Genomic DNA, 878489 nt, shown 5'->3' with positions numbered 1-878489 from the left:
GTTGAATTTGGCGGCTTCCAAGAAAATCTGAATTTTGCTAAGATTCTTTTACCTTCCTGTCCTCCACCCCACCCCCAGATGCAGTCTTTTTTACCTGTAAAGTTTATGTTCTCAGTAGCACTTTTCCAAGTGCCTAAGAAACATGTTATCAGCAGCTTATGACCCAACAGCACATTTTTTATTAATGTATGCCTACTGAAGTTGGCATTTTTCTTTAGGGCAAACTTTCCTTCTGGTGCAGATTCAGAATTATTCCTCCCTCCGGAAACCATGTGCATCTCTAATGTCATTTCTTACAATGGGATTGTTAAGGCTTTTCACGTGTGTTTAGAGTAAAGGCACATGTAGTGTTCCTGTTACTGCCAAGTTCTACAGTCTGACCATCCCAGCAACTGAGCTCCCTTGCACACGTCATTTTCTCTTTTTGCCCATCTCTTCTGTCTTCCAGCTCACAAAGTGACAAACCTGTGATCAGATGAAATTTGGATTGGGTGGGGCTGGGCCCATCTGGGCCCAAAAATGAGGGTGAGGGCAGGGCTCTGGTGGACCTGATAATGAACCAGGGACAGGGTTGGCAAGATGACTGGGGCCAAGGCCAGAGGAGGGTCTAAAGAGCAGGAGTTAGATTCTAGATCTTGAATTAGAATTTTGACAGCTGTGCAGGTCATTCAGCTGAGAGAAGGGAGAATATCTGGCAGACACCCACCACACCAAATGACAAGGAAGTGCAATGCAAAAACTTCAGCCAAAGACTAGTGCCAAAACAGCCTCACCTAGAGATGAGTGTTAGGCACCCCAACTATGCAGCATCTGGAGAGCGCCAAGAGCTTTGAAGAAGAAGCAACTGTGTCCTCTGGAGAAAAAACTATGTGGCGTTACTAACTCCAGAGTGTGGAGAGGCACAGAGGTCTCAAGCAAAAGAGTTCAAAAATGGAAAGTGCCAGAAATGTGCAAATGTGCAGGTAAAAGATGTAGGAAGTATGAGTCCTGGATTTCACTAATGTGTGGTTTTCTTTTTTTTTTTGTAGAGGCAGAGTCTCACTTTGTGGCCCTCGGTAGAGTGCCGTGGCCTCACTCAGCTCACAGCAACCTCCAACTCCTGGGCTTAAGCGATTCTCTTGCCTCAGACTCCCCAGTAGCTGGGACTACAGGCGCCTGCCACAACGCCCGGCTATTTTTTGGTTGCAGTTTGGCCGGGGCCGGGTTTGAACCCACCCCCCTCGGTATATGGGGCCGGCGCCTTACCGACTGAGCCACAGGCGCCGCCCAAAGGGCAGGGAAGAATATTCTTTTTTTTTTTTTCATTTTTAGAGACAGAGTCTCACTTTATGGCCCTTGGTAGAGTGCAATGGCATCATACAGCTCACAGCAACCTCCAACTCCTGGGCTTAGGCGTAATGTGTGGTTTTCCACTACCTCCTATCAGTTTCAGTATTCCTATCAGGGGTGTCCAACCTTTTTTTTTTTTTTCCTGCCACACATTGGAAGAAAAAGAGTTGGCTTGGGCCACACCTTAAATACACAAGCACTAACAAAAGGTAATGAACCAAAAAAAATTCTGTGCATAATTTTCACAATATCCAATACCACATATAACCAAACAGGCTTCAATTCTTGTGTGGCCTGCCGGCCACAGGTTGGACTCCCCTGGATAAAACTTTGGTAGGCCAAATAGAACAAATAGGGTTTTGGGGGTATTTTTTTTTTGGACAAATTAAAGCCAAGATTACATTAAAAATGATGCAAGATTTGGATTTTTAAGACTTAAAAATTATTTTTCTGGGAGGCACCTGTGGCTCAGTTAGTAAGGCGCCGGTCCCATATACCGAGGGTGGCGGGTTCAAACCCTGCCCCAGCCAAACTGCAACCCAAAAATAGCCGGGCGTTGTGGCGGGCGCCTGTAGTCCCAGCTACTCGGGAGGCTGAGGCAAGAGAATCGCTTAAGCCCAGGATTTGGAGGTTGCTGTGAGCTGTGTGAGGCCATGGCACTCTACCGAGGGCCATAAAGTGAGACTCTGTCTCTACAAAAAAAAAATTATTTTTCTACCTTGGATAATGATTAATATTTTATAAGGAATCAATCTATTTTGCTCAAGTAACTACTTCATGTAAGACCGCAGCTTTGGCACCGCCCATAGGTCAGTGCATAGAGCGCTGGCCACATACACTGAGGCTGGCAGTTAAAACCCGGCCTGGGGCAGCTAAAACAACAATGAAAACAACAACAACAACACTGCACCTTTGCTTATATGATGTTTTCCTTATACTGACTATTTTAATGATTTTTTTTTTTTTTTTTATTATTAGAGACAGAGTCTCACTTTGTCACCCTCGGTAGAATGCCATGGCATCACAGCTTACAGCAACCTCCAGCTCTTGGACTTAGGCGATTCTCCTGCCTCAGCCTCCGGAGCAGCTGGGACACGGGCGCCCGCCACAACGCCCGCGTATTTTTGTTGTTGTTGTTGTTTTTGTTGCAGTTTGGCCAGGGCCAGGCCTGAACCCACCACCTTCAGCATATGGAGCCGGCGCCTATTTTAATCTGCACATTCTAGGCATTTCTGGCCTTTATATGAGATATATGATCATGATCTTTTAGATCTGGAAGACACTCTGGCCATTAGACCCACTGATTTTATAGATGTGGTAAACTGAAGCCAGAAGCATGAAGCAAGCTCTCCATGGTGCACAATTTTTCTGTCTTCTCACAGTGCATTCAGTGAGGCACTGATAATAGAACAAAAATGATACAGTAACCACAGGCAAACTTTAAAAAATTGCTTTACAATGAAAAATGTTTGTTTCAAGGGTGTCTCTTTAGTTAAAGTCAACTTTTAGGCTATAAAAATATATAAAACACTGTGCTTGCAAAAAAAAAATCTAATTGGGAAATAAAAATATTTCAAAGGAGAGGGACAGTAAGAGAACTGAAAAGTCAGGAGGATATTAGAGTGGCTGTGGACTAGAAGCATTCCTGAGTTGAAGAGCCTTTTCTTGAAAAACATCTCCGTCTCCATGGAACAGTTCCTCCCAATATGTAGCTCCAAAGTATGGATGTATAATGGCCCTACACCATGGTACCTAGCATGATTTGGGATCCAGTAGCAGTCTCCCAAAATCCAGCATGGTCCTAGGAATGGGGCGGCTGCCAGGGAAGTGTGCTCTATTGGTCTAATGCTGCCCTCAGAAGCCACTGAAAGATCCTGCTTCATGTATCTTTCCAGATACATTTCTAATCAAAACTGCTCCCTGTACCCTGTTTGGGTATCTGTTAGCCCTGTAAGAAAATCTATATGAACACTAGATTCCCTCTTGACCATGACTATACCAGCAGTTCTCAACCTGTGGGTCCCGATCCCTTTTTAACAATAAAAATACATAGCGGCATTAGGAAGGTTGAGAACCACTGTTCTATACCACCTTCAACTCTTGCTTTCTCTGACTTTGCAGATTGTTTTTTAGGTGCTTCTCAAGTTTACTAGATATAAACAGGCCCCAAAGTGGCTTGAGGCATTCCTTTTACTGCCATCATGTGTAAAACAAGCAGATCATGAACCTAAGTCTTCTTCAGCTCATGCAAGTCATTTACAACAATGTCTGATGCTACCCCTTCTTTACTAAGGCTGCCACTCGTACCAACCTGTGCCTGATAGAATGTTTTCTTTAGGCCCCACCTTCTTCCAAGGAGGATGATGTCTATCCCAGATTTTCTTGTTTAATATTTGTACAACCAGCTCGGCACCTGTAGCTCAGTGGCTAGGGCATCAGCCACATACACTGGAGGTGGCGGGTTCAAATCCATCGTGGGCCTGCCAAATAACAATGACAACTACAACCAAAAAATTAAAATAGCCAGGCATTGTGGAAGGCACCTTTAGTCCTAGCTACTTGGGAGGCTGAGCTAAGAGAATCACTTAAGCCCAAGAGTTTGAGATTGCTGTGAGCTGTGATGCCATTGCACTCTACCCTGGGGTGAAATAGTGAGACTCTGTCTCAAAAAAAAAAGATACGATTTTATTCTAGCCCAGAAACAAATCAGCTTTATCTACTCTTTGGTCATTAATTCTCATTTTGTCCCCTGGTCTCATTTTGCCTAGGATTAAGAGTTAGCCTTTGGGCTCAGCGCCTGTGGCTCAAGTGGCTAAGGCACCAGCCACATATACCTGAGCTGATGGGTTCAAATCCAGCCCAAGCCTGCAAAACAACAATGACAGCTGCAACCAAAAAAAAATAGCCAGGTGTGTGGCGGGTGCCTATAGTCCCAGCTACTTGGGAGGCAGAGGCAGGAAAATCACTTGAGCCCAGGAGTTGGAGGTTGCTGTGAGCTGTGATGCCAGGGCACTCTACCCAGGGTGACAGCTTGAGGCTCTGTCTCAGAAAAAAAAAAAAGAGCCTTTGAATGGGTAACAGTGGGTTTTCTTTGTCAGTCACCACCAGTGACTTGATCCTCATAGGCATTACCCCTTAGCTTTTCACCTAGCCACTTCTGCCCTACTGACTGTATACACAGGTATGGCATTTATTTCCAGTTCCCTTCAGCACTTTTCCAGAACTAAACTAGTAAAATACCAGCCAATGACTGCAGTTCCAATTGAACATCCTAGGTCCATTTCTCTCTTGCCATGTGCCACCCTACCACCCAAATGATAGCTCCAAACCCAATATGATGGGAGCCACTGCTTCCCAGGACAGCCTAGACTGAGGTTTAAAATGAGGTTCATGAGAGCAGCCAAGAAGTCACTACTTCATTTATTCCTTTAGTAGATCTTGATAGAAGGTCTATGCAGGTCTCCTGTTACATAACTTCAGAAGGCTCTATTTATATAGGCAATTGCATAAACAGTAACCCCAGGATTTGTGCAATTCTGTAGTCCTGATCCCCTGTGCAAGATACAAGGAATAAGCATACAATCTGAATAAGACAAGAACAGTCTCTCCTCACATGATGGGCTACCAGGGGCTTTCCAAGGTCCTTCTGAACCCATTCTAGGAGCCTGCCAGGGGTGACTCAGTTGGACTGCACATACTGTCCTTTGGGGTACTCTGTTGCCTGCGATTTCCCTCTTTTCCAGCTTTGGCTCACTCAACCCAAATCCTCTTGCTGTTGGTTATAATGGAGCTATTGAGGCACCAATGCTTGAAAAAGACTGCACAGCTTTTTTGCCCAAAGGTGTGTTTGTAGGCATCATAGATGCTCAGCCAGCAATACAGTGTGGAGGATTTCTATCCCTTCAAAGATTGCTAGCATCTTTTTGGTCCTAACTTTTTTTTTTTGGCTGGGGCTAGGTTTGAACCCGCCACCTCTGACATATGGGGCCGGCGCCCTACTCCTTTGAGCCACAGGCGCCACCCAGGTCCTAACTTTCTGAAGTTTCACCAGATCGCACTATTGCAGTTCCTCTAGGACTCAGACAAGTATCAGTGGAGACTGGGCTAGAGGATAAAGTTGGGAACACTGCTTCAGGGTCTTGCTTCCTTTGGTAGAATCCTGTAGCGGTAACCTTCACTATCAGAATAACCTTCCTCCTTGTCAATGACCTTCATAATTGATCTCTGCAGAAGCCTCCCTGCCTTACATTCTGCAGTTCCCCACATGTACCGACAGTTCAAGGTGGACCAAATTATTTTAGTCTTCAAAATGCACTTGTTTGCGCATGGGCCACCTTGCCTTTCTTTGACGTGTTCTATAGCCTGCCTGGAATATTCTTTTTCCCTTTTCCTCTTTTGCTCCACCAAACACACTTCAGCAACTTAGCCTGTCACTACTTCCAGGAAGCCTACCCTGTATCCTGCCTCCTCTTCTCTGCTAAGCTGGGTGCTTGTCATCTGTATTCCAGCAAGTTCCCTGTGCATTAAATTTTGACTGTTGACTTACTAGTCTTTCTTCTCTCCACCAATGGTTTTAAAACCTTTCTGATCAAGAATTCCATCAATAAGAAAATGTGAACCTTGATCTCATGAATATTTATATTTTTATTTATAAATTGTATAGAGGCACTACTTTTCAAATATGTATAGTATGTATATTTTAAAACAAATCAGGCATTTTTATTTTTTTATTTTTTGTGGGTTTTTTTTGGCCGGGGCTGGGTTTGAACCCACCACCTCTGGCATATGGGACCAGCGCCCTACTCCTTGAGCCACAGGCGCCGCCCCAAATCAGGCATTTTTAAAAGGTGAATTTTTAAGTCAAAGAAATAAAAGCTCTAATACCTTTATCCAATATCCCATATTGCTGGCCCATATCCTGGGGTGAATGCATTCCTCCTTAGAGAACACTGCACTTGATTGCAGGCTCCTTGAGGACAGACTACAGTTCATTTTGTCCATACGTAGTGCCCAATAAAAGTTATATATGGGTGTAGCTCAGCACTGTAATAAGGCAGTTGCTAAAATTTCGGTTTCCAATGTTAATGCAACTTCTAACAATTTGCTACTGTTCTTATGTAGTTTTAGTGAAAGACAGTTCATGGTCCCATGATCATGGCCCAGCCTTTGATGAGACTCTTTTAAGGTCTCATACAGTATCACTGTGCTGTGCCCATAACAGGCACTAGTTTTGTAGTATCTGCTGATGCAGACAAAGCTGTTCAACTGGACAGAGATAAGCAGAAAGGCATTCAGCCATGACATGAGATCTGACATGAGCTCTTCTTTTATAGACTGACTAGGATACCTTTCCCTGTCACAGATGTTGAAGTTCATTATGATAATTATTTTAAATAAAAATCATCACCATTCATTGACTGCCCACTATTGTGTCAGACATTGGACTAGATGCCTTAACATAGAGCAGGGGTTTTTTTTGTTTTGTTTTGTTTTTGTTTGTTTGTTTGTTTTTAGAGAAAGAGGCTTGTCTCCCTCGGTAGAATGCCGTGGCGTCACAGCTTACAGCAACCTCTAGCTCTTGGGCTTAGGTGATCATCTTGCCTCAGCCTCCCGAGTAGCTGGGACTACAGGTGCCTACCACAGCGCCCAGCTATTTTTTTTGTTGTTGTTGCAGTTTGGCCAGGGCTGGGTTCAAACCCACCACCCTCAGTATATATGGGGCCAGTGCCCTACTCACTGAGCCACAGGTGCCACCCATAGAGCAGTTTTTAAATCCCCTGAGGATTTAAAATCCCATGAAGTAGACAAATGCTATGGTGCCCAAACTGTGGATGAGAAAAAACAAGACCTAGGGAAATAAGGTAACTTGCTTATTGCTAATAAATCCTTAATGCTAATAAATGCTTGAACTAGGATTTGAACTCAGAACTGTCTGACTCTAGCATCCTGACTCTTAACATAATACTGTGTATCCATATGTAATTTTGTGGATTATAGAACGTTTTCCTTTTCTCCCCTTGAATCTGGAAGAGAAGTTGGGATCTTTGCACAGGCAAGGGCCTTGCTCATGTCTATCACAGACACTATGATAGTCCAGGATACAAAAGCATCCTGCTTTGCCAAATGCACTTAGGTGAGGGTACTGACGATTGGGATGGGTGTTGATGATGGAGAAGTCATCGGGCTTGTAGCAAGTGTTGAAGCTCTTTATCTTTTCCCCTTTCTTTCTTCTATGGGAGGTGCTTTCTATTGCTGTGCCAAGCTTATTTCCTGTGCTTTTAAAACTAAAATTTTTTTTTTTTTTTTTTTTTTTAGAGACAGAGTCTCACCTTATCGCCCTCGGTAGAGTGCCGTAGCGTCACACGGCTCACAGCAACCTCCAAATCCTTGGGCTTAGGTGATTCTCTTGACTCAGCCTCCCAAGTAGCTGGGACTACAGGCGCCTGCCACACGCCCGGCTATTTTTTTTTGTTGTTGTTGCAGTTTGGCCGGGGCTGGGCCCGAACCTGCCACCCTTGGCATATGGGGCCGGCACCCTACCCGCTGAGCCACAGGCACCGCCCTGAAACTAAAATTTATTTAAAAAGTAAGAGTTTTTGAAGATACTCTTGTTTTAGGCTGGGTGCAGTGGCTTATGCCTGTAATCCTAGCACTCTGGCAGGCTGAGGCAGGTAGATTGCTTGAACTCAGGAATTCCAGACCAGCCTGAGAACCCTATCTCTACTAAAAATAGAAAAATTAGTTGGATCTTATGGTGGGGCCTATAGTCCCAGCTACTTGGGAGGCTGAGGCAAGAGGATCATTTTGAGCCCAAGGGTTTGAGGTTGCTATGAGCTATTACACCATGGCATTCTACCCAAGGCAACAGAGTAAGACTCTGTGTCAAAAAAAAAAAAGAAAAAGGGAAGATACCCTTGTTTTTGCTCTTCAGCCAGTCCTTGACTTAATCTTCACTTTGTGCCTTCCTACTGTTGATTTCGGGGTGGAGTGGGAGACACAGGCATCGCCTATCATAAGGAAAGGTGATCCTTTTTGTTTTGGTCATGTGATTTGTCTTTGTCTCCAGTCCCGTAATGACTGTAATCATGTTGCCTTTCAGCCAATTGTTTGATGTAATCATATTTTCTGTTGCAATTTTAGTTCTCAGAATCAGAGAACAAACAGTGCTGCTGAACACCCATCTCACAGACCTCTGCAACTCAATCCCTTCTATTCTTGAGCTAGACTCATGCGGAGGCTACTTTTGCCTTTCAGAATATAGACCCAGATTCTAGTAATTTCTTCAGGAAGGACTTTGCTTCTTGGTTTTATAACTTAATTTACCTTTCTATAGTTTTCAGCCCATTATGTGTTTGCCAACATGAATGGTTCTTTCATTTCTTTATTATCTTATACATTTAATGATTTTTAAAAATGATTTCGCCTTTATCCTAGAGACCTCAAACTCAGAAGCCTTAAAGCCAGGCAGGAGAAGCAATGAGGGAAGAGATGTGTGAGAGCGTGTGTATGTATTGGTGGGGACCAGACATGAGCTGAGGGGAACCATTCTCTTAGAACGCTAGGTAAACGAGTCCCACCTGCAGCCCACATCTGGCCCATGAGCCCACTACTTTGCAACACCTGTTTTTCCTTCCACATCACAGTACAAAAATTAGATTACTTTTGTTGTCACAGAAGTCTAAGAATATCTAGATTGACTATTTCTCAATTTCTCATTGCCGTGAGATGCAATCTAATTATTGCTACAAACAATTCAAAAAGGGCCCTTTGCACCTTAAACAGATCTCTAAGATAATATCAGAGCTACCCAGGTAATGGTCATATTAGAGGGAAGAAATAGTCAATTGGACTGTCTTCTAGACTGTAACATTTCTTTTTATTTTTTTCTTTTCTTTTATTTATTTATTTTTGAGACACAGTCTCACTTTGTCACCCTGGGTGGAGTTCCATGGCATCACAGCTCACAGAAACCTCAAACTTCTGGGCTTAAGTGATTCTCTTGCCTCAGCCTCCCAAGTAGCTGGGACTACAGACGCAGGCCATAATGCCTGGCTATTTTTACAGACAGGGTCTTGCTTTTGCTCAGACTGGTCTCCAACTCGTAAGCTCAAGCAATCCGCCTGCCTTGACCTCTCAGAGTGTTAGGATTACAGGCATGAGTGAGCCACTGAGCCCTGCCAACATTTCTTGATTCTTTTTTTTTTTTTTTTTGGCCAGGGCTGGGTTTGAACCCACCACCTCTGGCATATGGGGCCAGTGCCCTACTCCTTTGACCACAGGCACTGCCCCATTTCTTTATTCTTAATATCTATTTATATTTCTCAATGCAGATCAGAGTCATAAGAAAGTTAATTCCAACAATGTGAATGTATGAAGACTCCAAATTCATCTAAAATGAGAGTCATGAAAGATAATGTTTTATAGCGCCTGACCAGTTTTCAGTCATACTTTAAACTAATTAACAAAACCCCTCAGTTGAAAAAAGCCAACAATCCCATATATCAATGGGCAAGTGACATGAATAGAGTCTTCTCTAAAGATGACAGATGAATGGCTAACAAACACATGAAAAAATGTTCATCATCTCTCTATATTAGAGAAATGCAAATCAAAACAACCCTGAGATATCATCTAACCCCAGTGAGAATGGCCCACATACCAAAATCTCAAAACTGCAGATGCTGGCGTGGATGTGGAGAGAAGGGAACACTTTTACACTGCTAGTGGGACTGCAAACTAGTACAACCTTTCTGGAAGGAAGTATGGAGAAACCTCAAAGCACTCAAGCTAGACCTCCCATTTGATCCTGCAATCCCATTACTGGGCATCTACCCAGAAGGAAAAAAATCCTTTTAGCATAAGGACACTTGTACTAGACTGTTTATTGCAGCTCAATTTACAATCGCCAAAATGTGAAAACAGCCTAAATGCCCACCAACCCAGGAATGGATTAACAAGCTGTGGTATATGTATACCATGGAATACTATTCAGCTGTTAAAAAAATGGAGACTTTACATCCTTCGTATTAACCTGGATGGAAGTGGAAGACATTATTCTTAGTAAAGCATCACAAGAATGGAGAAGCATGAATCCTATGTACTCAATTTTGATATGAGGACAATTAATGACAATTAATGTTATGGAGGGGGAGGAAAAGCAGAAAGAGGGACGGAGGGAGTGGGGTGGGGCCTTGGTGTGTGTCATACTTTATGGGGGCAAGACATGATTGCAAGAGGGACTTTACCTAACAATTGCAATCAGTATAACCTGGCTTACTGTACCCTCAATGAATCCCCAACAATAAAAATATATATATATATATATATATATTCTGCAAAAAAAAAAAAAAACCCTCAGTTGTCAGATTTGGGCTTCCCAATCTTTGAGTGTCGCCACTCTTCTTTCTGCAGTTAAAAGTCACGTTCTCTTTAAAAATTCATGTAGTAAGCTAACATTTTCTATTAGAGTTGGTCTTCAGTGTCAAAGCCAACTCCTGGTTCCCTCTCCCCTTCCCCTACCAACTCTCCCTTCCCCAATCCTGTGCTTCACCGTTCTCTTTCTTGCCCTCCACTCTCACCCTCCCAGAATACCTTTTAAAGATTGATTCTTGAATGGGGCCTAAGCATGGAAAGTGTTTGGCATTGTGTTTGAGAAGGTTACACCAGAAAAGAGAATTTGAGAAAGAAAAAAAAAAAAAAGAGGAAAAAAAGAAATTGGAAAGAAAACATAAAAGGGCAAAAGCAAAGTTTGAAGGGATCATTTCTTTCATTTCTCTTCTGTGCACCAACGTCCTGCAGCAGAGGAATCCTCTCTTCACACAAGCCCTCCTCAGTCTCTCATTCCTTTGAACCACAATTAGATCTCCATCTTCTCTTTTCAAAAGGCTAATTAGAAGAAAGGTCCCCACAGAAACCAGCATTAAAAAGACTTAGATCCGGGTGGAGCCTGTGGCTCAAGGAGTAGGGCACCGGCCCCATATACAGGGAGTGGCGGGTTCGAGCCTGGCCCCGGCCAAAAAAAAGAAAAAAAACACATAGATCCTAACATCAGTTATGTCACTACAGATCATTTGACCTTGGATAAGTCACTCAATCTTTGGGAGGTTTCCTTATCTACAAACTGGATATAACACAGTGCAGTTCCCACCCAGCTTCTGGGGATGAAACGAGATTTGCATGTGAAAATATATAGAAACTATAAAATGCTATTCAAGATGAGCTATATTTATTATTATCTCTGAATCCAGTGCTACCAATGCTGTGGTATGTGTTTATCTCTTCCTACCAAATTTTCTTAGAGTTCTTGGATAAGCGGGTGGGTGTTACAGTCTGGTACAGCAGTGAGGCACACTCACCCACCACTGCTATTTTTATTTCTAAGACATTGTGAGGTTGGGAAATCACTTTAGAGTAGACCAACTTTGTTCTGAGATGAGCCACCTGAGTGGATTCCTTTTAGCAATGTAGACATAGTAAGGCACTATAGTAAGGCATTATTATTCTGGGGAAAGTGCAACAGTTGTTTTTTTTGTTTTGTTTTGCTTGACTAGGGCTTGGGGCTTCGCACTGCAGGCAGATGGAGTCTTGCTGCCAAAATGATTAGTTCAGGAGGTGGGCATGTGGCCAGAAGGTCCTGTCAGAGTTAAGCTCAGAGCTCAGTGGTTATCTGGGTAGAAACTTGATCTCTTGTCCTCACTTGAATAAGGAAACATATAGCCCAGTGGAAGCTGCCAGACTTCTTAAGACGATGGGTGACTTCTGCCTGAGGACAAAGGCAACTTGGCAGAATGCAGAGTGGAGAGATCTCAAACTGGAGCTCTGGCAGATCTGTACCTGAAACCCACATTGGTCTCTGCCATGACATGAGCCAGTAAATCGCCTTTACTGTACAAGCCAGGTTGTGTTGGGCTTTATGGTACTAGACACAGATGGTGAAGTCATCCTAAGTGGTACAGAGTTTGAAGGTTTCTGGAGAAGGGGTGGGAAATTTTATATAGCGTTCAAGGAGCTTACTGAGGCCGGGCATGGTGGCTCATGCCTGTAATCCTAGCACTCTGGGAGACTGAGGCAGGCAGATTACCTGAGCTTATTAGTTTGAGACCAGCCTGAGCAAGAGCGAGTCTCTAAAAAATAGCCGAGCATTGTGGTGGGCACCTGTAGTCCCAAGCTACTCAGGAGGCTGAAATGAGAGAATTGCTTGAGCCCAAGAGTTTGAGGTTGCTGTGAGCTGTGACGCCATGGCATTCTACTGAGAATGACATAGTGAGACTGCAATAAATAGTGCTGCAATAAAAAAAGGAAAAAAAAAAGTACTTAGAGGAAGCTGACCAAGTGTCTAATCTTTCCTGCTGAGGTTCACGACTGTGCATCTGTCTCTGCTGAGCTGAGGTGGGCCTACCTAGGAGAGGATGCTGCAGGAGGCAGGTGTCACACAAGGCCTGACTTGTCACAGGGGAAGGAAGGCTGAATCGGGTCCTGGTGTGGAGGTGTGGATCAAGCTGCGTATGGTCCTGAGTATGGTCCAGAAACATGCCCATGTTGAGATGCTATCAAACCATTTTCCAGAGTGGGTTACTAACTTACATACTCACCATTCATGTTTCAGAGTCCCTACAGTCTTTTACTTTCATTATACTTTGTCTACAGGCTAATAAAAAAGGGGTTCTGGTTTTACCTGAGTGCAGCAATTTATAAACAGCAAATGTGGAGGTTACTGCTAGAATAAGACACACCAAAAACTGTCTCAAACACACACACACAAGCCTAGAATTCAAGTAGCTTAGCGATTTGAGGTGATGATTTAAAAGCAAATATATTTCAATTATCTTAATGCAGTTATTTTAAAAATGGAAGTATAACCCAAGTGCTTGAGTACCTGCTGTCCTCCATGAAACAGGAATACCTCCACACCCTATCAAAATGTCCCTCCCTTATATAGCAGTAATGTGGGAGAGGGAGGAGGAGAAAGAGTGTGGCGTGCCTGTGTGGCAGATGGTGAAAGGGTGGGAAATGGTAAGAAAGGTTTTCTACACAAGTAACAGCCTGTCAAAAATGTTTCATTACACTTAGGTTGATTCCATATCTTGGCTACTGTGAATAGTGCTGCAATAAACATAGAAATAAATGGGCATAGCTCAGGTCAGGTGCAGTGGCTTACGCTTGGAATCCCAGCTTGCTGGGAGGCCCAGGCAGGTGGATTCATTAGCTCAGGAGTTCAAGACCAGCCACAGCTACAGCGAGATCTCTCCTGGTCTCTGAAAATAAGTGGGCGCCTACAGTCTCAGCTACTCAGGAGACTGAGGCCAGAGGATCGCCTGAGCCCAGGAGTTTGATGTTGCTGTGAGCTATGATGACACTATGGCACTCTACCACAGAGAGCGTCTCAAAAAAAAAGAAAAGAAAAGAAATGCATGTATCTCTTTAATATACTAATTTCATTTCCTTTGGATATATATCCAGTAGTGGAATTGCTGGATCATACAGTAGTTCTATTTTTAATTCTTTAAGGAACCTCTATATTGTCCTTTATAATGGCTGGATTACTTTGCATTTCCACTGATAGTGTATAAGAGTTCTCTGTCATGTCCTTGCCAGCACTTGGTACTTCTTATCTTTTTGATAATAGCCATACTAACTGGAGCAAGGTGGCATCTCTATGGTTTTAATTTTCATTTCCCTGTCAATTAGTGATTTTGAGCATTTTTTTATATAAATATCTGTCAATGGATGAATGGTTAAAGAAAATGTGGTATATATACATAATTGAATACTATTCAGCCATAAAAAGAATGAAACTCTATCATTTGCAACAACATGGATGAACCTGGAGGACATTATTATTAACAGAAGTAAGCCAGGCACAGAAAGAAATACCACACGTTCTTGCTTGTATGTGGAATCTAAAGAAGTCGATCTTGTAGATATAGAAAATAGACTGAGGATTGCCAGAGGCTGGGGAGGATAGGGAGAGATTGATCAGTGGGTATGAAGTTATAGGTAAATATAAGGAATAAGTTCTGGTGTTCTGTTATATAGTAGGGTGACTCGGGTTGACTACACTGTATATCTCAAAATAGCTGGAAGAAAGGATTTTGAATGTTCTCAGCACAAGGAAATGATAAATGTATGAGGTGAATGTGATAGATGCTAAACAGCTTGATTTGATTTGTATATAATTTATACACAGATTGAAGCATCACACTATACCCCATAATAATGACAATCTGTCAATGAAAAATAAAACAAAAACCTCCCATTATGTTAAATTATTCAATATATGTTGATAAAATAAGCAGTAAGATTTAGTATGATTTCCATTACTGCTAGTTAATTTTTTTTGTTAATTATTGCTTAAAAGAATGTTTCTGTCATCTAAATAATTCATTACATGGAACTTAGTTAACCAGTAGAATGATTCCTATCATTCCTAGTTGATATAAATTTAGTTGATATAATATTCTCATTTAATATGTATTTACTAGAAAGCAGAGCATGCAAAATAACAAAAGTATGTTCACTCAACTAGTACTTAATATATTCCTGTGTTGCCTTTCAGGGGTTCCATCTTTGGAGTCGGGTATAGCAACCTCATGAATTGATCCCAGTGTCTTTCACCTCCCATTGTGTAGGTTTGTCATACATGACAGACCAGTGGTACTATCTGGCAGTGTTATCTGCCAGCTTTTGGGAGCTACAGAACAGATCTTACTCTATGACTTTTTTCCTGCCATGTTACATTTGGCCACTTTCAGCAACTCACATTTTTGTCCATTCAAAGACTGATGGCAGAGACTTCTAGGTGCTTATCAAATATTATGTCATTGTGCACCTTACTAACAGATTTTGTCAGAGGAAGGAATATGTACAAATTAAACCTAATATTTCCTAGCCTTCCTTGCAGATAAAAAAAAGTAACAATATGACTAAGTTCTGGTCATTGGAAAGTAAGTGAGGCTCAGTGCCCATAGCTGAGTGGTTAGGGTGCCGGCCACATACACTGGGCTGGTGGGTTTGAATTCAGCCTGGGCCTGCTAAACAACAAAGACAACTGCAACCAAAAAATAGCCAGGCGTTGTGGCAGGCGCCTGTAGCCCCAGCTACTTGGGAGGCTGAGGCAAGAGAATCGCTTAAGCCCAAGAGTTTGAGGTTGCTGTGAGCTGTGACAGCACAGCACTCTGCAGAGTGAGACTCTGTCTCAAATAAAATAAAATAAAATAAAATAAGAAAAGTAAGTGAGTTATTGAACAGGGCTCCTAGGAAAGCTTCTTATAGAACCTACTGACTCAACTGCTGGGCATTGTTTACACTTGGCCTATCTTCCTTTCTATTTCGGAGAGCACTATGTGATAGCTGGAGCTATGGTAGCTACCTTACAAAGATGAGGATGAGGACCACAGGACAATGAACTGGAACTGCCCTATCAGCCCGGACCACCTACTTCTGGAATTCTCATTCTGTGGGAGAAAAATAAATTCCTATTCATTCAAACCAGTGTTTCTCAGGTTTCTATTACTCATAGCCGAATGCAATTCTGGTATTCTAAACATTCATTCAATGTAATCCTCCATTTGATTTGTTCAACATTTTACAATTGACTTTGAACAGAACCCTATACAGTAGAAATGTGTACAGCTTATTCAGGCTTCCTGACCTGGATCATAAAAGTCTAAGCTTTAAAGGCTCTGCCAAACTGAATTATCTGCTGTGGAACCAGATGCTGGGTGGCAGGGTAGCAGGGCAAGTCCTTCTACTCCCAGGTAGTATCTGGAAGTCCACGGTGTGGAATCAAAGGTTGAGATCTGAGGATTATCATAACAGAGCTCTCAGCCTGTTGTCACAGCAAAAAGGAGAGATCCATGGCATTATGATGGAACAAATATTAGACTTCCTCCTGCCTTTGACCTTAGAGTCTTGCTGGCCTACCTGGTGAATTAATTAAGCTCCTGAAACTAAACATCAAGGTCTTCTGACAGGTGTAAAAGACTCTGTAATCAGTCCATAGACACTCTCTCACTGCATCTGCCTTTTTCCACCTGGCCTTGAACTAGGGAAGGTTTTCGAGTCTCCTCCCTCCACCCCAACACCAGTTGAAAGATCACTGCAGTTGTGGAAGGAACAACAACAGTGTTCACTGTGGCAGACATCACTCCCATACCATCTCTATGCCCAACTCTGTTTCTCCCCTTTTTACTTTGTTCCTCCAGATCATCATGTGATTAATGAAGTGTTTACAGTAGAAAATGTTTATAGAAATCAAAACAGGTCAAATGCATACTGAAATATTTTTGTAAAGTATAACCTGTCAAAAGTAATTTATAGACACACAAAAAATAGAGGAAACTCAAGACTAAAGCAGGAGGAAAAGAAGAAAAATGAGGAAATGTGTTCAAACTTAAACAGGTCTGATCTACCTGCTTGGGCAAATGAATCAGCTTATTTCCAAAACAAGGACTTTTTCTGTGCTCTCTCAGTTATTAAATTAATTATCTGAGATGTATCCCCTAATAGTATAGTCATTTTATAATCATGTAGCTTATAAACTTTTCACTCTTCTGTGGTTTCTTAAGCTAAGTTGCAACCAGCTTTTCAAACTACCTTTAACTCCAAGAGCTGCTTTAGTGTATCATAGGCGTCAAGGAGAGGTATGGCAGGTATTTCCCTGGACCACCATGCTAGGTGTATGCTGAAGTGCTAATGAGAAATGAAACCTGTATTCTGTTTCAGTCAGTTCAGTTTCTGAGCTGACTCCCACAATCTCTTCTTCTGATCGAAACAAGACGGAATTGCTGAGAGCCCCGAAATGGCTTCCACTCCTGCCAGTGTCAATGTCTGTTCCTGGCAACCCCAACTGGAGAATTCAGGACCTCTTGTGCTCTCAGGGTGCTTCTCTGCTCCGAGTCCTACCCTAAAGCCACACCAAGCCCAGCCAGGCCTCCTCTACCCTGGGAACATAGGCAAGGCGTCTCAGCAACACAGGCCCCCTCACACTGCCCAGGCGCTGTCATCTCCAGACAGGCTCAGATGATCTCTTTTCTCTAGTTCCCACTAGCCACCAGGAGCTGTCATTGGAACAGGTTGCCTTATGACATTTGTCTAAAATCCTCTCATGGAGGTATCTGAGCCCCACACACGAGGTCACAAAAGCACAGAACTGTTACTTAATATTTAAATTACTTAATCCTTTTAAACCTCAGTTTATTTACCTGGAAGATGGGAATAAATAATGGTACTTCTGTATTGTAGTCATAATCATCACCACAACCACAACTATCATTTTTCCCCACTTATTACAAGAAATGTATTAGTAGTTACATACACTCACCTTGCGATGCCAAATAGCTTGGGGTCTATTCCTGCTTATGCTGCTGAATTCCTGGATAACCAAGGCAAGCTGCTTGAGGGCTCTGTACCAGTTTCTCCATGTGTAAAATGGGGACACTAACAAGCCTACCATGCAGGGCCATCATGGAGATTAAGGGAACTAACAATGTCACAGCTCTTAGAGAAGCCCACAGAAAGCATGGTAGTGAGCAGCAGGATCTGTGTCCTAAGGGAGCCCGGGGCCAGAGTGCTTGCTCAGCTCAGGACGGCTTTGTTAGCCCACACCACCAAGGCAGATACCATTATTTACTCCCATCTTACAGATAAGTAAACTGAGGTTTAGAAGGATTAGTGATTCAAATGTTAAGCAACTGTGTTTTAGCGGGCTCTTGAGAACCTGGTTGGTTCTCTCCCCCCTTTGCCTAGAGAAGCCCTCGATCCCCTGGGTGAGGGGCCTTCATCCATACTTCCCAAGCTGTTTCTCCATACCTCAAACTAAACTGAAAATGTATTTTTCTTCATCTTTTCTCAGCTAATGACTACCATTCCTCCACCCTCCTGGGGCAATAACAGTCTGGGTCCCTCAGGGACCACACCCTCCCCAGTGCGCTCCTCCCCAGAGGCAATTGCTATTACTCATTCTTGTTTTGCCTTCCAGAAATATAAAGTGGTGGGTGGAGGTGCCTGCTGCAGTGAGGGGCACAGTCCCTGCTGAGAACCAGGCCTCCGGGCCTGCAGTTGGCTGCCTTGGGTGATAACTATTTCCTTTCTTCTGCAGTTCATACTTTGTAATTAGCTGTAGCCTCATCCCCTTCTTAGGTTTCCTGTTCTAAGTTCCTAGCTCACAAAACTAAAATCCCCTTCTGACATTTCTTAGCTTACTTCTGGGAAAGAAGTGCTATCTCTTCTTCTAAACAGTCTAATTCTGGATATAGAGTTAGTATCTATTTTTTTCACAATGACCTTGGGGCTTTTTTCTCCATTTTAATCTGACCTTCAAGTCTGGCTACTTTGGGGCTCACATTAGCAGTTCTCACACCCAGCAGCTAATCGTTCATTTCAGGGAATGTTATTATCTGCTTTCCCCTGACGTTCAGAACAACACACCTGCCAAATGCGAACAGGGCTTAGACTGGTTTGTTTATGTCTCCCCCAAAGAATTTGGTGTGGAACTGATTTTTCCATTGAGTGACAAGTCCAAAAATGTATTACATACAGTTTTGAGAAGTACACTGTGAAAAAGTAAGTCCTCTTCTAACACTGCCACTGCCTCCCCAGTGTGCTTCTCCTTACAGAAAATCACTAATTTTTGTTTTGCCTTCCAGAAATATAAAGGCTGTGTGTAGATCCTTTGTAATCAAAGATTACTGTGAAATTCACATTGACCTAGACCTTGATTTTTTTTCATTTAATAATGTATCATGGAGATCCTTCCATATGAAAGCTTATAGATACTCTTAATTCTTTTAAATGGTTGCAGAATATTTAATTACATATGAATGTACCTATGGAAATGTCTGTATTTGTTTCCTATTTCTGCTGTAAGAAATTATCACAAAGTTAGTGGCTTAAAGCAACACAAATTTATTATCTTACAGTTCTGAAGGTCAGAAGCCCAAGATTGGTCTCACTGGGCTGAAATCACAGTACCCTCGGGCTATGTTCCTTCTAGAGATTCTAGAGCAGAATCCATTTCCTTGCCTTTTCTAGCTTCTAGAGCAGTGATTTTCAATCTTTTTTTTCTTTTTTTATCTCATAGCACACTTGACCCTGTAGTTAACTTCCCGGGGCACACTTACATTGATAAAAAAAAAAAAAAAAGAGGAAAATATACTTTGAACTTCTTTTTTTTTTTTTTTTTTTTACAGACTATTTTTCAATCTGGTGTTTTTTTTTTTCTTTTTTTTTTATTAAATCATAACTGTATACAATGATATGATTATGGGGCATCATACACTCACTTCATAAACCATTTGACACATTTTTATCACAGTGGTTAACATAGCCTTTCCGGCGTTATCTCAGTTACTCTGCCAAAACATTTACATTCTACATTTACCAAGTTTCGCAAATACCCCTGTAAGATGCACCACAGGTGTGATCCCACCGATTCCCCTCCCTCTACCCACCCCCCCCCTTTCCCACTATTGTTAAGTTGTAGCTGGGTTATAGCTTTCATGTGAGAGTCCCAAATTAGTTTCATAGTAGGGCTGTGTACATTGGGTACTTTTTCTTCCATTCTTGGGATACTTTACTAAGAAGAATATGTTCCAGCTCCATCCATGTAAACATGAAAGAGGTAAAGTCTCCATCTTTCTTTAAGGCTGCATAGTATTCCATGGTATACATATACCACAATTTATTAATCCATTCGTGGATCGATGGGCACTTGGGCTTTTTCCATGACTTAGCTATTATGAATTGGGCTGCAATAAACATTCTGGTACAAATATCTTTATTATGTTGTGATTTTTGGTCTTCTGGGTATATGCCCAGCAGAGGAATTACAGGATTGAATGGCAGATCTATTTTTAGATCTCTGAGTGTTCTCCATATATCTTTCCAAAAGGAATGTATTAATTTGCATTCCCACCAGCAGTGCAGAAGTGTTCCCTTTTCTCCGCATCCACGCCAACATCTCTGGTCTTGAGATTTTGTGATATAGGCTAGTCTCATTGGAGTTAGATGATATCTCAAAGTAGTTTTGATTTGCATTTCTCTGATGATTAAAGATGATGAGCATTTTTTCATATGTCTGAAGGCCGTGCGCCTGTCTTCTTCAGAGAAGTTTCTCTTCAAATCCCTTGCCCAGCCTGCGATGGGATCCCTTGTTTTTTTCTTGCTGATGCGTTTGAGTTCTCTGTGGATTCTGGTTATTAAACCTTTGTCAGAGATATACCCTGCAAATATCTTCTCCCATTCTGAGGGCTGTCTGCTTGCTCTGCTTACTGTGTTCTTAGCTGTGCAGAAGCTTTTTAGTTTGATCAAGTCCCAGTAGTGTATTTTTGAAGCTGCTTCAATTGCCCGGGGGATTCTCCTCATGAAATACTCACCCAGACCAATTTCTTCAAGGGTTTTCCCTGCATTCTCCTCTAGTATTTTTATAGTTTCATGTCTTAAGTTTAAATCTTTAATCCAATGAGAGTCTATCTTAGTTAATGGTGAAAGGTGTGGGTCCAATTTCAGTCTTCTGCAGGTTGCCAGCCAGTTCACCCAGCACCATTTGTTAAATAGGGAATCTTTTCCCCCCTGAATGTTTTTAATTGGCTTGTCAAAAATCAAAAAGCGGTAAGTAGCTGGATTCATCTCTTGGTTCTCTATTCTGTTCCAGATATCTACTTCTCTGTTTTTGTGCCAATACCATGCTGTTTTGATCACTATCGATTTGTAGCATAGTCTGAGGTCTGGTAGTGTGATTCCTCCTGTTTTGTTTTTCTTTCTGAGTAATGTCTTGGCTATTCGAGGTTTTTTCTAATTCCATATAAAACGAAGTAATGTTTTTTCAAGATCTTTAAAATATGACAGTGGAGCTTTAATAGGGAGTGCGTTGAAATTATATATTGCTTTGGGTAGTATGGACATTTTGATAATGTTGATTCTTCCTAGCCATGAGCATGGTATGTTTTTCCATTTGTTAACATTTTCAGCTATTTCTTTTCTTAGAGTTTCATAGTTCTCTTTATAGAGATCTTTCACGTCTTTTGTTAGGTAAATTCCCAAATATTTCATCTTCTTTGGCACTACTGTGAATGGGATAGAGTCCTTAACTGCTTTTTCAATTTGACTGTTGTTGGTGTATATAAAGGCTACCGATTTATGAATGTTGATTTTGTAACCTGAGACGCTGATGTATTCCTTGATCACTTCTAGGAGTTTTGTAGTAGAGTCCCTAGTGTTTTCCAGATACACAATCATATCATCTGCGAAGAGCGAGAGTTTGATCTCTTCTGACCCTATATGGATACCCTTGATCGCCTTTTCTTCCCTAATTGCGGTGGCTAAAACTTCCATTACAATGTTGAAAAGCAATGGAGACAATGGGCAGCCTTGTCTGGTTCCTGATCTGAGTGGAAATGATTCCAATTTAACTCCATTCAATATGATATTGGCTGTGGGTTTGCTGTAGATAGCCTCTATCAGTTTAAGAAAAGTCCCTTCTAGACCAATTTTCTTGAGTGTTCTGATCATGAAGGGATGCTGGATATTATCAAAAGCTTTTTCTGCATCAATTGAGAGAATCATATGGTCTTTGTTTTTTAATTTGTTTATGTGCTGAATTACATTTATAGATTTACGTATATTGAACCATCCTTGAGACCCTGGGATAAAACCAACTTGGTCATGATGTATAATTTGTTTGATGTGTTGCTGGATTCTGTTTGTTAGGATCTTGTTGAATATTTTTGCATCTATATTCATTAGTGATATTGGTCTACAATTTTCTTTTCTTGTTGGGTCTTTTCCTGGTTTGGGGATCAGGGTGATGTTTGCTTCATAGAACGTGTTGGGTAGTCTTCCTTCTTTTTCTACATTTTGGAACAGGTTGAGTAATATAGGTACTAATTCCTCTTTAAAGGTTTGGTAGAATTCTGATGTGAAACCATCTGGTCCTGGGCTTTTCTTTTTAGGGAGGTTTTGTATAGTTGATGCTATTTCTGAACTTGATGTGGGTCTGTTCAACATTTCCACTTGATTCTGGTTAAGTCTTGGAAGGTGGCGTGCTTCCAAGTATCGGTCTATTTCCTTCAGATTTTCATATTTCTGAGAATAAAGTTTCTTGTAATATTCATTAAGGATTTTTTGGATTTCTGATGAGTCTGTGGTTATTTCGTCTTTGTTGTTTCTGATTGATGATATTAGAGATTTTACTCTTTTTTTCCTGATTAGGTTGGCCAGAGGTTTATCTATTTTATTGACCTTTTCAAAAAAACAGCTTTTTGATTTATTGATCTGTTGTATTATTCTTTTGTTTTCAATTTCATTTAATTCTGCTCTAATTTTGGTTATTTCTTTTCTTCTACTGTGTTTGGGGTTGGAATGTTCTTCCTTTTCCAGTTGCGTGAGATGTCCCATTAAGTTGTTAACTTCCTCTCTTTCCGTTCTCTTGAGGAAGGCTTGCAGTGCTATAAATTTCCCTCTTAGAACTGCCTTTGCAGTGTCCCAGAGGTTCTGATAGTTTGTGTCTTCATTGTCGTTTTGTTCCAAAAAATTGGTGATTTCTTTCTTAATCTCATCTCTGACCTAGCTATCATTCAGCATAAGGTTATTTAACTTCCATGTTTTTGTATAGGTATGCAGATTCCTGTTGTTACTCAATTCAAGTTTTATTCCATGATGGTCCGAGAGGATGCATGGAATAATTTCTATTCCTTTAAATTTACTGAGGTTAGACTTGTGACCTAAAATGTGGTGAATTTTGGAGTAAGTTCCGTGGGCTGATGAGAAGTATGTGTATTCAGTTTTGTTGGGATGAAATGTTCTGTAGATGTCTGCTAAATCTAAATATTGGATGGTTAGGTTTAAATCTAAGATTTCTTTGCTCAGCTTCTTTCTGGAGGATCGATCCAACACTGCCAAGGGAGTGTTGAAATCTCCGACGATTATGGAGCTGGAGGAAATCAAGTTACTCATGTCTGTTAGAGTTTCTCTTATAAATTGAGGTGCATTCTGGTTGGGTGCATAGATATTAATAATTGAGATCTCGTCATATTGAGTATTACCCTTAACAAATATGAAGTGACCATTCTTGTCCTTCCTTACTTTTGATGGTTTAAAGCCTACTGTATCTGCAAATAAAATTGCAACACCTGCTTTTTTCTGATTACCATTTGCCTGAAATATGGATGACCATCCTTTCACCCTGAGTCTGTATTTGTCTTTTAAGTTGAGATGTGACTCTTGTATGCAACAAATATCTGGCTTGAGTTTTTGTATCCAGTCAGCTAACCTATGCCTCTTTAGAGGACAGTTTAAGCCATTCACATTGATGGAGAGTATTGATAAGTCTGGTGGAATTTTGGGTATCGAGTTTTTCAAAGGTCCAGTGGACATTTTTAATCCTTTCGCCAGTGTGGAAGTTGGAGTTTGATCCGAAGTTTCTGAGTGAGTTTACTTTTGTGGTATAGGATTGGGTTGGTCATTGTGGAGGATAGGTCTGAGAATATCCTGAAGAGCTGGTTTACTTATGGCAAATTTTTTCAACATATGAATGTCATTGAAGTATTTAATTTCTCCATCATAGATGAAACTCAGTTTAGCTGGATACAAGATCCTGGGTTGAAAGTTTTTTTGCTTTAGGAGATTAAAAGTTGATGACCAGCCTCTTCTTGCTTGAAAAGTTTCAGCAGAGAGATCTGCAGTTATTCTAATATTCTTACCTTTGTACGTTATAGTTTTCTTTCGCCGGGCTGCTTTGAGAATCTTCTCTTTCATGTTAACTTTAGTGAAGCTAATTATGATATGTCTGGGAGATGGCTTATTGGGGTTGAATCGTGCTGGGGTTCTGAAGCTGTCTGCTATCTGAATTTCAGATTCTCTAGGCATGTCTGGAAAATTTTCTTTCATAATTTCATGTAGAAGGGCCTCTGTGCCCTTGGCAGCCACTTCATCGTTCTCCGAAATTCCTATAACCCTTATGTTGTTTTTTTTCGAATTATCTGAGAGTTCTCTGAGTGAGTGATCCGTTTTTGCTCTCCATTTCTCTTCCTCTTTGAGAGATTGGGAGCGTTCGAAGACTTTATCTTCAATGTCAGAAATCCTTTCTTCTGCTTGCTCCATTCTGTTACTGAGGGATTCTACTGTATTTTTCATATCTTTGAGGGCTGTAAGTTCTTGTTTCAGTGTGTCTAAGTCTTTGGTGGTTTTGTCTTTAAATTCGTTAAATTCTTGAGACAATTTTTGAATTTCTCCTCGAATTCCTAATTCCATTTTATTAATCTTGTCTGCAAACCAAATTCTGAATTCGACTTCTGACATCTCAGCCAGTTGTTTATGAATGGGATCTTCAATCACATCTGCCGTATCTTTTCTTGAGGGGGTTGATCTATTCTGGTTATTCATGTTACCAGAGTTTTTCCGCTGATTCCGCCCCATGGTTTACTCCCTTTGGTTTTTCCCCTGGGGTTTTATCGAGGGCCCGTACAGTGTTGTGGCCTGAGAAACTGGGGCCCTGTCTGGTGTGGTGGAGCAAAGTGGTTCTGTCTTGTTTTCAGCTGGTTTCTGTTCGATCCTATTGCAACTTCTATTCTGGCTTGAAGTCTCAGCTGTGTGGAAAAATCAGCAATTAAGTCACCCCGCCTGCCCACCTCTGGCCCCAGTTGGAAAAGGAGAATCAAACCTTCCTACAATCGCACACCCAGGGCACTGCCTGAAAAGTCCTCAGTCTATTAGCCCAGTTCAAAAGGTCTGAATCAACTGTCTCAATCGGCACTTGTCTCGGGTGGAAGGGTTCAAGAGGTCTCTGGGAACTGGATCACAGGGGCCTGGTGACTCCTCTGACACAGCTCACCCCAGTGCAGCGTGGAGTCAGGAGGAGCCACCCAGCAAACAGAGCAGTCTGGGAAGGTTGACGTCTCCTTCCCCACTTTGCCCCTCCGTCGGACCCAGTCACTGGTATCTCTGCAGATGGCTAACCCAGTTGCCTGCAGTGAACAGACACTCCAGGGGTTTGCACCTGCCTGAATCACAAGGAAGTCTGCCAGGCCCCCGCAGACTGCCGCTATCTAGCAGGAGGAGATGGGGCCTGACATCTTTGAGTGTTTGATGCAGGTGATGGGAAGGAGGTGTTCACTCAGGCTTAGCCCCATCCCTGATGGATGCTGCTAACAGAACAGAACAGAACAGACAACGTTGTGAGGTTCTGTCTCTGTTCCTGTCGTCGCCTACAGAAGACGGGCTGTTTTGAGTTCAAACGTCTTTGCTGCTGGAGAATTGCGTCTGAACACCTCTCTGGGTTGGCCCGCCCTGGAAGCTTCCCGGGTTTGTGAGCCGTGTCACCGGTGGCCTCCTCTGGTTGCCCAGAGAGACAGGGGGTGTGGCCTCAGAATATCCAGAAGTGAGCATTCTGCCGTTAAAGAAAAAACGGCTGTTGATCTACCTCCAGGGAACTGCTGCTCTGGTGTGGGCACTCAGGCAACCCTTTTCTCCTCTGTCCCGCACCCCAGAGATAGCACTGAGCGGCCGCAGTTTGTGCTGGGTCCACACCCCTTAAGAGATCCCCCAAGATGGGCGGCGCCTGTGGCTCAGTCGGTAAGGCGCTGGCCCCATATGCCTAGGGTGGCGGGTTCAAACCCAGCCCCGGCCAAACTGCAACAAAAAATAAAAATAGCCGGGCGTTGTGGCGGGCGCCTGTAGTCCCAGCTACTCGGGAGGCTGAGGCAAGAGAATCGCTTAAGCCCAGGAGTTGGAGGTTGCTGTGAGCTGTGTGAGGCCACGGCACTCTACCGAGGGCCATAAAGTGAGACTCTGTCTCTACAAAAAAAAAAAAAAGAGAGATCCCCCAAGAATCAGAACTCTTGGGGGATGGGCCCCCAGACCCTGATTGGGAGTGGGGGGGGGAGCTAGAGTTTCATTCAGTTTTACGCAATACTACGGACTGGGGAGGGCTCCTGCACTGCACCGCAGGGAAGTGCCGCCAAGGCTTGATTTCCCCTCAGCAGAGTGCCCTCTCCTCGCTCACGTATCCCAGAGTCAGCGCTGACCTGACGCAGCTCAGGCACTGTGCACTCCCCTCGAGAAATCACCCAAGGAGCCGAACTCCTGGGGGATAGGCCCTCAGACCCCGAGTGAGAGTAGGGGTTCTCAGCTCTCAGCGGGGAGGCCAGAGTCTTATTCAGTCTTGGACCCCGTATGCCCGGGGAGGGTTGCTGCACTGCACCGCAGGGAAGTGCCGCGAGGTGTGACTCCCCCTCAGCCCGGTGCCCTCTCCTCACTTGCGCACCTCAGAGTCAATGCTGACCAGTCGCAACTCGGGGACTGTCCACTCCCCTTGAGAAATCACCCAAGGATCCGAAGTCCTGGGGGACAGGCCTCCAGACCTCAGTGGGCGGGAGGGGAGCGCCGGGGATTCAGGGTTGCCGGCAAAGGATTCCCAAAGTTTTATTCAGCCCTATGTCTGGCAGGAGAAAGCCACGGCACCCCAGTAGGGGAGGTAGGTCCAGTTTTCAGAAGGTCTCTCCCGTGGAGTGTAGTGGGAGGGCCTTTAATTTCTGCCCGCTTGTTCAATTGTGGGGCTCTTGAGCCAGTCTCATGGGGGAGGGGACTCCCGTCCGCTTGGTGGTGGATTTTGTACCTTTTGTTTGCGTCCTTGTGATCACAACTTGCCTCAGCGGTGTTGATGTGCGTTCTTCAGCCTTCTCTCTTGGTGAGGCTCAAGTCCACCAGGATACTTACTAAATTCCTGTCCCTTAACTCTCCTTCTGGACGGGAGCCTTTGTTGAAAGCTGGCTTCAGTCCGCCATCTTGTCTCCCCTCCTGAACTTCTTTTTAAAATAATTTAATTAATGATCTTTAAAATTTTTCACAGCACAAGACCAGGCACTATGGCTCACACCTGTAATCCCAGCACTCTAGGTGGCCAAGGTGGCCCGTCTCTACAAAATAGCTAGGCCTTGTGGTGGGCACCTGTAGTCCCAACTACTAGGGAGGCTGAGGCAAGAGAATTGCTTGAGCCCAAGAGTTTGAGGTTGCTGTGAGCTATGATGTCACAGCACTCTACCAAAGGTGACAAAGTGAGACTCTGTCTCAAAAAAAAAAAAAAGTGTATTTCACTGCTTTTATCGCAATATGTGTTACCTGATGCATTTGTATCTACAAAACCTTCTTTTTTTTTTGAGGCAGAGCCTCAAGCTGTCACCCTGGGTCGAGTGCTATGCCATCACAGCTAACAGCAACCTCCAACTCCTGGGCTCGAGCGATTCTCCTGCCTTCACCTCCCAAGTAGCTGGGACTACAGGCACCTGCCACAACACCCGGCTATTTTTTGGTTGCAGCCATCATTGTTGTTTGGCAGGCCCAGGCTGGATTTGAACCTGCCAGCTCAGGTGTATGTGGCTGGCACCTTAGCCGCTTGAGCCACAGGTGCTGAGCCTACAAAGCCTACTTCTTAAGTACTAAATTCATCATGCGACGTTTGGAAATATATGTTATAAAAGCCATTTGTTGGACTGACTAACCACCTAGTACCTGCTTTTAAGTGTCTCCAGAGCTATTGTTTATCTCCCTACAACTGCTTCCTACATACGGACTTTTAGATGGTCTTAAGCCAAACTGCAGAACTTTAGATTGTTTTCATAAAAGAAGTTCAAAAAAAGAAAAAGGATAAGAAAATAAAATATACCATGCTGCTTATATTTCCCTAATGCAAATTAGCCAAAGTGTTCTGCAGAAGAGCATGAAAAATGAGGCAATTTACAGATGGTCCCACTGTACTTGGTACAACTTCTGCTCTGAGAAGATTGTGGCAGATTTACCCTAAAGTTAATGACCTATCAGTGTCATTAACAGTCCCTACTCAGGCCCTGTGTCCAATGCTTTATTGTTTTTGTCAAGGTGCTCCTGACATATAAGCCTCAAGCTCCACCAGACCTAATATCCTCCATTGGTGCGGTAGTTTTTTTTGGAGGGAGGGAGAGCACGGACTTTTTTCTTTTTTTTTTTTTGAGACAGAGTCTCACTATGTCACCCACGGTACAGTGCCGTGGCATCACAGCTCACAGCAACCTCAAACTCTTGGGCTTCAGCAATTCTCTTGCCTCCCAAGTAGCCAGGACTACAGGCACCCGCCACAATGCCAGGCTTTTTTTTGTTGCTGTTGTCATTGTTTTTTAGCTGGCCCAGGCTGGGTTTGAACCCGCCAGCCTGGGTGTATGTGGCTGGTGTCATAACCAGTGTGCTATGGGTGCTGAGTCATGTTGGTGCCATAGTAATGATCATACATGGCTATGGGACCCCAAAGCAGCTGGAGGTTGGGAGGGAGGGGACTGCAGGGGACTAGGGGGCTGGGATTGTGTCAAGTGCCCAAGTCCGTCATGCTGAGGATTGTGCACTACTTGGCCCAGTGTTCACGCAGTGGCTGACCTAGGACCTAGAACATTGTTTTTACCTCCATCAGGCAGCCAATGCAGGCTGAGGACTCCTTCCCTGAATTTCACTTCACACTTCTTTAAAATCCTGCAGATCTGAGGAGAGTGGTTCAGGAGCCAGTGAGAGGATATTTTGGAAGCTATTCCTTTAATCCAGAGTTTCTCAACCTCAGCACTGTTGATATTTGGGGCTAGATTATTTTGGTTGTTTGTTTGTTTATTTTGTTTGTCGCCCTGGGTAGAGTGCCATGGTGTCATAGCTCACAGCAACCCCAAACTCTTGGGCTCAGGCAATCCTCTTGCCTCAGCCTCCTAGGTAGCTAGGACTACAGGTGTGCACCACTACGCCTGGCTAGTTTGTCTATTTTTGGTAGAGACAGAATCTCCCTCTTGCTCAGGCTCGTCTGGAACTCCTAAGCTTAAGCAATCCACCACCCTCAGCCTCCCAAAATGCCAGAGAATTATTTTTTGAGGGAACATACAGTATATTGTAGAGTATTTAACGGCATCCCTGGCTTCTGTGTCCTCAATGCAGACTACGCAAGAAACAGTGCCGGCATTTGCTTCTGGGGACAGATTCAAGAACCTTGTAAAAATGACAGAATGCATAGGGGACCAGACAGAGAGGGGACAAGAGAGAGAGGAGGGGGTGCCCAGGCTGTTTTGAACAGCCAGCTCTCACAGGAATTAAACACCTCCCACTTGGTCCCAGCTCTGACAATGGAGATCAAATTAACAGATATTTAAACCATATCAGGCACCAAGACCATTCAGTGACGGAAATAATAGTCTTTTTGATAATATGGTGCTGGGACCATTTGATATCCACATGCAAGAGAGGATTTAACTTAAAATGTGCTAAAGACTTAAATGTAAGAATTAAAATTATAAAACCATTAAAAATAGAAATAAAGCTTTATAATCTTATATTAGGTAATAGTTTCTTAGAATTGACCAAAAAAGCATAAGGAACAAAACCAAAGAAACGTAAATTGGACGTCATTAAAATGAAAAATTTTGTACTTCAAAGAACACCATCAAAAAAAATGAAAAGACAATTATAGAAAGGGAGAAAAAATGTTTCTAAATCATGTATCTCATAAAGGACTTGTGTCCAGAATGTATAAATAAGTCTTACAACTCAATAATAAAAAGACGATCTAATTTTTTTTTTTTTTTGAGAGAGAGTATCACTATGTCACCTTGGGTAGGGTGCTGTGGTGTTACAGTTCACAGCAACCTCAAACTATTGGGCTTAAGCTATTCTCTTGCCTAAGCCTCCCAAGTAGCTGGGACTACAGGAGCCTGCCACAACACCCAGCTATTTTTTTGTTCTAGTTGTTGTTGTTTAGCAGGCCAAGGCTGGGTTCAAACCCACCAGTCCCCAGGTATGTGGCCAGTGCCCTAACCACTGAGCTACAGCACCAAGCCTCTAATTTTATTTTATTTTTTTAGGATAAAAAAGTTTATTATTTATTCATTTATTTATTTTTGAGACAGAGTCTCACTTTGGTTCTCTGACTAGAGTGCCATGGCATTATAGCCCACAGCAGCCTCAAGTTCTTAGGCTTAAGAGATCCTCTTGCCTCGGTTTTTCTGTTTTTAGTAGAGACAGGGTCTCACTCTTGCTCAGGATGGTCTTGAACTCCTGATCTCAAGCAATCCTCCTGCCTCGGCCTCCCAGAGAGCTGGGATTATAGACATGAACCACAGCAGCACCTGGCCTAAAAGTGTATTTTATATTAGAGAAAGGAAAGAGTGAGAGGAAGAGATGAAAAAGAGAGAACAAAGAGAACAGAGAGTAGGGAGTGAGAGAGGGCAAGATGGGGGCAGGGGAGAAAAGGAGTGAGAGAATGGCCTGGCATCCCACAGAAAGGAAGGAAGGAAGAATGTCAACCAGCAATCTAATTTTAAAAAGGGAAAAGGATTTGAATAGACATTTCTCCAAAGAAGATACACAAATGGCACTGCGTACATGAAAAGGTGTTCAACGTTATTAGTTATTAGGAAAATGCAAATCAAGACCACAATGAGATACCACTTCTCACCCATTAGGATGGCTATAATTAGAAAAAGAAAACCCCCAAATTGACAAAGATGTGGAAAAATTGGAATCCTCATATATTGCTGGTGGGAATGTAAGATCATGTGGCCACTTGGAACAATTTGGCACTTCCTTCAAATGTTAAACACAGAGTTAAAATGACCCAACAGTTCTATTCCTAGGCATAGAATTGAAATCTGATAATTAAATATGAGAAATATGAGGTCATAATAAAAGATAGTTGCCCACACAAAGATTTGTACACAAATGTTCATAGCAGTATTACTCATAACAAACCAAAAAAGTGGGAACAACCCAAATGTCCATCAGTTGATAACACCACGTTGTATTTCCATACAAAGGAACATTATTGAAGAATAAAGAAGGAATGCATTGCTGATATATGCTACATCGTGTATGAATGTTGAAAATATGCTAAGTGAAAGAAGTCATATACAAATAAATCATATATTGTATGGTTTCATTAAATGAAATGTTCAGAATTGACAAATCTATAGCAATAGAAAGATTAATAGTAGTCAGATGAAGGGGGCAGGAATGAGAAATGACGGCTAATGGATGTGGGGTTTGTTTTTGGAACGATGAAAATGTCATGGAAATAGTGGTGATTGTTGTACAACTCTGTAAATATACTAAACCCCACCAAATTGTACACTTTAAAAATGAGCATTAAATGCTTGCCCTATGAGATAGCTACTGTTATAATTCTCATTACTGGAGAGGAAAGCTAAGCCTCAGGGAGGCCTCATTACATGCCTAAACTCATACTGTGAGGGGAGGGCCAAGATGTAAACCAAAGTAATTTACTCCAGGAGCTGAGCCCTTATCTACCATGCCCACTGTAGAATCTCTGAAATGTTTGAAGGAAATATAGACCCATCTTTCAGAGACCACATAAATTACTACTGTTAAGTTGTTTGGAACTAAACTAATAATAGAATCATTAGACGTTTCTTTCGGCCTGCAGGTACTGTGATATATTATCGAGACGTTAGAGACACCATGAACTGAGAAAATTGGGAACTTCTACACGGGGCTAGTGTTCATTTATGTGGCTGGTACCCACTCTAGCTCACAAGGTGCTGGGGGCAGCCTGACCCATAGTAGGCACGCCAAAAGTTTTCATTGAGCGAATGAATGAATAAGTGAATGAACAGAAGAAAAGTAAGGGGAGATTTGTAAGTGAATTGAAGCCAATGTGTAAGTACTAAGGATAACAGAGAGGAATGGAAGAAGAAGGCGTGTCACGTCTCATTCCTGACACCACTTGTCAGGGCCCAGGACTGGCTAGGTCTCCGGCCGGCTTAACTAGGTTCTGGATGTGGACCGCTAAGTTACCTCGCTCAGGTCTTTTAGGTGCCTAAGGGTTATCTACTTTAGCTGGAAAGAAAGAGTGTCTTAAAGAGAGTAAAGCAGGCTTCTTAGAATAGATAGATCTTAGTCTTTAGTATAGCTTGGTAATCTTCAGCAGAGATGCGGTGCTGGCATTCTGCAGGCAGGAGAGGAGACAGAGTCAGAGTAAGGCAGTCCGTTATAGAATGCGCGTGCTCCTAATTGCCTGCTCCTCCAGCCTAATATAAGGCTGATCTCATTGTAGAGACTGCCGATTCACCAATGCTCTCATCTCATGAGCTCTCATGCTTGTTAGGAGAGTTAAATCCCTCTCCATGCCCTTTCCACCAAGGTGTTCTCACTCCTCCTAGCCATAGGCGGGCTGCTACAAAGGTACAATATTTGGAAAATAAAAATTATTTAAGGGACATAATACAGCAGAAGGCAGTATTGGGAAGTTGTTCAACTTGTGTTCTCTGAAGCTGGACTATCAGGTGTTGGATCCCAGTTCTACTACATACAAACTCTGTGATCTTGGGCAAGTCACATAAGTTCCTTCAGTTTCGCTTTTCTCTCATTCATGAAATGGTGTTAAAATAACATTACTGTGGGTGGCGCCTGTGGCTCAGTGATTAGGGCGCCAGCCCCCATATGCCGAGGGTGGCGGGTTCAAACCGAGCCCCGGCCAAACTGCAACCAAAAAATAGCCGGGTGTTGTAGCGGGCGCCTGTAGTCCCAGCTGCTCGGGAGGCTGAGGCAAGAGAATCGCGTAAGCCCAAGAGTTAGAGGTTGCTGTGAGCCGTGTGACACCACGGCACTCTATCCAAGGGCGGTACAGTGAGACTCTGTCTCTACAAAAAAAAAAAAAATAACATTACTGTAACAGGTGAAATGAGTCCCCATGAAAAGACTTGTTTAGAACAGTGCCTACCCCATAATATTTGTTGCATATGGATTGCTTGATAGTCTTCTTTTTATTCTCTGGGTTCTATTCAACCATGTCTGATTTTTCATGAATTTGAAATTATTTGGATTCTAAGAGGACAGGAGAACAGCTATGCTGGTTGAAGTGAGGGTGGGAGCTGAGACTTTCAGTACTAACACTGAGGAACATTTTGGGCAAACTGAGATGAGCCGGTTTACTCATGAACTTAGTGACTGTCATCGCTAATCCCTGCAGGAATTTGATTGTAGGCTAATGACTACTGCAGGAGAGGTCACTTCCTTGGCAGGCCCAGAGGAGGCAAAAGTAAGGATGTCAGGTTGTGATGTAGCTGTGCACCAGGAGACAGCTTGTGTGGGATTTAAGGCAGGGAGGGATATATAGTTTAGGTAGGAACAGAGGAGAGGCTCCATCACTATGCACTCCTTCAAGGCCCCAAGTTGCTTAAACAGTGTATGTCTCTAAAAGTTTTCAGAAAAGGGGAAACAATTGCTTCGATTAAATTTTATAGATAATTCAGATGACTTACATATTATCAGACTATGTGAATATAGATACATATCAAAATCTTCTTCCATGACTGTCCTTTGGCTAGTCAGCTTTCAAAACATCCTCTTAAGTTTCTGTAGCCACATACAAGAAAATAGGAATGTATATTCTTATTTCATCTCAATTCTGGCATCAGATACCTTACAGGTGGATGCAGGCATTCTGATCACTGAGAGCCTATGCTTTAATAAATGGGCAACCGTGAGCCACTCTCTAGAAGACTATTTGCTTCAGAGTCCACTGGGAATGGAGATCTGCAGAACTGAGGACATGCCACTGAGAGACAGTGACCACACCAAGGCCCAGCCACCTCTAGAGGTCCAGCTAGATGGCCGTCAGCCTTCATAGCTACCTTACTTCTTCATTGCCTTACCTCCATATAAGGACTGCAGTTTTTTACTTATTCATTGTCAAGATTCACAACCACTTTTACATAGAAATGCTGCTGGTCATTTCATTTTTATTCCCTTTGTCATATTTTCCCTTCAGGATATTAGGCCTTTTTTTGCTCTATATCTGCCAATTAACTCAGTTTCTAATTATGTTGGCTTTGGTTCTGATATGACTAATTCTACATTTAATCACCTGTCAATCCTACTCTGAAAGTTGTATGGGATGGAGAGAAGATGCTGCAGGTGGTGGCCTATTGTACCCAAAAGTCTAACCTTCTGCTTCACTGCCATGTACAGCAACCTTCACAGCAACCTCCAACTCTTGGGCTCAAGTGATCCTCTTGCCTCAGTTTTTTCTATTTTCAGTAGAGACGGGGTCTCAATTTTTGCTCAGGCTGGTCTTGAACTTGTGAGCTCAAGCAATCCACCTGCCTCAGCCTCCCAGAGTGTTAGGATTATAGGTGTGCCAAAAAAAAAACAACAAGGATTACAGGTGTGAACCACCACGCTTGGCCTCTTTTCTTTTTTTTGAAACAAAGTCTCACTCTGTTGCCCTAGACAACATAGCTCACAGCAACCTCAAACTGCTGGGCTCAAATGATGCTCCTTCCTCTGTCTCTCCAGTAACTGGGATCACAGGCACCTGCCACAAGGCCCGGCTACATTTTTTTTATTTTTAGTAAAAACAAAGTCTTTTTTCTTGCTCAGGCTGGTCCTGAGTTCAAGCAATCCACCCTCCTTGGCCTCCCATAGTGCTAGGATTACAGGCATGAGCCACCCTACCCAAGCTATGGGTCAATTTCTACTTTCTATTGTTTCTGCTGTTTTTACTGATGATGCCTAATTTCCTAGGATGCTTTTTTATTTTCAATTATGTGTTCCTCATTACCTTTGAGAAATTATGTGTAGGAGTTCTTTTAAGCCAAAGATAAAGGTACCTCCTCTAGAAAGGATTTGTTTTTGTTGGTCACATAAAAATTGTACTATTAGTCTGGGATCACTTTAAATTCGTGGCTTGAGGTTCTTTTGGACACACACATGATTTAAATTTGAGGTAAAAATCTATGTTAGGTCTACTTTGTGGTTAAAAGAAGAAACCTCAGGATAGGGTTTTCCCCCTGCTTAGCTCAGCACGAAGGCAACTTCCTTTGCATTCCCCTGGGTTAGGATTGGGGTTAGTTTCATTTCTGATACTGTTTTATCACAGGTCTCTTCTTATCATGGGCTTTTTAAAAATTATATTCCCCACCTAACATGGGCTTTAATTTCTTTCCTTTTACCCCAACAAATATAAGTTCAAAGTTGGTGGGACTGACAAATGATCTCAGGGTATTAGTGAATGCTGCCCTTCACTTATCTCTCTGAATTCCTGCTTTTGTTCAGTATCTTTTTAATTTGTCAGACCTTCTTTGTCCTAAGGAATACTTTTTTTTTTTATGTTTTAAGCCAGCATTTTAAATTACTTTCCGTGAGAGGATTGGTATAAACAACCTAGTTTGCCATTACTAAAAATAGCAGTATAATTTTCTTCAACAGCTGCATATTTTCCTATCATGGGCATACACCAACATTACGTAACCACTCTCTTATGTTTGACGTTTAAGTTGTTTTTAATCTTTTGATTTTATAAATAATACTGCAATGAATGAACTCTATACCCACTGGGTATAAATCATATATATGTATAAAATGTAGACATACATACATTTTTTCTGTGTGTCAAGTGCTCAAAAGTGGATTTCAGGATCAAAATGTATTGAACAGTTTTTTACTTTTGAGAGCTATTGCCAAGTTAAACCTCACTGCACTAGCATTATAGGAGCATTTCACCATAGCCTTCCAATTGAGTGTCATAACACTTTGAACTTGGGGGAAAGCAGTTCTTTAAGTGTTGTTCTCAAATGCCATCTTGGTTTGTCTAGAAACTGTGGCTATGAGATTGTGATCAATGTGGGGACATACGTGAGTTGGACAATAGCGGCTTTTAAAATCTATTGTAAGTACTGAGAGTTTAGTCATATTTTCAAGCCCAATGGTAACTTTAACTTTTTTTTTTTTTAAAGATGGGATCTATCCCTGTTAATCAAGCTGGAGTGCAGTGGTCTGACCTTAGCTCGCTGTAGACTCAAACTCCTAGGCTCAAATAATCCTCCCAAGTCAGTCTCCCCAGTAGCTGGGACTACAGGCATGAGCCATAGCACCCAGCACCCCTAATATCTTGAACCCATGGAAGACAAAATTGGAGTTTAACAACAATGCCAATTTCTCAAAGATATGGTACAAATAGACTTGAACAGCCTCTGAATAAGAGGGCTAAGAAATTGCTTTTCCAGCACTGACAGTGTCCACATAGCTTTGAAAGGTTTTAGAAATTCTTATCACAGAGTCTCACTATGGAATATCTTTGTCTCTTTTAAAAATGCATGGATGTTATTACTGATAAAGGCTCTAATCTAGGTAACAAGATCAATTATCTAGCAATACCTAGTGTAATGGGCTGAATTGTATCCTCCACCCCCAATTTATATGTTAAAGATTTAACCCTCCATACTTCAAAATGTGACTACGGTTGGGGATAGTCTTCAAAGAGGTAATTACGAGTAAATGAGGTTATTAATCCAATGTGAGAGGAGATTGAACATATGTATAAACAGAGGAAGACCATGTGAAGACACAGGAAGGAAAAGACATTTATCTGCAAACCACAGGGAAAGGGACCCGAATGCTCAAATTGTCCCAGATTTCCCAATGGCTAGGCCATCTAACTGGTTCCTACCTATGTCCTTTTGACATGCCCCCATAATTTTTTGGCTACTGTGTTATTTCCTTGCATTAAGTTACTCTTCAGACTGAAAAAAAAAGAAAAAGCTTTTGCCAGCCCTAAAATCAGTTATTTTTTCTAAGACCTCGTCTGTTAGTAGAAAATGGTGCTTAGAAATCTGTACAATAGGTATGCTTATTGCTATTAATCTATTGTCGCTTCTAAGATCTCCCAGTGGACAGAACTATGACAGAATATAGACGCATCTGTATTTGTTTTTATATTTCTATGTAATGAAATATATTTATACAAGTTTATAACCTATCACCACTTCAGTTGAAACACAGTCCCTTTTTCTTTTCTTTTTTTTTTTTTTTTTGTAGAGGCAGAGTCTCACTTTACTGCCCTCGATAGAGTGCCGTGGCGTCACACGGCTCACAGCAACCTCCAGCTCTCGGGCTTACGTGATTCTCTTGCCTTAGCCTCCCGAGCAGCTGGGACTATAGGCGCCCACCACAATGCCCGGCTATTTGTTGTTGTTGTTGTTGTTGCAGTTTGGCCGGGGCTGGGTTTGAACCCACCACCCTCAGTATATGGGGCCAGCGCCCTACTCGCTGAGCCACAGGCGCCGCCCCCCTTTTTCTTTTGATATTTAAAATTCTCTTCCCTGATAAGAAACCCAGGTGCATAATTCTCAATATACAGTTGTCCCTTGGTATCTGTGGGGAATCGGTTCCAGAACTTAGATGAATCTACAAATGCATAACCCATGGATATGGAGGGCCAATTGTATTTATTTGCTCAATGCCCATATATACAACAAACCCTCTAACTTGTTGGGCTACCATTCACTCAACTATCTTCTGACTGTCCTTGCTGGGGCATCCCTAGTGGGGCATCACAGCTCACAGCAATCTCAAACTCTTAGGTTTAAGTGATTCTCTTGCCTCCCTGTAGCTGGAACTATAGGCACCCACTACAATGCCTGTAGTTCCAGCTACAGGGAGGCAAGAGAATCATAATTTTGGGGGGGCTTGAGACAGAGTCTCACTATGTCACCCCAGTAGAGTTCTGTAGAATCACAGCTCACAGCAACCTCCAACTCTTGGTCTTAAGCAATTCTCTTGCTTCAGCCTCCCAAGTAGTTGGGACTATAGGCACATGCCACAATGCCCAGCTAATGTCTGGCTATTTTTTTTAGAGATGGGGTACTGGTCTTTCTTAGGCTGGTCACAGATCAAGCAAATCATCCACCTCGGCCTCCCAGAGTGCTAGGATTACAGGTGTGAAGCACCACCCCGGCCCATTATTTATTTATTTTTGAGACACAGTCTAATTCTGTCACCCTGGGTAGAGTGCCCTGGCATCCATCACAGCTCACAGCAACTTCACACTCTTGGGCTCAAGAGATCCTCTTGCCTCAGCCTTCCAAGTACCTGGGACTACAGGTGCCCTCCACCATGCCTGGCTAGTCTTTCTTTTTGTGGAGGTGGTCTCTCTCTTTCTGAGGCTGGTCTTGCACTCCTGAGTGCCGGGATTACAGGCGTGAGTCACCATCCCCGGGCTCCTAGTGACTTTTTAAATGAATTATTAAGTTGGAACTGATGGAAAAAAGGAGGGAGAAAGGAAGGAAGGAAAGAAGGATGGAAGGAGAAGAAAAAGGAGGAGGGAGAGAAGAAAAAAGAAAAGACATTAATTGTAATAACTGATCAGGGAGCATGTGAGTAGAAAATCTGTGGACCAGGGAAGGCAAATATGAAATTAAGGATCTACCTGATTGAGAAGATGAATAGATGACCCTAAACTCTCAGGGGTTTAAAACAGCACATGTTTTGAGTGCTCTGCAAGGTAAGTGCACTTTGTGTGCTGGCTCAGCACTCCTGCCTGCTTTGATCTCGTCTTCCCTCTATTTTATCATGTCACCATCTCAACACAAGTCTTCAGGGTCACTGAGGCTGGGGAAAAGAAAGTAAGATGATCAGCTCTTAATTCCTCACAGAAGAGACACTCATAAATTCTGCTCACTCTTTATAAGTTAAAGAAAGTCACATGACCACTCAGAATTTCAAAGGGGCAGGGAAGAATAGAAGAGAACAGAAAATACAGCTGAACACTGGGAGAGTTATCCCCAAAATGTTTTTCTCCTGTTCGAAAAACCTAGCAATATTCAGACAATTCAGATTCACCTCTTACATCTTTGTAAAAAAAAAAAATTTATCTCCCGGTCACCATTAATATTTTTGAAATCTGAGACGACTAAGAAAATCATCTAAAAATTATGTACTTTGGGTGTGCATGGTAGTTACATCTGAATTTAGAGACGGCATATAGTTTCCACTCTGAAACTTACTTTTAGCAAAGAGTAAGTGAGCGATTCTTAAACCTGGCGGTACTTTAGAATCATCAGGAGACATTTATAAAAATCACTGCCAGGATGCACCTCCCTTGGGGAGATTTGGATGGAATTGGCCTGCTGGGAACCAAATAGCAGTAGTTTTAAAAACTCTCCACATGTGTCTAAGGCATTGGTTCTCAACCTTCACTTTCATTGTTAAAAAGGAGTCACGACCACAGGTTAAGAACCGCTGGTCTAAGGTAGCTTGGGTTAAGAGCCCTGCCTGCTTCCAGTCCTGACACCTTGCTCTGCAGTTGGCCTTTCATCCTGACTGAAGACTGAAGGCTGAAAGGCCAATGGCAGAACAAGGTGTCAGGACTGGAAGCAGGGCTCTTAATTGAATTTGTATGTATAAACTCAATTGAAGAACAAACCCCCTGAGGAAAGCTTCCTGACTGACCGGTACTTACAGGTGATGTGCTCCTGCGCCCCTCTCTGCTTTCTTTGTCTTATCCTTTACCACGCTCTGCTCTATCTGCCTGGGTGCTTTACTGTACTTAGCTGTAAGGGACATAGCTTCTTCATTTATTGAATATACATATATATTTTTGACACAGTCTCACTTTGTTACCCTTGGTAGAGTGCCGTGGTGCCATAGCTCACAGCACCCTCAAACTCCTGGGTTCAAGTGATTCTCTTCCCTCAGCCTCCCAAGTAGCTGGGGCTACAGGCTCCTGCTACAATGCCTGGCTATTTTTAGAGACAAGGCGTCGTTCTGTCTTAGGCTGGTTTCACACTGGTGAGCTTAGGCAATCCACCCACCTTGGCCTCCCAGAGTGCTAGAATTACAGGTGAAAAGCCACTGCGCCTGGCCTCTGATGATTTCTTTAGTGATGATTAAGCAGAAATGAGTTAGTAGGTTAAAGATTAAAAATGTTTCGAGGCTTTTTTGGGGCCATGTTTCTTGTGAGAATCATTATGTCACGTTACACTCCTACCAGCAAAGCATAAGACTTTTTTCAGGGTCCTCTTGTAAATATTGCATGATTTGGGGGGGGGGGCGGTGCAGAATGTCGCTTTGTCACAGCAACCTCAAATTCTTGGGCTCAAGTGATCATCTTGCCTCAGCCTCCTGAGTAGCTGAAACTGTAGGCATCCGCCACAATGTCCAGCTAGTTTTTCTGTTTTTAGTAGAGACAGGTAGGGTCTTGCTCTAGCTCAGGCTGGTCTCAAGCTCCTGAGCTCCAACAATCCACCTGTATGGGCCTCCCAGAGTGGAAGGATTACGGGCAGTTGGCCTCATTTATTGAATGATTAATACATAATATTGGACTTAGAATTTTGTATTGCTTCCTGTTCCAGTGTAAAGCTGATAAGTACAGGATGAGGAGGTTAGTTTGTTTGTATCCTTTGTGAATATGTGATACCAACCTCTTTGAAAAGGATCCCGGCCTAACTGCATGATGAACATTTGTCAGGCTGGGTGGAAAACAGCAAGTAAAACGTCTAGTGTTTATTGTGATTCTTTGAACTCATTTGAGGGTTAGACATATCAGGGACTTTTCTTAAGAGAATCAGAAGTGGTTAATCTATTTGCCTAAGCATATCGAACCTGTGCACCTTTAGCCAAGATGGTACTTAACAGTCACACTGCCTGCAGGTGACGTCTGAACTTTTCTGTCATTCAAGAACTTTCACAGCCTCTCTCCAAGCCTGTCTTTTCTGACATCTCCCAGTTGGGTGAAGGTGGACAAAGGGTAGGTTTTAAATTCAGAAGCCTCAGAGTCAAATCACCATTCCACAATATTCAGTCTGAGAATTTTAGGTCTGTTTCTTGATTTCTCTGGGCCCTAATTTCTCCGTGTACAAAATGAAGAAAGACAAGGTACTTCTCATAGTTGTTTGAAGGGCTAAGTAAGCTACAGACAGTCCTCAAGTTACAAACATCTGACTTACATACAACTCACACTTATGGACAGAGGCTGTCACATTAAGTTCCCAAGTTACAAACATCTGACTGATATATGACTCATACTTATGAACAGGGGCTATTACAGGTAATAGGTAAATGTACCTGTTCCAACTTATGTATAAATTCAACTTAAGAACAAACCCACAGTACCTATCTCTTTCCTAACCCAGGGACTGCCTATATTGCATGTGACGGTGCTTTGTGAACTTGAAAGACTCATTGTTATTAGTTGCCAAACAGCTACTGAAAGGCCTCATTCTTTAGGTGAGTACTTAAAGTTTCTCATCCTGGTGACTTCCTCAGCCTAGAGTATTTTTCCTTCAAATTATATCTATCCAATTATTATGGCCAGTAATTGTTAGTCTCTTTTCCTCTCCTTTTAGATAGTTATTTCTGAAAAAGCCTGGGCAGGCCCGACACAATAGCTGTTGCTTATAATCCTAGCACTCTGGGAGGCCGAGGCAGGTGGATCACTTGAACTCAGAAGTTCAAGACCAGCCTGAGCAAGAGCCAGACCCCGTCTCTACTAAAAATAGAAAAATTTAGCTGAGCGTTGTGGTGGGTCACTGTAGTCCCAGCTACTTGGGAAGCTGAGGCAAGAGGATTGCTTGAGCCCAGGAGTTTGAAGTTATGAGCAATGACACCATGGCTCTCTACCCAAGACAATGGAGTAATACTCTGTCTCCAAAAAAAAAAAAAAGTCTGGGCAATGGAGCCCAAACAGTGATACAGTGACAGCAGAAAGACACGGAGTAGCTCACTGTCTTTTCTTAATTCTGCAAAGTGGAGAAGACCGGGTAGGAAGCAAAGAGTGAGGCCTCTAAGCAGCTGCTTGCTACTCTTCAATATGCCACTTACTTTTAATTAATTATAATACTTGAAAGCATATTTTGTAAAATTAATAAAGTCTGAATAATTTGAAGCCTTTCCATTTAGCTTGCCAATACATCTTTGCTGAGAAATGCAGTAAGTGGAATTCTGAGAGAATGATGTGATATATGGGCCAGGGACAGAAGGATTACTGAAGATTTTTATATGTTCTTAGAATGCCTTTCTATTTCAGGAGAAAAATAATACAAATGCCACTTGGCAGAAGCAAGCAGAGTTATACCAGAGAACGACTTACTGTTTAGTAAAGAAGAGAATTTTTGCTCTAAATCACACTTGTTATGTTTATACATACATCGTAAATATAGAACGAAAGAATTTAGAAAGCAAAATTGATGTCAGTGATTGAAACTTTGATGCAGATGTGTAAATGAAAATAGTACAATTGTGTGAGGGCCTATGTTAATTTTTGAATGATAACATTTGTTTCCAGGGGTTCCTGTTGAGATTAGAGACTTCTACCAGCATTTACCAGCATACATGTCATGGAAGACTGATTCTGCACAATGTTCTATGACGAAAGGCTTCGAGATTAAACTGGTTTGGTAAACCATGCATACTCTTACCCTGCTCTTAGAGATTCACAATGCGAGTCTGTCTACTAGAGCTCTGAGCACTTCAACAGTAAGGATCCCGTTTAAAATTAACTTTGCCAGTCCCACATTTCCTTGACTGTGAAACCTTTTGAAATAATTATTACACCTATTTTTTTTGTTGTTTGTTTTAGGTTAATGTGAGGGTACGACAACTAGGTTACAATGTTTGCATTTGTTAGGTAGAGTCCCTCTTGTAATTGTGTCCTGCAGCCAAGAGGTGTGCCATATACCCTTACATTGTGTCCATTAACTGGGAGCACACCCGTCTCCCCTCCTCCCTATCACATCCTATTAAAAATCTACTGTCCTCTGGAGGACCCATAGGGAAATTCTGATCGAAACTATGTCAGTGAAATATATTCACTTGCCCAGCTTATCTGCAGAGTGTTCTTTCTGGAATGGAGTTGCAATAAGAGTTACATAAATTTTTACACAGAGAATAACGTGATTTAAAACCAGTCATAAAAGATACCGTTTTTGGCAAGTGTTTTTTTTTTTTTATTTTGCTTTTTTTTTTTTTTTTTTGAGATAGAGTCTCACTTTGTCAGCTTCGATAGAGTGGCATTATAGCACACAGCAAACTCAAACTCTTGGGCTCAAGCGATTCTCTTGCAGCAGACTCCCAAGTAGCTGAGACTCTAGGTGTCTGCCATAATGCCTGGCTATTTTTAGAGATGGGGGTCTTGCTCCTGCTCAGGCTGGTCTCAAACTCCTGAACTCAAGCACTCCACTGAATGCTAGGATTACGGGCATGAGCCACCATACCTGGTTTGGCAAGAGTCTTCTTGAGATATAATTCACATGCCATAAAATTCACTCATCCAAAGTATATAATTCAATGGTTTTTGGTATCTTCACAGGAACAATAGTTAATCTTAGAACATTTTTATCAATCCAATAAAAAAAACCTGGCCAGGCGCAGTGGCTCAGGCCTGTAATCCTGGCACTCTAGGAGGCTGAGGCGGGTGGATTGCTTGAGCTCAGGAGTTTGACACCAGCCTGAGCCAGAGAGATCCCATCTCTACTAAAATTAGAAAAAAACTAGCTGGGTGTTGTGGCAGGCACATGTGGTTCCAGCTACTTGGGAGGCTGATGCAAGAAGATCGCTTGAGCTCAGGAGTTTGAAATTGCTGTGAGCTATGATGCCAGGGCACTCTACCCAGGGTGATAGAGTGACACTGTCTCAAAAAAAAAAAAAAAAAAAAGGAAAGGAAAACCCATTCCCCTTAGCTAAGACCTTCTATTCCTCCATCTCCCCACCCCACTCATAAGCAACCACTATTCTGTTTTCTGTCTCTATAGATTTGCCTATTCTAGATACATTTATTTCTCAAATGGAATCATACACTATGTGGCCTTTTGTGTCTGGTGTCTTTGACTCAGCAGGATGTTTTCGAGGTTCATCCTTGTTGCAACATGTATCAGCCCTTCATTCCTTCAGCAAGATTAACAGAAGACCAGAAAGGTAAGAAAGCAAAGAAGGGCAGGATACCTCAGTGGGTTTTCACTGAGGGATCCACAAGCTTTCTGCTGTGGGTGCCCTGGCGATCCTCCCTCTCAGGATAAAGGGGGCATGGCTAGGATGGGAAATGCCCTGCCTGGGGAGGGAATGCCATATTCTTCCTTTTTTGCCATATCTTCTTATGGTTTGGGCTCCAAATCTTTTTATGTACACTGAATTTACCTCCTTTGCAAAATTCACTTCCTGAAAATTGGTGAATCAATGCTGATGCTTTTCTTGGTTGTGTGGGACACAAGGCTTGCACCTGTTTCTCAAAATGAATATCTTAAGTTCAAGATGTTCATTCTTATTTCCTGCTTATTTCACAGATTTTAGGCAGGAATTTGCAGGGAAATGGTGTGGCACTTCAGTCAAACATTTTAAAATATAAAAATAGTCAGGATGAGGAATGCTGCTTCTCCCTGGAGGCATCTACTAGAATCACTACAGGGATATTATATTTTGTACAATGTCTCATAGCAAATTTTCAGTAATTAGCTCATGAGAGCTCTAGAGGTGGGAAGAATTCTTTTTCTTAATAGAGCAGGTGAGGCAGGATCTGGGTATAGAGTCTATACTCTCCCCCAAAGAGAAAGGATAGAAAAAAAATTAAGAAACTTGAAACTTTCTGAGCACCTGTAATTAAGGTGATGTTATGTGGATTGCTCCTATTTTGCCATATGGTGACTTTCACTGCCATCCCACTGCCCGCTGTTTCTTAATAATGATAGTTGCACAGAATGTCCCTTCTTTTAGGTTGCCGAGTTCAAGGACCCTGAAGCAGCTGTTGGGTGATGTTTTGGAGGTTGGTCTGACACTGGCCTCAGGAAATCCTCATGTAGGTCTGATGGGTCACTTAACTGATAACAATGGTCTACGTTGTGTTATGTTCAGAGGAGTATTGACTCTGAGGCATTGGGGCCATGGGGACATTTATGATGTTGTCATTCATTCATTCAGACAATGTTCCCTGAGTGCTTACTGTTTCTAGACAATAAAGGTACGGCAGTAAGGTAAGAGTCACTGTCCTCACAAATTTATAATCTGGCTCAGATTCTTCTAAATCAGAATTACCTTATGTGATTCCTGTAGATTCCACAAAATAATCAAGATGTCTCAAATTAATTACTGTCTGACCTGAGCTCCCTAGAGAGATCCCAGATGATAGGAAGAAGCATTTATGTACTATGTTCTAGTCACTCCTCTGGATGTGTCACAAGCCTCATCTCCTTTCATCTTTCTAACAAGCCTGCAGGTGGGGTTTTGTTATAACCTCTTGATAAAAGAAGTTGCGACTCAGTAAGCTTTATTAAGAGACAGAGCCAGGACTGACTCTAAGACTGTCCAACTCCAGATTCTGTTCTCTTTCTTTCTGTTTTTTTTGAGACAAGAGTCTCGCTACGTCACACTCAGTAGAGTACTGTGGCGTCACAGCTCACAGCAACCTCAAACTCTTGGGTTTAAGTGATTCTCTTGCCTTGCCTCCCAAGTAGCTGGGACTACAATCGCCTGCCACGATACCCTGCTATTTTTTGTTGCAGTTGTCATTGTTGTTTAGCAGGCCCAGGCCAGGTTTGAACCCACCAGCCTTGGTGTATGTGGCCGGCACTATTACCACTGTGCTATGGGCACGGAGCCCCCATTCTCTTTCAATGAAGCAGTGCTACTCCAAGAGAATGATAAACTTTGATATTGGCCCCAAGTTCAAGGGATGCCTGAAGGAATGCTAATAAGTAACAAAAAAGAGTGTGTTGAATTCAACAATAACAACAAAAGGCATTTTTGTGTCTTGAATCCTGTTGTATGGTAGAAAGAGTATATGCTATCATAAATTAGTGAGGATTAGATTAGTCTTCAAACAATTAATTCCAGAAATAGTGGTTTAAGAATTAAAAGTATTTTCTTGTAAAAGGTGGTATGAGATTCCTTGGTCTTCAGGGTCAGAGGCTCTTCCACCTTTCTGTTGCTTTTTCCTCGTTGTCCAATATGGCTGCAAGAGCTCCAGATATCCCATCCTAGTTCCAAGCAGCAGGATAGAGGAAATGCTAAAAAGAAGTGTGGGTCCTTTGGGAAAACTTCTCAGGTGTTCTACATAATACTTCTACTTCCATCTCACTGGTCAGAAATATTCACATGGCCAACCTAGCTATAAGGAAAAGTGGGAAATGTGGTCTTTCAACTTGAGGGCACTATGCCTAAATGTAAATTGAGGTTCTATTACTAAAAAGAGAAGTCTAGCTATTCAGAGGTTACTAGCAGCCTTTGTTCTAATATAGTCTATGCTTCTATATTATGTGGTAGAATATCAGCTATAATCTATTAATTGACTTGATTGCATTTTTACATTCATTCAAAAAACACTGGATTTTTACATTCATTCAACAAACACTGTATGTCAGGCATTGTGTTAAGTGCTAGGGATGCAAAGACCACAAAGACACAATGTGAACTAGACATCATCAAAATAAATACAAATTGAGGGATGTGGGTTTTTTTTCACAATTTTAAAATTAATTCTGTGGATGTATACACAACTCAGTCGTTGTAATTGTGATTTGGATAGTATGTGTATTACATCTCAATAAAGCTGTTTAACTAAGGACACACTTTGTGTTGGTACTGAGAACAGAGCACAACAGTGGCTCAAAGTGTGGCCCTGGACTAGTAGCATCAGCTTCATTTGGGAACTTGTTAGAAATGCAGACCCTAGCTGGGTGGGCACAGTGGCTCACACCTGTAATCCTAGCACTCTGGGAGGCTGAGGTGGGTGGAGTCCTTGAGCTCAAGAGTTCAAAACCAGCCTGAGCAAGAGTGAGACCCTGTCTCTACTAAAAATGGAAAAACTAACTGGGCATCAGTGGGTGTGCACCTGTAGTTCCAGCTATTGGGGAGCTGAGGCAAGATGATCACCTGAGCCCAAGAGTTGGAGGTTGCTGTGCAGTATGATAATGCCATGGTACTCTAGCCAGGGCGACAGAGTGAGAATCTGCCTCAAACAAATAAACAAACACAAAAAGAAATGTAGATCCTCAGGCTTCATTCCACATTTGTTAAACAAAAACACTGTGTTTGAGCAAACCTACCAGAGGATTCTAATGCATGCTCAAATCAGATAGCCTCTAGATTAGAGCCGTGAAAGGTCTGAGGGAAAGCATACAGGGTGTTTCTTCAATAATCCAGTCAGAAATGTTGGTGAGCGTTGAAGTAAGGATAAAGAGATAGGTGGGGAGTGATTAGGTATGTTTGAAAACACTTGTGAAAGGGTCATAATATGCTTGTCTATTCTAGTGATGAATGAGGAGGTAATGGCTAAAGATGATGAAAAACAACTCAAAGTATATTTAAGCATAGAGTGGAAATAACCTATAAAAGAACTAAAGTGACAGTCATCAACATTTTGGAGGAGGGGTGAAAGGTATAATGAAAATAAATTAAGTCTTCATCCTTTTGGCAAACTCTTAAATAATCTTGAATCTTTTGGATGATAATCTTGTAAAATGACAATTTTTTTTTAAAAATGTAAACTTATCATGTAAAGAAGAACTGCACCTAGAATTGGTTAGAAGAGATTTCCTTTGATAGGAGTTAATCTGTACTTAAACAGTGAAACAAATAAAATTTTTTATTAAAAAAGAAACCCAACTACATTATAGTAAAGCAGATTGTACTATTAGTCTCATTAATCTGATCCCTTTAAGGCAGTGGTTTTCAAGCTTCCTAACGCTTCGGCCCTTTAATACAGTTCCTGTGGGTTGTGATCCATAGGTTGAAAACTGCTGTTTTTTTTTTTTTCAGTTTTTGGCCAGGGCCAGGCTTGAACCAACCATCTCTGGTATATGGAGCCAGCGCCCTACTCCTTTGAACCACAGGCCACATGGACCTTCCTATTAGCATGAAAGGCTGATGGGGTTGAAGATCAGTGACTATGAGCATTGTATAATCCAGGTTTCAAGTCCTTCTACCTACCTTGCTTATATCATTTCCTAAGTACATTACCCTACCCCACCTCATTGCCCCTATTTATTTGCTGTATGTTTTAAATTGATTTAATAAATTGTGTGATTTGAATATCCTAATTTGGTCTCTGATCCTTTTTGATACAGCATCTCTAGGACAGCTTTACTGTTAGTGTACTGGCAGTATAGAAGCTACCATGACATCAAGGTAATTTTCCTCATGATATTGGGATAGACCAAAGACTTTCAGATACAGTAGAACTTCCATAGTTGACCACCCCTCTACTTTGACCACCTCTTGAAGTTGACCTAATTTTTGCAGACCAGACATGCACCACATGTATGTATCAGTGCAGTAGGCCCAGTTCCTTATGTTGAGCACCTCCGTATATTGACCAGTTTGTTACAGTCCCTCAGGTGGTCAACTTAAAGAGGTTCTACTGTACTCTTTGCAGTGACAGGAGAGAGGCTGCCTGAGGTGCTCTCTGCCCCACCAGTCTGTACCATCATCACTGTCTACTGCTGATGTTCTACCATGGTAGTGTGGGAGAGGGCAATAAGACTTGCCACTTCTGTGAGCCCCAGCTAAGGAGTACAACACAGTCCTTGATAGCTTTCAGATCTTCCAACTTACAAGGGGGTTCTACCTAGTCTAATGTGGCCAGGGGCAGGAGTGACTCCTTTTTTGGAATACTCACCAGTGTCTAAATAGCTTTCCTCCTTCTCCTGCCTCAGTATGAAGAGTCTATATCTTCTTTGGGAAGCATTTTTCCCCAAATCTGTGGATAATAATATAAGCTTCATATCTCTAGTCCTTCAGAAGCTTGGTTTTGATTCTGATAATCCAGACTTTGGAAACTCAAAATCCCTTTATCTCAAACTATTGTGTCCACTTATTTTTATTTTTATTGTATTATTATCATTATTATTATTTGCAGTTTTTGGCCGGGGCTGGGTTTGAACCTGCCATCTCTGGTATATGGGGCCAGTGCCCTACTCCTTTGAGCCACAGGTACCGCCCTATTGTGTACACTTTCAAAAGTCTATTTTGAAACTCTACTATGGTCTGAATGTCTCCACAAATTTATGTGAAACTCAATTCCTATTGCGGTGCTATTAAGACATGGGGTCTTTCTGGAAGCAATTAAGGATTAATGCCTTATAAAAGAGCAGGAGGAAACTAGCTTAGGTCCCTTTTTTGCCTATTCCTTCTGGCATGTGAGGACACAGCAAGAAGGCCTTCATCAGACACTGAGTGATTCTGTCTTGATTTTGGACTTCCCAGATTCCAGAACAGTGGGAAATAAATTTCTATTGTTTGTAAATTACCCAGTCTGTGGTATTTTGTTATAGCATCACACATAGACTGAGACAAACTCATTGTCTCTTCTGTTTTTGTTTTCTGTCATAGCAACCCTACTCTGAAGATGCACACATACGCCTGCATGCACACACATACCCTCTAAGCTACCTAAATTGGGAGAGGAATATAGGGAGCTTGGAATACCGAGGAAAGCATAAGTATAAATTAACATTAATATTTCAAATTCCCATTCCTCTTTGTTTGCACACAGCTATAACTGGAACTTTAGCAAAAGAGTCCAAAGAATCTGACTACAGGTTCCGGTGATTCTGTGGCTGCTCCTTCCTTGTGTTTTAGTTAGTCTTCTGTCTTTATTTGACAGCACATGGATGCTAGCAGTTCTATGACAACATTGCTACTGGAATTCAGCAAAGTTCAAAGGGTGCTACTCTGTCCCTCTGGTTCTGAAAATGCCTTTCTTACCTTCTAAGTTTACTTTTAAAATTTCATAACTTTGGATCTTCAATGGAATGGATATAACATTTATTGATTACCTTCCCCATAGCAGGAATTGCTTTCCAAGAGTCCCTTTTTAAAAGGTAAATTCCCTCTGGCAGGGAAAAACCTTAACCCTCATTATCTAGCCCCCTAGAATTAACTTATTAGAACCATTTCCATCTGCCATAGTCAGCTGCGATCAAAGCCCTGTAGACTGGAGTTGGGTTGGCCATCCTGAGAAAGATGCTAGGAGGAGAGAGGGGTGGGGTGGAAGAACTTCCAAATCAAAGTTTACTTGCTCCACGAAATTTGTCCTGTGTCAGCTTTGAAAAAATTGATGTGCTAATTAAAATCCCCATAAATCAACAAAGCAATCCTGAGAAAATCTCTGCTTTGGTGTTTTAACTTCATTTTATTGCTTAGACAGGGAAAATACCAATGAGCAGATGAGAGAATGTGTAGACCCCGTAGGTAAGCTGGCTTATGATTTACAATTTACATTGTACAGACTGGCCACAAAGGATCAATCAGCATGAGAAAATTAAAATAGCCCAGTCATACGATGGAATACTACTCAGTGATAAAAAGGAAGTAATTACTGATAATATGTGACATGGATGAATCCCAAAAACTTGTTGAGTGAAAGAAACCAGACACAAAAGAATATCTATGATATGATTCTATTTATATGACGTTTTTGAACAGGCAAAACTTCATCTAAGATGAAAACGATCTGAACAGTGGTTGCCTTGGTGGAGGTGAGAGCGTAGAATTGAAGCGTGAGGGAACTTTCAGGGGAGATGAAAATGTTCACTGTGTGTTTTGATTTGGGGTTGTTACATGGTCCTACTCATGTATCAAAACTGCTAGAATTGTACACTTCAGATATCATTTTACCATATGTAAATTATATGACAGTGAAAAAAATATTCAAAAACATTTCCTGGTATTCTGGTGAGCTGTCTTTCCTGGGAACTGGTGACTGCATGTTGGCCTGCTGCCTGAGGTAACTGACAGCAGAAGTGTGTGCAGCGGAAAGTCATAAGGGCAAATTGCACAACGTGCAAATTGCTGTAAGTTGAAGAGCTAAACATGGAGGGTTGCCTGTGTGTCATGTTATTAATCACTTTATTACATTTTATTATGTAACACTTGCTCTAAAATATAGACAGCACACACAAATTCCATCCACAATCTATTGAATTTTTTATTTATCCAGAATGTTTTCTAATAGGAAAAGTGTGGACCATATTAATTTCTGCTTCATTTAAGCCAATTATTCTTCAAATGGCTTATTCTTTTCTCAACTACTCCCCATGAATTCCATTTGTTTTAGAAAAAAAGCAAATTAACAAAATGAAATAGTTTAGTTCTGCCCCTGTAGTTTACTAGACCCTGTAAGGTACATACACCTATAAATTTCCTTGTAATATACTATTGAAGGGTATCTCTGTACAGTTGGAATATAGACAGTTAGAATGCTATGGAGATTTGATATGGCTTCCCTTTACCCCACTTATATATACAATGTATAGGATTAGCTACATTTTAGAGTAACTGAGGACTCCTAGAAAACTGAACTGAAATCATTTTTTTGAAGGCTAAAATAATACAGAAAGGTTTGTAGCATACATTACCATCCTAATATTCCTCCCATTCTTATTGAGAATGAGGATCATGATTATTTTCATTTTTCATCTGCTCTTGTTGTTTATCCCTTTCCTGAAGTCTTAATCCTCTCCTTGAGACATCCCAGTTAGTTGCTATGGAAATGATTATTTTGCCACAAACATAGAATAAGCAGCAGGGGCAATCGAACTCTTGGAAAATAACGTAGTCCTGCTAAAGCCAAAATAAGACTGACACTGAGCAAAGTTGTCCAAAGTTTTTTATGCTGCAATAAGTTATGACATTTTCTCAAACAATTTTTATATCCATTGATGAAGAACTTCGGGTTTGAACACATTTATACTTTTATAAATTACAGTTTATCCAAAATTTTGAACCTAAAGGTTCAAAGCAACTAATGATATTAACAATAGTCCTTACCTTTTTATTGCCTGTCATACCCACAAAGTACACTTCAAACTCAGCTATTTATGTCCTGAGCATTCCTTTCTGATATTATTAATGCATTTAGGGGTGTGTATGTATGTGTGGGCATATATTTTTTAACTCAACAGAACTTATTAATATTAAATAATAATTAAATAATATCTATTTAAAAATTCAACAAAACTTATTAAATAGTATATAACAATATATTATAAATAGATATGATTCTATTATATATAAATATTTAAAATGAACATAAATATGAATATATTTTATGAATATATTTTTTATAATACATATTTGTTTTCATATTTCAATGTCATCTTAATGTTTATAATTTTCAAATTAGATTCAAGAAGCTACTTATCCTGTTTCCAAAGGGTTGAATATTTGTGTTGTATCAAATTTTTGACATTATTAATGACATGGATATAAATATCTTGACAGCAAGTCTTGAAAAATATTCTCTGGGGCCGCGCCTGTGGCTCAGTCAGTAAGGCGCCGGCCCCATATACCGAGGGTGGCGGGTTCAAACCTGGCCCCGGCCAAACTGCAACCAAAAAATGGCCGGGCGTTGTGGTGGGTGCCTGTAGTCCCAGCTACTCAGGAGGCTGAGGCAAGAGAATCGCTTAAGGAGTTGGAGGTTGCTGTGAGCTGTGTGAGGCCACGGCACTCTACCGAGGGCCATAAAGTGAGACTGTCTCTACAAAAAAAAAAAAAAAAGAAAAATATTCTCTGGAATGAACTCAGGGAAATAGGGTTCTGGGGGTAAAGTGGGTGACGATTCAATGTAGTACACTGCCCTCTTCATAATTAGATTCTCTTTAAATGTCTGTTAAATGAGTGGACCTCATTATATTTACTTACTTTATGGTAGGTAATATTTACAGCTCTTTCAAATCAGGGAAACCAGGGCAAGAGAAAGTTCCAAGAAATTTTAAGGGGACAGGGTGGCACCTGTGGCTCAATGGGTAGGGCGTTGGCCCCATATACCGAGGGTGGTGGGTTCAAACTGCCAAACTGCAACAAAAAAAATAGCTGGGCGTTGTGGTGGGTGCCTGTCATCCCAGCTATTTGGGAGGCTGAGGCAAGAGAATTGCCTAAGCCCGAGAGTTGGAGGTTGCTGTGAGCTGTGTGACGCCACGGCACTCTACCCAGGGCAATAGAGTGAGACACTGTCTCTAAAAAAAAATAAAAGAAGGAAAGAAAGAAATTTTAAGGGAACAAAAATCCTTCACAGATGAGATCCAGAATAGTTAAGTAAGTTGACTCAGGCTCTGCTTGTGAAAGATCCTGATCTTTTTCTTTCCATGGCACTGAGCTGTGCTTTTCAGGGAACTCACGGAGCTTGGGAAGGCCCCAAGGGAGGGCAGCGTGTTCCCAATTCCGCTTAGTTCATTAATTTTTGTGTTCTTTTTCTTCCAACAGTGATTTCAGGCAGATTATATGCAGACGTAAAATATGGTAGAATAACACTAAAATAAAAAAAAAAAATCACAATCAGAGAGAAAGTATCAGCAACCAACTAAAGTTATACCCAAAATGTATATTAAAGGTCATATAGAGTTGGAAAAGATGTGACACAATTTGACTCTGAGCTTCAAGGCCAAAGGAAAGAGGGAAATAAAACCCAGCACCTGATCTATAGTGTTTGTAAAACAAAACCGAACCAGTTGCCCAGGGGAAGAACAGCACTTTCTGTCACTGAATCCATGTCTTAATGACCCCTGAACTCTAAGGTATTACTAAGTCATACTGTCATTTTACCTTCAGAGCGGTTGAGCTTCCTTGTTGTGACAAGTGCTGCCAAATCGGCTGATCCCCAAAGGGCCACAGTAGATGACTGCCACCAGGTGGGTGGTCATACAGGTTTGATGAGAGAGTTTAGGTAGAAACACCTGAGAGGCTAAAAGTGTATCTCATGTGAGCTTGATTTGAAAAAAATGCATGAACCCAGCTACTTACAGTTATTTGATCTTTGACAAGCCAATTAAAAACATTCAGTGGGGAAAAGATTCCCTTTTTAACAAATGGTGCTGGGTGAACTGGCTGGCAACCTGTAGAAGACTGAAGCTGGACCCACACTTCTCACCATTAACTAAGATAGACTCTCACTGGATTAAAGATTTAAACTTAAGACATGAAACTATAAAAATACTAGAAGAGAGTGCAGGGAAAACTCTTTAAGAAATCGGTCTGGGCAAATATTTTATGAGGAGGACCTCCCCCGCTCCCTGGGCAATTGAAGCAACATCAAAAATACACTACTGGGACCTGATCAAATTAAAAAGCTTCTGCACAGCCAAGAACACAGTAAGTAAAGCAAGCAGACAGCCCTCAGAATGGGAGAAGATATTTGCAGGTTATGTCTCCAACAAAGGTTTAATAACCAGAATCCACAGAGAACTCAAACGTATTAGCAAGAAAAGAACAAGTGATCCCATCGCAGGCTGGGCAAGGGAGTTGAAGAGAAACTTCTCTGAAGAAGACAGGCGCATGGCCCACAGACATATGAAAAAATGCTCATCATCTTTAATCATCAGAGAAATGTAAATCAAAACTACTTTGAGATATCATCTAACTCCAGTGAGATTAGCTCATATCACAAAATCCCAAGACCAGAGATGTTGGCGTGGAAGTGGAGAATAGGGAACACTTCTACACTGCTGGTGGGAATGCAAACTAATACATTCCTTTTGGAAAGATGTTTGGAGAACACTTAGAGTTCTAAAAAGAGACCTGCCATTCAATCCTATAATTCCTCTACTAGGCATATACCCAGAAGACCAAAAATCACATTATAACAAAGATATTTGTACCAGAATGTTTATTGCACCCCAATTCATAATTGCTAAGTCATGGAAAAAGCCCAAGTACCCATCGATCCACGAATGGATTAATAAATTGTGGTATATGTACACCATGGAATATTATGAAGCCTTAAAGAAAGATGGAGACTTTACCTCTTTCATGTTTACATGGATGGAGCTGGAACATATTCTTCTTAGTAAAGTATCTCAAGAATGGAAGAAAAAGTATCCAATGTACTCAGACCTACTGTGAAACTAATTTATGGCTTTCATATGAAAGCTATAACCCAGTTACAACCTAAGAATATGGGGAAGGGGGAGAGGAAGGGGAGGATGGGCAGAGGGAGGATGATTGGTAAAATTACAACTACGGTGCATCTTACAAGGGTACATGTGAAATTTAGTAAATGTAGAATATAAATGTCTTAACACAATAACTAAGAAAATGCCAGGAAGGCTATGTTATCCAGTGTGATGAAAATATGTCAAGTGATATATAAAACCAGTGTATGGTACCCCATGATTACATTAATGTACACAGCTATGATTTAATAATAATAATGATAAAAAATGCAAAAATTTAATCCATTTTAAGTATTTATCTTTTGATTATAAAGGTAAAGTATAATATAGTCTTCTTGTAGAAAATAAAAATTTTACAGAAGAAATGTCACTAAATTTACTGTATACAGAATATTTTAAGCCTTTGGGTATATTTCATTTCATAATCAGGGTTTTATACACATATTTTTTGTATGTATACATCTATCTACACCCATAGCATATCCATAAATACATATATATATCCATAAATACATACACATATATATATATATATATATAGAGAGAGAGAGAGAGAGAGAGAGAGAAAGACTCTAGACAAAGCCAATGAGAAAGAGGTAAAGAGGCCTTCAAGTGTAACCTTAGGGGGTTTGATAAGGTCTCTTTGACCTTATCCATGGGTGGGAAAAGAATTAGGTTAAGGACTCTAAGTCCCTTCATTTTTCTAAGACTCATATCCTCATGCAATTTTGTAATTTTCTACATATGGGCCCTACATATTTCTTGTTTGGGTTAGTATTATACTATTAGATGTATTTTTATAAATACGGCAAACAAAAATAATTGTTCTATTAAAATTTCCCCTGGCCATTCTAATATCTGTGGATTTTTGTATTTTTTTTTTTTTTTTTGAGACAGTCTTACTATGTTGCCCTCAGTAGAGTGCTGTGGCGGACAGCTGACAGCAACCTCAAACTCTTGGGCTTAAGTGATTCTTTTGCCTCATCCTCCCAAGTAGTTGGGACTATAGGCACCTGCCACGACACCCAGCCATTTTTTGGTTGTAGTTGTCATTGTTGTTTGGCAGGCCCAGGCTGGATTTGAACCCGCCAGCTCTGGTGTATGTGGCTGGTGTCCTAGTTGCTAAGCTGCAGGCGCTGAGCCTAGAGTTTTGTACTTTTATTCTAGATTTTTTTTTTTTGAGACAGAGTCTCACTGTGTCACCCTTGGTAGAGTGCCATGGCATCACAGCTCACAGCAACCTCAAACTCTTGGGCTCAATAGATGCTCTTGCCTCAGCCTCCCGAGTAGCTGGAACTATAAGCAGCTTGCCACTATGCCAGGCTAATTTTTCTATTATTAGCAGAGACTAGTTCTCAGTCTTGCTCAGGCTGGTCTTGAACTCCTGAGTTCAAACAACCTATCCATCTTGGCCTCCCAGAGTGCTAGGCGTGAGCCACTATACTGGACCTAAATTCTTTTTCTAATGATAAGATTTTTTTTTTCCTCTATGAAGACTTTCATGGAATGAAACATATCCTAAAAGTAATGATAATGACGTTACCTCCTTGTTAACTGTCAAGTTTTTCAAGCTCAGTTATACAGGGTAACCATAAAGGTCATGTGCAATTTAAAATAGTGTTTAATTTATTGCATGCAAACCTTATGGCCACCTTGTATCTACTTTTTCTCTAAATACGAATAGTGTGCCAAAATTCTTTTTCTGTTTATTAAACTTCATGAATAAATTTTTTCATCCATAGCCATTATTTTTGATAGCTTTTAATGGATACTTATATGTGACCCTTGGTGGGATTAAAGAAAAAATAAACCAACAAGAAAAATAAGGCTTTTTCTTCTTTAATTCTTGCATTCCTTGTCCTATCCGTCTCTCCTCTCCTTCCTGCAGATAAATCTTATGTCTGCAGTGTAGGCTTATAGGACTAGCAGGTGTGGAGAACAAATGTGTAACCTGGGGACAGTTGAAACTTCCTAAACTTCCTAACTTCCTAAAATGTTTTCCAATTTACAAGAGACACTATTATGATAATATAAAACTCATGCACAATTTTTATTTATTTATTCATTTATTTATTGAGACAGAATCTCATTCTTTCCCCCTGGGTAGAGTGCTGTGGTGTCATAACTCACAGCAACCTCAGTCTCTTGGGCTAAGGTGATCATCTTGCCTCAGTCTCCCAAGCAGTTGGGACTACAGACACCTGCCACCACACCTGGCTCTTTTTAGAGATGGGGATCTCCCTCTTGCTCAGGTTGGTCTCAAACTCATGAGCTTGGGCAATCCACCTGCCCCGGTCTCCCAGAGTCACCCACAATTTTAAATAATACATATCTTCCTTTAAATTACATAAGTGACATGTCTAATATGAGAAATTGAGAACATTAAAAAGCCAAATTAAAAAAAAAAAATAATAAGGGCGGCGCCTGTGGCTCAGTGAGTAGGGCGCCGGCCCCATATGCCGAGGGTGGCGGGTTCAAACCCAGCCCCGGCCAAACTGCAACAAAAAAATAGCCGGGCGTTGCGGCGGGCGCCTGTAGTCCCAGCTACTCGGGAGGCTGAGGCAAGAGAATCGCGTAAGCCCAAGAGTTAGAGGTTGCTGTGAGCCGTGTGACGCCACGGCACTCTACCCGAGGGCGGTACAGTGAGACTCTGTCTCTACAAAAAAAAAAAAAAAAAAAAAAAAATAATAAATTTCTGGGCGGCACCTGTGGCTCAGTGAGTAGGGCGCCGGCCCCATATGCCGAGGGTGGCGGGTTCAGGCCCAGCCCCGGTCAAACTGCAACCAAAAAATAGCCGGGCATTGTGGCGGGTGCCTGTAGTCCCAGCTGCTTGGGAGGCTGAGGCAAGAGAATCGCGTAAGCCCAAGAGTTAGAGGTTGCTGTGAGCCATGTGACGCCACGGCACTCTACCCGAGGGTGGTACAGTGAGACTCAGTCTCTACAAAAAAAAAATAATAAAAAATAAATTTCTGCTTGATTTTCGGTTTAAAAAATAAATAGATAAATACTGGCTCAGTCTGGGGCCCCAGAAAGTGCCAAAAGTTCTCCACACTCCTGCTCAAGCTCTCCCCAAGGCAGTTCAACTGAGTGCCAAGTCCAAGAACACAGAAACAGTTCACAGGCAGAGAACTTAAAGAGCAAGAGGAAATGAAAGGAAAATTAGGGCAAAAACAGATAAAAGAAATCACTCATGAGGAAGAATCAGCAGAAAACTCCAGGCAACATGAAGAACCAGTCCAGAACAACCCCGCCAAGGGACCATGAGGTAGCTACTGCAGAGGATTCCACCTATAAAGAAATGTTAGGAATGACAGAAAGGGAATTTAGAATACATGTGATGAAAACAATGAAAGAAATGATGGAAACAATGAAGGAAACTGCTAATAAAGTGGAAACTAACCAAAAGGAAATCCAAAAACAGAATCAAATAAGAGATGAAAAATATGAAGAATATAGAAAGGATATAGCAGAGCTGAAGTAACTGAAACAGTCAATTAGGGAACTTAAAGATGTAATGGAAAGTATCAGCAACAGGTTAGACCATGCAGAAGAAAGAATTTCAGAGGTAGCAGACAAAGTTCTTGAGATAATTCAGATAGTAAAAGAGGCAGAAAAGAAGAGAGAGAAAGCAGAACGTTCACTGTCAGAATTATGGGACTTTATGAAGCGTTCCAACATACGAGTTATAGGAATCCCAGAAGGGGAAGAAGAATGCCCCAGAGGAATGGAAGCCATACTAGAGAATATTATAAAAGAAAATTTCCCAAATATCACCAAAGATTCTGACACACTGCTTTCAGAGGGATATCGGAACCAAGGTTGCCTCAACTCTAACCGAGCTTCTCCAAGACACATTGTGATGAACCTGTCCAAAGTCAAGACAAAAGAAAAGATTCTACAAGCTGCCAGGAGTAAGCGCCAGTTGATCTACAGGGGCAAATCCATCAGAGTGACCGCAGACTTCTCTAATGAAACTTTCCAAGCAAAAAGACAACGGTCGTCTAACTTTAATCTACTTAAACAGAACAATTTCCAGCCCAGAATTCTATGCCCTGCTAAACTAAGCTTCAAAATTGATGGAGAAATCAAATCATTTACTGATATACATACATTGAGGAAATTCGCCACAATAAGACCAGCTCTACAGGAAATAATTCAACCTGTTCTGCATACTGACCACCACAATGGATCAGTAGCAAAGTAAGAACTCAGAAATTAAAGGACAGAACCTAACCTCCACACTGATGCAAAAGATAAAACTAAGCAATGGACTCTCACAAAATAAGACGAATAGAATACTACCACACTTATCAATTATCTCAATAAATGTTAATGGCTTGAATACCCCACTGAAGAGACACAGATTGGCTGACTGGGTTAAAAAACACAAGCCATCCATTTGCTGTCTGCAAGAAACACACCTGGCTTCAAAAGACAAATTAAAGTTCCGAGTCAAGGGTTGGAAGACAATTTTTCAGGCAAATGGAATTCAGAAGAAAAGAGGAATTGCAATCTTATTTTCAGATTCATGTGGATTTAAATCAACTAAAGTCAAAAAAGACAAAGATGGTCACTTTATATGGGTCAAGGGAAAAATACAAGAAGAAGATGTTTCAATTCTAAATATTTATGCACCCAATTTAAATGCTTCCAGATTCTTGAAACAGACCTGACTCAGTCTCAGCAATATGATATCTGATAATACCATAATAAGAGGGGACTTTAACACTCCTCTTACAGAGCTGGACAGATCCTCTAAACACAAAATTAAACAAAGATATAAGAGATTTAAATGAGACCCTAGAACAACTGTGCTTGATAGATGCATATAGAACACTCCATCCCAAAGATAAAGAATACACATTCTTCTCATCACCCCATGGAACATTCTCCAAAATTGATCATATCCTGGGACACAAAACAAATATCAACAGAATCAAAAGAATTCAAATTTTACCTTGTATCTTCTCAGACCATAAGGCACTAAAGGTGGAACTCAACTCTAACAAAAACGTTCGACCCCACATGAAGGCATGGAAATTAAACAATCTTCTGTTGAATAAAAGATGGGTGCAGGAAGAAATAAAACAGGAAATCATTAACTTCCTTGAGCATAACAACAATGAAGACACAAGCTACCAAAACCTGTGGGATACTGCAAGCGCAGTTTTGAGAGGAAAATTCATCGCTTTAGATGCCTACATTCGAAAAACAGAAAGAGAGCCCATCAACCATCTCACAAGCCATCTTATGGAAAAAAGAAGAACAATCTAAGCCTAAACTCAGTAGAAGAAAAGAAATATCCAAAATCAAATCAGAGATCAATGAATTTGAAAACAAAAGAATCATTCAGAAAATTAATGAAACAAGGAGTTGGTTTTTTGAAAAAATAAATGAAATAGATAAACCATTGGCCAGACTAATGAGAAATAGAAAAGTAAAATCTCTAATAACCTCAATCAGAAATGATAAAGGGGAAATAACAACTGATCCCACAGAGATACAAGAGATCATCTCTGAATACTACCAGAAACTCTATGCCCAGAAATTTGACAATGTGAAGGAAATGGATCAATATTTGGAATCTCACCCTCTCCCTAGACTTAGCCAGGAAGAAATAGAGCTCCTGAACAGACCAATTTCAAGCACTGAGATCAAAGAAACAATATAAAATCTTCCAACCAAAAAATGCCCTGGTCCAGATGGCTTCACACCAGAATTCTATCAAACCTTCAAGGAAGAGCTTATTCCTGTACTGCAGAAATTATTCCAAAAAAATCAAAGAGGAAGGAATCTTCCCCAACACATTCTATGAAGCAAACATCACCCTGATACCAAAACCAGGAAAAGACCCAAACAAAAAGGAGAATTTCAGACCAATCTCACTCATGAATATAGATGCAAAAATTCTCAACAAAATCCTAGCAAATAGATTACAATTTATCTTCAAAAAAGTCATTCATCATGATCAAGTAGGCTTCATCCCAGGGATACAAGGCTGGTTTAACATACGCAAGTCCATAAATGTTATCCACCATAATTAACAGAGGCAAAAATAAAGATCACATGATCCTCTCAATAGATGCAGAAAAAGCATTTGATAAAATCCAGCATCCTTTTCTAATGAGAACACTGAAGAGTATAGGCATAGGTGGCACATTTCTAAAAATGATTGAAGCTATCTATGACAAACCCACAGCTAATATTTTACTGAATGGAGTAAAATTGAAAGCTTTTCCTCTTAGAACTGGAACCAGACAAGGTTATCCTCTGTCACCTTTACTATTCAACATAGTGCTGGAAGTTCTAGCCAATACAATTAGTCAAGACAAGGAAATAAAGGGAATCCAAATGGGAGCAGAGGAGTAACCCGGCCCACGGGGAATTCAACGGAGACCTGGGAAACAAAGGGGTCAGTTGAATGAGGGGATAAGAGACATGAAAGAATGAGAGCAATAGATAAACCATTGGCCAGACTAACGAGAAATAGAAAAGTAAAATCTCTAATAACCTCAATCAGAAATGATAAAGGGGAAATAACAACTGATCCCACAGAGATACAAGAGATCATCTCTGAATACTACCAGAAACTCTATGCCCAGAAATTTGACAATGTGAAGGAAATGGATAAATATGATCATGTGATCTTTATTTTTGCCTCTGTTAATTATGGTGGATAACGTTTATGGACTTGCGTATGTTAAACCAGCCTTGCATCCCTGGGAGGAAGCCTACTTGATCATGATGAATGACTTTTTTGAAGATAAATTGTAATCTATTTGCTACGATTTTGTTGAGAATTTTTGCATCTATATTCATGAGTGAGATTGGTCTGAAATTCTCCTTTTTGTTTGGGTCAAGAATCTGATCAAGCTCCGAAGAGTTTATTTTTTCAGCTGGGCTTATAAGCATTCAAACGATGAAGTAACTAAGGGCTATTCCTAACAGGGCGGGGAGGGGGTAGTTTCTGGAAAATTACTAGGAGAAGGTCCCTAAGGTGGGGGGGTGCATTTTTGAGGAGACATGCCAGGGGAAAGTACCGTTGCTGTTTACGGTTGAATTCCTGAGAATAGTTTGCTCGTAAAATCAAGATAGCAAGGGGCATTTTTGTGAGATGTTTTGGCTCTCGGCAGAGGAGGTCAAACTCTCCCTCTTTGCTGACGACATGATCTTTTACTTAGAGAACCCCAAAGACTCAACCACAAGATTCCTAGAAGTCATCAAAAAATACAGTAATGTTTCAGGATATAAAATCAATGTCCACAAGTCAGTAGCCTTTGTATACACCAATAGCAGTGAAGATGAGAAGCTAATTAAGGACACAACTCCCTTCACCACAGTTTCAAAGAAAATGAAATACCTAGGAATATACTTAAGAAGGAGGTGAAGGACCTCTATAAAGAAAACTATGAAATCCTCAGAAAGGAAATAGCACAGGATATTAACAAATGGAAGAACATACCATGCTCATGGACGGGAAGAATCAACATTGTTAAAATGTCTATACTTCCCAAAGCAATCTACCTACTCAATGCCATTCCTATCAAAATACCAACATCGTACTTTCAAGATTTGGAGAAAATGATTCTGTGTTTTATATGGAACGGGAAAAAACCCCGTATAGCTAAGGCAGTTCTTAGTAATAAAAGTAAAGCTGGGGGCATCAGCATTCCAGATTTTAGTCTGTACTACAAAGCCATAGTGGTCAAGACAGCATGGTACTGGCACAAAAACCGAGACATAGACATTTGGAATAGAATTGAAAACCAAGAAATGAAACTAACATCTTACAACCACCTAACTTCGATAAACCAAACAAGAACATATCTTGGGGGAAAGACTCCCTATTCAATGAATGGTGTTGGGAGAACTGGATGTCTACATGTAAAGGACTGAAACTGGACCCACACCTTTTGCCACTCACAAGAATTGATTCAAGATGGATAAAGGACTTAAATTTAAGGCATGAAACAATAAAAATCCTCAAAGAAAGCATAGGAAAAACACTGAAAGATATTGGCCTGGGAAAGACTTCATGAAGAAGACTGCCATGGCAATTGCAACAACAACAAAAATAAACAAATGGGACCTCATTAAACTGAAAAGCTTCTGTACATCTAAGGAGACAATAACCAAAGCAAAGAGACAACCTACACAATGGGAAAGGATATTTGCATATTTTCAATCAGACAAAAGCTTGATAACTAGGATCTATAGAGAACTCAAATTAATCCACATGAAAAAAGCCAACAATCCCATATATCAATGGGCAAGAGACATGAATAGAACCTTCTCTAAAGATGACAGACGAATGGCTAACAAACACATGAAAAAATGTTCATCATTTCTTTATATTAGAGAAATGCAAATCAAAACAACCCTGAGATACCATCTAACCCCAGTGAGAATGGCCCACATACCAAAATCTCAAAACTGCAGATGCTGGCATGGATATGGAGAGAAGGGAACACTTTTACACTGCTGGTGGGACAGCAAACTAGTACAACCATTCTGGAAGGAAGTATGGAGAAACCTCAAAGCACTCAAGCTGGACCTCCCATTTGATCCTACAATCCCATTACTGGGCATCTACCCAGAAGGAAAAAAATACTTTTATCATAAGGACACTTGTACTAGACTGTTTATTGCAGTTCAATTTACAATCGCCAAAATGTGGAAACAGCCGAAATGCCCACCAACCCAGGAATAGATTAACAAGCTGTGGTATATGTACACCATGGAATACTATTCAGCTATTAAAAAAAATGGAGACTTCACATCCTTCGTATTAACCTGGATGGAAGTGGAAGACATTATTCTTAGTAAAGCATCACAAGAGTGGAGAAGCATGAATCCTATGTACTCGAATTTGATATGAGGACAATTAATGACAATTAAGTTTATGGGGGGGAGGAAAAGCAGAAAGAGGGACAGAGGGAGAGGGGTGGGGCCTTGGTGTGTGTCACATTTTATGGGGGCAAGACATGATTGCAAGAGGGACTTTACCTAACAATTGCAATCAGTGTAACCTGGCTTATTGTACCCTCAATGAATCTCCAACAATAAAAAAAATAAAAAAAAGTAAAAAAATAAAATGTTGTTGAATCTAAATAAATAAATAAATCACCTGGAATTGTTACAGTCCCAAATAACTTCTGTCTTACTCCAGTTTCCCCAGAAAGAGCCTAATGCAAGGGCTGATGAACAGGTTGTTCCTTTTGAGAAGTGATTTCAGGAAGGGAGAACTAGAGAAAGGAGAGCAGGGAAGGAGGAAAAGGGTTCCAGGGTATATTAACAAATTGTACACCACCCTGGGCAACCACGGCTCAGTCCCACCGGGTACCTGTCAGGAGATACGGGAATGTGCTTCAGGCTGTCCACTCAAGAGATGGGAGAGTCAAATATGATTCAGTGGGGTGTTCGAGCGTGTTCAGCCCAGACTGGCACAGCCTATTTGCACATCTCATGCCTACTTTGTGCTCAGTGATATGAGGTTGGTAGTTTGAAATTGACCACAGGGGGAATATTTACACCATGGAAACTGGTGAAAGCTACAGATTAGGACTATTTTTGTCAGAGAGCTGGTTGTTGAACATTTATCAGCATACACTTGAAGTATCTACCTAGTGCCTCCCGTCTTCTGTTAGTCAAGGATCACCCCATGAGGCAGGAACTCCCTTTGTCTAAATCTGCACATCAGAAGGTTTCTGCAGCCCACAGGGTTGAGAGAAACCATGCTCACCTGAGAAAAGGTGCCCAGCTGGTTTCCACAGCAATGACTGAAATATTAAGGCTGGTTGAGGGGACATGAGTCCCAAGAGGTTTCTAATCCAAGCACTGTGAATGTTTTGATAGTTCTTTTTTCATATGTATAGGCATGAAACACAAAAACACACAGCTTTGAACTTACCAAAATGGTATCCTACCTACCACACTCTGTGTCCTTCTCATATTTTTTATTTACTTAACAATAAATGGTGTGAACATTTTCTATGTCAACAAATATGACTTCTGTGGGTTCAAATTAGTATTAATAGATATACCATAAAGTATTTTACTAATCTTCCACTGTTGCACACCTAGGCGGTTTTCAATTTCATGCTACTATAAATAGGACCAGAAGTTTATATTTACACATGTATCTTTATACCTCTGATAAATTCCTTGAAGTGTCATTAGTGTGTCAGAAGGTGTGCATATTTTCAAGACTTTTTAACATGTTGCTTAACCTAGAATGTGTACATCAACAAAGCCCATAACTTAAGATCTTTTGAAGACCTTTGTAATCTTTTATTTTCTTATTATTAAATTATAGCTGTATACATTAATGTGATCATGGGGCACCATACACTGGTTTTATAGACCATTTGACACATTTTTATCACACTGGTTAACATAGCCTTCCTGGCATTTTCTTAGTTACAGCGTTAAGACATTTACATTCTACATTTACTAAGTTTCACATATACCCTTGTAACATGCACTGTAGGTGTAATCCCACCAATCACCCTCCCTTTGCCCACCTTCCCCCTCCCTTCCCCTCCTTTTCCCCCTTCCCCCTATACTTAGGATATAACTGGGTTATAGCTTTCATGTGAAAGCCATAAATAAGTTTCATAGTAGGGCTGAGTACATTGGATACTTTTTCTTCCATTCTTGAGATACTTTACTAAGAAGAATATGTTCTAGCTCCATCCATGTAAACATGAAAGAGGTAAAGTCTCCATCTTTCTTTAAGGCTGCATAATATTCCATGGTGTACATATACAACAATTAATCCATTTGTGAATCGATGGGAACTTGGGCTTTTTCCATGACTTCGCAATTATGAATTGGGCTGCAATAAACATTCTGGTACAAATATCTTTGTTATGATGTGATTTTTGGTCTTCTAGGTATATGCCTAGTAGAGGAATTATAGGATTGAATGGCAGGTCTATTTTTAGATCTCTAAGTGTTCTCCAAACATCTTTCTAAAAGGAATGTATTAATTTGCATTCCCACCAGCAGTGTAGAAGTGTTCCCTTTTCTCCACATCCATGCCAACATCTCTGGTCTTGGGATTTGTGATATGGGCTAATCTTACTGGAGTTAGGTGATATCTCAAAGTAGTGTTGATTTGCATTTCTCTGATGATTAAAGATGATGAGCATTTTTTCATGTGTCTGTAGGCCGTGCACCTGTCTTCTTCAGAGAAGTTTCTCTTCAACTCCCTTGCCCAGCCTGCGATGGGATCACTTGTTCTTTTCTTGCTAATACGTTTGAGTTCTCTGTGGATTCTGGTTATTAAACCTTTGTCAGAGGTATAAAATGCAAATATGTTCTCCCATTCTGAGGGCTGTCTGCTTGCTTTACTTACTATGTTCTTGGCTGTGCAGAAGCTTTTTAGTTTGATCAAGTCCCAGTAATGTATTTTTGATACTGCTTCAATTGCCTGGGGAGTCCTCCTCATAAAATATTCACCCAGGCCGATTTCTTCAAGAGTTTTCCCTGCACTTTCTTCAAGTATTTTTATAGTTTCATGTCTTAAGTTTAAATCTTTAATCCAGTGAGAGTCTATCTTAGTTAATGGTGAGAAGTGTGGGTGCAGTTTTAGTCTTCTACAGGTTGCCAGCCAGTTCACTCAACACCATTTGTTAAATAGGGAATCTTTTCCCCACTGAAGGTTTTTATTTGGCTTGTCAAAGATCAAATAAGGGTAAGTAGCTAGACTCATCTCTTGGTTCTCTATTCTGTTCCAGACATCTACTTCTCTGTTTTTGTGCCAGAACCATGCTGTTTTGATCACTATCCATTTATAGTATAGTCTGAGGTCTGGTAGCGTGATTCCTCCTGCTTTGTTTTTATTTCTGAGTAATGTCTTTGCTATTCAAGGTTTTTTCTGATTCCATATAAAATGAAGTATTATTTTTTCAAGATCTTTAAAGTATGACAGTGGAGTTTTAATAGGGATTGCATTAAAATTGTATATTGCTTTGGGTAGTATGGACATTTTAACAATGTTGATTCTTCCCAGCCATGAGCAAGGTATGTTTTTCCATTTCTTAACATTTTCAACTATTTCTTTTCTTAGAGTTTTATAGTTCTCTCTTTTTTTAAATTTTTTTTTTTATTGTTGGGGATTCATTGAGGGTACAATAAGCCTATTACACTGATTGCATTTGTTATGTAAAGTCCCTATTGCAATCATGTCCTGCCCCCAGAAGGTGTGGCACACACCAAGGCCCCACCCCTCTCTCTCCTTCCCTCTCTCTGCTTTTCCTTCCCCCCCATGACCTTAATTGTCATTAATTGTCCTCACATCAAAAAGGAGTACATGGGATTCATGCTTCTCCATTCTTGTGATGCTTTACTAAGAATAATGTCTTCCACTTCCATCCAAGTTAATATGAAGGATGTAAAGTCTCCATTTTTTTTTTAATAGCTGAATAGTATTCCATGGTATACATATACCACAGCTTGTTAATCCATTCCTGGGTTGGTGGGCATTTCGGCTGTTTCCACATTTTGGCGATTGTAAATTGAACTGCAATAAACAGTCTAGTACAAGTGTCCTTATGATAAAAGTATTTTTTTCCTTCTGGGTAGATGCCCAGTAATGGGATTGTAGGATCAAATGGGTGGTCTAGCTTGAGTGCTTTGAGGTTTCTCCATGCTTCCTTCCAGAAAGCTTGTACTAGTTTACAGTCCCACCAGCAGTGCAAAAGTGTTCCCTTCTCTCTACATCCAGGTTCTAGGGTCTCATTTAAATGTCTTATATCTTTGTTTAATTTCTGTTTAGAGGATCTGTCCAGCTCTGTAAGAGGAGTGTTAAAGTCCCCTCTTATTATGGTATTATCAGATATCATATTGCTGAGACTGAGTAAGGTCTGTTTCAAGAATCTGGGAGCATTTAAATTGGGTGCATAAATATTTAGAATTGAAACGTCTTCTTGTTGTATTTTTCCCTTGACCAATATAAAGTGACCATCTTTGTCTTTTTTGACTTTAGTTGCTTTAAATCCACATGAATCTGAAAATAAGATTGCAATTCCTCTTTTCTTCTGAATTCCATTTGCCTGAAAAATTGTCTTCCAACCCTTGACTCGGAGCTTTAACTTGTCTTTTGAAGCCAGGTGTGTTTCTTGCAGACAGCAAATGGATGGCTTGTGTTTTTTAATCCAGTCAGCCAATCTATGTCTCTTCAGCGGGGAATTCAAGCCATTAACATTTATTGAGATAATTGATAAGTGTGGTAGTATTCTATTCGTCTTATTTTGTGAGAGTCCATTGCTTAGTTTTATCTTTTGCATCAGTGTGGAGGTTAGGTTCTGTCCTTTAATTTCTGAGTTTTTACTTTGCTGCTGATCCATTGTGGTGGTCAGTGTGTAGAACAGGTTGAAGTATTTCCTATAGAGCTGGTCTTGTTGTGGCGAATTTCCTCAATGTTTGTATATCCGTAAATGATTTGATTTCTCCGTCAATTTTAAAGCTTAGCTTAGCAGGGTACAAAATTCTGGGCTGGAAATGGTTCTGTTTAAGTAGATTTAAGGTAAATGACCATTGTCTTTTTGCTTGGAAAGTTTCATTGGAGAAGTCTGCAGTCACTGTGATGGATTTGCCCCTGTAGGTCAACTGGCGCTTACTTCTGGCAGCTTGCGGAATCTTTTCTTTTGTCTTGACTTTGGACAGGTTCATGACAATGTGTCTTGGAGAAGCTTGGTTAGAGATGAGGCGACATGTGGTCTGATATCCCTCTGAAAGCAGTGTGTTAGAATCTTTGTTGATATTTGGGAAATTTTCTTTTATAATATCCTCTATATGGCTTCCATTCCTCTGGGGCATTCTTCTTCCCCTTCTGGGATTCCTATAACTCGTATGCTGGAACGTTTCATAAGGTCCCATAATTCTGACAGTGAACCTTCACCTTTTTCTCTCTTCTTTTCTGCGTCTTTTACTATCTGAGTTATCTCAAGAACTTTGTCTGCTACCTCTGAAATTCTTTCTTCTGCATGGTCTAACTTGTTGCTGATACTTTCCATTGCATCTTTAAGTTCCCTAATTGACTGCTTCAGTTCCTTCAGCTCTGCTATATCCTTTCTATATTCTTCATATCATTCATCTCTTATTTGATTCTGTTTTTGGATTTCCTTTTTGTTATTTTCCACTTTATTAGCAGTTTCCTTCATTGTTTCATCATTTCTTTCATTGTTTTCATCATGTGTATTCTAAATTTTCTTTCTGTTATTCCTAACATTTCTTTATTGGTGGAATCCTCTGTGGTACCTACCTCATGGTGCCTTGGCGGGGTTGTTCTGGACTGGTTGTTCATGTTGCCTGGAGTTTTCTGCTGATTCTTCCTCATGAGTGATTTCTTTTATCTGTTTTCTTGCCCTAATTTTCCTTTCACTTCCTCTTATTCTTTAGGTTCCTGTGCCTGTGGACTAAGGTTTCAATGAGTCCTTTTGGTATAGGACCAGAAGAATTAGAAGGTTGAAAAGCAAGAAGGAATGAAAGAAAGATGGAAAGAATGAAAAGAAAATAGAGAAAGGAGGGGGGATGGATAAAAGGAATATTGAGAAAAAGAAGAGAGGCACAGAAAGAGGGAGACACAGCAATATAGGTGTACAATAGGGTACTTTGACACAACCTCTGGAGGTGCCCTGTTGGGTGGGTCCATTGAGGTCAGCAGTTCTTTGCTAACCTGATCAGATACAGTACCCCACCTCCACCTGATCAGAGAAGTAAGACAAAAATGCTATAAATCAAACCAATACAAGCCAACAGGAAACTTTATGGGATAAAAGTGGGTGAAAAACCAAATAATAGGGGTAGAAACACTAGCAAAAATGAAGTTCTAGTTATTGAAAAAGGCAGCGATGGGAAATTGTATTTAAACTAGAAGACTGGAGAAAGAAAAGAAAAAATCTGTACGGAAAAGGTTGAAATTAAAAAACAAAACAACAACAACATCAAAATAAAAAAGAAACAAATGAAGCAAAACGAACAAAAAACAAACAAAAACAAAGCAGTATATATATCTTATTGAATATTGTCTGGGCAACAGGTGGTCTTCTGGGGTATGAGATGTTAATTGCAATGCTGATATGACTGGAGGCCTCCGCTGATTTCTCAAACCCCACAGGATAGACACCCTAAATCTCTCTTCAGCCCTCTTAAAAGGCACATTAAGCTTCTAAACTTGCTAAACAGAAGCTTTCCCAGGAAAGTGCTTATCACTGGAATCGCTGCTGAAGTGGCTATCCACTTACCCCCTGTGCCAAATCCGGTCTCACTCTGCCCCTGGGGGTTAGGGCTGTAAGTTGGCTCAGTCCCCACCTTTAGGCTGCTCTGTCGCTAGGTTACTTGCTCCCGCCCAGTCCTTGCTCTGCAACCCTGAGGGCTGACCTTGTTGGGGCAGTTCTCTCACAATGGCTCCCTCCAGCCCTCAGGCAAACACTATTAGCTCCGTCTGTCAGACTCAGTGGCTCAGTCTGGGGCCCCAGACAATGTCCGAAGTTCTCCACACTCCCGCTCAAGCTCTCCCCAAGGAAGTTCAACTGAGCGCCAAGTCCAAAAACACCAAAACAGTTCACAGATAAGGCCTTTCTGGTTTGCAGTCTCGCTGCTACTGCACTTACAGCTGTCAGCGGGATTAGACCCATCGAACACACACGATTACTTGCCAGTTTTCCACTGTTTTTGTCCTCCTCTTGGGGTCCAGAAGTGTCTTGCTGACTCCCTGTATCCTCAAAGGGATGATGATAGGCAGATCCAACCAGCCAGAGATGCCTGGACTCTTATTTCCCCAGACTCATGGTGCCCAGATGCAGCTATTACTCAGCTGCCATCTTGCTCTCTCATAGTTCTTTTTATAGAGATCTTTCATGTCCTTTGTTAGATAAACTCCCAAATATTTCATCTTCTTTGGCACTACTGTGAATGGCCTAGAGTCCTTAACTGTTTTTTTCAGCTTTGCTATTGTTGGTATATATAAAGGCTACCGATTTATGAATGTTGATTTTGTAACCTGAGTTGCTGCTGTATTCCTTGATCACTTCTAAGACTTTTGTAGTAGAATACCTGGTGTTTTCTAGATATACAATCATATCATCTGTGAATAGCGAAAGTTTGATCTCTTCTGACCCTATATGGATACCCTTGATCACCTTTTCTTCCCTAATTGCAGTGCCTAAAACTTCCATTACAATGTTAAAGAGCAGTGGAGACAATGGGCAGCCTTGTCTGGTTCCTGATATGAGTGGAAATGATTTAAATTTAACTCCATTCAGTACAATATTGACTGTGGGTTTGCTGTAGATGGTCTCTATCAGTTTAAGAAACGTCCCTTCTATGCCAATTTTCTTAAGTGTTCTGAACATGAAGGGATGCTGGATATTATCAAAAGCTTTTTCTGCATCAATTAAGGGAATCATATAGTCTTTGTTTTTTAATTTATGTGCTGAATTATACTTATAGATTTATGGATATTGAACCAGCCTTGAGACACTAGGATAAAACTGACTTGGTCGTGATATATAATTTGTTTGATGTGTTGCTGGATTCTGTTTGTTAGGATCTTGTTGAATATTTTTGCATCTGTATTCATTAGTGGTATTGGTTTATAATTTTCTTTTCTCGTTGGGTCTTTTCCTGGTTTGGGAATCAGGGTGATGTTTGCTTCATAGAACGTGTTGGGTAGTCTTCCTTCTTTTTCTATATTTTGGCACAGGTTGAGTAATATAGGTAGTAATTCCTCTTTAAAGGTTTGGTAGAATTCTGACGTGAAGCCATCTGGTCCTGGGCTTTTCTTTTTAGGGAGGTTTTGTATGGTTGATGCTATTTCAGAACTTGATACGGGGCTGTTCAACATTTCCACTTGATTCAGGCTAAGTCTTGGAAGGTGACGTGCTTCCAATTTCCTTTAGATTTTCATATTTCTGAGAATACAGTTTCTTGTGATATTCATTTAGGATTTTTTGAATTTCTGAGGAGTCTGTTGTTATTTCATCTTTGTCATTTCTGATTGATGAAATTAGAGATTTTACTCTTTTTTCCTGGTTAGGTTAGCAAAAAGATTATTTTATTGACCTTTTCAAGAAACCAACCTTTTCACTTAATGATCTGTTGTATAATTCTTTTGTTTTCAATTTCATTTAATTCTGCTCTAATTTTGGTTATTTGTTTCCTTCTACTGGGTTTGGGATTGGAATGTTCTTCCTTTTCCAGTTGCTTGAGATGTCCCATTAAGTTGTTAACTTCCTCTCTTTCTGTTCTCTTGAGGAAAGCTTGCAGTGCTATAAATTTCCCTCTTAGGACTGCCTTTGCGGTATCCCAGAGGTTCTAATAATTCATGTCTTCATTGTTGTTTTGTTCCAAAAATTTGGCAATGTCCTTCTTAATCTCATCTCTGACTCAGCTATCATTCTGCATTTTTTTTTATGAGTATGCAGATTCCTATTGCTACTGAGTTCAACTTTTATTCCATGGTGGTCCGAGAAGATGCAAGTAATAAGTTTTATTCCTTTAAATTTACTGAGGTTAGACTTGTGACCTAAGATGTGATCGATTTTGGAGTATGTTCCGTGGGCTGATGAGAAGTATGTATATTCTGTTTTGTTTGGATGAAATGTTCTGTGGATGTCTGCTAAATCCAAATGTTGGATGGTTAGGTTTAAATTTCTTTGCTCAGCTTCTTCTTGGAGGATCAATCTAACCCTGCCAAAGGAGTGTTGAAATCTTCAACTATTATGGAGGTGAAGGAAATCAAGTTGCTCATGTCTGTTAGAGTTTCTCTTATAAATTGTGGTGCATTCTGGTTGAGTGCATAGATATTAATAATTGAAATCTCATCATATTGAGAATTACTCTTAACAAATATGAAGTGACCATTCTTATCCTTCCTTACTTTTGTTGGTTTAAATCCTATTGTATCTGCAGATAGAATTGCAACACCTGATTTTTTCTGATTACAATTTGCCTGAAATATGGATGACCATCCTTTCATCCTGAGTCTAAATTTGTCTTTTAAGTTAAGATGTGAGTCTGTATGCAGCAAATATCTGGCCTGAGTTTTTGTATCCAGTCAGCTAACCTGTGCCTCTTTAGAGGACAGTTTAAGCCATTCACATTAATGGAAAATATAGATCAGTCTGGTAAAATTTTGGGTATAGAGTTTTTTGAAAGTCCAGGGGACATTTTTAATCCTTTTGCCAGTGTGGAAGTTGGATTTTGATCAGATGTTTCTGAGTGAGTTTACTTTTGTTGTAGAGGATTGGACTGTTCATTATGGAGAATAGGTCTGAGAATATCCTGAAGATCTGATTTGGTTATGTAAAATTTCTTCAACATATGAATGTCATTAAAGTATTTAATTTCTCTATCATAAATGATAGATCCTGTTTAGCTGGATACAGGATCTAGTGTTGAAAGTTATTGTTCATTAGGAGATTAAAAGTCAATAATCACCCTCTTCTGGCTTGAAAAGATTCAGGAGAGAGATCTACAGTCATTCTAATATTCTTTCCTTTGTAGGTAATGGATTTTTATGTCTGGCTGCTTTCAGAATTTTCTCCTTCATTTTAACTTTAGTGAAGTTAATTATGATATGCCTGGGAGATGTCTTATTTGGATTGAGTCATGCTGGGGTTCTGAAACTGTCTGCTATGTGAATTTCAGGATCTCTTGTCATGTCTGGAAAATTCTCTTTCATAATTTCATGGAGAAGGGTCTCTGTGCCTTGTGATGCCACTTCTTCACTTTCAGGGATTCCAATGAGGCAGATATTAGCCTTCTTTGAATTATCCCAGAGCTCTCTGAGAGAATGATCCATTTTTGCTCTCCATTTATCTTCCTCTTTGAGAGTTTTGGCGCGTTCAAAGGCTTTGTGTTCAATGTCAGAAATCCTTTCTTCTGCTTGCTCCACCCTGTTACTGAGGGATTCTAATGTATTTTTCAGATCTTTGAGGTCCGCAAATTCTTGCTTCAGTGCGTCAAAATCTTTGGTGGTTTTGTCTTTAAATTCGTTAAATTCTTGAGACAACTTTTGAATTTCTCCTCGAATTTCGAATTCTGACATTTGAATTGCTGCTCAAATTTCTAATTCCAAATTTTCCTCCATTTTATTAATCTTGTTTGTAATCCAAATTCTGAATTCAATTTCTGACCTCTCGGCCAGCTGTTACATCTGCCATACATCTTTCCTTGGGGGTGGGGGGGTTGATCTATTCTGGTTATTCATGTTACCAAAGTTTTTCTGCTGATTCCGCCCCATGATTGTTTTACACCATTTGATTTTTCCCCTGGAGCTTTGTTGAGGACCTGTACAGTGCTGTGGCCTGTGAAACTGGGGACCTGTTTGGTGTGGTGGGGCTATGTGGTTCTGTCTTGTTTTCAGCTGGTCTCAGTTCGATCCTAGTGAAATAGTTACTCTGGGTTGAAGTCTCAGCTGTGGAGAAATACCAGCAATTAAGTCACCCCGCCCCCCCCCCCCCAGGCAACAATTGGAAAAGGAAAATTAAACCTTCCTACAACCACACGTCCAGGGCACCACCTCAATAGTCCTCGCATGATTGGCTCAGTTCAAAAGGTCCAAATCAATTATCTCAGTCAGCACTTGTCTCAGGGGGAGAGTTTAAAAGGTCTCTGGCAACTGGATCGTAGGGGTCTGGTGACTACTCAGATATGGCTTGCTCCAGTGCTCTGTGGAGTCAGGAGGACCCACCCAGCAAATATATCAATCTGGGAAGGTTGATGCCTCCTTTCCCACCTTGCACCTCTGTCACAGCCAGTCCCTGATATCCCCACAGGGCTTTGACCCAGTTGCCTGTAGTGAACAGTTACTCCAGGGGGTTGCACCTGCCTGAATCACAAGGAAATGTATTTCTGCTCAGCCAGGCCGCTGCACTCTGCCTCTATCTAGCAGGGGGATGTGAGGCCTGACAACCTCAGGCACTTGATGGAGGCTGGGGGGTGTTCACTCAGTTCCAGCCCCACCCCTGATTGATGTTACTGACAGAACAGAACAGAACAACTTTGCAGGAATTTATTTCTGTCCCTGCTAAATTCCCCTGCAGAAGAGAATCTGTTTTGAGTTCCCAGAGCCTGCGCCTCAGGCCCTGTCTTTGCTCCTGCAGGTTTGTATTTGTTTACCTGTCATTTCTAGCCTCATGTCTTCCTTTGTCTATAGGCTGATGATCCCCGGGTGTGTTTTAGGCTCAGTAAAGCGGTCCTCTGGGTCAGCCCCACCCTGGGAACTTCCTGGGTCTGCACATTGCATTTCTAGTCCCCGCACTCCACCCAGGCTGGTACCACCTCAGGCAAACCCTTTATTCACGGGGCCTGCGTTTCTGTCCCAGATCTGTTCCGTGGTGGTTGCCACCTGAGTAGATGCCCGGCCTCCTCTGGTTGCCCAGGGAGACAAGGGGTGAAGTTTCAGAATATCTGGAGTGAGCCGTATTATTGCCAAAAGATGGCTACTGCTCTGTGCCTCGGAGCACCGCCGCTCTGGTGTGCTTCCCTCTCAGCCGACCATCCTCTCCTCACTCCTGTGCCCCAGAATCAGCACTGACCAGCTGCAGTTTAGGCCCTGTCCACACCCCTCGAGAAATCACCCAAGAATCTGGACTCCTGGGGGACAGGCCTCCAGACCTCAGAGTGAGAGTGGAAGGGAGTGCTGGGAGCTCAGAGTTGCAGGTAGAGAATATATACAGTTTTGTACGGTTTTATGCCTGGCAGGAGAATGCCATGGCACCCTAGTAGGGGACGTAGGTCCAGTTTTCAGAGGGTCTCTCCCATTGAGTGTAGTGGGAGGACCTTTGAACTCTGCTCATTTTGGGGGGGCACTCTGAGCCATTCTCATGGGGGAGGAGACTCCTGTCCACTTGGTGATGGATTTTGTACCTTTTGTTTGTATCCTTGGGGTCACTGCTCACCTCAGCGGGGTTGATGTGCGTTCTTCAACCTTCTCTCTTGGTGCAGCTCTAATCCACCAGGTTACTTGCCAAATTTCTGTCCTTTAACTCTCTTTCTGGATGGGAACCTCTGTGGAAAGCTGGCTTCAGTAAGCCATCTTGTCTCCGCCCCCAGACCTTTGTAATCTTAATCTATAATTCTCTCATTCTAATATAGAAGTATCAATGACTCTTGTAAGATTAACATGAAGATAACAGCTAATAATCTTTAGACACAAGACATGTGTGTATAAATCCATCAAATATAGCTGTTTTATTTGGAAGAGAACATAATGCAGATGACAAATGACTCATTGTTTCTGGTGCAAAGTAATATTATTCCAGAGCACAGGGGAAAAAGAAAAACAATAACAAACATTCTTGTGATTTTTTTTTTTTTTGAGACAGAGTCTCACTGTGTCACTCTTGGTTGAGTGCTGTGGCATCATAGCTCACAGCCAACTCAAGCTCCTGGGGTGAAGCGATCCTCTTGCCTCAGCCTCCTGAGTAGTTGGGACTACAGGTGACCACCACATTACCTGGCTACTTTTAGAGATGGGGGTCTTGCTCTTGCTTAGGCTGGCCTTTAACTCCTGAGCTCAGGCAATCTACCTGCCTCAGTCTCTCAGAGTGCTATGATTATAGGCATGAACCACTATGCCTGGATGTTGTTATTATTTATTTATTTGTGTTTTGATACAGAGTGTCACCTGGTCACCCTTGGTAGAGTGCTCTGGTGTTTTAGCTCACAGCAACCTCAGACTCTTTGGCTCAAGTGATGTTCTTGTGTCAGCCTCCCAAGTAGTTTGGAGTATAGGTGCTCCCCACAATTTCTGGCTATTTTTAGAGATGGGGTCTCACTCAGGCTTTGAACTTCTGAGCTCAGGCAATCCACTTGCCTTGGCCTCCTAGGATACAAGGATTATAGGCATGAGCCACTGCACCTGGCTGTTGTGGTATTTTTGAATTTAAATGTGGGATTCTTCTACACATTTCTAATCTATCCTACTTTCCATTTGATTCTATATTTTTCTAGTCACGTTAATGCCAAAGGAGGTTTGAAATTTTCCATAGGTGCTCAGATATTAGGAACTTAAGACAGTGTTACTGCATTTAATTGTATTGCTTTGTAAGAAATTAGAAAATAAAAAAAACTTCTATAACAAAGCCAACATAAGGTTTCTAAAAGGCCTCAATTGAACATTCATCACAAATGTTTACTGAATACCTTCTCTGTTCTCCTTGTGGGGCCAGGCACCAGAGATAGTGCAAGAAATCAAACAAACACCATTCCTAACCTCATAGAGTTTGCGATTAAAAACTATACTCTGTGGCCAGGCACAGTGACTTACGCCTGTAATCCTAGCCCTTTGGCAGGCTGAATTGGAAGGATTCCTTGAGTTCAGGGGTTTGAGACCACCCTGAGGACAAGTGAAACACTACCTTTACTAAAAATAGAAAAATTAACTGGGTGTGGTGGCTCAGGCCTATAGTCCCAGCTAATCAGGAGGCCGAGGCAGGAGGATCATTTGAACCCAGGAGTTTGAGGTTACTGTGAGCAATGATACCACAGCACTCTGTGCAGGCAAGTGAGTGAGACTCTGTCTTTAAAACAAAAATAAAAAACAAAAAACAACCCCCCACTATATTCCAGTGGAAATAAGGAAAGAAAGAAGCAAAAGCCCAAACTTCTCCCAGTCTCATTTTGCCTTCTCAGATGATACACAACCTCTTTGTGTCATTTCCTTTCTGAACAATGAAATGCCTAATTTTTAAGGAAAAGCTCATAAAATTGATTTTCCAGATTGAATCATAACTCAAATGCATCTGAGTTTTATAGCAGAAAACCTATGAAGAAGTAGTATGAATAGTGACCACACCCATTTTAATTGGTGACTCTATTCCTAGTCTCTTTCAAGTGGTAAAATCCCCCTACAATTTTATACATAAAGATTCTCTGAAACTGGCATTTCAGCTATTGGCATAACAGGACTGTTGTCAGTGAATATGGATGCTAAGAGGTCAGTGTAGGCTTCCAGAGCAAGCCAGTCCTGGGTAAAAATGTGGGGGTAATAGCTGCCAATCATTGGCACCCTCTGCCAGAGTGGCAGGATGTCTCCTTCCCACTCTCTGCGTTAGTGTGTCATACTTTTGCCACCCTTTCTTTATTAAAAGGTTTTCTGGAACTGATTGAGTATAGTAATAAAATGTGAATTTTAGCAAAAACCAAAAGAGTGAATTTAGCAGAAATAAAGCTGTAAGTCAAAGGGATTGCTCTAAATAGGTAACCTAAGATATTGGTGAGCATATAGAATCTATTTGGGCAGGAGAAAAGCTCAAATGTAAAATAATTCAAGAACAAAAGAGGAGAAAACTGGTAAGAAACATTGCTGGGAGCAGTGACATGTATCTGGATATAGCAGGACAAGCCCAAGTTTGAATGTGAAAGCACACCTGGGTTCAAATTCTTTCTGAGCCTGTTTCTTCAAATACAAAATGGGGACTGTTTGGGGTCAGGGGCCCTAGTTCCTTGAACCCGGTAAATGGAGGCATGTTGATAATTAAAGGTAAAAATGAATATAAACTGGAAATAAACCTAAAGCAGCATAGGCTGAGTGAATAGACAGCCAAGTAACTTGCACAAGTTTCAGTGTAATAAAGAGAAATTTTATTTCCTAAGAACAAAGAGAAAGTTTAGAGCTCTTCCAAAGAAGAGTTGGAAGTGGGTCCCTGTTATGATGGAGAGAAGGTGAGAGAGATGGAGACCCACAGGCCCTGCAGAAGTATAAATACCCTCTCTGTTTGAAATTGGTCACAGGCCGGGTGTGGTGGCTCATGCCTGTAATCCCAGCACTCTGGGAAGCCGAGGTGGGTGGATTGCTTGAGCTCTGGGGTTGGAGACCAGCCTAAGCAAGAGGGAGACATCCATCTCTACTAAAAATAGAAAAACTAGTGGGGCTTGTGGCACACGACTGTAGTCCTAGCTACCAAGAAGTTAAGGCAAGAGGATAGTTTGAGCCCAAGAGAGAGTTTGAGTTGCTGTGCACTCTACCCAGGGTGACAAAGCAAGACTCTGTCTCAAAAAAAAAAAAAAAAAAAGACCTCATCTTTTATAGAGAGGTCAGGCTGGTCTTTACTGCTGTCCTCGAATGATTTTCCCATCTTGGCCTTCCAAAGTGCTAGGATTATAGGCCTGAGCCACCTCACCCATCCAGGAAACTTGTTTCTATTTTTGTTATTTTATTTTTTTTTTGTTGTTTTTTTATTTTTTATTAAGTCTTTTGTACATAGATCATGAATACATTTATGACCATTTCAGTGTGTTGATTATTTGTACAAATTGGAGTGCTTACATCATACTAATCAGCATAGCTTTCATCTCATTTACCCAATTATAGCATTAGGACATTTGTGTTCTACACATGATAGTTGGTTCTACCATGTGGAAACTTGTTTTCAAATGCAAATTCTAGGGCCCATTTCTATCAAATTCTGATTCAGAAGAACGTGGACAGGTCCCAGGGAATCTGGATTTAAAATAAATTCCTTAGATCATTCTGGGGCGAGGTGGGTGTGGGCAAACTTTAAGGAACATGACTGAACAGAACATGCCTTGATTTCTACCTTGAGAACATACTGCTTAGGAAAGTTTCTCTAATGGCCTACTTGGTAACGTAAAGGAAAAGTAAAACTCCTTTCAGAAGTGGAAGATTTAAGACAATGAACAGCTATTAAATTGGTTGGCAAAGTAAAATAAAGGCTGTTTTCATTGTGAAGTAAAATCTTGGCAGGGTGGTTCTTTTAGGAAATGGTTCTTTGTTCTTAATGTAGATTTAGACTACTATGAACCTGGACATGATTTTGTTTCCCAAAGAGTTACCCAATTGTTACATGTACTTGGAGAGCTGGAGCAGAGGTGGGCAGGAGCAAAGGACGTGGGAGTCCTTTCTCTTTGCTGATGTAAAGACAGCACAAGGGTGTGCCTAAGAGTGCAAAAGACCAACACCTTCCCTCTGTGCATGTGGAAAAGGGGCCAGCCATGGTGATTCACACCCATAATCCTAGCACTTTGAGAGGCTAAGGCAGGTAGATTGCCTGAGCAGGAGTTTAAGACCAGCCTGAGCAAGAGTGAGACCCTGTCTCTAGTAAAAATAGAAAAACTAGCCAGGTGTTGTGGTGGGTGCCTATAGTCCCAGCTACTGGGGAGGCTAAGGCAAGAGAATCACTTAAGCCCAAGATTTTTTTATTTTTTTTTTTGAGACAGAGTCACACCATGTTGTTCAAGTTAGAGTGCCATGGTGTCACTTGGGCTTAAGGGATTTTCTTGCTTCAGCCTCCCAGGTAGCTGGGACTACAGGTGCCTGCCACAATGCCTGGATATTTTTTTGTTGTAGTTGTCATTGTTGTTTAGCAGGCCCAGGCTGGGTTCAAACCCGCCAGCCCCAGTGTATATGGCTGGAGCCCTAACCACTGAGCTACGGGCAATGAGCCAGAGCCCAGAGGTTTGCGGTTGCTGTGAGCTATGATGCCATAGCACTCTACTCAGGGTGACAGAATGAGACTCTGTCTCAAAGAAGTGTGGGGAGAAGTCCTTTTGTCAGATTGGATTCTGATGGCTTGTCCTGTTGGTGATAGGAGGTAAGGTCTTCCTGAAGGTCAGGGCTTCTTGGACTGTCATCCATGCTGGAAGGCAGAGGACCACAAAATGCAAAGTCTTCATCCATGTGCTGGGGGCGGGAGGGGCTGTGTGTCCCAGCTCTGGTCTAGGGTGCTTTTGTTGGGGAAGGCACTGATCACTCAAAATGGCAGTCACAGGCCAGGGACTAAGGAGACAGAGCTAGCAGGCCACCCCATTCTGGAGAGGCTCCTTTTACAACTCTTCAGGCAGTCACATCCAGCTTGGAGGCCTTTGGCTTTTACTTGTTTCTTTTTGTTATTTCCAATCTTTTCGTTCAGATAGGCACTTGAGGCTCTGTGCCCATAGCTCAGCGGTTAGGTTGCGGCCATATACACCAAGGCAGGCAGGTTGGAACCTGGCCCGGGCCTGCTAAACAATGACAACTGTAAAAAAAAAAATAGCCGGGCGTTGTGGTGGGTGCCTGTAACCCCAGCTACTTGGGAGACTGAGGCAAGAGAATCGCTTAAGCCCAGGAGTTTGAGTTTGCTGTGAACTGTGATGCCACAGCACTTTACCAAGGGTGACATAGTGAGACTCTGTCTCAGAGAAAAAAAAAAAAAGATAGGCACTTGAGCAGGTTTTTCAAGTCCACACATGTTGAGTAACTCCCATGTTCTAGGATACAGTAGTGAGTGTGGCAGACAAGTGTGTTATCTTCATGCAGTTTCTTTTTTTTTTTTTTTTGAGACAGAGCCTCAAGCTGTTACCCTGGGTAGAGTGCTGTGACATCACAGCTCACAGCAACCTCCAACTCCTGGGCGCAAGCGATTCTCCTGCCTCTGCCTCCCAAGTAGCTGGGACTACAGGCACCTGCCACAACACCTGGCTATTTTTTGGTTGCAGCCAACATTGTTGTTTGGTGGGCCCAGGCTAGATTTGAACCCACCAAGGTATATGTGGCTGGCACCTTAGCCGCTTGAGCCACAGGTGTCAAGCCCTTCATGGAGTTTCTTTTCTAACTTTAGATCGTGGGGTGTGAAGGGAGTTCAGCAATGAACTGGTGTCTAAAATTGGGTTGGGTTGTATAAGGTGAGTTATACAAAATGTGTGCACTCCTTCCAAACACCTGACAGGATTTGCCAGGGTTGTAGAAAGTTCTGAGTACTTAATCCATTTTGAGGCTACAACAGATGGCCTGTTACCCTTCCCCCATGCAGAAAATCCTTTTTAAATTTGATTAAATTAAATATTTGTGGATTTTAACTCATACTTTTGAAGGACTCACAGATACCATTTGAACTCTAAAATATTATAAAAGAAATTTGTCTCTTTGCAGCTGAAAACATTGGCTTCTACTAAAAGTGTAAGTAGAAACTCTGTGATAGGTTTTGATGAACATGAAAATTGGCTATAATTAGCAATTCTCTTGGCATCCAAATAGAAGTCTGTTTGGTCTCTTTAAGCAAGTTCAATTCACTCATCATGTTATTTTAATTAAAAGAACTTTTTTTCCATTACAGATATAATATATATTCCTATTGCAAATTTAGAAAATAAGAATAAAGAGAAGGAAAAAAATAATTGATAGTCTCACAGATAAATTGTGATATATGTTCTTTTTTTTGATATACAGAAGGTCCCCAACTTATGAAGTTTTTACTTAAAATTTTTTAATCTTCTGATGGTATGAAAATGATACACATGCAGTAGAAGCCCATACAACCATTCTGTTTTTCATTTTTGGTATAGTATTCAATACATTATATAAGATATTTAACACTTTATTATAAAATAGGGTTTGTGTTAGATGATATTGTCCAACTGTAGGCTAATATAAGTGTTCTGAGCACATTTAAAATGGGCTAGATGTAGTAAATAGATTTTCAACTTATGATAGGTTAGTTGTAGTAAATACATTTTCTTTTCTTTTCTTTTTTTTTTGTAGAGACAGAGTCTCACTTTATGTCCCTCGGTAGAGTGCCATGGTCTCACACAGCTCACAGCAACCTCCAACTCCTGGGCTTAAGCGATTCTCTTGCCTCAGCCTCCTGAGTAGCTGGGACTACAGGCGCCCATCACAACACCCGGCTATTTTTTGGTTGCAGTTTGGCTGGGGCTGGGTTTGAACCCGCCACCCTCGGTATATGGGGCCGGTGCCTTACTGACTGAGCCACAGGCGCTGCCCACATTTTCTTTTTTTTAAATTTTATTTTATTATTAAATCATAGCTGTGTACATTAATGCGATCATGGGGCACCATACACGGGTTTTATAGACCATTTGACGTATTTTCATCACACTGGTTAACATAGCCTTCCTGGCATTTTCTTAGTTATTGTGTTAAGACATTTACATTCTACATTTACTAAGTTTCACATATACCCTTGTAAGATGCACCGCAGGTGTAATCCCACCAATCACCCTCCCTCCACCCATCCTCCCCCCTCCCTCCTCTCCCTCTCCCCCTTCCTCATATTCTTAGGTTATAACTGGGTTATAGCTTTCATATGAAAGCCATAAATTAGTTTCATAGTAGGGCTGAGTACATTGGATACTTTTTCTTCCCTTCTTGAGATACTTTACTAAGAAGAATATGTTCCAGCTAGTAAATACATTTTCAACTTATGACTTTTTTTATTGTTGGGGATTCATTGAGGGTACAAAGAATCAGGTTACATTGATTGCATTTGTTAAGTAAAGTCTGTCTTACGATATTTTTAACTTATAATGGGCTCTTGATATAAGCATGTAACCTCATCGTAAGTCAAGGAGCATCTGTATTCATTTTTACATAGTTGTGACTACACAGTGTACAAAAGAACATATGCTGCTTCCTTAAAAATCTGTTTTTAAAATACCTGGTAACTATATGAATCAGGAAGAAGTCCAATGTCCAGAGAAACTATCACTTTTTTTAATATTTGGGCACATTTCCTCATAATTTTTTTTAAAGAAAAAAACATAATTACAGTCATGCCGGCTTAAAGTTTTGTTAACATGTGTAGATCCTCTCAGAAAAAGGATGATGAGGCTCAGTGACAGATCATGTCTTTTGCTTGATGGTTTTGTCCTCTTGCCCAATTAAACTTCAATGACTCAAGACTCTCGGTATGACTTTTAAAGGTGCAGAAAACCATCATTCATATTCCATGGCAGGGGGAAAAGAGTCATTATGCTGCACTGGCATTCTGCGTTTGTGCAGAACATCTTTTAAAAGTAATCCTCCTGGTTCAGTTTTTAACAGAGCGACTAGTGTAGCCATCGTTAGCAAGTGCTGGGGGAGAACGCTATCCATTACTCTTTTACGTGGCCATCAAAAATGCAAAAAATTTCTGCTGAACTGAGTCAGAGTATAGGCTGCAACAAGCCCGTTTTCCGGACCTGGCAGAGAGAGAGGAGCCACGGTGGGTGGAACAAGTGGGCGCAGCTACACAGCTGGCCGTGCTTTGCCCCCTGCATATGAACCATTAGCTGGAGCTCTGGATTTTGGGTCCTAACCTGAGTAGAGGAAGACTCCTATGGCTTGTTAGCTACATCTTCCTAGTTCCAGAGTGGTTAATTTTTATCTATATCTTAGTCATCTGCAAATATTTTCTAGAAATTTATTCAAGCAAGATACAAGGATGATTTACTTTCTGAATTGTCATATGCTTGAGAATGATTTACTGTTACTATCACATGTGGCTGTGCGTGTGTGTGTGTGAATTCTGCTTTCATGACCCCTTCTTTAAAGTCTTCATAGTCTTCTGAAATGTGCTTTTGTAATGGCCAAGTCTGAGGGAAGCCTGGTTTGAATCCTTTTGTAGAACCTTGTGTTCTTTCTGTTTGTATGGATTTTTATTTTTAATTAAATAATTGTTCTAGAATATATAAAGTGTTACTACTACTTTTGTAAACCCACAAATATATTTTCTCTCTGTGTAATTCAGTTTTTTTTTTTTTTTGTCTTTCTCCTGCAGCCCTTCCACCATGAAGGCTGGGTCATGAAGTCTGTTGCCCAGGGATGGGGAAGTCTGTATTAAAGAAGATTCTAGAGTACACAGGGAGGAAGACATGTTGTGGGAATGCTGTTGGCAGAAACAACTGGACCCCGGAACTGAAGGACAAAACAAGAGTCATTCCAGGAGCAGGGCCACCATGTCGAGGCTGATGTGCCTGGGTCTGGCTGGGACAGCTCTTCCCTACACATCTGCATGGCTGTCTTCCTTCGGGACTCTGCTTGCATGTCACCGCCTCCAGGAAGCCTTCGTTGGCCACTCTGCCCCACTCCCAGCCCCCAACCTTATAATTCTTAACCCCTTCACTTTAATTTGTTTTTCTCCATAGCCCATGTATCCCTGATGTAGAGCAGGTCTACTTCTCTGCTGTCAGCAAGCTTTTATGTAGTTATGCCTTGGTGGACTGCAAAGACACCTCCTGCCTGTTCTTTGACACTCAGAATGGATGAAGCGTATGAAAAAGTTAGGATTTCCCTGTTCCCACTGTAGCACTTTCTTGTGGAGGCCACACCTCCCAATGTGCAATGTCCTGTTCTCATCTCATTCTGGCCTCCTGCCAAGTTGTTTTTTAGAGTGTCATTCTCTTAAAGGATGTAAACTGATATACATCCTACTTGAAAGTGAGCCTCACAAGAGTAGTCTTTGTTGTTGTTGTTCATTTCTGTCTCCCTAGTGTCTAGGACAGTGCCTGGTGTGGCACAAAGTAAGCATGCAATAAATAATTGTCCAATCGATTTATGAATATATATACATATAACGGTTGAGTTTGGGAGACGAGAGTTAGTTTAGAGATGGGAGAATCTCAAAAAGCAGCAGTCATCAAATAGGACAAACTTTCTATTTTTCTGCTTGACCTAGGGCTTGTCTTTGTATTTGGACTTGAATTTATGGGGCAAGACGATGGTGAAAGGAGGAATGCGTTTCTACCTAGCTAGGCAGGTTCTCTTTCTGGAGTTAAGAATTGGGAAGACCTACCCTATCTGTCAATGAGTTGACTGTCCCTATTTACAGCATTGTGAATTTTTGCCTCTTGTGTTTTCATGTGAATTTTAATAGGAAGCTGGGCAATGCTATTTTGAGGTTTCTGTCTAGATTTGTTATTTCAAATTGTTCATCTATACATAACTTTAATTTACTTAACAAACACTTCACAGAGAATAAAAAGTTGAACTCCAGGTAGCTCAATTTGTCCTCCAAAGGGCAGGCAATGGATTGAAAGTCTAAGTTATGTCTATACTAAGAATATTTTGAAAGAGTGTTTTGTTATTGCTTCCAAGTACATACAAATACTTTTTACATATTTGTATTGGCCACATTCACTGTTCTTATTTGGTATATAATGGTGAATTTTTACTTTTATTTATTTATTGTTTTTTGGTTTTTGGCCGGGGCTAGGTTTGAACCCGCCACCTCCGGCATATGGGACCAGCGCCCTACTCCTTGAGCCACAGGCGCCGCCCAATTTTTACTGTTTTAAAGAAGCATAAACCTACATGGTTAACTAAAATATATGAACATGAATTGCACCTAGGTATGACTTATCTATAAAGTGAAAACAACTGAAGATTAGAAAAAATATAATACTAAACCCATAGAAATAAGTAAAATATATGCAAATGATTCTTTGCCAATGTTTTTATGCTGAGAGTTTTTCATCCCTTGAAAATATGTGACCGTTGGCCAGGCGTGGTGGCTCACACGTATAATCCTAGCCCTCTGGGAGGCCAAGGTGGGTAGATTGCTTGAGCTCACAAGTTCAAGACCAGCCGAACAAAAGAAAGACCTCATCTCTACTAAAAATAGAAAAAGTGAGGCAAGAGGTTCATTTGAGCCCAAGAATTGGAAGCTGCTGTGAGCTGTGATGCCATACCACTCTACCCAGGGCAAAAGCTTGAGACTCTGTCTCAAAAAAAAATAACAACAAAAAAGAAAATATTTGATCGTTCCAAGTTTAGTATATGTGCTGCCAAAGTTAGCACCCTTGAAAATATTTGAAATTTTCCTTTTAACTTCCCTCAGAATGTCCAAAAAATTAGTGACTACATAATTAATATCTAAATGTCTTAGGCTGGGTGTGGTGGCTCATACCCATAATCCTAGCATTCTGGGAGACTGAGGTGGGTGGATTGCCTGAGTTCACCGGTTGGAGACCAGCCTGACCAAGTGTGAGACCTTGTTTATAAAAATAGCCCGTGTTGTGGCAGGTGCCTGTAGCCCCAGATACTCAGGAGGCTGAGAGAAGAGAATTGCTTGAACCTAAGAATTTGAGGTTGCTGTGAGCTATGATGTCATAGCACTCTATCGAGGGCCACAAAGTGAGACTCCGTCTCAAAAGATAAAAAGTAAAGAAACAAATGTTTTGTGATATTTAAAAAATAATTGGGATGCGGTTTCACTATGTTGTACAGGCCTGGGCTTGAATGCCTGGGCTCAAGCAATCCTCCTCCCTCAGCCTCTTGAGTAGCTGGGATCACAGGCTCAAGCCACTACACCCAGCTATTTTGTGGTATTTTGATAATGGGCTTTCTCCTCTTCCATTCTTATTTTATATTTTAGACCACACATTTATAGTTTGTTGATAATGCTTTTAGTTGTAGTCTGAGATATTTCCAGGTCTAAAGCCAGGTTCACATTTTTGCTTTGAAGAGACAGAAATTCCAAACAAATACAGATGTCAAGCCATAAATTTAATTAAAATTTCTGCTTTGCTGGATATTGCATTAAATATAGCCACAATGCCAAGAGAAATACATGAAAAATCCATTGCATCCAGCACATCCTGCTGCTTCCACATAGTATAAAATAACAGAATGCTAAGAAGTGTATGTTTGGGTATATGTGTGTCAAAGCACCTGGGTGTTAAGCCAGTTCTCTCTTTTGGCTTGGCAGACATACTGGTCATGTTTTGACCGATAAAAGGTGGGTTTTAATTAAAATATGGGATTGGCCAGCTGTCTGTTAACATTTCCTATCTAATGCTAGAGCACTAATTTAAATAAGTTTTGAAGTCCTGTGTGATTTTCTCTCTCCTTTTTGTACAAATTTGGGACTTTTTTCCTTTCACTATTGGTACACAATATTTGTTTATTTAGAACTCTTTGGAGAAAATAACTCAACTCCAGGAAGGTTAAAAAACTTACTCACAGAAAGGCGAAACATGGCTTTTTCATAGAATTTGACGATGAGGAAGGGCCCTATCCTTGTTATTTGCATATGAAGACTCTGTGCCCTGAGATAGCAAGAGAGAATGAACAGATGGTGAGCTGAATGTAGGCTCAGCCCAGTGCAGACTGGGCAATAAGAGCTGAAAGGACAGCTAGGGTCATGTTTGATGGGTCCGGTTGACCGTTCTGCAGGGCACCATCCATAGTTTCCACCAGGTGCCTTAGTCTCACTCCCCAGAAACAGGAGCTTGAGACCAAGGCTCATGTGTGAAGTCTTTATTGGTGAGTATGATCCCAAAGAAGGTTGGAGATATAAATCAGAGGGTAAGTTGGCCACTGAGATCAACTGGTTGCTCCGTTCCCAGGACCTTTTGAAGAGTGTGATGAAATGCAGCTTCAGAGCCTCTGTTATGAGAAGAACTGTGTCTCTCCAAGGTTTGAAGAGAGCCCGACCCCACCAATGTCTCAAAATGTGACTGTATTCAGAGGTAGGGCCTATAAAGAGATGAGTAAGTTAAAATGAGCCTGATGGGGTGGGCCTAATCTAATATAACTAGTGACCTTATGAAAAGAGGAAATTTGGACACTCAGAGATACCAGGGATGGGTGTGCACAGAGGAAAGGCTGTGAGAGGACGCAAGAAGGTCGTCATCTACAAGCCCAGGAGAGAGGCCTCAAAAGAAACCATACCTGCCCACACTCTGATCTTGGACTTCCATCTACCAGAACTGTGAGAAGAAAACTTTCTATCACTCAAGCCACCCAGTCTGTGGCGCTTTGTTATGGCAGCCCTCTCAAACAAATATCCTTTTTTTTTTTTTTTTGTCGACAGAGTCTCACTTTATCGCCCACCATAGAGTGCTATGGCATCACAGCTCACAGCAACCTCCAGCTCTTAGGCTCAGGGGATTCCCTTGCTTCAGCCTCCCGAGTAGCTGGGACTACAGGTGTCCGCCACAAAGCCCGGCTATTTTTTTTGTTGCAGTTTGGCTGGAATATGGGGCCGGCACCCTGCCCACTGAGCCCCAGGCTCCGCCCCAAATATACTTTTTGATAGGAAAGAAGGAAGACTCCAAGTAGTTTTGACTCTTGGAGGTTTACTGCCTAGTTTTTCTGGGTTGCATATGCTTGGTGCCATGCACTTTCCCCTGGATTCTCATGCATTGGGTCAATAGATGCCCAGGGCAGGTGACAGGAGCACAGCTGGGTTTAAGGTGAGGCCCTGGAAGGTGGCAAATTAGAGCCTGTGCAGAAGTGGGTTGCAAGGATGGGGAGGGGAGGGTGGCTGGAATAAGAGATACGTTAAGGCTAGAGGAGCTAAAGCAGAACTGAAGTGGTAATAATGTTATTGATGATATGAGTGATTCTGTGTGCCAGACATTGGGCTATTCACTTTACATATGCGTCTCTGAATTTCTATAATACTTCTGTTGCTAAGTAATATAAGAGACAGATTTTCTTTTTAAGTACTAGTCAAATGTCAGCTGTTAAACATCACATTGCTGGAATCATAAATGAAGTCATTATTTGGCAAATAATTTCTTGGCGAGAGTTTTTCTCACCAAGGAAAACGAAAAAAAAAATAAATAAAATCCCCATTGTGATTTGTTAAGCATTTCAGACACATGGTTCAGCAATTTTTCCAACTATAAAGTTAGTCTTCTTTCATCTTTATAACTCAGAGGGCTGAGCTGTGTGGAGGAGGTGGACTTTTGTGTAAATCTATTTTTTTTCTGTAGCTGTCATTTCTCTGCAGGTAGAAAAAGGAAAGCTCCATTATCCAAACATAGGCATGATCTCTGTCTTAAAAGGCTGATTGCTTTAATTTAATGTGGGGAACCTGGCTGGCTGGTTGCAATTTTTGTTCTTATCTTATTTCCTTCCTTTTAAGGGTCGATAGAGCAAGTTTCCTCATCTATGAAATGAGGAGGTTGGACCAAATATCTTCCAAGGTCCTTTTTGGCTCTGACATTCTGTGACTTCATATTCTCTTCTTCTTGGGTAACATTTTTGTTTCTTTTTTTTTTTGGCCGGGGCTGGGTTTGAACCCACCACCTCTGGCATATGGGACCGGCGCCCTACTCACTGAGCCACAGGCGCCGCCCGTAACATTTTTGTTTCTTAGCACAATGAATAGATCCAAACATCCTACATGCTCATATTTGGGCTGCTATGAAGACAAAAGGAAAGGTCTTAGATTTCAGTAAGCCTTTGCAAAGTGACTTTACACCTTTTATTAAATCTTCACAGAAACTCCTGAGAAATCTTGCAGATGAGGGCAATAAGACGCAGGGTGGTTAAGTGATTTTTCTAAGGTCACACCTTGCAAGAAGCAGGGCAAGTTTAAAACAAGTCCTTTTATCTGTCATAGCAATGTTATTTGCAGAATGCCACAGTGCCTTACAATCCAAAAGATGGACATGACGATATTACAAGGACTCTTTCAGTTCCTTCTGTAAATAGTCCATCATTGACTCTGTTGGTTCTGATTGAGTCATGTGTACAGCCCTGAACCAATCATTATTGGCTAGAGGGGTGTAAGACTTCTGATTGGCCAGGCCTAGTCACAGCCTCCTCCGGAAACTTGGAGAGGTTCTCTGAATCATATAGCTGAAAATGGGAGATGAAAACTTACCAGCAGTCTTCAGATAAAGAGAGAATAAGTGACACACAGAAAAACAAGGAAATTCCAATTAAATACAGAGTAAGCATTTCCCCCAAAATACACTTCAAAGATAAGTTGTTTTTAAATGTTTTATTTTCTATTTTGTTTTCACTGAATTTTCTTTTTGCAAAAGCAGTTTTTCCTTGATGCAAATCAAGTATTAACTCAAGGGTAGCTGGGGAAATGTAACAATAGAAGCTCAATCACTTCTAGTATTGGGATTTTTGAAATCTATATCCTTTCAGTGCTTTTGGGTTTTGATTGAAATGAGACAAGTTCATTCTGCTTTGGGACTTAAAATAAGGATTTGGATCTCTCCCCCAGTTAGATCAAATCACCAAACATTTCTTGGGCACCTACGCGCAAGGTGCTTCTGACAAAGAGAAGTCATTGGGCCACTCCGTTTCTTGCTTTGTTAATCTGACTCTATCTAGTTTCCTTCCTACCTGCCTTCCTTCCTTTTCCTTTTTGTTCTTTCTTTCTTTTTTTGACAGAGTGCCCTGGCATTACAGCTGGCAGCAACCTCAAACTCTTGAGCTCAAGTCTCTTGCTTTAGTCTCCCAGGTAACTGGGACTACAGGTGCCCACCACAACGCCTGGCTAGGTTTTTTAGAGATGGGGTCTTGCTCTTGGTCAGGCTGGTCTCAAACTCTTGAGCTCAGGTGGTCCACTGGTCTCAGCCTTCCAGAGTGCTAGGATTACAGGCGTAAGCCACCATGGGCCTTGTTACCTAGTTTTCTATTTCTTGTCCTATGGTCCCCAGATTTTATACCTGTGAGGCATTTTACTTTTTGGGTGTGCATCACTCAAATTCCCTTTGGCTTAGAGAAACTGCCCAAAAGGTTTCCTTTTTTTTTTTCAAACTTTTTAAAACATGTTTTTGGATTGTATTAGGTTGAACAAAACTTTCTCCTTGGTTGTCATGGCAATTTTCACATTGCAAGAATTAGATGTCAGCCTAGAAGTTTGACAGATGACTTCCAGACAGGTGCTGATTTATGACATTTGCACAGGGACACAGGGCTTTTACTGAACTCAAACTAGCAATTTGCAAATTGTTTTGGTTCAAGTAAGCTAATCTCTGAACTGACCATGGAGTGTTTGGTTATATCCAAATCCCTGTAAAGAACTACTCAACTCATTCATTTATATTCTGTAAGTTTCACCTACTAGCTGACTGGATAGCCTGTAGATGTGGGGAAAGGAAAGTTGTCTGCATCTTGCGCTTGTTAATATCAGGGCCGAGGGAAAACTGTCTTCTGAAGGTTTACTTAAAACCATTGACAAGAGGCAGATTGATAGGAGAAAGGTCAGATAAATGTTATTAACATATACATAAGAGACTTCAGAATGAAGACTCAAAGATATAGGGAAAATTGTCCATTTTTCATGCTTAGATTCAACAAAATATGGACAGATATATAGAAATATGATTGGATATGATCTAATGCTGGTAGCCTGAGGGGGGAAACCCAGCAAGGCCCGTCTGTCTGGATTCTTCTTGCCCTCTCTGAGCAGCATTCCTTCCTGCTAGCGTGGGGCAAGACACTCTCTGGAATGGGGGTCTTATGACCTACAATCAAACAAGGTAGGTCAGATGATTTCTTTATGGCCAGTTTTGAAACTGAAAGGCAGAGGGAAAGTTAGTATAATATTTTTAGGTTTTAAGGCTGGCTTTGGAGGAATGGGGTGCTGGTTTCTATGATCCAAATTCTGGAAGAGGGATTCTAATTTCTATTGCTAGCCTCAGGGGAGAATGGGACTGGGAGGGCAGGAGAAGGTCAGAGAAAAACTTTTGCTTTTGAGGGCTTCATTCGGGTTTATGTTTTCTAAGTCCCAATATTAGCAAGCTGGTGCTATGGTGCTTTTGCTTAACATATCTCTTAAGCCATCCTCAAGTTGTGCTGGTTTCCAAAACCATGAATCCTTCCCACGACTAACTCTCTGCCCTGAAGCTTGACTCTTTTGTAGTACATGGTTCTGGGACCACTGTTCAGGAGAATGTGATTGGCAGGTCATACTTTGCTCAGTGAAAGGAAAGTGTTCCTGTTAAATCTGTAGCGGAAGTTTTTTATTTCTCCAAAAGACCCTTTTCTGTGTTCAGGTTTGCCTTTTAATTATCTTACCTTTTCAGAGGGATAATCAAAGTCTGTTTATTTTTTGTCTTTATTTGTCTATATTTATATTATTGTCATCATTTGTATTTTTACTAGGAGAAAGAGTTATCTGTAGTCCCAGTTGTTGAAACTAAAGCCCCTTTTTTCTTTAATCATGCAAAAGAAGAATTTAAAAAAATTTATTGAGATGTAATGCACATATCATGGAATTTGCCCATATTAAGTATATAATTCAATGATTTTTAGGAAATTTACAGAATTGTATAGCTGTTATCACAATCCAATCCAGTTTCAGGACATTTCTAACTTCTCAAAAAGATACTCAGTGTTCATTTTTAGTCACTTTTCATTCCCTTTTCCAGCCTTATGCAAGCAATAAAGAAGAATGTTTTAAATTGATCCCATGGAGACAGAGAGTAGAGTGACCATTACTAGAGGTCAGCAAGGGCAGAGGGGAGGGGAGGATGAAGTGAGGATTGTTAATGTACGCAAAAATATAGTTAGATAGTTAGATAGAATGAACAATATTTGATAGCACAACAAAGTGACTATAATTAACAATAAGTTAGGGTATACTTTGAAATAATTAAAAGAATGAAATGTTAGATGCCTGAGGCGATGAATACCCAATTACTGGGATTTGATTAATTCACATTGTATGCCTGTTCAAAACATCACATGTACTCTATAATGATATATAGCTATTATGTATTCATAATACTTAAAAGTAAAAATGTTTTTAAAAAGAAGGATGTTTTATCCTTAATCTACTTGGCTTCACTGGTATTAATAAGTCCTGGAAGTGCCTTTTGGGATTCTTGAATGGCCATTATGCCCAGAACAAAATAAAAGAAACAAAGTCTTCATTATTCTCTTCCTTGGCTACAAAAGCAAGACATGCTCATTGTGATACAAATTCAAAATTTAAAGAAAAGTATTTTTAAAATATGTGATTTGTAACAGGAAAAAACACTATTAATATTTTGGTATAAAATATGTAGGGTTTTAAAAATCATCTTATAAATAATTAATATTTATCATAGAAAATTGGGAAAATCAGTTACTTGGAAGCTGAGACAAGAGGGTCGCTGGAGCCCAGGAGTTTGAGGTTGCTTTGAGCTATGATGCCACAGCACTCCACCAAGGGCAGCAAAGTGAGACTCTGTCTCAAAAACAAATAAAAATAAAATAAAAAACAAAAAAGAATGAAAAAAAAGAAAATTGGGAAAATAATTAAAAGCACAAATAGGGGGAAAAATCACTCAATCTCATTACCAGAGATAACATCAGTTAACTTTTCCGCATAAAAAAAGGCCTCAAAAGTCTCAATGGCACACAACACTGAGTGATTACATCTTGCTCACAGTTCTATGGGTGGGCTCAGGCAGCTCTGTTTCAGGCTACAGGTCAATTTTAGGTTTGTTTCACAGGTGTCCATTTGTGTCTTGGGCTCCATGGCTACAGAGACCATGTCTGCTCAGAGGATGAATGGAAACACGTGATATCTCTTAAGGTCAAAGGTCAGACCTGCCATACTTCCTGGCCAAAACATGGCACATGGAGAAGTCCAACTTCAATGGGAAGAGAAGTGTGCTCCTCTCTTGGTAATCCAGAGGAAGGGAGTCCATGTGTGTTTTCTTTTATAAATTAGGTTTTTTCAGTGACTTAGAAGAGAGTTGATTTCTGCTGAGCTATGTTTTAGCACCCTGTTAATATTTTGATGTTTACATTTTTGTTTTCCCCCAATGTAATAGTTTTTTTAATTTATTTTTTATTTTTGTAATATTTTGATTTTTTATAAAATCTTAAACACATAGATCATGTATACATTAATGCATTTATGGGGTACAATGTGCTGATTTCATATAGAATTAGGAACACTTACATCACACTGGTTAATATATACCTCATCTCATTTACTTAGTTATTGTGTTAAGACATTAATACTCTATACTAATAGATCTGACATGTACCCTTGCATTATGCACCATAGGTGTGATCCCACATTCACCCTCCTTTGATCTGACCTCCCCCTCCCATCACCCCTGGGCCATAGTTGTGATCTATTCTTCATGTGAAAGTGTGAGTGATTCTAAATTGGTTTCATAATAGTACTGAGTACATTGGATATGTTTTCTTCCATTCTTGAGATACTTTACTAAGTAGGATATGTTCCAGCTCCATCCATGTAAACATAAAAGAGGTAAAGTCTCCATCTTTTTTTAAAGCTGCATTATATTCCATGGTATACATATACCACAATTTATTAATCCATTAATGGGTTGATGGGCACTTGGGCTTCTTCCATTATGTGGCTATCATGAATTGAGCTGCAGTGAACAATCTGGTGCAAATATCTTTGTTATAATGTGATTTTTGGTCTTTTGTATATACACCTAGAGAGGAATTGCGGGATCAAATGGCAGGTCTGCTTTTAGATCCCTGAGTATTCTCCATTCTTCTTTCCCAAAGGGACATATTAGCTTGCACTCCCACCAGCAGTGCAGAAGTGTTCCTTTTTCTCCACATCCACACCAACATCTCTGGTTTTAGGATTTTGTGATGTGGGCTACTCTTACTGGGGTTAGATGATACCTCAAAGTAGTTTTGATTTGCATTTCTCTGATGATTAAGGATGATGAGCATTTTTTCATGTGTCTGTAGGCCGTGTGTCTGTCTTCTTCAGAGAGGTTTCCCTTCAAGTTCCTTGCCCACCCTGAGATGGAATCACTTGTTCTTTTCTTTCTAATATGTTTGAGTTTTCTGTGGATTCTGGTTATTAAACCTTTGTCGGAGACATAACCTGCAAATATCTTCTCCCATTCTGAGGGCTGTCTGCTTGCTTTACTTACTATGTTTTTGGCTGTGCAGAAGCTTTTTAGTTTGATCAGATCCCAGTAATGTATTTTTGGTGTTGCTTCAATTGCCCAGGGGGATCCTCCCCATAAAGTATTCTCCCAGATCAATTTCTTTAGGTGTTTCTCCTGCACTCTCTCTAAGAATCTTTATAGTTTCATGTCTTAAGTTTAAATCTTTATCCAGTGAGAGTCAATTTTTGTTAATGGTGAAAGGTGTGGGTCCAGTTTCAGTCTTCTACAGGTCGCCAGTCAATTCTCCCAGCACCATTTTTTAAATAGGGAATCTTCCCTACAGTTTATATTTTTGATAGGCTTATCAAAGATCAAACGATAATAAGTGTCTGGGTTCATCTCTTGTTCTCAATTCTGTACCATATATCTACCTCTCTATTTTTGTGCCAATGGCAGGCTGTTTTGATCACTATAGATTTATAGTATAGTTTGAAGTCTGGTAGCATGATTCCTCCTGGTTTGTTTTTATTTCTGAGTAATGTCTTGGCTATTCAAGGTTTTTCCTGGTTCCATATAAAACGAAGTACTATTTTTTCCAGATCTTTAAAGTATGGTGGTGGTGCTTTGGTAGGGATTGCATTAAATTTGTAAATTGCTTTGGGTAATGTGGACATTTTAACAATGTTGACTCTTCCTAGCCATGAGCATGGTATGGTTTTCCATTTGTTAACATCTTCAGCTAGTTCTTTTCTCAGAGTTTCATAATTATCTTTATAGAGATCTTTCACGTCTTTTGTTAGGTAAATTCCTAAATATTTCATCTTCTTTGGTAAAGGGAATAGAGTCCTTGATTGTTTTTTCGGCTTGACTATTATTAGTATATGTAAAAGCTACTGATTTGTGAGTACTGATTTTGTATCCTGAGATGCTATTGTATTCCTTGATCACTTCTGAGAGTTTTGTGGTTGAGTCCCTGGGGTTTTCCAGGTATAAAATCATATCATCTGCAAAGAGTGAAAGTTTGATCTCCTCTGACCCTATTTGTATACCCTCGATTCCCTTCTCTTGCCTGATTGCGATGGCTAAGACTTCCATAACAATGTTAAAAAGCAGTGGAGACAATGGGCAGCCTTGCCTGGTTCCTGATCTGAGTGGGAATGTTTTCAATTTTACTCCATTCAATATGATATTGGCTATGGATTTGCTGTAGATGGCCTCTATTAGTTTAAGAAAAGTCCCTTCTATACCTATTTTCTTATGTGTTCTGATCATGAAAGGATGTTGGATATTGTCAAAAGCTTTTTCTGCATGTATTGAGAGAATCATATGGTCTTTGCTTTTATTTTGTTTATGTGATATTATATTTATAGATTTATATTTATTGAATCAACCTTGAGACGCTGGGATAAAACCCACTTGGTCATGGTGTATAATTTGTTTGATGTATTGCTAGATTCTGTTTGCTAGGATCCTGCTGAATATTTTTGCATCTATGTTCATTAAAGATATTGGTCTACAGTTTTCTTTGCTTTTTGGGTCATTTCCTGGTTTGGGGATCAGGGTGATATTTGCTTCATAGAATGTGTTGGGAAGTATTCCTTCGTTTTCGATGTTTTGGAAAAGGTTAAGTAATATGGGTAGTAGTTCCTCTTTAAAGGTTTGGTAGAATTCTGATGTGAAGCCATCTGGTCCCGGATTCTTCTTTTTTGGGATATTTCATATAGTTGATTCAATTTCAGTACTTGATATATGTCTATTCAGCATTTCCAATTCTTTCTGATTAAGTGTAGGAAGTTGGCATGCTTCCAAGTATTGGTCAATTTCTTTCAGATTTTCATATTTCTGAGAATAAAGTTTAGTATTTATTAAGGATTTTTTTAATTTATGAGGTGTCTATTGTTATTTCACCTTTGTCATTTCTGATTGATGATATTAGAGACTTTAATTTTCTATTTTTGGTTAGGTTGGCCAAAGGCTTATCAATTTTGTTTAATTTTTTCAAAAACCAACTTTTTGATTCATTGATCTTTTGAATAATTCTTCTGTTTTCGATTTCATTTAATTCTGCTCTAATTTTAGTTATTTCTTTTCTTCTGCTGGGTTTAGGGTTGGAATGTTCTTCCTTTTCCAGTTGCTTAAGATGTCCCATTAAGTTATTGACTTCCTCTCTTTCTGTTTTCTTGAGGAAGTCTTGCAACACTATAAATTTCCTTATTAGAACTGCCTTTGCAGTATCCCACAGGTTCTGATAATTCATGTCTTCATTATTGTTTTTTCCCAAAAATTTGGCAATTTCATTCTTAATCTCATCTATGACCCCGCTATCATTCAGCATAAGGTTATTAGTTTCCATGTCTTTGTATGAGTATGTAGATACCTGTTATTGGTGAGTTCAAATTTTATTACATGATGATCTGAGAGAATACAAGGAATAATTTCTATACTTTTAAATTTGCTGAGGCTAGACTTGTGACCTATGATGTGATCAATTTTGGAGGATGTACCATGGGCTGATGAGAAGAATGTGTATTCAGTTTTGTTCGGATGAAATGTTCTGTAGATGTCTATTAAATTGAATTGTTGTATGGTGAAGTTTAAGTCCAAAATTTCTTTGCTTGGTTTCTTATTGGAGGATCTATCCAATACTGCTAAAGAGGTATTAAATCTCCAATTATTATGGTGCCGGAAGATATTAAATTACTCATATCTGTTAGGGTCTCCTTTATAAATTGAGGAGCATTCTGGTTGGGTGTATAAATGTTAATAATTGACATATCATCATGTTGAGTATTTCCCTTAACAAATATGAAGTGACCATCCTTGTCTTTCCTTACTTTTGTTGGTTTAAAGCCTAGTGTATCTGCAAATAAAATTGCCACCCCTGCTTTTTTCTGATTTTCATTTGCCTGGATTACAGATGCCCATCCCTTTACCCTGAGTTTATATTTATCCTTTAAGGTAAGGTAAGATTCTTGTATGCAGCAGATAATCTGACTTGAGTTTTTGTATCCAGTCAGCCAACCTGTGCCTCTTCAGAGGACAGTTTAAGCCATTCACATTAATTGAAAATATTGATAAGCCTGGTAGTATTTTGGGTGTCAAGTTTTTTGAAAGTCCTGTGGACATTTTGAATCTTTTCACCACTGTGGAAATTGGGTTTTGGTCAAGAATTTAAGAGTGAGTTTACTTTGGGGTAGAGCATTGTGCTGGTCTACTACCTCCCTATTATGGAGGATGGGTCCTGAAGAGCTGGTTTGGTTATAGCAAATTTCTTCAACATGTGTATGTCATTAAAGTATTTAACTTCTCCATCATAATTGAAGCTCAATTTAGGTGGATACAGGATCCTGGGATGAAAGTTGTTTTGTTTTAGGAGACTGAAGGTTGATGACCATCCTCTCTGGCTTGAAAAGTTTCAGCAGAGAGATCTGCAGTCATTCTAATATTCTTCCCCTTGTAGATTATGATTTTCCTACGTCTGGCTGCTTGCAGGATTTTCTCCTTCATATTAACTTATGTCTAGACACATAGACCATGTGTCTAGAAGATGCTTTATTTGGCTTGAGTCGTGCTGAAGTTCTGAAACTGCTATCTGAATTTCAGTATCTCTTGCCATGCTTGGGAATTTCTCCTCAATTATCTCTTGGAGTAGAGTATCTGTGCCTTTTGGACCATCCTCTTCTTCTTCAGGGATTCCTATGAGGCAAATGTTTGTTCTTTTGAAGTGGTCCCACAATTCTCTCAGGGAATGATCCGTTTTTGCTCTCCACTTCTCTTCCTCTTTGAGTGTTTGGGAGCATTCAAAAGCTTTGTCTTCAATGTCAGAGATCCTTTCTTCTGCCTGCTTCATTCTGTTACTGAGGGATTTTATTTTGTTTCTCAGATCTTTGAGGGCTGCAAGTTCTTGCATCAATGTGTCAAAATCTTTGGTGATTTTGTCTTTGAATTCATTGAATTCTTGAGACAACTTTTTTTTTTTTTTTGGTAGAGACAGAGTCTCCCTTCATGGCCCTCGGTAGAGTGCCGTGGCATCACACAGCTCACAGCAACCTCCAACTCCTGGGCTTAAGCGATTCTCTTGTCTCAGCCTCCCGAGTAGCTGGGACTACATGCGCCTGCCACAACGCCCGGCTATTTTTTGGTTGCAGTTTGGTCGGGGCCGGGTTTGAACCCGCCACGTTCGGTATATGGGGCCGGCACCTTACCGACTGAGCCACAGGCGCCGCCCTCTTGAGACAACTTTTGAACTGTTTCTTGAGTTTCTAATTCCATTTTTACCTCCATTCTGTTAATCTTATTTGCAATCCAAATTCTGAATTCGATTCTGACATCTCAGCCATTTGTTTATGAATGAGATCTTCTGTTGTGTCTCCTTTGTCATTCCTTGGGGGAGTTGATGTACTCTGATTATTCATATTGCCAGAGTTTTTCTGCTGATTCTGGCCCATGATTATTTTTACTGTTTGGCTAGAGAAGCTGGCAAGGTGAAATTGAATTGAGGGCTCTTGGAGTTGTAATTAACCAGCCCTTTACCAAAGAACTTGGACTGGTGATTGCAGCTTTTCCCTTAGAGCTTTAGAAAGGTCTCATTCAGAACTATAGCCTGGAACTCTGGGGGCCTACTTGGTGTGGTGGGGCTAGATGATGCTGACCAGTATTCAGCTAGTCTCTGCCCAATCCTAGTGAATCAGTGGCTTTGGGCTGAAATCTCAGCTGTGGAGATATATAAGCAACTAAGACACCCTGCCATCCCCCACAGGCAACAACTGGAAGGGGAGAATCCCACACTCCCATAACAACACAACCAGGGTATAACCTTGGTGGGTCCATAGGTGATCGGCTCAGGGGTAAGGGTTCCAAACCAATTGTCCCAGTCAACACAAACACTGATCAGGTGGTAGAGTTCAAAAGGTCTTCAGCATCTAGGCAGCGGGGGTCCACTGGCAGCTCAATTTGACCCCAGTGGGAGGGACCAGGGAGCCGCCACCACTGTTAGGGGCACTGCCACTCTAGGAGGTGGTGCTGCTTGTCTAGGATACTGCTGTGTGCAGGTTGCAGGAGCCAGCAGGGAGCTGGAGGGCAGATGCCACCAGCTGCAAGGGTCACAGGAGCTGGGAGGGAAACTGGAGGGTGGAGCCACTGATGGCCTGGGCCTTAGGAGTCAAGAGGGAAGCTGGAGGGTGGAGTCATCAGCCTCAGGGGCCTCTGGGTCACAGGAGCTGAGCAAGAGTTGCCAGCTGCAGTCCACTGAGACCCATGCAGGGAGAAAGGTGGAGTTGCCAGAGCCGGGCAGGTGTCACCATCAGCTGGCCACAGGTTGCAGGAGCCAGGCGGGATCTGGAGGGTGGAGTCTCCGGCCTTAGGCCACACGGGTTGTAGGAGCCAGGTGGGAATCACAGGCCCCGGGTGGTGGATCGTGGGTTGCAAGGGCTGGGCAGGAGTCGCAGGCCACAGTTTGCAGGAGCTGGCTGTGAGTTGCCACCAAAGCTGCCAGTCACAGGAGCCTGGTGGGCTGCCAAGCTGGGGAGCAGGTGGGCCATAGTCCTGGTGGTTGGTAGTGCGGGTCCTGAGCTATGCTTTTTCCAACACTGGGCAAGTCTCTCTCCCTTTGTGACACCCCACCTCTCTTAAAGTTATAGTTTCTGCCCAACTTCCCCATAGCTCATGAGGTGCCCTGCTCTAGCAAAAATCTGCCAAACACTCTGGATTTTGTAGGGGTTAGTTTTTCAGACCACTAGGAGAGAGGGTGGGGTGGACTGGGAGTTCAGGAAGGTAGGGAGAATATTTGATCAATTTTTGGCCCAGGTAAGATACTGCCTGAGTTTACAGGGGTATCTCTCTGTGGAGGGAGTCCAGGCCCTCAGTCTTTCTCTCCCGTTTGGTGAAACAAAAGGTCCTCTGTTTTCTACTTGCCTCAAGTTGCTGTCCTGGGGGGAGGGGAAGGATTTCTGTCCTCTTTGGGATGGGTTTTGTACTTGAAATTTGTTTTTTTGGAGTCCCAGCTTGTTGCAGCAGGAGTGATGCAAACCTGTCAGTTCTCTCTCTTAGCTCAACTCCAGATCTTCTACTTATGGCCATTATTTCACTCTCTGGATGGGAGCCTCTACTGAAAGCTGACTTCAGTTGGCCATCTTGCCTGCCCCTCTGTAATATATTTTTATGTCCGTTTTTGTTACAGAAATGGTTTCTTTCTAATATGCATATGTAAAGATGCTCAACATCAGTATTTATTAGGAAAATGCAAATCAAAGCCACAATGAGACACCACTTCATACCCATTAAGATGGATATTATCCATAAAACAGAAAATAATAAGTGTTGACAAGAATGTGGACAGATTGAAACTCCTGTGTACTATTGGTGGGAATGGAAAATGGTTGAGCTACTATGGAAAACAGTATGGTGGCTCCTCAAAAAGTTAAAAATAGAATTATCATATGATCCAGCAATTCCACTTCTGGTTATATGCCCTAAAGAATTAAATCAAATAAATATTTATCCACCCAATTCATAGAAGCATTATTCACAATAGCCAAAAGGTGGAAACAACCCAAGTGTTCATCAACTGGTGAGCAGATAAACAAAATGTGGTATACCTATACAATGAAACACTATTCATCCTTAAAAAGGAATGATATTCTGACACATGCTACAACTTGGATGAAGCTTAAAGGCATTGTGCTGAGTGAAATAAGCCAGCCACAGAAAAACAACTACTGTATAGTTCCACTTACATAAGGTGCCTAGAACAGTCACATTCGTAGAAACAGAAAGTAGAATGGTGGTTTCTAGGGGTTGAGGACAAGCAGGGATGGTGAGTTATTGTTTAGTGGGTATAGAGTTTCTGTTTTTCTTTTATTTCTTTTTTTTTAGACAGAGTCTCACTATGTTACCCTCAGTATGGTGCTGTGGCATCACAGCTCACAGCAACCTCCAACTCTTGGGTTCAAGCGATTCTCTTGCCTCAGTCTCCCGAGTAGCTGGGACTACAGGCACCCACCAAAATGCCTGGCTATTTTTTCGTTGCAGTTGTCATTGTTGTTCAGCAAGCCCAGGTTGGGTTCAAACCCACCAGCCAATGTATGTGGCCAGTGCCCTACTCACTGAGCTAGAGATGCCAAGCCAGAGTTTCTGTTTTTCAAGATGGAATAAGTTTTGGAGATGGATAGTGGTGAGGTATGTACAATAGTGTGAATGTATTTAATGCAACTGAAGTGTGTATTTGAAAATGATTACAATGGTAAATTTTATGTTACATAAACTTTTATCATTATAAAAATGTTTTTCAAAAAAATGTTTTTCTGTACATATGATTTTAATTGCCTTATTAAAATTTCCAAGTCAATAAACATTATTTTATAACATTATTTTAAATAATTGCTTATGTAGTTTCTCATTATGTAGATATAATTTACTTAATTTATCATTAAGGACATTTACTTTCTCAGTTTTTTGCTATTGTAAAAATGTACTTTTCCATCCCTGATCACTTTCTTTTTCTTTTGTTTTCTTTCTTTTGAGACAGAGTCTCACTTTGTTGCCCCAGGCTAGAGTGCCTTAGGGTCCCAGCTCATAGCAACCTCAAATTCCTAGGCTCAAGCAATTCTCTTGCCTTAGCCTCCCAAGTAACTGGGACTACAGGTGCCTGTGACTATGCCTGGTTAGTTTTTTTATTTTTAGTAGATATGGGGTCTCTCTCTTGCTCAGGCTGTTTTCCAACTCCTGAGCTCAGGCAATCCATTGGCCTTGGCCTCCCAGAGGGTTAGGATTACAGTCATGAGCCACCATGCTGGGCCTGATTACTTTCTTTAGATAAGCTTCCAGAAATGGAATTATGAGGTCAGTAGATATGAATATTTACAAATATAAACAATCTACCCACTCACTTCTTCATTCACTTGCCTCCATAGCATATTATTATTACAAAAATTGTATTTTTTTTTGTCAGGTGAAAAATGTTACTCTATAATTTTTAAAATTTGCATTTCAAAGAGGAGTAAAGAAGTTGAACATATTTTATGATGTGGCTTTTTTGTCTTCTCTTCCCACTACTTTCCTCCCCTGTCCCTCCCTTCCTTTCTGTGTGACAATTGCCTGCTCATGACATTTACTCAATGTTCTATAGGGACAGTGGCATCCTAAAGGCAGGACAATGGGAGCTGTATACCCTGGATGCAGATAACATGGGGTTATATCGTCTGTAGTAATTTAAAACCAATAGTAAAGCTTACCAAAAGGCAGCCTGAGCCTGCTCTGTTGAGTGTCTGCAGTCCCCACTATTAGGGAGGCTAAAGTAGGAGGCTCACTTGAGCCTGGAGTTGGAGACTGTAGTGCATCACAACCGGGCCTATGAATAGCCACTGGAGGCCAGCCTGGCCATTGTGGCAAGACTTTTGTTTCTTAAAAAAACAAAAAACACATTCTGGGTGGCACCTGTGGCTCAAAGGGGTACAGCACCGGCCCCATATGCCGGAGGTGGTGGGTTCAAACCCAGCGCTGGCCAAAACAAAAAACAAAAAAAAACAAAAACTCATTCTGTATTAGCATTCCAAGCAGTTATCAATGATATAATACTTCTCACCTACCCCAAACAAGGCTGACTAATCCCACCCTTCCTCTGTTTTTCTTATTGGTCTAAATTCTTTATATATTAGTTATTAAATCTTTATCTGCATTTATGTTGGTATTTGCTTTCCTTTTTCTTTTCTTTTTTTGAGACTGTGTCTCTCTTTCTTGCCATGGCTAGAATGTAGTGGCATCATCATAGCTCACTGTATCCTCAAATTCCTGGGCTACAAGTGATCCCACTGCCTCAGCCTCCTGAGTATCTGGGACTACAGGCACTGGCCACCACATCTGGCTATTTTTTTTTTTCTTAATTATTTTGGTTATTTCTTTTCTTCTGTTGGGTTTGGGGTTGGAATAGTCTTCCTTCTCCAGTTGCTTGAGATGTCCCATTAAGTTGTTAACTTCCTCTCTTTCTGTTTTCTTGAGGAAGGCTTGCAGTGCTATAAATTTCCCTCTTAGGCCTGCCTTTGCAGTATGCCAGGGGTTCTGATAATTTGTGTCTTCATTGTCATTTTTTCCCCAAAATTTGGTAATTTCCTTCTTAATTTTGTCTATGACTCATGTATCCTTCAGCATAAGGTTATTTAGATTCCATGTTTTTGTATGAATATGCAGATTCCTGTTGTTATTGAGTTCAACTTTTATTCCATCATAGCCTGAGAAGATGCAAGGAATAATTTTTATTTTTTAAAATTTGCTGAGCTTAGACTTGTGACCTAGGATGTGATCAATTTTGGAGTATGTTCCGTGGGCTGATGAGAAGAATGTGTATTCAGTTTTCTTGGGATGAAATGTTCTGTAGATGCTGAATGGTTGAGTTTAAATCTAAAATTTCTTTGCTTAGCTTCTTTTTGGAGGATCTATCCAGCACTGCTAAAGGGATGTTAAAATCTCCGACTACTATGGAACTGGAGGAAATCAAGTTGCTCATGTCTGTTAGAGTTTCTCTTATAAATTGAGGCGCATTCTGGTTGGGTGCATAAATATTAATAATTGAAATCTCATCATATTGAGTATTACCTTTAACAGATATGGAGTGTCCATCCTTATCCTTCCTTATATTGGTTGTTTTAAAGCCTGTTGTATCTGCGAATAGGATTGCAACATCTGCTTTTTTCTGCTTTCCATTTGCCTGGAATATAGATGACCATCCCTTCACATTGAGTCTACATTTGTCTTTTAAGGTAAGATGAGATTCTTGTATGCAGCAGATATCTGGCCTGAGTTTTTGTATTCAGTCAGCCAACCTGTGCCTCTTTATAGGACAATTTAAACCATTCACATTAATTGAGAATATTGATAAGCCTTTCAAGAGTATGGTGGACATTTTTAATCCTTTTGTGACTGTGGAAGTTGGAATGTGATCAAAAGTTTCTGGGTGAGTTAACTTTTATTGTAGAGGATTGTACTGGTCATTATGGAGGATAGGTCTGAGAATATCCTAGAGTGCTGGTTTAGTTATGGCAAATTTCTTCAACATGTGAATGTCTTTAAAGTATTTAATTTCTCCATTATAAATGAAACTCAGTTTAGCTGAATACAGGATCCTGGGTTGAAAGTTATTTTGTTTTAGGAGACTAAAAGTCAATGACCATCCTCTGCTTAGCTAGGTTTCAGCAGAGAGATCTGCAGTCATTCTAATATTCTTCCCCTTGTAGGTTATGGTTTTCTTATGTCTGGCTGATTTCAGAATTTTTTCTTTCATATTAACTTTAGTGAAATTGATTATGATGTCTCTGGGGGATATCTTATTCAGGTTGAGTCATGCTGGAGTTCTGAAACTGTCAGCAACCTGAATTTCAGAATCTCTTGGCATGTCTGGAAAGTTCTCTTTCATAATCTCATGAAGAAGAGACTCTGTGCCTTGTGAAGCCACTTCATTGCTTTCGGGGATCCCTATAAAGTGAATATTGGTTTTCTTCGAATTATCCCAGAGCTCTCTGAGAGAGTGATCAGTTTTTGCCCTCCATTTCTCTTCTTCTTTGAAAGTTTGGGAGCCTTCAAAAGCTTTGTCTTGAATGTCAGAAATCCTTTCTTCTGCCTGCTCCATTCTGTTACTGAGGGATTCTACTGTGTTTCTCAGATCTTTGAGGGCTGCAACTTCTTGTCTCAATGTGTCAAAATCTTTGGTAATTTTGTCTTTGAATTCGTTGAATTCTTGAGATATATTTTTGATTGCTGCTTGAAGTTCTAATTCGATGTTATTTGCTATCCAGATTCTGAATTCGATTTCTGACATCTCAGCCATTTGTTTATGCATGGGATCTTGTGCTATGTCTGCTTTGTTGTTACTTGTGGGAGTTGGTCTACTCTGATTATTCATATTGCCGGAATTTTTTCATTATTGTTTTTCACCGTTACCTCTGGCCATCCTCAGAGTTAGGGAGTTGTCTCTCCAAGATTCAATCCCAGCGGGATCACTCTATTGTTGCTGGATCTTTGTAGGGAGTGACCCTGTGTAGCTCCTCTGGGACTGTCTCAGCCAGGGAGTTCTGGCTGTGGGTACAGCTCCAGAGTGTGGCACACTCGGATCCAGCAACAGGGCGGGGGATGGTGCACACGGTTCTGGGAGTACCTGGCACCTGCTGACTTTGGCACAGAGAGCCTGGTGCTCCAGCAGTCTCTGGCCAGGAGGAGGGCTCTGCACAGAGGCAGGGAGGACTCCGGAGGGATCACGTGGCTTCCATAGTCCCTGGCCAGACAGGCGTGGCTGGTGCAGAGGCAGGGAGAGTACGGGAGGGAGGATGTGTGTTGTGCGGCTCCTGGAGTTTCTGGCCAGGGGAGGCAGAGGCCTGGTGGTTGCGGGGCACAAGGCCAAGAGGTTACCGGCGGAGTCCCTGGCCAGGGCCAGTGTGCAGAGGCCCGGTGGGGCTGTGTGGTTGCCAGCATAGTCCTTGGCAGGGGGTAGGGGAGGCTTGGCGTGGCCTCCGGAGTCTCTTGCGGTGGGGTGCTTGGTTTGGCAGATGGGTGGGGGCACTGCTCAAGGTCCTCCTACCTCATTCTCAACAGGGGTTAGGCTTCTGGTTCATTAGGTAAGGGGGGAAGGGTGTACTGGGAGTTCAGAATGGCAGGGAAGACTTTAGTTCAGTTTTTCTGCCTAGCAAGAGAATGTTCAGAGTCACAGCAGGGTCCCTCTGAGGAAGTAGTCCCCACTTCCCACAGCACTCACCTGTAGGGTGAGACAAGAGGCCCACAGTTCACTGCTTGTCTGTAGAAAACCCACAGGAGAAAACGAAGAGAAAAAAAAGAAAGGAGACAGAAAAAAAAAATAATAACACAGCTTTCTTGGGGGAGGGGATGGACACCTTTCCTTTCAGATGAATTTTGTACCTAAATGTTGGTTTCTTGGAGTTGCAGCTTGTCTCAGCAGATGTGACCTGCAGTTATCATTTCTCTCTTGGCTGGGCTCCCAGTCTTCAGCATAATTGGGCTGTTTCTGGATGTTATCTTTCCTTTTGGATAGGAGCCTCTTTCAGAAGCTGTTTCCAGTCAGCCATCTTGCCCCTCCCCCTCTTTATATATTCTTAATAAAAGTCCTTTATGAGATAATGGAGCACAATTTTTTGTCCCAGCCCAGCCCATGGCTTACATTTTCATTTTCTTAGTCATGTTATTTGAAGAATAGATGTTTCTAGTTTGATGAAATCTAATTTTTTTGTTTGTTTTTAAGGATCGTGCTTGGGGTAATCCCAAGTCAGAAAGATTTTCTTCTAGACATTTTGTAGTTTTAGCTTTTACTTTAGATCTATGAGTCATTGCAACTGAATTTTTTTGTATAACAAGAGGTCAAGCAACTTTTTAATTCAATGTCAGCATTCTAAAATGCTCTATTGAAAGTTACACATTATATAGCTCAGCTACTTGACTTAAAATTCTTTTTTAAAAATTTATTTTTAAAAAATTTAAATGATATAGTTATATATATACTTATGGGGTATGTGATGTTTTGATGTATGTATGCATTGTAGAAAGATTAACTCAAACTAATTAACATATACCTAACCTTAATTAACTATCATTTTTTTTGGTGGTAAGAACATTTAAAATCTAGTCTTTTTAGCAACTTGGGTATATATACTGCATTATTATTTACTGTGGTCATGATGCTGTACAATAGAACCCTAAAACTTATTCCTCTTGTTTAAGGGGAACTTTGTATCCTTTGTCTAACATCTCTCCTTTCTGTATTTCTGCCACCCCACTCTCCCCAACCTCTGGTAACCACCATTATGCTCTCTGCTTCTCTAAGTTTGACCTTTTAAGATTCTACATGTGAAACTGAGAAGTATCTGTTTTCTTAAATGGGAAAATGTGGGTATTTTTTCCTACTCATTCTTTGAACTTTCATTTTTTAGCCAGGATATACATTCAATCAATCTATCTATTAGCCATTTTCCTTCTATGAGCATGAGAACTATCAGATAGAATATTTCCAAGTGCAGGGAAAAAATCTTGGTTCTAAATACAAAAACATTTGATGTTATTGAGCTGAAAATAGAGATCTCAAAGATCTATGATAAGATAGAGTAGCTTTGTTTTTTAAAATTTCAGTGGAAATACTGTTTTAGTGATTTACTTTTTCTTAAAATTCCTATTTACTCAATGAATTCATTTAAAAAGTAAATCCTCAAGTGACACATTTTGTATTGAGATTCATTTTGGGGGCTCTGAAAGAAGCTTCTCCCTTTGGTGTTATACGCCTGTTGTTTGCCTGTGGAAGGCCAGTTCACATAGCAGGTGCCCCTTAATTTTTCCCTCATCTTTTGAGAATAGAATTTATGGGCTGTGTGCCTGTGTATGTATGTCTCCAGAGACATCATGGGAAGTGAAAAGCCTCTTCTGCTTTATGATCATGGGGAGCAGTGGGAGAGGCTGCTATCCAAGGGGCTCCTGCTGTTTGCAATGCTGCTTTTTGGTCTCATTCTTGGCCTGAAGTCTTTGTGCAGAAGCAGTAACTCCATTCTGCACTACTAATGCTGTCCCATTGGTCAGCCTTTATGGAAAAAATTTCTTCAAAGTACAGTGTAACTTACAGTTGGAAATGATAACTCTTGCAGGTGGCAAGCAGCACTCAATACACTTTTTTGCAAAATGTCACAAACAAACTTTGCAGTGGAAAAGTGTCATTTTATATGCTCTAGATATTGGATTTAATAATGAGTTAGTGTCAAAATCATGCACAGAAAAGGGGATGGGATGTTATTGAATGCTCAGTGTGGTATCTACAAAAACTGTCTGTGGATTGAAGGAAATTATCTGTCTTTTCAGGCTTGATAAAAGCCAAAATGAGCCAGAATGTGATGTAAAGGAGAATCCAATATAATTGCATTTTCGCTTTGGGCCTGTCTTTAAATCATGTCTTCTTTGTAAAGTCATAGAAGGCAAAGAACATACATGGAGTCAGTGACATCTCTTACTTTGCCTGGGTGGGCTTGCCACAACTTTTGGTGGTTGAGAAGTTATAAAAATGATGAAAAGGAAAGACTTATTTTGAAATTCCATACTGTTATCAGTGCAAAAATGGCTAGAATCTTAATATCCTTGAAAAACTAAATAGAAGAAGGATCTTCATATCCAGTTTTTTGAATTAGTCAAATTTAGTTAAGACATCAAAATTAAATTTGACCATTAAAAAAAACTAGATGTGATGAAGTAAACAGTTCTCCTTTTAAAATTTGACTGGTTGGTTTGTTTCTGGATATATTTAGGTGAGTTCCTTTATTTCCTAATTTCCAGATTTCTGTATGTAATAAATTAGATTATTCCTAGTCCTGCAGGCACAAGCTTGTCTCCATTGTAGCAGCATGAACTTGGGTCACAACTTGAGATAATTCTGGGAACTGGCACATGGGTGTCATTGGGTGCCTTTAAATGGCAAGGTTACAATGATTAAGGGCTTATATCTGTTTTTTTGAGTACTTACTGTACTTAAAATTACAGGTATTAATAACTGGCATTTTTCAGAAATTATTGCAATAAGTAATTTTATTAATTATTTTATTAACTGAATTGTAGAAATATGTATGTATATATAATATAATAAAATATTTTACATAAGTTCACATGTGGGTACCAACTCTTCAGAACTGAGAATTCTAAAGAAAAGAGTTGAACAGGTGCCAATTGTTTCCTATTGCAGTAAAAGTCCTGCAGATAAAAATTTAAATTACTAAATGTCCACAACTCTTTTAGAAAGCAGCAAGGTTTAGGCTTGGTACCTATAGCACAGTGGTTATGGTGCCAGGCATATACATCAAGGCTGGCGGGTTCAAACCCAGCCTGGGCCAGCTAAACAGCAATGACAACTGCAACCGAAAAAATAATAATAATAAAAATAGCTGGGTGTCATGGCGAGCACCTGTAGTCCTAGCTACTTGGGAGGCTGAGGCAAGAGAATCGCTTCAGCCCAAGAATTGGAGGTTGCTGTGAGCTGTGACACTATGGCACTCTACTTAGCGTAACATAGTGAGACTGTCTCAAAAAAAAAAGAAAGAAAAAAAATAAAGCAGCAAAGTAGTATATAGAAAATGTATGTTCATGTTCTTTTACTCAGTAATTCAACTTCTTGGAATTTTTTTAATAGGCATAATCAAAAAGAAGGAAAAGAAGTGTGTACTTAGATTTTCATTACAAGGTTATTTATAATAGGAAAAAAGAAAATAAATTTGCCATAGAAGGTGAATGCTTATATCAACTGTTAAAAACACAATGGGCTATTATATAGTTGTTAAAATGATGTTTATTATTTCTACTTATAGGTATTTAAGATGCATGTGACTTGATATTAACTGAAAAAGCAAAAATGTGTGTCCAATATGATTGAAACTACATAAGGATATACAGTAGAACCTCCATACTTGACCACTTCCCTATCTTGATTATCTCCTTCACTTGACCCAGTTTTCATAGACCAGATGTGCACCACATGTACTCAATAGAAGTTCCTTACGTTGACCACCACCTTATGTTGACCAGTTTGTTACAGTCCCTTGGGTGGTCAGCTTACAGAGCTTCTACTGTATATGTGTAGGAAAGAAGAATGAAATGTTATTAAAAATACAAATGTAGCAGTGATTACTTTGTAAAAGATTATAAAAAATATTAAATTATTTTATCAATGTTTTTATTTTAACAATAAAAGATATTAGAGCATCTATAAATTACTAAGCCACAAAAATTATGTCAAATTTATGTAATCAAAAACTAAACTGCTGTTCTTCACATATTTCCAAAAAAGCAAAAGAATATGTATATCAAACAATAAATTACATCACTGAGTATACTGGGCTTTCTTTCTGAAGGAGCAATTCCCTCCCTCCCTCCCTCCCTTCCTTCCTTCCTTCCTTCCTGACAGGGCCTCACTATATTACCCAGGCTGGAGTGCAGTGGTGTCATCATGGCTCACTGTAGCCTCAAACTCCTAGACTCAAGCAATTCTTATGTTTCAGCCTCCTGCGTACTTGGAACTATGGGCACACAGGAACATGACCACCTAATTTTTTATTTTTTTTTGTAGAGACAAGGTCCTTGCTATGTTGGTCAGGCTGGTCTCAAGAAGTGGTACTTTGACTTGTATGCTAGCACAGATTCTTCCTCTTGTTGCAGATGACTGGTAATGGACAATAACCTGCACAGCCCTGCTTGGGCACACTCACCTTTCTGTTTCTTGAACATGCCAACCTGGTTTCTGTCTTGGGGCTTTTCACTTACTGTTTCTTCTGCCTGAAATGCTCACTGTCTGTTTGTTCCCATTCCTGAGTCCTTCTCAACATGTAGGTCTCAGTCCAAACATTATCATTTAAAAGAGTCTTCATTAACCTACCTTAGCCAAGGTTGCACCATGAAATTTCTTTGTCCTTTTCTTCTAACTCTTCTGCAAGATTTCCAATATGTGTGTTGAGAGGTAGATTTATGGGTAATTTTTTGGATATGACAATGATATGCTTAGAGTCTATTCTAGAGCAAGTCATTGACAGCTACCAACGTTTGGGAAGAGACCTGCTGCTTTCACTTGTGATAGGAAAACTCCAGAGATCTCGCAAAGGATGTGGGAAAGCCCCACACATAGGTAGCAGGGTGGAGGATCTGATAAAGGAAACAGAACGGGACAAGAGACTTCAGAGGCCTTTTCACTTTCTAATGATGAATGACGTGCATTTTCATCTCTCTTGTTCCCAAGTGGCCAGCTATACCTTTATGATATTATCTCAAGAAGTCCTAGATGAAATGATGGTGGTGATGAGGATTTTACAGAGGCAATACTCCTGTCACATAAAAAGCAAAGACACTATTTTAAGAAAGCTTATTCTTGGTATGTCTTTCCTTTCAGCACTGAACAAACTCTCAATGCATTCTTTTTGATATGGAGAGACAGTTGCCCTGGGATTGCCTGGGAACCATCCTGTCTCATGCCCAACTACTATCCCAGTCTTTCCTCTCCTCCTCAATCACCAGACAACTGATCTTTTGTGCAAAGTAGCAGTGATGAAAACTTTCTAGGTTTCAGGTGGTAGAGGATATCCATTTTTGACCCTTGAACTAAGCAGAACCTCTGAAATTCCATGGTGTAGGCAGGGGCCAGTAGCAGAGTTTTTGAAACTTTTTGAATTCACAGCCCTCTCACTTTATACTTTTTGGTTAACTACATATATATTAATAAAGCAAAAATTAATATTGGTATAGAGGCAGTAAGCCAGATACCCAGAAGGGTTTGAAAAAAATTAATAATTAAGCATTGAGAATAGAAGCTGTGGGGCTAATAGTAAAATCTTTCTCTCTACGTATTATGCATCTTGTCTAGGTCACATATGACAAATGGAGTGGAGATTTCATCTATCCAGTATGATTTACTTTCTGAAATGGTTCTTAGCTATATTTGGAGGGAAAAAAAGTTACTGCTATGGGGTAAAGCTAATAGTATAATTTGGAAATAGAAGAAAGAAATTGCTTCAGAAACACTATCACAGAATGTTAACATCAGTAGATCTGCAGAATCACCTCAGCTTAACATTTCTTCCAAAGATCCCAAAGAACTAATATAAGTTTCTGAAGACTTTTTCAGTGCCATGAAAATATACAGTAGAACCTCTAAAGATGACCGCCCAAGGTACTGCACATACAGAGGTGGCCAACATAAGAAACTAGACCTACTGTACCAATATGGACATGTGGTACATGTCTGGTCTATGAAAATTAGGTCAACTTCAGGAGGTAGTCAATGGAGACAAATGGTCAGCTATGGAGTTTCTACTGTATATGGACGGACCCTGATTCTCGCCTCTAGTATATTTATAGGTTTGACAGGTAAGATTAAAATTCTTCAACAGTGAAATTTGATGGGTGATTTCCTTTTTAACTTTTATTTATTTATTTATTTATTGGCCTAGATAGCTGCCTTACATAGATTTCTTTTAAAAAGTTTTTGGCCCCAAGATAGTCTAGGTTAGGAATAAGGACTCTGGATAGGTATGGTCTGGTTTCAAATCTCAACTGTCACGAAGTACTCACTCTATGACCTGGGCAAATTAATCTCTCTCAGCCTCAGTGTCTTCATTTGTAAAACAAGGGTGAAAATAGCATACATCTCACAGGCTGTTATGAAGACTAAATAAGTTAATCAATGTGAAATGCTTAGACTAGACTCTAGTGTGTAATAAATCTTTAAAAAGTGCTTACTATTGTTCTTCGAAGCCTAGAATGTCAAAGCATTAGGTTAGGTATTAATGGTAAAGCATTTAGCTGAATTGGATTGATATTCTAGGTTACTTAATATTAATTTCACTGTAAGCAGGTCCAAGATTTAAACATGCAAATGTTTTCTGGAGTAAGTTGTGCTGATTCTTTTTCCTAGTAGTTCACAAATCAAACTCTAAAGGTAATTCTCAAACTTGCATGTGCATCAGAATCACCTGATAGGCTTGGTTAGTCATGGTTGCCAGGCCTTGTTCTGGAGTTTGCAATTTGGTAGCTCTGGAGTGGACTTAGCATTTCCTTTCTTACAGGCTATTTGGTGCTACCTGTGCTGTTCCACAGATTGCCCTGTGAGAACAAAGGCTTTGCAGGTTTAGGGAGTTCACAGTAGTTACACACGGAGGAAAAATGCTCCCTTCTGCCTTTCTTTTTCTGTGAGAAACACAGCCTTCCTGTGGTTTCCTGGGAGCTGTAGTGTTCTTTATAAACAACCTGATGCCTTTAATTAAATAAGTCTCCTTTTACTACTTTTCAACATCTCAGCAAGTACTTCCCAGACAGCTCATCTCTGGTCTGGAGCACTGGTGTTTTGTTTGGTTTGCGTTTGTGTCGCTTTTTAATTATTTAGGAACATTCACTTTGCGTAACTAATCACTCATTGCTTCCTGGTAGCCTACCAATACCACAGCGATCTCGGGCAAGTTTCCTAACATATCTTTGGTTCCTTCATCTGCAAAGAGGGTATCATCTCCCACTACACAAGGGTGTTGTGTGGGTGGAATGAAAAAATGTAAGGGAAGTCTTTAGTGTATATATACCTGGTCCTGAGTGATGGCCCAATAAGTGTGAGCTATTAGTGTTTAATAAACAAGACACAAGCTGAGAACCACATTTAAAGAGCAAAGTAATTGAAAAACAATAGAAAAAAATATATATTTTATTTATTTATTTATTTATTTGAGACAGAGTCTCACTATGTTGCCCTGAGTAGAGTTGGCGTTACAGCTCACAGCAACCTCAAAATCTTGGGCTTAAGTGATTCTCTAGCCTCAGCCTCCCAAGTAGCTGGGACTACAGGCACCCGCCAAAATGCCTGGCTATTTTTTGTTGCAGTTGTCATTGTCGTTTAGCTGGCCTGGGCTGGGTTTGAACCTGCCAGCCTCAGTGTATGTGGCTGGCACTGTAACCACTATGCTACGGGCACCACGCCAAAAAATATATTTTTTAAAGGGGGGAATGGGAGTGAGGAGTTTTTAAATTTTAATCAATTCAAAGAAGCCAAGTCACTAGTTACTTCACTTCAGCACCTAATCATATCATGCATGAGTTAAGGCCAACTTACTGGAGTATTTTGACTTGTTTCAACTTGAGGGACTAGTCATTAGACAAATTTGGCTGAGGTTTACCAACATGTTGTTGGAGTTTTGCAGCCTTTGTCTTCTCTCCATTTACTTTCATAGGTAGAGGAAACTCTAATTCATCTTTTATCCTTTTATTTTATGAATGCAATGCCTTCTCTTTCATTAGATTTATTTTCTTGGAGCGTACATTTTCCATACCACATTTCAGAAAAATCACAACTTAACATAATTTGGCAGGAGTTGTCACAACTGAACAACTCATTTTTGCAGAAACTTAGGATTCCTTGGAAGAAATTGTCAGCTTCATTTTTGCCTAATCTTGTTGATTCTTTTCATACATATGCATTTATTTGGCAGCAGCAGACATTGTAAGGTTATGTCTACAAAAGTGGATCTTTGCAGTAGATATGTTAAAATTCTAAACAAGTCTCAAAAACTTCCTTTTATTATAAGACAAAAGAGGCCATATTGCTGACATAGTATTCTTGCAAAGCACTTTTAAAATTTATTTTGGATAGGAGGCACCATATAAGGAAAATAACTTAGAGAAATATAAACTTTTATGGAGAGAATTTTATATAAGAACTTGTCTTTTACAGTGAGTCAATCCAAAGCATGTATTTCAATAAAGTGAATGAAACAATAACTTTTGGCTTAGCAGGAAAATATGAGCTCAAAGCATTTCCTCTTTGTTTTTAGCTTAAATATTCATAATGTCTATAGTTACTAATTTGCAAACACCTGACTTACAAATAAGTTACCAAACAGCTAAGCTTGTTCTGAGTTCTCACACTTGTAATACCAAAGCCCTGCTTATTGGAGTTATTTTGGAAGAACTATCTAAAAAAGAAACCAAAAAAATTCAATTGGAGACTTTAGAGCAGTGGTCCTCACGAGATAGCTGCATCAGAATCCTGCAGAGGGCTTATTTATTGATAAACCCACCTCAGAGTTGCTGACTCAATGGGTCTGGAATGAGGCACACAAATTTGCATTCCCAGATGATGTTAATATTGCTGGCCTAGGGATCCCATGGTCAGAACCATTGATTTAGAGAGTCGGTGAAGTCAAATGTTTGGGAAAAAGGAATTAATGAACTTTTACAGATTAATTCTACTGCTTACCCGTGGAAGATTGGCGATGATAATAGGAGCAACCAGTAGAAAGGAGGTAAGGACCAAATGAGAAATTATATGTAAAGTACTTAGAAGGTATCTAATGAATGATAGTTACTACTGATACTATTACCTAATGGCTCCTTTGCTTTCAATATCTAACACATTATTACTGAGAGGTAGCTAGGCAATAGGGCTATGCTATTCTTTATGGAATCTTATACTAATAAAATAATGTTGTTAAAAGAAAATCTTTTGACAAATTAGATTTGATCAAGTTTATTTGTGCAAGGTGTGAGTCACAAATAGGGCACCCATCAGAAGAGGTTCAGAGAATGCTGCAATGTAGGCGAGCAGCACGTAGAAAATGGAAGGGAGGTTAAAAAACAAACAAAAAACAACACCTAGCTTTTGCCTAATTTGGACATAGTCTGATCAGCTGGTGACCTGTGATTGACTAAAGCTCAGCTGCTGTGATTGGCTGACACACAGCTATTTGTTATAAAATGCACTCTTAATTTAGGCTTTTAGTTTATTTACCTTCTAAGCTGAGTTGCAGTTTGTTATGTAAGGACTCAAGGTACAGAGGCAGCCTCAGGCCAAATTTAGTTTAATTTAACACAGTCAAATCAAATAAAATGACAGTCATGGAAAGTACTAGGAAAACAAGGTACAGAGTGCTATGAGCACGTGTGAAATGGAAACCTGACCATTATTTTTGGATTCTAGCAGCATTTTTCACCGACTACTTTACTGTATGAAATCTCAGCAACTAGAAATTCATTTGATTTGGCCATCATCTGTCCTTAAGGTACAAACATCTTCTGCAAGGTATTTCATATGGCCAGAGACACTGAAAAAAACCCACAATATACAATGTTTTTTCCATGCTCATTTTTTCTTTTTAAATTGTAGTAAAATGCACATAACATAAAATTTACCATTTTAATCATCTTTCAGTATACAGTTCATTTATATTGCACAACCAAACTCCAGAACTCTTTTTCATCTTGCAGAACTGAAACTCTTTTTCCCATTAAAGAACTGCCCACATCCCATTCTCCTCAGTCCCTGGAAACCACCACTCTACTGTGTGTGTGTTTTTTAAATGAATTTGACTACTCTAGGTACCTCGCATGAGTGGAATCATACTGTGTTTATAATTTTGTGACTGCTTATTTCACTTGGTGTGATGTCCTCAAGGTTCATTTGTTGTAGCATGCCAAAATTTCTTTCCTTTTTGCTTTTTAAATTTTATTTTATTATTAACATTACATTAGACAGAGTCTCACTCTGTTGCCCAGGCTGGAGTGCAGTGGGTCAATCATAACTCACTGAAACCTTGAATTCCTGGGTTCAAGCAATCTTCTAATCTTTTTTTTTTCAAAGATCACTAATATTCAATTATGTGTATAGTTTATACCACATTTTGTTTATCCATTTATCCACTGATGGACACTTGGGTTGCTATCACCTTTTGGCTGTTGTGAATATTGTGCTTCTATAAACATGATATAGAAATATGTCTTTGAGATCCTGCTTTCAATTCTCTTGGTTACATACCTAGAAGTTGAATTGATGGATCATAGAGTAATTATATTTTTTATTCTATTCTAATATTTTCAATGTTTTTAGAAATTGCAGCACTGTTTACCATATGACTGCATCATTTTGCATTTCCGTCAATAGCACACAAATATTCCAGTTTCTCCACATCCTTGCCAACATCTTTTATTTTCTTATTTTTTGATAGTAGCCATCCTAATTGTTGTGAGGTAATGTCTCATTATGGTTTTGATTTGTATGATTAGTAATGTTGAGCATCTTTTCATGTGTTTATTGGCCATTTATAGATCTTCTTTGTAGAAATGTCTATAATTTCTTTGCCCATTTAAAATATCAGATTGCTTGATTTGTTGTTGAATTGTAGGTCTTTCTATATTTTGGGTATTATTAACCCTTTATCAGATATATGATTTGCAAATATTTTCTCCCGGTCTTTTTATTCTGTTGATTGTGTCCTTTGATGCACAGTTTTTAACTTTTTTTCTTTTTAAAAAAATTTTTCAGATTAATATGGGAGTTGCATAATTTGCTTTTATAAAGTTAAAGTCCATGTTGTAGTTGAGGTCTTCACCCAGGAAGTGTGCAGTATACCTGTGCAATGTACCACAGGGAATTTACCCAACCCCTTCCTCTCTCCACCTTATTTGAATTTAATTGAGTTTTTCTCTCTCGTGAACATGTAGTAGTTAATTTGCTGGTCTTAATTAAATACGGACTATGTGTGGTGCTTGTTTTTCCATTCTTGTGATTCTTCACTTAGGAGAATGTTCTCCAAATCATTCAAGTTGTTATAAAAGATATGAAAAATTGGCTTGGTGCCTGTAGCTCAGCAGCTAGGGAGCCAGTCACATATACTGGAGCTGGCAGGTTCGAATCCAGCCTGGGCCTGCCAAACAACAGTGACAACTACAACAGAAAAATAGCCAGGCATTATGGCAGGTACCTGTAGTCCCAGCTACTTGGGAGGCTGAGGCAAGAGAATCGCTTAAGCCCAAGAGTTTGAGGTTGATGTGAGCTGTAATGCCATGGTACCCTATCCAGGGTGACGGCTTGAGACTCTGTCTCAAAAAAAAAAAAAAAAATACGAAAACTCCATCTTTTTATGGCTCAATAGTATTCTATGTACAAGCCCTAGAAAGTGTGGGAAAAACTCTTAATCTTATTGGCCTAGGCAAAGAATTTATGAAGAAGACCCCACTGACAATCTCAGTAACACCAAAAATAAATGGGACCTAATCAAGTTAAAAAAACTTCTGCGTAGCTAACAACATAATCAACAAAGCAAAGAGACAGCCTACAGAATGGGAGAAGATATATGAATGCTATGAATCTTGACAAAGGGCTAATTACCAGAATCTATAAAGAACTCAAGCTAATCAATAAGAATAGATCACTCAACCCCATTAAAAAAGACATGAACAGAAACTTTTCTCATGAGGACAGACAAATCACCAATAAACATATGAAAAAATGCTTATCATTCCTAATCATCAGAGAAATGCAAATCAAAACCACTTTGAGATATCACCTAACCCCCGTAAGAATGGCCCACATCTTATGTCCAACCTTCCTGTGAATCTATTGTCTCTTTAAATTAATCAGAATTGCTTTTGTTGCTTACAACCCAAATCTACCTCATGTATAGGGCAATATGTCCTAGCTCTATATATGTATACATATATATGTATATATATATGAAATAAAATAAATATATGTATATATATATGAACTAAAATAAAATAGAAAAAAAGATTTTTTTTTCTTTTTTGGACATAAGAGAAAGTTCCTCCTAGTGCTATAGAGTGTTATACAATGTATGTAACTGAGTCTAGTTTCTTTTGAAAGTAGGTCCTGAGATGAGGGCTTATGAACAGGGGGGATATTGGGGAAGTGATCTTAGGGAAACAGGAAAACTAGAAAGCCAATACCAGAATAACCTACTGAATTAGCCACCACTATGGATAATTTCTGAAGAATCTATAAAATGCCCTCAAAGATGTTTTCACAAGAGACACAGAAGCCCGTCATCCTCCATCCTTCTTTTGTCAAGAGTAGCCCCATGGTGTTGACTTTGCTTTTGCTTTGTAGTGATGGCGGTATCCTACATCAGAGGACTCCTGGGTCAGGAAGCAAGCCATACACTCGACAGCCCTCAAGGAAGATGACATCAGGCTGTCCGTGGTGAGGAAGGCAGAAGCCACAAAGTTGTTGCTATGGCAGTAACCAGAGAAAGAATAGAGGACACAAAATCCCTCACTAGAAGTGGCAGATACTGTGTACAGCCTGCTTAGCATGTTATTGCACTAATACTACAATTAAGGACACACAGCAAACACTGAGTAAATAATGGTCAAGCAACAAGACCGGCTCAGGGTAGACAGAAGGAAGATAAAAAGACTCCCCAGGTAATTGTACTGTAGTCAGAAAGAAGAGGGAGACATTTTCAGTGATCCTGAAAAGCCCACTAACTGACCCTGGTCTTTCCAGATGAACTGTGATTAATCATGACTAAATGTCCTCTCTTTCTAACAGCACTTAAATTTACACGAATATTAATTACTAAAAATTCAGTCCCATAATGATGTAATCAAATGAGCAGTTCTCAGCCCTGAGTGAATAAAATGAATTGCCCTTCTTTAAAAAAAAAAAATGGCCCACATCACAAGGCCCCAAAGCAATAGCTGCTGGTGTGGGTGCAGAGAGAAGGGAATATTCATGACTATTGGTGGGACTGCACACTATTACAGCCTCTTACGGAAAGCAGTGTGGAGGGTCCTCAAAGAACTAAAAGTAGACCTACTATTTGATCCTGTAATTCCATTACTAGGTATCTACCAAAAAGAAAAAAAACTCATTTTATGATAAGGACATTTAAGTTCAAATGTTTATAGCCTCCCAATTCACAATTAAAGATGTAGAAACAACACAGGTACTCTTGAACACGTGAATGGTTCAATAAACTGTGATGGGTGTATACCATGGAAATTTTAAATTTGATATAGTCCAATTTTCTTTTTTTTCTTGTGTGCCCTGTGATTTTGCTATCATATCCAATAAATCATTCCTAAATCCAATGTGATGGAGCTTTGCCCCTATGTTTTTTCCTAAGAATTTTTTATTTTTATTTTATTTTTGAGACAGACTCTCCCTCTGTTGTTGGGCTAGAGTTCTGTGGCATCAGCCTTGCTCACAGCAACCTCAAACTCCTGTGCTCAAGCAATCCTCCTGCCTCAGCCCTCTGAGTAGCTGGGACTACAGGTTTCCACCACAATACCAGGCTAGTTTTTTCCTATTTTTAGTAGTGATGTGGTCTAGTTCTTGCTCAGGCTGGCATCAAACTCCTGTGCTTAAGGGATCCTCCTACGTTGGTTTCCAGAGTGTTAAGATTGTAGGTGTGGGACAGAGCCATCTAAGAATTTTTTAGTTTTAGCTCTTATGATTAGGCCTTTGATTCATTTTGAGTTAAGTTTTGTATGTGCTGTAAGGCAGATCACTAATATTCTCTTCAGTGATGTCTAATTCCTGTTTAACTCATCCACAGAGTTTTAAAATTTCAAAAATTATATTTTTATTTATTAAAAATTTAATTTTTTTTTTTATGAATCTGCCTAGTCATTTGGATAGTAGTTTTGGCTTACTTTTAAATAAAAACTCTATTTTTAAATTTAAGAGATGTTTCTATATAGTTATATTTTGTTTCCAATAACTTCAATACCTGAGGTCTTTTGGAGAATGGGTTCTTAAATATTTATTTTTTTAAGGTTTCTGTGAACTCTCACTCATTGTGGCTTTTGTGTGTGTGTTTCAATCTTTTATTATTAATTTGTATTTTACTTACTCCATTATTGTTTCATTTGGCAACTAAATATTGAGTGCATACTATTTCCAGGCCTTGTTTAGATGTTTGTTATACAGAAGTAAACACAAAAGATAAAATCCTTTTTGTGGAGTTTTATGAAGTTTATGAAAGCAAGAGAGAGAGAGAGAGAATATAAACAAAGCAAGTTAAATATATTTTAGTGACAAATTCTAAATATAAAGCAAAGAAGTGGGATATAAGGTATAAAGTGTTAGGTTAGGTTTTTTGCTTGTTTGTTTGTTTGAAATTTTGACTAGGGTGACTAGAGAAGGTTTCATTTAGAAGGTGAATTTTAAGTAAATATCTTAAGTGAAGGACACAGTGAGGCAGATAATGGGAAGAACATTATAGGGAGAGAAAAGAGTTAAGTGAAACCCCCCCCCCCCCAGGCGAACTTTTGACATCCAGGTGAGAGGAAACTTGAGGAGGCCAATATGGCTACAATGGGGAGTGATGGGAACACATTAAGAAATAAATCAGGAAGATGTTGGGAACCAGATTCCATAGGGCTTTGTAGTAAGGACTTTGGCTGTTGTTCCGAAAGAGTTGGGAAGACACTGGAGGATTTTTTTTAGAGGAATTATACTCTTTCTTTCTTTTTTTTTTTTTATATTTAGCTATTTATTTTTTCTTATCTTTTATTTATTTACTTATTTTTTATTGTTAAATCATAGCTGTGTACATTTGTGCAATCAAAATCATAGCTGTGTACATTTGTGCAATCAAAATCATTTGTGCAATGTGCTGGTTTCGTATACAATCTGAAATATTCTCATCAAACTGTTCAGAGTAGCCTTCATGGCATTTTCTTAGTTATTGTATGTAGACATTTCTATTCTGCATTTAGTAGGTTTCACCTGTACCCATTCTAAGATGCACTGTAGGTGTGGCCCCACCCATTACCCTCCCTCCACCCTGACTTCCCCCCTCCCTTGGCCCTTTCCCCATATTCTTGTGCTATAGTTGGGTTATAGCCTTCATATGAAAACTATAAATTAGCTTCATAGTAGGGCTGAGTATATTGGATACTTTTTCTTCCATTCTTGAGATACTTTGCTAAGAAGAATATGTTCCAGCTCCATCCATGTAAGCATGAAAGAGGTAAAGTCTCCATCTTTCTTTAAGGCTGCATAGTATTCCATGGTATACATGTACCACGATTTGCTAGTCCATTCGTGGGTCGATGGGCACTTGGGCTTCTTCCATGACTTAGCAATTATGAATTGGACTACAATAAACATTCTGGTACGGATGTCTTTGTTGTATTGTGACTTTTGGTCTTTTGGGTATAAACCTAGTAAAGGAATTATAGGATCGAATGGCAGGTCTATTTTTAGGTCTCTAAGTATTTTCCAAACATCCTTCCAGAAGGAACGTATTAGTGTGCATTCCCATCAGCAGTGTACAAGTGTGCCCTTTTCTCCACATCCATGCCAATTGGTTTTGGGATTTTGTTATGTGGGCTACTCTTACTAAGGTTAGGTGATATCTCAAAGCAGTTTTGATTTGCATTTCTCTGATGATTAAGGATGATGAGCTTTTTTTCATGTGTCTGTAGATCGTGCGTCTGTCTTCTTTAGAGAAGTTTCTCTTCAAGTCCCTTGCCCACTGTGAGATGGGATCACTTGTGCTTTTCTTGCTAATACGTTTGAGTTCTCTGTGGATTCTGGTTATTAAACCTTTATCGGAGACATAACCCACAAATATTTTCTCCCATTCTGAGGGCTGTCTGCTTGCTTTACTTACTATGCTCTTGGCTGTGCAGAAGCTTTTTAGTTTGATCAAGTCCCAGTAATGTATTTTTGATTCTGCTTCAATTGCCGGGGGAGTCCTCCTCATAAAATATTCACCCAGGCCAATTCCTTCAAGAGTTTTCCCTGCACTTTCTTCAAGTATTTTTATAGTTTCATGTCTTAAGTTTAAATCTTTAATCCAGTGAGAGTCTATCTTAGTTAATGGTGAAAGGTGTGGGTCTAGTTTCAGTCTTTTACAGATCGCCAGCCAGTTCACCCAGCACAATTTGTTAAATAGGGATTCTTTTCCCCACTGAATTTTTTAATTGGCTTGTCAAAGATCAAATAACAGTAAGTAGCTGGATTCATCTCTTGGTTCTCTATTCTGTTCCAGACATCTACTTCTCTGCTTTTGTGCCAGTACCATGCTGTTTTGATCACTATCGATTTATAGTACAGTCTCAGGTCTGTTAGCGTGATTCCTCCTGCTTTGTTTTTATTTCTGAGTAATGTTTTGGCTATTCGAGGTTTTTTTCTGATTCCATATAAAATGAAGTATTATTTCTTCAAGATTTTTAAAGTATGACAATGGGGCTTTGATAGGAATTGCATTAAAATTATATATTGCTTTGGGTAGTATAGACATTTTAACAATGTTGAGTCTTCCCAGCCATGAGCATGGTATGTTTTTCCATTTGTTAACATCTTCAGCTATTTCTTTTCTTAAAGTTTCATAGTTCTCTTTATAGAGATGTTTCACGTCCTTTGTTAGATAAAATCCCAAATATTTCATCTTCTTTGGCACTACTGTAAAAGGAATAGCGTCCTTGACTGTTTTTTTTGGCTTGGCTATTGTTGATATATATAAAGGCTACAGATTTATGGGTGTTGATTTTGTAGCCTGAGACATTGCTGTATTCCTTGATCACTTCTAAAAGTTTTGTAGTAGAATCCCTAGTGTTTTCCAGATATACAATCTTGTCAACTGTGAAGAGTGAAAGTTTGATCTCTTCTGACCCTATGTGGATACCCTTGATCACCTTTTCTTCCCTAATTGCAATGGCTAAAACATCCATGACAACGTTAAAGAGCAATGGAGACAATGGGCAACCTTGCCTGGTTCCTGATCTAAGTGGAAATGATTTCAATTTAACTCCATTCAATACGATATTGGCTGTGGGTTTGCTGTAGATGGCCTCTATTAGTTTAAGAAATGTCCCTTCTATACCAATTTTCTTAAGTGTTCTGAACATGAAGGGATGCTGGATATTATCAAAAGCTTTTTCTGCATCAATTGTGAGAATCCTATGGTCTTTATCTTTTAGTTTGTTTATGTGCTGAATAACATTTATAGATTTACGTATATTGAACCAGCCTTGAGAGCCTGGGATAAATCCCATTTGGTCATGGTGTATAATTTGTTTGATGTGTTGTTGGATTCTGTTTGTTAGGATCTTATTGAGTATTTTTGCATCAGAATTCATTAGTGATATTGGTCTATAATTTTCTTTTCTTGTTGGGTGTGTCCCTGGTTTAGGGATCAAGGTGATGTTTGCTTTGTAGAATGTGTTGGGTAGTATTCCTTCTTTTTCTATATTTTGGAAGAGGTTTAGTAATATAGGTACTAGTTCCCCTTTAAAGGTCTGGTAGAATTCTGACGTAAAGCCATCTGGTCCTGGGATTTTCTTTTTAGGGAGATTTTGTATAGCTGATGCTATTTCAGAACTTGATATAGGCCTGTTCAACATTGCCACTTTGTTCTGGCTAAGTCTTGGTAGGTGGTGTACTTTGAAGTATTGGTCAATTTCTTTCAGATTTTCATATTTCTGAGAATAAAATTTCTTGTAATATTCGTTAAGGATTTTTTGAATTTCTGAGGGGTCTGTTGTTATTTCATCTTTATCATTTCTGATTGATGAAATTAGAGATTTTACTCTTTTTTTCCTGGTTAGGTTTATATATTTTATTGACCTTTTCAAATAACCAACTTTTGGATTTATTGAGCTGTTGTATAATTCTTTTGTTTTCAATTTCATTTAATTCTGCTCTGATTTTGGTTATTTCTTTTCTTCTGCTGGGTTTGGGGTTGGAATGTTCTTCCTTCTCCAGTTGCTTGACATGTCCCATTAAGTTATTAACTTCCTCTCTTTTCGTTTTCTTGAGGAAGGCTTGCAGTGCTGTAAATTTCCCTCTTAGGACTGCCTTTGCAGTATCCCAGAGGTTCTGATAATTCTTGTCTTCATTGTTGTTTTGTTCCAAAAATTTGGTGATTTCTTTCTTAATCTTGTCTATGACCCATCTATCCTTCAGCATATGGTTATTTAGCTTCCATGTTCTTGTATGGGTATGCAGATTCCTATTGTTATTGAGTTCAACTTTTATTCCATGATGGTCTGAGAAGATGCAAGGAATAATTTCTATTTTTTAAAATTTGCTGAGGTTAGATTTGTGGCCCAGGATGTGGTTGATTTTGGAGTATGTTCCGTGGGTTAATGAGAAGAATGTGTATTCAGTTTTGTTGGGATGAAATGTTCTGTAGATGTCTATTAAGTCCAGATTTTGAATGGTTAAGTTGAAATCTAAGATTTCTTTGCTTAGCTTCTTTTTGGAGGATCTATCCAGCACCGCTAAAGGGGTGTTAAAATCTCTAACTACTATGGAACTGGAGGAAATCAAGTTGTTCATGTCTGTTAGAGTTTCTCTTACAAAATGAGGTGTGTTCTGGTTGGGTGAATAAATATTAATAATTTAAATCTCATCCTATTGAGTATTACCTTTAACAAATATGAAGTGTACATCCTTATCCTTCCTTAGTTTTGGTTGGTTTAAAGCCTATTGCATCTGCAAATACAATTGCAGTGCCTGCTTTTTTCTGCTTTCCATTCGACTGGAGTATAGATGACCATCCCTTCACCTTGAGTGTATATATGTCTTTTAAGGTAAGATGAGATTCTTGTATGCAGCAGATATCTGGCTTGAGTTTTTGTATCCAGTCAGCCAACCTGTGCCTCTTTAGAGGACAATTTAAACCATTCACATTAATTGAGAATATTGATAAGCCTTTCGAGTGTCCGGTGGACATTTTTAATCCTTTTGCGACTGTGGAAGTTGGAATTTGATCAACATTTTCTGGTTGGGTTTACTTTTGTGGTGGAGGATTATGCTGGTCTTTATGGAAGATAGGTCTGAGAATATCCTGGAGCGCCGGTTTAGTTATGGCAAATTTCTTCAACATGTGAATGTCATTGAAGTATTTAATTTCTCCATCATAAATGAAACTCAGTTTAGCTGGATACAGGATCCTGGGTTGAAAGTTATTTTGTTTTTGGAGATTAAAATCAATGACCATCCTCTTCTAGCATGAAAGGTTTCAGCAGAGAGATCTGCAGTCATTCTAATATTCTTCCCCTTGTAGATAATGATTTTCTTTCGTCTGGCTGCTTTCAGAATTTTCTCCTTCATATTAACTATAGTGAAATTGATTATGATGTGTCTGGGGGTTGTTTTATTAGGGTTGAGTCATGCTGGAGTTCTGAAACTGTCTGCTATCTGAATTTCAGAATCTCTTGGCATGTCTGGAAAGTTCTCTTTCATAATCTCATGGAGAAGAGACTCTGTGCCTTGTGAAGCCACTTCATCACTTGAGGGGATCCCTATAAGATGAATATTGGTTTGCTTCGAATTATCCCAGAGCTCTCTGAGAGAGTGATCAGTTTTTGCCCTCCATTTCTCTTCCTCTCTGAGAGTTTAGGAGTGTTTGAAAGCTTTGTCTTCAATATCAGAAATCCTTTCTTCTGCTTGTTCCATTCTGTTACTGAGGGATTCTACTGTGTTTCTCAGATCTTTGAGGGCTGCAACTTCTTGTCTCAATGTGTCAAAATCTTTGGTCATTTTGTCTTTGACTTCGTTGAATTCTTGAGACATCTTTTGGGTTACTGCTTGAAATTCTAATTCAATGTTATTTGCTATCCAGATTCTGAATTCGATTTCTGACATCTCAGCTATTTGTTTATGCATGGGATCTTGTGCTGTGTCTGCCCCATTGTTCCTTGGGGCATTTGATCTACTCTGATTATTCATATTGCCATAGTTTTTCCTTTGATTCCATCTCATGATTGTTTTTCACCATTGCCTCTGGCCAACGTCAGAGTTGGGGTGATGTCTCTCTGAGATTAGACCTGGGGGGAATCACTCTATTGTTGCTGGATCTTTGTAGAGAGTGACCCTGTGTAGCTCTTCTGGGGCTGCCCCAGCCACAGAGTTCTGGTTGTGGGAGCAGCTCCAGAGTGTGACACTCCCGGATCCAGCAACAGGGCGGGGGTGTTGCACACGGTTCTTGGAGTGCCTGGCGCCCAGTGACTTTGGCACAGAGAGCCCAAGGTTCCAGCAGTCTCTGGCCAGAAGAAGGGCTCCACGCAGAGGCAGGGAGGGCTCCTGATGGCACTTGGCTACCAGAGTCCCTGGCCAGATGAGCTGGGGGTGTGGAGGCAGGGAGGGTACAGGAGGGAGGACGTAGGTTGTGTGGCTCCAGGAGTGGGGAGACCCGGCTGGTGGGGTAGCGGGTCCCTGCTCAGCTCTTACAGGGGTCCAGGAGGGCAGAGCTCTTACGGAGGTCTGGGAGGGTGCTGATCGTGGGTCCCATTGCAGCTCTTCCAGAGGTCTGGGAGGGTGCCTATCGCAGGTCCGGCGCAGCTTTACGGAGGTCAGGGAGGAGGCCGATCATGGGTCCCACTGCAGCTCTTCTGGAGGTGGGAGGGTGCCAATCACGGTCCCGGTGGCAGCTCTTCCAGAGGTCTGGGTGCAGCTCTTCCCATATTTAGCTATTTAATTCAGCCTGAGCAGAAATCTTCCAAGCAGTGCCTCCGGCTGTGTGCACAGGGGGCAGCGACTTAGCTTCACCGCGTGCCCCAGGCTGCCAAGCGCTGATCTGCAGCTCTTTCTTTCTCTCTTTCTCTCTCTCTGTTTTTCTTTTTTTTGAGACAAGAGTCTCTCTCTGTCCACCCTGGTAGAGTGCTTTGGCATCATAGCTCACAGCAACCTCAAACTCTTGGGCTCAAATAATTCTCTTGCCTAAGCCTCCCAAGTAGCTGGGACTATAGGGGTCCACCACAATGCCCGGCTATTTTTAGGGAAGAGGTCTTTCTCAGGCTGGTCCTGAACTCCCAAGCTCAGACAATCTACCTGCCTCAGCCTTCCAGAGTGCTACAATTTAACTCATTTTTAATAAGACTCATTCAAGTTTCATCTAGAGTGCTAGGATTACAGGTGTGAGGTACCTCTCCTCTACCATCTAAGAATTTTTTTTATTTTAGCTCTTATGGGTAGGCCTTGATTCATTTTGAGTTAAGTTTTGTATATGGTGTAAGTAATGTAGATTACTAGCACATATGGAATCTCAGAGGCAATTTAGAAGCCGTTTCAGTAATCCAGGCAAGACATGAGTTGACTTGGACCATGGCAGTGGCGTTGGGGATGATGATAAGTGATCACATTTACTTATGTCTATTAAGGTAGAACCAGCAGCATGTTTAGGATTAGATGGAGAGTATGAGAGAAATGGAGGAGTTAAGAATAACTCTGGATTGTTCTGAGCAATTGGAAGGATGGAATTATAGTAACTGAGATGAGAAGGGTTTTGGGCAGAAAGTTTTGTGAAAAGAGAAAATCAAGAGCTCAGTTAAGAGACATGTTAAATTTTTTTTTTTTGTAGAGACAGAGTCTCATTTTATGGGCCTCGGTAGAGTGCCGTGGCATCACACAGCTCACAGCAACCTCCAACTCCTGGGCTTAAGCGATTCTCTTACCTCAGCCTCCCGAGTAGCTGGGACTACAGGCGCCCGCCACAACGCCAGGCTATTTTTTTTGGTTGCAGTTTGGCCGGGGCCGGGCTTGAAACCGCCACCCTGGGTATATGGGGCCGGCGCCTTACCGACTGAACCACAGGCGCTGCCCGACATGTTAAATTTTTGATGTGATGTAATTGGGGATGTCCAGTAAGTGACTGAACATATGGGTCTGAAGTTCTGGCAGAGATCTGGGGTAGAGATATAAAATTGGTAGTGTCAGCATAGAAATGGTACTTTAAGCCCTAAGACTTGATGAGATTAAAAACAAAACAGATGTTTAAAGATTAAGCCCAGGGGTCTCTAAAGCAGCAGTTCTCAACCTGTGGGTTGTAACCCTTTGGAGGTTGAATGACCCTTTCACAGGGGTTGCCTAAGACCATCCCGCATATCAGATATTTACATTACAATTCATAACAGTAGCAAAATTACAGTTATGAAATAGCAATGAAAATAATTTTATGGTTGGGGGTCACCACAAGATGAGGAACTGTATTAAAGGGTCGCAGCATTAGGAAGGTTGAGAATCACTGCTCTAAAGCTTAGAAATCAAGAGAATCAGAAGGAATCAGGAAAAAAAAACAAAACACCAAGAAAGAATAACCAGGAAAGTAGGAGAAAAGCTAGACAACCATGGTGTCCTACAATCCAGGTGAGGTAAGTGATTCAAGGAGAGTCCCATGCCTTGGGTGGGCATGGTGGCTCACAAGTGTAATCAGGATCAGGTGGGAGGATCCCTTGAGCTCAGGAGTTCGCGACCAGCCTGAGCAAGAATGAGACCACATCTCTACTAAAAACAGAAAAACTTAGCCTGGTATTGTGGTGGGCATCTGAGGTCCCAGCTACTTAGGAGGTTGAGGCAGGAGGATCAATTGAACCCAGGAGTTTGAGGTTGCTGTGAGCTAGGCTGATATCATAGCACTGTAGCCTGGGGCAACAGAGTGAGACTTGGTCTCAAAAATAAAAAAAGTCAAACGCCGATGACAGATCAAGTAGTACCAATTTAAAAACATCCATTGGATTTAGTAACATAAGGATGTTTGTGGGGGCTCCATGAGAATAGTCTTGAAAATGGGGGGTGGGAATGAAGACCTGATCAGAGTGGGTTCAAGAGAATATGGGGTATACCCATGTTTATAGCAGCATTATTCACAATAGCCAAAAGATGGAAACAACCCCAGTGTCTGTCAATGGATGAATGGATAAGCGAAACATAGCATATATGTGCAATGGAGCATTATTCAGTCTTCAAAAGGAAAGCAATTCTGACATGTATTACAACATAGGTGAAAGCTGAAGGCATTATGCTAAATAATCCAGTCACAAAATCACAAATATGATATAATTCTACTCAGATGAGGTACCAGAATAGTGAAATTCAAACAGAAAGTATAATGTTAGTTGCCAGGGACTGGGGAAGGAGGAAACGGGAAGTTGTCGTTTAATGGATGTAAGAGCTTCAGTTTTGCAAGATGAAAAATTCCTTGAGATTTGCTGTGTAATAATGTGAATATATTTGACACCACTGAGCTGTACACTTAAACATGATGATGATTATGATTATTTTTTGAGACAGAGTCTCACTATGTCACCCTGGGTAGAGTGCTGTGGCATCATAGCTCACAGCAGTCTCCAAGTCTTGGGCTCAAAGGATCCTCTTTTCTCAGCCTCCCAAGTAGCTGGGACTACAGGCGCCCGCCACAACACCTGGCTATTTTTAGAGATGAGATCTTGCTCTTGCTCAGGCTGGTCTCGAACTCATGAGCTCAATTGATCCACCTGCCTCAGCCTCCCAGAGTGCTAGATTATAGGAGTGAGCCACTGCGCCCACCCACTTAAAGATGATTAAGATGGCACATTTAATGTTATGAGTGTTTGTCATGATTACAAATTTTTAAAAAGTTTCTAAAAATGGGGGAGAGAAATTGGACATTCCAAGTTTTCCTGGGAGGGAAAGGAGAAAAATGGAGCAGAAGGGAAGTCAAGAGTGTTCTTGTAGATCTTACATTGTCTGTTCATATTTATGAAGAAAAATTGTGTTTATTAATATAAACAAGCTTGGTAAATTCCCTCTGTTTCCGTGGGAAGATTGTAAGTGAGCAGGGTTTGCATACTAGTAGGTCTGAGTCAGGAATACCCAGGTGAAATAGGCATTTGAGTTTTTGCATTCATAAAAATGAAACAACAATATTTTCTATACCTAAATGGCAATTATTAAAAAATACATTAAAAATATTTTCTTTGGCTCAGTGCCTAGTAGCTCAGGTGGTTAAGGCGCCAGCCACATACACCTGAGCTGGCAGGTTCGAATCCAGCCTGGGCCCGCCAAACAACAATGATGGCTGCAACCAAAAAATAGCCAGGTGTTGTGGCAGGCGCCTGTAGTCCCAGCTACTTGGGAGGCAGAGGCAGGAGAATCGCTTGAGCCCAGGAGTTGGAGGTTGCTGTGAGCTCTAATGCCCTGGCATTCTACCTAGGGTGACAGCTTGGGCTCTGTCTCAAAAAAAAAAGAAAAAAAAATTTCTTTGGTACTTAGTGCTGAATAAATGTTAGGTATAGTTAATATTAGTTACTGCTTATTATTTGCTACTTGGAAAAAGCAAAAATTAAAATTTATATTACTTTTAAATATATGTTAGAAAAATAATATTAGGTTACTTTATTAGAATGATGTATATGGTTAAACAGATTAATTGTGATTCCTTTGCCTTGCATCCTACATATTTTCCATTTGAATCTTACATCTTTTATGAGGAAATTATAATAAATAGAATTTTCTCCCCTCAAATTTGATTTGGTTGTATTTTATATCAAAAAATGAAATAGGTTAGTTTTATAAAGGTATGGTTTCTTCTGAGCTAGAAAAAGAAATCTCCCTGTTTAAGAAGGAAAATGTGTAAATTTTCCACAACCTTTATCTTGGATTATGAGAAAACCAAAAACCAAAAACAAAAGTTAAAGCACAATCTGCTTTGGTCTTTTTGAAAGACCCTAGTTATCTAGGCTCTAAGAAAAAGGAAAACTGAGTTTTGTGAATTGCCATCTTATGTGAACAAAATGGCGTCTTTATAATATTCTTAATTTGATTTCTGAGAGGGATTTAGATAATTGGGCAATTTACAAAAGAGTATGTTTTATCTGGGGCCAAACCTGCTTTTTCTTTGCGTTGCAGATTCTCTGCCCCCTTGTGGCCTTCCCTTTTCCTTGGGATGTGTGTGTGTATGTGTGTAGCAGTGGTTTAAATACTACTGTGTTTTACATTTCAAGGCTGGTTTGGTATTCAACCCTGAATACCAGACTGGATTGCTAATCACATTTGCCCAGATGGGGAGGGGATCCCTCAGCCTACAGGACTTAATTTCAGAAATTTACTTTCAGAGTGAAGTGAGAGGGAGGATTGCTTTCCATATTGAAGGGAATGATGTTACAGGCATTTGATTGTCTGAGCAGGCAGAATCACAGAACAGGAAGGAAATCTCAGAAGTTATTTAATCCAATCCAGAAGACATTCAGGACAGATGGGCAATATCCTAATCTCTGTGTTTTATCATCCTGTCTTTTCTCAAAAGTAGTGAAATGATTCTTTTAAAAACATTACTTATCAGAATATATGTTTATTGTAAAACATTTGAACAATGCTGAAAAGCATAATGAAAGAAAATGAAAATTGTTTTTAACCCCACTAATCAGAGGTAATTGTTATTCACATTTTGTTTTAACTTCTAGTATTCTTTGATAGAAGTTAAACATACACTTTTGTATTGTATATGTAATAAAGTAGAGGGTTTTTAATAATAATAATATAGAGCAGAGTTTGGCAAAATATGGCCCAGGTGGGCCTATATTACTCTTGAGCTAAAGATGGTTGTATATTTTTAAATGGTTGGAAAAAATTAAAACAATGACATTTTGTGACATGTAAACATGATATAAAATTAAAATTTCAGGGCAGCGCCCATAGCTCACTGGGTAGGGTGCCGGCCACGTATACCGAGGCTGGCAGGTTCGAACCCAGCCTAGGCCATCTAAAACAACAATGACAACTGCAACAACAAAAAATACCCGAATGTTATGGCCATAGTACCAGCTATGTGGGAGGCTGAGGCAAGAGAATCGCTGAAGCCCAAGAGTTTGAGGTTGCTGTGAGCTGTGATGGCACAGCACTATACCTAGGGTGACAGCTTGAGAGTCTGTCTCAAAAAAAAAAAAATCAAAATACAGTGTCCATAAATAAAGTTTTATTGGAACACAGACATTTATATTCCTTTATTCATTTATGTATTCATTATGTCTGTGGCTGTTTTTATATCACAGTTGTAGAATTCAGTAGTTATGGCGGCGATGGTAGCAGTACAAAGCCTCAAATATTTATTATCTGGAGCTTTACAGAAAGTCTGTCAACCCTTGGTATAAGGTAAACATTTTCCAATACACTTCAAATGCTTTTCAAAAAGGTGATAGAAAAATTATTGTTCATACAGGTTTCTAGGATGGATTTTACTTTTTTCATCTCTCTCATTCTCCAGCTCTTAAACATACTTTTAAATAACGTTTCAAACAACATTTATTTATTTATTTATTTTTTTGTAGAGACAGAGTCTCACTACTTTATGGCCCTCAGTAGAGTGCCCTGGCATCAAACAGCTCACAGCAACCTCCAACTCCTGGGCTTAAGCGATCCTCCTGCCTCAGCCTCCCGAGTAGCCAGGACTACAGGCGCCCGCCACAACGCCCGGCTATCAAACAACATTTATTATACAAAATTAAAACATACACACCAGGAGAGAGTACAATAGTACCATATATCCATCGCCCAGATTTAATAATTACAAGATTTTGCCACACTTAATTTTTCCCTTTTTATTTCTTGCTGAAACATTTTAAATAAAATTATAGAGATCATGTAATTTTATCGCACTTAAGTATTTTTTTAATTAGAAAAGTAGTAAATGTTCATGATGAATATGGAAATAAATAAAAGCAATACAGATATATGAGTATGTAAATACATGAAAAAAAAAGTAGAAATCCCTATTTAACCTTTCTCCATTCCATCCCCTGCCAGTTTAGTGGATATCCTTTCAGTTATTTTCCTATGTGCATAGAAATAAATTTCTTATAACTTATATTAACCACTTAAAATAATTTTGGAATAAAGGAACAGAAGCAGAAACCCCAATGCAAGCATGTACGACAGCTGACTACACTGATACCTTGACTAACCAGGAGCGAGGACTGTGATCCTCTCAAGTTATTGGTGTCATCTGTTACCAAGGAACTCACATCAGAAACCAAGACCCATGGGGGGGACACTCCTTTTACTGCCTCTGGTTACTCCCCTGCGTTAGGGAGTTCTAAGGTAACAGGTGAATGTACATAGTAAATTCACCTATTATAGGGAACTTGCTTTAGACTCCCCAAAATGAGAGTCACTGTATTTAGTCTACCTTATGACTTTTTAACTTTTTATTTAAAAAACAAAACTCAAATTTAGAGAAAGCTTGCAAGAATAGTACATGTGTAGTCAACTGCTATAAATTCTTAACCCAGATTCACCAATTATTATTTTCACATTTTTCTCTCTCTTTATTGTTACACTTATTGCTATTATTGCTGAGGAATTTGAGAATAAGCTGTAGATAACATGTATCATAACTAGTAGATCTTTCAGTATGGGAGTGCAGTTTTTGGGGAAACTTCATTTTTAGAGTGTGTACCGAAGCCTCAGGCAAGAACCTTCAGGGTCTGTAAAATGCAACATCATTTTCACATAGAGTTCATTAGAGTTCACTGGAGTGGGTTGTTTGTGGAGTTACCTGTAACTATAAGTTGACAAATTACACATCCTCTTCAGTTTCTTCATTTGTTGAAAAAAAAAAATTTAAGTGATAGGATTCTGGGTCAATTTTTTCCATTCTGTTCATTTTCTGAAATAGACATATAGTTTAAAAAAAAGCTTTATTTAAATATTACTCACATAACACAAAATTTATTCCTTTAAATTATATGATTCAGTGGTTTTTAGTACTTTTTGCCAATTGTTTCCACAGAACCTGTATTTGCCTAACTACTCAATATTTTCATCACCTCAAAATGGTTGTACCACTTTATTAGCAGTGATTTCTCATTGCTCCCTCTTTCTAGAGTACCTCTGTCAGTCACTAATTCTGCTTTCTGTCTCTCTAGATTTGCCTATTCAGGACATTTCATAGAAACAGAATGTTGTCACATGGGCTTTTCCTGTCTGACTTCTTGCACGTTCTGTTCACAAGGCCCATCCACATTGCAGCATGTATCAGTCAATACTGCACTCATCGCTGTGGGCAGATAATGTAGAATGGATAGCCAGCATTTTGTTTATCCATTGGGGATAAACAGTTATCCCCAGTTAACTGTTGGGGGCATATAGGTTGTTTTCATGTCTTGGCTCATTATGAATACTGCTGCTATGAACATTTGTGGACAAATTTTTTTGTGAAAATATATTTTCAGTTCTCTTGGGCATATATCTAGGACTGGTATATAGTCTTTTGGTAATTAAGTTTAAACCTTTTGAATAATTTTTTTTTCCTTTGGAACTTCCGGCCTATTTTCCCAAGGGCCTGTGTTAAGTAAATAGTTAGAACAGCTCTGCTGGGAAGGAGGACAAAGGCGTGGGGGTGGGGGACTGGTTCAGGCTCCATCTCAGGTACCACCCACCTTAATTCTGACCCAAGAGATTGCTCATACCTGGGGAGGAGGGACCACCCTACCAATCAACCAGTCAGAACTTAGTGTGTCAACTGTGAAAGGATGTAGAAGACTCTTTAGCCTAGCAACAGGTACAATAGAGTCTTCAAGGTGATATAGAACAGCCTTAAAACTAATTACCATTCAGTCCATAGTGCCCATGGGCTCTCAGAGGGGCTCATGGGAGGCCCACATGCGTAGTAAGACTCTGGTTCCAAGGCGATCTCTGAACCACCTGGTAGGCCTGACCCAGGCCTTTTTTTGTCTCAAAAATGGAGGGTTTTTGCCTGCCTATGGCTGGTGGATTTCGCTCTGTAAGCCTTGCTCTTACTCTGTAAACCTTTCTCTTTTTCAATAAGCTTTGTTTCATCCTTGCCTTACTTTGGGATGTCTGGTAATTTTTTCACCAAGAGCACTCCAAGAACAGAGGACTCAGGCAGCTGCCTGAAATCTTGACATTTTTAGGAGACAGGCAGCTGCCTCAAAACCCAACATTTTCATGACCTCACTTTTAAACCCCCTAGGGGTTACTAGGCCTTCATACTTTATATGGTTGTGTTAGACAGTTAGCTAGATACGAGCAGGGTGGGTGACGGATATGTTTAGGCTATTTTGGATAGGTCTGGGTCAGGTCGACCTGGGCCAGTATGGGAATGAGGCATAAACCTTTCTTTTTTTTTTCTTGCAGTTTTTGGCTGGGGCCGGGTTTGAACCTGCCACCTCTAGTATATAGGGCTGGCACCCTACTCCTTTGAGCCACAGGCACTGCCCCCATAAACCATTCTTTTCTTGCTAAAACTTTACTTGCTCTTTTCATTTATTTCAGTGACTACCTCGAGCCACCACCACACCATTCTAACAGCTGCACTATTTTACAATCCCTCTAGCACTATATGAACATTTTAGTTGTTTTTACATCTTTATCAACACTTGATATCATCCATCTTTTTGATGATAGCCATCCTAACATATGTGAAGTTTCAGTGTGGCAGTGATTTGCATTTTTCTAATGACTAAGGATGTTGAGCATCTTTCTTTCTTTTTTTGAGACAGAGTCTCACTCTTTTTGCCCAGGCTAGAGTGTTATGGCATCAGCTTAGCTCACAGCAACCTCAAACTCTTGGGCTCAAATGATCCTCCTGCATCAGCCTCCCAGTAGTTGGGACTAGCCACAACACCTGGCTCATTTTTCTATTAGCAGTCTCTTGCTCAGACTGGTCTTCTGAACTGCAGGGATCCATCTGCCTAAGCCTCCCAGAGTGCTATGATTACAGTATCTGGTCTCTTTTATGTGTTTGTAGGGAATTTGTACATCTTCTTCAGGGAACCATCTATTCAAATTCTTTGCCCATTTTCTTAGTTGGGCTATTTGTTTTTTTATTGTTGAGTTTTAAAAGTTCTTTGTATATCTTGGGGAAAGTCCCTTTTCAGGGCTCAGAGCCTATAGCTCAGCAGCTAGGGCACCAGCCACATATACTGGAGCTGGCAGGTTCAAATCCAGCCTGGTCCTGCCAAATGACAATGACAACTACAACCAAAAAATAGCCGGGCGTTATGGTGGGCACCCGTAGTCCCAGCTACTCGGGAGGCCAAGGCAAGAGAATTGCTTAAGCCCAAGAGTTTGAGGTTGCTGTGAACTGTTACAGAACTCTACTGAGGGTGACATAGTGAGACTCTTTCTAAAAAAAAAAAAAAAGTCTCTTTTCAGATATGTGATTTGAAATATTTTCTCCCATTCTGTGAGTTTCCTTTTCATTGTCTTCATAGTATCTTTTGAAGCACAAAATATTTTAATTTTAATGAAGTCCAATTAATTTATTTTTTCTTTCATAACTTGTGCTTTTGGGGTCATATCTAAGAAACTATTGTTAACACAAGGTTGTGAAGATTTATGCCCACATTTTCTTCTAGGAAGGTTTTATAGTTTTAATTCTTACGTTTGGGTCTATGTTCCATATTGTGTTAATTTTTGTATATAAGGTGATGTAGGGCTGTATGGTATTTAAAAAAATAAAATATCTAAAAATAAATTTTTAAGACTAAAAGGACAATATTTAAAAATAAAAAATTTTTCAGAATAAAATTTAAAAAATCAATTTGTAATCCTAATTTTTGTTTTTTCCAAGTGCTTATTTCTGTAGGCTAGAAATGTAAATTGATCACCATTAGGCTGAATGAGAAGAAGAAATACAAAACTAAAAGGAGCTTTTCCCTTTATAAAAAGCTCTGGTAATGGAATTGTCAGATGGCTGCTGCCTGTGACATTCTGAATGACAAAACATTTTCATATTCCGATTGTTCATTAATTGTATGTGTATATGCACATATATTTTATTGTCCCTATTGCATTTTTATAAGAAAGTTAAAAACAGTCATAAAGATTTAGGTGATAAATTGTAAACAAGAAACTAAAAAATAACAAAATTTTGAAATAGCCAATTAAAAACATTTTAAAAGATGGCGATTCTATGAAGATGAATGGATTTTTAAGTTTCTGGTTCCCATTTTCGGAGGTCAGAAGAAGTTTGAGGGTTTCTCCTAGATGTGTTCTCTTAGCTACTTATTTTAATATTAAACGGTAAGTTCTTGAATATTGACACCTTGTCTTAATCACTTTAGTTTTTATTTTTCCTGTTCCCAGGGCAGCTGTGTGTGCTTATACGGATTATGAGTACACAGCTCTAAAGGGGGGCCCAGAGGAGAGCAGGGCACATCTGTCTAACTGTACACAGCAACTAACCAACACAATAAACTGCAGGCAGCAAGTTTCGGTATTTATTTGTTGACTTGAAATTCTCAATACATTCTCTCCACAATCACTGACAGATTTTTGGTGAGCAGGATTCATAAGAGCAAGGCAGTGAACACTGGCCCAGTTGAATGTTTGCAACAAATGCCTCTGTAGTATTGTTTTGCATTCATTAAAATGGACCCTCGTCTTTGTTCTACTAAAACCAGGACTGAGTTAACTGAGGAGGAGATTGTGCAGGCTGACAGTGCCTATGTTGGCGGGTGCCAGGAGACTGACTTCCTCTATGTTGTAATGTTTCCCAAGGAACATTTTATATCAGGAGGCTGTGGTGTCTGACATATTCACCCCTAGTTACCTATTTCGTATGTTCTTGCATTCTTTCTTTTTCATCATGCAGATTTAAACTTGGCTTTGAACTAAACAAAACTATTTTTTGAGTGACCAGCAGCTTTTATACTTTGGTGAAAGAGTTGTTTCTCCACCCAATTCTCATTTTCCATTTCTCTCCCCGTCTCTTTCTCCTCTAGCCTCATCTCTTCCAGCTGACTCTACCCAATTACCACTGCAGAAACCATTCCTGTCTGTCTCCTTTCCCAAGAGATGCTGCCTTTATTCAACTGCTTAAATACGTGAAACAAGTTTCCTTTTCCTTTGAACCACCTGCTCAAAATACAAGTGGGAGACCAATTATAACCCAGGAGACAAATCCCCTTTGAACAGCTGATCCAGGGAATGGATTTGGAGGCTTATCTTAGGTCTGAATCGCAGGGTCATGCCAGGGTCACCCCTAAAGCAAATCATCCCCTTGGCTTCCACTGAGCTTACCCTGAAATGTGCAAACTGGGTCTCTTTTCCCATGGATTGTGGAGTTATTTGGTGAAGGTTGCTCATTTGATGTACTAATCAGCATCTTGACATAACACAAGGGAAGAGTTGAAAAGTTTGCCTTTATACTGCAAGGCTTGTAGGGGACTTTCTAATTATGTCCTCATAATCACAGAGAGGCCTGTGACTGTAAACCTGAAAAAATGACTTCCAAAGAATAGGGCAATTCTTCTCAGACTTTCATGTATATATGCAAATTCCCCAGGGATGTCGTTTAAATGAAGATTTTTATTCAGCAGGTCTGGGGCAGGGCCTGAGAGCTTGCATTTCTTTTCTTTTCTTTTTTTTTTTTTTTGCAGTTTTTGGCCGGGGCTGGGTTTGAATCCACCACCTCTGGTATCTGGGGCTAGCGCCCGACTCCTTTGAGCCACAGGTGCTACCGAGAGCTTGCATTTCTAACAAGCTCTCAGGTGATGCTGTGTGGTCCACAGGCCACATTTTGAGTACCCTGCTTTAGGCACCGCCTGCCAGGAAACTTTCTGTTTGAAGCAGAATTCATGAAACTTGGTATTATTCCCTAACTACTACCCAAGAACCTCTGCTGTACAACTGTTCAGACTCCGCTGAGTGTTTCCTGCTGTTTGACACTTTCTTCATTGTTCATCTTTAGTATTGCAGTCACACATATTGAATGATACTTATCTGTTTACATGTCTGCCTCCTAGACTCTGAACCTGTGAGGGTAAGAGAACCATCTCTCATTCATCTTCGGATCATGGGCATTGAGAACAGGATCTGGAAGAAACAGGAGGCACTCCATAAATATTCACTGAATAAAAGAAAAATCAATGGAATAAATTCATCAAATTAAAAACATCTATCTGTCCCAAACATCATAAATATGATACAAAGGCAAATGAAAAACTGAGAAAAGAAGATATTTGCACCAGAATGTTTATTGCAGCCTAATTCACAATTGCTAAGTCATGGAAAAAGCCCAAGTGCCCATGGATCCACGAATGGATTAATAAATTGTGGTATATATACACCATGGAATATTATACAGCCTTAAAGAAAGATGGAGATTTTATCTCTTTCATGTTTACATGGATGGAGCTGGAACATATTCTTCTTAGTAAAGTATCTCAAGAATGGAAGAAAAAGTATCCAACGTACTCAGCCCTACTATGAAACTAATTTTTGGCTTTCATATGAAAGCTATAGCCCAGTTATAACCTTAGAATATGGGGAATGGGGAGAGGGAGGGGAGGGAGGGCGATAGGTGGGATTACACCTGTGGTGCATCTTACACGGGTACATGTGAAACTTAGTAAATGTAGAATATAATTGTCTTAACACAATAACTAAGAAAATGCCCGGAAGGCTATGTTAACCAGTGTGATGAAAATGTGTTAAACTGTTTATAAAACCAGTGTATGGTGCCCCATGATCACATTAATGTACACAGCTATGATTTAATATTAATAATAAAAAAAGAAAAACTGAGAAAAGATATTTGCAGGGTGTTAAGATCTCTTAGGAAGGAGTTGTTATGGTTAGAATTGTGTCCACAAAAGATATGCCCAAGTCCTAATCCCCAGTACTTCAGAATGAGAACTTATTTGGAAATAGTCATTGTAGATATATTATTAATAGTTAATATGAGGTCACACTGAGTAGAGCCGGGCCTTAATCCAACTTGACTGGTGTTCTTACAGGAGGAGGAGGAGACAGAGACACAGAAAGAACCCAGGTATGGATGGAGGCAGAGTTGGAATAGATGCATCCACCTGAGGCTGCTAAACAATGGAAGAGGCAAAGGAGGATCCTCCTTTGGAGGTTTCAGAAAGGAGCAAGGTCCTGTCAACACTTGGATTTTGGACTTGTAGTTTTCAGACCACAAAAGAATACATTTCTGTTGTTTTAAGCCACATAGTTTGTGGTGGTTCTTTTTTTTTTTTACATCAAACCTGGGAAATTGATAAACAGCAACAAGAAAAAGGATTTAGCCACAAAGGGGTCGGAGAACCCAACTGGCAGTGCACAAAAGAAATGCAAATTTCTCACTAACATGAAGTGTGCAAGGGCTGGTAATCAAGTAATACAAATGGAAGCAAAACGGAATTGCTATTGTTATTTTCTTATATTTATTATTTTAATAAGAAAAAATACAATGTTGTGAAGAGTTAGGGAAGTGGGCCCTGTTCTTTGCTGGAGCCACAGTCAGCTACTGATCTGATCCCCAATTAAACCTTAAATTCTTCCACTTCTCTGTCTTCTGCCACTGCTTCCTTCTGAGATACCATCATTGACCTTCTGGACAACTGACTTAACCATTCTAAATGGACTTGCTTGGAGCACCTGGAGGGAATCTTTCATGTGACTCCTCTGCTCGAAACCCTCCAGTGACAGCTTTCATTGCAATTATCACAGTCCCTGCCAAGCTCCCTCCCTCTCTGTCCCTGAGCTTCAGTTCCTTTGAGGGAGTCTTCTTGTGGGATCTGCTAGTCCCTGTCTAAGAATGCTTGTCCCTCCACTCTGCATGCTCAGGTCTCAGGTTCAGTGGCACAATGTAACTTCCTTGGCATCCCTCCTCCAGCCCTGCCTAAGCCAGGCCCCTGTGTTATATTTTCTCATTGTGCTCTGTTGTTTTCTCTGGTGATTTATGCTAGGTGGCTATTTGCTTATTCTTTCTCTCTCTCTCTCTCAGTCTAGATTGTAATCTCTATGAAGGCAAGTACTATATCTATTTTACTCACCCCTGTAACCCAGACTTGGGTATAGAACCAAATACATAGTAGGCAATGTATATTTATTGTTGAATGAATGGAGGTTAATTTGGCAAAATAGTGAAACACTTTAGAAATGTGCATATACCTTCAGTCTATAAGCCCATTCCCAGAACTATAGTATCAGAAAATAATTAGGGATGTATGTCCAGTCACATTACAACTTAAATAACAGCAAATTAAATATTAGTGACATAATTTGGAACAAAAGTAAATGTCTAAAAATAGCTAGTATAATAAATTATGGTTCTACATTCAGAGTAATATCAGGTAGGGCTCAAACTGTTATAGAAATGTATTCATTGATGTATAGTTTCAGTGAGTATATATTTTTGTAAAAATAAAATGCATATATATATTTCTATATTGCTCTCTAATACATAGAAGAATTTTTGGAGAACTATATACCAAAAATGTTAATTGTGGTTCCTTTTCAAAATTATTTCAAAATTTTCTTACATGTATATTTAAAAAATTCTGTACAAAGGATATTTCTTATATTATTAGAAGAATAAAAGGGATCAAAGTTTTTATTGAGTAAATGAGTTAGAGTTACCTAGAATGTTTGGTTTGAATTTCACATTTTTGTTCTTACAAAAAAATGAGATTACTGGTATAGTCAGAATGATGGATAGTATTATAGGACACTGTCTGGAATTCAGTGTTGTTCACTGCCACACATGCTTATGTTGTGGAAAAAGCCGTCCCTTGTGAAGTTACATCCAGGCCATCTACCAGTTTTCCTAGTTGAAAAGTTATTCTGTAAATTTTGTTGGATAAACTCTTGAAATAGTGGAGATTTTTTTTTAATTTGTTTTTTATTTTAGGTAAGAATTTGATGTAGATCATGATCTATGTGTATATGACTTAATAAAAAAAATAATTGAATGCAGAAAGCTTCATTTTTCTCCTATCAAAGGAATTCCAATACTTTGGCAGGGATTCAAATAACACATTCTATTACATAGGCCAACTAATTGTGTCCTAAAAATGGGCTCTGGATCAAATTTATGAGTTTTATCATTTGAAAACTTTCAGAGATAAAATTGTATCTAATCTGAGATCTTTATTTCCTGAACTATCTTTCCATCAGGAACTCAGTGACTTTCTCAGGTTCTCTGGACACTTTTGTTCTAACTGGGCAGAGGTGAGTTGTGTTACTTCCTTATTTTCTGCTTTGCTGTGGCTCTTTAGTTAGATTCAAATGGACTCTTTTGCATAGTCATATATAGGATAGTATTGTTTTGCTTCCAATTACCAGATCTGCTCTTGTAACACTATTCTTTACCAGAAAGAACAAGTTAAAGGAACATATTAGTTTGTATAATTATTTATACACACACGTACACACATATTTACATATAGTGTCAATGACAATATAACAGTGGAGCAATTTGTTTTGAAATTTCAGATCAATATGAGGGTACAGATAAGTAGGTTACATTGTTTATGCTTGTTAGGTAAAGTCCAAGTTGTAGTTGTGCCAGTGGGGCAATTTTTTTTTTTAAATGTCTTAACTACCTTTATTGATATCATTTCTGTTCTATATAAACTCAGGAAAATCCACGTTCTGAATTTCTTGCATCTCTCCCTAGTAAGTTCCAGAATAACAAAAGTATCTTCACATACAGATTTGATTCTTACATAATATCTATGAATTTGAAATTTGTTTTGCACAGGTCTATGGCTTTACTATTTTTCAAGACAAAAGTCACATATTAAAATATAGACTATTCAAAACATAAAAGTACACAGTTGTCAAGAATGTGGTTTACAATAATATAGGTCTTGCAGACAATACAAACAATGGTATGATTTGTCTGTCTGAAAACAAAAAGCAGTGTATTATATTTTACTGAATTCTGGTATCAGGTGCACAGGACAACTTATTTACAATCTTCCTTTATTTTTATAAGATAAATACCATTTCTCACATATATTACAACCATGTTTTTTAAACCAAATTTTGGGTTAAAAATTGCAAACTGAAAACATATAAATACAAAATGCTAGGAAAAGCTTAACATATAAGGGGGAAAAACATGTCTAATGCACTGCAATGATTTTTGCAATCCAGCATAAAGGCAAATATGATTTATTAAAAAACACAGCCCATACACACTTATAGAACCAATTTAGTCAGGCCACCTAATACAACAAATTTCACAGATATCATTATCATGTCCAAAAATTTCCCTATAATGTAGAAGTCTCTACAATTCAATAAGAATGTCAACAAGGATCTACAAACTACAAAGTATTAGCAAATAAATGTATACCATGCATTTCTCTTGGAAAAAATCAAGCTTGACTTTGCTTTAAAAGATAACAACTATGAATGTTCCTTAAAATAACTTAAATTCACCAATCTAGGGCAATATACACATTTTCCCAGCTATGCATGGAGACTATATTGTATGGTAAAAATGATTCAGTTACTAAAATAAAGTAGAAAAGATTAGAAATAATCAGAACTCAGTTAAGCTGGTGAAACCACAGAGACATCAAAGCACAGCAACTTCCAAGACCATAAGGGTTAAAGTTAATAATAACATTTGGATACTTAACCTTACATAAACTTACTCTGAATTTAGATTTAATGTTAACAATTTATATTATTCTTGGCTTTGGATTTAAAAAACTTTTTAAAAGAATCAATGTTTGGAATAAGCAATGTAACTTCAAATCATTTTGCTATCCGACTACAAGAAAGACTGCTTTTCTTCTAGCCCCATAACTTGATAAAATAGAAAGCTCTCCACACACTAAGTCCTGGAGAAGACTGATTTCGCCAGTTATGCAGTGCTAATGTAACAGAGCTACTAAATTATATTTGTTCTTAAGAAAAATTACAAAACTAACAAATCTTTTTTTCTCCAGAATTATAAAAGATAAAATCTATGAATCAGTACTCTAATATGATCACAGAAAAATAGCAAACTGAAGTTAAAAAACACAAGCTGTCTATAATATAGGCCCCAATCTATTTCCTGCCATCTTAGTATTTTCTACCTGCTCTAAGGATTGAGTATGTCAACACCTAGAAATGTCTTTAATGTTGGGTAAATAATCATTCCTATGGTCAGGGTTAAAGTAATTTAGCTTATTACTTACACACACAAGAAAACTTGTTTCATTTTTCAGGATACTCTTTTAAGGATTCCTTGACAATGGTTCTTTTAAAGGTAAAAAAAGGGCCAGGGGAAAAAACAACTCCTTGAAATTCTTTTAGAATTCCAAAAAAGACATCTGACAGTATGATCTTTTATTCTTCCTCCCTCATCACAATTTTTCCTTTTAAAATTTACAATTAACAAATGGGATTTAAATAATTTACTTAAAATAAGCGAAGGCTTCTCGCTAATGTTTTTCCCTCTAGAAAACTAAAAAGTTCAGTGAAACTCAGCGCCAGTAATTAAAAGGTTATTATCAGAAAATTCAAACTTGGGCATAGGTGTGTCATACCCAAAAGAGATTTTATACATTTATAAACTGTTGTTTGTTTCACACTTTGTAAGTAACACAGGTCAGTTTCACCTTCAGTTTTCATTTTTAACGTATAAAATGTGCGTCCTGTGAATGAAGAGTCATCCGTCTCTACCATGCACACCTCAGTGTTTCACTGGAGTTGAGAAAGAAACACCCTTCTCTAGGAAGATTCTCTCTACTTTGGGGAAACATTCTTCTATGCAGTGTAGGTCTTGTAGAATTATGTAAAAAAATCACACCACTGAATCAAAATTGTAGAGGACATTTAAGAACCAGAAAAAGAAGACTCTGATGTGGCTAGGGCCCATGCTGCCTGTCCCAGGCGACCCTCCACAGCAGGCCTGGCAATCTGGTCTTCCTCCTTTGCCTTCTCAAACAGGAGACCTATTTTTCTCTGTAATAAAGCAAATAGTATTTTAGGGGATCTGGAAGAGGGAGGCTCAAGACTTTCTGGCGAGGAAGTTCACGGGGGGATCCGGCTTTGTTTCCGGAGGCGTCTTCTCTTCTTCTGCAGCTCGTCTTCCAGGTCTTCACAGCTATTGTCATCAGAGGGGTTGGAAATCCGACTGGCAAAGACCTCTTTGTCCAAAAAAACAATCGTTTCCATTCCACGCCGGGCGAACTCTCCTTCGTTTAAACCTGGGGGTGTTCTTTAGTCCATTTCCGTTTTTGCTCACTGTTTCCTGATGAATGACCTTTTTAATGGTGCCCCGATGGCAATGCGAGCCAAGTCCTGGAGGCTGCGAACTGCCACTGGTGGTAACTGGACAAGTCTTGATTTTCCTGACTCTGAATGGCAGGGCTGGATCAGAGGAGCAAAAGAAACAGCCAGAATCTTTTTGGTTTCCCAAGCTGAAGGGCCTGTGAGCGTTATCTTAGTCAACTTCTCTTCCAGTGGCATGACAAGGATGCCTCCCACTTTGAGCAGACTCTTCATGTACTCCTCATGCTCTTTCTGCACACCAGCCCAGTGGGGCAATTTTTAATTAATATCTTACAGATAACGAAGCTATAAAAAACACTTTAAGAAAAGAGTATTTAGGCCAGGCACGGTGGTTCCTGCCTATAAACCTAGTACTCTGGGAGGAGGCTGAGACAGGAGGATCACTGGAGCTCAGAGTTCAAGACTGGCCCAAGCAAGAGCAAGACCTATCTCTACTGAAAAATAGAAAAATTAAACAGGCATGGCTGTGGGTACTTGTAGTCCCAAGCTACTCAGGAGGCTGAGGCAGGAGGATCACTTGAGCCCAGAAGTTTGAGGTTACTATGAGCTTGCCATGGCACTCTAGCTTGGGCAATAGGTGTGAGACTCTGTTTAAAAAAAGAAGACGGAGGGAGGGGGGTGGGGCCTTGGTGTGTGTCACACTTATGGGGGCAAGACATGATTGCAGGAGGGACTTTACCTAACAATTGCAATCAGTGTAACCTGGCTTATTGTACCCTCAATGAATCCCCAACAATGAAAAAAAAGTACACAAACTGATGGAAGATTCACTATAGCACAAGAAAATTACCAAAGAAAATAATGTATATGATTTTCAAGAGGACTAACAAGATTAATGACATGCATGCTATGGCAATGAATATTTCATGTATTCAATATTCACAACTAATTTAAAAAACCTTACTTAATGTGCACAATACAATGGTACATTTCAAAACTATTAACAGTAGAGTATAAATGTATTACCACAACAAATAAGTAAGTGAAAAAAAAAATAAAAAAAAAACAAATAAGTAAGTGAGGTGATGGTTATTTTAACCAGTTTGATTAAGCATTCCACATTGTATATCAAATCAGCACATTGTATCCCATACCTGTATGAATGTACATAGTTATGACTTATTAAAAAAAACTTCTGTACAGCTAAGGAGACAATGACCAAAGCAAAGAGACAACCTACACGATGGGAAAGGATATTTGCATATTTTCAATCAGACAAAAGCTTGATAACTAGGATCTATAGAGAACTCAAATTAATCCACATGAAAAAAGCCAACAATCCCATATATCAATGGGCAAGAGACATGAATAGAACTTTCTCTAAAGACGACAGATGAATGGCTAACAAACACATGAAAAAATGTTCATCATCTCTATATATTAGAGAAATGCAAATCAAAACAACCCTGAGATATCATCTAACCCCAGTGAGAATGGCCCACATCACAAAATCTCAAAACTGCAGATGCTGGCATGGATGTGGAGAGAAGGGAACACTTTTACACTGCTAGTGGGACTGCAAACTAGTACAACCTTTCTGGAAGGAAGTATGGAGAAACCTCAAAGCGCTCAAGCTAGACCTCCCATTTGATCCTGCAATCCCATTACTTGGCATCTACCCAGAAGGAAAAAAAATCCTTTTATCATAAGGACACTTGTACTAGACTGTTTATTGCAGCTCAATTTACAATCGCCAAAATGTGGAAACAGCCTAAATGCCCACCAACCCAGGAATGGATTAACAAGCTGTGGTATATGTATACCATGGAATACTATTCAGCCATTAAAAAAAAATGGAGACTTTACATCCTTCGTATTAACCTGGATGGACGTGGAAGACATTATTCTTAGTAAAGCATCACAAGAATGGAGAAGCATGAATCCTATGTACTCAATTTTGATATGAGGACAATTAATGACAATTATAGGGGGGAAGCAGAAAGAGGGAAGGAGGGAGGGGGGTGGGGCCTTGGTGTGTGTCACACTTTATGGGGGCAAGACATGATTGCAAGAGGGACTTTACCTAACAATTGCAAAAAAAAAAAAAAAAGAAATCATGCAGGCTTAAAAAAAACAAAAACAAACTTACATTGTAAAGTATAACGTGCAAAAATAAAAAATTCAGAAATATAAAAAAAAAGAAAAATTGTTTAGACGCACACTGTTCTAGGGTACACAATCTTTCTCCTTTCTCAGAGTCTGAAATGCTATTATTTTGGGGGTGAGGGAAGGTTAAGAAGGGGAGTGGTTTGGGAGCAATGAGGAAAGTTATAGGAGTGAGTGGGTAAGAAGAAATTTTATACAGATACCCCCAATTCCAAATTAATCAACCCAATTAATAAAGTAATTACTACCCTTCCTTCCTGGAAGGGTCCTCCTCTGCACTCTCATAGCGCTTACTCCTTGTTGCTGTGATAAACTCCATCTCTCACACTAAACTCCTGTGTGGCTTTTAGGCCTCAACGTCCTCAATAAAGTTTTGATAGGAGTTAAATGAGGGAAAGACAACATGCTTGGCCTGCTGGCTAATAGATAACAGTAGCGGTTGCTAGTTTGTGCTTCTTTATCTGTCTTTATCAGAGGTTGTGTCTAATTCTCTGAATCCTCCTGGGGATCTAGCAAGTGATCAGAACATTACAGATATTCAATGAGGATTTGTCCATTTTTAAAGAAGCTCAGTAAGCTTTTCTTCTACTAACATGTGTTCTAATTCAGGCTAACCCAGCAGGAAATTCCAGTCCCTTCTTATTTCTTATTTCTTAGCTTTTTTTGGGATGTGGTTGAATGTAAAAAAAATAAAATAAAATAAGAACGTCCTTTATCTTTTTTGATTTGATTCCTATTTAGGTAAAGGAAAACATTTAAATGTGATGTGTTTTGACTTCAATCCTTCTTATTCATGTATCTTCTTCTTTTTTTTTTTTTTTTGGTTTTTGGCCGGGGCTGGGTTTGAACCCACCACCTCTGGCATATGGGACCGGTGCCCTACTCCTTGAGCCACAGGCGCTGCCCATTATTCATGTATCTTCTTAACTGTTAGCCTCAGATTCCACTAATTATGATAATACCAATTATGTCTCAGATTTTCTGGTTTAAATATTTAGTTTCTATCTTTTTTTTTTTTTTAAGACACAGTCTCACTCTGTCATGTTGGGTTGAATGCTGTGGTGTTATCATAGCTCACAGCAACTTCAAACTCTTAGGCTTATGTTATCCTTTTGCTTCAGCTTCATGAGTAGCTGGGACTATAAGTGCCCGCTACAATGCCTGGCTAAGTTTTCTATTTTTAGTAGAGATGGGGTCTTGCTCAAACTGCTCAGACTGGACTCAAAGTCCTGAGCTCAAGTGAACCATCTGCCTAGGCCTCTATCTATTTTGACCTCCTCCTCCTCCTTTTGAAATAATGATACAGCTAGCCCTAGACATCCCTAAGAAGGTTCACAAGAGCCAGGTGACTGGAATTATACTCAGGGAAGGATCCAGACTGAGGGTAGAGAACAGGATGGGAGGGAGACATGCTTTTCTCTATATACCTCTTTTCATTTATTTTAGAGTAGCTTTCACCTGTAATCAACTATAAAATTCCTTCTGTTCATATGGAATAGGGCACCATCTCAGTCCTTCAAAAATACTTACAAAACATGCCAAATAACTTTGGAAATAAAACTATTGCTCACTCCATTGACCACCTAGTAAATGTCTGGTTTTAAAAAGTCTTATTTCAAAATTATTCCTGAATTTTGGCAATATGGATAAGCTGCTCTTTGAAGGCCATTCTATTCCTTCCTCTTTAGTCTTTACCAGCACTCTTAGTGTGAACCTGGAGAGGTTGTCTGGTTCCTGTGGTCTGGACTATTATGTCCTCTTGCATATCTGGGAGGGGGAAGCTATTACCAAATGAGTTAATTAGAATTCAGATTTTTTGAGAAACGTGCAATCTTTGTAAGCCTACATTATTCTAAGATACAGTAGAAATTCAAGCACAATCCAAAGGGTGCCAGTGACAGATATAATGCAGAAACATTCAACATTTAAAAAAAGTCCTAAATAATTAAGGAGGATAATCTAAAATTAAGTAAAGTTCTTAAGGAATAGTTTTGCTAATCAGCATTTCCCATGCAAGACTTGCTATATAAATTATGGGCACAGTGTAAAATGCAAACAAAGGGTCCCTTGCTCAAATTATTAAGACTTGTTAAGATGATGACACCATTGCATTAATCTAAGGGTGATCTGTGTGACTACCTGGGCGTTATGCCCATGCAGTGGGTCCATGGTGTGGGTCCTGCCCACATGGTCTTTGTATGGCAAGGAAATTGTCTTTGCATAGCATGGTGGTTAATAAGAGTATAGATTATAGAGCCAGGAGATCTAGATTTAAATCTCTGCTTTGCTACTCACTACCTAAAAGTCAATAGACAAATTTTTCATTTTCTTAGGGCTTTAGTTTCCTCATCTGTGGAATGGGAAAATGATATCACCAAATTTATGGACTAGGGTGAGCATTACAAGAGCTAATACATTTAAAGTGCTGTGTGTGTGTGTGTGTGTGTGTGTATTGCCCTACAGTGCCCTATTGCCTGTAGGAGTAGCATTCACATCTTTATAGGTTTGAAGCTGCATCTTTTTTCCTTTTCTCCTTTTATTTATTGAAACAGCTTCTGTGTGTGTATTACAGTTCTCTTAGGAGTTTATCAATCCCAAGAATTTCAAATAATGTATAAAATCTTTATAATTTGCAACCACAAATGAAAGTCCAATGCTCTAATTTGACTGCATCTTGCAGCTAGCACACTCAGTGGTTGGGGCAGCATGGGCTAAAAGCACTAGAACAGCTTGGCCTGTTTACTCTTCCTTGCTCCATTACCTGGTCTGCACAGCCTCACACAAAGTACTTCTTTGTGTTTTCTTTCTGTTGCACAATTCATGCTATGAGTGGAGGGCAAAGCCAAAAATAAACATTTCTACACCTTTTCTAGCTTGATATGGTATTTATTTAGTTATAGGTGCCATAGAAACAAACAGATCAAAGTGGTAAGTAACCATGCCTCCAAACACCGGGCCAGTGGTAAAGAGAGGTCCAGCCAACTTCCAAACTGAACCCATTTTGAAAAAGGGCTTTCCTGATGGGAGCAATGCCCCATGGCTCACTGGAAGCGAGTACAGACTTGTCAGAAATATGGCTCAGAAGCATCAGTCAGGGGTTCTGAAAGAATAGAAGTCGGGACAAAGCCTTAGCTAAGGTGCAACCTGCACCACTTAGTAGTAGCTGATCAATCCAGTCCCTTCCATGGGCCTTTTCTCCTACCTAAGATTTTAGGATACTGTTTCCTGCCTCAGAGGGCTGGTGTGAGGACTGAGAAGTCACATGGGAGCATGTTTTGTAAACATAATCAGAGCTCCTGTTCTCTGCCTGGGTGCAGGAGAGCAGCTGAGGGGGATGTGTCTGGCTGGTGAATAGGAATCAGTACTTGTTATATTTCTTCCTTCAGGAGGCCCAGAGTCTAGTAATTTGCATATAAAGAAAACTAGCAGAATATTTATACAAAGAAACAAAAGCTGGTGCTCTGTAGTCAGACCAACTTGAATTCCAGTCCCTATCTGGCCACTTATCAATTGGGTGACTTTGTGTAATTTGCAGAAACCCTACCAGCCTCAGCTTTCTTCTTGGTAAAATGGTGCTGTAATAGTAACAGTGCCTCACATGGTCAGAGGGTTGTGATTTTACGATTAAATGAGATAAGGCAAGGCCAAGCACTTGGTGCCGGGGCATGGCAGTGTACAGACCGTATTTTGAGTAGGAGAGACTAAATGACATACAGCAACAGGGCAAATTACAGCCTGTCACAACCAGCCCAGCAAGCATTTTTCTAGGAATGATTTGGAACAGTGTCCCATCACCTTGTGGAACACTCACTTTGGCTCAGAGAGTCAGAGGGGATTATTAAATTTTATTCGTTCACAGAATAAATTAATAATCAGTAGCCACTGATGATTTCCAAGGGGGCCTTTAAACACTTTCTGCAAAAGAGCTTGGCATGGTTTTCTGCAGCTTTGTGCAGGTTTTATCTGCACTTTAACTTATAAAAACCAGCTTATGAATCTGTGAAAACCACATTCAAATTAGATACTTTTCAAAAATGATTGGGGTCAGGCCGTAGCTCTTCTAAGTTTCTTGGACCATCACAGCACTGGATTATGAAAGAAAAATCATGATTGTGAAATTGAAGTCTTCTGGCAGTTTCTTCTAAAGACAGACAAGCCCAATCTTTGTGACCGTGGCCTTGCAGCAGTTGAAGCTCTTCTCTTCTGACAGTGGACACTGAAGCTCTTTGCCTAGGCTCCCTGCAGGACCAGGGTGCATACTCCTTCAGCTGCCAGCTGAAGTTTCTCCTGGGAAGCTGCCCTTGGTGGGGAAAGTCATGCTCACCCAAAGCTAGCAGGGGGTTTTGGGGGAACGCTCTGAAGGACTCCAGAGCTCCCCAAAGAATATGTTGAGACCTTTCTTGCAACTGCATCTCTGCCCAATCTCCTCCTTACTTCCTGTAGGCACCATTTGTGACATTCCCCATAAGCCTTCTACCAAGAGAATCTGATCTAAGACACTTCTCTAGGACTGTTGTCTGAGAGCCTCAATAGCCTGAGATAGTCTCAGCTGGGGGTGATTTTGCCCCTCAGAGGCCATTAGGTAATGGCTGGAGACATTTTCAGTCATAAGTAGGGTGGTGGCAGGGGAGTATGTTATTGGCATAAACTGCGTCAAGGCCAATGGTACTGCTTTTAAACATCGTTAAATGCACAAGACTAACTCCCTTAACAAAGAATTATCTGGCCCACAACAAACATGAATAAATGCTCGTCGCCCCTAATAATCAGAGAAATGTAAATCAAAACCACCCTGGGATATCACCAAACCTAGTGAGAATAGCCCACATCACAAAGTCTCAAAGATACAGATGCTGGTGTGGTTGTGGAGAGAAGGGAACACTTTTACATTGCTGGTGGGACTGCAAACTAGCACAACCTCTTTGGAAAGAAGTTTGGAGAATCCTCAAATTAGAGGATTAGAAGTTTGGAAAGAAGTTTGAAGAATCCTCAAATTAGACCTCCCATTTGAACCTGCAATCTCATTATTAGGCATCTACCCAAAAGGAAAAAAATCATTTTATCATAAGGACATTTGCACTAGATTCTTTTTTTTTGAGACAGAGCCTCAAGCTGTCGCCCTGAGTAGAGTGCTATGGCATCACAGCTCACAGCAACCTCCTGGGCTTAAGTGATTCTCTTGCCTCAGCTTCCCAAGTAGCTGGGACTATAGGTGCCCACCACAATGCCCAGCTATTTTTTTGGTTGTAGTTGTCATTGTTTGGCAGGCCTGGGCTGGATTTGAACCCGCCAGCTCTGGTATACGTGGCTGGCGCCTTATAGCCTCTTGAGCTATAGGCGCTGAGACTGCACTAGATTCTTTATTGCAGCTCAATTTACAATCGCCAAGATGTGGGAACAACCCAACAACCCATAGTTGATGTGCCCACCAACCCATGAGGATTAACAAACCATGGTACAATGTATACCATGGAATACTATTCACCCATAAAAGAGTTGTAGACTTTACATCTTTTCTATTAACCTGGATGGAGTTGAAACACATTTTCTTAGTAAAATATTACCAAGAAAGGAAAAGCAAGTATCCAGTGTAGTCAATACTAAAATGAAGCCAGTAGATGAATTAAGCCAATTACTCTTTGTGACCATGGCCTTAATTAGTTTATGCCCACACAAGAGAAAAAGTCAATTCAAGCTAGGGAGAGGGAGTAAGAGAGAGGGTAAGAGGGTAAGAGGGAGGGGATTTATGTGCTCCCATCTAATGGGCACAATGTAAGGGTACATTAGCACAACTTCTGGGTATGGGAGACAACACAACAGGGACCTTGCCTAACAAATGCAAATATTGTAACCTAATTGTTTGTATCCTCATATTGATATAAAATTAAAAAAGAATTATCTGGCCCAAAATGTGGTAATGTAGAGGTTGAGAAAACCTGGATTAGAAATTTGTGTTTTATTTTTATTTTTGAATTACAAATGTTTTGAACATAGTTATTTTTTTCTAAAAATAGTTATGGAAAATAAGTGTTGTTACATGTGTATTCAGATCCTCGAATGGTGCTTGGAGTAAAAAGAAAACCACTACCATGAGCCCCGGCTTCCCTCGCCCAGCCTCATTTCTTTTTCATTCTAAGAGGTTGTTGACTTGACACCAGTTTGCTGGGAGAATTCCCTCTGGAGGATGGTCTGGGCACTTCCCCTGCCGTCAGTTACAGTGGACAACACTGCACACTCAGAGCAGTACTTCTCACTGGTAGTGTTTCTTAATTGAGGTATTTTTCCTCTGCCAGCCAGCCTCTGCTTCTTCACTCCTGCCTACCACGTCAGTAGTAACTTTATTCACCTATTATTTGGGGGGAAGAAATTTTTTCGTTAACTAAGAGATAGCTTATTTGTTCCTTTGCTTAGGACCATGAAGTCTCCTGCTCTCATGAACTGGAGCTATTTCTTAACCCAAGTCAGGCCAGACTGAATTTGTGTTACAAATGTGCCACATTCAGCAAATAGTTGACATTGCAGAATGCACCCTGCCTTTGAAAGGCCACTGCCGACTCCCAGAGGAATCAAAGCCTTCATCCCACTGGAGGGCCCTGGCAGCTGTGACTTCTTCTCCTCCTCCCATTTGTTCAGGAATGAGACACGTTTGGAGGCTTAGACCAGGGTTCTCTGAGGTGTTCTCCTTCAGGGGGTAGAGTGGGGGGTAAAATTCTGTGATGGGAGAAAATAAAAAGTGAGTTCTTAAGTTTAAATCTTTGATCCAGTGAGAGTCTATCTTAGTTAATGGTGAAAGGTGTGGGTCCAGTTTCAGTCTTCTACAGGTTGCCAGCCAGTTCACCCAGCACCATTTGTTAAATAGGGAATCATTTCCCCACTGAAAGTTTTTTTATTTTTATTTTTATTTATTTATTTTTTATTGTTGGGATTCATTGAAGGTACAATAAGCCAGGTTACACTGATTGCAATTGTTAGGTAAAGTCCCTCTTGCAATCATGTCTTGCCCCCATAAAATGTGACACACACCAAGGCCCCACCCCCCTCCCTCTGTCCCTCTTTCTGCTCCACCCCCCCATAACCTTAATTGTCATTAATTATCCTCATATCAAAATTGAGTACATAGGATTCATGCTTCTCCATTCTTGTGATGCTTTACTAAGAATAATGTCTTCCACTTCCATCCAGGTTAATACGAAGGATGTAAAGTCTCCATTTTTTTTAATGGCTGAATAGTATTCCATGGTATACATATACCACAGCTTGTTAATCCATTTCTGGGTTGGTGGGCATTTAGGCTGTTTCCACATTTTGGCGATTGTAAATTGAGCTGCAATAAACAGTCTAGTACAAGTGTCCTTATGATAAAAGGATTTTTTTTCCTTCTGGGTAGATGCTCAGTAATGGGATTGCAGGATCAAATGGGAAGTCTAGCTTGAGTGCTTTGAGGTTTCTCCATACTTCCTTCCGGAAAGGTTGTACTAGTTTGCAGTCCCACTAGCAGTGTAAAAGTGTTCCCTTCTCTCCACATCCACGCCAGCATCTGCAGTTTTGAGATTTTGTGATATGGGCCATTCTCACTGGGGTTAGATGATATCTCAGGGTTGTTTTGATTTGCATTTCTCTAATATATAGAGATGATAAACATTTTTTCATGCGTTTGTTAGCCATTCGTCTGTCATCTTTAGAGAAAGTTCTATTCATGTCTCTTGCCCATTGATATAAGGGATTGTTGGCTTTTTTCATGTGGATTAATTTGAGTTCTCTATAGAGCCTAGTTATCAAGCTTTTGTCTGATTGAAAATATGCAAATATCCTTTCCCATTGTGTAGGTTGTCTCTTTGCTTTGGTTATTGTCTACTTAGATGTACAGAAGCTTTTCAGTTTAATGAAGTCCCATTTGTTTATTTTTGTTGTTGTTGCAATTGCCATGGCAGTCTTCTTCATGAAGTCTTTCCCCAGGCCAATATCTTCCAGTGTTTTTCCTATGCTTTCTTGGAGGATTTTTATTGTTTCATGCCTTAAATTTAAGTCCTTTATCCATCTTGAATCAATTTTTGTGAGTGGGGAAAGATGTGGGTCCAGTTTCAGTCTTTTACATGTAGACATCCAGTTCTCCCAACACCATTTATTGAATAGGGAGTCTTTCCCCCAAGGTATGTTCTTGTTTGGTTTATCAAAGATTAGGTGGTTGTAAGATGTTAGTTTCATTTCTTGGTTTTCAATTCGATTCCAAGTGTCTATGTCTCTGTTTTTGTGCCAGTACCAAGCTGTCTTGACCACTATGGCTTTGTAGTGCAGACTAAAATCTGGTATGCTGATGCCCCCAACTTTATTTTTGTTACAAAGAACTGCCTTAGCTATACGGGGTTTTTTCTGGTTCCATACAAAACGCAGAATCATTTTTTCCATATCTTGAAAGTACAATGTTGGTATTTTGATAGGAATGGCATTGAATAGGTAGATTGCTTTGGGAAGTATAGACATTTTAACAATGTTGATTCTTCCCGTCCATGAGCATGGTATGTTCTTCCATTTGTTAATATCCTCTGCTATTTCCTTTCTGAGGATTTCATAGTTTTCTTTATAGAGGTCCTTCACCTCCTTCGTTAAGTATATTCCTAGGTATTTCATTTTCTTTGAAACTGTGGTGAAGGGAGTTGTGTCCTTAATTAGCTTCTCATCTTGACTGTTATTGGTGTATACAAAGGCTACTGACTTGTGGACATGGATTTTATATCCTGAAACATTACTGTATTTTTTGATGAATTCTAGAAGTCTTGTGGTTGAGTCTTTGGGGTTCTCTAAGTATAAGATCATGTCGTCAGCAAAGAGGGAGAGTTTGACCTCCTCTGCTCCCATTTGGATTCCCTTGATTTCCTTGTCTTGCCTAATTATATTGGCTAGAACTTCCAGCACTACTTTGAATAGTAAAGGTGACAGAGGACAACCTTGTCTGGTTCCAGTTCTAAGAGGAAAAGCTTTCCAGTTTTACTCCACTCAGTAAAATATTGGCTGTGGGTTTGTCATAGATAGCTTCAATCAGTTTTAGAAATGTGCCACCTATACATATACTCTTCAGTGTTCTAATTAGAAAAGGATGCTGGATTTTATCAAATGCTTTTTCTGCATCTATTGAGAGGATCATATGATCTTTTTTTTTGCCTCTGTTAATATGGTGGATAACGTTTATGGACTTATGTATGTTAAACCAGCCTTGCATCCCTGGGATGAAGCCTACTTGATCATGATGAATGACTTTTTTGATGATAAGCTGTAATCTATTGGCTAGGATTTTGTTGAGAATTTTTGCATCTATATTCATGAGTGAGATTGGTCTGAAATTCTCCTTTTTGTTTGGGTCTTTTCCTGGTTTTGGTATCAGGGTGATGTTTGCTTCATAGAATGTGTTGGGGAAGATTCCTTCTTCCTCAATTTTTTGGAATAATTTCTGCAGTACAGGAATAAGCTCTTCCTTGAAGGTTTGATAGAATTCTGGAGTGAAGCCATCTGGCCCAGGGCATTTTTTGGTTGGAAGATTTTTTATTGTTTCTTTGATCTGAGTGCTTGAAATTGGTCTGTTCAGGAGCTCTATTTCTTCTTGGCTGAGTCTAGAGAGAGGGTGTGATTCCAAATGTTGATCCATTTCCTTCCCATTGTCAAATTTCTGGGCATAGAGTTTCTGGTAGTATTCAGAAATGATCTCTTGTATCTCTGTGTGATCAGTTGTCATTTCCCCTTTATCATTTCTGATTGAGGTTACTAGAGATTTTACTTTTCTATTCCTCGTTAGTCTGGCAAATGGTTTATCTATTTTATTTATTTTTTCAAAAAGCCAACTCCTTGTTTCATTAACTTTCTGAATGATTCTTTTGTTTTCAATTTCATTGATCTCTGATTTGATTTTGGATATTTCTTTTCTTCTACTGAGTTTAGGCTTAGATTGTTCTTCTTTTTCCAATTCCATAAGATCTCTTGTGAGATTGTTGATGCGCTCTTTCTGTCTTTCGAATGTAGGCGTCTAAAGCGATAAATTTTCCTCTTAAAACTGCTTTTGCAGTATCCCACAGGTTTTGGTAGCTTGTGTCTTCATTGTTGTTATGCTCAAGGAAGTTAATGATTTCCTGTTTTATTTCTTCCTTCACCCATCTATTATTCAACAGGAGATTGTTTAATTTCCATGCCTTTGGGTGGGGTTGAGCATTTTTGTTAGAGTTGAGTTCCACCTTTAGTGCCTTATGATCTGAGAAGATACAAGGTAAAATTTCAATTCTTTTGATTCTGTTGATACTTGTTTTATGTCCCAGGATATGATCAATTTTGGAGAATGTTCCATGGGGTGATGAGAAGAATGTATATTGTTTATCTTTGGAATGGAGTGTTCTATATGCGTCTATCAAGCACAGTTGTTCTAGGGTCTCATTTCAATCTCTTGTATCTTCATTTAATTTCTGTTTAGAGGATCTGTCCAGCTCTGTAAGAGGAGTGTTAAAGTCCCCTGTTATGATGGTATTATCAGATATCATATTGCTCAGACTGAGTAGTGTCTGTTTCAAGAATCTGGGAGCATTTAAATTGGGTGCATAAATATTTAGAATTGAAATGTCTTCTTGTATTTTTTCTTGACCCATATAAAGTGACCATCTTTGTCTTTTTTGACTTTAGTTGCTTTAAATCCACATGTATCTGAAAATAAGATTGCAACTCCTCTTTTCTTCTGAATTCCATTTGCCTGAAAAATTGTCTTCCAACCCTTGACTCGGAGCTTTAATTTGTCTTTTGAAGCCAGGTGTGTTTCTTGCAGACAGCAAATGGATGGCTTGTGTTTTTTAATCCAGTCAATCAATCTATGTCTCTTCAGTGGGGAATTCAAGCCATTAACATTTATTGAGATAATTGATAAGTGTGGTAGTATTCTATTCGTCTTATTTTGTGAGAGTCCATTGCTTAGTTTTATCTTTTGCATCAGTGTGGAAGTTAGGTTCTGTCCTTTAATTTCTGAGTTTTTACTTTGCTGCTGATCCATTGTGGTGGTCAGTGTGCAGAACAGGTTGAAGTATTTCCTGTAGAGCTGGTCTCGTTGTGGCAAATTTCCTCAATGTTTGTATATCCGTAAATGATTTGATTTGTCTGTCAATTTTTAAGCTTAGCATAGCAGGATACAGAATTCTGGGCTGGAAATTGTTCTGTTTAAGTAGATTAAGGTAGATGACCCTTGTCTTCTTGCTTGGAAAGTTTCATTAGAGAAGTCTGCAGTCACTCTGATGGATTTGCCCCTGTAGGTCAACTGGCGCTTACTCCTGGCAGCTTGCGGAATCTTTTCTTTTGTCTTGACTTTGGACAGGTTCATCACAATGTGTCTTGGAGAAGCTCGGTTAGAGTTGAGGCAACCTTGGTTCCGATATCCGTCTGAAAGCAGTGTGTCAGAATCTTTGGTGATATTTGGGAAATTTTCTTTTATAATATTCTCTAGTATGGCTTCCATTCCTCTGGGGCATTCTTCTTCCCCTTCTGGGATTCCTATAACTCGTATGTTGGAACGCTTCATAAAGTCCCATAATTCTGACAGTGAACATTCTGCTTTCTCTCTCTTCTTTTCTGCCTCTTTTACTATCTGAGTTATCTCAAAAACTTTGTCTTCTACCTCTGAAATTCTTTCTTCTGCATGGTCTAACCTGTTGCTGATACTTTCCATTGCATCTTTAAGTTCCCTAATTGACTGTTTCAGTTCCTTCAGCTCTGCTATATCCTTTTTATATTCTTCATATCGTTCATCTCTTATTTGATTCTGTTTTTGAATTTCCTTTTGGTTATTTTCCACTATATTAGCAATTTCCTTCAGTATTTCCATCATTTCTTTCATTGTTTTCATCATGTGTATTCTAAATTCCCTTTCTGTCATTCCTAACATTTCTTTTTTTTTTTTTTATTAAATCATAACTGTATACATTGATATGATCATGGGGCATCATACACTCGCTTCATAGACCATTTGACACATTTTTATCACAATGGTTAACATAGCCTTTCCGGCGTTATCTCAGTTACTCTGCCAAAATATTTACATTCTACATTTACCAAGTTTCGCAAATACCCCTGTAAGATGCACCACGGGTGTGATCCCACCGATCCCCCTCCCTCTAACCACCACCCCCCCTCCCTTTCCCACTTCCCCCTATTGTTAGGTTGTAACTGGGTTATAGCTTTCATGTGAGAGCCCCAAATTAGTTTCATAGTAGGGCTGAGTACATTGGGTACTTTTTCTTCCATTCTTGAGATACTTTACTAAGAAGTATATGTTCCAGCTCCATCCATGTAAACATGAAAGAGGTAAAGTCTCCATCTTTCTTTAAGGCTGCATAGTATTCCATGGTGTACATATATCACAATTTATTAATCCATTCGTGGATCAATGGGCACTTGGGCTTTTTCCATGACTTAGCAATTATGAATTGGGCTGCAATAAACATTCTGGTACAAATATCTTTGTTATGTTGTGATTTTTGGTCTTCTGGGTATATGCCCAGCAGAGGAATTACAGGATTGAATGGCAGATCTATTTTTAGATCTCTGAGTGTTCTCCATATATCTTTCCAAAAGGAATGTATTAATTTGCATTCCCACCAGCAGTGCAGAAGTGTTCCCTTTTCTCCGCATCCACGCCAACATCTCTGGTCTTGAGATTTTGTGATATAGGCTAGTCTCATTGGAGTTAGATGATATCTCAAAGTAGTTTTGATTTGCATTTCTCTGATGATTAAAGATGATGAGCATTTTTTCATATGTCTGAAGGCCGTGCGCCTGTCTTCTTCAGAGAAGTTTCTCTTCAAATCCCTTGCCCAGCCTGCGATGGGATCCCTTGTTTTTTTCTTGCTGATGCGTTTGAGTTCTCTGTGGATTCTGGTTATTAAACCTTTGTCAGAGATATACCCTGCAAATATCTTCTCCCATTCTGAGGGCTGTTTGTTTGCTTTACTTACAGTGTTCTTAGCTGTGCAGAAGCTTTTTAGTTTGATCAAGTCCCAGTAGTGTATTTTTGAAGCTGCTTCAATTGCCCGGGGGGTTCTCCTCATGAAATACTCACCCAGACCAATTTCTTCAAGGGTTTTCCCTGCATTCTCCTCTAGTATTTTTATAGTTTCATGTCTTAAGTTTAAATCTTTAATCCAATGAGAGTCTATCTTAGTTAATGGTGAAAGGTGTGGGTCCAATTTCAGTCTTCTGCAGGTTGCCAGCCAGTTCACCCAGCACCATTTGTTAAATAGGGAATCTTTTCCCCACTGAATGTTTTTAATTGGCTTGTCAAAAATCAAATAGCGGTAAGTAGCTGGATTCATTTCTTGGTTCTCTATTCTGTTCCAGATATCTACTTCTCTGTTTTTGTGCCAATACCATGCTGTTTTGATCACTATCGATTTGTAGTAAAGTCTGAGGTCTGGTAGTGTGATTCCTCCTGTTTTGTTTTTATTTCTGAGTAATGTCTTGGCTATTCGAGGTTTTTTCTGATTCCATATAAAAAGAAGTATTGTTTTTTCAAGATCTTTAAAATATGACAGTGGAACTTTAATAGGGAGTGCGTTGAAATTATATATTGCTTTGGGTAGTATGGACATTTTGATAATGTTGATTCTTCCTAGCCATGAGCATGGTATGTTTTTCCATTTGTTAACATTTTCAGCTATTTCTTTTCTTAGAGTTTCATAGTTCTCTTCATAGAGATCTTTCACGTCTTTTGTTAGGTAAATTCCCAAATATTTCATCTTCTTTGGCACTACTGTGAATGGGATAGAGTCCTTAACTGCTTTTTAAACTTGACTGTTGTTGGCGTATATAAAGGCTACTGATTTATGGATGTTGATTTTGTAACCTGAGACGCTGCTGTATTCCTTGATCACTTCTAGGAGTTTTGTAGTAGAGTCCCTAGTGTTATCCAGATTTTTAATCATATCATCTGCGAAGAGCGAAAGTTTGATCTCTTCTGACCCTATATGGATACCCTTGATCGCCTTTTCTTCCCTAATTGCGGTGGCTAAAACTTCCATTACGATGTTGAAAAGCAATGGAGACAATGGGCAGCCTTCTCTGGTTCCTGATCTGAGTGGAAATGATTCCAATTTAACTCCATTCAATATGATATTGGCTGTGGGTTTGCTATAGATAGCCTCTATCAGTTTAAGAAAAGTCCCTTCTAGACCAATTTTCTTGAGTGTTCTGATCATGAAGGAATGCTGGATATTATCAAAAGCTTTTTCTGCATCGATTGAGAGAATCATATGGTCTTTGTTTTTTAATTTGTTTATGTGCTGAATTACATTTATAGATTTACATATATTGAACCAGCCTTGACACCCTGGGATAAAACCAACTTGGTCATGATATATAATTTGTTTGATGTGTTGCTGGATTCTGTTTGTTAGGATCTTGTTGAATATTTTTGTATCTATATTCATTAGTGATATTGGTCTATAATTTTCTTTTCTTGTTGGGTCTTTTCCTGGTTTGGGGATCAGGGTGATGTTTGCTTCATAGAACGTGTTGGGTAGTCTTCCTTCTTTTTCTACATTTTGGAACAGGTTGAGTAATATAGGTACTAATTCCTCTTTAAAGGTTTGGTAGAATTCTGACGTGAAACCATCTGGTCCCGGGCTTTTCTTTTTAGGGAGGTTTTGTATAGTTGATGCTATTTCTGAACTTGATATGGGTCTGTTCAACATTTCCACTTGATTCTGGTTAAGTCTTGGAAGGTGGTGTGCTTCCAAGTATTGGTCTATTTCCTTCAGATTTTCATATTTCTGAGAATAAAGTTTCTTGTAATATTCATTAAGGATTTTTTGGATTTCTGATGAGTCTGTTGTTATTTTGTCTTTGTTGTTTCTGATTGATGATATTAGAGATTTTAGTCTTTTTTTTCTGATTAGGTTGGCCAGAGGTTTGTCTATTTTATTTACCTTTTCAAAAAACCAGCTTTTTGATTTATTGATCTGTTGTATTATTCTTTTGTTTTCAATTTCATTTGATTCTGCTCTAATTTTGTTTATTGCTTTTCTTCTACTGGGTTTGGGGTTGGAATGTTCTTCCTTTTCCAGTTGTTTGAGATGTCCCATTAAGTTGTTAACTTCCTCTCTTTCCGTTCTCTTGAGGAAGGCTTGCAATGCTATAAATTTCCCTCTTAGAACTGCCTTTGCGGTGTCCCAGAGGTTCTGATAGTTTGTGTCTTCATTGTCGTTTTGTTCCAAGAAATTGGTGATTTCTTTCTTAATCTCATCTCTTACCCAGCTATCATTCAGCATAAGGTTATTTAACTTCCATGTTTTTGTATGGGTATGCAGATTCCTGTTGTTACTCAATTCAAGTTTTATTCCATGATGGTCCGAGAAGATGCATGGAATAATTTCTATTCCTTTAAATTTACTGAGGTTAGACTTGTGACCTAAAATGTGGTGAATTTTGGAGTAAGTTCCGTGGGCTGATGAGAAGTATTTGTATTCAGTTTTGTTGGGATGAAATGTTCTGTAGATGTCTGCTAAATCTAAATATTGGATTGTTAGGTTTAAATCTAAGATTTCTTTGCTCAGCTTCTTGCTGGAGGATCGATCCAACACTGCCAAAGGAGTGTTGAAATCTCCGACGATTATGGAGCTGGAGGAAATCAAGTTACTCATGTCTGTTAGAGTTTCTCTTATAAATTGAGGTGCATTCTGGTTGGGTGCATAGATATTAATAATTGAGATCTCATCATAGTGAGTATTACCCTTAACAAATATGAAGTGACCATTCTTGTCCTTCCTTACTTTTGATGGTTTAAAGCCTACTGTATCTGCAAATAAAATTGCAACACCTGCTTTTTTCTGTTTACCATTTGCCTGAAATATGGATGACCATCCTTTCACCGTGAGTCTGTATTTGTCTTTTAAGTTAAGATGTGACTCTTGTATGCAAGAAATATCTCGCTTGAGTTTTTCTATCCAGTCAGCTAACCTATGCCTCTTTAGAGGACAGTTTAAGCCATTCACATTGATGGAGAGTATTGATAAGTCTGGTGGAATTTTGAGTATCAAGTTTTTCAAAGGTCCAGTGGACATTTTTAATCCTTTCGCCAGTGTGGAAGTTGGAGTTTGATCCGAAGTTTCTGAGTGAGTTTACTTTTGTGGTATAGGATTGGGTTGGTCATTGTGGAGGATAGGTCTGAGAATATCCTGAAGAGCTGGTTTACTTATGGCAAATTTTTTCAACATATGAATGTCATTGAAGTATTTAATTTCTCCATCATAGATGAAATTCAGTTTAGCTGGATACAAGATCCTGGGTTGAAAGTTATGTTGCTTTAGGAGATTAAAAGTTGATGACCACTCTCTTCTGGCTTGAAAAGTTTCAGCAGAGAGATCTGCAGTTATTCTAATATTCTTACCTTTGTATGTAATGGTTTTCTTTGCTGGGCTGCTTTGAGAATCTTCTGTTTCATGTTAACTTTAGTGAAGCTAATTATGATATGTCTGGGGGATGACTTATTGGGGTTGAATCATGCTGGGGTTCTGAAGCTGTCTGGTATCTGAATTTCAGATTCTCTAGGCATGTCTGGAAAAATTTCTTTCATAATTTCATGCAGAAGGGCCTCTGTGCCCTTCGAGGCCACTTCATCATTCTCACAAGTCCCAATAATTCGTATATTGCTTTTTTTCGAATTATCTGAGAGCTCTCTGAGTGAGTGATCCGTTTTTGCTGTCCATTTCTCTTCCTCTTTGAGAGTTTGGGAGCGTTTGAAGACTTTATCTTCAATGTCAGAAATCCTTTCTTCTGCTTGCTCCATTCTGTTGCTGAGGGATTCTACTGTATTTTTCATATCTTTGAGGGCTGTAAGTTCTTGTTTCAGTGTGTCTAAGTCTTTGGTGGTTTTGTCTTTAAATTCGTTAAATTCTTGAGACAACTTTTGAATTTCTCCTCGAATTCCTAATTCCATTTTATTAATCTTGTCTGCAATCCAAATTCTGAATTCGATTTCTGACATCTCAGCCAGTTGTTTATGAATGGGATCTTCAATCACATCTGCCGTATCTTTTCTTGGGGGGGTTGATCTATTCTGGTTATTCATGTTACCAGAGTTTTTCCGCTGATTCCGCCCCATGGTTATTTTACTCCCTTTGATTTTTCCCCTGGGGCTTTATCAAGGGCCCGTACAGTGTTGTGTTCTGAGAAACTGGGGCCCTGTGTTGTGTGGTGGAGCTAAGTGGTTCTGTCTTGTTTTCAGCTGGTTTCTGTTCGATCCTATTGCAACTTCTACTCTGGCTTGAAGTTTCAGCTGTGTGGAAAAATGAGCAATTAAGTCACCCTGCCTGCCCCCCTCTGGCCCCAGTTGGAAAAGGAGAATCAAACCTTCCTACAACCGCACACCCAGGGCACCGCCTGAAAAGTTCTCAGTCTATTAGCCCAGTTCCAAAGGTCCAAATCAACTGTCTCAATCGGCACCTGTCTTGGGTGGGAGAGTTTAAGAGGTCTCTGGGAACTGGATCACAGGGGTCTGGTGACTCCTCTGACACGGCTCATCCCAGTGCAGCGTGGAGTCAGGAGGAGCCACCCAGCAAACAGAGCAGTCTGGGAAGGTTGACGTCTCCTTCCCCACTTTGCCTCTCTGTCAGACCCAGTCACTGGTATCTCTGCAGATGGCTAACCCAGTTGCCTGCAGTGAACAGACACTCCAGGGGTTTGCACCTGCCTGAAACACAAGGAAGTCTGCCAGGCCCCCGCAGACTGCTGCTATTTAGCAGGAGGAGATGGGGCCTGACATCTTTATGTGCTTGATGCAGGTGATGGGAAGGAGGTGTTCACTCAGGCTTAGCCCCGTCCCTGATGGATGCTGTTAACAGAACAGAACAGAACAGACAACTTTGCGGGGTTCTGTCTCTGTTCCTGCCTAAATCGCCTGCAGAAAATGGGCTGTTCTGAGTTCAAACGTCTTTGCTGCTGGAGGTTTTTGTCCTCTTTGCTGCTGAAGGTTTGCGTCCGATCACCTCTCTGGGTCGGCCCCACCCTGGAAGCTTCCCGGGTTTGTGAGCAGTGTCAGGAAATCCCCCGCTCACCAGTTGCCTCCTCTGGTTGCCCAGGGAGACTGGGGGTGGGGCCTCAGACTATCCAGAAGTGAGCCGTTCTGCCGTTAAAGAAAAAACGGCTGTTGCTCTGCCTCCAGGGAACTGCCGCTCTGGTGTGGGCACTCAGCCGATCCTTTTCTCCTCTGTCTCGCACCCCAGAGTCAGCACTGAGCAGCTGCAGTTTATGCTGGGTCCACACCCCTTGAGAGATCCCCCAAGAATCCGAACTCTTGGGGGACAGTCCCCCAGACCCCGAGTGGGAGTCAGGGGGAAGCTAGAGTTTCATTCAGTTTTTTGCCCGGCCGTACTGTTGCCCGCCCAGGGAGGGCTGCTGCACCGCACCGCAGGGAAGTGCCACCAAGGCTTTATTTCCCCTCAGCAGAGTGCCCTCTCCTCGCTCACGTGTCTCAGAGTCAGCGCTGACCTGACGCAGCTTGGGCACTGTGCACTCCCCTCGAGAAATCACCCAAGGATCCAAACTCCTGGAGGATAGGCCTCCAGACCCCGAGTGAGAGTAGGGGCGCTCAGCGGGGAAGCTAGAGTTTTATTCAGTTTTGTGCCCAGCCATAATGTTGCCCGGGGAGGGCTGCTGCACCGCACCACAGGGAAGTGCCACTGAGGCGTGACTCCCCCTCAGCCCGGTGCCCTCTCCTCGCTTGCGTGTCTCAGAGTCAGCGCTGACCAGTCGCGGCTCGGGCACTGTGCGCTCCCCTCGAGAAATCACCCAAGGATCCGAACTCCTGGGGGACAGGCCCCAGACCCCGAGTGAGAGTGGGGGGGAAGCTAGAGTTTCATTCAGTTTTATGCCTGGCCGTATTGATGCACGGGGAGGGCTGCTGCACCGCACCACAGGGAAGTGCTGCCGAGGCGTGACTCCCCCTCAGCCCGGTGCCCTCTCCTCACTCGCATGCCTCAGAGTCAATGCTGACCTGCCGCAACTCGGGGACTGTCCACTCCCCTTGAGAAATCACTCAAGAATCCGAACTCCTGGGGGACAGGCCTCCAGACCTCAGTGGGCGGGAGGGGAGTGTTGGGGATTCAGGGTTGCCGGCAAAGGATTTTTAAAGTTTTATTCAGTTTTATGCCCGGCAGGAGAATGCCATGGCACCCCAGTAGGGGAGGTAGGTCCAGTTTTTAGAAGGTCTCTCCCGTGGAGTGTAGTGGGAGGGCCTTTAATTTCTGCCTGTTTGTTTAATTGTGGGGCTCTTGAGCTGGTCTCATGGGAGAGGAGGACTCCCGTCCGCTTGGTGGTGGATTTTGTACCTTTTGTTTGTGTCCTTGTGATCACAGCTTGCCTCAGCAGTGTTGATGTGCATTCTTCAACCTTCTCTCTTGGTGTGGCTCAAGTCCACCAGGATACTTACTAAATTCCTGTCCCTTAACTCTCCTTCTGGACGGGAGCCTCTGTTGAAAGCTGGCTACAGTCCGCCATCTTGTCTCCCTCCTTCCCTAACATTTCTTTATAGGTAGAATCCTCTGCAGTAGCTACCTCATGGTCCCTTGGCAGGGTTGTTCTGGACTGGTTCTTCATGTTGCCTGGAGTTTTCTGCTGATTCTTCCTCATGAGTGATTTCTTTTATCTGTTTCCTTGCCCTAATTTTCCTTTCACTTCCTCTTGCTCTTTAAGTTCTCATGCCTGTGGACTAAGGGTTACAGGAACAGAAGGGTGAGAAGGTTGAAGAGCAAAAAAGGGATGAAAGAAAGGAGGACCGAGTAATAAGAAAAACAAAGAAAAATAGTGAAAGAAGAGGGGTTGGGTAAAAGGATTATTGACAAAAAGAAGAGAGGCACAGAAAGAGGGTGACAGAGCAGGTGTACAATATGGTACTTTGACACAACCTTAAAAAAACCCCACCTTCTGGGGGTGCCCTGTTGGGTGGTTCCCTTGAGGTCAGCAGCTCATTGCTAACCTGATCAGACACAGTACCCCACCTCCACCAAGTAGAGAGGAAAGACAAAAATGGTATAAATCAAACCAAAACAAGCAAACAGAAAACTTTACAGGATAAAATTGGGTGGAAAACCAAATAATAGTGGTAGAAACACTAGCAAAAATGAAGTTCTAATTATTGAAAAAGGCAGCAATGGGAAATTATAATTAAACTAGAAAAATTGAGAAAGCAAAAGGATCTGTATGGAAAAGGTTGAACTTAAAAAACAAAAACAACATCAACAACATGAAAATAAACAAAAAAAAACAACCAAACCAAAAAAACAAACAAACAAACAAAAAAAAAAACACAACCAAAAACAGAGCAGTGTGTATATGTTTTTGAATATTGTCTGGGCAACACGTGGTCTTCTGGGGTATGAGATGTTAATCAGAGTTCTGATATGACTGGAGGCTGCTGATTTCTCAACCCCCAGCAGGTAGACACCCTAAATGTCTCTTCAGCCCACTTAAAAGGCACTTTGAACTTGTTCACTTGCTGAGCAGAAGCTTTCCCAGGAAAGTGCTTGTCGCTGGAATCACTGCTGAAGTGGCTATCCACTTACCCAGTGTGCCAAAACCGGTCTCACTCTGCCCCTGAGGGTTAGGGCTGCAAGGCGGCTCAGACCCCGCCCTTAGGCTACTTGGTCACTGGGTTACCAGCTCCCACCCAATTGTAGCTCTGTGACCCTAAAGGCAGAGCTTGCCAGGGCAGATCGCTCACAATGGCTCCCTGTGACCCACAGCAAACACTATTAGCTCCATCTGGCTCAGCAGCTCAGACTGGGGCCCTGGACAACGGCCAAAGTTCTCCGCACTCCCGCTCAGGCTCTCCCCAAGGCAGTTCAACTGAGTGCCAAGTCCAAAGACACCAAAACAGTTCACAGGTAAGGCCTTTCTGGTTTGCAGTCTCACTGCTACTGAATTTACAGTTGCGGGCGGGTTTAGACGGATTGAACACACGCAACCACTTGCCGGTTTTCCACTGTTTTAGTCCTCCTCTAGGGGTCCAGAAGTCTCTCCCTGACTCCCTGTATCCTCGCAGGGGTGATGATAGGCAGATCCCACCAGCCAGAGATGTCTGGAGTCCTATCTCCCCTGACTCACGGTGCCCAGATGCAAGGAAGCTGTTACTCGGCCGCCATGTTTCTCCGCTTCTCCCCCACTGAATGTTTTTAATTGGCTTGTCAAAGATTAAATAACGGTAAGTAGCTGGATTTATCTCTAATTCTGTTCCAGACATCTACTTCTCTGTTTTTGTGCCAATACCATGCTGTTTTGATCACTATCGTTTTGTAGTATAGTCTGAGGTCTGGTACCGTAATTCCTCCTGCTTTGTTTTTATTTCTGAGTAATGTCTTGGCTATTCAAGGTTTTTTATGATTCCATATAAAATGAAGTATTGTTTTTTCAAGATCTTTAAAGTATGACAGTGGAGCTTTAATAGGGATTGCATTGAAATTATATATTGCTTTGGGTAGTATGGACATTTTAACAATGTTGATTCTTCCCAGCCATGAGCAAGGTATGTTTTTCCATTTGTTAATATTTTCAGCTATTTCTTTCCTTAGAGTTTCATAGTTCTCTTTATAGAGATCTTTCATGTCCTTTGTTTTACTTAAGACATGAAACTATAAAAATGCTAGAGGAGAGTGCAGGGAAAACCCTTGAAGAAATCGCTCTGGGTGAGTATTTTATGAGGAGGACCCCCTGGGCAATTGAAGCAGCTTCAAAAATACACTACTTGGACTTGATCAAACTAAAAAGCTTCTGCACAGCCAAGAACACAGTAATTAAAGCAAGCAAACAGCCCTCAGAATGGGAGAAGATATTTGCAGGTTATATCTCTGACAAAGGTTTAATAGCCAGAATCCACAGAGAACTCAAACGCATTAGCAAGAATAGAACAAGGGATCCCATTGCAGGCTGGGCAAGGATTTGAAGAGAAACTTCTCTGACGAAGACAGATGCACGGCCTTCAGACATATGAAAAAATGCTCATCATCTTTAATCATCAGAGAAATGCAAATCAAAACTACTTTGAGATACCATCTATCTCCAGTGAGACTAGCCTCTATCACAAAATCTCAAGACCAGAGATGTTGGCGCAGATGTGGAGAAAAGGGAACACTTTTGCACTGTTGGTAGGAATGCGAATTAATACATTCCTTTTGGAAAGAGATATGGAGAACACTTAGAGATCTAAAAATAGATCTGCCATTCAATCCTGTAATCCCTCTACTGGGCATATACCCAGAAGACCAAAAATCACATCATAACAAAGATATTTGTACCAGAATGTTTATTGCAGCCCAATTCATAATTGCCAAGTCATGGAAAAAGCCCAAGTGCCCATCGATCCACGAACGGATTAATAAATTGTGGTATATGTATACCATGGAATATTATGCAGCCTTAAATAAAGATGGAGACTTTACCTCTTTCATGTTTACATGGATGGAGCTGGAACATAGTCTCCTTAGTAAAGTATCTCAAGAATGGAAGAAAAAGTACCCAATGTACTCAGCCCTACTATGAGACTAATTTAGGGTTTTCACATGAAAGCTATAACCCAATTACAACCTAAGAATAGGGGGAAGGGAGAAAGGGAGGGGAAGGAGGGGGAGGTGGGTAGAGGGAAGGGGATTGGTCGGATTACACCAGCAGTGCATCTTACAAGGGTATGTGTGAAATTTGGTAAATGGTCTGTGAAGCTAGTGACTGATGCCCCATGAATATATCAATGTATACAGCTATGATTTATAAAAAAAAAAAGAAAAAAAAAAGTGAGTTCTTTCTTGGACATGTTAAGTATAAGATACCTACTAACCATTAAGTGGAGAGAGCAGGTGAGAAGAAAGGAGAGGTCAGGGAAAGAGAGAAAATCTGATGGAGAATGAACTGCTCATGAGATGGAAGGAAAACTGGTAGATCATTGGGGCGGGAAGTAAAGAAGGGAAAATGTCTAATGCTGAAGAGAAGTCTTAGTAAAGTTCGAGCAGGGATGGAGATTAGATTCCTGAACTCTGAAAATCTAAATGAGAAAGAACCGGAAACTAGGATGCCTAGCTTGGCCATGGTAAGACTTTGCACCTTGACTGCAGTACATGGATTAATAGTAATCTGTTTAAATGGTCCCTAAGATCATTTTTCCACTGTCTCCTTCCTCCTCTTTTCTCCCCATCTCACCCCAAATTGCAAAGCCCTGAGCTTTCTGCCATCCAAGGAGAATCTGCTACCCTCACCTGACTAATTATGAGGATACGCCCAAGTGAAACTGAAGTTCCCAGGACCATGGCCTTCCTCTCTCTATGCTCCTGGTCCCTGAAGTTGCCTCTTTCCTGCACCACACCCTCACCGCATGGGGACAGAGTGTCGGTGTGACGCCATATTATATCTGTGCCTCAATGGATGTTGAGTGAGAGTTTTAGCATGGAGGATCTTAAAGGACTCTTCAGATTAAAATATTGTGTAGATTTGAAGTGGTTTCATTTCATTTATCAGTCCCTTTAGTCAAAGTAACACATTTCCCCTTCTTGAATTTGCCTTCAACAGAGGGGGAAGTGGAAGCTCAGTCTGAGATGCTTAGTATTGCAGGGATCTTGCTAATGATCCCTGAAACTGACCGGCTTTAATCGTGTGAGCGTAGCAAAGCCCAGACACTGAGATTTGTAGTAACAACTCTGTGAGATCAATACAGAGAAACCTTGGGCTATATGAGACTGTTACTACTCAGTGAATCATAGTATGCACTAGTTCCTCAGAGATAATAGGGTTCAAAACTAAACGTAAATCTTCAGTGACATGTTGGCTACTTGTCATGTTTTTTGGTGGTAGAATTATAGCAGTTTCAATAAAATTCATTTGGTGGTTGGGCCATAGATTAATATCTGATACAATCATAGTCTTAGGACCACAAGAAGTAAAGTTCAGGGGAAGAGAAGTAAATTTGCAATTATTCTAGGGTTTTAGTAATCCTCATGCCAAATTTTGGCATAGAAATTGCTCAGAAATTACAAAAAAGTAATATGATATGGGAATTGAACAGTAAGCACTGTTATGAGATACTGTATTCTTAAAATAGTAAACATGGCTTCCATATGTGGCTAAGTGTGTCCAAAGCTGCCAATTGAAATGCAAAGCAAATTGATTTGCATTTGCCTTGTTCACACCATTTTTAACTCCTGGATTCTCATTTGAATCCTCAACACAAAATAATTACCTCTACATTTTTCTCAACTTAGCGGAAATATTTTCCCCATGACAAGGAAAATGAAATTGATTTTCTGCTTAAATAACTTCCCTTAGTCATTCTGAGTTAATATTGCTTCTCTGTGACAGATGAGTCAGCAATATTTATTGAGCCCTTCCTAGGCAAGAAGTATTTACAAGGTGTTACATAAATCTCTATAGAACAATAACTTTGTGGCCTTCCTAACCCATCCATGTTTGGAATGAAGCAGCAATTTCTGTCTAGATGCCAGGTTGACTCCGAATTCTCTCCGTGTTGTGGAGAAAGGGAAAGTTGTCTTGACAACAGCGTGGAAAAAGTCAACTAGAAAAATTTATTTAATCAAAAAGTGCAGTCTTAGCAATTGAATATGGATGCAAGTTCTCTTTGTAATTTAGGTTGGTATCTGGGTAGATATCCTTTAAAAAACATGAATAAAAAAATGTAATACAGTCATTTGTTGTAAACCCAGAAAAGTACAAAAGATACACAGCAAAAGTCCCAAGTCCCTTGACAGTCCCTCAGTTGCCACATTCAGTCCCCACAGGTATCCACCACCCCTTCTGTATGTCCTTCCAGAGATATTAAGTGCATACAAAAGCAAAGCATATATATTATTTATTATTCTCTGTTCTTTTAATATGAATAGTGGAACACTATATACATTGTTCTGAATGTATTTTCTGCATAATAGACAAGAATCTCCAAGATATACTATCAGCACCAAGGGAAATGCCCCCATTATTTTTAATGACCCTCTAGTGTTCCACTGCATGGATGTACTGAAATTTAATTAATTAATTAAAGTTCTCTAGTGATAGATTTGTTTCCTGCTTTTTTTTCTTCTTAAACAAACAATCTGCAGTGGACAACTTTGCATGAATGTCACCTTTCTTATGTAGTCATATATTGATAGGGATAAATAATTGAGATTGGGACCATCAAGTCACTTTTGATTTTGAGAAGTATTGACACATTGCCTTCCACAGGGGCTGTATACTTTTCCACCAACAATGTGAGAGAATGCCTATTTCTCCCTGTCTACCCTAACATAGTATGTTATTATGTTAGCTGTTTCGAGTTTTGTCAATCTGAGAGGCCAAATTTTGATTTTGGAGGAGGGGGCATGGAGGGCAAATGGACCAAGAGCTGAAACTAGATAGAATCCAGGTCTCCTGTGCACCAGTCCAGAGCTCATTTCTCCAGCCCTTTCCTCCCCACAGGATACACTTGACGTGTAGTAGGCATGCAACATATGTTTACTGGATAAATGAAGAGATGGATGCATGGATTAACAGAGGACAACTTGATGTGGATGAATAGTGTCATTTCAATTTACATCTCTTATAAGTTTATTTGAACATTGTTTCATGATTCGTGTTTTTACCTTTTTTTTTTTTTTTTTGAGATAGAGTCTCACTTTGTGGCTGTGGGTAGAGTGCTGAGGCATCATCATAGCTTACAGCAACCTCAAACTCCGGGGCTCAAGCTATCCTTCTTGTCTCAACCTCTCAAGGAGCTGAGACTATAAGTGCCCACCACAATGCCTGGTTAGTTTTTCCTTTTTTTTTTTTTTAGTAGAGACTAGGTCTCATTCTTACTCAGTCTGGTCTTAAACTCCTGAGCTCAAGCAATCCACCTGCCTCAGTCTCCCAGAGTGCTAGGATTACAGGTGTGATCCACTGCACCCAACCACATATTTTTTTGTTCCTCAGAAAAATTAAAGATAGAATTATCGTATGTTTCAGCAATTCCATTTTTGGGTATATACCCCTAAAGATGGAAAGCAGGAACTTGAATAGATATTTGTATGCCCATGTTCATAGCAGCGTTATTGTAATAGCCAAAAGGTGGAAGCTACCCAGTTATCTACAACAGATGAGTGGATAAAAAAATATGGTATATACATATGGTAGAATATCATTCAGTCTTAAAAAGGAAGAGAGTTCTGACATATGCTATAACATAGATAAACCTTGAAGACATTGTACCAAGTGAAGTAAGCCAGTCACAAGAAGAAAAATATTATATGATTCCACTTGTATCAAGTTCCCAGTGTAGTTAAATTCATAGAAAGTAGAATAGTGGTTGCCAGGGGCTGGAAATGGGAGGGAGTTGGGAGTCATTTTTTAATGGGTATTGAGTTTTAGTTAGAGAAGATGAAAAAGTTCTCAGGAAGATGTATGGTGATGCTGGTTGCATAACAATGTGAATGTACGTTGAATGTTCACTGGATATTGAGTTTTGTTAAATGTCTTTTTGGCATCTATAAAAAGGATCGTGTGAATTTTCCCTTTTGCTCTAAAAATATGATGAATTAAATCAATAGATCACCTGGTACTGAGTCATTCTTGCATTTCTCAAATTAACCCTTAACAAGTTATTGTTTGATTCTTTCAAACTGTTGTTGGATTCTGTTTGTTAATATTATATTAAGGATTTAGTCGAAGCCCATAAATGAAATTGTTCTCTTTCTCCCATTTCTCTTGCCCTCCTCCTCCTCCCCCCTTCCCCTTCCTCCCTTTCCCTTCTTTTTCCCCTTCCTTGATACTTCCTTTTGTGTGAGGTCTTTTATATTTTTCTCATAATTTTCTTTAATAGCTGCACTATTTTTCTCTGACTCAGCTACACCAAAATCACTAGAATATTCCTGCTATATTTCTACTTAGTCACAAAATTCTGAATGTTTTATCCTGTTGATAAATTACCATTAATCCATTCTGAACAAACAGTATAGCCTAAGGAGAGATACTGAGCTTTTCAAACGATGCTGCTTTTGAGAATCCACATGACAGGGTTATATCACATTAACACATTTCACAATCATTTGTTGAATACCAAGCATGGGCCAGCAACTATATTAGACATGAGGAATAAAAATATGGCTGAGATATGTCTCTTGTTTAACCTAGTTGTAAGATACAGACTCACTTGTGGGCCTCAGGGTAGTCTTCACAGCCAAATCCTCCTGCTCCATTCTTGTTTCTTGTAATATGTGCTTCTCCACCTAAGCTCAGAATTGGCATGTGGCCTTCCATCTGGCAAAACTCCTTCTTATCCTAGTGTCATCCCAGCATCCAAAGAACTTTGTTCGTACTTTCCTTGTAGTCATGAACTCCTTAGATAATCTGAGGAAAGGTCTAGATCTGTTGGCCACACAGAGCAGGAGTGGTAGAGTTGATGAAGGATTGAGTCATGGTGTCCAGAAACAAATTTGCCAAGTTCCCACTGAGTCCTGCGAACAGGCTCTGGGAAGACAAATGGAGAAATTAGAGCAGAGCCCTTCTGAGGAGGACTTAGAACTCCTTAGGAGGTGAAAACCTTCTGCATTGCTTATCTAGTGCAAATTTGGGTACTTGTATCCCTCCAGTTTTTGTCTTTATGTCTGAACTGTCAACAAAAGTGCCAACTCATGCCAACAGGGTCAATATTACATTTGTGTTATTTTCTATGTTTAGACTTGCACTTGCTCTGTGTTTGTTCCAGGGAAGATTTGTGACTCCTGTCACTTTTAATTGTCCCCTGAAGTCATGTCTTATAAGCTATTGAACTCCAGCAAGATTCTCTGCCAAACCTAGTACAGACTTGGGCCCTCTTGAGCTGTGGAAACCAGAGGTGCCCATCTGCTTCCCTTACAATGACAGTGAATGACTTATGAATGGAGCTGATTATTTTAGTTTCTATAACTTTTTGTTCTTTAGAACAAAGAAGTTTTCTACTTGGAATTTACATCTATAATGAACTTACCTGTATTTCATACTGAGTTTCTTTTCCTATAAGTGGAAATTCTAAACTGAAAAATAAATCAGCTAATTCCACACACAATTCTGTAACAGTCTGCTACATATTCTAGGCAAAATGCAATGCTAGAATGCCATTCAAATTCTTCACTGGAGGATTAGCTACAATAGTCAGAGACTAATGTGGTTTTCAGAATACTTAAGTTTAGTGTAATTATAACTGTACATAAACTGATGATTCATGAGCTCTCAAATTATACATCTGCATTTAATTTTATGTTGAAATGTTTTTAAATCCTCAGAAAATGATGTTACCCAATGTTTCTGGCTTACTAAATGTTCTATTTTTAAAAATTCTTAATCAAAGGCAAAGACCCATCCAACACCTTCATGTAAAATTTGATGAGTGAGAGATAAATGTCTTATAATGTGAATACATTAGGCTGAAGGAATTCAGAACGAATATTCTCTTCAACGTAATTAATAGCCCACCAAGATAATCATTGCTGTTTTGTATTTCTTCTAAGAAAGAATATAAGACAAAAAATGGATTGACCTAAAATGAACAGTATAACAAAGTCGTGGTATGAGTGGACAGGCTAGGTTACCAATCCTGTCACCAATCCCATCATCACTCCCCAACTCTGTTACATAACTTACTGCTTAGCATCCTGACCAAAAAGGATCCTATTGGAGTCAGAAATTCAACCAAGCATATTGCCACTGGGTGGCACAATTGGAAGTCTGTAGAGAGGTCTGAGCTTGAAAAGGGCCTTTTTCCCTCTGTCCAAAAGACTGGGATTTATAAACACTAAAGCTGCTGCTCATTGTGATTGCTTTTTCTTCAGGACTGTTTATAAAAGTGAGGAAGTCTGTGGCCTTTCAAAGAGTGTGGATTTCACATTGGAAGTCTTTGTGTTGTTATTCCACATGAAGTTAACTGGAGTATTTTTTAGGTTTGTCTTCTTTTTGATCTCATGAATCCAAGCAGTGTGGCAAGAGGCAGATTTTGCATATAGTTTTATGAGGTTGGGGACAGAAAGTGCCTACAGCCTTTGTGTTCTGGTTTTATTCCCTATTCCTGGAGCTCCAGTATGGTAGGCACCAGCCACGTGTTGCTATTTAAATTTAAATTAATTAGACTGAATACATTAAAAATTCAAACCCTCAGTCACAGTAGCCACATTTGAATTGCTTAATAGCCCAATGTGGCCAGTAGATACTATAATGCACAATGCAGATATAGACCATCTCCATCATCACAGAAAGTTCTATCAGGCAGGGCTGCTAATATCCTTTACTTATTGTCCTCAAAAGAATAGATAAATACTGGATGTTTTCTGCTCAGGTTAACTTAAAGATTTTGGGAGGTGTTATTGATTTGCATTGTTTACGCATTTTGAACTAATAAACATTTGCTTAACATTTACCCTATGTTACACAGAGATATTTTGCAATATTTTGCAGATATTTTGCAATAATGTGTTACCAAAGTTCAGGACTTACGGTAAATTAATATAGACATTGTATAACACATTTCATTGACATCAAAATTACCTTAAAAGTGAATTTGCCTATTGCATATTAAGAATCAGTGCAGAATCTAGATGCTTTCAAAAGATATCAAGGAAATGTAATGAGCAGACCTTAGTGATCTGATGGAGGAGAGGGAAGAGGAATGAGGATAGAGCCTGGGTTTTGTTGGGGGGGGGAGGGTAGTGAATGGGGACATAGGTTCATTGGAAGGAAGAGGGAGGTGGTGGAATTCAACTGTGATGCCTCCTTGGCAGATGTCCATCAGGATTTGGGGCTGAGCTGAAGGGTGGACTTGGGGAGTTGTTGAGAGATGAGACCTCTTCAGAAGGGAGTATAGTGTGGGAAGGGAAGAGGCCTCAGGATGAATTCTTGAGAAACTAAGAAGATGGGCAGTGAAAAAAGTAATCTGTGGCCAGAGACATAGAAAGATAATCAAGAATTTATGTTCTCAAGGAAGCCAAGGGAGGGGTAAGTTGCAGGAAGGAAGTGGAGGAACAGGAAGTGGGTGCAACATTTGTAAACTACAGAGCTCCCCTTCCTAATACCTGATTGTCCTTCCTCCATCTTCTGGCCCCCAAACCTCTCTGTGTTAACTTCATATATATCCTCAGCCTCCCTAAGCAATGTGAAGGAAAACTTAAAAAAAAAAAGCTAGAAAAAAAATTCAGTTCAGAATCTATATTACTCAGATTTTGATAAATAAATGCAATTATTCAGTCATTCCTAATCTCTCCAAGTTATTTTTATGTAACGTGTAGCCTTTTTATTTCACTAGCCATTTCATTCTTTATTCTGATTTTAAAGTTTTTTTTTTTTTTCAACTTAGGCGTTTCATTTCAGGCCTGCTCACCTTCACAACCTTTGACTCTCCATCATCCCCTGGGGAGCGCTTGAGTGAGGCTTCCCACTTTCCCCGGTGTGATGCTGCCTCAGAAGTTGTGACTCTCATGGAAAAGACCACATTTACATGCTTGCTGAATATACTTAAGGAGATAATTTGCTTGTTTAATGTTTGTGGCAATGTTCAGAAGTTTTGATTTCATGTTGTCAAAGCAACTTGGTGAAACCAACTGAAATTTTCAGGCAATTGTGTCTTTTTTTCCCACAGAGTGTATGTATGTCCATCTTTAGGTGGCTGGTGTTGGGTATGCAATAGACAGATCAATCCCACAGTGAGTGCACTTGTCCTACATGCTGACCCCTGTGCTTAGCACCTAGGGTGCAGAGGTGTATCCAAGACATCACCCCTGCTTTTGAGTGATTTGCTTACTGTGGTAAAAGAATGCACATTTAAACAAAACCCCACTGAACATTTCATTTTGCCAAGAAGATTTGAAACTGTGTGTTGTCTGTGCTGAAATTTGTTGAGTGTCAGTGTGTGATTTAATGTGATGAAACAGATTTCACAAGATGTATGGGCACTAGTCTGATTATTTTATAGACTCATCTTTCTCTAGGACAGTGGTTATCACACTTGCCTGGACATTAAACTCTCTTGAAGAACTTTTAAAAAATACCAACACTCAGGGCTGAAGCCTTAAACAGTGGTTCTCAAAGTGTGGTCCACAGATAAACATAATTAGCATAACCTTGGAGCTTGTTAGATGCAGATTCTTGGGCCAACCCTGAGGCCCACTGACTCAGAGACTGTGTCAGGGGTCCAGCAATCTGTTTTGTTTTTTTTGAGATAGAGTCCCACTAGTCGCGCTTGGTAGAGTGCCATGGCATCACAGCTCACAGCAACCTCAAACTCTTGGGCTTAAGTGATTTCTCTTGCCTCAGCCTCCCGAGTAGCTGGGATACAGGTGCCTGCCACAATGCCTGGCTATTTTTTGTTGCAGTTGTTGTCATTGTTGTTTTAGCTGGCCTAGGCTGGATTTGAACCTGCCAACTTTGGTGTTTATGTGGCTGCTGCCATAACCACTGTGCTATGGGCACCAAGCCCAGCAATCTGTGTTTTAACAAGTTCTTCAGTGATTCAGACATACACATGAAATTTGAGAGCCACTGCTCTGGAGATGCTGATTTAATTGGTCAAACAGTACAGCCTAAGTTTTGGTCTTTTTAAAGGCTCTCCAGGTGATTCTAACATGTAGACAGATTTGGGAATCACTGCTGGAGGAGAAAAGTTGCTAAAACTTTTCTTTTGCCTGGGAACTGTTCAGGTTGGCATGGCATTAGAGAACTTAGTTGCTTCAGCCATCCTTGATGGTGGTCGCTTTATCTGAAAGGCATTTTCACACTTTTCAAGTACATGAGGGGAAGATTCCCCTCACTCTAAACTGGTGTGTGTGGGAGCAAAATTTAGAACTGACCAGAACTCAATGGGAAATAATCCCTAAACTGAGGTAGACCAGTGCTGCTCAAATGCTAATGTTCATACAGATCACCTGGGGATCTAGTTAAATGCAGATTCTGTGATTGACCTGAGATTTTCTAGTTTTAACAAGCTCTCAGGTGATGCTGATGCCCTTGGCTCTGGGACTTTGGGTAGTGAGTTAGAAATTAAGACTCAGGTCTAACCCCAGACAGACTGAATCAGGATCTACATTTTAATAAGATCCCAGGCCTTTAGCGGTACTCTGTAGTCTAGAAAAAGAGAGCATTCTGATCTCTAGAACAGTGATTTTTAACCTGCGTGCCCTGAAAGTTTTTAAAGATTGTTAAATTAATTTCAAAAGACGTTCAAAACACAGTAAGTATATTCTTTTTTTTAACTTTTTTTTTTTTGATCGACGTAATTTAAATGTGCTACAGAAGTTTATAGGTTCAATTTTTACTGTGAGATAAAAATGGTTGAAAAACACTAAGGTAGAGCTTTGATATTTTGATTAGGAGTTTTTAATTGAAGCTGAAAAACTATTTTCAGAAAATAGTAAGTGTTTGGGTTGGAAATTTGTTTAAATAGAGAGACAACTTTTTTTTTTTTTGAGACAGAGCCTCAAGCTGTTGACCTAGATGGAGTGCTGTAGTGTCACAGCTCACAGCAACTTCTAACTCCTGGGCTTAAGTAATTCTCTTGCCTCAGCCTTCCAAGTAGGTTGGACACAGGCGCCTGCCACAATGCCTGGCCATTTTCTGGTTGTAGTTATTGTTGTTTGGTAGGCCTGGGCTGGATTCGAACCCGTCAGCTCTGGTGTATGTGGCTGGTGCCTTAGTCTCTTGAGCTACTATAGATGCCTAGCCACTTTTTTTTTTGGAGACATAGTCTCACTCAGTCACGCTCAGTAGGGTGCCATGTCATCATCACTCACAGCCACCTTGAACTCTTGTTCTCAAGTGATCCTTTTGCCTTAGTTTTTCTTTTCTTTCTTTTTTTTTTTTTTTTTAGTAGAGACGGGGGTCTTACTCTTTCCCAGGCTGGTCTTGAACTTCCGAACTCAAGCAATCTACCCACCTTGGTCTCCCAGAGTGCTAGGATTACAGGTGTGAGCCACTCTGCCTGGTTAGAGAGACAATTTGCATGACATGCATCTTTAGAAAATTTAATTTCTTTAATAATAAATGTAGTGTATTATTTAAGCTAAAAGTCACGAAGTATGAAATTTCAGTCTCCATACATACCACATTATATAATATTAATCCTCTAGTTTTAAAGCAGCTAATAAAAAGCAGCTTATTTCAGAAAGAAAGAAACATTTATGTAATTCTCTTTAGTGAATATCACATGTTATAAATGAAGAGTTCGTACATATTCAGGCTAAAATGCACAGTGAACTATAATGTGTTTTTGTTGTGTTTACTGTTTAAAAATCAAACTATATAGAATATAATTATCTAAATTGTGGGATTTTAATATGATGAATTCATAGGATTTAAAGCTGGAAGAGATCTTAGATTTTGAATCCAATCTCTTCATTTTATAGATGAGGGAAGTGAAAGCCAGAAAGTTTTTGTACATCTTCCAAAATCTGAGAGAGCAGGATTTGGAGCATGATGGGCTGGGGCCAGGAAGGGCAGGGAGAGCCTTGGAAGTCCTGCTCAGGAGTTTGGCCCCAGGAGTGCCGCCTCTCACTTTCCATGGGGAGCCAGCCCTCTCTCCAGCATGGAACACAGGCTGTAAAGCCTCACCTTTAAAGACCAGTGTGGAAAATCGCTTTAGGAGAACTGAAAACCACATCTATTTGGCTTTGGACCCACAAGAATTACAGAAATCCCTTCTTTGCCCCCCAGTTATGGTGCTTAAATTACTGCAAAAATTAAACTTGAAAGAAAGGGAATGATGCTATTTCACAAGATGATGGTAGAATACAGAGCTATTCTCCCACCTTCCCCCACCAGTTGCTTTTTAAATATTCAGAGCATAGTTCTAAATTGCTAGTCCTCGTCCTAGAATTAATTGCGGCTTGTGTAATTCCAAATGTTTGTACAATATATGTTTAGTAAGCAGGTCTATTATTTATTTGAGTAAGTGCTATTGAATCTTGAAAATGTAATAGTTGACTGGCTCAATTCATCCAAATCATTTTTGAGGCTAGTCAAAAATGTGGGCCCTCACTTACATGTTGGCACAGTTAACTAAAACCCAGTGGAAAAACAAAGTAACATACAATTACAGTTTCATTTTACTACAAGAAAAAAAGCAGTAAAACATTTTTTAAAATTCTATAACAATAAATCAAGAGGGAGGAATTAGCCAGGCTTTATCTAGTTATCACTCAAGCATTTTAATGTAGAGAGAATTCTTCTTTGATTTTCATACTTTGCCATATGTAAAAATACACAAACACCTAATAAAGTGTATGTGCCTTCTGATTAGGTTGTTCGATACAAATATTTGCATGGTTGTTGAAGATGAATAGGAATTGTATATTGTGTCGGAACTTCAATGAGCCATAAAAGAATAGAATTAATGTAAATACCTAGTTTTGCTTCCTTGAGGCCAATTTCTCGCTTTCTAAAACCTTTGGATATGATCCAAAATATACACACATACATACATATTTAACTTAATGTTATTGCAAATAAGAATTTGAGTAATGTGGACCTGGATAATGTCAACTGGACTTATATTTTTTGCACAAGTGTTCACAAATAAAATTTAAATATATGCAAAGAAAAACACATTTAATTTACATTGCCCATAAAAGTGAAATAAAATAAATCTAGTTTTAGAATAAAAATCAGGCAATCTTGTTAATAAGAGAATAAATAGCTCAAAAGAACAGCTGCTTTTTAATGATTCCAATATTGGCCTTCAAAATGGTATAATGTAGCTCAAATGTATAAGTTAAATGTATAAGTTAAATAGTGTTATTACAGGACTTAATGATAGCAAGAATAAACATAGTGCTTCATCCTGTTTTCTTTATCTAAAAGTCTTCTCTTAAAGATGTGAGCCTGGTCTTCGGGGGGAAAAAAACATAAATGAAGGGCCTAAAATTTTTTGTGTGTGAACAGGATGTAGAAACAGATCCTGGTTTAAACAAGCATCAAATTGTTAGTTAGAGAAAGACTTATAAGAAAATAAAATGAGTGAATATATTTAACTCCATCCCAATAAGAGACTCAGAGTGCAAAAAATCCAAAAAATCCATCTAACAAGTGTGTAGAAAATGCTCAACTTCACAAGTAAGCAAAGAAATTAACATTTACATAAGATTTAAAAAATCTTGTTTTTCAAAAATGGTATCATTCTTTTCTACAACTTGCTTTTTTTTTTGAGACAGAGTCTCATTATATCGCCCTCCATACAGTGCTGTAGTGTCACAGCTCACAGCAACCTCAAACTCTTGGGCTTAAGCAATTCTCTTATCTCAGCCTCCCAAATAGCTGGGGTCTACGGGCACCTGCCACAATGCCTGGCTATTTTCTGTTGCAGTTGTCATTGTTGTTTAGCTGGCCCAGACTGAGTTTGAACCCCCCAGCCTGGGTGTATGTGGCTGGTGCCATAACCACTGTGTTAATGGGCGCCGGGCCTACAACTTGCTTTTATTTTGTCATTCTGCTATTGATAGCAATCTAGGTTAATTCCAGTTTTTCATTATTACAACAGATGCCACAGTGAATATGCTTGTTTGAGTATCTTTGTGCTACCTCTTTGAGAAAGCCAGACTCTTGCAGGCTCTAGCTGAGGTCAGGCAAATGGTCATTAATTGTATCATTTGCTGCTCATGCCTATAGTAGGCAGAAGCCCACCAACTCTGCCTGAACACTAGCTGTGACAGTAATCATCTACTGAGAGCTCTTACCTGCCTGCTATGTTACTTGTTTACACGTCCCCATTTTACAGAGGAGGAAACTGAGATTTGAAAGTTAGTAACAGGTGGGTGGGCCATCACAAGGCTCAGAAATATCTGACTGCAGACTCTTTGCCAATTTTCTACTGCACCATTCCAGCTACTTTTTAAGGCTTCAGCCCTGTCCTAAGTGTGTTGGTCTCCTCCAGGGCAGATTCCCAAATCAAAAGTCTTTATTGCTCATAATGGCACAAGATTCTACGCAATAGATGAAAAAAACGTTTGTTTCAGACCATGCAGATAGAATTTTATAGACATGAAAAGATATTCATTCACAAAGACACATGAAATGTGAGAATGGGGAGATATCCAATAGACTTTTTGGCTGACTCGCTTTTGTAGTAGAGATAGCTGAGCTTGCCTGTGCACATAAGTTACCCTCGTGCTTTCTCTTTAAACTTTAGTCTTTGCTGTTAAACTCAAAACAGTGTTACATGAAAAGTGAACCTTCAGCAGATACTGAAAAGGATGTCAGACGCCTTTGCTCCTTTTCCAGTGCTGCTTGGCCTCAGCAGGTGTTGTTCACAATGTGACACTTTCACCACTCAGCCAGTGCTGTGGTTTCATTGTGTCCCCTCCATCATTCCTGTTGAAACTTCATCCTTTTTTAGACGGTTGCACTGTTACCCATAGTACACTATAACCTCCACCTCATGGGCTCAAGCGATGTAGTGGTGTGAGCATAGTACACTGTAACCTCCACCTCCTGGGCTCAAGTGATCCTCCTGCCTCTGCCTCCTGAGTAGTGAGGACCACAGGAGTGGACCACTATGCCCAGCCCCATTGTGGTAGTATTAAGAGGTGGGGTCTTAAGTTGTGATTAGACCATAAGAGCTCCTTAGGAATGGATCAAGGCTTGCATGGCTGAGTTTACCCCTTCCATCCCTCCCACCATGTGAGGACACAGAACACATCCCCTCTGGAGGATGCAGCAATAAGGTCCCCCTCACCAGACACTGCACCTGTCAATGCCTTGATCTTGGACTTCCCAGCTTCCAGAACTGTAAGAAACACACTTCTGTTCTTTACAAATTATCCAGTGTAAGATATTTTATTTTATTTTTTTGTGTGTGGGAGTACCTATTATGTGTTAGAGAGGAAACCTAAATACATAAATTTTCTTGCAAACCTATCAGAACTTGAAAATTATACTCTTTAAGTCTCCATGACAAATGAACTGGAATGTATAATAGTAACTAAAAATAAATTCTATATATCACAAATGAAAGCAGGAAGGCAGAGAGAAGCACTTTCAGAATAAGCTGGCACAAAAGTCATGGCTTCCTATCAGGTATTTTATTATAGCAGCACAAACAGGCTAAGGCAGCCATTTTGTGACATAGCTTCAGATTTCCTTCTCAAGCTGGCATTTCAGGTGGCCATTACAAATCAATTGGCTTGGCTAAGAACTGGAATCTGTCATCTCTAGATGTATTAAATTCTCTCGACACATATTTAAGGGCCATGGACCTTGCATTGTGCTGGGTCCCCCAGGTTCAGCTGTGAATATTGTAAATTTGGTCCCTGATCTTCAGGAGCTGACTGAGTGAGGAGCAAGACGGACAGGGACTGAATGTCTTACTGTTGCCAAGCGCACAAAAAAGAGCAGAGGCCACAAGAGACGTCATGGGGAGACTTTGTCTTATACTGAACGATGTAGGAGTTGAATGATGTGCAGCATGGGCACAGGTGACAGCCTCACTTTACAGAGGGGAGAAAACTGTGGTGCAGAGAGGTGAAGTAACTTATTCAAGTTAGTAAGCGGGGGCTGTGGGGGAGAGGCTAGACTCAGACCCAGGTGGTCTGGTTCTGGTGTCTATGCCCAAATGACGATGGCTCTCTTTCCCCTCCAGTAGCATACACACTTGTGCTTCTCTCACCAGGTGCCCAGCACAATCCCTCTAGGCCCACTCCCAACAGCTCCTGGGCAAATTCTCTCCTGCTCATTGCAGGAATCATACCAGGACCTAGGTCTTCATCCAGGTATGAGGCCTTCTAGTCTTCCAGTATCTGTAGTTAGTTGAGACCTTTTATGTTTGCCCCTTATGGTTAATTTTATGTGTCACCTTGGCTGGGCCATGGGTGCCCAAATATTTGATCAAACATTATTCTGGGTGTTTTTGAATGAGATTAACATTTAAGTGGTGGATTATGAGTAAAATTAGTTTTGTCTCCCATAATGGAGGTGGGCCTTAGCCAATCCAATCAGTTAAAGGTCTGAATAGTACAAAAAACCAAAAGCAAAAGCAAAAACAACTTCCCCCAGTCAAGACCGAAATCTACAGTAGACTGTCTGAGAGCATCAGCTATCTTGGGTCTTTAACCTGTTGGTTTACCCTGCAGACTTTGAACTTGTCATCCCCCATAATTATATGAGCCATATATTTATTTCTAATAATAAATCTTATTTTCTCTATGCACACATACTATTATTAGTTCTATTCCTCTGGAAAGCCCTGGCCTATATACCCCTGTATCCTTAGAATTTGGCTGCAGGCGTCCTCAAACTTTTTAAACAGGGGGCCAGTTCACTGTCCCTCAGACCATTGGAGGGCCGGACTATAGTTAAAAAAAAAACAAAACTATGAACAAATTCCTATGCGCACTGCACATATCTTATTTTGAAGTAAAAAAACAAAACAGGAACAAATACAATCACACTGCCTTATATGGCCTGCGGGCTGCAGTTTGAGGACCCCCGGCTTAGAGTATGGGCTTAATAAAGGAGTGGAATTAACAGGACTGGGACACCTGTCCACAGAGTATAGCCTTGGGCCTTCCTCTTTTCTCTTGGTCCCATCACTCATGCCCAGCTGGTTTGGCTGCCTTTCTAGCCCATGCTTCTAATTTATGCCCACTTCCTCTGTTAGGATAGAGGCTTGACTGGGACTCAGGCCTCTTGCTGAAATCCTGCTTAATCCACACTGGTTTCCCAGTTTGAGAGCCTGGCTGTTGTTGCCCTTATCACTGAGCTGCCTGACTTGATTTTGCCAACGCAGCAGAGGCCACCTACCAGCTCTCACCTCCCAGGCTGGCTCCTTTTGGGTTCCTATGTTCCCTGCTAAGAAAAGCTCAGGTTTCCTTTATAAGGAAAAGATGTTTGGATTATGTTCCAAAGGTCTACTCCCTCCCTTCCATTTCCAGGCCTAGCCATATTCCTGGGTGATACCTTCTGGTTCTGCGGGGCCTCTTTGGTCCTGGCTTTCTCCTTTCCTCCTCTGATTCCTGCCACTGCATCTCATCAGGCCTGACGTGAAACCACGGAAAGGGTAGGATGGACATGTGCCTGACCATTAAGAGGGCAGGAGATAAGGGCTATAATGAGGCTCAAAACTAGGGCTGGGGTGTCCAGAGAAAGGAGAGAATGCATTCTATTGGAGGAGGGAGAAGGGCTGGGCTTTGGAGTTGAGCAAGATTTCAGCAGGAGAAGCGAGACATTAGAGGATGAACACAGATGCCCAAAGTGTGGTATGAGGTCCAGAGCAGCCAAGAATGCAAGGAAGCTGGAGATGGGGATCCTTGGGGGTAGAGAAAAAACTGGGAGCATGGCGGGGAGTAGACTGGAGAGAATGGGGGCGAATCATTTAGGGCAAATATTTACTCAGAATGAACAAAGGAGGTGTTCCTTTGGCACTTGACCAGAGTCACTTCTGTAAAATAATCATAGTGAGGTACCTTGTCTGAGAGTTTATAATACCAAGCAACATTTTTATAGGTATTTGATGCCTGCTTAGTGTAGGAGCTCCTGCCTGAGAGCCTGGAGAAGCAGATTCTAGTCCTGGCTAGACTGTTAAATAGCTGAAAGAGCTTTGGAGGTCTCAGATCCCTCATCTGGGAGAAAGGGCTGGGTGGAGTGGACTAGACAAGGGCTAACATTATTTTTGGCTATGAAATTTTGAGAGTTTGACATCAATCTTGCTCCCAAGAGCAATTACAAAAGCAGAGTAATGTATTTGTCTCTATTAATGTCTGTGTAAGGATTTTTAAATTATAAAATTTCAAACATGTTCATAAGTATGTTTATCCACTTTTTAAGATCTTGATTCACTTGCTCAATCAACTCCTTTCCCTTCCATTTTTTTGGTTAGATTATTTTAAACACTGACAGTGGGTGGTGTCTTTGGCTCAGTGGGCAGGGTGCCGGCCCCATATACCGAGGGTGGTGGGTTCAAACCCAGCCCCAGGTAAAATGCAACAAAAAATAGCTGGGCATTGTGGCGGGCACCTGTAGTCCCAGCTACTCGGGAGACTGAGGCAAGAGAATTGCCTAAGCCCAGGAGTTGGAGGTTGCTGTGAGCTGTATGACATCACAGCACTCTACCGTTGGGGATAAAGTGAAACTCTGTCTCTACAAAAAAACAGAAAACAAAAAACAAAAACAAACACTGACAGCATGTCATTTTTCCTCTACATGCTTCAGTATTCCAGAATAGGCAGACATAAAAAAAATTATAAGTCATCGTTACTCTTGACTAGAACTTTGTACCCAATATGCAGATCATCATCAGATTTTCTCATTTGTCTCGAGAATGTCTGCTTATAGTTATAAATTGTAACTGGGTCATTTGGTCATTATATCTCTTTAATCTCTTTTAAATATTGTATATTTTAAATGCAAAAGTGTTTTTGTGAAACCAGGGAGGGTGAACCTTAGCCACATTTGAGCCACATTGTGACTCAGTGCCCTTGGGTTGGCTCCCAGCTAAGGGAGGCAGGTACTGCTTTTGTCCCTCAATTCCTTTCTCATGGACTCTTGAGCACTTCAGACCTTTTTTTCAAAGAAAGTTGCTGAACTTTGGCCATGGCCAGAACTACAACCAATGGGAAATGGGCAGTTAAAATCCTGTGCAGTGCTTTGAAAATATATCCCCCAATGTCCCCTCATCACTTTTCCTGTGGAACATTGATCAGGAACAGACCTATGAAGCTGTCCTCTTTTCATCAATTTAAAAAGTTTTGTGTCCTATAGAATGTACTTCATATTCTATCCCAGGAAATTACTGTAGCCGCTGATGTACTTGGTCTCTTTAATATTCTCAAGTTTCCTGCTGACTCTGATTTAATTCCATGCTAAAGCACCTTCCTTAGTCAGGAGCCCTGGGAGCTGGTTCTGGCTCCATCAATGCCTGGCTGGTGTAGTCCTGAGGTGAGGTATGGTGCCTCTCTGGTCTTCTGCTGCTTATAATTGAATACCCTGACCAGCTCATGGGTAACTGATCAGCAAGAGCATTCCATGGTAGGCTCTGTCTCTGCTGTGGGCATCTTTTCCCTCTCAGAGACAATATCCCTGCTCCTGTGGCCCTTCCCTATGGGGCTTTGGTACTTCCATCTTAGCTGTTAGGACCATCGCTTCTACCTCCTTCTACGCCAGTTCTTCTCGGAAGAGCCCTGTGCATTGTACCCCATTGTTCCTCTACCTTACCTAGAGACTGTCTTTTGAGTTGAAAAAGACCTAACTAGTGAATTCACCCTCTAAGGCAGCAGTTCTCAACCTGTGGATTGCAACCCCTTTGGGGGTTGAATGACCCTTTCACAGGGGTCGCCTAAGATCATCCTGCATATGAGATATTTACATTACGATTCATAACAGTAGCAAAATTACAGTTATGAAGTAGCAATGAAAATAATTTTATGGTTGGGGGTCACCACAACATGAGGAACTGTATTGAAGGGTCACAGCATTGGGAAGGTTGAGAACCACTGCTCTAAGGCATAATGAGCTGTTACCAACTTAATGTATTTCTCTTTTGGGGTCATTATCATTTTAGTAGAAGGAATAATTTAGCTAATTGATAGAAAAGTGGAATTTTAGCTGTTAGAATCTAGTTGGCTTACAAGGGCCTTCTTGGTGGCCCTCATATCATAAACCAAAGGGAGCCTCTTATTCTGCTCGTGGATGGTGGGGTTTGAGGGCAGCCAATGAAAGCATCTTTGTGAGAGAATGAAATAGCCAGCACATCCATTAGAATCTCACAGAGGGGGAGCACACGGGGTTGGAGCTGCAAGAAAAGTGGCATGAGCTGCTGGGCTCACAGACAAGAGCCATGCAGCCAGAGGGTAGCAGCATGGTGGCACGGGGGCCACATGCACCCAGACAGTCTGGCATGAAAAAGAGGAAGGAAGTGGGCAGAGGGAAGGAATATGGCAGTGAAGTCTGTACAGACTTATATTCAAGGGAACTTAGGCAAGTCATTCAACCACATTAAGCCTTTTTCATCTATAAAAATGGAAATGGTAAAAACACCTCGCTCATGAGATTATTATGTAGCCTAAATGAGATGATTAACATGAAAATGCTTGGTAAAAAGTAAGTCTCGACTTCATCTCCAGAAATTCTGGGTGGGTCCCAAGTATTGGTATTTTGTTTTCTTCAAAGCTCCTCAAGTGGTGGTGCCTGTAGCTCAGTAGGTAGGGTGCTGGCCACATGCACCCAGGCTGGAGGGTTCAAACCTGGCTGGACCACCTAAACAATGACAACTGCAAAAAAAAAAAAAAAAAAAAGCTGGCAGGTGCCTGTAGCCCTGCTACTCAGGAGGCTGAGACAAGAGAATCACTTAAGCCCAAGAGTTTGAGGTGGCTGTAAGCTGGGACTCCAGGGCACTCTACCCAGGGTGATAGAGTGAGACTCTGTCTCAAAAAAAAAAAAAAAAGAAAAGAAAAGAGTAAAAAGCTCCTCAAGCCATTTTAACATTGGGGTTTGTAATGGTTGTGATAATGTATTTTAATTCGCTTTACATAATTCGTGGTGCTGCTTGGTGGTCAGGCCTGCATGTTGGTAGAGCACAGATTTCTCATTTCCAAAAAGAAAATGATACAGTCTTAGACTCACAAAATTACAGAGTTGAATGGCTATCCAGTCTAATCACTCATCTGTTGGCTGAATCCGCTTTGCAGTATTTTTGTTGAGCGGTAGTTTAGGCCAGTTTCTCAAGTTTAGGGGGCATCAGCATTTCCTGCAGAGCTTGTTAAAATCCAGAGTGCTAAGCCTCAGCCCCAGAGTTTCTGAATTAGCAGGTTTGGACTGGGTCGTGAGCATTTTTATTTCTAACATGTGCCCAGTTCCTACCAATGCTGCTCATCTGAGGACCACAGTGTGAGAGCCACTGAGCTGGATAGTACTTGAATATCTCCAGAATAGAGGTTCCTAGATCAGGAGCCTTCCCATCCCATCTTCTGATAGCCTGAGCACTGCCACACTTAATGTGCTAGAAAGTTCTTTCCCATATTAATCTGAAATTTGTCTCCCTATCCTTTTTACCCCTGGGTTCCTCGTCTTGCTTCTTTGATAGTAATTGAGTTAAAACTTACTCATCACAGCTTTAACAGAAAGCCTTTTTGTTAGTTTTGATCTGTGATTCACTATCCCAAGAGTAAAGGAGACTGGATTATATGGTACTATGAAAATATGGCAAAACCTTCAAGCTATTCTGGGGAGAAAAATAAAATCAGATCTATTCCTGGGATAATGATTTCAATTGAACAAATATATTATGAATGCCCAATGTGTTGGGGTTGGAAGATACACAGGAGAACAACCACTTCAGGATTTCTGCAGAAGGCTGGAATAACCACTGCCAGCTCAATGGATACGGGTCCTATTGACAGACAACTCAGTGTCCCTCCATGGTTTTGTGGACTTGTGATCATTTCAGCAAGGAAACGCGTATTTTGGCACACACTCCACTTGTTGAAGAAATAAAAATTTAATAGACATATATCTGAAATTTCCTAGCACTTCAGGGAGATTTTGAGATTTATTCTAGCATACCATATGATGAATTTTATTGGGAACTGCAAAAATATATAATTTTAATAGAAATAGGTAAGCATGAAATGTTGACACCATGGAAAAAATATTGGCCATGCCAAAGCAGCCCTCATAAAAATTTGCAGAATGTTTCAGAAAAGACACAGAAAATTATTGAAGACTGATTTTCTAGTGGTGCTTTGGCCAGGGTCTCATTTTTTTTTATTGTTGGGGATTCATTGAGGGTACAATAAGCCAGGTTACAATGATTGCATTTGTTAGGTAAAGTCCCTCTTGCAATCATGTCTTGCCCCCAGAAAGTGTGGCCCACACCAAGACCCCACCCCTCTCCTTTTAAGGAAACATCTATGTATCCAAGGAAAAAGCAGGTATTTGCTGCCTTTGTAGAAAGGCTTTCTTATTGCTTTTTATAGCTAAGTGAGGAAAGATCATGGATGTTGCTTTGTGCATATTTGGTGGACAAGGCTGATTAATAGAGGCACAACAGTCATCTTAAATCAGACCTGTATTAGGGAAACACTTCAAGGTAAGATGACAGTGCTCTTCCGCATTCAAAGGCTGGAAATGGAAGCGTTAGGCAAGGTGGTGTTTTCTTCCTTGCAGATGATACTGTCTTCACCATCCATCTTCACCACTCAATTCAGGCTGAAGAGGCTGATTTCTTGCTGTTGATCATAGGGCACAGATCTTACTCCTACAGAGCTTTAAAGCACTGCTCCTTTATGATGACTTTGTACTTTGTCTTCTTTTTTATATATATAAAAAAGAAAGCATTTATTAACATTTTTTATTTTAATTTTTAATTGCAAATTACCAATGTTTAGGTTACATTGTTTTCAGTTCTAAGGTAAAGTTCAAGTTGTAGTTTAGCCCTTTACCCAGGGTGTACTTTGTTTTTATTGGTCAAAACAGGGAGACAGGGCGGCACCTGTGGCTCAGTGAGTAGGGTGCCGGCCCCATATGCCGAGGGTGGCGGGTTCAAACCCAGCCCCGGCCAAACTGCAACAACAACAACAAAAAAAAATAGCCGGGTGTTCTGGTGGGCGCCTGTAGTCCCAGCTGCTCGGGAGGCTGAGGCAAGAGAATCGCATAAGCCCAAGAGTTAGAAGTTGCTGTGAGCCGTGTGACGCCCCAGCACTCTACCTGAGAGCGGTACAGTGAGACTCTGTCTCTACAAAAAAAAAAAAAAAAAGAGTAAAGGCCACTTGCACACCTAAAATAAATAAAACAAACAAACAAAAAAACAAACAAACAGGGAGACAAATAGCTGCCTCCCCCCCCATGACTGTGAGATACATTGTAAAGATGTACGCAACACACTCGGCACAGTGTCTGGTGACCAACACATGTCTCTGAGATAGTCCATGTGCTTTGGGGTAAGGCTCAGTGAGCAGTGACACATGTACCCCAAGGAAAGGAAAACCAGGTGGGCATTTCCTGAAGGTGAATTGCGCCCGGGGCCCTACCATTTGGTTACTGAGAGCCTATAGCAGTCTTCCCAATCAGTGGTAAATTTAAGAAGTGTGTTGTGAAAAGGGGTCTATAGTTAATAACTTTGACAAAAACTACTAACAGGCATGTTAACATGTTAAAGGCTACAGAGAGCCCAGTAATAAAGAAACCTGCTCAACTTTGTTTAATGTATCATTTTCTATAAAAACTCTATTCCAGTGACAGGGACTTATTTTCCTGGCAAGACAATTAACACCCCATGGGACACTGGTATGCCTCAGAGTATAGTTCCAGAGCTCCTTTAGAACAGTAGGGGATACTTATCTTTGGTGATTTATGTGGCCCCAGTCTACAGTAGTTATGGAGCAGATGGTGGTTGAATCATTGGACTCAATGCATATGTCAACTTTCTGATGATTATTGCTAAGACAATGACTTCCAGTAGACACAATTTGTTTGAACTATCACCACAAACAGGGTCTACAGCACAAATCTTTTCTCCACAAACCTCTGTGTCTACTCTGTTGCTAGTTTAATGAGTTTCACTAAAGAATTTTGACCAGCCAAAGTCTTGGTTTGACCATTCTTTCTGGAAAAGTCACAGTGACGAACGACAACTAGCAGTTGTCCAAAGCTGGGGCAGCTGCCTTCTGTTGAACACTCCATTGGTCTGGCCTGAGCAATGGGCAAGTGCCAGAGAATCCCAGGGAAGCAGATGCTTCCAGCTGGGCTCTGCAGAGAACTTGTTCTGCAAAAGCAGGCAGGAGACCCTGAATAAAGGACATTGTTCTTCAAAACAGATTTCATCATTGCGAGGTTCACATGGGTGTGTTTTCATTTTGCTTTTCCCCACAGCTTCAATCTTCTTTCCTCCCTGAAAGGGTTCTTTTGTGTTTGACCTCATCCCAATGCTTCGGTAAACTTCCTGCCACACCAGCTCTTGATTCACCTTCCTGTGCAGACTAGTCTTGATGATGAAGCCCACACTCACTGATGAGCCTGCCCTTTCCTGGGTTCTGCTCATCACCCGGCTACACATCTTCAAACATGTTCCCGTCTGTGGGGAAATGAGCTGTTGCAGAGCCAGGCTCCGGGACACAGAGGACTGGCTCATTGGCTGGCTGCCCCACTGATAATCTGGAAGCGATCAGTGCAAGAAAAAGATAACACAGCTGTGATTTTCAAGGAGACAGGTCGTGGTTTTTCTACCTGCCAACCATGTTTCCTCTGAGGAGTTTTTGGGCAAGTGCTGTAAAAAGAGACCTTTTAATCTTGTTTCAAAAACGTGGAGACCCAAGTTGTTCCAGATCTTGGGTAGAAAGCAGGCCATGGAAATGTGTGTTGCCGGGGAGGCAGGCGGATGCCATTGCGATTCTGTGTCTTAGCTTTGCATGTTCTTGAGAGGACTTGGTGAATTTGGCCTCCAAATGCTTTCACCTACAAGTATGATAGGTTTGGGCTGGGGGCGGAGAGTGCTGCGGAGGCTGAAGAGCATAAATCTGTCAGTGGGTGATTTTTCAGACATCTGACCGAAGCACCTGCAGACAAACACTGGAGCCGCTGGAGCCAGGGGGATGCCTGACAATGTCTGTGAAAACCTGAGCCAAAAAGACTGCCTGGGATGCTGTCGGGCCTGGAAAAAAGGATGTATGGGTAATGAATAGTTTATAATTTAAATTTGAAGTGAAAAGGAGAGGAAAAGAAAAAAAAAGAAAAGAGACAATCAAGATTGGGAACTTGGGAACTAAATCTTGTTTTTGTTGGGGATAAATAAATGTGTGCTGCAGAAATGCCCCACAGATCCTTTCAGTGTCTGCCTTTGCCACCAGCCTGGCTTCAGCTGAGTGACAAGGCTTGGGAAGCCCCCAGGATGTGGTTTCTGACAGCCATTCAATGAGGGTGTTTCCTCTTTCTTAGTGCCTAACTGGCAGAATCACCTCCTATTTTATAGCAGGCATTTCTGCTCTTGAGTATAGCACAGTCTGGTCCACAGCTGCAACTGTGGTTACATTTAAAAATACTTTCAAACTTCACTTGATGACTCAGAGTATAGGATGCGGATGGCAGAAGCAGCCGGGTGCCCAGGTTCTCCCAGCCTCCACATCTTAATCTTTAAAATGGGAATGGTCGGCTTGGCACCTGTGGCTCAAGTGGCTAAGGCACCAGCCACATACACCTGAGCTGGTGGGTTGGAATCCAGCCTGGGCCCACCAAAAACAATGATGGCTGCAACCAAAAAAATAGCCAGGTGTTGTGATGAGCACCTGTAGTCCCAGCTACTTGGGAGGCGGAGGCAGGAGAATCACTTGAGCCCAGGAGTTGGAGGTTGCTGTGAGCTGTGATGCCACAGCACTCTACCCAGGGTGACAGCTTGCAGCTCTGTCTCAAAAAAAAGAGAATGGTCATACTTGTCTTGCAAGGTTTTTGAAAAGGCAAACACATAGTTGGAACATGATTTTTGCATCTCCTAAGATGCCAGCTTTTCATTCTGGAGCTAAGAGTAGTCTTCTAATTTAAGAGTTGTCTTCTCTGACTGGCATGCTTACGGAAGTGACCTCCACAGAGGTATTTGGCAGGAATACAAAAGGAGACACATCTCATTTCCTCCCCAATCATATTTATGTGATTATTTGCTTTCGACTGCCCGTGTCTCTGTTTCTGTTTCTCCCTGTTACATGATGTAAATCGGCATCTAACGCAGAAAGGGTTGTGAGACACTGTCCACAGCATTCAGATTGCTCTATGAAAGCACAGTGCAGAGAAACCCCCATCAGGGAGAAACCGAGTGGGCACAGGCAGCAACAGCCTTTGAATGAGAGGTGGACATTGGGTGTTGTTTCTCCTGTGTCAAAGAACAATCAGCGATTTCTCCCTTATTCCACCTGAAGCATTTTGTAACTTCAAATTTCAAAATACACTTTGAGTGAGCAAGGGGAAGAGCATGTCCTAAGATCTGTAACTTCCTGCATCTCTCAATTCCTAAATTGAAATAGCCGATACTATGCTATAGGTATCAGGAGGCAAATGAAAATAGGAGCTAAAAGGAACGGCTTTGTATTTGTTCAGACATGGTTTGAAGAGGAGCTTCACAATCCACTACTCTGTGCTTTGGGGCCTATTCATTTACTTTTCTGATTCCTGGTTTCTCCCTCTTTTTCATTAATTGTGTTGTTTTGAGAATTAACTTAGGTAACATGTGCATTTAGCATGGTGCATTGTACATTAGTAAAAATCAGTAAATGTTTATAGTAATAATATAGAGTGTGTTTTGTATTATTGCTTTCTATGCATTAAGCTAATCACTTCAGTTCTAAGTACCGTAAGGACAGAGACTGTGTCTCTGGTTCTTGAGTTCTACATAAGATCACTATAGCTCTAGTTGTACACACACTGTAGATGGTCACATAATATTTGAAACATTGGTCTCTCGTGGCAAGGCAAAGTCAACCATTTGCAGAGGAAGCTGGGTCTAGACTCTATTTAAAGCTCCCTAAGTCATTTCTTTTTAAGTTCCAGATATATTTTTAAAATTTACCTATAATACCACAACAGTATTCCAAAATTTCCAATGCATTCTTATATTTCTAGCCAGTTATTTTTCCAAATGCATGAATTTATCTGATTTTAAAACCTACCAGACATTTCTGGTATTTATTCCTAGGATTTTTTTATTTAAGTTTGGAATGATTCTGATATTACAATCAACCATAGCCTATGTTTCTTTTACATAAATTCTCTGATATCAGGCTCATTCCCTCAGTTCAGATTGCCACAGAGGGATGTTCAATTTAATATGTGAATGCTGTGTTATTGCTACAGCCAATCTGCAGTGAATTGGTTTTGATACCAGGCAGCAATAATAATGCCTCAGCAAACAAGATGCAGATGTTTCAGAAGTATTCTTGCCAAACAAAAGTGTCTTGCAAAAATGAATAGGTATTATTGGTAAGAGTATATGAAATTCTTTCCTAAGTTTCAAAATATGTTTGCTGTATGCCTTGAGGCATCAGTGGGAGGAACTGAAAATGTAGGTATTATGTATTTTTCAAAAAGTAAGTTTAACAATACTCATATTTTCAGCCTCACTGATTGTATATAAGGCCTTATTTCTCTGTTACAATGTCTTACTCTCAGAGCTGCTGGAGAGAGGGCTGGACAGCATGGCCTGACCCACGGGGCTTTTTCAGGCTGGAAGAGGTCAAGATGCAGAGTCAGATCCTGGTCTAGGGATTGCGCCACAAAAGTCCTGCATCTGGGTGTACAGAATTAAGCAATGGACCCTAGAGGAAGCGCTCAACATCATCCTACATTCTAAGCTGCTATACTGAAGAGAGGGAGAAATTTCAAGGTTCACCAAAATAGGCTTTTGCTGATAATACCTTGAAATGATTATGTGAAGAAGAAAAGTGAAAAGTATCAAGCAAGTTCTCCCAAGCATCATCAACTCAACAAATTCTGATTTTGGACTAACATTTGCATTTGCAAATGATTTGTTTCAATCAATCTGACTAAAGGAAGCCAGCTTATCTACATGTGAAATGTGCTACTTCTGGAGTTGGAATGATGGCTTAGGTAATTCTAACCCTTTTTTTTTTTTTTTTTAAGTTTCTTTGAAGTCACAGATTCTAGAACAGACTTCAAGACCTGGTCCCTAGCTTGAAAAAGACAAGGAGCCATAGGGAAAAAACTTCAGGGAAGGCAAAGGAAGAAAATGCCATCTCCTGTTAGGTTTTTGCCATATTACATGGCCTGTGTACAAGGCCTGTAGGTCAGAGGGAAACTGGACAAGCACTAGCAAGGGCAGAAAGGGCTTGTTTGTCTTGCACATTAATCCAGGTACCTTATTTATCTTGCGCTTGCATTGCTCATTTACATTGGAACAATTTTACCTACAAGTTTGAGTATTTTTTTCTTTTTTTTTTTTATGTAGGAGCACTGACTCAAACATTTTATTCCCCTTTTTAGGATGAGGAAAACAACTGATATAAAATAAGTCATCTCAAACCATTTTCGATGTTTTACAAAATGCTCACACAGCAAATACAAAAAGCTTCAACACACTCTTTCATTAACTTCTGCTGCAATAAACGCAACATTAACAAACATACAAATTTCTTCTGTATCTAACTTAGGAGTTGAATTATTGAATTACTAATTATTATGATGTTACTCATACATATTTTTATTCATACATTTTTAATGAGATTATTGCCAATATATACATTATTTTATTTTTACATTAAGCCAATGTCTGTCATGCAGCCATCAAAAACCTTACAGTAAGTTACACTGGTTTGTAGTCTAATTTAGACTCTAGCTTCTTAGAATCAGCCACTTTCCTGACTGCTTTCATGAAGTCTTCCTGTACTACAAAATCATGATCAGCACGAATTGCAAACATACCTGCTTCAGCGCAAACATTTCTCAGGTCTGCCCCATTAAAGCCATCTGAAAGTTTTACAATTGCTTCATAATCTATTTCTCCATGCTTTGTAATGGGACCTGCATGGATTTTCAATATGTCTAATCTTGCTTGTTCATTTGGCAAATCAATATGTATTTTTCTGTCTAATCTTCCTGGACGTAGTAAAGCAGGATCCAGCGTATCTGGCCTGTTTGTAGCCATGATCATTTTAACTCTATGCAGAGTATCAAATCCATCCATTTGATTCAGTAACTCCATTAAAGTTCTCTGGATTTCTCTGTCAGCTGAAGTGCCCTCAGAAAACCGACGACCACCAATAGCATCTATTTCATCCATAAAAATGATGCATGGCTGATGGTCCCTGGCATAATTAAACATTTCTCTGATCAAACGAGCACTTTCACCAATGTACTTGTCTACAATAGAACTAGATACAACCTTTAAGAAATTACAGTCCAACTGGCTAGCAACAGCGCATGCCAAGAGTGTCTTCCCTGTGCCTGGTGGTCCATATAACAAACAGCCTTTTGGAGGTATTATTCCTACACGCTGAAATAATTCTGGGTTTGTAAGAGGTAATTCTATCACCTCTCTTAATTCCCGGATCTGTTCTGATAATCCTCCAATCTCAGAATAAGAAACATTCCCTGGGTCTTCATGAGACATGTTGTAAACTAGTGGATCCACCTCTCTCGGCAAATATCTCATGATAGTGAGCGTAGTCATATCCAAAGCAACTCTTGTTCCTGGCTTCAGCTTACTTTTGTCAAGCTGTCTACGACAACCCACAACATATCTTGGTCCATTTGTAGCTTTAACAATGAATTTTTCTTCTGTTAATTGTTTAAGCACTTCACCCACAATCTGCCCAACACTTTGTAGGGCCTTCAGATCATTTTCAGACTTTTCATACTGTTTGGTAAGTTCTTTTAATTGTTCTCTTAACTCCTTAAAGCGGCCGTCGATCTCCTTGTGCTCCAGCAGCTTCTTGCGGTAGTCCTGAAGCGCCTTATCTCTAGGGTCCGCCATGATGAGAAGCCGCGGCTCATAGGGGATGCCGGGAAAGTGAGTATTTTTTTCATTATTTCTTTTATTATAATTGTGTACATTGATGCATTTATGGGGTTCAGTGTACTGATTTGATACATAATGAGAAATGCTTACATTGAACTGATTAACATTTCCATCACCTCACTTACTTATTTGTTGTGGTAAGACAATTATATTCTTTTCTTAATAGTTTTGAAATGTACCATTGTGTTATGCACATTGGGTGAATTTTTACCCCTCACTGTTGCTAGGTTGCAGGGAAGCTTAGGCTAAGAGGAAGCAAAGGGGTGTTACTCTGTGATTCCCAATATTCCTAATGGAAATAATTCTTTTGTTATTTTTCAAAGAGGAGGATGAACTTTTAAGGATTCATGAAAATGCCATTTGCAGCCCTCAATCCACATGGGGCTCCTTGGTTGTCCATTTGGAGGGAATAAAAGTAGGTGTGGTTGAACCCTTCATGTCACTTGCCCCTCACAGCCCAACCCACTATCCTCAGGGATGTCTCCCAATTTCCCCCAACAAGTCCAAAGTCAGCACCATGAAGGTAGGAACAGTCATCCCCAGTGTTTGCATTTTCATTATTTCCATAGTCTGCAGCAAGCATTCCCCAACGTGTTTGGAGATAGTGTTAATTTAGGAAAGCCTTTGGATGGCAGGGACCTGGGAAGGTAGTTAGACTTTTTAACATTTTTTCTCCAGAAAAAAAATTCTGTTTTATAAATCTTTGGACTGCAAATTGCTTCCCCCCTTTTATGTAATTTTAATAATACCAACCTTGTGCATTTGACATAGATTGTAAAGCGTGTCATGATGAAATGCCTGATGAAAAAATGATAACATTCTCAACGAGGAGAAAATTCCATAACAGGGAATCTAGGGGCTTTTTAACACCAGATGAGCCCATCCAGGGAAGCTGGAGGCTGCAGGGATAAAATCCAGCAGTTCAGAAAGAAACCTCTACAAGAACACTGGCCAAGAAAGGAGACGACTGCACAGTCTTCGTGGTCAGGCTTTCTTTATCCTCTGCTGAATTGCAGAATCTCACTGCCCTGTCTTGCATAAAGATCTAGTTCCTGAATATAGGAACTGTGGTAGAGACTGTTGTACAATAAGGTTTCAGGTCAAGTTTAGGCCCATATCCTTAGTAAGATAATTATTGGTAGGCAAATAAAGTATGCTTGCCTATACTTGTCTTTTTGGGCAAACATAACATTTTAAATACCAGAACTCTGACCTCACTTTACAGGCTCAGCATTATCCAGTACTTCCATTAGTTCTGCGTTACTAAAGCAGGACAAGATCCTTAAATTTGAAAAAAGGAAGTTTTATGAATGGAAAGACAAACATAAGCAAAGTGAGTTCATATTCTGAAAATTCTACATAAACACAAAGATGTAGGTCAGGTGTGTTTGAGCCCAGGAGTTTCAGGCTGTAATGAGCTATGATGACACCACTGCACTCTATCCCCGTAGCAAGACCCTGTCTCAAGAACAAACAAACACAAACAAAAACTAAACCAAGGGGCTGAGACAAGATGGCTGACTGAAGCCAGCTTTCCACAGAGGCTTCGGTCCAGAAGGAGAGTTAAAGGACAGAAATTTAGCAAGTAACCTGGGGGATTAGAACTGCACCAAGAGAGAAGGTTGAAGAATGCACATCAACCCAGGTGAGGAGAGCTGTGACCCCAAGTATACAAACAAAAGGTACAAAATCCATCACCAAGTGGACGAGAGTCTCCTCCCCCATGAGAATGGCTCAGAGTGCCCCACAAAAAAATGAGTAGAATTCAAAGGTCCTCCCACTACATTCCACGGGACAGACCCTCTAAAAACTGGACCTACCTCCCCTACTAGGGTGCCACGGTGTTCTCCTACCAGGCATAAAACTGTATAGAACTGTATATTTTCTCTACCTGAAATTCTGAGCTCCCAGCACTCCCCTCCACTCTCACTCTGAGGTCTGGAGGCCTGTCCCCAAGGAGTCCACATACTTGGGTGATTTCTCAAGGGGTGTGGACAGGGCCTAGACTGCAGCTGGTCAGTGCTGATTCTACAGCACGAGAGTGAGGAGAGGACAGTCAGCTGAGAGGGAACCACACTGGAGCAGTGGTGCCCTGAGGCACAGAGCAGCAGCCATTTTTGGCAACAATAGGGCTCACTCCAGAATATTCTGAAGCCACATCCCCTGTCTCCCTGGGCAACCAGAGGAGGCCGGGCATCTTCTCAGATGGCAACCACCTCGGAACAAATCTGGGATGGAAACGCAGGCCCCATGAGTAAAGGGTTTGCCTGAGGCGGTATTGGCCTAGGTGGAGCACGGGGACTAGAAACGCAGGTGCAGAGCTGGGAAGTTCCCAGGATGGGGCTGACCCAGAAGCCCGCTTTACTGAGCCTAAGACGCACCTGGCCCTCAGGGGATCGTCAGCCTATACACAAAGGAAGGCAGGAGACTAGAACTGACAGTTAACAGAATACAAACCTGCAAGAGCAAAGACAGAGCCTGAGGCACAGGTTCTGGGAACTCAAAACAGCTTCTTTTCTGCAGGGGAATTTAGCAGGGACAGAAACAAATTCCCACAAAGTTGTTCTGTTCTGTTCTGTCAGTAACATCAATCAAGGGTGGGGCTGGAACTGAGTGAACACCCCCCAGCCTCCATTAAGCACCCGAGGTTGTCAGGTCTCACCTCCCCCTGCTGGATAGAGGCAGAGCGCAGTGTCCTGGCTGAGCAGAAATAGATTTCCTTGTGATTCAGGCAGGTACAAACCACCAGAGTATCTGTTCCCTAGAGGCAACTGGGTCACAGCCCTGTGGGGCTATCAGTAACAGGGTGTGACAGAGGTGCAAGGTGGGGAAGGAGGCATAAACCTTCTTGCTGGGTGGGTCCTCCTGACTCCACGGAGCACCCTAGCAAGCCATATGTGAGTTGTCACCAGACCCCTGCGATCCAGTTGCCAGAGACCTTTAAAACTCTCCCACCTGAGACAGCTGCTGACTGAGACAATTGATTTGGACCTTTTGAACTGAGCCAATCACCTGAGGACTATTCACGTGGTGCCCTGGGTGTGTGGTTGTAGGAAGGTTTGATTTTCCTTTTTCAATTGTTGCCTGTGGAGGGTGGGGTGACATAATTGCTGGTATTTCTCCACAGCTGAGACTTCAACCCAGAGTGACTGTTTCACTAAGGTCAAACAGAGACCAGCTGAGAACAAGACAGAACCACTTAGCCCCACCACACCAAACAGGTCCCCAGTTTCTCAGGCCATAGCACTGTACGGGTCCTCAACAAAGCTCCAGGGGAAAAATAAAATGGTGTAAAACAATCATGGGGGGCAGCAACTGTGGCTCAAAGGAGTAGGGCGCTGGCCCCATATGCTGGAGGTGGCGAGTTCAAACCCAGCCCCGGCCAAAAACTGCAAAAAAAAAAAAAAAAAAAATCATGGGGTGGAATCAATGGAAAAACTCTGGTAACATGAATAACCAGAATAGATCAACCCCCCCAAGGAAAGATATGGCAGGTGTAACTGAAGATCCCATTCATAAACAGCTGGCCGAGATGTCAGAAATCAAATTCAGAATTTGGATTGAAAACAAGATTAATAGAATGGAGGAAAACTTGAATTAGAAATTCGAGGAGCAATTCAAAAGTTGGAATTAGAAATTTGAGGAGAAATTCACAAGTTGTCTCAAGAATTTCATGAATTTAAAGACAAAACCACCAAAGATTTTGATGCACTGAAGCAAGAATTTGCAGCCCTCAAAGATCTGAAAAATACAGTAGAATCCCTCAGTAACAGAGTGGAGCAAACAGAAGAAAGGATTTCTGACATTGAAGACAAAGCCTTTGAGCACTCCCAAACTCTCAAAGAGGAAGAGAAACGGAGAGCAAAAATGGATCATTCTCTCAGAGAGCTCTGGGATAATTTGAAGAAGGCTAATATATGCCTCTTTGGAATCCCTGAAAGTAATGAAGTGGCCTCGCAAGGCAGAGAGGCCCTTCTCCATGAATTATGAAAGAGAATTTTCCAGACATGCCAAGAGATTCTGAAATTCAGATAGCAGACAGTTTCAGAACCGCAGCACAACTCAATCTGAATAAGATATCCCCCAGGCATATCATAATTAACTTCACTAAAGTTAAGATGAAGGAGAAAATTCTCAAAGCAACCAGATGTAAGAAATCCATTACGTACAAAGGGAAGAATATTAGAATGACTGCAGATCTCTCTGCTGAAACTTTTCAAGCCAGAAGAGGGTGGTCATCGAATTTTAATCCCTAAGGCAAAATAACTTTCAACCCCATATCCTGTATCCAGCTAAACTGAGTTTCAATTATAATGGAGAAATTAAATACTTTAATGACATTCATATGTTGAAGAAATTTGCCATAACCAAACCAGCTCTTCAGGATATTCTCAGACCTATCCTCCATAATGACCAGCCCAATCCTCTACAACAAAAGTAAACTCACTCAGAAACTTTTGATCAAACTCCAACTTCCACAATGGCGAAAGGATTAAAAATGTCCACTGGACTTTCAAAAAACTCAATACCCAAAATTTTACCAGACATATCTGTATTCTCCATTAATATGAATGGCTTAAACTGTCCTCTAAAGAAGCACAGGTTGGCTGACTGGATGCAAAAACTCAGGCCAGATACTTACTGCATACAAGAGTCACATCTTACCTTAAAAGATAAATATAGACTCGGGGTGAAAGGAGGTCATCCATATTTCAGGCAAATAGTAATCAGAAAAAAGCAGGTGTTGCAATTCTATTTGCAGATACAATAGGCTTTAAACCAACAAAAGTAAGGAAGGATAAGAATGGTCACTTCATATTTGTTAAGGGTAATACTCAATATGATGAAATTTCAATTATTAATATTTATGTACCCAACCAGAATGCACCTCAATTTATAAGAGAAACTCTAGCAGACAAATGAGCAACTTGATTTCCTCCAGCTCAATAATAGTCGGAGATTTCAACACTCCTTTGGCAGTGTTGAATAGATCCTCCAATATGAAGCTGAGCAAAGAAATTTTAGTTTTAAAACTAACCATCCAACATTTGGATTTAGCAGACATCCATAGAACATTTCATCCCAACAAAACTGAATACACATACTTCTCATTAGTCCGTGGAACATACTCCAGAATTGATCACATCTTAGGTCACAAGAATAAACTCAGTAAATTTAAAGGAATAGAAATTATTCCATGCATCTTCTCAGACCACCATGGAATAAAAGTTGAACTCAGTAACAACAGGAATCTGCATACTCATACAAAAACATTGAAGTTAAATAACCTTATGCTGAATGATAGCTGGGTCAGAGATGAGATTAAGAAGGAAATTGCCAAATTTTTGGAACAAAATGACAATGACGACACGAATTATCAGAACCTCTGGGATACCGCAAAGGCAGTCCTAAGAGGGAAATTTATAGCTCTGCAAGCCTTCCTCAAGAGAATGGAAAGAGAGGAAGTTAACAACTTAAGGAGACATCGCGAGCAACTGGAAAAGGAAGAACATTCCAATTCCAAACCCAGTAAAAGAAAAGAAATAAACAAAATTAGAATAGAATTAAATGAAATTGAAAACAAAAGAATTATACAACAGATCAATAAATGAAAAAGTTGGTTTTTTGAAAAGGTCAATAAAATAGATAAACATTTGGCTGACCTAACCAGGAAAAAAAGAGTAAAATCTCTAATCTCATCAATCAGAAACAACAAAGACGAAATAACAACAGACTCCTCAGAAATTTAAAAAATCCTTAATGAATATTACAAGAAACTTTATTCTCAGAAATACGAAAATCTGAAGGAAATTGACCAATACTTGGAAGCACGTCACCTTCCAAGACTTAGCCAGAATCAAGTGGAAATGTTAAACAGACGATTATCAAGTTCTGAAATAGCATCAATCATACAAAATCTTTCTAAAAAGAAAAGCCCAGGACCAGATGGCTTCATGTCAGAATTCTACCAAACCTTTAAAGAGGAACTAGTACCTATATTACTCAAACTGTTCCAAAATGTAGAAAAAGAAGAAAGACTACCCAACACGTTCTATGAAGCAAACATCACCCTGATCCCCAAACCAGGAAAAGACCCAACAAGAAAAGAAAATTATAGACCAATATCACTAATGAATATAGATACAAAAATATTCAACAAGATCCTAACAAACAGAATCCAGAAACACATCAAACAAATTATATATCATGACCAAGTCGCTTTTATCCCAGGGTCTCAAGGCTGGTTCGATATACGTAAATCTATAATTATAATTCAGCACATAAACAAATTAAAAAACAAAGCCCGTATGATTCTCTCAACTGATGCAGAAAAAGCTTTTGATAATATCCAGCATTCCTTCATGATCAGAACACTCAAGAAAATTGGTCTAGAAGAGACTTTTCTTAAACTGATAGAGACCATCTACAGCAAACCCACAGCCAATATCATATTGAATGGAGTTAAATTGGAATAATTTCCACTCACATCAGGAACCAGACAAGGCTGCCCATTGTCTCCACTGTTCTTTAACATTGTAATGGAAGTTTTAGTCATTGCAATTAGGGAAGTAAAGGTGATCAAGGGTATCCATGTAGGGTCAGAAGAGATCAAACTTTCACTCTTCGCAGATGATATGATTGTATACCTGGAAAACACCAGGGATTCTACTACAAAACTCTTAGAAGTGATCAAGGAATACAGTAGCATCTCAGGTTACAAAATCAACATTCATAAATTGGTAGCCTTTATATATACCAACAATAGTTAAGCTGAAAAAACAGTTAAGGACTCTCTTCCATTCACAGTAGTGCCAAAGGACACGAAAGATCTCTATAAAAAGAACTATGAAAGCTTTTCTAAGAAAAGAAATAGCTGAAAATGTTAACAAATGGAAAAACATATCATGCTCATGGCTGGGAAGAATCAACATTATTAAAATGTCCATACTACCCCAAGCAATATACAATTTTAAAGCAATCCCTATTAAAGCTCCACTGTCATACTTTAAAGATCTTGAAAAAACAATACTTCGTTTTATATGGAATCAGAAAAAAACCTCAAATAGCCAAGACATTACTCAGAAATAAAAACAAAGCAGGAGGAATCACGCTACCAGACCTCAGATGATACTATAAATCGATAGTGATGAAAACATCGTGGTACTGGCACAAAAACAGAGAAGTAGATGTCTGAAACAGAATAGAGAACCAAGAGATGAATCCAGCTACTTACCGTTATTTGCCAATTAAAAACATTCAATGGGAAAAAGATTCCCTATTTAACAAATGGTGCTGGGTGAACTGGCTGGCAACCTGTAGAAAACAAACTGGACCCACACCTTTCACCATTAATTAAGACAGACTCTCACTGGATTAAAGATTTAAACTTAAGACATGAAACTATAAAAATACTAGAAGAGAGTGCAGGGAAAACCCTTGAAGAAATTGGTCTGGGCAAATATTTTATGAGGCAGATCCCCCCGGCAAAGGAAGCAGCTTCAAAAATACACTACTCGGACCTGATCAAACTAAAAGCTTCTGCACAGCCAAGAACACTGTAATTAAAGCAAACAAACAGCCCTCAGAAAGGGAGAAGATATTTGCAGGTTATGTCTCCAACAAAGGTTTAATAACCTGAATTCACAGAGAACTCAAACGTATTAGCAAGAAAAGAACAATTGATCCCATCGCAGGCTGGGCAAGGGAGTTGAAGAGAAACTTCTCTGAAGAAGACAGGCGCATGGCCTACAGACATATGAAAAAATGCTCATCATCTTTAATCATCAGAGAAATGCAAATCCAAACTACTTTGAGATATCATCTAACTCCAGTAAGATTAGCCCATATCACAAAATCCCAAGACCAGAGATGTTGGTGTGGATGTGGAGAAAAGGGAATACTTCTACACTGCTGGTGGGAATGCAAATTAATACATTACTTTTGGAAAGATGTTTGGAGAACACTTAGAGATCTAAAAAGAGATCTGTCATTCAATCCTATAATTCCTCTACTAGGTATATACCCAGAAGACCAAAAATCACATCATAACAAAGTTATTTGTACCAGAATGTTTATTGCAGCCCAATTCATAATTGCTAAGTCATGGAAAAAGTCCAGGTGCCCATCAATTCATGAATGGATTAATAAATTGTGGTATATGTACACCATGGAATATTATACAGCCTTAAAGAGCGATGGAGACTTTACCTCTTTCATGTTTACATGGATGGAGCTGGAACATATTCTTCTTAGTAACATATCTCAAGAATGGAACAAAAAGTATCTAATGTACTCAACCCTACTATGAAACTAATTTATAGCTTTCACATGAAAGCTATAACCCAGTTATAACCTAAGAATAGGGGAAAGGGGGAGAGGGAGGTGAGGGAGGGGGAGGATGGGCGGAGGGAGGGTGATTGGTGGGATTACACTTGTAGTGCATCTTACAAGGGTACATGTGAAACTTAGTAAATGTAGAATATAAATGTCTTAACACAGTAACTAAGAAAATGCCCGGAAGGCTATGTTAACCAGTGTGATGAAAATGTGTCAAACGGTCTATAAAACCAGTGTATGGTGCCCCATAATCGCATTAATGTACACAGCTATGATTTAATAATAATAAAAAAAAACTAAACCAAAAAACTTTAAAGACGCAGGTTCAAGTCTCTTATTGTATATTTTATATGTTATTAACATGAGGGGCGAGTGACACGAAGGGTTCAACCACACCTACTTTTATCCCCTCCAAATGGACACCCAAGGAGCCCCACGTGCATTGAGGGCTGCAAAAGGCATTTTAATGAATCCCTAAAAGTTTATCCTCCTCTTTGTAAAATAACAAAAGAAATGTTTCCATTAGGAAGCTTGGGAATCACAGAGTAACACCCCTTTGCTTCCTCTTAGCCTATTGTATATATTATAAAATATACAATAAGGAGAGGCAGAATGGACAGCAGTAGAGAATATGGGCTCTGGAGCAAGACACATTGGGTATGAGTCGCAGCTCTGCCATAGATCACCTGGGAGACCCTGGTCAAATGTCCCTAACCTCTCTAGGCCTTGCTCTCTCCTTGTCTGCACAAGGAACAATAATAGTAGTACTTCTGTCTGGGGACTGTTGAGAGAACTAAATGTGCAGAAGCATGTAAAGCATTGGATACACTGCCTGGCATTTACCAAATGCTGTAAAAGTATTCACTGTTTAATAAAGCATTCTCTTTGCCTTCCTTATCCTCCTCCTTTTCTTTGTCCTCTTTTTCCTCCCCTTTTTCATCCCTCCCTCTTCCTCCTTCTTCTCATCAGTGTTATCATACATGCTAAATGGCCAGGGCTGGCTACATAATTTGTAAGGCACAGGACAAAATAAAATTGCAGGTCTTGGCCAAATATCAGGAAAAATCCTTTTTCTTTTCTTTTTTTTTTTTTTGAGACAGAGTCTCATTAGGTCATTCTCTGTAGAATGATGTGACATTACAGTTCACAATAATCTCAGACTCTTGGGCTTAAGAGATGCTCTTCCCTCAGCTTCCCAAGTAGCTGGGACTACAGGTGCCCACCACAATGCCTGGCTATTTTTTTTTTTTTTTTTTTGGCCAAGGCTGGGTTTGAACCTGCCACCTCTGGAATATGGGGCTGGCGCCCTACTCCTTTGAGCCACAGGCGCTGCCCACCTGGCATTTTTTTTTTGTTGTTATTGTTGGGTTCAAACCCAGCCAGCGCATGGGTTTGAACCCACCAGCCCTGGTGCATGTGGCCGGCACCCTAACCTCTGAGCAAGGCGCCGAGTCCCTTTTTCTTTTCTCTGTCTTTCCTTCTGTTACCCAGCCTCAGTGGGTTCTTTAACATCACAACTCCTCTCAAATACAATGGTGTTCCCAGGGCAAGTGCAGATTCTTTTAAGTGCCTGGGCCCCCTCCCTGCAACTTGGTGGACTGTGCATGTGCACCCAGCTTCACCCCTTGCTGTGATTGTGTCCAGCTCCTACTCGCAGGGTGACAGAAAGTCGTGGGCTGCCAGAGAACCCAACCCAGGGAGGCAGGGAGATGGTAGAGGAGGGACTGCATATGAGTAGAGGCCTTAAGCCCCAGTGCATGCTTCATAGTTCTACTGGACTTTGTTTACAAAATATTTATTTACTCATCTGCCAAATATCTACTGAGTATCTAGTCTGTGCCAGTCACAATACTGAATGCTATAGATACACCAATGAACGAAGCAGCCAGAACATTTGCCCTGACAGTTGTCACCCTAGAACCATGTGTCTCCGCTCTGGGCAATTTGTCTTTATTCAACTTTACAGTTTGTTGGACATAAATAGGTATAGGTTAGGTATAATTCTTATTATAGGTTTAGGACTCAGTTGTTCTTAATACCTTCTTGCCATCTCAGTACAGTCCAAGTTAAAGAATGTCCTAGGTAGAAATAGGTGCAGAAACACATGGACACTGTATTTAGGAAATTTTATCTGACTTTGACTCTGGAAAGCAGAGTAGCAACAACCAAGTAAGGAATGCTTATTTCTCTCTGGTATGCTGTGTGTTAGCCATGCTTTATAGTTGTAAATGCTTCCAAACCCATGAATCTGCATTTTGTCCACTTTGTTATGTATATCTACACATTGCAGTAAAATACAATGGGCTGCTATAAAGGAAATGAGATTTAAATATGCAGACTTAATATTCATTTGCAAGTCAGCAATGTTCCTTGCACACAGTAGGTGTTTGATAAAAATTGGCTAATTAAATTAAAAATGCGTTGTATCATTTATTGTTTTGCCATAGTACGCATTGACTAAGATATTTATTAATGGCATTTCTTCTTCTCTTCCTCTTCCTCCTCCTCATCCTCCTTCCTCTTTTTGTTCTTCTCGTTTTTTCTTTCTTTCTTTTTTTTTTCTGGGACAAACTCTTGCTCTGTTGCCCAGGCTAGAGCGCAGTGGTGTCACCATAATTCACTGGAACCTTCAACTCCTGGGCTCCACTGATCCTTCTGCCTTGGCCTCCCAGGGGCTAGGATTATAGGCATGAGCCACTGCCTTTGGCCTACAGCATTTCTTGTTTGTCTCACAATTTAGCATTTCTGTTGTGTTTGCAATTTGATCCCTTGAGAGCATTTCATTCTTCTTTTCATTTTTCTATTTACTGTGGTCACACGTCCTGCTGAACAATCTTGGTATAAACATTCTTTCTCCTTTCAACATCTATAAATTTAGGTTCTCAGAATTTCACTGAAATAATCTTTGCACCTTCCCCCAAAAGAGAAAATGCTGACAAAAGATATTAGAAATTGTTTATGAGGCCTGATTTGTGGCAGATAAGATGACTTCTTTGAGACTCCATTTGTGGATAAATGAGTTACTTTATATTTCATTTCCTAAAAAAAAAAAAAGCAAAAAAACAAAACCAAGTTTGGTTTTGTTCAGACCCCTTATTACATTTAACTTTTACTCTCATAATCCATCAAAATTACTAGCTGAAAGATCAAAAAATAAAAACAAATGTTCCTGTTTTTAAGCATGCCATTTAAATAACAGCAACACCCCTTAAACACGCGGGCCCATCTCCCATTTGCTTCTGGGATGTCCTGCAAACCTTGGAGAATGAATGAGCAATGGAAGCCTACAGTCTCCATTCGCTTTTAGCCTCCCTTTTTTGTTAAATCTAATTTAAAAACTTTATCATCATTAGGTATCATAGCTGTGGTTGGCCACAAGAAAGAACTGAGAAACCCAGAACAGTTGAGACAGACTCACACACAAAAGGGTTAGGACTGCATCTCAACTGTCATTTTTGGTGAGGTGCAGACCTTGCTTTCAAATTGTTTCAAATATCCTTGGCAAGAGAAAAGTCTGCACACAAGATGTGTAAGCGAATAAGCGCTGTGTATTTTTAAGGTGTGGCCAGGTTTCCATGCAGCTTTTCTTTTTTCCATTAGGATACCCCTGTCAAAGGCTTTTCAAATAATAATAATGTTAAAAATAATATTTTCTGAGTACTTTTGCATAGACTCTTCCAAATTTGGGGGAAGTCCACGTAAATGTCTAGTCATGTACAGACTATAAGTGCTCTACTTTTGGCAAGTGGTTCTCAAACTTTATCAAAATTTAATTACCAAGGGGGAGTGTTTAAAATGCAGATGATTACCAGAGATCTGATTTGTTTCATGTAGGATGGGGCTTAAGAATTTGAAATTTTCTCAAGCTGCTGGTATATTATTAGCTGTTTGGGCCATACTTCGAAAAAACATGATTTAGAACATTAAGTGGGCTCTCAGCTGTTACCGTATATATTTTTTATGTCATAGATAATACTCCTAGAAAGCCATATGCAAATACTGTTTTGGTGAAACTCATTGAATTTTGCCCATGACTTAAATTCTTCTTTCTGAGAGGTATATCCTACTTGTTCTGTTGTGGCAAGTAACAGGTGTCTGTTGACAGCACTTGAATGTAACCCATGAAGCTCTCCATTCAAAAGGATACATTTTTTTTTTTTGAGACGTTTTCCAGGCTGGAGTGCTATGACTTCAGCCTAGCTCACATCAACCTCAAACTCCTGGGTTCAAGTGATCGTCCTGTCTCAGCCTCCCGAGTAGCTGGGACTATGGGTGCCCACCACTGTGCCTGGCTAATTTTTCTATATTTAGTAGAGATGGGGGAGAGGAATCTCACTTTGCTCAGGCTGGTCTTGAACTCCTGAGCTCAAGGGGTCTGCCTGCCTCCCAAAGCACTAGGATTACAGGTGTGACCCACCGCACCTGGCCTCAAAGGGATATCTTTTTTTTTTTTAAACTTTATTCAAATTATGATGAAGGTACAATATTTAGGTTATATTGTTCTCACTTCCAGGGTAAAGTTCCATTTGTAGCAGAGCCCCTCACATCAAAGAGATATCTTAATGGTTCATTTGTAAAGTTAAGAACCCATTTCTTGAGTGAAAACTATCTTCTGATATATCAATATGGATTAGTATATGAGGCAATTTCTCAAAGAGAGTCACAGTTTTTTATCTCATGGAATGATGACAACTGTCAAATCTACTAACTGTAATCATTAATGTTCCCCTTTCCAGCATCATTTGCTCTTCTTCACTATAAATGTACTTATGGTTGTGCTGCTAGTGATTTTCAACTGGTGTGCAGTGAGGGGATCTTACAAATTTTAAGATGCTGTGCTGTGAAAAATTTTAAAGGTCACTAAATTATTTTCAAAAGAAGGTCAAAGTACAGTAAGTATATTCTTTTTTTAATTTTATTTTTTGTTTTTGATCAACATAATTTAAGCATGCTGTGGAAGTTTAACTATAGGTTCAAGTGTGCCGTAAGATAAAAAAAAGGTTGAAAAACACTGTGCCACAGGGCCACAAGCTTGATTAGAGGCGGGTTTTGTGCTTGTGTTTCCAGAGTTTTCCCTCAAATCAAGCTTCCAGCTACAGAATGGGGCAACACTGGGGAGAAAAAGAGTTTGAAGTGGGGCTGTTGCTTCTTGGACTGGCTCTGTGCCCATGTGTCCTGCATTTAGAAGACAAAGGTAGATTCAAATTTAAAACATTCATAATGATTAGAATGGTGTTATTCTTGACCCATCACCAACTTTAACCTATTTAACTTCTTTCTTTTTTAAAAAAAATCTGATTGCCAGAGTATAGTGTATGAGATTTTGGACGCAACATTTTTTCCCTGCTGTTGGAAAAAAGCTCCCCAGAGTGAGAAATCCTGTCTGCGGTTTTAGCCATGAAAGGGTGCAGTTCTTTGTCAATGATAGAACTGCGATTCTCCCTTACCCAATGTGACGATTTATGCCCTTGGCACCCTACAGTGTTAATAGGGCTGAGGGGCATAAATTCTCCTGGTGCTAATACGGAAATAGAGCTCACAGCTGTGGCTGTACCATCCCATGTGGCTCTGGTCAGAACAAAAACCAAACCAAATACATTCAATAAGAGCAGATGCTTAAGTACTTTTTAAACTAATGCCTTTCTGAAGCTGTTTTCTCTTAAGGTTGGAATAATTTGAAACACCTTTCCCGCTGTTCCCACTCTGGCAGTGGCTAAGCAGCTCCCTGGAGCCTCCCTGTTCTTGGTGCCTGAAGGGTTTGGGCCGCTGAAGGGCAAGTGCGGCCCAGGATGCCCTTGCCTGGCCACAGGTTTCACAGGACATCTGCAAATCATTGTGCGAAACCAAAAAAGTACAAATTAACCACAGCTCAGCTCTCTTGCGTTGAGCCTGATATTTCCTGTTTTGAAGGTTTCCTTGGTATTATACATTGGCTGCAAAACACCAGCTGCTCTAAGTGACTCAAATTTATAGACCCTTTGATCAATTATCTCTCCATGTTACCCAATTTCTAGATAATTGAGAGGAGAGTTAAACTGTCCCCTTATATAATATGAGGCTTAATTTTTTTTAAAAAAAATCCAGTTTTTTAGCATGTGCTACAAAGACTTACCCCTTTTTGCATGTTTAGTTTGCATTATCAGTGACGGTCTTTTTAATAATATAAAGTCCCAATAGTGCTTTGCAGTTGGATCAAACTGGAAATACTGTTAATGGCAAATTGAAAGCAATAGAGTGATTTATATAAGTTTCTCACTCTTTGGTAATCTATTTAATTTTTAGTATCCTTAGGCTCTTTGCAAAGTAGAATAGTGAAAGTGAAGTAGCAAAAAGATACAACCACAGATTACGAGGGAAGTCTCCCAGCTGAAGGGCAGGTTGAAAGCAATAGCGCTGATTTTCATTAGGCTCTTGTACTTGGTTCTTAGTAGAAATTCTAAAGGGAAAGATAAAGCTTAGGTCACAGAGTGACATTTAAATGGCAATAATTGAACTTGGTTTGCCTAAAAGCCAAACAGCTGAACAGATATCCAAAGGGGTTCATAGTATTACAACATTTCTGAGTCATATACTGATGAAGCTTAACAAATATTTCTATGCTAGTCCTGACGTTTATCTCATGAAAATCCTCATGAAGCAAATTTCCAAGGACAGGGTATTTACTTCTAAGCACAAGGTGTTTACTATGTTGTGGGGCTGACCCAGTTCACTATTAGTAGTTGTACTGCTTAGAATGCTTCTCTTCATTAGTGAGGCCCAGTTGGTCACCTTGAAGTTTCATTCATTTTTTCCAATTATTTAATTAATCATTTCTGACTACTTTGTGTACTGGTTGATGACTATGACATGGTTCTTGGTTTCGTGGGTGTTCTGCCCTAATTTCCTTTTTTATTATTGCTCCATTAATGAGTCTTTTGAGTCCCCCCCATCACTCCTCTGTCCCATGAAAATGTAATACCAGAGATCTACTATATATCTGTTTGTATGCTATATAAACACCTGTGCTTTTTACATAAAAATGTATCATGAACCCATTTCTATTCATTAGGGAATAAAATACATGTTTGGTTAAAATCCTAATATGGGTAGTCAGAGTATCCTTTCCTCTGTCCTTATGTTTTTACTCCCATACTTTGCACATACATCTAGAAAGACTATCTCATATTTGTTTGTCATTGTTTGCTTAACCATTTGTAGAGAATTAGATAATATCCCTCCAAAAGATATGTCCACCCAGAAACTGTGAACATAACCTTATTTGAGAAACAGGTCTTTGCGGATATAGTTAAGGTTCTTGTAATGATATCATCCTGGATTACTTATTTATTTTATTTATTTATTTATTTTTTTATTGTTAAATCATAGCTGTGTACATTAGTGCAATCGCCTGTACCCATTCTAAGATGCACCATAGATGTGGCCCCACCCATAACCCTCCCTCCACCAAAACCTCCCCCTCGCTTCCCCTTCCTTGGCCCTTTCCCCATAGTCTTGTGCTATAGTTGGGTTATAGTCTTCATGTGAAAGCTATAATTTAGCTTCATAGTAGGGCTGAGTACATTGGATACTTTTTCTTCCATTCCTGAGATACTTTGCTAAGAAGAATATGTTCCAGCTCCATCCATGTAGACATGAAAGAGGTAAAGTCTCCATCTTTCTTTAAGGCTGCATAGTATTCCATGGTATACATGTACCACAATTTGCTAGTCCATTCGTGGGTCGATGGGCACTTGGGCTTCTTCCATGACTTAGTGATTATGAATTGGGCTGCAATAAACATTTTGGTACAGATGTCTTTGTTATATTGTGACTTTTGGTCTTCTGGGTATAAACCTAGTAAAGGAATTATAGGATTGAATGGCAGGTCTATTTTTAGGTCTCTAAGTATTCTCCAAAGATCCTTCCAGAAGGAACGTATTAGTGTGCATTCCCACCAGCAGTGTACAAGTGTGCCCTTTCCTCCACATCCACGCCAACATTTCTGGTTTTGGGATTTTGTTATGTGGGCTACTCTTACTGGGGTTAGGTGATATCTCAGAGTAGTTTTGATTTGCATTTCTCTGATGATTAAGGATGGTGAGCTTTTTTTCATGTGTTTGTAGATCTTGTGTCAGTCTTCTTTAGAGAAGTTTCTCTTCAAGTCCCTTGCCCACCCTGAGATGGGGTCACGTGTTCTTTTCTTGTTAATACGTTTGAGTTCTCTGTGGATTCTGGTTATTAGACCTTTATCGGAGGTATAACCTGCAAATATTTTCTCCCATTCTGAGGGCTGTCTGCTTCCTTTACTCACTATGTTCTTGGCTGTGCAGAAGCTTTTTAGTTTGATCAGGTCCCAGTAGTGTATTTCTGATACTGCTTCAATTGCCTGGGGAGTCCTCCTCATAAAATATTCACCCAGGCCAATTCCTTCAAGAGTTTTCCCTGCACTTTCTTCAAGTATTTTTATGATTTCATGTCTTAAGTTTAATTCTTTTGTTCAGTGAGAGTCTATCTTAGTTAATGGTGAAAGGTGTGGGTCCAGTTCAATCTTCTACAGGTTGCCAGCCAGTTTAAATAGGCACCATTTGTTAAATAGGGAATCTTTTCCCCACTGAATGTTTTTAATTGGCTTGTCAAAGATCAAATAACGGTAAGTAGCTGGATCCATCTTTTGGTTCTCTATTCTGTTCCAGACATCTACTTCTCTGCTTTTGTGCCAGTACCATGCTGTTTTGATCACTATGGATTTATAGTACAGTCTGAGGTCTGGTAGCATGATTCCTCCTGCTTTGTTTTTATTGCTCAGTAATGTTTTGGCTATTTGAGGTTTTTTTTGATTCCATATAAAACGAAGTATTGTTTTTTCAAGATCTTTAAAGTATGACAATGGAGATTTAATAGGAATTGCATTAAAATTATATATTGCTTTGGGCAGTATGGACATTTTAACAATGTTGATTCTTCCCAGCCATGAGCATGGTATGTTTTTCCATCTGTTAACATCTTCAGCTATTTCTTTTCTTAGAGTTTCATAGTTCTCTTTGTAGAGATCTTTCACGTCCTTTGTTAGGTATACTCCCAAATATTTCATCTTCTTTGGCACTACTGTGTAAGGAATAGAGTCCTTGACTGTTTGTTCGGCTTGGTTATTGTTGGTATATATAAAGGCTACAGATCTATGGGTGTTGATTTTGTAGCCTGAGACATTGCTATATTCCTTGATCACTTCTAAAAGTTCTGTAGTAGAATCCCTAGTGTTTTCCAGATATACGATCCTATCATCTGCGAAGAGTGAAAGTTTGATCTCTTCTGACCCTATGTGGATACCCTTGATCACCTTTTCTTCCCTAATTGCAATGACTAAAACTTCCATTACAATGTTAAAGAGCAATGGAGACAATGGGCAACCTGGCCTGGTTCCTGATCTAAGTGGAAATGATTTCAATTTAACTCCATTCAATACGATATTGGCTGTGGGTTTGCTGTAGATGGCCTCTATTAGTTTAAGAAATGTCCCTTCTATGCCAATTTTCTTAAGTGCTCTGATCATGAAGGGATGCTGGATATTATCAAAAGCTTTTTCTGCATCAATTGAAAGAATCATATGGTCTTTATTTTTAAGTTTGTTTATGTGTTGAATTACATTTATAGATTTATGTATATTGAACCAGCCTCGAGACCCTGGGATAAATCCCACTTGGTCATGGTGTATAATTTTTTTGATGTGTTTTTGGATTCTGTTTGTTAGGATCTTATTGAGTATTTTAGCATCTATATTCATTAGTGATATTGGTCTATAATTTTCTTTTCTTGTTGGGTCTTTCCCTGGTTTGGGGATCAAGGTGATATTTGCTTTGTAGAATGTGCTGGGTAATATTCCTTCTTTTTCTATATTTTGGAAGAGGTTTAGTAGTATAGGTACTAGTTCTTCTTTAATTGTTTGGTAGAATTCTGATGTAAAGCCATCTGGTCCTGGGCTTTTCTTTTTAGGGAGATTTTGTATAGCTGATGCTATTTCAGAACTTGATATAGGCCTGTTCAACATTTCCGCTTCGTTCTGGCTAAGTCTTGGTAGGTTGCGTGCTTCCAGGTATTGGTCGATTTCTTTCAGATTTTCATATTTGTGAGAGTAGAGTTTCTTGTAGTATTCATTAAGGATTTTTTGAATTACTGAGGGTGTTTCATCATTACCATTTCTGATTGATGAAATTAGAGATTTTACTCTTTTTTTCCTGGTTAGGTTGGCCAAAGGTTTATCTATTTTATTGATGTTTTCAAAAAACCAACTTTTGGATTTATTGATCTGTTATATAGTTCTTTTGTTTTCAATTTCATTTAATTCTGCTCTGATTTTGGTTATTTCTTTTCTTCTGCTGCGTTTGGGGTTGAAGTGTTCTTCTTTCTCCAGTTGCTTGAGATGTTCCATTAAGTTATTGACTTCCTCTCTTTCCGTTTTCTTGAGGAAGGCTTGCAGTGCTATAAATTTCCCTCTTAGGACTGCCTTTGTAGTATCCCAGAGGTTCTGGTAATTCGTGTCTTGATTGTTGTTTTGTTTAAAAAATATGGTGATTTCCTTCTTAATCTCGTCTATAACCCATGTATCCTTCAGCATAAGGTTGTTTAGCTTCCATGTTCTTGTATGGGTATGCGGGTTCCTGTTGTTATTTAATTCAACTTTTATTACATGATGGTCTGAGAAGATGCAAGTAATAATTTCTATTTTTTTAAATTTGCTGAGGTTAGATTTGTGGCCTAGGATGTGGTCGATTTTGGAGTATGTTCCGTGGGCTGATGAGAAGAATGTGTATTCAGTTTTGTTTGGATGAAATGTTCTGTATGTGTCTGTTAAGTCCAGATGTTGAATGGTTAAGTTTAGATCTAAGATTTCTTTGCTTAGCTTCTTTCTGGAGGATCTATCCAGCACTGCTAAAGGGGTGTTAAAATCTCCAACTGCTATGGAACTGGAGGAAATCGAGTTGCTCACGTCTGTTAGATTTTCTCTTATAAATTGAGGAGCATTGTGGTTGGGTGCATAAATATTAATAATTGATATCTCGTCATATTGATTATTACCTTTAACAAATATAATGTGTCCATCCTTATCCTTAATTACTTTGGTTGGTTTAAAGCCTATTGCGTCTGTGAACAGGATTGCAATGCCTGCTTTTTTCTGCTTTCCGTTTGCCTGGAACATAGATGACCATCCCTTCGCCTTGAGTCTATATCTGTCTTTTAATGTAAGATGCGATTCTTGGATGCAGCTGATATCTGGCTTGAGTTTTTGTATCCATTCCACCAACCTATGCCTCTTTAGAGGACAATTTAAACCATTCACATTAATTGAGAGTATTGATAAGCCTTTCTAGAGACCGGTGGACATTTTTAATCCTTTTGCGACTGTGGAAGTTGGAATTTGATCAAAAATTTTTTGGGTGGGTTTACTTTTGTGGTGGAGAATTATGCTGGTCTTTATGGAGGATAGGTCTAAGAATGTCCTGGAGAGCTGGTTTAGTTGTGGCAAATTTCTTCAACATGTGAATGTCGTTGAAGTATTTAATTTCTCCATCGTAAATGAAGCTTAGTTTAGCTGGGTACAGGATCCTGGGTTGAAAGTTATTTTGTTTTAGGAGATTAAAAGTCGATGACCATCCTCTTCTAGCTTGAAAGGTTTCAGCAGAGAGATCTGCAGTTATTCTGATATTCTTCCCCTTGTAGGTAATGGTTTTCTTTCGTCTGGCAGCTTTCAGAATTTTCTCCTTCATATTAACTTTAGTGAAATTGATTATGATGTGTCTGGGGGATGTCTTAATTGGGTTGAGTTGTGCTGGAGTTCTGAAACTGTCTGCTATCTGAATTTCAGAATCTCTTGGCATGTCTGGAAAGTTCTTCATAATCTCATGGAGAAGAGACTCTGTGCCTTGTGAGGCCACTTCATCACTTTCGGGGATCCCTATAAGACGAATATTGGTTTTCTTCAAATTATCCGAGAGCTCTCTGAGAGAGTGGTCTGTTTTTGCTCTCCATTTCTCTTCTTCTTTGAGGGTTTGGGAGCATTCGAAAGCTTTGTCTTCAATGTCAGAAATCCTTTCTTCTGCTTTCTCCATTCTGTTACTGAGGGATTCTACTGTGTTTCTCAGATCTTTGAGGGATGCAACTTCTTGTCTCAATGTGTCGAAATCTTTGGTCATTTGGTCTTTGAATCCGTTGAATTCTTGAGACAACTTTTGGAATTCTAATTCGATCTTATTTGCTATCCAGATCCTGAATTCAATTTTTGACATTTCAGCTATTTGTTTGTGCATGGGGTTTTGTGCTGTTTCTGCCCCATTGATCCTTGGGGGAGTTGATCTACTCTGATTATTCATATTGCCAGAGTTTTTCTGTTGATTTCACCTCATGATTGTTTTTCACCATTGCCTCTGGCTGTCCTCAGAGTTGGGGAGGTGTCTCTCCAAGATTAGACCCCAGCAGGATCACTCTATTGTTGCTGGATCTTTGTAGGGAGTGACCCTGTGTAGTTCCTCTGGGGCTGCTCTAGCTAGGGAGTTCTGGTTGTGGAAGCAGCTCCAGTTTGTTACACACCTGGATCCAGCAATAGGGCTGGGGGTGGTGCGCACAGTTCTGGGAGTGCCAGGCGCCCAGTGACTTTGGCACCGAGAGCCCAAGGCTCCAGCAGTCTCTGGCCAGGAGAAGAGCTCTGCGCAGAGGCAGTGAGGGCTCCAAAGGGCACGCAGCTACCAGAGTCCCTGTCCAGATGAATGGGCTAGTGTGGTAGCTGGGAGGACACAGGAGGAAGGAAGCAGGGTTGCATGGCTCCCGCAGTTCCTGGTCAGGGAATGTGGAGGCCCTGTGGGTGCGGGTCACTAGTCGGGGGTCACTGCACAGCTCTTATGGAGGTCTGGGCTGTGCCAAGCCCAGGAGTTTGAGGTTGCTATGAGTTGTGACGTCACGGCACTCTACCCAGGGCAATAGCCCAAGGCTCCAGTGTGCCAAAACCTTCTCACTCTGCCCCTAAGGATTAAGGCTGTAAGGCAGCTCAGTCCCGCCTTTAGGCTGCTCATCAGTAGGTTACTTTGACCTGCCCAATCCTCGCTCTGAGACCCTGAGAGCGGAGCTTGCCGGGGCAGTTCTTTCACAATGGCTTCCTGCGCCCAGCTCAGTGGCTCAGTCTGGGGCCCTAGACAATGCCCAAGGTTCTCCACACTCCTGCTCAAGCTCTCCCCAAGGCAGTTCAACTGAGTGCCAAGTCCAAGAACACTGAAACAGTTCACAGGTAAGGCCTTTCTAGTTTGCAGTCTCACTGCTGCTTGTACTTACGGTTGCCGGCGTGGTTAGGTTGATTGAACACACGCAACCACTTGCCAGTTTTCCACTGTTTTTGTCCTCCTCTTGGGGTCCAGAAGTCCCTTGCTGGCTCCCTGTATCCTCAAAGGGATGATTATAGGCAGATCCCTCTGGCCAGAGATCCCTGGTGTCTTGTCTCCCCAGACTGGCTGTTCTCAGTTGCCCCTGGATTATTTAGATAGACCCAAAATACAATGACAAGTGTTCATATCAGAGAAAAGCAGAGGGAGTATTCAGACAGACGCAGAGGAGGAAGCCCTGTAAAGATGGAGGCAGGGATTGGAGTGATGTGGTTATAATCTAAAGAATACCATTAGCCATCAGAGACTTGGAAGAAATTCTCCCCTAGAGTCTCTGTGAGGAGTGTGGCCTTGTCTAACCTTAGGCTGTGGATTTTGAATCCCAAGAACTGAGAGAGAATGAATTTCTGTCATTTTAAGCCACTACATTGTTAGTAATCTGTTGTGGCAGCTTTAAGAAATGAACATACCATCTCTCTCCTCCACCTCACACTGGACTCCCAAAGAAACAAGATCTTATTTATCAACATATTCCTGGTGCATAACCTGATGGCTGGCATACAGTAGGTGCTCAGTTTATGTCTGCATGGTAGGAGCAGTGAGTAGGAAGTAACTCTATGCTGAGATTCTAGGGGTACTCAAACTGCAGCCTGTAGGCCACATGAGGCCGTGTGATTGTATTTGTTACCGTTTTGTTTCTTTACTTCAAAATAAGATCTGTGCAGTGCGCATAGGAATTTGTTCATAGTTTTTTGTTTTTTTTTTTTAACTATAGTCCAGCCCTCCAATGGTTTGAGGGACAGTGAACTGGCTCCCTATTTAAAAAGTTTGAGGACCTCTGGGTCACTGGGAAGTATTTGAGGACAGTAACCACATGTACCTTCCTTTCTCCCCACACTCCCTAACACTCTTCTTCTAGGCCAGCTAGACAGTCCCTGTATCTTATATTTTAAATTTGGAAATAAGCATTTACAAAATGTTAAAATATATAAATACACATAACTTTGTACAATTTGGATAATATATAGGTTCTTCTGTAGCTTGCCTTTTTTTTTTTTTTTTTTGGCTTCCTCATTAAATAACTTGTTAAGGGCATCCTCTCTCCATTGTTAATAAATATAGTTATATGTCAGCATTTTAATAGCTACCTGACTTCCATCCTGTAGATTACCAGAATTTATTTAACTAATCTCCTATTGATGAATGCTAATGTCCTGCTTAAACTGGAATTGTCATCTTGATACAAGACACCGTAAGTCTAGGCTGGGTGCAGTGCCTCACACCTGTAAACCTAGCACTCTAGGAAGTCGAGGCGGTGGATGTTTTAGCTCAGGAGTTCAAGACCATCTGAGCAACAGTGATAAAACTAGCTGGGTGTAGTTGTAGGGGCCTGTAGTCTCAGCTACTTAGGAGGCTAAGGTAAGAGGATTGCTCAAGCCCAAGAGTTTGAGGTTGCTGTGAGCTATGATGACACCATGGCACTCTACCCAGGGTGACAGAGTGAGACTTTGGCACAAACAAACAACAAAAGATATTGTAAGTCTGGACTCTGGCCTCACCAACATAGCAAGACTATTATTCCTTTTGACTTGAACAGTATACTTGTTTTAATGTGGCTGATGATTTCATTAGCCTTGCCAGGTAGTTGCTAAGATTGCTTTTGACTGATGCTATAACTAAAAACACTACATCTTACATCTTTTTTTTTTTTTTGAGACAGAGTCTTGGTCTGTCTCACAGGCTAGAGTGCAGTAGTATTATCATAGTTCACTGCAATCTCAAACTTCTGGACTCAAGCAATCCTCCTGCCTCAGCCTCCCAAGTAGCTGGGACTACAGACACATGCCATCACACCACGCTAGTTTTTCTGTTTAGTTTTCCTATTCTTTTTAGAAATGTGGTCTTGCTTTTGCTCAGGTTGGGCTCAAACTCCTTCCTCAAGCCCTCTTCCCATCTCTGCCTCCCAAAGTGCTAGGATTACAGACATGCCCAGCCCCCTGTATTTTTTAACCTGTATACCTATGAAGGTCGGGGGGTTCTTCTAACTAATGTTTGAAAGTCAATTACATACATATTTAAAGAATTTATGTGGGATTTTTACATAAGTATAATTAGAGCTTAGATGTGGTCTTGTTTCTGTTTTTTTTTTTTTTTTGCAGTTTTTGGCTGGGGATGGGTTTGAACCCACCACCTCCAGCATATAGGGCTGGTGTCCTACTTCTTTGTGCCATAGGTGACACCCTTGTTTCTGCTTTTAAATCTAAAAACGCTATATATCATAAGCATTTTTCTCCCAATGCTGTTGTTTTTTTAGTTTAAACTTTTCAGATTTTCATATTTTACATTTGTCTTTGTTTATTATAGGAGAAGACTTTTTTCCTCATCATTTGAGCTCACTGAGATAATTCTGGAACTAAACTTTGTACTAGATCACATCTGTCATTTGTACTCAATAAACAAGTGTTTTATGTTTTTTTCTATGTTAGTGTTGCAGTATTGACTAGAACAAGGTCAGAGATGGGACTTTGGCTCTTACCTCAAGAATCCTACCTCCTGACTGATACTAAAACCCTAACAGACATCTTGTCTGCATCACCCATATAATACCTCTGTCTGGCACTGTATTGGCATTCGTCTTGGCCCACTAGGAAAGGGCTTGTAGCTATATTTAATCTTGCATCCTCCATAATACTATACTTAGTACAGTGCCACAGATACCACATTACCATACGGGGCACAGCAGCAATGGCTAAGTGTCACAGGTTGGATTCTCTGGGAAGTAGATTCTGAAATGCAAATCAAGCATGCTTGAGAATGGTCTTGGGATCAATATCCATTAAAGGAAAGATGGGAAGTAAGATTGAGCAGAGGGAAAATTTTGCTAAGATGCCATCTGTCTTTGTCCATTTGGGCCACTATAGCAAAATACCATAAATTGGGTGGCTTATAAATAGCAGAAATTTATTTCCCATAGTTCTGGAGGCTAAAGTCCAAGATCAAGGCATTGGCAGATTCAGTGTCTAATGAGGGCTTGCTATCCTGATCATAGATGATGTCTTTTAACTGTGTCCTCGCAAGGGAGAAGGGGTGAGCTAGCTCTCTGGGGCCTCCTTTGTAAGGGCACTAATGCCATTCATGAGGGTGGAACCAAAGCCCTCATCTCTAACGTCATTACCTTGGGGGTTAGGATTTTAACATATGAATTTTGGGGGAACACAAACATTCTGGCGATGGCATTATCCCAACAAAGACCTTAGCTAATTTCATGGGGAAACTTGAGAGAACTCTCAGAAATTGTCCTGAGCTGGGGGTTAGGTTTTTGTACCCTTAAATTGATTAGTCTTTTGATGCCAACTGCTGCTGGAAGCAGGCAGGACTTTGGGCTAGACCTTTTCCTTCAACAGAAGCCATTTTCAAAGGTGGCTGACAGGTGAGGGCCATCTTCTGGCTGAGCTCCCAGCAGCTGGGGAAATAAGTTCCTCTTTCCTGAGAAGGAATCTGGGGAGTGCATCACAGCACCCATCACAATAGATCTGCCACATGCTACATCTTGGGGAATGTGAGTGCCCATGGCCATGAAGGATAAGACTAGGACATTAGCACTTTGATATACATACAAGGGAAGAAGCCCTGTTATGTTAATCCCTACTAGATTGGCCTATATGGGGGGGAGGCAAGGATGAGGGAGGGAGTAGAAAAGAATGGGAGAAACTGGCCAAGACCATCTGTATACATCCCCTCTTGGAACCCAATTGCTCTGTGGATATCTGTGGCATATTTCTGCCTGTTCATTCTAGCAAATCACGTACATCAGGGCCCTGGGGCTTATAATGCCATAAAAATGTTCAGTCTACTCATCATGTGCAAACATGCAATTTTAATTTAAAAAAGTATTTCTCAAGGCACGGATGCAATTTTGTCCCTTAGACTTATTATTATTATTTTTTTTTATTGTGAGATTGCCCAGCCATTTGCATTACAAGACCAGAGCAGGAAATTTTTTTGTCAATTTATTTTCAGAGAGACCTGTCCCTTCTCTACAAAGCTCAAAGTGGCCTCTGATTTAATACTACATACAGGGGAGCAAGGAGAAAAGATTGTTTAGATTGAGTCCAAAAATAGAAAATTTTTATACCAAAAAAACTTTCCCCTTAAAAAAATGAAGTGAATAAGCAGTGGGGAACTCATACTAGTGTTTGTTTCGATGTCAGCATTTAATGTGTCACAACATTTGGCTCGTCTTGGCAAATTATGAGATTTTTCTAATTCTTAGAGTATCACTAAACAGCTGTTGTTTCTTTTCTAAATAATACTCTGTCCCCCTCCCCCGCTAGATGGGGCAAGCTTCAATAGCTTGAAATTTTGATGCAATAGCTTCGATTTCACTTTGGAATCCTTTCACAGATTATGTACATCCACTTTGCATGTGGTCCGTGACTCCACTTGAGTTTGTTTGTGAAAAGATTCAGCTGGAGTGGCATATGGACAACACACTTTAAAAATGGGGTTATTTCATAATTGCATCGACTCTATCCAAGAAAAGGGAACACATTCAAAATCCCTCTAATTCAAACCATTTGGTAACAGATCCCTCCATCCTGAGCTGCAGAGGACCGGGTATCCTTGAGGGATTGTTGTGCTCTAGACCATCCACCTGATTTGAAGACACATTCTGAACTGGGTTCCCAGGCCAGGGAAGCTGTAGGAAGAGACAGTTTCCAGGTGAGGGTCCAGCAGGAGCTGTGTTCCTGAGGTGAAATTCCGTGCGCTATTCATCCAAACACTCCCGCGGGTCAGTCCAGAGTTTGGGTGTGCACAAGATTACCTGGTGATCCATGTGGCTCTCATTCTTCAAGGGCAGAAGGTCACAGCAATAGACAGTGTGACTCAGGGAGAAAAACATGGGCTCTGGAGCCGAAGAAAACTGGGTCTGCATCTTGTCGTTGGCACATCACTGGCCTTAAGTCATGTCACTTCTCCCAACAGCAGCTTCTTCATTTATAAAATGATGATAAACACCCACCTGTGTGCGACTGTTCACACACACCCACCTTGCACGGTGGTGGTGAGCATTAGAGACAATGTGTCTAAGATGCCCAGCCTCCTCCCTGGCTCATTGCAGTGCACTCAATACTCAGAAGCTATTATTAATGTTAACTGTTACTAAAGAAGGTTTATGAAAAGAATCTTTCTGCATAATCTGAATTCTCTTTATGTTCATCTTATGCCCAATCTGGCAGCAAAAATGGCCTGCCGACAACATCCATCTTTCCATTCACAAGTCATGCAAAATATATGGCCTTTTTCCTAAAGGGTTCCCAGAGGTCTGCTAGGTTTCCTGGCAATGAGACAGCAATTCAAACTGATCCGGGTACAGAACAAAGTGGTGCCAACAGCCACATTCCTTGCATAGAACAGTCCCCAACCGGGCCATCCACATAGCGTTGGGGATGCCAGCCTCTCAGGCAGCTGCATTGCTTCAAATGTGAGGTTATTTGTGGCATAACCAACCGTGATTTTGGCCAAGCTCTTGTTCTCATTTCTTAAATGATAGTATTAGAGGCGGGGGAAACATGCAGTGTAAGAATCTGAATTCCACAGACAAACGTTGCCAGGTGCAGGCTTACCAATGCGATGGATTGCACTGGGCTGGGTTGGTTTATTGTTGGAAGTTAACCTATGGAGCGTACCATCATTCCAGGTTCTAGGGTGGCAATCGCTACCCTATGTGAAGATAGTCCACTGTGTGTCAGCAGTGGCTGAGTGGAGAAGAATGGTTTGATTTTTCTGTAATTTTGAAGTTTTGAGAGTTCTCAGCAGGGTTTTTAGACAGTAGTTATAACCTTGGGAGTAAGGTTAAAGGAAAAGATAAAAGAGTACCTATGACTATTTCCAATTTTTCCCTCTTAATTCACTCTGTCTGAAGAAGCTTGGACAATCTTTCATTCTTAGTGTTCCCTAAATTTTAAGTTCAATTAGCAATATATTGGAATGACAGTTAGAATATAAAAGATTTTACTGATTTTCTGATCCAGATTCTTCCCATCCCCATTCAATCTAGTGTCCTTGTGTGGTAGGAAAAGGGGAAGGGATTGTAAGCTGTGGCATTAATTTCAGGACAAAGAGCCCGTTGGAGAAATGTGAACCTTCAATTTTATAATTTTGCTTTTACTTTAAGTCCTATGTTCTACGAACCAACTAAGGAAGTAGGCTCTCAGCCCACTGAACTTAACTAGAGTATATATATTTTTTAAGCCATGTCAGTGTGAATGGTTATCTGCTTAATCAGGGACCTTAGTTCCAGTGTTGGAAGGATACCAGAAGATTATCTACAACTGTGACATGCGACTATGTACAAAAAGGTGATTGTTCCTTTTCTATTTTGATACCTGTATTGGTATTTTCTTCAGTTACTCAATCAGATGAATATTTGCTATAATATTTATTCTGCTGTGTGACACACTGAGCTAGTCACTTGAGAAATAGCAGGAGTTTTTTTTCCTGTGTGGTAGTTCTGGGGAAAAAGTACTGGGATGCCCATTAAAAAAAAATTACCAATTCTAATTTTATCTGCAGATGAGTTATTTAAATGATTGCTGTCAATTTTAGCCAAGGCCTTAGTCTTACAGGGTGTTAAAAAGAGGCAATAAGAGAAGACAGTTATCACCTTGAATTTACCCTGGGGATACCAGCATTAAAACATCATTGGTAGGATGCAGAATAGAGTGCTTACTTTAGACTTTCAGAGTCAAAATGAGGAAGTTAACCTACAGAGTATACCAGGAAAGCTGTCTATATCCATGTCCATGTCCATGTCTGCCTCTGTATCTATATTAAACACAGTTCATCATTTACTTCTCTGACAACTTTCCAAGTGCCATTTCCATGCCATGAGATCTCTGAGAGAGGAGGGCCTCTGTTGATGGTTGGCTACCCAAGCAGAGGTGGTATTACTCCTTGCTGTTCAACATGCGGAATCTACTAGATTTTATAGCGTGAATGAGTAAGGCTGGAGACCAGACATTTCATTTTGTGATCAGAGGGAGAGCTCTGAGCTTTGGGGGTGGAGGCAGAGAGAAGAGAGCAGTGCGAGGAGAGTGAGGATGAAGCCAAATGGCGGAGGAAGCATGGAGAAATAGAGGGAAAACACATTGGTAACAACTGTGCTGCTAGATCAAGTCTTTTTTATTTTTTATTTTTTGAGACAGAGTCTCAGTATGTTACCCTTGGTAGAGTGCTGTGGCATCACAGCTCACAGCAACCTCAAACTCCTGGGCTTAAGAGATGCTCTTGCCTCAGCCTCCCAAGTAGCTGGGATGACAGCACCCACCACAATGCCTGGCTAATTTTTTTGTTGCAGTTGTCATTGTTGTTTAGTAGGCCTGGGCTGGGTTTGAACCTACCAGCCTTAGTGCATGTGCTGGTGCTGTAACCACTGTGCTACAGGCACCAAACCAAGTTTAATCTGAGGTTGGCTTTATCTTTGGACCTTTCAATCATGTAATTGGCTTTTCTCCTTTTATGATGGCACCTCCATGAGTTGAACTTAGGGCCAGTTATATACTATTCCTGGGCACTGTTTAAACAATGAGTCATATAAATTATTTTTTTATTTATTTTTATTTTTATTTATTTATTTTTTTTATTGTTGGGGATTCATTGAGGGTACAATAAGCCAGGTTACACTGATTGCATTTGTTAGGTAAAGTCCCTCTTGCAATCATGTATTGCCCCCAGAAGGTGTGGCACACACCAAGGCCCCACTCCTCTCCCTCCTTCCCTCTCTCTGCTTTTCCTCCCCCACCATGACCTTAATTGTCATTAATTGTCATCATATCAAAATTGAGTACATAGGATTCATGCTTCTCCATACTTGTGATGCTTTACTAAGAATAATGGCTTCCACTTCCATCCACGTTAATACGAAGGATGTAAAGTCTCCATTATTTTTTTTGAATTTATTGAAAGATTTAATAGATACATTTCTTTTTTTTTTATTGTTGGGGATTCATTGAGGGTACAATAAGCCAGTTACACTGATTGCAATTGTTAGGTAAAGTCCCTCTTGCAATCATGTCTTGCCCCCATAAAGTGTGACACACACTAAGGCCCCACCCTCCTCCCTCCATCCCTCTTTCTGCTTCCCCCCCATAACCTTAATTGTCATTAATTGTCCTCATATCAAGATTGAGTACATAGGATTCATGCTTCTCCATTTTTGTGATGCTTTACTAAGAATAATGTCTTCCACTTCCATCCAGGTTAATACGAAGGATGTAAAGTCTCCATTTTTTTTAACGGCTGAATAGTATTCCATGGTATACATATACCATAGCATGTTAATCCATTTCTGGGTTGGTGGGCATTTAGGCTGTTTCCACATTTTGGCGATTGTAAATTGAGCTGCAATAAACAGTCTAGTACAAGTGCCCTTATGATAAAAGGATTTTTTTCCTTCTGGGTAGATACCCAGTAATGGGATTGCAGGATCAAATGGGAAGTCTAGCTTGAGTGCTTTGAGGTTTCTCCATACTTCCTTCCAGAAAGGTTGTACTACTTTGGAGTCCCACCAGCAGTGTAAAACTGTTCCCTTGTTTCCACATCCATGCCAGCATCTGCAGTTTTGAGATTTTGTGATGTGGGCCATTCTCACTGGGGTTAGATGATATCTCAGGGTTGTTTTGATTTGCATTTCCCTAATATATAGAGATGATGAACATTTTTTCATGTGTTTGTTAGCCATTCGTCTGTCATCTTTAGAGAAAGTTCTATTCATGTCTCTTGTCCATTGATATAAGGGATTGTTGGCTTTTTTCATGTGGATTAATTTGAGTTCTCTATAGAGCCTAGTTATCAAGCTTTTTTCTGATTGAAAATATGCAAATATCCTTTCCCATTGTGTAGGTTGTCTCTTTGCTTTGGTTATTGTCTCCTTAGCTGTACAGAAGCTTTTCAGTTTAATGAAGTCCCATTTGTTTATTTTTGTTCTTGCTGCAATTGCCATAGCAGTCTTCTTCATGAAGTCTTTCCCCACGCCAATATTTTCCAGTGTTTGTCCTATGCTTTCTTGGAGGATTTTTATTGTTTCATGCCTTAAGTTTAAGTCCTTTGTCCATCTTGAATCAATTTTTGTGAGTGGGGAAAGGTGTGGGTCCAGTTTCAGTCTTTTACATGTAGACATCCAGTTCTCCCAACACCATTTATTGAACAGGGAGTCTTTCCCCCAAGGTAAGTTCTTGTTTGGTTTATCAAAGATTAGGTGGTTGTAAAATGTTAGTTTCATTTCTTGGTTTTCATTTCGATTCCAAGTGTCTATGTCTTTTATTTTTGTGCCAGTACCATGCTGTCTTGAGCACTATGGCTTTGTAGTACAGGCTAAAATCTGGAATGCTGATGCCCCCAGCTTTATTTTTGTTACAGAGAACTGCCTTAGCTATACGGGGTTTTTTCCGGTTCCATACAAAACGCAGAATCATTTTTTCCAAATCTTGAAAGTACGATGTTCGTATTTTGATAGGAATGGCATTGAATAGGTAGATTGCTTTGGGAAGTATAGACATTTTAACAATGTTGATTCTTCCCATCCATGAGCATGGTATGTTCTTCCATTTGTTAATATCCTCTGCTATTTCCTTTCTGAGGATTTCATAGTTTTCTTTATAGAGGTCCTTCACCTCCTTCGTAAGGTATACTCCTAGGTATTTCATTTTCTTTGAAACTATGGTGAAGGGAGTTGTGTCCTTAATTAGCTTCTCATCTTGACTGTTACTGGTGTACACAAAGGCTACTGACTTGTGGACATTGATTTTATATCCTGAAACATTACTGTATTTTTTGATGACTTCTAGGAATCTTGTGGTTGAGTCTTTGGGGTTCTCTAAGTATAAGATCATGTCGTCAGCAAAGAGGGAGAGTTTGACCTCCTCTGCTCCCATTTGGATTCCCTTTATTTCCTTGTCTTGCCTAATTGTATTGGCTAGAACTTCCAGCACTACGTTGAATAGTAAAAGTGACAGAGCACAACCTTGTCTGGTTCCAGTTCTAAGAGTGAAAGCTTTCAGTTTTACTCCATTCCGTAAAATATTGGCTGTGGGTTTGTCAAAGATAGCTTCAATCAGTTTTAGAAATGCGCCACGTATGCCTATACTCTTCAGTGTTCTAATTAGAAAAGGATGCTGGATTTTATCAAATGCTTTTTCTGCATCTATTGAGAGGATCATGTGATCTTTATTTTTTCCTCTGTTAATATGGTGGATAATGTTTATAGACTTGCGTATGTTAAACCAGCCTTCAATCCCTGGGATGAAGCCTACTTGATCATGATGAATGACTTTTTTGATGATAAGCTGTAATCTATCGGCTAGGATTTTGTTGAGAATTTTTGCGTCTATGTTCATGAGTGAGATTGGTCTGAAATTCTCCTTTTTGTTTGGGTCTTTTCCTGGTTTTGGTATCAGGGTGATGTTTGCTTCATAGAATGTGTTGGGGAAGATTCCTTCTTCCTCAATTTTTTGGAATAATTTCTGCAGTACAGGAATAAGCTCTTCCTTGAAGGTTTGATAGCATTCTGGAGTGAAGCCATCTGGACCAGGGCATTTTTTGGTTGGAAGATTTTTTATTGTTTCTTTGATCTCAGTGCTTGAAATTGGTCTGTTCAGGAGCTCTAATTCTTCCTGGCTGAGTCTAGGGAGAGGGTGTGATTCCAAATATTGATCCATTTCTTTCACATTGTCAAATTTCTGGGCATAGAGTTTCTGGTAGTATTCAGAGATGATCTCTTGTATCTCTGTGGGATCAGTTGTTATTTCCCCTTTATCATTTCTGATTGAGGTTACTAGAGATTTTACTTTTCTATTCCTCGTTAGTCTGGCCAATGGTTTATCTATTTTATTTATTTTTTCAAAAAACCAACTCCTTGTTTCATTGATTTTCTGAATGATTCTTTTGTTTTCAATTTCATTGATTTCTGATTTGATTTTGGATATTTCTTTTCTTCTACTGAGTTTAGGCTTAGATTGTTCTTCTTTTTCCAATTCCATAAGATCTGTTGTGAGATTGTTGATGTGCTCTCTTTCTGTTTTTCGAATGTAGGCATCTAAAGCGATAAATTTTCCTCTCAAAACTGCTTTTGCAGTATCCCACAGGTTTTGGTAGCTTGTGTCTTCATTGTTGTTATGCTCAAGGAAGTTAATGATTTCCTGTTTTATTTCTTCCTGCACCCATCTGTTATTCAACAGGAGATTGTTTAATTTCCATGCCTTTGGGTGGGGTCGAGCATTTTTGTTAGAGTTAAGTTCCACCTTTAGTGCCTTATGGTTTGAGAAGATACAAGGTAAAATTTGAATTCTTTTGATTCTGTTGATATTTGTTTTGTGTCCCAGGATATGATCAATTTTGGAGACTGTTCCATGGGGTGATGAGAGAATGTATATTCTTTATCTTTGGGATGGAGTGTTCTATATGCGTCTATCAAGCACAGTTGTTCTGGGGTCTCATTTAAATCTCTTATATCCTTAATTTCTGTTTAGAGGATCTGTCCAGCTCTGTAAAAGGAGTGTTAAGGTCCCCTATTATTATGGTATTATCAGATATCATATTGCTCAGACTGAGTAAGGTCTGTTTCAAGAATCTGGGAGCATTTAAATTGGGTGCATAAATATTTAGAATTGAAATGTCTTCTTTTTGTATTTTTCCCTTGACCAATATAAAGTGACCATCTTTGCCTTTTTTGACTTTAATTGCTTTAAATCCACATGTATCTGAAAATAAGACAGCAATTCCTCTTTTCTTCTGAATTCCATTTGCCTGAAAACTTGTCTTCCAACCCTTGACTCGGAGCTTTAATTTGTCTTTTGAAGCCAGGTGTGTTTCTTGCCGACAGCAAATGGATGGCTTGTGTTTTTTAATCCAGTCAATCAATCTATGTCTCTTCAGTGGGGAATTCCAGCCATTGACAATTAGGGAGATAATTGATAAGTGTGGTAGTATTCTATTCATCTTATTTTGTGAGAGTCCATTGCTTAGTTTTATCCTTTGCATCAGTGTGGAGGTTAGGTTCTGTCCTTTAATTTCTGAGTTCTTACTTTGCTGCTGATCCATTGTGATGGTCAGTGTGTAGAACAGGTTGAAATATTTCCTGTAGAGCTGATCTTGTTGTGGCGAATTTCCTCAATGTCTGTATATCCGTAAATGATTTGATTTCTCTGTCAATTTTTTTTTTTTTTTGTAGAGACAGAGTCTCACTTTATGGCCCTCGGTAGAGCGCCGTGGCCTCACACAGCTCACAGCAACCTCTAACTCTTGGGCTTAAGCGATTCTCTTGCCTCAGCCTCCCGAGTAGCTGGGACTACAGGCGCCCGCCACAATGACCTGCTTTTTTTGGTTGCGGTTTTGCCGGGACCGGGTTTGAACCCGCCTCCCTCAGTATATGGGGCCAGCGCCTTACCAACTGAACCACAGGTGCCTCTTTTACTATCTCTGTCAATTTTTAAGCTTAGCTTAGCAGGGTACAGAATTGTGGGCTCAAAATTGTTCTGTTTAAGTAGATTAAAGGTAGATGACCATTGTCTTCTTGCTTTGAAAGTTTCATTAGAGAAGCCTGCGGTCACTCTGATGGATTTACCCCTGTAGGTTAACTGGTGCTTACTCCTGGCAGCTTGCAGAATCTTTTCTTTTGTCTTGACTTTGGACAGGTTCATCACAATGTGTCTTGGAGAAGCTCGGTTAGAGTTGAGGCGACCTGGGGTCCGATAGCCCTCTGAAAGCAGTGTGTCAGAATCTTTGGTGATGTTTGGGAAATTTTCTTTTATAATATTCTCTAGTATGGCTTCCATTCCTCTGGGGCATTCTTCTTCTCCTTCTGGAATTCCTATAACTCGTATGTTGGAACGCTTCATAAAGTCCCATAATTCTGACAGTGAACGTTCTGCTTTCTCTGTCTTCTTTTCTGCCTCTTTTACTGTCTGAGTTATCTCAAGAACTTTGTCTTCTACCTCTGAAATTCTTTCTTCTGCCTGGTCTAACCTGTTGCTGATACTTTCCATTGCATTTTTAAGTTCCCTAATTGACTGTTTCAGTTCCTTCAGCTCTGCTATGTCCTTTTTATATTCTTCATATCGTTCATCTCTTATTTGATTCTGTTTTTGAATTTCCTTTTGGTTAATTTCCACTTTATTAGCAGTTTCCTTCATTGTTTCCATCATTTCTTTCATTGTTTTCAACATGTGTATTCTAAATTCCCTTTCTGTCATTCCTAACATTTCTTTATAGGTGGAATCCTCTGCAGTAGCTGCCTCATGGTCCCTTGGCAGGGTTGTTCTGGACTGGTTCTTCATGTTGCCTGGAGTTTTCTGCTGATTCTTCCTCATGAGTGATTTCTTTTATCTGTTCCTTGCCCTAATTTTCCTTTCACTTCTTCTTGCTCTTTAAGTTCTCGTGCCTGTGGACTAAGGGTTACAGGACCAGAAGGGTGAGAAGGATGAAGAGCAAAAAACGGATGAAAGAAAGGAGGACCGAGTGATAAGAAAAAAAAAGAAAAATAGAGAAAGGGGAGGGGGTGGGTAAAAGGAATATTGACAAAAAGAAGAGAGGCACAGAAAGAGGGAGGCAGAGCAATATAGATGTACAGTAGGGTACTTTGACACAACCTTAAAAGAAACCCACCCTCTGGGGTTGCCCAGTTGGGTGGTTCCCTTGAGGTCAGCAGCTCTTTGCTAACCTGATCCGACACAGTACCCCACCTCCACCCAATAGATAGGAAAGACAAGAATGCTATAAAACAAACCAAAACAAGCTAACAGAAAACTTTACAGGATAAAATTTAATGAAAAACCAAATAATAGAGGTAGAAATGCTAGCAAAAATGAAGTTCTAGTTATTGAAAAAGACAGCAATAGGAAATTATAATTAAACTAAAAAATTGAGAAAGAAAAATGATCTGTATGGAGAAGGTTGAAATTAAAAAACAAAACAACATCAACAACATCAAAATAAAGAAAAAAAACAACCAAACCAAAAAAACCCCAAACAAACAAACAAACAAATAAAACACAACCAAAAACAAAGCAGTATGTATATGTTATTCAATATTGTCTGGGCAACACGTGGTCTTTTGGAGTATGAGATGCTAATCATAGTTCTGATACAACTGGAGGCTGCTTATTTCTCGAACCCCAGCAGGTAGACACCCTAAATCTCTCTTCAGCCCACTTAAAACTTACTTTGAACTTGTAAACTTGTTGAGCAGAAGCTTTCCCAGGAAAGTGCTTATTGCTGGAATCACTGCTGAAGTGGCTATCAACTTACCCAGTGTGCCAAAACCGGTCTCACTCTGCCCCTGAGGGTTAGGGCTGCAAGGCAGCTCAGACCCCACCCTTACGCTGCTTGGTCGCTGGGTTACCAGTTCCCACCGGATTCTAGCCCTGCGACCCTTAGGGCGGAGCTTGCCAGGGCAGATCGCTCACAATGGCTCTCTGTGACCCACAGCCAAACACTATTAGCTCCGTCTGGCTCAGCGGCTCAGACTGGGGTCCTAGATAACGGACAAAGTTCTCCGCACTCTCGCTCAGGCTGTCCCCAGGACGGTTCAACTGAGTGCCAAGTCCAAAGACACCAAAACAGTTTCACAGGTAAGGCCTTTCTGGTTTGCAGTCTCGCTGCTACTGAACTTACAGTTGCAGACGGGTTTAGACAGATTGAACCCACGCAACCACTTGCCATTTTTCCACTGTTTTAGTCCTCCTCTTGGGGTCCAGAAGTCTCTCGCTGACTCCCTGTATCCTTGCAGGGTTGATGATAGGCAGATCCCACCAGCCAGAGATGCCTGGAGTACTATCTCCCCAGACTCACGGCGCCCAGATGCAAGGAAGCTGTTACTCGGCTGCCATCTTTCTCCGCCTCTCTCAAGTCTCCATTTTTTTTAATAGCTGAATAGTATTCTATGGTATACATATACCACAGCTTGTTAATCCATTCCTGGATTGGTGGGCAATTAGGCTGTTTCCACATTTTGGCGATTGTCAATTGAGCTGCAATAAACAGTCTAGTACAAGTGTCCTCATGATAAAAGCATTTTTGCATTTTTTTCCTTCTGGGTAGATGGGATTGCAGGATCAAATGGGAAGTCTAGCTTGAGTGCTTTGAGGTTTCTCCATACTTCCTTCCAGAAAGGTTGTACTAGTTTGCAGTCCCACCAGCAGCGAAAAGGTGTTCCCTTTTCTCCACCTCCATGCCAGCATCTGCAGTTTTGAGATTTTGTGATGTGGGCCATTCTCACTGGGGTTAGATGGTATCTAAGGGTGGTTTTGATTTGCATTTCTCTAATATATAGGGATGATGAACATTTTTTCATATGTTTGTTAGCCATTCGTATGTCTTCTTTTTGTGTGTGTGTGTGTGTGTGTGTGTGTTTTTTTTTGGTCGGGGCTAGGTTTGAACCCTCCACCTCCAGCATATGGGATGGAGCCCTACTCCTTGAGCCACAGGCGCCGCCCTCGTCTGTCTTCTTTACAGAAGGTTCTATTCATGTCTCTTGGCCATTGATATATGGCATTGTTGGCTTTTTTCATGTGGATTAATTTGAGTTCTCTATAGATCCTAGTTATCAAGCTTTTGTCTGATTGAAAATATGCAAATATCTTTTCCCATTGTGTAGGTTGTCTCTTTGCTTTGGTTGTTGTCTCCTTGGCTGTACAGAAGCTTTTCAGTTTAATGAAGTCCCATTTGTTTATTTTTGTTGTTGTTGCAATTGCCATGGCAGTCTTCTTCATAAAGTCTTTCCCCAGACCAATATCTTCCAGTGTTTTTCCTATGCTTTCTTTGAGGATTTTCATTGTTCATGCCTTAAATTTAAGTCCTTTATCCATCTTGAATCAACATTTGTGAGTGGGGAAAGGTGTGGGTCCAGTTTCAGTCTTTTACATGTGGATATCCAGTTCTCCCAAGACCATTTATTGAATAGGGAGTCTTTCCCCCAAGGTATGTTCTTGTTTGGTTTATCGAAGATTAGGTGATTGTAAGATGTTAGTTTCATTTCTTGGTTTTCAATTCGATTCCAAGTGTCTATGTCTGTTTTTGTGCCAGTACCATGCTGTCTTGAGCACTATGGCTTTGTAGTACAGACTAAAATCTGGTATGCTGATGCCCCCAGCTTTATTTTTATTACTAAGAACTGCCTTAGCTATACAGTTTTTTTTCAGTTCCATACAAAACACAGAATCATTTTTTCCAAATCTTGAAAGTGAGATTTTGGTATTTTGATAGGAATGGCATTAAATATGTAGATTGCTTTGGGAAGTACAGACATTTTAACAATCTTGATTCTGCCCATCCATGAGCATAGTGTGTTCTTCCATTTGTTAAAATCCTGTGCTATTTCCTTTCTGAGGATTTCATAATTTTCTTTTTTTTTTTTTAATTTTTTTATTAAATCATAACTGTATACAATGATATGATTATGGGGCATCATACACTCACTTCATAAACCATTTGACACATTTTTATCACAGTGGTTAACATAGCCTTTCCAGCGTTATCTCAGTTACTGTGCCAAAACATTTACATTCTACGTTTACCAAGTTTCGCAAATACCCCTGTAATATGCACCACAGGTGTGATCCCACCCATTCCCCTCCCTCTACCCACCCCCCCTTTCCCACTTCCCCCTATTGTTAAGTTGTAGCTGGGTTATAGCTTTCATGTGAGAGTCCCAAATTAGTTTCATAGTAGGGCTGTGTACATTGGGTATTTTTTCTTCCATTCTTGGGATACTTTACCAAGAAGAATATGTTCCAGCTCCATCCATGTAAACATGAAAGAGGTAAAGTCTCCATCTTTCTTTAAGGCTGCATAGTATTCCATGGTATACATATACCACAATTTATTAATCCATTCGTGGATCGATGGGCACTTGGGCTTTTTCCATGACTTAGCTATTATGAATTGGGCTGCAATAAACATTCTGGTACAAATATCTTTGTTATGTTGTGATTTTTGGTCTTCTGGGTATATGCCCAGCAGAGGAATTACAGGATTGAATGGCAGATCTATTTTTAGATCTCTGAGTGTTCTCCATATATCTTTCCAAAAGGAATGTATTAATTTGCATTCCCACCAGCAGTGCAGAAGTGTTCCCTTTTCTCCGCATCCACGCCAACATCTCTGGTCTTGAGATTTTGTGATATAGGCTAGTCTCATTGGAGTTAGATGATATCTCAAAGTAGTTTTGATTTGCATTTCTCTGATGATTAAAGATGATGAGCATTTTTTCATATGTCTGAAGGCCGTGCGCCTGTCTTCTTCAGAGAAGTTTCTCTTCAAATCCCTTGCCCAGCCTGCGATGGGATCCCTTGTTTTTTTCTTGCTGATGCGTTTGAGTTCTCTGTGGATTCTGGTTATTAAACCTTTGTCAGAGTTATACCCTGCAAATATCTTCTCCCATTCTGAGGGCTGTCTGCTTGCTCTGCTTACTGTGTTCTTAGCTGTGCAGAAGCTTTTTAGTTTGATCAAGTCCCAGTAGTGTATTTTTGAAGCTGCTTCAATTGCCCGGGGGGTTCTCCTCATGAAATACTCACCCAGACCAATTTCTTCAAGGGTTTTCCCTGCATTCTCCTCTAGTATTTTTATAGTTTCATGTCTTAAGTTTAAATCTTTAATCCAATGAGAGTCTATCTTAGTTAATGGTGAAAGGTGTGGGTCCAATTTCAGTCTTCTGCAGGTTGCCAGCCAGTTCACCCAGCACCATTTGTTAAATAGGGAATCTTTTCCCCACTGAATGTTTTTAATTGGCTTGTCAAAAATCAAATAGCGGTAAGTAGCTGGATTCATCTCTTGGTTCTCTATTCTATTCCAGATATCTACTTCTCTGTTTTTGTGCCAATACCATGCTGTTTTGATCACTATCGATTTGTAGTAAAGTCTGAGGTCTGGTAGTGTGATTCCTCCTGTTTTGTTTTTATTTCTGAGTAATGTCTTGGCTATTCGAGGTTTTTTCTGATTCCATATAAAACGAAGTAATGTTTTTTCAAGATCTTTAAAATATGACAGTGGAGCTTTAATAGGGAGTGCGTTGAAATTATATATTGCTTTGGGTAGTATGGACATTTTGATAATGTTGATTCTTCCTAGCCATGAGCATGGTATGTTTTCCCATTTGTTAATATTTTCAGCTATTTCTTTTCTTAGAGTTTCATAGTTCTCTTTATAGAGATCTTTCACGTCTTTTGTTAGGTAAATTCCCAAATATTTCATCTTCTTTGGCACTACTGTGAATGGGATAGAGTCCTTAACTGCTTTTTCAATTTGACTGTTGTTGGTGTATATAAAGGCTACCGATTTATGAATGTTGATTTTGTAACCTGAGACGCTGATGTATTCCTTGATCACTTCTAGGAGTTTTGTAGTAGAGTCCCTAGTGTTTTCCAGATACACAATCATATCATCTGTGAAGAGCGAGAGTTTGATCTCTTCTGACCCTATATGGATACCCTTGATCGCCTGTTCTTCCCTAATTGCGGTGGCTAAAACTTCCATTACAATGTTGAAAAGCAATGGAGACAATGGGCAGCCTTGTCTGGTTCCTGATCTGAGTGGAAATGATTCCAATTTAACTCCATTCAATATGATATTGGCTGTGGGTTTGCTGTAGATAGCCTCTATCAGTTTAAGAAAAGTCCCTTCTAGACCAATTTTCTTGAGTGTTCTGATCATGAAGGGATGCTGGATATTATCAAAAGCTTTTTCTGCATCAATTGGGAGAATCATATGGTCTTTGTTTTTTAATTTGTTTATGTGCTGAATTACATTTATAGATTTACGTATATTGAACCAGCCTTGAGACCCTGGGATAAAACCAACTTGGTCATGATGTATAATTTGTTTGATGTGTTGTTGGATTCTGTTTGTTAGGATCTTGTTGAATATTTTTGCATCTATATTCATTAGTGATATTGGTCTATAATTTTCTTTTCTTGTTGGGTCTTTTCCTGGTTTGGGGATCAGGGTGATATTTGCTTCATAGAACGTGTTGGGTAGTCTTCCTTCTTTTTCTACATTTTGGAACAGGTTGAGTAATATAGGTACTAATTCCTCTTTAAAGGTTTGGTAGAATTCTGACGTGAAACCATCTGGTCCCGGGCTTTTCTTTTTAGGGAAGTTTTGTATAGTTGATGCTATTTCTGAACTTGATATGGGTCTGTTCAACATTTCCACTTGATTCTGGTTAAGTCTTGGAAGGTGGCGTGCTTCCAAGTATCGGTCTATTTCCTTCAGATTTTCATATTTCTGAGAATAAAGTTTCTTGTAATATTCATTAAGGATTTTTTGGATTTCTGATGAGTCTGTGGTTATTTCGTCTTTGTTGTTTCTGATTGATGATATTAGAGATTTTACTCTTTTTTTCCTGATTAGGTTGGCCAGAGGTTTATCTATTTTATTGACCTTTTCAAAAAACCAGCTTTTTGATTTATTGATCTGTTGTATTATTCTTTTGTTTTCAATTTCATTTAATTCTGCTCTAATTTTGGTTATTTCTTTTCTTCTACTGTGTTTGGGGTTGGAATGTTCTTCCTTTTCCAGTTGCGTGAGATGTCCCATTAAGTTGTTAACTTCCTCTCTTTCCGTTCTCTTGAGGAAGGCTTGCAGTGCTATAAATTTCCCTCTTAGAACTGCCTTTGCAGTGTCCCAGAGGTTCTGATAGCTTGTGTCTTCATTGTCATTTTGTTCCAAAAAATTGGTGATTTCTTTCTTAATCTCATCTCTGACCCAGCTATCATTCAGCATAAGGTTATTTAACTTCCATGTTTTTGTATGGGTATGCAGATTCCTGTTGTTACTCAATTCAAGTTTTATTCCATGATGGTCCGAGAAGATGCATGGAATAATTTCTATTCCTTTAAATTTACTGAGGTTAGACTTGTGACCTAAAATGTGATCAATTTTGGAGTAAGTTCCGTGGGCTGATGAGAAGTATGTGTATTCAGTTTTGTTGGGATGAAATGTTCTGTAGATGTCTGCTAAATCTAAATATTGGATGGTTAGGTTTAAATCTAAGATTTCTTTGCTCAGCTTCTTTCTGGAGGATCGATCCAACACTGCCAAGGGAGTGTTGAAATCTCCGACGATTATGGAGCTGGAGGAAATCAAGTTACTCATGTCTGTTAGAGTTTCTCTTATAAATTGAGGTGCATTCTGGTTGGGTGCATAGATATTAATAATTGAGATCTCGTCATATTGAGTATTACCCTTAACAAATATGAAGTGACCATTCTTGTCCTTCCTTACTTTTGATGGTTTAAAGCCTACTGTATCTGCAAATAAAATTGCAACACCTGCTTTTTTCTGATTACCATTTGCCTGAAATATGGATGACCATCCTTTCACCCTGAGTCTGTATTTGTCTTTTAAGTTGAGATGTGACTCTTGTATGCAACAAATATCTGGCTTGAGTTTTTGTATCCAGTCAGCTAACCTATGCCTCTTTAGAGGACAGTTTAAGCCATTCACATTGATGGAGAGTATTGATAAGTCTGGTGGAATTTTGGGTATCGAGTTTTTCAAAGGTCCAGTGGACATTTTTAATCCTTTCGCCAGTGTGGAAGTTGGAGTTTGATCCGAAGTTTCTGAGTGAGTTTACTTTTGTGGTATAGGATTGGGTTGGTCATTGTGGAGGATAGGTCTGAGAACATCCTGAAGAGCTGATTTACTTATGGCAAATTTTTTCAACATATGAATGTCATTGAAGTATTTAATTTCTCCATCATAGATGAAACTCAGTTTAGCTGGATACAAGATCCTGGGTTGAAAGTTTTTTTGCTTTAGGAGATTAAAAGTTGATGACCAGCCTCTTCTTGCTTGAAAAGTTTCAGCAGAGAGATCTGCAGTTATTCTAATATTCTTACCTTTGTACGTTATAGTTTTCTTTCGCCGGGCTGCTTTGAGAATCTTCTCCTTCATGTTAACTTTAGTGAAGCTAATTATGATATGTCTGGGAGATGGCTTATTGGGGTTGAATCGTGCTGGGGTTCTGAAGCTGTCTGCTATCTGAATTTCAGATTCTCTAGGCATGTCTGGAAAATTTTCTTTCATAATTTCATGTAGAAGGGCCTCTGTGTCCTTGGCAGCTACTTCATCATTCTCCGAAATTCCTATAACCCTTATGTTGTTTTTTTTCGAATTATCTGAGAGCTCTCTGAGTGAGTGATCCGTTTTTGCTCTCCATTTCTCTTCCTCTTTGAGAGATTGGGAGCGTTCGAAGACTTTATCTTCAATGTCAGAAATCCTTTCTTCTGCTTGCTCCATTCTGTTACTGAGGGATTCTACTGTATTTTTCATATCTTTGAGGGCTGTAAGTTCTTGTTTCAGTGTGTCTAAGTCTTTGGTGGTTTTGTCTTTAAATTCGTTAAATTCTTGAGACAATTTTTGAATTTCTCCTCGAATTCCTAATTCCATTTTATTAATCTTGTCTGCAAACCAAATTCTGAATTCGACTTCTGACATCTCAGCCGGTTGTTTATGAATGGGATCTTCAATCACATCTGCCGTATCTTTTCTTGGGGGAGTTGATCTATTCTGGTTATTCATGTTACCAGAGTTTTTCCGCTGATTCCGCCCCATGGTTTACTCCCTTTGGTTTTTCCCCTGGGGTTTTATCGAGGGCCCGTACAGTGTTGTGGCCTGAGAAACTGGGGCCCTGTCTGGTGTGGTGGAGCAAAGTGGTTCTGTCTTGTTTTCAGCTGGTTTCTGTTCGATCCTATTGCAACTTCTACTCTGGCTTGAAGTCTCAGCTGTGTGGAAAAATCAGCAATTAAGTCACCCCGCCTGCCCACCTCTGGCCCCAGTTGGAAAAGGAGAATCAAACCTTCCTACAATCGCACACCCAGGGCACCGCCTGAAGAGTCCTCAGTCTATTAGCCCAGTTCAAAAGGTCCGAATCAGCTGTCTCAATCGGCACTTGTCTCAGGTGGAAGGGTTCAAGAGGTCTCTGGGAACTGGATCACAGGGGCCTGGTGACTCCTCTGACACAGCTCACCCCAGTGCAGCGTGGAGTCAGGAGGAGCCACCCAGCAAACAGAGCAGTCTGGGAAGGTTGACGTCTCCTTCCCCACTTTGCCCCTACGTTGGACCCAGTCACTGGTATCTCTGCAGATGGCTAACCCAGTTGCCTGCAGTGAACAGACTCTCCAGGGGTTTGCACCTGCCTGAATCGCAAGGAAGTCTGCCAGGCCCCCGCAGACTGCCGCTATCTAGCAGGAGGAGATGGGGCCTGACATCTTTGAGTGTTTGATGCAGGTGATGGGAAGGAGGTGTTCACTCAGGCTTAGCCCCGTCCCTGATGCATGCTGCTAACAGAACAGAACAGAACAGACAACTTTGTGAGGTTTTGTCTCTGTTCCTGTCGTCGCCTACAGGAGACGGGCTGTTTTGAGTTCAAACGTCTTTGCTGCTGGGGAAGTGCGTCTGAACACCTCTCTGGGTCGGCCCCGCCCTGGAGGCTTCCGGGTTTGTGAGCCGTGTCACCGGTGGCCTCCTCTGGTTGCCCAGGGAGACAGGGGGTGTGGCCTCAGAATATCCAGAAGTGAGCGTTCTGCCATTAAAGAAAAAACGGCTGTTGATCTACCTCCAGGGAACTGCTGCTCTGGTGTGGGCACTCAGGCGACCCTTTTCTCCTCTGTCCCGCGCCCCAGAGTCAGCACTGAGCGGCTGCAGTTTGTGCTGGGTCCACACCCCTTAAGAGATCCCCCAAGAATCAGAACTCTTGGGGGATGGGCCCCCAGACCCCGATTGGGAGTGGGGCAGGGGGAAGCTAGAGTTTCATTCAGTTTCACGCAATACTACGGTCCGGGGAGGGCTCCTGCACTGCACCGCAGGGAAGTGCCGCCAAGGCTTGATTTCCCCTCAGCAGAGTGCCCTCTCCTCGCTCACGTGTCCCAGAGTCAGCGCTGACCTGACGCGGCTCAGGCACTGTGCACTCCCCTCGAGAAATCACCCAAGGAGCCGAACTCCTGGGGGATAGGCCCTCAGACCCCGAGTGAGAGTAGGGGTTCTCAGCTCTCAGCGGGGAGGCCAGAGTCTGATTCAGTCTTGGGCCCCGTATGCCTGGGGAGGGTTGCTGCACTGCACCGCAGGGAAGTGCCACAAGGCGTGACTCCCCCTCAGCCCGGTGCCCTCTCCTCACTCGGCGCGCCTCAGAGTCAATGCTGACCAGTCGCACTCAAGGGGACTGTCCACTCCCCTTGAGAAATCACCCAAGGATCCGAAGTCCTGGGGGACAGGCCTCCAGACCTCAGTGGGCGGGAGGGAAGTGCCGGGGATTCAGGGTTGCCGGCAAAGGATTCCCAAAGTTTTATTCAGCCCTATGTCCCGCAGGAGAACGCCACGGCACCCCATTAGGGGAGGTAGGTCCAGTTTTTAGAAGGTCTCTCCCGTGGAGTGTAGTGGGAGGTCCTTTAATTTCTGCCCGCTTGTTCAATTATGGGGCTCTAGAGCCGGTCTCATGGGGGAGGGGGACTCCCGTCCGCTTGGTGGTGGATTTTGTACCTTTTGTTTGCGTCCTTGTGATCACAACTTGCCTCAGCGGTGTTGATGTGCGTTCTTCAGCCTTCTCTCTTGGTGAGGCTCAAGTCCACTAGGATACTTACTAAATTCCTGTCCCTTAACTCTCCTTCTGGACGGGAGCCTTTGTTGAAAGCTGGCTTCAGTCCGCCATCTTGTCTCCCCTCCTCATAATTTTCTTTATAGAGGTCCTTCACCTCCTTAGTTAAATATATTCCTAGGTATTTCATTTTCTTTGAAACTATGGTGAAGGGAGTTGTGTCCTTTATTAGCTTCTCATGTTGACTGTTATTGGTGTACACAAAGGCTACTGACTTGTGGACATTGATTTTATATCCTGAAACATTACTGTATTTTTTGATGACTTCTAGGAGTGTTGTAGTTGAGTCTTTGGGATTCTCTAAGTATAAGATCATGTCATCAGCAAAGAGGGAGAGTTTGACCTCCTCTGCTCCCATTTGGATTCCCTTTCTTTCCTTGTCTTGCCTAATTGTATTGGCTAGAACTTCCAGCACTATGTTGAATAGTAAAGTTGACAGAGGACAACCTTATCTGGTTCCAGTTCTAAAAGGAAAAGCTTTCAGTTTTACTCCATTCAGTAAAATATTAGCTGTGGGTTTGTCATGGAAAGCTTCAATCAGTTTTAGAAATGTGCCACCTATGCCTGTACTCTTCAGTGTTCTAATTAGAAAAGGATGCTGGATTTTATCAAATGCTTTTTCTGCATCTGTTGAGAGGATCATATGATCTTTATTTTTGCCTCTGTTAATATGGTGGATAACGTTTATGGACTTGCGTATGTTAAACCAGCCTTGCATCCCTGGGATGAGACCTACTTGATGATGATGTATGACTTTTTTGATGATAAGCTGTAATCTATTGGGTAGGATTTTGTTGAGAATTTTTGCGTCTATATTCATGAGATTGGTCTGAAATTTTCCTTTTTTTGGGGGGTCTTTTCCTGGTTTTGGTATCAGGGTGATGTTTGCTTCATAGAATGTGTTGGGGAAGATTCCTTCTTCCTCAGTTTTTTGGAATATTTTCTGCAGTACAGGAATAAACTCTTCCTTAAGGTTTGATAGAATTCTGGTGTGAAGCCATCTGGACCATGGCATTTTTTGGTTGGAAGATGTTTTATTGTTTCTTTGATCTCAGTGCTTGAAATTGGTCTGCTCAGGAGCTCTATTTCTTTCTGGCTAAGTCTAGGGAGAGGGTTTGATTCGAAATATTAATCCATTTCCTTCTCATTGTCAAATTTCTGGGCATAGAGTTTCTTGTAGTATTCAGAGATGATCTCTTGTATCTCTGTGGGATCAGCTGTTATTTTCCCTTTATCATTTCTGATTGAGGTTACTAGAGATTTTACTTTTCTATTTCTCATTAGTCTGTCCAATGGTATATCTAGTTTATTTATTTTTTCAAAAAACCAACTCCTTGTTTGATTAATTTTCTGAATGATTCTTTTGTTTTCAATTTCATTAATCTCTGATTTGATTTTGGATATTTCTTTTCTTCTACTGAGTTTAGGCTTAGATTTTTCTTCTTTTTCCAAGTCCATAAGGTGGCTTGTGAGTTTGTTGATGTGCTTTCTTTCTGTCTTTCGAATGTAGGCATCTAAAGCGATAAATTTTCCTCTCAAAACTGCTTTTGCAGTATCCCAGAGGTTTTGGTAGCTTGTGTCTTCATTGTTGTTATGCTCAAGGAAGTTAACAATTTCCTGTTCAATTTCTTCCTGCACCCATCTGTTATTCAACAGAGATTGTTTAATTTCCAGGTCTTTGTATGGGGTCGATCTTTTTTGTTTAGAGTTGAGTTTCACCCTTAGTGTCTTATGGTCTGAGAAGATACAAGGTAAAATTTTAATTCTTTTGATTCTGTTGATATTTGTTTTGATGATCAATTTTAGAGAATGTTCCATGGGGTGATGAGAAGAATGTGTATTCTTTATCTTTGGGATGGAGTGTTCTATATGCGTCTTCAAGCACAGTTGTTTTAGGGTCTCATTATATCTCTTATATCTTTTTTTAATTTCTGTTTAGAGGATCTGTGCAGCTCTGTAAGAGGGGTGTTAAAGTCCCCTGTTATGATGGTATTATCGGATATCATATTGCTCAGACTGAGTAAGGTCTGCTTGAAGAATCTGGGAGCATTTAAATTGGGTGCATAAATATTTAGAATTGAAATGTCTTCTTCTTGTATTTTGTTGTATTTTTCCCTTGACCAATATAAAGTGACCATCTTTGTCTTTTTTGACTTTAGTTGCTTTAAATCCACATGTATCTGAAAATAAGACGGCAACTCTTCTTTTCTTCTGAATTCCATTTGCCTGAAAACTTGTCTTCCAACCCTTGACTTGGAGCTTTAATTTGTCTTTTGAAGCCAGGTGTGTTTCTTGCAGACAGCAAATGGATGGCTTGTGTTTTTTAATCCAGTCAACCAATCTATGTCTCTTCAGTGGGGAATTGAAGCCATTAACATGTATTGAGATAATTGATAAGTGTGGTAGTGTTCTATTCGTCTTATTTTGTGAGAGTCCATTGCTTAGTTTTATCTTTTTCATCAGTGTGGAGGTTAGGTTTTGTCCTTAATTTCTGAGTTTTTACTTTGCTGCTGATCCATTGTGATGGTCAGTGTGTAGAACAGGTTGAAGTATTTCCTGTAGAGCTGATGTTGTTGTGGCGAATTTCCTCAATGTTTGTATATCCATAAATGATTTGATTTCTCCGTCAATTTTAAAACTTAGCTTAGCAGGGTACAAAATTCTGGGCTGGAAATTGTTCTGTTTAAGTAGATTAAAGGTAGATGACCATTGTCTTCTTGCTTGGAAAGTTTCATTAGAGAAGTCTGCGGTCACTCTGATGGATTTGCCCCTGTAGGTTAACTGGCGCTTACTTCTGACAGCTTGCAGAATCTTTTCTTTTGTCTTGACTTTGGACAGGTTCATCACAATGTGTTTTGGAGAAGCTCGGTTAGAGTTGAGGTGACCTGGGGTCAGATATCCCTCTGAAAGCTGTGTGTCAGAGTCTTTGGTGATATTTGGGAAATTTTCTTTTATAATATTCTCTAGTATGGCTTCCATTCCTCTGGGGTATTCTTCTTCCCCTTCTGGGATTCCTATAACTCGTATGTTGGAACGCTTTATAAGGTCCCATATTTCTGACAGTGAACGTTCTGCTTTCTCTTTCTTCCTTTCTGCCTCTTTTACTATCTGAGTTCTTTTACTATCTCAAGAAGTTTGTCTTCTACCTCTGAAATTCTTTCTTCTGCATTGTCTAACCTGTTGTTGATACTTTCCATTGCATCTTTAAGTTCTCTAGTTGACTGCTTCAGTTCCTTCAGCTCTGCTATATCCTTTTTATATTCTTCATATCGTTCATCTCTTATTTGATTCTATTTTTCATTTTCCTTTTGGTTGTTGTCCACTTTATTAGCATTTTCCTACATTGTTTCCATCATTTACTTCATTGTTTTCATCATATGTATTCTAAATTCCCTTTCTGTCATTCCTAACATTTCTTTATTGGTGGAATCATCTGCAGTAGCTAACTCATGGTCCCTTGGAGGGGTTCTTCCTGACTGGTTCTTCATGTTGCTTGGAGTTTTCCGCTGATTCTTCCTCATGAGTGATTTCTTTTATCTGTTTCCTTGCCTTAATTTTCCTTTCATTTCCTCTTGCTCTTTAAGTTCCTTTGCTTGATGTGCACAATGTGAGGGTGTTCAGCATATCCTTTCAGTGAAGGGCTCTACTACAACTTGCGCTTTACTGAGTGTGTAGGGGGCAAAATCAGGCGATCTAAAAGATGTTGAGTTGATTGTAAAGAATGAAAATGACAGTTCTGGAGGCTGGGAAGTCCAAGATCTAGGCACCAGCAGATTCAGTGTCTGGTAAAGGCTTCCTCTCTGCTGCTGAGATGATGCCTTCCTGCAGTCTCTTGAAAAAGATGTTTTTGGCAGTTCTTTGTCTTCCAAAACGTCTCAAAACTCTGAGTCATATACATTTTAACCAGACACATGTTTATGTAATGACAAAAGTAAGATGCATTCGAAAGGTGCATTATATACATTTATGCTCAAAATAATTCAGAGGTACTCATGATGGGTGGCTATGATGTCAAGGAGAAGCAGGAACAGAAGCAGTGCATGAGTAAAGGAGGCCATTTGTTTTTATAATTTAAGACTTTCTGGAACAGCTTCCACTCTCCTGAATATCCTCATGAAAAACAAGTCTGTAAAAACAATCCTAAGACAGTACAGTTATAAACACTAGGTTTTTCTTTCCTTTCTTTCTTTCTTTTTTTTTTTTTTTTTTGAGACAGAGTCTTAAGCTGTTGCCCTGGTAGAGTGCTGTGGTATCACAGCTCACAGCACTTGTGCTTGGCTTAAGCAATTCTCTTGCCTCAGCCTCCCAAGTAGCTGGGAGTACAGGTGCCTGCCACATGCCCGGCTATTTTTTTGTTGCAGTTGTCATTGTTGTTTTAGTTGGCCTGGGCTTGGTTCAAACCCACCAGTTTCAGTGTACATGGCTGCACCCTACCCACTGAGCTACGGGTGCCACCCAACACTAGGTTTTTCAAAGTGCTCTATGTCCTTTCCCATCTATAGGAGGTAGTTCCTACTCAGGACGCACAGCCAGTGGTTGCAGGTCCACACTGCTGGGCTGCAGAAGAAAGATGTTTGTGAAGGAGCCAGGAGGAGGGCAGGTTGCTTGTGCCAAGAGCACAGGGTCTTTAATGTTCTTTGATAACTTTCAGATTTCCCTTTCCTATTCCTTTCTGCCCATCTATTAATGAGCATGAACTACATCCTGGCCTTTAATCATTGATATCATTTTAGATATACTTTTTCATTATCCTCGTTTCTCTTTTGCTTGTATGAACATCTGTTTCCCAGACCTGCTCTTGAGAATGGATTGTATACATGGCAGCTTTCCCCATCTCTGAGCCACGAAGCCAAATTTCCTATGCACTTTCAAGCATTAAATTGAAAACTAAGCTAAATGTACCATATTTTGTTATAATTACAATTGAGAAAAAAATCTTTGTTAATTAGGTATTCAAGAAAGTTATGTGGCCCATATGCTATGGAGGAATTTATAGTTCATAGTAATAAAATTTGGTAATAAAGGGATAGTGATGAGTGAGAGGGACAAATGTAAATTAACATCCCCCAAATAAATCAAGCAATTTAGGAAACTGGGCCATTCATGGCCAACACATGCAACTAGTTTTAATTGCCTGTTTTAAAATGTCTAATTTTAGGACCCAACAAACAACCTTTGAGGATTAATATTCTGGTATCATTTGACAGGCATAGGACAGCTGAGTTAGCTGTTATAAAAAAATTCTTCTTAAAAAAAAAAAAATTCTTCTTCTTCATAGAGCCTTTGGCATTGGGCTGGATAATGATGGAAATTAGTGAGTTTCACTCAGACAAGGTCCCGTCTTCTGAGGAATTTATTCTCCACAATTGTCTACACTGGCTTGAGCCACATCAGGAACAAGTCTCTCTTCATTGGCCTGGAAGGGTCCCCTGGTTTATGATGATTGAAATCATGGGCCAGCTCCTGAATGGGGCATTTCAAACATAGGCCTCAGAGGGGTTGTATTACCTGAGTTTTTTTTCAGCTGTAGATATGGAAAATAATGATTTACGTGATAAAGAAATGAACTGTCTCTTATAAGTAAGAGGTATAAAGGTTGGGCAGCTCCAAGTTTATCATTTGACTCTGTCAAGGACTTGGGTTCTTTGTGCTTTTGTTCAGCCATTCTCAGTATGTGACTTTGTCTTTGGGTTGGCTCCCTTCAAGGTCACAAGGTGACTACCACAATCTGAGTGGTCACATTCTTCATGTCAAAACTCAGGAGAAGCAGAGGAAGCCAACTTTCCCCCATTTTGTCTTCTTTACACTAGGAAGATTTTTGCAGAAGACTGTCATAGTAAGTAGGGAATAGATATTGAGTATGACCACCAGCCATAGATGCTACTACCATTATTCCCATTTTACAGATAAAAAAACTGAGGGTCTCTCAGCTAATAAATGGTGAAGCTAGGGTTTGAATTAGGGAAGTCTGACTTTACAGTAACTGTTTATATCCATTGCACAAAACCACTTGGCTGTGGTAAACACATTTCTACCCCTGAATTGGACACCAGAGTCAGTTCGAGTGAAAGAAAATAGGTAAAATATTGTGTTTGATTTTTCTCATTGTTTTTCTTTCCCATAGATGTGCTTTTTTTGTTTTTGTTTTGTTTTTTTTCTTTTGTTTGTTTGCAGTTTTTAGCTGGGGCTGGGTTTGAACTTGCCACCTCTGGCATATGGGGCCAGCACCCTACTCTATTGAGCCAGATGTCCAGATGTGTTTTTTTTTTTTTTTTTCTTTCCAAAGTCCTGTCCTGGATCCTACACTCTGAAAGGCAAGTACAGGATTCTATGAGGATCTATGGGAGGGGCAATGAACTTTGCCCTAGAGTGAGGATGGTTTCCCAGGACAGAGTTACACTATCTCCAACAAGATCTGAAGAACAAGCAAAGTTAGCCAGGTGGAAAAGTATGTATGTACACTTGTGTAGGACAAAGTGTTTCAGGGAGAAGGAACAGCTTCCAACAATGGGATAATGGGGTGCAGCTGGAAAACTTAAAGTAATTTAGAATAATCCACATGTCTGGCACAAAGGGTGGTGGAGTGGAGAGATAAAACTCTAGAGTAGTGATTTTGAACCACTGTGTGGCGGGACACTGGTGGGCTATGAGAGGATCTTAGGTATGTCGTCAAAATTTTTAAAGATCATTAAATTATTTTCAAAAGAAGTCCAAAGCAGTAAGTATATATATATATATATTTTTTTTTTTTTACTTTTTTTTTTTGATCAACATCACTTAAGTGTGCTGTGGAAGTTTAACTATAGGTTCAAGTGTGCTATGAGATAAAAAAGGTTGAAGAACATTGCTCTAACAGAATAAGAAATATACCATTAAAGATGTTATCGAGCACATTAGGAGTTTGGAGTATATCTTGAGATCAGTGAGGAGTTACTAAGAATTTTTAGCAGAAAAGGGACTTGGTTGGAATAAAATTTAGGCAGGATCCCTCTGACTACAAAATACAGGATAGAGAATGGATTTCTGGGTTATTAAGGTTGTACTACGTGTCCAAATTAAGCACAGGAGGAAGGCCACTAGCTGGCATATTCCAGCTTCCCCCTCACTCATTTCTGAGCCCTCCTGTGCTGACTTTGTTGGTTGGCCCATCCCTCTTCTTTTCTCCTTTGTCCACGTCCCAATCACAAGACTTAAAAATCCAGATACCCGCTTTCCCAGCCATTCTGCCAGGGGTAGGCATGTAACCCACTATGGCTGCAGGCTTCTAGGAAAGAGTTTAACTTGATGATAGGAGAGACTCCCTACAAGGCCATGCCAAGCCTGATGCCCCGAGCCATCTGCACCATGATGGGGCCTTGCCACCTCCCCTTTAAGCAAGCAGTAAATATGTCTGTGGTTTAAGCCACTGTTGGGGCTGTCATCTGTTACAGCAGAAAGCATCCCTGGAAAAGTGGTGTGCATTAATAATCCAAAGGACTTTCAGTTTTATGTATCATTTTGACTGTGTATACACTGCTTGGATTCTTCAAGCAAGAAAAGGGAGTTTCTACAGTACATTTATCACACCAGCAGGTCAAAAGCAAAGCTCTGTGCAGCTTCTGTCGTTTTGGGGATAAGACTGCGCTTGTGCAGTTGCTGCCCTGACCAACACAGAGAAGGTGGGTGGATTCCTCTAGTTGTTGCTCAATTTCTTGCCGCCAACCCTTGACTCGGCATTGGAACCACTGGCCAAGTCCATTTGGCCTACGACTGTATTTGCGGCACCCAAAGCCATAGTGGAGAGGATCATAACAATTTTTTTATTTTTAAAAAAGTACCTTGACGTTATAATAAGGCTTTATGTTTGGACAAAAATATTACAACATGCTTTTCCTTCCAGCAATTTATGTTAATAGGAAAATGTCCTAAAGAAAAATTAAACACAGCAGTGGAGCCTGTTATATTTTTCTCAGACAGACATGGCCCTTTTATTGAAACTCTAATAAAATATATAGCCATAAAAATGCTGCCCCCATGCCCAACCCCCTCCACCCCACCACTTAAACGTGGCTGATGGTGTTCACGTGTGCGGCATGCCCAAGCCAACAGCCCCTGATTAATATGTCGTCTGAGGTCTGCCATCACCTGCCAGGATAAAGCTAATCCAAATCGACTACCTGCCGCATTTTTATGACATAGAGTTATTGAAAAGCACAGGAATAATTAACTGGAAATGTAATAGAGGAGGCTATCTCTGCATTCGGGGCTGTCACAGAGTCTAACACCTGATATGGCTTCCCTGAGCACAGGGGCCCACTGCAATAACACTTTTGAAGCTACTTTCTGAAGAAACGGGTGACTCAAGTCGTCCATCAGTGCAATTCGTTCCGAAGAGAACATGACAGCTGTGGCAGGTATAAAACAGAGGTGCCTTGTTCCACTGAGTGACACTAATTATGGGTAAGGACTTTGTAAACAGGCCTCTCTGCTCCAGAGAAGTGAACAACATACAGTAAGGCGCAGCATAACCAAAATGACGTCTATAAATAAATAGAAAATAACGGCACTTTTCTAATTGAATGCAGATAGGTAAATAAATAAGAGGGCACGTAAGCCCATTTAAGATACAATGAGCCATTTTCTACTCCTTGACAAAGTGAATGGAAATTGGCCCTTGGAGTTTACCCAGACATGACATGCTGGAAAGACGGCTTTCCACCTCCACAGCTGCTATCTCAATGAAAAGTGGTATTACAACATGCACTGGGGGTTCATATGTGGGTTTGTATGCAACATTCTTAGCTTAACAAGAGGTTTGGCACATGGAGGGCATTTAAGCAGAGAAGTAGTCCTCTCTGTGTTGATTATTTACCCATGCCGGCCTATGAGTGAGAGCTGAACAAGAGCGCAGATAAACTCTTGGGGCAGTGTGCTCAGTGGGCTTCTGGGGCTTGAGAGCTCACACTCACCTGTTGTGTTAGTTAGGATCGCATTCAGCTGAGAGAGAAAACTCACACACAGCTGGGACAAGTTCCTTTATGTCACATTTACATACACTGGCAGGTGGCCGAGGGCTGCTGTGGTGTTCTGGGAGCAGCAAACCAGGCTGTCCTTGCTGTGTGGCTTCACCATGAACAGCCTGCACCAGCTCCAGGAGCCCCACAGTGAGTGCTGTGTTTCAGCAGTAGGATGGAGCAGAATGGACAAAAGGCGTGCCTGCAATGTCTTCATTAAGTTCCTGGAAGCTGCTCCACGATGCTTGTCATTGGCCAGACCTAAGTCACATGGCCATATCTGTTTGCAAGGGAGCTGACCACGTGCCTCCTTTCCAGGGAGGAAAGGATACTCCCATAAGGTTACTACCATAGATAGGGAAGGGCAACACAGATACTGGAAGGATGGCCAGCAACTTGCCATGCATGTTCACAGAGGAACAAAACTGTTTTATAACATGTAATAAGACAAAAACACCAGGGGCCCTGGACACACCCACTTGCTTCTTCTTTCCCTGAATCCCTTACTAAAGACACAGAAAGGACTTGGTGTAGATCAAAAAACCAACCTTGAATTGAAGATTATTTCTTACTCTCCGAAGACAGGTAGTGGAAAGGCTGCCTTGCTGGCTACTTCTTTTTAAACCTCACCTTGATGAGGTCCAAATTCCACAGCACATCTTTCTTCACCAAAGTCCAGGTTTTTCTTTGAAAGAAACTTCCTCTAGAAATAACTTCTAATGTCTATCAACTTTTTCCACTTTAATTTGAAGGGATTTCTAAATTTCCTATTCTTTCTTGAAAGCAGATGTCTGTACTGGGGCAAAATGAGGTTGAATCTGCCATATAACTTGTTGGAGATGGAGGGAGGGATAGTAAAGAATTCCATCAACTTTTTTTTTAAGTGGGAGGCAGAGGTTTCCATGGAGCCTTTTTTAATTTAAGTAATTAAAAAAATAAAGAGAAGCTCACACCTGTAATCCTAGCACTCTAGAAGACCAAGGCAGGTGGATTGCCTAAGCTGATGGGTTTGAGACCAGCCTCAGCCAGAGAGAGACCCCATCTCTAAAAAAGAGTTGGTCTTAGTGTCAGGCACCTGTAGTCCCAGCTACTTGGGAGGCTGAGGCAAGAGAATCACTTGAGCCCAAGAGTTTGAGGTTGCTGTGAGCTGTGACACAATGGCACTCTACTGAGGGCAACATAGTGAGACTCTGTCTCAAAAAAAAGGAAGAAAGAAAGAAAAATATTATTGCAATTCTTCTTTTCTTTTCCTGCTAAGCTTTGATCTCTCTAGTGTATAGAGATTTTTGATGTTATGTGTACTAGTTAGCATATGTTCTTGCAGAGCATGGAGGGTATACATTGGAATTATTCTATGTACAGGGACTAAGAAAATATAGCAGTGTGCCACGAGTTCCTTGTGTGGAAGCAGGTGTTTGGAATAGCATTTAGTATCACTCCATACAAGTCAGAAACTGCATGAAGAATTTTTTGTAGGGTGGATGAGGCAGAATTTAAACTCACATCATTGCATTTTGTGCATGCTTGTTGATAACAGAGGAGGAAGCCAGTGTGGAGAAAGGGGCCTGAGGTGTTTGGATTCTGTAGTGAAGGAGCCAGTAGCACTTACTGAGCACCTGCTGTATGTCATGCTTTTGACCTAGGTGTCTTGTATACATACTTCATCCTCACAACAACCCTGAGGAAACAAATATGGTTATCCCCATTTTACAGATAAAGAAAATGAGTTGAAAAGTATTAAGGCCGTGGCCAAGGTCATTTCCTCTTCAAGCTAGAGCTGGGGCTTGAATGTGCTCTGCTGACTTCATAGGCTCTGCCTGCATCTCCATATGGGGTTCTGATATAAGGCGGCAGGAAAGGAAAAGCACTGGTGAGCAGGTTTAACCTGGGGCTTCTCCTCACACAACCCTCACACCCCTCAGTCCCCCACACTCACCTCCCTCAGAGTCATATACTCACCACGGCCATGACAGCTGCTGTCTCTGGGACTTGCTGTGGTCTCTAGCATCTGGATAGGCCAGCAGTGATGGTTCGCAGCCAGAATCAGGATCATTAGTGGCTTTTGGATATCACTGTTGGTCGCAGATGGGACAAGCTTGGGAGCTCTGGTGGTTAACCAAGGCGTGTTATTTTCTTTTTAGGCATTGACTTGGTTCCCAATTAGCCAGGAGTTTTGTTTTGCTTTTAAGTCACGAACATCCCAGCTGTCAAAGTCTTTCTTTCCTGAGCATCTGCAGCCATTCTGCCTTGGGCCATGAGCTCATCTGATCTCTTACTCCAGGCTGCCTCACATTTGACCCGGTCTTGGCCATGAGCCTTTCAATGAAAGGCCAAGTGGTAAAGTGGTATTTGTGAGTCAGTCCTCCCTCTGAGTCAGAAATCAAACAATAACTCAGCATGTTGGGAGGAGTATAGAGCCATTCAGGGATGAAACCCAAGAGACTCTTCCCCGCTGGGTTCTTTCAGGGTACAGAGTGATTTGTTATATATTTGGGGGGATAATTGTTGATGAGAGTGAGGAAGAACACTTAGGGCAGCCAAATGCATTCATTTTTCCTTTTTCCCTCCCCCTCTCCATGCTTTTTTCCTTTCCTTCCTTCTCTTTGTGACATTTTTACTTCTTTCAAAATAGTCCTGAATTTATATTCTTCCTTAACACTTTGATGAAGGAATTTATTTCCAACTTTAATACCATCATTTAATAAAAATGTGGCAGGGTGGTACTGGTTAATTGTATTAGGAAGGAAAACAAACAAACAAAACCCCAAACTAAAAACCAAACGACAAAGCACACACACCAAACAAACAACCAAAAAAATTTTTTTGACTGCTCGCTTCATAGATTGGGAGATCTTAGGCAAGTCACAAACCCTATGAAGCTCCATTTCCTCAAAAGAAATTTGAAGATAACCAAACTTGCCTTACCTCCCCCCCAAACGTGCTGTCAGACACTAATGAAATAATCTGTGTGAAAGTGCTTTGTCAACCCATGCATTTATGGTCAATTGATTTTGGCAAAGATGCCAAGAGCACACAATGGGTAAAAGACAGTCTATTCAATAAAGGGTGTTGGGAAAACTGGATATTCATAAGCAGAAGAATGAAATTGGACCCTATCGCATAACGGATACTAAAATAAAATACTAAAATAAAATCAGAATGGTTTAAAGAACTGCAGTTATAAAACTACCAGACATAAGCACAGGAGTAACTACATCACATCGGTCTGGGCAATGACCTTTTTGGATTTGACCCCAAAAAGCACAGGCAACAAAAGCAAGAATCAAACTGAACAGGTTCTCATGTCAAAGAAAACAAAAATGGAAAGAGACAACATACATATTAGGAGAAAATATTTGCAAACCATATATCTAATAAGGGGTTAATATCCAAAATATACACAGAACTGTGGCTCAGTTGGTAAGGCGCCGGCCCCGTATACTGAGGGTGGTGGGTTCAAACCCGGCCCTGGCCAAACTGCAACCAAAAAAATAGCCGGGCGTTGTGGCAGGCGCCTGTAGTCCCAGCTACTTGGGAGGCTGAGGCAAGAGAATCGCTTAAGCCCAGGAGTTGGAGGTTGCTGTGAACTGTGTGAGGCCACGGCACTCTACCGAGGGCCATAAAGTGAGACTCTGTCTCTGCAAAAAAAAAAAAAAAAGAACTCAATAGCAAGAAAACAAATGACCCGATTAAAAAATAGGCAAAAGATCTGAAAAAAACATTCTCTAAAGAAGACACACAAATGGCCAACAGGTTCATGAAAAAATGCTCAGCATTGCTGATCATGCAAATTAAAACCACAGTGAGATATCACTTCACAGATGTCAGGATGGCTGTTATTACCAAGAAGAAAGATAGCAAGTGTTGGTAAGGATGTAGAGAAAAGGGACCCTAGTGTACTGTTGGTGGCAATGTAAATTTGTACTGTGATGGAAAGCTGTAAAAGTTCCTGAAAAAGTTCCCAGCAATCCCACTTCTGGGTATATATCCAAAGGATGCAAAATCTGTATAGCAAAGGGATACCTGCACCCTGTGTTTATTGCAGCACCATTCACAATAGCCAAGTTGTAGAAGCAACCTAAGCGTCCGTCAATGGATAAATGGATAAAGAAAGTGTGCTGCATATATACACAGAGGAATACTAGTCAGCTTTTAAAAAAGAGAGAATTCCATTATTTGCAATATACCTGGAGGACCTTATGCTAAACGAAATACTCCAGACACAGAAAGACAAGTACTATGTGTTCTCACTTATGTGGAATCTACAACAACCAAACTTCTAGAAGCAGAGAGTAGAATGGTGATTATAAGAGGGTGGGAGTGGGGGAAATGGAGAGATATTGGTCAAAGAGTATAGTATTTCAGTTAGACCAAAGGAATAAATATTTGAGGTGATAGATATGTTAATAGGTTTGACTCAATCATTCCACATTATGTACAGATATCATAACATCACTTTGGCCCCATAAACGTATACTATTATAATTATTCAATATGAAATTCTGGTTAAAAAATAAAGTGCTTCTTCAACTGTAAACTGTTTCACAAACGTGGTTAGCATTTGGGTTCTGGGTTCAAATGGGGCTGGGAACAGCCCTTACTAGCAGTATGAAATGGGAAAATTACTTTATTTGGGTGGTTCTCTACTTGGAGCAATTTTGTTACACCCTCGGGATATTGTGCAATGTCTGGAGACATTTCAGGTTGTTACAACCCAGGCACAGTGTGCTACCAGCATTCTGTGGGTAGAGGCTAGGTATGTGGCTAAACATTCTACAGCATACAGGACAGCCCCCACCACAAAAAATTTTCTGTATACAAATGTCAATAGTGTCAAGGCTTAAAATCTTCTGGTTTGGCTGGGTGCAGCATCCACACCTGTAATCCTAGCACTCTGGGAGGCAGAGGTGGGTGGATTGCTTGAGCTCAGGAGTTTGAGACCAGCCTCAGCAAGAGCAAGACCCTTTTTCTGCTAAAAATAGAAAAAATGGGCATTGTAGTGCATGCCTGTAGTCCCAGCTACTCAGGAGGTTGAGGCAGGAGGATCATTTCAGTGTGAGAGTTTGAGGTTTCTGTGACCTGTGACACCATGGCACTCTACCCAGGGTGACTGAGTAAGACTCTATTAAGAAAGAAAGAAATCTGGTTTATCTTGATGAACCTCATGGTTATTTTTGTTTGTTTTATTATAGGACAGAAATAACTTTAACAGTAGCAGTACTTATTGAGTACAGTAGTGCAAGGTTGAATAAAGTAATGCAACTAAATCTTAGCCCTGTGTGTGGCCTCTGTTGTGTTCATAAGCCTATTCCATGCTCTGTGTTCCTATAATGGCTCTTCCCAGAATCTGTCCTGCTTGTTTGCAATCCTTGATCACGAACCCTTCCTAAATTTACATTAGGAAACATTCATATTGTATTGGCTGCCTGTTAGCCATTTCCCCTCTTCAGCATCATACCAGATTCTTTTTTGAGAATGTTTTTTTCCTCAATCCAGTGAGATCTTGGTGGCAACATAAATCTAGATGTCTCTCTAGGGAAGCAAAAGGGGCCACATCATGTCTTCTTCTCCCTGCCCCAGCCCAACTAGGGAGTGGGCATTGGCCTAACAGTCTCTTCCTAGACGTGGACTCTTGAGTGTGAGAAGTGATTAAAATGCGCGGAACTGGGCAGTGCCTGTGGCTCAGTGAGCAGGGCGCCAGCCCCATATACCGAGGGTGGTGGGTTCAAATCCAGCCCCGGCCAAACTGCAACAAAAAAATAGCCGGGCGTTGTGGCAGGCGCCTGTAGTCCCAGCTACTCGGGAGTCTGAGGCAGGAGAATCGCCTAAGCCCAGGAGTTGGAGGTTGCTGTGAGCTGTGTGACGCCAGGGCACTCTACCGAGGGCAATAAAGTGAAACTCTGTCTCTACAAAAAAAAAAATAAATAAATAAAATGCGCGGAACTTGTAGGCACTTAGTGTTCCTGATTGAGGGGGTTGTTTCCCCACCCCACAGAGGCCCTTGATTCCTGTCTTGTCTTGCACCTGTTTTCAGCTTCCATAGACTCAGTTGTGCTCCCACAGCCTTCCAGTACATTCCCAGAGTTGATTCTGTTGCTTGCAGCCAAAACGTTTGACTGATGACTTGTTCACCAATGACCCAATGAAAAGAACCACAGCACTCTAGGTACCCTGTCTTTTGGTGGAGGGCTGGAGGTAAAGGTGTGCATTTGTAGCCTAGGTGGTAGCAAAACAGGGAAGAGCTTCCTATCATATTTTTCCCACTAGAGCTGCAGTAATATTAAGTTCCAAGTTCTAAAGTCACATTCTTTATTGAAATAAAAGCTGAATCTTCCTCCTCTAGCCAAGTCTTTATCAATAAACATAAATTAGCAAAGTGATTTAGCTCTATCCTCTGGTGAACCCTTTACATTTGGCGAATAGGATTGGGCAACACTGTGACTTAAGATATTGATTTAAGCTAATTCTCAGAAGTACATAGTGTATATATTGTAAAATACACATTTGAAGCTATCTCCCCCCATCCCCTCGTTTTATCTTTAGTGTTTGCCAGAACTTGTATAGAATGGAAACTTACATTTTATGTCCATTTGGGAACAGACCAGTCCCACTGGCTAGTGATAAGATCAAAAAAGAGCTATTAAAAATTAATTAATTATTGTTTTTAACTTAGATTGTTTCCCTGGATCAGAAGTGTGACTGAAAAAAAAATCCATGACCTTCACTTCCTGTTTTGAAATAATAGCTTAAGAACAAATCACATTTTCTTAGTGGTTTAAAACATGCCAATTATTTTAAGTTTACAAAGACTATTGTGCATATACTGCTTGTCATTATGAATATAAACCTATGAAATTTAAGAATATGAGAGATTTAAGCAGCTTTTCCCCCTAAGAATACAAAAGACAATCTTTGGAACAGGAACAGAGAGTTGCAATTCTTGATTTTGTCATTTATTCTCGATGGACAGGACTAGTGATTATTCCAAGTATAGAGAATAGTATGAGCTGTAATTAATATGTATTTATAAAGTTAAACTATGTATTTACACATACTGATATTCATTACCATCCTCATGATCCTCGAATAGAGGCATGAAAAAGAAAACTGGATAAACAAGTTGTGTAGATATTTCTTAAGTAAAATCATCAGGTCTCTGATGAAGCTGGTTAAACATTCAACACCTCCAAGGCTTTACAGTTTTCTTACCTGTAAAGTGGGGATTATAACAGTAATGATTTCACCTGGTTGTTTTGATGACTAAATGAGATCATATATGTATAGAGTTTTAGGTTTATTTGAAGAGTTCTGTTATAGCAAAGATTTTATAATTTCTAATTCTAAGGGGAGAAAACATTTTCTTAGTTAAGATTCTTTGCTAAGGTTACACTCAGCTAACCACTAGAAACAGCTATTGTGTATCACCCTGGGTCAATTAAAAAAGGGAAAATGTGGGCTTGGGGCCCTTAGCGCAATGGTTATGGCACCAGCCACATATACCAAGGCTGGTGGGTTTGAACCTGGCCTGGGTTAGCTAAACAACAATGGCAAGTGAAACAACATAGCCGGGCGTTGTGGTGGGCACCTGTAGTTCCAGCTACTTGGGAGGCTGAGCCAAGAGAATTGCTTAAGCCCAAGAGTTTGAGGTTGCTGTGAGCTGTGATACCACAGCACTCTACCCAGGGCAACATAGTGAAACTCCATATCAAAAAAAAAAAAAAGAAAAAGAAAAAAGGGAAAGTATGGATGACATCTCTGGAGCAGCTACATATTTCAGGGGATTATGGCTGGATTATTAGTGACATCATTGGGACACCTGATTTTCTCCATTTCTTCCATCTCCTTTCTCTTCTTTCCCAGTAGGCAACACAAAACCAATGTTCTTGGTCCTGGGACATGAAGAAGGTAAACATATAATTTTCCTTTGATCAGATGTGGTCAAAAGAAATTGGTTAGAGTGACCTAAATTGGGCTAATGACCCAAAAGGGGTGTGACTCTGCTGCTTGGGGTCCACAGCCTGTGGATGTGTCTTCCTCCTATCCACCTGCCAACTTCCTGTTCATCCGTCAAAGCCCATCCCAGTAGCCTCTCTTCCTGTAGTCTTTTCCTGTCCTCCAACTAGCTTTGATCTCATGCACATGCAATTGGATTTGAACTTCTCTTCCAGAACTTATTGTGGGTCTGAATCCCTACTAGGTAATAAACACCTTGAGGGTTAGAATCACATTGTACACATTTTTATAGCCTCTTTCTTCTCAATCAGTGCCCCACATAGGGTATTGTGGTAGCAAAGAACAGACTTTGGAGGCCAGCAGAGCTGGGCTTAAACCCTGGCTTCCCATTACTTAGCTGCAGAACACTACTTAATCTCTCTGAAACCCTTTTCCTCATCTGTGAAATGGAGGGAATAATGCTGATCTCTAATCAATTTGAGGGGAGAATCATCCCCGGTCTCAAATATTAGTTTCTTCTTTTATATTCCCTTGATATACATTATTTTTTAGTTAATTGTGCAACATCTGCAAAAAGGTTGTGATTCTATATTTAGAAGAACAGTGTTTGTAATCCCTCCTAGTTAAAATCTGTGAACCAAATTAGGCTCAAAACTAAAATTTGAGTTAGTTGAAATGGCTATGTAAAAACCTATCTAATTGCTTATTCCTCTAAAATTTGCTCTCAAGTCTAGTCTGTGAATGGCTTAATGTTTGGTATTTTCAGTTTATCTCATAAGGAATGCATATTTACTCAATTGGATGTTAAAACTTTCTGTTGGAAATTTGCAGAAGTGTGGGCAGAAAGATCCCTGGAATAAAAGAGAAAAATGCTAGCTTTAAGTCCATTTGATTGTGGTACCACTGCTGCCTGGTGGTGACATATCCAAATTGCAGGAACGTTAAGAAAAAAAACAAACAAAAAAAACTTAACTCTTTGAGGATGAGTTCTGAAGAGATAGTTCTTTTTTATTTATTTTTTATTATTAAATCATAGCTGTGTACATTAATGTGATCATGGTGGACCATACGCTGGTTTTATAGAGCATGTGACATATTTTCATCAAACTGGTTAACATAGCCTTCCTGGCATTCTCTTAGTTATTGTGTTAAGACATTTATATTCTACATTTACTAAGTTTCACATCTACCCTTGTAAGATGCACCATAGATGCAATCCCACCAATTACCCTCCCTCCACCCATACTCACCTCTCCCACCCCCTCTCTCCCATATGCTCAGGTTATAACTGGGTTATAGCTTTCATATGAAAGCCATAAATTAGTTTCATAGTAGAGCTGAGTATATTGGATACTTTTTCTTCCATTCTTGAGATACTTTACTAAAAAGAATATGTTCCAGCTCCATCCATGTAAACATGAAAGAGGTAAAATCTCCATTGCTCTTTAAGGCAGCGTAATATTCCATGGTGTACATATACCACAATTTATTAATCCATTCGTGGATCGATAAGTACTTGAGCTTTTTCCATGACTTAGCAATTATGAATTGGGCTGCAATAAACATTCTGGTACAAATATCTTTGTTATAATGTGATTTTTGGTCTTCCTTCCTAGTAGAGGAATTATAGGATTGAATGGCAGATCTATTTTTAGCTCTCTTAAGTGTTTTCCAAACATCTTTCCAAACGGAATGTATTAATTTGCATTCCCACCAGCAGTGTAGAAGTGTTCCCTTTTCTACACATCCATGCCAACATCTCTGGTCTTGGGATTTTATGATATGAGCTAATCTTACTGGAGTTAGATGATATCTCAAAGTAGTTTTGATTTGCATTTCTCTGATGATTAAGGATGATGAGCATTTTTTCATATGTCTGTAGGCCGTGTGCCTGTCTTCTTCAGAGAAGTTTCTCTTTAACTCCCTTGCCCAGCCTGCGATGGGATCAGTTGTTCTTTTCTTGCTAATACATTTAAGTTCTCTGTGGATTCTGGTTATTAAACCTTTGTTGGAGACATAACCTGCAAATATCTTCTCCCTTTCTGAGGTCTGTCTGCTTGCTTTACTTACTGTGTTCTTGGCTGTGCAGAAGATTTTTAGTTTGATCAGGTCCCAGTAGTATATTTTTGAAGCTGCTTCAATTTCCTGGGGGGTCCTCCTCATAAAATACTCACCCGGACCGATTTCTTCAAGAGTTTTCCCTTCACTCTCTTCTAGTATTTTTATGGTTTCATGTCTTAAGTTTAAATCTTTAATCGAGTGAGAGTCTATCTTAGTTAATGGTGAAAGGTGTGGGTCCAGTTTCAGTCTTCTACAGATCGCCAGCCAGTTTACCCAGCACCATTTGTTAAATAGGGAATCATTTCCCCACTGAATGTTTTAATTGGCTTGTCAAAGATCAAATAATGGTAAGTAGCTGGGTTCATCTCTTGGTTCTCCATTCTGTTCCATACATCTAGCTCTCTGTTTTTGTGCCAGTACCATACTGTTTTGATCACTATCGATTTATAGAATAGTCTGAGATCTGGTAGCGTGATTCCTCCTGCTTTGTTTTTATTTCTGAGTAATGTCTTCGCTATTTGAGGTTTTTTCTGATTCCATATAAAATGAAGTATTGTTTTTTCAAGATCTTTAAAGTATGACAGTGGACCTTTAATAGGGATTGCATTATAATTGTATATTGCTTTGGGTAATATGGACATTTTAACAATGTTGATTCTTCCCAGCCATGAGCATGGGATGTTTTTCCATTTGTTAACATTTTCAGCTGTTTCTTTTCTTAGAGTTTGATAGTTCTCTTTATAGAGATCTTTCATGTCCTTTGTTAGAGAAACTCCCAAATATTTCATCTTCTTTGGCACTACTGTGAATGGAAGAGAGTCCTTAACTGTTTTTTCAGCTTAACTATTGTTGGTATATATAAAGGCTACCGATTTATGAATGTTGATTTTGTAACCTGAGATGCTGCTATATTCCTTGATCACTTCTAAGAGTTTTGTTGTAGAATCCCTGGTGTTTTCCAGATATATGATCATATCGTCTGCGAAGAGCAAAAGTTTGATCTCTTCTGACCCTATATGGATACCCTTGATCACCTTTTCTTCCCTAATAATCATGGCTAAAACTTCTATTACAATGTCAAAGACCAGTGGAGACAATAGGCAGCCTTGCCTGGTTCTTGATCTAAGTGGAAATGATTTCAATTTAACTCCATTCAATACAATATTGCCTGTGGGTTTGCTATAGATGGACTCTATCAGTTTAAGAAATGTCCCTTCTATACCAATTTTCTTAAGTGTTCTGAACATGAAGGGATGCTGGATATTATCAAAGGCTTTTTCTGCATCAATTGAGAGAATCATATGGTCTTTGTTTTTCAATTTGTTTATATGCTGAATTATATTTATAGATTTACATATATTGAACCAGCCTTGAGACCCTGGGATAAAACCAACTTGGTCGTGATGTATAATTTGCTTGATGTGTTGCTGGATTCTGTTTGTTAGGATCTTAGTGAATATTTTTGCATCTATATTCATTAGTGATATTGGTCTATAATTTTCTTTTCTTGTTGGGTCTTTTCCTGGTTTGGGGATCAGGGTGATGTTTGCTTCATAGAATGTGTTTGGTAGTCTTTCTTCTTTTTCTAAATTTTGGAACAGGTTGAGTAATATAGGTACTAATTCTTCTTTAAAGGTTTGGTAGAATTCTGACGTGAAGCCATCTGGTCCCAGGCTTTTCTTTTTGGGGAGATTTTGTATGGTTGATACTATTTCAGAACTTGATATAGGCCTGTTCAACATTTCCACTTGATTCAGGCTAAGTTGTGGAAGGTGACGTGCTTCCAAATATTGGTCAATTTCCTTCAGATTTTCATATTTCTGAGAATAAAGTTTCTTGTAATAGTCATTAAGGATATTTTGAATTTCTGATGAGTCTGTTGTTATTTCATCTTTGTTATTTCTGATTGATGAGATTAGAGATTTTACTCTTTTTTTCCTGGTTAGGTTAGCCAAATGTTTATCTATTTTATTGATCTTTTCAAAAAACCAACTTTTTGATTTATTGATCTGTTGTATAATCCTTTTGATTTCAATTTCATTTAATTCTGCTCTAATTTTGGTTATTTCTTTTCTTCTACTGGGTTTGGGGTTGGAATGTTCTTTCTTTTCCAGTTGCTTGAGATGTCCCATTAAGTTGTTAACTTCCTCTCTTTCCGTTCTCTTGCAGTGCTATAAATTTCCCTCTTAGGACTGCCTTTGTGGTATCCCAGAGGTTCTGATAATTCCTGTCTTCATTGTCATTTTGTTCCAAAAATTTGGCAATTTCCTTCTTAATCTCATCTCTGACCCAGCTATCATTCAGCATAAGGTTATTTAACTTCTATGTTTTTGTATGAGTATGCAGATTCCTGTTGTTACTGAGTTCAACTTTTATTCCATGGTGGTCCAAGAAGATGCATGGAATAATTTCTATTCCTTTAAATTTACTGAGGTTATTCTTGTGACCTAAGATGTGATCGATTTTGGAGTATGTTTCATGGGCTGATGAGAAGTATGTGTATTCAGTTTTGTTGGGATGAAATGTTCTGTAGATGTCTGCTAAATCCAAATGTTGGATGGTTAGGTTTAAATCTAAAATTTCTTTGCTCAGCTTCTTCTTGGAGGATCTATCCAACACTGCCAAAGGAGTGTTAAAATCTCTGACTATTATGGAGCTGGAGGAAATGAAGTTGCTCATGTCTGTTAGAGTTTCTCTTATAAATTGAGGCCCATTCTGGTTGGATGCATAGATATTAATAATTGAAATCTCATCATATTGAGTATTACCCTTAACAAATATGAAGTGACTATTTTTATCTTTCCTTACTTTTGTGGGTTTAAAGCCTATTTGTCTGCAAATAGAATTTTTTCTGATTACCATTTGCCTGAAATATGGACGTCCATCATTTCACCCTGAGTCTATATTTATCTTTTAAGGTAAGATGTGATTGTTGTACGCAGCAAATATCTGGCCTGAGTTTTTGTATCCAGTCAGCCAACCTGTTCCTCTTTAGAGGACAGTTTAAGCCATTCACATTAATGGAGAATATTGATAAGTTCGGTAACATTTCAGGTATTGAGTTTTTCAAAAGTCCATTTTTAATTCTTTCGCCACTGTGGAAGTTGGAGTTTGATCAAAAGTTTCTGAGGAAGCTTACTTCTGTGATAGAGGATTGGGCTGGTCATTATGGAGGATAGGTCTGAGAATATCCTGAAGAGTTGGTTTGCTTGTGGCAAATTTCTTCAACATGTGAATATCATTAAAGTATTTAATTTCTCCATCATAAATGAAACTCAGTTTAGCTGGATATGGGATCCGGGGCTGAAAGTTATTTTGTTTTAGGAGATTAAAAGTCGATGACCACCCTCTTCTGGCTTGAAAAGTTTCAGCAGAGAGATCTGCAGTCATTCTAATATTCTTCTCTTTGTAGGTAATGGATTTCTCATGTCTAGCTATTTTCAGAATTTTCTCCTTCATATTAACTTTAGTGATATGTGCCTGTGGGATGTCTTATTTGGGTTGAGACATGCTGGGGTATGAAACTGCTTACTATCTGAATTTCAGAATCTCTTGGCATGTCTGGAAAATTCTCTTTCATAATTTCATGGAGAAGGGCCTCTGTGCCTTGCAAGCTACTTCCTCACTTTCAGAGATTCCAACGAGGCAGATATTAGCCTTCTTCGAATTATCCCAGAGGTCTCTGAGAGAATGATCCATTTTCACTCTCTGTTTCTCTTCCTCTTTGAGAGTTTGGGAGTATTCAAAAGCTTTGTCTTCAATGTCAGAAATCCTTTTTTCTGCTTGCTCCACTCTGTTACTGAGGGATTCTACTGTATTTTTCAGATCTTTAAGGGCTCCAAATTCTTGCTTCAATGTGTCAAAATCTTTGGTGGTTTTGTCTTTAAATTCGTTGAATTCTTGAGACAACTTTTGAATTTGTCCTTGAATTTCTAATTCCAACTTTTGAATTGCTCCTCAAATTTCTAATGGCAAATTTTCCTCCATTCTATTAATCATTTTTTCTTTTTTTTTTTTTTGATACTGAGTGTTTCTATGTCACCCATCACAGCTCACAGCAACCTCAAACTCTTGGGCTTAAGCGATTCTCTTGTCTCAGCCTCCTGAGTAGCTGGGACTGCAGGTGACCACCACAATGCCTGGCTATTTTTTTTTTTTTTTTTGGTTTTTAGCCAGGGCTGGGTTTGAACCCGCCACCTCTGGCATATGGGACTGGCGCCATACTCCTTGAGCCACAGGCACTGCCCTATTAATCATTTTTTCAATCCAAATTCTGAATTCAATTTCTGACATCTCAGCTATCTGTTATGAATGGGATCTTCAGTTACACCTGCCATATCTTTCCTTGGTGGGGGGAGGTTGAGCTCCTCTGGTTATTCATGTTACCAGAGTTTTTCTGCTGATTTCGCCCCATGATTATTTTACACCATTTGACTTTTCCCCTGGAGCTTTGCCAAGGACACATACAGTGCTATGGCCTGAGAAACTGGGGATCTGTTTGGTGTTGTGGGGCTAAGTGGCTCTGTCTTATTTTCAGCTGGTCTCTATCCGACCCTAGTGAAACAGTTACTCTGGGTTGAAGTCTCAGCTGTGGAGAAATACCAGCAATTAAGTCACCCCGCCCTCCACATGCAACAATTGGAAAAGGAAGATCAAACCGTCCTATAACCACACACCCAGGGCACCACTTGGATAGTCCTCAGGTGATTGGCTCAGTTCAAAAGGTCCAAATCAATTGTCTCAGTCAGCACCTGTCTCAGGTGGAAGAGTTTAAAAGGTCTCTGGCAACTGGATCTGCTGTCAGGGGTCTGCTGAACTCAAATATGACTTGTTCTGGTGCTCTCTGAGGTCAGGAGGACCCACCCAGCAAATAGATTAATCTTGGAAGGTTGATGCACCTCTGTCACACCCAGTCAACAGGGCTGTGACCCAGTTGCCTCCAATGAGCAGATACTCCAGGGGTTTGCATCTGCCTGAATCACAAGGAAATCTATGTCTCCTCAGCAGGGCCGCTGCTCTCGCCTCTATCCAGCAGGGGGAGGTGAGGCCTGACAACCTCAGGGGCTTGATTGAGACTGGGGGGTGTTCACTCAGTTCCAGGCCCACCCTGATTGATGTTACTGACCGAACAGAACAACTTTGAGGAATTTGTTTCTGTCCCGGCTAAATTCCCCATGCAGAAGAGAAGCTGTTTTGAGTTCACAGAACCTGCTCCTCAGGCCCTATCTTTGCTGCTGCAAAGGTTTGTATTCGCAGCTTGGTTAGCTGTCAGTTCTAGCCTCCTGCCCTCCTTTGTCTAGGCTGATGATCCCCTGAGGGCCAGGTGCGTCTTAGGCTCAGTAAAGTAGTCCTCTGGGTCAGTCCCACCCTTGGAGTCTGCGGCACTGTGCATGCATTTTCTAGTCCCTGCACTCCACCTAGGCCAGTACCACCTCAGGCAAACCCTTTAGTCATGGGGCCTGCATTTTGTCCCAGATCTTCCACCGGTGGTTGCCAACTGAGAAGATGCCCAGCCTCCTCTAGTTGCCCAGAGAGACAGGGGGTGTGACTCCAGAATATCCAGGGGTGCACCCTGTTTTTGCCAAAAACAGCTGCTGCTCTGTGCCTTGGGGTACCGCTGCTCCGGTGTGGTTCCCTCTCAGCCAACCGTCCTCTCCTCAGTCCTGTGTCACAGAATCAGCACTGACCAGCTGCAGTCCAGGCCCTGTCCATGCCCCTCGAGAATTTACCCAAGAATCCAGACTCCTGGGGGAAGGCCTCCAGACCTCAGAGTGAGAGTGAAGGGGAGTGCTGGGAGCTGAGAATCGCAGGTAGAGAATATATACAGTTTTACACAGTTTTATGCCTGGCAGGAGAGTTCCATGGCACCCTAGTAGGGGAAGTAGGTCCAGTTTTTAGAGGGTCTCTCCTGTGGAGTATAATGGGAGGACTTTTGAACTCTGTTTGTTTGTTTATGGGGTACTCTGAGCCATTCTCATGGGGAAGGGGACTCCCATCTGCTTGGCGATGGATTTTGTACCTTTTGTTTGTATCCTTGGGGTCACAGCTTGCCTCAGCAGGGTTGATGTGTGTTCTTCAACCTTCTCTCTTGGCGCAGCTCTAATCCAGCAGGTTACTTGCTAAATTTATGTCCTTTAACTCTCCTTCTGGACGGGAGCCTCTGTGGAAAGCTGGCTTCAGTCAGCCATTTTGTCTCCTCCCCCGTGAAGAGATAGTTCTTAAGTATAGTTTGTTTTTGTCCTAGTCCCCCACATCTATTGTTTTTCTAGTGTCGAGAACACTTGCTCACATATCTTCTAGCTAAATCTTTTGGATATTAGAATACACTGATGGTATAACTTCCTTGGAGAGGCCAGCAGGTCAGATTCCATAATTCCTGACATCATCACCAGAAGCACATGATGCCTGAGCCATCCTTCATCCTCCAGACTCTAACCCATATCCTTCCCTCATGCATGCTCATGCCCTCAATTGTCACCAGTAACCTCTCCTCCTATCCCCAGATCCCTGAGTGCTCTGACCCTCTTGGTCCATCTGCACCTACCTTCCCAGCATTTGTCTGAAGTGGGGCTACCTTTTCTGTCATGCTTTATATTCCTCAGAGCATGGAATATAATAGACATCCTTCTGGCTACCTATCATATGTAGAAAATATTTGCCTTCCTTCATCTTTCAGAAATCTCAACTTCCTTAAAGCTTATGACATGCTACTATTCCACCCAACACTCTTATAGCCCTCTTCTACTAGCCTCCCAACCATGCTCCTTTATTTATAAGATTGATACCTGGTTTGCTGTCTCCTTCATTTGACTCCTGTTATTATTCTTGGTGACTTCAATATCTGTGTGAGTGATCCATCCGGTATCCTGTGTTCTCAGCACCTTCATCACCTCCAGCTGCCTATTCCACCACTCTACCTCCTCACCATCACTTCCCTTAATCAAACCAATAATTGCATCTCCTCTGAAATATGAGACTCAAGCATTCTCTCTGGCACTTTCTATTCTTCTATTGCCTTTATGCTATTATTGCCACTATGATATTTTTTTGACCATATCAAGACTGTCAGTTATTTGACTCCATTTGAATCTTTTTCAGTACCCATCACTCTCTTCATTTAAAACCATGATATTAAGGAACTGGCCTGTATACCCACATCACATACCTTCTTTCTTACTACTTTGGAAGATATTTCCATGCTTTACCTTTGCCCTGTATCCCACCCCTGTCCTTTGCTCCTGGAAGTACCCCCTTTCCCTTATGCAATTTTTCCTTCTCTGTGGATTCTTCCCATCAGGAAACAAATGTGTTGCAGCATCTCCTTCTTTCCCTCCCTTCTCTTGCTTCCAACTCTATTCTAGTTACTCTCCCCTTTCTCTGCTTCCCTTCATGGCAAAATTTGTTCCTCATTGTTTTCCCTGCAGTTTCTACTCTCTCCTCCCATCCTCTCTTCAGCAGGCTCCAGCTGGGCTTCTGGCCCCTTCACTCTCCTGACACTGCTCTGCTCAAGGCTGCCAATGACTTGCCTGTTATCAATGCTGCTGAATTCCTATTCTACCTATCCACACTCCACATAGCCAACAACTCCATCCTTGAAACCTGTTTTTCCCCTTCATGTAACTGTGTTGTTTTCAAACATTTTGACTCAGATAAGCCCTAAAGAATTTTGTAAAATTTTGTAGATCCTTACATACTTTTAGAATTGACATCCGTATTTTTCATCACAAGTTTAAATTCTTGCTAAGGTTAGAATTTCCAGTATGTTATAAATATTGACATCTTAAAACTGAAAAGAGTTATATTACTCTTTTTAAATGTGCCCAGTGGATTCTAAATGCCATAGAAATTTGATTCTCACCATAATCCATTTAGACAACACTCAGGCTTCTTTAAAAGCTATAGATTTCATGTCATTCCCTTTCCTCTTATATCTGTATTTTCATTCAATTTTTCCTACAAAAAAATTTCCCAATAGATTTTATCACTCTTCCAGCCTCTTATATATATAATATTTGAAATTAAAACTTTTAAAATTTTCTGTAAGTTTCTACTAATTAAAATGTTTTAGATTTAGTTATTAGAGTTATTTAATTGTTTATACACTTGATCAAAATAACATAAATATTGTAGATTATGAATTTTGTTGAAAAAGTATGAACCTAAAAAATTCTATTATAAACATAAATCCTTTTTTTTTTTTTAAAGACTGTGGATATGTAAGTACACCCAGTGACTCTGCAGTACATTTGTAATAAAATGACTGCCAGAATGAAAATACTTAACCCAGTGAATTTCTTTGCAATTTAGATGCAGAAGTTACACCAGAACAATAGGTTACTTGTGAGAATACATACAGTTGTACTTTGTCCTATAAGTTGGATGCAAAGACAATACAGACATTACTGATGGATATATCACAGTAATCCTTAAAGGATGGCACTCATCAGACCCACAACTTTTGATTCTTCAAATATGCTACATTATTATGGAGAATGTAATGTAAACATAAACTCTTAAGAGTTGGTAAGAACTGGATGGTGCCTATGGCTCAAGGAGGTGGCCTGTGGCTCAAGAAGGTGGCTTGAGAGAGAACCAGAGGTAGCTGGTTCAAACCCGGCCCTGGCCAAAAACTGCAAAAAAAAAAAAAAAAAAAAAGAGTTGGTGAGAGCTTTCTCCTCTATCCCATTAATTCATATATCCATGGATTACTACTTATCATTATAATGAGACAGAGTTTAGCATCAATTCTCTCTCTATTTTGTCTTTTTAGAAGATGTAAACTCTGAGAAAACCTATCTTTAAAAAATAGATTAAAGCTTTATTATAAAAGTGCTATTCATTTCTCTGTACTCCTGAGTTATATGCCCAAAGTCATAGAATAATTTATTGTAAAAGAGGTTTTATAATACGCTAGCTCTCAACTACCAGCTCTCAACTCAAATAGGTTCTCAATTAGTTTTGTGGAAGCAAAAATTTAGACTTGCACAAGGATTTGTTACCTGATGTTACAGTTACTAATTTCAGGAGTATTTATTATTGCTTCCTTTTTGTGCCTAACAGGTTTTTACACTGCTGGGAACTGCACTGCAAGACTTTGGGTGGATGAAAGTGGGAGACGAGTGATACTAAGAGGAAGTCAAGAAGGAGAACCTCTTTTACTAGGCATGTTCTCATGCAGGTAAGTTTTGGAGAGAGTACATGTGAAGTTGGAGATCTGGAAATCACTTTCCTTCCTTGGAAAATCTTTGCATACTCTTAAGACCTCTAGGTTTCCTTCTAAGTCAATAGCCATTCCATCTGAATTTCTTTGCTGGGCAGTTCTTCCCTGTTTATACCTAGATGTTGAGGGCTCTGAGCATCATTCCTAGGCTTCCTTTATTCTCTTTTTGGCCATCTCTTTCCTAGGTGACCTTCACCAGTCCCAATGCTTCATATACTGTTCACATGCACATGCTCCCAAACTTATGCTCCCACCCTCTCCCCAGTACAAGCCCAGATTCATACATCTAACTTCTGACTTGGTTTTCCTGTGTGGACACCTAACGGGCATCCCAACCTGACCATGTTTAAAAAGCAACTCATGATTCTTTAGCACCACTTCCCACCCACCTGCTACTTCACAATCTCCCATGAGAAAATGGAACCATTATTTTCCCAGTGGCTACATCAAAGAAACTAAAAGTTATTGTTTTGTTTTGTTTTGAGACAGAGTTTCACTTTGTAACCTTCAGTAGAGTGCTGTACTGTCATAGCTCACAGCAATCTCAAACTCAAACTCTCAATCTCAAGTGATCCTTTTGCCTCAGCTTCCCACGTAGTTGAGACCACAGGAACCCGCCACAATGCCCGGCTATCTTTATAGACAGGGTCTCACTCTCAGGCTGGTCTTGAACTCCTGAGCTCATGCAATCCACTTGCCTCGGCCTCCCAGAGTGCTAGGATTACAGGCGTGAGCCATTGCACACTCCTAGTAGAAGTTATTCTTGATTTCTGTTTGCTATCACCTCCTACAGTAAGCTCCATCAGTGCTACCTTTAACATGTATCCTGAATTGTCGTTTTTACTGTTCTAGACTGAGATGCCACCACCATGGCTTACCTGGAAGACTTGCTGGTCTTCCTCATTTCATTGTGCATACCCTACCCAAGCGATCTATGCTCCACAAAGCAGCCAAAGTGCCTTTAAAAAATGTCAATCAGATCATGTTACTCCATTGCCTAAAATACTGTATGAAAAATAATTCCAATTCTATATTTGGGGTTGCAAGGGCTGTGTGGTCTGGACGCTGCCCACCTTTCTGATCCTAGGTTCATGTCGATGGCTTGTTCCCTTGGTCACTGAACTCCAGCCACACAGACCTTCTTGTTTCTAAACATGCCAAGCTTGTTTTCTCCTCAGGTCTTATCCTTGCTGTGTCCTTACCCTAGAATTCTCTACATCCAGAAGGTCCCATTGCTATTTCATTTTCCTTACTTAGATCTCAGATCACAAAACATCTCTTTTTGAGCCCTTTCCTAACTATTTTCTTCTCTACCCCATTATCTTATGTTTTTATTTATTTATTTATTATTATTATTATTATTATTATTATTATTTTTATTGTTGGGGATTCATTGAGGGTACAATAAGCCAGGTTACACTGATTGCAATTGTTAGGTAAAGTCCCTCTTGCAATCATGTCTTGCCCACATAAAGTGTGACACACACCAAGGCCCCACCCACCTCCCTCCTTCCCTCTTTCTGTTTCCCCCCCCATAACCATAATTGTCATTAATTGTCCTCATATCAAAATTGAGTACATAGGATTCATGCTTCTCCATTCTTGTGATGCTTTACTAAGAATAATGTCTTCCACTTCCATCCAGGTTAATACAAAGGATGTGAAGTCTCCATTTTTTTTAATAGCTGAATAGTATTCCGTGGTGTACTTATACCACAGCTTGTTAATCCATTCATGGGTTGGTGGGCATTTAGGCTGTTTGCACATTTTGGAGATTGTAAATTGAGCTGCAATAAACAGTCTAGTATAAGTGTCCTTATGATAAAAGCATTTTTTTCCTTCTGGGTAGATGCCAAGTAATGGGATTGCAGGATCAAATGGGAAGTCTAGCTTGAGTGCTTTGAGGTTTCTCCATACTTCCTTCCAGAAAGGTTGTACTAGTTTGCAGTCCCACCAGCAGTGTAAAAGTGTACCCTTCTCTCCAGATCCATGCCAGCATCTGCAGTTTTGAGATTTTGTGATATGGGCCATTCTCACTGGGGTTAGATGATATCTCAGGGTTGTTTTGATTTGCATTTCTCTAATATATAGACATGATGAACATTTTTTCATGTGTTTGTTAGCCATTCATCTGTCTTCTTTAGAGAAGGTTCTATTCATGTCTCTTGCCCATTGATATATGGGATTGTTGGCTTTTTTCATGTGGATTAATTTGAATTCTCTATAGATCCTAGTTATCAAGCTTTTGTCTGATTGAAAATATGCAAATATCCTTTCCCATTGTGTAGGTTGTCTCTTTGCTTTGGTTATTGTCTCCTTAGCTGTACAGAAGCTTTTCAGTTTAAGGATGTCCCATTTGTTTATTTTTGTTGCTGCAATTGCCATGGCAGTCTTCTTCATGAAGTCTTTCCCCAGGCCAATATCTTCCAGTGTTTTTCCTATGCTTTCTTTGAGGATTTTTATCGTTTCATGCCTTAAATTTGGGTCCTTTATCCATTTTGAATCAATTTTTGTGAGTGGAGAAAGGTGTGGGTCCAGTTTCAGTCTTTTACATGTAGACATCCAGTTCTCCCAACACCATTTATTGAATAGGGAGTCTTTCCCCCAAGGTATGTTCTTGTTTGGTTTATCAAAGATTAGGTGGTTGTAAAATGTTAGTTTCATTTCTTGGTTTTCAATTCGATTCCAAGTGTCTATGTCTCTGTTTTTGTGCCAGTACCACGCTGTCTTGACCACTATGGCTTTGTAGTACAGACTAAAATCTGGTATACTGATGCCCCCAGCTTTATTTTTATTACTAAGAACTGCCTTAGCTATACGGGTTTTTTTCTGGTTCCATACAAAATGCAGAATCATTTTCTCCAAATCTTGAAAGTACGATGTTGGTATTTTGATAGGAATGGCATTAAATAGGTAGATTGCTTTGGGAAGTATAGACATTTCAACAATGTTGATTCTTCCAATCCATGAGCATGGTATATTCTTCCATTTGTTAATATCCTCTGCTATTTCCTTTCTGAGGATTTCATAATTTTCTTTATAGAGGTCCTTTACCTCCTTTGTTAGATATATTCCTAGGTATTTCATTTTCTTTGAGACTATGGTGAAGGGAGTTGTGTCCTTAATTAGCTTCTCATCTTGACTGTTATTGGTGTATACAAAGGCTACTGACTTGTGGACATTGATTTTATATCCTGAACCATTACTGTATTTTTTGATGACTTCTAGGAGTCTTGTGGTTGAGTCTTTGGGGTTCTCTAAGTATAAGATCATGTCATCATCAAAGAGGGAGAGTTTGACCTCCTCTGCTCCCATTTGGATTGCCTTTATTTCCTTGTCTTGCCTAATTGTATTGGCTAGAACTTCCAGCACTATGTTGAATAGTAAAGGTGACAGAGGACAACCTTGTCTGGTTCCAGTTCTAAGAGGAAAAGCTTTCAGTTTTACTCCATTCAGTAAAATATTGGCTGTGGGTTTGTCATACATAGCTTCAATCAGTTTTAGAAATGTGCCACCTATGCCTATACTCTTCAGTGTTCTAATTAGAAAAGGATGCTGGATTTTATCAAATGCTTTTTCTGCATCTATTGAGAGGATCATGTGATCCTTATTTTTGCCTCTGTTAACATGGTGGATAACGTTTATGGACTTGTGTATGTTAAACCAGCCTTGCATCCCTGGGATGAAGCCTACTTGATCATGATGAATGACTTTTTTGATGATAAGCTGTAATCTATTGGCTAGGATTTTGTTGAGAATTTTTGCATCTATATTCATGAGTGAGATTGGTCTGAAATTTTCCTTTTTGTTTGGGTCTTTTCCTGGTTTTGGTATCAGGGTGATGTTTGCTTCATAGAATGTGTTGGGGAAGATTCCTTCTTCCTCAATTTTTTGGAATAATTTCTGCAGTACAGGAATAAGCTCTTCCTTGAAGGTTTGATAGAATTCTGGTGTGAAGCTATCTGGACCAGGGCATTTTTTGGTTGGAAGATTTTTTTATTGTTTCTTTGATCTCAGTGCTTGAAATTGGTCTGTTCAGGAGGTCTATTTCTTCCTGGCTAAGTCTAGGGAGAGGGTGTGATTCCAAATATTGATCCATTTCCTTCCCATTGTCAAATTTCTGGGCATAGAGTTTCTGGTAGTATTCAGAGATGATCTTTTGTATCTCTTTGGGATCAGTTGTTATTTCCCCTTTATCATTTCTGATTGAGGTTACTAGAGATTTTACTTTTCTATTCCTCGTTAGTCTGGCCAATGGTTTATCTATTTTATTTATTTTTTCAGAAAACCAACTCCTTGTTTCATTAATTTTCTGAATGATTCTTTTGTTTTCAATTTCATTGATCTCTGATTTGATTTTGGATATTTCTTTTCTTCTACTGAGTTTAGGCTTAGATTGTTCTTCATTCTCCAATTCTATAGGATGGCTTGTGAGATTGTTGATGCGCTCTCTTTCTGTTTTTCAAATGTAGGATCTAAAGCGATGAATTTTCCTCTCAAAACTGCTTTTGCAGTATCCCAGAGGTTTTGGTAGCTTGTGTCTTCATTGTTGTTATGCTCAAGGAAGTTAATGATTTCCTGTTTTATTTCTTCCTGCACCCATCTGTTATTCAACAGAAGATTGTTTAATTTCCATGCCTTTGTGTGGGGTTGAGCATTTTTGTTAGAGTTGAGTTCCACCTTTAGTGCCTTATGGTCTGAGAAGATACAAGGTAAAATTTGAATTCTTTTGATTCTGTTGATATTAGTTTTGTGTCCCAGGATATGATCAATTTTGGAGAATGTTTCATGGGGCGATGAGAAGAATGTATATTCTTTATCTTTGGGATGGAGTGTTCTATATGCGTCTATCAAGCACAGTTGTTCTAGGGTCTCATTTAAATCTCTTATATCTTTGTTTAATTTCTGTTTAGAGGATCTGTCCAGCTCTGTAAGAGGAGTGTTAAAGTCCCCTGTTATGATGGTATTATCAGATATCATATTGCTCAGACTGAGTAAGGTCTGTTTCAAGAATCTGGGAGCATTTAAATTGGGTGCATAAATATTTAGAATTGAAACATCTTCTTCTTGTATTTTTCCCTTGACCCATATAAAGTGATCATCTTTGTCTTTCTTGACTTTAGTTGCTTTAAATCCACATGAATCTGAAAATAAGATTGCAACTCCTCTTTTCTTCTGAATTCCATTTGCCTGAAAAATTGTCTTCCAACCCTTGACTCGGAGCTTTAATTTGTCTTTTGAAGCCAGGTGTGTTTCTTGCCGACAGCAAATAGATGGCTTGTGTTTTTTAATCCAGTCAGCCAATCTATGTCTCTTCAGTGGGGAATTGAAGCCATTACATTTATTGAGATAATAGATAAGTGTGGTAGTATTCTATTCATCTTATTTTGTGAGAGTCCATTGCTTAGTTTTATCTTTTGCATCAGTGTGGAGGTTAGGTTCTGTCCTTTAATTTCTGAGTTTTTACTTTGCTGCTGATCCATTGTGATGGTCAGCGTGTAGAACAGGTTGAAATATTTCCTGTAGTGCTGGTCTTGTTGTGGCGAATTTCCTCAATGTTTGTATATCCGTAAATGATTTGATTTCTCCATCAATTTTAAAGCTTAGCTTAGCAGGGTACAAAATTCTGGGCTGGAAATTGTTCTGTTTAAGTGGATTAAAGGTTGTCTTCTTGCTTGGATGACCATTGTCTTCTTGCTTGGAAAGTTTCATTAGAGAAGTCTGTGGTCACTCTGATGGATTTGCCCCTGTAGGTCATTTGGCACTTACTCCTGGCAGCTTGCAGAATCTTTTCTTTTGTCTTGACTTTGGACAGGTTCATCACAATGTGTCTTAGAGAAGCTCGGTTAGAGTTGAGGTGATCTGGGGTCCGATATCCTTCTGAAAGCAGTGTGTCAGAATCTTTGGTGATATTTGGGAAATTTTCTTTTATAATATTCTCTAGTATGGCTTCCATTCCTCTGGGGCATTCTTCTTCCCCTTCTGGGATTCCTATAACTCGTATGTTGGAACGCTTCATAAAGTGCCATAATTATGACAGTGAACGTTCTGCTTTCTCTTTCTTCTTTTCTGCCTCTTTTACTATCTGAGTTATCTCAAGAACTTTGTCTTCTACCTCTGAAATTCTTTCTTCTGCATGGTCTAACCTGTTGCTGATACTTTCCATTGCATCTTTAAGTTCCCTAATTGACTGTTTCAGTTCCTTCAGCTCTGCTATATCCTTTTTATATTCTTCATATTGTTCATCTCTTATTTGATTCTGTTTTTGGATTTCCTTTTGGTTATTTTCCACTTTATTAGCAGTTTCCTTCATTGTTTCCATCATTTCTTTCATTGTTTTCATCATGTGTATTCTAAATTCCCTTTCTGTCATTCCTAACATTTCTTTATAGGTGGAATCCTCTGCAGTAGCTACCTCATGGTCCCTTGGCGGGGTTTTTCTGGACTGGTCTTCATGTTGCCTGGAGTTTTCTGCTGATTCTTCCTCATGAGTGATTTCTTTTATCTGTTTCCTTGCCCTAATTTTCCTTTCACTTCCTCTTGTTCTTTAAGTTCTCATGCCGGTTTTCCACTGTTTTAGTCCTCCTCTTGGGGTCCAGAAGTCTCTCGTCGACTCTCTGTATCCTCACAGGGGTGATGATAGGCAGATCCCACCAGCCAGCGATGCCTGGAGTCCTATCTCCCCAGACTCACGGTGCCCAGATTCAAGAAAGCTGTTACTCGGCCGCCATCTTGCTCTCTATCTTATGTTTTTAAATAGCAAATATTCCGTAAGAAATGGATGCCACCTATTGTGTGTAAGCCCCATGAATGCAGAGATCTTTCTGTGTTATTTATCTCTGTTCCCTTAATGCCAGAAGTGAATCAAACATATGGGAGGTACTCAATGTATATATGTTGAATGGAGGTAGAAATTTTTACTGTTTGCTACAGTTTTATTTAAGTATAGGAGCATGTCCCAGTGGTCTTTTCAGGGAAGAATAAGTTAGTATTCAGCTTTAGATAATGACTCCCACCTTGCCCACTATGGACCTGGAGCTGGTATCACAGAACAAGGGAAGGTCATGAGCTTTGGATTCAAATATGGATTTTTAAGTATTTAACCCCAGAAGGGCCGGTGCTAAGCTGTATATCCATGGGTATAGAGCCTATAACTTTTACTAGGTAGTGTGCAATGGCTCACGCCTGTAATATTACCCTTCATATCTTAGTTTCCTTATACATAAAATGGAGATAATGTGGAATTATTGCAAGAAAAGGAAATAATATAGGTAAACAATCAGCATATAGTAGGCACTCAATTACTGGTAGTTGTGGTAAATGTGATTATTGCCCCATCCATTTCTCCTGGGATTCCTTTAACTGGTCTGTCCCATGGCCAGTGACAGATTGGGATGGGGTTGCAAAATTCTGTTTTCTTGCCTCAAGACAGGGTAGATGTTGGGGAGTCCTGAAACAGGAATAGGAGTTCTGTATCTGCACATCTCCCTGCATGTTCAGGTGAAAGCTAATCCTAGCCACCTCCTTTACCTTCTCTATTCTGATTGTTCTGCCACTCATTGGTCTCCCTTGGAGTGATGTCTCCATAAATCCTGGGTATGTGAATCCCTGTTTCAGGCTCTGCTTTCAAGGAATCCAAGTAGGCCAGTGGATATCTTTTGTTCTACTAGAAAACATTTATGGGGTTTATAACTTTGGCAGCTATTTTTTTCTAGTAATGTTGAGTCCATTAGTTATATATATTTGCTCATAGTAAAAACCATTAGGTAGAAGTGAGAATTATTATAATATTTTTGATTACTTTAATGATGATCAGAGGAGCCACCTATTATTAGAAGAAAGAGTAAAAAGAGAAGTGGAGTAGTTACCTTTTCATTGGCAGGATGTGGGACAAGCTCTAGAACTCAAATGTGAAGCCCTTTCCTTCTTCTGATGACAGGTAAGACAGCAGCAGGAGGTGCCTCAGCATTAGCCATTCTGTGACCAGGCAGCCACCGCCACTTGCTGCTGAGGTCTGGGAAGAAATACTCAACATCTCTCTGCCTCGTCATTTGTAAAGTGAGAAAAATAATACAGAGTTGTTGAGTGAAATAAATGAAATCTTGTACGGGAAAGTGCTTGGGTGATTATAAAACACCTCATAAAGGTGAAGTGTTTGGGAGGATAAAAGTGACATTCTGGTTAGTTCAGGAATTGGAAGTAAGGGCATTAATATAGAGAGCAAAAGTGCAAGCCTCTTTATATATGCACAAAAGTAGGGAGCTTTGTGTTAGAGTTCTGTGCTTTGTTATTTTTGTGGAAAACATTTTTAATACTTAAATAACAGTAAAATAAGGTAGAAATACTTTGTAAATGATAAATATATATGCATATATATATATACACTGAAAAAAATGTGGGTGTACACACAACACACACACACACATACACACACACACTGTAGTTCCAATGACTTCTGAGAACTGTTTGGGTGAGTTGAACGAACAGTATTTCATAGGATTTATTAGCAGCAGAAAGTTCCTTAGAACTGCCTACATAAGGCTTTAATTATTCAAACATTGTACTTTGGCACTTCTAACATTGCCAAACCAAGAAATAAGAAAAATGAACACATTTCTGGCTGGTGGCAAAGAGAAATATTTTGTGCAGGAAGATGCAGTGAAAATGGGAACTCAAGACTTTGAGGAAGCCACCTCTTCAAGATAACTTAGAAGCCCAGAAATAGAGAGAAGGACAGAAGTACTTCAAAGGGATTGGGACAAAGCCAAGAAGCAAAAAAGTGACAAAGTGACAAAGACAACATGAGCAAGAAAAGCAGGAGAGGAAAGGGTCAGAAAGTGGCCCACAGCAATAGCAGGGGAAGCAGAAGAGGCACAGGGAGGGATTCAGTGGCTTCAGACATTCAAGTGCAATGGTGGTGGGGGGAGGCTGCGTCATCGGTCCCCAGAGGCCTTACAGGCAGATCTGATAGACTACAGCATCCTTTGGTAGCCAGCCTCCCCAGGTGGCCCACCTGCAACGTTCAGGACAAAGGCTGCTCTTTTGAAGTGTTTTGGTCCTCCAGACAGAGTTCTAAGTCCCTTTCCTTTGCTCCACCTCTGCAACTCTCTCACAGCACGTTTTCTGGGATGCTGCACACCCACCTGCACCTCCACAATGCTCACGACAGTCTTCATGGCCGTGGTGTTTACACCTCCATCTGGCATTTACCATGCCCTGAGTGATGGTTACATAAAACCCATTTAGGAATTTGGGAGGCTCTTCATCCCAAATTGCACCATTTCTTTGCCTTTTTTCCTTTTTTTTTTTTTATGAGACAGTCTCACTCTGCTGCCCCAAGCTAGTGTGTGGTGGCATCCTAGCTCATAGAAACCTCAAACTCTTGGGCTCAAGCAATCCTTTTGCCTCAGCCTCCTGAGTAGCTGGGACTACAGGTTCCCATCACACCTGGCTAATTTTTTTATTTTTAGTGGAGACAGGTGTTGCTCTGGATCAGGCTGGTCTTAAGCTCCTGAGCTCAAGCAATTCCCCCTCCTCAGCCTCTCAAAGAGTGCTAAGATTACAAGGCATGAGCCACTATACTTGGTCTCAAAAATGTGCCATTTCAATCCTCTGCCCTCAAGAAAGGCAGGGCGGTGATTTAATGAGGGAGGCAGATGTTATGAAGTAACTGTGAGTGAGTTATTTTGTTGCCCTGTGTTTGGGGGAGGGTTTACCCTAGAAGGAGGTGCCAGGTAATCATGGAGGTGTCTCTGTAATTTTAAAGTTATTTATTTCTTAAGGAGACAAACAGTCCAAAATACACCAGGAAAAGTTCTTCCTTGTGTGTTAGCCTTGCAAAAAAAAAAAAAAAATAATAATAATAAATAATAATAATAAATCAAAATAAAGCTCAGCAATATATTATATCCCACTGAAAAGCAAAGGCTCTATATTACAATCGTATTATTTGGGAAGGATATATGAATTGCTTAAAGGTGTAAGTATTATTTATGATGCTTATATTTAACTAGAACAATAGTATGATTACTCTTATTTCTCCAGCTTATTATAGAATGGTATTAAGGCATGGCTATAAAGCTCTTTGGATAAATCATTTTAATTGCCTAGTAATGAGACTGTTCATGTTAATTAAGTAGATATTTTACACATGGCAATGAGAAATCTTTTAAGCTTTTTCTTTGGAAAGACAGCCTCATAAAGTGCCCTTTTTTGTAATAACTGCCTTTCCTATTATCAAACTGAGTGCCATATAACTATTTTAAGAATTATATTAAAACATTTAATTTTGATCTTAAAATATAGAGCTACCTAGCAGAAAGTGGGCTGCAAATTAGCTAGAAACGTGTAAGGTTTAGTCATCCTGTGTTAAGCAGCATGGTGTGGTGGAGAGGGGATCACTTAGGGGTAAGAACACACCAGCTCGAGCTTCCTCATGGCTCTGCCTTGCTGAATGGTCCTAAGAAACTCACTGTGGTTCTCTGGGCCTCATTTTCTTCTCTTGTTAAACGTGGCATTTGGCTTCTAGTTCCTATAGTCTTTTATCTGCTACTAAGTCATAGCCTATGATGTGGCTTCTGTCCCTGTCATTTAAATCCAGACTCATGGTGTCCTTTCTGATGGACATTAGAATAGCAAGAGCATGTCCTTCCTGTGACAGTCAGGGTATAAGAAAAGGCATGACTTCAGAGATTTCAACAAGAAAGTTGCTCTTTGTTATCCTGGGACTTAGACATATATTAGAAATTGTTGTTTATTTGCTTTGTACAGAAGTGACAAAAGGTTAGAAAGTGGTGGTAAGAGAAGGGTTCATTAAAAATTTCTTCTTAAATGTTATATTGTTTTCAAGTTTTCTGTAATGAATATAACACACACACATGCGTGTGTATATATATATATATACATTATATATATGTGAAAAATAAAAGGACTTTTAAAAAAGAAGTGTTGTTCGTGCTCATAAGGTGCCAATGAGGCTATATCAAGCCCTTGAAATGTGGCTGGTCCTCAATGAAATATGCTAAATATGTCTGAAAATACAAGATATCAAAAATTTAATGTAAAACTAACTTTATACTGATTAAATGTTTAAATAATGTTTTTGATATATTGGGTTAAATGTAATTGTTACAATTATTATAGTTTTACTTATTTCTTTTGACTTTAAAACTACAGTCAGCCCTCAGATTGTGGACTGGTACCAGACCTGGGGTGCACAGCAGGAGGTGAGCGGCAGGTGAGGGAACAAAGCTTCATCTATATTTACAGCTGTTCCCCATGGCTCGCTGATCCTGCATTATGGTGAGTTGTATAATTATTTCATCATATATGATACGTAATAATAACAGAAATGAAGTGCACAACAAATGTAATGTGTTTGAATCATCTCCAAACTATCAACCCCCTACTGGTCCGTGGAAAAACTATCTTCCATGAAATTGGTCCCTGGTGCCAAAAAGGTTGGGGACTGCTGCTTTAAAATGTGGGGACTAGAAAATTTTAAATTGCATGCGTGATTAGTATTGTATTTCTCCTGGATAGTACTACTGTAGAGTAGAGGTCTGCATCCTCTTTCAAATGGCAGTCTTCAGATTTTTGGAGGACTGCTATCATGTTTTCCATAAAAAAAATTTTTTTTTGGTAAACCTCTTAGCTTCCTTTAATTTACATCACCATTAAATGTGTTCTAGTTTTTCAGTCTTTACATGAAGTTGATACTAATAACTGAAAACTATCATTAAGATATATCAAGCCCTTTAGGGTTGCTCACTCTGTTTTAATACTATACTTCTGTTAAAATAGCTGGTTTGCTATAATTTGCATGGCCAATTTTACCACTTAAGAGTCTTTAACTTGGAGTCTGTGACCCTTGGGTGGTCATCGATGGACTCCAAGGCGTCCAAGATTCGCTTGAAATTATAAACAAAACTTTATAACTATGGCTATATCTATGAGATAGTCTTTAGTTTTCATAGCTTTTCAAAGTTTAAAAAATTAAGACCCATTAGATTCTATTGAGGCTACCGTCACTTAAAATTTCTGGGATTTTTTTTTCTCTCACAAAAGTATTTTTAATCTCAATCTTCTATACTCTTATACTTTTGCATTTGACTTTTTTAAAAAAATGGATGATTTTAGGCTTATCCCTATTAAGTTTATTCTTATTCATGTCAGCTTCTTATTTTAGTTTATTGATACCGTTTGCCTTTCTTGGTTGATCTGACGTTGAATAAACTAGGCTTCTGTCACGGCTTTGTCACACCTGCAATTTTGATAAGCATGTCCTTCGTGTCTTCATCCATCATGAATTAAAATTTTGAACGGGATAAACCATAGATAGCACCTGGGAGTCTGCCATAGTGACTGACCTTTGGGTAGGGTGGTTTGCATGATTCATCAAGCAGTCAACATTCTTTGGGGAGAGTTTTCAACCAGCTACAAATCTACTCAACTATACTGACATTCACATCTTCAACTTGTCCGGAGGTTGTGAAGTTCTTGGCTGAAATCAAGATATACTTTTTTTGATGGTTTTTCCCTAAACTTCCTGACCTGTAAGCCTGTCAAAAAGAGAAATGTGATGGATTTGGTGAAAGACTGATTTGGGGAACATATACTGGTTCTAGGCAATCACTTCTCAGTGTTTTTAAAGTAGTTCATTCCAGAATATTATCAGAGATTTGACATCAAACTCACTAGGTTGTAGTTTCTGGAATCTACTTCCCCTATACTCTAAAAGTTGCTGAAAATTAGAACAATGGCCTTGGTAAAGGTGTGGTTGAAAAAATTAAATTTACATTGGAATGAAAATGAGAAATAATGGGCTTTTAAATTAGCTGAGTCACAGTAATAAGATGGTATGATGAATAATGATGCATAAAGTCAAAGGATAAAGTTATCAGGGACCTGGAGCCTAGATACAGGCACTATCTACTGCTCTAATATTTTCTATCCACAAATTTAAACCAGTTGCTCCCGAAGTAATTAAATTTATCGCAATTTATCCTATTGGCTCTGTGTTTTAAGGTTCTGAGAACTATTATCTTTGAGATATCCTTAGTTTGTTTTAAAATTTAGACTAGCTAAATATTTTCCCACTAAAAGTCTTAAACATTTTCTCTTCTATCAGCAAAAGTAGGTGTTAGGCTGCCTCCTCTGCTCAACTCTCAGGAGTTACACAGAAAGCCAAGGCTCCACTCCCAAAGGCCCAGCGCCAGTGGGTTCCAGCTTTGAATGCACCTTACCAATCACTTGGAAGCTGTAACACCCTGGTGCCTAAGTCATACACACCCCAGAGGTTCAAATTTAATTGATTTGGGTTGTAGTTAGGCATCAGGATGTTTAAAGGCTCTCCAGGGGATTCTAATGTACAGCCACATTGAGAATACTGATCTAGATCAATGTTTGAGACCAGCAGCTTAAGCACCACCTGGAGCTTGGGAGAAATACAAATTCTTGAGTCCCCACTTCAGATATATTCAGATCTATTCAATCAGAAATGGAGGAGGAGCTCAGAAATAAGTATTTTAACAAGCATGCCAGGGTGATTCTGATGCACACAAGACTTGAAAGCTACTGCTGTAGGCCTTATTTCACCTTGGAAAAGGCTGCCCTACCAAATGGTATTGACTCTAAATATGTCTGTTCTGAGGCACATTAAAGCTGAGGCCGTAGGTAAGCTAAGCAGGAAGCTCTGGGTACTCAATTTCCCTCCCAGCCGGTGAGCTGGCCCTGCAGATGTCCTATGAACATCCCCATCTAGTGTTTGCCCGCTACCATACCATCCTCAGTTGAGATACTGATCAGCCTTTGCTGGTGACTCCACTGTGCTTGCTCTTTCTACCATTTATATCATTTTCTGGTGAGTGCTTTTGACCCATAACGGCTGATACAAGGGCTGCTGTGATGGTGCTGGATTGCTGCAAAGAAGCACAGGAAGAACAGCGCTGTGGGTTTTAAAACACAAGTTTTATAGCCATTTAAGGCACTTGGAGGAAACAGAAAGTAAACATCAGCAGGCAATTCGAAATTAGTGAAAGATCTTTGGCATTGCGCCCAAGGGACAGGTTATCTGAAGGTGGTTGGAAGAAACTTTGGCCAGGATCTGTGCTTTCAATGGCTGCTGAGCCACATATCTTAGCTAAAGAAGGCAGCCACGGTAGCCAAGCTGGCTTTGGAAGAACATGTAGCTGTTTTTTGGCTCTTCTTTCTAGCAGCGTGACCCTGAGATGTTCACATAACTCCTTTCAACTGGAGTTACTTCATGTAAAAACATGGAAAACAATATTATACCTATTTCATGGGGTGGTTGTGAGAACTGAGATACTGTGTGTGAAAATACCCTACACAGTGATAGTAAGTAGTGGTTATTCAGTAAGTTTCCCATGCACCTGCCCTCCACATCCCTTCCTCCCCCCCCAATTGTAGTATTATCTTGAGCGGGTTTTTTAGAGCTAGGACTCAGTAAAATTTTGGAGATAGTTGTTCCAGATGATCCTCATTAGATCATGGTTCCAAAAACTTCTTTTTCCATATGGTGTCATTCTTCTTCCTCAAGCTAGGACCGTGGGTGGCTTCTCTTTTCCCTCCTGCCAAGGTGTTCATTGAGGGTGAACATGACTTTGAACTACTTCATGTGTTAGCATGTCTTCAGAATTAGATGCAACCTAACAGTATTTAAACATCTTTTAACCAGAAGGAGGGAAGGGAACTCACAGGTATTTAGTGCTTGTCTTTTAACGGAGTTTGCTTTCATATTCATGTTCATTTAATCCTCAGAAGAGGTGCTACTCTATTCCCATTTTAAAGGGTAGGAAGCCAATGCTATCAGAATTTAAGAAACACAACCAGACTATTGGGAAATGGAGTATTCTTCTCAGAGATCTGCAAAATAGTATGTAGATTATAGAAAGAAGTTTGTTTTCAGGTACATGTTATATCTCTGCCTAATTGTAAGGCACACATAAACTATTGGAAACAGCCTATTAAACACATTCTTCTGCCCTCATAAAACCAAGAATACTACCCTAGCAGAATGAGCTGTACAGGTTTGTTGATTGGTCAATTCCTAATAAAATTTGACTTTTCCTTAACTCATCAGAAAAAATAATCACTCCTAAGAACAAAATAGAACCAGAGTAAGGTAGATAATTTCTCCCCAATAGGAAATTGGTAGTGCTTGAGTTTCACTTATCTCTTATTACATTATGTTTTAGTCAAAGTTCTCCAGAGAGACAGAACTAATAGGATATACACATATCGAGAGACATAGTATATGGGAAAGGACTATTAGGGGAATCGGTTTACTTAATCATGGGGACCGAGAAGTCCCACCATAGACCAGGTGTGAGCTGGAGACGCAGGGAAGCTGGTAGCATGGCTCAGCCCAAGTCTGAAGGCCTGAGAACCAAGAAAGCCAATGGTGTAACTCTCCATCCAAGGCAGAAGGCCTGAGAGCCCAGGACTCCCTGGTGCAAGTCCCAGTGTCCAAAGATGGGAGAACCCAGAGTTCTGACATCCATGGGCAGGAGGAGAAGGATGACCCAGCTCCAGGAGAGAGAATCCACCTTACTAAGTTTTTTGTTTTCATCTAGGCTCCTGGCAGGTTGGATGGTGCCTGCCCATAGTGAGTATGAGTCTTCCTCACTCAGCTCATCAACACACAAACCGGTCACCTCCAGAAACACCTTCACGAACATACCTGGGGCAACTCAATCATTCTAATCAAAGGCAAAACCACCTGAGTTTCCTTTTTAGCAGAAGCAGGGTAGACTCAGTGCCTGGTGAAGCACTGAGAATAATTAATTCCATGACTGTGAATAAACAATGCTTGGCCCACTACTGAGTATCCTTAATCCAGTGAGTAGACACCCCACAGCAACCATCTCAGTCATCCGCATGAGTGTTAATAGAGTCTACTGTTCATTGCAGAATATTCCAGAAAAGTCACTTCTCAAAATGACAACTCATTTTTCAATCATCTTCTGCCCTCACCTGAAGAATGGACCCCTCAACCCCTGCACTGCCCTTGCAGTACTCATTAATACACTAGCACCTGAGTGCTCAGTAGCATCTTTGCCTCTCGCTCCCCTGTTAAACCACAAAGGTAGTACTTGTCTAAGAGAGGGTCTAGTGTGTATTCAAATTTGTCCTTTTCTCCTGAGTTATGAAGAGAAAAAACTAAGTTTAATTTAGAAGATTGCCTGGCTGTCTGAAAGAGGGAAGAACCTTTAAGGGGGAGTGGGGAACAAAGCTGTATTATGCCATGAAAACCAAGCAGAAAGATTGATGCTTAAGGGTGAAGCAGCCGGGGGCCCTTGAAGAGTGTTGAGTGAGTGGTGTGGAGATGAAGGCGGGAAGACACAGATAGGAAGGAATGAACCGAGTGCAAGAATGTGGAGGCAGAGACCAACAAGCATGCTAGTGGGTACAGACATGGGACCATCAGAGCTAAGTTAGGTGTAATGCAATCATCTTAATGTTGGCAAAAAGGAGGCTCAGAGAAAACAAGGACTCTGTGAGAACCTCTTCTAAGGGTTAAATGAGAGGGAGAGAAAAAAAATATGACTCCAAAGCTTCTAGATGAGAAAATTAGCAGAAGAATGGAAAAGTTAGTTGGAATAGGGTGGCCAATAGTATGTAAGCTGGGGAAGGAAGTTAGGATAAATCTCACTAGTTTGCTTTCTATTTCTTTCACGTGTCAAGTGCATATACAGATTGCTTAAGATTTAAATTTTGCCTTTTCCTAAAAGCATAACAAAAGGGTGAAATAGCCTCATTGCTCTTTACATTTTAAGGAGTTCTTATTTTATGTGCTATCAATGTAGGCTTTCTCTTTAGAAAATGAATACTCTTCTGGGTCCCATGGGAGCTGTTTCTTGTGGCATTTGCAAAGACAAGAATCCGAGCTGAGTGCTTATTAGATCAGATGAAATATCCTTTAAGGTTAGCAGCCAGACATCACAGGCCACCCACTGGACATGCTGGGAATGAAAAAGAGGCCAAAGGCAGAGGGTCTTTAACTAGAAAAGTACAATTGCAAGATTAACAATGGCAACCCCGGTGTGCAATACCGCTGATAGAGAATGAGTACATGAAAAAAACGAGTAAGGAAAGGTGCACCTTTGCTGTCAAAGCTCACAGTATGACAGCTTTACAATCTTCTTTTGAATGGTATCCTCTTGCTGCTTTTGTAACAGATGACTACAAATTTAATGGCTTAAACTCATTTTTCCTACACTATGATTGCATCATTATGCTTCCAGTGAAATTTCTCATTCTTACCTTTCAGATAACCTGACACAAGCAAGCATTAGGATCATTGAATTTGAGACCACTTCATTTTAAAAAGAACCTTAACTGTTAACCTAAAAAACAAAAGACAGATCATTTGGGTAATGTCTTAGGAGCATATTAATTAATCCAATGTTCTGTTTATTGCTGCAGTCTGACAAGGAGCCATGTTTAAGATGGCATAGTGCTAACCAGAGCCCCGACAGCACACTGTGTTTGGTGCAGACAGAAAAGCAAAGCATTAGCAAGGCTGCTGCAGAAGTATTTTCCAGTTTTAATTTTTCCCACTAAAATAAATCAGAGGGATGTAAATCTGAGTTTCTATGAAATCTTATGCCATTTAATGCTGTAATCAATTTAAACTTAAATTTGTAAATATTTCCTTGGTAAAGCTGAAATAATTTTATGAGAAAATCAGAACATACTTCTCTTTGTCTTAGTCCAGAGATCTTTAATGTTTCAAATTCACTAAAAAATACCAAATCAGTGTTTATGCAATTAAGAGTTCTCACCTAATGTGCATAATGCAATGGCGCATTTCAAAACTATTAAGAATAGAGTATAAATGTCTTATCACAACAAATAGGTGATGTGATGGTTATGTTAATTGGTTTGATGTAAGCATTTCATATTTTATATCAAATTGGTACTTTGTACCCCATAAATGCATTAATGTTCACAGTTAGGATTTAATAAAGAAAGAATAAAATGTAAATACAAATATTTCGGGGCGGCGCCTGTGGCTCAGTTGAGTAGGGCACCGGCCCCATATGCCGAGGGTGGCGGGTTCAAACCCAGCCCTGGCCAAACTGCAACAAAAAAAAAAATAGCCGGGCGTTGTGGCGGGCGCCTGTAGTCCCAGCTGCTTGGGAGGCTGAGGCAAAAGAATCGCGTAAGCCCAAGAGTTAGAGGTTGCTGTGAGCCATGTGACGCAACAGCACTCTACCCGAGGGCCATAAAGTGAGACTCTGTCTCTACAAATAAATAAATAAATACAAATATTTCTCTTTTAAAAAAACAAAGTATTGGGCGGTGCCTGTCATTCACAGGAGTGGGGTGCCGGCCTCATATGCCAGAGGTGGTGGGTTCAAACCCAGCCCCAGCCAAAAACTGCAAAAAAAAAAACAAAACAAAACCAAAAAACCCCCCAAAGTAATAACATTACTTATATCTTTGAGAAGAGTCTTTCATTTATTATATGCATCTATATTTTAAAAAATAAGTATAAATCACTCTCATAGTTTAAAAGAACTGATAAAATGGCACTATAGCACATACAAACACTTAGTTCCCTGTTAAACTGTGCAACTTTGTATTAAATAGTGATTGATGAAAAAACTATGAAACATAAATAATCTGAAAGCAATTCTTACCTGCCACAAGATTGTGTTTCTAAGTCAGATTTTTTTTTTTTAATTCAAGAATTGTGCTCATGGATATCACCTTTGCTAGTTGACGCAGTGGCCACAGATTCCTGTGTAGTTTCCTTGACTAAACCCTTCTAGTTCAAAGTCAAAGGAAGAACACATGTGTATGAGAGTAAAAAAGGAGGTAGAACAGTATGTGGCTTTTTACAATCAGTTTTTAGAATAAAAATATAAATATTGCTAAAACAAAATAACAGACATAGAATATTAACATTTCAGGGTTTCTCAGATATAACACCATCCAGTAAGTCTCCCAGTTGTTCTTCGGAGCCCTTTATCCTCATAGCTCATGGAGACAAACCCAGCTGGTGGGAATCACAGTCTCTGCCTCCACTTCTATCAGGATAGCTTCATTTTATCTGCTTTATACATTTATACAAATACATTCATATACTTATACATCGGCCTACTCTGATCACTTTCCTCATGTCTTACACAATATTGTTGTTCACTATTTTGGGGCCGCTCTTTCCACTTTCCTAATTTAGATATTTGTATTATTATTTACACTGTCAATATTTGCTTACATCCACCCTTAATTGCACTTTCTTTGTCTTTCTTGTGGCATCTCAGACCTTCCTTCTCAAATCATTATTTTTTTTGAAGTACCTACTTGAAATTTCCTTCATTGAGAGTCTTCTGTGGTAAACTACCTCAGTTTTAGTTTGTGTGAAGTGTTGTTATTTCACCCTCACACTTTGGTTGTATGTAAAATTCTAGGTCACTCATTTCTTTAAACATTTTGTAGACTTTCTTCTACCCTCATCTGGCTTTTGAGCTGTTTTTGAGGAATATGCTGCTGGTTGAACTATCCTTTTATATGGATAGTCTCCTTTTTCCCTCAAAACACTTTCAATATTGTCTTTAGGTCTCTGGTGTTTTGCATCTTCACTGTGATGGGTCAGGGTATGAGATGTACTTCCTGCATCTGAAAATTCATCTATCTTGAAAAATTATACACCATTATCACTGGCATTTTCTTTAATATTATCATCTTAAATCCTAGTTGGACATTTATCAACTTATCATTCTCTTCTCAATTTCTCTTAACTATTCTTTCACGGTTACCGTTTCTTTGGCTACTTTTCCTCTGTTTTAGTTAATTTTTTCAGTTGTCTTCTAGTTTTACCAAATTCTTTCTTCAGCTTTGACTAATCTATTCTGTTCTCTTTGTGCTTTTAATTTTCAGGTTTAGCTTTTTAAATATCTGTCTGGTGTTTTGAGAGCACCTTATTACTTTCTCAGGTTTTTTCTTTCATATTTATTTTACTAACATTTTATAGTAAAATAAATGGTTACTATATTCTGAATTATCCATTCCAATATTTAAAATTATTGATGGTCTAAATTATTGATGGTTACTTTATTCTGAATTATCCATTCCAATATTTAAAATTATTGATGGTCTAACTCTGCATGTGTTGTTTTTGCTGACTCTCACTCATGAAACCCATTTCTTCAAACACTTTGTACCTTTGGCTTTTATTTTCCCATTCGGCTTTATCTACAGCAATCTCACAAGAACCTGGGTTGAGGGTGAGTCCCAAAAAGAGAGTCTTCATCTACTTTTGGCAGGCCCTGTAGGTCACTACCCATCTGGGTCCACACTGGGTTAATTTGTTGGCCTGAGGTTTTCTGGATTGTACAAGTAGTATCAATCTAGACCTTTGAAGGACAGGTCTGTGGTCATGAATTTTTAGGGAAGATGTAATATTTTGATCCAGATCCCAGCTGAGACAGAAGATTTCCTTGTTATTTCTTGGAGCTTTATGTGGAAAGAGGTTTATGAAAGATGTACCCTTTCATTATTCTAGGTTTATGTGAAGTCTCGGTTCCAATTTCCTATCTTGCTTTGGCCCCAGTATGGTCATTAAAACCCAAGCCTGGGTGGCACCCGTACCTATTAGATAGGGTGCCAGCCACATACATCCAGGCTGGCAGGTTCAAACCCGGTCCAGGCCAGCTGAACAACAATGACAACTGCAACAAAAAAATAGCTGGGCATTGTGGCGGGCACCTGTAGTCCCAGCTACTTGGGAGGCTGACAAGAGAATCGCTTAAGCCCAAGAGTTTGAGGTTGCTATGAGCTGTAATGCCATGGCACTCTACCCAGGGAGGGTGACATAGTGAGACTCTGATGCAAAAAAAAAAAGATAAATAAATAAATAAAATAATTAAAATAAAACCCAAGCCTCTTGGTTATCAACATTGGCAAATGCCTACAGGACAGCCATAGATTTAGCTAACATCTGCTTTCCCGTTCTTCTGAGCCTAATTAATTGTTTATCTTTCCTTTCCTATGAGTACAACTATTAAAAAGATGTTTATTATATTTCATCCAGCATTTTAGGTACCTAGTTCCAGGTATTTCTCTAAAAAGAAATTTTTCATTATATTTCTAATAATGTTAGAAAACATTAACTTTAAAAAGACAGAGGAAGGTGGAAACTACAAAGACCTCAAGCCTTCAAAGCCCTTTGCTCTTTTCTTGATCACACAAAATAATGTCTCAGGTCATAGGGCCACTCCTAGTAACTCGTGAGGTATCTCTGAAATCAGAAGTAAATTTCTCCCAAATTGTGATAACTTGCTAAAATAAGGTGAGATTAAATCATTGTCACAAGGTTATTTGATGTTTTACACTGGGAGATAAGAAGGCTGCATCTCTGACTTTCAAGGCTGTGGTGACCTAGGTAGAATATTTAGTCGTAACTATTTCTTCAAGCACTTTCTGGAAATCAGTGACACAAGTAGGACTATCTGTGTTATTAAACAGCCATCTCTTTAGGAATCGTACAGGCATACCTTCCTTATCAATAGTACCAGGACATTCTCATGTGCAAAAGACTCAGGTTAAGCATATTTATTGTGAACTAGGAAAATCATTTGAAAAGTATGCACAGTAGTTATTCATGCATTCACCAAAAAATATACATTATTTGTTTCTTATAAGGATCTGAGTAACATTGCTACTAGCAACTAATATATTTTTGAAATTTTTTTTTTTTTTGTAGAGACAGAGTCTCACTGTACCGCCCTTGGGTAGAGTGCCGTGGTGTCACACAGCTCACAGCAACCTCTAACTCTTGGGCTTAAGCGATTCTCTTGCCTCAGACTCCCAAGTAGCTGGGACTACAGGTGCCCGCCACAACGCCCGGCTATTTTTTTGTTGCAGTTTGGCTGGGGCTGGGTTTGAACCCGCCACCCTCGGCATATGGGGCCGGCACCCTACTCACTGAGCCACAGGCGCCGCTATTTTTGAAATTTTAATATAAAAAATTTTAACATAAAGAAACATTTAACATAACTTAATGTTCCTCGCTCAAATGATCCACTGTTGTTAAACAAACCAACAAAAATACCGAGGGTGTCAAAAAAAGTGTATACATTTTAAGAAAGAAAAAAGATTACTATTAAAATTGTAAAAATCAAATCACATTTGACTTCTGCAATTACAAGAGACACAAGAGACAAGACAACAAACATTATTGTTATATCTAGAGTATTGCAATTTTAATACAGGTTTTTCCTTTCTTAAAATATGTATACATTTTTTTGGCACCCTCTGTAAACACATACACAAATATACAAAAATCCTGGACTACCCGCTGTGGTTTTTGTGTTTTTTTTGCTTCCTTCCAGATCTCCAAATTTCCATATGAAATAGAGACCTCATCAGCATTCCAGATTTTTCTTCAGTTTAATCTTGTTCTCAGATGGTGTTCACCTTACCTAGCCCTTTTTCAAATTTAAGGAAGAAAAATGGAGTTGTAGGTCTGAAATTTCCTGTAGAGGGCGCTATTGATATTGTCAACTATACTTAAACGTTAAAAAACGGGTTCATAAACCATAATTTCTACTTAAAAGTAATTAAGCTGATATTTGAGAGATAAATTTAAACCAAAACTCTAATCAGACTAATAACTATTAGGCTGTCTTGTGCTTTTGAAAGCAGCGCCCCTCTGCTGAGGCCCAGCGTTCCCTCACCTACCCCCGTCTTATTTAATGAACAATTCCTCCTCTGGTTTGTATTAATAGTGCTTGGAACTCGGCTTCGATAACACACTGTATGCCCTGTTGTGCTACATGTTGAATGATTTGTGTGTCTTTGAGAAAGTCCAGCTTTTCTTCTTAATCTGGTATCCTGGAGGCTCTGTAATTTACTCCCACAGTTCCCTGCCATAACGTATTTCATGTCAAGTAGGAATTTTTTTTTTTTTGAACTCTTAATAGAGATATTTTCAAACAAAGACAGAGGGCAAAGAGGATCTTCTTGAGATACTAAATAAGAACATAACCATAGCTTATTTTTCTTTTGTATTATTATGAGGCAATTGATGATTGCCTGGGGCTTTGCTGATGAATCAGACTTTTAATAAGTTTCAGTGAAAACAGTGTTCATGGAGATAAGTTAATTAATTGCTGTGCTGTGTGAAAGCTCATGGAGACAGTGTTTTACTCTACTGTGCTCCCTGTTTATAAAAAGGCATACAATTCTTCACCATGCTAACGCTTACCAGCAAACTTTCACAGAAAACATTATTTTGCTCTTAAAAAAAAAAAACAACAAAAACCTAGTAATAACCTTATTAAACCAGAAATGAAATGTGTCACTGATCACTTTTCAAAAGTGGACCTGAAAAGAAGTCTTTCCTTCTGGAGGCTCTAATAATGTCCTGCATCTGATTGTTTACAAAGCTTTTCTAGATAGTGACAGACACTTCTCTCCTTGTTATAATACTTGTAATTATGGAGTTTTGGCAAAGTAATGCTTTTTCCTCCGCATCACTTGGTCAATTTCAAACCAAAAGCGTTCTTTCTCTATCCTACCTTTACCCTGTCTGTGTGGCAGCAGTATAAGGGACTGCAGGAAAAAGACTTGGAAAGCATCAGTTGGTAGTACAGTGGGGGTTTTCTCCTGATGGCTACAATTTACATGCCAGGAGCTCTCTAAGCCCTCTAGCATTTTCTCGATGGATGAAGGAAAAAAAAAATCAAACAGTTTTCTCAGAGTCTGGAATGCTTTTCCTGGCAATTGACAACAGAGTTCAAGTCAAGTTTATGATTTGGACTCAGACTTTCCTTATGTGCTTTTAACTCTTTGAAAGATGGGTTGAATATAATATAATATGTAGTATTTTCTGCCTGTTCTGTTTTATTGTGGATTTAATCTGTGAAAGTCTTTGTTGATAACTTCACTTTGTAGATTTCTTTTTAAAGAGAAAACAATCCAGTCTCATCACCTTAACACATTTGCTATTAGTTTCTTTCAGTTAAAAATTATTCACAGTAAAATAATAATGTTTGTATCATCACTTATTTTCGATTCTGTTTCAGGTTTAGTATTATATCATAATTTTATAAAAAATATTTCTTTTGGTGGGGCATAGTGGCTCATGCCTGTAATCCCAGCATTCTGGAGGCCGAGATAGGTAGATTGCTTGAGCTGGGGAGTTTGAGACCAGCCTGAGCAAGAGGGAGACCCTGTCTCTACTAAAAATAGAAAAATAAGCCAGATATGGTGGCAGGCACTTGTAGTCCCAGCTCCTTAGGAGGCTGAGGCATGAGGAGCACCTGAGCCCAAGAGTTTGAGGTTGCTGTGAGCTATGATGGCACTCTACCCAGGGTAATAGAGTGAGACTCTGTCTCAAAAACAAACAACCATCAAAGAAACAAACAAAGGTTTTTTCACATGTATTGGCATGATCTTCAGACTTAGATTTTAGTAAGTGCATTTACACACAGTCTGGGGAATTAGGCCTTGCCCTGGTTTGTAAGAAGACAATAATAACACCTCTCTTAAAGAATGAAGTGTGGACCAAATGAGCCCGTGTGACTAGCTTGGCACATAAGCACTCAGTAGGTGTTTTTCCTTTTCCTCCATCTTCTCTCCTTGGTCATTTAATTAGATTTTGTTTGTAACTACTACCCTGTTTCCCCGAAAATAAGACATCCTCCGAAAATAAGACCTACTTACAAGAAAGATAAGACATCCCCTGAAAATAAGACCTAGCGCATCTTTGGGAGCACACCTTAAAATAAGACACTGTCTTATTTTCGGGGAAACAGGGTAATAGGTCAGTACATGCTATAGAATTAATCTTTTGGAAAATAATCATGTGAGTAAATAATACTTGTATTTGAGATAGTTTCATGCTTTCCACTATAACTATAGCATGAAATAAATGAAATCAGATCACCTGGTTATTGAAGAGTTGCTCAGCAAAGAATCTGTGCCACCACGAATTTTGCACTGATGATCACCTCAGTGCCTCCTTTGGTGCCAGCACCAGACTTGCTTGCAACCCAACCTTAGTATTCCCATGACCTCTGGGAATGACCTTTCACCAAGTATCAGAACAACAAATGGATTCTTCCATCTCTGTTTCATTTTTTTCATTTATTTTTCTCTACTCCAGTATTCTTTGCTCTTTACCTTCATGTACTAAGGAGCAATTTTATTTTTTCAGTTCTGCTTCCCAGAAACTTTTACATTGCTAGTCTATCAGGAAGGCATCCCTCCTTTCCTAATTTTTTTTTAAAGGAATATCAAAGAATGCTTTCCCTTTCCCCTTCTTAATCAGAGGGGCTGCAGTAAGCTTCAGAATATCCTGGCCTCTGGCCCTCCAGGTCATGTTTGCCTCCTTGATTCTCCTCAGGTAGCTGGTTCATTCTACATGTCATGGCTTTGTCTCTGACAGCACGGGTTTATATGGGATTACATTTCATGGGGTTATGCAATATTGTTCTTATAAGGTTTCACTCTTGGGTCTTTCTAATTCACTTTTGCCCTTGACTGATGATAGATCAATATTTCTTCTGCATACTAGCCTTCATAGAAGCTTAGAATTTCAGTATAGAGTGATTTTGTAGTTCATCTATTCATATTCTCATTTTTACAGGTTGAAAAAAGGAGGCCAGGAGAGCTGAAGAGATTTGCTAAGTACAGGTGACAACTTCAGTCCCATAACTTAGACTTTGGCTGTCCAGTTTTAGTGAGGTCAGGTTCAATGCCATTTAAGGTTTTCTTTGTTAACTTATTTATTCTTTTTACTTAAAGCAATCTCTCTCAACCCCAAAGTAGCAATGGGTACTAGTAGCAATTATACAAGTAGCAATTTTTCTTTTATTATTATTATTTTTATTTATTTTTTTACATATACATGTGTTTATTAGGTTTCCATTTTTTGCCTTCACAAAATTAAAAAGGCTTAAAATTTAATAACAATAACAATGTTTAAGATAAGGACTAGAAACAAAAACCTTTTGCTCACTTTTAAATTGAGTTTTTGGTTTTTTTTCATGGTTTTTATTTTTTATTTATTTAAAAAAATTTTTTTTAATTTTACATATACATGTGTTTATTAGGTTGCCATTTTTTGCCTTCACAAAGTTAAAGAGGCTTAAAATTTAATAACAATAACAATGTTTAAGATAAGGACTAGAAACAAAAACCTCGTAAAGAATGAATGAATAGAAATACATCCAAAAAAGAAATCAGAAAATTGCTACAATGAAATATTAAGCAATTATAATAATAACAATGCAAAGAAAGTAACATTCACATTGACAAGTAAGAGTATGTCTATTATAGAATGCTTTGACTCTGAAATTCAGTATGGAGTCATCAGTTAACTTCTTATTCTTTTTTAAGTCTCAAAAAATAGATAACTAATATTTATTAATAAAAGTAAAAGATAATTTCAAAAAACAGATCGATTGCTAACAAGTAGCAATTTTTTTAGCCAGGAAATTTCAAGTATTTCTATAGAATCTGACTCTCCTCTCAGAATCCTTGTTTCCTCAGGATCTACATTTCACAAAGTAACAAGATACAGGTTTAGATTAGCAAATATTCTTTGTATTTCCTCTTTCTGCTACATATCCACCTACTTCCCCACTCATTTTAACTTTTGTTGGTTACTTTGATATTCTGGTCTTGTTGCTATCTACGCTGGATTGTTATTACCTCTTCTCTGTCCTCTATAGAGAGTTACTGTTGTATAAATTCAGGTCAACTTTTGGCTTCCAGTCCAACATGCAAAGAGTTTGAAAGTTATCACCCTCATCCTCACCACTGAAACTCAACAACTATCCAACAAGTAACAATTTGTTTACAATAGCAAGAGAAGCCGTGTATTGGGTGAGGGGTGATGATAGCCTAGGAATCAGTGAAAGAAATCACAAGCATAGAGATGAGGGCAGGGACTGAGAATTCTCTATGGTTGGATACGTGGGCTACCAGTGAAATGGTATGGTGTTTTAAAGTGTACATACTTGGATTCGTTGTAAATGTATACTGCAAACTCTAGGCAACCACTGGATTTTTTTTTTAAATAAGAAGTTTAATTAACATGTTAAGAGAGAAATTGGAATAACATAAAATATTCCATTAAAAGAAGAAAAAGAGGGGAAGATCCCCCCACCCCCAAGAACTGAAGAACAAGGGCAATGAATAGAAAACAGTTACAAATAGGGAAGGTATTAATCTACCTACATTAGTAATTACTTTAAATGTGAGTGGTCTAAATAAATCAGTTAACCAATAGGAACTGACAGAGTAGATAAAAAAATAAGACCAAACTATCTGTTGTCCACATATTTTTTTATTTCATTTTTTATTTTTTTTTTTGTTGCAGTTGGCCAGGATTGAGTTTGAACCCACCACCCTTGGTATATGGGGCTGGCACCCTACTCACTGAGCCAGGGGCGCTAACCAACATTAAAATTAAAAGTAAAGGAATGGGGAAAGATTTCCCAGGCTAATACAAATCAAAAGTAAGCTGGAGTAGCTATATTAATTTTAAATTAATTAGTCCTTAAGTTTAACATAGTGCTGTGGAGGTCCAGGTGTTCTTAAGAAGCCTTTGCTTTCTCCTCAGATAATTCACATTAACAGAATCCCCTATCTTCTGAAAGTCAGCACAAATTTCAACCACATTTGACAGCATGTCCATTATAATTTAGTGATATGCCTGCTGAGTATGTTGAGTGTTTAGATCTGATTTGGCTTTACCAGAGATAGAGCAATGTTGCTCAGAAGTTTGGAAATTCATCTTCTAATGCTTGCATTTTATTTATTTGTTATTACAGAGGAAGAATGAAAGAATTGTCATATTTTTCTGTTTTACTTTATCACATTTGTTGCTTTTATATTTTCTTTGAATTAGAATTTTTTCTTTGTATTTGGACATGTTCATCAAAGTTATCCTTTCTACTTTGAAAAAATATAGCTTACATGTCTTCTTTGAAGGGGGAAGAAGACTTCAGTAATTTCCCTGGTGGGGGAATCTTAGAAGAAAAATATTTGGAGGTTTTAGATGAAATTCACTATGTCCCTGAGAACGTTGTCTAAATTTTCTATGCAGAAGGGTTTATATTAGGATCTTCATTTAAATGGAAACCATTTTATGATGTCTGTTGATCTCATTATAATCTCAGATTCCAAGATGCAATTACCCTGGGGTACACACCTACTTTCAAGGGGGATGAGCCCATTCCAATGCACAATTTAGACATTTCCATTAGTAGTCAAGAACAATTTCTTTCCACACTGATTTTACAGTATGAACTTCCTTTCTATACAGTCCTTGTTCCAGTGACATGATTTAGAGTGGGTGAGGATGAACATTTGTTAGGAACAAAGTAAAGGAAGGCAGAGAGGCCCTGTCTTCTCACTGATCTTCCTGATGTTTCTGCTTTCAATTTTCCTTTATGCTACAGCCTTAGTGCATGTCAGGACAAGGTTGGTGTTAACCCAGATCCTCCCCCCGCCATCCCTTTCTTTTTCCAACTGGCTCCATTGGGTAACAAATACCCATGTAGCTGACTTGTACTGTTCTCCACGTTGTGACAGGTTGGTTTACATTGTGTAGGACATGCAGTGGGACATGCTCCAGCTACTCAGAACATCCTAAATAGGTCTTCACTTCAATAAAGGCATAAAACCTTTTGTCTTAGCGGGGCCAGATCCCAACCCAAAGGAGGTATTTTATGAAATGGTATGCAAAGTAGGGCAAAGAGTTTCTTTTCCAATCTTTTTTCCTGTAGCAACTCTAGGCAAATTCCTCAGAAATCAGATTGGCAAGGGAAAAGAAGGGGTGGGCTGGAACCCTGGAATTTGGGCTTACTGAATGCATGCCATTCCCTTGCCACATAGTACAAATCGACGCCAACTGCAAGAAATAAAGATCTAAGTCTGAAGTGCAATGCAGACACAAGGCAATCATCAGCTCAATTAAACTAGTTACTCTACAAATAACCTAGAAACAGCAGGATTGCCAAACAATCTCCAACCCCTAAAACATTTGCAAATGAGCATGAAGACTGAGATTTTTCTTTCTTTGTAGCCATACACTGTCACATTTTAATGATGAATTATAGACATGAGCTTTTGGCAGCAGACTGTAGTAAACATGATTCTGCACTTATTTTCTTTTAATAAGAAGATACAAAGGCTTATGGATATGGCGCTGTGCCCGAGAAGGAGTTAGATAAAGCTCTGGAAAGAAAAATGTGGGATGAGAATATATATATTTCCCTTCTTTTTGGATGCAAGGCAGATATGCTTTTATTGTTGTCAGATACATTATCTTTTGTTTTCTTTGAGATCATATTTTTGCACCTGTTAGGGATGTTTATAATAAAATATAAAACTAGTTGGTATGGCATATGTATCTAATTCTAGAATATATACTAATATATATCAGTGTCATTTAAAAATTGCAAATTAAACATATTTTTTCAAAAACTAGTAATATAATCTCTTGATGTCATAAATATGAAAGTAACATGTTATTTATACAGTCATGATGTCAGGAAGATATTATTTAAGTACTTAATGGGATCAGAGGCTTAGTGCACAGGAAATATATTTTTTTCTATATATTTCCTGTGTCTGTTTTACTTAGTTTAATCATTTTAATTGCAATTTCCTTTTATTTTTAAAACAAGACTGTAATTCTTGGCTGCTGTTATTTCTTTTTCATTTTGGCAAGTCAAGGAGTCTCAGGTAGCACTGTAAGGATGAAGGCATAGCTTCCTGTGTTCTTTGCCCCCTTCTTGGTCTGTATCTCTTTTTCCTTTGTTTCCCTTTTCCTTCTCCTTCTCCTTATGCTCTGAATTATTTAGTCTTTATTAATTTCACTAGGCTTTGAGTATAAAAAGAGGGCAAAAAAAAATACTGGGTCCCTTTTTATAAATACAGATTGTTTTATACTACATTCTAAATGCCCTGATGATATATACATATTTTCCTGAGGAGTTCTTTTTTGTTGTTGTTGTTGATGACAATGCCTTGGATTGGAGATAAATTATTTGTAGAAAACTGATTTCTCAAGAAAAAATTATTTTAAGACAGCAGTGTAAGAAGTTGAAAATAGAAAAGAAATCCAACATGTGGACTGGAAAGAAAAAGAAAAAGTCCAAAGCTCTGGTTTCGGTCCCATATGTGTGCATGTGTGACATCCATCAGTGGGATTAGCAGTGCCTGGTGGCTGATTTACAGAGTGGGATTCCTCTCCAAGAAGGCAGGCTTTCTTCCTTTGACAAGAGAATGAGTGATGGCAGCTGTATTTCAAAAGGATCTGTCTGGGGAAACCAAACTTGGGATAGGGTGGGGTTGACATGAAAAGGTAAGGAGACATGAGGACTCCATCTGTCTGGCTGGAGCCCACCTCTGGAGTAGACAGTAGCTCCATCTCTTCCAGATTGTAGGGCATTGAGGATTTGCACACAGGCCACACAGCTACCTCTTGGTCAGTTTACTTGGACTGGTGAATCACTGGCATCTTTTAAGAGTGAAGTCTTATATGAGATATCAAATAGATAAAAGCCTGTCTTATAAACAAAACTGAAATTCGTGGTTTCTACAGAGAATCTTACAAATGGAGGACTAGACCACAGATGTAGGAGATTTTAACAGTATTCACTCTTGTAAACCATAACAATGGCAGCTAACATGATTACTGTGAACTACTGAAGGTCTATCTCACACATCTTATTTAATCATGACAACCTTGTGAAGCCAGTATCATCACCTCTTCCATTCTAGAGATGAGTAAACTGAGGTACACATATAGAGAGAGGTATTGACTTTTGCCTCTATAGCTAGTAAGAAGAGAACCTTGGATTCTTTATTCCTCATCATCTTTTTGTTATATATAAAATTTACCATTTTAACCATTTTAAGTATACAATCCAATGACACCAAGTACATTCATAATGTTATTATGCCCATCAGCACTCTCAATTTCCGGAATATTTTCTTCATCTCAAACAGAAACCCTGTTCTCTGGTTTGGGCGTGGTGGCCCATACCTGTAATCCCAGCACTCTGGAAGGCCAAGGCTGGTGGATTGCTTAAGCTCAGGAGTTGGAGACCAGCCTTAACAAGATTGAGGCCTCATCTGTACTAAAAGTAGAACCCCCCCCCAAAAGAAAAAAAAGCTAGCTGGGTGTAGTGCCACACACCTGTAGTCCAAGCTATTTGGGAGGCTGAGGCAAGAGGATTACTCAAGGCCCAAGAGTGTGAGGTTTCTGTGAGTGATGATGCCACAGCACTCTACCCAGGGAAACAGAGTGAGACTCTCTCTCAAAAAACCAAACCAAACCAAAACCAAAAAAACCCAACCCTGCATCCATTAGACAATAACTCCCTCTTTGCCCCACTCCTTGGAATTGGGATTTGAAATGATGAAACTCAGGGTTAAACCCCTAAGTTTAAGCATCAGGCTCTACTACTTCCAATGGTCCCACCATTTTCTCTTTTATTGTGCGTTTGAATTAGTCCCAGGTTTTAGTGTGTGCTTTTAGTGTCAGGCTTTGTGAGCAGAGCCCTGGTTGGTGAAGAAATAGTAGCCATAGATTATTTCCAGAATAAAGGAGGCTTTGTGGCAAAGCTGAAAGTCTGGGTGCGAGTCAGCCTTAGCATTGCTAACTTGGTGATGCTTCTTGCCTGTGGTAGTTCTAACGGTGTGAGGCTGACTATTCGATTTTTTAAAAAAAAGAGCCATTTCTACCCCATATCAATGGAATCATCATGGACTTCTGGGTTAAAAATCAATCAGTTTTGTGTACTGATATTTTCATTAGCTAAGAGAGAGGATATATAAAATAGTAAATGGCACTCTGGATTTGTCAGGGTTTTTCTAAACTTTACTGTATGCCTAAATATTGACAAGTTTTCTCTTGAAATTAAAATGAGATCGTGCAACTGTATTATTTGGTAATATCAGACAACTAATATTTTTTCTTCCTATTGTTCTATTTACATACCTAACACCACATTATCATTGTGTGGTTGCTAAACTCAGAGCATGGGAAGAACTGAAGGGACCAGACAAGATAGAACAGAGCTCAGATATAAGGGTAAGGAAGGCCTGCGAATCATGACCCCAAGTCTTGACATGAGAAAAAGCTGACTCTGTCAAAATTGAAAGGTCCTATTTGGCAAAAGATATCATAGCATAGACAAAAGTTAAGAGTCAAAAGACAAATGGAAAAAAATCTACAAAATAAATGATAGGAAAATGGCTTAATATGTTAAATTAGAAAGAGCTCTTACAAATTAAGCAAAAGCGAAGCATCTGGAGAGGAGATGCAGATGGATGATAAACACGAAAAGATGCTCAAGGTAATTAGTATTCAATGAAGTGCAAATAAAAGCAAAAACTATTAACTTTTTCCTTATTTTTGTTACATATTAAAAATCTGGTAATTACCCTATTGACAAAGTTGCGGGTTCAGGGGGCACTTCCACTGGAGGTGGGACATCAACTGGTACTGCCATTCTGGAAGGCTGTGAAGGAATATGCAACAAAATTTAAAAGATGCATAGTCTGTGACTCCAGTCCTATCATTTCTATGAAAAGTAGTCACATGTGTATGTGCAACTGCATAAACAATTGTCCATTGTAGCACTGATTATAACAGCAAAAAATTGGAAACTACATGAATATTCATTAATAGTGAATCAATTAACTAAACCCAAACAATGGAATCTTATATAACCACAAAAAAGGATGATATCACAGTATAGTAGTCCCACGGACAGATGTCTGTGATACATTGTAAAATAGAAAAAGACAGGTCGATAGCAGAATATGCAGTTTGACCACATTCTTGCAATTTATATGTGTGATGTCATTTCTGGAAGGATATTCATCCAACTGTTAATAGTGTTTATATGTGGATAGCATTATGGGGACAAGTTTACTTTCTATTTTACACACTTCTCTGTTACTTGAGGTTTCTATAAGCACCAATTGTTTTTATAATCTGCAGAAACAATAAAAACATTTTCATTAGAAAAATGAAAGAGAGGCTATAAAGGGGCCTCTTTGTCTATAGAGAGGAAGTGCAAGCTTTTGTATTTCTCAAATCTTAATTTAAATTTTTTCACATTTGCATAGCACCCCCCAGATGTGGGTTCATAAAAGGAAAAGAGTGAGTGATTATTGCCTTAAAAATGCCAGGGTTGCAGCCGTCTGATGATGCTTCAATCGCCTTCTCATTTGTACTCCTATGGCAAATTCAGTGTCTGGAGTATCCTTCCAGTCCTCGTGTCCACAATCTCTGCCTTCTCTGCCTTTGCTTATCTGTCTTCTCCATGGGGCCAAGGCAGTCAAAGCCAAGACCAGCAGCTCACTCCTGTAATAAGTGCTCAGGCTGGGCTGCTGGCTCTCTAGACCACAGTTCCTCCAGCACACATGGAGCTATGATATGCCTGGGGCACCTATAACGACCAGGATCTTGCTCTTAGAGCCCTCTGATATTCATCAAACAGGGCTACTATTCCCCTTCAGAATACAGGTATCAAGCCTGGGAAGGAATATAACTTACCAAACTCATGATCACAGAGAGGCATAGCATTTTTCAACCTTTGTATGTACTTTGTGAGTGGGTTGCTTAATAAAATAAATAACGTGGTGCAGGAGGATGAAAGGAGAGATGAAGTGGCTTGAAATAAAGACCACAGTAGAACGTGATGAACAATGGGGATTCTTCAGTCAGAACTAGGTTTCAAAACCCAGCTGCCTTACTTATTGGCTGTGTGAACTTGGTCAAATTGCTTAGCCTCTCTGAGCTTTGCTTCTCCCATCAATAGAACAGGAATAATAATACCTTTCACCCACAGTTTTTAGGATTAAACATGATAAAATATATAATAGGCTTCATCCAGAGTTGGTGCTCACAAATAATGGTATTCTTTCCTTTCCCCTAGACTTCGACATAGCATTAAATAGCCACAGCAGTCCTGAAAATAGATGGTTTTGCTAAGCAGCACAGCATCTCAGTGTACTGTTTGTACTGCAGTCTCTTTACATGTCAAGTAAGGGCACTGTTATAAAAGCTACAGACAGAATATTTTAAAACCAAGCTTGGGAAAGACAGTGGGGGTGGAAAAGCTTTATATTTTCTGACTCCCTCAGTGGGCAATATTCACAATTCAAATGAGATTCAGAGTGAGTAAATTCCCAGGTTTTAAATATTCCATTATCATGTAAGAATGAGGAGGAATTGCAGATCAATTAGGTTTAAAAGCTACTGAAATTCTCGAGAATTATTTCAATATGTTACTCCTAAATGCCCCTAAAGAGAGGCGAATAACCTCCCATGTCAGCAGTACATGAGTTAAACATGTGGTTAACGATGATATAAAAGGAGGTGGTATGTGGAATATCAGTTCATGTGAGATGGCGTTCAATATTAATTTATGGGATATCAATAATGCTTTAGTTTAAATGAACCTTCCCCACATATAAAACACTCCTAATTATTGTTAAACCGTTACTTTCCACTTACCATTGATCTTAAGGAAATGACTAAAATATTTGGAGAGTGCTGACACAGCACTATTATTCTGGGTCATTATTCAGAGCAGGTGTCAATCTCTTCCACTTAATCCCAAAGCATGACAAAAAAATAAAAGCTTAAGTAGTTTTTCCTTTAATCAAGTCTCTTTTTCAAAAAGGAAAAAAAAAAAAGAAAGAAACATATTGAGATAAGTGTAACTTTAATAGGCATGCTAACATTGTTATAGTCTTTGGGATAGGTGAAGCTTTTGATTTTCAACCAGGTTCAAGAGAAAACGTTAAATTTTATAGGTTGGTGAATATAATAATTCTCAACAGGAATAGGCCAAGCCATCAGCAACCAATGGGGTTCCAGATGAACCCCCCCAAGTTTGAATCAGGTGACTTGGCTGTCCCTCATTAAACAACATTTTGACTTTGACATTCATTTCCCCTGCTAATGCAAAGGGATGGAATTTTTGAGTTATACCTGTTAGGATTTCAAAGCATGATTCCAGAAACCCTAAACCATACCAGAGTTAATAATTATACCACCACTGGTTTAAAAATACATTTGTATGTCAAGACTAGAACTGTAAATTGGGATGGCTTCAATTAAAACATAAGTCTGTATAAAATTGCTCTGTTGCCTACAAACTCAGTGCATATTTATTAATCTAAAGGTACTATTGACTTCAAATACAAGTAGCTTATACTAAGACCTTCAGTCTGCGAACTGGATATATTCCTCTGGTCTAAACCATAGAACTTTAATATTACATCTTACATGTAACTAATTGTTACATAAAATTATGTACTGATCACATTCTAAACAACAGGCACAGTGCTAAGTATCAAATTATTCTATTAAATTCTCTCCTAAACCTTATAAAGCATAATAGTATGTAACATGTTTTTCAGTAAATACTATATTCCAAGCATTGTTTTAAGCAGTTTACATGTATTAACTTGCTGAGTCCTTGCAATATCCTGAGAGGTAAGTGCTGATATTATCTCCATTTCAGAGATGAAATATCTAAAGTTCAGAAAGGTGAAAAAACTGGCCACTGTCACATATCTAGGAAGAAACCAACTGAGGATGTCAAATCTATTGCTTTGCTGTCAGCCTGGTGAGCTTGGAACTGGGAGCACTGTGGACTGCGACAGTCATATGTCTGTGTGCAGGGCCCTGACACGTGACTGTCCAACCCAGTGCTAACCAAAAATATAGAGCCTCTTGTTATAAAGGCCAGGAAAAAGTACCACTAAGATATTAAATACTCACGTAGAAAGTTTTTTCTTCTCTTCTAGAGTCAATCTCTTGACTTGTGATGGTGTGTTTTACGTGCTATTTAACGTCATTTTAGGTAACAAAAATTTAAAATATTACCATATTTGTATTAATTTAACTGTTCACCTTTATATGTTAGTTTTCAATGTAAATACACATGGAAGACCAGTTAACTTGTGTGTGAATTGCTCAAATCACACAATCTGTACTTTACAGCTGGTGTGTATTTTGTTCTTAAGTGTGGATTTGCTGCACAATACAAGTGCAGCTGACTTTACTTCTTGATATGCATACATTTTCTAACTCTGTTCTCTGCAGAAAGGAAAGACAGAAAGGGAAAAGAACTCTAGGCTGCCCTATCTTTCTCTTTCTATGTCATCATTTTCAGTGTATGTGCTTGCCTAAGATAGGGCCTAACCACAGTATTCATCTCACGGCACACTTGAACCTGTAGTTAGACTTCTGTGGCACATTTAAATTATGTTGATTAAAAAAAGAGTAAAAAATATATACTTACTGTGCTTTGAATTTCTTTCAAAAATAATTTATTTTATGATCTTTAAAAATTTTCACAGCACATCTAAGCTCCTCCCACAGCACACTGGTTAAAAATCACTGCCTTAATGTGACCGAGTCTTTGATTGTTTGCGTTTCTTAGAATGCCATTGCCTTTTTCCTGTGTTCAGGAATGTTTTGGGTAGAAAGGAAAGCATAGATTCTCAGGGCTGTGAGCCCATCCCCACACCCTCAGCCCACTCAGTCAAAGATGTGACTAGATCTGAGTCTTGCTGAATTTTCATGCATCCCAGTTCCACCAGCATTCTGTGCCCACAAAGCATCATCACAAGTGCTAAGTGGAAACATGAAGGCGATATATTTGTAAACAAACAAACAAACAAAATGTGAGGGCAAGGAATGGCAGACACGCATCCCACATGAGTTCCCTCTACCATGCACAGGCTCCACGTCCTCTCAGGCTTCATTTACAAAGCACAAGTTCAAAGATAAAATTATTAAGAAATTTGAGATGGCAACAGCAGAGCCTTAAAACAAGTAGAAGACCTTTGTGAGCATGAGGCCTGTGTGACCAGACTGTCACAGGCCATGAAACAGACCCTGTCTGGAGGAGCTCTTTGTTAAGCAGACACAGAGTGTCAATGAAGGCTGGTGGCTTTCCCCACTCACTGCCTGTCCCTGGCTTATTTTCAGCTTTCCTAGTTCTTGCATCCTCTAATACACCTAGGCACTAGAATTGGAACCAATGACATGGAATCTTCTCTTGGCTCAGCCATGCTCGAGCCGTGCAATCGTAGGCAAGTTACTTGCCTTCTCTAAGATTTGATTTCCTCGTGCAAAATGAAAATGGTTCCAGCTGTCTCAGAGAGTTGTGAGGATTAATTGAGAAAATACACAGAAAGCCCTTAGCTCACAGCTTGGCACAGAGTAAATGCTTGGTAAATGTTAGCTAACCATGGTGCAGTTTTGACTGTCTTTGGGTACATTTTGCAGTTCCACTTATTTGGAAATTTTTATCCTTACAAACAGATAATGAAGAAACCTGGTGCAGATCCAACTTAGAAAGGACAGAAACTTCCCAGTGGGGCCAGAGCTAGAGGTTTAATCACAGAGTGGGCTTCAGTGGCACCCCATGCCTATGAGCTCAGTTAAGAAAAGACACAAATGAAAAAATAAATGGGAAAGGGACACTCTGAGTGACATGTTCAGGAGGCAGCAGCAGCAGCCTTCTCTAGGGGCACGTGCGTCTTTATGGGAAACTGCTAGAGTGTTGGTCTTAAGCCTATGAACCTTGGGTCATATTTTTAAGTGTTGCAGGCTGACCCATTTCCAGTTCTTTCACCAGCTTCCTCCTGGGTGATTGCCCACTTCTGAATTCCCTAAGCTGGAGTCACTCGAACTGTGCATGGAGAGTGTTCCAGATGCTTGCACCAAAATCACAGACACAGAATGCTGGACCCAAACCCAAACATTAGAGCTGAAATCCCTGGGTAAGACTGACCCAAGAAACTGCCTTTAACAAGTTGCCCAGGTGCTTTTTGCTTACTCTCCTACATTCGAGAAACTTCTATGGGAGCCTAAGAGCTAGGAAGAAGGGCACTTCTTTCATGTGTTTAATCCTTAGCACCAGGCAGCTCAGCTAATGTTTGTTGAATGTCAGGGGAGTGACTGAATCCAAAGCACAAGACCAAGGTTTCCTTTCCATCTGAGGCCCCTTGGGGTGGTTTTATTCAGGCCTGATATTCAGTGGATATGCACTAATAAGGCCATCCATTTGTTAAAATAATTAAAATTTCCATAGGTGTTAGGGAATACCCAGTGCTTCCCCACTGGCCCAGCTCCCCAGGCTGCTCCCTTGCACTGCCTCATGATCCAGCAACTAAAAGGTTAACCTGTGGTTTAGCGGGGGGTGGGGGGGTGGGTCTCATCTATTCTCATTGGTTAGTGATACCAGTCATCCCCATGCCCCCCAATAGGTCCAACCTCCCTAGTACTACTAATGATATGTCAAGGGCTGGCTTGTTACCTGCCTGTGCCCCCTACATTGTGGAGAGGGGTGGGGTGAGACTGGGGAAGACTTTGGGTGGGTGGGTAAACCCCAGCCAGTTTAGCTTGGTTCTGTTATAAGGGCCCCTGACTCCACATGGCTGGCAGGCCATATGGCTGGAGACCTGGTAGGTGAGATGACATTCCTGGTGGTCCTGGCTCCCCAGCAGGCAAAAGCCCCAGGCCATGGCTACCACTAGCTGAGGTTCTCCGAGAGATGCCCTTGCATGGAAGCTCCTGGAAACTGAAGCCTACAGGAAACATTGGCTCTGAAAAATCCCAGAAGAGACTGGGTGAGCACAGGGTAGGCAGGAATATGAGTTCACAAACATGAGGCCTTTGCTGGCACATAGCAGAGGTAGTGTAGGAGTGTGGGACTAGGGGAATTATGGAGTAAAATGTTCCTTTTTCATTTGTTTGGTTAAGCTTACTAAAATCACTGAATGCTCACCTATCACAGCATTAGCCATAATATTTTACTAAAAAAAAAGAGGGTGAGTGCTTATGTAGTACTTGCCTTGTGCCAAACAGTTTTTAACTTGAGTAATATAATTCTTAACCTGAATTACTATAATAATCACTACCATCCCCATTATATAGATGAGGAAACTGAGACTCAGAGGTTAACACTCAAGTAGCAGAGCCAAAATTTGAATTCAGGCAGACTGTACCTGGAGTCCACACCTTACAAATACATGTACTACCTCTCTTATTCAATTTACATTTAGAAAAGTCTTTTGTGAGCATGAGATTTAGTTAGTAACAGATCTGGGGATATAAAAATCTCTGTCTATAATAAAATAGCTAGAAGCAACTTGAATGAAATTGCTATGGGTGTAGCAGAAACTGAGATTAGCACCATGAATGATATGCTAATGTTAAAATAAATTGTCTACTTACGGAGAATTCAAGTAACCCAATGATTACCAAGTTATTGGGAAGTCATTGGAAAAGTCTGATGTGTGTTCCTATGTCAAGTCATGGTTCAGACGGGGGTATTGTTGGTTACAGTATGTCAAACAGAAGATCAGCAATAATTTTGAGAGACTGAAAAATGATTTGGCAGTATTAGAAACTGATGAACTAGTTGTATTAAAACTCACATATATGTTTCTATTTAGAGAATACTGGAACTTAAATGTTTACTTATCACTTCCATTTGATTTCTTTAGTCCACATCTATCTGCTGGGGGAAAAGATAAGCTCTTACACTGAGGTCTGATGTACTGAGTTATATCCCCCCTTTTTTTGCCTTTAGTTTTTCTCCTTAACTCGTTCACCATTCTTTGAGGGAGAAGGAAGTAAATACCTGCTGTAGGTAGAAAAGGCTACACAGATAATCAAGTTGGAATGTGGGCAAGGAAAATGCTTCCTGTGTAGACTACTGCTTTCCTTCCAGTCAGGTAACTGGGCTGTCATATTTATTTTTTTATTTTTTTTAATTTATTTTTATTGTTAAATCAAAGCTGTGTACATTAGTGCAATCAAGGGGTACAATGTGCGGGTTTCATATACAATCTGAAATATTCTCATCAAACTGTTCAAGGTAAACTTCATGGCATTTTCTTAGTTACTGTATGTAGGTGTTTGTATTCTGCATTTAGTAAGTTTTGCCCGTACCCATTCTAAGATGCACCGTAGGTGTGACCCCACCCATTGCCCTCCCTCCACCAAAACCTCCCCCCTCCCTTCCCCTTCCTTGGCCCTTTCCCCATAGTCTTGTGCTATAGTTGGGTTAGTGCTATAGTTAGCCTTCATGAGAAAGCTGTAATTTAGCTTCATAGTAGAGCTGAGTACATTGGATACTTTTTCTTCCACTCCTGAGATACTTTGCTAAGAAGAATATGTTCCAGCTCCATCCATGTAAACATGAAAGAGGTAACTGTCATATTTAAAGTTTTGCTGATTAACATTCAGGTTAGGACTAGAGCCCTTCCTTTGCAGTTCCTTCCAAAGATATGTGGAAAAGAACAAGTAGAAAAAACCTCAGTGATGAGTTCCGAATAAGGATGTGAGGTTTCAAGGAACACTAAAGGGGAGGGAACATTTAAACATTTCATAACAGAAAGAAAATACAAAGTCTTTCCATTGAGTATGTCAAAACCAGCTCCAAAGTATGTGACAATCCAGGCAAAGCATTACAATTTCTAGCCAGTCCAGTCATGATTCACTGGCAAACTGCACTGTCACGGTTGTGATGAGTGGAGATGAGAATTAATATATAAATGTCAGATGTTACATAATTGTCAGGAATGATTATTATTTGTTAATGGGAGCCAAACGGTTCCTAAGCAAAGCCCCAACTCCCAGCCAATATGTTCTTAGTAGAGGTTCTAACTACCAATAATCTACAAGAAGGGAATGCAGTAATTCTATCATGGAGCCCAGCTGGGATTTGGGGTTGAAAACAGAGGCTGGGTTTTCTCAGCGTCACCACTTCTTCCTCAGGTGATCTCGGCCCTGCCCTCTAACCTTCTGGAGTCTGCCTTAGCACACTTGTTAAATGGGCTAATTAAAACACTGGTCTTACTTCTCCTTATTGTACCTGGCTTCTTGTCGTGGTTGTTGCTGCAAAGGTAACAGTGGCTTCTAGAATGGGGTAGAATTGAGCCTTCGCCTTCTCTTTGAATGCTACTTACTGGGAGAACTTCTGAAAGGAAACTCAGTTGGGGGCTGGTATTAGCGATGGTGACCAGCTGATGCTGAAGACGCCAGGCCCCTTCCCGCGTCAGATCAGGCGCCCGGATCTGGCATGCTGGCCTTGGCTCTGCTGCTTCCCAGCCGGTAAGCTGGGGCAGTGACCGGAGGAGGCTCTGAAATGATAGCCAAGGGCCCTTTCGGCTCTGACGCTGAGTCTAAATCAGGCTCGTCACTTGGTTGGAGCTGTGACTCACCTTTCTCCCTCCAGCTTCTCAGGCCCTTGCACCGGGTGAGGGCTGTGTATTTCACGTGAGCGTGCACCATAAGGAAGTTCTTTCCCTGGAGGTGAGGAGAGGTGGGGGCGGTGAAGAAGGGGTGACAAGTGAGTGCTCAGAGAAACCAGGATGCAGGGAACACTGTAATGAGGTCACGGCGTCGCACGCAAAAAAGGAGCTGGACACCTTCTGCTGGGGGGAGGGAAGAGCGTCTCGCTTTTCCGTTTGCAGAAAGTCTCTTCCTACACCCCTCAGTATCTCCTTCCCCGCCTCTCCCACCCCCCCCAACCCCACACCTTCCTCCACGGTCCTGTCGGAAACCCTCAGGATTGTTTCCAAGCTGACTCACACCGCTAATGTCAGGGAACGGTGTCACACGGCGCTGGGCTCTGCAAGCTGTTGCTTGCGCGGTCGCCACCGCCGCGGCCCGGCGGGTGCACCGGGGTCCGCTCTTGGGGCGGGGCGGGGGCGGGGCGGGAGCGGGGCCCGCCTCCTTGTCACGCCAGCACCGCCCCTCCCTGCATCCCTCCCCCGCGGACCGCAATGATTTAGAAGTTCAGGAATCCCACGTGACGTCACCGGGGGGGTGATGTAATGCACTCTAAATAGAATGTATTGTAATCTTTGCTCAGTCCAACGTGGTCCCTTCACCCGGTCTCGGCTCTTGCCTTCTCCACACTTGTTTGGTAAGTTCCTAAAAATACGGCTTGGCCACTTCTGGGGCTTTTGCATTTAGCCACTTTGTTGCACTTGCCGCGGGAACCATCTCGGGAGCGTACTTGTTTGCAGGGGTTGGTTCTCGGCCGCAGCCAGGAGGTTTCTTGGTCCAGCGGGCAGGTCACAGGGCAAGGAGTAGGGAAGATGCGCTGCATTAGTTTTGGAGGGTGATCTGTGTTCGTAAACATTTTGGCGGACCAGAGAGAAGTTCGGCCCCAACTGCTGGCTGAAGGCGGAATTCTGCTGCGTCCCGAGGCCACCCCAGAGAGCCCATGCCGTGTCAGTCCCGGAGCGTGTCGGCGGCCGCCGCGCCGAGCGACTGGGGGACGCGACGGTGGGGCGAGCGCCGTGTCCGCGGGCGTGCGTGGGAGCGCGCGTGAGCTTCCCCGGCGCGGGGAACCGTTATGAATGGGGGTGTGTGTTTGCCTCCAGAGACTGGCAAAGTGCGGAGCCCTCCAGAAGTGCGGTGGAGCGGCAGCGGCCACGGAGACGGAGAGACGGGAACTCTCCCTTTCCCCGCGTCCCCAGCTTCCAGCGATGCGGCGGAACCCGCGGAGAAAGTTTGCAAACTCGCAGGGAGCGCAGCGTGGACGCGGGGTCACCTGAGGGCTCGCCCTGTCCGCGTCGCCGAGCCTGCTGGGGCCACCTCTCCCGCCGGGCTGCCCGCTGCGGCTGGTGGGCACGCGCGCCCGGGGACCGAAGTCGCCTCGGAGGGCACTTGGCTTTCGCTCCGGGCGCTTCAGGCTCGAGAGTCGCGAGCTCCGTCCGCTCGCGTTCGCTCCTGCCGCGGTTCCTTTCTCCCTGGCATCACGACCTCTTCCCCGCCGCTGCCCCGAATGACAGCTGCTGCTTGAGCTGTAGCGGCACCCAGTCAGTCCCCGGGACCCGGCGGCGGAGTCTTCCTCCGCAGCATATTCTTCACAGAACCAATTAAACTTTTCACCAAGTTCTTAGAGGGGCAGGACGCAAAGGAGCCAGGGAGATGTTTCTCCCAGCGGCGGCATCTCGCTTTTTCTTTGCCATCGATTTATTGACAAGGGGTGTCTTGTAGATAAAGCATTCCTCGTCCACATCCCTCCCCCAACTTTCCCTGAATGCCTGGTAACCCCACCTGATGCTTGTTCAAGGGCAGGAACTGGAGCGGGCTGCTTGTGTATTTCCTTGTCAGAGTTTGCAGAGTGTGTCTGATTTTTATTTTTCCCTCCTTCTCTGACGTGTATCAAGGAATAAAGGCTGGATACAGGTCCATTACGTCATTCTGCAGGCCAGTAAGGGTTTGATTAACGGCTTCAGACACTCGAGGGTTCAGTAGCTTAGAACGCTGACAAGGCAACTCTGCGTCCCTCCACCCCACACGCGCGCAGTCGCTGGTGCCCTGGCCGGTGTAGCCCTCTACTCGCCCGCCCGCACCGTTATCACTCTGTCCCCGCCTCCGCTTTTTACAGCCCTCCCTGGGGCGAACGCTGTCTCTGGGGTGTGAGTAAGAGCTTCTGGGGTCTGGGGGGGACCTCGGTACCTGATCAGTACACAATCTGCCCTTTTCTATTATTTAAGAAAGGCATCAGCAAGCTCTCTTGTCTGGGACGAAAATGCTAAGCCCTGATGGAAAAGGCATCTCAGGAAATGTTTAGCAGCCTTACTTCAAAACTGTTTCCCCTCGGTGGTGACTTAGGAAAGCAATATCCCCACTGCAAACAAGTCCTTAACTTTACATAGTGCCTGCCTGGCATCCTGTTTGAAGCTGACAAGGGAAACCTAAGAAGTGGGGTTGCTGAATAAATCAAGTTTAGCCAAAAGCATCAAGGTCAAACGTTTATTTCCAAAGTGAGGGAATGTGGAGAACCATACAGTAAATGGGTGCGTGTGTGTTTTTTTCTATAGCTCTTCACCTAAGTTTCTGTGTTTAAAAAGGGAGTTAAATACACAAATCATTGAATTAACTCAGAATCTTAGTATCTGGCAGTTGAAGTAAAAACCCTGTGTATGACTTATTCAAGGGATCAAATTAAAAACTTTATTTTTTGGAGGGTGCAGTAGAAATTAAACAAAAATTTTATTAACTGAGTTTTGAATGCAGGGGTACAGGGGATTTGAGTGCTCTTTGATTTGGAGTTGGGGAAAAATAAAGGTAAATTTATATTCAAAGTATGTGGGAATTTCTTGAAGAACACGTGTTTTGTTATAATCAGATATTTCTTCAAAGCAAGAGCCATGCTGTAGGGTAGGCATTTGTGAAACTTCGTCTGAGGTCTAATTGACATCCTCGTCTCACATTTGTGGCAGTATTTATTATTTATTCAAATCTAGAGATGCAATGGTATAACCTCCACATGATCCATGTGCATCAACAATGTTGAACTTCTTGTTGCTTGTGATGCATAGACCCTAAGGAAAAAATGGCCTAGTCACGGGCACTGGAGACTGTGATTAATGATCAGTGATTTAGTGATCAGTGATTAGTGGTTTTATTCAAACTGTTACCTCTGACCAGAAGCACACATCAGAGGATTAACAGGCTCTTTAGATAAATGCTCATTAGTGGAAGGGGAAAAGCAAAGATAATAGGCATGCACCCAGGGACAACTTTCGAAGAAAATCATTCCCGTCTTCAGAATAATAAGCTCTATTAACAGAAAGCCCTTTTAATTTAAAACTTGCTTTTATCTTGTAAATCAAAGTTAGATGTAAAAGTTTGTAGTGCCATTATAACCTAAATTTTCCCATATCCACTAGATGTGGATTATCTCAGTAGCGATATTTTTTTTTTATTTAAATAAACAATTGGACCTTTGGAGCAGCTGAGCCCCTGACAAGTTCTTAAGTCCCAGGGTATGAAAGTGTGCCCCCTTCCAGGATGGAGATTGCAGCTTGCTAACTAGATGGCGCACTGTTCTTCGGTGTTCTGTGCTGCATGGAGCAGGCGTTCAAACTGAGGATGTAGCTGCTTACGAGATGTTCTTCAACACAACGAAGTTGATTCTGTGCAGGGTTGGAGGCTAGACAGTTCTACAAATTTTTAGTCACATTTTCCATGTCAGTTAAATCTGGGGAGTTTGAGGCTACTGGAAAAATTAGTTTCATTACCAAAAGAGACTGAGAGAACGAAGGAGGGAAGGAGAAAGAAGAGAATCCAGGAGGTACCTCTGGGTTGTAGAAGGAATTGTGAAATTCCAGACCTGTTCTTTTTTACTAAGAGCTAGTTTCACCATCTTCTGATCTGAAATACTGAGGCAAATACGCAAAGGTTTATTTTCTTCCTAATCTTGCTGGTGAAAAAGAAGTTACTGGAAAGAAAGGAAGAAAAAACTTGATTTGGTGACTGCAGGAAGCAACACGTTGCTGCTTCTATTCTACAGATAATGGTAAGATGATGTTTATTATGTCCATTAAGCAGGGAGAGAATTTTTAAGCTCAGTTAAATGACACCACTTTTGTATTTTCATAGATAGAATTCAGAAATGGAATTCTGGTTTGCACAGAAGTTTAATGTTGCCTAGGACTTGTTGAGTTTTATGTGGAAGGGTGCGTGTGTGTCTGTGTGAGTAAGACCATTATTTCTGGGGTGAAATATGCACATGGGCATATGAAATGCAGTGGGGAAGCTATGGAACAGGTTAAGTAACGAGTCAGGTAAGCATTCCTCTTTCCATGAGCTTTCATGAATCACTTCAATAAGTATCAAAGTTTCAATAAGAAAGGAGTTTTTTAAAAAAGAACCTAAAAATTAAAAACAAAACATAGCAACTATTTTCCCACATTCAAACCTAGTTGTGTATTCCCCTGAAGAAGTATGTTGTTGGTTGAAAATCAGCTAATACTTATACTTTTAAAATTTAAAAAGAAAACAGTGAAAGAACTCGCTTGTGTGTCCATGTAAATTTTTCTCATTTTCCTTTGCTAGAAGCATTTTATATAGATGTGTTATTTTAAAATCCTTACTGATTCATATCAATTTTTATATTTCAACTTTACTCAGTGTAAATATGTTTGCTCAATTGATATTATATCCAAGTCAACTGTTTTGAATGTACATTGTGGATATCCATAAATTGTATGTCAATTGGAAGTCAGTGGTGACTTTACATAGATTATACTTGAGTGGTAGTTAGAACATTTCCACAAAAAAGTGGAAACCGTGCCTTTATTTATATATTTATGTTAGGGTGCAGCTTTTATTTGACTAGGTGGTTAAACAAATGGTAGTTTGTCAGACTTTTCCTGTGTGGCTTTTCAATTATAGTAAGTTCAACTATTTGTCTGTTTCCCACACCTGCACATTCAAAACCAATCAATCAGGGAGTTTCCATGGCTATTTGTATGCATGTCAGGTTCTCACTCTCCTTATTTCTCACTATCATTTACTTCTTAGTATCCTGTAGTGTTTCCTTAGTACTGGAGTTCACTTCTGATTAAGCTGAAAATTATTTTGTAGGGGTATGATGTTCATGGAACCCTAAGATGTAAACTTCATATTTATAATTCTTTTTCTTCTGTCTGTGTTGTTAGATTAAACATGAGATTGGAATGGACACATTATTTTTGTCATCTTTTCTTTTTTTCTTCTTCAAAGCAATGCCGTTAGTAACAAAATTAATGTGATCATGGCTGGTGTTTTCCCATCAATATGCATCTTTTGCCTCTTACAAATTGGATTTCTATAGTAATTTAAGGTCTTTTTTAGAGGCAGCTTTCTTGGATGAAGATGGAAAAATGATCTCAGTCAATTCATTATCTTGTCCAGTTTGACTACCAGCTGTATTATGGGAATCAACCAATACTTTTATAAATTAGTGTTTAAAAATTTAGCTCGATGACTATTTCTCTGAATTCTATTTAAGAAAATAATGCAATTGAGATAAGGTAATAAATGGGGGGACAGTAGCCTCCAATATTTAAGTTAAGAAAGAGGCACTTTCAGAAATGCTAAACAGACTTAAAGACACAGGAGAATCTGTTTGTGAACTAAATAAGTTATCTGGTATATTTTGTGGCAATGGTTTAAATAGGAAGCCTGGCACTTTAAAAATGACATCATGTTTAATGTTTTCACTGAAAAGTTTTGTTTTCACATTTTGTAATTAGGAAAAAAAATGGGCAATTAGTGTTTTTTGAGCATCCATTAGTATTCCATTGTTGGGAATCACAAATCATGGATTTAACATGAGAAAATCAGAGAGAGAAAAAGAGAGAGAAGCTTTTAGAAATTTCCAGGTAGTGATAACACTCTTCTTTCAGAGACAAGAGAACAAGTTTTGAAGCTCTTATTGAGGACTCTAGAACTTTGAAAGTTAAACATGAAGTTTTGGGTAAATTTCTGAATATGTAAGATGTTACATTGCTATGTCAATATTTTTAATAAGTTGACTCTATTGCCCTCCCCTTTTTCTTGAGAAATAAATCAAAATCAATCTATCATTTAAAAAATACATATTTCAGTTGCTTTCTTCTATTTCCTTGAGGTTCACTTTTCTCATCTCTACCCTAATGAGGGTAGTAGAGATTAATGAGGATTGAAAACTACCATGTTGGCATTTGTTGTGAACTGATCTTAGAGGGAGTCCTTTTTGGCCTAGAGATTCTGATGGTGAGACAGCTTTATGCAGATGTTGGAGCTAGGGAGAGAAAATTATACAACTTCTGTTCTTGATAGACTGACCAACTTCTTCATTTTATAGAGGAGAGCCCAAGGTCTGGTGGTGTCCCCTGCCTCACCCAAGTCCCAGAGATAAAGAATGCCAAACCAGGCTGAGCCAGGCTGCCATCAATGCCCTTGTCATGAATGGAGTAAACCCTTGGCTTTCGATACTTTACTTTCTTTTTGACTCTTGACTGCTGGCCTTTCAAAGACAATTTTTCATCAGCTCTTCTTCTTCCTTTTTTTTTTTTTCCCAGACAGAGTCTCACTATGTCACCCTCAGTAGAGTGCTGTGGTGTCACAGCTCATAGCAACCTCAAACTCCTGGGCCTAAGCAATTCTTTTGTCTCAGCCTCCCAAGTAGCTGGGACTACAGGCACCTGCCACAAGGCCCAGTTATTTTTTGGTTGCAGTTGTCATTATTGTTTTGCAGGCCTAGGCTGGGTTTAAACCTGCCAGCCTGAATGTACGTGGCCAGCACCCTACTCACTGAGCTATGGGCACTGAGCCTTTCATCAGCTCTTTTTGAATGAATGTTGTGACCAAATAAACTGTAGTTTCTCTTCTATTTATTCTTATTTAATGTCTGCAATGTTAATTTTTCTAATACAGGCCTCCTTAATTGATTTTAACTTAAATAATTCTTCTTCATCATCATCATTATGGTTAGGCATGCCTTGTAACACTACACCATCCAGATTCCATGTGAGAGTAAAAACCAGGCAAACTGAAAATGTTCTAAAATGTTCTCAGAACAAGGTAGTGACACTTGTTACTTCCTGTATTTCCTTTGTTATGTTTGAGGAAGGGATCCAAAAAATTATTTCAAGTTGAAATAAATAATCTTTCTTTTTTTTTTTTTTTTGTGTTTTTTTTTTTGGCCGGGGCTGGGTTTGAACCCGCCACCTCCGGCATATGGGACTGGCACCCTACTCCTTTAGCCACAGGCGCCACCCTAAATAATCTTTCTTTTTGCTGAATAGAGCGACAAGTGCTGTGCTCATTCTAGCAGATATACTTTTGCCCGTGATGGGTCTGTAATATATTATCTTTCCAGGTTGTTGTATATGATGGTGTTTGGAGTTGGTAAGGAATGAGTTGAGTCTGAAAGTATGGTCTTTGAGATTTGACTGGCAAAACTTGACTAATAGCTAATAAAAACCATGCATGCAACACAGAAGGCTCCAGAGCACCAGACATTTGATTTAAGACTATATTTAGGCTATGCCATATTTAGGATGAGGAACAAGAATATCTCATAGAAATCTCTCACGCATCTACTGTATGTGTTGTTTGGCCTGACCCATGTTTCCTTTCCAGCTCTTTGCATAAAGGTTTTGTATCATTTACTCTCTCATTATCCTGAGGCACTCCTGTGTTGCAGGCTTGATTTCTTAAATGCTAACACCTTTCAGCCAGTTTTATGCAATTCTCTCTCAGTTGGCTTCCCAAGGGGGAAAAACACATGCCACCACCACAACAAAAATCTTTGTTTTGTTTGAAGTGGCTGATTATTAGATGAAATACATTTAATTTCCACTTGTAGATCTGGGTAGGACCATTTCACTTTATCAAAACGAGATTTTCTTCTTCAAGTAAATTTGGCTTTTGAATGGCCAGGTATTAATCCATCCATTAGAGGGAAGAAGACATTATGAATAAAGTCCATTTCCACCTGGGCACCTCATTATGACGCAGTGCACCATCATGAAGAGCCTGATTGGCCTCCCTGCAATGACAATGTTGTCTGGAAAAACATTGACTCCTGGGAAGAAAAACAGTATTATAAGCTCAAGTTTCTAAAATCTGAGCAGGGAATGATGCTGTGTTGAAGATGCTGTCAGAATGCTGAAGGCCTCCAGAGTCATTTTCTAAACTACAACATGGCAAATGTTCTCTTCATTCATTCTCTATACTTCCCTTAATGTTAGCGTTCCCTCAGTTTATTTTTTAATATCCATCCCAGCTACTCTGATTTCATGAATGACCCTACAATAACAAATCACAACAGAGAGGGGATATTTTCCATTAGGAAAATAGATTTTTTTAATATCAAATCTTGGAAAAAACAATCAGTGAGACTATGAGAGAGAGAAGGTTTGAAATCCAACTGAGGGCATAACAGGCTCTGCTACTGGTTCTGCAGAGCAGAATCTCTGCAAAGTGTGGTTTACGGCAACAGGAAACACGTAAGACTGGATGCGTAAGAGGGAATTCATCCCCAAAGAGCTGCCATTATGCTTTTCTGCCTTAATTTCTTTATTTGTAATAAAAGAGTGTCCAATAGTGGGAGCCATATATATAATTTTCAATGTTCTAGTAGTCATATTAAAAAGGTGAAAAGAAACAGATGGAGTTAATTTTAATAATACAGTTTATTTAACCCGATGTATCCAAAATGTTATCTTTTCAACATATAATCAACCTAAAATGTTAATGAGATATTTTACATTCTTTTTTCCTCTCTCCTCCCTTCTCCCCTCCCCTCTTTCTTCTCCCCTCTCTCTCCTCCCCTGCCCTCCCCTTCTCTTCTTGTACTGAATCTTTAAAATCCAGTGTCTGTTTTACAACTACAACACATCTGAATTTGGACTAGTGACAGGTCAAGTGATCAAAACCCATGTGTGGCCAGTAACTATGGTATCAGACAATGCAAGTTTGTATCAGTGGTTCTTAATCCCAGCAGTCCAACAGAACCACCTGTGGAGCTTGGAAAACATACTGATATTCCTCTACCCCGAGATTCTAATTTAACTGGTTTGGATGAAGGCCTGGGCCTGTGTATGTTTTAAAAGTTTTGCAAGTATTTGTACTGTGTAGCAAAGGTTGAAGTGTAGTTCTAATTGATCTCTAAGGAATCTTCTCCTCTGATATTCTATGATGCTATTTAAGGAAAGGGATTGCAGTAAGTGTTCATTCAGAGTTCAAGGCCAGCCAGCGTTGTTTATAGGCATGCTGTATCCTACGAAACAGATTTAAGAAAATGTAACTAACAGAAATTAAAAATTCAGAGAATGGATAATTTAGAAAATATTTTTTGCACCACACATGAACTCTATTTTGTCTAGATTTCAAATATGGTTGTTTTAAATGTTCTTCTTCCCTAGAAATCTTAATTTAGGATTTGATTTATATGCAGCCTCGTAGAAATCCTCTGTTTTGGAAAATCCTCCACATTTTAGGTATAGTATTTTGTCAGCTTACATTTTTGCCTTAGATATTACTTGCCTTTTGTTGTTTGGGGAGGGAAATCTTATTCCATGTGAGACACCTGGGTCCCCTTGAATTTCTTCCCACTAAGCTTGAAACATGCTTTGCGTCATTGCCTGAACCAAACTTGCTCATGTCAAGATATTAGTTATAATCCTCTACACTGAAGGTGTTTGTTCTATTTTGTCACCTTGTGAAATAATGGAAGGATCTATATTTCTCAGTGCACACCAGAATGTTTTAATTTTTTTTACAACATATCAGTCTGTTCATTCACTAAAGGTTGCAAAGAACTGTAAAATAAAAACAATAATAATTTCAGAACTCGTCACACATCTATTTGCATTGTCAACAAACTGCATTGCCTTTGGCGAGGAGGAAAGACCTTGGTATGGGTGCCTTGTGACTTTATGCTGCAGAGAGCCTCCACATTCCCGAATTCATGAGTCATTTCACCCTGACCCTCTCTCTTTATCCCCCTGCAGAGCCATCTATTACCAAACACATGTCTGTATGGCCACGTGCTTTTAAAACATGACTTTAAAACAGTTTTAGATACAAAATTAATGACATGTTTTTCTACATTTTGTGGTGATAATATTTGTGTTTTCTGTAATGTGATTCATTGGGAGAATTTTGGCCTCTGTTTACTAACACATAGCTATCATTTGCATATCACAGATGGGGAAAACAAGGGATTGACAAGGCTAGGCATCTTGCTCATCGATTAGATGGGTGGTCAGTACGAGAAAAGAACTCATTTATTAGTGCCATATAATCTAAATATAAGCAATACTCTGGGTGGCTTCCAGGTGGGGCTTTTCCAATTATTTGTACTATTGCATTTGTCTTTGGATTTATAAATGACCTTCTTTCCAATGCTTTGTTTGCACTAAATGGTTTCCTTGCTAACAGCTCTTGCTCCCCCTGCTTCAGGCTACGTATATCTGGATTGATCAACAAATACATAAAGGCATAATAACTTCTTAACATGGGATGTACTTTGGAAGTTGGAAGGAGACATCTGTTGCAAACCTGTATTTTTGGTAGTTTCAGGCTACTTTCAGGCTACTTTGTGATTGCCTGTGAAGAGGACTGTGTGGAGAGATAAGGGGATGAAGGATGTAAATTGCTGGTCTGTGTGGGAGATTGGAGGTAAAAGTTTTTAGGTATTCATTGGCTGAGAAAGGTCCAGTCTAGCCCTAGTTCTTGTACTGTCTTTAATAAAACACGTTAGCATTTGCTGTGCCAAATGCACTGCCTTCACACTTGGTCTGGAGACATCTGCTTTCGAGTGGCTTTGTTTTCTTCCAATAATGATGATAGGTTGGACCTGGGCTTTTGCAGTTTCTATCTGCAATTATTTTGGATTATTTTCTAAGTATTACATATGCTGTAATTACACTTATATTTATTATATAAATAAATATATCTATAAACAAAAACCTGGGCCAATGAGGACCAGAATGTTACTACAAACATTACTTGCAAACACGCCCGTGGATAAATTGTTACTTCTTTGGGGCAGGTATCTATTGTAACATTGATTCAGAGATATATACTGTTGATTAAAAGATATTGTTAGATTTAAGAACATCTGAAGCCATATTTAAGACACTTTTTCTAATGAGGCCTGTCTAAGCACACATTGTTTACAATTTAGTCTTCCAGTTTCACAAAGCCAGATGACTAACAACCGCCATTCTTAGGGCTGTGCTGTGTTAACGTCATCAGCGATGAGGGTGTACAGTGTTTTGGCACTAAGAAGCAGCATGTAATTTGAAATTGTGCTTTTTGCTAAATACCCATGCTAATCTCCAAACCATTCAAAACATTAAAAAAGCAAAACAAAGCAGTGATGTCTGCCTATTGGATGAAGGAAGGTTTGGCAAAGTACAATTTTTTTTTTCATGTGCTTCAGAGCACTTACAAAAGTCAGGGAGAATGATGCGTAATTACTTGACATACTCTTTGGAAGGGACATTCTTAAGCCAGATAGGTTAACTCTAACACAAGATTTGTTTATGTTTTGTCCAAACATTTTTTTTCTTGTAAAGCACAAACACTTTTGTATCTGTGAAAGGAAAGCTGTAAGAGTAAATTTTGCAGATTCTTTATCTTTATTTGACATTTATCCAATATTTTAGGAGATCTACCTAGGCAATATTATATTCTTTTGCATAGTTTTAGTTATTTAATACTTGCTTTAGAAATAGAGGATTCCGGAAAACGGTGCACAACAGTGTGAATATACTTAACACCTCTGAACTGTACACTTAGAAATGGTTAAGGTGGTAAATTTTTTGATATGTGTATTTTATCACAATTATAAAAAAGGGGAATAAGGTTTGCTTGTACCCGTTCCTCAGATGGGGAAATAGAATGCACAGACTTTTGTTCCAAGTTAGTTGCAGTGGTTTTAGTGTCAAAATGGGAAGATTGAAAATCTAAAGAGGACTTTTGCACTTTGGCTAGTGAAGAGGGGTGACAGTGTGTGTGTGTATGTGATGTGATTCTACACAGAGAGAACCCAGAGTAGCCAAGACTAGGCACGTAGCACTAAATGCCTCTTTTTCTGGGGATTGACTTGGATCTAGGTAAGCCTTTTATGTATAAAGTTGTACCTTTTAATTTGAAAACACAACTGTTGGGCCTTATTTGAGCTTTTCTTTTTGGATTTAGTTGATTGCCTTTCTCAGCACGGGGATATACTCAAGTGAGACCAATGAAAAAAGTCAGTAAAGTGAAGTGAAGTGAAGTAACCTTTACTAGCAGTCTCATAAAGCAGCCTCTCCTAGTTTAAGCAGGAGAATATAAACCCATGCTTCACAGTGACACTGACCAATGAGAAGTTATCTAGTGCAGAACAGCCTGGGAGTTGAAAGATCTGGCAGCAGATCATAGGTGGAGGAAATTAGAGATATTTGACTTGGACAGGAAGAGGTTCAGGCTTGTGCATATTATCAAGGAGGATTCTCTAGACAAGAAGTGTAGTATTTCCTCGTGTCTTCTCTATGCTTCAGGGAAAAGTAGTGAAAAATGGAGGAAGAGGGTTTGCTGTGTAAAGGGATCGAGTTTGCTATACTTGCTATTTTGGCTTTAAAAGGGAAGAATTTTGAAACAAGTGACCTATACATCAGTGAGATAGACCACCTTAGAAATTAGTGACCTCCTTGGGCAGGATGTGTCAGAACTATTATAAGAAGAGTTTCTAGAAGCAGTGAGAAGGGCTGGACCAGTTGCTCCTGGTTATTTTTCTTTTTTAGGTTATGAACCTTTTAAACAATTGAATGAAAACTGGAAGCGAATTTTCAGAAAAATGACATGCAGGGAAATATTCATGAGAAGGCCATGGACTCCAGAATGAAAATTCTTGGCTTGGCGCCTATAGTGCAGTGGTTATGGCACTGGCCACATACAACCGAAGCTAGCACATTTGAATCCAGCCCAGGACTGCTAAACAACAATGACAACTATAACAGAAAATAGCCGGGCGTTATGGTGGGCACCTGTAACTCCCAGCTACTTGGGAGGCTGAGGCAAGAGAATCGCTTAAGCCCAAGAGTGTGAGGTAGCTGTGACACTACGGCACTCTACTGAGGGCGACAACTTGAGACTCTGTCTCAAAAAAAAGAAAATTCTTGGGGCTCAGTCATTCTTGAGATCCTTACTAATGCTGTAGTTATACAAACACGTAACCTGAAATTGCCATGGTTAAATATGAATTCAACCTATGTGTGTGAATATGTTATATGTATTAAGCTAAAAAAGAAAACTGAGTTAATGAACTTATGCTGGTCTGTGTACTCAGGAATGGCCTTTAACATTATTTGGATCCTCATGTGTGTTTCTCTGTGAAGGTTATTGCCTGTTTGCTCAATAGTCTATACTCAGACAACCACTGATTAATAACACTTCACATTTTTAGGATTTTCAAAGTAATTTCATATAAACTATCTTATTAAGGCAATATAACAACACAGTGAAATAAATATGTAGGGCAGATATTATTCTTCCCATTTGATGAATGAAGAAACCAAAAATCACAGGGCTCAGGTGGTATGTGGAGTGCCAGCTAAAGTAAGTGTGGCACGTGCACTAGAATTCAGGTGTCCTTTCCTGCTTCCTTCCATTTCTCCCGCTCCTTTTTATCCTTCATCTCTGCCTCTGTGCTAGCCATACATACTTAAGGAATCAAGTGTGTTTTGGTTACTAAGAAATAGCAATGACCATAAATAGACCAAGAAGCTCTCTTTCATTCAAAACATTAGAGCCTCACTTGAACCAGAGTTCCCTTTCTCCCTCCTCCCTCACTTCCTTTGTTAACTATTTACTGAACATCAACTATGTGCCAGGTAGTAGAGAGACATGATCAAAATCAGTGTCCATCTTCTCACGGAGAAACTTATTTGTGAGCAGGGACAAGGCATAAGTCACGGACATTCAGTATTTCAGGGGAGGATGAGAAGGTGAAAGTCCAGAGGCAAAATACCCAGCTGGGAGCTATTGTGGTTGTTCAGGCAAGAGGTGATGGGGCCTTGGGCTGCAATGGTACCAGATGCAGAAGCCATGGAAGAGGTAAGATCAGTACCACTGGCAGACTGATTAACTAGAAGATGAGGGAAAGGGAGAGGAAGTTACTTATTCTAGGGAAGAGGTAGTCAGGACAAGCTAGACCCCATGACAAAGTCTGGGTTATTCTTTGTGGTGATGGAGGAGAAGAGGGATTCTGGTCCAGTGCCCCATGGACTTGTGTCTGCATCCGCAGAAGAGAACTGTGAACAAAAACTCACACTCAAAGAGTGGCTACAAGTGACAGCTGCAATGCGTTCACAGGGTCACATGGCAGAACAGTTTTGGTCACTTCTGTGAGAACAGCCCCCGCAGGGAGAAATCCTCCTCTCCTTGCTTCCAAGGCAACTGCAGCTCTGGCCTTCAAAGGGGTACAAGCAATGGCCAGGTGTATTAATTTCCTGAGGCTGCTATAACTAAGTAGCATGAACTGGGTGACTTATACAACAGAAATTTATTCTTACAGTTCTGGAGGCTAAAAGTCAGAAATCAAGGCATTGGCAGGATTGGTTGCTTCTGACGGCTGTGAGGGCGACCCATCTCAGGCTGCTGTGCTTGGCTTGCAGATGGCCATGTCTTCACACAGTCTCTCTCTGCGTGTCTGTCTCCAAGTCCTTCTTTTTATAAGGATGCCAGTCATGTTAGATTAGAGCCCACCCTAATTACTTCATTTTCACTGAAGACCTCTATCAATACCTTATCTTCAAATAAAGCCATATTCTGAGGTGCTGGAGGTTAGGACACCAGCATATCTCTTTTGTGGATGTCACAGTTCAACCTGTAACAGCATGTGTGCCCAGCAGGAAGGCAGCGCCCAGAACATGTAGTAGTGGGACCCTATGAGAGCTGGCAGATTGGATGTGATGTGGATTATAGCCGGACATTTAAAAGCACATACTAAAAATAAATTTCTGATGGACCCCCCAAGAAGAGCTTGGAACAAGTCTTCAGAGATGGGGCTCTATCTATTACCAGTGATAAACAAAGCTAGCAAAACACAGCAAAATAAGGCCACCCTTAAAAATAAGTATAGATATGTTACATTAACTGATTTGCTAATGTGGACATTATCCTTGATTTGGCCTTGAATTTGTCTCCAGGGTTTGGAAAAGAGCAATGCCGAAAGGGAAACACCAACTTTTAACCTTGAGAAGAAAGAATTACAACCATGGTCTGTCATCCTGGAAGGATTAACAATTATTGTTTTGGTGTGACAGACAAGGACAAAAACTACCAGTTCCCGTAAACACACACACGTACAAGATTGAGTACAGATATTTCAATGCAGGAAGAAAAAATATCCTGATTTCCTGCTGGTTGATAGACAATTTTTGCCTATGTGCTACTTCTGTTTTGCACAATGAAAATAGGGAAGATAATAATGAAAAGACGAACAATAACCCAATTAAAAAATGGGCAAAAGATCTGACTAGACGGTTTTCCAAAGAAGAAATACAGATGGTCAATAAGCATATGAAAAGATGTTTAACATCACAGAGAAATACCCCTTGATACCTGTAAGGTAATAAAAATGTTTAATAAAAAAGACCACAAAAAATAATGGTGAGGATGTGGAAAAACTGGAACCTCCTACATTGCTGGGGGTGTCATAACCACATTGGAAAACATAATAGCCCAAAACACCCAAAGTCCATCAACTGATGAGTGGATAAGCAAAGTATGGTATATCCATATATTAGAATATTATTTGGTTATTAAAAGACATTAAGTACTGATACCTACTACAACCTGGATGAACCTTGAAAGCATTATGCTAAGAAAAAGAATCTGGACACAAAGGACCACATATAATTTCATTTATATGAAATATCCAGAATAGGCAAATCCATGGATACAGTAAGTAGATTAGAAGTTGCCGAGGGCTGCGGTGGGGCTAGGAATTCAGAGATGATGACTAAAGGATATGTAATTTATTTTGGGGTGATGAAAATGTCCTAAAATTGATTGTGATGATGGTTGCACAAATCTGGGAATATTCTAAGGCCACTGGATTGTATACCTTAAATGGGTGAATTGTATGGTATCTCAATAAAGTTGTTAAAAAGAAGATAACATACCATGGAGGGCCTAAATATAGGGGCCTAAATTCATTTAGACTGCATGTCAAATGGGGTATTTTGATCTAACAACTTCTCTGCATATTTGGGATGAGTATGTCAAGATGGGCAGTGGAGAGATGTTAGTAAGACATGTGAGACCTCAGTCACAGAAACAGTCAACTGGTCCAAGTCTTATAGCATGTACTGTATGTGTGTCTAACCTATACCTCTCTCCTGGGCGAGGGCCTTACCTTCCAACTGTATACTGGACAGTTCTTTCTAGATGGACTCCTACTGTTCCTTGATTTTCAATTCATTCAAACAGGAACTATACCTCATTCCAGTTCTCCTCCTGATATGCCCATTCCAGTGGGGGCCACCATTATCCTCTGGGCTCCTTGCCTGAAGCTTCCTAACTCTGACTTCCCTTTCTTTTCCCTTGGCAGTCATGAATGTGTGTTTCTCTGAACATCTCATTTTTCTGCTCAAGAGCCTGCACGGGCATCTTGTTTCAAGGTCCCTAGGCCAACCCCTGCTCTCTGCCTATAAGTATGCCCTGTACTCAAGCCAGACCCACAGTAAACTCTGGTTTGTGTTGAGTGAATCTCTGCTGGGTTCAGACTTTATTCCTTGGAACATCTCATAACCTCCTTCAGCACACTAGCCCCATGCCCCATGCACAAATGTACACCACCCCTACACACACACACCATTCACTTTCCTCCTGATTTACCAAGAAAGTGTTGTTAGCTCACAGAAGAGCTCTAGGCCCCTGTCTTTGGTGATGTGAGGGCTATATGAATAACAATTAAATTAGGGAATGCTGTTTTTTATTGTCTTTAAAAAAACTAGAGTGAGGGCGGTGCTGTGGCTCAGAGGAGTAGGGCGCCAGCCCCATATACCACAGGTGGTGGGTTCAAACCCAGTCCCGGCCAAAGACTGAAAAAAAAAAAAAATCATTCCAAGAATACATAACTGTGTGTTATACACATATGTAGAGAGATTGATTGTTATCAATTGATGTATGAGGTTGGACAATTAAGTTCCACGGTCACCTTGTAAGTAAGTATCCCCCTTGGCCATCTGGTGACTGTAGTGATATTCAGCAATGAGGTATGTAGCACTTTTTTCTAGGATGAGTTCCAGAACTTAATTGACCTCATATAAATAAATGTCAGTTGGGGAATTCATGAAAAAGTCCCATGTTTATTGATAACAAAGTTGTGAGAAACTGCCGCTCAGTAAATATGCCCTGAGCATTTCTAATGCTAGACATGAAATGAGGCTTTGGGGAAGCCACAGGGAAGAAGAGAGGTCCTTGCCTTCATGGAACATCTTCAGTCTACTGGGTCTCAGGCCCTCCCTCTGTAAGCTTCAGATCATAATATAATTATATCTATTTGATAGCCTTTTCAAGAGGAGAAAACGGCCATGAATGTGAAAGCACCAGTGGGATTTTAAAATGCTACGTAAGATGCACATTGGCTCACACCCATAATCCCAGTATTTAGGGAGGCAGAGGTAGAAGGCTTGCTTAAACCCAAGAGTTTGGGACCAGTTTGAGCAACCTAGTGGGATCATGTCTTTACAAAAAATTAAAAGAAATTAGTTGGATGTGGTGATGTGTGCTTTTAGTACCAGCTACTTGGGAGACTGAAGTGGGAGAATTGCTTGAGCCCAAGAGTTTGAGGTTATAGTGAGCTATGATCAGGCCACTGTGCTCCAGCCTGGGCAACAGAATGAGACCAGAGTGAAAAAAATACTACTATAAATTATGAGTGGCTATTAGGATTGATGTAGCAAAGATAATTATCATTCTCTTTGGAATAAATCTTGTTCAATTATTTCTGTGTCTGAATATCCTCCTTCCTCATACAACCTAAGATTTTACCCTTCCACTTTAAGGGTATCAGTTTACTTTTGATATAATCCTAACAACAACAATAAAAATAGAAAAATGTCAAATACATAGTTGGGTTTGTAAACAACTGGATTAGTTAACTATTGCTGTGTGACAATTTACCCCCACCTCCCAAATAACATATATTTATTATTGTAAGAGTTTCTGTGGGTCAGGAATCTAGGGGTGGCTTAGTTGGGGCCTCTGCTCAGGGTCTTTTGTGAGGTGATGATTGGGGTGTCTGATGGGCCTAAAGGATTTTCAACGGTGGAAGATCTCCCTCCAAACTCACACAACTGTCACCAGTCTTAGGTGATCCATGCCCAACCTTACTTTGTCTGGCTGCTGGCTGGCTTCAGGCTCTTGCTAGCTTTGGATCTGAGATGTTAGTCCCTTCCTGAAGGGGGCTTCTCTACAGGAGCTCACAACATGGCAGCTGGCTTCCCTCAAGCAAGCAAAGGGTCCAAGAAAGAGAAGGTGAGAGAGGAAGTCTCAGTCTTTTTTTGTGGTCAAATCTCAGAAGTGACATCTGGGCACATTTACCATATTCTAGTCATTAAAAGCAAGTCACTAGGTCCAGCCTATAGACAAGGGAAGGCGATGACACAAATACCTACCAGAGGATGACCTAGCAATGCTTGGAAACAATAGTAGGAATTAATGCTTTCTCTACAGCATTAATAATGTTATGCTGTTTGGAGTGAAAGAAATAAGGGAAAGCACCATTTTCCCCCTAAGACAAAATAGTTAGGACAAACAAGGAAAGTTGGTGCACAGAGTCCTCTAGATTTTGAGTTGCAATCAGTAAAAAATCCTGATTCATTATTTTGCTTCTGGGATTGGCTCATGCTTGGACATTTACATGTAGCTAAATTTCCTCAATTTAGCAGGAAAGTATTTGGAAGGTACATTTCAAATACTATAGGTAAACCAAGGTCAGTCTTTTTTGAGCAACAGTAGCAAAATTAATAATGTGCTAATTTTAATTTGCCAGTTCACAGATAGATATATCGTTCATTTACTTACTTGTGACCCACACCTAAAAACAGACCTGTTCAGTCGTTGAAGCTTAACAGGAAGAACATTCCAGGTATGGTGGAGCCCCAGTGGTATGAGAATAAGATTGCCATGGTTTAGGGAAAGAACAAAGGCCAGTGTAGCCAAGGCAAGGGCGAGGTCTCCACGATGATGGGGGCTGGACAAACACCCAGGTACAAGAGGTGTGGTGAGCCAGGCTGGTTAAGATTAAAGTCTAAATGGAGTAGAGAGCCAATTGCGGGCTGTGTGTGGCTACAAACAACTATGGCTTTTTTTTTTTGGTGTGTGTGTGTGGCAATTCTGATTGTATTAGCTACATTGCTCTGAGCTGTTTTTGAAAGAGATTCTGATATCTATTAGCCAAAAGCCATGTTTGGGCAAAGATATAAAAAGCACTGCAACTTTATAATAGGATGTTATAATCACGCAATGCATCTTACACAGAGCTAAAGACTTGTGAATTTCAGCCGGCCAATGGCAAAGGCAATGTGGTAGATACATCTGGAATGAGGTCCTTGTGTCATAGGGATCCCTAATATTACATTAGTTTCATGTGACAGAACTTACAAGAAATTCATTCAGAAAACTACCCAGTGTGGGAGTCTTTTGGCATATTCCGTGCATATTTTGTCAAACAATCAGCAATCATTTTTTGGTTGTGTCATTTATGACCATTGCTTGTATGCAGTCCTGTGGCTCTTTTGCAAGCTAGTAGTAGGCACACAGTGATCATCTGGGGGTTTAAAATCAGAGTGTACCATTTAATATCAGTTGTCTTTGGTAATTTCTCTTTCTTCCAGATTTTTTCTGAAGTTGACCTTGTTAAGAAAAATACCCTGAAGAGAAAAAACAAGGCAAAAATGGCATCTGTTTTTCCCGAAAGAGTAACAGGATAAAGGAAAGTTCTAACGTCTTAACACTGGAGATAAATGAACCCTGATCCCTAAAATCTACTTTCTTGTGGGTCCGAGTCAAGAAAGGAATTTTAGCTGGCTTGAACAAAATAGTGAAAAAAAAAATGACAACTATATCTCAAGTTCAGGGATACCTTCATTTTCTGATTTTCAAATTTTAAAGATAAATCTAGTGTTTTTTGACTTAAAAAATTCTTTGTAGAAAATACAGAAAAATGTAAACACAAAAATTCTAACCAAAGGTAATCACTGTTGGTAATTTGTATATATATCCTTCATATCATCTATGTCTTTATCCAGATCATCTAATTTTACTTCATAGAGTACTTGCAGTTTTGTATTCGTTTGGATTTTTTTGTTTTGAGACAGAGCCTCAAGCTGTCACCCTGGGTAGAGTGCTGTGGCATCACAGCAACCTCCAACTTCTGGGCTTAAGTAATTCTCTTGCCTCAGTCTCCCAAGTAGCTGGGACCACAGGCGGCCGCCATAATGCCCAGCTATTTTTTGGTTGCAGCTGTCATTGTTTGGCGGGCCTGGGCTGGTGAACCCATCAGCTCAGGTGTATGTGGCTGGCGCCTTAGCCGTTTGAGCCACAGGTGCCGAGCCATCTTTTGGATTTTTTTATACCTAACATTCTTTTGTGAACATCTCTCCAGGGTCCTAATTTATTTTTTGAAAACATGATTTTGATAGCCTCATAATCTATTCGTTATAATTTACCTAAACCATTTGGCTTATTATTAGATGTATAGTTTATTTTGATTTTTTCCTTTGGTAACAAATAATACTGTGATGAACCTTCTTGCATATAACTCTTTGTCTGCATCTCTTATTTTTCCAAAGGAATATTCCAACAAGTGGATTTTGATACATTTTAATAAATTGCTTTTAAGATAGCTTGTACTGATTGTACAGTGGACAGCCAAACTTTGGGCATTGTCATTTAAAAAGCATGTTCCTGGCTCGGCACCCGTAGCACAGTGGTTACAGCACCAGCCACATGCACTGAGGCTGGCAGGTTTGAACCTGGCCTGGGCCAGCTGAACAATAATGATAACTGCAACAAAAAATAGCCGGGCGTTGTGGTAGGCGCCTGTAGTCCCAGCTACTTGGCAGGCTGAGGCAAGAGAATTGCTTAAGCCTAAGAGTTTGAGGTTGCTGTCAGCTGTGATGCTATAGCACTCTACCCAGGGCAACAACAACAACAAAAAAAATCCCAATTTATTAGTTCAAAAATTGTTTTAATTTGATTGAAAGGGGAGTTGGACATTATTTCCATTTTCTGTCAATTTGCGAATTGTCTGTTCATATGTGTCTATGCTTTTTGTTTTTTCCCCCTTTAATATTAATATTTTGCTTTTTTCTTAATATGGAAGAATATGTAGCCTTTATCTTCAAAATTTAGAAGCACAAATATAGCCCTATACTTTAGTATAACAAGATTTAAACAATTTTCTTGTGTTTCTTAATTCCTGGTATAGCGGCTGATGTAGGAGTCTGTGAATATGGAAACACAGTTTGTTTTCGAAATAATGCCACTTCTGCTTACTCTGGCTTCACTTACATTCACTTCCTTTTATTTTTCTGTTTCTCCTCCTCTTGTACTAATTTTTTTTTAAAGATCCAGACTTCTACTTATCTCACTTTACTCAACTCCACTTTCAGGTGGCAGACTGCCAACGAAATCACAGTCTGAAAAAAAAAAAGAAATCACAGTCTGAAAAGAATCTCATATGAAAACTGAAAAGGGTCACTAGCACCAGTTGAGAGGAATGGTTGATGAGAGAAAAAAGACCGTTTCTTCTTTATGCCGTTTAACAAATGACCTTCTGATGCCAGCTCGGAGTGAGCAGGCTTAGTTGGCAAGGCTGTGGGCTCAGGGATTCCAGGTATCTGACACTCACTCTCTCCTGCCTGTAGCCAGAGGCCGCTCCGGTCGACTCGGCAGCCTCATTTTATAATGGAGATAATAATACCTCAAAGGTATGCTCTAATTAATTATTCTTAGAAACTCTGAAAGTATAATTACTAATTATAATAATTAGATCATTAATTTCTTCACTTTTAAATAGAATTTTAATTGAATGCCAAAATTCAACACCCAGATCCAGTTATTTGTAGAGACTTTTTTTTTGCCTATCGTCTTGTTTGTGTTTATTTTACCCCGTGCTAAGTGAGTTCTTTCAAATATAGACATGCAAGTATTCAAAGTACTGTATTTAAATGCTGGGGTCCCAAGAAGAGGGAATGCTAAAAAAGTTGTAAAATTTTATATCTCCCCAGATGATTGTAACTCAATAATAAAGTAGCTAAATATTTGAGGCTGTTGATTTTTTGAAAATGTTGATTTTTTTTCCTTCAATGTGAATCATATAATCTGGGGTGGTTAGTTTACTGGTAAATAATTATACCTAAGACTCTTACAGTTTACCTAGATATTCAGCAGAAAAGACTCATGGTTGTAAATAATTTAACAAATGACATGTTCTGAAGGGTGGTCTGGCTGTTGTTGTGCAGGTTTAAATTTGGAACCGGGTGTTAATGTATTAAGAATCAAGTTGTCAGTTCCGTAAATTCATAGAATTAATGTGACCTAGTCGACAACAGTTACAAGAGTGTATATCTAGCATTGGTCATTTTTCTTGAATGGTATTGTTTAATTTAGTGTGTAAATGTCTTATTTTTCTAATTAGATCATACCCATCTTAAGAGTAGGGACCGTGTGTTTTGTTTACTTCTTCTAAAAGCAGAGGGATTGAATGAATGCTGGAATTATTACTTAGGCCACCTAGCTTTTTTTTTTTTTTTTTTTTGTAGAGACAGAGTCTCACTTTATGGCCCTCGGTAGAGTGCCGTGGCCTCACACAGCTCACAGCAACCTCCAACTCCTGGGCTTAAGCGATTCTCTTGCCTCAGCCTCCCAAGTAGCTGGGACTACAGGCGCCCGCCACAACGCCCGGCTATTTTTTGGTTGCAGTTTGGCCGGGGCCGGGTTTGAACCCGCCACCCTCGGTATATGGGGCCGGCGCCTTACCGACTGAGCCACAGGCGCCGCCCCCACCTAGCTTTTTTACCCCCACTCAACCTACAACTAGCCCTGCTTTTTTACCCCCACTCAACCTACAACTAGCCCTGGGGTTGGGACATTTATAGAACTGTATGCCGCCTCAGTTTCCCAATCTATGAAAGGAAAAGTGATACCTTCTCTGATTTACAAGGTTGTTGTGAAGCTCAAATGAAGGGAACTCCCTAGGTGGGGGTGGATAGTTAAAAGCTTTGTGTGGGCTAGTAAAAATTCAGTGTCATTTTGCAAGGTTGTTTTGATTTCCAGATGTGTGATTGTCTGTTGAGATGTGCATTTTGACCCCCGCCCCCGCCCCCCACCATTTTTGCCTGGGAGATTTTGCATGCTGATAAGACCTGAAAGTTGATTCAGCAGACTTATTATCAGATGTTTCCACCTCAGGTGGCCTCTAGCTTCTATGAATGAGGGCCCTATAACCAGCCTCTTAAATTTCAGTGTCAGCTGCATCATCTTCATCAGGAGAAACATTTCAAACATTTGTTTTCTTTTGAAAAGGCAAGTTTTAGTGGTGGAGTCAATTTATTTCTGAAATGATCTCATTTACCTGAATGAGAAGCACATATTTATTTGCAGGGTAAGCGGTGGGGTTGTATAATTCTCCTGTGACAGATGAACCAAACACACAGCTGTAAATTACATGGGCTGGAAGAAGACTGCTCTCGTTCAAAACCACGTTTCTGCCATTGCTTGCTCGCTTTTCTTGGCTGAGAGCTGGAACATTGGTGACCCTTGAACTTACCTAGAAAATCAAAATTATTCTTTATAGGAACCTGAAAGGGGGTGAATAATACCACATATACATATTTATATAGGAGGATTTGAATATGTTACCTGGGTCTAACATCTCTGTCAGGGAGATTAAAAGTATCACAGAACATGTCATTCAGAGTGGCTTGTGGCATTAAGGAATACTTTCAAAGTCATTTTGATAACACCATCAAGCCTTTTCTCTTTGTTTAAAAGTGGCCCTTCAAGAGCTTCATTAATGTGTTGCAAAGTAGGGGTTTTCTTGGTTTGTTTCTGTGAGCCTTTAGTCTCATAAACATTAAATGTGTGCATTCCTGTAACCTGATATGCCCTCTCCAGTAAAGATCAATGCTTCATGCCCTTGCTGCGCAAGCTGCAGAGGTCTTTGTAGCCTGTGTTGTTATGTGCCTTTGTGCATATGGCCTTTTGTCACTCATGTCTTCTGATGTTTCTTAAACATAATTTGAGTCTTCAGCCTCAAACAATCTGTTGGCTGCACTGTGTGTTTCTAGAAAACAGCGAGGGTGGTTTACCCCCCATGTTTGCCCTGTGGAGTGGGCACAAAATGGGGCCAGTTTATTATCATCTATTATTTCTTTGGTTGAATGGCATCTGAAGAAGACAGATATTTGGAGGGGTAGTGAAGTTTAAAATCATTTAGTTCCTTTTTGACCTGAATTATGCTATCTTAAATATGAACTTAGGTAAGTACAAAGATTCTGACAAATATGATAGCAAATTATTTTCCTGTGATTAGATGCAGTGGCCATTTTTCTCAACCAAGTGGAACTTCAAGGGCATTCCCTCCCGACCCCCAGGAAACAATCAAATGTTGAATTTTAGGTTTAGGTTCCAAAGTAAAGACTCTGAGATTCTTCAAAATTCTACTTACATTAATCATTGCCTCTGATAAATGGGACCAGCCCAGCTTTTCACAGTATTTGATTGCCAGACTTAAGGATGTATTACCAAGATAATGGGTTTCAGGGGAACAGGTTGTACTCTGCTGTATAAAATTCCCAAAATGGAATTGTGTACTATTCTCTCAAGGTAACTCAAAGACGCATTAGAGGCAGATGATGACCTGTCCCTAACTGTCCTTTCCCCGGGTTTAGAAGGAGAGTAAACATCAGGAGTTCTTTGATTTGGTGCAATATAGTCATGATTTTGCCTCCACTTTCGCCTGCTGCTGCATCCCTCAGAGAACTTGGCTCTTCCTCCTAAGGTCCCACTTAGCTGAGAAGCAGAAAGGACTCTTTTAGCCTTCAGGGACACAGATAAGCACCTGTTAAGGAGTGTGGTCAGGACTTCACATTACTGTTGCACATGTTGAGAAAAGAGGTAAGCCAGTTAGACCAATGCCTACTGCATGCAGGTACTGTGTAAAATACGTTGTTTTATTTAGTAGGTGTTATGATCTCTATTCTGATGAGGAAACTGAGTTTAGAGAAGCTGAAGATTTTACCCAAGGTCATGTAGCTATTAAGTGGAAGATCCAGGATTCACTCTTTGTCATGGGCACCACTTTTCCTTGCACCTCTGATCACTCTACCTCATACGTATTCCATTTTCTTCAGATAAAGGTTATCTGTATGTCAAAAATATCACTGAAATCTTAGTTCTATATAGACCCTCCTCTCATCACCATCTACCTATATGTTTGTTAGTTCACTCTGTTACCAAATGTTTTACTGAATGCCTACAAAAACCTAATTTTGGTGGCTATTGATTTTAAGAAGTATAATAAAGGTATAGCTCCTTTCACCTAACAACAGTAAACTTAAGGTGTATTTGGTTTATATTCTAACTTTGGCATTGTAACAGCTGTTATTACTAACAACTGTGTTTAAAGATACAATTCTGTTAACTATAATTGATGTCACATTGTCCTATTACCCTACTTCTTCTTTTTTTTTTTTTTCTTTGAGACAGAGTCTCACTCTGTCACCCTAGGTAGAGTACTGTGGTATCATAGCTCACAGCAACTTCAAACTACTAGGCTCAAGTGATTCCCTTGCCTCACCCTCCTAAGTAGCTGGGACTACAGATGCCCGCCACAATGAGTGGGCTATTTTTAGAAACAGGGGTCTCATTCTTGCTCAGGCTGGTCTTGAACTCCTGAGCTCAAGCAATCCACCCACTTTGGCCTCCCAGAGCAAGGCCAAAGGTGCGACCCACCTAGGATTACAGGTACGACCCACGGTACCCGGCCTCATACTATTTCTTACACGCAGTCACTCAAAGGATTAGCATTTTCACTATTGTTTGTATGAATTTGGGGGGAATTGTAGTCTAAATGTGGTCTGGAACATAAAAAAGAATAGAGACACTTGCAAGATTAAAATCTGATAACTTCTAAGCTCAGGGTGAATTTACAAAACACCAGTTATTCATCCTCACATGATATTTTCCAGTTATCCACAAGGCCTTTATTCAGGAATGTGTTGTGAAACATCATTTATATTATGTCTTAAGTATTTACTGGGTAGAGCATGTGAGAGACAAAGCACAAGAAGTCTGCCTAAAGACCTTACTATCTAGAGACCTTACATCTACAGTTATGTAACAAAATTCCATCCAAGAGTAGATATTGCTTAACTTATTGATTTCTTAAGAGCTAAAGTTCAGGGTCTCCTTTAACATGTACACAGCCTCAAACGTACTGATTTATATTTTCATTTGCAATAGACATTTGCATCGAAGAGTGTGTTGTTCACTGTAAAAATGGGCAGGGTGTGAGATGGAAATAAGGGTGTTAATCACTGATAGTCTGCTCCCTCCTCTGTACTCTTATCAAAGGGGGATATCAGGGACTCTGAGGATGAACAAGCGATTACTGATCCCCAACTTTACACCATAAAAAGCCTCTATGTTTTTCTTCATTTTTATATTCAAAGATTTTCTCCTATTTGATAAGTATTAATTAGTTAATTTTATTTGTAAATTAAAGTCATTCATAACTGTCAATCGGAAATTGTGATAAGCATGAGATGACTGAAGTTACCATCTGAACAAAAACAGCCAATGGTGAAGAAAGTTAGCATTTTACTTGGCATGTGAAGCTTTTTCTGTGTATGTGACTAAGTGTTTAAATATACACTAACCTTTTGGAAATACTGAAAACAGAATTGATCTCTGTTCTGACTTTCACAGAATTCCTATAAATCTAGAGACCCTCAAGTGGGGAGCAACTGGATTTTGTGACACCAATAAATTTTCTCTTAATATTTTGATATGGGAATACCATTGAGACTAATAAAAATGACCAGCTACAAATGGACTCCCAACGGCAGGTTTGGAAATACAGGTCCAGCATTTTGTGGAGTGGGGGAAGGGGCAAATAGAGATACTCCTAAAACTTGGAGGGCAGGGTGAGGATTTGGAATGGCTGTACTTTCCTATGGCCCACGGTTTTCCTTGGTAAGAAACCTGAAGTAGCAATGTCTGCTCTGTTATCCTTGTCAACAGACAGATTTACTTGAGCACATTGTACTCCATGATTATATTAATGTATCATCTATGATTTAATAAAAATAAATAATAAATAAAAAGAAGAAAATTAGCCAGGCATAGTGGTATATGTGCCTGTAGTTGGCCTCTCAGCAGGCTGAGATAGGAGGATCACTTGAGCCCAGGAAGTTCAAGGCAACAGAAAGTTATGATCTGGCCACTGTACTCTAGCCTGGGTAAGAGAGCAAGACCCTGTCTCAAATAAATAAATAAATAAATAAATAAGAAAACACAAAAACTGAAACTAAAACAAAAAAAAACCCAGAAACCAAAAAAGAAAACCAGACCCTTCATGTGATGCTGTGTCTTCACATCCTAGGCAGACCCAATGCCGTCCTCTCTATCCCAGGCGCCACACTGCAGGCAGAATGAACTAAGGAAGCAAAGCTAACTATTTCAACCCTCTGCTGGGTCTCCCCTGCCCATGGGATGAAATCTGACCTCCTAGGCTTTATGTAAAGTTTTCATAATATGACCTTCCTCTACCCCTGATTCCTCCAGCATGTGCTTTATGACCTTATTGTACTGAATTTTTTATCTTACAGTGAACTATGAAACCAGTCATAAACCTCTGCATTTGCACATGCTATTCTGCTAACTGGAATATTCTGTCTGTTCAATCTTTGTTGGATAAGTTATTATAATATCTAGTTAAGATAATAGCATTTATTATGTACCAGGCATTCATTTAATCCAGCGGCTCTCAACCTGTAGGTTGTGACCCCTTTGGAGGTTAAATAACCCTTTCATAGGGGTCGCCTAAGGCCATTGGAAAACACAAATTTCCGATGGTCTTAGGAACCAAGAAACCAATCCTCTAGATGTCTCCAGGCAGGTTGGCCCACATGCAGATATGCCTACATATGAGTACTGGGCGTGATGACATCATTGTGCCAACCCCATCACATATACCCAGTACAAATTCAGCAACGAAAATAATGTTATGGTTGGGGGTCACCACAACATGAGGAACTGTATTAAAGGGTTTTGGCATGAGGAAGGTTGAGAATCACTGATTTAATCTTTACAATGAGGTGGTTGCCATCATCAGTCTGTCCCCCGATGCCCCCAACCCCCACTGCCCTGTTTGCAGAGGAGGAGCTTGGCTCAGGTCAAATAGATTTCCCAAGATCATATAGCCAGTAAATAATGGAGCCAGGATTTGAACCTGTGCCCCCTATCACTCAGGACCTATATTCTTAACCTCTAAACCATGCTGCCTGCCCCTTCAGATGGCACCTCCAAAGGTGAAGGGCTTCCTAAATGCCTCAAACAGAGTAAGTGCTTCAGTTCTTACAATTCTCAGGGCTTTCTTAAGCATCTTTGTAACAGAATTTATTAAGTTGCATTGTTATTTCTCTCTCTGTGCCTGTGTGATTTCTGAGTAATTTTGGGTATCATGCAACTCTGTATGCCCAACACAGTGCCTGCTGCCTGGTAAACACTAGTAGATGTTTTTTTTAATAAGTGAGTGAGCAAACAAACACAGAAGCCCTTGTCTCTGCTTAGCTGGGTTGGGATCATCTTTCTATGACATGCTTCTGGGGTACCAGTTGAAAAACACTTCCTTCCAGCAGACTTTACCTGACTCAGGAGTGCAGAACATTCCAACAGGAAAATGTACAGCTCTGGGTTGTCATCTCCACATGACAATAAATCATCGCCAAATCTTGCAAAGATGCCCATGAATTCTGCTGAGTATCCATGTAGCACTCCAGCCCGACAATGCTGATTCATTTAAGTACAGGTTTGGTGCTCCGTGAGAGCTCACCATCTGCTAAAGTTGTGTTTACTTTAAGTAACAGTCAGCATTTTCCTGACGAGTTATAGAAAAGTGGTAGTTCAACTTAATTTTTAAGCAAGGCCTGTTTAAGAATAATTTGTTAATTACTAGTTGGTTGATTCTGTTTCCTTAAATTAAAGGCTTCAGTTAATATCACATGCTCATTTTCAGCTTGCTGGAAGTCATGGCAGTGGTGCCACAGTCACATGATGTATTGCTGCCTTCTCCCCTGCCAGCTCCTGCCCTGGCTTTCCAATTCATCTTTAGCTAATTTTACAAGCTTGCAAGGGAACCTGGTGGTTTACTAGCTTTAGGACTGCAAGTTGGAAGCTTAATTTAAGAGCCACTTTTAAAACTGTTTAGACAGAAATTGGTTATTTGGCCTTGAGTGTGATGGGGGACACAGGAGCACTTGATCAAGGGTGATTGTTCCTAATACAGGACAGCCTATGTTCGCACCACATAGGCTGAAGGTGTTTTATCAGTTGCACATAAGACAGGAACTGAACCTTACCATGGGGTTGCCTGGAATCCTTTTTTTTTTTTTTGGTAAGAAAGGAAATGTTTGGCAGCCTGTTATTGAGGAGATCTAAGGAGACTGGCCACGGCCATCAGAACAGGGCACACTGAGGTTGCGTATGTTGGGATATGTAATGGCTTTTGTAAATGTTTTGGTTTCAATAAAATCCCAAGTGTATTTTATCAATGTGTTTTTCCCCTTAATTTTTTGACCCTTATGTATTTCAAGGGAAATTTAGTTCACATGGTTTTGATTCATTTATACTTAACTCATCAAAATGTTGTTTTCTAAGAGTTATTTGATGTCCAAGAGGACTTTGGTGTTTGATTTAAATACCTTCCAATGTGCTTTCCCTGTCCTTTTAAAAAATAGAAGCCATCTAGTCTTGGCAAAACCTAAATGCACACACACTAAAAAGTTTGCATTTGGTTGAAAGCTGCAACTCCATAAGGCTGTCAACCTGGGCCAAATGCTTTCTCCAGCTCCTAGTGATGTGTACGCCCTGTTACTCAAAAGCACACAGAGATCTTTACCTTTGATAATCTCTGGTGGCTGTCCACATGGAAAGAAACTCTAAAAAATAAAATGTCTGCTGTTTGCTAGATCTTTGATCTTGGGAAAGCCATTTAACCTCCTTTAGCTTCAGTTTTCCATCTGTAAAGTTGGGCTAATAATATTTATTTTGCCTACCTCCCAGAATTATTTGAGAGGATTAGAAGCGCTAGTATAAAAGTACTTTGGAAAATACTAAAAGTGTCACATCTCTTTTCTTGGTATTCTTTGAACTAAGTAATACTCAATGTTTAGTGACTATTTGGTATCTGCCAGACATTATGTTAGATTTCTATAATTTACTATCTTGTTTAATCCCTCTTCTGGCAGGTGATGGATAGATACTTTTAATTTCCACATTTTAGGAAATAAAACTCCTCTGTGTAATTTGCCCAAGGTCTCATAGTTTGTGGATGGAAGAGCTGGAATATGTCAAACTCTTCATTAAAAAAATACTAATTTTTAGTTAGTTTTTAATTTTTATTTTAAAAATAAAATAATTTTTTATTTAAAAAATAAAATAAATAATATATTTAAAAATTTTTCCCTTTTTATTTTTATTGACACATAGTAATTGTGCATATTTACAGGATACAGTGTGATTTTATTTTATTTTTTTAATTTTTATTGTTGGGGATTCATTGAGGGTACAATAAGCCAGGTTACACTGATTGCATTTGTTAGGTAAAGTCCCTCTTGCAATCATGTTTTGCCTCCAGAAGGTGTGGCACACACCAAGGCCCAACCCCTCTCCCTCCTTCCCTCTCTCTGATTTTCCTCCCCCCCACGACCTTAATTGTCATTAATTGTCCTCATATCAAAATTGAGTACATAGGATTCATGCTTCTCCATTCTTGTGATGCTTTACTAAGAATAATGTCTTCCACTTCCATCCAGGTTAATACGAAGGATGTAAAGTCTCCATTTTTTTTAATGGCTGAATAGTATTCCATGGTATACATATGCCACAGCATGTTAATCCATTCCTGGGTTGGTGGGCACTTAGGCTGTTTCCACATTTTGGCGATTGTAAATTGAGCTGCAATAAACAGTCTAGTACAAGTGTCCTTATGCTAAAAGGATTTTTTTCCTTCTGGGTAGATGCCCAGTAATGGGATTGCAGAATCAAATGGGAGGTCTAGCTTGAGTGCTTTGAGGTTTCTCCATACTTCCTTCCAGACAGGTTGTATCAGTTTGCAGTCCCACCAGCAGTGTAAAAGTGTTCCCTTCTCTCCACATCCACGCCAGCATCTGCAGTTTTGAGATTTTGTGATGTGGGCCATTCTCATTGGGGTTAGATGGTATCTCAGGGTGGTTTTGATTTGCATTTCTCTAATATATAAGGATGATGAACATTTTTTCATATGTTTGTTAGCCATTCGTCTGTCTTCTTTAGAGAAGGTTCTATTCATGTCTCTTGCCCACTGATATATGGGATTGTTGGCTTTTTTCATGTAGATTAATTTGAGTTCTCTATAGATCCTAGTTATCAAGCTTTTGTCTGATTGAAAATATGCAAATATCCTTTCCCATTGTGTAGGTTGTCTCTTTGCTTTGGTTGTTGTCTCCTTGGCTGTACAGAAGCTTTTCAGTTTAATGAAGTCCCATTTGTTTATTTTTGTTGTTGTTGCAATTGCCATGGCAGTCTTCTTCATGAAGTCTTTCCCCAGGCCAATATCTTCCAGTGTTTTTCCTATGCTTTCTTTGAGGATTTTTATTGTTTCATGCCTTAAATTTAAGTCCTTTATCCATCTTGAATCAATTTTTGTGAGTGGGGAAAGATGTGGGTCCAGTTTCAGTCTTTTACATGTAGACCTCCAGTTCTCCCAACACCATTTACTGAATAGGGAGTCTTTCCCCCAAGGTATGTTCTTGTTTGGTTTATGGAAGATTAGGTGGTTGTAAGATGTTAGTTTCATTTCTTGGTTTTCAATTCGATTCCAAGTGTCTATGTCTCTGTTTTTGTGCCAGTACCATGCTGTCTTGAGCACTATGGCTTTGTAGTACAGACTAAAATCTGGTATGCTGATGCCCCCAGCTTTATTTTTATTACTAAGAACTCCCTTAGCTATACGGGTTTTTTTTCTGGTTTCATACAAAATGCAGAATCATTTTTTCTACAACTTGAAAGTACGATGTTGGTATTTTGATAGGAATGGCATTGAATATGTAGATTGCTTTGGGAAGTATAGACATTTTAACAATGTTGATTCTGCCCATACATGAGCATGGTGTGTTCTTCTATTTTTTAAAATCCTCTGCTATTTCCTTTCTGAGGATTTCATAATTTTCTTTTTTTTTTTTTTTTTGTAGAGACAGAGTCTCACTTTATGGCCCTTGGTAGAGTGCCATGGCATCACACAGCTCACAGCAACCTCCAGCTCCTGGGCTTAAGCGATTCTCTTGCCTCAGCCTCCCCGAGTAGCTGGGACTACAGGTGCCTGCCACAGCACCCGGCTATTTTTTTGTTGCAGTTTGGCCGGGGCTGGGTTTGAACCCGCCACCCTCAGCATATGGGGCCGGCACCCTACTCACTGAGATAATTTTCTTTATAGAGGTCCTTCACCTCCTTCATTAGGTATATTCCTAGGTATTTCATTTTCTTTGAAACTATGGTGAAGGGAGTTGTGTCCTTAATTAGCTTCTCATCTTCACTGTTATTGGTGTATACAAAGGCTACTGACTTGTGGACATTGATGTTATATCCTGAAACATTACTGTATTTTTTGATGACGTCTAGGAGTATTGTGGTTGAGTCTTTGGGATTCTCTAAGTATAAGATCATGTCATCAGCAAAGAGGGAGAGTTTGACCTCCTCTGCTCCCATTTGGATTCCCTTTATTTCCTTGTCTTGCCTAATTGTATTGGCTAGAACTTCCAGCACTATGTTGAATAGTAAAGGTGACAGAGGACAACCTTATCTGGTTCCAGTTTTAAGAGGAAAAGCTTTGAGTTTTACTCCATTCAGTAAAATATTGGCTGTGGGTTTGTCATAGATAGCTTCAATCAGTTTTAGAAATGTGCCACCTATGCCTATACTCTTCAGTGTTCTAATTAGAAAAGGATGCTGAATTTTATCAAATGCTTTTTCTGCATCTATTGAGAGGATCATGTGATCCTTATTTTTGCCTCTGTTAACATGGTGGATAACGTTTATGGACTTGCATATGTTAAACCAGCCTTGCATCCCTGGGATGAGACCTACTTGATCATGATGTATGACTGTATTGATGATAAGCTGTAATGTATTGGCTAGGATTTTGTTGAGAATTCTTGCATCTATATTCATGAATGAGATTGGTCTGAAATTCTCCTTTTTGGTTAGGTCTTTTCCTGGTTTTGGTATCAGGGTGATGTTTGCTTCATAGAATGTGTTGGGGAAGATTCCTTCTTCCTCAGTTTTTTGGAATAATTTCTGCAGTACAGGAATAAGCTCTTCCTTGAAGGTTTGATAGAATTCTGGTGTGAAGCCATCTGGACCAGGGCATTTTTTGGTTGGAAGATTTTTTATTGTTTCTTTAATCTCAGTGCTTAAAATTGGTCTGTTCAGGAGGTCTATTTCTTCCTGGCTAAGTCTAGGGAGAGGGTCTGATTCCAAATATTGATCTATTTCCTTCCCATTGTCAAATTTCTGGGCATAGAGTTTCTGGTAGTATTCAGAGATGATCTCTTGTATCTCTGTGGGATCAGTTGTTATTTCCCCTTTATCATTTCTGATTGAGGTTACTAGAGATTTTACTTTTCTATTCCTCGTTAGTCTGGCCAATGGTTTATCTATTTTATTTATTTTTTCAAAAAACCAACTCCTTGTTTCATTGATTTTCTGAATGATTCTTTTGTTTTCAATTTCATTGATCTCTGATTTGATTTTGGAGATTTCTTTTCTTCTGCTGACATTAGGTTAGATTTTTATTCTTTTTTTTAACTCCATAAGATCTCTTGTGAGTTTGTTGATGTGCTCTCTTTCTGTTTTTTGAATGTAGGCATCTAAAGCGATAAATTTTCCTCTTAATACTGCTTTTGCAGTATCCCACAGGTTTTGGTAGCTTATGTCTTCATTGTTGTTATGCTCAATGTAGTTAATAATTTCCTGTTTTATTTCTTCCTACACCCATCTGTTATTCAACAGAAGATTATTTAATTTCCATGTCTTTGTGTGGGGTCGAACGTTTTTGTTAGAGTTTGTTCCACCCTTACTGCCTTATGGTCTGAGAAGATACAAGGTAAGATTTCAATTCTTTTGATTCTGTTGATATTTGATTTGTGTCCCAGGATACGATCAATTTTGGAGAATGTTCCATGGGATGATGAGAAGAATGTGTATTCTTTACCTTTGGGATGGAGTGTTCTATATGCATCTATCAAGCACAGTTGTTCTAGGGTCTCATTTAAATCTCTTGTATCTTTGTTTAATTTCCGTTTAGAGGGTCTGTCCAGCTCTATAAGAGGAGTGTTAAAGTCCCCTGTTATGATGGTATTATCGGATATCATACTGCTCAGACTGAGTAAGGTCTGTTTCAAGAATCTGGGAGCATTTAAATTGGGTGCATAAATATTTAGAATTGAAACGTCTTCTTGTTGTATTTTTCCCTTGACCAATATAAAATGACCATCTTTGTCTTTTTTGACTTTAGTTGCTTTAAATCCACATGTATCTGAAAATAAGACAGCAATTCCTCTTTTCTTCTGAATGCCATTTGCCTGAAAAATTGTCTTCCAACCCTTGACTCGGAGCTTTAATTTGTCTTTTGAAGCCAGGCGTGTTTCTTGCAGACAGCAAATGGATGGCTTGTGTTTTTTAATCCAGTCAGCCAATCTATATCTCTTCAGTGGGGAATTGAAGCCATTAACATTTATTGAGATAATAGATAAGTGTGGTAGTGTTCTATTCATCTTATTTTGTGAGAGTCCATTGCTTAGTTTTTTTTATCTTTTGCATCAGTGTGGAGGTTAGGTTCTGTCCTTTAATTTCTGAGTTCTTACTTTGCTGCTGATCCATTGTGGTGGTCAGTGTGCAGAACAGGTTGAAGTATTTCCTGTAGAGGTGGTCTTGTTGTGGCGAATTTCCTCAATGTTTGTATATCCGTAAATGATTTGATTTCTCCATCAATTTTAAAGCTTAGCTTAGCAGGGTACAAAATTCTGGGCTGGAAATTGTTCTGTTTAAGTAGATTAAAGGTAGATGACCATTGTCTTCTTGCTTGGAAAGTTTCATTAGAGAAGTCTGCAGTCACTTTTGATGGATTTGCCCCTGTAGGTCAACTGGCGCTTAGTCCTGGCAGCTTGCAGAATCTTTTCTTTTGTCTTGACTTTGGACAGGTTCATCACAATGTGTCTTAGAGAAGCTCGGATAGAGTTGAGGCGACCTGGGGTCCGATATCCCTCTGAAAGCAGTGTGTCAGAATCTTTGGTGATATTTGGGAAATTTTCTTTTATAATATTCTCTAGTATGGCTTCCATTCCTCTGGGGGCATTCTTCTTCCTCTTGTGGGATTCCTATAACTCGTATGTTGGAACGCTTCATAAAGTCCCATAATTCTGACAGTGAACATTCTGCTTTCTCTTTCTTCCTTTCTGCCTCTTTTACTATCTGAGTTATCTCAAGAACTTTGTCTTCTACCTCTGAAATTCTTTCTTCTGCATGGTCTAACCTGTTGCTGATAGTTTCCATTTCATCTTTAAATTCCCTAATTGACTGCTTCAGTTCCTTCAGCTCTGCTATATCCTTTTTATATTCTTCATATCGTTCATCTCTTATTTGATTCTGTTTTTGGATTTCCTTTTGGTTATTTCCCACTTTATTAGCAGTTTCCTTCATTGTTTTCATCATGTGTATTCTAAATTACCTTTGGTGGAATCCTCTGCAGTAGCTACCTCATGGTCCCTTGGTGGGGTTGTTCTGGACTGGTTCTTCATGTTGCCTGTAGTTTTCTACTGAGTCTTCCTCATGAGTGATTTCTTTTATCTGTTTCCTTGCCCTAATTTTCCTTTCAGTTCCTCTTGCTCTTTAAGTTCCTGTGCCTGTGGACTGAGGTTTCAATGAGTCCTTTTGGTATAGAACCAGAAGGATGAGAAGGTTGAAAAGCAAGAAGGGATGAAATAAAGAAGGAAAGAATGAAAAGAAAATAGAGAAAGGAGAGGGGGTGGGTGAAAGGAATATTGACAAAAAGAAGAGAGGCACAGAAAGAAGGAGACAGAGCAATATAGGTGTACAGTAGGGTACTTTGACACAATCTTAAAAAAACCCAACCTCTGGGGGTGCCCCTTTGGATGGTTCCCTTGAGGTCAGCAACTCTTTGCTAACCTGATCAGACACAGTACCCCACCTCCACCAAGTAGAGAGGAAAGACAAACATGCTATAAATCAAACCAAAACAAGCGAACAGAAAACTTTACAGGATAAAATTTGGGGAAAAACCAAATAATAGGGGTAGAAACACTAGCAAAAATGAATTTCTAGTTATTGAAAAAGGCAGCAATGGGAAATTGTATTTATACTAGAAAACTGGAGAAAGAAAAGAAAAAATCTGTATGGAAAAGGTTGAAATTAAAAAACAAAACAACAACAACAACATCAAAATAAACAAAAAACAAACAAACGAAACAAAACAAACAAAAAACAACCAAAAACAAAGCAGTATATATATATCTTGTTGAATATTGTCTGGGCAACAGGTGGTCTTCTGGGGTATGGGATGTTAATCACAATGCTGATATGACTGGAGGCCTCTGCTAATTTCTGAAACCCCACAGGGTAGACACCCTAAGTCTCTCTTCAGCCATCTTAAAAGGCACTTTAAGCTTCTAAACTTGCTAAGCAGAAGCTTTCCCAGGAAAGTGCTTCTTGCTGGAATCACTGGTGAAGGGGCTATCCACTTACCCAGTGTGCCAAAACCGGTCTCACTCTGCCCCTGAGGGTTAGGGCTGTAAGGTGGCTCAGACCCTGCCTTTAGGCTGTCAGTCACTAGGTTACTAGTTCCCGCCCGATCCTTGCTCTGCAACCCCTAGGGTGGACCTTGTTGGGGCAGTTCTCTCACAATGGCTCCCTGTGGCCCACAGCCAAACACTATTAGCTCCATCTGTGGGGCTCAGCGGCTCAGTCTGGGGTCCCAGACAACGCCCAAAGATCTCCACACTCCCACTCAAGCTCTCCCCAAGGCAGTTCAACTGAGTGCCAAGTCCAAAAACACCAAAATAGTTCATAGGTGAGGCCTTTCTCATTTGCAGTCTCGCTACTACTGCACTTACGGCTGTCGGCGGGATGAGAGCAATCGAACACACGTGATTACTTGCCAGTTTTCCGCTGTTTTTGTCCTCTTCATGGGGTCCAGAAGTCTCTCGCTGACTCCCTGTATCCTCAAAGGGATCATTATAGGCAGATCCCACCAGGCCAGAGATGCCTGGAGTCTTATTTCCCCAGACTCACGGTACCCAGATGCAAGAACCTGTTACTCGGCCACCATTTTGCTCTCTCGTCCTACAGTGTGATATTTTGATACATATGTACAAAATATAATGATCAGATCAGGGCAATTAGCGTATTCATCACCTCTAACACTTATCATTTCCCTGTGTTGGGAACATTCAAAATTTTCTCTTCTAGCTTTTTTTTTTTTTTTTGTAGAGACAGAGTCTCACCTTATTGCCTTCGGTAGAGTGCCGTGGCGTCACACAGCTCACAGCAACCTCCAAATCCTTGGGCTTAGGCGATTCTCTTGCCTCGGCCTCCTGAGTAGCTGGGACTACAGGTGCTCGCCACAATGCCCGGCTATTTTTTTGTTGCAGTTTGGCCGGGGCTGGGTTTGAACCCTCCACCCTTGGCATATGGGGTCGGCGCCCTACCCACTGAGCCACAGGTACTGCCCTCTCTTCTAGCTTTTTGAAAATAGATAATAAATTATAGCTAACTATATTTACTTCATAGTGCTGCCAAACATCAGCGCTCATGCCCCATCTAGCCGTGACTTTGTATCTGTTAACCTGCCTCCCCTCCACCCTCCACCCTCAGTCCCTCACCCTTCCCAACTACTAATACCAATAGTTCTACTCTCTATATCCATGAGCTCAATTTTTTTTTTTTTTTTTAGCTCTCACATGTGGGTGGGAACATGTGGTATTTATCTTTCTGTGGTTGACTAATTTTACTTAACATGATGTCCTCTGGGCTCATCTAAGGTGCTGCAAATGACAGGATTTCATTTTTTGTGGCTGAATAGTATTCCATTGCATGTGTATACCATTATTTTTTCTTTATGCATTTATCTGTTTGTGGCCACTTAGGTTGATTCCACATTTTGGTTATTGTGAATAGTGCTGTAATAAATATGGGGAATACCAGTATTCCTTTATTACACTGATTTCCTTTCCGTTGGCTAAATGCCCAGTAGTGGGATTGCTGGATCATAGTAGCAGTTCTACTTTTAGTTTTTCAAGAAACTTCCATACTGTTCTCCGTAATGGCTGTACCAATTTACATCCCCACCAACAGTGTGTAAGTGTTCCTTTTTCTCCATGTCTTAGCCAACATTTGTTATTTTCTGTCTTTTTGATAATAGCCATTCTAACGGGGGTGAGATGGTATCTTTCTGTGGTTTTGATTTGCATTTCTCTTTATGGGTTTTAAACACTAAGTTGTACAGAGTATGGTTAGAGTTATATTAATCACTGTAATGTTCTGACTCAATATTAGAGTTTATCTTGAGTTGATATCATTCATAATTGAGTCTCTCCATATCATTAAGAACCTTTAGTCATATTTTCTATTACATTCTCCTATTGAGTAATTAGAGTGAATGCATGTATAAAAATATGCTGTTAAATATATATATTTTAAAAAATCATTCATTACATAGGACAATAATAGAAGCTAATTTTAATTGAATTCCTCCTGTGGACTAGATGGTACAGAGCTTTCTGTATGGTTTATGTCATTTAATCTTCATATATAGTTTATGCCATTTAATCTTCATAAGAACTCTATAAGGTAAAGAGTGTTATTGTGAAGAAGTGTGAAAAATTGAGATTTTACCCTATTTGCAAGCTACTTAGCCTGCTAGTTTTCATAGATGCTGGCAGAAGACATGAGACTCCTGGTCAGAGACAGAGTTCTTTATTATTCATAGTAGCAAGCAGCATCAGCTTCATTCATGTTCACATTACTTCCCCTTGTCCTCAGGTCCTGTGAGGGTGATACAGAGTGGCCCAGGTGGATGCTGAGCATGCAGTGGGTTTGCATTATGGCTGAGAAACTTCGAGCTTAAAAAGTCCACTCTCTTTTAATGTGGTAAGCAACCTTGCCTGACCTTTGCTCCAGAGGGAGACATTGTCTTTATTTTACTGTACAGCAAACAAACCTGCCCTCTGCTTCAGCAAAACACATTAAGTCTGTCTTCTAAGACTGTTTGCTATACAAACATATTTGAAATGATCCCAGAACAAAGACTATCAGTGGCTCTGCTTCTAAGACATTTGTAAAAGTGAGAGATTCCAGAAGGACTGTCTCCAAACAGTTATTATCTCCATTTTACAGACAAGGAAACTGGGCTCAGAGAAGTAAAGTCCCTCATTTGTTCCAGAAATATAGAGGGTGACAAAAACATGTATACATATTTAAAGAAAGGAAAAAAATGTATTAAAATTATAATACTTAAGTCACATTTGACTTCTGCAATTACAAGAGGTGCTCAAATGTGACTTGTATTCATCTTTTGTTATTGGTATATATTGAGTATTACAATTTTAATACAGTTTTTTCCTTGCTTAAAATGTGTATATAGTTTTTAGGCACCATCTACGTTTATTGAACACTGTATATGTTAAGGTCACATAGCTAAAAAGTGGAAGCATAGGGAATCAAGAAGGGGGCTAAGCCAGTAACTTGTCCCTTTATCCGCTCACCCATCACTTCCTCGGCAGGTATTTCATCTTGCCTCCCCACTTAATGGTTAACTATATAAAATAGTAATTCACTTATGATGTTAATGACCCTTTGGAACAAGTATTTCCCCTGCCATTAAGTTCCCTCTCTGCAGTCTGACCCAGCCCAGATGCCCAGATGTCACAAGGCACTTGCTGGAGGTATAGAAGAGGTCCTGGCAGACCCTGATAGAAGTCAGAGTGGTGTTTTGAGGTCATATTTGACAGCATACAATGGAGCAACATGATTTGAAAGTTCAATTAAACATGAATTTAGTTTTGTAACATGGTATAACCATGATTCTTTTTTCTCTGTTGCCCCTTCATGAATTAATCAGTACTATTTCGTGTTTGTATAATGGCACTGACCATCAAGTGACTTTATGAAGGTTTCAGTAGTGCCTATGCAAGCTTGTACGAGTCCCCTGAATCAATCTGTCCTAAAATATTAAATGATTGTGAAGTTAGAATCTGGGGAGAAGACAGAGGTCTTGGCAATAATATGACTAGAAGCATCTGTTCCAAACAAAGAAGTCTCTTTAACCCCCCAGAATGGGTCACACACTCTCTCCTTCTCTCAACACAGAGAGAGTTAGTTTGCCAGTTTTCCTGGGAAAGTAATAAAGGCGGACAAGAAATAATGAAGAGGGTTGGTGGCTAGAATATCTAGCTTTAGACTATGGCAAGGAAATAGTGAAATTTAGCAGGGCAACCATGGCTCTTTTCAAACAAGTTACTGCAAAGGAAAGACTCTTCCTCTGGCACCTCTTCATCAGAGAAGCTGTTAAAAAAAAAAAAAGCAAGAAGCGTGGCTTGATGCTTAGTTAGCCCTGCCCCCTTGTTCATGAATTAGCATGGCACAGTGAGAACTTCTCTCCTCCCAGCCCACCTTCTCAGCACCTGAAGCTATTCGCCCTGTTTTCTGAGCTCATTTCAACTCTGCCTAAAGCCAAAGAAAACCTAATTTTTTAAGAATTTGAAGGAAAGAATTTTAGATAGAACTCTGTCACCCCAAAACCACAGCAGAGTGGGGATGTGATTTCTCCTTATGGGGCTATGATGTCAAGGGTGTCTGCTAATCTTAAATATTAAGCAAGAAATAAAATGTCTAAATACATTCTCTTTGATAGAGCCAGCCTCTTCCAAAGCAGAGGATTCTCAATCATCTGAAAGCCATTGATCCTTACAAAAGGATTTTCTGTTCCATAGGCCTTGCTTATCTGGGTCTAGACCAGGCTGCAGAAAGAGGAAATTGCTCTGTGGATCTTAACACCGAAGTTAGGTAGAGGAAGATAATAAGAATCCTAGGGGCAGGATTTTATTTAAGAGTGAAAGTGGGCCCCAGAAGCCAATAGTCTTGCAATATACATGAAAAGATGAAGGGGTGATTGTTGCTTTCCTCAGGATACCCATGGCCTGTTCATAGCAGTGACAAAACAACCTCAATGAATGAAACTGAACAAAAACCCAATGATGGTGAAGTGTTACTTCGTAATTACTTGGTCTATCCCTTTTCCCTGGAGGAGGCCCCTGGAGCATCCAGGGCACTTTTCCTCCAGTCAGCTATCCAAGTGACCCGCAATATATGTGTCTCCAGAGGAATCTTTGGGACAGACTGTCTTTTCCTCCCATTCTGTTCCTTTGATGGGTCTGCTCACAGTTTCCTTGTTGTTGTTTTTGGTTGGTCTGTTTGTTTTAGCTCTTCCCCTTCCACTCCCCACACCTCCAGCTCCAAGAGCCTGTACCACACTGGAGCATTTGAAGCTAACTTGGCAGGGCAATGCAGCTGCTGGCAGCTCCCAAAATATGACACCAGCGAAAATATGAATCAAATGTTCCTCATATGGTAGGATATGAAGTCTTCATCACCCTGCTCTCTGAGATGAGAAAGAATGAGAGAACTAGACAGTTTTGGGTTTCTGTCCTGGCTCTGTCTTTTAATAGTGAGGTGACAACTCTGAGCTTGATCCTTTGTCTGTAAAATAACAGTCATCTTACCCACTTCACAAAGGTGATGTTGGGGTTCACAAAGTCACTTATCAGGTGCCTACTATGTGCGTGTGTGTGGAAGTAGCTCCTCTATGGAGCCAGGAGCACCTCAAGGCAAGACTGTTTCTTATTTGCATAAGGGCCAGGTACTAAATTCTCGTTCTTGCTCTGTCACTTCAGGTAAGTTACTAACCTAACCTCTCACTTGTCAAAGATTAAATAACAGTAAGTAGCTGGATTCATCTCTTGGTTCTCTATTCTGTTCCAGACGTCTACTTCTCTATTTTTGTGCCAGTACCATGCTGTTTTGATCACTATCGATTTGTAGTATTGTCTGAGGTCTGATAGCGTGATTCCTCCTACTTTGTTTTTATTTTTGAGTAATGCCTTGGCTATTCGAGGTTTTCTCTGATTCCATATAAAACGAAGTATTGTTCTTTCAAGATCTTTAAAGTATGACAGTGGAGCTTTAATGGGTATTGCATTGAAATTATATATTGCTTTGGGTAGTATGGACTTTTTAACAATGTTGATTCTTCCCAACCATGAGCATGGTATGTTTTTCCATTTGTTAACATTCTCAGCTATCTCTTTTCTTAGAGTTTCATAGTTCTCTTTATATAGAACTTTCATGTCCTTTGTTAGATAAACCCCCAAATATTTCGTCTTCTTTGGCACTACTGTGAATGGGATAGAGTCCTTAATTGTTTTTTCAACTTGATTATTGTTGGTATATATAAAGGCTACTGATTTATAGATGTTGATTTTGTAACCTGAGATGCTGCTGTATTCCTTGATCACTTCTAAGAGTTTTGTAGTAGAGTCCCTAGTGTTTTCCAAATATACAATCATATCGTCTGCGAAGAACTAAAGTTTGATATTTCAGATTCTATGTGGATACCTTTGATCACCTTTTCTTCCCTAACTACGGTGGCTAAAACTTCCATTACAATGTTAAAGAGCAATGGAGACAATGGGCAGCCTTGTCTGGTTCCTGATCTGAGTGGAAATGATTCCAATTTAACTCCATTCAATATGATACTGGCTGTGGGTTTGCTGTAGATGGTCTCTATCAGTTTAAGAAATGTCCCTTCTATACCAATTTTCTTAAGTGTTCTGATCATGAAGGGATGTTGGATGTTATCAAAAGCTTTTTCTGCATCGATTGAGAGAATCATATGGTCTTTGTTTTTTAATTTGTTAATGTGCTGAATTACATTTATAGATTTATGTATATTGAACCAGCCTTGAGATCCTGGGATAAAACCGACTTGGTCATGATGTATGATTTGTTTGATATGTTGCTGGATTCTGTTTGTTAGAATCTTGTTGAATATTTTTGCATCTATATTCATTAGTGATATTGGTCTATAATTTTCTTTTCTTGTTGGGTCTTTTCCTGGTTTGGGGATCAGGGTGATGTTTGCTTCATAGAACGTGTTGGGTAGTCTTCCTTCTTTTTCTACCTTTTGGAACAGGTTGAGTAATGTAGGTACTAATTCCTCTTTAAAGGTTTGGTACAATTCTACACAATTGAATTAATTGTAATATCTAATTACAATTAGCTATTACAATTTTTATCTATTGTAAAACCATCTGGTCCGGGCTTTTCTTTTTGGGGAGATTTTGTATGGTTGATGTTATTTCCAAACTTGATATGGGCCTGTTCAACATTTCCACTTGATTTTGGTTAAGTCTTGGAAGGTGACGTGCTTCCAAGTAATGGTCAATTTCCTTCAGATTTTCATATTTCTGAGAGTAAAGTTTCTTGTAATATTCATTAAGGATTTTTTGGATTTCTGAGGAGTCTGTTGTTATTTCGTCTTTGTTATTTCTGATTGATGAGATTAGAGAGTTTACTCTTTTTTTCCTGATTAGGTTGGCCAAAGGTTTATCTATTTTGTTGACCTTTTCAAAAAACCAGCTTTTTGATTTATTGATCTGTTGTATTATTCTTTTGTTTTTAATTTCATTTAGTTCTGCTCTGATTTTGGTTATTTCTTTTCTTCTACTGGATTTGGGGTTGGAGTATTCTTCCATTTCCAGTCTCTTGAGATGTCCCATTAAGTTGCTTACTTCCTCTCTTTCCATTCTCCTGAGGAAGGCTTGCAGTGCTATAAATTTCCCTCTTAGAACTGCCTTTGCGGTGTCCCAGAGGTTCTGATAGTTCATGTCTTTATTGTTGTTTTGTTCCAGAAATTTGGCGATTTCCTTCTTAATCTCATCTCTGACCCAGCTATCATTCAACATAAGGTTATTTAACTTCCATGTTTTTGTATGTGTATGCAGATTCCTGTTGTTACTCATCTCAAGTTTTATTCCATGATGGTCCGAGAAGACGCATGGAATAATTTCTATTCCTTTAAATTTACTGAGGTTAGACTTGTGACCTAAGATGTGATCGATTCTGGAGTAAGTTCCGTGGGCTGATGAGAAGTATGTGTATTCAGTTTTGTTGGGATGAAATGTTCTGTAGATGTCTGCTAAATCTAAATGCTGGATGTTTAGATTTAAATCTAGAATTTCTTTACTCAGCTTTTTGTTGGAGGATCGATCCATCACTGCCAAAGGAGTGTTAAAATCTCTGACTATTATAGAGTTGGAGGAAATCAAGTTGCTCATGTCTGTTAGAGTTTCTCTTATAAATTGAGGTGCATTCTGGTTGGGTGCATAGATATTAATAATTGAAATCTCATCATATTGAGTCTTACCCTTAACAAATGTGAAGTGACCATTTTTGTCCTTCCTTATTTTTGTTGGTTTAAAGCCTATTGTATCCACAAATAAAATTGCAACTCCTGCTTTTTTCTGGCTACCATTTGCCTGAAATATGGATGACCATCCTTTCACCCTGAGTCTGTATTTGTCTTTTAAGTTAAGATGTGACTCTTGTATGCAACAAATGTCTGGCCTGAGTTTTTGTATCCAGTCAGCTAACCTATGTTTCTTTAGAGGGAAGTTTAAGCCATTCACATTAATGGAGAATATTGATAAGTTTGGTGAAATTTGGGGTATTGGGTTTTTCGAAAGTCCAGTGGGCATTTTTAATCCTTTTGCCATTGTCGAAGTTGGAGTTTGATCAGAAGTTTCTGAGTGAGTTTACTTTTGTAGTAGAGGATTGGGTTGGTTATTATGGAGGATAGGTCTGAGAATATCCTGAAGAGCTGGTTTGGTTATGGCAAATTTCTTTAGCATATGTATGTCATTAAAGTATTTAATTTCTCCGTCATAAATGAAACTCAGTTTAGCCGGGTACAAGATCCGGGGTTGAAAGTTATTTTGCTTGAGGAGATTAAACGTTGATGACCACCCTCTTCTGGCTTGAAAAGTTTCAGCAGAGAGATCTGCAGTCATTCTAATGTTCTTCCCTTTCAAGGTAATAGATTTCTTTCGCCTGGCCGCTTTGAGAATTTTCTCCTTCACATTAACTTTAGTGAAGTTAATTATGATATGCCTGGGGGATGACTTATTGGGGTTGAGTCGTGCTGAGGTTCTGAAGCTATCTGCTATCTGAATTTCAGATTCTCTAGGCATGTCTGGAAAATTCTCTTTCATAATTTCATGCAGAGGGCCTCTGTGCCCAGTGAGGCCACTTCATCTGTTTCAGAAATTCCTATGAGATGGATATTTGCCTTCTTCGAGTTATCCCAGAGCTCTCTGAGTGAGTGATCCATTTTTGCTCTCCATTTCTCTTCCTCTTTGAGAGTTTGGGAGCGTTCAAAGGCTTTATCTTCAATGTTGAAGATCCTTTCTTCTGCTTGGTCCATTCTGTTGCTGAGGGATTCTACTGTATTTTTCATATCTTTGAGGGCTGCAAATTCTTGTTTCAGTGTGTCTAAGTCTTTGGTGGTTTTGTCTTTAAATTCGTTAAATTCTTGAGACAGCTTTTGAATTTCTCCACGAATTCCTAATTCCATTTTGTTAATCTTGTTTGCCATCCAAATTCTGAATTCGATTTCTGACATCTCAGCCATTTGTTTGTGAATGGGATCTTCAATTACATCTGCCGTATCTTCCTTGGGGGGGTTGATCTATTCTGGTTATTCATGTTACCAGAGTTTTTCCGCTGATTCTGCCCCATGATTGTTTTACTCCCTTTGATTTTCCTCTGGTGTTTTGTCGAGGACCCGTACAGTGCTGTGGCCTGAGAAACTGGGGCCCTGTTTGGTGTAGAGGGGCTAAGTGGTTCTGTCTTGTTTTCAGCTTGTTTCTATGTGACCCTAGTGAAACAGTTACTCTGGGTTGAAGTCTCAGCTGTGGAGAAATACCAGCAATTAAGTCATCCGCCCCACCACAGGCAACAAATGGAAAAGGAAAATCAAACCTTCCTACAACCACACACCCAGGGCACCACCTGGATAGTCCCCAGGTGAGTGACTCAGTTCAAAAGGTTCAAGTCAGTTTTCTCAGTCAGCAGCTGCCTCAGGTGGGAGAGCAAGAGGTCCCTGGGAACTAGATCACAGGGGTCTGGTGACTGCTCTAAAATGGCTTGCTCCAGTGCTGCGTGGAGTCAGGAAGAGCCACCAGTAAATAGATCAGTCTGGGAAGATTGATGCCTCCTCCTTCCCCACCTTGCAGCTCTGTCACACCCAGTCACTGCTAGCCCCTCAGGGCTGTGACACAGTCAGTTGTCTGCAGTAAGCAGATACTCCAGGGGTTTGCACCTGCCTAAGTCACAGGGTAGTCTGTGTCTGCTCGACTAGGCCGCTATTCTCTGTCTTTATCCAGCAGGGGGTGGTGTGGCCTGTCAACCTCGGGCACTTGATGGAGGCTGGAGGTGTTCACTCAGTTCCAGCCCCACCCTTAGTTTATGTTACTGGGTGAAGGGAACAACCCTGTGGGAGTTTGTTTCTGACCTTGCCAGATTCCTCTGCAGAGGAGAGGCTGATTTGAGTTCCCAGACCCTGTGCCTCAGGCCCTGTATTTAGTCCTGCGGATTTGTATTCGCAGCACAATCAGTTGTTGGCTGTAGCCTCTTGGCCTCCTTTGTCTATAGTCTGGTGATCCCCTAAGGGCCAGGTGCGTCTTAGGCTCAGTAGAGTGGTCCTCTGGATTAGCCCCACCCTGGGAATTTCCCAGCTCTGCGGGTGTGTTTTCTAGTCCCCGTGTTCCACCCAGGTCAGTACCGTCTCAGGAAAAATCCTTTACTCACGGGGCCTGTGTTTCAGTCCCAGGTCTGTTCCATGGTGGTTGCCATCTGAGAAGATGCTCAGCCTCATCTGGTTGCCCAGGAAGACAGGAGGAGAGGCTATGGGTTATCTGGGGGTGGGCCTTGTTATTGCTGAAGACGGCTGTTGCTCTGCACCTTGGGGCACCACCGCTCCAGTGTAATTCCCTCTCAGCCGACCGTCGTCTTCTTGCTCCTTTGCTACAGAGTCAGCACTGGCCAGCTGCAGTCCAGGTCCTGTCTACACCTCTCGAGAGTTCACCCAAGAATCTGGACTCTTGGGGGGGCAGGTCTCCAGATCACGGAGTGAGAGTGGAGGGGAATGTTAGGAGCTCAGAGTTGCAGGTCGTAACACCAAGATCATTGAGACCAAATGAACAAATAAACAGATACAAAGGTTACCAGGCACATGGGCCCATAGATACAGAGACAGACGGAGACACATAGACATACAGGCAACAGCCACGACAACAGCAGTATCAGAACAAATGCAATAAAAATAGTGATAATCGTAAAATAATTGAAAGAAAGGGGGAAAAAAAGAGAAAAAAGTGGTGTTAGAAGGAATGTTAAATGAGAAGAAAGAAGAAATTAAAATTAGAAGACAGAAATAAAAGATATATCTATATAAAAAGTAATAATAAAAAGTTATTGAAATCTCCTCTAAGAAAATGGTGAGGAAAAAACAGACAAAACCTAAAACAAAACAAAAAAAACCCATGAAAACCAAAAACAAAACAAAAAAAAGGCACCAACTACAAAAATATTCTTGTGTATAGAAATATACCTATAAATATCTATATGTCTGCTATAGGGATCAACTTTCATAGGAATATATTCATACTGTGATATACTTTCTGGACACCAGGTGGTGCTGTGAGTGGTTCTGAGACTTATACCTGATTTACAGTTTATACCGTTACCATGGTAACCACCTTCCATGGCTGATTGCCATTTTGGAGTTTCCGTACAAGATTGTCGCCTAAGAATTGTGCAACCTCGGCTGTTCTTTTCCAGACAGTACTTGCGACCGACTTTCCCACTCAGTGCAGGTGTCCACGCTTCCTAAGTCCCTCCACTCTGTTCCCAGGTTCCCCTGCAATCTGGCAACTGCAATTGGCCATAAGGGGAGCGGTGCTGAGTTAGCGCTTTCATTGGCGGGCTCCCGGCTCTATCTCCTGTAGCTGGTTCCCGCAGTTTCAGCAGCCAAAGCCGGTCCATGGTTTCAGTAGCTTCACGGCTCCAGAAGCCAAAGCCAGGTCCTAGGCTTCAAGCCGGTTTCTGTGGTTGGAGCGCTCGGGGGACTTATTCTGAGTTTTATGGATCAGAGTTTCCCTTTTGGATGGGCGCCCACCAGTTCGCTGCGCAGCCTGAACCACCAGCCCCCTCCAACGCCTGGGGGAAAGGTGCCCGCCCTTTTGGGTAGTTCAAAATGTCTATTTCCCAGGCAGGATCCCTTCCCTTCAATTGTCCAACAATTTGCCCAGCTCTCCGTGGTTTTGAGTGGCTCTCCTTTTGGGAGCCTCCCTCAATTCAGGATTAATTATTTGTCAATTGGATTTTGTCAGCATTTACAAACTGCTGACCTCCGTAGGGGAGGGGCCTGCTGGTCGGCACGGCCGAGCAGGGAAGAATCTCTACAACAGAGTCTGTGATTTTAAATTACCCCTCATATATAGCAAACCACCAGTTCACTGGGCATCTCCAGCTGTCTGTCCACTCCAATAATCCACACACAGGGAAGGTCCAGACGGCCTTTCCTCTCACCTGGTGGCTTGGGAGAGGTGGGCTACACGTCCATCCTGTCCACCATCATGCTCCACCTCTGTATTTGTCTTTTAAGTTAAGATGTGACTCTTGTATGCAACAGATATCTGGCCTGAGTTTTTGTATCCAGTCAGCTAACCTATGTCTCTTTAGAGGACAGTTTAAGCCATTCACATTAATGGAGAATATTGATAAGTTTGGTGAAATTTTGGGTATCGAGTTTTTCATAAGTCCAGTGGACATTTTTAATCCTTTTGCCATTGTGGAAGTTGGAATTTGATCAAAAATTTCTGAGTGAGTTTACTTTTGTGGTGTAGGATGGGGTTGGTCATTATGGAGGATAGGTCTGAGAATATCCTGAAGAGCTGGTTTGGTTATGGCAAATTTCTTCAACATCTGAATTTCATTAAAGTATTTAATTTCTCCATCATAAATGAAACTCATTTTAGCTGGATACAAGATCTGGGGTTGAAAGTTATTTTGCTTGAGGAGGTTAAAAGTCGATGACCACCCTCTTCTGGCTTGAAAAGTTTCAGCAGAGAGATCTGCAGTCATTCTAATGTTCTTCCCTTTCAAGGTAATAGATTTCTTTCGCCTAGCCGCTTTGAGAATTTTCTCCTTCATATTAACTTTAGTGAAGTTGATTATGATATGCCTGGGGGATGTCTTATTGGGGTTGAGTCGTGCTGAGGTTCTGAAGCTCTCTGCTATCTGAATTTCAGATTCTCTAGGCATGTCTGGAAAATTCTCTTTCATAATTTCATGCAGAAGGGCCTTTGTGCCCATTGAGGCCACTTCATTGGTTTCAGGAATTCCTATGAGTTGGATATTTGCCTTCTTTGAGTTATCCCAGAGCTCTCTGAGAGAATGATCCATTTTTGTTCTCCATTTCTCTTCCTCTTTGAGGAGGAAGCATTCAGTCTTTATCTTCAATGTCAGAAATCCTTTCTTCTGCTTGCTCCATTCTGTTGCTGAGGGATTCTACTGTATTTTTCATATCTTTGAGGGCTGCAAATTCTTGGTTCAGTGTGTCTAAGTCTTTGGTGGTTTTGTCTTTAAATTCGTTAAATTCTTGAGACAACTTTTGAATTTCTCCTCAGATTCCTAATTCCATTTTATTAATCTTGTCTGCAATCCAAATTCTGAATTCAATTTCTGACATGTCAGCCAGTTGTTTATGAATGGAATCTTGAATTACATCCAGCATATCTTTCCTTGGGGGGGTTGATCTATTCTGGTTATTCACGTTACCAGAGTTTTTCCGCTGATTCCACCCCATGGTTGTTTTACTCCCTTTGATTTTTCCCCTAGGGCTTTGTTGAGGGCTGGTACAGCGTTGTGGCCTGAGAGACTGGGACCCTGTCTCGTGTGGTGGGGCTAAGTGGTTCTGTCTTATTTTCAGCTGGTTTCTGTTTGACGCCAGTGAAGCATTTACTCTGGGTTGAAGTCTCAGCTCTTTGAGTCAGCCTTCCCTGGAAGCTTCCCGGGTCTGTGAGTCACTTCAGGCAAATCCTTTACTCACGGGTGGCCTCCTCTGGTTGCCCAGGATGTGGCTTTAGCTGCCTCAGGGAACTGCCTCTCTGGTGTGGGTCTCTCCCAGCCTCACTCCCGTGCCCCAGAGTCAGCATTGAGCAGCCGCAGTTCGGGCACTGTCTACGCCCCAGTAAGTCCCCCAAGAATCTGGACTACCAGGGGACAGGCCTCCAGATCTCAGAGTGAGGCAGGGGTGGATCGCTGGGAGCCCAGAGCCGCTGGTAGTGAGCACACTCAGTTCCACTCATTTTTATGTCTGGTGCACCGTTGCTGCTCAGGTCTCCAGATCTCAGAGTGTGGGGGGGGGTAGCGCTGGGAGCCCAGAGCCACCGGCAGTGAGCTCACACAGTTCCACTCAGTTTTATGCCTGGTTATATTCCTGCCTAAGGAGGACTGGGAGTTCAGAGGTGTGGGCAAAGGCTATTTACAGATTTATACAGTTTTATGCCTTGCAGGAGAACGCCTTGGCACCCTAGTAGGGGAGATAGGTCCAGATTTCAGTAGGTCTCTCCTGTGGAGTGTAGTGGGAGGGCCTTTGATTTCTGCCCGTTTGTTTGTGGGGCTCTTAAGCCGATTGGATGAGGGAGGGGGGACTCCTGTCCGTCCGCTTGGTGATGGGTTTTGTACCTTTTGTTTGCGTCCTTGTGGTTGCAGCTCTCCTCAGCGGGATTGATGTGCATTCTTTATCTTTCTCTCTTGGTGCTGCTCAAATCCATCAGGTTACTTGGCTAAGTTTTCATCCCTTAACTCTCCTTCAGGATGGGAGCCTCTGTGGAAAACTGGCTTCAGTCTGCCATCTTGTCCCGCTTCCCCCTCCTACCTTTTTTAAAGTAGTGTTTTCCCCGCTCTTCATTTAGGCCAAGTTTCTTCTCCTCCCTTTCTCTTTCTTGTAATATGTGCATTTGGAGGCAAAGTAAATCATTTACAGAAGAACTCAAGTTAAAAATCACCATTTCCTGCAGAAAGAGGGACGGAGCGAGGGGGGTGGGGCCTTGGTGTGTGTCACACTTTATGGGGGCAAGACATGATTGCAAGAGGGACTTTACCTAACAATTGCAATCAGTGTAACCTGGCTTATTGTACCCTCAATGAATCCCCAACAATAAAAAAAAAAAAGGAAGAAAAAAAAAAAAGAATGGAGAAGCAAGAATCCAATGTACTCAATTCTTAAAAAAAAAAAAAAAAAAAAAAAAAAAAAAATCATCATTTCCTGTAGCCATTAACCAGAGGTGATCTTTTCTAAATTGTTCTGTTTTTATTTTTTTCCTGGAAGTTACTGCTAAACTCTACATAATATGGTTACGTCTGTGTTTCTTTATTGCCTTTTTTTTTTAACATTTCTTAAGTATCTGTTTTGAAAAATGGGGATTCAGCTCAGTGTCTCAACGGTCCATGATTACTTTTATGCCTTGATATACATAAGGCTTCCTTTTGTGTCCCATTAATTTTCAGTCCTATGGCTTCAGATGGGGCTCTGAGCTTTCTCTGGACCGTTTCCTGACCCTAGTCCCTTTCACATTCTTTGTTTTATCAGCTCCATACCTACCTTCATGCTGTTTAGGCTACTTTCCTTTACAGTTGTTTCGCAACCACAACTATGCCCTTGTGCTTTTGCTCAATACAAACAGTTGAAAACCAATAAATTCCATGGTATATATACACCACAATTTATTAATCCATTCATGGGTCGATGGACACTTTTATGTTTACAGAGAAGGATCTGAGAACATATTCTCCTGAGTAAAATGTCCCAAGAATGGAGGAAAAAGTATCCAATGTACTCAGTACTTCTATGAAACCTACTTATATTTACTCACACTTTCATGGGTCATGGGTCGAGGGACACTTTTATGTTTACAGGGAAGGATCTGAGAACATATTCTCCTGAGTAAAATGTCTCAAGAATGGAGGAAAAAGTATCCAATGTACTCAGGACTTCTATGAAACCTACTTATATTTACTCACACTTTCTTATGAAAGATAGAACACAACTATAGCCCAGGATGAAGGAGAGAAATGGAGTGGGAAGGGAAGGGTGGGGGGAAGTTTGACAGAGGCAAGGTAAAAGGCAGGACCACACCTATGGAGCTTACGACAAGGGTACAAGTCAAATCTGTCAAGTGTAGAACATAGACGTTTTGGCACAATAATCAAGTAAATGAGGTGAAAGCTATGTTGATTGGTTTGATCTAACCATATCAGATTCTATATAAAAAAAACAACAACAGCACATTGTACCCCACATATGCATGAATGTATGCATGATCTATGTGTATTTCACTTAATAAAAAAAAAGTATTGGTAAAAAAAAAAAAAGAAAACCGATAAATTGCATCTATATATTATGACTATGCAATTTGTGTTTGTGGCTTGGCCAAATCCTTCTCTGTTAAAGTCCTTTTCTGGAAGACCTAATGTTACAACTTGAGGGCCTTTCAAAGAATACTCTTAACATCAAAGGCAGATTTACTACCTTTTAACAAAACTTCATTGGTTGCTTAAAATCATTTAACCAACGTTAATGCCTCTGTCAGTTTCTCCTACAAAGGTCCCTGTCAAACTTATCTCTTACTCCTATCTCCTTCCCACCTATCACTTCACAGTGAAATAGAGTCAAACACTGAATGTTCTTAGCCTCAGGAACTGTCAGAATTTAAAGATCCAGTCTGTGAGGTGAACTCAGTCAATGAAGGGATTGAATCTTTAGACTTCCTTCAGACCACTGGAATGAAATCATAGGTTCCCTACAATCATAAGAGAAGCTGTTATTTTGACGACTCAATTGATATTGCTGATGAATTTTAATTTTCTTTGTTTTTATTTCTTCTTGGTCTTTTCTTCACAAAAATGAATGTCAGTGTAATAGATGCTGTTTGTTTGATGGGTCCTGTTGCGATTGATAATGATGATTCTGATGCTTTCTGTTGGCCCAAGATAATAAAAAGGCTAAGGGTATTTATAATATGCCTAGCTGGGTTTTAAATCAATTAGTGGGCAACTAAAGGCTTTACATAATATATCCCTAGAAACAGCTAGTGAAGGAAGAGGCTGGAAAATGTCAAAAATTATCCTAGTTAGAAAATGTGTAACCTGCTGTTCTAAACTGCCATTCTGATACTCGACTTGTATATTATGTGAAATAATGAAATAGATAATTTACCAAGATTGCAATTTCTCATGCTGAGGAAATGATGCAATTAGGAAATGCCCAATGTGGATTTAGAAATGAGTGGTTGCAGCAACTCCAATGGTTGATGTTAAACCATAATTTCCTGGGGGGTGGAGGCAAGATGGCTGACTGAAGCCAGCTTTCCACAGAGGCTCCTGTCCAGAAGGAGAGTTAAAGGACAGAAATTTAATGGTGGATTAGAGCTCGCCAAGAGAGAAGGTTGAAGAACACACATCAACCCTGCTGAGGCGAGCCACGACCCCAAGGATGCAAACAAAAGGTACAAAATCCATTGCCAAGTGGATGGGAGTCCCCTCCCCCAAGAGAACGGCTCGGAGTACTCCATACAAAAAAACTAGCAGAGTTCAAAAGTCCTCCCATGATTGGTGGGATTACACCAGCGGTGCATCTTACAAGGGTATATGTGAAACTTGGTAAATGTGGAATGTAAGTGTCTTGGCACAGTAACTGAGAGAATGCCAGGAAGGCTATGTTAACCAGTGTGATGAAAGTGTGTCAAACAGTCTGTGAAGCTAGTGTATGATGCCCCATGATCATATCAATGTACACAGCTATGATTTAATAAAAAAAAAAAAAGTCCTCCCATTATATCCCACAGGAGAGACCCTCTAAAAACTGGACCTACTTCCCCTACTAGGGTGCTATGGTGCTCTCCTACCAGGCATAGAACTGTGTAAAACTGTATATATTCTCTACCTGCAATTCTGAGCTCCCAGCACTCCCCTCCACTCTCACTGTGAGGTCTGGAGTCCTGTCCCCCAGGAGTCCAGATTCTTGGGTGATTTCTCGAGGGGTGTGGACAGGGCCTGGACTGCAGCTGGTCAGTGCTGATTCTGCAGCATGGGAGTGAGGCGAGGACGGTTGGCTGAGAGGGAACCATACAGAAGCAGCAGTGCCTTGAGGCACAGAGCAGCAGCCACAGTGGCAGCAATAGGGCTCACTCCTGGATATTCTGGAGTCACACCCCCTGTCTCTCTGGGCAACCAGAGCAGGCCGGGCATCTTCTCTGGTGGCAGCCACTGGTGGAACAGATCTGGGATGGAAACCTAGGTCCAGTGAGTAAAGGGTTTGCCTGAGGTGGTACCAGCCTGGGTGGAATATGGGGACTAGAATACTCAAGTGCAGAGCTGGCAGATTCCCAGGGCGGGGCTGACCCAGAGGACTGCTTTACTGAGCCTGGGACGCACCCGGCCCTCAGGGGATCATTAGCCAAGACAAGGAGGACAGGCAGAGGCTGGTACTGACAGCTAACCATGAAACAAATACAAACTGCAGCCGAGACTGGGCAGTGGCACAGACAGCGCCTGAGGTGCAGGTTCTGTGAACTCAAAACAGCTTCTCTTCTGCAGGGGAATTTATCCAGGACAGGAAGAAATTCTACGAAGTTGTTCAGTCAATAACATCAATCAGGGGCGGGGCTGGAACTGAGTGAACAGTTCCAGCCTCCATTAAGTACCCAAGGTTGTCAGGCCTCCCCGTGCCGGATAGTGGCAGAGAGCAATGGCCTGGCTGAGGAGAGATAGATCTCTCTGTGATTCAGGCAGGTGGAAACCCCTGGAGTATCTGCTCATTGGAGGCAATGAGGTCACAGCCCTGTGGGATTATTAGTGACTGGGTGTGACAGAGGTGCAAGGTGGGGAAGGAGACATCAACCTTCACAGACTAATCTATTGGCTGGGTGGGTCCTCCTGACCTCATGGAACACCAGAGCGAGTCATATTTGAGTTGTCAGCAGACCCCTGCGATCTAGTTGCCAGAGACCTTTTGAACTCTCCCACCTGAGGCAGGTACTGACTGAGACAATTGATTTGGACCTCTTGAACTGGGCCAATCACTCAAGGACTATCCAAGTGGTACCCTGGGTGTGTGGTTGTAGGGAGGTTTGATTTTCTTTTTCCAATTGTTGCCTGTGGGGGGCGGGGTGACTTAATTGCTGATATTTCTCCACAGCTAAGAATTCAACCCAGAGTAACTGATTCACTAGGGGAGGACAGAGACCAGCTGAAATCAAGACAGAGCCACTTAGCCCCACCACACCAAGCAGGTCCCCAGTTTCTCAGGCCATAGCACTGTATGGGTCCTTGGCAAAGCTTCAGGGGAAAAGGTACAGACACCAGTTCCAGCTTTTGGGCAAAGGGCTGGTTAATCAATACTCCAGGAGCCCCCAACCCAACTTTTCTTTATCTGTTCATCTAGTCAAACAGTGTAAAACAATCATGGGGCAGAATCAGCAGAAAAACTCCAGTAACATGAATAACCAGAGTAGATCAACCCCCCGCCCAAAGGAAAGATATGGCAGATGCAACAGAAGATTCCATTTATAAACAGATGGCTGAGATGTCAGAAATCGAATTCAGAATTTGTATTGCAAACAAGATTAATAGAATGGAGGAAAAGTTGAAATTAGAAATTTGAGGAGCAATTCAAAAGTTGTCTCAAGAATTTAACGAATTTAAAGAAAATCACCAACAATTTTGACACATTGAATCAAGAATTTGCAGCCCTTGAAGATCTGAAAAATATAGTAGAATCCTTCAGTAACAGAGTGGAGCAAGCAGAGGAAAGGATTTCTGACATTAAAGTCAAAGCCTTTGAATGTTCCCAAACTCTCAAAGAGGAAGAGAAATGGAGAGCAAAAATGGATCATTCTCTCAGAGAGCTCTGGGATAATTCGAAGAAAGCTAATATTTGCCTCATAGGAATCCCTGAAAGCAATGAAGTGGCTTTGGAAGGCACAGAGGCTCTTCTCCATGAAATTATGAAAGAGAATTTTCCAGATATGCCAAGAGATTCTGTAATTCAGATAGCAGACAGCTTCAGAACCCTAGCATGACTCAACCCAACTAAGACATCCCCTAGGCACATCATAATTAACTTCACTAAAGTTAATATGAAGGATAAAATTCTGAAGCAGCCAGATGTAAGAAAACCATAACCTACAAAGGGAAGAATATTAGAATGACTGCAAATCTCTCTGCTGAAACCTTTCAAGCCAGAAGAGGGTGGTCATCGACTTTTAATCTCCTAAAACAAAATAACTTTCAACCCCGGATCCTGTATCCAGCTAAACTGAGTTTCATTTATGATGAGAAATTAAATAATTCAATGACATTCACATGTTGAAGAAATTTGCCATAACCAAACCAGCTCTTCAGGATATTCTCAGACCGATCCTCCATAATGACCAGCACAATCCTCTACCAAAAAAGTAAACTCACTCAGAAACTTTTGATCAAACTCCAACTTCCACAGTGGCAAAAGGATTAAAAATGTCCACTGGACTTTCGAAAAACTTGATACCCAAAATTTTACCAGGCTTATCAATATTCTCCATTAATGTTAATGGCTTACACTGTCCTCTAACAAGGCAAAGGTTGGCATACTGCATACAAAAACTCAGGTGAGATATCTGCTGCATACAAGAATTTCATCTTACTGTAAAAAATAAATATAGACTCAGAGTGAAGGGATGGTCATCTATATTTCAGGTAAATGGAAATCAGAAAAAAGCAAGTGTTGCAATTCTATTTGCAGATATAATAGGCTTTAAAACAACAAAAGTAAGGAAGGATAAGAATGAACACTTCATATTTGTAATACTCAATATGATGAGATTTTAATTATTAATATTTATGCACCCAACCAGAATGCAGCTCAATTTATAAGAGAAACTCTAACAGACATGAGCTACTTCATTTCCTCCAGCTCCATAATAGTCGGAGATTTTAACACTACTTTGGGAGTGTTGGATAGATCCTCCAGATTTAAACCTAACCATCCAATATTTGAATTTAACAGACATTCACAAAACATTTCATGCCAACAAAACTGAATACACATTCTTCTCATCAGCCCATGGAACATACTCCAAAATTGATCACATCTTAGGTCACAGGTCAAAACTCAGTAAATTTAAAGGAATAGAAATTATTCCTTGCATCGTCTCAGACCACCATGGTATTAAAGTTGAACTCAGTAACAACAGGAATCTGCATACTCATACAAAAGCATGGAAGTTAAATAACCTCATGCTGAATGATAGCTGGGTCATAGACAAGATTAAGAAGGAAATTGCCAAATTTTTGGAACAAAACAACAATGACGACACGAATTATCAGAACCTCTGGGATACTGCAAGGGCAGTCCTAAGAGGGAAATTTATAGCACTGTAAGCCTTCCTCAGGAGAACAGAAAGAGAGGGAATTAATAACTTAATGGGATATCTCAAGCAACTGGAGAAGGAAGAACATTCCAACCCCAAACCCAGCAGAAGAAAATAAATAACTAAAATTAGAGCAGAATTAAATTAAATTAAAAACAAAAGGATTATACAACAGATCAATAAATCAAAAAGTTGGTTTTTTGAAAAGGTCAATAAAATAGATAAATGTTTGGCTAACCTAACCAGAAAAAAAAGAGTAAAATCTCGAATTTCATCAATCAGAAATGACAAAAATGAAATAACAACAGACTCCTCAGAAATTCAAAAAATTCTTAATTTTATAAGAAACTTTATTCTCCGAAATATGAAAATCTGAAGGAAAGTGACCAATACTTGGAAGCACACCACCTTCCTAGACTTAGCCAGAATCAAGTGGAAATGTTGAACAGGCCTATATCAAGTTCTGAAATAGCATCAACCATACAAAATCTCCCTAAAAAGAAAAGCTGAGACCAGATAGCTTCACATCAGAATTCTACCAAACCTTTAAAGAAGAACTAGTACCTATATTACTCAACCTGTTCCAAAGTATAGAAAAAGACAGAATATTACCCAACATGTTCTATGAAGCAAGCATCATCTTGATCCCCAAACTAGGAAAAGACCCAACAAGAAAAGAAAATGATAGACCGATATCACTAATGAATATAGATGCAAAAATATTTAACAAGATCCTAACAAACAGAATCCATCAACACATCAAACAAATCATAACATCATGACCAAATCGCTTTTATCCCAGGGTCTCAAGGCTGGTTCAATATACGTAAATCTATAAATGTAATTCAGCACATAAACAAATTAAAAAAGAAAGACCATATGATTCTCTCAATTGATGCAGAAAAAGCTTTTGATAATATCCTGCATCCCTTCATGATCAGAAAACTTAAGAAAATTGGTATAGAAGGGACATTTCTTAAACCGGTAGAGGCCATCTACAACAAACCCACAGCCAATATCGTATTGAATGGAATTAAATTGAAATCATTTCCACTCATATCAGGAACCAGGCAAGGTTGCACATTGTCTCCATTGCTCTTTAACATTGTAATGGAAGTTTTAGCCATCACAATTAGGGAAGAAAAGGCGATCAAAGTTCAGAAGAGATCAAACGTTCGCTTTTCACAGATGATATGATTGTATATCTGGAAAATACCAGGGATTCTACTATCAAGGAATACAGCAGCGTCTCAGGTTACAAAATCAACATTCATAAATTGGTAGTCTTTATATATACCAACAATAGTCAAGCTGAAAAATCATTTAAGGACTCTATTCCATTCACAGTAGTGCCAAAGAAGATGAAATATTTGGGAGTTTATCTAACAAAGGACATGAACAATCTCTATAAAGAGAACTATGAAACTCTAAGAAAATAAATAGCTGAAAATGTTAACAAATGGAAAAACATACCAAGCTCATAGCTGGGAAGAATCAACATTGTTAAAATGTCCATACTACCCAAAACAATATACAATTTTAATGCAATCCCTACTAAAGCTCCACTGTCACACTTTAAAGATCTTGAAAAAACAATACTTCGTTTTATATGGAATCAGAAAAAAACCTCGAATAGCCAACACATTACTCAGAAATAAAAACAAAGCAAGAGGAATCATGCTACCAGACCTCAGACTTTACTATAAATCGATAGGGATCAAAACAGCATGGTACTGGCACCAAAACAGAGACGTAGATGTCTGGAACAGAATAGAGAACCAAGAGATGAGTCTAGCTACTTACTGTTATTTGATCTTTGACAAGCCAATTAAAAACATTCAGTGGGGAAAAGATTCCCTATTTAGCAAATGGTGCTGGGTGAACTGGTTGGCAATCTGTAGAAGACTGAAACTGAACCCACACCTTTCACCATTAACTAAGATAGACTCTCACTGGATCAAAGATTTAAACTTAAGACATGAAACTATAAAAATACTAGAAGAAACTGCAGGGAAAACTCTTGAAGAAATCGGCCTGGGCGAATATTTTATGAGGAGGACCCACCAGCAATTGAAGCAGCATCAAAAAATACACTACTGGTACCTGATCAAACTAAAAATCTTCTGCACAGCCAAGAACATTACTGTAAAGCAAGCAGACAGCCCTCAGAATGGGAGAAGATATTTGCAGGTTATGTCTCTGACAAGGGTTTAATAACCAGAATCCACAGAGAACTCAAATGTATTAGCAAGAAAAGAACAAATGACCCCATCTCCGGGTGGGCAAGGGACTTGAAGAGAAAACTCTCTGAAGAAGACAGGCACACGGTCTACAGACATATGAAAAAGTGCTCATCATCCTTAATCATTAGAGAAATGCAAATCAAATCTACTTTGAGATATCATCTAACTTCCGTAAGTTTAGCCCATATCACAAAATCCCAAAATCAGAGATGTTGGCGTGGATGTGGAGAAAAGGGAACACTTCTACACTGCTGGTGGGAATGCTAATTAATACGTTCCTTTTGGAAAGATGTTTGGAGAACACTTAGAGATCTAAAAATAGTCCTGCCATTCGATCCTACAATTCCTCTACTAGGTATATACCCAGAAGACCAAAAATCACATTATAACAAAGATATTTGTACCAAAATGTTTATTGTAGCCCAATTCATAATTGCTAAGTCATGGAAAAAGCCCAACTGCCCATCGATCCACGAACGGATTAATAAATTGTGGTATATGTACACCCTGGAATATTATGCAGCCTTAAAGAAAGATGGAGACTTTATCTCTTTCATGTTTACATGGATGGAGCTGGAAGTTATTGTTCTTAATAAAGTATCTCAAGAATGGAAGAATAAGTATCCAGTGTACTCAGCTGTACTATGAAACCAATTTATAGCTTTCATATGAAAGCTATAACCCAATTATAACCTAAGAATATGGGGAAGGGGTAGAGGGACGGGAGGGGAGGGGAGGGGGGAGGGTGATTGGTGGGGCCACACCTGCGGTGCATCTTAGAAGGGTACATGTGAAACTTACTAAATGTAGAATGTAAATGTTTCAACATTATAACTAAGAAAATGCCAGGAAGGCTATGTTAATCAGTGTGATGAAAATATGTCAAATGGTATGTAAAACCAGTGTATGGTGCCCCATGATTGCATTAATGTACACAGCTATGATTTAATAATAAATAAAAAACAAAAAAAACATAATTTCCCCCAGATAATGGAGCCACAGGTGCTGAATCTATTTGGCTGGATGTTCTACCTTGTCACATTTGCAGCCCTTCCCTCTGTCTGTTTGTGGGTCTTGGATGGGGGAAGAGAAACAGGTTGGTGGGTTAGAAATGGTGGCTGTCTGGATGTGTCTCAAGTCTTGGCAAGCTGTCCAAAATGAGTTATAACTTACACTCTCTTCAATTAATGTCTTTTTGAAATTGTAATTTTCTTTCTGGTGTGATGGGGTGTTTGGAGTCATTGATGATGAAGTAGGTGTGTATCTTTATGGCCTTATAATCCTGGGGGAAGGCTGGGTGCCATGGCTCATACCTGTAATCCTAGCACTTTAGAAGGTGGAGGATCACTTGAAACCACGAGTCCTCGAGCAGCCTGAACAAGAGCAAGACTCCTGTCTCTACATAAAATAGAAAAATTAGCCAGGTGTGGTGGTGTGATGCTATACTCCCAGCTACTTGGGAGGCAGAGGCAGGAAGATCACTTGAGCCCAAGAGTTTGAGGTTTCAGTGACCTATGATGATGCCACTAGCCTATGATGCTCCCTGCTCCTAGCCAGGGAGACAGAACATGACCCTATTTCATACCAACAACAACAAACCCCCAAAAACCTGGGTGCAGAGGAACCCCAGCTGTGTTACAAGTACCCACCATTTGCAGGTCTAGAAGGAATCTCAAGTTTGTAAGGGAAACCCCAGCTCTTTCTGTCTCTGGTCACAGTGATTTGGGCAAACAATGTTACTGCTTTCTCTGGTGTGCTTCCCATGTGCCCTAGAGTGGTTGTGGTCTGGAAAACTTTACAGGGGTCTGAGGCCTATGTGCATGGAGTGGGGGTAGGTGTGCAGAGGGAAGCAAGAGTATAGTTATGATTGTGAGCGAGGGTCCCTGCTTGGTAGCCCCTCTGCTGGAGGGCTCCCCCTAGTCTGTGCAATAACTTCATTGGGAAGTAGGCAGTCTGTATTGTGGCTGGCATCCCAGATTCCTGAGAACTAAAGTTACACCAGCTGTGTTAGGCTTTCTTCAAGCCTCTTTGTGGTTTGGGCATAAACAAGTTAAGGCTCAGGCTGTTCTGATGACTTGCAATGAGTCTGGATTCTACCCACTTTTCTGGGATGGCCTTTTGTCCTTTTTGCCAAATTTGTGTGCATGTAAGCATATGTCTGCACAAATATGTGTGCTTTTTTCTGGAAGTTTAGTCTTGGATGAAGCTGGTTTGTGGGGCTGGGGCTTAAAGACAGTGAGTTCTGTATCTGTCTAGAAGTTGCATATTTTGTATGTGAGTGTGTGTGTGTGTGCGTGCGTGCACATGCAAGCACATTTGCTATTGATATACAGTGCAGGTGGGACCAGGGAGCTCAAGGCCATTTGTGCACTGAAGTGTGGCTGTTCTACAGGAGCACCTGTATGGGGGTATCACTCTGTGGAGAACATTGCAAACCTGGCCTTTCTATCCTGGGAACTTGAATGTAAATATGAGTTGGTTTTACATGCAGTTCATCTACTTTCAAAGTAGATGAAGGGTTCTTGAGGATCCCTTAGCTCACATTCTTGAATAAGCCCCATAGGGTTTCCCAAACAGATAATGTATTTTAAGGTATGTACACGTGTAATATATGCACATTTACAGCAATGCAAGAAGGTATCCTTGCCTGTTAGCTGCCAGGTCTTCTCTGCTTTTCCTACATCATTTGTTGGTCCACTTTCAACCCCTGCAGCCCATCTCAGGCTGGTGATTTCATTCTATCATCGATGTCAGTATCACCGCACAATCTCAGCTCTTTGCACACGGTTACTCAAAGCTGGGTTTCTCCATCCCATGTCTTCATTATCTCTAGCCCTATCAGATTTAAAAGATCCCTTTAATGTCAAACATTTTATAATAAGCTGTTTTACAATTTTGTAATTTTCTTTTGAGACAAAGTCTCACTCTTTCGCCCACATTGAAGTGCAGTGGCATCATCACAGATCACTGCAACCTCAAACCTGTGGGCTCAAGTGATCTTCATGCAGCAACCTCCCCAAGTGCTGCAATGAATTTTATAGATTAAAAATACTACCTTAGACACATGATTACAAAAAATGCCGTAAAGGTAATAAGGTAAAGAAATGAAAGAAATGTAATTTTAATAAAATAATGTGTATTTATCTCAGTCAGAGTCCTGACAGGAAGCAGATGGCATAGTAACCGAAAGGACTTGAAGACAGAGGTTAGGGAACCAACAATGGTGAGGGACTTAGTGACTAGGGACAGCTGAGAGCTGTTACCACCTTCAGACCTGCAGGAACAGGGGAACAGAATGGTGTTCCCAGAGCCCCATGAGAGCTGGGCCTGGAAGAGGGAAGGGAAGCAAGAAAGAAGGGAGCAAGGAATGAATATCTCAGCCGCTCTCTCCCTTCTTCCTCTGATCTTCTGCTGCTGCTTCTCCTTGGTTTAATGGAGCCAGAGAGCAGTAAGCCTAGGGCCTCAGTCCTAGACACAGAGGGCAGGACAAAGAAACGCAGAGAGTGGATCAGGTGGAGTATGGCAAATGGTGAAACCAGCACAGTGTTTCAATATGCCAAGGCAAGGCCCTGCTATGCTGGAAGACTTAAGGAAGGGCCACATTCTCGCCCCTTAACTGAGGATCTTCCCAGGGATATGGGAATTTAGCAACTATAAATATGAAACCTGACCTGGGTACCTTGTGTTGGCAACTCTGACTTTTCCAAATGGTGAATAACTCTCAGGAAAGTTCCAAATTAAACCAAATATAACCTTCTCTAAATGTCTAAGTTGTAGTTCTGAAAATTTCAGCATATATTAAAATTATGCAAAAATGAATTTAGTTTATGCATATAAAACTGAGTTAGTGTCTCATATAATTTTAAGTATTATCTTCCTCTACATGAATGGTGCTTGTGAGGTGGGTGCGTGGATGCAGGGTGAGTTTCTGTTGGGCAGTTTCTTATCCATGACAAGACAATGGGCATCCCTGATCCCACCCACTAACTGCTCATAGTGCCCTTCCAATCTTGGTAAAAACTAACATGAAGCACTCCAACGTTTAGGCAGGGCAGGGCTGACGTGAGCTACTACTCCAGATATTTCTGGGGCTTGTTAACATCACCCATGAAATTGCCAGAGTGGCAAGTTGCCTCCAGAGCAGTTGGGGCAAAACAAAAGAAAATATCTGTAAATGAAAATACTGCCTTCTTTGTCTTGTGGAGGTAGGAGAGGTTTTATAAACCTTATTTTTGCCAGAAGAGGGTTTGGTCTAGGCTAACTGTATCAGAAAGAAACTCTCCTCCAATTCTCATTCCTGTGAAAGCTTCCTCTTTCCCAAGGCAGACATCCAACATACTCTCCCTGCCAAAGCTGTGATAGTTGGGGTTAAAAATATCTGTACTGTTCTTACTGGGGCATCAGACTGGCCTGGATGTGGGCTCCAGAGGTACCTGTGAGGATGGTGGGGCCAGCATCTGACCTCCAGCTGCTCTGCCATCTTTCTGGCCTCCCTCAGTCTATTCTCCCAGAACTTTTGCCCTGGTTTATTTCCAAATTGCCTCCTGGTGTCACCTCACAGCATCTGTGGATACTCTACCTTCTCCTGATCTTGGTGGCCAGCTTATGTTAGGTCTACCTATGGACACACCCCCACCTTATTTCCACAGTGCTTGTCGGTGAATACTGATGTTAGAGCTAAGGCCTGGTCTTGTTCCAGGACCCCAGGTGCAACTGGAGTGAGTGTTCTTCCTAAGGATGCTGTTAAGCACATGAAATTCTTTTCTAAAAGATGGAGATAACAGTATGCAAATGTTATTTTGAAATAAAAATGAGTGGATATGCCTCTTTGATTGGTATCTTCATCAGTTGGAAGATCTGGCCTATTATAATGGCATGTGTTTTGACCCAGGGCTGGTGGGCGATGGAGGGCAAGGTATACTTCCACAAGGATACTGAAGTGGTGATCTTAGAGTGACCTTAGCACACCACCTCACTTGTCCTTGAATGGTGCTTTCCCAGCAATTGTGCAGAGTGGCAAGCAAGCACCTGCCTCATGGGCATTAAGACAGCAACTCCATCAACTTTAGTTATTCTAATCCAATAATGAACAGAAGTATCTAACACAGCCTTTAACAAAAGAAGTCATATGGGGGAAAGCCATACACGAAACTGGCTTCAAGTTATCAGTTCCAAGTTAATGCTTGAGGCATTAAAATCATTCACTCAATCAGTGGCATATGTCAATCGCCAGACAATATTTGGAGATGCTGACTGTTTGGAACCTTTCAGACTGAAACTCCAGAGCTGTGGAGATGGACAGGCTGAGAAAGCTCACTTACTACCTGCTGGCAGAGTCAGGCAAACAGCGTAGTTCATTAAGATTTGGGAGTGGAACCAGGGTAGGGTTGGGGATGGGTCAGAAATTGCATCATGGTGGCATTTGAAGTGAGCTTTTAAGTCAAATAAGATTTTAATAAGCATGGAAGGGAGAAAGAGAGCTACTGACTAGCAAAAGAAAACTGCTATTTGTAAATAAAACGCTACAAGTATGTGGTGGGTAGGCAGGCTTAAATAGTGGCAAGAAATTCAGGAGGGCAGATACGTAGGACTATGCGTCTCTGAGTCTAGCAGCGGATGAAAGTAGAAGCTGGAAAACAGAGTGCCTGACTGTTCTACTAATGAGAGAAGACTATGGTTTGGGGCTTTGATGCTTTTAGATAGGGGTGGGAGTGAAACACAGGAAAACCAGTATTCTAGGACGATTGCTCTGGGGCCAGTGTAAAGGAGGGATTAGAGAGGTCAGGGAGCAGGAAGACATTGCTAGCAGGGGATTGTCACAGCTCTGGCCCAGAAGATTTGGGCGAAAGCCCTGCGTGTGTCTGTGTCACACATGCTGGATACTGATGGCAAACCACATGCATTTTACTCCCTGGTAAGGATGTCATGATGGAGGGTGGCCTGATACCTTCATTTTTTTCTTATATGTAAGAAGTGTTACTGACTTGGTCAACTTCTAGTCTCCTCAGTCCAACCGAGGCCAGGCACAGAGGAGACCATAACATTTTCTCTGTGCTCTCATTGTCATTGAGCAAGAGAATGTGATATAATTTGTTAGAGTGAAATCATAAATGGACTTTAGATCATTCTTAGGCAGGCTGCTGGCTTAATTTTCCTAGGCAATAGGTATAGTTTGCATCCTCATCTCAAGAAAAAAAAATGTTCCCTCTGAAGCATGTACTAAAGAGAAATGCTGAGAGGATTGATTTCTTTCCCCCTGAAAGAATACATAAATATTTACATAAGTGCAAGTTACAAATCTGTGGCTTTGAGATTATCGAATTTCACTGCTTTTACACTGGCAGCATATAAATTTCCAGCAGGCATTTGCTGGTTGTGAATGTTCAGCCTTTGGAGAATTGTCTTCTAGTTTTTTTCCTTCGCTCTTGGAAAATGAATGTCTCTTGTAGTGTTTTGGATGCTCTGGCTCATAGTAATGGGTTGGTCACTGCCAGCCATATGACGATGATCCTGGGCCGAGGGGGCTTCATGGTGACAAATTTCCTGCTAACAGGAGCACTATCCCCATGGCCCAGAGGCTGATTTGCCAACACAATAATTCTCTCTCCAGAGGGGTCCTAGATGGTATTGTCATTCCAAAATCTTTGTGGAATTCTAATGAAAATGTCTCTTTAAAGATCATGTCTCTTTAGCACAAGGGCAGGTAAGCAGTCCTTCCTTAAATAAGGGTGTTATGTGTGCCATTTTGCACATAAACAGACCTCACCTGTTTTATTCTTGGCCTCTCTGTTATAGAGCTGTGCCTGGGTACTCCCCCTTCTTGTTTGGCTATGGTCAGAACAGGAGTATATACCGATTTTTACTTTTGTAACACTAAGTAAAGCTTTGCCTTGTGTCTTAATCCTTTCTGCTATGGCAGTCCCTAATTTACAAACATCTGACTTACATATAACTCACACTTGTAAATGGAGGCTATTATAGGTAATAGGTAAACATACCTATTCCAGCTTACATACAAATTCAACTTAAGAATAAACCTACAAAATCTGTCTTGGGACCTGGGACCACCTGTGATAAAGAAAGAAAAAGGATTGATTTGGCTAATGTTTCTGAGGCTGGGAAATCCAAGAGCATGGTACCAGTATCTGGTGAAGGCCTTCTTGCTGTGCCATAACATAGCAGAAGGCATCACGTGGCAAGGAAGGGTGAGAGAGGGTCAGAGGATGTGAAACAGAGAGAAAAAGGGGGCTGAACTTGGCCTTCTATGGACAACCCACTCCTGGGATAACTGACCCACTCTTGCCATAGATAACAGTGGATGAAGCCTCATGACCCTATCACCTCTTAAAAGTTCCACCTCTTAATGTTGACACAATGGCAATTAAAAATTCAAACCATAGCCCCTAAGATTATGAATTTTGCCTTTGCTAGATTTTGAACTGGCCATTTAATCTTAGGGACCCAAATCTGTACCCACTGATAAGCAAATTGCTTAAATATGCAGAGGGACAAGGTCCTCTGTGTCCTAGAGTTGATACACAACTGTGGATTTGGGAGTAGTTGATCTGGAAGCAGCTCTTATCTGTCTACTGCCAAAACAGCTTTTTATGTTTTGATTTTTTTTTCCTGACCCATAGAAACTGATTATCTGCCGAAGTAATTTTAACATTTGTTTTTAAATTTGAGAAAGAGCTACATGGAAAGTAAACAAAATGAATTGAACATTTCTGACAGTGGACAATGCCAGGGATTGAATTTTACATGGATGTGCTTGGGTATATTAGATATGTGCAGAAATGCTTACATTTATAGAAGACTGGATTTCTGGATTTTGGATAGAGGAACAAAGGGGCTGTAGTAGGGATCAGCTGGCTGTGACCTGGTCACTTGCATAGGTGGGACTGGTGGTGGGAAGGCTTAGAAGTGGGATTATCTCCTGCCTCAGAACAGAATTTCAGGCCAGTCCTACTGAGAGAAGGTTTAGCCTGGCACCTGTAACAATAACTGGTCACAGCCCTGTTGAGAGATTTGTAACATCAGGGGGTGGTGCTTCCCGATAGGTAGGTGACTAAGACACAGGGTTGGACAGGACACCAAACTTGCAAAGGGAACTAGGGGTCTTGGCAGAGCACGACCAGGCTCTTGCCTCACTAAGAGGAAGCCATGTTACCAGTCAGATGACCAGAATAGAGATGCAGAAATGGGAGCCAAGATATAACCCTATAGCAGAAACCAAAAGTCAGAGACAAGCTTAGTTTGGGGTGTGGGGGGGAAGCATGAGACCATGTCTTATTTATATCTTCCAGTGTCTAACAAGGTACTTGACAATGGAGTAGTCACTAAGTAAACATTGGCTGAATAAGTGAATTGAGGTTGGGTTGATGGGAAAACATAAGCAGACTGAAGTCTGATAACTTCACTGTGATTCCAAACGTGACTGGGTACTTTTGCTGAGAGAGATGGGCTGTGTTGGGGCCTAGCTTCATAGACTACCATGTGCAAGACACGCGTGGCACTCTGAACATGCCAAAGAGCATTTAAAACTCAAGTCAAGTTGGATTAATGTTACAGGCATATTTTTCAAAAGGCCTTTCACTACTATTAAAATTATATAATCCCAAATATAGGCAGGCAGGAAAGGGCTATGTCAAGACAGGGACTCTGAAGTTAGTCTGGTGGAAAAAAAACCAAAATAATTGGGGCTGTGGTTCAGACAGCCCTGAGTTCACTTTGTCAAATACTGGCTGTGTGATCATGGTCAGTGACTTCACCTCTCTGAGCCCCATTTAGTCACCAGTATAATATGGATGCGATCGCATGCTTGAAGGGGTGCTGTGGGAAAAAGTAGATTAACAAAACATAATTCCTAGGTGGTGCCTGAGATGTAGTGGGTCATGGGAATGGCACATCCCACAGAGTCCCGAAAGAACCATCAAGCAAAGAGGCTAAAGCTCTGCATGCTATGTGTGGGGGATTTGGGGGCCTGGCCTTCACTGCTCCCTGAATGATGCCATTCTTGTTGATGTAATGGGCTGGGTCTATGTCGTGCAGTTCTGATGACAGGATTCCCACACCCTGTGGCTCTCCTTGCCAAGATGGGCCATAGCTCTCGGAGCTTCTCCTCTGTTCCTTCCAACCCTCCACATTGGAACTGGGCTTCATTCGTGTCCTCTGGAGAAGAGCAACACATGATCATGTTGTTAGGGGGGCAGTCCATCTTCAGAGCAGGTGTTCAGCCAGCTCTGCTTACCCCACCCCTCTCAGCCTTTGTTGGGTGACCGGCTTTGCTATTCCCTCAGTCAGAACTCAGGTTGCATAGTGACTGTCTTTTCTTCTGGATTGTAGGAGTGGGAGAGTGCTGAGAATAAAAACTGGCAAAGGGGCCTTTTTTGTTTTTTATTTTGCAAAGACCCCCTAGACAAGTGAGGCTGGTTATTGGATCACAGTCATGGACACTGGTGTTTCTTCATTAAGTCCTGAAAAGACAGGGGCTAAGGGGTGATTTTAGGTTCTGGAATCTTGTCATTATGGGTTGCGGCTCCTCCTCTGTGCTCCTGCTTCTCCCCTCCTTCCATCCTTTTTCCCTCAGCCCAAGGCAGCCATGGATAACACACTTACACATGTGCAATGTGTCTGCAGGTGGGAAGGCTGGCCAGCATGGTGGGAAGCACCGACTTGGGTCCGACTTGGGTTTGTGCTGGCCTTGCCTTTGGCTGGCTTAGTGATGTTGCCCTCAGGGGGTCCTGTTGCCATTAATTAATATTTACTGAGTGTGTTCTTACTTACTGAACTATGTTCTTGCTGCTGAACACATGCATCAGGTGTATTATCTCCTGGAATCCTCACTGCAGTCTTACAAAGTTTGTGTTGTTATCCCCATTTTATAGGTGAGGGACACGAGGTTCAGAGAGGGAATGAGTGACATAAAAGGACTTGGAAGCTAATGATTTTCCCATAGCCACAGGTCTCATCCTCTTTGCTTGCCATTGCACACACTGACTCATCACCTGCTGAGTGCAGCTGGCCCACTGCGGTCATGTGCCGTGGAAAGACACTTGATTTCTCTATAAAATAATTTGTCCCCTCTACTTCACAAAGTTGCTTTGAGGAAGAAGAATTTTGCAAAGGATGACATATTTTACAAATGTAAGGAAATGACATTGATATCATTAAGTTTATAAAAAGGAAATGAAAATTTGTAGGAAGAGCAGGGAAAAATGAAAAAGAAGAAAAGCGAAAAGGTAAACAGGAAAATATTTACCTATGGACATACATGTGCATGCCGCATCTAATTGCTTGGCATGAGTTATTTTATTTGCACTCCCTAATAGGCCAATGAGTACATGCTAATGCTATTATTTCTGCTAACTTACAGATGGGGAAACTGAGGCACAGAGCAGTGAAGCATGTGTGGGTCACCACATACCTGATAAGTGGCAGAACTAGAATACCTAGACTGGAAGCCCAGTGGTCTGACTCTGGAGCCTGCAGTCTTAGTTCTGGGGATAACAATGTTTTGCTTCCCAAGGGCTTTCGAGGGGTAAAATCCCAAGGCCATGGCAAGAAGTGAGTGGGTCTCCTAACTTGTTTTTAAAGGAAATATCCATCATGAAGATGGTGACAGCTAAGATGTTTCTGAAGGACATTGGGATTGGCAATAAATGATGCAGGAGGGTTAAGGAAAACATTATTAGGCAGAACCTTGTTAAAGAGGCCACTCTTGGCCCTGAAAGGCTGTGAAGGATCGCAAGCAGGGCAGTGACATGGCCAGCTGGAGTGTTAGAAATATCTCTCTGGCAGTCATAAGTCCACATGGCAGGGCTGAGGGTAGAATGGTGTGATGGGTGAGAATGGAGCCCCTAGAGTTGGACAGACTCAACTGTCAGGACCAGGGCACAGAGGACTAAGCCTCTCTGAGTCTTGATTTTCTCGTTTTAAGAGGAAAGAATAATGAAAACTCCTGGGGCAGCGCCTGTGGCTCAGTTGGTAGGGCACCGGCCCCATATACCGAGGGTGGCAGGTTCAAACCCAGCCCCGGCTTAACTGCAACTAAAAAATAGCCGGGCGTTGTGGCGGGCCCCTGTAGTTCCAGCTACTTGGGAGGCTGAGGCAAGAGAATCACTTAAGCCCAGGAATTAGAGGTTGCTGTGAGCTATGTGAGGCCACGGCACTCTACCGAGGGCCATAAAGTGAGACTCTGTCTCTACAAAAATAAATAAATAAATAAAAAATAAAAAAAAATAAAAGAATAATGAAAACTCCTACCTAGTATGGTTACTGTGAGATTAAATGAAAGCTTTTTTTGCATAGTAAATGCTTCATGAAGGTTGGCTGTTTATCCTGTGAGCTGTTCTAGGAACATGATTAAGGATGATGGTGTTTTAATCTGAAATGCTGGTAGTGGGAATGGAAAAAAGGAGGTAGATTTAAGAGAAGTAAAATTGATAGAATTTAACTATTAGTCAGAGGGTAAAAGAAAGGAGAAAGAAGGAGGAAAGAGGGGGAATAGTCGTAGAAAGCATGAAAGGAGTGGAAGAAAGGGTTCTAAAGAGATGAAAATTTTATAAAAATAGTGTTAGCAAAGATGTGATCACAGGAAAAGGAGGACAAAGGGAAGACAGACAAGAAGGAAGACCTAGGGTTTTATGGGAGAAAAATCCATGTATTCATTCAATAAATGTTTATGGAGTACTGATTATGTTAAACATCCATCAAAAAGACAAGATATTCTGTTCCCTGCATTTTTTGATGGGTATTTATTAGCATTTGTGCTTGTTAAATGTTCATATTCTGATTTCAGAGTAGAAAATAGGTGATGTTCATTTTCCTGCATAAAACCCATTAGTAGTCATAATTTCCCATGAACTCATCATGGCTAGAGTCTAGAAATTAGGGTGTGGTTTTTGACTAATGAAGTATATGTATTTGATGTGAGCTGATGGCTGGCTTACATGAGTCCACACCTATAGGGTTCCTGTGATGGCTCCAATGTCATGTCATTGTAACGCTTCTCCAACAGATGATTTGTAAAACAACTTGCCAAATGTGATTAAATGTGTAGACTTTTTCATGTAAATAAATTAAAAAACAGAAAAATCTCATGTCACATGTGACCTAATATTGTTTCAGAAGATATGTAAATCCATTGTCATTTTTCAAACAGAAAAACTGGGGTAAATTATAGCAAACCCACTTGTAGTATGTTATGTATATCTATTGCATATATGTATATATATATATACACATACACATGCTATACACACATATATTTTTATTGAGACATAATTTATGTACCATAAAATCCCCCTTTAAAAGTGGACAGTTCAGTGTATTTTAGTACCGTATATCCACAGAATCGTGTGATTATCACCACTAACTAATTTTATAACATTTTCATCAACCCCCAAAGAAAACTTGTATCCATTAGCTGTCACCTCCTGTTATTTCTTCCCCTTGGCTCCTGACAGCCAATAATCTACTTTCTATATGTATTAGCTTTTCTATTCTTGGCATTCCATATAAATAGGGTCATACAAAATGTGGCCCTTTATGGTCTTTAACTTAGTATCATTTTCTCCCAAGGTTCATCCATGTTCATCCATGTTCATCCATGAAGCCTTTATTGTTGCTTCATTATAACTAAGATTTTAAAAATGTATAGGTGTATAACTTAGCATCATTTTCTCCCAAGGTTCATCCATGTTCATCCATGTTCATCCATGAAGCCTTTATTGTTGCTTCATTATAACTAAGATTTTAAAAATGTATAGATGTGTCATATTTTGTTTGTTCATGCATTAGTTGATAGGATTTGAGTTGTTTTCACTTTTTTGGCTATTACAAATAATGATGCCACAAACATTCATGTACAAGTTTACAGATTTTTGTATGAACATATGTTTTATTTCTCTTGAGTATATGTACCTAAGAGTGGAGTTGCTGGGCTGTTGGGTTGGGTCATATGGTAATTCTTTGCTTAACATTTTGAAGAATTACAAACCTGTTTTACAAAGGGGTTGCTCCATTTTATAATCCCACCAGCAACATACCAGGGCTTTAATTTCTCTACATTGTCACCAACACTTGTTAATGTGCCTTTTTGCTTTTGATCACTTTAGTGGGTATGACTGGTATCACACTGTGTTTTGGATTTGCATTTTTCTAATGACAGTGATGTTGAATGTCTTTTCATGTACTTATCAATCATTTGTATATATCTTATTTAGAGAAATACCTATTTAAATCATTTTTTCCTTTTTAAATTAGGTTGTCTTTTTATTGCTGAGCTGTGAGAGTTCATACTAGACCCTATCAGATATGATTTGCAAATACTTCATCTCATTCTCTGGGAAGTCTTCATTTTCTTGATAGTGTCCAGTGAAGCACAAAAAATTAATTTTGGTGAAGTCAAATATATCTACTTTTTATATTGTTGCTGATGCTTTTCTGCATATCTAAGGAATTTTTTTTTGACTGATCCAAGGTGACAAAGATTTATTCCAATGATTTCTTCCACGAGTTTTATAGTTTTATGTTTTGTATTTAGTTCTGTGATTGATGTTTGAGTAAATTTTTGTGTATGGTATGAAGTAGGTGTCCAACTTTATTCTTTTACTTGTGGATATCCAGTTGACTGAGCACTACTTGTTGAAAGATTATTTTTCTCCTTTATTGACTGGTCTTGGCATCTTTCTTGAAAATCAATTAATGGTAAGAGTCAGGGTTTAGTTCTGGACTCTCAATTCTATATCATTAATATCTATGTTTATCTTTATGCCAGTACTATATGGTCTTAATTGTTGCTGCTTTGTAGTAATTTTTTAAATCAGAGGGTGTGAGTATTCCAACTTTTTTATTCTTTTTTTTTTTTTTTGAGATGATTTTAGTGTTCTGGCTAGTATGGGTCTCTTGAATATCTATATTAATTTTAAGATTAGCTTGCCAATTTCTGCAAAAATGAAGTCTGAGATTTTGATTGGGATTTTTTTGCATCTGTAGATTAACTTTTGGAGTAGCTGTGTAACAAGTAGCAACTATAACAAATATTAATCCTTCTGATTCATGAATATCTTTCCATATATTTAGGTATTCTTTAATTTTTTAATGATATTTTGTTTTTGGTGTACAAGTCATATGCTTTTTAGAAATTTATTCCTAAGTATTTTTTTTTGTTTTGATGTTTACTGTAAATAAAAATTTCTTAATTTCTTTTTCTGATTCTTCATTGCTAGTATACAGAAACACACTGAGTTTTGCATATTAACTTGTATCCTATAAAGTTCCTGAACAACTTTATTAGTCTTAATAATTTCTTTTATAATTGGTCAATTCTTTAGTATCTTATAATTAAGATCATGTCATATGTGAATAAAGATCCTTAATTCTTTCCAATCTTGATACCTTTTCTTTTTCTTACCTTATTTCCAGGGATAGAACCTTCAGTGAAATAGCAGTAGTGAAATCTGGTATTTTTCTCTTGTTCCTGATAGTATTAATTATTCCAATTCATGAATATCTTTCCCATGTTAGGTATTCTTTAATGTTTTAATGATATTTTGTTTTCATGTACAAGTCATGTGTTTTTTTGGTAAATTTATTCACAAGTATTTTATTGTTTTGATGTTTACTGTAAATAAAATTGTTTTCTTAATTTCTTTTTCTGATTGTTCATTTAGTCTTTTACCATTACAAATGATGCTAGCTGTGGGTTTTTTGTTCTTTTTTTGATTGTTGTTATTTGTCTTTGTTTTTTTTTGCAGATAGCTTTCATTAGGTAGGAGAAATTCCCTTCTAGTCCTAACATTTTTTATTGTTTTGTCATGAAAAGCTGCTGGATTTTGTGAGTGCTTTTTCTGTATCTGTGAAGATGACAATGTGGTTTTTATGCTTTATTCTATTAATATTGTATATTATATCAATTGTTTTTCAGATGCTAAACCAACATTGTATTACTGGGATAAATTCCACATGGTCATAGTATATAATACTTTATATATGCTGCTAGATTCAGCTTGCTAGTGTATTATTGAAGTTTTTACCCCTATATTCATCAGAAATATTGATTTGCATTTTCTTTCTTGTGACAGCCTTTTCTGTTGTTGGCATTATGGCAGAATGGCTTCAGGATAAGTTGGGAATTGTTTTCTCTACTTTTTGTAGGAGTTAACTGTTGGTGTTAATTCTTTAAATGTTTGGTAGAATTCAGTAATGAAGCCATCTGGCCTTGAGCTTTCCTTTGTGAGCAGTTGTGTGTGTGTTTTACTAACTCAGCCTCATTTGTTACGGGTTTATTTGGATTTTTCTATTTATTCTTGAGTTATTTTTTGGTGGTTTATATCTTTCTAGGAATTCATCCTTTTTGTCTAGATTATCTAACTTGTTCACATATAGTTGTTCATACTATGTTTAATTTTTTTATTTCAAATTATGATTAAAAAAGGACTGTTAAACTTTTGGAAAATACTAATATGAGGACTCCTTCGAGACACGGCTATGCAGTTGTTGGGGGCAGTTCTTGTGATAATAATAACTATTATAGAGTTCATACTATGTGCCAGATATTTTGCTAATACTTGCATATGTTGTTGTGTGTATCATGACGACTCTTTGAGGTGCCTTCTATGTTCTGGAAAGGGAGGCACATATGATTATACAGCTGGTTCATGTTGGGGCTGGTAATTGCACCCAGGTAACCTGGACACGTAGAGTAGAATTCATTGGTAGGGATATTTAATCCCATCCTCACCAAGCCTTTCTTGCCTTATGAGAAAACAAAATTTGAAGCTTCCCCTTTATATAAAACATTAGGAGGTCTGAGGATATGATGGGCAAGGGAAGGATGGGAGGATTCGTACAGTTTTAGGTAGGTAAGCTCTAGGAACCACCATTCCATAGTAGCTATTCCATGGGTAGAGAGTAAGGACAATATTTTGAATTTTCCCAATTTGTTTCCTAGAGACTACTTTAAGCTGAGATCTTAGGGGTGTGCTAGGACTCGGGCAGTGTAGAGGAGTTTGGAGCTGGGTCCAGGGCAGCAGGTGCTGGAAAGGTGCTTCGTGCAGTTTCTCTAGCCTCTAAGGTGACAGGACAGGTTGCCCCCATCTTTGGAAGTAGCCCCTAGGACTTAGAGTCTTCTAGAGCAATATTCCTGTATTTGTATATTCTCAGGACCCACAGGCACTTAGAACCATCCCACACTACAAAATTTGTGGTTCTGTTCTGTTCAATGAATAGCACAGTACCTGGGGGCAGAGGGCCTGAATTCAAGGGCTAGCTCTGCTTTTTACTGATGGTGTGACCTTAGTCACATTACTTTCCTTCTCTAAATCTCAGATTCATCATCTGCAAAATGAGGGGGAAAAAAATACAACCATGCCATAAATCATTCCAAGAATGAAATTAAATTAATGTATGGAAAATGGCTTTGTAAACTGTGAACTCCACAAAAGTTCACTAATGGCTATTTTTTTTCCCTTATGGAAAAGGCCACTAAATGAATAATCTTTTGCATGAGTGCCCATTTATGTCAGCCTGCTGAGGTCATATGGTGCGGCTTTGAAGTGTAGAAGGTGTGACTGTCAGGTTTTAAAAAGGAAGCAGAGAGACTATATTTCTCTGGACTTTTTGCAACGTAGCGAGGGCAGCTGTAAAGGTGGTGATTTCACAGAACCTGCAGCATCTCGCTGGGGTAGAAATAGTCAAAATAAGGACACAGAGAAGCCAGACCCAGCTAAACTGGAGAAATGAAATAAAAACAGATCTGAAGGGCATAATAGCACCTTCATTTAGAAAAAGTGTTATTAACATAAGTAAGTACTTATGTTTCTCTTGTGGTCTTTCTAGCAAATCCCATCTAGTTATTACCTGATCACTTTTATCTAAGTGTATGACTAGGGGGAACATGTGCTCGGGTTTTTAGGTTGATTTGTACTTCGTGAAAATTAGGGATGGTGATGTTCCTCAAGATAATATCATTTTTATCATCAGCTATGAGGAAATTTTCATTGATTGTTTTGGGAAAGTTTCAATCAGTCTGGAAAGAAAAAAAGTGTTTAGGGTGGTGGAAACCCTGCAGGCATTGGAGTTGGCAGATGTGTTTGGTTCCTGGCTCCTGCTTGTTAGCTGGGGCCTTGGGAAAATTGTTTACCTCAAATGTTCTCATCTATAAACTGGGGATAATACAGACTTTTTCTTTTTTTTTTTTTTTTTGTAGAGACAGAGTCTCACTGTACCGCCCTCGGGTAGAGTGCCGTGGCGTCACACGGCTCACAGCAACCTCTAACTCTTGGGCTTACGCGATTCTCTTGCCTCAGCCTCCTGAGCAGCTGGGACTACAGGCGCCCGCCACAACGCCCAGCTATTTTTCTGTTGCAGTTTGGCCAGGGCTGGGTCCGAACCCGTCACCCTCAGCATATGGGGCCGGCGCCCTACACACTGAGCCACAGGCGCCGCCCAATACAGACTTTTTCATTAAGGTTGTGGTGAGGGCTATGTAAACAGCAATAAATCTTACTTGCCTTCCCTTCCTTCTTTCTGATTTAGTTTTTGATATCTCAAGATCAATATTTCCTTCCAACCAGGAAACATTTCCAAACAAGTCCTTCCACATCATAGCAAATATGCCATGAATGGTCTGACTCTTCTCTGTTCAGGAGCATCTGGATTCTGAGAGCTACTGCAGTGATGGTCAGACAATATCTATCTGTTCTTTTTTTTTTTTTTTTTGGTTTTTGGCTGGGGCTGGGTTTGAACCCACCACCTCCGGCATATGGGACTGGCGCCCTACTTCTTGAGCCATGTTCTATTGACTCTTCTGTGGAATCCAAATCCCTCAGAAAGAGGTGGGATTAATGAAAGACCATCCCAAGAAAAACAGAAGGAACCTGGAGATGTTTGGTTTGTCCCAGAGAAGACTGAACTATGTGCAGCCGTTTTGGGCCGCCTTCAGGTATTTGAAACTCTGCCATGTTAAAGAAAGATTATACTTCTTCAGGAGGTGCCCAGGAGGGGAACAGGCTCAAAAACAGCAGGTTACAGGGAGATGAGCCTCAGTTCCCTGTGAGGAGGAATAAACAACAAGAACAAATGACAACAGGCAAGTGGCCTTAGAAGGTCAGTTTGCAGTTCTCTGAGGAGCAGTTTAATGCAATGACCAGTACTTAAGAAGCTTTGGGCTAGAGCAGACCCAGGACACAGAGCACAGGGACAGAGTGAAGCAGTGCCCCATCTCCTAAACAGAAGTCCTGAGTTGCTTTGAAGGAGACCTTCCCAGGAGAATAAAAAATGAGGCCTGCAAACTGCTGTGGCAGGTACGCCATGGACAGGAGGTGCTGGGCTTATTTCTGGGATGGAGTTTGCTTGCTTCAGGCTGCTTCCAAAAGGCAGGACCAGAGCCTGCCTGCCTGCCCATCCCTTGCAGGAGCAAGTTCACAATCACTGTAGGTCTTCCGGCTGCACTTCGATGCTAAGTTCTTTGGTGTGTTGTCAAATAGAATAAAGCATCCGATATGTGATTGAATAAGACAAGCTTGACTGTTTCAGTGTATTAGAGTGAGGGAAAGCTTTGACTGGGTTTGGGACCAGACATGGAGCATGGGGTCTTATTTGCCTGAGACAAAAGCAAAGCTTCTTAACCAAGGATCATAGACAATAGTGGGGCAGGCACTGGAGTGGGGAAACAGGAGGTACGAAGAATAACAGCCTAATTTTGCCTCCTTAAATTCTCACTCCTTCAGGTAAATAAAATCACTTCCCCTTCTGTGTTCTCATAGTCTCTCTTGAGACTCAGTCTCACTTTCACATAGATGTGTGCCTATCAGCTTGTGTCTGCTTCCCTTAAAGGTCACTTAACAGTAGCTAATATTTATTGAAGACTTACCATGTGCTAAATTCTATACAGGTAGTTTCTCATTCCATCTTCACAATAAACTGATATAATAGTTGTTACTATTATTCTTCCTACTTTGTAGACTAAGAAACTGAAGTTTGGAGAAATTAAGTAGCATATCCAAGGTCACGTAGGTCTTTCTTTTTTTTAAAGAAGCAATAGAATGATAGTTTATTAGAAGATAGGAAAGCTTCTAACACAATGGAAGGGGTCCCAAGGGAGTTGCCTTAAGGCAGTGGTTCTCAACCTTCCTAATGCCCCATGTATTCCTAATGCCTAATGCCCCATGTATTCCTAATGCCTAATGCCCCATGTATTCTCAACCTTCCTAACGCCCCATGTATTCTCATTGTTACAAAGGGGCCTAAAGGTCCTATAGGTCTTAATGGTAAACAGCAAAGACACGGGATGGAAATCAAACTCAAAAATCCCATGCTTTCAACTTCTTTGTTATCTATTAGAGACTATGTTATTTTTTTTCATTTATATCTTTCCAAAACCTAGCATAGTTCTAGGCAAGATGTGCCTCTCATACAAGTTGTGTTTGATAAGTAAGTGGACCACTTGGGCCTTTGGTGTGTACCTGCCTTGCTGTGTGATTGCATACTTTGAAAATGTGTGTGCAGACTTGCTAAATCCTGTTGTATACTGGGGAACAATGCAGAAGACAGAATGATGGCAAAGAAAATGTTCATTGGATAAATCAGCTCAGGCAATTAAGAGTTTGATGGGTAGTCCTGAAATCATAGCTTATGTTTAAATATATAGAAACAAATTTTTAAAATAGGATCTTGAATTTTTTTGCCACATGAACATGAATTCATACATGAATAAAAGTTAATGTCTCTGCCAACAAATGATACTAAAATGCTATACTATGCTTGCTTGTTATTTTTGTTACCAGAAAATAAACCATATTTACATGATTATGGAACCATATGCTTTTCAGAAGTTTTAGATTCAGATTTCATAATAGTAGTAAGATCTGGCAATTACATTGTACTTACCATGTGCCAGGCACTGTTTTAAATTGTTTACAGATTTAACTCCTTTAATCCTCACATATAACTAACCCTAACCCTATTACAAGAAGATGTAAGGAAATGGAGGCACAGAGAGGTTAAGTGACTTATATAAAGTCACACAGCCAAATTACTGAAAGATATCTTAAAGACTATATCTTAGTACTACAGAGCTATGATTTATTGAGGATTCATTAGGTATACCACACACCTCTTTAAATCTTTACCACAAGTCTGTATAAAAAGAACTATTATAAAAGAAAAAAAATTCAAAGAAATTTAGAGATTTGTCCAAGATAAAACAGATGGTCAGCTGCAAAGGGCAATTGGGGACCCTGCAGACTCTCATCGTATCCTTGCCATCATCACATGCTTCCATTTATCTTACATTGAGTTTTTGTATACAATCAATGTTTATGATAGAAGAAATAGAAAATATAGATACACATGAAAAATGCAAAATTGCCCTGCTGTTACCACCACTAATTTGTTAATATTTTGGAATGTGTCCTTTAAGATTTCTTAAATATAAAATCACAATGATATAAAATATTATTATTGTTTTCTTGACAAACATTCAGCGGATAAACTAAGTCTTTACATTAAAATAATTACTTCATTCTGTAAAAAGCAAACCAAAACCAAAACAAATCTAACCTATTGAGAGATAAAAGATACATTTTATACACTTTTCACCCCAACAAAAATGTTCTTTTAATCATTTTTAAAATTTCAGAATATTACGTATAAATATTTTGTTTACATACTTTGTTTTGTACAGATTGAGTCAAAGTTATACATGTGCCCTTCACTCCAAATATGGTGCGCTGTACCCAATGGGTGTGAATGTGCCCCTTGCTCCTCCCAGCTTGATTGTCATTGAGATTCACTGCCATATGTGCAGCTAAGTGTTGATCGATTAGTCCTCATTTGGTACTGAGTAAGTGTGTGTTTCTTCATTTTTGTAATATTTCACTTAGAAGAATGATTTAAATAGGGCATTTAATAGTGAAAGCAAACAAAACAAATAGTAGTCCAGATCATCTTAAATTTGGTTATATGGGATATAATAGGCTTGAAACTCTTGTTAGAAAGGTAAATCAGTGCCTCCTCTGATAGGAGAAAGGTAGTTATCATTATAATTATAGTTAATATGTATTATATTTTTACCACATACCAGAAATTATTCTATGGACTGTATGTGTATGTGTGTATACACTCATTCAACCCTCAAAACAAGCCTGTGAAGTCAGTATTATCTTCATTGATAGATGAGGAAATATGCACAGAGAAGTTAAGTTACCTCCCCAAGGCCACACAGCTGTGGTTTAAAACCAGGTAGTGTGAGCTCAAGCTATAGCTCCAGAGGTGACTGTAAGAACTCACCCCATGCCTGGTTTTTAGACGGTCATATTGCTGGCCTGTGTCAGATATGTTACAGGGACAACATTCTTACATTTGGAGGAAGTCTAAATATCTATTTATGCATGAGATAGGCTGTGTGAGAGAGGCTCTCTTAATTTATGAGAAAGTGAGCATAGCTCTGAGTCAGCCTCTGTCCTCATCCTGTTAACCCTCACAACAGCCCCAAAGTGAGTTCTGATCCAAACAATTCACCTGGGGGCACAGGAGCAGAGAATCAACTGCTCCAGATTTCTCTCTCCAGCCTGGAATTCTTCAGAGCTTCTCTGTGCTCTCAAAGTCAACCCTATTCCTGGCTGATTTGAGGCCTACCTGCTCCTGCCTTCTACCTGGGGCCCCTCTCTTCTTGTCCGCTCCTTCCATCCTCCTTGACTTTCCTTCAGTACCTCAGACACACCGAGCTCTTTGCTTTTGCCACCCCCTTGCCCCGGACCACCCTCTCCTGCTTCCTCTTCATGAGGCCCATTCGTGTTCTTTAGGCCTTAACCCAAGTGTCTGCTCAGAGAGGCAAGCCCAGCTCTCCCTTCCCAAGTATCCTTGGCCACCTTTCTCTCTGTCCTAGCAGCTCTTAATCTCTTTCAGTGGACTTTCTAAAACATGTGGTTGTTTTTCTCATCATTCTTTTGATTTGTGTGCTTATATGTTTGGCTTATTTTGCATTTTGTCTCTTTCTGATGTAAAGTAGGCTCTGTAGGGACAGGGGCCTCCGAAGGTTAGAGGACTTTGGCTGGAAGACTGATAAGTTTTCCGGGGGAAGAGAGAGCCTCTTCCAGGTGCCTTAAAAATGCTGACCCTGAACTGCACTTGTGTGAGTGAGTTTTGTGCTCTGATGTCTGCAGTGAAGCAGCTGAATCCAGGGCAGGGATCCGAGGTCAAGACAGCAAGTGAAGACAAAGGCTGCCGTCCCACATCTGGAAAGGTCTAGAGCACGGCTTATTTGGTCAGATGTTCTTGGGAGTGTTTCATTGTCACCTTTGGGGCCGTGACCCTGGCCCGTGGCAGGGAGCCTCCCTTGCACTTTGAAGATTTCCAATGTGTGCTCTGGGGGGCGCCTGTGTGGCTTTTGTGCACCATGGGGTTTGGCTCCTGACAGCCTTGTTTTGTAAGGGACTATCTGAAGGCTGCTTTTGTTGTTGGCTTTCTTTTCCTTACCTTGGCTCACCAAGGAGCCTGTTTCCGAGGATGTCCGGTGGGGACACTGAGCAACCTCTCTTGCTTGGAGAAGCCTGCGCGGTGTTGGGTGGCTGGGGATGAGACGCTGTGGAGGGGGGACGCTCTTGAGGGGGGACGCTCTCATACTCTTTGTGGAGCTTTCTCTGAGTATTATCAGTAGGAGAGGGATTGCAGGAATTGCTTGGGATGTCAGTACTCATCTGTGTAGAAAAGCTCAAGAATAAGAGCTTGAACTTCAGGGTGTATGCTGGTGAATCCTGACCTCGCTTTCCATGGGTGTTGACTGGTAACTATTGGTTTCGAATGGCAGATGGGCGTCTTAATCACCCATGTGTAGGATGTGCCCCATGGGGCTGTGTTTTGCAGGCAGTGAAGTTAAGGCTTGCCCAGAAAAATAACATGTTTTCCTTGCCTGGTGCTTGAGCTGTTTTGCCTGGTGACTGGCTGATTGGCGGTTTGGGAAGAAAGGAGACATTGGTTAACTTGGGTGTCCGGAGGAATTTTTTTGTGTATGTTTGTGTAAGTGGTTGTTTCTGTTTCTTCGGAAACAGTAGAGGACAGATGAGGAAATAATGATGATCCTGTTACTTAACAATTTGTGTTCAGGGTCTTTGAAGCGTTCTACCAACATGAACTTGATGTCACTATTTAAATAACCATATCACTTTGGGAATACCAGATACCCTTTGATGTCAGTATGGAAAAGGAGGCTGGGAAAACTGAGGGTTTTGGAAAAATCTGGGAATTTTGCCATTCTGACCCATATTCTAACTGCTTTACCCTGTTGTGTTCTTTACAGAGGCACTTAGTGGAGAAGATAAATGAAAGCTGTATCAATCAAGGCCTTCTTTCAGCCTTGATGGAAAATGCTTTTCTGAGATTAAAAATCCCTGACACATAGGATGTGATGGTGTGTGGAAGGCATGTTTTCATTAAGTAAAAATTTGACTACGCCCAAGCATTAAAGAACTCAAAATCTGTTAGGCTTTCCACATGTATAGACCTTTTAGCATTGGAAGGTGACCTGCTTTTAGGGACAGAGGTCTCTAGACTAATCATCTTTAACTCTCTAGTCCTCTAGATTAGGAAATGTTGCTATTATTAAGATGTCATTGCTCCATTTCCTCAAGAGGTTGAAATGACCACATCATTGATTATGCTATGACTTCCTTTTTTATTCCCCCCCCCACAGATAACTAATTCTTCATGCCTATTTAGAAGTATTTTTTAAATTAAATATTATATAGGATATTTGGGGAATAAAAAGGAGAGAAAGAAAAGAAAAATAAATAAGGAAAATAAGTGTTAAGATGATAAAGAAAATATGATTTGCTAAAGAAAGTGTGATAACGAAAGGAAGATCTGGTTTCTTTTTTGATAGGACAAGAGGAGGGTAAATGTAGCGAGAGTGTGATCATCTATATTAGTCTTATTTGTAATGCTTCCAGGTCAGCCTACATCTCTAGCTGAGTAGAAGACTGAGTTTCTCATCTTATCCCAGTGTCTTGCTCAGCCAGCACTAGATAAATTTTATCCCAGGCTCAAGTGACCTATTAAACTTAGAGGTTGGTGGTTATTTAACTTTTATAACAACTGTGAAAAATAGGTATTATCGTCTTTGTTTTAAAAGAGCCCAACACTGGAATGAAAAACAAATAAGTCTACCTAAATTATAGATTGGCTGGTATGTCGCAGAGCCAGGGTTTGAACATAGACCTGACTCCAAAGTCTTTCTCACATCTCAATTAGAAGTCCCCCCCACCCAATAAAAATCCACTTGGCAGCTTTCAAGTGAAAAGCTAGTAGATGAAGATTTGCTTGATAATTGCTGGATTATCGAAGAATCGTACAAGTCAGGATCTCTCTTTTTTTTTTTTTTATTAAATCATAGCTGTGTACATTGATATGATCATGGGGCATCATTCACTAGCTTCACAGACCGTTTACCAAGTTTCACATATACCCTTGTAAGATGCACCGCTGGTGTCAAGTCAGGATCTCTTTAAAGATCACCATCTCTGACATCATTTGGAATCTTCAGTCCCTTGACACATGCCACCAAGTGTGTATGGGACGCTGTGCCATTGAGCACCCCGCACCTCATATCTATATATCTGACTGTATAATAAAAACAGTAGTCAACATTCTATGGCACTTTACAGTTTATAAAGTGCTTTCCCAAAATATTGTCCCATTCAATTCTTCTAATATCTCTGTGAGTCAGATAATGTCAATATTATATATAGTCATTTTTTTATAGGAGAAAAATAATTTTCACAGAAGTTAAGTAACTTGATTTAGATCATATAACTAGTGAGGAAGGGAGCTGAGAATTAATTGTTTATTTTCTAACATCAAATCTGTTCTTCCAGCCACAATGTTAGTTTTCCCACAAATAAATGCAGTCATACTTACCAGCATTAAAAGCAAAATAAATCCTAAATTTAAAACAAATTTTAAAAATTCCTTCTAATACAATTACAAATTGCTCCGAGGGTTGTATGCGTGTGTCTGTGCGTGCATCTTAAATTGGCATCTTATTATGAGAAATATTTAGCTGTGAAAGGATGGCATTTGATGTAGTTAAGGAAACAGTCTTGCTTTCTCATGGCCCCTGAGCCTCAAAGTGCTTTGTTAAAACTACCTTATAGTCCTTAAAATCCTACCTTACACGACAGAAATCAAGGCATATCCCACTTCCCCACTGGACAGTCAGTGCTCAGAGGACAGAGAATATTTTTGCTGAGACTTCATTCTCCTGGCGTGGGGCCTCATGCATGGAAGGTGCTCAGTGACTATGCAAGGAAAAAATGAATGAATGAGGCCAGTGTCCACAGTGTCTGATCCTGAAGTTGAACCGCCTTTGAACAAGTTCACCGTGACGGGTAATCAATCACTGTCCACAGGCCACTTTCCCTGAAGCAGCCTGTGAACAGGGCCCCATGAAGAGTCCTCGAATTCCCTCTCTGAACAGCAAGAATTTACCTATGTGGATATGGGGGCTTTCCTTTTCCCATCCCATTTTGTTAGCCTTTCAACAGAGATTGTCTCACAAGCCTCCTGCCTGCCAATGTCCCTCAGGGGCTACGCGCACCCCTTTCTCCTTTAGAAGGATCTATGTTCAGGTTGTTTCCCTGAGTTTGTCCTACCCCCTCTGAGCAAAGATGGTGCATTCAGCCTTAGGAAGGGTTTCTAGGTTTTGGAGAGCAGAGGCATTAAAAAAAAAAAACCCTTCCCTTTTGCATGTGTTGACTCAAAATGGTGCTGTTGTGTGGGGGCTGAAGCCCTGAGGGATAATAGGAGCTGGCCCTGCGTTTGTTTATTGATGGCTAGGACCTTTTGATGAATTGGAGTCCGGGTCAGTGTTAACCTCCCATGGGTGGTGGGTTCAAGGAAAAGGCCTTTTCTTTCCATGTGCTTTTTCCAGGATGTTTTAGTGGATCTGCAGGCTTTGGTGAGTGACTCTTTTGTTTAATAGGAAGTTGAGAAAGACATGGAGGACTTTTCTAATCCATGGAAGCGACTGAGAGATCCTCAGAAACACAGCTTATTTCTGTACTTTCAAAATAACAAGTTTAATGATCCCTAACAATGACGAAGCTTGTGCAGAAAAGGGTCCTAGATTTTTTTTATGTTGTTTTTTTATGAGATCAGTATCCTCTTCATGTTACATTAGGAGGCAGGCATGAGTTTTGAGTCTTGGGTTAGATTATCGGGGTGAAATAATCTCTATAAAGTGTGTGAATATATATATATGTACATGTTTATATGTTATATATATATATATATAATCTTCTTAATACAAATTAGGTCATAAGAAAAAATATTAAATATGCATGCATATGTATGTGTGTAATTTTTGTTCTTCTTGGCTTATTAAGTTTTCTTATTGAGATGCTGGTTAGGAAGGCAAATGCTCTCCAACCATGTAGTCCATGAACTGATGGCTAATGGTCCTGGCAACATTAGGGCAAAATTTAAAAGTTTGTGATGTTTTCTACTTACATTAAAAAAAAGAGAGAGAAAGGAAAACATGCTCTATACATTGAGGCTGTCCTTTTAGTAATAATATAAATAAGACAATCATCATAAATGAGAAGGCATCTGAGCAGAAGACATATTTTTAATTTGCCAGTGATTTCTTTTGCTACTATTGAGTCAACAGTGGTGTGGCACAGTGGGGGCTGGATGTGACCAAACTAGATAATTTACCTAGAAAAATATCCACTCTAGTTTATGTGAACTTAATCATCTGTCTCCTCTATGAATTGAACCTGAAAAGGTATGCTTATGCTTAGCTAAAATGTTGGCAACAGACCCCAGCCCTCCCTCTCATTGAGAGGGAATGATAATTTCACATATTTTTTTGAATATTCATAAAGTTTAAATTGGCATTGAATCTGGTCTCGTCCTAAGCTTAACTTTGGCGTAGTTTTTCAGAGCTCTTTGAAAAGTATAAAGAGGTGGGTGTGCCTTCAGTTCCTCACTTTCATTTCCCAGCCTATATGTGGTGTTGCTTTTATTGTCTTTCTCTTCCTGGTGTCTTATTCTCATCTGCCTTTTACCTTAAACCAAGAAGATGGTGTGGGCCAGGAGGCCGTGGGCTCTGGTACTATGGCTGTTGCATCAGGGGATGCAGGTGTTGCTTAGGACCATTTATTCTGCACACAGCAGGGTACTTCTTATCCCAGGCCCCCACCCACTAAATGCCAGTGAGGGTCACCCTCCACTCCTCACTGGGGCATGAAAGGAAATGGTGGCTTCTCTAGGAAGGCAGATGAAAATGTGCCTTTTACGAATATTTAGAAAGAGAACCTTCTTAGAATGATGACAGAATCTGTGGATGACATAAGATTTTTGCCTTAAGATGGCCTTTAAATGACCTGCTAGTACAGGACAGATATTCAGATATTCATATGCTGTATATTTGAAGCAGGCGGTGTTAGGAATCTGAACTCAAGTGTTCAGCTGACACCGTGAGTTATTGCAGGCCCTAAGACAATTTTTGGCTACTTTAGAATACAACCTACAACTTTGTACTAAAGTCAAAAGAAAAAAGGATCCAATTAGGTACCGTCATTCTCAAATGCAATAATAGTAATTGTAAGTTTTTTTTAATTTATTTATTTTTATTGTTAAATCATAGCTGTGTACATTAAGATGCACCGTAGATGTGGCCCCACCCATTACCCTTCCTCCACCAAAACCTCCCCCCTCCCTTCCCCTTCCTTGGCCCTTTCCTCATAGTCTTGTGCTATAGTTGGGTCATAGCCTTCATGTGAAAGCTATAATTTAGCTTCATAGTAGAGCTGAGTACATTGGATACTTTTTCTTCCATTCCTGAGATACTTTGCTGAGAAGAGTATGTTCCAGCTCCATCCATGTAAACATGAAAGAGGTAAAGTCTCCATCTTTCTTTAAGGCTGCATAATATTCCATGGTATACATGTACCACAATTTGCTAGTCCATTCGTGGATCGATGGGCACTTGGGCTTCTTCCATAACTTAGCAATTATGAATTGGGCTGCAATAAACATTCTGGTACAGATGTCTTTGTTATATTGTGACTTTTGGTCTTCTGGGTATAAACCTAGTAAAGGAATTATAGGATCGAATGGCAGGTCTATTTTTAGGTCTCTAAGTATTCTCCAAAGATCCTTCCAGAAGGAATGTATTAGTGTGCATTCCCACCAGCAGTGTAGAAGTGTGCCCTTTCCTCCACATCCATGCCAACATTTCTGGTTTTGAGATTTTGTTATGTGGGCTACTCTTACTGGGGTTAGGTGATATCTCAAAGTAGTTTTGATTTGCATTTCTCTGATGATTAAGGATGATGAGCTTTTTTTCATGTGTTTGTAGATTTTGCGTCTGTCTTCTTTAGACAAGTTTCTCTTCAAGTCCCTAGCCCACCCTGAGATGGGGTCATGTGTTCTTTTCTTGCTAATACATTTGAGTTCTCTGTGGATTCTGGTTATTAGACCTTTATCGGAGGTATAACCTGTAAGTTTTTATAGTGAGATGAAATAATCTCTTCCCAGTCCTTCTGAAAGCAGGATTGTTCGGCTTAGGCACCACTGGGTTTTATGTACAGTCTCACATTTTGTAGCACAGATTTGTATACAAAAAGAAACATTCTCAGATGCTTTGAGTATTACTTCAGCCATATATTGGATGGACTAAACATATATTGTTGTTGGAGATGCAAAGATATCTTGAATCTAAATTATCTTGTATCTAGAATAAAGACACAAAGAAAACAACTTTACCCAATAGAAATCACTTGCCTGGGTGAAAAGAAAACCAAGATTAAAAAGTTGTGAATTTTCAGAATATATGAAAATATTCATTTTACATAAAATATTTTAAAAATCAAGGGCGGCGCCTGTGGCTCAAAGGAGTAGGGCACTGGCCCCATATGCCAGAGGTGGTGGGTTCAAACCCAGCCCTGGCAAAAAAAAAAACGCAAAATAAAAATCAAATACACTAAAACTTATCTGGAGACAGAGAAGTCTCATTTGGAAATGTGTTATAATTCAAAAGAAGCAAAAAAGAAAAGAAAAAATTGTTCTGCTGACTTTTTTTCTTGGATTTTCTAAAAGCCAAGCTGCATGAGATCAGTATGAAGAAAATACCCAATTTTGCATTTAATTTCTTTGGTGTTATAATTTTTCCTCTCAGGAGTTCAATGGGCAATTATTTTAAATTATAATTCTGAAGGATTTTTGGAAAGGTAATGATGACACTGTCAGCCCAAACCTCTGGCCACCTCCGATTCTCATTTTCTTTTCTTTTCTTTCCTTTTTGTCTATGAAGTGAGCAGGTAGAAAGGAATGGAGTCTTCCACCTTTTAGCGTGTTTCCTGAGGTTGTGTTCAGTCTCATTAGAAACAAGGCAAGTGATTTGGTTTCATTCATTATTTCCCTTAAAACCTGAGAATCTCTACACTAGTGTTTTGTAACCACAACACACGTCAAGTAAGTTTTTCCTAGGGATGTGATGTGCTCTGCAAAAAATGTATGGTACCAGATGGGAGCAAGAAAAAGGACAGGCCCCGTGTGTAGCTTACACACATCCAGTGACTTACTTACATGCTGCATCGCTGATGCTGTGCGTTGGTGCTTACCAAGTGTGTTCTGAACTATTGAACCCATAGATAGGAAAGTTATAAGGCAGGGTTATGTGAAACAAAAGTCGGAATTAGCCAGTGACTTTGAAAAAAGTCCTCATATCTAAAGAAACATATGGAAAACTGAAAAAAAAAAAGAGGAATCTAACATATGAAAACCCAATCCCACTGGAATGTTTTTCTATACACGGCATAAACGCCACATAAATAAAACCACAGAGCTCTGCACAAGTACGCCAGAGGATGTGAGCCCCCAGCACTCTGTCCTGTTAGAGCCTCCTTTGGGAAGTAAGACCTGGGTTAGTTGCCAGAGACAAAAGCCGTTTGGAAATCCTTCCTCCTGGGAACAGTGGGCCTCCTTCGAAGGGAACTTTTGATGGTCCCTAAGCATGATCCAATGTGTAACGCAATCCCAAAGAGGTCTGTGTTTCAGGTCTTAGGATTCTGAGCTTCGGGGATACCCAGGGATAGGGAACATCTTTTAAGGAACGGAAAAGTAATACTTAACTAGTATTATGTGTCAAGTTCAGGCCTTCCAGGAGAGACTTCTGGCTATAAACTTCCCAAGAACACAAGCCATTCACACTGAGTTCTGGTGAAATTTTCACTTGTCAGAGACTGTCCTGCTCTTGGTCTTGTTCCCTATGTAAATCTCTGGTTTGAAAACCTTACAGCATTCAGGCATTTCAAGCTTGAGGGCTGAAATGTCACTTTTAAAGCAGGGTTAAAAAGGTCACACAGCTGCAAATAATAATAGCCCAATGAAATTCAGATTCTGACTACAACCCACTTCAAGAATAATACTGAAACAGGAAACGAGCCTACTAGATCTTTTTACCAGTAAAGCTCGTAAGAACACTACTGATAAAATGGGTGTGTGTGAAAGAGAGACACCAAGAGGGTCCGAGAAAGGGACATCCGGAGAAATAGATACATAAAGAGACAGAGTTTTAGAGAGAGAAGATACACACAGAAAGACAAGAGGAAGTCAGACACACAGAGAAACCAGAAAGATAAGGATCAAACTCACAAAAGAATTGGTTTCCTTGGATTTAAATTCAAGGGTGTTTGTTTTTCTATTTGAAGCTACAATATTCAGGTTTCAAATAAAAACATTCAGGTTTGAAATATATTTGTAACCCAAAGGATTAACTGTTCTCTTCTTTTGCACTTAGAGTCCATTAGTTAAGTTTTCAAATCATGCCTCTTTGAATGGTCCTGTTTTACGGATGAGCACATGCCAGGGTTAATGAAAGGTACACTGTCTCTCTGGAAGAAAGTCAGCCCCAACTTGAGAATATAATTCCCTTCCACCAGCTATCGATATGTGGGAAGAAACTTTCTGTATCCTCATTTTGAAAGAACATCTTTTCAAATCAGAGAGTTACATAGGGAGCAAGACCAAGAGTGGGACAGTCCCTGACAAGTGAAAATTTCCCCAGAACTTTGTGTGTTTTGGGCAAGTTTATAGCCAGAAGTCTCCCCGGGAAGGTCTGAACTTGCCACATAGCACTGCAGTTAAATATTATTATTCCATTCCTTAAAAGATGTTCCCTATACCCAGGGATCCCTGAAACTCAGAATCCTAAGAGCTGAGACAGAGACCTCTTAGAATAAAATATATTTGGAGTGTGTTTTGGTGAATGTGTTGCATTGTTATTGTGCGTGGCTCCTTGCTCTTCTGATAAATACATTGAAAAGTATTGCTTTTTTTCAGAATTACAAGGTGCAAATTGGCTGTGCCCATAACTAATTTAATTAATAAACAAACTTTGTTCCCTAAAAGAAAGCAGCATTGCTCTGGACGGTCATCCCAGTGGGACTGACTCAAGATGCTCCTGTTTGTCAGCTGTCTGTGACCCTTCAGGAAGGATCAGGCTTCTCTTTAAGAACACTTTAGTGAACTCCACAAGGGAGCAAGGTCTGCTTTATGTGAGTCTTGCCAAAAAGGCTCTTTCCACACTCATAGGAGGGCAGTAAATGCTGACAGATGTTAACGTCACTATTCAAATTGAAGCTTGGCTTTCAGGCTAGGACGCCTTCACATCTAGGTTAGCAATGTCAGAGATGACAGGGATATATCAATATTATTGTTAGTGTTCACTGATACTTAAAATTTCAGTTTTCAGGTTTAGTATGCCCATAATTTTCAGTATTTATAAGAGCACATGCCAGGGTTTCAGATCAGAATAGCACTTTTAGCTCTTTGTTATTCCAAATCCCGTATCACTGTATAAATCTGTTGGCTGTGCTTGGAGGAAACATGTGCCATCCCAGGAGGATCAGAGTTTGATGTTGACTGGGGAAGGATCAGTAAGGGATTCCTGTGATTCAGACAGGGAAGCATCACTCTTACCTGAGTATTGCAAACCAGCTGAGATCGATATTTTCCCCCTCTGGGCTCAGTTTAAATCTTAAATTTAAAATAGACATTTAAACTATATGGTGCAGACTATCCGAGTTTTTTAGCAGCATTTGCTTTTTGTAGTGTTTGTCTTTTGTGAAATAGTAATTCAAGTGGATCCCTAAATGGCTGGCAAAGAGTTTGAATGGATTGCATCAGCCTTTGTGGACGATTTCCCATTTTAGACCAGGAATTTGTGGGGTCAAACACTGAACAATGAAAGAGATTCTTGCTCTTTGCTAGGCCAGAGGAATCCAGTGACAATTGAGTGTTTGAATTGTAAATCAAGCCTGTCATCTCCTTGTCAACTATGGAAAACCTCAACTCACTTTGCATACTGGGAGTGTTTGTTATTAGGGTATTTTTTTTTTTTTCTAAAAATTTTAAGGGAGATTAGACTCATGAGGCATTTGTTTTAATTTAGCATTGAATCTGAATTTGGGAAAGAGGAACAAAAATGAGTACTATTTAGAAACTATTAAATGTGATGAGATGGCATCTGTCACAATTATGGTTGTGTCTAACCAAAGTAATGGGATCACTCAGTGTTTTTTAAAGTGTGCTCCATGGGGCTCATATGCAGCCCACACATGGTTCATAGATTGGACTTTAATGGTGTCAATGTCTATGGCAATATTAACAGACAATTTAATGAATTCATACATTTACCTGTGAAATTTAATGAAAACTAGTTTCACCTAATTGCACCAAAAGCAACTTTGGCTTTTATACGTCCAATCTGGGGAGGTTTCTTTTCTGGCCATACTGGGAACAGGTGGAGTGAGTAGCCCACACAACCTCTTTTTTCACAGAAAACTTGATTCTGGGCAAAAAGGGTTGAAAACCACTGCCTCAGGAGTAGAGAACAGGCAAGCTGTTTGGAGAAGTTTATTGAGATGATTCAGGATCATTATCCATTCCACAAATATTTATCGAACGCCTACTATGTAAAGCTCTCCGCAGTGGAGACTGGGGTATGGCGGTTGCCAAGCAAAACTTGGTTCTGAAAAAAAAATGCCAGCCTATAAAACAACTGAATGGGAAAGAGAGAGAACGGGCCTGAGTTCGGAGGACAAAATATAGAACAACTGGCTAAAATCTTTCTGAGCAATTTGCCCCCACTTGATGGATGATAAAAGAATCTGTGCAGGGCTTTAGCGGGGATCTATTTGAGAGAATAATTATAAATATTATGTGCTAGAAAAGAACCATAATAATAGACCATTAAAATAAACCATAGCTCTTGACTAATACATTATTAGACCAGATCATACTAGCTGATAAAAGTAATGAACCCTATGTGTCAGAGCGGTACCACTTAAGGAAACTATTGCAAACATCTACAAAGAAAGGGATTAGCAAGGGGGTGCTGTTTGCAGAGGCCTAAATGTGGGAACTGCAGAGCCTCAAACTACAGCAGTCGGTTCATACACATGTATACACACCCACTCACCTGGACCTTGTTAATCACTCAGAACTTATTTTATTTTAGCAACTGCCATTTCACCTTAAGACTTTCATTCTGCATTGCCAAAACATATTTGGTCCATGGATCCATAGCATAAATAAATAGAATAAATTGATACAGACTCATTTGTGTTTAGAAAGAAAATAATAAAATGACAATAGTAACTCAGTAAAACCTGTTGATGACTAAACATTTTGAAGACAGATTCTATATGTCTCAAATTGTATTACCAGAGGCATGATTTCTTTTACTGACACATGTCAGTGGATATTGAAGCAGATTGATCATGTTTCTCTAAACACTACATCCACCTCAACGAAGGCTCCATAAAATAGAGTAAAACTTACATGGCTGGACCTTGTTCTGTCTCCAAGGCCCAGCATTATAGTATAAACCAAGGTATTTGCTCCAGCTCATATGCAAATCGTAACCAATAATGAAGATAAAGCTGCCAATGTTGATATCAAACAGAATTGCTAAAGCCTTAGCATTATGGGTCTGAATTTCTGGGGAAAGTCAGTATTTTGGTTGACCAGGGTTTGGGGTACAGTTGTGATTATGGTAGAAAAATACTTTCTCTTCTTATTTAAGTGTCTGTGCTTGGCCAATCTCTTTCTTCACTTTGGCTTGCTAATGAATCCCTTTAAACCTTTACCAGCAGCACTTCCATTGCTTGGATATTCATCTAATTATTATTATCAATTATTACTTTCAGATGTAGGCCGTAAATGTGTATGTATGGAACTTTCCCATTTTGCTGTCATGCAGTCTTAATGTTGCTTAGTATGAATGGTATTCTTTCCTTATATTAGTAATAAAAGCTCTTTTTTTTTTTTTTTTGAGACAGAGTCTCTCACTCTGATGCTCCAGGCTAGAGTGCTATGGCATCAGCCCAGGTCGCAGCAACCTCAAACTCCTGGTTTCAAGTGATCCTCCTCCCTCAGCCTCCAAGTAGCTGGGGCTACAGGCACCCTCCACAATGCCTGGCTAATTTTTTCTATTTTTAGTAGAGATGTGGTCTTGTTCTTGCTCAAGGTGATCTCAAACTCCTGAGCTCGAGAGATCCTCACACCTCAGCCTCGTGGGGTGCTAGGATTATAGGCATGAGCCACTGCACCTGGCCAAAAACCTCGCAAATGGTATCCAAGAAAGACTCACTTTAGGCAATTAAGGCAATCATTTATATTTTATAATTTTATAAATAGAGACTATTTAATATTAGCATGAGGTTCCAGTAATGCTTGTTCACAAAACCTCACTCCACCTCCAAACACACACACTTAGATACACAGACTTTTCTTCATAATTTGAAAATATCTTATGGGGCCCACAGTGGACTAGTGTGACACAGGAGTGGAGGAGCCGAAGGTTGGTATTCAGACACCTCTTGTCAAGAAGGAACATTGAGACATGAAGCAACTAAATGATCTGGCAACGATCGAGCCGACAAAGGCTACAGAGGCAGAGAAGTTCCAGGAAAGCGTTTAAAAAAATTTATTAGAAAAAGAAGGTGTATTTAATTAAGGTAGCTCAGTTTATTCGGCTGTTCGTTTTATCTTAGATTGAAATAATTTTCTTGGCTTGAAAGTCGCCCTTTATTTTGAGACTCAGAAGTTGCCAGTTTTCCTAGTGGGGAGAAGGGATGCTCTGTGCTTAGTGATGGCAGAACCAAGCAAACAAAGAGAGAGAAGGAGTTGTGTTCATTGCTCCTGGCTTTCCTCAGGGCGCAGGCAAGCAGAAAGATCCCAAAGATGTTTGTATCTTTCTTCCCTCTAAATATAATACAGCAAAAGAGTTTCAACAATATGTGTAATACACAAAAGATGTAAAATAATGTTTATCGCTGTATTGGTGAATGGCCAGTGGGAAGTCACTTCAAATAGCGAGTGAAAAGAGAATTGCTCTGGGAAAGTGCAGGGTGAGGAGGAATAGTGGTTTGAAGAGGATTTGCAATACATTTTCTGATTTGTTTTTTTATTAGCTGACTCACGGTGTTATCTAAGGCACATCTTTTAAACACTTTGTGCTTCAGAAAAGTAAAAGTGTATATGTGTGTATTTTCCTAAAGAATATATGTCAGAAACAGTGTTGATGAGGAAGGGGAAGTGTAGTGATATACAAAGTACTGTAGAATTGGTTTCAGTAGCAAGATAAAGCTTCCTCCAGGGAAAGGGTGACTCTTCCATGACTCTAAGGAGAGCATTCTCTTCAGGGGCACGTGTGACTCTGGAGTCATTTTGGTATCACCTACAAGTAGTGTAGCATTTTATTAATTTTATTTTGTTTTATATTTTATTATTCTGGATTAACATAAGGGTATATACAATTAGGCTACGTTGTTTGTGTTTGTAAGGTAAAGTCCCAGTTATAGTTGAGTCCATCAGGTAGGAGATGTGCCCTATACCCCTACATTGGAACCTGACAGATGGGAGCTTACAAGCAGCATTTTAAAGAAGCAAATTGCTTCCTGTGATTGGAGTAAAAGCAGTATGTTTTAATTAGGTAATAGAGCCATGTAACATTAGCGGCACATGTAACTTACATAAAAGCAACTCTAAAATTTTCATAAAAGAGTATGATTTAGAAAACTATTTAAATTGTGTAATTTTAATTTATAGAGTACCTCTGATGATTATTTAAGAAATTATGTTAGTGTGTGTTCTGTTGGCTTTGAGGAAGATTAGTAAATGTATTTTGATTACACTCAATTTTTGCCTAATGAATGCATCTTAAAACTGAACTGCTACCTACAAAAAGACTACGGTATAATCTAACATAAGTTTGATTTTAATATAAAGCTGTTTTCCTTAAAGGTACCTTCTTATTCTGGATAATTTATCTAGATCAGAGGGGCAGCAGCCATAATCTAATATTAATTTCAAATCATCGTATAAAACCAAATTAATGAAACATCCAAGGTAATTTTTCTTTTTTGCATTTTTTGATTTCTATTTATTCCCACATAACTTGGATAATTTTTTGAGGCATGTTTGTATGCCTGAGATGAAAGAGAATTTAAGCCATAATTCAGAATTGTCTGATAAACTGGTCCTGGGGCTACTTTTGCATCCCTTGGTGATGCTGAAAAGTGCTGGGCTGATGGTGGGTGTATCATTTGATGTGTTGTTGAAGGTTGACCTACACACTGATGATTACCCGGTACCTGTCCCTGCTGTCACTGCCCTAACCTTTCAGCAGGACTGAAGGAGGATTCAATCTTCCTGTGCAGGTGCAAGAACCTGGTCATAGCACTTGCTAGGCAGGATTTCTGCTGTGAAAACTCTATGGCAGTTTTCTTCAAAGTAAAGTCAATATACACCCAAGAAAGCACAATAGAAGCGCAGCCCCAGGGGAGCCTAACAAACTTCCGCCAAGCAGGGCCTGTGTGCATTCCTTTCAGTGTTTTGCTTGTCTCATTTGGGAGTTGGCGGCATAGAAAGGGGGCTCCCAGCCATTGCCTTTCTCATGTTTCTCAGGTAGAAGCAGGAGATATTCATGGATTTCTGTTTTCCTTCCTCCCTTTCTCTCTGATCCTTCAGATCTATGAGGACTCCATGATGAATCTGGAGCAGGAGAGGCCATTTGTCTGCAGTGCCCCAGGCTGCTCCCAGGTGAGTGTGTGGATCCTCTGTGCTCTGGCATGCAAATGTACCTACCTTCTGCCTGGGAGGCAGCTCTCACCTGGAAGCCGTGTTTGCCCTGAGCTTGTCTTCTTTTCTAAGATCCTATGAAAATCCCTTCAGCATCATTAGCATGATCATTGCCATTTTCATCTTTATTATATCCCCTTAAACAATTTGAACTATTTTGCTCATACCCCTGGAAATATAACAGTGTTGGACATTTCCACCCATAACTTCTCAACCCCTGAAGCAAAACAGATATGTCCTATTCACCAGATATGCAAGGCTGTCATTTCAGAAAGGGAGAAAAGGGTGCTTACTTTTACAATAGCCACTGGAATAATGACTGGATCTTTGGATTATTATTAAAATAGCTTGCTATTTTAAATAGATAAATTTTTTTTCCTCTTTGAGTATAACCCCCAACCCCAACCCAAAACAACTCCCTATAGCTCTTCTAGCACCTGGAGTTTCCTGATGTATCTAAACTTTAAGAGTTAGGGGGAATTTGTGCTGTGCTGGATTAAATCTTTTAGACTTCAATGGCTCCCATCAAACAGAATTAGAGTGGGAGTTAGATAGATACTACGGGGAGAGTATTTAGCATCGGGTTTGCACATAGTAAGTGCTCACTTAATGTCTACTGTTGTTACTACAGCTGCTGCAGCTACTACTCCTATTATACTGGATCTTAGCTCTTTGGAAGAAATTAGAAACATTCATCACCTAACATTAGAGCTTTGCATTTTGCCTTGGAACTTGACTGTGATTTTTTTTACTCCTGACCCTTTTGGGTATCTCCATGTTCTAGTCATTGGAAAATGACCACCTGTGGTTGCTCTCATGCCAATCCAGATCACAGGCATCTCTCCAGTGTGGGTAGTTCTACTTTTTCCTCAAGCTGCCCAGTAGTATCTAGGGAATGGAGCACCCCCACCTGTGCACGTGATGGGGCTGACGGTATAATGTGGAGCAATGCCTGGGAGTCAGGTGGAAGCTGATGCCCATGGAGATGCTTCTTATTCTACCTCCCCAGAGAGTTTATGGAGGATTCCTGAAGCCTCCTAGAGGGAGGAAGTCATAGAAACATAAGACATTGTTGCTGGGGTTACCAGTCACCAACTGAGTAACTACAGTCCTTTGCTAATGTTCTTGAAGTTTTACCAGGGGCTTTGGTATCAATGTTTACTTTCAACTTATAAATAAGAAAAGCAGTAGAGAAAATTATTTGGAAGGAAACTGGTTTGGAGGTCATTCTAAAGTAGGAAATGCTAGGAAAACACAAATAGGTTGATAAGTACCGGGAAGAATCCTGCTAGACCAGGACTCTCCATTTTGAATGCAGAATATTACCTTACTAAAGTAACTAAATTAAAACTTACTTCCTAAGGTAAGACTGATTCTCAGTCAGTTTCTTTAAAGAGAAGTTTAGATAGATAAAGGGAATCAGATAATTTGAGTGGTTTGCTTTGGTTTGGCTGTGAAAATGTGACATAAACTTTTCTTCAGTTCTTGTCATTCAACACATTTGGGAGCCTATTTTGTGCCAGGCACTCTGGGTGACCTAGAGAAGTAACAGTGCACAAGACGTATGTGTCCCTGTCCTCACAGAGCCTCACAGAGCCTAGGCATCAAATTTGTAATCAGTTCATCAACTAATCAACTGATTAGTCAATTGCAATTTTCCATGAAAGAAGACCATGGACCACTTTGAAGAGTATAATCTGAGGCATTACTTTATTTGGAGAGGTATCTGGGAGGCTCCTCCAAGGAAGGGACATTTAATGGAACGGGGTCCTCAGAATACCTAGCAAAGGCAAGAGAGGATTCAGGGAGAGGAAGGATTCTCAGCAATGTCCAGCATTGTAGGTGACAAAGAGGAAAGAAGTTCAAGGAAGGAGTTGTTAGCCATATCTGATATTTAGGTAAATCAGAAGAGAGCTGTACATAAGTCATTGGACCAAACGGCAGGATTTCCCCAGCTTGGCACCATTATCATTTTGGGCTGAATGATTCTTTGTCAAGGAAGGCTGCCCTGTGCATTGTAGGATGTTTCGTGGCATCGCTGGGCTCTACCCACGAGATCCCAATTGCACTCCCCAGTTTCGACAACCCAAAATATTTCCAGACATTGGGAAGCTAACATGGTCCCTGATTGAGGATGACTGATTTGTATTTTGGCTTTAGCCTTACTTTTTTCTGGATCCCGTCTGTTTTGGGGTCACTTACTTCCAATTGATGCCCTCCCAAGCTTTTTTATGTATTGCTGTAAGCCATATTTTCTCCTTTTTGGCATCAGACAGGGGATAAATAAATGCCACAGACGTGTGGTCACTGGTGTCAGGCCTGTAGAGCTGGGATAGTCAGAGGACTGAGCAGAGGCTGTTGGGTTTGGCAGGTAGGTGCTTGCCAGTGACCTATTAGAAGGGAGCAGGGTGGAGGCCAGATTGCAAGGGATTAATGAGTGAGTGGGTGGTAAGGAAGTGGGGGTGGCAAGCACAGAGGACTCTTTCAGGAGCACCAGGCAGTGACGGGAAGCAGAGTGATATAATGGTAACCTGAGATGGAAGCAGGTTTTTTAAAATTAAAGGATAGCCAAGCTGGATTTAGTCAAAGGCAAGAAACCAGTGAGAGGAAAAGAGTGAGCATATTGGCTTGCAGGGTCAGTCCCCAGAAAGTTCCGGGTGTGGAGAATCCTGCAGAGGAGTAGGGTTGCTAATTCTTCTGTGAAAGGAATGATGGAAAGAGGGGCAACAAAATCACAAATTCTGAGGGTGGAGGTGGTAGTAAATGTTGAAGGGGGTCCATTTGTAATGACCTTGAACTTTTGGGCAAAGGAGCAGGCCATTTCCTTGAGAAGGCTGAGTGGACTGAGGGAAAAGAAGGACAGATGTGGAAATTAGAATTTTCACTTTCTTGATTTTAAAGTACAGTTCCATGCTTCCCTCACTGCAAATTTAAATGTGAAGATGCATCTAACACTTAATGTCTGCATTTAATGTGTTTCTTTTTTTTTTTTTTTCTTGACAAGCTATTGTAAAAATATGTCCCTCATTCACTTGAAGAGGTGTTAGAATTGAGAAAATGTTGCAGTCATCTCAGGGTCTCCTGGTAGGGTGTTGACTCTCAGTCAAGTCAGTGATTGAGATCATGACATTTACTTTAGGGATGTCCATAGACTGGGAACTTGCACAGACAAGAAAGGATGGCTGGGAATTGGAAGGGGGAGTGAGTGGAAATTATCAGCTCTTGTATTGCATTAGGATAATGGAAAAAAATTTTTTTTCCTTGTCTTTCATTGGAAAGAAACTTTGCTCTATCAAGAATGGCCTATAATACCTGGGAGGGTTTAAAATTTTTTTCTGTTATAGTTTCTAAGACATTATTTTTATCTCAGAAGTAATGAGAAAAATAAACTTCTCTTGCTCTTTCTAATCTCACAGAGCTCAGTGTTACTTTCTTTTCCCCCCTTTCAGTGTTACTTTCAATCTTCCTTTGCCCTCTACGTTAGCCATGTTCTGAGTTTCAGTGGTCTCTCAACTCTGTATCTGTTGCAGACCGTACATTTTGATCATTTACTTACATTTTGTTATTTTCTTACCTAATGTTTTAAAAAATCACAGATGTCACAGTGATTTTGTATATTGTTTTATTTGGAGGATAATTATAATTAATGTGAGGTATTATGGAAATTATTATTATTTAAGAAGTATTCCGATTAATATCCTACTTTAGGCTATTATTTTATGGAGTCAAAAATAGCTTTTAGATAAGAAATGAAGGACATGCCCATGTTATGTACATATCCACGCCCCCCAAATTATAATAAAGCTTTTGGCAGAAAGACTAGGAAATTTAACTTTAATTTAATTTAACTTTAGTTTAATTTAACTGTCTTTAACTTATATATGGTAATGTCACATATTTGGTACAGTCATTAAACAATGTTCTAGAAGACCAAGGAAAGAGATGAACCAGCAGCAAAAAACATGTCATATACAACAAACTTCTGTATATTCAGAAATATGTTATAATTACCGTGCTTTTCAAATTCTATGCTCTTTATAGGCAAAAGCAATATTCATACAACCAACTACCTTTGGAATATTTCATACATTTCAGACTGTTTTCATTAATGCAAATCTATACTATTTGCAGAGAAGATTTCTACCATAGTATACAAAGTAATTGAAATTTATATTGAATTTCCTAAGGAACTAGGAGGGTCTGAAAGATTTTCTAAATTGTCAAAGATTTGGAAATGTTCAGCAGAATTTATTGTTCTTTGTTTTATTTTCATTTGATTTTGATAAAGCAGATGCTCTGTTAAATTCAGTTATTATAAACATATCAGGTTAACCTAACCTAAGTCAGGTTAGGTTAGGAATTGCTGTAATAACAAATTACCCCAAAGCTTCAGTGCTTAAAACAACAAAGCTTATTTCTATTTCCCAATGATACCTTTGTATTGTAGATTGGCAGGAAGTTCTTCATAATCCTTTAGAATTCAGAAATTCTCTTCATCTCTGAATCTACTTCAGAGATTTAGGATGATTGAGTGGCCACTATTTCCAATATTATGTGTTGGCATGCTTAATGGATGGGGAAGGGGGAATGCTAGAGGTCTTCTACCAGGAGTTAGATGCTCGCCTCTGAGTGACATGCCACTTTCACTCATTCATTACTCAATAGGCAGAACTAGTCACATGGCTTTACCCAATCACAAGAGGCCCCCCAAATTCAATATTACCATGTGACCAGAAAAGCCAGACAGAAGAAAATATTTGACAACCATAATATCATTCTCTGAAAATTAAAAATAAAGTATTAGTTTACTACACTGTACAGAGTATGGAGCATTAAAAATTACTTGTCGTATTACTGTAAAATCATATGTATAATTACAAAAATTCAGATAGTGGGTGGGCAAGGTCTTCATAAACAGAAACATGCTATACGTATTTGATGGTGGACATTTATAGATATGTATGTCAAATAATTCAGCACGGCATATGATACTTTGCCAAAGTCTGACATGAATCGATGTTTTTTTCCTCTGCCATGCATTTCTTTTCCTCTGCCATGCCTTAGGTTAATTCATAGAGTACGCCTAGCATACTTTTCGTGTTGTAGACTTAATTTTACATTGTTATGTAAAGCATAACCACTAGAGGAAAATTCCAATGATTTTGCAAAATTCCAGTGCTACTCATGTCTAAATTCACTTCCCTGCATTTGACGTGTTTTTCTCATGCTTTTCTCATGTTGCCACTACATTCTTTGTGACCACAAATACACATTCATTTAAATACTTTTTTTAAAAAAATATAGAAGCTCCCTACATAGGTGTTAGGACACAGAGTATTTTTTGTGCACGTTACTTTAATACCTTCAGTGTTGTTCATTTACGTCATCCTGTTTCATCTTTTGACTAAACACAGAGTATAACATCTACCCTCCAATGCAAACCTCTAGTTCCTGAAGAAATATGCTTACTGATAATCAGCCCAATTGGCTATATCTAGGGACTACCTAAGTAGACACCTTTTAAAAAAGGGACAGTGTAGGGAGTCAGAGAATGAGAGATGGCAAAGATCTCCTGGTTATTATTAGTAGTACTCAGCCAGATTTTTCTGCACTGTAGTTAACTCCTTTGGTAAACTGTAATGGAAATTATGATACATATATGGGTGTCATTCAAAGGAACATTCCAGCACATTTGCTCACACAAAAAAAGCTCGTAACTCTACTTACTCCTGCTTTCATACTCTTTTGGAACTGATTTTTTGTTTTGCCTGTTGTATTTGCAATGCCGAATAAATTGTTTTCTCTATGTTGCTAAATATGTTTTACAAAACTGAATGGCTCTTCTTCTCCCCTCCCTTTTTTTCTATCTGTCTGACAGCGCTTCCCAACAGAGGATCATCTGATGATTCACAGGCACAAACACGAAATGACTTTAAAGTTTCCCTCAATAAAAACAGACAATATGTTATCAGGTAAGAAGCCATCAGGCAAAGAAATAAGATAACTTAATTCTTTTTTTGGTGGGCTCATTCCCACTGGCAAATTCTGTGCCTTGAAGATACACATTTCTGAGGTGTAGCAGGTATACTGTAATCAGCTAATGTTCACCCAAATAGTTGAAGAGTTGCAATTTCTCATTTTCTGGAATGTGAAATATTTATTACTATGAAACTTGGCTCCATGTAAGTTGTTTTGAAAATCACATACCTGTAATCACTGAAGTAGCAGATGTTAACTGAGCTCTATAATACACAGTACACTGTTCTGAGTGCCATGGGAAATGTAAAGATTGGTACTTTTCCTGTTCTAGGAGACATCACGACATAGCATGCATGTGAAACCTAGCTAAAGTGAAGGATCATCCATGATGCTTATCAAATGGGTATCGTGAGGAGAAAAATGCTATACAACTTTAGTAGAGGGAACTCTCTTTATAGATTGAGATGGTCAGTGAAGGTATCCTTAAGAAATAGGACCTGCCTCATGAATGTGAGATCAAATAAGATAAAGCAGGGAAACATAGCAAATGCTCAGAACATGTGAGCAGAAATTAATAATAATAATGAACCCATCAAGTAATTGCCATTCCCTCCCATTTTGAGAGGTAGTGCAGTAAATTAGAAAGAGTGTAGAGAAAGGCATGAGGAACCTGAACTCTAGCTTGGGTTCTACCTTAATTGGTCATGACCCTGAGAAGGTTACTAAACTTTCCAGAGCCTCAGTTTCTTTTACCATAAATGGGAGTGGTTATATTTGCCCAACCAATTTTATAGGCTTATTGTGAAGATTCAATGAAAAAAATACGAGAGAAAGTGTGTCATAAACCCTAGTAGGATAATCAAATAATTTCTTGTTATATTTCTTAGGCCAGAAATATTTCACCTAAGCCCATGTCCTTCTGGAATCATGAAAGAGATAATGCATCTCTGAACATTTTTTAAAATGATACCAGAAGAGAAACCCACTGCCCTGGCAGGACAGTCATATAATTTAGCATTTCTATGGCATTTTAGTTTTTCAAATATTTTATTTTTCACTATTATTAGCATATCCTCTCAGAGTTTTGTCAAATGGGCAGTTACTGCCCTTATGTCACTAATAGAGAAAGAAAGGCAAGGTGATGCAGTGTTTTTCCCAGGCTTGCAAGACAGGGCAAAAAGGAGGAGGACCCCTGACTCTGTGCTCGTCCCCCACTGACTTGTACATGGCTACTCTGCATTGCCAGCCTGTAGGCTCCATCCAATACACTCCCAGTGCCAGAGCTATCCACATGTCTTTAACTCCACCAGTGACTTGATAGTGTAGATAAGCTGTGGTTTAGAGGACTCAGAATTCAAAGGCAGCCTCTGCCCTTCTCTCTACCTACCACTGGCCACCTCTCTCAGCTGGTTGTTTTTGTTGTTGTTGTTTTTAGATGAGCTCGCTCTTTAGTAACAGTTTTCATTCCTGAAGTTGACAGAGATGCAGAAACTCAAATCTGTAAGAATTCTAAAAACTAGAAGGATTAGGAAGGATGGCTTGTTCTTTTATGTTCTGTAGAGTCACACATAGTATAACTTTATGGTTCAACAGTGGACATAGATACATAAGTAGCAAGGCTATAGACTTTACAATTTCCAATATTTAAATACATAAGTTTTTTCTTTATTTTTCCCAAAGTGGATTCCCAAAACAGGGTGCCTGGTAAGCACCAGAACACAGTCTCTCAGGCAGGCTGCTAGGATGGCCCGAAAGGGGCCCCTTCTGAAGGTCTGAAGAAAAACAACTGGAGATGTGTGAAAATGCGTGTGAAGCATTTCTCCTTATATTGCTCCAAACAGGTCTTTATTAATTAGTCTCTTATAGCCTTGCATTTGTTCTTACCAGATCCTTATTAGTTTGACATTGTTGGTGCCCATTATAGGAAGTGCAAGGGAGAAAAGTAACTCTAATTTCTATGTCACAATATGATAGGAGAAATAAACACAAGGAAAAACAACATGAATAGATGAACGGTATATTGACATAATTTTCTTTTGCCTTCTCGTGTTTTGTGGTGAAGTTGGTGTGAGACCATTCCATACTCCCAATGACGTGAAGTATTAAATTTTACAACTTGCTACCTACTTTGCGTGTTTGTTGTTTCATAGAACTTTCTTGTTGGAAAGGAGTGCAGAGCTCTTCAGTTCAGCTCTGTTTCTTTGTGCTCTGTGCGCTATACCAACATTGTCCACAGGGGAATAGGTATCTATTGAGTGTTTTTACTTTTTTCTCTTTCTAAAGAAAATACTTCAATATTCATTTTTCTCAAGTCTTATTTCCCATAATGATAGTTTTAGCATATTAGGTGGCATTTACATGTATGACTGAAGATTTTATTTATTCATGGCTTGGTTTATTTAAATTTGATTTATCAAAAGCTTCACATTCTACTTTTATTCAAATAGGTTCATCAAATATATTTATAATTATTTTTATCATACTATTCATGATGCATTTTAGTATCTTGAGAATTTAGTATCTTTTATCGTATGTGTTTATGTGATATTTAATAGAATATTTTGTTCTGTAAAAGATCAGTAGAAATGACATTAAAGCCTTCTGGTCCTGGAAAACAAAAATATGTTCATTCAAATTTTATTTACCGGGGCGGTGCCTGTGGCTCAGTGAGCGGGGCGCCGGCCCCATATACCGAGGGTGGCGGGTTCAAACCCAGCCCCGGCCAAACTGCAACAAAAAAAAAATAGCCGGGCATTGTGGCAGGCGCCTGTAGTCCCAGCTACTTGGGAGGCTGAGGCAGGAGAATCGCCTAAGCCCTGGAGTTGGAGGTTGCTGTGAGCTGTGTGACGCCATGGCACTCTACCGAGGGCAATAAAGTGATACTCTGTCTCTATAAAAAAAAAAAAAAAAGCAAATTTATTTACCAATTCGGTGCCTGTAGCTCAGCGGCTAGGGTGGGCACTGGTCACTTATACTGGAGCTGCGGGTTCGAACCCAGCCCGGGCCTGCCAAACAACAATGACAACTACAACCAAAAAATAGCTGGGCATTGTGGTGGGTGCCTATAGTTCCAGCTACATGGGAGGCTGAAGCATGAGAATTGCTTAAGCCCAAGAGTTTGAGATTGCTGTGAGCTGTGACCCCACGGCACTCTACCAAGGGTGACATAGTGAAACTCTGTCTCAAAAAAAAAAAAAAAAATGGGGTGGCACCTGTGGCTCAAGGAGTAGGATACTGGCCCCATATATCAGAGGTGGTGGGTTCAAACCCAGCCCTGGCCAAAAACTGCAACACACACACATACACACACACACACACAAAATAAAAAAAAAAAAGAAAGAAAGAAAGAAAAGAAAAAATTTATGTATCTTAAGCCTATTTTGTGGCCTGTCATGAAGATGAATGATTTTACATGACTTGAAATATAGTAACAATTAGAATAAAAATTTTATCAAACAAATCTTAAATCAAAAAACATCAGGGCAAAAATCTTCATGTTCCTCTTAGACCTTTTTTTTTTTTAATTTCAGATGATTTGGGGATTGACATATATTAGGAAGATAAAATGTGATAGGTATTTACATGACAAACTTCAGAACAATCTGGTTAACTTTTATTTTGGAAAATCACTTTATCTTTAATTAGTTGTAAATAGTATAGTTAGGGAATGTATTAAGATGTAATAGATAATACTTTTCAATAATATGTCTCCAAAGGGTTGAAAGATCCAAACTAATTTCATAGCTTTGTTATAAGATTCATTTCATTTAGGCTAAAGTTTTAGAGTTTACTACAAAGAAGCCATTGTAAATTATCTTTGACATGCCACAGGTAGGGTATTAAAAGTGAAGCCTTGATGTTCTGTTAAAAGGATCCTGATCTTCTGGTTAGACAGTAAACATAAACACCTTATTCTAAAGGAACAGGGTGGGGACACAGATGGGGATGAGGGCATTAGGTTATACAGGCAAAGACTTAATGTTTCCTGCCTGGGTCTTCCCATCCTTATTTGTTCCATGTGGTACATGTCTGTAGTCCTAATGTGATGATGGACATGAGTCTTTCCCTTCAGCTGTTGCTATTGTTCTGACAGAAAGATAATTTCATGGTGAGGGAAGTTGTGCTATAGAAGGTTTTTAAGTGTCATGTTTGAAATAAGAATGTGTAGAGGATAACATACTTCAGTACACAGCTTTCAACATTATCTGCTGTTATATGACATCATATGTTTGGGTTTGAAAATCATGGCCAAATTTCAGTGTAGAGGTAAAGAGGATGGTGTCTGGGTCTACTTTAATGGAATTATGATTAGGTACCCAGGAATTCTCAAATCTTACCCTGTTAAACATCCCCACTCTCACTTCTTTATAGGGTTCCCAAATTCTGTATAAGAAAAAAACCCAGAATGGTAATTAAAGTGCAACTTTATTTATAGCTGAACAAACAAATAATATACCAAATAAGAATTCTGATAAAAAAAAAATCTCAATTGGAGCACATGACTTTTTCTCCCTCTTTTCTCCTTCTCCACTATAAATTTTTGGATAATCAAGTTCATTCTTCCCTGTGGAGAGAGAATGAGATATGAGAGAATGAGATGGAGATTTCCCACTCCATCTTCCTTGTCAGATTCTCAGCACTCACTGTCTACCATGGAGCATTTAACATACATGATAAGATAGTCCTCCAGAACCCAACTGTGTCCCTGGATTAGATCTAGAATCAGGGTCCATCTCTAGTTCTAGTCTCTAAACCTAATTCTCACCATAGAGAAAGAAAGAATGTGATTCAGTGAAGTAGAACATTTGTACCAAATAATCACAGACCCCAAATCTGTTGCTTATGGCTGTTTGCTAGAAACTCTACTCATTAATCCCTGGGTATTTTAAGGGAGAAGCCAGAGAGAAGATGGCATATCTCACTCCAAATTCTTTTTAGAATGAGTTGGGATGTACTTTGTAAAAATCTGAATAAGTAAGTCAACCACCCTCTCCCCCACTATGGCTCACACCTGTTTTTTGCAATTCAATTGATAGCAAAGATATATATTAACTTCCCACTATGTAAAATAATTGGATCTTTATGGAGCAGAGGGTGGTGGAGATGGCTTGCACCAAAAGACAGTGTGGCAATAATACTGGTTCCCATTCATTGCCTGCCCAGTGCCCATCACTGTGACCTGTGCTTTACATATATTAGGTCATTTAATCCTTTCCACTATTTTTATAATATGAGGATACAAGATCAAGAAGATAAGTAATTTGCCCAAAGTCCCTATCTGTGTAAAATTTTCTTACTCTGCACCCAGATTTGGCAAGCTGCACATATTAAGTACATCTTTTGATCTTAGATTTATGTTCAGATGTAAATCTATGAACTGGCTTTTCTTTTATTATTGGCTTGTCTCTTTAATAGTTATCAAATGGAGAAAATAGTCCAAAGTTTTAAGAAGGAGATTCTTCTTAAAACACATTAACATTGAGAGGAGCAAAGAGTTGTGTTTGAAAATCAGATTACCTCATTCACTGTGACAAAGAGAATGTAAGTGGCTATTGGCATTTATAGGAGTTGCTACTTTTTTCATCCATGCTTCTACCTGGTCCAGCAAAGTGGAGGTTTGAATAATTCCCCTGAATACTTTGGAGGACTTTCTCTACAGTATTCTTTTATATATAAAAAACTGGCTGCAAGCTCTGTTCCACCTGGAAACTAGCCCCTTTTGACCACCAGTGTAGGGGAACTCAGGCAATTAAGGACTAAGTGGAAACATTAAGCTTTATCTTCTGCTATTTAGGGCTATTTTTGATAATGAAATCACCCTGGATCCCCTGGTTCACTTGGCCAGCAGAGACTTGGTCTCACCACGTTAATAACCCTTCTTTTTAGCTCAGCCCTGCTCAGCCAAATTGAAATTGTAGCTAGACTACTGTTAGAATACTTGGGTAGACTACAGTTGATCTAGTCAATTGCGTGTAGATGTCAAATATACACTTTTTAATTTAATCTAAATCAATGTTACCTAGAGAGAGCTGGCTATATGTCATAAGAGATGTCCTTGACAGAGCATTTTCTAAGTGGCACTCACAAGGGCATCTTGCCCACTAGTCTCTATCTTGGCAATAGATGATTTCCAGCAAATGGTTCAAGAGTATAAGAGTGTGTCCCATCTTTCCATTGACCTGGATCGCCCCGGCTGGGATGGTCTTTAAGCATTTCACAGCTACTGTTGATACAGATTTGCCTTGATTTGTCCTGTGGTAGCCCTGCCTCTTAGATGGATGCAGGGAAATAGTAAGGTCAGTGTTACTGAGAAGGTCCTCTTGCTCCTATGGTATATTCACATTCAATAAAAGGCACATTTATTGCAAAGAAGCTTATCTATAATTTGTGGAATTCTGTGAGTTCTTAAAGATTACTGCCCTTATAAACTATTACGTATTTTAAAATTCATTTATTGTAAACTTTCTTAATTATGACACTGTTAAAATTCAGATAGGGACTAAGAATATTTTAAAGAAAGCATTGGCCAAAAAATTTATGACATCAATGTAATTATAGAAAGAATATAAAAAGTACCTAGGAAAAAATTGCCTGTTTAGAGAATCCTCTTACCAAAGGAGATATACTAATTCCAGTATTTTTCTAGTGCTTTGAATGACTCTCTTAAGGAATTCTACTAAGCTACATTTTGGGGTGGGGGGTCGAATCTGTGTCATGAAAATAACAAATATGCATTTCCTTAAAAAAAAATACCCTGTAATCACTAATTCAAACTTATCTCTTTTATAACTAGTCTGAATTAGTGAGGTTTACAGTATTTCTAGCCACTGTCAATTTCATACCTATTATGTAAAGTTACTTTATGCTTTATGTAGTCCTTTAGAGATACTGTAGTTGAGAATATCAGATCAGTCCGAAAGAAAATTTGCTTAGGAAGTTAACATTCTTTTCTGTTATATGATGAGCCTCCTGCTTTTCTTTTCTTTCTTTTTTTTTTAATTGATGACTTGTTGTGTTACCTTTTTTACCCTTGAGGAAGAGGAAACAGACAAATATAACTCAAATGTAGTTCTGAAACTGAATAAATAGCAACCTATTATTAAATGTAGAGCAGACTGAACACTTTTTAGAATTTCAAAATTTATCTTTGTGTTTGTCGTTTAGTTGTATGTTGGAATGAGACAGATTGGGAGCTTATGGGAAGGTTTATGAGTTTTTTCTTTTTAGCTATATATTCTTCTGCCCAGTTATCACGTAACTGATAGGTACATGATCTGTTCCTAAACCACAGGCCAACCTGATGGCACTCTTCTGGGTAGATATACAGGTTAGGTCTGAACATTTATCTAGCTATTTCCAGAGGCAGTGATTCCATGAAAAGGCACTCCCTTTTTTCAAGAAACAGATCTAGCAAAAGAACCAGCTCCTGAGATATGAGAAATGTTGCAAAGGAATTTTTTTTAATCCCTTTTGGTGCCAGTCCTTCTAGTCTGGTGAGAAGCCCCCGAGGACATGTGAGATGGTAGAAGTGAGTAAGGTTTCCTCCTGGCACTTTTTCCTGGTATTTGGAGCTCCTGGGAACTTGGCGTGCCATTTGCACACTCTCTGCCAGAAGGTAACATGCAGATGTTTATGCAAAGCCAATTCAGATTTATAAAAGCAATAACAACTATAAATTTTAACTCAGGTGAAGTTTAAACTTGAAAGTTATTTTTTTGTTAGTTTAGTTTGAAATTTGGGGTTATCCCTTTCTGTCATTCAGATGGTCTTCATTGAAGTTGAAGCCCTAAAAGAAAGGCGGGTGGAAGACCTTAAACAAACATCTCAGCTTGGAGCTCTGCTTAAAACCACTTCCTGTGCATCCTCAGAGTGCCTCCTATCATTACTGAGTGAACACACCTTTGATATTACCCACCAGTGAGATCAGCCATTATTATTCAGGACATAGAAATGGCTGGTGCCATAGTTAACTGGTGCATGCTCTTGGCTCTAAGTAAGGTATCTAAGTAAGTAAGGTATAATTTATAAGAATTTTAATTTATGGCCATGATATTACCCACTAACTTCAGTGGCTGAGAAATTCTGCCTCTTTTATTTAAGCAGCTGATAAATTTAGCTGTCCCCTTTTTGAACATTTGCACATTTTCTGTCTTACTTGGAAACGGTACCACATGAGATCAAAGACAACTGGATACTTTTTCTTCCATTCTTGAGATACTTTGCTAAGAAGAATATGTTTCAGCTCCATCCATGTAAACGTGAAAGAGGTAAAGTCTCCATCTTTCTTTAAGACTGCATAATATTCCATAGTGTACATATACCACAATTTATTAATTCATTGATGGGTTGATGGGCACTTGGGCTTCTTCCATGATTTACCTATTATGAATTGGGATGCAATAAACATTCTGGTACAAATATCTTTGTTATAATGTGATTTTTGGTCTTCTGGGTATATACCTAGTAGAGGAATTGTAGGATCGAATGGCAGGTCTATTTTTAGAACTCTTAAGTATTCTCCAAACATCTTTTCAAAAGCAAAGTATCTCAAGAATGGAAGAAAAAGTATCCAATGTACTCAGCCCTACTATGAAACTAGTGTATAGCTTTCATATGAAAGCTATAACCCAATTATAGCCTAAGAATATGGGGAAAGGGGAAAGGGAGGGGAGGGGAGGAGGGAGGATGGGGGAAGGAAGGGTAATTGGTGGGACCACACCTGTGGTACATCTTATAAGGGTACATGTGAAACTTACTAAATGTAGAATATAAATGTTTTAACACAATAACTAAGAAAAAGCAAGAAAGGCTATGTTAACCAGTGTGATGAAAATATTTCCAATTGTATATAAAACCAGTGCATGGTACCCCATGGGGATTGCATTAATGTACACAGCTATGATTTAATAATAATAAAAAAAGACAACTGGAGATCCAGTATTAATTCTAATAAATAAAGTTAAACCCCGTTTTCTGGTTTCTGTTGTAACTGGAAAGAATAGCTCATTCACCAAAATAAAAATAATTAAAAATTAGGGCTAGTGTGCCTTATCTATTCCAAATGTGCAGATAGGTATCTACTTTGCTTTCCTTGACCTATGTTATACAGCAAAGAAAATCATATTTGATGACAACCCTGGGGCTTTCTTCTGGCTCTTTTGCTGGGGGTGGGGGTCGGGGGCAAGGAGGCACCATGTCTTTGCTGTCCATCGCTCCCCTGGCCTCCACAACTTTTGTTTCCCTGTGGCTGAAGTGGTCACTGACAAGGGCCAATGTCATTGCCAATCCTGTGTCATCCTGCAACCACCTTTATTCATGTAGGGCTCTCTGGGGCCTGGGCTCTCACATGCTAGTCTCAGTTCATTTTATGGACCATCTCATCACCTCATCTTAGAGTTCAGGAGTCTCATGGAGGCTGCCAGGATGACTATCCTTTTTACCTTGAATCATGGCCCTCAACTTCTAAATCTCCAACACAAAAGCATAAAGGAATAAAAGGAAAATTAAAACCGAGTAAACTCAATTACTACTGATAACAAGTGGTCTAATATTTCAATTGTCTTATGTGATGCTTTTTCAGGTTTTTTTTTTTTTTTTTTTTGAGACATAGTCTCATTGTGTTGTCCTCTGTAGAGTGCTATGGCCTCATAGCTCTCAGCAACCTCAAACTCTTGGGCTTAAGTGATTCTCTTGCCTCAGCCTCTACAGGCACCTGCCACAATGCCCGGCTATTTTTTTTGTTGCAGTTATCATTGTTGTTCAGCTGGCTCAGGCTGGGTTCAAACCCACCAGCCTGGGTGTATGTGGCCAGCACTGTAACTGCTGTGCTACGAGCACTGATCCATTTTTCAGGTTTTTTAATAGTGAAAATGTTCCCATGAGATGGTAGAGAGTTGGTAGGATTGTGATGCCGTTCACTGTATGAGGGATATAAATGATTCCAAGGTGTTTCAAAAGAACCAAGAGTTGTTAGAATTATCTATTGCCAATAAAATTATGCGACTCAAATTTCCAAATTGGAAATGGAGCAAGCCTCAGTTTTCTCATAGGTCAAATGGGAAGAATAATTTTTACTAGGTACAGTTGCTGTGAAAATAGATGAGATAGTGTGTGCGAAGCACTTAGCACCATGCCTGACATCTTGTAAGCACCCCATAAATGAAAGAATATGTACATACACACAATCTTTTATTTTTACTCTCAGATGTTTTCTACTTACACCTACTTTTCAGAAAACTACTTTATCTAGCCCTTACCTCTGGACTGTTTGTCCAGTGCCCAGCTGTTACTCATGTTCTCAATTGACAGTCTTTTAAATAGTCATATATTTCTTTGGCCTGCAAACAGCAATTTTTGAAGCTAACCTATTGTGATGGTGATTTTGGTATTTATAGAATCATAAAAACTTCAGAAATTTATTTGAAAGATGGGTCCATAGAATACAGGGAACTTCACTAATGTCACAGTATTTTCAAATCTAGATTGGATTGTCAAAATTGTCTTTTATACATACAGTTGAACCCTTTGTATCTGGGAGGGCAAAAGCAGTGGATTTAGATTGAAAGGGTATCATGTGTGAAGGTGAGAAAGGACTTAGTGCTAAGATGGTTACAAATTGCGTGACCTTGTGTAAGGAAGCTTACTTCTTCATTTCTAAAACCGTACCTGCCTGCTTACCTCCTGGAATCACGTGAGACCTAGAGTCTAGACAATGTGGGTGGAAATGTTTGTTAGTTACAGAATCCTGCATAAATATTAATTTTGTCTTCTTTAAACACACAAAGATGCATGTATATATTGGATGTATAGCTGTATATGTGCATCTTAATAATTTAGTTAGTATACTAGTAAAACCGTTTTCAATAAAGCCGAATCTTTCACGTATCTCTTATTTGTAATGCCCAATTTGTGATCATCTGTGGTAGATTCTCTATGGACTGCAAAGATTGCTCAGTATCTTGGAGATCAGGCTAAGAATGGGGCAGAAATGCAGATGGGGATTATGCTGCATGTTTGGGTGCCAAAAGTCCCTTGCCCATATGGAATCCAGAGACATTGCCTCTGATGGGGGGTTAAATGGAAGCCATTTTCTGCTCCATAGATATTAAGATATACTTTGAATCTCAAGGGATAATTTACTGATTTTTTGGGATTGACTACTCTCTATATGATTTAAAACAGTTAATATAATTTTAGTTTCTTATAGGAATTTATAAATAGAATGGCAAATTCTTTTCAACTGAGGACACTATTTAGTCCACTGGCCATGATGGCTTAGACAGCTGCACAGAAAGAAATTTTGAGACTGTGTGTAGGTCAATGCCATGATAAACTTAGCAGTGTCTACCACAGGCTTAGGTGAGAATAATACAAGTATATAGTGGAACTAGCACTGAGTCCTTGGTTAGAATCCTGATACTGCTGCCATTTACTTGAGAGACTTTGAGCAAGACTGTTTAGCATTCTGGACCTTGGTTTTCCTTATGTGCAAAAAAATTTAGCATGATGAGGCTTCCACCATTGTCTTTTCTGGTTCTTATATTTTCTATTTCTGAGAAAAGGCAGTTACACAATTTTATTCGTGTCAACTCATACACACTTTTGCAGGGAAGATGACTGTCCTTACTGACTACAGCAGTAATTCTACCCCACTTACCTTCTAGGATATTGTGAGAACTAGTCCTGAAAATATTTTGTAAACCGCAAATATTGTGTAAATATTAAGCCACAAATAATGGCTTCAGATCCTCCAGTTTTTTGAATACTAAGCTCTCTAGAAAGTCAAGACTATGAAAGAAATTCCTTTTCCTTTTAAAGAACATTCTCAGGACATTCTTTTGGCTATAGCAAAGGAAAATAAAATTAATAATGACATTTTTAAAGGATGAAAGATGAATGTGTTTGACTTGGAACCTTTTATCATCCTTCTGTGATTCTTAGAGTGAGAGATAGAATTGTTAAATTTTCTTTCCCAATTAAGAAAAAGGAAATAAGATGCCTGTTTGTTTCTTTTCATTGATATAAAAGTTTACAAAATCTTTTTTCCTTTTAGCTCCCCTGAAATCAGACTTAGCATTGGCTCAGATTTTGGGGGTCTGATTTTAGCTAAGTCATTTTTTTCCTGTTTAAAAGGGGGAAAAAAAGGACATTCTACATGTTGCAATGTATATTCAAATGACATAGTCTCCAGAGAAGTGGAAGACAGGACTCCCTGAAGTTGTACAGAGAGCCATTTGGCAAGCCCTGGCATACTGCAGCCTTTTGGTGGCCTATCACATTCCTGCTTTGGAATTTATGGTTTTATTTTCTTGCATATTGTCATGTTATCCAAAGGGCTGAGAGACTGCGGGTGGCTAGTAGGCAACTTAATTCAGGTGAGGAGAGGGTATTAGTGAATTCAGTCCATGCTTGCCACTAACTTTTAAGGAAAAGACCCCTTTGTGATTGCTCGGCCTCTGATTTCAGATCAGACTCCAACCCCAACGAGATTCCTGAAGAACTGCGAGGAAGTGGGGCTCTTCAGCGAGCTGGACTGCTCCCTGGAGCACGAGTTCAGGAAGGCGCAGGAGGAGGAGAGCAGCAAGCGGGTAGGTTTGTCGTGATGGACATCTTGAAGGGGGCCTCTCTATTCTTCCTGAAAATTCCACATGGAAACGAGGTGACCCTGCAGAAGGTGTTGATGTGGCCTAAAAATGGTATTTTATCCATTTTTGAGTATTTGTCTAGTGTTTAAAAACGTTGATGATCCCCTATTTTACTACCATCCAAAGCTAAATAAATCATGGGAGAAATAGGCATTTGAAATATGAAATTCGAGCAAAGATAAGTTACCTGATTCTTGAACCTGAGTCAGATATGAACTCATGGACTTTTTCTTTTCTCTATTAATTGTTTTACTTTGCTAAGTATTTAATAGCAAGCCTTACGTGGGCAGCAATTGCAGAAGACAGGAGCCAAAGGGTCAGAGAACAGGCGAATAATGAGCGTAATGGTAGTGGTAGGAGAGGAGATTTCATCTGACTTTGGCCCAGATTGTAACTGTCTGTTTTTTGATAATCTTTCTGGTTATTCTCCACTAAATTCATAATTACTTCCTGGTTATATTCCCTTTCATACTACTGAACATCTGTTGTTGCTGAGACAAATAGGTTATCTACAAGTGTGGCTCATTTGTTCGTAAAAAATGTAGGAAATTTACTTTATGAAAGCTTTCAGAATATATTTAGTTTTTATTGTAATGTTGTGCTGTAATTTTAAAATCACTTTACAAGAGTAAGGGAAGGAGATGAGGTCAGAAGTAAATATGATAAAGATGCCTTTTAGTATTTCCCCCTTGTTATTATAGAGCATTATTGAGTCCCCACAATGCTCTGAACAATAAATTAGACAGAGTCTGTGAACAGAATCCTAAAATGTAAAAGGTGATTGAAAGGAAAGACCAGCTCAGTAGTAATGAATTCTGAAATTCCAGCTGTTCATCTGGAGAATAAATTTTAAAAGGCTCTAATATCTCCCTGGGTATTTCAAAGACTTTGAATCCTCCTCTATGAGAAATTATAGTAATCTCCCCTCTGCCAGATTTTTCATGCAACATTCTCACATCATAATGGTCAAGGGCTTATATTCAGTCTGCTTTAGGAAAATTCACAAAAATAAGAGATGCTTGCTTACAAGAGGAGCTAAAATCCAAATCAACTCACTTTACTTATTTATAATTTGCCATTTATATCCAACCCTCTCCCCCACTTCCCTGCCAAATGATAGGAAGTGTCCTTTCTCTCTCTCTCTCTTTTTAACACACATTTTAATAGTAATTATTAGCAGGCAAGTAAAAAAGTTCTGAGCACTTTAAAAAATTAACTCAATGAAAATATATTTCTTTGCAGTAGAAATAAATTTTTAAAAACCCATGAAAATAATGAAGAAGAGAAAGAAAGTCTCATACAGTAAATTTCCTCTTGTTGAGTAATAAATTTAGTTCCTTTTGTAGATGTATGTATGTGGAAGAATATTTGAGGGATTAAGTTCATTCATTTCTTGATATAGTCAAACCTGTCTACTTAGATTAAACTGAACTATAAGGAAGATAAGGACTGGGTCCACACTGTCTTTATTTCTGATAGGACAGTTTCACCTGAAGTGTTTCCCCCTTGATTTTATAGATATATAAAAGATATATCACCACCTACAGTTTCATCAAGTCCACGGTAAAGGCGTGGTTTTAGACATTCTCCAGTACGTTATTCATGATTTCCTATATGAAACCCTGTATGAGGAAATTTTTGCAGATCTGAATTCCAGGAAATCGTTTGCTTCCCCTGAGGAACTGAAATACTTTCTCTTCATAGACGTGAGAGTCTTGTAACTGGTTCTGTTCCTCTTTTCACTCTTCACTGCAAGTTAACACAAAGCTGGGTTGACTGCTGAATGTTGAGAACTCTTTAGAATACTTTGTGTAGGCTAGAGTTTCACTTCTAATTTTCTCTGGTTCTGATTTCTAATTTAAAAACAAACAAACAAAAAAACATTGCTATGATATACATGTTTTATGAGTTGCTTTAAATGTCTTCTGGATTGAGAAAGAGTATAAATAATGGCATTTTAAAAATTAAAATAATTAGGCAAGCAACGTGAAGAGGATGAATGTAGCTGTGAAAATATGTGTCCTCTCCCTTTTAAGTGTTGCTCAGAGCCATGCGATGATTTCATGATGGGCGGGTGAGTGGGTGGGGGGATCCTGTAGCCAGCCCCTCCCATGGTTTGGGGCCAACTTCTCAGACTCCACCGTCTCAGGACCCAGCTTTGCTTGCACACACTGGAAGCTGGACAATAACAGTCAGACCATTGAGGCTTTCCCTTTCCTTTGCTTTGTTCAAACCAGAGAGGCCAAATTCAGCCTCGGGTGGCTGTGGTTATCTGAAGCGAGAATATCCTCTCAAGGCTTAAAGCACAATGACGTATCCAGCAGCAAAGTGCCCGGTGTTGGTGGCTTCTGCCCTGGCATCTCTTTGGAAACCACAGGGCCGGGACATGAGGAGTAGATGCTATCCTCTCTGGTCTGACATTATACTTTCACCAGCTCCTTGGACCACGTTTCTCCAGTTGTCAATGTACCTGGCATCCTGCCAGCCCCAGCTCCTTCTCCAATCTTTCTTTCCCTGCTTAAAAAGTAGAACACACCTTCTTATAAAACACATATCTTATTATTTCTGAGTGTTACCTTTTCTCCTTCTTCCCATTTGTTGTACATTCAGATGATTATCACTTTTTAATACTATATTTTGAGCTCTCATCTGATTTCTTTTCTTCTGAGGCTTTTAATAAAAGACGTGGGTTGGTCCCTTTAGTAAGTTTTAGTAAAGAGGAAAATGGATTGCTTTATCTGGGGAATTTGGTTTTTTAAAAAAGAGTCTTTTTTGAACCTTTTGGAAGGTTCAAACCTTTTGGAAAGTCTGACCTGGTTTCACACTCCTTTAAATTTCTAGCTGTAGTCTGGTCTAGAAAATTCTAGATCAAATTTGCTCTACTGTCCATGGGGAAAAATTCTGTCCTATAGACTCTAGTCTTGATGTCCTTTTCCAAAAGCATCCCAATGTGTGTGCAAAATAAAGTCCACTGGAAAAGGGCCTCAATTGATATCATATATAGCAGACAACACATTCCACAACTGCCTGAATTTTCCATGTCTAATAATTCTTTAATATGAGATTTTTTTCCCTCCCCCTTGGAGTAGTATCTGGTAACTCAAAAGCAGGCCTCACAAATCTCAGCTTGCTGATAGTTTTAGAAATCAGGCTAGTCCATATCCTGAAATGTAGGAGAAACTTGATTATCATTTTTCATCCTTGAAGTAGTTTTGAGTGCCCATCACATGCTAGGCACTGACTAAAGGGGTTGGTGAATATACTACTGAATTAAAGATGATAAAAAAGCAAGTAAACATACACTCCTACCTTCATGTAGCTTACTTCTAGTGGGCGAGACAAACAATAAACAAAACGTGAAAAACGTGTAGCATGTCAGATGGCGATAAGTGCTATAGAGGAAAAGGTAGCAAGGAAGGAGCACAGGGAGTGCTGGGGGTGGTCAGAGAGGCATCCCTGGTGAGTGGGCATGTGAGCAGAGACTGGGGAGCTGAAAGCCTGAACCAGGTGCATAGTGCGAGGCAGCATGTTCCACAGGTACAAAGGCTTGCGGCTGGATGATGCTCTGTGTGTTGGAAGAATCGCAAAAAGGCCTATTTGGGAAAAAAGTGGGTAAAAAGGCTAGAAAGCTGGGTGTGGGAGGGCAGATCCAGGACTGGCTTGTGACTGTTTGAAGGGCTTTGGCTTCTACTTTGAGTGAGATGGGAAACTGTAGGACCATTCTACAGTTATCTTAGAGTGATAAGATCTGATTTACATCTTAAAAAGATCACTCTAGGTGGCCGAGCTGAAAGCAAACCATTTTCAGCAGTGGCTGAAAGAGAGAGGCCAGTTGGGAGAATATTGAAAGAGTCATCAGGGGTCCTCAAATTGCGGCCGGCGGGCCACATGAGGCAGTGTGATTGTATTTGTTCCCGTTTTGTTTTTTTACTTCAAAATAAGATATATGCAGTGTGCATAGGAATTTGTTCATAGTTTTTTTTTTTTTTTTAAACTATAGTCCGGCCCTCCAACCGTCTGAGGGACAGTGAACTGGCCCTCTGTTTAAAAAGTTTGAGAACCTCTGGACTAGATTAAAGATGATAGCAGATTGTCCAAGGGGAGGTCAAGGCGGGAAGAGATTCTGGCTGCATTTTGAAGATAGAGGCAATAGGATTTGTTGATGGATGAGATTGCAGAGTAAACAGAAAAAGGAGAACCAATGATGAAACCAGGTTTTTGGCCTGAGCAGGTGGAAGCTTGGGGAGGGAGCAGATTTGAGGGTAAAATTGAGATTTGTTTTTAGACTTGTTAAGTGGAGATACTGGACCAGCAGATGGATAGATAGGTCTAGAATTCAGGGGGAGATGCAGATTTGGGAATTGTTGGCTTAGAGATGGTATTTACATACATAAGTCTGGGTAGAACCTCCTGAGCCAGGAGTGAATAGCGATGAAGAAGAGAGTCCTGAGCATGAAGCTGAGATGAGTCTTCTAGAATTCTCCAAAACAGAGGATTCAACTCCCTTCAGTGGCCAGAGAGGACACAGAAGACCAGGAGGATGAGGTCAAGTGGGGACTCTACCCCTGGCAGCAGTGCTGAATGCATGGTCAGCACACAGAGTTTGTGTTCCATGTCAGAGAAAAGAAAAATAAAAAGGTTTTCAAAAAAAAAAAAAAGGAAGTGAGAAAGAGGGAGGTGAATTTACTTTATACATTGATTGCTTTTAAAAAAGTGATCAAATAATGCCTATCTAGGAGGTGTGAGATAGCGTCATCATATGACAGCAGTTGTGTGTGTGTGTGTGTATAAGAAAGAAGGCCGTGAAAGGGTGAGCAATGCACACCTTTGTCTTGCTGAGAGAAAAAGGCAAGGCAACCCCCCCGTGGTTCAGGACTCCACAGATGGAACACGTGGTGTATAAGTGCTAAGTGCTGCTTTTCTCCCTCAGGACCTGCATCTGACTCATTATGCTGATGTAGCCATAGCAAATTAGGACATTTCCATGCTCTAGAATTCCTATCCAAATGATAAAAAGTGCAGACCATCCCCAGAGTGTATTGACTGTTTAACACATGAGAACAAAGGACAAGTTACAATCTTAAGATCTCACAGAACAGAGCGTGACCGGGTCAGCCTCAGCTCAGAAAAGTAGGCTACTCGATCTGATGAAATCCTGTACCTGCAAATCATGTTACCCAATGCCACCCATGACTTGAGGTAAAGAGGTGCAGGGGAGGACAGCACTTTGCCTTCTCATGGTGTCCTGTGCCCTTCTGCCACTAACCAGTATGGTCACTCCCTGAGAAGGGGGATGAGTGGTGCTGGGTAGGAAATAAAAGCCACTGAGTTGAACAAACTTGTGACAGCTGCATGTTTCCGGTTATGCTAACATGTTGCTTCTGTAATATTTGTGTAAAAGAATCCCTTCCTCCCCCAGAAGTCTGAAAAAAAAGAATATTCTGAAACCTAAACTTGGTTTTATCCAGGATTTGAAAATGTCCCCCTGTTTTGCTAAATCCTAGTAGATGAGGCTGCTTTTGATCTTTTCTTTTTTTTTTTTTTCTTTTTGGCAGCATTACTGAAACACCCATAGACGATAATATTGGAGATGACAACTAACGTCTTCCCCCACCCTAATGAGTGAAAACCCCAAGGCTTATATTCTAAGGATTCCTTTTGTCCTTCAATTTCAGCACACACATGTAAATCACTTTCACCTTTCTCCTTATAGGTTAAAATCATGCCCTCACGTCTTTGGTGGAATTTGAGGCTAGAAGAGAATTTGGCTTGATCTTTGCAACCCACTGGGGGAATGACTGAACCAGTGGATGAACTGGAAGCTATTTCATGTGCTTTAGGTCACTAGGATTTAGGAATAATGAATACAATTTCATCAGGGATTATTAAGAGTTGTTATCTACTTCCACATATGTGAATTAGAACATGTTCTCAGGTTCCACCTCAACTTTAAAATGGAGTGAAGGTTTTCTGTAACTCATAGGGTTTTTTTTATTTGACTCATTTTTGTTTGGTGGAAAGTCAGGATGTCCCCAGAGCAGCGAGATACCATAGTCTCTTGTCTTGCGAAGAGTGAGAACTTAATGTCATATATGTTTGATATGGATTGTAAGGGAAGTCCACAGCTTAGAGGAATACTGACCAAGATGGGTACCAGGTTCATCATCTCTCTTGAACAGTTTATATATTTGGATAATTTGGGTTTTAATAGATGATTCCTTGCAACCCGTCTAACTTTTATAGTAAAGAAAAAATATTTTACCTCTTAAGACTGAGGACTTAATTTCTAATGCTAAGTTATTTGGTGGCTGGTGGCTCTGTCTTCAGCCAATGTTATATGGGAGAGGTGCTTGTGGCAGTAGTTGAAGGTGAACTTCTAGCGGACCAGTTTTGTCATTCAGTTCAGTATTAATTATTTAAATTATTCATCATAGATTTCACCCATATTGCTATCACGTGATATTTGTTCTGGCAAGATAGAGGTCTCTACCTGATGTCTTCTTGAGAACTGGTCCAAAGCTTTCAGAGGCTAAAATCTGAATTAGAAAGGACCTATGTTCATTTCATTACTGTGATGTGTTTCTACCTGAAGCTACAGAGTAGGAGAGAATGCGAGAAAGATCGGGCCCTGTTTAATATGTAATGTGATGATTGTTAGAGGGGAAACTGGACATTCATTTTGGGAAATAGATATTAATTTTTGTTGGAAATATTGTGGAATGAAATAGTCTTTTCTTGTACCAGAATTGCCTTTCCCTTGGGAGCTGGGTATGGTAATGATAAGAGTATGTGCATATTCATGAAGCATATTCAAGTTCACATACAACATTTAAACATGTGATTAATGGTTATTTGGTTTTGGTTTTAGTTAACAAGGAATAATTTTGAGTGGTTAGTCTGTTAATGGTTTCCACATTCAAAAGGCATAGACATAAACTATCAAGAGAGACAGAAGGAGACATGCTGGGCCCTTACTGAGGAGGAGCAGGGTATGTGCGGCACGTCCTGGCTCTTCCCCTCCCTCTCTACTCTCCTGTCTCTGCCTCCTCGCCTTTTGGATGACACCACTCTCACAGGTGGTTTCAGGAATGGTCAGCTCCACCTGGACAACTCCAGGCCTCTGTCTGTACATCTAGCTCTCATCTAGACCCAAGTAGTGGTTTCTGACTTCCAGTTGTTGCTGATGTTCTCATTTGACTATATCATTGCCATTCCAAGTCAGCTTGATGATCTATCCACTACAGGACTTAGGAAAGGGTCCTCAGACCTTCCCTTTATTTTTCATTTCACCTTGAGTCTGGACCATCATTACTTCCTACTGGCATATTGCTACCAATTTCAAGAAAGTTATTTGACTTTTAACATAATTTAAAAAGATACTTAGGGCCAGGTGTGGTGGCTCATGCCTGTAATCCTAGCACTCTGGGAGGTGAAGGAAGGTGAATTGCCTTAGCTCAAGAGTTCAAGACCAGCCTGAGCGAGAAAGAGATCCCATCTCTACTAAAATAGAAAAACTAGCTGGGTGTTGTGGCGGGTACCTATAGACTCAGCTACTAAGGAGGCTAAGGCAAGAGGATCACTGGACCTCGAGAGTTTGAGGTTGCTTTGAGCTAAGATGCCATAGCACCCTATCCAGGGCAACAGAGTCACACCTGTCTCAAAATAAAAATAAAAACAGAGATACTTAGCAATAAGTAATATTGTACAAGTGAAAGTATTTTTTAAAAAGTGAAAACTAACTGAAGTGTTTTGGGAAAAAAAAGTGTTCCTGAAGCTGTTTGCCTCTCATTTGTGGTTAAGCTATATGTGCTTCCAAATATTATCACTGTTAAAAGTTGGAGAGGTTGGGCAGCACCTGTGGCTCAGTGAGTAGGGCTGGCCCCATATACCAACAGTGGCAGGTTCAAACCTGGCTGCAGCCAAACTGCAACAACAACAACAAAAAAAATAGCCAGGCATTGTGGCGGGCTCCTGTAGTCTCAGCTACTTGGGAGGCTGAGGCAAGAGAATCGCCTAAGCCCAAGAGCAGGAGGTTGCTGTGAGCTATGATGCCATAGCACTCTACCGAGGGTGACAAAATGAGATTCTGTCTCTAAAAAAAAAAAAAAGGTTGGACAGGTTGGTGTGGAATGCCAGGGGTATAACAGGGGAATGTGTTGCAAGGTTTTACCCATGTGGCTGGTCAGGTCCTGGTTCTACAACATTCTGTGCAAGGAATGCATCTAAAAGCACTGAGATAGGCATGGGGGTGGCATAAAGAAATGATAGGGAAAGAGACCAAAAATAGCCCAAACACTGCAGACTCCAGTGCTCCCAGACAGGACAGTGGCTCTGACTCAGCCTGTGAGGGCGACTTGTTTGCTCGGGCCCTGTAGCTGAAAATTAGTCCAATTGAATTATTTGGCTAGGATGATTCTCACTAAAACAATTATCAAGCTCAATTTTAAGGACTGAGCAAAGGGCAGCTTTTCCCAGCGGAGGACTTCCCATCAGGGCAACTTTTCTGTCCAGGCTGGGTTCTGTTCTCAGCTTGTTTAAATCACTCCTTAACCTCTCCAGAGGCAGGCAAACCAGGCTGGGATTTCAAGGTACTAACTCAATGGAATCACAACATCGAATGGTTACTCTCCTTGGAAGGAATCATTTTCCAGCTGTGAGTAATTCAAGACTTCTAAGGCACCAGACAGGCACACGGAAGCCGGGTGTGTACCTGGGCCCAGGAGGCCCTGGCATCTGCAGAGGAAGCCTGCACTGTCTTCATGAGGCCCTGCTTTAATACTCCCAAAGGCATTCAGGAAAGCAGATCTGTTTTGGGGGCCAGATTAAAACAAAATGACTAAAAGATGAAGCTTCCGTTCTAGGCAGAAAACAACACTCACATTTGGAAAATTGGACCAAATGTTAGATTCAGTGAGCATCTGTAGCTAAGTCATCCCCTGACAGAGATGTGAAAAAAAAAAACCTGACATTGTAAAAAAAAAGGAAAGGAAAATAATATAATAGTTGCAAGAAATTGTCTCTGCCTCCATTATCTCATAAATCCAGGTGAACATTAAGTGTGGTTAGGAGCAGGTATGGAAGTGATTTACTCTGGGAACTCTGCTTTCACATTTGTGTGTTGTTAAGTTATTTCCATACTGAAAAGTCTGAGGCCAGGAACTGGGATTCCAATCATTCCTCCCCTCCATATTTCCAGCATGTTGGCTGTCAACTCAAACCTGGGGTGTGATGACTGATTTTAGCATCAGAGCCATGCAGGGACATTTTTCCTGTTCTTCACTGAGTACCCCCAAAGACCAAAGCCCTAGGAGAGTTTATGAGATGGCGGAATTTTTGCTCCCTGAGTTACATGTACATACATCCCTACACTTTAAGGAAGTAGCTGCTTTGGTGAACTAGGCTGTCTTGGTGAAGCAGTTATGTTTTCTGTGAATGTTGGGCAGATTGATGGCAGGTGATTTGGCACTGGGCTTACAAGTTGGTTGAGCTGGAGATGAAGCTAGGCTGGCCTCTTGTGTACTGTGCACCGTGTCACCTGCTTGCGTCTCCTATGTGCCAGTGGGCTATCCCTTGCAGACTTCCTCAGATCATTGCTGGGCTTCCCTTTGTGCTTTGCTTTCTGGGATATTCAGTGTATTAGAACCTGTAACTCTGTTCTATGGGACAAGTCCATTTCTCTTGTGTGGCTCTCCAGTCAAGAAAGACTCTCACCATTTCCTCTAAGCACACATTTTCTAATAATATTCACTCACTACTGGCAAGACAAGACCATGTGTAAGATGACATTTTGGCCTTTTACTTAAAGGCAAATGTGAGCTATTTTATTTGAGAGTTTTGGAGCTACAAGGAGGGATGTCCCATGTGCAAGTTTTCCTTTCTTCATTTGGCACCATGGGGCTGGCTCCACAGTCCTCTCTGTGAAGTGAGGGCTTCACATTTTGGATCTAGTGTGGCTCCAGCTAGATCATCCTCGAGATCTGAGTTGCATCTGTTACATGGAAACTCTGAAAGTTGATTACAGTGCTGACACTGAACCCTGCCTGAGTCCTGAATTGGTGCTGGGCACGGCCTTTTTCTGTGGTTTTATGTTTGGGTGGGGGCTTATGAGGCTCTGCAAACAGTCATCTCCCCAAAGAAGAAAAGCATTCATGTTTTGTGTGAATGTCAGACTGATTGACTGCAGATGATTCAGCACTGGGCATTTTGAATCACAGCCTCTCTCAAAGAAGTTATCCCCTTCCTGGCTTCTCCCTGTGTGATTTGTTATGCACAGAGTTTAGGGACTTTCGCAGAGGATTTATGAATGTTAGGTTATTGCTAGATTTGTTGGCACAATTGGCCCAGGCATTCCTGTCCATTGCTCTCTAACCAGAGCTACTGGGGCTTTAGGAAAGAGAGCCTGAGATCCTCAGTGCTCTAGAATGTAGAAAGCATGTGGGCCCCACCCTTGTGGGCCATTTGGTTGGTTTCCAGATGGCTGGGAGGGGATGGGACAGTCCAGAATTCTGGCAATGTCTTTTGCAGTGTGATGTGCCAACAAGCTCTTTCCTCATTGCTGATCCACCTGGAAATGGCCCCCCAGCATGTCCTGTACTGTTCTCCATAGCTCAGGTGCAGATTGTGGAGAAGCCAAGTGAAGTGTTGTCAGAATTCAGGGTGAGGGCAAGGAACTAATTCTATTTGATTGCTCTCTGAAAGTCACACACGACTTCATTTTCCCACCTTTTACAGCGTTGAAGTTATAAACATAGGTAGCTGGAGTGTTTTGAGATCTGAAGAGTAGGAATTAAAGCTGAATCCTTGGTAGAGGGTGTTAGGTCCACTGTGGCATCTCGCTGTGATGTTCTTTCTGGTGTTGACTATAAATAGTGTCCAAAAAGGGGCCTTGGGAACAAAATTAGAACTCTACATTCACAGGGACAGTAAAACAATTGAGACATCACTGCCTGAGAGGGGCATTGGGAGTAGAAGAGTTACTCTTTGTTCCAGATCTCTGGTGGGTTTTTTAAACGCCTTTATTTGTATTATAATAATGCACACATGCATGTGTATATATTTTAGGCAAAGCAGGCAATCTAGGCTTTAGGAATGATTTCTCGCCAATTTCTAAGATGTTCTGGCAGGCATTCTGACCATTTACGAGAATTTTCTACAATGTCCAAATCAGCACCAGGCAACACCTGCTGCCTCTAGGTGTGAAGACAGCATGATGCTCTACCCATCAGCTGGGTGTGAACTTACAGTTGATTTACTGTGAGTGGTGATGGATTTGCACAGTTTCAAATACACATGCCCTCCCATGGACCACTGTGTGACCAGCGGTACATAGTGCAAGACAGCTGGCTAGAGCCAGGGGTGCAGTCTGTGACGGCCTGTGAGAGGAGCTACTTTGACCTTGCTGATGTCCTTGTAATTGCAGGTAAGAGTCACAACTGCAGCTGTCTAGGGCTGCACTCCCGGTACAGTGTACTGGTATATTTAGCAGGAAAAATATGGGTTAATAATGCTGTGAAATATTCCTACTGTTATTTCCTCTTCAGAGAGTTTACATTTTTGCCCTTCCCAAATTCTATTGCCTTTTCACAAAGTCTCACCATGCCAAACAAATGTATCTAAATCATATCTTAGTGGTTTGTTATTGTAAAAATACATTGAGATCCCACATTTGTGCTTTATACCAAACTGAAAATGGATGTGTGGAGAAATGCCCAAGAAACTCACCTGCCACATGACAGAAAGGGGGACAGGCGTGTTTCCGATCTTTGGGTCTGGGTCGGTGTTAGAAGGGAGCATATAAATGGTTCGTTGGTGCATGCTAGGAATGGCTTGGAAAGAACTTACTAAAATACTTTGGTTTCTTTGTGGGATTTATTTAGCTCCTCCTCCTAGATGACTGGCTTTTTAAAAATCAAGGGGTGAATAAGTATTACTCGAGCAGAGCTCACTCCGTCAGTATGAACTAGTTGACTCAGGGCGGTTTTCAAATATTGGTTTACAGCTTACCGTGTTCACATACTTTTACCCAGTTCCTCGTCTTAATTTCTAAGTCACAGATAGCACCTGCATTTGCCACTGAGCCCATTTGACATATTAGCCAGCCAGGGGAATGAGATCTAAACGAGCATTACTAATATTTACATTCCTCTCTCCTATCCATAGAAAAGAAGAAAGGCCCAATCTGATTTGCAAAGTGGGCCCCACTTCCTACCACTCCCTGGCAGAGGTAACTTGCTCCTAGGGCCAGATCCCTTTCCCAACAGCTGTGTGGTGATTCTGTGTCACTGGGGGTGACTGTAAAATCGGGCAGATCCTTTTAATTACCTGTTCATATTTCAGCAGTGCTGAGCTCTGTGGGACGGAGAGAGGGGATAAGCCTTCATTGTAATGGATTTTTAGTAAGACTATCTCTGAGATAAGAGTCCTAAATCTTGGCAGTGTCCTTAGAGCACACACTTTGTGATTGCAGACCAATTCCCGGCTCCCCAGAGCTATGTTGTAAATGGAGTGCAGTGTGCGGGTCTGGGTAATAAGATACTGCAGATACATTTTAGAGCAAGGTGCACTTTTGCTTTATTTATGAAGATAGACATGCTAGTTGAGAGCTTAATCACAGCTGATAAATCATTTTAAGAAAGCCTATTAGAACCATATGCTGATTTTTTTGCATTAATATAGTGTGTCTGTTTCCAGTCTAATAAGATAGGGTTTTTTTTTTTTTTTCTTTTTTCTCATGTGCTCTGGGTCTCTACAGTGTGGACTAGTTATCTGTTTAAGTGATATCACTTGTGTGGGAGCATTTATCTCTTTAAGTGGTTCCATTAATAAAGGAAGGTGAAAGAAAACAGGGAAGAAAAACTGAGAGAAGGTACCCATTGCACAGAGCCTGAGTGTGTGGGTGTGTGCCTGTGCATATGTGTGCGTGTTTATGGTATTACAAAGGAAAGAGTCAAAAAGCTGAGAACAGGAAACATCTCAATTAGAGTTTTGGAAGGCCATGGATTGGTTTTCCCTTGGCATAAGGTAGTCACTTCAGTCCAGGTGGTTATAATACTATAATAAAAGATTATCTGCAGTTGTGTGTGTGTGTGTGTGTGTGCACTGACATTTTGGTTACCTCACTTCTCCCCAAGCTAGCGGAGGTCTGCCCCAAGAACCAGTCCCAAGGCTCTTTAATGAGAGCCATATTGGAGCTCCAACTCTGAGCCAAGCTCTGTTTATCACTAGTTGAAGAGGTGCCTTAGAGATCTTTTCTATTATTTCCTGATTATACCCCTGCTCTTTTTATTATCTTGCCAAAATTCAAACAGTAATAATTGCATGATTTATTATTTATTTATAACCCTCCTACTGCCTCAATCCCTGTACTTAATAGATTTTAAAACAGCAATAGCTTTTACTAAACGATAGGATTTTTTTTCCTTCTATGGAGAAGTCATCTACGTATGAATCTTACTTGGCATTCTTCAAAGCAGGTCCATGGTACTTCTTCTTAAGAATGCTATGTCTCCAACTATACACATAGAGCTGTTTTTTAGTGCACACAGAGAGTTCGTGTGCCAGCAGACTGTTTTAGGAAAAGATATTAATTTATCATTTAGGATTACATCTAGGTTGAATTATATGATTCCTAAGTTTCTTTCTGACTCATAGTTTCCAAGAGTTTCAGATAAATGAAAAGCCTGTTTTATACACATTTAGACAGTGGGGGAAATAACTCCAAATCAGTAGAATTAAGGTTATAAATGAGTGATAATAAAATTCACCATCATTCATTGGATGCCTACTGTTTATCAGGCACTATTCTAGAAGTTTTGTTTATGTTATTCCCTGATCATGACAATAGTCATATAAGACAGATGTTTTTACTCTCATTTACATAATAAGTTAAAGCTTAAGAGTTTAAATAATTTGCTGAAAGTCACAGAGCTAGGACTTTGCAGATCCAGTATTTGTATATAAGGCTGTCTGCTGGAAAATTCGCATGTTTCCCACTACTTCTGGCTTACTTTTCTCCTCCCCTCCTCTCCCTTTTTTGCCCTTCCCTCCCCTCCCTTCACTCTCTCCCTTCTCTTTTTTCCTCTTCCCTCTTTCCCTCTCTCCCTCCCTCGCTCCCTCCCTCCTTCCTTTCCTTTATTCCTTCCTTATGCATGTGTCTTTTAGTATAATTTCCTTTTTAAAAAGCATCCTGTGTTTGGAGAATACTCGAAGAACTAAAGGTAGACCTACCATTTGATCCTGCAATTCCTCTGCTAGGCATATATCCAGATGATCAAAAACCATTTTACAACAAAGACATTTGCACCAGAATGTTCATTGCAGCCCAATTCATAATTGCCAAGTCATGGAAGCAGCCCAAGTGCTCATCAACTCATGAATGGATTAACAAACTGTGGTATATGTACACCATGGAATACTATGCAGCCATAAAAATATGGATACTTCACATCTTTTATGTTTACCGGATGGAGCTGGAACATACTCTTCTTAGTAAAGTGTTTCAAGAATGGAAGAAAAAGTGTCCAATGTATTCAATACTATTATGAAACTTATATATAATCACCTATACTTTTACATGAATGATAAAACAAAACTATAGTCCAGAAAGAAAGAGGGAAGAGGAAGGAGAGGGCAGGAGAGGGGGAAGGCCAGGAGGAGGGAGGGAATTTGGTAGGACCTCATCTATTGTACATTATACAATGGTACATTTTAAAACTATAAAGAGTAGAATATAAATGTCTTACCACAACAAATAAGTAAGTGAGGTGTTTGTTATGTTAACAAGTTTGATGTAAGCTTTCCACATTATATATCAAATTAGCACATTGTACCCCATAAATGCATTAGTGTACACAGTTATGATTTAATACAATTTTTTTTTTAAATAACAAACTTAGCAAAACAGAAAGCCATGCTTGACCCCCACAAATATATTAAAACACCTTGACTACGATCACTATATCCTGGTCTCTAAAAAGTCCTCCCATTTCAAGTCACTGCAATCAAAACAAAACAAAACAAAAACCTGCCCTCAGGCTTCTGCAGAGCTCTCAGTCTTTCCTGCAGATCCCTCCAAGTTCAGCAGATGAACCTGTAGACAGTGGTTCTCAACCTGTGAGTCGTGACCCACAGGAACTGTATTAAAGGGCCGTGGCATTAGGAAGGTTGAGAACCACTGCTGTAGACAGTACGGACGGCCTTGAAACTCAGGAATGAAAGGTACCTTGTTCTCCACAATGCATTTTTCAATGCCACCAAAGGCATATGATCCACCATAACTGTCCTGCTCATGAAGATGTGTTAACTCCAGTTTCAAACCAGGCCTTGGGAATCCTCTCATCTCTAGTGGTCTGTAAGCAATATCTACTTGTTGTGAGATATCTTTTCTCACACCTGCACCTAGTGACTGCTGCCTTCCTAGAGTAAATGAACATTTGTTAAGTGAAGATGTATTTGGATCTTATATGCAATTCTAGTAACATCTGCTTGAATGCCTGCTTTGAGGGGAGCATGCTTAGGAGAGCACTGCTCTGAGACTCTTAGGCGATAGCTTTGGGATTCGGGATGTTGCTACACCATTATTTTGGAGTGTCATAGGAGTTTTGGCAGTGGGATAAAGATTAATCACTGTGGTCAGTATTGTATATTTAAATGTTGGATCTTTAAGGAATCTTTGCCTGTACCTCTCTGTACCCCAAGCTTCCTCCCCTGGGAATGTTGGCATTATGTCCTCCCAGTTCATTCAAATAAATACTTATTGAGGGCTTAATAAGTCCCAGTGCTGTGCAAGGTGGCTGTATGTTGAGGCTAGTGGGGGAACCACAAGTGGTATGGGGGTAAGTTTGACTTTCTTTCTTTCTTTTTTTTTTTTTGAGACTGTGTCCCAAGCTGTCACCCTTGTAGAGTGCCATAGCATCACAGCTCACAGCAACCTCAAACTCTTGGGCTCAAGTAATTCTCTTGCCTCAGCCTCCCAAGTAGCTGGAACTACAGGCACTGGCCACAACGCCTGGTTATTTTATTTTTATTTTTTTTGGTTTGTTTGCTTATTTGATTTTTTTTCTTTTCTTTTTTTTAATTATTAAATCATAGCTGTGTACATTAATGTGATCATGGGGTACCATACACTGGTTTTATAGACCATTTGACACATTTTCATCACACTGGTTAACATAGCCTTCCTGGCATTTTCTTAGTTATTATGTTAAGACATTGATATTCTACATTTACTAAGTTTCACATGTACCCCTGTAAGATGCCCCGCACGTGTAATCCCACCAATCACCCTCCCTCTGCCCCATCCTCCCCCCTTCCTCCTCTCCCTCTCCCCCTTCCCCATATTCTTAGGTTAGAACTGGGTTATAGCTTTCATATGAAAGCCATAAATTAGTTTCATAGTAGGGCTAAGTACATTGGATACTTTTTCTTCCATCTTGAGATACTTTACTAAGAAGAATATGTCCCAGCTCCATCCATGTAAACATGAAAGAGGTAATGTCTCCATCTTTCTTTAAGACTGCATAATATTCCATGGTGTACATATACCACAATTTATTAATCCATTCGTGGTAGGAATGCAAATTAATACATTCCTTTTGGAAAGATGTTTGGAGAACACTTAGAGATCTAAAAATAGATCTGCTATTCAATCCTATAATTCCTCTACTAGTTATATACTCAGAAGACCAAAAATCAAATTATAACAAAGATATTTGTACCAGAATGTTTATTGCAGCCAAATTCATAATTGCTAAGTCATGGAAAAAGCCCAAGTGCCCATCAGTTATTTTTTTTGTTGCAGTTGTCATTGTTGTTTAGCTGGCCCAGGCTGGGTTCAAACCTTGGTGTATGTGGCTGGAGCTGTAACCACTGAGCTACAGGCTCCTCCAAGTTTGCCTTTCTTGGATCCTAGCTCTTTTAGAATCCTGCATACAGTAGAAATAGCAATGTTAGTGGCTGTTCTCTTTAGTGTTCTTCATGATCTGACCCCAACTTAATTTTTAAGTTATCTTTCCCATTTGTCTCTCGTGTCTTTTCTGCTCCAGGAAAATGGAATAAATCACCCTTGTCTAAACACTCACCACCTTGCTGTGAGCTCACGTACAATTCTCTTCCTACAAGGTCTTCGTTTTCCCTCAACCTTTGACCAAATCTAGCCCATTCATGAAAGCCCATGTCACATGCCACCTCCATGGAACCTTCTCTATCTCCCTCACTTGGTGACATCCTGACCTTCTCTGACTCCCACAGTTCTCTGGCATGCCCAGATTCCTACCCCGTGTTTTGCTGACTCTGCCCCTGTCCCTATCTGTCATCCTCAGCACTGCTGCCTTATGCATGGAAGCGGCGTGAGGAATTATTGGCACGAGTGAATGAATGAGCAGGAAGGAGTGACCTGGTGTGTTTGCCCTGTGGGATTACATTACCTAGTTTATCTGAGGCAAGGCAGGGTGAAGTGCTTTCTACCGCTGAAGACAGACGTCTCTCAAACAGTTTCAGTATCCATTTGCTTTTCAAGAAATTTGCTCATTTGTGAAGGAGCTGGGATAATTGTGGATAAAAATTACCCAATAACCTAGTTATTAGTTAATAGCCATACTGTATAATCTCGAATTAAAATCAAGAATACTTTGTGTTTTATTTTATTTATTTATTTTTTAAATTAACACATAATATTTATACATATTAGTGAGCACATGAGATATATTGATAACATGCATAGCATGTGTAATGACCAGGTCAGGAAGGCTAGGATAGCCATCACCTTGAACATTTATCATTTCCTTGTTTGGGGGAATCTTCAAAATCTTCAAATCTTCCCCTCTAGCTATTTTGAAGTGTACACTATATTGTTGTTAACTAACACATCTTCACGAGCAGGACAGTTATGGTGAATCACATGCCTTTGGTGGCATTGAAAAATGCATTGTGGGGCGGCGCCTGTGGCTCAGTCAGTAAGGCGCCAGCCCCATATACCGAGGGTGGCGGGTTCAAACCCGCCCCGGCTGAACTGCAACCAAAAAATAGCTGGGCGTCGTGGCGGGCGCCTGTAATCCCAGCTACTGGGGAGGCTGAGGCAAGAGAATTGCTTAAGCCCAGGAGTTGGAGGTTGCTGTGAGCTGTGTGATGCCATGGCACTCTACTGAGGGCCATAAAGTAAGACTGTCTCTACCAAAAAAAAAAAAAGAAAAATGCATTGTGGAGAACAAGGTACCTTTCATTCCTGAGTTTCAAGGCCATCCGTACTGTCTACAGCAGTGGTTCTCAACCTTCCTAATGCCATGGCCCTTTAATACAATTCCTTTGGGTCACGACCCACAGGTTGAGAACCACTGTCTACAGGTTCATCTGCTGAACTTGGAGGGATCTGCAGGAAAGACTGAGAGCTCTACAGAAGCCTGAGGGCAGGTTTTTGTTTTGTTTTGTTTTGATTGCAGTGACTTGAAATGGGAGGACTTTTTAGAGACCAGGATATAGTGATTGTAATCAAGGTGTTTTAATATATTTGTGGGGGGTCAAACATGGGGATCTACTCTGCTATTGAATGCTAGAACTTACTCCGTCTATTTAAATGTATGTTTGTATCTATTAACCAACCTCTCTTGATTCCTGCCCTCCTCCCCAGGTGGTTCTTCTGATAAGTACCATCTTACTCTCTATCTACATGAGTCTGAACAAGCGATACTTGTCTTTCTGTGCCTGGTTTATTTCACTTAATGTAAAATGACCCCTGGTCCCACCCTTGTTGCTGCAAATGACAGCATTTCATTCTCTTTGTGGTTAAATAGTATTCCACTGTGTATATATACCACATTTTCTTATCTATTTATCTGTTTATGGACGTTTACATTGCTTCCATATCCTGGTTATTGTGAATAATTCAGCTGTAAGCATGGGGGTGCTGATATTGCTTTATTATACTGATTTCCTTTCCTTTGAGTTAGTACCCAGTAGTGCAATTCATGGATGGCAGGGTAATTCTGTTTTTCATTGTTTGAGAATGCTTCATGCTGTTTTCCATAGTGGCTGTGCTAATAATTTACATTCCCACCAACACTGTATAACAGTTCAATTTTCTTCTCCTCCTCATCAGTATGTTATTTTTTCTCTTTATGATAATAGCCATTGTAACTGGAATGAGCTATCTCTTTGTGATTTTGATTTACATTTCCCTGATGATTAGTGATGTTGAGCGTTTTGTCATGTATCTGTTATCTATTTGTGTGTCTTCTTATTGTAATACAATAATGTATCGCTTAGGACACAGGTACTTACAAAGTATGATAAATGTTTTGTGCAATAATATAAATGAGCTAAGCTAAGGACTTCCTAACCCAGGATTGTGTATGTGTATATGTGTGTGTGTGTGTGTGTGTGTGTGTGGTGGGAAGAGTGGTAGATATCAATTACAGGTCTTGGTTAAGTAACCTAACATTATGAGCCTTAGTCTTCTTACCTGTAAAATGGTAATAATAATTACTTATCTCATAGGATATTGTTGATGATAAATGAAACCTCACGCATAAAGTACCATAGCTTGTACGCAGTGGTTCTCAATATTTCTTATTCTCTTTCCTTTCACTGTGCATATACCCAAGGATCATTGGCTGCTGAAATTTCAGTGCCAAATCTGGGATTGGAAATTTGGCACATACTCTATGCTCATAATTTTTCCTGGATTTTAGGTGGTAGTTGTGACTCAGAAATCCCTTTCATCTCTGCAGTAGGCCCAGACACTAAAACCTTTCAAAGGCTTTAGTCAAAACTCAGAGATGGGTTTAGCATCTATGATCCATACAAAGCAGAAGATAATCTTTCTGTTGTTACAGGTGATTATTATATAAATCAAAAGTCCAAGGGCTTCCCCCAAATTTCTCTTCATGACCCAGGTAATGCAGTATACCCAATATTTATTTTTAAAATGGTTTGGCAGATGTTGGTTAGGCTGACTTCCAGGTCAGAAAAAAATGTTCAAGGATAATTTGTTCAGAGCAGTAGAATGAACAGAAGTCCCCATGGGACAAATAAAAATTAAACCTTACCATCTTTAGAACGCATCCACCTATTTCTCAGTTACTTACCTTCTGAACTGTCGATGCTGCTCAGAACATCTCACTTTGCCTTCTTTGACATTTGTGTAACTTCCTGGAAAAACATGCTTCTCATGGTGTCTAGGTAGTTAGGATTACCAGAGTTTGGGTTACTATAGAACATTTCTGGGAAAGAAAAATAAACCCTTGCTTTGGGCAGATCTACCATTAAGCAGAGTTAATGGTTGAGGCAAGTTTGACCTGATTGGAAAAATCAGACTGTGTGACCACATGGACTGGCCATGGGGTGAAGTTCCAAAACCAGCTGTATGCAACAGAGGTGCTGCCTGACAGCTAATCCTTGTCCTCCTGGGAGAGGGGTCCAGCAGAGAATCCTAGTCCGTGCACATCCCAAACCAGCTTGGAGCAAAGGCTTTGACCCATAAAGTTCATTCAATATTGATTTCTTTTTCTTTTTTTCTTTCTTTCTTTCTTTCTTTCTTTTTTTTTTTTTGCCACAAATGTTTCAGACCCAGCAAGGCCTTCATTCTGTATTTGTGGTATTTAGTTCATCCATCTTTTATTATTCCTGTGAGAGCAGGTGCGTAACATCTGGACATATACGCTATGCCCCTTATCCAGAGAGGGAAAATTGTGAAATAGTAAACCAATGGTGGTCAACAGAATCTTGACTTTTCCATCATGTATCTGAGGAAGACAGTTCATTAGGGAATTAGAGCTGAAATGTGACAGACACCTTGCCTTTTGGTGAAAATCTGATTAGTTGCAGTGAAGCATACCTAAGTGGGTTTTTCTAACTTCTAGGAACTAGTTTGGGTCCACCATAACCACAATTATTATCACCCCTTCCTAAGTAAAAGCTGAAAGACCACCACTCTGCCCCAGTAAGAGCCTGTCCTCCTGTTTTTCCTTTGGTTGCTGGAATTGAATGCCCAAAGCCTGATGGCACACAGCTACTTCTATCTTGGTGCAGACTCAAATGGCTTCTTTGGGACATTCCTCCTGAGAAATGTGTTGCGTTGGAATTATCAGCATCACCTGGAACCCGGCTCAAAATACAAATTCTGGAGCCACCCTGGAGTGATTCAGTGCGTCTAGCATGTGGCAAATTTCCAGGTGCTGCTGATGCTGCTGGTCTGGGAACCACACTTGGAAAATGGCTGATCTAAAAATCCCTGTTACATATGTTTACTGTTTAATATTATCCATTTCTTAAAGCCAGGATCCCTTGGAACTTTCTTGGCATCACTGTAATAGGAAGAGCCTGAGATACTCAGATTTATTGGCTATGTGAACTTTCCAAGTCACTTAACTTTTGTGAGCCTCCGTTTCTGTCTGTCTTGCAAAGTGATAGTGAGATTTAGGCATAATTACTTGTATGGTCCAGCACCTTGCCTTAAACATAGAATATACTTCTTAAATGTAAAACATGTTTTGCTTAGTTCAAATCAGAGCTATGTTAACATTTGCTGCACCCGTACTCTCTTGGAATGCACTGACACTTAAAGATACTTTGAAGATTTCTTGCAACTTGAGATACTTACCTTCTACCCATCTGCAAATGAGTGGATGATTTTGATACAGGCCATGAGCATCAGCATTGATTGTTCTGTAATTGTCAAGGGGAGGATTTCATGATGAAGAAAAACAGCTGGTGGGATATTTTTTGAGAATGCTGTGACATCAGAAGTGCTTAGCATTTCAATTCTGAATTATATAAAAGCAAGGCCAGGCGCAGTGGCTCACACCTATAATCCTAACACTCCTGGAGTCTGAGGCAGGTAGATTGCTTGAGCTCAGAAGTTTGAGATGAACCTGAGCAAGAGCAAGACCCCAATTCTACTAAAAATAGAAAAACTAGCAGGGCGTTGTGGTGGGTACCTGGAGTCCCAGCTACTCAGGAGGCTGAGGCAAGAAGATTGCTTGAACCTAAGAGATTGAGGTTGTTGTGAGCTCTGATGACATCACAGCACTCTGCCCAGGGTGACAGAGTGAGACTCTGTCTCAAAAAATCCCAAAATTATATAAAAGCAGCTTTAAGCTTCAGTGTGCTATAAAAGTGAGTGGTTGTGATTATAATTGTTATTACCTTAAGCAACATTTTTAAGTTAAAAAAAAGGCCTGCCATTGCAGAAAAGACGTGTTTCACTTTTCTTTTTATTTATTTATTTATTTATTTATTTATTTATTAAATCATAGCTGTGTACATTGATATGATCATGGGGCATCATTCACTAGCTTCACAGACCGTTACACCAGCGGTGCATCTTACAAAGGTATATATGTGTTTCACTTTTCAAAGGAGAATCTGATGTTTCTTTCCCTTCTTTGGCCATCCTGTGACCATTATTTCAGAATCTTTTTAGGGGCCCTAACAACTTGAGGGATATTCTGACTCTATTGCTTCAAGGCAGGACCTCAGAGAGGTGATGAGAAGGTAGAACATCACTGACTTTGCAGTGAGACCCCATAAATAAGGAAATACTCCAGTCCTTCAGAGGCAACAAACTCGGAGGTGGTGAAAGTGATTTACGAGAGGAAGCTACTGGCTTCTGGTCTTTCCATGGGAGCAACTCTAAGGCCATGGTTTCTGTCCCACATTCCCATGGCTTTCTGGGTACCTCTGGAGGTTCTGGGCACCAGCTGACCTACTTGAAGGAGCTGGGCTCCAATCTTTCTACCCCAGAGCACAGGGGAGAAGTCATTGACTATGGCACTCAGCTGACGGAGGCTCAGGCAATGTGCGATGCCTGGATGCCCCGAAGGAGAAGCTGGGGGCAGGAATGACTTCCCTGCAAGACTCTCTGCAGAGGACCCTACTGGCAAACAGAAAGGGGTGGACCAGGAAAGCAGGGAAGGAGTAAGGCCAGGGAAAGAAAAGTACACATGTCCCAAGTTTCCACAGTTTTATCAAAAAAATTTCCATGACTCATTTCATGACTTATTCCCAAATTTAACTTGATAATACCCCTGCCTAAGTATAATTAAACTGCAGTTATCCAAGAATGAGAAGGTGGTGCATTTTGATCCACTCTTTCTTTCATTCTGGCAAATGCACAGTCCAAGATGGGAAATAACAAAAATTGTCTCTCTCCCTTCTTCCCAACCTGATTCCCTTGCTCCACAGCCCTCTGAGAGGGGAGCTAATCAGAAAGCATTCCAGAATAATTTCCTCTCGTTCACAAGTAGGGAAGTCAAGTGAAAGCTACACAGAGAACTGGAGCTGTGTACTCAACCCAACGTCAAAGTCAATTCAGCTCCAACACACTTGGCTTTACCTTTCCACATGTTCATCTGCCAGCAACGTTTGTTTTCTAGTGGGGGTATCTGGGATACCTAATGATATCACTAGCTGTTGTTTACTGAGCACCTACTATCTACCAGGTATCTTATGAAACTCTCTCTTAGGCTCAGCACCTGTGGCTCAAGCAGCTAAGGTGCCAGCCACATACACCTGAACTGATGGGTTTGAATCCAGCCTAGGCCCGCCAAACAACAATGATGGCTGCAACCAAAAAATAGCCGGGCGTTGTGGTGGGCGCCTGTAGTCCCAGCTACTTGGGAGGCGGAGGCAGGAGAATCGCTTGAGCCCAGAAGTTGGAGGTTGCTGTGAGCTATGATGCCACAGCACTCTACCCAGGGTGACAGCTTGAGGCTCTGTCTCACAAAAAAAAAAAAAAACAACTCTCTCTTAGCCTCACAAGGTTCCATGAGGCCAGATGTTATCACCTACGATTTTACTGGCAAGAAATGAAGCTCAGAAATTAAACTTATTTCTTCTTAGTTACCCCGTGACAGAGCAGAGATTTAAACTCAAGACTATCCCATTCCAGAAGCCTCCCCTGATGTTGGAAGGGGCAGTGGGAAAGCTGTTCAGACTTGCTGTTATTGCTTTTGAATTCCTACAGACTGTCAGAGCCTTCCAATCCAACCTATACTGGTTTTCCTCACCATACTAGATAAGAAGAGTCGTGCTTGACATGGTGGGTGTTGAAAGATGCGCTGCTGAGTGTGGCTCATCGGAGGGGACAACGTTTGCCATTGCTGTGACCTGGGAAGGTGCTGGGGTCCAGCTGCTCTGAAGCAGCTTGGGCTGCTGTCCAGAGTGCATGAAACCACAGCCAATGTCAAGGGCTCCTCATGTTCAAGCAGGAAACTGCGACTGAAAAGCTGAAAAAACATATGATCCCATAAAAAGCCACCTCTGGGGAAACAAGTCATTAGTCAGCCTTATTTATTTATTTTTACTTCTTGCTGCAAAGTTTAATACATAAGAAGCAGCTGTGATTATCATATAAAAGGCTATGCAAAATTGCCTTCCTTGGATGCTGCTGAAGAAAACTTTCCCCTGGCCCTTCACCACAGTAAGCTTTGTTTGTGTTCTTCAGATTCCGAGTCCTTTGACCACAGTTGTGATGGCCCAAGTCGAAGCACAAGTGTGTCTCAAAATAAACAACAGAGTTGAAACTCTCCAGAGTCCCATCATCTCCTCCCACACTCCTGCCTTTTATCCTGTCCGATGAGGGAGGCTGGAGGAAAGGGATGGTGGTGGCCTTATGAAGACAAGAGCTTCTGCGGGAAAAATGTGCTTAATGAGCTTAGGAAAAGCCTTGTGGTCATGAAATGAAATACAATTTCCTCTTTCTTGGGTGAGATCAGGAAACCTTGACTGTCTAATCTGAGTTTTATTTGGGAATGTGCTTTTTGAAGGTCAAATGATTTTTATTTTATGTTTTTTAGTAGTGGCAGAAAAGAGGCCCAAAGTCATATTTTGAGGAAAGCTCCATGGTCAATTCATGGATGCAATGTAACCACACCTCTTGTCCTTTAGAGTCTTTGGTCTCTAATTTTTTCATTTTATCTTTTTTCCTTATCATCTGTATTACTTTGCCAAAGCTTCTATAACTAAGTACCATAGACAGGGAGGTTTAGAACAACAGGAATTTGTTGCTTCATGTTTCTAGGGGCTCCAAGTCCAAGGACAATGTGTTGGCCAGGTTTCGAGCTGTGAAGAAGAACCAGTTCTGGGCCTCTGTCCTGGGTCTGGTGTTTTGATGGTGATCTTCAGCATGTAGGTGCAGATCTCTGCCTTCAAATGCACATGGTGTTATTCCTGTGTGCATCTGTGTCCACGTCTCCCCTTCCATCAGGCACCTCTCTGATGAGGCTGGGAGCCAACCCTCCTCCAGTGTGGCTCTGTTATACTAAGTACCTTTGTGGTGACCCTACTTCCAAACACCTTGTGGGGAAGGGCTTTAAAACTTCACCATATGGGAGTGCATAATTTAGCTCATAACACTCTCTGACAGACTTATCCAAGTTTTATTTTACATGGGAATTCTAAAAATAGGCCAACAGAGAGGAGTGTGGAGACCCTAACTAAAAACTGAGGTTAAAACTTTATTTGTGGATAATTACTGGTTCAATTTGGGACTCCATCATTTGTTTGTGAAATAGGGTTTTGTAGGGTTTGGGGGAAGCCAGAGCTATGCTGTGAGGACATTTAAGCAGCTCTGGTCCATGTGGTCGGGAACTGAAGCCTCCTGCCAAAACACATGTAGGAGTGACCCATCTTGGGAGCAGATCCTCCGGCCCTCATCAAACCTTCTGATAAACGTAGCCCCAGCTGACATCTTGAATGCACTCTCAAGAGAGACTTTGAGCCAAAACCACCCAGCTAAGCCACTACTGAATTCCTGACATTGAGAACCTGAGATAATACATGTTTATTGTTCTAAGCTACTAAGTTGTAGGGTCATCTGTTATGTAATAGTAGAGATCCAACATAGCTCCTGCCACCCCAAACCTGGAAAAGCAAATTTACATTACTTGGTGGACAGAGTCAGCCTGACAACTTCAGGGGGGAAGAATCCCAGACTAACAATGCCTCAGGCCCCAGGGATAGGAAGGTTTTCTGTTTTTTTTTTTTTTTTAATAAATGGAGAAAAATATACTTCAAAAATTATTGAAAATTGATATATTTTATCAACTACAAACCTATTAGACTAACACAACTTTGTCCACTTGATCAGCAGGGTAGCATAACGTTAAGAGCATAGCATTCCAAGCCATGTTGTCTGTGTCCCAATTCCAGCTTTTGCTAGCTGCGTAATTGTGGGGAGTTTCTATACCTCTCAGCCTAAGTTTTCTCATCTGTAAAATGGAATAATAATAATAGTACCAACCTCATCAAAAGGAGTTAATACAGATAATAATTTAGAACTGTGCTTAGCACACAGTAAGATGTGAGGACACAGGAGTAGGAAAGTCCACTTAGGACATCGAGTAGCCCATGGTTAGGGATGTTAGAATGTGTATGGAAAGAGCCAACTGTTAAGGAAATGGAAACTCAGAGCTTATTTCAAAAAGGTAATATCATGCCTTCCTCCATCTTTATAAATACTGAACATAATAAACTTCAGGAGAAAAAGAAATTGTGCCCGAGGACTGCAAGGATGCCGAGGCCAGATGACTTGATCAGGGCCTTAGACACTTGGGAGCTCTGGGTGCCACTTCACTTCCTACAGGGATGCTGTCCTTTCCCATTGTGCATGCCTGCATGTTACTGGGAGGTGATGACTGAAGTCAATAAGTCACATCAGAAAGTTCTAGAGGATTTCCCAAGGACAGTGTTCTAAAATGGTGCTGGATAAGAACTGAGTTCCCCATTCATAACTCCTAAAAGGCTAAGGGATGTTTATATGGGATTTTGAGATTTCCATTTTATATGGCATTCTAAAGGAGCTTGAAATTCCTGTGCCTATTTTTATTTCTTGGCACAACAAAAAAGGCGTGAGTATATTGTGAGCTTCCCCTTCTAAGTCAATGCCCTGAGAGGCTTACCTTTGTTTGATTCCTCTTTCTTCTCCTCCTTTCTCTCTTCCTGCTTTTCCTAAATGATGTTGCACAGGCTGGGTTAACATTTCTTTTTTTGACTGAGTCTTACTCTATTAGCTGGGATAGAGTGCCGTGGTGTCATAGCTCACATCAACCTCAAACTCCTGGGTTTAGGTGATCCTCCCATCTCAGCCTCCCTGGTAGATGGGACTACAGGTGCCCACCATAATGACAGGCTAGTTTTTCTATTCTTAGTGGAGATGGGTCTCACTCTTGCTCAGGCTGGTCTTGAACTCCTGAGCTTAAGCAATCATCCCTCCTTGGCCTCCCAGAGTGCTACGATTACAGGCATGATCTATCCCACCCTGCTAGTTAAGATCTTTTTTTGACATAAAAACCAAGTGAGTGACAGGTCATATGTGGGACTCCAACACTTACTTTTGACACGAGTTAGTTTCCATTTACATTCTGAGAACCCAGACCCTATCATCCCAACCCTGGAAAAAGTGAATCTGTATGTACTTTGTGAATATTATTATCCTGACAACACTGGGTGAAAAGAGTCCCAGACCAACAGTGCCTCAGGCCTCAGGAATAGGAATTTCCAGAAGACAGAGAGAAAAAAAAAGGCACTTTGATCCAGTTGCCCTTCAGATTGTTATTCCCCAGTCCAATTTGCTAGAGAATTTCCCACTGCTCTTGGCTCATTTTCAAATTAGAGTGCAGTCCTTTAGAGATTATTCTGTATGCTGAAAGACAAGGAAGTCTTTATTAAGTAGAGTGGGGAGGTCCTGCCTTCTAGGAAGGGCCGATAGATGCTCTGGCCTCCATGTCCGGCCCCACCCTGCGTCCTCCCCGCCAGCCCTCTCCCAGTGGAGGGGAAGGGCTAGGTGGATCCCTTCACTTAGCTGAAGGGAAAACTATTGTAAGCTGTGGAGCAGTGAGGCAACCCTGCTTAACTGGGGGCCTCCCATAGAGCTAACACCGCAGCAAGATGGCAATTCTAGCTGGACCCCAGTGGAAGGAGATTCTCCTTCTTACCCATTTTTCTCCAAGCATGAGAATTTTTGAATAGGCAAAATCTCAGATAATATTTCCTTTTCCCTTTCTCTTTCATTTGTCTCACTTTCCTTCACTTATGCTTGTTTAAAAAGCCTGAATTTTCAGACACCAGCTTCATCATCGTCCTCATAACAAACATTTATATAATGAGAACTGCATAACTTAATTCATTTTATCCTCACACCAACCCAGAGGCATTTTGGAGATTGGAAAACTGAGGCACAGAGAGATGAAGTGACTTTCCTCGGGGTCACATGGCTGTTAATCAGCAAAGCCCAGGTTTGAACTGATAGTCTGATTCCAGAGTCTGAGTTTTCAAACCCATGAGGTCCCATATAACTTCCTCAGGTTATTTATTTCTTTTTAGAAATTTACACTTCCCTAGCAATTTGCTTCTTACTGGAGGGCTTGTGTGCTACGGTTCCCTTTTCAAGTTCCTCCCAGTCCTGGATGAATTAGGCAGTGAGATGTAGGGGACCCTTTGCTGGCGGGATGGCCACCCATGTATACCTGCTCCTTAAATAGGGTCCAGCATAATCATGTAAGGACAGCCCTGCCAGGAAAGCTAAGGTTGGGCTTGATTTGATAACAAATTTGTGTCTTTGTGCAGGGACACCCATATTGTGGGTTGAATAGTGGAGGCTTTTCTCCTATTGGCTGTAAATATCTCAGTCTTCCATGGGTAAACCAATTTCTTTAGAAAAAAGGGAAGGAAGGGAGGGAGGGAGGGAAGGAAGAAAGGTGGGCTAGCCTTTTGTGTGATAAGCATGCATTTCCTAGGAAAGATATTCTTTCTGCCCTCCCATGCCAACCATTGCCGTAACACTCTTCTTTTCTCCTTGATTGCTCCATGTTAACTTCTGTGACACCAAGATGCGATAGTAAGTCTGGTTATGTCCTTCAGATTTCTGAAAAAAAGAGGGAATGAGAAAAAACTGTGTTGCAATTTAATTGAAACACAGCAGATTAAATCCTGGTTCTGAGTCCAGGAGACCCTGGGCCTTCCTTGTGACTACTGAAGTATGTATTATCCTGAGTCGCTTCTCATAGAGTGCCTTGCTCTCCCCATCAAGGTAGCAGGGAAAACATGCTGCCTTCCTGTCTCTGCTGAAAAACCAGCAGGCCAATGCTCACTGCTTCTTGAGCCTGTAAGTCACACAAAGGGGACTCTTTTTAGCTTCCTCTATTTCAAAGACAAAGAACAGTTAAAAATAAAAAAATAACAAACACAGTGGAAATACATGCCTTGACTTTTCAGAGGCTATTCAACATCACACCCATGTTTCCTAATCCCATCTCAGTGCCCATTTAGTTGGTTTGCTTTTTGCTTTTCCTTCTACTCTTGTGGAAAGGAGCATCTCTCTGGAATGCTCTTTGCTGCCTGCCTGCCAAGGACCTCATTCCCTTCCAGCTCCAAAACTCAGCGATTCTCCTAGTGGTGGGAAATCTTTCCCTGCTGTTTTCAGGCTTAGATGAGACCTGCAGTTCTTTGCTTTAGGATTTCACAGGTTTGCAAGGCAGCACTGTGCTGGCCAGACCAGCCTGGGGCGGGTGGAGTCACTTGATGAGTAAGGGTCACCTTGAGAGCCAGTCATCTGTCTTAAACTATTGACATCATTCATAGTATTAGTCCCTTTACAAATAATATCTCCCACTGTTGATGAACATTTACCAGATGCTAAATAATTTCTTGTTACATGTTGTCTATCAGTATTATACATGTGTGCAAACTTATTTAGTTTCTATTAATCCTCAAACAACCCCAGAAAGTAATTTTTTATGCCTATTTTATAGATGAGGAGACTGAAATCCAGGATGGTTAAGTAACTTAACTAAGGTCTCTCTACCAGTAAGTGGAGAAGCCTAGAATCTAAACCCTGGTTTTTTTTTCTAAAACCAGTATTACTGTCTTAACCAGGCCTATCCCCTATAATATTAGCTGCAACGTATTAAGCATGTGCCACCGCAAAATAACTGTCCTGGAAACAATGTACATGGTTAGATTTCATTCTCATAAATCATCTTGCAAGATGGAAGGTTGGCTCCCTTTTTTAGGTAAAGAAACTAAGATTTAGAGATATCAAATTATGCCACTCTGGTATATTCATTGAAGTCAAATACATATTTTAAAATTTTTTATTGAGGTATATAACATGATATTATGAATGGCACATAAAGATAGTGAAATGGTTACTATAGCGAAGCAAATTAACATATCCATTCTCTCACATACTTATCCCTTTTCCTGACAAATATTTAGAATAACTCTGAATGTCACCAGCGAAACACAAAAGAATTTTTTGTAAGATGCATTTAAAGACTTTTTCTTCAACATAGCATAGTGTCTGCAATTATGTTGAGCACATGGTAATTTAAAATTACGCTCTGAGATAGTTCACCTGATGCAGATGCTTCCAAGACAGACATGAAGGAGAAAGGGGGATGGTGCACATTGCTGGGCTTGCTGGACAGAGCTGAAGCACAGTCTATTTAGAAGAATATAAGAGGAGTTAGGAGAGGCAGAATTTGGGAGCTTGTTTGACCAACCCCCTGGCAGTGAAGAGGGGGAGGGTTAGTGAAGGCAATGTCAATTTACCACAGAAATGTTAGGTTTATAAATCTTGCGAATTTGTAACTGATTTCCTGCAAGTAGCAAATAAGGACAAAGTTGTAAGCCTTTCATATCGGCACTTAGGTGTGGATACAGTTTGGGCTTCAAAGCACACACCTATCTACCATATCCTACCTTGACAGGCAGGAAAGTGTAGGCCTTTCGCTTATAAATCTCTGTGATTGAATGTGACCAAGTTTAAGTGAAGTATTTTAAAATATCAAGCATATTATGATTTATGTACAAAAGACTTAATAAAAAAATTTTTTTAAATGTCAAGTATAAAAATACTGGGGAACAGAATTTCTCAAGGGTCCTCAAACTACGGCCCACGGGCCACATGCGGTGGTGTGATTGTATTTGTTCCCATTTTGTTTTTTTACTTCAAAATAAGATATGTGCAGTGTGCATCAGAATTTGTTCATAGTCTTTTTTTAAACTATAGTTCGGCCCTCCAATGGTCTGACGAACAGTGAGCTGGCCCCCTGTTTAAAAGGTTTGAGGACCCCTGCGTGTCTCTGTGGTTTCTTAACTCATTTTAACCAGGCACAGGGACCATGTCCTATGCTAAAATTTTTGTTAGCATCAAGTTTTTAAAATATGCTCTTTATCTTCTTGTTTTTAGTGGCATATGTTCCTGTGTCCCCTGTTTTATTCTTGATACAATTTGTGGTCCCTCTTTTTTTTTTTTCCTGTGCTGGGTTTTGCTAAAGGTTGATCCATTTCAGTAATGTTCTCAAAGAATCAAGCTTTGGCTTTGCCCATTTTCTTTATTGCACATTTGTTTCTTATTTTAATGATTTCTGCCTTTATTGTTCATGATTTCTACTTTCTCAGATATAATTTGCCCTTCCTTTTTTTGTAATTTATTGAGATGGATACTTAGATCATTGATTTTGAGCCCTTCCTCCTCTCTGTTAGACACATTTAAAGCTATGCATTTCCTTCTAAGTACAACTTCAGCTGCATCTCACAAATTTTGATTGATATTTTACCATGTAATTAAAATATTTTCTAATTTTCACTGTGATTTCATCTTTACCCATTGGTTATACAGAAGCATATTGTTTGAATTCTAAATATTTGGGAATTTTCTAGGTATATTTCTATTATTGAGTCTAGTCAGTTCCATTGAGATCAGAGAATATATTTGGTATGATTTTAATTCTTTGATGTTTGCTGAGACTTACTTTATGGCTTGAAACTAATAACCTGTGGTTGTATTTTACTTTAATAGTTTTACTTTGCCATCTTTTAGTATATCTACTGAAAAAGTTATTGAATATATCATTGGAAAATTGTGCAACCTCTCTGTGACCCTGTTTCCTTTTGTATAAAATGGAGATAATACTGGTGTCTTCCTCAGAGGTCTTGTAAGCATTAAATCTGGTGATACACTGAAAGCTTCTAGAACATACCTGACACATAGTAAGTACTCAGTAAATATTAGCTATTATAAATTCACTATTTAATAATATTACTGATTATGCTGTTGGATCTAATATAAACATCCACTGACTGTCTTTCACCTAACTTGGCTATCTGTTCTCCCTTTCTTCTAAACTACAAGGCACATGCCTTAAAGAGCACTTAAGTCTCACAGCATTCCCAAGACACAGGTGCTATTATTTTCTGAGTTTTACAAGTAAGAGAATAGGTACAAAATAGGTAAGAAACTTAATCAAAAGACTGTTTCTCAACATATTGGCAATATCCTATTCTCTAGCTCACATCTATATTTCCAATCCATACTTTATTCCATATGAATAAAAGAAGTAATAATTTTGTAAGGAAGTGTTTCTGGGGTTGACATCTTTGTTAGGTGTTCCCTGGAAATTTCTGCATGCTTCAGGCCAAGGGAAGCTCTGTTCACTAATCAATAGGTTAGCCTAACCTCAGTCAATGAGTTTCAGTCTGAGTAAAGGCAGAGTCCCCAGGGGCTGAGAACATGGCAATGTTTCTAGCCCTTAATATCTTCCAAAGACAAAACCCACCATCGTCACCTTGTGGGAACTCAACAAATGGTGGTTGATGAACCGTCATGGGATGAGTTCTGAAAATAAGCACAGACATTTTTGGTTTCCAGCCCACCATCACCCAAGTCGTAAAGCAAATAAAATCGACATTCTTTCTCATTCATTGGGCATAAACTGTTATGGCTATCTCCAAGGATGCATGATACACGTGTAATGTGGGGGTCTTTCAAGGAAATTTGACATTACGCCTAGAGTCTTGAGAAACTAGTTTATATTTTCAAGGAACATTGAAGGCTTTAATATATTTATCAAGGGCATTTCCATAACCATATTGGTACCAGTTTCTCAGCCTACTTTATAATATAGAGCACCTGGTCTCTTGCTGAGTATGATTTCAAAGGGATAGTATTATTTTTCTTAATATCCTTAATCTCCGTGGATGCTCTGTAATTCCACAACTTGAACTTTATTCTTTTAGTATGTCCTCCCAATACTTTGTTTATTGGTTCTGTTATACTATACAATCCCTTGGGAAAATAACATTAATTCTCATTATGCTATGGGTGAATGAGTTTATTAGACTGACTTCTAAGAACACATTTTTTTGGTTTAGATTGAAGAGTGACAGGGCCCTAGGAAGAGAAGACAGCTGTTAAGAGTGTCTGCATTCAGAAGTGCTCCATAAGAGTCCAGCACTCTGAGGCTGGGCATGGGATAGTGGGGGACGTTTCATGTTTTGCTTGAGGCTGCCTCTGCCCACATCATGTGACCACACACCCAAATGAATTTTCCCCCACCATTTAATTAGATAAAGGATTACAAGGCTTTAGCAGTAACATCATTATTATGATGTCACAAGATATTATTAAAAGTTGCTCTTTTTCTGCTTCTTCGTTTGGTGCACATTTGTATTCTTCCCTGGTCTTTGATAGCTTTTAGGGTTGCGTCTGGTGTTGATGGCAAAGAAGAGTTGAAAGCAGGAAAGTAGGGTGGCATTTTAAGAATGTCAGCTGGGGTGGGGACATGGTAGCTCACGCCTGTAATGCTAGCACTCTGTGATGCCAAGGTGGGTGGATCGTCTGAGCTCAGAAGTTCAAGACCCATCTGAGCAAGAATGAGACCCCATCTCTACTAAAAATAGAAAAACTAGCTAGGTGTTATGGTGTGCACCTGTAGTCCTAGCTACTTGGGAGGCTGAGGCAAGAGGATTGCTTGAGCCAAAGAATTTGAGGTTGCTGTGAGCTAGGATGGCCATTGCATGACAGAGTGAGACTGTCGCAAAAAAAAAAAAAAAAAAAAGTCAGTTGATAACTCCTATTGAGACAGAGACTTAGGGCTCTTTTGGCCAGGTTACCTCCCTCTGCCACGACACTAAGACATTTGTGGAGTTTCTCCTCATGGACCCCCACTGAGCCCTCTTGCTAGATTCCTTAATTCTCTCTTTAAAACGTACCCTCCGATACCCATGACATTTTGAATGCTTGCAACCACCAGTTCTTCAGTGCACTTGGCAAACCTGGGTTGTACCTCCAAACTTGTATATGTCAATGCTGGTTGCACTATTGTTGTAACTCAATAACTTAATTAAATAATGTCTAAAGGAATAAAATATGAGCATGAAATGAAAAAAAAGACCTAATTTGATTGCATGCAAACACTTAATATGGGAGAAATCTCTTAGAAAAGCTATTCAGTTAACTATGGTGAGAATTGAAAAGCTTGTGAAAGTGTTCATGGAAATACACACAGGATGTGCATTCACATTGCTTCTCTGTGGTCTTTGAGTTCTTGCTCTGTGGTTAAAACTTTTTAACTAGAAGTCATTGGCTGGATATTACCAGTGTGGCACAAGCAAGAAAGAACATGCAGAACCCAGACAGTTGACACACACTCAGAAGAAAGGGACTGGTCCTACATCCAAGGGTTAGCAGTCATGTGTGCTTATAAGCTTTAAGTTGCAAAGAACTTATTTACTTTCCATTGAAAGCAAATACCTATCATTTTAATGTTCTTTTTCTTTCCTTCAACTTTTTAATCAACTATTTTATCTCAATGGCTTCTACTATAGTTAAAAAGATCCCTGTGGTTCTTCTTTACATGGAACTCAAAGGTTGGAGTTAATCTGATCACTCTTTTTCCTGAGAATCTCATTATGGAGCCATGATTCTTAAATTCATTAGTGTGTGATTCACAGCTATATATAGTCTTAGACTATGTTATCAAATATGTTTCTTTGCCTCTAAATGAAGAGTATAAAAATGCTATTGCTATTAGAATAGTAGCTAACAGTTGACAAGGGCCAACTTTGTATCTGGACTCTGTACTAAGCATTTCACTGGTATCGGCTTGTTTAATCCCTGTCACTACCTTTATTTTATAGGCAATTGAGGCTCAGAAAGGCAAAGTAGGTTGCCCAAAGTAACACAGTTCAAAGGTGGGGGAGCCGGATTCCAACTCAGATGGAATCCAGACGCTGTGTTTGTAACAACGATGCCATTTATTTTTAGATACTTAAGTCATTTTTTCTGCTTAATATGTTCATAGCTCCTCTTTCTGGGAGGAGGGGTGGTCAGGAAAAAAGATTGATTACGTGCTAATGTTCCTTTATGTCCAGAAGGTGGTAAAACACCAGTTATTTTACACAGACATGGTATTATCTGTGAACAGCTCTGTAAAATCTTGTAAAAGAGACAGTGTGGAAAATGCTGCACTTTGCACCTCAGACCAATAATCAGTAATGCAGAAGGACACACAAGTATGTGTAAGCGTGTGACCCTTTCCCTGCTGCTCACTAATAAGGAACTGGTATTTTAGTGCCCTTTTGTGCCACCATGCTTTTAACTGCTGTTAAGATAAGGAGTAATGTCCCTCCAGCTGTACATAATAGTGTTGTAATTCCATCAAGGGGCTTTGATAACTTCATAAACCCTGACAGAAAAGCTTGAGTGGATTTTCATGTCACCATAACACCAAGATGGAATTACAGCCTTAATTTACTGGGTGTACCTTTTGAGGGGTACATTACTTAATGTTAAATCCTGTTAAAAACAAATCAGCTGATGCCATCTGGTTCTTCCTGTTTCACAGTGGTCTCCAAGCCTCCCGCAATTTGAGACCCTTGTTCTCCTTCACCCCGATTCTTCACATTTTTATTTCCTTAATTATTGTGATTACCCTTATCATCATCATCATCATCATCATCATGAATACCTTATATCCAGATAACTTTTTTTTTTCCAGTGTAGAGTGCTTTCCCATACATGGTCCTGTTAGCCTCAATATCTGCTTTTGTATGTCCTCTTGAATATCTGAAATTTAGTGGTGTTGTGTGGAACGAATGTCTGTTGGCCATTTTTTAAGAATAAAAGCAATGTGTGCACACTGAAAACTTTCAGACAACAGAAATTGTGGGAAGGCATAAAATGAAAGTACAGTTTCATTCTGATTTCCAAGTGCTCCTCCCTGCAGATGATCCCTATAAATAGTTTCTTTCATATCATTCCAAAAAATGTATTCATATGCCATAATTTATAGCATTCCAGAAAAACTGTTATGCACTGACGTTTGCCTGCCTATCCATTTATCTGTCCACCTCTCCTTTCCTATCTATGTGAATGATATTAGCTGCCTTATGTCTTTTTAAAGTGCTTAACTATCTATCTTCAGCATCTGTCCATATCAGTACAAGTAGCTTTCCATCATTCTTTGTAGCTGCCCCATAACAATGTCAGCCATTTAAAAGTTTGCTTCCCAAGTGTCATTTTAAGCCATAAAATGTATGAGTTACAGATAAGTTGGGTTGAAGAAATGGACTTATATTAGCCAGATATTGTCAAAATAGATCTTAATACTAGATACTTAATAGATCTTAATACTGGAGAAAAAAGGAAGTAGAGTTTTGAAAATTATTTTATAGATTCTGTGTTTAATATAAAAGTAGGGCATTCTGAAAATATTATTGAAATGCCATGTTCCTGTGAGGCTGGTCAGAGTTCATACAGGAAGCTGGGGCAGTGTCGAGGGAAGTTCCCCAGTCCCGGGACTACATGCCTTGAGACCAGTCACATAACATGTGATTTACCATGTTATTTAATCCATCTGAGTTCAGTTTTCTTATCTGTAAAATGGGGTTAGTCATATGTACTTAACCAATGCTGTGAGCATGAAATGAAATGATTGGTTTTGACTGGATAAATGGTGGGTTTTATGAGTATTCCATGGCTCCTTCCCAGTGTATAGATGACAAGGTAACTTTTCTCAGAGGAGGCTAGATGTCTAACAGCTATGTATTTCTATGACCCAGCATTTAGTGTTTTTCTGTAGCTTGCAAGCTTGTAATGTCATGAAATTAACTTTGAAATGTGACTTACACGAGCCAGTCTCATTGCTTTATAGACACATATTGCTTATTATTCTCTCTCTCACAGCCTCGCTTGGGGCTTTGTAAATCCTGGTTGATCCAGGGTTATGTGAGCTCTGGATATTGTATTGAGATGCTGGCTCCATGGGACTGTCAACGAATTACTGAGTTTAGAAGAGAGGTCTACACTTCACATGTGTGTTCCAACCTACCTTCAAAAGCTTTAGTACCTTCTCTCTTTACAAATAACAATCTAGTGCAGATTTCCTCCAAAGTATGCATGACTTTTTAAGGTAATTTTTGCTCTAATAGACTTCCTATGAGCTGATATGTGCTCCATAAAACAGAAGCTTCAGCAGGCTGACACACTTCCCTAGCACTTTGCAGTATGTTTTTTATAAAAAAAAAGGCAGCAATATATTTTCTTCAAAAAACAAATTTCTCCAGAGGACAGGGCTCCTAAGATAAACAGTGTGTTCTGAGGAGATACAAAGGACAGTGCCCACGCTCACCTCTGCACAGCCCTGAGTCTGCAGAACTGTCAGTTGGAAAGAGCGCTGTTGCTCCTGAAAGATCCTGCTGAGCATCTCCAGAGCTGACAGCCCAGAAGGGAGTATGGGGGACGGGGCAGAAAGGTCCATTACCCTGGCTGCTGTGTGGAGGCAGCAAGGCAAGAGGCAATATAAATCTGAGAACCGCTCTGCTTCATGGACGCTCCGCCAGACAAATTAGCATAATGTAATGGGCCAGCAGGGTCAGCCCTCTCCTCAGAGCATCAGCTGCAGGGATGCAGGAAGAGGCAGATACAGAATTTGAGAGTAGCGTTTTGTCCCTGTGAAGAAGGAGTTTTCATGTTAGCAATACATAGATCAATATTACAGTCCCAGAGACAGCCCTCTTCAAGTTAGCCAAGTTCTCATTTGTGAAAAATTCATTTCTTAGAAATATAATCTAAGTCCACTTCACTCCCACTGCCCATGCCAAAGCCCAAAGCATAACCAAATGAAATAAACAATCTAAGTAAAAAAGAATAGAAAGTTTTCCTTTTCCTCTCTACCCAGCTATTCTTTTTAGCTTTTAGAAGTGCTTCCTGGATCTTTGCGGATTGGATGACATCTTTTGATTAATATTTCTCAGAATGGCTGATTTGCATAAAATACTTCATTTTTTGCCTACTTATTGTGAGACAGTAACTTATCCTTTCCAAGGGAAGCTAAGATATATTTCTTTTCTTTTGCCCTAAGCATTACACTTGCCTGTGTAGAAAATGATGCAGATAGTCTTCCTTGCTCTTTCAGGGGGTTATACTTGAGTCATTTTGCTGTTCATGCTGTTTTCAGAAACTTAGAAGATCACTCATGGCTGCTGCTTCTTCAAGAAAAAATATATTAAAATTTTTTTTTCTTTCTCTATCTTTATTAATTTTCCTTCAAATATTAAGTGCAGAAAGTTAAATTAGCCTCTCAGATCAGAGCGTATTGTCATCACTGGTGTGAGAAAGTTCCCACTCTTGCTCTATCTTTTCCTTTCTGTCTTCAGTCCCCACTCCCTTTCTCTTCTCCTTCTGCACATATCCTTGCAAAACATAATTTTGTGTCAGTTGAAAGCTGGTGTGCTATTTCTATGCTATTACTTTGTTCATGCAACATCCCTGTAAAGATCTCTCCTCCTCATCACATCTTCATTGCTGCTAACTTCTCCATAGCAATTCATGGTCTGAATCCATGCCTTTTGTTTATCAATTATCATAATTGTTTATCAATTATCAAAATTTTAGAAAATTTTCTTCATCCCAAAAAGATCATGCCCGTTAAGTGTTACTCCCCATGCCCTTCCCCTTAGTTCTAGGCAACCATGATCTACTTTCTGCCTCCATGAATTTGCCTGTTCTGGACATTTCATATAAATGGAATTGTACCATATATGATCTACTGCGACTGTCTTTGTTTATTTAGCATGATAATACGTATTTTCAAGGTTCATCCGTGTTGTAGCATGTATCAGAATTTTATCCTTTTTAGTGGCCAAATAATCTTCCATTGTATAGGTGTTATCATTTTGTTTATTCATTCATCAATAATGGACATTTGTTTGTTTCCACTTTTTGGTCATTGTGAGTAATGCTGATATGAATATTGTGTACACATTTTGTGTGGGCACATTCATTGCTCTTAGGAATATACCTAGGAATGGAATTTCTGGGTCATATGGTAACAATACAGTTAACCTTTTGGAGAACTTTTTCTGTACAACAAAATGGTTGTACCACTTCATAATCCCAAAAGTTTAAAGGTTCTAGTTTGAGTCCATTCTTGCAACAAAAGATTGTGTCACTGGCCTGAGGAGTGACCATGATTTGGTCATTTGGAAGAGATGTGCAGGGAGCTTTTATATATGGGTTGCAATTTCTTTACAGCAATGGTTATCATCCAGAGTCACCTTACCCCATCTTGAAAGGCGTGTTCTAGATCTATTTTACAGGCCCTTCTCTGGACAACTTTGTTCACTGAAAATAATTCAGCGATGCAAAATTAGGAGGGAGGAAATCTGAATTTAAGCCATGATTCTGCTATGTACTTAGTAATCTTGAGTAAGTTGTGTAAGTCATGGCTTCCTCATTTGCAAATTGTGTGTAAGCACATGGGGCCACCCTTGGTGTATGTGGATAGAACTGGGAGTGGAAAGAAGAGGGGCAGTTTGGGGATCCAAGCTAGAGATGGGGGGCTTGGTCTTCTAGGCCATTATAAACATACATTTGTTTAGGTAGAGAGTAGAACATATTAGTTACTCAATTGGCAACTTTAAACAATTTAATCTTGTGGAGTACAGATTTCCATTTGTATTCTTGCCCTGGAAACCATAAATATTAGAGAGAGGCTTTATCATTATCACCATCCTTGGATGGACCTGTGTGAGACTATAAGGACATGTATTTATATTTAATTTCCCTAAATCCATCTAGGTTGATTACAAAATGACCAAAGAAATTTACACTATGATAATATAGGATTGCCAGATCCTCTCATATCAACACCAACACTTGCAATTACTCATCTTTCTTTTTTTTCCTCTTCTGATAATTTGCAATTCTGACGACTAGTAAGTTTGAGCATTTCTTCGTGTACCTTTTGGATATTTAGATTTTCTCTTTTTCTATTTCCCATTAGTGCTTTATATCCATTTTCTTTTGGGTTTGCTGTCTCTCTTTTATTTGTCAGAGTATATGTATGTGTAGAGAGAATAAGAAAAAAAGCTACCAACTTGTACATTGTGATGGAGCCAGGAAAAAATACCCTGTTTCCCCTAAAATAAGACAGTGTCTTAGGGGAAACAGGGTATTTTTTCCTGGCTCCATCACAATTTACAAGTTGGTAAGATAAGACAGTGTCTTATTTTAAGGTGTGCTCCCAAAGATGCTCTAGGTCTTATTTTCAGGGGACATCTTATCTTTCCTGTAAGTAGGTCTTATTTTCGGAGGATGTCTTATTTTCGGGAAAACAGGGTAGTGGCTTCCAACAAACATCAGCATTAACTTAAAACTATACCCACATGTATATATGAGAGAAATATGTGGCAAACTATCTCCAACATGGCCCCCAAGGAATCTACTCCTTACAGTTATGTAGATTCAGAGTTTGCCTTTCTAGATTGACACCTTTTCAGTTAAGAGCATGTCTTTTTTCTTAGAAATAGGTTTGAGTATGGGCTTGTATGAAATGTGTGTGTGTATGTGTGTGTATGTTTATGGGGGTGGAGGAAATATCACCTTCATTCCTCTCTTCTTTATCCCTGCTGCTTAGAAAACCACGTTTGCAAGGGGTGACAAAAATACTATTGGGTATTGCTGGATATTGCTTTGCTTGAATGTGGTGGAAGGGCAGAGAAGACTGAGGAATCTGCTTGTGGTGGCCACATCTTGTCTCCCTGGCCAGAGCTACAGGAAGAATTCAGGCAGGGTCCTTCTCAGTATTTACAAGAATTCTTTTGATATCTCCAAGTTGTGTGTTTGGCCAGCATGACTTGCTTGATCTTCCCTTTTGGAACAGATCCTTTTTTTTTTTTTTGAGATAGAGTCTCACTATGTCACCCTCAGTAAAGTGCCATGGCATCACAGCTCACAGCAACCTCAAACTCCTGGGCTTAAGCGATTCTCTTGCTTCAGCCTCCCAAGTAGTTGGGACTACAGGTGCCCACCACAACGCCCGACTATTTTTTTGGTGATAGTTGCCATTGTTGTTTGGCAGGCCTGGGCTGGGTTTGAACCCGCCAGCTCCAGTATATGTGGCTGATGCCCTAGCCGCTGAGCTACAGGCACTGAGCCAGAACAGGATCTATTTAAAGTGTTGGTCTCAAAATAAATAAATAAATAAAAAATAAAGTGTTTGTCTCATCTATTTTATCTTTCTCTGTAGGTCAGGAGGTCACATCTTGCCTTAGGTTATATTGCTTCATTCTTTAACAGCAAGTATGGCAGCAAGGAGGCACGTCCTCATTTAAATCCCAAATCGTCTCTAGCCCATGTCTACTTTGGCCTCCTTACCGAAGGACTCCCTGACTGTGCCAATCAACAGTCTCCTTTGTTTCCTCTTGTGTTAGTTAGGGCTCTCCAGAAAAACAGAACCAACAGGAGACATACCTGTATCTATCTATCCACTGAGAGAGAGAGGGAAGGAGGGAGGCGGGGGTGGGTTGGCAAGTCTGAAGTCTGTAGTGCAGGCCATGGGGCCAGATATTGAAATAAGTGTTGATGTTGCAGGCCCAAGTCCAAAATCTATAGGCTGGAAACTCAGGCACAGTTTCTGTGATGCACTCTTAAGGTAGAATTGCTTCTTTGGGAAACCTCAGTCTTTGTTCTATAATGCCTTCAACTGATTGGATGAGGCCCACCCACACTATGGAGGGTAATCTACTTTACTCAAAGTCTACTGGTTTAAATGTTAATCAAATCTAAAAAAATACTTCACAGGTTGGTTGTAGTGACTCACACTTACAATCTCAGCACTTTGGGAGGCCAAGGCAGGAAGATCACTTGAGGCCAGGAGTTTGAGAATAACCTGGGCATCAGAATGAGACTCCCATCTTAAAAACAAACAAACAAACAACAACAAAAAAAAATACAAAAAATCTACTTTCATAGCAATGTCTAGAATTGTGTTTGAGCAAACAACTGGTCACCAAAGCCTAGCCAAGTGCATATATGTAATTAAACATAACACCTCTGGACTCTTGTTGCGTGAACCATCTGTTTGACCTGTGATTACACAACTCTGGCATTGCCTTCTTTAGACGTGTACCTCTGTAAGTGTGTAGGTTTGTCCTTCCAACTCCTTGAAGATAAAGACCTACCTTATTCTTTTTATGGGGTTCTTGGAGAACCCAGTGGGGTGCTACATAGATCTTGCTTAATAAACTACTGTCCATAAATAAATGCACTGAGGTGGCTCTTTAAAGATAACACTGACACATTTTTATCACAGTGGTTAACATAGCCTTTCTGGCGTTATCTCAAATGGTTTATGAAGTGAGTGTATGATGCCCCATAATCATATCATTGTATACAGTTATGATTTAATAAAAAAAAAATAAAAATAAAAATACAAAAAAAAAATAGACATATAACTACTCAGAAGAAAAAAATATTTTTTAATAAAGACATTTTCACTAAAAAAAAAAAATAATAAAAAAAAATAAAAGGTAAAAAAAATAAAAAATAAAAATAAAGATAACACTGAAATAAATATTCAGAGTTAAGAATAGAACTTTGATGTTTGGCAGCCCATTCTTTTTACTCTTCGGTTAGAAACTATAAGGCTTCAATAAATTCTCCAGGCAGTTCTTGATTAGAATTTTAGTTGGGTAAGTTTTATGACCAGTTTCAATTCCCGTCTTGCCATCAACTTAAGTTTAAACTCTTAGAATCTTAGAAACTGTCCCATGAATTTGATGCTATTCTCTTGATCTTTTTCATAACTGAAATATTTTGGCCATTGGTAGAATATTCTGTGCCTTAAAGGTTCTTTTTGATACATGCAGCTCCATCATCTCTAGTTCTTTTTAGCTTCCTATTATACATTCTTTACCATGAAAATCATGATGCCCCAATATACTTTGGGGTGGTGGGTTCCAACTTTAGTAAACTCCAGTACACCTAAGCTCTGGGGTTTTCTTAGCTGTCCATGAAATATCTCCTAAAATGTGTTAAGCTGTGTCAAGCTTGCCCAATAAATGACCATTATCAGTTCCAGATGACATTCGTGGTACCACCCTAAATAGCAAAGAGTAATTACAGTAAGATAATTAAGCATTAGGGCATTGATGGGGCCAAATGGATGTGGAGAAAGTTAAACATGCAGAAATGTCTGGCTCTAGGTCTTATATGTGTTGGAAACTTTCCAAAATTCAGAGCATAGACATCCCCATGATGCTAGCTCAGTAAATTTCTAAACCATCTGAATCTCTACTGACCTTTGGAAAACATAGCAGATTCTTCTTTTACCCACACAACCAGCTATCCTAAGGGCTAAACAGTCAAAATTATGTGTGCTTTCTTCCTCATAACTACTTCTTTGTTAAATATTACCCTAAATTATTTTCTCTATCAGTTTTCCCTAGATTAGAGGTTCCTAAGCTTTCTCAGTTCCAGACACCCTCAATATTTCAATAAATTTTTTCTGGCATGCCTAGGCTAAAAGAGCGGGGTGGCTCTTGTGGCTCAGTGAGTAGGTGGCGGCCCCATATACCGCGGGTGGCAGGTTCAAATCCAGCCCCGGCCAAACTGCAACAAAAAAATAGACGGGCCTTGTGGCGGGCGCCTGTAGTCCCAGCTGCTCGGGAGGCTGAGGCAGGAGAGTCGCGGAAGCCCAACAGCTGGAGGTTGCTGCGAGTCCTGTAATGTCATGGCACTCTACCGAGGGCAGTAAAGTGAGACTCTGTCTCTACAAAAAAAAAAAAAAGAATACTGTACCATTCTGCTTATTAAGTAGTTAGGTCCATAAAAATACCCGCATCTTAGTAGATTTGAAATGAATAATACACAGATATTGAAATAACAAAAAGAACATTTTTATATAACCACAATTACTTCCTAGTTGGATGTGTGTACCTGTTAGGTCCTGTATAACTTCTCAGATCTTAGAGCCAAATTGGACATTACCACCATCATTTTCCATTGAATGTTTATTTTTGTATGGCATTTGCTTTTTAGCACAGCAACCATCAAAAATCCAGCTTTATGAAGATGTGAAATATTCCATAGATATTACAATCTAATGTTGAAATACTGATAACCTTAAGGTTGTACAGTGTCGAACAGATGTGAAGTATTTCTGTGTATCCCTCAAAATGTAAAACATCCTGTGGTGTCTCTGTGAGCTCAGGACTGCACTCCGGGGCACCTAGGCACAAGGTTTGGGAACTACAACCCTAAATATTAGGTGAATTATTAGATCCACTCTAGATATTACATGAATTACTAGATCCAACATTCAAATCTGTCAAATCTTAGAGGAATGTGATCTTTGGGTTTATACTTAAGACAGAAATTTCTCTTCAAGGGACCACATTCTGAGATTTAGTACCTACATGCCTGCTTGTTCTTCATATCCATGGGAAACTAAGTTTATGCTCAGGATAACATTTATCCATGCTTCTAATTTTCTACCTTTTGAAATACACAGAATCCATTTCCAATTCCCTGTGGACAATCACATTAGCCAAAATGGCCTGGTAAGCAATGTTATTTATTTCATTGGATACCTGTTGTTTTTTTTAACTTCCTGTTTTATTTTGCTTGCCAATTATCATCAAGGATCCTGAGTAGGAGAAACCTAGTGTAGAACCTCCAAATGGGGAACAAGAGAATGCTGCTTTCTCATAGAGGTGCTACACTGCTATTCTAGTCACTCCTGGTGCTTCTCATCCAGCCCTCAGCCCGGCGCAAGCCAGCAGATGTCACACCAACTGACTCCCCAGAGCACCTCAGCCACTTGGTTGGTTTCGCATGTCTGTCTGCTCGCCTCCTTAGTGGATTTTAATATTTTGGCCTTTGGCTGCTTTTCTGAAGAAGCCTCATGACATCAATGAGCTTCAGGCTCAAAGATATTTTATCCTTACTTTGTGTTTCCCTCTATTCTAATAAAGATTTTTGCTGCTTCTTCTCCTCTTCCTCCTTTTTAATTTCCTTCTCCTTTTCCTCCTTCTCTTTGTTCTTGTTAACATTTTCATTGTTTCCTTTGAAGAAATTTTACCTTCTTTTTATTATTATTATTTTTTTTATTGTTAAATCATAGCTGTGTACATTAGTGCAATCGCCTGTACCCATTCTAAGATGCACCATAGATGTGGCCCCACCCATTGCCCTCCCTCCACCAAAACCTCCCCCCTCCCTTCCCCTTCCTTGGCCCTTATCCCATAGTCTTGTGCTATAGTTGGGTTATAGCCTTCATGTGAAAGCTATAATTTAGCTTCATAGTAGGGCTGAGTACATTGGATACTTTTTCTTCCATTCCTGAGATACTTTGCTAAGAAGAATATGTTCCAGCTCCATCCATGTAAGCATGAAAGAGGTAAAGTCTCCATCTTTCTTTAAGGCTGCATAGTATTCCATGGTATACATGTACCACAATTTGCTCGTCCATTCGTGGGTCGATGGGCACTTGGGCTTCTTCCATGACTTGGCAATTATGAATTGGGCTGCAATAAACATTTTGGTACAGATGTCTTTGTTATATTGTGACTTTTGGTCTTCTGGGTATAAACCTAGTAAATTTTAGCCCTGAAGAGCTAGACCATGGGATATGCGGCTGTAGTAGTGGGAGGTCGACGCTGTGCCCCAAATCCCTGGATCCAGGGCATTTTTGTAATGGACAGGAGATTGGGGATGGAACAGGCCTGGTCATGGAAGTGGCTGAAATAGAAGTTGGAATCAAAAGAGCCACCCCTGGCAATGCCCTCTCCTTATAGCTTAATAAATGCCTCTAAGATGTCAGTCCTTCTGTCCTTCCCTCCTCTCTGTTCCCTGACTTCTTTCCCCGGCGTCTCCATGTCTTCTGCCTCTCTCATCAGGCCCTGACTTCCTCAGCCATCTCTGCACAGGATTTGCTTGCCACCTTTCCCTCCAGCCTGTAAAATGTTCTGAGCGGTCCCCAGTCAGGTGGGCGTTGCCATAAGTCCTAGTGGTATCAATAACCCCCGGCAGTGAAGCCAGTGAGGTAATGTTCCCTGAAGCTCTAAATATAATTTAACAAGTTAAACACTGTAACATTGTGGTGAATGCGCTATTAAGGGACTGTAAATTGCTTACATAGCGTCAATAAACACAGTGCCCTAAAGCGTGCCGTTAAAACTTTATAATCTAAAGCAGCTCTTTGAGTATCACCCGGAGGCTTCAGCTTCAAGCCAGATAAAAACAAAACGGCTGAAGGCTTTAGTTGAAGCCAGACATACACAGGAACACAACCAGCTTTAGGGGTAATTACGTTTTGAAGGCTTGATGTGGATTTGCTGAGAAACACATCTGTTATCAAATTTGCCAATGATTAATTTGATTCTTCCATTTCCACAGAAAATGGGGGAAATGAAGTTACTGGTACCAAGCCAATCGGTCTACAGCTCCTCCCACAGATTCATGTTGTATCATTTCCTCAGGCAAAGAACAAAAATTTCGGTATAATCTGCTCTCACACGTTGGATTACACCCTATAGGATTATGTATGTAGAAAATGATTTTGCGTAATTAAATTATCTTTGGTGTTGTTGAAAAGGGTGCAGAGTTTTAAAAAGTTAATGGCTTCTTTTGGAAGTAAAATAATTCATGTTTCAGATTTGTCAAGCCCCAAAACTTCCGTCCCTTCTTTTTCCCTTCTTCTGATGCCCACCCAGTCTCTAGTCAAATCCTTTCACAAAACACACCCCCTCTGTAATTCCTTCCCAGGTTCATATTCTCAGCCAACTAATGACTAACCCTTTTTATGTTTTAACTATTATCCAGAGTATTTGGTCTAAAGCATTTGCATTTGAGCTCTGGAAAGCTCTTAGCATCTTACAAATGTTACCTCATTAATCACCACAGCCATCAGACTGACAGTGTTTGCCTTATATTTAAAAGTGGTGGAAAAAAGAAAGCTCCAAGTGGTCTGGAGACCTGATCGAGGTTGCCTGGTGAGTCAGTAGTGGAAGAGGGAGAGAACCCAGCATCTCAGACACTGCTCACCGCCCTGACTGCACACCCGCCAGGCTCAACACCACGAAAAGCTTTCGGGTAGGACCTTTGGGTCTGCAGTATCTGAGGGTCCCATGTGTGATTTCTGAGTATTTTGGTCTTTATTTCTTACTGGCTACATGAGTTACATTTTAAGCCCGAAGGGATGCTCCTGAGTATGATGAAACTTCCTTTCCTTTCATTCTAATTGGGGCCATCCTGAGACTATGGAGACCTCTCCCGTGGAGTCTCTGGCCTCTGGTATGCTATGTCCATCCCCTGATGACAGGCAGTAACAAGGAGAGGAGGGTACTTCACTGGCATTGAAAACGACAAGCAAAATGCCCTCTGTCAGTCAGCAGCCGTTGGCAGACAGTGACTCAGCTTGCTCCTGGGCAGTCTGGAGCCTTCCCTGCTACCTACCATCCTAGCTCAAGACTGCATGTCATGATGTCCTGTGACTTTGCTCACTGGAGTGTCGTCAGCGTTCATGCTTCCTGGTTTGATTGGCAGTGAGTGGGAGAAGGGAGGATGGAGAAGGCAGAGGTGGTACAGGCCAGACTCGGTCTGGCCTCACATCCTCTAGGGATGGCTTTGGTTCTCGGACTGGGTTGTGAAATTAATTCTCCGTGATGAAGTATGAGGTAGTAGGCACGATCCAGGAAACGCTTCTTACGCATTAGATTACTAAAACTGCTTCCAGCTGGCCTCGGCTTCTCTCCAGGAGATGTTTCCAACGATGCCAGCCAGCCAGACCAGCTATTCCTGCATCTCTGAGCACCGTGGACACGATGCCATTTTCTCTCCCTGCTTTCCGTGCCAAATAAGACATCCTCAAGGTGGGCCACATTATTCATCACTTGATGATGAATTATGAAAGCACTAAGATCAAAACCCTTTCTAAACAAAAGCAACTTCATCTTACTTCTAAGCAGCTTCAGTTAATTTCCAAATTCTCCAGCCCTGCAGGGCTATACCCTCTTCCCACCCACCCCTCATTTATTTTATTCTATAAAACACAATCCAAATGTATCATAGGAGATGCACATAGCTTTTCCTTTCTTTCAAGTAATGCATTTTTATGTAAACATGTTGTTTATGAAAGAGCCTTTCATGGATGCTTTGTGTTGCCTTTGCTTAAAAAAATACATTTTAAAAGAATTCTCCCCAGCCTGGCATGTAATATTTCATTAGCCAACATAACCTTGTTTATTTGCTTTTTAAAATTTTATTTGGGAAAGGAAATCAATTTGCACCCCTGACATGCTGCCAGATTCCTGTTTATAAGCACACAATAGGCGGCTTGGAGGGAGTAAAAATATATAGTTTATGATTTCAGCATTAAGTATGACACAATCTGTATATGTAACCATAGAGGCAACCCTATTTTCCTATCCCTGCAGCCATAGTCTGAAGTCTAAGCTTTTTTTTTTTTTTTTTTGGTAGAGACAGAGTCTCACTGTACCGCCCTCGGGTAGAGTGCCGTGGCGTCACACGGCTCACAGCAACCTCTAACTCTTGGGCTTACGCGATTCTCTTGCCTCAGCCTCCCGAGCAGCTGGGACTACAGGCGCCGGCCACAACGCCCGGCTATTTTTTTGTTGCAGTTTGGCCGGGGCTGGGTTTGAACCCGCCACCCTCGGCATATGGGGCCGGTGCCCTACTCACTGAGCCACAGGCGCTGCCCTAAGTCTAAGCTTTTTATCAGAGCATTACCCCAGTGTGCATGGTGTGCATGGCCCTAATTGTGCTGGGCACTGTTGGTGTGAGGGGTGATTGTCAGAACAAAGACAGCTCTTTGCTGGTTTTGTTTTTCCTTTTGTTTTTGGTTTGTTTGTGAGAAAATGCCTTAAGTAACTGACTGGGACTCAGCCTTGTAACTGTGCTGTGCTTTCGGAAGCCTGAAGTGTCCTTCTAAGGTCGTTAGAGTGTCCTTAGGCTTCTGTTGTCAGAGACCCCTTGGCCAGCAGGAGGTTGGCAGGACCTGAAGCCTAGCTCGTCTATCACAGAGAATTCCCTTTCCTTCCCTGCAGCCCCCAGGATGCCCAGCAGATGGTCGTCCTCTGAACTGAACTCTAACTCCTGTCTCTTTCGAGTGTCCCCCTCAGCTTTCCTCTTCCCCCAGATGAAATAATGATTTACTTGTACAAATATGAACTTGAAGTAAAGTAATCCTTTCTGCTTTGCAGAAATACAGCTCTCTGCCATCACCCATCTTGGCAGAAAGAGCGCTGGACTAAGGAGTCAGGAGATCTAACTTCTAATCTAGCGCTGGTCCTGCCTCCACTCAGATGCAAGCCAGTGTCTGGTCACTTCCTCTCCTGTGGCTCCATTTCCTTCTCTGTCAAGTCAGAGGTTTGAATCCAAGACTCTCTACAGTAAATTTAAAGTCTAATATTCTCATTAAACAGTCTTCGCCTCAGACCTGAAGCCTCCACCTGCACCCTACCCCGGTTCCCTTGGTGGGGCACACCCATTTGCAGTCTTGTTCCTGTTCAGGTGGCACCTTCTTCACTCCTCATCACTGCATCGGCTTTCCCTGTGTTAGGACTTGCTTTGCTTTGCATTGTCCTAAGTTACCATTAAAACCTAGCAATGACACCTCACATGGTGAGTGTGCTGTCCCTCTGTTGTGACACCCCTTTGGTCACAGATACTGAGCCTGGAGACAGGACAGGTCCCTTTTCATCCCCCATCTGCTGTTCACAGGGTCAACTGTCAGCAGCAGTCTCTCATAGAAAGCCCAGAGGGCTTTTCCAGTTGCCGAAGTGACCCTTTATTTGGCTGAGCGTGCCACCAGCTCTAGGTATGCTCTAGAATGTTCATTCACATGGGTGAGCCAAGAAGGGAAGCTGACTTGGGGGAAAGCTGAATACAAGGGGAATCTTTCATTATTCATCTCTACGAATAATTAGAGGGCACTATTGAATAGATATAATTGGATCATGTCATAAAAATTAAGATAAAAAACCTAGCCCTCCATTCGCCCTCTCTCACTCAGCACTGGCTGAGCGTGCCTCCCTACCCTGCAGCCTCCACTGGAATTTTGTTCAGTCGGTGCTAGGACTCAGTGCTGGGGTTCAGTAGGCAGCACTGTGTGTGTGTGCACATGTGTACAGAAAGCTTCCCCAAGCATGCTCACCTAAACCTCCATCAAGGGTGGAGGTGGAAAAGGTTGTTAGAATAAATAGACCAAGGTACAAGACAAGGCATTCATGAGAGCCAGGGGCCGGTCTGTCTTCCTAGCCAGCAGATGGGGAGATTAGATTTTATCTCTAAACATTGTCCTTGTTCCATTAGGAGGGAGATGACTTTGAGCATTAGTTAGTTACCCAGAGAAATCAGTACTAGGAATAACTATGCAACTGACTTGTAGAAAAAGCTGCTTCACCAGGTGAAGATGATATAAGAAATTCAGATACTTTGTGGTTTATCTTTTTCCCTGAACATACCTTTCACCAGTGGTTCCATGGGAACGTGTTTTAAAAAGGCTTTTTGGACTGAGGTTCTGTTGGACGTCTTAGGGGGGATATAAAGTTCTAAATCCATCAATAGAATTGGACAACTATTTCAAAAATGATTAGTAAACTATATAGATATGAAAAGACAAATGAAAAAAATATTTATTTACACATAGGCCTACAATTGGATTTCTTTAAAAGTAACCAGATGACACTCAAATTTTTTTTTTAAACACATATGGGGAGTGAAAAAACAAACAGGCAAATAAATACGCATGTCATTAGCATAAGGACATGTGCATCAAAGCAGAGGGAAAACTATAAGGCCTTTTGTCCAAGGACTTATTAAAGCCTCCAGCAATATGGGCAGAGCACACATGTGGGCCTTGACTCCTCTGGATTTCATCTTATCTTTATTGTAGATTTAGAAATATTATTTCTTGGTATATCAAATAATCAGTAAATTTGTTCTACCTTGAAGTTGTCAGTAGAGCACCATAAAATGAAAATGAACTCAAGATGGAATGTTATAGATGTTCCAGTTGCCAAAGACCAGGGACCTATAGACTTGATAGGGACCTTAAGACGAGAGTGAGAGGTTACTGGGGAGAGCGCCGAAAGAACAACACAAATGCCACTGTCATCAGTGCTTCTGCCAGGCGAGTCAACCCATAAATCCTAGCTGTCTAGGGCAGAAAAAATGCAGCTTCTAAATATACCCACGTTCCTCCCACCCAATAACTTTGGCGGAAAGCAGAGTTGAGCTAGGCACAGTAATGGCTTTATGGTAGGTACATACAGACCAGGTGCCAACTTCTTCCTCCTGTGACTCTCACATATAAAGCCGTTCTTATTCCAAGCATGATAGTTTCACCGAGAGGAATGTAGACAACTGGGAAGCGGTGGCCTTAAAGCAAGACCTGGTTTTCGGGGTGTATAACTGGGTTCAGGGGAGCTGCACATGTCTGAGCTCATCTTGGTGGGGTGGAGCTGGGTTATCTGGGCACATCATGGGATGGGCATATCTTAGCTCTGTTTCTGTTGCCTTTTACCAGTCCAGTCGTGATGCTTGTAGTACATGGGTAAAACCAGCTAGCTCATTTCTTTCTGCATGTTGAGATGATTATTTTTCTTTCTAACTTTACCTTTTATTTCCTCCTATAAGTTTCATCTAATGAACAAGTGTCTTATAAATATTAATACATTGCTGGAAAAAATGTGAGTTCAATCAAAATATAATTGTGTTGGGTATTTTCTGATTATCCATCTGAGCTCCCCACTCCCTTTTCTATTCTACTCTCTGCCCTGAAAGGCTGACCTGTTCACACTGCATTATCTTTAACTTCTGTTAGGGAAGAGAGAGACTGGGCATCTGTTCCCCCGGCCATTTCAGTTGGCTGCCTTTTTTGACCTAGAGCCACATCTCTGGCCACAAACCCTCTCCACATGGCAATCTCTCCCACACTGGCCCTGCTGGACTCTCTTTTTCTCTCCCAAGTTCTAGTAACCTCTCCTTTCTCTTAACTCCTGTAAGCCTTGGGATGCTAACAGCTCCCTGCTGCAACTAGCCCCAGGGTGCAGCATTACCCACACCTGTACTCCGAGTTTCCTTGCACTCTACCCATACCTTTGCAAATAATCTTTTTATTAAATGCTCTCTAAATGCTAGCTACTTTCTATTGGGACCCCAAATGATACAGTAGTCAAGCTCTCTAATTAAAATTGCATGTTTATTTGAAGTAAGTCTTCCCAAGCTACCTAGAGCATCACTTTCTGTTTAACTGGAATATTATCAACACTGTAACACAGTGGAGCCTGAAGCTACAATGAAGTAACATGAGACTTTAGAAATTAAGGACTGTGATAACTTTACAAGACAAGGAATTGGATGGCAAAATGAATTCATGACTTTTAATTAAAGACTTTTTTTTTTTTTTTTTGCAGTTTTTGGCTGGGGCTGGGTTTGAACCTGCCACCTCTGGCATATGGGACCAGCGCCCTACTTCCTTTGTGCCACAGGCACTGCACTTAAAGAAATATTTTAAAGACAGGGGATCCAAGAGAGAAAAATCCTGAAGGAGACCCGTAGTAGTTAAAAAAAAAAAAAAAAATAGAGTCATTGGGTTTTCTGTGCCTTTTTTTTTTTTTTTTCCTCTTCTTGAATTCTTACTTTAAGAATATGGATCAAAAATAGTCTGGTGCTTTGGATTAGGATGAATGATGGAGGATGCTGTGAATGGGAAAGGAAGGAGTAAATAAGGGAGGTGAAATCAAGGAGGCAGTGTTGTAATTTCCAATAGGCCTCATGTGAAACTTTATCAGAAGGTACCATTTGAGAAAATGCTTCCAAGAGGTGAGGGGGGGAGCCACCTTCCTGTTTGGGGGAACAGCTGGTGCCAAGGCTCCCAGGTGTTAACAGAATGTCAAGGAGATCAGCAGGAGACTGCAGCCTGGCAAGAGCAGTGAAGAGTGGTGGGGAATGAGAGCCAGGAGGCATGGGGAGTATCATTTGGTTTTTGGAGTACCTAGCAGGAGCTGTGAAAATGGAAAGTATCATATTAGTTCCTAGTGCAGATCCTTAAGGACCGGAGAACCCAAGTTGCTGCTAGGAAAAATTGATTAAATTTTCTGTTAGTGGTCAGGCAGGACTTCCAGAAGCTTCTTTGGGGACTGTCACGTCCCGTTGTGGAGAATATCCCCTGTGCTATATAATAAGTGCTGGTTGGCATGCTGTGGTCAAGAGAGAAATGTTATCTCTTTATAATAAGATGTCATCAAATAAGACGGAACCTTTCATCAGCTTCCTCTGTTGCATTACTCAGTTTGGTTTTTTGCGCTGAGGATGAACAGATATTAGTAATGATGACTCTGTTTGGTTGGAAGCAGCGGAGATTCAAAGGTCCTCCAGGAAAGCAGCCACCTTCCAGGATAGAAACAAGTGCTGAATTAATATTGATCATCACGACAGCGCAGCAGTAACTTACATTACTAAACAATTTACAACACGAGGTCATCATGGAGAATGACCTGACGGGTCCCAGCTGAAGAGAAGTGTCAGCATGCTCATTCTCTATTGTTTTTATTATTATTTTTTATTAAATCACAGCTGTGTACATTGATATGATCATGGGGCATCATTCAGTAGCTTCACAGACCGTTTGACACACTTTCATCACACTGGTTAACATAGCATTCCTGGCATTCTCTCAGTTACTGTGTCAAGACACTTACATTCCACATTTACCAAGTTTCACATATACACCTGTAAGATGCAGCGCTGGTGTAATCCCACCAATCCCCTTCCCTCTGCCCACCTCCCCGCTCCCTTCCCTCCCTTTCCCCCTTCCCCCTATTCTTAGGTTGTAACTGGGTTATAGCTTTCATGTGAAAACCCTAAATTAGTTTCATAGTAGGGTTGAGTACATTGGGTACTTTTTCTTCCATTCTTGAGATACTTTACTAAGAAGAATATGTTCCAGCTCCATCCATGTAAACATGAAAGAGGCTGCATAATATTCCATGGTGTACATATACCACAATTTATCAATCCGTTCGTGGATTGATGGGCACTGGGCTTTTTCCATGACTTAGCAATTATGAATAGGGCTGCAATAAACATTCTGGTAGAAATATCTTTGTTATGATGTGATTTTTGGTCTTCTGGGTATATGCCCAGTAGAGGGATTACAGGATTGAATGGCAGATCTATTTTTAGATCTCTGAGTGTTCTCCATATCTCTTTCCAAAAGGAATGTATTAATTTGCATTCCCACCAGCAGTGCAAAAGTGTTCCCTTTTCTCCACATCCACACCAACATCTCTGGTCTTGGGATTTTGTGATATAGGCTAGTCTCACTGGAGTTAGATGATATCTCAAAATAGTTTTGATTTGCATTTCTCTGATGATTAAAGATAATGAGCATTTTTTCATATGTCTGAAGGCTGTGCGCCTCTCTTCTTCAGAGAAGTTTCTCTTCAAATCCCTTGCCCAGCCTTTGATGGGATCCCTTGTTCTTTTCTTGCTAATGCGTTTGAGTTCTCTGTGGATTCTGGTTATTAAACCTTTGTTGGAGGCATAACCTGCAAATATCGTCTCCCATTCTGAGGGTTGTTTGCTTGCTTTACTTACTGTGTTCTTGACTGTGCAGAAGCTTTTTAGTTTGATCAAGTCCCAGTAGTCTATTTTTGAAGCTGCTTCAATTGCCCGGGGGCGGGGGGGATCCTCCTCATAAAATACTCGCTCAGACCGATTTCTTCAAGGGTTTTCCCTACACTCTCCTCTAGTATTTTTATAGTTTCATGTCTTAAGTTTAAATATTTAATCCAGTGAGAGTCTATCTTAGTTAATGGTGAAAGGTGTGGGTCCAGTTTCAGTCTTCTGCAGGTTGCCAGCCGGTTCACCCAGCACCATTTGTTAAATAGGGAATCTTTTCCCCACTGAATGTTTTTAATTGGCTTGTCAAAAATTAAATAACGCTAAGTAGCTGGATTCATCTCTTTGTTCTCTATTCTGTTCCAGACATCTACCTCTCTATCTTTGTGCCAATACCATGCTGTTTTGATCACTATCGATTTATAGTAAAGTCTGAGGTCTGGTAGCGTGATTCCTCCTGCTTTGTTTTTATTTCTGAGTAATGTCTGGGCTATTCAAGGTTTTTTCTGATTCCATATAAAACGAAGTATTGTTTTTTCAAGATCTTTAAAGTATGACAGTGGAGCTTCAATGGGGATTGCATTGAAATTATATATTACTTTGGGTAGTATGGACATTTTAACGATATTGATTCTTCCTAGCCATGAGCATTGTATGTTTTTCCATTTGTTGACATTTTCAGCTATTTCTTTTCTTAAAGTTTCATAGTTCTCTTTATAGAGATCTTTCACGTCCTTTGTTAGATAAATTTCCAAATATTTCATCTTCTTTGGCACTACTCTGAATGAGATAGAGTCCTTAACTGTTTTTTCAACTTGACTATTGTTGGTATATATAAATATATAAAAGCTACTGATTTATAAATGTTGATTTTGTATCCTGAGACATTGCTGTATTCCTTGATCACTTCTAAGAGTTTTGTAGTAGAGTCCCTAGTGTTTTCTAGATATATAATCATATCATCTGTGAAGAGCGAAAGTTTGATCTCTTCTGACCCTATATGGATACCCTTGATCGCCTTTTCTTCCCTAATTGCGGTGCCTAAAACTTCCATTACAATGTTAAAAAGCAGTGGAGACACTGGGCAGCCTTGTCTGGTTCCTGATCTGAGTGGAAATTATTCCAATTTAACTCCATTCAATATGATATTGGCTGTGGGTTTGCTGTAGATGGTCTCTATCAGTTTAAGAAATGTCCCTTCTATACCAATTTTCTTAAGTGTTCTGATCATGAAGGGATGCTGGATATTATCAAAAGCTTTTTCTGCATCAATTGAGAGAATCATATGGTCTTTGTTTTTTAATTTGTTTATGTGCTGAATTACATTTATAGATTTACGTATATTGAACCAGCCTTGAGACCCTGGGATAAAACTGAATTGGTCATGATGTGTAATTTGTTTGATGTGTTGCTGGATTCTGTTTGTTAGGATCTTGTTGAATATTTTTGCATCTATATTCATTAGTGAAATTGGTCTATAATTTTCTTTTCTTGTCGGGTCTTTTCCTGGTTTGGGAATCAGGATGATGTTTGCTTCATAGAACGTGTTGGGTAGTCTTCCTTCTTTTTCTACCTTTTGGAACAGGTTGAGTAATATAGGTATTAATTCTTCTTTAAAGGTTTGGTAGAATTCTGACGTGAAACCATCTGGTCCCGGGCTTTTCTTTTTAGGGAGGTTTTGTATGGTTGATGCTATTTCCGAACTTGATATGGGCCTGTTCAACATTTCCACTTGATTCTGGCTAAGTGTTGGAAGGTGACGTGCTTCCAAGTGTCGGTCAATTTTCTTCAGGTTTTCATATTTCTGAGAATAAAGTTTCTTGTAATATTCATTAAGGATTTTTAGGATTTCTGAGGAGTCTGTTGTTATTTCGTCTTTGTTGTTTCTGATTGATGATATTAGAGATTTTACTCTTTTTTTTCTGATTAGGTTGGCCAGAGGTTTATCTATTTTATTGACCTTTTTGAAAAATCAGCTTTTTGATTTATTGATCTGTTGCATTATTCTTTTGTTTTCAACTTCATTTAATTCTGCTCTAATTTTGGTTATTTCTTTTCTTCTACTGGGTTTGGGGTTGGAATGTTCTTCCTTTTCCAGTTGCGTGAGATGTCCCATTAAGTTGTTAACTTCCTCTCTTTCCGTTCTCTTGAGGAAGGCTTGCAGTGCTATAAATTTCCCTCTTAGAACTGCCTTTGCGGTGTCCCAGAGGTTCTGATAGTTCGTGTCTTCATTGTCATTGTGTTCCAAAAAATTGGTGATTTCTTTCTTAATCTCATCTCTGACCCAGCTATCATTCAGCATAAGGTTATTTAACTTCCATGTTTTTGTATGAGTATGCAGATTCCTGTTGTTACTCAGCTCAAGTTTTATTCCATGGTGGTCCGAGCAGATGCATGGAATAATTTCTATTCCTTTAAATTTACTGAGGTTAGACTTGTGACCTAAGATGTGATCGATTTTGGAGTAAGTTCCGTGGGCTGATGAGAAATATGTGTATTCAGTTTTGTTGGGATGAAATGTTCTGTAGATGTCTGCTAAATCCAAATGTTGGATGGTTAGGTTTAAATCTAAGATTTCTTTGCTCAGCTTCTTGTTGGAGGATCGATCCAACACTGCCAAAGGAGTGTTGAAATCTCTGACTATTATGGAGCTGGAGGAAATCAAGTTGCTCATGTCTGTTAGAGTTTGTCTTATAAATTGAGGTTCATTCTAGTTGGGTGCATAGATATTAATAATTGAAATCTCATCATATTGAGTATTACCCTTAACAAATATGAAGTGACCATTCTGTCCTTCCTTACTTTTGTTGGTTTAAAGCCTATTGTATCTGCAAATAAAATTGCAACACTTGCTGTTTTCTGATTACCATTTGCCTGAAATATGGATGACCATCTTTTCACCCTGAGTCTGTATTTGTCTTTTAAGTTAAGATGTGACTCTGGTATGCAGTAAATATCTGACCTGAGTTTTTGTATCCAATCAGCTAACCTATGCCTCTTTAGAGGACAGTGTAAGCCATTCACATTAATGGAGAATATTGATAAGTTTGGTGAAATTTTGGGTATCGAGTTTTTTAAAAGTCCAGTGGACATTTTTAATCCTTTCGCCAGTGTGGAAATTGGAGTTTGATCTGAAGTTTCTGAGTGAGTTTACTTTTGCAGTATAGGATTGGGTTGGTCATTATGGAGGATAGGTCTGAGAATATTCTGAAGAGCTGGTTTGGTTATGGTAAATTTCTTCAACATCTGAATGTCATTAAAGTATTTAATTTCTCCATCATAAATGAAATTCAGTTTAGCTGGATACAAGATCCAGGGTTGAAAGTTATTTTGCTTTAGGAGATTAAAAGTTGATGACCACCCTCTTCTGGCTTGAAAAATTTCAGCTGAGACATCTGCAGTCATTCTAATATTCTTCCCTTTGAAGGTAATGGTCTTCTTTCTCCTGGCAGCTTTTAGAATTTTCTCCTTCATATTAACTTTAGTGAAGTTAATTATGATATGCCTGGGAGATGTCTTATTGGGCTTGAGTCGTGCTGGGGTTCTGAAGCTGTCTCCTATTTGAATTTCAGAATCTCTAGGCATGTCTGGAAAATTCTCTTTCATAATTTCATGGAGAAGGGCCTCTGTGCCCATTGAGGCCACTTCATCTCTTTCAGGGACTCCAGTGATTCAGATATTGAACTTCTTTGAATTATCCCAGAGTTCTCTGAGAGAATGATCCATTTTTGCTCTCCATTGCTCTTCCTCTTTGAGAGTTTGGGAGCATTCAAAGCCTTTATCTTCGATGTCAGAAATCCTTTCTTCTGCTTGCTCCATTCTGTTGCTGAGGGATTCTACTGTATTTTTCATATCTTTGAGGGCTGCAAATTCTTGGTTCAGTGTGTCTAAGTCTTTGGTGGTTTTGTCTTTAAATTCGTTAAATTCTTGAGACAACTTTTGAATTTCTCCTCGAATTCCTAATTCCATTTTATTAATCTTGTCTGCAATCCAAATTCTGAATTTGATTTCTGTCATCTCAGCCAGTTGTTTATGAATGGGATCTTCAATTACATCTGCCATATCTTTCCTTGGAGTGGTTGATCTATTCTGGTTATTCGTGTTACCAGATGTTTTCCGCTCATTCTGCCCCATGGTTGTTTTACTCCCTTTGATCTTTTTCCCCTGGGCCCTGTACAGTGTTGTTGGCTGAGAAACTGGGGCCCTGTCTGGTGTGGTGGGGCTAAGTGGTTCTGTCTTGTTTTAAGCTGGTTTCTGTTCCACCCTAGTGAAACAGATACTCTGGATTGAAGTCTCAGCTGTGAAGAAATGTCAGCAATTAAGTCACCCCGCCCCCCACAGGCAAACAATTGGAAAAAGAAAATCAAACCTTCCTACCACCGTGCACCCAGAGCGCCACCTGATTTGTCCTCAAGCGATTGGTTCAGTTCAAAAGGTCCAAATCAATTGTCTCAGTCTGCACCTGTCTCGGGTGAGAGAGTTTAAGAGGTCTCTGGGAACTGGATCACAGTGGTCTGGTGACTACTCTGGTGTGGCTAGTTCCAGTTCTGCCTGGAGTCAGGAGGAGCCACCCAGCCAATAGATCAGTCTGGGAAGGTTGCTGCTTCCTTCCCCACCTTATACCACTGTCACACCCAGTCACTGATAGCCCTGCAGTTGGCTGACCCAGTTGCCTGTAGTGAACCAGTATTCCAGGAGTTTGTACCTGCCTGAATCACAAGGAAGTCTGCCAGGCCGCTGCTCTGGTACAAACCGGTATTCCAGGAGTTTGTACCTGCCTGAATCACAAGGACGTCTTCCAGGCCGCTGTGCTCTGCCTCTCTCTGTCAAGCCCCTGACAACCTTGGGCTCTTGATGAAGGTTGGGGGGTTTTCACTCAGGTCCAGTCTCGGCCCTGATTAATGTTACTGACAGAACAGAACAACTTTGCAGTTCCCCTGTAGAAGAGAAGCTGAATTGAGTTCCAAATCAGCTTGTCTTTGCTCTTGTATTGTCTATAGGCTGACGATCCCCTGAGGGCCAGGTGCGTCTTAGGTTCAGTAAAGTGGACCTCTGGGTCAGCCCCGCCCTCGGAGTTTCCCCGGTTTACAAGTTGGTGTTGCCTCAGGCAAATCCTATACTCACAGTCTCTGGTTGCCCAGGGAGACAGAGGATGTGGCTTCAGAATATTCGGTAGTGAGCCGTATTGCTAGCAAAAGAGGGCTGCTGTTTTATGCCTCAGGGAACCGCTGCTCCTGTGCAGCTCCCTTCTGGCCAACCATCCTCTCTCCGCTCCTGCACCCCAGAGTCTGCACTGACTGGCTGTAGCCCCGGCACTGTCTACACCCCTCGTGCAATCGCCCAAGAGTCTGGACTCCTGGGGGACAGGCCTCCAGACCTTGGAGCAAGAATGGAGGGGAGTGCTAGGAGCCCAGGGTTGCAGGCAGAGAACACACACAGTTTTACACAGTTTTATGCCTGGTCGTGTTGTTGCCAAAAGACGGCTGTCACACTGTGCCTTAGGGAACCGCCGCTCCGGTGCGGTCCCCTCTCGGCCGACCGTCCTCTCCTCACTCCTGTGCCCCGGAGCTGGTGCCAACCAGCTGCAGTCCAGGCACTGTCCACACCCCTTGAGAAATCACCCGATTCTGAACTCCTGGGGGAGTTCAGACCTCAGTGTGAGTGGAGAGGAGCGCTGGGAGTTCAGAATTCCAGGTAGAGACTATGTACAGTTTTATGCCTGGCAGGAGGATGCCATGGCACCCAAGTAGGGGAGGTAGGTCCAGTTTTTAGAGGGTCTCTCCCGTGGAGTATAGTGGGAGGATCTTTGAACTCTGCTCGATTGTTTGTGGGGCACTCCGAGCCATTCTCATGCGGGAGGAGGACTCCCGTCCGCTTGGTGATGGATTTTGTACCTTTTTTTGTATCCTTGTGGTCGCAGCTCGCCTCAGCGGGGTTGACATGTGTTCTTCAACCTTCTCTCTTAGTGCAGCTCAAATCCATCAGGTTACTTGCTGAATTTTTGTCCTTTAACTCTCCTTCTGGACAGGAGCCTCTGTGGAAAGCTGGCTTCAGTCAGCCATCTTGTCTCCTCCCTCTCCATTCTCTATTGTTTAGAAGGAGGAAGTCTCTCTTGCAGCATGCTTTTCTTTCCACTGAAGATGGCATTTCTGTTTTATGTTAAGAGTATAATGTTGCCAAATATTCAGGAATGCAGATTCCCAATCAATACTCTAGGCAAGGGAGTTTTCAAGCAATTCCATTTTAGTGGTGCCAGCCCTACCTTCCAGCTTTTTTGGCTGGGAAAGAATGGGAGGTGAGAAAGGAGGCTTGGACCAGGGAAAGGGAAAAGAAAGTCCCTTCACAGATCCATACGGTGTCATTAGCAGTTTTCAGTAGAGTGCTATATTTATGGCTCTGGTCATGAAGTAATTATGCATCTGATTCTCTGTGAAAGGCTGGAGAGTAGACCCCTCGGCATCCTTGTGGTTGTTTTAGACATGCTCTTCTTTTTGGAAACGTTACTGATTTCTGGTACAGATGGGAGAGAAATGCGTTTTGTAATTCTAGAATGGTTCTTTTGCCTCTAGTACCACTAGACCAAATAGATCCTTAGTATGACTGTCAGCATCTCTCTATATGTTGGATACCCTGTTTGTGATTTTAAAGCCCCTACTCATCCTCCAAATTGCACAGGTGTGAGAACTCAGGAACGCCCCTGTGGCCATCCATTTATTTTCCCCACACCTGCCTTAGAGACTCAGTTCCTGCTCGTTTCTTATCACGTGGCTTTTGCCTTTCTCTCATCAGCCACTCTCATTTGAGTTGACCAGAAACATGGAAAATTGAAGAGACTGCTGAGTGTGCTGCGAGCTGGCTCTGTGTGTTGACATGACTTAGGATGACTCAAATTAGCAAATGTTATCTCTGTGTTACAGGGTCTCAGGCATAAGGTGACCGTGTGCCTGACTGTGACTCAAGGAAGTTGTGTATCAGATGCTTCTTATTCCCATGTTATCAACTCAGAAGTCATAATTTATCCATTTGACCTGTTCATTCTGTGCTAGGCACCGAGCGAAGTATTAGCAACAGAAAACAAGAGAGGCACTGTCCCTTCCTGCCTTCCTGGAATTTATTGTATAGTGAGCTGGAAATAATAGTAATAACAATTGCATGTGGTGAAATGTGGTATAAAAGAAAGGACTGGAGTGCTGAAGTAGATACGAACAGGTGCGGTATCTTTAGTTAGGGAGGTACGTTGAGAAGGTGATGTTTAAGATGAATCTGAAAAGTAGAGAGGAAGGGAGTCATTCTAAGAATGAGGGTGTCAGGAGAGAACAGCAGGGGTATGAATTAATACATATGCTGCTAAAACTCTTTTCAAAGAGCTTGCTATATCTTAACTTTATAGATCAAAGGAAGCAAGGGAGTACTACCCTCATTTTGTACTTGAGCAAATGTCATTGATCGACCAACAAATTTATTGCTTATAGGACAGGATTTAGCAAGGTGACAAGGAAGAAAGAAAATTCCAGGCAAAGGTGTGAAGGTGAGGATTTGAATTCATGAGTTGTATGGTGAATAAAGCAGTGTGCCTAGAGTAGAGAGTTTACACAAGGGACAGTGGTAGGAGATAGATCAGGACATCAGGCTCATTGTGGGTTTTCATTTTAAGTAATGGAGAGCCATAGCAGGTTCTTGAGCGGAGGAACAGCACTAAGAAAGTGCTGAGTTACATCAACGAATTAGACAGTGGGATCTGGAGTGGTCTGGGAGGAACCAGAAGGAAGCTGGGAAAACACTAGGAAAAATTGTGTGGTCAGGATGATAGATGATAAACCTCTGCTAGAGGGATAGCAAAGAAAAGACAAGAGACAGGTGTGGGAATCATAAAAGTAATATCAATAGATTAGTGAAGTTAAGCAAGTTCTAGTGCTCAGTGTTCATGTGGTTTAGATGAAAACACAGACCCATTGCCTGGCCCTTTGCCCTTCAGAACGTGGAACTCAGCAAATGTTTATGTGACTGGTATTAGGCCCTGAGCAATAATATGAAATCAGACCCTGTCCTTGTCATCTGACTGTTCACAGCTGGAAGGGGAAGACTGACCTTAAAAATAAATAAATATACCAGTGTTTTCTAAGAGCTTGAAGTGTGTATGAGATAAGGTGGAGGACAAAGGAGTAGTGAACTGATTCTTCCTAGTGGGGAGCTGCTGTTAGCATTGATGGTAATGGTGACAATTATATGACAATTATAATAACAGCTACTAACATCTACTGAACACTTAATGTGTCCAATATTGAATTAAATGCTGGACTGTTACTACCTAATTTAATTTTTATGAAAACCTTACAAGGTAGGGTTGTCTCTATTTAACAAATGAGAAAACTGAAGCCTGGAGAAGCTGTAAACTTGCTCAAGATCACATGATAACACGTCATTCGTTATTTGCTGCAAAATTGAAGCCATTGCATAGCTACCAAGTTCATGTCTTGGAGGGAGGCACTGGCTATTCTCAGGTGAACATGGTGTATTTCCTGCTCCCAGGTGGAGGTAAGGTGGGCTCTGTAAGGGAGGTGTGGATGAGGCACCGTGGGAGCACAGAGCTGGGAGAAACTAACCCGGCCAGAAGGAGAGTGGACAGGCTCCCCAGGGGAGGGGGTCATCTGACCTGTCTGGATGAATAGAATGTGAAGAAGAAATATGATGTGCAAAGGTGGAAAAGAGGCAGAAAAGGCTGTGGAATAGTCAGGAAGCATCAAAGCCTGTGCGTGTGTGTTAGTAGGTGGAGGGGACGGGGAGGATGGATTGCCAGGAGTAGATTGGAACCAGCTTTGTAAAGGGCTCTGTCAAGTGAGAAGGCACATGTGGGAGGTGATGGGGACCAGAGAAGCACTTCAGTACAGTAGGGTGGACTGTGGGGGAACATACAGCTTTCTGGAAGAAGATGCTTGAGCATAAGGGACTTTCCTAGTGATCAGTGAGTGTAAGAAGATCATTTTTTAGCAGCATGAGAATAGTTTCTGGGCTCAGCACTCATAGTTCAGTGGTTAGGGCACTGCCCACATGTGCTGGGGGTGGTGGCCACATGTGCTGGCCCGAGCCTGCTAAACAATGACAACAACAACAAAATAGCCAGGCATTGTGGTGGGCACCTGTTGTCCCAGCTACCTGGGAAGCTGAAACAACAGTCACTGAAGCCCAAGTTTGAGGTTGCTGTGAGCTATGATCCCATGGTACTCTACTGAGGATGACATAATGAGACTCTGTCTAAAAAAAAAAAAAAGAGAGAGAGAGTAGTTTCTAATCTCCAGGATATGTGTAGGTACATGAGTTCTAGTAACCTAAATAAAGTATTGTATTTCCTTTTTTCTTAAACCCATATGATTATATTTAGCAAAAGCAACAAGACAGTAAAGTGGGAGATGAGAGCAGAAACACAGGCAGTCCAGGACACTGGGAGTCTGAAGAGGAAGGGGCAGGATCTTTGACTGACACCTGGAAACTGTCTCTCACAGTCCTTGGGCACCAAGAAGACGTGCTCTTGAGTATTGTACTACGGTATAAATGAATAACTGTAAAATGCTCACAGGCATGGTTCACGATTCCATTGCCAAACCTGGTATTAGAAAGAATGACAGCATTCTGGGGATTGGAGGGAAGCTGAAGCCAGTTGGACAAATCTTTCTGCTCAAGATCCTGCAGTCTCCAGTCTAGAACCTGCCTTGGGGAGGCTGTCTGCTTCTGGCAACAGGGGAGTGGGCTAAAGCCACACTCCAGGGTTAGTCACCCCAGCCTGCAAGCCATCTTTCTGCCTATTGCAGTGTCTTCTCTCAAGTCAAAGGACAGTTGGTTATCTATTGATGTTACCTTTAGACAAGGGATACTAATAAAGTATTTTGAAATGAATTAATGGTGTACGGTCAGGATTGGCCAAGTGTAAAGGTGGGGGTCATGGCATTGATCCAAATTAGTGGTATACTAGATATTCTGTAATTCTCAGACCATATACCAGCATTAATTCATCACATCTTTTATTGTCCATTGCAAGGATAGCAGACATATTTATTTTTTGCCACATCACTTTCACAAGAAGGTATTTAACAAGACTATAAGGACAGTATGGTTGAGTGTTCATCAGCTTGATTAAGAGCTCTGAAGCCAAACTGCCTGGATATGAGCCATTTCATTTATTGGCTGTGTGACTTTGAGCAAGTCACTTAACCTCTCTGTGCCTCAGTTTTCTCACCTGTAAATGGGTATAATAACCATACCTACATCCTAAACTCTTAAATGAGTTTTTTGACATACAGTAATGCTAACCAATAATGTTAGCTATTATTGATATTATTAATATTAATATGAGTCATGAAAAGTAGCCACCAGAATGTACCTTTCCTCTCTAAGCCTCATGCACTGAACTTTACTAAAAAGAAGAATGTATTTCTTGTCAGGCATTTTGCTGGAACATCTGTCATCTCGTATGTGCCTGACTACAAGCCTGTCTATTACATAATTATTTCCACTTTAAAGATAAGGAAGGTATAGCTCAGAGAGCTTGAATAACATTCTTAGATGAATGGAGCCAATTCGAACTTGAGCCTAGTCCTGGATGATTCTGGTGTTTTCCTTCAGTAAAGAAAATTACTTTTTAGAAAATTTTAGAGTATACTCTGAAAAAACAGAATTTAACCCTGAGTATCAAGGCCTGAGTTTTCCTAGTCTCTGTGCTCTCCTCTCCCTACTCTTCTTGAAGAGGTTACTTGAGAAGGTTTCTTATTTTATGTTGCCCACCTTGCCCTGCATAACTCATTGAAGGAGGAGGTGAGAAGAGAAAGGTAGCCCCATGGTCCCTGGTGCCCACTCTTACTCTGGGCCTCCTCTGACATTTCATGGTGCCCCAGTCATCAAGCAACCTGGCCCTCCTGATATGATTCCTAAATACCTGTACTGATATGATAGCTCCCGAGAACACCAAAAGTAGGAATCAAGACCCTCTAACATCATTCTATACCTCCAGAAAGCCTTGTATCTTCTAGAGAGTTACAACCTTTGTTATTCTGTGACTGTCTTAGGCATGTTTTGGATGCAGTTCATGGATGTTTACATCTGGGAAGTTCTGAAAGTCTTCATAACTGCCCGGGCATCATTAAGATGCAGACAACTCCAAGATTGCACAACTTGACTTGTAAATGCTAGTCAGGATGACCCTGGCTCTTTATGGAGAAACCCATAAAGTCTTCATGCCATGGCTGTTGGGCAGAATGTAGATTTGAAGATAACATTTTGGGACCTTATGGGAATCAACATCATTTTGCCTGTATGCTCCAGCCTTCACTTTTTTTTGTGGTCTGCTTCCCTTCATCCTTCATTACTACACCCTGAAATTATAGTTATTTTTAAGAACATGGATGTATATTCACATACATCAGGTTGTGTTTTGTATATTGTATTCCAAGTCCATGCATGCAAAAAGACAATTATTGCTCTACCTCAAGCTCACTGAGTATGCAATCAAGACTCATTTTCTGCTGGTTCTCATCCCCTTCATGTCTCAGAACAATGAATGGAGAGCAAAGTACTCCAGGACAGGAAGAGGGGAAGTCAGAGGACAGAAATTAGAATCAAAGAGGGAGAAATTTAGGTGCAGATAGTTTGTTTAAAGTGGAGCTTTCATCTTTGATGGTTGAGAGATCACACTTTTTTTTTTGTTAGATCCAGTTCTTGAATCATGATCCCTTGGGTCTGGAAGAAAGCTATAATTTTCAGAAGACTCACTTCTACAAAAGCTTATGGTGCTGCAGAAAAAACAACATTTTTAGGTAATGAATCAGAGTCTAAAAAGTCTGTTTGGATATTTAGTGTCTCGAATGTAGTGTAGGAAGAGACTTCAGGAGTATCAGAGACTGGAAAAAATCATGGAGACATGTGGTCCACACCCTCTTTTTCATGATGAAGCTACTGAGTCCAGGGAGGTTGAAGGATTCCTCCCAGTTACCTGGCTACAAAGAGAGATAGAAAAATTGGCTAGAAGAGACCTCACAGCTCTCAAGCCAGTATATTTTTGACATTATTACACGTTTACTAATAATTTGGAAATGTTGGAGCCAAAATATGAAGGATGTATCATAAGTGAGAGAATCTTAGCCATAGAAGAGAGGTCGTCTGGAACCATCTTCCTCCTGATGCTGGAGGTGACATCCCTGACAGATGGCCACAAGTCCTGGCTTAACTTAAATCCCAGGAAGCTCAGAACTTTACAGGTAGCTTATTTGTCTTGGATATCTCTAGATGTTAGTGAATTTAGCCTGGCCTAAGGTGAAATGTGTATGTATCTTTAAAGCATCAACTCATAAGGAATGAGGGTGGTCAGAGGTGAGTGGCATGGTTTAGGTGACAGTGAAAAGTTTTACTTTTTTTTCTCACCTTAAAATGAGGACAATAATAACTACCTTGTTAAGGTCATTATGAAGATTAGGGATGTGGTTTATAAGCATCTACCACACCACCTGCTTTAGCATAGATTCTCAAATTGTAATTTTTTATTGACTTTTATCATCATGATTGCATTTTTTGAAATTATGCCCTCTGGAGCAACATAGACTATGTCTAGTCCTACAAATATTTGTAGGCAGTTAGGATGACCCTGTAAGTCTTCTATTCTTCAGACTAAATAGTCCTTGATTCTCCCACCATTCTTCCTGGGATGCATTTTGGATGCCTTTATTGCTTTCATTCCCTCTTATAGGTTGATTTCCTCCCCTTAAAATGTGGTGGCCAAATGTGGTCAGCCCAACATACTCTATAGTGGAATAATTACTTCTCTAGATGTGGACATTTCACTTCTGCTAAAACAACCTAGGTTTATGCTAGCATTTTTGGAAGCCAGATCACACAGTTGGCTCATGTAAATCCTGATTCTGTATCCAGAACATTAGCTATGCCTCCCAACTTTGTGTTGACTGTGGGTTTGACAAGCACAAGTTTTACATCTTCATCCAAGCTGTTGGTAAAAATGTTGAACAAGAAAAGGCCAAAGGCTGTTTTGAGGAACACCTCTGATCTTTCCCTGCCTGTAGACATCTACCCACTGGTTTAGTAACATTGTTTCACTGACTTCAAATCTACTCACCTGTACTATGAAAAATAGCTCAGCAAGATATAGCCACTCTTTGCGTTTTTGAAATTGGATATTTAATTTATCCAGAAGTAAAATGCCATTCTTTTATCAATGAAGACAGGTTTTGAACCCATAATTGGGACAATGTGAACTCAGAAAATAAATTCATGTTTGAGTAACTATGCAATGCTTAAAGGAAAGAAAATACTTTCTCTTAATATGAAATGATAATACTTCTGAATAGTTTATTTTTCCTGAATGCTTTGAAATTACTCTCCGGGTCTAGGAGATGAATGCCAGAGAATATGCAGATTTTGTGTGTAGGGGAGAGAGGAGATTATTGAAGAGTTACAATGTGACTTTCAGGAGCCTTTTCCATCTCTGACAGAGACCACAGAAATGAAGAGACATCTTTAATGCATTGATGGGGAAGAGTGGAAAATATATTCCTAGCTAGTAATTTTTGTTCTTTTTGATGATTCTCAGAAAAGATTATTTTAAGCTTTTTGGGGGGGGCAGGAAGAGCTGGGAGTTACTTCTTTTTCTTATTTAACATACTTTACTCTGAAGAAATCAAACCAAGTTCTTTTTGCTGCAACAAAAGTCAGTATGTCAGTTTTCCTTGGTTTCTGTGGTGGATGTAAAGAATGGTTGTCATCATTATTTGAGCTAAAGTGCTGAAAGATTGGAGGCTCAATTCTCAGCATCTTCCTTCAAAGACTCCGGTAATATTTTCTCAAAGGTTTTACTTTCCACTATATGTACTATATTTGTGGGTTTTTTTAAAATTCTGATTCTTTCTATTTCTCTAGCCCATAATTGAGCAAATACTTTAATTTCTAAAACTCTATTGTGGTGAGGATACTTTCAGACTGCAGGGTAAACAGACAGGACATTAGTACTCTCAAAACCGACCAGAGAATAAAGGATAATATTTCTTCATACTGAATGTTCCAGGAATGGTAGGTTATAGTTCACACATTTACTCCGTATTTATTGAGCACCTGTGATATGCCAGGCACTGACCTAGGCAACAGAGACACATGGGGTTAAGACCATATTTAGTTCTTTTTCACATTGAAAAGGAACTAAAGGGAGGCTTCTCCACATGATGCTTAATCTGAGATTTGAAGGTGGAGCCAGGGCAAGAGCACTGGTGCTAAAATATTAGCATATCCAGGCCCCAATGCTGACATGGAGCCTGGTCAGAAAAAGGGCAGGAGATGTCCAAAAATGTAGGATGAATCACGGAGGTGGTGTGAGCTGACCTGGGAGGTGGGAAGTATCCCACTCAGGCCTTGACAATCACGCAGAGAGTGCTGTCTGTGTCTTCCAAACCACAAAAAGCCATCTGATGGCTTAGGGAAGGGACACATGGGGCATGGGCTGTATGTGATGTGATCAGTTTTACATTTTGAAAAGATCAACTGTTGCTGTAGCATGGGAAGGAAGAGGAAGGGAAGCCAGGATGAGTGAAGAAGACCAGTAAGAAGACCACTGTCTAGTCCTGGAAAGGAGATGGCGGTAGTTGGGTGTAGGCTGGTAGAAGGAGGGATGGAAAGATAGAAAGAGATGAGAGATGCTTAGGTTAAATTTGAAGACCTGGGAACTATATATGGGGTACTGGTAGAGAAGAGATGCCTGGGATAAGTCAAGGAGGGTTCATACATTTTGTATTCTTCTTTGTAAATTGAAAGACTATGATATTGAAAAATTAAATTGTATAACTGCATTGATAATCTCTGGTAGCATAGCACAGTGGAAATAATTCTAAAAAGAGAGTAAAAAAATCATTCCTGGCCTTAGATTTATTATCGACAGAGTAAATGACGCTGAGTAAGATGAAAAATGTTGAGTATCTAACCAATGGGAAAAATCATACCTGTGATTATTTACCTAATTAAGACCTCATTAAGATCCAAAGAAATAAGTTTCTCAAAGTTCATGTTTAAGAGATAACACAATTATCTTTATTTTCATTCTTATTTTTAGCCCAGTTTTCTAAATCTCTATATCCTATACAAGGAACTAAAGTATGTTCCTACACTGCCACCCCAATGCAAATCACTGTTTTCTTTCATCTTATTATACTTTACCCAACCACAGTATTTTCCCATGTCAGAAAAACTTTCTAGTATATATGAGGAGCCTTTGGACTGTGTGTATATATAAGCCTGTTCATGCCTTTAGGTCCCACGACAACACAGTTGGTACACAGTCTACACCAGGGGCCCAGTTTCCATCTGGGTTCCTGACAGACTGTGTGGTCAGGATTTAGAAATCAGAAACTCGGGAAAGGTGCAATGTGATGGATGCAGCCACCCCAAATACCATATATGTTATCACCATCATTTAGCACATGGTGCAGGAAATCCTGTTCTTTGCAGAAGAGCTTCAAAGAACCACTTCTAGTTCTCTTGGGTAACATTTATTTTTCCTTTGCTAACACCAAAGTGCAGACACACATATATTTTTTCCTCTAGTAAGTTGGTAATGACATTCACCCCCACCCCCATCCTCAACCCATTGTTCAGCTGACCTCTGGAATTTCCCCACACTTCTGTACAGAGGCCTCCTTACTGCCCTTGCCTGTCACTTAGCATGGCCTTGCACTTTTTCTTTATTGAGTTCACAATATCCCCTCACCATCCAATTCTAAGGAGTTGACCAGCCCTCTCTAGCTCAGTGTGAATTCCCTCTGTTTTTCCCAATGGCTTTCGTTCCTATGAATAGCTGTCTTTTGAGCCAGTTTTAATAATGCATATTTCACCTTACTTTTGAGTTTTAAACAAAGAAGCCTCCATTCATGTCATTAGAAATAATTACATGACATTAAGTCCCTACGTGGCTCAAATGTCTCATTTGTTCCTTCACTAGCTTATTCATGCTATTAATATATGTTTATTAAATGGCTACTATGTTCTAAGCACCAGGAGATAGAGTTGTGAACACAAACATTCTATATTCTGGAGGAAAAGATAGCAAACAAATGAACAGATCTTCAATCATTATACCATATTCCACCTTTGCATTAAGTTGCTAGAGAATGATTTTAAGGACATACAGCAGAAAGTTGCAACTCTGGACATGGGATCCCAGATACCTCATCATCTATTCCAATTATTCATCATTTTATAGGCAGTTGAGCTTGTGCAATGAGTACTCAGAAAATGATTTGAAAAGGTAGTAGTTTCCTGGAAAAAAATATATGGCTGGCCACTCTTATAGGACTGAAAATAAAAAATAACCCAGTGGGCTTGTCATGCAAACAGGATGCTGAACAGCTCTCCACTAAATCACAGTATTATGTGCTTACCACAGAAATCCTTTTCAGACTCCATATATATCCCACCAAGTCAGAGTAGGTGTGCAACATCCCTGGTGCAAACCTCACAGGATGGTGGCAGGCGTTTCGCATGTGCTTTACGGAAAGGGTGGGTCGTTATTTTTCATCTCCTCTTGGCCATAAGTTATTACAAGATGAATGGGCCCAAGGCTTGCCAGAAGCCATAACTTTATTTAATTGACACGACCAGGTTCCCAATTTTTGCCTTTGAGATCTTGAGAGTAAAATAAACATTAGCTCCTTCTGACCTTTCTCCTGTCTTCCCTGGGCAGAATATCTCGATGCATAATGCAGTTGGTGGGGCCCTGACAGGGCCTGGAGCTCACCAGCTTGGCAGTGCCCGGATGCCCAACCACGACACCAGCGTTGTGATTCAGCAGGCCATGCCATCACCACAGTCCAGCTCTGTCATCACCCAGGCACCTTCCACCAACCGCCAGATCGGGTAAGGAGCCCTTCTCGGCTGCCTCTGGGTCCTAGCTGGAGCTCAGGGAATGTTCTGGATTTTCTCCTTGTTTCTGGTGCACAGATTTGTTGGTTTTCCTGACTGGTGCAATATTGTCTAGTGATTTAAAATGATCATTTTGATGGGAGAAGGGAGGAGGGGGCATCTCCCTTTGGTGAAAGCTGTTGTGATCCTGGAATTTGTGTGTATGGGGTGGAGAGTGGGGAAGCAAGTCATTCTGTGTTGTCATTTCTTCAAACAAGATTTGTGAATTTTAAAATGACTTTGGGAAAATCTTTGGATCTTAGGGTGACCAGAGTGTCTTCTGTGAACATTTATCAGCTGGGATACATTCCAGGACCCCAGTGAGTGCCTGAAACTGCAGCGATCACTGAATGTTGCTTTCATCTAATAACTGAGATAGCTACCAAAAGGCCCACTCCCTCTCATTTATGCAAATATATATTGCTGGAACATTGGGGAAAGTTGGTAGAAAGATGCTGTCATTGACCCCCAGAGCCCTGTACCATGTGATGGAAGGAGGTCTCTTTCACTTCTCATGTGATCACTCTAACCCGCGCTGTACAGACTGTGATCTGGGGATCAACAGCCTGGGCATTACCTGGAAGCTTCTTAGTAATGCAGAATCTCTGGCCCAGTTTCCTTTTCCCTGGAATGAGGATGGTGTCTGTTCTTTCCAACTTCATGAGAGTAAAGATGAAATAAAAGACTTAAGAGGGGTGGTGCCTGTGGCTCAAAGGGGTAGGGCGCCAGCCCCATATGCTGGAGGTGGTGGGTTCAGACCCAGACCCAGCCAAAACTGCAAAGAAAAAAATAATAATGATAAATAAATAAAGACTTAAGAGCACTTGGGTTCTTAGGAAGAAAAAGTAGTAACTTAAGCCAAAAAGCTATGATAAATTTATATTGGTGGATACTGAGAACTAGTTGCTCTATGTCCCTAGAATTTTCCATTTGAAATAAGAAGGGCATCTTGCTGTGCTTGGTACAAGCATCAGAATTGAGTTTGGAGTTTTGAATGGATATCAGATTTGGTAATTTTTAAAACATTTAGAAGTTGCCCCACAAATTGTCAGTATGTCATTTCCTCCTTGTTTTTAATGTTGTAAGAATTCCAGACCAATGGTGAGTGCTGAGGACAACACTGGTTTATTCCTCCTTAGAATGCTCCAGAAGGGAGGAGGACACCTAGTCTCCCACATTTCTCAACTTGTCCTGTTGTGACAAGTTGAGACCCACCCTATTTGGTTTCCCATTCAAGAAATAGAGAAGTTAATCTGGCCATGTAAATGCTAGGCTTTGTTTCAAGAGATGGATGAAAGTGTCTCTGTTAAAGATTCCTTTTCTTCTCAACTATGAGAGCAAATGTTGCCACCATCTAATGCAGAACCCATAATATGCTAAGGCAGCAGGGTGGATTCATTAAAGACAGCATCTAAAACTTAAGGGGCTTCTTCATTCTAGTAGCTTGGCTTCAGGCAGACAATTCACAGTTAGGCCAGCTAATTATAATTATTTTATTTTTCTTTCAAGGGGAAAAAACATGTGCTGAAGTTTACTGGCAGTTTTACAGCATTCTTTTCCCCCTGGAGTTCTCCTGCCTCTTTCCCCACCCCCAACCCCACCCCCACCAACCACCCTCTTGGAGGCCTTAGTATTCAGCTATTGTTAGTACAAAGCTGATCTTTATGAAACAGTCGTTAAAGGATTAGCACTAAATTTGAAGATGAGTGCTGACTCTGTCAATAATTTACCCAGCTGGTCTGGGACTGTGGATTTGGGTAACATTTGTAGGCAATGTCACTATGCCTGGATGGATGGGGGTGTTTCTCTGGTGCAGATACCCTCCCCGAGTATTCTATCCCCCCATTTATTTCCAGTTCTAGGGTATGTCGCTCCTGTTGTGTTCTAGGAGATAATTGTCACTTTAGGACTCTGTCTTTTGCCAAGCTTGAGGGAAGGCTATTTCTTTTCATCAGTTTCTTCCCTGTTGTGCTTACCATGTTGATTCAAACCCACACATCCTGTCATTTCCATTTTTTTTCCTCCATGTGACCCATCCAGAATCTTGCCAGGATGATCGTGGGGGCCCAGCAAGAAGCAACCCAACCCATCTCACCAGTGGATTCAGTCTGAAACTCTAGGTGGTAACATTTGGGGATGGTTGACTCGTTTATTTCTCTCAGGAAAGAGGAAATGAGTACTTATTTTAAAACATGAGTTCCCTCTGGAGACTGTGTCTTTAAATGAGCATTTGAAATTGCAGATAGCTCTTCTTTTTTTTAATTTATTTTATTTTTTGAGGCTGCACAGAACCATATTGTAGTAATATTCTGATTTTTATCACAACCTCAAATATTTAAGTGTCAAAATCTGGCCAAGCCACCTGCAAATGTTTGCCATGGCTACTGGCCAACAAAAACAGCAAACAGCAATGAAAGTCTTCATTCAGGCTCAGCGCTTAAGCTACATCGAGCCAGAGAGGCTGGGACCCACCTGTGCCCATGCACGGGGTTCTTGTGCTGCAGCCAGTGTTCACGGCTGGAGCTTTGTGGGAGAGGGGGCCGCCTGGCTCCTGTCCCTGCTCATCCCTTCCCTCTTCCAGCGTTTGGCTTCTGCAGTCAACCCCACGTTTTTGTCTCCCTCCTTTCCCACTGAAAAATTTAAGCTTAGAGGCTTGACTCTATCGGGAATGATACTGACATTAAGGACTAGAAAATAGGAGTGGCACCAGTTGGGGTGGCTTTGGGGACAAAGGGGAGGCATCTTTGTAAGCATTCCATTTTCATGGTTTTTGAACAGGCGCTGAGCCAAAGCAGACCAAAATGACAGAAATGTAAAAATCCAAAGAAATCACATTAAAAGTAGATGGACAAACAACATGTACAATTTTCATTCCATACCATAGTGACCCACACCATGCCCTATGCCCAGCTCTGCAAAAATGGTGCTATTATCTCTATAGAAGCTGGTGATACATATAAATAATGCAAATTGCTTGTGTGTGGTTAGGAAGGCTAGAAAAACACCTGGCTGTAGAGAGTGTGGGAGGCATCCCCAAACTAGTGACTACTTGCGTTTCATCAAACTGGCAGATGCTCTGTGGGGAAGGATGCCTTTGGCTGATTGATGGTAGTGGTTTAGGAGATAAGTTTCCCAGATGGAAAAAAGAGTAAGCCACGGGCTATGGGGAAGATGAGTGAGACAGAAAACAAGCATGTGTTAAATATAGATGAAATCAATTCCTCCTTGAACCAAATATATGGCAGAATCCAAACAGTACCTGTACTCCAGTCATTTTCATTAGATATCATGTAACAGACTCATTAATTCAGGACCAAGTCGGAAAAGGCTGGGAGAAATAGTGGGTGAATAGGTAGCCGAAGGTATAATAAGTTGCCTTTCTTTTTCTGTCTCTCCATCTCTTATCTCATGAGACATTTTTCTAGGATCCAATGATCAGCTGAATAGGTGATTGTGATCTTAATAGATACCAGGTTTCCTACAGAAGTTGATTTCTCTTTTTGGAGTAAGTGATAGTAGATAATTCATACTCAGCAATTTTATTTTATTTATTTATTTTGCAGTTTTTGGCCGGGGCTGGGTTTGAACCCACCACCTCTGGCATATGGGGCCGGCTCCCTACTCCTTTGAGGCACAGGCGCCGCCCTGCTCAGCAATTCTTTAGGAGAGCAAGGAAGATAATGTGGAGTGTGGAGTTGTGCAAGAATGGATTATCAATCAGTACAGAGTTCTGGTAGGTTATGGGAGACACTGCCAAAATAGTCTATGAATTTTCTCCTTGCTTTTTAATTCTTCATAGGGGATTGGGCGTAAACTCATTAGATTAGTATGTGAATTGTTTGACTGTAATTGTTTACATTTAAGTGTTATATGCCCAAAGGCAGAATATATAAATGTGGAGAATTCTGATTGAGATAATGAATAGGCCAGTTATATCAGGAAACTTGGAAACGTGCTCAACAGAATTCATGTATGAAGGCATTTCTGTGTGAAACCCCTCCCTGATTATATACTGATTTTACTCCCGGCACATATATTTCCACATGATGTGTAGCTGTTAGGCATTTGGTCACAAACCCTATTTGTCTGGTTACATGGAGCTATAACTAGGGAGTAGAGATTGAAATACTTAGTCAGAAGTTTATTTAAAATATTGTAGAAGAAAATCTTGCATTATATAAAAATAAAAGTTGCTGGAACTCGTAAATCTTATCTCCTCTCCTACTTTCTGGCTGTGTTTATTCCTTTTCTCTTTGCAATCCCTGACACTAGAATATCTGATGTAACTTAATGACTAGGACCAAGCAAAACAAATAAGCAAATGAAAAATAATGATACTTAAAAGAAAAGCTGATTGTATTTCAGAACTTTTTGGTGTCAGAGGGATGCTACTTTATCAGGTATTGTCATGTGGCTTTGTCATATGAGTTGAATATTGGTGCCCGAGGTGCCATCAACATGGGAATGTAAATAAATTTGAGGGGTTTGTATTGTTGATGCTCTGGGGGGAGTGGAGGGTGAGGGGGAAGAAGTAGGGAGATGATATGATCACAGAGAAGCACTGTTTAAAGAAGACCTAAATAACAAAGCAGCTGCCAGTTTAAGAATGTACGTGCTGTGTGAACACGTGTGTGGCTGAACTCGTTGGTCAGAGCTTTCCTAAACTCCTCAGACCAAACTGAGCATGACTGAGACTGTCACTGTCCACCACATGCTAATGCTGGGGACATCCAGCCCAGGCTCCTACCGCTAGCAGCAGTAGAGTGGCAGGTCCCAGGTTGTCACTGTTCCTTACCTCTTAGCAGGACAACTTGAAATTCCTCTGAGTAATTCAGGTCAGAAGTCATTATTTCCTGAATATCACAGCTATGAACATAGCTTTATTGTTGGAAAGTTGCTGGATCTTTCACAGCCCTGAGAACATTTACAAGGGCTCTTTGGGGGCTGCTTTCTGGGAGGGTTGACAGATTTAACCATATGGCTCCCGTTAAATCCCATGCAGAGCCTTGAGAAATTACCTCTGACAAGGGGGCCGGCACCCTTCCACTTACAGGGTTTTATGTGTGGAACAAAACATTAAGTACTGATACTTGAGGAAATATAATGTTTCTTAACATTTGGAAGTTGTAGCACCACATGGCGTTGTGGTCAGATGAAAAGAGGGTAGAGCCAGAACCTGGAAGCACATGGCTGGGTTCTCTAAGAAACAGAAAAAAAAATACCCTAGCGCTTGTCTCTAAATCTTTCTCTTGCCTCTGATTCCTCAGGCTAGCATTTTGTGTCTTAATATATCAGCTCCTTACCTGGAGCACAGCAAGTGTGGTCCACTGGGTAGAGAAAATTGGAGATCACCTCGCGATGGCTCAAGCCTTTTGATAGAAAAGCCTTGATTGGCAAGCTGATTCTGAAGAAGAGAAAGGAAGCTAATATTTGTCCAACATCTACCATGTGCCAGCCACTGAACTAGCTTTGCATGTTATTTTTTATAATTCTTCAACAGCTCAGAGAGGTAGGCACTGTCTACTTCAAGTAACCTTTCCAAAGTCTCCCAGCCAGTGAGATTGAACTGTAGGTCTGTTGGACTTCAAACTACATGCTTTCCTTATGCTTCTGACCATGGCAACACCAGTGTTGTAGAAGACACATGAGCATGTCTGACACTTGGGACAATCACTGGAGAATCATTGGCGAGAATCATCAGCTTGTAGGAGTTGCTAATGCTCAATCTGTGTGACAAGCAGCTGTGTGTTCGTACCCCTGAGTGGCAGTCACAGGCAGAGTGAACGTACACATTAGTTGCCAGCTGCTGCTTTGATCCTTCAGGAGAAATATACAGGATTTCCCTGTCTCTCAAGGGAGAGGAACTGGGGAATATCTTGAGCACATGGAAACACAGAGCTGGCCTGTATCTAGCCAAATCCTTTTACGTGTAAGACAACTGAGGTTAGCACAGAGAAGTGACTGGCTTTGTCTCCAACATGTGGTCACTCTACATGTGACTTCTTAGCTTGTCCACTATCTTCTGCCCAGGTACAGGGCAAGTTCCAGATTTGTTCCAGTTCCTATAGAGAGAGGTGACTTTGCCTGTGTCCTCCTATTGGAGGAGGACTTCATTTCTGGAATTTACAAACAGAAGCTTGGCTCACAGCATTCCTGAAGTTTTCATACAAAGTGTCTCTGTGTATATGTCCTTGCCCTTATTTTTGGAACAGATAGGCACAAACAAGGGTCTGCTTCTTTGGCAAATAGCCTGAGATCATCCAGTTTGTGACTATAGTAAATCTAGACATTTGTTCTTTTGCATGGCATATTGAAAAGATATGCCTGATAAATAAATAAGAGTTTGCTGAGCAAAACCATGTCAGGTCAGAGGGGAGTCAAGCAGACGTATTGGTCATGAGTTTAGGGGTCATGGATATTAGACAGTCCAGGCTCTGCCATTTGATGGGTTTACAGTGTTGGCCAAGGGTTCCCTAGGCCTGATTTCTTTCATCTACAGATAAAGGGGTTAACCAATTAGTGGAGAAAGTCAGTCGCAGATCCAAAATCCTCATTCACTGACGTTTTTCAATATTAAATTTATTTTCTCTTTTGGTTTGGTTTCCTCCTGGAGCCGACTTTGGTGGGAGCTCTAGATCATCTGAGCTCCAGGAGATGTTCATGTATCCCAAAGAGAGAGAACAGAATAGAACCTGGGAAGAGAAGGCCAAGGCAGTAAGAGAGGGGTCCTGACACATGAAGCTAGAGAGACTTGATGTCTAGGCACAACTGCTAGTTGAATAACTACAACCTCTTCTCTTTGCCAAGCACTTTTTTTTTTAATAAGGCACATTCCCCTTTATCATTTACCAATTTAGTGTTCATAATTCTGTTACATGGAAATCAACACACCCATTTTGCAGTTCAGTAAAGTGAGGTTCAGAGATTGACTTGCCCCAGTTCATAGTGATATTGGCCAAGTGCAGAACTAGAACCCAGACTGCCCACACCACTTGTCCCACAGGTCCAAATAGTACTTTACCAGGTTTAAGCTTTACCTGTAAAATGGGTAGGTATCCCGAGAAAATTTTCAGTCTTCTTCAGCACTGCATTGCTAATGATCTTCATAACAAATTTAATTCTGAAAACTACTTGGCAAGGTAACTTCTTAGGGTGCTGAGTGTTGTGTGCATGACCATGTATAGTGGCCTCACTTGAAGAATTTCTTTTTTTTAATAGACAAGTTGTCATTCTGTTGCCCAGGCTGGAGTACAGTGGCATGATCATAGCTCACTGTAATTTTGAATTCCAAGGCTCCAGTGACCCTCCTGCCTCAGCCTCTGGGTAGCTAGAACTTTAGGTACATGCCACCATGCTGACTAATTAAAAAAAAATTTTTTTTTAATGGAAACAGGGTCCTGCTGTGTTGTTTAGGCTGATCTCAAACTCCTGAACTCAAGTAATCATCCTGCCTTGGCCTCTCAGATTGCTGAGATTATAGGCATGAGCCACTGTGCTTGGCCTAATCTCATCATGAAATTGTTCTTTTATTCTCATTTTCCTAAAAGTGATTTATTTTCAGAGCTCTAACTAGAAAAGCACCTAAAACAGCGAAAGATGTAAAACAAGTCTGATGCAAGAGATCTGGATGACTAGTCTGCCAGACATAGCTCTATGGGAAAATGCAGTCTACTGTCTTATATTCTGACTTTATCAATTTCAGGGGTTACTTTGTAGAAGACCTAAAACATAGAGCTTTATTTATATCACTATTTGGTGTATTCCTACGGGTAACTCTTGAAGAAGGTGCCAAATGATTGAATGGTTGAGAGTGTATAGTTTCCTATAATATATAATAAAATGCAATAATTGACTGCACTTTTGTAATTCCCATAGTTCCTACATCAGGATTGGCTCAGTATTTTCTGTTTACAGAGCCAGAAACATGAATGGGCAACCAGCAGGTTCACATGGCTTGTGGTGTGATGTGTAGGTAGACTCCCATGACTAAGTGTAATCACTCATTGAAGAATACCAAAAAGGTATTAATTAACATGAGAAAATGATTAGTGTGTGCAGTGCTTTGCAAACTGAGCATGTTAGGAGAAATGAACCTGACAAAGCTGAACTTGCCCTTTGGAACTGGAAGTACACTTTGCTTTTTTAAAAATTGAACAGAGCAGGGTCTCAGTGGACATTTCAGATTATCTAGAGCTTTTATATTCCATACTACTATATGTCTCATGAAGTGTAAATAACCCTTGTTAGAACTGATTGACTGATAGGTTCTGAGTTAAGAGAGAAACACTATTCTAGAAATTTGCAGAGTTTATGATGCCCTTTGCATGTATGATATAGTCATATAATTGGGCACTTTGGGACTCAAAAGATAATTCATTCAACAGGTTCTCTCATACATATTTTTCATCAATGTTGGACCAAATAGATTGTCTCTACTATTATATTTTATGACTTTTTTAATGAGGACTTGGTGAAATATTATACAGACTCCATGGACATTTTACCTTGGAGTAAATGGGAAGAACACATAAATATCCAATTTGGTCTCAAATGTGAATGTAAAGGGGATCCTTCATATTAAGATTTAGTTATATACAAATGGAATCCTATTTCAATGAGACAGTATGAAACCATTGCTGGAGGGATCAGAAGCCATGGCTGGTGGCTCATTCATGAGCTCTGAGACTTTGAACAAGCCTCTTTTTTTTTTTCAATTTTTTATTTTTTTATTATTAAAACATAACTGTGTACATTAATGTGATCATGGGGCACCATACACTGGTTTTATAAACAGTCTGACACATTTTCATCATACTGGTTAACATAGCCTTCCTGGCATTTTCTTAGTTATTGCGTTAAGACATTTATATTCTACATTTACTAAGTTTCACGTGTACCCTTGTAAGGTACACCACAGGTGTAATCCCACCAATCACCCTCCCTCCGCCCATCCTCCCCCCTCCCTCTTCCCCATTTAGGTTATAAATGGGTTATAGCTTTCATATGAAAGCCATAAATTAGTTTCATAGTAGGGCTGAGTACACTGGATACTTTTTCTTCCATTCTTGAGATACTTTACTAAGAAGAATATGTTCCAGCTCCATCCATGTAAACATGAAAGAGGTAAAGTCTCCATCTTTCTTTAAGGCTGCATAGTATTCCATGGTGTACATATATCACAATTTATTAATCCATTCGTGGATCGATGGGCACTTGGGCTTTTTCCATGACTTAGCAATTATGAATTGGGCTGCAATAAGCATTCTGGTACAAATATCTTTGTTATAATGTGATTTTTGGTCTTCTGGGTATACACCTAGTAGAGGAATTACAGGATTGAATGGCAGATCTATTTTTACATCTCTAAGTGTTCTCCATACATCTTTCCAAAAGGAATGTATTAATTTGCATTCCCACCAGCAGTGTAGAAGTGTTCCCTTTTCTCCACATCCACGCCAACATCTCTGGTTTTGAAATTTTGTGATATGGGCTAATCTTACTGGAGTTAAATGATATCTCAAAATAGTTTTGATTTGCATTTCTCTGATGATTAAAGATGATGAGCATTTTTCCATATGTCTGTAGGCCATGCACCTGTCTTCTTCAGAGAAGTTTCTCTTCAAGTCCCTTGCCCAGCCTGTGATGGGATCACTTGTTCTTTTCTTGTTTATATGTTTGAGTTCTCCGTGGATTCTGGTTATTAAACCTTTGTCGGAAACATAACCTGCAAATATCTTCTCCCATTCTGAGGGGTGTCTGCTTGCTTTACTTACTGTGTTCTAGGCTGTGCAGAAGCTTTTTAGTTTGATCAAGTCCCAGTAGTGTATTTTTGAAGCTGCTTCAATTGCCCGGGGGGAGGGGGGTCCTCCTCATGAAATACTCGCCCAGACCGAAACTGCAACAAAAAAATAGCCGGGCGTTGTGGCGGGCACCTGTAGTCCCAGCTGCTCGGGAGGCTGAGGCAAGAGAATCACGTAAGCCCAAGAGTTAGAGGTTGCTGTGAGCCGTGTGACGCCACGGCACTCTACCCGAGGGCAGTACAGTGAGACTCTGTCTCTATAAAAAAAAAAAAAAAAAAAAAAAGGTTTTCCCTGCACTTTCTTCTAGTATTTTTATAGTTTCATGTCTTAAGTTTAAATCTTTAATCCAGTGAGTGTCTATCTTAGTTAATGGTGAAAGGTGTGGGTCCAGTTTCAGGCTTCTACATGTTGCCAGCCAGTTCACCCAGCACCATTTGCTAAATAGGGAATCTTTTCCCCACTGAATGTTTTTAATTGGCTTGTCAAAGATCAAATAACGGTAAGTAGCTGGACTCATCTCTTGGTTCTCTATTCTGTTCCAGACATCTACTTCTCTGTTTTTGTGCCAGTACCATGCTGTTTTGATCACTATCAATTTATAGTAAAGTCTGAGGTCTGGTAGTGTGATTCTCCTGCTTTGTTTTTATTTCTGAGTAATGTCTTGGCTATTTGAGTTTTTTTCTGATTCCACATAAAATGCAGTATTATTTTTTCAAGATCTTTAAAGTATGACAGTGGAGCTTTAATAGGGATTGCATTAAAATTGTATATTGCTTTGGGTAGTATGGACATTTTAACAATGTTGATTCTTCCCAGCCATGAGCATGGTATGTTTTTTTCATTTGTTAACATTTTCAGCTATTTCTTTTCTTAGAGTTTCATAGTTCTCTTTATAGAGATCTTTCACGTCCTTTGTTAGATAAACTCCCAAATATTTCATCTTCTTTGGCACTACTGTGAATGGAACAGAGTCCTTAACTGTTTTTTCAGCTTGACTATTGTTGGTATATATCAGGCGTCCTCAAACTGTGGCCCATGGGCCACACGAAGTGCTGTGAATTGTATTTGTTCCCATTTTGTTTTTTACTTCAAAATAAGATATATGCATTGTACATAGGAATTTGTTCATAGTGGTTTTTTTTAAACTATAGTCTGGCCCTCCAGTGGTCTGAGGGACAGTGAATTGCCCCCTGTTTAAAAAGTTTGAGGACGCCTGGTATATATAAAAGCTACCGATTTATGAATGTTGATTTTGTAACCTGAGATGCTGCTGTATTCCTTGATCACTTCTAAGACTTTTGTAGTAGAATCCCTGGTGTTTTCCAGATATCTGATCATATCATCTGCGAAGAGTGAAAGTTTGATCTCTTCTGACCCTATATGGATACCCTTGATCGCCTTTTCTTCCCTAATTGCGGTGCCTAAAACTTCCATTACAATGTTAAAGAGCAGTGAAGACAATGGGCAGCCTTGAGTGGAAATGATTCCAATTTAACTCCATTCAATACGATATTGGCTGTGGGTTTGCTGTAGATGGCCTCTATCCGTTTAAGAAATGTCCCTTCTATACCAATTTTCTTTTTTTTTTTTTTTTGTTTTTTTGTTTTTTCTTGGCCGGGGATAGGTTTGAACCTGCCACCTCTGGCATATGGGACCGGCGCCCTACTCCTTGAGCCACAGGCGCCGCCCAATATAATTTTCTTAAATGTTCTCATCGTGAAGGGATGCTGGATATTATCAAAAACCTTTTCTGCATCAATTAAGAGAATCATATGGTCTTTGTTTTTTAATTTGTGTATGTTCTGAATTATACTTATAGATTTATGGATATTGAACCAGTCTTGAGACCCTGGGATAAAACCGACTTAGACATGATGTATAATTTGTTTGATGTGTTGCTGGATTCTGTTTGTTAGGATCTTGTTGAATATTTTTGCAACTATATTCATTAGTGATATTGGTTTATAGTTTTCTTTTCTTGTTGGGTCTTTTCCTGGTTTGGGGATCAGGGTGATGTTTGCTTCATAGAATGTGTTGGGTAGCCTTCCTTCTTGAACAAGGCGCTTGACCTTGCTGGGCCCTACTTTTCTACCTCTTAAAAAGAAGGAATGAAAGTAGTTTATCTAAGAAGTGCCCTTTTCTAGCTCAAATTCCGTTTGTTTGTTTGTTTGTTTGTTTGTTTGTTTTGACAGAGTCTCACTCTGTCATCCAGGCATCAGCCTAGTGTGGCATCAGCCTAGCTCACAACCTCAAACTCCTCAATTGAGGTGACCCTCTTGCCTGAGCCTCCAAAATAACTGGGACTACAGCTAAGTGTTCAATTTTTAGGAGAGATTGAGGTCACAGTCTTACTCAGGTTAGCCTCAAACTCCTGCGCTCAAGTGATCCTCCTACCTTGATTTCCCAGAGTGCTAATATTACAGGTGTGAGCTGCTAAGCCCACCTCAAATTTTTAGTAATTCTGAAACAAGCTCTTAAGAGCAAATGTGTTTCCTTATTGTGACTCATACTCTACAACAACATAGTTGTAAAGGAAATTTCATAAAACAGATACATTTACATTTAGCAGGTAGTCTAGTAATCTATTTGCCTTGTATGTTGTGCTTTTGGTAAATATCTACTTAAAGTTCCTATAGAGTAATAAACTTTTTTTTCATTTTATTAAATCATAGCTGTGTACATTAATGCAGTCATGGGATACAATGTGCTGGGGTTTTTTTATACAATTTGAAATATTTTCATCAAACTGGTTAACATAGCCTTCATGACATTTTTTTTAATTATTGTGTTAAGACATTTGTATCCTACATTTAGTAAGTTTCACATGTACCCTAGTAAGATGCACTGTAGGTGTGGTCCCACCAATTACTCTCCCTCCGCCCACCCTCCCCCTTCCCCTCCCCTTCCTTTCCCCTTTCCCCATATTCTTGGGCTATCATTGGGTTAATGGTAGCAGACACATTTAAAAGAATTTAGAGTTTTATATTTTTTCCTCCTTTAGTAAAGTGCATTTTGGCTAGTGATTCAGCCAGTAAGGTCTATAAAATGATAGGATCCTTATGAGCATGGGGTGGTGACATGCTGGAATGAGCTTGGCTTGCTTTTGCAGGGTCATGGACCTCTGCAGAGAATAGATGGCCCCAAACGTCTCTAAAATGCTAGAAATGACTTCCTGAAGAGCCACATACCCATAGTATCTGGGTTTAGATATAGTCATTCACAAGCCAAATGTACAGCACTTTACAGTTGACCTTCAATGTATTATTCTCAGCCCATAGAACTCACAAACGTTATCTACATGAATAATCATAATAAGTGCAACAACAAATATGTGTTCCTGAGTCAGTGAGCCATCGAACTCTTGTTAAATGTGCCATGTCATTCTCAGACTCTAGGGGCAGGGGCAGAATCTCAGGATCTCTGCTTAACATGATGCTTTCTCTGATTTTTTTCAAAAGTCTCCCTCAAATTGCACCCCTCTTTTTTTTTTAATTGCACCCTCTTTTTTATTTATTTTTTATTAAATCATAAACACATAGATCATGTATACATTACTGTATTTATGGGGTACAATGTGCTGATTTTATATAAAATTAGGAACGCTTACATCACACTGGTTAATATATACCTCATCTCGTTTACTTAATTATTGTGTTAAGACATTTAGACTCTATACTAATAGATCTGACATGTACCTTTGCATTATGCACCATTGGTGTGATCCCACCATTCACTCTCCCTCCATCTGACCTCCCTCCTCCCTTCCCATCCCTCTCCTCCCTCTTTCATTTTGGGCCATAGTTGTGATCTATTCTTCATATGAAAGTATAAGTGATTGAAGATTGGTTTCATAATAGTAGTATTTTTTTCTTCCATTCTTGAGATACTTTACTAAGAAGGATATGTAAATTGTACCCTCTTATTCAAGAGGTAAGCAGTAAGGTGCCTGATTAAAGAGCAGATAAGTGAGGTTTGGGCTGATTTTTCTCAGTACTATTTGTGAGAGTGAAGCCATTTTGATAAACCTGCAAACTTGATGAAACCAAAGTCTACTTCCAAAGTCTTTCTGTAGCCCTATGTTGAGTCTGGGTACGTTTTTAATGACAAAATTAAACAAAAATACATCTTTATAGATGCATATTCCAAATCATAGACTTTTTAAAACATTGAAAGAATGAGTTTGAAATAATCCAACTCAACTGAATACTTTTAAAAGTGACTGCAGAATTTTACAGACCAGGTGCACCCAAATAAAAATTGTGTGAGTATGTACACACATTTCATATTATTTGGCTTTACTAGAACATAATTTAGGCCTTTTGACGTGCAAATAACCTATCCAAAACACTTGAAGAATTTTTCCAGGTGTATTCTGTGTGTTTTATATAGTGTGGTTTTTCATAATACCCTGCACAACCCGTGTGACCTTCTTCTCACATGACAATAGACTGTACTAGAATCTTAGAACTGCTTTTAAAGAATAAAGCCCTTGTGATGGACAAGCATGATAAAAGAGGAAAAACTCATGCAGATTCATCTTGATCCCTTCATTTAATTTTTAGGAAATGGAAACAATTTGTAATTATTTAGAAAATGATCATTTGGTTGACAGATTATGTTTTTAGCAGAAACTACTTTTTACTTCTCTGACACCTTGACATGTGAGATGAGATACTTAAGTGTTAATGCTGACATCCCCACAGGGTGGTGACAGCAACTCCCACACTGAGGTGCAGGGAGCATGAGTTTAGGAGGTAATTCCCTACCTGTGCAGAGGAGGGTGCATATTTCATAGGAAATTGGTGGAGGCACTAGCCATGGGCTTGAGGCTTCACCAAGGAAGGACCTTGAGGCCAGGAGATTCTGATTAATATTTAGAGTGGAGTGAATGTGGGGGGCCACTCATCCAGCATCCTAACTCTCTATTCTCTCTCTCTCCCTCCTTCCTTCCCATGTCTCCTAGAAAGAAAAGAGGAAAACATCACATTATTTATTTCTGTCATTTTGCCATGGCTCTGACTTTAAGTCTAGAACTGGAGAAAGTTGAAAACTTTTAACTAAAAGGAAAATGAGAGGTTTTTTTGTGTGTATATGGTGTCAATTACTAGATGTGTCCCCATCCTCCCCACTCTACCCCGACTCATTGTGTGGATAGCTGCTATTTATTTAATTTAGCTCTGTAGTCAGGCACTTCGCAGAGAACCAAAGGAATGAGTTTATCCAGATCTCTTTTGGCAACTGTGTGTATGTGTGCGCCTGCATGAGAGAGAGAATGATTTTTATAAAAAGAGTTGTGTGAAACTTTGGCTGCCCCACCTGAAGCCACAGACAACCAACCTTATATTGGGCCTGCTGCATTCCATAATTATTATTGCCATTAGGAATAATTATTATTTGCTTCATTGAGTTGGCAGTTTGGAGCCTGCCTGAGACAGAGGCTTCTCACAGGAGCCATAGAGTACAAAGGACCAAGCAGTCTCCCACAAGTGCTTCAACATGTTTGGACGATGTCCTTCTCCTGGTTCACTTCATTGGGTTTCATACCCATTGAGCTTCAAATTGAATGAAAAGTTCATCAGATACAAAACCAGCATGAATGAGCACCGGCGCTTGGGGAGCTTTTCTGATTGGATGCTTGAATTCTTGGCTTTTCTTAAGTCTGAAGATGAAAGTTAGTTCTTTTTATGCTGCTATGTTACTTTAATTAAAAATAGAAAAATAAATAATCAGGTGGGCCTTCAGTTAGAGAGGCTAGATTTGAAGTGGCCAGAGAGAGAAAGTGCAGAATAATGTGCCAACATCGAATGGGAAAGCTGCAAGCCTATTTAGGAAGCAGAACATTAACAACATTAGCTTTATGTTTTTCTGATTTGTTTAGCCTTCTTGCACACAAACTCTCCAGATTCCAGATCTGTATTATTTCCCTTTACTCTATTATTTTGAAATAACTGAGGCCTGGATAGTTGTGTCTCCTTACTTAGATCCCCAAATACTTCTTAGGGATCTCAGGTAGAGTGTGGCCAGGCATTTTATAACCAGTAGGTTGTTTAATACAGAAGCTGTGCCTGGCACAAAGGTTCACCAAGCCATTAAAGAAAGAAAGAAAAAAAAAAGGAGCATGACAAGACATTCTTCCAGATGTTATTTTTCCCATAGACTTCCTTGGTTCCTTGCCAAGGCCTGTACCACAGTCACAGGCAGAGGCCTGTGGGCACTTAAAGAGGATAGCAAGCACCCTCAAGTGCAGAGCGTCTCTCTGCTCCCCCCAGCCTCCTCCTCCCATCCTGGTTTGTGGCTCAAGCTGCTGAATCAGACCCTTCAGGAACCTCCTCCTCCTATGAAATTGGATGAGGAAGGCAAAACCCTACAGCCTGCAGTTGCCATCTCAGATGACACACGAGTGAATGTCAGTTTTGTCTCCCAGACACCTAAGCAGTCTGTCCTTCCTCCCAAAGCCAGCTGTGATTCCTATACAGAGTTAAAGGAGAGCAGGGTGAGCTTGCTAGGAGAAGGGGAGGAGTCCTGTCCAGGTAATAAACGTCCTGTCAGTTGGTCAGGAATGGAGGCAACTTGGTGCACAGCTTGTCACAGATATGGTACCAGGATGGAGTGAGCAAGCAGAATCTCTTTTCCTGTTCTAGGCATTGAAAAGAGACTTTCCCCCCCCTCTATTACCCATCACTAAATAGGTTCTTTGGGTAAATGCCCCTGTACAAATAAGAAGTAAATGAAAGTTGTACTGTAGTGATTTCCGGGATTTATGGTCCTGGATATTTTATATATATATATCTGTTTGGTGGGAAAATATTACAAAGGAGTATTCCTGTCTGGGTTTTCATAAAAGATGACAAAATACTACTATAAAGAAACAAAAATCCAGCACTGTCTCAGTGGTATTAAAGCCTGTCCTCAGGTAAAATTTCACAGGCATGTAGAATTGCCACTTTTTCATTTTTCATTTGTTCTAGAAATTTAGAGGGTAAAGAAAGGCCAAGGGAAATGGTCTCTATCAGCATAGAGTTTAATAAAGGTAGAATCTTAATTTGTCCATTTTCATTTGTAACCTTCACAAGGAATCACAATTTTACAAAGTCATGTGGAGTGTATTGTTGGTATCAGTCCTTAATAAGTTCCATTTTGTTCCCTTTTTGAATCAAAGATTCTGTTGTACCAGATCTTTTTCAGCCTTACAATAGGAAGTGCTTGTTTTTTTTTTTTTTTTGGCCGGGGCTGGGTTTGAACCTTCCACCTCCGGCATATGAGACCGACGCCCTACTCCTTGAGCCACAGGCGCCACCCAGGAAGTGCTTGTTTTTAAGGTGTTTCCATAGAAGGGATTTGATCTTCATGTTTTCATAATGGGTTTCTCTGGAAAGCTGGGAGTTTTCCGAAGTCTAATTGTTACACTGGTTTTTATAGCAAGGGGTCTCATTTTTTCCTCTATTAAACTTTGTTTCTCCATTAATTGACTTGATTTTAGATCCCCTTCTCTAGTCAAGAAATTAAAAGAGCTTACAGATTTTGTTAATTGTACTGAAATTAGGTGTGTGGTGAATTTTAGAGGAGTGTCTAAACATAGCTGGGTATTGTCAGAATCTTGAAGAAGGTTAGAAGGCAGACTCTGAGAGAGAAGAGGCAGAACATAGTCTGCTATATGACAAATCTAGAGAAACTGTTGTTTTGCTGAGGGGCACAGAGATCCTTCCTTAAAAAAAAAGATTAGCTGGGCAGGATGGTGTGCATCTCAGAAAGCCAAGACAGGGAATTGCATGAGCCCAGGAGCTTGACCAGCTTGGACAACATAAGCAGCCCTAATAATAATAAAATCAGGTAGACCACCAACCATGGTAATTTGGGGGTTCTGATGTCTGCGTGCCAAGATATAAAGAGTTATTAAAATATGAGCAGCTAGAATCTACTAAACTGGGTTCTACAGAACCTGCCTAGGGGCTGGCAAAAAAAGGGGGTGTGCAGATAGCCTAGTGGGTGGGCACCTTGCCTCCCAGGCACCCCTAGCAGCTCCAAATTTGTCACCTTGGTTGGGTTTCTTTCTACATAAGCATTTCTTTGAATAAAAGTTATTATAGCCAGAAAATAATTTGGAAACTACCAAATCAGGAGATTCTATTCCCTCTATGAAATACAAACGAGGAAAAGTGAGTTCTTGGGTATGATTGTATAGGTACCATCTTGACCACTAGTTTCCTGGAGAACTAGTGATGCCATTTCTGGTGGATGAGATTGAAAAGTAGATGAGATTGGAGAGGTAAGCTGTGGTTTCCTAAGCAATTGTCAGGTGGGGTGTGTGTGTGTGTGTGTGTGTGTGTGTGTGTGTGTGAATAAAACATGACAGAGCTTTCAGTGAGTAGACGTGAGGGGAAAAAATATCTGTCAGAAGGAAAACATAAAGCCTGTGTGGGAATCTGTACTTTTTAATCTCCCAGAAAAAGGTGGAACAGCAACAACAAAGGAAGTTGTATTTTTTTCAGTTTGCTCTTCTAGGTGGAATACACCTACACTTGTGATTTCAAGGAGTTCCAAGGCACTGAGCTCCAGGCTGCAGATAGGCAGCCTTCATGACTGAGAGCCTTTGCTCCACCCTCCACCTTGCCTCTGCAGACCTCCATTCTGTTTCAGCCAAGTCCTCCAGGATTTCACTATTATTTTTTTCTCTTTCTTCACAATTTCGACTCTACTGCTATCCAGCCTGAACTCTGCCTCTAGACATACCTGGTGGAATATAAAGGTTGCTTCTGGAAGCCTCCTCCTCAGTGCCCAGCCCCTAGGACAGTCCCTTACTTCTTCCGCCTTCACAGCCCACTGGGGCCTGGTCACATAGACAATACTGTTGTTTACATGAGTGTTTTTCAACCTTTTTTATCTCATGGCACTCTTGAACCTATAGTTAAACTTCCATAGCACACTTAAATTATATTGATAAAAAAAGAAAAAGAAAAAGAAAAAAGAGTAACAAAAAGAATGTACTTAACTGTGCTAGGAACTTCTTTTGAAAATAATTTAATTCATGATCTTTAAAATTTTTCTCTTTTTTTGAGACAGAGGCTCATTCTTTCACCCTCTGTGGAATGCCATGGTGTCACAGCTCACGGCAACTCTTGGGCTTAAGTGATTCTCCTGCCTCAGCCTCCTGAGTAGCTGAGAGTACAGGTGCCCGCCACAATGTCCAGCTATTTTTGTTGCAGTTGCCACTGCTGTTTTAGCTGGCCGGGGCTGGGTTCAAAACCGCCACCCTCAGTACATGGGGCTGGCGTCCTACCCACTAAGCCACAGGTGCTGCCCTGATCTTTAACATTTTTCATGGCACACCTAGGATCCTCTCACAGGATACCAGTTGAAAATCACATTTTTACATTTTTAACTCCTGTGCATGTGTTGCTGTGAGTTGGATTGTGTCCCCCCCACACCAAATATGTTGAAGTCCTAACCTCTGGCACCTGTGGATGTGACCTGATTTGGAAACAGGGTTTTTGCAGATGTCATTGAGTTAAGATGAGGTCATATTGGACTTGGGTGTGTCCTAAATCTAATGAGCAGTGTTATTGTAAAAAGGTCACATGCAGATACAGGACTCAGAGATACACAGGGAGAAGGCATGTGCAACAGAGGCAGATATCAGAGTGAGGCAGCTGCAAGCCAAGGAAGGCCAAGGCTTGCTGGCAGCCATCAGGAGCTAGGAGTGAGACATGGGCCAGGTTGCTCTCCCTCAGAGCCCTCAGATGGAACTGATACTCCTGACGCCTTGACTTCATACTTCTAACCTCCAGAACTATGAAAGAACACATTTCTGTCACTTTTAAGCCACCCAGTTTGTGGTAATTTGTTGTCATAGCCCTAGAAAACTAATAGATATGTCTTCATGAAATTATGGACCTCTCTACTTTGCCAACAGAATTGTGATTAAAAAAAAAAATCTATCACTCCATTCTCCTTTTATTGAACTGTAACAGATGTAGAAAAGAAAAACACGAAGAGAAAAAGCTAGCCAAGAATCAAAATAAAACTATTCTCTGGAGAAGAGCAATTTTACACTTGGGACCTGTTGGGTGAGATGCCCCTGGTGGTCCATTTATACAGAACACAAATAAAGAGGCCTGCTCTAGATGAGAAATCTTAGCAGAGATATCTTTTACCTGGATTGCAAACTCACCCTGCCATAAAAATCCACTTTGAAGACACCAGGGAGAGAATGGAATTTTTCTTTAGCAGTTCCCTGTTCTGAAACACACTTTTTGTTGATTAAGCTTCTTGCCCTATAATTTGCACAGAATGGAAGTCCAGCATTGCACGTAGGGATGGTGGCTTTTAAACTCAGCCTTCCAGCAGCCCTGAACAAACTTCCTGTGTAGACACTGAAGGGTACTGGGAGCTCCTTTGAGGAAGGATGACTGGGATGGGCCTTGGCTGTCTGTGTGAGTCTGTGTGCCTCCACAGACACTGAACTTAACCACCAAGACCTTTCTTTTAGGTGGAGCCTAATTCCTTTCAGCCCCTTAGCCAGAAGCTGGGGCTAATTTTCATGACTGATCGAGGTTTTAGCTGCTGCACTCTTAATATATGCTTTTGGTAGTAGCTTGTATAGCTTAATATATGTTTTTGGAAGTAGCTTGTGTGGCACGGTTCTTTTGATCTGTTAACTTTTTCTAATTCTTTTTGAAGCATCCTTATGCCTCCTTCTCTGGCTCTGAGTGATTTAAAGGGAAAATCTTTGAGTTTATATGCTCTAAGAAACTTAATGCTTTGAGAAGTCTAATAAAACCCCTCTACCAGAATTGTTTTGGGGAGTGAGAGGGGCCTGAGGTGACCACCCGAGTGGAAAGCCTGCAAGGGAGGGTGTTAAAAGCAGTAGGCATATACCTTGTGTGAGGCTGTCATTGAGTAGGGGTTTGCAGGCTTCAGATACCTGTGAGGTTGCTTTGTTTAAATTCTTATATCTTTAAAACTTTGCATTTTGGGGATATAAAGATTTTGGGTTTTCTTTTACTTAATGACTCATCGAATCTCAAAACTGAAGCAATACCCTTGGCCAGACCATTGAGTCAGCTTGAATTGACACTTTCTAAAGCTTATGCTCCTGTGTCCTCACCTTTCCTGCTCAGAACTCTGCTTGGGTGTCTTCCAGACCTGGGGCTGCCATGGCAGGAGCAGAAGGGAGAGGCAGTGAGTTCCCCAAAGCCGCTCAGAGCCCTGGAGATGATCCAGGATGTTCTTTTAATTTTATTAAAATAAAAATTAGCAAAATAATAACTATAAAAAAACTTCCTGTAGTTCTGCCCCAGTAAAAGTAACAGAGCACTCATCCCTGCCGGCCCTCTGGACAATTCTCATTTCTTTCCAGCTGAAATCTAACATTGGACTTTTGGCATGGTTTATTCTACTCTTTTGGAGCTTTTTAACTTCTATAAAAAGTAAAGAACTATACAAGAAAAGGGATCAGGATAAACTTAATCACATTCCCCAGCAAGCGTTTTCCATTGGCGTGATAAAGACAAGTCGGGAAGCATCGTGCATCTCAGACTTTGAAATGATTAAAAACATTCCAATCTAAATCCAAAACAAGTTCTAATTTAATAAGCCTTCTAAAAGTGGTTTATAAGCAAACTCCAGTAATAATTACATTTTGGCTGGCAGCAAGGAGTAGGAAAGAATGGGACATCTCAACGTGGCCTCAGGCCATGTTTGTCCATCCCACAAAACCACCGTCTGGTTTGGCATCACTTTTCCCACCTGGCAACTGCCTGGCTCAGAATGGCTACAGACTGAAGTGTCCTGGCAGCATACCACAGGGCATTTCTGGTGGCAAAAATCCAGACCTGAGGTGGAGAGAGTGGTCCAGCAGCCATGGCCTCTGGGAGGGAGCCTTTTACTATTGTCCAAACAAGATAGCATCGGCGTACCTCAAATGTGAGAGTAAAAGGTGGATCCTTATGTTCACAGGATTCTAAATAGTTCACATATTTACGTGCACTTGGCCTCATTCCAAAAAACCCAAAAAACAAACAGGATTAGAGGTGACTCAGAGAAATTACAGTAAAACAAGATTAAAAACAAAGCACATCTATGTAGGAAAGGGAAGTAGTGTGGGAGAATTCTAAATGAGCCCAAATGGTATTTAGATGGTTTGCTGCTGATGACAATTGTCATAATTGCTGTCATCTTGTACTGAAAATCAGTGTAGCAGTCGCCAGTGCAGAGTGGCTCTTGAAGGGGTCACACAACCAAGCTTGTCTCTGTTTCTGCAGTGAATTTTTTGGGTATATGCTCACCCTCACCTAATCATTGCCACTGTGAGTCATCAGTGCGGTGTTTGGGAACATGTGTTAATGAACACTGAAAGAGCAGGCCCAAGGTAGCAGGATTCCTTGGGAGTTAAAAAAAACAAGTTTTATAAAACTGAGCAAGCCATTGTGGAGGTGGACTGGGGTGGGGGAGGACAGACTCATATTAAAATCCTGATATAAATTTCTAAGCAACGAATAAGAGGCTTAAATACATAAAGAGCAAGGCTAAATTTGGACCAATTTCCTGTGAAATCTCTTGTGTAATATTTTCAATTTGTGCTTGTTTAATGTGGTTTATTTTCCTAAGGTTCACGGTATAGGTTTTAAATTCAGCCTTGACTACACACATGTGTTGAGAGGTTATAAAATGAGAGCCAGCTCAGACTAGTCTCCAACTGGATGGCCTTTAGTGGAAAACATTACCTCTTTTTCAACACCTAAAATGTCTTCGTGGGCACAGATTTCGTCTTTTCCCCACTTAGTTTCCTGATTGCTTTCCTATCACCCAGCTTTACCATCACATGTCCAGTCTCATTAGTGTGCCTATGGAGGCTACAAGGGGCTCTTGTCTGTAAGTTAAGAGTCCAGGGCTATCTGGGGCAAGACTTTTGACCTCTCTGTGAAATATCAAATTCTTTTTTTATTTAAAAAAAAAAGGTTTTTTTGCCCACCATTTTGGGGGAAAGAAATATCAAGTTGTTGACACAAAGGGATAATTTCACCCTTTGAGTTAAAATAGAGGAACCATCTCAGATCCTCAAGTGAGCTCTGATTTGCAGTGCAGGATTCTAATTTTGGCTTCTGATGTCTTGGATCAGCCCTTCTCTTAAGTAGGGCCTAAACAGTGGTGCATTTTCATTTTTACATGTAGCATTGCTATTTCTGGAGACTTGAGTACAGTATGTAGGACCCATAACATAAAGTCAGATATTAACAAAACTAAGTAGGATCTCTGTTGTTCATGGTACGTTACTATACCAGACATTGTATCATAGTTACTTGGTGTTTGTCTCTATGTAGGTTTTAAATTCATAAGACAAAGATGGTACTTTATTCAATGCTGTGCCTCCTGCAACACCCAGCATGTTACCTAATATGAGGCAGCTATATTCAGGTAGTGGCACATATACATATGGGTACAAGAGGGTTGTAATGAGACATCGTGTGTGTGCAATTCTTTACCTGAGACAGTAAGAAATTAATAGGAGATAATTAGTTGCAACAGTTTTTATCTTACTCAGTAGCTCTCAACAAAATGTTCATCTTTCATTCCTTCATTCAGCAAACATTTACCAAGAATCTGGGGGTTCTTTTTACCCTAAGGATACACAAGCCTTAGAGCCTTCCAAGTGTAGGCTCTAAAACTTGCTAGCTCTGCCTGTGACACAAAATACAGCAATCTTGAAATTTGGTCATCTTCTCCTTGTCCCAACTACATTTTCTTAGCTATTTTTTGACTTTTGTTTTCTCTTGGTATGAAAATCTTTTATAAGATTGTGTATCTGGATGAGAAGTGGTTAAGGATTGTTCTCCAAGCCTCTGTTTTCCCTGGAAGGGATGAAGAATTATTGGCCGATGCTGGCTTTCCTTCCAGCGATGCAGTTTCTTTCTTCTTACCTGCCTACCTTTCCATGTAGCTCAAGTGCTGAGTCAGGAAACCAGCAACCTAGAAATGTAAGACACACTCAGTGTTCACTTTCCCCAACATACTACTATGAAAATGTTCAAACGCACAGAAAAGCTTAAAGAGGTGTATATTTACCACCTAGATTCTACAATGACCATTCACTATACTTGGCTTTATCATACAGCTTCATGGATCCTGAGTTTTAAGATAGATGGAGCCATCTATCAATTCATCTTATTTTTTTGTGCATTTCAAAGTTAGTTGCAGACATGACCACTTTGGTATATGCATCATTAAATAGAGCTTAACATTTGTTTATGGTTCATTTTGTTGTTGTTGAAGTTTACAAAGAGTGAAATGCACAAATATGTGTATTATTATATTTAGGCCACTTTTTATGTAGAATATCATTTTCCTTTTTAGCTTTTCTCATTATCAAAAAATAACCATAAAGATGAAAACGATTTGCAATATCCAAGGGTTATATATTTAGGAAGTGAGTATTCACATAACTTTTTCTCTGTCTGGCAGAAGAGGAGTTTTTTCCCATTCTAGGAGTGTGAAAAAAGCGAAGGACATTGTGAAGCTTCCATGTTAAAGGGCTCGCTTTGCAGACAAACTACACCAGCTCCCTCCCCATTCTCTGTATTCATCTCCTTTGTCTTAAGCCTCTTACTGATATATCAATGGGAAAGGCAGCATATCTGGCAGTGAGGGGCACAGCTTTGGCATCATAGAACCCAAATTCAAATTCAAGTTATGCTGACTTTGGACAAATTATACTTAATCTCTTAGTACCTCTGTTCCTAAACTGTTACAATGAGGATATTATTATCCAAGGCTGTGGTGGTGATTTACTAAGATAATGGATGAAAATTATCTGGTGCAGAGTAAGTACTCAATGACATTAACTATTATTATAGTTACCACCAAAATACTAGCTCATCATGTGCTTAGAAGTATGTTTGTGTGCATAGCTAATTTAGAAAGACTTCATTCAGCATTTTTCAGAGAGTTGAAGGGAATCTTTTGCATGATCAATGAACTTCTGATGAAATACTGAAAATGTTATTTTTCCCAGTGTTTTAATGAAAAGGAACACTGTTTGAGTGTCTGCTTTTACTCCAAGCAGGATAACCATCACATTTCCATCACAGTGTCTCTGTTTAATGACATGTTTTAGCAAGGGAAGAGTGATGGCCAAAGGATATTATGTTTTCTCTACATGGTTTCTAAGTACTCCTATGTAGCTTGGAGTCACAGGGTGGTTTATTTCTCATCAAACACGATACCTTTCCTTCAAGCAACCAGGCTTAAAACTCAGGGTCCTCGTTGGCTTCTCACCTCCATTGCCCTGCACATTAGATCAGCCACAAGCTCCAATGGAGTTTTCCACAAAACAAGTTTTGTGGTGGCTCACTTGGTACTTTGCTTGTAATACTCAGAAATATTTGTAGATTTGCTTGTGTCATGAGACTACTTCTTAGAAAACCACATGGGGGAAGTTCAGCTCTTCTTAAAAAACGAAACCACAGTCAATTATTGCTTCCACCTGCCTTCAAATAAGGGGATACCACATTAGGTAAACTTAGAAGCTATGGAAACTATTTCAGAAAGTGGACAGGGTCCACTAGAGACCGGATGGTAGTGCTATGAAAAGACCAGAAAAAAGGAAAAAAGAAACAATCTGAACCAAAAGCTTTCTTTTTTCTTGAGACAGAAAAGAAAGAGTATTTGGCCTATCTGATTGTGAGATGTGGAGTAGAGTCAAAGTGGCAAATATGACTCTAAATGTACAATAACGGTATTGCTAATACTACCATATTTACAATTTCTCAGCACTTTGCACATGGGCCTGTATGCACTGTGTGTTCCAGACACTTGCTAGACCAGCCAGTGAAGAAGCCCTGAGGCGGTCTGCTGCAATTTCCAATTGAGTTGAATTTGGATAGTCGTAAATGGGGTGGAGTCATAAAGCAGAACCAATAGTCAGTGTTGGTTCTGAAACCAGAGTTGAGGCGATTCTGATTCCTCAGGCCCTTTAAGTTAGTCTTATCAGATTGGGCCATCATGGAGCAGATAGACAGGTAAGTCTCAGAGACCTCTGAACCCAATTAAAGTTATGCCACAAAGAAATCAAACTCATGTGGTTTGCATTTCAGAGAGCTACATTTGGTGGGCTGTTCCTGTTTTAATTCAGTAACCTAATGCAGACCATGTGAACATTTGAAATGCTTTTAACAGTTAAACCAGCTCAAATAACACAAAACCAGAGCAGCAATAAAGAATGAATTAAAGCTGATTGCAACTGTGGCCAACATAATTTTTTCCCTGCAAAGAACGAACTTTGGGGAAATAGAATGCATAACCAGTGGGGAAAAGAGACGGATATCTCCATTTCAACTTTGAGTAAAAGAGCGGGTGCGTTTGCTTCTTTTATTTCTTAAGCAAATGTTTGAAACAGATTAACTTAGAAGGTATACTTAAATCTTGAAGAGATTTTGAATGCAGGAGCAAAGAGGGCTGACATCCTTTTGAACTAAGAACTTGGTCAGTATTAGCTCTAACTCACCCCTGTGTTGCCTGGGTGGTTAACTCAGTGGGCAAGGGCACGGTGCTAAGCTTGCAGAGGTCAAGAGTTCAATGCTGCACAGGTCAGTTAGCCTCAGACTGAAGGAGGCAGAGAAGAAAACCTGTTCTAGCACCATGGTCTGTACTTTCCAAGTGTCTCCAAAAGGGTCACCAAGGAATGGGGAGCTAAGATAACAACAGGGGTCAGTTGCTGCATCAGTGCCAGCTGCATAGTAACTTCATAACCAGCTCCCTCTGTGTCTCAAGTTTTCTGATTTATAAAATGAGGATAATACTATGAACCCTATTTACATACGAGGAAACTTTAGGCACAGAGAGGTCAAGTTACTTATCTAAGGTCACGTAAATAATAAATGGCAGGACCAGCATTTAAGCCCAAGTAGCCTGGCTCAAAAAGCTTCAGCACATCTACAACGTCCTACTCTAGCAAGTTGAACAACACAAGGACAAATCCCCTGCTGGTAATCAGGTAAGCCTCAACCTGAGTTTCTCACCAAGAAAGAGGTAACCAGGAGGTGACTATACTAACGCGTGTGCCAGTGTGCCGGCTGCTTCACCACTGTTGCTCCATTTATGCTGGTTGGAGCAAACTTTATACATATGTAGAAGGTGCATCCAGAACAAGGGCTGGTGTGCTCCATCCATCAATGGAGACATTTCTATGAATATAATCTAAAGAGATGGTGAATATGCTTTGCATTTATTTCCCTGTATTTCTAGGCATGTGATGGGAGGGCAGGGTGTGTGATGAGAGTAGCTGGGGCCCAGTCCCTGGAGATGGGCTCTAGGTGATAACTAACTGCCTACCACATTTCCCAGTATGTGCTGACTTTGTCAGAGATCCGAGGGAGGAAGGGAGAAAGGACCCATTAATTTCAGATCCATTAATGACATAAAGCCTGCCAAGTGGGAAAGAGTAAAACTACAGGAAGAAACTTTATTTGCAAACTCCTAAGAGGTTATCCCAGCAGCAGGGAGCCAGGTAACCACTGGTGGGCAAAGAGGCAATGCTGAGCCCCTGAATTTGGGTTCCTTCCGGAGCAGAGGGAAGCCAGCTTGTCAGTCACTTCTACAGACAAGGCCAAGTTCATCTCCCTGACTTTAGCAAATAATCCCTCAGCCCCCCTACTCGCACCCCTCAATGAGTGAAAACCTGCCTCCTTTCTCCTTATCAAATGAAAAGTGGAGTTGAGGGCAGTGCCTGTGGCTCAAAGGAGTAGGGCACTGGCCCCATATACAGGGGGTGGTGGGTTTAAATGAACTTAAAATTATGAACCAAATGTAAAAAAGTAAAGTTTATCACTGCTTTCTTTTTCTTGACCTCACAGACAAGTCAAATGGTTAAAGTATCTTAGAATAGGTAACTGTTTTCACAGCTCCTGTTCTGTTATTAGGAGGCAGGAGTGGATTCAAACACTTGATGAATATGATGTCTGTTCAACTTGAAGGTGAGGGAACTCTAACCACCTCCTCTCCACAACTCTAGTTTCAAGGATTACAGCCCACTTAACTCTCTTTAAGGCCTGGATAAATATAGGCTGCCTAGTCTCCCAAACATTCCTCTGGTTATTGGTCTAGTTACAATTAACTTTGTTGAAAGGTTTTCAAGCCCTCCTGATCCCCCCAGGCTGACCCTGTCCTCATTCAGTGGCAGGCCCATGTGACTTTTACCATGTCAGTTACCTGGCTAGACTGTGGACACATCCTCTGCCTGGAGCTCAGAAGATAATCAGCAAATAATTTCTGAAGAGTGGACACAGAAAAGAGCCAGGCAGAATAGGGACCTGATGAATGTCAAGGGAAAAAAATCCATTTTCTCCTTAATAAATATTTTCATATTAAACTCTGCCTCAGCATCTGCTTTCAAAGAAGTCCACTTTCATACACATGAGGCCCTGGCAATCAAGCCCCTTGACTTCCAAGGAGTTTTCAATTAATTCTTCCTCCTCCTTCTGTTTTCTCTGCTAGTGTTGTAAATTTCTGCTTGGCAGCCTCTCCCGCATTCAGGAGCGCAGGGTTCTCTGAACTCCAAGTGGGTCAGGAACTTGAGTTGCAGATCTCCTTACACCCTGCCTCAGGTGTTTCTAACTTTTGTTGTTCAGGGCACATTTGTTTAGCCCCCCACATGTTTAGCCCCGATGTCTCTGTTCGGACTATGCCTACAAATTAGGGATAAAAGAACTCCCAAAGTTAGAGCAAGCTTACTGGGAGATGGTGATTTCCCTGCAACTTTCAAAATTACTCACAAAAATCTTCCCTAACCTTCCTAGCAAAGTCATGCCCTCCTGTGGGCAGCATGCATTTGTTCTTAGTGGATTACAGTTTTCTAGGTATTTGTATAAATATTTGATTACTATCCACCACCCTCACTGTGCTGTATGCTGCATGGGCTCAGGGATCATGTCTGATTTCTCCTTTCCATTGTCTTTATAGAGCTCAACACAGCATCTGACACCTAGTAGGTTCTTCATATTTATGTGTGATGAACGACCAGTCAAGGATCTTTTTTGAAGTAAAGTTTAAAAATAGTTCAACACGAGTCTCTGATTCCTCCTAAAGTCCCTTGGTACACCCGTTTTCTTTGCATCTAAATCTGTTAGGGATAAATCACTTAACTTTAGCCAAACTCTGAAGAAAAAAGAGATCTCTTCCATCTATTTCTTAATCCTCCCACAAACATGTTCTTAATTTCAAAGCTGTTGATGAAGATGGAACATGGAAAAGGGTCTGGCTTATGGCTCTTTATTTTGGCAGTAGCAACCTTGAGAATAATTTAGAGATTACATTTCAGACCCATTTTGCACACTATCAAAGCAAAGTAGGTAGGAATTGAAGCCTTTGAAGTTGGAGGGGCCAGGCCAATTTTCACAGAGTTCTCTGACATCATAAGCTCAGCAGACAGATGATACACCTGCCTCTGGTCTGGTGTTCCGGGTTCCTTGGGCAATGGAATCCTCAGTGTCACTTTCATCATGCCTACCTCCTAAATCACAATGTCTGCAACCCCTTCTACCCAGCGCACCTAAATGTTGGGGTTTCGGTGTCCTCTTCCAAAAAGGCCACCTTTCGGAACAGATGATTCTCCTTAGTGACAACCTGGGGCCATTTTTATGTGACTTAGAGGATGTGAGGTGGATCTATAGAATGAGATATGTGAGTATTGCCCCAAATCAAACATAATGAGCGAGTGCTTCCCCCAAGTAACTTTCATGAAATATTTGGGCATCCTCACTAGTATCAAGGTTAGAGATACTCTAACTGCAGTCCCCAACCCTTGGGCTGTGTGGCCTATTAGGAACTGTGCCCACAGCAGAAGGTGAGTGCCAGACAAGAAAGAAGAGCTTCATCTAACACTGTGTGTCTCCCATCACCCCCAGCTGGGACCATTAGGTGCAGGAAAACAAACTCAGGCCTTTCCCTGACTCTGCATTATGGTGAGTTGTAGAATTACTTCATTATATATTACAATGTAATAATAACAGAAATAAAGTACACAATAAATATAAAGCATTTGCATCATCCTGAAACCACCCCACCCCGGCCCTGGTCTGTGGAAAAATTGTCTTCCATGAAACTAATCCCTGGTACCAGAAAGATTGGGGACTGCTGCCTCAAACAAACTGAAATTTTTTACTCCTTCCAAAGAGCAAAAGGAAGGAGCCTGGATATCTCAGAACTAAATGTCTTGCATTACATTGCATAGATTAAACAAAAGTAGGATCCACACTGCAACTTGTTTCCGTAACAGCACTCTGGGATCCAGTAGGAGTGAGTCACAGATGCTGAGAAGCATCTCAATTGCTCACTTTGAACAGTTCACATTAAATTATTGAAAGGAGAATGCACTAGAATTGTCTCTTCCTGTTTTCCTATCCAAAATAAAGTGAGTTCTTTTGCCATAAGTGAAGTTTTCTGAACCAGTTAAGAGCATGAACTTGTAGCCAGATAGACTTGGGTGTAAACCCAGGCCCTGCCAATTAACCGCTATGTGACCTTGGACATGCTTACCTTCAACCCCTAAAATGTGGATAAGCAATCAACTTGCATTGCTGTCATCAGAAACGAGTGAGATAATACATATGTGAAGTATTGAGCATTGTGTTCATTATAAGAAGGCAAAAGCATTAGCTATTATTATTACTATTAGCACACAATAGTGATTTTCAATAGTGAGAAGGATCCTTGTTGGTTTAATGACTTGTGAGTCTTGAGGCCAATATAGAACCATATAGTGCTGGTCCCAGTACGCTCACTACTTAATTCCCCCTTGGACCAAGCCTGTGATTTGGTATAAAATCTGAAATGTGTGATGTTTCAGCCTGAGCTCAAGAGTGTGGTTAATGGATAGCTAAGCCTTGCTGAGGCAAACTCAGAAATTACTGGTTCCATTATCTTCTGGTAGGATAAGCACTCAGTTATTTTCCTTTCCCAGCTACAAAATACATGTTGGCGGGACAATCCTAGGACCCAAGAGTTGAATAAATATGAGTTGCATGAGGCTTTCCATTTGATCCACTATTATTGCTTTCTGATGAGGTAGAGCAAGTTAGCCACCAGGAGCAGGCATCCTCTTAGGAACAGTGCAAGGGGGGAGCATGCTTCTCTGCAAATGGAAAGCTAATCGCTGGGTCCTGGCCCTGCTTATGCTACCACAATTGTTTTCAGCTGTCCTTTGGGGACTCTGAAGGCTATGTCGTTTCCAGTGCACTCTCTACCAATAAAATGTGATAACAGTGCCCTTGGGGAATGTTGGGAGGGACTTGATTCCAGATCAGGAAAGATAAAGAGTGGATCTAGGGGGTCTGGCCTAGATGCAAATCATATTTCACAGAAATAATCCTGGGAGAAGTCCAAAGTCAGTTTGGATGTCTCTATTAATTTGATGTAGGACTAGATGAGGGAGAGTCAATAATTTTGTTAGTCCTGTCCTAGAACTACATTAACCTCTCCCTCAACTCTAGAATCTCCCCAGGCTTTTGAGTTGGAGCTAGTCATGAACCACAGCTTAGCTGAGTCTTTGTGGTTCTGCTTAGGGAAGATTCTCAGCCTGTGTGGGAGTGAGGATGTCTTTCCATGGCATGGGCAAACAAAATGGGAAGTAAAGGAACAACATGCTTCATTGGACTTCCTTCTACCAGAGGAAAAAGAGACAGCATATGCTCACTATATTTGAATTCTGAGAAAGTAGAAAAATGGACTTAGAATCAGACTTTGTGGCAAGCTAATTCTGATTTCTCTCAGAAGGAAAGGTGGGAAAAGAGACCTGGAACTAAACGTATTTATGAACTTGACACTCATTTAAGAGAAGATGTGTGAAAGGGATGAGCAACCATTCTAAGGGCTAGAAGGAACCTTTGTGTGTGGTGGGACATTTTTAAAAGCTATCATCAAGCATCACTGAACGGTTGGCCTATGAATTATTTCTGTGATCATTAGACTGACTTGAATTATAGCAACTTCTCATGATGCGTTCAAGTCATTCCTTGTGTCCCAGGTTAATTAGCACTGGTGAGTCCATTAAGTTAGTGTAATATTACTCACCCCTAACCCAGAACTAGTGACTGAATGTCTTGTGTGCCAAACTCCTTTACCTCACTCCATCCATCTTTACTTTATCCCTCTGTTGAATTGTCCTTGCTCAATTTACATTCTGTGAGGTGACCTGATACTGTGAAGAAGAGCCACACAGGGAGAACTGGTCAGGCTTTCCTACAGAGTTTGGAGGGGTCTTGCTCTGAAGTAGGGCAAAATTATTTTTATGCTCATGGTGTATTTTTAATAGCTTTCATACACACGCACACATGTGTGTGCACACACCGAGGGTGCCAAAAAATGTATATGCATTTTAAGAAAGGAAAAAAAGCATATTAAAATTGTAAGACTTAATTTACGGTTGACTTCTGTGATTACAAGAGATACAAGATACAAGATAACAAATGTTATTGGTATATATTGAGCATTACAATTTTAGTACCGTTTTTTCCTTTCTTAAAATGTATATACATTTTTAACAACCTCTGCGTGTGTGTATGAACAAGAGACACCTCACTTTTTTTTTTGCTATCTAAAGTGAGTTAGAAAAGGCAAAATGCAACTTATAGCTCCTTAGACTCTGCAACGAAATCTGTTCTGATGCAGAACTTCAACTTTCATCCTGTCGTTGGCTGACAGATTTCAACAAGAATTTTCTGTAAGAAAAAGATGGTTACTTTCGCATAGTAAATTACATGACATTAGAAACATTCCCTTCTTCAAATTGTGTTGGCAATTTGATCTGTAGGATGTGATTGAAGTCCCAGCTTTGAACTAAATTATTCTAGCTTAAACCTCTCAAAGTTTCATTTGAAGTTCCTTTGGGGTATATACAGGCCATATGACACAGAGAGAGAAGGAGAGAGAGATATATATTATAATTAATATGTTGTATTATCCCAGATTTTATTTGAGATTTTCTTCTTCGAATAATGCTAATTATAAAATATGTGAAAATAAGCCCATAAATACATATACTTGGGTTTTATCTTTACCCACTGATTAAAATTCCACCAATGAGAGTGTCTGGAAATTTTAAATAATAAGTTGATTTCAGAAGCGTTTTGGTCTGATATTAATATGTGACTGTATATGGGGGTTAGGTAGGGGTGATGCATACCAGAGGGCCTTTACAAACATTTCATCTGCCCAAGACAGACATCTCATTTAGTAACAGAGCCTCTGGAAATGATAAGATATGCGCAGCTCCGTGCTACAGAAAATTAGTAAAATTCCAGAATCGATTTCTATTTGTTGAATGAATAACTTCAGTTCTTAAAATTCTAGGGTAGGCCCAAGGTTTTTTGTTTGTTTTGTTTTACTTTTTATTATCTTAGTTAGAAGGTCATCCTCTGAGCATCACATTGTCCTTGTGAGCCATCTAACGAGTGAGGTACAGCCAGGATGTGAGAATCGTTTCACAGTGATCTTTAGGATAGCATTGTCTGCCATTTCATGATGTGACCTGCTGATGACTTCATTGCACCTTCTTGTAAAGTTCACAGGGGATCAATAACTGAGTTATTGAAGGAAATTGTGGCCATGTCGAGAGGGTGATGGTGAAGGTTTCTGTGCATGGGAGTGGAGCTGTAGTGAGGGGACACCTTGCAGCACTTACATTGTGGGGACTCCTGCCTCTCCCTGTCTTTGTTCCCCTCCAATTTTGTACCCCACCCTTTACATCCCTGTATCCCCAGATCATCCTCTCTTCATGTCACTGTTTCTTCATGGCCTCTCTTTGCTAACACTTGCCTCTTACTGAGCTCCCTACTGTGCCTACGTAGGGAGCATTTGGGGAGAAAGTACTGTATGAATTGAGCAATTGCTAGGCAGGACATGGAGAATGGGTGCAGAAATTGTCCTGATATCTCATCATGTCCAGCCAAACACGGCGGCATAAAACTTAACATCAATCAGAATAGACCAACCTCCTGGAGATCAGAAGAGTTCTGTGCAGTCGAAGTCTTCTTAACATGGCTTTCCTGAGAATCCCTTTTGTGAGAAAGCTCACTGTAGCAGGCAAATGCCTGTGTTGGCTTAATTTAATTATGTAAGAACTGAGGCTTATAGGGAGGCAAGGGAGAGGAGGAGACACTGGCTAATGCACAATTTATAGAAGAGATCAAAGTTTTACAGGCCAGACAGTCTTCTGAACCTTTTAGTTTGCTTCTAGATTTAGTGTGAGGCTAAGGAAAAATTTTCCACTCAGTTCCATTCTATTACAAATAAAAGGTAAAATATGAAATAATTGTGCCATTCATACTACCTATGTTGTATCTAAGCCAAAGGTGTGCGGCACCAGGGACTGGAGCTACCAAAAAGATATTTTAAATACATATCTTAGGGTCTTTAAATATGTGCTCATTCCTAGGGGAGTTGTGGGACTCACCTCACAGGGAAGTAAATATATAGCTAACTCCAGATTGGCACGTTCCAGCCAAGAGTTATAGTAGGCTCTTTGCCTTTCCTGCCACCTTGAGGTTTTCAGAAAGAGTCACGTCAACCAATAAGAATTTCACGTTTTTTCTTTGCCCTCAGTCCACTTTCTAGTTGGGTACGTTCAATTCGAAATGAGAGAAGAATGGGACCAAAGGAAAGGAGCCTGTGAAATCCCTAAGATTATCTCCCTCCAAATAATCACCATGTTGGTCTTCATCTTGGGGGAAATTTGGACTTTCCTTATCTCTCATTGTTTTTTAAGGGGAGTAAGGAGAGGAGGTGATGCCTGGACTCTATATAGCTAGCTTTAGTAGAAAACTTTCAGTGCCAGGGTGGTAGTGAAAAAGGAGAAATAGAAGCCACCAAGAAGGAAAAAAAAAGTTAAAGGCAGGAGCATTGTGATGCAAAGATGGAAGGAATAGGTTGGAACTAAAAAGGAATTTGGCAAATTAGGTAATCAGGGATGTTCTTTTTGAGGGTGTTAAGGGTGCAGGCTCTAGAATCAGCCCTTTGGGTTTGAATCTGGAGTATATCATTTGCTAAATGTATAAGCAGAGGAAAGGTATCTTAACCCGTCTGGGCCTCAACTTCCTTGGAAATAAAATAGAAATAAAAATAGAGGCAGTTTCAAAAGCTATTTGTAATGCACAGGGAAGTTCACCCATTAGTACTGAGCACATGGCAAATGCCCATCATTTATTTGCTATTGTGTATAGTGTCTCAAAATCTTAAAATGACCAAAAAGGAAAGACAGAACTTTACCCATGGAATTTTTGGTTGCAATGGGAATGTTACAGCATATAAAACAGGTGAAAAGTTAAGCAAGACATACCAAAACCACTCAATAATCTTGGAGATTGTGAATTCAATTCTTCTTTCTGGAAAAAGTTGATATGTCGTAAAATTCTAGGCTCTATATGGAAGCTATTGAAGTATTACTATAGTTTAATTACCAAACAAAAATCTAGGACAAAAAAGCATGTTCGGGCAGAAAGTTTTGTGGTTTTTGTAAGTACAACAAAATTAGGACTTATTATTAAGAACTTTGGCTGGGTACAGTAGTTCATGCCTATAATACCAGTGCTTTGGGAAATTGAGGTCAGAGGATCACTTTAGGTCAGGAGTTTGACACCAGCCTGGGCAACAAAGTGTGATCCCATCTTTATAATTTTTTTTTTTTTTTTTTAGACAGAGCCTCAAGCTTTCACCCTGGGTAGAGTGCCGTGGCATCACAGCTCACAGCAACCTCCAACTCCTGGGCTCAAGTAATTCTCCTTCCTCCACCTCCCAAGTAGCTGGCACTACAGGCACCCGCCACACCTTGCTATTTTTTGGTTGCAGCTGTCATTGTTGTTTGGCGGGCCCAGGCTGGATTCCAACCAGCCAGCTCAGGTGTATGTGACTAGCGCCTTAGCTGCTAGAGCCATAGGCGCTGAGCCTATAAAAAATTTTTTAAAAATAACTGGGTATGGTGTTGTGCACCTGTAGTCCTCACTACTTGAGAGGCTGAGGTGGAGGGACGACTTGATTCCAGGAATTCAAGGCTGCAGTGAGCTATGATTGTGCCACTGTACCCCAGCTTGGGCAATAGAACAAGACTCTGTCTCTTAAAAAAAAAAAAAAAAAAAAAGCCATAGGTGACTATATATATTCTTATATAATCAATTTGTGACTAGATTATGGTTTGGTATATTTTCCTTCAGTAAGGGAAATTCTTTTTTCTTCATACTACTAATTTAATCTGTGTCAGAATTCATGAATGAGGACTATTTTTAAATGACAGTATGGTTTAAAATCTCCTTCAGCGGGTAAATGGTTAACCAAATTTTGTTAGCACCATATCATGGAATATTATTCAACAATAAAAAGTAGCAAGCTATTGATGCCCACAGTACTTTGGATGGATCTCCAGGAAATTATACTTAATGGGAAAAGCCAATCTCAAAAGATTATGTACTTACTGTATGATCCCATTTATAGGACCTTCTGAAAATGACAAAATTAAAGAAAAGGAGAGCAGCTCAGTGGTTATTAGGAGTTCAGGCTGAATGGACGGTCTGGAGGAGGCTGGGAGGAGTGACATAAAAATCCTTGTGGTGAGGAAACCGTTTTATGTCTTGACTGTGGTAGTGGTTACACAAATCTACACATGTGATGACATTTCACAGATCTCAATACACATGTGTTAGCGCATGTACAACCAGTGAAATATGAATAAGCTCTGTAGATTATACCAAGGTTACTTTCCAGGTTTTAATACTGTACTATAATTATGCACAGTGACACCAAGATGGAGCAAAGTGGGTAAAGAGTACAGAGGACCTCCTTGTACACTTTTATGCAATTTCCTGTAAATCCATAAGGATTTCCAAATAAAAAGTTAGAAGAATTAAGGATATGTTTATTTCTAATTCGATTTTTAGCTTAGTTGACTTCCAATATCCTTCCACAGTAAAGTAAGGCAATTTCCTTGCAGGCACTCCTGATAATCACTCCAAAGATAACTCCAAAGGCTGACTGCCTGACTGTTCTTTGAATGTCAGCATCTATGGTCATCAATTGTATCCTAGCCCTGAATCCATAATTACTCTACTCCACTGCTACCAGGTGACTATTCAATGGTAACCTTTATGTATAATTAGATAAACTCTTTTTTTTATTAGTATTTCTTTTATTATTTTTTTCATTGTTAAATCATAGCTGTTTACATTAGTGCAATCGCCTGTACCCATTCTAAGATGCACCATAGATGTGGCCCCACCCATTACCCTCCCTCCACCAAAACCTCCCCCCTCCCTTCCCCTTCCTTGGCCCTTTCCCCATAGTCTTGTGCTATACTTGGGTTATAGTCTTCATGTGAAAGCTATAATTTAGCTTCATAGTAGGGCTGAATACATGGGATACTTTTTCTTCCATTCCTGAGATACTTCACTAAGAAGAATATGTTCCAACTCCATCCATGTAAACATGAAAGAGGTAAAGTCTCCATCTTTCTTTAAGGCTGCATAATATTCCATGCTATACATGTACCACAATTTGCTACTCCATTCGTGGGTCGATGGGCACTTGGGCTTCTTCCATGACTTAGCAATTATGAATTGGGCTGCAATAAACATTCTGGTACAGATGTCTTTGTTATATTGTGACTTTTGGTCTTCTGGGTATAAACCTAGTAAAGGAATTATAGGATCAAATGGCAGGTCTATTTTTAGGTCTCTAAGTATTCTCCAAACATCCTTCCAGAAGGAACATATTAGTGGGCATTCCCACCAGCAGTGTACAAGTGTGCCCTTTCCTCCACATCCACGCCAACATTTCTGGTTTTGGGATTTTGTTATGTGGGCTAATATTACTGGGGTTAGGTGATATCTCAGAGTAGTTTTGATTTGCATTTCTCTGATGATTAAGGATGATGAGCTTTTTTTTCATGTGTTTGTAGATTGTGCGTCTGTCTTCTTCAGAGAAGTTTCTCTTCAAGTCCCTAGCCCACCCTGAGATGGGGTCACGTGTTCTTTTCTTGTTAATACATTTGAGTTCTCTGTGGATTCTGCTTATTAGACCTTTATCAGAGGTATAACCTGCAAATATTTTCTCCCATTCTGAGGGCTGTCTGCTTGCTTTACTCACTATGTTCTTGGCTGTGCAGAAGCTTTTTAGTTTGATCAGGTCCCAAGTAATGTATTTTTGATACTGCTTCAATTGCCTGGGGAGTCCTCCTCATAAAATATTCACCCAGGCCGATTCCTTCAAGAGTTTTCCCTGCACTTCCTTCAAGTATTTTTATAGTTTCATGTCTTAAGTTTAAATCTTTTATCCAGTGAGAGTCTATCTTAGTTAATGGTGAAAAGTGTGGGTCCAGTTTCAATCTTCTACAGGTTGCCAGCCAGTTTACCCAGCACCATTTGTTAAATAGGGAATCTTTTCCCCACTGAATGTTTTTAATTGGCTTGTCAAAGATCAAATAACGGTAAGTAGCTGGATTCATCTTTTGGTTCTCTATTCTGTTCCAGATGTCTACTTCTCTGCTTTTGTGCCAGTACCATGCTGTTTTGATCACTATGGATTTATAGTACAGTCTCAGGTTTGGTAGCGTGATTCCTCCTGCTTTGTTTTTATTGCTCAGTAATGTTTTGGCTATTTGAGGTTTTTTCTGATTCCATATAAAACGAAGTATTATTTTTTCAAGATTTTTAAAGTATGACAATGGAGCTTTAATAGGAATTGCATTAAAATTATATATTGCTCCATGGAATACTATTCAGCCATTAAAAAAAATGGAGACTTTACATCCTTCGTATTAACTTGGATGGAAGTGAAGACATTATTCTTAGTAAAGCATCACAAGAATGGAGAAGCATGAATCCTATGTACTCAATTTTGATATGAGGACAATTAATGACAATTAAGGTTATGGGGGGGAAAGCAGAAAGAGGGATGGAGGGAGGGGTTGGGGCCTTGGTGTGTGTCACACTTTATGGGGGCAAGACATGATTGCAAGAGGGACTTTACCTAACAATTGCAATCAGTGTAACCTGGCTTATTGTACCCTCAATGAATCCCCAACAATAAAAAAAAAAAGAAAAGAAAAAGAAACAATTATTTAATCAGCAAAGCAATTTGATATGTTGATGATATTTGTTTTATTTCAAACTAACAATTACGTTTGTCTAACATGTACAAAAGAGCTATGTTGGATAATCTACAAGCCACTAATTTTAAAAGGTTGAGAAAAGCTTAAAATTGTTTTCTATCTGTAATTATAAGCAAGGACAACTGTTACCAGAATAGATTAAGGTAAAACCTAACGTCATTGAATTCATTAGCATGCACCGTGAGAATGAACTGGCCATGTTAGTCTCCATTAGAACCCTACAACTTAGAATCTTATGAATAACTATATTAGTTAATTTAAACTGATTGGGAATGTTAAATTTAGGAAAATTCTTATAGTGTTATAAGTCTAAGAATCAGTTTAAGTGTTTAAAAGGTACATTATACCTTTATCAAAGAAATCTGTTTTATATGTAAGAAAAAGGTTAAGTTCTAAACCAAATTATATGTTTACACACTTTTTAATGCTGGTTCTTGTAAATAATGTGAATGTATTTTGTACAGCATGATATACTTGAATAACTTTTTTCTATTTTAAAAGTTATGGATTTAGAACCATTTCCACAAATGATTGTGTGCCCAGCTTCCCACTGCACTTCTTCATTTCTACCAGTTTATTGAGGAATAGCCAGTTCTCCAGTGCTTACTTGTTGAAGCATCACTGCTTCTATATGGAATCACTGATGTAAAGTAATCAATGATCAGGTGCCGGAGTCAACTTTACTGTGTTCACGCTAGACCAACAACTATTGTGCAGGCTGATTTTCAAGTATTTTGTTAACCATGTGACATTCTCATTAAACTATTTAAAACTGAAAAAAAAAATTATATATTGCTTTGGGTAGTATGGACATTTTAACAATGTTGATTCTTCCCAGCCATGAGCATGGTATATTTTTCCATCTGTTAACATCTTCAGCTATTTCTTTTCTTAGAGTTTCATAGTTCTCTTTGTAGAGATCTTTCACGTCCTTTGTTAGGTATACTCCCAAATATTTCATCTTCTTTGGCACTACTGTGAAAGGAAAAGCGTCCTTGACTGTTTTTTTGGCTTGGTTATTATTGGTATATATAAAGGCTACAGATTTATGGGTGTTGATTTTGTAGCCTGAGACATTGCTATATTCCTTGATCACTTCTAAAAGTTTTGTAGTAGAATCCCTAATGTTTTCCAGATATACGATCATATCATCTGCGAAGAGTGAAAGCTTGATCTCTTCTGACCCTATGTGGATACCCTTGATCGCCTTTTCTTCCCTAATTGCAATGGCTAAAACTTCCATTACAATGTTAAAGAGCAATGGAGACAATGGGCAACCTTGCCTGGTTCCTGATCTAAGTGGAAATGATTTCAATTTAACTCCATTCAATATGATATTGGCTGTGGGTTTGCTGTAGATGGCCTCTATTAGTTTAAGAAATGTCCCTTCTATACCAATTTTCTTAAGTGCTCTGATCATGAAGGGATGCTGGATATTATCAAAAGCTTTTTCTGCATCAATTGAAAGAATCATATGGTCTTTATTTTTAAGTTTGTTTATGTGTTGAATTACATTTATAGATTTACGTATATTGAACCAGCCTCGAGACCCTGGGATAAATCCCACTTGGTCATGGTGTATAATTTTTTCGATGTGTTGTTGGATTCTGTTTGTTAGGATCTTACTGAGTATTTTAGCATCTATATTCATTAGTGATATTGGTCTATAATTTTCTTTTCTCGTTGGGTCTTTCCCTGGTTTGGTGATCAAGGTGATGTTTGCTTTGTAGAATGTGCTGGGTAATATTCCTTCTTTTTCTATATTTTGGAAGAGGTTTAGTAGTATAGGTACTAGTTCTTCTTTAATTGTTTGGTAGAATTCTGACGTAAAGCCATCTGGTCCTGGGCTTTTCTTTTTAGGGAGATTTTGTATAGTTGATGCTATTTCAGAACTTGATATAGACCTGTTCAACATTTCCACTTCATTCTGGCTAAGTCTTGGTAGGTGGTGTGCTTCCAGGTATTGGTCGATTTCTTTCAGATTTTCATATTTGTGAGAGTATAGTTTCTTGTAGTATTCGTTAAGGATTTTTGTGAATTTCTGAGGGGTCTGTTGTTGTTTCATCATTACCATTTCTGACTGATGAAATTAGAGATTTTACTCTTTTTTTCCTGGTTAGGTTGGCCAAAGGTTTATCTATTTTATTGATCTTTTCAAAAAACCAACTTTTGGATTTATTGATCTGTTGTATTATTCTTTTGTTTTCAATTTCATTTAATTCTGCTCTGATTTTGGTTATTTCTTTTCTTCTGCTGCATCTAGGGTTGAAGTGTTGTTCTTTCTCCAGTTGCTTGAGATGTTCCATTAAGTTATTAACTTCTTCTCTTTCCGTTTTCTTGAGGAAGGCTTGCAGTGCTATAAATTTCCCTCCTAGGACTGCCTTTGCAGTATCCCAGAGGTTCTGGTAATTCGTGTCTTGATTGTTGTTTTGTTCCAAAAATTGGGTGATTTCCTTCTTAATCTCGTCTATAACCCATGTATCCTTCAGCATAAGGTTGTCTAGCTTCCATGTTTTTGTATGGGTATGCAGGTTCCTGTTGTTATTTAGTTCAACTTTTATTCCATGATGGTCTGAGAGGATGCAAGGAACAATTTCTATTTTTTTAAATTTGCTAAGGTTAGATTTGTGGCCTAGGATGTGGTCGATTTTGGAGTATGTTCCGTGGGCTGATGAGAAGAATGTGTATTCAGTTTTGTTGGGATGAAATGTTCTGTAGATGTCTGTTAAGTCCAAATGTTGAATGGTTGAGTTTAAATCTAAAATTTCTTTGCTTAGCTTCTTTTTGGAGGATCTATCCAGAACTGCTAAAGGGGTGTTAAAATCTGCAACTACTGTGGAAGTGGAGAAAATTGAGTTGTTCATGTCTGTTACAGTTTCTCTTATAAATTGAGGTGCATTGTGGTTGGGTGCATAAATATTAATAATTGAGATCTCATCATATTGAGTATTACCTTTAACAAACATGAAGTGTCCATCCTTATCCTTAATTATTTTGGTTGGTTTAAAGCCTATTGCATCTGTGAACAGGATTGCCACGCCTGCTTTTTTCTGCTTTCCATTTGCCTGGAATATAGATGACCATCCCTTCACCTTGAGTCTATATCTGTCTTTTAATGTAAGATGCAATTCTTGGATGCAGCAGATATCTGGCTTGGGTTTTTGTATCCCGTCCGCCAACCTATGCCTCTTTAGAGGACAATTTAAACCATTCACATTAATTGAGAGTATTGATAAGCCTTTCGAGAGACCGGTGGACATTTTTAATCCTTTTGCAACTGTGGAAGTTGGAATTTGATCAAAAATTTTTTGGGTGGGTTTACTTTTGTGGTGGAGAATTATGCTGGTCTTTATGGAGGATAGGTCTAAGAATGTCCTGGAGAGCTGGTTTAGTTGTGGCAAATTTCTTTAACATGTGAATGTCGTTGAAGTATTTAATTTCTCCGTCACAAATGAAGCTCAGTTTAGCTGGGTACAGGATCCTGGGTTGAAAGTTATTTTGTTTTAGGAGATTAAAAGTCGATGACCATCTTCTTCTAGCTTGAAAGGTTTCAGCAGAGAGATCTGCAGTTATTCTGATATTCTTGTCCTCGTAGGTAATGGTTTTCTTTTGTCTGGCAGCTTTCAGAATTTTCTCCTTCATATTAACTTTAGTGAAATTGATCATGATGTGTCTGGGGGATGTCTTATTTGGGTTGAGTCGTGCTGGAGTTCTGAAACCGTCTGCTATCTGAATTTCAGAATCTCTTGGCATGTCTGGAAAGTTCTCCTTCATAATCTCATGGAGAAGGGACTCTGTGCCTTGTGAAGCCACTTCGTCACTTTTGGGGATCCCTATAAGACGAATATTGGTTTTCTTCAAATTATCTGAGAGCTCTCTGAGAGTTCTTTGCTCTCCATTTCTCTTCTTCTTTGAGGGTTTGGGAGCATTCAAAAGCTTTGTCTTCAGTGTCAGAAATCTTTTCTTCTGCTTGCTCCATTCTGTTACTGAGGGATTCTACTGTGTTTCTCAGATCTTTGAGGGATGCAACTTCTTGTCTCAATGTGTTGAAATCTTTGGTCATTTGGTCTTTGAATCCGTTGAATTCTTGAGACAACTTTTGGAATTCTAATTCGATCTTATTTGCTATCCACATCCTGAATTCAATTTCTGACATCTCAGCTATTTGTTTGTGCATGGGGTCTTGTGCTGTTTCTGCCCCATTGATCCTTGGGGGAGTTGATCTACTCTGATTATTCATATTGCCAGAGTTTTTCTGTTGATTTCACCTCATGATTGTTTTTCACCATTGCCTCTGGCTGTCCTCAGAGTTGGGGAGGTGTCTCTTCAAGATTAGACCCCAGTATTGTTGCTGGATCTTTGTAGGGAGTGACTCTGTGTAGTTCCTCTGGGGCTGCTCTAGCTAGGGAGTTCTGGTTGTGGAAGCAGGTCGGGTTTGTGACACACCGGATCCAGCAACAGGGCTGGGGGTGGTGTGCACGGTTCTGGGAGTGCCAGGCACCCAGTGACTTTAACACAGAGAGCCCAAGGCTCCAGCAGTCTCTGGCCAGGAGAAGCTCTGCGCAGAGGCAGGGAGGGCTCCAAAGGGCACGCAGCTACCAGAGTCCCTGACCAGATGAACGGGCTAGTGTGGAAGCTGGGAGGACATCGGAGGGAGGACGCAGGGTTGCGTGGCTCCCGCAGTTCCTGGTCATGGAATGCAGAGGCCCAGTGGGTGCAGGTCACTGGTCAGGGGTCGCTGCACAGCTCTTATGGAGGTCTGGGCGGCGCCAAGCCCAGGAGTTTGAGGTTGCTATGAGCTGTGACGTCATGGCACTCTACCCAGGGCAACAGCCCAAGGCTCCAGTGTGCCAAAACCGTCTCACTCTGCCCCTAAGGATTAAGGCTGTAAGGCAGCTCAGTCCCCGCCTTCAGGCTGCTCAGTCAGTAGGTTACTTTGACCCGCCCAATCCTTGCTCTGAGACCCTGAGGGCAGAACTTGCCGAGGCAGTTCTTTCACAATGGCTTCCTGCACCCAGCTCAGTGGCTCAGTCTGGGGCCCCAGACAATGCCCAAAGTTTTCCACACTCCTGCTCAAGCTCTCCCCAAGGCAGTTCAACTGAGTGGTAAGGCCTTTCCTGTTTGCAATCTCACTGCTGCTTGTACTTACGGTTGCTGGCGTGATTAGGTTGATCGAACACATGCAACCACTTGCCAGTTTTCCACTGTTTTTGTCCTCCTCTTGGGGTCCAGGAGACCCTTGCTGGCTCCCTGTATCATCAAAGGGATGATTATAGGCAGATCCCACCGGCCAGAGATGCCTGGAGTCTTGTCTCCCCGGACTCGCTGTTCCCAGTTGAAGGGAAGCTATTACTCGGCCACCATCTTTAATTTCCTAGATAAACTCTTAAAAAATATGCAGTCATTTTCCTACAGGCTTTGAGAACTTAGCCCATATAATTTAATATGTTTTGTTTTGATCACATGTAGCACAGAATTGGACAGTCCCTCATCTGAATCCTTGTTCCATGTGGTACCAGCTCCCCATCACTATTCCTGTAACCTTCCTATCTCAGCCAGATGGCAAAACAGACAGGTGGATGCTTTGGCATGCGGCAGGCTGCTCTGAACTTGGATAACCCAACTGGGTGGAAGTTGTCCACTTGGAAAGTAAGCCCTGGTTGACAGTGGCTGCTAAGGAGGATTGGCTGCAGTCTGAATGTGCATCATGTGGCATCCTGGTGTGAGATGATCCTTTTAACTTGAAGGCGCTCCAGGGAATGTGATGTTTTGGAGGAATAATAACCTGTTTGTCTGGGACCCTTGTCTTCCCATATTTTAAATTGGGATTTTTTTTCATTATCTCAATGCCTGATAAGCTTTGTTTTAGTTTGTCAGTTATTTAGTTTGTTATTAAGTTATAGCCAGTGGTGCTTTTAATTTAGAAAACTGAGTGTGGAAGGTTTTGCTGTGGTTTTAGAGATCTTTAGGTAACATAGATATATTCATGAAGGTGCGACTACAAATAGCTTTTGCAGAATGTATCCTCAGGGGATGTGTGGCTGAGGGCTGGTTGTCTCACAAGTTTAAGGGGAGTGCTTATGGAGCAGACAGAGGACACTAATCCTCCAAATTTGTGCGGCACTTGATGGTTTTCAACCCATTTTATATAGATCTTTTTTGTTTTTCAAAATCCAGGAAAGGCCTAAATGATACCACTCACCCTTCAGCTTATAAAGGGGAAAAGAAGACTAGAAGGTTCATGACTTAGTCAAGGTCACCAGCACAGGAAAGGAGGAATCAGACCAAGCTGTGAAAGTTTCATTTGGGTGGTCTTTTCGCTAGATCCCACCACCTCTGCATACCAGGGAAATATGGCAAATTATGTTCCTCTTCATATTAGACATAAACATCTGAGGGAATCTAAGGTGATGGTAAAATCTGGGTCTATTTTCTGCCATCAGATATTTATGTGGATGAGAGATTAGCCTTGATAAATGTCAGTAAAGGTATCATTTTTACAGCCATGGATCCCTTGAATACGTGGTTAACAGGGTGTATAAGCTCTTTTCTTATAGAACTAGATAATATAAGGCAAGACTGTTTACTAAGGGTGTGTCACATTGACTTTCCATTCAAAAGAATCAAAACTTGCTTCTTTTAAATAATTATTTCTATTTTAGTAGTAGTTGGATTAACCTAATTCTTGATTCTTTCATATGGTCAGATAATTGGCCCAGTTAAGGAATTGCTCCATTGGGAGCAAGAATTTAATAGATAATTTCTCACTAAAAAATGACATGATAAATATTAATTAAATAATAAAACAAAATAATAAGATAATAAAAAGTCACAAATACAGCCCTCTCTGTATTTCTTCTTGGATATCTCAAAATATTCAACATGTTGTGTTGGATATTTTCTGTTTCATATCCTAGATTTTATTGTCTACTAAAATTTCATAGATTTAAATAACCCTAACACTGGGATAAAGATTATTTTTCTGAAGCAGAAGGATTCTTAATGACAAACATTACTCTCAAATGAATCATTTTTTTATTATTAAATCATAGCTGTATACATTAATGTGATCATGGGGCACCATACACTGGTTTTATAGACCGTTTGACACATTTTCATCATAGTGGTTAACATAGCCTTCTTGGCACTTGCTTAGTTATTGTGTTAAGACATTCACATTCTACATTTACTAAGTTTCACATATACCCTTGTAAGATGCACTGCAGGTGTAATCCCAACAAACACCCTCCATCCGCCCACCTCCCCCCTCCCTCCCCTCCCTTTCCCTCTTCCCCCTATTCTTAGGTTATAACTGGGTTATAGCTTTCATGTGAACGCCATAAATTAGTTTCATAGTAGGGCTGAGTACATGGGATACTTTTTCTTCCACTCTTGAGATACTTTACTAAGAAGTACATGTTCCAGCTCCATCCATGTAAACATGAAAGAGGTAAAGTCTCCATCTTTCTTTAAGGCTGCATAATATTCCATGGTATACATATACCACAATTTATTAATCCATTCGTGGATCGATGGGCATTTGGGCTTTTTCCATGACTTAGCAATTATAAATTGGGCTGCAATAAAGATTCTGGTAGAAATATCTTTGTTATGATATGATTTTTGGTCTTCTGGGTATATGCCTAGTAGAGGAATTATAGGATTGAATGGCAGATCTATTTTTAGATCTCCAAGTGTTCTCCAAACATCTTTCCAAAAGGAATGTATTAATTTGCATTCCACCAGCAGTGTAGAAGTGTTCCCTTTTCTCCACATCTACACCAACATCTCTGGTCTTGGGATTTTGTGATATGGGCTAATCTTACTGGAGTTAGGTGATATCTCAAAGTAGTTTTGATTTGCATTTCTCTGATGATTAAAGATGATGAGCATTTTTTCATATGGCCATGTGCCTGTCTTCTTCAGAGAAGTTTCTCTTCAAGTCCCTTGCCCAGCCTGTGATGGGATCACTTGTTCTTTTCTTGCTTATACGTTTGAGTTCTCTGTGAATTCTGGTTATTAAACCTTTGTCAGAAACATAACCTGCAAATATGTTTCTGAGGGCTCCCATTCTGAGGGCTTTACTTACTGTGTTCTTGGCTGTGCAGAAGCTTTTTAGTTTGATCAGGTCCCAGTAGTGTATTTTTGAAGTTGCTTCAATTGACTGGGGGGTCCTCCTCATGAAATACTCACCCAGACTGATTTCTTCAAGGGTTTTACCTATACTCTCTTCTGGCATTTTTATAGTTTCATGTCTTAAGTTTAAATCTTTAATCCAGTGAGTGTCTATCTTAGTTAATGGTGAAAAGTATGGGTCCAGTCTCAGTCTTCTACACGTTGCCAGCCAGTTCACCCAGCACCATTTGCAAAATAAGGAATCTTTTCCCCACTGATTGTTTTTAATTGGCTTGTCAAAGATCAAATAATGGTAAGTAGCTTGACTCATCTCTTGGTTCTCTATTCTGTTCCAGACGTCTACCTCCCTGTTTTTGTGCCAGTACCATGCTGTTTTGATCACTATTGATTTATAGTATAGTCTGAAGTCTGGTAGCGTGATTCTCCTGCTTTGTTTTTATTTCTGAGTAATGTCTTGGCTATTTGAGGTTTTTTCTGATTCCATATAAAATGCAGTATTATTTTTTCAAGATCTTCAAAGTATTACAGTGGAGCTTTAATAGGGATTGCATTAAAATTGTATATTGCTTTGGGTAGTATGGACATTTTAACAATGTTGATTCTTCCCAGCCATGAGCATTGTATGTTTTTTTCATTTGTTAACATTTTCAACTATTTCTTTTCTTAGAGTTTCATAGTTCTCTTTATAGAGATCTTTCATGTCCTTTGTTAGATAAACTCCCAAATATTTCATCTTCTTTGGCACTACTGTGAATGGAATAGAGTGCTTATCTGTTTTTTCAGCTTGACTGTTGTTGGTATATATAAAGGCTACCGATTTATGAATATTAATTTTGTAACCTGAGACATTGCTGTATTCCTTGATCACTTCTAAGAGTTTTGTAGTAGAATGCCTGGTGTTTTCCAGATATACAATCATATCATTTGTGAAGAGCCAAAGTTTGATCTCTTCTGACCCTATATGGATACCCTTGATAGCCTTTTCTTCCCTAATTGTGGTGCCTAAAACTTCCATTACAATGTTAAAGAGCAGTGGAGACAATGGGCAGCCTTGTCTGGTTCCTGATCTGAGTGGAAATGATTTCAATTTAACTCCATTCAATACGATATTGGCTGTGGGTTTGCCGTAGATGGCCTCTATCAGTTTAAGTAATGTCCTTTCTATACCAATTTTCTTAAGTGTTCTGATCATGAAGGAATGCTGGATATTATCAAAAGCTTCTTCTGCTTCAATTGAGAGAATCATATGGTCTTTGTTTTTTAATTTGTGTATGTTTTACGTATATTGACCCAGCCTTGAGACCCTGGGATAAAACCGACTTGGTCATAATGTATAATTTGTTTTATGTGTTGCTGGATTCTGTTTGTTAGGATCTTGTTGCATATTTTTACATCTATATTCATTAGTGATATTCGTCTATAATTTTCTTTTCTTGTTGGGTCTTTTCCTGGTTTGGGGATCAGAGTGATGTTTGCTTTGTAGAACGTGTTGGGTAGTCTTCCTTCTTTTTCTACCTTTTGGAACAGGTTGAGTAATATAGGTACTAATTCCTCTTTAAAGGTTTGGAAGAATTCTGATGTGAAGCCATCTGGTCCCGGGCTTTTCTTTTTAGGGAGGTTTTGTATGGTTGAGGCTAAACTTGATATGGGCCTGTTCAACATTTCCACTTGATTCTGGCTAAGTCTTGGAAGGTGACATGCTTCCACGTATTGGTCAATTTCCTTCAGATTTTTATATTTCTGAGAATAAATTTCCTTGTAAAATTCATTAAGGATTTTTTGAATTTCTGAGGAGTCTGTTGTTATTTCGTCGTTGTCGTTTCTGATTGATGAGATTAGAGATTTTACTTTTTTCCTGATCAGGTTAGCCAAAGGTTTATCTATTTTATTGACCTTTTCAAAAAACCAACTCTTTGATTTATTGATCTGTTGTATAATTCTTTTGTTTTCAATTTCATTTAATTCTGCTCTAATTTTGGTTATTTCTTTTCTTCTACTGGGTTGGGGTTGGAATGTTCTTCCTTTCACAATTGCTTGAGATGTCTCATTAACTTGTTAACTTCCTCTCTTTCCATTCTCTTGAGGAAGGCTTGCAGTGCTATAAATTTCCCTCTTAGGACTGCCTTTGAGGTATCCCAGAGGTTCTTATAATTCATGTCTTCATTGTTGTTTTGTTCCAAAAATTTGGCAGTTTCCTTCTTAATCTCATCTCTGACCCAGCTATCATTCAGCATAAGGTTATGTAACTTCTATGTTTTTGTATGAGTGTGCAGATTCCTGTTGTTACTAAGCTCAACTTTTATTCCATGGTGGTCGAGAAGATGCAAGGAATAATTTCTATTCCTTTAAATTTACTGAGGTTAGACTTGTGACCTAAGATGTGATTGATTTTGGGGTATGTTTCGTGGGTATGTGTATGTGTATTCAGTTTTGGGGGGATGAAATGTTCTTTAGATGTCTGCTAAATCCAAATGTTGGATGGTTAGGTTTAAATCTAAAATTTCTTTGCTCAGCTTCTTATTGGAGGATTGATCCAACACTGCCAAAGGAGTGTTGAAATCTCCGACGATTATGGAGCTGGAGGAAATCAAGTTGCTCATGTCTGTTAGAGTTTCTCTTATAAATTGAGGTGCATTCTGGTTGGGTGCATAGTTATTAATAATTGAAATCTCATCATATTGAGTATTACCCTTAACAAATATGAAGTGACCCTTCTTGTCCTTCCTTACTTTTGTTGGTTTAAAGCCTATTGTATCTGCAAATAAAATTGCAACACCTGCTTTTTTTCTGATTACTATTTGCCTGAAATATGGATGACCATCCTTTCACTCTGAGTCTATATTTGTCTTTTAAGGTAAGATGTGACTCTGGTATGCAGTAAATATCTGGCCTGAGTTTTTGTATCCAGTCAGGTAACCTGTGCCTCTTTAGAGGACAGTTAAAGCCATTCACATTAATGGAGAATATTGATAAGTCTGGTAAAATTTTGGGTATCGAGTTTTTCAAAAGTCCAGTGAACATTTTTAATTCTTTCACCACTGTGGAAGTTGGAGTTTGATCAAAAGTATCCGAATGAGTTTACTTTTGTGGTAGAGGATTGGGCTGGTCATTATGGAGGATAGGTCTGAGAATATCCTGAAGAGCTGGTTTGGTTATGGCAAATTTCTTCAACATATGAATGTCATTAAAGTATTTAATTTCTCCATTATAATTGAAACTCAGTTTAGCTGGATACAGGATCTGGGGTTGAAAGTTATTTTGCTTTAGGAGGTTAAAAGTCGGTGACCACCCTCTTCTGGCTTGAAAAGTTTCAGCAGAGAGATCTGCAGTCATTCTAATATTCTTTCCTTTGTACGTAATGGATTTCTTACATCTGGCTGCTTTGAGAATTTTCTCCTTCATATTAACTTTAGTGAAGTTAATTATTTTATGCCTGGGGGATGTCTTACTGGGATTGAGTCATGCTGGGGTTCTGAAGCTGTCTGCTATCTGAATTTCAGAATCTCTTGGCTTGTCTGGAAAATTCTCTTTCATAATTTCATGGAGAAGGGCCTCTGTGCCCAGTGAGGCCACTTCATCACTTTCAGGGATTCCAATGAGGCAGATATTAACCTTGTTTGAATTATCCCAGAGCTCTCTGAGAGAATGATCCATTTTTGCTCTCCATTGCTCTTCCTCTTTGAGAGTTTGGGAGCGTTCAAAGGCTTTGTCTTCAATGTCAGAAATCCTTTCTTCAGCTTTGTCCACTCTGTTACTGAGGGATTCTATTGTATTTTTCAGATCTTTGTGGGCTGCAAATTCTTGCTTCAGTGCATCAAAATCTTTGGTGCTTTTGTGTTTAAATTCGTTAAATTCTTGAGAATTTCTCCTCGAATTTTAATTCTGACTTTTGAATTGCTGCTTGAATTTCTAATTCCAAATTTTCCTCCATTCTATTAATCTTGTTTGCAATCCAAATTCTAAATTCGATTTCTGACATCTTGGCCAGCTGTTTATGAATGGGATCTTAAGTTACATGTGCCATATCTTTCCTTTGTGGGGTTGATCTATTCTGGTTATTCATGTTACCAGAGTTTTTCCTCTGATTCCTCCCCATGATTGTTTTACACCATTTGATTTTTCCCCTGGAGCTTTGTCAAGGACCTGTACAGTGCTATGGCTTGAGAAACTGGGGCCCTGTTCAGTGCGGTGGGGCTAAGTGGTTCTGTCTTGTTTTCAGTTGGTCTCTGTCTGACCCTAGTGAAACAGTTACTCTGGGTTGAAGTCTCAGCTGTGGAGAAATACCAGCAATTAAGTCACCCCATCCCCCACAGACAACAATTGGAAAAGGAAAATCAAACCTTCCTACAACCACACACCCAGGGCACCACCTGAATAGTCCTTGGGCGAGTGGCTCAGTTCAAAATTTCCAAATCAATTTTCTCAGTCAGGGAGAGTTTAAAAGTCTTTGGCAACTGGATCGCAGTGGTCTGGTGACTACTCTGATAGCGCTTGTTCCAGGGCTCCGTGGAGTCAGGAGGACCCACCCAGCAAATAGATCAGTCTGGGAAGATTGATGCCTCCTTCCCCACCTTGCACCTCTGTCACACCCAGTCACTGATAGTCCCGCAGGGCTTTGACCCTGTTGCCTGTTGTGAATAGATACTCCAGGGGTTTGCAGCTTCCTGAATCACAAGGAAATCTATTTGTGCTCAGCCAGGCCACTGCACTCTGCTTCTATCTAGCAGGGGGAGGTGAGGACTCACAACCTCGGGTGCTTGATGGAGGCTTGGGGGTGTTCACTCAGTTCTAGCCCCACCCCTGATTGATGTTACTGACAGAACAACTTTGCAGGAATTTGTTTCTGTCCCTGCTAAATTCCCCTGCAGAAGAGAAGCTGTTTTGAGTTCCCAGAGCCTGCACCTCAGGCCCTGTCTTTGCTCCTGCAGGTTTGTATTCTGTTTCCTGTCAGTTCTAGCCTCCTGTCTTCCTTTGTCTATAGGGTGATGATCCCCTGAGGGCCGGTGAGTATTAGGCTCAGTAAAGCAGTCCTCTGGGTCAGCCTCACCCTGAGAACTTCCCAGCTCTGCACGTGCGTTTCTAGTCCCCATGGTCCACCCAGGCTGGTACCACTTCAGGCAAACCCTTTCTCATGGGGCCTGCATTTCCATCCCAGATCTGTTCCATGGTGGTTGCCACCTGAGTAGATGCCCAGGCTCCTTTGGTTGCCCAGGGAGACAGGGGGTGTGGCTTCAGAATATCCGGGAGTGAGCCCTATTTTTGCTAAAAGACAGCTGCTGCTCTGTGCCTCGGGGGCACCGCCACTCTGGTGTGGTTCCCTCTCAGCCAACCGTCCTCTCCTCACTCCTGTACCCCAGAGTCAGCACTGACCAGATGTAGTTTAGTCACTGTCCACACCCCTCGAGAAATCACCCAAGGATCTGGACTCCTGGGGGACAGGCCTCCAGACCTCAGAGTGAGAGTGGAGAGGAGTGCTGGGAGCTCAGAGTTGCAGGTAGAGAATATATATAGTTTTATACAGTTTTATACCTGGCAGGAGAATGCCATGGCACCCTAGTAGGGAAGGTAGGTCCAGTTTTTAGAGGATCTATCCTGTGGAGTATAGTGGGAGGAACTTTGAACTCTGCTCGTTTGTTTGTGGGGCACTCCCAGCTATTCTCATGGGGGAGGGGACTCCTGTCCACTTGGTGATGGATTTTGTACCTTTTGTTTGTATCCTTGGGGTTGCAGCTCGCCTAAGCGGGGTCTATGTGCGTTCTTCAACCTTCTCTCTTGGTGCAGCTCAAATCCATCCGGTTACTTGCTAAATTTCTGTCCTTTAACTCTCCTTCTGGACGGGAGCCTCTTTGGAAAGCTGGCTTCAGTCAGCCATCTTGTCTCCGTCCCCTCAAATGAATCATTTTTAACTATCCCTTTACTTTATTTCAAAAAATAAACATGTAAATTGAATGATATATCAGGAACATGGAGGAGTTAATATGTTCTCTTTCAGTCAGTATGTGACAGTGGCTTAGAGGAAATTAGATCCCAGGACTTGATGGTTTATATGAGGACTTAGACACAGAACTCTTTATGCCTTTTCTTATTTTTTTTTTTATGCCTTTTCTTATTAAAGAAAAAAGAGTCAGATCGGCACCTGTAGCTCACTGGTTATGGTGCTGACCACATACACCTGGGCTGGTGAGTTCAAACCTGGCCCAGGCCTGCTAAACAACAATGACAACTACAACAACAACGAAAAATAGCCAGGCATTGTGGCAGACACCTGTAGTCCCAGCTACTCAGGAGGCTGAGGCAAGAGAATCACTTAAGGCCAAGAGTTTGAGGATGCTGTGAGCTGTGACCCCACAGCACGCCACAGCATGCCAGGGTGACATAGTGAGACTCTGTCTCAAAAAAAAAAAAAAAGAAAGAAGAAAGAGTCAAATCATAGAGGAAGGCATTAAAGGACATCAGAAAAAAAAGAAAAATTAATAATTTTAATAATTTGGATTCTTCTAACACTGGGATGATTTTTATAGAGAGGACCAGGTTCATAAAGAGAACTGGATACCATTTTGCCTTATCCTAACAAGGAAAAGAAAGCATTTGTGTTGGTGTTAAATGGAAGTAGATAAACTACTGATGTTTATAAACCCAGGAAAATCTTACTTTAAGTGACAGTAATCTTGGTAGATTCGTAAATATTCCACAATTGCATTATATTTCTGTTTTGCCTGAATTCTTCTAGATATTGGAAAAAGACTCATTTCTTCCTCTGATTGCATCATCAAGCACGTATCTCACATCTGTTTAGTCAAAGAGGTGATAACATTTTATCATATGTGGTAAAGATATCTAACGAGTCTTGTTATTTTTTATTTTTGGCCTTTGTGCTTGGAATTCCCTTATTCCAAAAATATCTTTTTGGGGAAACCCAAACAATGTGCTAAATTAATACTCCAAAAGGAAATGAACTGAAATTGACCTTTACTGCTTCCTGCTCCTGGTTTCCTGCTATTTTAGCAACTTTCTCAAAAATGGCACTGGTCCATCTCTGGCCTTGTTATCAGAGTTGAAGCTGACTTCCTGACTGTGAGATGGAGGAGTAAGGGGGTCAGGTTTAGAGCAACAAGGTGGGTTTGGCAAAATTGAGATTGGAGAAGCAGGCACAAAAGAGGCCAATGGATATGATTCCACTTATGTGAAACTCTGGAACAGACAAAATGTTCTGTACGGACAAAAAGCAGATCAGTTGAGGGGGACTAGCTGTGAAGGATTGTGAGAGAATTTGGAGAGTGATGAAAATTTCTTATATTTGATTGTGTTAGTGGCTACCCGGGTGTATCCATTTGCTAAAACTCAATGACTGTACACTTGAAATGGATACATTTTATTATGTAATTATGTAATAAAGTTGATGTTTTAAAAATTGCAGTTAGAATGAGGTTTGAAAAGTTTTCCTGCCACTTTCTGATTGTCCTTGAGTCTTATTCTCAATACAGAGGAAACGGTTGTGTCAGATTTTGACAGCGACCACCACTTTTTACATTTGGTAAGATTAAAATTTCCATGAAATATCACTGAAAGACAATTATTCTCACTGTGAATATTTTTCTACTTAATTAGAAATGTTTATATTCCATTCTTTAGAATATCTATACCTGTGTGGTAAAAAATTGGTATTAATTTTATTGCTGTTCTTCTGAAAAAACATGAATAATTTACCTGACGTGACACCCACATCCTCTTAATTCAAATCACACCTCTGTATGACCTTCTTGGAAGATACTTCTGTACTTGCTCAGGAAAGTATGAGGACCCCTGTTTTCAGGGGTCCTCAGCAATCAGAAATGGCACCTACCCACTTACTTCCCTCTGCTTCTCAATCATAAAATGTTATGGGGGTTTTTTGTTTGTTTGTTTTGAGACATATTGCTCTGGGTAGAGTACAGCAGCATCCACCTAGCTCATAGCAATCTCAAACTTTTAGGCTCAAGTGATCCTCCAGCTTTGGCCTCCTGGGTACCAGGGACTATAGGTGTGACCTGCACAATGCCCGCCTAATTTTTCAATTTTTAGTAGAAATAGGGTCTGGTTCTTGCTCAGATTAGTCCTGATCTCAAGCAATCTTCTTGCCTCAGGCTCCCTGAGTGCTAGGATTATAGGCATGAGCCACTACCCTGGGCCATAGTCCCAAAATGCTCTTAATCAGAACTTGTTCCTATTCATTCTCTGCAAATTCTGTTAGGTTTAGCACTGCTTTTCCTTCTCTATGCCTTTTATTCCCTTTTCTTTTTAATTGGCTCAGGAACAGACACAGATATGGGTTATCTGATAACAAACTTAATTATCTTTTGGAAAAACTAGACTGTCATTTCTCTAATTTGATTCTAGAGACAAATATAAAATTTGTGATTTCTTTTCTAAAAACTTTATTTACTTTATTTCTTATTGACACTTATTGTACAGATTTATGGGGTACATAGTAATACACACACACACACACACACACACACACCACCAGTGTGGTGATCAGATAAGGGTAATAAATTTATCCATGATCTCAAACATTGGTTATTCCTTTGTCTTGGGAACATATAATATTTTCTTTCTATCTATTTGAAACTATGTATCATTTTTAACTATAGTCATCCCACAGTGGTAGAACACTGGAATTTATTCCCCCCAACCAGCTGTAATTTTGTATCTTGTAACAAATCTCTCCCCAACCCTCTCTTCCCCTACACTTCCCAGTTTCTACTATCCACTGTTCTGATAGCTTTTATTTTACCTATAATTTCTTTTGTTTATTTTATTTAATCAACTTAAAGTTGTGATTTTCTGATCATCTTGTTTGGACCCACTTTAGAGAGATTGTAACAAAATGGCAACTTTTAACTAATAGCTAAGAAATCTGATCTTGTGGATAAAACTAATCAAGCAATGTGTAAGTAACACGTAGGGCCCAAGACTGAAGGCAATGAGAAACAGGAAAAGGAAAGGCTTTGCATGGAATGTCTCTTGAATGGGAGGAGCACGGGAGTGTTTACATACATGCACCAGGGTCATAATGAGACCTTCCAGGGACCAGAAAGTGCAAATGCATCTCTGTTGCCCTCCCTCACTGACAGGAGGGTCCAGTCACAAACAGCAGGCTGGATTCACTTTGCTGCCACATGAGAAAATGATGTGCTGTTTCAGTGGTGCCTTATGAATCTAAAAAGCCTTAAACAGGGAAGATCTCAGAGTTTATATGAAGCACGTTTGAAGCAGAATTTTCTCTAGGATAGTGGTTGAGTCTAAAGCCCTTTGCTTATGTGGCCCTGGTAATAGTGTTACATTCAGCAAGTGCCTCTTGGTTTTTTTTTTTTTTTTACATATACATGTATTTATTAGGTTTCCATTTTTTTCCTTCACAAAATTAAAAAGGCTTAAAATTTAATAACAAGAACAATGTTTAAGATAAGGACTAGAAACAAAACCTCGTAAAGAACAAATGAACATAAATACAATCAGAAAAGGAATCAATTGCTACATCGAAATATTAAGCAATAATAATAATAATAATAATGCAAAGGAAGTAACATTCATGTTGTCAAATAAGAGTATGTCTATTATAGAATGCTTTGACTCCAAGATTCAGTATGGAGTCATCAGTTAACTTCTTCTTATTTTCTTTTTAAGTCTCAAAAAATAGACAATATTTATAAATAAAATTAAAAGATAATTTTGAAAAACAGATCACGCCTAATCTTATAGATAATAGAAAAAGAAGAAATACTTCAAAATCTTTTTTTTTTTTTTTTTTTTTTTGAGACATAGTCTCAAGCTATCACCCTGAGTAGAGTGCCGTGGCGTCACAGCTCACAGAAACCTCAAACTCCTGGGCTTAAGCAATTCTCTTGCCTCAGCCTTCTTGAGTAGCTGGGATCACAGGTGCCCAACACATCGCCCGGCTATGTTTTGATTGTAGTTGTCATTGTCGTTTAGCAGGCCCAGGCTGGATTTGAACCTGACAGCTCCAGTGTATGTGGCTGGCACCCTAGCCGCTGATTTATAGACGCCCAGCCTCAGCAAGTGCCTCTTTAGGATAATATTTGTTGAATGAATGTAATCACTGGAATGAATAGAAAATATTTTCGTATCCATTAGCATGATTTTTTTAAAAGATTGTTTTAAAATAGAACAAACCTCTTGTGTGTATTTTTATTTTTGTTTTGTCTTCAGATTAGGGAGAGTTGTGTGGAAGGATTTTATTTTCTTTCCTCCCACCATGTTTCTTTTCAATGAGTTTTTTTTTCCTTTGGCTCAAATCTGGCGTGCCCAAGGTTCCCTTGTGGAGAGTGGTACATGGGGTACACGGGGCGGTGTACTCTGTCTGGATTGCAGAGGCTGTGTGCTTATTGCACGCAACCCACAGCCCTCCAGCACGCTAACCTGTGGCTGACAGGGCTCTCACGCAAGTGCTGAGGTAGAGAGATGGGCACACCAGGTCAGAGGAGGGAGAAGAAGAGGTCAGCTAGTGGACCACCGATGGTCTGAGTTACTGCTATGCTGATCAAGGGCCTGGATCCTGTGGCCGGTGTGTCAGACAATGTTGATTCAAGTGGCTAAATGTCAGGGTAGTTCCCAGCCAAGAGTTGGAAGTCTTCCAGGGGCATCTCAGAGGAAACTTTGTGGCTTTTCTCTTCTGAGCAGCTTCTCCTTCCCTGGCTTCTGGAGAAGTGTAACTCAAGCCGTCTGTCTTCTGTCTGTCCTTCCAAGCTCTGAAGCAGAACTTTGGTGATGTATGTCTCAAGGCTGCAGCAGCGTCTCCTGTTCATCTTGGGGCTCTTTCTGTGTCCCTCCCTGCCAGCTGGGTTAAGGAGGGAGCTGGCAGCTAGAGGAATGGACCAGAGGGAGCATGGTAAAGGCATGCCCAGAGGTATCTGGCTTTGGGTTTTTACAGAAATTGATAGCATTGGGCTTAGTGACCACAATTCAATTATAAGCACCACACAGCCATTCTGAGTGACTATATTCTTGCCAAAAACTGCTGTGTAAAGCAGCTGCATTTTTTGTTAGCCTTGTTTGATAGATTTTTAAGTATATTAACCACATACATTCACACAAAGGGGAAAATTTACTACCTAAACAGAGGAACCTAAATCCCCAGGCTAAATAAACCCAATGAAAACACAAGAACTGTATTTACAGGCCTCCCGAAGATAAGAATTCAACCTTTAAAAAGGTTTCTTCAAATGAAAAATGGATGGCTGAGCTGCTAATGGCCCAGTAACCAAGAAATTTAACTCTTCCCTAATGTGCAAGGACCTTGGATAAGTTCCAGCTTCTCGGGATAGAGGACTTTCACTGCAGACTTCTGCACAGTTGTGATCTGGAAGGTCCAGTCAGTGGCCTTGGGATTTAATGGCTACCATGAAGGACAGACTGCCTTGGCAGTTTTGTATTGCCTCTGTTTTGTGTGTGTGGCTGTGAGAGAGTTGTATATGTGTGTTGCTGTGTGTGGGGGGGAGGCACCGGCCCAGATAAGGGAATGTGAGATGAGAGACTTAAGGGAACCATCTTCTCCTTAAACTTAAGGGGAAAATATAAGTTTTCCTCTTAAACTTAGAAGAAGAGTTAGGAAGTTAAAAATTTACCTGTAGAATTATTCCTGCATATTTCTCCGTTAAAGCAGGTGACCCATTAGGACAAAAGTGTGCTAATAGGTCTCTCCCAATATGTTCTCAATCTTTTGGTGGTATTGAGGGTCCCAGAGCTTGTCACCACTAAATCCCACCACTATACTAAGAACAAGTTACAAAGAAGTTCATGAATCAATCTGCAGATAAATCTATGCCTCTGTGGTAATTTATCTGAATATGAATTTAAAATATAAATGTGGTGTGGGGAGAGGGATTAACTATAAAGGGAGGGACAAGGGAATGTTTTGGGTGATGGAACTGTTTTGTATCTTGGTTGCAGCTATAGTTACATGACTGTATCCATTTGTCAAATTGCACATAACTGTGTATTAAAGGGTAAATTTTATGATATGCAAATTGTGACTCAACAAACCTGACCTCCCTAAAATTACAAAGAAAAGAAAAGAAAGGTTACTTTCTCCTGTCCCCTTGCTACTTTGTAGCCAGGTAGCCAGTTTGATGATACTCCTCACAGGTAGGAGGCCACACAGTCACCTGTAGCCTATGAACTCATGATGCCAGTAAAAATCTGTTCCAGGAAAAGCAGAAGATGGTGTGTGTTTCCTTCTGGGGCAGATGACTTAACTCTCCAGGTAGCAATGCCCTTGTATGGTTAACACAGGTAGGGAAATACCTGGCTTTGTGCTGACTCACCAGGTTAAAAAAAAAAATCAATTCTCTCAAGGAGTCAGAATCACAAATATGTTCTGAACAGTCTCGTACGTCCTGCATGGTGGACAGCCCCCCAGGGCATCAATCAGGGCATCTGTTTGCAGGTCTTACTGGCCCTATATGGACAATATCCACAATCCACAGCTCTCTCGCTTCTCAGAATGATCATGGTAGATTCAAACCCTGTCACTCATCCAGTCACATACTCAGTTAGGTACAGGAAACAGTTTTAAAACTTTATGCTATATTCATGTTGTTTATTCTGTTATAGGTAACCCCAATAATGTTTTAATATTAAGCATATTCCTGGCCATTGGAAGAAAAGGAGTGTGTGTATGTGCATGTGTCTCTAAGGATACAGTTAAATTAGACTTGGGCAATGTAAAATACCACAGAAAGTAGGGGTTTCCAAGGAAAACATAGGGGAAATGCTGTACGAGAACCTAACGTATGCTATAGCTTTTAAAAGGAAATATTAATAGTGAAACATGCCCTCAAAGGGCACGCTGGTAATAAATTTAATGTCAGAAATTACCTGTCAGTAGGATTATGTTAAATAATGTTGAATTGTTATTAGTCGGAGGGGAAAGAAGAGAGTAACTTTCTCAAAAAACGTTCAAAGAGTGTAATGTTTCACATACAAATCCCCTCATTGTTTAATGGCATTTTTGTGCTTAACCCTTCTCAAAGATGTATTGAAAATTTTGGTAATTTTAATTCATTCCCAGCATGTAGTCATTACAGGAAAAGACACTAACCTCTACACAGGAGTTTGGAATTACCCAAAGGATGAGTGTATCCAATAGAACATCTGTTGTAGAGTATTCTAATTGATAAATGTGTGTATTCCTGCTTTCTGGAGCTACAGAGGAAAACAGTTTAATTTTATGCCTCAGCAAATCATTAATAAAGTAGTGGGCCCCCACTATTTTAAGATTTTGAGCATTTTTGCTTGTTTTGGCCAAGAACTAAAAATATTTTTCCCCTCTTGGAAAAAAAGTCTCATTGCAAACATGTGAGGGTCTAAGAATTTTTGAGGTTCATTGTAATTAATAGCTGGGACCTGAAACTGAAGGCCCTTGGTGAGCCAGGGACAGCGCCTGCCCCAGACTCAGACAGAAGACAGAAGCCGGAGGCAGAAGAGAGCAAGAAACTTGACTGAGGCTTACAGGTGACCTAACGCAGCGCCACCAGCTGGAGCCTCCCACTCTTTACAAAGGGCCACCTATGACTCATAGGTGTCCAATCATCAAGTCATTATGTCCACAGTGAAAGATCATTCTGACCTTATGTGGATTGAATAAAGAATTATAGCTGCATTGAATTTGGGTTTCTGAAGGGCAAAGTTTGAGGTAAGCCATGGGATCACTCCTCTTGCGTTGATTTTACCCACCAATTACTGGTCATTACCTGACCAGAGTCTCTTGAAATTTGTATTTGATATTTAATGACTCGTAGACCAGAATCTTGCTGGCAAGCTCATTAAGCTCTTGTGAAAATCTTGATGTCTCTGTGTCACCAAATCTCAATTTTAGTAAATGAGCCCAGCAGTAATTTAGAAATGGGCTCAGGGTGCTTGGAATTCTAGTTCAAAGTGCAAGCAGGGTGTACCTTCAAGGGCAACTATCAATCCGGATAGTTTCTTGCTAGGTGGAGTGTTCTAATCAACTGCAGGAGTGTTCTGTCTTAGGAATTATTACAAAGCTTATTCAGATGGCAGTCATTTCTGCTCTCCATCTGGGATTTGATCCTATGGCTATGGAATGATCTTTTAATTTAGCTAAAACATGCAGACCCAAAGCTGCTGTTGTCACCCATAACATGGGTAATGAGACCAAGACCAACTGAGACCATGCTCTCTTTGATGAGATTTCACCTCCACCACTAGTCAGTTCTTTTTTTTATTATTTTATTTTATTTTATTATTTTTTTTATTAAATCACAGCTGTGTACATTAGTATGATCATGGGGCACCATACACTTGGTTCATAGACTGTTTGACACATTTTCATCACACTAGTTAACATAGCTTTCCTGGCATTTTCTTAGTTATTTTGCTAAGACCTTTATATTCCTAAAGATTAGATTCCTAAATTCTAATCTTAGAATTTACTAAGATTCACATATACCCTTGTAAGATGCACTGCAGGTGTAATCCTATTAATCCCCCTCCCTCCCCTCCCTTTCCCCCTATTCCCTATTCTTACGTTGTAACTGGGTTATACCAGTCAGTTCTATGTTCTGGTCTGGTGTGGCTTCCATCAGACAAAAAATTTTTCTTGTATAAAAATACTACTTGATGTCCACAGTTGGGAGCCTGAGCCCTCTGCACTAACTCTGGTAAAAGTCTTCAGGAGGTGATTAGTAAATTATTGGTAGGCTTGATCTGGAGTCCAGTTCAAATTGTGGCAGGAATGCCTCCCGTGTGGTGTGGTCCTCTTCTACCAGGAGGTGACAGCAGTTGGCTTGTCTTTCTCTTTGGGCTATATTTCTTTAAAGAGTGCAAAATGGTAAAGCCCAATTTGTCATTCCTTCTTCATTCCTTAGCTGGAATACTTCTTTCAAGAGAACCTTCTCTCCATCAGCTATGTGGTTACTCTCAAATCTAGTTCAGAACTTCTCAAAGTCTGTGACCCATTTATTTTAACATCAGAGAGGTCTTTACCTAATGAATACCCAGAAATAACTGTGGGAAATAAAACCTCACAATCCTTCACCCATAAAAGGAGGAGGTATCATGTAGCAGAAAACCTCAAAATAGGGTTCTTCTAAAGTTCTGGCTCAACCCAGGAATCTGTATGACGTTGGACAGGCCGTATAATTCCTCATAGTTGGTGGGCTTCAGGATTCTCCTACACTCCAACCACAGAAGCAGATTTTTATATTTTGTTTGGGAAAAAATAAGGCTATGGCTTTTAAAAATTGTATATAGTCTATTACTAAGGTATCTTTTAGCAAAAATATTTTATGGTTTCATTTGTGATTTTTTTTAAGTCTATGTTAGGATATTTAGTAATCTGATAACCAAGAAGAGCTAAGTGTTTGTTCTAAAAATATGTTATTTTACTTATTAATTCAATAGTTCATTTCTTTTATTCTTCAAACAGTTGTTTATACTATTTGAGCTCCTATAAAGTGTGAAGCTTGGGGATGGGCATTGTGGGCAATAATGTTTTTGAAATCTCCTAGAAATAGTATTCTTGAAGCCTTATCCTGAAATTCAGCAATTTGAAGAAAGGATACTGAGATTTGTGAAGTCCTTTTTCTTTTTTTTTCTGAGACAAGATCTTCCTCTGTCACCTGGGCTACAATATAGTGGCATCATCATGGCTCACTGCAACCTCAAAGTCCTGGGCTCCAGTGATCTTCATGCCTCAGCCTCCTGAGTAGCTGGGCCCTCAGGTACATGCCTCTACACTAGGCTGATTTTTCCATTTTTTGTAGAGATGGGTGCTCACTATGTTGCCCACTCTTTTCTCAAACTCCTGAGCTCAAGCAACCCTCCCACCTCAGCCTCCCTAAGTACTAGGATTATAGGTGTGATCCCCTGCACCCGGCCTGGAAGTCTTTATAGAACTCGTCTACAAGGATGAGGATTATACATAGGATTCTACATGCCTGAGAGCTAAATTTGGGATTTTCCCAATGGAAAAACCTCTTTGATATGTAGAGCTGGCATAGGGAATATTTAATAACACCTTTGAGAGAGTATGATAATGCTGATCTCAAATTGCAAAGACAAAATCTGATCAATTGTCCCTCCTATTCCACTGCTTCCCCATTTCCCTTTTAGCTACTCAACTGGTGAATAAATATAGGCCAGAAGTATGAAGTCTAGTTTGAGGGCAGTCCCAGGTTCCAAATAAGAAATGAGCCTGCTTTCTCCTCAGTGCACCTGGGTACGTGCATTAAAGGTGGCCAAGGTCAAGAGGGGTGAGCAGGGAAAGAAGAGCAGAAAACACAATTCCCAAATCTACCATTTGAAGCACACTGGCTTGTGATGGAGGCAGCAAAAAAATAAAGCCTCCCTTCTCACTCTGGACCCAGGAGCTGTGGGGCTTTCCTTCTTCACAGTCTCACCCAGTTCTTCTCATAGAAGGTGCTGGTGCTCTCCTGGCACTTAATAATTCAATAAGGGGAGCTGTAAGCAGTTCCTGGCAGGAGATGTTATGAAATAAACTTAAAGAATAATCGCGAGGGGAAAAAGAGCAGTGCTCCATTTAAAAAGTTCAGAACCTTTCTTGGAGGCCATGAAGTTCTCCGTTCAAATTAATTATCACCAACAAATATTTATTCACTGAATGAATATTTATTGAATGACTCCTTTGAGCAGCATGTGGTATAGGTGTCATGATGACACGGTGATGGCAAGAAGCAGTTCCTTATGAGCTAGGAAGGCAGAGACATTTTATACAACTCACGCAATGAGGCAAACTTTGATGGCACTGCCTTAAAGGCATACAATGAAAGCTTTATGAGAACTTGGTAGGAAGAGATTCCTTCTGAGTGGAGGATTGTGGGGCAGCTTAGTACAGGAAATGGCTTTGGACCTGAATGTGGAAAATCTGGTAGAACTTCAGCTGGAGAAGCTGTGGGGAGAGGACAGTTAGGGGTTGGGGGACACACAGTGAGGCGGGAAAAGATGTGGGAAGCAAGTGTTCCCATTGGTATCTGTGTCTTTCTTAAAGAACATTAGAGCTTGGTGTCCATGTGTTGTCTCTGGTGAGAACATGATGCAACCCGAGACATAGCTCAAGAAAAAGGAGGAAATCTTGAAAAGTTTCCCTCAATGGTACCAACTGCACTCCCACTCACCCTGTAAAATGACATTTCATTCAAACTCAGGATTCTATTTTTTTACCCTATGTCAACTTATCTGCTTATCTATAGATGCAGCTCTGATTTCAGGAGTGGTTTTGCTGTAGGCTTCCCTGACTAGCCACCCACCTGGTAAACGGGTGTCCTACTTTTCAGGGCTCCAGGCTGCCTGTTGGGTTTGTCTGGATAATCCTGCAGGATGGGTAGGGCTCTTTGATTCTAGATCTATACAGAGATACAGTCACATGTAGCTGGAACATGCCTCCTGAGCCAGCAAGCACAGTTTCTGGGAACTTCCCCTGGGAGGTAGAGGCCTATCAGGCCTTGGGTTAATACCCAGCCCTGGTTAGACAACATTTTCAACCCCTTAATTCCTGAATAACAAGCTACTGATGGAATTAGGCTGGAGATATGAATATAAATGAATTTCTTTCTTGATTTAATGAGAAAGAAGAAATTCCTTGCAATAGGAAGGCAGGTATGATTTAGACATTGCAAGTTTCTCTTCAAAACAACAGCAGGCATTTGCTATATGTGCAGAGTGTTTCGTGATTTATAAAGAACTTTCAAAGGCAGAATTTAATTTGATTCTTGTTAGAAGGTTTATCATTCTCACTTCTTAGATAAAGAAATCAAGGAGTTCATTCATTAAGACAATAAGAATGGCTACTCTCATCAGGCATATTGCCAAGTCCTATTCTAAGCATTTTAGATTTAACCCATGTAAGCCTCTAAATCCTCCTATGCAGCAGATAACATCATTATTGTCCTCATTTTGCTGCTAAATACAACAGGCATGGAGAAGTTTGTGCAAAACTTGCTCAAAGACCCACACTGGTAAATGATGGAGATGGGATTTGAACTCAGCCATCATAGCTCTGAGATTACATTAGATTACATTTTCTTGCTTGATTCTTCCATAGCTTAGGTCTGGAAGAGAAGGGTTATCCAAATCTGTCATTCATCCAACTGAGAGAATGCCTGGATATCACAGGAAGTATTCCCCAATGGCAAACATTTCTGATGAGAAAAGGCCTTTTCTCTTGCATTGGCCAACTAAAACGAAGGTCAGTTTTAAGATAACTATAAAAGAAAATTGTTTGGCAGAGAGAGCTTGATGGGGACATGTCCTGGGAGGCCTCAGGCTGGACCCCGCCGGGGCCAGGGAGGGACAGAAGGCCGCTGGGAGTGAGTCTGGAGGGCCACAGAACAAGGTCGCAGGTTTGGGGCCGGGGAGGGCGTAAAGCAGGCCAGGGGGCTGGTTCTGCCTTATTACTGAAAGGACTGTGCGGTGTTCTTGGGGACAGCCTAGCAAGATGCAGCCCAGCTCCAGGGACACCAGCGGGTCCATTAGGGCAGTTGGGGACGGACCTGCTGGGGAGACTAGGAAGAGCGGCGAGGTTCTGTAGGTCTTCCGAGACAGGCTTTCTTTTTTTCTTTTTTAAATGAAACATAAGGCCACTGAAATTTGAGCAAGGGAGGGACATCTTAGGCCAGCTGGCGAGAGAGGATTGCAGCTAATGCCCCCGGTGGTGTTGTGGATGGTTGGGTGTGGGGTACAAGAAAGAGCAATCAAGCGGCTGGGTGGATGGTGGTGATAGTTGATGATACTGAGAAGGAGTTGGAGTAAAGCATGTATTAGAAAAAGCTAGAGAACTTTTTGTTCTTTTATTTTTATTTTTTTAAATTAAATCATAGCTGCGTACTATGCAGCTGTGCCATCATGGAGTACAATGTGCTGGTTTTATATACAATTTGAAATATTTTCATCACACTGGTTAACACAGCCTTCATGGCATTTTCTTAGTTATTGTGTTAAGACATTTATATTCTACATTTAGTAAGATTCTTTTTTCTTTTTTCTTTTAGAGACAGAGTCTCACTTTATTGCCCTCAGTAGAGTGCTGTGGCATCACACAGCTCACAGCAACTTCCAGCTCCTGGGCTTAAGTGATTCTCTTGTCTTAGCCTCTGGAGTAACTGGGACTACAGGCGCCCACCACAACGCCCGGCAATTTTTTTGTTGCAGCTTGGCCGGGGCCAGGTTTGAACCCGCCACCCTCGTATATGGGGCCGGTGCCTTACGGTCTGAGCCACAGGTGCTGCCATTTCCTAAGTTTCACATGTGCCCTTGTAAGATGCACCCTAGGTGTGGTCTCACCAATTACCCTCCCTATTCTTTTATTTTTTTTTACTGGGGTTGCATTTTTTACTCTACACACATATTAAAGATGTTTGACATATTAAAGATAATTGACATTTTTGTATTAACTTTTTCAAAACATAAACATGACATAACTTTTCATTTATTTATTTATTGTTTGAGATTCATTGAGGGTACAAAGAATTAGGTTACACTGATTGCATTTGTTAGATAAAGTCCCTCTTATACTTGTGTCCCACCCCTAGAGAAGTTTTTTGGATGTGTAGACGTGGACATGTGTGAACTTGAGATAATGGTTCAACTTCTTTTTTTTTTTGAGACAGAGTCTCAAGCTGTCATCCTGGGTAGAGTGCTGTGGGTTCATAGCTCACAGCAAACTCCAACTCTAGGGCTTAAGAGTGATTCTCTTGCCTCAGCCTCCTAAGTAGCTGGGACTATAGGCGCCCACCATAACGCCCAGCTATTTTTTGGTTGTAGTTGTCATTGTTGTTTGGCAGGCCCAGTGGGTTCGAACCCACCAGCTCTGGCATATGTGGCTGGTGCTCTAGTCACTTGAGCTGCAGGTGCTGAGCCTATCGTTCAACTTCTAAGCAGAGTTATACGCGTTCTAGGCAACTGGTTGTAGAGCTTGATGTTTAAGGGACTGAACATAGAATTTAGGGAATGAGGTACATAAATCTCACATAGTATTTAAAGGCACGGGCTTAAATGACATCTTTGAATAAGTGAGAAAAGCTACTGAAGAAGCCTCTAGTGCTGAGACTTGGCGGATTTGGCATTTATAATCTGAGTTGTGAAGAGGAGGGCAGCAAAGACTAAGAAGCCGCAGATAGGCCAGAGGGGATTCAGGAAAGCCAGGTGCATAAGAAGCCAAGCCAGGAAAATGTTTTCAGAAGGAATAATTAACTTTCAAAACTTCTCCTGAGAAGATGAGGGTAGTAAATACCTTGCAGGCAATCAGCACAAGGTCCAAGGCCAGGTCTCTTGTTACTCACTGTTGTGACTCCAGTCCTTAGAGTGATGCCTGCCACTTAAGCATCAGCACTGGACTGGCCATAGCTTGAATAATGTTATTTCTAAGAAGTGTTCAGCTCCATCCATGTAAACATGAAAGAGGTAAAGTCTCCATCTTTCTTTAAGGCTGCATAATATTCCATGGTGTACATATACCACAATTTATTGTAAAGTGTCTCAAGAATGGAAGAAAAAGTACCCAATGTACTCACCCTTATTATGAAACTAATGTAGGACCTTCACATGAAAGCTATATTCCAGTTATAACCTAAGAATAGGGAGAAAGGGGAAAGGGAGGGGAGGGAGGGGGGAGAGAGGGGAAAGGAGGGGGATTAATGGGATTACACCTGCGGTGCATCTGCAAGGGTATATGTGAATCCTAGTAAATGTGGAATGTAAAGGTCTTAGCAAAATAACTAAGAAAATGCTACAAAAGCTATGTTAACTAATGTGATGAAAATGTGTCAAACGATCTATGAACCAAGTGTATGGTGCCCCACGATCATACTAATGTACACAGCTATGGTTTAATAAAAATAAATAAATAAATAAAAATAAAATAAAATGTTCTCACCACAAAAAAATAATAAGTTTTGAGGTGATGGATATGTTAATTAGCTTGATATAATTCTTCCACAATGTAGTCATAAATCTTAACAGTGCTTTGTTCCCCATACATATATATATATGTATTTGTCAATTTACAGTTAAAATTAAAAAATGCCCTCTTGGACAATGAAAAAAAAAATAAAAAAGAAGTATTCAACTGACATCAAAATTTACAAGCTCTTCAGATATTCCAGTAGAATTTATAAGAAGAAATGTTAAACTACGTGGATGATTACACCGAATAACTGAGAATGGTTTAGAAATTGAACATATTCCTATTACTTTACCTATAATATCTTCATTGAGAAAAGAGTCTTGTGGTGCTTTGCTGGTTAAGCTGGCTGGAGTAGAACTCACTGAAACTGGGAAGATTTGGTTACAAAAAGAACTAAAACCTTCCCAACTACTATGGTTCCAACTTCTTGGAAAGGAGAATTCAGCACCCGTTTGCTACCTTTTAGTGAATAAGGGAGGATATTTTAGTGTGAGTCTGAATGAAGAAATTTTGAGAAGAGATCTTGGCAAAACTGTTCTTGTTAAAGAGCTTAATTATGATTCTAAAATCTATTGGACAATTCATAGAAACCTACTTAAAGCTGAATTAACAGCTGTAAAAAAAGGAGAAGGAATATGGAAGGAAGAATCTAAAAAAGAAAACTATTTGGAAAAATTCAAAGATTCCTGGAGATAAATATGGAAAAAAGACAGTTATTTAAAAATGACTGGATCAGATTTCAACTTGAAAGAAGGAAGTTATTATGACGAACTTAGAAGGACTTATGAAATGTGGAAAGACACCATGAACAACTACTCCTTAATATGGAAGCTCAGAGAACTTGTACGTCACATACACTTTCGTAGAAAAGCGTGAATTATCCAAGCAAGTGGTCTGGAGGTGACCTGCTCTGAACAGTAAAATCTGAAGTATGTGGACATTTTTGTTGAGTCAAAATGGAAATTTCCCCAAATGATCAAAATTATAGTCTAATGATATATAAATATTAAAGAGATGATTACGATAAGTACTTCACAATTAATTTAAACAAATTATGATTAATATAGTATCTTCTAGAAAAATGAAGCATTGTATAAAAAAGTTGAATGAAGAGGATTTCTAGTCTGAAAAGGATTTACATATGTAATGCTAATATTTGAAGATAAAGTTTAACCGTTGGCTATTGTATTATTTTAGTTATTTTGAGTAGCCATATTTGATTTTTATTTAAAGAGAATATTTGTTTATTTTTCTAGTTTTATTACCTTTCTTTTTTTTTTTTTTGAGACAAAGTCTCATTATGTCACCCTTGGTAGAGTGCTCTGGTGTCAAAGCTCACAGCAACCTCAAACTCTTGAGTTTAAGTAATTCCCTTGCCTCAGCCTCCCAAATAGCTGGGACTTTTTATTATTTATAATAAAGGAATTATTTATACTTTAAAAAAGAAAATTGTTTGCTGCCTATTTTCCCCTGCCATTCTACACTGAAACAGACACCATCTTTTCAGTGAGAAAACCTCATATCTAAACCCACCCCTGTTACTCCTGGATGGCAATGGAGCAAACTCTGGGAAGCAAGAGGACATTTCCAAGTCTGATGGGAAGTGGGAGCTCATGGGAAATGGCACTATTGAACACAGTGCCAGCAAAGCCTGACTGTGGTCATGTGCTAAAGGTGAGATCTTCGGTTAGTGCTTATACTTTTCTGAGCCTTTGCTGTATTAAACAGGACTGTGCCTATCTGATGTTAAAAAAAAAAAAAAAAGAATTATTTTGGAATATGAAGGTGTGAAATTAAGTTCCTGAACTTGCCACAGTGCTGTTAGATTGGCAGCACTGTACAAACAACTCAGTAAGGCTTCATGACGTTGGTGTATCAACCACAGCTATGTTTGTGTTGATGTGTGGCAGTGTCGTGCTGAGGGGCATTCATTATTGTTGTTGCATGTTTTTGTGTGCTGTTGAGAAAAGGTCAGAGCTTGAACTAGAGCAATGAATGAATATTAAACTTCTTGTTAAACTTGGCAAGAGTTGAAGTTAAATCAGGGACATGTTAGTCCAAGTTTATGAGAGTAATGTGATGAAGAAAACGGCAGTTGAAAAATGGATTAAATGTTTTTCTGAGGGGAAAAAAAAGCATCACTGATCAAGAGAGTTGAGGGTGGCCAGTAAGGGCCAGTGATAAAAACGTTGCAAACATTCATCAAATTGTGTGTCAGAATCATCAGCTAACTTTGAGAAGCATAGCAGACCAAGTAAGTATTGATAGAGAAACAGGGAAATCTTAACTGAAAATGTTAGCACGAGAAAGGTGTGGCTCTTGCATTATGACAACGCACCAGCTTACAAGCACTGTCTCTGAGAGAGTTTTTAGCCAGTACACAAATAACTATATTGGAACACCCTCCCTACTCACCTGATCTGGCCCCTAGTGACTTTTTTCTTTACCTGAAGATAAAGGAAATATTGATAGGAAGACATTTTGACGACTTTCAGGACATCAAGGGTAATATGACAACAGCTCTGATGGCCATTCCAGAAAAATTGTTCCAAAATTGCTTTGAAGGGTAAACTAGGCACTGGTGTCACTGAGTAGCTTCCCCAGGGAGTGCTTCAAAGGTGATCATAGTGATATTCAGCAATGAGGTGTAGAGCACTTTTCGGAGGATGAGTTCTTAAACTTAATTGTCAGTCCTCACATACTCTATGTTGTATGACATTTTTAAGAAATGAGATTTGACAGGTTTGTAAATTCTGTATAATTTATTATTTTAATAAAATCAAGTTGATTAAGTGAAAGTTGGAAAAATATAATAACTTTAAAAATGGTACCATTTGATCCTGGGATATATTTAATTTAGATATAGAGAAAATAAGAGAAACAACTTTTTGCAATCTTCTTATAGATTCTTCTACATAATTTAGCACAAGACAAACTTTTTAGTTTTTTTTTTTTTTCATTCAAAAAGATTTGCATTTCAGGAACTTGGATCTTGAAGAATGGAAGCAATATTGTGGAGTAGTGAAGAGTGTAGGCTTCAGAAACAAATAGGACTTATCCACAATCAAAAGGGCGATGGGCTATGGTTGGGCATGGTGTTTTGTACCTGAAATTTCAGCTGTTTGGGAGACTGAGATAGGAGGATTGATTAAACTTAAGAGTTTGAGACCAGCCTGGGCAACAAAGTGAGACACGGTTTTTTCTTTGAAAAAAAAAAAAAAAAAAAAAAAGAGGCGAAGATGTGAAAGATAAGGGTTTGAGTGCCGGCTTCACAATCTACTGCTCTGAGACCTTGGAAAGGCAATTGGAATGCTCTTGGTCTTGCCTGCTCACCTGAAAAATGGGAATAATAGCGATAATTAACTTCATAGATGGTTATGAGAATTAAATGAAATAATGCATGTGCATTTAGCACAGTACATTCTCAAGAATCATCAGCTTTTTCTAGAAAGAAAAATGGTTCTGAAAATTGGGAAAGTCTGATTTTGATTCTAAATATAAAAACAATATGTTCCAATATTGCTATCCTCACAAAACTGGTCCGTTTTCAAAACTGATATAATCCTCATAATACCTTTTTGAATTGGATACAACGTTGACTAGTGACCTTCTGATAATGTTTAAGTAAGAAATAATTGACTAGGAAGATAAAGAAAAGATACTGAGTCTGGGTATGGTGATTCACACCTGTAATCTTAACACTTTGGGAGGCTGAGGCATGAGGATTGCTTGAGGGTCAGGAGTTGGAGATTGTAGTGAGCTATGATGCTGCCTACTTTAGTGTAGGTGACAGAGACAGACCCTGTCACAAAAGAAAAGATAGAAATGGTGAAATACTTTGTATAAGACTTACCAAAAACAGGACCCTGGGATCTTACTAGGTGACTACTCAAATAGTTGTTCTGATATCATTTATGGTATGGACTCACTGACATGAATGCCAGGCTTGGATCTCTAGGAGACCTCCATTGTAAACTAAATCCTCCTCCATGGCAAATAGATTCTGATATGTTTACTTAGATTACTATATGATTTAAATAATAAATAAAACTTGTCTCCATCAAACATGTGGAGTAGTCAATGCCAAGACTGATTTATTCTGTTATCAAGGAAACAGAAATAGAAGGAATCTACTCTTTAGAAATGCCTGAAAATAACAATTCCAGAGCACTTTGTGATGATACTCTTGAGGGCTTCATTTTGTTTTGTTTGTTTTTTGTTTTTGAAACAGTGTTTTACTCTGTTGCCCAGGTAGAATGCAGTATAGTCATAGCTCACAACAACCTCAAATTCTTGAGCTGTAATGGTCCACCTCTCTCAATGTCCTCAGCAGCTGGGACTACAGACATGAACCATCATGCCTAGTTAATGTTTTTTTAATTTTCTTTTTTGTAAAGATGGAGGTCTCTAACTCCTGACCTCTAGCCATTCTCCCACCTCCGCCTCCCAAAGTGGTAGGATTATAGGTGTGAGCCACCATACCCTGTCAACATCTGTTTTGGAGCCATCTGAGGAGAAAGCTGACTTGTAAAGAATTCCTTTTACTTCTTCAATAACTAAATCCACTTGGAAGAGGTGGTCCCATTTGTTCTGAGTATCTCAGTGAACAGTGGTACAGGGAATTCTATTGTTCAAGAAATGAAGCTCACTTTCCCTGAGAATTCATACCTTCTAAGGCCATGTCTTTACACCTCCAGATTTTCCTTTTTTTTTTTTTTTTTTTTGAGACAGAGTCTCACTCAGTTGCCCTGGGGTTGAGTGCTATGGTGTCATAGCTCACAGGAACCTCAAACTCTTGGGCTCAAGTGATTCTCTTGTCTTAGCCTCCCAAGTAGCTGGAACTACAGGCGCCTACCACAATGCCCAGCTATTTTTTAGAGTTGAGGTCTTGCACTTGCTCAGGCTGGTCTCAAACCTGTGAGCTCAGGCAATCCACCCACGTTGGCCTCCCAGAGTTCTAGGATTACAGGCATGAGCCACTGCGCCCAGCCCAACATCTCTAGATCTTCACAAGGGCCTGGTACCTAATGAAAAGGTCACCACTGTCTCTGGAAGGAATTCTTTCAGGTAATGAGAGAAGGAATGCATAAGGCAACAGTTTCTATGTAAAATTTATATTTGGCCTTTTGGAGATACCAGGAAGAATATATCCAGGAAATGCCTAAACCTTTCTCTTTCCCACTGGACCCAGTCTCCTCCTCCCATTTTGATGCTCTTCTTGGCATCCAGAGCCACCATGGTTAAGGAGAAGGCAGCCACAGTTTGACTTAAAGTCAATCATCAGCAGATCCAACCAACCACTTTAGAGTCTGAAATTGTCTATTGCCATGTCTTCTATTGAAATTCTGTTACCGAAGCAAAAATCACATATTCTGGGATCCAGTTGGTATTAAAGAATGAAAGAATGCTTGCTGGTATTAATATTTCATAAAAGTATTGAGATGTCCCTAAAATTAATTTCACCTAAATCCCAGCCCCAAATTTGGAATCGAATGTTAATCCAAAAAGTTATATAAAATCTGTACTTCCAAAATAATTTCCAAATGATGTGGCCAGTTCCATATCCCTAATATGGTAGCATCTCCCAAGGGCCATCAGAACTGAATGGCTTTGGAATTGTGCCCAGAGAGAAGGGAAGCCCCTTGAGATATACAGATTAGAATCAGTCACATGGTCCAATCTGGTTTTGGCTGGCCCTACAAATCAGGGTGGCCTCAGGGAATCCACATCTCTAACAGCATAATGTTTGCCTAGTCAGGTGGTATATAAAAATTTATTGGCATGCAGGCTTGCTGAAAAATGTTGATACCCAGTAAGTTTGGGTTATGATAGTTATGAACTAAAGAAAGTATTTACAATATCCCTTTAGCCCCAAAATAGATTTTAAACACTATACAACCACAGTGGAATGTGTTCATTCATTCCTGAATGGGTTGTCTCCTCCCCTCATGTTTAGGTCATAGCTATTTCTAGGCTTCCATGTGACAAGACCTTCACAGACTAAATTCAGTAGTTTTATCTTCTGAATGAAGTGGCCCCATGTGCTGTGGTTTTCCCCTTGTTTATTTTGTCTTATTTTATTTCACACAGCTTGTATCACTAGCCTCTTGATCAAGGTTAGTAGATTGAATTCAACCTCATTTGTTTAAAGAGAGTTAAATTTGTGCCAGCCCATGATCTCACTCCCCAGAGTAGCAGAATGTGTCTGTGGTGTGCCATGAAGTCAGCCTTCCAAGACGTGTTCTGTGTGACCCTGAAACCACACCTGAAAGACGGGATGGTGTGGTCATCCCAAGTGTGCATTCTGACTACAATGTGAAGTATTAAGGACACCAGGTATCTAGAGGTGAAAATAAAATGAAAATGGCTGATTTATTGTTTTAATTGAGGAATAATCTGTCATCCAAATAAACTATGTCAATGAAAAAGACAGGCTCAAACACCAAGGTGGAATTTCCTAACCTGCTGCCAATTTGTTAGCAAAGAGATGATTAGGAAGTCTCAGATGGATTCTGATTGTACAAGGCCAAAAAAGGATCTTGTTACCAGGGTGGAGGTCAGTGATTAACACTGTCATATGAAGTCATTTTTCTTGCAGTATAGCTCTTTGCAGTGTGCCAGGTTTGAGGCCATGTGCAGGCAATGTGACCACCCAACCAGCAGTTAACATGTTTGCCTGCAAGTGAAACTTGGGTGAGGAGGGTGGCAAATTCCTCCCGTTGCAATATGAATTCAGTGTGAATTCTTATATACAGACACACATCCTCACTCCCTCTCCTCCTCTCTGGAGTGCTCTCTCTCTCTCACACACACACACACACACACACACACACTCCTTCTAGTCATCCATCTGCTTAGAGATGTCAATTACATCATCCATCTGTGATGGGAAAGAAAACTCTTATCAGCCTGTAGCCACCAGACGTGCTCTCTGAAAAGGCGATTTATAAGACTATGAAGACGTGCTCTAGAAATGTAGGGGTATCCAAAGGTGTAGAAAAGAGCACGAAGGAAATCGCACCATTCTATAACTGCCAGGGCTGAAGCCTGACATTCCTTACAAATGTCATATGTACATTTGTACACAAATGTGTCATATGTACTGAGCACTTAGGTGCATTGCCTGATTTGATCCTCATTTCAATCTCTTGAAGTAGGGACCCCATTTCCAATTTGTATATGAAGAAACTGAGGCTCAGTGGTAAATGATTTAGTTATGGTCACACAGAGCCACTCTAAATCACTGCATAATGCAAGTCAAAATACTCCCACCTACTTCTTTATAGGAGAATGTATGGAATGACCAAATACGTAGCACAGCATCTACTCTTATGCATAAGGACATGGGCATGTCTAGTATATGTTCTGAGTGTATATGCTGTCACGCTAGTCTTGTTGCCAAATGTTTTGATTTTGTGATAGCCTCTAGCCATATTCTAATATTTTTAGCCAGATGCATGATAAAAAAGAGTCTATTTCAAGATAGTTTATACACCAAACTCTACACAATCTGAAATGCTGCTTCTCTCTTTGTGAGGGTTAAATGGTTATCTCAGGCCAGTGTTTACTTCATGTTCTATAAATGGCTCTTACCCCTTGATCTGACTCACTGTATGTATTACAGCAAAGTCACTTACAGATCAATTTATTTTTAGACTCTTAAAGAAACAGATTCTATAGGGAGTATTTGTACCTGGCCACAGACTATCTCAAGTGGAAACATATTTTGGTGAGGATCTTTCTTACCATTTGATTCCCTTGTCCATGGCTTCATGATAATAAGTCTTTGCATGGCATGTTAAACTGTTTTGAATACTTAATAACAGGATGATAGCATTTTATGACAATATTTTACATAGTAGAGGAGTTTGGCAGTATGCATGTAAAAGAACCTTTTTGATTTTTGAATAAAATAACACATCAGAAAAGTATGAAGAAAGGGGAGAAGATTATGTACCTGTTGCTTACCTTACAACTTTGCAATAGAAATTTTCTTTTCTTTTTTTTTGAGACAGTCTCACTATGTCACCCTGGGTAGAGTGCCGTGGCGTCACAGCTCACAGCAATCTCAAACTCTTGGGCTTAAGTGATTCTCTTGCTTTAGCCTCTCAAGTAGGTGGGACTAGAGGCGCCCGCCACAATGCCTGGCTATTATTTTTGTTACAGTTGTCGTTGTTTAGCTGGCCCAGGCCAGTTTCAAACCCACCAGCCTGGGTGTTATGTGGCTGGCACTGTAACCACTGTGTTATGGGCACTGAGCCAACAATAGAAATTTTCTTTAATATCAAAACCCAGAAATATGATAAGAACAATGATGCTGATATGATGATGATGAGGACCACCACCACCATCACCATTAGTAGAAATTCTGGATTCATTCATTAAATAAATATGACATGCTGCCCTCTACAGTTATCCAATCTGAACCAGACAGTATTAAATTTGAACAAATAAAAACAGCATTCTCAAATATACAGACCAATGCATAAATGCAAGTTAAATATTGAAGCTGATTAAATAAATAAAGACTATATCTGCAGGTCTAATTTGTATGAAATCTAAAGCTAAGGATAAAGGAGGCATTTAGTAACTCACTTTATTTTCTCTTCAATATTTTCAATTGTATATATTTAAGGCCTATTTCAGAAGCAGAAAAGAACTGGGAATTTGTGAACTAGTTTTCTGTTTACACTTGAAAAAGCTAAATTGTTATTTGGTTTGCCTAAGACAAACAGATATGTAATGAATGATTAATAAGTAAGAATGGGTTTAGAAATCTCAAGTTTGTGGTTTAAAAAGGTTGAACTTGATACCAACATTTTTAGATCCTAAACTCACAGGCTGTATACCAAAAGAGAGTCTCTTTGGCTCTTTCTTTAACCCTCCACCTTTGCCTTACGCCAGGCAGTGCTCTTGTTATTTCGATATGTAAGTTGAGCATTTTTCTCCATTTGGTTTTTACTTTTCCATATTAGGGATATAAGCCAACAAAGAAAAACCACTGGATAGAGTTCCAAGAACTGATTTCTTATATTTGCCTCCCCACCCCGAGTTAACTTTAAATTAATTTGGCCTGATTGCTGAACTTCTATTAATTATATTCCTCCCATCTGGCTGGCCCAGATGGTCTGAGAGCCCCTATTCCTAACTTTCTGGGATTTTGTAATAAAGCCTAGAACACCAGTGTTAAAGCCAGCAGTTCTGGGCTCATGCCCAACTTCCTCCACTTGTCTGCTGGGAGACTCCAGGCCAGTTATATAATGTTTCCCATCAGCAAAATCAGAACAAGTATCCACCTTGTACGAATTTGGTGAGGATTTTAAAACAGAGTTTAGTATACAATATTTTATAAGCACTAGTTCATTTCATTTTCATGGGTATATTACAGGGCATAGACTATCATTATCACCCTTCTACAGATGAGGAAAAGAGGCTTAGAAAAGTTAAGCAACAGGATCCAAGTTACAGGGCTAGTACCAGTGGAGCTGGATTCATGCCAGGCCTGGGCTCTGCTTCTGACCACTGTACCTTTTTGTCGGCCATCTTTATTTTCTCTCCTACATATGTTGACAGGGCAGTGAAAAGGGTGTTTCACTTTGCCTTTTCAGACAGCTCCCTCTCTCATCATTCCAATTCTTGCGCAGTTTTGGAACTTCTAACTACTGGAAGTACAGAGGACAAGAGGATCAGTCTCTTCTGTCTTCACTCTTGGGGCTTGGTAGATAAGAAAGAAACTGCAAAACACATCACTCAACCTCATGGCTCTCAGAGTTGACTTATACAGTCAAAACGAAGAGGATCCTTGTTCATGGCTGGAGTTAAACTCCCAAAACACAGTCAGCCAAAACCCATCCAGATTTCACTGTGTGGTTACTGGTCATGCATTTCTGTTTGCTGAATTCCATACAGCCAAGGCAACTGCTTTGCCTTGCTGCCGATCCACAGGGGAAAAAAGTTATGTGCACTAGTATGAAAAAATATTCAAGCAGAGTTCTCCTGCAACATCAGGAATGTTTGATACAGCAATATTTATTCTGTGGCCTCCATCCATGGAAAATGTGCCATCAGCCTGTATGTGGAGAAAGTTGACATGGGTCTTCCTTACTAGCTTTTGTTTTGTTAAAATGATGTAGTATCATGGAGAATAATCAATTTCAATAGGAGTAATTTTCTGAAATTATAAAAGTACATGTATTTTAGTGAAATAACTACTATTAGAGTCTTTTTGGCTGTTGCCAGACTAAAAAAGTATAGATGTTGTCATTCAGTATCGTATCCTCCTTTTCTTCACCTAATTTCTTACATCTTCTGGGAAAAGTTAATGATAATGATGTCTTCATAGATAATTGTCTTTCTTCTTGTGAGTACACTCATTTTCTGAGTTTATTCTTTTCAGATGTATCATTTTATATTTAATATATGTATTAGCTACTTTAAGATATAATAGGATAATTCATTTTTTTCTATATACTTTTCTTAGAGTTCACTAGAATAGGTAAATCACTCATTTCTGCCTTAAAATGTCACTTCTTGTCAAGTGCTCTACTGGCTTTATCACTCCTGTGATTGGAGTTGTATGATTTCTTAATATAAAATATTTAGAATGAATAAGTATGAAAAAGTTCAAATTTCAAATGAGAATTTTCTGGTAATCCCTTGGATCGTAACACTAACTACTACCAATTGGATGCTTGCTATATCCCCAGACTCATTCAAAGTTTTATGTGTGTTAAACCATTAGTCCTCACAACTCTCCGTCAGGGTACATTGCTACTATCTCCATTTTACAAAAAGGAATATTAAGGCCTGAGAGCTTAAGTAACCTGCCAGTGGTCTGGCAGCTAATAAATTCTGTTTTTGGGATTCAAACCCAGGAAGTTTGGCACCAACATCTGCTTTCTTAACCCTTTCCCTCTATTGCCACCTCGAACTGTGGGGTGATAGAACAGAATTGATTTTATTGCTCTTAAAGAATATTTATTTATTTTTTAAAATGAGTACAAATAGATCATCATCTTTAGTCAGGGACAGAAGGAAGAGCCTATTTAAAAAGAAGTCTAAACAAGAAGTAAGAATTTATTTTCCCTGTGCTCTATGGAAAGGCATGGTGAACAATGCAAAGTGGGCCTTACTCCCCCTGGTGTTCAGAAAAGGGGCCTATTAGGAGCCCTTAATCAGATTTGGGGAAAGGGGCCCCAGGAAGGCTTCCTTTCCTTTCTGTTTCTAAACTCAAGAAATGAAAATCAGCCAGAATATGATACAAAAGTTTCTTTCCTCATCTGTTTTTGCTCTTAAGGCTTGTAATAAGGTAGAAACAATTTAGCACATGCCACAACCATTGATGGTCAAAGTTATTGAAATTTCTAATTTTCTAAAATTTCTCCTGTCTCTCACCCCTGGCCCTCTGCCAGGATGCCTGGTTTTCCATAATTAACATAGTACTTCATATAATCTCTCCTTTTCTTCTACTCTGGCCACTGGGCATTCATTCCAAAATATCCATCATAGTTGTTTTGTTCTTGTCAGCTTGGAGTTTCTTTTCATTTTTTAATTTTTTGAATTAAGTCTTTTGTACATAGATCATAAATACATTTATGCCCATTTCAGTGTGTTGATTATTTGTACAGATTGGAGTGCTTAAATCATACTAATCAGCATAGCTTTCATCTCATTTACCTATTTGTAGCATTAGGACATTTGTGTTCTACACATGATAGAACCACCTTGTACTTGCAATGTGCTTCATAGTTGTGGTCCCCCTACTATCCCCCCCACCCTCTCCCCATCTCTCACCCTCCCCTTCCCTCCTTCATCATAGCCTAAAGTTGTGTTTCATTTTTCATATGCAAGTGTGAGTTATTATAAATTGGTTTCATAGTAGTGCTGAATACATTGGATACTTTTTTTTCCATTCCTGAGATATTTTGCTAAGAAGAATATTTTCCAGCTCCATCCATGAAATGTAAGATTACCTTGAATTTTCAAGGCAACTTGAGCTTCAGTTCTTTTTATTAGGTAAAAGGACACTTGGACCATTAGTTTATAGAGTGGCTTATCCCTGGTTACCTGTTGCTCTCACTTGGAAGCTTTAAAAAAAATACCAAAGCTTGGGCCCCATCCCCAGATCTGAATCATTTCTTCTGGGGTGGAGCCCAGGCATCCGTATTTTTTTAATGTGAGGTCATGATTGAGTAACACTGGGCTAAATTAATATTTTGGCTTAAATTTGAATACCAAGACCCTGAACGGCCTTGGCTCAAAAATACGTAAAATTTATTTAAATGCCAATTGTATTATAGTTCTCATTGCCTGTCTCTTGAAAGGTGAAGAGGGATTTTTGCTATACAGTCATAGTCATTCACAGATTAAAAGGAAGAATGAAGCTCTTCCCACTTTTCAAGTGTTCACTCCCACATCCCAGCCTTCTCTGGCCATGCCCTCAAAAGAGACCAAAGTCTTTCATGCCTGAGGAGTTTCAGCTCATCTTCAGCTCAGACAGACCTCAAAGCAATCACTCAAAATTATTTTCATCATAATGCCTCGTGTATGAGTGTTTGAGAAATCAAAATTTGTATATGGTTTAGTACAGAGAGCAGGGTCTGTTATTACTGTGTTAAGTTTGAAGATGAATTTGGGTTTCTTATCTGTAAAATAGAAACAATGATACCTGCCTTGCCAGATTATTCACAATTTAAATGAAGCAATTTATGTGCGAGCCAATCTACCTACTACCACACAGCAGTAAGGCTTCTCCCTTCTAATGATCTGGAAACTTCCCTATACAGAGGGGAATTTCTCTCATTCTAATAGGCAGCCTGATACTATGGTGTCGGCTGACAAGACCAACTCAGTCTTTCAGGGATGTGGGTGAGGAGTAGCTCTCATATCCCTCATATATAAGACTATAAAGACAGACAGTGACACAGGATCTTTTGTGGTCTATATTTACGGTGTGTGCGATTAAGACCATGCAGCTTTCCTGAGCTTACCTCTGTTTATTTCCTGAAACCTCTTACCATCAGGGCTACATGCCAACCAATTGCAGCTGCTTATTGTCTGGTCACTTCTCATAGCTCTGATTTGCCCCAGAAGGCTTAGCATCTGTCAATCTACTTTGTCTTCAATATCTTCCAGAAGATGTTTTAGGACCCAAGGAAAATAAACAGGCTCCTCTGAAGCCTGGGAGACGTGGCACAGGAAACCTGCATTTTAAGGGCTAAGAGAAGAAGACAACTGTAGAGAAAGTCATCAGTTTCTATGGGAGCATCTGGTGGCAACAGGTCTGGGGCAGAGGACATGGGAGCTCAGAGAACATCAGAGCCTCCTCAAAGGTGGGTGGGTGTCATGGAGATCAGGGGACAAGGTAAGCAAGGGGTAGCCTGATAGAGTTAAACAGCAGCACCTGAGAACCCAGAGACTCTGTGCTGGGTGTTATTGCTTTTCCTATGATATTTCCCTGGCTTTTGGGGAAAACCGCTTTTGACATTTCCTATTCTGTGTTCATTCAGTCGACATAGACTAACTCCCCATGACTGGCTGTGCACTATACTAATAGTTGAGAAGCAGAAAGAACAGCCCTGACTCATGGAGCACAGTCTGGGGGTGGAGGCTCATTAGACAAGCATGGAATATTAATAGGTTTAACTACATTAAAAACAAACACAAAACAAACAAAAACCCTTAAGCTGGACTTCCAGTGCCCCTTCTCCACCATGTCCCTTCTTCCTACTTGACCTAGGGTAGTAGTTAAGAGCCCAGATTTCTAAATCAGACTGTTTAAATGTGGAGTTTACCACTTATTCCCTATGTGATCTAGGGTCAAACGGTGCCTCAGTTTAGTTGTTTAAAACTTGATGTAATAAAGATTGTTGTGGATGTTAAATAAAATGATACATACAAAATCCTTAGAGGTGAGTTAGCACATAGCAAGCACTCCGCAAAGGTTAGGTTACTAGTATTGATCCACTGGGGTATGCTAAGAAAGAGAGGCTAGGATGGCCTCACAGAGGCAGGTCCTGTAGGGAAATCCAGATGACTAATTTATTGCCCCATCCTCCTTTCACCTCCTCCCTTCCCTTAGAGAGTTATTCTGGAATCACACATCCAAAATGTGCAGGTCAGCCAAACTGCTCAGCTGCTGTTGGTCCCTAAATTCTCCTCTGGCCTCTCTAGGCAGAGCAGATCTGGGGCAGCCAACAAACAACTCTGTGTTCACTGTCAAGCAGGCAGACTGGCAAGTAGGATGTTCCTTTGCTCCAAAAGATATTAGGGAAATTAGGGGTTGAACAGTCTGGAGTGCCTTTAGAAAACTCAGTGGTCTTCTAGGGTTAGAACAGAGCTCTTAAACAGAGAGCCATAACATGAGCCATAACATTCTCCTGCTGGAATAACCTTTGCTTCCTGGGAGTCATACATCTTGTTCTCAAAGTTCTGACCATCCTTGATTCAGATATTCCAAACAGCTGCCTCAGCTTTGTAAAAAGCATGGTGTCTAATAAATTATAAAAATTACTCTTTGTGGATCAGAAACATCACAAACATGTACAAGTTCTTTGCCATATTGACTTTCCACTATCAAAGAAACTTCAGCATTGATTATACGTAAGCATAGAACCTTTGACCGATGATGGGTGAAGGGGGCATAGATTTGGACAGATGGACTTCAGAAAACACGGACTCTTGGCTGTAGGTGGTGGCTCACACCTGTAATTCTAACACTCTAGGAGGCTAAGGCAGGAGGATCTCTGGAGCCCAGGAATCCAAGACCAGCTTGAGAAAGAGCAGGACCCTGTCTCTACTAAAAATTAAAAATAGAAAAATTAGCCAGGGGGTGTGGTAGGAACCTATAGTCTCAGCTACTTGGGAGACTGAGACAGAAGGATCACCTGAGCCCAGGAGTCTGAAGTTGCTGTGAGCTAGGCTAACACTATGGCCCTATGGCCTGGGCAACAGAGTGAGACTCTATTTCACAAAGAACAAAAAAAAAAAAAAAAGGAGGGAGGGAGAGAGAAAGAAAGAAAGAGGAAGGGAGGTAGGGAGAGAGGAAGCGAGGAAGGAAGAAAGGAAAATGTGGACTCTCAATGTTTGAAGGAACCTTGGAGATCTCTCAATCCAACCTTCTATCTATCAGATATCAGACAGCTTCAAAACATCCCTGAGAGGTGGCTGCTCACCTCCTGCACAAGCCATTCTGTGATCCTGTGGACTCACTAGCTCTTATAGCACCCTGCCCATGTGATGGCACTTGGATAGCTTGCATTATTAGAAAGCACTGCCTCTGCGGAACCAATTATGTTTTTCTGGAATTTCTACTCATAGGACTTTGTTCTGTTAATTTGATATAACACTAAACCCATTTATCCCTTCTCCTGAATGATAGCTGTCTTGTTTCTCTTGAATTTTCTCTTTCAGACTAAAATCTCAATTAGGTAGTTCTTTTCATATATCATGATTCTCTAATGCCACTCAATCTGAGAAAGTAACAAACTTTGTTCACTTTTAATATCAGCTGATTGATCACCCATTCCTAATAGCAACTTCAAGAACAACAGACAGTCTATGCCTTAGTCTAGTCTAGTGTGTTAAAAAATCTTATTTTCTTTTTTTTTTTATTGTTGGGGATTCATTGAGGGTACAATAAGCCAGGTTACACTGATTGCAATTGTTAGGTAAAGTCCCTCTTGCAATCATGTCTTGCCCCCATAAAGTGTGACACACACCAAGGCCCCACCCCGCTCCCTCCATCCCTCTTTCTGCTTTTCCTCCCCCCCCCCCATAACCTTAATTGTCATTAATTGTCCTCATACCAAAATTGAGTACATAGGATTCATGCTTCTCCACTCTTGTTATGCTTTACTAAGAATAATGTCTTCCCCTAGCTTATTGTACCCTCAATGAATCCCCAACAATAAAAAAAAAAAAAAAGAATAATGTCTTCCACTTCCATCCAGGTTAATACGAAGGATGTAAAGTCTCCATTTTTTTTAATAGCTGAATAGTATTCCATGGTGTACATATACCACATCTTGTTAATCCATTTCTGGGTTGGTGGGCATTTAGGCTGTTTCCACATTTTGGCAACTGTAAATTGAGCTGCAATAAACAGTCTAGTACAAGTGTCCTTATGCTAAAAGGATTTTTTTCCTTCTGGGTGGATGCCCAGTAATGGGATTGCAGGATCAAATGGGAGGTCTAGCTTGAGTAGTTTGAGGTTTCTCCATACTTCCTTCCAGAAAGGTTGTACTAGTTTGCAGTCCCACCAGCAGTGTAAAAGTATTCCCTTCTCTCCACATCCACGCCAGCATCTGGAGTTTTGAGATTTTGTGATGTGGACCATTCTCACTGGGGTTAGATGATATCTCAGGGTTGTTTTGATTTGCATTTCTCTAATATAGAGAGATGATGAACATTTTTTTCATGTGTTAGCCATTCGTCTGTCTTCTTTAGAGAAGGTTCTATTCATGTCTCTTGCCCATTGATATATGGGATTGTTGGCTTTTTTCATGTGGATTAGTTTGAGTTCTCTATAGATCCTGGTTATCAAGCTTTTGTCTGATTGAAAATATGCAAATGTCATTTCCCATTGTGTAGGTTGTCTCTTTGCTTTGGTTATTGTCTCCTTAGCTGTACAGAAGCTTTTCATTTTAATGAAGTCCCATTTGTTTATTTTTGTTGTTGTTGCAATTGCCATGGCAGTCTTCTTCATGAAGTCTTTCCCCAGGCCAATATCTTCCAGTGTTTTTCCTATGCTTTCTTTGAGGACTTTTATTGTTTCATGCCTTAAATTTAAGTCGTTTATCCATCTTGAGTCAATTTTTGTGAGTTGGGGAAAGGTGTGGGTCCAGTTTCAGTCTTTTACATGTAGACATCCAGTTCTCCCAACACCATTTATTGAATAGGGAGTCTTTCCCCCAAGGTATGTTCTAAAAAAATCTTATTTTCAAATGTGTTTTTTTGGAAGCGCATGAAACCAAGTGCTGAAAAAACATGTGTTTTTCATTTTCACCTGATGTATTGCATCTCAAGGCAGCACATGCTGGGTGTGTAGCAGTTAAAAAAGTTTAAAGAAACTGTAGCTGCTCAAAACTATAGCAATATAGGGATACCTGATGAAGCAAAACAGGCATCACATAAAGCATTTTGGTTTATAGCTTGGGAATTATGATCATTCGGATTGAATAGATTTCCATGTAAAAGGACAATCGTGGTTAAGAGACTAAAAAAATTTCAAATACATTTCGACCATTTTTCATGTTGATCACCATCCTGCTTACTTAAGAGTATGACTTTTTGCACACAGAAGAGATATGTTTATAGATTCTTTCAGTGTTCATCCAACATTTATTTATTGAATACTTCCCTTGTATTCTAGGTAGAGTAGGTATGGTTTCAACACCATGACATATATGTGACTGTCACACCCATGTCAAAGACTAGGAAACTAGGCAGAAACATTAGTAATTTACTCAGAGTTACCCAGCTAATACATGGATCATCATGAAAACTTTATGATACACAATAATCAAGAAATGTAAAGTCCACACAGATGGAAATGAATGAAGCCAGTAAGCCCAGCAAGTTGAAACTTGCACAGGTGAATCATAAAGGATGCTATTGTCTGTTTCTTGGAAATGAAATAATGGACCATAATACAATCTGTCTCAAAATTTTTGTAGTGACTTATATAAGTGGGTAAATGAGGGTTAGAAGCCAGAGATCTGACCCCAGAGCACCTGCCTTAACCATCACACAGTCTTACCAGTGGGACTCAGAGATATGTGGAAACTTTCCAACTCTGACCTGCCCTGAATGTCTTGAGCAGGACCACTGATTCTTCTCCTCTGTGATAAGGATTTCAGGGATGTTTATCCATTATCATTGTCTACTCCAGTCTGCCTCCCGTTAAGATGACCAGAATACCTGGGATGCCGTTTAGTATGCCTGGCAGCCATTTGTGAGTTGTCCTCTGTGTGCCGTGTACTAGAAAGAACCTTAAAAAACAAGCATCAGAAGTTCTGAGTTAGGGTACTAGCTCTGACAGATATTCGTTGTGTGACCCTGAGCAAAGCACTCGATCCCTTGAGATTCAGTTCCTTGTTGGTGAAAATGTCTACCTCCCAGGCAGGTGTGTGGCATTGATCCTTTTATTAAACATTTGAGCATCCTGCATTCATCAAACACTTGGCAAAGCTCTGGGTATGCACTATAGATGAAAGAGACATAGGTGCTGCCCTTCTCTGGAGCTGGCAATCAAGTGAGGAAGCTAGGTGAAAAGAAATAAACAAATACATGAGTAATTACAAATTGAGATAAGAATTTTGAAAGCAGTGAAAGATCTCAGACCTGGTGGAAGTCCCTGCTTAGACAAGGTGGCCAGGGATGGTCTCTCTAGAAGAATGTGTTTGAAGGATGAGGAAGCAACTGCCAAGTGAAGGGCAGGGAGAGTTTCTGCATAGGCATGGCATCTTTGAAGGTTCTAAATGGAAAAATAAGATTAAATTAAAATTTATCATGTATGTGTATAAAGGCACTTTGTAAAGTAAAATAAACAAAGCCCACATAAGCAATCTCTATTGCACTTGCAAAGCACAGCTTGGACCATATTCTTCACATAAGAGTCAAGACTAACATTCCAACCCAGTGAAGTTTGTTACATTTCTGCAAGATAACAGCCTTTATCCCCCACACCAAAATTTAGGTGTCTGCACTGAACAAACACAAGCAGCAATGTTTTCCCTGATTTCTTACATCTACTAAGGAGCAGAACTTCCTCTCTCTCTCTCACTTTTCCATTTCCTCCACCTCCTGTCCTTGAAGATTGGGCAACAATTTTGAGAAATTTCCTGAAGTTGACTGATGACAGGACATGGGTGTCTGAAGTCTGAGCTGCCTGGCTAGGGCTGGGAAGAAAAAGGAACAGGCACAGTCCCCCCTCGATTCATCTCTGCACCTCTCCTTTTGGTTCCTTCATTTGGGAGTCTGCAGGGACAGACTCCTAATTTACCTTTCAAAGGTCTTGATCTTTAAGTGTTTTGTTTGTCATCATTAAAAATATCGGTAGTTAGTAAAGAAAATGTGTCATACTAGCTGGGTGCAGTCGCTCACGCCTATAACCCTAGCACTCTGGGAGGCCAAGATGGGTGGATCACTTGAACTCAGAAGTTCAAGCTCAGGAGTTTGAGACCAGCCTGAGCAAGAGTGAGATCCTGTCTCTACTAAAAATTGAAAAACTAGCTGAGCATTGTTACAGACACCTGTAGTCCCAGCTACTCAGGAAGCTGAGGCACAAGGATCACTTGAGCCCAAGAGTTTGAGGTTGCTGTGAGCTGTGATGACGCCATAGCACTCTACCCCAGGGTAACAGAGTGAGACTCTGTCTTAAAAAAAAGAAGAAGAAGAAGAAGAAAATGTGTAATGCTAAAGTGGGAAAAGCCTATTATAGTGGGATCCTGGGAGAAGGAAGAACCCTGCATTTTGCTTCTGTTAGTGAAGATGCAGAATTACCTTTCTTCTTACAAGAGATGTAATTGGTTTCTCGGCTTCTGTGTCAAGAGAGGATTTTCTGTCCACTGCTAAAGGTTAGCCAGCCCCAGATCTGAGACACCCTCTGTGACATCACCCATTGTCCTTTTCCTCCCAGCATTTATCATTGTCTGAAATGATGTGTATTTATTAGTTTATCATCTACCTCCTCTACTGCAACATAAGCATGGTAAGTTCAAAGCTGTCATCTGTCCTGTTAACCCTGTCCTCGGATTGGAGCACAGTGTCCATTATAGGGTGGGTGGCTAAATGATACATGTTTTAAAAGGTCAAGTTATAATAAGAGAACTTCCACGTTCCAGGTACTTCTTCAAGCCCTTTAACTGTATTAATTAGCTTAGTCCTTATGATAAACACATGAAGTAGGCACTAGAATGATTCCTGTTTACATATTAGTAAACTAAGGCTCAGAGAAGTGAAATAACTTGCCCAAGGTCACACACTAATAATTGTCAGAAATGGAATTCAGACCTAGACTGTTTGGCTTTGGAATCTGTGCTTTTATTCACTACATTGATACTCTATAGCAGGCATCCTCAAACTTTTTAAACAGGCGGCCAATTCACTGTCCCTCAGACTGTTGGAGGGCTGGACTACAGTTAAAAAAAAAAAAAAACTATGAACAAATTCCTGTGCACACTGCACATATCTTATTTTGAAGTAAAAAAAAAAAAAAAACAGGAACAAATACAATCACATGGTCTCATGTGGCCCGCAGGCCGCAGTTTGAGGACCCCTGCTCTATAGAATGTGTTGCTGTTCCAAAAGAAATGTTGGTGACACCAAAACAAGGCAACAAAACTCTTTTACAACAAAATTATTTCCCACAAATGAGAAGCTTTGTCAGTTTAACTCAGAGATTCAATTGTTCCTGTGTGTGTGCGCACAGGTGTGTGTGTGCTGGCTTAAAGAAAAGAAATGTAGAAAATCAAACACCATGTATATTTCTCAGTTTGAACTCTTGGATTATCAGTAGTCACCTAGGCTTCCGTCTACATTTCACACCTAGAAAAATACTCTGGAGTACACCTGAAGCAGAAGTAAAGAAAGCTTCTATCTTCAGTACTGTTTCTACCCTTACCAAGGTGCTCACAGGGGTCAGATCAGGTTGAAAATGATGACTTCTACTGGCCATCCTGTTAGCTGATCATTTTGAGTATGGTCAGCTGTGCTACCAGCAGTAGTGGTGGTGGGGATTCACAACAGGGGAGTTGGGAAGGAGAGCTGTGAGTGTGTGGGCTTCATGAATGAATGTCTCTGAAGTAATAAAGACCGTGGTAGTGGCCCCTGATCCTCTTTGGGTCCCCTTGATCATACACCTTGAAATCTAAAAGATAATGATCTCACCTGTCTCCATTTACCGTTGTGTGCTTCCTATAAAATGAGACCAAATCGCTGAATCACTGTTATTTATAGCCAGAAGTCTGCCTCTTAAACAAAAGCATGAAAAGAAAATCGATGTGTCTGAAACATCAGCCTGTCTTCTTGGCTGTCTATCTGATCAGTTAAGATACCCAGAATGAAAAGTCAACTGAAGGTAACTGACAATTTTAAGTTTCATCTTTTTTGCAGAAGTTGAGAGTATCTTGTAAGTGTGGTGTTAGTGTTTCCCTTCAGAGCCTTGTATAATGGCAGGCAGATTTTCACACAAATTTTCCTTGAGCCTTAATCTACCCATCCAGGCTATCTGAATAGTGACTAGTATCTCTTGGATCCCAAAGGAGTCCGTCCTCCCTCCCTCCGTCTCCCTCCCTCTCCCTCCCTCCCTTTCTTCCTTCCTTTCTTCTTCTTCTTTTTTTTTTTTTTTATTATTGGGGATTCATTGAGGGTACAATAAGCCAGGTTACACTGATTGCAATTGTTAGGCAAAGTCCCTCTTGGCAATCATGTCTTGCTCCCATAAAGTGTGACACACACCAAGGCCCCACCCACCTCCATCCTTCCCTCTTTCTGTTCCCCCCCATAACCATAATTGTCATTAATTGTCCTCATATCAAAATTGAGTACATAGGATTCATGCTTCTCCATTCTTGTGATGCTTTACTAAGAATAATGTCTTCCACGTCCATCCAGGTTAATACAAAGAATGTAAAGTCTCCATTTTTTTTAATGGCTGAATAGTATTCCATGGTATACATATACCACAGCTTGTTAATCCATTCCTGTGTCGGTGGGCATTTAGGCTGTTTCCACATTTTGGCGATTGTAAATTGAGCTGCAATAAACAGTCTAGTACAAGTGTCCTTATGATAAAAGGATTTTTTTCCTTCTCGGTAGATGCCCAGTAATGGGATTGCAGGATCAAATGGGAGGTTTAGCTTGAGTGCTTTGAGGTTTCTCCATACTTCCTTCCAGAAAGGTTGTACTAGTTTGCAGTCCCACCAGCAGTGTAAAAGTGTTCCCTTCTCTCCACATCCACACCAGCATCTGCAGTTTTGAGATTTTGTGATGTGGGCCATTCTCACTGGGGTTAGATGATATCTCAGGGTTGTTTTGATTTGCATTTCTCTAATATACAGAGATGATGAACATTTTTTCATGTGTTTGTTAGCCATTCGTCTGTCGTCTTTAGAGAAAGTTCTATTCATGTCTCTTGCCCATTGATATAAGGGATTGTTGGCTTTTTTCATGTGGATTAATTTGAGTTCTCTATAGATCCTAGTTATCAAGCTTTTGTCTGATTGAAAATATGCAAATATCCTTTCCCATTGTGTAGGTTGTCTCTTTGCTTTGGTTATTGTCTCCTTAGCTGTACAGAAGCTTTTCAGTTTCATGAAGTCCCATTTGTTTATTTTTGTTGTTGTTGCAATTGCCATGGCAGTCTTCTTCATGAAGTCTTTCCCCAGGCCAATATCTTCCAGTGTTTTTCCTATGCTTTCTTGGAGGATTTTTATTGTTTCATGCCTTAAATTTAAGTCCTTTATCCATCTTGAATCAATTTTTGTGAGTGGAGAAAGGTGTGGGTCCAGTTTCAGTCTTTTACATGTAGACATCCAGTTCTCCCAACACCATTTATTGAATAGGGAGTCTTTCCCCCAAGGTATGTTCTTGTTTGCTTTATCAAAGATTAGGTGGTTGTAAAATGTTAGTTTCATTTCCTGGTTTTCAATTCGATTCCAAGTGTCTATGTCTCTGTTTTTGTGCCAGTACCATGCTGTCTTGAGCACTATGGCTTTGTAGTACAGACTAAAATCTGGTATGCTGATGCCCCCAGCTTTATTTTTGTTACAGAGAACTGCCTTAGCTATACGGGATTTTTTCCAGTTCCATTCAAAGTGCAGAATCATTTTTTCCAAATCTTGAAAGTACGATGTTGGTATTTTGATAGGAATGGCATTGAATAGGTAGATTGCTTCGGGAAGTATAGACATTTTAACAATGTTGATTCTTCCCATCCATGAGCATGGTATGTTCTTCCATTTGTTAATATCCTCTGCTATTTCCTTTCTGAGGATTTCATAGTTTTCTTTGTAGAGGTCCTTCACCTCCTTCGTTAGGTATATTCCTAGGTATTTCATTTTCTTTGAAAATATGGTGAAAGGGAGTTGTGTCCTTAATTAGCTTCTCATCTTGACTGTTATTGGTGTATACAAAGGCTACTGACTTGTGGACATTGATTTTATATCCTGAAACATTACTGTATTTTTTGATGACTTTTAGGAGTCTTGCGGTTGAGTCTTTGGTGTTCTCTAAGTATAAGATCATGTCGTCAGCAAAGAGGGAGAGTTTGACCTCCTCTGCTCCCATTTGGATTCCCTTTATTTCCTTGTCTTGCCTAATTGTATTGGCTAGAACTTCCAGCACTACGTTGAATAGTAAAGGTGACAGAGGACAACCTTGTCTGGTTCCAGTTCTAAGAGGAAAAGCTTTGAGTTTTACTCCATTCAGTAAAATATTGGCTGTGGGCTTGTCATAGATAGCTTCAATCAGTTTTAGAAATGTGCCACCTATGCCTATACTCTTCAGTGTTCTAATTAGAAAAGGATGCTGGACTTTATCAAATGCTTTTTCTGCATCTATTGAGAGGATCATGTGATCTTTATTTTCGCCTCTGTTAATATGGTGGATAACGTTTATAGACTTGCGTATGTTAAACCAGCCTTGCATCCCTGGGATGAAGCCTACTTGATCATGATGAATGACTTTTTTGATGATAAGCTGTAATGTATTAGCTAGGATTTTGTTGAGAATTTTTGCATCTATGTTCATGAGTGAGATTGGTCTGAAATTCTCCTTTTTGTTTGGGTCTTTTCCTGGTTATGGTATCAGGGTGATGTTTGCTTCATAGAATGTGTTGGGGAAGATTCCTTCTTCCTCAATTTTTTGGAATAATTTCTGCAGTACAGGAATAAGCTCTTCCTTGAAGGTTTGATAGAATTCTGGAGTGAAGCCATCTGGACCAGGGCATTTTTTGGTTGGAAGCTTTTTTATTGTTTCTTTGATCTCAGTGCTTGAAATTGGTCTGTTCAGGAGCTCTATTTCTTCCTGGCTGAGTCTAGGGAGAGGGTGTGATTCCAAATATTGATCCATTTCTTTCACATTGTCAAATTTCTGGGCATAGAGTTTCTGGTAGTATTCAGAGATGACTTCTTGTATCTCTGTGGGATCAGTTGTCATTTCCCCTTTATCATTTCTGATTGAGGTTACTAGAGATTTTACTTTTCTATTCCTCGTTAGTCTGGCCAATGGTTTATCTATTTTATTTATTTTTTCAAAAAACCAACTCCTTGTTTCATTAATTTTCTGAATGATTCTTTTGTTTTCAATTTCATTGATCTCTGATTTGATTTTGGATATTTCTTTTCTTCTACTGAGTTTAGGCTTAGATTGTTCTTCTTTTTCCAAGATCTCTTGTGAGATTGTTGATGTGCTCTCTTTCTGTTTTTCGAATGTAGGCATCTAAAGTGATGAATTTTCCTCTCAAAACTGCTTTTGCAGTATCCCACAGGTTTTGGTAGCTTGTGTCTTCATTGTTGTTATGCTCAAGGAAGTTAATGATTTCCTGTTTTATTTCTTCCTTCACCCATCTGTTATTCAACAGAAGATTATTTCATTTCCATGCCTTTGGGTGGGGTCAAGCATTTTTGTTAGAGTTGAGTTCCACTTTTAGTGCCTTATGGTCTGAGAAGATACAAGGTAAAATTTCAATTCTTTTGATTCTGTTGATATTTGTTTTGTGTCCCAGGATATGATCAATTTTGGAGAATGTTCCATGGGGTGATGAGAAGAATGTATATTGTTTATCTTTGGGATGGAGTGTTCTATATGCGTCTATCAAGCACAGTTGTTCTGCGGTCTCATTTAAGTCTCTTATATCCTTGTTTAATTTCTGTTTAGAGGATCTGTCCAGCTCTGTAAGAGGAGTGTTAAGGTCCCCTGTTATTATGGTATTATCAGATATCATATTGCTCAGACTGAGTAAGGTCAGTTTCAAGAATCTGGGAGCATTTAAATTGGGTGCATAGATATTTAGAATTGAAATGTCTTCTTGTTGTATTTTTCCCTTGACCAATATAAAGTGACCATCTTTGTCTTTTTTGACTTTAGTTGCTTTAAATCCACATGAATCTGAAAATAAGATTGCAACTCCTCTTTTCTTCTGAATGGCATTTGCCTGAGAAATTGTCTTCCAACCCTTGACTCGGAGCTTTAATTTGTCTTTTGAAACCAGGTGTGTTTCTTGCAGACAGCAAATGGATGGCTTGTGTTTTTTAATCCAGTCAACCAATCTATGTCTCTTCAGTGGGGAATTCAAGCCATTAACATTTATTGAGATAATTGATAAGTGTGGTAGTATTCTATTCGTCTTATTTTGTGAGAGTCCATTGCTTAGTTTTATCTTTTGCATCAGTGTGGAAGTTTGGTTCTGTCCTTTAATTTCTGAGTTCTTACTTTGCTGCTGATCCATTGCGGTGGTCAGTGTGCAGAACAGGTTGAAGTATTTCCCGTAGAACTGGTCTTGTTGTGGCGAATTTCCTCAATGTTTGTATATCCGTAAATGATTTGATTTCTCCGTCAATTTTGAAGCTTAGCTTAGCAGGGTACAGAATTCTGGGCTGGAAATTGTTCTGTTTAAGTAGGTTAAAGGTAGATAACCATCTTCTTGCTTGGAATGTTTCATTAGAGAAGTCTGCAGTCACTCTGATGGATTTTCCCCTGTAGGTCAACTGGTGCTTACTCCTGGCAGCTTGCAGAATCTTTTCTTTTGTCTTGACTTTGGACAGGTTCATCACAATGTGTCTTGGAGAAGCTCAGTTAGAGTTGAGGTGACCTGGGGTCCGATAGCCCTCTGAAAGCAGTGTGTCAGAATCTTTGGTGATATTTGGGAAATTTTCTTTTATAATATTCTCTAGTATGGCTTCCATTCCTCTGGGGCATTCTTCTTCCCCTTCTGGAATTCCTATAACTCGTATGTTGGAACGCTTCATAAAGTCCCATAATTCTGACAGTGAACGTTCTGCTTTCTCTCTCTTCTTTTCTGCCTCTTTCACTATCTGAGTTATCTCAAAAACTTTGTCTTCTACCTCTGAAATTCTTTCTTCTGCATGGTCTAACCTGTTGCTGATACTTTCCATTGCATCTTTAAGTTCCCTGATTGACTGTTTCATTTCCTTCAGCTCTGCTATATCCTTTTTATATTCTTCATATCATTCATCTCTTCTTTGATTCTGTTTTTGAATTTCCTTTTGGTTATTTTCCACTTTATTAGCAGTTTCCTTCCTTGTTTCCATCATTTCTTTCATTGTTTTCAACATGTGTATTCTAAATTCCCTTTCTGTCATTCCTAACATTTCTTTATAGGTGGAATCCTCTGCAGTAGCTACCTCATGGTCCCTTGGCGGGGTTGTTCTGGACTGGTTCTTCATGTTGCCTGGAGTTTTCTGCTGATTCTTCCTCATGAGTGATTTCTTTTATCTGTTTCCTTGCCCTAATTTTCCTTTCACTTCCTCTTGCTCTTTAAGTTCTCGTGCCTGTGGACTAAGGGTTACAAGAACAGAAGGGTGAGAAGGTTGAAGAGCAAAAAAGGGATGAAAGAAAGGATGGCCGAGTGATAAGAAAAAAAAAAAGAAAAATAGAGAAAGGAGAGGGGGTGGGTAAAAGGAATATTGACAAAAAGAAGAGAGGCACAGAAAGAGGGAGACAGAGCAATATAGGTGTACAGTAGGGTACTTTGATACAACCTTTAAAAAAAAACCACCTTCTGGGGGTGCCCAGTTGGGTGGTTCCCTTGAGGTCAGGAGCTCTTTGCTAACCTGATCAGACACAGTACCCCACCTCCACCAAGTAGAGAGGAAAGACAAAAATGCTATAAATCAAACCAAAACAAGCAAACAGAAAAGTTTATAGGATAACATTGACTGGAAAAACCAAATAATAGCGGTAGAAACACTAACAAAAATGAAGTTCTAATTATTGAAATAGGCAGCAATGGGAAATTATAATTAAACTAGAAAAATTGAGAAAGAAAAAGGATCTGTATGGAAAAGGTTGAACTTAAAAAACAAAACAAGAATCAACAACATCAAAATAAACAAAAAAAACAACCAAACCAAAAGAAAAAAAAAAAAACACAACCAAAAACAAAGCAGTATGTATATGTTATTGAATATTGTCTGGGCAACACGTGGTCTTCTGGGGTATGAGATGTTAATCACAGTTCTGATACGACTGGAGGCTGCTAGTTTCTCAAACCCCAGCAGGTAGACACCCTATATCTCTCTTCAGCCCACTTAAAAGGCACTTTGCGCTTGTTCACTTGCTGAGCAGAAGCTTTCCCAGGGAAGTGCTTGTTGCTGGAATCACTGCTGAAGTGGCTATCCACTTACCCTGTGTGCCAAAACTGGTCTCCCTCTGTCCCCGAGGGTTAGGGCTGCAAGGCGGCTCAGACCCCGGCCTTAGGCTACTTGGTTGCTGGGTTACCAGCTCCCACCCAATTCCAGCTCTGCGACCCTGAGGGCGGAGCTTGCCGGGGCAGATCGCTCACAATGGCTGCCTGTGACCCAGAGCCAAACACTATTAGCTCCATCTGGCTCAGCGGCTCAGACTGGGGCCCTAGACAAAGGCCAAAGTTCTCCGCACTCCCACTGAGGCTCTCCCCAAGGCAGTTCAGCTGAGTGCCAAGTCAAAAGACACCAAAACAGTTCACAAGTAAGGCCTTTCTGGTTTGCAGTCTCGCTGCTACAGTTGCGGGCAGGTTTAGATGGATTGAACACACGCGACCACTTGCCGGTTTTCCACTGTTTTAGTCCTCCTCTTGGGGTCCAGAAGTCTCTCGCTGACTCCCTGTATCCTCTCAGGGGTGATGATAGGCAGATCCCAGCAGCCAGAGATGCCTGGAGTCCTATCTCCCCAGACTCATGGTGCCCAGATGCAAGGAAGCTGTTACTCGGCTGCCATCTTGCTCCGCCTCCCTTCCTTTCTTCTTTTTTAAAACAAAAAAAACAACCAGTTTCACTTAAAACTTTAATCATATCATTTCCCTTTCAGACCAGTTGAACAGATAATGCATGCTCATAAATTAAATTAAACTGATATTTCTTTCAATGGGAAGGACAAAAGATGTCCATAAATCCCTATCATGTGTTTCATTCTTTCCTAAAAGAAAATTCTTTTAAAATGTTTATTGTTACATAATTTTAGAAATGTTAATTTAAAAATTATGATGTTCTACACATCATGAAACTCAATTATCATCATGCCATTCACTGCTCGAAAGCCTTAGATGGCCCCAGTTTCCCATTGCCTGACTTCTCTGGGCCTTATAAGCCCTCCCCTGTGTATCTTGCCTACTGCCTTAGTTGTCAAAGTGGTTGTCCTCAATGCCTCCCAGCTAGAGTTTCAGTTAGGTGATTCTTCTTCCTTTTCTTTCAAGTTTTACCGTCTCTTCTTATCTAACTTTCTAGCTTTGGTTCATCTTCCTTTCTGAACTCTTAGAGGAATTTAATCTGTGTCTCTAACATGCTCCTCTAATTTTATATTTTCATTTATTTTTTATGTTTTGTACATATCACTATTGCCTTTTCCAGAAAATATACAAAGCTTCAGAGCACTGTATCAGTTAGGAATGCATTTGCCTGCAAGTAAGAGAGCAAAAAACACAAAAGGAGTTTATGGTTCTCATGTAATGAGAAATTTGGAGGTGGGAAGTCAAGGCTGCTAACTCAAGGGTATTATTAAGGAATTTTCTTGAGGGTATTTATTCCCGGGATTTTCACCTATTTTATTTGTCAGTACTGTGTCATGTGACACTTCTAATTAGTAGGGAACCTAGTATTCAGCTTCCACAGTAGAGGAAGATAAGGAGGAGTGTTGAAACAACTGTCTGGTGAGCCTGTCCAAAGTACCTACTACAGGGCCACTGATACTGCTAATAAATCACACTGCAGGTATATTTACATTTAGCTGATAGGTTTTTGATTTGGAACAAGATTTCTCTACGACACCTTATGCTCATTTACTCTACTCTTCAATAATTTCTTCTCCATTTACAAGATGTACCCACAGTTCTGGAGAAGGTAGGAGTGGTGGTTGTCCTAGAAATGACTGACATTTATTGGCCCATTACTAAGTTTGGCACTATTAAGCACTTAAATGAGTAGACTTGTTTTGTCATTATGAAAAGATTACTAGACTGTCTGTCCCAGCTAACAAGCTGCTGAAGCAAGGGATGTTAACCATTTTGAAACCATAAACTCCTCAATTTAATCAACATTATTCCTCATCCTTTTTCTGTGCTTCTCTCTGTATATTTACATATCTGTCTATCTGTCGTCATCATCATCTTAATATAATATTACAATTTGAATACTTATTTTTTTATTTAGGGCTTTGTTTTAAGACCTACCTATTTCAGTGTTCCACTGTACTGAGTCTTTGTTGGTTGTTTTTTTTTTTTAATTCATTCCTTTTTATTGTTTTCTGGGCCTAGTCACATTCTAGATTGGCATCCACCAGTTGACATGGTGCTTCCCAAACTCTTGGCCCACCTGAGGATTCTGAATTGCTCCCAAGCTGTGCTATTATTACATATAGCTAGACCAGTGAACCAAATGTTCTAAAGAGATAAACAAAGCATGTCCAGTAACTTGTCAACAGAGCATGCCAAAAAGATCAAATAAAACCAACAAATGATTATTGAGCAACAAGATCACAGGATTGCAGCCCTGGATGAAGCCTGTTCCAATTTCTTTTTATTTTTTTTTTTTAAGTACAATGTGCTATACTTTTATTTTCATATTTTAATCTTCTTTTTAAATAAGTAAATATATTCACACAATACCCTTCAATTGTTGAAAAAGGAAGGGGCAAGATCACACAATTAGTGGCCAGAAGCCTTGCATGTGCTGCCTTCTTTGAGGGACCAAGTCTAAGGCTCCCTGCTAGAGAAACAGATACAGAGGAAGAGGAGTAATAACTTGCATGTTTGGAATGTGTTTAGAGGATTTTCACATATGATTATGGTCATGTTTGAAAGGATTGGCAAGGATTATCACCACCAAGTTACTGATGGCTTTATCATCTTCCTCCTCCTTCTGATTGGCTCCTTCTTCTGCATTCCCTGCTCAGCAAAGACAAACACCATACATTGGTCATTTTTTTTGCCCGGTGTAGCACTTACTTCTGCTATGATAAAATAATCCATTCGTGTAATTATTTGTTTAGTGTCCCCTCTCCTAGACTGCAAACTCCATGACAATAGGTGTTATGCCGGCCTGTCAAGTGCCCAATTAATTAGCTGGATAAATTAATCAGCCTCATCATCTTATGTTTTGTTCCTTTAGTCTTACCTTTGTTTGGCTTCAGTTTTATCTTTGTGTCCTATATGCTATTTACCTACACGGAAAGTCCCTATTTGTCTTTTCATCTTCCTCTCCACCATATTTGCCTTAGTTCAGGCCCTCACCAACTTTTCCTTGGTTTTCTGAATTATGTCTCTTATCCAGCATCCTTACTCTTGCAGCTAGAACTATTCTTCTCAAAAGGAATTTTGATCACATGATGCTTCCTAGTTCCAAATATCTCCAGTCTTAGTAGTGCCTTATAATTTCTATGCATCCATCCATTCTCTCAAGAGATAGTTCTTGAGAGGTTGTTTGCTAGGTTTCCTGTGTGTGGCTTGATAAAATAGTTTGCTCTCAAGATGCTTACAGATTAGTGAGAAAGGCCAATAATAAACAAGAGTTAAACACTTAAATGTATAATTACAATTCATGATGACTCTCTGGATGAAGGAAGCATGTAGAATGCTAAAATTGACTGTGAATGGAGAAGGGTAAAGGAGAAGGGAGAGAGAGATGATTTAGATGGGTTAGATAGGAAAATCTGATCTAAAAAATGACATGTTAGGTGATACCCCACAGACCAGAACAAAATGTTCATGTGAGATGCAGAGGAAAAAGCATTTGCCCAGAGGGAACAATGAGATAAGGGCCCTTTTGTGGGGGAAGAACTTGCATTGCTTAGTCTGTGGATTGAGGGTGTTGGGCAGATGATAAGAATCCTTCTACTTTTATAAGTCAACCCATTAAGAACCTATGTTTAAGGGTAAAATTTTGGCTTAAATGTAAAATACTTACAATTTTTACTTTTACTGTGTTTCTGTATTTTTCCAGCAACATTGGCTGAATAGTGGGATGATCAAACTAGGTCTAGGAATGAAAAGGTGGGAGAGCAATTGGCCAGATCTCACCTAATGTGCACATGTGAGGGTGTTCGACACTCTCCTGGGTAAAGAGCTCAGCTATAACTTGAACTTTATCTTGGAAGTGAGCACAATGTAACCTAAAAAATTGTACTCTCATATTAATTTGAAACTTAAAAAAAGAAAAGGGATTCAGATGGCTTAGTGCTTCGAAATGCATGATCTTACCAAATTATAGCTTGACATCTTTTTGGGCAACTTAATATGTATCTTTCGGAATCTTTGCTAGTAGTCTCATTAGCTATAGGGACTCATTTCTGGGTGTAAACATTGATTTATGATGTTTAAGTAATGGCTTTTATGGATTTTTCCAAAGTTTATCAAATTTCTGGGCTTCTGTATGCCGAATGCAGGAGTCCTTGTGATCAGCACAGATATAGACTAAAAATCTATAATATGTAACATTCACTACAGTGTTGGTTAAGAAAATCTTGGTCCCAGCCTTTGTTCAAATTACTGTCTTAGAGAAGAAGAGACAGCACACACACAAAAACACATGTGTGTGCACATGCACAGGCACAAAGTCACAGTGAGAGCTGGTGGCTAGGAGTGTTACATGTTTTCTCTTAATTTAAATAAGAGAAAAGGCACCAATGCAATTGATATTATTAAAACCTCTGTAATTAATAATATATTCCACAGAGCCTTTAGAAATCAATTCATTTTATATGTGAAAAACCTAAGACCTATAATCCACAAATGATTTTTTTTTTCAACTCACATAGCAAATCAGAGAACACTTTGTCTCCTCTGAAAAGGTGGTTGGATCATAAGGGGAGAGTACTTTGCATACTTCTTCCCAAATTCCAGAGAAGTGAAATATCTACATCCATTTTTTGGCCCTGATTATTTATTTTATGAGAGAAAAATTAGCAGCTCTGCTTATTTGAGATATATTTTGGCTATACTTTAAACCAATTTTTTTCGTGAAATATATTGGGCTTGAAATATGTGGTACCCACACCTGGCCCAGGAGTTTCATGCTGTATTTCATGAATGCCGCATAGCATTTGTTCCTCTAGAGTCTCCAGGGGTCCTCAAACTTTTTAAACAGGGGGCCAGTTCACTGTCCCTCAGACCGTTGGAGGGCCGGACTATAGTTTAAAAAAAAAAAAAAAACTGGGCGGCGCCTGTGGCTCAGTGAGTAGGGCACTGGCCCCATATGCCAAGGGTGGTGGGTTCAAACCCAGCCCTGGCCAAACTGCAACAACAAAAAAATAGCCAGGCGTTGTGGCGGTCACCTGTAGTCCCAGCTGCTCGGGAGGCTGAGGCAGGAGAATCACATAAGCCCAAGAGCTGGAGGTTGCTGTGAGCCGTGTGACACCACGGCACTCTACCGAGGGCAGTAAAGTGAGACTCTATCTCTACAAAAAAAAAACAAAACTATGAACAAATTCCTATGCACACTGCACATACCTTATTTTGAAGTAAAAAAAACAAAACGGGAACAAATACAATCACACCGCCTCATGTGGCCTGCGGGCTGCAGTTGGAGGACCCCTGCGTCTAGACTATTTGAAGAATTATGGTTCAGATTCATGATTTCAATTTTTTATGATCTTCAACTAGAGTGTAAATTTCTTGGCTTTAGTCTTGCTTTTGTTTGGCTTTTGCATTTTCTAATATAAGTCCACTATTCTGATGCATGCATGGATCTCTTCTTAAAACAAATCAGGGAGTTGGAGGTTGCTGTGAGCTGGGTGAGGCCACGGCACTCTACCAAGGGCCATAAAGTGAGACTCTGTCTCTACAAAAACAAAACAAACAAACAAAAAAAAACAAATCAGAGTACCAGAAAACGAAATTCCTTCAGACAGGTGTGATGTGCTAAAATATCAACAGACATTCCTTAGGCTCTAGAAAACAGATTATATATTTTGGTAGACTTAATTTTTCTGTCCCAAAAAAGAAGAAACTTTTGGGACAGAAAAGTTCAGACAAGAAACAGAAATATGGATTTTTGTGGTATTTATTATGCTGTACCTCAGCTGCACACTTTTTTCTCAAAAACAAGTGTTGAATAATATATTCAAATTCAATAAAAAGAATCCCTATTTCAGTTTTTCATAATACATGAGTGCATTGAAAATGAAGTATCCATCATTTCTTGGTACTTTGGTTTCTCCCTGGAACTTGAGTAATGCAGGCTGAATGTTGACCAGGAATCTGAGACCTCACAAAGCCTTATCTGATGGTCACCAAGGGCAGATCACAAGGAGTCCCCAAATTGTGTCCTATCTGCTATACTGGAGAACCCAGTTCCCCAGTAAGTTGAATTAGGACAGGCAACAGTTTGTTACAAACAGGTCCCTTTGAGACTTAAAAGCATTTCAAACTGAAGCTAGTAGCAGTCTTGTGGGGTCGGAATAGATGCTACGTATCCTGCCTGAGAACACAGAAATGGGTTCATTTCTGCAAAATCTTTTTTTTTTTTTTAATTTTTTTATTAAACTATAGCTGTGTACATTAGTATGATCATGGGGCACCATACACTTGGTTCATATATCGTTTGACACATTTTCATCCCATTAGTTAACATAGCTTTTGTAGCATTTTCTTATTTTGCTAAGACCTTTACATTCCACATTTACTAGGATTCACATATACCCTTGTAAGATGCACCGCAGGTGTAGTCCCATTAATCCCCCTTCTTCCCCCTCCCTCACCCCTTCCTCCCCTCCCTTTCCCCTTTCTCCCTATTCTTAGGTTATAACTGGGATATAGCTTTCATGTGAAGGTCCTACATTAGTTTCATAATAAGGGTGAGTACATAGGGTACTTTTTCTTACATTCTTGAGACACTTTACTAAGAAGAATGTGTTCCAGCTCCATCCATGTAAACATGAAAGAGGTAAAGTCTCCATCTTTCTTTAAGGCTGCATAATATTCCATGGTGTACATATACCACAATTTATTTTTCTGCAAAATCTTGACAGCACACATGCTCGGAATCGGTTAGACATAAAAGACTATTATTCCCTCTGTGTATGGGGAGCACAGTCTCATGGTATTTCCTATTCTTCTGCACTCTGGCCTCACAGCCTGCAGGTCTAGGAAGAATTTAGTTGAAAATATTAACCTCAATGATTACCTGTTCCAGAGCATCACAGGTGAGTTTGCCTCCCCGGCTCCCCAGATGCTCTGTACTGTCATCTTGGCCCCAAACTCTAGATAATAACTCAAGAACCTGACCCACGGAACCTAATTCTCCACTCAAACTCAAACCGTAAAAATGTGATGATGGGCAACCTTTACTGCACAGATATCGCTCAGAGGTTTTCCATTTTTATCACATTAATTTAAAGACAAAACCTCTGTAATATTTTGACTTTCATTATGCAAAAGACCCAGAGAAAGCCAAGAACACCATGACATTGGGAAAAACATCTTTCACAAAACAACAATGCAGAAATAAAAATTTCAGCAATGATAGCTACGTGGCTATTTATTCTGCCATGTGGATAAAATGCTTCTTTTAAAGTATTTCTAGCAAATAATTGCTTGTGATAAAATTAGATTAAGAAAAATTAGACTGAGAACACTTTTATATTTGATAGGGGTCATAGGAAAGAACTATGAAAGTTGTTCTCATACAGTAAGTTATGTAATTAGGATATATTACAAAATATGAGCCAACCACATGTTGGAAGAAAACGAGCCTTGAAATTGGGAATGGGACAGGACAGCATTTTTAAAATTACATACCTCGTGCAAATGCATGACGTTCGTGTTTCCTCTGCTTCAAGCTGGTATTTCCACCTAGTACCCTAGAGCAAGCCCCTCCTCCCTGGAGTACTGAGAGAAGGTGATTTCCTCACCTTCAGTTCATTGGTCATTGTAGCAGCCTGGTCCTGAGAAGAAGTTTTAATATCTACTTTGTTTTTCCTGAGAGCCTCATTGCCAGCAGCTTTAAAATTAAGTCCTCTTCTCAAGCACATTTTGCCTCTTGTCTCAATTGTAAATCTTTGGCACAAGAGGAGTACCTTTCAGCACATTAGTTTCCCCAAATGATTGAGGAATGTTATCTTGAAAGATATCACCCCCAAATTACCTCTTCATCTCTGAATCAAGTCAGAGCCAACATTCCATTATCCTTGCTCGGACCTCAAGAATTCCGAGTGGAAATGCAGTGTTCCCGGGAGTCAACCACCTTAGATTAAAGTTACTTGATACTCCAGAAGAGATGGTTTGTCCCAGGCGATGTTCACACAACTTGGAACCTAATGATTAATCAGTTCTAAGGGGACTATCCAAGTTTGAAGTGTCATGAGGAATGCCCATCAGCTGATGGCCAAAGAGACCATCTATGCGTTATGGAAAACTGGGGCTAAAATTTCAAAGGGAAAAGCATGGAATCAAGAAATATGGGACCCAGGCTCAGCACCCGTAGCTCAGTGGTTAGGGTGCTGGCCACATACACCAGAGCTGGCAGGTTTGAACCTATCCTGGGCCTACTAAACAACAATGACAGCTACAACAACAACAAAAAAAAAATAGCTGGGCCTTGTGCCTGTAGTCCCAGCTACTTGGGAGGCTGAGGTAAGAGAATCACTTAACCCCAAAAGGTTGAGGTTGCTGTGAGCTGTGACATCACAGCACTCTACCGAGGGCAACATAATGAATTCTGTCTCAAAAAAAAAAGAAAGAAAGAAAGAAAGAAAGAAAAGAAATATTGAACATAGAAAGTCCCCCTGGAGAATTGTTCAGATAAAGAAACTTGGACTCACAGGAGTTTAGTGATTTCCCAGCACCCACTTAGAAACTTTGCAGGGGGCTCAAGTCACAAAGGTCCCATGACTTGCATCCTGTGCTCCTTCCACTCTGCCAGAAGGTTATTTGCCCTCAGTCACAGCAAGGTGGAGGTACACAGGCATAGCGTTAGCTTCTGGGGGGAAACACGCACACACACTCAGAATGTGCTTGGGGTCCCTCCCATTTCTAGCTACATCATTTTCTCTAGTAGAAAGGAAGTGATGAGTTAGACTAAAATAAGAAAAGATTTTATAGATCTGGCTCAGTGAAGAGTGTTGTCACCTCCTTATTCTTATCCCACATAAAATATCCTAAATCCTTCAGGGTTTCTGTCTCGTCCCTCACATTCTGTTTCTCTGACCTCCCGTCCCTATCCTATTAGTTTTTATGGATGAATTGTGGAAACCAGAAATACACACACAACAACCTCATCTTCCCACTGGGTAAAAAGAAAAGCATTGTGTGTGTGCACACGTGCGCAGTCCTGTGTGTACACACAATGATGTGAAGCAAATTCTAGGAATGCTGAAGTTAATGAGTTCTCCCATGAATAGTTGGGTGCAAGATGGCCTTTTTTCAACCTAGTAATTGTGTTGGAACCCCAAATTAGAGCCTTCCTTATTCTTTCTTGCCTTTGTTTTAAGTTCAATATGAACTGTTTTTTTTTCTTTTTGCTATAAAAAAATAAATCTGAAAACAATAAGTCTGTTCATTGACATAAACCGGCTGTTAGTTCCTTGTGGGACCTATGCTGATAAAAACCAGGGAAAAACTATTTTATTTGCAATGCAAAGAATTTTTGCCTGTGGAGATTTTTTAGTTCAACAGCAGTAAAGGTAGGGACAGCAACTAAATAAGCTGTTAAAATCTCTGTGGCACCCCTCACCCTTCTCCCAGTCCCAAGAGACATAATTAAAACTCCAGAAAGTGAGAAGCTGTTACTAATACTAACGTAACTATTTAGTTCAACAGAATCATGCATTTACCAACTTCATTTTTACTTCATTTTTTAAAACAGTTGAAGCTGAACTTGATTTTGCTGTTTCACATACAAAGGCCTTTTCTGCTTTTGAGTGCTTTACTAGGATTTGCCAGTCAGCCTGTGAATATCTGCCAAGGAATAATCATGTTGCCCGGCAATGGAAAGTGCTTACTAGAGACCCTATGTACATGCACGTATGTCAGACATGAACTTCACTCCTTCTGCCGAAAATATTTCAGTGGATTGCTCATACATTAGCCCCATCCCAGATCTGTTAAGAAAGAGATTTAGTAGTCCCAGCTGAGTAAACTGTCCTTTCTGAGTTTTTGTATCCAGTCACTATAGAGATAGGAGCAGATGAAAATGCACACATATTACAATAACCAACATTTTGTTTTTTGAGGTGGATGAACACAATATGCCCAATCCTTGACCCAGAGTATGTACAGATTTGTTTAAGATACGTGACAATGAGACTAGAAGAAGGGTGTATTTGTGTGCACACATTCACACACACACACACCACATACTTGGCTAGCCCCAAAATTCTAGAGACCTTCCAGGAAAGCTTCTTTTCTCAAGATTTAATTCTCATTGTTGGGTCCTAACAGTTTGCAGTGATGCCTGAAATGAACTTCTAGGCCATATGAATTTTTCCTCTCACTCAATTTATATAACAATGTGACTATCTCTAAGAGTTTGTCAACAGACTTGTAGATCTGCAAATTCTAAAAACACAAATTCTCCAGGGGAATCTTCCAGCTAGTTTTAGGGCATATTTGTCTAAGGTCACTAAGAGACTGGAGCATGTGGGTCACATTACTAGGTGTCCTTATGTGCTTGGCACTCCTCTTCCATTCCAAACTCACTAGAAAGGAATGTTTCATTTTTCCATTCATTTTTAGTTTTCACCCCATTTCCATAGTAATCTTAGGCCCATTACTCCCCCTCACAGACGTAGATTCTTTCTAAATTCAATGGAACTGCATGACCACCAGAAGGTTAAGTCCTCTGTATCCTGTGTACCTACCTCAACAGGTCTTTGTGAGACTGAATGAAATAACATGTGTAATTAAGCTAGAAAATACCTATCAGTAGGAAGAATTCAAGAAGCACCAGGCTTTACCACCATCGCTCTCCCTACTTTGAGCTAGAGGCCAATCTCTTCAAGAGAGCAGCCCCTAAAATATGGCAGTGTTGGGATAAATGTAACAGGGATGGAAATGCCTCATCTTGGCTCATTACTTTTCCTCAAGGGGTAGAAATCCTTCCATGAATGCCTTTCCTTCCGGCTTTCCAGATTAGCACCAGAGGAAGTGTTTTCAGCCTACCAAAGAATTTCAAATTATTCTAATGTGAACCCACCTTGGGGGACCAGACTCTATCAACGAGATTGCTTCCTGTTTTTGTAAAAAATACAACTCTGTCTAGAAACATAAACCTTTCTCAGGCCCCCAATGTTCTATTTCACTGATAATTAGGGGAGAAAGGTCATCATCTGTGAATGAATTTTGAGGGGGGTAGAGGTCAAGGGATTAAAACTTTATTTTTTAATTTGAATTTTTTTGACAGATATTACTGACAATTGAAAGGGAAAGATAAATAAAAACCAGAAGGATTTTAGTGCATTTATCTGCATTTAAATTTTTTATTTATTAAAATTAGAAGTGCCTACTGATTCTCAGCTCAGTATTATTATTTTTTTAATTTTCAAAGAGCTAGTTGGTTTGTCATCCCACCAACACCACTTTCTACTAGTTTTTCTAGAATGCCCTTCTTGAGGAATGATGATCAGTTATGTTTAGCACACAAAATCCCCATGAGCATTCATGCTTATTAGGGCAAAGGCACACAGAGAGACTTGGACAGAAAGTCTTTCAGCAGTCCTGGGCCAATGTTCTGTTTTAGGATGGAAGATCTCCAGTGCCATTTTCAAGATAGGAATATCCAGATCAAGCTCCACTCTACCCTAATTGCTGCCTCTTGGAGTCATATAACTAGGCTGTGGCCCAGCCTTCAAGTGAGTAATAAAAAATAAGCCTAGAAGGACTTGAAGTAGTGGAAAGATGAGCAGCTTTGAGGATAATTTTCTCATCTTATCCTGCAAACTGTGGGTCCCTTGATACTACAATTACTACTGTGAAAAAAATTCTAATTACCTTTTAATCATCATGAGGGAGAAGATTTCAGACTGAAAATGTAATATCCCTGGATACTAGCATAAAACTACAGTGGTTTCATTAATGGGAATTCTTACCTCCTTTTTGAAAAAGCTGGCAAAGTGGCTGCTTTGCCTTGTGGGTTTTGGATAGAGCTGGTTGTTAATGTGATATGATACTCTGCCCAGTAGGGTGATTTTTCTGATCTCAGAACCTGTGTTATGCATATACAGGATTCTTATAGGTACCTGACCTTATGTTTATTATAAGGTACAAGGGTAGTGAAATGATATGGCTATCGGGTGAGTGTTATGATAAATGCATTATTGTTTAGAGATGTTGGTTTTTCTTTTTTTTTTTTTTATTGTTGGGGATTCATTGAGGGTACAATAAGCCAGGTTACACTGATTGCAATTGTTAGGTAAAGTCCCTCTTGCAATCATGTCTTGCCCCCATAAAGTGGGTTTTTCTTAATTGTCAGAGAATGAACTGAAATGACCTCTAGTCAGTGCTTCCATGATGCAAATACATACCAGGAAGTAGGCTGACATGCAAACAGGGCTTCTACTATTGTGTAGAAAAATAGTGTTGCCAGTGCGATGATTAATTTTATGTGTCAATTTAACTGGACTAAGGGGTGCCCAGTTAGCTGATAAAGTGTTATTTCTGGGTATATGAGAGTATTTCCAACAGAAAGTAACATTTAAATCAGTAGACTTGAGTAAAGATCTTGCTTACCAATCTGGGTGGGCATCACCCAATCTATTGAGGACCTGAATAGAACAAAAAGTTAGAGGAAGGGCATATTTGCTGTCTGTTTGAGCTGGGACATCCATCTTCTCCTACCCTTGAACACCAATGCCTCTGGTTTTCAGGCCTTGGAAGTTGGACTATGACTTACAATATTGGCTCCCCTGACTCTCAGCCCTTCCGGTTTAGACTAGAACTATACCACCAGCTTTCCTGAGCCTCAGAACTGTAGACAATAGGTCATGGGACTGCTCAGCCTTAATAATTATGTAAGCCTATTCCTCGTAATAAATCTTTCTATTTATCTCTATATATCCAATTGATTCTGTTTCTATGGAGAAACTTGGTTCCTGACTGAGAATCAAGAAGTTACAAAAACCTGAAATTTCTTTTTTAACAAGAAATCCCCCCAATCTTGTTTTTTCCATGAGCAATTTATCAGTCCAGAGATCCCAAGAAAACCAAAAGAAAAGAAGAACATCAGTCACACCTTCCTGTGAAGGACTGTTGCTGTCATCACCTTAAGTATTTTGAAGGAACCCATTTGAGTTGATATATACGTTATCTTTTGAAGCCATTCCCATTTGTACCATCTCAGTATTGGTTCAACAGTGCAAAAGGTCATCTTCTGAGTGCCTTCAGATCATAATTATTTCATGTGTTTTGAAGAGAGATAGTACCAGTTACCATGATGGTATTAACCAAGGATAACAGAAAACAAAGCTTTTAAACTTAGAAAAAAGAAATGTTGGAAAGAATATTTTTGACACAGAAACCCAAAATGCAAGTTAGAAACACCATTAACGATTTTTAATTCATTTTTATTTTTGATCTTCTACCTTCTTTGTTTATGGATTGGAATACTCTTTTCACAAGTGAGATTTTTAAAAATTGTTCTGCTACCATTATTTATTTTGCAATTAATAGTGATTGTAAATTTTCTAAAAAGTAGCTTCATGTATAACAATGATAGTAACAAAAAGAATTCTTTACATTTGGACTTATTTCATTGGATAAAAACTAGATTAACCTTTAAAAATTATTTATAGAATGTAGAAATAACACCAATGATACTTCAGTGGAGGATAGTCTTATTTATATTCTTTGACAGGGTCTTGCCCTGTCCCCCAGGCTAGAGGTCAGTGGCATAACCATGGCTCACTGTAGCCTCTAACTCTTAGATTGAAGTGATCTTCCTGCGTCAGCCTCCTAAGTACCTGAGACTACAGGTGAACACCACCACACCTGCCTAATTTTTAAATTTTTTGTAGAGAGTGGCGTCTTGTTATGTTGTCCAGACAGATCTCTAACTCCTAGCTTCAAGTGACCCTCCTGCCTTTTGCCTCCCAAAGCACTAGGATTACAGGTGTGAGATGCTGTGCTTGGCCTACATCTGTGGCAGTTTTTAAGCAGAGAAAGGGAATTTATTCAAAGGATATTGGGCTCCCAGAATTAGCCAGAGGCTGGAGAGCATCAACTTCATAAAGCAGGCAGCCATAAGAGTAGCTCCAAATGGACTAGAAAGCTTGTAGCAGAAACAGTCTGGCCAGAATACCAAGGCTGCTGCCACTGGCCACCACTCCCCATCACTGCTGTACAGCATCAAAAATGTGGCTGTACAGATGGCTCAGTATTCTTTTTCTTGGCCTCACTTATCCCAGAATCATAGAAAAGGGTGGAGCATCCAATTGGCTGTGCCTGCATTATGTACTCTACTAAGACCTGATTCATCAGAAATTCCCTCTAAGAAAGGAGGGTAGACTGGATGCTGGATACCCCCAGGGAACATAAGTGGTATGACTGAAATTACTTTGCTAATTTCTGGTCCTAAACATGGCAGATGGAAGGCTTAAAGGGAAAAGCATCTCAGCCTATTACTTGAGGGCATTGATTTCTAATATTAAGACATTATTAGTACTTATAATTCCAAAGATCTGTAACTTTCTTCCAGAGAAATAAAGAGCCAGATTGGTCAGGATAATTCTTAGCTGGCATAAATAAATCAAGATTGACAGTCATAACTGTTTTGTCTTCTTACTTGTTCAATTTAGGTTAGGATGGTCCAGTAGGAGTTTCAGCAATAATGCAAATGTGGCTTGTGCAGTTGAGAGACTGAGTTTTTAATTTTACTTATTTTAAACTTTTATTTATTTATTTATTTTTTTATTAAATCATAGCTGTGTACATTGATATGATCATGGGGCATCATTTACGAGTTTTACAGACGGTTTACCAAGTTTCACATATACCCTTGTAAGATGCACCGCTGGTTTAATCCCACCAATCCCCTTCCCTCTACCTACCTCCCCCCTCCCTCCCCTCTCTTTCCCCCTTCCCCCTATTCTTAGGTTGTAACTGGGTTATAGCTTTCATGTGCAAACCCTGAATTAGTTTCATAGTAGGGCTGAGTACATTGGGTACTTTCTCTTCCATTCTTGAGATACTTTACTAAGAAGAATATGTTCCAGCTCCATCCATATAAACATGAAGGAGGTAAAGTCTCCATCTTTCTTTAAGGCTGCATAATATTCCGTGGTGTACATGTACCACAATTTATTAATCCATTCATGGATCGATGGGCACTTGGGCTTCTTCCATGACTTAGCAGTTATGAATTGAGCTGCAATAAACATTCTGGTACAAATATCTTTATTATGATGTGATTTTTGGTCTTCTGGGTATATGCCCAGTAGAGGGATTACAGGATTGAATGGCAGATCTATTTTTAGATCTCTAAGTGTTCTCCATATCTCTTTCCAAAAGGAATGTATTAATTTGCATTCCCACCAGCAGTGCAAAAGCGTTCCCTTTTCTCCACAACCGCGCCAACATCTCTGGTCTTGGGATTTTGTGATATAGGCTAGTCTCACTGGAGTTAGATGGTATCTCAAAGTAGTTTTGATTTGCATTTCTCTGATGATTAAAGATGATGAGCATTTTTTCATATGTCTGAAAGCCGCGCGCCTGTCTTCTTCAGAGAAGTTTCTCTTCAAATCCCTTGCCCAGCCTGTGATGGGATCCCTTGTTCTATTCTTGCTAATGCATTTGAGTTCTCTGTGGATTCTGGTTATTAAACCTTTGTCAGAGACATAACCTGCAAATATCTTCTCCCATTCTGAGGGATGTTTGCTTGCTTTACTTACTGTGTTCTTGGCTGTGCAGAAGCTTTTCAGTTTGATCAAGTCCCAGTAGTATATTTTTGAGCTTCAATTGCCCGGGGGGTCCTCCTCATAAAATACTTGCCCAGCCCGATTTCTTCAAGGGTTTTCCCTGCACTCTCCTCTAGCATTTTTATAGTTTCATGTCTTAAGTTTAAATCTTTGATCCAGTGAGAGTCTATCTTAGTTAATGGTGAAAGGTGTGGGTCCACTTTCAGTCTTCTACAGGTTGCCAGCCAGTTCACCCAGCACCATTTGTTAAATAGGGAATCTTTTCCCCACTGAATGTTTTTAATTGGCTTGTCAAAGATTAAATAATGGTGAGTAGCTGGATTCATCTCTTGGTTCTCTATTCTGTTCCAGACATCTACTTCTCTGTTTTTGTGCCAATACCATGCTGTTTTGATCACTATTGATTTGTAGTATAGTCTGAGGTCTGGTAGCGTAATTCCTCCTGCTTTGTTTTTATTTCTGAGTAATGTCTTGGCTATTCAAGGTTTTTTTCTGATTCCATATAAAACGAAGTATTGTTTTTTCCAGATCTTTAAAGTATGACAGTGGAGCTTTAATAGGGATTGCATTGAAATTATATATTGCTTTGGGTAGTATAGACATTTTAACAATATTGATTCTTCCCAGCCATGAGCATGGTATGTTTTTCCATTTGTTAATATTTTCAGCTATTTCTTTTCTTAGAGTTTCATAGTTCTATTTATAGAGATCTTTCACATCCTTTGTTAGATAAATTCCCAAATATTTCATCTTTTTTGGCACTACTGTGAATGGGATAGAGTCCTTAACTGTTTTTTCAACTTGACTGTTGTTGGTGTATATATAAAGGCTACCGATTTATGAATGTTGATTTTGTAACCTGAGACATTGCTGTATTCCTTGATCACTTCTAAAAGTTTTGTAGTAGAGTCCCTAGTGTTTTCCAGATATACTATCATATCATCCGCAAAGAGCGAAAGTTTGATCTCTTCTGACCCTATATGGATACCCTTGATCGCCTTTTCTTCCCTAATTGCAGTGGCTAAAACTTCCATTACAATGTTAAAAAGCAATGGAGACAATGGGCAGCCTTGTCTGGTTCCTGATCTGAGTGGAAATGATTCCAATTTAACTCCATTCAATATGATATTGGCTGTGGGTTTGCTATAGATAGCCTCTATCAGTTTAAGAAATGTCCCTTCTATACCAATTTTCTTAAGTGTTCTGATCAAGAAGGGATGCTGGATATTATCAAAAGCTTTTTCTGCATCGATTGAGAGAATCATATGGTCTTTGTTTTTTAATTTGTTTATGTGCTGGATTACATTTATAGATTTATGGATATTGAACCAGCTTTGAGACCCTGGGATAAAACCGACTTGGTCATGATGTATAATTTGTTTGATGTGTTGCTGGATTCTGTTTGTTAGGATCTTGTTGAATATTTTTGCATCAATATTCATTAGTGATATTGGTCTATAATTTTCTTTTCTTGTTGGGTTTTTTCCTGGTTTGGGGATCAGGGTGATGTTTGCTTCATAGAACGTGTTGGGTAGTCTTCCTTCTTTTTCTACCTTTTGGAATAGGTTGAATAATATAGGTACTAATTCCTCTTTAAAGGTTTGGTAGAATTCAGACGTGAAACCATCTGGTCCCGGGCTTTTCTTTTTAGGGAGGTTTTGTATGGTTGATGCTATTTCCGAACTTGATATGGGCCTGTTCAACATTTCCACTTGATTCTGGCTAAGTCTTAGAAGGTGACGTACTTCCAAGTATTGGTCAATTTCCTTCAAATTTTCATATTTCTGAGAATAAAGTTTCTTGTAATATTCATTAAGGATTTTTTTGATTTCTGAGGAATCTGTTGTTATTTCATCTTTGTTGTTTCTGATTGATGAGATTAGAGATTTTCCTCCTTTTTTCCTGATTAGGTTGGACAAAGGTTTATCTATTTTATTGACCTTTTCGAAAAACCAGCTTTTTGATTTATTGATCTGTTGTATTATTCTTTTGTTTTCAATTTCATTTAATTCTGCTCTAATTTTGGTTATTTCTTTTCTTCTACTGGGTTTGGGGTTGGAATGTTCTTCCTTTTTCAGTTGCTTGAGATGTCCCATTAAGTTGTTAACTTCCTCTCTTTCCGTTCTCTTGAGGAAGGCTTGTAGTGCTATAAATTTCCCTCTTAGAACTGCCTTTGCGGTGTCCCAGAGGTTCTGATAGTTCGTGTCTTCATTGTCATTGTGTTCCAAAAAATTGGTGATTTCTTTCTTAATCTCATCTCTGACCCAGCTATCATTCAGCATAAGGTTATTTAACTTCCATGTTTTTGTATGAGTATGCAGATTCCTGTTGTTACTCAGCGCAAGTTTTATTCCATGGTGGTCCGAGAAGATGCATGGAATAATTTCTATTCTTTTAAATTTACTAAGGTTAGACTTGCGACCTAAGATGTGATCGATTTTGGAGTAAGTTCCGTGGGCTGATGAGAAGTCTGTGTATTCAGTTTTGTTGAGATGAAATGTTCTGTAGATGTCTGCTAAATCCAAGACAGAACCACTTAGCCCCACCACACCAGACAGGGCCCCAGTTTCTCAGGCCACAACACTGTACAGGCCGTCGACAAAGCCCCAGGGGAAAAAATCAGAGGGAGTGAAACAACCATGGGGTGGAATCAACTGAAAAACTCTGGTAACATGAATAACCAGAATAGATCAAACCCCCCCAAAAAAGATATGGCAGATGCAATTGAAGATCCCATTCATAAACAACTGGCTGAGATGTCAGAAATCGAATTCAGAATTTGGATTGCAGACAAGAGTAACAAAGTGGAATTAGGAATTCGAGGAGAAATTCAAAAGTTGTCTCAAGAATTTAACGAATTTAAAGACAAAACCACCAAAGACTTAGACACACTGAACCAAGAATTTGCAGCCCTCAAAGATATGAAAAATACAGTAGAATCCCTCAGCAGCAGAATGGAGCAAGCAGAAGAAAGGATTTCTGACATCGAAGATAAAGCCTTTGAACGCTCCCAAACTCTCAAAGAGGAAGAGCAATGGAGAGCAAAAATGGATCATTCTCTCCGAGAGCTCTGGGATAATTCGAAGAAGGCGAATATCCGAATCATAGGGGTTCCAGAAACAGATGAAGTGGCCTCGCTGGGCACAGAGGCCCTTCTGCATGAAATTATGAAAGAGAATTTTCCAGACATGCCTAGAGATTCTGAAATTCAGATAGCGGACAGCTTCAGAACCCCAGCACGACTCAACCCCAATAAGACATCCCCCAGGCATATCATAATTAACTTCACTAAAGTTAATATGAAGGAGAAAATCCTCAAAGCTGCCAGGAGAAAGAAAACCATTACCTTCAAAGGGAAGAATATTAGAATGACTGCAGATCTCTCTGCTGAAACTTTTCAAGCCAGAAGAGGGTGGTCACCGACTTTTAATCTCCTAAAGCAAAATAACTTTCAACCCCGGATCTTGTATCCAGCTAAACTGAGTTTCATTTATGATGGAGAAATTAAATACTTTAATGACATTCATATGTTGAAGAAATTTGCCATAACCAGCTCCTCAGGATATTCTCAGACCTATCCTCCATAATGACCAACCCAATCCTATACCACAGAAGTAAACTCACTCAGAAACTTCAGATCAAACTCCAATTTCCACACTGGCGAAAGGATTAAAAATGCCCACTGGACTTTTGAAAAACTCAATACCCAAAACTTCACCAGACTTATCAATATTCTCCATTAATGTGAACGGCTTTAACTGTCCTCTAAAGAGGCATAGGTTACCTGATTGGATACAAAAACTCAGGCCAGATATTTGTTGCATACAAGAGTCACATCTTAATTTGAAAGATAAATACAGACTCAGGGTGAAAGGATGGTCGTCCATATTTCAGGCAAATGGTAATCAGAAAAAAGCAGGTGTTGCAATTTTATTTGCAGATACAATAGGCTTTAAACCAACAAAAGTAAGGAAGGACAAGAATGGTCACTTCATATTTGTTAAGGGTAATACTCACTATGATGAGATCTCAATTATTAATATCTATGCACCCAACCAGAATGCACCTCAATTTATAAGAGAAACTCTAACAGACGTGAGCAACTTGATTTCCTCCAGCTCCATAATCGTCAGAGATTTCAACACTCCTTTGGCAGTGTTGGATCGATCCTCCAGCAAGAAGCTGAGCAAAGAAATCTTAGATTTAAACATTTATTTTAAACTTAAAAATAATCCCATGTAGGTAGCAAATTCCGTATTGGATCCAGCAGAACTAGATGAAACCTTATGAAAATCATAGTTTCATAGTGTAGAAGCTGCAAGGAATAGTTGAAATTCCTGTAGCAAGTATGGAGTTTATTATTTTTAAGGAAAAATACATTAAATACAGATAATTAGGTTTATATCTCTGATGAAAGGGGCTGGAATGATATAGGGACTGTCATTCTCAGGGGTAAGATAAACCATAACTAGATCACAAATAATTTATATTGACAAGAACCACACATATCAAAATGTGTGAGTTTCTCTTGGTAGTCTTTCATTTGAAAAAGAGAAGTACAATGGAATTAACCTTCAGAAAGCAGTGTCCAACTTGATTCACAAACAAGAACAGTGGTGTGGAAACAGCAAACAAACTGTATTGTTCTAAATACTGGGCCTCTTGAAGTAATAAGATGATAGCTTTGAAAATGTGCCATTAAAATGATTACCAAGAATTGCTAAAATTCTTCTGAGAATTTTCATAATATACTTTAGGATTCTTTTATTTTCAAAAAACAAAATAATATAAAACAAAATCAAAGGAAGACTGCTTTTCTGAAGTCTTTCTTCTTTTGCTGTCTTTATAGTTAAAGCTATGACTTGAATACTTTTGATGTACCAATATATTTTTTGTGCTTTTGAAATATAAATAGAATTTTTCTAGATGATAAACATCAGTCAATTGCAACCCACCAGAGAGGAAGAGACTGGTTTTCATAGGTGTGCAGAAAGCTGACAGTGATTTTCCTGAAAGGCATAAATTATAAAGATTAGTTCACACATGTGGCCAGAGGTGAAATATATACAAAGCAGGCAATTGAAATGCCTGTGATTCCTGACCACCAGCACGATTTTCCAAGGAAAGGAAGCTATCAAAATACTTTCAGCCTAGAACAGCATTGGTAAACTATAGCCTGTATGCCAAATTCAGCCTGCCACCTGTTGTATGGCCCATGAACTGAGAATAGTTTTTATATTTTTAAGTGGTTGAAAAAAATCAAAAGAAGAATGATATTTTGTGACATGTAAAACTTACATGAATTCAAGCTTCAGTGTCCACAAATAAAGTTTTATTGGAATACCACTGCACCCATTCATTGACATACATCTGTGGCAGTGGAAGTGACGTAGTTGCGATAGAGACTATGGCTTGCAAAGATGAAAATATTTACCATTGTCACAGAAACAGTTTGTCATCCCCAGATACTATGCAGTGTGGGTCATCTTCCAAGCTGAGGGTATTCAACCCACTTGGAATGACAAACTGTTTCCATGACAGGGGATGACAAGCAGTTCGTCATCCTTTCACTAAACTATTATCTCTCTGAGAAATAGACCATGCTGTATTAGCTCTTACATCCTCTGTAGGGCTTTACAAATAGATGCTGATGAATAGTTCTGTTGTTGTTGTTGTTGCTGTTTTAATTTCAGGTTAATGTGAGGGTGCAAAGAACCAGGTCACAATATTTGAATTTGTTAGGCAGAGTCCCTCTTGTAGTTGTGTCCCACACCCAAAAGGTGTGGCACATACCCCTACATTGTGCCCATTAAGTGGGAATACCCCAACCCCCATCCTCCCTTCTACCCTCACCTTTGTTCTCCCTCCCCCCAATTTAAATTGAAATGAGTTTTTCTCCTCTGTGGGTATCAATTAGATCATTTACTGGCTTCATGTTAGTATTGAGCATATTGGATATTTGCTTTTCCATTTTTGTGATATTTTACTGAGAAGATTATGTTTCAACTCCATCCAGTCACCATCTTTTTTATGGCTGACTCGTGTTCCGTGGTATACATATACCACAGTTTGTTAATCCATTCCTGAGTTGATGGGCATTTAGGTTGTTTCTACATCTTGGAGGTTATAAATTGAGCTGCAGTAAACAATCTAGTGCAAATGTTCTTATGATAAAATTATTTTGTTTTCTTCTGGGTAGATGCCTAGTAGTAGGATTGCAGGGTCAAATGGGGTATCTAATTTGATTTCTTTGAGGATTCGCCATACTTCTTTTCAAAGAGGCTGTATTAGTTTGTAGTCCTACCGAGAAAGCTTGTACCTATATTGCAGAAATTTTTTCAAGACATTGAGAAGGAAGGATCCTTCTCAAACACATTCTATGCAGCAAACATAACCCTAATACCAAAACCAGGAAAAGACTCAACTAAAAAGGAGAATTACAGACCAATTTGACTAATGAAGATAGATACAAAGATACTCCGTAAAATCTTAGCCAATAGATAGATTATAGCTACTCATTAAAAAAAATTATACATCACAATCTAAAGTAGGCTTCATTCATCTCAGGGATGCAACGCTGGTTTGACATACGAAAATCCATAAATGTAATTCACCATATCAATAGAAGCAAAAACATAGAGCATGTGACCCTCTCAATAGGTGAATAATTTTTTGATGAATGAATTAATCGAATGAATTAATAAATGATGTTTTAGAACAAATTATTACCTTTCACTATTACCTCATATGAAATATCAAAATTATAAAAGTTTAATAAGTAATGAACAAGATAATTTCTTAGGATAATATCAAGCACAGTGATGTGTTATAGAAGAAGCTCTGTAAGTTGAAAACTACCTAATCAACCCCTTTTAAAACATGCTGACTGATGGCCATGTCATACAGTATGTAAAAAACCAGAGAAAGAAATTTTTTTGCCTCCTATTTTATCTGTTCTCAGCAGCTGAGTTGTATTTCCAGTAGTCCCACATATCTGCCTATGGAGGTTGTAATTGATACTGAAAAAGCATAATCCAATTGAATATTTGAAAAATCCTGTGACCAGAATAAAGAAACGGAAAAGAGTAGTATTTGTTAAACACCTTCTCTGTGCCAGGTGCTGACTTGGACCTTCCGGGTACAATGAGAAACCCAGATTCTCTGGAGCAAGATTTTCTGTCTTACACCTTCTTTGTAAACTGTATCATCTTGCAGCCACTGAGTAGAACTATAGCCTAGCTGATCTGCTTGTGTGTGTGTTTTTCTTGTCCTCATAAGTAGTATTGATTGCATTGGTCCAACCAATTGTATGGCCATTTCCACTTAGCTGCACATCATTTAGCTGCCTAAACTGATTGCTTCTACCAGGACATGGTCATATTGTTGCAGTCACATAGATCCAGATAGTCAAACATCCTTCAAGTGGAACACTAAAACAGCAAAACATCAGGTTACTAAGAATTAGCCTAGCACTTTTTTCCCCATAGGAAATTAATGTTAAGATTAAGAGGAAAGAAATCACCAGAAACTTATTTTCTTCGATGATGTAAAATCAGAAATTTCTGGAACACATATTTTTTAATGTCAAAGGAAAAGAATATCACCAATTTTTTTCCAAACCGAAAATGCACTCACCTGTACTGGTAAACACATTTGGTAGCAGATGGCTCTTTAGATCTCAAATTCAATTATTTTTTTTTTAAGAGAAAACAAATGGTGATTTTACTCATCTTTGATTGTTGGATGTTGGCATATTGGACTGAAGTTTTCTGATGTGTTTGCTTGGTTCACATAGAGACAGGAAGGGTCTGTGCCCTAGAAAAGCAAAGTAGCATGATTTAGTGGTAACAAAACCCCTTTTACAGGTTATTTTCAGGAATGGCAGCTATCCAGAATTGGCAGTGGTAGCAAAAGGGAGAATGGGAATATAAAGACAGCTCATTGCTTGAGGACATGATTTTGTTTTTGCTATTTTTGTTTCAATTAGTAGCAAAAGTAGGTTTGCACCTCCTGGCAAATTAACCTATAAAAGAAATAGCATGTGCCAGGTAATTTTTATTGAAAATCACTATAATGACTCTAGGCCAGTTTAGAATACTGTCCTTTCAGGAATTAGTGGATACTGTGCAAAAAATAATACAGATGACCATAACTACATTCTTGGAGGAAAAGGCTAACTGGGGAGGAGTGTTGTCTGCTACCAGATATGTTCAAGAAGTTATTGCCAGGTGCTTTGTTAAGGTCATAGTAGCATAAGTATAACATGTAGAATAAGCCTGAAATGAATTTGAAACATGAGTTTAAGATTTCTGGTCCTTTTTATTTCTGCTTCAACTTTTCCTAGTCCTCTTTCATTCACCAATCATGTGTCAGGTGTAAGATTCTGCTTAACTTTCTTTCCTTTCATCAAAACCTACTTGTCTGTTGACAGTGCTGTTTGCAAGCTTACCTGCACATGGTACATTTTGAGCTAGAATTCTTTATTTTTCTATTGGACTTCTCTTTCTGTGCATTCATGATTTCAAAATGTTATGAGCCCACTGTTTGGTGTGGCAGAGAACGTGCACTAGATGGGAATCATAAGAGCTGGATTCTAATTCTAGCTCTGCTGCTTTCTTACTCCCTTACCCCCTGACTCTTCATTTGTAAAGCAGGATAAATAACATTTATCTTGCTTTTTGTGGTTAAAAGTAAATGACACTGACATTATTATGAAAATTTGTAAAAATAGCCAAATCATACTTTTTGAGTATGGAGTAATCTCTTGCTACCTAAATATTTAATAAATTTATTTTTAAGGTAAACTTAGAGCAAGCTATATGTCAATTTTTATATGAATTTCTCATATCTGAAGTTTAAAATGAATGATTTGTTTTACTCTTAATCTTAGTTATTAAAGTTGGAATAACAGGAAAGCAGTTCATAATCCACAATTTCATAATTTCACTCCTAATGTGAAACCTCCTATTTTCAAATTGCTTTAAGGTTATAATGGAAGTTATGATTTCACATTATAGTTTTAAAGAAGTATATTTCAGGGCAGTGCCCATGGCTCAATGAGTAGGGCCCCACTCCCATATGCAGAGGGTGGCGGATTTGAACCCGGCCCTGGCCAGACTGCAACAAAAACAATAGCCAGGATTGTGGCGGGTGCCTGTAGTCCCAGCTACTCGGGAGGCTGAGGCAAGAGAATTGCCTAAACCCAAGAGCTGAAGGTTGCTGTGAGCTGTGACGCCACAGCACTCTACTGAGGGTGACAAAGTGAGACTGTCTGTAAAAAAAAAAAAAAAGAAGTGTATTTCAGTAACTTAAACTGTTAATGATGATTCAAATTTATAAAATGTTAGAAACATTAATCTTTATAGAAAGCAAGAACAGATGAAATAACATTATTGTGTAGTCTAATCAAGATACCATTGTATGGAGACAGGAGATACAGTGAAAACAGGCAAGCCAGACGTGTCTGGATTCTGTCTCTTATACTTTCTGTGTGGTCCCTCTACCTCTTCGAGCCTTCCTTTCTCCATCTGTAAAATGGGATTAAAGGGTAATGTTGTGAAAGTTAAAGAGAATGCATACAAGGTGCCTTGTGCCCAGATTAAACACTCAGTACCCTATTACTATGTAACTATCTTCTCATACATATACATCTTGGAATGAACTCTTCTAGGCTTCCATGCCTGGTGCTAATGAATTGATCACAATAGATTCCTAGGACACTAGTCAAATATATAATTTCATTACAATCTATCTCTTCATATAGGGAAAATATGATTATTAAAAGATGATTGGTATCCAGCTGCCTATGAATACATGTCCAAAGGGGAGAAACTTGGTGCGTTTGATCTTATTTCTTCTATTAAAATCTTCAGACTTAGTACGCTGTTGAGCTCTATAGCCCTAGACATTAGTGAAAATACACCTTAGTGAAACTAAAATTAGGCAGAAAGTAAAATTAAGAAAGTGAGTAATAAGTAATGCTTGATTTGGCAGGAAGTTGGAGCAATTATCTTGGATAATTTCCATGTAAAATGTTAACATCAAATAGAAAGTATTCTTTTTAATCAAAAGATGTGAAGGCACCACTTGAACAACTCCCATACTGGAAAAGCCATCGATAAATAATTAAATTATATTTACCATTGAAAACTGGAACCAGGCGTAGTCACTAAACATGTATAAATTTGTGCTGTTTTCTCCTCAAGGTGCTTTGGGATGCTGGGATTTTGAGGTGCAGCTGATTTTCTTGGGAACAGAAGTAATTCTGTAACTTTTCAGTGTGTTGACATGGCATGCTCTTTCAGAATTCCAGCATAAAGGCAAGTAGTGTTTTATTGAGCCCATCTGAGCATGGGTGAAAAACATTCATTATACATTTATTTTATTTCATTAGAGGTAGCTATTTCCATGCTAGCCATTTCCCATGTCACACTTTGGGAAAATGTGAGTTTGCCACTCAACCAGGAGAACATGCTAAACATCACCTCACATTATTTACCTGTCAGGTACAATGATGTTTTTCCATACAACTATCAAAAGACTCTTTTCAGAATTCAGCAAAAATTAAATTGCTAACTTTGCCATTCAAAGGGTATGTAGAAGCCATGAAATGCATGGTAAGTCAGCTTTCTAGGGGAAGAGTCCTGATTTGTAGCATTTGCCTATTTCCATGGTGTAAATGCCCCTGCCACCGTCCATTTTAAGCTCCCACCAGTTTGAGAACCTGCTAGCAAGGTTCCTGACTCTTTAACTCTACCAGCCCTTATAAAGCTGTTAGAACTGGCTCCATCATACTGCTGACTTTATAGTGAGTTTTAAAATCTCAAGCCCTCACCATTTGATTTTCTTTTGAGTTTAGGGACATTTTGATGAAATTGGCCAATGCCTGTCACTGGAGGCTGCATATAGGAGAATGTGGATTTTTTTCCCCCCTTTACTGCATCATCCAAAGCTGTCTTTGATTTCCAGGAGCCAATGTACATTACAGCTGCGAAGTTTCTGACACACTAGACCTCTAATGAAAACATGAATTTATGCAAATAAAAGATCGTCTCTATATCCAAACCATTAATAATGTAAGATATGCTGTAACACATATTCCCTCAGCAATTCTCCAAGGTTTGCTGCTTTAAGAAGCAGATGCACCTCTCTCCCCCTTTCTGGTTGTCAGCTGACTGAAGAGTTCTGCTGACCCCACTTGAATAGCTAGACCTCCTGAGCTGTTCTTGCCTGTCAGTGGCTGGCAAAGTTATGTGATGCCTTTCTGTGTGTAATACAGTATGGCACTTTGAGGCCTGCAAATGGCAATGTTTAAATCAATACATACTGATTTATGTATTGGAACACTTATACATGTTGTGGAACACTTATAAATATATTATGAAGCTGTGAAGCACAACAGCAGCACAGTCTAGTGGTAAGCAAGGGTGTCTGCCTCCACACTATGTTTCTTTTGCATCTTGCGACTGAGATGTCCTGTGGCCCAGGATTCATTTGCCTTTGCTGTATTTCATTTTGTAAGTTTGCACAATGGAGTGGGCAGTGATGAGATTGCAAATGGTTTGGAGGGACAGGGTGGCAATATGTGGGCAATATTGATTCAAACTGAAGAATTCCTGTATTTTGATATCTCTCACATAACCAAGCATCACACTGGCTACCAACCAGGCATCTTGACTGAGAAGTGAGGGGTTCAAATGTATAACATGCCTATGTAGTAAAGTGTAAAGGCAGGCAATGGAATGATAATCACCAGATTCAAGACCCCAGTGACTTTTCTAGCTGGGGAGAGGAAAGGAGAGTGACTACAGGTAAAAATTCAATCCTATTTCTAACATTTGTTTCTTAGCTTGAGCAGTGGGCATGTAGGTTTTTATTGTGTTACTCTTTTGTTTTCCTTTTAAATCTTTATTATGGAAAATTTCAAGCAAATAAAAAATACAGAACTATACATATAATGAAATTTCTGTTTCCATCTCTCAGCTTCAATAAAGATTAACTCATGGCCAATTTTATTTCCTTTTCCCCAGCAATTCCCTCCCTTCCATAGGGATTTTGAAGAAAAGTCCAGACATATCATCTGTAGATATTTTAGCATGTATCTCTAGGAGTCAAAGATTTCCTTTTTTTAAGAAAAATTTCAGACTATTACAGGGGTACTTATGTTTTGTTTTGTTTGAGTCCTAAGCTAATTTTTTATTTTTTTGTTGTCATTTGTACATAGATCATAAATACATTTATGCCATTATGGGATTCGATGTGTTGATTATTTGTACAAATTAGAGTGTTTACATGCATCAACGTACCTTTCACCTCATTTACCCAATTACAACATTAAGACATTTGTGTTCTATACCTGATAGATCCAACTTGTACTTGCAATCCAACTTGTGCTCCATAGGTGTGGTCCCCCTACTAACCCTCCATCAAACCCCCCCCTTACCCTCTCCTTCCCTTCCCTTCTTCCCCTTCCCTCCTTCATCCTAGGCTATAGTTATGTTTCATTTTTCATATGTAAGTGTGAGTGATTATAAATTGGTTTCACAGTAGTATTGAGTACAGTGGATATTTTTTTTCCATCTTGAGACACTTTACTAAGAAGAATATTTTCCAGTTCTATCCATGTAAACATAAAAGAGGTAAAGTCTCCATTTTTTTTAATGTTGCATAGTATTCCATGGTATACATATTCTACAATTTATTAATCCATTCATGGGTCGATGGGCACTTGGGCTTCTTCCATGACTTGGCAATTATGAATTGAGCTGTAATGAACAATCTAGTGCAAATATCTTTATTGTCAAATGATTTTTGGTCCTTTGGATATATACCTAGAAGAGAAATTGCAGGATCAAACAGCAGGTCTATATTTAGATCCCTGAGTGTTCTCCAAACTTCCTTTCAAAAGGAACGCACTAGCTTGCATTCCCACCAGCAATGCAGAAGTGTTCCCTTTTCTCCACATCCACGCCACCATCTATAGTTTTGGGATTTTGTGATGTGGGCTACTCTTACTGGAGTTAGATGGTATCTAAGAGTAGTTTTGGTTTACATTTCTCTGATAATTAAAGAAGATGAGCATTTTTTCATGTGTCTGCAGACCGTGCGCCTGTCTTCTTCAGAGAAGCTTCTGTTCGTGTCTCTTACCCACAGTGAAATGTCATCACTTGTTTTTCGCTTAGTAGTAAGTTTGAGTTATCTGTAGATGCTGGTTATTAGACCTTTCTCGGAAATATAACTTGCAAAAATCCTCTCCCATTCTCAGGGCTGCCTATTTGCTTTATTTAGTGTGTTCTTGGCAGTGCAGAAGCTTTTTAATTTGATCATATCCCACTAATGTATTTTTGATGTTGCTTCAATTGCCCAGGGTGTCCTCCTCATAAAGTGTTCTCCCAGACCATTTTTTTCAAGCGTTTCCCCTGCACTCTAAGAATTTTTATAGTTTCATGTATTAAGGTTTTGTTTTGTTTTTTTATTGTTGGGGATTCATTGAGGGTACAATAAGCCAGGTTACACTGATTGCAATTGTTAGGTGAATTCCCTCTTGCAATCATGTCTTGTCCCCATAAAGTGTGACACACACCAAGGCCCCACCCCCCCTCCATCCCTCTTTCTGCTTTTCCTCCCCCCCCATAACCTTAATTGTCATTAATTGTCCTCATATCAAAATTGAGTACATAGGATTCATGCTTCTCCATTCTTGTGATGCTTTACTAAAAATAATGTCTTCCACTTCCATCCAGGTTAATACGAAGGATGTAAAGTCTCCATTTTTTTTAATAGCTGAACAGTATTCCATGGTATACATATACCACAGCTTGTTAATCCATTCCTGGGTCGGTGGGTATTTAGGCTGTTTCCACATTTTGGCGATTGTAAATTGAGCTGCAATAAACAGTCTAGTACAAGTGTCCTTACGATAAAAGGATTTTTTCCTTCTGGGTAGATACCCAGTAATGGGATTGCAGGGTCAAATGGGAGGTCTAGCTTGAGTGCTTTGAGGTTTCTCCATACTTCCTTCCAGAAAGGTTGTACCAGTTTGCAGTCCCACCAGCAGTGTAAAAGTGTTCCCTTCTCTCCACATCCATGCCAGCATCTGCAGTCTTGAGACTTTGTGATGTGGGCCATTCTCACTGGGGTTAGATGATATCTCAGGGTTGTTTTGATTTGCATTTCTCTAATATATAGAGACGATGAACAATTTTTCATACGTTTGTTAGCCATTCGTCTGTCATCTTTAGAGAAGGTTCTATTCACGTCTCTTGCCCATTGATATATGGGATTGTTGGCTTTTTTCACGTGGATTAATTTGAGTTCTCTACAGATACTAGTTACCAAGCTTTTGTCCGATTGAAAATATGCAAATGTCCTTTCCCATTGTGTAGGTTGTCTCTTTGCTTTGGTTGTTGTCTCCTTAGCTGTACAGAAGCTTTTCAGTTTCATGAAGTCCCATTTGTTTATTTTTGTTGTTGTTGCAATTGCCATGGCAGTCTTCTTCATGAAGTCTTCCCCCAGGCCAATATCTTCCTGTTTTTCCTATGCTTTCTTTGAGGATTTTTATTATTTCATGCCTTAAATTTAAGTCCTTTATCCATCTGGAATCAACATTTGAGAGTGGGGAAAGGTGTGGGTCCAGTTTCAGTCTTTTACATGTAGACCTCCAGTTCTCCCAACACCATTTATTAAATAGGGAGTCTTTCCCCCAAGGTATGTTCTTGTTTGATTTATGGAAGATTAGGTGGTTGTAAGATGTTAGTTTCATTTCTTGGTTTTCAATTCGATTCCAAGTATCTATGTCTCTATTTTTGTGCCACTACCATGCTGTCTTGACCACTATGGCTTGGTAGTACAGACTAAAATCTGGAATGCTGATGCCCCTAGCTTTATTTTTATTACTAAGAACTGCCTTAGCTATACGGGGTTTCTTCCAGTTCCATACAAAACACAGAACCATTTTTTCCAAATCTTGAAAGTACGATGTTCGTATTTTGATAGGAATGGCACTGAATAGGTAGATTGCTTTGGGAAGTATAGACATTTTAACAATGTTGATTCTTCCCATCCATGAGCATGGTATGTTCTTCCATTTGTTAATATCCTCTGCTATTTCCTTTCTGAGGATTTCATAGTTTTCTTTATAGAGGTCCTTCACCTCCTTCGTTAGGTATATTCCTAGGTATTTCATTTTCTTTGAAACTATGGTGAAGGGAGTTGTGTCCTTAATTAGCTTCTCATCTTTACTATTATTGGCGTATACAAAGGCTACTGACTTGTGGACATTGATGTTATATCCTGAAACATTACTGTACTTTTTGATGACTTCTAGGAGTCTTGTGGTTGAGTCTTTGGGGTTCTCTAAGTATAAGATCATGTCGTCAACAAAGGGGAAGAGTTTGACCTCCTCTGCTCCCATTTGGATTCCCTTTATTTCTTTGTCTTGCCTAATTATATTGGCTAGAACTTCCAGCACTATGTTCAATAGTAAAGGTGACAGAGGACAACATTATCTGGTTCCAGTTCTAAGAGGACTAAGTTCAGTTTTACTCCATTCAGTAAGATATTAGCTGTGGGAGTGTCATAGATAGCTTCAATCAGTATTAGAAATGTGCCACGTATGCCTACACTCTTCAGTGTTCTAATTAGAAAAGGATGCTGGATTTTATCAAATGCTTTTTCTGCATCTATTGAGAGGATCATGTGATCTTTATTTTTGCCTCTGTTAATATGGTGGATAACGTTTATAGACTTGCGTATGTTAAACCAGCCTTGCATCCCTGGGATGAAGCCTACTTGATCATGATGAATGACTTTTTTGATGATAAGCTGTAATCTATTGGTTAGGATTTTGTTGAGAATTTTTGCATCTATATTCATGAGTGAGATTGGTCTGAAATTCTCCTTTTTGGTTGGGTCTTTTCCTGGTTTTGGTATCAGGTTGATGTTCGCTTCATAGAATGTGTTGGGGAAGATTGCTTCTTCCTCAATTTTTTGAATAATTTCTGCAGTACAGGAATAAGCTCTTCCTTGAAGGTTTGATAGAATTCTGGTGTGAAGCCATCTGGACCATGGCATTTTTTGGTTGGAAGATTTTTTATTGTTTCTTTAATCTCAGTGCTTGAAATTGGTCTGTTCAGGAGCTCTATTTCTTCCTGGCTAAGTCTAGGGAGAGGGTGTGATTCCAAATATTTATCCATTTCTTTCACATTGTCAAATTTCTGGGCATAGAGTTTCTGGTAGTATTCAGAGATGATCTCTTTTATCTCTGTGGGATCAGTTGTTATTTCCCCTTTATCATTTCTGATTGAGGTTACTAGAGATTTTACTTTTCTATTCCTTGTTAGACTGGCCAATGGTTTATCTATTTTATCTATTTTTTTAAAAAACCAACTCCTTGTTTCATTAATTTTCTGAATGATTCTTTTGTTTTCAATTTCATTGATCTCTGATTTGATTTTGGATATTTCTTTTCTTCTACTGAGTTTAGGCTTGGATTGTTCTCCTTTTTCCAATTCCATAAGATGGCTTGTGAGATTGTCGATGCGCTCTCTTTCTGTTTTTCGAATGTAAGCATCTAAAGCAATGAATTTTCCTCTCAAAACTGCTTTTGCAGTATCCCACAGGTTTTGGTGGCTTGTGTCTTCATTGTTGTTATGCTCAAGGAAGTTAATGATTTCCTGTTTTATTTCTTCCTGCACCCATCTGTTACTCAACAGAAGATTGTTTAATTTCCATGCCTTCGTGTGGGGTCGAACGTTTTTATTAGAGTTGAGTTCCACCTTTAGTGCCTTATGGTCTGAGGAGATACAAGGTAAAATTTTAATTCTTTTTATTCTGTTGATATTTGTTTTGTGTCCCAGGATATGATCAATTTTGGAGAATGTTCCATGGGGTGATGAGAAGAATGTATATTCTTTATCTTTGGGATGGAATGTTCTATATGCGTCTATCAAGCACTGTTGTTCTAGGGTCTCATTTAAATCTCTTATATCTTTGTTTAATTTCTGTTTAGAGGATCTGTCCAGCTCTGTAAGAGGAGTGTTAAAGTCCCCTGTTATGATGGTATTATCAGATATCATATTGCTCAGACTGAGTAAGGTCTGTTTCAAGAATCTGGGAGCATTTAAATTGGGTGCATAGATATTTAGAATTGAAATGTCTTCTTGTTGTATTTTTTTCTTGACCAATATAAAGTGACCATCTTTGTCTTTTTTGACTTTAGTTGCTTTAAATCCACATGAATCTGAAAATAAGATTGGAACTCTTCTTTTCTTCTGAATTCCATTTGCCTGAAAAATTGTCTTCCAACACTTGACTTGGAGTTTTAATTTGTCTTTTGAAGCCAGGTATGTTTCTTGCAGACAGAAAATGGATGGCTTGTGTTTTTTAATCCAGTCAGCCAATCTATGTCTCTTCAGTGGGGAATTCAAGCCATTAACATTTATTGAGATAATTGATAAGTGTGGTAGTATTCTATTCATCTTATTTTGTGAGAGTCCATTGCTTAGTTTTATCTTTTGCATCAGTGTGGAGGTTAGGTTCTGTCCTTTAATTTCTGAGTTCTCACTTTGCTGCTGATCCATTGTGATGATCAGTGTCTAGAACAGGTTGAAGTATTTCCTGTAGAACTGGTCTTGTTGTGGCAAATTTCCTCAATGTTTGTATATCCGTAAATGATTTGATTTCTCCGTCAATTTTAAAGCTTAGCTTAGCAGGGTACAGAATTCTGGGCTGGAAATTGTTCTGTTTAAGTAGATTAAAGGTAGATGACCATTGTCTTCTTGCTTGGAAAGTTTCATTAGAGAAGTCTGTGGTCACTCTGATGGATTTGCCCCTGTAGGTCAACTGGCGCTTACTCCTGGCAGCTTGCAGAATCTTTTCTTTTGTCTTCACTTTGGACAGGTTCATCACAATGTGTCTTGGAGAAGCTCGGTTAGAGTTGAGGCGACCTGGGGTCCGATATCCCTCTGAAAGTAGTGTGTCAGAATCTTTGGTGATACTTGGGAAATTTTCTTTTATAATATTCTCTAGTATGGCTTCCATTCCTCTGGGGCATTCTTCTTCTCCTTCTGGTATTCCTATAACTGGTATGTTGGAACGCTTCATAAAGTCTCATAATTCTGACAGTGAACGTTCTGCTTTCTCTCTCTTCTTTTCTGCCTCTTTTACTACCTGAGTTATCTCAAGAATTTTGTCTTCTACCTCTGAAATTCTTTCTTCTGCATGGTCTAACCTGTTGCTGATACTTTCCATTGCATCTTTAAGTTCCCTAATTGACTGTTTCAGTTCCTTCAGCTCTGCTATATCTTTTTTATGTTCTTCATATCATTCATCTCTTATTTGATTCTGTTTTTGGATTTCCTTTTGGTTATTTTCCATTTTATTAGCAATTTCCTTCATTGTTTCCATCATTTCTTTCATTGTTTTCATCATGTGTATTCTAAATTCCCTTTCTGTCATTCCTAACATTTCTTTATAGGTGGAATCCTCTGCAGTAGCTACCTCATGGTCCCTTGGCGGGGTTGTTCTGGACTGGTTCTTCATGTTGCCTGGAGTTTTCTGCTGATTCTTCCTCATGAGTGATTTCTTTTATCTGTTTCCTTGCCCTAATTTTCCTTTCACTTCCTCTTGCTCTTTAAGTTCTCGTGCCTGTGGAGTAAGGGTCGATGAGTCCTTTTGGTATAGGACCAGAAGTGTGAGAAGGTTGAAGAGCAAGAAAGGGATGAAAGAAAAGAGGACCAAGTGAAAAGAAAAGAAAAAAATAAATAAAGGAGAGGCGGTGGGTAAAAGGAATATAGACAAAAAGAAGAGAGGCACAGAAAGAGGGAGACAGAGCAATATAGTTGTACAGTAGGGTACTTTGACACAACCTTAAAAAAAAAACCCACCTTCTCCGGGTGCCCAGTTGGTGGTTCCCCTGAGGTCAGCAGCTCTTTGCTAACGTGATCAGACACAGTACCCCACCTCCACCAAGTAGAGGGGAAAGACAAAAATGCTATAAATCAAACCAAAACAAGCAAACAGAAAGCTTTACGGGCTAAAATGGGGTGAAAAACCAAATAATAGCGGTAGAAACACTGGCAAAAATGAAATTCTAGTTATTGAAAAAGGCAGCAATGGGAAATTATAATTAAACTAGAAAAATTGAGAAAGAAAAAAATCTGTACGGAAAAGGTTGAAATTAAAAAACAAAACAACATCAACAATATCAAAATAAACAAAAAAACAACCAATCCCCCCCCCCCAAAGAAAAAAACACAACCAAAAACAAAGCAGTATGTATATGTTGTTGAATATTGTCTGGGCAACACGTGGTCTTCTGGGGTATGAGATGTGAATCACAGTGCTGATATGACTGGAGGCTGCTGATTTCTCAAACCCCAGCAGGTAGACACCCTAAGTCTTTCTTCAGCCCACTTAAAAGGCACTTTGAACTTGTAAACTTGCTGAGCAGAAGCTTTCCCAGAAAAGTGCTTGTCGCTGGAATCACTGCTGAAGTGGCTATCCACTTACCCTGTGTGCCAAAACTGGTCTCCCTCTGTCCCCGAGGGTTAGGGCTGCAAGGCGGCTCAGACCCCGCCCTTAGGCTACTTGGTCGCTGGGTTACCAGCTCCCACCCAATTCCAGCTCTGCGACCCTGAGGGCGGAGCTTGCCGGGGCAGATCGCTCACAATGGCTGCCTGTGACCCAGAGCCAAACACTATTAGCTCCGTCTGGCTCAGCGGCTCAGACTGGGGCCCTAGACAAAGGCCAAAGTTCTCCGCACTCCCACCTAGGCTCTCCCCAAGGCAGTTCAGCTGAGTGCCAAGTCCAAAGACACCAAAACAGTTCACAGGTAAGGCCTTTCTGGTTTGCAGTCTCGCTGCTACAGTTGCGGGCAGGTTTAGATGGATTGAACACACGCGACCACTTGCCGGTTTTCCACTGTTTTAGTCCTCCTCTTGGGGTCCAGAAGTCTCTCGCTGACTCCCTGTATCCTCTCAGGGGTGATGATAGGCAGATCCCAGCAGCCAGAGATGCCTGGAGTCCTATCTCCCCAGACTCATGGTGCCCAGATGCAAGGAAGCTGTTACTCGGCTGCCATCTTGCTCTCCAAATCCGATCTCATGTCTTAAGTTTAAGTCCTTTAACTAGTGAGAATCAATTTTTGTTAGAGGAGAAAGGTGTGGGTCCAGTTTCAGTCATTTACAGGTCACCAGCCAATTCACCCAGCACCATTTATTGAATAGGGAATCTTTCCCCCAATTTATATTTTTAATTGGCTTATCAAGGGTTCACCTCTTGGTCTTCAATTCTGTTCCATACATCTACCTCTCTATTTTTGTGCCAGTACCATGCTGTTGTGATCACTATTGATTTATAGTATAGTCTGAAGTCTGGAAGTGTGATTCCTCCTGACTTGTTTTTATTTCTGCATAATGTCTTGGCTATTGAGGTTTTTTCTGTTTCCATATAAAACAAAGTACTAATTTTTCCAGGTCTTTAAAGTATGACAGAGGTGCTTTAATAAGGATCGCATGAAATTTGTATATTGCTTTAGGTAGTATAGACATTTTAACAATATTGATTCTTCCCAGCCAGGAGCATGGTATATTTTTCCATTTGTTAACATCTTCAGCTATTTATTTTCTCAGAGTTTCATAGTTCTCTTTATAGAGATCTTTCACATCCTTAGTTAGATACATTCCCAGATATTTCATCTTCTTTGCCACTATTATAAAGGGAATAGAGTCCTTGATTGTTTTTTTCCCCTTAACTATTGTTGGTATACATAAAGGCTACAGATTTGTGAGTGTTAATTTTGTATCCTGAGACGTTACTATATTCGTTGACCACTTCTAGGAGTTTTGTAGTTGATTCCCTCGGGTTTTGCAGATATATAGTCATATTGTCTGGAAAGAGTGACATTTTGATCTTCTCTGGTCCTATTTGGATTCCCTTGATTGCCTTCTCTTGCCTGATGGAGTGGCTAAAACTTTCATTACAATGTTAAAAAGTAGTGGAGAATGTGGGCATCCTTGCCTGGCTCCTGATATGAGTGGAAATTGTTTCAATTTTACTCCATTCAATACAATATTGTCTGTTGGTTTGCTGTAGATGGCCTCTATCAGTTTAAGAAATGTTCCTTGTATACCTATTTTCTTAAGCGTTCTGATCAAGAAAGGATACTGGGTATCATCAATTGAGAGAATTATATGGTCTTCGTTTTTTGATTTGTTTATGTGATGCCTTATATTTATAGATTCACATATATTGAACCATCCTTGGGACCCTGGGATGAAACCCACCTTGTCGTGATTTATAATTTATTTGATGTATTGTTGGATTCTGTTTGCTAGGATCTTATTGAATATTTTTGCAACAATATTCATTAGAGATATTGGTCCGTAATTTTCTTTTCTTGTTGGGTCTTTTCCTTGTTTGGGTATCAGGGTGATATTTGCTTCATAGAATGTGTTGAGAAGTATTCCTTCTATTTCTATGTTTTGGAAAAGGTTGAGTAATATAGGTACTAGTTCCTCTTTAAAGGTTTGGTAGAATTCTGTTGTGAAGCCATCTGATCCCGGGCTGTTTTTGGGGGGAAATTTCTTATAGTTGCTGCTATTTCAGAACTTATAGGCTTGTTCAAAATTTCCATTTCTTTCTGGCTAAGTCTACGAGGGTGGCATGTTTCCAAGTATTGATCTATTTCCTTCAGATTTTCATACTTCTGAGAATAGAGTTTTATGTAGTATTCATTAAGGATTTGTTGAATTTCTGATGAGTCTATTGTTATTTGGCCTTTATCATTTCAGATTAATGAAATTAGGGATTTTATTCTTCTACTGCTGGTTAGATTAGCCAAAGGTTTATCTATTTTATTGACCTTTTCAAAAAACCAATTCTTTGATTGGTTGATCTGTTGTATGATTCTTTTGTTTTCAATTTCATTTAGTTCTGCTGTAATTTTAGTTATTTCTTTTCTTCTGCTGGGTTTAGAGTGGAAAGTTCTTCCTTTTCCAGTTGCTTGAGATATCCCATTAAGTTGTTGACTTCCTCTCTTTCCATTCTCTTGAGGAAGGCTTGCAACCCTATAAATTTTCCTCTTAGGACTGCCTTTGCGATATCCCAGAGGTTCTGATAGTTCATGTTTTATTATTGTTTTGTTCCAAAAATTTGGTAATTTCCTTCTTGATCTCATCTATGACCCAGCTATCGTTCAGCATGAAGTTATTTAGTTTCCATGTTTTTGTATGTATATGCAGATTCCTATTTTTACTGGGTTGAAATTTATTACATGATGATCTGAGAAAATACAAGGAATGATTTCCATTCTTTTAAATTTGCTGAGGTTAGACTTGTGACCTAAGATGTGATCGGGCTGATGAGAAGAATGTGTATTCAGTTTTCTTAGGATGAAATGTTCTATAGATGTCTGTTAGATGCAAATGTTGAATGGTTAAGTTTTAGTTTAAAATTTCTTTGCTTAGCTTCTTTTTGGAGGATCTATCCAACACTGCCAAAGGAGTGTTAAAGTCTCCGACAATTATGGTGCTGGAGGAAATCAAGTTGCTCATGTCAGTTAGAGTTTCTCTTATAAATTGAGGTGCATTCTTGGGTGCATAAATGTTGATAATTAAAATCTCATCATGTTGAGTGTTGCCCTTAACAAATAAGAAGTGACCATCATTATCTTTCCTTACTTTTACTGGTTTAAAGCCTATTGTATCTGCGATAAAATTGCAACACCTGCTTTTTTCTGATTACCATTTGCCTGAATTATAGATGACCATCCCTTCACCCTGGGTCTATGTTTATCTTTTAAGGTAAGGTGAGATTCTTGAATGCAACAGATGTCTGGCCTGAGTTTTGTATCCAGTCAGCCAAACTGTGCCTCTTTAGAGGACAGTTTAAGCCATTCACATTAATGGAGAATATTGATAAGCCAGACAGAGTTTTGGGTATCGAGGTTTTCAAAAGTCCAGTGGACATTTTTAATCCTTTTGTCACTATGGAAGTTGGAATTTGATCAAAAGTCTCTGAGTGAGTTTACTTTGGTGGTGGAGGATTGTGTTGTTCATTATGGAGGATAGGTCTGAGAATATCCAGGAGAGCTGGTTTAGTTATGGCAAATATCTTCAAAATGAGAATTTCATTAAAGTATTTAATCTCTCCATCATAGATGAAGCTCAGCTTAGCTGGTTACAGGATCCTGGGTTGAAAGTTATTTTGTTTAAGGAGATTAAAGGTTGATGACCACCCTCTTCTACCTTGAAAGGTTTCAGCAGAGAGATCTACAGTCGTGTAGATGTTCTTCCCTTTGTAAGTTATAGTTTTCTTGCATCTGGCTGCTTGCAGAATTTTCTCCTTCATATTAACTTTGTTGAAGTTAATTATGATATGTCTGGGAGTTGTCTTATTCAGGTTGAGTTGTGCTGGTGTCTGAAACTGTCTGCTATCTGAATTTCAGAATTTCTTGGCATGTCTGGAAAATTGTCTTTGATTATTTCAAAGAGAATTAAAGTAAAGAAAGATTTAAACTAAAGCATCTGTATCCTTCACAGCAACATCACCTTCAGGTATTCCTATAAGGCAAATATTAGATCTCTTTGAATTATCCCAGAGCTCTCTGGGAGAACGATCTGTTTTTGTTCTCTACTTTTTTCCACTTTGAGCATTTGGGAGCGTTCAAAAGTTTTGTCTTCAACATCATAGATCCTTTCTTCTGACTGCTCCATTCTGTTACTAAGGGATTCTACTGTATTTTTCAGATCTTTGAGGGCTGCAAATTCTTGCCTCAATGTGTCAAAATCTTTGGTCATTTTGTCTTTGAATTCATTGAATTCTTGAGACATCTTTTGAATTACTCCTTGAAATTCTAATTCCATCTGTTGATCTTATTTGCTATCCAAATTCTGAACTCGATTTCTGACATCTCAGCCATTTGTTTATGAATGGGATCTTGTGTTGTGTCTGCCTTATCATTCCTTGGAGGAGTTGATCTACTCTGATTATTCAAATTGCCAGAGTTTTTCTGCTGATTCCACCTCTTGATTGTTTTTCACCGTTGGGGGGCAGGTAAAGTGAAATTGGATTGGGAGTTCCTGGAGCTGTGGTTAACTAGCCCTTTATTAAGGATATGGGACTGATGACTGCAGCTTTTTCCCCTTTAGTTTTGCAAAGGACCCGTGCAATATTACAGTATGAGGCTGAGGAAACCTGCTTAGTGTGATGAGTTTAGGTGGCTGTGTCTTGTATTCAGCTGGTTCTTGTCTGATCCTAGTGGATCAGTGACTCTGGTGAAGTCTTAGCTGAAGTTTGCTTTCTTGGAGTCATAGCTTGCCTCAGCAGAGGTGACCTACATTTACCACTCTTCTCTCCCAGCTTGGCTCCCAGTCTTTAGCTTAATTGGGTACTTTCTGGACGTTATTCTTGCCTCTGGAGAGGAGCTTCTTTTGGAAGCTGCCTCCAGTCAGCCATCTTGCCCCTCCTCCAACTAATGTTTTTAAATACTTTTGCCTGTGTAAAAACTTACACCAAAAAGTCTTTAAATAAAATAAAAATAAAAGATTGCTGTTAAACTGAACTGTGCACCTGAAAATGGTTAAGATGGTAAATTTTGTATTATGTGTTTTAATCACAAAAATAAAATGTCTCATTAATGATATTTGTATGTTTAGCTTTCATAATGGCATCATATTTACAAATGAAGACATAGGAATTTTTGTTTATGTCTTTGTTTGCACACTCTTGCAGCTTAGGGAGCTCTAAATGTCTTCATTCAAATGAGCTTTGTGCAAAGACTATAACAGGAATTATAGCCATGTTTTAATTAATCCCTATCAAAGCCAATGGTCTTAGCCTAACAAAGTAAAGGTGGGAAAGGAAAAAAAAAGCAGTGGTTCATTAACACATTCAGAAACATTTTAATATGTAGGAAATTGAATCTATGGAATACCATTTTTATTGAGTAAGAGAGAAAAGAAATGGAGGTATGTTTAGGTAATTGTCTAAAATTCAGTCCAGCTTTGTCCCTATATAAGCTGGTCACATATAATATCGTAACATTTACACATAACCATAACCAGAAAGCTAGAATCTAATTGGTGCTCTTAACAAAAGCTCAAGTCTAATTGGACACAAATTTACCTTTTTCAAGTTAGTTAAGCTGAAAAGAAAATCTATGAAAATATTTATAAAGATGAAGACAAGAGAGAGTCTTGTTGAGATAATCATTACATCTAAAAAAAATTAAATATACTTTCATGGGCATAGCATTCCCAGAGCCAGTGTGATAATATGGTGTTTTGCCTCTTGAGTGATATCATTGGGTATAACATTCTGGTGAACAATCAAAAAGAAATCATTCTCAACTTAAACTAATAATTTCCTCCTTTGTAATATTCCTGAGTTAAAATCAGATGATTTTTTTCATCGCAGCACAGTGTATACATGATTAAAGGCTAAATCCAAACTGTAAAATGAGGAATATCAATTTCCCAACAAGGCTAACTGGCATAGCTTTAGATTTGCATTATGAATACTTTCAACACTGTCAGTACAAGATATCTTAAGAAGAAGAGGCTGAGAAGTGTCCTTTCCAAATCTGTCTCTGCTTAGCCAGCACTTTCACTCATCTTGGGAGTTTAGTCCAGAGCACTTCATTTGCAGTGCAGCTTTCTTTGATTACAACAAACCATTTTTTTGACCTTATACATTTATATCTAACAAGGTTTTAGACCCACTTTCAGTGTCCTCTTTTTTTAAAAAAATATTTCAGTATAGTCAACATAAGATAACACATGAGATTACTGTGGAAAGAAGAAAGATAAGGAAATAGGGTTTCTGTTTTTTGTTGTTGTTGTTGTTTGTTTTTTCAGAGAGAGAATTTCTAGTGATTGGGTACATGGAATACATCCATGCAGAGAGGATCCCAAGCATGCATAATCCCTTCTGAAAATATACCTGTTCTGTCTGTAAGGCACCAACCCCATTACCCATACCAGCCATACTTACAAAGGGTATTAAGCACATGGTGGATGTGGTTGTAAAAAAAAATTTCATGCCATGTGTTGGAGAAGTAGGGAAGTGGGTGACTAGTTGTCTGGATCATTTCTTTCCAAATATAACTTGTCAGGTCAGGAGGAATTCAAGAACCAAGTCAGAGCCTGCTCTGACAATTCTGACTAGTGGTATTAGAGGTGAATTGACCCTGAGTTCCCCTTGTCTTTGCAAAACTCTGCTCTTCTCACCCTCCACCACATCCCCTTTTCCTACACTTAAAAAGTAAAATAAAATTCTCGAAAGCTCTCTATTCTAGTCATTGTGTCTCCTTAGTAAAGTAGTGGAACCAATCAGCTATCCCAAGCCAGCTGCTTAGATGTATGCTGGCATAGCTCATTAGAGTGCAGTGATAAACTCATTCTAAAAACTAAAACTAAAAACTAAAGGATGTTTTTATTGCTTCTTTATGTGTATAAATCACTGTTTGCACAGGGAACACTGATTGAACAAAATGATGAATTGCTGGTTCCATTTCTTGTCTGCTCACTGAGCAGGCACATTATCATCTATCTTGGGTTACTCTTGTGTAAACAATGTATTTGTGACCATTAGCCTCGTTCACTCCACACCGTTGTCCTCCTTAATGCAGGGGATGCAATATAAATAAATGCACTGATAAAGGTGGAACATGGCTTGTACATCGGGGATAATTATGGCTGCAGACAAATAAGAGGATGAGTTTTCAATTGCTTTTTGGAGCCATATTTCCCATCCATGCCTCAGAGAATTTTCGAAGAATATGGGTAAAATTTCTAAATTTAAAGAGTAAAATTCATTTTATGACCAAGTTGTGTGAACCCAGAAAAAGACTCACGGCCAGAACAATAGTTCGTTATCTACCTGTGCCCATGAACTCATTTGAGTGTTTTGCTTTGAAGGCTTCTCTTGTTTGATTGCATGTTATGTGGAGCTTAACACAGGCTGGTGATGCTTCACGGCAGTGAAGGAGGCAAGAATTGCAGCTCTGTGCATGCAGCAATGGAGCTCAGGCATCCCAGACCAAAGCACATCTGCACTCATGCACAGAAATGTGAGAGATACTATCAAATAGCTCACTGAGGTCTAACCAAGTGGCCCACCAGCCGCTCCTGGTGTTCCCAGGAGGATGCAGCCTGGCTTTCTCAGACTCCAAGCTGATTAAACAAGGGGTGATAGGAAGGCCATGTTGAGTCTCTAGTTTGGGGAGGGGGAAAGGGAAGGTCTGACAGCTGCTACACAACTGGTGAAAAACATGGGTAGAGATAGCAGCCTCCTGTTGTGGGGAAAACAGTGCAGAGATATGATTACAATAAATGAATGCTTTCTTAATAATCCCTGTATTGGCTAGGTCACTAATCTTTAAATCATTACAGTAAATATGATATATATGTTATAATTTATACTGTCTTCATGTAGGAGGGTTTTGAAAATGAGAATGAATGCTTTATTCTGTCCTCTGCCTCAGAATACTGACCTACTGACTCATTCTTTCCATGAATGTGGAAGAGAAACAGTATTTTAAACAACCTACCCAAGAACTGCACTGGGCGGATGGGATTTTTCCTGTTTATTAGGCACGCCTGAGTAAAGCCTTTGCAGGCAATTATTTAGTATCTGGAAAGGCCCCCGTAGCAGCTGGTATTGGTTCCTGTGGCACTTCAGAAGATGGAAATGGTGTTCAGACTGAAAATGCCTTATAGGATGTTGGATATTTTAAGCAAAAGAGGGAAAACTGAGTTTTAAAAGAAACAACAAAGCACTTTTGCCACTGATGAGGACGTTTAAGGTGTCAACTGTGGAACACTCTCCTTTAGCCCATTTCAGAAACCTTTTTTTTCCCCTTTCAGTGTACTATGATAATATCCTCTAGCCAGATATGTCTTACTTGCAGATAGCCCAATGGCCTTGATCAACATTTTGTTGTTAATCCTCATGGTATCCTTTGGCAGAAAGAGCTGGAAACCAAGTTATGTAAATATACAAATTTTTGTGACAATAAGTTTTGCAATTATTTTTAGTTTTAAAGCTGTCTTCTAATTTAAACATACCAGAATTCTGTTTCAATGTGGATTAGATTATGTTGAATTAAATTTTCAGTATGATTCTGATATTGCTAATGAATAATCAATTTTACACTGATTCAAGATAGCAAACCAATTTCCAATTTCATACACCTATCTCTCCTCGTTAATTCCCCTTGAAATAAGAAATAACGAGAGAGAAAAAAGCTTGGGGCTTTAGACAAATAAGAAAATATGTATGTACATACACAAGAAATAACAATAGTTGTCATTATTGGATCAGAATTTTTGAGGGTTTTCTAGAAGACATAGTCAGAACAGCAGAGAAAAGGTAGAGGAAACTGATGCCCAAAATATTAGAAGCAAGTTGGTGCTTCCTCGGGTTCCTCAGCCAGGAGTGACCTTGGGACAAAAATTTATTTTAAAACTTCATTTAAATGACTTGAGATTATTGGCATGCTCCCTTTTCCTCTGTAAATGATGGGGCCTTATAATAAGGCCAAAAATGTGCTATGTATAGAAAAGCATAGCTATTATGACTTATAGCTTATGTGTACAAATGAAGAGAAAATTCTTTAAGTTTTTTGAAAAAGAGAATAAGACAAGTTACCAGTAAAAGGAAGGAGTCAGGATGGCCTCAAATGTCTCATCAGCAAAACTAGTTGCTAGAAATCAAAAAACAATTATCCTCAAATAACTGAAGGGAGATTATTTTGAACCTAAATTCTATACCTAGCCAAATTATCATTTATTTATTCAACAGTTTTCTTTTTGAGCACTTAAGTATTCTGTTATTCAGAAGGGATACAATGGTGAGCAAAAGCAAAGTTACTTGAGAATGTAGAGATAAATAATCACTTAAACAAATGCAAAATTACAAACAGAAATAAACTCTGCCACCCAACAGTGCCCACACTGACTTGGAGATAAAATATTGTCTCATTAAAAACCAAGAAATCTTATAGTAAAAAAGGCTAGAGAACTTTGTTTAAACTAATGTTCCCTAAATTTATTTAAATATGGAATTGTGTCTCCTCTTTCTCCTTCCCCCTCCTTTTCTTCTTCTCATTCTTCTTCTTACATCAACGTTCTGTACTTATGTTCTCTACAACCCACTCTGGAAAGTACTAGATTCCAGAGGAAAAACTCATCCTCCTTGGTACTGCATATGAGGTTTTTTACATTCTAATCCCAGCTTACATGTCCCTTCTCACTCCCCACAAGGTTTCCCTTAGCCCTTCTCCACTGCTTTCCAGGTGTTGAATATTCCAACCACTGGGGCAATTCCTTACCATCTTCAGGTCGGTTTTCCCTGCCTGAGCAAATCTCAACATTCATTCACTGAGCACTTTTTGAGCTTCTTTCCATGGTATGAAAGGGTGAGGGGAATGAAAACATGGCCCTTATTCCAAGGCTCTTATTATCTCCTGCTTCTGGTATTTTTCTTCTTGGCCTCCAAATCCTAGTTCAAATGTTACTGCTTAGTAAAGTCTTCAATCACATCCTTCCTCCTTAACCCCATTTCCAGTTGCTCTCCCCAATACAGCCTGCTGTCCTCCCATAGCATTTACATCTCAGTTGTTCATCACTTCCATGTATTGCTCATGCTGGACACTCAGTGTTTCTTGCATTTATAGAATGAATAGGGATCAAGATTTCCCCACAAATATTCTTCCTTTCATGTATCTACCCTTCCTCCCCACCCCTCTGGCTCCCATGAAGCCCAGTCTCCAAGTCAGCACGTCCAGGGGGAAACTGCTTCTCCCTCTTTCAACACAAAATCAAAATTTTGTTAACCCACCATCTATTTTTCTCTAGGCTCTTAGCAGGTCTGCTAACATAAATTATTCACTGGGTTTAAAGGCTAACCTTCATAAATAAAACTCCTTCTCTCTGTCTCTCTCCCCCCACCCCCCAACCCCCTTTGAGACAGAGCCTGAAGCTATCGCCCTGGGTAGAGTACCGTGGCATCACAGCTCACAGCAACCTCCAACTCCTGGCTTAAGCGATTCTTGTTCCTCAGCTTCCCAAGTAGCTGGGACTACAGGCGCCTGCCAGAATGCCAGGCTATTTTTTGGTTGTAGTTGTCATTGTTGTTTGGCAAGCCTGGGCTGAATTCGAACCCACCATCCCTGATGCATGTGGCTGGCACCTTAGCAGCTTGAGCTACAGGCGCCAAGCCAAACTCCCTCTCTTAAACAGAGTCATAAAGTTCAGGAAATCTCTGATATTTTCAGGATTTCATTTTTCTGTCAAGTAAGCAACAGCTGATTGGCTTTTAAGGTTTATTCTGACTTTTTTTTAGCCTTATAGGATGCTCCTTCACTTGAGTGAAGGGCATTCTTCCCTTGTATTTACAAAAAAGGTTGAAATCTAATAATCTCCCATTATTGTCAAAGGGAAGATAATAAGGATTTAACATGAAAGTTGCAGACAGATTGTAAACATAAATGAGAACTGTTTTTCCTGTAACAATCTGGCAAACACACCAGCTGTGAATGCAACTGACATGCTATAGTTGGGCAGAAACCTCATGTCTTAAGGAACACAGTTCTTTGTCTGGATCTGTTTCCTATGAGTATGTTTTGTGTGAGGTCTGAGCATGCTAGCCCCCCTGAGAACAAAGTGGTTGCCCCCAAAGTTAACGGCAAAAAAATATGCTGCTCTTACAGCTGCCTGGACCTGGTCATCCAGAGAACTTTGTAGAATCACTACAAAAGGAGACAAAAGGAAGCAAGCAGAAGAAAAGTCAGGTCATTCCTTTATGATCTAGTGGGTTGAAACGGCACCTTATCACCCAGGGTCAGCCACCAACACTTTGATTTAAAAGGCGAGAGAAAACCTGCTGTGGTTTGGACAAGATGTCAAAGGGGCATGGGCTTTTATGAGGCAGAGACGTCTGAGTACCTACAACTTTCTAATAGGGAGTGATGTCACCAGGTGGTTTCTCCCCATCTTAGCACTGTACTTTATGCTACTACCAGGAGTTCCCAATGTGATGTTAGATAAGCGTGCTCTCCTGCTGGCCCCAGCAGGAAATGGTGGTGGTTAAACTTGGCCCGCTCAAACCTGTGTTAAGCAGGGCTGTTGATTTTCGCTCCCCACTGTAAGTTTTCGAGGGCCAAACCATAAAGCTAACTTGTCATTTCTCTCTGAGAAGTTTGATTTAAACACTTACCTGCAGATAATGGGCGCCCCACTTAGCCCCCAACTCCACCTCCTCCCAACACACACAGCCCCCACACAACAGCCCTGAGGAGATGACTGAGAATATACTGGAAATATCCAGCCTTCTACCTTGGACAAGCTCTGTCCCTGTGTCTCTCCATGAATATAATGAAAAGAGCCTTTAGTTTCTGAGTTAGCCATTATCTGCCCATTTTGCTTCACTATTGGGTTTACTATTCAGTACTCACTGACAGCTACAGAGGATGATAAATGATGAGGGTGTTATTCTGAAAGATCAAAATTTCTCCTAATACTGAAATCCTCTTCTTAGGTGTTCAATAGAGTAGATATATTCCCTGGAAGAATACTCTCCCTGTGTGAGTGAAGGCTGAAGAATTCTCTAAGGCAAGATGGGACTGTAAATCTCTGGTTTAAGATTCCATTTTTATGTTTTCCATTTAGCACAGCCTCTTGTTTCTAAACTGAGATATGAAAGACTGAAAGCCTGCTTGCATGTGCTGGTCTGATTTCTTTATGCATATATTTCTAGTATTTGTTTCATTTTAATTTTTTTTTTAATTTTTTGAGACACAGTCACAGTCCACAGTCACCCAGGATAGAGTGCCATGGCCTAGTCACAGCAACCTCAAACTCCTGCATCAGCCCCCCCAGTAGCTGGGACTGTAGGCACCTGACACACACCCAGCTAATTTTTCTGTTTTCAGTAGAGATGGGTCTCATACTTGGTCAGGCTGGTCTCAAACTCCAACCTCAAGTAATCCTCCTGCCTTCATCTCCCAGAGTGCTAGGATCACAGGTGTGAGCCACTTCTCCTGACCCTCTAGTGGTTATGTTTATTCTATGAATTTATTGTTTCTAATCTCTGCAGAAGATAAAAAGATGATAGATAGATAGATAGATAGATCTGTGCTTGTGTTCATTTATTCAATTATTTTTCTCTTATTTGTTCATAATACACATTTTCTTCTATACCTTGACTTCTATTTTTTTGTGTGTTTTATTAATTCAGGTACCATTTTTATCTAATGGGGGTTTGGTACTACTATTCCTTCCCAAGTACAGGTTGAATTCTTTTGGGGGAGAGGATTTACAGGGCTTCTCAAACTTAGCATCTTTTGGAGGAGAGTATTTACAGGGCTTCCAAACTTAGCATGCAGAATTAACTAGATAAATTATACAGATTTCTGGGCCCAACCCTCCCAGAGATTCTGATTTGTAGATCTGGAATGGGCCCCAAGAATCCCCATTTCTAACAGGTTCTCAGATGATGCTGAAGTTGCTGATGCCAGGACTTCAATTCAGAGCTGTACTACCCTAAAAATCCATTATTCAGGACTTTTCTACTTACTTAGCTTCTAGTATCATTTCTTCCGTGAGCTATCAACTTAGTCATGAACAATGTGCTGACCGGTGACCTTATTTGTAAAGGTGGAATTTGCATTCTTTCCTCCCACCTATGTGTCAAATCAAGGAACATCGAGCTAATTCAGCTCTTCAAGTAAACTTGTGATATTTTGGATTTCAAATCTTTTCTATTTCAATTCCTTGTAAGGACTATTGAAATAGTGTTTGTCTAAGGAAAGAGAAAATATACTACCAGTTGCTTGTTTCCTTCCTTCTCTCTTTCTCTCCCTCCCTGCTTTTCTTCTTTCAAGGGCAAGGGCAAAGTAAAATTAATTCTCCCATTTGATTCTTGTGACTCTTCTGTGCCTACCACTTTTCCATCATAGTCCCTGTGGTCCTAGGGTAGGGTAGCAATCGAGTTGGAAGATGTGATGCCTAAGTATTTAACGTTTTCTCAAATGTGATAACTGGTGATTTTTCTGAGGTATGCCACAGAAGACTGTTTCAGCATGCAGTTGGTTTTTACACCCCAAATATCCACCAAGAATCATAAAAGATTAGGAGCAGAATTCTTTTAGTCTATAGTAGTGTTTTTTCATAACATAGTGAACAGCCCTTTCAGGTAGCAGAAGGGAGGTAATACCTCAGAAAAACACAAAGGGAAGGAAAAGGGTATTTTAGAGATAATGTGTTCTCCCAGGAGAACAGGTACAAGTAATGAGCGTTATGAAAGGAAGACAGACCTGGCTAAGTATGTCAGGGAAGTCTGTGATCTCAGCCTTTCTGGCTGTCATAATTCAAAACTATGGTGATAATGTGGTAGTTATAAGCTGAGTGGTAATTGTGCCTTTGTCCAAAAGGCTAAGAAAAGACAAAAGCTGAGAAAGATCAGAGAGCATATTGGGTCGAGACAAGGTTATCTCATTTGTCAAAAGAAGCACCATGCAATACCTACCTTGCCTGTGCAACTGGATAATGAATTTCAAGGAGAATGGGGGAGGGACAAGGAGGTATGTGGGAGGTATGGAGGCAAGGGAGAATGGGGACCAGTGGGCAATGTCAGCCCACTGAAGGGGCCACGCAGAATTCTATTAAATGTGATTGGAAAACTCTGCTTAATACATTAAAGAAACAACTTGCAAAAACATCTATCTCCCTTCCTTCCTCCCACAAACAGTAATGAGTCCAAATTGCTAATAAAACTTAAAAACCCAAAGATGTTGTGCATGGGCCATTTTTCTGAGCTGGTTATTTTTCATGCCAGTTTTCCCACAACTGTGAGCATGCTATAAGTATCAACTTACTAAATTCCCTAGTTTAAATGAAACTTAAAAGAATGTATATAGGAACTTTATAAAGAAAGTAGAGGGAAAACACAGACAAGCAAAGTCTATCAATATTTTTTTCTTTTGGTTACAAAGAGAAATTTGGAAGGATTTAGGAGAGGGAAATGGCTTGAACCAATAAGCCTTAGCAAATAGTAGCAGAGGAAATAGATAGAAAATGTATTCACTTCTTGCAAAGTGAATACATTGTTATTCAAAAATCACATTCTGCCTGTATAGAAAGCAAGGCAGAGGTGTCTGGTACTAACTCATATACCACATTGGGGGCATGATCTACCTTCTGAGGTTAATTTATGCAAACAGAATTAAGAGGCAAGTCTAAAGGACAAGGAAGAACAAAGAGTGTTTCTGACCCTAAATATGTATAATCCTTTGTAAAGGTCATTCTCCCTATGGTGGGATCAAATGTTTAAAGGATCTATCTACTGGGCGGCGCCTTATGGCTCAGTGGGTAAGGCGCCGGCCCCATATACTGAGGGTGGTGGGTTCAAACCCGGCCCCGGCCAAACTGCAACCAAAAAATAGCCGGACGTTGTGGCGGGCGCCTGTAGTCCCAGCTACTCGGGAGGCTGAGGCAAGAGAATCGCTTCAGCCCAGGAGTTGGAGGTTGCTGTGAGCTGTGTGAGGCCACAGCACTCTACCAAGGGCCATAAAGTGAGACTCTGTCTCTACAAAAAAAAAAAAAAATCTATCTACTTTTTGTGGTCTGGTGCAGTGGCTCACACATGTGATCCTAGCACTCCGTAGGCTGAGGTGGGAGGAAGATCTCGTCAGCTCAGAAGTTTAAGACCAGCCTGAGCAAAAGGGAGATCCTATCTCTACAAAAAAACAGAAAAAATCTTCAGGTTCTGGTGGTGGGTGCCTGTAGTCCCAGCAATTCAGGAGACTGAGGCAAGAGGATTCCTTAAGCCCAGGAGATAGAGGTTGAGCTATGTGATGCCATATACTCTAACCCAGGGGCCAGAGCAAGACTCTGTCTAAAAAAAAAAAAAAATGAAAAAGAAAAGGAGAAAAGAAAAAAATCTACTTTTTGCTGTCTATTTTCAGTTCATCTCTCAAAAAATAGCAACCATTCTCAATTGGAAATATGTGGGTGTTGAGTTATGAGGAATGATTGCCAAGCATTTGGATAATAAATAAGAAACGCATGTTGTGAAGATGAAACTTGCATGTTAGAATTAGAAGTTGAGTTCTATCACTCCGTGGCCCAGCAGTGTCAATCAAGCTACAACACACCTTAGGGATATTTAGTGTTCTGTGCCCACCCCTTATAAATGTATATGAGTCAAAATCCCCAATGAGTAATATGGCTGGCGGCCATACCACCTTCATCTAAGCTCTCATAAGCTGAACAGGGCTGGATTAGGGCCGTGTTCTTAAGGGAGACCTCCAAAGAAACCCTGGAGGTGTCAGCGATGATTCAGTGGGTAGTTCCCTGCCTTGAGTCAGTCCCAAATCACTTTTCTTTCCTGGTGTTAACGGGTCCTTTACATACGCAGGTGCAGCTTTTCTGAGAATCAGTCCAAAGTCTGTTTGCCTAAAAAAAAAAAAAAATTTTTTAATTTAAAGTAAAAACCAAGGTGTACGGGTAGCCTCCCCCAAAAGAAGAGAAAACAAAAGATTGTAGCAGGAACAGGAAAGAACTGATCCATTGCAGGCCAAATCCCAGTTCAACAAACTCGACATGATTCCCTTGATGGTTTGATAATATTGGGGTTTACTCATCACAAATTTTGCTTGGATTGAAGCAGCAATATTTGAGGATCCACTTTTTGCATAAAGGTTAAAACCAAGGCTAATGCTGATGGAATAGTGTAGAAAGTTCTGACTTTGCCTAAACAAACCACTCTAAACAAATCCAAAACATAGCCCCTTTAAAAAATTCTCAGACGTTTACTGTCCCTGGGAGGGGCTGTCAATCCTACTGTGAGCATCTGAATGGCAATCAGAATGATCAAGGACACTATTCCTTGGTGTGAGTGTGTTCTTGTAAGTGCTCACCCTTCCTCTGTAGTTGCATGAAACTGCCATCAAGTTTTGTTTTTGGCAATTAAAATGTGGCTGTGAGCTGCTAGAAGCTGTTAGTTTGAGGGTGTTTTATTTCTTAAAGATATAAGATACTTTGAGGTTTGAGAATAAAAGCACTTGTTAATACATAAAAGAAACAGTGTTTATATTTCCTTTCTTCAACAAAATATGCTTAGCCTGCTTACATCCTTTTTAAACCAAGGATAAGGAATAAATCTGCCCAAATATTTTCCTTGGGATACGAATCATTCTCTATATAACTCCCATTAGATGATGCTTAAAAAAAAAAAAATGGAAGGAAAAAAATGATGAAACAGTTCATTCTATTTATTTGTAAACATGCAAAATACTTGTAAGTTTGCAAATAAAATAAATGTTTTTCAATGCAACTATTTTTGAAGTCACATCCAGCTTATAACCTAAAATGAGAAAACCCAGAAAACAAAAGTATCTGTTCAATGGACTTGAAATTAGTCCACATTTATGTTTTTAGTTGAGGGATGTGTTGGGCTTATAAAAAACCCAAGTGGCTGGGCGGTGCCTGTGGCTCAGTGAGTAGGGCGCCGGCCCCATATGCTGAGGGTGGCATGTTCAAACCCAGCCCTGGCCAAACTGCAACAAAAAAATAGCTGGGTGTTGTGGCAGGCACCTGTAGTCCTAGCTGCTTGGAAGGCTGAGGCAAGAGAATCGCGTAAGCCCAAGAGTTAGACGTTGCTGTGAGCTGTGTGAAGTCATGGCACTCTACCTGAGGGCGGTACAGTGAGACTCTGTCTCTACAAATAAAATTAAAAAAAAAAAAGCAAGTGGTAATTTGAGTCTTATTAATAAATTTTTCTAAACTTTTGCTTTGCCTTTAAAAGGAAGAATATTTACATTTTATAAAATAATTAAAGATTTGAAAACTGCATGTCTACTTAGAGTCACATTTAGTGAAACATACATTTCTTTATTTTATTTTATTTTTTAAATACATTTCTTGCTTAGAGTCACATTTAGTTAAACATACATTTCTTTATTTTATTTTATTTTTTAAATACATTTCTTGCTTAGAGTCACATTTAGTTAAACATACATTTCTTTATTTTATTTTATTTTTTAAATACATTTCTTGCTTACTTTCTCCAGACTTGAATGCTACATGCTATATTTTGGTCATATACAAAAATGAAAACTTTTTCATAAAATGCTTTGTGGTCAGGTTATATCACAGTTGAGTCTCCATTAAACTCTACTTGTTTCAGAACTCATAGTTGTGAGAATAGGTAAAGAAGCTTCATGAAGTTTCCCTTCCCAGGTTTAATGAATGATATTACTTTATGCTGTTCAGTTTTTATTAAATTTCTTTGCTAACTTTTAATGCTAAAAGATACATAAAAAAAAACAATAAAAAAGTATAGCTTTTTTTCAGTGGAAAAAAAATCAGCACTCTGCATTCCATTGTGAAGGGTCATATATTTCCTATTATCTGAGTTTTGTTAACATGTCTGGATATGTTAAAGTTTGTTTCTCAGAGTTTTAGAAATTTTTATTATATGTATATAACTATGTAGAAGTTATTAAATTATGCAAATGTGAGTGGAGAGTTATGAAACTATATAAAAGAGTAGTCAAAGATCACGTTTTCCCCTGAAGTTTTTTTTTTTTTTATTGTTAAATCGTAGCTGTGTACATTAGTGCAATCAAGGGGTACAATGTGTGGGTTTCATATACAATCTGAAATATTCTCATCAAACTGTTCAACGTAGCCTTTATGCCATTTTCTTAGTTACTGTATGTAGGCATTTGTATTCTGCATAGTTTTGCCTGTACCCATTCTAAGATGTACCATAGGAGTGGCTCCACCCATTATCCTCCCTCCACCATGACCTCCCCACTCCCTTCCCCGTCCTTGGCCCTTTCCCCATAGTCTTATGCTATAGTTGGGTTATAGCCTTCATGTGAAAGCTATAATTTAGCTTCATAGTAGAGCTGAGTACATTGGATACTTATCCTTCCATTCCTGAGATACTTTGCTAAGAAGAATATGTTCCAGCTCCATCCATGTAAACATGAAAGACATAAAGTCTCCATCTTTCTTTAAGGCTGCATAATATTCCGTGCTATACATGTACCACAATTTGCTACTCCATTCGTGGGTCGATGGGCACTTGGGCTTCTTCCATGACTTAGCAATTATGAATTGGGCTACAATAAACATTCTGGTACAGATGTCTTTGTTATGTTGTGATTTTTGGTCTTCTGGGTATAAACCTAGTAAAGGAATTATAGGATTGAATGGCAGGTTTATTTTTAGGTCTCTAAGTATTCTCCAAACATCCTTCCAGAAGGAACGTATTAGTGTGCATTCCCACCAGCAGTGTACAAGTGTGCCCTTTTCTCCACATCCATGCCAACATCTCTGGTTTTGGGATTTTGTTATGTGGGCTACTCTTACTGGGATTAGGTGATATCTCAAAGTAGTTTTGATTTGAATTTCTCTGATGATTAAGGATGATGAGCTTTTTTTTCATGTGTTTGTAGATTGTGCATCTGTCTTCTTCAGAGAAGTTTCTCTTCAAGTCCCTTGCCCACCGTGAGATGGGGTCACGTGTTCTTTTCTTGCTAATACGTTTGAATTCTCTGTGGATTCTGGTTATTAGACCTTTATCGGAGATATAACCTGCAAATATTTTCTCCCATTCTGAGGGTTGTCTGCTTGCTTTACTTACTATATCCTTGGCTGTGCAGAAGCTTTTTAGTTTGATCAGGTCCCAGTAGTGTATTTTTGATACTGCTTCAATTGCCTGAAGAGTCCTCCTCATAAAATATTCACCCAGGTCGATTCCTTCAAGAGTTTTCCCTGCACTTTCTTCAAGTATTTTTATAGTTTCATGTCTTAAGTTTAAATCTTTTATCCAGTGAGTCTATCTTAGTTAATGGTGAAAGGTGTGGGTCCAGTTTCAGTCTTCTACAGGTCGCCAGCCAGTTCACTCAGCACCATTTGTTAAATAGAGAATCTTTTCCCCACTGAATGTTTTTAATTGGCTTGTCAAAGATCAAATAATGGTAAGTAGCTGGATCCATCTCTTGGTTCTCTATTCTGTTCCAGACATCTACTTCTCTGTTTTTGTGCCAGTACCATGCTCTTTTGATCACTATGGATTTATAGTACAGTCTCAGGTCTGGTAGCATGATTCCTCCTGCTTTGTTTTTATGGCTGAGTAATGTTTTGGTTATTAGAGGTTTTTTTCTGATTCCATATAAAATGAAGTATTATTTTTTCAAGATCTTTAAAATATGACAATGGAGCTTTAATAGGAATTGCATTAAAATTATATATTGCTTTGGGTAGTATGGACATTTTAACAATGTTGATTCTTCCCAGCCATGAGAATGGTATGTTTTTCCATCTGTTAACATCTTCAGCTATTTTTTTTCTTAAAGTTTCATAGTTCTCTTTGTAGAGATCTTTCACATCCTTTGTTAAGTATACTCCCAAATGTTTCATCTTCCTTGGGACTACTGTGAAAGGAATAGAGTCCTTGTCTGTTTATTCAGCATGGTTATTGTTGGTATATATAAAGGCTACAGATTTATGGGTGTTGATTTTGTAGCCTGAGACATTGCTGTATTCCTTGATCACTTCTAAAAGTTTTGTAGTAGAATCCCTAGTGTTTTCCAGATATACGATCATATCATCTGTGAAGAGTGAAAGTTTGATGTCTTCTGACCCTATGTGGATACCCTAGATCACCTTTTCTTCCCTAATTGCAATAGCTAAAACTTCCATTACAATGTTAAAGAGCAATGGAGACAATGGGCAACCTTGCCTGGTTCCTGATCTAAGTGGAAATGATTTCAATTTAACTCCATTCAATATGATATTGGCTGTGGGTTTGCTGTAGATGGTCTCTATTTGTTTAAGAAATGTCCCTTCTATGCCAATTTTCTTAAGTGTTCTGATCATGAAGGGATGCTGGATATTATCAAAAGCTTTTTCTGCGTCAATTGAAAGAATCATATGGTCCTTATTTTTTAGTTTGTTTATGTGTTGAGTTACATTTATAGATTTACATATATTGAACCAGCCTTGAGACCCTGGGATAAATCCACTTGGTCATGGTGTATAATTTTTTTGATGTGTTTTTGGATTCTGTTTGTTAGGATCTTATTGAGTATTTTAGCATCTATATTCATTAGTGATATTGGTCTATAATTTTCTTTTCTTGTTGGGTCTTTCCCTGGTTTGGGGATCAAGGTGATGTTTGCTTCGTAGAATGTGTTGGGTAATATTCCTCTTTCTATATTTTGGAAGAGGTTTAGTAGTATAGGTACTAGTTCTTCTTTAAAGGTTTGGTAGAATTCTGATGTAAAGCCATCTGGTCCTGGGCTTTTCTTTTTAGGGAGATTTTGTATAGTTGATGCTATTTCAGTACTTGATATAGGCCTATTCAACAATTCTACTTTGTTCAGGCTAAGTCTTGGTAGATGGTATACTTCCAGGTATTGCTCAATTTCTTTCAGATTTTCATATTTCTGAGAGTAGAGTTTCTTGTAGTATTCGTTAAGGATTTTTTGAATTTCTGAGGGGTCTGTTGTTATTTCATCGTTACCATTTCTGATTGATGAAATTAGAGATTTTACTCTTTTTTACCTGGTTAGGTTGTCCAAAGGTTTATCTATTTTATTGATCTTTTCAAAAAACCAACTTTTGGATTTATTGATCTGTTGTATAATTCTTTTGTTTTCAATCTTGTTTAGTTCTGCTCTGATTTTGGTTATTTCTTTTCTTCTTCTGGGTTTGGGGTTGGAATGTTCTTCCTTCTCCAGTTGCTTGAGATGTCCCATTAAGTTATTAACTTCCTCTCTTTCCATTTTCTTGAGGAAGGCTTGCAGTGCTATAAATTTTCCTCTTAGGACTGCCTTTTCTGGTAATTCGTGTCTTGATTATTATTTTGTTCCAAAAATTTGGTGATTTCCTTCTCAATCTCATCTATAACCCATCTATCCTTCAGCATAAGGTTGCTTAGCTTCCATGTTTTTGTATGGGTATGCAGGTTCCTGTTGTTATTGAGTTCAACTTTTATTCCATGATGGTCTGAGAAGATGCAAGGAATAATTTCTATTTTTTAAATTTGCTAAGTTTAGATTTGTGGCCTAGGATGTGGTTGATTTTGGAGTATGTTCCGTGGGCTGATGAGAAGAATGTGTATTCAGTTTTGTTGGGATGAAATGTTCTGTAGATGTCTGTTAAGTCCAGATGTTGAATGGTTGAGTTTAAATCTAAAATTTCTTTGCTTAACTTCTTTTTGGAGGATCTATCCAGCACTGCTAAAGGGGTGTTAAAATCTCCAACTACTATGGAAGTGGAGGAAATAGAGTTGCTCGTGTCTGTTAGAGTTTCTCTTATAAATTGAGGTGCATTGTGGTTGGGTGCATAAATATTAATAATTGAGATCTCATCATATTGAGTATTACCTTTAACAAATATGAAGTGTCCATCCTTATCCTTAATTATTTTGGTTGGTTTAAAGCCTATTGTATCTGTGAACAGGATTGCAACACCTGCTTTTTTCTGCTTTCCATTTGCCTGGAATATAGATGACCATCCCTTCACCTTGAGTCTATATTTGTCTTTTAATGTAAGATGCAATTCTTGGATGCAGCAGATATCTGGTTTGAGTTTTTGTATCCAGTCAGCCAACCTATGCGTCTTTAGAGGACAGTTTAAACCATTCACATTAATTGAGAATATTGATAAGCCTTTTGAGAGTCTGGTGGACATTTTTAATCCTTTTGTGACAGTGGAAGTTGGAATTTGATCAAAATTTTCTGGGTGGGTTTACTTTTGTGGTGGAGGATTATGCTGGTCTTTATGGAGGATAGGTCTGAGAATATCCTGGAGAGCTGGTTTAGTTATGGCAAATTTGTTCAACATGTGAATGTCATTGAAGTATTTAATTTCTCTGTCATAAATGAAATTCAGTTTAGCTGGGTATAGGATCCTGAGTTGAAAATTATTTTGTTTTAGGAGATTAAAAGTCAATGACCATCCTCTTCTAGCTTGAAAGGTTTCAGCAGAGAGATCTGCAGTTATTTTAATATTCTTGTCCTTGTAGGTAATGGTTTTCTTTCATCTGGTAGCTTTCAGAATTTTCTCCTTCATATTAACTTTAGTGAAATTGATTATTTTGTGTCTGGGGGATGTCTTATTTGGGTTGAGTTGTGCTGGAGTTCTGAAACTGTCTGCTATCTGAATTTCAGAATCTCTTGGCATGTCTGGAAAGTTCTCCTTCATAATCTCATGGAGAAGAGACTCTGTGCCTTGTGAAGTCACTTCGTCGCTTTCAGGGATCCCTATAAGATGAATGTTGGTTTTCTTCGAATTATCCCAGAGCTCTCTGAGAGAGTGATCTGTTTTTGCCCTGCATTTCTCTTCCTCTTTGACAGTTTGGGAGCGTTTGAAAGCTTTTTCTTTAATGTCAGAAATCCTTTCTTCTGCTTGCTCCATTCTGTTACTGAGGGATTCTATTGTGTTTCTCAGATCTTTGAGGGATGTAACTTCTTGTCTCAATGTATCAAAATCTTTGGTTATTTGGTCTTTGAATTTCTTGAATTCTTGAGATATCTTTTGGGTTACTGCTTGGAGTTCTAACTCGATCTTATTTGCTATCCAGATTCTGAATTCGATTTCTGACATCTGAGCTATTTGTTTGTGCATGGGATCTTGTGCTGTGTCTGCCCCATTGATCCTTGGGGGAGTTGATCTACTCTGATTATTCATATTGCCAGAGTTTTTCTGTTGATTTTGCCTCATGATTGTTTTTCACCGTTACATCTGGCCATCCTCAGAGTTGGGGAGGGGTCTCTCCAAGACTAGACCCCAGCGGGATCACTCTATTGTTGCTGGATCTTTGTAGGGAGTGATCCTGTGTAGTTCCTCTGGGGTTGCCCCAGCTAGGGAGTTCTGGTCGTGGAAGCAGCTCCGGCGTGTGACACACCCTGATCCAGCAACAGGCAGGAGGTGGTGCGCACAGTTCTGGGAGTGCCTTGCACCCAGTGACTTTGTAACAGAGAGCCCAAGGCTTCAGCAGTCTCTGGCCAGGAGAAGGACTCTGCGCAGAGGCAGGGAGGGCTCCAAAGAGCACGTGGCTACCAGTGTCCCTGGCCAGATGAGCGGGCCACTGTGGAGGCCTGGAGGTCACAGGAGGGAGGACACAGGGTTGTGTGGCTCCTGCAGTTCCTGGTCAGGGCATGTGGAGGCCCAGTGTGTGCGGGTCACGGGTCGGGGTTCATGGCACAGCTCTTATGGAGATCCGGGCGGGCCAGGCCCAGGAGTTTGAGGTTGATATTAGCTGTGACGCCACGGCACTCTACCCAGGGCAACAGCCCAAGTCTCCAGTGTACCCAAACCGTCTCATTCTGCCCCTGAGGGTTAAGGCTGTAAGGCAGCTCAGTCCCCGCCTTTAGGCTGCTCAGTCACTAGGTTACTAGGTCCTGCCCGATCCTTGCTCTGGGACCCTGAGGGCAGAGCTTGCCGGGGCAGTTCTCTACAATGGCTCCCTGTGGCCCAGCTCAGTAGCTCAGTCTGGGGCCCTAGACAATGCCCAAAGTTCTCCACACTCCTCCTCAAGCTCTCCCCAAGGCAGTTCAACTGAGTGCCAAGTCCAAAAACACCGAAACAGTTCACAGGTAAGGCCTTTCCGGTTTGCAGTCTCACTGCTGCTTGTACTTATGGTTGCTGACGGGATTAGGTTGATCAAACACACGCAACCACTTGCCAGTTTTCCACTGTTTTTGTCCTCCTCTTGGGGTCCAGAAGTCCCTTGCTGGCTCCCTGTATCCTCAAAGGGATGATTATAGGCAGATCCCACCAGCCAGAGATGCCTGGAGTCTTATCTCCCCAGACTCTCCATGCCCAGTTGCAGGGAAACTGTTGTATTCTTTCATTTTCAAGGCCAGTAGCAAGGCATCTTCAAATCTAAGTCCCTTTCTCATTCTGTCTGAGACCTCTGCTTCTATATTCACATCTCCTTCCCTGTCTGAATCTCTCCCCTAAAGTTTATGCTAAAAAAAAAAATTACTGATTTCATCTTTAATATAGTAAGGAAGGTAGAGGAAATACACACAAAAATTAAAGTAAGAGTACAAAAAGTTAGGTTTTCCTATAAACAGAGTTTAGGTGAAAATAAATTTTATTCCAGTGAAAGTAATGGGAAGGATTATAGGTAGGAAATAACCAGCTCTTACTATTTTATTATGCATGTATGATATGATTTTAATCTATATCAGAATCAAATTTGTAATATATTTTTATGCCTTAAGCATTCTATGGCATTGGGTTTTATCACTGGGTAGGAGCATAGAATTTCTTTACAAATTCCCTGCTTTCTCTATCCAGGGACTGAGTCTCCTCCCTCTTTCAGAGGCCAGGACCCTCCTCTGACCCTTTGTCCCAGGCCTTGCCTTTTTACTCCACCCTGCTCTGATGCCCAGTGTTGTGGTATCCTTCCAGTATGCCATATGAGAAATGCACTAGTACTGTGTTTCAGAAATTCTTAGGCAAGAAGGCACACATCTGGCATCTGGAACCAGGGACTCTTTCTCAAAGGAGAAGTATTTCAAGTCGAGGGAGCAGATGAACAAAGCTGTGGATGTAGGGAAGGTCAGGATATATGGAGGAAAAGCAAACATGTCCAGTTTGGCTCTAACCAAACTTTACAGGATCCACGTTGCTCAATAGTGGCAGATGGCTCTAAAATACAGGATACAGCCAATTAACTGAACAGCACTTATGTTGGTTCGAAACGGAGAGCTTGTTTTTGAGCAAGGCAATAAGGTGATTAAAACCCCACTATGTTTGTGTCCTAGATTGTCCTAGAAGTGAAAAGAAGTTAGTGGGTGAAAAAACAAACCAATAAAACCCAAATAAAGCCTGTACTTTAGTTAATAGTTTTTTTTTTTTAATCGTTGGGGTTCATTGGTACAAGAAACCAGGTTACACTGATTGCATTTGTTAGGTAAAGTCCCTCTTACAATTATGTCTTATCCACAAGAATTGTGTCACATACCAAGACCCCCCTTCTTCCCGCTCTCTATTCTCCCCTTTGCCCACCCCCCACCATGTACTAGGTCATTAATTGTCCTCATATCAAAATTGAGTACATAGGATTCATGCTTCTCCATTCTTGTGATGCTTTACTAAAAATAATGTATTCCACTTCCATCCAGGTTAATCTAAAGAATACAAAGGATGTAAAGTCTCCATCTTTTTTAATGGCTGAATAGTATTCCATGGTGTACATATACCACAGCTTATTAATCCATTCCTGGGTTGGTGGGCATTTAGGCTATTTCTACATTTTGGTGATTGTGAATTGAGCTGCAATAAACAGTCTAGTGCAAGTGATAAAAGGATTTTTTTTCCTTCCTGGTAGATGCCCAGTAATGGGATTGTGGGACACCAACGTTAACTTCTTCATTTTGGTAAACGTGCAACGGTGGTATGTGATGTTGCCATTAGGGGAAGCTGGTGGAGGATGTACAGGAACGCTCTGTACTACCTTTGCAGCTTTTCTGAAAATCAGAAGTTACTTCTTTTATTTTTTTAAATTTACATTATTTATTGTTTTCTCTTGTTTTGTTCTTTCTTTTTGACATACATTATTTTTCCAGAATATTATGGGGATACACACATTTTGGTTACATAGTTTGCTTTTGTATATTTTAAGTCAAAGTTATAAGCATGCCCTTCACCCAGGAAGTGTGTGATATACCCATTAGGTGTAAATTTGCCCATCCCCTTCCTTCCCCCCTCCCACCTACTAGAATTCTGTTGCTTCCTTATTAAGTTTTGCTTCCTTATCTGCAATAGTTAATCAACTAGTTCCCATTTAGTATTGAATACATGTCATGTTCATTTTTCCATTCTTATGCTACTTCACTTAGGAGAATGGTCTCCAACTCCATCCATGTTGTTATAAAAGATACTACTAGATCACTATGTTTTATGGCTTAGAAGTATTCCACGATATACATATACCACATTTTATTAATCTGCTCATGTACTGATGGATATTTGGGTTGTTTCCACATCTTTTGAGACTGTGAATTGTGCTGCAATAAACATTTGAGTGCAAGTGTCTTTCTCATAAACTGTTTTTGGTTTTTTTTTCCTCTAGTAGTGGAATTGCTAGATCAAATGGTAGGTCTACCTTTAGTTTTCTGAGGTATCTCCATAGAATTTTCTATCAGGGTTGTACTAGTTTGCAGTCCCACCAACAGTGTCTGAGTGCTCCTTTCTCTCCACATCCATACCAGCTTCTGTTGCTTGGAGACTTTTTGATATAAGCCAGTCTCACTGGAGTTAAGTTTGATATCTTGATGTGGTATTAATTTGCATTTCCCTGATGATTAGAGATACAGGGCATTTTTTCATGTGTTTTTTGGCCATTAGTCTATCATCATTTGAAAACTTTCTGTTCATGTCTTCTGCCCACTTTTTAATGTTTGATCTTAACTGATTCAATCAGTCTTGCTGATTTGCTTGAGTTCTTTATAGATTCTGGTCATCAGCCCTTCATCAGATGAATAGCATGCAAATATTTTTTCCCATTCTGTAGGTTGTCTATTTGCTCTACTGATTGTGTCTTTGGCTGTGCAGATACTTTTTAATTTGATCACGTCCCATTTGTTTATTTCTGTTGTTGCCGTGACAGCTTTGTGGTCTTCAAAAATTCTTTACCAAGAGCTCGGCACCTGTAGCTCACCAGTTAGGGCGCCGCCACATACACCAGAGCTAGTGGGTTTGAATCCAGCCCAGGCCTGCCAAACAACAATGACAACTACAACCAAACAATAGCCAGGACTTGTGGCAGGAGCCTGTAGTCCCAGCTACTTGGGGGGCTTAGGCAAGAGAATCGCTTAAGCCCAAGAGTTTGAGGTTACTGTGAGCTGTAACGCCACTGCACTCTACCCAGGGCAACAGCTTGAGACTCTGTGTCAAAAAAAAAAAAAAAAAAAAAATTCTTTACCAAGGCCACTATAAGATTTTCCAACATTTTCTTCTACAACTCTTATAGTTTCATGTTATAGGTTTAAGTCTATTGTCCACTGTGATTAATTTCTGTGAGTGACAAGAGATGTGGATCCTGTTTCAGTCTTTTACATGTGGCTATCCAGTTTTTGCAGCACCCTTATTGAGTAGAGATTCTTTTTCCCAGTGTATGTTTTTGTCTGGTTTGTCAAAGATCAGAGGGGACTATGAGGATCGTTTCACCCACTTGTTCTCTGCTCTGATCCACAGGTCTGTGTCTCTATTTGTATGCCAGTACCATGCTTCTTTGATTATGATAGCCATGTAGTATAGCCTGGATTCTGGTAAAGTGATGCCTTCAGATTTGTTCTTATTACATAAGGTTGCATTCAGTATTCAGGATCTTTCTGATTCCACAGGAAGCATAGAACTATTTTTTTATTTCTTTTTTTTTATTAAGTCATATATACATATATCATGAATATATTTATGCCTTTGTAGGATTCAATGTGTCGAATATTTGTACAAATTGGAGTGCTTACATCCTACTAATTAACATAGCTTTCACCTCATTTACTTAATCACGGTGTTAAAACATTTGTGTTCTATATTTGATAGATTTGACTTGTACCCTTGCAATATGCTCCATAGGTGTGATCCCACCATTAACCCTCCCTCTACCGAACCACCCACCTCCCTTTTCATCTCCCTTCCCTTCCCTCCTTCATCCTGGTCTATAGTTGATGGAGACTTTACCTCTTTTATGTTTACATGGATGGAGCTGGAAAATATTCTTAGTATCTCAAGAATGGAAAAAAAATATCCAATGTACTCAGTACTACTGTGAAACCAATTTTTAATCACTCACATTCTCATATGAAAGATGAATCCTCAGTACTACTATGAAACCAATTTATAATCACTCACACTCTCATATGAAAGATGAATCACAACTATAGCCCAGCATAGAACTATTTTTTTCTAACTCTGGTGCTTGGCTGTGGCTTGGCTGGATGGGGTTGCCCAGGCAGGGCAGGGGAGTAAGGGAAGCGGGGGAGGCGGAAGGAGGGGGAAAGGGGCAGAAAAGGGGGAACCAAACCCAGAAAGGGAGAAAAGGGAGGAGGGGGAAATCTGAAGGGGCAGAAAGGCCCAGAGTCCACCCCTCCCTGCCTCTGGAAGTTATTTCAAAATAAAAAAGAAACAGCAACAACAAAATGCCACTATGGGACTCTATCTCCAGTGCTGGACCATCACATCAAGGGCAACAGGGGACAGTTTGGCTGGCTTTTACAGCCGTGGCGACAAGCCAAGATTGTAGATGTAAAGCATTTGTTGTTTTACTGTAAGCTCTGGAAGTCTGTTTCCTGTGTCAAGAATCTTTGTTTTTGTAATTTCACCTGCTCCTAGGGTTTGCTTCTTCCTGTGCCCTGCCAGGAGAACGCAACTCGCAGCCAGAAGGCAAGGGCTGCTCTGGCTACAGATGCACTGGCACGGCAAGGCCGGGGTGCCCAGCTACTTGTGGGCTTTCTTTCTTATTTTCTGTACCAATCTCCTGCTGTCACCATCCCTCTTGACAGCATTCTGAATGTTGCTTACTCTCTCTTGTTGTTACTCTCCCTTGCAAGAGAGAGTAAAATGCTTTTAAGACCACCCGCCTCATCATCTGAGGAGTGCTTGAGGCACTCCCCCTTATCCTTGGGGAATATTTTCTAAGACCTCCAGTGCATGCCTGAAACGATGGAGAGCACAGAACTTGTTGGGACTGTGTTTCTACCTATACATGTGATGGTAGTTGATAATGTTTAATTATATGTTTGTTTAAATGTTATTATAAATTAATGTTTAACTAATTTGATATGTTTATTATAATTTGATATATTTAATTTATAAATTAGGCACAATTAAGAGATTAACAACCATAACTAGTAATAAAATAGAACAGTTACAGCAATATACTATAATAAAAATTATGTGAATATGGCCTTGATCTCTCTCAAAGTATCTTATTATATTATATTCCCCTATTTGCTGACTGCAATTGACTGCAGCTAACTGAAACTGCAGGGAAAAAAAAACGTGGATAAGGCAGAACTAGGATATTTAAGTTCACTGCCTTTTAGTAGTTGATTTTACATGAATTTGGGAAACTGTGTTTCTATCACTAGAAATATTCTCTGTGGTCATTAATGTAGACTAAGAGAAACTGACACTTTATCCTGAAATAAACATATTTCATCCATGAATACTTTATATACAAAGAATAGGACATAAGGAAATATGGAGCTTATATGAGGTAATCACCTTAAGTTTGTTTTTAATTCCCCATATCTCCCTTATGCCATCTAAAAAGCCTGAGGCTCTAAATCAACTCAAGTCAAAACAATGAAGTTCATTAATATAAAATTATATAAATGTGTGGATATTCCCACCATTCTATAACCCACTGTCTGTTGATGAAGTTACAATTACATTTACCATGCCCATCTATTATTAAAAAGTGTGCATTAAGTTGGTTGAGTTATTTAGTGACATTTATTATGAAATGAAGTCAGATACTTCCCATTTATAAATGTGTTTCCTGCTTTCCATGATCCCTTTTCAGAAAACTGAAGTTCGCTTACAACTCACTTTAGCATAAGCATGTATTTGAGGTGGCTTGGGCCAGTTGTAGATGTTACTAGATTCAACCAGAAAAGAGTGCTCCTAATTTTTCAGTCTAGGGAGAAAAAGATAATTTTGGCCTTTTTCTGACTTAAGTACCTCTTCTAAAACTCTGATGGGACCTGGGATGGTTGCTTGATTGCCTGTCAACATGCAAAGATTAAAACCAGGGAAGCCAAGAAAGAATTAAGCCTTTCAGTTTTTACTTGGTTTTATTTAGTGGCCTCAAAGAAAAGCATTAGTGTGAACACATCAATTGACTGTGGATTTGTGACTGGATTTTGCCATGTTCCATCTGTGTGACCTCAGGCAAGTTACTCACACTCTCTAAACTTTTATTCCCTCATCTGAAAAAGAAAGATAAGAAGAGCAGCTAGATTTACTTTTACAATTTATTTTTATTATTATTTTTTATTATTAAATCATAGCTGTGTACATTAATGTGATCATGGGGCACCATACACTGGTTTTATAAACAGTTTGACACATTTTCATCACACTGGTTAACATAGCCTTCCTGGCATTTACTTTTACAATTTAGTGAGACATTACAGATTAGCTCTTAGCACACTGCTTACCATTTAGTAAGGGCTTACTAATTAGATTTTACTTTTATTGGTATAATTATTATTATACTTTCATATTCTTTTCTACCTCCAAAGTTTCAACTATGTACTTAATGCCACTGAGCTGTACACCTAAAAAGGTTAAAATGGTAAATGTGTTATGTACATTTTTACCACGATGAGTAAAAGAAAAGTTGTCATCACCCTAGCCAACCAAATATAAAAATTACTTCCCCAAATAAAAACAACACACATCCATAATACCAGACAAGGAGAACAATTATATTATGGAAAAAAAAATACTGGACTAGATGTCAAAAGACCTGGGATCTAGTTAATAACTCTGTTCTTGACCAAGTCAGTATACCTTTCTGACCTCAGCTTTCTACTTGAGAAAAGTTTTGGAAGAATTAACCGAGTCACAGATTGCTTTATGGCAATAAATTGGTATTATTGTGGTCAGAGTCCCTACTGCTTTTTATCTGCTTCTAAGAACAGATCCAGGATGTTGTAGACAACTGCAGAAAAAATGTCCTGTTCATAATGCATTTATTTGGTTTCAAAAACATCAGGGCATTTAATAATGTGCTGTGACATAGGCTCTGACAAACTCTGATTGACAGAGACTGGCTGTTCAGACCAGGTTAATGGATAGTGCCCTGGGCCCTAGCCCCATCCTCACATATTGTTCAGGTTCACAGCTTCCACTCTCAAGAGCTGAAAGCCAAGAAGTAATTCAGGGAAATCACCAACAGAAGAAGCTCCTCCACAATCCAGAGATATCAGGCCTCCCAGTGTAATGGAAAGAGCTCTGAAATAGACAGAAGCACGCCCGGGGTGATTTTGAGTAAGTGCCTTAATTTCAGTTTCTCAGCAGCGTATGAAGGAATTTGGACTTTTAAAATTTTCTTCATGTGTATGATTTTTTTTTTATTATTGTTGGGCATTCATTGCGGGTACAATAAGCCAGGTTACACTGGTTACATTTGTTAGGTAAAGTCCCTCTTGCAATCATGTCTTGCCCCCAGAAGGTGTGGCACGCACCAAGGCCCCGCCTCCTCCCTCCTTCCCTCTCTCTGCTTTTACTTCCCCCCCATAACCTTGATTGTCATTAATTGTCCTCATATCAAAATTGAGTACAGGATTAATGCTTCTCCATTCTTGTGATGCTTTACTAAGAATAATGTCTTCCACTTCCATCCAGGTTAATATGAAGGATGTAAAGTCTCCATTTTTTTTAATAGCTGAATAGTATTCCATGGTATACATATACCACAGCTTGTTAATCCATTCCTGGGTCGGTGGGCATTTAGGCTGTTTCCACATTTTGGCAATTGTAAATTGAGCTGCAAGAAACAGTCTAGTACAAGTGTCCTTATGATAAAAGGATTTTTTCCTTCTGGGTAGATGCCCAGTAATGGGATTGCAGGATCAAATGGGAGGTCTAGCTTGAGTGCTCTGAGGTTTCTCCATACTTCCTTCCAGAAAGGTTGTATTAGTTTGCAGTCCCACCAGCAGTGTAAAAGTGTTCTCTTCTCTCCACATCCACACCAGCATCTGTAGTTTTGAGATTTTGTAATGTAGGCCATTCTCACTGGGGTTAGATGATATCTCAGGGTGGTTTTGATTTGCATTTCTCTAATATATAGGGATGATGAACAGTTTTTCATTTTGTTAGCCACTCGTTTGTCTTCTTTAGAGAAGGTTCTAGTCACATCTCTTGCCCATTGATATATGGGATTGTTGGCTTTTTTCATGTGGATTAATTTGAGTTCTCTATAGATCCTAGTTATCAAGCTTTTGTCTGATTGAAAATATGCAAATATCCTTTCCCATTGTGTAGGTTGTCTCTTTGCTTTGGTTATTGTCTCCTTAGCTGTACAGAAGCTTTTCAGTTTCATGAAGTCCCATTTGTTTATTTTTGTTGTTGTTGCAATTGCCATGGCAGTCTTCTTCATGAAGTCTTTCCCCAGGCCAATATCTTCCCAGTGTTTTTCCTATGCTTTCTTGGAGGATTTTCATTGTTTCATGCCTTAAATTTAAGTCCTTTATCCATCTTGAATCAATTTTTGTGAGTGGGGAAAGGTGTGGGTCCAGTTTCAGTCTTTTACATGTAGACATCCAGTTCTCCCAACACCATTTATTGTATAGGGAGTCTTTCCCCCAAGGTATGTTCTTGTTTGGTTTATCAAAGATTAGGTGGTTGTAAGATGTTAGTTTCATTTGTTGGATTTCTATTCGATTCCAAGTGTCTATGTCTCTATTTTTGTGCCAGTACCATGCTGTCTTGACCACTGTGGCTTTGTAGTACAGACTAAAATCTGGAATGCTGATGCCTCCAGCTTTATTTGTATTACTAAGAACTGCCTTAGCTATATGGGGTCTTTTCTGGTTCCATACAAAATGCAGAATCATTTTTTCAAAATCTTGAAAGTACGATGTTGGTATTTTGATAGGAATGGCATTGAATAGGTAGATTGCTTTGGGAAGTATAGACATTTTAACAATGTTGATTCTTCCCATCCATGAGCATGGTATGTTCTTCCATTTGTTAATATCCTCTGCTATTTCCTTTCTGAGGATTTCGTAATTTTCTTTACAGAGGTCCTTAACCTCCTTCGTTTGGTATATTCCTAGGTATTTCATTTTCTTTGAAACTATGGTGAAGGGAGTTGTGTCCTTAATTAGCTTCTCATCTTCACTGTTATTGGCGTATACAAAGGCTACTGACTGGTGGACATTGATTTTATATCCTGAAACAATACTGTATTTTTTATGAATTCTAGGAGTCTTGTGGTTGAGTCTTTGGGATTCTCTAAGTATAAGATCATGTCGTCAGCAAAGAGGGAGAATTTGACTGCCTCTGCTCCCATTTGGATTCCCTTTATTTCCTTGTCTTGCCTAATTGTATTGGCTAGAACTTCCAGCACTATGTTGAATAGTAAAGGTGACAGAGGACAACCTTGTCTGGTTCCAGTTCTAAGAGGAAAAGCTTTCAGTTTTACTCCATTCGGTAAAATATTAGCTGAGGGTTTGTCATAGATAGCTTCAATCAGTTTTAGAAATATGCCACCTATGCCTATACTCTTCAGTGTTCTAATTAGAAAAGGATGCTGGACTTTATCAAATGCTTTTTCTGCATCTATTGAGAGGATCATGTGATCTTTATTTTTGCCTCTGTTAATATGGTGGATGACGTTTATGGACTTGCATAGGTTAAACCAGCCTTGTATCCCTGGGATGAGACATACTTGATCATGATGTATGACTTTTTTGATGATAAGCTGTAATCTATTGGCTAGGATATTGTTGAGAATTTTTGCATCTATATTCATGAGTGAGATTGGTCTGAAATTCTCCTTTTGGTTGGGTCTTTTCCTGGTTTTGGTATCAGGGTGATGTTTGCTTCATAGAATGTGTTGGGGAAGATTCCTTCTTCTTTGATTTTTTTGGAATAATTTCTGCAGTACAGGAATAACCTCTTCCTTGAAGGTTTGATAGAATTCTGGTATGAAGCCATCTGGACCTGAGCATTTTTTGGTTGGAAGATGTTTTATTGTTTCTTTAATCTCAGTGCTTGAAATTGGTCTGTTCAGGAGCTCTATTTCTTCGTGGCTAAGTCTAGGGAGAGGGTGTGATTCCAAATATTTATCCATTTCCTTCACATTGTCAAATTTCTGGGCATACAGTTTCTGGTAGTATTCAGAGATGATCTCTTGTATCTCTGTGGAATCAGTTGTCATTTCCCCTTTATCATTTCTGATACGGGTTATTAGAGGTTTTACTTTTCTGTTTGTAGTTAGTCTGGCCAATGGTTTATCTATTTTATTTATTTTTTAAAAAAACAAACTCCTTGTTTCATTAATTTTCTGAATGATTCTTTTGTTTTCAATTTCATTGATCTCTGATTTGATTTTTGGATATTTCTTTTCTTCTACTGAGTTTAGGCTTAGATTGTTCTTCTTTTTCCAATTCCATAAGATGGCTTGTGAGTTTGTAGATGTTCTATCTGTCTGTTTTTTGAATGTAGGAATCTAAAGCAATAAATTTTCCTCTCAAAACTGCTTTTGCAGTATCCCACAGGTTTTGGTCGCTTGTGTCTTCATTGATATTATGCTCAAGGAAGTTAATGATTTCCTGTTTTATTTCTTCCCGCACCCATCTGTTATTCAACACAAGATTGTTTAATTTCCATGCCTTTGTGTGGGGTCAAACGTTTTTGTTAGAGTTGAGTTCCACCTTTAGTGCCCTATGGTCTGAGAAGATACAAGGTAAAATTTCATTTCTTTTGATTCTGTTGATATTTGTTTTGTGTCCCAGGATATGATCAATTTTGGAGAATGTTCCATGGGGTGATGAGAAGAATGTATATTCTTTATCTTTCGGGTGGAGTGTTCTATATGCGTCTATCAAGCACAGTTGTTCTAGGGTCTCATTTAAATCTCTTATATCTTTGTTTAATTTCTGTTTAGAGGATCTGTCCAGCTCTGTAAGAGGAGTGTTAAAGTCCCCTGTTATGATGGTATTATCAGATATCATATTACTCATACTGAGTAAGGTCTGTTTCAAGAATCTGGGAGCATTTAAATTGGGTGCATAGATATTTAGAATTGAAATGTCTTCTTGTTGTATTTTTCCCTTGACCAATATAAAGTGACCATCTTTGTCTTTTTTGACTTTAGTTGCCTTAAATCCACATGTATCTGAAAATAAGATTGCAACTCCTCTTTTCTTCTGAATTCCATTTGCCTGAAAAATTGTCTTCCAACCCTTGACTTGGATCTTTAATTTCTCTTTTGAAGCCAGGTATGTTTCTTGCAGACAGAAAATGAATGGCTTGTGTTTTTTAATCCAGTTAGCCAATCTATGTCTCTTCAGTGGGGAATTGAAGCCATTAACATTTATTGAGATAATAGATAAGTGTGGTAGTGTTCTATTCATCTTATTTTGTGAGAGTCCATTGCTTAGTTTTACCTTTTGCATCAGTGTTGAGGTTAGGTTCTGTCCTTTAATTTATGAGTTTTTACATTGGATGGTCTGTGTGTAGAACAGGTTGAAGTGTTTCCTGTAGAGCTGTTCTTGTTGTGGCTAATTTCTTCAATTTTGTATATTCATAAATGATTTGATTTCTCTGTCAATTTTAAAGCTTAGCTTTGCAGCGTATAGAATTCTGGGCTGGAAATTGTTCTGTTTAAGTAGATTAAAGGTAGATGACCATTGTCTTCTTGCTTGGAAAGTTTCATTAGAGAAGTCGGCAGTCACTCTGATGGATTTGCCCCTGTAGATCAATTGGCGCTTACTCCTGGCAGCTTGCAGAATCTTTTCTTTTGTCTTGACTTTGGACAGGTTCATCACAATGTGTCTTGGTGAAGCTCGGTTAGAGTTGAGGCAACCTGGGTTCCGATAGCCCTCTGAAAGCAGTGTGTCAGAATCTTTGGTGATATTTGGGAAATTTTCTTTTATAAGTCCTCTAGTATGGCTTCCATTCCTCTGGGGCCTTCTTCTTCCCCTTCTGGGATTCCTGTAACTCGTATGTTGGAATGCTTCATAAAGTTCCATAATCTGACAGTGAACGTTCTGCTTTCTCTGTCTTCTTTTCTGCCTCTTTTACTATCTGAGTTATCTCAAGAACTTTGTCTTCTATGTCTGAAATTCTTTCTTCTGCATGGTCTAACCTGTTGCTGATACTTTCCTATGCATCTTTAAGTTCCCTAAATGAATGCTTCAGTTCCTTTAGCTCTGCTATATATCCTTTCTATATTCTTCATATCATTCATCTCTTATTTGATTCTGTTTTTGGATTTCCTTTTAGTTATTTTCCACTTTATTAGCAGTTTCCTTCATTGTTTCCATCATTTCCTTCATTGTTTTCATCATGTGTATTCTAAATTCCCTTTCTGTCATTCCTAACATTTCTTTATAGGTGGAATCCTCTGCAGTAGCTACCTCATGGTCCCTTGGCGGGGTTGTTCTGGACTGGTTCTTCGTGTTGCCTGGAGTTTTCTGCTGATTCTTCCCAATGAGTGATTTCTTTTATCTGTTTCCTTGCCCTAATTTTCGTTTCATTTCCTCTTGCTCTTTAAGTTCCCGTGCCTGTGGACTAAGGTTTCAATGAGTCCTTTTGGTACAGGACCAGACGGATGAGAAGGTTGAAGAGCAGGAATGGATTTACAAAAGAGGGAAAGAATGAAAAGAAAATAGAGAAAGGAGAGGGTGTGGGTAAAAAGAATTTTGACAAAAAGAAGAGAGGCACAGAAAGAGGGAAATAGAGCCATATAGGTGTATAGTAGAGTACTTTGAAACAACCTTAAAAAAACCCCTACCTCTGGGGTTGCCCAGTTTGGTGGTTCCCTTGAGGTCAGCAGCTCTTTGCTAACATGAGCAGACACAGTACCCCACTGTGTCAAAAGACACAAATGTCAAGACTGTGTCAAAAGACACAAATGCTATAAATCAAACCAAAACAAGCAAACAGAAAACTTTACAGGATAAAATTGGGTGAAAAAACAAATAATAGGGGTAGAAACACTAGCAAAAATGAAGTTCTAGTTATTGAAAAAGGCAGCAATGGGAAATTGTATTTAAACTAGACAAATTGAGAAAGAAAATAATCTGTATGGAAAAGGTTGAAATTAAAAACAAAACAACAACATCAAAATAAACAAAACAAACAAGCAAAAAGAAAGAACCAACCGAAAACAAAGCAGTATATATATCTTGTTGAATATTGTCTGTGAACAGGTGGTCTTCTGGGGTATGAGATGTTAATCACAATGCTGATACGACTGGAGCATTCCGCTGATTTCTCAAAGCCCACAGGGTAGACACCCTAAATTTCTCTTCAGCCCTCTTAAAAGGCACTTTAAACATCTAAACTTGCTAAGCAGTAGCTTTCCCAGGAAAGTGCTTGTTGCTGGAATCACTGGTGAAGTGGCTATCCACTTACCCTGTGTGCCAAAACCGGTTTCACTCTGTCCCTGAGGGTTAGAGCTGTAAGGCAGCTCAGTCCCCGCCTTTAGGCTGCTCAGTCACTAGGTTACTAGTTCCCACCCGATCCTTGCTCCGCAACCCTGAGGGCAGACCTTGCTGGGGCAGTTCTCTCCCAATGGCTCTCTGCGGCCCACAGCCAAACACTATTAGCTCCATCCTTCCACCTCAGCAGCTCAGTCTGGGGTCCCAGACAAAGCCCAAAGTTCTCCGCATTCCTCATCAAGCTCTCCCCAAGGCAGTTCAACTGAGTGCCAAGTCCAAAACCCCAAAACAGTTCACAGGTAAGGTCTTTTTGGTTTGCGGTCTCACTGCTACTGTACTTATAGCTGTCGGCAGGATTAGGCCAATTGAATACACGTGACCACTTGCCAGTTTTCCACTGTTTTTGTCCTCCTCTTGGGGTCCAGAAGTCTCTCGCTGACTCCCTTTATCCTCAAAGGGATGATTATACGCAGATCCCACCAGCCACAGATGCCTGGAGTCTTATCTCCCCAGACTCACAGTGCCCAGATGCAAGGAAGCTGTAACTTGGTCGCCATCTTGCTCTCTCTGTTAACAAAGTATTCTTAAGATTTGAGGATTTTTTCTGTTCTTTCCTCCTAAACTTGAAATGACTATGGTAGCATTTGGCCTCTGGGATTACTTTGGCTTCCTGAACCCCCAAAACTACTTACCCATCTTGCCTCTGTTGCCCTTTCTAAGTGACCATAGGCCATCTTCAGGGGAGGGACAGATTTAGTTAAGACCTACTGCCACTACTGTTTAGAAAAGTTTGGATTTAACTAGAACAATTACGGATTTTCTAAACACCCACAATTTAGCTTTCAAATTTCAAAATTTATTATTCCATATTTGGGGTGGTGAATTTCTCAAGTCTCTCCATTTGTTTTTCACCCTAGGCCTCCTGGGTCCAATACAATCACTATCATCACAGATTCCACAATGACCTTCTCATTTTTATTTATTTATTATTATTATTTTTTTTTATTGTTGGGGATTCATTGAGGGTACAATAAGCCAGGTTACACTGATTGCAATTGTTAGGTAAAGTCCCTCTTGCAATCGTGTCTTGCCCCCATAAAGTGTGACACACACCAAGACCCACCCACCTCCCTCCTTCCCTCTTTCTGTTCCCCCCCCATAACCATAATTGTCATTAATTGTCCTCATATCAAAATTGAGTACATAGGATTCATGCGTCTCCATTCTTGTGATGCTTTACTAAGAATAATGTCTTCCACATCCATCCAGGATGGATGTAAATACGAAGAATGTAAAGTCTCCATTTTTTTTTAATGGCTGAATAGTATTCCATGGTATACATATACCACAGCTTGTTAATCCATTCATGGGTTCATGGGCATTTAGGCTGTTTCCACGTTTTGGTGATTGTAAATTGAGCTGCGGTAAACAGTCTGGTAAAAGTGTCCTTATGATAAAAGGATTTCTTTCCTTCTGGGTAGATGCCCAATAATGGGATTGCAGGATCAAATGGGAGGTCTAGCTTGAGTGCTTTGAGGTTTCTCCATACTTCCTTCCAGAAAGGTTGTACTAGTTTGCAGTCCCACCAGCAGTGTAAAAGTGTTCTCTTCTCTCCACATCCACGCCAGCATCTGCAGTTTTGAGAATTTGTGATGTGGGCCATTCTCACTGGGGTTAGATGATATCTCAGGGTTGTTTTGATTTGCATTTCTCTAATATATAGAGATGATGAACATTTTTTCATGTGTTTGTTAGCCATTCGTCTGTCGTCTTTAGAAAAAGTTCTATTCATGTCTCTTGCCCATTGATATAAGGGATTGTTGGCTTTTTTCATGTGGATTAATTTGAGTTCTCTATAGATCCTAGTTATCAAGCTTTTGTCTGATTGAAAATATGCAAATATCCTTTCCCATTGTGTAGGTTGTCTCTTTGCTTTGGTTATTGTCTCCTTAGCTGTACAGAAGCTTTTCAGTTTCATGAAGTCCCATTTGTTTATTTTTGTTGTTGTTGCAATTGCCATGGCAGTCTTCTTCATGAAGTCTTTCCCCAGGCCAATATCTTCCAGTGTTTTTCCTATGCTTTCTTTGAGGATTTTCATTGTTTCATGCCTTAAATTTAAGTCCTTTATCCATCTTGAATCAATTTTTGTGAGTGGGGAAAGGTGTGGGTCCAGTTTCAGTCTTTTACATGTAGACATCCAGTTCTCCCAACACTATTTATTGAATAGGGAGTCTTTCCCCCAAGGTATGTTCTTGTTTGGTTTATCAAAAATTAGGTGGTTGTAAAATCTTAGTTTCATTTCTTGGTTTTCAATTCGATTCCAAGTGTCTATGTCTCTGTTTTTGTGCCAGTACCATGCTGTCTTGAGCACTATGGCTTTGTAGTACAGACTAAAATCTGGTATGCTGATGCTCCCACCTTTATGTTTGTTACAGAGAACTGCCTTAGCTATACGGGGTTTTCCGGTTCCATACAAAATGCAGAATCATTTTTTCCAAATCTTGAAAGTACGATGTTGGTATTTTGATAGGAATGGCATTGAATAGGTAGATTGCTTTGGGAAGTATAGACATTTTAACAATGTTGATTCTTGCCATCCATGAGCATGGTATGTTCTTCCATTTGTTAATATCCTCTGCTATTTCCTTTCTGAGGATTTCATAGTTTTCTTTATAGAGTCCTTCACCTCCTTCGTTAGGTATACTCCTAGGTATTTCATTTTCTTTGAAACTATGGTGAAGGGAGTTGGGTCCTTAATTAGCTTCTCATCTTGACTGTTATTGGCCTGACTTGTGGACATTGATTTTATATCCTGAAACATTACTGTATTTTTTGATGACTTCTAGGAGTCTTTGGGGTTCTCTAAGTATAAGATCATGTCGTCAGCAAAGAGGGAGAGTTTGACCTCCTCTGCTCCCATTTGGATTCCCTTTATTTCCTTGTCTTGCCTAATTGTATTGCCTAGACCTTCCAGCACTACGTTGAATAGTAAAGGTGACAGAGGACAACCTTGTCTGGTTCCAGTTCTAAGAGGAAATGCTTTGAGTTTTACTCCATTCAGTAAAATATTGGCTGTGGGTTTGTCATAGATAGCTTCAATCAGTTTTAGAAATGTGCCACCTATGCCTATACTCTTCAGTGTTCTAATTAGAAAAGGATGCTGGATTTTATCAAATGCTTTTTCTGCATCTATTGAGAGGATCATGTGATCTTTATTTTCGCCTCTGTTAATATGGTGGATAGCGTTTATAGACTTGCGTATGTTAAACCAGCCTTGCATCCCTGGGATGAAGCCTACTTGATCATGATGATTGACTTTTTTGATGATAAGCTGTAATCTACTGGCTAGGATTTTGTTGAGAATTTTTGCATCTATATTCAATGAGTGAGATTGGTCTGAAATTCTCCTTTTGGTTTGGGTCTTTTCCTGGTTTTGGTATCATGGTGATGTTTGCTTCATAGAATGTGTTGGGGAAGATTCCTTCTTCCTCAATTTTTGGAATAATTTCTGCAGTACAGGAATAAGCTCTTCCTTGAAGGTTTGATAGAATTCTGGAGTGAAGCCATCTGGACCAGGGCATTTTTTGGTTGGAAGCTTTTTTATTGTTTCTTTGATCTCAGTGCTTGAAATTGGACTGTTCAGGAACTCTGTTTCTTCCTGGCTGAGTCTAGGGAGAGGGTGTGATTCCAAATATTGATCCATTTCTTTCACATTGTCAAATTTCTGGGCATAGAGTTTCTGGTAGTATTCAGAGATGATCTCTTGTATCTCTGTGGGATCAGTTGTTATTTCCCCTTTATCATTTCTGATTGAGGTTACTAGAGATTTTACTTTTCTATTCCTCGTTAGTCTGGCCAATGGTTTATCTATTTTATTTATTTTTGCAAAAAACCAACTCCTTGTTTCATTGATTTTCTGAATGATTCTTTTGTTTTCGATTTCATTGATCTCTGATTTGATTTTGGATATTTCTTTTCTTCTACTGAGTTTAGGCTTAGATAGTTCTTCTTTTTCCAATTCCATAAGATCTCTTGTGAGATTGTTGATGTGCTCTCTTTCTGTTTTTCGAATGTAGGCATCTAAAGTGATGAATTTTCCTCTCAAAACTGCTTTTGCAGTATCCCACATGTTTTGGTAGCTTGTGTCTTCATTGTTGTTATGCTCAAGGAAGTTATTGATTTCCTGTTTTATTTCTCCCTTCACCCATGTGTTATTCAACAGAAGATTGTTTAATTTCCATGCCTTTGGGTGGGGTCGAGCATTTTTGTTATAGTTGAGTTCCACCTTTAGTGCCTTATGGTCTGAGACGATAGAAGGTAAAATTTCAATTCTTTTGATTCTGTTGATATTTGTTTTGTTTCCCAGGATATGATCAATTTTGGAGAATGTTCCATGGGGTGATGAGAAGAATGTATATTCTTTATCTTTGGGATGGAGTGTTCTATATGCGTCTATCAAGCACAGTTGTTCTAGGGTCTCATTTAAGTCTCTTATATCCTTGTTTAATTTCTCTTTAGAGGATCTGTCCAGCTCTGTAAGAGGAGTGTTAAGTTCCCCTGTTATTATGGTATTATCGGATATCATACTGCTCAGAATGAGTAAGGTATGTTTCAAGAATCTGGGAGCATTTAAATTGGGTGCATAGATATTTAGAATTGAAATGTCTTCTTGTTGTAGTTTTCCCTTGACCAATATATAGTGACCATGTTTGTCTTTTTTCACTTTAGTTGCTTTAAATCCACATGTATCTGAAAATAGGATTGCAACTCCTCTTTTCTTCTGAATTCCATTTGCCTGAAAAATTGTCTTCCAACCCTTGACTCGGAGCTTTAATTTGTCTTTTGAAGCCAGGTGTGTTTCCTGCAGACAGCAAATGGATGGCTTGTGTTTTTTAATCCAGTCAACCAATCTATGTCTCTTCAGTGGGGAATTCAAGCCATTAACATTTATTGAGATAATAGATAAGTGTGGTAGTATTCTATTCGTCTTATTTGGTGAGAGTCCTTTGCTTAATTTTATCTTTTGCATCAGTGTGGAGGTTAGGTTCTGTCCTTTAATTTCTGAGTCCTTACTTTGCTGCTGATCCATTGTGGTGGTCAGTGTGCAGAACAGGTTGAAGTATTTCCTGTAGAGCTGGTCTCGTTGTGGCGAATTTCCTCAATGTTTGTATATCCGTAAATGATTTGATTTCTCCATCAATTTTGAAGCTTAGCTTAGCAGGGTACAGAATTCTGGGCTGGAAATTGTTCTGTTTAAGTAGGTTAAAGGTAGATGACCATTGTCTTCTTGCTTGGAAAGTTTCATTAGAGAAGTCTGCTGTCACTCTGATGGATTTGCCCCTGTAGGTCAACTGGCGCTTACTCCTGGCAGCTTGCAGAATCTTTTCTTTTGTCTTGACTTTGGACAGGTTCATCACAATGTGTCTTGGAGAAGCTCAGTTAGAGTTGAGGCGACCTGGGGTCCAATATCCCTCTGAAAGCAGTGTGTCAGAATCTTTGGTGATATTTGGGAAATTTTCTCTTATAATATTCTCTAGTATGGCTTCCATTCCTCTGGGGCCTTCTTCTTCCCTTTCTGGAATTCCTATAACTCATATGTTGGAACGCTTCATAAAGTCCCATAATTCTGACAGTGAACGTTCTGGTTTCTCTTTCTTCTTTTCTGCCTCTTTTACTATCTGAGTTATCTCATAAACTTTGTCTTCTACCTCTGAAATTCTTTCTTCTGCATGGTCTAACCTGTTGCTGATACTTTCCATTGCATCTTTAAATTCCCTGATTGACTGTTTCATTTCCTTCAGCTCTGCTATATCCTTTTTATATTCTTCATAGCGTTCATCTCTGATTTGATTCTGTTTTTGAATTTCCTTTTGGTTATTTTCTACTTTATTAGCAGTGTCCTTCATTGTTTCCATCATTTCTGTCATTGTTTTCAACATGTGTATTCTAAATTCCCTTTCTGTCATTCCTAACATTTCTGTATAGGTGGAATCCTCTGCAGTAGCTACCTCATGGTCCCTTGGCGGGGTTGTTCTGGACTGGTTCTTCATGTTGCCTGGAGTTTTCTGCTGATTCTTCCTCATGAGTGATTTCTTTTATCTGTTTCCTTGCCCTAATTTTCCTTTCACTTCCTCTTGCTCTTTAAGTTCTCGTGCCTGTGGACTAAGGGTTACAGGACCAGAAGTGTGAGAAGATTGAAGAGCAAGAAAGGGATGAAAGAAAGGAGGACCAAGTGATAAGAAAAATAGAGAAAGGAGAGGGGGTGGGTAAAAGGAATATTGACAAAAAGAAGAGAGGCACAGAAAGAAGGACCAAGTGATAAGAAAAATAGAGAAAGGAGAGGGGGTGGGTAATAGGAATATTGACAAAAAGAAGACAGGCACAGAAAGAAGGAGACAGAGCAATATAGGTGTACAGTAGGGTACTTTGATGCAACCTTAATAAAAAAACCACCTTCTAGGGGTGCCCAGTTGGGTGGTTCCCTTGAGGTCAGCAGCTCTTCGCTAACCTGATCAGACACAGTACCCCACCTCCACCAAGTAGAGAGGAAAGACAAAAATGCTATAAATCAAACCAAAACAAGCAAACAGAACACTTTACGGGATAAGATTGGCTGGAAAAACCAAATAATAGCAGTAGAAACACTAACAAAAATGAAGTTCTAATTATTGAAATAGGCAGCAATGGGAAATTATAATTAAACTAGAAAAATTGAGAAAGAAAAAGGATCTGTATGGAAAAGGTTGAACTTAAAAAACAAAACAACAATCAACAACATCAAAATAAACAAAAAAAAAACAACCAAACCAAAAATAAAAAAAAACACAACTAAAAACAAAGCAGTATGTATATGTTATTGAATATTGTCTGGGCAACAGGTGGTCTTCTGGGGTATGAGATGTTAATCACAGTTCTGATACGACTGGAGGCTGCTAGTTTCTCAAACCCCAGCAGGTAGACACCCTAAATCTCTCTTCAGCCCACTTAAAAGGCACTTTGAACTGTTCACTTGCTGAGCAGAAGCTTTCCCAGGGAAGTGCTTGTCGCTGGAATCACTGCTGAAGTGGCTATCCACTTCCCCTGTGTGCCAAAACTGATCTCCCTCTGTCCCCGAGGGTTAGGGCTGCAAGGCGGCTCAGACCCTGCCCTTAGGCTACTTGGTCGCTGGGTTACCAGCTCCCACCCAATTCTAGTTCTGCGACCCTGAGGGCGGAGCTTGCCGGGGCAGATCGCTCACAATGTCTGCCTGTGACCCAGAGCCAAACACCATTAGCTCCGTCTGGCTCAGCGGCTCAGACTGGGGCCCTAGACAAAGGCCAAAGTTCTCCGCACTCCTGCTCAGGCTCTCCCCAAGGCAGTTCAGCTGAGTATCAAGTCCATAGACACCAAAACAGTTCACAGGTAAGGCCTTTCTGGTTTGCAGTCTCGCTGCTACTGAAGTTACAGTTGTGGGCGGGTTTAGACGGATTGAACACACGCGTCCACTTGCCGGTTTTCCACTGTTTTAGTCCTCCTCTTGGGGTCCAGAAGTCTCCCGCTGACTCCCTGTATCCTCTCAGGGGTGATGATAGGCAGATCCCACCAGCCAGAGATGCCTGGAGTCCTATGTCCCCAGACTCACGGTGCCCAGATGCAAGGAAGCTGTTTCTTGGCTGCCATCTTGCTCCGCCTCACCAACCTTCTCATTTTTAAAACCTGTCCCAGTATACCTGTTTTCACAGATGGAGAAAAATCTAGAAAATGTCTGCTCCTGTTGTCTGCTGGAAAGCAGCTCAAAATGCTATTGGTTAATCCACACTCCCAAACCACGCTGGGACCATCTCAAAGTTAGAAATGTCATAGAAGTGTTAAAATCACATACATTAATGAAATTTATTGTTCTAGAACATGCCTTATCATTTTCTTTTCAATTTTACTCTCTAACCTTACAAACAAAAGAAGGTCTACTTCTAATGCCCATGGGTAATTTTAATTTCATCAATTCTGCAAGTTATAAAAGTAGTAATGAATAAAGCAGAGCCCTTGTTGACATGAAGTTCATCTCTTCCTAATGAAAAGTTTGTATATTTATTTGCATGTTAGGGCAGTGTTTTGGCACCCCCAAAAACCTTGACTGTGAGGTAGAAAGAATGGTGCCCAGGCAGCAGCGTACTTAAAAGCTTTTGGACCCAGGTAGAATTTTTTTTAAGCTCCTTGTCTTTTGTTGCCTGCAAATAAAGATCTTCAAATTTTGTACATTACTAAGTAGAGTTTCTTTCTTGATAATTTCACAATGGGGGGTGGGAGCCGGTGTGGGGGGGTGATAGTGGAGTGTTTTCAGGAAGGTGAGAGAAGGGAGAGTGAGCTATTTTCTCACTCAACTAAGAGTGAGCTGCCTTTTTATCTTTCTCCTTGGCAGGACCCAGCCACCGGACCAATGAGGAGGTGATTTCTAACAAATTCATACTTTCGATTCATCCGAAGTGAATACTGTACTTATACTGGCTTCCAAGACTGTCTCCTATTGCTCTTCCTGGTTTTTCTCCCAGCTCACTGACTGACCCTTCCCTGCCCACCTCCTACTGTAAATGTATCTAGCATGACTCACTTCTGGGACTCACCCACTCAATGCTTTAATGAGAGTCCATCACAATTGATTCCCATTGGATGTCATCAGCTCTGACCTCCCTGCTGAGCTCAGGTGTTCTCACCCTTCTGTCCTCCAGATTCCTGCATCCGTAATGCCTAATAGGCATCTCAAGTGTATCGTGTCCAGAGCAAAACTTTTGACCCTCCAAAGTCATATGTGATCTAGTCTTCATCATCACAGTTAAATAGCAACAGCATTTACCACTTGATCAGGTCATCCTTAAGTTCACATTTCCCTAGCTCCATAGTGCTGTTGGCTCTGCCACCACAATCTATCCTGGCTCTGTCCTCTCCTCATCCACATTTGTCACCAGCCTCCATCACTGCTCATTGAGATTATTGCAAAATCTCTAAACTATTTCCCAAACTTGAATTCTTTCCCTATGATAGTCCGTTCTCTATATAATGGTTCATACAGTTTCCTTAAAATAAAAATAGGATTATGTTAGTCCCTTCTTTAGATTTTCCAATGGCTTCTCTCAGCAATTAAAATAAAATAGAAACTCTTTATGGTGACTTGCAGGATTCCACCTACCTCTTCCAGGTTATCTCTTTTCTTCTCTCCTTCTTCTGTCCATGGCCTTCTTTTGCTCTAAACACGGAGCACAGCTATTCCCATCCTCCCTTTTTATGTAGGCTGTTCTCTTTGCTCAACTCATCCCCAGGTCTACAAATGGCTTCTTCTCACTGATCAATTCTCAGGTAAAATGCCATCGGAGAGGACTTCCCTGCACACTCTATCTAAAATACTTCACCATACCACCACTCCATCTCTTCATTGTATTTTATTTTCTTTGCAGCAATTATGACTATCCAAAATTATTTATTTACTTATTCGCCTGTTTATTATCTCTTTCTATCTGTTAGGATGCTGGCTCCCTTAAGTTTGAAATCTTATTTTTTTTGTTTTTTGTTGTGTCTCTGAAACCAAGGACTCAGCTGCATCCTTGTACTAAATTACTTTCCCTACTATCTTCTATCCTGGTGTCTTAAAGACCATCATAAGAATTTATGACTTTGGGTTTCCTTGAGTTCTCAGCATATGCAGTGGGGCAAATTGCCTTTATCAGTTTAAATCTTTTGTGGGATGACTTGAAATCAGTTAAGAACCAAAAGGTATCAGGCAATGTGGAGAGAGGGAAAACAGATGGGAAACAAAAGGATCTCGGCTTTGCTGAGGTTTAGCCAGGCCAAGAGATACAAAACACCAAATAGCCTTTGTTAAAATAACAGAAATTCTCTGACAAATTAAGAAGGAACTGGCTCAGACTGAGTTATGAGACCTTCTAGATTCATAATCACCTAACCTTGCAAAGTGGTGCTACCCTATACATCTGCATATGGTGGATACTGTTTCAGTTTATGATAAAGCTACACATATGCTCATGCACACAACTGGCAAGGCAAATTTGAGACAAGGAAGACTCTGCGTTTGTCTATAAGAAGTTAACACCAAGAACATTTCCCCACCAAATTCAAAAGGTGACTTACTGGCAATTATAGATTATTTCTGAAAGTACTCAGAACTTTAAAGAAGATTACTGCCTCCAAACGATTTCATTCAGAGACTCATGTCATTAATAATAATATCTTTTCATTCTCCAAATCTTGGAGGCTCTCCTGTCACAAAACATCTCAAAAACTAACGTGTCAGCATGAGAGGGGCTTGGTGGCCCTAGCCTAGAAAGAAGTAAGTGTAGCAAGCTTCTTTGCTTTTGTCATAACCATCATTATTCTTCATGTTCACCACCTGTTACCTCTTCCCCCATGTCTACACATGGATTATTGCATTATTATTATTATCATCATCCCAGACATTCAGCACCTGGGCTTGTGTGTGTGGTGTCTATTTCAATAGCTATTTCCGTGGTACTATGACAGTATTAATATAACACAGAGTTGGTCAAACAGAAATTCTATACGAGTGAGTATCATTGTAATTCAGACATTTAATTCCCATTTAGCAGTACATGAGGCCCTTGATGACTCACAGGTCATGATTCTCATTCTCCCTCATCATTCACTCTTGTTTTTGGGTCTGTGGATAGACTGGCATTTTCTCATCCCACTTTATAAGGTTACCAATTAAGAACTTTGGAAAATGTTTTTAACATCCTTTGTGAAGAGAGATGGATAAAGAACCCAGAGAAGGAAACTCAATGCAAAACTCTGTGGCATTCATTAGTGTCCAGAGCCAACACCACGGTTAATGTTCAACTAAAGCTCAAGAAAGCAACCAAGTTATGCCTGAGTTGTGGGGACTTGTACCCTGCAGCAGACCCCTCAGTTACCACTAAAATTCCTTCCCCCTCCCCAATGCACTCTCCCTTGTTACCTTAGCAGTGTAGGAATATTGCAAAATAAACATCTGGAAACCTTGACAGTAAACAGAGAAGACAAATGTCTTGCAAAACTAGCTACAGGGTCAGGAAATCCTAATCTTATCAGGGGTCCTGGAGACGACAATTCCATAAACTGTACAGTTGGGTGTTATGTTACTGTGAACACGTATGTTTTTTATCCATTTGTTGTAGGCATCCTGTTTTGGAAAAACCACTCACTATAGCCTGTTTTTAAAGGCTCGATCATCTTAGAACAGATTACCTTTTTACCTTAAAACGAGAGCTAAAAGGATAGCATAGCTCTGTTAGAGCATGAACAGCAGTGAAAATACATACACATTTATATTCATTTTCATTTACTTATTCAGTTTAATTTTTTATTTACAAAATTTCTGTGATCATAGAATGACCACCCAGCATTCAGTCAATCTTTCTTAAAGTGTGGTCTGTGGGTCACAAAAATCTCATCTAGCATCAAAATCTCAGAAGAGTTTTGCTTGAAAATCCATATTCTTGGGCTCCACCTGAATTTACACCATCTCTGAAGTGATACTTAGAAATCTACATTTCATCTGCTCCCCAGAGATTCTTAGGTACACTGAATCTGAGACCCACCAAGGCAGAAAAAAGCCTCTGTCTGCTACTTAGAGTGCCAGGCCCCAGCAGGTCAGCCTTCAAGATAAATAAAATTACAGAAGAGAGATTCATTTCTGTGTGCCTGCTTTTCTTTACCTATAAAAGAACATGACTTCAAGTTTAACACAAAGAGGGCTATGGCTTTTTCTCTTGGGAATTTTAATCTAGGGTCCATGATTAAAAGGAGAAGTCACAGTTTTCATTAGATTCTCAAGGGAAATTATTGCCCGAGAAAGGGATCCTCCAATGCCAGCTTAACAGCATGCTTCCCAGACTAGGTGAGTGTTAATAGAAAGGAACTAGGCACTAGAATTGGCCCAGGTAGTGAATCTCACTTTCCTTCCCAGTTCTATTAATGAAGGAATAGTTCCTCAAGTTGGTGAAGAATGAGAAACTTAAGGTCTTTGACTTCCAAACCTAAGGAAGCCCTTTGACGTCACAATATCTACTCTCCCTCTTACAGGAATGGAGAAGAAAAGACTAAATTGTTTATAAATCACATAATATTACCCTTCTAGAAAGACAGCAACATATACCAATGCATTTGAAATAGTCCTTATGATTGCTTTCTTAAAGTGTAGAGGCGAATTTCAGCAGATGGCAGGATTAATTGCACCTTTCTATCTGGGATCCTGGTGTAAATACAGAAACCACAGTCATGCACTGGCCTGAGAGGGACAGTAGAATGTGGAAGTGGGTTTGGAAACCAAAATATTATGTCAGCAGTTTTCTCTTTCATTTATTCACCCTTATCAAAACCAACTTTTTAACTCTGGGGCCCAGTTAATAAAAACATAGATAATTTCATTTAGAAGGTCCAAAAGCTTCGTGTTTGGGGTTAAAAAAAAAAAAAAATTCTTCTCATCCCCTCCAGGAAAAAAATGTCAGAGGGCTAATTCTCCTTGCAGAAACCCTCTTTTTTTTTTTCTTTATGAAACCCTCTTAATAAGTCAGTGCTGGTGAGCTGCTCTGCTTGGCGTAAGGGAAGGCCAGTTATTAAATACGCACAGAGCCCTACAGCCAGAATCTTTGTGAAAAGAAATGAAATCACAAATATAATTCCCTCATTTAAGCCTGCCTCTTTATTTCTAATGCTTTCTTAAGCTCTTCAAACTCATTCTTCTGTAGCTTGTTTTTTTTTTCCATTTAAATGCATTTAATAATGAAAACAGCCACCAGAGTGTATTTTCAGAGCTAGCATTCAGATAAGTAAGTAATCCTTTTCAGAAGGTCTTTATGTACAATTGCAGAGTATTTGCAGGAGTTGAGGAGGGAATATCCAGAAAGAAGACACTATAGTGTTTTGAATTTATAGCCAGTGCTCAGGAGGATACAGAGGATAGTAACTCATCATCAACCAAGACTGGACTGGGGGAACAGATGAGACCGCTATGGCTCAGCACCTTCTGGGCAGCCCACTTTCAGGCTTAGGCAATTGCCTGTCCCTGAGAGCAAGAGCCTTTTTAAATTCTCCACCCCAGGCTCCTCATTTGCTTCGACTTGGACTGGCCCAGTCACCGCACTTAGTCCAAAGGGAAGTGGGAATTTGGCAGGTTACCTCCTCTGACCAAGGTTCCTCACAGAACCTACAGAAGAGGCTTTTTTCTTCACTTTAGCAGTTTCCCACCTCTGACAACTGCAGCTGCTCTGAACTGTTCCTGGTCAGCTACTATGCTATGTCCCAGCTCTGCTCAGCACCAGATCATGAATCCAGCACCATTAGACAACATTATTGGTTCTGATCCTATGTAAACTTCTACATACAAAAAAGTCAAAATTTTCGTATCATTTTATTTGTATTTTTATTATTTTTAGAGCCAGGGTCTTGCTCTGTCACCTAGGTTGGAGTACCATCAGAGCTCATTGCAGCCTTGAACTCCTCGGCTCAAAGTTATCCTCCTGCTTTAGCCTTCCACAGAGCTGGGACTACAGGTGTGCACTAGTATGCCCAGATAATTTTTTCTTTATTATTTTTCTAGAGATGAAATCACTGTAGGTTGCTCAGGCTGGCATCCAACTGCTGGCCTCAAATGATCTTCCTGCCTCAGCCTCCCAAGTTACTGAAATTATAGACCTGAGTTGCTAGAATTACAGGCATGATCTACCATGCCCGGCCTCAGGTACCTTTCCTGAGGACTTAGTATATGTGGGCTAGACACTAGGTGCTAAGCATGTGGAGATCAAGAGGCATAGTCCCTGCTCTTTAAGAAGCTAATGGCTATGGTAGAAGACAGGCATGAAAATAGTATTTTCTATAACTGGGTTAGTGAGGGGATAGAACCTGCTCTGGGAAGCTGAGGGAGCACAGAGAAATAGGCACTCCTCCTCCAGCCTGGTAGATCATAAAAAGATAATGCCTGAGCTGAGGAGTATATTCATTCATTCTCTCTTCATTTATTCAACAAGTATTCATTAAGTGTCAGCTGCCTTTCAGACACCGTGATAGGTTTGAGTGATACATTAACACCCACATTTTAAGTATGGAGTAGAAGTCATAGGGCAGGGAATCCAACAACTATGAATAGGCAGAATTGATGGTAATATTTTAGTGTTGGTCAACAGGCTCTCATAACCCTGCAGCATCTACCGCTAAGGCTTCCTGCAGCTTCCATATTAGATGTAGTCCTTTGTCTTATATGCATTCAACATCACCACATTAGTGAATTACAAATGGATTTGGACACCAAAAAGGCCAGTGAAATGCTCGAGGGTACTTGGTGTTTGGGGTATAGGAGTTGCAGTAAGTACAAGACCAAGGACTGACCACTCCCTCATGTTCTTCCTGAGAGAAGCTGACTTTAACAGGCCCAACAATCTAAGCTGACTGACTCCACTAGCACATAGTTTAGGATGCATGCTGCACCAGGTCACCCAAACAGGCCCTCAGCCTGTGTCCACTGTGAAAACATGGGACACCCAGGTTGAAGAGAATGTTGAATGACACCACGTGGGTGTGCAATGGTCTGTGACCAGAAGGTTCGCTGGAAGCAATTTGCAAAGGAGGCCTTAGAAAACCACCTGGATGATTATTATAAATTAAAAAAGGAAGAGATGCCACTTCTTTCCTGAATAATTTTTAATACTAGGTTTACAGCTGGGTACATGTGATAGTCATTATAGCTTATTTAACTCTGAAATTATCTGGCCCCTCAAACTCCAAAGGGACTGTAGGAGTCATGGGTTAAATTTTAAAAATCATGTCTGAAAGAAGATGATATGCTTTTCCTGGAGGAAATAAAATTCAGACTTAAAAATCAGCTCTCTCTAGGAAGGATCCTTATTTCTTATATTTTCCATAATGTGTTTGAGCTCAGAAATTCACCTAGGCACACAGACTTTCTGTCTCCTCTAATCGGCTGTTGGGCCCTTCAATCCCTGCAATCCACACTGTGCCTTTTCTATTAGGTTGTTTTGGAGATAATCCAAAAGCATTCCGAACTCTGAGCTCAAATCTCAGAGGTTTCCACTCTTTTGGAGCCTAATATTTCATCAGGAGTTGAGAGTATATGAGTTACACCAAACATCTGCGCAGTATCCACCACCCTCTCCCCAAGGATGACACACTCTGCAAAGGAGGGTGTTGTATGCATTCCTGAGCAAGCCAGCTAATCTGAAGGCCTAGCCTGTTGGCCAGGGGCTACTTCTAAAAGGGCTCCCACTGGAATTATAGCATCTTACAACTTCTATCCACAAAGCCCCTTCTTTGGAGGAGCAGCAAACAGGGGTCCTCAAACTTTTTAAACAGGGAGCTAGTTCACTGTCCCCCAGACCGTTGGAGGGCCAGACTATAGTTTAAAAAAAAAAACTATGAACAAATTCCTATGCACACTGCACATATCTTATTTTGAAGTAAAAAAACAAAACGGGAATGAATACAATCACACCACCTCATGTGGCCCACGGGCTGCAGTTTGAGGACCCCCGAAGAACATAGAGGGCTGGAGGCTGGGAGGTGTGGGTGTACACAAGGCAATGAGAAGACTAAATGGGTGAAAAGGAAACTCTTGAGTCGGAGGGGAATTTCCTTCTGGGAACGGGATATTGTTTCTCATTTGCTGTTCATAGGAGGGAAAATGGGAAAGCAGGGAGAGACACTTAGCAGCCAGTGAAATGCCTGATTTGGAAGTGGCAGAGGGAATACTTACATTCTAGCCAACAAGTACAAATGTAAATATCCAGACCCTTGAACTCTGAAATTGATTTCAACTCAGGCTGACACTCCTGAGAGGTTTTACTGGGATGTCAATGTATTGTAGCACATTGGTAGTTTAATGGTCATCACCATGAGGTACAGTCAGACATTTCTGGGTCCTTAGAGTCTGTCTGGCTTCCAGAAGCACCAGACCCACTGGCCACATCACTCCCTGATCAGAGGCACACACACCACCTTCGAACCTCATGGCCCCTTTCTTCTTCAGGCAGAAGCAATGGTGCTGGGGTGTCTCCTTGGAGTTCTGTGCCTGGCTTTGGCCAAAGCCAGCACTATCATCTCTTCTTTCCAATTCAGGCATAGGAAAGCTACTTTTATATAATCTTTACCTATAGCATATTCACTGAAAAACACCTAGGCCATTATCTCAGGGCTTAATGTCCCTATCGTGGGGTCTAAGAAAAATCCTAGAGAAAGCATTTTCCCATTTAGTTTACAGGAAGATATAAATTTGGAAGACTCGACCACATATCCATGTTGACATACACTTAACATAAAGAAAACATTTTAAATAGGAAAAACTAAGATGGGGGAAGTTCAGTGGAGGGTGTAGAAGGGAAAAGAAAAAGACCTTAGCATTATAGTAACTGAGATGGTCAATGGCACATTTCAAAAGGAGCAAGTAGTTTATGCAAAATCTTGTCGGCCTGCCTTGAAGTATAAAGGCTTGTAACAGCTATTGAAAATTTCATTTTATTTATTCCCTGCAGCAGAAGAAAAATCAATGGCTGCTTGGCGAGTCAGACATAAATGAGTTATACAGGCCCCTGACACAGTGGACCAAACTTTATAACAACCACATCTGCCGCTGTCAGGCCACGGGCTTCAGTGGCGCCAGCTGTAATTATGGCTGATCACCTCTAATTCAGAGCTGCCTGCTTTGATAAAGGTGTCACTGGGAGCCAGGGTGGCATCAATTGAGGATATGATGCTAGAGGCCAGCATGGTGGAGAAAGCTCCAGGGTCAGGGAGACTGTCCGGCATTTTAACTCCTCACCCGGAGAATAGTGATACTCCCTGAATCTGTGATTTAAATTCCAAGGGATTCAGATTAACACCCCTGACCTTTAGCAGCAAGTATCTTTAATAAGCTAAGAGATGCCTCCAAAACCAGTTTAGAAGTCAAGATCCTATCTACTTTGCAACATGCAAAGAGACAAATATTTGTATTGTCCACCTGATTCACTGGCCAGAAGAGCAACTAGGCTATAGAAAAAGCTTTGGTCATTTTTTTTTTTGGGGGGGGGGGATTGCAGCCTATGCCTTCCTCCTGCTTTTATGGCGTAAAAAAAATACTAGTGATCTTCCCATTTTTGAAAATTACTTTTTCTTTTTGAAGGAGATGGAAAGGGTGAGGGGAAATAGAAACGTGAGAGAAGGTGGCGTTAAAATGTCCTGCTAATAAAGCAGGAAAGGGTCTAAACTGTTCTAGGTAGAGTCCTGAGTGAGGAGGTATGAGGGAGGGGTAGAATTCAGCAATTAAAAGGTTTCACTGTCATTTGTGAAGGATAATGTTTGGCTTCCCACTCCTTGCCTCCCCCCCAGGCTGTTTTTCCTCACTCTGTAATTAAAAAAGAGACGCAGGGGGGGTTGTTCTCCCTGTCTCCTCTTTAAACTCACAGACAGCGCTGCCAGTGCCAGCTCACCCCTCCTGCAAGTTGAGGAAGAGGTAGCCTGTCTTTCACTTAGAGGGAGAAAATGTTTTTATTCCCTCTTCCGTGGACAGTTCACCTGAGAGCGGAGTGCTAATCTCAGAAAGGCAAGCTTTGTGTTGTGGCCAGGGTCCTTCTCCTTAGCACATAAAAGAGCAGCCAGCAGGGGCCAGTGGAGAAGTGACTGTGATTTCACAGCCCTTGATGGCTCCAGACATGGGGGCTCGCGTTTGGACCAGAAGTGGTTTTGCCCTTGCTGACAGGGAGGTCAGATACGAGAACTCTCTGGAGGGGTAGTGGTTGGCACTGGGCAATAGAAAGTTCCATCCAGCTCCAGGAAAAAAAGGGCCCCTGGGCAATGGAAACCCTGTCACCTGGTTCTGAACTAAAGCAGGGGCTGCTCGCCCTGTTGATTTTTCAGTCTCAGTCCTTCCAACCTGTTCTCTCTCCCTGCTTCTCTATCTCTATGCAAGTCTCAGCATTATTTCCCTTTCTCCAAACACTTTTCTTTTACACCAGAATTTTTTTTCTTATCAGAACCAAGGGACCCCTGCCTGCAGAAGTCTCTGTCCTCTCTTCGAGCTATCAGATGGCAGCTGGAGGGCCATCCCCAGAGGCACTGTTTCCCTTTCTATTTACCCGTTTCTAAGTGCAATTGCACTAGGCAGGCTCCCTGAATCTGGAACTCAGCCTGGGGCTGTTTTGGTTACATTGAAGTTTTTGCTTCAGTTCTGCCAGATTTAAATGGTGACTTCACTAGCACTGAGCTAAAAAGGAGAAGGGGGAGGAGGGCGAGCCCAGGAGAAAGAGAGCGAGCTGGAGGGAGAGAGCCAGAGCTGGGCGCAAGAGAAGGGCCAGCACATTACATCATCGCTTGGCCTGGAATCAAATGGGAAGGATATGACTCACTCAAGCTAGTTAAGCTTTGGCTCAAATTCTACACACACTCATTCCAGAGCTCTCATGTTCTGCACCTCAGGAGGGAATTCAGCCTCAGTGATGTCCATGAGGTTTGTTTTTAATTTTATTTTCTTTTTCCTGATTTATAGACTTTTTTGCCCCTGCTGCCTTCTGCTCTCGAGTCTTCATCCTCCTCCTCGTCCTCTCCCCTTTGTGCCTGTCTTTGTTTCCTCTCTTCTTCCTTCTCTTTTCCCCCAGCCCCTTCTTCGCTCTTCTTCTGGCCCGAGGAGGCATTTCTTTTCACTTTGGTCAGAGTTTTTGTTCTAGTAAAGAGACCTGAATGAGTTGAACAGAGGCCGGTAAGGCTCAAAAAAAATAAAACCAAAGCAAAAGAAGCAAAAGGGCCACGAATGAAAAGCGAAGCAAGAAAGAGCAAACTCGGGGGAAGTTTCTTTGCTATTGGTGTTGCTCCTAATCGGAGGAGACAGGGAGAGAGTTAAAACGCAAGAACCAATCGCTTGAATGGTGATGTAATGCAAGAACTGCAGGGTAGTTAAGTAATGTGAGAGCCAGGGGGTCAGGGTTGCAAAGCATTTACCTGCTCTCAAGGGGTTTTCAGTTTATTATCAATTGCAGTGACTGTAACTGGCTTCAGACTGCAATCTCTAATTATTCACAGATACCCTTTTTTTATCTTTTATTATTAAAAGTAAAACTATATTATGGTATTTTAAAATAACATGGTATTATCACAGCTGTGTATTATTTTCCACCAGGATTCCTTCTCTCTCCCTCTCTTTCTCTTTTAAATGGCTCAAAAACGGTTGTCTTTTCATGACAGTTTGAAGTGATAGAAGGAGTGTGTATGTAGGGGGTTGCTTTTTGAGTGTAACTGGTGAATTGCACATGACTGGACCAACTATTTGTGTGTGTTGTATGAGTTTGTGCTGTTCTATGTATTACTAAGAATATGTATTATAGAGTTTTAAAATTAATTTTTAATTAATATCATAACTATATACATATTATAGGTTTTGTGTGTATGGTCCTCAGAAGTAGTTACAGCCTTTTGCCAATTAGTTCAGCTAAGCATACAGCAGTTGTGCATTTGCTTGAGAATTTTAATTTTCAGTTGTTCCACCTGACAGTCAATCTAGCGCTACCTTTAAGACATTCAGTGTCCTTGAATTAATTTTAAGACACTTCTGTTGTTGAAAAGGTAATGAAAACTTTTTTTTTTTTTTTTTTTTTTGCAGTTTTTGGCCAAGGCTGGGTTTGAACCCACCACCTCTGGCATATGGGGCCAACGCCCTACTTCTTTGAGCCACAGGTGCCACCCAGTGATGAAAACTTTTTAACAGAATTGACTTAGAAACAGTTAATACTGGAAAGTCAGGTATTAACACTACATACAGGGAGGGAAGAGCAAATTATTGTGTTCTTAATGTGTATCCAGAGAGACTTTTATGTTTTGAAAATCATTACCATGTTTCTGTGTGTTTCATGAAGCGGATTTAGCATGGTGGTACACTGCTCACATTGAAATCATCCTTCATTATTAGATGACTGTCATCTGAAGTCCTAAGAGAGAACAAGCCCAAAATTCCCTCACTCTAGGGACCCCAAACTTTTCTTGAGCTTCATTCTTGATCATCGTCTCGTGGCTCGATGCACACTGAGGCATGGGCACACACCAGAAAGGTGTTTATGTTTATTTATTTAACACATGTTTTGGATATAGTTACTCATGGCTTTATGGATCTTTCTCCCTTCCCTACTTTTTTGTGCAGAGATCAAAAGTCAGGGGGTGTGGGGAAGTCATTTTTTGAGGAAACAGTATGATGTGGTGGGGAGGACTGAGTGCTAATCTGGATGCTTGACCTTGAACAAATCACTTAAACCATCTGGGATGCACCTGAAAGTGAGGGGGAAGACAAAGTGGGTATAAGCTCCTCCCTTCCATGGGGAGCCAGTCATAGATGATCTCAGAAGTCCCATCTTCTAGAAAGTTCTATGTCCATATTCTATTAAAAAAAATGCTAATGGGTATTTGGCATAGCTTTTCAGAGAAAAGTGCATTTTAAATTCAAGGTGAATTAGTGCCTAAAAAAAAAAAAAAAATGACTGAGAAGGATGAAGAGGAACATATCTTTCCCCACTTTGAAGTTTGGAGTTTTTTTGTTTTTGTTTCTGTTTTTGTTTTTTGGCAGAAAGATTCCTTACGTGGTAGAATTCTTAGTTTTCAAATAGTACTTGTAAGGAGACTTCAGTGAGACATAATTACTTAGGTGAGTCTGTCAAAATGAGTGGGAAAGAGCAGGCAAGGGAGAATTTACCTGTCCAGTAAACTCCCTGAAAACATCCTGCACATCCTTCAAATTCATAAAATGTGCTAAAAATGCAGGAAACTTAGACCCTCATGCTTTAATCACTCATGGGGCGTAGAACAGTGATCAATTCATTCCCCCAAAAATTACATGACTACTGGATATGTTTCTATAATTTTAACATCAGCTCAGGTTTTTGAATGAGATTTAAGGCTACATTTTAAAACCTGCAAAGATCCTGGAAGGCAAAACTATATGTGCTTATTAGATAATTTTTCCAGACAATACTCCTGTTCTTCAGCCAAACTTCAGGTTAGTAGTCTTAATAATAATATGTCTTAATAATATGAAGTATATATTTATGTATTCAGGGAGTAGCATTATTGTAAAGTACGTATTTATGTGTTTTAGGGTATAGCTTAATTGTAACTGGGAAGGATGTTAACCATGTCTATCTGTGGAGAGAAATTTCTCATAGCTGAAACAAAACCAGTGGTGAAGATTATTAGTTGCTGCACATAGTTTGTCGAATGCCAAGTGTACGCTTGGGACTCTTCAGGAATAAAGAGGGCATGATTTTTTTTTCTGGAGCATTACAATTTATGTTGACTTGGCTCCAAGTTGTTCACCTATAATCAGAATTGCCCTGCTTGTGACTGTCAGCGAAAGGCGTGGAGCGCAAGCCTGGCTGTGCCCTGTGTGCACCAGCTGCAATGCCAGGCAGCACTTCTGTGATCTCAGTTCATCACAGTGACCCACAATACTCCAGATAGGCAAAAATGATTAATCCCACTGTTTGGTGACTATTTTGGTTTTCGGGGGGAAGGGGGTTAGGGAAAGGTTGTTTTGATTGTCGCTTTTCATTTGAAATTTTTATTCAGATAAGTGTAGATTTTCATGCATTTGTGAGAAATAATATGGAGAGATCCCATGTACTCTTTACACACTTACCCCCAATGGTAATATCTTGGACAACTATAGTATATACCACAACCAGAGTATCAACATTGATATGATCCATTGGCCCTTATATTCAGCCTTCCTCGGTTGTACTCGGCTTGTGTGTGTTGTTTTTGTCAATGTGAAAACTGTGGTCAGACTTGCCAAAGTGCATACAAGCTCTGGGGCCTTCAGTCTAGCTCACTATCACTGACGAACTGCACACAGTCATGACTTGGTAAAGGAAGGGGCCTAATGCCTGTGCCTGTCTGTGAAAGTTACCAAGTGCCCAGTTGGGGAATTCTGGTTGACATTATCTGTGTTTTACATTTTCTAGGGGCATGGCCCAATTGGTGGCTTTTCCTTCCACAGGGCCCTGGGGCCACACTTCCATGTGAGCAGGTGAGGGAGAGGGCATGGCTTCACTAGCACAACAGAAGAGGCACAAATCCCTTCTCTCTATCTGCCAGGCACAGACCAGAATAATGCCAACTGACCATGCCTGAGTGTCAGCAGATGGCAGCTGAACTCACATTCTTCCTCTTTGCCCTCCCATGTATCTTTCGGGGACACATCTATGAAATGAAGGAAAGTGATGGCATCAGGGAGGCAGGCGTGTATTGGTCAGAGAAGCCATTTCCCCTCTCTGTCCCATGGGTTCTAGCTTCTCTGTAAAACAAGGATCAGCAGACCTACCTGCAGAGCTGTTGTAATGGGCGGAGGTGGTGTTCTGAGGCTCCTGGTATATAGTGAGGTGACCAGGACGAAGTCTCAGGGCTGTCTTGGTTGAGGATTCTCCTGGCAGCAAGTCCTTGCTGCAGATGCAGCCTCCCTGACTCTCACTGGGCTTCTTGTTCCCAGTGTCACTCTGTGCTCTTCTATCCCCAGCCTTTGTTTTGTCATGCTTTCTTTTTATTCAGGAAATGAGCAGGTCAAAGTCTCATGCAATACTAGAAACAGAGAGAAAAGAACCCATCCAATTGAATTGAGGTGAGGACTACTACTGATTAAAATCCCATGTTTCCTGTTGCCTGGGTGGAGGGAAGGATACAAGACAATATGGTTTGGGAAAAGAACCCCTGAATGTTCATTCATGTTAATTGGAGCTTTGTGAATGAGAAAATGGAGTGAAGCGATGGTGAGTAAATTCAGTCATTTCTAGCTGTACTCAAAGAACTTTATGTTTGCAATATGTTGGGTGGTGCTTTTTTTTTTTTAATGAGTCAGTGTCTCGCTTTGTTGCCCCAGGCTGGAGTGTCCTGGCCTTATCCTAGTTCAGAGCAAGCTCAAACTCCTGGGTTCATGTGATCCTCCTGCCTCAGCCTCCTGAGTAGCTGGGACTACAGTCACAGGCCACAACACCTGGCTAACTTTTCCACTTTTAGTAGAGATGGTTCTTGCTCTTGCTCAGGCTGGTCTTGAACTCCTAATCTTCGAGGGATCCTCTCTCCTCAGCCTTTCAGAGTACAAGGATTACAGGCATGAGCCACCATACCTGACCGAGAGCTATCTTTTAAACTTGCTGCCTCTGTCTCACATATCTTTTCTGGTGGTACAAAATGATATTTTGAAGATTGAACAGAAAGGGACTTACAAGGTGGCAAGTGGAAGAGTTAGAACGGTAGTTGATAAAATTATACAACATCAGTGAGGCCCAAGAGGCACGCAAAGGGTTCCATGTTGGGATCCCCAAATCTAAGCTAGAAAAGAACCTAAGGGTATCTCAAGTTACATAATAAAAGTATTGTTTTGGGTTTTACTTAGTAAGCATTTGCCAGGAAGGCCAGGTCAAAATTAAGAGGCAGAAATTAGTAGAGACCTAGAATGAGTCCTGTCTTGTGCCTGGCAGAAAATAGTGTGGGCAAATCTGGAGCTGTACTTAAAAGAAGCAGCTGTGAAACAAAGCACTGGTTTCTCCATTTTGCTCACTTTCTGTTTGGTTTCCATGGGATTCTGACCTTCAAAGAGGACTCCTTGTGCGCTGGACTGTAGAAAGGGGTGTGTCTGAGAACCTGAGCAAGCAGTCACAGCACAGGGACATCGGGAGTAACTGGAGGCATTGATAACGGTGGGCCGTGCCAGCAAACATTTTATGACCAAATTTTAGTTTGTGATTTTTAAATGACTTTGAGAACCTGATTAAAATGTATGCTGTAAGACTGGGTATTTTCAGAGGCATGTATTTCATGAGTTTTGGTTACACTTTACAATAGGAGTAGTTCCTTGATGAGGTACACCTTTGAAAACTGAAATTGACGTGACTCAGCACTACAAAGTCCGCTACATAGTACACAAACACTTTAAAACAAGTCCATATATCTTTTTTTCTTGTCTCTACACTTGCAGGAAGCTTATTTAATGATTAATGAGGCAACATTGCACCCAAGAAGAATTAATCAATAGGTATTATTATACAGAGTGGGCAGTAGTTACCCAAGAGCCAAGACCCACCCAGCTAGCAACAAAGCCTTCCTTTCTGTTCATGTGATACTCCAAATTAAATTCTACCTTCTAATTGTTTTCCTTTCTGTCAAAATGATTGAAATAGAATTGAATGTGTTCAAGAAAGAAAAGCCTAGAAAAAGCAAGAATATGGCTCCAAATGAATGCCAAGGTGTCTATTAATGCATAGAGTTAATCATTCATCTTAATGGGAAAACAAAGCCAAGAGTCTGTATTGTGTAAGCTGGGATGCCTACCAGGAGTTACTGTGTTTTAGAAGCCCATGAACTGTTTTAAAAAGTCAAATCTTGAAGTCATGTTGGGCTGACTCATGAACTGACATGGCAGAAAGGCCAACTGGCCCTGTTGCAGGCTTCTGGATCTGTCTGCCGGCTTGGCTCCCACCTCTGCCCTCACTGGAGCCCATATCACTGCTAACGGAAGGTCTGTAAAACAAGCCCTTTTGTAAGGAAGAGCCTAATTCCTCATGCTCAGTATGGCCTGATATGATTGTGCCCTGTGAATAATTTTGGAGCCAGACAGATCTGGTTTAAACTCTGGCTTTGCCATTCTTTTTTTTTTTTTTTTTTTTTGCAGTTTTTGGTGGGGGCCAGGTTTGAACCCGCCACCTCTGGTATATGGGGCCGGCACCCTACTCCTTTGATCCTTTGAGGCATAGGTGCCACCCACCATTCTTTTAATGATGAGATTTTGGCAATCTTTTGAATGTTTCTGAGCCTCAGTTGCTTCCTCTATGAAATAGAATTCATGAGAGTGTGATGCATTTAACATAGTAAGTGCTCAGTAAATGTTAATTATTTAATAACAGAACTAGTTGACTCTTGGAAGTCTGAATTTATTTAGGGCATCAATAATGTAGTGAGAAATACTGTTATTTAATGGTTCTTTACAAGAAAGGTAAACCAAGTCACAGAATGTTGGTGAGGCCATGAGCAGGTGCAGAAGAGATGAGGAAATCACACTGTTGGCTGTAAGATGACCATATTTTTACTGGTCAGACAATGAGGCTAAGAGCTCACTTGAAATTACTGTAATTATTTCAGCATGAAGAAGAGCCAGGTCTTTTTTCACTCCTTTTAATTAAGTAGTAGATTTCTTTTTTAGATGGCATAAAGTAATTTTTCTTTTCCATCTGCCTCTTCTTGACCTTCTTATTCATCATAATGCTTCCATCAACTCAGCAACACTTTGCAATAAAGGGCTGATCCCATTTAATTCCTCTAGAATTAATCATAATAACAGCAATTATAATAAACTCATTTAGGATAAATGTAGATGTAAATCGCTCCTGTGTTGCGTTTCACCTTTAGTTTTATTCTCACCAGCATTCACCCTAATGTGGATTATGCAAGTGGCCTCTCTGTAGCCAGATTATTTTTCTGAATTCAGATCTTGCCCTAACTGCTTTTTTGCCATTTCCTTCCTTGGAGGGCAAAGAGGAAGCTCCAGTGTACAGTTACAGGGAACATTTGATTAGAATTTGCTCTCATCATCTGGAACTTCCTCAGCAGTTTCTAAATGCATTGATAAGGCAGGAACCTTAGAAACCATTCAGCCCAACCCTCTCATCTTATAGATTCAGAAATCAAGGCCATCCCACTAACATGTAAAGAGGATTATTCCATCCCATAAAACCATTTGGTGGCACAGCGTTAGCCCCAGAGCAAGCTCTAAGGCAGTGAGGAGCACATTTCTGCCCTGCCAGGCCAGTGGGCTTCCTGGTGGCAGGAACTCCTGGTTTTGCTCAGGCTGGTGCTTCTCAGATCTTTTTTTTTTGAGTTCTGGCTCCTGGGGATAGTATGGTATGGAGGGTACAACAAGAGACTTAGGTGTACAGGGAAACAGAGGAGCCACCGGCTGGCCTTGCAGAGGCTGGGAGTTATTCAGGCAACTGTCTGTGCAAAGACTCCACCCTCTGGTCTGGAGGGAGGGTGCAGGAGGCAGACAGGAAAACTTGCTTTTGCTTCCAGCCATAGGCACCCTGGTGTCTAGTTAGCAGTGGAGCATGTTTTTCTTAGACACAGAAGTCCTGGGCCATAAATGTGCAGGGATAAACGTCCTGCAATCCAGCTCTCTGCTTCCCACCACTGTCCTCTTTCCTCCCTTGCCTGGCTGCAGACAGTGGGTGTTGGATGAGGACAGAACTTGGAAGCCACCCCAGAACCAGCACCCACCCACCTGCAGGATGTGACCTCTGGGCTCTGCATCACGCTGCTTCCTCCCTCTTGCTCCCCACCTAGGGAATGGTTTTAGACCACAATTCCCAAACAGCCCCGCTTTTCACTTTAATCCCAAAGAGACTCTGGCACTTTGTGACCACAGAAAACTTGTCACTTCATTATGATTCTGAAAAAAGAAAGCAAAGGGTAATTCATAGTTGTTTTAATGACTTTGCATCCTTCCCATGGAGGCAGCTTTCAGCTGTTAGGTACAAAGGACGGTGGCCTGCTCTGACATCTGACAGTGCAACAGGGCAGCGTTTTTCATAATGCTTTATCACAATATTCTTCACAGCCAGTTAACCCAATTAATCTCCCCACAGTCATTACCCAGGTGTCGTACTATTTGGCTTGCTAGGAGTCTCCAAAGCTGTGTAGTGCAGTGATGAACTATTGTGCCTCCCGACCTTGAGAGGATGTTTCTAACTAATTAATGATTGTTAAGTGCTTGGAAAATGCAATTTGGAACTATTCTGTGTTCATACATCTGAACCTTCAGCTATGCAGCGGCACAGAATGCCAGCTGGACATCACTCTTGTCGTTTGTAAATCAGAGGACGATGACTATAAACTGTTCTTTTCTCACCTAGTTGTCTGTCCCCATTCCCTCCTGTCTCTACTTTCTCTAATCAGTTTCTCCCAAGCCGTGTATTAAGATACTTTCCAGGGGGAAGAGGCAGGTGTTTTGTAGGATTTCCTCCAGGAGGTGAGAACAGGCAGGTTGGGTCTTTCCAGCTGTGTGGCAGTTAAAAAGGCACATTGAAAACTGCTATTGGCTAACTATCAGTAAACAAAATGTGGTTTTCTATATGGTAAAGTGATTTTGAAACTTTTTTATTTGAGCAACAGTGAAAAATATATTTTTTATCATAACCCAGTATACTTACATGGACATGTGTAGTTTTTATTAAACAATATTTTATTATGTACTTTTTTAACATTTCTTGCCTATCTTGTTTGTTAGATATCTATTCATTTTTCTAAAATGGTGATGATATCAGGTTAAGTTATTTTTGGGAATTTCTCACTAATTGGCCACCTAAGGAATTGTACCCAGACTTTGAAAAACACTGGTGTAGAGTAAGGTCACTGGGATGCTGAGCAGGGGTCAGGTGACCTGGGTTGTATTCCCAGCTCTGTCCCAGTTCCAAAATTCCTCCCCTGCTACCTCTGTGTTCCATATAAAATTAAGGTGTTTGTTTTTAAACTGAGGGCACCCTCAGAGTACTTTATTAAAAGTCCTCTTGTGTAGAAGCCCAGTATGAGAAATAAATCTCCTTCCATAAGTCACCCCCACTTCCACCCAAAATCCAAATACTATAGAATATAAATTTCATAAATCCTTTCTAGTTCTGGCATTTGTTGACTAATTTCCTAGCAATAGATTCATCTAATGAAATGCAATAGATTTTATATCTGTTGGTTCTGAGCTGGGAATCTCAATGGAAATCTCCAGAATCAATGAGAATTTTTGCTATAGAATCATAGTTCTTTTCTGCTTCAGCCTTATAATTTGTTCTCAGGCCTTATAGGATTGGCTTCTTCAAGGAGAGAATGGGTTTGGAAGGTCTTTGGTAGACGTCTGAGCAGGCAGGCATGAGGGTCTTTATTCACTTCATTGTGTCCCCTTTTTTCATGCCTTCTAAATTCAGCAGGTTCTTGATTTTTAAACACAGCTCAAGTCATTTGGCTTACAGCTGGTAAAACATAATTTTCTGGTTCTCAGAGAGCAACGCTTTTCAGACTTATAAAAAGAGAAGCTCATAAGACTTCTTGAACATCAAATAGCTCTTACAAAACACCATTTTGATGAGTTAAGTGTAAATGAATCAGAAACATACGGATTAAATTTCCTTTGAAAGACACATGGGTTTAAGAATTAAGGGGAGGGAAGTGGTTGGCAAGATGGATTTCAGGTTTGTGCCAAACCTCAAAATGTTTGAAAAATGGTTTGAAATATTTTTACTTAACACAAAATGCCACAGAGTTCCCCCATCCCCAGAATCTTTTTGACAACTATATGACAAGAAAAAAAGGCCTGTGGGGCTCAGCTACTTTCTCAGTTCTTTAATGCTCCCTTTCTACCAAACACCCCCCCCAACACACACACACACACACACACACACACACACACTTACATGGCAAAGAGAACTGTCTGATTGACAAACTAAAGTTTCAAGTCAGACAATTACCAGAAAATACCCCACAATTCAAAAATACATGAATCCTCCCACCCCATACTATCCAAAATCAATCATACCATTTTCCAAGTGGAAGAATACATTCTAGGGATGTGCCATATTTGATATATTTTATTCATTGGTGTCTAGAGCAGTACACAGTTACTCTAGTCATTTGTCTGGCATTATAGTGCCAGGCTCTTTGGAGAAGGAGTGAAAAAGTCTGCTAAAAGCAAACAGATTGGAGAGAAATATTCATTGCTTTGTTAAAACAGCTGCAGTATGGAAATCCTGTATATTACAGAGGCAGAGGATGCGTTTAGTTTTTCAGGTTGCTGGGAATGGTCCTGGAAACGCAAATTCTGTTAGAGCATCTCTGTTTAATAAGCTCTATTATAGCTCAGGAACAGCATAAGGAGCATCAATGGACTAATTATCTTATGAATGTTGTACATCATATGTATTAAATGCCCTCCAGTTATTTTTTACTAGTTATTCCTGACAAAAGCAGGCTGACACGTTTATAGCCTCATTTTTCATATGCAGAAGCACAGAAGGGGTAGGTTTTGAATGAGCTGCACACAGTCCGTGAAGGAGAGATCCTGGGTGAGAGTACTGGGGCTAAGCCATTTGCTCTGTTATGCCATCTTGTTTCTTATTTTATTTTCATATTTGAAAAGCCAGGATAGCCAAGGTTTGCTCCCCTTCTTTCTTTCCTTCCTGCCTCTCTTTTCCTTTAAAAGAAAGGGTGCATTCAGTGACTGCCAGTATCATTTTAGAAATTAGGGGATAATAATGTGCTTTATTAAAAGATTTCAAGTCAACGAAGACTTAAAAAACACTATCTTTAAATCTGTATGTTTTAAACTCTATGCTGGAAATCATGAGAAAATCTATTTATTATCTTATTAGGGCAGAATTCTACACAGAACTCTGAGGTAGGAAGTTGCTGACCAGGAAACAAATTAATGTGTTGTCTCCAAGAGAGAATAAAAGTCACACCAAACTCAGAAAGGTACTTTCAGTACTTCCCGTGAAAATAGTGCTGGTTGAAATCTCCCTGCCCATCTTTTGCCTGTCTGTATTCATTGAGCTCAAAATAAGAATAAATGAAAACTAGAAGCACTGGAGAGAAAAATCAGTTTTACCAACTTATGTCTTGGAAAAGGCTTCAGAATCAGAAAAAATAGGGCTGAATTCTGTTCTCACTTTTACCTTATCTAGAGCAGTTTTATAAAGAACAATAGGGGCAAGAAAAGCTCCTTCACTTCTGAAAAATACTGAGTCCTGTGCCCAAGAGCTCCCAGAGCTTCTCTCCCGCTTACCCAAGATACCTTGCTTTCTAATGCAAAAAGAATCCAAGTCATGTAGGACACTTTATCAAATAGTTCTCTCTCTCCTTTTTTCTTTTTTTCTTGAGAGAGAGTCTCACTATGTCACATCACCCTTAGTAGAGTGCTGTGATGTCACAGCTCACAGCAACCTCCAACTCTTGGGCTTAAGCGATTCTCTTGCCTCAGCCTCCCAGGTAGCTGGGACTATAGGCACTGGCCACAATGCCTGGCTATTTTTTTATTGTAGTTGGCATTGGTGTTTGGCAGGCCCAGGCTAAGTTAGAATATGACAGCTCCAGTGTATGTGGCTGGTACCCTAGCCACTGAGCTACAGGTGCCAAGCCTCAAATAGTTCTCATAATGTGTAGCTAAGCCACCTATGTGAAATACTGGAAAATCAGTTTTAAAAATTCTAAGGGCATATAGTTCCCAATTTGCCATATCCAAAGGGATTGATCACTTGAATGGGCTACACATCAGGTAGATTGTATTTCTAGATAGGGTTGTTATCATCCAAAGAGATTGTGTGGCAGTAGTTATTTAGTATCTTCTCAGCTTTTGTGGACATGCTTTAACCAGCTGCCTTGCACCAACAGTTAACTCTGCTTGGAGTCCTACCACCAGTACACTGCCCCCCACCCCCACACGTGTTGCAGGCACACAGGTGTGCGTGTGTGCCTGCCACATGGGGCTAACTTCTCATCTTTCCTGGGACAGTTCATGTGTCTGTTCTTCTAGGACCCTTGCCCTGGAACCTCTGGGGTATTAGATGTCACTTTGTGAGGGAGAGGTATCTCCCATTACACCCTGTGCTGACTTCTTTGCCTCTCTATTTGTCTGAAGGAATGATGAATGAAGAGCAGAAATGATCTTTTATTCATGCTAAGCTCCTAGCATAGTTCCATGTTTGAAAAAATAAACTTAAAAAATAATTTTACTTGTGTTTCTAGTGGATGGCATTTTTTTATTAAAGTCATGCAAAATTAGGTGGGTCTAAAACTGCACCTTGGCCTGGTCCTCGTAGAAAATGGTGAGGAGTAAAATGTAAGGGAGTTTGTGCTCAGATGATAAGCTCCCTCCTTGATTTCAGGTTTCTCCTCTAACCTGTGTTTATCTTTTTTTTGTTTGTTTGTTTTTGTTTGTTTTTGTTTTTTTTTTTTTTGTAGAGACAGAGTCTCACTGTACCGCCCTCAGGTAGAGTGCCGTGGCGTCACAGGGCTCACAGCAACCTCTAACTCTTGGGCTTATGCGATTCTCCTGCCTCAGCCTCCCGAGCAGCTGGGACTACAGGCGCCCGCCACAACGCCCGGCTATTTTTTTTGTTGCAGTTTGGCCGGGGTTGGGTTTGAACCCGCCACCCTCGGCATATGGGGCCGGCGTCCTACTCACTGAGCCACAGGCGCCGCCCAAACCTGTGTTTATCTTGATGGTCTTATTTATATCTATTTCCTTTCGATAAAAATAGAAGCTCAAAAAAGTGAATTTACCATGCAAGGGATAATACTTTTAACTCTGGGCTGAGTTTCACAGATATAGTTAAGATGTTGCCCTGGGAGTGTGGGCACCCAGCTAGATGCTCATTTTCTGAGTCATCTGACTCCTGAGTTTTTACTTTTTTAACTGTATAATTAAGATAGGTTCCCAGGGATTAAAAACAACAACAAAAAGAACTAACCCTGTGAGTAAAGCAGATAGTCTATATGTTGAGACCCATGTAAGGAGATTTGTGGGCCCCTGCCCAAATTGAGAGAAGCATTAAGAGCTATTCAAAACCTACTGAGATGTCAACACACTTTTGAAAAGGGCCCATTAAGGATGCAAATGTGTGGCTCCCTGATTATGATAAGCACTGGAAAGAAAACAGTGAAACCCATTAGGAGGTTTTAAGAACTGAGATTTGAAGAGAGGGGAAGACAAATCTAGTTTCTGCTAGGGCTGGGTTTCATTTGCCTTGCCCTTCTCTACAAACAATTCTGATGGTTGAAATGCCCCCTCCTCGTCCCTATTTGGATCAAGCCAATTAACACATTTGTAAATGGGCCAACTTTGAAATTCCATCTGTGTCAGACAAAATTCTTTTTAGTAAGATTCTTCTCTGGGTTACAAATCATGACTTGCTTCTGTAAAGGATCTGACATTAGAGGTTCACTTTAGGCTTTTGATGTGTTTTGGTTTAATCCTGCCCTGGTTTTCCTTATAAAAGGTTGGTTCTAATTTAAAATCTATAATTCTTACTATATACTTTTCTACAATTAGACTCACACTATGGGTATATTTCTATTTAATAATCATTTAGGGCTCTTCTCTGAAAAAGCATCTCTCAGAAAAAGCACTTCAAATTCTGACTGCCTGAGTTGTTGACATGTGACATCAAGTGATATTCACAGTGATGGATATATTGGAGCATAATTTTTGTGTAATCAGTCTAAATATAAACAAAAATGCAACCAATTTTTTCCATCTTCCTTGACCTTGAAGGAATTGTATCAATTTCTAGGACGTCATAAAACAAAATATTTAAAGTATGTTTCAAATAATAAAAAAAGAGAGAAATATTAATAAAGACGTGGAATTCATTTATGAAGACAAACATTGGCTGAGGACCAATAGGCCAAAGAGTTTGCCAGAAGTTTACTGTAGACAGTCATTCTTGAAGTTTCACCCTCTGCCCCATCACTCCAAAGCTCACTCCATATTAAGCAAATGAATTCTCTCAGCCATACTGGACTTTGAAATCACTGATTTTGTTTACTTTGTTTTTGAGTGAAAAAAAACTGAAGATTTCTTTTTCAGTGTTCTTCCTTATAAGGCAAGCAGTCCACAGTCCTTATAGCCGTAGCTCTTTCTGCCTTATGTTAATTAAAGAGGTTTGCTCAGCATATATAGTTGATGCTTGGGAACTTTACATAGAAGTTATGTGTTTTGATCCTTATGGAGAGCTTCAACAATTGAAAGCATTGGCAAAAGTGGACAACACTTAACTGTCATAAGAATGGTTTTGTAAGAATGGTTGAACATATCAGCATTAACCTAATGCAGGAATCATAAGCCCTGGGAAGAACGTTTCCACTTGGCATTTTCACTTTTGGGCTTCTTGAGAGAAACAGCCTCAGGCTTCAGAAAGGCAGAAAAATCTATTACCAATCCTGTGTAGGCAAACACGGGTGCTCACTTATGTTGGATCAATCCTCTCAACTTCTAGAACCCTTTCCAGCTGTATTATGGTGCTCTTCTTTCTCCTTCTCCATCCAAACAGAGCAGCATACTCCAGAAAATCACAAATTTTTCTTTCTTATTTATTTATTTTTTATTAAATCATAGCTGTGTACATTAATGTGATCATGGGGCACCATACACTGGTTTTATAGACCGTTGGACACATTTTCATCACACTGGTTAACATAGCCTTCCTGGCATTTTCTTAGTTATTGTGTTAAGACATTTACATTCTACATTTACTAAGTTTCACATGTACCCTTGTAAGATGCACCACAGGTGTACTCCCACCAATCACCCTCCCTCTGCCCACCTCCCCCCTTCCTTCCTCCCTCTCCCCCTTTCCCATTTGCTTAGGTTATAACTGGGTTATAGCTTTCATGTGAAAGCCATAAATTAGTTTCATAGTAGGGCTGAGTACATTGGATACTTTTTCTTCCATTCTTGAGATACTTTAAAAGCATACATTTTTCCAATGGTCAAAAGAAACCAAAGTGGCTTTACCTGTGGCAATCAAAAGATGCATCACCCTTGCTTCAGGGACGTGAAATAACCAACCATACCTGTAAATGTATTAGAAATGCACAAGCCCCAGCTACTTGGGAGGCTGAGGCAAGAGAATCGCTTGAGCCCAGGAGTTGGAGGTTGCTGTGAGCTGTGTGAGGCCACGGCACTCTACTGAGGGCCATAAAGTGAGACTCTGTCTCTACCAAAAAAAAAAAAAAGAAATGCACAAGCCCAACACAGTGTGTTTGTAGTAGCTACTTGGGAGGCTGATGTAGGAGGATGGCTGGTGCCCAGGAATTTGAGGTTACAGTGAGCTATGATTGTGCCACTGCACTCTAGGCTGGGCAACAGAGTAAGATTCTGTCTCTAAAATATAAAATAAAATAATAAAATAAGGAGTCATAAAGGGTGAGAATTATTCAACAAAAGAGCAGGTGGCTAAGCATTCCAGGCAATGACCAAAGAATGTCCCTGGGACAGTAAAGAGTATGGCCCCTTCTAGGAAATGAATGGAAGTCAGGGTAGGTGAAGTATATTTAGCCAGGTGGAAAACAGTGCTTTAAGCCTCAAAGAGGTAGAACATTTAAAAGATGCTAAAAAAAAAAAAAAAATCCTAAATGCCAAGGAAAGCCATGGAAGAAAGTAAATGATGGGGAAGGAGAATGTCATGACCAGATCTATGGTTCATGAAAATCATCCTGGCAGCAAGGCAGAAGTTGGGAGTGGAAAGGAGCAAAACTGGAGGCAGAAACTGTTAAAAGAAATCAAGTGAGAAAAGAAAATGTTTTGGACTAGGATCTTGGTAGTGGGGATGGAGCCAAGTGGATAGATTCCAGGTCTATTTTGGGGGTTGATGAGTAGAACTTGTTGAATGATTAGAAGTACAAGAAGAGGAATCTCAGAGTTAATGCCTAGATTCTGCTTATTCACTTCTACCCAATATATTTAAGGAAATATAGGACACTTCCTAGGGAAAAGGATCTAAAAAAGATGGAACACTGTATGAGTCAGGGCTCTCCAGGAAATAGACCAATAGGAAACAACATATAGAGAGTGCTAAAATAATGTATACACATTTGAAGAAAAAAGAACTGTATTAAAATTGCAATATTCAAGTCACATGTGACTTCTGCAATTACAACAGGTGCTAAAATGTGACTTGTAGTCATCTTTTGTTATCGGTATACTTAGTCTATTGAGTATTACAATTTTAAAACGTTTTCTTCCTTTCTTCAAATGTGTATACATTATTTTGGCATCCTCTGTATATTTTATTATGGGCAATTGGCTCACTTAAATTATAGAGGCTAAAAGCCCCATGATCTGCCAATTGCCAATTGGAGACCCAGAAAAGCCAGTCAGGGTCTGAAGGTCTGAGATCCAAGAGCAAATAGTGTTAGTTCTAAATCAAGGGTAGGAGAAAAAAATACTTCCCAGCTGAAACAATCAGGCAGAGAGAAAGAATTCAACCTTCCTCCACCTTTTCATTGTATTCAGGCCCTCAGTGAGTTAGATAATGCCTGACCACTTGGAGGAAGGCTATCTTCTTTACTCAGTCTACCAAGTTGAATGTTAATCCAGCAGTTCTCAACATGTGGGTCTCAACTCCTTTGTAACAATGAAAATACATCCTGCATATCAAGATATTTACATTACGATTCATAACAGTAGCAAAATTACAGTTATGAAGTAAGCAATGAAAATAATTTTTTTTTTTTTTTTTTGTAGAGACAGAGTCTCACTTTATGGCCCTCGGTAGAGTGCCGTGGCCTCACACAGCTCACAGCAACCTCCAACTCATGGGCTTAAGCGATTCTCTTGCCTCAGCCTCCCGAGTAGCTGGGACTACAGGCGCCCGCCACAACGCCCGGCTATTTTTTGGTTTTGCAGTTTGGCCGGGGCCGGGTTTGAACCAGCCACCCTCGGTATATGGGGCTGGTGCCTTACCGACTGAGCCATAGGCGCCGCCCCGCAATGAAAATAATTTTATGGTTGGGGTCACCACATCATGAGAAACTATATTAAAGGGTCATGGCATTAGGAAGGGTGAGAACCACTGTGGTAATCCCTTCCGGAAATACCTTCATGGAAACACCTTCATGAAAATACTGTTTGACCAGGTATCTGGGCAGCCCCTCACCCAGTCAAGTTGACATAAAACTAACAAGCCATCACAGGCACCATGGACTTGAATCATCTGCAGAGCACAACATGGGCACTTACAGAATGTTATCTCAGCTATTCAGCACGTAAGGTTAGGGACCATCTACTACCAAGTAGTGAAAATGTTTTTCCTGGCAGCTCACAGACTTGGAAGGACTTTTGTCATTCTCAAAATCCCCAATAGGTGTGATGGAACCACACTGAAAAGACAGAATTGCTTATTTGGAGACCTGTTCTACCTCTCTAAAAGATATTATTCTGCTGAATAATAATTACTTACTTTAGTGCACAGAAGTGTCACAACCTTATTTCACACTCACTTAAAGTATTATTGTTCATATGTAAGAAAAAAATACCTCCTCTCCTGCCCCTCAGGATTCTAAGATCCTGCCCTAAGCTAGTAAATGTTACTTGCACTCAGAGACCATAGGAGCAATTTTTTTGTTTACACAAAGGAATATACAAGAGAGGAATCATTCCTCTACTTGCCTCTGACTTTCAGGAAATTCTGCTGATAACAGATGTGTTGCTTCCCTGAAATAAATAGTTCTGGTCTCTCCATAAATCTGGTTACCAACCCTTGATCATATCTACTTGTGTAAGGTAAGGGTTGAAAGGTCCTTGAAGATCATTGGTTCAGCCACTTCATTTTACACATGAAGAAACAGACACTCAGAGGCAGTGAGGACACAGCCAAGATTACCAGACAAGTGAGGGGCTAAGGCTGGTGTACTAATGTTCAGAGCCATACCATGAAGGGCTCAGTTGCTTCCCTTTATCTTTTTATGATCTTTAGTTGGACACATCCTGGGAAAGTACGACTTGGCCTTTCCTTTCTGGACAGCAACGAATTTTCAGGGTTCTGAGGAGATACTAAGCTGTCATCCCAGACCTATGAAGGGAGGTCTTGGGGAACAATTTCCTCCCGTGAATGAGCATAATGTGGTGCATGTTCTTTAAATGTACCGCCAGTCACTTTCCATTTCTATTTATATTAGGGCCATACTGTCTATAGCTAAAATTGACATTTACTGTGCCCATAACCCTACCACAAATTAAAATCAGGCGCCTAGTCCCTCTGGGGTATATGTTTATTAAGCTGTAGGAAGACACATGAAATGATACCAAATTACATTTTAAACTTGAAACCCCAAATACCACATTTGTTTGTGAATAGGAATAGGACTGTCTGGGGAATAATTTGAGAAACTGAGCATGTCACTCTCTTTGGCCAAATACAGGGCCACCAGGGAAGGGGAGAATACATCAGAAGGCACACTTTATCTATAAATCCCTGTGTGGCTTTTAACTAATCATTTGAACCTAAACAAAATTTTCTTTAGAATGAACTTACAAGAAAAATAAGCCCTTTAAAACTTCATGTCTTGAAAGAACAGATCCAGACATTTCAATTGTACTTGTAAGTATCCCAAGAAGAGAGTTGAGAGAAATGTCAGAATAAAATAAGCCAATAAAAATGTAATCCTGGGTTCTAAGCTTTGACCTGGGTAATAAAAGCAAAAATGTATTTAGGACCAAAAATCTTTCTATCAATATTGCCTTTTAGCATGTGGATGTTTATCCGTGTTTGTGTGTGGCAGTGTACTTGGGCACGTCACATGGCCACAATCTTGATTTCAAAACCTAGTGATAACCAACACCGTCCACAGGGAAGCCATAGTCAGTGGCTTCTTTGCTTGTATGTCCTGTCCATGAGAAGCCTGAAAATAGCAAAGCTTGGTTGAAAAGCCCTTACAGATCCCTTGGGTGCAAAGTGCAAATTGAATGCCAAGTATCATTTTTATGAACTTTATTGCTACTATTTTACTAAGTGTTTCAGATTAATATCAATTTAGCTTCATGATAATTGCTCTTGCAAAGTGGGAGAACATGAAAGGTAGCTCAAGGAAGGTTACACAAGTGAGGCTGTGGAGTTTCCTAGAAACTCTACCCCAACCCCAGATACCCTTTGCTCAAGTCTATGATAAATGGACTTTCCCTAGAAATCAGGACAGTGTTTCAAGATACCATGTCCCTTAAAAATGTGCCTTTCATAAATATGTCATAGCATTACAGCTGCCAGAAAAGAAAGGCGGTGTATTATGAGGTAACCTCATTAAGTCATTCAACAAACCTCTTTGGGGGCTCCTAGTATGTGCCAAGCTCAGTGCTCTCAAATATTCTTCCCTCGCAGTCTAAGGTAGAGACTAGTATGTGCTGTAGGAGCACATAGTAGGGGCCAGCCAGGCCTGGAGAAATCAGAGCAGGCTTGCCTGCAATAGTGGACACACCAGAACTTGTAGTAATGGGAGAGACACCCAGGTCCCTTGGAGAGGCTGGGGGTTTCTGAGTCTCTTTCTCAAATGCTTTACCCCCAAATTTAGAACCATGTAGTTTTACTTTGTATTTTAAAATGGGACTAGTTTTATTTTCTATAGCAGATTAATCCTATCATCTCCCAAAGACCAAGCACATTCAAACTATTCTCTCAAGTCCTTCCCACACCATACCTGTGATGTGGGTAATATAGCCATGTTGTTTTTGCTGATGAGAAAACAGTTAAATAACATGCACAGATCAAACACTCTTAGAGGTGGCAGAGCAAGAGGCCGCCCAAAGCCTGTGCCTTGTCAGCCACACAAGGCTGCTTTATTCAATTTCCTGGTTAATGATGGAAGTCAGCATTATCTCCATCATTTCTGTCAACCACTCTGATTGGAATAAGTGAAAATAATAGACCTAATTTAGGACTCTGAGGTCTGCCAGTTCCTCCTCCTCCCTAGAAACCAGGCCAGACAAGGAAGAATCTATTTTTTAAGAGCCTAGTAAGAGGAAATTCCAAAACTCAGTTAGCCATTTAATTGTTTTACACTAGTCATTCTTAGGAAATTTTTTGTTTCTAGCTTAAAGCCCTTGTGCTGCTGATTTATTGTCCTCTTTCTGCTTCACTTGGATTGGAAAGTAACTGGTAACCATTCTCAGAAAAATTTGGAACCTTGAAGATCATTATTGTCTTTTCCCAGCCTCCTTCCTTATCTCTTTCAAGGCCTAAAGAGTTCTTATTCCCTTTACTCTTCCCCTTATTTCTCCCCTTCTGGACTTTCAGTAATTTCCTGTGCTTCTCTGAAACCTTCTCCAAGTATCCACATCTTCCTCCCACTCCCAGCAAGTAGCTGGGGGGAGAAGGTCATAAATTTGGTCTCCCAGGAGAGTTATTTGAAAATTGCCCGAAGAGACCCTGGCTCTAGATTCAAGAGGAGGTGAGATAAAAGCGTTAGCGAGGGCAACATAGTGAGGAGACTTGCAAAAGGCACAGGGTAAGCAAAGGCTGCCTGGGTGATCCAACAGATTTTTTTAAGAGTTCTGTTTTTGCTGAAGTCCCTTGTGGCTGGAGCTATCATCATTCAGATGCAAAATTCAGCTATCCATTTGGAATGTAGGTATCAAAGGATGGTGCTAGTTGTGAGTGCTAATTATTTGTTAAAAGGTGATAACTGATAAGCTGAGTGGAAGGCCTGGAGGAACCCAAGCAGAATTGCTGATTTAGAGCTTGGGGTGGCGGTGGGGCTGTACGCTCTGGGAGCTCTTGGCCTCTATCGAATACCCAGGCCAGTGTATCAGTGAATGTTTTCATGAATTATTCATTTATGGTGGATGAATGCAAGCAGCAATCACATGTAAATGACAAGGCTCGTAATCAGAGAGCTACTTATTTGTCCTTATGAGGCAAGAGGAAGCTTATTAACAACTCACAACGGGAAGAAATTTCACTTAGCTATATGTCTCTATAATGATATTTTTTTCCCAGCCAGTTGGATGTATAGCATTTATCTATATTGCGTTCAAAACCATCTTTTATTTTATTGTTTGATCTGCATTTACTTGCTTTTTCTAATGTAACTTTATGAATAATTGATGTAACTGCAAAGTTATTGACTGATTGAAAAGCCATCTCTTCACTTCTGTAAGTCTGACCGTGGCTAAAGTCAAACTGTTCAAGCATATTAGAGTCTTTTGTAAGAGATCTTTACAAAGAGCCTTTAGCTCTTTACAAGGAAAATAAATACCAGATTTTGAAAATAGGTTTTTGTTTTTGTTTTTCTGACAAGAGTACATCAGAAACCAATTCAACTATGTTTCTGGTTAACAAATGAATCAGGCTGACCATGTGACTAATTCAAAGGAATCAGTCATTAAAGAAGCCAGAAAAATAAAGGTTATTTATTTTTTTAATAAATAAAGGTCTTAACAGAATGATCATAAATTCAGATTTCCCCTCCTATTACTGCTCTGTTTAAAACACGTGAAGCATGGAAGAGCTAGTAGACATATCTTCCCCTAAGTAGATACAGCATATATGCTGTAAAGCTGAGCAAAGGCTCCATCAGGACACACATCTGTTAGCTGTATTACATTTTATTACGACTATTGGCATTCTCCAAACCAGGCTTCATTTAATGAAAAAGAAGTTCTTGTTTCTAAAATGTCAGATACTATACCTATAAAATAAAGGCATCAGTAGTACATAATTGATAGAAAGGAGGCCCAGATTTACTTTGTGTGGCAAATTCAATTTCTAACACCCCTGGTGGTAATGATTCCAAAAGCGCCCTCGTCAATATCAATAAGTTTATACAAAGCAGAAATGAGATGTTTAGTTGACCATAGTGTGGGTGTAACTGGTACCTCCTAGCGCAGAGCTCTGAACATTATAAAGTGCAACTTTATTGCAAGGCAGACATCCAATTTTTAAAACATTATATAGATTGGAGACAGATGAGTGTTCCTAAATTATTCTTGGCCTTTTCCTATGAAATGCCTAAAATATAATTTCAAATGAAAATTAATTTAATCGATACAAAAACAAAATGGGCCTACACCTCATCTGAAAGCTTGAGTTTAATTTAAGGGGCACTGATAAAAAGTACACATTACCTTGGGGGTTAACCATTTATACCTTTCAAGAACAAAAATGATTTGTGTTAGGTTGTTAAAGTGAATGAGAGTTTCGCTTATAGCTTGTAAATCAATTCATTTCTTCTTGTTAGTTAATGAAGATAATCTATTAAACATGATTTTTAGACTGTCCATTGCTAGTCAAGGAAATCCTTGATATCTATGTTTTCATTCATTCAAGAAATATTTATTAAGCAGCTACCAGTAATATATATTCTTTAAAACTTCAGAATTATCTGCTACAGTAAGCAAGACAGACAAAATTTTTGATTTAGGAAGTTTATTGTCTATTTAGGAGGAAAGACATTTGAAAATATTACTCAAAACTCATTGATGAATTGCCAGACTCTGCATTGAGCAGCTATATTTCCAGCTACTCTAGAAGCTGAGATAGGAGGATTGTTTGAGCCCAGAAGTTTGAGGCTAGCCTGGGCAACATAGCAAGACCCTGTATCTAAAAAAAAAAAAACAAACAAATCAATAATGAATTACAATCAGAAGCTGAGATGCTAAACTCCAAGAGATAACAGAATATACTATTTTTATTTGTCATTATATCCTCACCAATTGGAAATTTGTAAATGAATTATTATGTAAATGATCTAACTGGCCAAACCAGTTTTCCCTTCTAAGATCAAAGTGCATGGAGCCTGATGCATATTAGGTGTTTAATTGATCTTTGATAAGTGATTGATTGAATAGTGATAAATGTTACTAGGGAAATGTATGGGGTACACAGAGAACACTCTACAAAAAGCCCCAATCTGTTGTGGTTGTCCAGAAAATGTGGTGAGGCTTACTTAAGGCTCTGTGGCAGGAGGGAAGATAATACTTCACAAAGGTGGCAGAGAGTCACTGTGACAGGTACATCAAGCACTGAGCTAGAGGTAGAGGCCAGATGGTGCAAGGCGGTGGAGCTCTGTCCTGCTCTGTCTCAGGGAGATGGCCTTGCTGGTCTCTCTTGAGGGGCTGTAGCATTTGCTACTCAGGACTAGTCTTGTAGAACAAAGTAAGGGCTAGGGATGAGGCAGAGAGAAAACTACACATACAAGGGCAAAATTCTCTTTCTAGAGAGAAATTCCCAAATTCCTGCATCATTAAAAGAAAAGCAGGCGGGGAACAGTTCTTACAGGGAAATCCTGCCATCCCTTGAGAAAGCATCGAGGGATGGCAGGAGCTTTCTCCTCATCAAGGATGAGAAGGAGAATGCATGTTTTAATTAAATCTGCTGGTATTTTTGTGCTTTTTCTAGGGCTAAATATTTCTACTTCTTTGTATCATTTGTGAAAAGGGAAATACTGTATTTGCTGTCTATCTTTAGGAGCTTGGCAGTAAGACTGAGCTCAGAGCATGAGCTCAAGCTCAGAGCATGAGCTCGTTCACAATACGGGTAATGCGATGTCTTTTTAATTATGGGCCAGATAGCTTTCTTGTTCGCCCAGTTATTGCTTCTGTTGGAGTTTTGTCATTGTTTTCAGGAAAAAACAAGATACTGAGGACTGATCTCTGGGGAACTAGCTTGGTTCCATTTTGAGGAAATATTTTCAAGGGCCTTTTCTGAGAAATAATATGAAGTTATTTTGAAATTCTGTAAAGTTGTGGGTGAGAAGAGTCCATTTGCCCCGCAAAAGTATTTGGGAGCCTCAAGTTGATGGATTTTTAAAGAAATATCTTATGTATGCAGGCAGTACTGGACATTTTATATTCATTAGGTTTTGGTTCTTTAATTAAAGCTAAAGGTTGGTGTTTAAGAGCAAGCCACAATTTCTTGACTATAATGTGGTAATTAATGTTTGATCATCCTTTCAGAAGAGTAATAATAACACAGACAATGGAAACTAATTTTATTAGCATATTCAACATATTTAACACCCCCATTTTACAGTTGGGGAAACTGAGGCACAGAGAGGCCAACTGACTTACCCAAGATCACACAGGTAGTAGGTGGCAGAACTTGCATAACAACATAGGCAGTTCAGCTTCTGAGCCCATGTCCTTCATTATTCCCTTGTACAATGTAATAATTACCTGTGGAAGAAATCACCTGTGTTCTTTCCATTTCCCATTCTACTGATTACCCTGACAATTTGCTTTCTTTACAAAAATAGAAATTTTTAAATTTCATGTAAGAGGACAATGAACAAATAAGCATTTTGCATTAGAAACTGCTTTCTCTTAAAGATTTAATAGTTTATATTTTACTCTCTAACATTTCACTCTCTTTCCCAAGACACAACCCATTTTGCCAAAATAGGCCAAAACACTTCATTTGAGAAGGTCTAAAGGAAGTATATGTTTCTTTTCATAAACTAGTAGGGGCAGGTCTAGTCATGTTTCAAATGCAGTCTTGATGTTAAGAACTAAATGCTAGCCCGCCTCAATGTCATTGAATATAGACGCTGACCACCTACTTTGCACCTGCTACAGGTTGTTGTAAGCACTGTGGATGCTTCAGGGGGCAGTGAAGGAAAGCCTTATCATGGTGGAATTTATAGTCTACTTAGATGAAGAGTATCTACGTTTCATTTTGAGTGCTAGAATCTGAATTTTAGAGCTTCAGGGGTTTTTGAGATAGCCTATGGTCTGATCCATTCATTAGACAATTGATGCAAAGGAAAGCCCCAAAGGTAAGAAAGCCTTTTCCCTAACGTTAATAACTCTAATAGCCTTGGCATCTGTATCGTCTGCTCTCTGAAGCCTCCCCCCACCTTTTTGTTTTTTTTATAAATTCTGTTCCCTTATGTTATTATTTTTTATTTTTTCCAGATTTCTTTGATATTTAGGTCTGCTTTCAATGCTAAGATTGATCTTCCAATTTTCTAACCTAAGTTTTTTCATCCTTGGCCTGATCACATACATGGCAGATCTGTCTGTCCTGAGAGTTTGGTAGATGATCCTTAGGTGCCACAGGTTTTCCGAAAACCTGGGAAAGGAGGGCAGCGTACAGAGACTCTCCTCAAACCTTCTAAACCAAAGCTCTGGCCAGAAGATAGTCTTGGCCAAGGGCAGGGAAGACCCGTAGACACAGTTCAGGCCTTTTAGACGCCCCCTAGACTGGAAAATATCCTTTGTGTGTGGGGGGCCAGGGGAATGAGGACATGAAATCGCTTGCTGTGGTACCTATCATTCTTTTAAGGACAGTGAAAACAGTTTGTCATCCTTGACATTTTAATTGAAAGAAAAGCTTACATAGATTTCACCCATAAGCAGTATGTTTATATAAGTGTATAAAGAGGAATAATCTGTCAAGTTGGAAAATTCTTAATGCTGCCGGACTCAGTTTAGTAATTGAACAATCCAACATGAGCTCACACATCTTACCTTGTTCCATGCCTCAATAATTTTTAGTAGAAATACTTTACCTAGAGGCATTTGGTTATTAAAAAAGAGGCTTAGCTTGCTCAAAGTCTGGAATTATTAGCTCATGGCAGCAAGCCTGCACTGGAGAAAGACTGTCGAATCTTTGTTTTCACAACTCCACTGCAATTTGCCATCTTATTTTCAGAGTCTAAATGATGTGTTGTTTGGGAATTTTTGTTTTGTTTTCTTTTGGAGGAAGAAAACATAATTTCATGTGGATGAGTGAATTCTCATGTTAGCAGTATTACAGTAAATTACTACTTCATAGAAATTCTAGGGAGCAGTGTGCCGATCAAAGGAAATGAACTGTGAATTTATTTTAGCACACAAAAAAATCAATAATAACATAATTACAGAAGCCATCAAGGTGTGATGGGGGAAGCCCTGTCTTGCAAGTTGAGTGTAAGCTCTGTTCCCTTTCCTGATCCTTGTGACCTTGGGCAAATTTAAATGTTTCTGAATTCATCATACTCCCAAGTAAAAGGAGAATAACAGGAACTGCCCACTACACGGCATTGTTCCAAGTCACATAAAATAGGGACTTTTAAAAAACACTTTGGAAAATATCAAGTGTTGTTTAAGTGCAATGTAAAAAAGTTTTATGCAGTTATAATGTATTAAATAATAATAATTCTTATTTCAATATACACAAAAGGAATTAGACAATACAATAATTCCAGTATCACTTGCTTCAATGATATGAATATTCCAGACAAATGATTGTTTTTTAGGCCTACTAATATCGATAATTACCTCAGTCTAATCCTTTATATATCTAAAATAGGTAGATATAATGATTTTACTAAAGGCTTCAGGCAAGAAGCCTATAAAAACCTCCATCAGTTTGGTAGATAAAGTTTGGGGAGATAATTTGCAGAACCTGTATAAAACAATAACCTCAAAATTATTCAGAATTCAAACATACACATATCCCCTTCAGGTATTCATTGCTAATTAGTCTGATGGTATCATTAGGAAATTATTATAATCCCAAGGGACTTTGGTACCCTGTAAGGCTATCTGAATGAGCAAATACTTGGTATTAAAAAAATCTGATCTATGAAAGGTGTAGAAATAACTTACCTAATAAGAACATTGGATTAAATGAAACATACCATACCATCTGCAAACTATTCTATACAACTAGGAGTTTTCCACAGTTCTAGGAAGAATAGTTCATTTTAAATGTAATTATTTTTATGTCTCCATTGGTGTCACCATTAAGTTATTTAATACAATTTCTTTCTTTCTTTTTTTTTTTTTTGAAACAGAGTCTCACTGTATTACCCTTGCTAGAGTGCTGTGGTGTCACAGCTCACAGCAACCTCCAACTCTTGGGCTTAAGAGATTCTCTTGCCTCAACCTCCCAAGTAACTGGGACTACAGACACCTGCCACAATGTCTAACTATTTTTTGTTGCAGTTGTCATTGTTTAGCTGGCCCAGGGCCGGGTTCAAACCTGTCACCCTCAGTGTAAGTGGCTGGCACCGTAACCACTGCGCTACGGGAGCCCAGCCTAATCAATTTCTTTTTTTAAAAAAGAATGCCTCACCATTGCCAAAATGTGGAAACAGCCTAAATGCCCACCAACCCAAGAATGGATTAACAAGCTGTGGTATATGTATACCATGGAGTACTATTCAGCCATTAAAAAAAATGGAGACTTTACATCCTTCGTATTGACCTGGATGGAAGTGGAAGACAGTATTCTTAGTACAGCATCACAAGAATGGAGAAGCATGAATCCTATGTACTCAATCTTGATATGAGGACAATTAATGACAATTAAGGTTATGGGGGGGGAATCAGACAGAGGGATGGAGGGAGGAGGGTGGGGCCTTAGTGTGTGTCACACTTTATGGGGGCAAGACATGATTGCAAGAGGGACTTTACCTGACAATTGCAATCAGTGTAACTGGCTTATTGTACCCTCAATGAATCCCCAACAATAAAAAAAAAAAAAAAAAAGAATGCCTCCATAACACTAACAGCTAAGATTATTTTTAATATGTCAGGTTAGAGACAGAATGTGAATGATGATATTACATCGCCTTTAATCCATGAGTATGATATTGTAAACCAGCATAATAAAAAGAAATTTTTTTAGTTGTTTTTTCCGTAACAGTTTTTGCTTGTCTCTGTCTATACTCAAAGCATTCCTCGTGGTGGCTAAGGACACAGAAACATGATAAAAGCCTGTAATGTGTGTTTGTACATCTACTAAGATAAGATGTAGGGGTGCTCTCAATGGATCTTCCTCATCATGAAACTAGGGGGTTCAGACTATTAATCTTGGATTTAGAAGAACTATTATTAAACATTGTAGACTTTGACATACAACTATTTTTTTTTTTTTTGCAATAAAGTTTCCAAACAACACATTAAGATGGAGAATATATGCAACATTGTCTGCTGGCTGAGCTACATCCTATACCTATCTGACTCAAGTCATCCACCTCTAAAAGAGACTTTAAGCCAGTGAAAGCACAAGTTATCATCGTATTTTGGAGTAACTGAAATCAGCGGTCTCCTAAAATTGTACAGGCAAAAGGAACTTTAAAGGCCCTGCTGGTCCTTATGGTCAATCCGTCCTCGTCCTCTTCCCCAGGTCCTCAGGGCACATGGCGAGGGACACCCATAGTGTTTCATCTGCTCATCTGAGAGCACTCATTTCCTTGCTGTGAGTGACTTACGTTAGCCTGTCTCTGTGTCTCCTCATACGTGCGTCCTGTTAGCAGAATTGGGTTCAGTTTGTACAATCACATAACTTCTGAAGAAAAGCTTTATATTCTTTTATATTTTCATACAAACACTGTCCCAAGCTGATCATAAATCTTGACTGATTTAATGACTCATCCTATGATGTATGTGACTGTGATGGTTAGCTCTATTTCTAAAAGAGCTCTGGGGCAATAAAAGAGTGGAAAACTCCATCTTCTTTGGAATTATAACAGTCATGCAAAGGAAGGACTTTTTTTATTTTTTATTTTTTTAGGCAGAGTCTCACTCTGTCACCTTGGGTAGAGTGCTATGGTGTCATAGCTCACAGCAGCTTCAAACTTCTGGACTCTAGCAATCCTCCTGCCTCAGCGTCCTGATTAGCTGGGACTACTAGGTACCTATCACAATGCCTGGCTATGTTTTCCATTTTTTCTTAGTAGAGATGGGGTCTTGCTCTTGCTCAGGTTGGCCACCACCTCCTGAGCTCAAGCAATCCACCCTTTTCCACCTCTCAAAGTGCTAGGATTACAGGCATGAGCCACCACACTCAGCCAGTCTCCTGCTTCCTTCCTGTCCTTTGGAGGGAAAGGAACTCCAAAAAAGTGGCTCTTTCTGCTACTCTGCTGGTGATCTCAACAGGGCTGTCTTTCCCTGAAGCTCAGGAAGGTGTTGGCCCACACAGAACATCTCTGCCTGTAACCTTTGCGTAGCACTTAGCGTAAGGGAGTCCCACTCATGAACCCTTGCTCTCTTTGTTTTCAGAAAATGCATAAATTCTGGAAGCACTAGTTTCTTGCATGATGTGCAGGATAAGTTTGTTTAACAAGGAAGACTCTATGAGAGGTCCTGAGAGGTTTTTGTTTGTTTGTTCTGTTTTGTTTGTTAAGTCTTGAATTTAATGGTTTGACATTTATATAGATACTCCCCAGAGCAAACAGATCAAGAGACTGAGAATTTAGCTGGGGAGGTCACTTTTTTGCTATTTTTAATAAACACAAATAATTCCCTTTTCACCTCAGCCCCACATTCCCTGGCTCATTAAATCAATTTAAGGCCCTTAAATTTTTTTTTTTCTGGCAAATTGAAGCAAAAGCTCAAACTCTGTACAGTACTCCCCCAAGGAGCGCTTACCCAAGTCCACCAGGTCAGTTCCAAATCAGTTTCTGTCAAACAGCCTAACACTTCGAGTTATTATGAAAAGAGAGGTCAGTAATTGGAGGCTGTGCTCTGGACTCACCCTGAGAAAGGCCAGCTGTGCTGCTGCCCTGAAAGCCAGCTGCTTTGGTTTGTGTCCTGACTTTGGTTTTTTTCCACTCACAGTGGAGAACTATGAAAAAATCAGAACAAATTTCTGTTGGGAATTCATGAATGAAGTTTGCTCTGCAAATGCAGAGAGTGAAAAAGCCAGGTGGGCTTCTAGGAAGAGGCACTGGAAAGTGTGGATCACGAAGATCAATGGACATAGCTATCAGGCTCTAAGGCACCCCAGGGCACTGAGACTTCCGAGTAAACACAGGATTCTACCATGAAGTCCTTTTCCTAAGCTTGTAGGGTATCCACAGGCTTATTTTACTGAACATCAGTTAGATAATAGAGGCCAGGAAATGAAGTGGAATTTGATGTATTTATTAACTAGGAAGCAGCAAAGGAAGCCAGGCTGGTATTTTATTTCTTATTATTTCCCTAATATCCTCAATTATGTGGCTCTCCCATCAGTGGATCTGATCTGCTGCACATGTGATGGTGTTGTCCTTGCTGTTCTGGACATTGGCGAAACAGACTCAGGGCATTAGGAATAATGTTTGTTTTCTATTTCTTTGTCCCAGGCCTGTCCCAGGCTCTCTATCTTCTCTGCTACAACTCCACAACAGACAGAGACAGCCCATGCCAGCCTCCATGCCCGGGACCCTGCCCAACCCTACAATGCCAGGATCTTCTGCTGTCTTGATGCCAGTAAGTGTTTCTGTGTGTTTCACAGTAACTTCTCACTTGCACTGAAGTTTGCCACTCTTGAAAGAGGAAAGGAGAAACTGAGATGTAAACTCTGCAGGGTGGAGCTGTGTGCCTGTTTGCCTTGAGGGCCCACCAGTTGCCCATCACAAGGTGTCTAGCCAGCTTTCCTGCCCTTCAATGCTTCACTATGAGACATGGTCCCATCTTCTTGCTGGTGATAAGTGAGACTTTGATACCTAGAAATTGGAATTTATTCAGGGAGACAGTGTTTTATAACTACTCCAAAGTCTACAGCTTAGGGCACACAGAGTGCCCTTAAATTCCCAGTGAGTGATCTAGCCAGGACACACAATTGTATACACACAATAATTATAATAATAACAATAACAACAATGATTATGCATAACACCTGCTAACGTGATCAGGAGGATCATGTTCTATTAATCAAGCTACCTGCTGAATGCTTTCCATATGCTAGTCACTTTCGACATATTTTGTCAACACATGAAACAATCCTACAAGGGCTTACTACTCCTACTTTTTGGATGTGGAAACTAAGGCAAGTAACTTGTTTGGCTTAGAAACAAAGCAGCTGAGTTTCAAACCCAGGAATTCCAGTTCTGGAGCCTTTTCAGTCATTCTCTACCATGACATTACATTTTTCTCCTTTCATTCTCACAACAAACCTGTGAGGTAGGCACTTTTGTTAGACCCAATTATGAATGAGGAAACTGAGGCACAGCGAAGTAGCGTAACTTACCTAAGATTACAGAACTAATAGGCGATGGAACTAGGATTAAATCCAGAAGGTCTAACTCCTGAGTCTCCTCTCATAATCATATGAGACAAGACAATGAAAAAATGATGAACAATGAAAAAAACAGGAGATAGACATAGAAGGGAGACGGAGACTATTCTAGAGGAAACCTTTCCCACCTTCCAGGGCCTCTTCTCCTTGTACTTTTCTTTGTCCTCCTTGGCACAGAGCCTTGGTAAAGATAGCTGCTGTTATTATTCACAGGGCCACGGGAGTTCTTAAAAGCTCTGGAGGCAATATGATAACTCATTTAAAATTCTCCCACAACAATATTAACAGCATCCTGCAGAGCATTTTAAGGAGTTGTCTATATTGTTATTTCATTGTATTCGCACAGCAATCCCATGAGGATATGGTAGCCGTAATTACTGGTATATTCATTTTACAGATGAAAAGCTAAGGAATAACGAGTTGAGGGAGTTGTCCCCTGTCACACAGCTTGTGAGTGAAGCATAGTGGCAGGAACCCACGTTTCAACTCACATTAAGTAGCTCATCAGTAGATCATCCTGGGTTGAGCAACTGTTCATTTATCTAAGTGTAGGCAGGGGAATGGAGAAGGTCTCAGCAGACTTAATTTAGAGAAATGGGCCTGTTTCAGGCAAACTGTGTTTGCGACATCAGGCCAGAGGATAGAGAGCTGAGAGACTTGACCTGCACTGTTCTCCCCAGAACTCTTTAGAGGAGGGAAAACCACCACCGTCAGTGCAGTTATCCCAGATTGTATTCAGCCCAACTAATGCACGAAGACTTCCACTACACGCTGTCTTCATTTAGGCTTTAAATTCCTCTTGTCCAAAATTGGTTTCCTTTGACTTTATCTGTACAAAGAAACAAAGTATATAAACAAAACAAAACATATGTAGCCCCTTAATATTCTGAAAAAAAATTAAATGTTATAAAAAAATGAAAGAATCAAAGAAGAAAAACACAAACTGAAAACCCCAAATTAGTTTTCTTTCATTACTTCTGTGCATTGTCCAGAAAAATACCACTACTGAGACCCATTCGGCTGAAGTGTGTATAATTCCCAGGGACAAAAATGAGGCCCTTGTTCTGACAAGGCCATCTTGTTGTACAACTTGACCTCCTGTTGATGCCTCAGAGTAGAAGCCAAGGTTTGGGGTCATGGTCCAGAGCTTCCCCTGAGGGAGCTCCTTAACCTACACCAGTGCCATCTATAGTGGCCACTAAAGTAGGTGTCAGTCTGGAGCAGTGGTCCTCAAGCAGGGGTGATCTTGTCTGGCAGAGGACATTTGGAGACACTGTTGGGTTATGACAACTGAGCTGGGGGGCAGGTTCTAGCATCTAGTGGGTAGAGGTCAAGGATGCTGCTACGGATGCTGCAATGTACAGAAGAGCCCCCACGACAAAGGATTATTCTCCCAGTATGTTGATATTGCCAAGACTAAGAAGCCCTGGTCTTGAGTGAAATGAATACAGCTAATAAAGATGAATGAATACAATAAAGATTAATACACAATCTCTAAAAAGTATTCCTAAAAGTTCCAGGCCCTAAAAACCTGGGCTGGGCCTTTTCTTCCTTATTACATGTATCATGTCACCACCTCCTGTGCCATAACTTTGGCATTTCAAGCCTGGTCACAAGGAGAATCTTCTCTAGAGTTCCAACCCTGGGAGACCAGGATTCCCTGGCTATGAAAGATAAGTTTATATCTTTAGGTAAAGGTGAGATTCTTACTTGATTTGTAATGTATATTGCCAGGACACACATTTCACAAAGCCTAGGTCTGAAACTTAATGACGTATTGATTCGTTCATCCATTCCACACAATTTTCTTGAGCACCTTCTATGTACCAAGTACCGTGCTGGGTGCTGGGGATATGGTGAAGAGCAAGGCAGGAGCTGCCTTCAAGGAGTTTACTGGGTTGTAATGTCTTATCTTGAAAGTCAAATGCTTTAAAGGGAAAGTACTAAAATGGGGAAACTGCACCCATTTATAATTACAAAAGTTCAGTGACCTACAGACATTCTTTCTAGCTTCTGTCTTCCTGTGTGTGAGAAAGGTGAGATCCTTTACCTGGTTATTTTACCTGCAGTGCTAAATTTTGCCCAGTATTCTAGTCAACTCATAAAGCTGTGCTGATGGTGTAGACAGAGCCTCATTAGTACAAAGCAGGTTGTTTTGAAGAGGCTGTTGCTGACACTCTATGTTTATAAGACAACAATCATTAAGATGAAAATGCTGGGAGCGCCTGTGGCTCAAAGGAGTAGGGTGCCGGCCCCATATACTGGAGGTGGTTCAAACTCGGCCCCAGCCAAAAACTGCAAAAAAAAAAAAAAAAAAAGATGAAAACGCAATTTTTTTTAACATATAGATAAATCAGCCTGTTTAAAATCAGTGTTTTGTGAGCCCAGAAAGAGGGAAGCATTGCTCATTCCAGATCCAGAAGCCATGAGGAGGCTCTCTCATCTCTTTGTATAACTAGTAGCTTAGAAGACTCTGGACAACCATTTGTATTTCTGAAAGATCCTTCTTTGAAAAACTGGAAGAAGAAACTCTTTGGGGTTTTGACTTCCCTCTGAGAGGGTCTCCAATTGGAACAAGGGGTCAGTCACCACTCCTACCTACCAGCCTCTGGAAGCAGGGGTTATAAGTAATACGCATTTTTCAGAGCAATGAAATTCTTCCTGACTTAACAGTTAAAGCACATGGATGTATCTAATGACAGTGAACTTAATGGCACTTACAAATGGCTAAAAAGAGCTGGGCATGGTGATGTGTACCCACAGTCCCAGCTGTTCAGGAGGCCAAAGGGGGAAAGTGCTTTGGCCCAGCAGTCTGCAGCTGTAGTGCCCTGTAGTTGTGCCTGTGAATGGCCACAGCTTTCTAGCCTGGGCAACATAGTGAGACCCTCATCTCTGAAAAAGAAGAAAATGTTAAAATGGTAAATTTTGTATTATGTATATTTTACCACCACAATTTAAAAAATAATTTTTTAAAATTAGAGAGTCTGGGCTGTCTGGAGATGTAGAGGGTATGTGGGAGTAAACATTTTGTTTTACTGACTTGATAAGGCCTCAACAGTTGTACTAAAATACTCTAGAATGTACAGAAAATTCACCTTCATTAGCTCCTCTTGAATCAGTTTCACATTTCTCGATATTACCAGATGATTGTCAGCTAATTCAGGCTAAGATGTGGCTGATGATTCCTTAGGTGAAAGGAGTATCCACCACTCAGTCAGAAGCTTGTAGCTAGCATTTCTCCTAATCCACAGATTAATGTCATAATCACACCCTGCTTCTGGGCTGGACACAACAGGAATTGCAGTATAGAGTGTCAACAATGGAAGGGAACTTCAAGAGTCATTCAGTTCAGCTCTCACTGTCAAGAATCATTCTTGTTTGTGAGATTTCTGTCCTCCACCATGAACACCTCCAGTGATAAGGAACACCATATTTTCCAAGACTACCTAGGCTAACTTTGAGCAGAAACTTGGTTCCCTAAAATTTCCAACCATTGTTTTCATTTCTGTCTTTTGGCAATTGGAAACACATTTGCATTAAAGAAGCTATTTTTCTCTCCTAAAGAAAGTCTAATTACAGCAGAACCTCCATAGCTGACCACCTTTCTACATTGACCCAATTTCCTTAGACTAGATTTGCACCACATGTACATATCAGTACAGGAGGCCTAGTTCTTTATGTTGACCACCTCCATATGTTGACCAGTTTGTTACAGTCCCTTGGTTGGTCTACTTGCAGAGGTTCTACTGTGTTTTCTGTGAGATTAGTATTAAGTGTACTTGATTAACTCACCTTCTTTGAAAAGAGTTAATTTTCACTAGATGGAACATAGTATGATCAGATACACCCTTCTTGGACTAAACTAGAAATTTTGCTATATTTATTTCTTCTTATTATTTTTTTTTAATCTGTGTAGTTTCTCATGCTAGGTTTGGTAAAAGAATGTGGATAGTTTTGAAGGAGTATGATTGGTTGAAAAATATAATCTAACGGAAGTCTGGGAAGAACTTAGCAAGGCCTGTTTGTTGATATTTATTTCTGTGTCCCTGCATCTTCAGCAACGAGGATGTTCCTTTTCACTGAAAACATGGCACTTATCCCTTAAAGCTGCATTAGAAAAATGGTAATAAGTAGTTTGAGAAGAAAGAGAAATTTATTAATTTACTGGCAAATGAGGAAGCTGGCAGACTCCTGTCTCAAAAATACCTACATCCCCTATATTTGCTTCTTCTCTTTTTTTTTTTTTTTTATTAAATTATAGCTATGTACATTAATGCAATCATGGGGTACAATGTGCTGGTTTTTTATATACAATTTGAAATGTTTTCATCAAACTGGTTAACATAGCCTTCACAGCATTTTCATAGTTATTAATGTTAAGACATTTATATTCTACACCTAGTGAATTTCGCATGTACCCTTGTAAGATGCACCATAGGTGTGGTCCCACCAATTACTCTCCCTCCACCCGTCCTTTCCCCTCAATGAGAATACCCTGGTGATAAAAATATCAGAACTGGGCGGCGCCTGTGGCTAAAGGAGTAGGGTGCTGGTCCCATATGCTGGAGGTGGTGGGTTCAAACCCAGCCCCGGCCAAAAAAAAAAAATATATATATATATATATATATATCAGAACTAAGTTCAGGTGTTAGAATGATGTTCCTTCTAGACATTGTGGGAGGCCACGAGAGAGTACAACGTGGGAGCAATTCAGTTGTTCACGTATAACATAAAACCCTTGTTTTGTCTTTTGCACCTGTCCAAAGGCCTACACCTGCTATGCGGTGAGGCCTGGAACTACACCTATGCAGAATTTTTTTCTTTTTTTTTTGAAACCAAGTCTTCCTCTTTTGCCGAGGCTAAAGTGCCACAACAACCTCAAATTTCTGGGTCAAGCGATCCTCGTGCCTCGGCTTCCCAAGTAACTGGGACTACAGGCCTGTGCCATAACACCTGGCTAATTTTTTCTGTTTTTAGTAGAGATGTGGGGTCTCACTTTTGCTGAGACTGGTCTCCAACTCTTTAGCTCAAACAGTCCTCCTAGTTTGGCCTCCCAGAGAGCAGGGATTACAGGAGTGAGTCGCTGCACCTGGCCCAGCTGTGTAGAATCTTGACCAGGTTGACTGGGAAAAGAAGATACACTGCTTTTAAGATATAAGCCACTCAGATGCCCAGCTGATTATGTTTATGAGCTATTGCTGCAGGAATACTTGCCATATTTGAGAGTGTTGCTTTTAAAACTAGTTTTGTTTTTTCATTTGCCCCAAAGATTCTCATTTATTGTATAAAATTTAGAGAGGGGGGAAAATCCATAGATATCCTTAATTAATCATAGGGAATATTACATAAATGTCCTTTCAGCATTTTTATGCATATATTTGTTATAGCCATAAAAATGTGCATGATTACTTATAGTTGGAATGTTTGCAAAAATGCAAGTATTTGGTTATTTTGTCTGAAAATGACCTACTCTACAACAGTGTAGTTCTCTCCTTGTCCTGGAACATCTTCTATAGAAAGAAGGCACAGCTTTGGGTGCCTCTTTGATGTGCTTGAGTTCAAGGCCCAGGAGTACATTGCTTACCATACACCAAACCACAGATGTGCTCAGGAATTTTTCAAAGAAATGCTAATGCAGGCTCGGTGCCTGTGGCTAAGTAAGTGGCTAAGGCGCCAGCCACATACACCTGAGCTGGTGGGTTCAAATCCAGCCCCGGCCTGCCAAACAACAATGACAGCTGCAACCAAAAAATAGCTGGGCGTTGTGGCGGGCTCCTGTAGTCCCAGCTACTTGTGAGGTGGAGGCAGGAGAATCACTCGAACCCTGGAGTTGGAGGTTGCTATGAGCTGTGATGCCACAGCACTCTATCCAGGGCGACAGCTTGAGGGTCTGTCTCAAAAAAAAAAAAAAAAAAAAGAAATGCTAACAGGTCCATTTGAAGAAGTGCAGCTTTGTCTGCGACTTAGATTGCCTCTCTCAGACTTCCAATCCTATTGCTTTCCTTTCTCTTAGATGGAGAGACAAATGTCTGTGAACTCCAGCATCATGGGGATGCAAGGTCCAAACCTCAGTAACCCCTGTGCTTCTCCCCAAGTCCAGCCAATGCACTCCGAAGCCAAAATGGTAAATAACAGTTATAATCATCCTTTCATTATTGTACAACTTTTTCTTTTGAATTCTACTACTCTGACTCCCACAATTTAGTCAAGCCAGACGGTAAGCTCTATCTTTGTTTTGGTGAATAGGTCTTTCTATAAAAAGGTAATACAGAGACTGGCTCTCTCTTTGAGGATATTTGTTATAGACCCTTGGTGTCGGATAATCATGTAACAAGCATTGGATCAGCATGTGTTGTTAATAAAAGGGATGTTTAGAAGTTTTAGGAAATCCATAGGAGTTGGGATAAGATATGCCCAAGTACGTACGAATATTTATTCATCGTGTAAAATAACAAAAATAATCCAGAACGTCGTCTTCTTCAAGGTATTTTCAGAGCCACTCTATCTGTCCCCATAGCCATTTAAACAGACATTTAATTCTAAAATATTCACTGTTATGAAAATATTTTTGTGGTTTTTGTTACATTTGTTAGATGTGATTTGATTTGAAAGGATGAGAACCTTATTTTCTTGCAACCCTTACTGAAATTCACAACTTCAGGTGACAACTTCCCGTGACTTTTAACTTACCTTTTCTGTGTTCAGTGAGGTCAGTCTTCCAAATCACAGTGATAGATTGATGTACCTTTATTTTACTAAATATTAGTAAAATCAACACATGGCCGTCTTCATGATACAAAGTTAACTTGCTGGTCACATTTACTGGAGTTGCTTGAAGTAGGTCACTTGGTTTTCATACAGTTAAATTCTGACACCACAATTAGTAAGGTATCAGATGACTGTGGAATATATTACAGTACATTTCTTAGCATCTGATATTAGGTAAGGATGGCTTTTGCTCGAAGCTGGAGATTCATCTGATCTGCTCACTGGCAGCATTAGCAACTGTGTCTGATGGTTGGTGTTAGGATGTTGTTGACAGCTCTGAAAGTTAGCCATCAATTCCTGTGCAGGGGTGGAGGCAGACCCGGTGACTTCCTTTTCAATGTCAGCAAGAGTTTTTTTCTTTCTTTTCTTTTGTTTTTCTGATGCCTTCTGTAGTCACTTTCTCCTGGAAATCTCACTCATTTGACTTGCAGTTTCTTCACCCAAGAAATCAACTGAACTCCAGTGTTGGCTACCTTGGGCAAATAAAATCTGTGGTAAAGAGAGTTCTCTTTGCTGTGCCACAGTCCCCGAACATGCCAAATGGCACCGGCATCTGTAGCAAAGCTCGTTAAATCTTTTTGGAATCGGCTAATATTTTTTCAACTCAAGCTCTGCAAAGCCAAACCAAATACTTGCTGGCAGAATAAAGTTCAAACTGGCATCTGTTTTGGAGACCAAAGTAATACCATTTACCTTTAAAAAAATAAAAAAAGAGAAAGAGAAAAAATGAACTGTGAAGGTCCTTAAGAAAAAAACAAAATTAAGGTCTTCATGTATATGAGTAAGTGCTCTGGGTCTAGGTCTGAAATATTATTCCTGCAGATGGATTACTTCTGACTCTTATTTGCTGGAGGGTCTGTACCCTTTTGAGGGACCGTCCAGAGAAATGTTAGATTTCTTTTTTTTTTTTTTTTTTTTGTAGAGACAGAGTCTCACTTTATGACCCTAGGTAGAGTGCCGTGGCATCACACAGCTCACAGCAACCTCCAACTCCTGGGCTTAAGCGATTCTCTTGCCTCAGCCTCCCGAGTAGCTGGGACTGCAGGCGCCCACCACAGCACCTGGCTATTTTTTTGTTGCAGTTCAGCCGGGGCCGGGTTTGAACCTGCCACCCTCGGTATATGGGGCCGACACCTTACCGACTGCGCCACAGGTGCTGCCCAAAATGTTAGATTTCTAAAACATAGTTCCAAGCCAAATTTTTCTGCCAATTGATCTTCACTGGATTTTATGCCACCACTTAACTCAGGAGTGTCCTATCTCTTTTCTTGGTGGCAAAGAAGGAAAGTACACCCAAAGGTAGTTCAGGTTTATAATCCTTTATATGTATGAAGTAAATCATGATATGGCAAATTAATTGTGAGTAATGCTAACTGGAAACAAAAGGAATTGGTCTGAACTTATAAAAATCATTTTACCCACAACATGTTTGTTAAGTTAGACTTACTGAGCAAGCACGTCCCTCTGCTGACTCATGTTCTGAAGGAATGAATACTTCTGGGCCTGTGATGTCTGCACTGACGAACTCTATCACAGAGTTGGGGCTCAGGGAAGACAGCTGTTCCCTCTGCCCCGAGCTCTCACGCCATTCCCAATACATTAATTGAAAGGGGAAAAGGATATTATTGTCCATTTCTGTTCAGAAGAACAGCATTTATTTAATACTCAGTAGCTCAGAAGAGTGGTCAGTAAGTGAATTTGAATACCTCACTCGGCATATCTGTTCTTGTTTCACTTACTTTATTTACTGGAGAAACCAGTTATTGCTGTCTACTAACCATACAGTATTTTCAAGCAGCTTTTGGTTGCTCAGATGAAAAGCTTTTATGAAATACAAAGTAGTGAAGGGAAAAAAAAAACTTCCACAATTTTAATGTCAGCCAGAGCCTCCCCAGTTTCTCTGAACTATGGGTTTTGTTGTCTACGCCTGATTTTCTTCCTGTATAAGACTGGAATGGATTCCAGATTTTGACTAAGAATCTTATTTCACTGTTTTCAAGGACTTTTCCAAAGGTCACACACGGGCTATTGTGATGAATGCACTCAGCAGGGTGTGTTCTCAGAGCACACAAGTAACCAGAGAGCGACAAGGGAGGTGTGGCCCACATCAAAACACTGCAGACTTATTCTCCTGGGGACAGTGGTGTTGGAGTGTCTATTTCAAACTTCCTGTTGGCCAGTGACAAAAGCCATCATCCTAAATCTCTGGTGAAATTTGGAGGTCTTGCAAATGGACAAAAGCATAAGACGAGATTGTTTTAAATGTGCAGTTTTAGAGACTCTCTGACTAATGACTGCCCAGTAGAAACCATCTATTTCCTTGTCACAAATGGGTAAATTCTACTGTGAGAGGAAGTACAAAGGGTGTTCTTAACCAGCTCTATATTACATTAATCTGGAACATACTAAATCAAGAAACACATGTGCTAATCTTTTGATTTAATGTATATTAGTATCAATGAACTGTAGCCACATCTGTCTAGGCTAGTTTTATCATAATTCTGTCTGATTACAATTTAGTTTCCTGGATTCTTTTTCTGAAAAATTAACCCAACAGACACATGGCTTCACAATTATATAAGTGCATATATACATAGGGGATTTCATTTAGGGTGTCAGAGACAACTCAGAGCCCCAAGAACCTTCCATCTTTCTAAACACCCAAAATAATAGGCTTTTCCTTCCAGATTACTGAGACCAGTGTGTGTCTCAGATGAAAATGGGGTCTGCTAGAAAGAGATTCAGTGAATACCTGGTGGACATTGTTAACATTCACAAGAGAAAGAGACAAAAGCAGGGGGATAGGAAGAGTGAAATGGGAAAAGCAGAAAGGAGGAGATAGAGGGCAGGGGATGTGCAGAGTGCACCGGGATGCAGCTCCTGTTCTCAGGAGACACAGAGGGTAGGGGATGTGCAGAGTGCACCGGGACGCAGCTCCTGTTCTCAGGCGACACAGAGGGTAGGGGATGTGCAGACTGTACTGGAACGCAGCTCCTGTTCTCAGGCGACACAGAGGGTAGGGGATGTGCAGACTGTACTGGAACGCAGCTCCTGTTTTCAGGTGACACAGAGGGTAGGGGATGTGCAGACTGTATTGGAATGCAGCTCCTGTTCTCAGGTGACACAGAGGGTAGGGGATGTGCAGACTGTACTGGGATGCAGCTCCTGTTCTCAGGAGACAGAGGGTAAGGCATGTGCAGACTGTTCTGGGATGCAGCTCCTGTTCTCAGGAGACAGAGGGTAGGGGATGTGCAGACTGTCCTGGGACGCAGCTCCTGTTTTCAGGAGACACAGAGCGTAGGGGATGTGCAGACTGTCCTGGGATGCAGCTCCTGTTCTCAGGAGACAGAGGGTAGGGGATGTGCAGACTGTCCTGGGATGCAGCTCCTGTTCTCAGGAGACAGAGGGTAGGGGATGTGCAGACTGTACTGGGATGCAGCTCCTGTTCTCAGGAGACACAGAGGGTAGGGGATGTGCAGACTGTACTGGAACGCAGCTCCTGTTTTCAGGTGACACAGAGGGTAGGGGATGTGCAGACTGTATTGGAACGCAGCTCCTGTTCTCAGGTGACACAGAGGGTAGGGGATGTGCAGACTGTATTGGAACGCAGCTCCTGTTCTCAGGTGACACAGAGGGTAGGGGATGTGCAGACTGTATTGGAACGCAGCTCCTGTTCTCAGGTGACACAGAGGGTAGGGGATGTGCAGACTGTACTGGGATGCAGCTCCTGTTCTCAGGAGACAGAGGGTAAGGGATGTGCAGACTGTTCTGGGATGCAGCTCCTGTTCTCAGGAGACAGAGGGTAAGGCATGTGCAGACTGTTCTGGGATGCAGCTCCTGTTCTCAGGAGACACAGAGGGTAAGGGATGTGCAGACTGTACTGGGATGCAGCTCCTGTTCTCAGGAGACAGAGGGTAAGGGATGTGCAGACTGTTCTGGGATGCAGCTCCTGTTCTCAGGAGACACAGAGGGTAAGGGATGTGCAGACTGTACTGGGATGCAGCTCCTGTTCTCAGGAGACAGAGGGTAAGGGATGTGCAGACTGTTCTGGGATGCAGCTCCTGTTCTCAGGAGACAGAGGGTAAGGCATGTGCAGACTGTCCTGGGATGCAGCTCCTGTTCTCAGGAGACATAGGGTAGGGGATGTGCAGACTGTTCTGGGACGCAGCTCCTGTTTTCAGGAGACACAGAGCGTAGGGGATGTGCAGACTGTACTGGGATGCAGCTCCTGTTCTCAGGAGACAGAGGGTAAGGGATGTGCATACTGTATTGGGATGCGGCTCCCGTTCTAAGGAGACAGAGGGTAAGGGAGGTGCAGACTGTACTGAGATGCAGCTCCTGTTCTCAGGAGACAGAGGGTAAGGGATGTGCAGAGTGTACTGGGACGCAGCTCCTGTTTTCAGGAGACACAGACGGTAGGGGATGTGCAGACTGTACTGGGACGCAGCTCCTGTTCTCAGGATACAGAGGGTAAGGGATGTGCAGACTGTCCTGGGGTGCAGCTCCTGTTTTCAGGAGACAGAGGGTAAGGGATGTGCAGACTGTACTGGGATGCAGCTCCTGTTCTCAAGAGACAGAGGGTAAGGGATGTGCAGACTGTCCTGGGATGCAGCTCCTGTTCAGGTGACACAGAGGGTAAGGGATGTGCAGACTGTACTGGGTACCAGTTTCAGCAGCTTACAAGTGATTTGCAGTAATGTGATCATGCTGTTCTCAGAGTTATGTAGACATGTGTTTATTTCTGTTTGTGAGAATGAGATCTATCCTATTTAGCTTTGAACGAGTTTTCTGTTTTGATTTAGAAGCTAAATAAGCAATATAGGCTGGGGCTAGGGTCTTGTCCATATACCTGTCTGGTGTCTCACTAAAGATGTGAGGACTGCTACCATATAGAAACTATTAAAATGAAGGATGGCATATAGGCAACTATTTGGGGAGGGTTCTGGCCACTCTGCTCAGATTTCACTTTAAGTTAGGACAGGGTTAGTGGAAGCTAGGGAGTATTGATACTGGGAAGAAGGTATGTACTTCTGTGACCTGATTTTTTTCCTTAGGATGGCACTATGACAGAGGTATTGTACCCATTTATAACTAAGGCACCTGAAGCTCTGGGAAGTTAAAAAACTCACTTGGTGACATATCACTTAGCAATGATAAAGACTTAGACTTTATGCATGACAATGCTTTTTGATTATAGCATTGATGCCTTGAATACAAATGTCATATGGTTACCAGATGTCAATAACCAACAGATTAAGTCAATTTATTTGGGGTTAATGGACATTTACATGCAAATGGGAGACAAGGATGGCAAGGATAGTTTAAGCCTCCAGATAACCTGGAAAAGATGAGAAGGAGTTGGTAGTATTGCCTCTTGGTTTAACTAAACATATTTGCATCTTGACTTGTCTTAAGTTCTATATATATCTCCCTTACTTGATTAACTAAAAGGTCCTTGAAGATAACTGGTGTCATGTAAACTTCTGGTACTGAGACAGGCTTCATGAATGAGAACTGGATTTAATCAAGTTGACTTGAAGAGGGATGGAGTGGGTAGGAGCAAGGGTGGGGCTGAGAAGGAAAGAATAAATCCAGATGGATCAGTGTGGAAAAAGTAGCTGACTATATTCAATTTCTTGGAAGGATATCTAGAAACAACATCCATCATATTTTTTCTTGATAAAAAAGCAATACGCCTGTTTCTAAGAAAGTAGAAGTTGGAATATCATTGCCCCCTTTGGTACCGAGAGCAATTAATACTAAATGCTCTTTCTTCCACAGTGACAAACTAGTTACGCTGTATTTTGGTCATTGATTGCCAATGCCTCATCTATAATTAGGCTTGCAGTTTATTGAATAGGTACATAAATGTATGCATTAATGAATTAATAAATGAACGAAGAGCTTGCAGAAATGGAGGCTACTGAGTGAATACCTTGTCTGAATTCCTCTTTTCACAAGTGAGAATACCAAGGCCCACTAAAGATGTAGGGGATCAAGCCTTCATTTAAACACAAAGCTGGGCCCTGAACTTGGACCTTTCACATTTCAGCTCAGAACTGTACTGTTTCTGTCAGCTGTACTGATAAATTACTAACAGCTCTGCTGCTGCCTCCCCGGTTCCTCCTTACAGATTGGCAGACGAGAGCTGCGGAGGTATGGTGAGCGATCCTTGGTTACATATCCACTTTGTTTTGAATGTCAACCTGGGTGTGTTTGTGTTTGCCTTTCCCCTCCCTAATTATTGAGCTGGATAACTGTTTGCCTACGGTGCCCCTTGGCCACCCACTGTCCAACAGATAAATCACAAAAAGGACTGGCTCCATCTGGGGCTGCCTGGAAAGTTTGTACACATGAAAAGACAGTCTCCGGGTAACATCTCTCTGTCATTCTTAAGAAAGGCACTTCTTCAATTTGCCTATTTTCTTTAATCATCCCCAGCTTTACTTCCTAAAAGTCCAGGAAGAAAAAGCAGTGAATGAGTAGGTTGTCTGCTTCTCAGAAGCTTTGTGGCGAATGCTGTTGACTTTAAGGCAGTGCTCATTAACTTTTGAATTGTGCCAGCAGCCATGTGTACCCATGGCCAATGATCAAAACACTATGATGGACTGAACTAAAGTGACCGCTTTTTCACAATCCTCCTCTGAAAACCACTGTCTGATATGCAGATGAATGGGAATTATGTAAGATTCCATGACAACAGCAGCAACAATAACAATCTGAACTCTCACTAACATGTGTGATGAGTCTCATTTCAGAGGCGATTTGCTTTCTTACAATACAATGCTAGAAAATAGTAATTGTCAACATGAATTAAGGAATTATGTATGTGGTAGGAGCAGGGTGAAGCATCTTGCGATATAGTCTCAATTAATCTTCACAACAATTTGATGAAGTACATACTATTCTAAATCTTGTTTTACAAATGAATAAACTGAGAGATTGGGTGCCTTACTTTTACACAGCTGGAAAAATATGATGTGGGCTATGAGCCCAAGGATTGGGCCCTTGTTCCTGGCCCTTAACCATAATGTTTTGCCTATAGTAGGAGTGATCATCCTATGACTTCATATTATTATAGCACTTTGAAAATTGAAAAATGCTTCCATATGCATTGTCTCATTGTAGCTTCATAGCAGCAGGGTATACAGGAAAATCTTACTATCTTCATTTTATAGACACAGAGAAGTTCAGTGAGTTTTCCAGCATCACTCAATAGCATAACTAGGCCCTGGGCCCAGGTCTTCCTTGATTTCTGTCCTGTTTCTACTATATTATGCTATTGCTGGTGTTCCCATGGTAACTTACTCTGAAGAGAAGCAGGCCTTTAATAAAAACAAAGCTCAGTGGTATAAAGTAAGATGAGACTCAAATTAATAGTTCAGGCCCAATGTTGGATATCAGAATCTTGGAGAAGAATGACGCATCAGAGTGAGCTGGGAATAATCCAAACATGCTCTGGGTGCCTGTCTATTAAATTCATCATCACAGGGCGGCGCCTGTGGCTCAGTGAGTAGGGCGCCAGCCCCATATGCTGAGGGTGGCGGGTTCAAACCCAGCCCCGGCCAAACTGCAACCAAAAAATAGCTGGGCATTGTGGCGGGCGCCTGTAGTCCCAGCTGCTCGGGAGGCTGAGGCAAGAGAATCGCGTAAGCCCAAGAGTTAAGAGGTGGTTGTGAGCCGTGTGACGCCACGGCACTCTACCCGAGGGCGGTACAGTGAGACTCTGTCTCTACAAAAAAAAAAAAAAAAATTCATCATCACAGTAACTTTTTAAGTACTTAGTATTTTTCAGGCACATGCAGAATGCTATTTAATCCTTAAAACCACTCTGTGATGTAAACAGTCCTTTCCCTATTACAAATTAGAAACAAGCGTAGGTAAGTAAATTGGCCTTTAGGAGGCTAGTACTGATAAAGCTCAGGTCTGGAAACAAGGACTGCTTTCCTCTAAAAACTCTTCTCCTTGTAAGGTCCCTCTCTGGCCTGGCATAGCCCAGCATTTGTTCCACTTGAGGATCAAAACAAGCAGGGATTGGCCAACCTGGTTTCTGAAGAAAGGAGTAAGGGAAGCGGAGCTAGATTGAACCAAACAGATTAAATTGAAGTGGCTGTCTCACCATGAAGGAGAATTATGCTACCAGTGGCTACTCGCACTGATGAATTCATTTCTCAACATTCGTTTTTCCAAAACGAGTGCAGGCTCCTGGCCCCACAGGCCCCAGCTCATGGGGAGGAGGGAGAGACAGCCAATGGGAGCAGAAGTGGGGAATGGAAGCTGCGAGATTTAATTAACTTCTCTGAAGTGCTGTTTCTCTTCCCTCCTTCCTCTGCCAGCCCAAGTTTTTCTCCTCTGCTTGCCATAATTGTGACTTTGTTTTCTATAAACATTGTCTCCTGAATGCTATCAGCTTCCAGTTAGTTGATTTTCTGCACTTTTAGAGACTTCAACCTATTCTTCCCTCCCTTGGCCCAGCAGTTGCAGCTCCCTACCTCCCTCTCATTCTCACTCCTAAGCTTCCACTTCAGAGCATTTGGAGAGTTGGGGAATGAAAAGAGTGTTTTGTGCCCAATGCCTAGTGCTGTGAGCTGGTTCCTGCCCTGTCTGAGCCACTGGACCGGCTCATCCTGTGGCTCACACACTGTTTCTTGTAACCCAGCCAAGCTTGGTCCTGAGTTAGCAGGTGGAGGGGGCACGGGCATCTTCCTCAGGAAGCCTGGCTGGATCCTCTGAGCGTTTCTGACCTGTGAATGCCTTTCTCATAGCACACATGAGTATCTTGTGAAATCATTGCCACTGTTCCTTTGTTGACCAATACCTTTAGATTGTGGACTCCCTGAAGCTAGAGCCCATCTAAACTAAGCTCTGTACATTGAGGACCTCCTAGAATATCACGCTTCTGGTATTATTGGTATGGTTCAACAAATATTTGTTGAGAAGGAATGGATCAAGTCATGGTTTAAGTAGACAAGATGAATCATGAAACAGCCTCTCACTTTCCAACTTTGTCCATGGAAAAGGCTCACTCCTAGGTAAAAACAGATGAACTATGTGAATTTCCTTCAACTTCTGAATGTGCCTCCATACCCTTCAGCCTGGCCCTTCCTGTCTCTCCTATGTAGACCTGGGAAAGGCAAAAATAGAATAGATAGAGGGGCAGGGGGAAGAAAGGTTTAGAAGATGATCAAGGAACAATAATAAATAACCTAGCATGACCAAATGTGCAGGGATGGGGCTCTGAGGCAACTTGCTGATGATAAGAGATGGAGGTGGAGGTGGGGTCAACTACAGAGGATCAAGAATCCTAGAAATGGGGGAAACAGCTAAGTTTGCTGGGAATAAAAAAAAAAAAATAGTTCAGGCCCAGCTACCTCTTGGCTTATACCTATTTAATTCTCTAGGCCCCATCAACTAAATATTGGAGAGAAGGTTTCTCTATATTTCTTTCCAGCCAAGACAAGTGCTAAATTTGAGTTCAGCTGCTATTATTAAATAACTAATGGAACAAATTTGAGACTGTCCCATTGAGAACTAATGGAAGGAAGCCCCCAGCTCTTTTCTGTTGGCTGAAAAGCATCTGCCTTCAAATACCGTTGCCTGCCCATTTAAAGTGTAGAAAGTTTAATTTAGGAATCTATCATGTCATTTTTTTTTTTTATTGTTGGGGATTCATTGAGCGTACAATGAGCCAGGTTACACTGATTGCAATTGTTAGGTAAAGTCCCTCTTGCAATCATGTCTTGCCCCCATAAACTGTGACACACACCAAGGCCCCACCCCCCTCCCTCCGTCCCTCTTTCTGCTCGCCCCCCCATAACCTTAATTGTCATTAATTGTCCCCATATCAAAATTGAGTACATAGGATTCATGCTTCTCCATTCTTGTGATGCTTTACTAAGAATAATGTCTTCCACTTCCATCCAGGTTAATACGAAGGATGTAAAGTCTCCATTTTTTTTTAATGGCTGAATAGTATTCCATGGTATACATATACCACAGCTTGTTAATCCACTCCTGGGTCGGTGGGCATTTAGGCTGTTTCCACATTTTGGCGATTGTAAATTGAGCTGCAATAAACAGTCTAGTACAAGTGTCCTTATGATAAAAGGATTTTTTTCCTTCTGGGTGGATGCCCAGTAATGGGATTGCAGGATCAAATGGGAGGTCTAGCTTGAGTAGTTTGAGGTTTCTCCATACTTCCTTCCAGAAAGGTTGTACTAGTTTGCAGTCCCACCAGCAGTGTAAAAGTGTTCCCTTCTCTCCACATCCGCGCCAGCATCTGCAGTTTTGAGATTTTGTGATATGGGCCATTCTCACTGGGGTTAGATGATATCTCAGGGTTGTTTTGATTTGCATTTCTCTAATATATAGAGATGATGAACATTTTTTCATGTGTTTGTTAGCCATTCGTCTGTCGTCTTTAGAGAAAGCTCTATTCATGTCTCTTGCCCATTGATATATGGGATTGTTGGCTTTTTTCATGTGGATTAATTTGAGTTCTCTATAGATCCTAGTTATCAAGCTTTTGTCTTATTGAAAATATGCAAATATCTTTTCCCGTTGTGTAGGTTGTCTCTTTCCTTTGGTTATTGTCTCCTTAGCTGTACAGCTTTTCAGTTTAATGAAGTCCCATTTGTTTATTTTTGTTGTTGTTGCAATTGCCATGGCAGTCTTCTTCATGAAGTCTTTCCCCAGGCCAATATCTTCCAGTGTTTTTCCTCTGCTTTCTTGGAGGATTTTTATTGTTTCATGCCTTAAATTTAAGTCCTTTATCCATCTTGAATCAATTTTTGTGAGTGGGGAAAGGTGTGGGTCCAGTTTCAGTCTTTTACATATAGATATCCAGTTCTCCCAACACCATTTATTGAATAGGGAGTCTTTCCCCCAAGGTATGTTCTTGTTTGGTTTATCGAAGATTAGGTGGTTGTAAGATGTTAGTTTCATTTCTTGGTTTTCAATTCGATTCCAAGTGTCTATATCTCTATTTTTGTGCCAGTACCATGCTGTCTTGACCACTATGCCTTTGTAGTACAGACTAAAATCTGGTATGCTGATGCCCCCAGCTTTATTTTTATTACTAAGAACTGCCTTAGCTATATGGAGTTTTTTCTGGTTCCATACAAAACGCAGAATCATTTTTTCCAAATCTTGAATGTAAGATGTTGGTATTTTGATAGGAATGGCATTGAATAGGTAGATTGCTTTGGGAAGTATAGACATTTTAACAATGTTGATTCTTCCCATCCATGAGCATGGTATGTTCTTCCATTTGTTAATATCCTCTGCTATTTCCTTTCTGAGGATTTCATAGTTTTCTTTATAGAGGTCCTACACCTCCTTCGTTAGGTATATTCCTAGGTATTTCATTTTCTTTGAAACTATGGTGAAGGGAGTTGTGTCCTTAATTAGCTTCTCATCTTGACTGTTATTGGTGTATACAAAGGCTACTGACTTGTGGACATTAATTTTATATCCTGAAACATTACTGTATTTTTTGATGACTTCTAGGAGTCTTGTGGTTGAGTCTTTGGGGTTCTCTCAGTATAAGATCATGTCGTCAGCAAAGAGGGAGAGTTTGACCTCCTCTGCTCCCATTTGGATTCCCTTTTTTCCTTGTCTTGCCTAATTGTATTGGCTAGAACTTCCAGCACTATGCTGAATAGTAAAGGTGACAGAGGACAACCTTATCTGGTTTCAGTTCTAAGAGGAAAAGCTTTCAGTTTTACTCCATTCAGTAAAATATTAGCTGTGGGTTTGTCATAGATAGCTTTAATCTGTTTTAGAAATGTGCCACCTATGCCTATACTCTTCAGTGTTCTAATTAGAAAAGGATGCTGGATTTTATCAAATGCTTTTTCTGCATCTATTGAGAGGATCATGTGATCTTTATTTTCGCCTCTGTTAATATGGTGGATAACGTTTATGGACTTGCATATGTTAAACCAGCCTTGCATCCCTGGGATGAAGCCAACTTGATCATGATGAATGACTTTTTTGATGATAAGCTGTAATGTATTGGCTAGGATATTGTTGAGAATTTTTGCATCTATATTCATGAATGAGATTGGTCTGAAATACTCCTTTTGGTTTGGGTCATTTCCTGGTTTTGGTATCAGGGTGATGTTTGCTTCATAGAATGTGTTGGGGAAGATTCCTTCTTCCTCAATTTTTTGAAATAATTTCTGCAGTACAGGAATAAGCTCTTCCTTGAAGGTTTGATAGAATGCTGGAGTGAAGCCATCTGGACCAGGGCATTTTTTGGTTGGAAGCTTTTTTATTGTTTCTTTGATCTCAGTGCTTGAAATTGGTCTGTTCAGGAGCTCTATTTCTTCCTGGCTGAGTCTAGGGAGAGGGTGTGATTCCAAATATTGATCCATTTCCTTCACATTGTCAAATTTCTGGGCATAGAGTTTCTGGTAGTATTCAGAGATGATCTCTTGTATCTCTGTGGGATCAGTTGTTATTTCCCCTTTATCATTTCTGACCGAGGTTACTAGAGATTTTACTTTTCTATTTCTCATTAGTCTGGCCAATGGTTTATCTATTTTATTTATTTTTTCAAAAAACCAACTCCTTGTTTCATTAATTTTCTGAATGATTCTTTTGTTTTCAATTTCATTGATCTCTGATTTGATTTTGGATATTTCTTTTCTTCTACTGAGTTTAGGCTTAGATTGTTCTTCTTTTTCCAATTCCATAAGATCTCTTGTGAGATTGTTGAAGCGCTCTCTTTCTGTTTTTCGAATGTAGGCATCTAAAGCGATGAATTTTCCTCTCAAAACTGCTTTGGCAGTATCCCACAGGTTTTGGTAACTTGTGTCTTCATTGTTGTTATGTTCAAGGAAGTTAATGATTTCCTGTTTTAGTTCTTCCTGCACCCACGTGTTATTCAACAGAAGATTGTTTAATTTCCATGCCTTTGGGTGGGGTCGAGCATTTTTGTTAGAGTTGAGTTCCACCTTTAGTGCTTTATGGTCTGAGAAGATACAAGGTAAAATTTCAATTCTTTTGATTCTGTTGATATTTGTTCTGTGTCCCAGGATATGATCAATTTTGGAGAATGTTCCATGGGGTGATGAGAAGAATGTATATTGTTTATCTTTGGGATGGAGTGTTCTATATGCGTCTATCAAGCACAATTGTTCTAGGGTCTCATTTAAATCTCTTATATCTTTGTTTAATTTCTGTTTAAAGGATCTGTCCAGCTCTGTAAGAGGAGTGTTAAGGTCCCCTGTTATTATGGTATTATCAGACATCATATTGCTCAGACTGAGTAAGGTCTGTTTCAAGAATCTGGGAGCATTTAAATTGGGTGCATAAATATTTAGACTTGAAACGTCTTCTTGTTGTATTTTTCCCTTGACCCATATAAAGTGACCATCTTTGTCTTTTTTGACTTTAGTTGCTTCAAATCCACATGAATCTGAAAATAAGATTGCAACTCCTCTTTTCTTCTGAATTCCATTTGCCTGAAAAATTGTCCTCCAACCCTTGACTCGGAGCTTTAATTTGTCTTTTGAAGCCAGGTGTGTTTCTTGCAGACAGGAAATGGATGGCTTGTGTTTTTTAATCCAGTGAGCCAATCTGTCTCTTCAGTGGGGAATTCAAGCCATTAACATTTATTGAGATAATTGGTAAGTGTGGTAGTATTCTATTTGTCTTATTTTGTGAGAGTCCATTGCTTAGTTTTATCTTTTGCATCAGTGTGGAGGTTAGGTTCTGTCCTTTAATTTCTGAGTTCTTACTTTGCTGCTGATCCATTGTGGTGGTCAGTGTGCAGAACAGGTCGAAGTATTTCCTGTAGAGCTGGTCTTGTTGTGGCGAATTTCCTCAATGTTTGTATATCCGTAAAAGGTTTGATTTCTCCATCAATTTTTAAGCTTAGCTTAGCAGCGTACAGAATTCTGGGCTAGAAATTGTTCTGTTTAAGTAGATTAAAGGTAGATGACCATTGTCTTCTTGCTTGGAAAGTTTCATTAGAGAAGTCTGTGGTCACTCTGATGGATTTGCCCCTGTAGGTCAACTGGCGCTTACTCCTGGCAGCTTGCAGAATCTTTTCTTTTGTCTTCACTTTGGACAGGTTCATCACAATGTCTCTTGGAGAAGCTCAGTTAGAGTTGAGGCGACCAGGGGTCCAATAGCCCTCTGAAAGCAGTGTGTCAGAATCTTTGGTGATATTTGGGAAATTTTCTTTTATAATATTCTCTAGTATGGCTTCCATTCCTCTGGGACATTCTTCTTCCCCTTCTGGAATTCCTATAACTGGTATGTTGGAACGCTTCGTAAAGTCCCATAATTCTGACAGTGAACGTTCTGCTTTCTCTCTCTTCTTTTCTGCCTCTTTTACTATCTGAGTTATCTCAAGAACTTTGTCTTCTACCTCTGAAATTCTTTCTTCTGCATGGTCTAACCTGTTGCTGATAATTTCCTTTGCATCTTTAAGTTCCCTAATTGACTGTTTCAGTTCCTTCAGCTCTGCTATATCCTTTTTATGTTCTTCATATCGTTCATCTCTTATTTGATTCTGTTTTTGGATTTCCTTTTGGTTATTTTCCACTTTATTAGCAGTTTCCTTCATGTTTCCATCATTTCTTTCATTGTTTTCATCATGTGTATTCTAAATTCCCTTTCCGTCATTCCTAACATTTCTTTATAGGTGGAATCCTCTGCAGTAGCTACCTCATGGTCCCTTGGCGGGGTTGTTCTGCACTGGTTCTTCATGTTGCCTGGAGTTTTCTGCTGATTTTTCCTCATGAGTGATTTCTTTTATCTGTTTCCTTGCCCTATTTTTCCTTTCACTTCCTCTTGCACTTTAAGTTCTCGTGCCTGTGAACTAAGGGTTTACAGGACCAGAAGGGTGAGAAGGTTGAAGAGCAAAAAAGGGATGAAAGAAAGGAGGACTGAGTGATAAGAAAAAAAAAAAGAAAAATAGAGAATGGAGAGGGGGTGGGTAAAAGGAATATTGACAAAAAGAAGAGAGGCACAGAAAGAGGCAGACAGAGGTGTACAATAGGGTACTTTCACACAACCTTAAAAAAAAAAAAAACCACCTTCTGGGGGTGCCCAGTTGGGTGGTTCCCTTGAGGTCAGGAGCTCTTTGATAACCTGATCAGACACAGTACCCCACCTCCACCAAGTAGAGAGGAAAGGCAAAGATGCTATAAATCAAACCAAAACAAGCAAACAGAAAACTTTACGGGCTAAAATGGGGTGAAAAACCAAATAATAGCGGTAGAAACACTAGCAAAAATGAAGTTCTAGTTATTGAAAAAGGCAGCAATGGGAAATTATAATTAAACTAGAAAAATTGAGAAAGAAGAAGGATCTGTATAGAAAAGGATTTGTTAAAAAACAAAACAACATCAACAACATCAAAATAAACAAAAAAAACAACCAAACCAAAAAAAAAAAAACACAACCAAAAACAAAGCAGTATGTATATGTTGTTGAATATTGTCTGGGCAACACGTGGTCTTCTGGGGTATGAGATGTTAATCACAGTTCTGATATGACTGGAGGCTGCTGATTTCTCAAACCCCAGCAGGTAGACACCCTAAATCTCTCTTCAGCCCACTTAAAAGGCACTTTGAACTTGTAAACTTGCTGAGCAGAAGCGTTCCCAGGAAAGTGCTTGTCGGTGGAATCACTGCTAAAGTGGCTATCCACTTAACCGGTGTGCCAAAACCAGTCACACTCTGCCCCTGAGGGTTAGGGCTGCAAGGTGGCTCATTCCCCACCCTTAGGCTACTTGGTCGCTGGGTTACCAGCTCCCACCCGATTCTAGCTCTGCGACCCTGAGGGCGGAGCTTGCCAGGGCAGATCGCTCACAATGGCTCCCTGTGACCCACAGCCAAACACTATTAGCTCCGTCTGGCTCAGCGGCTCAGACTGGGGCCCTAGACAATGGCCAAAGTTCTCCGCACTCCCGCTCAGGCTCTCCCTAAGGCAGTTCAACTGAGTGCCAAGTCCAAAGACACCAAAACAGTTCACAGGTAAGGCCTTTCTGGTTTGCAGTCTCGCTGCTACTGAACTTACAGTTGCGGGCGGGTTTAGACCGATTGAACACACGCAACCACTTGCCGGTTTTCCACTGTTTTAGTCCTCCTCTTGGGGTCCAGAAGTCTCTCACTGACTCCCTGTATCCTCATAGGAGTGATGATAGGCAGTTCCCACCAGCCAGAGATGCCTGGAGTCCTATCTCCCCAGATTCACGGTGCCCAGATGCAAGGAAGCTGTTACTCGGCCGCCATCTTGCTCCGCCTCTCTGTTATGTCATTTTTAATAAAATGCAGATGATTAGATTATGAGATTATGATATAGATAAGAGCAACCCTTTATATTTCTACTGAAAAGAATAAGTTCTTAAGCCCATGTGCTGATCAGAGCCCCTAAGACACGGGATTATACATGTTATTATATTTGTCTTAGAAACAAGAATTCGGAGACTATCAGTTACCTATGAATCACCAAATTCCAAAGCAGGAAAGGAATTCAGGGATTATTTTAGCAAAATCCTTTCCTTTGAGATGTTCAACTTAATAAGTTGTCTAAGGTCACAAAGCTAATGAGTAGAAGGAGAATTAGAACCCAGATTCCTGATTTTCAAGTGTGTTGAACTTTGCACTCCATTGGCCAGTCAGGACTTGAGAGGGGACAGCCATCTGTCAGCTGCTGTGAGTGAACTGTCTAGGGTGTAGCTCTTGAAGCATTTTCTGCTTAGTTTGGTTATTGAGGCAAAGTACACAGGGTGGGGGGTGGGGTGTCAATTAGCTTTTCCTTTCTATGTCAACTGGGAATTGAGCCATCAGATTGCCTGAAGGAATAAGCCCAATTCTCTCTGATTCTTCCTGAGACTTGACCTGAGACCTCCAAGTCATACCTATTTGCCAAGTATTTCATCCCTTGGCACCTAGTAGTAACTGCCTTGATATTGCCTGCCACCAACCAAAATTCCCGTGTTTCATCACTGTTTTGGGGGGGGTTCTTGTACACACACTCAGACCCTTCTACCAGGACTCATTGTCTTCCTACTTTTATTTCTTTCTCTTTCTGCCAATATCCACCCTGTTTTGGGTAACGATGGCAACAGGTGAAATATGATCCCAATATTTGCTCACTGCCTCTGTCATCCATTCCAGCACACGCATTGCTGGGTCTTGTTTTTATGTTTTTTTAACTGTTCCCCAGCCTGAAGTCAGACACATCTGGGTGAGGAAACGGCTCATGGTCTGGGGCAGAACCTCTGCCTGCTCCTTGGCCCCAAGACAACATTTTCAGGCATGTCTTTCTTGTGTGTTAGTGTGCATGCGTGCATATGTGTGTCCCTCGCTGCTTTGGAACATGGTGCAAATAACTTCAGCTGTGTCAGAAAAGCCAGGGGGGACAAAAAATGAAATTTAACAATCTTGTTACAGGGAAGTGTTGCTTTGCAGAGATATATTTTGGTCTTTTTCTTGGAATGTATGTAGGTTACACTTTCCAAGATTTTTGCCAGCACAGCTAATAAGGAAAGTTTGCTTTGCACTTTGGTTTGCTGACTGTGCCTTGATTTAGTTTTTTATGTGGTAAGTACAGAATATCTGTGAGATAAATATGGGCCGTGAGAGGGATAGAAAGTGGGGCTTTGGGGTAAAAAGAGGAAACAAAGTTTTCCTAAAGGTTTGGGATTTTTTTAAACAACAAAAAAGAGAATTCAATCTTCAAGTCTAAAAATAATGAAGAGTACATTTTACCTGTTGATATCCTTCTAAAATTGTCTTTTTATCACCTGTTAGTCTTAAAAGCTAGCAGGAAAGTGTTATATTACTGTTGTATTGCCTTAATATGAATAAGATGAATCCTCACGTTCTCAGAATATTTAAGTCTCAAACATCAAAGGCATACATCAATTATTTTTGTTTCGAAACTGTACATGCAGTCACCAGAACAGAAGACTTACTTGTTCATGGAGGGTGCGACTTCCATCCAACTGTGGCTTTGCACTCCAGAGACTAAAAGTGCAACCAGAGAGGCAGGTCAGTGACTTTGATTTCAGTAAACAGCCCGAGCTGCAGGAGCACACCTGGATAGAATTTCAGGGTTGGCAAAGTCTTTCATGTGTACCCTTTCCCGAAACATCCTTCTCTCTTTCACCACCCCTCACATAGGAAGGTCTCAGTCTGGTCCCAAGTCCCTTCCAGGCTATTTTCCACTCTCTCTGCATACTATCATCGCTCTGCAGAAACCCCGCCCAGGAGCCTGGCATTTTTCTGAAGGCTTCTTGCTCTCTTTGGCTGCCTGTCCTATCCCATTTCCTTTGTACAATTCACCCCTTTGCCTCTGCAAACTCTACTTCTCCTTTTTGTAAGACTCAGCTGAAATGCCCCTTTCTTGTGATGTCTTCTTACCTTCCCCTGGTGGGACAAGAGCCACACCCTGTGCTAGGGTAGCCTCCACTTGCACCTTGCTTGTCTCTTCTTCATCCAGCTTTATTATGTTGTCATTGTCTTTGCCCCTGCCTCCTGCCAGCCTGGGAACTCTTTGAGAGCAAAGGCCAGTTTGGCTCAGCTCCATGTCTCCAGTTCAGTATCTCTCCAGGACATGCCTGGTGACCACTAAACATTGATAGAATAAAGGAAGAAAAGTCTGAAAAATGAATTTAGATGGAGCTATTACTATAATATGTCACCCCACATTGTGGGCTATTTGTTTTTTTAAAGTTCCAGGGAGAAGATGAGACTAAAGTTAAATGCTTTATTCTCTAATGGCACAATTTAAGGACTCAGGATATGTGGGTGGGAGAGAGATATTTGAGCAAGTGTGAATTCTTCCCACAATTTCCCAGATCTCTGCATTGGTACCTGGGTGCTCTGCCAGCCATTGAGTGCATCTCTGCAGAGAAACTCTGCTGAGAACTTTGAGCCCTCTGAGCCTGTAGTGTGGCACCATCTGAAAATTAGGTGGTCTGGTAACAAATGTTTTGACACATCAGTATTGAAATCTCCTTGCTGTAAGCCCCAGACCTTAGTACTTAAAAAAAAAAAAAAAAGAAGTAAGAGAGAAAACTTAAGTTTATGGATTCCATTGTAGTTTGGGTTATAATTTATAGAAGAAAATTTCTGGGAGTAACTTAAGATGAAAATTTTCTTTGTCTTTTTTCTCTGTTCATATACGTAATATATCAAAATTGGATTCATACTGAATATGCAATTTATTTCCTGCTTTTTAAAATTTCATATTATACTGTGAACATTTTCTCCTATAATTGTCTTCTAAAAACATTTTAATAATTGTATAATTTATCCTATAGGTGTCACATAAAAATGTAACTATTCCCTTATTTCTATGTCTGGATATTTGAATTTTTTCTACTAGAAATAGCCTTTTGGTTATAAAAATAAACAGACCAAAAGACTGATCTGAAACTATTTAATTGCATCTTTAATTATTTCCTTATGATAGATTTTAAGAATTAGAATTAAAAGGCCAAAGGGAATAAACAGTTTAAAGATTTTGTATATATACGGCCAAATTTCTTAAAATTTATACTAAATTTTATTCATTCCTGTCATATTTCTATATGATTTTCATTTCATAGCATTTTTAGAAGTATTATGCATTATCTTTTTTTTAACAAAATCTTTGTCAATTTGTATTTGTACTTTATACATTATGAGTAATGTCCACCATCTTTTTCTATGTTTGCTGGTGTCTTGATTTTCTTCTTTGACAAATCTCTGCATTTTAAGGCAGCTTTTCTTAATTGAAATTAGTGCCAGAATCCAGGGAATTAATAATAAAGCACATTGTCTTTCCTTTACTGCATTTTTCAAATTCTCAATTAACCAACTTTACTACCGTATTTTATTAATTATACTTTTATTCTCTAAGACTAAAAAAAATGTTTGGTAGGTTTTTTCTTTTTTTTGTCTTTTTCTTTTTTGAGAATTTTTTGCATCATTCTTTTGCTTGGAAACAGTGTTTAAGGTTTGTTTGTTTTTTATTCTAGCCTTAAGCTTTTTGATTTTTATAGTTATTCAATGTATTGATTACAAAAATATTGGCTTCCCTAGGAATATTAATATGGTTCTTCCACATGTTCTATGTTTATCTAACCAAACCTATGTTTATTTAAATATATACCTAAGTATCTTAACCCAAAGATAAGTATTTGTATCATTTACAACTTTCTGAGGCAGGATTATACAAATCTTGTTCTTATCCTATTTATAACAAACCAATCTCTGAGCACTTTCATTTCACTATCTAAGTATATGTATTTATGCTGGTTAAATTTTTTGTTATTATTAGATGTTAAGTGTTGCTGATTCTATTCTCAAGTAAGAAAGTTAAACAGAAAATATAAGCAGTTTAAGTGAAAGATGGGGGGCACTCAACCAACAGAGATCTCACAGACCGCCAAGGCTTGTATGAAAGGTTTTTATTGGAGAGGGAGGAATGCTGCAGAGCCGCACCAAGGAGGAGAGAAAAGGAGAAAGAGAGAGGGGAGAAAAGAGAAAGAAAGGAAAGAGAGAGGGGGAGAGAGAGAGACCAAGAGATACAGAGAGAGAGAGAGAAGAGAGAGGAGGGAAAAGAGAGAGAGCATGCATGCAAGAGAGAGCTATAAAGGTTCGGTTAGGGGAAGTCTTAGAATGGTGATGGGATGGCAGAATAGCCAATAAGGAGTTACTGCTCTGGCCGGAAGAGCCTTTAGGGGCAGGCCATAAGTTTGAAATTTTCAGCGGGTAGCTGTAACTTTAAGCGTGAGACAGCTAATCTTGGTCTGTAGAAAGTAGGAAGGGGCTTTTCTGGGGGAGGGGCTTTCTCTGGGGCAATTACCTAACATTCCTCCCTTCTTGATTTATTAAAAATAGGGGGTTGGCCTTGGGATAGTGGAGGTAGAGTTCTCCCTTCTGTAGTTTCTTCCTACTGAGAAGGGCTCGTAGTTTTAATTGGCCAACTAGAGGATGATTATGATCTTTTTTGTTTGGAGGATGTAAGTTTTTGCTTTCAGACTGTCCTTTTAGCAGTGGTTGTTTAGGAGTGGTGTTCAGGAAAGTCTTATGGTCCAGAGTAGAGTGTAGTTTATTCACAAAGAACAGTTTCTTTTGTTGTAGGTTTGAAGTACCAAATGAGTAATTACCTGTTGAGATAACTTTGAGAGTTGAGTTTGAATAAAACGAGTTAATGAGTAGGAAATGTCAGCTGTTCCTGTGTCTATGTTAGCTGTGATTTTCACCATTGTTAGTAAGAGAAGTATGGCAACTTGGGCGGTTCATTTTACACAGGTTGTTGGATAGAGAGAAAGAGGAGGCAATGGAATGGATTTATCTTCTGTAATAATTTTAAAGTTAGGTAGTAACATAACTACAGAACAGAGACTCTGAATGTGGACAGGGGGAATTCGGTATAGTTTTTGTCACAGAGAAACTGGAAGGAAGGATGGCACTTTCTGTGTAACTTCTTTTTTTTGGTTTGGAAGGGAAAGTGACTATATTAGAGCACTTTGATGGGTTCAGACCTGATAGAGGAATGGTATTGGTAAAGTTGAAGTAAAAAGGGTATGACTGGATGACTTGATTGAGTGAGGGCATAAAAGGTTTAATTTCGTGTGTGTAAGTTGTTAAATTGAGAGATGTAGGGTTTGAAAGGTTGAAAGATAAAATGTTAGGAATTATGATTGGGGCGGCGTGAAGTTTAGTGTGTAAAGAGATTTTTTAATTTTCTCTGAAGATTGAGGATGGAAAGGAATATGGAAGTGCTATGGGGTATCTAAGGCTTTGGTTAAGGTTTGAGAAATGGTGGCGGTGAATTTAGATTTATTGTTGGATTATAAAGAATAGGGCATTTTAAAGTGGGGAATAATGTTTTTAAGTATGATACAGGTAATAGTGGTAGTCCTCTTGTTTGTAGTAGAAAAGGTTTTAATTTAATTTGAGAAGGTATCTATTAATATTAAGAGGTATTTATAACTTTTGATTTTTGGTATGTGTGTGAAATTAAGTTGCTAGTTTGTTTTAGGAAGAAGTTTTCTAGCCTGGTGAGTTGGAAAGTGTGGGAGGCCAGACTTTTTTGTGGGTTGGAATGCTGGTAGATTTTATAGGATATCTGTGAGAGAGGAAAGAAAGTTTTGAGAAATTGGAGTAAAGTCTGAGATTTGGGGTAAAATAACTTGTGGAGATAGATGAGGAGGTTCTGAGTGGGAGGTTGATTCATTTTCTTTTACTGTAGCAGTAATAGGAATAGAAATAAGCGGGAGGTGAGAGGAGGTGTTAGGAGAGATGAGCATTGGAGAGCAGCCGTACGTGCTGCACGGTCAGCTCAGTTGTGTGGTTAGATTGATGTGAATGGCAATGGACAATGCTTATAGTCTTAGGTAATTTAGATGCTTTTAGTAGTTTGATAATAAAGTGAGAGTTAAGAGTTCTTTCTTGTACATTGGAGAGGCAAGAGAGAAGAGTGTCTAGTGTTTGAAGGTAATCATGAGTAGGTGACGAGTCAGAGGGAGGAGGTAAGAGGGATGTAGGATTTAGTGTGGAAACGTGTTAAAAGATAACGATGGGTCAGATAAGAGAGGTTTGAAGGTTAAGAACGTGGCGTGGTGGTAGGGTTTGAAGATTTTTGTATGTCAAAAGATCAGATAGAGAATGAGGGGATAAGACAGTAGTAGGGGAACCGAAAGTGAGTTTCTTGGATTCTTGTATTAGAGTGACTGTGGCTATGATAAGGGGTTCAACGTTGAACAGTGTGATCTGTTTTGAGAGATAAGTAACTGGAGTAAAGGTGGGGCCTAGTTGATGTTTAAGTACATTGAGAGAAAATATATGGTTTTTTGTAATATATAGGAGGAAGTGGCAAGAAAGATTGAAGGTGGAGGGCTGGAGCTTTTAATAAAGCATGCTATAGAGATTAAAAGAAGTGGAAATGGAGGTTAGGAGAGGCTTATGAGGGTTATTTCGAGTAGTATTACATAAAGAAGTAGTTAGGAGAGAAAAGTTGGGAATTTATGCTTTGAGGTATCCAGGTAATTCTAAAAAGGAGAGGAGTTTTTGTTTTGTGGTGGGTAGAGGAAAGTTGTGAAGAAGGCTTTTTTGTCTATGGTAATAGTTTTGAAGTTTGGGGATAAAAGGATATTAAGGTACATGATTTCCTGTTGGAATAATTGAACTTTCGAGGGAGAGATCTGATATCTCCTATTTGTAAGGAAATTAAGGAGAGAATAGGTGTTTTGCTTAGAGTCATGTAAGGTGGGATTATAGAGTAGGAAGGTATCGATATACTGAATTAAGGTTGAAGGAGAGGGATTATAGGACTGGAGGTCTCGTGATAATGTCTGGTTAAATAAGTACGGGTTGTCATGAAATCCCTGAGGGAGTATAGTTTAAGTAAGTTGGGAAGAAGTCTGAGAAGTAGGGTCAGTTCATGTGAAGGCAAATAGGTTCTGGCAATTAAGGTGTAAGGGAATGGAGAAGAAGGCACCTTTGAGGTCTAGTACGGAGAAATAAATTGTTTAAGGTGGGATGGTTGATAGAAGGGCATACGGATTAGGGACTACTGGGTGTATAGGAATGAGCGTAGAGTTAATGAGTTTTAGATTTTGTATTAAGTGATAGGTGCCATTAGGTTTTTTTAATTGCTAGTATGGGAGTATTATATGGTGAGTGGGCAGGTCATAAAAACCTTTTTTTTTTTTTTTTTTTAGGAGATCTTGTGTAATAGGTTGGAGTTCCAGGAGACTAGATTGGGAAGTAGATATTGACGTTGAGAAGGAAAAATAGAGGGGCTTTTTAGTTTAATAAGAATTGGAGAGTAGGAGGCAATTGAGGGGGTTTTAGTATCCCAAATTTTAGGATTTACTTGCTCTGGTGGAATGGGGCCACGGTGGCGGGTCTTTGATGGCTTGGGAAAGGACGAGGCAGAGAGAGGCAGAAGGAGATGGGTCAGCATCTATCAATTAAGATCAAAAGTGAGGGTGGTACCTAATTTGGAAAGTATGTCACGTCCCAGAAGGGGAACTGGACAGGATGGCAACACCAAAAATGAATGTATAAATGAGAAATTGCCAATTAGGTGGTGTAAAAAAGGAGTTTGATATAGACAGTGGGAAAAACCCTTTACTCCAACAATAGAGGTGAGTGATAGGGAGGTAGGACCGCTGAACTCTTTAAGAAGTGAGAAGCTGGTTTCAGTGTCTAATAGAAAGGTGATCATCCTACCTGCCACCATCAGGGTTACCCTTGGCTCCACAGAAGTGATCTTCATTGGGTAAGAGAAACCAGGGTCCCATTAGTCTTCAGAAGAGGCAAGTCCCAGTAAGTCTGCTGTAGGTGCCACAGATTGGCTGGCCCCATGTCCTCTCTGAGCCAAGCAGCAGTCAGCCTTCCAGTGACCCTTTCTTTTGCAGAGAGGGCATGGCCCTGGTGGAGGTTTGGGATTAGGGCAACGTTTTACCCAGTGGCCCTCTTCACCGCATTTTTAGCATGATGCAGGTGGTTGAGTTATGAAACAGCCTTGGGCCCCTGACGACTTAGACAGGTTAGGAATGATGGCCTTAGCAACACTGTTTGTAATGTTTTGAGCTAGCATTCGATAATCTTGGGTTTGAGATTTTTTATTTTCCCTTTGGAAACTATCATCTTGCCCCATGTAAACCTTAAAGGCTGTGTTTAAGATCACGGCCTGGGGTATTAGGGGTCCGTGTTCCATCCAAGCACTTTAGCTTAAGTTTGATGTTGGGGTAACTTTGGTTAAAGAAATAAGTCATGAGAACGTTTTTCCCATCTATCGTTTCAGGATCTAAGTTAATATACTTAATAAAAGCCTCGGTAAGGTGTTGGAGGAAAGCTGAAGGATTTTCAGATTTATCTTGTATGATTTCCCGTAATTTATCATAACTGATAGCCTTTGGTAGAAGCTCTAAGTCTGCAAAGAATGTAGGTAATAAAAATGTCTCTCTCTCTCTTTTTTTTTTTTAGCATTATCATTATAATTCCAATTTGGCTGGGAGTTAGGGACTGTAGTGTCACCTGTAGGATACTTATTGTTTGACATATGAAATTGATTTACTGCCTCTTTTGCTCTCTCCCACACTCATTTGCACACGTCAGAGGTTAGGGTATTGGCTAAAATAATAAAAACATTGTGCCAGGTAAGTTGATAGGACATAGTATTGTTATACAGTGGCACTGTAGGATTGTTATATGGAGGAGCTGGAGGGAGAAAGGGGTAAAGAGGTTTGGAAGAGTTTATTGGAGCAGATGGAAGTGGACTGAGAGACCATACGAAAGAACTAAGTGCTAGTTGGAGGGGAGAAGTTAGGAGAGGAGCTCAGATTGGTTGACAGGGAAGTAGGAGGGACAGAGGGTGGAGACAACTGTGTAGTTGAGGGAGGAGTCAACTATGGCGGGCCAGAACAAGAATTACTCCAGTTTTGGAACCAGCGGCCACTTGTCTGTATGGTGGAGTTTGTTTGCTGGGTCAAATAGGTTTGGTTTAGAGAGATAAAGAGTAGGAGAGCCCTTTGTTACGAGAATTTTGGAATCATTCGAACATAAATTAGGCTTGGTTCTAAGATACGAGAAGCCCTGAACACAGGGGACCTTGCTCCATTTTCCAAAGTGCTTACAATAGTTATATAAGTTTTGAATTAAAGAAAAATTAAATAAAGTGGTTAAACCTGGGTAGAGAGTTTCTTAATTCTACCAGGTGGTGTAATAAGCACCCCAAGGGGGAGTTAGGTGAGTTAGAATGTCTTGCACCCATGGCGATTCATTGCAGGAATAAAGCATGAGTAGAATCACGCAAGGACCAGGACAAAGGGCGAATGTCTTCGCTCCTTTGTTGCTGGCCAAGAAAACGAGAACATAGTCTAGGCCAATCATCACTGGACTCTAGAGCAGTGTCAGACCCTTGGGGCCATGAAGAGCTTGAGACCTGGTGCCAGGAATTTTTGTGTAAAGTTGTGGAAGCTCTGGGCTAAGCCATGCAAGGTTAATGGGAATAGGGAACTCAGGCCTCGATAAATGGGTGAATCACCAGGAATGTAAGCAACCCAGCCCACGATTAGGGAAAATTTACTCCCTTAAGGTACTCACCAACTCTGAATGAGGCCAGTGTTGAGTGTTGGTTATAGTGCTTTGGCAGATGGACACAAGCCGATGCAGTGGTGAGCGCCAGGAGTGCAAGAAGAGGATAGGGCGCTCCCAGGAGTTAAAATCTCATGGAAGAGGTGGAAGCTACCCTTGGAAGTGTTCCCTAATTACATCCCACTTCTGACACCAGATGAAAGGGGGGCACTTGACCTGCAGAGATCTCACAGACCACCAAGGCTTGTACAAAAGGTTTTTATTGGCGAGGGAGGAATGCTGCAGAGCAGCACCAAGGAGGACAAAAAGTGGGGGGGGGGGGAGAAAAGAGAGAGAGTGGAGGGAGAGAGGAGAGACAGAGAGACAGAGAGAGAGAAGAGAGAGGAGGGGAGAGAGAGAGCACGCATGCGAGAGAGAGCTATATAGGTTCAGTTAGGGGAAGTCTTAGAATGGTGATGGGAGGGCAGAATAGCCAATAAGGAGTTACTGCTTTGGCCATAATAGCCATTAGGGGCAGGCCATAAGTTTGAAATTTTCAGCAGGTAGCTGTAACTTTAAGAGTGAGCAGGAGGGGCTTTTCTGGGGGAGGGGCTTTCCCTGGGGCAATTACCTAACATTAAGTCCTATGGGGTGATATTAATAGAGTAGTAATTTAAGATTGAATGAGTCCTCTGATAACCAGATTATTACCTCCTTAGTGGTATCTAGGCTTCCTGGGGGGAAGGGATTTGAATACCTGCCCCGTGGTTGCTATAAAAAATCTACATGTGAAATTTACTAAATGTAGAATATAAATGTCTTAACACAGTAACTAAGAGGATGCCGTGAAAGCTATGTTAACCAGTTTGATGAAAATATTTCAGATTGTGGGGTGGCGCCTGTGGCTCAAGGAGTAGGGTGCCGGTCCCATATGCCAGAGGTGGCGGGTTCAAACCTAGCCCCAGCCAAAAACCAAAAAAAAAAAAAAAAAGAAAGAAAATATTTCAGATTGTATATAAAACCAGCACATTGTACCCCATGATTGCATTAATGTACACAGCTATGATTTAATTTTTAAAAAATGAATACGAGTAATTGGTTATATGATAATATCACACATGCATTGAGGTCTGATCATGAGCCATGTTGCCATGTGCTTATTGGGTAATGCACATTCTTAGTGACTCTAGAAGAGGATCTGACCCTTATATTCTGGCTTTTTGCACTGGTCCTCCAAAAACAGCATGGTGACTGGATTCTAGTAGAGGTAGAAGCATGGCAGTCAGTAATGGCAATTACTCAGCAAACATTGATTATCAGTGCCAACTATGCACTCAGCCTTTTTTCCTTTTTTTTAAACTGTAGGCCCCTATTCTTCAGGGTTTTCCTGGCACTGTTGTGAATTCCCAAATCCATGCCTGTAACACATCAATCCCCTACACCCAGGGTAACAATTAGACACAAAAATTACATTATAACCCTTATCCTGGATGGAGGGTCAGACTGCCTTTCCTATTCTCATGTAGATCTTTGCAGCAAATGCAGCTCAAATCTGTACCCCAGCAGGAGTTCAAGTTATAATAGTCAGTCATGGAATTTGGGGGTTATTTTTTAATATTTGAAACCATCAATGTCAAATTGGAAAATACTGAATCTCTGTATCCCTAATGTTAATAATGGCTACTAACGCATATTTTTAAGATCTCAGAACATTTTCACACCTTTCACATAGGCGATCAGGCTAGTCTCTTAGGCTGGAATTAAAAATAAGCTTTTTTTCTTCCCCTCTTTGTCTCTTTGAGAGCCAGGATAAAGCACTGGTCAAAAATAAAAACAAAAACAAACAAGATTGGGCGGCGCCTGTGGTTCAAAGGAGTACAGCGCCAGCCCCATATGCCGGAGGTGGCAGGTTCAAACCCAACCCTGGCCAAAAACTGCGAAAAAAAAAAAAAAAAGAATCAAACTACCTGGCTTGAGATCCTCATCTCTCTGTCCCTCATTTACCCATCTGTAAACTGGGAACAATTTTTGAAGAATAAATGAAGTAACACAGAGAAATCATTTAGCACATAGTAATTTCTCTCTATATGCATTTTCCATTCATTTTTTAAACCTGCTTCAAAGGATACTTCTCTTTCTTTTACTGGTTTAATTCATGTTGCCTAAAATATTCTTGTACAAGATTCATATTTTCAGAGAGGAGAAAATTAAAACTCAGAGATTGAATAACTTACTTTGATACTTTAATGCAAAGACATGTTAAAAATATGTTCCAGAATTCAGCTACTAGTTTTGATTAATGGACTTAGTTGCCATGCCCTTCATAGAGACTCCGATGTAGAAACCCATGGGAGTTATACAGCTGTTATTTTGAATTCACCAATTAATTAAAATACATATAACTAAAAATAATTCTCGCAATTTTTAAAAAATTATTTTAATAAATAGAGTTTAGTGCAGTGTATTTTCAAATTTTAAACATGTTATTGTTTTATGGTTTGTTAATTCACAAACATATGCATACAAAAACATATAACATTAAATATTTTAATGTTAAAATATTAGGGCTAAAATTACACAGAAAACTAAAGGCTTACCAAGAAATATATATTAAATACTATTGCCTAAAATAGATTTCTACTATGTCTGTACAAATTACTTTAAATTATACAAGTATTTGGGATATGTTTAGTCCTGAGACTTAACTATCTGTGTACTCTTAAATGATGTAAATAGTACTATGCCAACTTTGGCATTTATTTTTTTCCAGAATACTTAGGATCGTTTTTGGTTTACCTGAGAGCTCATGCTCTGCAAATGTATTTGGGAGAATTGCTAGCAAAAGAGACAGTGTTCCCCAGTCTCTTGGAGGGAGGTGTATGGGTCTCCGGGACATGGTTATATAGGCTTTTTGCCAGCATACCCTTTGGAATGATCATACCCATGATAAAAGAGTGTGAATACTTGATTATTTTCAAATCTGATGAATGAGTCCAGCTGTTCTGTAGACCAGTATGGGGTATTGTAAGAACATAGGATCACAGTAAAAAGCATGTTTATCTCACTCCATCACTGCCATGAACTTTATCTCCTGGGAATTGCCTTAAAGAGTGAATCTAGACAAAGTCATGGGGATCTATAAGTGAGTTGTTCTTTAGTTCTGGTGAAGCAGGAGTCAGGGCCTGAGTTTGTAAGGAGAAATAAGTTATAAAGCTCTGTATGCTCCTTAGAGAAAGATAATTTGTCACATCACCACTACTCATTTTTTTAGGTCCCAGCTTACTTTGTTCAAAGAGACGTATTTTGTAGATTTATTGAATATGAAGAAATGTTTCAAGTAGTCCTCTGAGCCACCAATTTACTCATTTAATCTTTTACTCCAAATATTTTCATTGAGCACTTTCAATGCTAATATTACACTCAGTTCTTAGAGATGCACCTGTGAATACAATAACTGAAGCCTTAGGAACTTACAGTCCAACAGGGAAATCAGGTAGATAAATACACAACTACGTATGTTTTGTTCAATGCTATGATGAAGTCAAGTACAAAGTAAAGGCCTACTCCATCTTTTTAGCGATGGCAGTAAGATCTCCAGAGTGGCTCTCCCAGAAGGCTTCTCAGCTGCATCAAGGTCCTGAGCTCTCCAAAACAGTAGCCAGTAGCTACATGTGGCTATTTAAATTATAAATTTGTTAAAATTTAAAATTCAATTCTGAATCCCACTATCTGCATTGCAAGTACTAAATAGTTACATGTGGCTGGTGGCTACCATATTAGACAGCACACATGAGGAACATTTTCATCATCATGGAAATTTCTGTTCAATTCTACTAGCTAGTTTAAGCGATTTGAAAGGTGTGAGTGAAGGGTTTTCCAGGGAAAATAAACAGAATGAGGTGAATCCCTTTAAATGGCATTAAAACGTAACCTACAAAAGTTATTTTTTAAAAATGTATTTATTTATTCAAGAACCATTTTTTATTTATGCTACCTACTGCTTAGCCTTAGGTTATAAGTTTTACAAACATGCATAAAACAAAGGTCACAGTTTTTAAATAACTTACCTACACATGAAAAAGGTAGAGGTCATGAAAAAATGACCAAAAAGGTATATTTGAATTTAGAGGACAGACTGGTTATAATTGGGTGTGGAGGAGGCGGAGCATTTGGAGGGAGATGCAGACTATCTTCAATCTCCTGTCAAGTTGTTGCTTGTGACTTGGGCCTCCTGAAGAACTCTAAGGATATGGGGAGTGGGGTATCAAATTCTTTACCTTGGTTAAAAAAAAAAAAAATTCAAGTCTCGCAAAGTTCTTCCATCGTTAGGGTTCAGCAAGCAACTGGGAAAGTGAGGCTCTTCCCACTGGCATATTTATTAATGTCTTTCTACTAAATCTGCCCTGGGTACAATACATGGCTGTGCCAATTTATAGGGAATTGTCTCTCTCCTAAATGGTGTTAGATGGATTAGTTTAGGGAAAGTTGGGCCAGATCTTGTTTGCTTTAGGTGGCTAAAAAAAGGATTGGAGTGGGGATGTTAAGGATTATGTAAATCACGGGCAGCTGATAGTAGGTTGGAAGCTGGGGAGGTGTCTGTAAAAGCAGCTTTTGTGGGGCGGCGCCTGTGGCTCAGTCGGTAAGGTGCCGGCCCCATATACCGAGGGTGGCGGGTTCAAACCCGGCCCCGGCCAAACTGCAACCAAAAAATAGCTGGGCATTGTGGCGGGCGCCTGTAGTCCCAGCTACTCGGGAGGCTGAGGCAAGAGAATCGCTTAAGCCTAGGAGTTGGAGGTTGCTGTGAGCTGTGTGAGGCCACGGCACTCTACCGAGGGCCATAAAGTGAGACTCTGTCTCTACAAAAAAAAAAAAAAAAAGCAGCTTTTGTGCACCAAAAGGTGAGGGAACTGGGAAGAGCAGTTCTGGGTGAGTTATGGGTTAGATAACAGGTAGATCTGATGAAAGTGTCAGGGAACAACTCTGTACACAGAGAAGTTTTGCTCTCTGAATGGTAACTTGCAGGCTGATTTCTTGGTAGCACAGCCTGTTCAGTGACGACTTCCCTTTCTGTTCGGTAATTTTCCTCTGCTGGGAGTGTTTGCAAAGTGCCATCAAGGTCTTCCTTATTGCAGAAGCTACTTTGTCTTCCATTTGTAGGGTTCTGGTGTTCTTTGTTGTTTGGGAAAACTTAGTCACAGAAATCCTTATGAAGGAATTCTCCCAGTCATTGGCAAGAGAAGGATTCAGGAGAATGACAGGGACAAGATCTTTTTTTTTTTTTTTTTTTTTTGAGATAGTCTCACTTTGTTGCCCTGGGTAGAGTACTGTGGCATCACAGCTCACCGCAACCTCAAACTCCTGGGCTTAAGTGATTCTCTTGCCTCAGCCTCCCAAGTAGCTGGGATTACAGGCACCCACCACAACACCCAGCTATTTTTTTTGTTGTTACAGTTGTCATTGTTGTTTTAGCTGGCCTGGGCTGGGTTCAAACCCTCCAGCCCCTGTGTATGTGGATGGCGCCCTACCCACTGAGCTACAGGTAACACTGATAGGATCTTCTTAATTAAAAATATTGTAACGTGCTGACACTGAGCTTGAGATCAGATGTTTAGAAATTGTGTGAAATAATGATCAAAATAAAGGAAAAAACAGTTTTCCACATCACTACTTAAAATCTCCTTTGAACAGAGGTAAGTGAGGCTTGTGTCTTCATGCACTTCTAGTAGAAGATCCTTCTATTAAAGCTCATTAACTCTGTCTCAGCTTCTGTAACTCAGCAGCTAGGGCGCCAGCCACATACACCAGAACTGGCGGGTTTGAATCTAGCCTAGGCCTGCCAAACAACAGTGACAACTACAACCTCTTTCTGTCCCCTCCTCCACCCCCAAAAGCCAGGTGTTGTGGCAGGCGTCTGTAGTTCCAGCTACTTGGGAGGCTGAGGCAAGAGAATAGCTTAAGCCCAAGAGTTTGAGGTTGCTGTGAGCTGTGATGCCCTAGCACTCCACCCAGGGTGACATAGTGAGACTCTGTCTCAAAAAAAAAAACAAAACCTCATGTAACTCTTTGAAAAATAAAAATGCAGGGCAGTGTCTGTGGCTCAGGGAGCAGGGCACCAGCTAGAGGTGGTGGGTTTAAACCTGGCCAAAAACTGCAAAAAAAAAGAAAAAAGAAAAAAAAACAATTGGAAACATGGCATGAATTGCTTGAAAGAAAGGAGAATTTTTTTTTTCCACTGTCACTTGGATTGTAATTTTTAAAATTTAGTTAAATGTAGTTTGATATTTACTTAAGCAAGAAAAATTCAGAAGGATGTAGTTTATCTCAATATTATGTTTTTAGCTTTTCAGGACCATTGTGAACATATTACCTGGCCATGAGGGGACTTTTTTTCTTTACACACTTGTTAAATTAACTAATTTGGTAATTTAGTCTGTTTGACTAAAGGTTTTTGAGTTACCAAAAATGTTGTGGAATTGAGCATAGTTCAGAAGGTTTACAATGTTTCTCCTAGAACTCCAAGGTGGATCTTCTGCAAGCAATTCTATTTAAGGCAGGCCCAGACTCTCACTCTCGGGTGATGTTACTAAAGTGTGTTTAAAAGTCAGTCATTCAGAGCTCAAAACACAGTTTTCCTCTCAAAAAATATCAAAGATGGTTACTTTCCCAGGACTGCCCACAAAAGCCTTTTATTCCATAATAATATCTGAAGGAGGCTCCTACATGTGTTGAAAGAGGAATGAAGTAGCTTTGGACAGATAGCCTCCCCCATCCTCGCTCCACCACCCCTGAGGACAATGCTTTTTATTGGCCGTGGAAGCAGCCACCTGGACTTCAGGGATAAGGAAAGGAAAAATGTTTCTTTAAAAGGGGACTCTATCCCTGAAACTATCCCTGGGAGAGCTTTTCGTAGAGTGAATGTTTATCAGTTAAGAGGCATTACCTTTAAGATAGCTCAATAACCCTGGCTTTAAGTACATTTTGAACTTTCTCTTGTATTACTGTGAGCTCCACTGTGGCTGTTTCTGCATCATTACTGCATTTAGAAACCAGAGAAATGAAGATTACATGACAGTAGAAATCAATGTCCCTGGGATTCCTTGTTAGTTAGAGTCTGCATCTCCCACCAGTTTAAGATATTAACATTTTCCTAGCCCTTAAAAATAGCCACAGTGTACTGTTACCACGTTTGGTTGATACACTGTGACTTCTTCATGTTTCAATATTTGATTCTTTTTATCAGGGAAGTCAGAGACAGGAGTGATGGAGGAGATGATCAGAAAGATTAAATCTAACCCTGCAAGGGCTGAACCAATGGAAGCAATTCTCTATGCTTACTTCATACTTGATATTAGAAGGAGGGTGAGGTCTTCATCTGCTTATCATTCATTATGCCCACAGTGTCTGACATGTGTGCCTACCTCCCATCTGTATCTATGATTCCTTGAAACAACTCATTACCCACCAATCCTCATTCACCTACCATTATTGCTTGAGAATTTTCCAACCAATGTCACAGATTGTTGCTTTTTTTGTTTTGCTTTCTCTAAGCAAGAGTTGAGACTTGAATGACAGTGTAGACCCTGAAAATATGGCTCATTGTCCATAGTGATCCAAGGCTATTATTGAAGAAAGGAAGAGGGAGAAACCCCAGGGAAGTGAACATTAGAAAACTTAGGAAACTTTTTATTTCTGTCTTGGTTTGTTAGAGCTACCATAACAAAGTACTGCAGACTGTGTGGCTTAAACAACCGAAATTTGTTGTCTCACAACTCTGGAAATGGGAAGTCTCCAGTCAATGTATAAGCAGGGATAGTTTTTATGAGGACTTTGGGCAGGAGCCTGTGCTAGGCCTCTCCCCTCAGCTTGTAGATGGCTGCCCTCTCCCTGCATCTTCACGTGCTCCTTCTGATGTGTGCACCTGGGTCCTCATCTCCTTTTCTCATGAGGACGTCAGTCATAATGGATTAGAGCTTGTCCTAGTCACCTCATTTTACCTTAGTTACCCCTTTAAAGGCCCTATCTCCAAATGTAGTCATGCTCTGAGGTCCTGTGAGGACTTTAACATAGGAATTTGTTGGCAGGAGGGGAGAGGAACATAAGTCAGCCCCTAACAGCTCTCTAAAGTAAATCTGAAGATTACTTAAATCTTAAAATCTTTTTTTTGTTGTTGTTGTTTGTTTGTTTTAGCAGGCCCAGGCCAGGTTCAAACCTACCACCACTGGTGCACAGGGCCAGCGCTCTAACCATTGAGCTATGGGCGCCCAGCCTTTAAAATCTTAAGCAAAAATCTGGCCAGGACCCTATGATTTGCTCTGGCAATATTAAATCTTGAATTCCAGTGGAAGGGCTTTGAGAACCTGTAAAGCCCAGCCATGCTGGGTTGGCTTTTCCAGTAAAGATCTCTCTCTAGACAAATATAGTTGTTTGCAGACTGGTCCATTCCTGAAGTTGAAAGCAGGCAAGAGAGGTACCCAGGGTACATGTCTCAGGGTTCTAGGAATGCTGACTTTGTATTTGATCCATTTGCACGACTCTGAGAGTGAGCATATCCTTACAGCCTGTGCCCTGGCACCTCTCTTGCTCCACCCTGATCCCAGCACTTCTGTGGAAGAAGGTTAAAAGATGTCCTTCATATGGCAATCATGTCACTCTTTCAACCACATTTTGGCAGACACTAGTACTTAACTGTTCCCGGAAGTGGACTGAATGTGAGTGTTACCAGAGGGAGGGGGAAGGAATATGGGTCCCCAGCCATCATCATCTTTTTACTAGCAACAGCTACTGAACTGGGAATAGACTTTGAGGTCCTTGTGCCTCTACATTTGTGACTCTGTGAGATGCTTGCCCTTATTTGGCCATATTCTCAGCCTTGGTGTGAGGTGATGACTGAGACAACAGCCCAGAATTTGGGAAGGGGTCCATTCCCCACTTCGTGAGTCCATAGCCAGGCTCAGGATATGCTGAGGTCTTTGATTCTGTGTCAGTGCCATGATCCTTGTAAGACTATCCAGCGCTCTTCTGAGAGCCGAGCAGTCACAGGTGTATCTCATCACAGCCAGTGGCTGTGGCCTCTGCTGTGAACTTTAGAAACCTGTTTGTGCCACAGAAGAGCAGATGACCCTCACCTGTGGAGCATGCGACAGCTCTAGCAGTGTGCTGGGGCTGTCTAGACAGGATAGAGATTTCCTTCTTACCCCCTTCATGCAACACTGATGCTTTCCTTCAAGAGGGTCCTCAAACCTTCTTATGGGAAGTGGATGCTTCTACTCACTACCTCAGTTCAGTGCCTTGATGTGAGTATTTAGCCAGAGGCTAGCTAAATATTTCCTCATTCTCAGGGGAAGATAAAAACCATCTCTACTCTCTCATCTGACTATTGAAAATGTACTGGCCAAATGTGGTGGTGGCTCAAGCCTGTTATCCTGGCACTCTGAGAGGCTGAGATGGGAGCATCTCTTGAGGTCAGGAGTTTGAGACCAGCCTGAGCGACAGCATGACCCAATCTCTACCAAAAATAGAAAAAGAAAATAAAATAGCCAAGTGTGGTGGCACATATCTATAGTCCCAGCTACTCAGAGGCTGGAGAAGATGATTGCTTGAGCCCAGGAGTTTGAGGTTGCTGTGAGCTATGATCATGCCACTGTATCCTCAAAAAAAAAAAAAAAAAAAGAGTTGTAGAATTTCCTTTAGAAGTCAGTCTCTCAGGAAATCCAAAGCTAATTTTGCAATGGGCTTCTTTTGTAGTGTTACATGAAAGGTTCACCATTAATATTAGCAAAAAGAGATTCTCTAGTGACATGAGGGGAGAGAAATTTTGGTTTTGAGGCAGCCGGCCATTCACTTTCTCATTCTCTTACTCCATGTAGAGCAACAAGAAAAATTATATTCAATGTGACATCAGCCTGTCATGGCCAGCTTTAACACTATGAAGGGTACTTGCTGCTAAATAAAATGATCTTTTTTGTTCTGTGGGTTTTCTGTTTGTTTGTTTTTTTGGGGGGGGTGGGAGGTTCTTTTCAAGACAGTCTCACTCTGTTGCCCTGGCTAGAGTGCCAGGGCATCAGCCTAGCTCAGAGCAAACTCGGACTCCTAGATTCAACAGATCCTCTTGCCTCAGCCTCCTGAGTACTTGGGACTACAGATGCTCACCACAATGCTCGGCTAATTTTACTATTTTTAGTAGAGACGAGAGTGTTGCACTTGTTCAAGCTGGTTTTGAACTCATGAAATTTTCAGAGTGCTAGGATTACAGGAATGAGCTACCATGCCCAGCCCTAAATAAAATAATTGAAGATCAGGCTCTTTGCCTCTTTGCCTTCTTGTCCTGGCAATGGAGGCCCATTTGCTGTGTATGGCAAATGTATCTTGCTTTTTAAGCCTACCTTTCTCTTCCTTCATAAACTTTTCTCATGCTTATCTTAAAAAAAATAATAATAATCTAAGACCTTGCCGCTCAGTGCAGGTCCCTGGACCTGCAGCACCACCTGGAAGCTTTTTAGAAATGCAGAATCTCCACCCTCACCTCAGACTTGCAGTTTACTGAGACCCTCAGGAGGTTTGTAGGTACATTAAATTGTGAGAGGCACTGATCTAGGAACCATTGAACCTGAGGAGACTCTGGCCTAAGACGGGAATAATCCGAATTACCTTCTCTACCCAGAAGCTGGTAATTAATGTTAGCAGTTATTCCAGAAAACAGTCTCTCCTACCAAGTCCTTTTGCAGATGGCACCTGCCTTATCCATTCTGTCAGAGACCCCTTCAAGTTTCTAATGAAGTTTCATTGATTAGCTCTATTTGTGAAAAACTCTAGCCCTAATAAGCACACTCCCAGTGGGTACACAACTAAATAGTTTATGAGGTAATTTGTATTTTAATGTCTTTCCTAATGAGCCCTTTCACTAATGAAATCCCCTGAGAAAATGTTATTGGTTCACAGACATTTCTTAGGATACAGAGCAGGAAGGCTGATGGAGGTGGAAGCATTAGGCTCAGGACAGAAAATAGTTTTGATTTCAAAACAACTCAGATCCGTTTTTTTCCCTCAAAAATATTTCAAATAGGGTGGCGCCTGTGGCTCAGTGAGTAGGGCGCCGGCCCCATATGCCAAGGGTGGCAGGTTCAAACCCAGCCCCGGCCAAACTGCAACAAAAAAATAGCCGGGCGTTGTGGCGGGCGCCTGTAGTCCCAGCTGCTCGGGAGGCTGAGGCAAGAGAATCGCTTAAGCCCAGGAGTTAGAGGTTGCTGTGAGCCGTGTGATGCCACGGCACTCTACCCGAGGGCGGTACAGTGAGACTCTGTCTCTACAAAAAAAAAATATTTCAAATAAGCCTTCTTGTACCTTATTTTCCATACTCCTATCCTGTCAATGGCTGGCTGTATTAGAGACAAGACTTTTGTTCGTTCCTGAAGCAGTTCTGGAACTTCTTGCCTCTAATGTAAGTCAATAATATGAAGGCTGCCAAGGTGTATAGTCTCAGATGCACAAGGAAGACACATGGAGAGAAGAGAAAAGCACAACACAAATGTGCGTGTGCACACACATGTGCAGACACACACTCACACAGCCCCTGCCTGTGACTCGCCATCCTTCTAGAGTCTGTATTTGAAATCTTCTCAGCAGCGTCCCTTCTGTAATAGTTGAGTGGATCCCTCAGTTCTCATTAAGGCTAAGGCCAAAAAGAATGCCATAATGAGAAAGCAGCATTTAGAAGTACAAAGTGGCTAAACAATGGGATAGTTATCTGTAGCATGGCAGAATTCTGTGCAAAGGGGGTTTAAGCTAATTCCCTTTATGTAAGGGAGGAAGCATTGTCAGAGGGTTTGCTGGCAGCTGTCTGGAACCTAGAATGGTGCAGGGACTCACCTCTCTGCACTGAGGGCTGAGCAGAGAGTAGAGCACATATTTTTGAACCCTAATTTGAAACCTGACAGTCAGGCAGGAAGACCTGTCTCATTGTGTTTTCTCTAGCCTCTCCAACTGAGGAAGCTTCAGACTCTGGGCTGGGCTGGCCAGGCCAACGCTGTGCCTATGGCCTGTCCTGCAGATGATGGAAAGGCAGAGCCTGGTCCTACTTTGCGTAACATAAAGATCAAAGCCTCATAGCATGTATTAGATGAGGAAAAACAGAATTTGTTTACCAGATTTGCCCTTTAATTCACAATGTCACCCCTCCCCAGAAGGAACATGCTTTCTCTGCTAGATACAGGACATGGACTAGAATCCTGGAAGATGTCCTTGAGAGGCCCCTCTTGAATCACCTCTGTTCTTGTAGGAGAAAAGCCAGAACAATATGCCAGAGCCATGAATGTATTCCAATTGGGCCTATGGCCATGTGGCTGGCTTCAGATTATGTTTTTTCACTTGATGACTTTGGATAAACAGGATAAAATTAAATGACTTAGTAGGCCATGAGTTTTTTGTTTTTTGGGGGTTTTTTTGTTTTTTTTTTTGCAGTTTTTGGCCGGGGCTGGGTTTGAACCCGCCACCTCCGATATATGGGGCCGGCACCCTACTCCTTTAAGCCACAGGTGCCGCCTAGGCCATGATTTCTAATAACTTTTCTGTAGGTCACTAGGATCAGAGACAGTGTAGTGTTTGGTTTTCTTACAGGCAAGGTCTGAGTTTCCTTCCTTCCTGGTAGTCTGTGCAAGTCATAATCCATATAAACCAAGTTTAGCGGTAAATCCCTTCATCTGTGGGCATCTCAGGTTTTTATGAATGAGACAAGCAAATAAATGTGTAGGACTCCTTGAAATCCGTGTTATAACTCTAGCTGTCATCAATAGAAAGAACAATGTGTGGTCAGGGGAAAGCTCTTTACTCAAAGCCAATGTCTTGCATTCTGAGTGCGACTTTTTTTCTTTTAAACTGAAAAGAATGTGTCTAAGCTAAGGAGGATGAATTATTAGAGCTCAGTGTTAGGAGATGAGAAGAATCCCGGAGTTCTGGAGAATACTCTTCAGATGCCCTGGGCAGGCTTTGTAGAGGTACTTTCATCCTTGGGGAGTGAGACTGCAGTATCTCTGGTTGAATGAAGCTAGAACTTGACATTGAAGCATAACACTGAGCAAAGAAGCCTCTGCTCAAACAGACTTGAGTGACCCTGGTGTGCTCATGAGGAAAAGCAGGCTGCATGGTTCGAGCATACAATCAGGAATTTAGAATGGTTTGTAGGTCATAGCTGCCCTAGACAGTGAGTTTGTTTGGCTCTGTGAGGTTCTGCCTGGAAAGGAACAAAATGCAAGGGGTGAGGAAAATACTTACACAGCTTTTATTCTTGCATGTGCTCTCAGGGTCACAGCAGCTTTTGTGCAGGAGCAAAGAAAGCAGCCAGAGAGTGGGTGACTGTGATTTATTTATTTGATTTTTTCACTTAATGATCAATGAGAATTTAATGCTTTTGAAAGTTCAGGCTCCTACTAAAGCTACCTTGAGCCAATTGTAACTTTCCTTATGGAGGATAACTGGGGGCTGGGGAAAGGATTAGTAAGCAGAATCCAAGCTTCTTCTATGGCACATGCTCTAACCCTTCATTCTCTGAGTGTTCCAGCATCTGTGAAAGCAGAAACCTCAAAACAGGTTTCAACTTCTTCAAACAACGTTCTGGGTGAGACAAGTCAGCTCATTCTCATTTACTTATGAGTTAATTGGTGTTTAAACACAATTCTCCAGGCCAGTGATTTATTTTAATAATATGTTAGCCCCTTGGCAGGCCCATGACTTCAGGACTGCAGCAGTGGGGAAAGGGCACACTGTCCTGATGGATGTCTCCGTGTTCCGTGGCTGATTTACAAGGCGCTGCTATGATCTGAGTTATTCTTGCCTTCTCTGCTGCAAGCCCACTGAGTGGCACCCCACTGTTGAGTGTCCACTTGCTTCAAAGGGCAGCTTTCTTTGCTCCTGCACAAAAAATAAGTGGGTTGAACACAACTAACTCAGATGAAATTATTCTTGTGCAAGAAATTATAGGATACTGTGAATTATCCTTATTATCATTATTATCAATAATTATCATTATTATCAATAATTATCATTATTACTGGCCAATGTTTTATATTGGCCAAATCTGACCAGTTTCCATGTGTTCATTGATTGTTGCCTTTATGAAAACAAAAGACTGTAAATGCTGGTATTAAATCAGTCATCTGCATTTTATAGGTCTCATTATACCAATGTCCATAATGATAGAGTCAGCTGACTTTTCAAGACAGTCTTTAAGGTTATTTTGTGTTTATTGGGTTGCTAGGGATACCTAATACTTCAGTATTAGCAGAAGTGTTTAATGCAATCTCCAGATTTTTGTGCAAGATAAATAGTTTTACATGTCTCAGAAGTAGAATCCAATTGCCCAAGAAGTTGGCCAACAGCTGAAATTTGACATCATTTTTGGCAACTAATAATTTAAAAAAATACAATATAAAATGTACACTTTATCTTTTCTAGATATAATATTAGACTGCAAATATAACTTTTAATAACAAATTAATGTAGGCAAATGATAAAGAATATTTTCTTAATGTTAGTCCTCACAATGGAAATTTCAAATGGAAATAAATATTTTTCCCTTTAGTTTTGTAAAAAAAAAATACATATATAGTATATATGTATATTACAGAGCACAAAAATATAACAAATAGCTATGAACCCAGCACCCAGCCCTGGCAGGAAAGCATCAGCAGTCATTTCTAGCAACCGAAGTCTCCTTCCATGTCCACCTTCCTGCCTAAGCTCACCACTATCCTGAGATTTGTGTTCGTCATTCCTTGGCATTTAAAAAATAATTTTATCCCACATACATGTGTATTTTAACAATATATTGATTAATTTTGCTTGTTTTTGAGCTTTAGATGAAATGGCATATAGTATGGTGCTATCTGGACTTACTTTTTCACTCAACATTATGTATTTTTGACAAGAAATTGTATAGATCCCATTTTGAAGGAGAGGATGGCTGTTTGCTAATTATTTTTAGTCTGTACTGTAGGTACTTGATATACAAGAAATATAAGAAATAAGTGTTGAGACTTACTGTGAGCTGTGTAATTCTTTTTATGTTAGAGTTACAGATCCTTGTAGTTTTTATACTTGTATTTTAATTAATAAAAGCTGATTAAAACATATGAATGGAGGCTTATTTTGATGCTTCTGCAATGTGGTAATTAAACCCAGAGAAGATGTATTTTCTATAACACATTTACACCTAATTATTACAGCACGTAATCATTGTCAAATTAGACTTATATTAAATACCCATTTTAAATATATAATTGAAGTGTCATGAGGTAAAATCTAATTTTTATGGAATGAATTTATCAGGTAATGAAGTTTCAAGTTTCTATCAGCTTTCAGAACTAAACATGGGCCTAATTATCTCTGTGGAATCTTCCAATTTTCTATCTAGTTGAGTATAGATTCTGAAAAGTTTTAAGGTTAGAAATGGAATGTTTGATTATGTTATCAAGAATTAAACACCATATCCCCGAGGGAAAGGTTTTTGCATTAGATTCCCTGGGCTTCTTCCAAACAAATATTAAGGCAGTTTTCTTTCCCCTTTCCTCATCAACCCCCTATTTGATTTCTCAAAACCCTGGGAAACTGCAGTAGCATGAGGCAACTAAGCCTGGGGCCAGTGGGGAGGGAAGAGGAAGGATAGTCCTGCCTTCCTCTCTCTGTATCTTTATTAACTCAAACGCCATTTCCAGCACGTTGAGGAGGTAGTAATATTGCTTTGAAGGGACTACCACTATCATCATTTTGTCAGAAGAGAGATACCAACACATTTGTATGTGAACCATGGAAAGATCTGATGGATTTCAGCAAAGACAGGCTAAATGAGCCATTTCAGAGCTGTGGGGTTCTCTACTCAGTGGTGGAGTTACTTGTGGTTTGCAAATGTCTAGGAGGATCCAGTGCCTTCCAAAAAAAATTTGCGTCCTTAGTTATGCAGAATTTTTGTATATTCTATAATATACATCTTATTTTTTCTTTTAATTATTAGTGTAATTTTTAAACGTTTGTTTTGAAATAACTTTAGACTTACAGAAAGTTGCAGATCCCATTCAGAGAGTTCCTGGATACACCAAGCTTTCTCTAGTGTTAACATCTCACATAACCATAACCAGCACGCATCACCGTATCGCATTTAGTTGTCATGTTTCCCTTGTCTCTTTTAATCTGTGACAGTTTCTCATTCTTTTTTTGTCTTTAATGGTCTTGACATTTTTTTAAGAGAGCTAGTCAGTCATTTTGTAGAATGTGCTTCAGTTTGTGTTTGGTATTTTTTCATGATTCAGTGAGATTAAGCTTCGTTTTGATGGATGTTTCAGAGGTGATGTGATGCCGTTTTTAGTGCCTCATGGCAGGGGTACTTGATGATAAATCTTATCACTGGAGATATTATCCTGATCACTTGGTTAATGTGATCTCTGCCAATTTTCTCTACTGTGATGTTACTGTCTTTCTCCTTGTAATTGATACATTTCTCAGCAGAATATTTTGAGAGGTACACCTTCTTTTAAGCAAAATCTTCACATAGAGATCTGAACTTGGGAAATAAATACAGATGTAATTTCTTCTATTAACAAAGGGATTCTTCATTTTTCCAAAGGATTTACTCTAGGATTTTATTTTATTTATTTATTTTATATTTATTTATTTATTTATTTATTTATTTATTTATTTATTTATTTATTTTGAGACAGAGTCTCCCTATGTAGCCTGCAGTAGAGTGGCATGGTATCACAGCTCACAGCAACCTCAAACTCTTGGGCTTAAGAGATTCTCTCGCAGGGGGGGCTGAGCAAGATGGCAGCCGAGTAACAGCTTCCTTGCATCTGGGCACCGTGAGTCTGGGGAGATAGGACTCCAGGCATCTCTGGCTGGTGGGATCTGCCTATCATCACCCCTGAGAGGATACAGGGAGTCAGCGAGAGACTTCTGGACCCAAAGAGGAGGACTAAAACAGTGGAAAACTGGCAAGTGCTCGCGTGTGTTCAATCCGTCTAAACCCGCCCGCAACTGTAAGTTCAGTAGCAGCGAGACTGCAAACCAGAAAGGCCTTACCTGTGAACTGTTTTGGTGTCTTTGGACTTGGCACTCAGCTGAACTACCTTGGGGAGAGCCTGAGCGGGAGTGTGGAGAACTTCGGCCTTTGTCTAGGGCCCCAGTCTGAGCCGCTGAGCCAGACGGAGCTAATAGTGTTTGGCTCTGGGTCACAGGCAGCCATTGTGAGCGATCTGCCCCGGCAAGCTCCGCCCTCAGGGTCGCAGAGCTAGAATTGGGTGGGAGCTGGTAACCCAGCGACCAAGTAGCCTAAGAGCGCGGTCTGAGCCGCCTTGCAGCCCTAACCCTTGGGGGCAGAGGGAGACCAGTTTTGGCACACAGGGTAAGTGGATAGCCACTTCAGCAGTGATTCCAGCGACAAGCACTTCCCTGGGAAAGCTTCTGCTCAGCAAGTGAACAAGCGCAAAGTGCCTTTTAAGTGGGCTGAAGAGAGATATAGGGTGTCTACCTGCTGGGGTTTGAGAAACTAGCAGCCTCCAGTCGTATCAGAACTGTGATTAACATCTCATAGCCCAGAAGACCACGTGTTGCCCAGACAATATTCAATAACATATACATACTGCTTTGTTTTTGGTTGTGTTTTTTTTTTTTTCTTTTGGTTTGGTTGTTTTTTTTTGTTTATTTTGATGTTGTTGATTCTTGTTTTGTTTTTTAAGTTCAACCTTTTCCATACAGATCCTTTTTCTTTCTCAATTTTTCTAGTTTAATTATAATTTCCCATTGCTGCCTATTTCAATAATTAGAACTTCATTTTTGTTAGTGTTTCTACCGCTATTATTTGGTTTTTCCAGTCAATGTTATCCTATAAACTTTTCTGTTTGCTTGTTTTGGTTTGATTTATAGCATTTTTGTCTTTCCTCTCTACTTGGTGGAGGTGGGGTACTGTGTCTGATCAGGTTAGCAAAGAGCTCCTGACCTCAAGGGAACCACCCAACTGGGCACCCCCAGAAGGTGGTTTTTTTTTAAAGGTTGTATCAAAGTACCCTACTGTACACCTATATTGCTCTGTCTCCCTCTTTCTGTGCCTCTCTTCTTTTTGTCAATATTCCTTTTACCCACCCCCTCTCCTTTCTCTATTTTTCTTTTTTTTTTTCTTATCACTCGGCCATCCTTTCTTTCATCCCTTTTTTGCTCTTCAACCTTCTCACCCTTCTGTTCTTGTAACCCTTAGTCCACAGGCACGAGAACTTAAAGAGCAAGAGGAAGTGAAAGGAAAATTAGGGCAAGGAAACAGATAAAAGAAATCACTCATGAGGAAGAATCAGCAGAAAACTCCAGGCAACATGAAGAACCAGTCCAGAACAACCCCGCCAAGGGACCATGAGGTAGCTACTGCAGAGGATTCCACCTATAAAGAAATGTTAGGAATGACAGAAAGGGAATTTAGAATACACATGTTGAAAACAATGAAAGAAATGATGGAAACAAGGAAGGAAACTGCTAATAAAGTGGAAAATAACCAAAAGGAAATTCAAAAACAGAATCAAAGAAGAGATGAATGATATGAAGAATATAAAAAGGATATAGCAGAGCTGAAGGAAATGAAACAGTCAATCAGGGAACTTAAAGATGCAATGGAAAGTATCAGCAACAGGTTAGACCATGCAGAAGAAAGAATTTCAGAGGTAGAAGACAAAGTTTTTGAGATAACTCAGATAGTAAAAGAGGCAGAAAAGAAGAGAGAGAAAACAGAACGTTCACTGTCAGAATTGTGGTACTTTATGAAGCGTTCCAACATACAAGTTATAGGAATTCCAGAAGGGAAAGAAGAATTCCCCAGAGAAATGGAAGCCATACTAGAGAATATTATAAAAGAAAATTTCCCAAATATCACCAAAGATTCTGACACACTGCTTTCAGAGGGATATCGGACCCCAGGTCACCTCAACTCTAACCGAGCTTCTCCAAGACACATTGTGATGAACCTGTCCAAAGTCAAGACAAAAGAAAAGATTCTGCAAGCTGCCAGGAGTAAGCGCCAGTTGACCTACAGGGGAAAATCCATCAGAGTGACTGCAGACTTCTCTAATGAAACTTTCCAAGCAAGAAGACAATGGTCATCTACCTTTAATCTACTTAAACAGAACAATTTACAGCCCAGAATTCTGTACCCTGCTAAGCTAAGCTTCAAAATTGTCGGAGAAATCAAATCATTTACGGATATACAAACATTGAGGAAATTCGCCACAACAAGACCAGTTCTACAGGACATACTTCAACCTGTTCTGCACACTGACCACCACAATGGATCAGCAGCAAAGTAAGAACTCAGAAATTAAAGGACAGAACCAAACTTCCACACTGATGCAAAAGATAAAACTAAGCAATGGACTCTCACAAAATAAGACGAATAGAATACTACCACACTTATCAGTTATCTCAATAAATGTTAATGGCTTGAATTCCCCACTGAAGAGACATAGATTGGTTGACGGGATTAAAAAACACAAGCCATCCATTTGCTGTCTGCAAGAAACACACCTGGCTTCAAAAGACAAATTAAAGCTCCGAGTCAAGGGTTGGAAGACAATTTTTCAGGCAAATGGAATTCAGAAGAAAAGAGGAGTTGCAATCTTATTTTCAGATACATGTGGATTTAAGGCAACTAAAGTCAAAAAAGACAAAGATGGTCACTTTATATTGGTCAAGGGAAAAATATAACAAGAAGACATTTCAATTCTAAATATCTATGCACCCAATTTAAATGCTCCCAGATTCTTGAAACAGACCTTACTCAGTCTGAGCAATATGATATCTGATAATACCATCATAACAGGGGACTTTAACACTCCTCTTACAGAGCTGGACAGATCCTCTAAAAAGAAATTACACAAGGATATAAGAGATTTAAATGAGACCCTAGAACAACTGTGCTTGATAGACGCATATAGAACACTCCATCCCAAAGATAAAGAATATACATTCTTCTCATCACCCCATGGAACATTCTCCAAAATTGATCATATCCTGGGAAACAAAACAAATATCAACAGAATCAAAAGAATTGAAATTTTACCTTGTATCTTCTCAGACCATAAGGCACTAAAGGTGGAACTCAACTCTAACAAAAATGCTTGACCCCACCCAAAGGCATGGAAATTAAACAATCTTCTGTTGAATAACACATGGGTGCAGGAAGAACTAAAACAGGAAATCATTAACTTCCTTGAGCATAACAACAATGAAGACACAAGCTACCAAAACCTGTGGGATACTGCAAAAGCAGTTTTGAGAGGAAAATTTATCACTTTAGATGCCTACATTTGAAAAACAGAAAGAGAACACATCAACAATCTCACAAGAGATCTTATGGAATTGGAAAAAGAAGAACAATCTAAGCCTAAACTCAGTAGAAGAAAAGAAATATCCAAAATCAAATCAGAGATCAATGAAATTAAAAACAAAAGAATCATTCAGAAAATTAATGAAACAAGGAGTTGGTTTTTTAAAAAAATAAATAAAATAGATAAACCATTGGCCAGACTAACGAGGAATAGAAAAGTAAAATCTCTAGTAACCTCAATCAGAAATGATAAAGGGGAAATGACAACTGATCCCACAGAGATACAAGAGATCATCTCTGAATACTACCAGAAACTCTATGCCCAGAAATTTGACAATGTGAAGGAAATGGATCAATATTTGGAATCACACCCTCTCACTAGACTCAGCCAGAAAGAAATAGAGCTCCTGAACAGACCAATTTCAAGCACTGAGATCAAAGAAACAATAAAAAATCTTCCAACCAAAAAATGCCCTGGTCCAGATGGCTTCACTCCAGAATTCTATCAAACCTTCAAGGAAGAGCTTATTCCTGTACTGCAGAAATTATTCCAAAAAATTGAGGAAGAAGGAATCTTCCCCAACACATTCTATGAAGCAAACATCACCCTGATACCAAAACCAGGAAAAGACCCAAACGAAAAGGAGAATTTCAGACCAATCTCACTCATGAATATAGATGCAAAAATTCTCAACAAAATCCTAGCCAATAGATTACAGCTTATCATCAAAAAAGTCATTCATCATGATCAAGTAGGCTTCATCCCAGGGATGCAAGGCTGGTTTAACATACGCAAGTCTATAAACGCTATCCACCATATTAAGAGAGGCGAAAATAAAGATCACATGATCCTCTCAATAGATGCAGAAAAAGCATTTGATAAAATCCAGCATCCTTTTCTAATTAGAACACTGAAGAGTATAGGCATAGGTGGCACATTTCTAAAACTGATTGAAGCTATCTATGACAAACCCACAGCCAATATTTTACTGAATGGAGTAAAACTCAAAGCTTTTCCTCTTAGAACTGGAACCAGACAAGGTTGTCCTCTGTCACCTTTACTATTCAACGTAGTGCTGGAAGTTCTAGCCAATACAATTAGGCAAGACAAGGAAATAAAGGGAATCCAAATGGGAGCAGAGGAGGTCAAACTCTCCCTCTTTGCTGACGACATGATCTTATACTTAGAGAACACCAAAGACTCAACCGCAAAACTCCTAAAAGTCATCAAAAAATACAGTAATGTTTCAGGATATAAAATCAATGTCCACAAGTCAGTAGCCTTTGTGTACACCAATAACAGTCAAGATGAGAAGCTAATTAAGGACACAACTCCCTTCACCATAGTTTCAAAGAAAATGAAATACCTAGGAATATACCTAACGAAGGAGGTGAAGGACCTCTATAAAGAAAACTATGAAATCCTCAGAAAGGAAATAGCAGAGGATATTAACAAATGGAAGAACATACCATGCTCATGGATGGGAAGAATCAACATTGTTAAAATGTCTATACTTCCCAAAGCAATCTACCTATTCAATGCCATTCCTATCAAAATACCAACATCGTACTTTTAAGATTTGGAAAAAATGATTCTGCGTTTTGTATGGAACCGGAAAAAACCCCGTATAGCTAAGGCAGTTCTCTGTAACAAAGATAAAGCTGGGGGCATCAGCATACCAGATTTTAATCTGTACTACAGAGCCATAGTGCTCAAGACAGCATGGTACTGGCACAAAAACAGAGACATAGACACTTGGAATCGAATTGAAAACCAAGAAATGAAACTAACATTTTACAACCACCTAATCTTCGATAAACCAAACAAGAACATACCTTGGGGGAAAGACTCCCTATTCAACAAATGGTGTTGGGAGAACTGGATGTCTACATGTAAAAGACTGAAACTGGACCCACACCTTTCCCCACTCACAAAAATTGACTCAAGATGGATAAAGGACTTAAATTTAAGGCATGAAACAATAAAAATCCTCCAAGAAAGCAGAGGAAAAACACTGGAAGATATTGGCCTGGGGAAAGACTTCATGAAGAAGACTGCCATGGCAATTGCAACAACAACAAAAATAAACAAATGGGACTTCATTAAACTGACAAGGTTCTGTACAGCTAAGGAGACAATAACCAAAGCAAAGAGACAACCTACACAATGGGAAAGGATATTTGCATATTTTCAATCAGACAAAAGCTTGATAACTAGGATCTATAGAGAACTCAAATTAATCCACATGCAAAAAGCCAACAATCCCTTATATCAATGGGCAAGAGACATGAATAGAACTTTCTCTAAAGATGACAGACGAATGGCTAACAAACACATGAAAAAATGTTCATCATCTCTCTATATTAGAGAAATGCAAATCAAAACAACCCTGAGATATCATCTAATCCCAGTGAGAATGGCCCACATCACAAAATCTCAAAACTGCAGATGCTGGCGTGGATGTGGAGAGAAGGGAACACTTTTACACTGCTGGTGGGACTGCAAACTAGTACAACCTTTCTGGAAGGAAGTATGGAGAAACCTCAAAGCACTCAAGCTAGACCTCCCATTTGATCCTGCAATCCCATTACTGGGCATCTACCCAGAAGGCAAACAATCCTTTTATCATAAGGACACTTGTACTAGACTGTTTATTGCAGCTCAATTTACAATCGCCAAAATGTGGAAACAGCCTAAATACCCACCGACCCAGGAATGGATTAACAAGCTGTGGTATATGTATACCATGGAATACTATTCAGCCATTTAAAAAAAATGGAGACTTTACATCCTTTGTATTAACCTGGATGGACGTGGAAGACATTATTCTTAGTAAAGCATCACAAGAATGGAGAAGCATGAATCCTATGTACTCAGTTTTGATATGAGGACAATTAATGACAATTATGGTTATGGGGGGGGGACAGAAAGAGGGAAGGAGGGAGGGCGGTGGGGCCTTGGTGTGTGTCACACTTTATGGGGACAAGACATGATTGCAAGAGGGACTTTACCTAACAATTGCAATCAGTGTAACCTGGCTTATTGTACCTTCAATGAATCCCCAACAATAAAAAAAAAAAAAAAAAGAGAGATTCTCTTGCCTCAGCCTCCCAAGTAGCTGGGACTACAGGTGCTCGCTACAATACCCGGCTATTTGTTGTTGTTGTCCTTGTTTATCAGGCCCGGGCTGGGTTTGAACCTGCCATCCGTGATGTATGTGGCTGACGCCCTAGCCATTGAGCTACAGGCTCTGAGCCTAGGATTTAATTTTAAATTGCAATCTCAGTTCTAGTACATTTAAAATATAGCTTGTCTAATAAATGTTGGAAGTCAACAACTTTTTGAGAAAATGTCTACTACAGTGTCCTGTCTGAGGAAAATGTCTGTCTTCTCAAATATTACATGAATACATATACATTATCATCCCCATGTACATGTATTAATAATTAGAAAATAACATTGGAATTTCACATACATGGCAAGTCACTGAAAGAAGAAATACTCTTATTTTCTATTATTTACTATTTTCAAAAAGTAATTTTTTTACTATCAAAAATAACTATAAAAGTAGAAAGAAATACTGTTCTATAACATTATACCAAAGTAGATGGGTTAAAAGAATATTAATTATATGTACACATATAATTCTACTTCCTGGAAGAGAATCTGACAAGATATGCCAAGCACCTTGAGGGTTTGTTTTGAGGATGTCTATGTCCTTCAATTCTACCCCTAAAAAATCAGTCCTAAGAAAATAATCATGAACCCTAGCAGAGATTAACATTCAAGGATATTTACTGTAGAGCTATTTTATAGCACTTCCTTAATAGTACATACATATTAAGGAAGTGATTTGGGAAATTGGTAACAATAGAAATGCCCAATAATTAGGAAATCGTGAAATGTTTTGCAACAATTAAAATTATGTTTTAAAAAAACAAATAATGTCATGAGAAAATACTCAAGTGATCATAATAACATGTCATGTGGAAAAAGTAGAAATAATATTATCTACATAAAATTTCCCTAATATCACTCTCTTACATACATATGTGCACAAAGTTGGTGGGAATACTAAAGACAAGAAAATCATCTTTAGGTATTAGAATCATGACTATATTTATTTTCTTCTTTATGCTTGTTTTCCAGTTCTTTTACTATGGATTTCATTTATTAACAAGAAAAATGTTAATAAATGAAAAACGTTTTACTCCTATTTTACAATGGAGACAGATCTTTTGTTCTCCCCTCAGCAGCAAGAATATCCAATTTAAACAAGATATTTTCAAGATACGGAAAGCATGGCTTTACTGGTCTCTGTCTTGGTGGATGTCACGATATGAGGAATAATAACAACTTTTAAAACTTTTCCTGGAAAACTGTCACACCTGAGGCCTGAGCATATAAACCCCCATTTTTGAGAATTTAAGATTAGCAGTAATTCTACAGGTGCCCTTTGGGAAGATGGATTCTTAGAAACCCCTTTGCAATCCCCTTTAACAACACTGTGTAGATTATAACTTTGAAAACAGCTAAATAGTTTTTTAGTTGTTTAGTATAAATATTTACTCTAAATATTGATATGTATATGTATGCCACACATTCATAGAGAGCCATTATAAACTGCTGGTTAAGTAAAATAAATGAAGTTTTTAAATTAAATCTGTATTTGAAGAAAAAGATTCAGTCTAGATTTTCCTTGGTTGAAGGAACTTTTCTAAAACTTTCTAAATAGAAAATCTATAGGATCTAAGAATTGTGATGCAAGAAAAGATGAGAGAAGGCTGACTGTACAAGGAAATATAGTTTTTTAGGAAAAAAAACTATTTTTCTATTATTCTTTCCGAGGTTAGTCTTTAAAACTAAATTTAAAAAAAAAAAAAAAAAAACCTTCCCTCAACCCCATCAAATTGCAGAAAGCCAAATATCTAGCTTTCATTTTTAATCAAACAGGCTAAATATTCATGTTTATGTGCCTAAATGAAACTTTTGTATGCAGTGTTCCCCTCCATCTGCATGAATGGTGGCATTGTGGCTGGGTGAGGTCACTACAGAAGGGAGAGTGAGGTAAGAACACAGCTGAATCTACAGGCTTTTCTGCTGCATGGCGCACTGACTAGTTCTTAAAGCCACAGAACTGCCATTCTCACACCAAAGGCCCTCGGGCTGTTTGTGCCGGGCTGCGGCCCTGCTTGCCTGTGCGTAATGATGGCACTGTATGTCATGAATAATTCAAGTGCTCTGAGAGAGAGCCAGAATGGCAAGAAGTAGCATGTGGCCAGAACTAACAGCAATGTAATAGTTTCTGCTCCTTTAAACATCCACGCTGGCCACCTGCTCTCAAAGCAAAAGATGGTACCGTCCATTTCCTACCATCCTGTCCCAAGATCCATGGGGGATTGTTGCCGTGGCTAGGGGACTCCACTGGGGCGCACGTCCCACTCAAGCAGTGGCAGGCTAAGTCTGCAGAAGCTTAGTTAAAGATGCATGTCAGTCTATATTTTACCTCCATTTCCTACTAACTTAGAGGAATGAGTCAGTTGCAAGAGCACGCTGGCAAGCAGCCCCCAGCCAACACCATCCTTATTAGAGTTGTGAGAATGTGAAGACAGCTCACTCCTCTTTTCTTCCCCCAGTAAGCTTTCCAAGCCTTTTACTCCTATTTTACAATGGAGATAGATCTTTTGCTCTCCCCTCGGCAGCAAAAATTACCAACTTAAGTAAGGTATTTTCAAGATATGGAAAGTATGGCTTTACTGGTCTCTGTCTTGGTGGTGTCACGATATAAGGAATAATAACAGCTTTTAAAACTTTTCCTGGAAAACTGTCACACTTGAGGCCTGAGCATATAAACCCCCATGCCATAAAGAGGTAGTCCTTCCTAAAACTAAACTGCAAGAATGGGTAAGGTTAACTCTTTAAAATTCCCAAATCCTATAGGTTGCATTTTGAGGAGGTTAGAATGGGGGGTAAAGGAGAGCTTAACATTGACTAGCACAGGCATTATGGGATTATATGATCCACGCCCTTGAGAAGTTTGTAGCCAAGAGAAAGTACCATGGAGGTTCAGGGAAGGAAGACCCACGTCTGGAGTTGGTGGATGTGCAGGAAAACTTGGTGAAGGGTGCAGGAAATGAACAGGTCATTAAAGGAGAAACAGACTTTGTCATCTCCAGTTGAGGTAAATGGTGTGAAGAGAAAGGTGGTGATGCCTTATTTATAATAGCTGCTCAGATATAAACTCTGGAATAAATCACTCAGCTGACTGACAAGCCAGTCTCTCTGTCCCGGGATCAGCGGTAGACAGACTGGGTTGAGAGATGGGTTCATGTGTGAGAGGCTGGAGGTCCACTTGGCAAGGCAGCCTGGGTTCTAGCCAGACCACAGAGGCTCTGGAATGCCAGCCTAAGGAAATGGTTGTTAACTTTAGGCAATAGTGAGTAACTGGAGGATTATGAGTAGGGAGGAAATCAGTTTTTCTGGGAGATGAATCTGGCTGTGATGTGCAAGAAGTACAGATGTATCAGCTAATAATAGTAAGAGAAAAGTCGCTACATTAGGAATATTCCTAATATTCTAACTTCCTAAAGTTCCTCTTTGGGTGGTGGTGTTAAACAATGATTGAATGATGGACACTGCTCATTTCTGCTGAAGGCTATGGAGCATTGATCCTAACAGTCGCTCACTATAAAAAGAACAAAGAGAGGGCCGGGCATGGCGGCTCACTCCTGTAATCCCAGCACTTAGGAGGCCAAGGTAGGTGGATTAACTGAGTCAATTACTGGTTCGAGTCCAGCCTCAGCCAGAGAGAGACCTCATCTCTAAAAATAGCTGGGCATTGTGGCGGGTGCCTGTAATCTCAGCTACTTGGGAGGCCAAGGCAAGAGAATTTTTTAAGCCCAGAGTTTAAGGTTGCTGTGAGCTGTGATGCCACAGTACTCTATCAAGGGCAATAAAGTGAGACTCTGTCTCAAAAAATAAAAACAAACAAACAAAAAAAGAATAAAGGGAATGCTGTCAGCCAAAGACCCGATTCTATTACTCAGGGACCCTGTAAAATTTACAGGTGCTAGAGGACAAAGTGTATTTCTGAAGTGTTTCAGAGATCTCTCAGTTCATTCATCTACTCAGACCTACTGTGTGCCAGGATCATGATCATCCCTGGGGTATTCAAAAAGAAAAAATATATATCCTGCCTTCTCCAGAAACCTTACATCTAATTGCTATTGGTTTTTTTTTTTTTTTTAGAGACAGAGTCTCATTTTGTCGCCCTCAGTAGAGTGCTGTGGCGTCACAGCTCACAGCAACTTCCAGCTCTTGGGCTTAGATGATTCTCTTGCCTCAGCCTCCCGAGTAGCTGGGACTACAGGCGCCTACCACAATACCCAGCTATTTTTTGTTGCAGTTTGGCCGTGGTCGGGTTCAAACCCACCACCCTTGGTATATGGGGCCAGTACCCTACTTACTGAGCCACAGGCACCGCCCTGCTATTGGTTTTTTTAGATAGAATATAGGAAGGTAAGCATATGTGCTGCTGCTGTGTGCAAATCCTCCTCCTGGAGGGATTTACCTAGATGTTGGAACACCTAGCTGTGAATCTGTGGCCCTGCATATAGGAGAGAAGTGGAAGAGTCTGGTCACGGTCAGACAAAGGGCTTGCCAGCTCCCTTTGTCACTCAGTAAAAGTAAACTGGGTCTAAGTAGCCCTTGCCTTTCAGTGGGATGGAGTCCTGTGTATTTTGCACTTAAACAGGAATTTTTTTCAGAAGTTTCAGTTGAGGATCTGAAATACCCCTAACCACCATGACTACCACTGCTGCTAACTCCTCAGGCACCACATTGATTATTAGTATCAGCCACAATTGGGTACTCTGAAGTGGACAGTTTAACTAGTGTTCAGAGACATTTGTTGGAAGTCAACAACTGTTTTCAGAAATAGAGAAAGAAAAAAAAAAGAGATATCAAGTAGCTTTCCTTGTATGGTGTTTAAATTATTGACTTGTGAATAATTAGTTCAGGCACTCACCTTTCTAAGATTGTATAATCAGCCATTAATAAATTGATTTTGACAATCTGTAACATGCTGTTTACAGGTACCAAGTTAAACACAGTTACTACCCACCATGCTGCAATATTGCCAGTTATCAGTTACTCTTGCTATTTTTTAGCACATTATTACATAGCGTTTTTCCTAAACCAAGCACTGTTCGAAATGTTTTATAAATATTAATACAGTGAATTTTTCTAGCACTCTTATAAGATATTTACTAATATTATCCTGTATAACAGAGGAGGGAATTGAGACCTGAGAAGATTAAATGATTAAAAGATTAAAGTCACACAGTTAGTAAATAGCAGAGGTGACATTTAAACCAAGTGGTCTCACTCCTGGAGTTCATGCCCTTAATGACTCTGTCAGCTTGACAGGAGGCAGCAATCTGAGGAAAGGATTATAGAGGAGTATTAATTATGATAATAGTGGTGTTAGTCGTGAAAGATCTCTATAAAGAGAACTATGAAACTCTAACAAAAGAAATAGCTGAAAATATTAACAAATGGAAAAACATACCATGCTCATGGCTGGGAAGAATCAACATAGTTAAAATGTCTATACTACCCAAAGCAATATATAATTTCAATGCAATCCCTATTAAAGCCCCACTGTCATACTTTAAAGATCTGGAAAAAACAATACTTCTTTTTATATGGAATCAGAAAAAACCTCGAATAGCCAAGACATTACTCAGAAATAAAAACAAAGCAGGAGGAATTACGCTACCAGACCTCAGACTATACTACAAATCAATAGTGATCAAAACAGCATGGTATTGGCACAAAAACAGAGAGGTAGATGTCTGGAATAGAATAGAGAATCAAGAGATGAATCCAGCTACTTAGCGTTATTTAATCTTTGACAAGCCAATTAAAAACATTCAGTGGGGAAAAGATTCCCTATTTAACAAATGGTGCTGGGTGAACTGGCTGGCAACCTGTAAAAGACTGAAAGTGGACCCACACCTTTCACCATTAACTAAGATAGACTCTCCCTGGATCAAAGATTTAAACTTAAGACATGAAACTATAAAAATACTAGAGGAGAGTGCAGGGAAAACCCTTGAAGAAATCGGTCTGGGCGAGTATTTTATGAGGAGGACCCCCCCGGGCAATTAAAGCAGCTTCAAAAATACACTACTGGGACTTGATCAAACTAAAAAGCTTCTGCACAGCCAAGAACACAGTAAGTAAAGCAAGCAAAAAGCCCTCAGAATGGGAGAAGATATTTGCAGGTTATGTCTCTGACAAAGGTTTAATAACCAGAATCCACAGAGAACTCAAACGCATTAGCAAGAATAGAACAAGGGATCCTATCACAGGCTGGGCAAGGGATTTGAAGAGAAACTTCTCTGAAGAAGACAGGCGTGCGGCCTTCAGACATATGAAAAAATGCTCATCATCTTTAATCATCAGAGAAATGCAAATCAAAACTACTTTGAGATACCATCTAACTCCAGTGAGACTAGCCTGTATCACAAAATCCCAAGACCAGAGATGTTGGCACAGATGTGGAGGAAAGGGAACACTTTTACACTGCTGGTGGGAATGCAAATTAATACATTCCTTTTGGAAAGAGATATGGAGAACACTTAGAGATCTAAAACTAGATCTTCCATTCGATCCTGTAATTCCTCTACTGGGCATATACCCAGAAGACCAAAAATCACAACATAACAAAGATATTTGTACCAGAATGTTTATTGCAGCCCAATTCATAATTGCTAAGTCATGGAAGAAGCCCAGGTGCCCATCGATCCACAAATGTATTGATAAATTGTGGTATATGTACACCATGGAATATTATGCAGCCTTAAAGAAAGATGGAGACTTTACCTCTTTCATGTTTACATGGATGGAGCTGGAACATATTCTTCTTAGTAAAGTATCTCAAGAATGGAAGAAAAAGTACCCAATGTACTCAGCCCTACTATGAGACTAATTTAGGGTTTTCACATGAAAGCTATAACCCAGTTACAACCTAAGAATAGGGGGAAGGGGGAAAGGGAGGGGAGGGAGGGGGAAGGTAGGTAGAGGGAAGGGGATTGGTGGGATTACACCAGCGGTGCATCTTACAAGGGTATATGTGAAACTTGGTAAACGGTCTGTGAAGCTAGTGAACGATGCCCCATGATCATATCAATGTACACAGCTATGATTTAATAAAAAAAAAGGTCTTCCCATTAATAAAAAAAAAAAATAGTGGTGTTAGTGCTACAGGATGAGTCTCCCTTATCCAAAAGGCTTGGGACCAGAAGAGTTTCAGATTTCAGATTTTTTCAGGTTTTGGAGCATTTACGTTATACCTGTTGACCTTCCCACATTTGAAAATTTGCAATCTACAGTGCTCCAATGAGCATTTCCTTGGATCATCACATCAACACTCAACAACTGTTGGATTTTGGAGCATTTCATATTTTGGATTTTCAAGGGACGCTCACCCTTTAGTACTGGTAGCAGTGGGATCTGTAGTGTCGCAGGGGTGGTTTTGTGCTGGCAGCGGCAGTGGCGGTGGGATCACTGCAGCAGAGTGGTAATAGCAGTACAACAGCAGTGTGGCAGCAGTGACACTGGCAGCAATGGCAGTAATACTGATAACAGTAGTAGTGTCACAGTAGTTTTTTCTTAATTTTTTTTTTATTTTTGCTTTCAATTTCAGCTGGCTTTCACTCTTCTTAGTTTAAAGTTTTTTTTGTTTTGTTTTTTTGTTTTTCTGTTCTTCTTTTAGCAATTCTCTTACCCTTTTTGCCTCCCAAGTAGCCACAACGCCTGGCTTTTTTTTTTTTTTTCCTTTTGGTAGAGACGGGGTTTCACTCTGGCTCACTCCTGCTCATACTGGTCTCGAACCTCCGAGCTCAGGAAATCCACCCACCTTGACCTCCCACAGCTCTGGGACTACAGGCGTGAGCCACCACACCTGGCCATTTGTTTTTTTTACATAGAGTCTCATTTTGTCACCTGGGTAGAGTGCCATGGCATCAGTCTAGCTCATAGCCACCTCAAACTTGTGGGTTCAAGTGACCCTCCTGTCTCACCTTTCCAAGTAGTTGGGACTACAGATGCCCACCACAAAGCCTGACTAATTTTTTCTGTTACGGCGAAAATAGAAAAATATTGGTGAGGCACGTCTTGCACTCCTGAGCTCAAGCAGGCCTTCTGCCTCGGCTGCCCAGAGTGCTGAGATCATAGGCATGAGCCACTTCGCCTAGCTTTGCAGTAGTATGGTAACAATGGGCTAGTAGTGGTGGATACTGCTGTTGTCTGTGTTGCCCTTGTCACTGTACTGTCCTTTCAGAGGTACAGATACTGGAGCTTAGAGAGGCCTAATGCAAACAGGATTTGTGCCCACATGTATCCTAACTTCTTTGCTGTCTCTCAGGACGTATTCCTAAGAAGACAATGGCTGTTTCTGTATCTTGAAGAAACTGCTGCTCAAATGCTTTGTCCATTTGTTTGACAATGCTACTATCCATGATGGGGCTTGAATGGTTTGTAGTTGTTCTTATTCTTGGCTGAGTCTCTGTCATGTTCAAGCTACCAGTTTGTTGGGGGTATATCTGGGCAGTGTGAAGGCTGATATGTGAATAGAGGGAGGTCCATTGGAAAAAAACAGTCAAATTAGTTGTGACTGAACTAGCTTGTCAATTCAGTGAGACAGATCAAACCATAGCCCCATGTAGACACTGCTGGGGTCCACACCAGTAGTCAGCAGGTCACTGAGTCATGCCCCTGTGAAATCCCCCTGCCACACAGAGAAGTAAAGACTGATTAAACATGTTTATATGTAATTTGAAAAGGGTTCTTTCAGGAAATGTGTGGATCTTTAAAGTCATTTTAAAAATGTGAGATTTTACTTCAGTTTATTTGTATTCTAGCCAAAAAGAGCCCAAAGTTGAGCACAAAGTTCCGTGATGTATGCAGTCCTCCAGGAGAATTGTCAAAGCTGGTTTATATATTTTTACTCTATCAATATGGCCTTTCACAGTTCCTAATTAGTTTTGTTAGTTGACTTACAGAAAAGTGTATTTAAAGTGAGACATCAGTAATTCCACTGAGGGAATAGCATTAATGAAAAACACACACTGTCAGGAAGTCAGTGGAAGAGCCAACAGTTCAGTCTTGAGCACCCCTAATTTGTACCAGGGTGATTAACTCAACTGCTTCTCTTACTAGATGACACCTTGGTAGAAACCCCTGGAGATTATTCAGGTGATGGATATGTGTGTTTCTGTGTTCATACAGGTATGGGCATACACACATATTTTTTGTTTCTAAAGCAAGTAAATAAAGATTGAGTTTTTAGAATGCCAACCCAATATACTGCTGTTAACATGTATGTCACAGAGATTGTATTGGAAACTCAACTGAGTATATAGGCTAAGGTACATTCTATTGTGCCAAGCATAAAGGAAAATAGCTCAAAAATAAAGAGAACAAGCAGTACATTATAAATGTACCTAATTTTGACATTTACTTTTGCCAGATATGTGCAGTCTGACTTTGGTTATTTATACTTACATGAGATATCTTAGAAAAATGTACTTGAAGAACACTGTCTCAGAATTTCAATAGCCAAAGCAGATGTGCAGGGTGCTTTGTGGGTTTACAGTAGATATGTGCAGTCTACCAGAAATTATAGATGCACAATTAGATTTTTACAATGTACACATTCATGCAGATCAAACCATGTTCCTCAAATGAGGGCTTAGTTTTCTTTATTTCCTGCTGAGTTTACCAAGTGGAGCATTGGCTGCCAGCATTTCTAGCTAAGTAAGTCTGCTGCAAAACCATTTCCATTCATTTGTGCTCAGGCAAGGATGGAGGGTCGTTTGCCTTTGCATAGAGAATGCAAAACAGGAGGGTCTTGTGTTATCACTCTGGCTTGTCTCTGCTCCCGCAGCTCTGGCAGTGGGAACTGTTTCGAATTTACATACCATGCAACTTTTAGAATGTGTGACCCGCTCAGGTTTATGTTTGTCTGTCTGTGGTATGCCATGGTTGTTTATTACGTGGAAGAAACGGCAAGCTTGCCAATCCACTTCGCTAATGCAAGTCTGACTAATGACATCAGTGGTAAACTAGAATTTTGCTTCTAAACACATACAAATAGGTCTCAGGCTGCTGGTTATGCCATGATGTCAGTTCTGATGCCCCCTTCATTAGCGGATGTGCTTCTAAAGGTGGATGCCAAGAGAAAGAATTTGGTTTTGTTTTCCTAATGCACAAAACATGTTTTAAACAATAGAAATACTTCTCTATCAACAGTTTTCTGGCTTGTTGATTTCCCAACTCTGTTAATTACACCCTCTGAGTCTGTATTTCCAAGTCTTCATTAGAACACAACATTACCTACAGGAGAGTTGATTTCTAAATCAGATTGAGTTTCCACACACACCTCTCTGCTCTCCCTGGAGACTCCATTGGCTATCTGCATGTGGCTGCAAAACCAGACCAATCAAATCATTCTGCAGTTCTGAGACATCATGGCAGATTAAGGCAGTAGCCTAACCAGTAGGGAGAGATGTTTACAAGGTCCTACTGATGATACCACCTTGAAGATTCGAGGGAAAGATTCAGACCCTCCAAAGTTTCGGCTTCAACCAATGCTGCCTCGGCATGTTTGTGTTCATCTGATGGGCAGTCTTGCCATTGCTTATGTCGGGCATATATTATCATTTGTGGCTGCCTGTTTATGAATCAGCATTTACCTTGTTAGTGGACTTTTTTGACACACACAGAAACCTATTCATTAAAAAGTATTTCACTCCAAAATATAACATTGCCTTATAAACATGTGCCCATCCAGGGAAGATCTCTGTCTAGGGACAAAAAGAAGTAAAAAAAGAGTAGAATAAAAAGAGGAGGAAAAAGAAAGAGGCAAAACCTACCTGTGACTGGCTTTCATGGTAATGTCTCTATGAGCCATTATTTTCTTGGCACAGAAGCAAGTACAAATGAAATCGTTGCTGAATATATAAGAGCAATTTAATTAGGTATAATAATGGCACTTTTCATTTTCAAAGCACTTTGAAAATGCTAACTAATTAACCTTCCATAATATTTGCAAGTGGTAAGGACATACATTCTTCTACTTGTACCAAAAGTAGCTCCTATAGGTGCTTACCTCATGGAAAGACCCTTGGAAACTTAGTCTATGTACACTTTGTCCTGCTACCCACACATTTAAACCAAAGTGATTATTGTCAGGTGAGGGACTGTGACATGGCACAATGGTGTGAGAGCTTTAGAAAGAGGCACAGGACAGGGTTCAAATATCCAGAGATTATGATCCCAGGTTCAAGGGGAGAATAAATTAAGGTGGAAATAAATATAGTTTTATATGTAGTTGTTTACTTAGGTGTGAAGTGTGTTCCTTGGAGCAGAGAAGAGCTGTATGAGGTTCCACATTCACTGTCAACCAGTATCGGGCCCTTGAGCAGTACATTAACCTCTCTGGACTTCAGTTTCTTTACTGGTAAATTATGGGTGTTGGAGCAGAAATACTCAAAGTTCCTTTTATTCTAAAATTCACAGATTTCTGGTTAGGGCAAATGGTGAGCCACTGGGAAAAGCTTCATCCCCAAGAAGGGTCTCAGCCCAACGTTTTCTGAGGGGGGCCACTAAACAGAAATGTGCCATAAATTTCCACACAGTACATTTATCCAATTAAATTTAAACTCAAGCCTTAATTAAAGATTTCTCTCTCATGGCACTGTACCAATATCACAAATGCAAATAGGACAGGGGCTTTTTCAGCTGGAGCAAGTCAAATAGCTAACATTTGAGAGACTGGGAGAGAGTCCAAATTTTTTCTTTTTTATGTGTAGTCGCTTTAAATCATCTGAGAGGGGTGTGTATGTGTCTGTGTTTATCATTTGTCTTATGGAAATATTTGTGTATGAGGAGGGCAAAACTGATAATTCAGTAAAATAAGCCAATTATAATATGCCAAGACTTGAGAAGGTTTTAGTGATTCCCTAAGGTTTAAATCATTTTTTAAAATAATGTGGTCCTTGTTGTTTTTGGAAGCAGAATAATTTTTGGAAATGAATTTGTGACATGAAGATAAAATAATATAAAGGCATTTGAATCTAAACTATAACATGACTGGTTAAGGATAATGTTGATCTCATGGTGGAACTTTTAGATGAAGAAAGTTTATAGTGAAAAGCAACTTACCAGGCCAGTCTTCCCCAAATATCCATGCATTATTGCAATGACTCAACCCATGTTTATTTGTTTTTTAAATATGGTTATATTTGGCATAACTGTAATTTTGGTTGTCAATTTGGGTCAATTAACCTAACCCCCCCCCCATATTTCAAAGAAAAATTTACAATGAATTATTTTACTAAAACAAATTTTATATGATTAGACTATTAACAATTTAAATGTCAAAATGACATGCTCACATTTTGAGATCATATAGATTGCTTTACTTTCAAAAGAATTTTTAATATATTGTGTTTAGTGGTTTCAGGCTTCTGGCAAGCATTATTAAGTATCTTTACTATTTGTTGTTGTTAATGTTGACAAAGAGTTGAAGTCATAAATGCAACAAAGCCCACCACAACACAACTAACTATGAAATTTTCAGCAAAATAATGCTATGGTATAATTTTGATGACCATTTGATAATAGTTTGTATTTCCATATTACCATGTACCCAGAAACTTTGTGTTTGAGCTTTTCCTCCTACCCAACACAAAAGAAAACAAAACAAAAACCTGATAAACCTAAGTGGATGTATCTTTCCTTTACCCAAATAGTCATCTGTCTTAAACATAAACTCTTGGCTGTTTTTCTTCTTTTTTTCATTATGAGACTCTCAGATGACCTTGATACAGTATGAAACTGAGAGTCAATTTCTTTTCATTCATTTCCTTTTTTTTTTTTTTTTTTGAGACGAAGTCTCACTTTGTCACCCTTGATTGAGTGCCATGGTGTCATAGCTCACAGCAACCTCAAACTCTTGGACTTGAGCAATCCTCTTGCCTCAGCTTCCCAAGTAGCTAGGACTACAGGTGACCACCACAATGCCCAGCTATTTTTAGAGACAGGGTCTCACTCTGGCTCAGGCTGGTCTCAAATTCCTGAGCTCAGGCAATCCACCCTCGCTGGCCTCCCAGGGTGCTAGGATTGTAGGTGTGAGCCACCGAGCCTGGCCCCATTCATTTAGTTCCTCACCCATCTTCTGTAGTTGAGACATGTAACAAATCCATTAAAGACTCTTAGCTTTAATCATTGATTAGCATAAATCCAGGTCCTGAAAGATCTTATTTATAGAAGTGTTCAAGTAAGTGTGAGCCTTGTTCTTACCTTCACAAAGTTTACCCAGACAAGACACAAATTGCTAGGAGCTTTAAAAAAAAAAAGTGGGAATAACAACTGAAAGAGGTTGTACTTTGCTTAAAGCATAACTTGCTCATCTTCATCGGCCCTACCGCATTTTTTTTTTGAAGATGCTGAGATCAGAAGTTCCCCTCTCTTTCTTGTTTATTCCACACACTTCCATTGCAAATATAAAAGTCATGTACATGTCATCTGCGTCCTCGTAAGCATCCTTCTTTCTTTCCTTAGTTTCTATTAACAGGTTTCAAGTTCTGATGTATACAAGCATTATACGACATCTCTATTTCTCAGTGGTATGCCTACTACAAAGAGAGGTCCCCTTTCTTTCTGTAATTTGCTTTTAAATACAGGCAGCCATTTCTTAGGAGCTTGAGATGGGAAGAAAATTTTAGTTTTCAGGAATATAAAAACCTTGGTCTGGTTGCTTTAATATTGTCAAGCAATCTGTGACAATCCCCATGCCCTTAAATACCCTTTATCCTCAACCTTCAATGAATTATCCTACCAAATTTTAAAAGCTAATTCTGCCTCAGCACAGAACTTGTCCTCTGTGGCCTACTGCTTCCTATTATAGGCCTAAAAATAAGAAGGACTCTTGAATATATTTTCAGGTGGAGTCTCAGTATTCCTATATTTTTTTCCTGCTTCTATTCTGGGGTTTTATGACAGATTATTTATTAGAAATTATTCTCTTACTTTCGTTTTTCTCATTCATAAGATTTGAAAGCATAAGGTAATCATAGGTATGGGGACACTGCTTATTGGCGATAGTGTAGAAATTACATTTGTGGTGCTAGGGAATTTCCTTCAAGGACTGCTCAATGGCATAAAAATCATTCTTTATTGATATGAATTCACCTCAAAGTTCTCTAACTTTCTATTTCATTTTTTTTTTTTTTTTTTTTGTAGAGACAGAGTCTCACTTTATGGCCCTCGGTAGACTGCCGTGGCCTCACACAGCTCACAGCAACCTCCAACTCCTGGGCTTAAGCGATTCTCTTGCCTCAGCCTCCCGAGTAGCTGGGACTACAGGCGCCCGCCACAACGCCCGGCTATTTTTTTTTTTTTTTGGTTGCAGTTTGGCCGGGGCCGGGCCTGAATCCGCCACCCTCGGTATATGGGGCCGGCACCCCACCGATCGAGCCACAGGCGCCGCCCTCTATTTCATTTTTAAAAAATTTTTGGATTAATAATGAGAGTACAGATGATTAGGTTACTTTGTTTGTGTTTGAGTCTGGGTAGAGTCTGGGTTGTAGTAGAGTCTGGGTTGTAGTTGTACCCCTCCTTATTCATTATTTCTAAAAAATTCAACCAAAATATAAATTATATAATGTTAACATTATAATAAATCACACAGAGTCACACAAATGCCAGAGCTGAAATGCAGGGAAGGACTTCATTCTCCTATAAAAAAACTGACCAATAAGTTTATACTTTTAATCTACCATTAGCCATTTGGGTTTTGGATGGTAAACACAACACTTTACCAAGCTATAAAATTCATAATGTTTAAGAGAAAGTTCAAAACTAAAACCAGAGAGTTTATTTGTGCAAATATTTGTGTAGGGCAAATATTCCTGTTGGATGGTCCTAGACTATTTGATTCTGGTGGGTTAAAGGAAAGTCTGAGCTTTAATTTATTTGTTTTCCATTTTTATGTTATGCTTTTACACTTTTTAAAAGTCTTTGCAAATATTAGTGATTTGTAAAGCTACTATCTTCCCTGTGAGAAATAAATGTCCTTCTCCATAGATTGATTATTAGATTTTCAAACTTGGGTCAGTTTTGTACGTTTCAAAGAATTTAATTTTTCCCCTAAAGTCTAAATATAAATCTTGTTAATAATTTTTGTTTCTGTTGTCGTCATGGATTTATTTCTGAGGATAATGAGATTTAGAAGGGCCATTTGCACTTTGTCGCTGTCTCATAAATTATCTTTGGTCATTTCAGTGTCTTATAGGACTATACTTTTTCCTTCTTTCATAGTCTTTCATAGATTATATATTATGAAGTTTACAGTCAAGTTCTCTACTTAAATAGCCATGAAATATCTAGAATATCAATCAACAAAATGGTAGGAAAGATGAGCTGATTATCTCACTGTTATTTATGTGAGTGACATTTTTATTATTTTGAATTATAATTATGTTTGAAAGAGTCCCAACACTGACTTTACTACAAATTAGCCTTTTGATATTTTATCTAATGTGGTGAATAGGGTGATGGTAATGGTGGACATATTTACATTGCCCACAGTCTGGTGTGATTTTCTTGAATACAATCTGAGTTATTTTGTTAAAGATCAAGAACATAAGAGTTTTTGTTTCTTAGATATTTTACCCTTGTACAAATCCAGCACTTTTAAATATGAAAATATTTAATCAAGATTCTTTATCAACATTTCATTCCAAGAAACATGGATGTGTTTTAGATGTGTACTGAAATGTTTAGTTGTTGTTCTTTCTTTGGGTTTTCCTCTCTCAGGGGAAGCAAATGCCATAAAATTGCATTTGCGTTTATCTTCATTTTTGTGTATATATCTATTTTTTTCTCTCTTATGGAACCATGACAATGGCAGACTGGAAAGGAGAAAGAAAAAAATAAAAAGAATGGAGTATTGTCAGCATTAGCAATAAAAAGAGAGGAAAATATTGGTAGAGACATGAATGGCTGAAGAGGAGGAATCTCTTTTCTGCCTATTGGTATTTACAGCAGAAAATCTGTTTCTCATACCTTGCACCACATTGCAAACCCAGCAGTATTAATGATGGTCACATGGTAATGTGCCCTTAGAGAGTAAGAGGGAAGGCAGACAGACTGTATCTTTCTAAATACAGGCCATCACCCTGCTCCAGGCCCCTTCTTTCTATGGGCAGGTGTAGCAGAGAGCTGAAGCGAATGCCTATGTGCAGGATAGTTTGGGAATTCACTTCCAATCATCACTGACTCTAATCTGCTAAGTTTTCTTTGGGTGGTAGAGTAGGAAAAAGCGAGGGCTTTGAAATCAGACTAACGTGAGTTTAACACTTTGGACAATTTCCTTAGACCTCTTGGAGCTGTAGTTTTCCAGAGTGTAAAATGAAAGTCCAAATACACACCAAATTAAAAAAAAAAATAAATGAGATAATATTTATATGTTCCTTAGCACATACCTGGTGCATAATGGGAATTTATTACTATGTATGGATTAGCCACAATGCCTGTTTTCTTTATGTTATACACCATCTCTTTGAAGTTACTTAAAAACCATTTGGCTAGATAAATAAGAAATAAAAAATAGTGCAGAGAAAACAAGAAAAAGTCATGCTTCATATCCCAGAATTTTTTTTTTTTTTTTTTTTTTTGTAGAGACAGAGTCTCACTTTATGGCCCTCGGTAGAGTGCCGTGGCGTCACACAGCTCACAGCAACCTCCAACTCCTGGGCTTAAGCGATTCTCTTGCCTCAGCCTCCCGAGTAGCTGGGACTACAGGCGCCCGCCACAACGCCCGGCTATTTTTTGGTTGCAGTTTGGCCAGGGCCGGGTTTGAACCCGCCACCCTCGGTATATGGGGCCGGCACCTTACCGACTGAGCCACAGGCGCCGCCCTATATCCCAGAATTTTTGCTGAATACCTCCCCATCCCCAAAATCTTGGTAAAAGATTTTAGCAGACCTCTCAAGCCCTGTCTAATTATTGTGTAGGGTCCTTGGGAAAGGGCAGGGAAAGTAGAATGATTAGTACATGGCAAACAGTGGGGCACTCATGGGTGGGGATGAATCAGTGTTCGCCATATTGAAGACTGCCCTTTAGATTGTGGCTATTTGTTGAGATAAAGACCAGAGTGACCTTTGCAGGTAACTAAGCCTAAAATAATCTCAAGGAGATTCGGTTTCCAGGTCAGTCAGGCTTAGTAAGCTTTCCTCACTTCTGGCCCCTTCACTGGAAAATATGGGGATGACCCTGTCTCTTCAGCAAGAGATGTTCTATTTACAAGATAACTCTTGGGGCCCAGATGATACACTTTGAACCTCTGTAAAATAATGAAGTAAGTACTAGTTATTTGTGCTCCATCTCAAACCCAGAACTGGGCACTGCACCTTATTTCTGTACTGATGTCAAGTTCTGTGCTTTTTGTATGTGTGTGTTTGTTTTAACAAAGAGTAGTAAGCACTTAGCTTTAAACTGATACCAAGAGAAAAATTCTGGAAGGAGAATCACTCAGGACCCTGTGTTTTGTCTTCATGTCATGACTTAATTTTTACAAACTCAAAATGACTTCATTCACAATTTATGTACCCAAGTAACTTAGCCCTCCCCCTTTTTTTAAAATTTTTGCTGCCCAACTCTGGGTAAGCATTTATTTTTATTTTGTATTTATTTTGATTGTGCTTATGTGTACCAGTTTGGGCTGCTGGTGATGTGTCACTGACAAATCAGAAAGAATATCCAAGAGAGAGAAAGAGGGAAAGGATGGGAATGCTGAGATGGATTAGCCCAGTGGTCCCCCACCTGTTTGGCATTAGGATCAGTTTTTTCAGGGACCAGGGTGGGGTGAGGAGGATGGTTTCAGGATGATTCAAACACATGACATTTATTGTGTACTTGATTTCTATTATTATTACATTGTAATATATAATGAAATAATCATAAAATTCACCAAAATGCAGAATCAGTGGGATCCTGAGCTTGTTCTCTTGAAACAAGATGGTCCCACTTGGAGCCAATGGAAGATGGTGACAGATGAAACTTTGCTTACTTGCCTGCCACTCACCTCCTGTCTTACAGCCTGGTTCCTAGCAGGCCACAGTCTTGTGCCCATCTGCAGCCAGCAGGTCAGGGACCCCAGGGTTAGCCAACCCTTCTTAGCTGATATATTTATGACATTGTTTTCTTTATTTGAGCTTTCCACTGTCCTTTCAGGAATCTTCCTATTAGTAAATATCTTAATAAATCTAGGTTTATTTTGAACTTGGCAATTGTTCTGATTAGAGATGTTGCAAAATAACCATTCATCCCAATATGGCCCTAAAGACTCATAGTTTCCAAGATGAATTAGGGCAGATACTGGCATAGACTGATGAACATTTTTAACCTTTTACATGGGGTGAGGGTGGGGAAGGAGAGGCACACTGCAAATTGGCACACACCCTTTCTACCACCCTCAATTTTTTTTCTGTGGCTTTTTCCATATTAAAGGAAGTTACTTTCAAAAGTATTAAGTTGTAAAGCATCTGTATCCATGCAGCCCCTGCTTCCAAGTTTTGAACTAGAAGGAAAAAAGCAGCCTGTTTTGCCTGAAGCCTCTTCAACCTAAAAGTAATTTCCTAAAGATCAATTCTTCTCATGACCCACCTAAACTTTAATCTCTGAGTAAGGGATTTCATGTCCACTCAGGTCCCAAAAATATAATAAAGTTTAATTTCATGGTGAAAAAACAAAATTAAAATTTGAGGGAAAGACTTTTAGAAAACAATTCAAAGGTCTTTAAAGTCTAAGGGGGCATGTTCTAGCATGGGTGGGGACAGGAAGTACCCATGAAGGTCCTCAGAATAGAGAGAGGACAAAGTAGTGAGCAAAGGACTCCTGTGGGAAGTAAAAAGCCTTGAAGATGAAGAAGTTTTGAGGAGATGACAGTGGTGATTGAAGGCACTTACATTGGATGCTTTAGTTTCCTCATGAATGTAGAAGTGAGGTGAAGTTCTTGGGGGAACTCTTTTCTTTACCTGCAAATGAGTAAAGAATCTGGAGAACAGGCCGCATGAAGAAAGGATAAAGGAACCCCAGTACCTAATCTGAGGGGTGATAATTATTTTTATACATTTGAAAATCTGCAGTTTGGGAAAGGAGGTAGTATTTTAGAAAAACAGGCTTTCCCTCAGGGGAGAGTGAGTTGCTGTGTAGCCAGTGAACTTTCCCTCTCAGGATCAGAGGATAAAATGGTGGCTTCTGAGGATACTGCATGTGTGTCTGGGGAAGAGAAACTCTTGCCCAGGTTCCCCAGTCCTAATTCTAATTCTGTGAACAAGTTAAGGTTTTGAGCACTCACTTCCTGACAAGTTTCATGAAGTCCCTCACACGGAAATTTGGTCATGAATCTAATTTAGTCCCACCATTAAAGACACCACATAGAGAAATTCCTCCTACCCAAATGAGTTGACAATGTTGGCCATCTTCCCAGAAGGTGGGGTTTCAAACAGTCGGAAACATCTGAGTTGAGCAGCTTTCACTGAAAGTAGCTTTCCTTCAGTCTCCTCTCTCCTCAGGAGCCGCTTGGGCAAAGCAGGACCTTTCTCATTCTCACAGGTTCTGACCCTCTAGCCATGAGTCCTTGGATGTGAACCCAGTCCTCTGGTACACTAAAGACAACACATCTATTTTGGGTCTGAGTGCTAAATCATTAACATGCAAAGAGTTGGAGAAATAATAAAAAAAAAAAAGACTTTTTTTTTTTTTTACTGTAACTCAGTTGGATAAATTAGTCATGTTTTGACTAGGCTTGGGACTGTAGCTCATTCAGTGGGTACTTTGTTTGCTTCTGAACCTCCTGTGCATGTAAAATCACATCCTGGACAGTATTCTGTCACATGATCAGGTAACTATAATAAACAATGTATTATATATTTTCAAATAGTTTGAACAGCTTCAGCTTCCACTTGGCCTATTCTGCCTTCCAGAGCAGGACGGTGGCTACTTCACCATACAGGCTCATTGCAAGCTTCCTTGGGTGTCTATGGAAACCTGCTATACCTGCACATCTGCTTCTAGTTATTAGTAAATTTAATCTCACCACCAAAGTTGGAGTAGGAAAAGAGAGGCAACAAAAACCAAAGCATTTACACATTGTCGTATAGTCCTTCCTAAAAAAGGACCAACCCTCTGAATAAAGAAAGAGAAAAAAATGGAACTTTCTTTTTTATATAAGTAGGCACATTTGGCTCTTTTATCATGATTCATTTTTCTTTCATCAGCACAATTGCCGTTTTGGTTTTCATGATCAGGAAAATAACTAAGGAAAAGGAAAGAAAACCCAATTATGGTAAAGACAGTCACTTTCATGAAGATGCTATGAACTGATAAACTACTGATGGTTTTTGACAGTGGACAAAAAGTGGGTGGTCCTTAAATTTTCAACCATAACATCAGGAGTACTTTTTGTCCCCCTTACTGCTTGAGGTTTCTTTGTTATATCGAAAAACAATTATGTAGTGGTTTCTAGGGTCAGAGTGGTGGGAAAATAGAGATATTGGTCAAAGGGTACAAATATCTAGCTACAAATAAGTGAGTTCAGGAGGTCTCCTATATAGTATGGTGACTATAGTTAACAATTCTCATTTATATACTTGAAATTTGTCTAAATGTTCTCATCAAAAAACAAAACAGAGAAAGAATAAATAGGTAAGGTGGTAGATGTATGAACTAAGTTGATAGTGGTAATCATTTCACAAAATACGTGTATATCAAATCATCATGTAAAACCATATAATTTTGTCAATTATATCTCAATAAAGCTGAAATTTTTTTTAAAGTATGGAATAATAGTAGAGTCAAAAGGAAAAGAGTTACTGCTGGTTAGTTTCTGCCTTTGAATAAATCATCATACATCTCCGTGCCTCAGATTCCTTCTTTGTCCTGGAAGGGGTTTGGATAAGTTGATCTCTGAAGTCCCAATGGTTCTGGAAGCAGAAAAAAAAATGACTCTTCCCTTTGGGGAAAAATATAAAGCTTAACATCCCATAGTCGTTTTACCAGGACTTTTTAAGGGGAAAAACTCAATTTATGTTTCCTTATCAAGGAAGTCATCTTAAAATAGGGAGATTTTATCAAATGTGTTTTTCTTAATGGTCTTCTGGACTCTGTCTGATGGGGGTTTGAGGCCCACACATGAGCCTGGGTGAGTTTTTCCTTTTATTAGGGCCCCTCTTCTTCAACAATGACACCCACCTTTGAGAGTTGTTGTGGAAATACCTGAAATGGTTCTTACTAGGCCCCTAGTACACATGAGGAGCAGGGAAACCTTCTCATATCATGCGTTCTTTGCGTGGACAATTCATCTATAGCCCTACACCTTCCAGAAACTTCTAAGTGTATTTTAAAATGGTGAATGCCTAAAACAAAAAGTGTTTGTATTGAGGCCCAGGCCTGACACTTCATAATGTTTAAAGCGTTGGCTGCCAATTTGCTGTGCCTGTAATATCTAATTTCTAGTTCCCTCTGGGTGGGTGAGAGGGAGGGGCCCAATCTCTTAGGAGAAGACATTTTTCTTGTTTGTAACTTTCTTCCTTGGTCATTTACAAAAAGCTTTAGTAAATGTGCTGCATGGAGTCAGAGAACAACAGCCCAGCCCTACTCTGCATAGCTAGTGTTTTGTGAGTCTCTGTTTTCCCCTGGCAGTAAATTTCTCATGAGGGGATAGTCACCTTTTTCTTCTTGGCCTGGTAAAAACCAGCAGCAAAGAGCAGTTGTCAGTCTCTGAAATGCACCCACTTTCTCAGGCAGCCACCTACCTTGACTGCCCAGCCCGGCTGTTAAGGGATGTGGAATAGTTTCACTTACAAAATCCACTTCCTCAGACAGCAGACATTGGTGGCATTTCCTGAATTTGGCAGAGTCTGTCTTTAAAGAGACCCCACTTCACACAGCTAAATGTTTGGGCACTCTTGGCTCAGGGTTAAAGAATGCTCAGGTAGTAGCCAGAAAGTGTTGGGAGCTCAGGTGAAAGAGTGGGGGCGCTGGGAGGGGCATAGTGTGACTCAGCAAACTGAGAGACAGCTGTGCGGGGCAAAATGGAGAGTGGGGAGCAGGGTGCACACAGAGCCAGGGAAATGGGGACATACTTCCCCAACAAAGGCTGTGGGCTGAGGGGTCTCTGAAACTTCATCACCTGTGTAGGGGCAGCAGAGAGAGAAGAGAGGTGGGGACAAGTGTGCCCACCACAGGGCTTCCTTCCCGTTGAGACTACTGCTTGATTCTGCCAAAGAATTGAAAAGAAATGAGCAAGAATTGTTATGACAAGGGATACGCAGGAAGGGAAATTCTCTTTTAAAGACATTTTCAAGCTAAACATAGTAAAATTCTTAACTATATTTTTCAAAGCATAAAACAGTAAAGCCTTTGTAGAATGCTAGCCATCTTTTTTCGACAACTGATATCTAGAGGGTGTGCAGGCTCACAGAGGGTTAGGAAAAGGCAGCTGCACTTTCTTGAGCCACGTCGTCCTGTCATTTGTACTGTCATCCGCTGTACTGCAGGTGTGGAGGAGTCCAGACGTGTGTGGATTTAAGGTGGCACTGTGCTCTGGCTCTGGTCTACCACTTTGCTAGTCGGTGATAATAGGTAGCTTTCTTAGCCTTTTGATCTGAAGTTCCTTGTTATAAAATGGTCTGCACAAAATATCTAATGTGTGCTTTGCTTTAGCGTAAGGATTAAATGAGCTATTATAAGGCAGTGTTTTTAAAAGCTTTAGAAATTGTTACTATTATTTTCAAGTATGTAAATTCCTCCTTTAAGTCCCCATTCAACATTTCCTTTTTAATACTTGTTTTTAAGTTAATACTTTCTTACATAACTTGGTTTCCAAAAAGGAATCACCTTAAGACTATTGACAATGTTGGCCTCTATGTATCTCTACTGTTAGATTCTTTCCTGCAAAGTAACATATATAGCATACGAAACCCAAGTAGGTTTCAGCTCTAAAGCTTAAGCATAATTGCCTAAAAGTTGTGTCCAGTTAGAGACCTGTTCTTATAAATTATTACTGTAAAGTTTCTAATGACTGAAACTATTCCAGATAAGTGGCAGTAAATGAACTTTTTCTGAGAAGAGCTAGATAATCAAATTTTGGGTTTTGTGAGTCATATGGTGTTTGTAACAATTACCCAAGTCTCCCATTGTATCCCCAAAGCAGCCATACATGGTACCTAAAGGAATAGCATGGCTATGTTCCAGTAAAACTTTATTTACAAAAATAGACAACTGGCTGGATTTGGCCCAAAAGCTATAGTTTGCCAACCCCTATCTTTAAGAAACCCATCTCTTTCCCTAATTTTTCTATTTGGAGTGGTTTTAATTGTAATTGTTGTCTTCCAAGTTCACACAATTTCCGGCCAGCCCCCAGTAGTGTTCCAACCTGGTAAATGACTTGAATGTCTCAAGGAATACTTAAATTCAGGGCTAATTTTTAATGAGGGAGGTCATCAGCCAGTAAGAGACTTAGTTGCCTAATCTTTCCCTAGCATCTTTCATTTCAGTTCCCATGCCAGGGCTTTACAATGTCAAGGTGGATGGAAGGTCGTTTTCCAACCTTGACATTGGAAGATTTAAGCTGGCATGTTGCCTGGGTCATTTTTCTCATATTTCCTTCTATGTAGAGGTTGTTTATTAGCCAATAGACTTCTAGAGGAAAGTTTTATGTTCTTCACTACTGAGCAATTCTTTCATCTTTTTTCCCTTTTTTTTTTTTCACTTTTATTTCATAGTTGCTTTTAAGACTTGAAGAGTTTTCTGTTTTTTATCAATAAGTTGCTTTCACATTTCCTGAATTAAAGTGGGTGGGTAAAACCAATGGCTACTACAGGTAGCAGTCTAGGCTGAGCAGAAACAATAAATAACCCATGTCTTGTCCCTTTCCCCCCCGTTCATTTGTCAGGCCATGTCACTTCACTCACTCCAGTTTTCATTTCCTAGGCTGTAGACAGTATTATCAAAGGCCAAATATCATTCACAAAGTTGTCTCTGAGTCCTTTTGAAAAGGCAAATTTTTCCTCGATTTCTCTTGAAAGACCTTGCCTACTCTTCCCAGAATTTTACATTTACAGTATGGACATTTGTTATTCTGAGACTTACTGTTGCCATATGGTATTACATAATTATTTTCCCTTTAGGTATAATTAGGGAATTGCCAACCCTTTGCCTCTGTTTTGCATTATTTCACATGTATTTTCTAGTTTTGATTTAGGACTCTGCATGGTGTGCCATAAATCAGCAGAGTGGGGGTGAGTAATGAAAGGACATCAAAACACAACCCCCACTGCTATAGAATGTTACTCAAGTGACACTCCATAATTCAAATGCTGCAAACCACGGGTTAGCCAAAGCAGGGCACTGCGACAGTATGAGTTGTTTTTGTTAATAGAGATGAAATTATGGGTGTAACTAGCTGGCAGTCTTCAAACAGACTTCAGCAAACTGTTTACTCAGCTGTCCTCGGGCAACAACTTAATACTAGTGGATAAAATTATTCTCCCACCATCTCCCAAGTGGTATATTCCAGGGTTCCCAATTTGTTCTCACTATTAAAAAGAAGAAACAAGTTCCCAATTCTCCAAACTCAGTTTGAGGTTCTGGTTGAGTTTTGTTTTCGGTGTAGCAGGCTTTCGGCACTGTGACTCATAAATATTTCCTTGTCCTTTGTGTTCTGCATTTCAAAAATCTATAAGAAGCTGAAACCTAAAATGCTTTGTGTAGCTTAATGAAATCTCGTAGTTCCTCATGCTAAAACCTTGTTATTTTTTTCCTTGCTTCACTATTCCTTTTCCCTTACAGCCTTCCCCTTCCTCTCTGCCTGGTGAGATCCTGAGTGTTTTAGGCTCAGTGCAGACATCTCCTCCTAGAAATTTTCCCTTATTCCCCACTTCATACAACAGAAATTTGACCTATAAATTTTTCTCTAATCCGATTTTTAAAAATTACCATGCACTGTTTAAGACATATAAAACTATACAGGGTATCCATAAAGTTCATGTTCAATTTAAAATAGTGTGCAATTCTTATATAAGAAATAATGCAATAAATATCCATTTACCCACCACTGCTGGTACACAGGCCCTCTGAGGACTAGATAACCACGATCTGATTTTGGTATTTATCATTCCTGTCCTATCATGATATATTATGTTATATTTATATAGCTCTTAACAACATACATACTATAGTGTTTTGGCATATTTTAAGCCTTGTATGAATGGCTTTATGCTGTGTATAGTCTCCTGAAATGAGTTTTTTTCTTTTGGTTCACATTTATGTTTATCAGACCTATGGTGATTTTTGTTAGTTCATTCCTTTTCATTGCTATATTAAAATTTATTAATCATTCTTTTGGAGCACATTTAAAGTGTTTTCATCTGGTACCATGCAATATTTAAATCACTATAACGATATTTATTATTACTGTAACAGATAGGTGATTTGTCTATCTACATTTTAACCTCCATCTCTTCAGTCCCCTGATTCCAGTAGGTGCTCCATATACCTCTTTTCTTTTACATTAAATTCCTATAAGGGACTCAGTAAGTATTATCACCTTTTTGCAAATTGGGGAATTGGCACCATATAACTGTCCCTTGAACACAGATGAAATCAATATCTGGTATAGAATTAGAAATTAAATTTTGTGGTTTACTTTGACTAGGAAATTAAACAGTACAATTTTTTTTAAGCAGTTAAAAAAATGCACTTATTAAATCCATTTGTTAAAATCCTATATTAAATCTACTTTCACTTACCAGGGAAGATCAGTAGTTTTTTTTTAATCTCTGTATTTTTACTGAAACATATTCATAAAACTTTGAATTTTTTAGTCCAGCATTTGATTATTCTTTGAAAAAATTATAAATCATATTATTCTGCCTATCACTTAGAGGAACTTCATTTTGTAAGATGAGGCAATAGCAGAAATTTTTCAATAAAACTTTTAAAATGCTAAGCTATAATTCATACAGCATAAAACTCAAGCTTTTAAAGTATACATTTCAGCGGTTTTCAGTATGTTTACAGAGTTGTGGGATCATCCGCATTATCTAAACTCAGAATATTTTCATCCCACACAAAAGAAATAGCTTATCTGTTAGTAGTCACACTTCCTGCCCTCCTCGTGCCAGCCCCAGAACCACTAATCCACTTTCTCTCTCTATGGATTGCCTATTCTGGAGTTTTATATAAATGGAATTACAGTGTATGTGCCTCTTGTGATCACCTATGTTACTCATGTAATGTCTTCAAGGCTCATCTTGAGTAGCAAGTCAGTATTTCATTCCTTTTCATTGTCAGGTAATATTCCACTTTATGGCTATGCCACACTTCATTCCTTCGTCAATTGATGGACATTTGGCTTGTTTCCACTTTTTGACTGTTGTGAATAACGCTGGTATAAACCTTTGTGCACAAGTTTTTGTGTAGACAAGTGTTTTCAATTCTACTGTATGCCTAGGATTAGAATTACTGGGTCGTATGGTAACTCTGTTTAATTGTTTGAGGGCTTGCCAAGTTGTTTTTCAAAGTGGGTTGCATCACTTTGTATAGGAGATGCTTATAAGTAACTCAACACTCCAAAGATATTTCTAACTTAATTGTCATCATTGTAGTCCCTAATTTAATGTTCTGAATTTTAAAACAATTTCTCAACTCTATTATTCCCTAATGTGCCACTATACAGTACTTACGTTTCTCTTAACAATTTCATAACTGCCCTTTTATTTTGTGAATGAAATAGCCTTACTCCAGGTTTCATTTATACATTAACCTCAGTGTAGGATGGTTTCATTGTAAGAAAAATCCTTATAGTAATTTCCATCCCAAATTTATTTTATCTACCACATACAAATAACTCTGGTATAAAAAGATTTGCACAAAATACTACCTGGTTTAATAATATATAACTTTTATGTAACCCCAATGCAGTAACAAGATAGCTGGTTCATATTTGAATGAAAAGAAAAAATAAGACAGTGGGAAGTCTTATAAATACCACCTCAAAACAATCTGAGTGAGAGTAAGTTAATCTGCCATACAGATGTTTGCTGATCAGAAGTTCTGGGACTTGTGAATCATCACTGTTTTGGAGACCTTTTTTATTGCATAAATATAAGCCTTCGCAATGTTTCTTTTGAATTTTTTGGTGAATTTTGAAATTTTTTTTTCTGATTAAAAGCCATGTTAATTACAAAAACAATTTTTAGGAAATGCCTGAAGAAGGTAAAAGAAATTATAAATAAATAAAAGTAAGTAACCTATAATCCGATTACTCAGAGATGACCATTGCCAATAGAATATTTTCTTTTAATCCTTAGTCTATGCATAAATATTCTTAAAAAACATGATTTTTCCTGGTTAAATGACATGTCATTGTAAAGATACCACGATTTATGGGACAATCCCCTGCTATAGAACTGTTCATTGATATTTCCATATCGTTTGCTAAGGTTTCCGTACTGTTTTTCACATTATGGTGGGGAAAGATGGCAAAAGCTACAGAACCTACCTAAGCTTCCCATGGGAAGAATAGGAAACAACAAAATTCATAAGAAAATACTGAGAACTGATAGTTACGTGAAAAATATCTTTATGTAAGCAGAGTTTTTGAGTTGTATGTTGTAATTTAATGGGCCAACTAATAAAAATCCTGTAATACTGAGTCTACCAGTGACAAGGCAATAACATTTGACTTAAATGTTATTAAACGCATAGAGGATCACTTGTGCATTGAGTGGCACCTGTGGCTCAAGGAGTAGGGCACTGGCCCATATACCGGAGGTGGCGGGTTCAAACCCGGCCCTGGCCAAAAACTGCAAAAAAAAAAAAAAAGAATGCAGCATTCTGAGGACGTTTGGCACATCAAATAGGTAGGATAGGAAATTATCCCTACATACTCCCATCTTAAGATTTGATTCAGTTATCACCAGAACCAATTATTGTTTTAAATCCGTGATTCCTAATTATGTTGGAGATATGACACTAGTTAGAACTAATAAAAATCTTCATGCCGGGGCGGCGCCTGTGGCTCAGTCAGTAAGGCGCCGGCCCCATATGCCGAGGGTGGCGGGTTCAAACCCGGCCCCGGCTGAATTGCAACCAAAAAATAGCCGGGCGTTGTGGCGGGCGCCTGTAGTCCCAGCTACTCGGGAGGCTGAGGCAAGAGAATCGCTTAAGCCCAGGAGTTGGAGGTTGCTGTGAGCTGTGTGAGGCCACAGCACTCTACCGAGGGCCATAAAGTGAGACTCTGTCTCTACAAAAAAAAAAAAAAAAAATCTTCATGCCTTTCTTCAAGAAATTCATTTACAGATACAAGGGCTACTTCCATAGGCATATATATATATACATAATGCGTGTGAGTATGAAACAATTCAAAGTACTTTTATTATTACTTTCAGAAACTCCTTAAGGAATTAGAAAATGTCCTCATATATTGCCAAAAAATGAGTGTAGAGGGTAAAGATCACTATTATAATTAATAAATATAATTCAGATTATTAAATATTATTTGGATAATTAAATAAGAATGAAAAAGAAAGTTAAACCTATTTCAAAATGATGGCTATTCCTCCCCACCCCCACCCCCTGTTCTTCTTTATGAGTCAGATATTTCAAATGTATTTCAACTTTATGTTAGGACTTAATAGCATATTTTTATAGATTTTAGGGTTCATCTCATTCATTCTAAACTGAAGAAACTGATCATTTTTACCGTTGTTGTGAAATACTGGCTCTGCCAAGACAGATTTCTTCCTTCTTGATGCATTTGCAATCTTATAAAGAGCCTCTGGTGACTCAGAAAATCCTATGCATCAATTTTCCAAATTGGATTTTATGTGATTAAAAATAAATTTAAATCAAACAGAGACTTTGGTGTGCTTCTGAAAATTCCCATGTCAGGAGTTGGCATGTAGCAACCATGTGTAGGTGTATGTGTGCTCACTAATACTGTGTAAGCATTTAGGACCTCATTTGAAAAGTTCTTTCCTGGAAGAAGAGTAAAGGGTACCGTCTTGGAACACAATCTGCTATATCCAGTTCTGTTTCAAAGGAAAAGAAAGTGGGGTGGGTAGATACAAAGGAAGACTACAGTTTAAAAATTAAAGAAAAAAAGCATTCTGGACTTGTTATCTTGGGGTATTTATCTGGGCCTACTTGTTTCTAGTAGCCCTTCTTTGATAAAGGAGGGGTGAGGAAAACGGAGTATTCTTACAGCACAAATAATGCATTTTTTTGAATTATGCCGACTGCCTTGTCTGGGCCTGGCTACCCTGACTGCCATCAATTGCTAACAGTGACCATGTTTTCTTTGTACAGATGAAATTGATCAAACAAATCCATGCCCTGCTTTTGGTTAAAAAGGTAGACCTAGATAGGTAATAAACACTGAGAGTCACTTTAAGAAAATAATGAGTGTTTGCAATGACCAGAGGAAGAGAAGAAGACATCTTCCATGAAGCTTTTACTAACATCTAGACTAGGTCTCCTAACTTGGAATGTGTCCTCTTCAAACTCTATCATGTTACATAGTAAGTGTGCTCAATAAATGGTGGTAGTTTTGACTACTATTTAAAAAGTCTCTGACTCTACTTATTTATTTTTTTTTTATTGTTGGGGATTCATTGAGGGTACAAGAAACCAGGTTACACTGATTGCATTTGTTAGGCAAAGTCCCTCTTACAATCGTGTCTTGCCCCCAAAAGGTGTGGCACACACCAAGGCCCCACCCCCCTCCCTCCTTCCCTCTCTCTGCTCTTCCTTTCCCCACACCTCCCTCCTTCTTTCTCTCCCTGATCTCCCTTTCCCCACCCTCACTGTGACCTTAATTGTCTTCATATCAAAATTGAGTACATAGGATTCATGCTTCTCCCTTCTTGTGATGCTTTACTAAGAATAATGTCTTCCACTTCCATCCAGGTTAATACGAAGGATGTAAAGTCTCCATTTTTCTTTTTTTTTTTTTCCATTTTTCTTAATGGCTGAATAGTATTCCATGGTATACATATACCACAGCTTGTTAATCCATTCCTGGGTTGGTGGACATTTAGGCTGCTTCCACATTTTGGCGATTGTAAATTGAGCTGCAATAAACAGGCTAGTACAAGTGTCCTTATGATAAAGGATTTTTTTCCTTCTGGGTAGATGCCCAGTAATGGGATTGCAGGATCAAATGAGAGGTCTAGCTTGAGTGCTTTGAGGTTTCTCCATACTTCCTTCCAGAAAGGTTGTATTAGTTTGCAGTCCCACCAGCAGCATAAAAGTGTTCCCTTCTCTCCACATCCACGCCAGCATCAGCAATTTTGAGATGTGATGTGGGCCATTCTCAACTGGGGTTAGATGGTACCTCAGGGTGGTTTTGATTTGCATTTCTCTAATAAATAGGAATGATGAACATTTTTTCATATGTTTGTTAGCCATTCGTCTGTCTTTTTTAGAGAAGGTTCTATTCATGTCTCTTGCCGATTGATATATGGGATTGTTGGCTTTTTTCATGTAGATTAATTTGAATTCTCTGTAGATTTTGGTTATCAAGCATTTGTCTGATTCAAAATATGCAAATATCCTTTCCCATTGTGTAGGTTGTCTGTTTGCTTTAGTTGTTGTCTCCTTAGCTGTACAGAAGCTTTTCAGTTTAATGAAGTCCCATTTGTTTATTTTTGTTTTTGTTGTAATTGCCACAAGCAGTCTTCTTCATGAAGTCTTTCCCCAGGCCAATATCTTCCAGTGATTTTCCTATGCTTTCTTTGAGGATTTTTATTGTTTCATGCCTTAAATTTAAGTCCTTTATCCATCTTGAATCAATTTTTGTGAGTGGGGAAAGGTGTGGGTCCAGTTTCAGTCTTTTACGTGTAGACATCCAGTTCTCCCAACACCATTTATTGAATAGGGAGTCTTTCCCCCAAGGTATGATCTTGTTAGGTTTATCAAAGATTAGGTGGTTGTAAGATGTTAGTTTCACTTCCTGGTTTTCTATTCGATTGCAAATGTCTATGTCTCTATTTTTGTGCCAGTACCATGCTGTCTTGACCACTATGGCTTTGTAGTACAGCATAAAATCTGGTATGGTGATGCCCCTAGCTTTATTTTTATTACCAAGAACTGCCTTAGCTATCCGGGTTTTTTTCTGGTTCCATACAAAGTTTTTTCTAAATCTTGAAAAGAACAATGTTGATATTTTACTAGGAATGGCATTCAATAGGTAGATTGCTTTGGGAAGTATACACATTTTAACAATGTTGATTCTTCCCAGCCATAAGCATGGTATGTTCTTCCATTTGTTAATATCTTCTGCTATTTCCTTTCTTAGGGTTTCATAATTTTCTTTATAGAGGTCCTTTACCTCCTTTGTTAGGTATATTCCTAGGTATTTCATTTTCTTTGAAACTATGGTGAAGGGAGTTGTGTCCTTAATTAGCCTCTCATCTTGGCTGTTATTGGCGTATACAAAGGCAACTGATTTGTGGACGTTGATTTTATATCCTGAGACATTACTGTATTTTTTGATGACTTCCAGGAGTCTTGTGGTTGAGTCTTTGGGTTTTTCTAAGTATACGATCATGTCATCAGCAAAGAGGGAGAGTTTGACCTCCTCTGCTCCTTTTTGTATTCCCTTTATTTCCTCGTCTTGCCTAATTGTATTGGCTAGAACTTCCAGCACTATGTTGGAAAGTAATGGTGACAGAGGACAACCTTGTCTGGTTCCAGTTCTAAGAGGAAAAGCTTTCCGTTTTACTCCATTCAATAAAATATTAGCTGTGGGTCTGTCATAGATAGCTTCAGTTTCAGAAATGTGCCACCCCTGCCTATATTCTTCAGTGTTATTAGAAAAGGATGCTGGATGTTATCGAATGCTTTTTCTGCATCTATTGAGAGGATCATATGGTCTTTATTTCTCCTTCTGTTAATATGATGGGCAAATACTTTTTATTCCCCCAACTAGATATTCAATATTTTGAGGGTAGGAGCTAGATCTTCTGCTTCTCCACTCTCTGTCATCTCCCATACAACATCAGTCCTCTTTGGCTAGTTTCTGTGGCACAGGCAAGACAGAAGCACAGGGCTTATGTCCTTTTACTCAGAAGATGAAGAAACGGAATGTCATCAGAACTACTCAATAAAACAGTCCCCCACCAAAGTTGGTGTGCTCTGTACCAGAGAAAACACAACTTTACAACTCTCGATGAAGGAAATAGCCCTTAACTAATGGAAAATGATTCCACAATTCAAAACATTATTAATGCTGTATCAAAATAATTCAAAATAAAATCTTGTTGGATCACCTGATTCTAGTGCTTCTTTCAAGTCTTCTTGAAATAACTGAAGCATATACCCAACACACAAGACAGCATTTTTTTCTTTCAGTATGCAATTGCTACTGTCTATTTTTTATGCTTTTGCACTGTAGTTTATATTTATGATTCAAACTGTCTTAGCCAAAATAGTGCTAGATTCTGAATGCATAATTAATTGGAGCATGAGGAATATAATTATATTATTCTGTGATGGTAAACTCTGAGAGAGGGAGAATTCATTCCTGTTAGTGAGTCTCCAAGCATTTTATATGCTGAAGAGGCGTGGATCAGATCAGCTATGTTAGAACACGCATGAAAGCCTGCACTGTAACTAGATTGACCCTGTAAGGATAGATGCCCTGGAGGATCCAGAGATAGTAACGAATGGAGCCATTTGGAGAGATCAGTGCTCTTTGATTATCCTGCATTCAACAAAGCAGATGGGATTCCCATTCTCTAGGGAAAATATCAAGAGAAATCCTAAAAAGTCTCTACTGTACCCAGTTTATGTAGAAATTACAAGTCTCATTTGCACAGTTATTCGATAGGTTATAGTGGTAAAATTAAGAACTGATAAAATGTTGATGTATGTTTTTAAGGAATCTACATGAACGAAAATACCTGGCAATGTTTGTTTGCTAAGGAATCTGGCTTGAAATGTAAAATTTGTGTTCATTATAAAAACCTTCTGGAAGCAAATCCCAAAAGTCAATCTGAAAAATATTTTTGTGAAAATCAAGCATCATTCAGGAGTAAATCACCCACTTCATTTTCTACTAAATTTCAGAAGCCAGACTTTCACTACCAAGGTGGTTTCCACTCTATACAAGAATATTTCCCTCATTTTAAAAAGTGTAACTTCTCATTTGAAATAAATCTAGAGGTTGGACAAGACAGTTACAAAGAAAAGCTATGAATCCTTCCATGAAATCTCCTGTCAATCAAGTAGTCTATTATTTGGTACAAGAATTTTTTTTTTTTTTCTGGATATATTTTTTTCTTTTTTTTTTTTTTCACCGAGAACAGATTCTTTATTGGCTAAAGGCGCTATACTAGATATTTAAAATAACACAAACTTCTGGATATATTTTAAATAAGATTTAGATTGAATGGGGCAGAGGGTTTGAATTTTTTTCTACAATTTTAAAGACTAAAAATGAATGAACTTTACTAGAAATGTTGTTGAATTAAAAAATTAATTAGGCTCCAACAATGTGAATTTTAAATTGAGTAGTTGTTTGGCCATAAATTAATACACTTGCATATAGGTCTATCTGACTGTCCCTTTGGTGGAAATATAATCCGAGGGTTTTTGACCCACAACTGGTGAAGAAAAAATTTTTAAAGGTTAACAAAGCATCTTTTTAATATATAAAAGGTTAAAGAAATGCTACGATAATCATTATATTGGCCTTGCCATCTCCAGATATAATTTTCATACAAAATTTTTTAAGTTCTATGTTGATAGATTGTCAGCAAAGAAATTAAAAACAGCAAGCTTCACTAGAAAACTTGAACACATGTGAAAAATAGACTACCCCAAATGAGGTAAAATATGTCATTTTTAAAGTTACTTCTTTTTGCTTAATTGGATCTGAAAATAAAAAAAGAAGAAATGAAAGGAATACAAGTGCATTGCCACAGAAATTGTCCTTCCCATTTTTGAAAGCAGAAGCTGCCCACTAGTAGCAACTAACGTGGCAAAAGATGTTACTAGGAAGATGGGATTTAATCCCACTTGATTTTATTCAACTCAACACACATTTTTTAGGTATTGGAGGCAAGTGTTGGAAATACTATCAAAAAGAGCTAACATTAAAGATTTGGTATTTTTAGGGACATTTTAGAAATTGGCAAATTGTCAAGGGAGAAGCTACCTTCAGCAGCCAAAGAGCCTAAAACTGAGATGGCAAATGGCAATGAAGAAAGGGATAACACAGGCCCTTTTGTAGGCGGTATGGGACAGACAGAGGAGTCCCTGCAAGGAGACACTGCTATGCTTTTCCACACACAGTCATCTGTGCACCAGAGGTTTGGTTTTGTCCTGGGACATGGTACTGCATGCGTGGGAGATACGTGAAAAGAAGGAAGGGAGAGGAGAGAGGAGGAGAAGAAGATGGTGATAAAAGACATTTCTAGAAGTTAAGGAAAACCTTTGCCCCGTACAATTAGAGATTGATGTGGAACAATGAAGAGGTTCTAACTCTTCGCATGACGTAGAGAAGCCAGCATAACAGAACTTCAGAATACTAACTTTCAGTAAAATGCTTCCACACCTCACTCCTCTCACCTTGAGAGGCTTAAAAATTACATTTCTGGGAGATGAGTTTGGGAGGGGTAAAAACCTACTAACAGGTACAGGGAGCACTATTCGGGTGATGGGCACACTAATAGCCCTGACTTAAACCTTATAAAAGCTATCCAATGTGTCAAACAGTCTATGAAACCAGTGTATGGTGCCCCATGATCACATTAATGCACATAGCTATGATTTAATAAAAAAAAAGTAGAAAAAAAAAGCTATCCATGTAACAAAAGCATTTGTACCCTCTTAATGTTTTGAAATAAAAAAGTTTAAAAGATTACATTTCCCCTAAATACACTGTATCCCCATGAAAATGACTGACATTGCCTTGTCATTGGCACCGTTTTTATGTCTCAGATGCTGCTCGATGAACAGGCCAATGAACAAGAAAATGTATTATGTTCTTAGATTCCTTTCCTACCATTTTTAATCCACAATATCACTCATTCTGAATCGTGTGTATACTCATATATTCGTTCAGAATGCGTCTCCCTCCAAGTTTGTAAAGCACTTTTTTGTAAGGCTCATGAGGAAAATTGTTATATTCTGAATAAAAACAAAACCAAATGGATACATTGTAAACATTTGCTTACAGTTAGGTTATTTTAAAATGAAAAAAAAATAAAATCATAAACATCTCTCCTTTCTTTTCTTCTTGCCATCACTGTGTTAGAGGTGTGTGGTCCAGGGTCACCAGCAGCTTCAGTGAAATCAGGAGGGCCTTGGGGAAGACGTGGGGTAAATGGATTAAAATATCTGCCTTACCTGGCTCACTGGTAAAATGGGCCCACATCCCACTCACCCCATGAGGATCGACTATAACCAGTAACCTCACTACTGCTAATGGAGCTTCACACAAAGCAGGCCCTTGATAAATCTTTCATGAATTTTCTTAAACAAGCCACTTACTAAATGAATGATTTCTCTAATCCCGGGCTACACTGGCCTGAACAGACTGTTGATATGTTGTAGCTTTATGGATAAATTCCCACCAACAAATGGGAAAACAGCAAAGGCAACAAGCAAAATGTGTCCAGAAAGGACATAGTAGTATTGTGTATGTAAGTGGGTAAGAAACACTAATGACTTTGCCCTGTTTTAAGCATCTTCCCACTCTAGTACTTCATTACAATTGATGGGCTGCCCCAGAGTACTCCAAGTAATAAGGATAAACCCAGCTAGTGGGACACTTCGAGTCCTGGGGCTGAGAATGTGCTTCCCCACTTGCCTACAGGGCCTGCAAGAGACAGCTTGACACAGATATCCTTTGGCTTTGCACCGCCCCTGCTGACCGAGCCCTGATAAATAAGCCAGCTAATTGAATTAATTAATTAATTAATTTTCTCCTTTTTTCTTATGGCCAGCTGGTGTGCAATCAAAATGTGTGATAAATTATCTGTCGCTGCTTTAAACACAGCAGGGGGAAAGTGGAAAAATTAGCCACTTGAACCCTTTCTTGCTGTTCCCCACCCTCCTGCTCTGTGTAGGATTTTTTTCCCTCCTGGTCTTCTCACTGTGGCTGAGATCAAGAACAGCATCGCTGTGAGTGGAAAAGTGTATTTGGCTGCCCTGATGATGGATCCTTAAGCCCCAGCATGGTGGTGAGATGCTGAGATTCCGTACTAGTCTGTGGGAATGCAAGATTTATCTGCTGCCCTGGCAGGAAAGGTTCAGATATGAGCCTTATGGTTTAAGTCCACAAGATTCCTGTTAAGGGAGGGGAGTGTGATGTGGTTCACGAGCAAAGGGTTACCATGATGCCTGCTTTCTCTCTCGCCACCTCTAATGCCAAACAACTTTCTGGCCTTTCTGGAGCTAGTGCAAAGGGCTCACCAGAATCTAAGTGGCTGCCTGACACACTGTTGCCACTTTCCACCTATTTTTTGCACCTTAGCAACTTTCTCCAGTTTTCCCTTCCACCCTCTTCCCTCTGTATCCTAAAGCTTCGTTTTAAGTCACTATTGTTAAAGGTATTGATTTTTTATAAGCTATTTTCCAGGACCATTCACCAGTATCTTGTAACCTATAAATGACTGTGTATACTTCAAGAAGGCTTTTCTTTATTCATTTTTCTGATGGTCTCCAGTGCAGTTTCTCAAAGTTAGAAAAATAAACAGACATTGGCAGGCTAACTTCATGTGTAGATGTTATTAGGCTTTTCTGTATAGTCTCTTGCAGCAGCATGGAGACCTCTGAGGTTACTCGTGTTGGGAGCGTCTGGGCTGTATGTCCCAGTTTAACACCATAATTCTCTCAGTGGTGCAGTGGTGTCTCCTTCATAAGTAATAAAATAAATAACCAATTGATACATGCCATTTAGTTATGGTTTAGTTAGCCTGTCAGGTTAAGGTGGGCCCTCTCAGCTGTAGCATTATTGACTTTTAGGGCTGGATGATATTTATTTGGGGGATACCCTGTGCATTGCAGGATGTTTAGCAGAATATCTGGCCTCTTACTCACTATGCTCCAACTTGTGACAATAAAAATGTTTCCACATACTGGTAAACATCCCCTTCTGTTGAGAACCGTTGGACAGAGCCGCCATGACTAAAAATCCGAGTTTAAGCCAGAGTTAGCAACATAGATTTGCATGTTATGATCTAAAAATGCTAGTTAGCTTTCCCGCACCATCTATTTAATTCAGGCTAGAGAAATTTTACCTTGATTTAAAATCTCGGTGGAAGCAATCCGTTTAACCTATGATGTCACTGCTCTGAACAGGCAGTTGAATACACTACATTTCGAGTTCTCTGGAAATGGGTAGTATCATGTTTGTGTTGGTATTTCTTACTGTGCACAGTGTAAATGCTCAGAAAGTGTGTGTTGAGAGATTGATCAACCCCCCCCCCAAAAAAAAAAAATCAGGAAAGTGACAAACGAGGACCTGTCATGCTCAGCCCTGTCATGCTCAGCCAGCCATTCTGCATGATCCTTACTCTATAGGAGGAAATGAAGCGAGCGTTTGCCGGTTGGAAGGGCAGAAGGAATCTTTGGGAAGGAGGTTGCCATTGCCCTAGCTGAATGGAAGCCAGGTTAAAACTGTCTTCTGGTTAAAAAAAAAAAAAAAGTCATGGAACATTTAATGACCAGCCTTAGTACATCAGAGGCCAAGCTGTACATCATCCATGCTCCCCAAGAGCATATAGGAATGAAAGGTTCAATTACTTTAAGTCTTCTGTATTGGCATATATTTTGGCAGCACCAAATTGTAGAATCTCAGATGTGCATCTGACATGTTAATCTCCCTCGAATGGTAGTTTCACTGTTTTTCCTAGTGTCCTTAAAGAGTATGACTTTAACTTGCATTTGAAATGCTTCATTCAGTTGTCCTGACAACCTACTTTTCTCAGAATAAACAGAACCTACCTACTCACTGTAGACACTGATACTGTACTGAGTTTGTTTTCTTCTTAGTTGCTTTATAGATATTCTTTGAACCAGCCTTGAAACTCAGAACCATATGAAATGTAAATTCGTGAATAACTTAATACAATCATCATCTCTGATTCCTGAGATTTGTGATTTTCATCTGATATGATTTTGTAACTGTTAAGTTCTGAGATGATCACTGTTAACTAATCCTGAGAGTGTTCACCTCTAACCTAGATAGTTACTGTCAGTTAGGAGGAAATGAACCAGACTGATGCAGCACTGTGTCCTTCAGCCCCTTCTCCATCCCCCTCTTGTGGTGCCTCAGTTTTAAAGGAGGCCAGTCTTCTCAACAGGTCCATTTATTGAGTTTGAATGGTAGACACCACACCTTACCAGCATGGCATAAAACATTCTCTGTTGAGGTATCCTTTTGATAATATACTTAATTAATTGACAACTGATGTTACAGAGATCTGAATTCTATCTGAGATAGAAGCTAAGCAGAGAGCAGGAATGGAAAGACAGTGCATTTGGAGGGCTTATTGTCTCTGCACACAAAACCAAGGCCCCAAATTAGAATTTGAAGAGAGGTATAACTCTTTAGAAGGTAGATTAATACAGTGGTAAGTATTGGTGTCAATAGCTTGGGTCATAAATACATAATCTCGGAGTCCCAGATTTTTATAGTATCTTTAAATGAAAAACTTAAAAGTAGTTAAAAATTTTTAAATCTGGTATGATAGAAGAAAGAGACTTAAAAACATGCTTCTGTTTCCACTCACTTTCCCTCCATGTCTTTCCAATCTTCCTTCCAAGAACATCAAAGGAATCAATGTTAAGTGCCCAGATCAAATTTAAGATTTTTGAATAGAATGAAAAAAAGCATTTAGATGCATTTTCTCTTATTGGAATCTGACTTTGGTTTCAAAACCTTCTCTCTCTCTCTTTTTTTTTGGGAGGGGCAAGAATTAGGGTGGGTGGTAGAATAATATTATTGTTTATTTGTTTACCAATTGAATTTGAATTTGAGTACATATCCCTCCTATGTCCATAAATAAGTTTGAGCTTCTAAATAATATAAATCAATTCTGTTCATTTAAAAAGTAGTCCTACTCACAGAAAATGTTATCCAACCATAGTAAGTTGAGTATTTGTTGACAGTTATCCTCCTTGGCAAAGCATACAATATATGATGTCCCACCAAGGAAGCTTAATGATGATACACATCCCATAGTGAATGAGTTTTGGAAAGAAATCAAAGGGTACTTTTGAGCAGAAAACAGAAGGAAAGTAAGGGTAAAAATAGCAGGCACTGAAATGGTACCAAGATAAACAATCCATCTTCTACTTTAAAAAAGATTCCCACACAGATGGGCTTGATCCCATCAGTTAGTCAGACCAGAACCAAGTGTTGAGCACACTTAATGTGGACGTATTGGAGAAAATGTTTCCATCCAAACGCAGAGCAGCAATTTCTGCCTAGCAGGAGAAGCAGTCTGTAAACACCAAAGGCTCTCTCCCTGCTGAGCAGGGCTTCCCCCTTGAGAGCTCTGCAGACCAGGATATGTTCTTTTTTTTTTTTTTTTTTTTTTGTAGAGACAGAGTTTCACTTTATTGCCCTCGGTAGAGTGCCGTGGCATCAAACAGCTCACAGCAACCTCCAACTCCAGGGCTGAGGCGATTCTCTTGCCTCAGCCTCCCGAGTAGCTGGGACTACAGGCGCCCGCCACAACGCCCGGCTATAGGATATGTTCTTTACACATGATGCCATTCTAAAAATCAGGCTGGCTGCTGGTTGGAATATATCACAGAAATGAGAGAATAACTCCCCATTGCTGGAACTGCCATCACCATTTCCACGTGGCTTAGCGGTTGACATATTTGGTTAACCATTTTGTTAGCCTCTGGTTAACCACTCATGGTTTGAAAACCTGGCAGAAGTGGGCAGATGTCTCTATACATATAATCACATACACAAAACAAGAGAAAACTCTGAAACTAGAAAAAAGCATAGAATACTCAGTTATTTTCCAATATGTACTTATTAATGGAATTTTTAAAATGCAGGTGAGAACCAGCATCATTTGGATGCATATCAGTTATTCATACAAAAACAATCCCACAAGATGCAATTTCTTCCTTATCTGCCACACCAAATCCAGGCTCTCTTTTGCTGGCAGAGGGTAAAGAGAAGAAACCACTTGATAATGTTCCTTTGGTGATTAATTTATCTGGAAACAAGGGTGGAGTGGATAATTCTCAAAAAAAGGGAATTGAACTTATTTTGAGTTTGGGGTACTTTAACTCAATCTTGTATCTACTTCTCTTTTACAATGATTCTGCCTTATCATTGTAAATTAATAGATGCAGAGTCCTTCAATAGTCTGTTTTCCATCTTCAGCTGGAGCTGACTTGTGTTTGCTCATGCTCCTCTCCCTGTGTCCTCTTTCTTTCTCTCCATCCTTGTTTCTTTCTTTCCTTCTTGCTTCCTTCATCTTGTTCTTTATTACCTGCCATCCTTCTTCTGATCAGAAAGTTGTCAAACCAAGTAGGCTGCACCACTAAGAACAACACCAAGTTCAAATTCCTTCTCTGTACTGATTCCTGAGCAGGTGACTTAACATTCCTTCATAGGAATTTTCTACATTTCCAAAAGGTGGAGAATTATCTTTGTCACCCCCTTCATAGGCTTAATATCTGTAAAGAGCTCAGCTCTCTCTGGAAGGAAAGTACTGAACTATCATATTATGCTCAGTCCCTGGTAGCAGTTGCTTAAGAGAAATGTAGAGTCAGAGAAGAGATAGGTTGAGCTGGAAAAGAAGACAGATCATGAAAATGATATCCTAAGCTTGTTAGAAGGTAAGTTCTTAGAGAGGCCATTTTCAATTAATAAATCAACCAGAAAGCTTTCTCCTTGGCATTTTTAGAATGGTACTCAGTCGTGACAATGTGATTTAAAGAGATGGTTTCACACTGCCCACCCCTCCAACCCCATTACTTGTGTTGTAGGCAGTAGTAGATTTAGATCTCTGGTTCATTGAATTGTAAGTCAGGGAGACAATAGAAAAGGAAATAAAAAAAGACAACTTAGCAAGGGCCTTGCAAGTCCACTATCAAAAATACACCAGAGAGTTAATGTATTCTGATCATCATTCCACCTGAAAAAAAAAAAATCCCATAAAATGAGAAAACTCTGAAACTAGAAAAAAGCATAGAATACTCAGTTATTTTCCTATATGTACTTATTAATGGAATTTTTAAAATGCAGGTGAGAACTAGCGTCATTTGGATGCATATCAGCTCAGCAAATAAGTTATTTCTCATTTTTGGTTGTACATGCTTTGCACTTTCATCTCCTTATGGAATAATTGAAAAACTCTACTTACATGTAACTTTCTATACACTCACAGTGGCCAGATTCTTCATCAATTATGAACGGCTTCTTTTTGAAATTTCTTAAATGAGGATATACAGCAGGGGAAGGAAAGATTGTGTGCTTTGTCTGGCTCCCCCCAAGCACAGCTTTATCCTCCCTGGTGATTTGACTAAAACACTAATGATTATGCTAGGATGGAAGCTCTGATTAGTGACGATCGATCTCAGTTCTGAGTCTCCCAGAAGTTTCTACAGCCCTTCCTGCTCAAAGAGAACAGGCAGTTCATATGTGGCATTATGAATTCTCATTGAGCTCAGAGCTCAGGGGTTATTTATTTATTTTTGTTGTTGTTCTTTAAGTCTGTGTTTTTTTTATTAAGTCATATATACATAGGTCATGAATACATTTCTGCCTCTATGGGATTCAATGTGTTGATTATTCATACAAATAGGAGTGCTTACATCCTACTAATTAACATAGCTTTCACCTCATTTACTTAGGTCAGGGGCTATTTATAAACGTGCTGTTCGTGTTGTTGAATGACTACTGAGTGGAGCACCATATAATCCAGACCACTCCCAGGCACAACTGGAACTGTTCTTTAACAGGATGGTAGAACCATCACAGCAAGTTGATTTGGCTATTGGTCCAGTGACATTGGACCATCAACACTCACAAAGCCCAAGAAAGAAAGTAAGTGGGTGCTTAAGAATTCAGATTATGGGCGGCGCCTGTGGCTCAGTGAGCAGGGCATCGGCCCCATATGCCGAGGGTGGCGGGTTCAAACCCGGCCCCGGCCAAACTGCAACAAAAAATAGCCGGGCGTTGTGGCGGGCGCCTGTGGTCCCAGCTGCTCGGGAGGCTGAGGCAGGAGAATCGCCTAAGCCCAGGAGTTGGAGGTTGCTGTGAGCTGAGTGACGCCACGGCACTCTACCGAGGGCAATAAAGTGAAACTCTGTCTCTACAAAAAAAAAAAAAAAGAATTCAGATTATTATAATTTCTCTGCCCCACCACCCTCCTTCCATATCAGTGGTAGTACTGGAGACCCCACACTTTGGGACCCTTAGGCAAGGGTCAGATTCAGAGGCAAAGAATAGCATGGAGGACCCAAATATACCACCACTATCTTCCCAAGAAGAAAAAGCAGCACTGGGTACACATAGAGCATGTTACCTAGACTCAGATGTGGATACAAAGGGAAGAGACGATGTAAACTTCCATACAGTCAGCTACCCCATAATTAGAGAGAAGCACCTGGAGACTTCTTACGGTAGTTAAGTTCAAGGCCCCCTTGGCCATAACACCTGAAGACTCTGGCAGGGACTTGATGGTACACATCTTGCCCTCTCTCCACTCCTGGAATGAAGCCAGAAGACAACGATGTAGAACAGCTGTCTTAGACAACTGTCCTGAGGGGTACAGAAATGTGTGCTTAGGAAAAAGGCTCTCTCTCTGGTCCCCTGAGGGTTTTTAAGTCAAATTTTCAGATTCAAAAGTTTGAGCATTAGAGTTATTAAAATGCCCTTCGGGAATAGACCTGGGGTCAGTGTCCACTGGCCAGAGATGCCCTGACCAGGCTGTGGAGAGGGATCTGCGGGAGAACCAGATGATGTGATGGCAACAGGCTGTTCTCCTGAGCAGCTCACTGCCAGACTCTGCACCAGGTGCTACAGTGGGATAGCTGTCACCTGGTCACCAAGCACATATCCAAGGACTGGTGTGCATTAAAAAGGGGGCAGTGTAGTAGCTGAAGCTGCTCCCTATCCTTCTTGCTTGGGATTATAAGAAGCATAGCACTGAGGAGAAATCCTTTCCATCACTATTCATTGCACCACTTTTTGCCAAATAATTAAGTCACCCACTCAGGAAAGGCCCTGTGATTCACATGTGGAGTGAAGTTTGCTGTGGGAACTTGAACTCTGAATTTCCTGACTTCCATGCAATTAAAATCCCAAACTTAAGCTGCAGTAGCATGAATTTTCCATAGTGAGTTATAAATGCAAAGTTCTACGTTTCATATGTATTTTTCTAACATATGTTACTGCCCATGTTTCTGATTAAAAGCTCGTCCAAAATAAAATAACAAGGGATTACTTTTTTCCAATAGAACTTTCTTCCATAAAAGCTGGAAATAAGTCCTCACCCAAAGTTACCAGTTTTGCAGGTGCTGGGTTTTTAAGGGTGAGTAGTATTTGCCAGCAAGACAAACGGCATTATTCTGTCCGTGATCACCACCAGAAAGCGTTCTTTCTGTGGAGAAAATTATAGACCAGTGCTTCAAAGACATTACATGGTCAGGCCCTATTCCTGGAGACTTTCAGGCAGCTGGGAGGCTGGCAACTGACAAATTTATTCTGCCTTCACTGTATATTCAGCACCTTTAAAGTTCCCAGGGAAACCAGTGTATAATACCTTCTAGGACCAAATTAGTACCTGAGATCATCCCATAATGTGTACAGAGTAGAGGATCTAGAATATCTCACTTGAGCATGGGGATATTGACAACATAAGAAAACAAGACCCAATGAAAGGCCCTTTCAAGCTGAACTTGTCAGAGGCCCCCCAGGCCCTCTCTTCAGATCTCCTTTCACAGATACCCAACCCACACATGGGTGTACACACACACACACAAACACACTCCACTGTTACCACTACCACTGACTTTGCCTAGAAATTGAACCCAGTTAAATGGATCAACTCATCATATATTTTTTTTAAATAGTAAACACTTTTTGGGTGGCGCCTGTGGCTCAAGGAGTAGGGTACCGGCTCCATATACCAGAGGTGGTGGGTTCAAACCTGGCCCCAGCCAAAAACTGCAAAAATAAAATAAACACTTTTCAGAAATAGGCAAACATGCCAAGATGTGCAAATATAGGGATTTTAATAATAGTGCTATAGAGGAGAAAATGGTAATAGCACCTGTGTTCATCAGTTAAGAACTAGGATAATCCTCTAGAGAAAAATCCAACACCTATTACATTTGTCTTTGGTGGGGGCAGGCATGTGAGGGGACATAAATTTGTATGGTACATTGCAGCCTATGCTGAGAAGAGTACGACTCATTCTCTCCCAGTAAGTCCTCTAGCCTAGTTTTATTGGTGTTGAACAATCACATGGACTGTTTTGATATCTATATCGATAATGATGCTTTTAGAAAGTCTATTATATGTGTGTTAGTGCCTAAACCACCTACTATCCAAAGCAGTTTAGCAGTTTAGGGGAAACTGCTTTGGATAGTAGGTGCATTTTCTTTTCGTTGTTGTTGTTTTGTTTTGTCTTTTTGTGTTAACCAATCACACGCGATGTTACACTGATTATTGTGAGTTCTCTTTTAGATAAGACCTTTGCAGATAAGGGCTCTTCATTCAGTCATGTCCCCCTCCCCCCATGCCCTCTCTACCAGCTTTGTGTCATACACAGTGATGGCTACGGCTTCTGAATTTCTCCTTAGTTCTAAGTCAGCTAGAAGATGATAGAGTTGTGAGAAAAGGTGAGTATCAGTATCTTGCAGAGGAGTCAAAGTCTCTGAGACAAATACTAGAAACCCGGCATCGACTGTAGTCATCCTAGGGCAACATATCTTTTATTATTTCATATTACAGTGTTTCACTGAAGACGATGTCCTACTATTAGTCTCAGATGAAGTCAAGAGTTTCTATCAGCACCCACTTAGAGATTCTTATTTTATTTTTAAATTGTGGCAAAACCCACTTAACATAAAATTAACCATTTTAAGATACACATTTACAATTTTATAAATGTGCATTCATTAATTTCTCCATTCAGCATGTTATACACCATTACCTCTCTCTAATTCCAGAATATTTTCATTATCTCAAAAGGAAATGCTACAATCACTTAGCCTTAGCCCCTGGCAACAACTTATGGATTTTCTGTCTCTATGGGTTTATTTACCTATTCTAGGTATTTCGTACACACATACAAATAAAATCATATAAAATATGGCCCGTTGTGCCTGGCTTCTTTCATTCAGCATAATACTTTTGAGATTCATCTATGTTGTAGTATCAGTTCTTCATCCCTTTCCATGGATGAACAATATTCCATGGTGCTTTATTTTTCATCAAAAGCTCGTATTAACCTCACCCCCACCCCCACCCCAACCAACCCCTCATCCACAAAACAACTGTCCTCTGTTCTACGGGATGTTCTGGATATCCTTACGGTTTACACAGGCATTCCTCCCATGTGCATTCCTATTTCATAGAGGAGAAATTTGAAGCTCAAGGTGACCACCCAAGGTCATAGAGCTGGGCTTTAGATCCAAGAATTCTGTTCTTTTTCTAAAGTTCTTTCTCCACAACAATGACTTTTCTTTATTTTAGACATTCATCCAACTCACTTCTTCAATAGATTTCTGCCATTTAGCAAGCATCAACTTAAGATCCTTTCTCTGATGGATTAAGGAGCTAATGATCCTGCACCTCTTTTGGTGCTGGCTTAAGGCACACGGAGCTAAGTGGTTTACTTATCTCAGGATCTGGCTGTCTTACAGTAAAGTTAAGACTGGATCTGGCTCTCAGAAGAGCAGTTTGTTCTGAAATTCACTAAAATGGATAGCTTCTTAAAATGCTCACCATCCTACTGAATTATGAAGACAACTACTTCAAGAAATGTAGGGAAATGGCATCTAAAATAAATAATTTTATAAATGTACATTCTTTAATTTGTCCATATGGTAAGAACAAATTGAGGGCTCACTGTTGCAGAAGTGTAATCTATGATTTAGGTATTGATATGAAAAGGGCTGGGAGGGAAATTGCTAATATTTGTCTCTGGGATTTGTTCAGCTTTCTAACCATCAAAATTCAGTGTATCACTTAGTTCTGATCTAACATTGAATTATTTTCCTTGTTTACAATGGAACTGCTGAGGTACCATCCTAATTTGTGAGATTTCCTTGTACTGCTTCTTTGTGTTTAGTACTAATCTTTGTGTTTAGTACTAATTATATCATTTCTAGTATCTTCAGAAATAATAAGTTTTAAGGATATAACATGACAGAGTATGAATTTTTTTTTCTAGATCTTTTTCTAGGTCTTCCTCCTTTTGGGTAATGTCTCCTTCCAACCTGGCAATTCTATTTAAAATTTTATTACCAAAGCAAAATCTAAAGCAGAATATGACTTCAAATTCTGAAACCTTAAAAGCCAAGTTACCTTATGAAAATGTTAAAAGGAACACATTTTATTCCAAGTGATTAAATCAAATATGATTTTAGTTAATTATCTTACTGATGATCCTAGAACAGATATGAATTTTAAGGTCCACTGTGCTGTCAGGCTCATAAAATAATTCTCAGTGGACATCCCAAAGCCCAATTGTGATTCTGGGCATCACAACTATTTACTTTAGCAAAGGAAGCCTGCAGTTTCTCGTGGATGGTGTGGGACAGTTTTCTGTCTTTTCCTACCTATCATGGTCAGAAGCATTTGGGGATCTAAACTGACCATTTTATACTATTTAAATCCAGGGAATAAATATAAGTTGGATTTTTAGAAAATTAATTCAGGGACAACTTCAGAAATCTTTGCTACCTAGAAGAAGTCAGTAGTCATTGATATTAAAAACACACATCCAGAAAGAGTTTCTCTGGTTTAACGCCACTGACAAGACCATTCAGAAGTCTGTGTTGACTCCTCCATCTGTGGATCAACTGTGTTTGGGGGAGAGGCAGAGAAAAAAGAAATTATATTTTACAGTAATGCTTTGGGGAGGCCACTGAGTGATATCCATTGTTCTGTGTTCCAAAGAAAATATGAACACAGATTTTGTCATATATGTATATAGACAGCCTCTTACTTGTGGTCAACCGGGAAATACTACATTTTGGTGTTATCGCATCCTTTTCTGGGACAAAACTCAACAGCTATTTAAAATTAAAACCTTTCTAGAAAAAAATGCTCCAAACTTCTTCACACTCACCAAGTGAATTTCAAATAATGTTTAATAATTCAGCTTGGCTTTCAGAATCTCTAAGGCATAAGCAGTCAGCCTTGCTGAAGATGAAGAAGGTTGTCATAGTTCCACAAATGTTTCTAATTGGCACCAACAAGTTGCTAATGAGAGATAAACTGCCTGGGGTGGGTGTGGGTGGGTGTGCTATGTATGTACATACTCACCAGGTCCACATGTGGGCACACTTGTGGTGCTAATGGTGGGTGCATGTATCTGGGCTTCACACAATGTGCTGTGATGCAAAACTGAGCTTAGAGGAAATTAGAGTGGCCAAGGCTGGGCCACAGGGGTAGCGGCCACGCTGGGAGGAGGTGGACAGCTGGTTCCTGACCAGGACTCACATCCCAGGCAGCAGGCCCACCCTCCCATTGGGAGCAGTCAACAAGGGAACTTGTAAAATACACAGGCCTAACGAAAATGACCCTTACTGACTAAAACCAGCTGTGGCTCAGACTTCTCGTTGCCTCTTCCAATTTGCTTTCTCAAATAAATGAATATGGTAGAAGACCATAGGAAGTCAACAGAATCATTTTTATTCTTTCTTGCAGTTGCATCTCAGTAATAACCCTGGGTTTTATAGCTGAAAATATAAGCTGATTTGCTCATTAATTTTCTCTCCCCTCTCCCTTGCATTTTCTTGGCAATAGGCAGAATGTTATTTAAAACAAGACACAGTTCAGCTTCAAAAGGAAGAATCATTCTGCAAAATATATCTCAGACTCATTTACTGGTGATTTATCATCCCTAAGAGAGTGGGGTACAAATATCTATAATTGGTGTATTTTATTTTTAAGTAACTGTATTTTAGGTTAATGTGAAGGTACAAACAACCAAGTCAAAATGTTTGATTTTGTTAGGTAGAGTCCCTCTTGTGGTTATGACCCACACACAAACACCCCCCCACCCTATGCCCATTCGGTGAGAGTACCCACATCTCCCCTCCCCCTCCCTCATTACTCCTCCCCCCAACTTGAATTGAAATGTATTTTTCTCCTATGTGGGCATGTATCACGATTTACAGTTCAATTGCTCTTATTGGCATCAGGATTCAGGGAAGTAAGCAGGCTTAGGACTTTGAGAAGTATCCCAAACTATTTTGAAGTGACACGGAGAATTTTAATGTGGCGTAAGCACTGCAGATTGATAATCATTTATGTTCACTGTTTTCTTTCAAATATGATAGAGGCTGATGTTTGGAGGGTAGACTTAATTCAGGGGCCTGAGAGATGCTTGAAAGTCTAACTTTCTACACTTAAGTGTGTATTTTTTTCCTCTCTGATGCTTTAAAAATGTTTGTGTCTTCCATTTCCTTCAGAGAGTGGGCAAATAATGATGTGCCCAGCATCATACCTGGCACATAGTCTAAACCAAATAAATATTTGTTGATTAAATAAACAGTTAAATGGAATGTTATAAGCATTACTAGCATTATCATCTTGGTTTTAAATGTGCAAGAATAGACTTGAGGCAATCAAGTAATTTCCCTTAACAGTACTAGCTAATTATTTGAGAGATGAAGATCTGGGGCAGAGTATTTATTTGTCAGGCTTCATTTGCTCCTAATTAAAAATGGAAAAGTTGTTCATAGCACTGAAGGAAAAACACCATAACCCACTCCTACATATTTTTTATATTCCTTGCCACAATTTCAGGGAAAATAGGTAAAGATAAAATTAACATTCATTCCTCTTGTTTTCCTCTCTCTGTTATCCTTTTCTAGAGGGCAGGAAGGGTGCAGAGTAGGGGGCTGTTTTGACTGTGCTTTTGCCTCCCATCTGTCTATGTGACTTCTGCAGTCAATTCTGCTAACCTTGGTTGGCTAATAAAATCATGTAAATACCAGCTGCAGCGATACAAGATAAAAACATGCAGCATCCTCCTCATGAGCTTCAGACAGTTTCATTCATTTATTCATTCAGCAATTCTCCCGCCTCAGCCTCCCAGGTAGCTGGGACCACAGGCGCCCACCACAATGCCCAGCTATTTCTTTTTGTTGTTGTTATTGTTGCAGGTGTCATTGTTATTTTAGCTGGCCCAGGCCGGTGCCCTACCCACAAAGCTATAAGCACTGCCCCTTAAAACTCTTTTAATGAACAAAATATAATTTACAGCTCTATGTTAATCTTCTTTATCAAGTTCTTTTAAATTATTTGGTTCCTATTAAATTACTTTTTAAAAAATATATCATCAAATTTGGTTAAATTGTGGTGAAACTGATTGAAAATAGGTATAACCCTTATTTGAGAGAGCTAATCAGCAAGAGTGTATCAAAAGGGGTATCATTACAAAGTTACAAAGCTCGGCCTTGGTGTGTGTCACACTTTATGGGGGCAAGACATGATTGCAAGAGGGACTTTACCTAACAATTGCAATCAGTGTAACCTGGCTTATTGTACCCTCAATGAATCCCCAACAATAAAAAAAAAAAAAAAAAAAAAAACAAAGTTACAAAGCTCTTGGGGCAGCTGGCTCAGCCACTTGCTAGTTCTGTAAGGCTGAGAAAGTTACTTAACTTTTCAAGTAGTCAGAACTTATACTGATATTTGTAAAATAAAATTTAAAGTAAATATCATGTAAATCAAAATAAAATGTAAGATATAAATCTATTTATTTACCTTAATGTTTATATAAATTTAAATACACCTAAATAAGTAAATATAAAAATATAAATAAGTGTCAAAATGCCACTCTCCTACCAATGGCTAAGCTTGGCCTGTGATCTTGACTCTCTTTTAGGCTCACAGGGTTGTTTCAAGATTAAGTGACTCGATACCTGTAGCCCATCCAGAACAAAGGCTGGCCCAGAGCACGTGCTCAGTTAAGGCTAGTCATTATTATTAGCTATTTTGATATGGAAAGATATCAAAGATATATTGTAAGAATGACAAAGATCAGGGTACAAAACTATGTATCACAACAAGGACTTGCACATATTCTTAAAAATGCTATGCAAATATTCTAGGATACATAGTGGCTATATCTGAGAACTGGGACTGGGATTTAGGGGGACAAGGTTAGGCAGGTGGCAGTTTTTATTTTTTCACCTAAGATTCTTGCAGTAGTTTTTTTGTTTGTTTTACTATGCAGCTGTTTACTTTTCTAACAATAAAAGTATAAGTAATAATTTAGAAAGTCCGTTAATACTATCTAATATGTCAATTTTTAGAAAAGCCATAATGATTTCAACATAATTTTTTTTCATCCTTAAGTTTGGAAATACCATTCAAAAACTTTGCTCCAGGTAAAGAAACATGTATCTGAAGCACAGAACTTCAGAATTCAGTCTTTACTTGTTCACTTTGACTACACCATAGTCAAATAAGAGTTTTTTAAATTACATGCTATTATGACTCCACTACTATAAAAGTATTCTGGTTGTTCTTCCTCGTCTACATATGTGTATATAGGGTTGTTTGGAAAGCTGCTGACCCACCAAATAGAAAAGCACATTTGGCTCAGTTGTTGCTGACTTCATCACACTTTTAAGCATTGCTTAAATCTTTTATGAGCATTTTTATAAAGACAATGAAATCATTTCCAAATTTGAAGATGAGAAGTAGTCATTCACTTTTCTATCTAGTGGTAAACACAATACCTAGTATCTAATCTTTCCCAGAGATTCAGGGAACTTGACTCTCAGCATTATCATTGTGAACATCGGGAGCTCTTAGGCAATAACTGTTGCCCATGAATGAGCAGGCGAGTGGGGAACACATGGACATAGACAGTGAAATAATAGACACTGGAGATTCTAGAAAGTGGGAGTAGGAGAGGGGATGAGGGTGAAAAATTATGTTTTGGATGCAATCTACACCATCTGAGACGTTTGGATGTGATCTACACCATCTGAGTGAGGAATACACTAAGAGCCCAGATGTCACCACTACACAACATATCCACGTAACAAAATCTATCAAAATGTTTTAAAAGTAGGAGGCAAGTAGACAAAGTGGTTACTGAATCAGGATATTTTAATAAAAAATTAAAATATTTAATATTTTAATATTAAAATATTAATATCATTTAATATTTTAAATGATTATCTAATATTAACTTATAATCTGCCATCTCTCCTTTTTTCTTTTTTAAACAAGTGAAGGTTCTTTACGTTTAACTAAAGATTTTGATTAATTGGTATTTTTCAATAGTTTAACTGGTTGAGAATTCATTAATATTGTACAAGCCCAGAACATGGTGGCTTTGATCATTATTTAAATACAATGCTCCCTTTGCCCAGAGATCACACACCACTATCATCAATCAGATAAGAACACAAATCCGGAGACAACTTTGAGTCCCTTAGTAAATACTTCATGAAGCTAACTGAGCTTGCCAGTTAGACTATCATCTCTGCACAAGACACATTTGCGAGGAGTAACCACATTATACAGCATTTAGCACGTTGTGCCCCTCAGGATATGATGATAATTGCCTGTGTTGAAGGAAAAACAATTGTGAAGAAACTTGGGACTAAGTTGATTACCAGCTGATTCTTTTGAACAGCATTAGCAAATGGCCCACAGCCTAAATTTGGGCTGCTGTCTAATTTTGTACAGCATATGAGCTAAGAATGGCTTTTTCTATTAAGACAAAAATCAAAAGGAGAATAAAATATCATGACATGTGAAAATTATATGAAATTCAGATTTCTTGTCCCTAAATAAAATTGTATTAGAACACAGCATGTTCACTCACATATTGTCTACAGCTGGTTTTGTACCACAACAGCAGAGGGAGTAGTTGTGACAGAGACTGAAAGGCATGCAATGACAAAAATGTTGACTATCTGATTCTTTATAGAAAAAGTTTGCTGACCTCTGCTTTACATCCAGGGAGAAGTTGTTTGTGCACCTGTCCGCTTGTGTGTTAGGATAATCCTGTCGGCCTGTTGATGTGGCTGTCCAAAAAGGGTCAATACTTCATATTCATCTGTTTTCCTCACTCCTTTCTCAAAGTCAGAAGAAAGTTATTGAGTGAGAAAATTAGATCATCAGGCAGGACCATGAGAAAGATCATGGTAACAAACAGAAAAGACCTACACATTGCCTCCAAAAGTTATATACTAATGCTAATTTGAAGCCTTCAAATGGTATTAGTATTCTTCCTACATTTGAAAATCAATCCAAAGTCATTTCTACTTCATATCTGAGAAATCTTTTTAGCTGCAAAACTTTTTACGCACTCGTGACTCTTAACACACACAGTGCCATGTGTCAGATGAGGGTCCTTTGTTCAGTGGCATTATCACATCCCATGGTTCTATTTTGTTTATATTTGCATTTGGCTGTAGATAGAATAAATGATTGACTAGGAAAAGATACCTTCTAATACAGTGTTTTTCAACCTTGTTTTATCTCATGGCACGCTTGAACCTGGAGTTAAACTTCTATGGCACTCTTAAATTATGTTCATCAAAAAGAGTTCAAAAAGAATATATTTTCTGTGCTTTGAACTTCTTTCAAAAATAATTTAATTAGTCTTTGAAAATTTTCCCAGAACACTGAAGATCGTCTCACAGCACAGTGGTTGAAAATCACTATTATAGCAGAGTGTCTTAATCTTGGTGGAACACCCTGTCCATTTGCTGTGGCAGTTGAATTAATATTTGTTGCTCACACTGACCCTCCTAAGTACCATAATATGTAAGAAAATATTAACACAAGTTATCTTAGTACCAACAGAAAATGTTAACAGTCAATATATAAAATATTATAGAATTGGAAATGTTTTGCTTCCAAATCCCTATTATATACACATGACTGACTTTAGTTGTCCCTCTTGTTTTGTTCCATTTCAGAGGTTGAAGGCCGCATTGACTCACCACCCTGCCGCCATATCAAATGGGAATATAAACACCATGGGACACATGATGGAAATGATGGGCTCCCGGCAGGACCAGACGCCACACCATCATATGCACTCCCACCCACATCAGCACCAGACACTGCCACCCCATCACCCCTACCCACACCAGCATCAGCACCCAGCACACCATCCTCACCCTCAGTCCCATCACCAGCAGAACCACCCACACCATCACTCCCACTCCCACCTTCATGCACACCCAGCACATCACCAGACCTCGCCACATCCGCCCCTGCACACCGGCAACCAAGCACAGGTAAACATTTTCCATGATCTCTTTTCTTTTTTCTTCTTTCTTCTCCCTTCTTTCTCTAATGCTGGGTCATGTACAGCAACCTGGTTGGACAAGCCCCGGTGTTCTATTTGACATTCTGAGGAGCTCTGTTTATTTCCTCAGAAGTAATGCTTACCCAGAAGAACCTACTAGATAAATAATATAATAAATATCAGGTCTAGTCTCTCGGGGGCAAACGTAAGCTTTCAAGTGCTCCAAAGTCTATTTTTGCAGTGTGTTACAAACCCCCCCAAAGATCAATGTGAATGGGAGAATTAGGAAGAATTTAAGCTTGTGAAGAAGGTTATGAATGAAGATGACAAGTTAATTCTAACCCTAGCTGCCATGTTTTGTAACATCCTAGAGACTCAATTTGGTCACCTGTAAAATGGAAGTTAAGTACAATGGACAGTCTTTGGAGTGACAGTGTTAAATTTTTAAGAGTAACAATTCAAGGCAGGCAAAGAAGCTTGGGAGTGAATGCTAGGGCATAAGGTGTTGTGTAGATGACGCAGAGAGGTGACTCACTGCACCTAATGTGAAATGCGTTGGAGGGAGCAGAGAGAGAGTCAAGCTCAGTAGATGATCAGACCAAGAGAAAGGCCACATCCCAGGGGCGGAAAGTCACCAGGAGTGGCTAGAAAGAAAGCCAGCATTTAGACTAACTGAAAGAGGGTTGGGGGACCAGGCAGACGTTATGTCTGTCACCCAGGGCCAAAAAGAGAGGCGAGCCCATGTACCAGAGTGAGTTTTACTAAGTGGAAGGAGCATGGCTGGCCCTAGACACTTTGAATCCTCATGCAAAAGGATCTTCCTCTGTCCCCTCCACCATTCCACACTGCCAGCTTCCAACCAGCTGGGGCAGAATGATGGTGTCGGAAGCTTGGGACCACCAAACAACAATTATTCACTGTCTATTCCAACATCTGACTTATTCACTTGTCTCCGACTTACTCACTTTTGTCCTCTGACGTCTGTCTCTGGAGACAAGACCTCACAGCAGACAGCTTTCTGAGCCCTTGCATCCTCCTCCCCTGCCGTACGCTAACCTGGACAGCCGTCTTTCTACAAAATGGGTCAGCCACAAGCCACTCTCTAATATGATCAACAAACTTACTTTTGCAAAGGTTCTTAAGAGTTTTCTATATAGTGAATAAGTGAATGAGTTTTCTATATAGTTTTCTATATAGCTAATGCCTTAGCGCTGTATTGACATTTAGAGTGAGAAAATTTAAATTCTTTTTCAACCTTACTTGCTTTATGACTGTGAACAGAAAGGATTAACCTCCCCAAACCTCACTTTCCTCATCTGTAAAGTGAGAGTAATAAATCATTGATAGATAAACTCATAGCCTCTTACCAGTGTTAAATAAGACAATATCTGTAAAGCCTTTGGCATGGTTTTCAAAGGATGTTAGCCATGATTAATTTCAAACCACAATAGTTCTGAAACAAAGCAATCAAAGTTTAGTAAATAATTTAACAATAAAGTGCCATCAAGAGCACATTTTTTAGTCATATTTTTAGTCAAATGCCATACTGGGACATGTATTTAAAAGGGGAAAAGCCCCACAAAGTCAATGATAGGCAAATTGGTTCATATGTGTACTTATATCTTAAGGAAAAGGAAAATATCAAGGTTTGGTTATGTTTGTGGGCAAGTTATTTGGCAGATAAGTTTAGCAATTCTTTGACTATAAATGCCATTTGTTAGCTAATTACCAATGAGCTGATTGCCCTCTGTTTCAAATCAGTAAATTGCCAATTGTATAGGCAATTAGTTAACATTATAATTAGCTTCTCAAATAATGCTTTAAAAAAAATTTATACCAAAAGAAAAGTCCAGGTTGGTATTGCTATAAAATTTGAATCAGAGTATTTAGACAGTATGCTAAAATGCCACTCTTAAACTGTGTTAATTTGGCTGATTACTTTATGTTGTTAATATTTTCTTTTTTTTTTTTTTATTTATTTGTGGGTTTTGGCCAGGTCTGGGTTTGAACCCGCCACCTCCGGCATATGGGACCGGTGCCTTACCCCTTTGAGCCACAGGCGCCGCCCAATATTTTCTTAAGGTCCTTTCAACTCTGAGATTGTCAGATGATTTGGAATGCATTCTTTTCAAAGTCACAATTCTTTATTTTAATCAAAATTTTCATAACATCCATGCCAAGAGAATTCCATTTTAAAACAGAGTAAAGTACCAGTAATCACGAGGGACGCCGATTCTAGCCTTAGCGCTGTATTTGTGATTTCTCCTGGCTTCTTGCATTCCTCCTGCTTGTAAGGACGAGATGCTAGAGTCCTGGTTTCACTTCCCAGCACCAGGAATTTCTCTTAACTAACCCACACCGTAAACCCAACCTCACCCTGCCCCTGATCCCTACATCAGTTACCACTTCAAATGAAGGCACAGGAAAAGCGTTACAGGTTACAGGTTAGCTGAAGTTAGGGTAGCAGGCTACAGAATTGAAAGATCTCAGCAATAGAGATTAAAAACAAGTTTGCCGGGCAGTGCCAGTGGCTCATAGGAGTAGGGTGCCGGCCCCATATACCGGACGTGGTGGGTTCAAAGCCAGCCCCGGCCAAAAACTGCAAAAACAAAAGCAAACAAAAAACAAAACAACAAGTTTGCCCACTTGAGAGTCTTATATAAGATTGTAAAGGTAGAAAACAGCTGGGCGGTTAGAACTTTCCCTGCTAATGCTTTTCTTTGCAGTAGTTAGTTCAGGCGTTAGCAGCTGCAATGACAAGTCCTAAATCTTTGCCAGTAACAAGGATTACGTCTTCACCAGCCACTCTGGTGAGTAAGACCTCAGACAATTAATCTATTTTGTTATCCCTCTGTGATCAGGGAGGAAAGAGATCGCCAGTAAAGTTTTAGAAAATGTCTTTGCTTTAAATAAAATTACGGAGATACAGTCTGACCTCAATCCTGAGCCTGATTCTATGAGGTTTGATGGAGTTTAGGATTAAAATACATCACGCTCGGTTCACAGATGTCAACCAGTAGCCATTAGTGCAATTACAGTCGTTCTGATTGATTTCAATCATAGGGTTGGAATGTGGTAGAAAAGGTTGTTGGGCTTCATTTTTAAAACTTTTTGCCTGTTATTTCTGCAGGTTAAATGTCTCTTGTAAAACAACTTTATAGATATTACAGTCATAAACCTGAGTGACTGAGAAATGGGAGAGGTAAAAAAAAAAAAACACCACCCTTTATTAAGAAGGAGGAAGGAGTGAAGTGCATTAGGGAAACAGTCAGGTGTCCAGACATATAAAGAGTCAGTCGTAGAAATTTCACAAGCTGCTGTATGTCTGCCTCGTGAAGGGAAATAAAGCTGTATATGTGGGGGTCTGAGATGTTGCTAAGTCCCATGTACAGTTTGCAAGGAATCCTAACCATAGTAAAATTTTTAACACAGTGATTTGCCACCAGTATTAACAGTATTTCCTCATAATGTAACTGCCGCCATCCCTCCCTATCTCACACACGCAGTGTCCTAGAAAGTTCTCCTATAACTCCCTTCACCTTGTGAGAGCTCCCAGGAGCAGGCAGACCCATCTGCAATGGGTAGGGTGAGGCAGTCCTCTGCATTAAGAACTGTGAAATAGTGACAATAGGATTTCAACTGCTTTCCAGTTCTTGTGATAGGAACTACCAGAGATGACAATGTCCCAGAGGCCTGTTCTAGGAACCTGGTTTTAACACCATTAGGATGAAAGGAGCCCACAACCTGCCCAGAGGTTTCTTGCAGAAGACAGATGACTCATCAATACTGTGTCAATAGCCCTGACCTTTCCATTTTCACCCTGTAGCCATATTTGGCTACTTTGATGTTTTTGAACATATCTTAAATAAAACATTTTTAATAGCTGAAGGAGAAAAAAGATGTCTTAGCCAAAGACATTCTCTGAAGGAGAAAAAAAAAATGATTTAGCCAAAGAGCTGTCAGGGAAAAATTCATCTGACTTCATCATTTTCCAAGTCATTCCTGTGTCTTGCCAAAATATCAAAGAATATAGTTCAATGCTTTTTATTTTCTTTCATGAGTGTGATTTCATTGTTTATTTCATTCACAGGAAACAAGTTGGATATGCTGACTTTGTGTGCTTTGCATTTTGACACTGGCTTAGGGTTTCTTCCCTTACCCAACATATGCTTCCCTGTCCCAATACCTCCTCCCTCTCTGTCCCAGCAGGTTTCACCAGCAACGCAACAGATGCAGCCAACCCAGACTATACAGCCACCCCAGCCCACAGGGGGGCGCCGGCGAAGGGTGGTGGATGAGGACCCCGACGAAAGGCGACGGAAATTTCTGGAACGCAACCGGGCAGCTGCCACCCGCTGCAGACAGAAGAGGAAGGTCTGGGTGATGTCACTGGAAAAGAAAGCAGAAGAACTCACCCAGACAAACATGCAGCTTCAGGTGCAGCCTGCTGTCTCTTTCCTCAGGGCTCAAGGCCCTGTGCTCAGTTGGCATTTCCTGCCCTGCAGACGCTTGTTGACCTAAGTGGTACTGCCACACACTCAGCCCTCAGAGGAGGGCAGTCTGTTCCCCAAGCTTTATTAATTCTGAGACACTCTATAAAACAAAACAAACCATTCCAGGGGTTTTTTTTGGTTTTTTTGGGTTTTTTTGTTTTTTTGTCCAAACAAGTCTCACTCTGTCCCCCTGGGTAGAGTGCTGTGGCATCATAGCTCACAGCAACCTCAAATTTGGGGCTCAAGGAATCCTCCTGCCTCAGCCTCCTGAGTAGCTGGGATTATAGGTGACCACTACAACATCTGGCTAGTTTTTCTATTTTTAGTACATTTTTAGTAGAGATGGGGTCTTGCTCTTGCTCAAGCTGGTCTCAAACTCCTAAGCTCAAGCAATCCATCCTGCTTCCACCTCCCAGAGTGCTACTGAGACCATTTTCATTCAACCTTCGTACCAAACTCAGAAGAGGGAGGCTCTATCCAATTAAGTCATAGGGCTGTGAGCACAGGCTTTAGTCAGACAAAGCTTCAAACTCTGGTTCACCTATTAACTTTCTGTATTTAACGTCTCTGACTCAGTTTCCTCATCTGTACAATGGGGATAATAACTTTGTAGAGTTCTTAGGAGCAGTAAGTGAACTAATATTTACAAAGCAGTTAGCATAGTGCCTGACACTAGATAAGTCTAAAACTGAAAAGTAGATGTTTATCTTCCATGGTTGACGGGGCTTGCTTTGACTTATATTTGATTATCTTTATTTTTGTTTGATGGAAGAAAAGAAGGCTTGTGGTTGTTATTTTGCTCTGGAAGACACATTTCTATCTCATTTTCCAACTCAGCAAGGTTTGAATCTTGCATGATTTTTGCTTTTTATGGATGGCTTAACTGGGGTCATTTTATAATAAGGCCACTTCTAGGAGTGTCTGAGAGAAAAGAAGAAACTCTAGTACTCAGAGCTTCTGCTGCAGAGGTTGTGGCCTACAAATGATGCAGTTTGGGACATTTGTTCTAACATAAAAAAGAGTGTACTATTTACCAGCAGAAAAAAAGGCAACTAAATAGATATGTGATACCCATGATCAACAGTCCAAAAATAGCAATAACAGTTTTATGTTAGGCTCAGCACCCATAGCTCATTGTTTAGGGTGCCGGCCACATACACCAGGACTGGCAGGTTCGAACCTGGCCCAGGCCTGCTAAACGACGACGACCAGAACAACAAAATAGCTGGGTGTTGTGGCAGGTGCCTTTAGTCCCAGCTACTTGGGAGGCTGAGGCAAGAGAATCACTTAAGCCCAAGAGTTTGATGTTGCTGTGAGCTGTGATGCTGCAGCACTCAACCCAGAGTGATGTAGTGAGACTCTGTCTCAAAAAAAGAAAAATAAACTCAGTTTTATATTATAGCTCAGTGCTTCCCCATGCTCAGAGAAAGGCCAAAGAGAGAAGGGTAGGAAGAAAATGCCCCAAATAGGGAGACTCTGAACCTTAATAGTTCAGAGTTACCTTCATCGTCTCCCCACATCTGGTCCTCTGCATGTCCTTATAAAGGAACTATTAGGATCCCAAACCCACTGTATGAATTGAAAATATTCGAGGAAAGTTTGTTATATGTGGGCTGATTTTATATTTTATGGATGTTTACTTTTTCTTTTAAATGTATCATTCCTTTTGTGATAGACGTGAGCAAGAAACTGGGGAACATGTAACAGAGGTGGTGGGAAATAAGATTATGATTCTTCTATTAGCTTGTATGCTGTGGGAAGGTGGGGACTGTCTCTTACTACTCCCTTCCCGCTGTCTGTCCTGCATCTAGTATAATGTCAAACCCCTGACTGTTTGTTAAATGAATGAATGAGTTCTCAGTCACTGGAGTGTCCAAGAATTGGCTGCCTGACCACTTGGCCAGGATGTGATTGCAGGGAGTCAAGCCACGAGGAATAGCTGGAATCAAACACCTTTAAAGCTACTTCTGCAATCTGGAAGGCACAGTAGTATGTGAGAAAATTTTAGAGAGAAAATGGATAAGCATTTTTAATTTCCATAGTCACATTTTTATTTTTATGCATATTGAAAAATATAATCAGAACATCACATTTGCAATTTCACAGATATTATTGGTTAGGACAAGAATAAGTCATTAAAAATTGAGTTACTTTGCACAAACATGTTAAATATAGGTTCTTATACATGAAGACCTAGGAAATGCTGATATTACAACTGTGGTTCTGCAATGACTGAAATAGGGAACCCTGAGGAATTTCCTCTCCCATACGAAGTTTACGGGAGGACAGTGAAAAAACAGGCTTTCTCAATCTTGGTGCTGTTGACTTTTGGATCAATCACTCATTGTTATGCCCTCTGCATATTTAGCAACATTCTTGGCCTCTAGCCACTATATATCAAGAGAACACCTTCCATTTTGAACAACCAAAAACTCTCCAGACAAATGTCCCCTGGGTTGGGGAGTAGGTGCAAAATTGGTGCAGGAGAACCCCTGCCTGCAGTGAAGTAGTCTGGAATAGGCGGCTGATACACATCAGATGCCAACAAGTCCTCAAAATCACTTTTAATTCAAATGCGTCATCACCAATTACTCCATTATAAGACATGAGAACATGGAGGTATCATAGCAGAGAGGTGGTTGGCTTTGAGGTTAGAGGTGTTCGTGACTTGGCACATGTGTATTTATGATTGCTTTTATGAAACACATAAGACAAATTTATGTGTTTGCTGGACCCTAATCCATTTTTTTTTTTTTTTTTTTTTTTTGTAGAGACAGAGTCTCACTTTATGGCCCTCGATAGAGTGCCGTGGCCTCACACAGCTCACAGCAACCTCCAACTCCTGGGCTTAAGCGATTCTCTTGCCTCAGCCTCCCGAGTAGCTGGGACTACAGGCGCCCACCACAACGCCCAGCTATTTTTTTTTTGGTTGCAGTTCAGCCGGGGCCGGGTTTGAACCCGCCACCCTCAGTATATGGGGCCGGCGCCTTACCGACTGAGCCACAGGCGCCGCCCCCCTAATCCATTTTTTAAAAAATATTTCTTTAAAACCAAAAGGTAAGGAAAAGAGATACTAAAACTCTAGCTCCTGAAAACCAGGGTGGCACCTGTGGCTCAGTCGGTAAGGCGCCGGCCCCATATGCCGAGGGTGGCGGGTTCAAACCCGGCCCCGGCCAAACTGCAACAAAAAAAATAGCCGGGTGTTATGGCGGGCGCCTGTAGTCCCAGCTACTCGGGAGGCTGAGGCAAAAGAATTGCTTAAGCCCAGGAGTTGGAGGTTGCTGTGAGCTGTGTGATGCCACGGCCATAAAGTGAAACTCTTGTCTCTACAAAAAAAAAAAAAAAACTCTAGCTCCTGAAAACCAGAAAAAAAAAAAAAAATTCTACTGAGTCCATGTAACTGACACCCGTATCTTTTGATTGATAAAGCAGTGCCCAGGGAATGGACAGTCTCTGAAAAGACTAAAATTGTTGATATTTTCCAACCACTGCTTTGCTTGAAAGGGATAGGAGCTACAACTGCCTAGTGTTTTCTGTGATGCTGGAAAGGGTGCTGCAGATTCTGCTACCTTTGAATGACCTTTTCCCTCTCACTGGACCTTTGTCAAAAGAAAAAGTTCTCTTGAGACTGGTCCAATAACCCAAATTCTAAGTAAACAGACATGGAAGGTGCTAAGCAAACAAACTCCAGCCAAACAGAATATCCATGGTCTGGATGGCCAGCTGCCACTTTTGAGTTGTTTTCCAGCATAGAACCTTCTAGTTAGGCTGCAGTTTCAGATCGGAAAAACCAGACCTAAGAAAAAAAAAATCAAACTCCCAGACTTCATTTCCTAGTGTTACAACAAATCTCTGTCCAAGACGTCAACACAAATATAGGACTGGGGGAAACATTAGCACCCACCCAAGCTGATATGTGACAGAGAGAAACTGAGGTTTTGGAAAATGAGGAGTCTTCCTAAATAGCACAGCACCAGAAAGTAGCAGAACTAGGACTTGAGCAAGCCTCCCATTGACCCAACTCAACTTACTTTGTGATTTTTTATTCTGGAAAATCCTTAAACTAAAGAATCCCTGTTCTTTTTTCTGATACAGAGTCACTAAGATCAACTCTAAATTCATCAGCTGTGTATGTGGTTCTCAGTAGATTGCTGTGTTCAGCAGAGGATATGGAAATCATCTGGTCACCCATGGAAATAATTGCTTTTCTTTTTTAGTGTGAAGACACATGGTCTAAGTTGCTGCTGAAATTTTAGACACAAAAGCCCAGGTCTGGGACTTGGCAGGAGAATAGGCCAGATGGGGACTGTTGTTTGACAAACTGGAAGTCCTTTGTTTCAGATCAAACCAAACCTGGTCTCAGCTAATCTACAAAAAAAGAGGAAGGAGGGATTGTATGTTGTAGGCCCCATTTTGATAATTATTTTTTTGGCACAAACTACTATTTACACCAAAAAGCATTCTGGATTTATCATATAAACTAAATTACGTCCCCAAAGCCAAAATCTGCAAATGTAGCTATTAGGGACTTCTTGAAGTGTTTGTTTAAAGTATGTTATTGCAGTATTGACTATCACTATGGAGTGCCACTTCATCCCCAGGCAAACTTAACAGTTTAAAAATAGATCAGCCCAACTGGATCCATCCTGTTACAGTGTCTACTTAAATGGTAAACTGCTTCAGAGTAGCAAACCCAAATTGGTTTAGAAAAATGAAAAAATGAAGGGTTGTTTTCCACAGGAGAATCAATACATATTGTTAATGCTTTGTTTTTTATGAAGTATTTTCATATTAAGACCTAGAAGCATAATTATCACCTACAGAGCAGAATTTTAAAAATGATGGTTTTTCTCAAATCACGAAACAAGCAAGGTAATTCGGAGTAAGAAAATGGCTCCAGAAGTCCTGGTTTTATCTCCCTACTCCACTTGCAGGCCGCATTTGACTTATTTTATGCATCTCGAAACATTTGCTCTCTGGTTGTTTTCTTCCAAAATGAATTCAAGATGGTTCTACCTAGATTACCTTAAAAAGAATACTTAAGATACAGTCTAGTATTTGTGCATTTCCTACATCAATCAGCCTATCTATATGGAATCTTTACGATGATTATTCATATTCATAGCACGCAACTCATTTTTGTTTCTCTAGGGCAAGATTTCATGACCTTTCTTACAGAATCTAATGAAGGCTCCATAGACTCTCTCTCAGCAATGTGGATACATACATGGACTTAATAAATTTTGCTCTAGAATGAAACTATTGGTGTTGCTTTGGAATCTATCCTGCTAAAGGGCACAAGAGGTGCTCCAATGGACTCCCTTAGGAAATATAAGATCTGAAATATGAGCACATTTGAGAATATCAAAAGTAGTTGACTAATGAATAAAAATGAAGACTGAATCCTTTATTAGATAATTGGATAATTAGCTTTCTCGACAGAAGGCAACACAGAATTACTCATAAATTTTTGTTTAAAACTATCTTTCTAGCAAGAACTTAGAGAATTAGTCTAACTATCTTGTTTTCTAGTTGGTTTGTGTGACCCCTAGTTGAGAGTTCTGTTGCTTCTGTGACCATTAGGCCTATCTTTAGTTCTTACAGCATCATCGTTATGTGTGTATGATCTAAATAAGGATTGATTGATCTTTTTTATTGAGGATTTCTTTTTGTATTTTAGATTTTAATATTTATTCACTGCATATAATAGCATACCATAATATAAAAGGTTGCACAGATGAAAGCATTTCTGAAATGTGGTCAATCCTTTGGGATTGGCTGAGATTATAGATTTCAAAAAAGTAAACAATGGAAAATTTTTCTTTCTCTCAGGATAGATTTGATTTGAAGATAGGCAAAAGTCACTTAAGACTGAGTCTAGTGAAATAAAGTAGGCAATAACCTGAATGTGATTTTTAGTGAAATAAATATGTTAAAGCATGAGCTATTTTACTCTTGAAGTATCTATTCTACTGAGGATATTAATTGGTATTCATTTTTCAACTATACCTTGGCTAAATAACATAATCACTAGCATATTACATTAAGAAATAATGTCCACATGCACATATATCTATAAGTGAATTGGTCCTCATAATATTCTCTGGCTTCCTTTTTTGTTTTCCTTTTTTTTTTTAGAGAAGAGTCACTCTGTCACCCTTGGTAGAGTGCCATGGCATCACAGCTCACAGCAACCTCCTGCTCTTTGGCTTAGCTGGGATGACAGGCACCCACCACAATGCCTGGCTATTCTTTGGTTGCAGTTTGGCCCGGGCTGGGTTTGAACCTGCCACCTTCGGTATATGGGGCCTGCACTCCACTCACTGAGCCACAGGCACTGCCCTTCTCTGGCTTCTTTATTTTTTACACATCTTCACAACTCTCAGGGACCCAACATATTGGGTTTTTGCTGCTCATAGGAAAAATTCCCCTTAAGTCATACACTATACATTGGTAATAGGCCAGAATACCATGAATGCTGTTTAGAGCTGTGATTATTGCTGTTTTGTAGTAAAACAGCCTCACAGAAGCAAAAGTTTTTGGAAACTATTTGGGGTATGCCAAATTATTATAGGCAGTTAGTTCCTGTAAATACCCACAGAGAATGGAAATTAAGAGTGTTTTTTTAAGCAAGGGGCAATGAACACTTAGTGCCTGGGAGATTGAAGGATGCTTAGATAGGGTTTGACTGCCCAGGACACAGTGAGGGAAGAAATGGAGCCTCAATTCAACCTCTCCAAGACGTTCCCCAGGCAGGATTTTGTTTTGTTTTTTCTTCCAGAAGTATAAGAAAGCAAGAGATCCCAGGTTGGGTTTTTTTGTTTGTTTGTTTGTTTGTTTTTTGTGGCTTTTGGCCGGGGCTAGGTTTGAACCTGCCACCTCCAGCATGTGGGACCGGCGCCCTACTCCTTGAGCCACAGGCACCGCCCCAGGTTGGGTTTTAATACCTTTTTGTTCATTGTTTTCTAGGTCACAGTAGAAAAGTATGAACTTGATTCCATTTTCTAAGATCCATTGTCTACATTACCTGCAGCTCAGAGCTTCTTCTCACGGTGCAGGTGTCTGGCAGTTGTGATTTCAGTATTATGTCTGTAGTCCAAATGCAAATGATGCCATTTTATTCTGAGGCAAATATATATATTAACACATCTTTGTTACCTTTTCTTGTTTTATTTTTAACCTGGATTAAAATGATCTAACTCTGAATTGACTTTCTTCTATATATGCTATTTTATGCATCAGAAGAACAGGGAAAAAACAAGGAAGAATGTGTGTATTTAGATAGGAAAGACAATTAAGTTCATCAACTCATCCTAGAAAAAAGCTACATACCTGGGTGGCACCTGTGGCTCAGTCGGTAAGGCGCCGGCCCCATATACCGAGGGTGGTGGGTTCAAACCCAGCCCTGGCCAAACTGCAACAAAAAAAAAATAGCTGGGCATTGTGGCGGGTGCCTGTAGTCCCAGCTACTCGGGAGGCTGAGGCAAGAGAATTGCTTAAGCCCTGGAGTTGGAGGTTGCTGTGAGCTGTGTGATGCCATGGCACTCTACCGAGGGCCATAAAGTAAAACTCTGTCTCTACAAAAAAAAAAAAAAGAAAGAAAGAAAAGAAAAATGCTACATACCTACCTCATTCCTGAGTATCACTGTGGTCACCTCTGAAGCTATGCACCAATGCTAGAACCTAGTCTACCCTTCAAATTTCTTTTTTTAGGATGAGTTCACAAATTTAATTGTCAGACCTCATACAACAACAGCTTTGATGGTCATTCCAGAAAAAAATAGGTCCAAAATTGCTTTGAAGAGTGGACTAAACACTGGTGTCAATGCATAGCTTCCCAAGGGGAGTACTTCAAAGGTGACCATAGTGATATTCAGCAATGAGGTATGTCACTCTGTCACTCTTTTTCTAGATAAGCTCATGAACTTAATTGTCTGAGTGGAAAGAATTAATGTTTAAGACTAAAATAACTTGTCCTATAAATAAAGTCATCCAGCTGACCCTGGAATTGATGGGATCACTTTTGGCTTTGACAGAGCCTCTTATCAATCACACTTATTTGCAAATTGGGGTACAATTTGCCTTCATGAATGTTCTCAGATTTAAGAGCAATTTTCTGGCAGTACAATGGCTCACACCTGTAATCCTACCACTCTGGGAGACCAAAGAGGGGGGATTGCTTGAGCTCAAGAGATCAAAACCAGCAAGAGCGAGACCCATGTCTCTACTAAATATGGAAAAATTGGCAGAGCATTGTGACAGGCACCTGTAGTCCCAGCTACTTGGGAGTCTGAAGCAGGAGGATTACTTGAACCCAGGAGTTTGAGGTTGCTGTGAGCTAGGCTTATGCCATGGCACTTTAGCCTGGGCAACAGAGTGACATTCTGTCTTTAAAAAAAAAAGCAATTTTCCTATATAATTAAGTGTTTTATTCATCATTAAGGATAATTTCCCAAATAGACATTTTTATTTTGTAAAGTTTGGAGGAGAAAGGGAAAAGCTTTTGTGTGTGCGTGTGTGTAGAGACAGTCTCACTGTACCGCCCTCAGGTAGAGTGCCATGTCGTCACTCGGCTCACAGCAACCTCTAACTCTTGGGCTTACGTGATTCTCTTGCCTCAGCCTCCCAAGCAGCTGGGACTACAGGCACCCGCCACAATGCCCAGCTATTATTTTTGTTGTTGCAGTTTGGCCGGGGCTGAGTTTGAACCTGCCACCCTCGGCATATGGGGCCAGTGCCCTACTCACTGAGCCACAGGCGCCGCCCGGGAAAAGCTTTTGTAGATGAGTTTTGTATTACTTTGTTATTAATGTTAGTCAGTACGTAGTTGCTTATAGTGTACTTTACAAAGGAATTTGGAAATGGGAGAGAATCTTTAAAACTGGTTTGAATTATTTTAACAGTAGATTCTTTCCTGGGTGATAAATACATGCCTGAAAAGCCAAGTTCATATTGCAAGTGTAGATATAACTTAATGACAGCAATGTTAAACACCCCTTTCTGTACACATGCTTTTTAAAAGTTTCCTACATGTGAAGTATAATGCCTGGCCACAAATGAACCTTGGCAAGAGAAAGGGTGTTATTTGTCACAATTTTAAAATAGCTTATTCATGATAACACTATGTTTACAGTTTATCAAGTGGAAGCACCTTGGACCAACCATCTATTCTGGACAATGGGTGCCAAGTACATTATTCTACAGAGCTATGAGCATGCCTTTGTGTATTACTACATAATCTAGAGATTTGATATGTGTATCTGAGTAAATAAGGGAAAAAAAACTACCATCCAAAATATTCTGATAGTGAGGAGGAAAAGAGTTTATAGACTGAGATTAGCCAAACTAATTAATGAATTTATCAAATTACATCGATCATGGCCTCAAACGTCATCATTGCCTCTTGCCTCCCTGGGCTGATGTCATCGCACCACTAGATGACCAACATTTGCACCATGTCTTCCATGCCTCCTGCTACTCAGGCATCAGGGGGTGGACCTGCTCTGCTGAACAACAGCCCATGTGGGACATCTTGGCTTTCTGATGGTAGACTAGTCAGCTTATTCTGATTGCATTTCAGGCCACTCATCCTGCCACGTAATTCTCCCAATGCATGCCTCATGTTCACCTTCTTACACTGAATGTCAGGTCGAGCTAGTAAAAATAATGACAGCCAAATCCACTGAGCACCTAGTACAATTGTTGTAAGTATTGCTCACTTGATGTAATTGTTGCTCATCATTGTTGTAAGTATTTTCTGTCTCTGAGTATTACCTCATTTAATCCTTACAACAACCTAAGAACTTTGTACTATCTTTTTTCCCCATCTTATACATGAGGTTGCTGAAGCACAGCAGGGCTCTGTTTCCTGCCTAAAGTTGTACAGCAAGTGTGGAGTGGGGATTTTCATCTGTGCAATCTGGCTCCAGGGCCCATCATCTAAGGGTATGGGCTGGCCTTTTAATAGGGTTCAGCTCTTGCATTAAAACCTTGACTCTTCAGAAAGCCAGAAACAGAAACAATGACAGAAAGCCCCCAGTAAATGTAAGGGGCCAGTTGAGGCAAGCTACACATATTCAGATGAACACCTCTAAATATATATATTTTTTTAATTCAGATTAATATGAGGGTACAAATGATTGGGGGTACATTGTTTGCCTTTCTTAGGTAAAGTTCAAGTTGTAGTTGAGCCCTTCCCCCAGAGGGTGTGCTGTATACCTCTACATCGTGCCCATTAGGTGAGAGCACACCAATCGACCTCCTGTCTCCCATCTCCTCCTTCCCTCCTCCCCCAACCACTTGATTTTAATTTTTTTTTCTCATGTGGGCATGTAGTTGTTTATCTATTGGCTTCACATTAGCATTGAGTACATTGGATACTTGCTTTTCCATTCTTATGATACTTTACTAAGAAGAATATCATTTTACCATAAGGACATTTGCACTAGAATGTTCATTGCAGCTCAATTCCCAATCACCAAGTTGTGGAATCAACCTAAGTGTCCATCAACCCATGAATGAATTAATAAACTATGTCATTTCTTTTTTTTTTTTTTTTTGTGGTTTTTGGCTGGGGCTAGGTTTGAACCTGCCACCTCCGGCATATGGGACCGGCGCTCTACTCCTTGAGCCACAGGCGCCACCCTGAATTAATAAACTATGGTATATGTATATCATGGAATACTATTCAGCCATAAAAAACATGGAGACTTTACATTTTTTGTATTAAATAATATTCTTTTATTATTCTTACATTAAATTAAAATATTATTACATTAATAATATATTAATATTCTCATATTATATTCTCATATTAATATATTGATATTAATTAATTAATGGCAGGAGGTCGATTGGTGAGCTCTTGCCTAATGGGCATAATGTAGAGGTATACAGCACACCCTCTGGGGGAAGGGCTCAACTACAACTTGAACTTTACCTAATTAATTAATTAAGAATATTAATATTCTTTTTAAAGGTTTTTTTTTTTTTAACTCTTTTTTTTTTTGCAGTTTTTGGCCGGGGCTGGGTTTGAACCCACCACCTCCAGCATATGGGGCTGGCGCCCTACCCCTTTGAGCCACAGGCACCGCCCAGAATATTAATATTCTTAATGTCATTCATACATAACAGAAAAGTTTGCCAGTTTCATCATTTAAAGTGTAAGGAGTTTTAGGTTTGTATACTTCTCTGGTCTTCTCAACATGGCTTCACCATGTCTCTTTTCAGAATGAAGTGTCTATGTTGAAAAACGAGGTGGCCCAGCTGAAACAGTTGTTGTTAACACATAAAGATTGTCCGATAACAGCCATGCAGAAAGAATCACAAGGATATCTAAGTAAGTCACTGACTTTTTGGCTCATTTTAGTGTCAAAGTTTTTGCCACTATTTTGCATTGAATTTTATTGAAAGAGCAACAGTAAAGTGTAGATTGCACTCCCATACAGATGTACTAGAATTCTTGAGTGGCTGCCAGACTGTTCTGCTAGGGTGATCCCTCTTGCCTGATCCCTATTCAACATCATGCTCACCACTTTCTAATAATTTCTGGCTACACCTTCCCTGGCATTTGAAATTATAAAATCCTACCAAACTCCAGTTTTACAGCCAGTAAGAAAACAGCCTGCTGGAGCCCAATTCTCAGTGGCTTGGCATTCTTCCTGAGAAAGCTATCGGCTAGGAAAGCCATCGAATGAATCCCATTCAGTGCCCCAGGATACACAGCTAATGAAGCTAATGACCTGGTCTCAGTTTGTCAATAAGTACAGTGCTTCCCTTCTTCTAAACCCCTATTTCTATACCTGGAATGTCAAATCAAAAGCTAGTTGAGTAGGGGATGGTGGGAGGAGCAGGGATTCTTGGCTAAAGATCAATTTGTTTTCAAATAATTTTTTAGATTGAGCAACACAGATTCTCCCACCACATGTGAGTATTTTTCCACATTTGATATATGGATCACTATTTGAAAATACAAGATGGGGACATTCACATATCAGGATTCAAACACATCAAGATAATTTCACCAATTTAGAAAGCATGGCTTTGCTTGTAGCTATAAACTGGGAAGGCATAGCTTTATGATAACAATTTGAAATAAAGCTTTGAAGTTAACTTCCAGAAGAAAATGTGTGGAACTCTTCTATTTCAAATAGATGTCTAGTACTATTTCTCCAAGTAAATCTGTGAGTCCACACAAAAAAGAGCTATATTGGGGCGTGTATGTGTGTGTGTTTTTTTCCTAGGTCCGGAGAGTAGCCCTCCTGCCAGTCCTGTTCCAGCTTGCTCTCAGCAACAAGTCATCCAGCATAACACCATCACCACTTCCTCATCGGTCAGCGAGGTTGTGGGAAGCTCCACCCTCAGTCAGCTCACCACTCACAGAACAGACCTGAACCCGATTCTTTAAAATGCACGGTTAGACCTGGCCTCCAATAAGAGCTATAGCATACCATGGGTCCTTTCTTTTAAGGGCATTTTTAGAATTAACTCAGACCTGAAAGACTCCTCATCCCTTCAAAGACTGGCTTTCATTTTTATAGTTATTATGGAAATGTCTTTTATACTTAGTTATATAAGAAAAAAGGGAGTTATGCAATTAATATCTATTGGCTTGGAAAATACTACGGTGCTTTTCTCCAATTTTCTGGTACCAGTTACTTGTTTATAAACTGAACCTTTTCTGTATATAGTCATGGTTTCATTCTTATCAGTCCAACCCTTCACCTGAAACATTGACTCTTGTTAAGACACAGCTTTTAGCCAAAATGAGGTATACTTAGATGTCAAGGAAGACAGATCCAAGCTAACTGGGTAGAAAATCTGATGACATCATAACTCATGTTGAGTTAGCACTGTGATGCCACGAGAATCCCAGATAAAAACACAACCCTTCTCGTATTTTTTTCCTCTTACTATAAAAAATTGTAAGATCCATCTATGTCCAAGTAAAACCACCAAGCATTTCACCATTTCTCCTGTTCTTGGTTCATTTGCTTGAATGCCCAGTTCCCCTCTCCATTTCCACTTTTGGGGGGCTCTCTGTTTACTTGTCATTTTGACTTTCTTCTGTGTTATCTTGTTTCCCTTTAGCATTGCATGTGAAGAAGAAAATAATGCTTAAAGAAAAAAAAAAGTAAACCTCAAACATGTGGACCTAGCCATTGCCTCACTTATCCGACACTCACAGCTGGAGTCCATTCAGCTCTTGCTTCTCATCAAGTAGTAACCAGGAGATGTTTAATGCACCTTTAACGTTTTTAATAATCAGAGCAAATGAAAAGGTGGTTTAGTTATAGGTAAAGCACTGTTGAATGCCAGCTGGGGAGACACTAGGGAAGGGAGCTGTAACATCACACCTTGAATTACAACTGTTTTCTATGGCCTGTCTATAATGTTGAAAATCCATGTACTGGGAGGCGCCTGTGGCTCAGTGAGCAGGGCGCCGGCCCCATATACTGAGGGTGGCGGGTTCAAACCCAGCCCTGGCCAAACTGCAACAAAAGAATAGCCGGGCGTTGTGGCAGGTGCCTGTAGTCCCAGCTACTTGGGAGGCTGAGGCAGGAGAATCACCTAAGCCCAGGAGTTGGAGGTTGCTGTGAGCTGTGTGATGCCAGGGCACTCTACCGAGGGCAAGAAAGTGAAACTCTGTCTCTACAAAAAAAAAAAAAAAAGAAAATCCATGTACTATATAATAATCCAGAAGGGCTCTATTCACTACACAGATCACATTATTCAGTCATCAGCTGCTAATAGCCTAAGATTTATTATTATTATTATTTTTTCTTAAGCCTATGGAACTGGCTTTGCTATTCTGGTGGGTAAAAGTAGACTAACTACTAGAGAAACAAAGAGAAAAAGAACACCCAGCATCTCCACAGGTAGATACTTAGAGCCCTCCTGCAACATGGAGAGTGCTCTTTAGCTGCTGAAGGAATCCCATGGATGTGGCAGAATCCGCTCTTCTGAGTAATTATGATTTATATTTTCTACAACTTACATGAGCTCGCCGTTATAAAACGCAGATAGTCCCTGAACCACAGTTGTGCCTCCTTGAAACAAGCCATTCTACTTATCGTGCTAATGTTTTAATAATCGCATCTCACAAATAACAGGGGCTAATGTTTCTATCTAGCAGTTTACAGCAGGTGCTGGTGTTTCATCTCCATCTGAATGCTTGACTTCTGAATATGTGTGTGTTTGTGTGTGTGTGTTCATAGGTTTTAAAAGAACAGTATTTTACAAAAGGTGTAGCTTTTTTAAGAGTTTAGAAAAGGGAAGGATGTGGGTTTTTTTCTTTTTTTCTCTCTCAGTATAGTGTAAGAATCTATTTTGGAGGAGAAAAAAGAAAATATGGGGGTCCTGAAGCATGATTTTTATATAACTAGTTTCAGTTTTATCTAATAACTTACTTTTTAAATCAATATTTATCAACAATCTTTCCATGTACACAGTGCTTTCAAAAAGATGGTTATGAGCGTCTGGTGAAACTTAGGACTTGGATACATGGTCAAAGAATCAAAACAAAAATAAAAAAAGAAGAAAAGAAAAAATGCAAATGAAAAGAAATTTCTATCATATTTTAGACAAACATATTGCTTTCGAGTATTTTAAATCTGAATTCATACCTGTTTTCTTTTTTCTGTTTCTTTTTTTTTTTTTTTTTTGTAATTCCAGCAGTAACAACTGAATGGTTTAACTTGACTGGCTTCCCAAGAGATGTTTAGGACTTAGCCTTAAAAGGACGTTAATATTCATATCTCTGTTTTGAAATCAAAAATAATTTTCCAAAATTCCTTCCTTTCCAAAAGGAAAAAGAGCACATTAAAATGTCTTGAGTTTTAAAATTTATTTTTGTTTTATGTTTTGCTTTGTTTTAAATTAAAAAAAACTTTTCTGTCTTTACTGCATGCATAGCACTTAATAAAATGGATTTTTTAAAAATCCACTAGTAATATCAGAATGTCCAGGGAGTGACCTCTCACTAAAATTATGGTTTAGTTTACTTCTGTTCCACTTCTTGATTGAAATATTTCATTGTTAAACTGAAAGCCTCTGCAGTTAAGAACTTGCCTGGGTTTTCTTAATTCAGCAACTTGACAGTTTGACTGATGTGCATTATATATAGCTCAATTATGCCTGTTTTTTATGCTAAGTACGCAAACCACACACGTTAGCAAACCAGTCTCAACGTATAATTAGAATAAACTGTCTTCTTGTTATACTTGGGGCCTTTAAATATGTTCATTCACAGCATGAAAATACAGTGAAGAAAGAGTCCATCTAGTTGTCAGTGCTTCTTGAAATCCCATAAGAAAGATTCATCAGTCAAATCCAACACTTGGCTTGTCAATATTAATTCTTTTTACCTAAAGGTCTAGCCTTCATCAGAACACAGAATAATCAGTCTGCCTAAAAACCCTTTTTCTTGACCTGTATTTTCTGCCAATCTGGGAGAACATCTTTCTACCCCATTCTCCTTTTCCAACCAGTTACTGGATGGGTGACAATTACAGGGTCTCCCATCCCTGTTTTCATGAATCAGTTTTAATGACCTTTAGTGCATCCATCCCAAGGAGGGAAAAATCCCAGAAGCACTGCCTCTCCCCTCATTTCATGTGTGGTTTTCTTTATCGGCAGGATCTGCCTCTGAAGTCACTGCCAGCCTACCTGGGAACTTCTACAGTGCCTCCCCTGCCTAATGTGATGGGAGATAACAACTTAGATAGGTTCACCTGACAGCATTTCCACCAGGTGAATCGTTACCTAAATGGAAGTGTCTACATCTTAATTGTTTCTCCTTGACACATTTCTCAATGATGCCAGGACAATAACAGTGAAAATCCCAGCCATGAATGAATGTACGAATTTTAAAGCTCATTGTTAGGTCAGATGTTTTCCCTTCATGCTCCCACTCATGCCTCTCCTAGCCCACATCAGTGTATTCCAGTCATCATCTTAACCCAGCCTATGGGAAACAGCAAACAGTGTGTATATTGTCATGGTACACATTATAATTAGGGTGACTTACTAGGTGCAAATGCTCTTCAGAGCCTATCTAGTAAACAAAACAAAATGCAGAACTATTCTGATGGGGGGAAGGGGCGGTTCAATGGTGAATGTTCGGGTGGTTGTTGCCTATTAGTTCATTAAATTTTAGTGTGTTAGTTGAGGTTGTCATTAAAATCATAAACCAGCTGCGGTAAAAGACCAGCTTTTGGCTGGAGGATTTCAGCATCAGTAACTGCTATAAAACTAGCCATCCAGTTAGGATAGAATGTGCTTCTTTTGGTTTTAAGAAGAAAAAAAAATCTAAGAAAATATATGTATGTATGTGTGTATACAGTCGAATTCAAGGACCAAAGCAAAATTTGAACAGGAATCTATTCATTTAGAATTTTATAAGATATTTATTAATAAATGTTATTTTTAAACATTCCATTTGAACAGTATTCTGTAGGATCTACTTGTTTTTAAAGTATTAGTTCATAATAAACTACTATAGTCATGTATATTTTAATTGTTCAGGGTTTCAAATGGCTATTCTCCATCACTTGGTGGAAATGTTTCCTTAGATCTCTGTGCATAGAATTTCAAGGATTTTTATTGCTCAGTGAGTTATTTTTTAACCTACATTTTGGACAGTTCTTTTTTTTTAACATTTATTTCTTTTTTATATTTTTTAAAGTAAACTCATTTAAGAAGCAGGGTTCAGCTAAAGGGAATCAGTAACGATAACTGGAACAGCTTTTTGTTAAAGTGTAAAAACAACTTTATCGCTGTCTCTCTCCATCCTGCCCCAATTTCCTAGAATGCCTTACACTATTCAGCTTCCTCAGTGCTTTTCTGTCCCTTCCCAAACAATATGCTGTAGCTTTAAGCCATTCAAACTCCATTATGCGGTATCACTGAGAAGGGAAAGGAAACAACCCATTTAAATTTGAGGGGGGAAAAAAGTGTGCCTATGTGAACAGTAGCAATTTAGAATATCTTTTCTGCTTTTGAAATAATTTATATTTTAAAATTGCACTTTAGCTTTTTGATCCCTTTCTCCTATTCTCTTTCTAACCTCTCCCCCTGTGCTCAAGCTTGCCTTTGCTCTCCCTTTTACAATGCCTCTAGGGCTCTGAGCTGCATCAATTACAGTACTTTACAGAATGTTTGCACCGGTACCTTGGTATGCGTTCCCTGGCAGTTGCAGCTGAGGCTTGGTTCTCACATCAGCCAGGCGCAGCCTGCTACCAGGATGCCAAGGGGAAGAGCCAGTACACTATACAGTTTATACTCTTTATCCCCTTATTCATAGCATGCTTTTTAAAAAAAAAAAAAAAGAAAGAAAGTTATATTATGCAACAGACGTGAGGCAGCAGCTAAGCTACACTTAAGAGTTTTCTATTTCATCCTCCAAACCAAAGTGTCCTGAATAAGCCCAGGAAACTTACTCTTTCATGCATCCTGGTGGGTGTCTGACTATTGTCCTAGCCTTAGTCTCTTCAAGGCTGCTGAAATGACAGTGGCCCTATCAATTTCATTCCTAGGTCTCAAAAATACAATGTTGCCTTGTAACGTAATTTAGGGACAGCACCTCTCTTTCAAAATTATAATCTAAGGAAGTATAAGACAACACAGGAGCAATAAAAACAATTATAATCTAAGGAAGTATAGGACAACACAGGAGCAATAAACTTATAAGTAAATTTCAGTACCAAAACAAAGCACGCAAATAAATTTATAAAACAAAAAACATAGCTCATCATGTGAAAATGAAAAAGTATGCATTTATTCACATGATTTTATTGTTTCTTGTGGAGTTTTTCAGTGATGTGATACTTGTAGCCAAATTGCTTAAAAGGTGTTTATATATTTTTTTCTTATAAATTGTCTATTTTTTAAAAAAGAAACTATTTGACCATAAGCTGAAGGGGGGGTGAGGGCGGGTAAGACCACATTGCCAGCATTTGTTAAAAGATTAATACTCTTAAGTGGCACTCTGATACTTTTCCAAGCTTATTATCAGAAAGGAATCAATAATTACCAACTGTTATACCAACTTATGTTATCTGGCTTATTAGAAGCCAGGATGAAAAAAGCTCTTTCTAAAGCCACTTAAGATTTTTTTTTACATTGAGCTTTATAAAACTTTATAGGATTTTTTTTAACAATAGAATCATTTAGCTTCAGGATGAAGAATGTGGAACCTGAATCAATTAGCTTTACATACATCATTAAAATCTTATGCACAATAGGCTCATTAGATTCTAGTTTGCTCCTTGAGAATACTCATGCTATCGACACTACCAGAGATCATGAAAGGTATCAGTAGTGCTGAAGTAGAGGGCTTTTCAAAGAAAGAACCCCTCCCAACCAGCCAGCCAGGAGAAAAGAAGACCCACTCACCCTTTTTTTCCTTCTAAGCTCTGCTAAGTCACATCTGCCTCCTGGAGAGAGGAGTGCTGCCTTTGAGAAATGTCTTAGAGAAAAGATAAGCATGAAATGTTCTCCCTAGAGAGGACATAGGGTTTGGGATCTTCTGAAATAGCCCAGAAAAAAAAATCGCTCAGTTCAAACACAATATTCAATTGAAATATATGTAGTGTCCTAAATATAAATAAAAGAAAATCTTAGCACTGTGTAACATGTTAACCGAGGAAGTTCCAAAAAAGGTGCTGTCACTTTGAGTTCTGGACTTGGAATTGTTTGTAATTGTAAACAGCAAAGCGTTTGTTTGTCTATTTGTAAAGCAACCACCTTCCTTACTGGAAGGAGAAAAAAATGGGGGTACATATGTGTTGTAAATACTTACTAAAGCATTCAATGTGTTTAATTTTATGTTAAGCTTTTTGTTGCATCATGAACACATATATTGTTACCAATGGACAATGAGTTCATTAACACTATTGAACTAGGTCGGATTTTTACATTTCTTTCTAGCAAGAAGAGACAAGATTTTGTGCATTTGTACAAATGTTAATATCACTGCAATTCCAATATAATAAAGCACTCAAATGCAAATAATATACATAAACTTTGTATGATGAAATTTGGGATTGGGGATAATAACATCTGTTCATCACACAGTCTCATTCACGCATAATAAACCACAGCTTACCCTTTCAGAGTCATCATTATCTAGGGACAAAAAGAGGTCAGCTTTTCTCCTTCCCAGACCATCACTGCACTCTCACTGCGTCTTCCATCTAACTTTCCACTGGAGGCTGCTAGATTAACACATTCTCAGTAGCCCCTGCATGTGTTCTAGGTATCTCTTTTCCTTTCTTCCATCTTTTGCTTTTATTCTTTGATTTTTTTCAGTCACTCCTTTTTTTCTCACACTCAAGAGCTGATTCATCAGCAAGATCAGAATCCAAACATCATTTAGCACCAGTTTTACTATTATGCCCTATCTACACCATCAACATCTGTCACCGGGATTATTGCAATCACCTCCTGCCTGGCAGCCAAAGGATGCCTTTGAAAATGGAAGTCATATCACGCTGACTCCCCCTCTTCATGCTACAAGGACTTCTCACCTCACTCAGAGCAAAAGCAAAACTACTTACCACCACCCACATTAAGTTCTATAAAAGCCCCACATGACCCGCCCCCACCCCATTCATTCCATGAGTTCATCTCCTACCATTTCCCTTTCCTCTCCCATCTCTCCAGTTTCACTAATATCTTCAGGTTCCAACTATATCCCAAGTACCATCCACCTGAGGACCCTTGCATAACCTGCTCAATCCCTCTACCAGAACATTCTCTCAAATATCAGCATAGCTCACTTCCTGGAGGGTCTTCCTATTGAAGAAACCTTTTCTGATCATCCTGTGAGAAATTACATCACTCTCACTCTTCATTCTGGTCTGCCTTGCTCAAATTATTTTTTTTCTATAGCATTTACCATCATTTATTATAATTCATATTTAGTTGTTATTTTTACTATCTATCTTCCCAAAATAGAAGGTAAGTTCTGCAAGATCAAGGGCATTTTTTGTTCAACTTTGTGACTCAAGACCTAGGACAGTGGACACACAATGAACAGTTGTGGGATGACTAGTTGTCCTTCCCATTCTGTCTTCCTCCTTATTCTCAGACCACTCAACCTATCTGCCTGGTCCTGTGGCCACAGCAGTGATTTTTAAAACTAAGTACAGGGACATGCCATCTATTCACACAGAGCCTGATGGTGAGAGAGGATATTAGAAATTGGGAACAATAGAAAAATTTGGGGGAAATGTTTGCTGTTCTAATGGCAATCCCATCTGTTACATTTACATTTAGACCACTCAGTATTCTCATAGTTCCCAAGGGAGTCTTTCTAGTGCCCATTGCACACTCATTTGTAGTTTCAGAGCCATTACTATTGCCTGAAAAAATTGTTATGATCCCACATTTGTACTTTGAATGTAGCCAACTCTAATCTCTATCCTGTCTTTCATCCCTGGGTGTCTCTGGGGCTTCACAATGTCTTATACATTATGCTTTCACATTATGTACATTTTGCTTTCACATTACTTATTTACTTATCCAACAAAAACAATTTTTTAAATTAAGTCAAGCTGCCATGTGATTTGGAGCCAAAGTGTGTTTATTAAGACATCATAAACATTTGGAACAGAATAGGCCCTCTTTTTAAAGTAATTGAAAACAAGCCACTATGTAAGAACTGTTCCCACATTTTGACTTTATCAAAATAGTTGTGAAAATTGGGCTGTAAAAGAGAAAAGAAAAGACTAATTTTAGGTATATAAAAATAGCTGGAGTCTGAGTTTAGACAAGTACACTTCAGAAGCTACTTCTCTTTTACAAATGTAGATGGCTTTTCAAAATGGCTGAAAGGATGGATAAATTATAACACCTGAAAAATAGTTGTCTGTTAGCTAGCAGACCTAGCATAACATTATTTATTTTTTAAGTTACATTTAATCCCAGAAACAAAACCACAACGTTTTTAATAGCTATCAAGTTTCATCAAGTTAGCTCACGCCTGGAATCTCAGCACTCTGGGCAGCTTGAGCTCAGGAGTTCAAGACTAGTCTGAGCAAGAGTGAGATTCCATCTCTAGTTTCTAAAAATAGCCAGGAATTGTGGTGGCTGCCTGTAATCCTAGCACTAGGGAGGCTCAGACAAGATGATAGCTTGAGCCCAAGAGTTTGAGGTTGCTCTAAACTATGACACCAGGGTGAAAGAATGAGACTCTCTCTCTCTTTCAAAGAAAAGGGGGGAGGAGGGGCAAGATGGCTGACTGGAAGCAGCCTCTGACATAGGCTCCTGTCCAGAGAGAAGGATAATGTCCAGAGGGTATCCAATTGAGCTGAAGACAGGAAGCCCAAATGAAAGAGAAGAGAGATAACTACAGGTCACCCTTGCTGAGGCAAGCTGCGATTCCAAGACAACAATCTCCAGAAACAAAACTCAACCAAAAGGAAAAATGCCCAACCCCTCCCCCAAGAAAGCTGCGGGTTCTTTTTCTCCTTTCCCTTTCGCTCTTTGTTTGCTCCTGTGGGATTTCTACAGGCAAGTAGTGAACTGAGGACCTCTTGTCTCAACCCACAGGTGAGAGCAGTAAGAAGTGGGGACTTCTTCCTCCAGAGGGACCCTGCGGTGACACTGATCATTCTCTTACCAGGCAGAAAAACTGAACTTACATATTCCCTGCCATTCTGAACCTTCAGTCCACCCTTCCCTCCTAACCAAATAAACCAGATTCCTAACCCCTGCAGAGATGCCAACCCCCCAGCCTGCCTGAATGAGTACCCTGCCCCCTGCCTGGTCAGTCCTCCACTTCCTCCCTGCCTCTGCACCTGCACCCCACCCTCCTGGAGACCACCAAGGCCTTGCACTGCACCCACACCCCACCCACCCAGAGACCTTTCCACTGCACCCCACCCAGACTGCCAAGGCTGCATGCCACACTGAGCCCACCGGGAGTCTGCTGAGGCTGCGCACCATGCCCTTCCCATCCGGAGACCACTGAAGCTGCATGCTGCGCCTGTCCTGCCTCCACGCCAGGCCCCCGCCCAACCAGAATCGCCAGTGGAGTAGTGACCTTGCTGAAGTCACTGGGCACTAGATACTGCCAGAATCCATGCAATGTACCCCGCCCTGCTGTCAGATCTGTGTGTATCACACTCCTAGAATTGCTCCTACAGCCAGAATTATCTGGCTTTGGCAGCAGTAGTGGAACTGTGCAGGGGCACTCCCCACAAAGATCCAGCAACAATAGAGGGATCACACTGGGGTCCAGTCTTGGAGGAACACCCCCCCCAACTCTGTGCACTGCCAGAGGAAACTAGAAGTCACTCTGTAGCGATACTGGTGCTGCAGAGCAACAGGGACAAAGGCATGGCAGTTGAGGGAGATAAGTATTTGCAGGCCTAGTACCCCCAGGATTAGACTAAGCCCAAGTGGAACACTCACCAGTAGAAATTGAACACCTGAGGTAGGCAGGCCTCAGCTCCCACAGCTGGCTGGTAGCCAAGGGCAGTGGCTGGGCCTTGGGGGCATTGACCTTCCTTTGACTCTGACAGGCGCTAAGCCCTGGCACTTTGCATTATTGGAGGAAACAGGACTGCAGCCCTGAGGGGTCACCAGTGATTAGGCATGAAAAAGGAACAAAGTAGAGAAGGAGACTCAGCCCCCTAGTCCTACTGTGCTACCAGGTGGGCCTTTCTGACTCTGTAGAGCACTGAAGAAAGCCAAATCTGAGCAGCAAGTAGACCTCTGCTATCTAGCTGCTGGAGACCTTTCAAACTCTCCCACCCGAGAGTTCATACTGACAGAGTCAATTGGTTCATAACTCCTAACTTGGGACAATCACCCAAGGACCCTCTAGGGGGATACCCTTGTTGTGTAGTAACAGGAACGGATGATTTTCCCATCCCAGTTGTTGTCTAGGGAAGTGGGGTTTCTTAATTTCTTGTAATTTCTTCACAGCTAAAACTTCACCAGAGTCACTGATCCACCAGGATAGGACAAGAACCAGTTGAATACAAGACTGAGCCACCTAACCCCACCACACCAAGCAGGTTTCCCCAGACTTAAACTGTAATACTGTACAGGTCCTTTGCAAAGCTAAAGGGGGAAAAGCTGCAGTCATCAGTCTCAGACCCTTAACAAAGGGCTGGTTAACCACAACCCCAGGAAACCCCAATCCAATCTCACCTTACCAGACCACCTAGCCAACAGTGAAAAACAATCAAGAGGTGGAATCAGTGGAAAAACTCTGGCAACATGAACAATAAGAGTAGATCAACTTCCCCAAGAAACAATAAAGCAGATACAGTACAAGATCCTATTCCCAAAGGGCTGAGATGACATAAATAGAGTTCAGAATTTGGATAGCAAATAGGATCAATGAAATGGAGGAAATGATGAAATTAGAATTTAAAGCAGAAATTCAAAAGATGTCTCAAGAATTTAACAAATTTAAAGACAAAATGACCAAATATTTTGACACATTAAAGCAAGAATTTGCAGCCCTCAAAGATCTAAAAAATACAGTAGAATCCCTCAGTAACAGAATGGAGCAGGCAGAAGAAAGAATCTCAGACATTGAAGACAAAGCTTTTGAATGCTCCCAAACACTCAAAGAGGAAAAAAGTGGCCAACAAAAATGGATCATTCCACGAATGAATTAATAAACTGTGGTATATGTACACCATGGAATATTATGCAGCCTTAAAGAAAGATGGAGACTTTATGTCTTTCATGTTTACATGGATGGAGCTGGAACATATTCTTCTTAGTAAAGTATCTCAAGAATGGAAGAAAAAGTACCCAATGTACTCAGACCTACTATGAAACTAATTTAGGGTTTTCACATGAAATCTATAACCCAGTTACAACCTAAGAATAGGGGGGAGGGGGAAAGGGAGGGGAGGGAGAGGGGAGGTGGGTAGAGGGAAGGTGTACAGTGGTGCATCTTACAAGGGTATATGTGAAACTTGGTAAACAGTCTGTAAAGCTAGTGAATGATGCCCCATGAGTATATCAATGTACACAGCTATGATTTAATAAAAAAAAACAAAACGGATCATTCTCTCAGAGAGCTCTGGGATAATTTGAAGAGGTCTAATATTCGCCTTACAGGAATACCTAAAAGTGATGAGGTTGCTGCAAAGAATCAGATGTTTTGCTTCATGAAATAATTAAAGAGAATTTTCCAGACATGCCCAGAGATTCTGAAATTCAGGTAGTAGACAGTTTCAGAACACAGGCATGACTCAACCCAAATAAAAATTCTCATAGACACATTATAATTAATTTCACTGAAGTTAATATGAAGGAGAAAATTCTGAAAGCTGTGAGAAGTAAGAAAACCATTACATACAGGGGGAAGAGCATTAGAATTCAAGCATTCAAGCTAGAAGAGGGTGGTCATCAAACTTTAATCTCCTTAAACAAAATAACTTTCAACCCACAATCCTGTATCCAGCTAAACTGAGTTTCATCTATGATGGAGAAATTAAATACTTTAATGACATTCACATGTTGAAGAAATTTGCCATAACTAAACCAGCTCTTCAGGATATTCTCAGACCTATCCTTCATGATGAACAATAAAATTCTCCACCACCAAAGTAAAATCACTCAGAAACTTTTGATCAAATTCTAACTTCCATAGTGGCAAAAGGATTAAAAATGTCCACTGGACTTTCAAAAAACTTGATACCCAAAACCTTGTTGGGTTTATCATTACTCTCAATTAATGTGAATGGCTTAAATTGCCCTCTAAAGAGACACAAGTTGGCTGACTGCATACAAAAACTCAGGCCAGACATCTGTTGCATTCAAGAATTGCACCTTACCTTAAAAGATAAATATAGACTCAGGGTGAAGGAATGGTCATCTATAATTCAGGCAAATGGAAATCAGAAAAAAGCAGGTGTTGCAATTGTGTTTGCAGATACAATAGGTTTTAAACCAATCAAAGTAAGAAAAGACAATGATGCTCACTTCTTATTTGTTAAGGGCAACACACAACATGATGAGATTTCAATTATCAACATCTATGCACCCAACCAGAATGTGCCTCAATTTATAAGAGAAACTCTAACGGACATGAGCAAATTGATTTCTCCCAGCACCATAATTGCTGGAGACTTTAACACTCCTCTGGCAATGTTGGATAGATCCTCAAAAAAGAAGCTAAGCAAAGAAATTTTAGAATTAATTTTAACCATTCAACATTTGCATCTAATAAACATCTATAGAACATTTCATCCTAACAAAACTGAATACACATTCTTCTCATCAGCCCATGGATCATCCTCCAAAATTGATCACATATTAGGTCACAAGTCTAACCTCAGCAAATTTAAAAAAATAGAAATCATTCCTTGTATTTTCTCGGACCACCATGGAATAAAAGTTGAACTCAGTAACAACAGGAATCTCCACATGCATACAAAAACATTGAAACTAAATAACCTCATGCTAAATGATAGCTGGGTCATAGACAAGATTAAGAAGGAAATAACCAAATTTTTGGAACAAAACAATAATGAAGAAACGAACCTCTGGGATACAGCAAAGGCAGTCCTAAGAGGAAAATTTATAGCATTGCAAGCCTTCCTCAAGAGAACAAAAAAAGAGGAAGTCAATAACTTAATGGGTCATCTCAAGCAACTGGAAAAGGAAGAACCTTCCAACTCTAAACCCAACAGAAGAAAAGAAATAACTAAAATTAGACCAGAACTTAATGAAATTGAAAACAAAAGAATCATACAACAGATCAACCAAAGAGTTGGTTTTTAGAAAAGGTCAATGAAATAGATAAATTGTTAGCTAACCTAACCAGAAGAGTAAAATCCCTGAATTCATCAATCAGAAATGATAAAGGCCAAATAACAACGGACTCCTCAGAAATTCAGCAGATCCTTAATAAATACTACATAAAACTCTACTCTCAGAAGTATGAAAATCTGAAGGAAATAGATCAATACGTGGAAACATGTCACCCTCTCACACAGCCAGAAAGAAGTGGAAATGTTGAACCTATAACAAGCTCTGAAATAGAATCAACTATAAAAAATCTCCCCAGAAAGAAAAGCCCGGGACCAGATGGCTCCACATCAGAATTCTACCAAACCTTTAAAGAGGAACTATATTACTTATTCTTTTCCAAAACATAGAAGAAGAAGAAATACTTCCCAACTCATTCTATGAAGCAAATATCACCCTGATACCCAAACCACGAAAAGACCCAACAAGAAAAGAAAATTATAGACCAATATCTCTAATGAATATTGATGCAAAAATATTCAATAAGATCCTAGCAAACAGACTTCAACAACACATCAAACAAATCATACACCACAACCAGTTGGGTTTCATCCCAGGGTCCCAAGGATGGTTGAATATATGTAAATCCATCCATAAATATAATACACCACATAAACAAATTAAAAAACAAAGACCATATGATTCTTTCAATTGATGCAGAAAAAGCTTTTGACAATACCCAGCATCCTTTCTTGATCAGAACGCTTAAGAAAATAGGTATAGAAGGAACATTTCTTAAACTGATAGAGGCCATCTACAGCAAACCAATAGTGAATGGAGTAAAATTGAAAACATTTCCACTCAGATCAGGAACCAGGCAATGTCTCCATTGCTTTTTAACATTGTAATGAAAGTCTTAGCCACCACAATTAGGCAAGAAAAGTCAATCAAGGGGTTATGATTGGTATATTTGGAAAACCCCAGGGAACCAACTGCTAAACTCCTAGAAGTGATCAAGGAATATAGTAACGTCTCAGGATACAAAATTAACACTCGTAAATCTGTAGCCTTTATATACACCAACAATAATCAAGGGGAAAAAACAATCAGATTCTATTCCCTTTACAATAGTCCCAAAGAAGATGAAATATCTGGGAGTGTATCTAAGGACATGAAAGATCTCTATAAAGAGAACTATGAAACTCTGAGAAAAGAAATAGCTGAAGATGTTAACAAATGGAAAAATATACTATGCTCAAGGCTGGGAAAAATCAACACTGTTAAAATGTCTATACCACCTAAAGCAATTTACAGATTTAACATGATCCCTATTAAAGCACCTCTCTCATATTTTAAAGACCTGGAAAAATTAGTACTTCGTTTTATATGGAAATGGAAAAAGCCTCAAATAGCCAAGACATTACTCAGAAATAAAAATAAATCGGGAGGAATCATGCTTCCAGACTTCAGACTTTATTACAAATCAATAGTGATCAAAACAGCATGGTACTGGCACAAAGAGAGGTAGATATATGGAACAGAATTGAAGACCAAGAAGTGAACCCAGACACTTACCATCATTTGATTTCAATAAGCCTATTAAAAATATAAATTGTTAGGAAGATTCCCTATTCAATAAATGGTGCTGGATGAATTGGCTGGCAACTTGTTAGAAGACTGAAACTGGACCCACACCTTTCTCCTCTAACAAAAATTGGCTCTCACTGGTTAAAGGACTTAAAAAGACAAGAAACTATAAATATTCTTAGAGACAGTGCAGGGAAAACACTTGAGAAAATTGGCCTGGGAGAATACTTCATGAGGAAGACACCCCAGGCAATTGAAACAGCATCAAAAATACATTACTGGGACCTGAACAAATTAAAAAGCTTCTGCACTACCAAGAACACACTAAGTAAAGCAAATAGACAGCCCTCAGAATGGGAGAGGATTTTTGCAAGTTATCTTTCTGACAAAGGTCTAGTAACCAGAATCCACAGAAAACTCAATACTAAGAAAAAAACAAGTGATCCCATTTCATGGTGGGTAAGAGACATGAACAGAAGCTTCTCTGAAGAAGACAGGTGCATGGCCTACAGACACATGAAAAATGCTCATCATCTTTAATCATCAGAGAAATGCAAACCAAAACCACTCTGAGATACTCCAGTAAGAGTAGCCCACATCACAAAATTCCAAAACAATAGATGTTGGCGTGGATGTGGAGAAAAGGGAACACTTTTGCCCTGCTGGTAGGAATGCAAGCTAGTATGTTCCTTCCTTCCAGATCCAAATGTAGACCTCAGAGATCCAAATGTAGACCTGCCGTTTGATCCTGCAATTCCTCTACTAGGACCAAAATCATTTGGCAATAAAGATATTTGCACCAGATTGTTCATTGCATCTCAATTCATAATTGCCAAGTCATGGAAGAAGCCCAAGTGCCCATCGACCCATGAATGGATTAATAAATTGTGGTATATGGATACCATGGAATATTATTCAGCAGTAAAATGGGCATAAATGTATTTCTGATCTATGTACAAAAGAATAAAAAAATAAAATTATGGGCGGCACCTGTGGCTCAGTTAGTAAGGTGCTGGCCCCATATACCTAGGGTGGCGGGTTCAAACCCGGCCCCGGCTGAATGCAACTAAAAAATAGCTGGGCGTTGTGGCAGGCGCCTGTAGTCCCAGCTACTTGGGAGGCTGAGGCAAGAGAATTGCCTAAGCCCAGGAGTTGGAGGTTGCTGTGAGCTGTGTGATGCCATGGCACTCTACCGAGGGCCATAAAGTGAGACTCTGTCTCTACAAAAAAAAAATAATAAATAAATAAATAAAAATAAATAAAATTATAATAAAAAGAATGTACTTTAGGAAGATGGCAAAAAGATAATTTAAAAATACAAGATAAATAAAAATAAAGATTAAAAATACAATAAAAAGATTTTACAAAGTTCATCTGACTGCAGAAAGGAATGGTAAGGAAATAAATTGGCACAAATTAAAACAAATAATAACTGCAGAGAGCACATCTAAAAGAGATAATGGCTATTTTGGTGATTACAGAAAATATAGAAAAAAATACTTGAATCCTTTATCATGAGAGGAACATCCAACGGCAGAACTCCAAGTCACACTCTTTCCTGGCTCAGTCAATTAAGGTCTTGCAGCTCCTGTGCCACAGCCAAGAGGTTACCTAAGGATGAACCAAAAGCACCTTTCTGGGATGGTTGTTCTAGGAGATAGAGTAGAAGATTGGAGTTAGCAAGAGAAAAGAAATAGCAAAGATCAGAGGACTAAATGAAATAGAGACAAAGGCGAAAAAACCCACAAAGGATCAACAAAATGAAAAGTTGTTTCTTCAAAAATGTAAACAAAATTCTTAAACCACTAGTTAGACTAACCAAGAAAAGACAAGAGAAGATTCAAGTGAACACAGTCAGAAATGGAAAGGGAGACATTGCAGCTGGTAGCACAGGAATACAAAAGATCAAAGACTATTATGAACAACTATAGAACTATGTGCTTACAAACTGGGAAACCTAGAGAAACAGGTGAATTACTAATAATATATCCCAAGCTTTAAGCAGGAAGAACTAGAACTCCTGGGTAGACCAATAACAAGTGATAACACACAATCAGTAATAAAAAATCTTATGGGTGGCGCCTGTGGCTCAAGGAGTAGGGCGCCGGTCCATTATACCGGAGGTGGCGTGTTCAAACCCAGCCCTGGCCAAAAACCACAAAAAAAAAAAAAAAAATCTTACAATGAAATAAACGCCCAGATGGGCTAATGCCAAATTCTAGCAGATTTGCAGAAAACTGGTGCCAATCCTACTGAAACTGTTCCAAAAGATCAAGAAGAGGGGAACTTATTCTATGAAGCTAGTACTACCTTGATACCAAAGCCAGGAAAAGATGCAACCAAAAAGACTACAGACCCATAACTTTGATGAACCTAGATACAAAAATCCCTAATAAAATACTAGCAAACCAAATCCAACAGCACATCAAAGGATAAGTCACCATAATCAAGTGGGTTTCATCCCAAGGATGCAAGGATGGTTCAATATTTGCAAGGTTGACCACATAACTAGAGTTAAAAACAAAAACTGTATGATCATTTCAACACATGCAGAAAAAGCATTCAATATAATCCAGCATCCCTTCACAATAAAAACCCTCAAAAACTCAGGACAGAAGTAGCACATGTGAAAATAATAAAAGGCATATATAACAAAACCACAGCCAACATGATACTGAAGAAAAGTTGAAAACATTACCCCTAAATCCTAGAATATCCACTCTCACCACTCCTATTTCACAGAGTAGTGGAAGTCCTAGCTATGGCAATCAGGCAAGGGAAAAATAAAAAAAGCGGGGGGGGGGGAACCTACAAATTGGAAAAGAGGAAGTCAAATTATCTGTTTACTGATGATATGACCTGGCCTTATACTTATTATTTAAATAGCCCCAAGGACTCCATTAAAAGACACCTTGATTTGGTAAATAAATTCAGCCAAGTCTCAGGATATAAAATCAATGTACAAAAGTCAATAGCATTTCTATACACCAGCAATAACCAAGCTGAGAATAAAAGTAAAAACTCAATCCCATTTACAAGAGCTGAAATAAATAAATAAATAAATACTCAGGAATAAATTTAATCAAAGAGGTGGAAGATCTCCGCAAAGTACAAATTACTGATGAAAGAAATAGGTGAAACAAAGAAATAGAAAAAATCTCATAATCATGAATGAGAAGAATTAATATTGTTAAAATAACAATACTTTCCGAAACCATCCAGAGATTCAATTGCTATCAAATTACCAACATTTTTCACAGAATTAGGAAAAACTATCCTAAAATTCATACGAAACCAAAAAGGAGCATGAATAGTCAAAGCCATCTTTCAACAAAAAGAACAAAACTGAAGGTATTACATTATCTGACTTCAAATTGTGCTATGAGACCAGAACAGCATGGTCCTGGCATAAAATCAAGGGAATGGAATAGAGAACCAAGAAATAAAACCATACACCTACAACTAACTGGGACAAAAGCAGACAAAAAAATGCATGGGAAAAAGGCACACAACAAATGAGAAAATTAGCCACATGTCGAAGAATGAAACTGGATATCTCTCTCTCTCTCTCTCCATACACAAAAATTAGCGCCTGTAGTCCCAGCTACTCGGGAGGCTGAGGCAAGAGAATCGCTTCAGCCCAGGAGTTGGAGGTTGCTGTGAGCTGTGTGACACCATGGCACTCTACCGAGGGCGATAAAGTGAATGTCTCTACAAAAAAAAAAACAACACCTAAATTAAATTAATGCCTGAAACAAAATGCTAGAAGAAAACCTAGAAAAGACTCTTCTGCATATTTTCTATGTGGCGTCATTTAAAAGTTTAGAGGGACTGACTGAAACCATCTACCATCCAGAGCATGTCACCATGCCAAACACTTTGAGGTTCTTTTGGCAAAGACGATAAGGAGAATGGATGCAGCCCAATAATATCTGCCACATATTTATAATGGGTTATAAACTTCCATTGCACTGAGATCAAGGCATTGATTAATTATGTATGCTTTTTTTTTCTTTAGCTCTCATGTGAAGGTTTGCTAAGACCAGACCACCCTGGACAAGGCAATTAAATGGAACCTCCTTTTGCATAGTTTCTTCCACCAGAGATATGTCTTGGAGAATGGCCCAATGAGCTTCATAAAAATGTTACAAAATAACTCCATTTGGAACACAATTCCTTGCAAACTATACAACAAGCAGCTCAAGCATTGGGAGGGCTAAACTGTTTCCTGTTGTTTTCTTTGCCATCTTCCAGCATCTGAGACCAGAGTTACCAGAGAAAAGTTCCTGTGCCATACTACCTGCTTCTCCTGGGGAAAGCTGAATCTGCTTTGATAATAACTTTATATTATCTTGGAGACTGGGGTGCTCTGGGAATGGAATGCTGTAAACATGTACACAGACAGAAATACGATATCAGGACCCGGGTGCAAACCATACTGCCGGTTATAGGTGTAGGGGGTCAAACTTCTACTCCCACTGAGGTCATGCACATTACAGCAATACAGTTGGCACACCAGCTTAGGAGCACATGTGCATTGATGTTCGTTGCGTCAGCGAGAGTGTTGAGAGAGTTACATGTACGATGAGAACAGATATTCTCTGTTATAGACGGCACTGGGAGAGACGCTGAATTGTGTGTAAGAAAGAACTTCCAGATAAAATTTCTGAAACTCAAGGCGTTGTGTAATTTGGGAATCATCTATAGTGGGTAGCTCCGCAACCGTTCTTGAGGAAAGGAAACTGTTTTTCCCAGTTTCCACTGGAACATGGCTAAACTCCTATTCTCATTAACATTGTGCACGAAGTGACATGGCTTTCGGCACATTAAGGGTCATTGGTGAGGGACTCCTGCATTCATGTTCACCCAGCAGAAATTCCTAGAGAGTTCTATGTGCGATCAGTACAAGTATTCTGCGGAATAGATTGCACTCTGAAACACGCGGATGTGTTTATAAAGAAAGTGCCTATGAACCGTCTGGGAAACAAGGTATTGTGGGATCTAGAAAAGGTATTCATGGGTAGCTCTAAATAACATGACTACAGACAAGAAACTGCTTTTCTCTCCCAGTAGACTACTTCCGCATATAAGCTGGAGCAGTGGCGATCTGATGCATGTACACTAGCAGAAAGGTGAGGTGAGGCCTCGGATCACCCTGGAGAGGATTACTCGATTAATGTACCCTAGCAGAAAGGTGAGGTGAGGACTGGGATTACCAGGTACAGGATTACTCGATGTAGACTTACACAAAGTCAAGGTGAGGACTTGGATCACCCTGGAGAGGATAACGAGCTAGACTTACACCAGCAGAAAGTAGAGTTGAGGACTCGGATTACCCTGAAGAGGATTACAGCCTGGAGGTGAGCACTCAGATCATGCAGCAGAGGATTACTTGATTAATGAACCCCAGCACAAAGGTGACATGACGACTCCGATTACCATAAACAGGATTACTCACTGCCTGAAGACATAGAGAAAGACGAGGTGAGGACTCCCGTTAACCTGGAGAGGATTACTGGATGGAGGTGAGGACTAGGATCACCCTGGAGAGGACAACTGGCTGGAGGTGAGGACTCGGATCACCCGGGAGAGTTTTACTCCCTCTATTCCCGACAGAAGAAATGCTCCACTGAGGAGCACATGTGCATCGAAGTCCCCCCAGTAGGATGGCTGAGATAATTACATGTTGGAAGAAAACAAGGATTCTCAGGTAGACGTTGCACTGCGGAAACACGCTGCATTTTGTCTGAGGAAGAAATTGCGGATGAAATTTCGGGTTGCAAGACGTTGTGGAAGTTTGGAAAGATCTTTCCCGGGTGGCTCTGTCACCCTTTATGAAACGAGGAAACTGTTTTTCCTCGGCAGAAGCATGCTGCTGGTTATCTGGTGGAGCCGGGCTAAACTCTTCTCACTGATAGAATGCACATTGTTCCATGGCTTCCCAGACATTGAGTTACACCAGTGAGGGACTGACATAGACCGATGTTCAATCAGCAGGAATTTTCCCTTATACCTGTGATCGGTACAAATATTCGGAAGAAGAGAGTGCATATCGAAACAAGCGGATGTGTTCATAAAGAAAGTGCCTCTGAACCTTCTGCGAAACAAGTGATTGTGGGATTTAGAAAAAGGTGTATCATTGGTAGCTCTAAATAGCCCGACTTAAGAGAACAAACTGCTTATTTCTGCCAGTAGGCTATGGATCAATAGATTCCGGGGCAGTGGCGAACCGCTGTATGAAGACTTCCAGAATGTCGAGGTGAGGACTCGGATCACCCTGGAGAGGATTACTGGCTGGAGTTGATGACCCGGACTACCCAGGAGAGGATTACTCGTTTAAGGTACCCTAGCAGAAAGGCGACGAGAGGACTCAGATAACCCTGGAGCGGATCACTCGCTGCATGTAGACTTACAGAAAGTCGAGGTGAGGAATCGGATCACCCTGGAGAGGATCGCTCTCGGTTTTCTCCCCTGCAGAAGTGCTCCGGTTGAGGAGCACATGTGCATGGAAGTTCCGCCAAAGGATTGCTGCCATAGTTACATGCTCGATGAAAACAAGGATTCTCAGGTAGGTACTGCACTGTGGAAACAGTCTGCATTTTTCTGCGGAGGACATTGCCGATGAAGCTTCTGGATGCAAGAGGTTGTGGAAGTTTGGAAATATCTTTCCCGGGTAGCTCTGTCACCCTTTATGTAAAGAGGAAAGCGTTTTTCCTCGGCAGAAGAATGCTGCTGGACATGTGGTGGAGCGGGGCTAAACTCTTCTCACTGACATCATGCACGTTTGTCCACGGCTTCCCAGACATTGAGTTACATCAGTGAGGGACTGACATAGACTGATGTTCAATCAGCAAGAATTTTCCGTTGTATCCGTGATCCGTACAAATATTCGGAGGAAGAGAGTGCAAATCGAAAAAGTGCCTATGAACCTCGGGGAAACAAGTGATTGTGGGATTTAGAAAAAGATTTTCATTGGTAGCTCTAAATAGGCCGACTTAAGAGGACAAACTGCTTATTTCTGCCAGTAGGATATGGATCAAGAGAATCCGGGGCAGTGGCGAACTGCTGTATGAAGACTTCCAGAATGTCGAGGTGAGGACTCGGATCACCCTGGAGAGGATTACTAGCTGGAGTTGATGACCCGGACTACCCAGGAGAGGATTACTCGTTTAATGTATCCTAGCAGAAAGGTGACGACAGGACTCAGATAACCCTGGAGCGGATCACTCGCTGCATGTAGACTTACAGAAAGTCGAGGTGAGGAATCGGATCACCCTGGAGAGGATCGCTCTCTGTATTCTCCCGGGAGAAGTGCTCCGGTTGAGGAGCACATGTGCTTGGAAGTTCCGCGAAACGAATGCGGCCATAGTTACACGATCGATGAAAACAGGGATCCTCTGGTGGATATTACACTGTGGAAACACTCTGCATTTTGTCTGCGGAGGACATTGCCGATGAAATTTCTGGATGCAAGACGCTGTGCAAGTTTGGAAACATCTTTCCCTGGTAGCTCTGTCACCCTTTATGAAAAGGGGAAACAGTTTTTCCTCGGCACAAGCATGCTGCCGGTTATCTGATGGAGCGGGGCTAAACTCCTCTTCTCCCTGACATCATGCACGTTGTGCCATCTCTTTCCTGACATTGTTCCATTAGTGAGGGACTCACATAGACTGATGTTCACTGAGCAGGAATTTTCAGAAAGTTATATCTACGATCACCACAGGTATTCGCACGAAGCGATTGCACATCGAAACAAGCAGAAGTGTTTACAAAAGAAAGTGCCTGAGAACCTTCTGGGTAATAATTTATTGTGGGGTTTGGAAAAATTTATTCCTTGGTAGCTCTAAAGAGCACGACTTAGGAGAACGAACTGCTATTTTCTGCCGGTAGGATATGGATGGATAGAACCTGGGGCAGAGGCGAACTGCTACATATGGACTTAACGTCGAGGTGAGGATTCTGGTCCCCCTGGAGAGGATTAACTGGCTGGAGTTGAGGACTCGGGTCACCCGGGAGAGGATTACTCGTTTAATGTACCCTAGAGGAAAGGTGATGTGAGGACTCGGATAACTCTGGAGAGCATTACTGGCTGAATTTACACAAGTAGAAAGTCAAAGTCAGGACTCGGATCACCCTGGAGAGGATTACTTGCTGGAGGTGAGGACTCCCGATCACCCGGGAGAGGATTACTCCCTCTATTCTCCCAAGGAGAAATGCTCCACTGAGGAGCACATGTGCATCGAAGTCCCCCCAGTAGGATGGCTGAGATAATTACATGTTGGAAGAAAACAAGGATTCTCAGGTAGACGTTGCACTGCGGAAACACGCTGCATTTTGTCTGAGGAAGAAATTGCGGATGAAATTTCGGGTTGCAAGACGTTGTGGAAGTTTGGAAAGATCTTTCCCGGGTGGCTCTGTCACCCTTTATGAAACGAGGAAACTGTTTTTCCTCGGCAGACAGTTATCTGGTGGAGCCGGGCTAAACTCTTCTCACTGATAGAATGCACATTGTTCCATGGCTTCCCAGACATTGAGTTACACCAGTGAGGGACTGACATAGACCGATGTTCAATCAGCAGGAATTTTCCCTTATACCTGTGATCGGTACAAATATTCGGAAGAAGAGAGTGCATATCGAAACAAGCGGATGTGTTTATAAAGAAAGTGCCTCTGAACCTTCTGCGAAACAAGTGATTGTGGGATTTAGAAAAAGGTGTATCATTGGTAGCTCTAAATAGCCCGACTTAAGAGAACAAACTGCTTATTTCTGCCAGTAGGCTATGGATCAATAGATTCCGGGGCAGTGGCGAACCGCTGTATGAAGACTTCCAGAATGTCGAGGTGAGGACTCGGATCACCCTGGAGAGGATTACTGGCTGGAGTTGATGACCCGGACTACCCAGGAGAGGATTACTCGTTTAAGGTACCCTAGCAGAAAGGCGACGAGAGGACTCAGATAACCCTGGAGCGGATCACTCGCTGCATGTAGACTTACAGAAAGTCGAGGTGAGGAATCGGATCACCCTGGAGAGGATCGCTCTCGGTTTTCTCCCCTGCAGAAGTGCTCCGGTTGAGGAGCACATGTGCATGGAAGTTCCGCCAAAGGATTGCTGCCATAGTTACATGCTCGATGAAAACAAGGATTCTCAGGTAGGTACTGCACTGTGGAAACAGTCTGCATTTTTCTGCGGAGGACATTGCCGATGAAGCTTCTGGATGCAAGAGGTTGTGGAAGTTTGGAAATATCTTTCCCGGGTAGCTCTGTCACCCTTTATGTAAAGAGGAAAGCGTTTTTCCTCGGCAGAAGAATGCTGCTGGACATGTGGTGGAGCGGGGCTAAACTCTTCTCACTGACATCATGCACGTTTGTCCACGGCTTCCCAGACATTGAGTTACATCAGTGAGGGACTGACATAGACTGATGTTCAATCAGCAAGAATTTTCCGTTGTATCCGTGATCCGTACAAATATTCGGAGGAAGAGAGTGCAAATCGAAAAAGTGCCTATGAACCTCGGGGAAACAAGTGATTGTGGGATTTAGAAAAAGATTTTCATTGGTAGCTCTAAATAGGCCGACTTAAGAGGACAAACTGCTTATTTCTGCCAGTAGGATATGGATCAAGAGAATCCGGGGCAGTGGCGAACTGCTGTATGAAGACTTCCAGAATGTCGAGGTGAGGACTCGGATCACCCTGGAGAGGATTACTAGCTGGAGTTGATGACCCGGACTACCCAGGAGAGGATTACTCGTTTAATGTATCCTAGCAGAAAGGTGACGACAGGACTCAGATAACCCTGGAGCGGATCACTCGCTGCATGTAGACTTACAGAAAGTCGAGGTGAGGAATCGGATCACCCTGGAGAGGATCGCTCTCTGTATTCTCCCGGGAGAAGTGCTCCGGTTGAGGAGCACATGTGCTTGGAAGTTCCGCGAAACGAATGCGGCCATAGTTACACGATCGATGAAAACAGGGATCCTCTGGTGGATATTACACTGTGGAAACACTCTGCATTTTGTCTGCGGAGGACATTGCCGATGAAATTTCTGGATGCAAGACGCTGTGCAAGTTTGGAAACATCTTTCCCTGGTAGCTCTGTCACCCTTTATGAAAAGGGGAAACAGTTTTTCCTCGGCACAAGCATGCTGCCGGTTATCTGATGGAGCGGGGCTAAACTCCTCTTCTCCCTGACATCATGCACGTTGTGCCATCTCTTTCCTGACATTGTTCCATTAGTGAGGGACTCACATAGACTGATGTTCACTGAGCAGGAATTTTCAGAAAGTTATATCTACGATCACCACAGGTATTCGCACGAAGCGATTGCACATCGAAACAAGCAGAAGTGTTTACAAAAGAAAGTGCCTGAGAACCTTCTGGGTAATAATTTATTGTGGGGTTTGGAAAAATTTATTCCTTGGTAGCTCTAAAGAGCACGACTTAGGAGAACGAACTGCTATTTTCTGCCGGTAGGATATGGATGGATAGAACCTGGGGCAGAGGCGAACTGCTACATATGGACTTAACGTCGAGGTGAGGATTCTGGTCCCCCTGGAGAGGATTAACTGGCTGGAGTTGAGGACTCGGGTCACCCGGGAGAGGATTACTCGTTTAATGTACCCTAGAGGAAAGGTGATGTGAGGACTCGGATAACTCTGGAGAGCATTACTGGCTGAATTTACACAAGTAGAAAGTCAAAGTCAGGACTCGGATCACCCTGGAGAGGATTACTTGCTGGAGGTGAGGACTCCCGATCACCCGGGAGAGGATTACTCCCTCTATTCTCCCAAGGAGAAATGCTCCACTGAGGAGCACATGTGCATCGAAGTCCCCCCAGTAGGATGGCTGAGATAATTACATGTTGGAAGAAAACAAGGATTCTCAGGTAGACGTTGCACTGCGGAAACACGCTGCATTTTGTCTGAGGAAGAAATTGCGGATGAAATTTCGGGTTGCAAGACGTTGTGGAAGTTTGGAAAGATCTTTCCCGGGTGGCTCTGTCACCCTTTATGAAACGAGGAAACTGTTTTTCCTCGGCAGACAGTTATCTGGTGGAGCCGGGCTAAACTCTTCTCACTGATAGAATGCACATTGTTCCATGGCTTCCCAGACATTGAGTTACACCAGTGAGGGACTGACATAGACCGATGTTCAATCAGCAGGAATTTTCCCTTATACCTGTGATCGGTACAAATATTCGGAAGAAGAGAGTGCATATCGAAACAAGCGGATGTGTTTATAAAGAAAGTGCCTCTGAACCTTCTGCGAAACAAGTGATTGTGGGATTTAGAAAAAGGTGTATCATTGGTAGCTCTAAATAGCCCGACTTAAGAGAACAAACTGCTTATTTCTGCCAGTAGGCTATGGATCAATAGATTCCGGGGCAGTGGCGAACCGCTGTATGAAGACTTCCAGAATGTCGAGGTGAGGACTCGGATCACCCTGGAGAGGATTACTGGCTGGAGTTGATGACCCGGACTACCCAGGAGAGGATTACTCGTTTAAGGTACCCTAGCAGAAAGGCGACGAGAGGACTCAGATAACCCTGGAGCGGATCACTCGCTGCATGTAGACTTACAGAAAGTCGAGGTGAGGAATCGGATCACCCTGGAGAGGATCGCTCTCGGTTTTCTCCCCTGCAGAAGTGCTCCGGTTGAGGAGCACATGTGCATGGAAGTTCCGCCAAAGGATTGCTGCCATAGTTACATGCTCGATGAAAACAAGGATTCTCAGGTAGGTACTGCACTGTGGAAACAGTCTGCATTTTTCTGCGGAGGACATTGCCGATGAAGCTTCTGGATGCAAGAGGTTGTGGAAGTTTGGAAATATCTTTCCCGGGTAGCTCTGTCACCCTTTATGTAAAGAGAAAGCGTTTTTCCTCGGCAGAAGAATGCTGCTGGACATGTGGTGGAGCGGGGCTAAACTCTTCTCACTGACATCATGCACGTTTGTCCACGGCTTCCCAGACATTGAGTTACATCAGTGAGGGACTGACATAGACTGATGTTCAATCAGCAAGAATTTTCCGTTGTATCCGTGATCCGTACAAATATTCGGAGGAAGAGAGTGCAAATCGAAAAAGTGCCTATGAACCTCGGGGAAACAAGTGATTGTGGGATTTAGAAAAAGATTTTCATTGGTAGCTCTAAATAGGCCGACTTAAGAGGACAAACTGCTTATTTCTGCCAGTAGGATATGGATCAAGAGAATCCGGGGCAGTGGCGAACTGCTGTATGAAGACTTCCAGAATGTCGAGGTGAGGACTCGGATCACCCTGGAGAGGATTACTAGCTGGAGTTGATGACCCGGACTACCCAGGAGAGGATTACTCGTTTAATGTATCCTAGCAGAAAGGTGACGACAGGACTCAGATAACCCTGGAGCGGATCACTCGCTGCATGTAGACTTACAGAAAGTCGAGGTGAGGAATCGGATCACCCTGGAGAGGATCGCTCTCTGTATTCTCCCGGGAGAAGTGCTCCGGTTGAGGAGCACATGTGCTTGGAAGTTCCGCGAAACGAATGCGGCCATAGTTACACGATCGATGAAAACAGGGATCCTCTGGTGGATATTACACTGTGGAAACACTCTGCATTTTGTCTGCGGAGGACATTGCCGATGAAATTTCTGGATGCAAGACGCTGTGCAAGTTTGGAAACATCTTTCCCTGGTAGCTCTGTCACCCTTTATGAAAAGGGGAAACAGTTTTTCCTCGGCACAAGCATGCTGCCGGTTATCTGATGGAGCGGGGCTAAACTCCTCTTCTCCCTGACATCATGCACGTTGTGCCATCTCTTTCCTGACATTGTTCCATTAGTGAGGGACTCACATAGACTGATGTTCACTGAGCAGGAATTTTCAGAAAGTTATATCTACGATCACCACAGGTATTCGCACGAAGCGATTGCACATCGAAACAAGCAGAAGTGTTTACAAAAGAAAGTGCCTGAGAACCTTCTGGGTAATAATTTATTGTGGGGTTTGGAAAAATTTATTCCTTGGTAGCTCTAAAGAGCACGACTTAGGAGAACGAACTGCTATTTTCTGCCGGTAGGATATGGATGGATAGAACCTGGGGCAGAGGCGAACTGCTACATATGGACTTAACGTCGAGGTGAGGATTCTGGTCCCCCTGGAGAGGATTAACTGGCTGGAGTTGAGGACTCGGGTCACCCGGGAGAGGATTACTCGTTTAATGTACCCTAGAGGAAAGGTGATGTGAGGACTCGGATAACTCTGGAGAGCATTACTGGCTGAATTTACACAAGTAGAAAGTCAAAGTCAGGACTCGGATCACCCTGGAGAGGATTACTTGCTGGAGGTGAGGACTCCCGATCACCCGGGAGAGGATTACTCCCTCTATTCTCCCAAGGAGAAATGCTCCACTGAGGAGCACATGTGCATCGAAGTCCCCCCAGTAGGATGGCTGAGATAATTACATGTTGGAAGAAAACAAGGATTCTCAGGTAGACGTTGCACTGCGGAAACACGCTGCATTTTGTCTGAGGAAGAAATTGCGGATGAAATTTCGGGTTGCAAGACGTTGTGGAAGTTTGGAAAGATCTTTCCCGGGTGGCTCTGTCACCCTTTATGAAACGAGGAAACTGTTTTTCCTCGGCAGACAGTTATCTGGTGGAGCCGGGCTAAACTCTTCTCACTGATAGAATGCACATTGTTCCATGGCTTCCCAGACATTGAGTTACACCAGTGAGGGACTGACATAGACCGATGTTCAATCAGCAGGAATTTTCCCTTATACCTGTGATCGGTACAAATATTCGGAAGAAGAGAGTGCATATCGAAACAAGCGGATGTGTTTATAAAGAAAGTGCCTCTGAACCTTCTGCGAAACAAGTGATTGTGGGATTTAGAAAAAGGTGTATCATTGGTAGCTCTAAATAGCCCGACTTAAGAGAACAAACTGCTTATTTCTGCCAGTAGGCTATGGATCAATAGATTCCGGGGCAGTGGCGAACCGCTGTATGAAGACTTCCAGAATGTCGAGGTGAGGACTCGGATCACCCTGGAGAGGATTACTGGCTGGAGTTGATGACCCGGACTACCCAGGAGAGGATTACTCGTTTAAGGTACCCTAGCAGAAAGGCGACGAGAGGACTCAGATAACCCTGGAGCGGATCACTCGCTGCATGTAGACTTACAGAAAGTCGAGGTGAGGAATCGGATCACCCTGGAGAGGATCGCTCTCGGTTTTCTCCCCTGCAGAAGTGCTCCGGTTGAGGAGCACATGTGCATGGAAGTTCCGCCAAAGGATTGCTGCCATAGTTACATGCTCGATGAAAACAAGGATTCTCAGGTAGGTACTGCACTGTGGAAACAGTCTGCATTTTTCTGCGGAGGACATTGCCGATGAAGCTTCTGGATGCAAGAGGTTGTGGAAGTTTGGAAATATCTTTCCCGGGTAGCTCTGTCACCCTTTATGTAAAGAGGGAAAGCGTTTTTCTCGGCAGAAGAATGCTGCTGGACATGTGGTGGAGCGGGGCTAAACTCTTCTCACTGACATCATGCACGTTTGTCCACGGCTTCCCAGACATTGAGTTACATCAGTGAGGGACTGACCATAGACTGATGTTCAATCAGCAAGAATTTTCGTTGTATCCGTGATCCGTACAAATATTCGGAGGAAGAGAGTGCAAATCGAAAAAGTGCCTATGAACCTCGGGGAAACAAGTGATTGTGGGATTTTAGAAAAAGATTTTCATTGGTAGCTCTAAATAGGCCGACTTAAGAGGACAAACTGCTTATTTCTGCCAGTAGGATATGGATCAAGAGAATCCGGGGCAGTGGCGAACTGCTGTATGAAGACTTCCAGAATGTCGAGGTGAGGACTCGGATCACCCTGGAGAGGATTACTAGCTGGAGTTGATGACCCGGACTACCCAGGAGAGGATTACTCGTTTAATGTATCCTAGCAGGAAAGGTGACGACAGGACTCAGATAACCCTGGAGCGGATCACTCGCTGCATGTAGACTTACAGAAAGTCGAGGTGAGGGATCGGATCACCCTGGAGAGGATCGCTCTCTGTATTCTCCCGGGAGAAGTGCTCCGGTTGAGGAGCACATGTGCTTGGAAGTTCCGCGAAACGAATGCGGCCATAGTTACACGATCGATGAAAACAGGGATCCTCTGGTGGATATTACACTGTGGAAACACTCTGCATTTTGTCTGCGGAGGACATTGCCGATGAAATTTCTGGATGCAAGACGCTGTGCAAGTTTGGAAACATCTTTCCCTGGTAGCTCTGTCACCCTTTATGAAAAGGGGGAAACAGTTTTTCCTCGGCACAAGCATGCTGCCGGTTATCTGATGGAGCGGGGCTAAACTCCTCTTCTCCCTGACATCATGCATGTTGTGCCCATCTCTTTCCTGACATTGTTTCCATTAGTGAGGGACTCACATAGACTGATGTTCACTGAGCAGGAATTTTCAGAAAGTTATATCTACGATCACCACAGGTATTCGCACGAAGCGATTTGCACATCGAAACAAGCAGAAGTGTTTACAAAGAAAGTGCCTGAGAACCTTCTGGGTAATAATTTATTGTGGGGTTTGGAAAAATTTATTCCTTGGTAGCTCTAAAGAGCACGACTTAGGAGAACGAACTGCTATTTTCTGCCGGTAGGGATATGGATGGATAGAACCTGGGCAGAGGCGAACTGCTACATATGGACTTAACGTCGAGGTGAGGATTCTGGTCCCCCTGGAGAGGATTAACTGGCTGGAGTTGAGGATCGGGTCAACCCGGGAGAGGATTACTCGTTTAATGTACCCTAGAGGAAAGGTGATGTGAGGACTCGGATAACTCTGGAGAGCATTACTGCTGAATTTACACAAGTAGAAAGTCAAAGTCAGGACTCGGATCACCCTGGAGAGGATTACTTGCTGGAGGTGAGGACTCCCGATCACCCGGGAGAGGATTACTCCCTCTATTCTCCCAAGGAGAAATGCTCCACTGAGGAGCACATGTGCATCGAAGTCCCCCCAGTAGGATGGCTGAGATAATTACATGTTGGAAGAAAACAAGGATTCTCAGGTAGACGTTGCACTGCGGAAACACGCTGCATTTTGTCTGAGGAAGAAATTGCGGATGAAATTTTCGGGTTGCAAGACGTTGTGGAAGTTTGGAAAGATCTTTCCCGGGTGGCTCTGTCACCCTTTATGAAACGAGGAAACTGTTTTTCCTCGGCAGACAGAGTTATCTGGTGGAGCCGGGCTAAACTCTTCTCACTGATAGAATTGCACATTGTTCCATGGCTTCCCAGACATTGAGTTACACCAGTGAGGGACTGACATAGACCGATGTTCAATCAGCAGGAATTTTCCCTTATACCTGTGATCGGTACAAATATTCGGAAGAAGAGAGTGCATATCGAAACAAGCGGATGTGTTTATAAAGAAAGTGCCTCTGAACCTTCTGCGAAACAAGTGATTGTGGGATTTAGAAAAAGGTGTATCATTGGTAGCTCTAAATAGCCCGACTTAAGAGAACAAACTGCTTATTTCTGCCAGTAGGCTATGGATCAATAGATTCCGGGGCAGTGGCGAACCGCTGTATGAAGACTTCCAGAATGTCGAGGTAGGGACTCGGATCACCCTGGAGAGGATTACTGGCTGGAGTTGATGACCCGGACTACCCAGGAGAGGATTACTCGTTTAAGGTACCCTAGCAGAAAGGCGACGAGAGGACTCAGATAACCCTGGAGCGGATCACTCGCTGCATGTAGACTTACAGAAAGTCGAGGTGAGGAATCGGATCACCCTGGAGAGGATCGCTCTCGGTTTTCTCCCCTGCAGAAGTG

General features: G+C 40.0%; 2 protein-coding genes and 2 pseudogenes across 8 annotated transcripts; 2 read left to right on the top strand and 2 right to left on the bottom strand.

Moving 5' to 3' along the window:
- Positions 1–145994: 145994 nt before the first annotated feature.
- LOC128598288 (protein-L-isoaspartate O-methyltransferase domain-containing protein 2-like) lies at positions 145995–146574 on the bottom strand (annotated as a pseudogene).
- A 51811-nt stretch (positions 146575–198385) lies between these two features.
- On the bottom strand, positions 198386–199894 carry LOC128598662 (26S proteasome regulatory subunit 10B-like). The gene has a single exon (XM_053609317.1). The coding sequence runs from the start codon at positions 199865–199867 to the stop codon at positions 198698–198700; it is 1170 nt and encodes a 389-aa protein (XP_053465292.1). The 5' UTR covers positions 199868–199894; the 3' UTR covers positions 198386–198697.
- A 115475-nt stretch (positions 199895–315369) lies between these two features.
- CREB5 (cAMP responsive element binding protein 5) lies at positions 315370–852121 on the top strand. 7 transcript variants are annotated; one of them, XM_053553438.1, is made up of 12 exons: positions 354174–354272; positions 411997–412068; positions 417986–418079; positions 430552–430673; positions 502157–502329; positions 719187–719313; positions 726135–726245; positions 829536–829859; positions 834077–834307; positions 845593–845701; positions 846606–846777; positions 850000–850032. In XM_053553438.1, exons 2-11 carry the CDS (start codon positions 412012–412014, stop codon positions 846767–846769), a joined length of 1512 nt encoding a protein of 503 aa, XP_053409413.1. In that variant the 5' UTR covers positions 354174–354272; positions 411997–412011; the 3' UTR covers positions 846770–846777; positions 850000–850032. The 7 variants fall into 7 exon arrangements, with proteins under 7 accessions (XP_053409418.1, XP_053409412.1, XP_053409413.1 ...); XM_053553443.1 differs by lacking the exons at positions 354174–354272; positions 850000–850032 and adding an exon at positions 315370–315432 and having other exon boundaries at positions 834080–834307; positions 846606–847484; XM_053553437.1 differs by lacking the exons at positions 354174–354272; positions 850000–850032 and adding an exon at positions 315370–315432 and having other exon boundaries at positions 846606–847484.
- LOC128560212 (protein C3orf33-like) lies at positions 567926–571267 on the top strand (annotated as a pseudogene).
- Positions 852122–878489: the final 26368 nt, after the last annotated feature.

This window comes from Nycticebus coucang, chromosome 11, assembly GCF_027406575.1.
Source record: "Nycticebus coucang isolate mNycCou1 chromosome 11, mNycCou1.pri, whole genome shotgun sequence".
In the NCBI taxonomy this organism is placed as follows: Eukaryota; Metazoa; Chordata; class Mammalia; order Primates; family Lorisidae; genus Nycticebus; species Nycticebus coucang.
The sequence above is the reverse complement of the archived record's forward strand: the minus strand, read 5'-3'. Positions and strand labels throughout refer to the sequence as shown.

Excerpts from the sequence above, each read along its gene's own strand:
- LOC128598662 (XM_053609317.1), bottom strand. The coding sequence starts at position 199,867 with ATGGCGGACCCTAGAGATAAGGCGCTTCAGGACTACCGCAAGAAGCTG.
- CREB5 (XM_053553438.1), top strand. The coding sequence starts at position 412,012 with ATGATGAATCTGGAGCAGGAGAGGCCATTTGTCTGCAGTGCCCCAGGC. Across the intron at positions 726,246-829,535 it reads TGCACTCCGAAGCCAAAATG|AGGTTGAAGGCCGCATTGAC; the intron begins GTAAATAACAGT and ends GTTCCATTTCAG. Across the intron at positions 834,308-845,592 it reads AGACAAACATGCAGCTTCAG|AATGAAGTGTCTATGTTGAA; the intron begins GTGCAGCCTGCT and ends GTCTCTTTTCAG.